General features: G+C 44.8%; 3 protein-coding genes and 1 pseudogene across 8 annotated transcripts in view; 2 read left to right on the top strand and 2 right to left on the bottom strand.

Annotated features, from left to right (window-relative positions):
- The first annotated feature begins 166894 nt into the window (after positions 1–166894).
- LOC141171722 (uncharacterized) lies at positions 166895–167535 on the top strand (annotated as a pseudogene).
- Positions 167536–168330: 795 nt separating this feature from the next.
- Positions 168331–169734, top strand: LOC141171721 (ATP-dependent DNA helicase PIF1-like). Its single transcript, XM_073655371.1, has 2 exons — positions 168331–168516; positions 169015–169734. The coding sequence occupies exons 1-2, from the start codon at positions 168331–168333 to the stop codon at positions 169732–169734; spliced, it is 906 nt and encodes a 301-aa protein (XP_073511472.1).
- Positions 169735–200327: 30593 nt separating this feature from the next.
- RASIP1 (Ras interacting protein 1) lies at positions 200328–743835 on the bottom strand. Of its 3 annotated transcripts, none has more exons than XM_073656239.1 (12): positions 743291–743835; positions 742124–742275; positions 739750–740348; positions 487023–487402; positions 484283–484921; positions 314444–314481; positions 266448–266599; positions 263146–263261; positions 261756–261996; positions 215735–215907; positions 212201–212348; positions 200328–201005 (listed from the first exon to the last, which is right to left on the bottom strand). In XM_073656239.1, the coding sequence occupies exons 2-12, from the start codon at positions 742255–742257 to the stop codon at positions 200806–200808; spliced, it is 2820 nt and encodes a 939-aa protein (XP_073512340.1). In that variant the 5' UTR covers positions 742258–742275; positions 743291–743835; the 3' UTR covers positions 200328–200805. The 3 variants fall into 3 exon arrangements, with proteins under 3 accessions (XP_073512340.1, XP_073512341.1, XP_073512342.1); XM_073656240.1 differs by having other exon boundaries at positions 200328–201002; XM_073656241.1 differs by having other exon boundaries at positions 739759–740348; positions 743291–743834.
- A 231410-nt stretch (positions 743836–975245) lies between these two features.
- LOC141172247 (C-Jun-amino-terminal kinase-interacting protein 3-like) overlaps positions 975246–1153433 on the bottom strand; it is a 394188-nt gene continuing 216000 nt past the window's right edge. For 2 of the 4 annotated variants that reach the window (XM_073656235.1, XM_073656236.1), the window contains exons 9-27: positions 1139159–1139213; positions 1132474–1132626; positions 1129180–1129231; positions 1116264–1116394; positions 1104619–1104672; positions 1099821–1099994; positions 1095260–1095389; positions 1092985–1093071; positions 1087749–1087805; positions 1080055–1080202; positions 1077506–1077593; positions 1067140–1067220; positions 1064752–1064819; positions 1064525–1064673; positions 1063089–1063260; positions 1061740–1061850; positions 1039163–1039300; positions 984894–984995; positions 975250–984820 (exon numbers count right to left, since the gene is read on the bottom strand). In XM_073656235.1, the coding sequence (XP_073512336.1) occupies positions 984699–984820; positions 984894–984995; positions 1039163–1039300; positions 1061740–1061850; positions 1063089–1063260; positions 1064525–1064673; positions 1064752–1064819; positions 1067140–1067220; positions 1077506–1077593; positions 1080055–1080202; positions 1087749–1087805; positions 1092985–1093071; positions 1095260–1095389; positions 1099821–1099994; positions 1104619–1104672; positions 1116264–1116394; positions 1129180–1129231; positions 1132474–1132626; positions 1139159–1139213 (2072 nt within the window). In that variant the 3' untranslated portion in view covers positions 975250–984698. Of the gene's footprint in view, positions 984821–984893; positions 984996–1039162; positions 1039301–1061739; positions 1061851–1063088; positions 1063261–1064524; positions 1064674–1064751; positions 1064820–1067139; positions 1067221–1077505; positions 1077594–1080054; positions 1080203–1087748; positions 1087806–1092984; positions 1093072–1095259; positions 1095390–1099820; positions 1099995–1104618; positions 1104673–1116263; positions 1116395–1129179; positions 1129232–1132473; positions 1132627–1139158; positions 1139214–1153433 lie in introns of all 4 variants that reach the window. The other 2 variants (XM_073656237.1, XM_073656238.1) reach the window with 2 other exon arrangements.

Raw genomic sequence — 1153433 nt, 5'->3', positions numbered from 1 at the left:
CCATTGTATAAAACTCTCAACCAATCAACAAACCTCCCTGACAGACCGTACCTCAGAAGGACGGACCAGAGGTACTCGTGGTTAACCCGGTCAAAGGCTTTTGCCTGGTCTAAGGACAGCAAGTACCCCTTCCAGTGACCTGCCCTGCTCTGCTCCACTGCCTCTCGGACACCGAGCACAGCACTAAATGTGCTGCGGCCTGGAACAGAGCAGTGCTGGGCCCCCGAAAGGAGCCGGGGTGCGAATTTCACCAACCGATTAAAAAGCACCTTTGCCAGAACCTTTCGGTCCATATTGAGAAGCGCAATGGGACGCCAATTCTCAATACGGGACGAGTCTTTACCCTTTGACAGAATAATCAGGGCTGACTTCCTCATTGAACTGGGCAGAGCGTCCGGGGAGAGACACTCATTAAACACCGCAGTCAAGAGGGGGACCAAAGAGTCCCTAAAAGTCTTGTAAAACTCGGATGTTAAGCCATCCGGACCAGGCGACTTTTTGGGCAAGAGCCCATCAATTGCCTGTCTCACTTCCTCTTCCCTGATTGCTTCCGCCAAAATATGAAGAGAGGGGTCATCCCCTGGCTCAGGGATGGTTTCAGCCAGGAAAGCCGACATCTCATCCCGATCAGGTTCCCTCCCCCCCAAGAGGTGCGAGTAGAAGGATCTGACCACCTCCAGGATCCCTGATTTGGATCTGTTCAGGGATCCCGTACTGTCGATCAGTCCTGTTACCACCTTACGACTCACTGACATCCTGCAGTTCCTGTAAGGGTCGGGCGAGCGGTACCTCCCGAAATCCCTCTCAAAAACCAAGGATGTGTGCCTATCATACTGGCACCCCTTGAGCTAGGCCTTCACCCTGGAGATTTCCTCATGGTCCCCTCCAGTCGAGACGAGCTGCTCGAGTTTCCACCCCAGATCCCGATACAGGCGGTGCCTGTTCAGGCCCCTGAGGCTCGAGAGCTGACGGAAGAACCTTGCAACCCTTCTTTTGAAGATCTCCCACCACTCAGACTTAGTATTACAGAGACCCAAGAGAGGTACCTGGCTCTGAAGAAATTCCTCAAAGGATTGTCTTACATCAGCTTCTTCCAACAGGGACGAATTCAGCTTCCACAGGCCTCTCCCCATCCGGGGGGTCTCTGTAACATTCAAGGAAAAGAAAATGAAACAGTGATTGAAGAATTCCACCTCAACAGCGGACACTGCAGAAGAGACGGCCTCCTCCTTTAAATAAAACCTATCTATCCTAGACCTACTGCTACCCCTATGAAAGGTGAAACCCCCACGACTTGGGGTGTGCCGGATGTGGACATCCACCAGGCGAGCTTTACTTGCTATGCTATTCAGGGCTATGCTATCATAAGCCAGCTGGTCTCCGGGGCCTCCCCTATCACGGGATCTAGTTACAGTGTTAAAATCCCCACCGAAGACCACCTGCCGGCTGGTAAAAAGATAGGGCTTAAGCTTCAGGAAGAGACATTTACGGTCCCACTTAGATTGCAGGCCGTAGATATTAATGAGCCGGAGCTCCTGTCCCCTCATGAAGACATCAAGAACCAAACACCTCCCCATTTCTACCTCAATCACCCGTCTGCATTCCACCGAAGCGGCCTTAAAAAGTACCGCTACCCCGCTATACGGCTCGGCCGCAAGAGACCAGTATGAGGGCCCACACCTCCACTCCCTCTTTGCTTTATAAATGGCCCCCCTGTCCGTTAGTCTGGTCTCCTGCAAAAATAAAATGTCAGCCTCAACTCGGGTGAAAAAATCAAAGGCCGTAAATCTGGCCGCATCTGACTTTATACTGGCGACATTAATCGACGCCAGAGTCAACGGAGTAGGTTCCGCCATCATGGGTGATTGAGTTAGATGGCCTTCTTTTTCCCCGTACCCCCCTTTTTCCTCTCGCCTTCTGAGGAGGAGCCCGAGTCACCCCTGCTCTTTAGGGATACCGAGGTGTCCATGCCCGCCCCTCCAGCTTCGGACACCTCCTTCCTAGCACAGGTTTCCTCGCCTCTGGACCCCGGGGCAGTCCCCCCCCCAGGGGCAACCGAGTCCCCCGGGGGACAGACCCCGCCGCCCCCTGAAGGCACCCCAGATGTTGTCTCCGGCTCCTTACCCCTGACCTCCGACACAGCAGAGTCATCGAGGGCTTGGAACCGATTGGAGAAGGGGATCAGAGGGGAGCCGGTGAGCCCTTCCGTAGGCACCGTAGCGGTCAGGGGGGGGGCTTTAGGTTTTTTTACCCTTTTCCTGTTCTTTTTCCTCCGACTACTGGTACTTTTGTCACCTGATTTTTTTGGCTGCTCCACCACCTCCTCATCCAGACTTTCATACTGGGTGTAGTGCCGGCGTCCCTGCCCTCTGCTAGGCAGGGACGCTGCTCCTCTCACCGCTCTGCTCCGTGCCCGGCTTCCTCTCCCCGCTCTGCTGTCAGCGCGCGCTCCGTCCCGGCGTCCTCCTCCTGCTCTGCTCTCAGCGCGCGCTCCTTCCCGGCCCCTGTGCTTAGGGCGCGCGCGCGCGCGCTCCCCTCCTCTTAAAGGGGCCGCGCGCGCCGCCCTAAAGAGTCCCCGGCCAATGGCCGGAGGACTTCATCATATATAAGGCACCTCCTCCAAAATGGAGGTGCCCGAGCAATGTTGTTTGCACCTGTGTCTCACCTGTGCTTCAGCCCTCAGGTCCCGTTGCCAGCTACCTGCTAGTTTCCTGCTAGTTACCTGCCAGTACCTGCCAGTTACCTGCCTGATTCCTGCCTGAATACTTGTTACCTGTCTGCCAGTCTGAGGTCCGACGGTCTGCCTTACTACTCCTGTCAGTCTGTCTAAGGACCAGCCTGCCCGCTCACCTGGGAGCGCATATCAGCTACCTGCCTGCTTACCTGAGGTCCGACGGTCTGCCTTACTACTCCGGTCAGTCTGTCTATGGACCAGCTTGCCCGCTCACCTGGGAGCGCTTCTCCGTTATCTGCCTGCTTGCCAGCCCGGAGGCTCCGTTGTCACGTGCTGTGACCACCAGTTATCTCAGAGACTCTTGCCCGCTCACCTGGGAGCGCATCTCCGTTACCTGCCTGCTTGCCAGCCCGGAGGTCCCGTTGTCACGTGCGGTGACCATCAGCTATTCCAGAGACTCTTGCCCGCTCACCTGGGAGCGCTTCTCCGTTACTTACCTGCCTGCCAGCCCGGAGGGTCCGCCGTCACGTGCCGTGACCACCTGCTATTCCAGAGACTCTCGCTTGCTCACCTGGGAGCACACATCTACCACCTGCCTGCTAGCCTACCCGGAGGCTCTGCCATCACAGGTCGTACCTCCCCCTTACCCAGAGACTGCCCTGATCACTTGCCGTAACTCCCTGTCCGTTCACCCAGAGACTGCCACCCGCTCCCTTACAAGGGCCGCCCCCTTGTATAGTAGCTCAGAGGTTCCGCCTCCCGGACCCGTTACAGTCCGCCTCCCGGACCCGTTACAGTTTGCTCGGGCCAAGGAACCCGGTGGCACCCAAGCTCCCTCGCTCTCGGACCTCGCTCTTGAACTGTCCCGTCAGAGGTCCCAACAGGAGGCCATCCTGGGTCACCTGCGGAATGTTAATACTCGCCTGAACACTCTGTCTGATCCACCAACAACCTCCGCCAGTGCCATATCTTGCAATCCGGCGGCTCCGCTGCTCACTAATACTATGGTATCCTACCCCGGACCCCGGCTTTCTGCACCTCCTCGCTTCGGAGGCGATCCCGTCCAGGCTCGGGGCTTCTTGAATCAGTGCACCCTGCATTTTGAACTTTTGTCCTACCAGTTTAACTCCGACCGGGCCAAAATTGCCTTCATCATGTCCCATCTCACCGGGGAGGCCCTGGCCTGGCTGAATCCTCTATGGGAGAGAGGAGACCCCCTGGTGTCCAACTTGCCTGCTTTTCTCACGGCTTTCCGGAAAGTCTTCGACGAACCCGGACGGAAGACCTCATCTGCATCATCGTTGCTACGCCTCCGTCAGGGGAGTCTCACCGTGGGCCAATATGCCATACGGTTCCGTACCCTTGCCTCGGAGCTGGCCTGGGATAACGACGCTCTGGTTTCCGTCTTCTGGGAGGGTCTGTCCGGCCGTATTAAAGATGAACTTGCCGGTCGGGACATTCCTACCACTCTCGATGACTTAATAACTCTTGCCACCCGAATTGACCTACGGTTTCAGGAGCGTGCCAAAGAGGTCACCCGTGAGAGAAGGATTCCACGTTTAGCTCCTACTTTCCAGAGACCCGTCATTCCCTCCATCTCTCCCCAGGTACACTCTCCTGAGCCTATGCAGGTCGACCAGACCAAGATGGTCAAAACCCGTCAGGACTCACGCCGTGCCGAGGGGAGCTGCTTCTACTGTGGCAGTAAGGAGCACCGGATCCGTGCCTGCCCGGAGAGGTCGGGAAACGCCTGTGTCTAGGTTCGCTCAGAGAGGTCCACCTAGACAAGAATAAATCCTCTCCATCCCTGCTGTTGTCAGTTTCGATCATCTACGGGGAGAACCGTTATTTCGAACTAGCCCAACTTGACTCTGGAGCAGCCGGGAACCTTATTTCACAGTCCCTGGTTGAGAAATACCGCATCCCCACCAAACCTCTGGCTGTACCCTTGTCTGTCGCTGCCGTGGATGGGGGCCTCTTACCTCGCCCCATTCAACTCATCACCGAATCCATTACCCTGCAGGTGGGAATGCTGCATTCTGAAAGTATCTCCTTTCATGTTCTGCCTGGACTCTCTCACGCCCTCTTGCTAGGTCTGCCCTGGCTCCAGAGACATGCACCCGTGCTAGACTGGCAAACCGGAGAGGTCCTTCGCTGGGGACAAGACTGTCATAAAACCTGCCTGGTTCCCGTCCATCCCGTTCGTCCCTCTCCTACCCCAGCTAATCTACCTGGACTTCCGATTCCTTATTGGTCTTATGCAGATGTCTTTAATAAAAAGGAGGCAGAGACATTACCACCACATAGACCATACGACTGTCCCATCGATCTGCTACCCGGTACTACTCCTCCCCGTGGGCGTATCTATCCTTTATCCGCTGCTGAGACCCGGTCAATGTCCGAATATATTGAGGAGAATCTGGCCAGAGGATTCATCCGGAAATCTACCTCCCCGGCGGGAGCAGGCTTCTTTTTCGTCAAAAAGAAGGACGGCTCTCTCCGTCCCTGTATAGACTATAGAGGCCTAAACCTGATCACGGTGAAGAATAAGTACCCCCTTCCGCTCATTCCAGAATTATTTGATCGTCTGAGGGGGGCGAGGATCTTCACCAAACTGGACCTTCGTGGGGCGTACAACCTGGTTCGTATTCGTCAGGGGGATGAATGGAAGACGGCATTCAACACCCGGGACGGCCACTATGAATACCTGGTAATGCCCTTTGGTCTCTGTAACGCTCCTGCCGTCTTTCAAGAGTTGGTCAATGACATCTTCCGGGACCTTCTCTACTCCTGCGTAGTGGTGTACCTGGACGACATCTTGGTCTTCTCTCCGGATCTCCAGACTCACCGGAGGGACGTTCGTCAGGTCCTGCTCAGGCTAAGGCAGAACCATCTCTACGCTAAATTTGAGAAGTGCCTCTTTGAGCAGACCTCGCTTCCGTTTCTAGGCTACATTATCTCTCAGACCGGCCTTCAAATGGATCCTGAGAAACTGTCTGCCATCGAGAAATGGCCCCGACCGGAGGGGTTGAAGGCCATTCAGCGTTTCCTGGGCTTCGCCAACTACTACCGCCTCTTCATACCACACTTCTCTTCCCGGACGGCCCCAATTTCTGCGCTCACCCGTAAAGGTACTAATCCCAAAGAGTGGCCACCCGAAGCAGAGGAGGCCTTTCTTTCCCTTAAACAGGCCTTCTCTTCCGCCCCGGTGCTGCATCGCCCAGATGGCAACAAGCAGTTCTTCCTGGAAGTTGACGCCTCCTCCTCTGGGGCCGGAGCGGTACTTACTCAAAAATCATCTTCCGGGAGGATGGTAACTTGTGGCTTCTTCTCTAAACTCTTCTCCTCCTCTGAGCGCAACTATTCCCTAGGAGACCGAGAGTTATTGGCCATCAAACTGGCATTGGAGGAGTGGCGTTACCTGCTCGAGGGGGCTCTTCACCCGGTAATAATTTACACTGACCACAAGAACTTGGCTTACCTCCAGCATGCCCAGAGACTTAACCCGCGCCAAGCCCGGTGGTCCTTGTTTTTTGCCCGTTTTGATTTTGTCCTTCATTTTCGCCCGGCTGACAAAAACGTCAAGGCGGATGCCTTGTCTCGATCCTTTCTGGTGTCTGATCTCGAGGAGGATCCGAAACATATCATCGATCCCGCCAGAGTAATGCAGGTGGCTCCCGTGAGTCTAAATCGTCTTCCTCCTGGTAAGACGTTCGTACCAGTACCTGATCGGGAGAAGATTCTACACTGGGGTCATTCGTCTAAACTAGCAGGCCACGCCGGTCAGAAAAAGACCCTCCAGCTTATTACCCGGCACTACTGGTGGCCTAACCTGCACAAGGATGTAATAGACTTTGTTTCTGCCTGTGTGTCCTGCGCCCGCAACAAAGTTCCGAGACACCTGCCGGCCGGCCGCCTCCTACCTCTGCCAGTACCTGCTGCCCCCTGGCAGCATATAGCGATGGACTTCATTACTGATCTGCCCGTCTCTGCCGGTTGTACGGTCATTTGGGTGGTCGCTGACCGCTTCTCCAAGATGGCTCACTTCATTCCACTGCCAGGTCTTCCGTCTGCACCCGAGCTGGCTAAAGACTTTATCCGCCACATCTTCCGTCTTCATGGCCTGCCCCGTCACATCGTGTCGGATCGTGGGGTACAGTTCACTTCCCGTTTCTGGAGAGCCACTTGTAAATTGCTGGACGTCACCCTGGACTTCTCCTCCGCTTACCACCCACAGTCTAATGGTCAAGTGGAGCGGATCAATCAGAACCTGACCAGTTACCTTCGGCACTTCGTTAATGCCCACCATTCTGACTGGGTGGATCTCCTGCCATGGGCCGAATTCTCGTACAACAATCACGAGAGCGAGTCTTCCTCCAAATCCCCGTTTTTTGTAGTCTACGGTCAGCATCCTCGGATCCCGTTTCCCGTCTCCACCTCGGCGGACAATCCGGCTGCGGAATCTCTTGTTAACAAATTTTCCTCCATATGGGAGAGTACCCGGTCCGCACTCCTTCTGTCATCCGAGCGTATGAAAAGACACGCTGACAAAAAACGTCTGGACCCTCCTCAATTCCGCCCTGGGGATAAAGTCTGGCTCTCGTCCAAATATGTCCGGCTCAAGATCCCTTCCTATAAGTTAGGGCCTCGGTTCATCGGCCCACTGGAGGTCATCAGTCAGATCAACCCGGTGGCCTATAAATTGAAACTCCCGGCCAACTTACGGATCCCTAACTCCTTCCATGTGTCTCTCCTCAAACCTGTGGTACTTAACTCTTTTTCCAAGTCTACAGGTACGCCTCCTGCTCCGGTTTCTGCTGAGGACGAGTTTGAGGTAGAGAACATTCTTGCCACCAAAAGGGTAAGAGGAAAGACCTTTTTCCTGGTAGATTGGAAGGGGTTTGGTCCTGAGGAGAGAACGTGGGAGCCCCGGGAGAACATCCATGCCCCTCTCATCCTAGCTAAATTTCTGTCTGGCCTAAAAAAGGGGGGGCCTAAAGGGGGGGGTACTGTAGTGCCGGCGTCCCTGCCCTCTGCTAGGCAGGGACGCTGCTCCTCTCACCGCTCTGCTCCGTGCCCGGCTTCCTCTCCCCGCTCTGCTGTCAGCGCGCGCTCCGTCCCGGCGTCCTCCTCCTGCTCTGCTCTCAGCGCGCGCTCCTTCCCGGCCCCTGTGCTTAGGGCGCGCGCGCGCGCGCTCCCCTCCTCTTAAAGGGGCCGCGCGCGCCGCCCTAAGGAGTCCCCGGCCAATGGCCGGAGGACTTCATCATATATAAGGCACCTCCTCCAAAATGGAGGTGCCCGAGCAATGTTGTTTGCACCTGTGTCTCACCTGTGCTTCAGCCCTCAGGTCCCGTTGCCAGCTACCTGCTAGTTTCCTGCTAGTTACCTGCCAGTACCTGCCAGTTACCTGCCTGATTCCTGCCTGAATACTTGTTACCTGTCTGCCAGTCTGAGGTCCGACGGTCTGCCTTACTACTCCTGTCAGTCTGTCTAAGGACCAGCCTGCCCGCTCACCTGGGAGCGCATATCAGCTACCTGCCTGCTTACCTGAGGTCCGACGGTCTGCCTTACTACTCCGGTCAGTCTGTCTATGGACCAGCTTGCCCGCTCACCTGGGAGCGCTTCTCCGTTATCTGCCTGCTTGCCAGCCCGGAGGCTCCGTTGTCACGTGCTGTGACCACCAGTTATCTCAGAGACTCTTGCCCGCTCACCTGGGAGCGCATCTCCGTTACCTGCCTGCTTGCCAGCCCGGAGGTCCCGTTGTCACGTGCGGTGACCATCAGCTATTCCAGAGACTCTTGCCCGCTCACCTGGGAGCGCTTCTCCGTTACTTACCTGCCTGCCAGCCCGGAGGGTTTGCCGTCACGTGCCGTGACCACCTGCTATTCCAGAGACTCTCGCTTGCTCACCTGGGAGCACACATCTACCACCTGCCTGCTAGCCTACCCGGAGGCTCTGCCATCACAGGTCGTACCTCCCCCTTACCCAGAGACTGCCCTGATCACTTGCCGTAACTCCCTGTCCGTTCACCCAGAGACTGCCACCCGCTCCCTTACAAGGGCCGCCCCCTTGTATAGTAGCTCAGAGGTTCCGCCTCCCGGACCTGTTACAGTCCGCCTCCCGGACCCGTTACACTGGGAGGAGTTATTGGAAGCAGCCGCCTCCTCCCTCTCCATCCTCCTGATCTCCTCACTCACCGCCTTCTCCCCCAGGGCCTCAGATGCTCTGGCTGCAACCTCCGGGGAGGGGACAGTCATCACCCCAGTCACCTGGGGCTTATCCAGCCCCCTGTCCCTTCGGCGCCTCACCTGTTGCCACTGGCGGGCAGGTGTATTCGCCTCGCCTTTCCTCCCTGACCCCTCAACTCCCCTCCCGCCCCCACCTCCAGTTCCAGCAGAAGATGAATCACTGGGGACCCCCACGCGGCCCTCCTCCGCCTGACCAGAGATGGTGTTGGAAAAGGAATGGGGGCAGCGGCTATACGGGTGACCTAGATCACCACACAGGTGACACCTAATGTCACCACAGGCCGCGGCCAGATGACCTACCCCGCCACACAAGGCACATTTCTGCACCTTGCAGCCCGCGTGAAGTGGCGGGGGTTACCGCACCTGTGGCAGACCTTCGGCTGCCCCTGGAAGAAGATCAGGATCCTGTCCCTCCCCAGGAATGCCGAGGAGGGTGATGTGAGTGACAGTACCACCTGAAACCTTCAATTTCATCATGAAGGTCCAGCCCCCTGACCAAATGCCGAACTCGTCCCTGTTCTTCTTTGGGACCTCTTTGACTTCCCCATAACGAGAAAGCCACGTCATAATATCGATCCCTGAGAGTGAATCGTTATTTGTTAGAACGGTCACCCTCTTTACGCCATTTTGGCGAGAGACCACCTGTACGGCAAAGTCTCGCCAGCCGGGCTCCCCCTTCAGTTCAAAATTCGACCAGAAAAGCTCTAAGCCCTCTGGCCGAACAAAACTGATGTCAAAGATGGAGGTACCAAAAGGATGGATCAGGGCAAAGATGTCAATTGCCCTGAAGTCCATCTTCAGGAGGAGCTCCACGACCCTCGCTCTAAGCGGGCACGCTTCACTGCCCCTCCAACGAAGACGGACCACATTCCTCCTGGCCACCCCCTGCCTGGCTGTCGGGAGGGACCACACTGTTTCCCCCTCCCTTTTATCTTGGATGGCAGCCTGGCCATGCCTGTCCAGCCAAAAGGCCAGATCCACCTCTCTTCCCTCTACCTTGATCGTCCGTTCTCCCTTCTTGAGGGCCTCCAGAAAATGGCGTCGCAAGTCACCATCCCTGAGGTCCAGAGGCGAGGAAACCCCTCGAGAGGACCCCGAGGCCCCGGCCACTACCCTCGCAAAACTCCGGGGGCTCGCGGCCGAGGGAGCAGATGGACCAGTCCCCCCCCGTGCTCCCCGCTACCAACAGACACTCCATTCAGGCACCCTACCGCAGACACCCCACCATTTGCATCCCCAGCCACAGACACATTCGTACCCACACCATCCCCATTTGTGTCCACAATCACCCCACTCGCCCCGCTCCCACTCCCATGCGCACCGGGGTCAATGTTTTTCTTTTTTTGTGTACACTTTCTGGGCACAGTTTCACTACCACCGTCCATATTACTTGTGTTGCCGGTACTGCAGCCTGCTGGTGGCGTCTTCCCTGCCGGGGGGTTCAGTACATTTAATGCTGCTGGCCTATCAAGCACCACGCTGCAGGACTTAAGTAGTGTAGCACCACTGCTCCCAGCATACCTGGAGCTTCCTGCTTTACTGGCAGGAAGAGAGCCAGGCATAGCTCCTCCCACTGCACCATCCAGCCCTGCTGCAGCTTTCCTGGATACCTGCACTTCCGGAGCCCCTGCCCCAGGTAAGCCCCGAGACACAGCGGACCCCGGCACACAGGTACCCGCATCAGCCACAGCAGCAGCCCCCACACTGGCACTGGCCGCAGCTGCGGTCTCTGTTGCTCCAGGAGCAGCCACCGGCGCCGTCGCTAAGCCCCGCCCCTGGGCGTGGCCACATCCATATGGGCAGACCCGGCTCTGGAAGCCACGCCCCCAGCTCCCCGGCAGCACAGTACTGCTCACTGTGGCCACTCCTACATGGGCGGTCCCCGCCCGGGAAGCCACACCCCCTGCACACGGCAGCACAGTGCGGCCCTCCGTGGCCACTCCCACATGGGTGGGGGATGCCAGGGAGGCCACGACCCCCGAAAATGGCCACGACGGGACCTCCAAAACTGACCCGGAGCCGGGTCTACTCTCAGGGTCCCCGGTCCAGCGGCTCCAATTCCCGGAGGCACAGCATCCCCCACCGTCACTCCCTTAGCCACAAGGAGCTTGGCCACAGCAACTCCGGCGGCCGGCCCCAGGCTAGGCCACTCCCCATCAGCATCCACCGGCGGCAGAGCCCTCAGCGCCGACCGCTTACTGGGCCCCTGCGCCGGGGGCCCCGACTTCGCCACGGACCCCGCCGGGGGAGCAGGCCCCACCACCTTCCTTTTACGAACCGGCTCTGCCGGAGCTGCAGGCCCTGCACTTTTTGCCCTGCCAGATGCCTTACCGGGTGCCTGGGTCCCCCAAAGTGATCCAGATTTAACGGATCCGTGAGTGAGGGACCCAGACACTTTCCCAGCACACGCCGCCGGAGATGCGGCCCCGGCTGCCGGTGTGCCACCAGCAGTGTAGGTGGCAGCGGCAGTTACGCTCACCGCCCCCCACACGCCAGCCGGCACACCAGGTGCCAGGCCAGCCCCCTCTCTCACAGGGGACCCAGCCTGAGCACCACCATGGTTTTAGCTCGCCGCCGGGCCGCCCTCCGTGCCATGCTCCATGTCAGACACATCCGACACACCACATTCATTACTGCAAACAGAGGCGGCGCTCTGCATGCCATGGCCTATAGTCTCCCCGCCCCCTCGCTGCGGACCAACATCAGGGCCCGAGCCGGGGTGGGTAGCGGGTGCCGCACAATGGGACCGGGGGGCCCCAGAGAAGGGGACATACACAAATTTATGTGTTACCGATGTTTTCTTTTTCATAGCTCTCTTCACTTTCCTCTTCATCTCCCTCCCGGTTGCCTCGTCCTCGCAGATCTCGTCACCGAACGTCAGCTGGTTAAAACGTACCGGGAACTCAATCTGCCTGATCTGCTTCATGACGAGGCAGCCCCCCTCACTACTACTACCACCATCCTCATCCTCCCCTTCACTCCCGCTGCCCTCTGAAGGGCTAGAGTCAGACGGGAGAGCCATCTGCTCAGGAGCTATCCCGCTATGCGAAGCCAGGAGATCACTTACCAGGCCACCAGATGGCGGGTAGGGCGCAACCTCCTCCTCACAGTCCTCTTCCTCCTCATCCTCCACCGCCACCACCTGGCTGGAGCTCCGTGACCCCTCCAGAGATCCACCGGCCATGGCTCTGAACCGGTCGTCGTTCTCCAGTTTTTCTCTGAATGGCCCGCTGCCGGCCAGGATGGTACACCGCCGATTCTCCACCTCCTGGATGACCTTCTTAATCCTCCTGACCGCGGCAGATAGCTCAGGCTTCTTGCTGCTAGAGGCCCTGTCGGGCCTCTCCTGAGCTACCCTCAACTTCCCCCAGAGGGATTTTAGCTTCCTAGAGGCGTCCTCATACTCGCAGAGGTGCGCATGGATGCGGGAGCCATAGATGACAGTGGACTCCTTCGCCACCTTGGTGCCCCAATCAGGGGGCACCGCTGCAGCACCCCTGCACGTACTCGGCCTACCTCCGGGGGGAGGAGCTGCCACGGCCGTGGCCTCGGGGGTCCCTCTGGTCTTCATGCCGGACCCCTTGCCTTTTCCGGACCTGGTCATCCCAGCCATGATGGTATTCCTCCCGCCCCCTGCCGGCTTGGACCGGGGGGCCAATCCCACAGCAAGTCTCCTTTCCTGGGAAGGGGGCAGACAAAAGGTCCCAGATGGAAAAGGCAAAACCTCCCTTCCCAGGAGCTCTCTCCACACACCAAACACAGCAGCACACGGCAGGCTCCGCCTCTTCCTCCTCCTGCTACCGTGGCTGCTGGCATGAGACTTGCCCTCCAATAGATCCTTGTAAAAGGATTTAAAGTGTACTCATTCAAATTACAGAGCCAATTTAAATTACAGAGCTTAGACCTGCCTCCACCGCGGGGGAGCTCGACCCACCAGCGGACAGGCACCAGTATTGGGAGATGGGGGCTGGCCGTCAGGGTCCACCGCGGCTCTGGCACAAACCCGGCGACACGGAGGTCGCACGGGCAGGAACGGACTAGCCGTGTCGGCTTCTCACTCCAGCATAGTCCCTCTGCCCGCTTCCACCCGTAACCTCAAAGGGATGCGCAACGAGTTTTTCTTCGCAGGGCTGTTCCCCGCCCGGCAGAAACGTGGGGGAGCTCAGGTCGGCCTTCCACTGTATTCCCTTACCTCCCTCGCCCTCTTTCCTTCTTCCGTTCTCCATCTAACCCCTCGACTCTGTGGTGTCTGCTCTCCCTCCAGCTCTCTACTTCTCACAGGTGGACTACTGCGTGTATTCACACTGTGGCGAATCTTTTGGGCCCAGGCATAAGAAGTTGTCGAGGTAATGGATAATATGTGCCCCCTTAGAAACATCCATTACAACCCATTCGAGGAAGCAACTAAACGCCTCAAATAGTGAGCAGGATCTGGACCACCCCATGGGCAAACAGCGATCTATATAGTATGCTCCTTCCCAGAAGCAGCCCAATAGGTGGACACTATTTGGAGGCACAGGTAGTAAGTAACCGGAACACCACATCAATGTCTGTTTTGGGCATTAGGGTGACCCTTCCCAACTTCTTGATCTGCCTGATTGCCTTGTCAAAGGATGTACAGTATATACTACTGTACTTGGTTCCGTGTCGATGTTGTCGTTTACTGACCTGCCCCTTGGATATGACAAATGGTGGATTAGTCTGAATGTATTGGGTTCCGTTTTTGGCACAACTCACAACGGGGATACCACTACATCTTGTAAGGAAAGTGTTCTGAATGGAACCGCCATTCTACCTAAAGATATTTCATTTTTTAATTTTCTTGTCACGATGTCTGGGTGCTGGTAGGCTGATTTTAGATTTTTACTCCAGCCTTTCTTGATTATAGAAGGGCATGACATGCCTATATCTGTGTCTCCCCCTCCTTTTACTCCTCCACCTCTTTTCTTTTCGCATGACTATATGTACTTGTCACTTTTCCATGTGTTAGTTGTGTCTACTGAGCAGTTTGTCAGCTTTTGGACACATTTGAAGGTGTTTTCTATGTGTTTCTATGTGTTTTTGTTTGCCTGCCATTAGTTTTAACGGTGTTCGAAGGTGTTCGTCGAACAGTTCGGCGAACACACCAGTGTTCGACGAACCGAAACGAACCCGAACACTATGGGGGTGGCTCAACTCTACTCCTTAAGTAGCCCAAGGCGACAGAACATGGCAAACCTCCCCCGTGCTATCAGTTTTGCCGAGGTGTGGCATAGCGGTATAGCCTCCGGGTACCGGGTGGCATAGTGGACGACCACAAGTATATGTTGGTGGCCACGAGCGGATTTTACAATAGGCCTGCCAAGTCCATTGCATTCCGCTCAAAAGGTACCTTTATCACTGGCAGAGGTACCAATGGGCTCCGGAAACTTGTGGTGGGTGTGGTTAGCTGACATTCGGGGCAGGATTCGCAGTACTTTTGTACCTCCGCGTAAATCCCAGGCCAAAATAACCGCTGCAAGATACGCTCTTGCGTCTTTTTAACCTCTAAGTGTCCACCCAGCAGGTGTGTGTGCCATCTCCAGAACCAGCCGACAGTAGGACTGAGGTACCACTAACTGTTCCACGACCTCATCCCTGATTTTGGCTGACCTATAGAGCAACTCACCGTTGACCACCAAGGTTGGAAACACAGTATCTGTACCGGGCTGTTGAGCTACACCATTTACCTCTAACACCCTTTCCCGTGCCCGAGTCAGGGTGAGATCATGTAGCTGAGCTGTCCCAAACGTGCCCCGGGACACTTCCAACTCAGGAATCGATGGGGTCTCCTCGACCTCTCCTGACAGCACCTCTAGGGGAAACCTATCGGGGTCACACTCTGTCCCTAGGTTGGACACCCCTACAGCAGGTACCCCTCTCTCGGTTTCTTCGGGTACAGCGCCTGTAATAAATTTTACTGGGGGAGAGTGGATTTTGTTTTGACACAGAGTCCAGAACAGGGGCAAGTCTCTTCCCAACACAGTCCCATAGGGAAGAGTTTTTACCACCCCCACCACATGTTTCATGCCGCCACATAGTGTGGACAAAACTATCTCCGTGGTTGGGTACTCTGGGAGGTCCCCATGGATACACACAACCCAGACTGTCCATCCACTGGGGTTGTCTCCTGCCTCCAGCGACCCATGTACCATAGTCACTAGGCTCCCCGAGTCTAGGAGGGCCTCCGAGGGGTACCCATTAACCAGAACCTGGCACAGCTGGAGTTCACTGTCCGGGGGGTTGGCACTCACAGTGCAAATGGTCTGCGAGAACATTGAGACCGGGTGGTTATACCCGTAGTCCATGGGCTCCTTAGTCAGGGGGCAGTTAGCAACCACATGTCCCGGATCCTGACACTGCAAGCACCTAACGGTGGAGGTACTATTAGTTCTTAAGACCGTTTGGGAGGGAACCGGTCTCCTGCAACTCTCACTCAGGGGGTACCCCTTCAGCACGGGTACTGTGCTGATGTCCTCAGGAGAGGGACATGACCCCTTTCCCAGCCCCCGGGTTGGCAGGGTCTGGCGTGACAGCTGCGAGGGGGCAGAGTCCCGTATAAAGTCCTGAGTGGCCACATACCACTCGATCAGTCTGACCACCTGGTCGAGGGTGCCGGGGTCACATTGCCCCACCCAATATTGGATAGCGGCCGGCAGAGTCCTCACCAGCCGGTCGACCACCACCCTCTCCACCATCTGGGCTGAAGTCAAAGTCTCAGGCTGGAGCAACCTCTTTACCATCTGCAGAAGGTCATAAGCCTGAGACTGGGCGGGTCGGGTCTCCACAAAGGCCCATGAAAATACACGCTGAGCCCTCACGTATGTATTGACCCCCAGTCGGGCAAGGATCTCACCTTTGAGCCTCTGGTAGTCCTGGGCGTCCTCCTGACTGAGGTCAAAGTAGGCCTTCTGGGCATCGCCAACCAAAAATGGAGCCACCACTTCCACCCACTGGCCGGCTGGTAGGTTTTCCCGCTCTGCTGTGCGTTCATAGATGGTCAGGAAGGATTCCACGTCGTCCTCTGATCCCATCTTCCTAAATGCTGAGCGAACCTTGTCCCAGGCCTCTCGACGTTCCGGGGCTGGTGCAGTCAGCGTCTCCCGCAAAGCTGTGAACTGCTGCATGATCAGCTCATTGGTGTGCTGCTGCTTGAGCTGCTCCTGCTGCTGCCGCTGCTTGAGGACCAATTGCCTTAACAGCTCCTCCATTTTGTCCACGGGGTTGGGCTGAAAGGTGGCAGGCTGGATTGTGGTCATGCAGCTGCCGGCGGGGTATGCCTCAGTCACAATGCCCGCATTATCCGCAAAGCTGTAAGGCAGCGGTGTTCACACCATGCAGTAACTGAGGCAGTGACCCAAGCAAGTCCAACATAAGCAGCTTTTATTCAGCACTCACAGGTAAAATATAAAGTCCACCGGTTTGCAGCCAGGTTAACACATGTCCAATAACAACGGTTGCCGGGGGCAAAGGCTGCGCCGGGCCGCTCAGAGCCTGACGGGTGCAGAGTCTTCCCAGGCATGGGTTCAGCTACTCACAGGCCCGCCAAGCTTTCCTGCTATGCTCCTAGCAGGTCCCACACTGAACAACACTAATCCTCAATGCAGGATTTTTAAAGGACCTGTGGCAAGAGCCACTAGAAAACCTGGGTTGGAGGGAGGAGGCCACCCCACTGCCTTCCTGTAGCCTCCTCCAAGAAATGAAGGCCCTGCCGGGTTTTACTTAATCTGCCTTAGCCAGATAGCCTGACCAGGTCAATGCTCACCTTCATTCCTGCATTGCAGCCGCAGCTGTGTTTGTGACTGCAATGCACTCCAATGGGTTTAATAGGTCTCTGTACAGATTCTGGGTGATATATAATGTCCCTCATATACGATCCCAGTCACTGCCTCACACCTCCTTTATATACCACGGTACTGAGAAAATCAATTTCGATTATATCTTGCGTACCCCTGTGACAAAAATATCTGCACCAAAGAATTAATTTCACTAAAGTAGAACTAGTATAATGGTGACCGACAACTCTTCCACTACAGCCAAACCCAATAGATGGAGACCCAATCAGGATTCTCCACATTTCCAAAAATTATTGGCAGACACCAGAAAAGTGGCATCAATTTCACCAGAGTAGAAGTCGTTTAATGGAAACCGAAACCTCTTACACTATGGCCAACCCAATAGAGGGAGACCCAATCAGGAGTGTTCACATTTTAATAAATTAGGGCCTAAAACCACCAAAGTGACATCAATTTCACTAGAGTTTAAGTAGTATAATGTGGACCGACACCAACTCCACTACAGCCAACTCAGCAGATGGAGACACAATCAGAACTGTTCACATTTAAAAAAATGAGGGCCTAAGACCACCATTTCCGTGGTCAACAGATTGGAGATGGTGGAGTTCAACCTCTTAGCTTTGTCATGTGTAGGAGGAAACAATCTTTAACGTGACCACAACTGTGGGACTGAGGGCTGGCTGCAGTGCTGAGAGAGGGTGGAGTACGGTGAATAGGACAAACTGCTGATCCGTGAATGAGGTACAGGCGGAGATGTTACAGTGGATTGAGAAACGCATGGTGTGCTTGGTGAAACAAACACACCAGTCATGTCCGCTTCTATTTGAGCTGACGTGCTCTCACTCAGCCTTACTGGACCAGGTATACAACCGGAGGTTCTGCGGTGGGAGAACTGCGTGACATTACTGGGCAAAGTAACAGAGGAGGAGGAAGAAGCAGCAGATGCATTTGATGGGGCAGCTAATGGTTATTTATTGAAAACCAATTTTGAGTTTATCATGTTTGTGTACCCCTGTGTTGAGAACAATATCTGCACCAATAAAATAATTTCACTAGAGTATAACTATTATAATGAAGACCAAAACCTCTTCCACTACAGCCAACCCAGCAAATGGAGACCCAACCAGAAGTGTTCACATTAAAAAATTAGGACCTGACACCACCGAAGAGCATCAATTTCATTAGATTAGAAGTAGTATAAAGGGGATAGACACCTCTTTCACTACAGCCAACCCAGTAAATGGAGACCCAATAAGGATTCCCCATATTTCCAAAAATTTGTGGCAGACACCAGCAAAGTGGCATCAATTTCACGAGAGTAGAAGTAGCTTAATGGAGATAGAAACCTCTTCCACTACAGCTAACCCAATAGATGGAGACTCAATCATGAGTGTTCACATTTAAAAAAGGAGGGCCTAAAAGCACCAAAGTAGCATCAATTTCACTGGAGTTTAAGTAGTATAATGGGGACCAACACCGCTTCCACTAGAGCCAACCCAATAGATGGAGACCCAATCAGGATTCCCCACATTTCCAAACATTAGTGGCAGAAACCAGCAAAGTGGCATGCATTTCACTACAATAGAAATTGTAGAATTAGGAATGACACCTCTTCCCCTAAAGCCAACCCAGTAGATGGAGACCCAATCAGGAGTGTTCAGATTTTAATAAATTAGGGCCTAAATCCACCAAAGTGGCATCAATTTCACTAGAGTAGAAGTAGTATAATGGAGACCAAACCCTCTTCCACTTCAGCCTACCCAGCAGATGGAGATTCAATCAGGAGTGCACCATCCTCTCCAGTCGTTCACCACGTGTCAGACTTGTACTCTGTTGTGCAGGTGCATGAGCTGGTCTAAAAAATGTGTGAAAGGACTGACAGAAATTGCTTCTGCCACTTACTGCTGCAGCTAATATTTTGGCGTTGACGAATTGACATGTCGGAGGTTGGAAGTGTAGAGCTGCGATGAACTCTGTGTGCCTCACTGCTGGCTTGGGGAAAACCTATGTTAAGGTTGTGTAAAAGCGTTTTTCGATACTCCAGCATTCGCGGGTTCCCTTCCAGGGCGGGAAGCATCTGGCAAAATTTACTTTTATAACGTGGATCCAACAGTGTCAACCCAGTAGTCAGCACTATTTCGAATCATAACTATACTGGGATCACGCTTCAGATAGTGCAGCAAGAACACATTTATATGCCGAACTCTTTCATGAGGTTCAAGCCCATGCTGTGTTGGTGGCTGGGTAATTCTGATGCTTGTTTCCTCCGTCTTCTCCCACCAAACACGAACATAGAGGGGATGATTACCCTCTTCATGTTCTGACTTTTGCTCGCCCATCACCACTTCCTCTTCCATTTGTTCCCCGCCTTTACTAACACCTTCACTAATAGTTTTTCTGGTATCGCCAACCCACCCTCGATCGCAGTGAACCACCCTCCCTTCGCACCCTGAGATGTCCCCTAGTGTATGACGTTAGTAACAGAAGACAGTACTTTTTTAATGTTCCTGTATAACATTAGAGGCATTCTCCAAACTCTTTCAAACTGAGATGTCCCTGCTATATATTGTTTGGAACCGAATAAAGTATTTTTTTTTACTGTGAATGAGGCCTGTATAACATAGGAGATATTCTCCAAACTATTTCAAACTGAGATGTCCCTGCTGTATAACATTAGGAATAGATCAAAGTATTTTTTTTACTGTGGATGACGCCTGTATAACATTTTAATTATTCTCCAAACTATTTCAAACTCAGCTATAGTCTGCTGTATCACATTAGTAACAGCAAAAATAGGTTTTTGACTCTGCACAAGCTCTGAATACAGCTGAATTTCACCGCCACTAAAAGAACTAGGTGGCTTATAGCAGAGTGTAACACGTTTGCGACAGAAAAAAATATTTTTTGAACTGTAGCTAGCAAGACAAAAAATCTATTTTTTTAATTTGAAAACAGCTGAGGTTCACTGCCACTAAGATAGTAGATGGCTTTTAGCAGACTATATCACGTTTGCCACACAAAAATATCTTTGGTGGACTGTGACTAGCAACAGAAAAAAAATATTTGTTTTACTGTGCATAAAGCTGAAGTTCTTCCACCAAAAAAATGACAAACTGGGCTAACACAGCTTGCACTATCACATTAGCAAATGAAAAAAAAAATTTTTTGTGTTGTGCACTCACAAGCTCTACACTGACAAGCTCTGCAGATAGCTGAATTTCAACATCACAAAATAAAAAAGTTGTCTACAAGGGCATGCTTGCTTTATCACAATAGCAAGTGCAAAAATATATTGAAGGTATACCTGTTATGATCTGCAACAAGTACTAAGGAAAGATAGGGGAAAGCTGTCCCTACAGTAAGACTAAGCTGAATCCCTACGATATAGCGGCTGCCTGTTCCTTGTGAACAGACCCGCCTTAGTCCTCGGCTAGTCTGAACGAAGACCTATAGAATTAAGGGAGGGGTCCCTAAAGAACTAAGGACTGGGACAAAAATGGGACACCTCCTAAGCAGAAGTTGTTGCAGAACACAAAAAGACAAACTGACAAAAATGTACTAAAGGTCCAAGAGGACCAAGCGAACTTGCCAGAGAAAGGCACCGAAGCACCAGGCTAGAGAAACAGTCAAACACTGAAGTCCAGCACAGAAAGAAGGGCGGAGCTGGAATATAAAGGCAGATGGTTACGTGACCGCAAAACACAAGATAGAAAAAACAAACAGGAGGGTTCTAACATTACCCCCTCTTTTATGAGGATCCTCCAGATCCTCCAGGCCCAGGCCTATCCGGAAACCTCTTGTAGAAAGCTTTAACAAGCCTAGGAGCTGAGACATCATCCGTCCTTACCCAGGAGTTGTCTTCAGGACCGAAACCCTTCCAGGAGACAAGATACTGTAATCTCCCTCTATGCCATCTAGAATTCAAGATACGAGAAATTTCATATTCGCCGTCTTCCACCAGAGGAGGAACTATGCAAGTGGCATCCCTATCAGATACGTCAGCCTTTTTCAACAAGGAAACATGAAGCACAGGATTAATCTTCCAGGAAGTAGGGACATCCAACCTAACAGCAGACGGGCTAGCAACATGAAGCACTTTAAATGAACACACAAACTTAGGACCCAGATTTTTAGAGGGAATCCTCAACCGCAGGTTCTTCGAGGACAACCATACCATGTCATCCACAGTAAACAAAACCTCTTTAGGTTTCCTGTCAAAATACTTCTTGGACTTCTTGTTAGCCTCTTGAAGGTTGCAATGTACATTAGTCCAAACTCTCTCCAAATCACCGGAAAAATTTTCCTCCTCCGGCACCGCCGACCCCAATTTGGAGAACAAACCAAAAGACGGATGTCCCCCAGTACAATAAAAAAGAGGAGAACACCCAGCAGAGGAGGATGCATGATTGTTAAGAGCAAATTCTTCTAGAGGCTGAAACTCAGACCACACCTCTTGATTGGCCGCCACAAAACAACGCAAAAACTGTTCAACATCCTGGTTCTTTCTTTCAGTCTGTCCATTAGACTCAGGATGATTACCAGACGAAAATGACAAATGGACTCCCAAACTGTCAAAAAAAGCACGCCAAAAGCGGGCCACAAACTGAGGTCCTCAATCAGAAACAATATCCGTGGGAACGCCATGGAGCTTGACAATCTCCTTAACAAATGCCTTAGCGAGTGTTTTGGCGCAGGGCAACTTAATGAATGGAACCAAATGACACATCTTACTAAAATGGTCCACGAGTCACGACCACCCAGATGACGGTAAAACCCTCGGACACAGGAAGATCAGTAATAAAATCCATTGTGAGATGCGTCCAAGGCACACTAGGAACCTCCAGAGGGCAAAGCAACCCCGCAGCAGAAGTATGTGAAGCCTTTGACCTAGCACACACAGTACACTGACGCACCCACTTGATGACTTCCTTCTGCCATCCAGGCCACCAAAAACTGCGACTGATAAGTCTCTTAGTTTCTGAAATTCCTGGATGACCTGCCAACCTAGACTCATGACACTCCACAAACAAATCTCTCCTAAAGACTCTAGGCACGAACAACCTTCCATGGTCAGTGTTAGATGGAGCATCATCTTGAGCTTTCAGAATCCCATTCTCCAAAATGGAGTCCAAAGCCGCCACCACAACTCCTTTCTGTAAAATGTTCTCCTCCTCCTCGGCACCGACCGTAGGAGAGAAGCTGCAAGATAAAGCATTGGCTTTAACATTCTTAGTACAAGGAATATAGGTAACAGAAAAATGAAACCGAGAAAAAAAAAAGTGCCCACCTAGCTTGAAGGGCATTCAAGCGCTTGGCAGCATCCAGATAGATCAAATTCTTATAATCTGCGAAAACCTGAATAGGAAATCTAGCGTCTTCCAAAAAATGACGCCAATGTTCAAACGCAAGTTTAATAGCCAGCAACTCCTGATTTCCAACATCATAATTCAGTTCGGTTTCCGAATTTTTTTTTTCGAAAAGAAGGCACAAGGATGTACTCCACCCTGGTTCTCCGGAGACAAAACTGCTCCGACCCTCACGGATGAAGCATCGACCTCGACCCAAAAAGGCTTGGTCTCATCAGGCTGCATAAGGATAGGGGCAGTGCTGAACCTCTCTTTGAGATACTCAAATGCTTCAATGGCCTCAGTAGTCCACTGGGCTGTATTCGCACCTTTCCTGGTGAGATGGGTTAGAGATTTAACAATTACAGAAAAATTCTTAATGAATTTCCTGTAATAATTGGCAAAACCCAAAAATCTCTGTATAGATTTCAAACCAATAGGCCTAGACCATTCCTGCACAGCCTGAACCTTCACAGGGTCCATCTCAAATCCCTCGCTGGAGACAATGACCCCAAAAAACAAATTTTCTGCACAGTGAACTCACATTTCTCCAGCTTAGCAAAAAGTGAATTATCACTCAATAACTGCAAAACTTCACGCACACTCTGCCAATGGGACTCTAGATCTGGTGAATAAATCAAAATGTCATCCAAATACACAACCACATTCTTACCAATCAAAGGTCTCAGGATGTCATTAATAAGGTTCTGAAAAAATGCAGGTGCATTGGTAAGACCAAAAGGCATCACCAGATTCTCAAAATGACCTACCAGAGTGTTAAAAGCAGTTTTCCATTCATCACCCTCCTTCACTCGTAACAAATTGTATGCCCCCCGGAGATCAATTTTGGAGAACCACTTGGCTCCCACTAACTGGTTAAATAAGTCAGGAATTAATGGCAATGGGTAGGAATTGCATACGGTAATCTTATTAATTTCACGAAAATCCAGACATGGACGTAAACCGCCGTCCTTTTTTTTAACAAAGAAGAATCCAACTGCCACAGGCGACATAGAAGGTCTAAAGTGACCAGCAGCCAGGCTAGTCTCTATGTACTCCTCCAAGGCCTTTCTTTCAGGGATAGTCAGATTAAACAAGCGACTTTTGGGAAGAGTAGCACCCGGAACAAACTCAATGGTGCAATCATAATCCCTATGAGGAGGTAAAACTTGCGACTCCTCCTCCGAAAAAACCCTCCAAAAATCTTGAATAGGTACAGGTAATTCCCCTTTTTCCACACCCGTGTGTTCGCCGAACTGTTCGTCGAACTGTTCGTCGAACACCTTCGAACACCATTAAAACCAATGGCAGGCAAACAAAAACACATAGAAACACATAGAAAACACCTTCAAAGGTGTCCAAAAGCTGACAAACTGCTCAGAAGACACAACTAACACATGGAAAAGTGACAAGTACATATAGTCATGCGAAAAGAAAAGAGGTGGAGGAGTAAAAGGAGGGGGAGACACAGATATAGGCATGTCATGCCCTTCTAAAATCCAAAAAGTGAGAAGCCGACACGTTCAGTCCGCTCCTGCCCGTGCCACCTCCGCGTCGCCGGGTTTGTGCCAGAGCTGCGGTGAACCCTGACGGCCAGCCCCCCTCTCCCAATACTGGTGCCTGTCCGCTGGTGGGTCGAGCGAGCCCCCCTGTGGTGGAGGCAGTTCTAAGCTTTTTAATTTAAATTGTCTCTCTAATTTGAATGAATACACTTTAAATCCATTTACAAGGATCTATTGGAGGGCAAGTCTCATGCCAGCAGCCGCGTAATTCCAGCTCCAGTAGCGTCCACTAAAGCTGCTGCAGTTAAAAAGCTTTTATAAGGATCGAGCTCGGCTGTCCACCGCAAGGCATCCTACTGCCAGTCCCAGCCCCTATGCCTTGGGGTGCCTCCTGTTGCTCTTCACTGAGTATCCCGTGTTCCCGAAGCATTTCCTTTGAAAAAATTAAGTGTCAAAACTACAGGTGGTGTAGCTTGCTTAACAGCCGGGATAATCCGCTGACTAGCAGACACTGCTACTAGGCACAAAGTATTTCCTGGGCTAGATGCAGTTAAAAATTTGTAATTAGATACTCTCGTTGTATGCTGAGAAAGCATTCCATAGAGTCTCCTGGCACGCCATATATGATTCTCTTAAAAAGCTTGGGGTAGGGGTCTAGGGGACCCTTTTATAGCCAAAATCACGGCGCTGTATCGCAATACGTCACCTAGGCTGAAGATAAATGGAACTGTAGCACCCTGAGGGCTCGGTTGCTACAGAGGTATTGCACCTCACCCAGAGGTGTGATATCTCACTCTCAGGTAAGGATTTAGTGTGGATCAGGACCCGACACCTGCATGCATTACACCACATTGCCGTGGGGCAGGGCGACCAATATGCCCCTGAGATGGGCACGACAGTCCCTGTCCCTAGCTGGAGTGGGGGGAGGGAACACTGAGGAAGGGGAACCCTGTAGTGCAGGAGCAGGGAGGAAGCAGTTCCTGGGTGCATTGAGAAGGGAGTATAAAAGGTGGGCACCAACTTAGTTCAGTGCAGAGAAGTCTGAGCAGAAGTGGCAGGGAGCAGGGGCTCTGCATGAACTCTGCTCCGGAGGCGGGCCTAGTAACAGAGGCCCAGGCCTGGAAGAGGGAGAAGGAAGGAAGAGGAGCGGAGAAGGCTCCAGGAACGAGGAATGAAGGGATCCCAGGGGTGCGGACGGGCGAGTCGCCACCGCACGCCCGAATCCACCTGCGTGGAGGGGTCAGGCCAAAGGGGGAGACCGGTCCCCGAAACTAGTGGAGGAAGGAAACGACCCTCAGCTAGAAACAGGAGGCTGTGACATTTTATGTGGCGCAGCCCCTCGCTACACCCGCTACGAAGGCACCACATAGGGTCAGGGAAACTGGCGCCAAGTTTACCAAGAGGAGGCCCGAGGCAGCCGGACAGAAGGGTTGGTAAGAAAGGCAGACAAAGGACACACAAAGGGGGTCCTGTGAAGCGCTCCAAAGTTATCTGGGAGTTGTCTGAGCCCCTCACCTGGTGAGCACAGTACGACGTGGGCAGCCGTTACCTGCAGACGTGGTCTGGATAATAAGAACTGTGAGTAAAAGCCCTGGACTGCATCACTGACTCCGTGTCGTTACTGCTGCTGCCCTGCACCATCACCCCCATCCTCCGCATACACTGCCCTGAGGCTATACTCCTCCCGTGGGGAGTTATGCTACGCTCTGCTGCACCCACAACAGCAGCCTCAGCGGTCTGCCCTGGAGCGGCGGTTCACTCTGACCGCAATCCACGGGTGGCGTAGTCGGACATTTAAACATCAAAACCACATAAATAGTTCAGCCACTGGTTTGACCGCCCTGAGCCACGGAACCGGGTCGCCACCACGGAGACTACAACCACCAGCATCCACCAAAAAGGGTCCGGCTCCGGGTGTCCCAAGGCCCAGGGGGCGCGTCAGAACATTTTCATCACCTTTCACAATCACCAATGGGACAAGGCAGGGATGATCTCTGTCCCCTCTCTTATACATCCTAGTGACGGAGCACCTGCTCTCATCAATTCGCCATAACCCCAATATTAGGTGGATTGAGGTGGGAGGCACCGAGTACAAGTGCTCTCTATTGGCTGATGATGTCCTAGTATATATCACTCAATCACATATATCCATCCATGCTGTTATGGCTGAAATAGATCACTTTGTTACATGGTCAAATTTTAAAATCAATGCAGCGAAGTCTGAGGCCCTCGATGTCTCCCTCCCCAAATCCATATAGGATTCCATCCAGTCCAACTTTCCCTTTGCCTGGCCCTCACAGGGTATCAAATACTTAGGAATTCCTATTCATAGAGACCTCTCCCATCTATGTTATCTTAATTTTAGGCCCTTTATTGAACAACTCCATACAGACCACGGTTGGCAAGTTAGAACTGTAAGATTCACTACGTGAACCACTGGTGTTTTGTGGAAAAGCACATGTACACTGTGTTCCAAATTATTATGCAAAAAGTGTTTAGGAGTGATAAGGGAAGAATTTGTTTGTTAGTCAGTTAAACTCATTGATGGTGATGTGTGTCAGGGCTCTTTATATCACTGTAAGCAATTGCAGACACCTGTGCTAATTAGTTTGGCAGGTGTGTCCAATGAAAGGCAAGACTACTTAAGAAGGCTGTCTCACATTATTAAGCAGCCTACATTTTCTGCCAAAATGGGAAAGAAAAAGGATGTGTCGGCTGCTGAGAAGCAACAAATTGTGGAGTGTTTAGGTCAAGGCATGACTACAATCAACATTGTGCGATGATCAGGATGAAGTGTCTTGGCAATCAAGAAGTATGTAGCTGATTCACAGTACACACGTGTGCGTGCTGATAAGGGCAAATTGAGGACTCTTTCCTACAGGCAATTACGTCAGGTTGAAAGAGCAGCGGCAAAAAAGCCTTGACATAGCAGCAGACAAGTTTTTGAAGCTGCTTGTGCCTTCAACGTCCCCCGAACAACAAGATGCAGGGTCCTTCAGAGGTTTGCAGCTGTGCATACGCCATCCTGTCGACCTCCTCTATCCACTTCACACAAGCAGAAACGGCTCCAGTGGGCCAAACATTACATGAAGACTGATTTCAAAACTGTTTTGTTCACGGATGAGTGCCGTGCAGCGCTCGATGGTCCAGATGGATGGAGTGGAGGATGGCTGGTTGATGGACACCCCACGCAAACACGGCTACAGCGCCAACAAGGAGGAGGTGGAGTAATGTTTTGGGCTGGAATCATGGGGAGAGAGATTGTCGGCCCCTTTAGGATCCCTGAAGGCGCTAAAGATGAACTCCATAATGTATGTGGATTTTCTCAAACAGCACTTCCTGCCATGGTTCAAGAAGAAGAACCGTGTATTTCACAGCAAGATCATTTTTCTGCATGATAATGCACCATCTCATGCTGCACATAAAACATCTGCATCTCTGGCTGATATGGGCATAAAAGGGGACAAACTTATGGTGTGACCCCCATGCTCCCCTGACCTCTACCCCATTCAGGACCTTTGGAGCATAATTAAAAGGAGTGTCTATGATGGCGGGAGGCAGTTCACATCTAAGCAACAGCTCTGGGAGGGTATTCTGTCCTCATGCAAAACAATTGAAGCAGAAACCATCCAAAACCTGACAAATTCAATGGACGAGAGAGTTCAGAAGCTCCTTTCGAACAAGGGGTCCTATGTGAAAATGTAACATCACCTAGAATAAAGTTTTGAGTTGAAAACTGTTTGATTTCAGTTTCTAACAACCTGCTAATGCTTACAATTTCAAAAATGACCATTTTTTTGGTCTTTATTAAAATGAAAAGGTTGATCGAAAAGTTTGGGGGATCTAAGAGTGTGGCAACCCAGTAGTCATGATTACTTCGAATTCTGACAATATGAGGGTCATGCTGCAGGTAGTGCAGCAAGAAGGCACTTATGTGTCTTGTGCATCTCGGAGCCCCAAAATTATTTTCCGGGCTAGATGCAGCTAAAAATTATTATTAATTTTAAATCTGGTGAAGCTTTAGTATAGATGGCCTAATAGGATCAGTGCTGCACACTGCTACAAAGCCCAAATTATTTTCCAGTCAAGATACAGATAAACATGATTAGTAATTTTAAATCTGGTGGAGCTTATTATAGATGGCCTAATAGAATCAGTGTTGCACACTGCTACAAAGTCCAAATTATTTTCCAGCCAAGATACAGATAAACATGATTAGTAATTTGAAAGCTTAAAACGGTTGGTAGGGTGATTTTAACCAATCATCAAGCTTTTACTCTCCCCAGGATGACACAGGGGTAGAAAAGTCGTTTCGGATCCATGATTTGTTCATCTTTATGAACGTGAGTCTGTCTACATTATCAGTGGAGAGCCGCGTGTGCTTATCTGTCAGCACACCACCAGCAGCGCTGAACACACGTTCAGACAGAACGCTGGCTGCGGGGCATGACAAGATCTCCAAGGCGTAAGTGGCTAGCTCCGGCCATTTATCCAGATTGGAAGCTCAAAAAGAGCAAGGGTCCAGTGACACAGTCATGGCTTCAATGTTTACTTGGAGATACTCCTGTACCATCGTCTCTAGGCGTTGACTATGTGTGAGACTTCTTGTCTCCTGTGGCCTTGCAAAGGATGGGCTAAAAAAGTGGTGAAATGATTCCGCAAAATTGATGTTACCAGCAGATACTGTGGTTCTGTTACGGTTTGAGTGCTGAACACTTGACGGTCCCACGGTTGGCAAGTTGGAACTGTGAGATTCACTACGTGCACCACTGGTATTTTGTGGAAAAGCACATGTAAGATTCTGCAACAGTCTCTGCTGATACTCCTGCATGCGTGCATCCCTTTCTATGGCAGGAATAATTTCTGCAAATTTACTTTTGTACCGGGGATCTAACAGTGTGGCAACCCAGTAGTCAGGATTATTTCTAATTCTCACAATTCGAGGGTCATGTTGCAGGTAGTGCAGCAAGAAGGCACTCATGTGTGTTGCGCATCCAGGAGCACCAAGTCCCTGTTGTGTTGGTGGCGAGGTAACATTCATGCTTCCTTCCTCTGTCCTCTCCCCCCAACCTCGCACAACAGAAATGTGATCAAGGTCTCCCTCATCTGATGAGTCTTCCATCAGTTCGTCCTCCACTTCTTCCTGGGCTCCTGCACCTTCCTCACTAGTTTGGCTGCTACCATGCGCCCTGGTAAAACCATCTCCCCCACCCTCACATGCCTGCCACCTTGGTGCTGCCGACCGTCTGGACCTTGCAGATGTTAGCCCTTCCGCATACAACTCCTCCTCCTCTACTTCCTCCACCTCCTCTTGTGCCACCACCTGACTCCGAATTCTGTTTAACATGTGCTCCAGCATGTAAATCACCGGAATAGTCATGCTGATAATGGCATCGTCAGCACTAAACATCTTCGTCGCCATTTCAAAACTGTGCAGAAGGGTGCATAGGTCCCTGATCTGAGACCACTCCTCCAGCGTGATTTGCCCCACCTCTGGATCTCGTTGGCCCAGGCTATACGTCAGAACGTATTGCACCAGGGCTTGTCGGTGCTGCCACAGTCGCTGCAACATGTGCAGAGTTGAATTCCACCGGCTAGGCACATCGCATTTTAGCCGGTGAAGTGGCAGGCCCAACGACTTCTGTAGAGATGTAAGTCGCTGAGCTGCGGGATGCGAACGGCGAAAGTGAGCACACAGCGACCGTGCCCTCTGCAGAAGGCCATCTAGTCTGGGATAGTGGGCTAAAAATTGCTGGACAACCAGGTTCAACACGTGAGCCATACAAGGCACGTGTTTGACATTGCCCCGGCGAAGGGCCGCACCCAGGTTTGCAGCATTGTCGCACACGGCCTTCCCTGGTTTCAGGTCCAGTGGAGACAACCATTCATGAAATTGGTTCTCCAGAGCTGACCACAACTCCTCAGCTGTGTGACTCACATTTCCCAGACATTTCAATGTAAAAACCGCCTGATGACATTGAGCCCTACTGCCAGCATAGTAAGGAGGTGTGCAGGATCCCTTCTGCGCAGTTAGAAAGCTTGTGGCATGACCAGACAGGCTTTGGGTGCAGGTGGAAGACCGAGAGGAGGTTGAGGAGGCAGAATCAGTGGAGGAACTTTGACATAAAGAGGATTGACGCACAACTCGTGGGGACGGCAAGACTTGGACAGCAGCCCCTTGTCCTGCTGTCACCATAGTTACCCAGTGCCCAGTCAGCGACATGTAACGCCCCTGTCCATGCCTACTCGTCCAAGTGTCTGTGGTGAAATGCACCCTGTCACACACAGAGTTTCTCAAAGAAGCGGTGATGTTGTGTGCGACATGCTGATGGAGCGCAGGCACACCTTTCTTTGAGAAGTAGTGCCGACTGGGCATCTGGTACTGGGGCACTGCGACGGACATAAGGTCTCGAAAATCCTCTGTGTCCACCAGGCGGAAAGGCAGCATTTCTGTAGCCAAGAACTTGCAGATGGTAAAATTCAACCTCTTAGCTTTCTCATGGCTAGGAGGAAATGGTCTTTTACTTGTCCACATCTGAAGGACCGAGGACTGGCTATTGTGCTTAGATGGGGTTGATAAGGGTGTCCCCGGCAAACTGCTGGTCTGTGAGGAAGATGCAGGCGGACATGTTAGGTTGCCTTGATCCAAAGGTGGTGCTATCGATGTCGGACAGCGCTCAACACCAGCTGGTGTTACCACCTCCAAAGAAAATGATGACCTGCCAATCACGCTGGCTGTTGCGGGTAAAGAGGTGGCAGGTCTGCGCCCCAAAACAGGTGTGACTGCTGTCCCCCCAGTCACAGAGGATGAAGAGGCCGCGGATGCACAAGATATGGCAGACGGTGGTTGGCCCGGCCGGCTAGGCCGCATTGTAGCACACTGAGCTTCCCACTGCAACTTATGCTTCATGTCCATGTGCCGGTTCATGCATGAAGTACTCAAACTATGTATTTTTTGGCCTCTACTTAGCTTTTGCTGACAAATGTTACAGATAACACGAGTTGGGTCATCTTTATCGATCTGAAAAAATGCCCAGGCTATGCAAGGCTTAGCACCCATGCGACCTGAAGAGCCACCACGACTTGTGGTGAGAGGCAGAGTTGTGTTTGAGGATGCAGTTGTTGACGTGCTTCCAGTACTACGTCTCTGTCCAGGAAGGCGCAACCTAACCTCGTCGTCACTAGCATCTTCCTCCACCTCCTCTGCTGACCTCATCTCTTGGCTGACTGTGGGTTGACAGTAAGTGGGATCTCCAACCTCATCATCATCACCCTGTGCGTTATCACACCTGTCGTCCTCAGAGCCAACCTGTTCCTGCCCTGACAAAAAACTAAAGTTGTCGCTCCAATCAGGTATTTGAGTCTTATCATCCTCTTCCTCATTGTCTCCACCAACAGGAGTTACAGTTTGGGAATGAGGGTCTACATTATGGTCAGAACCTTCTGCGTCTGGTCCTGGATCCGACTTATAAAGATTCTGGGCATCAGTGCAGATCATTTCCTCGTCTGGATTCACAGAAGCGCTGGAGTCGACCTCTGATTCCCAGGCTATAGTATGAGTAAACAGCTCTGCAGACTCAACCATCTGTTCTACCTCATACTCAGACGGGCAGCTGGAGATTTGGGAGCTGTGAGGAAGCAAGTGCGATTGGGGTGACACTTTTGAGGACTGGAGTATTTGTGAAGTTGAAGTTGATGTGGAGGAGAGCCCACTTAAAGGAGCACTTGATATCCGTTGAAGCACGTGCTGTTTTTGTGCCTCATCTGGAATTTGTAGTGATTGGCGTGGCCGTAAGAAAGGGATCTTATCACATTGTCCGCTAAAAGAAGTAGACATTTTAGTTTGGCTGGAAGATGGTCTTTCTTCTGCAGATGTTACTGTTGCTTTAACACCTACCCCACGGACACAACCTTTTTTCCCCTTCCCAACACGCCTATTCCCCTTTCCACCAGCAACAGGCCTTTTTCCACTCATTTTGGTGGTTAACTAATTCACAACTCTGGAGTTGTTTGCACAAAAAAACAATGGATGGGAACCGAGCAGAGCTGAGTGGCCAAACTGTGGTATTAGGCCAAAACTATTGGCTGGGTTAGATGCAGAAAAAAATTATATTCAATTTGCAACCTGATGGAGGTCAGTATAGATGGACTAATAGAACAAGTCCCACACACAGCTAGAAGCCCAAATATTTTTTCAGAGGTATTGTAGATGCAGATAAAAATTATTTTAATTTCAACCTGATGGAGGTCAGTATAGATGGACTAATAGAGAAAGTCCCACACACTGCTAGAAGGCCAAATATTTTTTCAGAGCTAGATGCAGAAAAAAATTATATTCAGTTTGCAACCTGATGGAGGTCAGTATAGATGGACTAATAGAGAAAGTCCCACACACTGCTAGAAGGCCAAATATTTTTTCAGAGCTAGATGAAGATAAAAATTATTTTTAATTTGCAACCTGATGGAGGTCAGTATAGATGGACTAATAGAGAAAGTCCCACACACTGCTAGAAGGCCAAATATTTTTTCAGAGCTAGATGCAGATAAAAATTATTTTAATTTGCAACCTGATGGAGGTCAGTATAGATGGACTAATAGAGAAAGTCCCACACACTGCTAGAAGGCCAAATATTTTTTCAGAGCTAGATGCAGATAAAAATTATATTCAATTTGCAACCTGGTGGAGGTCAGTATAGATGTACTAATAGAACAAGTCCCACACACAGCTAGAAGCCCAAATATTTTTTCAGAGGTACTGTAGATGCAGATAAAAATTATTTTTAATTTGCAACATGATGGAGGTCAGTATAGATGGACTAATAGAGAAAGTCCCACACACTGCTAGAAGGCCAAACATTTTTTCAGAGCTAGATGCAGAAAAAAATTATATTCAGTTTGCAACCTGATGGAGGTCAGTATAGATGGACTAATAGAGAAAGTCCCACACACTGCTAGAAGGCCAAATATTTTTTCAGAGCTAGATGCAGATAAAAATTATTTTTAATTTGCAACCTGATGGAGGTCAGTATAGATGGACTAATAGAGAAAGTCCCACACACTGCTAGAAGGCCAAATATTTTTTCAGAGCTAGATGCAGATAAAAATTATATTCAATTTGCAACCTGATGGAGGTCAGTATAGATGGACTAATAGAACAAGTCCCACACACAGCTAGAAGCCCAAATATTTTTTCAGAGGTACTGTAGATGCAGATAAAAATTATTTTTAATTTGCAACCTGATGGAGGTCAGTATAGATGGACTAATAGAGAAAGTCCCACACACTGCTAGAAGGCCAAATATTTTTTCAGAGCTAGATGCAGATAAAAATTATATTCAATTTGCAACCTGATGGAGGTCAGTATAGATGGACTAAAAGAACAAGTCCCACACACAGCTAGAAGCCCAAATATTTTTTCAGAGGTACTGTAGATGCAGATAAAAATTATTTTTAATTTGCAACCTGATGGAGGTCAGTATAGATGGACTAATAGAGAAAGTCCCACACACTGCTAGAAGGCCAAATATTTTTTCAGAGCTAGATGCAGAAAAAAATTATATTCAGTTTGCAACCTGATGGAGGTCAGTATAGATGGACTAATAGAGAAAGTCCCACACACTGCTAGAAGGCCAAATATTTTTTCAGAGCTAGATGCAGATAAAAATTATTTTTAATTTGCAACCTGATGGAGGTCAGTATAGATGGACTAATAGAGAAAGTCCCACACACTGCTAGAAGGCCAAATATTTTTTCAGAGCTAGATGCAGATAAAAATTATTTTAATTTGCAACCTGATGGAGGTCAGTATAGATGGACTAATAGAGAAAGTCCCACACACTGCTAGAAGGCCAAATATTTTTTCAGAGCTAGATGCAGATAAAAATTATATTCAATTTGCAACCTGGTGGAGGTCAGTATAGATGTACTAATAGAACAAGTCCCACACACAGCTAGAAGCCCAAATATTTTTTCAGAGGTACTGTAGATGCAGATAAAAATTATTTTTAATTTGCAACCTGATGGAGGTCAGTATAGATGGACTAATAGAGAAAATCCCACACACTGCTAGAAGGCCAAATATTTTTTCAGAGCTAGATGCAGAAAAAAATTATATTCAGTTTGCAACCTGATGGAGGTCAGTATAGATGGACTAATAGAGAAAGTCCCACACACTGCTAGAAGGCCAAATATTTTTTCAGAGCTAGATGCAGATAAAAATTATTTTTAATTTGCAACCTGATGGAGGTCAGTATAGATGGACTAATAGAGAAAGCCCCACACACTGCTAGAAGCCCAAATATTTTTTCAGAGGTACTGTAGATGCAGATAAAAATTATTTTTAATTTGCAACCTGATGGATTTCAGTATAGATGGACTAATAGAGAAAGTCCCACACACTGCTAGAAGGCCAAATATTTTTTCAGAGCTAGATGCAGATAAAAATTATATTCAATTTGCAACCTGATGGAGGTCAGTATAGATGGACTAAAAGAACAAGTCCCACACACAGCTAGAAGCCCAAATATTTTTTCAGAGGTACTGTAGATGCAGATAAAAATTATTTTTAATTTGCAACCTGATGGAGGTCAGTATAGATGGACTAATAGAGAAAGTCCCACACACTGCTAGAAGGCCAAATATTTTTTCAGAGCTAGATGCAGAAAAAAATTATATTCAGTTTGCAACCTGATGGAGGTCAGTATAGATGGACTAATAGAGAAAGTCCCACACACTGCTAGAAGGCCACATATTTTTTCAGAGGTAGATGCAGAAAAAAATATATTCAGTTTGCAACCTGATGGAGGTCTGTTTAGATGGATTAATAGAACAAGTCCCACACACAGCTAGAAGCCCAATATTTTTTCAGAGGTAGATGCAGAAAAAAATATATTCAGTTTGCAACCTGATGGAGGTCTGTATAGATGGATTAATAGAACAAGTCCCACACACATCTATAAGCCCAATATTTTTTCAGAGGTAGTTGCAGAAAAAAATATATTCAGTTTGCAACCTGATGGAGGTCAGTATAGATGGACTAATACAACAAGTCCCACACACAGCTAGAAGCCCAATATTTTTTCAGAGGTAGATGCAGAAAAAAATATATTCAGTTTGCAACCTGATGGAGGTCTGTATAGATGGATTAATAGAACAAGTCCCACACACAGCTAGAAGCCCAATATTTTTTCAGAGGTAGATGCAGAAAAAAATATATTCAGTTTGCAACCTGATGGAGGTCAGTATAGATGGACTAATACAACAAGTCCCACACACAGCTAGAAGCCCATTATTTTTTCAGAGGTAGATGCAGAAAAAAATATATTCAGTTTGCAACCTGATGGAGGTCTGTATAGATGGATTAATAGAACAAGTACCACACACAACTAGAAGCCCACTATTTTTTCAGAGGTAGATGCAGAAAAAAATATATTCAGTTTGCAACCTGATGGAGGTCTGTATAGATGGATTAATAGAACAAGTCCCACACACAGCTAGAAGCCCAATATTTTTTCAGATGTAGATGCAGAAAAAAATATATTCAGTTTGCAACCTGATGGAGGTCAGTATAGATGGACTAATACAACAAGTCCCACACACAGCTAGAAGCCCAATATTTTTTCAGAGGTAGATGCAGAAAAAAATATATTCAATTTGCAACCTGATGGAGGTCTGTATAGATGGATTAATAGAACAAGTCCCACACACAGCTAGAAGCCCAATATTTTTTCAGAGGTAGATGCAGAAAAAAATATATTCAGTTTGCAACCTGATGGAGGTCAGTATAGATGGACTAATACAACAAGTCCCACACACAGCTAGAAGCCCAATATTTTTTCAGAGCTAGATGCAGAAAAAAATTATATTCAGTTTGCAACCTGATGGAGGTCAGTATAGATGGACTAATAGAACAAGTCCCACACACAGCTAGAAGCCCAAATATTTTTTCAGAGGTATTGTAGATGCAGATAAAAATTATTTTAATTTCAACCTGATGGAGGTCAGTATAGATGGACTAATAGAGAAAGTCCCACACACTGCTAGAAGGCCAAATATTTTTTCAGAGCTAGATGCAGAAAAAAATTATATTCAGTTTGCAACCTGATGGAGGTCAGTATAGATGGACTAATAGAGAAAGTCCCACACACTGCTAGAAGGCCAAATATTTTTTCAGAGCTAGATGAAGATAAAAATTATTTTTAATTTGCAACCTGATGGAGGTCAGTATAGATGGACTAATAGAGAAAGTCCCACACACTGCTAGAAGGCCAAATATTTTTTCAGAGCTAGATGCAGATAAAAATTATTTTAATTTGCAACCTGATGGAGGTCAGTATAGATGGACTAATAGAGAAAGTCCCACACACTGCTAGAAGGCCAAATATTTTTTCAGAGCTAGATGCAGATAAAAATTATATTCAATTTGCAACCTGGTGGAGGTCAGTATAGATGTACTAATAGAACAAGTCCCACACACAGCTAGAAGCCCAAATATTTTTTCAGAGGTACTGTAGATGCAGATAAAAATTATTTTTAATTTGCAACATGATGGAGGTCAGTATAGATGGACTAATAGAGAAAGTCCCACACACTGCTAGAAGGCCAAACATTTTTTCAGAGCTAGATGCAGAAAAAAATTATATTCAGTTTGCAACCTGATGGAGGTCAGTATAGATGGACTAATAGAGAAAGTCCCACACACTGCTAGAAGGCCAAATATTTTTTCAGAGCTAGATGCAGATAAAAATTATTTTTAATTTGCAACCTGATGGAGGTCAGTATAGATGGACTAATAGAGAAAGTCCCACACACTGCTAGAAGGCCAAATATTTTTTCAGAGCTAGATGCAGATAAAAATTATATTCAATTTGCAACCTGATGGAGGTCAGTATAGATGGACTAATAGAACAAGTCCCACACACAGCTAGAAGCCCAAATATTTTTTCAGAGGTACTGTAGATGCAGATAAAAATTATTTTTAATTTGCAACCTGATGGAGGTCAGTATAGATGGACTAATAGAGAAAGTCCCACACACTGCTAGAAGGCCAAATATTTTTTCAGAGCTAGATGCAGATAAAAATTATATTCAATTTGCAACCTGATGGAGGTCAGTATAGATGGACTAAAAGAACAAGTCCCACACACAGCTAGAAGCCCAAATATTTTTTCAGAGGTACTGTAGATGCAGATAAAAATTATTTTTAATTTGCAACCTGATGGAGGTCAGTATAGATGGACTAATAGAGAAAGTCCCACACACTGCTAGAAGGCCAAATATTTTTTCAGAGCTAGATGCAGAAAAAAATTATATTCAGTTTGCAACCTGATGGAGGTCAGTATAGATGGACTAATAGAGAAAGTCCCACACACTGCTAGAAGGCCAAATATTTTTTCAGAGCTAGATGCAGATAAAAATTATTTTTAATTTGCAACCTGATGGAGGTCAGTATAGATGGACTAATAGAGAAAGTCCCACACACTGCTAGAAGGCCAAATATTTTTTCAGAGCTAGATGCAGATAAAAATTATTTTAATTTGCAACCTGATGGAGGTCAGTATAGATGGACTAATAGAGAAAGTCCCACACACTGCTAGAAGGCCAAATATTTTTTCAGAGCTAGATGCAGATAAAAATTATATTCAATTTGCAACCTGGTGGAGGTCAGTATAGATGTACTAATAGAACAAGTCCCACACACAGCTAGAAGCCCAAATATTTTTTCAGAGGTACTGTAGATGCAGATAAAAATTATTTTTAATTTGCAACCTGATGGAGGTCAGTATAGATGGACTAATAGAGAAAATCCCACACACTGCTAGAAGGCCAAATATTTTTTCAGAGCTAGATGCAGAAAAAAATTATATTCAGTTTGCAACCTGATGGAGGTCAGTATAGATGGACTAATAGAGAAAGTCCCACACACTGCTAGAAGGCCAAATATTTTTTCAGAGCTAGATGCAGATAAAAATTATTTTTAATTTGCAACCTGATGGAGGTCAGTATAGATGGACTAATAGAGAAAGCCCCACACACTGCTAGAAGCCCAAATATTTTTTCAGAGGTACTGTAGATGCAGATAAAAATTATTTTTAATTTGCAACCTGATGGATTTCAGTATAGATGGACTAATAGAGAAAGTCCCACACACTGCTAGAAGGCCAAATATTTTTTCAGAGCTAGATGCAGATAAAAATTATATTCAATTTGCAACCTGATGGAGGTCAGTATAGATGGACTAAAAGAACAAGTCCCACACACAGCTAGAAGCCCAAATATTTTTTCAGAGGTACTGTAGATGCAGATAAAAATTATTTTTAATTTGCAACCTGATGGAGGTCAGTATAGATGGACTAATAGAGAAAGTCCCACACACTGCTAGAAGGCCAAATATTTTTTCAGAGCTAGATGCAGAAAAAAATTATATTCAGTTTGCAACCTGATGGAGGTCAGTATAGATGGACTAATAGAGAAAGTCCCACACACTGCTAGAAGGCCACATATTTTTTCAGAGGTAGATGCAGAAAAAAATATATTCAGTTTGCAACCTGATGGAGGTCTGTTTAGATGGATTAATAGAACAAGTCCCACACACAGCTAGAAGCCCAATATTTTTTCAGAGGTAGATGCAGAAAAAAATATATTCAGTTTGCAACCTGATGGAGGTCTGTATAGATGGATTAATAGAACAAGTCCCACACACATCTATAAGCCCAATATTTTTTCAGAGGTAGTTGCAGAAAAAAATATATTCAGTTTGCAACCTGATGGAGGTCAGTATAGATGGACTAATACAACAAGTCCCACACACAGCTAGAAGCCCAATATTTTTTCAGAGGTAGATGCAGAAAAAAATATATTCAGTTTGCAACCTGATGGAGGTCTGTATAGATGGATTAATAGAACAAGTCCCACACACAGCTAGAAGCCCAATATTTTTTCAGAGGTAGATGCAGAAAAAAATATATTCAGTTTGCAACCTGATGGAGGTCAGTATAGATGGACTAATACAACAAGTCCCACACACAGCTAGAAGCCCATTATTTTTTCAGAGGTAGATGCAGAAAAAAATATATTCAGTTTGCAACCTGATGGAGGTCTGTATAGATGGATTAATAGAACAAGTACCACACACAACTAGAAGCCCACTATTTTTTCAGAGGTAGATGCAGAAAAAAATATATTCAGTTTGCAACCTGATGGAGGTCTGTATAGATGGATTAATAGAACAAGTCCCACACACAGCTAGAAGCCCAATATTTTTTCAGATGTAGATGCAGAAAAAAATATATTCAGTTTGCAACCTGATGGAGGTCAGTATAGATGGACTAATACAACAAGTCCCACACACAGCTAGAAGCCCAATATTTTTTCAGAGGTAGATGCAGAAAAAAATATATTCAATTTGCAACCTGATGGAGGTCTGTATAGATGGATTAATAGAACAAGTCCCACACACAGCTAGAAGCCCAATATTTTTTCAGAGGTAGATGCAGAAAAAAATATATTCAGTTTGCAACCTGATGGAGGTCAGTATAGATGGACTAATACAACAAGTCCCACACACAGCTAGAAGCCCAATATTTTTTCAGAGCTAGATGGAGAAAAAAATTATATTCAATTTGCAACCTGATGGAGGTCAGTATAGATGGACTAATAGAATGATGCTATGCCCAAAAGATTTTACTTCACTAGGTGCAGTAAAAAAATTGTTATTCTATACACAGGTGGTATATCTTGCAACACAGATAGGCTACTCCACTGACTAACACACTCTGCAATAGGCCAAAAAGGATTAGCTTTGCTAGATTCAGCCAAATGCTGTGAAAAAAACTTGCACAGCACTGGCACAGACCTGCCTGGTAAAAACTGATAGGAACTGATGTAACCTAGTCCTGAAAAGGACTCCAATTACAATTAGTCTTTACTCCCACAATCTATCTATTTAAGAGCACAGACCTGCCTGATAAAAGTGGTAGGAAATGCTGTAACCTAGTCCTTAAAAGGACTGCAATCACAACTATTCCCTACTCCCAAGCTATCTGTAGATTTGTTTGAAAATTGGCTTGAAATTAACAAGGTATAGCGCACACAGCAACAGCGGTGCCGTCTAACACGCAGCTGCAGCAGTGAGAAAATGGTGGCGACGGGGAAAATGTCTTGGTCTTATAGGGCAAGGACATGTGACATACACTGCCAATGACACATGCCCTTGCTTGTGTGAAAAAAAGCACTTCGCTCCGTGTGTGCGCTGCTGATAGGCTGACAGATTGCACCTCCCCACTGTAAATGCGGGAAAGAGAAAAAAAAAATGGAGATCTTCATTGTTCCTGCAGAGATCCATCCCCTGCCCCTCCCCCCACCCCGCTGTACACTCAAACTGCGTATTAACATTAATTTTCATCATTACTGAGAAAAAATCCAGTTATGATTTTGGTGCACGAACAGTTATCGAACATAACCTCGAACAGCCGAATTTTTCTCAAATTGTTCGTGTTCGCCGAACGGCTCGAACACCGCCCAAAACAGCTCGAATTTGAGATTGGCGAACAGTTCGAGTAGAAAAACGCTCATCTCTACTTATGCCTCCTGTGGGATGCTCAATCAGCCTCTACATGCTCGGCAGCCTTGCTGGTTGGTTTATGACTTGTAGTCCTTGCAGTCAGCCCAGCACAGGTGATCCTGTCAGGAGATTCTAAAACAAATAGGTCTGCAAACACACAGCCGATCAAATGGATCAGTCAAACTACCCCCCCCCCCTTTTTTTTTTCCCTTTCTCTGCTTTATTCAGCAGCAACCGACCACCAAAAAAAACATATAATCTAGTGCAAATAAATAGAAAATGAAAAACCGGCACTTTTTCCAATCGCATACCTTTTTGCAGTCCAATGAGTGTCAGTCACACATAGCCTGGGATCGCTAATCAGCAGGTGGTCTGCCCGAAGAAAAGATTTTTCCTTTGTTATCCTGTTAGTAGATAGAAGGCGGCACTCCAGCAAGCGATTAAATATGAAAATCCTTTATTCTTTACACACAATTTTAAAACATGGAGCCGGGGAAGCGGGGGTCCTTCAGGACAATCCTTCAGGACCCCCGCTTCCCCGGCTCCATTCATATTTAATCTCTTGCTGGAGTGCCACCTTCTATCTACTAACAGGATATCAAACAGATAATCTATCAACAGTTATACCAGCTAACACAATTATGATATTGTGTTTAACTATGCACTTATCTGCCCCCTGTGTACTTATGCCTACTCTTGGATGCTCAATCAGCCTCTACATGCTCAGCAGCCTCGCTGGTTATTTTATGACTTGTAGTCCTTGCAGTCAGCCCAGCACAGGTGATCCTGTCAGGAGATTGTAAAACAAAACAAAAAAAACGCAGGTAACAAGTTGATTAGGAGCATCTAACTGGTCTGTAGGAGCCAGAACTCGTAATGGTTTGTAGGGGATCAAATACTTATTTCTCAATGCAAAATGCAAATAAATGTATCTGATTTATTCAATGTGATTTTCCTGATTTTTTTGGGTGATATTCTATCTCTCAATGATAAAATTAACCTATCCTTAAAATTATAGCCTGCTCATTTCTTTCTCAGTGGGCAAACTTACAAAAACAGCAAGGGATCAAATAACACATCGAACACCAACAATCATTTTTGTTGTGGAAGTTCCATTGGAGAATCTGCACCAAGGTTCTACAACAAAGCACACTACAATGTAAGGGAATGGAATTTTAGAAAATTCCACTGACTACATCTGCTCCAAAATAATACAGTGGTGTAAAAAAGTGTTTTCCTCCTTTCTGATTTCTTATTCATTTGCGCATTTGTAAATGTTTCAGATCTCAAATGAAATTTAAATATTAGACAAAGATAACACAAGTAAATAAAAAATGCAGTTTTTAAGTGAATGTCTTTATTTTAAGAGAAAAAGAAATTCAAACCTACAGGGCTCTGTGTGTAAAAGTGATTGCCCCCACTAAAATCACATTTTAGGGAAGCAGAGTACAATTTCCCTAGCCACACAGGGGCCTGATTACTGCCACACCTGTTCTCCATGAAGAAATCACTCAATTTGGACCTGCCTGACAAAGTGAAGTAGACCAAAAGATCCTCAAAAGCTAGACATCATGCTGCAATCCAAAGAAATTCAGGAACAAATGAGAAACAAAGTAACAGATCTATCAGTCTGGAAAAAGTTATAAAGCCATTTGTAAAGCTTTGGGATTCCAGCGAACCACAGCGAGAGCAATTATGCACAAATGGCGAAAACTTGAAACAGTGGTGAACCTTTAAAGGAGTGGCTGGCAGACCAAAATTACCCCAAGAGCGCCGCAGTGACTCATCCAAGAGGTCAGAAAAGATAATACAACAACATCCAAAGAACTGCAGGCCTCACTTGCCTCAGTTAAGGTCAGTGTTTATGACTCCACCATAAGAAAGAGACTGGGCAAAAATGGCATGCATGGCAGAGTTCCAAGATGAAAGCCACTGCTGAGCAAAAAGAACATAAAGGCTCGTCTCAGTTTTGCCATAAAACATCTTGATGATCGCTAAGCCTTTTGGGAGAATACTCAGTGGACTGCTGAGACAAAAGTTGAACTTTTTGGAAGGTGTATGTCCTATTACATCTGGCGTAGAAGAGACTTATCATTTCATAAAAGGAACATCATCTAAACAATAAAATAAGGTGGTGGTAGTGTAATGGTCTGGGGCTGTTTTGCTGCTTCAGGACTTGGATGACTTTCTGTGGTAAATAGGACCATGAATTCTGCTGTCTACCAAAAAATCCTGAAGGAAAATGTCATGCCATCTGTTCGTGACCTGAAGCTGAAGCGCACTTGAGTAATGCAGCAGGACAATGATCCAAAACACACCAGCAAGTCCACCTCTGAATGGCTTAAGAAAAACAAAATTAAGACTTTCCAGTGGCCTAGTCAAAGTCCTGACCTTAAACAGACTGAAATGCTGTGGCATGACCTTAAAAGGTGGTATGCTTGGAAACCCTCCAATGTGGCTGAATCATAACAATTTTGCAAAGATGAGTGGCCAAAATTCCTCCAGTGTTGTAAAAGACTACCAGTTATCGCAAATGCTTGATTGCAGTTGTTGCTGCTAAGGGTGGCCCAACCAGTTATTAGGTTTAGGGGCCAATCACTTTTTAACACTGGGCCCTGTATGTTTGGATTTCTTTTTCCCTTAATAATAAAGACTTTCATTTAAAAACTGCATTTTGTGTTTACTTTTGTTATCTTTGTCTAATATTTACATTTGTTTTGTGATTTGAAATATTTAGGTGTGACAAACATGAAAAAGAATAAGAAATCAGGAAGGGGCAAACACTTTTTCATACCTCTGTATCAGTATTTTGTGTATTCTGATTTTCACACTTGTTTAACATGGTAATAGTAATGGCATACATGATAGACATGGTAATATTAAGGCTGTGTGCCCACAATGCGTTTTTTAAGCATTTCTGAAGCGGCAAAAACGCTGCAGAAACGCTTAAAAAATGCATGATAGAAGACCTGCCATGTTCCCCAATGATAGTCCGCATGTGCACATGCTGCAGAAATTTCCGCTGTGGATTATCATTGCGGAAAAAAACGCAGCACTACCAATTATTTTACGGAAGCACTGCGTTTTCGCCGCCATTGACTTACATTGGAATGCATGGATTCAGCATCACTGCAATGTGTGGATGGTACCCAGGTCTATAGGAGAGGAGACTCTCCTCCAGACCCGGGTACCATAGAACCTGTGAAAAAAAGAATAAAATGAAAAATAAATGTTATATTTACCTTCTGACGGCCCCTGTTGCGCTTGTCCTCCCATGCCGGCAGATCGCGGTGGACTGAAGGACCTGCGCTGACGTCATAGTCATGTGATGGCAGGTCCTTCAGTGCAGTGTACCGCGATCTGCCGGCAGCCAGGACGCAGCGAAGCAAGACTGTGCGGGCCATCGGAAGGTAAGTATAGATTTATTTTTTTATTTTTAAACATTCTTTTACGGTCACACTATATAAATTCATGCCGGTTGCATGGATTTATATAGTGTGACAAAGTTGACAAGCACTTTCCAAGTGATGCTAAAATCTCTTGGAAAGCGCTTGTCAACCCGCATGCGGAAATGCATGTGAAGAACGCTTCACATCCGCTTGTCCCTGGCAGGAAAAACGCATGTACAATCCACATGCATTTTTTTCTGCCAGGGAGATGCAGAAACGCTCAGGAAAAATCCGCAGCATTTCTGCATCGTTGGCACATAGCCTTATGAATACATAACAGACATTTCTGCACAATAAAAGTTCAGGGAAAATTACAGCTCTACGACATTGTATTTGTCAAAAATGATGTACAATACAAAGTTATATTGTGGTACCATGTTAGCCATAAAAATCGATGTAAATACTTGTATGCCAAAAATGACAAAAGTATTCTTGGGGTGATACCTTTATTGGCTAACCAGAAAATATATATATGCAAGCTTTCAGAGCACAGAGGCTCCTTCTTCAGGCAAGATTACAAATGAATTCATAAGACAAAAGCTCAGCATTTGAGAGATGTTACAACAAGACATTTGTTCATGAGGTGTAAGTTGTGATGCCTCCTACAGATAAGTTAGGGAGAGCAAATTAGGTTTTTTTGTTGCAAAATGAGAGGCCTTGGGAATGTTTAATTATCTGGAGGTGTGAATTGTGTCCATGTAGTGAGTCATAAAGCCAGGTGTTATATTTAGTCCTGTTGTCAGTGAATTGAACATCCTTATCAATTTGAATTCCCAAATGTTTCTTTCTCTGTTGCCCTTGAAGTGACCTTTTAGTATTAAAACTTTTAGATCTTTCATACAGTGTCCTCGGCCAGAGAAATGTTTTCCCACAGGTGTATCCAGTTCATTCTTAATTGTGTATCTGTGTAAATTCATTCTCGTTTGCAGCCTTTGCATAGTTTCTCCAATATAAACTCCTTCTGGGCACCTTGTACATTGTATCATGTACACCACATTGGAGGATGTACATGAAAAGACATCCATGATTTTGTAGTCCTCATTTGTGTTAGGTATGCAGACTGTATTTGATGGTAATATGTGGGTACAAGTTTTGCATTTTTTGTTTTTACATGGGAATGTGCCCGTCACTGATTGTGATGAGAGGACACTTCTGACAAGGAGATTCCTTAAGTTAGGGGGCTGTTTGTGGGAGAGAAATGGTAGTTCTGGGAATATTTCTTTCAGTTTGTGGTCTCTGTGAATATGGGTTGGAGATCAGCACCAATTTTTCTTAGGATGTTCATGTGGGGGTTGTATGTGTCAAAAAGTAATGAGCAGACCCTATGTTAAACAGAATGACAGTCAGAGACATGTGCATCTTGTAACAAATAATAATAATGAATGTCTGTCCTTTGAGTACCTAAGAACACACCTGCTGTTTCTGTGATTGCTCAATGTCCAATGAGGAAAAAAAGGCTAAACTACTGTGACCACACCAGCAGTGTTAGGCAGGCTGTTAAATCCCAGCATGGCTTGTGGTATGGAGTGTTTCCAGCTGTTGTTGCACAGAGAGTGGCTTTTGTTTTAGGGAGAAGCATATAAGCAAGTGGAAAATTTGCTGATGACATTGAACAAGAAGAACAGATATTTACAACAGTGTCTAATAGATGCTGAGGGACCAGCTGTAGTTTACCTCTTAATCATAAGGTTTGAGTCATCAGTTTTTTTAAGTCACTTTTCTTTTTCATCTTGTGGCATTCGTTGACATTTGTTGTGCCAAATTCATCAAAATGGCTTACATGGATCACAAATTTTGTGCAAGGTAAAACATGGTCTTTCTTTCTGTTTTCAAAAGGGTTGTCCAATACTTTTATATTGATGGCCTATCAGGGGCCTATCAGCGTGTGGAAGGGGGGCCCGCTGATGCTAGCACCTACTTCAGATGGATGTGCACATTTAGCTGAAATGTATTGCGGCAAAAAGATCTCTGGGCAATACATGTATTGAGGGAGGGCAAAAACCCTTCACGGTTGACCAAGTGAGTGTCAAATTATTATGTTGATTGCGCAATCCACAGAAAACCAAACGGAGGCAATGCGTGCTCTGTATTGGGAGGATTCAAACAATCTCTGATCCTGTTTATTTTGCTTAGCATTTTATATTGTTTTGAGTTTATTAATGTCCAATCATCTACTGCCGTACTACAGACTTGAACCAATGTTAGTACAATTATTACGGAAACACATATATGGTCATATTATTGTTAGTTTGAAGCACACTGGAAATTTACAAGGTCAATCCTGGCCTAGACTAGTTAGATAACAGGAGCAGAGTGTCTCGCAGAATGTTCTCTTGAGAGAAAGTTAGTGTGAGAAAGTTGCATGGGAAGAGAAAGAAAGAATGTATGCTATGCAAGGAGTGATAATAACATGATTTTAAAGCAGCGAGTAGACAAAATGGAGTTGCTCTAGCATGAGTATCAATATGTCCTTTACACTTGGATAGCATGAATATTAACATGTCCTTAACATTCCCCCCTAAAAATTATGTTATTATCAACAATAGAGGTGCTTTCCCAGGGTCATGCTTTGAGCCTGAGGGACATTGGTCTTCACTCAATTAGTGCCTTGTTACCAATCGAGGCTATCGCGGCATGTCCATCCCCCCTTGTTAGTTGATGTAATCATAAAGCTCTGATCTTCAGACGTGTGGTTGGTTGGGGCATGCGGGTAAAGGTCATCATTCCCTTGTCATCCAGGTCCTCAATGCTGGTTACATCTGGGAGGTCCGTGTATAGTAGCACTGGATGTTGGTTGACAGCGTCCTCCTTGCTCTCTGATGACTGGCAGGTTTTCCTCATGCAAAATGGGATACAATAAAACACTAGTTTTAGTAAAACATATATTAACAAGATGCAAGCAGCAATATGCAACACTCCTCGTAATATTCCAGCAATCCATCCATCAATCCCTTTAAACCAATTAGCAGGATTTAAAAAGAAAAACGTATCAGACCACCAACTGTCTTTGGTCAATTCATTATGTTTGTTATACTCTTCCCTGAGTTTCCTAATGTCTTCCATTTTATTCTTTAACCGTATGGTAGAGTCAGGGTCAATATAGTGACAACAGGCTGGGCCTATAACCTGACACATCCCTCCTTGATATGCTGTCAAATAGTCCAGCACTAAAGTATGTTGATTAGCCACTATAATAAGTTGATTCTGCACTGCAACCGTAGTATTAATTACTTCCAAAATATTCCAAATCTGATCATCTAAGTAATCAGTGATTTCCACTAATTTGTCCCACATTTGTGTTACCATAGGGTAGAGGAAGACGGTAATGGCTATCTTATTGGGTATACTCATTTGTACTAAATGAGGTCTTCCTGATGGGCGTGTGGTGTTGTCCTTAGCATGTTTATAGATGGTATGGAGAGGGATGGCTCTCAAATCTGCTTTACTATGGGGAATAAGATAAGTGGCTGGAGTTAGCCGGGCCAACATACAAGTCCCCCCTACTCTGACTGGGAGCCATTTATACGCATTGTTCCCACAGACCCAATATGTGGCTGATGGCAGGTCCCATAAAACAGAGTGTTGTAATACTAATTTATGTACCAAATCGATAAAAAACGTGTTATTTGATAACATACACCATGTAGGCATTTGTCTCAGGGGGCTACAATATCCAACATCTGGATTGCCACATGTTGGATCACTAGACTTATATTCAGAAAATTCATGTTTTACTGCTTTTGGGGTCGTCAGGAGCACTTGATATGGTCCGTCATACAGTGGTTCTAGTCCGTGTTTCCGAACATGCTTCTTCACATACACATAATCTCCAGGCTTGAGGGTATGACAACTTTCTGCATCAGCTGGATATGGAATAGAAGATGATACTAATGCATGAGTGTTAGTTATGGCTTTGGCAAGCTGAATCACATATTGCACAACATAATCTGTTTCTTCTGATTAGTGTTGATCGAGCACTAAAATGCTCGGGTGCTCGAAGCTCGGGCCGAGCTCGCCGTGATACTCGGGTGCTCGACCCGAGCAACGAGCCCAATGTTAGTCTATGGGAGACCCGAGCATTTTTGCGGTGGCACCCCCAGCAGTCTTTTAAAAGCCTAAAAAGTGCCCAAAACGATAGTGACAGTGCTCAAATGATATGGGGACAGCATGGGGATCGCCCCAGGAAGCATTTCTGACCCCCAGGTCACTGCTGTCAAGAACGTGGTCAGAGGTATTAAGCCACTTTTACGGGCTCACAATAAAACGTTCAAAAACTAAACTGAAACTTTTTTCCTGCGAAATATGTTAAAGAATTTCTTTTCCAGGGTAAAGACTTGTGTATAAGGTAAAATAAATAACCAAACACAAAAATACTCCTCCACACCTTGGGCTATGTTCACAAGTAGCATTTTTTATGCGTTTTTGCACTTTTGTATTGCTTTCAACTGTGACAAATGCATTCACCGGGAAATGTCATTTTAACATTTTACAACCTTATCTGGCCATGTGCTGTGTGACACATGCATAAAGTGCTGAAAAGACATGGGAACAGCATGGGGAAGACCCCTGGAAGCATCTCTGACACCCAGGTCACTGTCTAAAAGTGTGCCCATCATAAGTGATCCTTGCCGCATCAGAAGATGCAGACTTGCAACTATCCCCGTGCAAGTTCTAGTCCCAGGGCAGTGTTCAATTGTACCTCCCCCATTCCTTGCAATACAAGCGCAAGTATGCAGCCTGCCACCCACCCACCTCCAGGCTGCAATACTATAATGCTTGCTTGCTTGCACTTGAAATTGGGCCTTTTAGGCATGTGGAGGCGGAATCTGGCTACCACTTCATGGCTGTGTTGGCGGCCTGGAATCCATACTCAGTCCCCAGCCGCCCGGCGCCGGGTGTCCATGCTCGGTCCCCAGCCGCCCCGCGGCCGGGTGTCCACACACGGTTCCCAGCTGCTTGGGGGCAGCTGGGTGTCCATAAACGGTCCCCAGCCGCCCCTATTTCTCCTTGGAACATCCCCCCACACACTTTTCTTAGCCCGGCCTGCTTTAGGGCAGCATTGGACGAACCCACCAGAGAACCAGACTCCTCCGGTGGGCCCAGGCTTCTCCATCAGGGGAGTTGAGAGTGCCAAGGTGAGGAGCATGATGATGATGACAGAAGTTAGCATCTGCTTTGTTTTCTTTTAATGCAAGTGTAAGTTTGCAGCCTGCCACCCACCCAACCCCAGACTGCAATGCCATACTGCTAGCTTGCACTTGAAATGGGGCCTTTTAGTTTGGAGGAGGCCGAAGCTGGCCACTACCTTATGGCTGCTTCGGCAGCGAGGTATCCATACTCAGTCCCCAGCCACGCCTATTTGTCCTGGTGTGCCTTATGCATAAGATTATGCGCGTATACCAAAACATTACCTGTGCTCTCCCCAGTGCATTTAGTGGGAAGGAGAGCCTATTCCGATGTAGTGTGTGCATGCCAAACCCCTGTTCATGGTACATTCAAAGATGCCTCCCACCCTGCACCTGTCGTTGCAGACTTGCAACTATCCCCATTCAAGTCCTTGTCCCAGGGCAGTGTTCAATTGTACCTCTCCCATTCCTTGCAATGCAAGCGCAAGTATGCAGCCTGTCACCCACCCACCCCCAGGCTGCAATACCATACTGCTTGCTTGCTTTCACTTTAAATTGGGCCTTTTAGGCATGTGGAGGCGGAATCTGGCCACCACGCCATGGCTGCGTCGGCGGCCTGGTATCCATACTCAGTCCCCAGCCGCCCGGTGGCCGGATGTCCCCGCTTGCTCCCCAGCCTCCAGGGGGCGGCCGGGTGTCCATACTCGGTCCCCAGCCACCCCTATTTGTCCCGGTAACCTTTCCCACACTATTCTTAGCCTGGCCTGCTTTAAAGCAGCATTGGCCGAGCCCACCAGACAAACAGACTCCTCCGGTGGGCCCTGGCTTCTCCATCAGGGGAGTTGAGAGTGCCAAGGTGAGGAGCATGATGAGGATGATAGAAGTTAGCATCTGCTTTGTTTTGTTGTAATGCAAGCGCATGTATGTAGTAGCGGCTAGGCCTGAGGTGGTCAGCGTTTTGGCGCATATCCTACCTCCTCCGAGGATTGCTGGATGATTTCCTGCTACTATCCAAGTTCTATGACTCCCGTTAAAACAAAGCTTCAGGTGATAAATGATGGATGAGGTAGTGGCAAAGGAGAAAGAGCAGGAGGAACAGGGACCATTCACATCAATATCAGGCCAGTCAACCAGATATGTCTTGTAGGATATGTTTCTGTAGCAAAAGGAGCGGTTCGGCTACACAGTTATAGGGCATACAGTGAGTGCAATGCCTACCAAAAATTTCGAGGCACTCCAATGCCCCTTGGAAATGACATGGAGTTCAGAGGGCCTTAACTAAACCTTTTTTTCCATTTATAGCAACTGGGTCTCCTGTGCACTGTTGGCCTAAGCAGTGAATGGAAGGCTTTCCAAAAATTATGAGGAACTGCAATGCCCCTTTCAAGAGCCATGCAGTACAGCATATTACAAACATAAGTCCCATTATTGGGGAGTGGGTCTCCCATAGGATTTGCTTATGCCTTCCAAGCAAAAGCTTCCAAAAATTAGGACGGAGCAACTTGCAATGCCCCTTACAAGAGCCATGCAGTACAGCATATTAGAAACATAAGTCCCATTATTGGGGAGTGGGTCTCCCATAGGATTTGCTTAAGCCTTCCAAGCAAAAGCTTCCAAAAATTAGGACGGAGCAACTTGCAATGCCCCTTACAAGAGCCATTGTGTACAGCATATTACAAACATAAGTCCCATTATTGGGGAGTGGGTCTGCCATAGGATTTGCTTAAGCTTTCCAAGCAAAAGCTTCCAAAAATTAGGACGGAGCAACTTGCAATGCCCCTTACAAGAACCATGCAGTACAGCATATTACAAACATAAGTCCCATTATTGGGGAGTGGGTCTCCCATAGGATTTGCTTATGCCTTCCAAGCAAAAGCTTCCAAAAATTAGGACGGAGAAACTTGCAATGCCCCTTACAAGAGCCATGCAGTACAGCATATTACAAACATAAGTCCCATTATTGGGGAGTGGGTCTCCCATAGGATTTGCTTATGCCTTCCAAGCAAAAGCTTCCAAAAATTAGGACGGAGCAACTTGCAATGCCCCTTACAAGAGCCATGCAGTACAGCATATTACAAACATAAGTCCCATTATTGGGGAGTGGGTCTCCCATAGTATTTGCTTATGCCTTCCAAGCAAAAGCTTCCAAAAATTAGGACGGAGCAACTTGCAATGCCCCTTACAAGAACCATGCAGTACAGCATATTACAAACATAAGTCCCATTATTGGGGAGTGGGTCTCCCATAGGATTTGCTTATGCCTTCCAAGCAAAAGCTTCCGAAAATTAGGACGGAGCAAGTTGCAATGCCCCTTACAAGAGCCATGCAGTACAGCATATTACAAACATAAGTCCCATTATTGGTGAGTAGGTCTCCCATAGGATTTGCTTATGCCTTCCAAGCAAAAGCTTCCAAAAATTAGGACGGAGCAACTTGCAATGCCCCTTACAAGAACCATGCAGTACAGCATATTACAAACATAAGTCCCATTATTGGGGAGTGGGTCTCCCATAGGATTTGCTTATGCCTTCCAAGCAAAAACTTCCGAAAATTAGGACGGAGCAAGTTGCAATGCCCCTTACAAGAGCCATGCAGTACAGCATATTACAAAAATAAGTCCCATTATTGGGGAGTTGGTCTCCCATTTGATTTGCTTATGCTTCCAAGCAAAAGCTTCCAAAAATTAGGACGGAGAAACTTGCAATGCCCCTTACAAGAGCCATGCAGTACAGCATATTGCAAACATAAGTCCCATTATTGGGGAGTGGGTCTCCCACAGTCTTTGCTTATGCCTTCCAAGCAAACACTGACAAAAATAAGGATGGAGGAACTTGCAATGCTGGCACCCTGGTGGTATAGTGGTTGTGGAGGCTGAGGATAAGGAGAAGAACATAAAACAGCCGAAATGAGGAAGCATATACCCATGTGTGGGTGTGATGCAGTGCATGTGAATACACCTCCCGAAATAACACAGTGGATTTGACTTTATGTTACTCTGCTGTCATTTGGTGGTGATGAGAAGTCTGGCCCAATCCAGCCCTTGTTCATTTTGATAAGGGTCAGCTTGTCAGCATTGTCAGTTGACAGGCGAGTGCGCTTATCTGTTATAATTCCCCCAGGGGCACTAAAAACACGCTCCGATAACACGCTAGCGGCAGGGCAGGCCAGGACCTCCAAAGCGTACAGAGCGAGTTCATTCCAAGTGTCCAGCTTGGATACCCAATAATTAAAAGGCACAGAGGAATCATGGAGGACGCTGGTACGGTCGGCAAGGTACTCCCTCACCATCTTTTGAAACTTTCCACTCCTTGTGAGAGTACCCCGCGCCTCAGGGCCAGTAAGCTGGGTGGGTGTCAGAAATCTGTCCCAGAACATTGACAGTGTTCACCTGCCTCTGCTGGATTGGAGTTGCATCTCTCTCGCCTGTACGCCTTGGTTGGGCAACGAACTGTGACCTCTGCTGCTAGCGTGTTCAGATGGGAATTTTTTTAAGAGTTCTGCAGCAAGGGCCTTCTGGTACTGCCCCATTTTTGTAGACCTCTCCACCTCAGGAATAAGAGAGTGAAAGTTCTCCTTGTAGCAGGGGTCTAAAAGTGTCACCAACCAGTAATGACTGTCACCCAACATTTTGACAACACGAGGGTCACGGTTAAGGCAGCGTAACATAAAGTCAGCCATGCGTGCCAGACTGGTAACGGGCAAGATTTCCGTGTTCTCACCAAGATGACGACTGACCATGCTCTCCTCCTCCTCCTCCTCCTCCCCCCTGTCCTCAGGCCACCCACGCTGAACCGACGGTATGACACTTGTACAGGTACTACCGTCTACAGCGCATGATAGGAGCTCCTGTTCTTCCTCCTCCTCCTCCTGGCCCTCATTCTCCCCCAATGCACGTTGGGATGAGATGAGGCTGGGCTGTGTGTAATCGCCCACTATGGCTTCTTGATCCATCTCATCATACTCTGGCTGCAATGCCTCCTCTTTAATTCTCTGCAGAGAGCGTTGCAGAAGACAGACAAGTGGGATGCTGACACTAATGATGGCGTCATCGCCACTCACCATCTTGGTGGCCTCCTCAAAGTTTGTCAGGATGGTACATATGTCAGACATCCAGGTCCACTCCTGAGGTCTAATGTGTGGAGTCTGACCTGAATATCGATGGCCTTGTTGCATCTGTTACTCCACAACTGCTCTCTTCTGCTCACAAATCCTTTGCAACATGTGGAGGGTAGAGTTCCAACGTGTGGGGACATCACACACCAGTCGGTGTGCCGGAAGCTGCTAACGCTGCTGCAACACAGCAAGGGCGGCGGAAGCTGTAGCCGACTTGCGAAAATGAGCTGACAGGCGGCGTACTTTCACGAGCAGATCTGGCAACTCGGGGTACGATTTAAGAAACCGCTGAACCATGAGGTTAAGCACATGAGCCAGGCATGGTACGTGTGTGATCTCACCTCGCCTCAGAGCCGCCACCAGGTTACGGCCATTGTCACACACGACCATGCCGGGATGTAGGTTCAGCGGTCTGAGCCACAGATCTGCCTGCTCTTTCACAGTTGTCCACAACTCACAAGCAGTGTGAGGTTTATCACCTAAGCTTATGAGTTTCAGCACAGCCTGTTGCCGCTTGGCGGAGGCAGTACTGCAGTGCTTCCAGCTTGTAACTGATGTGGTGATATCTGAGATGGAGGCTGAACATGAGGAGGAGGAGGAGGATGCACAGGAGCTATACACTGTGGGGGCAACTATGACTGACATAGGGCCCGCAATCCTCGGTGTGGGGAGGACGTGTTCCGTCCCAAGGTCCGACTGGGTCCCGGCTTCCACTATGTTTACCCAGTGTGCCGTCAGAGAGATGTACCTTCCCTGGCCACAAGCACTTGTCCACGTGTCCGTTGTCAGGTGGACTCTCCCAGTAACTGCGTTGTTGAGGGCACGACAGATGCTTTGGGACACGTGCTTGTGTAGTGCGGGGACGGCACACCGGGCAAAATAGTGTCAGCTGGGGACCGAGTACCAAGGGACGGCCACCGCCATAAGGTTGTGGAAGGATTCTGTCTCCACCAGCCTAAAAGGCAGCATTTCCAACGCACAAGCAGTCATGAAATGTGCGAATTTAGGACTGTGGCCTGTGGGGCGTTAGCTGCGAATTTCCACTTTCATTCAAATGTCTGGGATATGGACAATTGAATGCTGCGGTGGGACGTGGACGTTGATGCTGTTTCTTGAGAAACTGCCATAACAAGTGAAGACTGAGAGGAGGGGGCATCTTTGCATGCAGTATGGACAGGGGATTGCCTTGCACACACAACAGGGGGTTCTTTTGCACGCACAACATCGGAAGAAGCAGTGGTGATACCCGCTGACACTGGTCGTGGACCCTGGGGTTCGCCCCACAAAGTCAGGTGCTTTGCTGCCATGTGCCTGATCATGCTGGTGGTGGTCAAGCTGGTAGTTTTGTCACCTCTGCTGATGCTGGCATGGCCGGTGGTACAAATAGCCTTTTTGGGGTTATCAGCAGAGTCTTTAAAAAAATTCCAGACTCTGGAAGGGAAGACCTACCGCTTGTACTGGTAACGTCCCTCGTGTTGGTGTTACGGGGAACATTTGCCCACCTTCTGTCTGCGGCCACCACACTGCTTCTTCCTGCCTGTTGGGGTACTCTGCCTCCCTCCCTCTGTGTGCTGCTGGCCTCACTCTGCATGTATTCCTGCTACTTTGGGTCAGTTACTAGATCATCCACCACCTCCTCCTCTTCCACTTGCGCACCACGATCCTCCTCCTCACTTCCTGGCAATTGTGTCTCATCATCGTCCACCTCTTGTGACAAATTGCCAGCGTCGACTTCCTGTGGCCGTGGCTGTTCAAATATTTGTGCATCGCTACATGGGATCTCCTCTTCCACCACTTCAAGCGGAGCAGGCGAGGGGCACAAATCTGGAAATGGACCAGTGAACAGCTCTTCAGAGTGTCCAAGAGTGGGATCAGTTGCTGTCTGACGACACTCGGCATGGTGGGAGGCAGGAGCATCAGGGTGAGGAGGAGTATGCGGTCGAGACTCACTGCTACTAAGAGTCGACCGTGTGGAACACAGGCCGGAGGTGGTGGTGCCCAGGTAACTGGAAGTATTATCTGCTATCCAATTAATAACCTGTTCACACTGATCAGTTTGCAATACTGGTGTTGTTCTGTGCTTCCCTAGTTATTCGGTCAAGAAGTGGGAGCGAGAAGATGTGGCTGTTGGTTGTGGCACATTTTCACCTTGGCCACGGCCCCGTACTCTGTACGCACCATCACCAGAACGTCCACTTCCACGTCCCTTGCCACGCGCCTTGCCCATTGTAAAGGAAGTAAAATAGCTTACACTCACACTATCAATGGAAAAAGGGTAATAAAAAATAGATTAGAACCGTAGAAGAGGAAAACCACAGTTCTATTTCTCTGGCCTATACCCCACTCTTTTAAACAATCTGAACAATCAGGGAGAAAATATTACTGTTTTTCTTTGCGGAAAAATTACCAAATGCTGAATAATAGAGATTTTTTACCGTGGAACAGCAAAAACACAGTTATAATTTACAGGTGTATGTATACCAGACTTTTTAAAATATATATATATATATGCGGCTGAACAGTGAGCGACACACTCAAACTGTTTTTTTTAGATACAAATGGCCCAAAAGTGGATAATACAGAGGTTTGAACCGTGGAACTGTAAAACCACACTTGTATTTCTCGGGCCTACACCAGACTATTTTCAACAGATATATTTGTGTCTGAGCAATCAGGAGACCCTATTATTTATTTTTTACGGCAAAAAATGCCAAAAGCAGGATAATAGAGATTTTTTACCGTGGAACAGCAAAACCACAGTTATAATTTACTGGTGTATAGCAGACTTTTTTCAACAGATATATTTGTGTCTGAACAATCAGGAGATATTATTATTTATTTTTTACTGCCAAAAATTGCGAAAAGCAGGATAATACAGAGATTTGACCCGTGGAACTGCAAAACCACACTTGTATTTCACGGGCCTACACCAGGCTATTTTCAACAGATATATTTGTGTCTGAACAATCAGGAGACACTATTATTTATTTTTTATGGCAAAAAATGCCAAAAGCAGGATAATAGAGATTTTTTACTGTGGAACAGCAAAACCACAGTTAAAATTTACTGGTGTATACCAAACTATTTTCAACAGATATATTTGTGTCTGAACAATCAGGAGACACTATTATTTATTTTTTACGGCCAAAAATTGCGAAAAGCAGGATAATACAGAGATTTGACCCTTGGAATTGCAAAACCACAATTGTATTTCTCGGGCCTACACCAGACTATTTTCAACAGATATATTTGTGTCTGAACAATCAGGAGACACTATTATTTATTTTTTACGGCAAAAAAAGCCAAAAGCAGGATAATAGAGATTTTTTACCGTGGAACTGCAAAACCACAGTTATAATTTACTGGTGTATACCAGACTATTTTCAACAGATATATTTGTGTTTGAACAATCACGAGATATTATTATTTATTTTTTGCGGCCAAAAATTGCGAAAAGCAGGATAATACAGAGATTTGACACGTGGAACTGCAAAACCACACTTGTATTTCTCGGGCCTACACCAGACTATTTTCAACAGATATATTTGTGTCTGAACAATCAGGAGACACTATTATTTATTTTTTACGGCAAAAAATGCCAAAAGCAGGATAATAGAGATTTTTTACCGTGGAACATCAAAACCACAGTTATAATTTACTGGTGTATACCAGACTATTTTCAACAGATATATTTGTGTATGAACAATCAGGAGACACTATTATTTATTTTTTATGGAAAAAAATGCCAAAAGCAGGATAATAGAGATTTTTTACCGTGGAACAGCAAAACCACAGTTAAAATAATAGTGTCTCCTGATTGTTCAGACAAAAATATATCTGTTGAAAATAGTCTGGTGTAGGCCCGAGAAATACAAGTGTGGTTTTGCAGTTCCACGGGTCAAATCTCTGTATTATCCTGCTTTTCACAATTTTTGGCCGTAAAAAATAAATAATAATATCTCCTGATTGTTCAGACACAAATATATCTGTTGAAAATAGTCTGGTATACACAAGTAAATTATAACTGTGGTTTTGCAGTTCCACGGTAAAAAATCTCTATTATCCTGCTTTTGGCATTTTTTGCCGTAAAAAATAAATAATAGGGTCTCCTGATTGTTCAGACACAAATATATCTGTTGAAAATAGTCTGGTATACACAAGTAAATTATAACTGTGGTTTTGCTGTTCCAAGGTAAAAAATCTCTATTATCCTGCTTTTGGCATTTTTTGCCGTAAAAAATAAATTTACTGGTGTATACCATACTATTTTCAACAGATATATTTGTGTCTGAACAATCAGGAGACACTATTATTTATTTTTTACCGCAAAAAATGCCAAAAGCAGGATAATAGAGATTTTTTACCGTGGAACAGCAAAACCACAGTTAAAATTTACTGGTGTATACCAGACTTTTTTAAATATATATATATTTGCGGCTGAACAGTGAGCGACACACTCAAACTATTTTTTTTTAGATACAAAAGGCACAAAACTGGATAAAACAGAGATTTCACCCGTGGAACTGCAAAACCACACTTCTGTTTCTGTGGCCTATACCAGACTCTTTTCAACAGATATATTTGTGTCTGAAAAATCAGAGACACACTTCTTTTTTGTTTCATTTGTCACACAAGACCATGACTGGCTGTAGGTTCAGTGGTGTGAGCCACAGATCTGTCTGCTCTTTCAGAGCTGTCCACAACTCTTCTGCATTGTGCGATTTGTCACCTAAACATATTAGCTTCAGCACAGCCTGTTGCCACTTGGCCGAGGCAGTGCTGAAGTGCTTCCAGCTTCTGACTGATGTGGTCATTTCGGAGATGGAGGCTGAAGAGGAGGAGGAGGCTAAGGAGGATGAGGTGCAGGAGCTGTAGACCATGGGGGCAACCCTGATTGACCTAGGGCCTGCAATACTCGCCGTCGGGAGGACATGTTAAGTCCCAAGGTCCGACTGGGTCCCGGCTTCCACTATGTTAACCAAGTGTGCCATCAGCGAGATGTACCATCCCTGCCCACAAGCACTTGTCCATGTGTCCGTGGTTAAGTGGACTTTCCCGGTAACTGCGTTGATGAGGGCACAGCTAATGTTTTGGGACACATGCTTGTGTAATGCGGGGACGGCACACCGGGAGAAATAGTGGTGGCTGGGGGGGGACCGAGTACCGAGGGACGGCCGACGCCATCAGGTTGCGGAATGCTTCCGTCTCCATGAGCCTAAAAGGTAACATTTCGAGTGCAAGCAGTCGTGAAATGTGAGAATTTAGTAGTGTGGCCTGTGGGGCATTGCTGCATATTTGCACTTGCGTTCCAAGGACTGGGGTATGGACACAGTCACTCTGATTCCGGAGTGACTGTGATGAGCATGGCGATGCCAGGTCTGATATAGACCTGATGACGCTGTGCGGCCATCCAATCACTGTAATGCCACAACCACCATGGCTGCAGCATTACAATGAGTGGCAGGCAATCCCTGCATGTTGTTTGGCACTCTAAAGAGTGCCAAACATGCAGGGAGGGGACCCGAGCATCCGCCCGAGCATCTAGCAAGTACTCGGCGACCTCCCAGCATCTCGAGTACTGAGATGCTCGGGCGAGTACCGAGTACTTGCGAGTATGCTCGCTCATCACTAGTCTTCACCATTATAAGTAATCTGGGGAGCAGGGATAGCTAGGGCGCCCCATGCTTTAGTTATAGGAAAGGAGTTCCTAGCTCCAGTATATCCGACAACAGAGCCATGACAGAGCCCTTATATTTCCAATGACAGATGATGGGCCTGGGGACCTGGCTTGGACACTGGCGATGTGAGACACAGGTATCTGGAGCCCCATGGTGGCAATCTACAAATCAACAGTGACAGTGATGATTTGAGGCTCATTGTCCTTCTAACTCTAATAAATACCTTCAGGACTAACCCAGGAACATTTGGTGACAAAATCAAGCTTCTAGGTAATATATAACCGGAGTTATACACCACTAAAGCTGGCGGGGTAACGGCCACGGTCCCGCGACCTCACCTGCATTGCCATCTAAACAGGATTTTACCTCAGCGCATCTTTATAACCCAGAGGAGTGCGGTCCTCAAGATACTACTTATCGGAATTACCATAAATATTAGCGGTACTCAGAAGCAAGAATAATATACTTTATTTGTGCCCAAATAGAACTAATCTTCACCACTTTCCCTAATACAGTTGAAACCGGTACAGTGATGACAGACGCGCTCGCGCTCCAACTGTTAGACATACTGGCATCCTGCAGATGAGCGGTGAGTGGTGTCTAGCGGTGTGTGGACGATCAGCTGACAGAAATGCCGGCATTCCGGAAGATATCAGCTTTTTTGCCGGTGACAGCGTCGACGATTTGCTCAGCGGATACACCCTGAGGCACAAATACCGAAAGCGAGATATACCTACACAATTGCTGAACGTGTCTCTGGTCTACATAATCACCTAAAACCTGGTGGTTTGTCCTCCATTGGGTAACGGTCGCGGCATGGGGAGGCTCCTGAACATGTATCTGTGGTAACCAGCGAGTAACACGGGTACCACCCTTTATAGAAAGCAATCTCATTTAATAATCTTATAGACTTGGTTATTCATCATATTTTATTAAGAGAAAACAAAAATTGTACAATTTTACTGTGTATTGTGGCATAAACGGGTAACCCCTGGCAACACTCACAAGAGTCTTTACCTGTGCTCGCTCTCCTGTTGTCAGGGCTACCTGCATGTCATAGCCTTCATTCCCCTGAGATAGCCCATAACAGTTAAAATAAAGGCTGTTCAGCGTGCCTGCACTCCTGATGCTAGTGGTATCATCATCCTACAGGCTGAAGACAGAATACCCTGAAAACATACTACACAAAAGGAGATCTGTGACAATCATGGCGACGCAATTAGCAGAGAGTGTAACTGGCATTTCTGAAGAGGTGATTGCTGTCGGAGAGATCCGATGCCACAAAGCGATCCAATATCTCCAGACTCACACAAGAACTCAGTATATGACAGCTCACTCTCTAACAGATGGAAACAGCGCCTGGAGAGAGATCGTTGTCTAGAACTGCAACGGGTATATGTGAACATTTACCCACTCCACCCTTGTTAAAACCAAGCTGATAAAACTTCTAACAATATAGTGGTCTTAGAAATACAGAGTTTTATTACATTGTAACATATATTTCTTTGGGCAGCTGGCTTCAAGGGTTGCTATAGTAACCTCCATCAACCTTGCAAAATACTTTCCCCTGGATATTGCGACTGAACTGTTTAAACACCAAAGGATTTCTCTACCCTACTCTTAAAATTAAAAGCAACAGGAGAATTTAAAGAAGTTTTAACCCTTTAAAGTTAACCCTTATTAATCCAACCACTATATACAATCTAAACCTTCATATCCTACTGGTAAACAGTAAAGGTCACATATGTAACTTCTGCTTTTTATCATTTTCAAACTTTCACCTAAAAATGTAATATATATTAAATCTTTAGTGAGCAAAATTATTATTAGATAATCCTAAATACAAGAAACTACTGCCTCTGAGGAGACTTCTCTTAAGGAAATCAATATTAGCTCACAAACTAAGCTTCTTATATACACTCAGAAAAATTACATTATTTCTTCTCTACAATATATTGTTTACCTAATATAAAGCAAAACCCCTATTTAATTGACTTACACTGCTTGTTTGGACTTTCAAACATAAATAATTTTTCCTAAACAACTCGTAATACCAATCCAACTTCTTTTTCTTATACCAATTTTGACAATTAGTCCTTTAATTTTCCAAAATAAACAAAAATTCTACTAAACCAAAAACAAATATCTCAGCTTTGACTCTACCATCCAAAACACAAAGAGTAAAAATCAGTCAACATCACTCTTCTTGTAACCCACCTGATGACCTACCAAATATTAACAGCCCCTTAATATCAAGGTCCCCCCATAGAAAAGATGACTTAAAGAAAGATTTAACCAAACCAAATTCTCCCTCTATTTCCAAAAATTTGACTAAAATAGAAGAATACCAAAAACTTCATCACATTATTCCCCTTCCCCTCTCATCAATTGCCCCTATTTTGAATATTAATACAGAAAAAACAATTAATACAATCTTACATCTGAATTCTTGAACTCCCACCTCCTCAATAGAAACAATGGATACCACAATGTCATCAAAAAGAAAGGAACCTGGTGACTGGGGCCAAAAATACAAATCTTTTCAAGAAGAATCTGATAATAATTATAGTGACTCCTCCCAAAACCCACGTACAGTAAAAAAATGTTCAAAAAAAGACTCCGATATTCATTCCCAATGACAATAACAAGTACATCCAAACTAATTTTACAGACCTCCCAAAACCTGTGGTAAACAACCCAGAAACTTACTTAATGGAACTAGCCACTAAAATAAACGAGTATGAAACTAAACTTCGAAAAACAAGTTGATCTTTTCCAGACAACCTTCAACTTCTTTAATAAAAAATTGGAGGACCATGTAAAAAGACTAACAGCAGTGGAAATTAACACAGATAAATTCTTAAAAGATAAACAGGATACAAACCTGGAAATTAGAAAACTCAAAAACAAATTAGCGGACCTTGAAGACCGCCACAGAAGAAATAACCTAAAAATTCGGGGAATATCAAAAAGTATTTCCCCAAGCAATCTCCAAGAATATATAATAACACTTTTTAGGAAAATACTACCCTCCCTTTCCAACACAGAATTGATAATCGACAGAATTCACCTCTTACCCCGTCCTGCATCCATTCCCACTGAATCCCCCAGAGACACCATCTTCCGCTTTCACTTTTTCAATACTAAAGAGAGAATTCAAAATTACATCAGAGTAGAAATTTTTTTCCCAGAACCATATAGCCTTTTAAAGATCTTTGCAGATTTGACCAAGGAAACCATCGATACCCGCAAATCATTTAAAGAAGTTACAACTATCCTCAGAAACTTAGAAATACCCTATAGATGGGGTTTCCCAACAAAAGTCCTAGTACATTATAAAGGGGAAACTATTCCTCTCGATTCTCCCAAAGAGAGATCAAACTTCATCCAATCCATTAAAGATCCCTCTTACCAAAAAGCTCATCCCCCTTCACTCCCCAAGATTAACCGCTGATAGCTAGTATGTTCAAATTAATAAATTCCGCCTGACCTCCCCCTCGGTTTAATTAAAACTTCTAATAAAATAATTACTTTTATTGCAGCTATACTACGGAAATGTTTTTTCAACTATTCTATATTAACTAAAATACTTACTATTAGTGTTGAGCATTCCGATACTGAAATATCGGGTATCGACCGATATTCGCGGTATCGGAGTTCCGATACTGAGTTCCGATACTTTTAGAATATCAGATACCGGAATCGGAAGTTCCCATAATGCCTGCGCTCTGCAGTGTCTCTGAAGGATGACAAGCTGGATGGCAGCGCTCAGCTGCGATCCAGCCTGTCGTCAGAATGCCATCCCAGCGTGAGAGAATTCTCCTGATTGTTTAAAAGCGGCGGGCGGTAGAAAGCCGGCAGGCGGTAAAAAGCCGCCGGCTTTTAAACAATCACACAACCCGATACTGCTTCCCCGCAGCCTCCCATCCCAATCCTCCGCTCCCCCCGCCACCTCCCATCCCGATTGTTAGTTAGGACCGGGCGGGGAGCGCAGCACCAGGGAGCGGGGAGCGAAGGACCCGGGCAGGGAAGCCAGCAGTGAAAAGACTTCACCGCAGGCTTTCCCATTCTGTGCTGCGCTCCCCGCTCCCTGATGTACGTTCCCTGCTCCCTAATGTAGTCTCCCCACTCCCTGATATACGCTCCCCGCACCCTGGTGCTTTGCTCCCCGCCTGGTCCTAACTTACGATCGGGATGGGAGGCGGCGGGGGAGCGGGGAGCGCAACACAGAACTGGAAAGCCGGCCGGTTATTTCAAATGAACAGCTGAGGTATCAGCTGATGCTGATCAGCTGTTCATTTGAAGTAGCCGCGGTGCCCTCAGAGGGTTCATGTGAGTGACCGCTCTAAACCGCTGCCGCTGCCAGAATGACAGGGCCGTAAAGCAGCCCCATCATTGCATAAGCGGGTTCGCCGGAGTTCAGGCAGTGCTGCTCTGGTGAGCTCCTTTACGGCCCCGCTGACCGTGAGAAATTCCCACGGTACAGCAGGGCCGCAAAGGAGGTCTCCGGAGCTGCGCTGACTGAATGCACTCCGGTGACCTCAGTCAGGGGCTCACGCTGCCGGGAGCGGACGTGTTCCCGACAGTGTGAGATTACAGCAGCAATGACAGCTGTCACATCTCCAGATGTGACAGCTGTGTATGGGAGATCAGCGCAGGAACGTGGACAGGTAACTATTTTTTTTTTTAGTAAACTAAGAATTAAATAAAATGGTGTGTTTTATTTCAAATAAATTATTTTTTTCTGGGTGTAGTGTGTGTTTTTTCTTTCTAACACTTTGTAGGTTAGTAATGGGGGTGTCTTATAGACGCCCATCATTACTAACCTGGGCTTCATGGCAGCTGGCGCTGACATGAAACCCACCACTATTACCCCCTGCCACCGCACCAGGGCAGTGTGGAAGAGCGAGGCTAAGTGCCAGATTTGGCGCACAAATATGATGTGCCAAATCTGGGGCAGCTGAGGGCTGATATTATAGCCTGGGAGGGGGCCTATAATCATGGCCCCTTTCTAGGCTATTAATATCAGGTCGCAGCTGTCCGCCTAGCCTTTGTTGGCTCCAATTTATAGGGGGACCCTATTTTTTTTTGGGGGGGTTCCCACCTGTAGAATGGGCTGTAAAGGCTAAGCTAACTGCTGCGGACTGATATTAATAGCAAAGGAAGGGGCCATGATCCTTTGCTACTTCCCAGACTATTAAATCAGCCCTCAGCTTTCCCTCTTTTCCTTAAAAATACGCGTGAGCCCACCCTTTCTTTTTTTTTTTTTTTATACATTGAATAGGGGTTGGACAAGGAAATTACATCAAATTGGCCTTTTTTTTTTTTTTTCCTTCACTAACTTTATTTGTCTTCAAAAACGCTTCAAAAACGCGTCAAAAACACACATAGAATCCGCATGCGTTTTTCTGGCAAGGAGATGCGGAAATGGTCAGGAAAATTTCTGCTTCATTTCTGCATCATGGGCACATAGCCTAATATTGGCATGACCCAATGAATTTCAGTCTTAGGGCCAGCGGATAATACAAAGCTGGCCCTAACCCCTTTATTACCCAGTGAGCCACCGTACCAGGGCCTTGGATGAGCTGGATACAGTGCCAGAAGATGGCGCTTCTATGAACGCGACATTTTCTGGGGTGGCTGCGGACTGCTTGGGCCACTCTGCGCTGTGGATTCCAGCCCCCAGCTGCTTAGTTGTACCTGGCTGGACACAAAAATAGGGCGAAGCCCCACGTACTTTTTTTTGTTAAATTATTTAATGAAATTCATGAAATAATAAAAAAATAAATGGCTTCCCTATATTGTTGTGTCCGGCAAGGTACAAATAGGCAGCTGGGGGTTGGGGGCAGCCCGTTCCTGGATGCTGTGCCTGGCTGGCATACAAAAATATTGCGAAGCCCACGTCAAAATTTTTGGGAAAAATGAATTAAAAAATAAATAATAATTTAGGGACTGCATCTTTATTAACCCCTCAAGTGTCATTTAGTGTTAAAATAAAGGATTTATTAAAAAAAAAATTGGCGTGGGGTTCTCCGTGATTTTAGTGTCTAGCGGAGGTTAAGCAGACGGCTGGGGCAGATGTTTGAAGCCTGGGAAGGGGGTAATACCCAAGGAGCTTCCCAGGCTACTAATATCAGCCCCCAGCTGAATACCTAGCCTTTACTAGCTATTAAAATGGGGGACCCCAAAAAAAAATGACGTGACGTCCCCTTATTTTAATAGCTAGCAAAGGCTAGGCAGACAGCTGGGGGCTGATATTAATAGCCCAGGAAGGGTGCCATGAACATTGGCCCCCTCCCAGGCTAGAAACAGCAGCCCTCAGCCACCCCAGATTTGGCACATCCTATTTGTGCACCAAATCTGGCGCTTAGCCTCGCTCTTCCACGCTGCCCTTGTGCGGTGGCAGGGGGTAATAGTGGTGGGGTTCATGTCAGCGCCAGCTGCCATGAAGCCAAGGTTAGTAATGATGGGCGTCTATAAGACACCCCATTACTAACCTACAAAGTGTTAGAAATAAAAAACACACACTACACCCAGAAAAAAATAATTTATTTGAAATAAAACACACCATTTTATTTAATTCTTAGTTTACTAAAAAAAAAATAGCTACCTGTCCACATTCCTGCTCTGATCTCCCATGCACAGCTGTCACATCTGGAGATGTGATAGCTGTCATTGCTGCTGTAAGCTCACACTGCCGGGAACACGTCCGCTCCCGGCAGCGTGAGCCCCTGACTGAGGTCACCGGAGTGCATTCAGTCAGCGCAGCTCCGGAGACCTCCTTTACGTCCCTGCTGTACTGTGGGAATTTCTCACGGTCAGCGGGGCCGTAAAGGAGCTCACTGGAGCAGCACTGCCTGAACTCCGGCGTACCTGCTTATGCAATGACGGGGCTACTTTACGGCCCCGTCATTCTGGCGGCGGCAGCGGTTTAGAGCGGTCACATTTTATGTGGCTGCTCTAAAGTGCAGATCTTCATGGGACACTCTATTTGGACTACTACGGAGGGGTAAGGATAAGGTTGTGGTTTATTATTTCATATTTTATTACAGGAGATCGATGGCTTCGGGGAATTAGGTGTCTAGGTGAGTATAGGTGTATTTTTTTATTTTTTACTTTATTTTAGGTGGCGATCGGCAGGGACAGGTAATGTATAAACTAATTTATTTTAGGTAACCACTGGCCACCAATGAAATGTATTTAAAATTTATTAGGGACCAAAAACAAAAAAAAAATATGGGGGCCTAAAAAAATAAAACATGTATATGGGGCAAAAATATAAACCTATGGGGGCCAAAATAACATATGGGGCAGTTTAAATAGCAGGATCAGGCTGATGGGAACTACTGCTCCCATCGAGCTGATCCTGCTGGCACGAGTGGACGGCGGACAGACATAGGCCGATGGGAGTAGTAGTGTCACATCGGCCTATGTCTGCCTGCACGCAGACACCCGCAGACACACGCAAACACCCACAGACACCCGCAAACATGCGCAAACACCGGCAGACACCCGCAGATATCGCGCAGACACCCACAGACACACGCAAACACCCACAGACACCGCGCACACACTAATCATGACATTCAGGTCCATTCTCTTGTACCACCCCAGGTGCTCAGCCATGATCCAGGAAGACGGGAATGGTATGGGATTCTCGTCTTCCTGGATTGATGGGATGGTCTGGGAGGTGTGGCTGACCTGTGCGGCCGTGGGAAAGTTCATGTGAGTTCATGCAGTCAAGCATGAACTCACATGAACCCTCTGAGGGCACCGCGGCTACTTCAAATGAACAGCTGATCAGCATCAGCTGATACCTCAGCTGTTAATTTGAAATAACCGGCCGGCTTTCCAGTTCTGTGCTGCGCTCCCCGCTCCCCCGCCGCCTCCCATCCCGATCAAAAGTTAGGACCAGGCGGGGAGCGAAGCACCAGGGTGCGGGGAGCGTACATCAGAGAGCGTGGAGACTACATCAGGGAGCGGGGAGCGCAGCACAGAACGGGAAAGCCCGCGGTGAAGTCTTTTCACTGCCGGCTTCCCCACCCGGGTACTTTGCTCCCCGCTCCCTGGTGCTGCGCTCCCCGCCCGGTCCTAACTTACGATCGGGATGGGAAGTGGCGGGGGGAGCGAAGGATCGAGATGGGAGGCTGCAGGGAAGCAGTATGGGGCTGTGTGATTGTTTAAAAGCCGGCGGCTTTTTACCACCCGCCGGCTTTTTGCCACCCGCCGGCTTTTAAACAATCAGGAGAATTCTCTCACGCTGGGATTTCATTCCGATATTTGTGTCCCATTGACTTGCATTGGTTTCCGGTATCGGAATCGGCGATATCCGATATTTTTTGGGTATCGGTCCGATCCAATCCGATCCGATATTTCCAGATATCGGAAGGTATCGCTCAACACTACTTACTATACATCCTCTTCATATCTATGGTTGTTCATCCATGGTCTCTTTCACGGACTTTTCCCCTCAAGAATAAAACAACACAGGATTTTCCTGCAGGACTCGGTTATAAAGTGTTATTTAACTTTATATATATTTTTCCAACTATTCCATGTTTTGTTATTGTTATTTATATATTATTGTAGTCTACGTTAAACTTTCTTTTATTCTATTTGAATAACTTGGTCAACACTAACTTCACATCTGGTTTTTTCATAAGACTTAAGATTAAAATAAACTTCTTACCTTAACCAACTCACTTAATCAAAAGTCTGCAATAATGAGTATTAAGTTAATGTCATACAACGTTAGAGGCCTTAACAACCCACGCAAAAGATTTTCTTTATGGAGAGAGAGTAATAGCTCACATGCTGATCTAATTTGCTTACAGGAAACCAAATTCATAAAAGAAAATTATCCCAAATTTCACCACAAAAATTTTCCCCATATCTATGAATCATTAAACTCCAAAAAGAAAACTGGTATAGCCACAATTATCAAAAACTCTATTCCTTTCAAATTCATTGAAGAATACCAAGATTCCAAAGGCAGATTCCACATCCTAATCTGTCAACTAAATAATCAACTGTGCACAATAGTTAATGTATATGCTCCTAATAACCATCAACTCAAATTTTTAGGCAAACTACTAAAGAAAGCCATTACAATTAAAAGGGGTGAACTGATATTGCTAGGCGATTTTAATATTGTCCCTGTTCCCCCACTCTAAATAATTGGCTCAACAGAAATGAACTTTTTGATACCTTTAAATGTATTCCACCTCTGAAGAATATACACATTTTTCAGATGCACACAAATCAGCCTCACGCATAGATCTAATTATCACAGATGTTTTCACCCTCCCTAGATTTAAAAAAATCAATATTAACGCAAAATCCATCTCTGACCACGCCCCATTAGTTGGTGAAGTCATCTTGGGCCTCCCCGATTAAGAACAATTTTCTATGGAAATGCAACTTCACCCTTATAAACAACCCTAAAAATAAAAAAGATATAGAATCCACAATAAAATACTACTTTGAGGAAAATAACTCAACTTCAATTGACCCATTCATCAAATGGAATGCACATAGGGCCGTAATTAGAGGCACATTAATACAAATTTCCTCAAAACAAGAAAAAGCCACTAGGGACAAGATCAAAAATATCCAAGCCCAAATAAATGAAAAAGAATCTCTTCAATGCAACCTCTCTCCTCCCTTTACTTTAATCCAAAAATAAATTCTTAAACTTCGACAGGATTTAAAAAATGAAATATTTTCTTCCTATGATTCTGTGATCAAAGCATTCAAATATAAAATGTACACGTCTTTAAACAAACCGACTAAATATATGATGAATAGAATAAAAGAAAACAGACTTCGCAACAGGATCAATAGGATAATTTCTCAAAATGAATTTTCACAATCACACCCTAAAGACATTTCAGAAACATTTGTCAAATTCTACCATAAACTTTATAACATTAACCTACAATCCACATCTCCCAAACCAGAGATAAAAGCCATAGAATCATTCTTATCATCTTTAAATTTGCCCCAACTTAGCCAGACAGATTTAGAATCATTAAATGACCCATTTACTATTAAAGAAATAGAAGAAGTCATTCATAAACTAAAATCCCTTAAATGCCCAGGCCCAGATGGCTTCATCGATGAATATTATAAAACCTTCAAAGAACTCTTATCCCCATATTTATCCCAAATTTTTAATTTAGCTTCCTCTATAGGCACCTTTCCAACCCAAATGTTAGAAGCGACGATAATTCTTATTCCCAAACCAAAAGGAGACTTAAATTTAGTGAATAACTAGAGAACAATTTCCCTAATTAATACTGATATTAAAATTTACTCTAAATTAGCCAATAGATTAAGTTATGTTCTACCCAAATTAATTAATAATGATCAAATTGGCTTCATAAAAGGCAGGCAACCCACCAACGGCACTAGAAGAACCATAAACATCATTAAAACAATAAACTCCTTAAAACTCCAATCAACTATAATAACCCTAGATGCAGAAAAAGCTTTTGATAGATTAAATTGAGACTTTTTAAAATCTACCTTATTAAAATTTGGCTTTAACGAAAATATTCTATCATCTATCATGGCATTATACTCTAACCCTAGCACTAAAATATATACTAATATCTACTTATCCAGTCCCTTCCCAATATCAAACGGTACCAGGCAGGGTTGCCCTCTCCCCACCTTTTGTTCATGTTAGCAATGGAACCCCTGCCCCAAAAAATTAGAGATAATCAAAATATTTTAGGAATACAAACACTATCCCACTATTTCAAAATTAGTCTTTTTGCTGATGACTTATTGTTGACCCTTTCTGACCCTCTTAATTCTATCAAGGAACTTACTAAATTACTAAAACTTTTTTCGATTGTGTCCTATTTCAAAATCAATGAAGAAAAATCAAAAATTCTCCATTTTAACCTAAGCAATGAATTAATTAATAAAATTAAAGACATCTCATCCATAGGATGGGCAAAAAAAAGAGTTTAATTATTTAGGTATTACCATTAGTGTTGAGCGAGCATGCTCGACACTGCTCGGTACTCACTACTCGGGATGTTCGGCAAGCGCCGAGCATTTCCGGGTTACTCGGGCGGGAGCTCGGGTCTCCACCCTGCATGTTTGGCGCTCTTTACAGAGCCAATGAACATGCAGGGATTGCCAGCCAGTCACTGTAATGCCGCACCCATGTTGGTTGTGGGCATTACAGTGATTGGCTGGCCGCACAGCATAACCTCGAGTATTTAAAACCGGGCGCCGCCATCTGGGACACAGTCGCTCCGGATCAGACAGTGTAGGGAGAGTGCTGCAGAGCTAGGAAGAGACTTATACTGCGAAATAGGGATTGTAGGGTCTTTAAAGCCTGCAAAATCAAATAAACAGTCCTTCTCAGGACTAATATCCATCCCAGATATCAGGCAGGCAGGAAGGCAGGCTGTATAGGAAACGCAGTGGTTATAGCAACAAACACTGCATTACAGCCCTGTGTGCTGCTTTTCAAATTGCTAGACTTAGCCCCAGGTCTCAGGGGCCAGGAAAAATCCTTTTTTTTATCTAAATCCTCTTTTTTTTTTTCCTCAGTCAGACTGTACATATACCCATATTATTAACCTTTTGGTATCCCCCCCCCCCAAAAAAAAAAAATTGAGTGTGTCTGTGAGTGTTCAGACACAAATATATCTGTTTAAAAGAGTCTGGTGTAGGCCAGATAACTAGAACTGTGGTTTTGCAGTTCCACAGTTCAAATCTCTGTATTATCCACTTTTTTGCCTTTTTTTCATAAAAAAAACAGTTTGAGTGTATCGCTGACTGTTCAGACACAAATATATCTGTTTAAAAGTTTCTGGTGTAGGCCAGAGAACAAGAACTGTGGTTTTCCTATTCCACGGTTCAAATCTGGGTGTAATCCACCTTTTTGCATTAAAAAAACAGTTTCAGTGTCTCGCTGACTGTTCAGACACAAATATATCTGTTTAAAAGATTCTGGTGTAGGCCAAAGAACTAGAACTGTGGTTTTCCTCCTCCACGGTTCAAATCTGGGTGTAATCCAACTTTTTGCATAAAAAAAAAACAGTTTCAGTGTCTCGCTGACTGTTCAGACACAAATATATCTGTTTAACAGCTTCTGGTGTAGGCCAGAGAATTAGAACTGTGGTTTTCCTCTTCCAGGGTTCAAATCTGGGTGTAATCCACCCTTTTGCATAAAAAAAACTGTTTCAGTGTCTCGCTGACTGTTCAGACACAAATATATCTGTTTAAAAGATTCTGGTGTAGGCCAGAAAAATAGAACTGTGGTTTTCCTCTTCCACTGTTAAAATCTGTGTGTTATGTGCCTTTTTACTTAAAAAAAAACAGTTTCAGTGTCTCACTGACTGTACAGACACAAATATATCTGTTTAAAAGAGTCTGGTGTAGGCCAGAGAAATAGAACTGTGGTTTTCCTCTTCTACGGTTCAAATCTGGGTACCTTTTTGCATAAAAAAACAGTTTCAGTGTCTCTCTGACTATTCAGACACAAATATATCTGTTTAAAAGATTCTGGTGTAGGCCAGAGAAGTAGAACTATGGTTTTCCTCTTCCACAGTTTTAATCTCCTTTTTATTACCCTTTTGCTATTGATAGTGCAAGTGTAAGCTATTTTACTACATTTACAATGGGCTAGGCGCGTGGCAAGGGACGTGGAACTGGATGTTCTGGTGATGGTGCATGCAGAGGACGGGGCCAGGGCAAATGTGAAAATGTGCCACAACCAACAGCCACATCTTCTCGCTTCCAGTTCTTGACCGAATTAGCAGGGAAGCACACAACAACACCACTATTGCAAACTGATCAGTGTGAACAGGTTATTAATTGGATAGCAGATAATACTTCCAGTCACCTGGGCACCTCCACCTCCGGTCTGTCTTCCACACGGTCAAGTTTTAGTAGCCGTGAGTCTTGACCGCATACTCCTCCTCACCCTGATGCTCCTTCCTCCCACCATGCCGAGTGTCGTCAGACAGGAACTGATCCCACAGTTGGACACCCTGAAGAGCTGTCCACTGGTCCACTTCCATATTTGGGCCCCTCGCCTGCTCCGCTTGAAGTGGTGGAAAAGGAGATGGCCAAATATTTGAACAGCCACGGCCACAGGAAGGCGACGCTGGCAATTTGTCACAAGAGGTGGACAATGACGAGACACAATTGCCACGAAGTGAGGAGGAGGACCGTGGTGCGGATGTGGAAGAGGAGGAGGTGGTGGATGATCTAGTAACTGACACAACGTGGCAGGAGGACACGCAGAGGGAGGCCAGCAGCACACAGGGGGAGGGAGGCAGAGTACCCCAACAGGCAGGAAGAAGCAGTGTGGTGGCCACAGACAGAAGGCGGGCAACCGTTCCTCGTAACACCAACACGAGGGACGTTGCCAGAACAACCAGTAGGTCTTCTAGAATCTGGAATTTTTTTAAAGACTGCTGATAACCCCAAAAAGACTATTTGTACCACTGGCCAGGCCAGCATCAGCAGGGGTGACAAAACTACCAGCCTGACCACCACCAGCATGATTAGGCAAATGTCAGCAAAGCACTCGACTTTGTGGGGCGAACCCCAGGGTCCACGACCTGTATCAGCGGGTGTCACCACTGCTTCTTCCGCTGTTGTGCATTTAAGAGAACCCCTTGTTGTGCGTGCAAGGCAATCCCCTGTCCATACTGCATGCAAAGATGCCCCCTCCTCTCAGTCTTCACTTTTTATGGCAGTTTCTCAAGAAACAGCATCAACGTCCACGTCCACGTCCCAACGCAGCGTTCAATTGTCCATATCCCAGACTTTTGAATGAAAGCGTAAATTTGCAGCCAACACCCCACAGGCCATAGTCCTAAATTCGCACATTTCACGACTGCTTGCGTTGGAAATGCTGCCTTTTAGGCTGGTGGAGACGGAATCCTTCCGCAACCTTATGGCGGTGGCCGTCCCTTGGTACTCGGTCCCCAGCTGACACTATTTTGCCCAGTGTGCCATCCCCGCACTACACAAGCCCGTGTCCCAAAACATCTTCCGTGCCCTCAACAACGCAGTTACAGGGAGAGTCCACCTGACAATAGACATGTGGACAAGTGCTTGTGGCCAGGGACGGTACATCTCCCTGACGGCACACTGGGAAAACATAGTGGAAGACGGGACCCAGTCGGACATTCAGACGGAACACATCCTCCCCACACCGAGGATTGCGGGCCCTATGTCAGTCAGAGCTGCCCCCACAGTGTACAGCTCCAGCGCATCATCCTCCTCCTCATGTTTAGCCTCTATCTCAGATATCACCACATCAGTTACACTTGCACTGCAGTACTGCCTCTGCCAAGTGGCAACAGGCTGTGCTGAAACTCATAAGCTTAGGTGATAAACCTCACACTGCTTGTGAGTTGTGGTCAGCTGTGAAAGAGCAGGCAGATCTGGGCTGAGACCGCTGAACCTACATCCTGGCATGGTCGTGTGTGAGAATGGCCGTAGCCTGGTGGCGGCTCTCAGGCGAGGCGAGATCACACACGTACCATGCCTGGCTCATGTGCTTAACCTCCTGGTTCAGCAGTTTCTTAAATCCTACCCCGAGTTGCCAGATCTGCTCGTCAAAGTACGCCGCCTGTCAGCTAATTTTCAGAAGTCGGCTACAGCTTCCGCCGCCCTTGCTGTGTTGCAGCAGCATTTGCAGCTTCCGGCACACCAACTGGTGTGTGATGTCCCCACACGTTTGAACTCTACCCTCCACATGTTGCAAAGGATTTGTGAGCAGAAGAGAGCAGTTGTGGAGTAACAGCTGCAACAAGGCCATTGATATTCAGGTCAGACTCCACACATAAGACCTCAGGAGTGGACCTGGATGTCTGACATATGTACCATCCTGACAAACTTTGAGGAGTACACCAAGATGGTGAGTGGCGATGACGCCATCATTAGCGTCAGCATCCCACTTGTCTGTCTTTTGCAACGCTCTCTGCAGAGAATTAAAGAGGAGGCATTGCAGCCAGAGTATGATGAGATGGATCAAGAAGCCGTAGTGGGCGATTACACACAGCTCAGCCTCATCTCACCCCAATGTGCATTGGGGGACAATGAGGGAGAGGAGGAGGAGGAGGAGGAGGAGGAGGAAGAACTGGAGCTGGTATCATGCTCTGTAGATGGTAGTACCTGTACAATTGTCATACCGTCGGTTCAGCGTGGGTGGCCTGAGGACAGTGGGGAGGAGGAGGATTAGGAGGAGAGCATGGTCAGTCGTCATCTTGGTGAGGATACGGAAGTCTTGCCCGTTACCAGTCTGGCACGCATGGCTGATTTTATGTTATTCTGCCTTAACCATGACCCTCACGTTGTCAAGATGTTGGGTGACAGTCATTACTGGTTGGTGACACTTGTAGACCCACGCTACAAGGAGAACTTTCACTCTCTTATTCCTGAGGTGGAGAGGTCTACAAAAATGGGGCAGTACAAGAAGTCCCTTGCTGCAGAACTGTTAAAAATATTCCCATCTGAACACGCTAGCAGCAGAGGTCACAGTTCTTTGCCCAACCAAGGCGTACAGGCGAGAGAGACGCAACTCCAAACCAGCAGAGGCAGTGGAGCACTGTCAACGTTCTGGGACAGTTTTCTGAGACCCGCTCAGCTTACAGACCCTGAGGTGCAGAGTACTCTCACAAGGAGTGAAAAGTTTAAAAGATGGTGAGGGAGTACCTTGCCGATCGTACCAGCGTCCTCCGTGATTCCTCTGTGCCTTTTAATTTTTGTGTATCCAAGCTGGACACTTGGAGTGAACATGCTCTGTATGCCTTGGAGGTCCTGGCCTGCCCTGCCGCTAGTGTGTTATCGGAGCGTGTTTTTAGTGCCGCTGGTGGAATTATAACTGATAAGTGCACTCGCCTATCAACTGACAATGCTGACAAGCTGACCCTTATCAAAATGAACAAGGGCCAGATTTCTCATCACCACCAAATGACAGCAGAGTAACATAAAGTCAAAACCACTGTGTTATTTCGGGAGGTGTATTCCCATGCACCGCTTCACACCCACACATGGGTATACGCTTCCTCATTTCAGCTGTTTTTTGCTCTTCTCCTTATCCTCAGCCTCCACCACCACTATACCACCAGGGTGACCGTGGTCCGTGTTGCCAGCATTGCAACTTCCTCCGTCCTAATTTTTGGCAGCTTTTGCTTGGAAGGCATAGGCAAAGACTATGGGAGACCCACTCCCCAATAATGGGAATAATGTTTTTAATATGCTGTACTGCATGGCTCTTGTAAGGGGCATTGCAAGTTCCTCCGTCCTAATTTTTGGCAGCCTTTGCTTGGAAGGCATAGGCAAAGACTATGGGAGACCCACTCCCCAATAATGGGAATAATGTTTTTAATATGCTGTACTGCATGGCTCTTGTAAGGGGCATTGCAAGTTCCTCCGTCCTAATTTTTGGCAGCCTTTGATTGGAAGGCATAGGAAAAGACTATGGGAGACCCACTCCCCAATAATGGGAATAATGTTTTTAATATGGTATACTGCACGGCTCTTGTAAGGGACATTGCAAGTTCCTCCGTCCTAATTTTTGGCAGCTTTTGCTTGGAAGGCATAGGCAAAGACTATGGGAGACCCACTCCCCAATAATGGGAATAATGTTTTTAATATGCTGTACTCCATGGCTCTTGTAAGGGGCATTACAAGTTCCTCCATCCTAATTTTTGGCAGCTTTTGCTTGGAAAGCATAGGCAAAGACTATGGGAGATCCACTCCCTAATAATGGGAATAATGTTTTTAATATCCTGTATAGAGATGAGCGGTGTTCGACTAGAACTGTTCGCCAATCTCAAATTCGAGCTGTTTTGGGCGGTGTTCGAGTTGTTCGACGAACCCGAACGATTTGCAAAAAATTCGGCTGTTCGAGGTTATGTTCGATAACTGTTCGTGCACCAAAAGCGTGTCCTGCATGTCTGGCGCTATTTAGAGCACCAATCATGCAGGGATTGTCTGCCACTCACTGTAATGCCACAGCCATGGTGGTTGTGGCATTACAGTGATTGCCCAAATCGATGGGAACAGTGCCAACAGTGAAACATGAAAAGCCGGCAATTCAGCAGCGGCATACACCTGTACCCGACAATTTAGAACCGAAAGAATAGAGCTTCACACATAGATTAGATAGATATAAACATGTCAGCCACATATATACGAAGTACAGTGACAGTGTTGGTTACTGTACTTGTCATTTAGCGTAAAGGATTTATCAAAAAAAATAATAGTGTTTTCATGCACCGTCTCTTTAAAAAAGCCGGCCGGCAATTCAGCAGCGGTACCCGACAATTTATAACAGACAGAATAGAGCTTCACACATAGATTAGATAGATAGAAACATGTCAGTCACATATATATGAAGTACAGTGATAGTGTTGGTTACTGTACTTGTCATTTAGTATTAAAATAAAGGATTTATTATTAAAAAAATTGGCGTGGGGTTCCCCTTAATTTTAGGCTCTAGCGGAGGTTAAGCAGACGGCTGGGGCAGATGTTTGAAGCCTGGGAAGGGGGTAATACCCACGGAGCTTCCCAGGCTACTAATATCAGCCCCCAGCTGAATACATAGCCTTTACTAGCTATTAAAATGGGGGACCCCCCAAAAAAAATGACGTGGGGTCCCCCCTAATTTAATAGCTAGCAAAGGCTAGGCAGACAGCTGGGGGCTGATATTAATAGCCCAGGAAGGGAGCCATGAATATTGGCCCCCTCCCAGGCTAGAAACACCAGCCGTCAGCCGCCCCAGAAATGGCGCATTCATAGGATGCGCCAATTCTGGCACTTAGCCTCGCTCTTCCACGCTGCCCTGGTGCGGTGGCAGGGGGTAATAGGGTTGGGGTTGATGTCAGCTTATAATGCCAGCTGACATCAAGCCCAGGTTAGTAATGGAGAGGCGTCTATAAGACACCCCCATTACTAACCCCATAGTCAAAGTTAAAAAAAACACAAACACCCAGAATAAAGTCCTTTAATTGAAATAAAGACACAATCCTTTATTGTTCTAAATTAAACCATACTTACCGTCACGCCCATTCCAGCTGAAGCCAACGATCTCCTGCAATAAAAGAAAAATAATAAAGCAACCTCATCCTTACCTTTCCATGGTTCCCACGACAGCTTCAGCTCTGCTACATCGAGATGACAGGCTGGACCGCAGCAGAACGCTGCCATCCAGCCTCTCATCCCGCAGACACTGAGAAGCGCAGGCTTGCTTGCGCTGCTCAGCGTCTCTCTGTGACGACATCCAGATGAGCCGAGTTCATGTCCAATGAACTCGGCTCACCTCATGCACGTCACTGACAGCGTGGGAAAATTCTCACGATGAAGCGGTGAGTGCAGGAGAATTCTCCCACGCTGTCAGTGACGTGCATAAGGTGAGCTCATGTCCAATGAACTCAGCTCACCTCCTGCACGTCACTGACAGCGTGGGAGAATTCTCCTGCACTCAGCGCTTCAGCGTGAGAATTCTCCCACGCTGAAGCGCTGAGTGCAGGAGAATTTTCCCACGCTGTCAGTGACGTGCATAAGGTGAGCTCATGTCCAATGAACTCAGCTCACCTCCTGCACGTCACTGACAGCGTGGGAGAATTCTCCTGCACTCAGCGCTTCAGTGTGAGAATTCTCCCACGCTGAAGCGCTGAGTGCAGGAGAATTTTCCCACGCTGTCAGTGACGTGCATGAGGTGAGCCGAGTTCATTGGACATTAACTCGGCTCATCTGGATGCCCTCACAGAGAGACACTGTGGAGCGCAAGCAAGCCTGCGCTTCTCAGTGTCTGCGGGATGACAGGCTGGATGGCAGCGTTCTGCTGCGGTCCAGCCTGTCATCTCGATGTAGCAGAGCTGAAGCTGTCATGGGAACCATGGAAAGGTAAGGATGATGTTGCTTTATTATTTTTCTTTTATTTGAGGAGATCGTTGGCTTCAGCTGGAATGGGCGTGATGGTAAGTATGGTTTAATTTAGAACAATAAAGAATTGTCTGTTTATTTCAATTAAAGGACTTTTTTCTGGGTGTTGTGTTTTTTTTAAATACTTTACTAGAAATTCATGGTGGTCATGTCTAATATTGACGTGACCCCATGAATTTCGGGCTTAGGGCCAGCTGATAATGCCAAGCTGGCCCTAACCCCTTTATTACCCAGTGAGCCACCGCATCAGGGCCCTGGATGAGTTGGGTACAGCGCCAGAAGATGGCGCTTCTATGAACGCGCCATTTTCCGGGGTGGCTGCGGACTGCAATTTGCAGCGGGGGTGGCCCAGAAAGCTTGGGCCTCCCTGCGCTGCGGATTCCAGCCCCCAGCTGCCTAGTTGTACCTGGCTGGACACAAAAACAGGGCGAAGCCCCACGTCAATTTTCTTTAAATTATTTCATGAAATAATTAAGAAAAAAAGGGCTTCCCTATTTTGTTGTGTCCGGCCAGGTACAAATAGGCAGCTGGTGGTTGGGGGCAGCCCGTTCCTGCCTGCTGTACCTGGCTGGACACAAATATAGTGCGAAGCCCCACGTCAATTTTTTTTAAATTATTTCATGAATTTCCTGAAATAATTTAAAAAAATTGAAGTGGGGCTTCGCACTATATTTGTGTCCAGCCAGGTACAGCAGGCAGGAACGGGCTGCCCCCATCCACCAGCTGCCTATTTGTACCTGGCCGGACACAACAATATAGGGAAGCCCTTTTTTTCTTAATTATTTCATGAAATTCATGAAATAATTAAAAAAAATTGAAGTGGGGCTTCGCACTATATTTGTGTCCAGCCAGGTACAGCAGGCAGGAACGGGCTGCCCCCAACCACGCCTATTTGTACCTGGCCGGACACAACAATATAGGGAAGGCCTTTTTTTCTTAATTATTTCATGAATTTCATGAAATAATTAAAAAAAAAGTACGTGGGGCTTCGCCCTATTTTTGTGTCCAGCCAGGTACAACTAGGCAGCTGGGGGCTGGAATCTGCAGCGCAGGGAGGCCCAAGCTTTCTGGGCCACCCCCGCTGCAAATTGCAGTCCGCAGCCGCCCCAGAAAATGTCGCGTTCATAGAAGCGCCATCTTCTGGCGCTGCACCCAACTCATCCAGGGCCCTGGTGCGGTGGCTCACTGGGTAATAAAGGGGTTAGGGCCAGCTTGGTATTATCAGCTGGCCCCAAGCCCAAAATTCATGGGGTCACGCCAGTATTAGACATGACCGCCATGAATTTCTAGTAAAGTATTTAAAAAAAACACAACACCCAGAATAAAGTCCTTTAATTGAAATAAAGACACAATTCTTTATTGTTCTAAATTAAACCATACTTACCATCACACCCATTCCAGCTGAAGCCAACGATCTCCTGCAATAAAAGAAAAATAATAAACCAACCTCATCCTTACCTTTCCATGGTTCCCACGACAGCTTCAGCTCTGCTACATCGAGATGACTGGCTGGACCGCAGCAGAACGCTGCCATCCAGTCTGTCATCCCGCAGACACTGAGAAGCGCAGGCATGCTTGCGCTCCTCACTGTCTCGCTGTGACGGCATCCAGATGAGCCAAGGTCATGTCCAATGAACTCGGCTCACCTCATGCACGTCACTGACAGCGTGGGAAAATTCTCACGCTGAAGTGCTGAGTGCAGGAGAATTCTCCCACGCTGTCAGTGATGTGCATGAGGTGAGCTCATGTCCAATGAACTCAGCTCACCTCCTGCACGTCACTGACAGCGTGGGAAAATTCTCCTGCAATCAGCGCTTCAGCGTGAGAATTTTCCCACGCTGTCAGTGACGTGCATGAGGTGAGCCGAGTTCATTGGACATGAACTCGGCTCATCTGGATGTCGTCACAGAGAGACGCTGAGCAGCGCAAGCAAGCCTGCGCTTCTCAGTGTCTGCGGGATGACAGGCTGGATGGCAGCGTTCTGCTGCGGTCCAGCCTGTCATCTCGATGTAGCAGAGCTGAAGCTGTCGTGGGAACCATGGAAAGGTAAGGATGAGGTTGCTTTATTATTTTTCTTTTATTGCAGGAGATCGTTGGCTTCAGCTGGAATGGGCGTGATGGTAAGTATGGTTTAATTTAGAACAATAAAGGATTGTGTCTTTATTTCAATTAAAGGACTTTATTCTGGGTGTTTGTGTTTTTTTTAACTTTGACTATGGGGTTAGTAATGGGGGTGTCTTATAGACGCCTCTCCATTACTAACCTGGGCTTGATGTCAGCTGGCATTATAAGCTGACATCAACCCCAACCCTATTACCCCCTGCCACCGCACCAGGGCAGCGTGGAAGAGCGAGGCTAAGTGCCAGAATTGGCGCATCCTATGAATGCGCCATTTCTGGGGCGGCTGACGGCTGGTGTTTCTAGCCTGGGAGGGGGCCAATATTCATGGCTCCCTTCCTGGGCTATTAATATCAGCCCCCAGCTGTCTGCCTAGCCTTTGCTAGCTATTAAATTAGGGGGGACCCCATGTCATTTTTTTGGGGGGGTCCCCCATTTTAATAGCTAGTAAAGGCTATGTATTCATCTGGGGGCTGATATTAGTAGCCTGGGAAGCTCCGTGGGTATTACCCCCTTCCCAGGCTTCAAACATCTGCCCCAGCCGTCTGCTTAACCTCCGCTAGAGCCTAAAATTAAGGGGAACCCCACGCCAATTTTTTTAATAATAAATCCTTTATTTTAATACTAAATGACAAGTACAGTAACCAACACTATCACTGTACTTCATATATATGTGACTGACATGTTTCTATCTATCTAATCTATGTGTGATGCTCTATCTTTCTGTTCTAAATTGTCGGGTACCGCTGCTGAATTGCCGGCCGGCTTTTTTAAAGAGACAGTGCATGAAAACACTATTATTTTTTTAAATAAATCCTTTACACTAAATGACAAGTATAGTAAGCAACACTATCACTGTACTTATTATATATGTGACTGACATGTTTCTATCTATCTAATCTATGTGTGAAGCTCTATTCTTTCTGTTCTAAATTGTCGGGTACAGATGCTGAATTGCCGGCCGGCTTTTTTAAAGAGACGGTGCATGAAAACACTAATATTTTTTTTAATAAATCCTTTACACTAAATGACAAGTGCAGTAACCAACACTGTCACTGTGCTTCTTATATGTGTGACTGACATGTTTCTATCTATCTAATCTATGTGTGATGCTCTATTCCTTCTTGTCTAAATTGTCGGGTACCGGTGTATGCCGCTGCTGAATTTGCCGGCCGGCTTTTTTAAAGAGAGTGTCTTCTGAGCAGTTTGTCAGCTTTTGGACACCTTTGCAGGTGTTTTCTATGTGTTTCTATGTGTTTTTGTTTGCCTGCCATTGGTTTTAACGGTGTTCGACGGTGTTCTAAGGTGTTCGACGAACAGTTCGACGAACAGTTCCTCGAACATCCCGGTGTTCGACGAACCGAACCGAACCCGAACACTACGGGGGTGGCTCAACACTAATCCTGTACTGCATGGCTCTTGAAAGGGGCATTAAAACCATCTTGTTAAGCTACTGTGAACTCCACGTCTCTTCCAAGGGGCATTAAAACCATCTTGTTAAACCACTCTGAACTCCACGTCTCTTCCAAGGGGTATTAAGACCGTCTTGCTAAACCACTCTAAACTCCACGTTTCATCCAAGGGGCATTAAAATCATCTTGTTAAGCTGCTGTGACCTCCATGTCACTTCCAAGGGGCATTAAAACCATCTTGTTAAACCACTCTGAACTCCACATATCTTCCAAGGGGTAATAAAATCGTCTTGTTAAGCTACTGTGACCTCCACGCCTCTTCTAAGGAGCATTGATATTGTCTTTTTATTCCACTGCAACCTCCACCACTCTTCCAAGGGGCATTGATATTGTTTTTTTATTCCACTGGGACCTCCACGTCTCTTCCAAGGGGCATTAACACCGTCTTGTTAAACCAGTCTGAACTCCACGTCTTTTCCAAGGGGCATTAAAACTGTCTTGTTAAGCTACTGTGACCTCCACGTCTCCTCCAAGGGGCATTTAAACCGTCTTGTTAAACCACTCTGAACTCCATGTCTCTTCCAAGGGGCATTAAAACCGTCTTGTTAAACCACTCTGAACTCCACGTCTCTTCCAAGGGGCATTAAAATCGTCTTGTTAAGCTACTGTGACCTCCACGTCTCTTCCAAGGGGCACTAAAACAGTCTTGTTTAACCACTCTGGACTTCACGTCTCTTCCAAGGGGCATTAAAATCATCTTGTTAAACCACTCTGAACTCCACTTCTCTTCCAAGGGGCATTAAAATCGTCTTGTTAACCCTCCGTCACATACAATATCGGTTCTAACGAGTTCACATACAATGTGACTGTCAGGCGCAGGCTAGAAAAATACCTATAATATCTAATGTTTGCAATTTCAGTGCTCTAAAAGTGATCAGTGACCTTCATAGGGATGTAATAAAAGAGACTACACATAATCAGGTGCAAAAAAATCCCATTTACTTAACATAAAACTAATAACTCTGAAATACAAACATTTCAAAATTCCCGCCAAATAGTCCCCAGTTCGACTCTGTCAAAAAACTCTACAAAGAAAATTTATGGAAACAAACTTAATTTTAAGGTTCCTTAAGTACTATTAAACACATATTCAATCAGAATTAGATCCTAAAGTTTCCCCAGAAAAATTACACTTGCAGAGCAAAGAGCAAGAATTACACATCATTTTTGCATGTGTCAGGCAGATTGCATTATGACATTTGCGACATTCATAATTAGAAAGCCTTCTGATTCCGCTTTCCGTGGTGCAGGTGGTGCATCTCCTTCTTTTGGGAGGTGGTGCAGGTGGTGAATTTTCACTATCATCTTCTGGGCGGAATCTTTTGAGCTGAACTTGAAGGCGAGAGGGGATACCGATTGTTTTCATACTTCTCCTGCGTAGCTCTCCAAGCACTAGTTCTTGGGCCAACTTTTTCAGATAGAATCGTCTACGGAGTGGTTCAAGCTTGTTTTCAAGGTAAATGACTTGTGAATTTATACCACCCAAATTCAACATAGCAAAAAATATGACCATTGGCCAGCGTTTGGTGTTTCTGCTGACGTTGAAAGTTGAGCACATCTGATCAGCTGTATCAACACCCCCTTTGGTTGCATTATAAAATGTAATTATCTCCGGGTTTTTTTGTGCCTCAGTCCCAGGATCGATGGCATCATCATCATGAAGTGTTGATAGAAGTACAATTTTTTTTGCTTGTGGTACATAGGAAACCAAAACCTTTCCATTATGGAATGCAAACATACTGCTGTACTGTTGTCTCCCTTTCACACTTACAAACTGTGTAGGCAATTCTTTTTTATTTTTTCTTACAGTTCCGACATATGAAAGCTTCTGCATTTTCAGATAATCAATCAGATCACAATTTGAAAACCAATTGTCAGCTGTTATATTGCAACCCGATCCAAATAAGGGCTCAGCCAGTCTTTTTACAACATCACTGGGTTTGTTGCTGACACAGTAAGGACCTTCTGGTTGTTTTCCTGCATAAACTTCCAGGTTGTAAGTGTAGGTCTTACTGGCATCAACAAGGGCATACATTTTTATTCCATATTTGTTAGGCTTTGATGGAATATATTGACGAAAGGCACATTTACCACGAAAACCAGGGAGCATTTCGTCAATAGTGAAATTCTCCCCAGGGCAATAGCTTTTTTACAGTTTTCAACAAATTTTTGGAATATATCACGAATTGGAGCAAGTCGGTCATGTGTTTTACGTTCGGTTTGGGTAGTTCTGTCGTCAAACCGAAGGCAACGAATTAGAAGCTTGAATCTGTTTATGGACATAACAAGGCCAAATTTTTCAACTCCATCCCCATCTTTACTCCAAAGTTCCTCCAAACTTTGTCTATTTGTCCTATAAGCTCCTGCAAGGTATAATAATCCAAAAAAAGCACGCAGTTCTATTTCATCTGTGGCCTTGATGGTTCTGTTGCAGATGAACTTGTCTTTTATAATGTCTATATATTGGTTGGTATATGTGACAATAGAGTCCAGAATGTCATCTGTGAATAAACTATTCCAGCATTCAACTGCAGTTTTTGCATTACTTGCAGTTCCTATAACTGCAGGAAGGTGAGTAATAATGTTTTGAGGTTCCCTACGTTTTTTCTGGAGTGGTTTCTTGTTCCATTGTTTTTTTTTATCTTTTCCCATAAAATAAGATTTAACATCTTCATCCTCATCACTGTCACCATCTTGCTCTGTTTCAGAATCCACTTCACATACTTCCACCTCATCATGAGAATCAATCTCAATTTCCTCTCCTAAATCCTCATTCAGTGTGGGGTCTGCATCTTCTAACAGCATGTTTGTTACTTCCTCAACATCGAGGTTTTTTGATAAATTGTACATTTTCCTCTCCATTTCAGCAGATAATCTGAAGCAAGAGAAGGAATATGTGTTAGGGAACTACTGTATATGCCTGAGCAGCACACTTTCTTTTTTAATCTGCCTTATTTCTATGAAATATCCTCACACTTTGTGCTATACATTCATAAAACAAGCTAAATAAACAATTGTGATGAATAAAAACATAAAATACCAACCTTATTGAGTGTGACGTGTTCACATACAATGAGCCTGAGAGATTAGCGCAGTTATATCTGTCCTCCTGAAGCTCTGCAATCCAACTGTGGTATGAGGTTTCACAGAGCTGCTAGAGACAGGAGACTACCTGGAGGGAGGGGATTTCCTCACAATCTGGCGAGGAAGGAGAAATGAAAGTAAAAGGTATGTGCCTGTCAGGCCTATTGTATGTGACGGAGGGTTAAGCTACTGTGACCTCCACGTCTCTTCCAAGGGGCATTAAAACCATCTTGTTAAGCCACTCTGAACGCCACGTCTCTTCCAAGGGGCATTAAATCCGTCTTGTTAAGCTACTGTGACCTCCACGTCTCTTCAAAGGGGCATTAAAATCATCTTGTTAAACCACTCTGAACTCCACTTCTCTTCCAGGGGGCATTAAAATCGTCTTGTTAAGCTACTGTGACCTCCACGTCTCTTCCAAGGGGAATTAAAATTGTCTTGCTAAACCACTCTGAACTCCACGTCTCTTCCAAGGGGCAAAAAATCGTTTTGTTAAGCTACTGTGACCTCCATGTCTCTTCAAAGGGACATTAAAACCGTCTTGTTAAACCACTCTGAACTCCACGTCTCTTCCAAGGGGCATTAAACGGTCTTGTTAAACCACTCTGAACTACTCGTCTCTACCAAGAGGCATTAAAATCGTCTTGATAACCTACTGTGACCTCCACGTCTCTTCCAAGGGGCATTAAAACGGTCTTGTTAAACCACTCTGAACTCCACGTCTCTTCCAAGGGGCATTAAAATCGTCTTGTTAAGCTACTGTGACCTCCATGTCTCTTCTAAGGGGCATTGATGTTATCTTTTTATTCCTCTGAGAACTGTACCACTCTTCCAAGGGGCATTGATATTATCTTTTTATTCCACTGGGACCTCCACCACTCTTCCAAGGGGCATTGATATTGTCTTTTTATTCCACTGGGACCTCCACATCTCTTCCAAGGGGCATTAAAACCGCCTTGTTAAGCTACTGTGACCTCCATGTCTCTTCCAAGGGGCATTGATATTGTCTTTTTATTCCACTGAGAACTGTACCACTCTTCCAAGGGGCATTGATATTGTCTTTTCATTATACTGGGACCTCCACCACTCTTCCAAGGGGCATTGATATTGTCTTTTTATTCCACTGGGACCTCCACGTCTCTTCCAAGGGGCATTAAAACCGTCTTGTTAAGCTACTGTGACCTCCATGTCTCTTCCAAGGGGCAATAAAACCGTCTTGTTAAACCACTCTGAACTCCATGTCTCTTCCAAGGGGCATTAAAATCGTCTTGTTAAGCTGCTGTGACCTCCAAGTCTTTTCCAAGGGGCATTAAAACTGTCTTGTTAAACCACTCTGAACACCACGTCTCTTCCAAGGGGCATTAAAACCGTCTGGTTAAACCACTCTGAACTCCACTTCTCTTCCAAGGGGCAATACAATCATCTTGTTAAGCTGCTGTGACCTCCACGTCTCTTCCAAGGGGCATTAAAACCATCTTGTTAAACCACTCTGAACTCCACGTCTCTTCCAAGAGGCATTAAAACCGTCTTGTTTAACCACTCTGAATTCCATGTCTCTTCCAAGGGGCATTAAAACCATCTTGCTAAGCTACTGTGACCTTCACGTCTCTTCCAAGGGGCATTGATATTGTCATTTTATTCCACTGGGACCTATGCGTCTCTTGCAAGGGGCATTAAAATCGTCTTGTTATTCCACTCTGAACTTCATGTCTCTTCCAAGGGGCATTAAAACCGTCTTGTTTAACTACTGTGACCGCCACGTCTCTTCCAAGGGGCATTAAAACCATCTTGCTGAACCACTCTGAACACCATAGCTCTTCCAAGGGGCATTGAAATGTTGTTTTGAATTACCTCTAACCTCCACGACTCTTCCAACGGGCATTGCATTTCCTCCTAATTTTAGTCAGCTTTTGCTTTTCAATGCATAGGCGAACACTAAGGGAGACCCACTCTCCAGTAATGGGTAGAAGGTTTTTAGTACGCTGTAATCCACGTCTGTTTCAATGGGCATTGCAGTTCCTCATAATTTTTGGAAAGCCTTCCATTCAGTGCTTAGGTAAACAGTGTACAGGAGACCCTATTGCTATAAATGGAAAAAACGGTTTAGTTAAGGCCCTCTGACTCCCATGTCACTTCCAAGGGGCATTGGAGTGCATTGCACTCACTGTACGCCCTATAACTGTGTAGCTGAACCACTCCTTTTGGTACAGAAACATATCCTACAAGACATGTGTGGTTGACTGGCCTGATATTGATGCGAATGGTCCCTGTTCCTCCTGCTCTTTCTCCTTTGCCACCACCTCATCCATCAATCATCACCTGAAGCTTTGTTTTAATGGGAGTCATAGAACTGGGATAGTAGCAGGAAAGCATCCAGCAATCCTCGGAGGAGGTAGGATATGCACCAAAACGCTGACCACCTCAGGTCTAGCCGCTACTACATACATGTGTGGCACCCCAGGTCTGGTCGCCACAGTGGCAGCAATATCATGTCTGAGAGCAGGTGGAAGGTTCCCTGGTGGGGAACAATTAGCAAGCAGCACCTCCTGCCTCAGTCCAGGGAGGGGAGAAATCTGCCCTTTATAAACTGGATCTGGGGCGGGGTTAGAGAGAAAAGCCAGAGACAAGTTCCAGACAAGGTTCCAGTGAAGTGGCAGATAGGGACAGGCCAGCAGCAGGCTGAGGAGTCCCTGTAGGCAGATGAGGGCCACGAGGCCAGGAGGGGAGCTAGCAGAGCTCATCCTGGCTGGAGACTTACAAAGCCGGACACTGGAGTCCGAGGCTGTGAGGGTTATAAGCCCAGCAGCAGAAAACCACCACACTGGGGACTTCAAGTCCTCTGGCCCATGAAAGCCCGGAGGCTCAGGCACATGAGAGGGACCACTACTGCCCCGGAGGGGTGAGAAGCACGAAAGGCCCGAGTCGCCAGTCATACAGGTGAGAACTACACGGTACACTCAGGAACGTGGGCTACCACCACACTTCAGCGGGATAGCCAAGAAGGAGTGAAGTCAGCACGGTAGGCCTACAAACTCCCCATGACCAGTGGGATTTCCCAGTTGCTCTCAGACTGACCAAGCCTCCATTGTTAACCTGTATTACGGAAGGGTCCCTTAATACCGCCAACAGTAAAGACCCTGGATTGCATGACAGACTCCGTGTGGTTACTGCTGCTCCCGTGCACCATCACCACCAACATCCCTGTTTACTGCCCTGAGGCTATACTCTTCCCATGGGGAGTTATACTATCCTATGCTGCACCCACAACACCAGCCTCAGCGGTCTGCCCTGCAGCGGCGGTTCACTCTGACCGCAATCCACGGGTGGCGTAGTAGGACATTTAACCACAAAACCCTATAAATAGACCGCCATTTGAGTTGACGCATCCCCTGGGCCGTGTGGGTGGGGATACCCGGAACCGGACCCATTGTGGATGCTGGGGGTTGTAGTCCTTGCGTGGCGGGGATCCGGTCCCGTGGCTCAGGGTGTCAACCCAAATGGCGGTCTATTTATAGGGTTTTGTGGATAAATGTCCGACTACGCCACGCGTGGATTGCGGTCAGAGTGAACCGCCGCTGCAGGGCAGACCGCTGAGGCTGGTGTTGTGGGTGCAGCACATGCGCTTGCATTCCAAGGAACAGAAAGCTAAGGAGATGGATGGCCTCATGATCATGAATAATTTACTCGTTGTGTAGGAGGCCGACCACTGCTGCTGTTTACCTTCTGAACTTTGTGTTGAAGCCTGATCGACCCAGGACCCGCAAACCTCTATGTCTGGAGGACGTGTTGCATCCCAGTATCCAACTGTGTCCCGGATTCCACAATATTAACCCAGTGTGAAGGCGTCAGTGAGATGGACCATCCCTAGCCACATTCACTTTTCCACGTGTTGGTTGTTAGGCTGTCCTTCCCACTAAATGCACTGGAGAGGGAACAGGTAATGTTTTGGTATGTGTAAGGTGCACCGGGACAAATAGGGACGGCTGGGGACCGTTTATGGACACCCGGCCGCCCTCAGGCGGCTGGGGACCGTGTGTGGGCACCCGGCCACGGGGCGGCTGGGGACCAAGTATGGACACCCGGCCGCCTCCTGGTGGCTGGGGACCAAGCGTGAACACCCGGCCACCGGGCGGCTGGGGACTGAGTATGGATACCAGGCCGCCGACGCAGCCATGACGTGGTGGCCAGATTCCGCCTGCACATGCCTAAAAGGCCCAATTTCAAGTGCAAGCAAGCAGTATGGTATTGCAGCCTGGGGGTGGGTGGGTGGCAGGCTGCGTACTTGCACTTGCATTGCAAGGAATGGGGAAGGTACAATTGAACACTGCCCTGGGATAAGGACTTGAACGGGGATAGTTGCAAGTCTGCATCTTCTGATGCAGCAAGGATCACTTCTGATGGGCACACTTTTAGGCAGTGACCTGGGTGTCAGAGATGCTTCCAACGGTCATCCCCATGTAGTTCCCATGTCTTTTCAGCACTGTATGCATGTGTCACACAGCACATGGCCAGATAAGGTTGTAAAATGTTAAAATGACATTTCCCAGTGAATGCATTTGACACAGTTGGAAGCAATACAAAAGTGCAAAAACACATAAAAAATGCTACTTGTGAACATAGCCCAAGGTGTGGAGGAGTATTTTTGTTTTTGGTTATTTATTTTACCTTATACACAAGTCTTTACCCTGGAAAGGAAGTTGCTTAACATATTTCACAGGAAAACAGTTTCAGTTTTGTTTTTGTATGTTTTATTGTGAGCCCGTAAAAGTGGCTTAATACCTCTGACCACGTTGTTGACAGCAGTGACCTAGGGGTCAGAAATGCTTCCTGGGGCGATCCCCATGCTGTCCCCATGTCATTTGAGCACTGTCACTATCGTATAGTTTTGGGCACTTTTTAGGCTTTCTACAGACTGCCAAGGGTGCCGCCGCAAAAATGCTCGGGTCTCCCACAGACTAATATTGGGCTCGTTGCTCGGGTCGAGCACCCGAGTATCACGGTGAGCTCGGCCCGAGCTTCAAGCACCCGAGCATTTTAGTGCTCGCTCAACACTAATTACCATAACTAGGAGTATCGATTCCCTACTTTCCTTAAATTTAAATTTACCAACAAAAACAATAACCAATGCTTGTTATTCCTATAGAGATAAAGACCTCTCTTGGTTAGGAATATCCCTTACAGTTAAAACCTTTATCCTCCCCAAGATATTATATATCTTTAGAACCCTTCCCCTAAAAATATCCACCTCCTATTTAACAAACCTATAATCTATAGTTAATTGCTTTATATGGAATTACAAAAAAGCCAGGGTATCTAATAATATTCTTTACAAAACCAAAACTCATGGTGGTTTAGGGCTCCCAAACATAACAGTTTATTATCTAACGAATCTCATAAAACAAAGCATCTATTGGTTAAATAAAGAAAACCCACCAGCTTGGCTCGATCTTGAATCTAATTTAAATAATAATAATCATCCCCATACCTCTTAATTAACCTCTTGTTCAAAAGATATATTAAAACTCCTAATCATCCAATTTTTTGTCCTACTATCTATGCATGGGAAAAGCTAGCAAAACAAAAAAAAGGCACAATTAAATTTAACACCCTTAAAAACCTTCCATTGCCCACTATTAGTGTTGAGCGATACCTTCCGATATCGGGAAATATCGGTTAGGATTGGATCGGACCGATACCAAAAAAGTAACGGATATCGCCGATTCCGATACCGGAAACCAATGCAAGTCAATGGGACAGAAATATCGGAATGAAAATAAACCCTTTCTTTCCTTGTAGGTTAATTCTACATGAAGGAAAACAACTAAGAATAATGTAGAATGTATTGGGGGAGGTGGGGGAGACAATAAAGGCATAGAGGTTTAGCCCAATCAAATGGAATAGCAGGAATTAATATTTTTTTTAAGACGTTCTGAGTTACGGAAATATTGACTATGTTAAGTATTTTTATATTTTGTAAGATATTTATGTTTCACTACTTCCATGCTCTTCACCTCCTTTTTTACTTCTCCCACACTTTCTCCTTCATCATCCTCAGCATCTTTTTCATCCACTTCTTCTTCACCTTCTTCATCTTCTTCTTCTTCACCTTCTTCGTATTATTCTTTTTTTTTACATTCTTCATATTCTACTTCTTCATCTTCTTAATATTCTTCTTCTTCATCATATTCTTATTTGTGACAGGCATTCCTGTAGTTGTTATCTATAAAAGGTTGGACATTACACCTTTCGTTCTGCCCGTCACAAAAGATTTACAACAGGATTTGTCCGCGTTCAGTTTGGCCTGCAGCAGCAGGTCTTTTCCAGGGGCACCACGAGGAGGAACGGACTCACCCCCATACACTGCTTAGTCATCTTCTGCTTATAATTTAGATATTATCTTTTGCTCTGATTTTTAGTCTTATGCTTAATGTTCTTCCGCTTTTTGTTCTGCAGCTTCTTGTATTTCTGCTTCTTGGTTTTCTGTCTCTTGTTCTTCTGTATCTTGGTGCTTGTCTTCTCTTCTTTGTCCTCTTGGTCAACTTCTTCAGCGTCATCTTCTTGGTCTTCTTCGGGGTGGTCTTTAGGGTCGTCGTCTTCAGGGGTCCTCGTCTTCGGGGTCCTCGTCTTCTTCGGGTTGGTCTTCTGGGTCCTCGTCTTCGGGGTCCTCGTCTTCTTCGGGGTGGTCTTCAGGGTCCTCGTCTTCTTCGGGGTGGTCTTCAGGGTCCTCGTCTTCTTCGGGGTGGTCTTCAGGGTCCTCGTCTTCAGGGTCCTCGTCAGGGAGATCCAGAGTGATTACCAAGAATCATTTCAAAAAGCTTGAACTTGGAAATGTAGCAGAAGGAACAAGAAAGCTGAGGAACTACCGAGGACCAGCTGACGGTACTGGAACCCGGATGGGTAGCAGAAGGTACAAGAGCCAATGGAACTGCCGAAGACCAGCTGACGGTACTGGAACTCGGTTACTAAGCAGGAGGTACCTGTGCCAGAAAGCACTACCAAGGACCAGCAGACGTTGGTGGAACTTGGATACCAAGAAGGAGGCACCTAATCCAAAGGCACTGCCGAGAACCAGCTGACAGTACTGGAACCCGGATGGGTAGCAGAAGGTACCCATGTAAAAAAAAGTTCAAGGCCGCGAGCCAGCCGCAGTTACCAAAACCCACAGTCCTACAGGGGGTGCTTGTCCTATTGGCACTATGGAACCAGCCTTCATTGCCAGATCCCGCAGCCCACATAGGAGTCACCTAAACTGCAGGCACCATAGAGTCGGCTAACCCGACCGCAATACGACAGGACAACGCATTGGAGGCAAAGTGACGTTGACACTACCCGGAAACAGCTGGCATGCTGGAACCAGGCTGGGCAGGAGGGAGTACCCGTGCCAAAGTCACTGCCGAGAACCAGCTGACGGTACTGGAACCCGGATGGGTAGTAGAAGGTACAAGAGCAAATGGAACTATCTAGGACCAGCTGACGGTACTGGAACCCGGATGGGTAGCAGAAGGTACAACAGCCAATGGAACTGCCGAAGACCAGCTGACGGTACAGGAACTCGTTTACTAAGCAGGAGGTACCTGTGCCAGAAAGCACTACCAAGGACCAGCAGACGTTGGTGGAACTTGGATACCGAGAAGGAGGCACCTAATCCAAAGGCACTGCCGAGAACCAGCTGACGGTACTGGAACCCGGATGGGTAGCAGAAGGTACCCATGTAAAAAAAAGTTCAAGGCCGCGAGCTGGCCGCAGTTACCAAAACCCACAGTCCTACAGGGGGTGCTTGTCCTATTGGCACTATGGAACCAGCCTTCATTGCCAGATCCCGCAGCCAACATAGAAGTCACCTAAACTGCAGGCACCATAGAGTCGGCTAACCCGACCGCAACACGACAGGACAACGCATTGGAGGCAAAGTGACGTTGACACTACCCGGAAACAGCTGGCGTGCTGGAACCAGGCTGGGCAGGAGGGAGTACCCGTGCCAAAGTCACTGCCGAGAACCAGCTGACGGTACTGGAACCCGGATGGGTAGTAGAAGGTACAAGAGCAAATGGAACTACCGAGGACCAGCTGACGGTACTGGAACCCGGATGGGTAGCAGAAGGTACAAGAGCCAATGGAACTGCTGAAGACCAGCTGGCGGTATTGGAACTCGGTTACTAAGCAGGAGGTACCTGTGCCAGAAAGCACTACCAAGGACCAGCAGACATTGGTGGAACTTGGATACCGAGAAGGAGGCACCTAATCCAAAGGCTCTGCCGAGAACCAGCTGACGGTACTGGAACCCGGATGGGTAGCAGAAGGTACCCATGTAAAAAAAAGTTCAAGGCCGTGAGCCGGCCGCAGTTACCAAAACCCACAGTCCTACAGGGGGTGCTTGTCCTATTGGCACTATGGAACCAGCCTTCATTGCCAGATCCCGCAGCCAACATAGGAGTCACCTAAACTGCAGGCACCATAGAGTCGGCTAACCCGACCGCAACACGACAGGACAACGCATTGGAGGCAAAGTGACGTTGACACTACCCGGAAACAGCTGGCGTGCTGGAACCAGGCTGGGCAGGAGGGAGTACCCATGCCAAAGTCACTGCCGAGAACCAGCTGACGGTACTGGAACCCGGATGGGTAGTAGAAGGTACAAGAGCAAATGGAACTACCGAGGACCAGCTGACGGTACTGGAACCCGGATGGGTAGCAGAAGGTACAAGAGCCAATGGAACTGCCGAAGACCAGCTGACGGTACTGGAACTCGGTTACTAAGCAGGAGGTACCTGTGCCAGAAAGCACTACCAAGGACCAGCAGACGTTGGTGGAACTTGGATTCCGAGAAGGAAGCACCTAATCCAAAGGCACTGCCGAGAACCAGCTGACGGTACTGGAACCCGGATGGGTAGTAGAAGGTACAAGAGCAAATGGAACTACCGAGAACCAGCTGGCGGTGCTGGAACCCAGGGTAAATACTAAAAACAGAGTGGAGCCAGAGGTGTAATTGGAGCAAGTTTTAAATCAGTAATACAGTGGATGTGGACAAAGCAGGAGAATTTGCCGGACACACAGCGGGGGAACAGCTGACGTTACTGATCCCCAATGACACTGGAGCAAGCGTTGACTGTGCAGACGGCACTTCTGAGCAGCAACTAGCGGTATTGGAGCCCAGGGTAAATACTAAAAACAGAGGAGCCAGAGGTGTATTTGGAGGAGGTTTTAAATCAGTAGTACAGTGGATGTGGACAAAGCAGGAGAAATTGCCGTCCGCACAGCAGGGGAACAGCTGACGTTACCGAACATCAATAACATGGCAGCAAGTGTTGACTGTGCAGACGGCACTTCCGAGCGCCAACTGGCGGTGTTGGAGCTCAGGGATAATACTGAAAACAGAGGAGCCAGAGGTGTATTTGGAGGAGGTTTTAAATCAGTAGTACAGTGGATGTGGACAGAGCAGGAGAAATTGCCGTCCGCACAGCAGGGGAACAGCTGACGTTACTGAACCCCAATAACACGGCAGCAAGTGTTGACTGTGCAGACGGCACTTCCAAGCGCCAACTGGCGGTGTTGGAGCTCAGGGATAATACTGAAAACAGAGGAGCCAGAGGTGTAATTGGAGCAACTTTAAAATCTGTAGTAGTGAGAATGTGGACAGAGCAGGAGAAATTGCCGTCCGCACAGCAGGGGAACAGCTAACGTTACTGAACCCCAATGACACGGCAGCAAGTGTTGACTGTGCAGACGGCACTTCCGAGCGCCAACTGGCGGTGTTGGAGCTCAGGGATAATACTGAAAACAGAGGAGCCAGAGGTGTTATTGGAGCAACTTTAAAATCTGTAGTAGTGAGAATGTGGACAGAGTAGGAGAAATTGCTGTCCGCACAGCAGGGGAACAGCTGACGTTACTGAACCCCAATAACATGGCAGCAAGTGTTGACTGTGCAGACGGCACTTCCGAGCGCCAACTGGCGGTGTTGGAGCTCAGCGATAATACTGAAAACAGAGGAGCCAGAGGTGTATTTGGAGGAGGTTTTAAATCAGTAGTACAGTGGATGTGGACAGAGCAGGAGAAATTGACGTCCGCACAGCAGGGGAACAGCTGACATTACTGAACCCCAATTACACGGCAGCAAGTGTTGACTGTGCAGACGGCACTTCCGAGCGCCAACTGGCGGTGTTGGAGCTCAGGGATAATACTGAAAACAGAGGAGCCAGAGGTGTAATTGGAGCAACTTTAAAATCTGTAGTAGTGAGAATGTGGACAGAGCAGGAGAAATTGCCGTCCGCACAGCAGGGGAAAAGCTGACGTTACTGAACCCCAATGACACGGCAGCAAGTGTTGATGGTGCAGACGGCACTTCCGAGCGCCAACTGGCGGTGTTGGAGCTCAGGGATAATACTGAAAACAGAGGAGCCAGAGGTGTAATTGGAGCAACTTTAAAATCTGTAGTAGTGAGAATGTGGGCAGAGTAGGAGAAATTGCTGTCCGCACAGCGGGGGAACAGCTGACGTTACTGAACCCCAATAACATGGCAGCAAGTGTTGACTGTGCAGACGGCACTTCCGAGCGCCAACTGGCGGTGTTGGAGCTCAGCGATAATACTGAAAACAGAGGGGCCAGAGGTGTATTTGGAGGAGGTTTTAAATCAGTAGTACAGTGGATTTGGACAGAGCAGGAGAAATTGCCGTCCGCACAGCAGGGGAACAGCTGACGTTACTGAACCCCAATAACACGGCAGCAAGTGTTGACTGTGCAGACGGCACTTCCGAGCGCCAACTGGCGGTGTTGGAGCTCAGCGATAATACTGAAAACAGAGGAGCCAGAGGTGTAATTGGAGCAACTTTAAAATCTGTAGTAGTGAGAATGTGGACAGAGCAGGAGAAATTGCCGTCCGCACAGCAGGGGAACAGCTGACGTTACTGAACCCCAATGACACGGCAGCAAGTGTTGACTGTGCAGACGGCACTTCCGAGCGCCAACTGGCGGTGTTGGAGCTCAGGGATAATACTGAAAACAGAGGAGCCAGAGGTGTAATTGGAGCAACTTTAAAATCTGTAGTAGTGAGAATGTGGACAGAGTAGGAGAAATTGCCGTCCGCACAGCAGGGGAACAGCTGACGTTACTGAACCCCAATAGCATGGCAGCAAGTGTTGACTGTGCAGACGGCACTTCCGAGCGCCAACTGGCGGTGTTGGAGCTCAGCGATAATACTGAAAACAGAGGAGCCAGAGGTGTATTTGGAGGAGGTTTTAAATCAGTAGTACAGTGGATGTGGACAGAGCAGGAGAAATTGCCGTCCGCACAGCAGGGGAACAGCTGACATTACTGAACCCCAATAACACGGCAGCAAGTGTTGACTGTGCAGACGGCACTTCCAAGCACCAACTGGCGGTGTTGGAACTCAGCGATAATACTGAAAACAGAGGAGCCAGAGGTGTAATTGGAGCAACTTTAAAATCTGTAGTAGTGAGAATGTGGACAGAGCAGGAGAAATTGCCGTCCACACAGCAGGGGAACAGCTGACGTTACTGAACCCCAATGACACGGCAGCAAGTGTTGACTGTGCAGACGGCACTTCCGAGCACCAACTGGCGGTGTTGGAGCTCAGGGATAATACTGAAAACAGAGGAGACAGAGGTGTAATTGGAGCAACTTTAAAATCTGTAGTAGTGAGAATGTGGACAGAGCAGGAGAAATTGCCGTCCGCACAGCAGGGGAACAGCTGACGTTACTGAACCCCAATGACACGGCAGCAAGAGTTGACTGTGCAGACGCAACTTCCGAGCGCCAACTGGCGGTGTTGGAGCTCAGGGATAATACTGAAAACAGAGGAGCCAGAGGTGTATTTGGAGGAGGTTTTAAATCAGTAGTACAGTGGATGTGGACAGAGCAAGAGAAATTGCCGTCCGCACAGCAGGGAAACAGCTGACGTTACTGAACCCCAATAACACGGCAGCAAGTGTTGACTGTGCAGACGGCACTTCCGAGCGCCAACTGGCGGTGTTGGAGCTCAGGGATAATACTGAAAACAGAGGAGCCAGAGGTGTAATTGGAGCAACTTTAAAATCTGTAGTAGTGAGAATGGGGACAGAGCAGGAGAAATTGCCGTCCGCACAGCAGGGGAACAGCTGACGTTACTGAACCCCAATAACATGGCAGCCAGTGTTGACTGTGCAGACGGCACATCCGAGCACCAACTGGCAGTGTTGGAGCTCAGGGATAACACTGAAAACAGAGGAGCCAGAGGTGTATTTGGAGGAGGTTTTAAATCGGTAGTACAGTGGATGTGGACAGAGCAGGAGAAATTGCCGTTCGCCCAGCAGGGGAACAGCTGACTTTACTGAACCCCAATAACACGGCAGCAAGTGTTGACTGTGCAGACGGCACTTCCGAGCGCCAACTGGCGGTGTTGGAGCTCAGGGATAATACTGAAAACAGAGGAGCCAGAGGTGTAATTGGAGAAACTTTAAAATCTGTAGTAGTGAGAATGTGGACAGAGCAGGAGAAATTGCCGTCCGCACAGCAGGGGAACAGTTGACGTTACTGAACCCCAATAACATGGCAGCAAGTGTTGACTGTGCAGACGGCACTTCCGAGCGCCAACTGGCGGTGTTGGAGCTCAGGGATAATACTGAAAACAGAGGAGCCAGAGGTGTATTTGGAGGAGGTTTTAAATCAATAGTACAGTGGATGTGGACAGAGCAGGAGAAATTGCCGTCCGCACAGCAGGGGAACAGCTGACGTTACTGAACCCCAATAACCCGGCAGTAAGTGTTGACTGTGCAGACGGCACTTCCGAGCGCCAACTGGCGGTGTTGGAGCTCAGGGATAATACTGAAAACAGAGGAGCCAGAGGTGTAATTGGAGCAACTTTAAAATCTGTAGTAGTGAGAATGGGGACAGAGCAGGAGAAATTGCCGTCCGCACAGCAGGGGAACAGCTGACGTTACTGAACCCCAATAACATGGCAGCAAGTGTTGACTGTGCAGACGGCACTTCCGAGCGCCAACTGGCGGTGTTGGAGCTCAGGGATAATACTGAAAACAGAGGAGCCAGAGGTGTATTTGGAGGAGGTTTTAAATCAGTAGTACAGTGGATGTGGACAGAGCAGGAGAAATTGCCGTCCGCACAGCAGGGGAACAGCTGAGGTTACTGAACCCCAATAACACGGCAGCAAGTGTTGACTATGCAGACGGCACTTCCGAGCGCCAACTGGCGGTGTTGGAGCTCAGGGATAATACTGAAAACAGAGGAGCCAGAGGTGTAATTGGAGCAACTTTAAAATCTGTAGTAGTGAGAATGTGGACAGAGCAGGAGAAATTGCCGTCCGCACAGCAGGGGAACAGCTGACGTTACTGAACCCCAATAACATGGCAGCAAGTGTTGACTGTGCAGACGGCACTTCCGAGCGCCAACTGGCGGTGTTGGAGCTCAGGGATAATACTGAAAACAGAGGAGCCAGAGGTGTATTTGGAGGAGGTTTTAAATCAGTAGTACAGTGGATGTGGACAGAGCAGGAGAAATTGCCGTCCGCACAGCAGGGGAACAGCTGACGTTACTGAACCCCAATAACACGGCAGCAAGTGTTGACTGTCCAGACGGCACTTCTGAGCGCCAACTGGCGGTGTTGGAGCTCAGGGATAATACTGAAAACAGAGGAGCCAGAAGTGTAATTGGAGCAAGTTTAAAATCTGTAGTAGTGAGAATGTGGACAGAGCAGGAGAAATTGCCGTCCGCACAGCAGGGGAACAGCTGACGTTACTGAACCCCAATAACATGGCAGCAAGTGTTGACTGTGCAGACGGCACTTCCGAGCGCCAACTGGCGGTTTTGGAGCTCAGGGATAATACTGAAAACAGAGGAGCCAGAGGTGTACTTGGAGGAGGTTTTAAATCAGTAGTACAGTGGATGTGGACAGAGCAGGAGAAATTGCCGTCCGCACAGCAGGGGAACAGCTGACGTTACTGAACCCCAATAACACGGCAGCAAGTGTTGACTGTGCAGACGGCACTTCCGAGCGCCAACTGGCGGTGTTGGAGCTCAGGGATAATACTGAAAACAGAGGAGCCAGAGGTGTAATTGGAGCAACTTTAAAATCTGTAGTAGTGAGAATGTGGACAGAGCAGGAGAAATTGCCGTCCGCACAGCAGGGGAACAGCTGACGTTACTGAACCCCAATAACACGGCAGCAAGTGTTGACTGTGCAGACGGCACTTCCGAGCGCCAACTGGCGGTGTTGGAGCTCAGGGATAATACTGAAAACAGAGGAGCCAGAGGTGTATTTGGAGGAGATTTTAAATCAGTAGTACAATGGATGTGGACAGAGCAGGAGAAATTGCCGTCCGCACAGCAGGGGAACAGCTGACGTTACTGAACCCCAATAACACGGCAGCAAGTGTTGACTGTGCAGACGGCACTTCGGAGCGCCAACTGGCGGTGTTGGAGCTCAGGGGTAATACTGAAAACAGAGGAGCCAGAGTTGTAATTGGAGCAACTTTAAAATCTGTAGTAGTGATAATGTGGACAGAGCAGGAGAAATTGCCGTCCGCACAGCAGGGGAACAGCTGACGTTACTGCACCCCTATAACACGGCAGCAAGTGTTGACTGTGCAGACGGCACCTCCGAGCGCCAACTGGCGGTGTTGGAGCTCAGGGATAATACTGAAAACAGAGGAGCCAGAGTTGTAATTGGAGCAACTTTAAAATCTGTAGTAATGAGAATGTGGACAGAGCAGGAGAAATTGACGTCCGCACAGCCGGGGAACAGCTGACTTTACTGAACCCCAATAACATGGCAGCAAGTGTTGACTGTGCAGACGGCACTTCCGAGCGCCAACTGGCGGTGTTGGAGCTCAGGGATTACAGTTCAGGTGGTAGAAACATGAACAGAACAGGAGAACTGGATACTGTTGCCAACCAATTATTTATTCTGGAAGAGGACTGGCAAATTCATGAGAGATCCAGGCCTTGTTCATATTGAGAAAAGTAAGCCGGTCAACGTTATCGGAGGATAGTCGCATGCGACGGTCTGTTAGTACACCACCTGCGGCACTAAAGACGCGTTCCGATAATACACTAGCAGCAGGGCAAGCTAGCACCTCCAATGCATACTGACTAAGCTCTGGCCATGTATCCAGCTCACAGACCCAAAACTTGAAGGGAGAAGAGCCGTCTGGGAGTACACTAAGAGGGCAAGACATGTAGTCTGTCACCATCTGACGGAAACGTTGCCTCCTGCTGACTGGAGCCATCTATGATGGTGTAGACATTTGTGGCGGCGGGGACACAAAACTTTGCCACATTTCGGCCATACTGGTGTTGCCTTGTGCTGAGGCGCTGCTTCTGCTCCCTCTTTGTGCAGAGCTTCCTCCACTGCCTCGACGCACTGAGCTGCTTTGTAAAGCACTAGCAGCACTGCTCTCGGTTGGAATGGAGAATATGATGGAATGCACCAGTGCGTCTTGGTACTCCCGCATTTTACGCTCCCGGTTCAACGGTGTTATGAGGCTTTGTAAGTTGTCCCGGTAACGAGGATCTAGGAGGGTGGACACCCAATAATCAGCCGTGTTGAGAATGTGGGCGATGCGGCGGTCGTTTCTCAGGCACTGCAGCATGAAATCAACCATGTGCTGCAGACTGCCAACTGGCCAAGAAACGCTGTCCCCTGCTTGAGGCGTGATCTCTGCCTGCTCTGCATCACCCCACCCTCGCTCTAGATACTGACTACTAGAGCATTGTGTACCTCCCTCCTCTGGACAGATGTCTTCCTCATCCATTGACTCCTCCTCATCCTCCTCACAAAGTGACCCCTGCCTAGGCCTTTGCGAGGAACCACGTTGCGCAGACTGTAGAGAAGCAGATGGCATTTGTGACTCCTCATCCTCCACCTCTTCCAAAACCTCGCCCCTTAGTGCTTGCAGTGTTTTTTCAAGCAGGCAGATAAGGGGGATAGTCATGCTGACTAGTGCATCATCTGCACTCGCCATCCGCGTGGAATAATCGAAGGCACGCAAAACGTGGCAAATGTCCTTCATAGAGGCCCACTCAGTGGTGGTGAAGTGTGAACGGCGCGCACTGCGACTTGTTTGCGCCTGCTGCAGCTGGTACTCCATTACTGCTGCCTGCTGCTCACACAACCTCTCCAACATATGTAACGTTGAATTCCACCTGGTGGGTAGGTCACATATGATGCGATGTTCCGGAAGACTTAATCGGCGCTGCAGAGCTGCAATGCGTGATCTTACATTGCTGGAATGCCGCAAGTGAGCGCACTCTATGCGGACTTTGTGAAGCAGTGCATCAAGATCCGTATAGTCCCTCAAAAAACTCTGCACGACCAAGTTGAGCACATGTGCCAGACATGGGATGTGAGTGAGGTTGCCTAGGCCCAGAGCTGCCACCAGATTTCGGCCATTGTCACACACTACCATGCCTGGCTGGAGATTCGCTGGCACATACCACACGTCGCTCTGCTGCTTGATGGCATTCCAGAGCTCATGCGCTGTGTGGCTTCGATTCCCCAAAGAAATTAATTTTAATACGGCCTGTTGACGTTTGGCCACGGCTGTGCTCATATTGGTCACCATAACAGGTAACCGTTCACGGGTCGATGTGGAGGTAGACCGTGACGGCTCCTGCAGCGCTGATTCAGAGGAACTGGAGTATGAGGAGGAGTCAATGTGTACAGACTGGATTCCTGCAATCCTTGGAGTTGGCATAACACGTACAGCGCCACTCTCAAGATCTGTACCCGGCTCCACAACATTTACCCAATGGGCAGTGAGGGAAAGGTATCGTCCCTGTCCATGCTTACTGGTCCACGCATCGGTGGTCAGGTGGACCTTGCTACTGACGGCGTTTTGTAGCGCATGTTTAATTTTTCCCTCCACATGATGTTGCAGGGCAGGGACGGCTTGCCTGCTGAAATAAAAGCGGCTGGGCACGTTGTATTGTGGGACTGCCAATGCCATAAAGTTACGGAATGTGTCAGTCTCCACCAGCCTGAATGATAGCATTTCAAGGGCCAGTAGTTTAGCAATGCCAGAATTCAGAGCCTGTGCTCGGGGGTGGTTTGCCGAGTATGGGCGCCATTTCTCCCATGCCTGTGCTAACGATGGCTGTAGACTGGCCTGGGAGTGTGAGGATGACTGGGAAAGTGGTGCTGTGGGTGGAATTACACTGTGTCTCTGTACAACAGTGCCAGAGATTCTTCCATGGCGATCCTGTGAGGAAGCCGAACCAGCTGTGTGTGAGCTGGAGGAAGAGGCTACAACACGAGCTGAAGAGGTGGTAGGTGGCGCTGTAGGTTGGCCTAGGTCTTCAGTGTGTTTTTGTAACTCCACCACGTGCTTGGTCCGCACATGTTTCCACATATTTGTGGTATTGAGGTTGCTGACACTTTTCCCTCTTTTCACCTTCTGATTACACAGCTTGCATTTGACAAAGCAAATGTCATCTGCAACTGTGTCAAAAAAGAACCAGGCACTGCAAGTCTTGGGAGCGCCCGCTTTGGATTTTGGAAGAACCATGCTCCTAATGGGTGCCGAAGTGGAGGCTACAGGCAACCAAGTCTGCCCCCTCCCTCTCCCTCCTTTTTGGGCTGTTCGGGGAATCTCTTCCTCAGAGCTGCTCCCACCACCTTCCTGTCCCTCACGCCATGATGGGTCAAGGACCTCATCATCTACACCACCCTCTTCAAACAACTGCTTCTCCTGGGTAGTCTCGACAGCACAGTGCGCACCAGAAAGTGGCACCTGAGTCTCATCATCAGATGCATACTGAGGTGTGCTGCTGACCATAGGCACTGGCCCACCCGCCTCTTCAGATTCAGAGAGACAAAACGGTTGCGCATCAGTGCATACTACCTCTTCTTCAAATTCTCGAATTCTGCTTGGCTGGCCCCCTCTTTCCAAGCCAAGAGATTCAGAGAACAGAAGTAGAGATGGCTCCTGTCCAGGGCTCTCTGACTGCCTGGGCAATTTGGCAGGTGGTGAAGAAACAGATGGGTGCTCTTCAGTGCTCAGGACCTGAGAGGATCTGGAACTAATTGAAGTCGATGTGTTAGCTGCCATCCATCCGACAACGGCTTCAATTTGGTCCTCCCGCAGCAGTGGGGTACGGCTAGCTCCTACAAAGCTGCGCATAAAGGACTGTTCCCTGGTAAAACTGGGGGATGCTGAGTCACTGGTGACCGCAGCAGGCACAGAATCCCCACATCCTCTCCCTGCAGGCACAGAATCCTCACGTCCTCTCCCTGCAGAAACTCCACGCCCACGACCACATGCCTTACTCCCTGCCTTCTTCATCTTGGTAGACTGATAAAGATAGGCAGAAAAGTACTAAGGGCTTAGTGTGCTTATTCCTGAACAGCTGCTAACAGGTATAAGAAACACTAATTTTATAAAGTGTGGACTAGACTTTAATATGAGCTAATGTGGCCTACACAACTGTAAAGTGGAGTGTTTGGTGAACTTTATTTAGTTTTTTTTGTCACAAAAAGACACTAGATGTGTCTAAAGATGTAATAACGATAGTATCACAAACTTTTTGTAGCTATTACAATGTAGGAAGGTAACCTACAATGCAATAGATGAGGCTACAAAAAATAGGCTAATACTAATCTGGCTGGGGCTGCAGGGCCCAATGCTGCAGAAAGGCTCCTCTAACTACTCCTATATAGTGTGTTTGGAACCAATTTAGCTGAATACGGATGGAACCACCACACTAATAGGAGAAATCAGGAAAAATTATGAATTGGCAAAAAAGGACAATGTATGAGGCAGTGACACACACTGAGTGCACTACAACCAGACGTGGTTGAAGCACACACTACAGGGTGAGCTGCACTCACACACCAGACCTTGCAGACAGTGGTGAACAGTACAGATGCAGAGCACTGTGCACCAGCGCTGCAAGACCAAAAAAATTTCTCTATCTACTCCTATATAGTGTGTTTGGAACCAATTTAGCTGTATACGGATGGAACCACCATACTAATAGGAGATATCAGGAAAAATTAGGAATTGGCAAAAAAGGACAATGTATGAGGCAGTGACACACACTGAGTGCACTACAACCAGACGTGGTTGAAGCACACACTACAGGGTGAGCTGCACTCACACACAGAGACCTTGCAGAAAGCGGTGAACAGCACAGAGAACTGTGCACTAGCACTGCAAGGCACAGCGATTTATAAAGTAGCTTGGGTAAAGCAAAATAGACCAAATAGGTAGCTAAAACTGTCCCTCAGAACAACAGCATCCTATCCCTAACTGAATTCACAGCAGAGTGAGCTCAAAATGGCGGCGGCGGCTTTTATAGTGCATCATGACATCATTTCAGCAGCCAATCACAGCCATGCCATTAGTTAAGATGCCTACATGCCTAACAGGATGTGCCCACACTTCTTAGGATCATCATTGGCTGAATAAAATGAAAATGGCTCATTGCATTATGGGAACTTCCGATTCCGGTATACAATATTGCAAAAGTATCGGAATTAAGTATCGGAATTCCGATACCGCGAATATCGGCCGATACCCGATATTTCAGTATCTGAATGCTCAACACTACCCACTATACAATATTTCTATCCCTCCCTCATGGTCAGCATGTGGCCTAAACAAATTAAACAATATTTTTGATGGGAAACTTTTCTACCCATTTACAGTATTAAAAAACAAATTCAATCTCTCCTCAATTGATTTTCTTCAATCTTACTCTCACAAGGAGTGCAAAGTTTGGGAAGATGCTGAGGGAGTACCTTGCCGACCGTACCAAAGTCCTCCATGATTCCGATGTGCCTTTTAATTATTGGGTATCCAAGCTGGATACGTGGAATGAACTGGCTCTCTAAGCCTTGAAGGTCCTGGCCTGCCCTGCTGCCAGCGTTTTATCAGAGCGGGTTTTTAGTACCGCTGGTGGAATTATAACTGATAAGCACATCCACCTGTCAACTGAAAATGCTGACAGGCTGACTCTTATAAAAATGAGGCTAGATTGGGCCAGACTTCTCAACACCACTGAATGATAGCAGCGTAACATAAACTCAAATCCAGTGTCTTTTCTTGGGAGGTGTATTCCCATGCTCCTTTTCACACCCACACATGGGTATACACTTCCTGATTTTGGCTATTTGCTCTTCTCCCACTCCTTCTCCTCATCAGCCACCACCATATCACCAGGGTGACCGTGGTCCGTGATGCAACACCCACATAATTTTTTTAAAGGGTGTTTATGATGCCCGTAAAAAAAATTTTTTATATAGTGTGTTCATGTATACCCCCCAGAGGTAAATGTTTGTCAGCCCATACACTTTGTGCATGGGCATTACAAGTATAGGAGGCCCGCTCCTTTCTAATGGGAACATTTTTTATGAGGCACTCCTCCACGTCTCTTCCAAGGGTCATTGAAGTGCCTCCAAATTTTAGGCAGCCCTTGCATTCACTGCATAGGCCAACACTATGGGAGACGCTCTCCTTTCTAATGGAATTTGTCGTTACTGTGACCCTGCTCTATGTGTCTTTAAATTCTTAGTGGGGTTTTTCCTAAAATTGGTCAGCCGTTGGACTCACTGCATACCCTATAACTGTATAGCAGACCCTCTCCTTTCTAATGGGAACATGTCGTACCTTGTTACTATGGCCCTGCTCTATGTGTGTCTTTAAATTCTTCGTGGGGTTTTTCCTAAAATTGGTCAGCCGTTGGACTCACTGCATACCCTATAACTATATAGCAGACTCTCTCCTTCCTAATCGGGATTTGTTGTTACTGTGGCCCTGCTCTATGTGTCTTTAAATTCTTAGTGGGGATTTTCTTAAAATTGGTCAGCCGTTGGTCTCACTGCATGCCCTCTAACTGTATAGCAGACCCTCTCCTTTCTAATGGGAACATGTCACACCTTGTTACTGTGGCCCTGCTCTGTGTCTTTAAATTCTTAGTGGGCTTTTTCTTAAAATTGGTCAGCCGTTGGACTCACTGCATAGCCTATAACTGTATAGCAGACACTCTCCTTCCTAATGTGAAATTGTCATTACTGTGGCCCTGCTCTGTGTGTCTTTAAATTCTTAGTGGGTTTTTTCCTAAAATTGGTCAGCTGTTGATCTCACTGCATATCCTATAACTGTATAGCAGACACTCTCCTTCCTAATGGGAATTTGTCGTTACTGTTGCCCTGCTCTATTTGTCTTTAAATTCTTAGTGGGGTTTTTCCTAAAATTGGTCAGCTGTTGGACTCACTGCATATGACTCGCCCCCTGGGCCGTGGGGCACACGGATCCGGGCAGTAGGGGAACGATGGGAGTAGTTGTGGCAACCCGGTTCCATGGCTCAGGGTGGTCAGGCCAGTGGTAGTCCGTTATGTGCTGTTGATTATGTCCGACTACGCCACCCGTGGATTTGCGGTCATTAGGAACCGCTGCTGCAGGGCAAACCACTGGGGCTGATGGTGTATGCAGCTGAGGTGGTGTGACTCCCCACGGGAAGAGTGCAGCCCCGGGGCAGTGTAGTGGATGGTGGCAGTGATGGTGGTGAGAGTCCCAGTGCGGATAGTGCTGGAGGAGCAAGGAGCACACTGATAACAGGTTGCAGTCCAGGGTCTTTACTAAAACAGATAAACTGACCCACAAACAGTCCCGGCTAGGAGGGGACCTGGATGTCTGAGAGCAATTGGGAAATTGGCCCTAGTCAGGGTGAGGGTGTAGGCCTACCGTGCTTTCTGTGCTCCTTCTGGCTATCTCCTCCTTATAGGGTAGCAGCCCACGATTCCGAGCTCTCCGTGTATTCTCGCATGTATGGCCTGCAACGTGAGTTCCTTTCTGCTCCCGGTCTGGTACGACTGTGCTGGTCCCTTCTGTTGTGGCACAGCCTCCAGGCTTCTTAGGCCAAGGATTATACAGTCCCCTGCAGACTGGTTATCTGCTGTAGGATGTGGAATCCTCCCAGCCTCAGACACCAAAGTCTGGTAAATTAAGTCCTTTATCTGCCAAGACAGGCTCACTTCGCCTCTTGTCTCTGGCTTGTGGCTCTTCTACTGCCACACTTCCTCTTAGGGTGCAATACAACTGTCCCTCTCTGCTCTGGACACTTCTCAGTGCTGAGACAGGTCGTCCAGTTCTCCCTAACCCTGCCGCCAGTTCCAGCTTTTATAGGGGCAGCCTGCTCCCACTACTGGCCTGAGACAGGAGGTACTGCATGCTAATGTTCCCCTGACTAGAGAACCTCCCCCTTGCTCTCAGACACAGCTTTATTACATTTTGTGGCATCCAGGCCAGGGTGACACACATACCCTATAAATGTATAGCACACTCTCTCCTTTCTAATAGGAACATGTTGTACATTGTTACTGTGGCCCTGCTCTGTGCGTCTTTAAATTCTTTGTGGGGTTTTTCCTAAAATTGGTCAGCCGTTAGACTCACTGCATACCCTACAACTGTATAGCAGACCCTCTCCTTTCTTATGGGAATTTGTCGTTACTGTGGCCCTGGTCTATGTGTCTTTAAATACTTAGTGGGCTTTTTCCTAAAATTGGTCAGCCGTTGGACTCACTGCATTCCCTATAACTGTTTAGCAGACCCTCTCCTTTCTAATGGGAACATGTCGCACCTTGTTACTGTGGCCCTGCTCTGTGTGTCTTTAAATTCTTAGTGGGGTTTTTCTTAAAATTGGTCAGCCGTTGGACTCACTGCATACCCTACAACTGTATAGCAGACTCTCTCCTTTCTAATGTGAATTAGTCGTTACCGTGGCCCTGTTCTATGTGTCTTTAAATTTTTAGAGGGGTTTTTCCTAAAATTGGTCAGCCGATGGACTCACTGCATACCCTATAACTCTATAGCAGACCGTCTCCTTTCTAATGGGAACATGTCGTACCTTGTTACTGTGGCCCTGCTCTGTGTGTCTTTAATCTCTTAGTGGTGTTTTTCCTAAAATTTGTCAGCTGTTGGTCTCACTGCATACCCTATAACTGTATAGCAGACCATCTCCTTTCTAAGGGGAACATGTCGTACCTTGTTACTGTAGCCCTGCTCTGTGTGTCTTTAAATTCTTAGTGGTGTTTTTCCTAAAATAGGTCAGCCGTTGGACTCACTGCATACCCTATAATTATATAGCAGACTCTCTCATTTCTAATGTGAATTTGTCATTACTGTGGTCCAGCTCTATGTGTCTTTAAATTTTTAGTGGGTTTTTCCTAAAATTGGTCAGCCGTTGGACTCACTGCATACCCTATAACTGTATAGCAGACCCACTTCTTTCTAATGGGAACATGTCTTACTTTGTTACTGTGGCCCTGCTCTGTGTGTCTTTAAATTCTTCGTGGGGTTTTTCCTAAAATTGGTCAGCCGTTAGACTCACTGCATACACTATAACTGTATAGCAAGCCCTCTCCTTTCTTATGAGAATTTGTCGTTACTGTGGCCCTGCTCTATGTGTCTTTAAATTCTTAGTGGGCTTTTTCCTAAAATTGGTCAGCCGTTGGACTCACTGTATACCCTATAACTGTATAGCAGACCCTCTCCTTTCTAATGGGAACATGTCGCACCTTGTTACTATGGCCCTGCTCTGTGTGTCTTTAAATTCTTAGTGGGGTTTTCTTAAAATTGGTCAGCCGTTGGACTCACTGCATACCCTATAACTGTAAAGCAGACTCTCTGCTTTCTAATGTGAATTTGTCATTGCTGTGGCCCTGCTCTATGTGTCTTTAAATTCTTAGTGTGCTTTTTCCTAAAATTGGTCAGCCATTGGACTCACTGCATATCCTATAACTGTATAGCAGACCCTCTCCTTTCTAATGGGAACATGTAGTACCTTGTTACTGTGGCCCTGCTCTGTATGTCTTTAAATTCTTAGTGGGGATTTTCCTAAAATTGTTCAGCCGTTGGACTCACTGCATACCCTATAACGGTATAGCAGACTCTCTACTTCATAATGGGATATTGTCGTTACTGTGGCCCTGCTCTATGTGTCTTTAAATTCTTAGTGGGGTTTTTCCTAAAATTGTTCAGCCGTTGGACTAACTGCATACCGTAAAACTGTATAGCAGACCCTCTCCTTTCTAATGGGAACATGTCGCACCTTGTTACTGTGGCCCTGCTCTGTGTGTCTTTAAATTCTTAGTGGGGTTTTTCATAAAATTAGTCAGCCGCTGGACTCACTGCATACCCTATAACTGTATAGCAGACTCCCTCCTTTCTTATGGGAATTTGTCATTACTGTGGTTCTGCTCTATGTGTCTTTAAATTCTTAGTGGGGTTTTTCCTAAAATTGGTCAGCCGTTGGACACACTGCATACCCTATAACTGTATAGCAGACTCTCTCCTTCATAATGGGAATTTGTCGTTACTGTGGCCCTGCTCTATGTGTCTTTAAATTCTTAGTGGGCTTTTTCCTAAAATTGGTCAGCCGTTGGACTCACTGCATACACGATAACTGTATAGCAAGCCCTCTCCTTTCTTATGAGAATTTGTCGTTACTGTGGCCCTGCTCTATGTGTCTTTAAATTCTTAGTGGGCTTTTTCCTAAAATTGGTCAGCCGTTGGACTCACTGTATACCCTATAACTGTATAGCAGACCCTCTCCTTTCTAATGGGAACATGTCGCACCTTGTTACTATGGCCCTGCTCTGTGTGTCTTTAAATTCTTAGTGGGGTTTTCTTAAAATTGGTCAGCCATTGGACTCACTGCATACCCTATAACTGTATAGCAGACTCTCTCCTTTCTAATGTGAATTTGTCGTTACTGTGGCCCTGCTCTATGTGTCTTTAAATTCTTACTGGGGTTTTTCCTAAAATTGGTCAGCCGTTGGACTCACTGCATACACTATAACTGTATAGCAGACCCTCTCCTTTCTAATGGGAATATGTCGTACTTTCTTACTGTGGCCCTGCTCTGTGTGTCTTTAAATTCTTTGTGGGGTTTTTCCTAAAATTGGTCAGTCGTTAGACTCACTGCATACCCTATAACTTTAGAGCAGACCCTCTCCTTTCCAATGTGAATTTGTCATTGCTGTGGCCCTGCTCTATGTGTCTTTAAATTCTTAGTGTGCTTTTTCCTTAAATTGGTCAGCCATTGGACTCACTGCATATCCTATAACTGTATAGCAGACCCTCTCCTTTCTAATGGGAACATGTAGTACCTTGTTACTGTGACCCTGCTCTGTGTGTCTTTAAATTCTCAGTAGGGATTTTCCTAAAATTGTTCAGCCGTTGGACTCACTGCATACCCTATAACTGTATAGCAGACTCTCTCCTTCATAATGGGATATTGTCGTTACTGTGGCCCTGCTCTATGTGTCTTTAAATTCTTAGTGGGGTTTTTCCTAAAATTGTTCAGCCGTTGGACTAACTGCATACCGTAAAACTGTATAGCAGACCCTATCCTTTCTAATGGGAACATGTCGCACCTTGCTACTGTGGCCCTGCTCTGTGTGTCTTTAAATTCTTAGTGGGGTTTTTCTTAAAATTAGTCAGCCGCTGGACTCACTGCATACCCTATAACTGTATAGCAGACCCTCTCCTTTCTTATGGGAATTTCTCATTACTGTCGTTCTGCTCTATGTGTCTTTAAAATCTTAGTTGGGTTTTTCCTAAAATTGGTCAGCCGTTGAACTCACTGCATATCCAATAACTGTATAGCAGACTCTCTCCTTTCTTATGGGAATTTGTCGTTACTGTGGTCCTGCTCTATGTGTCTTTAAATTCTTAGTGGGCTTTTTCCTAAAATTGGTCAGCTGTTGGACTCACTGCATACCCTATAACTGTTTAGCAGACCCTCTTCTTTCTAATAGGAACATGTCATACCTTGTTACTGTGGTCCTGCTCTATGTGTCTTTAAATTCTTAGAGGGGTATTTCCTAAAATTGTTCAGCCGTTGGACTCACTGCATACCCTACAACTGTATAGCAGACTCTCTCCTTTCTAATGTGAATTAGTCGTTACTGTGGCCCTCTTCTATGTGTCTTTAAATTTTTAGAGGGGTTTTTCCTAAAATTTGTCAGCTGTTGGTCTCACTGCATACCCTATAACTGTATAGCAGACCATCTCCTTTCTAAGGGGAACATGTCGTACCTTGTTACTGTAGCCCTGCTCTGTGTGTCTTTAAATTCTTAGTGGTGTTTTTCCTAAAATAGGTCAGCCGTTGGACTCACTGCATACCCTATAATTAGACTCTCTCATTTCTAATGTGAATTTGTCATTACTGTGGTCCAGCTCTATGTGTCTTTAAATTTTTAGTGGGTTTTTCCTAAAATTGGTCAGCCGTTGGACTCACTGCATACCCTATAACTGTATAGCAGACCCACTTCTTTCTAATGGGAACATGTCGTACTTTGTTACTGTGGCCCTGCTCTGTGTGTCTTTAAATTCTTAGTGGGCTTTTTCCTAAAATTGGTCAGCCGTTGGACTCACTGTATACCATATAACTGTATAGCAGACCCTCTCCTTTCTAATGGGAACATGTCGCACCTTGTTACTATGGCCCTGCTCTGTGTGTCTTTAAATTCTTAGTGGGGTTTTCTTAAAATTGGTCAGCCGTTGGACTCACTGCATACCCTATAACTGTATAGCAGACTCTCTGCTTTCTAATGTGAATTTGTCATTGCTGTGGCCCTGCTCTATGTGTCTTTAAATTCTTAGTGTGCTTTTTCCTAAAATTGGTCAGCCATTGGACTCACTGCATATCCTATAACTGTATAGCAGACCCTCTCCTTTCTAATGGGAACATGTAGTACCTTGTTACTGTGGCCCTGCTCTGTATGTCTTTAAATTCTTAGTGGGGATTTTCCTAAAATTGTTCAGCTGTTGGACTCACTGCATACCCTATAACGGTATAGCAGACTCTCTACTTCATAATGGGATATTGTCGTTACTGTGGCCCAGCTCTATGTGTCTTTAAATTCTTAGTGGGGTTTTTCCTAAAATTGTTCAGCCGTTGGACTAACTGCATACCGTAAAACTGTATAGCAGACCCTCTCCTTTCTAATGGGAACATGTCGCACCTTGTTACTGTGGCCCTGCTCTGTGTGTCTTTAAATTCTTAGTGGGGTTTTTCATAAAATTAGTCAGCCGCTGGACTCACTGCATACCCTATAACTGTATAGCAGACTCCCTCCTTTCTTATGGGAATTTGTCATTACTGTGGTTCTGCTCTATGTGTCTTTAAATTCTTAGTGGGGTTTTTCCTAAAATTGGTCAGCCGTTGGACACACTGCATACCCTATAACTGTATAGCAGACTCTCTCCTTCATAATGGGAATTTGTCGTTACTGTGGCCCTGCTCTATGTGTCTTTAAATTCTTAGTGGGCTTTTTCCTAAAATTGGTCAGCCGTTGGACTCACTGCATACACGATAACTGTCTAGCAAGCCCTCTCCTTTCTTATGAGAATTTGTCGTTACTGTGGCCCTGCTCTATGTGTCTTTAAATTCTTAGTGGGCTTTTTCCTAAAATTGGTCAGCCGTTGGACTCACTTTATACCCTATAACTGTATAGCAGACCCTCTCCTTTCTAATGGGAACATGTCGCACCTTGTTACTATGGCCCTGCTCTGTGTGTCTTTAAATTCTTAGTGGGGTTTTCTTAAAATTGGTCAGCCGTTGGACTCACTGCATACCCTATAACTGTATAGCAGACTCTCTGCTTTCTAATGTGAATTTGTCATTGCTGTGGCCCTGCTCTATGTGTCTTTAAATTCTTAGTGTGCTTTTTCCTAAAATTGGTCAGCCATTGGACTCACTGCATATCCTATAACTGTATAGCAGACCCTCTCCTTTCTAATGGGAACATGTAGTACCTTGTTACTGTGGCCCTGCTCTGTATGTCTTTAAATTCTTAGTGGGGATTTTCCTAAAATTGTTCAGCTGTTGGACTCACTGCATACCCTATAACGGTATAGCAGACTCTCTACTTCATAATGGGATATTGTCGTTACTGTGGCCCTGCTCTATGTGTCTTTAAATTCTTAGTGGGGTTTTTCCTAAAATTGTTCAGCCGTTGGACTAACTGCATACCGTAAAACTGTATAGCAGACCCTCTCCTTTCTAATGGGAACATGTCGCACCTTGTTACTGTGGCCCTGCTCTGTGTGTCTTTAAATTCTAAGTGGGGTTTTTCATAAAATTAGTCAGCCGCTGGACTCACTGCATACCCTATAACTGTATAGCAGACTCCCTCCTTTCTTATGGGAATTTGTCATTACTGTGGTTCTGCTCTATGTGTCTTTAAATTCTTAGTGGGGTTTTTCCTAAAATTGGTCAGCCGTTGGACACACTGCATACCCTATAACTGTATAGCAGACTCTCTCCTTCATAATGGGAATTTGTCGTTACTGTGGCCCTGCTCTATGTGTCTTTAAATTCTTAGTGGGCTTTTTCCTAAAATTGGTCAGCCGTTGGACTCACTGCATACACGATAACTGTATAGCAAGCCCTCTCCTTTCTTATGAGAATTTGTCGTTACTGTGGCCCTGCTCTATGTGTCTTTAAATTCTTAGTGGGCTTTTTCCTAAAATTGGTCAGCCGTTGGACTCACTGTATACCCTATAACTGTATAGCAGACCCTCTCCTTTCTAATGGGAACATGTCGCACCTTGTTACTATGGCCCTGCTCTGTGTGTCTTTAAATTCTTAGTGGGGTTTTCTTAAAATTGGTCAGCCGTTGGACTCACTGCATACCCTATAACTGTATAGCAGACTCTCTCCTTTCTAATGTGAATTTGTCGTTACTGTGGCCCTGCTCTATGTGTCTTTAAATTCTTACTGGGGTTTTTCCTAAAATTGGTCAGCCGTTGGACTCACTGCATACACTATAACTGTATAGCAGACCCTCTCCTTTCTAATGGGAATATGTCGTACTTTCTTATTGTGGCCCTGCTCTGTGTGTCTTTAAATTCTTTGTGGGGTTTTTCCTAAAATTGGTCAGTCGTTAGACTCACTGCATACCCTATAACTTTAGAGCAGACCCTCTCCTTTCCAATGTGAATTTGTCATTGCTGTGGCCCTGCTCTATGTGTCTTTAAATTCTTAGTGTGCTTTTTCCTTAAATTGGTCAGCCATTGGACTCACTGCATATCCTATAACTGTATAGCAGACCCTCTCCTTTCTAATGGGAACATGTAGTACCTTGTTACTGTGACCCTGCTCTGTGTGTCTTTAAATTCTCAGTAGGGATTTTCCTAAAATTGTTCAGCCGTTGGACTCACTGCATACCCTATAACTGTATAGCAGACTCTCTCCTTCATAATGGGATATTGTCGTTATTGTGGCCCTGCTCTATGTGTCTTTAAATTCTTAGTGGGGTTTTTCCTAAAATTGTTCAGCCGTTGGACTAACTGCATACCGTAAAACTGTATAGCAGACCCTATCCTTTCTAATGGGAACATGTCGCACCTTGCTACTGTGGCCCTGCTCTGTGTGTCTTTAAATTCTTAGTGGGGTTTTTCTTAAAATTAGTCAGCCGCTGGACTCACTGCATACCCTATAACTGTATAGCAGACCCTCTGCTTTCTTATGGGAATTTCTCGTTACTGTCGTTCTGCTCTATGTGTCTTTAAATTCTTAGTGGGCTTTTTCCTAAAATTGGTCAGCCGTTGGACTCACTGCATACACGATAACTGTATAGCAAGCCCTCTCCTTTCTTATGAGAATTTGTCGTTACTGTGGCCCTGCTCTATGTGTCTTTAAATTCTTAGTGGGCTTTTTCCTAAAATTGGTCAGCCGTTGGACTCACTGTATACCCTATAACTGTATAGCAGACCCTCTCCTTTCTAATGGGAACATGTCGCACCTTGTTACTATGGCCCTGCTCTGTGTGTCTTTAAATTCTTAGTGGGGTTTTCTTAAAATTGGTCAGCCGTTGGACTCACTGCATACCCTATAACTGTATAGCAGACTCTCTCCTTTCTAATGTGAATTTGTCGTTACTGTGGCCCTGCTCTATGTGTCTTTAAATTCTTACTGGGGTTTTTCCTAAAATTGGTCAGCCGTTGGACTCACTGCATACACTATAACTGTATAGCAGACCCTCTCCTTTCTAATGGGAATATGTCGTACTTTCTTATTGTGGCCCTGCTCTGTGTGTCTTTAAATTCTTTGTGGGGTTTTTCCTAAAATTGGTCAGTCGTTAGACTCACTGCATACCCTATAACTTTAGAGCAGACCCTCTCCTTTCCAATGTGAATTTGTCATTGCTGTGGCCCTGCTCTATGTGTCTTTAAATTCTTAGTGTGCTTTTTCCTTAAATTGGTCAGCCATTGGACTCACTGCATATCCTATAACTGTATAGCAGACCCTCTCCTTTCTAATGGGAACATGTAGTACCTTGTTACTGTGACCCTGCTCTGTGTGTCTTTAAATTCTCAGTAGGGATTTTCCTAAAATTGTTCAGCCGTTGGACTCACTGCATACCCTATAACTGTATAGCAGACTCTCTCCTTCATAATGGGATATTGTCGTTACTGTGGCCCTGCTCTATGTGTCTTTAAATTCTTAGTGGGGTTTTTCCTAAAATTGTTCAGCCGTTGGACTAACTGCATACCGTAAAACTGTATAGCAGACCCTATCCTTTCTAATGGGAACATGTCGCACCTTGCTACTGTGGCCCTGCTCTGTGTGTCTTTAAATTCTTAGTGGGGTTTTTCTTAAAATTAGTCAGCCGCTGGACTCACTGCATACCCTATAACTGTATAGCAGACCGTCTCCTTTCTTATGGGAATTTCTCGTTACTGTCGTTCTGCTCTATGTGTCTTTAAATTCTTAGTTGGGTTTTTCCTAAAATTGGTCAGCCGTTGGACTCACTGCATATCCAATAACTGTATAGCAGACTCTCTCCTTTCTTATGGGAATTTGTCGTTACTGTGGTCCTGCTCTATGTGTCTTTAAATTCTTAGTGGGCTTTTTCCTAAAATTGGTCAGCTGTTGGACTCACTGCATACCCTATAACTGTTTAGCAGACCCTCTTCTTTCTAATAGGAACATGTCATACCTTGTTACTGTGGTCCTGCTCTATGTGTCTTTAAATTCTTAGAGGGGTATTTCCTAAAATTGTTCAGCCGTTGGACTCACTGCATACCCTACAACTGTATAGCAGACTCTCTCCTTTCTAATGTGAATTAGTCGTTACTGTGGCCCTCTTCTATGTGTCTTTAAATTTTTAGAGGGGTTTTTCCTAAAATTTGTCAGCTGTTGGTCTCACTGCATACCCTATAACTGTATAGCAGACCATCTCCTTTCTAAGGGGAACATGTCGTACCTTGTTACTGTAGCCCTGCTCTGTGTGTCTTTAAATTCTTAGTGGTGTTTTTCCTAAAATAGGTCAGCCGTTGGACTCACTGCATACCCTATAATTAGACTCTCTCATTTCTAATGTGAATTTGTCATTACTGTGGTCCAGCTCTATGTGTCTTTAAATTTTTAGTGGGTTTTTCCTAAAATTGGTCAGCCGTTGGACTCACTGCATACCCTATAACTTTATAGCAGACCCACTTCTTTCTAATGGGAACATGTCGTACTTTGTTACTGTGGCCCTGCTCTGTGTGTCTTTAAATTCTTAGTGGGCTTTTTCCTAAAATTGGTCAGCCGTTGGACTCACTGTATACCATATAACTGTATAGCAGACCCTCTCCTTTCTAATGGGAACATGTCGCACCTTGTTACTATGGCCCTGCTCTGTGTGTCTTTAAATTCTTAGTGGGGTTTTCTTAAAATTGTTCAGCTGTTGGACTCACTGCATACCCTATAACGGTATAGCAGACTCTCTACTTCATAATGGGATATTGTCGTTACTGTGGCCCTGCTCTATGTGTCTTTAAATTCTTAGTGGGGTTTTTCCTAAAATTGTTCAGCCGTTGGACTAACTGCATACCGTAAAACTGTATAGCAGACCCTCTCCTTTCTAATGGGAACATGTCGCACCTTGTTACTGTGGCCCTGTTCTGTGTGTCTTTAAATTCTTAGTGGGGTTTTTCATAAAATTAGTCAGCCGCTGGACTCACTGCATACCCTATAACTGTATAGCAGACTCCCTCCTTTCTTATGGGAATTTGTCATTACTGTGGTTCTGCTCTATGTGTCTTTAAATTCTTAGTGGGGTTTTTCCTAAAATTGGTCAGCCGTTGGACACACTGCATACCCTATAACTGTATAGCAGACTCTCTCCTTCATAATGGGAATTTGTCGTTACTGTGGCCCTGCTCTATGTGTCTTTAAATTCTTAGTGGGCTTTTTCCTAAAATTGGTCAGCCGTTGGACTCACTGCATACACGATAACTGTATAGCAAGCCCTCTCCTTTCTTATGAGAATTTGTCGTTACTGTGGCCCTGCTCTATGTGTCTTTAAATTCTTAGTGGGCTTTTTCCTAAAATTGGTCAGCCGTTGGACTCACTGTATACCCTATAACTGTATAGCAGACCCTCTCCTTTCTAATGGGAACATGTCGCACCTTGTTACTATGGCCCTGCTCTGTGTGTCTTTAAATTCTTAGTGGGGTTTTCTTAAAATTGGTCAGCCGTTGGACTCACTGCATACCCTATAACTGTATAGCAGATTCTCTCCTTTCTAATGTGAATTTGTCGTTACTGTGGCCCTGCTCTATGTGTCTTTAAATTCTTAGTGGGGTTTTTCCTAAAATTGGTCAGCCGTTGGACTCACTGCATACACTATAACTGTATAGCAGACCCTCTCCTTTCTAATGGGAATATGTCGTACTTTCTTACTGTGGCCCTGCTCTGTGTGTCTTTAAATTCTTTGTGGGGTTTTTCCTAAAATTGGTCAGTCGTTAGACACACTGCATACCCTATAACTGTAGAGCAGACCCTCTCCTTTCCAATGTGAATTTGTCATTGCTGTGGCCCTGCTCTATGTGTCTTTAAATTCTTAGTGTGCTTTTTCCTTAAATTGGTCAGCCATTGGACTCACTGCATATCCTATAACTGTATAGCAGACCCTCTCCTTTCTAATGGGAACATGTAGTACCTTGTTACTGTGACCCTGCTCTGTGTGTCTTTAAATTCTCAGTGGGGATTTTCCTAAAATTGTTCAGCCGTTGGACTCACTGCATACCCTATAACTGTATAGCAGACTCGCTCCTTCATAATGGGATATTGTCGTTACTGTGGCCCTGCTCTATGTGTCTTTAAATTCTTAGTGGGGTTTTTCCTAAAATTGTTCAGCCGTTGGACTAACTGAATACCGTAAAACTGTATAGCAGACCCTATCCTTTCTAATGGGAACATGTCGCACCTTGTTACTGTGGCCCTGCTCTGTGTGTCTTTAAATTCTTAGTGGGGTTTTTCTTAAAATTAGTCAGCCGCTGGACTCACTGCATACCCTATAACTGTATAGCTGACCCTCTCCTTTCTTATGGGAATTTCTCGTTACTGTCGTTCTGCTCTATGTGTCTTTAAATTCTTAGTGGGGTTTTTCCTAAAATTGGTCAGCCGTTGGACACACTGCTTACCCTATAACTGTATAGCAGACTCTCTCTTTCATAATGGGAATTTGTCGTTACTGTGGCCCTGCTCTATGTGTCTTTAAATTCTTAGTGGGCTTTTTCCTAAAATTGGTCAGCCGTTGGACTCACTGCATACCCTATAGCTGTATAGCAGACCCTCTCCTTTCTAATGGGAACATGTCGTACTTGTTACTGTGGCCCTGCTCTGTGTGTCTTTAAATTCTTAGTGGGGTTTTTCCCAAAATTGTTCAGCCGTTGGACTCACTGCATACCCTATAACGGTATAGCAGACCCTCTCGTTTCTTATGGGAATTTGTCTTTACTGTGGTCCCGCTCTATGTGTCTTTAAATTCTTAGTGGGCTTTTTCCTAAAATTGGTCAGCCGTTGGACTCACTGTATACCCTATAACTGTATAGCAGACCCTCTCCTTTCTAATGGGAACATGTCGCACCTTGTTACTATGGCCCTGCTCTGTGTGTCTTTAAATTCTTAGTGGGGTTTTTCTTAAAATTGGTCAGCCGTTGGACTCACTGCATACCCTATAACTGTATAGCAGACTCTCTTCTTTCTGATGTGAATTTGTCGTTACTGTGGCCCTGCTCTATGTGTCTTTAAATTCTTAGTGGGGTTTTTCCTAAAATTGGTCAGCCGTTGGACTCACTGCATACACTATAACTGTATAGCAGACCCTCTCCTTTCTAATGGGAATATGTCGTACTTTCTTACTGTGGCCCTGCTCTGTGTGTCTTTAAATTATTTGTGGGGTTTTTCCTAAAATTGGTCAGCCGTTAGACTCACTGCATACCCTATAACTGTATAGCAGACCCTCTCCTTTCCAATGAGAATTTGTCGCTACTGTGGCCCTGCTCTATGTGTCTTTAAATTCTTAGTGGGGTTTTTCCTAAAATTGGTCAGCCGTTGGACTCACTGCATATCCAATAACTGTATAGCAGACTCTCTCTTTTCTTATGGGAATTTGTCGTTACTGTGGTCCTGCTCTATGTGAATTTAAATTCTTAGTGGGCTTTTTCCTAAAATTGGTCAGCCGTTGGACTCACTACATACTCTATAACTGTATAGCAGACCCTCTCCTTTCTAATAGGAACATGTCGTACCTTGTTACTGTGGCCCTGCTCTGTGTGTCTTTAAATTCTTAGTGGGGTTTTTCCTAAAATTGGTCAGCCGTTGGACCTACTGCATTCCCTATAACTGTTTAGCAGACCCTCTCCTTTCTAATGGGAACATGTCGTATTTGTTACTGTGGCCCTGCTCTGTGTGTCTTTAAATTCTTTCTGGGGTTTTTCCTAAATTTGTTCAGCCGTTGGACTCACTGCATACCCTATAACTGTATAGCAGACCCTCCCCTTTCTAATGGGAACATGTTGCACCTTGTTACTGTGGCCCTGCTCTGTGGGTCTTTAAATTCTTAGTGGGGTTTTTCTTAAAATTTAGTCAGCCGTTGGACTCACTGCTTACCCTATAACTGTATAGCAGACTCTCTCCTTTCTAATGTGAATTTGTCGTTACTGTGGCCCTGCTCTATGTGTCTTTAAATTCTTAGAGGGGTTTTTCCTAAAATTGGTCAGCCGATGGACTCACTGCATACCCTATAAATCTATAGCAGACCGTCTCCTTTCTAATGGGAACATGTCGTACCTTGTTACTGTGGCCCTGCTCTGTGTGTCTTTAGTCTCTTAGTGGTGTTTTTCAAAAAATTGGTCAGCTGTTGGTCTCACTGCATACCCTATAACTTTATAGCAGACCATCTCCTTTCTAAGGGGAACATGTCGTACCTTGTTACTGTAGCCCTGCTCTGTGTGTTTTTAAATTCTTAGTGGTGTTTTTCCTAAAATAGGTCAGCCGTTGGACTCACTGCATACCCTATAATTATGTAGCAGACTCTCTCCTTTCTAATGTGAATTTGTCATTACTGTGGCCCTGCTCTATGTGTCTTTAAATTTTTAGTGGGTTTTTCCTAAAATTGGTCAGCCGTTGGACTCACTGCATACCCTATAACTGTATAGCAGACCCACTTCTTTCTAATGGGAACATGTCGTACTTTGTTACTGTGGCCCTGCTCTGTGTGTCTTTAAATTCTTCGTGGGGTTTTTCCTTAAATTGGTCAGCCGTTAGACTCACTGCATACACAATAACTGTATAGCAAGCTCTGTGCTTTCTTATGAGAATTTGCTGTTACTGTGGACCTGCTCTATGTGTCTTTAAATTCTTAGTGGGCTTTTTCCTAAAATTGGTCAGCAGTTGGACTCACTGTATACCCTATAACTGTATAGCAGACCCTCTCCTTTCTAATGGGAACATGTCGCACCTTGTTACTATGGCCCTGCTCTGTGTGTCTTTAAATTCTTAGTGGGGTTTTTCTTAAAATTGGTCAGCCGTTGGACTCACTGAATACCCTATAACTGTATAGCAGACTCTCTTCTTTCCAATGTTAATTTGTCGCTGCTGTGGCCCTGCTCTATGTGTCTTTAAATTCTTAGTGGGGATTTTCCTAAAATTGGTCAGCCGTTGTACTCACTGCATACCCTATAACTGTATAGCAGACCCTCTCCTTTCTAATGGGAATATGTCGTACTTTCTTACTGTGGCCCTGCTCTGTGTGTCTTTAAATTCTTTGTGGGGTTTTTCCTAAAATTGGTCAGCCGTTAGACTCACTGCATACCCTATAACTGTATAGCAGACCCTCTCCTTTCCAATGAGAATTTGTCATTACTGTGGCCCTGCTCTATGTGTCTTTAAATTCTTAGTTGGGTTTTTCCTAAAATTGGTCAGCCGTTGGACTCACTGCATATCCAATAACTGTATAGCAGACTCTCTCCTTTCTTATCGGAATTTGTCGTTACTGTGGTCCTGCTCTATGTGTCTTTAAATTCTTAGTGGGCTTTTTCCTAAAATTGGTCAGCTGTTGTACTCACTGCATACCCTATAACTGTTTAGCAGACCCTATTCTTTCTAATAGGAACATGTCGTACCTTGTTACTGTGGTCCTGCTCTATGTGTCTTTAAATTCTTAGAGGGGTATTTCCTAAAATTGTTCAGCCGTTGGACTCACTGCATACCCTATAACTGTATAGCAGACCCTCTCCTTTCTAATTGGGAACATGTTGCACCTTGTTACTGTGGCCCTGCTCTGTGTGTCTTTAAATTCTTAGTGGGGTTTTTCTTAAAATTGGTCAGTCGTTGGACTCACTGCATACCCTACCGCTGTATAGCAGAGTCTCTCCTTTCTAATGTGAATTTGTCGTTTCTGTGGCCCTGCTCTATGTGTCTTTAAATTCTTAGTGATGGTTTTCCTAAAATTGGTCTGCCGTTGGACTCACTGCATACCCTATTACTCTATAGCAGACCGTCTCCTTTCTAATGGGAACATGTCGCACCTTGTTACTGTGGCCCTGCTCTGTGTGTCTTTAAATTCTTTGTGGGATTTTTCCTAAAATTGGTCAGCCGTTATTCTCACTGCATACCCTATAACTGTATAGCAGACCCTCTCCTTTCTTATGGGAATTTGTCATTACTGTTTTCCTGCTTTATGTGTCTTTAAATTCTTAGTGGGCTTTTTCCTAAAATTGGTCAGCCGTTGGACTCACTGCATACCCTATAACTCTATAGCAGACCGTCTCCTTTCTAATGGGAACATGTCGCACCTTGTTACTGTGGCCCTGCTCTGTGTGTCTTTAAATTCTTTGTGGGATTTTTCCTAAAATTGGTCAGCCGTTAGTCTCACTGCATACCCTATAACTGTATAGCAGACCCTCTCCTTTCTTATGGGAATTTGTTGTTACTGTGGTCCTGCTCCATGTGTCTTTAAATTCTTAGTGGGCTTTTTCCTAAAATTGATCAGCCGTTGGACTCACTGCATACACTATAACTGCAAAGCAGACCCTGTCCTTTCTAATGGGAACATGTCGTACTTGTTACTGTGGCCCTGCTCTGTGTGTCTTTAAATTTTTAGTGGGATCTTTCCTAAAATTGGTCAGCCGTTGGACTTACTGCATACCCTATAACTGTATAGCAGATACTCTCCTTACTAATGAGAACATGTCGCACCTTGTTACTGTGGCCCTGCTCTGTGTGTCTTTAAATTCTTAGTTGGGTTTTTCCTAAAATTGATCAGCCGTTGGACTCACCGCATACCCTATAACTGTATAGCAGACTCTCTCCTTTCTAATGTGAATTTGTCATTACTGTGGCCCTGCTCTATGTGTCCTTAAATTCTTAGTGGGGTTTTTCAAAAAATTGGTCAGCCGTTGGACTCACTGCATAACCTATAACTGTATAGCAGACTCTCTCCTTTCTAATGGGAACATGTCGTACTTTGTTACTGTGTCCCTGCTCTGTGTGTCTTTAAATTCTTAGTGGGGTTTTTCCTAAAATTTTTCAGCCGTTGGACTCACTGCATACCCTATAACTGTATAGCAGACCCTCTCCTTTCTAATGGGAACAAGTCATACTTTGTTACTGTGGCCCTGCTCTGTGTGTCTTTAAATTCTTAGTGGGGTTCTTCCTAAAATTGGTCAGCCGTTGGTCTTTCTGCATACCCTATAACTGTATAGCAGACTCTCTCCTTCATAATGGGAATTTGTCGTTACTGTGGCCCTGCTCTATGTGTCTTTAAATTCTTAGTGGGCATTTTCCTAAAATTGGTCAGCCGTTGGACTCACTGCATACCCTATAACTGTATAGCAGACTCTCTCCTTTCTAATGGGAACATGTTGTACTTGTTACTGTGGACCTGCTCTGTGTGTCTTTAAATTCTTAGTGGGGTTTTTCCTAAAATTGTTCAGCCGTTGGACTCACTGCATACCCTATAACTGTATAGCAGACCCTCTCCTTTCTAATGGGAACATGTCGCCCCTTGTTACTGTGGCCCTGCTCTGTGTGTCTTTAAATTCTTAGTGGGGTTTTTCTTAAAATTGGTCAGCCATTGGACTCACTGCATACCCTATAACTGTATAGCAGACCCTCTCCTTTCTAATGTGAATTTGTCGTTACTGTGGCCCTGCTCTATGTGTCTTTAAATTCTTAGTGGGGGTTTTCCTAAAATTGGTCAGCCATTGGACTCATTGCATACCCTATAACTGTATAGCAGACCCTCTCCTTTCTAATGGGAACATGTCGCACTTTGTTACTGTGGCTCTGCTCTGTGTGTCTTTAAATTCTTTGTGGGTTTTTTCCTAAAATTGGTCAGCCGTTAGACTCACTGCATACCCTATAACTGTATAACGGACCCTCTCCTTTCTTATGGAAATTTGTCGTTACTGTTGTCTTGCTCTATGTGTCTTTAAATTCTTAGTGGGCTTTTTCCTAAAATTGGTCAGCCGTTGGACTCACTGCATACCCTATAACTGTATAGCAGACTCTCTCCTTTCTAATGGGAACATGTCGCACCTTGATACTGTGGCCCTGCTCTGTGTGTCTTTAAATTCTTGGTGGGGTTTTTCTTAAAATTGGTCAGCCGTTGGACTCACCGCATACCCTATAACTGTATAGCAGACTCTCTCCTTTCTAATGTGAATTTGTCGTAACTGTGGCCCTGCTCTATGTGTCTTTAAATTCTTAGTGGGGTTTTTCATAAAATTGGTCAGCCGTTGGACTCACTGCATACCCTATAACTGTATAGCAGACCCTCTCCTTTCTAATGGGAACCTGTCATACCTTGTTACTGTGGCCCTGCTCTGTGTGTCTTTAAATTCTTAGTGGGGTTTTTCTTTAATTTGGTCAGCCATTGGACTCACTGCATACCCTATATCTGTATAGCAGACTCTCTCCTTTCTAATGTGAATTTGTCGTTACTGTGGCCCTGCTCTATGTGTCTTTAAATTCTTAGTGGGCTTTTTCCTAAAATTGTTCAGCCGTTGGACTCACTGCATACCCTATAACTGTATAGCAGACCCTCTCCTTTCTAATGGGAACATGTTGCACCTTGTTACTGTGGCCCTGCTCTGTGTGTCTTTAAATTCTTAGTGGGGTTTTTCTTAAAATTGGTCAGCCGTTGGACTCACTGCATACCCTACAAGTACCTTATTACTGTGGCCCTGCTCTATGTGTCTTTAAATTCTTTGTGGGGTTTTTCCCAAATTTTGGCAGCCCTTGCAGTCACAGCATGAGCATTACCACTATGGGAGACCCGCTCCTTTATAATGGGAACATTTTTTTTATTGAGACCCTCCTCTATGTCTCTTAAAAGGTGTATTGGGTTGCGTCCAAATTTTTGGCAGCCCTTACAGTCACTGGATGCGCAATAACAGTATAGGAGACCCACTTGTTAATAATGGGAACAACAACGCATAGCCGGCTGATGGCTCTCTAACAATAGCTAGGGCCGACTGCTGGCCTTTTAAGACTAGTAAGGGCCTTCTGATGTCCCTATAAAAATAGGCTTTATGACTTTCAGAGTCCCTCCATCCTAAATAAAAAAGGATGTGTCTGATGATGTGTCACACACCACACGACAATGACATTTCCTGGTGAATGCATTTGTCTTAAAAAATAATGTAAAAAAAAACAAAACAGTATTATCTTTCTTTAGTATAAAAAACAGCGTCACCAATTTAACCTCAATGTAATCACATTGTTCAGCTCATGCATCTCCTCCTCCATCTCCGAAATGATCACATCAGTCACAAGCTGACAGCACTGCAGCACTGCCTTGGCCACGCGGCAGCAGGATGTGCTGAAGATAACATGCTTAATGCTTAATTGACAAACCGCCCAGCGCTGCAGAGTTGTTGAAAGCTGTAACACAGCAGACTAATCTGTGGCTCTCACCGCTGAACATACAGTCTGGCATAGTCGTGTGTGACAATGGGCGGAACCTGGTGACGGAGAAATGACAGCCGGGGTATATACGGTTTCCCTCTATGCCAGTCCTTTCACCGAGCTAAAGAATATGGCTGTGGTGAAAAACAACTCCCACTGAGAAGCTGTTTCAGATTGAAAAACATTGTGCACACCAGAGGATTTGATTCTGAGGGCTAACGTTTCTCACTCGCTCAACAGCCCCATAGCAGCTGCAAAGTTAGCACTATCATGAACTCTCCTGAGGTAGAAGCCAAGGCACACCAGAGGATTCTCTGGTGGGACTGTCCCACCCTGCCGAGAAGCAGTCCTGGCTAAGAAAAGTGTGTGGGAAGGTTCCCGGACCCTCTATGGCTACTTTTTTACTGAGGAGGAAACACACGCAAACACGGGGAGAACATACAAAGTCCTTGCTGTTGTTGTCCTTGCTCGGATTTGAACCCAGGATCCCAGGGCTGCAAGGCTTCAGTGCTAACCACTGATCCAAGTGCTGCCGTTCACCCTCTAATATCTAACAGGCTGGAGAAACTTGCACCTACTGCCACTCTGTCTTCAGCTCCTTTGTGAGAAAATGTATTTGGGCAGCCACTCAGTTTACCAAATAAAATTCCTGAGAAGGAAATTGGGGATGGCTTCGCTACTGGTACTGCGGGCAGTGCTAATACCATGGCGTCATACCATAGTTTGCTGGAAATATTCCAGGCTGGTAGGAGGCAGGCAAATTCCCACAGAAAAGTAGCAGCAGTAATGTTCAGGCCACATTTCAAGTGCAAGCAGCTTTAGAGGACTTCCTGGGAGAAATGACATGCTGGGTAGATACGGTTTCCCTCTATGCCAGTCCTTTCACCGAGCTAAATACAACTCTTAGCAAAAAAAGTTGTTGAAATATAATGGCGGCTGGGGACGGAGTATGGACACCCGGCTGCCGCCGGCATGAGGTTGTGAAAAGCTTCCGCCTCCACAAGCTTAAAAGGCCATATTTCAAGTGCAAAGAGCTGCCCAGAAATTTGGCAGTTTAGTGTTGCCGCCTGTGGGTGGGTGACTGGCTGCATACTTGCACTTGCATTCCAAGTAACAAAAAACTAAGCAGATGGTGGCCTCTATCATCATGGTGGCCTCTATCATCATCATGGCCACACCTCGGCACTATGAACTCTCCTGAAGGAGAAGCCAGGGCCCGCCGGAGGAGTCTCCGGTTCTCTGGTGGGCCTGTCCAACCCTGCCGAAAAGCAGCCCTAGCTAAGAAAAGTGTTCGGGAAGGTTCCCGGACACTCTATGGCTGCTTTTTTAATGTGGATCGGCCATGCTTATGCATGTTATTTTGCAACACGCATTACAGATCATGCCATTGTCCAACTCTGTATTCAAAAAATTAAATGCGCAAACAAAGAGTGTGTGTGTCAAAGCACCACCGAAAAGTGCGAGTTGATGTTGGACGGCCTGGCATTACTTCTGCAGCAAGCTCAATTACAGGACTTCCTGGGAGAAATGACACGCAGGGTAAATACGGTTTCCCTCTATGCCAGTCCTTTCACCGAGCTAAATACAACTCTCAGTAAAAAAAGTTGTGGACTGGCTCCGTACCGTCCCTGGCCACATTCACCTGTCCACGTGTATGTGGTTAGGCGGTCCTTCCCAGTAAGTGCATTGGGGAGGGCACGGGTAATGTTGTGGGACCAGTGCTTGTGGAAGGCGGAGGCGATACCGGGAAATATAGTGGCGGCTGGGGACCGAGTATGGACATCCGGCCGCCGCCAGCATGAGGTTATGAAAAGCTTCCGTCTCCACAAGCCTAAAAGGCCACATTTCAAGTGCAAGCAGCTGTCAAAAATTTGGCAGTATAGTATTGCAGCCTGTGGGTGGGTGGCTGCCTGCATACTTGCGCTTGCATTCCAAGGAATGTGGTAGGGACAACAGAACTCTGTACTGGGACATGGACGTGGACGGTGATTGTCTGCAATGACAGGTGCATGGCGGCAGGCATCTTCGCATGCGCCAAGGATCACTTATGTTGGGCACACTTTTAGGCAGTGACCTGGGAGTCAGAAATGCTTCCAGAGGTCTTCCCCATGCTGTTTACATGTCTTTTCAGCACTGTATGCATGTGTCTGATGATGTGTCACACACCACATGGCAAGATAAGGTTGTAAAATGTTAAAATGACATTTCCTGGTGAATGCATTTGTCTTGGTTGAAAGCAATTCAAACGTGTAAAAACGTATCAAAAACGCTAAGTGTGAACATAGCCCAAGTTGTGGAGGAGTATTTTTGCTTTTGGTTATTTATTTTGCCTTATATACAAGTAATTACCCTGGAAAGGATGATCCTTAACATATTTCCCAGGAAAATCCATTTTGGTTTCATTTTTGTATGTTTTATTTTGAGTCCGTAAAAGTGGCATAATACTCTGACCATGTTGCTGACAGCAGTGATCTGGGAGTCAAAGATGCTTCCAAGGGTCTTCCCCATGCTGTTCCCATGTCATTTGAGCACTGTTCCCATCGATTTGAGCAATTTTTTTGGCCCTCTGCAGACCGCTGGGGGGAGCCGCCTGAAAATTGCTCCAGTTTCCCATAGACTTACATTGGGCTTGTTGCTCGGGTCGAGCACCCGAGTATTCCAATTTGCTCGACCCGAGCCATAAGTACTCGATCATTTTAGTGCTCGCTCTTCACTAATTACTGGTTATAAATACTAGAATCCTTGATAGGGCGTTGATCCAGGGAACTAGTCTGATTGCCGTATGGAGTCAGGAAGGATTTTTTTTCCCCAATGTGGAGCTTAGTGTTTGCCACATGGGTTATTTTTGCCTTTCTCTGGCATGTTAGGCTATGGGTTGAACTAGATGGACTTAGTCTTCCTTCAACCTTAAAAACTATTTTACTATGTTACTATGAACATATTCAACATATTATCTCTCACAATCATCATAGCAGAAAGTTTGTAGTAAAATCATCTGTACTGTAAATTTGATAACAACTAAGTTAACAGGTTTAAAATATGCAAAAAGAGATTCTTGCAGAGTGTATTAATTACAACAAAGCTACATAGTGACATTATGATTAGCAGCTCTGTAGTTTTTATTTATAAATAGGAAAGGCACAAGCACTATACATTCACATGAAAAGGTAATGGTACTGCAAAAAAAAAGTGCATTTACATGTGTTTTTGCTCTGGTTTTGCCACAACAGCAGTAACATTTAGAAATTAACATGTTTTTTCCTATTTACATTTATAGCAGAATGTTCCTAGAATTACTTTTTTATATTTGGAAAGAAAATCAAACCAGAAATAGCATGTAAATATAATGAGATTTTCCATGGGTTTTGTACTTTGGTAATTATGTAGATACAACATTTATCAATATTTTACAACAACACTTTTGCAATCTAGGCTAAGTTCACACAATGAGTATTTGGTGCATTTTTGAGGCTATTTTCACTGCCCAAAAAATTAAGCATTTTACAATGCCAGCAAAGTGAATTGGATTTATAAAAATATCACGCCCACTGAGCTTTTTTTTTTTTTTAAAAAAAAACAACCTTATCAATAAAGTTTTATTAAAGACATGTAGCAGGAATTATCCAAACAAAGCAGTGTCATTTAAAACATGACATTCCAAAACGAGACAAAAACTGCAGCAGAAAAAATGTGATGAAAACCTGTAAAAAATGCAATGAAAAAGTCAGTGATAAAACACAATTTATCCTATTTAGCCAATTTAGTTAACACATGCAGCAGAAAATCTGCAACATCAAAAACATACAAAATACTGTTCATGGGAACTTAACCTTAAGGCTTTCAGTATGCATGCCTTGACATGCCTTGTATTAAACTCATCATTTAGTGACTCTGTGCATTTGAAAATATTTGACAAAATTTGTACCACGTCAGTCAACCAAAAATCTTTGACCATTATTTGTTCCAACTGCAAAAGTAATTGTTGCTGCATTGGCAAGGTCTAAAGACTAACAGTTTTCACTCTTTTTAAAAAATAAATAAATGATCGAATTGGATCTTTTTCAGGTATCACAAAAGAGATTTATAATGTCCAACAAGAACTAATTCAGTGGCAAAATATCTTTATACTGGTGGTCTCTGTAAACTTTATGGGAAGTAAGGAACTCCTCTTTGCCCTTTGATTTAATCCAGTCTTTGCTATAGGAACATTAGCCTGGTTAATGTTTTCTCTGTTTTTCCTGGAACAGGTGTCACCTGCTGCTGGCCATCCTGAAAGTACGAGCAGGATTTCACTGACGCTGCGGTGTCAAATTCAATCCTGAGTATTTAAAGATATGCACACTCATTTTTTCTTCCCTTTCCCATCCCCTTTCATTATACTCTTTATCTTTTTTTCTCACAGAGTCTACATAAGAGTGGTTTCGCACACACATTAAAAATTGCTTCAGTTTTTATCGTATACAGTTTTTTTATGACTAAACCAGATGTAGTTTAAAGAGGAATGATGCATATACAGGATGGTTTTATACTTCTCCTTTCCATTGGATCAACTTTTCTTTAGCTCTCAAACTGCTGTTTCTTTTTTTTTCTTTTTTTTTAATTCTTTGTGTAAAGACCACATTGTGCAATATACAGTACAGTACAACTTTCAATGTTCCAATATAGTATTAGTTTACAGTTATGACTCACCAGTGATATCCACACTCCTTCATCCAGTGCAGACCTCTATGACACTTTCTGCAGATACAAGTCCTTGTTAGAATATAACAAACATACATCTATGGCTGATCAATTCTAGATCAACCTCCCCACATTTTTCTCTATTTCCAAAGTGCACTGGGTGAAGATGAAAAGCGCCATAGTGCCCTACATAATAACAGTGCCAACCATTAGTTTCCCCTATGGTGAACTAGAGCGGTTGCAGAGAAGAGCGACCAAGGTTATTAGAGGACTGAGGGGTCTGCAACACCAAGATAGGTTATTACACTTGGGGTTATTTAGTTTGGAAAAACGAAGGCTTAGGAGTGATCTTATTACTATGTACAAGTATATGAGGGGACAGTACAAAGACCTTTCTACTGATCTTTTTACTCTGAGGCCTGAGACGGGGACAAAGGGGGCATCTTCTACTTCTGGAGGAAAGAAGGTTTAATTGTAATTACAGACGCGGATTCTTTACTGTAAGAGCAGTGAGACTATGGAACTCTCATGATGTTGTAATGAGTGATTCACTACTAAAATTTAAGAAGGCCATAGATGCCTTTCTTGAAAAGTATAATATTACAGGTTATATATACTAGATTCCTTGATAGGGCGTTGATCCAGGGAACTAGTCTGATTGTCGTATGGAGTCAGGAAGGAATTTTTTCCCCAAAGTGGAGCTTAGTGTTTGCCACATGTTTTTTTTTTGCCTTCCTCTGGATCAACATATTAGGTTATGGGTTGAACTAGATGGACTTTGTCTTCCTTCAACCATAAAAACTAAAACTATGGTAACAGAATCGCCATAAATCAAATTTGTGAACCCATCACAGTAGAAATTTCCCCCTCTGTAGCCCTGTAAATAGGAACGTGGATGCATCAGCGCAGAAGATGAAGACACAGTGGTAACCTGACCAAATATTATTTATTAATCTAACACAAGGGTTTAGGTGATTAGGATACAGAATTAAGAAGGATTGACAAATTATTGGAATGCAGTGAAGTATTTTACAATGGAAATTTATACCCCTTTTTGGGGGTAGGAGTTGCTATAACAATTCTAACAATGAAAACTCTATCTTACAAAGCAACAAACAGTAATGATGGGTAATGATGACGTCTCGGTCCTAATACCCTGGGCTATAGTGCATCACAGTCAGTCTCGTACTCTTCACTGTTGTCACTTAGTCAGTATGTCGGCAGTAACAATCTCAGCACAGGCCTTAACAGGAGTCAGTGGTTCTGCTCCGTTAGGCCGCAAGTCCCTTATCGACTAGTCACTTCAGCGATATGTTTACTCCGGAAGCCTCCATTTCCTAGAGCGTGGTTCCAAGTCCATTCTGTACGGTAATTTAGACCACAGTCGTCTGAGTTCCTTTGATTGGTTTCCTCTCTCTTTCGATTCCTCTGATCGGCTCCCTCTCGGGTCATCTCGATCCCTTTGGTAGGCTCTTTCTTGGATTCCTCTTCCTCAATTTCTCTGATCAGCTCTCCCACTCTCTCGAGATTCCACTGATCGACTCCATCTCTCGGGTCATCTCGATCCCTCTGATGGGCCTTCTCTCACGGAACCCTCTTCTTCACTCAAAGCTGAGGCTTCACTTCACTGGTCTGTCCTGTGCTGGTTGTTGTTGCTATAAGCCAGCTCAGATACTTCCAGGCATCTGTCTTGATAAAGGTTCAGCCGTCGACTCCTCCATTTCTCTGCTCCCCTGGGCCATTTATAATTCTTTGTTGCGACACAGTTATCACATGGCCTTATGTCCCTCTCTTTTGTTTCCTCCTTGGCAACCCATGCCTATTTTATGGTTCCTGCATGTTCTCTTTTAGTTCTTGCTCTTACAAGCTCTGGCCGCTAGATGGTGATGCTTGTTTCTTTAAGCTTAGCTGTACACTTAGCTAAAGAATTCCTTAATTCTCTTACATTCCTCCTCTCTTTAAAGAAGTGTCCACTACTTTTTCATTGATGCCCTATCCATAGGATAGGGCATCAATGTTTGATCGGCTGGGATCCCGCACCCGGCACCCCCGCCGATCAGCTGTTACTGGGGACGGCAGCACCCGGCCAGATGTACTTACTTGCGGTGCTTGGCCATCTAGCTGTAGTGGCCACTGCATGGTACTGCACATCTGCCTCCCATTGAATTGAATAGGAGGCGGATGTGCAGTACTCCGCGGCGGCCACTACAGTTAGATGGCCAAGCACCGCAATTAAGTACTTCCGGCCGACCGCCGCCGGCACCAATAACAGCTGATCAGCGGGGGTGCCAGATGCGGGACCCCTGCTGATCAAACATTGATGCCCTATCCTATGGATAGGGCATCAATGAAAAAGTAGTGGACAACTTCTTTAAACTTGCCAGTCCTCATGTGAGAAAGATCACATTGTCCCTAGATGCTCCTCAGGGGCGGTCCAAGCTTTGCTAGTATCTGAGCACATTCCTGTGTCTTCTATGTTATGTACTCCCAGTTGAAGTCATCCTCTGTCTACCTTGTGGCTGGGACACCAACGTTGGCACATTCAGTTCTCTGAGGCCCTTCTTGACTTGTTTCTCCTGGAGCACTCAGGCCTTCTGATACCCCCTCCTGAGAGTTCAGTCCTTGATCTATCTTCAGACCAGGTTTGAGTTGGTAGTGTTACTTCTACTGGCACTGCAGGTACTACCCACCGTTCATCTTCATTGGTCCACAAACCTTCTTGTTGATGAATTCCTCTGATCTTTCAGGGGTTCAATCACTATCACACACAGGGACAGAGCATGTAGTGGTGTCTCCTGCACGGGAGTTATATCAGGTGGCTCATTTCCTGGAATCTCCATCCCAACAAGACGCCTCAAGGTCTGCAACCGTTGTCGATGTTATCGCACCCAGGTGTATTCATTCCTATGCAGTCTTCCTGTGGATCAAGTTCCAGCTTAGTGATTTCATGGCCAATATGGCCAAACAGCAACATGTAGGGGGGATAACCTGTTGTGGCATGTTGTGGAATGAGCCCGATCATTGTACACCCACATCAGTTATGAAACAAATTTGGGCCATCTCATCTTTTGGTCATCTTCCTGCGTCCTAAGCATCTGTAGCAACATTCTGTTGAAATGTTCACAGGCCCCATTTCCTTGTGGTTGATTGGGCATCGACTCTCCCTTGAAAGCACACTCCCTGGTCGGAATGGATCCTCTTTGGACACCCGTATACCTGGATGAAGTCACGACAGATGGCTCTGGCTGCTGACTCTGCCATCTGATCCATGGTAGGAGTCACGATTGCGAACTTTGTGAAGTGATCCATCACCACTAGGCAGGACTCACAACCGTTGTATGTATCCAGCGGCTCAGGCATCCTTATCACTTGAGTAGGCGCTTGCTGTTCAGCAGGTTTAGTCAATTCGCATTGATGGGACTTCTGGCAATTCCTCTACTACCTGACATAGTTGTGGCAAGTACACGAGCCATTGTAGCTATTGAAATGTTCTTTCAATTCAAAAGTGGGTGCCCCTCTCATGAGCTTCCTTTGCTATGCTGGATGCCATCTCCTCTGAAATCACTACTTGCCACATAGTTTACAATTCTCATGGTAACTGTATCTGACGCGCCCCCTGGGCCGTGTGTGTGTGGGGATACCCGGATCCGGACCTTTTGTGGATGCTGGGGGTTGTAGTCCTTGCGTGGCGGGGACCCGGTCCCGTGGCTCAGGGTGGTCAACCCAAATGGCGGTCTATATACTGAATGTCCGACTACGCCACCCGTGGATTGCGGTCAGAGTGAACCGCCGCTGCAGGGCAGACCGCTGAGGCTGGTGTTGTGGGTGCTGCAGAGGATAGTATAGCTCCCCACGGGAGGAGTATAGCCTCAGGGCAGTAAATAGGGAAGTTGGTGGTGATGGTGCGCGGGAGCAGCAGTAACCACACGGAGTCTGTCATGCAAGTCAGGGTCTTTACTGTTGGTGGTATTAAGGGACCCATCCGGAATACAGGTTAACAATGGAGGCCTGGTCAGTCTGAGAGCAACTGGGAAATCCCGCTGGTCAGGGGGAGTTTGTAGGCCTACCGTCCTGACTTCACTCTTTCTTGGCTATCCCGCTGTAGTGTAGTGGTAGCCCACGTCTCTGAGTGTACCGTGTTGTTCTCACCCGTATGACTGGCGACTCAGGCCTTCCGTACTTCTCACCCCTTCGGGGCAGTAGTGGTCCCTCTCATGTGGCTGAGCCTCCTGGCTTCCTTGGGCCAGAGGACTTGAAGTCCCCTGCGTGGTGGTTTTCTGCTGCTGGGCTTATAACCCTCACAGCCTCGGACTCCAGTGTCCAGCTTTGCAAGTCTCTAGCCAGGATGAGCTTTGCTTGCTCCCCTCCTGGCCTCGTGTTCCTCCTCTGCCTACAGGGACTCGTCAGCCTGCTACTGACCTGTCCCTATCTGCGACTTGTCTAGAACTTCAGTGTCTAACCCCGCCCCAGATCCAGTTTATAAAGGGCAGGTTTCTCCCCTCCCTGGACTGAGGCAGGAGGTGCTGCATGCTAATTGTCCCCAACCAGGGAACCTCCCACCTGCTCTCAGACATGACATTGCTGCCACTGTGGCGACCAGACCTTAGGTGCCACATTCCCCCCTAATGAAATTTAGTACTCCCGGACTAAACACATTTTGCAAAGTCACAACAGGTAATAACAATACAGTAACATATATACAAGAAGTTTAGTCTTTTTTTAGGTCACGGCGCTCCCGTAACCAGGTGTCCTTGTCACCCAAGATGCACTTTGAGGGACCCGTCCCAAACCCTCCATGTAGGCCCTGGGGTGGCTACAGGGCTTTGATGATCCGGAGCTGGACCACGTCTTCAGCCACCTCCACTGGTTTTGTGTTCTGTGGTCATCTTCAAAAGAGGGCACCTTACCAGGTGCAACTATGTACAAGGTACAGTTCCGGTTATTCATTGTACATAACTTGTTAGTCCATGAACCCTGTCGGGTAACTAGAAAAACATAATTAGTAACCAGGCAACAAACATAAAACATTTGCAATAAACAGGTAGATATATACTTTGCATTTAGATTCTCCAGCGAGCGGGCATTTGACCTTTAGTGCTCCTGGTGGACCTACTTAACCCACTGTCTGGTAGTACTCTATTCATGTCCCCTATTTCCACCCCCTGTGTACTGGGTGTGCTCGTGTCTGCACTAGAGGTGTTTGCAGATGTTACGGGTAGGTTGGGCAGCTTTCTGCATACTCTTTGGCTTACCACGGGCATGGCAGGTTCACTACCAGGAGAGGGTTGATTCTCCTGAGCTGCTGGTATGTACTCTTCTGCCTCCGGGGCCACTTGCTCTTCCAACACTACTTGCTCTTCTGCAGGCCCTTGAGGGGCTGGCTGGAGAAAGGTAAGGACGGGTACCACTATAGCGTTGTTGATTTTTGTCCAGGACCGGGGAAATTCTCCGAGCACTGTACTGACCATTTCTTCCCTTTCCTCTGCGGGTTTAGGGCTATCTTAGTCTTCACTAGCACTTTGCAGCTGCTCGGGACACTTCTTCAGGTGGTCTCTGGAGACAGTGGCTGTGGTCTCTCCTCCATCCTTACTGATGACACATACCTTTGGATTTTCATGGCTTAAGGGCAGTACGGTGTACCCCCACTGGTCGTCCAACTTGTGGAGCCGCCTCTTCCTCTTCAATACCTGCTCTCCAGGTGCCAGGGGAGCAGCAGGAGCATGCTGGTTGTAGTTCCTCTCTTGCCTCTCCTTTGCTTGAGACAGACTTCGCTCCACACTCTCCTGTACTTTCCGGTACTGCTGCTGTCATTCTGTGTCCCAGTCTGCTTCTGGTGAGGTATCCTCGGGTGTCAGGACTCCCATCTCCAGGTCAATTGGCAGCTTACCAGGTCTTGCTCTCATTAGGTAAGCTGGGGTGCAGTGGTCGAATCCACTGGGATATGGTTATACAAGTCCACCAGATCCGGCAGTTTCTCAGGCCACAGGCTGAGTTCCTCCAGGGGCAACGTCTTGAGCAGGTCTATTACTACCTGGTTCATTTTCTCACACATCCCGTTGGTTTGGGGGTGGTAAGGCGTTGTCCTTATCTTCTTGCAGCCATACAGGTTGCAGAATTCCTGGAAGACTTCAGCCTCGAACGCTGGACCTTGATCAGTCAACACTTGCTCTGGATACCCGTGCGGACGGCAGAAATGCTGCTGAAAGGCTCTGGTGGCCGTCTGAGCTGTTAAGTCTTTGACAGGGACCACCACTAGGAACCGGGAGCAGTGATCTATGATTGTGAGGGCGTAGACGTATCCCATAGAATCATAGAATCAAAGAATGGTAGAGTTGGAAGGGACCTCCTGGGTCATCTGGTCCAACCCCCTGCTCAAAGCAGGATTCACTAAATCATCTCAGACAGATGTCTGTCCAGCCTCTGTTTGAAGACGTCCATTGAAGGGGAACTCACCACCTCTCGTGGCAGCCTGTTCCACTCATTAATAACCCTAACTGTCAAAAAGTTTTTTCTAATATCTAATCTGTGTCTCCTCCCATTTAGTTTCATCCCATTGCTTCTAGTCTTTCCTTGTGCAAATGAGAATAAAGATGATCCTTCTACAATGTGACAGCCCTTGACATATTTGTAGACAGCTATTAAGTCTCCTCTCAGTCTTCTTTTTTGCAAGCTAAACATTCCCAAATCCTGCAACCGTTCCTCATAGGACATGGTTTGCAGACCAGTCACCATTCTGGTCGCTCTTCTCTGTACTTGCTCCCGATCTGCTTGGAGCCAGCTTTACGTGGTCCAGGGCCACCAGCTCAAGGGGCTGCTTTGTGCTGATGTGCCGCAGGGGAGTCTTCTGGCTGGTGCGGTCCTTCCTCCTTAGGTTGCACGGGCCACAGTCTCTGCACCATCTCTCTATAGCCCCTCTCATGCCTACCCAGAAGAACCGCTCACGCAACAGGTACTCCAGCTTCTTCCATCCAAAGTGCTCTGCTCCGTCATGGTATGCTTCTAGGACAATAGCCGCATCCCGCCTTGGGACCACTACCTGCCAGGTCAGCTCATATGTTCGAGAGTTGACGGTTCTGCGGCACAGCCTCCCCTCGTAGAGAAACAGCTTGCTCCTCTCCTTCCACAGCTGTTTGGCCTCTTCTGGAGCATCCGGATCAAGGTGGGCATCAGCCTGGGTCAGCATCTCTTTTACCAGGCGGACTGCGGGGTCATTATCTTGTGTCTCTGCCCAGCCTTGGTGGGGTAAGGGATTGAACGTAGCGGTGGCAGAGCACCTCTCCTTTACGCAGTGGGAACACTGGGTGATCCCATGACGGTGGAATGCAGGGAGTTCAATTTCTTCCAGTTCTTCTGGATCCTCTTCCCCATCCTGCAAATGAGGCATTCTGGACAATGCTTCTGTGTTGGCATTTGCGCGCCCTGTCCGGTATTTGATAGTAAATTCATAATTGGACAGCCGGGCCATCCATCTCAGCTCTAGGGCACCAAGTCTTGCAGTGTCCAGGTGTGTCAACGGGTTGTTGTCCGTGTACACAGTGAACTTAGATGAAGCCAGGTAATGCTTGAAGCATTCGGTGACCGCCCACACCACTGCAAGAAACTCTAGCTTGAAGGAGCTATAATTCTCAGCGTTTCTCTCTGTGGGTCTCAGCTTTCTGCTAGCATAAGCAATTACCAGTTCTCTGCCCTGCTGGATTTGGGACAGTATGACTCCTAGCCCCACGTTACTTGCGTCGGTGTGGAGGATAAAAGGCTAGCCATAATCAGGGTAGGCCGGGGTCTCATCCCCCGTGAGTGCCATCTTCAGCTGACGGAAAGACTCCTCCTCCAGCTTGTCTCACTTAAAGGGCGGCTTCTGACTTTTAGTCTTTGTCTGACCTAACAGGAGGTCCTGCATAAGGGCTGCCATTTTGGTGAACCCGGAGATGAATCTTCGGTAGTAGCCTACCAACCCGAGGAACTGCCGCACTTCCTTTATGCTGGAGGGTCTTGGCCAGTCCTTAATCTCCGTGATCTTGTCAGGGTCTGGGGCTACTCCGTCAGCACTCACCACGTGTCCCAGGTACTGTACTTTTGGCTTCAGTAGATGACACTTGGAGGGTTTCACCTTTAGGCCAAAGCCTGCCAGGGCATCGAACACCTCTGCCAGGTGCTTTAGATGGTCCTCATAGGTCTTGGAATACACGATGACATCGTCCAGGTATAGTTGGACAGTCTCGAAATTTCTGTGCCCCAGACAGCACTCCATCAGCCTCTGGAAGGTCCCTGGTGCGTTGCAGAGTCCAAACGGCATACAGTTGAATTCACTGAGACCCATCGGGTGGTGAAGGCGGTCTTCTCCTTGTCTGACTCTGCTACAGGAACCTGCCAGTACCTGCTAGTGAGATCCAAAGTAGAGAAGAAGTTAGCAGATTTTAATGCAGCCAAAGACTCCTCTATCCTAGGTAACGGGTACGTATCTTTGTGTGTTATTCTGTTGACCTTTCTATAATCTACACACATCCTCATCGTGCCATCTTTCTTTTTTACAAGAACTAGAGGAGCTGCCCAGGGGCTACAGCTATCCCTGATCACCTCAGCCTCCTTCATTTCTTGCAACATACCCTTGGCATTCTGATAGTGTGCAGGAGTACAAGCCGGTATCTCTCTTTTATGGGTGGATGGTCTCCTGTGGGGATTTGGTGTTCTACCACCTTTACTTGCCCAAAGTCTAGCGGGTGTTTGCTAAAGACTCTTTCGTGCTCCTGAACCACCCGGTAGACTCCCTGTTATTGGTGTGAGGGAGTGGAGTCGGTTCCCACATGCAGTTTCTGACACCAGTCCTCCATTTGTTTCTTGGAGCCGTTACCCTCCTCTGGATGAGATGGAGGCAAGGGTTCCATGGCCTTTACAGAGTTCTGGTTAATGGTGAACAATTTGGCTAGAGTGGCATACCAGGGCAAGTGTACTTCTCTTTCCCCAATATTTAGGATGCGGACTGGTACCCTCCCATGGCGGACATCAACCACCCCCCCGTGCTGTCAAAATGGTGGGCCTACTGTCTGAGTAAACGGGTTCTACCATAGCTTGGTAGTCTCTACCTCTTAACCCGATTGCAGTCCGGCACCAGATCATCATTTCGCTTTTTGGGGATATGGTGATAGGGAACGGGTCACTCATCCTTACGCTACCAATCTCACCACCAGACAGTTCCACCTGTTGCGGCTTCATCAGGGCTCTGATCTCCTTTTGTAAGACACGCTGCTGGCTGGAGCTGGCATTCATTGCAACCTGCTGTAATATAACAATTATCTCTGAAAGACAATTTTCAATAACGTTAGTACCCAAAGTTATTTTAGGGTGACTTTCACGATGGTCAATATCCACAATGATCAGTCCTTGCGCCGGCAGTTCGACTTTACCAATTTTGATGGTCACCTCCTTGAACCCCACCTGCGGCACGGGCTGACCATTGCTGGCGATGATGCTCAAGTCATTATCTGGGTAGCGGGTAATATCCGTGTCATTCCAGTACCGCTTGTAAAGTACATAGGGGATGGTGTTTACCTGTGACCCGGTGTCCAACAGTGCACTCATGGGAATGCCATCCATTACCACAGGCAAGACCGGTCGTCCCCCCACATACTTGTCACGCCAGTTTGACGGGCTTGATGATCTTACGCCTGGGGGTTGGCCCTCTGCCGCAGGTTGAGCCCGTTTAAATTACAGTACCTCACAATATGTCCTGGCTGGCTGCTGCGGCGGCAGATGGGTTGTCCATCCTGGTCGTAGCGGTCTGTTGGCTTCCCTCTGGATGGTGGGATCCTCCTCTGTCGGTGCCACGGGACGTCCTCCGGACTGGTAGCCAGCTGGATCTTTCCTGGAGAGGATACCTGTAATGACTGCACAGTCCTGGTTAGTGCGGCAACGTTTTTGGTCAGTTCTTGGACCTGATGGTGCAGGTCTGTAGGCGGGGTACCATTCATGGCCTGTTCATTGACTCCTGCAGGTTCTATTGACTGGGGCACCGCCTCCTGGTGATAAGTGATAGCAGGGCGCCTGGAGGCCGCAACGCCACCGGGTGCGGGTTCCCGGAGTACCCGGATGGCTCTGTCCTTAAACTGTGCAAAGTCTAACTCAGGGTTCTGCAGGGCCATCAGGTGTAACTGGGTTCGGTGGGCGTTGGACAGCAGACCCTCAATGAATTGTTCAGTCATCAGTTTATCTGCATTCCTCACACTATCAGGGTCTGCCTGCTTGATGGCTCTCAGGGCCTCTTGCAAATTCAAAGCATAGTCTCTTATACTGTCTAGGGCTCGCTGCTTGCACCGATAAAATATCATTTTGAACTCTGCTGAGGTGCGGGTATCAAAAGTGTCCTTTAGATGGGCCAAAATCTCCTTCATGGTCCCCTTGTCCCTGACTGACCAGGACTTTACTTCTCGTTGAGCCGCGCCGGTTTACTGGCCTATCAGTATGGTCACTTTTTGTTCCTCCGTAAGGGGGTACACCTTGAATAGGCTATTTAGTCTCTCTTTAAAGTCGCTCAGGGTATGCGACTCCCCTGAGTACTGGGGCAACCAGGCCGCTCTGGGGATATAAGGCATCGTGAACGGCATTACTGCGGCAGCAGCCGCTCTGGCGGTGACAGTTCCCTCTGCTTCCGTCATCCTCTTCCCCCCTAGTCAACCGTGGCCTACCTTCCATTGCTTTTCTTCTGTAGGCCGCGGCTCCGCAGGCGATCGTCGGGGTTGAGGACCTTGCGTTGCGTCCTGGTGACGTCAGCGTCCTCTCGGCTCCTTTCAGGACCTTGCGCAGCATCCGTGCGTAAGGCGGGGCTCCAGTTCTCGCGCGCTTTCGTCGTCCACGCCCCTCTTCTTCCCGCGCGGCGTCCCAAAGATGGCGCCCGATGGCGGGAAAATGGCCGCGGATGGCGGGAAACGGCTGCGGATGGCGGGAAACTCCACCAAAGTAAGTTTTACAGTCTTTCCTCAGGCACACAGTACCCGTTGGTGGCGGGCACGAAATCCTGCAGACTATGCCAAAGTTGACGCGCCCCCTGGGCCATGTGTGTGTGGGGATACAAGGAACCGGACCTTTTGTGGATGCTGGGGGTTGTAGTCCTTGCGTGGCGGGGACCCGGACCCGTGGCTCAGGGTGGTCAACCCAAATGGCGGTCTATATACTGAATGTCCGACTACGCCACCCGTGGACTGCGGTCAGAGTGAACCGCCGCTGCAGGGCAGACCACTGAGGCTGGTGTTGTGGGTGCAGCAGAGGATAGTATAGCTCCCCACAGGAGGAGTATAGCCTCAGGTCAGTAAATAGGGATGTTGGTGGTGATGGTGCGCGGGAGCAGCAGTAACCACACGGAGTCTGTCATGCAAGTCAGGGTCTTTACTGTTGGTGGTATTAAGGGACCCGTCCGGAATACAAGTTAACAATGGAGGCCTGGTCAGTCTGAGAGCAACTGGTAAATCCCGCTGGTCAGGGGCAGTTTGTAGGCCTACCGTGCTGACTTCACTCTTTCTTGGCTATCCCGCTGTAGTGTAGTGGTAGCCCACGTCTCTAAGTGTACCGTGTTGTTCTCACCCGTATGACTGGCGACTCGGGCCTTCCGTACTCCTCACCCCTCCGGGGCAGTAGTGGTCCTTCTCGTGTGGCTGAGGCTTGAAGTCCCCTGCGTGGTGGTTTTCTGCTGCTGGGCTTATAACCCTCACAGCCTCGGACTCCAGTGTCCGGCTTTGCAAGTCTCTAGCCAGGATGAGCTCTGCTTGCTCCCCTCCTGGCCTCGTGTTCCTCCTCTGCCTACAGGGACTCCTCAGCCTGCTGCTGATCTGTCCCTATCTGCGACTTGACTAGAACTTCAGTGTCTAACCCCACCCCAGATCCAGTTTATAAAGGGCAGGTTTCTCCCCTCCCTGGAGGTGCTGCATGCTAATTGTCCCCAACCAGGGAACCTCCCACCTGCTCTCAGACATGACATTGCTGCCACTTTGGTGACCAGACCTGGGGTGCCACATATCCACTTGTATAAAAGGCCATTGTTATGATTGTGTAACAACTCACATAGGAAAAATAGGTAAAACGTTAGAAATTGCAACTGACACAGCCAGTTCCTGTACTGACTAGAGATTCTGACTCCGCAGTCCCTAGAGGTTCCTATGTGGGCTGAAATAGTCCTAACAGACAAAATGATGGCAGCTTGGACCTATGCTGCTTAAAGGCTGTCGAGCATTTCACGTTCCTTCTAAGGAACTGGAGTGGAGGGCAGAGTAGAGTGCAATTTACCTACAGAAGGGAAGGGTGTTCTGAGATAGAAAGACATTGCAGAGTGAGTTAAAACATACCACAAATTATAAAGTGAGAAGATAATGTATATACTCCTGAAGAGTATGCAGCCAATTTCCTAAACAAGAAACAGAAGTTAAGTGCAGGGTGAAAAGCATAATCAGCAGACAGATAAACCTAGTCAAGCAAAGACTAGCTGGTCTTTCCTTGACTGGCATAAACAACGGCAGTATGGCTGGACATCCGAATGAGAATATCACCAGCAGGAAGTACCAGCAGGGGGAAAGTATATATGGCAGTATCTGAAAGGTGATAAGGCAGACAAATGAAAACACCCGTTAACCTAAATATACCAAAGCAAGGATAACAGATAATAAACACCCAGAGAAAAGGTGTAGCTGCTGTGGCCCAGCGGATAGAGAAGATGACCACAAAGCACAGGATCAAGGGTTGGCACCCAGACGCATGACTGCCATTAATTATATAAAATTGTTCCCATTGTCCTAGTGTCTGTAAGGCACCAATAGACTAGGTCGCTCTCTCTTTACCATTGGGCTTCTGGCATAGGGTCACCCACTTCCAGAGCTTTGATAGTTTTGGGTCTGACAACTGAAGTTGTACCCATTCATCCCTTCGGCACCCTAGCACTCAATTTGGTCAGTATTCTCCCCCTGATTCTTGAGAAGCAACTAGATCTGTTGCAAAACGTCTGAAGTCTGGGTCTCATCTCCCTCCAATTCTTCATCTACAACATGGACTGGTAGCTCATGGGTCATTCTTGATTGTGCGTCTGCTTGGGTATTGTGAACTTTCACCTGATAGGCTATCTTAAACCAGTACTTAAACATCTTTGCGACCCAACATTGTTCCAATGATCCTAGTTTTGCATTTTCTAGAGCCAGCGGGTTGTTGTCAGTCTGCACAAGAACTTCAGATCCAGACAGATACTCCTCAAACTTCTCAGTCATGGCCCATACCAGGGCCAAAAGCTCAAATTTGAATGAGCTGTAGTTCTCAGGGTCTCTCTCGGTGTCCCACAGGGATCAATAGGCAATCACTCATTCCTGTCCTTCCTGGACCCTGAACCTGTGCCAACACAGCTCCCTGACCGTAGAGATTCCCGTCAGTGTATAACATGAATAGTTGTAAGAAGTCTACCTGGCCAAGATGGGATCATACGTTAATGTAAGTTTCAGTGCCTGTTTCAGTAAGTTTCAGTAAGTTTCTTGCCTCGACCCCAACTGGATCGGCCGACTCTTTGGGCCAGCTGCTTTCCCCCTCAACAACTCATGTAGGGTTGCCACCGTCTTTGCAAAGTCCTTTATAAACCTTTTATAGTGCCCAGACTAACCTAAGAATGCTCTCAGCTCTCTCAAGGTGGTTGAGGTAGGCCACCACTGCACTGCAGCCACTTTCTCCGTTGTCTGGAACATGCCTTCCCTGAAAACTGTATGTCCCAGGTACTCAATCTCCATCTAAAACAGGTGACACTTTCAGGACTTTTTCTTCAGTCCATGCTTCTGAAGCTGCTCTAGCACATGCTCCAGTCGAGCAGAAAGCTCTTCAAATATGGTGGAGTATATTACAATATCATCTAGATATATTAGCGTCGCCTCAAAGTTCAAGTCTTAGAAAAACCTCTCCATCAACTTCTGAAACATCCCCAGGGCAGTAGTCAGGCTGAATGGCATCTGATTAAACTCAAACAGTATCATAGGGAGGATGAATGAAGGCTGTTTTCTGTCAATCACACTTGGCCATGGTGACTAGTCCAGAGAGGAGAAGTATTTAGCTTTCCCTAGTGTCAACAGAGATTATTCTATCTTTGGCAAAGGGTACGGGTCTTGGACCATACAGGCATTCAATCATCGATAGTCCACACAGAATCTCAGTGGCCCGTCCTTCTTCCGGACCAACACAATGGGTGCAGCACAGGGGCTTTCACGCCACTCTGTGTGCCAACAGGTAATTCACTTCTTGATACATTTGGGGCAGAATCTGACGATGTGTTTCCCGTAGTGATTTCTTTTCGGATGACATCTGTGCACCAAAGTCATCATCATGTTGAGCGAACAATTCTTGATATTGATGCCCTTAATCATGCAACATTTGGGAACTTTTGACAGAAATATGTTTCAGGCATGGTAGTCACCTGGAACCCCGTATCCATCAGACAACGAATGTTCTGTCTGTTCAACTCAGCGCATGTAGTCAGATACTCAGAAATGACATCTTCAGAGCTTTCAGTCCCTGGAGGGTCTGGCCCCACAGTGTGCTCCCTAACCCCCTCAACCTGAAACTTGTTTTCACCTTCCTGACCAGGCCAATTTTTTTAATTCTGACCAGTGTCATTTTATGTTGTAATAACTCTGGCATGCTTCAATGCATTCCAGTAATTTTGAGACTGTTTTTTTTGTGACATATTGTACTTGATGATAGTGGTAAAAATTCTTTGATATCGCTTACGTTTATTTGTGAAAAAATCAGAAATTTGGCACAAATTGTAATAATTTTGCAATTTTAAAACCTTTAATGTTAATGCCCTTAAATCAGGGAGTCATGTTACACCAAATTTCCCACTTGTCTACTTTACATCAGCACAATTTTGGAAACAATCTTTTTTTGGCAGAAAGTTATAAAGGTTAAAAATTGACCAACGATTTCTCATTATTATAGCAAAACTTTCAAAACCATTTTTTTTAGGGATCACATCACATTTTAAGTGACTTTGTGGAGTCTATATGACATAAAATACCCAAAAGTGACACCATTCTAAAAACTGCACCCCTCAAGGTGCTCAATACCACATTTAAGAAGTTTATTAACCCTTCAGGTGCTTCACCGGAATTTTTGTAATGTGGAAGAAAAATATAAACATTCAACTTTTTTTCACCAAAAATTTACTTTATACCCATTTTTTTTTACTTTTACAAGGGTAACAGAAGAAAATGGACCTCAAAATTTGTTGTGCAATTTCTTCGGAGCACACTGATACCCAAAACCACTGTTTGGGCGCATGGCAGGGCTCGGAAGGGAATCAGCGCCAATTGACTTTTTGAATGTAAAATTTGTTGGCATAATTAGCGGACACCATGTCGCGTTTGGAGAGCCATTGATGTGCCTAAACCCCCACAAGTGACACCATTTTGGAAACTAGACCCCTCAGGGAACTAATATATATGTGTGGTGAGCACCTTGAACCCCCAGGTGATTCACAGAAGTTTATAACATTGAGCCGTGAAAATAAAGAAATCACATTTTTCCACAAAAAAATATTTTAGCCCCAAATTTTGCATTTTCACTAGGGTTACAGGAGACAACAATTTGTTGTGCAATTTCTCCTGAGTACACAGATACCCAATATGTGGAGGAAAACTACTGTTTGGGCCCATGGCACGGAGTGTCATTTGAGTTTTTGAATACAAAATTTGCTGGAATAATTGACAACGATAATAGATTTCCAAAAGGAGAAAAAACGTGGGGCTATCAAAGCGTAGTAATATTTTATCAATTAAAAGGGTGAGTATCTATAGGAAATTGCTCACCTGATGCGGTTGTGCAAACAGAGGCACAACTCCCGCTTGTAGTAGGATGAATTTGCAAAAGACTGCGGCCGACCTGGTGAGGTGGGATTGAATCCTGAGACAGGAGTATCCCACAACGAGGATGCCAAAAGGGAGAACCAGGTGATGGTGCTGTCTTTGCCACCAAGTGAGATCTCGGTGCAGGAACTTCAGGTTGCTCGTAAGTAAAAAAAAAAATTTTTACTATTCACACTAATATAAAACAATAAAACCTATATACACAACGGATTTCGGCTGTTTTTAGCCTTCTTTAGGTGTATGGAAAAAATGAATTTGACCCTTTTTTTATAGCCCTTTGCCAGAGTGAGAGAGGGAGGGGTTACCAAAAGATGAAGGGGAGGAGTGCTTCATCCTGCATTGTTCTCAGTTTTTTCATATATATCTAATATATAAAGCTGAATGTGTGTGTGTGTGTATGTATGTATGTATGTATGTGCGTATGTCCGGGATTGGCATCTGCACCGTCACAGCTACAGCCACAAAATTTTGCACAGTCACAAGTCTGGACCCCGAGAGCGTCATAAGCTTTGTTGTGAGGCGAAATTTTAACCCCGCGCGGTCCAATTCACCAAACAATTTTGTCCCTATCTACATAATGGGGAAAAAGTGAAAGGAAAAGTGTTGGAGGCAAATTGACAGCTGCCACATGTGAACAAGGGAGAATTAAAGAATGAGAGCGATAGTGCCAAAAAGTATATACCATACAGTTGCTAAGGTGGGGCCCTGTCAAGGGATACTCATACTCCCACACACGGGGATATGAACACACACACAAAATGTGCCACACACTACCACGTGCTTGAACACATATACCACCCTCAGCACACACAAAACTCATCTCACAAAGATTTATCAGGCTGCCAATAGCAACCAATCACAGCTCAGCTTCTATTTTGCTACAGTTAATTAATCTGAGCTGTGATTTGTTAATATAGGCAACAAAGGACATTCTCAGTATAACAAAGCTTGTGTAAGGTAATAAGATGTCAGTTAGGGTGTGTTGGTGGAAAGGCTGATGTCAGTCACATTACTTCTATCTGAGAGGATCTAGAAACTGCCAGTTACAGACTATTTTTACCACAATAATGCCTCATAAGAAAAGGAATTTCATGGCACGAATGACAGCTGATGCAAAAAGAAAACCTGCATTACGGGCCAATGAAAAATGTGAAGACTGAGAAACAAGGCTGACACACATGAGAACAGCAGCTGCTTCCTCAAGAGCCAATGAACTTTCTGAGCAGAGGGAAGTGAGGCTTGCAGACAAGAGAACAAGAGCTGCTTCCTCAAGGGCCAATGAACTTTCTGAGGAGAGGGAAGTGAGACTTGCAGACATGAAAACAAGAGCTGCTTCCTCAAGAGCCAATGAACTTTCTGAGGACAGGGAAGCGAGGCTTGCAGACATGAAAACAAGAGCTGCTTCCTCAAGAGCCAATGAACATTCTGAGGAGAGGGAAGCGAGGCTTGCAGATAAGAGAAGAAGAGCTGCTCCTTCAAGGGCCAATGAGTCATCTCAGCAGAGAGAAGGCCGACTTGCCACTAAGAGAATTGCTATTTCTTCCACCAGGGCACAGGAAATGGTTGGAGATTTGAAACATGCTGCCTTTTGTTACTGACTCGCCCCCTGGGCCACGGGGAACTCGGGACCGGGCTTCAGGGAAATGCTGGGAGTAGTAGTGGCGACCCGGTCCCGTGGCTCAGGGTGGTCAGACCAATGGCAGCCTTTTATATGTTTTAGGTAATGTCCGACTACGCCACCCGTGGATTGCGGTCAGAGTTAACCGCCGCTGCAGGGCAGACCGCTGAGGCTGGTGTTGTAGGTTCAGCAGAGAATCGTTTAACTCCCCACGGGAGGAGTGTAGCCTCAGGGCAGTGAGCGCAAATGGTGGGGATTGAAGTCCAGGGCGTCCCAGCACCGGTAGTGCTGGCGCGGCAAGAAATGCAAAGGCAACGTGTTGCAGTCCAGGGTCTTTTACTCACAGTTCGTATACTCCAAGTCACTTCCGCCGGTAATGACAGCCCGAGCTGTGCTGCGTCCACCAGGTGAGCGGCTTGGTCAACCCCCAGGCCATTCAGGAGTATGGCACAGGACTCCCTTCTATCCTTCCTCTGGCTCGTGCCCCACCAGTGACCAAGCTTTTGTCCAGCTGCCCCGGATCTATGTGGGTAAACGTGGGCCCCGTTTCCCGCTATCCTATATGATGTCTTCCTAGCAAGGTTTAGCAGGGGGTCGCAGCAAGTGATGATCACGACCTCCGGTTCTTGGCTGAGGGATAATTTACCTCCACCAATTTGGGATCCGGTACCCTTTTCTTGCCTGACCCGTCACCCGATTTCACGTTGGTCCTTAGGGTCCCTTCTGCCTCCTTGTTTCTGGTGCCTTTCTACTCCTCTTTCACTCCACCTTTCTTCCTTCTCCTTCTCCTTCTCCTTCTCCTCTTCTCCCTTCTGGCTCCGGCCTCTGTGCTAGGCCTGCCCAGGGAGCAGAGCCCATGCAGCAGCTTTGCTCCCTGCCTTCTCCTCTCACCGAACACTCAACTCAACTCCCTCCTAAGATGGCCCCCACCTTTTATCTGCTTCACTGTGTCTGCGCTCAGGTGACCTGCAACCAATGAGCTCCTTCCTATGCTCCAGAAACCGTTCCCCTTCTGCTCCTACATCACAGGGTTCTCTCCCCCCTCCCCACTCCAGCCAGGGACATAGTCTGTCGTGCCTGCATTACTGTATAAATGGGAGCACCGTTGAGCTGTCCCCCGGAAATGGGGTGTGTGTGATGCATGCAGCTAACTGAGCCCTGGTCCATACTCCATCCTTACCCGGGAGTGGAATACCACACCTCTGGCAGAGGTGCAATACCCCTGTAGCGGCCGAACCCTCGGGGCGCTACATTACCAGTCAGACATAAACTATCAGGATAATTCTAAAGTTCAGATAGGAAAAATGGATGTGGTCTGCATGTACTGCAGTGCCCTGAAATGGAAAGATGAACCGCCAGGTTTATGCAGTGCAAATGGCAAGATAAAACTTCCACCTCTCCTGTCACCACTAGATCCCCTAAAGTCTCAGATGACAGGTACCAATACAATATCAAAGCATTTCTTGGACAACATTAGGAATTACAACTCCTGCTTCCAAATGACACATAATTTGGTGCAACAAAAGAAATGTTTACAACAGGATTTATGCTGACATTTAAAGTTCAAGGACAAGATTACCACTCAATTGGCTCACTGCTTCCATTACAAGGAGAAGAACCTCAATTTCTTCAAATCTTCTTTATGGGAAATACAGAAGCAGAGGCTCAGCGGAGATCATAGGCGGATTATAATGAGGGCAATCCGGGCTATGTATGTATGTGTGTGTGTGTGTGTGTATGTGTGTGTGTGTATGTGTGTGTATGTGTGTGTATGCATGTGTGTGTTATGTATGTATGTGTGTGTATGTGTGTGTGTGTGTGTGTGTGTGTGTAGGCAGATATCATTGTGTGATGTCTGTTTATATGTATTTTTGTGTTTCAAATGTGTTTATGCATGTATGTATATGTCTGCATATGTTTGTGTGTGTGTGACTGCATGCGTGACTGCGTGCGGCCTCCTGCTAAGTATAGTAGGCGCAGTGCAGCCTCCTGTTGTCTCTGGGGGGGCGCCGTGCGGCCTCCCACTATGTATAGATGGCGCCGTGCGGCCCCCCGCTGTGTATAGATGGCGCCGTGCGGCCCCCCGCTGTATAAAAATGATGCCGTGCGGCCCCCTGCTGTGTATTGATGGCGCCATGCGGCCCCCTGCTGTGTATAGACGGCGCCGTGTGGCCCCCTGCTGTGTATAGATGGCGCCGTGTGGCCCCTGCTGTGTATAGATGGCACCGTGCGGCCCCCTGCTGTGTATAGATGGCGCCGTGCGGCCTCCTGCTGTGTATAGATGGCTACATACGGCCTCCTGCTGAGTATAGATGGTGCCGTGCGGCCTCCTGCTGTCTCTAGGGGAGGCTCCGTTCGGTCTTCCGCTGTGTATAGATGGCGCCGTGCGGCCTCCTGCTGTGTATAGATGGCTACGTGCGGCCTCCTGCTGAGTATAGATGGCGCCGTGCGGCCCCCTGCTATGTATAGATGGCGCCGTGCGACCCCCTGCTGTGTATAGATGGCGCCGTGCGGCCCCCTGCTGTGTATAGATGGCACCGTGCGGCCCCCTGCTGTGTATAGATGGTGCCGTGCGACCCCCTGCTGTGTATAGATGGTGCCGTGCGGCCCCCTGCTGTGTATAGATGGCGCCGTGCGGCCTCCTGCTGTGTATAGATGGCTACGTGCGGCCTCCTGCTGAGTATAGATGGCGCCATGCGGCCTCCTGCTGTCTCTAGGGGGGCTCCGTGCGGTCTCCCGCTGTGTATAGATGGCGCCATGCGGCCTCCTGCTGTGTATAGATGGCTACGTGCGGCCTCCTGCTGAGTATAGATGGCGCCGTGCGGTCTCCTGCTGCCTCTGGGGGGGCGCCGTGCGGCCTCCCGCTGTGTATAGATGACGCCGTGCGGCCTCCTGCTGTGTATAGATGGCACCGTGCGGCCTCCTGCTGTCTCTGGGGGGGCGCCATGCGGCCTCCCGCTGTGTATAGATGGTGCCGTGCAGCCTCCTGCTGTGTATAGATGGCACCGTGCGGCCTCCCGCTGTGTATAGATGGCTACATGCGGCCTCCCGCTGTGTATAGATGGCACCGTGCAGCCTCCCGCTGTGTATAGATGGCACCGTGCAGCCTCCCGCTGTGTATAGATGGCGCCGTGTGGTCTCCTGCTGTGTATAGATGGCTACGTGCGGCCTCCTGCTGAGTATAGATGGCGCCGTGCGGTCTCCTGCTGTCTCTGGAGGGGCGCCGTGCGGCCTCCCGCTGTGTATAGATGACGCCGTGTGGCCTACTGCTGTGTACAGATGGCGCCGTGCGGCCTCCTGCTGTCTCTGAGGGGGCGCCATGCGGCCTCCCGCTGTGTATAGATGGCGCCGTTCGGCCTCCTGCTGTGTATAGATGGCACCGTGCGGCCTCCCGCTGTGTATAGATGGCTACGTGCGCCCTCCCACTGTGTATAGATGGCACCGTGCAGCCTCCCGCTGTGTATAGATGGCTACGTGTGCTCAATATTGAGTCATACAATTCATGTAAGGCTATGTGCCCACGAAACAGAAATGTTCCGGATTTTTTTTGAGCGTTTCTGCATCTCCCTGGCAGAAAAAACGCATGCGGATTTTACATGCGGATTGTACACGTGGATTTTACATGCGGATTGTACATGCGTTTTCCTGCCAGGGACATGCGGATGCGAAGCGTTCTTCACTTGCATTTCCGCATGCGGGTTGACAAGTGCTTTCCAGGCGATTTTAGCATCACTTGGAAAGTGCTTGACAACTTGATTACACTATATAAATCCATGCAACCAGCATGGATTTATATAGTGTGACCGTAAAAGAATGGTAAAAAATAAAAAATATATACTTACCTTCTGATGGCCTGCCGACGTCAGCGGTCGCGTGACCCGTCACATGACTAAATCACGTCACGGCAGGTCCTTTTCAGACCATCGCGAGCTGCCGGCAAGCCAGGACGCATCGGATAAAGACACCGGGGGCCATCAGAAAGTAAGTATAATATTTATTTTTTATTTTATTCATTTTTTAGAGGTTCTATGGTACCCGGGTCCGGAGGAGAGTCTCCTGTCCTCCACACCCGGGTACCATCCGCACATTGAAACGCATGGATTCCGCATCTACAGATGCAGGGATGCAGGATTTCATGCGTTCTAATGCAAGTCAATGGCGGCGAAAACGCCGCGCTTCCGCAAAATAATTGGTAATGCTGCGGATTTTTCCGCAATGATAATCCGCAGCGGAAATTTCCACAACATGTACACAGCACATGCGGATTATCATTGGGGAACATGGCAGACCTTCTACCAAGCGTTTTTTAAGCATTTCTGCAGCGGAATTGCCGCTGTGGAAACGCTTAAAAAACGCATAGTGGGCACACAGCCTAAAAAAATATATTATAATTAATATTGTGTCAAATTAATTTCACGTGAACTATCACATGATCTATCACAGGGGATCATGTGACATGTCACGTGATAAATCAGGTGTGTGTGTGGGGGGGGGTGGGCCCGCGCCTTCTAAACTGCCCGGGGTCCTTGCTACTCTTAATCCACCCCTGGTGGAGATGCTCTTAATTCCTAACAATCACCTTGATATTGTTACTATTTTGCAGCAGTTCCTTCACTCCAACAATCTATATGTTCAACTTTTCAAGACTGCACTTGAATGCATGCCAAATGACGATTACAAGGTTGTCATTCGAGCTGACAAAACACCACAAGGTGAACATCAGCGACGTTTCAATGCTCCCACATTTGATGAGGTAGCCATCTTGATTGTAGGTAAAGATTTTCAAAGGCGTGACATTGTGCTTCAGAAAAGGAACAATAGTTTGAAACGAGTAGCAGAAACTCACAGGTCCTTTGATGCTCTGCAATATCCAATCATCTTTTGGCAGGGACAGGATGGCTATCACTTTGGAATACCTCAGACAGATCCTACAACAGGCAACCCTTCAGGAAAAAAAGTGTCTGCCATGGACTTCTATGCATATAGGATCATGACAAGATTTGCAGAGGAAAATCACATCTTGAAATGCAACACCTCTTCCATCAATTTATTGTTGACATGTACTGTATGCAAAGATTGAGAGTGAACGACACATGCATGAATACACACAGGATGCAATGACTTATGTGAGCAAGTATGGCCTTCCTGATCTTTTCATCACCTTTACTTGTGACACGCACCCTGGGCCGTGTGTGCACGTGTGTGGGTTACCTGGAGTCGGGTCTCTGGGGGTTGTAGTCTCCGTGACGGTGACCCGGTCCGTGGCTCAGGGTGGTCAGACCAGTGGCAGTCTTTTATAGGGTTTTTATGATTTAATGTCCGACTACGCCACCCGTGGATTGTGGTCAGGGTGTACCGCCGATGTGAGGCAGACCGCTGAGGCTGGTGTGGTGTGCGCAGCAGAGGATGGGACAGCTCCTCACGGGAGGAGTATAGCCACAGGGCAGTGAGTGTGGATGATGGGAGTGATGGTGCACGGGTGAAGCAGGAATCACTCAGAGTCTTTGCAGTGCAGTTCAGGGTCTTTACTGATGATGATAAGGCAGACCCTCCCGGGAGTACTGGCTAACATAAGGGGCCTGGTCAGTCTGTGAACAAACAGGAGTTCCCCTGGCCAGGTGGAGTTGTAGGCCTCCCGGTCTATCTGCACTCTTCCTGGCTACCTTGCTGTAAGCGAGTGGAAGTAGCCCACGTCTCTGAGTATACCGTGTGGTGCTCACCCGTATGTCTGGTGACTTGGACCCTCTGGCAGCTTCCACTTCTCGATGGCGGTACCGGTCCCTTGTGTGTGTGACTGAGCCTCCAGGCTTCCTATGGCCAGAGGACCTGAAATCCCCTGCCAGCTGGTTTCTGCTGCTGGATATATAAGTCCCCACAGCCTCGGACTCCTGTGTCCGGCTCTTAGCGTCTTCTGCCAGGATGAACTCTGCTTAGCTCAAGTCCCTGGTCTTCAGTAGTGTTGAGCCACCCCCGTAGTGTTCGGGTTCGGTTTGGTTCGTCGAACACCGGGATGTTCGAGGAACTGTTCGTCGAACTGTTCGTCGAACACCTTAGAACACCGTCGAACACCGTTAAAACCAATGGCAGGCAAACAAAAACACATAGAAACACATAGAAAACACCTGCAAAGGTGTCCAAAAGCTGACAAACTGCTCAGAAGGCACTCTCTTTAAAAAAGCCGGCCGGCAAATTCAGCAGCGGCATACACCGGTACCCGACAATTTAGACAAGAAGGAATAGAGCATCACACATAGATTAGATAGATAGAAACATGTCAGTCACACATATAAGAAGCACAGTGACAGTGTTGGTTACTGCACTTGTCATTTAGTGTAAAGGATTTATTAAAAAAAATATTAGTGTTTTCATGCACCGTCTCTTTAAAAAAGCCGGCCGGCAATTCAGCATCTGTACCCGACAATTTAGAACAGAAAGAATAGAGCTTCACACATAGATTAGATAGATAGAAACATGTCAGTCACATATATAATAAGTACAGTGATAGTGTTGCTTACTGTACTTGTCATTAAGTGTAAAGGATTTATTTAAAAAAATAATAGTGTTTTCATGCACTGTCTCTTTAAAAAAGCCTGCCGGCAATTCAGCAGCGGTACCCGACAATTTAGAACAGAAAGATAGAGCATCACACATAGATTAGATAGATAGAAACATGTCAGTCACATATATATGAAGTACAGTGATAGTGTTGGTTACTGTACTTGTCATTTAGTATTAAAATAAAGGATTTATTATTAAAAAAATTGGCGTGGGGTTCCCCTTAATTTTAGGCTCTAGCGGAGGTTAAGCAGACGGCTGGGGCAGATGTTTGAAGCCTGGGAAGGGGGTAATACCCACGGAGCTTCCCAGGCTACTAATATCAGCCCCCAGCTGAATACATAGCCTTTACTAGCTATTAAAATGGGGGACCCCCCCCAAAAAAATGACGTGGGGTCCCCCCTAATTTAATAGCTAGCAAAGGCTAGGCAGACAGCTGGGGGCTGATATTAATAGCCCAGGAAGGGAGCCATGAATATTGGCCCCCTCCCAGGCTAGAAACACCAGCCGTCAGCCGCCCCAGAAATGGCGCATTCATAGGATGCGCCAATTCTGGCACTTAGCCTCGCTCTTCCACGCTGCCCTGGTGCGGTGGCAGGGGGTAATAGGGTTGGGGTTGATGTCAGCTTATAATGCCAGCTGACATCAAGCCCAGGTTAGTAATGGAGAGGCGTCTATAAGACACCCCCATTACTAACCCCATAGTCAAAGTTAAAAAAAACACAAACACCCAGAATAAAGTCCTTTAATTGAAATAAAGACACAATCCTTTATTGTTCTAAATTAAACCATACTTACCATCACGCCCATTCCAGCTGAAGCCAACGATCTCCTGCAATAAAAGAAAAATAATAAAGCAACCTCATCCTTACCTTTCCATGGTTCCCACGACAGCTTCAGCTCTGCTACATCGAGATGACAGGCTGGACCGCAGCAGAACGCTGCCATCCAGCCTGTCATCCCGCAGACACTGAGAAGCGCAGGCTTGCTTGCGCTGCTCAGCGTCTCTCTGTGACGACATCCAGATGAGCCGAGTTCATGTCCAATGAACTCGGCTCACCTCATGCACGTCACTGACAGCGTGGGAAAATTCTCACGCTGAAGCGCTGATTGCAGGAGAATTTTCCCACGCTGTCAGTGACGTGCAGGAGGTGAGCTGAGTTCATTGGACATGAGCTCACCTCATGCACATCACTGACAGCGTGGGAGAATTCTCCTGCACTCAGCACTTCAGCGTGAGAATTTTCCCACGCTGTCAGTGACGTGCATGAGGTGAGCCGAGTTCATTGGACATGACCTCGGCTCATCTGGATGCCGTCACAGCGAGACAGTGAGGAGCGCAAGCATGCCTGCGCTTCTCAGTGTCTGCGGGATGACAGACTGGATGGCAGCGTTCTGCTGCGGTCCAGCCAGTCATCTCGATGTAGCAGAGCTGAAGCTGTCGTGGGAACCATGGAAAGGTAAGGATGAGGTTGGTTTATTATTTTTCTTTTATTGCAGGAGATCGTTGGCTTCAGCTGGAATGGGTGTGATGGTAAGTATGGTTTAATTTAGAACAATAAAGAATTGTGTCTTTATTTCAATTAAAGGACTTTATTCTGGGTGTTGTGTTTTTTTTAAATACTTTACTAGAAATTCATGGCGGTCATGTCTAATACTGGCATGACCCCATGAATTTTGGGCTTGGGGCCAGCTGATAATACCAAGCTGGCCCTAACCCCTTTATTACCCAGTGAGCCACCGCACCAGGGCCCTGGATGAGTTGGGTACAGCGCCAGAAGATGGCGCTTCTATGAACGCGCCATTTTCCGGGGTGGCTGCGGACTGCAATTTGTAGCGGGGGGGGCCCAGAAAGCTTGGGCCTCCCTGCGCTGCAGATTCCAGCCCCCAGCTGCCTAGTTGTACCTGGCTGGACACAAAAATAGGGCGAAGCCCCACGTACTTTTTTTTTAATTATTTCATGAAATTCATGGAATAATTAAGAAAAAAAGGGCTTCCATATATTGTTGTGTCCGGCCAGGTACAAATAGGCAGCTGGTGGTTGGGGGCAGCCCGTTCCTGCCTGCTGTACCTGGCTGGACACAAATATAGTGCGAAGCCCCACTTCAATTTTTTTTTAATTATTTCATGAAATTCATGAAATAATTAAGAAAAAAAGGGCTTCCCTATATTGTTGTGTCCGGCCAGGTACAAATAGGCAGCTGGTGGATGGGGGCAGCCCGTTCCTGCCTGCTGTACCTGGCTGGACACAAATATAGTGCGAAGCCCCACTTCAATTTTTTTTAATTATTTCATGAAATTCATGAAATAATTAAGAAAAAAAGGGCTTCCCTATATTGTTGTGTCTGGCCAGGTACAAATAGGCAGCTGGTGGATGGGGGCAGCCCGTTCCTGCCTGCTGTACCTGGCTGGACACAAATATAGTGCGAAGCCCCACTTCAATTTTTTTAAATTATTTCAGGAAATTCATGAAATAATTTAAAAAAAATTGATGTGGGGCTTCGCACTATATTTGTGTCCAGCCAGGTACAGCAGGCAGGAACGGGCTGCCCCCAACCACCAGCTGCCTATTTGTACCTGGCCGGACACAACAATATAGGGAAGCCCTTTTTTTCTTAATTATTTCATGAAATAATTTAAAGAAAATTGACGTGGGGCTTCGCCCTGTTTTTGTGTCCAGCCAGGTACAACTAGGCAGCTGGGGGCTGGAATCCGCAGCGCAGGGAGGCCCAAGCTTTCTGGGCCACCCCCGCTGCAAATTGCAGTCCGCAGCCACCCCGGAAAATGGCGCGTTCATAGAAGCGCCATCTTCTGGCGCTGTACCCAACTCATCCAGGGCCCTGATGCGGTGGCTCACTGGGTAATAAAGGGGTTAGGGCCAGCTTGCCATTATCAGCTGGCCCTAAGCCCGAAATTCATGGGGTCACGCCAATATTAGACATGACCACCATGAATTTCTAGTAAAGTATTTTAAAAAAACACAACACCCAGAAAAAAGTCCTTTAATTGAAATAAACACACAATTCTTTATTGTTCTAAATTAAACCATACTTACCATCACGCCCATTCCAGCTGAAGCCAACGATCTCCTGAAATAAAAGAAAAATAATAAAGCAACATCATCCTTACCTTTCCATGGTTCCCACGACAGCTTCAGCTCTGCTACATCGAGATGACAGGCTGGACCGCAGGAGAACGCTGCCATCCAGCCTGTCATCCCGCAGACACTGAGAAGCGCAGGCTTGCTTGCGCTCCACAGTGTCTCTCTGTGAGGGCATCCAGATGAGCCGAGTTAATGTCCAATGAACTCGGCTCACCTCATGCACGTCACTGACAGCGTGGGAAAATTCTCCTGCACTCAGCGCTTCAGCGGGAGAATTCTCACGCTGAAGCGCTGAGTGCAGGAGAATTCTCCCACGCTGTCAGTGACGTGCAGGAGGTGAGCTGAGTTCATTGGACATGAGCTCACCTTATGCACGTCACTGACAGCGTGGGAGAATTCTCCTGCACTCACCGCTTCAGCTTGAGAATTTTCCCACGCTGTCAGTGACGTGCATGAGGTGAGCCGAGTTCATTGGACATGAACTCGGCTCATCTGGATGTCGTCACAGAGAGACGCTGAGCAGCGCAAGCAAGCCTGCGCTTCTCAGTGTCTGCGGGATGAGAGGCTGGATGGCAGCGTTCTGCTGCGGTCCAGCCTGTCATCTCGATGTAGCAGAGCTGAAGCTGTCGTGGGAACCATGGAAAGGTAAGGATGAGGTTGCTTTATTATTTTTCTTTTATTGCAGGAGATCGTTGGCTTCAGCTGGAATGGGCGTGACGGTAAGTATGGTTTAATTTAGAACAATAAAGGATTGTGTCTTTATTTCAATTAAAGGACTTTATTCTGGGTGTTTGTGTTTTTTTTAACTTTGACTATGGGGTTAGTAATGGGGGTGTCTTATAGACGCCTCTCCATTACTAACCTGGGCTTGATGTCAGCTGGCATTATAAGCTGACATCAACCCCAACCCTATTACCCCCTGCCACCGCACCAGGGCAACGTGGAAGAGCGAGGCTAAGTGCCAGAATTTTCGCATCCTATGAATGCGCCATTTCTGGGGCGGCTGACGGCTGGTGTTTCTAGCCTCGGAGGGGGCCAATATTCATGGCTCCCTTCCTGGGCTATTAATATCAGCCCCCAGCTGTCTGCCTAGCCTTTGCTAGCTATTAAATTAGGGGGGACCCCACGTCATTTTTTTTGGGGGGTCCCCCATTTTAATAGCTAGTAAGGGCTATGTATTCAGCTGGGGGCTGATATTAGTAGCCTGGGAAGCTCCGTGGGTATTACCCCCTTCCCAGGCTTCAAACATCTGCCCCAGCCATCTGCTTATCCTCCGCTAGAGCCTAAAATTAAGGGGAACCCCACGCCAATTTTTTTAATAATAAATCCTTTATTTTAATACTAAATGACAAGTACAGTAACCAACACTATCACTGTACTTCATATATATGTGACTGACATGTTTCTATCTATCTAATCTATGTGTGATGCTCTATTCTGTCTGTTATAAATTGTCGGGTACCGCTGCTGAATTGCCGGCCGGCTTTTTTAAAGAGACGGTGCATGAAAACACTATTATTTTTTTTGATAAATCCTTTACGCTAAATGACAAGTACAGTAAGCAACACTGTCACTGTACTTCGTATATATGTGGCTGACATGTTTCTATCTATCTAATCTATGTATGATGCTCTATTCTGTCTGTTATAAATTGTCGGGTACCGCTGCTGAATTGCCGGCCGGCTTTTTTAAAGAGACAGTGCATGAAAACACTATTATTTTTTTAAATAAATCCTTTACACTAAATGACAAGTACAGTAATCAACACTGTCACTGCACTTCTTATATATGTGACTGACATGTTTCTATCTATCTAATCTATGTGTGATTCTCTATTCCTTCTATTCTAAATTGTCGGGTACCGCTGCTGAATTGCCGGCGGCTTTTTTAAAGAGACGGTGCATGAAAACACTATTATTTTTTTTGATAAATCCTTTACGCTAAATGACAAGTACAGTAAGCAGCACTTTCACTGTACTTCGTATATATGTGGCTGACATGTTTATATCTATCTAATCTATGTGTGAAGCTCTATTCTTTCGGTTCTAAATTGTCGGGTACAGGTGTATGCCGCTGCTGAATTGCCGGCTTTTCATGTTTCACTGTTGGCACTGTTCCCATCGATTTGGGCAATCACTGTAATGCCACAACCACCATGGCTGTGGCATTACAGTGAGTGGCAGACAATCCCTGCATGATTGGTGCTCTAAATAGCGCCAGACATGCAGGACACGCTTTTGGTGCACGAACAGTTATCGAACATAACCTCGAACAGCCGAATTTTTTGCAAATCGTTCGGGTTCGTCGAACAACTCGAACACCGCCCAAAACAGCTCGAATTTGAGATTGGCGAACAGTTCTAGTCGAACACCGCTCATCTCTAGTCTTCAGCTCCTGCTCCTACAGAGCTCCTAGCTGTTGCTGTCCCTGTGTCTGGAACTAACTCCAGGCTCTGACTGACTAACCCCGCCCCAGATCCAGTTTATATAGGGCAGGTTCCTCCCCCATCTGGTCTGGGACAGGAGGTGTAGCATGTTTAAGGGCTCCTGACCAGGAAACCTCCCACTTGCTCTCAGACGTAATATTTCTATTACTGTGGTAACCAGACCCCTGGGGTGCCACATTCCCCCATAGTGAAATTTAGTACTCCGGGACTAAACACATTTTTAAGAAAAACACAAATACAAGGGTATAAACAATAACAGGAAAAAGTACATTTTGTCTTGATGGTCACGGCATTTCCATAACCGGGTGTCCATATCACCCAAGGTGAAGTTTTAGAACGGAGTAGGGGACCTGTCCAAAGCAAACCCCAAACGTTGGCCCTGGGCATGGCTGCAAGGCGGAGCGAACTACTTTGGACCACATGAGGCCACGCCAGACAGGTTTTTCTTCCGTGGCCGTCTTCGCAAGAGGCACAAAGAGCAACTATTTACAACGTAGTTCCGGTTACTCAACGTCCATAACCTGTCAGTCCAAATAAACCTGCAGGGTAACTAGAGAAACATAATCAATAAACAGGCAACAAAAACATAAATCATTTTCAACATTGACAATTTACAGGCAAATTCACATTACATTTTAGATTCTTCAGCGAGCGGGCATCTGTCCTCTAGTGCTCCTGGTGGACCTACGTAACCCACTATCTGGTTCTGCACTACAGGGTGTAGGAGGTGTTGCGGGTAGGCCTGGCAGCTTTCTGCGTACTCTTTGGCTTACTAGGGGCACGGCAGGCTCACTACTAGCAGAGGGTTGATTCTCCTGGGCTGCTGGTATGGATTCTTCTGCCTCCTGGGCCGGCTGCTCTTCTGACACTACCTGTTCTTCTGTAGGCTCTTGAGGGGCTGGCTGGAGAAAGGTGAGGACAGGTACCACGACTGCGTTGTTGATTTGAGTCCAGGACCGGGGAAAGTCTCCGAGTACGGTACTGATCATTTCTTCCCTTTCTTCAGCGGGTTGAGGGTTCTCTTGATCTTCGGCAGTGCTTTGCAGCTGCTCGGGACACTTTTTCAGGTGGTCTCTGGAAACAATGGCTGTGGTTTCTCCTCCATCCTTACTGATTATGCAGACTTTTGGATTATCATGGCTTGAGGGCAGTACTGTGTACGGGTCATTCTCCCACTGGTCGTCCAACTTGTGGAGCCGCCTCTTTCTCTTCAAGACCTGCTCTCCTGGTACCAAGGGAACAGCGGGAGCATATTGGTTATAAGTCCTCTCTTGCCTTCCTCTTGCTTGAGACAGACTCCGCTCCACAGTCTCCTGTACTTTCCGGTACTGCTGCTGCCGTTCCGTGTCCCAGTCTGATTCTGGTGAGGTGTCCTCGGGTGTCAGGACTCCCATCTCCGGGTCAAGTGGCAGCTTACCAGGCCTTGCGCGCATCAGGTAAGCCGGGGTGCAATTTGTAGCATTCACCTGGATATGGTTGTACAAGTCAATCAGGTCTGGCAGCTTCTCCGGCCACAGGCTGCGTTCTTCCAGGGGCAATGTCTTGAGGAGATCAATGACGATATTGTTCATTTTCTCACACATCCCGTTGGTTTGGAGGTGGTACGGCGTTGTCCTTATCTTCCTGCAGCCATACAAGTTGCAGAACTCCTGGAAGACCTCCGCTTCGAAGGCTGGACCTTGGTCAGTCAACACTTGCTCCGGATACCCGTGTGGACGGCAGAAGTGCTGCTGGAAGGCTCTAGCTGCTGTTTGAGCCGTTAAGTCCTTGACAGGGACCACCACCAGGAACCGGGAGTAGTGGTCTACGATGGTGAGGGCATAGACGTACCCGGACCTACTCGGAGCCAGCTTCACATGGTACAGGGCTACCACTTCTAGTGGTTACTTCGTGATGATGGGCTGCAGGGGGGTCTTCTGGCTGGCACGGTCCTTCCTCCTCAGGTTGCACGGGCTGCAGTCTCTGCACCCTCTCTCAATGGCCCCTCTCATGTTTACCCAGAAGAACCGGTCACGCAACAGGAACTCCAGGTTCTTCTATTCGAAGTGCCCTGCTCCGTCATGGTATGCCTCCAGGACCATAGCCGCGTCTCGTCTCGGGACCACTACCTGCCAGGTCAGCTCATGTGTCCGGGAGTTGACAGTTCTCTGGCACAGCTTCCACTTGTAGAGAAACAGTTTACTCTTCTCCTTCCACAGCTGTTTGGTCTCCTCCAGGGCGTCTGGGTCAAGGCGGGCATCAGCCTGTGTCAGCATTTCCTTCACCAGACAGACAGCGGGGTCAACTGTCTTGAGTCTCTGCCCAGCTGTAGTGGGGTAAGGGATTGAACGTAGCAGAGTGTCTGTCCCTTACACGGTGGGAATACTGGGTAATCCCATGACGGTGGAACGCAGGGAGTTCGATCTCTTCCAGTTCCTCTGGATCTTCCCCACCGTCCGGTAAGTTCAGCATCCTGGACAGGGCGTCTGCGTTGCCATTTGAGCCTCCCGCCCGGTATTTGATGGTGAATTCATAGTTGGACAGGCGGGCCATCCATCTCTGCTCCAGGGCACCAAGTTTCGCAGTGTCCAGATGTGTCAACGGGTTGTTGTCCGTGTACACGGTGAACTTGGAGGAGGCAAGGTAATGTTTGTAACGTTCCGTCACTGCCCACACCACTGCCAGGAACTCTAGCTTGAATGAGCTATAATTCTCAGGGTTTCTCTCTGTGGGCCGTAGTTTTCGGCTGGCGTAAGCGATTACCCGTTCTCTCCCGTGCTGGATCTGGGACAGTACGGCTCCTAGCCCGATGTTGCTTGCGTCCGTGTGGAGGATAAAGGGCTGGCCGTAGTCAGGGTATGCCAGGATTTCATCCCCCGTGAGGGCCATCTTCAGCTGGCGGGAGGACTCCTCTTCCAGCTTTTCCCACCTGAAGGGTGGCTTCTGGTTTTTGTCCTTCCTGGACTGGCCTATCAGGAGGTCCTGCATAGGAGCTGCCATTCTGGTGAAACCGGGAATGAATCTTCGGTAGTAGCCTACCAACCCGAGGAACTGCCGCACTTCCATTATGCTGGAGGGTCTTGGCCAGTCCTTAATCACAGTGATCTTATCGGGGTCGGGAGCCACTCCGTCAGCACTCACCACGTGTCCCAGGTACTGTACTTTTGGTTTCAGTAGATGACACTTGGAGGGTTTCACCTTTAGGCCGTAGCTTGCCAGGGCGTCAAACACTTCTGCCAGGTGTTTCAGATGGTCCTCGTAGGTCTTGGAATAAACGATGACATCGTCCAGGTATAACAGGACCATCTCGAAATTCCGGTGTCCCAGACAGCATTCCATCAACCGCTGGAAGGTTCCTGGTGCGTTGCAGAGCCCGAATGGCATACAGTTGAATTCACTGAGACCCATCGGGGTGGTGAACCCAGTCATCTTCTTGTCCGCCTCTGCTACAGGAACCTGCCAGTACCCGCTAGTAAGATCCAAAGTGGAGAAGAAGTTAGCAGATTTTAATGCAGCTAAAGATTCTTCTACCCTAGGTAACGGGTACGCATCTTTGTGTGTGATTCGGTTGACCTTTCTGTAGTCTACACACATTATCATGGTGTTGTCTTTCTTTTTCACTAGAACTAGTGGAGCTGCCCAGGGGCTACAGCTGTCTCTGATTACCCCAGCCTCCTTCATGTCTCGCAACATCCCCTTTGCATGCTGATAGTGTGCAGGGGGTACAGGTCGGTATCTTTCCTTTATGGGTGGATGGTCTCCTGTGGGGATGTGATGTTCTACCCCTTTTACTCGCCCGAAGTCTAGCGGGTGTTTACTAAAGACTCTTTCATACTCCTGAACCACCCGGTAGACTCCCTGTTTTTGGTGCGAGGGAGTGGAGTCAGTACACAAATGCAGCTGCTGACACCAGTCCTCTATTTGTTTCTTTGAGCCGTTACCTTCCTCTGGTTGAGATGGAGGCAAGGGTTCTACGGCCTTTACAGGATTTTGTTTTATGGTGAACAATTTGGCTAGTGTGGCATACCGGGGCAGGTATACTTCTCTCTCCCCGATATTTATGATGCGGACGGGCACCCTCCCATGGCGTACATCGACCACCCCCCGTGCTGTCAAAATGGTGGGCCTACTGTCTGAGTAGATTGGTTCGACCATTGCTTGGTAGTCTCTACCTCTTAGACCAATAGCTGCCCGGCGCCATATCATCATCTCAATTTTCGGGGGCATGGCAATAAGGAACGGGTCACACATTCTCACGCTACCAATCTCACCACCCGATAGTTCCACCTGTTGCCGTTTCATCAGTGCCCGGATCTCCTTTTGTAGGACACGCTGCTGGCTGGAACTGGCGTTCATGGCAACCTGCTGTAAAATGAGAATTATCTCTGCAAGACAATTTTCAATCACGTTAGTACCCAAGGTTATTTTAGGGTGACTCTCACGACGGTCAATGTCCACAATAATCAGTCCCTGTACCGCCATTTCAACTTTACCGATTTTAATGGTCACCTCTTTGAATCCCACCTGCGGCATGGGCTGACCATTGCTGGCGATGATACTCAGGTCGTCATCTGGGTAGCGGGTTATGTCCGAGTCATTCCAGTACCGCTTAAAGAGCACATAAGGGATGGTAGTTACCTGTGACCCGGTGTCTAGTAGGGCACTCATAGGAATGCCATCCAGTACCACAGGCAAGACTGGACGTCCCCCTACGTATTTATCATGCCAGTTCGATGGGCCTGATGATCTTATGCCTGGGGATTGGCCCTCTGCCCCAGGTTGTGCCCGTTTAAATGACAGTACCTTGCCATATGTCCCGGTTGATTGTAGCGGCGGCAGATGGGTTGTCGGTCCTCGTTGTATCTGTCGCTGGGTCTTCCTCTGGACGATGGGATCCTCCTCGGTCGGTACCACGGGACGTCCTCCAGACTGGTGGCCAGCTTGATCCTTCCTGGAGAGAATACCTGTAACAACTGCACAGTCCTGGTTAATGCGGCAACGCTTTTGGTCAGTTCTTGGACCTGATGGTGCAGGTCTGCTGCCGGGTCTTTATCCAAAGCCTGCGCACCAGCTCCCACAGACAAGTGCACCGCCTCCTGGTGTTAGGTAATAGCAGGGCACCGGTGGGTTACAGCGCCACCCGGTGCCGATTCTCGTAGCACCCGGATGGCCCTGTCTTTGAACTTTGCAAAGTCTAACCCAGGGTTCTGCAAGGCCATTGCACGTAACTGGGTTCGGTGGGCGTTGGACAGCAGACCCTCAATGAATTGTTCAGTTAACAGTTCATCTGCATTCCGCACACTGTCAGGGTCTGCCTGTTTAATGGCTCCCAGGGCCTCCTGCAAATTCAAGGCATAGTCTCTTATACTGTCTTGGGCCCGCTGCTTGCACCCACAAAATCTCATTTTGATCTCTGCTGAGGTACGGGTATCAAAAGTGTCCTTCAGACGGGCTAAGATCTCCTTCACAGTCTCCTTGTCCCTGACTGACCAGGACTTTACTTCACGTTGGGCTGCGCCGGTTAGCTGGCCTACCAATATGCTCACTTTTTGTCCCTCCATGAGGGTGTACACTTTAAATAGGCTGTACAGTTTCTCTTTAAAGTCGCTTAGGGTATGCGACTCCCCTGAGTATTGGGGCAGCCAGGCCGCTCCAGGGATGTAAGGCATTGTAAATGGCATCACTGCTGCTGCAGCGGTGCTGGTGGTAGAAGGTCCATCCACGTCCGTCATCTTCCTCCCCCCTAGTTAAGCGTGGCCTACCTTCCGACGATCCGCTTCTGTAGGTGCTGCTCCGGACGAGGACCTTGCGCCACGTCCTGGTGACGTCAGCGTCGCTCTCTCTCCTTTAAGGACCTTGCGCAGCGTCGGTGCGTAGGGCGGGGCTTCAGGTCTCGCGCAGTTTGGACGCCCACGCCCCTCTTCTTTCCGTTCGGCGTCCTGAAGATGGCGTCCGATGGCGGGAAAACGGCTGAAGATGGTGGGAAACGGCTCCGGATGGCGGGTGTAACGGGTCTGGGAGGCGGAACCTCTGAGCTACTATACAAGGGGGCGGTCCTTGTAAGGGAGCGGGTGGCGACCAGGCAGGCAGTCACAGCAGGTGACCAGGACAGTCTCTAGAAGAACGGGCAGGAGGTCACGGCAAGTGACCGGGGCAGTCTCTGGATGAACGGGCAGATGGTCACGGCAAGTGACCGGGGCAGTCTCTGGGTGAACGGGCAGATGGTCACGGCAAGTGACCGGGGCAGTCTCTGGGTGAACGGGCAGATGGTCACGGCAAGTGACCGGGGCAGTCTCTGGGTAAAGGGTTGGTACGACCTGTGGCGGCTGATGGTAGACGTGAGCTCCCAGGTGAGCAGGCGAGAGTCTCTGGATAAACGGGTGGTCACAGCATGTGACGGCGGAGCCTCCAGGAAGACCAACAGACAGGCGGCAGATGAGCGCTCCCAGGTGAGCGGGCAGACGTCTCTGGACAGGTGGGTGGTCACAGCACGTGACGGTAGAGCCTCCAGGTAGGCTAGCAGACAGGCAGCAGATGAGCGCTCCCAGGTGAGCGGGCAGGAGTCACTGGACAGGCAGGTGGTCACAGCACGTGACGGCAGAGCCTCCAGGTAGGCTAGCAGGCAGGTAGCAGATATGCGCTCCCAGGTGAGCGGGCAAGCTGGTCCTTAGACAGACTGACAGGAGTAGTAAGGCAGACCGTCGGACCTCAGGCTAGCAGGCAGGTAGCAGGATATCAGGCAGGAATTAGACAGCAGACTGGCAGGAATCTGGCAGGTATCTGGCAGGTAACTGGCAACGGGACCTGAGGGCTGAAGCAGAGTAGTGAACAGTGCTACAACATTGCTCGGGCACCTCCATTTTGGAATAGGTGCCTTTTAAATGGGAGGTCCTCCGGCAATTGGCCGGGGACTCCTTAGGACGACGCGCGCGGTCCCTTTAAGAGAGGGGGAGCGCGCGCGCGCGCGCCCTAAGCACACTGCCGGGGAAGGAGCGCGTGCCGGAAGCAGCGGGGAGAGCAGCGCTGGAGGACGCCGCGCCAGGAGTGGGGAGGTGAGAGGGACGGCGTCTCTGCCTAGAACGGGGCAGAGACGCCGATGCTACAGCGGGAAACTTCACTCAGGTAAGTGCAAAGTCTTTTTCATGCACGCAATGCCCGTTTGTGGCGGGTTGGTCACAATCCTGCCGACTACGCCAAAAGTTGATGCGCCCCCTGGGCCGTGTGTGCACGTGTGTGGGTTACCCAGAGCCGGGTCTCTGGGGGCTGTAGTCTCCGTGGCGGTGACCCGGTCCATGGCTCAGGGTGGACAAACCAGTGGCAATCTTTTATAGGGTTTTTATGATTTAATGTCCGACTACGCCACCCGTGGATTGCTGTCAGGGTGTACCGCCGATGTGAGGCAGACCGCTGAGGCTGGTGTGGTGTGCGCAGCAGAGGATGGGACAACTCCCCACGGGAGGAGTATAACCTCAGGGCAGTGAGTGTGGATGATGGGAGTGATGGTGCACGGGTGAAGCAGGAACGACTTAGAGTCTTTGCAGTGCAGTTCAGGGTCTTTACAGATGATGATAAGGCAGACCCTCCCGGGAGTACTGGCTAACATAAGGGGCCTGGTCAGTCTGTGAACAAACAGGAGTTCCCCTGGTCAGGTGGAATTGTAGGCCTCCCGGTCTATCTGCACTCTTCCTGGCTACCTTGCTGTAAGCGAGTGGAAGTAGCCCACGTCCCTGAGTATACCGTGTGGTGCTCACCCATATGGCTGGTGACTTGGACCCTCTGGCAGCTTCCGCTCCTCGATGGCGGTACCGGTCCCTTGTGTGTGTGACTGAGCCTCCGGGCTTCCTATGGCCAGAGGACCTGAAATCCCCTGCCGGCTGGTTTCTGCTGCTGGATATATAAGTCCCCACAGCCTCGGACTCTTGTGTCTGGCTCTTAACGTCTTCTGCCAGGACGAACTCTGCTTAGCTCAAGTCCCTGGTCTTCAGCTCCTGCTCCTACAGAGCTCCTAGCTGTTGCTGTCCCTGTGTCTGGAACTAACTCCAGGCTCTGACTGACTAACCCCGCCCCAGATCCAGTTTATATAGGGCAGGTTCCTCCCCCATCTGGTCTGGGACAGGAGGTGTTGCATGTTTAAGGGCTCCTGACCAGGAAACCTCCCACTTGCTCTCAGATGTAATATTTCTATTACTGTGGTAACCTGACCCCTGGGGTGCCACACTTGAAATCCTGCCTGGGAGGAAATTAGAGGGCACCTGTTGCCGGGCCAAAAAACAGTGAATCGCCATGACCTTATTGCTCGGGTTTTCAAACAGAAACTTTCAAAAATGACTAACCTCATCACAAAATCACATATTTATGGTGAGACGCAGTGCTGGATGTATTCAGTTGAAAAGCAAAAAACAGGCCTTCCTCACGCCCACATCTTGATTTGGCTGAAGCAAAAAATACAGCCTACCAAAATTGACAATATCATCAGTGCCGAATTGCCAGACCCTCAGATTGGCCCATTGCTGTTTGACACCATCACAAAAAAACATGATGCATGGTCCGTGTGGGAGTCTGAACAAAAATTTTCCCTGTATGATTGATTGATGGCTGGTGTTCAAAGCATTACCCACGATCCCTGGTCCAAGAAACCCAAACAGGACAAGAAGGATATCCAGTCTACCGAAGAAGAAAGCCAGGGGATGGTGGTTTCATAGCAAAGCTCAAAATGCGTGTTGGATCATCACTCCAAGAGATAGAAATTGACAACAGGTAGGTAGTTCCTTATAACCCTTTGCTCTCAAAAATCTTCCAGGCCCACATAAATGTCAAATCTTGCCACTCTGTGAAATCAATCAAGTATATCTACAAATATGTCCACAAAGGAAGTCATCAAGCAGTTTTTGAACTCTAGAAAAATGGACCTATTATTGATGAAGTGGAGGCATTCCAGATGGGCAGGTACATAAGCAGCAATTAAGCTGTTTGGAGAAGACTAGGATTCTCCATTCATGAGCGCTACCCACCAGTTGTGCATCTGAGTGTGAACTTGGAAAATGAAAAGAGAATTTACTTTAACCCAGCAAACTTGCAGCAGCAGCTCCTAACACCACCTAAGACCACCCTCTTGGCATTTTTTAAGCTGTGTCAACAAGACCCTTTTGCAAAAACAATTCTCTACTGTGATTTACCAAAGTACTACACTTGGAATGCCTCCAGAAAAACACTGGAACGGAGGAAACGGGGGCTTGATATTGAAGGCTATCCAAGGGTGAAAGCAACTGATACTCTTGGTCGCGTCTACACTGTTCATCAATCAAATGCAGAGTGCTTCTACCTGCGCATGTTACTTCATGTTGTCAAAGGCCCTACATCATTTTCTGACCTGAAGACCGTTGGAGGCCATGTGTGTGAAACATTCAGGGAAGCTTGCAAAAGAAAAGGACTTTTGGAAAATGATGGACACTGGGACATGACCCTCAGTGAAGCAGCAGCCACACAGACCCCAAAGTGACTAAGACACCTCTTTGCTATTATTCTAACAACCAGTAGCATCTCAAATCCTCTTGAGATTTGGACAAAGTACAAAACTGATCTCAGTGAGGATATCCACATGCAGATTAGAAGGGAAAATCCTCAGCAACTCATCAACTTCACTGAGGAAATGTTCAATTAAACTTTAATGCTCCTTGAAGATCAGTGCATAGCAATATCAGGAAAAGCCTTACAGTTGCTTGGTTTGCCTGCTCCAATAAAAAATCCTGAAGGCATCCAAATGTGTAGGGAGATTTTCCTAGAAACAAATTACAATATTGATGAACTGACAGCATTTGTGTCTCAGAACGAGCCAATATTGGTACCAGATCAAAGGGACACCTATAACTACATTTTAAGTTTCAGTGAAACCAACAAAGGTGGGATTGTCTTCCTTGATGCTCCAGGTGGAACAGGAAAGACATTTGTAATCAACTTGCTTCTGGCAAAATTTTGACAACAATAAAAGATTGCACTTGCAGTGGCATCTTCTGGAATTGCAGCTACGCTTTTAAAAGGTGGCAGGACAGCATATTTGACATTCAAACTACCACTTAACCTGTCTCATAGTGACAGCCCCGTGTGTAATATTGCCAAGGGATCAGGGCTGGCCAAATTGCTTCAAAAATGTAGTGCCATCATTTGGGATGAATGCACCATGTCACACAAAAGAGCTCTGGAAGCAGTGGACAGACTGCTGCTAGACCTGCATAGCAACAAATATATCATGGGAGGAGTAGTTGTTGTTTTGGCAGGTGACTTCCGCCAAACACTACCTGTTATTCCAAGATCAACCCCTGCAGATGAACTGAATGCCTGTCTCAAAGCATCGTACCTTTGGAGAAAAGTAAAGAAAATGTCACTGAACACAAACATGAGGGTCTACATGACAGGCGATGTTTCTGCTGGACTGTTTTCGAGCCAGCTGTTGACTATTGGAGATGGCAAGGCACCAGTAAACTCAACCACTGGACAGATCACCTTCCCAAGCAACTTTTGTTGCATTGTGACTTCCATTGAGGAGTTGAAAGCAAAGGTTTTTCCAAACATTCAACTCCACTTCAAAAATTCTGGCTGGCTGTGTGAAAGGGCTATTCTAGCTCCCAAAAATGACAGTGTCAACAAGATCAATCTTCAAATTCTAAATCTCCTTCCAGGTGTGTGCACAACCTACAAGTCAGTGGATACAGTAATAGACCCTGCTCAAGCATTATTTTATCCAACTGAGTTCCTCAATTCCTTGGAGCCACAAGGACTTCCTCCTCACAACCTCTTTCTAAAACCTGGAGCACCTATTCTGCTATTGAGAAATTTGGATCCACTAAAGCTGTGTAATGGACCAAGACTCTTCATTAAGAACCTGTTTCCACATGTAATTGAGGCAACCATTTTGACAGGATGTGCCACAGGAGAAGATGTTTTCATTCCAACAATTCCTCTCATTCCATCTGATTTGCCTTTTGATTTTAAACGCCTCCAGTTTCCTATTCGACTGGCATTTGCTATGTCCATCAACAAGGCTCAGGGACAGTCCTTGAAAGTAGTTGGAATCGATTTACAATCTCCATGCTTTTCTCATGGTCAACTTTATGTGGCATTGTTCAAGAGTTGGAACAGCCAAAAATCTGTTCGTGTTTGCACCTGAAGGAACAACTAAGAATGTCGTTTATCAAAAGGCTCTCGAATAAGGAGTAGAAGATTACTTCACATTACTTGGCCAATTTAGTTAAATCTGTGTGGAATATCTCTGGTGTTGAAATATATGTTGTGAAATGCTTCTATTAGCTTAGTTTTTGCCTTTTAATAATTACATTTCTATCTATTTATTTTGTGATTTTTGTGTGGAGAGTAAATTTTTGTTAACACATTCTATTTTGCTAACAGCAGTTATTAACCTGGGCGAAGCCGGGTAGTACAGCTAGTATATATATATAAATATACATAAAAATAAAAAAAATAAAAAAAAACATAAAAACATATAAATGTTATATATAAAATTACAAATAACAAACCTTTTTTGTAAGAAACATGACAATCTGATTAAAATCCCATTATTAGAAAGCTAAAAAGTATCACTTCAACACAAAAATACACATCTGTACTCTTTGTGTTAAAAATATTAAAACATTAAAAAAAAAATGAAACTTTTTTTTTCCTTTTTTTTCTCCTTTTTTCCTTCTTTCTTCCCTTCTTCCTTTCCCCTTTTCTTCTTCTCTTTCTTTTGAATAAAAAATATAACATCCCATTATCTAGAAAGCTAAAAAGTACCACTTCAACATGAAAATACACAATTGTTCTTTTGGTGTTAAAAAATATTAAATAAATAAATAATGAAAAAAATAAATAAAACAAAAAAAAAGAAAAACAGAGATTCATAATAAAACAAAGATCCATAATAAAAATGTATTTGTGATGATGATCAAACTTGTTCTAGTTTATCGTTCAGACCATCCGGAAATAAACTTTGCAATTTATATATCCAAAATGATTCTTTAGCATTCAATCTCTTTTTTCTATTTAGTGATTCTATATTGATTTGTTCCAGTGGTGTAACATTGACCACATCAAAGTTTTTATTGTGCTTCACCACTATATGTCTAGATAGACTTTGTTTCAATAAACCATTTTTTACATTATGTCTGTGGCCATCCATGCGTGATCTCAGAGTCTGGGTGGTAGACCCACATATTGAAGACCACAGACACAGGTTACCACATAAATCATGTAATCGGAATTGCATGTTAGATTTTGTGAGATCTTATGTTTTTCTTCCATACTATTACTATTAATTTCTTTAGCTCCATGATTTATAATCCTGCAGAAGCAGCATTCTTTTAGGAAGCATTTAGAGACTCCCCCCTCCTTTTTATAAACCGATGAATCAACCCTGATTTTTTGTGGTCTTTTTTTCTTCAATTTACTTGGAGCTATCATGTTTTTTACTGTTGTGCCCCTTCTGAAAGTAATTTGTGGTTCTTTTGGTAAAATAATTTTTAATATAGGGTCCTTTTGCAATAAGTACCAATATTTCTTTAAAGTGTTGCGGATATACTGATTACCCATTATATGCCGTAATGAAATTGTGTCTCGAAAGGTTTGTATCCTCCTTACTTTCTTCTCCCTTCTTATTTTGTTTATTGAGACAATACAATTGCGTTAAATTAAAAATTTTTTGAAAAGCTGTTTCCTCAATTCCCATGAGATATCTTTTTTTCTTTTAACTTTTTTTAAGAATTTTTGTTGATTTATGTAATCAGATGTTAAGGTACGATTTCTCCTGATTCGGTGAAATTGACTTGTTGGGATATTCTTTTTCCATTTCGGGAAATGAGCACTATTGAAGTCTAAATAACCATTTCCATCGACTGTTTTGAAGTGTGTTTTGCTCATGATGGTCTTATCCATATGAAATAATTCCAGATCTAGATATATAATTTTGTCACTCGCTATATGAGCTGTGAATGTGAGGCCCCATTCATTGGCATTGAGTCCTCTCACAAATTTTGTAGCCTCCTGTTCCGTACCGCTCCATATAATAATCAGGTCATCAATATATCTACGGTAGTATTTGATATTTATATTTATATTTATGTGACATAATTGACGATAGGGACTCGAATTGCCCCATGAACAGATTTGCGAAACTTGGGGCCTCCCGAGTCCCCATTGTCGTCCCAAGCCGCTGCAGGTATAATTTATCCTCAAACATAAAGAGGTTGTGCTCTAATATAAAATGCAGACCTGCAACAAAAAAAGCTTTTGCTTAGTTTTTATGGTAGGATCTGTGTACAGGTAAAATTCTACACAATCTAGTCCCAATTTGTGTCCTATATTGGAATAGAGCGCTGTGACATCCAGTGTTATAAATAAATAATTCTCATCCCATACGATTTCTTTGGTCTAATTGATCAATTGTGCCAAATCTCTCAAATAAGAGGGAAGTTGGATAACAAACTCCAGTAGATAGAGATCTATATAGTGTGAGAGGGAGCTAGTGAGGGATCCTATCCCCGATATAATGGGGCATCTTGTGGGTTCTTTAAAACTCTTATGGATTTTTCGGAGATGGTAGAATATTGCTCTAGTTGGAGCAGAGTTGGTCAAAAAACGTTTTTCTTTTTTGTTTAATATTTTTTCTTTGTAGGCTTTGTTTATCAGTTGTAAATATTCTAATTCAAATTGGGGTGATGGCTCCGTATCAACTAATGTGTAGTATTTGTTATCCGATAAAATCTTATATGCCTCCCTAACACAATCATCTGTATCTTGTAGAACGACTCCCCCCCCCTTTATCTGCCTGTCTGATTGCAATATTTCCATTCGATTGTAGACATTGTAATGCTTCTTTTTCTTTTCTAGTGAGATTATTGTCTCTTTTTTGTGCAGTACCACTTTTTTTAAAATCCTTTTACATTTATATGTTCTTATGTTTTGTTTTTGTTTTTTTATTTTTATGTATATTTATATATACTGTATATATGAAAAAAAACTGAGAACAATGCAGGATGAAGCACTCCTCCTCTTCATCTTTTTGTAAGCCCTCCCTCTCTCACTCTGGCAAAGGGCTATAAAAGAAGGGTCAAATTCATTTTTTTCCATACACCTGAAGAAGGCTGCAAACAGCTGAAACGCATTGTGTATATAAGTTTTATTGTTTTATATTAGTGTGAATAATAAAAAAAAAATTTTTTACTTACGAGCAACCTGAAGTTCCTGCACCGTGATCTCACTTGGTGGCTAAGACAGCGCCATCACCTGGTTCTCCCTTTGGCATCCTGGAATAATTGGCAGATGCCATGAAGCATTTGGTGAGCCCCTGATGTGCCTAAACAGTGGAAACTCCCCACAAGCGACACCATTTTGGAAACTAGACCCCTCAGGGAATTTATCTAGATGTATGGTGAGCACCTTAAAACCTCGGGTACTTCACAGAAGTTTATAATATTGAGCTGTGAAAATAAAAAAAATAAAAAATTTCCTGCAAGAATATGTTTTAGCCCCAAATTTTGCATTTTCTCAAGGGTAACAGGAGAAAATGGACCCCAAAATTTGTTGTTCAATTTCTCTTGAATATGCAGATACCCCATATGTGGTTGAAAACTACTTTTGAGGCGAAGTGAAAACCTCAGAAGGGAAGAAGCGCCATATTGGGTTTCAGATTTTGCTTGACTGGTTTGAGGGTGCCAAGTCACATTGGTAGAGACCCTGAAGTGCCAGAACAGCATAACCCCCCCATAAGTGACTCCATTTTACAAACTACACCTCTCTTTGAATTCATCTATGGGATGAATTCCCATACCTGACCTTTGACACCAAAGGTGTGTCACAGCATTTTATACCATTGGGCAGTGAAGAAAAAATACTTACATTTTTACCAACAAAATTTTGTTTTAGCCCCAGAATTTACATTTTCACAGTGGGAAATAGGTAAAAATGGCACCAAAATTTGCCCCACAATTTCTGCTGAGTGCATAAATATCCCATATGTGGCTGTGCAGTACTGCTTAGCCATACGGCGAGACTTGAGAGGGACAGAGCACTTTTTGCCTCCAGGAGCGCAGATTTTCCTAGAAAAGTTCATATTACGGATCCATGTGGTGGAACCTCTGTGCTGCGGTGCAAGGAAGGACCAGAGGGGCGTGACTAAGTACCTACTCGGCCTGACCAAGGTCGCGCGGCGGCTCAATCGACACTGTGAACCAGGGAGGGACCGAGCAGCGGAACCAGGTGCCACTCTGGGACCGACTTTGTATGAGAGCAGGTAACTCCCACGGGTCAGATGGCAGGAACTGACCGGTACAGCGGATAAGCATGGCAGGCAGGCTGATGGGTGGTCCAGGTAGACCAGCAGGCTGATTCGGTTGATAGCCAGGCGGGTGCTCCAGGTAGGCAGGCTGGTGGGCACAACGGGTAACTGGCAGGTGCTTCCAGGTAAGCAGGCTGGCGGGCACGGCAGGTTACAGGCAGGTGCTTCCAGGTAAGCAGGCGGGCAGAGCCCATAGACAGACTGGCGGACTGGACTGTAGGGAGACTGTCGGGCTGGATAGTAGTCAGACTGGCGGACTGGACTTAAAAACAGACTGGCGGACAGGACTGACTTGCAGAGGGACCTGAGGGCTGAAGCAACAGAAAGAAACACAGAGCAACAACCTTGCATGGGCACCTCCATATTGGAGGAGGTGCTTTAAATAGGGAAAGTCCTCCGGCCATTGACCGGGGACTTTTTAGGATGGTGCGCAGCCCCTTTAAGAGGGAGGGAGCGTGTGCACCCTAAGCACAGTGCCTGGGAAGCTGCGTGCACCAGCAGCAGCAGCAGGGAGGCCGGAAGATGCTGGACCAGGAGCGCGGCGGTAAGGGGGACGGCGTCTCTGCCTGTCAGGGGGCAGAGACGCCGGTGCTACAGTTTATACAGAGCCCCTACATGCTAGAAGAGCAGAATCCCCCTCAAGTGACCCCATTTGAAAATTATACCTGTTTGAGATTTTATCTACAGCTGTAGTGACTATTTTTACTGTATGGGAGTTTTCCAGAAACAAGTAGAAGTGGTTGTTGCTAAGTGAAGATTGCAAACTGCCGTTGTAGTGACAAAAACATTGTAGTGACAAGTACATTATGCCCAGCTTGTGCTTTTGCATACATGCTGTAAGATATCTAATGGTCGCATAGTCGATGGGAGGTATGTGTCACAGATGGCTGGTCTCTGGGATGTAACCCGGAGTGTTTCTCTAGTGCACATAGGCACTAAAAGGATCATTTGTTGCACCTGGGTATGGGCAGTTTGAGAATTGGGCGGGTCTTGCTACCCACATACCTCACCTCTGGGTGTGGTTAACAGCCTATATAATGGAGCCTGTTTGGCACATGGTCTGTGTGTCTGGAGGGAGTAGGCCTCCTGTGTGTGGTTGTCTCCAGGCTGGGCCATTTACTGGATCCTTGCCAGCCTGTGTGACCACAGTGCTGGCTAACCAGAGACTTTACTAAATGGACTGTTTTCTTTGTTTGCATTTTGCTTTTTGAACGGTTTATGAAGCGAATAAACGGTTATGGACACTTAAAGGAACATGCCTCCTGTTTTCCTCCCATCGCACTCAAGTGACTACGATCCCTACAACACATAAGTAAATTAGGCGGGCTCTCATAGCTACAGAAATGCAAAACATGTGGATGCTAACTGCAGTTTAGGCACACTGTGGAGCTCAGAAGAGAGGGTGACATTTGGATTTGGGAGCACAGAATTTGCTGGATTTCTTTTGGAGGGTGAGGAGCCATTTCGTTTTTCCAGAGCCTTTGTGCTATCAACGTGAAACGCCCCTATATTTTCATTAAGAGATGATGGACCTGAGGGGGAACTTGCATTTTTTGTGAATGGAGTTGAAGCTTTTCTTGGGAACATTTTACATAACATTTTGGATCACATTTATCCAGCGTTCTACGCTGAGCACTTATATCGGAGTTTCCATCTAAATCTCTGAGTGACGTGATTCAGATGAAACCTCCGAGGGATCCATTCACTATAATGAGGCAGCAGAGTTACTCTGGACTCCGTCTGGCCTCTGTCAAGCGTCGTCCTTTTCAGAAGTGCACAAAACTGTGGCCGACGGCTCTTTTATGCACGCTTAATAAAAAGATGGACACCGCCGGATCATAGGTTAGACGACGTCCACAGTGCCTCCATCTGCTTCATTATAGGGAATCTTTTGCCGGGCGTTCCATCTGAATCATGTATTTCAGATAGTTACACAGAAGCCCCGGTGTAAGCGCTCAGCCTAGAGTGCAGGAGAAATGTGAGCTCAGCCTTACTGCCATCTTTGAGAGTCAGAATGCACAAATCAACAGCAGGTGAAGAATTAGTTTTATTTATTTTTTTACGCTGTTCCTCGTGCCGTATGGGTGAGTAGGCGACTTTATTTTTCGGGTCACTACGATTACAGCGATGCCATATTTATATCGTATTTTTATGATTGCCAGCTGTCACACACTAAAAGATGCTTTTCATTTTTTAAAAACAAGTTTTTGCATCGCCATATTTTGATAGCTATAATTTTTCCATATTTCTGACGACAGAGTCATGTAGGGGTTTCTTTTTTGCAGGACAAGTTGACATTTTTATTTATAGAATTTTTGGGCACATTTCATTTTTTGATCACTTTCTATTCTGTTTTTTGGAAGGCAGAATGAACAAAAACCAACAATTCAGGAATTGTTCTTTGGGGATTTTTTTTAGAGATACTATATTTATATAGTTTTGGCGCTTTTGCACAATAAAAACTATTTTATAGAATTTGGTCCTAGCACCGATCGTGGGTGTTGCTGCGGGGTGTCAGCTCTCATATAGAGCTGACACCCGCACACGATCACGGCGGCGCTCAGAGTGAAACCGCACGATCGTGAAGCAGTATATACATGGTGGTTTGGGGAAATGCAGCTCCAATGGTGCCTCTCTCATGGTGCTTTTACAGATATTTGTAGAAATAGCCCCATGTATCAGGGGCCAGGAATAATTTTTTTTTTATCTTAATCCTGATTATTTGCTTAAAAAGCAATCCAGAGAACAACATTTTTCTGCGCCATTTGCTTGTTGGCACTGCAGAATACAGCCAGGTCCTTTCCATATTACAGCTCTAAAAATCCAACTATATAAAACTATGGTTTGTCTGTCACACGGATCACATATAATTGTGCTGAAAATATTGCCATCTCTGGCCTCCATTGAAATTTTGTTGCAGTGTGTCAGCAAAGTTTTTGACACAAGGTTGCTGTTAAAAATAGTTACCTACAGGTCAGCTATTTAAAACTGTGGTTTGTCCGTCACACAGATCACATATAAGTTCGCTCCAAATTCAGCCATTTGTAGTGAACATGGAAGATATTGTCCTCCATTTAAAATGGGCAAGGCGCGTGGCAAGGGACGGGGAACTGGACGTGATGGTGATGGTGCATGCAGAGGCCGAGGCCGTGGGCAAGCTGAAATTGTGCCACAACAAACACCTACATCTTCTCACTCGAACTTCCTGTCCCAATTAATAGGGGACCGCAGAACACCTCTAGTGAACATAGAGCAGTGTGAAAAGGTTATTGGTTGGATAGCAGATATTTCTTCCTGTCACTTAGCCGCCACCACCACTACCTAGCCTTGAGTCAGGACCGCATATTCCTCACCCTGATCCTCCTTCCTCCGACCATGCCGTGTGCCCAGAAACAACTGATCCAACACTTGGACACTCCGAAGAGCTGCTCACTTTTCCATTTATAGATTCGGGCCTCTCGCCTGGTCCACTTGAAATGGTGGAGCTATGGTCATATGAAGGCAACGGTGGGAATGTGTCCTAAGAGGTGGATGATGATGAGACACAATTGCCAGAAAGTCAGGAGGAGGACCAAGGTGAGGAAGTGGAAGACAAAGTGGTGAATGATAAAGTAACTGACCCAACATGGCAGGAGGACATGCAGAGCGAGGACAGCAGCACACAGGGGGAGTGAGGCAGAGCACCACAACAGGCAAGAAGAAGCAGTGTGGTGGCCGCAGACAGAAGCAGGGCAACCATTCCCCGCACCACCAACATGACGGAAGTTGCCAGTACAACTGTTATGTCTTCCCGAGTCTGGTTGTTTTTTAAAGACTGTGCCAATAACCCCAAAAATGGAAGGTGAAAAAGACACGGTATAAGGAGCGCTAGGACAAGGGAGTATTGTAAATATATAAGGTAGCAAACCTTTAAAATAATTTGGTATAAAAATTCCACAACGCTTTTCAATAGCATCAAGCCATCTTCATCAGGTGGAATAAAAAACATGAAAGAAGTGACAAATTTATAAAGGAAAAGCACCAATGAAAGCGCAAGACAAAATTAACCCTGCTAACAATTAACCCTTAAGGTACCTGCAAAAGAAATCACACCCTATACTAATAACAAGAATATGTTAAAATAATATACATATAAAAATAATTATTAGTGTTGAGCGAGCATGTTCGACACTGCTTGGTACTCGCCCGAGCATCTCACTACTCGGGATGTTCGGCGAGCACCGAGCATTTTCGGGTTACGCCGGCGGGAGCTCGGGTCTCTGCCCTGCATGTTTGGCGCTCTTTACAGAGCCAATGAACATGCAGGGATTGCCAGCCAGTCATTGTAATGCCGCAGCCATGTTGGTTGTGGGCATTACAGTGATTGGCTGGCCACACAGCGTCACCTCGAGTATTTAAAACTGGGCGCCGTCATCTTGGACACAGTCGCTCCGGATTAGACAGTGTAGGGAGAGTGATTTTGAGCTAGGGAGAGATTTATACTGCGAAATAGGTAGTGTAGGGTCTCTAAAGCCTGCAAAATCAAATAAACAGTCTTTCTGAGGACTAATATCCATCCCAGATATCAGGCAGGCAGGCAGGCAGGCTGTATAGGAGATGCAGTGGTTATACCAGCAAACACTGCATTACAGTACTGTGTGCTGCTGCTGCTCAAATTGCTAGACTTAGCCCCAGGTCTCAGGTGCCAGGAAAAATACCCGTCTTATTAACCTATTGGGCAGTGACCTGGGTGTCAGAGATGCTTCCAGGGGTCTTCCCCATGGTATTCCAACCCCCAAAAAAAAAAACTCTGCTGATAACCCCAAAAAGGCCATTTGAACCACCTGCCAGGCCAGCATCAGCAGGGGTGACAAAACTACCAGCCTGACCACCACCAGCATGATCAGGCACATGTCAGCAAAGCACCCGACTTTGTGGGGCGTACTCCAGGGTCAGCAGGTGTCACCACTGCTTCTTCCGCTGTTTTGCGTGTAAGAGTACCCCTTGTTGTGCGTGCAAGGCAATCCCCTGGCCATACTGCATGAAAAGATGCCCCCTCCTCTCAGTCTTCACTTGTTATGGCAGTTTCTCAAGAAACAGCACCAACATCCACGTCCACGTCCCGTTCAATTGTCCATATCCCAGACCTTTGAACGAAAGCGCAAATTCGCAGTCAATGCCCCACAGGACACAGTCCTAAATTCGCACATTTCACGACTGCTTGCATTGGAAATGCTGCCTTTTAGGCTGGTGGAGACGGAATCCTTCTGCAACCTTATGGCGGTGGCCGTCCCTCGACACTCGGTCCCCAGCCGACACTATTTTGCCTGGTGTGCCATACCCGCACTGCACAAGCACGTGTCCCAAAACATCTGCCGTGTCCTCAACAATGCAGTAACTGGGAGAGTCCACCTGACAACGGACACGTGGACAAGTGTTTGTGGCCAGGGACGGTACATCTCCCTGACGGCACACTGGGTAAACATAGTGGAAGCCGGGACCCAGTCAGACCTTGGGACGGAACACATCCTCCCCACACCGAGGATTGCGGGCCCCATGTCAGTCAGAGTTGCCCCCACAGTGTACAGCTCCTGCGCATCATCCTCCTCCTCCTCATGTTCAGCCTCCATCTCAGATATCACCACATCAGTTACAAGCTGGAAGCACTGCAGTACTGCCTCGTCAAAGTATGCCGCCTGTCAGCTCATTTTCGGAAGTCGGCTACTGCTTCCGCCACCCTTGCTGTGTTGCGGCAGCGTTTGCAGCTTCCGGCACACCGACTGGTGTGTGATGTCTCCACACATTGGAACTCTTCCCTTCACATGTTGCAAACGATTTGTGAGCAGAAGAGAGCAGTTGTGAAGTACCAGCTGCAACAAGGCCGTCGATATTCAGGTCAGACTCCACACATAACACATCAGGAGTGGACCTGGATGTCTGACATATGTACCATCCTGATAAACTTTGAGGAGTCCACCAAGATGGTGAGTGGCGATGACGCCATCATTAGCGTCAGCATCCCACTTGTCTGTCTTTTGCAACGCTCTCTGCAGAGAATTAAAGAGGAGGCATTGCAGCCAGAGTATGATGAGATGGATCAAGAAGCCATAGCAGGCGATTACACACATCCCAGCCTCATCTCATCCCAATGTGCATTGGGGGACAATGAGGGAGAGGAGGAGGAGGAGGAGGAAGAACAGGAGCTGGTATCATGCGCTGTAGATGGTAGTACCTGTACAACTGTCATACCGTCGGTTCAGCGTGGGTGGCCTGAGAACAGGGGGGAGGAGGAGGAGTAGAGCATGGTCAGTTGTCATCTTGGTGAGGACATGGAAGTCTTGCCTGTTACCAGTCTGGCACGAATGGCTGACTTTATGTTACGCTGCCTTAACCGTGACCCTCGCGTTGTCAAAATGTTGGGTGACAGTCATTACTGGTTGGTGACACTTTTAGACCCCTGCTACAAGGAGAACATTCACTCTCTTATTCCTGAGGTGGAGAGGTCTACAAAAATGGGGTAGTACCAGAAGGCCCTTGCTGCAGAACTGTTAAAAAAATTCCCATCTGAACACTCTAGCAGCAGAGGTCACAGTTCGTTGCCCAAATAAGGCGTACAGGCGAGAGAGACGCAACTTCAATCCAGCAGAGCACTGTCAACATTCTGGGACAGTTTTCTGAGGCCCTGAGGCGCGGGGTATTCTCACAAGGAGTGGAAAGTTTCAAAAGATGGTGAGGGAGTACCTTGCTGACCGTACCAGCATACTCCGTGATTCCTCTGTGCCTTTTAATTATTGGGTCTCCAAGCTGGACACTTGGAATGCACTCGCCCTGTATGCCTTTTAGGTGCTGGCCTGCCCTGTCGCTAGCGTGTTATCGGAGCGTGTTTTTAGTGCCGCTGGGGGAATTATAACTGATAAGCGCACTCGCCTGTCAACTGACAATGCTGAAAAACTGACCCTTATAAAAATGAACAAGGGCTGGATTGGGCCAGACTTCTCATCACCACCAAATGAGAGCAGAGTAACATAAAGTCAAATCCACTGTGTTATTTCGGGAGGTGTATTCCCATGCACTGCTTCACACCCACACATGGGTATACGCCTCCTCATTTCGGCTGTTTTTTCTCTTCTCCTTATCCTCAGCCTCCACCACCACTATACCACCAGGGTGACCGTGGTCCGTGTTGCCAGCATTGCAACTTCCTCCGTCCTAATTTTTGGCAGCTTTTGCTTGGAAGGCATAGGCAAAGACTATGGGAGACCCACTCCCCAATAATGGGAATAATGTTTTTAATATGCTGTACTGCATGGCTCTTGTAAGGGGCATTGCAAGTTCCTCCATCCTAATTTTTGGCAGCTTTTGCTTGGAGGCATTGGGAAAGACTATGAGAGACCCACTCCCCAATAATGGGAATAATGTTTTTAATATGCTGCACTCCACAGCTCTTGTAAGGGGCACTGTAAGTTCCTCCGTCCTAATTTTTGGCAGATTTTGCTTGGAAGGCATAGGCAAAGACTATGGGAGACCCACTCCCCAATAAGGGGAATAATGGTTTTAATATGCGGTACTGCATGGCTCTTGCAAGGGGCATTGCAAGTTCCTCTGTCCTAATTTTGGCAGCTTTTACTTGGAAGACATAGGGAAAAACTTTGGGAGACCCACTCCCCAATAATGGAAATAACGTTTTTAATATGCTGTACTACATGGGTCTTGTAAGTGGCATTGTAAGTTCCTCCGTCCTAATTTTTGGCAGCTTTTGCTTGGAAGGCATAGGCAAAGACTATGGGAGACCCACTCCCCAATAATTGGAATAATGTTTTTAATATGCTGTACTGCACGGCTTTTGTAAGGGGCATTGAAAGTTCCTCCGTCCTAATTTTTGGCAGATTTTGCTTGGAAGGCATAAGCAAAGACTATGGGAGACCCACTCCCCAATAATGGGAATAATGTTTTTAATATGCTGTACTGCATGGCTCTTGTAAGGGGCATTGCAAGTTCCTCCATCTTAAATTTTTGGCAACTTTTGCTTGGAAGGCATAGGCAAAGACTATGGGAGACACACACCCCAATAATGGGAATAATGTTTTTAATATGCTGTACTGCATGGCTCTTGTAAGGGGCATTGCAAGTTCCTCCATCCTAATTTTTGGCAGCTTTTGCTTGGAAGGCATAGGCAAAGACTATGGGAGACCCACTCCCCAATAATGGGAATAATGTTTTTAATATGCTGTACTGCATGGCTCTTGTAAGGGGCATTGCAAGTTCCTCCATCCTAATTTTTGGCAACTTTTGCTTTGAAGGCATAGGCAAAGACTAATGGAGACCCACTCCCCAATAATGGGAATAATGTATTTAATATGCTGTACTGCATGGCTCTTGTAAGGGGCATTGCAAGTTCCTCCGTTCTAATTTTGGCAGCTTTTGCTTGGAAGGCATAGGCAAAGACTATGGGAGACCCACTCCCCAATAATGGGAATAATGTTTTTAATATGCTATACTGCATGGCTCTTGTAAGTAGAGTTGAGCCACCCCCGTAGTGTTCGGGTTCGGTTCGGTTCGTCGAACACCGGTGTGTTCACCGAACTGTTCATCGAACTGTTCGTCGATCACCGTCGAACACCATCGAACACTGTTAAAACCAATGGCAGGCAAACAAAAACACATAGAAGCACATAGAAAACATCTTCAAAGGTGTCCAAAAGCTGACAAACTGCTCAGAAGACACAACTAACACATGGAAAAGTGACAAGTCCATATAGTCATGCGAAAAGAAAAGAGGTGGAGGAGTAAATGGAGAGGGAGACACAGATATAGGCGTGTCATGCCCTTCTAAAATCAAGAAAGGCTGGAGTAAAAATCTAAAATCAGCCTACCAACACCCAGACGTCGTGACAAGAAAATTAAAAAAAGAAATATCTTTAGGTAGAATGCCGGTTCCATTCAGAACACTTTCCTTACAAGACGTAGTGGTATACCCGTGAGTTGTACCAAAAACGGAACCCAATACATTCGGACTAATCCACCATTTGTCATATCCAACGGGCTGGTCAGTAAACTACAATATCGACGCGGAACCAAGTACAGTAGTATATACTGTACATCCTTTGACAAGGCAATCTGGTGGATCAAGAAGTTGGGAAGGGTCACCCTAATGGCCAAAACAGACATTGATGCGGCGTTCCGGTTACTTACTACCTGTGCCTCCGAATTGTGTCCACCTATTGGGCTGCTTCTGGGAAGGAGCATACTATATAGATCGCTGTTTGCCCATGGGGTGGTCAAAATCCTGCTCACTATTTGAGGCATTTAGTTGCTTCCTCGCATGGGTTGTAATGGACGTTTCTAAGGGGACACATATTATCTATTACCTCGACAACTTCTTATGCCTGGGCCCAAAAGATTCGCCACAGTGTGAATACACGCGGTAGTCCACCTGTGAGAAGGAGAGAGCTGTAGGGAGAGCGGACACCACAGAGCCGAGGGGTTAAATGGAGAACGGAAGAAGGAAAGAGGGCGAGGGAGGTAAGGGGGTACAGTGGAAGGCCAACCTGAGCTCCCTCACATTCCTTCTGGGCGGGGAACAGCCCTGGGAAGAAAAGCCACTTGTGCATCCCTTTGAGGTTACGGGCGCGAGCGGGCAGAGGGACTACTCTGGAGTGCGAAGCTGACACGGCCAGTCCGTTCCTGCCCGTGCGACCTCCGTGTCGCCGGGTTTGTGCCAGAGCCGCGGTGGACCCTGACAGCCAGCCCCCCTCTCCCAATTCTGGTGCCTGTCCGCTGGTGGGTTGAGCCCCCCCGTAGTGGGGGGGAGTAACATCTGCAGAAGAAAGACCATCTTCCAGCCAAACTAAGATGTCTACTTCTTTTCGTGGACAATGTGATACGATCCCTTTCTTACGGACACGCCCATCGCGACAAATTCCAGATGAGGCACAAAAACAGCAGGTGCTTCAACGGATATCAAGTGCTCCTTCAAGTGGGCACTCCTCCACCTCAACTTCAACATCACAAATACTCCAGTCCTCAGCGGTGTCACCCCAATCGCACTTGCTTCCTCACAGCTCCCAAGTCTCCAGCTGCCCGTCTGAGTATGGGGTAACACAGATGGTTGAGTCTGCACAGCTGTTTACTCATACTATAGCCTGGGAAACGGAGGTCTGCTCCAGAGCTTCTGTTAATCCAGACGAGGAAATGATCTGCACTGATGCCCAGAATCTTTATGAGTCGGATCCAGAACCAGATGAAGAAGGTTCTGAGCATAATGTAGACTGTAACTCCTGTTGGTGGAAACAATGATGAAGACGATGATGAGACTCAAATACCTGATTGGAGCGACAACCTGACTTTTCTGGTCAGGGCAGGAAGAGGTTGGCTCTGAGGACGACGGGTGTGAGAACACACAGGGTGATGATGACGAGGTTGGAGATCCCACTTACTGTCAACCCACAGTCCGCCAGTCGATGAGGTCAGCAGAGGAGGTGGAGGAGGATGCTATTGACGACGAGGTTAGGTTGCGCCTTCCTGGACAGAGACAGAGTACTGGAAGCACGTCGACAACAGCATCCTCAACCACAACTGTGCCTCTGACCACAAGTCGTGGTGGCTCTTCAGGTCGCATGGGCTCTAAGCCTTGCATAGCCTGGGCATTTTTTCAGATGGATAAGGATGACCCAACTTGTGTTATCTGTAATATTTGTCACCAAAAGCTAAGTAGAGGCCAAAAAATCCATACTTTGAGTACTTCATGCATGAACCGTCACATGGATATGAAGCATAAGTTGCAGTGGGAAGCTCACTGTGCTACAATGCGGCCTAGCGGGCCGCGCCAACCACCGTCTGCCCCATCTTGTGCATCCACAGCCTCTTCATCCTCTGTGACTGGGGGGACAGCAGTCACACATGTTTTTGGATGCAGACCTGCCACCTCTTTACCCGCAACAGCCAGTGTGATTGGCAGGTCATCATTTCATTTGGAAGTGGAAACACCAGCTGGTGTTGAGCGCTCTCCGACATCGAGAGCACCACCTTTGGATCAAGGCAACCTAACTTTTCTGCCTGCATCTTCCTCACAGACCGGCAGTTTGCCGGGGACACCCTACTCAACCCCGTCTAAGCACAACAGCCAGCCGTCGGTCCCTCAGATGTGGACAAGTAAAAGACCATTTCCTCCTAGCCATGAGAAAGCTAAGAGGTTGAATTTCACCATCTGCAAGCTCTTGGCTACAGAAATGCTGCCTTTCCGCCTGGTGGACACAAAGGATTTTCGAGACCTTATGTCCGTCGCAGTGCCCCAGTACCAGATGCCCAGTCGGCACCACTTCTCAAAGAAATTTGTGCCTGCGCTACACCAGCATGTCGCACACAACATCACCGCTTCTTTGAGAAACTCTGTGTGTGACAGGGTGCATTTCACCACAGACACTTGGACGAGTAGGCATGGACAGCGGCGTTACATGTCGCTGACTGGGCACTGGGTAACTATGGTGACAGCAGGACAAGGGGCTGCTGTCCAAGTCTTGCCGTCCGCAGGAGTTGTGCGTCAATCCTCTTTATGTCAAAGTTCCTCCACTGCTTCTGCCTCCTCAACCTCCTCTCGGTCCTCCACCTGCACCCAAAGCCTGTCTGGTAATGCCACCCGCTTTCTAACTGCGCAGAACGAAGCCTGCACACCTCCTTACTATGCTGGCAGCAGGGCTCAATGGCATCAGGCGGTGTTTACTTTGAAATGTCTGGGAAATGTGAGTCACACAGCTGAGGAGTTGTGGTCAGCTCTGGAGACCCAGTTTCATGAATGGTTGTCTCCACTGGACCTGCAACCAGGGAAGGCCGTGTGTGACAATGCTGCAAACCTGGGTGCGGCCCTTCGCCAGGGCAATGTCACACACGTGCCTTGTATGGCTCACGTGTTGAACCTGGTTGTCCAGCAATTTTTAGCCTACTATCCTGAACTAGATGGCTTTGTGCAGAGGGCACGGTCGCTGTGTGCTCACTTCCGCTGTTCGCATCCCGCAGCTCAACGACTTACATATCTACAGAAGTCGTTGGGCCTGCCAGTTCACCGGCTGAAATGCGATGTGCCGACACGGTGGAATTCAACTCTGCACATGTTGCAGCGACTGTGGCAGCACCGACAAGCCCTGGTGCAATACGTTCTGACGTATAGCCTGGGCCAACGAGATCCAGAGGTGGGGAAAATCACGCTGCAGGAGTGGTCTCAGATCAGGGACCTATGCACCCTTCTGCACAGTTTTGAAATGGCGACGAAGATGTTTAGTGCTGACGATGCCATTATCAGCATGACTATTCCGGTGATTTACATGCTGGAGCACACGTTAAACAGAATTCGGAGTCAGATGGTGGGACAAAAAGAGGTGGAGGGAGTAGAGGAGGAGTCGTATGCGGAAGGGATAACATCTCCAAGGTCCAGACGGTCGGCAGCATCAAGGCGGCAGGCATGGGAGGGTGGGGGAGAGGGATTAACCAGGGAGCATGGTAGCAGCCAAACTGTTGAGGAAGGAGCAGGAGCCGAGGAAGAAGTGGAGGACGAACTGGCGATGGGCATGGAAGACTCATCAGATGAGGGAGACCTTGATCACATTTCTGTTGTGCGAGGTTGGGGTGAGAGGGCAGAGGAAGGAAGCATGATTCTTACCTCACTACCAACACAACAAGGACTTGGTCCTCCTGGATGCGCAAGACACATGAGTGCCTTCTTGCTGCACTACCTGCAACATGACCCTCGGATTGTCAGAATTCGAAGTAATCCTGACTACTGGGTTGCCACACTCTTAGATCCCCGGTACAAAAGTAAATTTGCCGAAATAATTCCTGCCATAGAAAGGGATTCACGCTTGCAGGAGTATCAGCAGAGGCTGTTGCAGAATTTTACATGTGCTTTTCCACAAAACACCAGTGGTGCACGTAGTGAATCTCACAGTTCTAACTTGCCAACCATGGGACTGTCGAGTCTTCATCACTCAAACACTAACAGTAACAAAGTATCTGCTGGTAACAGCAATTTTGTGGAATCGTTTCACCACTTTTTTAGACCATCCTTTGCAAGGCCACAGGAGACAAGAAGTCTGACACATAGTCAACGCCTAGAGAGTATGGTACAGGAGTATCTCCAAGTGAACTTTGAAGCCATGACTGTGTCACTGGACCCTTGCTCATTTTGGGCTTCTAATCTGGAAAAATGTCCGGAGCTCGCCACTCACGCCTTGGAGATCTTGTCATGCCCTGCTGCCAGCGTTCTCTCTGAACGTGTGTTCAGCGCTGCTGGTGGTGTGCTGACAGATAAGCGCACGCGGCTCTCCACTGAGAATGTAGACAGACTCACGTTCATAAAGAGGAACAAATCATGGATCCGCAAGGACTTTTCTACCCCTGTGTCATCCTGGGGAGACTAAAAGCTTAAGGATTTGGTAAAATCACCTCACCAACCATTTTAAGCAACTCTGGGGCAATTGATGCCACTTAAGTTGTGTCTGTGCCACAATTTTTGGAAAAAATGGAGACTCTTTTTGGAGTCCCCTTGCTGTGTTTTACGTGACGTTGGCATCGTCAATTCCAGGTGGGTTGGGTCGCTCCCCCCCCCTTTTAACCATAAGAAACTACATACACTATGGCTAGGGGTAACACAGATGGTTGAGTCTGAAGAGCTGTGTACTCAGATGTCTGCTCCAAAGCTTCAGTGTCTGGTAGTCAGCGTAGTAGCCCAGCTCTGAAGCAAGCTACACCGCCTGTGTATCTAATAAGAATTTTTAACTGCATCTATCCTAGGCAGACTGTGGGGACCCCCAACAAAACCCAGACGCTCAGCCCCCCTACCGCCCCCCTTTCCGTGACAATACAATAATGTAACTCTTACAACTGGATGGGTGAGGATCGGTCACAGCTTTATTATCTCTTTGTACTCATTCCATTAGAAAGGCATTTTATTTCTAAAATAATTCAGCTGTGTTCAGCATATCCTGTGTCTCCACACCGGCAAGTTGGCCAACAAGTGTAACTCTCCAACATATCCTTTCTATTTCCAGGCCACGGAGGATCCGGCGTACTCATATGCAGGACTCTGGCCCCCATCCATCACTCTTAACGCTTGTTCCACTCCATCCTGGAGTCCTGACAGGAATATGTCCAGTCCAATATCCATTAAGTGAACACCGTCGGGCCGTATGAGGCCTGCTTTATCTCCTTCCAGTTGTCGGTGTCGCATGACTACATCGCCTCTGTCTCTTCTAAATTTTGCCATCCGAATATTTATTACCCGCTTTGTCCGTTCGATGGCCGTGATGTCTCGCGCACCTTGCCATACCGCTATTGGCACAATCTCTGACCATACGATAGTTAGTTTTGTGAAAAATTCTCTGAAGCGCTCAGTGTCTAGTTTCATTATTGCCATTAGTTATGCACTCTTGTGATGACCTAGGTCATTTCCCCCTGCCTGTATAACTAAGATGACTGGATTCCTCTCTCCCTACCTTGATTACCTCCATTAGTACCTGTGGCCATTGCAGGCCTCTAATACCTCTCCAGTTGAAATATGTGTTATGAAACTCTAATTCCCTCCCGCCTGGGCGGACTTTCGCCCTTTTTTCTGCCCAATATATACGAGTGGCCTATCACCCACACTGTTGGCTTAGCATCACCTGTAAAAGAAACAAACCACGTTAGAGTAACAAGTCCGGTCTAGTGTTGAGCCACCCCCGTAGTGTTCGGGTTCTGTTCGGTTCGTCGAACACCGGGATGTTCGAGGAACTGTTCGTCGAACTGTTCGTCGAACACCTTAGAACACCGTCGAACACCGTTAAAACCAATGGCAGGCAAACAAAAACACATAGAAACACATAGAAAACACCTTCAAAGGTGTCCAAAAGCTGACAAACTGCTCAGTAGACGCTTTCTTTAAAAAAGCCGGCCGGCAATTCAGCAGCGGCATACACCGGTACCCGACAATTTAGACAAGAAGGAATAGAGCCTCACACATAGATTAGATAGATAGAAACATGTCAGTCACATATATATGAAGTACAGTGACAGTGTTGCTTACTGTACTTGTCATTTAGTGTAAAGGATTTATTAAAAAATATAATAGTGTTTTCATGCACTGTCTCTTTAAAAAAGCCGGCCGGCAATTCAGCATCTGTACCCGACAATTTATAACAGACAGAATAGAGCTTCACACATAGATTAGATAGATAGAAACATGTCAGTCACATATATATGAAGTACAGTGACAATGTTGCTTACTGTACTTGTCATTTAGTGTAAAGGATTTATTAAAAAAAATAATAGTGTTTTCATGCACCGTCTCTTTAAAAAAGCCGGCCGGCAATTCAGCATCTGTACCCGACAATTTATAACAGACAGAATAGAGCTTCACACATAGATTAGATAGATAGAAACATGTCAGTCACATATATATGAAGTACAGTGATAGTGTTGGTTACTGTACTTGTCATTTAGTATTAAAATAAAGGATTTATTATTAAAAAAATTGGCGTGGGGTTCCCCTTAATTTTAGGCTCTAGCGGAGGTTAAGCAGACGGCTGGGGCAGATGTTTGAAGCCTGGGAAGGGGGTAATACCCACGGAGCTTCCCAGGCTACTAATATGAGCCCCCAGCTGAATACATAGCCTTTACTAGCTATTAAAATGGGGGACCCCCCCAAAAAAATGACGTGGGGTCCCCCCTAATTTAATAGCTAGCAAAGGCTAGGCAGACAGCTGGGGGCTGATATTAATAGCCCAGGAAGGGAGCCATGAATATTGGCCCCCTCCCAGGCTAGAAACACCAGCCGTCAGCCGCCCCAGAAATGGCGCATTCATAGGATGCGCCAATTCTGGCACTTAGCCTCGCTCTTCCACGCTGCCCTGTAGCGGTGGCAGGGGGTAATAGGGCTGGGGTTGATGTCAGCTTATAATGCCAGCTGACATCAAGCCCAGGTTAGTAATGGAGAGGCGTCTATAAGACACCCCCATTACTAACCCCATAGTCAAAGTTAAAAGAAAACACAAACACCCAGAATAAAGTCCTTTAATTGAAATAAAGACACAATCCTTTATTGTTCTAAATTAAACCATACTTACCATCACGCCCATTCCAGCTGAAGCCAACGATCTCCTGCAATAAAAGAAAAATAATAAAGCAACATCATCCTTACCTTTCCATGGTTCCCACGACAGCTTCAGCTCTGCTACATCGAGATGACAGGCTGGACCGCAGCAGAACGCTGCCATCCAGCCTGTCATCCCGCAGACACTGAGAAGCGCAGGCATGCTTGCGCTCTGCAGTGTCTGGCTGTGACGGCATAAAGATGAGACGAGTTCATATCCAATGAACTCGGCGCACCTCATGCACGTCACTGACAGCGTGGGAAAATTCTCACGCTGAAGCGCTGAGTGCAGGAGAATTCTCCCACGCTGTCAGTGACGTGCATAAGGTGAGCTCATGTCCAATGAACTCAGCTCACCTCCTGCACGTCACTGACAGCGTGGGAGAATTCTCCTGCACTCAGCGCTTCAGCGTGAGAATTCTCCCACGCTGAAGCGCTGAGTGCAGGAGAATTTTCCCACGCTGTCAGTGACGTGCATAAGGTGAGCTCATGTCCAATGAACTCAGCTCACCTCCTGCACGTCACTGACAGCGTGGGAGAATTCTCCTGCACTCAGCGCTTCAGTGTGAGAATTCTCCCACGCTGAAGCGCTGAGTGCAGGAGAATTTTCCCACGCTGTCAGTGACGTGCATGAGGTGAGCCGAGTTCATTGGACATTAACTCGGCTCATCTGGATGCCCTCACAGAGAGACACTGTGGAGCGCAAGCAAGCCCTATTTTTGTGTCCAGCCAGGTACAACTAGGCAGCTGGGGGCTGGAATCTGCAGCGCAGGGAGGCCCAAGCATTCTGGGCCCCCCCCGCTGCAAATTGCAGTCCGCAGCCACCCCGGAAAATGGCGCGTTCATAGAAGCGCCATCTTCTGGCGCTGTACCCAACTCATCCAGGGCCCTGGTGCGGTGGCTCACTGGGTAATAAAGGGGTTAGGGCCAGCTTGGTATTATCAGCTGGCCCCAAGCCCAAAATTCATGGGGTCACGCCAGTATTAGACATGACCGCCATGAATTTCTAGTAAAGTATTTAAAAAAAACACAACACCCAGAATAAAGTCCTTTAATTGAAATAAAGACACAATTCTCCTGCACTCAGCGCTTTAGCGTGAGAATTTTCCCACGCTGTCAGTGACGTGCATGAGGTGAGCCGAGTTCATTGGACATGACCTCGGCTCATCTTTATGCCGTCACAGAGAGACAATGTGGAGCGCAAGCAAGCCTGCTCTTCTCAGTGTCTGCGGGATGACAGGCTGGATGGCGGTGTTCTGCTGTGGTCCAGCCTGTCATCTCGATGTAGCAGAGCTGAAGCTGTCGTGGGAACCATGGAAAGGTAAGGATGAGGTTGCTTTATTATTTTATTTTTATTACAGGAGATCGTTGGCTTCAGCTGGAATGGGCGTGACGGTAAGTATGGTTTAATTTAGAACAATAAAGAATTGTGTCTTTATTTCAATTAAAGGACTTTATTCTGGGTGTTTGTGTTTTTTTTAACTTTGACTATGGGGTTAGTAATGGGGGTGTCTTATAGACGCCTCTCCATTACTAACCTGGGCTTGATGTCAGCTGGCATTATAAGCTGACATCAACCCCTACCCTATTACCCCACTGCCACCGCTACAGGGCAGTGGGAAGAGCGAGGCTAAGTGCCAGAATTGGCACATTCTATGGATGCGCCATTTCTGGGGTGGCTGACGGCTGGTGTTACTAGCCTGGGAGGGGGCCAATATTCATGGCTCCCTTCCTGGGCTATTAATATCAGCCCCCAGCTGTCTGCCTAGCCTTTGCTAGCTATTAAATTAGGGGGGACCCCACGTCATTTTTTTGGGGGGGTCCCCCATTTTAATAGCTAGTAAAGGCTATGTATTCAGCTGGGGGCTGATATTAGTAGCCTGGGAAGCTCCGTGGGTATTACCCCCTTCCCAGGCTTCAAACATCTGCCCCAGCTGTCTGCTTAACCTCCGCTAGAGCCTAAAATTAAGGGGAACCCCACGCCAATTTTTTTAATAATAAATCCTTTATTTTAATACTAAATGACAAGTACAGTAACCAACACTATCACTGTACTTCATATATATGTGACTGACATGTTTCTATCTATCTAATCTATGTGTGAAGCTCTATTCTGTCTGTTATAAATTGTCGGGTACAGATGCTGAATTGCCGGCCGGCTTTCTTAAAGAGACGGTGCATGAAAACACTATTATTTTTTTTAATAAATCCTTTACACTAAATGACAAGTACAGTAAGCAACACTGTCACTGTACTTCATATATATGTGACTGACATGTTTCTATCTATCTAATCTATGAGTGATTCTCTATTCCTTCTATTCTAAATTGTCGGGTACAGATGCTGAATTGCCGGCCGGCTTTTTTAAAGAGACAGTGCATGAAAACACTATTATTTTTTTTGATAAATCCTTTACACTAAATGACAAGTACAGTAATCAACACTGTCACTGTACTTCATATATATGTGACTGACATGTTTCTATCTATCTAATCTATGTGTGATTCTCTATTCCTTCTATTCTAAATTGTCGGGTACCGCTGCTGAATTGCCGGCCGGCTTTCTTAAAGAGACGGTGCATGAAAACACTATTATTTTTTTTGATAAATCCTTTACGCTAAATGACAAGTACAGTAAGCAGCACTTTCACTGTACTTCGTATATATGTGGCTGACATGTTTATATCTATCTAATCTATGTGTGAAGCTCTATTCTTTCGGTTCTAAATTGCCGGGTACCGGTGTATGCCGCTGCTGAATTGCCGGCTTTTCATGTTTCACTGTTGGCACTGTTCCCATCGATTTGGGCAATCACTGTAAAGCCACAACCACCATGGCTGTGGCATTACAGTGAGTGGCAGACAATCCCTGCATGATTGGTGCTCTAAATAGCACCAGACATGCAGGACACGCTTTTGGTGCACGAACAGTTATCGAACATAACCGCGAACAGCCTAATTTTTTGCAAATCGTTCGGGTTCGTCGAACAACTCGAACACCGACCAAAACAGCTCGAATTTGAGATTGGCGAACAGTTCTAGTCGAACACCGCTCATCTCTAGTCCGGTCTTATGTATCTCGCCAAACATGTGGATCGCCATCTCCCTATCCTCTGAACTTCCGTTTCTGACAGTCCTGCTCTTGCTGCTTCCGTGGCCATGCCTATGCGGAATGAGTGTGTCCCGTAATCTTTGGGGTGTTTCCCTGCCGATGTTAGGCATTTATTAAATATAGCTTGGAACTGGTATCTTGATAATGGCGTTCCATCAATGTGTGATAGGAAGAAATTACTTTGTGATCTGATGGTTATATATGTTTTTACTATTGTTACCCAACAAAGTGTACCGTTTGTGGGTTGCAGAAGTACCCAAGTGCCCCTGCCCGCTGGAACCGTTTTCGATTTGCGTATGCGTAGACGTATTGCATTATTGGCTATGACTACGTCCTAGTGTAATAAGCCTCCACTGGTGTTAATTTTGGATGGAGGGACTAATTCGCTTATGCATAGCGCCCCGAAGAATGCGATCGCAAATGCAGTAGACAGTAGTGTTGCTACAAATTGTGAGTGTTATGTTAATGGTGTTAGGGATATGATGTGAGAAATCAGTTTTAGTGACACGGGACGGGACGTCTACACTCCTGACTTGGCTGACCCCTTTTCCACCCTTTCAAGGATTGTCTGATGATGAATCTCTTTGTCACATCTCCCCAATTCAGTAGTTGGAAGTGAAATGCCACTCCGGTCAGAAACCGCTGCGCTGATGCCCCTGATATGCCCCTCATCATTAGCTGGTGGAGAAATTCTATGGTGACTTGTAATCTGGCTTGTTCACATTGGTCAACCCGTCTGCCTGCTACTAGTCGTGTCCACTCTTCCCATGCCTTACCGTATGCTTGCCATGTCGACGGGGCAACTGACGCTCTGATTAATGGCATCAACTATTCGCCACTAGATCCCATAGGGAGGCTGGGCAACTGTTTCCCGATGGGTGGGCGTTGGGGAGGAGCTCTGTGAAAATCTGCCAATTGAATTGTGATAAAGCGTTAGCAGCAGCGTTAGACCCCTCAGCATCGTGGCTATCGCGGACCCATACATTGTGTTTCAGGCACAGGAATGCTAGCCGGCATAGTAGGCCTAGCACTGGGAGAGACGATGATGCCATCTTATTAATGCAGTGCGCTAGGCTAGTGTTTTTTGTTATGAAGCTTATATTTTAGTTAGCCAGGCGCGTGCCCCATATTTCTATTGCTACCACTATTGGGAAGAGTTCCAGGAGTGTCTGTTTTTTTGTCAGCACTTGTTCTGTCCAATACGGAGGCCATAAGCTTGGGCACCATTGGTTATTTAGTATCACTGCATATCCGTACAGATGGGTTACTCCAATGAGTAACAGACACTGCTACAGGCCCAAAAGGTTTTACTTGGCTAGATGCAGTAAAAAATTGTTATTAAATACAAAGATGGTGTAGCTTGGTACAGATGGGCTACTACAATGAGTAACAGACACTGCTACAGGCCAAAAAGGTTTTACTTGGCTAGATGCAATAAAAAATTGTTATTAAATACAAAGGTTGTGTAGCTTGGTACAGATGGGCTACTACAATGAGTAACAGACACTGCTACAGGCCCAAAAGTATTTACTGGGCTTGATGCAGTAAAAAATTGTTATTAAATACAAAGGTGGTGTAGCTTGGTACAGATGGGCTGCTCCACTGACTACCAGACACTGCTACTATGACGAAAAGGTTTTACTTGGCTACATGCAGTAAAAAATTGTTATTAAATGAAAAGGTGGTGTAGCTTGGTACAGATGGGCTACTACAATGCATAACAGACACTGCTACAGGCCAAAAACTATTTAGTGGGCTAGATGCAGTACAAAATCATTATTAAATACAAAGCTGGTGTAGCTTGGTACATATGGGCTACTACAATGAGTAACAGACACTGCTACAGGCCCAAAAGTATTTACTGGGCTAAATGCAGTAAAAAATTGATATTAAATACAAAGGTGGTGTAGCTTGGTACAGATGGGCTACTCCACTGACTACCAGACCCTACTACTATTATGCCCAAAAGGTTTTACTTGGCTAGATGCAGTAATTAATCGTTATTAAATACAAAGGTGGTGTAGCTTGGTACAGATGGGCTACTACAATGCGTAACAGACACTGCTACAGGCCCAAAAGTATTTACTGGGATAGATGCAGTAAAAAATTGTTATTAAAAACAAAGGTGGTGTAGCTTGGTACAGATGGGCTACTACAATGCGTAACAGACACTGCTACAGGCCCAAAAGGATTTACTGGGCTAGATGCAGTAAAAAATTGTTATTAAATACAAAGGTGGTGTAGCTTGGTACAGATGGGCTACTACAATGCGTAACAGACACTGCTACAGGCCCAAAAGTATTTACTGTGCTAGATGCACTAAAAAATAGTTTTTAAATACAAAGGTGGTGTAGCTTGGTACAGATGGGCTACTACAATGCGTAACAGACACTGCTACAGGCCCAAAAGTATTTATTGGGCTAGATGCAGTAAAAAATTGTTACTAAATACAAAGGTGGAGAAGCTTGGTACAGATGGGCTACTACAATGAGTAATAGACACTGCTACAGGCCCAAAAGTATTTACTGGGCTAGATGCAGTAAAAAATTGTTATTAAATACAAAGGTGGTGTAGCTTCGTACAGATGGGCTACTACAATGAGTAACAGACACTGCTACAGGCCCAAAAATATTTACTGGGCAAGATGCAGTAAAAAATTGTTATTAAATACAAAGGTGGTGTAGCTTGGTACAGATGGGCTACTACAATGAGTAACAGACACTGCTACAGGCCCAAAAATATTTACTGGGCTAGATGCAGTAAAAAATTGTTATTAAATACAAAGGTGGTGTAGCTTGGTACAGATGGGCTACTCGACTGACTACCAGACACTGCTACTATGCCCAAAAGGTTTTACTTGGCTTGATGCAGTAAAAAATTGTTATTAAATACAAAGGTGGTGTAGCTTGGTACAGATGGGCTACTACAATGTGTAACAGACACTGCTACAGGCCCAAAAGGATTTACTTGGCTAGATGCAGTAAAAAATTGTTATTAAATACAAAGGTGGTGTAGCTTGGTACAGATGGGCTACTGCAATGCGTAATAGACACTGCTACAGGCCCAAAAGTATTTTCTGGGCTAGATGCAGTAAAAAATTGTTATTAAATACAAAGGTGGTGTAGCTTGATACAGATGGGCTACTACAATGAGTAACAAACACTGCTACAGGCCCAAAATGATTTACTGGGCTAGATGCAGTAAAAAATGTTTATTAAATACAAAGGTGGTATAGCTTGGTACAGATGGGCTACTCCACTGACTACCAGACACTGCTACTATGCCCAAAAGGTTTTACTTGGCTAGATGCAGTAAAAAATTGTTATTAAATACAAAGGTGGTGTAGCTTGGTACAGATGGGCTACTACAATGCGTAACAGACACTGCTACAGGCCAAAAAGTATTTACTGGGCTAGGTGCAGTAAAAAATTGGTATTAGGTACACAGGTGGTGTAGCTTGCAACACAGATAGGCTACTCCACTGACTAACACACACTGCTAGAGGCCCAAAAGGATTGGCTTAGCTAGATTTAGCCAAATGCTGTGAAAAACACTTGCACAGCACTGGCACAGACCTGCCTGGCAAAAAGTGCTAGAAACTGCTGTAACCTAGCCCTCAAAAGGGCTGCAATTCCAACTAGTCCCTACTCCCTAAACCTATCTGTCTATTTAAGAGCAAATTTGGTTGCAATTCACACAGTTACAAAGTATAGCGCCCACAGCAGCAGCGGTGCCGTCTAACACTCAGCTGCAGCAGTGAGAAAATGGTGGCAACGGGGAAAATGGCTGGGTCTTATAGGGCAAGGACATGTGACATACACAGCCAATGACGCATGCCCTTGCTTGTGTGAAAAAAAAGCACTTCGCTGCGTGTGTGCGCTGCTGATAGGCTGACAGACTGCACCTCCCCATTGTAAATGCGGGAAAGAAAAAAAAATGGAGATCGGCATTATTTCTGAAGAGTTCCATCCCCTGCCCCTCCCCCCACCTACTCTACACTGAAACTGTCTATTAACATTGATTAACAGTATTACTGTGAAAAAATCCAGTTATGATTTTGGTGCATGAACAGTTATCGAACATAACCTCGAACAGCCGGATTTTTTGCAAATCGTTCGGGTTCGTCGAAATGCTGGAACACCGCACAAAACAGCTCGAATTTTTTTTTTTTTTTTTTCCTCAATGATGTCAATTGGCCTATACCGCATGTTTTTTTTTTTTTTTTTTTTTTTTTGCGTTCCCCTGGATCAACGCTGCAGAATAGCTGCAGTGCGCAAGAAATAGGCTGAACTGGATGGACGCTTGTCTTTTTTCGGCCTTATAAACTATGTAACTATGTAACTATGTAACTATGAATTTGAGATTGGCGAACATTTCGAGTCGAACACCGCTCATCTCTACTTGTAAGGGGCATTGCAAGCTCCTCCTTTCTAATTTTTGGCAGCTTTTGCTTGGAAGGCATAGGCAAAGACTATGGGAGACCCACTCCCCAATAATGGGAATAATGTTTTTAATATGCTATAATGCATGGCTCTTGCAAAAGGCATTAAAATCGTCTTGTTAAGCTACTGTGACCTCCACGTCTCTTTCAAGGGTCATTGATATTGTCTTTTTATTCCACTGGGACCTCCACATTTCTTCCAAGGGGCATTAAAATTGTCTTGTTAAGCTACTGTGACCTCCACGTCTCTTCCTAGGGGCATTAAAACCATCTTGTTAAACTACTCTGAACTCCACGTCTCTTCCAAGGGGCATTAAAATCGTCTTGTTAAGCTACTGTGACCTCCACGTCTCTTCCAAGGGGCATTGATATTGTCTTTTTATTCCACTGCGACATCCACCACTCTTCCAAGGGGCATTGATATTGTCTTTTTATTCCACTGGGACCTCCACGTCTCTTCCAAGGGGAATTAAAACAGTCTTGTTAAACCACTATGAACTCCACGTCTCTTCCATGGGGCATTGACATGTTGTTTTTAATTACCTCTAACCTCCACGACTCTTCCAACGGGCATTGCATTTCCTCCTAATTTTAGTTAGCTTTTGCTTTTCAATGCATAGGCGAACACTAAGGGAGACCCACTCCCCAATAATGGGTAGAAGGTTTTTAGTACGCTGTAATCCACGTCTGTTTCAAAGGGCATTGCAGTTCCTCATAATTTTTGGAAAGCCTTCCATTTAATGCTTAGGCCAACAGTGTACAGGAGACCCAGTTGCTATAAATGGAAAAAATGGTTTAGCTAAGGCCCTCTGACCTCCATGTCGCTTCCAAGGGGCATTGGAGTGCCTCAAAATTTTTGGTAGGCATTGCACTCACTGTATGCCCTATAACTTTGTAGCCGAACCGCTCCTTTGGGTACAGAAACATATCCTACAATACATGTGTGGTTGACTGGCCTGATATTGATGTGAATGGTCCCTGTTCCTCCTGCTCTTTCTCCTTTGCCAGCACCTCATCCATCATTCATCACCTGAAGGTTTGTTTTAACGGGAGTCATAGAACTGGGATAGTAGTAGGAAAACATCCAGCAATCCTCGGAGGAGGTAGGATATGCGCCAAAACGCTGACCACCTCAGGCCTAGCTGCTACTACATACATGCGCTTGCATTCCAAGGAACAGAAAGCTAGGGAGATGGATGGCCTCATGATCCTGAATAATTTACTTGTTGTGTAGGATGCCGACCACTGCTGCAGTCTACCTTCTGAACTTTGTGTTGAAGCCTGATTGACCCAGGACCCGCAATCCTCTATGTCTGGAGGACGTGTTGCATCCCAGTGTCCAACTGTGTCCCGGCTTCCACAATATTAACCCAGTGTAAAGGCGTCAGTGAGATGGACCATCCCTGGCCACATTCACTTGTACACATGTTTGTGGTTAGGCTGTCCATCCCACTAAATGCACTGGGGAGGGCACAGGTAATGTTTTGGTATGCGCGCTTGTGTATAAGGTGCACCGGGACAAACAGGGGCAGCTGGGGACCATTTATGGAAACCCGGCCGCCCCCAGGTGGCTGTGGACCGTGTGAGGGCACCCGGCCGCGGGGCAGCTGGGGACCGAGTATGGACACCCTGCCGCCCCCTGGCTGCTGGGGACCAAGCGTGGACACCCGGCCACTGGGCGGTAGGGGACTGAGTATGGATACCAGACCGCCGACGCTGCCATGACGTGGTGGCCAAATTCTGCCTACATATGCCTAAAAGACCCAATTTCAAGTGCAAGCAAGCAGTATGGTATTGCAGCCTGGGGGTGGGTGGGTGGCAGGCTGCATACTTGTGCTTGCATTGCAAGGAATGGGGGAGGAACAATTGAACACTTCCCTGGGACAAGGACTTGCACGGGGATAGTTGCAAGTCTGCATCTTCTGATGCGGCAAGGATCACTTCTGATGGACACACTTTTAGGCAGTGACCTGGGTGTCAGAGATGCTTCCAGGCGTCTTCCCCATGCTGTTCCCATGTCTTTTCAGCACTGTATGCATGTGTCACACAGCACATGGCCAGATAAGGTTGTAAAATGTTAAAATGACATTTCCCGGTGAATGCATTTATGACGGTTGAAAGCAATACAAAAGTGCAAAAACGCATAAAAAAATGCTACTTGTGAACATAGCCCAAGGTGTGGAGGAGTATTTTTGTTTTTGGTTATTTATTTTACCTTATACACAAGTCTTTACCCTGGAAAGGATGTTCCTTAACATATTTCACAGGAAAGCAGTTTCAGTTTCGTTTTTGAACGTTTTATTGTGAGCCCTTAAAAGTGGCGTAATACCTCTGACCACGTTGTTGACAGCAGTGACCTGGGGTTCATAAATGCTTCCTGGGGCGATCCCCATGCTGTCCCCATGTCATTTGAGCACTGTCACTATAGTTTTGGGCACTTTTTAGGCTTTCTACAGACTGCCAGGGGTGCTGCTGCAAAAATGCTCGGGTCTCCCATAGACTAACATTGGACTCGTTGCTCGGGTCGAGCACCCGAGTATCACGGCGAGCTCGGCCCGAGCTTCGAGCACCCGAGCATTTTAGTGCTCGATCAACACTAGTTAAGATTAATAGTGCACAAACGTTTTCTGAAAGGGGACAACACCTTTAATGTTAATATGACCATAATCCCTCCCAATGTGGATGTTATTAAATTTAAATAAGCAAATACTTGATTAAAGGAAACAACATAATTTTAAGATTTTATTAATAACAGTTTTCAATAAGTGTTTTTTATACATATCTAAAGAGCATATAAAAATGTAGACTTCTCTCTCTGCCATTTTATTGTATCAGGGATCTACATTTAACCATTTTTTTATCTGGAAACATCTAAAAGAATACATTTTAAGTAAGAACAATAGAAAATAACATGGTTTCGCTGTATTGTGGCAAATGAACATTCAGATATAAAGATATAAATTAAAGTAAGAACATTCAGTAATTGAGTATCTTGTCTGATCTTACCTCAAGGATATCTTGTTAAATAATAGCATGAAAAGACATCCAGAACTTCACAACTGTATTACATCATAAATGTTTATATATATATAAAGTTCCATTCCAAAACGTGAATAACAAAACACATACAGTTGACACTGTTCATGATTACCTGAATAGATTGATATATTTGAATAAAGACTGATAATTCATAAGTCAGTCCTATATTGAAAATTATATTGTTTTGTTTGTACTCTTGAAAGCAGTGTATTTGTTGAACTTTCTTACTGGCTGTTCTCCACTCGAAATAAAGACCTCTGGTTGGCAGGCAGTGTTTTTTGCTCAAGGTCCCAAACAAATCGTCTAAGTTGACACAACTGCTTGTGAAAGGCATCGCTAGCCATGGACTGGGAAAGTTGCATGCGGAAGTTGTCACAAGGCAGAATCAATGGAGGATGATCAGTAAAGCTCTCAAAAATATCTGCTGTGAACAAAGAAAGTAGGTTACTCGTAAAATTAACAGGTGATATTCATTTCTGTCTTACATTTTGGGCAGAAAATCTGCTGCCTTTAACAGTTCAAGCAAAGTAGACGTGATTTCTTGAAAATTTATGTGAACCATGCATTTTATGGTGCGTTTTTCCTTATATGGGGAGTTTGAAAAAAATGCATGGAAAAAAAACCAATTGCATTTTGTAAACAGAACTGTGCTTTAAACAAGCTTTGCATAAATCAATAGTAGAAGACATATCCAGCTTCATCACATTTGCAAAAATGTATTAGGAAATATAATTTAAAAACAGCATGGTATTTTCATCCAGAGCAAAGCTTTTTGAACAAATGCAGCGTTCTTACTCAGAGCAATAGACAGACTGAATGCAGGACCTTTTAAACCACAGTGCACCAAAGACAGTGCAAAGTGCAGTCACATGATAAAACAGAATAAAACTTACACGAAGAAGCATATAAAAACAAGAAATACAATCAAAACAAATATATGTGCATACGCCAAATCATTAAATCAATAATGGAACATAAGTTCCCTGCTCAAGGTTAAACCATTCGGATTACATGTATCTAGGTTAAACATCCAATATGCTTCCCGATCATGTAAAGTCTTTCAGGTGTCTCCACCTCTTAAAGTAGTAAACGCCTTTTCTAATCTAAACGCTTTTTTAAATGATCGAGTCTCCCAGTTATGATGCTGAATTAAATGCCTGGAGGCATGAGAAAGTGCACGGTTAGTTTCTGATACATTATAAATATCTGACAGGTGCTCAGAAAAACGTTTTTTTAATTTTCTGACTGTGGATCCCATATACATTTTTATACATAAGGAACATCTGATTATATATACTATGTTTTCACTGTTACAGTTGATATACTGTTTGATATCAAAATTTTGCCATTCATCCCAATTAGAAAAATGTTTTCTTGCTAATGCAAATCTACACAATCTACAATAACTATCATCACATTTTAAAAAAACTGTGCAGTTAAGCCAGGTATGGCGATTTGACGGCATCTTCGCAGATTTGGGGGACAAAATATTTCCTACCAGTTTAGCTTTTCTTGCAACTGTAGAAAAATCGGAACTAAGAATTTTATATATAACAGCATCATCATGCAATAAAGGTTAAGCATTTCAGAAAATTATTTTTAATTTCATAGAACTGTGGACTATACTGCTAAGAGAGAACTAGTTTATTTGTAAAATTTTTAACTTTTGGTGTTCCCTTAATTAAGCCGGCTCGATCTTTTTTTTCGCACTAGATTTTTTGCCCTAGAAAGAGTCCAAGTGGAATAACCCCTCTTTCTCAGCTTGTTATTACAATTCAGCCGTTCATCCTCAAACCTGTTAACATTATTGCAGTTACGCTTGATGCCGGTAACATCACCCACTGGAGTCGCTTTAACGGTATGTTTGGGGTGTCCACGAGCTGCATGTAAAATTATATTACCCGATAATGGCTTTGAGAAAGTGGATGTCACAATTTTAGATCCAATTCCTTTCAGCCTAAGATCCAAAAAAGAAATACAAGAGTCACGCGCGCCGTCCTAAAATGTCCCCGGACAATGGCTGGAGGACATTAACTATTTAAGGCACCTCCTCCAACATGTCTATCATCCTTGCCCACCAGCCTGTCTATCAGCTGTGCCTGGCAGTCTGCCTATCAGCTGTGCCCGCCAGTCTGCCTGTCAGCTGTATCTATCTATCTGTCATGCTAGCCTATGCCTGCCTTCAGTCCCCTAGGGGTAACCTGCCCTCCACCCGAGGTCTGTCCCGGAATAGCACATGGCACACCTCCTTGGTCCCTCCTTGGTTCACGGAGTCGATTAGCCACTGTATTGCTAAGGTCGGTCAGGGTGAGGCCCCTAGTTACAGCCCTCTAGTCCCTCCTTGATCCATGGCACAGTGGTTCCACCACCTGGCCCCGTAAGAGTTTGCACAGGCCATGGAATCCGGTGGCTCCTAGGCTCACTTTATCTCTGACCTTAACCATGAGCTCTCCCGCCAGAAATCTCAACAGGACACAATCCTGTCCTTTCTGCGGACTGTGAGCTCCCGTCTGGATGCATTGACTACTCCGCCCGTACCTGCCTCTACCCAACTGGTAACAACTCCGGTGCATCTCTATCTTGTGGCAGTGTTGTACCTGGCTTCGGGCCCCGACTGTCTTCCCCTCCACGTTTTGGCAGTGATCCTGCCTTATGTCGGGGCTTCGTAAATCAGTGCACGTTGCACTTTGAGCTCTTGGCTCATCAGTTTGCTTCTGACCAGACCAAAGTGGCCTTCATAATGTCACATCTCACAGGTGAGGCACTGGCGAGGCTCAATCCCCTATGGGAAAGGGGGGACCCTCTGGTGTCTAATCTCCAGGCTTTCCTTGAGGCCTTCCAGAGGGTTTTTGATGAGCCCGGCTGCGCATCCTCGGCGGCCTCTTCTCTTCTCCATCTGTGCCAGTGGAACCTCACAGTGGGCCAGTACGCTGTAGGTTTCCGCACACTCTCATCTGAACCCGCCGGAATAACGAGGCTCTTTTGGCTACTTTTTGGGAGGGCCTTTCTGGGCCGATCAAAGATGAACTGGCTGGTCATGACATACCCACCTCTCTGGATGACCTAGTATCTTGTGCCACGCGGATTGACATCAGGTTCCAGGAGCGTTCCAAGGAGGTGGTCCGTGAGAGAAGACCTTTATGCCTAGCACCTATCTTTCAAAGACCGGTCTCGCAACAAGTCTCTACCTCTGCATCCACCCCAGAATCAATCCAAGTTGACCAGGTGATGATGGTTAAAAACCGCCAGGAGGGCCATTGTGCCAAGGGAAGGTGCTTTTATTTTATTTATTTTTTTACAGTTCGGAGCATGTAATCCGCTCCTGTCGGGAGAGACTGGGAAACTCCAGAGACTAGGGTCGCTTGGAGAGAACATCCTAGGAGAGAAGCTCTCCTCTCCATCCTTGACTCTGTCAGTAGCCATATCCTGCAGCAACATTCATTTTGTCGAGACTGCTTATCTGGATTCCGGAGCTGCAGGTAATCTCATTCAACAGGCCATTGTGGAGCAGTATCAGATCCTGATCCAACATCTCCCGGATCCATTGGTGGTTTCTTCGGTCGATTGGAGGCCCCTTTCCAAGTTCTTCCTGTTTGTCACTGAGCCTGTAGTTCTCCAGGTAGGAATGCTACATTCGGAGAAAATGTCCTTCTATGTGCTCTCCGGTCTCATTACTTGCTACTGGTTGCCATGGTTAAAGAGACACAAGGCGATCTTGAACTGGAGTTCTGGAGAGGTGCTTTGCTGGGGTCAGGAGTGTCAGAAAACCTGTTTGGTTTCCATTCAACCTGCTCGACCTCTGGTTTTTCCATCGAAGCTACCTGGCTTGCTGGCACCTTATTGGTCGCACGCCGATCTCTTTGACAAAAAAGAGGCCGAGACACTACCTCCTCATGGGGCGTATGACTGTCCCATTGACCTCATTCCCAGTACTTCTCCCTCCTTTGGCCGAATCTACCCCCTGTCGCAGGCCGAGACCCGTGCCATGTTTGAATATATTGAGGATAATCTTGCTAGGGGATTTATCCAGAAATCCACCTGTCCGACTGGCGCAAGATTGTTCTTTGTCATGAAGGATGGCTCTTTTTGGCCTTGTATCGACTATAGAAGGCTAAATCAAATAACTATTAAGAATAATTACCTCTGCCTCTCATCTCCAAGGTTTTTGATTGCCTCAAAGGCTCTAAAATCTTCACTAAACTCGAGCTTCGAGGAGCATACAACTTGATCCGAATTTGCCAGGGACACGAATGGAAGACAGCATTCAATACTCGAGATGGCCACTATGAGTACTGTGTGATGCCCTTGGACTCTGCAACGCACCAGCAGTCTTTCAAGAACTGATGAATGACATCTTCCGGGACCTTCTCTACACATGCGTACTGGTGTACCAGGACGATATCCTGGTGTTCTCCCCTGATCTGCCCTCATATCAAAGAGATGTTTGGCAGGTGCTGCAGAGGCTCAGGAAGAATCGTCTATATGTCAAATTCGAAAAGTGCGTTTTTGAGCAGACTTCTCTCCCATTCTTGGGGTACATAATCTCGGAGACTTGCTTAAGAATGGATTCCGAAAAGGTGTCTGCCGTTCTAAAGTGGCTCCAACCTTAGGGGCTGAAGGAAATTCAATGGTTTTGCAAATTATTGCCACCTGTTCATTCCTCATTTTTCTTCTCGGACTGCTCCCATCTCTGCCCTGACTCGCAAAGAATAGACTCCTGAGGCCAAAAGTACTTTTGTGTCCTTGAAATAAGCCTTTTCTTCAGCCCTGGGGCTGCATCGTCCTAATTGTAACAAGCAGTTCTTCCTGGAGGTGGATACTTCTTCCTCAGGGGCCGGAGCAGTCCTCTCCCAGAAATCCTTGTCCGGTCGTATGGTGACCTGCAATTTTTTTACAAGCTATTCTCTTCCTCGGAGCAATACTATTCCATTGGATATCGGGAACTGCTGGCAATCAAACTGGTGCTGGAGGAATGGCGATTTTTACTAGAAGGGGCTATGGTTATCTACACTGACCATAAGAATCTTGCCTACTTGTAGTCCGCTAAACGTCTTAATCCTCGACAGGCCAGATGGTCTGTGTTCTTTGCCCGCTTCAACTTCACTCTCCACTTCCAGCCAGTGTACAAAAATATCAAGGCAGACCCACTCTCCAGATCATTTTTGTCATCCGATCAGGAGGAGGAACCTCAACTCATCATTGAGCCCTCCAAGATAATTACGGTCGCCCTGTTTGATCCATCTCATCTTCCTCCTGGTAAGACTTACGTTGCGGCACCAGATAGGAAGAGGGTCCTTCTCTGGGGTCACTCATCTAAACTGGCAGGTCATGCCGGACAAAAGAAAACAGTTCTACTCATTTCCCGACATTATTGGTCACCGACTCTGCTCAAGGATGTTGTGGATTTTGTCTCTGCCTGCTCCTCATGTGCCCGAAACAAAACTACTAGGCAACTTCTGACTGGTCGACTACTTCCTTTACCTGTGCCTTCCACCCCATGGCAGCTTATTGTGATGGATTTCATCACGGATCTTCCTGTATCAGCCGGTTGTACCATCATTTGGGTGGTAGCGGAACGCTTCTCCAAGATGGCTCACTTCATTCCCCTGTCTGGTCTTCCCTCTGCTCCAGTGCTGGCTGAAAAAATCATTCTTCACATCTTCCGTATCCCCGGCCTGCCCTTTCATATTGTCTCTGATAGAGGGGTCCAGTTTACTTCACACTTCTGGAGGGCTATGTGCAAGCTTCTGAATGTCGCATTGGATCTCTCTTATCATCTGCAGTCCAATGGCCAGATAGAGCGTATCAATCAGATCCTCATTAACTTCCTCAGGCACTTCGTCAGTGCTCACCATAGTAACTGGGTCAAACTCCTGCCTTGGGCCGAATTTTCCTACAATAACCATGTGAGCGAGTCCTCAGCCTAATCTCCATTTTTTGTGGTATACAATCAGCATCCCAATATCACATTCCCTGTCTCTACTTGGGCCAACAATCCTGCTGCTGAATCTCTCGTAAAAAGCTTTTCTGAAATCTGGCAGAACACCAAGTCTGCTTTGCTGCAGTCCTCTGAGCGGATGAAGAGACATGCAGACAAGAGACGTCTGGATCCACCTCTGTTTCAAAATACCTACATATAAGTTGGTCCTGAGTTTCATTGGTCCCTTCAAGGTTCTGAAACAAATTAATTTGGTGGCTTAAAAACTTAAACTCCCTGCCTCGTTACGGATCCCCAATTCCTTTCATGTGTCTCTCCTCAAGCCTGTCGTCCTCAATCCTTTTTCGGAAGATGCGGGTACCAATCCTGCTCCAGGCAGCGCTGAAGATGTTTTTGAGGTAGAGAATATTCTTTCTACCAAGAGGGTAAGAGGAAAGACCTTTTTTCAAGTAGATTAGAGAGGGTTTGGTCCTGAGGAGAGGTCCTGCGAGCCCAGGGAGAACATCCACCCTCCTCTTCTCCTGGAAAAATTTATTGTGTGCTTGAAAAAGAGGCGGCGTAAAGGGGGGGGGGGTACTGTAGCGCTGGCATTTCTGCCTCCTGCCCCTCTTTCCCGGTAGAGACGCCGACCCCCTTACCGCCGTGGCACCCGGCTGGTGTGTTCTGCTCCTCCGGCCTCTCTGCTTGTCGAGACTGCCCAGGGTGCACGCAATGAACACAGATCCCCGGGCACTGTGCTTAGAGCGCACATGCGAGTGCTCCCTGTCTCTTAAAGGGGCCGTGCATGCCGTCCTAAGATGTCCCCAGTCAATGGTTGGAGGACATTAACTATTTAAGGCACCTCCTCCAACATGGAGGTGCCTGTACAATGTTGTAAGTTTGTTGTTATAACACCCTTGTTAGTTTTCAGGTCCCAGTGCTTGCCTGCCAGCCTGTCTATCAGCTGTGCCCACCAGCCTGTCTATCAGCCGTGCCCACCAGCCTGTCTATCAGCCATGCCCACCAGCCTGTCTATCAGCCGTGCCTGCCAGCCTGTTTGCTGCCATGCCCACCTGCCTGTCTATCCGCTGTGCCTGCCTGTCTACCATCTGGGCATGTCTATCTCCCATGCCAGCCTGTGCCTGCCTTCAGTCCCCTCGGAGTTACCTGCCCTCCACCCGAGGTCGGTCCCAGAGTAGCACCTGGCCCACCTCCTCGGTCCCTCCTTGGTTCACGGAGTCAACTAGCCACTGTACTGCTAAGGTTGGTAAGGGTGAGGTCCCTAGTTACGCTCCTCCGGTCCCTCCTTGTTCCACGGCACAGTGGTTCCATCACCCGGCCCCATAACAAAGATGTTCAGCATTTCCTAGAAAGTGGACTCCAAACACTGTAAAATACATAAAATAACAAACAGAGCAGGTGCCTATCCTACCATAGTCTAGCGTTGGCTTCCTGCAGCTGTTCGGGTCTCAGTGTTTTGATTGCAGTAATAACGTCATGTCAGCTGTACAAATCACTACTATAGTCAATTAATGAGGTCAGTGACTGTGCCGAGATAGACGGCACAAGCTCCCGAGCTATGTGATTGGCTACAGTGGTGATGAATGCTTTCGACATGATATTACTACTGCAATCAAAACACTGAGACCCAAGTAGCTGAAGGAAGCCAAAGCTAAATCTAGGGAGGGTTTATTATTTTTGGTATTTTAGAGTGTTCAAGGCTCACTTTTCTGAAAATGGAAAACTCCTTTAATTTAATCATTGTGTGTCTATGTCGGTCAGTGTTCAATGCCTTTGCAAAGTTCAAAAACACCATATCCACATTTAGTCACCTTTACAGGTTTCCACTCACCTCTTCAGAAAAACATTTCAGGTTGGTTTTGGCAACTTTTGTCTTTAGTAAAACCTTCTGATTATCACTAGAGCCCTTTTTGGAATTGATCACCAGATTAGTTTTGAGCCAGTCACTTGGCATAATACTAGTGAATTGAATATTTTTAGAAATTATTTATAAGGGAACAGCAATAGCTGAGCAGCATTTCTTAAAAATTCTTAGATCGGGCCCATCTTGACCCGGGACCTCAATCACATAGCTTTTAGGTAACTTTCATTGAACCATATATACCGTTAAAGGGGCTTTCCACTACTCGGGCAACCTCGTCTCTATCAGCATGTTTGCACCAATAAAAAAAAACAACACATACTTATCTCTGCTGCCGGCGCTGATATGTCTTGTAAGCCCTGCGCCAAATCAGTGCTGGCTTCATTCTCCCCACCTTCAGACGAATCAGACATAAAGAGAAAGTCAGAGCTATGGCTGGCCGCTCATTTTTTCCTGATGTTTGATATGGGAAAGTGAAGCCCATGCTAACTGGGCACAGGGCTCACCTAACATAATAATCCACACGATCCTTGGGAGTGGGAGAACCAGTGCCAACAGCATTAAAACGATGCCGGTACCAGAGGCGAGTATAAGTGTTATTTTCCTGGTGCAAACATGCTGATTGAGATGGGCTTGTCCATGTTTTGGACAACCCCTTTAACCAACTGAGTAAATTAGATGATGTATTAAGAGCACTGGGATCGACAAAATGCAACGCTCTCTTCTTTGGTATGTACAGAGCTAAAAGAACCCATTTAATAATTCTGCGTTCTCTTGATCCTCAGTGACCAACTCCCCATTATCATTATTTAGGAAACCCGCCTGTGTGGACCTTGCTTTTTTGTATTTATTGATAGAATTTCTTGTGATTCTTTTGCTTTCCTTAGCAACTGGCCATTTACTTTCTAATTTAGATGATTTGATTACTTTTTTTACAGATTCTATTCATCCCTTTGTCGTTTTTTTAAATGTTATCTCTGATCCCTCAGATTTATACATTCTAACCATAGGGGTAAGCCATGTGAGGTTTAATTCTTGCTGTTTTTGCTTATTAACTATATGAATACATTTTGCAGTTTGACAAACATAGATATAAAGTGCTCCCCTTTATCATTTATATCAGTATCTGACAATAGTTCATCCCAAATAAAGTGCAGCTTTTAACCTGGGAACATTGGCCTTTTTAGAATGAAGTTTTTTTGCCTTTCCAACTGGAGCATCTGTTTTACAGTTCAAGTAAAATGAAATTATACTGTATATTGGTCAGTTGTACCAAGGTTTCATGAGCAGTAACATTTCTAACAAGCTCTGCATTATTAAAATTGTCCAGATATGCCTGATTATAGAATCACCTATAACTACCAACTATCTTACTCCACCTACATTACCCTCCCCTGTTAGGGAGAATATTATTGTAATGCACACGCCCGGGCTGACTGGCGTGTGCGGGTGTTGTGGTTCCACTGGACCATGGACCGAAGAGTGCCTGGAGGGGCGTGACTAAGTATCTGGCCGATCCGACCAAGGTGGCACGACGGCATACGACGCCAGTGCACCAGGGAGAAACCGGGCAGAGGGACCAGGTGCTACTCCAGGTCAAACTCCGGACACTGGGGTTGACCCACACAGGGGAATACAGGAACAGACTGGTAGGCTGGCACACAGACTAGTGGGTATAGGCAGGCACGACTGGTATGCAGGCAGGCGGGTATGCAGGCAGGGGGGTACAGGCAAGCACAGCTAGAGTGCAGACAGGGAGGCACTAGCAGGTAGGAACACAGGCGGGATAGGACCCAGTACACACTGGGACTCAGGAACAATACAGGCAGAGGGGTACAGGCAAGCACAGCTAGAGTGCAGACAGGGAGGCACTAGCAGGTAGGGACACTGGCGAGATAGGACCCAGTACACACTGGGACTCAGGAACAGAACCACAGATGTGGCGGACAAACACAGCAGAGTGAGGCCGCCCAGAGAGGTGAGCGAGAACAGGGCAGGACAAGGCCGCCTGGAGCGGTGAGCAAGAGTAGAGCAGGACAAGGCCGCCAGGAGCGGTGAACAAAGGATCAGAGCTGAGCGAGACTGCCGGAGCAGTGAGCAAGAGTAAAGCAGGACGAGGCCGCCTGGAGCGGTGAGAAAGAGTGGAGCAAGACTGCCGGAGCAGCGAGCAAAAGGGTCAGAGCGGAGCAAGGCTGCCGGAGCAGCGAGCAAAGGAGTCAGAGCAGGCTAGAACCGCCGGAGCGGTAAGCAAAGGAGTCAGAGCAGACTAGAACCGCCGGAGCGGTAAGCAAAGGAGTCAGAGCAGACTAGAACCGCCGGAGCGGTAAGTAAAGGAGTCAGAGCAGGCAAGGCTGAGTAGGGGGGACAGGGCTCTGTTCACACGGAACAGACAGGAAGGGAAAGGCAGAGCCAGACACCCACAGGGTACTTGCAGTGAAGTAGCGAGTGGACCACAAACTCACAAACGGGAGTACAGAGACAACAGGCAGGAGTTAGGTACGAGTTCAGACTCTGCAGAAAAAGGAAAGGAACGGACATAGAGAAAAGACAGATGAAAGATAGGAGAGAGTACAGACTGGAACTGAGTGTACGGACGAGACCGACACTGCAGCGGGACACAGGAGCGGGTCTGGGAATACGGCCCCCAGAGAGGCGGGACGAACAGGCAAGGAGCGTGTTCAGACAAGATACAGGAGCAGGTCTGGGTAATCGGCCCCCAGAGAGGCGGGACGAACAGGCAAGGAGCGTGTTCAGACAGGACAGACAAGATACAGGAACGGATCTAGGTAATCGGCCCCTAGAAGGCGGGAGGAACAGGCTAGGAGCGTGTTCAGACAGGCCTGGAAATACAGCCTCCAGGAAAGGCAGCAGGCAAGAGTACACAGACAGGACTCAGTTCAGACACGGGAACTGATACCGCAAGGCAGGAGACAAAGACAGGACTCAGCTCAGACACGGGAACTGATACCGCAAGGCAGGAGACATAGACAGGACACAGTTCAGACACGGGAACTGATACCGCAAGGCAGGAGACATAGACAGGACTCAGTTCAGACACGGGAACTGATACCGCAAGACAGGAGACAAAGAACGGGACCTGGCACCTTCAGAGTGAAAGCACACACTGAATGAAACACTATGCTCAGGCAGGGATAGATGGGAGCAGCTGAGCTATATACCAGGTGACAGACAGCAATAGGCTGAGGACGCACAAGGGGTGTGACCCACAGCAGGTACAAAAAGCAGGAAGTGATCGGGCGCCGCCCTTAAGCAGCAGAAACAGACACAAACAGACAGCATGGAGGGAAGCCAGAGAGACATTCTGGACTGGAGATCAAGTGCGCGCTCTTGCACAGTGGGAGATGGACCACCATGCAAGGACGCCGCCAGGTATGTTACAATTATCCACTAAGGTTGCCGTTTCTGAGACTGACAGCCTTGCATTGCTACCCAATTTGGTAACTTTTTTGAAGTACAGAAACAGGAGTGGCCTTCCTTTTCACTTCCCCCTGCTAAATAAAACCAACTATTTGCCTGCTTGTCATTACCCAATTCTCCATCCTCCATGTCTACCCCAATAATTGTGTGCAAATTATACTTCTCTTTTGTTAAAATATCCTACTGGTCAAAAAAACTACCACCAAGTGTAAGTATGAACAAATATTTCTTGAAAATTTACTTACAAATGACATGCCTCCAACATCTTAGCTATAAGTAGTTTATATGCAATATTTCTAATGACCTTAAAGATATATAGCAGTCAGAAGGAAATTGAATCAAAAGTTCAGGGCAAAGAGCAAAGTGAACTCAGTGAACTCACTGTTTGTGATCTCATTCTTTTCCTCCTCAGGGGAATCCCAAGAGGCTGGATGTGATCTTCCTACTCCCAGATGATAGTTCCTTAACAAGTGGTTGAGTTGAGCACTGCTAAGTGCAGGGTACTCACTTCGAAGACTGCTCCAGGAAAGCTGTGATACAAAATTTGTTATTATATAACACTTGTTATGACATTCATAATGCATGGCTATTGTAATAATTACCATTACCTTTAAAAACAGTCTCCCACGTCTCTCTACATGCAAATAATTTCACGCCAAACACTGATTGACAATGGAAAATAATGGCCTGTTTATTTAATAATAAATTAACAGCACCAAAAATAACTATCCTTAAATATATTGTATGTCTACACTTTTACTATACATATTTATAGCTATATGTATAGATATTATAAGATAGCTCACAGATACATAGTTGATGGGAGGTATGTATCACATAGATGGCTGTCATCTGCTATGTAATCCTGGAATGCCGCTCTAGTGCATATAGGCACTAAGAGGATTGTTTGAGGCATTTGGGCCAGGTTTTATGGGTAGGCAGAGAGATGGGAGGGTATGGCTACCCACATACCTCACCTCTGGGTGTGGATAACAAGTTAAGATGGAGGCCGTTGTTTGGCACATGGTCTCAGTGTAAGGAGGGAGAGGTCCCCCTGTGTGTTATCTGAAAACTGAGCCGGTGTACTGGATGCAATCCAGCTGGTGTGGCCAGGACAGGTTCTCAAGAGACTTTGCCTAAAGAACTGTTTACTTTGTGTTTCCTGAACTGACTTATTATTTACTGTTGTTAATTATTTACAGGGAATCTAAGGGGAAGAGTTCGAAAGGTTGTGTTCCAACAGTGCTAGGCTTAACCCCAGTCTCACCATGTTGAGTCCAAATTTGGCCAGGCTGCTTCACTTCTTTACATCTTTTGCATCTGCTTCTAGGACAATTACATCTTTACATCTACACCTTTACATCTACACCTTTGCATCTTTACACCTTTACATCTTTACACCTGTTTCTATGGCAATGCCCACAGGAGCAGCCAGCCAACATTGCACACTCACAGTGAAATTTCTATAGCTCCATTGGGCCCAAAAAATTCTCAGAACTGCCTACAGTCTAATTTTATAAAAGTCAGAAGGGAAGAAAAGCCTCACCATGCGATTGATTGTTGCCACTTTCATCTGATTATTGCATTAGTCTATGTCCGCTAACAAACGATAAGCATACAAAGGCAAAGTGGATCATCGTATCTTTATATAAAATTTTCAATTTTTATTCATGTGAAAATATAAAATATAGACCACCATGTGTGACTCTATGACTAAGGGCGGTAATGGCAGAAACACATCAGAGTGCTAGCTTGGATTTAATCTCTACCATGGTGGTCTACGTTTTATATTTTCACATGAGTAAAAATTGGATATTTTATATAAAGATCCAATGATTCACTTTGTCTTTGAATCTAATTTTATATTAAGCCTAAAGTCTTCCTACTCTAACCACCTTCAAATCCTGTTATGTACAGCTCTCTTCTATACTATACTCAGTCCATCCCTCTCTTTAACCCCTTAATACAAAATTACATATAGGTACAACATTGCTGGGGTGCCCATCTGTGAATTTGGTTCAAAAGCAGAGCTCCCTGCACATACAACAGATGCCGACTATGTTATATGTTAAAATCTGACATCTGTATCCAACAGCAGTGACTGGAGTTGAGCTCCAATGGTTGCTGTTAACCATTTAAATGCCTGTGTCAATACCTGAGAGTAGAGTTTAACCCTGATCTTCTGTTCGGGTCCATATGACCCGAAATGAAATTTGAGAACCTGCAGATTATTTATTATGCGGATCTGAAACTTTTGATTAATTGACTTTTCCTCATTTGAGGGCTTCTTACTATGAGTGTTGTTTTTTTGTTTACTTTTTGTTACACGCTGATTGCTACACTTGTACTGTTCGGGTCAATATGACCCGATAACATTTTATACTGTTCAACAGGTCACTAATTATTTCTGCCTGCAAAATGTATTTGTTTTCCTGGGTACTTCATCTCAATATTCAAAAGGGTGGAGGTTTCACTGTTCTTATCAGTGAGCAAGTACTCATCCAGTCATTTCTCTTTCAATTCTGTGAGAGAGGACACTGAGCTGTGAATACACATCTTTACAGGTACGTAGCATATAAGCTATGCTTTTCTTCTCAAATTATTCAATTCTATTCTTTAGATTGCATATTGTAATGCCATTTTTTGATTACTGTGTCATGATGTAAGCTAATGTGTGCTATAAAGTGAACATAATTGCAAACAGCCCGTGTAAGCTTTTTCTGAAAAAAATAAATAAAAATTAAGTTTTAATTTCATTTTTCATTTGTTTATGATCAACTATGTTCACATACAGTTTAATAATGAAATAGGTATTCAAATAAAACACTTACAGTAGCTAAAATCAACATTTTTATAGGTCGGGTCATATTGACCCGAAAGAGTACAAGTGTATAGTAAATGCGATCAGAAAAGCAGGGTTAAATGGATCCATTGCAGTGTTCCAATGTACCAGGCTCCTCCTCAATCTTGGGGCACCAATGGGGTACCATGGGAACCTGAGGCCTTCAGAAGGCCCCCAACACTGCCATCTTGGTACTCCTGTAAAGCTCAACCACACTGTATAAGTGATCAAAGGATTGTAGGTTCAAGTCCGCTAAGTGGACTAAAAAAATTGATTAAAAAAATAGCAAAAACAAATTTAAAAAATCACTTCTCTTTTACCTTATTAAGAATAAAAAAAGTTAAAACTAAATAAGTAAACATATTTGATTTCACTGCATTCATAAAATTCCTGCCTATCAAAACATAAAATTAATTAACCCATACCGCAGAAGTCGTTAAAAAAAATGAAAACCCCAGAATTGTGTTTTTTTTTTATAACTACCCCTTCCTAAAATGCAAAAATAAGCAATAAAAATGTTCTATTTACATCAAATTGGTATCAATTAAACTATCAGAATGCCACACAAAAAAAGCCCTTCACACAGCTAAATCGATGGAAAAATAAAAATGTTAAGGTACCAATTCATCAAGACTTTATTTGTTCATGCCACTTTTGATGAAAGGGCATTCTGGAGTCACAGGTACCTTATTCATTAAGATGCAAATTTAATAGAATCAGGCGTGCCCAAAAAGTGGCCTGCACCTTGCCACATTTCTTACTTCAGTCACAGATAAAGCGGGTGCTGAAGTCAGAGGTACCTGATTCATTAAGGGGCGGACGCCTTTTTATAGAATAAGGCACATCTGAAAAGTGGCATGAAACACCATGTGCCTCGCTACAAATTTTACTCCAGTCAGTGACAAAAGTAACATTTCTGGCATAAGATACGTCACAGTTCATCATGAGTTAGACAAGATGTGGTATTACACCCCTGTCCCACAAAACAAGAGTGAAAAAGTCTCAAAATTTATTATTTTTTCTCTAATGAAGTGTAATTTGCAAACAAAAACATGATACATGTGCATACTCTACCTTTAAAAGACTGGTTTTAGGAATGCACAACAAGTTCACTGTTGTAGACAACTTTCTAAAGAATTCAGAGGCTATATCACCAAGACCTATACCCTGAAGCCAATCAAGTACAAGATCAAGGTTTGTACGGATCTGAACAGCCTTTGACCATTGGTAAAATGGTTCTCCATTGCCTGCAAAACATGTGAAGAGACCTTTTAACATTGCCTTGTTTCACAGCAGAGCCTATTACTATTATTAGCCTAGTACAAACAATTAGTAAAATAGTGAAATCCAAAGCTAAAAATGAAATTTGTTTGCCAAACTTTTACTGTTGTCTTACCTATTACTACTTGTGTTAGTTTGAAGGGCTAAAGGCCTCCATGCACATTAGACCAAAGTCAGCTGAACCCATCAATAAAGGAGGGATCAAACAGCAGTCTAATATTTCTGGGAGCCTACCAACTTTCAAATTAGAGATGTTGTCATGAAAGAGAAGGATTCGGCACATCAGATCTCCAATGGCTGATCATTTTGTTCTCTGGAAATTAAGCCGCTACCAGAAAAGTCTGACAGGGGCTCTCTCGTAGAACATAGCAGCGCTCTGCCAGGCTGAGTGTTCCTGTGTATGGGGTACTCAGTTAGGATAGCTGTCAGCTGAATGATCACTTAACACCTATTTAATGAGTATGGGTGGCTTCAAGGGAATCTGTTAATAGGATCAACCCTCCTAAGCTGTTTATATAAACATGTGGGTCATAGGAAGCTGAATAAAATGATACTTTGATATCTGCAATCCAATGTCTTATTCCAGAGAAATCCGAGGTTTTCATATATGTAAACATACTATGTCCTATGGGCAGGACACTGATCTGCATGAGAATCTGCTTCCAGGGCTTATTTTTAATAAAAGTAAGTGTTACCAGAATACATAAAGAGAAAGTAGGAAAAGTCTCCAATAAAAAATAATTCTCACTTTATTTGTGCAAAATATTAAAATATATAAAAGTCCATGATAGCGGAGATGCAATCTCGACGCTTTTCTGGCTTACGCCCTTAGCGTATTTGAACATTCTGATTTTCTGCATACAGATTCTCCATTTGAACATCCTGATTTTCTGCTTACAGATTCTCCACTTGAACATCCTGATTTTCTGCTTACAGATTCTCCACTTGAACATCCTGATTTTCTGCATACCGATTTTCTATTTGAACATTTTGATTTTTTTGTATGCAGAATTTTTATTTAAACATCTTCATTTTTTATTTATGCATTTTGATTTTTTCCTCTGTAATTGGTCTTTTTTTGTGGTTGTCTTTCTCTGTTATTTCTGATATGCTTTATTGTTTAAAAAAAAGGACGGATGTTATATGCTCTGTATTTATGTGTATTACACTTATGTTAGATCTGATTCCCTGTCCATATGTTTCGAATCTATCAATTTGTTAAATCTGTACCATGATTGGCTGCTGCATGTTCTTAAGCTTGCACCATGATCCATTCTGTTATCACTGACTAAAGGCGTAAGCCAGAAATGGGTCGAGATTGCATCTCCGCTATCATGGACTTTTATGTATTTAAATATTTTGCACAAATAAAGTGAGAATTATTTTTTATTGGAGACTTTTCCCACTTTCTCTTTATGTATACTGGTTGAGAGTCACATCATTGTGGGTCTGAGCCCAGAAGATATGAGGAGCAGAATGGATTAAATGCATGGTGAGGCATATATTGTTTTTTAGGCGTTACCAGTGTGAGACATGTAATTAACACAGAACATTAGAACAGAATTTTGTCTTCCTACACACACATTTGCTGCAGCTCTCACAGCACTGCTGTATTACACCATTTTCAACTGCACATTAGAAATATACCAGAAATATACCAGAGGTAAGGAGAAGGTAAGAGATACCACTGTCTAATAACTGTGCTTACATTTTTATTTTCCCACACTTACTCTTTCACCATGCTTACATATGCCTTCACAGTTTTTGCTCCACTAATACTTACTCTTCTTCGCTATCCCCAAACCCCATAACTTTCCAAACAAATACATTTCTCACCTTCCCTCCTACCTCCCCACCTGACCTCATCTGCAGACCTGCTCCTCAACTTCAGATCCCTCCTACTAAAACACAAAACAAGGAGGAGACTCTCCTTCTCCCACCTCCTCTTCCTCTCTCTGCTTCTCCTCACTTCTTGTGATATATCTCCTAATCCTGGACCTCCACAGCTAATAACCCCCATTAATTCTCTCTCCTATTACTTCTCACCTGCTAGAAACATCTGTAATCTCTGCAACATAAAATGCATTCCTTTGACGTCTACTCCAATGCTCCCTTTTTCTGGAGCGTTTTGCAAAACCCATTCCATCTGCAATTAGCTCCATGTCATCCACAACCTCTTTACTTCTTGCAATCTATCATTCCTGAGTCTCACCAAAACATGGCTCATACCTTCTGACATGGCCTCACCTGCTGCTCTGTTACGATGGCCTTCAATTCACCCACATGCCTCACTCTGGCAATAAACACAGTGGTGGAGTGGGTCTTCTCCTTTCTAACAACTACACCTTCAACCCCATCCCATCTCAACCCTCTCTCATCCTCCCTTCTTTTGAAGTGAATTCTGTCCATATCTACTCTCCCTCTAACCTAAAAGTGGCCATCAAAAACTACCCCCAGGCCTGGCCACTGTCTTTATTGACCACGTCTCCACCTGGATTGTACGCTATCTCTCTGTTGACATTACCACCATCATTATGGGTGACTTCAACATGACTACTGACACCCTCCAGTCTGCAGCCTCCAAACTCCTCTCACTCTCTTCATCCCTTAATTTTACTCAGTGGTCCTCCGCAGCCACCCACACAGACGGATATACAGATCAGGGGCGGACACTGACAGCTTGTGGCCCCTGTGCAAGAAATGTGACTGGGCCCCCATCCTTTAATGGTGACAAAGCTACATATATATATATTGTAAGGCAGCGCTATTCATCATGCTGAGGGACACTCGCTTCACTGGGTGAATTAAAGCACACATGCAACGTCTTTCCGGTATTTCACAATCCAGCAGTTTATTACACTTCATAAATGCTTATAACAGAATCCATCTCAGTGGCTCGCCGACATATTACACATATAATGTCCAAGAGCCTTTCCAGTGACAGATATGTCCACTCGGCTCCAGTTGCAGCCTTCAGCAAGGTAACAATATGAATGTCCACATCAAGCAGCGTTTTTACCTTTGCCGGGTTTTAGCTGCTTCTCTCAGCTCGGTTCTGCCACTGCTGTGGCTTCACGGCTTCCCAGATGGGCCTCCGGGCCTCGTACCTTCAAAGGCTACTGGTATCTCAAAACACAGGGAAAATCCAGCCTTTGCCTTCCAGGCTAGTGGAGTCTCACACAGGGACCAGGCCTTTCACCCTCCAAGGCTACTGGCATCCTAAACACAGGGGGATCCAGCCTCTGCCTTTCAGGCTTCACCAGGCCTCACTAGGCCTCATCAGGCCTCACATCCTGTTTCAAAAGCACCAAGATTTATATATCCTCCAGTGCACAGGACCTGTGCCGATGACACAGTTATGTGATCAGTCCTTCTGTGTGCATAGGACCTGTGCTGATGTCACAGTCATGTGATAAGTCACCTGAGAGAGAGGTACATGGTCAGCCAGAACACACCTTGGACCATTACAGTAATGCCACAAGCCGCTGCATTACAATATATATATATATATATATATATATATATATACATATATATATGTATATATATATATATATATATATATATATATATATGTATATACAGACCAGAGAAACTTGACCAGCACCTCCTAGTGTGAGCTGGTGCCAGCTGCCGTAACTATAAAATATATCAAAAGGATGCAACAGCACTCCATATGGCCAAGATACGTCTTAACAATGAAAATAATGAAAATATTAGATCTAAACTGTTTTGCTTAGCAACAAGTACTTACAAACAATGAAGGTTTTTAGTGCATAAATTGGCCAATTCATGTGTGCCCATCAACCACAGCAAGGTAACCTCCCCCTGATGGGTAACTATTCTGCCTAACATGCCACTTTTGGGCTACAAGCCTACAACTAAACGGACAAACATGTCTTCTTCTGGGCTAAAAACACCTAAATTTAAAGGGCAATCAGAGCTGTTTATACAACACCTGCTGGTTAATGGGAGTTACAGTTACCCATCAGGGGGAGGTTACCTTGCCGTGGATGATGGGCACACATGAATTGGCCAATTTATGCACTAAAAACCTTCATTGTTTGTAAGTACTTGTTGCTAAGCAAAACAGTTTAGATCTAATATTTTCATTTTTTTCATTGTTAAGATGTATCTTGGCCATATGGAGTGCTGCTGCATTCTTTTGATATATTTTAGAGTTATGGCAGCTGGCACCAGTTCACACTAGGAGGTGCTGGTCAGGTTTCTCTGGTTTGTATTACTATAAGGGGGTGTAACTTCCTCTTGCCTGATTCTGCACTCCTCCCATTAACCTGTTATGTATGGTACCCCTCATCCCCCAATACTGGTATGCTTAGTACCCCTCATCCCGCAATCCTGGCATGCATCGCACCAATCATCCCCCAATCCCGGTATGTATGGCCCCCACTTCCCCCAATCCTGGTATGTGTGGCCCCCTCATCCCCCAATCCTGGTATGTGTGGCCCCCTCATCCCCCAATCCTGGTATGTGTGGACCCCTCAACCCCCAATCCTGGTATGTATGGCACCCCTCATCCCTTTCACACTGCACACATACAAAAAAGACACACTTATGCTCACCTTTCTTTCCTGTGCTCCAGCGCTGCTGTGTCCTGTTCTGCCGGAGGCCAAGGGAGGAGTGCGGCGCCTGAGTATGTGCGTGCCCATACCGTGCTGTCCTGAGCCACTTTACTGAAGACATACTGCAAATGTATCTTTAGTAAAATGGCGCCGGATAGCACTATGCGTATGCGCCGATTCCGATGCCTTCACTCCTGCCCCGGTCTCCGGCGAGAAGAGAGGCGCCGTGGCAACGCCCCTCCCGGTCAGGTAAGTATGTAAGTTTGGCGCCAGAGATCGCGGTATGCGTTCAGTGTCTACGCATACCGCAATCTCCGACGCCATGCACAATCCTTTTACCTGTAACGGCTCCATGCGTTCTTCTGTCTGGAGCCAGACTGCTCAGGCGTGTCGAGCTTGCGCAGTCTATAAAAGCTTCAGATAGAGGGATGCTGGTAGCGTTAGATTATAGATAAGCCATATATATATATATATATAGTCTCCTCTTATACATAGTCTCCTCTTATTATGTATATTACCGTCAATTATTACACAGTGCCCTCTCTTGTTATGCACAGCCCCATCCCTTACATATCGGATTATTTATAGGGCCCTGTCTTTATTACATACTATCCTCTCTTGTTAGATATATAATGCAATGACTGCTGATGGAGTATGGTAAAGCTTCTTTTTTGATGGATGAGCTGATGGACTGGTCTTCTGGTCAGATGTTGCTCCATCAGCAGTCATTTTATATCTAACAAGACAGGACTGTGTAAAAAAGAAAGGAAGCTGTGATTAACTATAATGAGCATACACTATGTAAGAAACAGTACTGTACATAACAGCAGAGGAATCTATAAAATAAGGGAAGGAACCATATATAACTAAAGAGGATGGTACATAATAAGGGACGGTGTTATACATAATAAAAGGGGAAACTATAACTATGTAACTAAGAATGGCGCTATACATAATAACTGAGTACACTATATACTAAGGGAATGTGCTATACATAATAAGTGAGTACACTATATGCTAAGGGACTGTGATATACATAATAAGGCTACAGCTGGATTGAAATAGATCTGTGTAATGCAACACTATAACACCGCACTCTGCAGCGTGTGGTCAGATGTTAAGGCATATCACTGTCTGGTGAACTATCAGGGTAACATCCCTGACGCGCCTTTCACCGGGGGTTCCGGGTTTTTCCAAGGCCTTGCAGAGTGCGGTGTTATAGTGTTGCATTACACAGATCTATTTCAATCCAGCTGTCTGTCAGTTTTTTCAAGATCTGACAGACTGCAGGCATAGTTGAATTCCTAAATTGCCTCTCCCCGCTGATCGTGCTCACACACGTGTTGACAGCGTGGTAGAAGCCGACAGCAGTATATGTAAGCCGCATCAACATCTAAGCCGGTCAAATGTGTGTCGGATCTCCTGTACAATCAGGGGACCGTGGTCTAGACGTATCATCTGCCTCTCCCAGTGACCTTTATAATATATGTATGGACGAAGGGGGCGTGGCTAGCAGGGGAAGGAACAGGACGCATGGTTAAGAGCTCCTCAAGTAATCCTCTAACATCTCCGCAAATAAGCAGGAATAAACTATTAATCAATGCCTGGAAGACTCTGGAGAGGGGCTGCGAAGCCTAGGCACTCTCTTATATGGACTATCTTTCTTAGGAAAGCAAAGGAGCCTTGCGGCCTGTATATAGGTCCAAAGTCATACTGAGGCCTACCTGCGGGCCCAAAGCCTTCCCTCATCCTAACAGCTCTTGGGACCGCTGAGGGAAGTCGCAGCCGCATCACTCGTTTTTGCGGACACAGCCCGGCGAGGACTGTTCTGAGGCCGAGGGGAGCGGGAGAAGGAGTGAGGTGAGCAGGGGCCGTCAGAACTGCGAGTCGCCGCTCGTGCCGTGACCAACGGCCGGCCCATGTGGCTCTCGCCGACTCCATCAGCCCTACTGGAAAGGACCGGAGAAACCAGATTCCTTAAACGGGGTCTCGCCGGGAGCGGTCCGCGCATACAGAGGTCACAGGCGTGCGACTGGGAGAGGAGGTGCGGTGTCGGTGGGTGCCGCCATTTTGCAGCACATGTGGTTCGGACCGGTGCCTGGGACAGTGGGGCTTTGGCGCCGTTCTACCGGTCCACGTGTGCTCCCCCGGTACTACGATCCGCAAAAGACACCAGAGGGACCAGTGCTGGCCAGACTTGCATACAGGAGAAGCCCCCAGTGAAAGCTTAAGGACAACAAAGGGAAGGAGACAAACAAAGGAGTCCCTGAGGTACTGTGCAGAGCCTCACCTGCGGCCGCAGGACCCTTCGACACCCCTTCACAGCCATTGCACCCCTCTCCCCCAACTCTCACTCTCACAAATACCCCAAAATCTCCCACAAACAACATTTTCACTGAGAGGGAGACACTGGTGTCTCAGAGAGTGTATTTGAGACAGAGCACTAAGTGCATTAGGAAGGAGAGAGTAAATAAAAGTATCAGAGACAAAGATAGCCCCTTCTGCTATCTCATTATACAGGATCGCACTTCTTATAAACACCATAGGCCATTACAACTACCTTCCAGTCTCAGTACGGAAAATAACAAGATCATTATATTTGCAACAACCAATATCTGAGCCAGAGCTCTGATGCCACCTAGTGGCCAAAGAAGAAGCAAACACCCACCACCAAAGAAGGAGCTAAGCAGTCTCATTACAACTAACAAACCCTGAACAGGCAATGACCCGATCCAATTAAAAGTCTCCGCATGTAGGCAAAAGGAGATTCAATTGTAGTTCTTTTTTTTTCCTAACAAATCCTATCACGTAAACGTTAAGCATGGGGAAATCGGAAAACACCTCGAATGTCTTCTAAACCAACCAAAGCTGTCACACAAGCATACGTGGACAAATGCTTGAAAAAACAAGCAGGCACACCAGACTTTGATAAATCCTCTAAATGCAATGACCCACATCAAGAGGAGGACTCAGACTCTCTCCCAGAAAGTGATTCAGATATGGGAGGGGACATGAGAGACAACACGGTAACCCGCCCATTTATAAAGAGAATCCTGTCCAAATCGTTAGAACCCATCTGCAAGGAACTAGCGGAGATCAAACATGACCTAGTACAACAGGGTCACAGATTGGAAACAGTAGAACATAATCAAGCAACCATGACACACCATACCAATAACCTATTGGACTGCCTTATTTTGCATGAAACTCAGCTTCAGAACATACAATCCACAATAGAAGATCATGAGAACCGAGAACGAAGAACCAACATCTGCATTAAGGGCTTACCGGAATTGATCGCCTACGGCAGCCTTAAACACAGCAGCAAAAGAAATTTTCAATAAACTTCTACTCGAGGAAGACCCTAAAGACTTGGAACTAATTAGAGTACATAGGTCTCTAAGGCCCAAACCAAAACAGAATGAACCTCCGCGAGACGTTCTTTGCCGATTCTTAGAATATAGAACAAAGGACCTTATTCTACGCAGAGCTCGAGAAGTAGAGGAGATAACATACGAAGAGACACAACTAAAACTCTTCCAAGATTTATCGGCCACAACTTTAAAGAAGAGATGGATGTTAAAACCTTTTACAGGGGCCCTACTACAAAAAGGCCACTGCTTCAGATGGCTTTTTCCCTTTGGCCTGCTCATCACGGCAGGAGATAAGAAACTCTCTGTCAGATCCTCCGCTGAAATTAAAGAGGCCTGTAAGTTACTGGATATTTCACTAACATCCTATCCAGACTTGGAGGAATTCCACTCAGCCTCACTACATCAACCCAGGCAAAACCCATTTGCATGGCAACAAGCTGAATCTTCCAAATCTCAGAAACAAAAAAGGAAATCAGCCAGAATAATGCCATCCAAAGAAGGAGCCGAAGCAACATGAGCAAGAAACCTTTAATCCCCCAAGCTAATATCTTCTACTGGTTGCAAATGTTTTTCTATGGTTATAAAATCTGCTTGATAATCACATTTTCATCTCCTCCCTACCCTGTCCCCCCCTCCCCCTTCCCCTTTTCTACTGTTACCCTCTCCTCATCGCCACAATCCTTCATCCACCAGCCCCTCCCTTTCTCTTTGTTCTGTTTCTTTTTGTTTGGACTACCCCCACCCCTTTTTCTCCTAACCCACCCCTTCCCCACCCCTCCCTCTACCCCACCCCTCATATTGCCTCCCTAACCCAACCTTTAAGAAGCTGTCATTGTTGTTTTAATGATAGGATAAGTAACTTGTATCTCCCTAAGAGCCTACAGAAATTGGGAGACATTGTTCAAATCTATAGGATTGTGTTATGTTAAACTGGTTATTAATAGTAATATTTTTACTTTCACATCTAATCCCCTCTTCCTTTCCTAACCTCTCCAACCCATACCCTACAACTCCTACCTGCCAGGATAAGAGTACACACCCAGGTGGTCAACAATCCAGTCACCAGTCTCAACGTTACACTCAGCACAACGATAGACTCACAAGATAAGGTATACACCATCGCCACTCTTAACGCTAAGGGGCTAAATTCTCCAGTAAATAGACGACACACACTAAATCTACTAAAAAAACAGAAAGCAGACATCCTGTTAATTCAGGAAACACAATTCAAACTTTCCAAACTCCCTAATTTTGAACAAATGCACTATGACACATGGTTTCATGCCACCTCTACACAAACAGGGTTGAGAGGCGTCTCAATAGCAATCGAGCTTCCAGAGCCGAGAAACCATCATAGATGCGAATGAACGTTTCATTTTCATAAAAGGACTATTAGCAGGAAATCTAGTAACAATATGCAGTCTATACGCCCCTAATAAAAAGCTTATGAAATGGCTAATAGAGACCTTGAGGAAAATTAGCGAATTCAGAGAGGGAGTCCTTATTATAGGAGGGGACCCAAACGTAGCTTTGGAACCCCTAATAGACACCACAAAAATGAAAAGTAAGTTCTCCCAGAGAGATTTAAATAGAATAAAATCACATATTCAGTCAAATGACCGTGATTACACCTTCTACTCTCTCCCGCACAAATCCTACCATAGAATTGACTACTTGCTTGCTCCTAAAAACACTTTCCCCATGATTGAAAAATCCTCAATACTACCTAATGTGTACTCTGATCACTCTATAGTAACCTTAGAGATGACGCTACACAAACCCTACCCCACTCATTGGTCGTGGCGGCTCAGTGAATCGGTGCTAAACTTACCTAATGCCCATGATCGCATCACCAAGGTACTGAATCAGTACTTTGAGCAAAATGACAATGGTGAGGTTTTTGGCGCTGTTTTGTGGGAAGCTCACAAATCCATGATGAGAGGAGAGCTGATATCTATTAACACATTCATTAACAAACAAAAGCAACATCGAATAAATACACTATATATGGAAATTTCTGACCTTGAACTTAAACATAAGAAGCAAATGGACCCTCAAACGCTAAGGCTGCTATCCCAAAAAAGACAACAGCTTAAAGATATTTTAAACGTTGGAGCTCCAAAATGGTATGCGTCTTGACGAAATAGAATGTATGTACATGGCGATAAAGCATCTAAATTTATGTTCTCAAGAATTAGGCAAAGACAGCCCCGAACTTACATACATTCAATTAAAAGCCCAAGAGGGACCTCCATGTCTAATTATGACCAGATAGAAATTGAATTTTTAAATTACTATAAGCAATTGTATAATTTACGACCAAATGAAAACTCTAGGGGAAAAGCAGAAAGGAGACATAAAATTCAATCCTTCTTATCCAAACTAGACATGCCAAAAATTACAACCCTACAAAAACAGCAGCTAACTAGACCCTTCCAAATAAGCGAGCTCAGGTCCGCCCTGTCAAGATGCCCTTCAGGCAAAGCACCCGGCCCAGACGGCTTTACAGCCACATATTACAAGTCGTTCCCTTCGATCCTCTTGCCTCGCCTTCTGTCTTCATTCAATTCAGTATTAGATGGCAACCAGTTCCCGGCTCAAGCTCTTGAAGCCAGAATATCCTTGATTTATAAGGAGAGTAAAGATCAGGAACTGTGTAGTAGCTATCGACCGATTTCTTTATTAAACGTGGACATAAAACTATTCGCCAGTTTGATCGCTGGTCGTATTTCAAAACTCCTTTCCAATATAATATCTTCGAGCCAGACAGGTTTTGAAGGAGGAAGAGAAGGAAGAGATAATGCTCATAAAATACTTCACCTAATGCATTTTGTTAACAAACAGAAACTTCCCCTAGTGTTGCTGGGGACTGATGCAGAGAAGGCCTTTGACAGGGTGGACTGGACCTATCTGGAAGAAACACTCCTTAGCTTTGACTTCCCAGCTCAACTAGTCAAGGCCATCCTAAGTATGTATAAAAACCCCTCAGTTCGCATCAGAATCAATGGCTCTTTAACGGAACAATTCACAATCCATAATGGCACGAGACATGGGTGCCCACTATCTCCGATATTATTTATTCTAACGTTGGAACCTCTTTTAGCAGCAATACAACTCAACAGGGAAATAACGGGTGTTACAGTAGGCAAAACACAGCACAAAACAGCTGCTTTTGCAGATGACTTACTAATCCTTATGTCCAACCCTATTAAAAGCTTCCCGACCTTAATACAGATATTAAAGGAATATAGTTCATTAACCAACTTTAAGGTGAATATGTCAAAGTCAGAAGCGCTAGACTTGAATGCCCCCCCCCCTCATACATTATCCAAACTGAAATCTTTAGACACCTTTTCCTGGCCCAAACATTACATATCTTATTTAGGTATCAAATTGAGCAGGTCCCAAAAGGACCTATTATCCCTTAACTACCATCCGTTATTAGTAGTGTTGAGCGAGCACTAAAATGCTTGGGTGCTTGAAGTTCGGGCCGAGCTCACCGTGATACTCAGGTGCTCGACCCGAGCAACGAGCCCAATGTTAGTCTATGGGAGACCCGAGCATTTTTGCGGCGGCACCCCCGGCAGTCTGTAGATAGCCTAAAAAGTGCCAAAATGATAGTGACAGTGCTCAAATGACATGGGGCCAGCATGGGGATCGCCCCAGGAAGCATTTCTGACCCCCATGTCACTGCTGTCAACAACGTGGTCAGAGGTGTTAAGTCACTTTTACGGGATCACAATAAAACGTTCAAAAACGAAAATGAAACTGTTTTCCTGTGAAATATGTTAAGGAACTTCCTTTCCAGGATAAATACTTGTGTATAAGGTAAAATAAATAACCAAAAACAAAAATACTCCTCCAAACCTTGGGCTATGTTTACAAGTAGCATTTTTTATGCGTTTTTGCACTTTTGTATTGCTTTCAACCGTGACAAATCCATTCACCGGGAAATGTCATTTTAACATTTTACAACCTTATCTGGCCATGTGCTGTGTGACACATGCATACAGTGCTGAAAAGACATGGGAACAGCATGGGGAAGACCCCTGGAAGCATCTCTGACACCCAGGTCATTGCCCAAAAGGTTAATAAGATGCGTATTTGTACAGTCTGACTGAGGAAAAAAAAAATATAGGATTTAGATGGAAAAAAGGATTTTCCTGGCCCCGGAGACCTGGGGCTATGTCTAGCAATTTGAGCAGCAGCAGCACACAGGACTATAATGCAGTGTTTCTTGGTATAACCACCGCGTCTCCTATACAGCCTGCCTGCCTGCCTGATATCTGGGATGGATATCAGTCCTCAGAAGGACTGTTTGTTTGATTTTGCAGGCTTTAGAGGCCCTACACTACCTATTTCTCAGTATAAATCTCTCGCTAGCTCAGCAGCACTCTCCCTACACTGTCTGATCCGGAGTGACTGTGTCTAAGATGGTGGCGCCCGGTTTTAAATACTCGAGGTGACGCTGTGCGGCCAGCCAATCACTGTAATGCCCACAACCAACATGGCTGCGGCATTACAGTGACTGGCTGGCAATCCCTGCATGTTCATTGGCTCTGTAAAGAACGCCAAACATGCAGGGCGGAGACCCGAGCTCCCGCCCGAGTAACCCAAAAATGCTCGGTGCTTGCCGAACATCCTGAGTAGTGAGATGCTCGGGTGAGTACCGAGCAGTGTCGAGCATGCTCGCTCAACACTAGTTATTAGATAAAGTGACTAAAACTATTAAAACATGGCGGGACTCCTTCCTCTCCTGGACAGGACGCAAGAGTATACTTAAAAGTTTAATTCTCCCAAAATTCATATATCTATTTTTTATGCTTCCTATCCAAATACCAGATTCTTACCTCAAAAAAGTAAACTCACTTTTTTTTCCTATATATGGAAAACGCAAAACCCCGCAAAAATGCACGCACACTGATGCTACACAGATCGAACGGAGGCATGGGAGCACAGGACATTAGGACTTATTACTTCGCGGCAGTACTCTCAAGTATTGTTCAGACTAGTGTTGAGCCACCCCCGTAGTGTTCGAGTTCGGTTCGGTTCGTCGAACACCCGTGTGTTCGCCGAACTGTTCGTCGAACTGTTCGTCGAACACCTTCGAACACCGTTAAAACCAATGGCAGGCAAACAAAAACACATAGAAACACATAGAAAACACCTTCAAAGGTGTCCAAAAGCTGACAAACTGCTCAGAAGACATAACTAACACATGGAAAAGTGACAAGTACATATAGTCATGCGAAAATAAAAGAGGTGGAGGAGTAAAAGGAGGGGGAGACACAGATATAGGCATGTCATGCCCTTCTAAAATCCAAAAAGTGAGAAGCCGACACGGCCAGTCCGCTCCTGCCCGTGCCACCTCCGTGTCGCCGGGTTTGTGCCAGAGCCGCGGTGAACCCTGACGGCCAGCCCCCCTCTCCCAATACTGGTGCCTGTCCGCTGGTGGGTCGAGCGAGCCCCCCTGTGGTGGAGGCAGCTCTAAGCTTTTTAATTTAAATTGTCTCTCTAATTTGAATGAATACACTTTAAATCCATTTACAAGGATCTATTGGAGGGCAAGTCTCATGCCAGCAGCCGCGGTAATTCCAGCTCCAGTAGCGTCCACTAAAGCTGCTGCAGTTAAAAAGCTTTTATAAGGATCGAGCTCGGCTGTCCACCGCAAGGCATCCTACTGCCAGTCCCAGCCCCTATGCCTTGGGGTGCCTCCTGATGCTCTTCACTAAGTGTCCCATGGTCCCGAAGCATTTCCTTTGAAAAAATTAAGTGTCTAAACTACAGGTGGTGCAGCTTGCTTAACAGCCGGGATAATCCGCTGACTAGCAGACACTGCTACTAGGCACAAAGTATTTCCTGGGCTAGATGCTGTTAAAAATTTGTAATTAGATACTCTCGTTGGATGCTGAGAAAGCATTCCATAGAGTCTCCTGGCACGCCATATATGATTCTCTTAAAAAGCTTGGGGTAGGGGTCTAGGGGACCCTTTTATAGCCAAAATCACGGCCCTGTATCGCAATACGTCACCTAGGCTGAAGATAAATGGAACTGTAGCACCTTGAGGGCTCGGTTGCTACAGACGTATTGCACCTCACCCAGAGGTGTGATATCTCACTCTCAGGTAAGGATGGAGTGTGGATCAGGACCCGACACCTGCATGCATTACACCACATTGCCGTGGGGCAGGGCGACCAATATGCCCCTGAGATGGGCACGACAGTCCCTGTCCCTGGCTGGAGTGGGGGGAGGGAACACTGAGGAAGGGGAACCCTGTAGTGCAGGAGCAGGGAGGAAGCAGTTCCTGGGTGCATTGAGAAGGGAGTATAAAAGGTGGGCACCATCTTAGTTCAGTGCAGAGAAGTCTGAGCAAAAGTGGCAGGGAGCAGGGGCTCTGCATGAGCTCTGCTCCGGAGGCGGGCCTAGTAACAGAGACCCAGGCCTGGAAGAGGGAGAAGGAAGGAAGAGGAGCGGAGAAGGCTCCAGGAACGAGGAATGAAGGGATCCCAGGGGTGCGGACGGGCGAGTCGCCACCGCACGCCCGAATCCACCTGCGTGGAGGGGTCAGGCCAAAGGGGGAGACCGGTCCCCGAACTAGTGGAGGCAGGAAACGACCCTCAGCTAGAAACCGGAGGCTCTGACATTTTATGTGGCGCAGCCCCTCGCTACACCCGCTAGGAAGGCACCACATAGGGTCAGGGAAACTGGCGCCAAGTTTACCAAGAGGAGGCCCGAGGCAGCCGGACAGAAGTGTTGGTAAGAAAGGCCAGACAAAGGACACACAAAGGGGGTCCTGTGAAGTGCTCCAAAGTTATCTGGGAGTTGTCTGAGCCCCTCACCTGGTGAGCACAGTACGACGTGGGCAGCCGTTACCTGCAGACGTGGTCTGGATAATAAGAACTGTGAGTAAAGGCCCTGAACTGAATCACTGACTCCGTGTCGTTACTGCTGCTGCCCTGCACCATCACCCCCATCCTCCGCATACACTGCCCTGAGGCTATACTCCTCCCGTGGGGAGTTATGCTACGCTCTGCTGCACCCACAACACCAGCCTCAGCGGTCTGCCCTGTAGCGGCGGTTCACTCTGACCGCAATCCACGGGTGGCGTAGTCGGACATTTAAACATCAAAACCACATAAATAGTTCCGCCACTGGTTTGACCGCCCTGAGCCACGGAACCGGGTCGCCGCCACGAAGACTACAACCACCAGCATCCACCAAAAAGGGTCCGGCTCCGGGTGTCCCAAGGCCCAGGGGGTGCGTCAGAACATTTTCATCACCTTTCACAATCACCAATGGGACAAGGCAGTGATGTCCTCTGTCCCCTCTCTTATACATCCTAGTGACGGAGCACCTGCTCTCATCAATTCGCCATAACCCCAATATTAGGTGGATTGAGGTGGGAGGCACCGAGTACAAGTGCTCTCTATTTGCTGATGATGTCCTAGTATATATCACTCAATCACATATATCCATCCATGCTGTTATGGCTGAAATAGATCACTTTGTTACATGGTAAAATTTTAAAATCAATGCAACGAAGTCTGAGGCCCTCGATGTCTCCCTCCCCAAATCCATATAGGATTCCATCCAGTCCAACTTTCCCTTTGCCTGGCCCTCACAGGGTATCAAATACTTAGGAATTCCTATTCATAGAGACCTCTCCCATCTATGTTATCTTAATTTTGGGCCCTTTATTGAACAACTCCATACAGACCACGGTTGGCAAGTTAGAACTGTAAGATTCACTATGTGAACCACTGGTGTTTTGTGGAAAAGCACATGTACACTGCGTTCCAAATTATTATGCAAAAAGTGTTTAGGAGTGATAAGGGAAGAATTTGTTTGTTTGTCAGTTAAACTCATTGATGGTGATGTGTGTCAGGGCTCTTTATATCACTGTAAGCAATTGCAGACACCTGTGCTAATTAGTTTGGCAGGTGTGTCCAATGAAAGGCAAGACTACTTAAGAAGGCTCTCTCACATTATTAAGCAGCCTACATTTTCTGCCAAAATGGGAAAGAAAAAGGATGTGTCGGCTGCTGAGAAGCAACAAATTGTGGAGTGTTTAGGTCAAGGCATGACTACAATCAACATTGTGCGATGATCAGGATGAAGTGTCTTGGCAATCAAGAAGTATGTAGCTGATTCACAGTACACATGTGTGCGTGCTGATAAGGGCAATTTGAGGACTCTTTCCTACAGGCAATTACGTCAGGTTGAAAGAGCAGCGGCAAAAAAGCCTTGTCATAGCAGCAGACAAGTTTTTGAAGCTGCTTGTGCCTCCAACGTCCCCCAAACAACAAGATGCAGGGTCCTTCAGAGGTTTGCAGCTGTGCATGCGCCATCCTGTCGACCTCCTCTATCCACTTCACACAAGCAGAAACGGCTCCAGTGGGCCAAACATTACATGAAGACTGATTTCAAAACTGTTTTGTTCACGTATGAGTGCCGTGCAGCGCTCGATGGTCCAGATGGATGGAGTGGAGGATGGCTGGTTGATGGACACCCCACGCAAACACGGCTACAGCGCCAACAAGGAGGAGGTGGAGTAATGTTTTGGGCTGGAATCATGGGGAGAGAGATTTCGGCCCCTTTAGGATCCCTGAAGGCGCTAAAGATGAACTCCATAATGTATGTGGATTTTCTCAAACAGCACTTCCTGCCATGGTTCAAGAAGAAGAACCGTGTATTTCACAGCAAGATCATTTTTCTGCATGATAATGCACCATCTCATGCTGCACATAAAACATCTGCATCTCTGGCTGATATGGGCATAAAAGGGGACAAACTTATGGTGTGACCCCCATGCTCCCCTGACCTCTACCCCATTCAGAACCTTTGGAGCATCATTAAAAGGAGTGTCTATGATGGCGGGAGGCAGTTCACATCTAAGCAACAGCTCTGGGAGGGTATTCTGTCCTCATGCAAAACAATTGAAGCAGAAACCATCCAAAACCTGACAAATTCAATGGACGAGAGAGTTCAGAAGCTCCTTTCGAACAAGGGGTCCTATGTGAAAATGTAACATCACCTAGAATAAAGTTTTGAGATGAAAACTGTTTGATTTCAGTTTCTAACAACCTGCTAATGCTTATAATTTCAAAAATGACCATTTTTTTGGTCTTTATTAAAATGAAAAGGTTGATCGAAAAGTTTGGGGGATCTAAGAGTGTGGCAACCCAGTAGTCATGATTACTTCGAATTCTGACAATATGAGGGTCATGCTGCAGGTAGTGCAGCAAGAAGGCACTTATGTGCCTTGCGCATCTCGGAGCCCCAAAATTATTTTCCGGGCTAGATGCAGCTAAAAATTATTTTTAATTTTAAATCTGGTGAAGCTTTAGTATAGATGGCCTAATAGGATCAGTGCTGCACACTGCTACAAAGCCCAAATTATTTTCCAGTCAAGATACAGATAAACATGATTAGTAATTTGAAAGCTTAAAACGGTTGGTAGGGTGATTTTAACCAATCATCAAGCTTTTACTCTCCCCAGGATGACACAGGGGTAGAAAAGTCGTTTCGGATCCATGATTTGTTCATCTTTATGAACGTGAGTCTGTCTACATTATCAGTGGAGAGCCGCGTGCGCTTATCTGTCAGCACACCACCAGCAGCGCTGAACACACGTTGAGACAGAACGCTGGCTGCGGGGCATGACAAGATCTCCAAGACGTAAGTGGCTAGCTCCGGCCATTTATCCAGATTGGAAGCCCAAAAAGAGCAAGGGTCCAGTGACACAGTCATGGCTTCAATGTTTACTTGGAGATACTCCTGTACCATCGTCTCTAGGCGTTGACTATGTGTCAGACTTCTTGTCTCCTGTGGCCTTGCAAAGGATGGGCTAAAAAAGTGGTGAAATGATTCCGCAAAATTGATGTTACCAGCAGATACTGTGGTTCTGTTACGGTTTGAGTGCTGAACACTTGACGGTCCCACGGTTGGCAAGTTGGAACTGTGAGATTCACTACGTGCACCACTGGTATTTTGTGGAAAAGCACATGTAAGATTCTGCGACAGTCTCTGCTGATACTCCTGCATGCGTGCATCCCTTTCTATGGCAGGAATAATTTCTGCAAATTTACTTTTGTACCGGGGATCTAACAGTGTGGCAACCCAGTAGTCAGGATTATTTCTAATTCTCACAATTCGAGGGTCATGTTGCAGGTAGTGCAGCAAGAAGGCACTCATGTGTGTTGCGCATCCAGGAGCACCAAGTCCCTGTTGTGTTGGTGGCGAGGTAACAATCATGCTTCCTTCCTCTGTCCTCTCCCCCCAACCTCGCACAACAGAAATGTGATCAAGGTCTCCCTCATCTGATGAGTCTTCCATCAGTTCGTCCTCCACTTCTTCCTGGGCTCCTGCACCTTCCTCACTAGTTTGGCTGCTACCATGCGCCCTGGTAAAACCATCTCCCCCACCCTCACATGCCTGCCGCCTTGGTGCTGCCGACCGTCTGGACCTTGCAGATGTTAGCCCTTCCGCATACAACTCCTCCTCCTCTACTTCCTCCACCTCCTCTTGTGCCACCACCTGACTCCGAATTCTGTTTAACATGTGCTCCAGCATGTAAATCACCGGAATAGTCATGCTGATAATGGCATCGTCAGCACTAAACATCTTCGTCGCCATTTCAAAACTGTGCAGAAGGGTGCATAGGTCCCTGATCTGAGACCACTCCTCCAGCGTGATTTGCCCCACCTCTGAATCTCGTTGGCCCAGGCTATACGTCAGAACGTATTGCACCAGGGCTTGTCGGTGCTGCCACAGTCGCTGCAACATGTGCAGAGTTGAATTCCACCGGGTAGGCACATCGCATTTTAGCCGGTGAAGTGGCAGGCCCAACGACTTCTGTAGAGATGTAAGTCGCTGAGCTGCGGGATGCGAACGGCGGAAGTGAGCACACAGCGACCGTGCCCTCTGCAGAAGGCCATCTAGTCTGGGATAGTGGGCTAAAAATTGCTGGACAACCAGGTTCAACACGTGAGCCATACAAGGCACGTGTGTGACATTGCCCCGGCGAAGGGCCGCACCCAGGTTTGCAGCATTGTCGCACACGGCCTTCCCTGGTTTCAGGTCCAGTGGAGACAACCATTCATGAAATTGGTTCTCCAGAGCTGACCACAACTCCTGAGCTGTGTGACTCACATTTCCCAGACATTTCAATGTAAAAACCGCCTGATGACGTTGAGCCCTACTGCCAGCATAGTAAGGAGGTGTGCAGGATCCCTTCTGCGCAGTTAGAAAGCTTGTGGCATGACCAGACAGGCTTTGGGTGCAGGTGGAAGACCGAGAGGAGGTTGAGGAGGCAGAAGCAGTGGAGGAACTTTGACATAAAGAGGATTGACGCACAACTCGTGGGGACGGCAAGACTTGGACAGCAGCCCCTTGTCCTGCTGTCACCATAGTTACCCAGTGCCCAGTCAGCGACATGTAACGCCCCTGTCCATGCCTACTCGTCCAAGTGTCTGTGGTGAAATGCACCCTGTCACACACAGAGTTTCTCAAAGAAGCGGTGATGTTATGTGCGACATGCTGGTGGAGCGCAGGCACACCTTTCTTTGAGAAGTAGTGCCGACTGGGCATCTGGTACTGGGGCACTGCGACGGACATAAGGTCTCGAAAATCCTCTGTGTCCACCAGGCAGAAAGGCAGCATTTCTGTAGCCAAGAGCTTGCAGATGGTGAAATTCAACCTCTTAGCTTTCTCATGGCTAGGAGGAAATGGTCTTTTACTTTTCCACATCTGAGGGACCGAGGGCTGGCTATTGTGCTTAGACGGGGTTGATAAGGGTGTCCCCGGCAAACTTCCGGTCTGTGAGGAAGATGCAGGAGGACATGTTAGGTTGCCTTGATCCAAAGGTGGTGCTATCGATGTCGGACAGCGCTCAACACTGGCTGGTGTTACCACCTCCAAAGAAAATGATGACCTGCCAATCACGCTGGCTGTTGCGGGTAAAGAGGTGGCAGGTCTGCGCCCCAAAACAGGTGTGACTGCTGTCCCCCCAGTCACAGAGGATGAAGAGGCCGCGGATGCACAAGATATGGCAGACGGTGGTTGGCCCGGCCGGCTAGGCCGCATTGTAGCACACTGAGCTTCCCACTGCAACTTATGCTTCATGTCCATGTGCCGGTTCATGCATGAAGTACTCAAACTATGTATTTTTTGGCCTCTACTTAGCTTTTGCTGACAAATGTTACAGATAACACGAGTTGGGTCATCTTTATCGATCTGAAAAAATGCCCAGGCTATGCAAGGCTTAGCACCCATGCGACCTGAAGAGCCACCACGACTTGTGGTGAGAGGCAGAGTTGTGTTTGAGGATGCAGTTGTTGACGTGCTTCCAGTACTACGTCTCTGTCCAGGAAGGCGCAACCTGACCTCGTCGTCACTAGCATCTTCCTCCACCTCCTCTGCTGACCTCATCTCTTGGCTGACTGTGGGTTGACAGTAAGTGGGATCTCCGACCTCATCATCATCACCCTGTGCGTTATCACACCCGTCGTCCTCAGAGCCAACCTGTTCCTGCCCTGACAAAAAACTAAAGTTGTCGCTCCAATCAGGTATTTGAGTCTTATCATCGTCTTCCTCATTGTCTCCACCAACAGGAGTTACAGTTTGGGAATGAGGGTCTACATTATGGTCAGAACCTTCTGCGTCTGGTCCTGGATCCGACTCATAAAGATTCTGGGCATCAGTGCAGATCATTTCCTCGTCTGGATTCACAGAAGCGCTGGAGTCGACCTCTGATTCCCAGGCTATAGTATGAGTAAACAGCTCTGCAGACTCAACCATCTGTTCTACCTCATACTCAGACGGGCAGCTGGAGATTTGGGAGCTGTGAGGAAGCAAGTGCGATTTGGGTGACACCTTTGAGGACTGGAGTATTTGTGATGTTGAAGTTGATGTGGAGGAGAGCCCACTTAAAGGAGCACTTGATATCCGTTGAAGCACCTGCTGTTTTTGTGCCTCATCTGGAATTTGTAGCGATTGGCGTGGCCGTAAGAAAGGGATCTTATCACATTGTCCGCTAAAAGAAGTAGACATTTTAGTTTGGCTGGAAGATGGTCTTTCTTCTGCAGATGTTACTGTTGCTTTAACACCTACCCCACGGACACAACCTTTTTTCCCCTTCCCAACACGCCTATTCCCCTTTCCACCAGCAGCAGGCATTTTTCCACTCATTTTGGTGGTTAACTAATTCACAACTCTGGAGTTGTTTGCACAAAAAAACAATGGATGGTAACCGAGCAGAGCTGAGTGGCCAAACTGTGGTATTAGGCCAAAACTATTGGCTGGGTTAGATGCAGAAAAAAATTATTTTGAATTTGCAACCTGATGGAGGTCAGTATAAATGGATTAATAGAACAAGACCCACACACAGCTAGAAGCCCAATATTTTTTCAGAGGTAGATGCAGGAAAAAAATATATTCAGTTTGCAACCCGATGGAGGTCAGTATAGATGGACTAATACAACAAGTCCCACACACAGCTAGAAGCCCAAATATTTTTTCAGAGGTACTGTAGATGCAGATAAAAATTAGTTTTAATTTGCAACCTGATGGAGGTCAGTATAGATGGACTAATAGAGAAAGTCCGACACACTACTAGAAGGCCAAATATTTTTTCAGAGGTAGATGCAGAAAAAAATATATTCAGTTTGCAACCTGATGGAGGTCAGTATAGATGGACTAATAGAGAAAGTCCGACACACTACTAGAAGGCGAAATATTTTTTCAGAGCTAGATGCAGAAAAAAATTATATTCAGTTTGCAACCTGATGGAGGTCAGTATAGATGGATTAATAGAACAAGACCCACACACAGCTAGAAGCCCAACATTTTTTCAGAGGTAGATGCAGAAAAAAATATATTCAGTTTGCAACCTGATGGAGGTCAGTATAGATGGACTAATACAACAAGTCCCACACACAGCTAGAAGCCCAATATTTTTTCAGAGGTAGATGCAGAAAAAAATATATTCAGTTTGCAACCTGATGGAGGTCAGTATAGATGGACTAATACAACAAGTCCCACACACAGCTAGAAGCCCAAATATTTTTCAGAGGTACTGTAGATGCAGATAAAAATTAGTTTTAATTTGCAACCTGATGGAGGTCAGTATAGATGGACTAATAGAGAAAGTCCGACACACTACTAGAAGGCCAAATATTTTTTCAGAGCTAGATGCAGAAAAAAATTATATTCAGTTTGCAACCTGATGGAGGTCAGTATAGATGGACTAATAGAGAAAGTCCGACACACTACTAGAAGGCCAAATATTTTTTCAGAGCTAGATGCAGAAAAAAATTATATTCAGTTTGCAACCTGATGGAGGTCAGTATAGATGGATTAATAGAACAAGACCCACACACAGCTAGAAGCCCAATATTTTTTCAGAGGTAGATGCAGAAAAAATTATATTCAGTTTGCAACCTGATGGAGGTCAGTATAGATGGATTAATAGAACAAGACCCACACACAGCTAGAAGCCCAATATTTTTTCAGAGGTAGATGCAGAAAAAAATATATTCAGTTTGCAACCTGATGGAGGTCAGTATAGATGGACTAGTACAACAAGTCCCACACACAGCTAGAAGCCCAATATTTTTTCAGAGGTAGATGCAGAAAAAAATATATTCAGTTTGCAACCTGATGGAGGTCAGTATAGATGGACTAATACAACAAGTCCCACACACAGCTAGAAGCCCAAATATTTTTTCAGAGGTACTGTAGATGCAGATAAAAATTAGTTTTAATTTGTAACCTGATGGAGGTCAGTATAGATGGACTAATAGAGAAAGTCCGACACACTACTAGAAGGCCAAATATTTTTTCAGAGCTAGATGCAGAAAAAAATTATATTCAGTTTGCAACCTGATGGAGGTCAGTATAGATGGATTAATAGAACAAGACCCACACACAGCTAGAAGCCCAATATTTTTTCAGAGGTAGATGCAGAAAAAAATATATTCAGTTTGCAACCTGATGGAGGTCAGTATAGATGGACTAATACAACAAGTCCCACACACAGCTAGAAGCCCAATATTTTTTCAGAGGTAGATGCAGAAAAAAATATATTCAGTTTGCAACCTGATGGAGGTCAGTATAGATGGACTAATACAACAAGTCCCACACACAGCTAGAAGCCCAAATATTTTTTCAGAGGTACTGTAGATGCAGATAAAAATTAGTTTTAATTTGCAACCTGATGGAGGTCAGTATAGATGGACTAATAGAGAAAGTCCGACACACTACTAGAAGGCCAAATATTTTTTCAGAGCTAGATGCAGAAAAAAATTATATTCAGTTTGCAACCTGATGGAGGTCAGTATAGATGGACTAATAGAGAAAGTCCGACACACTACTAGAAGGCCAAATATTTTTTCAGAGCTAGATGCAGAAAAAAATTATATTCAGTTTGCAACCTGATGGAGGTCAGTATAGATGGATTAATAGAACAAGACCCACACACAGCTAGAAGCCCAATATTTTTTCAGAGGTAGATGCAGGAAAAAATATATTCAGTTTGCAACCTGATGGAGGTCAGTATAGATGGACTAATACAACAAGTCCCACACACAGGTAGAAGCCCAAATATTTTTTCAGAGGTACTGTAGATGCAGATAAAAATTAGTTTTAATTTGCAGTATAGATGGACTAATAGAATGATGCTATGCCCAAAAGATTTTACTTCACTAGGTGCAGTAAAAAAATTGGTATTCTATACACAGGTGGTATATCTTGCAACACAGATAGGCTACTCCACTGACTAACACACTCTGCAATAGGCCAAAAAGGATTAGCTTTGCTAGATTCAGCCAAATGCTGTGAAAAAAACTTGCACAGCACTGGCACAGACCTGCCTGGCAAAAACTGATAGGAACTGATGTAACCTAGTCCTGAAAAGGACTCCAATTACAATTAGTCTTTACTCCCACAACCTATCTATTTAAGAGCACAGACCTCCCTGATAAAAGTCGTAGGAAATGCTGTAACCTAGTCCTTAAAAGGACTGCAATCACAACTATTCCCTACTCCCAAGCTATCTGTATATTTGTGCGAAAATTGGCTTGAAATTAACAAGGTATAGCGCACACAGCAACAGCGGTGCCGTCTAACACGCAGCTGCAGCAGTGAGAAAATGGTGGCGACGGGGAAAATGGCTTGGTCTTATAGGGCAAGGACATGTGACATACACTGCCAATGACACATGCCCCTGCTTGTGTGAAAAAAAGCACTTCGCTCCGTGTGTGCGCTGCTGATAGGCTGACAGATTGCACCTCCCCACTGCAAATGCGGGAAAGAGAAAAAAAAATGGAGATCTTCATTTTTCCTGCAGAGATCCATCCCCTGCCCCTCCCCCCACCCCGCTGTACACTCAAACTGCGTATTAACATTAATTTTCATCATTACTGAGAAAAAATCCAGTTATGATTTTGGTGCACGAACAGTTATCGAACATAACCTCGAACAGCCGAATTTTTCTCAAATTGTTCGTGTTCGCCGAACGGCTCGAACACCGCCCAAAACAGCTCGAATTTGAGATTGGCGAACAGTTCGAGTAGAACAACGCTCATCTCTAGTTGAGACGCCCCCGTAGTGTTCGAGTTCGGTTCGGTTCGTCGAACACCCGTGTGTTCGCCGAACTGATCGTCGAACTGTTCGTCGAACACCTTCGAACACCGTTAAAACCAATGGCAGGCAAACAAAAACACATAGAAACAGATAGAAAACACCTTCAAAGGTGTCCAAAAGCTGACAAACTGCTCAGAAGACATAAATAACATATGGAAAAGTGACAAGTACATATAGTCATGCGAAAAGAAAAGAGGTGGAGGAGTAAAAGGAGGGGGAGACACAGATATAGGCATGTCATGCCCTTCTAAAATCCAAAAAGTGAGAAGCCGACACGGCCAGTCCGTTCCTGCCCGTGCCACCTCCGTGTCGCCGGGTTTGTGCCAGAGCCGCGGTGGACCCTGACGGCCAGCCCCCCTCTCCCAATACTGGTGCCTGTCCGCTGGTGGGTCGAGCGAGCCCCCCTGTGGTGGAGGCAGCTCTAAGCTTTTTAATTTATATTGTCTCTCTAATTTGAATGAATACACTTTAAATCCTTTTACAAGGATCTATTGGAGGGCAAGTCTCATGCCAGCAGCCGCGTAATTCCAGCTCCAGTAGCGTCCACTAAAGCTGCTGCAGTTAAAAAGCTTTTATAAGGATTGAGCTCGGCTGTCCACCGCAAGGCATCCTACTGCCAGTCCCAGCCCCTATGCCTTGGGGTGCCTCCTGATGCTCTTCACTGAGTATCCCGTGGTCCCGAAGCATTTCCTTTGAAAAAATTAAGTGTCCAAACTACAGGTGGTGTAGCTTGCTTAACAACCGGGATAATCCGCTGACTAGCAGACACTGCTACTAGGCACAAAGTATTTCCTGGGCTAGATGCAGTTAAAAATTTGTAATTAGATACTCTCGTTGGATGCTGAGAAAGCATTCCCTAGAGTCTCCTGGCGCGCCATATATTATTCTCTTAAAAAGCTTGGGGTAGGGGTCTAGGGGAACCTTTTATAGCCAAAATCACGGCCCTGTATCGCAATACGTCACCTAGGCTGAAGATAAATGGAACTGTAGCACCCTGAGGGCTCGGTTGCTACAAAGGTATTGCATCTCACCCAGAGGTGTGATATCTCACTCTCAGGTAAGGATGGAGTGTGGATCAGGACCCGACACCTGCATGCATTACATCACATTGCCGTGGGGCAGGGCGACCAATATGCCCCTGAGATGGGCACGATAGTCCCTGTCCCTGGCTGGAGTGGGGGGAGGGAACACTGAGGAAGGGGAATCCTGTAGTGCAGGAGCAGGGAGGAAGCAGTTCCTGGGTGCATTGAGAAGGGAGTATCAAAGGTGGGCACCATCTTAGTTCAGTGCAGAGAAGTCTGAGTAGAAGTGACAGGGAGCAGGGGCTCTGCATAAGCTCTGCTCTGGAGGCGGGCCTAGTAACAGAGGCCCAGGCCTGGAAGAGGGAGAAGGAAGGAAGAGGAGCGGAGAAGGCTCCAGGAACGAGGAACGAAGGGATCCCAGGGGTGCAGACGGGCGAGTCGCCACCGCACGCCCGAATCCACCTGCGTGGAGGGGTCAGGCCAAAGGGGGAGACCGGTCCACGAAACTAGTGGAGGTGGGAAATGACCCTCAGCTAGAAACCGGAGGCTGTGACATTTTATGTGGCGCAGCCCCTCGCTACACCCGCTAGGAAGGCACCACATATGGTCAGGGAATCTGGCGCCAAGTTTACCAAGAGGAGGCCCGAGGCAGCCGGACAGAAGGGTTGGTAAGAAAGGCCAGACAAAGGACACACAAAGGGGGTCCTGTGAAGCACTCCAAAGTTATCTGGGAGTTGTCTGAGCCCCTCACCTGGTGAGCACAGTAATACGTGGGCAGCCGTTAACTGCAGAAGTGGTCTGGATAATAAGAACTGTGAGTAAAGGCCCTGGACTGCATCACTGACTCCGTGTCGTTACTGCTGCTGCCCTGCACCATCACCCCCATCCTCCGCATACACTGCCCTGAGGCTATACTCCTCCCGTGGAGAGTTATGCTATGCTGTGCTGCACCCACAACACCAGCCTCAGTGGTCTGCCCTGCAGCGGCGGTTCACTCTGACCGCAATCCACGGGTGGCGTAGTCGGACGTTTAAACATCAAAACCACATAAATAGTTCCACCACTGGTTGGACCACCCTGAGCCATGGAACCGGGTCGCCGCCACGGAGACTACAACCACCAGCATCCACCAAAAAGGGTCCGGCTCCGGGTGTCCCAAGGCCAAGGGGGCGCGTCACAACATTTTCATCACCTTTCATAATCACCAATGGGACAAGGCAGGGATGTCCTCTGTCCCCTCTCTTATACATCCTAGTGACAGAGCGCCTGCTCTCATCAATTCGCCATAACCCCAATATTAGGTGGATTGAGGTGGGAGGCACCGAGTACAAGTGCTCTCTATTTGCTGATGATGTGTAGTATATATCACTCAATCACATATATTCATCCCTGCTGTTATGGCTAAAATAGATCACTTTGTTACATGGTCAAATTTTAAAATCAATGCAGCGAAGTCTGAGGCCCTCGATGTCTCCCTCCACAAATCCATACAGGATTCCATCCAGTCCAACTTTCCCTTTGCCTGGCCCTCACAGGGTATCAAATACTTAGGAATTCCTATTCATAGAGACCTCTCCCATCTATGTTATCTTAATTTTGGGCCCTTTATTGAACAACTCCATACAGACCACGGTTGGCACGTTACAACTGTAAGATTCACTACGTGAACCACTGGTGTTTTGTGGAAGAGCACATGTACACTGCGTTCCAAATTATTATGCAAAAAGTGTTTAGGAGTGATAAGGGAAGAATTTGTTTGTTTGTCAGTTAAACTCATTGATGGTGATGTGTGTCAGGGCTCTTTATATCACTGTAAGCAATTGCAGACACCTGTGCTAATTAGTTTGGCAGGTGTGTCCAATGAAAGGCAAGACTACTTAAGAAGGCTGTCACACATTATTAAGCAGCCTACATTTTCTGCCAAAATGGGAAAGAAAAAGGATGTGTCGGCTGCTGAGAAGCAACAAATTGTGGAGTGTTTAGGTCAAGGCATGACTACAATCAAAATTGTGCGATGATCAGGATGAAGTGTCTTGGCAATCAAGAAGTATGTAGCTGATTCACAGTACACACGTGTGCGTGCTGATAAGGGCAAATTGAAGACTCTTTCCTACAGGCAATTACGTCAGGTTAAAAGAGCAGCGGCAAAAAAGCCTTGTCATAGCAGCAGACAAGTTTTTGAAGCTGCTGGTGCCTCCAACGTCCCCCGAACAACAAGATGCAGGGTCCTTCAGAGGTTTGCAGCTGTGCGCACGCCATCCTGTCGACCTCCTCTATCCACTGCACACAAGCAGAAACGGCTCCAGTTGGCCAAACAATACATGAAGACTGATTTCAAAACTGTTTTGTTCACGGATGAGTGCCGTGCAACGCTCGATGGTCCAGATGGATGGAGTGGAGGATGGCTGGTTGATGGACACCCCACGCAAACAAGGCTACAGCGCCAACAAGGAGGAGGTGGAGTAATGTTTTGGCCTGGAATCATGGGGAGAGAGATTGTCAGCCCCTTTAGGATCCCTGAAGGGGTAAAGATGAACTCCATAATGAATGTGGAGTTTCTCAAACAGCACTTCCTGCCATGGTTCAAGAAGAAGAGCCATGTATTCCACAGCAAGATCATTTTCATGCATGATAATGTACCGTCTCATGCTGCACGTATCACATCTGCATCTCTGGCTGATATGGGCATAAAAGGGGACAAACTTATGGTGTGACCCCCATGCTCCCCTGACCTCTACCCATTCAGAACCTATGGAGCATCATCAAAAGGACTGTCTATGATGGCGGGAGGCAGTTCACATCTAAGCAACAGCTCTGGGAGGGTATTCTGTCCTCAAGCAAAACAATTGAAGCAGAAACCATCCAAAACCTGACAAATTCAATGGACGAGAGAGTTCAGAAGCTCCTTTCGAACAAGGGGTCCTATGTGCAAATGTAACATCACCAAGAATAAAGTTTTGAGTTGAAAACTGTTTGATTTCAGATTCTAATAACCTGCTAATGCTTATAATTTCAAAAATGACCATTTTTTTGGTCTTTATTAAAATGAAAAGGTTGATCGAAGAGTGTGGGGGATCTAAGAGTGTGGCAACCCAGCAGTCAGGATCACTTTGAATTCTGACAATCTGATGGTCATGCTGCAGGTAGTGCAGCAAGAAGGCACTTATGTGTCTAGCGCATCTCGGAGCCCCAAAATTATTTTCCGGGCTAGATGCAGCTAAAAATTATTATTAATTTTAAATCTGGTGGAGCTTAGTATAGATGGCCTAATAGAATCAGTACTGCACACTGCTACAAAGCCCAAATTATTTTCCAGCCAAGATACAGATAATCATGATTAGTAATTTTAAATCTGGTGGAACTTAGCATAGATGGCCTAATAGAATCAGTGCTGCACACTGCTACAAAGCCCAAATTATTTTCCAGCCAAGATACAGGTAAACATGATTAGTAATTTTAAATCTGGTGGAGTTTAGTATAGATGGCCTAATAGAATCAGTACTGCACACTGCTACAAAGCCCAAATTATTTTCCAGCCAAGATACAGATAAATATGATTAGTAATTTGAAAGCTTAAAACGGTTGGTGAGGTGATTTTAACCAATCATCAAGCTTTTACTCTCCCCAGAATGACACAGGGGTAGAAAAGTCGTTTCGGATCCATGATTTGTTCATCTTTATGAACGTGAGTCTGTCTACATTATCAGTGGAGAGCCGCGTGCGCTTATCTGTCAGCACACCACCAGCAGCGCTGAACACACGTTCAGACAGAACGCAGGCTGCGGGGCATGACAAGATCTCCAAGGCGTAAGTGGCTAGGTCCGGCCATTTATCCAGATTGGAAGCCCAAAAAGAGCAAGGGTCCAGTGACACAGTCATGGCTTCAATGTTTACTTGGAGATACTCCTGTACCATCGTCTCTAGGTGTAGACTATGTTTCAGACTTCTTGTCTCCTCTGGCCTTGCAAAGGATGGGCTAAAAAAGTGGTGAAATGATTCCGCAAAATTGATGTTACCAGCAGATACTGTGTTTCTGTTACGGTTTGAGTGCTGAACACTCGACGGTCCCACGGTTGGCAAGTTGAAACTGTTAGATTCACTACGTGCACCACTGGTGTTTTGTGGAAAAGCACATGTAAGATTCTGCAACAGTCTCTGCTGATACTCCTGCATGCCTGCATCCCTTTCTATGGCAGGAATAATTTCTGCAAATTTACTTTTGTACTGGGGATCTTACAGTGTGGCAACCCAGTAGTCAGGATAATTTCTAATTCACACAATTCGAGGGTCATGTTGCAGGTAGTGCAGCAAGAAGGCACTCATGTGTCTTGCGCATCCAGGAGCACCAAGTCCCTGTTGTGTTGGTGGCGAGGTAACAATCATGCTTCCTTCCTCTGTCCTCTCCCCCCAACCTCGCACAACAGAAATGTGATCAAGGTCTCCCTCATCTGATGAGTCTTCCATCAGTTCGTCCTCCGCTTCTTCCTGGGCTCCTGCACCTTCCTCACTAGTTTGGCTGCTACCATGCGCCCTGGTAAAACCATCTCCCCCACCCTCACATGCCTGCCGCCTTGGTGCTGCCGACCGTCTGGACCTTGCAGATGTTAGCCCTTCCGCATACAACTCCTCCTCCTCTACTTCCTCCACCTCCTCTTGTGCCACCACCTGACTCCGAATTCTGTTTAACATGTGCTCCAGCATGTAAATCACCGGAATAGTCATGCTGATAATGGCATCGTCAGCACTAAACATCTTCGTCGCCATTTCAAAACTGTGCAGAAGGGTGCATAGGTCCATGATCTGAGAACACTCCTCCAGCGTGATTTGCCCCACCTCTGGATCTCTTTGGCCCAGGCTATACGTCAGAACGTATTGCACCAGGGCTTGTCGGTGCTGCCACAATTCCACCGGGTAGGCACATCGCATTTTAGCCGGTGAAGTGGCAGGCCCAACGACTTCTGTAGAGATGTAAGTCGCTGAGCTGCGGGATGCGAACGGCGGAAGTGAGCACACAGCGACCGTGCCCTCTGCAGAAGGCCATCTAGTCTGGGATAGTGGGCTAAAAATTGCTGGACAACCAGGTTCAACACGTGAGCCATACAAGGCACGTGTGTGACATTGCCCCGGAGAAGGGCCGCACCCAGGTTTGCAGCATTGTCGCATACGGCCTTCCCTGGTTTCAGGTCCAGTGGAGACAACCATTCATGAAATTGGTTCTCCAGAGCTGAGAGCTGACCACAACTCCTCAGCCGTGTGACTCACATTTCCCAGACATTTCAAAGTAAAAACCGCCTGATGACATTGAGCCCTACTGCCAGCATAGTAAGGAGGTGTGCAGGATCCCTTCTGCGCAATTAGAAAGCTTGTGGCATGACCAGACTGGCTTTGGGTGCAGGTGGAGGACTGAGAGGAGGTTGAGGAGGCAGAAGCAGTGGAGGAACTTTGAGATAAAGAGGATTGATGCACAACTCGTGGGGACGACAAGACTTGGACAGCAGCTCCTTGTCCTGCTGTCACCATAGTTACCCAGTGCCCAGTCAGCGACATGTAACGCCCCTGTCTATGCCTACTCGTCCAAGTGTCTGTGGTGAAATGCACCCTGTCACACACAGAGTTTCTCAAAGAAGCGGTGATGTTGTGTGTGACATGCTGGTGGAGCGCAGGCACACCTTTCTTTGAGAAGTAGTGCCAACTGGGCTTCTGGTACTGGGGACATAAGGTCTCGAAAATCCTCGGTATCCACCAGGCGGAAAGGCAGCATTTCTGTAGCCAGGAGCGTGCAGATGGTGAAATTCAACCTCTTAGCTTTCTCATGGCTAGGAGGAAATGGTCTTTTACTTGTCCACATCTGAGGGACCGAGGGCTGGCTGTTGTGCTTAGACGGGGTTGAAAGGGGTGTCCCCGCCAAACTGCCGGTCTGTGAGGAAGATGCAGACGGACATGTTAGGTTGCCTTGATCCAAAGGTGGTGCTATCGATGTCGGACAGCGCTCAACACCAGCTGGTGTTACCACCTCCAAAGACAATGATGACCTGCCAATCACGCTGGCTGTTGCGGGTAAAGAGGTGGCAGGTCTGCATCCCAAATGAGGTGTGACTGCTGTCCCCCCAGTCACAGAGGATGAAGAGGCCGCGAATGCACTAGATGTGGCAGACGGTGGTTGGCCCGGCCGGCTAGGCCGCATTGTAGCACAGTGAGCTTCCCATTGCAACTTATGCTTCATGTCCATGTGCCGGTTCATGCATGAAGTACTCAAACTATGTATTTTTTGGCCTCTACTTAGCTTTTGCTGACAAATGTTACAGATAACACGAGTTGGGTCATCTTTATCGATCTGAAAAAATGCCCAGGCTATGCAAGGCTTAGCACCCATGTGACCTGAAGATCCACCACGACTTGTGGTGAGAGGCAGAGTTGTGTTTGAGGATGCAGTTGTTGACATGCTTCCAGTACTACGTCTCTGTCGAGGAAGGCGCAACCTGACCTCGCCGTCACTAGCATTCTCCTCCACCTCCTCTGCTGACCTCATCTCTTGGCGGACTGTGGGTTGACAGTAAGTGGGATCTCCAACCTCATCATCATCACCCTGTGTGTTATCACACCCGTCGTCCACAGAGCCAACCTGTTCCTGTCCTGACAAAAAACTAAAGTTGTCGCTCCAATCAGGTATTTGAGTCTCATCATCGTCTTCCTCATTGTCTCCACCAACAGGAGTTACAGTTTGGGAATGAGGGTCTACATTATGGTCAGAACCTTCTGCGTCTGGTCCTGGATCCGACTCATAAAGATTCTGGGCATCAGTGCAGATCATTTCCTCGTCTGGATTCACAGAAGCGCTGGAGCCGACCTCTGATTCCCAGGCTATAGTATGAGTAAACAGCTCTGCAGACTCAACCATCTGTTCTACCTCATACTCAGACGGGCAGCTGGAGATTTGGGAGCTGTGAGAAAGCAAGTGCGATTGGGGTGACATCTCCGAGGACTGGAGTATTTGTGATGTTGAAGTTGATGTGGAGGAGAGCCCACTTAAAGGAGCACTTGATATCCGTTGAAGCACCTGCTGTTTTTGTGCCTCATCAGGAATTTGTAGCAATTGGCGTGGCCGTAACAAAGGGATCTTATCACATTGTCCGCTAAAAGAAGTAGACATTTTAGTTTGGCTGGAAGACGGTCTTTCTTCTGCAGATGCTACTGTTGCGTTAACACCTACCCCACGGACACAACCTTTTTTCCGCTTCCCAACACGCCTATTCCCCTTTCCACCAGCAGCAGGCCTTTTTCCACTCATTTTGGTGGTTAACTAATTCACAACTCTGGAGTTGTTTGCACAAAAAAACAATGGATGGGAACCGAGCCGAGCTGAGTGGCCAAACTGTGGCATTAGGCCAAAACTATTGGCTGGGTTAGATGCAGAAAAAAATTATATTCAATTTGCAACCTGATGGAGGTCAGTATAGATGGACTAATAGACCAAGTCCCACACACTGCTAGAAGCCCAAATATTTTTTCAGAGATAGATGCAGATAAAAATTATTTTTAATTTGCAACCTGATGGAGGTCAGTATAGATGGACTAATAGACCAAGTCCCACACACTTCTAGAAGCCCAAATATTTTTTCAGAGCTAGATGCAGAATAAAATTATATTCAATTTGCAACCTGATGGAGGTCAGTATAGATGGACTAATAGAACAAGTCCCACACACTGCTAGAAGCCCAAATATTTTTTCAGAGCTAGATTCAGATAAAAATTATTTTTAATTTGCAACCTGATGGAGGTCAGTATAGATGGACTAATAGACCAAGTCCAAAACACTGCTAGAAGCCCAAATATTTTTTCAGAGCTAGATGCAGATAAAAATTATTTTTAATTTGCAACCTGATGGAGGTCAGAATAGATGGACTAATAGACCAAGTCCCACACACTGCTAGAAGCCCAAAAATTTTTTCAGAGCTAGATGCAGAAAAAAATTATATTCAATTTGCAACCTGATGGAGGTCAGTATAGATGGACTAATAGACCAAGTCCCACACACTGCTAGAAGCCCAACTATTGTTTCAGAGCTAGATGCAGATAGAAATTATTTTTAATTTGCAACCTGATGGAGGTCAGTATAGATGGACTAATAGACCAAGTCCCACACACTGCTAGAAGCCCAAATATTTTTTCAGAGCTAGATGCAGATAAAAATTATTTTTAATTTGCAACCTGATGGAGGTCAGTATAGATGGACTAATAGAATGATGCTATGCCCAAAAGGTTTTACTTCACTAGGTGCAGTAAAAAAATTGGTATTCTATACACAGGTGGTATATCTTGCAACACAGATAGGCTACTCCACTGACTAACACACTCTGCAAAAGGCCAAAAAGGATTAGCTTTGCTAGATTTAGCCAAATGCTGTGAAAAAAACTTGCACAGCCCTGGCACAGACCTGCCTGGCAAAAACTGATAGGAACTGATATAACTTAGTCCTGAAAAGGACTGCAATTACAATTAGTCTTTACTCCCAACCAATCTATTTAAGAGCACAGACCTGCCTGATAAAAGTCGTAGGAAATGCTGTAACCTAGTCCTTAAAAGGACTGCAATCACAACTATTCCCTACTCCCAAGCTATCTGTAGATTTGTGCGAAAATTGGCTTGAAATTAACAAGGTATAGCGCACACAGCAACAGCGGTGCCGTCTAACACGCAGCTGCAGCAGTGAGAAAATGGTGGCGACGGGGAAAATGGCTGGGTCTTATAGGGCAAGGACATGTGACATACACTGCCAATGACACATGCCCTTGCTTGTGTGAAAAAAAGCACTTTGCTCCGTGTGTGCGCTGCTGATAGGCTGACAGATTGCACCTCCCCACTGTAAATGCGGGAAAGAGAAAAAAAATGGAGATCTTCATTATTCCTGCAGAGATCCATCCCCTGCCCCTCCCCCCACCCCGCTGTACACTCAAGCTGCGTATTAACATTCATTTTCATCATTACTGAGAAAAAATCCAGTTATGATTTTGGTGCACGAACAGTTATCGAACATAACCTCGAACAGCCGAATTTTTTTCAAATCGTTCGTGTTCGCCGAACGGCTCGAACACCGCCCAAAACAGCTCGAATTTGAGATTGGTGAACAGTTCGAGTCGAACAACGCTCATCTCTACTCTCAAGGTCAGTAGATATAATCCGGAATAACCAAAATAAGCCTTGGTTTGATATAGAAAATACACTGTCCTCGCACCCGCTTAGGTCAATACTATTAACCTACTCTAAGGAATACCCTTATCACACCCAAAACAATCCTCTAACCTGTGCGATGCTCAAAATCTGGTCAAAAGTCCATAAACTACTAGTTCCACCCTCAACTCCATTATTGAAACTGTCTGATGTCCTGATGAGAGCGGAACAATTGACATATACAAACGATAAACGCATCTCTCAGATAGATAATATTACAATTGACCAGATTCTAACCAATGGAGGCCTCCTCTCCTTCCCTGATCTGCAAAAGCTCCCAGGTCTGTCGAACCTCAACTTTCTCCAATATAACTCACTTAAGAACATACTTCAAAAAACTCATTATACCTTAGATACAACACGTAAATTAACCCCATTTGAGGTACTATGTGCTAGAAGCTCTAAACCTACTAAAACCCTCTCCACGATCTACCAGTCCCTCCAGACAAGTGACTTGTGTCTGAAAAGAGCATACATTATTAATTGGGAGAAAGATCTAGGATACCAGTTTACGCCAGAGCAAACCCTTTATATCTACAAACACTCTCATGGACCGACAAGCTGTGTAAAAATCCAAGAAAACTCCTATAAAGTAATAACCAGATGGTACATTTCACCTCTTCAAACGAAGATCTGGAAACCTAATGCATAGACCAATTGCTGGAGGTGTGGGGAGGTCGATGGGAGATTCTTCCATTTATGGTGGCAATGTTCTGTTCCGTGCTCCTTTTGGAATATGACAGAGAAGACTATTCAAGAAATTACAGGACGTTCGACTATTCTAACCCCTGAGGTGGCTCTCCTAAACTTCCTCATATGGCCAGACCACAAAAAATCTTCAACTGTAGCCCTAAATATTGTGGCCGCAGCGAAAATACTTATTCCCACCTACTGGAGGTCTTGTCTCATCCCATCGAAGCACCAACTAACAGAAAAAATAGACCAACTATATCGTGTAGCGGAGATAGCAGCGGAAGTCAATCATACCCAGAAGCCATTCGCAGAATACTGGTGCCCCTGGATAACACTCAGAGATAATTATAGATTGATACAGCCCTAAAACAAACCTAGGTTAACAAATACCAGCTTAGTAAAAGACCACCACCCCCTCTCACCATACCCCTATCCCCCCTGCTCTATCCTTGTTTAACTTGTGCTCTATACATTTTCTAGTTTGTACTATCATTCTAAATTTACTCGTTAATATATTGTTTCAGTTTATCTTTGTTATACATCTGAACTATGTAAGAATGCAATGTTTATTGATGCACAACATCAATATGACTTTCTATATTCATCCAATGTGACTATTTGTAATTTTAAGAAATTCAATATAAAGATTTCTTGAAATGAAATGAAATAACATATGTGCGGACAGTGTGTGAGAGGCTCATAATGGTATAGGTGAGCCGCATATATACCTAGTCGGCTAAGCCAGAGTCGGGTCCGCTGTACCATAGGGGACCTCAGACTAGATGATAATGCCTCTGCAATTTTAACCACCGGCTGCACTAATGGAGTTTGCGGGCAGTATAATTAAGGATCAACCATACTGGTTGTGACAACAGTGTGCCCTGACAGTATTATCTGATTGTACAGGGCGTATTATACTTATAACATTCATTAGATCTGTTATACCTTTATATTTTGGCTAGAAATTTGCCTATTAATTCTTTCTGGCTGAGGATACCAACATAACTAGCACACTTTTTATTTGACATCAATTATTTATGCCATTCAATTTGATTATATAAACCCAGCTATTTATTATAAGGGACATTAGCTTGGGATCATTTCATTTATATTTTGATTCACTGTCTGAATCTATTAGGAATCTAGTGGATCACGGTTTCACATGAACTGCAATTTACACTAACCGTGATACAGTTTACATCCTTAATGGGATGTACGTTTCATAAGTTCTTAAATACATTTTAATATTATTGAATAAAGATTCCCTAATTGTTACATGTTATAGTGATGCATCACACGGGCGGCACATGGTTGCCACACATATGTCACACTTATCATACACACGGACACATGTACATGAATATCTCCGGTACTGGTTTTTCCAGTACCGGAAATATCCGGACGTGTGAAAAAGCCCTTACTCAGCGTTCTTGCTTTCAACACATTAGGACATGCAGCAGAATTTTCTCCTGCAAATCCTGAATGTGCGCACAAAGCCTTAGTCCCTATCCTGTGCCCCCCCCCATTCATTATTAGTCCTTAATAGCATCATAATGAATTTGGGAATGGGAGAAGACATTATCAGGTACTTAAAGGGGTATTCCCATCTACAATATCATATTGTATTCTCCCCACATCTCTCATATTGTCCTCTGCCCCGTGTACTGGGAAAAAAAAATAAATAACACTCACCTCTCTGTCTGTTCCCCCGCAGCATTGCTTCTTTTCTCCTTGCTGGCAACTTTCTAAATGACACAGGCACATGCAGCATTCTGACGTCATCAGACCGCGTGCGCCTGTGTCAGAGAGAAATCGCCGGGTAGGAAGCAAAGGATGGGATCATGTAGGTCCGCTGCCATTTTGTCATGTAGGCAGAGGTGCTGCAGTATTGCTGCCTGCACGCTGTACATGATAAATGCAATCTGGCCATAGGCCCCACGGATCCTCGGGCTCTGAAAAACAGACCAGATTGCCCTCATTATTAGCCACCCTGAAAGGGCCCCCCTCCACCTCCAGGCCCCAGTGCAGCTGAACCAGCTGCAAAGGTGATATGTCTGCTTCTGCATTAGATCTCATCTTCACCTGCCTCTGCTCCCTATCCAACCTCATAATCTCACCTCTCCCCCTATTTGATCACCATCTACTCACTTTCTCATGCCTGTCCTCTTCACCTGCTGTGCATGTCCAGCAACTAGCGCACCTCCGGAGAAACTTTGTACACCTAGACATTCACACACTCTCTGACTCTTTTCTACCACTGTCCTCCATATCTTCACTCCATGACAAACCATATTCAACAACACCACACTCACATCAGCTATTGACTCAGTCGCACAACAACCTCACAAAAAAGCATTGGGACGTGTCCAGTGTTGCAGGGCAGCACTGGAAGAAAATACACTAGCAAGAAGACTTTCACATGCAAGACGGCTCTCACTTCTGCTAAACAGCTTTACTTCAAAACCCTCATATCTTCATTATCCCACAACCCCAAACAGTTATTCAACACTTTTAACTCCATCCTCCGACCACCACCGCCTCCCCTCTGACCTCCCTCATATCTGCAGATGACATTGCCACATATTTCAAAAAGAAGATTGACCAAACAGGATAAGCCTTTACTGCGCAACCACCAAAACCCCTATGTATAACAGACCAGTGCCCCTCTGGAATAACCTTCCTCCCCACCATCACTGAAGGAGAGCTTTCTCATCTCCTCTCCAAATCCCATTTCACCAACTGCGCACTTGACCCCATCCCATTTCACTTCCTCCCCAACCTCACCACCACGCTTATCCCAGCCCTAACCCATCTTTTTAACCTATGGTTAACTTTTTGTACCTTCCTTTCTGCCTTTAAACATGCCACAATCACACCTATCTTGAACAAATCATCACTCGACCCGACCTCTACATCCAACTATCATCCCATATCGCTGCTCTCCTTCAATCTCCCTGAACAGCATGTCCATGCTGAACTTTCCTGCCACCTCTCATCTAACTCACTCTTTGACAACCTACAATCTGGCTTCTGTCCACACCACTCCACGGAAACTGCCCTGACCAAAATTATTAACGACTTACTGCCAAAGCTAACAGATAAATCTCATACTCCTCCTTCTAGACTTGTCCTCTGCCTTCAACTCAGTCAACCCCTCCTTCCTACCACAAATAATCTCTTCCCTTGGCGTCAAAGACCTTGCCCTCTCCTGGATCTCCTTATACTTTTCTAAATGCACATTTAGTGTCTCCCACTCCAATACTACCTTCTCATCCCACCCTCACGCTGTTGGTGTCCATCAAGTCTCTGTTTTGGGACCCCTACTCTTCTCAATCTATACCTTTGACCTGGGACAACTCATTCAGTCCCATTACCAGCTTCCATTACCACCTACACGCTGATGACACTCAGATCTAATTCTCTGGCCCAGACATTACCTCTTTGCTGTCCAGAATTCCATAGTGTTTATCAACAATATCCTCCTTCTCCTCTCGCTTCCTAAAACTCAAAGGGGACAAAACTGAACTCATCATCTTTCCTCCATCTCAACTAACCCCTTACCCAATCTGACTATCAAGATTAATGTGTCACGGGTTTACCGGGACAGATGGGCCAGAAGAACACAGCGTCAGATTTCACGTACTCTTGCACTGATCAGAAGCACTTTTCTTTCATATTAAACAATGTAGATTCAGTTAGCAGTGCAGGGGTTTAATTGTTCATCTTCGAGTCTCTGAAGCTTCCATGCTTGGATGATCTCAGCTGTTCAGTATTGGCCACTCCCCTGTCCTATATATACTCGCCTCTGGCAATCTGGATTGCCAGCATTACTTTCATACTGCCTGATGTGGAGTGGAGGTGTCGGTTGTTAGTAGAGGCGTTTATAGTGTTGATCTGCGACTGTTGCTTCATGTTTTAGCTGTGTGTAAGTCCTCATCCTCTCCTACTTAGTTTTCCTTCCTTTTCTCTCTGGTGTTCCTCTCTGTTGTCTGTGAGTGTATATTTGTGTGATTGGTATTTTCATTTATCCCTATACATCCTCCATTGTTAGTCTGGTTTGTGTATATTCATACACTATTACTTCCCACTTCCCTGGGTGGGGGAGGAGGACAGATATAGGACTGACTGAGATGTTCAGCAAGATACGTGGCCCCGGCCTCTTCACCATCACAAGTAATCTCGGGAGCAGAGATAGCTAGGGCACCCGTAGCACTATGGACAGGGCAGGAGCTCCTGGCCCCAGGTACTCCAACAACAGATTTGTGAATTAATGACACCATGCTCTCTGCAGAGTCCACTGACTCGGGTTATCCCTTGACTCTCCCTTGTCCTTCAAACTGCATATCCAATATTTCATCACCTCCTGCTGCCTCCAATTCAAAAATATTTACAGAATCTGTCCTTTCCTCATCCCTCAATCTACTAAAATGTTAGTGCATGCCCTCATCATCTCCTGCCTTGACTACTGCAATATTCTCCTCTGTGTCTCCCCTGCTAACACTGTTGCACCTCTCCAGTACATCCTTAACTCTGCTGCCTGGCAAATCTACTACTCCCCATGTTACTCCTCTGCTTTCCCCTCTGCAGATCTCTTCACTGGCTCCCATTTCCCCAACGTATCCAATTCAAACACTGACCTACAAAGCAGTCTTTAATCTGTCTCCTCCGTATATCTTGGAGCTAATCTCCCAATATTTTCCAACCTCCGGTCCTCCCAAGACCTCCTTTTCTCCTCCACACTTATATATTCCTCACCCAATCGCCTCCAAAGCATCTTCTGAGCATCCCCCAACCCCTGGAATTCTGTTCTGCAACATTATTCATCACACTCAGAACCTTCTGACGGAACTTGAAAACCCATTTCTTCAAGAAAGCTTACAGCCCCCTTCCACCTCACCACTACCAAAGCTTCCGCAATCCCCTAACTTACTGTCTTTCCCGATTATCCTGTAGAAGGTAAGCCCCCAAGGGCAAGGCCCTCTCCTTTCTGTACTAGTCTGTCATTCTTAGTTTACTCATCGTACTTGTCATTTGTATTTTGTATGTAACTCCTTCTCATGTACAGCACCATGGAATCAATGGTGCACTCAAAATAAATAATAATATTAAACAGTATTGCTTGCCAACATTGATTGCCTGTGAAGTAGGAGATGAAGCACTGGAAGGAGACCTGCAGATGTGTCAGTTATAATTACACACAGCTTTGCAGTGAGATCAGGAGAGCAGAGAGCAGCCATTACATGTCACAGTGATAACACTGGTAGCCATTACATGTCACACTGGTAGCTCCCTCTTTCATTTATAATAAGCTCTGGAAGCAGAGTCTCAGGAAGATCACTGTCAGGTCCATAGCCCGGAACAGCTTATTTACATATAATAAAAATGTTGATTTCTCTGGAATAAGACATCAGATCACTGATATCAAGGTATCATTTTATTCAGTTTCCTTTAACTAACATTGTCACATAGATAGCTAAGGGTGCTTTCACATTGCGCTTATCTTCACATTCGTGGGTCCCGTTGGGGCTTGAGTCTGAACCCCCCAGCAAAACGGGATTTGGATGAATGTGCTGGCAGTGCCATAGACTATCACGGTGCTGGCAAAGCGAACATGCGCTCTGATGTGCATAATTTTCGGGCATATATGCCTACTGGAGGCGGACACTCAAACGTAGTAGACTGCATATTCTCTGGAGGCCATATTGGTGCATATGTCCAAATACCGTTTTGTGGAGTTGTTTGGACGCAAGCCCCGACGGTACCCATGAACATGCAGAAAAGAGCAATGTGAAAGCATCAAGGAAAGGAGATCCAACTTCAGATGAAAGTTGAGAAAAATAGAAAATTCTTTATTCAATAATTAAAATGTAAGGCAGCACTGTATTCAGTCTGGGCATAGGTGCAATTGGGGAATGGGATGAGGGGTTCATGAGGAGAGTAAAAATAATCCGAATGCTTTTCGAATGCTCAGAGTGTTCTTAGACTGGGTCTGAATGGGATGGCAATGTGAAAGCACCCTTATGAGGGTTGATCCTACTGACAGATTCCCTTTAAGGCTGACACAGGTCTTTTCTCAGTCAGTTCTATCGTCTAGACACAAGTATAAAATACACATAAATCTGTTAGTAGCTCTACAGAATATATACCCAGTGTAACAATTACTGTTTTACAATGCATCTGAGCAAGAAATGGGTTAAGTTCAGATGCTGTTGTGGAAAAACAAAAGCATGTCATTCTCTTTTTTCAGTGCAGGCAACCTTCTGCTTCCTGCTGTGAAGAAAAAAAATGCTCCCAGCAGTGCTGAGAGCAATGCAAAGAGGAAACACAAAACTTCCTGGAGATAATCTGTCAGGACAATTAGAGGAACTGCTAACTCATGGATGTAGTCATAGGACCAATCCCTCCTTTATCAGGCAAGATGAGTGGAAGAATGGTCAAGAACACTTTAGAGTAAAATGATGGAACTATTCAAGCAAAACACTGCAGAATTCTACCAAACATTTTGAATATAATCATAATGATCTATTAGTAGTAATAATAATAATAATAATAATAATAATATTTAGAATTGATATCAAAGTAAAAACATTTTCTAAAACAGCATAACAAAGTATATGTTCTAAACAAACAAGAATGCAAAATATCTTGGCAGAGAAGACAACAAGACACAGTTTTTGTAATGTGCATTAATTTATTTCTAGTAAAGGATTATATAATAATGTTGCTGATGTAGAGAAAAAAATGGTCTGCTCAACTGCAAAGTATTAGTGCCCCGTAGAATGACCTTGGGTCACAGAAATATAGGAGAGTCACTTTGGCACTGGAAGAATACAGTAAAGGTTAATAGCTCAAATAGTGGACCCAAGTAGGATGAGTACCTGCCCAGTTTGTTAATTTACAAGTATAAAAACTTTTGGAGACCACTTTTTTAAAAGTGTAAAACACCTTTAAAAAGCAGTGAACATATCTAGCTCTGGTGGCTGCTGTTAAAGGCAGGTGCTGGCAGTATGATATAGCAGCTGTACATTAGAGAACTTCTTTTATTTTTTTCTTCATTGCATCTGTGAGGCAATGAGGAAGATCATATACGAGGGACGGTATGTATCCCCCAGAATGCACATAGAAGGTTATTGAACCCACTGGAGTGCATTGCAATCACAGACACAGCTGTGGTTGCAGTGCAAAATAGAAGTAAGTTTGAACTTGGTCAAGCTATTTGACCAAACCGGATTAAGAAAACCCGGCATGGGCTTTTATTTTTGGAGCGATCTACAGCATTGAAGTGGGGCGGATCACTCCCTCCAGCCAGATCTTACAAGTGGCCACAGTTTTCATTTAAAAACCTGCAGCAAAGGTTTGAGTGTGTCAGTGGTTTGTTTGCAAGTTGCAGAGCAGGAGGCTCTGTGCACCCCAAGCCTGTGTGAAGGCATAACACAGTCCTGTGAAGGCAAAGTGACTGGCGCACCTCAGAGTGAAATGGCGCGGCCGTCTCCCATGGCAACAGATTTACACGGACTGTTTGGATCACCCGGCTGTGATCCGAAGGACATCTTTTGCATTTGAGTTGTGAGGTTTTGCAAATAAAGACATTTAAAGGGGTTTCCCCACGGACAAAAGTTCATTTTAATCAATAGCTCTTGGAATAATAATTAGTTCCATAATTGAATGTATTTAAATAAAATGTTCCTGTGCTGAGATAATCTTAGAAATGTGCCCCTGCTATGTACTGTGTAATGGCTGTGTCTGACAGTGCAGGAACATGGTCTGATCTTACCACATCTCCTGGGCAGGGGAGGAAGCAAAATAGTCTACAGACATTTCAGCAGGGGATTGCAGTGGGTTATTTCTTTGAAGTAAAACATTGTTTAAAAACAGGCAGTGAAATGTATTCCTTTACAAAAAGAATCAGCTGTGATCCCATGCTGTAAGGTCTGTATACTCTTTACTTCCTCCCCTGCCCAGGAGCTGTGGTATGATCAGACCATGTTCCTGCACAGTCAGACACAGCCATTACACAGTACACAGCAGGGGCACATTTATAAGATTATCTCAGCACAGGAATATTTTATTTAAACACATCCAATTGTGCAAGTTACTATTATTCCAAAATCTATTGATTAAAATGAACTTTCGTTTGTGGGAAAACTCCTTTAAGTTGAACTTTCCTTGGGTCACTGCCTCATTACCACACAGTGGGAACACCACTGCACTACACATCTTAAACACAATAGTTTTTCTAATTTTGGTTCAACAATGCTGTATGAAGGCTTATTTTATGGGAACAGTCATTTTATTTATGACAACTTTTGGGGTGCAGATAACTTACGATTTAACTTTTATTAACTGTTCCTGGAGGAATTGACAAAAAAATTGACAAAAACTTTTGCACTGCTTTTTTGAGTTATAAATTTTATACTGTCAACAGTGCAGGATATATTTGCTTTTTCGCCACTATATTCTGAGAACCAAAATGTTTTTTTTTATTTTAATTTCTTTCATCAACCAAACTGTGTGTGCTTTTTGCAATGTTTTTATTGGAATCATTTTGGGTAACCATTTTAGGCTACTTGATAAATTTTTTGGAACAACAAAATCAGCATTTCTGGAGCTGCTTTTTAGTTTTTTTGGTGGGATTTTTTAGATGTTCACTGCCACGTACAGTATATATGAAATGTTCATTTTTTTCTGTGTGTCAGTATAACAAAAGAGGAATCATCATATTGTATATTTGAATATTCATGTCAAATCCACAGGATATGCAGCTCATGATAATCCCAGCAAGGGCAACTTCTGCAAGAAGTTTGTATGTTCTCCCCGTGTTTGCATGGGTTTCCCCTTGGTTCTCCGGTTTCCTCCCACACTCCAAAGACAAACTGATAGGGGATCTAGATTGTGAGCCCCAATGGGGACACTGCAGATAATGTCTGTAAATTGTCTGAATTGTAAAGCGCTGTGGAATATGTTGGCGCTATATAAATAAAAAGATTATTATTATTAAAATAGATTAATGGGACCTGCATCTATTTCAATAACAATTCCACCTCTTGCTTGGCTAAAAGTGAAGAGATAGTTAGACTTAACAGTCCATAACAGTAAGGCTATGTGCCCACGATGCAGAAATGCTCCGTATTTTACCTGAGTGTTTCTGCATCTCCCCGGCAGAAAAAACGCATGCGGATTGTACATGCGGATTGTACATGCGTTTTTTCCTGCCAGGGACAAGCGGAAGTGAAGTGTTTTTCACATGCATTTCCACATGCGGGTTGTCAAGTGGTTTCTAAGCGATTTTAGCATCACTTGGAAAGTGCTTGACAACTTGGTCACACTATATAAATCCATGCAAACGGCATGGATTTATGTGGTGTGACCGTAAAAGAATGGTAAAAAATAAAAAATAAATATTATACTTACCTTCTGATGGCCCCCGGTGTCCTTATCCGATGCGTCCTGGCTTGCCGGCAGCTCGCGATGATGTCATTTAGTCATGTGACGTCAGCGGTCGCGTGACCCATCACATGACTAAATGACGTCATGGCAGGTCCTTTTAGACCATCGCGAGCTGCCAGCAAGCCAGGACGCATCAGATAAGGACACCAGGGGACATCAGAAGGTAAGTATAATGTATATTTTTTATTTTATTCGTTTTTTTACAGGTACTATGGTACCCCGGTCCGGAGGAGAGTCTCCTCTTCTCCAAACCCGGGTACCATCCGCACATTGAACCGCATGATATACGCATGATATCCTCATGTGTAGATGCAGTGATGCAGATGTCATGCGGTCCAATGCAAGTCAATGGCGGCAAAGACGCTGCGATTCCGCAAAATAATTGGTAGTGCTGCGGATTTTTCCGCAATGATAATCCACAGTGGAAATTTCCACAGCATGTGCACAGCACATGTGGATTATCATAGGGGAACATGGCAGGCCTTCTACCATGTGTTTTTTAAGCGTTTCTGCAGCGGAATTGCCCCTTCAGAAACGCTTAAAAAACACATAGTGGGCACACAGCCTAAAAGGAGAGAAGCATGTCAGGACCCTATTCTAGTGAGAATCATATCTAAAATTTATAGTCCATTTGTTGCATATCTTATAGATATACTTTAAATATATGAGATAATAACTCCTTAAAGCTAGTAGTTCTCATAATACTCTGCAGTACTTCTGTATTGCAGTGCATTAGGCCTGTCATGAAGTTTCATTACACTGTGTTGCTGTCGTACATCACACATATATGCTTTTTCTTTCAATTTCATTTGTGGCATAATTTTACCTTTTTCCATAAGAGTATTAAAGAGTGAAGCATTTGAGAAAAAAAACAGGTAGCCAAAAGTCTGAGACACAAGATCAGGATGTAGTTCACACTCTCGAGTTAAATCCAGTGTAGCTTGGTAAATGGCGAGGGTGCCACGTGTGCCTTCTGGCATGTTGTTTAACTCGCCTACATCTGACAGACTGCCTGGATCAGTGAACGGATTGCTTTCCAGTAGGGCAGGCAATGCAGCATATAATGTCTGTAAAAGCAAAAAAATGAAAAAATGAAAATGGTGACGCGAAACAGTATTTTTTTTTCAAAATTTCTGAAAATGTTTTCACTACTAAAAATTAAAAAAAGACAAAAAAATTACCATATATATATATATATATATATATATGGTAATTTTTTTTGTCTTTTTTTATATATATATATATATATATATATATATATATGTGTGTGTGTGTTTTTGGCATTGTTATAATCATACTAACAGAGAGAATAATATTACTTTATTTTTACAACACACAGAATGCTGTAAAAACAAGAAACAATTGCGGAATTGCTTTTTTTTTTCAACATTTCACAGCACTTTATTTCTTTCCTGTTTTTCAGTACATTATTTGGTAAGATACATCAAGCCATCCAAAAATACAGCTAGTTCTACAAAATACAAGTCCTCATACGGCTATGTCAAAGGTAAAATAAATAGTTATTACTCTTGGATGTAAAGGAAGTAAAAACAAAAGCACAAAACCCCAAAAATTGCCAGGTCCTTAAGAACTTAAAAGCAAAGCAGAGATGCAAATCTTTCCATTAGGTCGGGGTCACACGAGTGCAGATTCTCTCATGCGAGAGAATTGGATCGATTATGTAAATAACACTCGGATCAAACTCTGGTCAGAGTTTGATCAGAGTGTCAGCTTACTGTGATCTGATTCTCTCGGATGAATCATAGCACAGGTGAGGAAAAGATGGAGAACAAGATTTCTCCTCCATCCTCTCCATTATGTGAGTCTGTGGAAATTGGACTGCACTCAGGTGTCATCCAAGTGCAGTCCGATGTTTTCCACACAGTGATAGACTTGAATGGGTGAGTACGATCTAATTTGCACAACAACTCGCAGCATGCTGCAATTTTTTTCTCATGTGGAACTGGCATGATAAAAAAAACGCTGATCAACACTGCACCATAGTATAACATTGGTCCAAGTGCTATCCGATAAAACATCAGATAGCAGTCATCCGATGCATATGCTCATGTGAGCGAGACCTTATTCTAGTTCTCTGTGTTGGTTCTACTCCGGGTTTTGGTTAACAAATACTGTTGCAAAATATTGACCAAAATATGCACGTGTGAAAGTGGTCTAACTCCATCTATCTCCTTTTATTTATTTTTTTACTTTACCTTGGTTAAGTAGTAAACACATTGCTGGAATGTATACATAATGACTTCATCAAGAAGGGCCATAGACTCCTCACATGCTTCAAGGTCACTTGACAGCAAAGTATCTTGTGATGTACCTTAAAAAAACAAATACTTTCAAAGGATTAAAAGGGTATTGCCATTTAAAGGTGCCTAAATATGTTAGAGAAAAGTTTCACAATAATTTCGCAGTCTAAACACCGTTCTTTGGGTGAAATAATCTTTCGATTTGCACTAGTGATGATGGGTGAACCCGAACACTAAAGTTCGGGGTCCGTAACGAACACCTACTGTTTGGGCACGGACCCCGAACACTGACTTCCTCAGGAAGTCCGTGTTATAGTTTGGGTGTTTCCCGCACTGTCATCTGCGTGACAGCACAGGAAACTCAGGCTCTGATCGGCAGTACATGGTTACCGCGGTCAGAGCGCTGTGGGATCATGCTGACAGGTGTCAGCGTGAGCCCACAGCTGTGACCGTGACCCGTGGTAAGAAGCTTACCATGGGTCATAGGCGCCGGCTAATGGTATTACTACCACCATCAGCCGGCGCCTGCTGCCATAGGAAATAGCAAGCGCAGGTGATGCTGGATGGGAGCAGTAGTCTCTCACCAGAGGTGCCTGTACTAAAAGTAAAAAAAATGTTAAAATTAGTAAAAAAATATTCAAATAAAAAAAAACCACATTACACTCACCTACACCTTGTCCCCGATGTTCTCCTGCCCTGCAATTTTTTTTTTAATCACTCCTGTGTCAGTGTACAGGATGAGCTGCCGGCAGAGAGTTCACATGATGAACTCGTGTGACCGCACTTACAGCACTACTGCCAAGTGAGAAATTCCCGCGCAGCAGTACAGCCGTAAGTGAGGTCACATGAGTTAATGATGAACTCGTCTGACCTCACTCCCCGCAGCTAAGGCAGTACACTGACTGGAGCGACCGCACTCCTGTCAGTGTATCGACGGCTGCTGAATAGAGTAATCACATTTCACAATGTGGCCGTTCTATTCATGAGATCGACGTGGGACCCTCGGTATATGGACTATGGCGGACAGAGGAGGATGAGGTTGGTTTATTATTTTACCTTTATTGCAGGTGACCATGGCTTTGGAGATTAGGTGTAAGGTGAGCTTATGGTGTTTTTTTTTTTATTTTTTATTTTTTGCATTTTTTTGTATTAATTCTAACTTTTTTTTTTTACTTTCAGCACAGGCACTACTTGTGAGTGACTACTGCTTCCAATCCAGCGGCGCCTGGGCTCGCTATTTCCTATGGCAGCAGGCGTCGGCTGATGGTGGTATTAGTACCATCAGCTGGCACCTATGACCCGTGGTAAGCTTTTACCGCAGGTCACTGTCACAGCTGTGGGATCACGGTGACACCAGTCAGTATGATCCCACAGCGCTCTGACCGTGGTTACCATGTACCACTGATCAGAGCCTGTGTTTCCTCCACTCTCAAGCAAATGACAGCGTGGGCAAACAGGTATGTTCAGCTCCCCCATTCATATGAATGTGGTCCGTGTTCGGGTATTGCTCTGGTACCCTAACCCGAACTTTTAATAAACTGTTCGGCTCAATTAGTTGAACCCGAACAATCACAGGTTTGCCCATCACTAATTTGCACTAAGGCTGCGTTCCCACTATGTGTTTTTCAAGCGTTTTTGCCACGGAATTTCCACAGCAAAAATGCTTAAAAAACCCTTGGTAATACGTGCCCCATGGTCCCCAATGATAATCCGCACGTGCTGTGCACATGCTGCGGAAATTTCCGCTGTGGATTATCATTGCGGAAAAATACACAGCATGTCCATTAATTTTGTGGGCACGCAGCATAATTGCCGCCATTCACTTGCATTGAACCACATAATATCCGTATGACTACATGTGCCCATGCGGATATCATATGGTTCAATGTGCGGATGGTACCCGAGTTTGGAGAAGAGGAGACTCTCCTCCAGACTCATGTACCATAGAACCTGTTAAAAAAAGAATTTAAAATAAAAAATAAAGATTATACTTAGCTTCTGATGTCCCCCGGTCTCCTCAGCGATGCGTCCGGCCTGTTGTATGAGTCGCGGTGGTGTGAAAGGACCTGCCATGACGTCATTTAGTGATGTGACAGGTCACGCGACTGCCGACGTCAGGTCCTTTCACACCACCACGACCGATACAACAGACCGGAAACAGAGGAGAAAACACCGGGGGCCATCGGAAGGTAAGTATAATCTTTATTTTTTATTTTTTACCATTCTTATTCTTTTTTTAAAACTATTACTTGGTCACACTATATAAACCCATCCCAGTTGCATGGATTTATATAGTGTGACCAAGTTGTCAAGCACTTTTCCAAGTGATGCTAAAATTGCTTGGAAAAGCGCTTGATAACCCGCATGCAGAAATGCATGCAAAAGCGCTTGACAAACGCTTCTACCTGGCGGGAAAAACGCATGTAGAATCCGCATGCGTTTTTCCTGCCAGGGAGAAGCGGAAAAAATCTACAGCATTTCTGCATCGTGGGCACTAAGCCTAAAGATTATGATTCTCAAAAATGATATGGAACAACAACATTATAGACATTTTCCAACAGTCCCAGTTTTGCTGGAATAGTTTCAAAACAAGAATGAAAAAAAAGACAGGAATAATGAAAATCATGTCCAAGAATTAAATGGTCCTTAGTATTCTCTGGGGTTTCTCAAACCCAAGAGCATAATAAACATAGTGTGAAAAAGAAATAATTCTCACTTTGCCGCTCAACTTTACTACTATAGCATCCTCCATCTGGTCCACTGTTCAGCTCCCTTTAGCCTTTTCTTTATTTCTGCACCATGGGCGACATCTTGTTCATCCATCTTCACTTTGCACCAGATCATCTAGCACTGAGTTGACCTCTGACATCACTTGAGTCAGCTGAGACACTTACTAGGCCACAGCAATGTATGTCATGACATCTGAGGCCAAACAGATGAGCCAAACAGAGTGAGAATGGAGGAAGAGGGCTTGCAATTCAGAAGTAAAGAAGAGGCCAGAGGGAGCTGCACAGAGAAACAGATGGGGGACTGAGGTGGAAGGACAGTCAATCAACAAAACTGAATATTATTAATATTTTTCACCCTTTTTCTTGTCTCCTGCACATCAGTAAAATGGAGGATATCCAGGGACCATTATTCTACATTCACACGAAGCAAGTCACAAAAAAATCAGATTCAAAATGCTGACTCACTCATCTCTTCTTTTTAATTTTTTAATTAAAAAAAAAAAAATAATAAAACAACTTTTGTCTCACCTTCTGACTCCCACTCCTTTTCCATGTCTAGGATTTTTCTCTGGACAAAGTTGAGAAGCTCCATTGAGTTAGCCATCCACAACATTAGCGGTTGAAGGTCAGTGGCCACCTCGTCAATCCCTAAAGTACTTTCCAAATGTTTTTCTTGCTGACTAAAATATAAAATTAAAGGATTATATCACACACATACATATTTATACAACTCCTTGGTAAGTGCAGTGACAAGGAGATAAGGACTGCTTGTAATTTATGAGGTTGGCACTCCTTGCACTCTCTATATGCTTGCCCCTGCCCGGCTTCTGATTACATGGCTATAAATATAAATAGTATGTTTGCCTCTGCATTAAATATTTTTTAAAGATTTCAAAGTGAAAACATGGATTACAATCTGAGCAGCGGTGCGGTCAGCATGAGGATTTTAAGATTATTTTTATTTGATTTCCTTCCTTTGCACTAATTGGACAACCCTTTGTTAAATAAAACAATGCAAAATAAAAACAGCTTATACTCACCTCCTGGACTGACAGTGTTCCAGTGATGTATGCTTGCGTGACATTTCTATGTCATGCCAACACTTCAACCTATCAACAACCACTAATGGTCTGCAGCGCTCATATTTCCTCGTCTGAAGCTGGCTGTCAAGCTCACGTGACACAACAATGTCACACGAGTGCCCGCAGTCACTGCATCGTCTGAAGCTGGAAAGGAACTGATCCGGGAGGTGAATATATGCTGTTATTTTTTTACATTCAGCACTTTTTCATTTAAGAAGGGCCTGTCCATGTAGTTGACAATTCTTTTAAAGGTAATGTAGATGACAGTAGGATCAACACTCTTAAGCCGTCTATGTGGACATGTAGGTCATTGTCACGGGTGTATCAGAGGTGACAGACAGTCGCCCTGCAGTTGGTGCAGGAGATCTCTACGTTTGGCATTACAGACATCTTCTTAAATGAGAGGCTGTCTCTAGGACCTAGCGGCTACCTCACTCTGGTAATTAGCTCCCTGGCCTGGGTGTATATATACCTTGTGTATCTGAGAGGGAGGTGCCGGCTATATTCATTTCTACTTGTGAAGGCTTAGCAAGAGCAGTACTTCGTCCTCTCTGGAGCTCGAGGCCGAGATTGCATTTGTCTGGAGTCGTCTAAAGCTAAGCATTCTCCTCCTGTTTGTCTACCCTTGCTGTCTATAGAGTTTAGTGGAGATCGACTAGTGATCATCTCCTCCCATCCCTAGCCTTAGCCATACGCCAGGGAAAGACAGGGTGAGGCACGCATGCGGCGATTGCTGAGGAGGCAATATAGGGACAGTAGTTGAGACAGGGTGACACTAGACCAGACTAGGAGGTGTCCACTTTCCCCTTTCCCTAGTGTCTGGGCTCCCTTTCCCTCTTCCCCCTGTGTTGCACTAAGTCTTTCCCACACATGGTGTGACAGACATATGAAGCTGAATAAAATGATACCTTAACATCTGTGATCCAATGTCTCATTCCAGAGAAATCCACATTTTTTATATGTAAATTAGCTGTTCAGGACTATGGGCCGGACATAGATCTGCATGATAATCTGCCTCCAGAGCGATGTGTAGTGGCTGTTCTCTGTTCTACTGTACTGTGATAGTTACATGTCTCACACTGGTAAAACCCACTTTTAACAAAACAAGCTCTGGATGGAGATTCTCATGCAGGTCAGTGTCCAACCCGTAGTTTTTAACCCCCTTTACCCCCGAAGGCTGTTTGCACATTAATGACCAGGCCAATTTTTACAATTCTGACCACTGTCACTTAAAGGCTCTGGAACACTTTTTTTTTCATGACATATTGTACTTCATAATAGTGGTAAAATTTATTCCATATGACTTGCGCTTATTTGTGAGGCGTGGTTACTCCCTGCGTCCCACCCAGCATCCACCGCGCACTTTCCCAATGAATGGGGAGAGGGATAGCGCACGGTGGATGCCGGGTGTGACATGTGGGGTAACCTCACCCACAACCCAGCATCCACCGGTGGAACGCAGAAGAGAGACCCCCAGCTGCATCCGGAATCATTACGTGACATCAGCGGATGTCAGAGCCGGCTGCAGCCGGGGGTCACGTGATGCCTCTGAGTGGCCAGTGATAGCGCCGCTCACAGACAGTAACTGCACCACAAGGTAATTACAAAACCACTTAGGGGCCCCGGGAGAATTCATTGGGTGGGGGGGGGTAATAATATGTAGTGAACAACCCCTTTAATCAAATGTGAAAGGAAAAAATTAACATTTAACTTTTTACACTAAAATTTTACCTTAGACCTCAATTTTTTATTTTCACAAAAGTAACAGGAGAAATTGGACCCCAAAAGTTGTTGTGCAATTTCTCCAGAGTACGCTGGTACCCCATATGTGGGGGAAAACCATTGCTTAGGCGCATTGTAGGGCTCGGAAGGGAAGGAGCACAATTTGAATTTTTCAATGTGAAACTCCCTGGAATTGAGAGCGGATGCCATGTCGCGTTTGGAGAGCCCCTGATGTGCCTAAATAATGGAAACCCCCCACAAGTGACCCCATTTTGGAAACTAGACCCCTTAAGGAATTTACCTAGATGTGTGGTGAGCACTTTGAACCCCCAAGTGTTTCACAAAAGTTTATAACGTACCGTGAAAAAAAAAAAAACGTTCTTTTCCACAAAAATGATCTGTTAGCCGCAATTTTTTTTATTTTCACAAGGATAACAGGAGAAAGTGAACCTCAAAATCTGTTGTGCAATTTCCCCTGAGTAAGCTGATACCCCATATATGGGAGAAAACGACGGTTTGGGTGTATGTCAGGGCTTGGAAGGGAAGGACTCCAGTCGCGGTGCCGCATTAAACGTGAGATGTAATAATACGTACCTGGTCTTTATAGCCCAGGGCACAGAGATGAATTATTACACCTCACGTCAGAAAGGGGTTAACAGCTGATTTTCATAAGGAAAACATGGATTTCTCTGGAATAAGACATTGGATTATAAAGGTACCATTTTATTCAGCTTTATATGACCTTCATGCCCAAGTAGACAGCTCAGGAAGTTGATCCTACAGACAGATCCCCTTAAAGTAGGACAATAAAGATGCATTTATTTAAATAAGCTAAAAAAACATGATTACACTTGTTAGCTGAAAGAGATTCAGAACCAACTTTAAAGAGATAAAATGTTTGTACCAAAAATAACATATAAAAATTAAAGATATGAACAAGATAAGATTAGGAATGAGATTTTCTGTTGTAACATGTGTACTGAGTGGAGCAATCAATACTTCCTACAGGAAAGCTTTAAACTGGCCAGTTTTGGATTGACAACAAAGATAGTCAAGTCTTCACACTATCTCTGTACTTCCATATTACATAAGGCCTTAGGTTTAGATTAACCATATCTCCCAACTTTTGAAGAACAGAAAGCAAGTGTGCGTAGTGCGCTGCAGAAAATTTTGGATTTGGCGCCTACCACATCCAATCCACGCTCATTTACCATTTCTTTCTATCTATCTAATAGATGTACCATTTCTGGTGTGGCTGAGGGCTGGTGTTATTAGTCTGAGAGAGGGCCAATATCCATGGCCCCTTCCCAGCCTATAAATATGAGCCCATAGCTGTATGTTTAGCCTTTGCTGGTTAATAAAAATTGGCGGGGCCCCCACATCATTTTTTTTAGGTCCCCTCTTTTAATAACCAGTAAAGGCTAAGCAAACAGCTGTGAGCTGTTATAAATAGACTGGGAACCTTTATGTCTATTGCCCCCTTCCCAGAATATAAACACCAGACCCCAGCTGTCTGCTTTCCCTCAGCTGCTTAAAAAAAATAAGGGGGACAATAGGCTGTTTTTTTAAATTTATTTATTTAATGCGCTTTATTCACAGATGGCAGGTGCTGACTCCAACTCTTATCAGTGTCGCCTAATCACGCTGATCGCAGGGAGACCAGGCGACTATAATGAGAGTTGGATTCAACACTCTGCGCCTGGGTACAGTGCTAACTGTACTGCTTTTCCCAGACACTGGTACGTGTCATACGGATAACACACGGGTGTCACCCATGTTTCATCAGTGTGTACGTGTGCTGGACATATGACGGACTGTGCAGCCGGAAAAAAAAGGGCATGTCTACGTGTTTTTCACACGGACACGCAGTCCACATGAACAGACTGACATGGGCGCAGACCCATAGATTTGAATAGGTCTACGTGTGTAAGTGTCACATACTGGAGACACTGAATTGTGAAGGGGTCTTATGTAGTTTTATTATATGACATCTGGCTTTTTTGTGTCTATAGAGCCGTGTTCACACATCGCAGAAATATCGTGGTTTTTGTTTTCTGCAGGTGTCCGCACCAAACGACACAATAACAATCTTCTCTCATTATTGCATCGTTGCTGCATTTTTTCGGCATTTTCCCCCTTATTTGATGCATTTACGGTGCAGATGAGAAGTCATGTTTTTAATGTGTTTTGCATTTAAAAAATAACTGCAGTTTTTTGCATGCATTTTTTTTAGGTTCCACATAGAAGCCTCTAGAGAGAAAAAAGCACCAAAACTGCACAGTTAACCAGCATCTTTAGAAGCACAGTGTGCACGGTTTTCATGAAATAACATCCAGTTTGCTTGTACAATTAAACACAGCAGTATTTCTGTGCAAAACAAGCAGCAGAACATACGCATCATTTATGCTACATGTGAACACAGCCTAAATTCCCAAGCCAAGTGGATTTGATTTCATGAAATCTCCTCCGTCTGTGTGTCTAAAGACGCTGCAGAACTGTGAAGCTTTGGTGCTTTTTTTCTCTATAGGCTTCTATGTGAAGCTTGAAAAAACATAAGGAAAAAAAAAAGCTGTTGCATTTTTAAGCATAGAATAAAAGCTTTTCTGTATTATTAAAAAAGAGATAAAAATGCACAGTCACATCTGCAGGAAAAACACATCAAATAAGGGGGAAAACCCATAGAAGAAACGCAGCAGAGACATAATAATCAGGGAAGATTGTTATTGTCTTGTGTGGAACAACGGCAGAAAACGTGCAGAAAAAAAAGGAGTAGAAGAAAAACAGCATTTACGTGACTTGTGATCATGACCTCAGCATAATATCTTTATTATTTTTTCTCTATTAAACCCATAAAAAAATATCAACTACGCCATTTTTTTATGCTATTTACCAATCCCCATAAATAATCTGATCGCTGTGTTGCGTGGATTTTTGCAATTACAGGGACACTAAATATGTCCATGTTATTTGCTGATTTGTGATGTTTATTATTTTTTTAAAAAGCACATTAAAATGACATTATTGTTATTTTTAAATATTGTTTAGTAATTTTATAGAAAGAAAAAAATCTATTTTATTCTCCCTCTGGAATACAGTGATATAGAAATACATTGTACAAAGCAGTGTATCAGTATAATCTGTCTGTGGAGTCAGATTTTGCAATACAGACCAAGTAGAACATAGAAATACACTATTATAAACAATGCATCTATATGTGCATGCAAAATCTGCTTCTGAGTAGTGTTGAGCCACCCCCCGTAGTGTTCAAGTTCGGTTCGTCGAACACCCGTATGTTCGCCGAACTGATCGTCGAACTGTTCGTCGAACACCTTCGAACACCGTTAAAACCAATGGCAGGCAAATAAAATCACATAGAAATACATAGAAAACACCTTCAAAGGTGTCCAAAAGCTGACAAACTGCTCAGAAGACACAACTAACACATGGAAAAGTGACAAGTACATATAGTCATGCGAAAAGAAAAGAGGTGGAGGAGTAAAAGGAGGGGGAGACACAGATATAGGCATGTCATGCCCTTCTAAAACCAAAAAAGTGCAAAGCCGACACGGCCAGTCCGTTCCTGCCCGTGCGACCTCCGTGTCGCTGGGTTTGTGCCAGAGCTGCGGTGGACCCTGACGGCCAGCCCCCCTCTCCCAATACTGGTGCCTGTCCGCTGGTGGGTCGAGCGAGCCCCCCTGTGGTGGAGGCAGGTCTAAGCTTTTTAATTTAAATTGTCTCTCTAATTTGAATGAATACACTTTAAATCCTTTTACAAGGATCTATTGGAGGGCAAGTCTCATGCCAGCTCCAGTAGCGTCCACTAAAGCTGCTGCAGTTAAAAAGATTTTATAAGGATCGAGCTCGGCGGCCCACCGCAAGGCGTCCTACCGCCAGTCCCAGCCCCTATGCCTTGGGGTGTCTCCTCGATGCTCTTCACTGAGTGTCCCGGGGGCCCGAACCAATTCCTTTGAAAAAATTAAGTGTCCAAACTACAGGTGGTGTAGCTTGCTTAACAGCTGGGATAATCTGCTGACTAGCAGACACTGCTACTAGGCACAAAGTATGTCCTGGGCTAGATGCAGTTAAAAATTTGTAATTAGATACTCTCGTTGGATGCTGAGAATACACTCCATGGAGTCTCCTGGCACGCCATATATTATTCCCTTAAAAAGCTTGGGGTAGGGGTCTAGGGGACCCTTTTATAGGCAAAATCACGCCCTGTATCTCAATACGTCACCAAGGCTGAAGATAAATGGAACATTTTCATCACCTTTCATAATCAACAATGGGACAAGGCAGGGATGTCCTCTGTCCCCTCTCTTATACATCCTAGTGACGGAGCACCTGCTCTCATCAATTCGCCATAACCCCAATATTAGGTGGATTGAGGTGGGAGGCACGGAGTACAAGTGCTCTGCATTTGCTGATGATGTCCTAGTATATATCACTCAATCACATATATCCATCCCTGCTGTTATGGCTGAAATAGATCACTTTGTTACATGGGCAAATTTTAAAATCAATGCAGCGAAGTCTGAGGCCCTCGATGTCTCCCTCCCCAAATCCATACAGGATTCCATCCAGTCCAACTTTCCCTTTGCCTGACCCTCACAAGGTATTAAATACTTTGGAATTCCTATTCATAGAGACCTCTCCCGTCTATGTTATCTTAATTTTGGGCCCTTTATTGAACAACTCCATACAGACCACGGTTGGCAAGTTAGAACTGTAAGATTCACTACGTGAACCACTGGTGTTTTGTGGAAAAGCACATGTACACTGTGTTCCAAATTATTGTGCAAAAAGTGTTTAGGAGTGATAAGGGAAGAATTTGTTTGTTTGTCAGTTAAACTCATTGATGGTGATGTGTGTCAGGGCTCTTTATATCACTGTAAGCAATTGCAGACACCTGTGCTAATTAGTTTGGCAGGTGTGTCCAATGAAAGGCAAGACTACTTAAGAAGGCTATCCCACATTATTAAGCAGCCTACAATTTCTGCCAAAATGGGAAAGAAAAAGGATGTGTCGGCTGCTGAGAAGCAACAAATTGTGGAGTGTTTAGGTCAAGGCATGACTACAAGCAACATTGCCAAGACACTTCATCCTGATTATCGCACAATCAAGAAGTATGTAGCTGATTCACAGTACACACGTGTGCGTGCTGATAAGGGAAAATTGAGGACTCTTTCCTCCAGGCAATTACGTCAGGTTAAAAGAGCAGCGTCAAAAAAGCCTTGTCATAGCAGCAGACAAGTTTTTGAAGCTGCTGGTGCCTCCAACGTCCCCCGAACAACAAGAGGCAGAGTCCTTCAGAGGTTTGCAGCTGTGCGTAAGCCATCCTGTCGACCTCCTCTATCCACTGCACACAAGCAGAAACGGCTCCAGTGGGCCAAACAATACATGAAGACTGACTTCAAAACTGTTTTGTTCACCAATGAGTGCTGTGCAACGCTCGATGGTCCAGATGGATGGAGTGGAGGATGGCAGGTTGATGGACACCCCACGCAAACACGGCTACAGCGCCAACAAGGAGGAGGTGGAGTAATGTTTTGGGCTGGAAGCATGGGGAGAGAGATTGTCGGCCCCTTTAGGATCCCTGAAGGGGTGAAGATGAACTCCATAATGTATGTGGAGTTTCTCAAACAGCACTTCCTGCCATGGTTCAAGAAGAAGAACCGTGTATTCCGCAGCAAGATCATTTTCATGCACATAACACATCTGCATCTCTGGCTGATATGGTCATAAAAGGGGACAAACTTATGGTGTGACCCCCCTGCTCCCCTGACCTCAACCCAATTCACAACCTCTGGAGCATCATCAAAAGGAGTGTCTATGATGGCGGGAGGCAGTTCACATCTAAGCAATAGCTCTGGGAGGGTATTCTGTCCTCATGCAAAACAATTAAAGCAGAAACCATCCAAAATCTGACAAATTCAATGGACGAGAGAGTTCAGAAGCTCCTTTCGAACAAGGGGTCCTATGTGCAAATGTAACATCACCTAGAATAAAGCTTTGAGTTGAAAACTGTTTGATTTCAGTTTCTAATAAACTGCTAATGCTTATAATTTCAAAAGTTACCATTTTTTTGTTCTTTATTAAAATGAAAAGGTTGATTGAAGAGTGTGGGGGATCTAAGAGTGTGGCAACCCAGTAGTCAGGATTACTTCGAATTCTGACAATCTGAGGGTCATGTTGCAGGTAGTGCAGCAAGAAGGCATTCATGTGTCTTGCGCATCTAGGAGACCCAAAATTATTTTCCGGGCTAGATGCAGCTAAAAATTATTATTAATTTGAAAGCTGGTGGAGCTTAGTATAGATGGCCTAATAAAATCAGTACTGCAAACTGCTAAAAGGCCCAAATTATTTTGCAGCCAAGATACAGATAAACATGATTAGTAATTTTAAATCTAGTGGAGCTTAGTATAGATGGCCTAATAGAATCAGTACTGCACACTGCTACAAAGCTCAAATTATTTTCCAGCCAAGATACATCTAAACATGATTAGTAATTTTAAATCTGGTGGAGCTTAGTATAGATGGCCTAATAGAATCAGTACTGCACACTGCTACAAAGCCCAAATTATTTTCCAGCCAAGATACAGATAAACATGATTAGTAATTTTAAATCTGGTGGAGCTTAGTATAGATGGCCTAATAGAATCAGTACTGCACACTGCTACAAAGCCCAAATTATTTTCCAGCCAAGATACAGATAAACATGATTAGTAATTTTAAAGCTTAAAACGGTGGTGAGGTGATTTTAACAAATCATCAAGCTTTTACTCTCCCCAGGATGACGCAGGGGTAGAAAAGTCGTTTCGGATCCATGATTTGTTCATGTTTATGAACGTGAGTCTGTCTACATTATCAGTGGAGAGCCGCGTGCGCTTATCTGTCAGCACACCACCAGCAGCACTGAACACATGTTCAGACAGAACACTGGCTGCAGGGCATGAAAAGATCTCCAAGGCGTAAGTGGCGAGCTCCGGCCATTTATCCAGATTGGAAGCCCAAAAAGAGCAAGGGTTCAGTGACGCAGTCATGGCTTCAATGTTTACTTGGAGATACTCCTGTACCATAGTCTCTAGGTGTTGACTATGTGTCAGACTTCTTGTCTCCTGTGGCCTTGCAAAGGATGGGCTAAAAAAGTGGTGAAATGATTCCGAAAAATTGATGTTACCAGCAGATACTGTGTTTCTGTTATGGTTTGAGTGCTGAACACTCGACGGTGTCACGGTTGGCAAGTTGGAACTGTGAGATTCACTACGTGCACCACTGGTGTTTTGTGGAAAAGCACATGTAAGATTCTGCAACAGTCTCTGCTGATACTCCTGCATGCATGCATCCCTTTCTATGGCAGTAATAATTTCTGAAAATTTACTTTTGTACCGGGGATCTAACAGTGTGGCAACCCAGTAGTCAGGATTATTTCTAATTCTCACAATTCGAGGGTCATGTTGCAGGTAGTGCAGCAAGAAGGCACTCATGTGTCTTGCGCATCCAGGAGCACCAAGTCCCTGTTGTGTTGGTGGCGAGGTAACAATCATGCTTCCTTCCTCTCTCCTCTCCCCCCAACCTCGCACAACAGAAATGTGATCAAGGTCTCCCTCATCTGATGAGTCTTCCATCAGTTCGTCCTCCACTTCTTCCTGGGCTCCTCCACCTTCTCCACTAGTTTGGCTGCTACCATGTGCCCTGGTAAAACCTTTTCCCCCACCCTCACATGCCTGCCGCCTTGGTGCTGCCGACCGTCTGGACCTTGCAGATGTTAGCTCTTCCGCATACAACTCCTCCTCTTCTAGTTTCTCCACCTCCTCTTGTGCCACCACCTGACTCCGAATTCTGTTTAACATGTGCTCCAGCATGTAAATCACCGGAATAGTCATGCTGATAATGGCATCGTCAGCGCTAAACATCTTCGTCGCCATTTCAAAACTGTGCAGAAGGGTGCATAGGTCCCTGATCTGAGACCACTCCTCCAGCGTGATTTTCCCCACCTCTGGATCTCGTTGGCCCAGGCTATACGTCTGAACGTATTGCACCAGGGCTTGTCGGTGCTGCCACAGTCGCTGCAACATGTGCAGAGTTGAATTCCACCGGGTAGGCACATCGCATTTTAGCCGGTGACGTGGCAGGCCCAACGACTTCTGTAGAGATGTAAGTCGCTGAGCTGCGGGATGCGAACGGCGGAAGTGAGCACACAGTGACCGTGCCCTCTGCAGAAGGCCATCTAGTCCGGGATAGTGGGCTAAAATTTGCTGGACAACCAGGTTCAACACGTGAGCCATACAAGGCACGTGTGTGACATTGCCCCGGCGAAGGGCCGCACCCAGGTTTGCAGCATTGTAGCACACGACCTTCCCTGGTTTCAGGTCCAGTGGAGACAACCATTCATGAAACTGGTTCTCCAGAGCTGACCACAACTCCTCAGCTGTGTGACTCACATTTCCCAGACTTTTCAAAGTAAAAACCGCCTGATGACGTTGAGCCCTGCTGCCAGCAGAGTAAGGAGGTGTGCAGGATCCCTTCTGCACAGTTAAAAAGCTTGTGGCATGACCAAACAGGCTTTGGGTGCAGGTGGAGGACTGAGAGGAGGTTGAGGAGGCAGAAGCAGTGGAGGAACTTTGAGATAAAGAGGATTGACGCACAACTCGTGGGGACAGCAAGACTTGGACAGCAGCCCCTTGACCTGCTGTCACCATAGTTACCCAGTGCCCAGTCAGCGACACGTAACGCCCCTGTCCATGCCTACTCGTCCAAGTGTCTGTGGTGAAATGCACCCTGTCACACACAGAGTTTCTCAAAGAAGCGGTGATGTTGTGTGCAACATGCTGTTGGAGCGCAGGCACACCTTTCTTTGAGAAGTAGTGCCTACTGGGCATCTGGTACTGGGGCACTGCGACGGACATAAGGTCTCGAAAATCCTCTGTGTCCACCAGGCGGAAAGGAAGCATTTCTGTAGCCAAGAGCTTGCAGATGGTGAAATTCAACCTCTTAACTTTCTCATGGCTAGGAGGAAATGGTCTTTTACTTGTCCACATCTGAGGGACCGAGGGCTGGCTGTTGTGCTTAGACGGGGTTGAGAAGGGTGTCCCTGGCAAACTGCCAGTCTGTGAGGAAGATGCAGGCGGACATGGTAGGTTGCCTTGATCCAAAGGTGGTGCTATCGATGTCGGACAGCGCTGAACACCAGCTGGTGTTTCCACCTCCAAAGAAAATGATGACCTGCCAATCACGCTGGCTGTTGCGGGTAAAGAGGTGGCAGGTCTGCGTCCCAAAACAGGTGTGACTGCTGTCCCCCCAGTCACAGAGGATGAAGAGGCCGCGGATGCACAAGATGTGGCAGACGGTGGTTGGCCTGGCCGGCTAGGCCGCATTGTAGCACAGTCAGCTTCCCACTGCAACTTATGCTTCATGTCCATGTGCCGGTTCATGCATGAAGTACTCAAACTATGTATTTTTTGGCCTCTACTTAGCTTTTGCTGACAAATGTTACAGATAACACGAGTTGGGTCATCTTTATCGATCTGAAAAAATGCCCAGGCTATGCAAGGCTTAGCACCCATGCGACCTGAAGAGCCACCATGACTTGTGGTCAGAGGCAGAGTTGTGTTTGAGGATGCAATTGTTGACGTGCTTCCAGTACTACGTCTCTGTCCAGGAAGGCGCAACCTGACCTCATCGTCACTAGCATCCTCCTCCACCTCCTCTGCTGACCTCATCTCTTGGCTGACTGTGCGTTGACAGGAAATGGGATCTCCAACCTCATCATCATCACTCTGTGTGTTATCACACCCATCGTCCTCAGAGCCAACCTGTTCCTGCCCTGACAAAAAACTAAAGTTGTCTCTCCAATCAGGTATTTGAGTCTCATCATCGTCTTCCTCATTGTCTCCACCAACAGGAGTTACAGTTTGGGAACGAGGGTCTACATTATGGTCAGAACCTTCTGTGTCTGGTCCCTGATCTGACTCATAAAGATTCTGGGCATCAGTGCAGATCATTTCCTCGTCTGGATTCACAGAAGCTCTGGAGCCGACCTCTGATTTCCAGGCTATAGTATGAGTAAACAGCTCTGCAGACTCAACCATCTGTTCTACCCCATACTCAGACGGGCAGCTGGAGACTTGGGAGCTTTGAGGAAGCAAGTGCGATTGGGGTGACACATCTGAGGATTGAAGTATTTGTGATGTTGAAGTTGAGGTGGAGGAGAGCCCACTTAAAGGAGCACTTGATATCCGTTGAAGCACCTGCTGTTTTTGTGCCTCATCTGGAATTTGTAGCGATTGGCGTGGCTGTAAGAAAGGGATCTTATCACATTGTCCGCTAAAAGAAGTAGACATTTTAGTTTGGCTGGAAGATGGTCTTTCTTCTGCAGATGTTACTGTTGCTTTAACACCTACCCCACGGACACAACCTTTTTTTCCCTTCCCAACAAGCCTATTCCCCTTTCCACCAGCAGCAGGCCATTTTCCACTCATTTTGGTGGTTAACTAATTCACAACTCTGGAGTTGTTTGCACAAAAAACAATGGATGGGAACCGAGCAGAGCTGAGTGGCTAAACTGTGGTATTAGCCCAAAAGTATTGGCTGGGTTAGATGCAGATAAAAAATATATTGAATTTGCAACCTGGTGGAGGTTAGTATAGATGGACTAATAGAACAAGTCCCACACACTGCTACAAGCTGAAATATTTTTTCAGAGCTAGATGCAGAAAAAAATTATATTGAATTTGCAACCTGATGGAGGTTAGCATAGATGGACTAATAGAACAAGTCCCACACACTGCTAGACGCTGAAATATTTTTTCAGAGCTCGATGCAGAAAAAAATTATATTGAATTTGCAACCTGATGGAGGTTAGTATAGATGGACTAATAGAACAAGTCCCACACACTGCTAGAAGCCAAAATATTTTTTCAGAGCTCGATGCAGAAAAAAATTATATTGAATTTACAACCTGATGGAGGTTAGTATAGATGGACTAATAGAACAAGTCCCACACACTACTACAAGCTGAAATATTTTTTCAGAGCTAGATGCAGAAAAAAATTATATTGAATTTGCAACCTGATGGAGGTTAGTATAGATGGATTAATAGAACAAGTCCCACACACTGCTACAAGCTGAAAGATTTTTTCAGAGCTAGATGCAGAAAAAAGTTATATTGAATTTGCAACCTGATGGAGGTTAGTATAGATGGACTAATAGAACAAGTCCCACATACTGCTAGAAGCCGAAATATTTTTTCAGAGCTAGATGCTGAAAAAAATTATATTGAATTTGCAACCTGATGGAGGTCAGTATAGATGGACTAATAGAACAAGTCCCACACACTGCTAGAAGCTGAAATATTTTTTCAGAGCTAGATGCAGAAAAAAATTATATTGAATTTGCAACCTGGTGGAGGTTAGTATAGATGGACTAATAGAATGATGCTATGCCCAAAAGGTTTTACTTCACTAGGTGCAGTAAAAAAATTTGTATTCTATACACAGGTGGTGTAACTTGCAACACAGATAGGCTACTCCACTGACTAACACACTCTGCAATAGGCCAAAAAGGATTAGCTTTGCTAGATTAAGACAAATGCTGTGAAAAAAACTTGCACAGCACTGGCACAGACCTGCCTGGCAAAAAGTGATAGGAACTGATGTAACCTAGCCCTGAAAAGGACTGCAATCACAATTAGTCTTTACTCCCAACCTATCTATTTAAGAGCACTGACCTGCCTGATAAAAGTCGTAGGAAATGCTGTAACCTACTCCTTAAAAGGACTGCAATCACAACTCTTCCCTACTCCCAAGCTATCTGTAGATTTGTGCGAAAATTGGCTTGAAATTAACAAAGTATAGCTCACACAGCAACAGCGGTGCCGTCTAACACGCAGCTGCAGCAGTGAGAAAATGGTGGCAACTGGGAAAATGGCTGGGTCTTATAGGGCAAGGACATGTGACATACACTGCCAATGACACATGCCCTTGCTTGTGTGAAAAAAAGCAGTTCGCTCCGTGTGTGCGCTGCTGATAGGCTGACAGACTGCACCGCCCCACTGTAAATGCGGGGAAGAGAAAAAAAAATGGAGATCTTCATTATTTCTGCAGAGATCCATCCCCTGCCCCTCCCCCCGCCCCGTTGTACACTCAAACTGGGTATTAAGATTAATTTTCAGCATTACTGAGAAAAAATCCAGTTATGATTTTGGTGCACGAACAGTTATCGAACATAACCTCGGACAGCAGAATTTTTTTCAAATCGTTCATGTTCGCCGAACGGCTCGAACACCGCCCAAAACAGCTCGAATTTGAGATTGGCGAACAGTTCGAGTCGAACACCGCTCATCTCTACTTCTGAGGTCATTGCTTGCAATACAGGTCAAGGTTGCCAAATCAATCAATCTACATCATTATAGGCTTTGGCTCATAGCTAGAGCTCCTGCCTGTGACCATGGAAATGCGAGTTTAAGTCCTGGGGAGACCCAACCACAAGAGAAGTGAATATTATAATTTAATTTATGTCAGTGCAGAAAGATGGAGCCCCATACCCTGAGGAGGAGCAACAGGGCAATGACAGCATTGGAGAGAGGTGAGTATTAGAAGTCGGGATAAAACCCTGAAGTGGTGGGACAGTCCCTCTGAATCTGTGATGCTTGGGAGCTATGGATCAACACAAGGCTTTGTCAATCATACTTGGTTATTTGGTGCGCTTTTCAAGTATCATTTTTTACCTCTGAAGAAATATTCCCTGACGTATACCTGCAACAGAAGGCTTGGATGTTAGCCAAAATAAAAGCGTACAATGGCATACTGTACTTTGCCAATTAACAACCATTTTAAAAACTTGCTATCAAGGAAGTATAAAGCATACAGTTAAACACACATCGGGTGCAACTGGTTCACTGGGTTTACGTATGTATATGTACTGTATACATTATATGTATTTTATATTGTGACTACTTTCCTCCCTTGTGCAATATGTTCTAGTTTGACTGATGTGACCTGTGCAATTTATTATGCTGCTACAATCATTATGCATTACCTCCACTTGGCATGCAACATTATATATTTGCATGTGGGTTCAGTACAATGTATTATCTATTATGAATTACAGTATATACCGCACATAAACCCTACTGCTTTTTATGTAATGTGCGAGATGTAGTTTTCACTCAGCTCATTATAACTTCTAATAACATTCTTCATATTGCTAATATTTCATTAAACCTTAGATTAGGGGTATTAACCTTAGGCTAGAGGTGGGCAATTCATTTTTACAAGGGGCCACTTGAGATACTGTGACAGTTGTGGTGGGCCAAACAAACCAGCCAAAATTAATTCTGCTCATTATTATTATTATAGTTTTATATTAACTTATATCACTTAATATCGAGCCGAATAATGACTATTGACTCACTGCTACTGTTAATACATGTTAAGATAGTACTTATTGTAACTTGTATCCTTATCATTAGCAGCGAATCAAAACCCTAAAATGTACTGCTTTTTATAAAGTTTAGAAATCATACTGCTCCTGATATTCAGCCTTGTACTTTGATTAACAGCTTCCAACACAATATGATGTCCACAAAGTAAAATGTTTCCACAAACCGCCCTCGTAGTATGATGTCCCCACACAGCCTCACAACACAGTATTATTTCCCCACACAGCCTTCCACCTAGAATGATGTCCCCACACAAACCCCCTACATTTTATGATGTCCCCACACAGCTCCCTACTCAAAATGTTGTCCTTCACAAAGCAGAATGATATCTCCTCACAGCCCCGATGCAGAATGATGTACCTGTGAGATGTGTGTCGGTTCACCAGAGTGATATGATTGTGTAAATCTGTATCCACAGTAGTATAACACTGTACTTGTTGAAAGACTGTATATATATTTTGATGTATGATTTTAACTCTGTGAATGAATTAGAATGTATTGTATTACATGATTATATAAGGAGAGTAAGCAGTTAATGTATTGATGATAAGAAGTTCAGTGCACATTGCTAAGGGGAAGTGACAGCAGCAGAGTGAAGGATGAAGTTTGCCCAGCAACCAGTGGAGACAGTTGGTGATTGGTCTACCTCCAGTGTGGGAGGGGCTTAGTTACTGTGCTCAGGGGAATTCCCAGTGGACAGTTGAAAAGTATGTGACCGGAATAAGTGGAACGGCCATCTTGGGGGTGGTCTGGAATATGTCCTGAACAGAAGAGGACGAGCTGGAAGGGAATTCAGCAGCATCTGCTTGTGAGAACACCCCATTGACACCAGAGAAATGGCATATCAGAGCTGAACTTGCTCACTACCGGAACCGGTCCAAGTTTGAGAAAATTCCTGTCAAACACTGACCAGAGATGATAAAGGCTGGGATCTACAGTGAGGAGGTGTTGGACACCACTGAGAAATTAAGCTACAAGCATCAATGGTATTGATCAGCTGTTGAAGGGGCCCCGCAGTGAGTGATTGTTCAAGCATAACATAACAATTTGGCACCAAAATATTCAAGGCTAAGATATAGCCTGTACAGGGTAGGCAATTTATATGGATACACCTTAATTAATGGAGAATAGTTGGTGATATCAACTTCCTGTTTGTGGCACATTAGTATATGGGAGGGGGAAAACTTTTCCAGATGGGTGGTGACCATGGTGGCCATTTTGAAGTCGGCCATTTTAGATCCAACTTTATTTTTTTCAATGGGAAGAGGGTCATGTGACACATCAGACTTATTGAGAATTTCATAAGAAAAACAATGGTGTGCTTGGTTGTAACGTAACTTTATTCTTTCATGAGTTTTTTACAAGTTTATGACCATTTATAAAATATGTTCAAAGTGCTGCCCATTGTGTTGGATTGTCAATGCAACCCTCTTCTCCAACTCTTGACACACTGATAGCAACACCGCAGAAGAAATGCTAGCACAGGCTTCCAGTATCCATTGTTTCAGATGCTGTTTCAGATCTGCTGTTAAAACCAATGGCAGGCAAACAAAAACACCTAGAAACACATAGAAAACACATAGAAAACACCTTCAAAGGTGTCCAAAAGCTGACAAACTGCTCAGAAGACACAACGAACACATGGAAAAGTGACAAGTACATATAGGCATGCGAAAAGAAAAGAGGTGGAGGAGTAAAAGGAGGGGGAGACACAGATATAGGCATGTCATGCCCTTCTAAAATCAAGAAAGGCTGGAGTAAAAATCTAAAATCAGTCTACCAACACCCAGATGTCGTGACAAGAAAATTAAAAAAAGAAATATCTTTAGGTAGAATGGCGGTTCCATTCAGAACACTTTCCTTACAAGACATAGTGGTATCCCCGTTGGGAGTCGTGCCAAAAACGGAACCCAATACATTCGGACTAATCCACCATTTGTCATATCCAAGGGGCAGGTCAGTAAACAACAAGATCGACGCGGAACCAAGTACAGTAGTATATACTGTACATCCTTTGACAAGGCAATCAGGCGGGTCAAGAAGTTGGGAAGGGGCACCCTAATGGCCAAAACAGACATTGAGGGAGCGTTCCGGTTACTTACTACCTGTGCCTCCGAATAGTGTCCGCCTATTGGGCTGCTTCTGGGAAGGAGCATACTATATAGATCACTGTTTGCCCATGGGATGCTCCAGATCCTGCTCACTTCTTTAGGCGTTTAGTTGCTTCCTCGAATGGGTCGTCATGGACCTTTCTAAAGGGGCACATATTATCCATTACCTCGATGACTTCTTATGCCTGGGCCCAAAAGATTCGCCACAGTGTGAATACATGCGGTAGTCCACCTGTGAGGAGGAGAGAGCTGGAGGGGGAGCGGACACCACAGAGCTGAGGGGTTAGATGGAGAACGGAAGAAGGAAAGAGGGCGAGGGAGGCAAGGGAGTACGCTGGAAGGCCGACCTGAGCTCCCCCACGTTCCTGCTGGGCGGGGAACAGCCCTAGGAAGAAAAGCCGCTTGCGCATCCCTTTGAGGTTACGGGAGCGAGCGGGCAGAGGGACTACACTGGAGTGCGAAGCTGACATGGCCAGGCCGTTCCTGCCTGTGCGACCTCCGTGTCGCCAGGTTTGTGCCAGCTCCCCTCTCCCAATACTGGTGCCTGTCCGCTGGTGGGTCGAGACCCCCCACGGTGGAGGCAGGTCTAAGCTCTGTAATTTGAATGAGTACACTTTAAATTCTTTTACAAGGATCTATTGGAGGGCAAGTCTGGTGCCAGCAGCCGCGGTAATTCCAGCTCCAGTAGCGTCCACTAAAGCTGCTGCAGTTAAAAAGCTTTTATAAGGATATAGCTTGGCTGTCCGCAGCAAGGCGTGCTACCGCCAGTCCCAGCCCCCTTGCCTTGGGGCGCCTCCCCGATGCTCTTCACTGAGTGTCACGGGGGTCCGAAGCGTTTCCTTTGAAAAAATTAAGCGTCCAAACCACAGGTGGTGTAGCTTGCTTAACAGCTGGGCTACTCCACTGACTAGCAGATACTGCTACTAGGCCCAAAGTATTGCCTGGGCTGGATGCAGTTAAAAATTTGTAATTAGATCTGCAGGCGGTGTAGCTTGCAAAACAGTTGGGCAACTCCGCTGACTAGCAGACACTGCTACTAGGCCCAAAGTATTGCCTGGGCTAGATGCAGTTAAAAATTGTTATTAGATACAAAGGCGCTGTAGCTTGCTTCAGATGGGCTACTACGCTGACTACGAGACACTGCTACTAGCCAAAAATGATTGGCTGGGTTAGATGCAGTAAAAAATTGTTATTAGATGCAAAGGCGGTGTAGCTTGCTTCACATGGGCTACTCCGCTGACTACGAGACACTGCTACTAGCCCAAAATGATTGGCTGGGTTAGATGCAGTAAAAAATTATTAGATACATAGGCGGTGTAGCTTGCTTCACAGCTGGGCTACTACGCTGACTAGCAGACACTGAAGCTTTGGAGCAGACCTCTGATTCCCAGGCTATAGTACTGTATGAGTAAACAGCTCTTCAGACTCAACCATCTGTGTTACCCCAAGCCATAGTGTATGTAGTTTAAAATGGTTAAGGGGGGGGGGGCGACCTGACCCACCTGGAATTGACGATGCCAACGTCATGTAAAAAACAGCAAGGGGACTCCAAAAAGAGTCTCCATTTTTTCGAAAAGTTGTGGCACAGACACCACTTAAGTGGCATCAATTGCCCCAGAGTTGCGTAAAATGGTTGGTGAGGTGATTTTCCAAAATCCTCAAGCTTTCAGTCTCCCCAGGATGACACAGGGGTAGAAAAGTCCTTTCAGATACATGATTTGTTCATCTTTATGAACGTGAGTCTGTCTACATTGTCAGTGGACAGCCACGTGCGTTTATCTGTCAGCATACCACCAGCAGTGCTGAAGACACGTTCAGAGAGAACGCTGGCTGCAGGGCATGACAAGATCTCCAAGGCGTGAGTGGCGAGCTCAGGCCTTTTTTCCAGATTGGAAGCCCAAAATGAGCAAGGGTCCTGTGACACAGTCATGGCTTCGATGTTCACTTGGAGATACTCCTGTACCATCCTCTCTGACTGTGTCAGACTTCTTGTCTCCTGTGGCCTATGAAAGGATGGTCTAAAAAATTGGTGAAACGATTCCACAAAATTGCTGTTACCAGCAGATACGGTGTTACTGTTATGGTTTGAGTGATGAAGACTCGACAGTCCCACGGTTGGCAAGCTAGAATTGTGAGATTCGCTACATGCACCACTGGTGTTTTGTGGAAAAGTACATGTAAGATTTTGTAACAGCCTCTGCTGATACTCCTGCATGTGTGAATCCCTTTCTGTGGAAGGAATTATTTCGACAAATTTACTTTTGTACCGGGGATCTAAGAGTGTGGCAACCCAGTAGTCGGGATTACTTCGAATTCTGACAATCCGAGGGTCATGTTGCAGGTAGTGCAGCAAGAAGGCACTCATGTGTCTTGCGAATCCAGGAGGACCAAGTCCTTGTTGTGTTGGTGGCGAGGTAAGAATCATGCTTCATTCCTCTGCCCTCTCCCCCCAACCTCGAACAACAGAAATGAGCTTCACAGGTGGGCTACTCTGCTGAATACCAGACACTGCTACTAGGCCCAAAAAGATTTCCTGGGTTAGATGCAGTAAAAAATTAGAATTAGATACACAGGCGGTGTAGCTTCCTTCACAGGTGGGCTACTCCGCTGACTACGAGACACTGCTACTATGCCCAAAAGGATTTACTGGGTTAGATGCAGTAAAAAATTGTTATTAGATACACAGGTGGTGTAGTTTGGTTCAAATGGGCTACTCCACTGACTACCAGACACTACTACAGGCCCAAAAAGATTTACTGGGCTAGATGCAGTAAAAAATTGTTATTAGATATACAGGTGGTGTAGCTTGGTTAGGATGGGCTACTCCACTGACTACCAGACACTGCTACTATGCCCAAAAGGATTTACTGGGCTAGATGCAGTAAAAAATTGTTATTAGATACACAGGTGGTGTAGCTTGGTTCAGATGGGCTACTCCACTGACTACCAGACACTGCTACAGGCCAAAAAGGATTTACTAGCCTAGATGCAGTAAAAAAATGTTATTCGATACACAGGTGGTGTAGCTTGGTTCAGATAAGCTACTCCACTGACTACCAGACACTGCTACAGGCCAAAAAGGATTTACTGGGCTAGATGCAGTAAAAAATTGTTATTAGATACACAGGTGGTGTAGCTTGCAACACAGATGGGCTACTCCGCTGACTACCAGACACTGCTACTATGCCCAAAAGGATTTACTGGGTTAGATGTAGAAAAAACTTGTTATTAGATACACAGGTGGTGTAGCTTGGTTCAGATGGGCTACTCCACTGACTACCAGACACTGCTACAGGCCTAAAAGGATTTACTTGGTTAGATGCAGTAAAAAATTGTTATTAGATACACTGGTGGTGTAGCTTGGTTTGGATGGGCTGCTCCACTGACTACCAGACACTACTACAGGCCCAAAAGGATTTACTGGGCTAGATACAGTAAAAAATTGTTATTAGATACACAGGTGGTGTAGCTTGGTTCAGATGGGCTACTCCACTGACTACCAGACACTGCTACAGGCCAAAAAGGATTTACTGGGTTAGATGCAGTAAAAAAATGTTATTAGATACACAGGTGGTGTAGCTTGGTTCGGATGGGCTACTCCAATGACTAACAGACACTGCTACAGGCCTAAAAGGATTGGCTTAGCTACATTTAGCCAAATGCTGAGAAAAACACTTGCACAGCACTGGCACAGACCTGCCTGACAAAAAGTGCTAGGAACTGCTGTAACCTAGCCCTCAAAAGGGCTGCAATTACAACTAGTCCCTACTCCCTAAACCTATCTCTCTATTTAAATGCAAATTTGCTCGCAATTCACACAGTTATACTGTATAGCACCCACAGCAGCAGCGATGCCGTCTAACACTAAGCTGTAGCAGTGAGAAAATGGTGGCGATGGGGAAAAGGGCTGGGTCTTATAGGGCAAGGACATGTGACATACACAGCCAATGACACATGACCTTGCTTGTGTGAAAAAAAAGCATTTTGCTGTGTGTGTGCGCTGCTGATAGGCTGACAGACTGCACCTCCCCACTGTAAAAGCGGGAATGAAAAAAAAATGGAGATCAGCATTATTTCTGAAGAGATCCATCCCCTGCCCCTCCCCCCACCCACTCTACACTGAAACTGTCTATTAACATTGATTAACAGTATTACTGTGAAAAATCCAGTTACGCTTTTGGTGCACGAACAGTTATCGAACATAACCTCGAACAGCCGAATTTTTTGCAAATCGTTCAGGTTCGTTGAACGGCTCGAACACCGCCCAAAATAGCTCGAATTTGAGATTGGCGAACAGTTCGAGTCTAACACCGCTCATCTCTAATACTTAGCACTTGTTGGCCCTTTTGCCTTCACTCTGCGGTCCAGCTCACCCCAAACCATCTCGATTGGGTTCAGGTCTGGTGACTGTGGAGGCCAGGTCATCTGGTGTAGCACCCCATCACTCTCCTTCTTGGTCAAATAGCCCTTACACAGCCTGGAGGTGTGTTTGGGGTCATTGTCCTGTTGAAAAATAAATGATGGTCCAACTAAACGCAAACCGGATGGAATAGCATGCCGCTGCAAGATGCTGTGGTAGCCATGCTGGTTCAGTATGCCTTCAATTTTGAATAAATCCCCAACAGTGTCACCAGCAAAGCACCCCCTCACCATCACACCTCCTCCTCCATGCTTCATGGTGGGAACCAGGCATGTACAGTTCATCCGTTCACCTTTTCTGCGTCGCACAAAGACACAGTGGTTGGAACCAAAGATCTCAAATTTGGACTCATCAGACCAAAGCACAGATTTCCACTGGTCTAATGTCCATTCCTTGTGTTCTTTAGCCCAAACAAGTCTCTTCTGCTTGTTGCCTGTCCTTAGCAGTGGTTTCCTAGCAGCTATTTTACCATGAAGGCCTGCTGCACAAAGTCTCCTCTTAACAGTTGTTGAAGAGATGTGTCTGCTGCTAGAGCTCTGTGTGGCATTGACCTGGTCTCTAATCTGAGCTGCTGTTAACCTGCGATTTCTGAGGCTGGTGACTCGGATAAACTTATCCTCAGAAGCAGAGGTGACTCTTGGTCTTCCTTTCCTGGGGCGGTCCTCATGTGAGCCAGTTTCTTTGTATCGCTTGATGGTTTTTGCAACTGCACTTGGGGACACTTTCATAGTTTTCCCAATTTTTCAGACTGACTGACCTTCATTTCTTAAAGTAATGATGGCCACTCGTTTTTCTTTACTTAGCTGCTTTTTTCTTGCCATAATACAAATTCTAACAGTCTATTCAGTAGGACTATCAGCTGTGTATCCACCAGATTTCTGCACAGCACACCTGATGGTCCCAACCCCATTTATAAGGCAAGAAATCCCACTTATTAAACCTGACAGGGCACATCTGTGAAGTGAAAACCATTTCCGGTGACTACCTCTTGAAGCTCATCAAGAGAATGCCAAGAGTGTGCAAAGCAGTCATCAAAGTAAAAGGTTGCTACTTTGAAGAACCTAGAATATAAGACATATTTTCAGTTGTTTCACACTTTTTTGTTAAGTATATAATTCCACTTGTGTTAATTCATAGTTTGGATGACTTCAGTGTGAATGTACAATTTTCATAGTCATGAAAATACAGAAAAATCTTTAAATGAGAAGGTGTGTCCAAACTTTTGGTCAGTACTAATATATATATATATATATATATATATATATATATATATATGTGTGTGTAAAATACGTCAGCACAGCAATCCAGCCACGTTCTACTGAATATATATATATATATATATATTTATATAGATAAAATACGTCAGCACAGCAATCCATCCACTTTCTACTGAATATATATATAAAATACGTCAGAAGAGCAATCCAGCCACTTTCTCCTGAATATGTATATAAAATATGTCAGCACAGCAATCCAGCCCCTTTCTACTGAATATATATATAAAATATGTCAGCGGAGCAATCCAGCCACTTTCTACTAAATATACAGTATATATAAAATACGTCAGCAGAGCAATCCAGCCACTTTCTATTGAATATATATATATATAAAATACGTCAGCAGATCAATCCAGACACTTTCTACTAAATATACAGTATATATAAAATACGTCAGCAGAGCAATCCAGCCACTTTCTATTGAATATATATATATAAAATACGTCAGCAGATCAATCCAGACACTTTCTACTGAATATATATATATATATATATATATATATATATATAAAATAAATTAGCAGAGAAATCCAGACACTTTCTACTGAATATATATATATATATATATATATATATATATATATATATAGATAAAATACATCAGCGGAGCAATCCAGCCACTTTCTACTGAATATATATATAAAATACATCAGAAGGGCAATCCAGCCACTTTCTCCTGAATATATATATAAAATACGTCAGCAGATCAATCCAGACACTTTCTACTGAATATATGTATATAAAATAAGTTAGCAGAGCAATCCAGCCACTTTCTACTGAATATATATATAAAATACGTCAGCGGCGCAATCCAGCCACTTTCTCCTGAATATATATATATATAAAATACGTCAGCAGATCAATCCAGACACTTTCTACTGAATATATATATATATAAAATACGTCAGCAGATCAATCCAGACACTTTCTACTGAATATATGTATATAAAATAAGTTAGCAGAGCAATCCAGCCACTTTCTACTGAATATATATATAAAATACGTCAGCGGAGCAATCCAGCCTCTTTCTACTGAATATATATAATAATACGTCAGCGGAGCAATCCAGCCACTTTCTAATGAATATACAGTATATACTGTATATAGTAAAAATGGCTGGATTGCTCTGCTGACGTATTTTATCTATATATTCAGTAGAAAGTGTCTGGATTGCTCTGCTGACATATTATATATATATATATATATATTCAGTAGAAAGTGTCTGGATTGCTCTGCTGACGTATTTTATATATATATTCATTAGAAAGTGGTTGGATTGCTCTACTGATTTATTTTATATATGTATATTCAGTAGAAAGTGTCTGGATTACTGTGCTGACGTATTATATATATATATATATATATATATATTCAGTATAAGTGGCTGGATTGCTCCGCTGACGTATTTTGTGCAGGATTGCTCCGCTGACATATTTTATATATATATATATATATATATATATATATATATATATATATATATATATATTCAGTAGAAAGTGGCTGGATTGCTCCACTGACGTATTATATATACGTATATATTCAGTAGTAAGTGCCTGGATTGCTGTGCTGACGTATTTTGTTGCTGGATTGCTCCGCTGACTTATTTTGTTGCTGGATTGCTCTGCTGACGTATTATGCTGCTGGATTGCTCTGCTGACGTATTATGCTGCTGGATTGCTCCCCTGACGTATTTTGTTGCGGGATTGCTCCGCTGACGTATTTTGTTGCTGGATTGCTCCTCTGACGTATTTTGTTGCTGGATTGCTCTGCTGACGTATTTTGTTGCTGGATTGCTCCTCTGACGTATTTTGTTGCTGGATTGCTCTGCTGACGTATTTTGTTGCGGGATTGCTCCGCTGACGTATTTTGTTGCTGGATTGCTCCTCTGACGTATTTTGTTGCGGGATTGCTCCGCTGACGTATTTTGTTGCTGGATTGCTCCGCTGACGTATTTTGTTGCGGGATTGCTCCGCTGACGTATTTTGTTGCCGGATTGCTCCGCTGACGTATTTTGTTGCTGGATTGCTCCGCTGACGTATTTTGTGCGGGATTGCTCCGCTGACGTATTATGCTGCTGGATTGCTCCGCTGACGTATTTTGTTGCGGGATTGCTCCGCTGACGTATTTTGTTGCGGGATTGCTCCGCTGACGTATTTTGTTGCTGGATTGCTCCGCTGACGTATTTTGTTGCGGGATTGCTCCGCTGACGTATTTTGTTGCTGGATTGCTTCGCTGACGTATTTCGTTGCTGGATTGTTCCGCTAATGTATTTTGTTGCTGGATTGCTCCGCTGACGTATTTTGTTGCTGGATTGCTCCACTGACGTATTTTGTTGCTGGATTGCTTCGCTGACTTATTTTGTTGCTGGATTGTTCCGCTAATGTATTTTGTTGCTGGATTGCTCTGCTGAAGTATTTTGTTGCTAGATTGCTCCGCTGACGTATTTTGTTGCAGGATTGCTCCGCTGACGTATTTTGTTGCTGGATTGCTTGGCTGACTTATTTTGTTGCTGGATTGTTCCGCTAATGTATTTTGTTGCTGGATTGCTCTGCTGTCGTATTTTATTGCTTGATTGCTCCGCTGACATATTTTGTTGCAGGATTGCTCCGCTGATTTATTTTGTTGCTGGATTGCTCCGCTGACGTATTTTGTTGCTGGATTGCTCCACTGACGTATTTTGTTGCTGGATTGCTTCGCTGACTTATTTTGTTGCTGGATTGTTCCGCTAATGTATTTTGTTGCTGGATTGCTCTGCTGAAGTATTTTGTTGCTGTATTGCTCCGCTGACGTATTTTGTTGCAGGATTGCTCCGCTGACGTATTTTGTTGCAGGATTGCTCCGCTGACGTATTTTGTTGCTGGATTGCTTGGCTGACTTATTTTGTTGCTGGATTGTTCCGCTAATGTATTTTGTTGCTGGATTGCTCCGCTAATGTATTTTGTTGCTGGATTGCTCTGCTGAAGTATTTTGTTGCTGGATTGCTCCGCTGACGTATTTTGTTGCGGGATTGCTCCGCTGACGTATTTTGTTGCGGGATTGCTCCGCTGACGTATTTTGTTGCTGGATTGCTCCGCTAATGTATTTTGTTGCAGGATTGCTCCGCTGACGTATTTTGTTGCGGGATTGCTCCTCTGACGTATTTTGTTGTGGGATTGCTCCTCTGACGTATTTTGTTGTGGGATTGCTCCGCTGACGTATTTTGTTGTGGGATTGCTCCGCTGACGTATTTTGTTGTGGAATTGCTCCGCTGACATATTTTGTTGTGGAATTGCTCAGCTGACGTAGTTTGTTGTTTCTATTGCTCCGCTGACCTATTTTGTTGCGGGATTGCTCCGCTGAAGTATTTTGTTGCTGGAGTGCTCCGCTGACGTATTTTGTTGCTGGATTGCTCCACTGACGTATTTTGTTGCTGGATTGCTTCGCTGACTTATTTTGTTGCTGGATTGTTCCGCTAATGTATTTTGTTGCTGGATTGCTCTGCTGAAGTATTTTGTTGCTGGATTGCTCCGCTGACGTATTTTGTTGCAGGATTGCTCCGCTGACGTATTTTGTTGCTGGATTGCTTGGCTGACTTATTTTGTTGCTGGATTGTTCCGCTAATGTATTTTGTTGCTGGATTGCTCCGCTGAAGTATTTTGTTGCTGGATTGCTCCGCTGTCGTATTTTATTGCTTGATTGCTCCGCTGACATATTTTGTTGCAGGATTGCTCCGCTGATTTATTTTGTTGCTGGATTGCTCCGCTGACGTATTTTGTTGCTGGATTGCTCCACTGACGTATTTTGTTGCTGGATTGCTCCACTGACGTATTTTGTTGCTGGATTGCTTCGCTGACTTATTTTGTTGCTGGATTGTTCCGCTAATGTATTTTGTTGCTGGATTGCTCTGCTGAAGTATTTTGTTGCTGGATTGCTCCGCTGACGTATTTTGTTGCAGGATTGCTCCGCTGACGTATTTTGTTGCAGGATTGCTCCGCTGACGTATTTTGTTGCTGGATTGCTCCGCTAATGTATTTTGTTGCAGGATTGCTCCGCTGACGTATTTTGTTGCTGGATTGCTCCTCTGACGTATTTTGTTGTGGGATTGTTCCTCTGACGTATTTTGTTGTGGGATTGCTCCGCTGACGTATTTTGTTGTGGGATTGCTCCGCTGACGTATTTTGTTGTGGAATTGCTCCGCTAACATATTTTGTTGTGGAATTGCTCAGCTGACGTAGTTTGTTGTTTCTATTGCTCCGCTGACCTATTTTGTTGCGGGATTGCTCCGCTGAAGTATTTTGTTGCTGGAGTGCTCCGCTGACGTATTTTGTTGCTGGATTGCTCCACTGACGTATTTTGTTGCTGGATTGCTTCGCTGACTTATTTTGTTGCTGGATTGTTCCGCTAATGTATTTTGTTGCTGGATTGCTCTGCTGAAGTATTTTGTTGCTGGATTGCTCCGCTGACGTATTTTGTTGCAGGATTGCTCCGCTGACGTATTTTGTTGCTGGATTGCTTGGCTGACTTATTTTGTTGCTGGATTGTTCCGCTAATGTATTTTGTTGCTGGATTGCTCCGCTGAAGTATTTTGTTGCTGGATTGCTCCGCTGTCGTATTTTATTGCTTGATTGCTCCGCTGACATATTTTGTTGCAGGATTGCTCCGCTGATTTATTTTGTTGCTGGATTGCTCCGCTGACGTATTTTGTTGCTGGATTGCTCCACTGACGTATTTTGTTGCTGGATTGCTCCACTGACGTATTTTGTTGCTGGATTGCTCCACTGACGTATTTTGTTGCTGGATTGCTTCGCTGACTTATTTTGTTGCTGGATTGTTCCGCTAATGTATTTTGTTGCTGGATTGCTCTGCTGAAGTATTTTGTTGCTGGATTGCTCCGCTGACGTATTTTGTTGCAGGATTGCTCCGCTGACGTATTTTGTTGCTGGATTGCTTGGCTGACTTATTTTGTTGCTGGATTGTTCCGCTAATGTATTTTGTTGCTGGATTGCTCCGCTGAAGTATTTTGTTGCTGGATTGCTCCGCTGACGTATTTTGTTGCTGGATTGCTCCTCTGACGTATTTTGTTGTGGGATTGCTCCGCTGACGTATTTTGTTGCGGGATTGCTCCGCTGACGTATTTTGTTGTGGGATTGCTCCGCTGACGTATTTTGTTGTGGGATTGCTCCTCTGACATATTTTGTTGCTGGATTGCTCCTCTGACGTATTTTGTTGTGGGATTGCTCCGCTGACGTATTTTGTTGCGGGATTGCTCCTCTGACATATTTTGTTGCTGGATTGCTCCTCTGACGTATTTTGTTGTGGGATTGCTCCGCTGACGTATTTTGTTGTGGGATTGCTCCGCTGACGTATTTTGTTGTGGAATTGCTCCGCTGACATATTTTGTTGTGGAATTGCTCAGCTGACGTAGTTTGTTGTTTCTATTGCTCCGCTGACCTATTTTGTTGCGGGATTGCTCCGCTGAAGTATTTTGTTGCTGGAGTGCTCCACTGACGTATTTTGTTGCGGAATTGCTCCACTGACGTATTTTGCTGTTTCTATTGCTCCGCTGACCTATTTTGTTTCGGGATTGCTCCGCTGACTTATTTTGTTGCTGGATTGCTCCGCTGACGTATTTTGTTGAGGGATTGCTCCGCTAGACGTATTTTGTTGTGGAATTGCTCAGCTGACGTAGTTTGTTGTTTCTATTGCTCCGCTGACCTATTTTGTTGTGGGATTGCTCCGCTGAAGTATTTTGTTGCTGGAGTGCTCCACTGACGTATTTTGTTGCGGAATTGCTCCGCTGACTTATTTTGTTGTTTCTATTGCTCTGCTGACCTATTTTGTTGCTGGATTGCTCCGCTGACTTATTTTGTTGCTGGATTGCTCTGCTGACTTATTTTGTTGCTGGATTGCTCCACTGACATATTTTGTGTGGGATTGCTCTGCTGACTCTGTTGGAGTACTCTCATGACTATTCTATATAATAGATATATATGTATATATGTATATTAACTATTGAACCCATTCTACGCCCGGGTGGCGAGCATTTTTATTGGTATATAATCTCCCATGCTGAGTAAAAGTAAAAAATAGTTTTCCAGCAAACGATGTAGAAAAATTAAAAAAAGCCTTTATTTAATCCATCGTTAAAAAATACAGTTCCAACAGAGATAAACGCGTATATGGGCTTACGCGTTTCGGATCACGTTTGACCCTTAGTCATAGCATGAAATACTGAATAAATGTTGCACTTTTCAAGGAAAACAGTTAAGGAAAGCTGCCAAGGGTAACATCCACCAAAATCAGCTGTGATATTAGCATCATTAAATCAAGGCTAGCAGTGATCTATACACTAGTTTAACCCTATAGAACATTCATCCTCTACAAACATATTACAATGTGAACTGTCACTTATTAATGCACTAATTATTTGATCACTTTTTACTCAAGTTTTTTATATATATGTGAATTCATTGAATAAACAATTGATGCACTGTTTAAATATATATGTAACAATAAGAGCTTCTAAAGATATTATTACCTATTTTCTAAAAATTATTGTTCTAACATTTGATTTCAAGGGCATACTTTTCCAAAAGAAAAAAAAAAAAAACCTCTCCACTTTAAAACCATATGAAAATGGCTGGAAATTATTACAAAACGTAATAAGCATGTTTTGTTTTATATACCATTGATTATAGAGTCCCCTAGATTGATCACAAAAAAAAAAAAAAACTATAAAAAAATAAATAAATAAATAAAAAAATTTCCATCTACATTTATTAAATGCCTCAATTTGTCCCAACTTCTTTAATATAGATACATCAATTCATGTCTTAGATTTAGTCCTGCTGGGTATCTGGTATTTAGTTTTAGAATCCATCGAGCTTCAGTCATCTGGAGTAGTTTAACCCTATCACCACCTCGCCGGGGAGCAGGAACAAATTCCAAAGCACTTGCTCGCAGGCTACTTAAATCCCCCTTGTGTTCATACAAAAAATGTTTGGAAGCCCCCGAAAGACTGCCGGTAGTGACATTATTAATGTCATAAATGTGCTCCGACAGTCTTTTTCTTATACTACGGCTTGTAGATCCCACATATTGTTTTCTGCACATCGTGCAAAAAATTATATAGACACAGTGGTCAGTAGCACAGTTCATGAAAGTCTTCAGATTAAATACTTGACCCTCATTACTTATGACCGACTTATTATTATTTATCATGAATTTACATAAACCACATGACTTCTGCCTGCATCTGAATGAGCCCTTAGTGGACAACCATGTACGACCTATTTTACCTGGATTTTCTCGGAGTTCACTCGGGGGGATTACGTTTCCTATTGTCAGGGATTTCTTTGGAACAAATTTACAACCATTTTTTAGAATTTCTCTAGGGTACTGTCAGTGGTTAACAATGGTGGATGTTTTCGAACAACATTAATTACTTTATAATAATTGCTATGATATGTGGTGGAGAAGATCATTTCTTTAGAGAAATCTTTCCTGTCTGATTTTTTTGACTGGAGTAGATACTGATCTCTGCTTTTTTCATTAGCTTTTATTTCAGCTTTTTCAATGGTTTTTTGATTATAGCCCCTATGCTGTAGTCTCTTTTTAATGTTGTCACATTCCTCCTTATATTTTCTGTCATCAGTACAACACCTGCGAGCCCTAATAAATCCCCCGGTGGGGATATTCCTGATTACATGTTGTGGGTGTTGACTGGAAGCATGCAAAATAGAATTTCCTGAGATTTTTTTGCGGAAAAGCTGACAGTCTACTTTCCTATTCAAACTATCTCCACTCAGCTGTATATCCAGAAAGGAAATTGTGTCCCTATTGGTATCTACTGTAACAGACAGATTTAAATCATTATCATTAATGTAATCATTAAAACCAGGGACTAAATCATCTGATCCTTTCCACACTATCAAGATGTCATCTATAAAATGCAGGTATTGTTCTATGCAGTCTGAATAAGGGTTAGATTCAGAGATCTCCCATGCTGGTATGTGCTGCCCCCCTCTTGGTATTTGTGCTGCCCCCATCGTTTCCCCGCCATCCTATCCTGGTATGCATGGCACCCCTCACCCCCAATCCTGGTATGCATGGCAACTCTCACCCCCAATCCTGGTATGCGTGGCACCCCTCATCCCCAATCCTGGTATGTGTGGTACCCCATCCCTCATCCCTATCCTGGTATGTATGGTATCCCTCATTCTGGTATACATGGGCCCCTCACCCACATCCTGGTATGCATGGCACCCCTCATCCCCATCCTGGTATGCATGGCACTCCTCATCCCTATCCTGGTATGCATGGTACCCCTCATCCCTATCCTGGTATGTATGGTACCCCTCATCCTGATATGCATGGTACCCCGCATTCCTATCCTGGTATGTATGGTACCCCTCATCCCTATTCAGGTATGCATGGCTCCCCTTACCCCCCAATCCTGGTATTCATGGTCCCCTCATCCCCCAATCCTGGCATGCATGGTCCCCTCACCCTCCAATCCTGTTATGCAGTGCCCCCTCACCCCCCTCCTGGTATGCATGGTCCCCTCACCCCCCAATCCTGGTATGCATGGTTCCCTCACCCCCCAATAATGGTATGTGTGGTACCCCTCATCCTGGTATGCATTGTCCCCTCACTCCCAATCCTGGTATTTGTGGTACCCCTCACCCCCCAATCCTGGTATGCATGGTCCCCTCATCCCCCAATTCTGGTATGTGTGCCCCCCCAATCCTGGTATGTGTGGCCCCCTCATCCCTTTCACACTGTACACACATACAAAAAAATAAGCAGTTATACTCACCTTTCTTCTCTGTGCTCCAGCGCTGCTGCCTCCTGTTCTGCCGGAGGACGGGGGAAGAGTGCGGTGCCACAGCACCGCGCTATCCGGCGCCATTTTGCTGAAGACACACTGCAAATGTGTCTTCAGTAAAATGGCGCCAGATAGCGCTATGCGCATGCGCCGATCCGACGCCTCACTCCTGCCTCGGTCTCCGGCAAAGAGAGGCTCCGCGGCAACGCTCCTCCCAGTCAGGTAAGTATGTAAGTATGGCGCCGGAGATCACGGTATGTGTTCAGTGTCTACGCATACCACGATCTCCGGTGCCATACACTCCTCTTACCTGTAACGGCTAGATGTGTGATTCTGTCTGGAGCCAGACTGCGCGTCGCGCATGCGCAGTCTGTCGAGGCTTCAGACAGAGACACGCTTGCAGCGTTATATTATAGATAGTATCTTCTTTAGATATATATAGATATATGTGTAATATATATATCTATATATAGTACAAAATGTTTTTTAAGATAGAAGATTTCTGCGTCACACAGTGCCTCCGGTCTCTGTCTTTAAAATGGCGGCAAAGTGTGGGGGTACGTTACATATTTAAATTATTAGTGATGTCAAGAGAAGGCGGGGAGGGCGGGGGAGGACTGTAACGCCGGATCAGCGCCTCGCAGTCCGCACTTTCCGGCGCCATTTTGTTGAAGACACACTGCAAGTGGGTCTTCAATGTGTCAATTGAAGACACACTTGCAATGTGTCTTCAATAAAATGGCGCCGGAAACGCGCTATGCGCATGCGCCGATTCCGACGGTGGATCCCGGCCTTTTGCCCGAAGAGACGCCGGGGGCAACTGGTCTCCCGGATAGGTAAGTTGTTACGGTGCCGGAGATCGCTGTATGTGTTCAGTGCTTACACATACCGTGATCTCCGGCGTCACAATCCTCATCCTCATTTAGGATGGGGATGCCTTCCTCTGTATGGTCCAGACTGCGCAGGTGTGTCGTGCTTGCGCAGTCTATCGAGGCTTCAGACAGACACATGCATCTCTTGTTACAGTGCTGGCCAAAAGTATTGGCACCCCTGCAATTCTGTCAGATAATACTCAGTTTCTTCCTGAAAATGATTGCAATCTCAAATTCTTTGGTATTATTATCTTCATTTAATTTGTCTTCAATGAAAAAACACAAAAAGAATTGTCCTAAAGCCAAATTGGATAAAATTCCACACCAAACCTAAAAAAGGGGGTGGACAAAAGTATTGGCACTGTTTGAAAAATCATGTGATGCTTCTCTAATTCGTGTAATTAACAGCACCTGTAACTTACCTGTGGCACCTAACAGGTGTTGGCAATAACTAAATCACACTTGCAGCCAGTTAACATGGATTAAAGTTGACTCAACCTCTGTCCTGTGTCCTTGTGTGTACCACATTGAGCATAGAGAAAAGAAAGAAGACCAAAGAACTGTCTGAGGACTTGAGAAACCAAATTGTGAGGAAGCATGAGCAATCTCAAACCTACAAGTCCATCTCCAAAGACCTGAATGTTCCTGTGTCTTCCGTGCGCAGTGTCATCAAGAAGTTTAAAGCCCATGGCACTGTGGCTAACCTCCCTAGATGTGGACGGAAATGAAAAATTGACGAGAGATTTCAACGCAAGATTGTGCGGATGGTGGATAAAGAACCTCGACTATCATCCAAACAAGTTCAAGCTGCCCTGCAATCCGAGGGTACAACAGTGTAAACCCGTACTATCCGTCGGCGTTTGAATGAAAAGGGACTGTATGGTAGGATACTCAGGAAGACCCCACTTCTTACCCTGAGACATAAAAAAGCCAGGCTGGAGTTTGCCAAAACTTACCTGAGAAAGCCTAAAACGTTTTGGAAGAATGTTCTCTGGTCAGATGAGACAAAAGGAGAGCTTTTTGGGAAAAAGCATCAACATAGAGTGTGCAGGAAAAAAAAAGAGGCATTCAAAGAAAAGAAATGGTCCCTACAATCAAACATGGCGGAGGTTCCCTGATGTTTTGGGGTTGCTTTGCTGCCTCTGGCGCTGGACTGCTTGACCGTGTGCATGGCATTATGAAGTCTGAAGACTACCAACAAATTTTGCAGCATAATGTAGGGCCCAGTGTGAGAAAGCTGGGTCTCCCTCAGAGGTCATGGGTCTTCCAGCAGGACAATGACCCAAAACAAACTTCCAAAAGCACTATAAAATGGTTTGAGAGAAAGGACTGGAGACTTCTAAGGTGGCCAGCAATGAGTCCAGACCTGAATCCCATAGAACACCTGTGGAGAGATCTCAAAATGGCAGTTTGGAGAAGGCACCCTTCAAATATCAGGGACCGGGAGCAATTTGCCAAAGAAGAATGGTCTACAATTCCAGCAGAGCATTGTAAGAAACTCATTGATGGATACCGGAAGCGGTTGTTTGCAGTTATTTTGGCTAAAGGTTGTGCAACCAAGTATTAGGCTGAGGGTGCCAATACTTTTGTCTGGCCCATTTTTGGAGTTTTGTAAGAAATGATGAATGATTTGATTTTTGCTTCATTCTCTTTTGTGTTTTTTCCTTGCAAGCAAATTAAATGAAGATAATAAGACCAAAGAATTTGTGATTGCAATCATTTTCTGGAAGAAACTGAGTATTATCTGACAGAATTGCAGGGGTGCCAATACTTTTGGCTATATCAACTAATCCAATTCTACTGCAGCTCCAGTCTGCACTGTGCACTGAGGAACTGCTGGTGCAATGAGCTCTCAGCCGTACAGGGTCAATGATGAAAGAGGGAGCTGTCGGCTCCCTGTTCCACCAAAGTGCTCACAGATATCTCATCTGGAGGATGTACAGTACAGACCAAAAGTTTGGACACATCATCTCATTTAAAGATTTTTCTGTATTTTCATGACTATGAAAATTGTACATTCACACTGAAGGCATCAAAACTATGAATTAACACATGTGGAATTATATACATAACAAAAAAGTGTGAAACAACTGAAAATATGTCTTATATTCTAGGTTCCTCAAAGTAGCCACCTTTTGCTTTGATGACTGCTTTGCACACTCTTGGCATTCTCTTGATGAGCTTCAAGAGGTAGTCACCAGAAATGGTCTTCCAACAATCTTGAAGAAGTTCCCAGAGATGCTTAGCATTTGTTGGCCCTTTTGCCTTCACTCTGCGGTCCAGCTCACCCCAAACCATCTCGATTGGGTTCAGGTCTGGTGACTGTGGAGGCCAGGTCATCTGGCGTAGCACCCCATCACTCTCCTTCTTGGTCAAATAGCCCTTACACAGCCTGGAGGTGTGTTTGGGGTCATTGTCCTGATGAAAAATAAATGATGGTCCAACTAAACGCAAACCGGATGGAATAGCATGCTGCTGCACGATGCTGTGGTAGCCATGCTGTTTGTATATGCCTTCAATTTTGAATAAATCCCCAACAGTGTCACTAGCAATGCACCTCCACACCATCACACCTTCTCCTCCATGCTTGACGGTGGGAACCAGGCATGTACAGTTCATCCGTTCACCTTTTCTGCGTCGCACAAAGACACGGTGGTTGGAACCAAAGATCTCAAATTTGGACTCATCAGACCAAAGCACAGATTTCCACTGGTCTAATGTCCATTCCTTGTGTTCTTTAGCCCGAACAAGTCTCTTCTGCTTGTTGCCTGTCCTTAGCAGTGGTTTCCTAGCAGCTATTTTACCATGAAGGCCTGCTCCACAAAGTCTCCTCTTAACAGTTGTTGTAGAGATGTGTCTGCTGCTAGAGCTCTGTGTGGCATTGACCTGGTCTCTAATCTGAGCTGCTGTTAACCTGCGATTTCTGAGGCTGGTGACTCGGATAAACTTATCCTCAGAAGCAGAGGTGACTCTTGGTCTTCCTTTCCTGGGGCGGTTCTCATATGAGCCAGTTTCATTGTAGCACTTGATGGTTTTTGCAATTGCACTTGGGGACTCTTTCAAAGTTTTCCCAACTTTTCGGACTGATTGACCTTCATTTCTTAAAGTAAATGATGGCCACTCGTCTTTCTTTTTTCTTGCCATAATGCAAATTCTAACAGTCTATTCAGTAGGACTATCAGCTGTGTATCCACCAGACTTCTGCACAACACAACTGATGGTCCCAATCCCATTTATAATGCAAGAAATCCCACTTATTAAACCTGACAGGGCACACATGTGAAGTGAAAACCATTTCCGGTGACTACCTCTTGAAGCTCATCAAGAGAATGCCAAGAGTGTGCAAAGCAGTCATCAAAGCAAAAGGTGGCTACTTTGAAGAACCTAGAATATAAGACATATTTTCAGTTTTTTCACAATTTTTTGTTAAGTATATAATTCCACACGTGTTAATTCATAGTTTTAATGCCTTCAGTGTGAATGTACAATTTTCATAGTCATGAAAATACAGAAAAATCTTTAAATGAGAAGGTATGTCCAAACTTTTGGTCTGTACTGTATATACCAGTAAATATGACATGGGGCGGCTACTTGGTGAGGGACGCAACTGCATGAAGCCCTTTGACGGTCCGGGCCGCATGCCGCACCAGTACAGCCAAAGGGTCGCATGTGCCTGTGAGCCGTACTTTGCCTATGTGTGCCTTAGATCATTGCTTACCATTTCCATTTTTATGTACTTCAACTCCCATTTTAACAATTGTGATTATTTTGTCTCGTTAGAATAAAAAAATGTAAAAATTAAATTTTAATTACTATATTGGTTTGCACTAATTTTATGTATTCAGACCTCTTTAAAATTTTCACTCTTTGTTTCATTGCAGCTATTTGGTAAATTCTAAAAAGTTCATTTTTTTCTCATTAAAGCACCCTATCATGAAAAAAACAGAAATGTAGAAATTTTTGTAAATTAAAAAAAAAAGAAAAACTGAAATATCACATGGTCATTAGTGATGAGCGAGCATACTCGCAAATACTCGGTACTCGCCCGAACATCTCAGTACTCGAGATGCTCGGAGCTCGCCGAGTACTTGCGAGATGGTTGGGCTGATGCTTGGGTCCTCCATGCATGTTTGGCACTCTTTAGAGCGACAATCAACATGCAGGGATTGCCTGCTACTCACTGTAATTCCGCAGCCATGTTAGTTGTGGGCATCACAGTGATTGGCTGGCCGCACAGCGTCATCAGGTCTATATCAGACCTGGCGCCACTGTGCTCGTCACTGTACTCCGCAATCAGGCAGTGTAGGGAGAGATGCTGCTGAGCTAGGGAGAGATTTGGTTGTGTATTAGGTAGTGTAGGGAGAAAACAAGTACATTACACATATCCATCTCAACAAACAGTCCTTCTGAGGACTAATCCATCTGCAGAGACAAGGCAGGCAGTATATATAGGCAGGCAGGGTATATAGCAGACTGCAGTGCACATAGCACAAGAGGCTCCATTCCAGTTCTGCCTTCTGCTGCTGTTAGACATTTCTTTTCTTGAGAAAGCAGTCGCGAAACGCGCGTCGAGGCTCGTTTCTGACGGGAGCTACCAGCCCTCCTCTCTCCCCTGTACTAGAAACATTCTATATTTCTGTGGGTGAGTCATTTTGGTCACTTGATATACTATATGATGAATCCAATGATGCATTTTTTTACTTAATTGACCTGACCCCCACTTTACTGTGTGCTATCTTTTATGTTTGCTTGTACCACCTTTTCCCACCTCCCCCTTTATCCCATCTCCTCCCTTGTACCTACTCTGGATCTACATTTTGTTGGATGGCATCTCTAGGCGAAGTGTTACACTTCAATCACTTATCAGAGCCCATCCTGTGAGGTCTATGTATTTTCGTGGTTCCCCCCAGGATGCCCCTCTTGGGGGACCCACGCTTATTTATAGTTATCTCTCCTTCTGCCTATTTTTTCATCTCTAATTTGTGATGTATTGTCTAGGTACTGAGTCCTTTACTTATCTATGGGTCCTATGATATGGTGGGATTTTTGATCCACAAATCTATACATTGTCTTTATACTTTTGATACTGATTGATAAATAATTTTTAATAATAAAGCTTATTTATGCCAATATACTCATTTGTCCTCTTCGTTTTTCCATTTCTAGACAAAGGCCCAGGTCTCAGGGGCCAGGAATATTTTTTTGGGATCTTAATCCTCATTATTTGCTTAAAAAGCAATCCAGAGAACACCGTTTTTCTGCGCCATTTGCTTGTTGACACTGCAGAATACAGCCTTTCCATATTACAGCGCTAAAAAGCCAGCTATTTAAAACTGTGGTTTCTCCATCACACGGATCACATATAATTGCGCTGAAAATACTGCCATTTTTGGCCTCCATTCAATTTTTTTTTCAGCGTGTCAGCAAAGTTTTTGACACCGGTTTGCTGTTCAAAATAGTTACCTACATGCCAGGTATTTTAAACTGTGGTTTCTCCATCACACGGATTACATATAACTTCGCTCCAAATTCAGCCATTGATAGTGAGCGTGGAAGAAATTGTCCTCCATTTAAAATGGGCAAGGCACGTGGCAAGGGACGGGGAACTGGACGTGATGGTGATGGTGCATGCAGAGGGGGAGGTAGAGACCGTGGGCAAGCTGAAATTGTGCCACAACAAGCACCCACATTTTCTCACCCGACCTTCCTGTCCTAATTCCTAGGGGAACGCAGCACACCACTATTGAACCCAGAGAAGTCAAAAGGTTGTTGGTTGGATAGTGGATAATGCTTCCAGTCACTTAGCCACATCCACCCCCACCACCACCCTGTCTTCCACACTGTCAAGTCTCAGTAGCCCTGAGTCTGGACTGCATATTCCTCACCCTGATCATCCTTCCTCCCACCATGCCGAGTGCCCAGAGACAACTGATCCCACACTTGGACACTCTGATGAGCTGTTCACTTTTCCATTTATAGATTTGGGCCTGTCGCCCAGTCCATTTGAAGTGGGGCAAGAGGAGATTGCATGTAGCGATGCCCAAAGCGTCAAAAGAGGTGGACGATGATGAGACACAATTGTCAGAAAGTCACGAGGAGGACCAGGGTGCGGAAGTGGAAGACGGGGTGGTGGATGATATAGTAACTGACCCAACCTGGCAGGAGGACATGCAGGGCGAGGACAGCAGCACACAAGGGGAGGGTGGCAGAGCACCCCAACATGCAGGAAGAAGCTGTGTGATGGCCGCAGACAGAAGGCAGGCAACCGTTACCCGTAACACCAACACGAAGGAAGTTGCCAGTACAACTGTTAGATCTTCCCGAGTCTGGTTGTTTTTAAAATCCAATAACCCCAAAAAGACCATTTGCACCACCTGCCAGCCCAGCATCAGCAGGAGTGGCAAAATTAGCAGCTTGACCACCACCAGAATGATCAGGCACATGACAGCAAAGCACCCGACTTTGTGGGCCGAACCCCAGGGTCCAGGAGCAGTGTCTGCGGGTGGCACCATTGCTTCTTCCACTGTTGTGCATGCAAACCAATCCCCTTTCCATGGTGCATGCGAAGATGCCTCCTGCCCTGCACCTGTCTTTGCACACTCTCAAGTAGCAGCATCAGGAAGCACGTCCATGTCCTTGTCTCAGTGCAGCGTTCAGTTGTCCATACCCCAGTCCATGGAACGCAAGCGAAAATACACAGCCAACGCCCCACAGGCCACATTACTAAACTGCCACATTTCATGATTGCTTACGCTCGAAATGTTGCATTTTAGGCTTGTGGAGTACAGAAGCATTCCGCAACCTGATGACAATGGCTGTCCCTCGGTCCCCTAACGCCACTATTTCCCCCGGTGTCCCATCCCCACATTATACAAGCACGTGTCCCAAAACATTAGCTGTACCCTCAACAATGTTGTTGACACGTGGACAAGTGCTTATGGGCAGGGACGGTTAACATAGTGGAAGCCAGTCGGACCTTGGGACGGAACACGTCCTCCCGACGACAAGGATTGAGGGCCTTAGGTCAATCAGGGTTGCCACCACAGTCTACAGCTCCTGCACCTCATCCTCCTCAGCCCCCTCCTCCTCTTTAGCCTCCATCTTCGAAATTACCACATCAGTCACAAGCTGGAAGCACTGCAGCACTGCCTTGGCCAAGCGGCAACAGGCTGTGCTGAAGCTAATATGCTTAGGTGACAAACCGCACAATGCTGAAGAGCTGTGGATAGTTCTTAAAGAGCAGGCAGATCTGTGGCTCACACCGCTGAACCTACAGTCAGGCATGGTCGTGTGTGACAGTGGCCGGAACCAGGTGGCAGCTCTGAGGCAAGGCGAGCTCACACACGTACCATGCCTAGCCCATGTGCTTAACCTCGTGGTTCAGCGGTTTCTCAAATCCTACCCGGTGTTAGAACTCTCCTGTTAGGTTTTTTCTATTATGCTGGTCACATGACCGTTTTTGCCTATTTAATCCTGCTCCGCCCTTCTGGCCTTGCTGGACTTCATTGTAATTTCTACTCTTAAGCTAGCCAGGTGCTTTGTTACCTTTCTCAGTCAGTTAAGCTAGGTCTTTTGACCTCTATGTTCTATGTTGTTTGTTTGTCTTTTTACTGCTACAATTTCTGCTAGGAGGTGTCCATCTTTCTCCCAGTCCCTAGTTCTTGTAGGGATCCCACCCTCACATCTATAGGTCTTCGTTCAGACTAGCTGAGGACTTTAGCGGGTCTGATCGCAGGATCAGGTTCCCCGTTACATCGTAGGGATCTAGCTTAGTTCTTTTGTAGGGACTGATCTCCTGTCTTTCCTTAGTGCTTGTAGCAGATCATAACAGTAAGTCCAGCCCAAAAAAATTCTCTAAGGAAAGACCTCCAGTTTCCATCATGGTGTCGGTTCAGGATTTGGCTCAACGCCTGCAGGGACTCTCTCTGGAGGTGGCCGAGCTCCAACAACACGTGAGTAGCTGTTCTGGAGCGCATTTTGTGGAGCCAAAGGTACGATTGCCTGATTTATTTTTTGGTGAACAACAAGATTTTTTTTCCTTTAAAAATGCTTGTTTATTGTATTTTCGTTTGAGACCCAGATCCTCTGGTGATGAATCACAGCGCATAGGGTTCATAATGTCACTTTTGTGCAAAGAACCTCAGGGATGGGCCTTTTCTCTCCAACCTAGTGATCCGTGCTTTAGATCAGTGGATAGTTTTTTTTCTGCTTTGGGGTTGTTGTATGATGATCCTGATCGTGTCTCATCAGCTGAGACGGAATTGAGACATTTGAGGCAGGGATCAGGTAATGTGGAAAATTATTGTACTCACTTCCGTCGGTGGTCTGCTCAGGTGGGGTGGAACGATTCAGCTCTGAAAAGTTTGTTTCTTGCTGGGCTAGGTGAAAGGGTTAAGGATCTGCTGATTGCTTGTCCTACACCTGGAAACTTGCAGGAGGCAATGCAATTAGCTATACGGGTGGACAGGAGACTGCGTGCAAGGGTTAATGAGAGTAAATCCTCTGCCATGTCAGCTCTGAGTCTTGAGAGGGTCTATACTGACACTGGAGAGCAGATGGAGATTGGGGCGATGTCACCCCGCTCTCAGGAAAAAGACCGCAGGTTTTCTGAAGGTTTGTGCTTTTATTGCGGCAAGTCTGACCATTTCATTAAGAACTGTGTGCTTCGTATGAACAAAGAAAAAAAAAAGGTCAGTTACGCTCGTATAGCCTGTTTAAACACTAAGGGTGTATTTCTTTCTGCTACTACCGCAGCTCAGGAAGAATTAATTGAATTTCGGGTATTTGTGGATTGTGGTTCAACTCTGAATGTGATTGATGGGGGATTCTTGGAAAAACTTAATTTAAAACCCAAACCTTTGTCATCCCCTATTGCCGTGGTTTCTGTCGATGGCTCTCCCTTGAAATGTGTTACTCACAAGGTTTATGAATTTCCCCTCACTATTAATGGTATACACCAAGAAAATTTGGATTTGGTGGTATTAAATAATTTGCCTTCTCCAGTAGTTTTGGGGTTACCCTGGTTAAAATTGCACAATCCTGTAATGGATTGGTCTACCAATGAAATTAAGTCCTGGAGCCCTAAGTGTTATGACAAGTGTTGTAACGGGCGCATTGCTGCTGTGGATAAAGGGGAATTACCTGTACCTATTCAGGATTTTTGAAAAGTTTTTACTGAGGAGGAGTCGCAAATTTTGCCTCCCCATAGAGACTACGATTGTACCATTGAATTTGTCCCTGGAGCGACTCTTCCTAAAAGTCGTTTATTTAATCTTACTATTCCTGAGAGAAAGGCTTTGGAGGAATACATACAGACGAGCTTGGCCGCCGGTCATATCAGACCCTCTAAGTCACCTGTGGCTGTTGGATTTTTTTTTGTTAAAAAAAAGGACGGCGGTTTCCGTCCTTGTTTGGAATTTCGCGAGATTAATAAAATTTCTGTACACAATCCCTACCCACTGCCATTGATTCCTGATTTGTTTAACCAGTTAGTGGGGGCCAAGTGGTTCTCTAAAATTGATCTCCGGGGGGCATACAATTTGTTGCGCATGAAGGAGGGTGATGAATGTAAGACTGCTTTTAACACTCCTGTGGGTCATTTTGAGAATCTGGTGATGCCTTTTGGTCTTACCAATGCACCAGCATTTTTTCAGAATCGTATTAATGACATCCTTAGACCTTTGATCGGCAAAAATGTGGTTGTGTATTTGGATGACATTTTGATTTATTCGCCTGACCTGGAGTCTCATTGGCGGAGCGTACGTGAGGTATTGCAGTTATTGATTGACAATTCGCTTTTTGCTAAGCTGGAGAAATGTGAGTTCGCTGTACAGAGAATTCATTTTTTGGGCTACATTATCTCCAGCGAGGGCTTTGAGATGGACCCGGTGAAAGTTCAAGCTGTGCAGGAATGGCCTAGGCCTATTGGTTTGAAATCAATACAGAGGTTTTTGGGTTTCGCCAATTATTACAGAAAATTCATTAAAAAATTTTCTATTATTGTTAAACCACTGACCGATCTCACCAGGAAAGGTTCTAATACGGTTCAGTGGACTACTGAGGCCATTGAAGCTTTTGTGTTTCTAAAGGAGAGGTTCAGCTCTACCCCCATCCTTATGCAGCCTGATGTGACTAAGCCATTTTTGGTTGAGGTTGATGCTTCTTCTGTGGGGGTCGGTGCGGTGTTGTCTCAGGAAAACAAGGATGGAGTATATCCCTGTGCCTTTTTTTCAAAAAAAATTTTCTGAGACTGAACTTAATTACGATATTCGTAATCGGGAATTGATGGCTATTAAACTCGCATTTGAACACTGGCGTCATCTCTTGGAAGGTGCTGATTTTCCCATTCAGGTTTTCACTGATCATAAAAATCTGATCCATCTTGATGCTGCCAAGCGCTTGAATGCCCGTCAGGCTAGGTGGGCACTTTTTTTCTCGCTGTTTAATTTTTCTGTTACTTACATTCCGGGTACCAAGAATATTAAAGCTGATGCTTTGTCTCGCAGCTTTTCTCCCATGGTCGGTGCTGAGGAGGAGGAGAGCATTTTACAAGAAGGTGTTGTGATTGCTGCATTGGACTCCGTTTTGGAAGATGAGATTCTTAAAGCACAGGAGAATGCCCCATCTAACACACCCATGGGAGGTTGTTTGTGCCTAGGACCTTTAGGAGAGATTTGTTTGCTGAGTGTCATGAGTCTCGGTTGGCAGGTCATCCTGGAATTTCTGAGACCAAGAGACTTGTGGGTCGCAGTTTTTGGTGGCCTGGATGGCAGAAGGAGGTCATTAAGTGGGTGCATCAATGTACTGCGTGTGCTAGATCTAAGTCTTCACATACTCCTGCTGCGGGGTTGCTTTGCCTTCTGGAGGTTCCTAGTAGTGTTGAGCCACCCCCGTAGTGTTCGAGTTCGGTTCGGTTCGTCGAACACCCGTGTGTTCGCCGAACTGTTCGTCGAACTGTTCGTCGAACACCTTCGAACACCGTTAAAACCAATGGCAGGCAAACAAAAACACATAGAAACACATAGAAAACACCTTCAAAGGTGTCCAAAAGCTGACAAACTGCTCAGAAGACACAACTAACACATGGAAAAGTGACAAGTACATATAGTCATGCGAAAAGAAAAGAGGTGGAGGAGTAAAAGGAGGGGGAGACACAGATATAGGCATGTCATGCCCTTCTAAAATCCAAAAAGTGAGAAGCCGAGACGGCCAGTCCGCTCCTGCCCGTGCCACCTCCGTGTCGCCGGGTTTGTGCCAGAGCCGCGGTGAACCCTGACGGCCAGCCCCCCTCTCCCAATACTGGTGCCTGTCCGCTGGTGGGTCGAGAGAGCCCCCCTGTGGTGGAGGCAGCTCTAAGCTTTTTAATTTAAATTGTCCCTCTAATTTGAATGAATACACTTTAAATCCATTTACAAGGATCTATTGGAGGGCAAGTCTCATGCCAGCAGCCGCGTAATTCCAGCTCCAGTAGCGTCCACTAAAGCTGCTGCAGTTAAAAAGCTTTTATAAGGATCGAGCTCGGCTGTCCAGTCAGTTTAGCTAGGTATTTTGACCTCTATGTTCTATGTTGTTTGTTTGTCTTTTTACTGCTACAATTTCTGCTAGGAGGTGTCCATCTTTCTCCCAGTCCCTAGTTCTTGTAGGGATCCCTCCCTCACATCTATAGGTCTTCGTTCAGACTAGCTGAGGACTTTAGCGGGTCTGATCGCAGGATCAGGTTCCCCGTTACATCATAGGGATCTAGCTTAGTTCTATTGTAGGGACAGATCTCCTGTCTTTCCTTAGTGCTTGTAGCAGATCATAACACCCGGAGCTTGTTAAAGTACACCACCTGTGTGCCCATTTTAGAAAGTCACCTACAGATTCCACCGCCCTTGCTGTGTTTCAGCAGCATTTGCAGCTTCTGGCTCACAGACTGGTGTGTGATGTACCCACGCTTTGGTACTCTACACTGCAGATGTTGTGAAGGATTTGTGAGCAGAAGAAGGCAGTTGTTGAGTACCAGTATCAACAAGGCCGTCGGTATTCAGTTCAGACTCCACACATAAGACCTCAGGAGTGGACATGGATGTCAAACATATGTACCATCCTCCAAAACTTTGAGGACTCCACCAACATGGTGAGCAGCGATGACACCATCCTGCTTCTCTGTTTTCTAAAACGCTCTCTGCTCACAATCAAAGAGGATGCATTGGAGGCGGAGCATGATGAGAGGGAGCAGGGAACCATACAGGGTGATTACACACAGCCCAGCCTCATCTCATCCCAACGTGGATTGGGTGACAATGAGGAAGAGGAGAAGGAGGAGGAGGAAGAACAGGAGCTAGTTTCATGCGCTATAGACGGTACTACCTGCACAACTGTCATACCGTCTGTTCAGCGTGGATGGCCAGAGGACAGAGAGGAGGAGGAAGAGGAGAGCATGGTCATTCATCCTCTTAGTGAGGACATGGAAGTCTTGCTTGTTAGAAGTCTGGCACGCATGGCTGAGTTTACGTTACACTGCCTTTCCCATGACCCTCGCATTCTCAAAATTTTGGGTGACAGTCATTACTGGTTGGTGACACTTCTAGACCCACGCTACAAGGAGAACTTTACATTTCTTATTCCTGAGGCGGACAGGTCAACAAAAATGGGGCAGTACCAGAAGGCCCTTGTTACGGAACTATTAAAAAAATTTACATCTGAAAACGCTGGCGGCACAGGTCACAGTTGGTTGGACAACCAAGGAGTACAGGCAAGAGAGACACAACTTCAATCCAGCAGAGACAGCGGAACACTGTCAAAGTTCTGGGAGAATTTTCTCAGCCCCTCCCATTGCACAGGCCCTGAGGCACGGGGTACTCTCACAAGGAGTGCAAAGTTTGGGAAGAAGCTGATGGAGTACCTTGCCGACCGTACCAACGTCCTCCTTGATTCCTCTGTGCCTTATAATTATTAGTTATCCAAGCCGGATATGTGGAATGAACTGGCTCTCTACACCTTGGAGGTCCTGGCCTGCCCTGCCGCCAGCATTTTATCAGAGTGAGTTTTTAGTGCCGCTGGTGGAATTATAACTGATAAGCGCATCCGCCTGTCAACTGAAAATGCTGACAGGCTGAAACTTATAAAAATTAACAAGGGCTGGATTGGGCCAGACTTCTCAACACCACCGTATGATAGCAGCGTAACATAAACTGAAATCCAGTGTCTTTTTTTGGGAGGTGGATTCCCATGTACCTCTTCACACCCACACATGGGTATACGCTTCCTGATTTTGGCTATTTGCTCTTGTCCTCCTCCTTCTCCTCATCCTCATCCTCCACCACCATATCACCAGGGTGACCGTGGTCCATGATGCAACACCCACATACTTTTTTTAAAGGGTGTTTATGATGCCCGTAAAAAAAATTTTTTATACAGTTTGTTCATGTATACCCCCCAGGGGTAAATGTTTGTCAGCCCATACACTTAGTGCATGGGCATTACAAGTATAGGAGACCCTCTCCTTTCTAATGGGAACATTTTTTATGAGGCCCTCCTCCACATCTCTTCCAAGGGGCATTGGAGTGCCTCCCAATTTTTGGCAGCCCTTGCATTCACTGCATAGGTCAACACTATGAGAGACCCACTTCCTAATAATGCATGTCAGACCAAATGAGAATCATGAGCTCAAAGGAACTGCCCAAGGATCTCTGAGACAGAATTGTGGCAAGGCACAGAAATGGCCAAGGTTATAAAAGAATTTCTGCATTACTCAAGGTTCCCAAGAGCACAGTGGCCTCCATAATCGTTAAATTTAACAAATTTGGGACCACCAGAAGTCTTCCAAGACCTGGCTATCCAGCCAAACTGAGCAATAGTGGGAGAAGAGCCTTGGTGAGAGAGGTAAAGGAGAACCCCAAGATCACTGTGGCTGAGTTCCAGAGATGCAGTAGAGAGATGGGAGAAAGTTCCATTAAGTCAACTATCACTGCAGCCCTCCACCAGTCGGGCCTTTATGGCAGAGTGGCCGGACCGAAGCCTCTCTTCAGTGCAAGACATATGAAAGTCTGCATAGAATTTGCTCAAAAACACATGAAGGACTCCCAGACTATGAGAAATAAGATTCTCTGGTCTGATGAGATGAAGATATAACTTTTTGGTGATAATTCTAAGCGGTATGTGTGGAGAAAACCAGGCACTGCTCATCACCTGCCCAATACAATCTCAACAGTGAAACATGGCATCAGCATGCTATGGAGGTGTTTTTCAGCTGCAGGGACAGGACGACAGGTTGCAATTGAAGGAAACATGAATGCGGCCAAGTACAGTGATATCCTGGATGAAAACCTTCTAGAATGCTCTGGACCTCAGACTTAGCAGAAGATTCACCTTCCAACAAGACAATGACCCTAAGCACACAGCTAAAATAACAAAGGAGTGGCTTCAGAACAACTCTGTGACCATTCTTGACTGGCCCAGCCAGAGCCCTAACCTAAACCCAATTGCATCATTCCCAAGAAGGCTGTACTAGCTCAAAAGGGTGATTCTACTCAATACTGAGCAAAGGGTCTGAATACTTATGACCATGGGATATTTCAGTTTTTCTTTTTTAGTAAATTTGCAAAAATGTCTACATTTTTGGCATTTTTCAGTGAAGATGGGGTGCAGAGTGTACTTTAATGAGAAAAAAATATGAACTTTTTAGAATTTACCAAATGGCTGCAATGAAAGAAAGTGAAAAATTTAAAAGGGTCTGAATACTTTCCATACCCACTGTAGGTCATACTGATGACAGTAAATTGTCACAGTCATTGATCAAAAACTTACTTTTCTGGTTGTTTGTCTCCAATCTCTTTAATCTTCTCCTGTAAACACAAAAAAAACGCAATTAATATAGCACTGTGTTGTGTATTACTTACTTTGCTTATTTAGTGCCAACTCTACATTCCTCATCTTAGATGCACACATACACACACTAATTAATCAGTATGTTTTCAGGGTGGAAAAGAAAACCAGAATAACCAGGGGCAGCCCACCCATACATGGAGAGAATATACAAATTAATGCAGATGCTAACCACTGAGCTACAATAGTGTGAAACACTAATTAAATCAACCACAAAAAATCATATTCAACATGTATTATGTAATTCAGTGTCTAGAGAATATTACTCCTTGGGAATTTGAATATTTTTTTTTGTTAAATAATACAATAATAATGTAATAATAACTTAAGTGGTTTTCATTTGACTAACTGTAAGTGCTCTTTTTGTAAAAAATTAAATAAAAATTAATACTTTACTTTGCAATTATAAGACGCACCGGAATTATAAAATGCACCCCAAATTTTGGGGTGCAAAATAGGAAAAAATGTTTTTTTTTTAAATAAAATGGTGTGCCTTATAATCCTTTTTACCTGGGGGGCAGCAGTGGTGGAGAGGGAGTCACACATACCAGAGATTGGCGGCGGAGGCAGGAGTTGAGCGATGCTGCGGGTCCCGTCCTCAGAAAAAGTGCTGCTGATTCAATGCAGTGGTGGTGGCGGTGGTAGCCGGTCGATGCTGCAGCCCCGGTGGTGGCGGGGCGATGCTGCGGCCCCGGTGGTGGCGGGGCGATGCTGCGGCCTCGTCCTCAGAAGTTGGTGGTGAGCAGAGGCGAGGTTCCCTATCCCATATATAGCCCTGCGCTGTGCTTTGGTAAAGTGGCCACCAGAGCATGCGCAGATCGAGATCTCGAGAGACAAGATCTCGCCTACCGAGATTTCAATCTGCACATGCTCCGGATGCCAGTTTGCCAAAGCACAGCGCTATGTACGGGATAGGGAACCTTGCCTCCGCTCACCGTCGACTTCTGAGGACGAGGCCGCAGCATCGCCCCATCACCACCGGGGCCTGCAGCATCGCCCCACTACCGCCGCAGCCGCCACCAACCTCCTCTATCTGGGACCCTGATCCGACGCCGCACCCCCTGGTAAAATACCGTAAGTTCGCATTATAAGACGCACTCCCTTTTTTCTCCCAAATTTGGTAGAGATATAGAGCAAAAAGGGGTGCTACTAGGTACTAACCGTGAAGGGTGCTCATTTTCCTTTTTTAAGATGAAAAAATATATATATTTTTTTTGCCTAAAATACAAAGTAAATGTGTAATTTTTAATTTTAGCCTTTTTAGAGATCATTTCATCTTCAAAATGCATAACTGTTCACAATAACAGTAATTTCGACCCGGTGTGCCAAACTTTTACATGCTACTGTACTCGTATGTCACATGCACGGTGCAAAAGTATGGACTAAGCCCACCCCAAACATGACAAGTTCTGGCTACATTTTACAGCTGAAACCTGCCTTTATCTATGGTGGTTAGAGTGAGCCTTGAAGGTAGTTTAATCCACTAGATCAGGTGTGGGGAACCTTTTTCTGCCAAAAGCCATTTGGTTATTTATACCATCCTTCGGGGGCCACACAAATCGCAAGCTAACTCCACCCACAAAGTACGCCCTGACGCTGGCACTGGTGTCAGGACGTAAGCTTTCACTGCAAGTGCCTCAGCATTCAGTAGTGAACATTGCATGAGCGTACTCACAGAGCAAGAAGATATTAAAAGGCTAGTGGCCGTAAAGATACAGCTGCCGGCCCATGCACTGCAGTCCCCGGGATTCTGCCCGGGGGCTGAATGAAAGGTCACTGAGGGCCCTAAATGGCTCGCAGGGCTGAGGTTCCCCACCCCTGCCCTAGATTACACATTTATTAATGACTGCAAAATCTAAGTAGTTACACAGAGAGTGACAGAAATTTGATTTCCGAGTATTCATTAATTGCCATGGCATTTGAAGGTGTACTGAAAATCCTTGTGTCCACCACCAGCGAAAACGACAATACGTTGCAATGCAGAAGTATTGCACAATGCTGTACAAGTGATTGCAGGCTCAAGTCTCCCAGAAAAACTAAACCCTTTTTTAAATAAATATCACAAAAAAACTGAAAATATGAAGAGTCAAATGACCCTCTTTTGCATTTTGTCTTTAAAAGTTTAAAGATTTCAAATACTATGTTATTTATGCTGCAGTGTGAACACCATACAAAATAACTAAAAATACCAGAAGTCCTATTTTTTTATTACATCACCCCCTAACTAAATGTAATAAAAAGTGATTAAAGTCGTATCTCGTAAGTCATTGTGAAATTGAATTCTATTTTAAACATTTCACTCCACATGGATTATTTTTAATAAGCTAAGTTAAATAGTGATGTTGAAAACTATATTTGTTATGCAAAAATGAAGTCCTCATATGGCTATGGCAGAAAAGAAATAAAAAGACAGAGTCAAAAAGGCAAAAGCAAAAAAAAAAAACACAGTGACTGTGGCAGAAAGGGATTAAAGGGATTTTCCAGGCCATATGTTTGTACTTGGCTGAATTACTGATGTGAAATTACTAATGTGGAAATAGAATTAATATTGTTGGTTGAGAATTATGATATAATGGGTATAACGAAGACATAGCTGGATGACAGCAACGCCTGGGTTGTTAATTTACAGCGCTATAGTCTGTTTAGAACTGATCATTCAAATAAATAGGGGTGGAGATGTTACTTATATTAGGGAATCACAGGATCCCTAATAATCACAGAGACCATCTGCTGTGATATTTGGAGTGAACAGCTCTCAGCTACCCCCTATCGTCCGGACAATTGCACGAATGGCCGACGATCAACCAAGGGGGCCGCAGACTGTTCTCACTAATTAGTTATTGGAAAGCTAACAGTGAACACAAGGCATACACACCTCCGGGTTCCAACACAAGGAATATGTGTCTCTATCCCCCGTATGATCACTGCCCACTTCACGATAACCCAGGAAAGAATATTAGCTGCCACCACCTATCAGTTTCTTTTTAACTTTTAAAATACAATACAGGCTGACTGGACGCCTGCTTTCTAGTAACGTGTGGCTTTGGGGAGAGGCACGATTGCAGAGCAAAAGAAACAGAACTATTAAATTTTATATTTAATCCAAAGAGAGGCAGTGTTTATGAAAAAATATACAAAAGATTTTACAAAGGGGATTGTGACGATACATTTTATAATCTTAATAAGCCAGACCTTTAGATTTGTTAATTCAAGAGAAATACACTATTATCTTTGTGTTGACTTCTATTGGTCTGTGGAACAATGAATGTTTGCTAATTATATTGATTAACCTTTGTGGACCCTGTGGCTTAATGACTCACAAGACAGGAGGACAAACTAAGCAAATTCATTAAATGCTCAAACAATGAGACATAGGCTATCCTTTCCCCCTAATCTGTGGATGTGTACTTAAAAAGAACATGTGCTTCTGTAGCAGAGAGACTTGGAATAGAAATTGGAAAGAGACTTTACAGGGAGAGTCAAGGTTCAGACTGTCACACCATCAGCTTGGAAGCATGGCTTTACCTAAAGAGACACAGATTTGGATTGTACATGATTCCGGCTTAAAGGTACGAGGCCCTGACTGGAAAGATATGGATCTGCTCCATTGACCATCATAGAGACCATGGATACATTTTGGGGAGACCAGGTTGAGACGATGAAGTCACCTGACCCCATGGATATGTTTGGGATTGCCAGGTGGGACACTCCAGTCGCCTGGAACCCATGGAGACTTTCGAAGAAGCCAGATTGGGACCAGCCGGTCATCTGGCCTCATGGAAAGTCTCGGAGAGGTCAGGGTGGGACACTCGGGTCTCCTGGCCTTGTACCTTGATGGACTGCTAGCTTCCTAAGCTTGCGGCTACCTTTTCTCTGTGGGGGCCCGCCAGAAGCGGGGCGGCCACTGGTTGAGGTAGTTGGCTCTGGATATCCCAAAGCCGCAGCTGTTCTATCCCAGGCAGGCCAGCGGAAGGGTGAGGACTGAGTAATGTTGTACCATCTTGGGTATTTGCTGGGACTGTTCTATGTGTTTATTGTCTGCTTTGTGGTTCAATAAAGTATTGCCACGCTGTTTTACCCTCACCTTGTGTTGTCTGTGTAGCATTACGCCCACGGAAGACCCTGGGTCTTCACAGGGACAAAACAATACATTGCATACAGTTACAGAAAATAAAAGGGATTAACAGAAAAACTTACTACACCAATCGCAGAGACATAGTAACATAGTTTTTTAAGGTTGAAGGGAGACTAAGTCCATCTAGTTCAACCCATAGCCTAACATGTTGATCTAGAGGAAGGCAAAAAAAAACATGTGGCAAACACTAAGCTCCACATTGGGGAAAAAAATCCTTCCTGACTCCATACGACAATCAGACTAGTTCCCTGGTTCAACGCCTTATCAAGGAATCTAGTATATATAACCTGTAATATTAAACTTTTCAAGAAAGGCATCCATGCCCTTCTTAAATTTTAGTAGTGAATCACTCATTACGACATCATGCGGCAAAGAGTTCCACAGTCTAACTGCTCTTACAGTAAAGAATGCGCGTCTGTGTGCAGCATCATGCTATGGGGGTGTTTTTCAGCTGCATGGACAGGACAACTGGTGGCAATTGAAGGAAACATGAATGTGGCCAAGTACAGAGATATCCTGGAAGAAAACCTCTTCCAGAGTGCTCTGGACCTCAGACTTGGCAGAAGGTTCACCTTCCAACAAGACAATGACCCTAAGCACACAGCTAAAATAACAAAGGAGTGGCCTCAGAGCAACTCTGTGACCAATTCTGACTGGCCTAGCCAGAGCCCTGACTTAAACCCAATTGAGCATCTATGGAGAGGCCTGAAAATGGCTGTCCACCAACGTTCACCAGCCAGCTTGACGGAATTGAAGAGGATCTGCAAGGAAGAATGGCAGAGGATCCCCAAATCCAGGTGTGAAAAACTTGTTACATCATTCCCAAGAAGACTTATGGCTGTACTAGCTCAAAAGGATGCTTCTACTCAATACTGAGAAAAGGGTCTGAACACTTATGACCATGGAATATTTCAGTTTTTCTTTTTTAATAAATTTGCAAAACTTTCTACATTTCTGATTTTTTTCAGTCAAGATAGGGTGCAGAGTGTACTTTAATAAGAAAAAAAATGAACTTTTTAGAATTTACCAAATGGCTGCAATGAAACAAAGAGTGAAAAATTTAAAGGGGTCTGAATACTTTCTGCACCCACTGTAATTAAAGTAAAGAGTTAAATAAACACATACATAGTAAACACTTTATTTGAAATACAACAGACACATACTTTAACCATTTAAATTAACCAATATACTCACCTCAGTTCTGACTGTAATCCAAGGATTTAAGCAATGTCCTACCAAATAACTTTATTTAGCTCCAAAAAGCATTCATTGTTTTCCAAAACGCTTAAAAAAAACGCATAAAAAATGCGTCAAAACTGCGCATTTTTTCTGCAGCGTTTTTCCTGCCAAGGAGATGCAGAAACACTCAGGAAATTTCTGCTTCAAATCCTGATCGTGCGCACATAGCATTAACAAGATGTTTCCTATCTCTTTCAATCTGTGTCTGTACACAATACACATCCTCATTCAGTCCCTGGCCATATGTTAAACTGTCTATTTGTTACACATGTCTCTTTTTCTATGCACAATATACACCTTCATAGTCTTTTTGTGCTACCTTGAGCTCTCTTTTGCATGGTAATTAACCTGGATAATTAAGATTGTCACTTCCCTATCCTTACTGCAAATGGGATAGGGTTGGGGGGGAGGGGTTGGTGAGAGTAATTTCAGAGATTTTTAATATTTGTTATTACAACTTATATGAAAGATTCATCCTGTATGATATGTCAGACGGGATCTGTTCGTGGTCACCAGCCAGCTCCCAAATGGATACCATGATCAGGCTTTGTCCTAACTACTCCGTTTTCCAGAACTCAGGGTTTGCATGGCCCTTCACACTTTATGCCCTGTACAGGCTTCTTGGACTTACACAGGGGTCCCTGGGCTAGGGCCATAGATTCAGCTGCTGTTCTGTGGTGCAAGCTTGCAAGAAGGATAGTCAGGTAGGAGAGTCAGATCCAGGAGGTCCAGGAGGTACAAAATCGTCAGGCACGAGAAACATCAATAAACTAGCTGAGGTCAGGGAACAGGATAAATCAGGATAAAACACCAGATGCACATCACACAGGTAAAGCAAACATTGACTGGCAGTGGGAACTGGCTCTCAGGGGTTTATATTGTGAACAGTCCTAACCAGTGCAGGCAGCGGGAAGAAACACAAACCAACAAGATTAACCGCATAGCTTCTGGACTGACTAGAGCAGGGTTCCCCAACTCCAGTCCTCAAGGCCCACCAACAGGTCATGTTTTCAGGATTTCCTTAGTATTGCACAGGTGATGGAATTATTGCCTGTGCAGGTGATGCAATTATCACCTGTGTAATACTAAGGAAATCCTGAAAACATGACCTGTTGGTGGGCCTTGAGGACTGGAGTTGGGGAACCCTGGACTAGAGCCACAAGCCCCATGAATTAAATAGGACTGATGCTGTCAAGCATCACCAGAAACAAAGACACAGCGCTGCCTAGTGGCTGAAGCAGAAACCTGCACAGATGTTACATAATATACAGTGGGCAAAATAAGTATTTGATACAATGCCAATTTTGCAAGTTTTCCCATGTACAAAGAATGGAGAGGTCTGTAATTTTTATCTTAAATATGTAATGCTCCAAAGTTGAGGATTACATTAATGTTTTATAAGAAGTAATGTATGTTATAAATGTGCCTTTTAAGGTTATGAATTATGTTACTGTTAGCATTTATTACAGTAGCTAAGAAAGTAGTTAATTCTCCACACCACATCAAGTTGCTGACACTAGATGGTGGTTCGAACAATTTACATAAGAAGTTAAACTAAGTACAGTTCTAGTCAGATAGATCCAGACAGAGATTTAGTGAACAACACACAGAGAAGCACTGCAGCGTCACCCGTTGCACTGCCAAAACTGCTTACCAGAGCAGAGGCTGTCCAGGCCCAAATACTGACATCACTGCAGCAGTGCCAGTCTGGGCACCTGTCTCACGAGAGGGACGGGGCTTACAACAAACTAGGCCATTAAGCCTCGCTGTGAAGACTCGGCTGCTCCAAGCGCCCACGTCAGTAACCTGGAGGTCTCGGTCCCTCTAGCTCTTCTCCCAGTCACTAAACTCAAAAAGCTGACTCCCAAAATAGCGGGGGTGCGCATCACTACTGTCGCCAGCTGACCGAAGTATGCAGGGTCCCGTGGGTGACTTAGAACACTTCACAACAAGAGTGACCGCATGAGACTCTGGCACGAGCAGTAAGTTCACGGAGGGCCACCTCCTAAAGGGTCACCGTTACCGACCACCACCATTCCTGTTCTGCCTAAAGTGCTTGTCCCCCAGACCCATGTTTCAACTCAAACCAAGCCACCCTCTGAGGTTGAAGCTCCCTTTTTATGATCCATGGCTGTCCTAAACCAGACTGCACCTGCCAGCACAGTTACCAGTGTGCCTACACCTATTGCTGACACTCCAGATCAGTCTGGCCAGGCTGCTTCTCCTTCTTCACCACCTGAAGAGACTGCAGATGACATCGCCACACCACCAGAGGTGAGCCCTGTAACTTCACCCAGTGCTGTATTACTTGTACCCCACCAGCTGGAGGCTCATATGAACTCCTACGATGCCTTCTGAGCTAAAGCAGATGCAGAAAAAAGGTTCATAGAAAAGTTTTCTTTACAATGACTGAAAGGACCAAATGCAGAAGATGCAGAAAAGAAAATTGTCCATGGAACGGTCCTAAACTTCGATAAGATCTGGGGTTATAGATTTATGTCATAAAACAAGACATCTTCATGAATAGGAGATCGGTCAAACGGGACTACCTTTGTAACAGCTTACACAACCTAAAGGCTGGAGACGAGGTAAAGTTCTTAAAAGTCTGGGGACCTAGAGGCTGGTACACTGTTGCAGTATCCTATATAGAAGAAAACTTGACTCGGACCAAAACATCTGGGAGGATGCTGAAGATCCCAAAGCCACAGGCCAAACCAGAGGGCTGGTTCCTACTGAAGAAGGTCTCAGGTTTGTGGTCCTACTGTCACCAACACCTTCACTCAGAGTCTGTACAGGCTCCCACAAAGAATTGCCTACCACCCCTACCTCCAGCAGACTACCATCTCCTACTCCTGTTGCCCAAGCCCCAATGTTCATTCAGACCAACAACAGCCAGATATCCATGGCATACTACACGTCCAAACTAATCCTAGCCCAGTCGACAAATTCCGGGTAAAAACCCCTTCGCTAGATGTAAACCTACAGAAAGAATTTCCCAACCAGTGAGCCACCTGCTGGGAAGAAAACAGAGGAGTCACACGGTTATGCTGGTTGCACCAAAGCTCAAGAGACAGTATTTATTTATTCATTTTACGCACTTACTGTATATAGCGCCATTAATTCCACAGCGTTTTACAGACAGTATCGGAACTGTCCCCATTGGGGCTCACAATCTAGATTTCCTATCTGTATGTAGGATTTGAACACAGGATCTCAGCACTGCAAGGCTGCAGTGCTAACCACTGAGCCACCGTGCTGCCCAGTATCCTGTCCCCTGTCCTGTGACCATTTCCTGCTGGGCCAGTCGGGCCCTAGGCTCATGGTATGTGTTCCTTTAAGACTGAAAAGCCATGTTTCCTGTTTACTTATGAGGGACTGTTTTTGCTGCTAATAAAAACCCTCTTAGGCTGAAATGGGCCACAATACTTGAAAAGCTGGACAAGCTGCACTTTTATTTTTGTCTTTATTTTTATTTGCACCTGTTGTGCCCTTTCCTGATGGATATTCGGGCACCTAAGCAAAGTTGAGGAGTATGAGACTCTCAACACATGGACTGTGCCATATCCATCTCAGGAACTGTTCTTTTTGCACTTAATGGACCGTGCCTTTGTTATAAGAAATAAACTGTATTTCTACCCCCATTTACAAGGAACGAACTTTGTTTCTGCCCCTGTTATAAGGACAACCCCTTTGCTTGTTCCAATGTCCTTACCGAGAAGGACCAGAGGTGAAACCTACCAAAGAAAGATTTTAAACGAATTACATGAGGTTACATTTACGGTGTTTATATATTTATGCTCTTATCTTACAGGTTGCGAAAATTTATGCAAGGACTTTTAAATTGCACACGTGGTTCTAAAATGTTTGCATTAATTTTGTACTTTTTACACAATAAAAATGTATATGTATTTTATTTTTTTCACTGTAGTGTTGTGCAGCACTTTTGCATATTTCTAACTACACTTTTGCTATCTGTTTTCCCATGCCTGGAGACAGGGTAAAAACTAGGGAGGAATATGTAATGCCTCAAAGTTAGGGATTACATGACCGTGTACGGCGTGTACGGCTAGTACGGCTTTCTTACCGTATTTTCCTCGTTCCACCTTCTCCAACGCTACACCTTACCCCCCACGAATAAAAAACACTTCAACACTGGATTCTTTGGATAAATTTGGCCACAGCAGCCATTTTATTAGAAAACAAACATTAACATATTAACAATAATAATACCAGATAAATTAAGAGGGGAGGGTTCTTGGAGCTAATAAGTCTGACTTTTATAACTCGAAAGAAATCCAACCGCCATCTTACCCTCAGCCATGCACCACCAGCTCGAGGGCACCATACTTCCACAATACATGAAAGATTAATCACCTAAAAGCTCCCAGGGTAAAAACCCTGTCCAGAGCCCTGACCGAAAATTGCCAGACCACCCCCAATGTAACTTCAAATTACCCGGAATTCTCGCAAATTCCTTGTACCACCAAATCCGTACCAACTCCAAGAACCCCACCCCCCACCAATCCAGCCACTGTGACAGTCACTAAGCATCAGTGCCCATCTAAAACCTCCTTATACCAACTAGCCCCATTCCCTGCATTACAAAACATATAAATAATGCAGTATAGAAGAGGGTGGGTGAGTGGGTCTTCCCTGTTCCAAGTCCTACAGGAGAATAGCCCTTCCCACACTATTCTTTTTCCATTGCCTTATCATAATTAATACCTCACATATGTAAGATAGCGGTCAGAATTCCACCTGCCGATGCGCTTTATCACCTCAGCACCCAAACCGCACCTATCTGTCTCTAACGCTGCGCCAATCCTAAATGAATGTGAGCCATATAATTCGGGGCTAAGCCCTAACTTGAGAATCCCTTTTTTAAGCACTGCAGTGAACTGAAAATGGAAGAAAAACGTTCCGTCTTCATGGCATAGAAGCGGGCTAACTCTACCCGACCATACTTGCCAATATTCTTCCAAACATCTACTTGGGCACATCATTACCTCGTCCACCTTGCCCAACACCACATGCCTGCCTTTTCCAGCTTGATCCGTCTTAGAGTATCTTAACCAAAAATCAATGCCCCAACCCAATATCCCACATCCTCAGCCCACAGTCCCCCCGCCCTGCTTTTACTTAGAGCCACCAATTCCCCACCTCGCATTGTGCCAAAGAAAGCTAACGAAAAAGCCAGGCTAAACAATGCCAACTCAAAACTAGAACTACAAATTGTCCTTAGTACTGCACCCAAACCCTCTAACGTCGTAAACGACACTGGTCTCTCAGGTATTACTCGCTATAGATTCCCGAATTAGCCTTCCTGCTCCTCTGTAATCAGTTGCCACAAGTGCGAAGGGCATTCGTCTCCTACGTCCTCCGCTTCTGGCACCAGAGCCCGGAAACGGTCCCACTGAAAACGAGACAATGCATCCGCTATAGAATTCTGAACACCCGGAACATGTACAGCTGAAATCCAAGCATTCAATTCAAGATACCTGAGCACGAGTTCCCTGAGCAGCTTGACCGGAGGGGATAAGGCCGACAAACTGTTAATAACCGCCACCACTGCCATATTGTCGCAATGAAAACGTACCCTCCTATTCAAGAAAAATTCCCCCCAAATAGAAACCGCCACCACTATTGGGAACAACTCCAACAAGGCCAAGTTTTTTGTGTAACCCAACTGTTTCCACGATGTTAGCCATGCTACAACACTCCACCTCCCCTTACAGTACACTCCGAAACCTGCCCCGCCGGCTGCATCCGTATAGATTTCGCAATCAAAACTGTCCTCGAAATCCTGCTGAATTAACGACCTCCCATTGTAATTCTCCAAAAACATTTCCACACTTCCAAGTCACCTCTGTGGTCCCTATTCAAACGAATGAAATGGTGTGGTGCCCTAACACCTGCAGTCGCCACGGACAACCTGCGACAAAAAATTCTGCCCATAGGCATAATTCTGCAAGTGAAATTCAACCTCCCCAACAGGGATTGCAACTCCTTCAACGTTACCTTACGCAAGCTCCCCACCCTGTTCACCTCCTGCTTCACCATGAGCAATTTATCCTCCGGTAAACGACATTCCATCTTTTCTGAATCAATCAGAATACCTAAGAAACTCAACACAGTACAAGGCCCTTCTGTTTTTTGCTCTGCTAGTGGAACGCCAAATAGCTTAGCCACCCAAAACATGCCAACAAGTTCCCACAAACTAACGATTCTGTAGGACCTATAAGCAAAAAATCATCCAAATAATGAATGTCCGACTGTACACCTGCAATGTTCCGTACCGCCCATTCCAAGAAAGTGCTAAAAGTTTCAAACAACGAACAAGAATTTGCACAACCCATGGGCAAACATCTATCTAGGTAGTACTCCTCACACCAAAAACACCCTAACAACGGAATACTATCCGGGTGCACTGGAAGCAATCTGAATGCCGACTCAATGTCGGTCTTAGCCAACAACGACCCAGGCCCGTACCTGCGCAACCATTTTACTGCCGCATCAAATGATGTATACACGACTGAACATAGATCCTGATCAATACCATCATTCACCGAAAGCCCTTTTGGATATGACAAGTGCTGAATCAAACAAAATTTATTCGGTTCCTTCTTTGGCACAACTTCCAAAGGAGAAATAATCACACCCTCACCCGGCAAACGCTGTAAAGGACCAGCCATACGACGCAACTCCACCTCTTTAGACAACTTTGCACTGACCACGTCCGGATGCAACTGGGCCGACCTCAAATTTTTAAGTGAAAAAGGAACTTTATGTGGAGGAATCCTAAAACCTTCTAAAAAACCGTGACTAATAATATCCACTTTTTTCCGATCTGGATATATACTTAGAAAGGGGGCCATCCCGGGAAGTTTCACTGGAGTCTTCCACTTGACCGTGACCCACTGAAGGCTTCCATTTTCCTTTCTTGTAACATCTAGAGGCGCCGTGGGAACTACCATTACAATGGGAACACACGTGTTTGAACTTACAGCTGTTCCCGTACTTGCATTGGCCGTCATTAAACTGCCAACACGTTCCCGATTTTTCTCTTCCACCTTGCGCCGCCGCGTTACCCCCCCAAGTCCAGACGATTGACTACCGCTGCCTCTGCTCCCGTGAAAGGACTGCCCGTACCTGGCCGGAGCCATTACCTTAAGCCACAACCGTATATGTCCTTGTGATCCCACTTAATTTCTGGCCTCACCGCCTTCCCTTGCCTGAACTGCTCGTCGTAATGTAACCATGCCTGCCCCCCGTATGTACGGTGGGCCTCCCCTATGGAATCCAAAGAACAAAATAAACCGGAGCAATTTTCCGGAAACTTCTCCCCGATAACGCTAGCCAATATTGCAATTGCTTGCAACCAATTTACAAACGTCTGTGGAATCAAATGCCACCTCCGCTTTTCTTCCTCCTCCCTCTTGCTATCATCCTTCTTTCCCTTATCTAAATTGAACTTTTCCAAGAGGAGGAGGGAGAAAGTTTAGACATACTCATCCCGCCAAATTTTTTCCCTTACCTCTTTTTTTAAATGTGCCCCCAAAGGCCCCTTGAAACACACATACACTTCACCCCTTGCCCTGTCATCCAGCTTTACCGTATCTCCTTTTTCTTTCTCGGTTTGCACCGATACCGAAACCCCGGAGGACACCTCCCCGCTAGCAACCATTGACCTGACCCCTTTAGGCCCAGCCCGCTGCGCTGCCGCCTGCCCAGGCAACCAAGCTCTCACGGGCGAGACACCCATCTCACCTGCTACCCCACCATCTAACCTCAACAAGAATTGCGACATAGTGCGTAAAATATCACTAAGCCCCGGTACCTGTACCCCACTCAGCCCACCCACATTCCTCATGTCGTACCCCACCAATTGACTATTCGCTACCCCTTGTGATACAGCCCCTGCGGGCAACCAACCAGATAATCATACTCACGTAGCTGCGCAGTTGCTGTGTCCCCACCAGCCGACAATCCTGAGTCCTGCCGATCCCGTGAGTTGTCGGTTCCTTGTTCCAAATCCAATCCTTCCGATTGGCGGCCATGCTCGAGGCCCGCGCCCCTGGCCTCCTCGTCACTGGGGGGACCCGAGCGCCTGCCACAGCCGCTGATGCTCCCACGCCTGGAGTTCGCCTCCCACTTGTCCTCACTCTGCTCCGCTTAGTAGGCCTGTGACCCCGATCGCCCCCAGACCTGGACCGGCCATGCTGGATGGGATGTGACTGCCAGGCAGCTCCACTCTGCCGCCCGCCGCAGACTGAAGAGCTGGGCCTGCCAGTGCTGCTTCTTCCTGCTGTTGCCTGCCCTCCGATCGCCGCCGTATGGTGACTCTCCCACTCCGTCTGGCAGGTACCCCGACAAGAGCATCGCCAGGGATACCTGCCGTTCCAGATGTCCGTCCCGCCTGCTCCACCGCTGCGTGTCTCTGATCTCCAATTTTTTGCCGTGTGCAGGCAGATCTGCCTGATGCATGGATGCCCCTGCAAGACGCTGCCCTGACTTCCGGTCCGGGCTGCGCTGCAGACGCCGGCTGCACTTCCTGTGCAGCCCGCACTTCCAGTGCAGCCTGAACCTCGGCGCCGGTCCCCGATCTACGCCGTCCAGGACCCGCAGGCCGGCTGTGCTGATTCCTGCTGGTGCGAGCATGGCGGCGTGGCACTGCACTGTGCTGCTCACTACCCGCAGGGTCCCGTGAGGGGCTCCCAGCCGCTGCCTGCTGCCCGCAGATTCTCCATGCGACAGCCGCTCTGGAAGCCGCGATCTTCGAGGTGTCCCGCTGGGTCCCAGTGCGTGGTCCGTCGCACGTGCTGCCCCCAACAAGGCTGACAGCTGGGATGCCAGCCAGCCTCCATCCATATAACGGGCCGTGTCCCGCAGCTGGGCCACCAATGAATCCACTGACTTCATAGAGGTAGGGATTTGTGCTATGGGTCTTCCCTGTACCGAGTGCTACAGGAGAATGGCCCTTCCCACACTATTCCCCATATACCACCTCTCAACTCTTATAATGCCCGCCCCCATACTTCCTCTCCCAATCCTAAACCCATGCATCTTCCAAACTCAAAATCCTCCCGGCCAATCCCGGTCATGGGGGTTTCCCTCTAGCTACGCCCGACTCCAGCCCCCTTCTTTAATGTTTTATAAGAAATAATGTATGTGTCTTTTAAGGTTATGAACTATGTCACTGTGCGTCAGCATTTATTATACTAGCAAAGTAAGCAGTTAATTCTCCACACCAGGTCAAGTTGCTAGGACACTAGATGGTGGGTGGAACAATGTACATAAGAAGTTACACTAAGTACAGTTCTAGTCAGATAGATCCAGACAGAGATTGAGTGAAGGACACACAGAGAAGCACCACAGTGACCAGCAAGTATGTGAGGGAATCCATTCCCCTGTTCCTACCAGGTTCTTTTGGAGCTGCTAACTTGAGGAAAGCATGAGGGAGCACAAAATGTTCTGCTGCTGGTGTGAGTGATAGTCTGATTCTACAGAGCACACCCGTCTATTGCTGCTTGTAAGTGTGCCCAGAAGAAGAAATCACATTTAGACAGTAGTTACTATTGTGGAGCGAGCATGTTCTGTTCCGAGTATGCTCGGGCGAGCTCCGAGTATTTACAGCTGCTCGGTGATATGGTTGAATCGCTCCGGTGTGCATGATTTGCGACTGTTTGACAGTTTTAGTACATGTAAGGAATGACTATTTCTTACATAATCCTCACATTTAATAAAGCTGTCTAAAGTTGCATATCATGCACACGGGAGCGATTCAACCATATCACCGAGCAGCTGTAAATACTCGGAGCTCGGCCCGAGCATACTTGCCGAAAGGGTTAATAGAACATACTCGCTCATCACTAGTGGTTACTCATAAAAGACTATGGGGATGATGTTACTCTATTGCACCTCACAGGATATGAAAGTTAGTGAAGGTGGGACAAGGAGGCCACTTATGGATAGAGACCCTGAAAGGGTGGACCGAAAACTCTATAGCGTCAGTAGTGGACCACCAAAGTTAGACACTGGAGGGATTTACTGATATCACTCCTCATTTGTACCCATCATTCTGCCTCTGTTATCAAATGCTGTCTGTGATAATGGAATCTGTTACCATCTGCACGTGCTTTTCTACTGTACCATCTATGGCTGTCACCGTTTAAGGCTATGTGCGGTAAAGAGTTAATCTGTTCATCGTTAACCTGCCTCTGTTATTCTCTTATCTCCTGTTCTCCCTCTGCACCAACAGCACGGAAACTCCACCAACATCTTACAGCCCAGAGGGCTGGCACCAGACTCCCCCTAGCCACTGGCCCCATAGCACGCTGGTGTTCCCGATGGCAAATGGGCCCCTCCTGCCTGATCAGGGCCCCACTACTTGCCCGGTGCACTGAGTGGTGACGTCGGCTCTAGTTTTATGCATCCTTCGTCTTACTCCAAACACGGCGAGTGGAGTTGATATCAAAAAAGTTCTATTTTGGTCTCATCAGACCAATTTACCTTCTCCCTCTGGATTATCCAGATGGTCATTGGCAAACTTCAAACAGACCTGGACATGTACTGGCTTGAGCAGAGGGACCTTGCGTGGCCCGCAGGTTTTTAATCCATGATGGGGTAGTGTGTTACTAAGGGTAATGTTTGAGATTGTGGTCCCAGCTCTCTTCAGGTCAATCACCAGGTCCTACCGTGTAGTTCTGGGCTGATTCTTGACCTTTCTCAGAATCATTTTTACCCACCGAGACGAGATCTTATGTGACGCCCAGCTGCGCTTGGTATCACAGATCCTAGAAGGGTGTATTGATGGATTCCTCCACAAGAGGCCCCCATAACCATTCACACATCTCTACCTTCCACCTCAGACCACCAGAGGGAGCCCGTTAGGGCTAGATAAATAGGGAAGGTGGAGCCAGGCAGCAGTTAGTCAGAGTCAGGTTTAGCAGTGAGTCCAGTACAGTCTGAGAAGAGTTACCTCAGAGGACAAAAGCCTGTTCCAGCTCCTGCAATTGCTATCCTGCAGTGGAGCTTATCCAGATCAAGACTCCGTGTAGCTCAGAGAGGTGAGCTTTAGGTGTGCCGGCGCCATAAGATCGGTGAAGCGCGGCAAGCTGCCGTTAGTGTGTATAGCCTAGTGAGGGCCCGAGTAGGCCGAAGGCGAGTGGAGAGTTAGTACAGAGGGGGCAGAGGAGCTTAACTTGCTCACCCCAAAGAGGTTACCGGACACCGGGTCCCAAGTTTTCCGGGATCTTTATGACACAGTAAGATATAACCGGAATCCCTGGGGAACTACAAGTCCCAGGATCGCTAAAGTGCTGATTAGTGTTGAGCGATACCTTCCGATATCAGGAAATATCGTATCGGATTGGATCGGACCGATACTCAAAAAGTATCGGATATCGCCAATTCCGATACCGGAAACCAATGCAAGTCAATGGGACACTAATATCGGAATGAAAATAAACCCTTTCTTTCCTTGTAGGTTAATTCTACATGAAGTAAAACAACTAAGAATAATGTAGAATGTATTATGCGAAAAGCCGGCAATTCATCAGCGCATACACCGGTACCTGACAATTTACAACAGAAAGAATAGAGCTTCACACATAGATTAGATAGATAGAAACATGTCAGTCACATATATATGAAGTACAGGGACAGTGTTGCTTACTGTACTTGTCATTTAGTGTAAAGGATTTATTTAAAAAAATAATAGTGTTTTCATGCACCGTCTCTTTAAAAAAGCCGGCCGGCAATTCAGCATCTGTACCCGACAATTTATAACAGACAGAATAGAGCTTCACACATAGATTAGATAGATTGAAACATGTCAGTCACATATATATGAAGTACAGGGACAGTGTTGCTTACTGTACTTGTCATTTAGTGTAAAGGATTTATTTAAAAAAATAATAGTGTTTTCGTGCACCGTCTCTTTAAAAAAGCCGGCCGGCAATTCAGCATCTGTACCCGACAATTTATAACAGACAGAATAGAGCTTCACACATAGATTAGATAGATAGAAACATGTCAGTCACATATTTATGAAGTACAGTGACAGTGTTGATTACTGTACTTGTCATTTAGTGTAAAGGATTTATTTAAAAAAATAATAGTGTTTTCATGCACCGTCTCTTTAAAAAAGCCGGCCGGCAATTCAGCAGCGGTACCCCACAATTTAGAATAGAAAGAATAGAGAATCACACATAGATTAGATAGATAGAAACATGTCAGTCACATATATAAGAAGTACAGTGACAGTGTTGATTACTGTACTTGTCATTTAGTGTTAAAATAAAGGATTTATTTAAAAAAAATTTGGCGTGGGGTTCCCCTTAATTTTAGTCTCTAGCGGAGGTTAAGCAGATGGCTGGGGCAGATGTTTGAAGCCTGGGAAGGGGGTAATACCCACGCAGCTTCCCAGGCTACTAATATCAGCCCCCAGCTGAATACCTAGCCCTTACTAGCTATTAAAATGGGGGACCCCCCAAAAAAATGACGTGGGGTCCCCCCTATTTTAATAGCTAGCAAAGGCTAGGCAGACAGCTGGGGGCTGATATTAATAGCCCAGGAAGGGTGCCATGAATATTGGCCCCCTCCCAGGCTAGAAACACCAGCCGTCAGCCGCCCCAGAAATGGCGCATCCATAGGATGCGCCAATTCTGGCACTTAGCCTCGCTCTTCCAACTGCCCTGAAGCGGTGGCAGTGGGGTAATAGGGCTGGGGTTGATGTCAGCTTATAATGCCAGCTGACATCAAGCCCAGGTTAGTAATGGAGAGGCGTCTATAAGACACCCCCATTACTAACCCCATAGTCAAAGTTACAATAAAAACACAAACACCCAGAATAAAGTCCTTTAATTGAAATAAGCACACAATTCTTTATTGTTCTAAATTAAACCATACTTACCATCACGCCCATTCCAGCTGAAGCCAATGATCTCCTGCAATAAAAGAAAAATAATAAAGCAACCTCATCCTTACCTTTCCATGGTTCCCACGACGGCTCCAGCTCTGCTACATCGAGATGACAGGCTGGACCGCAGCAGAAAGCTTCCATCCAGCCTGTCATCCCGCAGACACTGAGAAGCACAGGCATGCTTGCGCTCCTCAGTGTCTGGCTGTGACGGCATAAAGATGAGCCGAGGTCATGTCCAATGAACTCAGCTCACCTCATGCACGGCACTGACAGCGTGGGAGAATTCTCACGCTGAAGCGCTGAGTGCAGGAGAATTTTCCCACGCTGTCAGTGACGTGCATGAGGTGAGCTGAGTTCATTGGACATGACCTCGGCTCATCTTTATGCCGTCACAGAGAGACACTGAGGAGCGCAAGCATGCCTGCGCTTCTCAGTGTCTGCGGGATGACAGGCTGGATGGCAGCTTTCTGCTGCGGTCCAGCCTGTCATCTCGATGTAGCAGAGCTGAAGCTGTCGTGGGAACCATGGAAAGGTAAGGATGATGTTGGTTTATTATTTTTCTTTTATTGCAGGAGATCGTTGGCTTCAGCTGGAATGGGCGTGATGGTAAGTATAGTTTAATTTAGAACAATAAATAATTGTGTCTTTATTTCAATTAAAGGACTTTATTCTGGGTGTTGTGTTTTTTTTAAATACTTTACTAGAAATTCATGGTGGTCATGTCTAATATTGGCGTGACCCCATGAATTTCGGGCTTAGGGCCAGCTGATAATGCCAAGCTGGCCCTAACCCCTTTATTACCCAGTGAGCCACCGCACCAGGGCCCTGGATGAGTTGGGTACAGCGCCAGAAGATGGCGCTTCTATGAAGGCGCCATTTTCCGGGGCGGCTGCGGACTGCAATTTGCAGCGGGTGGGGCCCAGAAAGCTTGGGCCTCCCTGCGCTGTTTATTCCAGCCCCCAGCTGCCTAGTTGTACCTGGCTGGACACAAAAATAGGGCGAAGCCCCACGTATTTTTTTTTTTAATTATTTCATGAAATTCATGAAATAATTAAGAAAAAAAGGGCTTCCCTATATTGTTGTGTCTGGCCAGGTACAAATAGGCAGCTGGTGGTTGGGGGCAGCCCGTTCCTGCCTGCTGTACCTGGCTGGACCCAAATATAGTGCGAAGCTCCACGTCAATTTTTTTTAAATTATTTCATGAAATAATTTTTTAAAAAAAGGGCTTCCCTATATTGTTGTGTCCGGCCAGGTACAAATAGGCAGCTGGTGGTTGGGGGCAGCCCGTTCCTGCCTGCTGTACATGGCTGGACCTAAATATAGTGCGAAGCTCCACGTCAATTTTTTTTTAATTATTTCATGAAATAATTTTTTAAAAAAAGGGCTTCCCTATATTGTTGTGTCCGGCCAGGTACAAATAGGCAGCTGGTGGTTGGGGGCAGCCCGTTCCTGCCTGCTGTATCTGCCTGGACACAAATATAGGACGAAGCCCCACATCAATTTTTTTTTAATTATTTCATGAATTTCCTGAAATAATTAAAAAAAAATTGACGTGGAGCTTCGCACTATATTTGTGTTCAGCCAGGTACAGCAGGCAGGAACGGGCTGCCCCCAACCACCAGCTGCCTATTTGTACCTGGCCGGACACAACAATATAGGGAAGCCCTTTTTTTCTTTATTATTTCATGAATTTCATGAAATAATTTAAAAAAAAAATACGTGGGGCTTCTCCCTATTTTTGTGTCCAGCCAGGTACAACTAGGCAGCTGGCGGCTGGAATCCGCAGCGCAGGGAGGCCCAAGCTTTCTGGGCCCCCCCCCCCGCTGCAAATTTCAGTCCGCAGCCGCCCCGGAAAATGGCGCGTTCATAGAAGCTGGATGCTGTACCTGGCTGGCATACAAAAATATGGCAAAGCCCACGTCAAAATTTTTGGGAAAAATTAATTAAAAAATAAATAATAATTTAGGGACTGCATCTTTATTAACTTCTCAAATGTCATTTAGTGTTAAAATAAAGGATTTATTTAAAAAAAAAATTGGCGTGGGATACCCCATAATTTTTGGCTCTAGTGGAGGTTAAGCAGACGGCTGGGGAAGATGTTTGAAGTCTGGGAAGTGGGTAATACCCACGGAGCTTCCCAGACTACTAATATCAGCCCCCAGCTGAATACCTAGCCTTTACTAGCTATTAAAATGGGGGACCCCCCCAAAAAAATGACGTGAGGTCCCCCCTAATTTAATAGCTAGCAAAGGCTAGGCAGACAGCTGGGGGCTGATATTAATAGCCCAGAAAGGGTGGCATGAATATTGGCCCCCTCCCAGGCTAGAAACACCAGCCGTCAGCCGCCCCAGAAATGGCGCATCCATAGGATGCGCCAATTCTGGCACTTAGCCTCGCTCTTCCACGCTGCCCTGGTGCGGTGGCAGGGGGTAATAGGGCTGGGGTTCATGTCAGCGCCAGCTGCCATGAAGCCCAGGTTAGTAATGATGGGCGTCTATAAGACACCCCCATTACTAACCTACAAAGTGTTAAAAAGAAAAAACACACTACACCCAGAAAAAAATAATTTATTTGAAATAAAACACACCATTTTATTTAATTCTTAGTTTACTAAAAAAAAATAGTTACCTGTCCACGTTCCTGCGCTGATCTCCCATGCACAGCTGTCACATCTGGAGATGGTGACAGCTGTGCATGGCTGCTGTAAGCTCACACTGCCGGGAACACGTCCGCTCCCGGCAGCGTGAGCCCTGACTGAGGTCTCCGGAGTGCATTCAGGCAGCGCAGCTCCGGAGACCTCCTTTACGGCACTGCTGTACCGTGGGAATTTCTCACGATACAGCAGGGCCGTAAAGGAGCTGACCGGAGCAGCGCTGCCTGAACTCCGGTGAACCCGCTTATGCAATGACGGGGCTGCTTTACGGCCCCGTCATTCTAGCGGCGGCAGCGGTTCAGAGCGGTCACATTCTATGTGGCTGCTCTGAACTGGAGATCTTCGTGGGACACTCGTGAACTACTACGGAGGGGTAAGGATAAGGTTGTGGTTTATTATTTTAAATTTTATTACAGGAGATCGATGGCTTCGGGGAATTAGGTGTCTAGGTGAGTATAGGTGTAGTTTTTTATTTTTTACTTTATTTTAGGTGGCGATCGGCGGGGACAGGTAATGTATGAACTAATTTATTGTAGGCAACCACTGGCCACCAATGACATGTATTTAAAATTTATTGGGGACACAGTAGGGCAATTTATATAGCAGGATCAGGCTGATGGGAACTACTGCTCCCATCGAGCTGATCCTGCTGGCAGGAGTGGACGGGGGACAGACATAGGCCGATGGGAGTAGTAGTGTCACATCGGCCTATGTCTGCCTGCACGCACACACCCGCAGACATCGCACAGACACCGCACACACTCGCAGACATCGCACAGACACCGCACACACCCGCAGACATCGCACAGACATCGCACAGACACCGCAGACATCGCACAGACACAGCGCACACTCGCAGACATCACACAGACACCGCACACACCCGCACACATCTCACAGACACCGCGCACACACACCCGCAGACATCGCACAGACACAGCGCACACCCGCACACACCCCCAGACATCGCACAGACACCACGCACACACACCCGCAGACATCGCACAGACACCGCACACATCGCACAGACACCGCACACCCGCACACACCCGAACACATCGCACAGACACCCACACACACCAATCATGACGGGTCTGGGAGGTGAGGCTGACCTGTGCGGCCGTGGGAAAGTTCATATGAGTTCATGCAATGCAGTCAAGCATGAACTCACGTGAACCCTCTGAGGGCACCGCGGCGACTTCAAATGAACAGCTGATCAGCATCACCTGATACCTCAGCTGTTCATTTGAAATAACCGGCGGGAAAGCGCAGCACAGAACGGGAAAGCCGGCGGTGAAGTCTTTTCACTGCCGGCTTCCCCGCCCGGGTCCTTCGCTCCCCGCTCCTTGGTGCTGTGCTCCCCGTCCGGTCCTAACTTACGATCGGGATGGGAGGTGGCGAGGGGAGCGGAGGATTGGGGTGGAAGGCTGCGGGGAAGCAGTATGGGGCTGTGTGATTGTTTAAAAGCCGGCGGCTTTTTACCGCCCGCCGGCTTTTAAACAATCAGGAGAATTCTCCCACGCCGGGATGGCATTCTGATGACAGGCTGGATCTCAGCTGAGCGCTGCCACCCAGCTTGTCATCCTTCAGAGACACTGCAGAGCGCAGGCATTATGGGAACTTCCGATTCCGGTATTCGATATTGTAAAAGTATCGGAATTAAGTATCGGAATTCCGATACCGCGAATATCGGCCGATACCCGATATTTCAGTATCGGAATGCTCAACACTAGTGCTGATACGTAACAGAGCCAGGAGACACATAGGCCCCGCAAGCTGAGGAGCGTGTACTCCAAGGAAAGGCCCTACCACAAGGTCAGCCAGCGCAGAACAGAGACAAAGTTAGGCCTAGCTCCAGGCAGGTCAGAAACTTACTACGCAGAAGCAAGAAACAGGAGGCCCAAAACCCGCTCATTGGGGAGGATCCTGACATGCACCCTTCACCCTACAGTGCTCCGGGACGTGCCTGAATTTCCATCAGTAAAAGGTACTGAAGTGACTATCATGTCTGTCCCTGTTCTTGCTCTGACCCGGTTCGGTCTCGCCTGTCCTGCATACCCCGTCATACACTGCCCTGAGGCCTAGCTCCACCTGTGGGGAGCTATACCATCGAGCTGCCTTATCATCGGCCTCAGTGGACTGCGCAGCGCTGGTGATCCTCACCAGAAGCCACGGGTGGCGTCACGAACTCTTTAATAAAATAAACAACCATAAACGCTTTTAAGGAGCAACCCCCAGGGTACGGGCCCGGGAGCCGACCACCGCAACATCCCAAAAAGGCCAGGCTAATGGCCCGGGTACCGAGTCATCCCCATTCCCCTGGGCGAGTCATCTCCGCTTGGCGTCACGAACAGGATCACGTGCCCGCTGCAACGCCGCAGTGTTTTTGCCCGTTGCCACCGGGTACTGTGCGCCTTTATTCTGAACTGTGTATGTAAAGTTGTGGAGAAGGTTGCCGCCATTGTCGGGCCGCCAAGCGAGAAGAAGGGCGTAACCGCGGGAAAATTAGGGGCGTACCTGCAAAAGAGCGCGAAGCTTCGGACTCGCCCCACGCCTCGATGTTAAACCAGGAAGCGCCATGTCCTGTAAGGAGCGTCGCTGGACGCTCTGACGTAGGACGCAAGCGACGCAAGGTCCTGAAGACGACCATCACCCACGGAGCTGTGGCCTACCGGAAGAAAAACTAGAAGGTAGGCCACGGTTAACTAGGGGGGCGCCATAATGTCCAACGAACAGCAGAACGCCGACCTGCCGGTCAACGTCCCTGAGGTTCAACCCGCGCCCGATGATGAGCAGGCCGAAGCCGCCGCTCCACCAGCAGCACCTGTAACACCCGTAATTCCTATGACTTTACCGTACATTTCTGGAGCAAAGTTGCTCCCCCAGTACAACGGCAAACCAGATACCCTGTCTGGATTCAAACAGAAGATATGTGGAATATTGGACATGTACTCTATGACTGGCAAACAAAGAGCCGCCGTTGTATTAGGACAACTGACCGGTGCTGCGGAACGGGAAGTGGAAACATGGTCGGCCGCAGACCAGGAGTCAGTGTCCGCAACCTTTCAAAAACTACAGACTGTCTTTGAGGACCTTACTGAGGCGGACCTCCGGATGAGGTTCTACAGCTGCTCCCAACAACCGGAGGACAATGTTCGGGACTACGCCTGGCGTCTTCAAGGGGCACTGCGGGCTCTGAACCAGGTTAGTCCAACCAGCGTTGAGAATGAGAACAAAATGCTGAAGGAACAGTTTGTCCGGGGGCTAAGGTCTCCAGAGGAAAGCAGGACTGTGCGTTGGTGGTCCCTGGATCATCCAGATGCCACCTTTGACAATCTTAAGGACATGGCTATAAAAGGACTGCAGCCCCTGGAATCAAATGTCATCCAACATTACCAGGATGGGGTTACCCCAGTGCCTGCTACACCTACCTTGTTCCCAGTGGCTGCTGAAGCTAAGGTTCCAGCAACGTCCCCTAAAGAACTGGACACTCCGAGGTGCGTCAGTTGAGCAAAACCCTGACCATTGTGCGGAGTGCTCTGCAGCTGCGGACGGAGCCCGAGGAAGGAGGGAAAATCCTGTTAGCCGATAACCCTGAGGATGTCCCCTGGATGCGAAGGAGGGGGAGGCCAACACCACCCTTTATGAGGACCAGTGACCAGCGCCGTCCACCGAGGGACCCAACCTGCTACCGCTGCCGTAAGACCGGACACAACGCCCAGAAGTGTCCTTTAAACGAGAAAACCCTGGGTCCGAGGGCCGACACCCAGGAGTAAACTCACCAGGCCCATCAGACTGGTACAACAGGTTCATCGGAGGAAGACCTTTCTTGTCCATTGTACTGGACGGGATCCCGACGCATGCCCTGCTGGACACAGGATCTCAGGTAACCATCATGCCTGACGTCCTCTACAAGAGGTTCTGGTCCATGGACGACCTACGTCCGCCAGCTCCAAATTTGACTGTATATGCCTCAAATGGACTCCCCCTTAACCTACTCGGGGTTAAGAATGTGACTGTAAAGGTGGGGAGAGTGGAGCTGAAGGACCAGGGACTAATTGTAGTAGAGACTAATCCTGATGACACCAATCCGTATATGGTATTAGGCACTAACATTGTTGGTAACTGTTTGGGAGAGGTGTGTTCTTACTCCAACAGATAGCTGACACTGCCAGACCAGGACAAAGGAGGGTTGTGCAGAAGGAAATCCGAGTCCTGATGTATCAACAGCAAGTGAGGTTAACAGACGGTGAAATCGGTAACGTGCGGGTAACAGACCCCATACCCATTGTCACCCCCCCAATGAGTGAAATGCTCATCTGGTGTAGAGCTGCTATAGGTTTTAGAGGACAGAGCTACCAGGTGGTAGTAGAACCCCTTTGCTCCGAGCATAGACCCACGCTCTTAACCGCCAGGGGAGTGGTAGATGTACGTAATGGGAGGGTGCCTGTCCGTCTTCTCAACTGTGGGGAAGATGAGGTGAAACTGCCACGTTATGCCACTGTTGCCAAATTACATGCTGTCAATAACAATTGCATTCTAAAGGAGGAGTCCTTAGCTTCACCAGACGAAGTGGAGGAGAATGACCCTGCAACCCAGGTGGAGGATTGGTGTCAACAGCTCCATGTTGGGACAGACACCACTCCTGCCCATCAAAAACAGGGTGTACACCGGGTGGTTCAAGAATACTCGCAGGTGTTCAGTAAACATCCACTAGACTTCGGGAGGATTAAGGGGGTTCAACATCATATCCCCACGGGCAACCATTCCCCAATCAAAGAACTTTATAAGCCTATACCCCCAGCTCACTATCAGAAGGCAAAATAAATGCTGCATGACATGAGGAAGGCGGGAGTAAAAAGGGATAGTTGTAGTCCCTGGGCAGCTCCCCTAGTGCTGGCTAGGAAAAAGGACGGGAGCATGAGAATGTGTGTAGATTACCGACAAGTAAATCGTATTACACATAAAGATGTATACCCTTTACCACGCATAGAGGAGTCCCTAGCTGCCTTAAAGCCTGCAAATTACTTTTCCACCCTTGATCTCACTAGTGGGTACTGGCAAGTAGCTGTGGCTGAGGAGGATCGGGAGAAGACGGCCTTTACCACCCCGATGGGACTCTGCGAGTTCAACAGTATGCCGTTTGGACTCTGCAATGCCCCCGGAACGTTCCAGAGATTGATGGAGTGCGGCCTGGGACACCGCAACTTTGAGACTGTGTTACTTTATCTGGATGATGTAATTGTGTACTCCAGAACGTACGAGGACCACTTGAAACACCTGGCAGAGGTATTTAAGTCACTGTCCCGGTACGGGATGAAGTTGAAGCCCTCAAAGTGCCACCTGCTTAAGAGAAAGGTACAGTACCTGGGGCACATTGTCAGTCCGGAAGGGGTAGCACCAGACCTGGAGAAAGTCACAGCCACCCAGAAGTGGCCGGAGCCGAAGAACCTTAAGGAGGCGCGTCAGTTCTTGGGACTAGTAGTATACTACCGGAGGTTCGTAAAGGACTACACCAAGAAAGCAGCTCCTCTGCAAGACCTCCTGGTAGGACAGTCCCCCAAAGGCAGAAATCCCCCATTCCACTGGGGTAAGGAGCAAGCCGAGTCGTTTCAGGAGATGAAGGAGATCCTGACGGGTGATGAGATCCTAGCCTACCCTGACTACAGCCAACCGTTCCTGTTGTACACAGATGCCAGCAATGAAGGACTGGGTGCTGTCCTAAGTCAGAAGCAGAATGGCCAAGAGAAAGTGATCGCATATGCAAGCAGGAAGCTCCGCCCGACTGAGAGGAACCCAGAGAACTATAGCAGCTTTAAGTTAGAGTTCCTGGCCTTGGTCTGGGCCATCACTGAAAGGTTTAAGCACTACCTGGCCTCCAGTAACTTCACTGCCTTTACTGATAACAACCCCTTGACCCATCTTGAAACAGCTAAGTTGGGGGCACTGGAACAACGATGGATGGCTCGGCTGTCAAATTACCAATTTACAATTAAATACTGGGCGGGCCGCAAGAACGCCAACGCCAATGCCCTGTCTAGGATGCCTCAGCAGTCAGACACAGAAGAAGAAGTGGATGACCTGGAAGAGATTGAGCTACCTGCCTTTCACTGGAATGGGATGATCCACGAGCAACGAGCCTCCAGAAAGCAGCGTGGAAAGACGTTAAACCCCCTTCCTCACCACAGCTGGAAAGAGACCCAGGACAGTGACCCGGTTGTCAGCCGCATCAAGGAGCTGATAACTCAAGAAGGTGCCTCCCTGGAGAAAGATGCGTCTCTCCAAGCAAAGCAGCTGTGGAACGAGAGAAGCCGGCTGTTTATCTACCGTGAGAAGCTGTGCCATAGGTACGTCAATCCAAGAACCCATGAGATGGTATGGCAGATAGTGGTCCCGAAAACAAACATCCAGATGGTATTAGAGGCTTACCATGATCAGGTGGGGCACTTTGGCTGGAAAAAGCTAGAGAACCTGCTGAATTGTCGATTCTACTGGGTAAGAATGCGCAGCTCAATTGAACGGTGGTGCCAGGACTGTGGACCCTGTGGCCTAAGAAGAAAAAGCTTCAGCAGCCAGAAGGCACCCCTGCAACCCATCAAGATGACTCGGCCCCTAGAGATCGTGGCCCTGGACCATGTCAAGTTGTCCCCCAGCAGGTCAGGGTACTCCTATGCTCTTACCATGGTGGATCACTACTCACATTTATTGGTGGTCGCCCCCGTCAAAGACCTGACGGCAGAGACAGCAGCAAAGACGTTACAAGCGTATTTCTGTAGACCCCATGGATACCCTGAGCAGGTACTGATGGACCAAGGCCCGGCCTTTGAGGCTGAGTTGTTCAAGGAGTCCTGCCATTTGTACAGTTGTAAGAAAATAAGAACTACACCGTACCACCCACAAACCAACGGTCTCTGCGTAAAGATTTACAACATCATCATCGACCTGCTAAAGACTATACCACTTGAGGAGAGAAACCAGTGGCCAGACCTACTACCAGACCTAGTGGTTCTGTACAATCATATACCAGTCAGTTCCACCAACTGCACTCCGTCATATCTCATGTGGACAATGCCAGAAAAGCTGCCCATGGACCTGGAGCTTGGTGTTGTTGAGCCTGAAGCTGATATGACCACTGAGGACTGGGACAAGACCAGACAAGAGCAGTACAGGAGAGTACAAGCTTGTGTCGAGGACAGTCTTACTCGGGTGAGAGAAAAGCAGGAAATGCACTACAACAAAAACGCACCCGCAGAACCCTTTACTAGAGATGAGCGTTGTTCGATTAGAACTGTTCGCCAATCTCAAATTCGAGCTGTTTTGGGCAGTGTTCGAGCCGTTCGGCGAACACGAACGATTTGAGAAAAATTCGGCTGTTCGAGGTTATGTTCGATAACTGTTCGTGCACCAAAATCATAACTGGATTTTTTCTCAGTAATGATGAAAATTAATGTTAATACGCAGTTTGAGTGTACAGCGGGGTGGGGGGAGGGGCAGGGGATGGATCTCTGCAGGAATAATGAAGATCTCCATTTTTTTTTCTCTTTCCCGCATTTACAGTGGGGAGGTGCAATCTGTCAGCCTATCAGCAGCGCACACACGGAGCGAAGTGCTTTTTTTCACACAAGCAAGGGCAGGTGTCATTGGCAGTGTATGTCACATGTCCTTGCCCTATAAGACCAAGCCATTTTCCCCGTCGCCACCATTTTCTCACTGCTGCAGCTGCGTGTTAGACGGCACCGCTGTTGCTGTGTGCGCTATACCTTGTTAATTTCAAGCCAATTTTCGCACAAATCTACAGATAGCTTGGGAGTAGGGAATTGTTGTGATTGCAGTCCTTTTAAGGACTAGGTTACAGCATTTCCTACGACTTTTATCAGGCAGGTCTGTGCTCTTAAATAGATAGATTGTGGGAGTAAAGACTAATTGTAATTGCAGTCCTTTTCAGGACTAGGTTACATCAGTTCCTATCAGTTTTTGCCATGCAGGTCTGTGCCAGTGCTGTGCAAGTTTTTTTCACAGCATTTGGCTGAATCTAGCAAAGCTAATCCTTTTTGGCCTATTGCAGAGTGTGTTAGTCAGTGGAGTAGCCTATCTGTGTTGCAAGATATACCACCTGTGTATAGAATACCATTTTTTTTACTGCACCTAGTGAAGTAAAATCTTTTGGGCATAGCATCATTCTATTAGTCCATCTATACTGACCTCCATCAGGTTGCAAATTGAATATAATTTTTTTCTGCATCTAGCTCTGAAAAAATATTTGGGCTTCTAGCAGTGTGTGGGACTTGTTGTATTAGTCCATCTATACTGACCTCCATCAGGTTGCAAACTGAATATAATTTTTTTCTGCATCTAGCTCTGAAAAAATATTTGGCCTTCTAGCAGTGTGTGGGACTTTCTCTATTAGTCCATCTATACTGACCTCCATCAGGTTGCAAATTAAAAATAATTTTTATCTGCATCTACCTCTGAAAAAATATTTGGGCTTCTAGCTGTGTGTGGGACTTGTTCTATTAGTCCATCTATACTGACCTCCATCAGGTTGCAAACTGAATATAATTTTTTTCTGCATCTACCTCTGAAAAAATATTTGGCCTTCTAGCAGAGTGTGGGACTTTCTCTATTAGTCCATCTATACTGACCTCCATAAGGTTGCAAATTAAAAATAATTTTTATCTGCATCTAGCTCTGAAAAAATATTTGGCCTTCTAGCAGTGTGTGGGACTTTCTCTATTAGTCCATCTATACTGACCTCCATCAGGTTGCAAATTAAAAATATTTTTTTGTCTGCATCTAGCTCTGAAAAAATATTTGGCCTTCTAGCAGTGTGTGGGACTTTCTCTATTAGTCCATCTATACTGACCTCCATCAGGTTGCAAATTAAAATTTTTTTTTATCTGCATCTACCTCTGAAAAAATATTTGGGCTTCTAGCTGTGTGTGTGACTTGTTCTATTAGTCCATCTATACTGACCTCCATCAGGTTGCAAACTGAATATAATTTTTTTCTGCATCTACCTCTGAAAAAATATTTGGCCTTCTAGCAGTGTGTGGGACTTTCTCTATTAGTCCATCTATACTGACCTCCATCAGGTTGCAAATTAAAAATAATTTTTATCTGCATCTAGCTCTGGAAAAATATTTGGCCTTCTAGCAGTGTGTGGGACTTTCTCTATTAGTCCATCTATACTGACCTCCATCAGGTTGCAAATTAAAAATATTTTTTTGTCTGCATCTAGCTCTGAAAAAATATTTGGCCTTCTAGCAGTGTGTGGGACTTTCTCTATTAGTCCATCTATACTGACCTCCATCAGGTTGCAAATTCAAAATAATTTTTCGTCTGCATCTAGCTCTGAAAAAATATTTGGCCTTCTAGCAGTGTGTGGGACTTTCTCTATTAGTCCATCTATACTGACCTCCATCAGGCTGCAAATTAAAAATAATTTTTATCTGCATCTACCTCTGAAAAAATATTTGGGCTTCTAGCTGTGTGTGGGACTTTCTCTATTAGTCCATCTATACTGACCTCCATCAGGTTGCAAATTCAAAATAATTTTTCGTCTGCATCTAGCTCTGAAAAAATATTTGGCCTTCTAGCAGTGTGTGGGACTTTCTCTATTAGTCCATTTATACTGACCTCCATCAGGCTGCAAATTAAAAATAATTTTTATCTGCATCTACCTCTGAAAAAATATTTGGGCTTCTAGCTGTGTGTGGGACTTGTTCTATTAGTCCATCTATACTGACCTCCATCAGGTTGCAAATTAAATAAAATTTTTTCTGCATCTAACCCAGCCAATAGTTTTGGCCTAATACCACAGTTTGGCCACTCAGCTCTGCTCGGTTCCCATACATTGTTTTTTTGTGCAAACAACTCCAGCGTTGTGAATTAGTTAACCACCAAAATGAGTGGAAAAAGGCCTGCTGCTGGTGGAAAGGGGAATAGGCGTGTTGGGAAGGGGAAAAAAGGTTGTGTCCGTGGGGTAGGTGTTAAAGCAACAGTAACATCTGCAGAAGAAAGACCATCTTCCAGCCAAACTAAAATGTCTACTTCTTTTAGCGGACAATGTGATAAGATCCCTTTCTTACGGCCACGCCAATCGCTACAAATTCCAGATGAGGCACAAAAACAGCAGGTGCTTCAACGGATATCAAGTGCTCCTTTAAGTGGGCTCTCCTCCACATCAACTTCAACATCACAAATACTCCAGTCCTCAAAGGTGTCACCCCAATCGCACTTGCTTCCTCACAGCTCCCAAATCTCCAGCTGCCCGTCTGAGTATGAGGTAGAACAGATGGTTGAGTCTGCAGAGCTGTTTACTCATACTATAGCCTGGGAATCAGAGGTCGACTCCAGCGCTTCTGTGAATCCAGACGAGGAAATGATCTGCACTGATGCCCAGAATCTTTATGAGTCGGATCCAGGACCAGACGCAGAAGGTTCTGACCATAATGTAGACCCTCATTCCCAAACTGTAACTCCTGTTGGTGGAGACAATGAGGAAGACGATGATGAGACTCAAATACCTGATTGGAGCGACAACTTTAGTTTTTTGTCAGGGCAGGAACAGGTTGGCTCTGAGGACGACGGGTGTGATAACGCACAGGGTGATGATGATGAAGTTGGAGATCCCACTTACTGTCAACCCACAGTCAGCCAAGAGATGAGGTCAGCAGAGGAGGTGGAGGAAGATGCTAGTGACGACGAGGTCAGGTTGCGCCTTCCTGGACAGAGACGTAGTACTGGAAGCACGTCAACAACTGCATCCTCAAACACAACTCTGCCTCTCACCACAAGTCGTGGTGGCTCTTCAGGTCGCATGGGTGCTAAGCCTTGCATAGCCTGGGCATTTTTTCAGATCGATAAATATGACCCAACTCGTGTTATCTGTAACATTTGTCAGCAAAAGCTAAGTAGAGGCCACAAAATACATAGTTTGAGTACTTCATGCATGAACCGGCACATGGACATGAAGCATAAGTTGCAGTGGGAAGCTCAGTGTGCTACAATGCGGCCTAGCCGGCCGGGCCAACCACCATCTGCCATATCTTGTGCATCCGCGGCCTCTTCATCCTCTGTGACTGGGGGGACAGCAGTCACACCTGTTTTGGGGCGCAGACCTGCCACCTCTTTACCCGCAACAGCCAGCGTGATTGGCAGGTCATCATTTTCTTTGGAGGTCGTAACACCAGCTGGTGTTGAGCGCTGTCCGACATCGATAGCACCACCTTTGGATCAAGGCAACCTAACATGTCCGCCTGCATCTTCCTCACAGACCGGCAGTTTGCCGGGGACACCCTTATCAACCCCGTCTAAGCACAATAGCCAGCCCTCGGTCCCTCAGATGTGGACAAGTAAAAGACCATTTCCTCCTAGCCATGAGAAAGCTAAGAGGTTGAATTTCACCATCTGCAAGCTCTTGGCTACAGAAATGCTGCCTTTCCGCCTGGTGGACACAGAGGATTTTCGAGACCTTATGTCCGTCGCAGTGCCCCAGTACCAGATGCCCAGTCGGCACTACTTCTCAAAGAAAGGTGTGCCTGTGCTCCACCAGCATGTCGCACACAACATCACCGCTTCTTTGAGAAACTCTGTGTGTGACAGGGTGCATTTCACCACAGACACTTGGACGAGTAGGCATGGACAGGGGCGTTACATGTCGCTGACTGGGCACTGGGTAACTATGGTGACAGCAGGACAAGGGGCTGCTGTCCAAGTCTTGCCGTCCCCATGAGTTGTGCGTCAATCCTCTTTATGTCAAAGTTCCTCCACTGCTTCTGCCTCCTCAACCTCCTCTCGGTCTTCCACCTGCACCCAAACCCTGTCTGGTCATGCCACAAGCTTTCTAACTGCGCAGAAGGGATCCTGCACACCTCCTTACTCTGCTGGCAGCAGGGCTCAACGTCATCAGGCCGTTTTTACTTTGAAATGTCTGGGAAATGTGAGTCACACAGCTGAGGAGTTGTGGTCAGCTCTGGAGAACCAATTTCATGAATGGTTGTCTCCACTGGACCTGAAACCAGGGAAGGCCGTGTGCGACAATGCTGCAAACCTGGGTGCGGCCCTTCGCCGGGGCAATGTCACACACGTGCCTTGTATGGCTCACGTGTTGAACCTGGTTGTCCAGCAATTTTTAGCCCACTATCCCAGACTAGATGGCCTTCTGCAGAGGGCACGGTCGCTGTGTGCTCACTTCCGCCGTTCGCATCCCGCAGCTCAGCGACTTACATCTCTACAGAAGTCGTTTGGCCTGCCACTTCACCGGCTAAAATGCGATGTGCCTACCGGGTAGAATTCAACTCTGCACATGTTGCAGCAACTGTGGCAGCACCGACAAGCCCTGGTGCAATACGTTCTGACGTATAGCCTGGGCCAACGAGATACAGAGGTGGGGCAAATCACGCTGGAGGAGTGGTCTCAGATCAGGGACCTATGCACCCTTCTGCACAGTTTTGAAATGGCGACGAAGATGTTTAGTGCTGACGATGCCATTATCAGCATGACTATTCCGGTGATTTACATGCTGGGGCACATGTTAAACAGAATTCGGAGTCAGGTGGTGGCACAAGAGGAGGTGGAGGAAGTAGAGGAGGAGGAGTTGTATGCGGAAGGGCTAACATCTGCAAGGTCCAGACGGTCGGCAGCACCAAGGCGGCATGCATGTGAGGGTGGGGGAGATGGTTTTACCAGGGCGCATGGTAGCAGCCAAACTAGTGAGGAAGGTGCAGGAGCCCAGGAAGAAGTGGAGGACGAACTGATGGAAGACTCATCAGATGAGAGAGACATTGATCACATTTCTGTTGTGCGAGGTTGGGGGAGAGGACAGAGGAAGGAAGCATGATTGTTACCTCGCCACCAACACAACAGGGACTTGGTGCTCCTGGATGCGCAACACACATGAGTGCCTTCTTGCTGCACTACCTGCAACATGACCCTCGAATTGTGAGAATTAGAAATAATCCTGACTACTGGGTTGCCACACTGTTAGATCCCCGGTACAAAAGTAAATTTGCCGAAATTATTCCTGCCATAGAAAGGGATGCACGCATGCAGGAGTATCAGCAGAGACTGTTGCAGAATCTTACATGTGCTTTTCCACAAAACACCAGTGGTGCACGTAGTGAATCTCACAGTTCCAACTTGCCAACCGTGGGACCGTCAAGTGTTCAGCACTCAAACCGTAACAGAACCACAGTATCTGCTGGTAACATCAATTTTGCGGAATCATTTCACCACTTTTTTAGCCCATCCTTTGCAAGGCCACAGGAGACAAGAAGTCTGACACATAGTCAACGCCTAGAGACGATGGTACTGGAGTATCTCCAAGTAAACATTGAAGCCATGACTGTGTCACTGGACCCTTGCTCTTTTTGGGCTTCCAATCTGGATAAATGGCCGGAGCTAGCCACTTACGCCTTGGAGATCTTGTCATGCCCCGCAGCCAGCGTTCTGTCTGAAAGTGTGTTCAGCGCTGCTGGGGGTGTGCTGACAGATAGGCGCACGCGGCTCTCCACTGATAATGTAGACAGACTCACGTTCATAAAGATGAACAAATCATGGATCCGAAACGACTTCTCTACCCCTGTGTCATCCTGGGGAGAGTAAAAGCTTGATGATTGGTTAAAATCACATTACCAACCGTTTTAAGCTTTCAAATTACTAATCATGTTTATCTGTATCTTGGCTGGAAAATAATTTGGGCTTTGTAGCAGTGTGCAGCACTGATTCTATTAGGCCATCTATAATAAGCTCCACCAGATTTAAAATTACTAATCATGTTTATCTGTATCTTGACTGGAAAATAATTTGGGCTTTGTAGCAGTGTGCAGCACTGATCCTATTAGGCCATCTATACTAAGCTCCACCAGATTTAAAATTAATAATAATTTTTAGCTGCATCTAGCCCAGAAAATAATTTTGGGGCTCCGAGATGCGCAAGACACATAAGTGCCTTCTTGCTGCACTACCTGCAACATGACCCTCATATTGTCAGAATTCGAAGTAATCATGACTACTGGGTTCCCACACTCTTAGATCCCCCAAACTTTTCGATCAACCTTTTCATTTTAATAAAGACCAAAAAAATGGTCATTTTTGAAATTATAAGCATTAGCAGGTTATTAGAAACTGAAATCAAACAGTTTTCAACTCAAAACTTTATTCTAGGTGATGTTACATTTTCACATAGGACCCCTTGTTCGAAAGGAGCTTCTGAACTCTCTTGTCCATTGAATTTGTCAGGTTTTGGATGGTTTCTGCTTCAATTGTTTTGCATGAGGACAGAATACCCTCCCAGAGCTGTTGCTTAGATGTGAACTGCCTCCCGCCATCATAGACTCTCCTTTTGATGATGCTCCAGAGGTTCTGAATGGGGTAGAGGTCAGGGGAGCATGGGGGTCACACCATAAGTTTGTCCCCTTTTATGCCCATATCAGCCAGAGATGCAGATGTTTTATGTGCAGCATGAGATGGTGCATTATCATGCAAAAGAATGATCTTGCTGTGAAATACACGGTTCTTCTTCTTGAACCATGGCAGGAAGTAATGTTTGAGAAAATCCACATACATTATGGAGTTCATCTTTAGCGCCTTCAGGGATCCTAAAGGGGCCGACAATCTCTCTCCCCATGATTCCAGCCCAAAACATTACTCCACCTCCTCCTTGTTGGCGCTGTAGCCGTGTTTGCGTGGGGTGTCCATCAACGAGCCATCCTCCACTCCATCCATCTGGACCATCGAGCGCTGCACGGCACTCATCCGTGAACAAAACAGTTTTGAAATCAGTCTTCATGTAATGTTTGGCCCACTGGAGCCGTTTCTGCTTGTGTGAAGTGGATAGAGGAGGTCGACAGGATTGCGTATGCACAGCTGCAAACCTCTGAAGGACCCTGCATCTTGTTGTTCGGGGGACGTTGGAGGCACCAGCAGCTTCAAAAACTTGTCTGCTGCTATGACAAGGCTTTTTTGCCGCTGCTCTTTTAACCTGACGTAATTGCCTGTAGGAAAGAGTCCTCAATTTGCCCTTATCAGCACGCACACGTGTGTACTGTGAATCAGCTACATACTTCTTGATTGCCAAGACACTTCATCCTGATCATCGCACAATGTTGATTGTAGTCATGCCTTGACCTAAACACTCCACAATTTGTTGCTTCTCAGCAGCCGACACATCCTTTTTCTTTCCCATTTTGGCAGAAAATGTAGGCTGCTTAATAATGTGAGACAGCCTTCTTAAGTAGTCTTGCCTTTCATTGGACACACCTGCCAAACTAATTAGCACAGGTGTCTGCAATTGCTTACAGTGATATAAAGAGCCCTGACACACATCACCATCAATGAGTTTAACTGACAAACAAACAAATTCTTCCCTTATCACTCCTAAACACTTTTTGCATAATAATTTGGAACACAGTGTACATGTGCTTTTCCACAAAACACCAGTGGTTCACGTAGTGAATCTTACAGTTCTAACTTGCCAACCGTGGTCTGTATGGAGTTGTTCAATAAAGGGCCCAAAATTAAGATAACATAGATGGGAGAGGTCTCTATGAATAGGAATTCCTAAGTATTTGATACCCTGTGAGGGCCAGGAAAAGGGAAAGTTGGACTGGATGGAATCCTATATGGATTTGGGGAGGGAGACATCGAGGGCCTCAGACTTCGCTGCATTGATTTTAAAATTTGACCATGTAACAAAGTGATCTATTTCAGCCATAACAGCATGGATGGATATATGTGATTGAGTGATATATACTAGGACATCATCAGCAAATAGAGAGCACTTGTACTCGGTGCCTCCCACCTCAATCCACCTAATATTGGGGTTATGGCGAATTGATGAGAGCAGGTGCTCCGTCAATAGGATGTATAAGAGAGGGGACAGAGGACATCCCTGCCTTGTCCCATTGGTGATTGTGAAAGGTGATGAAAATGTTCTGACGCACCCCCTGGGCCTTGGGACACCCGGAGCCGGACCCTTTTTGGTGGATGCTGGTGGTTGTAGTCTTCGTGGCGGCGACCCGGTTCCGTGGCTCAGGGTGGTCAAACCAGTGGCGGAACTATTTATGTGGTTTTGATGTTTAAATGTCCGACTACGCCACCCGTGGATTGCGGTCAGAGTGAACCGCCGCTGCAGGGCAGACCGCTGAGGCTGGTGTTGTGGGTGCAGCAGAGCGTAGCATAACTCCCCACGGAAGGAGTATAGCCTCAGGGCAGTGTATGCGGAGGATGGGGGTGATGGTGCAGGGCAGCAGCAGTAACGACACGGAGTCAGTGATGCAGTCCAGGGCCTTTACTCACAGTTCTTATTATCCAGACCACGTCTGCAGGTAACGGCTGCCCACGTCATACCGTGCTCACCAGGTGAGGGGCTCAGACAACTCCCAGATAACTTTGGAGCGCTTCACAGGACCCCCTTTGTGTGTCCTTTGTCTGGCCTTTCTTACCAACCCTTCTGTCCGGCTGCCTCGGGACTCCTCTTGGTAAACTTGGCGCCAGTTTCCCTGACCCTATGTGGTGCCTTCCTAGCGGGTGTAGCGAGGGGCTGCGCCACATAAAATGTCACAGCCTCCGGTTTCTAGCTGAGGGTCGTTTCCTGCCTCCACTAGTTTCGGGGACCGGTCTCCCCCTTTGGCCTGACCCCTCCACGCAGGTGGATTCAGGCGTGCGGTGGAGACTCGCCCGTCCGCACCCCTGGGATCCCTTCATTCCTCGTTCCTGGAGCCTTCTCTGCTCCTCTTCCTTCCTTCTCCCTCTTCCAGGCCTGGGCCTCTGTTACTAGGCCCGCCTCCGGAGCAGAGCTCATGCAGAGCCCCTGCTCCCTGCCACTTCTGCTCAGACTTCTCTGCACTGAACTAAGATGGTGCCCACCTTTTATACTCCCTTCTCAATGCACCCAGGAACTGCTTCCTACCTGCTCCTGCACTACAGGGTTCTCCTTCCTCAGTGTTCCCTCCCCCCACTCCAGCCAGGGACAGGGACTGTCGTGCCCATCTCAGAGGCATATTGGTCGCCCTGCTCCACGGCAATGTGGTGTAATGCATGCAGGTGTCGGGTCCTGATCCACACTCCATCCTTACCTGAGAGTGAGATATCACACCTCTGGGTGAGGTGCAATATCTCTGTAGCAACCGAGCCCTCAGGGTGCTACAGTTCCATTTATCTTCAGCCTAGGTGACATATTGTGATACAGGGCCGTGATTTTGACTATAAAAGGGTCCCCTAGACCCCTACCCCAAGCTTTTTAAGAGAATCATATATGGCGTGCCAGGAGACTCTATGGAATGCTTTCTCAGCATCCAACGAGAGTATCTAATTACAAATTTTTAACTGCATCTAGCCCAGGAAATACTTTGTGCCTAGTAGCAGTGTCTGCTAGTCAGCAGATTATCCCGGCTGTTAAGCAAGCTACACCACCTGTAGTTTGGACACTTAATTTTTTCAAAGGAAATGCTTCGGGACCATGGGATACTCAGTGAAGAGCATCAGGAGGCACCCCAAGGCATAGGGGCTGGGACTGGCAGTAGGATGCCTTGCGGTGGACAGCCGAGCTCGATCCTTATAAAAGCTTTTTAACTTCAGCAGCTTTAGTGGACGCTACTGGAGCTGGAATTACGCGGCTGATGGCATGAGACTTGCCCTCCAATAGATCCTTGTAAATGGATTTAAAGTGTATTCATTCAAATTAGAGAGACAATTTAAATTAAAAAGCTTAGACCTGCCTCCACCACAGGGGGGCTCGCTCGACCCACCAGCGGACAGGCACCAGTATTGGGAGAGGGGGGCTGGCCGTCAGGGTTCACCGCGGCTCTGGCACAAACCCGGCGACACGGAGGTGGCACGGGCAGGAGCGGACTGAACGTGTCGGCTTCTCACTTTTTGGATTTTAGAAGGGCATGACATGCCTATATCTGTGTCTCCCCCTCCTTTTACTCCTCCACCTCTTTTCTTTTTCGCATGACTATATGTACTTGTCACTTTTCCACGTGTTAGTTGTGTCTTCTGAGCAGTTTGTCAGCTTTTGGACACCTTTGAAGGTGTTTTCTATGTGTTTCTATGTGTTTTTGTTTGCCTGCCATTGGTTTTAACGGTGTTCGAAGGTGATCGACGAACAGTTCGACGAACAGTTCGGCGAACACACGGGTGTTCGACGAACCGAGCTCGAACACTACGGGGGTGGCTCAACACTACCCTTTACACCTGGTGAAACACTATTGAAAAGGAAAAGACGTAATCACAAACTTGATGACCAGTGGGAAAAAGACCCCTGCACTGTGTTTCCATCAAGGTTTGACAACAATAAGACATGCACAATCAGTCGAGATGGAGGAAAAACATCTACAACAGTGGCCAGGGACCACCTAAAATTGTGTCCAGATTTACTGAAACCCCAAGAAAATGAAGTGCCTCTCACAATCCCGGAAGAACCTGAAGAAGCAGTGATAGACACTGACCTAGGAGACTTCCCAGCTGATTGGCCTCAGATAGGAGGAGCAGTAATCATCCCAGTACTCCAATTCTACGAACAGCCAGAAAACCCTCCACAGCAAGTTGAACCTGTAAGTGCTGCAGAAGAGCCAGCTCAAGAAGTACCCCCGGATGAAGGATCCCCGGTAGGAGCAGAGCAAGAGGGCCCAGCCAATGGTAGACTTGCCAGCTCAAGAGAGAGGTTAAGGCAGTTTTATAACATGGTTACACGTAGAACTGGTAGAGTAACTGAGAATGCAGACACTGATACCCCACAGACCACCGCACTATGCAGATCAACACGTAGCATGAGAAGTAAACCCCCTGCTAGGTACACTCAGTAAATGGTCAAAATTTCTGAAAGTGTAGATAGTTACCCATGGGGTATTGTGTATTAAATTAAAATGTACTGTATTATTGCGTAGTTTCATGCATATGTATATCACTTTGTGTTTTGCCAAATGACTTCTTTATTTACCTAAGAACTTCGTGGCTGAGGACTGTGTGCAGCCCAAAAACTGCTTGTGTATATAATTGCACTCCTTGGAGTGCCCCTTATAGGTGACCTCAGAAGGAAAACCTGTCTGGAGTGGCTCTATTGGAGGTCCAACTCGGGATCTTCATGCCTTGCAGCCACCCCAGGGCCTACGTAGAGAGTTTAGGACAGGTCCCTCAAAACCACCAAGTACTCTGCCCTGTGAGACGGACATCCTTTTTGGGAACCTCACCATAGGAGACTTGAATTCTGAGGACACTCTGCTTTGTTATTGTTATGTAACGTTTAAGATTCGTGCCTCCCATAAAGGGAAGATTGTTCTTGTATTGTTCATGTTTCCTATTGTTATTGTTTTATAAAATGTACTTCAGCTCGGGAGTGCTGAGCTTAACTAGGGGGGAATGTGACGCCCAGCTGCGCTTGGTATCATAGATCCTAGAAGGGTGTATTGATGGATTCCTCCACAAGAGGCCCCCATAACCATTCACACATCTCCACCTTCCACCTCAGACCACCAGAGGGAGCTCGTTAGGGATAGATAAATAGGGAAGGTGGAGCCAGGCAGCAGTTAGTCAGAGTCTGGTTTAGCAGTGAGTCCAGTACAGTCTGAGAAGAGTTACCTCAGAGGACAAAAGCTTGTTCCAGCTCCTGCAATTGCTATCCTGCAGTGGAGCATATCCAGATCAAGACTCCGTGTAGCTCAGAGAGGTGAGCTTTAGGTGTGCCGGCGCCATAAGATCGGTGAAGCGCGGCAAACTGCCGTTAGTGTGTATAGCCTAGTGAGGGCCCGAGTAGGCCGAAGGCGAGTGGAGAGTTAGTACATAGGGGGCAGAGGAGCTTAACTAGCTCACCCCGAAGAAGTAACCGGACACTGGGTCCAAAGTTTACCGGGATCTTTATGACCCAGTAAGATATAACCTGAATCCCTGGGGAACTACAAGTCCCAGGATCTCTAAAGTGCTGATACGTAACAGAGCCAGGAGACACATAGGCCCCGCAAGCTGAGGAGCGTGTACTCCAAGGAAAGGCCCTACCACAAGGTCAGCCAGCGCAGAACAGAGACAAAGTTAGGCCTAGCTCCAGGCAGGTCAGAAACTTACTACGCAGAAGCAAGAAACAGGAGGCCCAAAACCCGCTCATTGGGGAGGATCCTGACATGCACCCTTCACCCTACAGTGCTCCGGGACGTGCCTGAATTTCCATCAGTAAAAGGTACTGAAGTGACTATCGTGTCTGTCCCTCTTCTTGCTCTTACCTGGTTCGGTCTCGCCTGTCCAGCATACCCCATCATACACTGCCCTGAGGCCTAGCTCCACCTGTGGGGAGCTATACCATCGAGCTGCCATATCATCGGCCTCAGTGGACTGCGCAGCGCTGGTGATCCTCACCAGAAGCCACGGGTGGCGTCATGAACTCTTTAATAAAATAAACAACCATAAACGCTTTTAAGGAGCAACCCCCTGGGTACGGGCCCGGGAGCCGACCACCGCGACATCCCAAAAAGGCCAGGCTAAAGGCCCGGGTACTGAGTCATCCCCATTCCCCTGGGCGAGTCACTTACATGGGGTCATAGACCGAGGAAGATTGACAGTCATCTTGTGTTTCTTCCATTTTCTAATATTTGTGCCAACAGTTGTTGCCTTCTCACCAAGCGGCTTGCCTGTTATTGTCATGCAAGTTGTAGGAAAGACATAGTGCAACACAAAGGGAAGAGGGAAGGTAAGCCCAGACTCTAGGGAAAGGGGGGAAGTGGAGACCTCCTAGGTTGATCTAGTGTTACCCTGTCTCCCCTAACGTCCCAGTATTGGCTCTTCACAAATTGCCGCATGCCTGCCTCGCCCTGTTTTTCCCTGGCATATGACAAAGGCTAGGGAAGGGAGGAGATGAGCACTAATCGATCTCCACTAAACACTATAGACAACAGGGGTGGACAAACAGGGGAAAATTGATTAGCTTTAGCCGAACTCCAGACAATTGCACACACATCCTCAAGCTCCAGAGAGGACGAAGTACTGCTCTTGCTAAAGTTTTCACAGATAGTAATGAATATCGCCAGAACCTCCCTCTGAAACACAGCAGGCATTTATACACCCAGGCAGGCTGTTAATTAGCCAGAGTGAGGTAGCTGCTGGGTAATAGATACAGCCTCTAAGAAGATGTCTGTAATGCCAAACGTAGAGATCTACTGCAACCAACTGCAGGGCGACTATCTGTCACCTCTGACACACCCATGACAGTGCCCTCTCCTCTACGAATGGCCTCCGGACACTCAGGACCTGGTTTCTCAGGATAAGAATGAGTGAACCAACCTGGGAGCATTCACCTTTGATGCTGAAACCCACATTATCTCCTCTGGACCATAGCCTTTCCAGTGTAACAAGTATTGTAGAGAACGAAGTTGGAGACTAGAATCAACAATCCTCAAAATCTGGAATTCCAGATTACCATCAACCATTACTGTGGGCGGTGGTAGAGGTGAGGGCTCAAGAGGTTCCACATACTTTGAGTAACAACATGTGGAACAAGTTGTGGACCTTAAGGGCCTGAGGAAGTTCAAGACGAAACGCTGCTGGGTTAATGACGGCGGTTATTTTATAGGGACCAATAAACCTAGGTCCCAGCTTCCAAGAAGGAACTTTCAATCTTATATTCCTGGTAGACAACCACACAAAATCATTCACATTCAGGTCCGGACCTGGCAAGCGTTTTCTGTCAGCCATATGTTTATACCTGTGTCCCATGATCTTTAAATTACTCAGAAAACCCTGCCATACTGAGGAGAGCGACAAAGCAAACCGTTCCTCCTCAGGAACTCCTGAAGCTCTCCCCCCACTAAAGGTACCAAACTGTGGGTGATAACCGTATGCACTGAAGAACGGTGACCTGCCAGTGGATTCTTGACGATGATTATTAATGGAAAATTCTGCCAGCGGTAAGTAGGATGTCCAATCCTCCTGATTTTTGGAGATGAAACACCTGAGGTAGGTCTCCAAATTCTGATTGACAGGCTCGGTCTGACCATTCGACTGAGGGTGGAAGGCTGAGGAAAAGGACAGCTGCACCCCCAGTCGAGAACAGAATGCCTTCCAGAACTTGGAAACAAACTGGGTCCCCCGATCTGACACCACATCAGAGGGAACCCCATGAAGCTTCACAATCTCATTTATGAACACCTGAGCAAGTGTTTAGGCATTTGGAAGTGCAGGGAATACGACAAAGTGAACCAATTTACTGAACCTATCTACTACCACCAAAACCACTGTTTTGCCTGCAGAAACTGGTAGGTCAGTAATTAAATCCATGGAGAAGGGTGTCCATGGTCCACTAGGGATAGGTAGCGGAAAAAGAGTACAAGACGGACGGGTATGTGAAACCTTAGAACACATTTAAATACTACAAGCAGCTACGTGTTCAATCACATCCTGATGCAACCCTGGCCACCAAAAACGACGAGAGAGGAAGTCTGAAGTTGCCTTAAGACCTGACTGCCCAGCAAGCACAGAGTTATGATGTTCCTTAATTACTTTGCAGGCCAGATTAGATGGTACAAATTACCTTCCTGAAGAGCAGGAGGCAGGGGCGCCCCCTGTGCCTCAAACACCTCACCCTCCAGTTCAGGATACAGTGCCGAAATGACTACACCTTTATGTAATATCAGGGAAGGGTTCTCATGGTCACCACCACCAGGAAAGCTCTGGGACAAAGCATCTTCCTTGATATTTTTGACCCCTGGACAAAAAGTGACAACAAAATTAAACCTAGTAAAAAACATGGACCATCTGGCTTGCCTATGGTTGACACGTTTAGCTGACTGGAGATATGACAGGTTGTTAAGGTCAGTAGTGATGAGCAAATGTGCTCGCCACTGCTCGGTACTCACCCGAGCATCACGGTGCTCGACAAGCTCAGCGAGTATTTCCTGGTTGCTCGGGTGGGAACTCGGGTCCCCTCGCTGCATGTTTGGCACTCTTTAGAGAGCCAATGAACATGCAGGGATTGCCTGCCACGCACTGTAATGCCATAGCCATGTTGGTTGTGGGCATAACAGTGATTGGCTGGCTGCACAGCATCATCAGGTCTATATAAGACCTGGCGCCGCTACACTTGTCACAGTCTACCCCGGAAGCAGGCATAGTAGGGAGTGGTGCTGCTGAGTCCGGGAGAGATTTGCTTGTTTATAGTTAGTATAGGTATTCCACAACACATAAGCATATATATATATATATATATATATATATATATATATATATATATACAGTATATCTATAATATAACCGGGGATGCGTATCTCTGTCTGGAGCCTTTATAGACTGTGCAGTCTGGCTCCAGACAGAAGCATGCATGGAGCCTTTACAGGTAAGAGGAGTGTGTATGGCGCTGGAGATCACGGTATGCCTAGGCACTGAACGCATACCGCGATCTCCGACGCCATACTTACATACTTACGTGACTGGGAGGAGAGTTGCCGCGGCGCCTCTCTTCTCGCCGGAGACCGGGGGCGGAGTAAAGGTGTCGGAATCGGCGCAAGCGCATAGCGCTATCCGGCGCCATTTTTCTGAAGACACATTTGCAGTGTGTCTTCAGCAAAATGGCACCAGACAGCGTGGTATGGGTACACGCATACTCCGGCGCCACAGTCCTCCCCCAGCCTCAGGCAGAACAGGACACCGCAGCGCTGGAGCACAGAGAAGAAAGGTGAGTATAAGTGTTTATTTTTTTTGTATGTGTGCAGCGTGAAAGGGATGAGGGGTACCATGCATGCCAGGATTGGGGGATGAGGGGGCCACACATACCAGGATTGGCGGATGAGGGGGCCACACATACCAGGATTGGGGGTGAGGAGGCAACACATACCAGGATTGGGGGATGAGGGTGCCACACATACCAGGATTGGGGGATGAGAGGGCACACATACCAGGATTGGGGGATGAGGGGGCCACACATAGCAGGATTGGGGGTGAGGGGACCATGCATACCAGGATTGGGGGAGGAGGGGGCCACACATACTAGGATTGGGGGATGAGGGGTACCATACATACCAGGATTGGGGGATGAGGGGTACCATGCATACCAGGATTGGGGGATGAGAGGACCATGCATAACAGGATTGGGGGTGAGGGGACCATGCATACCAGGTTTGGGGGTGAGGGGACCATGCATACCAGGATTGGGGGATGAGGGGTTCCACGCATACAAGGATTGGGGAATGAGGGGTACCATGCATATTAGGATTGGGGGATGAGCGGTACCATGCATACCAGAATTGGAGGATGAGGGGTACCATGCATACCAGGATTTGGGGATGAGGGGTACCACGCATTCCAGGATTGGGGAATGAGGGGTACCATGCATATCAGGATTGGGGGATGAGGGGTACCATGCATACCAGGATTGGGGGATGAGGGGTACCATGCATACCAGGATTGGGGGATGAGGAATGCTATGCATACCAGGATAGGGATGAGGAGTGCCATACATACCAGGATTGGGGATGAGAATGCCATGCATACCAGGATGAGGGATTGGGAACCATACATACCAGGATAGGGGGATGAGGGGTGCCATGCATACCAGGATTGGGGGATGAGGGGTGCCATACATACCAGGATTGGGATGAGGGGTGCCATATATATCAAATTTTGGATGAAGGGTGCCATGCATACCAGGATTGGGGGATGAGGGGTGCCATGCATACCAAAATTGGGGGATGAGGGGTACCGTGCATACCAGGATTGGGGGATGAGGGGTACCATGCATACCAGGATAGGGATCTGGGGGGGCATGCATACCAGGATAGGGATGAGGGGTACCATGTATACCAGAATAGGGATGAGGGGTGCCATGCATGCCAGGATGAGGGATGGGGTGCCATGCATACCAGGATAGGGATGAGGGGTACCATGTATACCAGGATGAGGGGTACCATACATACCAGGATAGGGATGAGGGATGGAAAACAGGATTGAGTATGAGGGAGCCATGCATACCAGGATTAGGGGAGCCATTCATGCCAGGATTGGGATGAGGGGTGCCATGCATACCAGGATTGGGGATGAGGGGAACCATGCATACCAGGGTTGGGGGTGAGGGGTGCCATGCATACCAGGATTTGGGGTGAGGGGTGCCATGCATACCAGGATAGGGATGAGGGGTGCCATGCATACCAGGATAGGGATGAGGGGTACCATGCATACCAGGATAGGGATCTGGGGGGACTATGCATTCTAGGATGAGGGGCCATGCATACCAGGATAGGGATGAGGGGTACCATGTATATCAGGATAGGGATGATGGGTACCATGTATACCAGGATAGGGATGAGGGGTACCATGCATACCAGGATAGGGATGAGTGGTACAATGCATACCAGGATAGGGATCTGGGGGGGACCATGCATACCAGGATTCGGATGAGGGACCATGTATACCAGGATAGGGATGAGGGGTACCATGTATACCAGGATAGGGATGAGGGGTACCATGTATAACAGGATAGGGATGAGGGGTACCATGCATACCAGGTTGAGGGCTACCATGCATACCAGGATGAGGGATGAGGTGCCATGCATACCAGGATAGGGATGAGGGAGCCATGCATACCAGGATAGGGATGAGGGAGCCATGCATAACGGGGTTGGGGGTGAGGGGTGCCATGCATACCAGGATAAGGATGAGGTGTGCCATGCATACCAGGATAGGGATGAGGGGTGCCATGCATGTCAGGATTAGTGGTGAGCGGTGCCATGTATACCAGGATTGGGCGTGACGGTTGCCATGCATACCAGGATTGGGGTTGAGGGGTGCCATGCATACCAGGATTGGGGGTGAGGGGTGCCATGCATGCCAGGATTGGGATGAGGGGTGCCATGCATACCAGGATAGTGATGAGGGGTGCCATGCATACCAGGATAGGGATGAGGGCAGCACATAACAGGATGGGGGAACAGGATGGGGGCATCACAAATACCAGGATGGGGGCTATACAAATACCAGGATGGGGGCAGCACAAATACCAGGATGGTGGCAGCACAAATACCAGGATGGGGGAAGCACAAATACCAGCATGGGAGACCATATACCAATAAAAATGCTCGCCTCCCGTGCGTAGAACGGGCTCAATATCTAGTATAAATACAGTGCTGGCCAAAAGTATTGGCACCCCTGCAATTCTGTCAGATAATACTCAGTTTCTTCCTGAAAATGATTGCAATCACAAATTCTTTGGTATTATTATCTTCATTTAATTTATCTTCAATGAAAAAAACACAAAAAGAATTGTCCTAAAGCCAAATTGGATATAATTCCACACCAAACCTAAAAAAGGGGGTGGACAAAAGTATTGGCACCCTTTGAAAAATCATGTGATGCTTCTCTAATTCGTGTAATTAACAGCACCTGTAACTTACCTGTGGCACCTAACAGGTGTTGGCAATTAGTGTTGAGCCACCCCCGTAGTGTTCGAGTTCGGTTCGGTTCGTCGAACACCCGTGTGTTCGCCGAACTGTTCGTCGAACTGTTCGTCGAACACCTTCGAACACCGTTAAAACCAATGGCAGGCAAACAAAAACACATAGAAACACATAGAAAACACCTTCAAAGGTGTCCAAAAGCTGACAAACTGCTCAGAAGACACAACTAACACATGGAAAAGTGACAAGTACATATAGTCATGCGAAAAGAAAAGAGGTGGAGGAGTAAAAGGAGGGGGAGACACAGATATAGGCATGTCATGCCCTTCTAAAATCCAAAAAGTGAGAAGCCGAGACGGCCAGTCCGCTCCTGCCCGTGCCACCTCCGTGTCGCCGGGTTTGTGCCAGAGCCGCGGTGAACCCTGACGGCCAGCCCCCCTCTCCCAATACTGGTGCCTGTCCGCTGGTGGGTCGAGAGAGCCCCCCTGTGGTGGAGGCAGCTCTAAGCTTTTTAATTTAAATTGTCCCTCTAATTTGAATGAATACACTTTAAATCCATTTACAAGGATCTATTGGAGGGCAAGTCTCATGCCAGCAGCCGCGTAATTCCAGCTCCAGTAGCGTCCACTAAAGCTGCTGCAGTTAAAAAGCTTTTATAAGGATCGAGCTCGGCTGTCCACCGCAAGGCATCCTAGTGCCAGTCCCAGCCCCTATGCCTTGGGGTGCCTCCTGATGCTCTTCACTAAGTATCCCGTGGTCCCGAAGCATTTCCTTTGAAAAAATTAAGTGTCCAAACTACAGGTGGTGTAGCTTGCTTAACAGCCGGGATAATCCGCTGACTAGCAGACACTGCTACTAGGCACAAAGTATTTCCTGGGCTAGATGCAGTTAAAAATTTGTAAGTAGATACTCTCGTTGGATGCTGAGAAAGCGTTCCATAGAGTCTCCTGGCACGCCATATATGATTCTCTTAAAAAGCTTGGGGTAGGGGTCTAGGGGACCCTTTTATAGCCAAAATCACGGCCCTGTATCACAATACGTCACCTAGGCTGAAGATAAATGGAACTGTAGCACCGAGGGCTCGGTTGCTACAGACGTATTGCACCTCACCCAGAGGTGTGATATCTCACTCTCAGATAAGGATGGAGTGTGGATCAGGACCCGACACCTGCATGCATTACACCACATTGCCGTGGGGCAGGGCGACCAATATGCCCCTGAGATGGGCACGACAGTCCCTGTCCCTGGCTGGAGTGGGGGGAGGGAACACTGAGGAAGGGGAACCCTGCAGTGCAGGAGCAGGGAGGAAGCAGTTCCTGGGTGCATTGAGAAGGGAGTATAAAAGGTGGGCACCATCTTAGTTCAGTGCAGAGAAGTCTGAGCAGAAGTGGCAGGGAGCAGGGGCTCTGCATGATCTCTGCTCCGGAGGCGGGCCTAGTAACAGAGGCCCAGGCCTGCAAGAGGGAGAAGGAAGGAAGAGGAGTGGAGAAGGCTCCAGGAACGAGGAATGAAGGGATCCCAGGGGTGCGGACGGGCGAGTCGCCACCGCACGCCCGAATCCACCTGCGTGGAGGGGTCAGGCCAAAGGGGGAGACCGGTCCCCGAACTAGTGGAGGCAGGAAACGACCCTCAGCTAGAAACCGGAGGCTCTGACATTTTATGTGGCGCAGCCCCTTGCTCCACCCGCTAGGAAGGCACCACATAGGGTCAGGGAAACTGGCGCCAAGTTTACCAAGAGGAGGCCCGAGGCAGCCGGACAGAAGTGTTGGTAAGAAAGGCCAGACAAAGGACACACAAAGGGGGTCCTGTGAAGCGCTCCAAAGTTATCTGGGAGTTGTCTGAGCCCCTCACCTGGTGAGCACAGTACGACGTGGGCAGCCGTTACCTGCAGACGTGGTCTGGATAATAAGAACTGTGAGTAAAGGCCCTGAACTGCATCACTGACTCCGTGTCGTTACTGCTGCTGCCCTGCACCATCACCCCCATCCTCCGCATACACTGCCCTGAGGCTATACTCCTCCCGTGGGGAGTTATGCTACGCTCTGCTGCACCCACAACACCAGCCTTAGCGGTCTGCCCTGTAGCGGCGGTTCACTCTGACCGCAATCCACGGGTGGCGTAGTCGGACATTTAAACATCAAAACCACATAAATAGTTCCCCCACTGGTTTGACCGCCCTGAGCCACGGAACCGGATCGCCGCCACGAAGACTACAACCACCAGCATCCACCAAAAAGGGTCCGGCTCCGGGTGTCCCAAGGCCCAGGGGGTGCGTCAGAACATTTTCATCACCTTTCACAATCACCAATGGGACAAGGCAGGGATGTCCTCTGTCCCCTCTCTTATACATCCTAGTGACGGAGCACCTGCTCTCATCAATTCGCCATAACCCCAATATTAGGTGGATTGAGGTGGGAGGCACCGAGTACAAGTGCTCTCTATTTGCTGATGATGTCCTAGTATATATCACTCAATCACATATATCCATCCCTGCTGTTATGGCTGAAATAGATCACTTTGTTACATGGTAAAATTTTAAAATCAATGCAGCGAAGTCTGAGGCCCTCGATGTCTCCCTCCCTAAATCCATATAGGATTCCATCCAGTCCAACTTTCCCTTTGCCTGGCCCTCACAGGGTATCAAATACTTAGGAATTCCTATTCATAGAGACCTCTCCCATCTATGTTATCTTAATTTTGGGCCCTTTATTGAACAATTCCATACAGACCACGGTTGGCAAGTTGGAACTGTGAGATTCACTACGTGCACCACTGGTATTTTGTGGAAAAGCACATGTAAGATTCTGCAACAGTCTCTGCTGATACTCCTGCATGCGTGCATCCCTTTCTATGGCAGGAATAATTTCTGCAAATTTACTTTTGTACCGGGGATCTAACAGTGTGGCAACCCAGTAGTCAGGATTATTTCTAATTCTCACAATTCGAGGGTCATGTTGCAGGTAGTGCAGCAAGAAGGCACTCATGTGTGTTGCGCATCCAGGAGCACCAAGTCCCTGTTGTGTTGGTGGCGAGGTAACAATCATGCTTCCTTCCTCTGTCCTCTCCCCCCAACCTCGCACAACAGAAATGTGATCAAGGTCTCCCTCATCTGATGAGTCTTCCATCAGTTCGTCCTCCAGTTCTTCCTGGGCTCCTGCACCTTCCTCACTAGTTTGGCTGCTACCATGCGCCCTGGTAAAATCATCTCCCCCACCCTCACATGCCTGCCGCCCTGGTGCTGCCGACCGTCTGGACCTTGCAGATGTTAGCCCTTCCGCATACAACTCCTCCTCCTCTACTTCCTCCACCTCCTCTTGTGCCACCACCTGACTCCGAATTCTGTTTAACATGTGCTCCAGCATGTAAATCACCGGAATAGTCATGCTGATAATGGCATCGTCAGCACTAAACATCTTCGTCGCCATTTCAAAACTGTGCAGAAGGGTGCATAGGTCCCTGATCTGAGACCACTCCTCCAGCGTGATTTGCCCCACCTCTGAATCTCGTTGGCCCAGGCTATACGTCAGAACGTATTGCACCAGGGCTTGTCGGTGCTGCCACAGTCGCTGCAACATGTGCAGAGTTGAATTCCACCGGGTAGGCACATCGCATTTTAGCCGGTGAAGTGGCAGGCCCAACGACTTCTGTAGAGATGTAAGTCGCTGAGCTGCGGGATGCGAACGGCGGAAGTGAGCACACAGCGACCGTGCCCTCTGCAGAAGGCCATCTAGTCTGGGATAGTGGGCTAAAAATTGCTGGACAACCAGGTTCAACACGTGAGCCATACAAGGCACGTGTGTGACATTGCCCCGGCGAAGGGCCGCACCCAGGTTTGCAGCATTGTCGCACACGGCCTTCCCTGGTTTCAGGTCCAGTGGAGACAACCATTCATGAAATTGGTTCTCCAGAGCTGACCACAACTCCTCAGCTGTGTGACTCACATTTCCCAGACATTTCAATGTAAAAACCGCCTGATGACGTTGAGCCCTACTGCCAGCATAGTAAGGAGGTGTGCAGGATCCCTTCTGCGCAGTTAGAAAGCTTGTGGCATGACCAGACAGGCTTTGGGTGCAGGTGGAAGACCGAGAGGAGGTTGAGGAGGCAGAAGCAGTGGAGGAAAAATGACATAAAGAGGATTGACGCACAACTCGTGGGGACGGCAAGACTTGGACAGCAGCCCCTTGTCCTGCTGTCACCATAGTTACCCAGTGCCCAGTCAGCGACATGTAACGCCCCTGTCCATGCCTACTCGTCCAAGTGTCTGTGGTGAAATGCACCCTGTCACACACAGAGTTTCTCAAAGAAGCGGTGATGTTGTGTGCGACATGCTGGTGGAGCGCAGGCACACCTTTCTTTGAGAAGTAGTGCCGACTGGGCATCTGGTACTGGGGCACTGCGACGGACATAAGGTCTCGAAAATCCTCTGTGTCCACCAGGCGGAAAGGCAGCATTTCTGTAGCCAAGAGCTTGCAGATGGTGAAATTCAACCTCTTAGCTTTCTCATGGCTAGGAGGAAATGGTCTTTTACTTGTCCACATCTGAGGGACCGAGGGCTGGCTATTGTGCTTAGACGGGGTTGATAAGGGTGTCCCCGGCAAACTGCCGGTCTGTGAGGAAGATGCAGGCGGACATGTTAGGTTGCCTTGATCCAAAGGTGGTGCTATCGATGTCGGACAGCGCTCAAGACCAGCTGGTGTTACCACCTCCAAAGAAAATGATGACCTGCCAATCACGCTGGCTGTTGCGGGTAAAGAGGTGGCAGGTCTGCGCCCCAAAACAGGTGTGACTGCTGTCCCCCCAGTCACAGAGGATGAAGAGGCCGCGGATGCACAAGATATGGCAGACGGTGGTTGGCCCGGCCGGCTAGACCGCATTGTAGCACACTGAGCTTCCCACTGCAACTTATGCTTCATGTCCATGTGCCGGTTCATGCATGAAGTACTCAAACTATGTATTTTTTGGCCTCTACTTAGCTTTTGCTGACAAATGTTACAGATAACACGAGTTGGGTCATCTTTATCGATCTGAAAAAATGCCCAGGCTATGCAAGGCTTAGCACCCATGCGACCTAAAGAGCCACCACGACTTGTGGTGAGAGGCAGAGTTGTGTTTGAGGATGCAGTTGTTGACGTGCTTCCAGTACTACGTCTCTGTCCAGGAAGGCGCAACCTGACCTCGTCGTCACTAGCATCTTCCTCCACCTCCTCTGCTGACCTCATCTCTTGGCTGACTGTGGGTTGACAGTAAGTGGGATCTCCGACCTCATCATCATCACCCTGTGCGTTATCACACCCGTCGTCCTCAGAGCCAACCTGTTCCTGCCCTGACAAAAAACTAAAGTTGTCGCTCCAATCAGGTATTTGAGTCTTATCATCGTCTTCCTCATTGTCTCCACCAACAGGAGTTACAGTTTGGGAATGAGGGTCTACATTATGGTCAGAACCTTCTGCGTCTGGTCCTGGATCCGACTCATAAAGATTCTGGGCATCAGTGCAGATCATTTCCTCGTCTGGATTCACAGAAGCGCTGGAGTCGACCTCTGATTCCCAGGCTATAGTATGAGTAAACAGCTCTGCAGACTCAACCATCTGTTCTACCTCATACTCAGACGGGCAGCTGGAGATTTGGGAGCTGTGAGGAAGCAAGTGCGATTTGGGTGACACCTTTGAGGACTGGAGTATTTGTGATGTTGAAGTTGATGTGGAGGAGAGCCCACTTAAAGGAGCACTTGATATCCGTTGAAGCACCTGCTGTTTTTGTGCCTCATCTGGAATTTGTAGCGATTGGCGTGGCCGTAAGAAAGGGATCTTATCACATTGTCCGCTAAAAGAAGTAGACATTTTAGTTTGGCTGGAAGATGGTCTTTCTTCTGCACCTACCCCACGGACACAACCTTTTTTCCCCTTCCCAACACGCCTATTCCCCTTTCCACCAGCAGCAGGCCTTTTTCCACTCATTTTGGTGGTTAACTAATTCACAACTCTGGAGTTGTTTGCACAAAAAAACAATGGATGGTAACCGAGCAGAGCTGAGTGGCCAAACTGTGGTATTAGGCCAAAACTATTGGCTGGGTTAGATGCAGAAAAAAATTATTTTTAATTTGCAACCTGATGGAGGTCAGTATAGATGGACTAATAGACCAAGTTCCACACACTGCTAGAAGCCCAAATATTTTTTCAGAGCTAGATGCAGAAAAAAATTATTTTTAATTTGCAACCTGATGGAGGTCAGTATAGATGGACTAATAGACCAAGTCCCACACACTGCTAGAAGCCCAAATATTTTTTCAGAGCTAGATGCAGAAAAAAATTATTTTTAATTTGCAACCTGATGGAGGTCAGTATAGATGGACTAATAGAACAAGTCCCACACGCTGCTAGAAGCCCAAATATTTTTTCAGAGATAAATGAAGAAAAAAATTATTTTTAATTTGCAACCTGATGGAGGTCAGTATAGATGGACTAATAGACCAAGTCCCACACACTGCTAGAAGCCCAAATATTTTTTCATAGCTAGATGCAGAAAAAAAATATTTTTAATTTGCAACCTGATGGAGGTCAGTATAGATGGACTAATAGACCAAGTCCCACACACCGCTAGAAGCCCAAATATTTTTTCAGAGCTAGATGCAGAAAAAAATTATATTCAATTGCAACCTGCTGGAGGTCAGTATAGAAGGACTAATAGAACAAGTCCCACACACTGCTAGAAGCCCAAATATTTTTTCAGAGCTAGATGCAGAAAAAAATTATATTCAGTTTGCAACCTGATGGAGGTCAGTATAGATGGACTAATAGAATGATGCTATGCCCAAAAGATTTTACTTCACTAGGTGCAGTAAAAAAATTGGTATTCTATACACAGGTGGTATATCTTGCAACACAGATAGGCTACTCCACTGACTAACACACTCTGCAATAGGCCAAAAAGGATTAGCTTTGCTAGATTCAGCCAAATGCTGTGAAAAAAACTTGCACAGCACTGGCACAGACCTGCCTGGCAAAAACTGATAGGAACTGATGTAACCTAGTCCTGAAAAGGACTCCAATTACAATTAGTCTTTACTCCCACAATCTATCTATTTAAGAGCACAGACCTGCCTGATAAAAGTCGTAGGAAATGCTGTAACCTAGTCCTTAAAAGGACTGCAATCACAACTATTCCCTACTCCCAAGCTATCTGTATATTTGTGCGAAAATTGGCTTGAAATTAACAAGGTATAGCGCACACAGCAACAGCGGTGCCGTCTAACACGCAGCTGCAGCAGTGAGAAAATGGTGGCGATGGGGAAAATGGCTTGGTCTTATAGGGCAAGGACATGTGACATACACTGCCAATCACACATGCCCTTGCTTGTGTGAAAAAAAGCACTTTGCTCCGTGTGTGCGCTGCTGATAGGCTGACAGATTGCACCTCCCCACTGCAAATGCGGGAAAGAGAAAAAAAAATGGAGATCTTCATTGTTCCTGCAGAGATCCATCCCCTGCCCCTCCCCCCGCCCCGCTGTACACTCAAACTGCGTATTAACATTAATTTTCATCATTACTGAGAAAAAATCCAGTTATGATTTTGGTGCACGAACAGTTATCGAACATAACCTCGAACAGCCGATTTTTTCTCAAATTGTTCGTGTTCGCCGACCGGCTCGAACACCGCCCAAAACAGCTCGAATTTGAGATTGGCGAACAGTTCGAGTAGAACAACGCTCATCTCTATTGGCAATAACTAAATCACACTTGCAGCCAGTTAACATGGATTAAAGTTGACTCAACCTCTGTCCTGTGTCCTTGTGTGTACCACATTGAGCATGGAGAAAAGAAGACCAAAGAACTGTCTGAGGACTTGAGAAACCAAATTGTGAGGAAGCATGAGCAATCTCAAGGCTACAAGTCCATCTCCAAAGAACTGAATGTTCCTGTGTCTTCCGTGCGCAGTGTCATCAAGAAGTTTAAAGCCCATGGCACTGTGGCTAACCTCCCTAGATGTGGACGGAAAAGAAAAATTGACGAGAGATTTCAACGCAAGATTGTGCGGATGGTGGATAAAGAACCTCGACTAACATCCAAACAAGTTCAAGCTCCCCTGCAGTCCGGGGGTACAACCGTGTCAACCCGTACTATCCGTCGACGTCTGAATGAAAAGGGACTGTATGGAAGGACACCCAGGAAGACCCTACTTCTTACCCCGAGACATAAAAAAGCCAAGCTGGAGTTTGCCAAAACTTACCTGAGAAAGCCTAAAACATTTTGGAAGAATGCTCTCTGGTCAGATGAGACAAAAGTAGAGCTTTTTGGGAAAAAGCATCAACATAGAGTGTACAGGAAAAAAAAAAAGGCATTCAAAGAAAAGAACACGGTCCCTACAGTCAAACATGGCGGAGGTTCCCTGATGTTTTGGGGTTGCTTTGCTGCCTCTGGCACTGGACTGCTTGACCATGTGCATGGCATTATGAAGTCTGAAGACTACCAACAAATTTTGCAGCATAATGTAGGGCCCAGTGTGAGAAAGCTGGGTCTCCCTCAGAGGTCATGGGTCTTCCAGCAGGACAATGACCCAAAACACACTTCCAAAAGCACTATAAAATGGTTTTAGAGAAAGCACTGGAGACTTCTAAGGTGGCCAGCAATGAGTCCAGACCTAAATCCCATAGAACACCTGTGGAGAGATCTCAAAATGGCAGTTTGGAGAAGGCACCCTTCAAATATCAGGGACCTGGAGCAGTTTGCCAAAGAAGAATGGTCTACAATTCCAGCAGAGCATTGTAAGAAACTCATTGATGGTTACCGGAAGCGGTTGTTTGCAGTTGTTTTGGCTAAAGGTTGTGCAACCAAGTATTAGGCTGAGGGTGCCAATACTTTTGTCTGGCCCTTTTTTGGAGTTTTGTGCGAAATGATCAATGATTTGATTTTTGCTTCATTCTCTTTTGTGTTTTTTCCTTGCAAGCAAATTAAATGAAGAGAATAATACCAAAGAATTTGTGATTGCAATCATTTTCAGGAAGAAACTGAGTATTATCTGACAGAATTGCAGGGGTGCCAATACTTTTGGCCAGCACTATATATATATATCCATCCATCTGAACTAACAGTCCTTCTGAGGACTAATCCAGCTGCATATAATCAGTGTTAGGCAGGAGTTAGGCAGGCAGGCAGTATATGTGGCAGACGGCAGTGCATATAGCGCAAGAGGGTCCATTGAACGTCCTGCTGCTGCTACTGTAATAATTACAGATATTTGTAGACATAGCCCCAGATATCAGGGGCCAGGGCAAATTTTTTTTATCCTAATCCTTGTTATTTGCAATCCAGTGTACACCATTTTTCTGCTCAATTTGCTTGTTCTCACTGCATAATTCAGCCAGATCTGTTCCATATTTCAGCGATAAAAATGCAGAAATTTGAACTGAACGTGGAAAATATTGGCCTCCTTTTCCATTCTTTTGCAGTGTGTTGGTCAAGCTATTCACTCTAGGTGTCTGTGAAGAATAGTATTAGCAAGCTACAGGCCTGCTATTTAAAACCGTGGTTCTCTGTCAGACATATCACCTATAAGAGTGTTCCAAAATCAGCCATTTCTTCCATTTTCATTTCATTGCAGTGTGTCGGTCAAGCTATTCACACTAGGTGTCTGTGAAGAATAGTATTAGTAAATTAAAGGCCTGCTATTTAAAATTGTGGTTCTCTGTCAGACATTTCACCTATAAGAGTGTTCCATAATCAGCCATTTCTTCCATTTCCATTTTGCTGCAGTGTGTCGGTCAAGCTGTTCACACTAGGTGTCTGTGAAGAATAGTATTAGTAAATTTGAGGCCTGCTATTTAAAACCATGGTTCTCTGTCAGACATATCACCTATAACAGTGTTCCATAATCAGCCATTTCTTCCATTTTCATTTTGTTGCACTGTGTCAGTCAAGCTATTCGCACTAGGTGTCTGTGAAAAATAGTATTAGTAAATTACAGGCCTGCTATTTAAAACCGTGGTTCTCTGTCAGACACCATCTGGATCAGATGGTATTCATCCACGGATACTGAGGGAATTGAGCTCAGTAATTGATAAACCACTGTATCTCGTGTTCTTAGGCTCTCTTGTAACAGGGGTAGTGCCACAGGATTGGAAAATAGCCAATGTGGTACCGATTTTTAAGAAAGGTAAGAAGGTGGATCCAGTCAACTACCGCCTGGTAAGTCTGACATCAGTACTGTACAAAGTTTTTGAGGGCATCATAAGGGATGACTTTCAGAGTTATATTGCAGAGAATAATATAATAAACTAGCTATTGAGCCTGTTCTATGCCCGGGTGGTGAGCATTTTAATTGGTATATGGTCTTCCATGCTTGTATGTGCTGCCCCCATCCTGGTATTTGTGCTGCCCCTATCCTAGAATTTGTGCTCCCCAATCCTAATCTCCCATCCTGTTATGTGCTGCCCTCATTCCTATCCTGGTATGCATGGCACGCCTCATTCCTATCCAGGTATGCATGGCACCCCTCACCCCAATCCTGGTATGCATGGCACCCCTCACCCTCAATCCTGGTACGCATGGCACCCCTCACCCTCAATCCTAGTATGCATGGCACCCCTCACCCTCAAACCTGGTACGCATGGCACCCCTCACCCTCAATCCTGGTATGCATGGCACCCCTCACTCCCAATCCAGGTACGCATGGCACCCCTCATCTCTATCCTGGTATACAGTGTACCCCTCATCCGAATCCTGGTATGCATGGCCCCCCCAGATACCTATCCTGGTATGCATGGTATCAACCTTTCTTCCCTGTGCTTCAGCGCTGCTGTGCCCACTTCTGCCGGAGGCCGGGGGAGGAGTGCGGCGCTGGAGCACTGCGCTGTCTGGCGCAATTTTGCTGAAGACACACTGCAAATGTGTCTTCAGTAAAATAGCGCCGGATAGTGCTATGCGCATGTGCCGACTTCGATGCCTTCACTCCGCACCCGGTCTCCGGCCAGAAGAAAGGCACCGTAGCAACTCTCCTCCCGGTCAGGTAAGTATGATAGTATGGCGCAGGATATCGCGGTATGCGTTCAGTGTCTACGCATACCGTGATCTCCGGTGCCATACACTCCTCTTACCTGTAACGGCTCCATGCGTTCTTCTGTCTGGAGCCAGACTGCGCGTCGCGCATGCGCAGTCTATAGAGGCTTCAGTCAGAGGGACGCTTGGCCGATTATATTATAGATGATAATCAGCACGGATTCATGAAGAATAGTTTGTGTTTAACCAACATGCTGGGGTTCTATGAGGAGGTAAGTGCAAATCTGCATGTTGGTAATGCGACTGATGTGATTTATCTGGACTTTGCGAAGGCATTTGATACTATACCACATAGCAGCTTTATACTGAAGCTACAGAAGCAAGGACTTGGGGTAACTATATGTAGATGGGTAAGGAATTGGCTAAATAATAGGAAACAAAGGGTCGTCATAAATGGTACATTCTCTAAATGGGACATAGTCAGCAGTGGGGTGCCGCAGGGATCTGTGCAAGTACCAATTCTCTTTTACCTCTTTATTAATGACCTGGTGGATGGGACTGTGAGTAAAGTGTCAGTTGTTGCTGACGATAACAAAGTATGTAGGATATTAAAATCTGATCTTGATATTACGATATTGCAGAACGATCTGGATAAGATGACTGAATGGGCAAACACTTGGCAGATGAGGTTTAATGTAGATAAATGTAGAGTAATGAACCAAGGACAGAGTAATCCTATTGCTACATATACATTAACTGGGAGTACACTCGGGGCTACAGAACAGAAAAAGGATTTGGGTATTTTGGTTACGAGTAAGCTGAGCAGCAGTACTCAATGTCAATAGTGATGAGCGAGCACTAAAATGCTCGGGTACTCGTTGCTCGGGTCGAGCAAATTGGAATACTCGAGTGCTCGACCCGAGCAACGAGCCCAATGTAAGTCTATGGGAAAATCGAGCATTTTTCAGGCGGCTCCCTCCGGCGGTCTGCAGAGGCCCTAAAAATTGCCCAAATCGATGGGAACAGTGCTCAAATGACATGGGAACAGCATGGGGAAGACCCCTGGAACCATTTCTGACTCCCAGGTCACTGCTGTCAACAATGTTGTCTGAGGTATTATGCCACTTTTACGGACTCACAATAAAACATACCAAAACTAAACCAAAATGGATTTTCCTGGGAAATATGTTAAGGAACATCCTTTCCATGACATGTACAATGTATATAAAGCAAAATAAATAACCAAAAACAAAAATACTCCTCCACACCTTGGGCTATGTTCACATGTAGCGTTTTTGATGCGTTTTTGCACTTTTGCATTGCTTTCAACAAAGACAAATGCATTCACTGAGAAATGTCATTTTAACATTTTACAACCTTATCTGGCCATGTGGTGTGTGACACATCATCAGACACATGCATACAATGCTGAAAAGACATGGGACCAGACCTCTGGAAGCATTTCTGACTCCCAGGTCACTGCCTAAAAGTGTGCCCATCATAAGTGATCCTTGGCCATGCGAAGATGCCTCCCGCCATGCACCTGTCATTGCAGACTTGCAACAATCACCATCCATGTGCTTGTCCCAGTGCAAAGTTCAGTTGTCCCTACCCCATTCCTTGGAATGCAAGCGCAAGTATGCAGGCAGCCACCCACCCACCCACAGGCTGCAATACTATACTGCCAAATTTTTGACAGCTGTTTGCACTTGAAATGTGGCTTTTTAGGCTCGTGGAGGCGGAAGCTTTTCATAACCTCATGCCAGCGGCTGCCAGGTGTTCATACTCGGTCCCCAGCCGCCACTGTTTCTCCCGGTGTTGCCTCCGCCTTCCACAAACACGGGTCCCACAACATTACCCGTGCCCTCCCCAGTGCAAATACTGGGAAGGACTGCCTAACCACAAACACGTGGACAGGTGAATGTGGCCAGGGACGGTATGGAGCCTGTCCACAACTTTTTTTTGCTGAGAGTTGTATTTAGCTCGGTGAAAGGACTGGCATAGAGGGAAACCGTATCTACCCTGCGTGTCATTCCTCCCAGGAAGTCCTCTAGTGCGGCTTGTTGCAGAAGCAATGGCAGCCCATCCAACATCAACTCGCACTTGTCGGTGGTGCTTTGACACACACACACATCTTTCTTTGAGCATTTAATTTCTTGAAAACAGAGTTGGACAATGGCCTGATCAGTAATGCGGTTTAAGAAATAACATGCATAAGCATGGCCCATCCACATTAAAAAAGCAGCCATAGAGTGTCCGGGAACCTTCCGCCACACTTTTCTTAGCCAGGGCTGGACGGGCCCACCAGAGAACCGGAGACTCCTCCGGTGGGCCCTGGCTTCTCCTTCAGGAGAGTTCATAGTGCCGAGGTGAGGCCATGGTGATGATAGAGGCCACCATCTGCTTAGTTTTCTGTTACTTGGAATGCAGCCATTCATGCACCCACCCACAGGCCGCAATGCTAAACTGCCAGATTTCTGGGCAGCTGCTTGCACTTGAAATGTGGCCTTTTAGCTCGTGGAGGTGGAAGCTGTCCACAACCTCATAGCGGCGTAGGCCGGTTGTCCATACTTGGTCCCCAGCCGCCACTATTTCTCCCGGTATTGTCTCCGCCTTCTACAAGCGCGGGTCCCTGATCATTACTGCTTGTACTTTTCTGTGGGAATCTGCTTGCCTCCTACAAGCCTGGAATATTTCCAGTAAACTATGGTACGACGCCATGGTATTAGCACTGCCCCCAGTACCAGTAGCGAAGCCATCCCAAATTTCCTTCTCTGGAATTTTATTTTGTAGACTGAGTGGATACCCAAATACATTAGTTGCTCTCAAAGGAGCTGAAGATAGAGTGGCAATAGATGCAAGTTTCTCCAGCCTGCTCAATATTAGAGGGTGAACGACAGCACATTGGATCAGTGGTTAGCACTGAAGTGTTGCAGCGCTGGGATCCTGGGTTCAAATCCCAGCAAGGACAACATCTGCAAGGATTTTGTATGTTCTCCCCGTGTTTGCGTGGGTGTCCACCTCAGTAAAAAAGCAGCCATATAGTGTCCGGGAACCTTCCCACACACTTTTCTTAGCCAGGACTGCTTCTCGGTAAGTTTGGACGGTCCTACCAGAGAATCCTCTGGTGTGCCCTGGCTTTTCCATCAGGAGAGTTCATGATAGCGCAAACTTTGCAGCTGCTATGGGGCTCTTGAGCGGGTGAGAAAGGTGAGCCCTCAGAATCAAATCCTGTGTTGGGCCCAAGGTTTTTCAATCTGAAACAGCTTCTCAGTGGGAGTTGTATTTCAAAACAGCCATATTCTTTAGCTTGGTGAAAGAACTGGCATAGAGGGAAACTGTATCTACTCCGGTTGTCATTTCTCCGTCACCAGGTTCCGCCCATTGTCACACACAACCATGCCTGACTGTATGTTCAGCGGTGAGAGCCACAGATCAGGCTGCTGTGTTAAAGTTTTCAACAACTCTGCAACGCTGGGCGGTTTGTCACCTAAGCATTAAGCAAGTTATCTTCAGCACAACCTGTTGCCGCTTGGCCAAGGCAGTGCTGCAGTGCTTTCAGCTTGTGACTGATGTGGTCATTTCGAAGATGGAGGAGGGGGTGCAGGAGCTGAACAATTTGATTACATTGAGGTTACATTGGTGACTCTGTTTTGTATACTAAAGAAAGATCCTACTGTTTCGTTTTTTTTTACGTCATTTTTTAAGACAAATGCATTCACCTGGAAATATCATTTCAACATTTTACAACCTTATCTCGCCATGTGTTGTGTGACACATCATCAGACACATTCTGTTTCATTTATAATGAAGGACTCTGAAAGTCACAAAGCCTATTTTTATAGGGCCATCAGGCGGCCCTTACTATTCTTAAAGGGCCAGCAGTCGGCCCTCGCTATTGTTAGAGAGCCATCAGTCGGCTATGCTTTTTGTTCCCATTATTAACGAGTGGGTCTCCTATACTGTTATTGCATATGCAGTGACTGCAAGGGCTGCCAAAAATTCAGATGCAACCCAATACCCCTTTGAAGAAACATAGAGGAGGGTGTCAGTAAAAAAAATGTTTCTATTATAATGGAGATGGTCTCCTATAGTGGTAATGCCCATGCTGGGACAGCAAGGGCTGCCAAAGTTTGGAAAAAACCCCACTAACAATTTAAAGACACATAGAGCAGGGCCACAGTAATGACATGTTTCCATTACAAAGGAGCGGTGTGCTGTACAGTTATAGGGTATGCAGTGAGTCCAACGGCTGACAAAATTTAGGAAAAACCCCACTAACAATTTAAAGACACATAGAGCAGGACCACAATAATAGGTCATGTTTCCATTACAAAGGAGCGGGTGTACTATATAGTTATAGGGTATGCAGTGAGTCCAATAGCTGACAAAATTTAGGAAAAACCCCACTAACAATTTAAGGAGACATAGAGCAGAGCCACAGTAATATGACATGTTTCTATTACAAAGGAGCGGGTTTGCTATAAAGTTATAGGGTATGCTGTGAGTCCAACGGCTGACAAAATTTAGGAAAAACCCCACTAACAATTTAAAGACACATAGAGCAGGGTCACAGTAATATGACATGTTTCCATTACAAAGGAGCGGGTTTGCTATAAAGTTATAGGGTATGCAGTGAGTTCAACGGCTGACAAAACTTAGGAAAAACCCTACTAACAATTTAAAGACACATAAAGCAGGGCCACAGTAATATGACATGTTTCCATTACAAAGGAGCGGGTGTGCTATAAAGTTATAGGGTGTGCAGTGAGTCCAACGGCTGACAAAATTTAGGAAAAAGCCCACTAACAATTTAAAGACACATAGAGCAGGGCCATAGTAATGACAAGTTTCCATTACAAAGGAACGTGTGTGCTATAACGTTATAGAGTATGCAGGGAGTCCAACGGCTGACAAAATTTAGGAAAAACCCCACTAACAATTTAAAGACACATAGAACAGGGCCACAGTAATGACATGTTTCCATTACAAAGGAGCTGGTATGCTATAAAGTTATTGGGTATGCATTGAGTCCAACGGCTGACAAAATTTAGGAAAAACCTCACTAACAATTTAAAGACACATAGAGCATGGCCACAGTAATATGACATGTTTCCATTACAAAGGAGCGGATGTGCTATACAAGGGGCCCTCAAACTACTGCCCGCGGGACACATGCGGCCCGCGGAGGATTTTTATCCGGCCCGCCGGGCTGTGAGCGGAGGAGAGCGGTGTCAGCCCTCGCTCCCTCCCGCTTGCTCAGGGCCCCGGCAGCCGGATTCTTACCTCTCCCCATGCCTCTGCAGATCTTTTGTCTTCCTGCTGTGCGCTCCTTGTGACGTCTCAGGTCAGAGGGTGCGGTGATGTCTTTCCACCGCGCCCTCCCCTGAGCAGTCACAGGCAGCGCAGAGCGGGAAGACGCCGGCAACGCTGGAGTCCGGACCCGAGCAGCGGCAGCAGGTGAGAAGTGAGGTGAGTATTTATTTTTTTTTTTTTTATGTATGGAGGCATGGGGCATAATATTTGGGGTGACATCCTGCATGGGGCATAATATGGGGGGGTGACATCCTGCATTGGGCATTATATGGGGGAGTGACATGCTGCATGGGGCATTATAAAGAAAGGGGGGTGATATCCTGCATGGTGCATTATAACGACAGGGGAGTGATATCCTGCATGGGGCATTATATTGGTGGGGTGACATCCTGAATGGGGCATTATAAAGACAGGGGAGTGATATCCTGCATGGGGCATTATATGGGGGGGTGACATCCAGCATGGGGCATTATATAGGGGGTGACATCCTGAATGGGGCATTATAAAGACAGGGGAGTGATATCCTACATGGGGCATTATATGGGGGGTGACATCCTGCATGGGGCATTATATGAGGGGTAACATCCTGCATGGGGCATTATATGGGGGTGTGACATCCTTCATGGGGCATTAGAAAGACAGGGGAGTGATATCTTGCATGGGGCATTATATGGTGGGAGAAAGGGACATCCTGCATGGGGCATAATATTTGGGGTGACATCCTGCATGGGGCATAATATGGGGGGGTGACATCCTGCATTGGCCATTATATGGGGGAGTGACATGCTGCATGGGGCATTATAAAGAAAGGGGGGTGATATCCTGCATGGTGCATTATAACGACAGGGGAGTGATATCCTGCATGGGGCATTATATTGGTGGGGTGACATCCTGAATGGGGCATTATAAAGACAGGGGAGTGATATCCTGCATGGGGCATTATATGGGGGGGTGACATCCAGCATGGGGCATTATATAGGGGGTGACATCCTGAATGGGGCATTATAAAGACAGGGGAGTGATATCCTACATGGGGCATTATATGGGGGGTGACATCCTGCATGGGGCATTATATGAGGGGTAACATCCTGCATGGGGCATTATATGGGGGTGTGACATCCTTCATGGGGCATTAGAAAGACAGGGGAGTGATATCTTGCATGGGGCATTATATGGTGGGAGAAAGGGACATCCTGCATGGGGCATTATATGGGGGGTGACATCCTGCATGGGGCATTATAAGGGGGGAACTGCCTGCATAGGGCATTATAAGGGGGAAACAGCCTGCTTATTGATGACCTATGCTGCCTATTGGGGACATTTACCTGCCCATTGAGGACCTATGCTGCCTATTGGGGACATTTACCTCCCCATTCAGGACCTATGCTGCCTATTGGGGACATTTACCTGCCTATTGGGGACATTTACTTGCCTATTAGGGACATTTACCTGCCTATTGGGGACCTATGCTGCCTATTGGGGTCATTTACCTGCCCATTGAGGACCTATACGGCCTACTGGGGACATTTACCTGCCTATTCGGGAGTCCCGAATAGGCAGGTAAATGTCCCCAATAGGCAGCATAGGTCCTCAATAGGCAGCATAGGTCCCCAATAGGCAGGTAAATGTCCCCAATAGGCAGCATAGGTCCTCAATAGGCAGGTAAATGTCCCCAATAGGCAGCATAGGTCCCCAATCGGGACCTATGCTGCCTATTGGGGACATTTACCTGCCTATTGAGGACCTATGCTGCCTATTTGGGACATTTACCTGCCTATTGGGGACCTATGCTGCCTATTGAGGACCTATGCTGCCTATTAGGGACATTTACCTGCCTATTGAGGACCTATGCTGCCTATTTGGGACATTTACCTGCCTATTGGGGACCTATGCTGCCTATTGAGGACCTATGCTGCCTATTGGGGACATTTACCTGACTATTGGGGACATTTACCTGCCTGTTGGGGATATTTACCTGCCTATTGGGGACCTATGCTGCCTATTGAAATACCGGTTGATTTAACTTTACTTGTTCTTCATTTTAAATGTTGTATTTGTTCCTGTATTGTTTCTTTTACTTCAAAACAAGATATGTGCAGTGTGCATAGGAATTTGTTCATAGTTTTTTTTTTTTTATTATATTCCGGCCCTCCAATGGTCTGAGGGACAGTGAACTGGCCCCCTTTTTAAAAAGTTTGAGGACCCCTGTGCTATACAGTTCAAAGGTATGCAGTGAGTCCAACGGCTGACAAAAATTAGGAAAAACCCCACTAACAATTTAAAGACACATAGAGCAGGGCCACAGTAATGACATGTTTCCATTACAAAGGAGCTGGTGGTCTATAACGTTATAGAGTATGCAGTGAGTCCAACGGCTGACAAAATTTAGGAAAAACCCCACTAACAATTTAAAGACACATAGAGCAGGGCCACAGAAATATGACATGTTTCCATTACAAAGGAGTGGGTGTGCTATACAAGGGGCCCTCAAACTACTGCCCGCGGGACACATGCGGCCCGCGGAGGATTTTTATCCGGCCCGCCGGGCTGTGGGCGGAGGAGAGCGGTGTCAGCCCTCACTCCCTCCCGCTTGCTCAGGGCCCCGGCAGCCGGATACTTACCTCTCCCCATGCCTCTGCAGATCTTTTGTCTTCCTGCTGTGCGCTCCTTGTGACGTCTCAGGTCAGAGGGTGCGGTGATGTCTTTCCACCGCGCCGTCCCCTGAGCAGTCACAGGCAGCGCAGAGCGGGAAGACGCCGGCGACGCTGGAGTCCGGACCCGAGCAGCGGCAGCAGGTGAGAAGTGAGGTGAGTATTTATTATTTTTTTTTTTATGTATGGAGGCATGGGGCATAATATTTGGGGTGACATCCTGCATGGGGCATAATATGGGGGGGTGACATCCTGCATGGGGCATTATATGGGGGAGTGACATGCTGCATGGGGCATTATAAAGAAAGGGGGGTGATATCTTGCATGGTGCATTATAACGACAGGGGAGTGATATCCTGCATGGGGCATTATATTGGTGGGGTGACATCCTGAATGGGGCATTATAAAGACAGGGGAGTGATATCCTGCATGGGGCATTATATGGGGGGGTGACATCCAGCATGGGGCATTATATAGGGGGTGACATCCTGAATGGGGCATTATAAAGACAGGGGAGTGATATCCTGCACGGGGCATTATATGGGGGGTGACATCCTGCATGGGGCATTATATGAGGTGTAACAAAACAAGATATGTGCAGTGTGCATAGGAATTTGTTCATAGTTTTTTTTTTTTAATTATATTCCGGCCCTCCAATGGTCTGAGGGACAGTGAACTGGCCCCCTGTTTAAAAAGTTTGAGGACCCCTGTGCTATACAGTTCAAAGGTATGCAGTGAGTCCAATGGCTGACAAAATTTAGGAAAAACCCCACTAACAATTTAAAGACACATAGAGCAGGGCCACAGTAATGACATGTTTCCATTACAAACGAGCTGGTGGTCTATAACGTTATAGAGTATGCAGTGAGTCCAACGGCTGACAAAATTTAGGAAAAACCCCACTAACAATTTAAAGACACATAGAGCAGGGCCACAGAAATATGACATGTTTCCATTACAAAGGAGTGGGTGTGCTATCCAGTTATAGGGTATGCAGTGAGTCCAACGGCTGACAAAATTTAGGAAAAACCTCAATAACAATTTAAGGACACATAGAGCAGGGCCACAGTAATGACATGTTTCCATTACAAAGGAGCGGGTGTGCTATACAGCTCAAGGGTATGCAGTGAGTCCAACGGCTGACAAAATTTAGGAAAAACCCCACTAAGATTTTAAAGACACATAAATCAGGTCCACAGTAAAGAGTACGACATGTTCCTATTAGAAAGGAGAGGGTCTGCTATACAGTTATAGGGTATGCAGTGGGTCCAATGGCTGACCAATTTTAGGGAACACCCCACTAAGAATTTAAAGACACATAGAGCAGGGCCACAATAACAACAAATTCCCAATAGAAAGGAGAGAGTCTGTTATACAGTTATAGGGTATGCAGTGAGTCCAACAGCTGACCAATTTTAGGAAAAACCCCACTAAGAATTTAAAGACACATAGAGCAGGGCCACACAAACTAGTACGACATGTTCCCATTAGAAAGGAGAGGGTCTGCCATATCGTTATTGGGTATTCAGTGAGTCCAACGCTGACCAATTTAAGAAAAAACCCTACTAAGAATTTAAAGACACATAAAGCAGGGCCACAGCAATGACAAATTCCCATTAGAAAGGAGAGAGTCTGCTATACAGTTATAGGGTATACATTTAGTCCAACGGCTGACCAAATTTAGGAAAAACCCAACTAAGATTTTAAAGACACATAGAGCAGGGCCACAGTAATGACAAATTCCCATTAGAAAAGAGAGAGTCTGCTATACAGTTATAGGGTATGCAGTGAGTCCAACGGTTAACCAATTTTAGGAAAAACCCCACTAAGAATTTAAAGACACATGGAGCAAGGCCACAGTTACGAGTACGACATGTTCCCATTAGAAAGTAGAGGTTCTGCTATACCGTTATAGGGTATTCAGTGAGTCCAACGGCTGACCAGTTTTAGGAAAAACCCCACTAAGAATTGAAAGACACAAAGAGCAGGGCCACAGTAACGACAAATTCCCATTAGAAAGGAGAGGGTCTCCCATAGTATTGGCCTATGCAGTGAATGCAAGGGCTGCCAAAATTTGGGAGGCACTCCAATGCACCTTGGAAGAGACTTAGAGGGACTCATAAAAAAATGTTCCCATTAGAAAGGAGTGGGTGTCCTATACTTGTAATGCTTATGAACTAAGTGTATGGGCTGACAAACATTTACCCCTGTGGGGTATACATGAACATACTGTATAAAAACATTTTTTTACGGGTATCATAAACACCCTTTAAAAAAATTATGTGGGTGTTGCATCACGGACCACTGTCACCCTGGTGATATGGTGGTGAAGGATGAGGATGAGGAGAAGGAGGAGGACAAGAGAAAATAGCCAAAATCAGGAAGCGTGTACCCATGTGTGGGTGTGAAGAGGTGCATGGGAGTACACCTCCCAAAAAAAGGCACTGGATTTGAGTTTATGTTACACTGCTATCATTCGGTGGTGTTAAGAAGTCAGACTCAATCCAGCCCTTGTTCATTTTTATAAATGTCAGCCTGTCAGCATTTTCAGTTGACAGGCGGATCTGCTAATCAGTTTTAATTCCACCAGCAGCACTGAAAACCCGCTCTGATAAAATGCTAGCGGCAGGGCAGGCCAGGACCTCCAAGGCGTAGAGAGCCAGTTCATTCCACGTATCCACCTTGGATACCCAATAATTATAAGGCACAGAGGAATCACGGAGGATGTTGGTATGGTCGGCAAGGTACTTCCTCAGCATCTTCCCAAACTTTGCACTCCTTGTGAGAGTACCTTGCACCTCAGGGCCTGTGCGATGAAAGGGGCTGAGAAAATTCTCCCAGAACTTTGACAGTGTTCCCCTGCCTCTGCTGGATTGGAGTTGTGTCTCTCTTGCCTGTAGTCCTTGGTTGTCCAACGAACTATGACCTCTGCCACCAGCGTTTTCAGATGGGAATTTTTTTAATTGTTCCGCAACAAGGGCCTTCTGGTACTGCCCATTTTTGTAGACCTGTCCGCCTCAGTAATAAGAGATATAAAGTTCTCCTTGTAGCGGAGGTCTAGAAGTGTCACCAACCAGTAATGACTGTCACCCAAAATTTTGAGAATGTGAGGGTCATGGGAAAGGTGGTGTGGCGCCCCTGCGGGTCCAGTCACCACAGAGGTACTGCATCTCAGCCAGAGGTGTGGTACCCCACTCTCGGGTAAGGAGGGAGCACTACCCGGGACCCACACACTCACAACCAACACCACATCACTCCATTAGGGAAGGGCGAGATTGCTCCTGAGGGAGAGCACATACCCGGTCCTTGTCTGGAGGATAGAACTAGGTAGAGGAGGTAGGTGGAGGAAGTAGTTTAGGGGAGCACTGAAGGAAGGACTGAAGGTAGAGGGGACCACGTAGAATGACAGTTGGTGACATGGGTCACATGAAATGTAGTATAAAAAGAAGGGTAGAAAGATCTAGAAGGGTCCTAGGAGCAAGAGCCCAGTGAGTGAGGACCATAGAGGAGTTCGAGAGTTAGTCAGTCAGAGCAGTTGGTGACAGGAGTCTGTCACAGGGAGTGAAGAGAGAAGACCGGAGCAGTGAGAGGCTCCAGAGACAGAGAAAGGATCTTAGGGGCACTGGAAGTGTGGAGTCCACCCGTGCGCCCGAGTTCACGCCGACCGTGAAGAGATCAGGTCGCAGTATGGGACCGGCCTCAGACTAGTGGAGGACTGCAAGACTCAGCTAGAAAACCGGAAGCTGCAGTATCTCTAAGTGCCGTAGCCAAAACCACACATATTCGCTGAAAAGGTGACCATATATGACCAAGGGGACAGACAGGACGTCACCCTGACAAGGCCCGGGGCCACTGGCTCGGGACACTGTGTGTGAGGCGCAGGGCAGGAGGGCGAGAGTCAGCGCAGAGAGACGACTCGGGAAAGGTACACAAGAACGGGGTCCCGAACAAATGCACCCAAGTTATCTGAGAGTTGGCTGGATCTCTTCCTCGGAGGACACAGGACTCGGTGGGCTATTATAACCTACTGGCAGTTGTAACTTGGAGCACCGTAAAAACTTTGAGTAAAAACTTGAAGACTGCACCCCGCTGTGTCGTTGACTTAATTGCTGCGTCACCTGGCTTGCACTACACCACCAAGATCAGAAATTACTTATTTAACTGCCCTGGGGTTTAGCTCTACCTGTGGAGAGCTGAACCAACTCTGCTGCGTCACCAATGGCCCCAGTGGATCTGAACAGCAGCGGTGGCCACCTATAGCCACATACCATGGGTGGCGTCACAAAACTTTATCCTCAAAAATAATTCCCCTCTTTTCTTCATTAATTGACCACCCTGGGCCATGGACCGGGTCACTGCCACCGTGACAACCCCAAAAAGAACCGACCGACCCGGCTGCCGAGTACCCCATGGCCCCAGGGGGGCACGTCAGCAGCATAACATAAACTCAGCCATGCGTGCCAGGCTGCTAACAGGCAAGACTTCCGTGTCTTCACCAAGAGGACGAGTGACAATGCTTTCCTCCTCCTCCTCCTCTCTGTCCTCAGGCCATCCACGCTGAACAGACGGTATGACAGTTGTGCAGGTAGTACCGTCTATAGCACAGTAAACTAGCTCCTGTTCTTCCTCCTCCTCCTCTTCCTCAATGTCACCCAATCCAGATTGGGATGAGATGAGGCTGGGCTGTGTGTAATCACCCAGTATGGTTCCTTGCTCCATATCATCGTTCTCCGCCTGCAATACATCCTCTTTGATTGTGAGCAGAGAGCGTTTTAGAAGACAGAAAAGAGGGATGGTGAGGCTAATTATGGCGTCATCGCTGCTCACCATCTTGTTGGAGTCCTCAAAGTTTTGGAGGATGGTACATATGTCTGACATCCATGTCCACTCCTGAGGTCTTATGTGTGGAGTATGAACTGAATACCAATGGCCTTGTTGATGCTGGTGCTCAACGACTGCCCTCTTCTGCTCACAAATCCTTCCCAACGCGTGGGGACATCACACACCAGTTTGTGAGCCGGAAGCTGCAAATACTGCTGAAAGACAGCAAGGGCAGCGGGAGCTGTAGGTGACTTTCTAAAATGGGCACAAAGGTGGCGTACTTTAACAAGCAGATCCGGCAGCTCCGGGTAGGATTTGAGAAACTGCTGAATCACGAGGTTAAGGACATGTGCCAGGCATGGCAGAGCCACCACCAGATTCCGGCTATTGTCACACACGACCATGCCTGGCTGTAGGTTCACCCAAATCACCCAAAATTTTGGGAATGTGAGGATCACGGGAAACGCAGCGTAACATAAACTCAGCCATGCGTGCCAGACTGCTAACAGGCAAGACTTCCGTGTCCTCAACAAGAGGACGACTAACCATGCTCTCCTCCTCCTTCTCCTCCCTGTCCTAAGGCCATCCACGCTGAACAGACGGTATGACAGTAATGCAAGTAGTACCATGTATAGCGCATGAAACTAGCTCCTGTTTTTCCTCCTCCTCCTCTTCCTCCTCCTCACTGTCACCCAATCAATGTTGGGATGAAATGAAACTGGGCTGTGTGCAATCACCCAGTATGGTTCCTTGCTCCATCTCATCGTGCTCTGCCTGCAATGCATCCTCTTTGATTGTGAGCAGAGAGCGTTTCAGAAGACAGAGAAGCAAGATGGTGACGCTAATTATGGCGCCATCACCGCTCACCATCTTGGTGGAGTCCTCAAAGTTTTGGAGGATGGTACAGATGTCTGACATCCATGTCCACGCCTGAGGTCTTATGTGTGGAGTTTGAACTGAAAACCAACGGCATTGTTGATGCTGGTAGTCAACAACTGCCCTCTTCTGCTCACAAATCCTTCTCAACATCTTCAGTAGCGTTGAGCCACCCCAGTAGTGTTCGAGTTCGGTTCGGTTGGTCGAACACAAGTATGTTCGCCAAACTGTTCGTCGAACTGTTCGTCGAACACCTTCGAACACCGTTAAAACCAATGGCAGGCAAACACAAACACATAGAAACACATAGAAAACACCTTCAAAGGTGTCCAAAAGCTGACAAACTGCTCAGAAGACACAACTAACACATGGAAAAATGACAAGTACATATAGTTATGCGAAAAGAAAAGAGGTGGAGGAGTAAAAGGAGGGGGAGACACAGATATAGGCATGTCATGCCCTTCTAAAACCAAAAAAGTGCAAAGCCGACACGGCCAGTCCGTTCCTGCCCGTGCGACCTCCGTGTTGCCGGGTTTGTGCTAGAGCTGCAGTGGACCCTGACGGCCAGCCACCCTCTCCCAATACTGGTGCCTGTCCGCTGGTGGGTCGAGCGAGCCACCCTGTGGTGGAGGCAGGTCTAAGCTTTTTAATTTAAATTGTCTCTATAATTTGAATGAATACACTTTAAATCCTTTTACAAGTATATTTTGGAGGGCAAGTCTCATGCCAGCAGCCACGTAATTCCAGCTCCAGTAGCGTCCACTAAAGCTGCTGCAGTTAAAAAGCTTTTATAAGGATCGAGCTCGGCGGTCCACCGCAAGGCGTCCTACCGCCAGTCCCAGCCCCTATGCCTTGGGGTGCCTCCCCGATGCTCTTCACTGAGTGTCTCGGGGGCCCGAACCATTTCCTTTGAAAAAATTAAGTGTCCAAACTTCAGGTGGTGTAGCTTGCTTAACAGCTGGGATAATCCGCTGACTAGCAGACACTGCTACTAGGCACAAAGTATTTCCTGGGCTAGATGCAGTTAAAAATTTGTAATTAGATACTCTCGTTGGATGCTGAGAAAGCACTCCATAGAGTCTCCTGGCACGCCATATATTATTCCCTTAAAAATCTTGGGGTAGGGGTCTAGGGGACCCTTTTATAGGCAAAATCAAGGCCCTGTATGGCAATACGTCACCTAGGCTGAAGATAAATGGAACATTTTCATCACCTTTCATAATCACCAATGGTACAAGGCAGGGATGTCCTCTGTCCCCTCTCTTACACATCCTAGTGACGGAGCACCTGCTCTCATCAATTCGCCATAACCCCAATATTAGGTGGATTGAGGTGGGAGGCACCGAGTATAAGTGCTCTGCATTTGCTGATGATGTCCTAGTATATATCACTCAATCACATATATCCATCCCTGCTGTTATGGCTGAAATAGATCACTTTGTTACATGATCAAATTTTAAAATCAATGCAGCGAAGTCTGAGGCCCTCGATGTCTCCCTCCCCAAATCCATTCAGGATTCCATCCAGTCCAACTTTCCCTTTGCCTGGGCCTCAGGGTATCAATTCTTAGGAATTCCTATTCATAGAGACCTCTCCCGTCTATGTTATCTTAATTTTGGGCCCTTTATTGAACAACTCCATACAGACCACGGTTGGCAAGTTAGAACTGTAAGATTCACTACGTGAACCACTGGTGTTTTGTGGAAAAGCACATGTACACTGTGTTCCAAATTATTATGCAAAAAGTGTTTAGGAGTGATAAGAGAAGAATTTTTTTGTTTGTCAGTTAAACTCATTGATGGTGATGTGTGTCAGGGCTCTTTATATCACTGTAAGCAATTGCAGACACCTGTGCTAATTAGTTTGGCAGGTGTGTCCAATGAAAGGCAAGACTACTTAAGAAGGCTGTCCCACATTATTAAGCAGCCTACATTTTCTGCCAAAATGGGAAAGAAAAAGGATGTGTCGACTGCTGAGAAGCAACAAATTGTGGAGTGTTTAGGTCAAGGCATGACTACAATCAACATTGCCAAGACACTTGGACGAGAGAGTTGAGAAGTTCCTTTCGAACAAGGGGTCCTATGTGCAAATGTAACATCACCTAGAATAAAGTTTTGAGTTGAAAACTGTTTGATTTCAGTTTCTAATAACCTGCTAATGCTTATAATTTCAAAAATGACCATTTTTTTGTTCTTTATTAAAATGAAAAGGTTGATCGAAGAGTGTGGGGGATCTAAGAGTGTGGCAACCCAGTAGTCAGGATTACTTCGAATTCTGACAATCTGAGGGTCATGTTGCAGGTAGTGCAGCAAAAAGGCACTCATGTGTCTTGAGCTTCTAGGAGCCCCAAAATTATTTTCCGGGCTAGATGCAGCTAAAAATTATTATTAATTTTAAATCTGGTGGAGCTTAGTAAAGATGGCCTAATAGAATCAGTACTGCAAACTGCTACAAAGCCCAAATTATTTTCCAGCCAAGATACATATAAACTTGATTAATAATTTAAAATCTGGTGGAGCTTTGTATAGATGGCCTAATAGAATCAGTACTGCACACTGCTACAAGGCCCAAATTATTTTCCAGCCAAGATACAGATAAACATGATTAGTAATTTGAAAGCTTAAAACGGTTGGTGAGGTGATTTTAACAAATCATCAAGCTTTTACTCTCCCCAGGATGACACAGGGGTAGAAAATTCGTTTCGGATCCATGATTTGTTGATCTTTATGAATGTGAGTGTGTCAACATTATCAGTGGAGAGCCGCGTGTGCTTATCTGTCAGCACACCACCAGCAGCGCTGAACACACGTTCAGACAGAACGCTGGCTGCGGGGCATGACAAGATCTCCAAGGCGTAAGTGGCGAGCTCCGGCCATTTATCCAGATTGGAAGCCCAAAAAGAGCAAGGGTCCAGTGACACAGTCATGGCTTCAATGTTTACTTGTAGATACTCCTGTACCATCGTCTCTAGGCGTTGACTAGGTGTCAGACTTCTTGTCTCCTGTGGCCTTGCAAAGGATGGGCTAAAAAAGTGGTGAAATGATTCCGCAAAATTGATGTTACCAGCAGATACTGTGTTTCTGTTACGTTTTGAGATCTGAACACTCGACGGTCCCACGGTTGGCAAGCTGGAACTGTGAGATTAACTACGTGCACCACTAGTGTTTTGGGGAAAAGCACATGTAAGATTCTGCAACAGTCTCTGCTGATACTCCTGCATGCGTGCATCTCTTTCTATGGCAGGAATAATTTCTGCAAATTTACTTTTGTACCGGGGATCTAACAGTGTGGCAACCCAGTAGTCAGGATTATTTCTAATTCACACAATTCGAGGGTCATGTTTCAGGTAGTGCAGCAAGAAGGCACTTATGTGTCTTGCGCATCCAGGAGCACCAAGTCCCTGTTGTGTTGGTGGCGAGGTAACAATCATGCTTCCTTCCTCTGCCCTGTCCCCCCAACCTCGCACAACAGAAATGTGATCAAGGTCTCCCTCATCTGATGAGTCTTCCATCAGTTCGTCCTCCACTTCTTCCTGGGCTCCTGCACCTTCCTCACTAGTTTGGCTGCTACCATGCACCCTGGTAAAACCATCTCCCCCACCCTGAAGAGCCACCACGACTTGTGGTCAGAGGCAGAGTTGTGTTTGAGGATGCAGTTGTTGACGTGCTTCCAGTACTACGTCTCTGTCCAAAAAGGCGCAACCTGACCTCGTCGTCACTAGCATCCTCCTCCACCTCCTCTGCTGACCTCATCTCTTGGCTGACTGTGGGTTGACAGTAAGTGGGATCTCCAACCTCGTCATCATCACCCTGTGTGTTATCACACCCGTCGTCCTCAGAGCCAACCTCTTCCTGCCCTGACAAAAAACTAAAGTTGTCACTCCAATCAGGTATTTGAGTCTCATCATCATCTTCCTCATTGTCTCCACCAACAGGAGTTACAGTTTGGGAACGAGGGTCTACATTATGGTCAGAACCTTCTGCGTCTGGTCCTGGATCCGACTCACAAACATTCTGGGCATCAGTGAAGATCATTTCCTCGTCTGGATTCACAGAAGCTCAGGAGCCCACCTCTGATTCCCAGGCTATAGTAAGAGTAAACAGCTCTGCAGACTCAACCATCTGTTCTACCCCATACTCAGACGGGCAGCTGGAGACTTGGGAGCTGTGAGGAAGCAAGTGCGATTGGGGTGACACCTCTGAGGACTGGAGTATTTGTGATGTTGAAGTTGAGGTGGAGGAGAGCCCACTTAAAGGAGCACTTGATATCCGTTGAAGCACCTGCTGTTTTTGTGCCTCATCTGGAATTTTTAGCGATTGGCGTGGCCGTAAGAAAGGGATCTTATCACATTGTCCGCTAAAAGAAGTAGACATCTTAGTTTGGCTGGAAGATGGTCTTTCTTCTGCAGATGTTTCTGTTGCTTTAACACCTACCCCACGGACACAACCTTTTTTTCCCTTCCCAACACGCCTATTCCCCTTTCCACCAGCAGCAGGCCTTTTTCCACTCATTTTGGTGGTTAACTAATTCACAACTCTGGAGTTGTTTGCACAAAAATCAATGGATGGGAACCGAGCAGAGCTGAGTGGCCAAACTGTGGTATTAGCCCAAAAGTATTGGCTGGGTTACATGCAGATAAAAATTATTTTGAATTTGCAACCTGGTGGAGGTTTGTATAGATGGACTAATAGAACAAGTCGCACACACTGCTAGAAGCCAAAATATTTTTTCAGAGCTAGATACAGAAAAAAATTATATTGAATTTGCAACCTGATGGAGGTTAGTATAGATGGAATAATAGAACAAATCCCACACACTGCTAGAAGCAGAAATTTTTTTTCAGAGCTAGATGCAGAAAAAAAATATATTGAATTTGCAACCTGCTGGAGGTTAGTATAGATGGAGGCTGAAGAGGAGGAGGAGGCTGAGGAGAATGAGGTGCAGCAGCTGTAGACTGTGGGGCAACCCTGATTGACCTAGTGCCCGCAATCCTCGGCGTCAGCAGGATGTGTTCTGTCCCAAGGTCCGACTGGGTCCCAGCTTCCACTGTGTTAACCCAGTTTGCTGTCAGCGAGATGTACCGTCACTGCCCACAAGCACTTGTCCACGTGTCCGTGGTTAGGTGGAATTTCTCTGTAACTGTATTGTTGAGGGCACGACTAATGTTGTGGGACACGTGTTTGTGTAATGTGGGGATGGCACACCGGGAGAAAAAGTGGCGGCTGGGGACCGAGTACCGAGGAACGACCGCCGCAATCAGGTTGCGGAAAGCTTCCATCTCCACAAGCCTAAAAGGCAGCATTTCGAGTGCAAGCTGTTGCGAAATGTGGGAATTTAGTAGTGGGTCCTGTGGGGCGTTGGCTGCGCATTTGCGCTTGTGTTCCAAGGACTTGGGTATGGACAACTGAAGGCTGCACAGGAACAAGGACATGCTTGCTGATGGTGCTAGTTGAGAGTGTGAAATGACAGGTGCAGGGCAGGAGGCATCTTTGCATGAACTATGGACAGGGGTTTGGCTTGCACGCACAACAGCGGAAGAAGCATTTGTGTCACCTGCAGACACTGTTCCTGGACACTGGGGTTCGACCCACAAAGTCGAGTGCTTTGCTGCCATGTGCCTGATCATGCTAGTGGTGGTCAGCCTGGTAGTTTTTCTACTCCTGCTGATGCTGGCCTTTCAGGTGGTGCAAATGGCCTTTTTGGGGTTATCGGCAGAGTCTTTAAAAAACAACCAAACTTGGAAAGACCTTACAGTTGTACTGGCAACGTCCGTCGTGTTGGTGTTTACGGGGAACTGCTATCCAACCAATAACCTTTTCACACTGCTCTGTGTTCAATAGTGGTGTTCTACGGTCCCCTATTAATTGGGACAGGAAGGTCGAGGGAGAAGATGTGAGTATTTGTTGTGGCACAATTTCAGCTTGCCCACGGTCTCGGCCTCTGCATGCACCATCACCATCACCAGCACGTCCAGTTCCCCGTCCCTTTCCACGTGCCTTGCCCATTTTAAATGGAGGACAATATCTTCCACGCTCACTACAAATGGCTGAATTTGGAGTGAACTTATATGTGATCCGTGTGACGGACAAACCACAGTTTTAAATAGCTGGCCTATAGGTAACTATTTTTAACAGCAAACTGGTGTCAATAACTTCACTGACATACTGAGCAAAATTTTAATGGAGGCCAGAAATGGCAATATTTTCAGCGCAATTATATGTGATCCGTGTGACGGACAAACCACAGTTTTAAATAGCAGGATTTTTAGCGCTGTTATATGGAGAGGACCTGGCTGTATTCTGCAGTGCCAACAAGCAAATGGCAGATAAACTGTGTTCTCTGGATTGCTTTTTAAGCAAATAAACAGGATTAAGATAAAAAAAAATTATTCCTGGCCCCTGATACCTGGGCCTATTTCTACAAATATCTATAAGAGCACCAGCAACATACAGAACTGGAATGGACCCTTTTGCTACAGTATGTGCTCTGCAGTCTGATATATACCCTTGCCTGCCTACCTAGCATTGATATCTCTGCAGCTGGATTAGTCCTCAGAAGGACTGTTAGTTGAGATGGATAGCGACCTTGCTCGCTCATCAATAGTGCAGATGCTTTCCTCCCCTTAACTCTGTGACTGGAATACACTTCTGATGCCCATGTTGTAGAATGGGTGAAGAGTTCTACAGACTTGCCCATCTGTGTCACTACAGTCGGTTGGGCAGTTGGCCAGTTGTGACGCGTGGGAAAGCATGGGTAATTGGGGTGCCACCTCTGTGGACTGTACTGTGTGTGATGTTGAGGTGATGGAAGAAGAGGAGAGGGCACTGGAAGCAGAGCTTGCCATCCACTGGAGCACCTGCTCTTTCTGGGCCTTATCAACAAGTCGCATCTCTGTGCAGCTGCCAAAAGAAGGGAGTGCAGTAGGCCGTCCACTAACATAAGTTGTCAGTTGTCTGTGGATAGGACTTGTTTGTGCTGGTTCACCAGTTCTTTCACTAACATTACCACGTACCCCACGTACACGTTGAACACTAATCCTATTCCCCCTTCCACCACGCCCTCTCTTTTTCCCACTCATGTTCTTCAGATACAGCGGTAGGAGCACGCAATTAACTAAAGAAAAATATGTTTTTTTCCTGTGCAATAGCTCAGCACACACCTGAATTTCTGCGACACTAAATGACAAGGTAAGATATGGCCTGCCGTATAACATTACTAACAGACAAAAGAAATTTGTTAGTGTGCATGAGGCTGATAAAACCTATGAAATATTCTCCAAACAATTTCAAACTGAGATGTCCCCAGTTATATTACTTTAGGAACAGAAGAAATTTTTTTTTGAATGTGGATGAGGCCAGTATGAGATAGAATATACAGTATGCTCCAAAATATTTCCAACTCAGATCTAGCCAGCTGTATCACTTTACTCTGAGCAAAAAATATTTGCATAAGCTCTGCGACCAGTTGACTTTGACCGCCACTGACGTAGTAGCTCGCTTATAGCACTGTATGACTTTTGGCACAGGAAAAAATATTTTTTGGACTGGGCATAGTAAGAGAAGTTTTTTTTTCTTTACTGTGAAACCAGGACAAGTTCAATGCCACTAAAATAGGATATGCCTTTTAGCAGACTGGATCAACTTTGCCACAGTAAAAAACCTTTGGTGGACTCTGCCTGCCAACCAGAAATATATATAGGTTTGACTGTGCATACAAGCTGAATTTGACCGCCACTGACGTAGTAGCTGGCTTATAGCACTGTATGACTTTTGGCACAGGAAAAAATATTTTTTGGACTGGGTGTAGCAAGAGAAAAAAATTATTTTTTAATTCTGAAACCACCTGAAGTTCAACTCTACTAAAATAGCATCTAACACAAAAAAAAACTTTACTGCACACAGCTTTCAATATCACAATACCAACAGAAAAAAACAAACAGATTTTGTGCTCTGCAATAAGAAGCTCAGCAGACTGTGCAGATCACAATTTCAACCCCACTAAATGAAAAGGTGCACTGCATTGCTTGATCACATTAGCAAGTGCAAAAAAAGATTCAAGGCATACTGAGACATGGAGCTCTATACCAGCGGTGCACAGCATTATTGTATGGCATGAGCCCTCTGTTTCTGTCAGAATCTCAGTACTTGCACAAGAACACCAAAAATGTGCTGCACCAACGGTTGCAAGGGTACACAGGCCAGGAATTATCTACACTATCTGACTTCAACCCAAGCGCCCATCTATCTAGCTAATATCTCTCATTACACAGGAGAACACTGAGCAGCGTCTGTCTCCAGCAGTGACATTGATATAATGGCGCTGAGGGAACATGGCCGCTTTTTATATTGAGAGGACATGTGATTTCTGCAGCCAATTGCAGAAACCCTTATGTCTGGACAGTGTAGTTGCTTCCTGCGCTATGATTGGCTGGCCGCGCTTTCCTCAGTTAAAGTTACCGCCCACAGGAAAAAAAAAACAAAACAGTGCTCCGCTGATCTGACCTATTCTAAGCTCTCCACAGCCCCCACACTCATCTGACACATGTCATCGCTCATCATACACTTGCACTATGCTAACAAAACTGTTCAAAACACCGTGGTTGCCCTGTATACATGGTCCCGTGCAAATTCGTCTAACTTTTTTTTTCTTTTTTTCTAAATTTCCTCACCTTTGCGATCACGAATATTCATGCCAAATTTGAAACTTTCGAACATTCGCAGAACAAATTCGCTCAACACTAGTTATAATTCAACCGGCAGCATGAAAAACCCGCTCTGACAATACGCTAGCGGCAGGGCAGGCCAGGACCTCCAAGGAGTAGAGAGCCAGTTTATGCCACGTGTCCTGCTTGGATACGCAATAATTATAAGGCACAGAGGAATCACGGAGGATGTTGGTATGGTCGGCAAGGTACTCCCTCTCCATCTTTCGACACTTTTCCCTCCTTGTGAGAGTACCCTACGTCTCAGGGCCTGTGTGATGGGAAGGTCTGAGAAAACAGTTCAATCACTTTGACAGTGTTCCCCTGCCTCTCCTGGATTGCATTTGTGTCTCCTTCATCTGTACTCCTTGGTTATCCAACGAACTGTGACCTCTGCGCCAGCGTTTTCAGATGGGAATTTTTTCAATAATTCCGCCTCAAGGGCCTTCTCGTACTGCCCCATTTTATTAGGCCTGTCCTGCGTGGGAATAAGAGACAGAAAGTTCTCGTTACAGCATGGGTCTAGAAGTGTCACCAACCAATAATGACTGTCAACCAAACTTTGGACAATGCGAGGGTCATGGGAAAGGCAGCGTGACATAAACTCAACCATGTGTACCAGACTAAAAAAAGAGGCAAAAATTCCGTGTCCTCACCAAGAGGGCAACTGACCATGTTCTCCTCTCCTCCTCCTCCTCCCTGTCCTCAGGCCATCCACGCTGAACAGACGGCATAAAAGTTCTGTTGGTAGTACCGTCTATAGCGCAGGAAACTAGCTCCTCCTCCTCCTCCTCTTCCTCATTGTCACCCAATCCACGTTGGGATGAGATGAGCCTGAGCTGTGAGGAATCACCCTGTATGGTTCCTTACTCCTTCTCATCATGCTCCGCCTGCAATGCATCCTCTTTGATTGTGAGCAGAGAGCGTTTCAGAAGACAGAGAAGCTGGATGGTGACACTATTTATGGCGTCATCGCCGTTCACCATCTTGGTGGAGTCCTCAAAGTTTTGGAGGATAGTACATATGTCTGACATCCATGTCCACTCCTGAGGTCTTATGTGTGGAGTCTGAACTGAATACCGACGGCCTTGTTGATGCTGGTAGTCAACAACTGCCCTGTTCTGCTCACAAATTCTTCCCAACGTCTGCAGTGTAGAGTTCCAATGAGTGGTGACATCGCAGATCAGTCAGTGAGCTGGAAGCTGGAAGCTGCAAATGCTGCTGAAGCAAGGTAAGGGCGGCAGAAGCTGTAGCTGACTTTCTAAAATGGGAACACAAGTGGCATACTTTGGCAAGCAGATCCATCAGACCAGGCAAGGTTTTGAGAAATCGCTGAACCACGAGGTTAAGCACATACACACATGACCATGCCTGGCTGTAGGGTCAGCGGTGTCAGCCACAGATCTGCCTGCTCTTTCAGAGCTGTCCACAACTCTTCAGCGTTGTGCGGTTTGTCACCTAAGCATATTAGCTTCAGCACAGCATGTTGCCGCTTGGCCGAGGCAGTGCTGCAATTCTCCCAGCTTGCGACTGATGTAGTCATTTTGGAGATGGAGGCTGAAGAGGAGGAGGAGCTGTAGAATGTGAGAAAACCCTGATTGACCCAGGGCCCGCAATCCTCGGCGTCGGGAGGATGTGTTTCGTCTCATGGTTTGACTGGGTCCCGGCTTCCAGTATTTTAACCCAGTGTGCCATCAGCGAGATGTAGCTGTCACGTCAGGTGTGAGTGCAACACAGAGAGTCATGCCAGGTGTGAGTGAAATACAGAGGGGAAAGGGAAAGGGAGCCCAGTTACTAGGGAAAGGGGGAAGAGGTGACCTCCTTATCTGGACTAGCATTACCCTGTCTCCCCCTAAAGTCCCTATACAGCCTCCGCAGCTGTCGCCGATCACGTGCCTTTCCCTACTATCCCTGGCGTAAGGCTATAGCTGGGGGTGGAAGGAGATGAGCCCTAGGCAACCTCCACTAGCACTCTAAACACAAAAGGGGAAGAAAACACAAGGGAATAACAACTTAGCTTTTAGAAGAACTCCAACAGGGCACACGGCCTCAAGACTCCAGAGAGGACATGATGCTGCCTTAGTCAAGTTCCAAGTAGAAATGAGTATAACCGGCAATGCCCACCTTGACACACCAGGCATATATACACCCAGACTAAAGGGAGGTAGTTGCTGGGTCCTAAATACAGCCTCCTATTTAGGCAGCTGTCTGCATTGTCAAACATGGAAATCTCCTGCAAACCACTGCTGGGCGACTGTCTGTCACCTCTGACACACCCGTGACAGTACCATCCCTGCCCAAAAGCACTTGTCCATGTGTCCGTGGTCAGGTGGACTTTCCCAGTAACTGCATAGTTGAGGGCACGGCTAATGTTGTGGGACACGTACTTGTGTAATGCGGGGATGGCACACTGGGAGAAATAGTGGCGGCTGAGGACCAAGTACCGAGGGACGCCGCCGCCATCAGATTGCAGAAACCTTCCGTCTCCACGAGCATAAAAGGTGACATTTCGAGCACAAGCATTCGTGAAATGTGTGAATTTAGTAGTGTGGCCTGTGGGGCGTTGGCTGCGTATTTGCACTTGTGTTCCAAGGAGTGGGGTATTGACAACTCACTGCTGCGCTGGGACAAGGACATGGACGTGCTTGCTGATGTGCTAATTGAGAGTGTGCAACGACACGTGCAGGGCGGGAGGCATCTTGGCATGCGCCATGGACAGGGGATTGGCGTGCAAGCACAACAGAGGACGAAGCAGTGGTGTCACCCGCAGACACTGCTTCTGGACCCTGGTGTTCGGCCCACTTAGTCAGGTGCTTTGCTGCCATGTGCCTGATCATGCTGGTGGTGGTCAGGCTGCTAGTTTTGATAACCCTGCTGATGCTGGCCTTGCAGGTGGTGCAAATGGCCTTTTTTGGGTTATCTGCAGAGTCTTTAAAAAACAACCAGACTCGGGAAGACCTTACAATTGTACGGACAACTTCCGTCATGATGGCGTTACGAAGAAACTCTTCCCCGCCTTGTGTCTGCGGTCGCAACACTGCTTCTTCCTGCCTGTTGTGGTGCTATGCCTCCCTCCCCCCGTGTGCTGCTGTCCTCGCTCTGTATGACCCCCTGCCAGGTTGGGTCAGTTACTATATCATCCACGACTTCGTCTTCCATTTCCGCACCCTGGTCCTCCTCCTGACTTTCTAGCAATTATGTCTTATCATTATCATCATCCACCTCTTGCGACAGTAATTGCACTTTCCCACTGTTGCCTTCGTGTGACCATGGCTGCTCCAATATTTTGGCATCGCTACATGCGTTATCCTCTTGACTCGCTTGCAGCTGGCCAGGTGAGAGGCCCGAATCTACAAATGGAAAAGTGAATAGCTCTTCTCAGTGTCCAAGTGTGGGATCAGTTGTCTCCGGGCACTCGGCATGGTGGGAGGAAGGAGGATCAGGGTAAGGAATATGCGGTCCAGACTCACGGCTATTTATACTTTACCATGTGGAAGAAAGGGTGATGGTGGTGGCAAAGTGACTGGAAGCATTATCTGCTATCCAACCAACAACCTTTTGACACTGCTCTGGGTTCAATAGTGGTGTACTGCGGTCCCCTAGTAATTGGGACAGGAAGGTCGAGCGACAAGATGTGGGTGTTTGTTGTGGCACAATTGCAGCTTGCCCATGGCCTCGGCCTTTGCGTGCACCATCACCATCACGTCCAATTCCCCGTCCCTTGCCACGTGCCTTGCCCATTTTAAATGGAGGACAATATCTTCCACGCTCACTACAAATGGCAGAATTTGGAGCGAACTTATATGTGATCCATGTGATGGACAAACCACAGTTTTAAATAGTTGGCCTGTAGGTAACTATTTTGAACAGCAAACTGGTGTCAATAGCTTCACTGACACACTTAAACAAATTTTGAATGGAGGCCAGAAATGGCATTATTTTCAGCGCAATTATATGTGATCCGTGTGATAGACAATCCACAGTTTTAAATTGCTGGATTTTTCAAGCAGGAAGAAGCAGTGTGGTGGCCGCAGACAGAAGGCAGGCAACCGCTCCCCATAACACCAACACAAAGGAAGTTGCCAGTACAACTGTTAGGACTTCCCGAGTCTCGTTGTATTTTAAAGACTCTGCCGATAACCCCAAAAAGGCCATTTGCACCACCTGCCAAGCCATCATCAGCAGGGGTGGCAAAACAACCAGTGTGACCACCACCAGCATGATCAGGCACATAGCAGCAAAGCACCTGACTTTGTGATCCAGGAACAGGGTCTGCGGGTGGCACTACTGCTTCTTCCGCTGTTGTGCAAGTAAGCCAATCCCCTGTCTATTGTGCATTTGAAGATGCCTCCTGCCCTGCAACTGTCATTGCACACTCTCAAGTAGCAGCATCAGGAAGCACGTCCACGTCCTTGTCCCAGTGCAGCGTTCAGTTGTCCATACCCCAGTCCTTGGAATGCAAACGCAAATATGCAGCCAACGCCCCACAGGCCACACTACTAAATTCCCACATTTCGCGACTGCTTGCGCTCAAAATGTTGCCTTTTTGTCTCGTGGAGACGGAAGCATTCCCGAGCCGCCACTATTTCTCCCGGTGTGCCGTCCCTGCATTACACAAGCACGTGTCCAAAAACATTAACCGTGCCCTCAACAATGCAGTTACCGGGAAAGTCCACCTAACCACGGACACGTGGACAAGTGCTTGTGGGCAGGGATGGTATATTTCCCTGACGGCACACTGGGTTAACATAGTGGAAGCTGGGACCCAGTAGTACCTTGGGACGGAACACGTCCTCCCGATGCCAAGAATTGCAGGCCCTAGGTCAATCAGGGTTGCCCCCACATTCTAAAGCTCCTGCACCTCATCCTCCTAAGCCCCCTCCTTCTCTTCAGCCTCCATCTCCGAAATTACCACATCAGTCACAAGCTGGAAGCACTGCAGCACTGCCTCGGCCAAGCAGCAACAGGCTGTGTTGAAGCTGATATGCCTAGGTGACAAACCGCACAATGCTGAAGAGTTGTGGACAGCTCTGAAAGAGCAGGCAGATCTGTGGCTCACACCAGTCATTACTGGTTGGTGGCACTTCTAGACCCTTGCTACAAGGAGAATTTTATATCTCTTATTCCTGAGGCGGACAGGTGTACAAAAATGAGGCAGTACCAGAAGGCCCTTGTTGCGGAACTATTAAAAAAATTCCAATCTGAAAACGCTAGCAGCAGAGGTCACAGTTTGTTGGACAACCACGAGTAGAGCCAAGAGAGACACAACTCCAATCCAGCAGAGGCAAGGGAACACTGTCAAAATTCTTGGAGAGTTTTATCAGCCCCTCCCATCGCACAGGCCCTGAGGCACGGGGTAATTTCACAAGAAGTGCAAAGTTAGGGAAGATGCTGAGGGAGTTCCTTGCCGACCGTACCAACGTCCTCCGTGATTGCTCTGTGCCTCAAAATTATTGGGTATCCAAGCTAGAAACATGGAATGAACTGGGTCTCTATGCCTTGGAGATCCTGGCCTGCCGCTAGCGTTTTATCAAAGTGGGTTTTTAAACTAAAATCCAGTGTCTTTTTTTGTGAGGTGTATTCCCATGCACCTTTTCACACCCACACATGGGTATACGCTACCTGATTTTGGCTATTTGCTCTTATGCCCCTCTTTCTCCTCATCCTCCACCACCATGTCACCAGGGTGACATGGTCCGTGATGCAACACCCACATAATGCACTTAATGCATGGGCATTACAAGTATAGGAGACCCGCTCCTTTCAAATGGGAACATTTTTTTATGAGGCCCTCCTCCACGTCTTTTCCAAGGTGCATTGGAGTGCCTCCCAATTTTTGGCAGCCCTTAAATTCACTGCATAGGCCAACACTATTGGATGCCCACTTCCAAATAATGGGAACATTTTTTCATGAGGCCCTCTACGTCTCTTCCAAGGGACATTGGAGTGCCTCCCAATTTTTGGCAGCCCTTGCATTCACTGCATAGGCTAACACTATGGGAGACCGACTTCCTAAAAATGGGAACTTTTTTTCATGAGGCCCTCCTCCACATCTCTTCCAAGGGGCATTGGAGTGCCTCCCAATTTTTCGCAGCACTTGCATTCACTGCATAGGCTAACACTATGGGAGACCGACTTCCTAAAAATGGGAACATTTTTTCATGAGGCCCTCTACATCTTTCCAAGGGGCATTGGAGTGCCTCCAAATTTTTGACAGCCCTTGCATTCACTGCATAGGTCAACATTATGGGAAACCCACTTCCTAATAATGGGAGCATTGTTTTCAGGAGGCCCTCTGACCTCCACGTCTATTCCAAGGGGCTTTGGAGTGCCTCCAAATTTTTGAAAACCCTTGCATTCACTGCATAGGCAAACACAATGGGAGACCCACTTCCTAATAATGGGAACATTGTTTTCAGGAGGCCCTCTGACCTCCATGTCTCTTCCAAGGGGCATTGGAGTGCCTCCAAATTTTTGCCAACCCTTGCATTCACTACATAGGCAAACACAATGGGAGAACCACTTCCTAATAATGGGAACATTTTTTTTCAGGAGGCCCTCCTCTACGTCTCTTCCAAGGGGCATTGGAGTGGGTCCAAATTTTTGGCAGCCCTTGCATTCACTGCATAGGCAAACAGTATGGGAGACCCACTTCCTATTAATGGAAACATTGTTTTCAGGAGGCCGTCCTCTAAGTCTCTTCAAAGGGGTATTTGGGTGCGTCCAAATTTTCAAAGGGGTATTGGGGTGCTTTCAAATTTTGGGCAGACCTGCCACTCACTGCATACACAATAACAGTATAGGAGACCCACTCTTTAGTAATGGGAACAACAAAGCATAGCCGACTGATGACTCTCTAAGAATAGCGAGGGCCAACTGCTGGCCCTTTAAGAATAGTAAAGGCCGTCTGATGGCCCTATAAAAATAGGCTTTGTGACTTTCAGAGTCACTCCTTAATAAATTAAACAGGATGTGTCTGATCATGCCTCACGCACCACATGGCCAGATAAGGTTGTAAAATGTTAAAACGACATTTCCCAGTGAATGCATTTTTCACGGTTAAAAGCAATGCAAAAGTGCAAAAACGCATCAAAAATGCTATGTGTGAACATAGCCAAAGGTGTGGAGGAGTATTTTTGTTTTTGGTTATTTATTTTGCCTTATATACAAGTCATTACCCTGGAAAGGATGTTCCTTAACATATTTCCCAGGAAAATCAATTTTGGTTTCGTTTTTAGCTTGGATTCGTGGCAGGAAGAAGTAGAGTCGGAGCAGATTCCTGACATTCGTCACCAGATGTTAACCGCAGGGGTGGTGGGTGATCCCGATGAGACTCTGATACCTCAGGCTCATGTGGACTGTACTGTGCTGTCACGGCAACAAGAGGGGAGGGGTCACTCTGAGGGCGAGAAATGGGATAACACACTGAATGATGACGAGGTTGAAGATCCTACTTGGTGTGAACCCAGAGTCATGCAGCCGAGTAGCTTATCTGAGGAGGTGGAGGAGGAAGACTAGGAGGTTACAGTTCGCCCTACGACGAAGACACGGAGTGATGCAAGCACGAGGAGCAATGCATCCTTAGCCACAACTGTGGCTGTGGCCAGCAGCGGACACTGGTCTGCATCTCGCAGGGGCAGCAAGGGTTGCCTAGTATGGACTTTTTTGTCACTGCAAAGGATGAGCCAACTGACGTTATCTGAAAACTTTGTGATAAAAAACTCAGTAGAGGGAAAAACTGCAATAATTTGACTGCTACATGCATGAACGTTCACATGCTCAAACAACAGTTTTTACGATGGGAATCCTGCGGACCAGCGCACCTCAACAACCATCAGCTGCCCCATCAAATGCATCCACTGCTTCTTCCTCCTCCTCCTCAGTTACCGTGCCAAGTGTTGTCACACAGGTCTCCCATTGCAGAAACTCCGGTTCTTTAACCGCTCCAGTCAGGCTGAGTAACAGCCCGTCAGCTGTAACGGAAGCGGACACGCCTGCTGTGTTTGTTTCACCGAGCACACCGCATGTTTCTCAATCCAGCGTAACATCTGCATCTCACTCATGCTCTACCAGTTTTTCCAGTTCACCATATTCCACCCTCTCTCAGCACCTTAGCCAGCCCTCGGTCCCGCAGTTGTGGTCACGTTAAAGATTGTTTCATCCTACGCATGACAAAGCTAAGAGGATAAACTTCACCATCTCCAATCTGTTGGCCACGGAAATGCTGCCTTTCCACTTCGTAGATACAGATGGTTTCTGAAAACTGATGGCCATTGCAGTTCCCCAGTACCAGTTGCCCCGTCACCATTACTTCTCTAAGAAAGCTGTGCCTGCGCCACACCAGCATGTCGCAGACAACATCACTCGTTTCTTGTCTAAATTTACGTGTGCCGGGTGCATTTCACCACAGACACCTGGACGAGTAAGCATGGCCAAGGGCGTTACATCTCGCTGACTGGGCACAAGGGTTACTCTGGTGGCTGTGGGGGCAGGTGGGGTAGGGGCTGCTCCACAAATCTTGGAATCCCCAAGGCTTGCAGAAGAAACCTCTGTATTTCCCACTTCCTCTGCTGCTTCAGCGTCCTCCACCTCCTCTAGGGCCTCCACCTGCGCACTCAACCTCTGCCTTAACAAGACACATGTTCCAAGGGAATACACACCACCTCCGTACTGCGCAGTCAGGGCTCACCGTAATCAGGCAGTCTTCAAATTAATATGCCTTGGAGATCGCAGTCATACAGGTGAAGAGTTTTGGGCAGCTCTCCAGTAGAGATGAGCGGTGTTCGACTTGAACTGTTCGCCAATCTCAAATTCGAGCTGTTTTGGGCGGTGTTCGAGCCGTTCGGCGAACACGAACGATTTGAAAAAAATTTGGCTGTTCGAGGTTATGTTCGATAACTGTTCGTGCACCAAAATCATAGCTGGATTTTTTTCTCAGTAATGCTGAAAATTAATGTTAATACGCAGTTTGAGTGTACAGCAGGGCGGGGAGAGGGGCAGGGGATGGATCTCTGCTGGAATAATGAAGATCTCCATTTTTTTTTCTCTTTCCCGCATTTACAGTGGGGAGGTGCAGTCTGTCAGCCTATCAGCAGCGCACACACGGAGCGAACTGCTTTTTTTCACACAAGCAAGGGCATGTGTCATTGGCAGTGTATGTCACATGTCCTTGCCCTATAAGACCCAGCCATTTTCCCCGTCGCCACCATTTTCTCACTGCTGCAGCTGCGTGTTAGACGGCACCGCTGTTGCTGTGTGCGCTATACTTTGTTAATTTCAAGCCAATTTTCGCACAAATCTACAGATAGCTTGGGAGTGGGGAAGAGTTGTGATTGCAGTCCTTTTAAGTACTAGGTTACATCATTTCATACGACTTTTATCAGGCAGGTCTGTGCTCTTAAATAGATAGGTTGGGAGTAAAGACTAATTGTAATTGCAGTCCTTTTCAGGACTAAGTTTAATCAGTTCCTATCACTTTTTGCCAGGCAGGTCTGTGCCAGTGCTGTGCAAGTTTTTTTCACAGCATTTGGGTAAATCTAGCAAAGCAAATCCTTTTTGGCTTATTGCAGAGTGTGTTAGTCAGTGGAGTAGCCTATCTGTGTTGCAAGCTACACCACCTGTGTATAGAATACATTTTTTTTACTGCACCTAGTGAAGTAAAACCTTTTGGGCATAGCATCATTCTATTAGTCCATCTATACTAACCTCCACCAGGGTGCAAATTAAAAATAATTTTTTTCTGCATCTAGCTCTGAAAAAATATTTCAGCTTCTAGCAGTGCGTGGGACTTGGTCTATTAGTCCATCTATACTGACCTCCATCAGGTTGCAAATTCAATATAATTTTTTTCTGCATCTAGCTCTGAAAAAATATTTAGGCTTCTAGCTGTGTGTGGGACTTGGTCTATTAGTCCATCTGTACTGACCTCCAGCAGGTTGCAAATTCAATATAATTTTTTTCTGTATCTAGCTCTGAAAAAATATTTAGGCTTCTAGCAGTGTGTGGGACTTGTTCTATTAGTCCATCTATACTAACCTCCAGCAGGTTGCAAATTAAAAATATTTTTTTTCTGCATCTAGCTCTGAAAAAATATTTAGGCTTCTAGCAGTGTGTGGGACTTGGTCTATTAGTCCATCTATACTGACCTCCATCAGGTTGCAAATTCAATATAATTTTTTTCTGCATCTAGCTCTGAAAAAATATTTAGGCTTCTAGCTGTGTGTGGGACTTGGTCTATTAGTCCATCTGTACTGACCTCCAGCAGGTTGCAAATTCAATATAATTTTTTTCTGTATCTAGCTCTGAAAAAATATTTAGGCTTCTAGCAGTGTGTGGGACTTGTTCTATTAGTCCATCTATACTAACCTCCAGCAGGTTGCAAATTAAAAATATTTTTTTTCTGCATCTAGCTCTGAAAAAATATTTAGGCTTCTAGCAGTGTGTGGGACTTGGTCTATTAGTCCATCTATACTGACCTCCATCAGGTTGCAAATTCAATATAATTTTTTTCTGCATCTAGCTCTGAAAAAATATTTAGGCTTCTAGCAGTGTGTGGGACTTGGTCTACTAGTCCATTTATATTGACCTCCATCAGGTTGCAAATTCAATATAATTTTTTTCTGCGTCTGTAGCGCCCCTAGTGTTCGGCCGCTACAGGGGTATTGCACCTCTGCCAGAGGTGTGATATTCCACTCCCGGGTAAGAATGGAGTGTGGACCAGGGCTCGGTAGGCTGCATGCATCACACACACCCCATTTCCGGGGGACAGCTCAACGGTGCTCCCATTAGACAGTAATGCAGGCACGACAGAACATGTCCCTGGCTTGAGTGGGGAGGGGTGAGGAAAACCAAGTGATGTAGGAGCAGGAGGGGATGGTTTCTGGGCATAGGTAGGAGCCCATTGGTTGCAAGTTACCTGGGCTCATACAATAGAGGGAGGTATATAAGGTGGGCACAATCTTAGCTCTGAAAAAATATTTAGGCTAATAGCAGTGTGTGGGACTTGGTCTATAAGTCCATCTATACTGACCTCCATCAGGTTGCAAATTCAATATAATTTTTTTTCTTCATCTAGCTCTGAAAAAATATTTAGGCTTCAAGCAGTATGTGGAACTTGTTCTATTAGTCCATCTATACTAACCTCCACCAGGTTGCAAATTAAAAATATTTTTTTCTGCATCTAGCTCTGAAAAAATATTTAGGCTTCTAGCAGTGTGTGGGACTTGGTCTATTAGTCCATCTATACTGACCTCCATCAGGTTGCAAATTCAATATAATTTTTTTCTGCATCTAGCTCTGAAAAAATATTTAAGCTTCTAGCAGTGTGTGGGACTTGTTCTATTAGTCCATCTATACTAACCGCCACCAGGTTGCAAATTAAAAATATTTTTTTTCTGCATCTAGCTCTGAAAAAATATTTAGGCTTCTAGCAGTGTGTGGGACTTGTTCTATTAGTCCATCTATACTAACCTCCACCAGGTTGCAAATTAAAAATATTTTTTTTCTGCATCTAGCTCTGAAAAAATATTTCGGCTTCTAGCAGTGTGTGGGACTTGTTCTATTAGTCCATCTATACTAACCTCCACCAGATTGCAAATTAAAAATATTTTTTTTCTGCATCTAGCTCTGAAAAAATATTTCGGCTTCTAGCAGCGTGTGGGACTTGGTCTAGTAGTCCATCTATACTGACCTCCATCAGGTTGCAAATTCAATATAATTTTTTTCTGCATCTAACCCAGCCAATACTCTTGGCCTAATAACACAGTTTGGCCACTCAGCTCAGCTCGGTTCCCATCCATTGTTTTTTTGAGGCACAAAAACAGCAGGTGCTTCAACGGATATCAAGTGCTCCTTTAAGTGGGCTCTCCTCCACCTCAACTTCAACATCACAAATACTCCAGTCCTCAGAGGTGTCACCCCAATCGCACTTGCTTCCTCACAGCTCCCAAGTCTCCAGCTGCCCGTCTGAGTATGGGGTAGAACAGATGGTTGAGTCTGCAGAGCTGTTTACTCATACTATAGCCTGGGAATCAGAGGTCGGCTCCAGAGCTTCTGTGAATCCAGACGAGGAAATTATCTGCACTGATGCCCAGAATCTTTATGAGTCGGATCCAGGACCAGACAGAGAAGGTTCTGACCATAATGTAGACCCTTGTTCCCAAACTGTAACTCCTGTTGGTGGAGACAATGAGGAAGACGATGATGAGATTCAAATACCTGATTGGAGCGACAACTTTAGTTTTTTGTCAGGGCAGGAAGAGGTTGGCTCTGAGGACGACGAGTGTGGTAGCACACAGGGTGATGATGATGAGGTTGGAGATCCCACTTACTGTCAACCCACAGTCAGCCAAGAGATAGATCAGCAGAGGAGGTGGAGGAGGATGCTAGTGACGATGAGGTCAGGTTGCGCCTTCCTGGACAGAGACGTGGTACTGGAAGCACGTCAACAACTGCATCCTCAAACACAACTCTGCCTCTGACCACAAGTCGTGGTGGCTCTTCAGGTTGCATGGGTTCTAAGCCTTGAATAGCCTGGGCATTTTTTCAAATCGATAAAGATGACCCAACTCGTGTTATCTGTAACATTTGTCAGCAAAAACTAAGTAGGGGCCAAAAAATAAATAGTTTGAGTACTTCATGCATGAACCGGCACATGGATATGAAGCATAAGTTGCAGTGGGAAGCTCACTGTGCTACAATGCAGCCTAGCTGGCTGGGCCAACCGCCGTCTGCCACATCTTGTGCATCCGCGGACTCTTCATCCTCTGTGACTGGGGGGACAGCGGTCACACCTGTTTTGGGACGCAGACCTGCCACCTCTTTACCCGAAACAGCCAGCGTGATTGGCAGGTCATCATTTTCTTTGGAGGTGGAAACACCAGCTGGTGTTCAGCGCTGTCCGACATCGATAGCACCACCTTTGGATCAAGGCAACCTAACATGTCTGCCTGCATCTTCCTCACAGACCGGCAGTTTGCCGGGGTCACCCTTCTCAACCCTGTCTAAGCACAACAGCCAGCCCTCGGTCCCTCAGATGTAGACAAGTAAAAGTCCATTTCCTCCTAGCCATGAGAAAGCTAAGAGGTTGAAGTTCACCATCTGCAAGCTCTTGGCTACAGAAATGCTGCCTTTCCGCCTGGTGGACACAGAGGATTTTTGAGACCTTATGTCAGTCGCAGTGCCCCAGTACCAGATGCCCAGTCGGCACTACTTCTCAAAGAAAGGTGTGCCTGCGCTCCACCAGCATGTCGCACACAACATCACCGCTTCTTTGAGAAACTCTGTGTGTGACAGGGTGCATTTCACCACAGACACTTGGACGAGTAGGCATGGATAGGGGCATTACATGTCGCTGACTGGGCACTGGGTAACTATGGTGACAGCAGGACAAGGGGCTGCTGTCCAAGTCTTGCCGTCCCCACGAGTTGTGCGTCAATCCTCTTTATCTCATAGTTCCTCCACTGCTTCTGCCTCCTCAACCTCCTCTCGGTCCTCCACCTGCACCCAAAGCCTGTCTGGTCATGCCACAAGCTTTCTAACTGCGCAGAAGGGATCCCGCACACCTCCTTACTATGCTGGCAGCAGGGCTCAACGTCATCAGGCGGTTTTTACTTTGAAATGTCTGGGAAATGTGAGTCACACAGCTGAAGTGTTGTGGTCAGCTCTGGAGAACCAGTTTCATGAATGGTTGTCTCCACTGGACCTGAAACCAGGGAAGGCCGTGTGTGACAATGCTGCAAACCTGGGTGCGGCCCTTCACCGGGTCAATGTCACACACGTGCCTTGTATGGCTCACGTGTTGAACCTGGTTGGCCAGCAATTTTTAGCCCACTATCCCAGACTAGATGGCCTTCTGCAGAGGGCACGGTCGCTGTGTGCTCACTTCCGCCGTTCGCATCCCGCAGCTCAGCGACTTACATCTCTACAGAAGTCGTTGGGCCTGCCACTTCACCGGCTAAAATGCGATGTGCCTACCCGGTGGAATTCAACTCTGCACATGTTGCAGCGACTGCGGCAGCACCGACAAGCCCTTGTGCAATATGTTGTGATGTATAGCCTGGGCCAACGAGATCCAGAGGTGGGGCAAATCACGCTGGAGGAGTGGTCTCAGATCAGGGACCTATGCACCCTTCTGCACAGTTTTGAAATGGGGACGAAGATGTTTAGTGTTGACGATGCGATTATCAGCATGACTATTCCGGTGATTTATATGCTGGAGCACATGTTAAACAGGTGGTGGCACAAGAGGAGGTGGAGGAAGTAGAGGAGGAGGAGTTGTATGCGGAAGGGCTAACATCTGCAAGGTCCAGACGGTCGGCAGCACCAAGACGCCAGGGTGGGGGAGATGGTTTTACCAGGGCGCAAGGTAGCAGCCAAACTAGTGAGGAAGGTGCAGGAGCCCTGGAAGAAGTGGAGGACAAACTGATGGAAGACTCATCAGATGAGGGAGACCTTGATCACATTTCTGTTGTGCGAGGTTAGGGGGAGAGGACAGAGGAAGGAAGCATGATTGTTACCTCGTCACCAACACAACAGGGACTTGGTGCTCCTGGATGCGCAAGACACATGAGTGCCTTCTTGCTGCACTACCTGCAACATGACCCTCGAATTGTGAGAATTAGAAATAATCCTGACTACTGGGTTGCCACACTGTTAGATACCTGGTACAAAAGTAAATTTGCAGAAATTATTCCTGCCATAGAAAGGGATGCACGCATGCAGGAGTATCAGCTGAGACTGTTGCAGAATCTTACATGTGCTTTTCCACAAAACACCAGTCGTGCACGTAGTGAATCTCACAGTTCCAACTTGCCAACCGTGGGACCATCGAGTGTTCAGCACTCAAACCGTAACAGAAACACAATGTCTGCTGGTAACATCAATTTTGCGGAATCTTTTCACCACTTTTTTAGCCCATCCTTTGCAAGGCTACAGGAGACAAGAAGTCTGACACATAGTCAACGCCTAGAGACGATGGTACAGGAGTATCTCCAAGTAAACATTGAAGCCATGACTGTGTCACTAGACCCTTGCTCTTTTTGGGCTTCCAATCTGGATAAATGGCCGGAGCTTGCCACTTACGCCTTGGAGATCTTGTCAGGCCCCGCAGCCAGCGTTCTGTGTGTTCAGCGCTGCTGGTGGTGTGCTGACAGAAAAGCGCACGCGGCTCTCCACTGATAATGTAGACAGACTCACGTTCATAAAGATGAACAAATCATGGATCCGAAACGACTTTTCTACCCCTGTGTCATCCTGGGGAGAGTAGAAGCTTGATGATTTGTTAAAATCACCTCACCAACCGTTTTAAGCTTTAAAACTACTAATCATGTTTATCTGTATCTTGGCTGGAAAATAATTTGGGCTTTGTAGCAGTGTGCAGTACTTATTCTATTAGGCCATCTATACTAAGCTCCACCAGATTTAAAATTAATAATAATTTTTAGCTGCATCTAGCCCGGAAAATAATTTTGGGGCTCCTAGATGCGAAAGACACATGAGTGCCTTCTTTCTGCACTACCTGCAACATGACCCTCAGATTGTCAGAATTCGAAGTAATCCTGACTACTGTGTTGCCACACTCTTTGATCCCCCACACTCTTCGATCAACCTTTTCATTTTAATAAAGAACAAAAAAATGGTCATTTTTGAAATTATAAGCATTAGCAGGTTATTAGAAACTGAAATCAAACAGTTTTCAACTCAAAACTTTATTCTAGGTGATGTTACATTTGCACATAGGACTCCTTGTTCGAAAGGAGCTTCTGAACTGTCTCGTCCATTGAATTTGTCAGGTTTTGGATGGTTTCTGCTTCAATTGTTTTGCGTGAGGACAGAATACCCTCCCAGAGCTGTTGCTTAGATGTGAACTGCCTCCCGCCATCATAGACACTCCTTTTGATGATGCTCCAGAGGTTCTCAGTGGGGTTGAGGTCAGGGGAGCATGGGGGTCACACCATAAGTTTGTCCCCTTTTATGCCCATATCAGCCAGAGATGCAGATGTGTTATGTGCAGCATGAGACGGTGCATTATCATGCATGAAAATGATCTTGCTGTGGAATACACTGTTCTAATTCTTGAACCATGGCAGGAAGGGCTGTTTGAGAAACTCCACATACATTATGGAGTTCATCTTTACCCCTTCAGGGATCCTAAAGGGGCCGACAATCTCTCTCCTCATGATTCCAGCCCAAAACATTACTCCACCTCCTCCTTGTTGGCACCGTAGCCGTGTTTGCATGGGGTGTCCATCAACCAGCCATCCTCCACTCCATCCATCTGGACCATCGAGCATTGCACGGCACTCATCGGTGAACAAAACAGTTTTGAAGTCAGTCTTCATGTATTGTTTGACTCACTGGAGCCGTTTCTGCTTGTGTGCAGTGGATAGAGGAGGTCGACAGGATGGCTTACGCACAGCTGCAAACCTCTGAAGGACTCTGCATCTTGTTGTTCGCGGGACGTTGGAGACACCAGCAGCTTCAAAAACTTGTCTGCTGCTTTGACAAGGCTTTTTTGCCACTGCTCTTTTAACCTGACGTAATTGCCTGTAGGAAAGAGTCCTCAATTTTCCCTTATCAGCACGCACATGTGTGTACTGTGAATCAGCTACATACTTCTTGATTGTGCGATGATCAGGATGAAGTGTCTTGGCAATGTTGATTGTAGTCATGCCTTGACCTAAACACTCCACAATTTGTTGCTTCTCAGCAGCCGACACATCCTTTTTCTTTCCCATTTTGGCAGAAAATGTAGGCTGCTTAATAATGTGGGACAGCCTTCTTAAGTAGTCTTGCCTTTCATTGGACACACTTACCAAACTAATTAGCACAGCTGTCTGCAATTGCTTACAGTGATATAAAGAGCCCTGACAAACATCACCATTAAGGAGTTTAACTGACAAACAAAAAAATTCTTCCCTTATCACTCCTACACACTTTTTGCATAATAATTTGGAACACAGTGTACATGTGCTTTTCCACAAAACACCAGTGGTTCACGTAGTGAATCTTACTGTTCTAACTTGCCAACCGTGGTCTGTATGGAGTTGTTCAATAAAGGGCCCAAAATTAAGATAACATAGACGGGGGAGGTCTCTATGAATAGGAATTCCTAAGTAGTTGATACCCTGTGAGGGCCAGGCAAAGAGAAAGTTGGACTGGATGGAATCCTGTTTGGATTTGGGGAGGGAGACATCGAGGGCCTCAGACTTCGCTGCATTGATTTCAAAATTCGACCATGTAACAAAGTGATCTATTTCAGTCATAACAGCAGGGATGGATATATGTGATTGAGTGATATATACTAGGACATCATCAGCAAATGCAGAGCACTTGTACTCGGTGCCTCCCACCTCAATCCACCTAATATTAGGGTTATGGTGAATTGATGAGAGCAGGTGCTCCGTCACTAGGATGTATAATTGAGGGGACAGAGGACATCCCTGCCTTGTCCCATTGGTGATTATGAAAGGTGATGAAAATGTTCTGACGTGCCCCCTGGGCCTTGGGACACCCGGAGCCGGACCCTTTTTGGTGGATGCTGGGGGTTGTAGTCTCCGTGGCAGCGACCCGGTTCCGTAGCTCAGGGCAGTCAAACCAGTGGCGGAACTATTTATGAGGTTTTGATGTTTAAATGTCCGACTACACCACCCGTGGATTGCGGTCAGAGTGAACCGCCGCTGCAGGGCAGACCGCTGAGGCTGGTGTTGTGGGTGCAGCAGAGCGTAGTATAAATCCCCACGGGAGGAGTATAGTCTCAGGGCAGTGTATGCGGAGGATGGGGGTGATGGTGCAGGGCAGCAGCAGTAACGACACGGAGTCAGTGATTCAGTCCAGGGCCTTTACTCGCAGTTCTTATTATCCAGACCACTTCTGCAGGTAACGGCTGCCCACGTCGTACTGTGCTCACCAGGTGAGGGGCACAAAGAACTACTAGATAACTTTGGAGCGCTTCACAGGACCCCCTTTGTGTGTCCTTTGTCTGGCCTTTCATACCAACGCTTCTGTCCGGCTGCCTTGGGCCTCCTCTTGGTAAACTTGGCGCCAGATTCCCTGACCCTATGTGGTGCCTTCCTAGCGGGTGTAGCGAGGGGCTGCGCCACATAAAATGTCACAGCCTCCGGTTTATAGCTGAGGGACGTTTCCCGCCTCCACTAGTTTCGGGGACCGGTCTCCCCCTTTGGCCTGACCCCTCCACGCAGGTGGATTCGGGCGTGCGGTGGCGACTCGCCCGTCCGCACCCCTGGGATCCCTTTGTTCCTCATTCCTGGAGCCTTCTCTGCTCCTCTTCCTTCCTTCTCCCTCTTCCAGGCCTGGGCCTCTGTTACTAGGCCCGCCTCCGGAGCAGAGCTCATGCAGAGCCCCTGCTCCCTGTCACTTCTGCTCAGACTTCTCTGCACTGAACTAAGATGGTGCCCACCTTTTATACTCCCTTCTCAATGCACCCTGGTACTGCTTCCTCCCTGCTCCTGCACTACAGGGTTCCCCTTCCTCTGTGTTCCCTCCCCCCACTCCAGCCAGGGACAGGGACTGTCGTGCCCATCTCAGGGGCATATTGGTCGCCCTGCCCACGGCAATGTGGTGTAATGCATGCAGGTGTCGGGGTCCTGATCCACACTCCATCCTTACCTGAGAGTGAGATATCACACCTCTGGGTGAGGTGCAATACCTCTGTAGCAACCGAGCCCTCGAGGTCCTACAGTTCCATTTATCTTCAGCCTAGGTGATGTATTGTGATACAGGGCCGTGATTTTGGCTATAAAAGGGTCCCCTAGACCCCTACCCTAAGCTTTTTAAGAGAATAATATATGGCGTGCCAGGAGACTCTATGGAATGCTTTTTCAGCATCCAACGAGAGTATCTAATTACAAATTTTTAACTGCATCTAGCCCAGGAAATACTTTGTGCCTAGTAGCTGTGTCTGCTAGTCAGCGGATTATCCCGGCTGTTAACCAAGCTACACCACCTGTAGTTTGGACACCTAATTTTTTCAAAGGAAATGCTTTAGGCCCCCGGGATACTCAGTGAAGAGCATCGGGAGGCACCCCAAGGCATAGGGGCTGGGACTGGCGGTAGGACGCCTTGCGGTGGACCGCCGAGCTCGATCCTTATAAAAGCTTTTTAACTTCAGCAGCTTTAGTGTACTCTACTGGAGCTGGAATTATGCGGCTGCTGGCATCGGACTTGCCCTCTAATAGATCCTTGTAAAAGGATTTAAAGTGTATTCATTCAAATTAGAGAGACAATTTAAATTAAAAAGCTTAGACCTGCCTCCACCACAGGGGGGCTCGCTCGACCCACCAGCGGACAGGCACCAGTATTGGGAGAGGGGGGCTGGCCGTCAGGGTCCACTGCAGCTCTGGCACAAACCCGGCGACTCGGAGGTCGCACAGGCAGGAACGAACTGGCCATATCGGCTTCGCACTTTTTTGGTTTTAGAAGGGCATGACATGCCTATATGTGTGTCTCCCCCTCCTTTTACTCCTCCACCTCTTTTCTTTTCGCATGACTATATGTACTTGTCACTTTTCCATGTGTTAGTTGTGTCTTCTGAGCAGTTTGTCAGCTTTTGGACACCTTTGAAGGTGTTTTCTATGTGTTTCTATGTGTTTTAGCTTGCCTGCCATTGGTTTTAACGGTGTTCGAAGGTGTTCGACGAACAGTTCGACGAACCGTTCGGCGAACATACGGGTGTTCGACGAACCGAACCGAACTTGATCACTACGGGGGTGGCTCAACACTACTCTCCAGGCTCTGTTTGAGCAATGGCTGTCTCCGCTGAACCTAGAGCCAGGGAAGGCCGTGTGCGATAACGGTGCAAACCTGTTAGCGGCCCTAGGCCGAGGCAAGCTCGCACACGTGCCTTGCATGGCTCACGTCCTCAACCTGGTGGTACAGCGATTTCTCCGCCACTATCCAGGCCTGGATGAGCTACTTCACAAAGTACAGAATCTGTGTGCTCACTTCCGCCATTCGCACCCCTTATGTCATCAACTTGCATCGATACAGAGGTCTTTGTCCGTGCCAGTTAACAGGTTGATTTGCGATGTCCCGACGCAGTGGAATTCCACTCTGCACATGTTGCAGCAGCTGTGCCAGCAGCAACGAGACCTGACCCAGTATGTCATGACGTATAGCTTGGGGAACGCAGTACGGACATGGGGCATATCACGTTTGCGGAGTGGGAACAGATTAAGGACCTCTGCACCCTTCTGCACGGTTTTGAAATGGTTACTAAACTGGTTAGCGCTGATGATGCCATCATCAGCATCACTATTCCGGTCATATACATGCTGGAGCAAACTTTGAATAACCTGCTGCAGGAGCTGGTGGTCCCAGAAGAACAGGAGTATGTGGAAGGGATACCAATGTCTCAATGTCTCAAATTTCCAGACTGTCGTCACACAGGCGGATGCCAAGTGATGGTGGATTACAGCAATCGAGGGGGTTTGGTGATACCAGGCAAACTGTTAGTGAATGTGCAAGAGCTGAGGAACTAATGGAGGAGGAAGAGGTGATGGGCGAGCAGCTGTCAGAGGATGAATGAAGAGGATAATCATCCCCTCTCATTTGAACGTGGTTGGCAGGAGGGGACGGAGGAAACAAGCATCAGTATTAATAAGCCCACAATACAGCCTGGCTTTGGACCTCCATGAAGAGACTGACATATGAGTGCCCTCTTGATGCATTATCTGCAACATGATCCCCGTATAGTTAGGATTCAAAATAATGCTGACTATTGGGTTGCCACTTTGTTAGATCCATGTTATAATCAATTTTGCCAGATGCTTCCTGCCTTGGAAAGGAACTAGCTTATGTTGGAGTATCGAAACAAGCTTTTAAGCAACCTTATTAGAGGTTTTCCCCAAGATAACAGTGAAGCACACAGTGTGCATCGCAGCTGTAGTCTTTCAACCTGCGGCACATCAGTTCGTCAACGCCTAAACATTAGCAGCAGCAGCAGAGTAAGTGGCAGAAGCAATTTCTGGAAGTCCTTTCACACATTTTTTGCACCAGCTCATGCACCAACACAACAGATCACAACTCTGATTCGTGGTGAATGATTGGAGAGGATGATGCAGGAGTATCTAGAGCTCAATATCAATACCATCGGGGAGGGTTTGGACCCTTTTACATTTTGGTCTTCAAAAATGGATGAATGGCCTGAGCTCGTCTCTCACGCCTTGGAGGTTTTATCATGCCCGGCAGCCAGCGTTCTCTCTAAACATGTCTTCAGCGCTGCTGGTAGTGTCTTGAGGGATAAGCGCACCCGTCTGTCCCCTGAAAGTGTAGACTGCTTAACTTTCATCAAGATGAAAAAGTCATGGATCTCCAGGGACTTTTGCACCCCAATTGCAGACTGTACAGAGTAGGCAATGGTGTCGTTTTGAGTGTGCTGCATTGATCTCTTGAAATTGCAGTCTATGATATGGCTTCTGTGCCTGTTCTTGCTGCTGCTGCAGGTTTTAGGCCCTAATTTTGGGAAATGTGGAGAATTCTGATTGTGTCTCCATCCATTGGGTTGGCTGTAGTGGGACAGGTTTGGGTCTGCGTTAAACTACTTTTAGTCTGATGACATTGATGCCACTTCGGTGCTGTTAGGCCCTCATTTAGGGCAATGTGAACACTCCTGGTTAAGTCTCCATCTCTTGGGTTGTCTGTACTGGAAGAGATGTGGGTCTCATTTACACTATTTCTACTGTAGTGAAATTGATGGCACTTTGCTGGCATCTGCCACTAATTTTTTGAAATGTGGGCAATCATGATTGGGTCTCCATCTATTGGGTTGGCTGTAGAGGAACTGGTTTTGGCCTCCTTTGCAATACTTATACTCTAGTGAAATTGATGCCACTTCGGTGGTGTTTGTTAGGCCCTCATTTAGGGCAATGTGAACACTCCTGGTTAAGTCTCCATCTCTTGGGTTTTCTGTACTGGAAGAGATGTGGGTCTCATTTACACTATTTCTACTGCAGTGAAATTGATTACACTTTGCTGGCATCTGGCGCTAATTTTTGGAAATGTGGGGAATCCTGAATGGGTCTCCATCCATTGGGTTGACTGTAGTGGAAGGGGTTTTGGTCTCCATGCATTTCTATAGTTATAATGTAATGAAATTGAGCATTTGGTGCAGATATTATTCTTCCCAATTGGTACACAAACATGATAAACTCTAAATTGATTTTCAATAAACAACCATCAGCCGCCCCATCAAACACCTCTGCTGCTTCTTCCTCCTCCTCTGTTACCGTGCCAAATTGTTTCAAGCTGGTGTCCAACAGAACCAGCTGTATACCCGCTGCAGTTAGGTTGAGTGACAGCCCGTCAGCTGTAAGTGAAGCGGACATGCCTTCTGTGTTTGTTTCTCTGAGCACACCACACGTTTCTCAATCCACTGTAACATCTTCACCTGCACCTCACTCACGGTCGGTTTGTCCGTTTCACCGTTCTCTGCCCTCTCTCAGCACTGCAGCCAGCCCTCAATTCCGCTGTTGTGGTCACGTAAGATTGTTTCATCCTACACATGAGAAAGCTAAGAGGTTGAACTCCATCATCTCCAATCTGTTGGCCACAGAAATGGTGGTCTTAGGCCCTATTTTTTTAAATGTAAACACTTCCGATTGAGTCTGCATTTCTTGGTTGGCTGTAGTGGGACAGATATGGGTCTGCGTTAAACTACTTTTAGTCTGATGACATTGATGCCACTTCGGTGGTGTTAGGCCCTTTTAGGGCAATGTGAACACTCCTGGTTAGGTCTCCATCTCCTGGGTTGGCTTATTTACACTATTTGTACAGTAGTGAAATTGATGCCACTTTGCTGGCATCTGCCGCAAATTTTTTTAAATGTGGGGAATCCTGATTGGGTCTCCGTCTATTGGGTTGGCTGCAGTGGAACCTTCCTGTTCTACAGTCTAAGTTGTGTAAGGTTGCGTACCAGTCCTGCTGCACTCCTGCTGCACTCCTGATACAGACTCTGCCTGCTGCACTCTGATGCAGAATCTGCCTGCTGCACTCCTGATACAGACTCTGCCTGCTGCATCATCTAGTCTGTCCTACTGGGTCCAGTTGCTGCACGTCAGTTGGTCTGTCCTGGAGTGGCACCTGGCGTTCATCAGGAGCCAAGTCTAACCTCGCCATCAGAGGCTCTAGTGAACAGTCCGGTGCTTGTTTAGTCACGCCCCTACAGGGTCTCCAGGTTCCGTGGCACAGTGGTTCCACAAACCACATCCGTGACAGTGCGCCCTCGCAGGCAGGGTTCTCTCTCCTGTTGTACCAGTCAATGACCCCTTTTGACATGTAAAGCGCAACTGAATAAATGTCTCTGTCACAGTAATAATAATTATAGAACTTGTACTCTGGGTCAATTGATTGCACTTCCCTGGTGTCTACACCTAATTTGATGTGTTTTGGCAGCTTTTGGTCCCATTTCTAGGTGTTGTATATGCATTTTTTTGGTCCCCCTATTGACTCCTATGGGATTCGGAAATGTTCGACAAACATTCGGCGAATAAATTCGGCGAAAATCAATTTGTTCGGTGAACTTTTCCGAACCGAACATTGAAATGTTCGCTCATGCCTAATCATAACCGATATGCGAATCCGCCTGTCAACTGAAAATGCTGACAGGCTGACTCTTATAAAAATGCACAAGGGCTGGATTGGGCCAGACTTCTCAACACCACCGAATGATAGCAGCGTAACATAAACTCAAATACAGTGTCTTTTTTTTGGGAGGTCTAACTCTATTCCCATGCACCTCTGTCTTCACACCCACACATGGGTATACACTTCCTGATTCTGTCTATTTGCCCTTGTCCTCCTCATTCTCCTCATTCTCCACATCCTCCTCTATATCACCACCATATCTATCATATCACTATATCTACGTCTCTTGCAAGGGGCATTGGAGCGCCTCCAATTTTTTGTCAGCCATTGCATTCACTGCATAGGCAAACAGTATGGGAGACCCACTTCCTAATAATGGAAACATTTTTTTCATGAGGCGTTCCGACCTCTACATCTCTTGCAAGGGGCATTGGAGTTCCTCCAAATGTTTGGCAGCCATTGCATTCACTGCATAGGCAAACAGTATGGGAGACCCTCTCCTTTTTAAAGGGAACATGTCTTACTCATTACTGAAGCTCAGCTCCATGTGTCTTTAAATTGTTAGTAGGGTTTTTCCTAAATTTTGGCAGCCGTTGGACTCACTGCATACCCTATAACTGGATAGCAGACCCTCTCCTTTCTAATGGGAACATGTCAATACTGTGTCCCAGCTCTATGTGTCTTTAAATTGTTAGTGGGGTTTTTCTTAAATTTTGGCAGCCATTGGACTCACTGCATACCCTATAACTGGATAGCAGACCCTCTCCTTTCTAATGGGAATATGTCATTACTGTGGCCCAGCTCTACATGTGTTTAAATTGTTAGTGGGGTTTTTCCTAAATTTTGGCAGCCGTTGGAATCACTGTATACCCTAAAACTGGATAGCAGACCCTCTCCTTTCTAAAGGGAACATGTCGTTACTGTGGCCCAGCTCTATGTGTCTTTAAATTGTTAGTGGGGTTTTTCCTAAATTTTGGCAGCCATTGGACTCACTGCATACCCTACAACTGGATAGCAGACTCTCTCCTTTCTAATGGAAACATGTTGTTACTGTGGCCCAGCTCTATGTGTGTTTAAATTGCTAGTGGGGTTTTTCCTAAATTTTGACAGCTGTTGGACTCACTGCATACCATATAACTGAAAAGCAGACCTTCTCCTTTCTAATGGGAGCATGTCATTACTGTGGCTCAGCTCTGTGTGTTTTTAAATTGTTAGTGGGGTTTTTCCTAAATGTTGGCAGTCGTTGGACTCACTGCATACCTTATTAATGGATAACAGACCCTCTCCTTTCTAATGAGAACATATTGTTACTCCGGCCCAGCTCTATGTGTCTTTAAATTGTTAGCGGGGTTTTTCCTAGATTTTGGCAGCTGTTGCTCTCACTGCATACACTATAACTGGATAGCAGACTCTACCCTTTCTAATGGGAACATGTCTTTACTGTGGCCCAGCTCTATGTGTGTTTAAATTGTTAGTGGGTTTTTTCCTAAATTTTGGCAGCCGTTGGACTCACTGCATACCCTATAACTGTATAGCAGACCCTCTCCTTTCTAATGGGAACATGTCCTTACTGTGTTCCATCTCTATGTGTCTTTAAATTGTTAGTGTGGTTTTTCCAAAATTATGGCAGCCTTTGCAGTCACTGCATGGGCATTACCACTATAGGAGACCCACTCCTTTATAATGGGAACATTTTTTTTTTACTGAGACCCTCCTCTATGTCTCTTCAAAGGGGTATTGGGGTGCATTAAAATTTTTAACAGCCCTTGCAGTCACTGCATATGCAATAACAGTATAGGAGACCCACTCTTTAATAATGGGAACAACAAATCATAGCCGACTGCTGGCCCTTTAAGAATAGTAAGGCATTAAAAATAGTGTTTGTGACTTTCACAATCCCTCCTTCATAAATGAAACAGACTGTGTATGATGATGTTTCACACACTACATGACCGAATAAGGTTGTAAAATGTTAAAATGACATTTTCCGGTGAATGCATTTGTCACGGTTGAAAGCAATGCAAAAGTGCAAAAAACGCATCAAAAACGATACGTGTGAACAAGGTGTGGAGGAGCATTTTTGTTTTTGGTTATTTATTTTGCCTTATATACAACTCATTATCCTGGAAAGGATGTTCCTTAACATACTGTATTTCCTAGGAAAATCCATTATGGTTTCGTTTTTGTATGTTTTATTGTGAGTCCGTAAAAGTGGCGTAATACCTCTGACAACGTTGTTGACAGAAGTGACGTGAGAGTCAGAAATGCTTCCAGGGGTCTTCCCCATGCTGTTCCATGTCATTTGAGCACTGTTCCCATCGATTTGGGCAATTTTTAGGCCCTCTTCTGACTGCCGGGAGAAACCGCCTGAAAAATGCTTGAGTTTCTCATAGACTTACTTTGGGCTCGTTACTCAGACTGAGCACTCGAGCATTCCAATTTGCTCGACCTGAGCAATGAGTACCCGAGCATTTTAGTTCTCGCTCATCACTAATGGTCAGTAATGAAAGTAATAGGATGGACAAACCCCTCCAACCAATGTCGCCATTCCTCGAACGCCAATTTGATCGCCAAAAGTTCCCTATTACCCATATGATAATTTCTCTCAGCCGAAGACCAATTTTTAGAAAAGAAGGCACATGGATGCCATTTACCAGGGGACGGACCCTGAGACAACACAGCCCCAACCACGACATCCAACGCATCAACCTCCACAATAAAGGGTTGGGAAACATCAGGTTGACTGAGTATAGGTGCAGTGGCAAAATGATTCTTTAAGGGAGAAAAAGCCTGGAGGGAAGCATCCGATCATTTGGAAAATTCAGACCCCTTCTTAGTAGAGATGAGCGTTGTTCTACTCGAACTGTTCGCCAATCTCAAATTCGAGCTGTTTTGGGCGGTGTTCGAGCCGGTCGGCGAACACGAACAATTTGAGAAAAATTCGGCTGTTCGAGGTTATGTTCGATAACTGTTCGTGCACCAAAATCATAACTGGATTTTTTCTCAGTAATGATGAAAATTAATGTTAATACGCAGTTTGAGTGTACAGCGGGGCGGGGGGAGGGGCAGGGGATGGATCTCTGCAGGAACAATGAAGATCTCCATTTTTTTTTCTCTTTCCCGCATTTGCAGTGGGGAGGTGCAATCTGTCAGCCTATCAGCAGCGCACACACGGAGCGAAGTGCTTTTTTTCACACAAGCAAGGGCATGTGTGATTGGCAGTGTATGTCACATGTCCTTGCCCTATAAGACCAAGCCATTTTCCCCGTCGCCACCATTTTCTCACTGCTGCAGCTGCGTGTTAGACGGCACCGCTGTTGCTGTGTGCGCTATACCTTGTTAATTTCAAGCCAATTTTCGCACAAATATACAGATAGCTTGGGAGTAGGGAATAGTTGTGATTGCAGTCCTTTTAAGGACTAGGTTACAGCATTTCCTACGACTTTTATCAGGCAGGTCTGTGCTCTTAAATAGATAGATTGTGGGAGTAAAGACTAATTGTAATTGGAGTCCTTTTCAGGACTAGGTTACATCAGTTCCTATCAGTTTTTGCCAGGCAGGTCTGTGCCAGTGCTGTGCAAGTTTTTTTCACAGCATTTGGCTGAATCTAGCAAAGCTAATCCTTTTTGGCCTATTGCAGAGTGTGTTAGTCAGTGGAGTAGCCTATCTGTGTTGCAAGATATACCACCTGTGTATAGAATACCAATTTTTTTACTGCACCTAGTGAAGTAAAATCTTTTGGGCATAGCATCATTCTATTAGTCCATCTATACTGACCTCCATCAGGTTGCAAACTGAATATAATTTTTTTCTGCATCTAGCTCTGAAAAAATATTTGGGCTTCTAGCAGTGTGTGGGACTTGGTCTATTAGTCCATCTTTACTGACCTCCATCAGGTTGCAAATTAAAAATAATTTTTTTCTTCATTTAGCTCTGAAAAAATATTTGGGCTTCTAGCAGTGTGTGGGACTTGTTCTATTAGTCCTTCTATACTGACCTCCAGCAGGTTGCAAATTGAATATAATTTTTTTCTGCATCTAGCTCTGAAAAAATATTTGGGCTTCTAGCAGTGTGTGGGACTTGGTCTATTAGTCCATCTATACTGACCTCCATCAGGTTGCAAATTAAAAATAATTTTTTTCTGCATCTAGCTCTGAAAAAATATTTGGGCTTCTAGCAGTGTGTGGGACTTGGTCTATTAGTCCATCTATACTGACCTCCATCAGGTTGCAAATTGAATAAAAAAAATTTCTGCATCTAGCTCTGAAAAAATATTTGGGCTTCTAGCGGTGTGTGGGACTTGGTCTATTAGTCCATCTATACTGACCTCCATCAGGTTGCAAATTAAAAATAATTTTTTTCTGCATCTAGCTCTGAAAAAATATTTGGGCTTCTAGCAGTGTGTGGGACTTGGTCTATTAGTCCATCTATACTGACCTCCATCAGGTTGCAAATTAAAAATAATTTTTTTCTTCATTTAGCTCTGAAAAAATATTTGGGCTTCTAGCAGTGTGTGGGACTTGTTCTATTAGTCCTTCTATACTGACGTCCAGCAGGTTGCAAATTGAATATAATTTTTTTCTGCATCTAGCTCTGAAAAAATATTTGGGCTTCTAGCGGTGTGTGGGACTTGGTCTATTAGTCCATCTATACTGACCTCCATCAGGTTGCAAATTAAAAATAATTTTTTTCTGCATCTAGCTCTGAAAAAATATTTGGGCTTCTAGCAGTGTGTGGGACTTGGTCTATTAGTCCATCTATACTGACCTCCATCAGGTTGCAAATTAAAAATAAATTTTTTCTGCATCTAGCTCTGAAAAAATATTTGGGCTTCTAGCAGTGTGTGGGACTTGGTCTATTAGTCCATCTATACTGACCTCCATCAGGTTGCAAATTGAATAAAAAAATTTTCTGCATCTAGCTCTGAAAAAATATTTGGGCTTCTAGCGGTGTGTGGGACTTGGTCTATTAGTCCATCTATACTGACCTCCATCAGGTTGCAAATTAAAAATAATTTTTTTCTGCATCTAACCCAGCCAATAGTTTTGGCCTAATACCACAGTTTGGCCACTCAGCTCTGCTCGGTTACCATCCATTGTTTTTTTGTGCAAACAACTCCAGAGTTGTGAATTAGTTAACCACCAAAATGAGTGGAAAAAGGCCTGCTGCTGGTGGAAAGGGGAATAGGCGTGTTGGGAAGGGGAAAAAAGGTTGTGTCCGTGGGGTAGGTGCAGAAGAAAGACCATCTTCCAGCCAAACTAAAATGTCTACTTCTTTTAGCGGACAATGTGATAAGATCCCTTTCTTACGGCCACGCCAATCGCTACAAATTCCAGATGAGGCACAAAAACAGCAGGTGCTTCAACGGATATCAAGTGCTCCTTTAAGTGGGCTCTCCTCCACATCAACTTCAACATCACAAATACTCCAGTCCTCAAAGGTGTCACCCAAATCGCACTTGCTTCCTCACAGCTCCCAAATCTCCAGCTGCCCGTCTGAGTATGAGGTAGAACAGATGGTTGAGTCTGCAGAGCTGTTTACTCATACTATAGCCTGGGAATCAGAGGTCGACTCCAGCGCTTCTGTGAATCCAGATGAGGAAATGATCTGCACTGATGCCCAGAATCTTTATGAGTCGGATCCAGGACCAGACGCAGAAGGTTCTGACCATAATGTAGACCCTCATTCCCAAACTGTAACTCCTGTTGGTGGAGACAATGAGGAAGACGATGATAAGACTCAAATACCTGATTGGAGCGACAACTTTAGTTTTTTGTCAGGGCAGGAACAGGTTGGCTCTGAGGACGACGGGTGTGATAACGCACAGGGTGATGATGATGAGGTCGGAGATCCCACTTACTGTCAACCCACAGTCAGCCAAGAGATGAGGTCAGCAGAGGAGGTGGAGGAAGATGCTAGTGACGACGAGGTCAGGTTGCGCCTTCCTGGACAGAGACGTAGTACTGGAAGTACGTCAACAACTGCATCCTCAAACACAACTCTGCCTCTCACCACAAGTCGTGGTGGCTCTTCAGGTCGCATGGGTGCTAAGCCTTGCATAGCCTGGGCATTTTTTCAGATCGATAAAGATGACCCAACTCGTGTTATCTGTAACATTTGTCAGCAAAAGCTAAGTAGAGGCCAAAAAATACATAGTTTGAGTACTTCATGCATGAACCGGCACATGGACATGAAGCATAAGTTGCAGTGGAAAGCTCAGTGTGCTACAATGCGGTCTAGCCGGCCGGGCCAACCACCGTCTGCCATATCTTGTGCATCCGCGGCCTCTTCATCCTCTGTGACTGGGGGGACAGCAGTCACACCTGTTTTGGGGCGCAGACCTGCCACCTCTTTACCCGCAACAGCCAGCGTGATTGGCAGGTCATCATTTTCTTTGGAGGTGGTAACACCAGCTGGTCTTGAGCGCTGTCCGACATCGATAGCACCACCTTTGGATCAAGGCAACCTAACATGTCCGCCTGCATCTTCCTCACAGACCGGCAGTTTGCCGGGGACACCCTTATCAACCCCGTCTAAGCACAATAGCCAGCCCTCGGTCCCTCAGATGTGGACAAGTAAAAGACCATTTCCTCCTAGCCATGAGAAAGCTAAGAGGTTGAATTTCACCATCTGCAAGCTCTTGGCTACAGAAATGCTGCCTTTCCGCCTGGTGGACACAGAGGATTTTCGAGACCTTATGTCCGTCGCAGTGCCCCAGTACCAGATGCCCAGTCGGCACTACTTCTCAAAGAAAGGTGTGCCTGCGCTCCACCAGCATGTCGCACACAACATCACCGCTTCTTTGAGAAACTCTGTGTGTGACAGGGTGCATTTCACCACAGACACTTGGACGAGTAGGCATGGACAGGGGCGTTACATGTCGCTGACTGGGCACTGGGTAACTATGGTGACAGCAGGACAAGGGGCTGCTGTCCAAGTCTTGCCGTCCCCACGAGTTGTGCGTCAATCCTCTTTATGTCATTTTTCCTCCACTGCTTCTGCCTCCTCAACCTCCTCTCGGTCTTCCACCTGCACCCAAAGCCTGTCTGGTCATGCCACAAGCTTTCTAACTGCGCAGAAGGGATCCTGCACACCTCCTTACTATGCTGGCAGTAGGGCTCAACGTCATCAGGCGGTTTTTACATTGAAATGTCTGGGAAATGTGAGTCACACAGCTGAGGAGTTGTGGTCAGCTCTGGAGAACCAATTTCATGAATGGTTGTCTCCACTGGACCTGAAACCAGGGAAGGCCGTGTGCGACAATGCTGCAAACCTGGGTGCGGCCCTTCGCCGGGGCAATGTCACACACGTGCCTTGTATGGCTCACGTGTTGAACCTGGTTGTCCAGCAATTTTTAGCCCACTATCCCAGACTAGATGGCCTTCTGCAGAGGGCACGGTCGCTGTGTGCTCACTTCCGCCGTTCGCATCCCGCAGCTCAGCGACTTACATCTCTACAGAAGTCGTTGGGCCTGCCACTTCACCGGCTAAAATGTGATGTGCCTACCCGGTGGAATTCAACTCTGCCCATGTTGCAGCGACTGTGGCAGCACCGACAAGCCCTGGTGCAATACGTTCTGACGTATAGCCTGGGCCAACGAGATTCAGAGGTGGGGCAAATCACGCTGGAGGAGTGGTCTCAGATCAGGGACCTATGCACCTTTCTGCACAGTTTTGAAATGGCGACGAAGATGTTTAGTGCTGACGATGCCATTATCAGCATGACTATTCCGGTGATTTACATGCTGGAGCACATGTTAAACAGAATTCGGAGTCAGGTGGTGGCACAAGAGGAGGTGGAGGAAGTAGAGGAGGAGGAGTTGTATGCGGAAGGGCTAACATCTGCAAGGTCCAGACGGTCGGCAGCACCAAGGCGGCAGGCATGTGAGGGTGGGGGAGATGATTTTACCAGGGCGCATGGTAGCAGCCAAACTAGTGAGGAAGGTGCAGGAGCCCAGGAAGAAGTGGAGGACGAACTGATGGAAGACTCATCAGATGAGGGAGACCTTGATCACATTTCTGTTGTGCGAGGTTGGGGGGAGAGGACAGAGGAAGGAAGCATGATTGCTACCTCGCCACCAACACAACAGGGACTTGGTGCTCCTGGATGCGCAACACACATGAGTGCCTTCTTGCTGCACTACCTGCAACATGACCCTCGAATTGTGAGAATTAGAAATAATCCTGACTACTGGGTTGCCACACTGTTAGATCCCCGGTACAAAAGTAAATTTGCAGAAATTATTCCTGCCATAGAAAGGGATGCACGCATGCAGGAGTATCAGCAGAGACTGTTGCAGAATCTTACATGTGCTTTTCCACAAAATACCAGTGGTGCACGTAGTGAATCTCACAGTTCCAACTTGCCAACCGTGGGACCGTCAAGTGTTCAGCACTCAAACCGTAACAGAACCACAGTATCTGCTGGTAACATCAATTTTGCGGAATCATTTCACCACTTTTTTAGCCCATCCTTTGCAAGGCCACAGGAGACAAGAAGTCTGACACATAGTCAACGCCTAGAGATGATGGTACAGGAGTATCTCCAAGTAAACATTGAAGCCACGACTGTGTCACTGGACCCTTGCTCTTTTTGGGCTTCCAATCTGGATAAATGGCCGGAGCTAGCCACTTACGCCTTGGAGATCTTGTCATGCCCCGCAGCCAGCGTTCTGTCTGAACGTGTGTTCAGCGCTGCTGGTGGTGTGCTGACAGATAAGCGCACGTGGCTCTCCACTGATAATGTAGACAGACTCACGTTCATAAAGATGAACAAATCATGGATCCGAAACGACTTTTCTACCCCTGTGTCATCCTGGGGAGAGTAAAAGCTTGATGATTGGTTAAAATCATCCTACCAACCGTTTTAAGCTTTCAAATTACTAATCATGTTTATCTGTATCTTGACTGGAAAATAATTTGGGCTTTGTAGCAGTGTGCAGCACTGATCCTATTAGGCCATCTATAATAAGCTTCACCAGATTTAAAATTAAAAATAATTTTTAGCTGCATCTAGCCCGGAAAATAATTTTGGGGCTCCGAGATGCGCAAGACACATAAGTGCCTTCTTGCTGCACTACCTGCAGCATGACCCTCATATTGTCAGAATTCGAAGTAATCATGACTACTGGGTTGCCACACTCTTAGATCCCCCAAACTTTTCGATCAACCTTTTCATTTTAATAAAGACTAAAAAAATGGTCATTTTTGAAATTATAAGCATTAGCAGGTTGTTAGAAACTGAAATCAAACAGTTTTCAACTCAAAACTTTATTCTAGGTGATGTTACATTTTCACATAGGATCCCTTGTTCGAAAGGAGCTTCTGAACTCTCTCGTCCATTGAATTTGTCAGGTTTTGGATGGTTTCTGCTTCAATTGTTTTGCATGAGGACAGAATACCCTCCCAGAGCTGTTGCTTAGATGTGAACTGCCTCCCGCCATCATAGACACTCCTTTTAATGATGCTCCAAAGGTTCTGAATGGGGTAGAGGTCAGGGGAGCATGGGGGTCACACCATAAGTTTGTCCCCTTTTATGCCCATATCAGCCAGAGATGCAGATGTTTTATGTGCAGCATGAGATGGTGCATTATCATGCAGAAAAATGATCTTGCTGTGAAATACACTGTTCTAATTCTTGAACCATGGCAGGAAGTGCTGTTTGAGAAAATCCACATACATTATGGAGTTCATCTTTAGCGCCTTCAGGGATCCTAAAGGGGCCGACAATCTCTCTCCCCATGATTCCAGCCCAAAACATTACTCCACCTCCTCCTTGTTGGCGCTGTAGCCGTGTTTGCGTGGGGTGTCCATCAACCAGCCATCCTCCACTCCATTCATCTGGACCATCGAGCGCTGCACGGCACTCATCCGTGAACAAAACAGTTTTGAAATCAGTCTTCATGTAATGTTTGGCCCACTGGAGCCGTTTCTGCTTGTGTGAAGTGGATAGAGGAGGTCGACAGGATGGCATATGCACAGCTGCAAACCTCTGAAGGACCCTGCATCTTGTTGTTCGGGGGACGTTGGAGGCACAAGCAGCTTCAAAAACTTGTCTGCTGCTATGACAAGGCTTTTTTGCCGCTGCTGTTTCAACCTGACGTAATTGCCTGTAGGAAAGAGTCCTCAATTTGCCCTTATCAGCACGCACACGTGTGTACTGTGAATCAGCTACATACTTCTTGATTGCCAAGACACTTCATCCTGATCATCGCACAATGTTGATTGTAGTCATGCCTTGACCTAAACACTCCACAATTTGTTGCTTCTCAGCAGCCACACATCCTTTTTCTTTCCCATTTTGGCAGAAAATGTAGGCTGCTTAATAATGTGAGAGAGCCTTCTTAAGTAGTCTTGCCTTTCATTGGACACACCTGCCAAACTAATTAGCACAGGTGTCTGCAATTGCTTACAGTGATATAAAGAGCCCTGACACACATCACCATCAATGAGTTTAACTGACAAACAAACAAATTCTTCCCTTATCACTCCTAAACACTTTTTGCATAATAATTTGGAACGCGGTGTACATGTGCTTTTCCACAAAACACCAGTGGTTCACGTAGTGAATCTTACAGTTCTAACTTGCCAACCGTGGTCTGTATGGAATTGTTCAATAAAGGGCCCAAAATTAAGATAACATAGATGGGAGAGGTCTCTATGAATAGGAATTCCTAAGTATTTGATACCCTGTGAGGGCCAGGCAAAGGGAAAGTTGGACTGGATGGAATCCTATATGGATTTAGGGAGGGAGACATCGAGGGCCTCAGACTTCGCTGCATTGATTTTAAAATTTTACCATGTAACAAAGTGATCTATTTCAGCCATAACAGCAGGGATGGATATATGTGATTGAGTGATATATACTAGGACATCATCAGCAAATAGAGAGCACTTGTACTCGGTGCCTCCCACCTCAATCCACCTAATATTGGGGTTATGGCGAATTGATGAGAGCAGGTGCTCCGTCACTAGGATGTATAAGAGAGGGGACAGAGGACATCCCTGCCTTGTCCCATTGGTGATTGTGAAAGGTGATGAAAATGTTCTGACGCACCCCCTGGGCCTTGGGACACCCGGAGCCGGACCCTTTTTGGTGGATGCTGGTGGTTGTAGTCTTCGTGGCGGCGATCCGGTTCCGTGGCTCAGGACGGTCAAACCAGTGGCGGAACTATTTATGTGGTTTTGATGTTTAAATGTCCGACTACGCCACCCGTGGATTGCGGTCAGAGTGAACCGCCGCTACAGGGCAGACCGCTAAGGCTGGTGTTGTGGGTGCAGCAGAGCGTAGCATAACTCCCCACGGGAGGAGTATAGCCTCAGGGCAGTGTATGCGGAGGATGGGGGTGATGGTGCAGGGCAGCAGCAGTAACGACACGGAGTCAGTGATGCAGTTCAGGGCCTTTACTCACAGTTCTTATTATCCAGACCACGTCTGCAGGTAACGGCTGCCCACGTCGTACTGTGCTCACCAGGTGAGGGGCTCAGACAACTCCCAGATAACTTTGGAGCGCTTCACAGGACCCCCTTTGTGTGTCCTTTGTCTGGCCTTTCTTACCAACACTTCTGTCCGGCTGCCTCGGGCCTCCTCTTGGTAAACTTGGCGCCAGTTTCCCTGACCCTATGTGGTGCCTTCCTAGCGGGTGGAGCAAGGGGCTGCGCCACATAAAATGTCAGAGCCTCCGGTTTCTAGCTGAGGGTCGTTTCCTGCCTCCACTAGTTCGGGGACCGGTCTCCCCCTTTGGCCTGACCCCTCCACGCAGGTGGATTCGGGCGTGCGGTGGCGACTCGCCCGTCCGCACCCCTGGGATCCCTTCATTCCTCGTTCCTGGAGCCTTCTCCGCTCCTCTTCCTTCCTTCTCCCTCTTGCAGGCCTGGGCCTCTGTTACTAGGCCCGCCTCCGGAGCAGAGCTCATGCAGAGCCCCTGCTCCCTGCCACTTCTGCTCAGACTTCTCTGCACTGAACTAAGATGGTGCCCACCTTTTATACTCCCTTCTCAATGCACCCAGGAACTGCTTCCTCCCTGCTCCTGCACTGCAGGGTTCCCCTTCCTCAGTGTTCCCTCCCCCCACTCCAGCCAGGGACAGGGACTGTCGTGCCCATCTCAGGGGCATATTGGTCGCCCTGCCCCACGGCAATGTGGTGTAATGCATGCAGGTGTCGGGTCCTGATCCACACTCCATCCTTATCTGAGAGTGAGATATCACACCTCTGGGTGAGGTGCAATACGTCTGTAGCAACCGAGCCCTCGGTGCTACAGTTCCATTTATCTTCAGCCTAGGTGACGTATTGTGATACAGGGCCGTGATTTTGGCTATAAAAGGGTCCCCTAGACCCCTACCCCAAGCTTTTTAAGAGAATCATATATGGCGTGCCAGGAGACTCTATGGAATGCTTTCTCAGCATCCAACGAGAGTATCTACTTACAAATTTTTAACTGCATCTAGCCCAGGAAATACTTTGTGCCTAGTAGCAGTGTCTGCTAGTCAGCGGATTATCCCGGCTGTTAAGCAAGCTACACCACCTGTAGTTTGGACACTTAATTTTTTCAAAGGAAATGCTTCGGGACCACGGGATACTTAGTGAAGAGCATCAGGAGGCACCCCAAGGCATAGGGGCTGGGACTGGCACTAGGATGCCTTGCGGTGGACAGCCGAGCTCGATCCTTATAAAAGCTTTTTAACTGCAGCAGCTTTAGTGGACGCTACTGGAGCTGGAATTACGCGGCTGCTGGCATGAGACTTGCCCTCCAATAGATCCTTGTAAATGGATTTAAAGTGTATTCATTCAAATTAGAGGGACAATTTAAATTAAAAAGCTTAGAGCTGCCTCCACCACAGGGGGGCTCTCTCGACCCACCAGCGGACAGGCACCAGTATTGGGAGAGGGGGGCTGGCCGTCAGGGTTCACCGCGGCTCTGGCACAAACCCGGCGACACGGAGGTGGCACGGGCAGGAGCGGACTTGCCGTCTCGGCTTCTCACTTTTTGGATTTTAGAAGGGCATGACATGCCTATATCTGTGTCTCCCCCTCCTTTTACTCCTCCACCTCTTTTCTTTTCGCATGACTATATGTACTTGTCACTTTTCCATGTGTTAGTTGTGTCTTCTGAGCAGTTTGTCAGCTTTTGGACACCTTTGAAGGTGTTTTCTATGTGTTTCTATGTGTTTTTGTTTGCCTGCCATTGGTTTTAACGGTGTTCGAAGGTGTTCGACGAACAGTTCGACGAACAGTTCGGCGAACACACGGGTGTTCGACGAACCGAACCGAACTCGAACACTACGGGGGTGGCTCAACACTACTTCTTAGTCATGCCAGTTAGGGGTTTCACAATAACAGAGTAATTTTGGATGAATTTCCGGTAAAAATTAGTAAAGCCCAGAAAACGTTGTAGAGCCTTCTGGTTCTCGGGACTTCCCCAATCAATGACTGCACGGATCTTCTCCGGATCCATCCGAAAATCTGAAGATGACAAGTACCCCAAAAACTGTACCTCCTGAACAGCGAAAACACATTTTTCCAGTTTGGCATAAAGTTTGCTATCCCTTAATATCTGGAGCACCTGCTTAACATGCCCCCGATGAGTCTCAAAATCAGATGAGTAGACCAAAATATCATCCAGGTAGACCACCACAAATCTCCCCCCAAATGATGGAAAATATAATTTATGAAATGCTGGAATACCGCAGGTGCATTGGTCAAACCAAAAGGCATAACCAGAATCTCGAAATGTCCTTCCGGGGTATTGAACGCTGTTTTCCATTCGTCCCCTTCTCTGTTTCTAATCAGATTGTAGGCTCCCCTTAAATCCAACTTGAAGAATACCTTAGCTCCTACAACCTGGCTGAACAAATCAGGAATCAGAGGAAGAGGGTATGGATCACGGATGGTAATTTCATTTAATTCCTGGAAATCTAAACAGGGATGTAAACCGGCATCTTTTTTCTTCACAAAGAAGAACCCTGCCACCACGGGCGAAGATGAGGGTCTGATATATCCCTTCTCCAGACTCTCCGCAATGAAATCCTTCATGGCTTGTCTCTCAGGGCCAGAAAGATTATACAGTCTGGATTTTGCTAGTTTAGCTCCAGAGGTCAGGTTAATAGGACAGTCATAAGCACGATGAGGAGGCAAATCCTGACACCCCCTCTCAGAAAAAAACATCCTTAAAACCAGACAGAAAAGCCAGTAATATTTACATAGAGACTGTAGCAATGGAAATATTTAAACAGTTTTCATGGCAGTAATCTCCCCATTCAATAATCTCCCCGGTTTGCCAATCCACAAACGGATTATGTTTAACAAGCCAAGGAATACCCAAAACAATCGGTGTGGGAAGTTTGTCCAGGACATAGCAAGGGATTATTTCACAATCAACTGACCCCATCCTCAGTTTTACATTATGTACAATCTGAGTAAATGCTTTCTGTTCAAGTGGCTCTGAGTCAATGGCAAAGATGGAAATAGGTTAAGCTAAAGCACAGCAAGATAGACCATGAGTTTTCACAAACTCAGCATCAACCATGCTGACTCCTGCTCCACTGTCAACAAACACAGAAATTTTCTCGGTTTTGCTCTCTAGCACCACCTCTTCTGACAGGACATAGCAGGAACAGCAGGTTGATAACAAATGCACCCCTTGTTTATCCAACTCCAGACCACCAAGAGTTAATCGAGACTCCTTTTGTTTAGTAAACTGCAGGACAAGTCCCAACAAAATGTCCCTTTTTCCCACAAAAAAAACATACGCCTTTTTTCCTGTGAATCTCCGGGGAGATGTATGATGTAGAGACACCCCCTAACTGCATGGGTTCCTCCACCTCCCCCAGTACTGGCTCAACCCAAGACCGCTCCCCCAGCAGAGGTACACAACCTCGACAAGAAGGCCCCGTAGAAGGTGGTCTCTCTCGTCTATCCTGAAGGCGTCTATCAAGACGTATGGCCAAAGACATGGCAGCCTCCAAGGACTGAGGGGTTTCATATACTGCCAAGGCATCTTTCAACCTTTCAGTAAGCTCCTCACAAAATTGACTTCTAAAGGCTATCATTCAATTTGGAATCCATTGCCCATCTACGGAATTCCAAATTGTATGTCTCCACTGGCCGGTACCCCGATACTCTTGCTGAAGGCGACGCAGCCTAGACTCAGCCAAGGTGACTCGGTCAGGGTCATCATAGATGAGGGCCAGAGCCCTGAAAAACCCCTCCACAGACCAGCGAGCAAGATGTGGGAAAGAATGTGAAACACAAAGGGAAGAGGGAAAGGGAGCCCAGACTCTAGGGAAAGGGGGGAAATGGAGACCTCCTAGGTTGATCTAGCATCACCCTTTCTCCCCTAACATCTCTGTATTGGCTCTTCACCAATCGCCTCGCCCTGTCTCTCCCTGGTGTATGACTGAGGCTAGGGAAGGGAGGAGATGAGCACTAGTCGATCTCCACTAAACACTATAGACAAAAGGGGTGGACAAACAGGGGGAAATTTCTTCGCTTTAGACAAACTTCAGACAAATGCGCACACGTCCTCAAGCTCCAGAGAGGACAATGTACTGCTAAAGCTTTCACAGGTAGTAATGAATATCGCCGACACCTCCCTCTGAAACACAGCAGGTATTTATACACCCAGGCAGGGTGTTAATTAGCCATAGATAGGTAGCTGCTGGGTCCTAGAGACAGCCTCTAACAAGATGTCTGTAATGCCAAATGTAGAAATATCCTGCAACCAACGGCAAGGGCTACTGTCTGTCACGTCTGACACACCTGTGACAGTTATCCTGTAGCCCATCCCAGCCTTGTGCAGGTTTACATTTTTGTTCCTGGTGTCCTTAGTCAGCTCTTTAGTCTTGGCCACGGTGGAGAGGTTGGAGTGTGATTGATTTAGTGTATATTTTATACAGGTAACGAGTTCAAACAGGTGCAATTAATACAGGTAATGAGGGCAGATTAGCAGGGCTTCTTAAAGAAAAACTAACAGGTCTGTGAGAGCCAGAATTCTTGTTGGCTGTGATCAAATACTTATTTTATACAATAAAATGCAATTTAATTATTTAAAAATTGTACAATGTGATTTTCTGATTTTTATTTTTAGATTCTGTTTCTCACAGTTGAAGTGTACCTTTGATAGAAATTATATTCTTTGTTGGTGGGAAAATTTGTAAAATCGGCAGTGTATTAAATATTTATTTTCCTCACTGTATATATTATTATTATTTATTATGATTATAGTGTAATTTATTCCATGGTGCTTTACATGTGAAAGGGGTATACATAGCAAAAACAATTACAATTATAATAAACTTGAACAATACAAGTCAGCGACTGGTACAGGAGGAGAGAGGACCTTGCCCTCAAGGGCTCACAATCTACAATGAATGGGTGGGGATGCAGTAGGTGAAGGTAGAGCTGGTCTTGCAGCGGTTTGGTGGAGCGAGGGTTACTGCAGGTTGTAGGCTTGCCGGAAGAGGTGGGTCTTCAGGTTCCTTTTGAAAGTTTCCATGGTAGAAAAGAGTCTGATGTGTTGGAGTAGAGAGTTCCAAAGTAGGGTGGATGCATGGGAGAAATCTTGAATGCGATTGTGGGAAGGGGGGAGTAGAGAAGGAGATCATTTGAGGATCGGAGGTTGTACCGGGAGATTAGGTCACAAATGCATGGGGGAGACAGCTTGTGGATGGCTTTGTATGCCATGATTAGGGTTTTTAACTGGAGTCTCTGGGTAATGGGGAGCCAGTGAAGGGATTAACAAAGAGGAGAGGCTGAGGGATAGGGGGGGGACAGGTTTATTATTTGGCAGCATAGTTCAAAATAGATTGTAGGGGCACGAGAGTGTTTGAAGGGAGGCCACAGAGCAGGAGGTTGCAGTAGTCAAGGCGGGAGATGATGAGGGCATTCACTAGTGTTTTTGCAGAGTCTTTGCTGAGGAATGCACGGATCCGGATATATTTTTGAGTTGGAGTCTGCAGGAAGTGGAAAGGGCTTGGATATGTGGTTTGAAGGAGAGATTAGAGTCCAGGGTTACCCCGAGGCAGCGATCATGCGGGACTGGGGAGAGTGAACAGCCATTGACGTTGATGGATAGGTCAGATGGGGGATATGAATGAGAGGGTGGAAAGATGATGAACTCTGTTTTATCCATGTTAAGTTTTAGAAATCTGGCAGAGAAGAAGGATGAGATGGCGGACAGACATTGTGGGATTTTGGTTAGTAGGGAGGAGATATCGGGTCCAGAGAGGTAGATCTGTGTATTATCACCATAGAGGTGATACTGAAAGCCGTGAGACTCAATAAGCTGTCCCAGGCCAAAGGTGTAGATGGAGAAGAGCAGAGGTCATAGAACTGAACCTTGGGGGACACAGACAGATAGGGGGCGAGATGAGGAGGTGGTGCGTGAGTGGGAGACCCTGAATGTCCTGTCTGTTAGGTATGAGGAGATCCAAGATAGGGCTAAGTCCGTGATGCCAAGAGATTAGTGTTGAGCCACCCCCGTAGTGTTCGAGTTCGGTTCGGTTCATCAAACACCCGTGTGTTCGCCGAACTGTTCGTCGAACTGTTCGTTGAACACCTTCGAACACCGTTAAAACCAATGGCAGGCAAACAAAAACACATAGAAACACATAGAAAACACCTTCAAAGGTGTCCAAAAGCTGACAAACTGCTCAGAAGACATAACTAACACATGGAAAAGTGACAAGTACATATAGTCATGCGAAAATAAAAGAGGTGGAGGAGTAAAAGGAGGGGGAGACACAGATATAGGCATGTCATGCCCTTCTAAAATCCAAAAAGTGAGAAGCCGACACGGCCAGTCCGCTCCTGCCCGTGCCACCTCCGTGTCGCCGGGTTTGTGCCAGAGCCGCGGTGAACCCTGACGGCCAGCCCCCCTCTCCCAATACTGGTGCCTGTCCGCTGGTGGGTCGAACGAGCCCCCCTGTGGTGGAGGCAGCTCTAAGCTTTTTAATTTAAATTGTCTCTCTAATTTGAATGAATACACTTTAAATCCATTTACAAGGATCTATTGGAGGGCAAGTCTCATGCCAGCAGCCGCGGTAATTCCAGCTCCAGTAGCGTCCACTAAAGCTGCTGCAGTTAAAAAGCTTTTATAAGGATCGAGCTCGGCTGTCCACCGCAAGGCATCCTACTGCCAGTCCCAGCCCCTATGCCTTGGGGTGCCTCCTGATGCTCTTCACTAAGTATCCCATGGTCCCGAAGCATTTCCTTTGAAAAAATTAAGTGTCTAAACTACAGGTGGTGCAGCTTGCTTAACAGCCGGGATAATCCGCTGACTAGCAGACACTGCTACTAGGCACAAAGTATTTCCTGGGCTAGATGCAGTTAAAAATTTGTAATTAGATACTCTCGTTGGATGCTGAGAAAGCATTCCATAGAGTCTCCTGGCACGCCATATATGATTCTCTTAAAAAGCTTGGGGTAGGGGTCTAGGGGACCCTTTTATAGCCAAAATCACGGCCCTGTATCGCAATACGTCACCTAGGCTGAAGATAAATGGAACTGTAGCACCCTGAGGGCTCGGTTGCTACACACGTATTGCACCTCACCCAGAGGTGTGATATCTCACTCTCAGGTAAGGATGGAGTGTGGATCAGGACCCGACACCTGCATGCATTACACCACATTGCCGTGGGGCAGGGCGACCAATATGCCCCTGAGATGGGCACGACAGTCCCTGTCCCTGGCTGGAGTGGGGGGAGGGAACACTGAGGAAGGGGAACCCTGTAGTGCAGGAGCAGTGAGGAAGCAGTTCCTGGGTGCATTGAGAAGGGAGTATAAAAGGTGGGCACCATCTTAGTTCAGTGCAGAGAAGTCTGAGCAAAAGTGGCAGGGAGCAGGGGCTCTGCATGAGCTCTGCTCCGGAGGCGGGCCTAGTAACAGAGACCCAGGCCTGGAAGAGGGAGAAGGAAGGAAGATGAGCGGAGAAGGCTCCAGGAACGAGGAATGAAGGGATCCCAGGGGTGCGGACGGGCGAGTCGCCACCGCACGCCCGAATCCACCTGCGTGGAGGGGTCAGGCCAAAGGGGGAGACCGGTCCCCGAACTAGTGGAGGCAGGAAACGACCCTCAGCTAGAAACCGGAGGCTCTGACATTTTATGTTGCGCAGCCCCTCGCTACACCCGCTAGGAAGGCACCACATAGGGTCAGGGAAACTGGCGCCAAGTTTACCAAGAGGAGGCCCGAGGCAGCCGGACAGAAGTGTTGGTAAGAAAGGCCAGACAAAGGACACACAAAGAGGGTCCTGTGAAGTGCTCCAAAGTTATCTGGGAGTTGTCTGAGCCCCTCACCTGGTGAGCACAGTACGACGTGGGCCGTTACCTGCAGACGTGGTCTGGATAATAAGAACTGTGAGTAAAGGCCCTGGACTGCATCACTGACTCCGTGTCGTTACTGCTGCTGCCCTGCACCATCACCCCCATCCTCCGCATACACTGCCCTGAGGCTATACTCCTCCCGTGGGGAGTTATGCTACGCTCTGCTGCACCCACAACACCAGCCTCAGCGGTCTGCCCTGTAGCGGCGGTTCACTCTGACCGCAATCCACGGGTGGCGTAGTCGGACATTTAAACATCAAAACCACATAAATAGTTCCGCCTCTGGTTTGACCGCCCTGAGCCACGGAACCGGGTCGCCGCCACGAAGACTACAACCACCAGCATCCACCAAAAAGGGTCCGGCTCCGGGTGTCCCAAGGCCCAGGGGGTGCGTCAGAACATTTTCATCACCTTTCACAATCACCAATGGGACAAGGCAGGGATGTCCTCTGTCCCCTCTCTTATACATCCTAGTGACGGAGCACCTGCTCTCATCAATTCGCCATAACCCCAATATTAGGTGGATTGAGGTGGGAGGCACCGAGTACAAGTGCTCTCTATTTGCTGATGATGTCCTAGTATATATCACTCAATCACATATATCCATCCCTGCTGTTATGGCTGAAATAGATCACTTTGTTACATGGTAAAATTTTAAAATCAATGCAGCGAAGTCTGAGGCCCTCGATGTCTCCCTCCCCAAATCCATATAGGATTCCATCCAGTCCAACTTTCCCTTTGCCTGGCCCTCACAGGGTATCAAATACTTAGGAATTCCTATTCATAGAGACCTCTCCCATCTATGTTATCTTAATTTTGGGCCCTTTATTGAACAATTCCATACAGACCACGATTGGCAAGTTAGAACTGTAAGATTCACTACGTGAACCATTGGTGTTTTGTGGAAAAGCACATGTACACTGCGTTCCAAATTATTATGCAAAAAGTGTTTAGGAGTGATAAGGGAAGAATTTGTTTGTTTGTCAGTTAAACTCATTGATGGTGATGTGTGTCAGGGCTCTTTATATCACTGTAAGCAATTGCAGACACCTGTGCTAATTAGTTTGGCAGGTGTGTCCAATGAAAGGCAAGACTACTTAAGAAGGCTCTCTCACATTATTAAGCAGCCTACATTTTCTGCCAAAATGGGAAAGAAAAAGGATGTGTCGGCTGCTGAGAAGCAACAAATTGTGGAGTGTTTAGGTCAAGGCATAACTACAATCAACATTGTGCGATGATCAGGATGAAGTGTCTTGGCAATCAAGAAGTATGTAGCTGATTCACAGTACACATGTGTGCGTGCTGATAAGGGCAAATTGAGGACTCTTTCCTACAGGCAATTACGTCAGGTTAAAAGAGCAGCGGCAAGAAAGCCTTGTCATAGCAGCAGACAAGTTTTTGAAGCTGCTGGTGCCTCCAACGTCCCCCGAACAACAAGATGCAGAGTCCTTCAGAGGTTTGCAGCTGTGCATACGCCATCCTGTCGACCTCCTCTATCCACTTCACACAAGCAGAAACGGCTCCAGTGGGCCAAACATTACATGAAGACTGATTTCAAAACTGTTTTGTTCACGGATGAGTGCCGTGCAGCGCTCGATGGTCCAGATGGATGGAGTGGAGGATGGCTGGTTGATGGACACCCCACGCAAACACGGCTACAGCGCCAACAAGGAGGAGGTGGAGTAATGTTTTGGGCTGGAATCATGGGGAGAGAGATTGTCGGCCCCTTTAGGATCCCTGAAGGCGCTAAAGATGAACTCCATAATGTATGTGGATTTTCTCAAACAGCACTTCCTGCCATGGTTCAAGAAGAAGAACCGTGTATTTCACAGCAAGATCATTTTTCTGCATGATAATGCACCATCTCATGCTGCACATAAAACATCTGCATCTCTGGCTGATATGGGCATAAAAGGGGACAAACTTATGGTGTGACCCCCATGCTCCCCTGACCTCTACCCCATTCAGAACCTTTGCAGCATCATTAAAAGGAGTGTCTATGATGGCGGGCGGCAGTTCACATCTAAGCAACAGCTCTGGGAGGGTATTCTGTCCTCATGCAAAACAATTGAAGCAGAAACCATCCAAAACCTGACAAATTCAATGGACGAGAGAGTTCAGAAGCTCCTTTCGAACAAGGGGTCCTATGTGAAAATGTAACATCACCTAGAATAAAGTTTTGAGTTGAAAACTGTTTGATTTCAGTTTCTAACAACCTGCTAATGCTTATAATTTCAAAAATGACCATTTTTTTGGTCTTTATTAAAATGAAAAGGTTGATCGAAAAGTTTGGGGGATCTAAGAGTGTGGCAACCCAGTAGTCATGATTACTTTGAATTCTGACAATATGAGGGTCATGCTGCAGGTAGTGCAGCAAGAAGGCACTTATGTGTCTTGCGCATCTCGGAGCCCCAAAATTATTTTCCGGGCTAGATGCAGCTAAAAATTATTTTTAATTTTAAATCTGGTGAAGCTTATTATAGATGGCCTAATAGGATCAGTGCTGCACACTGCTACAAAGCCCAAATTATTTTCCAGTCAAGATACAGATAAACATGATTAGTAATTTGAAAGCTTAAAACGGTTGGTAGGGTGATTTTAACCAATCATCAAGCTTTTACTCTCCCCAGGATGACACAGGGGTAGAAAAGTCATTTCGGATCCATGATTTGTTCATCTTTATGAACGTGAGTCTGTCTACATTATCAGTGGAGAGCCACGTGCGCTTATCTGTCAGCACACCACCAGCAGCGCTGAACACACGTTCAGACAGAACGCTGGCTGCGGGGCATGACAAGATCTCCAAGGCGTAAGTGGCTAGCTCCGGCCATTTATCCAAATTGGAAGCCCAAAAAGAGCAAGGGTCCAGTGACACAGTCGTGGCTTCAATGTTTACTTGGAGATACTCCTGTACCATCGTCTCTAGGCGTTGACTATGTGTCAGACTTCTTGTCTCCTGTGGCCTTGCAAAGGATGGGCTAAAAAAGTGGTGAAATGATTCCGCAAAATTGATGTTACCAGCAGATACTGTGGTTCTGTTACGGTTTGAGTGCTGAACACTTGACGGTCCCACGGTTGGCAAGTTGGAACTGTGAGATTCACTACGTGCACCACTGGTATTTTGTGGAAAAGCACATGTAAGATTCTGCAACAGTCTCTGCTGATACTCCTGCATGCGTGCATCCCTTTCTATGGCAGGAATAATTTCTGCAAATTTACTTTTGTACCGGGGATCTAACAGTGTGGCAACCCAGTAGTCAGGATTATTTCTAATTCTCACAATTCGAGGGTCATGTTGCAGGTAGTGCAGCAAGAAGGCACTCATGTGTGTTGCGCATCCAGGAGCACCAAGTCCCTGTTGTGTTGGTGGCGAGGTAACAATCATGCTTCCTTCCTCTGTCCTCTCCCCCCAACCTCGCACAACAGAAATGTGATCAAGGTCTCCCTCATCTGATGAGTCTTCCATCAGTTCGTCCTCCACTTCTTCCTGGGCTCCTGCACCTTCCTCACTAGTTTGGCTGCTACCATGCGCCCTGGTAAAACCATCTCCCCCACCCTCACATGCCTGCCGCCTTGGTGCTGCCGACCGTCTGGACCTTGTAGATGTTAGCCCTTCCGCATAAAACTCCTCCTCCTCTACTTCCTCCACCTCCTCTTGTGCCACCACCTGACTCCGAATTCTGTTTAACATGTGCTCCAGCATGTAAATCACCGGAATAGTCATGCTGATAATGGCATCGTCAGCACTAAACATCTTCGTCGCCATTTCAAAACTGTGCAGAAGGGTGCATAGGTCCCTGATCTGAGACCACTCCTCCAGCGTGATTTGCCCCACCTCTGAATCTCGTTGGCCCAGGCTATACGTCAGAACGTATTGCACCAGGGCTTGTCGGTGCTGCCACAGTCGCTACAACATGGGCAGAGTTGAATTCCACCGGGTAGGCACATCGCATTTTAGCCGGTGAAGTGGCAGGCCCAACGACTTCTGTAGAGATGTAAGTCGCTGAGCTGCGGGATGCGAACGGCGGAAGTGAGCACACAGCGACCGTGCCCTCTGCAGAAGGCCATCTAGTCTGGGATAGTGGGCTAAAAATTGCTGGACAACCAGGTTCAACACGTGAGCCATACAAGGCACGTGTGTGACATTGCCCCGGTGAAGGGCCGCACCCAGGTTTGCAGCATTGTCGCACACGGCCTTCCCTGGTTTCAGGTCCAGTGGAGACAACCATTCATGAAATTGGTTCTCCAGAGCTGACCACAACTCCTCAGCTGTGTGACTCACATTTCCCAGACATTTCAAAGTAAAAACCACCTGATGACGTTGAGCCCTACTGGCAGCATAGTAAGGAGGTGTGCAGGATCCCTTCTGCGCAGTTAGAAAGCTTGTGGCATGACCAGACAGGCTTTGGGTGCAGGTGGAAGACCGAGAGGAGGTTGAGGAGGCAGAAGCAGTGGAGGAACTTTGACATAAAGAGGATTGACGCACAACTCGTGGGGACGGCAAGACTTGGACAGCAGCCCCTTGTCCTGCTGTCACCATAGTTACCCAGTGCCCAGTCAGCGACATGTAACGCCCCTGTCCATGCCTACTCGTCCAAGTGTCTGTGGTGAAATGCACCCTGTCACACACAGAGTTTCTCAAAGAAGCGGTGATGTTGTGTGCGACATGCTGGTGGAGCGCAGGCACACCTTTCTTTGAGAAGTAGTGCCGACTGGGCATCTGGTACTGGGGCACTGCGACGGACATAAGGTCTCGAAAATCCTCTGTGTCCACCAGGCGGAAAGGCAGCATTTCTGTAGCCAAGAGCTTGCAGATGGTGAAATTCAACCTCTTAGCTTTCTCATGGCTAGGAGGAAATGGTCTTTTGCTTGTCCACATCTGAGGGACCGAGGGCTGGCTATTGTGCTTAGACGGGGTTGATAAGGGTGTCCCCGGCAAACTGCCGGTCTGTGAGGAAGATGCAGGCGGACATGTTAGGTTGCCTTGATCCAAAGGTGGTGCTATCGATGTCGGACAGCGCTCAAGACCAGCTGGTGTTACCACCTCCAAAGAAAATGATGACCTGCCAATCACGCTGGCTGTTGCGGGTAAAGAGGTGGCAGGTCTGCGCCCCAAAACAGGTGTGACTGCTGTCCCCCCAGTCACAGAGGATGAAGAGGCAGCGGATGCACAAGATATGGCAGACGGTGGTTGGCCCGGCCGGCTAGGCCGCATTGTAGCACACTGAGCTTCCCACTGCAACTTATGCTTCATGTCCATGTGCCGGTTCATGCATGAAGTACTCAAACTATGTATTTTTTGGCCTCTACTTAGCTTTTGCTGACAAATGTTACAGATAACACGAGTTGGGTCATCTTTATCGATCTGAAAAAATGCCCAGGCTATGCAAGGCTTAGCACCCATGCGACCTGAAGAGCCACCACGACTTGTAGTGAGAGGCAGAGTTGTGTTTGAGGATGCAGTTGTTGACGTGCTTCCAGTACTACGTCTCTGTCCAGGAAGGCGCAACCTGACCTCGTCGTCACTAGCATCTTCCTCCACCTCCTCTGCTGACCTCATCTCTTGGCTGACTGTGGGTTGACAGTAAGTGGGATCTCCAACCTCATCATCATCACCCTGTGTGTTATCACACCCGTCGTCCTCAGAGCCAACCTGTTCCTGCCCTGACAAAAAACTAAAGTTGTCGCTCCAATCAGGTATTTGAGTCTTATCATCGTCTTCCTCATTGTCTCCACCAACAGGAGTTACAGTTTGGGAATGAGGGTCTACATTATGGTCAGAACCTTCTGCGTCTGGTCCTGGATCCGACTCCTAAAGATTCTGGGCATCAGTGCAGATCATTTCCTCGTCTGGATTCACAGAAGAGCTGGAGTCGACCTCTGATTCCCAGGCTATAGTATGAGTAAACAGCTCTGCAGACTCAACCATCTGTTCTACCTCATACTCAGACGGGCAGCTGGAGATTTGGGAGCTGTGAGGAAGCAAGTGCGATTTGGGTGACACCTTTGAGGACTGGAGTATTTGTGATGTTGAAGTTGATGTGGAGGAGAGCCCACTTAAAGGAGCACTTGATATCCGTTGAAGCACCTGCTGTTTTTGTGCCTCATCTGGAATTTGTAGCGATTGGCGTGGCCGTAAGAAAGGGATCTTATCACATTGTCCGCTAAAAGAAGTAGACATTTTAGTTTGGCTGGAAGATGGTCTTTCTTCGGCAGATGTTACTGTTGCTTTAACATCTACCCCTCGGACACAACCTTTTTTCCCCTTCACAACATGCCTATTCCCCTTTCCACCAGCAGCAGGCCTTTTTCCACTCATTTTGGTGGTTAACTAATTCACAACTCTGGAGTTGTTTGCACAAAAAAACAATGGATGGTAACCGAGCAGAGCTGAGTGGCCAAACTGTGGTATTAGGCCAAAACTATTGGCTGGGTTAGATGCAGAAAAAAATTATATTCAATTTGCAACCTGATGGAGGTCAGTATAGATGGACTAATACAACAAGTCCCACACACAGCTAGAAGTCCAATATTTTTTTTAGAGGTAGATGCAGAAAAAAATATATTCAGTTTGCAACCTGATGGAGGTCAGTATAGATGGACTAATACAACAAGTCCCACACACAGCTAGAAGCCCAAATATTTTTTCAGAGGTACTGTAGATGCAGATAAAAATTATTTTTAATTTGCAACCTGATGGAGGTCAGTATAGATGGACTAATAGAGAAAGTCCGACACACTGCTAGAAGGCCAAATATTTTTTCAGAGCTAGATGCAGAAAAAAATTAGATTCAGTTTGCAACCTGATGGAGGTCTGTATAGATGGATTAATAGAACAAGACCCACACACAGCTAGAAGACCAATATTTTTTCAGAGGTAGATGCAGAAAAAAATATATTCAGTTTGCAACCTGATGGAGGTCAGTATAGATGGACTAATACAACAAGTCCCACACACAGCTAGAAGCCCAATATTTTTTCAGAGGTAGATGCAGAAAAAAATATATTCAGTTTGCAACCTGATGGAGGTCCGTATAGATGGACTAACAGAGAAAGTCCCACACACTACTAGAAGGCCAAATATTTTTTCAGAGCTAGATGCAGAAAAAAATTATATTCAGTTTGCAACCTGATGGAGGTCTGTATAGATGGATTAATAGAACAAGACCCACACACATCTAGAAGCCCAATATTTTTTCAGAGGTAGATGCAGAAAAAAATATATTCAGTTTGCAACCTGATGGAGGTCAGTATAGATGGACTAATACAACAAGTCCCACAAACAGCTAGAAGCCCAAATATTTTTTCAGAGGTACTGTAGATGCAGATAAAAATTATTTTGAATTTGCAACCTGATGGAGGTCAGTATAGATGGACTAATAGAGAAAGTCCAACACACTGCTAGAAGGCCAAATATTTTTTCAGAGGTACTGTAGATGCAGATAAAAATTATTTTTAATTTGCAACCTGATGGAGGTCAGTATAGATGGACTAATAGAGAAAGTCCGACACACTACTAGAAGGCCAAATATTTTTTCAGAGCTAGATGCAGAAAAAAATTATATTCAGTTTGCAACCTGATGGAGGTCAGTATAGATGGACTAATACAACAAGTCCCACACACAGCTAGAAGCCCAATATTTTTTCAGAGGTAGATGCAGAAAAAAATATATTCAGTTTGCAACCTGATGGAGGTCAGTATAGATGGACTAATACAACAAGTCCCACACACAGCTAGAAGCCCAATATTTTTTCAGAGGTAGATGCAGAAAATAATATATTCAGTTTGCAACCTGATGGAGGTCAGTATAGATGGACTAATACAACAAGTCCCACACACAGCTAGAAGCCCAAATATTTTTTCAGAGGTACTGTAGATGCAGATAAAAATTATTTTGAATTTGCAACCTGATGGAGGTCAGTATAGATGGACTAATAGAGAAAGTCCGACACACTGCTAGAAGGCCAAATATTTTTTCAGAGCTAGATGCAGAAAAAAATTATATTCAGTTTGCAACCTGATGGAGGTCTGTATAGATGGATTAATAGAACAAGACCCACACACAGCTAGAAGCCCAATATTTTTTCAGAGGTAGATGCAGAAAAAAATATATTCAGTTTGCAACCTGATGGAGGTCAGTATAGATGGACTAATACAACAAGTCCCACACACAGCTAGAAGCCCAATATTTTTTCAGAGGTAGATGCAGAAAAAAATATATTCAGTTTGCAACCTGATGGAGGTCAGTATAGATGGACTAATACAACAAGTCCCACACACAGCTAGAAGCCCAAATATTTTTTCAGAGGTACTGTAGATGCAGATAAAAATTATTTTTAATTTGCAACCTGATGGAGGTCAGTATAGATGGACTAATAGAGAAAGTCCGACACACTGCTAGAAGGCCAAATATTTTTTCAGAGCTAGATGCAGAAAAAAATTAGATTCAGTTTGCAACCTGATGGAGGTCTGTATAGATGGATTAATAGAACAAGACCCACACACAGCTAGAAGACCAATATTTTTTCAGAGGTAGATGCAGAAAAAAATATATTCAGTTTGCAACCTGATGGAGGTCAGTATAGATGGACTAATACAACAAGTCCCACACACAGCTAGAAGCCCAATATTTTTTCAGAGGTAGATGCAGAAAAAAATATATTCAGTTTGCAACCTGATGGAGGTCCGTATAGATGGACTAACAGAGAAAGTCCCACACACTACTAGAAGGCCAAATATTTTTTCAGAGCTAGATGCAGAAAAAAATTATATTCAGTTTGCAACCTGATGGAGGTCTGTATAGATGGATTAATAGAACAAGACCCACACACATCTAGAAGCCCAATATTTTTTCAGAGGTAGATGCAGAAAAAAATATATTCAGTTTGCAACCTGATGGAGGTCAGTATAGATGGACTAATACAACAAGTCCCACAAACAGCTAGAAGCCCAAATATTTTTTCAGAGGTACTGTAGATGCAGATAAAAATTATTTTGAATTTGCAACCTGATGGAGGTCAGTATAGATGGACTAATAGAGAAAGTCCAACACACTGCTAGAAGGCCAAATATTTTTTCAGAGGTACTGTAGATGCAGATAAAAATTATTTTTAATTTGCAACCTGATGGAGGTCAGTATAGATGGACTAATAGAGAAAGTCCGACACACTACTAGAAGGCCAAATATTTTTTCAGAGCTAGATGCAGAAAAAAATTATATTCAGTTTGCAACCTGATGGAGGTCAGTATAGATGGACTAATACAACAAGTCCCACACACAGCTAGAAGCCCAATATTTTTTCAGAGGTAGATGCAGAAAAAAATATATTCAGTTTGCAACCTGATGGAGGTCAGTATAGATGGACTAATACAACAAGTCCCACACACAGCTAGAAGCCCAATATTTTTTCAGAGGTAGATGCAGAAAATAATATATTCAGTTTGCAACCTGATGGAGGTCAGTATAGATGGACTAATACAACAAGTCCCACACACAGCTAGAAGCCCAAATATTTTTTCAGAGGTACCGTAGATGCAGATAAAAATTATTTTGAATTTGCAACCTGATGGAGGTCAGTATAGATGGACTAATAGAGAAAGTCCGACACACTGCTAGAAGGCCAAATATTTTTTCAGAGCTGGATGCAGAAAAAAATTATATTCAGTTTGCAACCTGATGGAGGTCTGTATAGATGGATTAATAGAACAAGACCCACACACAGCTAGAAGCCCAATATTTTTTCAGAGGTAGATGCAGAAAAAAATATATTCAGTTTGCAACCTGATGGAGGTCAGTATAGATGGACTAATACAACAAGTCCCACACACAGCTAGAAGCCCAAATATTTTTTCAGAGGTACTGTAGATGCAGATAAAAATTATTTTGAATTTGCAACCTGATGGAGGTCAGTATAGATGGACTAATAGAGAAAGTCCGACACACTGCTAGAAGGCCAAATATTTTTTCAGAGGTACTGTAGATGCAGATAAAAATTATTTTTAATTTGCAACCTGATGGAGGTCAGTATAGATGGACTAATAGAGAAAGTCCGACACACTACTAGAAGGCCAAATATTTTTTCAGAGCTAGATGCAGAAAAAAATTATATTCAGTTTGCAACCTGATGGAGGTCAGTATAGATGGACTGATACAACAAGTCCCACACACAGCTAGAAGCCCAATATTTTTTCAGAGGTAGATGCAGAAAAAAATATATTCAGTTTGCAACCTGATGGAGGTCAGTATAGATCGACTAATACAACAAGTCCCACACACAGCTAGAAGCCCAATATGTTTTCAGAGGTAGATGCAGAAAAAAATATATTCAGTTTGCAACCTGATGGAGGTCAGTATAGATGGACTAATACAACAAGTCCCACACACAGCTAGAAGCCCAATATTTTTTCAGAGGTAGATGCAGAAAAAAATATATTCAGTTTGCAACCTGATGGAGGTCAGTATAGATGGACTAATACAACAAGTCCCACACACAGCTAGAAGCCCAAATATTTTTTCAGAGGTACTGTAGATGCAGATAAAAATTATTTTGAATTTGCAACCTGATGGAGGTCAGTATAGATGGACTAATAGAGAAAGTCCGACACACTGCTAGAAGGCCAAATATTTTTTCAGAGCTAGATGCAGAAAAAAATTAGATTCAGTTTGCAACCTGATGGAGGTCAGTATAGATGGACTAATAGAATGATGCTATGCCCAAAAGATTTTACTTCACTAGGTGCAGTAAAAAAATTGGTATTCTATACACAGGTGGTATATCTTGCAACACAGATAGGCTACTCCACTGACTAACACACTCTGCAATAGGCCAAAAAGGATTAGCTTTGCTAGATTCAGCCAAATGCTGTGAAAAAAACTTGCACAGCACTGGCACAGACCTGCCTGGCAAAAACTGATAGGAACTGATGTAACCTAGTCCTGAAAAGGACTCCAATTACAATTAGTCTTTACTCCCACAACCTATCTATTTAAGAGCACAGACCTGCCTGATAAAAGTCGTAGGAAATGCTGTAACCTAGTCCTTAAAAGGACTGCAATCACAACTATTCCCTACTCCCAAGCAATCTGTATATTTGTGCGAAAATTGGCTTGAAATTAACAAGGTATAGCGCACACAGCAACAGCGGTGCCGTCTAACACGCAGCTGCAGCAGTGAGAAAATGGTGGCGACGGGGAAAATGGCTTGGTCTTATAGGGCAAGGACATGTGACATACACTGCCAATGACACATGCCCTTGCTTGTGTGAAAAAAAGCACTTCGCTCCGTGTGTGCGCTGCTGATAGGCTGACAGATTGCACCTCCCCACTGTAAATGCGGGAAAGAGAAAAAAAAATGGAGATCTTCATTGTTCCTGCAGAGATCCATCCCCTGCCCCTCCCCCCACCCCGCTGTACACTCAAACTGCGTATTAACATTAATTTTCATCATTACTGAGAAAAAATCCAGTTATGATTTTGGTGCACGAACAGTTATCGAACATAACCTCGAACAGCCGAATTTTTCTCAAATTGTTCGTGTTCGCCGAACGGCTCGAACACCGCCCAAAACAGCTCGAATTTGAGATTGGCGAACAGTTCGAGTAGAACAACGCTCATCTTTACAAGAGATGAGAGAATCTGTAGTAAAGGGGAATAGTTGACTGTGTTGAAGGCAGATGACAGGTCCAGAAGGAGGAGGATGGAGTAGTGTCGCTTGAATTTGGCGGTTAGTAGGTCGTTGGTGACTTTGGTCAGGGCAGTTTCAGTTGAGTGATGCGGTCGGAAGCCAGATTGTAGGCGGTCGAAGAGGGAGCAGGAGGAGAGGTGGGAGGACAGTTCAAGGTGGACATGTTGTTCTAGTAGTTTTGAGGCATAGGGGAGAAGTGATATGGGGGGATAGCTAGTCAGAGAGGATGGGTCAAGGGAGGGTTTTTTGAGGATGGGTGTGATTGAGGCATGTTTGAAACATGAGGGGAAGACACCAGTTGTTAGTGACAGGTTGAAGAGGTGGGTTAGGGTTGGGATGATGACTGTGGTAAGGTTAGGGATGAGGTGGGACGGATTGGGTCAAGTTCGCAGGTGGTGAGGTGTGATTTGGAGAGTAAAGAGGAAAGTTGGTTGTCCATAATGATGGAGAAGCTGGTTTTGGAGGTGGAGGGTTTAGTAGATATGAGGAAGGGCTGTGGGGACTTTATGAAAAAGCTTTGTCTGATGATGTCAATCTTCTGCTTAAAGAATGTGTCAAAGTCTTCCACTAATATGAGAGGAGAGGGAGGAGGCGCTGGTGGATGGAGGAGAGAATTGAAAGTATTGAATAGCTATTTAGGGTTGTGAGACAGGAAGGATATGAGAGATGAGAAGTAGGTTTGTTTTGCTGCAGTAAATGTGGACTTGAATGAAGTGAGGAACTGTTTGAATGCGATGAAATGCTCGTTGGGGTGGGACCTTTTCCATTTCTGCTCAGCTACCCTGGAGGCCCATCGCAGTTCTTTAGTCAGGTTGGTGTGCCAGAGTTGCCTGTTGAGTGTGCAAGCTGTAGTATGAGTGAGGGGGCCACCGACTTGAGAGCTGCAGCTGTTGTGGTGTTATATAAAGCGGCAGCAGCATCTGCATCGTGTAATGAACTTATGCCTGTAAGAGGGAGAAGGGATTCAGAGAGTGAGTGTAGGTCAAGGTGTTTGAAATTTCTGCGAGGGTGTGCAAGTTGTGGAGTGGGGATTGAAGAACTGGAGTGGAGAGGGGAGAGACCATAAGTAGGTTGTGGTCAGACAGAGGGAGAGGTGAGTTAGAGAGGTTAGACAGGGAACCAAAGCAGGCGAAGATGAGGTCCAGTTTGTTGCCATCTTTCTGAGTTGCTGCGGAAGACCATTGAGCAAGGCCAAAGGAGGAAGTGAGGGATAGAAGCATAGAGAAAGATGAGTGGGAAGTGTCAATGGGGATGTTGAAGTCACCCATGAAGATAATGGGGATATCAGCAGAAAGAAAGTGAAGTAGCCAAGTGGTGAAATGGTCGAAGAAAGTGGTGGTTGGCCCTGGGGTTGGTAGATGACAGTCAGTTGGATGTTGGAGGGGGAGTAGATGCGCACACAGAGTAGGGTGGCAGTGGGATTTGGGTGAAGGAGTAGTCAGACCATCTAACAGGAGAAACCTACTCCTCCACCATGTTTGTTGCTGGAGCGAGGGTGTGTGAGAAAGGTGGAATCCACCGTATGAAAGTGCAGCTTGAAGGGCCATGTAGAAGGGGTGAGCCAGGTTTCAATGATGCCAAAGAAGGAAAGTTTGTTAGTAATGAAAGTGTCATGGACGTAGGAAAGTTTGTTGCAGACAGAGCAATCGTTCCATAGAGCTCCTGTTAGTGTGACTGGGGAAGCAGGGGCTGGGAGGATGGGTATAAAGATTGAAAGGTTGCGAGAGTTTGTGATAGATTGTGGATAGGAGGCTGAACTGACTGTAGGGATGTGATGAGGAGGGTCAGGATTTGGAGACATATCGCTTGCAATCAGAAGGAGCAAGGAAAGTGTTAGCAGGTGGGAGCAGGAGAGGGCATGAGGTGCCTGTCTGTGTTTGGAGACACAGGATTGTTTGTTGAGGAATAGTTTTGAGGAGAAGGTGAGATGAATGGGGAGGATGGAGGGAGAGATGAAGAGTTCATTACTAGGTGTTGAGGAATAGTTTTGAGGAGAAGGTGAGATGAATGGGGAGGATGGAGGGAGAGATGAAGAGTTCATTACTAGGTGTTAGGGGATTAGGGGGGTTAGTAGAAAGTGAAGGATTATAGGAGAGAGTGAAAACAAACAGCAATATTTTTTAATTTGCCTGGGTATCCAGTTTCCTTCAGTTCCCTTCAGGTTCAATTCAGGTCTAATTCAATGTCACACTTGTATGGTCCACACTAGGTGATACACACTGGCAGACAATGTCAGCAGATTGAGTCCTCACAATATTTATGTTAGCAAATGCATTCAGGTGTTAAGCAGAGGGGAGAGGCCTCCAACTCTTCTTAATCAGATAATTACAAATTGGGTCAGATGCAGGATATAACACAAGCAAAGTAAAATCGGCTGGTTATAAAGAAAAGAAAAGTGTTGAACAGGGGTCGTGCAGTGGTCAGCCTACAAACATATCAGAGTTTGTGAGCACAGGAGAGAGGTAAGGTTTATCACACACATGCCCCATCCTGCAGTATGTCACACCTCTCATCTACCTATACATAGCTCCATCCTGCAGTGTGTCACTCCTCTCAGCTCCCCTATACATAGCCCCATACTACAGTACATCATTCCTCCATCCTGCAGCACAACACTCCTTTTAGCTGCTCTGTATATTGACTAGTGTTGAGCCACCCCCGTAGTGTTCGAGTTCGGTTCGGTTCGTCGAACACCCGTGTGTTCGCCGAACTGTTCGTCGAACACCTTCGAACACCGTTAAAACCAATGGCAGGCAAACAAAAACACATAGAAACACATAGAAAACACCTTCAAAGGTGTCCAAAAGCTGACAAACTGCTCAGAAGACATAACTAACACATGGAAAAGTGACAAGTACATATAGTCATGCGAAAATAAAAGAGGTGGAGGAGTAAAAGGAGGGGGAGACACAGATATAGGCATGTCATGCCCTTCTAAAATCCAAAAAGTGAGAAGCCGACACGGCCAGTCCGCTCCTGCCCGTGCCACCTCCGTGTCGCCGGGTTTGTGCCAGAGCCGCGGTGAACCCTGACGGCCAGCCCCCCTCTCCCAATACTGGTGCCTGTCCGCTGGTGGGTCGAGCGAGCCCCCTTGTGGTGGAGGCAGCTCTAAGCTTTTTAATTTAAATTGTCTCTCTAATTTGAATGAATACACTTTAAATCCATTTACAAGGATCTATTGGAGGGCAAGTCTCATGCCAGCAGCGGCGGTAATTCCAGCTCCAGTAGCGTCCACTAAAGCTGCTGCAGTTAAAAAGCTTTTATAAGGATCGAGCTCGGCTGTCCACCGCAAGGCATCCTACTGCCAGTCCCAGCCCCTATGCCTTGGGGTGCCTCCTGATGCTCTTCACTAAGTATCCCATGGTCCCGAAGCATTTCCTTTGAAAAAATTAAGTGTCTAAACTACAGGTGGTGCAGCTTGCTTAACAGCCGGGATAATCCGCTTACTAGCAGACACTGCTACTAGGCACAAAGTATTTCCTGGGCTAGATGCAGTTAAAAATTTGTAATTAGATACTCTCGTTGGATGCTGAGAAAGCATTCCATAGAGTCTCCTGGCACGCCATATATGATTCTCTTAAAAAGCTTGGGGTAGGGGTCTAGGGGACCCTTTTATAGCCAAAATCACGGCCCTGTATCGCAATACGTCACCTAGGCTGAAGATAAATGGAACTGTAGCACCCTGAGGGCTCGGTTGCTAAAGACGTATTGCACCTCACCCAGAGGTGTGATATCTCACTCTCAGGTAAGGATGGAGTGTGGATCAGGACCCGACACCTGCATGCATTACACCACATTGCCGTGGGGCAGGGCGACCAATATGCCCCTGAGATGGGCACGACAGTCCCTGTCCCTGGCTGGAGTGGGGGGAGGGAACACTGAGGAAGGGGAACCCTGTAGTGCAGGAGCAGGGAGGAAGCAGTTCCTGGTTGCATTGAGAAGGGAGTATAAAAGGTGGGCACCATCTTAGTTCAGTGCAGAGAAGTCTGAGCAGAAGTGGCAGGGAGCAGGGGCTCTGAATGAGCTCTGCTCCGGAGGCGGGCCTAGTAACAGAGGCCCAGGCCTGGAAGAGGGAGAAGGAAGGAAGAGGAGCGGAGAAGGCTCCAGGAACGAGGAATGAAGGGATCCCAGGGGTGCGGACGGGCGAGTCGCCACCGCACGCCCGAATCCACCTGCGTGGAGGGGTCAGGCCAAAGGGGGAGACCGGTCCCCGAACTAGTGGAGGCAGGAAACGACCCTCAGCTAGAAACCGGAGGCTCTGACATTTTATGTAGCGCAGCCCCTCGCTACACCCGCTAGGAAGGCACCACATAGGGTCAGGGAAACTGGCGCCAAGTTTACCAAGAGGAGGCCCGAGGCAGCCGGACAGAAGTGTTGGTAAGAAAGGCCAGACAAAGGACACACAAAGGGGGTCCTGTGAAGTGCTCCAAAGTTATCTGGGAGTTGTCTGAGCCCCTCACCTGGTGAGCACAGTACGACGTGGGCAGCCGTTACCTGCAGACGTGGTCTGGATAATAAGAACTGTGAGTAAAGGCCCTGAACTGCATCACTGACTCCGTGTCGTTACTGCTGCTGCCCTGCACCATCACCCCCATCCTCCGCATACACTGCCCTGAGGCTATACTCCTCCCGTGGGGAGTTATGCTACGCTCTGCTGCACCCACAACACCAGCCTCAGTGGTCTGCCCTGTAGCGGCGGTTCACTCTGACCGCAATCCACGGGTGGCGTAGTCGGACATTTAAACATCAAAACCACATAAATAGTTCCGCCACTGGTTCGACCGCCCTGAGCCACGGAACTGGGTCGCCGCCACGAAGACTACAACCACCAGCATCCACCAAAAAGGGTCCGGCTCCGGGTGTCCCAAGGCCCAGGGGGTGCGTCAGAACATTTTCATCACCTTTCACAATCACCAATGGGACAAGGCAGTGATGTCCTCTGTCCCCTCTCTTATACATCCTAGTGACGGAGCACCTGCTCTCATCAATTCGCCATAACCCCAATATTAGGTGGATTGAGGTGGGAGGCACCGAGTACAAGTGCTCTCTATTTGCTGATGATGTCCTAGTATATATCACTCAATCACATATATCCATCCATGCTGTTATGGCTGAAATAGATCACTTTGTTACATGGTAAAATTTTAAAATCAATGCAGCGAAGTCTGAGGCCCTCGATGTCTCCCTCCCCAAATCCATATAGGATTCCATCCAGTCCAACTTTCCCTTTGCCTGGCCCTCACAGGGTATCAAATACTTAGGAATTCCTATTCATAGAGACCTCTCCCATCTATGTTATCTTAATTTTGGGCCCTTTATTGAACAACTCCATACAGACCACGGTTGGCAAGTTAGAACTGTAAGATTCACTACGTGAACCACTGGTGTTTTGTGGAAAAGCACATGTACACTGCGTTCCAAATTATTATACAAAAAGTGTTTAGGAGTGATAAGGGAAGAATTTGTTTGTTTGTCAGTTAAACTCATTGATGGTGATGTGTGTCAGGGCTCTTTATATCACTGTAAGCAATTGCAGACACCTGTGCTAATTAGTTTGGCAGGTGTGTCCAATGAAAGGCAATACTACTTAAGAAGGCTCTCTCACATTATTAAGCAGCCTACATTTTCTGCCAAAATGGGAAAGAAAAAGGATGTGTCGGCTGCTGAGAAGCAACAAATTGTGGAGTGTTTAGGTCAAGGCATGACTACAATCAACATTGTGCGATGATCAGGATGAAGTGTCTTGGCAATCAAGAAGTATGTAGCTGATTCACAGTACACACGTGTGCGTGCTGATAAGGGCAAATTGAGGACTCTTTCCTACAGGCAATTACGTCAGGTTGAAAGAGCAGCGGCAAAAAAGCCTTGTCATAGCAGCAGACAAGTTTTTGAAGCTGCTTGTGCCTCCAACGTCCCCCGAACAACAAGATGCAGGGTCCTTCAGAGGTTTGCAGCTGTGCATGCGCCATCCTGTCGACCTCCTCTATCCACTTCACACAAGCAGAAACGGCTCCAGTGGGCCAAACATTACATGAAGACTGATTTCAAAACTGTTTTGTTCACGGATGAGTGCCGTGCAGCGCTCGATGGTCCAGATGGATGGAGTGGAGGATGGCTGGTTGATGGACACCCCACACAAACACGGCTACAGCGCCAACAAGGAGGAGGTGGAGTAATGTTTTGGGCTGGAATCATGGGGAGAGAGATTGTCGGCCCCTTTAGGATCCCTGAAGGCGCTAAAGATGAACTCCATAATGTATGTGGATTTTCTCAAACAGCACTTCCTGCCATGGTTCAAGAAGAAGAACCGTGTATTTCACAGCAAGATCATTTTTCTGCATGATAATGCACCATCTCATGCTGCACATAAAACATCTGCATCTCTGGCTGATATGGGCATAAAAGGGGACAAACTTATGGTGTGACCCCCATGCTCCCCTGACCTCTACCCCATTCAGAACCTTTGGAGCATCGTTAAAAGGAGTGTCTATGATGGCTGGAGGCAGTTCACATCTAAGCAACAGCTCTGGGAGGGTATTCTGTCCTCATGCAAAACAATTGAAGCAGAAACCATCCAAAACCTGACAAATTCAATGGACGAGAGAGTTCAGAAGCTCCTTTCGAACAAGGGGTCCTATGTGAAAATGTAACATCACCTAGAATAAAGTTTTGAGTTGAAAACTGTTTGATTTCAGTTTCTAACAACCTGCTAATGCTTATAATTTCAAAAATGACCATTTTTTTGGTCTTTATTAAAATGAAAAGGTTGATCGAAAAGTTTGGGGGATCTAAGAGTGTGGCAACCCAGTAGTCATGATTACTTCGAATTCTGACAATATGAGGGTCATGCTGCAGGTAGTGCAGCAAGAAGGCACTTATGTGTCTTGCGCATCTCGGAGCCCCAAAATTATTTTCCGGGCTAGATGCAGCTAAAAATTATTTTTAATTTTAAATCTGGTGGAGCTTATTATAGATGGCCTAATAGGATCAGTGCTGCACACTGCTACAAAGCCCAAATTATTTTCCAGTCAAGATACAGATAAACATGATTAGTAATTTGAAAGCTTAAAACGGTTGGTAGGGTGATTTTAACCAATCATCAAGCTTTTACTCTCCCCAGCATGACACAGGGGTAGAAAAGTCATTTCGGATCCATGATTTGTTCATCTTTATGAACGTGAGTCTGTCTACATTATCAGTGGAGAGCCACGTGCGCTTATCTGTCAGCACACCACCAGCAGCGCTGAACACACGTTCAGACAGAACGCTGGCTGCGGGGCATGACAAGATCTCCAAGGCGTAAGTGGCTAGCTCCGGCCATTTATCCAGATTGGAAGCCCAAAAAGAGCAAGGGTCCAGTGACACAGTCGTGGCTTCAATGTTTACTTGGAGATACTCCTGTACCATCGTCTCTAGGCGTTGACTATGTGTCAGACTTCTTGTCTCCTGTGGCCTTGCAAAGGATGGGCTAAAAAAGTGGTGAAATGATTCCGCAAAATTGATGTTACCAGCAGATACTGTGGTTCTGTTACGGTTTGAGTGCTGAACACTTGACGGTCCCACGGTTGGCAAGTTGGAACTGTGAGATTCACTACGTGCACCACTGGTATTTTGTGGAAAAGCACATGTAAGATTCTGCAACAGTCTCTGCTGATACTCCTGCATGCGTGCATCCCTTTCTATGGCAGGAATAATTTCTGCAAGTTTACTTTTGTACCGGGGATCTAACAGTGTGGCAACCCAGTAGTCAGGATTATTTCTAATTCTCACAATTCGAGGGTCATGTTGCAGGTAGTGCAGCAAGAAGGCACTCATGTGTGTTGCGCATCCAGGAGCACCAAGTCCCTGTTGTGTTGGTGGCGAGGTAACAATCATGCTTCCTTCCTCTGTCCTCTCCCCCCAACCTCGCACAACAGAAATGTGATCAAGGTCTCCCTCATCTGATGAGTCTTCCATCAGTTCGTCCTCCACTTCTTCCTGGGCTCCTGCACCTTCCTCACTAGTTTGGCTGCTACCATGCGCCCTGGTAAAACCATCTCCCCCACCCTCACATGCCTGCCGCCTTGGTGCTGCCGACCGTCTGGACCTTGTAGATGTTAGCCCTTCCGCATAAAACTCCTCCTCCTCTACTTCCTCCACCTCCTCTTGTGCCACCACCTGACTCCGAATTCTGTTTAACATGTGCTCCAGCATGTAAATCACCGGAATAGTCATGCTGATAATGGCATCGTCAGCACTAAACATCTTCGTCGCCATTTCAAAACTGTGCAGAAGGGTGCATAGGTCCCTGATCTGAGACCACTCCTCCAGCGTGATTTGCCCCACCTCTGAATCTCGTTGGCCCAGGCTATACGTCAGAACGTATTGCACCAGGGCTTGTCGGTGCTGCCACAGTCGCTACAACATGGGCAGAGTTGAATTCCACCGTGTAGGCACATCGCATTTTAGCCGGTGAAGTGGCAGGCCCAACGACTTCTGTAGAGATGTAAGTCGCTGAGCTGCGGGATGCGAACGGCGGAAGTGAGCACACAGCGACCGTGCCCTCTGCAGAAGGCCATCTAGTCTGGGATAGTGGGCTAAAAATTGCTGGACAACCAGGTTCAACACGTGAGCCATACAAGGCACGTGTGTGACATTGCCCCGGTGAAGGGCCGCACCCAGGTTTGCAGCATTGTCGCACACGGCCTTCCCTGGTTTCAGGTCCAGTGGAGACAATCATTCATGAAATTGGTTCTCCAGAGCTGACCACAACTCCTCAGCTGTGTGACTCACATTTCCCAGACATTTCAATGTAAAAACCGCCTGATGACGTTGAGCCCTACTGCCAGCATAGTAAGGAGGTGTGCAGGATCCCTTCTGCGCAGTTAGAAAGCTTGTGGCATGACCAGACAGGCTTTGGGTGCAGGTGGAAGACCGAGAGGAGGTTGAGGAGGCAGAAGCAGTGGAGGAAAAATGACATAAAGAGGATTGACGCACAACTCGTGGGGACGGCAAGACTTGGACAGCAGCCCCTTGTCCTGCTGTCACCATAGTTACCCAGTGCCCAGTCAGCGACATGTAACGCCCCTGTCCATGCCTACTCGTCCAAGTGTCTGTGGTGAAATGCACCCTGTCACACACAGAGTTTCTCAAAGAAGCGGTGATGTTGTGTGCGACATGCTGGTGGAGCGCAGGCACACCTTTCTTTGAGAAGTAGTGCCGACTGGGCATCTGGTACTGGGGCACTGCGACGGACATAAGGTCTCGAAAATCCTCTGTGTCCACCAGGCGGAAAGGCAGAATTTCTGTAGCCAAGAGCTTGCAGATGGTGAAATTCAACCTCTTAGCTTTCTCATGGCTAGGAGGAAATGGTCTTTTACTTGTCCACATCTGAGGGACCGAGGGCTGGCTATTGTGCTTAGACGGGGTTGATAAGGGTGTCCCCGGCAAACTGCCGGTCTGTGAGGAAGATGCAGGCGGACATGTTAGGTTGCCTTGATCCAAAGGTGGTGCTATCGATGTCGGACAGCGCTCAAGACCAGCTGGTGTTACCACCTCCAAAGAAAATGATGACCTGCCAATCACGCTGGCTGTTGCGGGTAAAGAGGTGGCAGGTCTGCGCCCCAAAACAGGTGTGACTGCTGTCCCCCCAGTCACAGAGGATGAAGAGGCCGCGAATGCACAAGATATGGCAGACGGTGGTTGGCCCGGCCGGCTAGACCGCATTGTAGCACACTGAGCTTCCCACTGCAACTTATGCTTCATGTCCATGTGCCGGTTCATGCATGAAGTACTCAAACTATGTATTTTTTGGCCTCTACTTAGCTTTTGCTGACAAATGTTACAGATAACACGAGTTGGGTCATCTTTATCGATCTGAAAAAATGCCCAGGCTATGCAAGGCTTAGCACCCATGCGACCTGAAGAGCCACCACGACTTGTGGTGAGAGGCAGAGTTGTGTTTGAGGATGCAGTTGTTGACGTGCTTCCAGTACTACGTCTCTGTCCAGGAAGGCGCAACCTGACCTCGTCGTCACTAGCATCTTCCTCCACCTCCTCTGCTGACCTCATCTCTTGGCTGACTGTGGGTTGACAGTAAGTGGGATCTCCGACCTCATCATCATCACCCTGTGCGTTATCACACCCGTCGTCCTCAGAGCCAACCTGTTCCTGCCCTGACAAAAAACTAAAGTTGTCGCTCCAATCAGGTATTTGAGTCTTATCATCGTCTTCCTCATTGTCTCCACCAACAGGAGTTACAGTTTGGGAATGAGGGTCTACATTATGGTCAGAACCTTCTGCGTCTGGTCCTGGATCCGACTCATAAAGATTCTGGGCATCAGTGCAGATCATTTCCTCGTCTGGATTCACAGAAGCGCTGGAGTCGACCTCTGATTCCCAGGCTATAGTATGAGTAAACAGCTCTGCAGACTCAACCATCTGTTCTACCTCATACTCAGACGGGCAGCTGGAGATTTGGGAGCTGTGAGGAAGCAAGTGCGATTTGGGTGACACCTTTGAGGACTGGAGTATTTGTGATGTTGAAGTTGATGTGGAGGAGAGCCCACTTAAAGGAGCACTTGATATCCGTTGAAGCACCTGCTGTTTTTGTGCCTCATCTGGAATTTGTAGCGATTGGCGTGGCCGTAAGAAAGGGATCTTATCACATTGTCCGCTAAAAGAAGTAGACATTTTAGTTTGGCTGGAAGATGGTCTTTCTTCTGCACCTACCCCACGGACACAACCTTTTTTCCCCTTCCCAACACGCCTATTCCCCTTTCCACCAGCAGCAGGCCTTTTTCCACTCATTTTGGTGGTTAACTAATTCACAACTCTGGAGTTGTTTGCACAAAAAAACAATGGATGGTAACCGAGCAGAGCTGAGTGGCCAAACTGTGGTATTAGGCCAAAACTATTGGCTGGGTTAGATGCAGAAAAAAATTATTTTTAATTTGCAACCTGATGGAGGTCAGTATAGATGGACTAATAGACCAAGTCCCACACACCGCTAGAAGCCCAAATATTTTTTCAGAGCTAGATGCAGAAAAAAATTATTTTTAATTTGCAACCTGATGGAGGTCAGTATAGATGGACTAATAGACCAAGTCCCACACACCGCTAGAAGCCCAAATATTTTTTCAGAGCTAGATGCAGAAAAAAATGATATTCAATTTGCAACCTGCTGGAGGTCAGTATAGAAGGACTAATAGAACAAGTCCCACACACTGCTAGAAGCCCAAATATTTTTTCAGAGCTAAATGAAGAAAAAAATTATTTTTAATTTGCAACCTGATGGAGGTCAGTATAGATGGACTAATAGACCAAGTCCCACACACCGCTAGAAGCCCAAATATTTTTTCAGAGCTAGATGCAGAAAATTTTTTTATTCAATTTGCAACCTGATGGAGGTCAGTATAGATGGACTAATAGACCAAGTCCCACACACTGCTAGAAGCCCAAATATTTTTTCAGAGCTAGATGCAGAAAAAAATTATTTTTAATTTGCAACCTGATGGAGGTCAGTATAGATGGACTAATAGACCAAGTCCCACACACTGCTAGAAGCCCAAATATTTTTTCAGAGCTAGATGCAGAAAAAAATTATTTTTAATTTGCAACCTGATGGAGGTCAGTATAGATGGACTAATAGAACAAGTCCCACACGCTGCTAGAAGCCCAAATATTTTTTCAGAGATAAATGAAGAAAAAAATTATTTTTAATTTGCAACCTGATGGAGGTCAGTATAGATGGACTAATAGACCAAGTCCCACACACCGCTAGAAGCCCAAATATTTTTTCAGAGCTAGATGCAGAAAAAAATTATTTTTAATTTGCAACCTGATGGAGGTCAGTATAGATGGACTAATAGACCAAGTCCCACACACTGCTAGAAGCCCAAATATTTTTTCAGAGCTAGATGTAGAAAAAAATTATTTTTAATTTGCAACCTGATGGAGGTCAGTATAGATGGACTAATAGACCAAGTCCCACACACCGCTAGAAGCCCAAATATTTTTTCAGAGCTAGATGCAGAAAAAAATTATTTTTAATTTGCAACCTGATGTAGGTCAGTATAGATGGACTAATAGACCAAGTCCCACACACCGCTAGAAGCCCAAATATTTTTTCAGAGCTAGATGCAGAAAAAAATTATTTTTAATTTGCAACCTGATTGAGGTCAGTATAGATGGACTAATAGACCAAGTCCCACACACCGCTAGAAGCCCAAATATTTTTTCAGAGCTAGATGCAGAAAAAAATTATTTTTAATTTGCAACCTGATGGAGGTCAGTATAGATGAACTAATAGACCAAGTCCCACACACCGCTAGAAGCCCAAATATTTTTTCAGAGCTAGATGCAGAAAAAAATTATATTCAGTTTGCAACCTGATGGAGGTCAGTATAGATGGACTAATAGAATGATGCTATGCCCAAAAGATTTTACTTCACTAGGTGCAGTAAAAAAATTGGTATTCTATACACAGGTGTTATATCTTGCAACACAGATAGGCTACTCCACTGACTAACACACTCTGCAATAGGCCAAAAAGGATTAGCTTTGCTAGATTCAGCCAAATGCTGTGAAAAAAACTTGCACAGCACTGGCACAGACCTGCCTGGCAAAAACTGATAGGAACTCATGTAACCTAGTCCTGAAAAGGACTCCAATTACAATTAGTCTTTACTCCCACAATCTATCTATTTAAGAGCACAGACCTCCCTGATAAAAGTCGTAGGAAATGCTGTAACCTAGTCCTTAAAAGGACTGCAATCACAACTATTCCCTACTCCCAAGCTATCTGTAGATTTCAGAGAAAATTGGCTTGAAATTAACAAGGTATAGCACACACAGCAACAGCGGTGCCGTCTAACACGCAGCTGCAGCAGTGAGAAAATGGTGGCGACGGGGAAAATGGCTTGGTCTTATAGGGCAAGGACATGTGACATACACTGCCAATCACACATGCCCTTGCTTGTGTGAAAAAAAGCACTTCGCTCCGTGTGTGCGCTGCTGATAGGCTGACAGATTGCACCTCCCCACTGCAAATGCGGGATAGAGAAAAAAAAATGGAGATCTTCATTGTTCCTGCAGAGATCCATCCCCTGCCCCTCCCCCCGCCCCGCTGTACACTCAAACTGCGTATTAACATTAATTTTCATCATTACTGAGAAAAAATCCAGTTATGATTTTGGTGCACGAATAGTTATCGAACATAACCTCGAACAGCCGAATTTTTCTCAAATTGTTCGTGTTCGCCGACCGGCTCGAACACCGCCCAAAACAGCTCGAATTTGAGATTGGCGAACAGTTCGAGTAGAACAACGCTCATCTCTAATATTGACCCATCTTGCTGTACATTGCTCCTCTCAGCACCGCCATACACAGCCCAATGCTGCAGTATATCACTTTCAACCCCTCATACAAAACATCTTCCTGCAGCAAATTATTCCTTTCAGACACTTTTAATAGCCCCAACCTGCTGCACATTGTGCTTCTCAGCCCTTCTATATACAACCCTGTCCTGCAGTACATCAATCCACCAAGTCCATTTAAATACTGCCCCATCTTATTACTTATTACTTCATCTTGAAACTGCTAAAACTCTTACTGTCGCTCTTATTCACTCTCGTCTGGACTTCTGCAACTCTCTTCTGATCGGTCTCCCTCTTGCCAAACTTTCTCCTCTCCAATCCATCCTGAATGTGGCAGCCAGGGTCGTATTTTTGTCCAGCCGCTTCACCCATGCTTCCATCTTGTGCCAGTCATTACACTGGTTACCCATTCGCTACAGGGTCCAATATAAACTCTTCGCTTTCACCCACAAAGCTCTCCACAGTTCTGCACCACCTTATATCTCCTCTCTCCTCTCTGTCTGTAGCCCTACACGTCCCCTCCGTTCCACAAATAACCTAAGACTAACATCCCCCATAATCCGAACCTCGCACCTCCGTCTCCAAGACTTCTCTCGTGCTGCGCCAGTTCTCTAGAATGCTCTACTCCAGACGATCCGACTGATGCCTAGCCCCCATGTCTTCAAGCGCGCTTTAAAAACCCATCTCTTTAAACAAGCCTACCACCTCAAATACCCAATAAACTAACTTTCCCCTGTTCCCTCCTAAATATTATTCAGAATTTGCTCCCTACTGTTCATCTGTCTCTACATCCTCCATGCACACGATAACTACACTCGATACTTGATTATTGCACTTAAACATACGGGCTGATGACAGGATCATGCAGCCTTATATGAAAATCCCTATTTATTATAATTGCCTGACCTGAAAGAACAAGCACTTTTCACCTACTGTGTCCCCCCATTTCCTTGTAGATGGTAAGCTTGCGAGCAGGGACCTCACTCCTGATGTAACTGTTTAAACTGTCTCACCTTGTATTGAATTTATTGTCTGTACATGTCCCCGCTTAATTGTAAAGTGCTGCGGAATATGTTGGCGCTATATAAATAAAAATTATTATCTTATAATATATCACTTCTTTCAGCCTCTCTATATACAGTACCATCTTGCAGTATTGAGAAAGCAAGCAAAGATGTCTCCAGCAGGACCAGGGTTGTATATATCTTGTTAAAACTTCACTTTTAATTTCAAAAGCCAAGGATGAGTTACAAAATGAGCTTGGCTTTTACAATTTGAAATTAAAAGTGAAGTTTTAACAAGATATATACAACCCTGGTCCTGCTGGAGACATCTTTGCTTGCTTTCTCATTACTTGTACCTTGGTAGCCCATGACCTGGGCATCTCCGCAGCAAGAGTTCATTGGGACTGGATGAGTCTGGCTATTACATGGTGAGCTGACATACGTTTTCCCTTTCCCTTTCCCCTTGTCTTTTCATCTTGCAGTATGGTACTCCTCGCAGTCTCCTGTAAAATTTTTAATCCTGTAGTATGTTACTCCTTAAGTCCCTCTATATACAGACCCTTCCTGTAGTACATTGCTCTACTCAGACCCTCTTTTTACAATCTCATAATACATCTATCCTTTCAGCCCATTAGAAATCAAATCAACTTGGCTTGGAAATCTAGGTACATGTAGCGTAAATGATGCGAATGTTCTGCTGCTTGTTTTGCACAGAAATACTGCTGTGTTTAATTGAACAAGTTAAGTGGATGGGATTTCATGAAAACTGTGCACACTGTGCTTCTTAAGATGCTGTTAAACTGTGCTGTTTTGGTACCTTTTTCTCTCCAGAGGTTTTTAGGTGGAACCTAAAAAAAAGCATGTAAAAGACTGCAGTTACTTTTTTAAGTGCAAAGCACATTAAAGGGAATCTGTCACCCCCTGAGAGATATCAGACCTCTACTATGGGCATAGTTGACAGTGACTCCCCGGTGCCTGCGCAATAGATTCCTGCGGCGCAGTGCACAGAGAGACGGGCCGGGAGGAAGCAAAGCACGCTGTATGTGAGCGGCGCTTTGCACATGCCCGGGAAGTCAGGGAGCACAGTGCACATCACAGGGCCCTGTGACATGCATGGGAGGGGGGTGGGGATATGGTAACTAAGTATATACGTGGGGATTTCGGGGAGAAATAAACAGATCGGCGGGGATTTCTTGGTGTCCGGGGGACGCCAAGCTTGTGCAAAACGGAGTTTATAAAAACACTTTTCTCTGCAATCAAACCCCTACTATGGGCCATACAGGCATGTATAGATTTACTTTTCTATAACCTGTATGTGTGGCACCCCAGGGGTCTGGTTTTCCACAGTAATGTAATGTTATGTCTGAGAGCAGGTGGGAGGTCCTTTGGTCAGGGATCCTGTGCATGCCACACCTCCTGCCCAGTCTTGGGAGGGGAAGAACTTCCCCTGTATAAACCCTGGGCTGAGGCAGGGTTAGTCAGTCAAGGAGAGTAGAGACAGAGAAGCAGCATAGGAAGAAACAGCAGAAGCTCATTGGGAGCAATATTACTACGAGTCAGGGGCTGGCAGCTGCAGAGCTCGCCCTGACTGAGAAGCTTTCTTACCGGACCCGGCGTCCGAGGCTGTGGGGACTAACTCTTACCCAGCAGCAGAAGCCGACCGGCAGGGGATTTCAGGTCCTCAGGCCCAGAAACCCGAAGGCACGGTCACACGCGTGGGACCAGCACCGCCATCGTGGAGCGGAAGCCATTAGAAGGCCCCGAGTCACCGGCCATACGGGTGAGCACCACACGGTACACTCAGGGACGTGGGCTACTTATATCCGCTTCTAGCAAGGTAGCCAGAAGAGTACAGTCAGTTTGGGAGGCCTACAACTCCGCCTGGCCAGGGGAGATCCCATCTGCTCAAGGACTGACCAGGCCCCGTTCACTAGCAAGTACTCCGGGAGGGTCTATCGTTGTTACCAGTAAAGACCCTGAATTACACCGCACCGTCTCTGAGTGGTTCCTGCTACCCCCATCATCCACATCTGCTGCCCTGAGGCCATACCCCTCCCGTTGGGGGTTATACCATCTACGCTGCACCATCCATCCACCGGCCTCAGCGGACTGTCCTGCAGCGGCAGCTCCATAGCTGCATTCAACGGGTGGCGTAGTCGTCCTGCATCTACCGCTGTTACATCGCCGCTCAGTTTGACTCCCTGGGCACGGACCGGGTCACCGCCACGAGACTACAACCCTCAAGAGATCCGGCTCCGGGTAAGCTCCCGCGTGCGCAACGCAGCGCGACACAGGCCCAGGGGCGCGTCAACTTTGGCGTAGTCGGCAGGATTTCGTGCCCGCAACCACCGGGTACTGCGTGCCTGAAAAAGAGACTTTTCAAACTTACCTGTGGTGAAGATTCCCGCCATCCGGCGCCATCTTCAGCCTTCTTCCCGCCATCGGTGAAGTTTCCCGCCATCCGGCGCCATCTTCTGCCTTCTTCCCGCCATCCGTGGAGTTTTCCCGCCATTGGACGCCATCTTGAGGACGCCGCGCGGGAAGAAGAGGGGCGTGGACTCCGAAAGCGCGCGAGAACTGAAGCCCCGCCCCACGTCCGGACGTTGCGTAAGGTCCTGGAAGGAGCCCAGCAGACGCCGACGTCACAGGAGCGAGACGGAAGGTCCTCAACCCTGACGATCCACTGCGGAGCCGCGGCCTACGGAACAGGATCATCGCAAGGTAGGCCACGGTCCACTAGGGGGGAGGAAGATGTCGGATACGGAGGAGAGCTTCACTGCCTCAACCCCCGCCAGTGCTACCGCTGCTGCAGTTATGCCCTTCACCATGCCCTATATCCCGGGAGCAGCTTGGCTACCCCAGTACTCAGGGGAGTCACATACCCTGCATGACTTTAGAGAAAAGCTGGATAGCCTCTTCCAGGTGTACCCCCTCACAGAAGAGCAAAAAGTGAGCATCCTGGTGGCCCAACTAACCGGGGCAGCCAAAAGGGAAGTAAAATCCTGGCCACCTGGGAGGAAGACTGTCGCAGGGATACTAACCCGGCTGAAGGACACCTTTGATACCCGCACCTCAGCCGAGATTAAGCTTAGATTCTACGGGTGCAAGCAGCGAGCGCATGAGAGTATAAGGGACTATGCACTAAACCTACAAGAGGCCCTGAGGGCCATTAAGCAGACCGACCCTGATGGAGTGGGAAACGAGGACAGGCTGTTGACCGAACAGTTTATAGAGGGACTGTATTGTAATACCCACCGAACCCAGTTGCGGGCAATGGCCTTACAGGATCCCCATCTGGGCTTTGCACAGTTCAAGGATAGAGCCATCCGGGTGCTCCGAGAACCGGCACCGGGTGGCGTTGTGACCCACAAGCGCCCTGCTATCACTTACCACCAGGAGGCGGCGCCCTTGTCGGCAGGGCCTGTGGGAGCTGATGCGCAGGCTTTGGACAATGACCCGGCTCCAGACCTACACCATCAGGTCCAAGAGCTAGCTAAGAGCGTTGCTGCGCTAACCCGAACTGTGCAGTCTTTACAGGCTTCCACCCCAGGGAAGATCCAGCTGGCATCCGGACCGGAGGACATCCCGTGGCGTCGACCAAGGAGGACCCCACCGGCCAGAGGAAGACCCAGTGACCGATACAGCGAGGACGGACGACCCATCTGCCGCCGCTGCAATCAACCTGGACATATGGCAAGGTACTGTTCTTTAAACGGGCACAACCTGGGGTAGAGGGCCAACCCCCAGGAAAAAGATCACCAGGCCCATCGAACTGGCGCGACAGATATGTGGGAGGACGTCCAGTCTTGCCTGTGGTACTGGATGGCATTCCCATGAGTGCCCTACTGGACACCGGGTCACAGGTCACCACCATCCCGTACGTGCTCTTTAAGCAGTACTGGAATGACTCGGATATTACCCGCTACCCTGACGACGACTTGAGTATCATCGCCAGCAATGGCCAGCCCGTGCCACAGATCGGATTTAAAGAGGTGACCATCAAAATCGGTAGAGTCGAACTGGCAGCACAGGGACTGATCATTGTAGATATTGACAAACATGAGAGTCACCCAAAAATAACTCTAGGAACTAATGTAATTGAAAATTGTCTTGCAGAGGTGATTTTCCTTTTACAGCAGGTTGCCAAGAACGCCAGCTCCGGCGAGCAGCGGGTGCTCCAGAAAGAGATCCGGGCACTGATGCGACGGCAACAGGTGGAACTCTCCGGCGGTGAGATTGGTAGCGTAAGAATGTGTGACCCTTTTCCTATTGCCATGCCCCCAAAAAGTGAAATGATGATTTGGTGCCGGGCAGCTATTGGTCTGAGAGGTAGAGATTACCAGGCAATGGTAGAACCAGTTTACTCGGACAGTAGGCCCACCATTTTGACAGCACGGGGGGTGGTTGATGTACGCCATGGGAGGGTGCCCGTTCGCATAATAAATATCGGGGAGAGGGAAGTGTACCTGCCCCGGTATGCCACGCTAGCCAAATTATATACCATTAACCAAAATTCTATACAATCTGTGGAACCCTTGCCTCCATCTCACCCGGAGGAAGGTAACGGCTCTAAGAAAAACATGGAGGACTGGTGTCAGCAACTACATCTGGGTACTGACTCCACTCCCGCACACCAGAAACAAGGAGTCTATCGGGTGGTTCAGGAGTACGAGAGAGTGTTCAGTAAACACCCGTTAGACTTCGGGCGAGTCAAGGGGGTAGAACACCACATCCCCACGGGAGACCATCCTCCTATAAAAGAGAGGTATCGACCCGTACCCCCTGCCCACTACCAACACGCCAAGGGGATGCTTAGAGACATGAAGGAGGCTGGGGTGATCAGGGATAGCTGTAGCCCCTGGGCAGCTCCACTAGTCTTAGTCCGAAAGAAAGACAACACCATGAGGATGTGTGTAGATTACCGGAAAATCAATCGTATCACACACAAGGATGCGTACCCCTTACCAAGGATAGAGGAGTCATTGGCTGCTTTAAGATCTGCTAACTTCTTCTCTACCTTGGATCTCACTAGCGGGTACTGGCAGGTTCCTGTAGCAGAGGCGGACCGGGAGAAGACCGCATTCACCACCCCGATGGGACTTAGCGAGTTCACCTGCATGCCGTTCGGACTCTGCAACGCACCGGGAACCTTCCAACGACTAATGGAGTGTTGTCTGGGCCACAGAAACTTTGAGACGGTCCTGTTGTACCTGGACGATGTCATCGTATATTCCAAGACGTATGAGGACCACCTGAAACACCTGGCGGAAGTGTTCGAAGCTCTGGCAAGTTACGGCCTAAAGGTGAAACCCTCCAAGTGTCACCTCCTGAAACCAAAGGTGCAGTACCTGGGACACGTGGTGAGCGCTGACGGAGTGGCTCCCGACCCTGATAAGATCACCGCAATTAAGGAATGGCCAAGCCCCTCCAGCGTAAAAGAAGTGCGGCAGTTCCTCGGGTTGGTAGGCTACTACCGAAGGTTTATTCCCAGTTTCACCAAAAAGGCAGCACCTATGCAGGACCTCCTGATAGGCCAGTCCCGGAAGGCCAAGAACCAGAAGCCGCCCTTCAAATGGGAGGAGCTGGAAGAAGAGTCCTTCCGCCAGCTGAAGATGGCCCTCACGGGGGACGAAATCCTGGCGTACCCGGATTATAGCCAGCCCTTTATCCTCTACACCGACGCCAGTAACATCGGGCTAGGAGCCGTACTGTCCCAGATCCAGCAGGGGAAGGAACGAGTAATCGCCTACGCCAGCCGAAAACTGCGACCCACCGAAAGGAACCCCGAGAATTACAGCTCATTTAAGTTAGAGTTCCTGGCCGTAGTATGGGCAGTCACCGAGCGCTTTAAGCATTACCTCGCTTCTTCTCGGTTCACCGTGTACACGGATAACAACCCGTTGACACACCTGGACACGGCAAGACTCGGTGCCCTGGAGCAGAGGTGGATGGCCCGTCTGTCCAACTACGAGTTCACAATCAAATACCGGGCAGGACGCTCCAATACCAACGCGGACGCCCTGTCCAGGATGCCCAACCTGCCGGACGGAGGAGAAGATCCGGAGGGACTGGAAGAAGTTGAACTCCCTGCATTCCACCGTCATGGGACTATCCAGTATTCCCACTGGGTAAGGAGTAAGCAGGCTGCTACGTTGAACCCCTTACCCCACTACAACTGGGCGGAAACGCAAGACAGCGACCCTGCCGTCTGACTGGTGAAGGAGATGCTGACTCGGCCGGAGGCTCGCCTTGAACCAGACGCTCCGGAGGAAGCCAAACAACTATGGGCAGAGAAGAGTCGACTGTTCCTTTACAAAGGGAAGTTGTGCCGCAGAATGGTTAACTCCCGGACGCATGAATTACTCTGGCAAGTAGTGGTGCCACGAAGAGACGCAGCCATGGTGATGGAGGCATACCACGACGGAGCTGGACACTTCGGGTGGAAGAAGCTGGAGTTCCTGCTGCGCGAGCGGTTCCACTAGGTAGGCATGAGGGGAACCATCGAGAAGTGGTGCAGAGACTGTGGCCCGTGCAACCTGAGAAGGAAGGACCGTGCCAGCCAGAAGACTCCCCTGCAGTCCATCGTCACCCGGCAACCGTTGGAACTGGTAGCCTTGGATCATGTAAAACTGACCCCAAGCAGAAGTGGCTACGTCTACGCGTTAACCATCGTGGATCATTACTCCCGGTTTCTGGTTGTCGTCCCCGTCAAGGACTTAACGGCTCAAACAGCAGCTAGAGCCTTCCAGCAGCACTTTTGCCGTCCACACGGGTACCCGGACCAAGTGCTGACGGACCAGGGACCTGCCTTTGAAGCGGAGGTCTTCCAGGAATTCTGCAATCTGTATGGCTGCCGGAAGATAAGGACGACACCCTACCATCCGCAAACTAATGGACTTTGTGAGAAAATGAACCAGGTGGTAATGGATCTTCTAAAAACGTTGCCCCTGGAAGAACGCAGTCTGTGGCCTGAGAAGTTGCCCGATCTGGTGGACCTATACAACCACATCCCGGTAGGTTCCACCAACTGTACCCCGGCTTACCTAATGAGGGCAAGACCTGGTAAGTTACCTGTTGACCTGGAAATGGAAGTCCTGACACCCGAGGACACTTCACCAGAAACAGACTGGGACACAGAGAGGCAGCAGCAGTACCGGAGAGTACAGGAGAGCGTGGAGCGAAGTCTCTGTCAGGCTAGGGAAAGACAAGAGAAAACTTACAACCAGTATGCTCCCGCTGTTCCCCTGGTACCCGGAGAGCAGGTCTTGAAGAGGAAGAGACGGCTCCACAAGTTGGATGACCAGTGGGAGAAGGACCCGTACACCGTACTGCCCTCAAGCCACGAGAACCCGAAGGTTTGTACCATCAGTAAAGACGGAGGGGAAACCACAGCCATTGTATCCCGGGACCACCTGAAGAAGTGTCCCGAACAACTGAGGAACCCTGAAGAGGAACAAGAAGACCATCGACCCGTAGAGGAAAGGGAAGATATGGTTAGTACTGTGCTCGGGGACTTCCCTCGGTCTTGGACTCAAGTCAATGGTGCAGTTGTGGTACCCGTACTCACCTTCCTCCAACCAGCATCCCAAGCACCTACGGAGCAACAGGTAGAGCTGGAAGAACAGCCGGTCCAGGAGGCAGAAGACTCCACACAAGCAGAACAGGAGGATCAACCCTCTGCTTATAGTGAGCCTGCCGTACCCCTAGTGAGACAAAGAGCCGGTAGACAGCTGCCCAGTTTACCCTTGACAGCTCCTACACCCTGTAGTTCAGGGCCAGACAGTCAGCTCCGTAGGTCCACTAGGGCCACTAGAGGCCAGTTACCCGCACGCTGGAGGATTTGAAGTGTATAAATTGTTTTATTTATGTTTATCTGTGTATTGGTGCTTGTGTATAATTTTGTGTTTCCAGTTATTTTTAGGAATCCTTGGTGGATTTACCGGGAACCCTTGTACATAGTTGGAGCGTAACCCAGGATGGACTAAAGACTGTTAAGGACTCGGGGCAGGACAAACCCCTACCTGGTTACGTCTCCCTGTTTTGGTGAAATGGACACCTTGCTTTTCTTCAAAGACTGCACCCGGTTACGGACATGCCGTGACCACCTTTATGTGTTTCTTCTTATTGTACTGTTATTGTTGTTATATCTTGTTATGTTTTTCTAAAATATGTTTAGTCCCGGAGTACTAAATTTCACTAGGGGGGAATGTGGCACCCCAGGGGTCTGGTTTTCCACAGTAATGTAATGTTATGTCTGAGAGCAGGTGGGAGGTCCTTTGGTCAGGGATCCTGTGCATGCCACACCTCCTGCCCAGTCTTGGGAGGGGAAGAACTTCCCCTGTATAAACCCTGGGCTGAGGCAGGGTTAGTCAGTCAAGGAGAGTAGAGACAGAGAAGCAGCATAGGAAGAAACAGCAGAAGCTCATTGGGAGCAATATTACTACGAGTCAGGGGCTGGCAGCTGCAGAGCTCGCCCTGACTGAGAAGCTTTCTTACCGGACCCGGCGTCCGAGGCTGTGGGGACTAACTCTTACCCAGCAGCAGAAGCCGACCGGCAGGGGATTTCAGGTCCTCAGGCCCAGAAACCCGAAGGCACGGTCACACGCGTGGGACCAGCACCGCCATCGTGGAGCGGAAGCCATTAGAAGGCCCCGAGTCACCGGCCATACGGGTGAGCACCACACGGTACGCTCAGGGACGTGGGCTACTTATATCCGCTTCTAGCAAGGTAGCCAGAAGAGTACAGTCAGTTTGGGAGGCCTACAACTCCGCCTGGCCAGGGGAGATCCCATCTGCTCAAGGACTGACCAGGCCCCGTTCACTAGCAAGTACTCCGGGAGGGTCTATCGTTGTTACCAGTAAAGACCCTGAATTACACCGCACCGTCTCTGAGTGGTTCCTGCTACCCCCATCATCCACATCTGCTGCCCTGAGGCCATACCCCTCCCGTTGGGGGTTATACCATCTACGCTGCACCATCCATCCACCGGCCTCAGCGGACTGTCCTGCAGCGGCAGCTCCATAGCTGCATTCAACGGGTGGCGTAGTCGTCCTGCATCTACCGCTGTTACATCGCCACTCAGTTTGACTCCCTGGGCACGGACCGGGTCACCGCCACGAGACTACAACCCTCAAGAGATCCGGCTCCGGGTAAGCTCCCGCGTGCGCAACGCAGCGCGACACAGGCCCAGGGGCGCGTCATATGCCCATAGTAGAGGTCTGATATCTCCCAGGGGGTAACAGATTCCCTTTAAAAAAGTGACTTCTTATCTGCACCATAAATGCATCAAAGATGCAATAATGAGAGAAGATTGTCATTGAGTCGTTTGATGCAGACACCTGCGGAAAATAAAAAACCACAGTATTTCTGCAACGTGTGAACACGGTTCTACAGACACAAAAAGCCTGATTCATATGGCAAAGCTACATAAGACCCCCTTCACAAGTCAGTGTCTCCAATACGTGTGGTGACAGTTTTCACAGGTACCGGAGACACTTACACACATAGACCTATTGAAATCTATGGGTCTGCGCACATGTCAGTGTGTTCACGCGGACTGTGTGTCCACGTGAAAAACACATAGACATGCCCATTTTTTTCCAGCTGCACGGTCCGCCATACGTCCAGCACACGTACACACTGATGAAACACAGATGATATCCGTGTGTCATCTCTATGATATGTACCAGTGTCTGGGAAAAGCAGTACCGTTAGCGCTGTTCCCAGGCACCAGGTGCTGAATCCAACTCTCATCATCGTCGCCTGGTCTCCCTGTGATCAGTATGACTAGGCGACACTGATGAGAGTTGGAATCAGCACCCGCCATCTGTGAATAACGCGCATTAAATAAATAAATTAGAAAAACAGCGTAGTGTCCCACTTATGTTTCCTAACCAGCTGAGGGAAAGCAGATAGCTGGGGGCTTGTGTTAATATTCTGGGAAGGGGCCAATAGCCATAAAGGTTCCCAGTCTATTAATAACAGCTCACAGCTGTTTGCTTAGCCTTTACTGGTTATTAAAAGGGGGGACCCAAAAAAATTGACGTGGGGTCCCCCCAATTTTTAATAACCAGAAAAGGCTAAACAGACAGCTATGGGCTTATATTAATACACTGAGAAAGGGCCATGGATATTGGCCCCCTCCCAGACTAATAACGCCAGCCCTCAGCCGCCAGCGAAATGGCTCATCTATTAGATAGGTAGAAAGAAATGGTAAATGGGTGTGGATTGGGTGTGGTAGGCGCAAATCCAAAATTTGCTGTAGTGCACTACGTACGCCACATACTTTCTCCCTCTTTCTGTTCTTCAAAAGTTGGCAGATATGGTTAATCTAAACCTAAGGCCTTATGTAATATGGAAGTACAGAGATAGTGTGAAGACTTGACTAACTTGGTTGTCAATCCAAAACTGGCCAGTTTAAAGCTTTCCTGTATGAAGTATTGGTTGCTCCACTCAGCACACATGTTACAATAGAAAATCTCATCCCTAATCTTATCCTGTTCATATCTTTATTTTTTTTATCTGTTATTTTGTAACAAACATTTTATCTCTTTAAAGTTGGTTCTGAATCTCTTTCAACTAATAAGTGTAATCATGTTTTTTTTAGCTCATTTAAATAAATGCATCTTTATTGTCCTACTTTAAGGGGATCTGTCTGTAGGATCAACTTCCTAAGCTGTCTACTTGGGCATGAAGGTCATAGAAAGCTGAATAAAATGGTACCTTGATAATAAAATGTCTTATTCCAGAGAAATCCATGTTTTTCTTATGTAAATCATCTGTTACCACTTTCTGACATGAGGCGTAATAATATATCTCTGTGCCCTGGGCCTTAATGACCAGGTTACGTATTATTACTTCTCACGTTTAATGCGGCACCGGACCAGAGTCACAGTGATTGCATTAAAATTCCGGCACCATCTTACTTCAGGGTAGATGGCATCATCAGCCTGGGGGAGTGTTGTCGCCCCCCCACAACTACGATCGCTGTGATTGGCTGTTCAATTCTTGCAGTATATCACTTTTTTCAGCTCCTTATACATAGACCCATTCATCAGTATATCTCTCCTTTTGCCTGACAATGCATAGCACTATCTTGCAGTACATCACACCACTAATCAGCATGCATACAGACAGTTGCTTCCTGGTATGCGCTCAGCAGTGTAATGAAAAATGCCATCACTCGGTGCAGGCGGTGTCACGCCAGGTGTGGGAAAGACTAAGTGCAACACAAAGGGAAGGGGAAAGGTGGGCCCAGACTCTAGGGAAAGGGGGAACTGGAGACCTCCTAGGCTGATTTGATATCACCCTGTCTTCCCTAAACGTCCCTATATTGGTTCCTCACCAATCGTGCACAAGAACCTAAACCCTGTATTACCTTAGCACTAAGCCCTGGCTTGAGAACTAGTCAATCCCCACTGACCAATAAAGACAACAAGGGAGACAAACAAGGGAAAGTAGCTTAGCTTTAGCCGACTTCAGAGAGATAACTCCAATGTCCTTCTAGCACCACAGAGGAAGTAGCAGTCTGAGAACTCCAAGCAATCATAAGGAAACATGTGAGTATAACCAGCAACTTCCTGCTGCAAAGTGAAACTATTCATACACCTAGTCCTGGGTGTCAATCAGAGCAGGAGGAAGGTAGATTCTGTGTCCTAGCAAGAGACAGATCAAGGAAGGAGTCTTCAATGCCAAACGAAGAGATCTTCTGCAACCAACTGCAGGGCGACTGTCTGTCACTTCGGACACACCCATGACAGGTGGCTCCATGAAGTGATGTGATTGTTCAACTGATATCTCCTGCACTGTGCTGGCCTCCAGCAGCGTCGAAGCTGGAACTGGCCTTTGTCCCACCAGAATAAGTCGTGGAGCAAGGAGTTGATGGCTCACTTCTCTGTCACAGTTAACAGAATTTGCACTGAGAGGATTCAGATACCGTGCTGGATGTTGCTTGACCGACCCATCTGGTATTTGCCAAAATTGCCAGATGCCCAAAGATTAAGACAGACAGGCTCATTGCCAAGGAAAGTAAAAATAATCCAAATATATTCTTCAACTACATAAAAGAGGAAGCGACTCAAAAATGATAGAACTGCCTCCCTAAAAAATCTCAATAAAATAGTGAAAGATGATGAAAGAAAGAGCAATCAATTAATGTATTGCATTCTATTTGGATTATTCAAAGTTGTTTGATACAATGCAACATAAAGGTTGACATAGAAGATAAGAACAAATAGAACTAAGGGAACATATATGCAATTGAGTTAACAACTGGCTCAGTGAGAAACAGAGAATGATCATTAAAGGAACACACTCTGATTAAGTCACAGTTAAGAGTTGGGTACCACAAGGGTAAGTATTTAGCCGTCTTCTTTTTAATATGTGTTGTAAGACCTAGCAGAGGACATACCAAGTTTAATTTCAATATTTGCATATGATGGTAAGCTCTGCAAGGGAATCAACTTAGAGGAGGGTAATTTAGTATTTCAAAGGGATTTAGGGAAGCTGGAGACTATGGCAGAAAAATACTATTTAAAGTTTAACGTTGATAAATATAAGGTGTGACGACACAGCAGTTATTATTAATTATGCCAGACTTATTTTTTCAGTAGGTCAAGAGACATAAGCCATTGTTTATATGAGCCTGAACGTTGATTCTTGTTGTAGGTTGAATTGATGTTTGTTAATATGTCAAATGCCTATTGTAGCAATTCCTGCAGCTTATTGTTCTGCTATCCTTGAGGGACAAAGGTGCAGGTTAATTGAACAATCTATGTTTGTTAATATGTTGATGAAAGCAGGTCAATGAGAGATGACCTCCTCCCACCTTCCACAAATCCTGTGGAGAAATGACCGAATCAGAGCTGTGAACTATAAGAGGGGGGTCTGCCTCTGTTTCCAGAGACTCTACAGAACAGCAGCCAGGTAATCATGGCTTCAACTGGAGGAATACAGATTTGATCCACTGCCCATTACTGAACCCATGGAGACATTTGGAGAACCCAGGTTTGGATAATCAGGTCTCCTCAATAGACTGTCAGCTTCCTAAGCTTGCCGCTACCTCCTCTCTGTGGGTGCCCACCAAAAGCGGAGTGCCACTGGTCAGGGTAGTTGGCCCTGGAAGACTCAAAGTCGCAGATGTTTTAAATCTCGGTGAGCCAGCAGAAGGGTGAGACACTGTCATTTGCACCATCTTATGTACTTGTTTGGATTTTACTATATATTATTAACTGTTGGTGGTCCAATAAATTATGACTGTAGTGTGTTACCATCACCCTGTGTTGTCTGAGTAGTATTCTGCACATGAGAAAGGAGTATTTGTGTTGAGTGGGATGAGCCCTGGTCAGGGTAGTTGGCCCTGGAAGTCTCAAAGTCGCAGATGTTTTAAATCTCGGTGAGCCAGCAGAAGGGTGAGACACTGTCATTTGCACCATCTTATGTACTTGTTTGGATTTTACTATATATTATTAACTGTTGGTGGTCCAATAAATTATGACTGTAGTGTGTTACCATCACCTTGTGTTGTCTGAGTAGTATTCTGCACATGGGAAAGGAGTATTTGTGTTGAGTGGGATGAGCCCTGGTCCATGCAGTCTTTCTAAGGACAGCCAGGCCAGCAGATGAGAGCACCCACTGATCCTTGTGTCTCCACATAAGGTTATGCATATGAGCCGATAAACCACATAATTATGTAATAAATAGTAAAATGATGGTTAAAGCGGTCATTGAAAAAGTCTTGCGTAAGATAGGGGAGGAGCAGACTTGCCCATAGCACTTGCCTGGTTTGAGTGATGGCCATCACTCCTCATTTGAAATGTAGCAAACAAAGTATTGTATATTAAAGATATCTATACAATGCATTTCAACATTCCTCAGATATACTGAACAGAACAGAAGAGGGGGTTTAAAATATCTAGTCTGGTTGTGCAAAAGCTCAACCCTTGGAAACACATTTGGTTTTACAACAGTGCAGTCAACAGGACAGATTTCTTTTAGCCATCTACTTGCTATGGTGGGAAAATTGAGAAAAATTGAGATCTTCATGTAGGGTATTGGACCAGGATGTAATAATTTCAGATGTGTTTTTGGGTATAAACCTCTTCCTCAGACAATTAGATCAATTCAGAAAATCGATTTACAAACTCAACGAAAGCCTAGATACCTTTCTTGAGAAATATAATATTACATGGGTACTAGCTTCTGGGGATGGTACATAGATCCAGGAAACTCTGCTGCCATATGTGGGGTCAGGAAGGAATGTTTCCCTTAAAGTGGGGCAATTAGCATCTGCCTCATTGAGTTTTACCCTTCTCTGGATCAACATGTAAGCTTATAGTTTGAAGTCGATGGACTCGAGTCTTCTTTAAAACTATGAAAAAATTCACACACTTCTAAATGACACATACTGGCAAATTGCGACACAGACAATTCAGATACATGTATTGGTCTCCTTTAAAATGCACAGACAGCATGAGAGGAAGGTAAGCCATGTTTGGAAAGGAATAATGCTGCAATGTTTATGTAGCACCCTGAGGACTCGGCTGCTACAGGGGTATTACACCTCAAGCCAGAGGTGTGGTATTCCACTCCCGGGTAAGGATGGAGTGTGGAACTGAGCTAGTAGGCTGCATGCACTACATACATCCCATTTCCGGGGGACAGAACGACGGTACTCCCACCAGTTTATGTGCAGGTACGACAGCGTCTGTCCCTGGCTGGAGTGGGAGGGGGGGTGGAACATCCCAGTAGTGTAGGGGCAGATAGGGGGAGTAGTCTGGGTAAAGATAGGAGCTCATTGGGTGCTGGTCACCTGAGCTCACACATAGAGGGAGTATATAAGGTGGGCACCATCTTAGAACAGGGTCAGTCAGACTGAGGAGGAGCAGAGCAGAGGAGCTCAGCCAGGAGGGCTGACAGGGAGCTGTGGCTCCAGCTGGGCCCAGCTCCAGGGCCAGGCCTGTAGTGGAGAGAAGGAGGAAGAAAGGCCCAGAGACACAAGACAAGAGGGAACCCTAAGAACCCAGAATCAGACCAAAAAGGGTGAAGGGTTGGCGGACACGGGTACCGGAACCCGAACTGGTGGAGGCCACTTATCCTCAGCCAGGAACCGGAGGTCGTGGTCAAGATTTGCCACGACCCTCACCAAATCCACCAGAAAGGCACACCAAGCATAGGGTCAGGGAACCCAGAGGAGGTTTGACCACTAAGAGACCCGAGGGAGCCGGCCAAAGGTGGATCCCTGGTGGGAATGGCCAGAGACAGAGAGGGAGAAGGGAGCTCAGGACCACGCTCCAGAACTGCCTGGGGGTTAGCCGAGTCCAGGACCTGGTGGACGCAGCACGGCTCGGGTGGTCACTCAAGGCCAGAGTGACCAAAAGAACACCAGTAAGTAAAAGCCCTGAACTGCATCTCCTGACTCTGAGTCTCCTTGCTGCACCTTCACAACCACCATCCTCCACGTCTGACCCCCTGAGGCTATACCCCTCCCGTTGGGGGTTATACTACCACAGCTGCACACACACCACCAGCCTCAGCGGACCATCCTGCAGCGGCGGCCTTTTGACCGCAAATCAACGGGTGGCGTAGTCGACATCCAAGTTAACATCTACTGCCATAGACTGCCACTTAGTTTGACACCCTGGGCACGGACCGGGTCACCGCCACAAGGACTACTACCCCTATCCAGATCCGGCTCCGGGTATCCCCTGAACATGGCCCAGGGGGTGCGTCAACTTTGGCGTAGTTGGCAGGATCACGTGCCCGCAACAACCGGGTACTGCGTGCCTGAAGAAAAATTCGCATTTACCTCAAAACGAAGTCTCCCGCCAATTCCAGAGGGTCCCCGCCATCGGACGCCATCTCGGATCAGTTCCCGCCATTTGCCCGTCATCTGCAGTCTTTTCCCGCCATCTGCAGTGTTTCCCGCCACTGGGAAGCAGTTCCCGCCATCTGAGAAGATTTCCCGCCTTGGCAGAGCGGACGCCATTATGGGCGTGCCAGAGGATGGCAAGAGGCCACCTCCCATCGTGGGCCAGGATCGGAAATGGCGCCAAAAGTGGAAACCGCCCCCACCAGCAGAGACTGTGATGATTAATATGTCCATCAGCGTGAGGGAACTGCCCCTGGAACTGGCAATCACAAAGTTGCCCCAGGACGACCCCCAATGTGGGCGGATACAGAACAAAAGGAAGAAGATGGGAGCAGCCTGGAGGAGTCCAGAGAGAACACACCCGGAGATGGAGGGAGAGTCAGGCAGCACCGACCCTGTGGTCAGGAGCCTGTTGCAGGCCGCCACTCCAGAAGGCCTGCTGGAGATCCTGGCGCAGCTCCCCGGAGATCGGGAGCGTGCACGGACCGCGCTGGAGGGCCTCGCACGGAGGATGGCCCGGGTGCAGCGGGAAACACTGGCGGAGTGGACCCGAGAGATGGCCCTGCAGGCTGGAGCCTGCCAGCGAAGCATGCCACCCGCAGCGAGGAGCAAGTCCACCTCTGAGGACGGCGAAGGAGGGACGACGGCCGGAGACGACGCCGCGGAGGGAGCCGAAGAGATGAAGGCAGGTAATGGGGACGACAATATCCCGTGCCCAGAAGCCGTAAACCTGCCCCAGCTCCCCGTCGCAGAGCCCGAAGCCCCACTCACCGTTCCCGTAGCCGCTGCGTCATCGCTCCAAGCTAGGCCTCAAGCGGCCGGAGCCGCGGCCACGCCCCCTGTGACGTCACACGTCTCGATCCAGAGCGCGGCCAAGCAGGAGACGCCACCGGCCTGGTCGCAAGGCCAAGTGCCCCCGGGCGCCGCAGTGCCAACAGCGCCCTCTACCTCCACTGAGCCACCGGCCTGGTCACTGGGCCAGGTAACCCCGGGTGCCGCCGTCTTCACGGTGCCCTTTATATTCAGGGTGCCCCAGGCCTGGTCGCAAGGCCTGGTGAACCCGGGCGCCGCCACCACAACAGCGCCCTCAACGTCCACAGCGCCACACCTGGGTGAAGACCTATTTGCCCAGCACACATGCCCGGATGGGCAGCCCTTTGTGTGGCCACCGGAGTATTACCATCCCCGACTCCGGAAGGAAAGACCCCTGGATGAGCCCCTGATCCCGGCTCCGGCGCCCGCCAAGATCACCCCACTCTCGTTGGAGGAAGCGCAGTTTGCGTGGGACCCCACCGGAGAAGACCTCATCGGGTTCACCGAGGAGACCCGGGCAGCCGCAGCCCAGCGTGCGGAGTGCTGCCAGCAAAATTGGAGGTTTTTGCTAGAGAGCGACGAGAGAGGCGGGTCCGCGAGGAGCGGCTCCAAGTTAAGAGCGCCGAGCAGAAGAGCCGAGCCCGCAGAAACCCCCGTGCTGCCCACGGTCCCCGTGCCAGCGGGACTGTAATAAAATTCCAGTTGGAGCACGGGTGGGGTTTCATCCGGGACCACAAGACCCCCGGCGACGTCTTTGTCACCCGCAGAGACGTTGAAAGTCATCTGCCGGAGGGACACAGAGGTCGTGACCTATACCTGGGTGATGAGGTCACCTTCACCCGGCATCAGTGCGCCAAGGGCCCGTATGCCCTGCACTTGCATAGACTTACTGAGAAGGAGCTACGGGGTGAGGAGGATCAAGAGGACCCGGACGGGTCTAAAGATTACCCTCAGCCAAGAGCACACCGCCACTGATGAACTGTAAATAGAATATGTAAATAGTTACCCGTGTGGGTACAAAAACTGTTGCTACCAAAGTGTAGTCCCCGTCGGGACCAACAAGTGAATACCCGTGTGTCCCTATCCCTTAACAGGCTGAGGACTGTGAGCAGCCATTCCTTTTCCCCACTGGCCGAGGACTGAGAGCGGCCATATTCCCCTTGTACATAGTTGCGCTTCTTAAAGCGCCCCCTACCGGTTTTATAGGAAACTGTGTTTTTTCTACAGGAGACTGTTGCACTTTACCCGGTCACAAGTTGCACCGTGGCCGGAGAAACAAGAATGTTTATATGAAAAAGTTTTATGCTGATAATATATATATTGTTTTATATGTTTATGATGTTTTTAAAAAAAAAAATTGTATGTTTGTGGATGTTTTTATTCTTTTACAGCCCGAGGACGTGTTGTGATTTACCAGGGGGGAATGTAGCACCCTGAGGACTCGGCTGCTACAGGGGTATTACACCTCAAGCCAGAGGTGTGGTATTCCACTCCCGGGTAAGGATGGAGTGTGGAACTGAGCTAGTAGGCTGCATGCACTACATACATCCCATTTCCGGGGGACAGAACGACGGTACTCCCACCAGTTTATGTGCAGGTACGACAGCGTCTGTCCCTGGCTGGAGTGGGAGGGGGGGTGGAACATCCCAGTAGTGTAGGGGCAGATAGGGGGAGTAGTCTGGGTAAAGATAGGAGCTCATTGGGTGCTGGTCACCTGAGCTCACACATAGAGGGAGTATATAAGGTGGGCACCATCTTAGAACAGGGTCAGTCAGACTGAGGAGGAGCAGAGCAGAGGAGCTCAGCCAGGAGGGCTGACAGGGAGCTATGGCTCCGGCTGGGCCCAGCTCCAGGGCCAGGGCTGTAGTGGAGAGAAGGAGGAAGAAAGGCCCAGAGACACAAGACAAGAGGGAACCCTAAGAACCCAGAATCAGACCAAAAAGGGTGAAGGGTTGGCGGACACGGGTACCGGAACCCGAACTGGTGGAGGCCACTTATCCTCAGCCAGGAACCGGAGGTCGTGGTCAAGATTTGCCACGACCCTCACCAAATCCACCAGAAAGGCACACTAAGCATAGGGTCAGGGAACCCAGAGGAGGTTTGACCACTAAGAGACCCGAGGGAGCCGGCCAAAGGTGGATCCCTGGTGGGAATGGCCAGAGACAGAGAGGGAGAAGGGAGCTCAGGACCACGCTCCAGAACTGCCTGGGGGTTAGCCGAGTCCAGGACCTGGTGGACGCAGCACGGCTCGGGTGGTCACTCAAGGCCAGAGTGACCAAAAGAACACCAGTAAGTAAAAGCCCTGAACTGCATCTCCTGACTCTGAGTCTCCTTGCTGCACCTTCACAACCACCATCCTCCACGTCTGACCCCCTGAGGCTATACCCCTCCCGTTGGGGGTTATACTACCACAGCTGCACACACACCACCAGCCTCAGCGGACCATCCTGCAGCGGCGGCCTTTTGACCGCAAATCAACGGGTGGCGTAGTCGACACTAAGAACATCTGCAAGGACTGCCGCACACTGAGTTTGACACCCTGGGCACGGACCAGGTCACAGCCACTCGGAGACTACAACCCCCATCTGATCCGGCTCCGGGTATCCCTAACAACATGGCCCAGGGGGCGCATCATTTACATGGCGCAGTGATCCTGTCCTTTCAGGAATAGTTTTCAGTGTGCTCTTTGTCATCAGAGACAGGATTGCAGTGACAGGTAACACCTATACACAGATTCACCATTCATAATAGGTAATATCATACCGGACCCTTCTTCCCCCTCCCTCCACAAAGACCTGTGCACACACTCATTGGATGCTTCAATAGAAAATATAGGGTCTGAGCAAGGGTATTGCAGCTAAAGTACATGTAGATTTCCTGAAAAGGAAGTTAAAGTATAAAATAGCCCTAGGTGTCCAGGGTGAAAACAATATTGCATCAAAAATGTAAGAAATACGTTTACCACAAAAACCTGATTTAAACTATAGATCGTCTTCTGATGATACACTCACTTTAAACAAAAACCTAATCATATAGAACATAAAGTACAATAATTCTATTGAGATTGTTCAAAAAAATATGAATCCTGATTCTATATTCTTGTGTATTTTCTGGGAAAGGTATATAGTATATTAATGTTAAGTCTGGGATTATCATTCATCTCTCTTTGTTAATTGAAATAGCTGTATGATTTTGCAAGCATTTTTTATATGAACAAAATGTGAGTGAACTGTTCAGCTTGATGATTAATGGACCATTAGACCTTTAACAATTCTATGAAGATTAAAATACTCTTTCATTTTCATAATAAGGAAATTCCTAGAGAACTTATGAAAATGAAAAGCCTTCTCATTAAAAGATATCAGATTACATACAAACTATCATTACCATCACCATTTCCACAGCATATTAAAAAAAGGCTGATATATGTTGTAAATGTCTTACCCAAACAACTTCCTTTATCATGGTGGCAATCTTCATTACAAGTTTTGGAAAGTGTCCAGGGTCCAAAGCTCGAGTCGAATGTTCAATACATAGACTAAAGAGATATGCTGGAGCCAGTTTAAATTCAATTTTCGTGTTATCAGATTTCTCAATAATCTCCTTTAACACAGCATCTTCTTCTTGAGAGCGATATTGTAGGATTAAATCTTTACTTTCTATGTAGGCCTGAACAGCCTCTTGACGCTCCTGAAGTGATCTACCACACATCTGACATGAAAATGCCCCACTTAACCCAGAGGTAGACCAGGACTGAGGAAGCCAGGCAGGACGTGTCTGAGCTACTCTAGGATCTTTGTACATGAACAGAAAATGCTCTCCAAGCCCTAACAAATCCCCAGTATGTAGTTCAGCTTCTCTTTGGAGGACTCCTCCATTGTGCGAAACAAGTGCCCCTCGGTATGGTCTTACACGGACTATATTCTTCTGAGTTGAAGAATCCAATCGCCATACACAACAATGGCGAGGAAGTATATCAGGAGCAGACAAAAAGGTATCAACATAAGGACCCTTGTCTCTTGAAGCTTTTTCAGCTCTTCCAAATAGATGCTTCTTCCGTGTCATCACATATATGACAAAGTCCTAAGATAAAATAAATACATTTAGAAAAATTGTAATCTACATTTACAGCTTCTATACAAATGCACAGAACTGAACTAAAATTTCAGACAAAGCTTACAGATAAGAAAAGCACTGTTTCTTAACAAAAAAAAAGGTTTACTTAAAGAAGACCTATCAGCAGGTCTAAAGTGGTCAGTTTTTACTCTTATTTTATTTTTCCTGCTCCACTGATTATCCCTATTTTTTCTTAGGGTTCCAGGGATATGAGCCTTGTTGTTTGGTGCTAATTTGCATGTTTTTTATTAAGGGGTTGTTGCTCACATGATTTTCTGTGGACATGTACCGTATTTTTTGGACTATAAGACACACTGGACCATAAGACGTACTAGGTTTTAGAGGAGGAAAATAGAAAATAGAAAATAAATTAAGCAAAAAATGTGGTTATGATGCCCTGTTAAGGGTGAGGCGGTCTGCTACTGACACTGTTATAGGAGCAATATCCCCCATCCTGGTATATATGGCCCCCTCCTTTCTGTTATATGTGGCCCTCATCCCTATCCTGATATGCATAGCAGCCCAATCCACCATCTTAGTATGCATGACACCCTAATCCCCCATCCTGGTATGCATGGCCCCCTCATCCCTCTTCCTGGTATGTATGGCACCCTTCATCCTGTTATGTATGGCCCCCCTCACACCTATCCTGGCATGTATGGCACCTTCATCCCTCTTCCTGGTATGTATGGTACCTTCATTCCTCTTCCTGGTATGTATGGTACTCTTCATCCCTGTATGTATGGCCCCCTAATCCTGGTATGCTTGGCACCCCCTGATTCCCGTCACGCTGCACAGAAAAAAAATTAACTTTCATACTCACCTCCCTTCTCCTCCATACCTGCATGAGGGGGCCATACATACAGGGATTAAAGGTGCGATACATACCGGGATGAGGGGGGCCATGCATGCAGGGATAAAGGGTGCCATACATACCGGGATAAGGGATAAGGGGGGCCATACATACAGGTATGAAGGGAGCCATACATACCAGGAGCCGCCCTGCGGGCACAGTGTGCCGTTTATGAAGGCAAATTAATATTCACTGCTCCCCATGCCCATGGGCATGGGGACCAGTGAATATTCATTTTCTTTAGTAGCGTGCACAGTGTAGGCTGCAGCAGGAGGCTGCTGTCTCCTGTGCACAGCTTCTCCGCCACTTTCTTCCCCCACATCCCCCACCACCCACAGCCACAGTATTTATGTATATCGGACTATAAGACACAACCGACAATGCAATTAAAAATACAACTCGTCCCACAAAAAAATAAAGGTCTAGTATTTTTTTATAGGTCTTGGAATGTAAAAATATAAAGAAACTTAAAAAAAATTGCTTGGTCATTAAAAGGATTTTTCAAGATCACAATATTGATTTTGGCCTATCTTAGAATAGGCCGTCAATATCACACTGTTGGGGTCCAACATTTAGCATGACAGCCAGTCAGCTGTTTGAAGGGGTCGCAATGCTCAGTCGACTTATGAGGCTTCTTCACTGTTCACATTGCTCCATCTACCTGCACACAGCACATGAAGTAGTGGCCGGATGTGATGGGTTCTTACAGTGTTTACCTTTCAAATCACCATCAAGTTAATTGGACAACACTGCAATGCTCAGAACAGCTTTACTAGGTGTACAGCATGCAGGCAGATTTAGCAATGCAAGTCTTAAAAGTAGGCCATTGATAGTTTGATCCCAGTAAACTCTTTTAAATCCACAAATAGGGTGGTTATTAAAGGATTAATGTGTTACAAATGTTCTGATTATAGGAGAAAATATTGTACCCAGTAGGCATCCTGCCCATTATTTAGATAAAAAGGTGAGTAGAATCATTTGTTTCTTTTTAAAGTGTACTGGAGAAGGACAAAATGGGACCCACGTAGGGGACATTTTACCAGAATTGAGGATATTATACCAGAATTTAGACATTTCATCAGGATGGGGGACAGGGGACATTATACCATAAGGGGACCAGGATGGGGAAAATGTTTTAGCACAAGAAACAAGAATAAACAAGAATAATCATATTGTTATTCACCATACTGTTATTAAGTAATAATAAGTAATTACCACATCTTTGCTGTAACCTTGCAAAAGGAGGAAGTATGGATGATCTGTAGGTGGCTGAATTAAATACTGAGAGAGGCGTTCAAAATCTAAACCAATCTGATCTGTAGCATCCTCTGAACCATCTACGCTGCTACTGCATTCTGTTGAGTTTAGCATGTTTCCATCTTTTGGGTTTAGCCCTCCATCTTGACCAGGGTCTGGATCATTAGCCACCATACTCTTAATGCTTTTTCGTTCTCTACGTTTCTTGGTGTTTAAATTGATATCACTTATACTGCGACGAAGAGAAGTGCTGTCTTCTCTCTCTCTTAACGGGGCATTTCCACCAGAAGCTGCACGAGACCGACTTTTTTGTAGTCTTCGAGCTTGTGCATTGATTCCTGTTAAAATATTAGATAAAATAATTTTAAAGATCATTCAAACATTTTCTAGATATTTATACTAATAAGAACACAATTATAGAAATAAACGTACATTTATTTAGGCAATGTATAGTACTGCTAATGATTCAGTACACTACTGCATGATAAGTAAAATAAAATATAAATTAAACATCAATAATTAAGTAACTGAAGAGACAATTACTAATTAAGTTTCAAATGTATTCATTTGTTACAAAACGTTGAAAAGAGCAAGCTAAGACTTTTTGATTTTCCTGTCTTATAGTGTATATTATGGAGTTATTTATTTGATAAGAAACATTTACTGCTCGGATTATTTTTGTTTAATAGAAAAAAGAGATTTGACGTTTCGGAGTAGACCGCGCTGCTGCATAAAGGAAGCAGTTTCAGAGTGGAATAGCAATTGTGCAATGTAGTTTGTTTTGGAAAAAGAGCACGGTATGAGCACAAAACACGTAAAAATAAAAACTACAAAATTGCTATTCCACTCTGAAACTGCTGCCTTCATACAGCAGCGTAGCCTACTCTGAAACGTCAAATTTCCTTTTTCTATTAATCGATATGCAAAAGAGGGTTTACCTTCATTTACCGACAGGACTGCAGCTTCTCTTAAGGGGCAATTATTAGAGTTGTGACAATCACAACCCTTTCAGATGAGCAACTCCATAACACCCTTCTCGTTTGTACCTTTCAATATCACCCTATGTGTGCTTGTACCCCCCCCCCCCCCACACACACACACACACACACACTTTTTTTTCTCAGATAATTTTTGTGAATGACTTGATCACTAATTTCTAATGTTTGGTTGGAAGAACTGATTTATCTCCTGCTTTGAATTAATGAAGCCTATCTAAGGAGGAAGGCTGCAAAGGAAGTGAAGAGAAAAGCACGAAAGTGTAGGAAAGGGAGTAGGAAAAGAAAGAATAGAAAGAGGAAGAGAGAATGGAAGAATAAAAAAAATATTACGCCTCACCATGTGTTAATCTGAAAAAAACTCTAAAAATATAGCTAATATAAATAAAGGTTCAAGTATTAGACCTTCTGATTCACAAGAAGTAGAAAGAGTAAGAGAGAAGATAGAGTGAAAGGTCATAGATAGTCCATGCATATGTCATAACTAGTGATGAGCGAGCATGCTCGCTACTGCTCAGTGCTCGCCTGAGCATCCCACTGCTCGAGGTGCTCAGCATTCGCCGAGTATTTCCGGGGTTGCTCAGCAGGAGCTCGGGTCCCCTCCCTTCATGTTTGGCACTCTTTAGAGCGCCAATCAACATGCAGGGATTGTCTGTCACACACTGTAATGCCGCAGCCATGTTGGTTGTTGCATTACAGTGATTGGCTGGCCGCACAGCGTCATCAGGTCTACATCAGACCTGGCACCGCCATGCTCGTCACAGTCACTCTGGAATCAGATAGTGTAGGGAGAGGTGCTGCTGAGCTAGGGAGAGATTTGCTTGTTTCTAGTTAGTATAGGTATACAAAACTATATTAGACACACATAACCTGTATATCAACATATAACTTACAGTCCTTCTGAGGACTAATCCAGCTGCAGAGATATCAGTGCTAGGCAGGCAGGGTATATAGCAGACTGCAGTGCACATGGCAAGAGGGTCCATTCCAGTTCTGTCTGCTGCTGGTGCTTTTACAGACATTTGTAGAAATAGGCTCAGGTATCAGGGGCCAGGAATATATATTTTTTAATCTTAATCCTGATTATTTGCTGAAAAAGCAAGTTCCAGAGAACACCGTTTATCTGCGCCATTTGCTTGTTGGCACTGCAGAATACAGCCAGGTACTTTCCATATTACTGCGCTAAAAATCCAGCTATTTAAAACGGTGGTTTGTCCGTCACACGAATCATATATAATTGCGCTGAAAATATTGCCACTTCTGGCCTTCATTTAAATTTTGTTACAGTATGTCAGTGAACTTATTGACACAAGGTCGGCGCTGTTAAAAAGATTTGCCTACAGGCCAGCTATTTAAAACTGTTGTTTGTCCATCACACGGATCACATATAATTGCGCTGAAAATTCTGCCATTTCTGGCCTCCAATAAAATTTTGTTGCAGTGTGTCAGTGAAGTAATTGACACCAGTTTACTGTTAAAAATAGTTACCTACAGGCCAACTATTTAAAACTGTGGTTTGTCCGTCACACGGATCACATATAATTGTGCTGAAAATTCTGCTTTTCTGGCTTCCATTAAAATTTTGTTTCAATGTGTCAGTGAAGTTATTGACACCAGTTTGCTGTTAAGAATAGTTACCTACAGGCCAGCTATTTAAAACTGAGATTTGTCCGTCACACGGATCATATATAATTGCGCTGAAAATATTGCCATTTCTGGCCTCCATTTAAATTTTGTTGCAGTGTGTCAGTGAAGTTATTGACACCAGTTTACTGTTAAAAATAGTTACCTACAGGCCAACTATTTAAAACTGTGGTTTGTCCGTCACACGGATCACATATAATTGCGCTGAAAATTCTGACATTTCTGGCTTCCATTAAAATTTTGTTTCAATGTGTCAGTGAAGTTATTGACACCAGTTTGCTGTTAAGAATAGTTACTTACAGGCCAGCTATTTAAAACTGAGGTTTGTCCGTCACACGGATCATATATAATTGCGCTGAAAATATTGCCATTTCTGGCCTTCATTTAAATTTTGTTACAGTATGTCAGTGAACTTATTGACACAAGGTCGGCGCTGTTAAAAAGATTTGCCTACAGGCCAGCTATTTAAAACTGTGGTTTGTCCATCACACGGATCACATATAATTGCGCTGAAAATTCTGCCATTTCTGGCCTCTAATAAAATTTTGTTGCAGTGTGTCAGTGAAGTAATTGACACCAGTTTACTGTTAAAAATAGTTACTTACAGGCCAACTATTTAAAACTGTGGTTTGTCCGTCACACGGATCACATATAATTGCACTGAAAATTCTGCCATTTCTGGCTTCCATTAAAATTTTGTTTCAATGTGTCAGTGAAGTTATTGACACCGGTTTGCTGTTAAGAATAGTTACCTACAGGCCAGCTATTTAAAACTGAGGTTTGTCCATCACACGGATCATGTATAATTGCACTGAAAATATTGCCATTTCTGGCCTCCAATAAAATTTTGTTGCAGTGTGTCAGTGAAGTTATTGACACCAGTTTACTGTTAAAAATAGTTACCTACAGGCCAACTATTTAAAACTGTGGTTTGTCCATCACACGGATCATATATAATTGCGCTGAAAATATTGCCATTTCTGGCCTCCATTTAAATTTTGTTGCAGTGTGTCAGTGAACTTATTGAAACGAGGTCGGCGCTGTTAAAAATAGTTACCTTCAGGCCAGCTATTTAAAACTGTGGTTTGTCCGTCACACGGATCACATGTAATTTCTCTCCAAATTCAGTAATTTGTAGTGAGAACGTAAGATATTGTCCTCCATTTAAAATGGGCAAGGCACGTGGCAAGGGATGGGGATATGGACATGATGGTGATGGTGCATGCAGAGGCCGAGGCCGTGGGCAAACTGAAATTGAGCCACAACAAACACCCACATCTTCTCTCTCGACCTTCCTGTCCAAATTAATAGGGGACCGCAGAACACCACTATTGAACACAGAGCAATTTGAAAAGGTTATTGGTTGGATAGCAGAAAATGCTTCCAGTCACTAAGCCACCACCACCACAACCCTGTCTTCCACACGGTCAAGTCTCAGTAGCTGTGAGTCTGGACTGCATATTCCTCACCCTGATCCTCCTTCCTCCCACCATGCCGAATGCCAGAGACAACTGATCCCACACTTGGACACTCCGAAGAGTTGTTCACTTTTCCATTTATAGATTCGGGTCTCTCGCCTGGTCCACTTGAAGCGGGGCAAGAGGAGATCGCATGTAGCAATGCCCAAACATTTGAGCAGCCACGGTCATATGAAGGTGACGGTGGGAAAGTGTCACAAGAGGTGGACGATGATGAGACACAATTGCCAGAAAGTCAGGAGGAGGACCAGGCTGTGGCAGTGGAAGACGAGGTGGTGGATGATATAGTAACTGATCCAACCTGGCAGGAGGACATGCAGAGCGAGGAAAGCAGCACGCAGGGTGCTTTTTCTACCTGTTTTGTTTTACTGGGCTTTTTAAAAACTATTTTCTCTCTACAGTTTTACAGTCTCTTATTTTACTACCTGTGTATTTAAGGCTTAACTACATTGCATTTAAATCCTGAGGTGTAGCTATACTCACAAGGGGTTAATTAAGGGTGAGGGGTCATAATTAAGGGATTATAAGGGGCAGCTGGTTGGGGCATCCAGTCCTTTGGAAGTGCATTGAGCTGTAGGGTGGATTGCTGCTAAAATGGAAAAAAAACAAAAAAAACCCACTTTAAATCTTCTTCCTTAGCGAGTGTGAACGAGCTGAGTGTGACAGAGCGTAAGTGCAAATGGAAGTAAGTGTGTGATTAGTTTTTCAGTGACTTGGATTCAGGGAGTTTGGAAGGGAGGAATTTGGACTGAATTGCTGTCTGTATTTTATTAATTCTTTGCATTTCTTTTTACTTAACATTTCTGTCTAGTGAAATCCCCATTAGGAAATGAGCTCCATTATTGACAATACTATCCAGTGTGCATCTTGCCACATGTATGCAATCCTTGAACAGCAGGTTGTGGATGCATACTGCTGTGTGAGATGTGTGCACGTTGTGCGTTTGGAAGCCCAGGTACTGGATCTAAATGATCACCTGGCAACACTGAGATCCATTGACAATATGGAAAGGAGTCTCCTGCTCACTGAGCAGCTGCTCACTGGGGTAGGGTGGTAGTAGGGAGCTGCAGGGCAGTGAGGCATCTAGCTGGGTGACAGTTAGAAGGGGGGGTAGAGGGAAGAGTGCCAGGGAGGCTAGTCGTTATCTGGCACACCCCAATAAGTTTGCAAAGTTGGCAGATGATGGGGGTGTCGGTACAGGGGTAGCACTGCTGCAGCAAGGCATGTTCTCTGAAAGCCGGAGGAGTGTCAGCTCCAGTAAGGGGGGAAATCGGAGAGTAGGGCAGGCCAGGCAGGTGCTGGTAGTGGGGGACTCAATTATTAGGGGAACAGAAAGGGCAATCTGTCACAAAGACAGAGATCATCGAACAGTGTGCTGCCTATCTGGCGCTCGAGTCTGGCACATCGCTGATCGGGTTGACAGATTACTGGGAGGGGCTGATGAGGACTCAGCGGTCATGGTGCACATTGCACAAATGACAAAGTTAAAGGTAGGTGGAAGGTCCTTAAAGATGATTTCAGGAAATTAGGTTGCAAGCTTAAAGCAAGGACCTCCACGGTGGTATTCTCTGAAATACTACCTGTACCACGTGCCATGCCAGAGAGGCAACAGGAGATTAGGGAGATAAATAAATGGTTCAGAAACTGGTGTAGGAAGGAGGGGTTTGGGTTCCTGGAGGACTGGGCCAACTACTCAGTTCACTACAGATTCTACGCTAGGGACGGGTTGCACCTCAATGGTGAGGGTGCAGCTGTGCTGGAGGAGAAAATAGCTAGAAGGTTGGAGGAGTGTTTAAACTAGGGATTGAGGGGGAGGGTATTTGTTTTATAGGTGGGGAAGATAGTGAAGATAGTGACCTGGGCACAAATAAAGAATTTGGGGGTGGGGTTAGAACAGTCAATATAGTAAGAAGGAATAGAGGTACACAGAGATACATAAAATGCATATACACTAATGCCAGAAGCCTCACCAACAAAATGGAGGAATTGGAATTAATTTTGTTGGAAAATAATTATAACATGGTGGGGACATCTCTGACATGGCTGGATGAGAGCCATAACTGAGCAGTTAATTTACAGGGCTATAGTCTGTTCAGAAATGACCGTACAAACAAGCGAGGGGGGGTGTGTGTCCCTGTGGATGGAGATAAGGGGAGGGGGAAAAAAAAATAAATTACTGATAGGGGTTTGTTATAAGTCTCCAAAAATAATGGAAGCAGCGGAGAATATCCTCATAAAGCAAATAGAGGAAGCAGCGACTCAAGAACAAGTCATTATTATGGGGGACTTCAACTACCCTGAAATACATTGGGGAACAGAAACCTGTGGTTCAAGCAAAGGTAATAGGTTTTTGACAACTATGAGAGACAATTACCTTTCACAACTGGTTCAGAACCCAACAAGAAGGCGGGCACTGCTAGACCTAATATTAACCAACAGGCCAGACCACATATCAAATATACGAATAGGGGGTCACTTGGATAATAGTGATCACAAAATAATAAGTTTTCATGTATCCTTTAATAAGATGTGTAGTAGAGGGGTTACAAGGACACTAAACTTCAGGAAGGCAAATTTCCAATGGTTGAGAGATGATCTTAGTGCAATAAACTGTGACAATATCCTGAGACATAAAACTACACAAAGCAAATGGGAGACATTTATTAGCATCCTGAATAGGACCTGTGCACAATATACAGTTAGGTCCATATATATTTGGACAGAGACATTTTTCTAATTTTGGTTCTAGACATTACCACAATACATTTTAAACAAAACAATTCAGATGCAGTTGAAGTTCAGACTTTCAGCTTTCATTTGAGGGTATACACATTAAAATTGGATGAAAGGTTTAGGAGTTTCAGCTCCTTAACATGTGCCACCCTCTTTTTAAAGGGACCAAAAGTAATTGGACAGAATAAATCATTGTAAATAAAATGTTCATTTCTAGTACTTGGTTGAAAACCCTTTGTCAGCAATAACTGCCTGAAGTCTTGAACTTATGGACATCACCAGATGCTGTGTTTCCTCCTTTTTGATGCTCTGCCAGGCCTTCACTGCGGTGGTTTTCAGTTGCTGTTTGTTTGTGGGCCTTTCTGTCTGAAGTTTAGTCTTTAACAAGTGAAATGCATGCTCAATTGGGTTGAGATCAGGTGACTGACTTGGCCATTCAAGAATATTCCACTTCTTTGCTTTAATAAACTCCTGGGTTGCTTTGGCTTTATGTTTTGGGTCATTGTCCATCTGTAGTATGAAACGACGACCAATCAGTTTGGCTGCATTTAGCTGGATCTGAGCACACAGTATGGCTCTGAATACATCAGAATTCATTCAGCTGCTTCTCTCCTGTGTCACATCATCAATAAACACTAGTGACCCAGTGCCACTGGCAGCCATGCATGCCCAAACCATCACACTGCCTCCGCCGTGTTTTACAGATGATGTGGTATGCTTTGGGTCATGAGCTGTACCACGCCTTCACCATACTTTTCACTTTCCATCATTCTGGTAGAGGTTGATCTTGATTTCATCTGTCCAAAGAATGTTCTTCCAGAACTGTGCTGGCTTTTTTAGATTTTTTTTAGCAAAGTCCAGTCTAGCCTTTTTATTCTTGATGCTTATGAGTGGCTTGCACCGTGCAGTGAACCTTCTGTATTTACTTTCATGCAGTTTTCTCTTTATGGTAGATTTGGATATTGATACGCCTACCTCCTGGAGAGTGTTGTTCACTTGGTTGGCTGTTGTGAAGGGGTTTCTCTTCACCATGGAGATTATTCTGCGATCATCCACCACTGTTGTCTTCCGTGGGCGCCTAGGTCTTTTTGCATTGATGAGTTCACCAGTGCTTTCTTTCTTAGGATTTACCAAACTGTAGATTTTGCCACTCCTAATATTGTAGCAATTTCTCGGATGGGTTTTTTCTGTTTTTGCAGCTTAAGGATGGCTTGTTTCACCTGCATGGAGAGCTCCTTTGACCGCATATTTACTTCACAGCAAAACCTTCCAAATGCAAGCACCACACCTCAAATCAACTCCAGGCCTTTTATCTGCTTAATTGAGAATGACATAACGAAGGGATTGCCCACACGTGTCCATGAAATAGCCTTGGAGTCAATTATCCAATTACTTTTGGTCCCTTTAAAAACAGGGTGGCACATGTTAAGGAGCTGAAACTCCTAAACCATTCATCCAATTTTAATGTGGATACCCTCAAATGAAAGCTGAAAGTCTGAACTTCAACTGCATCTGAATTGTTTTGTTTAAAATTCATTGTGGTAATGTCTAGAACCAAAATTAGAAAAATGTTGTCTCTGTCCAAATATATATGGACCTAACTGTATACCCTATGGGAATAAACATGCTAGAAATAGGAGGAAACCACTATGGCTAAATAGAGCTTTAAGGGGCGCAATAAGTGACAAAAAAAAGCATTTAGAGAATTAAAGCAAGTAGGTAGTGATGAGGCATTAAAAAATACAGAAAATTAATTAATAAATTAATAAAATAAATTCTGTAAAAAACAAATCAAGGCAGCAAAGATTGAGACAGAGAGACTCATTGCCAGAGAAAGTTAAAATAATCCCAAAATATTCTTTAACTACATAAATAGTAAAAAACTAAAAAATGATAGTGTTGGCCCCCTTAAAAATTGTCTGGGTGAAATGGTGGATGAGGATGAGGAAAAAGCCAATATGCTAAATGATTTTTTTTCAACAGTATTTACACAAGAAAATCGTATGACAGAAAACATGATTAGTGATGACAAAAATTCTCCATTAAATGTCACTTGCTTAACCGAGCAGGAAGTATGGCGGCTTCTAAAAATCACTATAGTTGACAAATCCGTGGGCCCTGATGAGATACACCCGGGAGTACTGCAGGAATTAATTAACGTCATAGATAGACCATTATTTTTAATCTTTAAAGATTCCATAATAACAGGGTCTGTACCACAGGACTGGCGTATAGCAAATGTGGTGCCAATATTCAAAAGGGGAAAAAAGCCGGACTTGGAAATTATAGGCCAGTAAGCTTAACCTCTACTGTAGGTAAAATACTGGAGGGTTTTCTAAGAGATGCTATACCAGAGTATCTGAAGAAGAATAACCTCATGACCCAATATCAACATGGGTTTACGAGGGACCTTTCCTGTCAAACTAATCTGATCAGCGTTCATGATGAGGTAAGTTCCGGACTGGACAAAGGAAATGCAGTGGATGTTGTGTATATGGACTTTTCAAAAGCTTTTGTTACTGTTCCACAAAAAAGGTTGATACATAAAATGAGAACAATGAAGATAGGGGAAAATGTATGTATGTGGGTTAAGAACTGGCTCAGTGATAGGAAACAAAGGGTGGTTATTAATGGAATACACTCAGACTGGGTCTCAGTTAACAGTGGGGTACCACAGGGGTCAGTATTGGGCCCGCTTCTTTTTAACATATTTATTACTGACCTTGTAGGGGGCATACAGAGTAGTATTTCAATATTTGCAGATGATACTGAACTCTGCAGGGTAATCAATACAGAGGAGGACAATTTTCCATTGCAGGAGGATCTATGTAAACTAGAAGATTGGGCTATTAAATGGCAAATGAGCTTTAATGGGGATAAATGTAAGGCAATGAACTTGGGCAGAGGAAATAAAATGTATAATTATATGCTTAATTGTAAAACACTGGACAAAACTGTCACTGAAAAAGACCTGGGTGTATTGGTGGACGACAAGCTCATGTTTGGTGGCCAGCGTCAGGCAGCTGCTGCACAGACAAATAAAATAATGGGATGAATTAAAAGAGGTATAGATGCTCATGAGGAGAACATAATTTTACCTCCATACAAGTCACTAGTGCGACCACACTTAGAATACTGTGTACAGTTCTGGTCTCCGTGTATAAGAAAGACATAGCTGAACTAGCGCGGGTGCAGAGAAGAGCGACCAAGGTTATTAGAGGACTCAGGGGTCTGCAATACCAAGACAGGTTATTACACTTGAGGTTATTTACTTTGGAAAAATGAAGGCTTAGGGGTGATCTTATTACTATGTACAAGTATATGAGGGGACAGTACCTTTCTACTGATCTTTTTACTCTGAGTCCTGAGACGGGGACAAGGGGGCATCTTCTACCTCTGGAGGAAAGAAGGTTTAATCATAATCACAGACGCGGATTCTTTACTGTAAGAGCAGTGAGACTATGGAACTCTCTGCCGCATGATGTTGTAATGAGTGATTCACTACTAAAATTTAAGAAGGGCATGGATGCCTTTCTTGAAAAGTACAATATTACAGGTTATATATACTAGATTCCTTGATAGGGCGTTGATCCAGGGAACTAGTCTAATTGTTGTATGGAGTCAGGAATGAATTTTTTTCCCCAATGTGGAGCTTAGTGTTTGCCACATGTTTTTTTTTTGCTTTCCTCTGGATCAACATGTTAGGCTATGGGTTGAACTAGATGGACTTAGTCTTCCTTCAACCTTAAAAACTATGTTACTATGTTACTATGTTACACAGGGGGAGGGAGGCAGAGCACCCCAAGAGGAAGAAAGAAGCAATGTGGTGTAGAGATGAGCGTTGTTCTACTCGAACTGTTCGCCAATCTCAAATTCGAGCTGTTTTGGGCGGTGTTCGAGCCGTTCGGCGAACACGAACAATTTGAGAAAAATTCGGCTGTTCGAGGTTATGTTCGATAACTGTTCGTGCACCAAAATCATAACTGGATTTTTTCTCAGTAATGATGAAAATTAATGTTAATACGCAGTTTGAGTGTACAGCGGGGTGGGGGGAGGGGCAGGGGATGGATCTCTGCAGGAACAATGAAGATCTCCATTTTTTTTTCTCTTTCCCGCATTTGCAGTGGGGAGGTGCAATCTGTCAGCCTATCAGCAGCGCACACACGGAGCGAAGTGCTTTTTTTCACACAAGCAAGGGCATGTGTCATTGGCAGTGTATGTCACATGTCCTTGCCCTATAAGACCAAGCCATTTTCCCCGTCGCCACCATTTTCTCACTGCTGCAGCTGTGTGTTAGACGGCACCGCTGTTGCTGTGTGCGCTATACCTTGTTAATTTCAAGCCAATTTTCGCACAAATATACAGATAGCTTGGGAGTAGGGAATAGTTGTGATTGCAGTACTTTTAAGGACTAGGTTACAGCATTTCCCACGACTTTTATCAGGGGGGTCTGTGCTCTTAAATAGATAGGTTGTGGGAGTAAAGACTAATTGTAATTGGAGTCCTTTTCAGGACTAGGTTACATCAGTTCCTATCAGTTTTTGCCAGGCAGGTCTGTGCCAGTGCTGTGCAAGTTTTTTTCACAGCATTTGGCTGAATCTAGCAAAGCTAATCCTTTTTGGCCTATTGCAGAGTGTGTTAGTCAGTGGACTAGCCTATCTGTGTTGCAAGATATACCACCTGTGTATAGAATACCAATTTTTTTACTGCACTTAGTGAAGTAAAATCTTTTGGGCATAGCATCATTCTATTAGTCCATCTATACTGACCTCCATCAGGTTGCAAATTAAAACTAATTTTTATCTGCATCTACAGTACCTCTGAAAAAATATTTGGGCTTCTACCTGTGTGTGGGACTTGTTGTATTAGTCCATCTATACTGACCTCCATCAGGTTGCAAACTGAATATATTTTTTTCCTGCATCTACCTCTGAAAAAATATTGGGCTTCTAGCTGTGTGTGGGTCTTGTTCTATTAATCCATCTATACTGACCTCCATCAGGTTGCAAACTGAATATAATTTTTTTCTGCATCTAGCTCTGAAAAAATATTTGGCCTTCTAGTAGTGTGTCGGACTTTCTCTATTAGTCCATCTATACTGACCTCCATCAGGTTGCAAACTGAATATAATTTTTTTCTGCATCTAGCTCTGAAAAACTATTTGGCCTTCTAGTAGTGTGTCGGACTTTCTCTATTAGTCCATCTATACTGACCTCCATCAGGTTGCAAATTAAAACTAATTTTTATCTGCATCTACAGTACCTCTGAAAAAATATTTGGGCTTCTAGCTGTGTGTGGGACTTGTTGTATTAGTCCATCTATACTGACCTCCATCAGGTTGCAAACTGAATATATTTTTTTCTGCATCTACCTCTGAAAAAATATTGGGCTTCTAGCTGTGTGTGGGACTTGTTGTATTAGTCCATCTATACTGACCTCCATCAGGTTGCAAACTGAATATATTTTTTTCTGCATCTACCTCTGAAAAAATATTGGGCTTCTAGCTATGTGTGGGTCTTGTTCTATTAATCCATCTATACTGACCTCCATCAGGTTGCAAACTGAATATAATTTTTTTCTGCATCTAGCTCTGAAAAAATATTTGGCCTTCTAGTAGTGTGTCGGACTTTCTCTATTAGTCCATCTATACTGACCTCCATCAGGTTGCAAATTAAAACTAATTTTTATCTGCATCTACAGTACCTCTGAAAAAATATTTGGGCTTCTAGCTGTGTGTGGGACTTGTTGTATTAGTCCATCTATACTGACCTCCATCAGGTTGCAAACTGAATATATTTTTTTCTGCATCTACCTCTGAAAAAATATTGGGCTTCTAGCTGTGTGTGGGACTTGTTGTATTAGTCCATCTATACTGACCTCCATCAGGTTGCAAACTGAATATATTTTTTTCTGCATCTACCTCTGAAAAAATATTGGGCTTCTAGCTGTGTGTGGGTCTTGTTCTATTAATCCATCTATACTGACCTCCATCAGGTTGCAAACTGAATATAATTTTTTTCTGCATCTAGCTCTGAAAAAATATTTGGCTTTCTAGTAGTGTGTCGGACTTTCTCTATTAGTCCATCTATACTGACCTCCATCAGGTTGCAAATTAAAACTAATTTTTATCTGCTTCTACAGTACCTCTGAAAAAATATTTGGGCTTCTAGCTGTGTGTGGGACTTGTTGTATTAGTCCATCTATACTGACCTCCATCAGGTTGCAAACTGAATATATTTTTATCCTGCATCTACCTCTGAAAAAATATTGGGCTTCTAGCTGTGTGTGGGTCTTGTTCTATTAATCCATCTATACTGACCTCCATCAGGTTGCAAATTCAAAATAATTTTTTTCTGCATCTAACCCAGCCAATAGTTTTGGCCTAATACCACAGTTTGGCCACTCAGCTCTGCTCGGTTACCATCCATTGTTTTTTTGTGCAAACAACTCCAGAGTTGTGAATTAGTTAACCACCAAAATGAGTGGAAAAAGGCCTGCTGCTGGTGGAAAGGGGAATAGGCGTGTTGGGAAGGGGAAAAAAGGTTGTGTCCGTGGGGTAGGTGTTAAAGCAACAGTAACATCTGCAGAAGAAAGACGATCTTCCAGCCAAACTAAAATGTCTACTTCTTTTAGCGGACAATGTGATAAGATCCCTTTCTTACGGCCACGCCAATCGCTACAAATTCCAGATGAGGCACAAAAACAGCAGGTGCTTCAACGGATATCAAGTGCTCCTTTAAGTGGGCTCTCCTCCACATCAACTTCAACATCACAAATACTCCAGTCCTCAAAGGTGTCACCCAAATCGCACTTGCTTCCTCACAGCTCCCAAATCTCCAGCTGCCCGTCTGAGTATGAGGTAGAACACTTGCTTCCTCACAGCTCCCAAATCTCCAGCTGCCCGTCTGAGTATGAGGTAGAACAGATGGTTGAGTCTGCAGAGCTGTTTACTCATACTATAGCCTGGGAATCAGAGGTCGACTCCAGCGCTTCTGTGAATCCAGACGAGGAAATGATCTGCACTGATGCCCAGAATCTTTATGAGTCGGATCCAGGACCAGACGCAGAAGGTTCTGACCATAATGTAGACCCTCATTCCCAAACTGTAACTCCTGTTGGTGGAGACAATGAGGAAGACGATGATAAGACTCAAATACCTGATTGGAGCGACAACTTTAGTTTTTTGTCAGGGCAGGAACAGGTTGGCTCTGAGGACGACGGGTGTGATAACGCACAGGGTGATGATGATGAGGTCGGAGATCCCACTTACTGTCAACCCACAGTCAGCCAAGAGATGAGGTCAGCAGAGGAGGTGGAGGAAGATGCTAGTGACGACGAGGTCAGGTTGCGCCTTCCTGGACAGAGACGTAGTACTGGAAGCACGTCAACAACTGCATCCTCAAACACAACTCTGCCTCTCACCACAAGTCGTGGTGGCTCTTCAGGTCGCATGGGTGCTAAGCCTTGCATAGCCTGGGCATTTTTTCAGATCGATAAAGATGACCCAACTCGTGTTATCTGTAACATTTGTCAGCAAAAGCTAAGTAGAGGCCAAAAAATACATAGTTTGAGTACTTCATGCATGAACCGGCACATGGACATGAAGCATAAGTTGCAGTGGGAAGCTCAGTGTGCTACAATGCGGCCTAGCCGGCCGGGCCAACCACCGTCTGCCATATCTTGTGCATCCGCGGCCTCTTCATCCTCTGTGACTTGGGAGACAGCAGTCACACCTGTTTTGGGGCGCAGACCTGCCACCTCTTTACCCGCAACAGCCAGCGTGATTGGCAGGTCATCATTTTCTTTGGAGCTGGTAACACCAGCTGGTGTTGAGCGCTGTCCGACATCGATAGCACCACCTTTGGATCAAGGCAACCTAACATGTCCGCCTGCATCTTCCTCACAGACCGGCAGTTTGCCGGGGACACCCTTATCAACCCCGTCTAAGCACAATAGCCAGCCCTCGGTCCCTCAGATGTGGACAAGTAAAAGACCATTTCCTCCTAGCCATGAGAAAGCTAAGAGGTTGAATTTCACCATCTGCAAGCTCTTGGCTACAGAAATGCTGCCTTTCCGCCTGGTGGACACAGAGGATTTTCGAGACCTTATGTCCGTCGCAGTGCCCCAGTACCAGATGCCCAGTCGGCACTACTTCTCAAAGAAAGGTGTGCCTGCGCTCCACCAGCATGTCGCACATAACATCACCGCTTCTTTGAGAAACTCTGTGTGTGACAGGGTGCATTTCACCACAGACACTTGGACGAGTAGGCATGGACAGGGGCGTTACATGTCGCTGACTGGGCACTGGGTAACTATGGTGACAGCAGGACAAGGGGCTGCTGTCCAAGTCTTGCCATCCCCACGAGTTGTGCGTCAATCCTCTTTATGTCAAAGTTCCTCCACTGCTTCTGCCTCCTCAACCTCCTCTCGGTCTTCCACCTGCACCCAAAGCCTGTCTGGTCATGCCACAAGCTTTCTAACTGCGCAGAAGGGATCCTGCACACCTCCTTACTATGCTGGCAGTAGGGCTCAACGTCATCAGGCGGTTTTTACATTGAAATGTCTGGGAAATGTGAGTCACACAGCTGAGGAGTTGTGGTCAGCTCTGGAGAACCAATTTCATGAATGGTTGTCTCCACTGGACCTGAAACCAGGGAAGGCCGTGTGCGACAATGCTGCAAACCTGGGTGCGGCCCTTCGCCGGGGCAATGTCTCACACGTGCCTTGTATGGCTCACGTGTTGAACCTGGTTGTCCAGCAATTTTTAGCCCACTATCCCAGACTAGATGGCCTTCTGCAGAGGGCACGGTCGCTGTGTGCTCACTTCCGCCGTTCGCATCCCGCAGCTCAGCGACTTACATCTCTACAGAAGTCGTTGGGCCTGCCACTTCACCGGCTAAAATGCGATGTGCCTACCAGGTGGAATTCAACTCTGCACATGTTGCAGCGACTGTGGCAGCACCGACAAGCCCTGGTGCAATACGTTCTGACGTATAGCCTGGGCCAACGAGATTCAGAGGTGGGGCAAATCACGCTGGAGGAGTGGTCTCAGATCAGGGACCTATGCACCCTTCTGCACAGTTTTGAAATGGCGACGAAGATGTTTAGTGCTGACGATGCCATTATCAGCATGACTATTCCGGTGATTTACATGCTGGAGCACATGTTAAACAGAATTCGGAGTCAGGTGGTGGCACAAGAGGAGGAGGAGGAAGTAGAGGAGGAGGAGTTGTATGCGGAAGGGCTAACATCTGCAAGGTCCAGACGGTCGGCAGCACCAAGGCGGCAGGCATGTGAGGGTGGGGGAGATGGTTTTACCAGGGCGCATGGTAGCAGCCAAACTAGTGAGGAAGGTGCAGGAGCCCAGGAAGAAGTGGAGGACGAACTGATGGAAGACTCATCAGATGAGGGAGACCTTGATCACATTTCTGTTGTGCGAGGTTGGGGGGAGAGGACAGAGGAAGGAAGCATGATTGTTACCTCGCCACCAACACAACAGGGACTTGGTGCTCCTGGATGTGCAACACACATGAGTGCCTTCTTGCTGCACTACCTGCAACATGACCCTCGAATTGTGAGAATTAGAAATAATCCTGACTACTGGGTTGCCACACTGTTAGATCCCCGGTACAAAAGTAAATTTGCAGAAATTATTCCTGCCATAGAAAGGGATGCACGCATGCAGGAGTATCAGCAGAGACTGTTGCAGAATCTTACATGTGCTTTTCCACAAAATACCAGTGGTGCACGTAGTGAATCTCACAGTTCCAACTTGCCAACCGTGGGACCGTCAAGTGTTCAGCACTCAAACCGTAACAGAACCACAGTATCTGCTGGTAACATCAATTTTGCGGAATCATTTCACCACTTTTTTAGCCCATCCTTTGCAAGGCCACAGGAGACAAGAAGTCTGACACATAGTCAACGCCTAGAGACGATGGTACAGGAGTATCTCCAAGTAAACATTGAAGCCACGACTGTGTCACTGGACCCTTGATCTTTTTGGGCTTCCAATCTGGATAAATGGCCGGAGCTAGCCACTTACGCCTTGGAGATCTTGTCATGCCCCGCAGCCAGCGTTCTGTCTGAACGTGTGTTCAGCGCTGCTGGTGGTGTGCTGACAGATAAGCGCACGCGGCTCTCCACTGATAATGTAGACAGACTCACGTTCATAAAGATGAACAAATCATGGATCCGAAACGACTTTTCTACCCCTGTGTCATCCTGGGGAGAGTAAAAGCTTGATGATTGGTTAAAATCACCCTACCAACCGTTTTAAGCTTTCAAATTACTAATCATGTTTATCTGTATCTTGACTGGAAAATAATTTGGGCTTTGTAGCAGTGTGCAGCACTGATCCTATTAGGCCATCTATACTAAAGCTTCACCAGATTTAAAATTAAAAATAATTTTTAGCTGCATCTAGCCCGGAAAATAATTTTGGGGCTCCGAGATGCGCAAGGCACATAAGTGCCTTCTTGCTGCACTACCTGCAGCATGACCCTCATATTGTCAGAATTCGAAGTAATCATGACTACTGGGTTGCCACACTCTTAGATCCCCCAAACTTTTCGATCAACCTTTTCATTTTAATAAAGACCAAAAAAATGGTCATTTTTGAAATTATAAGCATTAGCAGGTTGTTAGAAACTGAAATCAAACAGTTTTCAACTCAAAACTTTATTCTAGGTGATGTTACATTTTCACATAGGACCCCTTGTTCGAAAGGAGCTTCTGAACTCTCTCGTCCATTGAATTTGTCAGGTTTTGGATGGTTTCTGCTTCAATTGTTTTGCATGAGGACAGAATACCCTCCCAGAGCTGTTGCTTAGATGTGAACTGCCTCCCGCCATCATAGACACTCCTTTTAATGATGCTCCAAAGGTTCTGAATGGGGTAGAGGTCAGGGGAGAATGGGGGTCACACCATAAGTTTGTCCCCTTTTATGCCCATAACAGCCAGAGATGCAGATGTTTTATGTGCAGCATGAGATGGTGCATTATCATGCAGAAAAATGATCTTGCTGTGAAATACACGGTTCTTCTTCTTGAACCATGGCAGGAAGTGCTGTTTGAGAAAATCCACATACATTATGGAGTTCATCTTTAGCGCCTTCAGGGATCCTAAAGGGGCCGACAATCTCTCTCCCCATGATTCCACCCCAAAACATTACTCCACCTCCTCCTTGTTGGCGCTGTAGCCGTGTTTGCGTGGGGTGTCCATCAACCAGCCATCCTCCACTCCATCCATCTGGACCATCGAGCGCTGCACGGCACTCATCCGTGAACAAAACAGTTTTGAAATCAGTCTTCATGTAATGTTTGGCCCACTGGAGCCGTTTCTGCTTGTGTGAAGTGGATAGAGGAGGTCGACAGGATGGCGCATGCACAGCTGCAAACCTCTGAAGGACCCTGCATCTTGTTGTTCGGGGGACGTTGGAGGCACAAGCAGCTTCAAAAACTTGTCTGCTGCTATGACAAGGCTTTTTTGCCGCTGCTCTTTCAACCTGACGTAATTGCCTGTAGGAAAGAGTCCTCAATTTGCCCTTATCAGCACGCACACGTGTGTACTGTGAATCAGCTACATACTTCTTGATTGCCAAGACACTTCATCCTGATCATCGCACAATGTTGATTGTAGTCATGCCTTGACCTAAACACTCCACAATTTGTTGCTTCTCAGCAGCCGACACATCCTTTTTCTTTCCCATTTTGGCAGAAACTGTAGGCTGCTTAATAATGTGAGAGAGCCTTCTTAAGTAGTCTTGCCTTTCATTGGACACACCTGCCAAACTAATAAGCACAGGTGTCTGCAATTGCTTACAGTGATATAAAGAGCCCTGACACACATCACCATCAATGAGTTTAACTGACAAACAAACAAATTCTTCCCTTATCACTCCTAAACACTTTTTGCATAATAATTTGGAACGCAGTGTACATGTGCTTTTCCACAAAACACCAGTGGTTCACGTAGTGAATCTTACAGTTCTAACTCGCCAACCGTGGTCTGTATGGAGTTGTTCAATAAAGGGCCCAAAATAAAGATAACATAGATGGGAGAGGTCTCTATGAATAGGAATTCCTAAGTATTTGATACCCTGTGAGGGCCAGGCAAAGGGAAAGTTGGACTGGACGGAATCCTATATGGATTTGGGGGGGGAGACATCGAGGGCCTCAGACTTCGCTGCATTGATTTTAAAATTTGACCATGTAACAAAGTGATCTATTTCAGCCATAACAGCATGGATGGATATATGTGATTGAGTGATATATACTAGGACATCATCAGCAAATAGAGAGCATTTGTACTCGGTGCCTCCCACCTCAATCCACCTAATATTGGGGTTATAGCGAATTGATGAGAGCAGGTGCTCCATCACTAGGATGTATAAGAGAGGGGACAGAGGACATCACTGCCTTGTCCCATTGGTGATTGTGAAAGGTGATGAAAATGTTCTGACGCACCCCCTGGGCCTTGGGACACCCGGAGCCGGACCCTTTTTGGTGGATGCTGGTGGTTGTAGTCTTCGTGGCGGCGACCCGGTTCCGTGGCTCAGGGCGGTCAAACCAGTGGCGGAACTATTTATGTGGTTTTGATGTTTAAATGTCCGACTACGCAACCCGTGGATTGCGGTCAGAGTGAACCGCCGCTACAGGGCAGACCGCTGAGGCTGGTGTTGTGGGTGCAGCAGAGCGTAGCATAACTCCCCACGGGAGGAGTATAGCCTCAGGGCAGTGTATGCGGAGGATGGGGGTGATGGTGCAGGGCAGCAGCAGTAACGACACGGAGTCAGTGATGCAGTTCAGGGCCTTTACTCACAGTTCTTATTATCCAGACCACGTCTGCAGATAACGGCTGCCCACGTCATACTGTGCTCACCAGGTGAGGGGCTCAGACAACTCCCAGATAACTTTGGAGCACTTCACAGGACCCCCTTTGTGTGTCCTTTGTCTGGCCTTTCTTACCAACACTTCTGTCCGGCTGCCTCGGGCCTCCTCTTGGTAAACTTGGCGCCAGTTTCCCTGACCCTATGTGGTGCCTTCCTAGCGGGTGTAGCGAGGGGCTGCGCCACATAAAATGTCAGAGCCTCCGGTTTCTAGCTGAGGGTCATTTCCTGCCTCCACTAGTTCGGGGACCAGTCTCCCCCTTTGGCCTGACCCCTCCACGCAGGTGGATTCGGGCGTGCGGTGGCGACTCGCCCGTCCGCACCCCTGGGATCCCTTCATTCCTCGTTCCTGGAGCCTTCTCCGCTCCTCTTCCTTCCTTCTCCCTCTTCCAGGCCTGGGCCTCTGTTACTAGGCCCGCCTCCGGAGCAGAGCTCATGCAGAGCCCCTGCTCCCTGCCACTTCTGCTCGGACTTCTCTGCACTGAACTAAGATGGTGCCCACCTTTTATACTCCCTTCTCAATGCACCCAGGAACTGCTTCCTCCCTGCTCCTGCACTACAGGGTTCCCCTTCCTCAGTGTTCCCTCCCCCCACTCCAGCCAGGGACAGGGACTGTCGTGCCCATCTCAGGGGCATATTGGTCGCCCTGCCCCACGGCAATGTGGTGTAATGCATGCAGGTGTCGGGTCCTGATCCACACTCCATCCTTACCTGAGAGTGAGATATCACACCTCTGGGTGAGGTGCAATACGTCTGTAGCAACCGAGCCCTCAGGGTGCTACAGTTCCATTTATCTTCAGCCTAGGTGACGTATTGCGATACAGGGCCGTGATTTTGGCTATAAAAGGGTCCCCTAGACCCCTACCCCAAGCTTTTTAAGAGAATCATATATGGCGTGCCAGGAGACTCTATGGAATGCTTTCTCAGCATCCAACGTGAGTATCTAATTACAAATTTTTAACTGCATCTAGCCCAGGAAATACTTTGTGCCTAGTAGCAGTGTCTGCTAGTCAGCGGATTATCCCGGCTGTTAAGCAAGCTGCACCACCTGTAGTTTAGACACTTAATTTTTTCAAAGGAAATGCTTCGGGACCATGGGATACTTAGTGAAGAGCATCAGGAGGCACCCCAAGGCATAGGGGCTGGGACTGGCAGTAGGATGCCTTGCAGTGGACAGCCGAGCTCGATCCTTATAAAAGCTTTTTAACTGCAGCAGCTTTAGTGGACGCTACTGGAGCTGGAATTACCGCGGCTGCTGGCATGAGACTTGCCCTCCAATAGATCCTTGTAAATGGATTTAAAGTGTATTCATTCAAATTAGAGAGACAATTTAAATTAAAAAGCTTAGAGCTGCCTCCACCACAGGGGGGCTCGCTCGACCCACCAGCGGACAGGCACCAGTATTGGGAGAGGGGGGCTGGCCGTCAGGGTTCACCGCGGCTCTGGCACAAACCCGGCGACACGGAGGTGGCACGGGCAGGAGCGGACTGGCCGTGTCGGCTTCTCACTTTTTGGATTTTAGAAGGGCATGACATGCCTATATCTGTGTCTCCCCCTCCTTTTACTCCTCCACCTCTTTTATTTTCGCATGACTATATGTACTTGTCACTTTTCCATGTGTTAGTTATGTCTTCTGAGCAGTTTGTCAGCTTTTGGACACCTTTGAAGGTGTTTTCTATGTGTTTCTATGTGTTTTTGTTTGCCTGCCATTGGTTTTAACGGTGTTCGAAGGTGTTCGACGAACAGTTCGACGAACAGTTCGGCGAACACACGGGTGTTCGACGAACCGAACTCGAACACTACGGGGGTGGCTCAACACTAGTGTGGTGGCCACAGACAAACCCCAAGAAGGCCATTTACACCACCTGCCAGGCCAGCATCAGCAGGGGTAGCAAAACTACCAGCCTGACCGCCACTAGCATGATCAGGCACATGGCAGCAAAGCACCTGACTTTGTGGGCTGAACCCCAGGGTCCAGGAACAGTGTCTGCGGGTGACACCACTGCTTCTTCCGCTGTTGTGCATGCAAGCCAATCCCCTGTCCATAGTGCGTGCGAAGATGCCTCCTGCACTGCACCTGTCATTGCACACTCTCAACTATCAACATCAGCAAGCACGTCCCTGTCCCAGCGCAGCGTTCAGTTGTCCATACCCCTGTCCTTGGAACACAAGCGCGAATACACAGCCAACACGCCACAGGCCACACTACTAAATTCCCACATTTCGCGACTGATTGCGCTTGAAATGTTGCCTTTTAGGCTCGTGGTGATGGAAACATTCCGTAACCTGATGGCGGCAGCCATCCCTGGGTACTCGGTCCCCAGCCACCACTATTTCTCCTGGTGTGCCATCCCCACATTACACAAGCACGTGTCACATAACATTAGCCATGCCCTCAACAATGCAGTTACAGGGAAAGTCCACCTAACCACGGACATGTGGACAAGTGCTTGTGGGCAGGGACAGTAAATCTCGCTGACGGCACACTAGGTTAACATAGTGGAAGCCGGGACCCAGGCGGACCTTGGGACAGAAAACATCCTCCCGAAGCCGAGGATTGCAGGCCCTAGGTAAATCAGGGTTTCCCCCACAGTCAACATCTCCTGCACCTCATTCACCTCAGCCCCCTCCTCCTCTTCAGCCTCCATCTCCGAAATGACCACATCAGTCACAAGCTGGAAGCACTGCAGCACTGCCTCAGCCAAGCGGCAACAGGCTGTGCTGAAGCTAATATGCTTAAGTGACAAACCGCACTATGGTAAAGAGTTGTGGACAGCTCTGAAATACCAGGCAGATCTGTGGCTGACACCGTTAAACCTACAGCCAGGCATATTCGTGTGTGACAATGGCCGGAACCTGGAGGCGGCTTTGAGGCGAGGCGAGCTCACACACATACCATGCCTGGCCCATGTGTTTAACCTCGTGGTTCAGCGGTTTCTCAAATCCTACCCAGAGCTGCCAGATCAGCTTGTCAAAGTACGCCATCTGTGTGCCCATTTTAGAAAGTCAGCTACAGCTTCCGCCGACCTTGCCGTGCTACAGCAGTGTTTGCAGCTTCCGACACACCGACTGGTGTGTGATGTCCCCATGCGTTGGAACTCTACACTGCAGATGTTGGGAAGGATTTGTGAGCAGAAGAGGGCAGTTGTTGACTACCAGCATCAACAAGGTTGTCAGTATTCAGTTCAGACTCCACGCATAAGACCTCAGGAGTGACGTGGATGTCAGACATCTGTACCATCCTCCAAAACTTTGATGACTCCACCAAGATGGTGAGCGGCGATGATGCCATAATTAGTGTCACAATCCCGCTTCTCTGTCTTCTGAAACGCTCTCTGCTCACAATCTAAGAGGATGGATTACAGGCGGAGCACAATGAGATGGAGCAAGGAACCATACAGGGTGATTCCACACAGCCCAGCCTTATCTCATCCCAACGTGGATTGGATGATAATGAGGAAGAGGAGGATGAGGTGGAGGAAGAACAGGGGCTAGTTTCATGTGCTATAGATGGTACTACCTACACAACTGTCATACCGTCTATTTAGCGTGGCTGGCCTGAGGACAGGGAGGAGGAGGAGGATGAGGAGAGCATGGTCAGTCATCCTCTTGGTGAGGACACGGAAGTCTTGCCTGTTAGCAGTCTGGCACGCATGACTGAGTTTATGTTACGCAACCTTTCCCGTGACCCTCGCGTTCTCAAAATTTTGGGTGACAGTCAATACTGGTTGGTGACACTTCTAGACCCACGCTACAAGGAGAACTTAATATCTCTTATTCCTCAGGCGGACAGGTCTACAAAAATGGGGCAGTACCAGAAGGTCCTTGTTGCAGAACTATTAAAAAAATACCCATCTGAAAACACTGGAGGCGTAGGTCACAGTTCGTTGGACAACCAAGGAGTACAGCTGAGAGAGACACAACTCCAATCCAGCAGAGGCAGGGGAACACTGTCAAAGTTCTGGGAGAGTTTTCTCAGCCCCTCCCATCGCACAGGCCCTGAGGCGCGGGGTACTCTCACAAGGAGTGCAAAGTTTGGGAATATGCTGAGGGAGTTCCTTGCCAACGGTACCAACATCCTCCGTGATTCCTCTGTGCCTTATAATTATTGGGTATCCAAGCTGGACACGAGGCATGAACTGGATCTCTACGCCTTGGAGGTCCTGGCCTGCCCTGCCGCCAGCGTTTTATCAGAGCGGTTTTTAGTGCCGCTGGTGGAATTATAACTGATAAGCGCATCCACCTGTCAACTGAAAATGTTGACAGGCTGACTCCTATAAAAATGAACAAGGGCTGGATTGGGCAAGATTTCTCAACACCATCGAATGATAGCAGCATAACATAAACTCAAATCCAGTGTCTTTTTTTGGGAGGTGTATTCCTATGCACCTTTTCACACCCACACATGGGTATACGTTTCCTGATTTTGACTATTTGCCCTTGTCCTACTCCATCTCCTCATCCTCCACCACCATATCACCAGAGTGACCGTGGTCCATGATGCAACACCCACATAATTTTTTTAAAGGGTGTTCATGATGCCCGTGAAAAATTTTTTTATACAGTATGTCCATGTATACCCCCCAGGGGTAAATGTTTGTCAGCCCATACACTTAGTGTATGGGCATTACAAGTATAGGAGACCAGCTCCTCTCTAATGGGAACATTTTTTTTATGAGACTCTGCTCCACGTCTTTTCCAAGGTGCATTGGAGTGCCTCCCAATTTTTGGCAGCCCTTGCATTCACTGCATAGGCCAACACTATGGGAGACCCACTTCCTAATAATGGGAACATTTTTTCATGAGGCCCTCTACATCTCTTCCAAGGTGTATTGGAGTGCCTTCCAATTTTTGGCAGCCCTTGCATTCACTGCATAGGACAACACTATGGGAGACTCACTTCCTAATAATGGGAACATTGTTTTCAGGAGGCCCTCTGACCTCCACATCTCTTACAAGGGGCATTGGAGTGGGTCCAAATTTTTGGCAACCCTTGCATTCACTGCATAGGCAAACACAGTGGGAGACCCACTTCCTAATAATGGGAACATTGTTTTCAGGAGGCCCTCCTCTAAGTCTCTTCAAAGGGGTATTGGGGTGCGTCCAAATTTTGGGCAGCCCTGCCACTCACTGCATACGCAATAACAGTATAGGAGACCCACTCTTTAGTAATGGGAACAACAAAGCATAGCCGGCTGTTGGCTCTCTAAGAATAGTAAAGGCCGCCTGATGGCCCTAAAAAAATAGGCTTTGTGACTTTCAGAGTCCCTCCTTCATAAATGAAACCGGATGTGTCTGATCCTGTCTCACACACCACATGGCCAGATAAGGTTGTAAAATGTTTTAAATGACATTTCCCTGTGAATGCATTTGTCACGGTTGAAAACAATGCAAAAGTGCAAAAACGCATCAAGAACGCTACGTGTGAAAATAGCCCAAGTTGTGGAGGAGTATTTTTGCTTTTGGTTATTTAGTTTTCCTTCTATACAAGTCCTTATACCCTGGAAAGGATGTTCCTTAACATATTTCCCAGGAAAATCCATTTTGGTTTTGTTTTTATATGTTTTATTGTGGGTCCGTAAAAGTGGCATAATACCTCTGACAACGTTGTTGACAGCAGTGACCTGGGAGTCAGAAATGCTTCCAGGGTTCTTCCCCATGCTGCTCCCATGTCATTTGAGCACTGTTCCCATCGATTTGGGCAATTTTTAGGCCCTCTGCAGACCACCGGGGGGAGCCGCCTGAAAAATGCTTGAGTTTCCCATAGACTTACATTGGGCTTGTTGCTCGGGTCGAGCACCCGAGTATTCCAATTTGCTTGACACGAGCATTGAGCACCCGAGCATTTTAGTGCTCGCCCATATTAGTCATAACGCTATGGAGCCGTTATACATAGAAATTACACAACAACCTTTTAGTAACAATACAAAAGTCAAAATTTTCAAAATGCTGAAAATAAATGATGGAGAATGCTGACTTAATACACCTTCTTTGATACTGTCACTTGTTCAAAAAATGGAGTCAAATACCTTGTAAAAATCCCTGAGCTCCCCTGATTATGCTTTTTTGTTCTGTTTTGTTTTGCGTTACATTTGTTTCTTCTGGAGAGCAGTATGTAAAATCTCTACTTTTCAGTCTATGGTTTAAAGCGGTATCCAGGTGGGATTCCATATCTATGATGTTCACATGGTCTAATAGGACAGATGGACAGGGGCTGTCCTGACAGAACAACAACCACAAATTGTCCATAACATCTACTACTACTACTACTACTAGGGCAACCCCTTCTTGATCTAAATGTTTGGCCTGATAAAATAAAAAAGCTTATACACTCCTCTCGTGCCGGCGCTGTTCCAGTGGTGTCGGCACTCATGTTCTCCATCCTCGTACAAATTGATCATGAAGAGGAAGTCAAGGCTGCAGCTGATGTCTGACTTCCTCTTCATGTTCAATTCGTACGAAGATGGAGACAATGACGCCACCGCTTATTGGGCGCAGAGGTCACGTATCATCACAACCGCATGAGACTAAAATCTGCAGAAGGAAAACACTAAAAAAGGCTAGCTGTTTGGCCTAGATGATTAGGGACACCACTGGAATGGCTCCGGCACGGGAGGTGAATATAAGCTTTTTTATTTTATTGGGGCCAAACATTTAGATCAAGAAGGCATTACCATAAGTAGTGGACAACCCCTTTACTTATTTAATGTTTACCTACTGAATACTACGTTTCTTTTCTTTTACTCATACAAAATATTGTAATAGGATCAAAGGGAAAGTGTGTGATGGTGTGTACATTTCTCTAAGATTCCTGTTTTAGGCTATGTAAATAAACCAGTCAGGCAGATTGGTAGCAGGGACTTGTGTATTTTTCCTGCTCCATTTAGCCACTGCAGGTATTTGGGAACTCAGATAACTCTGGCTAATCATCTGCAATATTGGGGTATAGTATAAAAGGGCAGACTGTCCACAAGCTGCTGGCTCTCTCTGTGCTCCTGGGAAAACTGCTTGAGTAAAGCAATTGTTAGGTTCGGAGCTGTGCATTGGGCCGAGCTCTAGTGCGTCAGGATTTTGCCTGTTTAGTTAGATGCTAGCTGGCCTAGAATTTATTTTGTATGCTTTTGTGTTTTGTTTTGCTGTTGTACTGTACTGTTGTGCTGGTTGCGGATAGTTGTATCAAACCTGCTCAGAGTGAATTGTGCCTTGGAGTGACTGAAGCGGCAGTCTAACCATGTAGATGGCAATCCCACTATATCTATAATATAACGGGAGATGCATGTCTCTGTCTGAAGCCTTTATAGACTGCGCAAGCGCGACATGCCTGCACAGTCTGGCTCCAGACCGAAGACTGCATGGAGCCGTTATAGGTAAGAGGAGTGTATGGCCCCGGAGATCACAGTATGCATAGACACTGTAAGCATACCGCGATCTCTGGCGCCATACTTACATACTTACCTGACTGGGAGGAGTGTTGTCGCGGCTCCTCTCTTCGCCGGAGACTGGGGCAGGAGTGAGGCATTGGAATCGGCACATGCGCATAGTGCTCTCCTGCGCCATTTTACTGAAGACACATTTGCAGTGTGTCTTCAGCAAAATGGCGCCGGACAGCGTGGTATGTGCAAGCGCTTACTCCTCCCCCGGCCTCCGGCAGAACATGACACAGCAGCACTGGAGCACAGGGAAGAAAGGTGAGTGTAAGTTTTTATTTTTTTTTGTATATGTGTGCAGCATGAAAGGGATGAGGTGTGCCATACATACCAGGATTGGGGGAAGAGGGGGCCAAACATACCAGGATTGGGGGGATGAGGGGTACCATGCATACCAGGATTGTGGGGTGAGGGGACCATACATACCAGGATTGGGGGCTGAGGGGATCATGCATACCAGGATGAGGGGTACCACACATACCAGGATTGGGGGGTGAGGGGACCATGCATACCAGGATTGGGGAGTGAGGGGACCATGCATACCAGGATTGCGGGGTGAGGGGATCATGCATACCAGGATGAGGGGTACCACACATACCAGGATTGGGGTGTGTGGGGAGCATGCATACCAGGATTGGGGGGTGAGGGGACCATGCATACCAGGATTGGGGGGGAAGGGACCATGCATACCAGGATTGGGGGGTAAGGGGACCATGCATACCAGGATTGGGGGGGTGAGGGGTGCCATGCATACCAGAATAGGGATGAGGGGTACCACACATACCAGGATAGGAATGTGGGGTACCATGCATACCAGGATGAGGAATAGGTACCATGCATACCGGGATGAGGAGTACCATGCATACCAGAATAGGGATGAGGGGTACCATGCATACCAGAATAAGGGATGTGGTGCCATGCATACCAGGATAGGGATGAGGGGTGCCATGCATACTAGGATGAGGGATTGGGTGCCATGCATACAAGGATGAGGAGTACCATGCATACCAGAATAGGGATGAGGGGTACCATGCATACCAGAATAAGGGATGTGGTGCCATACATACCAGAATTGGGATGAGGGGTGTCATGCATACCATGATGAGGGGTACCATACATACCAGAATAGGGATGAGGGGTACCATGCATACCAGGATGAGGGATGGGGTGCCATACATATCAGGATTGGGGATGAGGAGTCCATACATACCAGGATTGGGGGATGAGGGGTGCCATACATACCAGAATAGGGATGAGGGGTACAATGCATACCAGGATGAGAGATGGGTGCCATGCATACCAGGATGAGGGGTACCATACATACCAGAATGAGGGATGGAGTGCCATGCATACCAGAATTGGGGGATTCGGTACCATACATAACAAGATTGGGGGATGAGGGGTGCCATACATACCAGGATTGGGATGAGGGGTGCCATGTATACCAAATTTGGGATGAGGGGGCCAAGCAAACCAGGATTGGGATGAGGGGTGCAATGTATACCAGATTTGGAATGAGGGGTGCCATACATACCAGAATTGAGGATGATGAGTGCCATGCATACCAGGATTGAGGATGAGGGGTGCCATGCATACCAGGATCGGGGATGAGGGGTGCCATGCATACCAGGATTGAGGATGAGGGGTGCCATGCATACCAGAATTGGGGATGAGGGGTGCCATGCATACAAGGATTGGGGATGAGGAGTGCCATGCATACCAGGATTGGGGATGAAGGAGCCATGCATACCAGGATTGGGGATGAGGGAGCCATGCATACCAAGATTGGGGATGAAGGAGCCACGCATACCAGGATTGGGGATGAGGGAGCCATGCATACCAGGATAGGGTGGTGGGGACAGGATGGGGACAGCACAAATACCAGAAGGGGGGCAGCACATACCAGCATGGGAGACCATATACCAATAAAAATGCTCGCCACCCGGGCATAGAACGGGTTCAATAGCTAGATATTGTAAGGGATCGGCTGTCAGGTAGATGCTGGTGCACATATAGATCCAGTTTGCTGCTTAAAAACAGACGTGCGGTTTATTAAATGTCCATAAACCATCCAGCTTAAAAAAATAAAACAGCCTCTTCTGGGTGCAACAGGTATAACAGAACCAAAACGGAAAACAAATAGTCCATATGTAAGGTGCCCCAGCGAGGTAGTCATGGGCGAGCTGTAGCTCCCTCTCGCTCTGGTACCCTACAGACAATACATGTCCTCCCTCTGAAGTGTGGCTGTGTATGTGGTGCTCTTCACTTACTTCAAGCCATCCGATCGCGGCTGTCTCCAGGCATTTCACTTCTGGGACCAGGGCAGCAATAAATTCAGAGGACACGAGGTTCTTAACCAGAACTTGAACTTTACTTGGGGAAGAGGAATATATACAATATTTACAGGCAGATATAATGGATAAGGCCCGACAGGTTATCATCTCTCTCACAGGCGCTGGCAACTCCTTCAGCCCTGGTTCCATCTTTAAGTGAAGCATCTCTGTGACTCTAATCTCTGGCCCAAGAGACTCTTCCGCAATACCAACAGTGATCTGGATCTGATATCTCTCCCCCACATCTTAGCCTGGAGTCCTATTTATCTTCCTCTGCTTCCTGCAGACTAGAAGTGCCCCAGGTCCTCACTACCTTTGATGAGTTTCTCCGGCTGGCTAACAGGACTCTTGCACTTGCGTAGGGAGACTTTCACACTGGTGATCCCACTGTCTGAGGGTATGGAGCTCCCGTCTACCCTAGCAGCCACATATATTAGCTGCCCGTACAATTCACTGTCCTATCTCTTAATGAAGAATCACTTCCTGATCCTGGAAACTAAACAGAGATTTTCCTAATGTGCCCACCCTCAGTGAGCTGTCATCACACAGCATTAACTCATCACTGTCAGTAACACTGTTAGCAGACTCAACCTGACATCTGCACCTAGGACAGTGGCATCTTTTGGCTGTTTTCAGGTACTGCAGCTCACAAGGAATTATGCCAGGAACAAGCTCTATGTCACTCAAGGCTTGACCAGGGCACTAAGTTCCCCTTCTACTCTACAGACTGGACCACTAAAGCCAACCCCTTAGCTTGGTCTACCAACAGTTAGAGAGGTCTGACTTCAGGAACACTTCCTTTAACTATCTCAGTGCCAAGGGAAGGCTACGCCCTTCCCCACTATTACACATACATAGTATGGGGTCACCCGTTTAAATGTTAGACCTTCACTCAGCCCCTAGCAGAGACTGAGGCCCACAAGCAAGGTCTTTTCACTTTGCAAACATCACCCTAATGACACATCTGGACTTCCTTATATCTGCCATATCAAGCCCTGGGGTGGGGATATGTGAGCAGCCAGTAACACCTTTGACTGCTCATAAACACAGCTCTGGACACGCCCTATTAACTCTCTCAGCATTCTATGTGCTGGAGCCTGCTTTTCAGGTTTACATCACTGAGGCTACCAACCTCGATGATACATATCTTACCTCGAGGACTTGTCCAACTGTCATTGTAAATACCTCCCACTCTGCCCAAAGCCAGGGGGCATGGCACCTTTTGCCATCAATCAGTGGACCCTTGACAGAACGTCAGCATTGCCATGTAGTTTCCCGGGCCTATGCTCTACATGGAAGTTTAAAATCCTGAAGTGCTAGGAACCACCTGATCACAAAGCATTGTTTCCCTTCTTCTTCCACATCTGACACTAACCTAAACTTTCTGCCTAATAGGAAGTATTTAAAAGTTGCCAGCCTCCACTTGATGGCCAAACCAGGGCCAGCGTCAGCACCCAGCGCACCCGGTCAAGTCTCGGGGCCCTGAGCAAGAAGGAAGGCCCACTCGCCGTCGGCCATCACCTACACGTGGGCCCCCCCCGCTTGCTCAGGGCCCTGGTACTTGCTATACTTAAATCTCTCTGTTCGTGCACAGCTCCTGGTGTCTTTTAACACTGACGTGTCAGGGTAGAGAGCGCGATGATATCACTACAGAGTGCCTTCTGCTCTGACAGTGCATAGAGCCGGAAGAGGTGATGGAGTCCTGACCTGCCACCAGTGAGGAGAGGTATTTGATTTTTTTTTAAATGTATGGAGCAATATATGGGGCCCATACTGTATGGGGCAATATATGGAGCCCATACTTTATGCAGCTATAAATGGGGCCTATTCGGTATGGAGCTATATATGGGTCTAATCTGTATATGGAGCAATATATAGAGGCCCATACTGTATGTAGCTATATATAAGGTCAATACTACAGTCATGGCCAAAAGTTTTGAGAATGACACCAAAATTATATTTTCATATGATCTGCTGGCCTCTGGTTTTTATTAGTGTTTGTCTGATGTTTATATCACATACAGAAATATAATTGCAATCATATTATGAGTACCAATAGGTTATATTGACAGTTAGAATGAGCTAATGCAGCAAGTCAATATTTGCAGTGTTGCCCCTTCTTTTTCAAGACCTCTGTAATTCTCCCTGGCATGCTCTCAATCAACTTTTGGACCAAATCCTGACTGATAGCAGTCCATTCTTGCATAATCAATGCTTGCATTTTGCCAGAATTTGTTGGTTTTTGTTTGTCCCCCCGTCTCTTGATGATTGACCACAAGTTCTCAATGGGATTAAGATCTGGGGAGTTTCCAGGCCATGGACCCAAAATCTCTATGTTTTGTTCCATGAGCCATTTAGTTATCACCTTTGCTTTATGGCAAGGTGCTCCATCATGCTGGAAAAGGCATTGTTGGGCGCCAAACTGCTCTTGGATGGTTGGGAGAAGTTGCTCTTGGAGGACATTCTGGTACCATTCTTTATTCATGGCTGTGTTTTTAGGCAAGACTGTGAGTGAGCCGATTCCCTTGGCTGAGAAGCAACCCCACACATGAATGGTTTCAGGATGCTTTACAGTTGGCATGAGACAAGACTGGTGGTAGCGCTCACCTCTTCTTCTCCGAATAAGCTGTTTTCCAGATGTCCAAAACAATCGAAAAGGGGATTCATCAGAGAAAATGACTTTGCCCCAGTCCTCAGCAGTCCACTCCCTGTACCTTTTGCAGAATATCAGTCAGTCCCTGATGTTTTTTCTGGAGAGAAGTGGCTTCTTTGCTGCCCTCCTTGAAACCAGCCCTTGCTCAAAGAGTCTTCGCCTCACAGTGCGTGCAGAAGCACTCACACCAGCCTGCTGCCATTCCTGAGCAAGCTCGGCACTGCTGGTAGTCCGATCCCGCAGCTGAAACAGTTTTAAGATGCGGTCCTGGCGCTTGCTGGTCTTTCTTGGGCACCCTGGAGCCTTTTGGACAAAAATGGAAGCTCTCTCCTTGAAGTTCTTGATGATGCGATAGATCACAGAGGTGCAATCTTTGTAGCTGCGATACTCTTCCCTGTTAGGCCATTTTTGTGCAGTGCAATGATGGCTGCACGTGTTTCTTTAGAGATAACCATGGTTAACTGAAGAGAAACAATGATACCAAGAACCAGCCTCCTTTTAAAGTGTCCAGTGATGTCATTCTTACTTAATCATGACTGATTGATCGCCAGCCCTGTCCTCATCAACACCCACACCTGTGTTAATGGATCAATCACTAAAACGATGTTAGCTGCTCCTTTTAAGGCAGGACTGCAATGATGTTGAAATGTGTTTTGGGGGTTAAAGTTCATTTTTTGGGCAAATATTGACTTTGCAAGTACAGTAATTGCTGTTAAGCTGATCACTCTTTGATATTCAGGAGTATATGCAAATTGCCATTACAAAAAATGAAGCAGTAAACTTTGGAAAAATTACTATTTGTCTTATTCTCAATACTTTTGGCCATGACTGTAGTTATGAGCGAGCACTAAAATGCTCGGGCACTCGTTGCTCGGGTTGTGAAAATTGAAATGCTCGAGTGCTTGGTCCGAGCCCAATGTAAGTCTATGGGAAACTCGAGCATTTTTCCGGCGGTCTGCCGAGGGCCTAAAAATTGCCCAAATCGATGGGAACAGTGCTCAAATGACATGGGAACAGCATGGGGAAGACCCCTGTAAGCATCTCTGACTCCCAGGTCATTGCGGTCAACAATATTGCCAGAGGTATTATTCCACTTTTATGGACACACAATAAAACATACAAAAACAAAACCAAAATGGATTTTCCTGGAAAATATGTTAAGGAACATCCTTTCCAGGGTACTGTTGTACATAAGACAAAATAAATATACAAAAACAAAAATTCTCCCCAACACCTTGGGCAATGTTGACGCGTAGCGTTTTTGATGCGTTTTTGCACTTTTGCATTGCTTTCAACAGTGAAAAATGCATTCACAGGGAAATGTCATTTTAACATTTTACTTCCTTATCTGGCCATGTGGTGTGTGAGATATCATCAGACACATCCTGTTTCATTTATGAAGGAGGGACGCACCCCAATACCGCTTTGAAGAGACATAGACAAGGGTCTCATTAAAAAATTTTTTCCCATTATAAAGGAGTGGGTCTCCAATAGTGGTAATGCCCATGCAGTGACTGCAAGGGCTCCCAAAATTTGGCAAAAACCCTGCTAACAATTTAAAGACACATAGAGCTGGGCCACAGTAATGACATGTTCCCATTAAAAAGGAGAGGGTCTGCTATACAGTTATAGGGTATGCTGTGAGTCCACTGGCTGACAAAATTTAGGAAAAACCCCACTAACAATTTAAAGACACATAGAGCAGGGCTACAGTAATGAGTACGACATGTTCCCATTAAAAAGGAGTGGGTCATCCATACTGTTTGCCTATGGAGTGAATGCGATGGCTGCCAAAAATTTGGAGGAACCCTACTAACAATTTAAAAACACATAGAGCTGGGCGACAGTAAGGCTGTGTGCCCACGTAGCATTTTTCAAGCGTATATGGGATTCCGCAAGTTCTATGCACATGCTGCGGATTTTTCCGCAGCGTTTATGCCGCGTTCAAAAATCCACAGCATGTCATTTAATTTTGCGTTTCCGCAAGCGGAATTGCCTTTGTCCAATGCATAAAAAACGCAAGGCAATTCCGCATGTGGAAAACGCGTGATAAACGCGCGAAAAATGCGCGATAAACGCGTGCGGAATTCCGCATGCGTTTTTCCGGGAGAGGACTTGCATTTATGCAGCAGAAATTTTCTGCTTCATAAATGCAACGTGGGCACATAGCCTAACGATGTTACCATTAGAAAGGAGAGGGTCTGCTACACAGTTATAGGGTATGCAGTGAGTCCAACGGCTGCCAAAATTTAGTGAAAACCCCACTAACAATTTAAAGACACATAGAGCTGGGCCTCAGTAACGAGTACATGTTCCCATTAGAAAGGAGAGGGTGTGTTACACAGTTATAGGGTATGCAGTGAGTCCAACGGCTGCCAAAATTTAGGAAAAACCCTATTAACAATTTAAAGACACGCAGAGCCGGTACACAGTAACTAGTACGACATCTTCCCATTAGAAAGGAGAGGTTCTGCTATACAGTTATATTGTATGCAGTGAGACCAACGGCTGCCAAAATTTAGGAAAATCCCTACTAACAATTTAAAGACACATAGAGCTGAGTCACAGTAACGGGTACATGTTCTCATTAGAAAGAAAAGGGTCTGCTATACAGTTATAGGGTATGCAGTGATTCCAACGACTGCAAAAATTTAGGAAGAACCCCGCTAACAATTTAAAGACACATAGAGCTGGGCCTCAGTAACAACATGTTCCTAGAAGGGAGCAGTTGTGCTATCCAGTTATAGGGTATGCATTGAGCCCAATGGCTGACAAAATTTAGGAAAAACCCTACTAACAATTTAAAGACACATAGAGCTGGGCCTAGGTAACGACATGTTCCTAGAAGGGAGTGATTGTGCTTTCCAGTTATAATGTATGCAGTGAGTCCAACAGCTGCCAAAATTTAGGAAAAACCCAACTTACAATTTAAAGACACATAGAGATGGGCCACAGTAACGAGTACGACATTTTCCCTTTAGAAAGAAGAGGGTCTGCTAAACAGTTAAAGGGTATGCAATAAGTCCAACGGGTGCCAAAATTTAGGAAAAACCCCAACAATTTAAAGACACATAGAGCTGGGCCACAGTAACAACATGTTCCCTTTAAAAAGGAGTGGGTCTCCCATTCTGTTCTTGCATATGCAGTGACTGAAACGGCTGCAAAAAATTTGGAGGCACTCCAATGTCCCTTGCAAGAGACGTAGAGGTCGGAGGGCCTCCTGAAAACAATGTTCCCATTATTAGGAAGTGGGTCTCCCATACTGTTTGCCTATGCAGTGAATGCAACGGCTGACAAAAATTTGGAGGAACTCCAACGTCCCTTGCAATAGACATAGAGATCGGAGGGTCTCAAGAAAACAATGTTCCCATTATTAGGAAGTGGGTCTCCCATACTGTTTGCCTATGCAGTGAATGCAATGGCTGCCAAAAATTTGGAGGCACTCCAATGTCCCTTGCAAGAGACGTAGAGGTTGGAGGGCCTCCTGAAAACAATGTTCCCATTATTAGGAAGTGGGTCTCCCATACTGTTTGCCTATGTAGTGAATGCAACGGCGGCCAAAAATTTGGAGGAACTCCAATGTCCCTTGCAAGAGACGTAGATACGGTGATATGGTACATATGGTGGTGATATGGTGGTGGAGGATGAGGATGAGGAGAAGGAGGAGGACAAGAGCAAATAGACAAAATCAGGAAGCATATACCCATGTCTGGGTGTGAAGACGGAGGTGCATGGGAATAGAGTTAGACCTCCCCAAAAAAAGAAACTTTATTTGAGTTTATGCTGCGCTGCTATCATTCGGTGGTGTTGAGAAGTCTGGTCCAATCCAGCCCTTGTTCATTTTTATAAGAGTCAGCCTATTGGTTATAATTCCACCAGCAGCACCAAAAACCCGCTCTGACAAAACTCTAGAGGCAGAGCAGGCCTGGACCTCCAAGGTGTAGAGAGCCAGTTGATGCCACGTGTCCAGCTTGGACACCCAATAATTATAAGGCACAGAGAAATCAAGGAGGTTGTTACTATGGTCGGCAAGTTACTCCTTCAGCATCTTCCGAAACTTGTCCCTCCTTGTGAGAGTACCTAGCACATCAGGGCCTGTGCAATGGGAGGGTCTGAGAAAGCTGTCCCAGAACTTTGACAGTGTTCCCTTGCTTCTGCTGGATTGGATTTGTGTTTCTCTTGCCTGTACTCCTTGGTTGTCCAATGAACTGTGACCTCTGCAGCCAGTGTTTTCAAATGGGAATTTTTTTAATAATTCCGCAACAAGGGCATTCTGGAATATCCCCATTTTATAAGGCTTGTCCTGCAAGGGAATAAGAGACAGAAAGTTCCCCTTGTAGCGTGGGTCTGGACGTGTCACCAACCAGAAATGACTGTCACCCAAAATTTGGACAATGCGAAGGTCACGATAAAGGCGGCATAACATAAACTCTGCAATGTGGGCAACACTGCTAACAGGCAAGGCTTTCGTGTCCTCACCAAGAGGATGACTGACCGTGCTCTCCTCCTCATCCTCTTCCTCCTTCCTGTCCTCAGGCCATCCACGCTGAAAAGACGGTATGACAGTTGTGAAGGTAGTACCGTCTATAGCGCAGGAAACTAGCTTCTGTTCTTCCTCCTCCTCCTCTTCCTCATTGTCACCCAATCCATGTTGGGATGAGATGAGACTGGGCTTGTCGGAATCACCCTGTATGGTTCCTTGCTCCATCTCATCGATCTCCACCTGCAATGCATCCTATTTAATTGTGAGCAGAAAGCGTTTCAGAAGACAGATAAGTGGGATGGGGATGCTAAATATGGTGTCATCGCCGCTCACCATCTTGGTGGAGTCCTCAAAGTTTTGGAGGATGGCACAGATGTCTGACATCTATGTCCACTCCTGAGGTCTTATGTGTGGAGTCTGACCTGAATACCGACGGCCTTGTTGATGCTGGTAGTCAACAACTGCCCTCTTCTGCTCACAAATCCTTCCCAACATCTGCAATGTAGAGTTCCAACGAGTGGGGACATCGCACACCAGTCGGTGAGCCGGAAGCTGCAAACGCTGCTGAAGCACAACAAGAGCGGCGGAAGCTGTAGCTGACTTTTTATAACGGGCACACAGGCGGCGTACTTTGACAAGCAGATCCGTCAGATCTGGGTAGGTTTTGAGAATCCGCTGAACCATGAGGTTAAGCACATGGGCCAGGCATGGTATGTTTGTGAGCTCACCTCGCTTAAGAGCCACCATCAGGTTCCGGCCATTGTCACAAACAACCATGCCTGGCTGTAGGGTTCAGCGGTGTCAGCCACAGATCTGTCTGCTCTTTCAGAGCTTTCCACACCTCTTCAGTGTTGTGCGGTTTGTCACCTAAGCATATTAGCTTCAGCACAGCCTGTTGCCGCTTGGCCAAGGCAGTGCTGCAGTGCTTTGAATTTGTGACTGATGTGGTCATTTCGGACATGGAGGCTGAAAAGGAGGAGGAGGAGGTGCAGGAGCTGTAGAATGTGGGGGCAACCCTGATTGACCCAGTGCCCACAATCCTTGGCATCGGGAGGACGTGTTCCGTCTTAAGGTCCGACGGGGTCCCGGCTTCCACAATGTTAACCCTGTGTGCCGTCAGCGAGATGTACCATCCCTGCCCACAAGCTCTTGTCCGTGGATAGGTGGATTTTCCCAGTAACTGCGTTGTTGAGGGCATGGCTAATGTTGTGGGACACGTGCTTGTGTAATGCGGGGATGGCACACCGAGAGAAATAGTGGCGGCTGAAGACCGAGTACCGAAGGATGGCCATCACCATCAGGTTGTGGGAAGCTTCAGTCTCCATGAGCCTAAAAGGCAACATTTCGAGAGCAAGCATTCGCAAAATGTGTGAATTTAGTAGTGTGGCCTGTGGGGCATTGGCTGCGTATTTGCGCTTGCGTTCCAAGGACTGGGGTAGGGACAACTGAATGCTGCGCTGGGACAAGGACATGGAAGTGCTTGCTGATGTTGTTAGTTGAGAGTGTGCAACGACATGTGCAGGATGGGAGGCAACTTTGAATGCGCCATGGCCAGGGGATTGGCGTGCACGCACAACAACGGAAGAAACAGTAGTGGACCCTGGGGTTTGGACCACTTAGTCGCGTGCTTTGCTGCCATGTGCCTGATAATGCTGGTGGTGGTCAGGCTGCTAGTTGGTGGTCATCTTCCACTTCTGCACCCTGGTCCTCCTCCTGACTTTCTGGCAATTGTATCTCATCATCATCCACCTGTTGCGACAGTAATTGCACTTTCCTACCATTGCTTTCATTTGACCATGGCTGCTCAAATATTTGGGCATTGCTACACGCGGTCTACTCTTGACTTGCTTGAAGCTGGCCGGGCAAGAGGCCTGAATCTACAAATGGAAAGGTCAACAGCTCTTCAGAGTGTCAAAGTGTGGGATTCGTTGTCTCTGGGCACTCAGCATTGTGGGAGGAAGGAGGATCAGGGTGAGGAATATGTGGTCCGGACTCACGGCTACTGAGTCTTGACCATATATCACACGTCACCCACTACATATATAGGTAGAGGGAAAATAGAGTATAGACAATTTATATTTTAAAAAAAGTTCTTTATTTAATCCATTAAAAAGACAAATATATTTAAAATTAAGCAGGAGGAAAAATATTCAGCACCAGGGTTTACGTATAGGTCTCAATCCTATAGGATCAATTAACACCAATAGATTTATGTTATTACTGAATTTAAAGAATATATTCAATCAATCATAGGATCTAGGTTCTTTACTCATAAAGTGCAACTATTAATAAAGTGTCCAGTGCCATCAGCTGAAATAGGCTTTACAAAATTCTGCCATGGCTAGAACCAGACATTCGGGTACTATACTTTGAGATATGTGAACCTTCTAGTTTGTGTTACAATAGATAGTGGGATATCATCAGCTTTTATATGGCTTTGTTTATTAATTGTTACCTGCGAGTTGTACTTTACAGATTTGTTATAGCTCACACAAGGAAATATCATTATAGTTGCTAGCACTAGACACTCTTTTTGCCTGTTGTACTCTATGAATATGACTTGAGATCTGAAGGTCTAACAATAATTCTGAATTTTGTAAAGCCTATTTCAGCTGATGGCACTGGACACTTTATTAATAGTTGCACTTTATGAGTAAAGAACCTAGATCCTCTGATTGATTGAATATATTCTTTAAATTCAGTAATAACATAAATCTATTGGTGTTAATTGATCCTATAGGATTGAGACCTATACGTAAACCCTGGTGCTGAATAATTTTCCTCCTGCTTAATTTTAAATATATTTGTCTTTTTAATGGATTAAATAAAGAACTTTTTTTAAAATATAAATTGTCTATACTCTATTTTCCCTCTACCTATATGTGTAGTGGGTGACGTGTGATATATGTAATGTCAAGAGTGACATATCCCCTGTGGTTAATTTGAGAAAATTGAGTCTTGACCATGTCGAAGACAGGGTGTTAGTGGTGGTGGCAAAGTGACTGGAAGCATTATCTGCTATCCAACCAACAACCTTTTGACACTGCTCTGGGTTTAATAGTGGTGTGTGGGTGGTTGTTGTGGCACAACTTCAGCTTGCCCACGGCCACGTACTCTGCCTCGGCCTCTGCATGCACCATCACCATCACGTCCACTTTCCCGTGCCTTGCCACGCACCTTATCCATTTTAAATAGAGGACAATATTTTCCACATTCACCAGAAATGGCTGATTTTGGAATGCTGTTATATGTGATACGTCTGACAGAGAATCACGGTTTTAAATAGCAGGCCTGTAATTTACTAATACTATTCTTCACAGAGACCTAGTGTCAATAGCTTGACCGACACACTGAAACAAAATGGAAATGAAGGCACAAATGGCTGATTTTGGAACGTTGTTATATGTGATACATCTGACTGAGAACCACGGTTTTAAATAGCAGGCCTGTAGTTTACTAGTACTATTCTTCACAGAGACCTAGTGTGAATAGCTTTACTGACACACTGTAACAAAATGGAAAAGGAGGCCAATATTTTCCACATTCAGTCCAAATTTCTGTATTTTTATCTCTGTAATATGGAAAAGATCAGGCTGTATTCTGCAATGCTAATAAGGAAATGGAGCAGGAACATGGTGTACTCTGGATTGCTTTTTAAGCAAATAACCAGGATTAAGATAAAAAAAAATTGCCTTGGTTCCTGATACCTGGGGCTATGTTACAAATATCTGTAAGAACAGCAGCAGCAGACAGAACATTCAATGGACCCTCTTATGCTGTATCATGCACTGCAGTCTGCCACATACACTGCCTGCCTGCCTAACTCCTGCTATCACCACTGAATATATGTAGCTGGATTAGTCCTCAGAAGGACTGTTAGTTCAGATGGATATATATACATATATATATATATATATTATATATATATATATATGTATATATATACACTGCTCAAAAAAATAAAGGGAACACTCAAATAACACATCCTAGATCTGAATGAATGAAATATTCTCATTGAATACTTTGTTCTGTACAAAGTTGAATGTGCTGACAACAAAATCACACAAAAATCATCAATGGAAATCAAATTTATTAACCAACGGAGGCCTGGATTTCCATTCCAAAATTTAAGTGGAAAAACACACTACAGGCTGATCCAACTTTGATGTAATGTCCTTAAAACAAGTCAAAATGAGGCTCAGTATTGCGTGTGGCCTCCACGTGCCTATATGACCTCCCTACAACGCCAGGGCATGCTCCTGATGAGGTTGCGGATGGTCTCCTGTAGGATCTCCTCCCAGACCTGGACTAAAGCATCCGCCAACTCCTGGACAGTCTGTGGTGCAATGTGACGTTGGTGGATGGAGCGAGATATGATGTCCCAGATGTGCTCAATCTGATTCAGGTCTGGGGAACAGGCGGGCCAGTCCATAGCTTCAATGCCTTCATCTTGCAGGAACTGCTGACATACTCCAGCCACATGAAGTCTGGCATTGTCCTGCATTAGGAGGAACCCAGAGCCAACCGCACCAACATATGGTCTCACAAGGGGTCTGAGGATCTCATCTCGGTACCTAATGGCAGTCAGGCTACCTCTGGCAAGCACATGGAGGGCTGTGCGGCCCTCCAAAGAAATGCCACCCCACACAATTACTGACCCACTGCCAAAACGGTCATGCTGAAGGATGTTGCAGGTGGCAGATCGCACTCCACGGCGTCTCCAGACTCTGTCACGTCTGTCACATGTGCTCAGTGTGAACCTGCTGTCATTTGTGAAGAGCACAGGGCGCCAGTGGCGACTTTGCCATTCCTGGTGTTCTGTGGCAAATGCCAAGCATCCTGTACGGTGTTGGGCTGTGAGCACAACCCCCATCTGTGGACTTCGGGCCCTCATACCACCCTCATGAAGTCGGTTTCTAACCGTTTGTGCAGACACATGCACATTTGTGGCCTGCTGCTCCTCCTGTTCCTCCTTGCACAAAGGTGGAGGTAGCCGTCCTGCTGCTGGGTTGTTGCCCTCCTACGGCCCCCTCCACATCTCCTGCTGTACTGGCCTGTCTCCTGGTAGAGCCTTCAGCCTCTGGACAGACACAGCAAACCTTCTTGCCACTGCTCGCATTGATGTGCCATCCTGGATGAGCTGCACTATCTGAGCAAATTCTGTGGGTTGTAGAGTCCGTCTCATGCTACCACGAGTGTGAAAGCACAACCAACATTCAAAAGTGACCAAAACATAAGCCAGAAAGCATTGGTACTGAGATGTGGTCTGTGGTCCCCACTTGCAGAACCACTCCTTTATTGAAGGTGTCTTGATAATTGCTAATAATTTCCATCTATTGTCTATTCCATTTGTACAACAGCATGTGAAATTGATTGTCAACAGGGTTGCTTCCTAAGTGGACAGTTTGATTTCACAGAAGTTTGATTTACTTGGAGTTATAATTCCTTTAAGTGTTCCCTTTATTTTTTTGAACAGTGTATATATGTTGTGGAAAACCTATACTAGCTATAAACAAGCAAATCTGTCCCTGACTCAGCAGCAGCTCTCCCTACTCTGCCTGGTAGACTGTGATGAGCATAGCGACGCCAGGTCTTATATAGACCTGATGACGCTGTGCGGCCAGCCAATCACTGTAATGCCCACAACCAACATGGCTACGGTATTACAGTGCCTGGCAAGCAATCCCTGCATGTTCGTTGGCGAGTTCCCGCCCGAGCAACACGGAAATACTTGCCGAGCGCTGAGCTTGTCGAGCACTGTGATGCTCGGGCGAGTACCGAGCAGTGGCGAGCACGTTCGCTCATCACTAGTCAAGACTTCATTCAGCTCCAAGACTTCATTCAGCTTCCAGGAGTCATTGTAGAACCGCCATTCTCCATGTGGATTAGGCACCAAGACTATGATCCGACAATTTCTAAATTTATATCTGCAACTCCGAGTGTGACAATTAGAAGATCTAAAAATCTACGAGACCACCTAGTATGTAGTTATTATCAAGGTGAACCAAGAATGACATTTCTTGACGGGGGTGGTCCTGTGCCTGAATGCACACCGTGTGGCCGGCGTGTTGTGTGCCCAAATGTGGAACATGCTACCCATTTCTTTGACTCATCAAGATCTAAAACATATGAGATCCGTAAACATATTAATTGTACATCTAGGTATGTCATATATTTCGCCACGTGTCCTTGTGGCTCTGTAAGATGGTGGCACAGAAGTCCGGCGCTTCAGCGATGGAGATATATGCTGACCCACCAAAGTGGTGCAAAGTATAGATACCAGTGTTCTCATGAATATAAACCTTGTTTCCTGCAGATATCAGCTCATCCATTTATATACAGTTAGGTCCAGAAATATTTGGACATTGACCATATCTTCATGATTTGGGCTCTGCATGCCACTACTTTTGATTTAAAATTAAACAACTGATATGAAATTCAATTGTAGACTTTCTAGTTTAATTAAAGAGGTTGCACAAAAATATTCTGTGAAACATTTAGGAATTGCAATTATTTTTCTGCAAAGCCTCCTTATTTTAGGAGCTCAAAAGTAATTGGACAAATTATCTTTACCATAAATAAAATGTTCATTTTTCATACTTTGTAGAGAATCCTTTGCAGGCAATGACTGCCTGAAATCTGGAAGCCATGGATGTCACCAAATGTGGGGTTTTGACCTTTGTGATGCTTTGCCAGGCCTTTTCTCCAGCTGACTTCTGTTGTTTGTTTATGGGTCTTTCTGCTTAAAGATTTGTCATAAGAATGTGACATGCATGCTCGATGTGGTTGAGATCTGGCGATTGACTCGACCATTGCAGAATATACCACTTCTTTGCCTTAAAAATCCCCTGGGCTGCTTTTGCAGTATGTTTTGGGTCACAGTCCATCTGTACTGTGAAGCACCATCCAATCAACCTTGCTGCATTTGGTTGAATCTGTGCAGAAAGTATAGTCCTGTATAGTGTTGAGCCACCCCCGTAGTGTTCGAGTTCGGTTCGGTTCGTCGAACACCCGTGTGTTCGCCGAACTGTTCGTCGAACTGTTCGTCGAACACCTCGAACACCGTTAAAACCAATGGCAGGCAAACAAAAACACATAGAAACACATAGAAAACACCTTCAAAGGTGTCCAAAAGCTGACAAACTGCTCAGAAGACACAACTAACACATGGAAAAGTGACAAGTACATATAGTCATGAGAAAAGAAAAGAGGTGGAGGAGTATAAGGAGGGGGAGACACAGATATAGGATGTCATGCCCTTCTAAAATCCAAAAAGTGAGAAGCCGACACGTTCAGTCCGCTCCTGCCCGTGCCACCTCCGTGTCGCCGGGTTTGTGCCAGAGCCACGGTGAACCCTGACGGCCAGCCCCCCTCTCCCAATACTGGTGCCTGTCCGCTGGTGGGTCGAGCGAGCCCCCCTGTGGTGGAGGCAGCTCTAAGCTTTTTAATTTAAATTGTCTCTCTAATTTGAATGAATACACTTTAAATCCATTTACAAGGATCTATTGGAGGGTAAGTCTCATGCCAGCAGCCGCGTAATTCCAGCTCCAGTAGCGTCCACTAAAGCTGCTGCAGTTAAAAAGCTTTTATAAGGATCGAGCTCGGCTGTCCACCACAAGGCATCCTACTGCCAGTCCCAGCCCCTATGCCTTGGGGTGCCTCCTGATGCTCTTCACTGAGTATCCCGTGGTCCCGAAGCATTTCCTTTGAAAAAATTAAGTGTCCAAACTACAGGTGGTGTAGCTTGATTAACAGCCGGGATAATCCGCTGACTAGCAGACACTGCTACTAGGCACAAAGTATTTCCTGGGCTAGATGCAGTTAAAAATTTGCAATTAGATACTCTCGTTGGATGCTGAGAAAGCATTCCATAGAGTCTCCTGGCACGCCATATATGATTCTCTTAAAAAGCTTGGGGTAGGGGTCTAGGGGACCCTTTTATAGCCAAAATCACGGCCCTGTATCGCAATACGTCACCTAGGCTGAAGATAAATGGAACTGTAGCACCCTGAGGGCTCGGTTGCTACAGAGGTATTGCACCTCACCCAGAGGTGTGATATCTCACTCTCAGGTAAGGATGGAGTGTGGATCAGGACCCGACACCTGCATGCATTACACCACATTGCCGTGGGGCAGGGCGACCAATATGCCCCTGAGATGGGCACGACAGTCCCTGTCCCTGGCTGGAGTGGGGGGAGGGAACACTGAGGAAGGGGAACCCCGTAGTGCAGGAGCAGGGAGGAAGCAGTTCCTGGGTGCATTGAGAAGGGAGTATAAAAGGTGGCCACCATCTTAGTTCAGTGCAGAGAAGTCTGAGCAGAAGTGGCAGGGAGCAGGGGCTCTGCATGAGCTCTGCTCCGGAGGCGGGCCTAGTAACAGAGGCCCAGGCCAGGAAGAGGGAGAAGGAAGGAAGAGGAGCGGAGAAGGCTCCAGGAACGAGGAACGAAGGGATCCCAGGGGTGCGGACAGGCGAGTCTCCACCGCACGCCCGAATCCACCTGCATGGAGGGGTCAGGCCAAAGGGGGAGACCGGTCCCCGAAACTAGTGGAGGCAGGAAACGACCCTCAGCTAGAAACCGGAGGCTCTGACATTTTATGTGGCGCAGCCCCTCGCTACACCCGCTAGGAGGGCAGCACATACGGTCAGGGAAACTGGCGCCAAGTTTACCAAGAGGAGGCCCGAGGCAGCCGGACAGAATGGTTGGTAAGAAAGGCCAGACAAAGGACACACAAAGGGGGTCCTGTGAAGCGCTCCAAAGTTATCTGGGAGTTGTCTGAGCCCCTCACCTGGTGAGCACAGTACGACGTGGGCAGCCGTTACCTGCAGACGTCGTCTGGATAATAAGAACTGTGAGTAAAGGCCCTGGACTGCATCACTGACTCCGTGTCGTTACTGCTGCTGCCCTGCACCATCACCCCCATCCTCCGCATACACTGCCCTGAGGCTATACTCCTCCCGTGGGGAGTAATGCTACGCTCTGCTGCACCCACAACACCAGCCTCAGCGGTCTGCCCTGCAGCGGCGGTTCACTCTGACCGCAATCCACGGGTGGCGCAGTCGGACATTTAAACATCAAAACCACATAAATAGTTCCGCCACTGGTTTGACCACCCTGATCCACGGAACCGGGTCGCCGCCACGAAGACTACAACCACCAGCATCCACCAAAAAGGGTCCGGCTCCGGGTGTCCCAAGGCCCAGGGGGTGCGTCAGAACATTTTCATCACCTTTCACAATCACCAATGGGACAAGGCAGGGATGTCCTCTGTCCCCTCTCTTATACATCCTAGTGACGGAGCACCTGCTCTCATCAATTCGCCATAACCCCAATATTAGGTGGATTGAGGTGGGAGGCACCGAGTACAAGTGCTCTCTATTTGCTGATGATGTACTAGTATATATCACTCAATCACATATATCCATCCATGCTGTTATGGCTGAAATAGATCACTTTGTTACATGGTCAAATTTTAAAATCAATGCAGCGAAGTCTGAGGCCCTCGATGTCTCCCTCCCCAAATCCATATAGGATTCCATCCAGTCCAACTTTCCCTTTGCCTGGCCCTCACAGGGTATCAAATACTTAGGAATTCCTATTCATAGAGACCTCTCCCATCTATGTTATCTTAATTTTGGGCCCTTTATTGAACAACTCCATACAGACCACGGTTGGCAAGTTAGAACTGTAAGATTCACTACGCGAACCACTGGTGTTTTGTGGAAAAGCACATGTACACTGTGTTCCAAATTATTATGCAAAAAGTGTTTAGGAGTGATAAGGGAAGAATTTGTTTGTTTGTCAGTTAAACTCATTGATGGTGATGTGTGTCAGGGCTCTTTATATCACTGTAAGCAATTGCAGACACCTGTGCTAATTAGTTTGGCAGGTGTGTCCAATGAAAGGCAAGACTACTTAAGAAGGCTGTCTCACATTATTAAGCAGCCTACATTTTCTGCCAAAATGGGAAAGAAAAAGGATGTGTCGGCTGCTGAGAAGCAACAAATTGTGGAGTGTTTAGGTCAAGGCATGACTACAATCAACATTGTGCGATGATCAAGATGAAGTGTCTTGGCAATCAAGAAGTATGTAGCTGATTCACAGTACACACGTGTGCGTGCTGATAAGGGCAAATTGAGGACTCTTTCCTACAGGCAATTACGTCAGGTTAAAAGAGCAGCGGCAAAAAAGCCTTGTCATAGCAGCAGACAAGTTTTTGAAGCTGCTGGTGCCTCCAACGTCCCCCGAACAACAAGATGCAGGGTCCTTCAGAGGTTTGCAGCTGTGCATATGCCATCCTGTCGACCTCCTCTATCCACTTCACACAAGCAGAAACGGCTCCAGTGGGCCAAACATTACATGAAGACTGATTTCAAAACTGTTTTGTTCACGGATGAGTGCCATGCAGCGCTCGATGGTCCAGATGGATGGAGTGGAGGATGGCTAGTTGATGGACACCCCACGCAAACACGGCTACAGCGCCAACAAGGAGGAGGTGGAGTAATGTTTTGGGCTGGAATCATGGGGAGAGAGATTGTCACCCCCTTTAGGATCCCTGAAGGCGCTAAAGATGAACTCCATAATGTATGTGGATTTTCTCAAACAGCACTTCCTGCCATGGTTCAAGAAGAAGAACCATGTATTTCACAGCAAGATCATTTTTTTGCATGATAATGCACCATCTCATGCTGCACATAAAACATCTGCATCTCTGGCTGATATGGGCATAAAAGGGGACAAATTTATGGTGTGACCCCCATGCTCCCCTGACCTCTACCCCATTCAGAACCTCTGGAGCATCATCAAAAGGAGTGTCTATGATGGCGGGAGGCAGTTCACATCTAAGCAACAGCTCTGGGAGGGTATTCTGTCCTCATGCAAAACAATTGAAGCAGAAACCATCCAAAACCTGACAAATTCAATGGACGAGAGAGTTCAGAAGCTCCTTTCGAACAAGGGGTCCTATGTGAAAATGTAACATCACCTAGAATAAAGTTTTAAGTTGAAAACTGTTTGATTTCAGTTTCTAATAACCTGCTAATGCTTATAATTTCAAAAATGACCATTTTTTTGGTCTTTATTAAAATGAAAAGGTTGATCGAAAAGTTTGGGGGATCTAAGAGTGTGGCAACCCAGTAGTCATGATTACTTCGAATTCTGACAATATGAGGGTCATGTTGCAGGTAGTGCAGCAAGAAGGCACTTATGTGTCTTGCGCATCTCGGAGCCCCAAAATTATTTTCCGGGCTAGATGCAGCTACAAATTATTATTAATTTTAAATCTGGTGGAGCTTAGTATAGATGGGCTAATAGGATCAGTGCTGCACACTGCTACAAAGCCCAAATTATTTTCCAGTCAAGAAACAGATAAACATGATTAGTAATTTGAAAGCTTAAAACGGATGGTAGGGTGATTTTAACCAATCATCAAGCTTTTACTCTCCCCAGGATGACACAGGGGCAGAAAAGTCGTTTCGGATCCATGATTTGTTCATCTTTATGAACATGAGTCTGTCTACATTATCAGTGGAGAGCCGCGTGCGCTTATCTGTCAACACACCACCAGCAGCGCTGAACACACGTTCAGACAGAACGCTGGCTGCGGGGCATGACAAGATCTCCAAGGCGTAAGTGGCTAGCTCCGGCCATTTATCCAGATTGGAAGCCCAAAAAGAGCAAGGGTCCAGTGACACAGTCATGGCTTCAATGTTTACTTGGAGATACTCCTGTACCATCGTCTCTAGGCGTTGACTATGTGTCAGACTTCTTGTCTCCTGTGGCCTTGCAAAGGATGGGCTAAAAAAGTGGTGAAATGATTCCGCAAAATTGATGTTACCAGCAGATACTGTGGTTCTGTTACGGTTTGAGTGCTGAACACTTGACCGTCCCACGGTTGGCAAGTTGGAACTGTGAGATTCACTACGTGCACCACTGGTGTTTTGTGGAAAAGCACATGTAAGATTCTGCAACAGTCACTGCTGATACTCCTGCATGCGTGCATCCCTTTCTATGGCAGGAATAATTTCTGCAAATTTACTTTTGTACCGGGGATCTAACAGTGTGGCAACCCAGTAGTCAGGATTATTTCTAATTCTCACAATTCGAGGGTCATGTTGCAGGTAGTGCAGCAAGAAGGCACTCATGTGTGTTGCGCATCCAGGAGCACCAAGTCCCTGTTGTGTTGGTGGCGAGGTAACAATCATGCTTCCTTCCTCGGTCCTCTCCCCCCAACCTCGCACAACAGAAATGTGATCAAGGTCTCCCTCATCTGATGAGTCTTCCATCAGTTCGTCCTCCACTTCTTCCTGGGCTCCTGCACCTTCCTCACTAGTTTGGCTGCTACCATGCGCCCTGGTAAAACCATCTCCCCCACCCTCACATGCCTGCCGCCTTGGTGCTGCCGACCGTCTGGACCTTGCAGATGTTAGCCCTTCCGCATACAACTCCTCCTCCTCTACTTCCTCCACCTCCTCTTGTGCCACCACCTGACTCCGAATTCTGTTTAACATGTGCTCCAGCATGTAAATCACCGGAATAGTCATGCTGATAATGGCATCGTCAGCACTAAACATCTTCGTCGCCATTTCAAAACTGTGCAGAAGGGTGCATAGGTCCCTGATCTGAGACCACTCCTCCAGCGTGATTTGCCCCACCTCTGGATCTCGTTGGCCCAGGCTATACGTCAGAACGTATTGCACCAGGGCTTGTCGGTGCTGCCACAGTCGCTGCAACATGTGCAGAGTTGAATTCCACCTGGTAGGCACATCGCATTTTAGCCGGTGAAGTGGCAGGCCCAACGACTTCTGTAGAGATGTAAGTCGCTGAGCTGCGGGATGCGAACGGCGGAAGTGAGCACACAGCGACCGTACTAGAGATGAGCGTTGTTCTACTCGAACTGTTCGCCAATCTCAAATTCGAGCTGTTTGGGCGGTGTTCGAGCCGTTCGGCGAACACGAACGATTTGAGAAACATTCGGCTGTTCGAGGTTATGTTCGATAACTGTTCGTGCACCAAAATCATAACTGGATTTTTTCTCAGTAATGATGAAAATTAATGTTAATACGCAGTTTGAGTGTACAGCGGGGTGGGGGGAGGGGCAGGGGATGGATCTCTGCAGGAATAATGAAGATCTCCATTTTTTTTTCTCTTTCCCGCATTTGCAGTGGGGAGGTGCAGTCTGTCAGCCTATCAGCAGCGCACACACGGAGCGAACTGCTGTTTTTCACACAGGCAAGGGCATGTGTCATTGGCAGTGTATGTCACATGTCCTTGCCCTATAAGACCAAGCCATTTTCCCCGTCGCCACCATTTTCTCACTGCTGCAGCTGCGTGTTAGACGGCACCGCTGTTGCTGTGTGCGCTATACCTTGTTAATTTCAAGCCAATTTTCGCACAAATCTACAGATAGCTTGGGAGTAGGGAATAGTTGTAATTGCAGTCCTTTTCGGGACTAGGTTACATCAGATCCTATCAGTTTTTGCCAGGCAGGTCTGTGCCAGTGCTGTGCAATTTTTTTTCACAGCATTTGGCTGAATCTAGCAAAGCTAATCCTTTTTGGCCTATTGCAGAGTGTGTTACTCAGTGGAGTAGCCTATCTGTGTTGCAAGATATACCACCTGTGTATAGAATACCAATTTTTTTACTGCACCTGGTGAAGTAAAATCTTTTGGGCACAGCATCATTCTATTAGTCCATCTATACTGACCTCCATCAGGTTGCAAACTGAATATAATTTTTTTCTGCATCTAGCTCTGAAAAAATATTTGGCCTTCTAGCAGTGTGTGGGACTTTCTCTATTAGTCCATCTATACTGACCTCCATCAGGTTGCAAATTAAAAATAATTTTTATCTGCATCTAGATCTGAAAAAATATTTGGCCTTCTAGCAGTGTGTGGGACTTTCTCTATTAGTCCATCTATACTGACCTCCATCAGGTTGCAAATTAAAAATAATTTTTATCTGCATCTACCTCTGAAAAAATATTTGGGCTTCTAGCTGTGTGTGGTACTTGTTCTATTAGTCCATCTATACTGACCTCCATCAGGTTGCAAACTGAATATAATTTTTTTCTTCATCTAGCTCTGAAAAAATATTTGGCCTTCTAGCAGTGTGTGGGACTTTCTCTATTAGTCCATCTATACTGACCTCCATCAGGTTGCAAACTGAATATATTTTTTTTCTGCATCTACCTCTGAAAAAATATTGGGCTTCTAGCTGTGTGTGGAACTTGTTCTATTAATCCATCTATACAGACCTCCATCAGGTTGCAAACTGAATATAATTTTTTTCTGCATCTAGCTCTGAAAAAATAGTTGGCCTTCTAGCAGTGTGTGGGACTTTCTCTATTAGTCCATCTATACTGACCTCCATCAGGTTGCAAATTAAAAATAATTTTTATCTGCATCTAGATCTGAAAAAATATTTGGCCTTCTAGCAGTGTGTGGGACTTTCTCTATTAGTCCATCTATACTGACCTCCATCAGGTTGCAAATTAAAAATAATTTTTATCTGCATCTACCTCTGAAAAAACATTTGGGCTTCTAGCTGTGTGTGGGACTTGTTCTATTAGTCCATCTATACTGACCTCCATCAGGTTGCAAACTGAATATAATTTTTTTCTGCATCTAGCTCTGAAAAAATATTTGGCCTTCTAGCAGTGTGTGGGACTTTCTCTATTAATCCATCTATACAGACCTCCATCAGGTTGCAAACTGAATATATTTTTTTTCTGCATCTACCTCTGAAAAAATATTGGGCTTCTACCTGTGTGTGGGACTTGTTCTATTAATCCATCTATACAGACCTCTATTAGGCTGCAAACTGAATATAATTTTTTTCTGCATCTAGCTCTGAAAAAATAGTTGGCCTTCTAGCAGTGTGTGGGACTTTCTCTATTAGTCCATCTATACTGACCTCCATCAGGTTGCAAATTAAAAATAATTTTTATCTCCATCTAGCTCTGAAAAAATATTTGGCCTTCTAGCAGTGTGTGGGACTTTCTCTATTAGTCCATCTATACTGACCTCCATCAGGTTGCAAATTAAAAATAATTTTTATCTGCATCTACCTCTGAAAAAATATTTGGGCTTCTAGCTGTGTGTGGGACTTGTTCTATTAGTCTATCTATACTGACCTCCATCAGGTTACAAACTGAATATAATTTTTTTCTGCATCTAGCTCTGAAAAAATATTTGGCCTTCTAGTAGTGTGTGGGACTTTCTCTATTAGTAAATCTATACTGACCTCCATCAGGTTGCAAATTAAAAATAATTTTTTTTCTGCATCTACCTCTGAAAAAATATTTGGGCTTCTAGCTGTGTGTGGGACTTGTTCTATTAGTCCATCTATACTGACCTCCATCAGGTTGCAAACTGAATATAATTTTTTTCTGCATCTAGCTCTGAAAAATTATTTGGCCTTCTAGCAGTGTGTGGGACTTGTTCTATTAGTCCACCTATACTGACCTCCATCAGGTTGCAAATTCAAAATAATTTTTTGTCTGCATCTAGCTCTGAAAAAAATATTTGGCCTTCTAGCAGTGTGTGGGACTTTCTCTATTACTCCATCTATACTGACCTCCATCAGGTTGCCAACTGAATATATTTTTTTTCTGCATCTACCTCTGAAAAAATATTTGGGCTTCTAGCTGTGTGTGGGACTTGTTCTATTAGTCCATCTATACTGACCTCCATCAGGTTGCAAATCGAATATAATTTTTTTCTCCATCTAACCCAGCCAATAGTTTTGGCCTAATACCCATCCATTGTTTTTTTTGTGCAAACAACTCCAGAGTTGTGAATTAGTTAACCACCAAAATGAGTGGAAAAAGGCCTGCTGCTGGTGGAAAGGGGAATAGGCGTGTTGGGAAGGGGAAAAAAGGTTGTGTCCGTGGGGTAGGTGTTAAAGAAACAGTAACATCTGCAGAAGAAAGACCATCTTCCAGCCAAACTAAAATGTCTACTTCTTTTAGCGGACAATGTGATAAGATCCCTTTCTTACGGCCACGCCAATCACTACAAATTCCAGATGAGGCACAAAAACAGCAGGTGCTTCAACGGATATTAAGTACTCCTTTAAGTGGGCTCTCCTCCACATCAACTTCAACATCACAAATACTCCAGTCCTCAAAGGTGTCACCCCAATCGCACTTGCTTCCTCACAGCTCCCAAATCTCCAGCTGCCCGTCTGAGTATGAGGTAGAACAGATGGTTGAGTCTGCAGAGCTGTTTACTCATACTATATCCTGGGAATCAGAGGTCGACTCCAGCGCTTCTGTGAATCCAGATGAGGAAATGATCTGCACTGATGCCCAGAATCTTTATGAGTCGGATCCAGGACCAGACGCAGAAGGTTCTGACCATAATGTAGACCCTCATTCCCAAACTGTAACTCCTGTTGGTGGAGACAATGAGGAAGACGATGATGAGACTCAAATACCTGATTGGAGCGACAACTTTAGTTTTTTGTCAGGGCAGGAACAGGTTGGCTCTGAGGACGACGGGTGTGATAACGCACAGGGTGATGATGATGAGGTTGGAGATCCCATGTACTGTCAACCCACAGTCAGCCAAGAGATGAGGTCAGCAGAGGAGGTGGAGGAAGATGCTAGTGACGACGAGGTCAGGTTGCGCCTTCCTGGACAGAGACGTAGTACTGGAAGCACGTCAACAACTGCATCCTCAAACACAACTCTGCCTCTCACCACAAGTCGTGGTGGCACTTCAGGTCGCATGGGTGCTAAGCCTTGCATAGCCTGGGCATTTTTTCAGATCGATAAAGATGACCCAACTCGTGTTATCTGTAACATTTGTCAGCAAAAGCTAAGTAGAGGCCAAAAAATACATAGTTTGAGTACTTCATGCATGAACCGGCACATGGACATGAAGCATAAGTTGCAGTGGGAAGCTCAGTGTGCTACAATGCGGCCTAGCCGGCCGGGCCAACCACCGTCTGCCATATCTTGTGCATCCGCGGCCTCTTCATCCTCTGTGACTTGGGGGACAGCAGTCACACCTGTTTTGGGGCGCAGACCTGCCACCTCTTTACCCGCAACAGCCAGCGTGATTGGCAGGTCATCATTTTCTTTGGAGGTGGTAACACCAGCTGGTGTTGAGCGCTGTCCGACATCGATAGCACCACCTTTGGATCAAGGCAACCTAACATGTCCGCCTGCATCTTCCTCACAGACCTTCAGTTTGCCGGGGACACCCTTATCAACCCCGTCTAAGCACAATAGCCAGCCCTCGGTCCCTCAGATGTGGACAAGTAAAAGACCATTTCCTCCTAGCCATGAGAAAGCTAAGAGGTTGAATTTCACCATCTGCAAGCTCTTGGCTACAGAAATGCTGCCTTTCCGCCTGGTGGACACAGAGGATTTTCGAGACCTTATGTCCGTCGCAGTGCCCCAGTACCAGATGACCAGTCGGCACTACTTCTCAAAGAAAGGTGTGCCTGTGCTCCACCAGCATGTCGCACACAACATCACCGCTTCTTTGAGAAACTCTATGTGTGACAGGGTGCATTTCACCACAGACACTTGGACGAGTAGGCATGGACAGGGGCGTTACATGTCGCTGACTGGGCACTGGGTAACTATGGTGACAGCAGGACAAGGGGCTGCTGTCCAAGTCTTGCCGTCCCCACGAGTTGTGCGTCAATCCTCTTTATGTCAAAGTTCCTCCACTGCTTCTGCCTCCTCAACCTCCTCTCGGTCTTCCACCTGCACCCAAAGCCTGTCTGGTCATGCCACAAGCTTTCTAACTGCGCAGAAGGGATCCTGCACACGTCCTTACTATGCTGGCAGTAGGGCTCAACGTCATCAGGCGGTTTTTACTTTGAAATGTCTGGGAAATGTGAGTCACACAGCTGAGGAGTTGTGGTCAGCTCTGGAGAACCAATTTCATGAATTGTTGTCTCCACTGGACCTGAAACCAGGGAAGGCCGTGTGCGACAATGCTGCAAACCTGGGTGCGGCCCTTCGCCGGGGCAATGTCACACACGTGCCTTGTATGGCTCACGTGTTGAACCTGGTTGTCCAGCAATTTTTAGCCCACTATCCCAGACTAGATGGCCTTCTGCAGAGGGCACGGTCGCTGTGTGCTCACTTCCGCCATTCGCATCACGCAGCTCAGCGACTTACATCTCTACAGAAGTCGTTGGGCCTGCCACTTCACCGGCTAAAATGCGATGTGCCTACCCGGTGGAATTCAACTCTGCACATGTTGCAGCGACTGTGGCAGCACCGACAAGCCCTGGTGCAATACGTTCTGACGTATAGCCTGGGCCAACGACATCCAGAGGTGGGGCAAATCACGCTGGAGGAGTGGTCTCGGATCAGGGACCTATGCACCCTTCTGCACAGTTTTGAAATGGCGACGAAGATGTTTAGTGCTGACGATGCCATTATCAGCATGACTATTCCAGTGATTTACATGCTGGAGCACATGTTAAACAGAATTCGGAGTCGGGTGGTGGCACAAGAGGAGGTGGAGGAAGTAGAGGAGGAGGAGTTGTATGCGGAAGGGCTAACATCTGCAAGGTCCAGACGGTCGGCAGCACCAAGGCGGCAGGCATGTTGTTATGTTCTGCTACCAGAGCTAAGGAAAGAGAGGAAATCTGTCCCTATGATAGAACTCAGCTGAATCCCTACGATGTAACAGGGAACCTGATCCTGCGATCAGACCTGCTAAAGTCCTAAGCTAGTCTGTACGGAGACCTATAGATGTGGGGAAGGAATCCCTACAAGTACTAAGGACTGGGAGGAAAATGGGACACCTCCTATCAGAAATAGTAGCAGACAGACAAACAAACAAAATAAATAGAACACTGAGGTCCGTAGACCAAGCAAACTAACAGAGTTAGATACAGAGCACAGGCTAGCTAGAAAGTAGTTATACAATGAAGTCCAGCAAAGCCAGAAGGGCGGAGCAGGATTAAATAGGCCAACGAGGTCATGTGACCAGCAGAGGAAAAAACCTAAGAGCAAGGTTCTAACAGTACCCCCCCTTCTAAGAGGATCCTCCGGATCCCCTAGGACCAGGCTTATCAGGAAATCTCCTGTGAAACGCTCTGATAAGTCTGGACGCGGAAACATCATCTGACCTCACCCAAGAGTTATCCTCGGGTCCGAAACCTTTCCAGGCCACCAGATACTGCAAACTACCTCTATACCGTCTAGAGTTAAGGATGCGAGAAATTTCATATTCCCCGTCCTCCACCACCGGAGGAACAGAGGCAGAGGCGTCACCATCCGACACAACAGCTTTTTTTAACAGAGAGACATGAAATACCGGATTAATTCTCCAGGAGGTAGGAACCTCCAACCTAACAGCAGATTGGTTGACAACCTGAAGCACCTTAAAGGGCCCTACAAACTTGGGACCCAATTTCTTAGAAGGAATCCTCAACCGCAGATTCCTAGAGGACAACCAAACCATGTCACCAACAGCGAACAAAACCTCCTGTCGTTTCCTATCAAAGTAGTCTTTAGATTTTCTGTTGGCCTCCTGAAGATTACCACGCACATCCATCCAAACTCTCTCCAAATCACCGGAAAAATTCTCCTCTTCAGGCACGGCAGATCCCAACTTGGAAAACGACCCAAACGACGGATGTCTCCCAGAACAACAAAAAAAAGGCGAACAACCAGCAGAAGAAGATGTATGATTGTTCAGAGCAAATTTAGCAAGTGGCAGAAACTCAGACCACCCCTCTTGATTGTCTGCCACAAAACAACACAAGAACTGCTCAACATCCTGGTTTTTCCTTTCTGTCTGGCCATTAGATTCAGGATGATATCCGGACGAGAACGACAGATGAACTCCCAACCTGTCACAAAAGGCACGCCAAAAACGAGCCACGAACTGAGGACCCCTATCAGAAACAATGTCAATAGGAACGCCATGAAGTCTGACAATTTCCTTGACAAAGGCCTTAGCGAGAGTTTTAGCGCAGGGCAGTTTGACGAAGGGAACCAAGTGACACATCTTGCTAAAACGGTCCACGACCACCCAGATGACAGTAAAACCCTCAGAGGGGGGAAGGTCAGTTATAAAGTCCATAGCCAAATGTGTCCAAGGAGCACTGGGAACCTCCAAAGGACAAAGCAACCCCGCAGCAGGAGTATGAGAGGACTTAGATCTAGCACATATAGTACATTGACGCACCCACTTAATGACTTCCTTCTGCCATCCAGGCCACCAAAAACTGCGACCCACCAGTCTCTTGGTCTCAGAGATTCCGGGATGACCTGCCAACCGAGATTCGTGACACTCAACAAACAAATCTCTCCTAAAGGTCCCAGGCACAAACAACCTCCCATGAGGAGTGTTAGATGGGGCATTCTCCTGTGCTTTAAGAATCTCATCTTCCAAAACGGAGTCCAAAGCAGCTATCACAACACCTTCTTGTAAAATGTTCTCCTCTTTCTCAGCACCGACTATGGGAGAGAAACTGCGAGACAAGGCATCCGCCTTAACATTCTTAGTACCAGGGATGTATGTAACGGAGAAATTAAACCGCGAGAAAAACAGTGCCCACCTAGCCTGACGGGCATTCAGGCGCTTGGCAGCATCAAGATATATCAGATTTTTATGATCCGTAAGAACCTGAACGGGAAATTCCGCACCTTCCAAGAAGTGGCGCCAGTGTTCAAATGCGAGTTTAATAGCCAATAATTCCCGATTACCAATATCGTAATTCAGTTCAGTCTCCGAAAAATTTTTTGAAAAAAAGGCACAGGGATGTAATCCATCCCCGTTATCCTGAGACAATACTGCACCAACCCCCACCGAAGAAGCATCAACCTCAACCAAAAACGGCTTAGTCACATCAGGCTGCATAAGGATGGGAGCAGAGGTGAACCTCTCCTTGAGATACACAAAAGCTTCAATGGCCTCAGAAGACCACTGAACCGCATCAGCACCTTTCCTGGTGAGATCGGTCAGAGGTTTGACAATACTAGAAAAATTTTTTATGAATTTTCTGTAATAATTGGCGAAACCTAAAAACCTCTGTATCGATTTCAAACCAATAGGCCTAGGCCATTCCTGTACAGCTTGAACTTTAACCGGGTCCATCTCAAAACCTTCGCTGGAGATAATGTAACCCAAAAAACTAATTCTCTGTACAGCGAACTCACATTTCTCCAGCTTAGCAAAAAGCGAATTGTCCATTAACAATTGTAATACCTCACGTACGCTCCGCCAATGAGACTCCAGATCCGGCAAATAAATCAAAATGTCATCCAAATACACAACCACATTTTTGCCGATCAAAGGTCTAAGGATGTCATTAATAAGATTCTGAAAAAATGCAGGAGCATTAGTAAGACCAAAAGGCATAACCAGATTCTCAAAATGACCCACAGGAGTGTTAAAAGCAGTCTTCCATTCGTCACCCTCCTTCATGCGCAACAGATTGTATGCCCCCTTGAGGTCAATTTTAGAGAACCACTTGGCCCCCATTAACTGGTTAAACAGATCAGGAATCAATGGCAGTGGGTAAGGATTGCGTACAGTAATTTTGTTAATCTCACGAAAATCCAGACAAGGACGTAGACCGCCGTCCTTTTTTTTTAACAAAAAAAAATCCAACCGCCACAGGAGACTTAGAGGGCCTAATGTGACCGGCGGCCAAACTTGTCTGTATGTATTCATCCAAAGCCTTCCTCTCAGGAATAGTAAGGTTAAATAAACGACTTTTAGGAAGAGTCGCTCCAGGGACAAATTCAATAGAACAATCATAGTCTCTATGGGGAGGCAAAACCTGCCATTCCTTCTCAGAAAAAACTCTCCAAAAATCCTGAATAGGAACAGGCAATTCTCCCCTATCCAAAGCTGCAATACGCCCGTTACAACACTTGTCATAACATTTATGGCTCCAGGATTTAATTTCATTGGTAGACCAATCCAGTACAGGATTGTGAAATTTTAACCAGGGCAATCCCAATATTACTGGAGAAGGCAAGTTATTCAAAACTACCAAATCCAATTTCTCATGGTGAACACCATTAATAGTGAGAGGAAATTCACAGACCTTGAGAGTAATATTCTTCAAAGGGGAACCATCCACAGAAACCACAGCAATGGGGGATGATAAAGGTTCGGGTTTTAAATTGAGTCTTTCCAAGAATCCCCCATCAATTACATTCAGAGTAGATCCACAATCAACAAACACCCGAAATTCCATTAATTTTTCCTGAGCAATCGTGGAAGCAGCTAAAAATACACCCTTGGAATTTAAACAGGCAATACGGGCATGACTGACCATTTTTTTTTCTTTCTTCATACGAAGCTCACAGCGTTTAATCAAATGACCAGATTTTCCGCAATAGAAACACAAGCCTTCAGAAAATCGACGGTCTTTTTCTTGAGAGCGAGGTGCCACCGATCCAATCTCCATCGATTCACCACTGTTAGTACACACATTCTCATAACCAGAAACTGACATAGCAGAGGATTTGCTCTCATTAACCCTTGCATGCAGTCTCCTATCCACCCGTATAGCTAATTGCATAGCCTGTTGCAAATCTTCAGGTGTAGGATAAGCAATTAGCAGGTCTTTAACCCTTTCATTGAGCCCAGCAAGAAATAGACTTTTCAGAGCAGAATCATTCCACCCTGTTTGAGTAGACCAACGACGGAAATGAGTACAATATTTTTCCACATTACCTGATCCCTGTCTCAAACGTCTTAACTCAGTCTCAGCTGATGCGACACGGTCAGGATCATCATATAATAGTCCCAAAGCAGAAAAAAAACTATCCACTGATCTGAAGCATGTATCACTAGGTTGCAAAGAAAAGGCCCACTCCTGAGGCTCTTTGCGCAAAAGTGACATTATGAACCCTATGCGCTGGGATTCATCCCCAGAGGACTTGGGTCTCAAACGAAAATACAATAAGCAAGCATTTTTAAATGAAAAAAATTCTCGGTGTTCACCAAAAAATAAATCCGGCAAACATACCTTAGGCTCCAAGAAATGTGCTCCAGGACAGTTACTCACGTGCTGACGGAGCTCGACCACCTCCAGAGAGAGTCCCTGCAGGCGATGAGCCAAATCCTGAACCGACACCATGATGGAACAGAAAAATCTTTCCTTAGAGCATTTGCAGGCTGGACTTACTGTTATGTTCTGCCACCAGAGCTAAGGAAAGAGAGGAAATCTGTCCCTACGATAGAACTCAGCTGAATCCCTACGATGTAACAGGGAACCTGATCCTGCGATCAGACCTGCTAAAGTCCTAAGCTAGTCTGTACGGAGACCTATAGATGTGGGGAAGGAATCCCTACAAGTACTAAGGACTGGGAGGAAAATGGGACACCTCCTAACAGAAATAGTAGCAGACAGACAAACAAACAAAATAAATAGAACACTGAGGTCCGTAGACCAAGCAAACTAACAGAGTTAGATACAGAGCACAGGCTAGCTAGAAAGTAGTTATACAATGAAGTCCAGCAAAGCCAGAAGGGCGGAGCAGGATTAAATAGGCCAACGAGATGATGTGACCAGCAGAGGAAAAAACCTAAGAGCAAGGTTCTAACACATGTGAGGGTGGGGGAGATGGTTATACCAGGGCGCATGGTAGCAGCCAAACTAGCGAGGAAGGTGCAGGAGCCCAGGAAGAAGTGGAGGACGAACTGATGGAAGACGCATCAGATGAGGGAGACCATGATCACATTTCTGTTGTGCGAGGTTGGGGGGAGAGGACAGAGGAAGGAAGCATGATTGTTACCTCGCCACCAACACAACAGGGACTTGGTGCTCCTGGATGCTCAACACACATGAGTGCCTTCTTGCTGCACTACCTGCAACATGACCCTCGAATTGTGAGAATTAGAAATAATCCTGACTACTGGGTTGCCACACTGTTAGATCTCCGGTACAAAAGTAAATTTGCCGAAATTATTCCTGCCATAGAAAGGGATGCACGCATGCAGGAGTATCAGCAGAGACTGTTGCAGAATCTTACATGTGCTTTTCCACAAAACACCAGTGGTGCACGTAGTGAATCTCACAGTTCCAACTTGCCAACCGTGGGACCGTCAAGTGTTCAGCACTCAAACCGTAACAGAACCACAGTATCTGCTGGTAACATCAATTTTGCGGAATCATTTCACCACTTTTTTAGCCCATCGTTTGCAAGGCCACAGGAGACAAGAATTCTGACACATAGTCAACGCCTAGAGACGATGGTACAGGAGTATCTCCAAGTAAACATTGAAGCCATGACTGTGTCACTGGACCCTTGCTCTTTTTGGGCTTCCAATCTGGATAAATGGCCGGAGCTAGCCACTTACGCCTTGGAGATCTTGTCATGCCCCGCAGCCAGCGTTCTGTCTGAACGTGTGTTCAGCGCTGCTGGTGGTGTGCTGACAGATAAGCGCACGCGGCTCTCCACTGATAATGTAGACAGACTCACGTTCATAAAGATGAACAAATCATGGATCCGAAATGACTTTTCTACCCCTGTGTTATCCTGGGGAGAGTAAAAGCTTGATGATTGGTTAAAATCACCCTGCCAACCGTTTTAAGCTTTCAAATTACTAATCATGTTTATCTGTATCTTGGCTGGAAAATAATTTGGGCTTTGTAGCAGTGTGCAGCACTGATTCTATTAGGCCATCTATAATATGCTCCACCAGATTTAAAATTATTAATCATGTTTATCTGTATCTTGGCTGGAAAATAATTTGGGCTTTGTAGCAGTGTGCAGCACTGATCCTATTAGGCCATCTATACTAAGCTCCACCAGATTTAAAATTAATAATAACTTTTAGCTGCATCTAGCCCGGAAAATAATTTTGGGGCTCCGAGATGCGCAAGACACATAAGTGCCTTCTTGCTGCACTACCTGCAACATGACCCTCATATTGTCAGAATTCGAAGTAATCATGACTACTGGGTTGCCACACTCTTAGATCCCCCAAACTTTTCGATCAACCTTTTCATTTTAATAAAGACCAAAAAAATGGTCATTTTTGAAATTATAAGCATTAGCAGGTTATTAGAAACTGAAATCAAACAGTTTTCAACTCAAAACTTTATTCTAGGTGATGTTACATTTTCACATAGGACCCCTTGTTCGAAAGGAGCTTCTGAACTCTCTCGTCCATTGAATTTGTCAGGTTTTGGATGGTTTCTGCTTCAATTGTTTTGCATGAGGACAGAATACCCTCCCAGAGGTGTTGCTTAGATGTGAACTGCCTCCCGCCATCATAGACACTCCTTTTGATGATGATCCAGAGGTTCTGAATGGGGTAGAGGTCAGGGGAGCATGGGGGTCACACCATAAGTTTGTCCCCTTTTATGCCCATATCAGCCAGAGATGCAGATGTTTTATGTGCAGCATGAGATGGTGCATTATCATGCAAAAAAATGATCTTGCTGTGAAATACACGGTTCTTCTTCTTGAACCATGGCAGGAAGTGCTGTTTGAGAAAATTCACATACATTATGGAGTTCATCTTTAGCGCCTTCAGGGATCCTAAAGGGGCCGACAATCTCTCTCCCCATGATTCCAGCCCAAAACATTACTCCACCTCCTCCTTGTTGGCGCTGTAGCCGTGTTTGCGTGGGGTGTCCATCAACCAGCCATCCTCCACTCCATCCATCTGGACCATCGAGCGCTGCACGGCACTCATCCGTGAACAAAACAGTTTTGAAATCAGTCTTCATGTAATGTTTAGCCCACTGGAGCCGTTTCTGCTTGTGTGAAGTGGATAGAGGAGGTCGACAGGATGGCGTATGCACAGCTGCAAACCTCTGAAGGACCCTGCATCTTGTTGTTCGGGGGACGTTGGAGGCACCAGCAGCTTCAAAAACTTGTCTGCTGCTATGACAAGGCTTTTTTGCCGCTGCTCTTTTAACCTGACGTAATTGCCTGTAGGAAAGAGTCCTCAATTTGCCCTTATCAGCACGCACACGTGTGTACTGTGAATCAGCTACATACTTCTTGATTGCCAAGACACTTCATCCTGATCATCGCACAATGTTGATTGTAGTCATGCCTTGACCTAAACACTCCACAATTTGTTGCTTCTCAGCAGCCGACACATCCTTTTTCTTTCCCATTTTGGCAGAAAATGTAGGCTGCTTAATAATGTGAGACAGCCTTCTTAAGTAGTCTTGCCTTTCATTGGACACACCTGCCAAACTAATTAGCACAGGTGTCTGCAATTGCTTACAGTGATATAAAGAGCCCTGACACACATCACCATCAATGAGTTTAACTGACAAACAAACAAATTATTCCCTTATCACTCCTAAACACTTTTTGCATAATAATTTGGAACACAGTGTACATGTGCTTTTCCACAAAACACCAGTTGTTCACGTAGTGAATCTTACAGTTCTAACTTGCCAACCGTGGTCTGTATGGAGTTGTTCAATAAAGGGCCCAAAATTAAGATAACATAGATGGGAGAGGTCTCTATGAATAGGAATTCCTAAGTAGTTTATACCCTGTGAGGGCCAGGCAAAGGGAAAGTTGGACTGGATGGAATCCTATATGGATTTGGGGAGGGAGACATCGAGGGCCTCAGACTTCGCTGCATTGATTTTAAAATTTGACCATGTAACAAAGTGATCTATTTCAGCCATAACAGCATGGATGGATATATGTGATTGAGTGATATATACTAGGACATCATCAGCAAATAGAGAGCACTTGTACTCGGTGCCTCCCACCTCAATCCACCTAATATTGGGGTTATGGCGAATTGATGAGAGCAGGTGCTCCGTCACTAGGATGTATAAGAGAGGGGACAGAGGACATCCCTGCTTTGTCCCATTGGTGATTGTGAAAGGTGATGAAAATGTTCTGATGCACCCCCTGGGCCTTGGGACACTCGGAGCCGGACCCTTTTTGGTGGATGCTGGTGGTTGTAGTCTTCATGGCGGCGACCCGGTTCCGTGGTTCAGGGTGGTCAAACCAGTGGCGGAACTATTTATGTGGTTTTGATGTTTAAATGTCCGACTACGCCACCCGTGGATTGCGGTCAGAGTGAACCGCCGCTGCAGGGCAGACCGCTGAGGCTGGTGTTGTGGGTGCAGCAGAGCGTAGCATAACTCCCCACGGAAGGAGTATAGCCTCAGGGCAGTGTATGCGGAGGATGGGGGTGATGGTGCAGGGCAGCAGCAGTAACGACACGGAGTCAGTGATGCAGTCCAGGGCCTTTACTCACAGTTCTTATTATCCAGACCACGTCTGCAGGTAACGGCTGCCCACGTCGTACTGTGCTCACCAGGTGAGGGGCTCAGACAACTCCCAGATAACTTTGGAGCGCTTCACAGGACCCCCTTTGTGTGTCCTTTGTCTGGCCTTTCTTACCAACCCTTCTGTCCGGCTGCCTCGGGCCTCCTCTTGGTAAACTTGGCGCCAGTTTCCCTGACCCTATGTGGTGCCTTCCTAGCAGGTGTAGCGAGGGGCTGCGCCACATAAAATGTCAGAGCCTCCTGTTTCTAGCTGAGGGTCGTTTCCTGCCTCCACTAGTTTCGGGGACCGGTCTCCCCCTTTGGCCTGACCCCTCCACGCAGGTGGATTCGGGCGTGCGGTGGCGACTCGCCCGTCCGCACCCCTGGGATCCCTTCATTCCTCGTTACTGGAGCCTTCTCCGCTCCTCTTCCTTCCTTCTCCCTCTTCCAGGCCTGGGCCTCTGTTACTAGGCCCGCCTCCGGAGCAGAGCTCATGCAGAGCCCCTGCTCCCTGCCACTTCTGCTCAGACTTCTCTGCACTGAACTAAGATGGTGCCCACCTTTTATACTCCCTTCTCAATGCACCCAGGAACTGCTTCCTCCCTGCTCCTGCACTACAGGGTTCCCCTTCCTCAGTGTTCCCTCCCCCCACTCCAGTCAGGGACAGGGACTGTCGTGCCCATCTCAGAGGCATATTGGTCGCCCTGCCCCATGGCAATGTGGTGTAATGCATGCAGGTGTCGGGTCCTGATGCACACTCCATCCTTACCTGAGAGTGAGATATCACACCTCTGGGTGAGGTGCAATACCTCTGTAGCAACCGAGCCCTCAGGGTGCTACAGTTCCATTTATCTTCAGCCTAGGTGACGTATTGTGATACAGGGCCGTGATTTTGGCTATAAAAGGGTCCCCTAGACCCCTACCCCAAGCTTTTTAAGAGAATCATATATGGCGTGCCAGGAGACTCTATGGAATGCTTTCTCAGCATCCAACGAGAGTATCTAATTACAAATTTTTAACTGCATCTAGCCCAGGAAATACTTTGTGCCTAGTAGCAGTGTCTGCTAATCAGCGGATTATCCCGTCTGTTAAGCAAGCTACACCACCTGTAGTTTGGACACTTAATTTTTTCAAAGGAAATGCTTCGGGACCAAGGGATACTCAGTGAAGAGCATCAGGAGGCACCACAAGGCATAGGGGCTGGGACTGGCAGTAGGATGTCTTGCGGTGGACAGCCGAGCTCGATCCTTATAAAAGCTTTTTAACTGCAGCAGCTTTAGTGGACGCTACTGGAGCTGGAATTACACGGCTGCTGGCATGAGACTTGCCCTCCAATAGATCCTTGTAAATGGATTTAAAGTGTATTCATTCAAATTAGAGAGACAATTTAAATTAAAAAGCTTAGAGCTGCCTCCACCACAGGGGGGCTCGCTCGACCCACCAGTGGACAGGCACCAGTATTGGGAGAGGGGGGCTGGCCGTCAGGGTTCACCGCGGCTCTGGCACAAACCCGGCGACACGGAGGTGGCACGGGCAGGAGCGGACTGAACGTGTCGGCTTCTCACTTTTTGGATTTTAGAAGGGCATGACATGCCTATATTTGTGTCTCCCCCTCCTTTTACTCCTCCACCTCTTTTCTTTTCGCATGACTATATGTACTTGTCACTTTTGCATGTGTTAGTTGTGTCTTCTGAGCAGTTTGTCAGCTTTTGGACACCTTTGAAGGTGTTTTCTATGTGTTTCTATGTGTTTTTGTTTGCCTGCCATTGGTTTTAACGGTGTTCGAAGGTGTTCGACGAACAGTTCGACGAACAGTTCGGCGAACACACGGGTGTTCGACGAACCGAACCGAACTCGAACACTACCGGGGTGGCTCAACACTAAACCGTACCCTCTGCAGAAGGCCATCTAGTCTGGGATAGTGAGCTAAAAATTGCTGGACAACCAGGTTCAACACGTGAGCCATACAAGGCACGTGTGTGACATTGCCCCGGCGAAGGGCCGCACCCAGGTTTGCAGCATTGTCGCACACGGCCTTCCCTGGTTTCAGGTCCAGTGGAGACAACCATTCATGAAATTGGTTCTCCAGAGCTGACCACAACTCCTCAGCTGTGTGACTCACATTTCCCAGACATTTCAAAGTAAAAACCGCCTGATGACGTTGAGCCCTACTGCCAGCATAGTAAGGAAGTGTGCAGGATCCCTTCTGCGCAGTTAGAAAGCTTGTGGCATGACCAGACAGGCTTTGGGTGCAGGTGGAAGACCGAGAGGAGGTTGAGGAGGCAGAAGCAGTGGAGGAACTTTGACATAAAGAGGATTGACGCACAACTCGTGGGGACGGCAAGACTTGGACAGCAGCCCCTTGTCCTGCTGTCACCATAGTTACCCAGTGCCCAGTCAGCGACATGTAACGCCCCTGTCCATGCCTACTCGTCCAAGTGTCTGTGGTGAAATGCACCCTGACACACACAGAGTTTCTCAAAGAAGCGGTGATGTTGTGTGCGGCATGCTGGTGGAGCGCAGGCACACCTTTCTTTGAGAAGTAGTGCCGACTGGGCATCTGGTACTGGGGCACTGCGACGGACATAAGGTCTCGAAAATCCTCTGTGTCCACCAGGCGGAAAGGCAGCATTTCTGTAGCCAAGAGCTTGCAGATGGTGAAATTCAACCTCTTAGCTTTCTCATGGCTAGGAGGAAATGGTCTTTTACTTGTCCACATCTGAGGGACCGAGGGCTGGCTATTGTGCTTAGACGGGGTTGATAAGGGTGTCCCCGGCAAACTGCCGGTCTGTGAGGAAGATGCAGGCGGACATGTTAGGTTGCCTTGATCCAAAGGTGGTGCTATCGATGTCGGACAGTGCTCAACACCAGCTGGTGTTACCACCTCCAAAGAAAATGATGACCTGCCAATCTCGCTGGCTGTTGCGGGTAAAGAGGTGGCAGGTCTGCGCCCCAAAACAGGTGTGACTGCTGTCCCCCCAGTCACAGAGGATGAAGAGGCCGCGGATGCACAAGATATGGCAGACGGTGGTTGGCCCGGCCGGCTAGGCCGCATTGTAGCACACTGAGCTTCCCACTGCAACTTATGCTTCATGTCCATGTGCCGGTTCATGCATGAAGTACTCAATCTATGTATTTTTTGGCCTCTACTTAGCTTTTGCTGACAAATGTTACAGATAACACGAGTTGGGTCATCTTTATCGATCTGAAAAAATGCCCAGGCTATGCAAGGCTTAGCACCCATGCGACCTGAAGAGCCACCACGACTTGTGGTGAGAGGCAGAGTTGTGTTTGAGGATGCAGTTGTTGACGTGCTTCCAGTACTACGTCTCTGTCCAGGAAGGCGCAACCTGACCTCGTCGTCACTAGCATCTTCCTCCACCTCCTCTGCTGACCTCATCTCTTGGCTGACTGTGGGTTGACAGTAAGTGGGATCTCCAACCTCATCATCATCACCCTGTGCGTTATCACACCCGTCGTCCTCAGAGCCAACCTGTTCCTGCCCTGACAAAAAACTAAAGTTGTCGCTCCAATCAGGTATTTGAGTCTCATCATCGTCTTCCTCATTGTCTCCACCAACAGGAGTCACAGTTTGGGAATGAGGGTCTACATTATGGCCAGAACCTTCTGCGTCTGGTCCTGGATCCGATTCATAAAGATTCTGGGCATCAGTGCAGATCATTTCCTCGTCTGGATTCACAGAAGCGCTGGAGTCGACCTCTGATTCCCAGGCTATAGTATGAGTAAACAGCTCTGCAGACTCAACCATCTGTTCTACCTCATACTCAGACGGGCAGCTGGAGATTTGGGAGCTGTGAGGAAGCAAGTGAGATTGGGGTGACACCTTTGAGGACTGGAGTATTTGTGATGTTGAAGTTGATGTGGAGGAGAGCCCACTTAAAGGAGCACTTGATATCCGTTGAAGCACCTGCTGTTTTTGTGCCTCATCTGGAATTTGTAGCAATTGGCGTGGCCGTAAGAAAGGGATCTTATCACATTGTCCGCTAAAAGAAGTAGACATTTTAGTTTGGCTGGAAGATGGTCTTTCTTCTGCAGATGTTACTGTTGCTTTAACACCTACCCCACGGACACAACCTTTTTTCCCCTTCCCAACATGCCTATTCCCCTTTCCACCAGCAGCAGGCCTTTTTCCACTCATTTTGGTGGTTAACTAATTCACAACTCTGGAGTTGTTTGCACAAAAAAACAATGGATGGGAACCGAGCAGAGCTGAGTGGCCAAACTGTGGTATTAGGCCAAAACTATTGGCTGGGTTAGATGCAGAAAAAAATTATATTCAATTTGCAAGCTGATGGAGGTCAGTATAGATGGACTAATAGAGAAAGTCCCACACACAGCTAGAAGCCCAAATATTTTTTCTGAGGTAGATGCAGAAAAAAAATATATTCAGTTTGCAACCTGATGGAGGTCAGTATAGATGGAATAATAGAGAAAGTCCCACACACTGCTAGAAGGCCAAATATTTTTTCAGAGGTAGATGCAGAAAAAAATTATATTCAGTTTGCAACCTGATGGAGGTCAGTATAGATGGACTAATAGAACAAGTCCCACACACAGCTAGAAGCCCAAATATTTTTTCAGAGGTAGATGCAGATAAAAATTACTTTTAATTTGCAACCTGATGGAGGTCAGTATAGATGGACTAATAGAGAAAGTCCCACACACTGCTAGAAGGCCAAATATTTTTTCAGAGCTAGATGCAGACAAAAAATTATTTTCAGTTTGCAACCTGATGGAGGTCAGTATAGATGGACTAATAGAACAAGTCCCACACACAGCTAGAAGCCCAAATATTTTTTCAGAGGTAGATGCAGAAAAAAATTATATTCAGTTTGCAACCTGATGGAGGTCTGTATAGATGGATTAATAGAACAAGTCCCACACACAGCTAGAAGCCCAATATTTTTTCAGAGGTAGATGCAGAAAAAAATATATTCAGTTTGCAATCTGATGGAGGTCAGTATAGATGGACTAATAGAGAAAGTCCCACACACTGCTAGAAGGCCAAATATTTTTTCAGAGATGGATGCAGATAAAAATTATTTTTAATTTGCAACCTGATGGAGGTCAGTATAGATGGACTAATAGAGAAAGTCCCACACACTGCTAGAAGGCCAAATATTTTTTCAGAGCTGGATGCAGATAAAAATTACTTTTAATTTGCAACCTGATGTAGGTCAGTATAGATGGACTAATAGAGAAAGTCCCACACACTGCTAGAAGGCCAAATATTTTTTCAGAGCTAGATGCAGAAAAATATTATATTCAGTTTGCAACCTGATGGAGGTCAGTATAGATGGACTAATAGAACAAGTCCCACACACAGCTAGAAGCCCAAATATTTTTTCAGAGGTAGATGCAGATAAAAATTATTTTTAATTTGCAACCTGATGGAGGTCAGTATAGATGGACTAATAGAGAAAGTCCCACACACTGCTAGAAGGCCAAATATTTTTTCAGAGCTAGATGCAGACAAAAAATTATTTTCAGTTTGCAACCTGATGGAGGTCAGTATAGATGGACTAATAGAACAAGTCCCACACACAGCTAGAAGCCCAAATATTTTTTCAGAGGTAGATGCAGAAAAAAATTATATTCAGTTTGCAACCTGATGGAGGTCTGTATAGATGGATTAATAGAACAAGTCCCACACACAGCTAGAAGCCCAATATTTTTTCAGAGGTAGATGCAGAAAAAAAATATATTCAGTTTGCAACCTGATGGAGGTCAGTATAGATGGACTAATAGAGAAAGTCCCACACACTGCTAGAAGGCCAAATATTTTTTCAGAGCTAGATGCAGACAAAAAATTATTTTTAATTTGCAACCTGATGGAGGTCAGTATAGATGGACTAATAGAGAAAGTCCCACACACTGCTAGAAGGCCAAATATTTTTTCAGAGCTGGATGTAGATAAAAATTATTTTTAATTTGCAACCTGATGGAGGTCAGTAAAGATGGACTAATAGAGAAAGTCCCACACACTGCTAGAAGGCCAAATATTTTTTCAGAGCTAGATGCAGAAAAAAATTATATTCAGTTTGCAACCTGATGGAGGTCAGTATAGATGGACTAATAGAACAAGTCCCACACACAGCTAGATGCCCAAATATTTTTTCAGAGTTAGATGCAGATAAAAATTATTTTTAATTTGCAACCTGATGGAGGTCAGTATAGATGGACTAATAGAACAAGTCCCACACACAGCTAGAAGCCCAAATATTTTTTCAGAGGTAGATGCAGAAAAAAAATATATTCAGTTTGCAACCTGATGGAGGTCAGTATAGATGTACTAATAGAGAAAGTCCCACACACTGCTAGAAGGCCAAATATTTTTTCAGAGCTAGATGCAGAAAAAAATTATATTCAGTTTGCAACCTGATGGAGGTCAGTATAGATGGACTAATAGAACAAGTCCCACACACTGCTAGAAGCCCAAATATTTTTTCAGAGCTAGATGGAGAAAAAAATTATATTCAATTTGCAACCTGATGGAGGTCAGTATAGATGGACTAATAGAGAAAGTCCCACACACTGCTAGAAGGCCTAATATTTTTTCAGAGCTAGATGCAGTAAAAAATTATATTCAATTTGCAACCTGATGGAGGTCAGTATAGATGGACTAATAGAACAAGTCCCACACACTGCTAGAAGCCCAAATATTTTTTCAGAGCTAGATGCAGAAAAAAATTATATTCATTTTGCAACCTGATGGAGGTCAGTATAGATGGACTAATAGAATGATGCTATGCCCAAAAGATTTTACTTCACTAGGTGCAGTAAAAAAATTGGTATTCTATACACAGGTGGTATATCTTGCAACACAGATAGGCTACTCCACTGACTAACACACTCTGCAATAGGCCAAAAACGATTAGCTTTGCTAGATTCAGCCAAATGCTGTGAAAAAAACTCGCACAGCACTGGCACAGACCTGCCTGGCAAAAACTGATAGGAACTGATGTAACCTAGTCCTGAAAAGGACTGCAATTACAATTAGTCTTTACTCCCACAATCTATCTATTTAAGAGCACAGACCTGCCTGATAAAAGTCGTAGGAAATGCTGTAACCTAGTCCTTAAAAGGACTGCAATCACAACTATTCCCTACTCCCAAGCTATCTGTAGATTTGTGCGAAAATTGGCTTGAAATTAACAAGGTATAGCGCACACAGCAACAGCGGTGCCGTCTAACACGCAGCTGCAGCAGTGAGAAAATGGTGGCGACGGGGAAAATGGCTTGGTCTTATAGGGCAAGGACATGTGACATACACTGCCAATGACACATGCCCTTGCTTGTGTGAAAAAAGCACTTCGCTCCGTGTGTGCGCTGCTGATAGGCTGACAGATTGCACCTCCCCACTGTAAATGCGGGAAAGAGAAAAAAAAATGGAGATCTTCATTATTCCTGCAGAGATCCATCCCCTGCCCCTCCCCCCACCCCGCTGTACACTCAAACTGCGTATTAACATTAATTTTCATCATTACTGAGAAAAAATCCAGTTATGATTTTGGTGCACGAACAGTTATCGAACATAACCTCGAACAGCCGAATTTTTCTCAAATCGTTCGTGTTCGCCGAACGGCTCGAACACCGCCCAAACAGCTCGAATTTGAGATTGGCGAACAGTTTGAGTAGAACAACGCTCATCTCTAGTCTTGTACACTTCAGAATTCATCTGGCTGCTTTTTTCTTCGGTCACATCATCAATAAACACTAGTAACCCAGCGCCACTGGAAGCCATGCATGCCCGCCCCATCACACCGCCTCCAGCATGTGTTACAGAGGATGTGGTGTGCTTTGGATCTTGAGCCGTTCCAAGTCTTCTCCACAATTTCTTCTTCCCATCATTCTGGTACAGGTTGATCTTAGTTTCATCTGTCAAAAAAATGCTTTACCAAACTGGGCTGGCTTCTTTAGATGTTTTTTTTTATAACGTCTAATATGGCCTTTCTATTTATAAGGCTGATTAATGGTTTGCACCTTGTGATGAACCCTTTATATTTGCTCTCATGAAGACATCTCTTCATGGTAGACTTAAATACTAAAACACCTACTACCAGGACAGTATTCTTCACTTGGTTGGATGTAGTGAAAGGGTTTTCTTCACTATGGAAAGGATTTTGCGATCATCCACCACTGTTGTCTTCTGTGGATGTCCAGGCCTTTTGGAGTTCCCAAGCTCACCAGTGCCCTCTTTTTTGCAGAGTGTACCAAACCATTGATTTGGTTACTCCTTAGATTCCTGCTATCTCCCTGATTGATTTCTTCATTTTTTCAGCCTTATGATGTTCTATTTTTCTTTTATTGAGAGTTCTTTTGACCGCATGTTGTGGATTCACAGCATCATCTGCCAAATGCAAATACAGCACCTAGAATCATCTCTAGACATTTTACCTGCTTAATTGATGATGGATTAATGAGGGAATAACCCATGCAGCCCATTAAGGAGCTTTTGGGATTATTGTCCATTTACTTTTGGTCCTTTTAAAAAGAGCCAACAACATATTAAAAAGCTGTAATTCCTAAACCCTTTTCCCTCACTCCAATTAGGATGTGAATACCCTCAAATTAAAGTCTGTACTTTAAGCCCATTCTGATTATATAACTGTAACTTGAATACATTTTGGTAAACAACTAAAATGACAAAACTTGTGTCACTGTCCAAATATTTTTGGACCTAACTGTATGCTAATGTATGATATGTATAAGCTGCAATGGCGTCATGTGACCACAGGAAGTCACTGTTTCCTTACTACTCTCTGCTAAGTTTGTTTTTCAATGGAAAATATTGTAAATTGGTATCTAGGGGAGATGGCAAAGGTGGGCGAGTACAGCCGGAGGCCCGCGTGAAGAATGACGGTTGTCGGAGAATGATACCAGCCACGAATTTCTGGATGAATATACCCCCGTTTGGGAAGGAAGTCCCCTCAGCTGCCTGCTAGCACCTGACGAGTCAGACCCGGGTCTGTAAGAGATTTAAGGCCCTCGGCATCATTGTAGAGGGTAACCGTGCACGTAACTACATTTTTTTGGCGCCTAAACCAAAGTCTGATAAGAGGCCTGTATATAGCTTGTCAGTTAGTTAGACGGTGTTTTTGCGCAGGCCAGAACTTTCCCTGCTAACGGAGCCCGGGATCTTGTTGTTATTTAGACTTTTATTTTTTTATTTTATGCTGTACTTCTGGGTATCTAGTACGGTTTGGCCGTACCGCATGTGCTATATAATTGAGAAGCTTTGAACCTTACGGACAGACTTGTTTTACATAGTAAGGTGCTTGAAAGGCACCTATGAACATTGCTATCGTAAAAGTCCCTGATCCAAAGTCCTGTTGGAGCAGCTGCTGTTAAAACGTAAATGTGTACAGTAAGCGCTTTGGGGAGCCGGGATATTTATAAGTAGTATTATAAGATTGTAAACTGCTGTTTTGCACCGCGGGCAGCCCAGGCCTCGTATTCACTGAAATTGTTCCTGGTTCGAGTATTAATAGTTTTTATATTCTGCAGTACATATCGTGGGCTGCCCTGCCGTACAGCATAATAGTCTCAACTCTAGGTTGAGTGTTTGGATTTGTATACGTTGTGGGTGTAGATTAATATAGCTCCCTCTTGATTCAGTAAAAACGTTTTTTCTGGAGATAAACTGTCTGGATCGCCTTCCTTGTCTGTGACTTCGTCGTATCCTGAGAACCCCCTCGGTACTCGGCTTACAATTCGGCGTAGTCGGCAGGATACGACGATCATCATGAAGGGGGACGCGGCGGGAGGTGGTGCCTCCGCACCAACTGCACCAGCACAGGCCCCAGCCCTGGATCTTTCATCGACATCGGGTCAGGAGGCCCCGATGGTGTTCGAGCGACTGCCCCCCCCCCCTCTCCGGCTCGTGTAGAGTATCTTCCCACGGGGGTGTTAATTCACCGCATGACTAAGTTTGATGGTAGTAATATAGACCTACAGGATTGGAAAGAGAGGGTCCGAAGCGTGGTTAAGTTGTGTAATCTGGCCCCAGAAGCGCAGGCAGAGGTGGCCCTGAGCGCACTGGAGGGGGATGCTAGGCGGATGCTGATGGTGCGCTCTGAGCCTGAGAGAGACACTGTGGAGAAGATATTCGTCATACTGGAGAGGGTTCATGGGTCCCGTATACAGGTGACCCAGGAGTAGTTTCTTCAACAGGCCGCAGGGCGAGGAGGAGACACTGATGCGGTATTAGTAGTGAGTCTTTGCGCGACAAGCTCAGAGAGATGACTCGGAGCAATCTGGTTATGACGTTTGATGATAGCTATGTGGCCGCTCTGGAAAGAGAAAAAGAAATCAACCCGGTGGTCAAAAAATCAGTGAGCAGTGCCCAAATCGCAGAACCTCGAGTGGAATCAGGAGAAACAGTAGACATGAGGGAGGCTCTCCGGGCCTTGACGACGACCCTGCAGGAACAATGCGAGAACTCCGCCTAGAGATAGCCGAAGTGAGGGCTCAATCACCCAAAGCACCACCCGTAGCATCGCAACCTCGAACTCCTACAACAGGTTCGGCAAGAGAAAGGAGTCACGCGGGATACGGCACTACAGAGGCCTGGCCCCGCCATGAACGTCAATGCTGGTACTGCAGACAGTATGGCCACATGGTTCAAAAGTGCCCTAGCCTGATGAGACCCAAATCAGGGTTAAACTTCAGCCCGCCGCAGTAGATTGGCAACCTGCGGCGGTCCAGCAAAAGCCGAGCCCAGTACATGAGGAACATGACCTGTATGCCAGTAGCCCCGTAAAGGAAGCGGAGTTAGAAGGTCGACGTGTGTGCTACCTAGTTGATACCGGGTCAGAATGTACCATCATGCCTCTGGAATTCTTCCAGAGAAACTTTGGACACATGATGAAGCCAGAAGACGGAAGTATCATTAGTAGTGTTGAGCGAGTATATTCTATTAACCCTTTCATCGAGTATGCTCGGGCCAAGCTCCGAGTATTTATAGCTGCTCGGTGATATGGTTGAATCGCTCCCGTGTGCATGATTTGCGACTGTTTGACAGTTTTATTACATGTGAGGAATGTCTATTTCTTACACATTCCTCACATGTAATAAAACTGTCAAACAGTTGCAAATCATGCACACGGGAGCGATTTAACCTTATCACCGAGCAGCTATAAATACTCGGAGCTCGGCCCAAGCATACTCGGACAGAACATACTCACTCAACACTAATCATTAGTGTTGAGCGAGTATGTTCTGTCCAAGTACGCTCAGGCTGAGCTCCGAGTATTTATAGCTGCTTGGTGATAAGGTTAAATCGCTCCCGTGTGCATGATTTGCAACGGTTTGGCAGCTTTATTACATGTGAGGAATGTGTAAGAAATAGACATTCTTCCCATGTAATAAAACTGTCAAACAGTTGCAAATCATGCACACGGGAGTGATTCAAGCATATCACCGAGCAGCTATAAATACTCGGTGCTCGGCCCGAGCGTACTCGGCGAAAGGGTTAACAGAACATACTCGTTCAACACTACTAATCATTAGACTGATGGCTGCTAACAATCGCGAGATGAATGTGTGAGGGATAGTTTGGATGCGGGTCCATCTGTTTGGACAGAACATCGGTAAGAAGGGGATCGTGCTGGTGAATCACATGCCCCAGACGGGATTAGATGTTACGCTGGGAATGAAAGTGTGGCGAGACTTGGATCACCGTCTATATGCCAGAGAAGGTCCTAACTATTGGCAGCAGGCCACTACGCACCGGCTGACTCAGAAAGTTCTGCAACAAATGGTGAGGAGCTGTAGGCTGCAGAAGAACATCAGGAGTGGTTGGCCTATTGGACAGGTGAGAGTGTCCCCTAGAGGACCGGTAAAGATTCCACCATGACAGGAGAAGTTATTGATGTTACCTGTGGGGACTGGACAACGGTTGAATGGGGTGGAAGTCCTGATTGAGCCTGCCAACCGAGTAGACACACCGACCCGACCACTGGTGGCTTCGAACCCTCACCACTGTGAAAGATGGCTGCGTGCCCATATGCTGCATTAATGTCCTAGACACTGAGATGATTATTCCTAGGAGGACACTATTGGCTGAATTACATGTACTCGACAGGAAGGTCATGCAACGGGAAGATTTCACGCTGCAGCCTGACGGGAAATGCGCTTGGAGCTTTGCCATAGAAGTTCGACAGAAGGAGCTCCCGACGGCGGATTGGAATAGTTCCGTGATTATGAGTCGAATGGGAGTGGACCGGCGTACCCTAACCCCGGGGCAACAGAAACTCCTGGAAGACACTCTTTGGGAATTCCAGGAGGCGTTCTCACGACATGACGAAGACTTTGGGTGTGCCTCCGTCATCGAGCATGAGATTCCCACCGGTGATGCCACGCCAGTCAGGGAACGATACCGGCAGATTCCACCTAAAATATATCAGGAGGTGAAGGACATGGTGGTGAGTATGCTGGAGAATCGGGTGATTTGAGAAAGTCAAAGTCCCTGGGCAGCCCCAGTGGTCTTGGTGCGGAAGAAGGACGGGTATCTCCAGTTTTGCGTGGATTATCGAAAATTGAATGCACAGACCGTCCGGGATGCGTACCCCCTTCCACGGATTGAAGAATCATTGTCCGCCCTGAGTCATGCTAAATTTTTCTCGACTCTTGATTTGGCCAGTGGATATTGGCAGGTGCCGGTCGCCGAGAAGGACAAAGCAAAGACAGCTTTCAACCTACCTATGGGACTCTTTGAGTTAATCGGATGCCTTTTGGCCTGTCTAATGCATCAGGCACCTTTCAGCAGTTGATGGAGCACTGTTTGGGCGACCTCATCTTCGATTAGGTATTGATATACTTAGACGACGTGGTGGTATTTGGAACCTCCTTCGAGGATCACTTTCAAAAGCTGCGACAGGTCCTTGAACAACTACGGAACCATGACCTTAAGATCAAGCCTAAAAAGTGCCAATTATTCTGATGTCAGATAGAGTACCTAGGACATGTAATCACTTCAGAAGGGGTACAGCCCACCATGAGCAAAGTAGAGGCAGTTCTGAACTGGCCTCGTCCAAACACGCTACAGGAGGTGCGAGCCTTCCTTGAACTAGCCGGGTATTATCGAAGATTTGTACCCAAGTTTACCCATCTGGTCGGCCCAATAAACGAGTTGCTGAGAGGCGTCAAAGGAGGACCTAAGACTCGGCCCATCGAATGGGTACACCGACAACAAGAAGCATTTGCAGCTGTGAAGAAGGCCTTGACCAGTGCTCCGGTCTTAGCCTATGCGCGATTTGATGCCCCATTTTTGTTGTACACTAATGGAAGTTTGCATGGTCTGGGAGCTGTGCTGTCTCAGGTACAAGACGGTCGCGAAAGGGTGATTGCTTATGGCAGCAGAGCTTTGAGGGATTCAGAACGTAATCCTGATAACTATAGTTCCTTCAAATTGGAACTATTGGCGTTGGTGTGGGCCATGACAGAACGGTTCGTTGAGTACTTGACAGATGCTGAGGTGACCGTAATGACAGACAATAACCCATTAGCACACTTGGAAAATACTAAACTAGGGGCCATCGAACAGAGATGGTTGGCCCGACTCTCCAAGTATCAGTATCGCATTCGATTCCGGTCAGGGAGAGAGAACGGCAATGCAGACGCGCTCTCTCGGGTTCCTGTAGGGGTAGCAACCCAGAGTGTCGATGAAGAGTTAGAAGACACTGAAACCCCGAATCTCAGTCAGTTGCCCCTGTTGCGGAACATGGCCCATTCAAGTGGGTGGCATTCGGGATGACGATGATGCTGAGGAAAACACTGATGGATTGGGAGAGAGTTCAGGGTGAGTGCCCAGACATTCAAAAAGCAAGACAGTGGGTGTAAATTAAGGTCTGGCCCCGACCAGAGGAGAAAGCACGTCTGGGTTCTGAGGGCGAGAAGTTGCTGAGACAGTGGGATAGGTTGAGTATTGTGCAAGGGATCCTATGCCAAAGAGTGTACTTGCCGGCGGAGCTGCAGCAGCGACAACAGATTGTCATAGGGTCAATGGGGCCAGCGGCTGCTAGAGAAGCCCATGAGAAAGGCACCCATTTTGGGAGCGATAAAACAAACAAATGGCTTAAGCGACTGGTGTATTACCCTGAATTTGGAAGCATGGTGGCGGAGGCCTGTTTTAAGTGCCGGGTGTGTGGACTCAGTAAGAGTTCAGAACAGCGGGCCCCTGTTCAAACCATCACGACTTCTGCTCCCCTAGACATTGTGATTATTGATTATGTGCAGATTGGGTACTCTACTTCAGGTCATTCATATTGTCTAGTAATGATGGACCATTTCACGAAATATGCGGTAGCTGTACCCACCCGAGATCAGACAGCCGAATCGGCCGCTGAGGCGGTGTGCAAACACTTTATACAGGTGTTCGTGTGCCCACGGAAAATACACTCGGATCAAGGGGCATGTTTTCAGTGTGCTTTGATGGCTGAACTGTACCAACTTTATGGCATCGAAAGTTCACGCACGACCCCGTACCATCCCCAAGGGAATGGGGCACGTGAGCGGTTCAATCGGACATTGCTCCAAATGTTGCGGACCCTGGAAGACAGTCAAAAGGCCTGGTGGCCAGAATATTTGCCTGAGTTGATGTGGGCCTACAACAATAAGGTACATAGCACCACCGGGTATTCACCGAATCTGCTTATGTTTGGGAGAGTGGGCCAAGAGATTGAGGATCTCCACCTGCCCGATCCTATGCAACCACCACCCCGAAGCTCCACTGCGTGGGCGCAAGAACACCGCCGCCGGCTGAGGGCGGTACATAGGGTTGTGGGGGAGCATTTCAGCTGAGTGGTGCATTCCAACCCACGACCCGTACGGCGGGATGAGTATACCCCAGGTAATTGAGTTATGGTAAAGGCCAAACGGCCATTGGGGAAACTGGATGGGCGATGGGAGGCAGTGCCATTCACAGTGAAGAGGAGGGTTGATCTGTCTATTCCAGTTTATGAAGTGGATCCAATGGGGAATGGGGGGCCCTCAAGAAACCTTCACCATAACATGCTGAGACGTTGCACTTTTGAGGAGCCCGTGGCTGTAAAGGAAGTGCATACTCCAGCCACAAATGCTGAGGAACTGTTCTTAGAGGATGAGTGGTGGGATACCCCCGTTTTGATCCCGACTGGGGTCCCGGACACGACATGTTTGCCATCCCCCAAGGAAGTCATACAGTCAACGGCCCCTCCCCGGGTGCCTGTTTTTGACGCTTACTGAGCCTACGGTATTGCATAGAATGACCAGGTTCAATGCCGGGGTGCCTCCACAGCGCTATGCACAAGATGAGTTTGTATGGAGGGGATTGCCGAGGACGTCATTCACTAGTGGGGTGGCATGTAGGATGGTGGGACAGCAGTCCAGCGCTTCAGGGATGGAGATATATGCTGACCCACCAAAGTGGTACAAAGTATAGATACCAGTGTTCACATGGTAAACTTTGTTTCCTGCAGATATCAGCTCATCCATTTATATATGCTTGCTAATGTATGATATGTATAAGCTGCAATGGCATCATGTGACGAAAGGAGGTCACTGTTTCCTTACTACTCTCTGCTAAGTTTGTTTTTCAACTGGAAACAACGGAAATTGGTATCTAGGGGAGATGGCAAAGGTGGGCGAGTACAGCTGGAGGCCCGTGTGAGGAGTGACGGTTGTCGGAGAAGGATACCAGCCACAAATGTCTGGATGGATATACCCCCATTGGGGAAGGAAGCCCCCTCAGCTGCCTGCTAGCACCTGACGAGTCAGACCCAGGTCTGTAAGAGATTTATGGCCCTCGGCATCATTGTAGAGGGTAACCGTGCACGTAACTACATTTTTTTGGCGCCTAAACCAAAGTCTGATAAGAGGCCTGTATATAGCTTGTCAGTTAGTTAGACGGTGTTTTTGCGCAGGCCAGAAATTTCCCCACTAATGGAGCCCGGGATCTTGTTGTTATTTAGACTTTTATTTTTATATTTTATGCTGGACTCCTGAGTATCTAGTATGGTGTGGCCGTACCTCGCGTGCTATATAATTGAGAAGCTTTGAACCTTACGGACAGACTTGTTTTACATAGTAAGGTGCTTGAAAGGTACCTATGAACATTGCTATCGTAAAAGTTCCTGATCCAAAGTCCTGTTGGAGCAGCTGCTGTTAAAACGTAAATGTGTACAGTAAGCGCTTTGGGGAGCTGGGATATTTATAAGTAGTATTATAAGATTGTAAACTGCTGTGTTGCACTGCGGGCAGCCCAGGCCTTGTATTCACTGAAATTGTTCCTGGTTCGAGTATTAATAGTTTTTATATTCTGCCATACAGCATAATAGTCTCAGCTCTAGGTTGAGTATTTGGATTTGTATACGTTGTGGGTGTAGTTTAATATAGCTCCCTCTTGATTCAGTAAAAACTTATTTTCTGGGGATAAACTGTCTGGGTCGTCTTCCTTGTCTATGACTTTGTCATATCCTGAGAACCCCCTCGGTACTCGGCTTACAGCTTAATATATGTAGGGTTAACTACCCGGCAATTCAAAGCGAGAGTTAGAGAGCACGTATTGGGCACCCAAGCTGCCGCCGGCCACCCCGATGTGTCCACACTCAGGACCATACCCCGCCACTTGAAACTATTTTATGATTGTGATAGTACACAATTTAGAGTTAGAGGTATAGATCAACTCAGTGTTACTTCCAGAGGTGGAAAGATTAGTCAACGTCTGGCTAAATTGGAGACCCGATGGATTTGGACCTTGGAGACTGTACATCCTAAAGGATTAAACGAACATCTGAGTTTTGTCCCCTTTATTTGATCATCCATCATGTTTACATGTCCAAGTGTTATTTTTAGGTGTTTTTAAAAAAAAAAATTATGTTTAGCTATCCACACATCCATGTAAAATAAATCAAGCCTTGGGACCTTCATGGCCTTCATTATGTTGTCATGGTCTCTGCACACTCTCCGTGGGACCTGCCATCATGGATGCCATACATCTTGTTTAGTAGCAATGTAATGAAGAGTAAATTTGGATTTATTATTAAGTCATAGCAGCAATATCTAGAATCATCTAATAATTGTTTATTGTAGATCACTGCATACTATACTGTATCTATTTAGGAATGTATAATCTATATTGGTATGGTGGTCTTATGTATCTATAGATTTGATGTATTGGGCCAACATATATGTAGGGTGGTGTATGGGACATAGTAAACTCCAGATATGTTCCAACTCATAATTAATGGTCCCTTTGTATAAATGTATACAAAGCTTTTAGCTCCTATAGACCTGCCTTGACGCCCGGGACGCATGCGCGTCATGTCTGCGGTGCGCTTCCCGACTCTCAGCATCTTATCGTGAGGACCGGCGGTGGTGTGGTCATGTGACCATGATGCGGGTATCACGTTATGCCGACGCCGCAGACCGCCCCGTTTGATATGACGCGACATGCATCATGAAGATCTTCAAGAGGTTTGATTGGTAGATGGACAATAGGTCCTCAAACACTATGATTGGTGGATGGGTATTTAAAAGGATCACTGGGATATTAGTGCACCGCCACTGACGAAGGTTAGCCGAAACGCACATTGGGGCGGATGTGCACTTGCCCAGCCGATGGCCCTGCTCCTGTTCCCCTTATTTAAGGTGGCTATATATATCACGTATAATGTGGGTACTTGTGTAACATCCATATATAATCTATGCATATGGATACCTATGTGATGGCATGGATTACTGTGAGCAATTAACTGGTCATCTTCTACGTTATGCCCAGGTGCTGGGTGTTGTGCATGTCCTGTCTATCCTTGCACATGGCTTTCTGTGTCATTTATCTCCTAAGTGGAATATTGTTCTATTTATTGTATGTCTAATAAAGCTTTTCTATTTTTTAATCGTGATGGTTGTGGGCTTTTTGTCACTATGTTCTTTCTCCTCCTTTCTGTTTGCTTTATATGCGACGCCCCTTACTATTAGTCCATAAGCATTCCTATTGAGGCATAACTTTTCAAGTTTGACATAATTATTGTATCCCTGTGGTATGTTCTAATCATTGATATTGCTGTGGTTTGCACAGACTTCTATTTTTCTACAGAGATGGACTATAGGGCCAAAGAACAAAGCTGGCTCGATCATATTGATAAAACATTTGGAGCTGATGGCACGAATGGTTCACAGGTGGGTACTCATAATTGGGACAAATAAGTAAATGAAATCCAACAAATGCTCACCAAGCGTACCAGGCTTTGGTGGAATGTGGCTTTCCTACAGAAATATCTAATAAGAAATTTAATACCAAGAGGACTACGTGTCCATGTTATTCCCACCTTTATTGTAGAAGATAATGACTTTATTTCTGGGTGGGAGGAGGCATGCAGCAAATGTTCGGTTACTTTAATGCAACTTCTCGTTGATTATAATACTAAGATGACCAGTGATCTTGACAAGACGATCGAAGAGGCACAACTTGTATTGAGAACATCATGTCCGGCTGATTGTCTAGCAATATTCAGTACTCAAACTGAAAAAAACCTTGATTTATGCGTTAAGAGGATGCAGGATGTTCAATCCAATAAACTATTGAGAGATCAGAGAGACTTTAATACCAACTCCGTTTATCTATGGAAGAAAAGCTCTGGCCATACACCACGTTGCCATTTGACTCCTCACTGTTCTCCTTTAGTGATTCCTCGATTGCATCATCATCATCTATTAGAACGAGGTCTGGTCTGAATTTGAATAGGACACGAGATCTGGGTTTTCACCCATGTTTAACATCCGCTTCACCTCCTTTGAGATTACCTCTCGGCGAGCTTCGGAAATCCTATATGGCTTCAAATTCACCCAGCCATGAGGCTCCATGTGGACTTTATGTTCACGACCTGAATACAACCCGGCAAATAAGGAAACATGTCTCTGTTCTGATGAAGAAATTCTCTGCACGGCTGCTTCTGTGTCCGTGAGAGCATCTCTGCCACCTTGAAATCATTCACGTCATACTCAGACTTAGCCAGAAAACATAGAGCTTCCACGGGGTCTCAATTGCGCCATTGCTTGATCAGATTGACGTGGTACACATGGTAGGGCTTCAGTCTCCCTGGTTGGTGAACTTAATAGTAGACCTTGCTAACCTTTTTGACCATTTCATAGAGGCCGAGCCATTTGGTCAAAAATGTACTCTTCCCCATTGGTACTAGTACTAAACAGTAGTGATGAACGAACGTGCTCGCCGCTGCTCGGTACTCGCCCGAGCATCACGGTGCTTGACAAGCTCGGCACTCGGTGAGTATTTCCGGGTTGCTCGGGCGGGAACTCGGGTTCCCGCCCGGCATGTTTGGCGCTCTTTAGAGAGCCAATGAACATGCAGAGATTGTCTGCCACACACTGTAATGCTGTAGCCATGTTGGTTGTGGCATTACAGTGATTGGCTGGTCGCACAGAGTCATCAGGTCTATATAAGACCTGGCGCCGCTATGCTTGTCACAGTTTACCCCGGAACAGGCAGAGTAGGGAGAGCTGCTGCTTGTTGATAGTTAATAAAAGTATTCCACAACATATACTGTATATACAGCTCTGGCAAAAAATTTAGAGACCACTGCAAAATTTTCAGTTTCTCTGATTTTTCTCTTTATAGGTATATTTTTGAGTAAAATGTACATTGTTGTTTTAGTCTATAAACTACTGACAAAATGTCTCCGTAATTCAAAATTAAAAATTTATGATTTATTTGCAGCAAATGATAAAGCGTCAAATTACTAAAAAAGAAACAGTGCTTTCAGACCTCAAATTACTCATGTTTTAACTCAGGAACAGTTCAGAAATCAATATTTGGTGGACTAACCATGATTTTTTAATCACAGCTTTCATGAGTCTTGGCATGCTTTCCACCAGTCTTCCCATGCTTTCCAATAGAAAACTGTTCAGTGGTTTCTTAATTTTTGCCAGAGCTGTATATATATATATATATATATATATATATATATATATATATATCCATCTGAACTAACAGTCCTTCTGAGGACTAATCCAGCTACATACAGTATATTAAGTGGTGATAGCAGGAGTTAGGCAGGCAGTCAGGCAGGGTATGTGGCAGACTGCACTGCATATAGTGCAAGAAGGTCCATTGAACGTCCTGTTAGTATAGGTATTCCACAACATATATATATCCATCTGAGCTTACAATCCTTCTGAGGACTAATCCAGCTGCATTTAATCAGTGTCAGGCAGGCAGGCAGTGTATGTGGCAGACTGCAGTGCATATAGCGCAAAAGGGTCCATTGAACATCCTGTCTGCTGCTGCTGTAATAATTACAGATATTTGTAGACATAGCCCCAGATATCAGGGACCAGGGCAAATTTTGATCTTAATCCTGGTTATTTGCTTAAAAAGCAATCCAGAGTACACCCTTTTTCTCCTCCATTTGCTTGTTAGCACTGCAGAATACAGCCAGATCTGTTCCCCATTTCAGCGATAAAAATCCAGAAATTTGAACTAAAAGTGGAAAATATTGGCCTCCTTTTCCATTCTGCTACAGTGTGTCTGTCAAGCTATTTACACTAGGTGTCTGTGAAGAAATAGTATTAGTAAATTACAGGCCTGCTATTTAAAACCGTGGTTCTCTCAGACATAACACATATAACAGCGTTCCAAAATCATCAATTTTTGCCTTCCATTTTGTTGAAGTGTGTCGGTCAAGCTATTCACACTAGGTCTGTGTGTAGAATAATATGAGTAAATTACAGGCCTTCTATTTAAAACCGTGGTTCTCTGTCAGATATATCACATATAACAGTGTTCCAATATCAGCCATTTCTGCCTTCCATTTCAATGCAGTGTGTCGGTCAAGCTATTCGCACTAGGTCTGTGTGTAGAATAATATTAGTAAATTACAGGCCTGCTATTTAAAACCGTGGTTCTCTGTCAGACGTATCACATATAACTGCGTTCCAAAATCAGCCATTTCTCGTGAACGTGGAAAATATTGTCTTTCATTTAAAATGGGCAAGGTGCGTGGCAAGGAACGGAGAAATGGACGTGATGGTGATGGTGCATGCAGAGGCTGAGGCTGAGGATGTGGCCGTGGGCAAGCTGAACTTGACGCATGACAAACACCCACATCTTGTCCCTCGACCTTCCTGTCAAAATTACTAGGGGACTACAGTACACAACTATTGAACCCAGAGAGTGTCAAAAGGTTGTTGGTTGGATAGCAGATAATGCTTCCAGTAATTTTGCCACCACCACCCTGTCTTCGACACGGTAAAGTCTTAGTAGCTGTGAGTCTGGACCACATATTCCTCACCCTGTTCCTCCTTCTTCAAACTATGCCGAGTGCCCGGAGACAACTGATTCCACACTTGGACACTCAGAAGAGCTGTTCACTTTTCCATTTGTAGATTCAGGCCTCTCGCCTGGCCAGCTTCAAGCGAGTCAAGAGGAGAACGCGTGTAGCGATGTCCAAATATTGGAGCAGCCACGGTCACACGTAGGCAACGATGGGAAAGTGCAATTACTGTCATAAGAGGTAGATGATGATGATGAGATACAATTGCCAGAAAGTCAGGAGGAGGACCAGGGTGCGGAAGTGGAAGACGAGGTGGTGGATGATATAGTAACTGACCCAACCTGTCAGGGGGACATACAGAGCGAGGACAGCAGCACACAGGGGGAGGGAGGCATAGCACCACAACAGGCAGGAAGAAGCAGTGTGGTGGCCTCAGACACAAGGCGGGAAAGTGTTCCTCCTAACGTCAACACGACGGAAGTTGCCATTACAACTGTTACATCTTCCCGAGTCTGGTTATCTTTTAAAGACTCTGCAGATAACCCCAAAAAGGCCATTTGCACCAGCGGCCAGGCCAGCATCAGCAGGGGTAGCAAAACTAGCAGCCTGGCCACCACGAGCATGATCAGGCACATGGCAGCAAGCATCCGACTAAATGGGCCGAACCCCAGGGTCTAGAAACAGTGTCTGTGGGTGACACCACTGCTTCTTCCGCCAATCCCCTGTCCATGGTCATGCCAAGATGCCTCCCGCCCTGCACATGTCATTGCGCACTCTCAACTAGCACCATCAACAAGCACGTCCACGTTCAGTTGTCCCTAACCCAGTCCTTTGAACGCAGGCGCAAGTACGCAGCCAAAGACCCCAGGCCACACTGCTAAATTTACACATTTTGCGAATGCTTGTGCTCAAAATGTTGCCTTTTAGGCTCGTGGAAACGGAAGCTTTCCGCAACTTGATAGCGGTGGCCGTCCCTCAGTACTCAGTCCCCAGCCTCCACTATTTCACCATGTGGACAAGTGCTTGTTGGCAGGGACGGTACATCTTGCTGATGGCACACTGGGTTAATATAGTGGAAGCCGGGACCCAGTCGGACCTTGGTACGAGAATTGCGGGCCCTGGGTCAATCAGGGTTGCCCCCATAGTCTACAGCTCCTGCACCTCCTCCTCTTCAGCCTCCATCTCTGAAATGACCACATCAGTAGCATGCTGGAAGCACTGCAGCACTTCAGATTGTGCTGAAGCTAATATGCTTAGGTGACAAACCGCACAACGCTGAAGAGTTGAGGACAGCTCTGAAAGAGCAGGCAGATCTGTGGCTGACACTGCTGACCCTACAGCCAGGCATGGTCGTTTGTGACAATGGCTGGAACCTGGTGGTGGCTCTGAGGCGAGGCGAGCTCACACATCTACCATGCCTGGCCCATGTACTTAACCTCATGGTTCAGTAGTTTCTCAAAACCTACCCAGATCTGCCAGATCTGCTTGTTAAAGTATGCCATGTGTGTGCCCATTTCAGAAAGTCAGCTGCAGCTTCCACCACCCTTTCCATGCTTCAGCAGCGTTTGCAACTTCCAGCTCACTGACTGATCTGTGATGTCCCCACGCATTGGAACTTGACATTGCAGATGTTGGGAAGGATTTGTGAGCAGAAGAGGGCAGTTGTTGACATGGATGTCAGACATATGTACCATCCTCCAAAACTTTGAGGACTCCACCAAGATGGTGAGCGGCGATCAGGGCCGGCGTCAGCTCCTGGCGTACCCGGGCAAGTGCCGGGACCCTGGACCATCAGGGGGGCCCACTCATTATCGGGGCCCGGGCCACTTCCCCAGCATCTGTGGAGGGCCACCGGTGCTGTTCAAGCCCTGCTCTGCAACATGCAGCAGTCAGTGTGCGGTCAGTGTGCTGCTGCTCCACCAATCAGGCCAGGTGCCGCTACTTTCCAGACATGGCCGCGCCCTGTGCACTGTGCGGCTGTGTCTGGTAGTAATGACACGCAGGGGCGACACTGCGCGTTTAATTTTGTCTTTTGCTCTGCCGCGTCATTACTACCAGACACAGCCGCACAGCGCACAGCGCACAGCGCACGGCCATGTCTGGAAAGTGACAGCACTAGGCCTGATTGGTGGAGCAGCAGCACACTGACCGCACACTGACTACTGCTGCATGTAGCAGAGCAGGGCTTGAACAGCACCGGCGGCCCTGCACAGATACCGGGGAAGCGGCCGGGCCCTGACAGGGAGTGGGCCCCCCTGATGGTCCAGGGCCATGTGACATGCCTGAGGCTCTGCACTGCCACATTTACTGAGGAGCTTGACGGGACACAGATCAGGGGGCAGGTGAGCGAGCTTCCCCAATCCCCATATAAAAAATATTTCTAATGTGTGTGTGCATGTATGATGTGAATGTCTGTGTATGTCAGTGTGTATGACTGTGTATATATATTTATGTCTATTTTATATGTGTTTTTAAGAATGTGTACAAATGTGTATGTATCTGTGCGTGTCTGCGTATTGTGTGTGTATATCTGTGTACCATGTTCATGTGTGTATGTGTGTGCATGCCTGCGTACCGTGTGCATGCACATGTCTGTGTACTGTGTCTGCGTGTCTGCGTATTGTGTGCGTATCTGCGTATTGTGTGCATGTCTGCGTATTGTGTGCGTGTCTGCGTATTGTGTGCGCATTGTGTGTGTGTGTCTGCGTATTGTGTGTGCGTGTCTGCGTATTGTGTGTGTGCATGTCTGCGTAGTGTGTGTGTGTGCGTGTCTGCGTATTGTGTGTGTGTGTGCGTGTCTGCGTATTGTGTGTGTGTGTCTGCGTATTGTGTGTGCCTGTGTATTGTGTGTGTGCGTGCGTGTCTGCGTATTAAGTGTGTGTGTGTGCGTGTCTGTGTATTGTGTGTGTGTGTCTGCGTATTGTGTGTGCGTGTGCGTGTCTGCATACTGTGTGTGTCTGCATACTGTGTGTGTGCTTGTCTGCGTACTGTGTGTGTGTGCGTGTCTGCGTACTGTGTGTGTGTGCATGCGTGTCTGCGTACTGTGTGTGTGCATGCATGTGTGCGTACTGTGTGTGTGCTTGCATGTCTGCGCACTGTGTGTGTGCATGCATGTTTGCATATGTGAAGGATGAGGGGGCAGCCTGGGACCTGTGTTGTATACCTATATTTCTCCGCCGTATCTGTGCATCATGAATCATGGTATGTGCTAAAGGGGCCCACTGAAACTCTTTCACCCAGGGCCCACAGAGACCTGGAGCCGGCCCTGGCGGCAATGACACCATAATTAGCGTCACCATCCCGTTTCTCTGTCTTCTGATGCTCTCTGCCCACAATTAAAGAGAATGCATTACAGGAGGAGCACGATGAGATGGACCAAGGAACCATACAGGGTGATTCCACACATCCACACAGCCTCATCTCATCCCAACATGGATTGGGTGACAATGAGGAAGAGGAGGAGGAGGAAGAACAGGAGCTAGTTTTCTGCGCTATTGACAGTACTACCTGCAAAACTGTCATACCGTCTGTTCAGCGTGAATGGTCTGAGGACAGGGAGGAGGAGGAGGATGAGGAGAGCATGGTCAGTCATCCTCTTGGTGAGGACATGGAAGTCTTGCCTGTTGGCAGTCTGGCACACATGGCTGAGTTTATGTTACGCTGCCTTTCCCGTGACCCTCGCGTTGTCCAAATTTTGGGTGACAGTCATGACTGGTTGGTGACACTTCTAGACCCACGCTACAAGGAGAACTTTCTGTCTTTCATTCTCTTGCAGGACAGGCCTAATAAAATGGTGCAGTATGAGAAGGCCCTTGTTGAGGAATTATTAAAAAAATTCCCATCTGAAAACGCTGGCTACAGAGGTCACAGTTCGCTGGAAAACCAAGGAGTACAGGTGAGAGAGGCACAAATGCAATCCAGCAAAGGCATGGGAACACTTTCAAAGTTCTGGAACAGTTTTCTCAAACCCACCCATCGCACAGGCCCTGAGGGGCGGGGTACTCTCCCTAGGAGGGAAAAGTTTCGGAAGATGGTAAGGGAGTACCTGTCGTGGGTGTGTCAGAAGTGACAGAGAGTCTCCCTTCAGTTGGTTGCAGGAGATCTCTAAGTTTGGCATTACAGACATCTTTTTAGAGGCTGGCTGTCTCTAGGACCCAGCAACTACCTTCCTCTGGCTAATTACTCCCTGGCATGGGTGTATAAATACCTGGTGTGTCTGAGACGGAGGTGCCTGCGATATTCGTTACTACTTGTTAGGCTTTAGCAAGAGCAGTACTTCATGCTCTCTGGAGCTTGAGGCCATGTGCGCATTTGTTTGGAGTCGTCTAAAGCTAAGCAATCCCCCCTGTTTGCCTACCCTTGTTTTCTATAGAGTTTAGTGGAGATCAACTAGTGCTCATCTCCTTCCTTGCCTTACCTTAGCCATACGCCAGGGAAAGTCAGGGCGAGACACTCGTGCGGCGATTTGTGAAGAGCCAGTATAGGGACGGTAGTTGAGCTAGGGTGACACTAGACCAGACTAGCAGGTCTCCACTCCCCCCCTTTCCCTAGTGTCTGGACTCCCTTTCTCTCTTCCCTCTGTGTTGCACTAAGTCTTTCCCACACCTTGCATGACATTATCGCCGGCCGAGCACGTTTTCAAAAGGAAAAAAAAGAAAAGAAAAAAAAACTGCCATTTTGTTTTGTTTTTTTCTCTGTATTTTTTGGTGTGGACTTTTTTTTTCCTTTCTCTTTTGTTATGGTTTCGGTTGCAGAGCTTGCAGATCGGCCGCACAGGCTGTCTCTGGAGGTGAATGACCTCCGCGGTGAGATACAGCAGCAGCATCAGCAGCTACAGGTCGCCAATATGGGGGTCTCTGCAGGTAGGCCTGCCCAGGCTGAACCGAAGGTTGCCTTCCCGGACAGGTTTTCTGGAGGTAGGGACAAGTTTTTTGTATTCAAGGAGGCTTGCAAATTGTATTTTAAACTTCGTCCCTATTCCTCCGGAAATGAGGAGTAACGGGTTGGAATTGTGATCTCTCCACTGCAAGGCAATCATCAATCCTGGGCGTTTTCATTACCGCAAGACTTGGTTTGTCTCCAGTCTGTGGAGGGGATTTTCGGGGCTCTGGCCCTCATCTATGATGACCCTGACCAAGTCGCCTTGGCTAAGTCTAGGCTACGTCGCCTTCAGCAGGGCAATCGGTCAGTGGAGACGTACAGTTCAGAATTCCGTAGATGGGCAACGGATTCCAAATGGATTGACTCAGCCCTTAGAAGTCAATTTTGTGAGGGGCTTACTGATAGGTTAAAAGATGCCTTGGCAGTATATGAAACCCCTCAGGCCTTGGAGGCCAGCATATCTTTGGCCATATGTCTAGATAGACGCCTTTGGGATAGACGGTGAGACCACCTTCTCCGGGGCCTTCTTGACGGGGTTGTGTACCTCTGCCGGGGGAGCGGTATGGGGGTGAACCAGTACTGGGGGAGGTGGAGGAACCTATGCAGTTAGGGGGTGTCTCTACATCATACATATTCCCGGAGATTCGCAAGAAAAAAGGCGTATTTTTTTTTGTGGGAAAAAGGGAAATTTTGTTGCGACCTGTCCTTCAATTCCTAAACAAAAGGAGACTCGATTAACTCTTGGTAGTCTGGAGTTGGATAAACAATGGGTGCGTTTGTGGCCAAACTGCAGTTCCCACTTTGTCCTGACAGCAGAGGTGGTACTAGAAAGCAAAACCGAGAACATTTCTGTGTTTGTTGACAGTAGAGCCAGAGTCAGCATGGTGGATGCTGAGTTTATGAAAACTCATCGTCTTCCTTGCTGTACTTTAGATAAACCTATTTCCATTTTCGCCATCGACTCAGTGCCACTTGCACAGAAAGCATTTACTCAGATTGTACATAATGTAAAACTGAGGGTGTGGTAAGCTCATTGTGAAATAATCCCTTGCTATGTTCTGGACAATCTTCCCACACTGATTGTCTTGGGTATCCCTTGGCTTGTTAAACATAATCGGTTGGTGGGTTAGCAAGCTGGAGAGATTATTGCATGGGGAGATTACTGCCATGAGAACTTTTTCGATATTTCCTTTGCTAATGTCTCTACGGAAATATACCTGCTTTTCTGTCTGGTTTTGAGGACGTTTTTTCTGAGAGGGGGTGTCAGAATTTGCCTCCTCATCGTGCTTATGACTGTCCTATTAACCTGACCCCCGGAGCTAAATTAACGAAGTCCAGACTGTATAATCTTTCTGCCTCTGAGAGACAAGCCATGAAGGATTTCATTGCGGAAAGTCTGGAGAAGGGACATGTCAGACCCTCATCTTCGCTCGTGGCGGCAGGGTTCTTCTTTGAGAAGAAAAAAGATGGCGGTCTACGTCCCTGTTTAGATTTCTGGGAATTAAATCAAATTACCATCTATGATCCAGGCCCTCTTCCTCTGATTCCTGATTTGTTCAGCCAGGTTGTGCGAGCTAAGGTATTCTCAAAGTTGGATTTAAGGGAAGCCTACAACCTGGTTAGAATCAGAGAAGGGGATGAATGGTAAACAGAGTTCAATACCCCGGAAGGACATTTCGAGAGTCTGGTTATACTTGCGGTAATCCAGCATTTCATAAATGATATTTTTCATCATTTTGTGTGGAGGTTTGTGGTGGTCTCTCTGGACGATATTTTGAGACTTATCTGGGGCATGTTAAGCAGGTGCACCAAATATTAAGGGATAGCAAACGTTATGCCAAACTAGAAAAATGTGTTTTTGCTGTTCAGGAGGTACAGTTTTTGGGGCACTTGTCATCCTTGGGTTTTCGGATGGATCCGGAGAAGATCCGTGCAGTCCTTGACTGGGAACGTCCAGAGAACCTCAAAGCTCTACAACGTTTTTTGGGCTTTACAAATTTTTACAGAAAATTCATTCAAAATTACTCTGTTATACTGAAACCCCTTACTGACATGACTAAGAAGGGGTCTGATTTTTCCAAATGGTTGGAATCTTCCCTCCAGGCTTTTTCTTCCTTAAAGAATCATTTTGCCCCTGCACCTATACTCAGTCAACCCGATGTTGCTCAACCCTTTATTGTGGAGGTTGATGCGTGGGATGTCAGGGTTGGGGCTGTGTTATCTCAGAGTTCGTTCCCTGGTAAATGGCGTCCATGTGCCTTCTTTTCTAAAAAATTGTCTTCGGCTGAGAGAAATTATGACATGGGTTATCTCGAACTTTTGGCGATCAAATTGGCATTCGAGGAATGGCAACATTGGTTGGAGGGGGCTGTCCAATCTATTATTGTTATTACTTATCATAAGAACCTGTCATATCTCCAGTCAGCTAAATGTCTCAACCCTAGGCCAGCCAGATTGTCCTTGTTTTTTACGAGGTTCAATTTTGTTGTCAATTTTCGTCCAGGGTTCAAAAATGTCAAGGCCGATGCTTTGTCCTGGAGCTTTCCTGGTGGTGGTGACCATGAGAACCCTTCCCCAATATTACAGAAAGGAGTAGTCATTTCGGTACTTTATCCTGAACTGGAGGGTGAGGTGTTGGATGCAAAGGGGACATCACTGCCTCCTGCCCTTCAGGAAAGTTATTTGTACCATCTAATCTGCGCCACAGAGTTATTAAGAAACATCATAACTCTGTGCCTGCTCGGCATCCAGGTGGTAAGGCAACCGCAGACCTCCTCTCTCGTTGTTTTTGGTGGCGTGGGTTGCATCGGGATGTAATTGAACCCGTAGCTGCTTGTAGTATTTGCGCACGTTCTAAGGTTTTGCATACTCGTCCGTCTGGTACTCTTCTTCCACTACCTATTCCTAGTAGGACATGGACACACTTGTCCATGGATTTTATTACTGACCTACCAGTTTCTCCAGGCAAAACGGTGGTTTTGGTGGTAGTAGATAGGTTCAGTAAAATGGTTCATTTTGTCACATTGCCTGCACTTCGAAATGCCAAGACACTTGCTCAGGTGTTCATAAATGAGATTGTGAAGCTTCACTGGGTCCCCTCTGATGTGGTGTCAGATTGGTGGACCCAGTTTGTTTCCAAGTTCTGGAAGGCATTCTGTTTTCGACTGGGGGTGCAGCTGTCCTTTTCCTCTGCCTTCCACCCTCAGTCGAATGGTCAGACCAAGTGCGTCAATCAGAATTTGGAGACCTACCTCAGGTGTTTTGCGTTTCTGAAAATCAGGAGGATTGGGCTGTCAGAATTTGCCATTAATAATCATCGTCAAGAATCCACTGACAGAACACCGTTCTTAGGTGCATGCGGTTATCACCCACAGTTTGGCACCTTTAGTGGGGGAGGAGCTTCAGGAGTTGCTTCGTCGCTCATCTCAGTATGGCAGGGTGTGCTGAGTAATTTAAAGATCATGGGAGAAAGGTATAAACGTATGGCTGACAGAAAACGCTTGCCATTTCCGGACCTGAATGTGAATGACTTTGTGTGGTTGTCTACCAGGAATATAAGATTGAAAGTTTCTTCTTGGAAGCTGAGACCTAGGTTTATTGGTCCCTATAAAATAACTGCCGTCATTAACCCAGCAGCGTTTGATCTTGAACTTCCTCAGGCCCGTAAAGTCAACAACGTGTTCCATAGGTCCTTACTTAAAAAATATGTAGAACCTCTTGAGCCCTCGAATCTACCACCGCCCCCAGTAATGGTTGATGGGAATCTGGAGTTCCAGATTTCGAGGTTTGTAGATTCTCATCTCCAACTTCGTTCTCTACAATACTTGGTGCACTGGAAAGGCTATGGTCCAGAGTAGAGGATGTGGGTTTCAGCATCAGAGGTGTACGCTCCCAGATAGGTTCGCTCATTTCACATCTCTTTTCCTGAAAAACTGGTACTGAGTGTCCGGTGGCCACTCATAGAGGGGGGAGTACTGTGGCGGGTGTGTCAGAGGTGACAGACAGTCATCCTTCAGTTGGTTGCAGGAGATCTCTACATTTGGCATCAGAGACATCTTCTTAGAGGCTGGCTGTCTCTAGGACCCAGCGGCTACCTCCCTCCAGCTAATTAGCTCCCTGGCCTGGGTGTATAAATACCTGGTTTGTTTGAGAGGGAGGTGCCTGCGATATTCATTACTACTTGTGAGGCTTTAGCAAGAGCAGTACTTCATCCTCTCTGGAGCCTGAGGCCTTGTGCGCATTTGTTTGGAGTCGTCTAAAGCTAAGAAATTCCCCCCTGTTTGTCTACCCTTGTTTTCTATAGAGTTTAGTGGAGATCAACTAGTGCTCATCTCCTTCCTTCCCTAGCCTTAGCCATACACCAGGGCAAGTCAGGGCGAGGCACACGTTCGGCGATTGGTGAAGAGCCAATATAGGGACGGTACTTGAGACAGGGTGACACTAGATCAGACTAGGAGGTCTCCACCCCTCCCTTTCCCTAGTGTCTGGGCTTCCTTTCCATCTTCCCTCTGTGTTGCACTAAGTCTTTCCCACACCTTGCGTGACAGTACCTTGCCGACCGTACCAACATCCTCCGTGATTCCTCTGTGTCTTATAATTATTGGGTATCCAAGGAGGACACATGACATGAACTGGCTCTCTATGCCTTGGAGGTCCTGGCCTGCCCTGCCGCTAATGTTTTGTCAGAGCGGGTTTTAGTGCCGCCGGTGGAATTATAACCGATAGGCGCATCCGCCTGTCAACTGAAAATGCTGACAGGCTGACTCTTATAAAAATGAACAAGGGCTGGATTGGGCCAGACTTCCCAACACCACCGAATGATAGCAGCGTAACATAAACTCAAAGACTGTGTCTTTTTTTTTGGGAGGTCTAGGGACATTGAAATTCCTCCAAATTTTGGCAGCCGTTGCATTCACTGCATAGACAAACAGTATGGGAGACCCACTTCCTAATAATGGGAACATTGTTTTCAGGACACCCTCCGACCTCTATGTCTCTTTCAAGAGGCATTGGAGTTCCTCCAAATTTTTGGCAGCCGTTGAATTCACTGCACAGGCAAAAAGTTTGGGAGACCCACTTCCCAATAATGGGAACATTGTTTTCAGGAGTCCCTCCGACCTCTATGTCTCTTCCAAGGAGCATTGGAGTTCCTCCAAATTTTTGGCAGCCGTTACATTCACTGCATAGGCAAACAGTATGGGAGACCCACTTCCTAATAATGGGAACATTGATTTCAGTAGTCCCTCCAACCTCTACATCTCTTGCAAGGGGCATTGGAGTTCCTCCACGTTGCTTCACTGCATAGGCAAACAGTATGAGAGACCCACTTCCTAATAATGGGAACATTGTTTTCAGGAGGCCCTCCAACCTCTACGTCTCTTGCAAGGGACATTGGAGTTCCTCCAAATTTTTGGCAGCCGTTGCATTCACTCCATAGGCAAACAGTATGGCATACCCACTCCTTTTTAATGGGAACATGTCGTACTCGTTACTGTAGCCCCGCTCTATGTGCCTTTAAATTGTTAGTAGGGTTTTTCCTAAATTTTGGCAGCCGTTGGACTCACTGCATACCCTATAACTGTATAGCAGACCCTCCCCTTTATAATGGGAACATGTCATTACTGTGGCCAAGCTCTATGTGTGTTTAAATTGTTAGTGTAGCTTTTCCTAAATTTTGGCAGCCATTGGACTCACTGCATACCCTATAACTGTATAGCAGACCCTCTCCTTTCTAATTGAAACATGTCATACTCGTTACTGTGGCCAAGCTCTATGTGTCTTTAAATTGTTAGTGGGTTTTTTTCAAATTTTGGCAGCCTTTGCAGTCACAGCATGGACATTACCACTATAGGAGACCCACTCCTTTATAATGGGAACATTTTTTTTTACTGAGACCCTCCTCTATGTCTCTTCAAAGGGGTATTGGGGTGCACCCAATTTTTTGTCAGCCCTTGCAGTCACTGCAAATGCAATAACAGTATAGGAGACCCACTCTTTAATAATGGGAACAAGAAAGCATAGCCGACTGCTGGCCCTTTAAAAATAGTAAGGCTGTGAAAATAGTGTTTGTGACTTTCACAATCCCTCCTTCCTAAATGAAACAGAATGTGTCTGATCATGTCTCACACACCACATGGCCAGATAAGGTTTTAAAATGTTAAAATGACATTTCCCAGTGAATGCATTTTTCACGGTTGAAAGCAATGCAAAAGTGCAAAAACGCATCAAAAATGCTACGTGTGAACATAGCCCAAGGTGTGGAGGAGCACACAGGAGTTTTTGGTTATTTATTTTGCCTTATATACAAGTCATTACCCTGGAAAGGTTGTTTCTTAACATATTTCCCAGGAAAATCCATTTTGGTTTCGTTTTTGTATGTTTTATTGTGAGTCCGTAAAAGTGGTTCAATACCTCTAAAAACATTGTTGACAGCAGTGACCTGAGAGTCAGAAATGCTTCCAGGGGTCTTCACGATGCTGTTCCCATGTCATTTGAGCATTGTTCACATCGATTTGGACAATTTTTAGGCCCTCTGCAGACCGCTGGGGGGAGCCGCCGGAAAAATGCTTGAGTTTCCCATAGACTTACATTGGGCTCGTTACTTGGACCGAGCACTCAAGCATTCCAATTTACTCGACCCGAGCAACGAGTACCCAAGCATTTTATTGCTCATTCATCACTACTAGACAGGGTTGAACTGCCTTACCCTTGCAGACCGGTTGTACTCCCTTGACTTCATCTCTTGTGCCTTGAGGACCTGTTCTTTCACAATGGGCATCACTGTAGCAATCCATTCTTGCATTTGGGCAACATGCTCGATCACGCTCCTTTACGGTGTAGCCTCTGCTTCCGAAGTCTCCTTTTCCTATATCCAGGAGGCCACTGGGGTGTCGGCCATACAAAATCTCAAAAGGGGAAAAAACTGTGGAGGCCTGGGGAAGTTCTCTGATGGAAAATAGCAAATTGAGCAGTACACAGTCCCAATCTCATACATTCTTCTCTATGACCTTCTTTAGCATTGCCTTCAAGGTTTTATTAACCTTTCCACGAGATCACCGTCTGTGGGTGGTACACCGAGTTCCTGAGTTGGGAGATATTCAGGGCTTTGCACAACTCTATCCTTACTTTCGACATGAATGAAGTATCTTGGTTCTTCACAATCTCTTTCAGCAGTCATATTCTGAAAAATATATGGACAAGCTCTCGGGCTATACTCTTAATGGAGGAGTTCCTTAACGGTTCCACCTCTGGGTGCCGTGTAGCATAATTGAGTACTACAAGAATATACTGATGACCTTTGATGGACTTGCTCAGGAAACCCAATAAATCCATCACTATGCAATCAAACGGGACCTCAATCATGAGTAGCGGCACTAAGGGAGTATGGAAGTGAGTGACAGGGAGGTTAGTTGGCAGGTGGGACAGGACCTACAATAATTCACAATCTCTCGGTGACCACCGGGCCAGCAGGCCACTAGGCAGTAACCTTAAATCGCCGGCGCCTGCTCAGAAGAACGATGAAGACACTGCCCATAGAAGGGCTGATAAGGTATGGATAATAGGGCAAGTGCAGGGTGCAGGCGTGGAATTCCGGAGCCACAACTGCACATCACATGGCACTGAGACGTACATGGGAGGGAGGGGTATGATATTTCCACCCCTCTTCAGACAGGAGGCAGAGATTTTTTCCAGGCTCCAAACACCCCGGAGCCTGGAAGGAATCATTAACATAAAAGATTAAAACTCTATTTCTCAACAACTTGACCGCAGCTATGAAGCATACAGGTAAGACTATTCTAACCATTTTATTACCTGTATGCCTATAGTAATAAATTAAAAGCTTTCCAGGGGGTGACAGATTCCCTTTAATCCTATAGAAATGCTGTGGAAGAAATTAAACAAACAATTCATAGGAGAAAACCCACCAGCATAACAGAGTTGAAGCAGTTTTGTAGGGAGGAATAAGTTAAAATGCCTCCAAGCTGATGTGCAGGACTAATCAACTATTACATATTTAGATGCAGTTATTGCTGTGTACAAGGGGTTCATGACAGATAAGGAAAGCAAAGGTTCACATACTTTTCCCACTCACAGACATGTGATGTTGGATAATTTTCCTCATTTTAAAAAATGCATTAATTTAATATGTTTGACTTATATTTACATTTAGGACTATCTGATAATAGTTTTAGGTCAAATTTATGCTGAAATATGGAAAATATTGTACGGTTCAATAACTTTAAAGCACCACTACAGCGTAGCTGACAGTTTGTATTGTTGCATTTAAATTACAACTTTTTCCTCATTCTTCATGGACCAGAAAGCAGCAAGCCAACACAAAATTTCTGAAAGAAAAAACTAGACTCAGTGTCAGAGAAAGCGTGCTTGTCACAAACTTCTTTATTCTTTATTGAGTTATTAAATTTTTGTGCAAACCTTTTTGTGTAGGGGTAATTTTTGGTAAAAAAATACAAAAGAGAATAATCAAGACACTTAGCAACTGTCTACCTCAAAAACTGTGTTAAAAATTTGTTTTTTCTTTTTTTGCACACCTGTTTTTGCAGGTACCAAACATGCATAGTTTTTTTTATTTTTTAAGAGGTGAAAAAAAATTCTGAAATTTGTAAGAAATTATTTTTTTTTGCTTTTGTCGCCATTTTCGGAGACTAGTAACGTTTTCATTTTTTGGGATATGGGGCTGTGCGAGAACTTATTTTTTGAATGTGCCCTAAGTTATTTATTTAAAACATTTTGGGGTAGATATGATGTGTTGATCACCTCTTATTGCATTTCATTGCAGTGTTGCAATACCCAAAAAGACGTAATTCTGCCGTTTTGATTTTTTTTTCCATTATTCTGTCTACCAATCCGATTAATTTATTTTATATTTTGATAGATCCGACATTTCTGAATGCAGTGATACCAAATATGTGTATTTTTTATTGTTTTATTGTCAATGATGCAAAAGGGGGGTCATTTGTGTTTTTTTGTTTTCATATTTTTAAGAACTTTTTTTTTACTTTTCGCTGTATTTAATAGTACTTGAAGCTGTGATCATCCGATTGCTTGTGCTATACATAGCAGAGCATCAGCACTGCTATGTATAGCAGAAATCACAATCTCTTATGAACACCAACCACGGCGTTCATAGAAGGATTGTGTTGACAGGCATGGGGGTCTTCAGATGTCATGGCAACCCATTGGCACCCCGCAATCACATCATGGGCATGCAGATAGGAGTGTGATATGACATGCAACACACATGCACCCTGAGGAACCCATTCCACAAGTGACTGTAGGGTCACAGTAATAGACTTTAGCCCGTGTACACCCTACACTTGTAATTCTTTAGCTGCACAATCTCAATGTCTAAAACAACTGCAAGGAAATTCACTGCACTCCACAAAAATTCATGCAAATGTGAGATTATTAGCACAGCGGGTACATCACATTGATGAGTAAATAGCTAACTGCTTTTAATGACAAAAAAGACATTTGGACTTTCTTGAGTCTTTAACCGAGTGTTGCTAGAAATAATAATACGCCGAATTATAGATCTGAAGTTGGATAGTTCGATATGACTGTAATTTATAAGTCTATCTACATGCAATTATGTGAAAGTTACTGACAAATATACTTACTGTAAATACTATAAATGGATACATTTAAATGGAAATGGAGAATTAGAGCCAGACTGGAATTTGCATGCAATAGCTCCAATAGGTGATGTAACAATCAATATTGTGTACAGATTTATAGCAGGAACATCAAATACTGAGTATTTGTAGCTTGTATGTTGGGTACCCTAGCTCAAATGGAAAGAGCAGACAAAAAAAAAGCAATCAAATCCAACTTAGGCTACTGTATGTGCCCAAGATGCAGAAATGCTCCAGATTTTTTCTGAGCGTTTCTGCATCTCCCTGGCAGAAAAAACACATGCGGATTGTACATGCGGATTGTACATGCGTTTTTCCTGCCAGGGACAAGCGGAAGTGAAGCATTCTTTACATGCATTTCTGCATGCGGGTTGTCAAGCGCTTTCCAAGCGATTTTAGCATCACTTGGAAAGTGCTTGACAACTTGGTCACACTATATAAATCCATGCAAACCACATGGATTTATATAGTGTGACCGAAAGAATGGTAAAAAATAAAAAATAAATATTATACTTACCTTCTGATGGCCCCGGTGTCCTTCTTTCGGCTTGCCGGCAGCTCGCGGTAGATTAAAGGACCTGCCGACGTCAGCAGTCGCGTGACTCGTCACATGACTAAATGACGTCACCGCAGGTCCTTTAGTCTACTGTGAGCTGCCGGCAAACCAAGACAAGGACACCGGGGGCCATCAGAAGGTAAGTATAATATTTATTTTTTACTTTATTCTTTTTTTTACAGGTACTATGGTAACCGGGTCCGGATGAGAGTCTCCTCTTCTCCAAACCCGGGTACAATCCGCACATTGAAACGCTTGGAATCCGCATGTACAGATCCAGTGATGCGGATGACATGCGTTCCAATGCAAGTCAATGGCGGCGAAAACGCCGCGCTTCCGCAAAATAATTGGTAGTGCTGCGGATTTTTCCGCAATGAGAATCCGCAGCGGAAATTCCCGCAGCATGTGCACAGCACATGCGGATTATCATTGGGGAACATGGCAGACCTTCTACCAAGCGTTTTTTTAAGCGTTTCTGCAGCGGAATTGCCGCTGCAGAAACGCTTAAAAAATGCATAGTGGGCACACAGCCTAACACTAAAGCTATACAATTCACAGAGAGCATAATGGCTTATCAGCTCCAGTACAAACAAATAAGAGCCTGGCTGTAATGAGTGCTGAGCAACATTGAGTAGAAGCAGAGGGCTCAATAATTCAAAGCCAGTCACCATGAAGTCATGAGAGGGAAAGATGTAAGCGCCTAATCTACATAATGTTATGATTAATATCCAGATTACTTGCTCCTTAAGAAGCCATTTGAACTCTACCCTCTTCAAAGAGAACCAGGAATACTGTGAACATTTTCAATAGATGTTAAGCAAATGTTCCTTCAACATTAATCTCCTTACTATTGAATGTCTTCAAAACTCGACTACAGATTGTCCGTAGAAAGTCACATTTCATGGTGCTTGTACAAAAGCTTGAACAGCACATCTTGAAACCCCAGTCTACTATGAAATCCTTGCCTGGAAGAGACCTTACTGATGCAGTGTAATGATCTTGTGTCTTACTGCTATGCTCAGTTTTGCCATGGTGTAAATCCCTCCCTGTGACATGAAAGAAGAATGAGGAGTCTTGGAAATGATTATATGGCCCCAACAGAGCCCTGATCAAAACATCCTCCAGTTTGGCTGGGGTTACAGAAGGATTTGCACAAATCTACACTTAGAAGAACCTAGAAGAACCTAGTGCCTAGAAAAATTGATGCTGTTTTGAAGGCAAAGGGTGCAAAGGTTGGTCACAACAAACATTGATTTCATTTTGATTTCTCTTTATTAATTCATTCTGAATTTTGTTAATTGATAAAAATAAACTATTAACACATTTTTACTTTGCAGCATTTTCTTTCACACCTGCTTAAATAATTGTACACTACTATTTACATATACAGTTGAAACCAGAAGTTTACATACACTATATAAAAAGAAACATATGCATGTTTTTCTCAATATCTGACATGAAATCAGAATAAACCTTTCCCGTTTTAGGTCAATTAGGATTACCATAATTTTTAACATTTGCCAAATGCCAGAATAATGAGAGTGAGAGAATGTTTTAAGGCATTTTTATTACTTACTGCAGAGTCAAAAGTTTACATACACTAAGATTACTATACCTTTAAACAATTCTGGACTGCCCATATGATGATGTCATGTGTTTGGAAGCTTCTGATCGCTTTTTTGGCAACATCTGAGTTAATTAGAGACACACCTGTGGATGTATTTTAATGCATACCTGAAACACACTGCTTATTTGTGTAACATCATATGAAAGTCTAAAGAAATCAGCTAAGATATCAGGAAGAGAATTGTGGACTTGCACAAGTCTGGCTTATCCTTGGGTACAATTTCAAGATACCTGAAGGTGCCTCGTTCATCTGTACAAACAATTATACGCAAGTACAAATAAGATTGGTATGTCCAGCTTGTTAGAACCCTCCTGTTTGTTTTTCTATCTTGTAGTTTGCAGTCATGTGACCATCTGCCTTTATATTCCAGCTCCGTCCTCCTGGCTGTGCTGGACTTCAGTGTTCTACTGTCTCTCTAGCTTGGTGCTTCTGTGCCTTTCTCTGTCAAGTTTGCTTGGTCCTCTGGGACCTCTAGTACTTTTTGTCAGTTTGTCTTTTTGTGCTCTGCAACAACTTCTGAGGTGGCCCATTTTTGTCCCAGTCCTTAGTCCATTTAAGGACCCCTCCCTTAATTCTATAGGTCTTCGTTCAGACTAGCCAAGGACTAAGGCGGGTCTGTTCACAAGGAACAGGCAGCCCACTACATTGTAGGGATTCAGCTTAGTCTTACTATAGGGACAGCTTTCCACTATCTTTCCTTAGTACATGTTGCAGATCATAACAGTAAGTCCAGCCCAAAAAAAAAAAAAACTAAAAGGAAAGAAATTCGGGGACCAGTATGGTTTCCATCCAGGATTTGGCTCAACGCCTGCAGGGATTGTCTCTGGAGGTGGCCGAGCTCCAGCAACACGTGAGTAGCTGTCCTGGAGCGCATTTTGTTGAACCCAAGGTAGGACTGCCTGATGTTTTTTATGGTAAACAGCAAGATTTTTTTTCCTTTAAAAATGCTTGTTTGTTATATTTTCGTTTGAGACCAAGATCCTCTGGGAATGAATCACAGCGCATTGGTTTTATTATGTCACTTTTGCGCAAAAAAACACAGGGGTGGGCCTTTTCTCTCCAGCCTAATGATCCGTGTTTAAGGTCTGTTGAAGATTTTTTTTCTGCTATGAGGCTATTATATGACGATCCTGATCAAATCTCATCTGCTGAATCAGAACTTAGACGTTTGAATCAAGGGTCAGATGATGTTGCAAATTATTGCACACACTTCAGGAGATGGGCTTCAGAAGTTAAGTGGAATGATTCGACGCTGAGATGTTTATTTCTTGCTGGTCTGAGTAAAAGGGTTAAGGATTTGTTAATTGCATTCCCTGTACCTGAGACTCTGCAAGAAGCTATGCAGTTAGCTGTTCGTATAGACAGGAGACTGAGGTGCAGGCTCAATGAGGTAAAGACTCCTGTAATGTCAGGTCCTAGTCCCCAGAAAATCTGCTCTGATGGTGGGGAACCGATGGAGGTTGGAGGGATGTCACTCCGCTCTCAGGAAAAAGACCGGAGATTCGCCGAGGGATTGTGTCTTTGTTGTGGTAAAGCTGACCATTTGATTAAGTATTGTGAGCGTCATTTAAGTAAAGAAAAAAAAAAGGTCAGTTACGCCCGTATAGCCTGTTTACGCTCTGCAGAAGTGTTTCTTTCTGGGAGTACTACTCTGCAGGGAGATTTGATTGAATTTCAGGTATTTGTTGATTGTGGTTCAACACTTACTTAATGTGATTGATTTTTGGAAAACCTTAAATTGAAATCCAAACCTTTGTCATCACCTATTTCTGTGGTTGCAGTTGATAACACTCCTTTGAAATGTATTACTCACAAGACTGCTACATTTCCTCTCACTATCAATGGAGTTCACCAAGAAATTTTGGACTTTGTTGTTTTGGAAAATTTGCCCTCTCCAGTTATTCTAGGATTGCCTTGGTTAAGACTGCACAATCCTTTATTGGACTGGTCTACTAATGTGATTAAGTCTTGGAGTCCGAAGTGCTATGATAAATGTTGTAATGGTCGCATTGTGGCTGTGGAAAAAGTGGAATTATCTGTACCTATTCAAGATTTTTGGAGGGTTTTTTAGGAGGAGGAGTCACAAGTTTTACCTCCTCATAGGGATTATGATTGCGCCATTGAGTTTGTTCAGGATGCTACTCTTCCCAAAAGTCGCTTGTTTAATCTAACTATCCCTGAAACAAAGGCCTTGGAGGAGTACATACAGACTAGCCTGGCTGCTGGTCACATTAGACCTTCTAAGTCGTCTGTGGCAGTTGGATTTTTTTTTGTTAAAAAAAGGATGGTGGTTTACGTCCGTGTCTGGATTTTCGTGAATTTTTTTTTGTTAAAAAAAGGATGGTGGTTTACGTCCGTGTCTGGATTTTCGTGAAATTAATAAGATTACCGTACGCAATTCCTACCCATTACCGTTAATTCCTGACTTGTTTAATCAGTTAGTGGGAGCCAAGTGGTTCTCCAAAATTTATCTCCGGGGGGCATACAATATGTTAGGAGTGAAGGAGGGTGATGAATGGAAAACTGCTTTTAACATTCCGGTAGGTCATTTTGAGAATCTGGTGATGCCTTTTGGTCTTACCAATGCACCTGCATTTTTTCAGAACCTTATTAATGACATCCTGAGACCTCTGATTGGTAAGAATGTGGTTGTGTATTTGGATGACATTTTGATTTATTCACCAGATCTAGAGTCCCATTGGCAGAGTGTACGTGAAGTTTTGCAGTTATTGAGTGATAATTCACTCTTTGCTAAGCTTGAGAAATGTGAGTTTGCTGTGCATAAAATTAGTTTTTTGGGCTACATTGTCTCCAGCGAGGGCTTTGAGATGGACCCTGTGAAGGTTCAGGCTGAGCAGGAATGGCCTAGGCCTATTGGTTTGAAATCTATACAGAGATTTTTGGGTTTTGCCAATTATTACAGGAAATTCATTAAGAATTTTTCTGTAATTGTTAAACCTCTAACCGATCTCACCAGGAAAGGTGCGAATACGGCCCAGTGGACTACTGAGGCCATTGAAGCGTTTGAGTATCTCAAAGAGAGGTTCAGTTCTGCCCCTATCCTTATGCAGCCTGATGAGACCAAGCCTTTTTTGGTCGAGGTTGATGCTTCATCGATGGGGGTCGGAGCAGTTTTGTCTCAGGAGAACAAGGGTGGAGTACATCCTTGTGCCTTCTTTTCGAAAAAAAATTCGGAAACCGAACTGAATTATGATGTTGGAAATCGGGAGTTGCTGGCTATTAAACTCGCGTTTGAACATTGGCGTCATTTTTTGGAAGGCGCTAGATTTCCTATTCAGGTTTTCACAGATCATAAGAATTTGATCATCTGTCTTGATGCTGCCAAGCGCTTGAATGCCCGTCAAGCTAGGTGGGCACTTTTTTTTTCTCGGTTTCATTTTTCTGTTACCTATATCCCTGGTACTAAGAATGTTAAAGCCGATGCTTTATCTCGCAGCTTCTCTCCTATGGTTGGTGCTGAGGAGGAGGAGAGCATTTTACAGAAAGGAGTTGTGGTGGCGGCTTTGGACTCCGTTTTGGAGAATGGGATTCTGAAAGCTCAAGATGATGCTCCATCTAACACTCCCCATGGGAGGTTGTTCGTGCCTAGAGCCTTTAGGAGAGATTTGTTTGTGGAGTGTCATGAGTTTCGGTTGGCAGGTCATCCAGGAATTTCGGAGACTAAGAAACTGATCAGTCGCAGTTTTTGGTGGCCTGGATGGCAGAAGGAAGTCATCAAGTGGGTGAGTCAGTGTACTGTGTGCGCTAGGTCAAAGGCTTCACATACTCCTCCTGCGGGGTTGCTTTGCCCTCTGGAGGTTCCTAGTGCACCTTGAACGCATCTCACTATGGATTTTATTACTGATCTTCCTGTGTCCGAGGGTTTTACTGTCATCTGGGTGGTCGTGGACCATTTTAGTAAGATGTGTCATTTGGTTCCATTCATTAAGTTGCCCTGCGCCAAGACACTCGCTAAGGCGTTTGTTAAGGAGATTGTCAAGCTCCATGGCGTTCCCACGGATATAGTTTCTGATAGAAGACCTCAGTTTGTGGCTCACTTTTGGCGTGCTTTTTGTGACAGGTTGGGAGTCCATTTGTCATTTTCGTCTGGTTATCATCCTGAGTCTAATGGACAGACTGAAAGAAAGAACCAGGATGTTGAACAGTTTTTGCGTTGTTTTGTGGCAATCAAGAGGTGCAGTCTGAGTTTCTGCCTCTCGCAGAATTTACTCTTAACAATCATACATCCTCCTCTGCTGGGTGTTCTCCTTTTTTTTGTTGTAGTGGGAGACATCCGTCTTTTTGTTCATTCTCCAAATTGGGGTCGGCGGTGCCGGAGCAGGAGAGTTTTTCCGGTGATTTGGAGAGAGTTTGGACTAATGTACATTGCAACCTTCAAGAGGCTAACAAGAAGTCCAAGAAGTATTTTGACAGGAAACCTAAAGAGGTTTTGTTTACTGTGGGTGACATGGTTTGGTTGTCCTCGAAGAACCTGCAGTTGAGGATTCCCTCTAAAAAACTGGGTCCTAAGTTTGTGGGTCCATTTAAAGTGCTTCAGGTTGTTAACAAGTCTGCTGTTAGGTTGGATGTCCCTACTTCCTGGAAGATTAATCCTGTGTTTCATGTTTCCTTGTTGAAAAAGGCTGACGTATCTGATAGGGACGCCACTGTCACAGTTCCTCCTGTGGTGGAAGACGGCGAATATGAAATTTCTTGTATCTTGAATTATAGATGGCATAGAGGGAGATTACAGTATCTTGTCTCCTGGAATGGTTTCGGTCCCGAAGACAACTCCTGGGTAAGGACGGATGATGTCTCTCCTCCTAGGCTTGTTAAAGCTTTCCAAAGGAGGTTTCCGGATAGGCCTGGGCCTGGATGATCTGGAGGATCCTCATAAAAGAGGGGGTACTGTTAGAACCCTCCTGTTTGTTTTTCTATCTTGTGGCTTGCGGTCATGTGACCATCTGCATTTATATTCCAGCTCCGTCCTCCTGGCTGTGCTGGACTTCAGTGTTCTACTGTCTCTCTAGCCTGGTGCTTCTGTGCCTTTCTCTGTCAAGTTCGCTTTGTCCTCTGGAACCTCTAGTACTTTTTGTCAGTTTGTCTTTTTGTGCTCTGCAACAACTTCTGTTTAAGAGGTGGCCCATTTTTGTCCCTGTCCTTAGTTCATTTAGGGACCCCTCCCTTAATTCTATAGGTCTTCGTTCAGACTAGACGAGGACTAAGGCGGGTCTGTTCACAAGGAACAGGCAGCCTGCTACATCGTAGAGATTCAGCTTAGTCTTACTGTAGGGACAGCTTTCCCCTATCTTTCCTTAGTACATGTTACAGATCATAACACAGCTACCATACGGCTCAGGAAGGAGAAGGGTCCTGTGTCCATGTTTCAGCTTTACTGATAAATCTTTTTTATATTTGCATGAATTTCAGAGTATGTAGTGAATTTTATTGCAGGGGGGTCCCACTCTGATCTACTGGCACCTCCTATTATCCAAGGATTACAGGGAATCTGTCACCAGGTTTTTACTACCTCATCAGAGAGTAGCATATTGTAGTAAAATAGACTCTGATTAAAACAATGTATCATTTAGTTTACTGTGTGCAACAGTTGTGACACAATCAGAGTTCTTAGATGTAGAATGCAGCAGAGCTGAGAAAGCCGCCTCGCCCACACCAGGCTCTCTATGTACATTGTCAATTGACAGTAAGCTGCTTATCACAGGAAGGTGCATGGTCTGAAAACTTGGCAGAGGCAGCTAGTCCCAGCAGTGATAATATCCTAGTGATAAAACCTTCATTGTAAGTAATCAACAGAGAATAGCCTGATAAATGACACATCTTTGAATTCAGTGTTTTAACCGCTACCTCATGCTGTCCTCGGATTACATAGGAAAAATCTGCTGACAGATTTCCTTTAAATACACTCCAAAAAAAACAAACCACAATACTGCATAACGTGCTGTGGGAATGCAACTCAATTGGGTGCGTGGTGAGGTAAGACAGGAACCGTTTCCATTTAAATGTCCATGCTGTTTTATTGATGCTTCATAAACCATGCCACAAGTAAAGGAAAATAAATGGCCTTTCAGTGCAGGCAAAACAAAGTAAACAGTTTTTAACAAAGACTTTAGAGACAGTCCAGGACACACAGGCTGGATAGCATCCAGTATACCGGCTCAGTATGCAGATAACACACAGGAGTACTTCTTACCTTCATACACACAGACCATGTGTCAAACAGACAGGATCCATTTTACCTTGTGATTGTGAACAACACCTAGGGATGGTATGTGGGCAGCCAGACCCGCCCATCTCTCAGGCTTCCCTTAAAACCTTGCCCAGATGCATAAAACAAGCCTGTTAGTGCTATTTGCACTAGAGCATTACCTCAGGTTTACAACACAGAGAACAGCCACCTCTGTAATGCATACCTCCCATCAACTGTGGTAAGCTACCACCTTACATACCTCCCCCTCTGCCTAAAATCATGGGGCTTGGCACCTTCTACCACTAGACACAGTATTCTCAAGAGGTCATCTGCATTAGCATGTAGCTTCCTGGCTCTATGTTCTACATGGAAGCTGAAATCCTCCAAGGCTAGAAACCAGTGGGTAGCTCAAGCATTTTTCCCCTTTTTCTCCCTCATCCACCTAATTGGGACATGGTCTGATACTAATTTAAATTTTCACCCTAACAGATAGTATCGTAATGTGTCCACTGCCCACTTTATGGCCAAGCATTCCTTTTCTATGATGGAATAATTCTTCTCACATGCTGACTGCTTCCTACTTAGGTAGAGAACAGGGTGCTCCTCCCCATGTATCTCCTGAGAAAGGACTACTACTAATCCAACTTCTGAGGTGTCCGGTGGGGCGTGACTTCGGCTTCCCAGGTTTCCTTTGCTATATCAAGGAGCCCCTGAAGATGTTGGCCATACAAAGGTTAAAACGGGGAGAATCCGGTAGAGGCTTATGGAACCTCTTGGATAGAAAACACCAGATATGGAAGGAGATTATCCTAGTCTCGACCGTGCTTTTCTACGACCTGCTTAACATACACCCCAATGTTTTATTGAACTTTTCCACAAGACCATCCATCTGGAGATGGCAAACTGACATCTTCAGTTGTGTAATTTGCAGGGCCTTACACAGTTCCCTCATCACCTTATTCATAAAGGGTGTTCCTTGGTATGTCAGGATCTCCCTAGGTAACCCTGTCCAGGAGAAAACGTGGACCAACTCGCGGGCTATACTTTTTACAGAGAGGTTTCTCAGGTTAAACGGTTCAGTGTACCAAGTAGCATAGTCAAGGATGACTAATATACAGTATATTGATGCCCACGAGCAGATTTAACCAGAGGACCGACCAAGTCCAAGGCAATTCTCTTAAACGGCACTTATATGATGGGTAATGGCATTAGGGGACTTCGAAAGTGGGAAGTGTGGGTGCTTAGTTGGCAGATGTGACAGGACTTGCATTACTTTAAGATTTCCTGGTGACATCAGGCCCAATAAAACCTCCGCATGACCCATTCTTGAGTTTTATCCACCCCCAGATGGCCACCCAAGACATGCAACCTTCAGTTTATAGGATCCGGGTACCAACAATTGTTTCACTAACTCCTCTCTCACCTTAGTAACCCAGTACAATAAGTCCACACTCAACATAAAATAGGGAAACCTGGTGTCGGCCTCCGGCTCCTGCGCTATATTGTTTGTGATGGTTATATTATTGAATGCCTCCTTCAGAGTTAGGTCCCTATGCTGGGCAGACCCAAAATTTTCTCTGGTCACCTCTAGCTCATTGTCCCCTGAGGCCAAAATTCCTACCTCCTCATCCCCCACAAGGACACAGAAGGGAAACCCATCAGACTCTGGGTATGGTGACACTTCTTTAGGGGTGACCTGTCTCTTATCCAAGTAACCGAGCCCTGTCTCCATCCCCCACTAGTTCCAAAACAACCAAAAGTCCCAGCCTATAATAATGGGGTGCAATAAGTCCTGGATCTCGCCGACCTCATGGGACTGGGGCTGTTTCAATGTTCACTCTGGCCACTGGACAGTCTTTAGCATCCCCATGGATGCAGCAGATGCCAACCTTCTTCCCAGGGATCAGCTAGAGAAGAAGTGTGGTGAGGGTCACCAAACTCCCTGAGTCTAGCAGTCCAGTCACTTTTAGACCATGCACCCTCATGGGACAAGCTTGTGGCCCCTTGCTTGGTGAACAGTTCACACTGCAGGCTGGATACGCATAGTATGAACAGCAGCATCCCAGGCTACAGTCCATCTGCTCGGAGGTCAGAGGACAACAGCCGGCTATATGGCCTGGGCCATGACATTTCCAGCATATAGTATTGCCAGCTGGGACCTTCGGCATTACCTCCCCTGCCCCTTTGGACATTGGGCTCCTCACTCCGTTTTGGTTTCCTGCCCTCTGTTGGGACCCCCAGTATGGAATGGGTTGCCTTCTCAAGGAACCCTCAACCCCCTGATACCTTTTGACCAGTCCGACCAGGTCATCGATGTTCCGGGCATCACCCTGGGCATCCCAAGTTGGCATTGGCCTTAGAAGGGCATGCACAAACCGATCCATCACCACACGCCCTACCGTCTGCCCAGGGGTAGAGGACTCTGACTACAACCCCTTTTGGACTAGGTGCAGCAGATCAAATATTTGGGAGCGAGGGAGTTTGTCACTGTGATAAGTCCAGCAATGGATCCATTGTGCCCTGACAGTCATTGTCACCCACAAGCGCGCCAAAATTTCAGTTTTCACTTTCACATGTTCTTTGACGTCTTGTAAGGCTTTCTGTGACTCCCCTGTTAAGTATGGCACCAGCACTTCTGCCCATTGCTCTGGCGATAGTTTCTCCCTTTCGATGACCCTTTCAAAAATGGTTAAAAAGGCCTCTATGTCATCACCCAGGGTTATTTTCTGGAGGCTCTCCTTACTGCCTTCCGGACGGAAAAATCATCATCTGACCTTGGAGTCAGAGCTGCCTCCATACCACAAATCGCCTCTGTGAGCAATTCAATCTGCTGCTGCTGCTGCTGTTATCAGTGCTGGACTTTTTGCTGCTACTGCTGTTGATGGGGCTGCTGATGGATCTGTTGCACAAGCAGCTTACTTGTCTCTTGTTGTGCCAGCTGTTCCTGCTGTAACTGCTGCTAGTTCTGCTGCTGCTACTGGGCTTGCACCAGGTGTTTAATCAGGCCCTCCAAGCTGTTTGATGTTGCTTGCTGGCTTATGACCGCCTTCACTCAGCACATGTAGTACCTCTGTAGCAGTTACACGTGTTCCCTGCACTTCTAACACCAATTGTGGGAATGCACTTGGGTGCATGGTGAGGTAAGACAGGAACAGTTTCCATTTAAATGTCCATGCTGGTTTATTGATGCTTCGTAAACCATGCCACAAGCAAAGAAAAATAAATTACCTTTCAGTGCAGTCAAAACAAAGTAAACAGTTCTTAACAAAGACTTTAGAGACAGTCCAGGACACACAGGCTGGATACAATCCAGTATACAGGCTCAGTCTGGAGATAACACACAGGAGGCCTTCTTACCTCCACACATAAAGACTATGTGTCAAACAAACAGACTCCATTTTACCTTGTGAACCACACCCTGGGGTAGTATGTGGGCAGTCAAACCCACCCATCCCTCAGGCTGCCCGTAAAACCTGGCCAAGATGCACAAAGCAAGCCTGTTTGTACTATGTGTACTAGAGCATTACCCCATGATTACATCACAGAGGACAACCACCTCCTTGATACATACCTCCCATCAGCTATGTGTCTGGCAGCCACCATAGCCACCATACAGTGTGGACACAAAAACGTATTAGTAGATTAGTATTAGAAGATTAGTAGCACGAATAGCAAAGTAGTCTTGATTAAGAATACATGATAAGGTCATCACATTGGAATGCCAAAAAAATGATTCCCTGTAACAGGAAATGTGATCTGCTTACCTTGTATACTTAATCAAGACTGTTTTACTAATTGTGACACTTATCTTTTTAAAGGTATTTCCCTGTTGGTTCACCCACCAATATGTTTTTGTGTCTGACAAACAGGCAATCCCTGCATGTATCACAGCTGTCTAACAGCCGCAACACATGCAGCCGCGGTGGCTGAAACCTAGATGCCAAGCACACCGAAACTACTCGGCGAGTACCCAAGCGTGCTCATTTCAGGAGTTAAACAAACACACTCGCTCATCACTAATAATAAACTTTCAATTAGTGCATTAATTATGTTGCTAAACCGGAAACTGGTCTATCTAGAGAAATGTCAGTTCATTATCAAAAGTAGCTCACAAATTCATAAAAAAAAAGTTTTGAACATAATAGAAATGATGGGAATGGCCATTATTGAAAGTTGCCTAATATAATAGACTATTTACGCCATATCTTGAGGAAGAATTCCAGCAGCATGACTCCAGTGAGTAATTTCCTAAGCAAGCAGATATGCATTTCCCGTAACTTGGGTTTGCGAACTACAACTGCATTCATCAAATTCCAACAAAGATTTGCTATAGATTTTAATTTTATCAGGCAAATGAATTTTCTAGGACTTCTTCTCAAACAAATCCTTCATGCACTTTTGTGTTATGCTTCAAATTATTCTCCTTGATGCCCAAGCATCTGATTCTTCACTGAAGGCATAACATTTTCTACTAGGATTTCATAATACTTGATTGAATCCATCTTACCCTCACACACACACTGCATGTTTCTAGTGCCAGAGGTAGCAAAGCAGCCCTAGAGCATCATCAAGCCACTGCCATGCTTCACTATAGGAAGGGTGTTCTTTCCAGCACGTGCCTTATTCTGTATACTCCAAACATACAGCTGAGCCATACTCCTGAAATGTTTCAGCTTTCTTTCATTTCACCAATGAAAAAATCACCAAATCCCTGTGGCTTATAGTTATGGTTTTTAACATATTGGGGCTGTCTTTTTTGTGTTTTGTATTCAGTAGATGTGTACATCTTGGAGATTGAACTTGGAGACCTTTTGCAATTCATATGCGCCTTACTGTGCAGATGTAAACTTTCTGTACCACCAAATCTTATTGCAAGTCTTTTGCAGTCACTCAAGGGTTTTTGACCATCTGTCTCCTCAGGAATCTGGTGTCAGTTGTGATAGCTTCCTCTTTCCGCCACATCCAGGTAGTATAGCCAGTTTTCCTATAAATTTAAAGTTTAAATCTATACTCCAACTGTATCTCTAGGAATTTTCAATACCTTTGCTATCATTTTATATCTGTTTCTTTGTTTGCACAAGGAAATTATCTCTTCTCTTAATTCTTTCAAACACTCTCTTGACAACTCAAGATTATTAGTGAACTGGAGGCCATTTCCCATGAGGAATGGGCTAAGAATCCTAAGAAATGCTGTCAGTAGCTGGTGTCTGACTATATATCATACTTGCTAGAGGTCATGGTAGCCATAGGATGCTTTACTGAGTACAAAAGATGCTTGTCATGAAGGATTTGAATAATTGTGTGACTGCAATTGTCATTAAAAGTAGCATTTTGGGTTGAATTTTGAGAAATCTCTTATTATGTCAGGTGTATTGAGATACTTAAATTGTTCTTGTTTCATTAGTTTATTGCCAAAAGCAGAAAGTTTAATATGTAATGGGGGTTGAATAGTTTTCATTGCAACTGTAAACCTTGTCAAGACACCCTCAGTGTCCAGGAGTTAGAATAGGCCGAAGTTAGTTTGTGGGGTGCATGATAGATTCTCAATTCTCTTAGGTGGAAACCTACGCTTTTTTTTAGATTCTCCTGGGAATTACAGGAGCGTAAGCAACTATATACAGCACGTATGATATACTGCATTTTTATCCCATTGGGGAGGTTTCATTTTGTGCCATCTATACACCGCAGGAGGCCGCACGGCGCCATCTATACATAGCTGGGGGCCGCACGTAGCCATCTATACACAGCGGGAGGCCTCACGGCGCCATCTATACAGAGCGGGAGGCCGCATGGTGCCATCTATACACAGCAGGGGGCCGCACGTAGCCATCTATACACAGCGGGAGGCCGCACATCGCCATCTATACACAGCAGGAGGCCGCACGTAGCCATCTATACACAGCAGGAGGCCAAACGTAGCCATCTATACACAGCGGGTGGCCGCATGGCGCCATCTATTCACCGCAGGAGGCCGCCCGGTGCCATCTATACACCGCAGGAGGCCGCACGGCACAATCTATACACCGCAGGAGGCCGCCCGGTGCCATCTATACACCGCAGGAGGCAGCACGGCGTCATCTATACACAGCAGGGGGCCGCACGTAGACATCTATACACAGCGGGAGGCCGCACGTAGCCATCTATACACAGTGGGAGGCCCCACGGCGCCCCCCAGATATAGCAGGGGGCCTCACAGCGCCTCCCCAGAGATAGCGGGAGGCCGCACGTAGACACGCACACACACAAACATATACAGACATATACATACACGCATAAGCACATTTGAAACACAAAAATACATATAAACAGACATCACACAATGATATCTGCCTGCACACACACACACACACACACTCACTTACACACACTCACCATCCCCCGGCTCCCGTCGTCCAGCTCCTCTCTGGTGGTAAGTAGCAGTGCAGGGCGCACACTGCGTGACATCTCACTAGCAGATACGGCTGCGCACAGGGCCGTGTCTCCTAGCTGTGCCGGGCCATCACAGGGAAGTTAACAGGTGCAATGCAGGCCCCGCAAAAGAAGAAGTAGTGGCCGTGCACCACTGCTGGGGGAGCGGTCTGGGGGCCCCCCGCCTCTGACTGCCGGTATGTGTCACGGCGCCGCACATATTATAATGAGGACGGTAGCCCAGATTTCCCTCATTATAATCCGCCTATGTTCACACCATTCCGGAATATTATTCTTACTCTCTTTGCAGTAATAACCTCCCACAAATCATGCCTGTACTGGAATATTTCAACTTTAAATTTCCGTGGCTGGTAATTGACAACAGTTAGTTTGGAAACTATAAGTTTAAGCTATGAGTTGCCTGTAATGATAATAGCATTATCAGTGAAGCTTCCAATGTAGAGACTGGTTAATGACCTTTGGTGACATCACAATCATGTGATCTGTCATGTGACTATGCTGTCATCACAGGCCTTGCACTCTGGGGAAGTTCAGGACCTTTGGTGAGGGCCTGGCTTTGAAAAAGGAGTATGGAGTGAAGGACAAAAACACTGGCCACTGAACCTTCCCCCATAAGAATGACAGAAGCGCTCATTGTCCAGTGCTTCTGTCCTCCTGCACCGCACCTCTGAGGGGAGGGAGAGTCAGAGATGGCCGGCACCTACCAAGCTGAGCTGACAGATAGGTTGTCCTGCATTCACTAGTGTGCTGCTCCTGGTAATGGTAGAAGCGTCTTCTGTCCTGTCAGCTGTCCCAGCAGAGGAGAGGGCAGGGAGGTGTCTGCTGGGATAGTGCTGTTGTGAACAGGAGAAGCTGCAGCTCATATTGTGGAACATCTTCATTCCTTCCAGCATAAAGCAATGTGTGTATCTGAGGTACAGTATGTGTAGTGTGTGCTGTCTGTGAGATATTTGTATATGTTTATATGAACGTTTGTTGTCCTGCATATATGTGCTAGGTGTAATGTGTGTATCTACTGAGCATTTGTTGTGCATGTGTGTGACGTGTACAAGTGTGTATAATTGTGTGTCGTGTACATGTATGTATAGTTATGTGTTATGTACGCATCAGTGTGCCCTATGTACTGTATGTACAGGTGTGCTGTGCATGTATAAGTGTGTGCTGTGTATGAGTGTGTGCTGTGTACATGTGTGTATGAGTGTGCTATGTATGTATGTTTATATATTTTATTGCATTATTCAAACTTGTATATATGTTAATAGTATATGTAGATAGGAATAGAGACACAGTGGCTGCTGTACAGTCTTCAAGTAATTGTGCCCCCAGTATGTTCAATAAAATTAGAAAAAGCTTATGGCCTTCATGCCCGATGGCGCTCATCTGCTCCAATCTGTGTCCCCAGCATCCCATAACATTGCTGATGTCCCAAGAGAGCTACAGCCTTTCAGTGTCAGACATAGTGTCAGTGTCAGATGTTTTTCCTTGCGGAGAGTGACATGTTAAGCATGTCAAAGTGAGGAAACTTTTAAGCTGCAATGCTCCTCTGGGAAATATGCAAATTGTTTCTTAAGAGAGGAAGAGGACTAGAACTCTAGTGCTACCTATTGGAAGCAGCAATCCTAAAAGTCAATATCGACTCTCCAACGAGCCTTGTCACATGACATGCTAAAAGCCAGAACCAGAATCTCAATTTGCAGACACTGTGTTTCAGGGTACTGCCCCTCGTCAGTGTAAAGTGTGAGATCTGGTTTGGCTGGATGAGAGCCATCTGACCGGTGTCAGACAGAGAAATGAATGCAGACCTTTAGTAACATAAGTAATAAAAACCCCTTTATCCCTTAAGGACCGGGCAATTTTTTGTTTTTTCGCTTTCATTTGTTCCTCGCCTTGTTCCAAGAGCCATAATTTTTTTTATTTTTCCATCGTCATAGCCATTGGAGAGCTTGTTTTTTGCTGGATGAGTTGTACTTTTGAATGACACTGTCCATTTTATTCTGTGATGTACTGGAAAATGGACAAAAAATTAAAAGTGCAGCGAAATAGCAAAAAAAGCACAATTCCACAATTGTTTTTTGGGTTTTTCATATGATTCTCCAGGTCAGTACGATTACGCAGATACCAAACATGTATAGGTTTTGTTTTAAGTGTTTAATTCATAAATCTGTAAAGATTTGCTTGTGACTAGTGATGAGCGAATCTGTTCAAAATCCGATTAAGTTCGAGACGAATGTGGCACATTCTGATTCGTGATCGGAAAGGCGAGCATTTTTACTTAAAATTGGCAAAAATCTGCACCGTTCGGCTAATAAGTGCAGGAATGTGATTGAGAGGCAACTACAGTGTTTTTAACAGTTTTGCTAGCATAGTGCTTGTGTATGATGAGCGGGGGGACATTGTAGATGAGTGGGGGGCTGGTGATAGCTCTGAACAGGTCAGATCAGCGGCGCGCTTGTAATTTTTATTTTTTTCCCCTGTAACTTCAAGCAAGGAAAGCGTGGCTAGCCGATCAAAGCGCAGGAAGCATCCACGTCCAGACACAAAGGCTTCTGCCATTGGCTGCTGAAATCACATGTCCTCTCTGTATAAAAAGTGGCCATGTTCCCTCTGCGCCATTTTATCCATGTCACTGCTGGAGACAGACGATGCTCAGTGTTCTCCTATGTAATAAGGGATATTAACTAGATAGATGGGCGCTTGTTTGGAAGTGAGATAGTGTAGATAAGTCTTCTGCTGTGTACCTGTCAAATTGATCTTGCAGCACATTTTTTTTTCTTGTGCAATTACTGACATTCAGACATAAACAGCAGGGCCCCTGGCATAGAATAGTGTTGTGCACCGGTTGTATTGTGCTATATGCACGAGTATACCTTCAATCTATTTTTGCACTTGCTAATGTGATAAAGCAAGCAAGCCCTTGTAGCACACTTTTTGATTTTCTGGGGTAGAAATTCTGCTATCTGCAGAGCTTGTCAGTGCAGAGCTTCTCAGTACAGAGCACAAAAACCTTTTTTTTTCATTTGCTAATGTAATAGTGCAAGCTGTGTTAGCCCACTTTGTAATTTTTTTTGGTGGGTGAAATTCAGCTGTATGCACAGTAAAACAAATATATTTTTTCTGTTGCTAGGCTGAGTCCACAAAAGATTTTTTTGTGTCGCAAACGTGATACTCTGCTAAAAGTCACCTACTATTTTAGTGGCGGTGAACTTCAGCTGTTTTCAGAGTTAAAAAAAAATAGATATTTTGTCTTGTTAGGCAGAGTCCAAAAAATATTTTTTTGTGTGACAAACGTGATACACTCTGCTATAAGCCAGCTACTACTTTAGTGGTGATGAACTTTAGCTGTTTTCAGAGTAAAAAAATAGATTTTTTGTCTTGCTAGCTAGAGTCCACAAAAGATATTTCCTGTCAAAAATGTGTTACACTCTGCTATAAGCCACCTTTTCCTGTAGTGGTGGTGAAATTCAGCTGTATGCAGAGCTCTTGCAGAGTAAAAAAAAAATTTTTTTTGCTGTGACTAACGTGATACAGCAGGCTAGATTTAAGTTTGAAATATCTTGGAGCATATATTCTATGTTATAAATGCCTCATCCACAGTCAAAAAATACTTTCTTCAATTCCTAACGTTACACAGCAGGGGATATCTCAGTTTGAATTAGTTTGGAGAATATCTCATCTGTTATACAGGCCTCATTCACAGTAAAAAAAAATACTTTCTTCTGTTACTAACGACATACACTAGGGGACATCTCAGGGTGCCAAGGGAGGGTTGTTCACTGTGATCGAGGGGGGTTGGTGATACCAGTAAAACTGTTAGTGAAGGTGTTAGTGAAGGCGAGGAACAAATGGAAGAAGAAGAGTTTATGGGCAAGCAACAGTCAGAACATGAAGAGGATAATCATCCCCTCTCTGTTCGTGTTTGGAGGGAGGGAACGGAGGAACAAGCATCAGAATTACCCAGCCACCAACACAGCATGGGCTTGAGCCTCATGAAAGAGCCCCACATATGTGTGCATTCTTGCTGCACTTTCTGCAACATGATCCCCATATAGTTATTATTCGAAACAGTGCTGACTACTGGGTTGACACTCTGTTAGATCCACGTTATAAGAGTAAATTTTGCCAGATGCTTCCCGGCCTGGAAAGAGACCCGCGAATGCTGGAGTAGCGAAACACGCTTTTACACAACCTTAAAGGGGTTGTCCACTACTTTCACACTGCAGATAGGGCATCAATGTATGATCGGCCGGGGTCCCTCACGTGGCACCCACACCGATCAGCTGTTATGGGTGCCGACGGTGGTGGCCGCTGGCCAGAAGTCGTTACCTGTGGTGCTCGGCCGTCAAGTTGTAGTGGCCAGCGCTTGCTATTGCACATCCACCTCCCATTCAATTGAATGGGAGGCGGATGTGCAGTACCCCGTGGCAGCCACTATAGATGGACGGCCAAGTACCGCAGGTAAGGAGTTCCGGTCGGCACCGATAACAGCTAATCGGCGGGGGTGCTGCGTGCAGGACCCCGGCCGATCATACATTGATGTCCTATCCTATGGATAAGGCATCAATGTGAAAGTAGTGGACAACTTCTTTAAGATAGGTTTTCCCCAAGCCAGCAGTGAGGCACACAGAGTGCATCTCAGATCTACACTTCCAACCTCCGGCACATCAACTCGTCAATATATTAGCAGCAGCAGTAGTGTAAGTGGCAGAAGCAATTTCTGTGAGTCCTTTCACACATTGTTGTGCAGGTGCATGAGCTGGTCTAAACAGAGTACAAGTCTGACACGTGGTGAACGACTGGAGAGGATGGTGCACTCCTGATTGAGTCTCCATCTGCTGGGTTGGCTGTAGTGTAAGATGTTTTTGTTCCTAATTCTACAATTTCTACTGTAGTGAAATACATGCCACTTTGCTGGCGTCTGCCACTAATTTTTGGAAATGTGGAGAATCCTAATTGGGTCTCCATTTGTTGGGTTGGCTGTAGTGGGAGAGTTGTCATTCTCCATTATACTACATCTACTCAAGTGAAATTGATGCCACTTTGTTAGTGTTAGGCCCTAATTTAGGGAAATGTGAAAACTCCTGGTTAGGTCTCCATCTCCTGGGTTGGCTGTAGTGGAAGAGGTTTTGGTCTCCATCCATTAGCATAGTTATACTCTAGTGAAATTAATTATTTGGTGCAGATATTGTTCTCCACAAAGGGGTACACAAACATGATAAACTCAAAATTGGTTTTCATTAAACAACCATCAGCCGCCCCATCAAACGCATCTGCTGCTTCCTCCTCCTCCTCTGTTACCATGCCAAATACTGTCACACAGGTGTCCGACTGCAGAACCTACGTTGTATGCCCGCTCCAGTCAGGCTGAGTGAGAGCCCGTCAGCTGTAACAGAAGTGAACATGCATGCTGTGTTTGTTTAACTGAGCACACCACATGTTTCTAAATCCACCGTAACATCTCCGCCTGGACCTCACTCATGGTCTAGCAGTTTGTCCATTTCACTGTACTCTGCCCTCTCTCAGCACTGCAGCCAGCCCTCAGTCCCACAGTTGTGGTCAAGCAAAAGATTGTTTACTCCTACACATGACAAAGCTAAGAGGTTGAACTCCAATATCTCCAATCTATAGGCCACAGAAATGGTGGTCTTAGACCCTACATTTTTTAAATGTGAACAGTCCTGATTGTGTCTCTATCTACTGGATTGGCTGTACTGGAAGAGGTGTCGGTCCTAATTACACTATTTCTACTGTAGTGAAATTGATGCCACTTTGCTGGTGTCTGTCACTCATTTTTGGAAATGTTGAGAATCCTGATTGGGTCTCCATCTATTGGGTTTGGCTGTAGTGGAAGAGGTTTCGGTCCCCATTAAACTACTTCTACTCTGGTGAAATTGATGCCACTTTTGTGGTGTTAGGCCCTAATTTAGGGAAATGTGAACACTCCTGATTGAGTCTCTAACTACTTGGGTCCCTCTTCAGCATGGGTAGCAAAACTACCAGCCTGACCACTACCAGCATGCTCAGCCACATGACAGCAAAGCACCCGACTAGTTGGGCTGAACGCCAGGGTCCAAAAACAGTGTCTGCAGGTGACACAACTCCCTCTTCCCCTGTTGTATGTGCACGCCAATCCCCTGTCCATGGTACAGGTGAAGATGCCTCCCACCCTGTACCCATCATTGAACACTTGCAACCACTGTCAGCAACCACATCCTTGTCCCAACGCAGCGTTCAGTTGTTCCTACTCCAGTCCTTGGAACGCAAGGGAAAATACGCAGTCACCAACTCACAGGCCACAATACTAAACAGCCACATTTCCAGACTGCTTGCCCTGGAAATGTTGCCATTTAGGCTTGTGGAGACAGAAGCTTTCCGCAACCTCATGGCGGCGACTGTCCTTCGGTACTCAGTCCCCACACTATTTCTCCCAGTGTGCCGTCCACGCCTTATACAAATACGTGTCCCATAGCATTACCCATGCCCTCACTAACACAGTTACTGGGAAGATCCACTTGACCCCGGACATTTGGACAAGTGCTTGTGTCCTGGGACTCAACATTTCACTGACGGCACATGGGTGAATATTGTGGAAGCCGGGACCCAGTCAGACCCTGGGAACTAACACTTGCTACCAAAGCCAAGGATTGCAGGCCCTGGTTCAGTCAGGGTTGCCCCCACCTTCTACAGCAGTTCCTGCACCTCCTTCTTAGCCTCCATCACCAAAACAACAAAATCACCATTCACATGTTGGAAGCACTGCAGCTCTGCCTTGGCCAAGCGGCAGCAGGCTCTGCTGAAGCTAATCTGCTTAGGGTCAAAACCGCACACCAATCTGTGGCTCTTGCCCCTGAAACTACAGCCAAGCATGGTCATGTGTGAAAATGACCATAACCTGGTGGCAGCTCTGAAGCTTGACAACCTCACACACGTACCATGCCTTGCCCATGTATTCAACTTAGTGGTACACCGGTTTCTCAAAACCTAACCTGATCTGCCTGAGCTGCTTGTGAAAGTACACCGCGTGTGTGCCCATATCCGCAAGTCAGCTCCAGCTTCTGCCTCCCTGGCAGTGCTTCAGCAGCATTTGGAACTTCCAGCTCACCGACTGGTGTGTGAGGTCATTGCACGTTGGAACTCAATGTTACATATGTTTGCAAGGCTTTTTGAGCAGCAGAGGGCAGTTGTTGAGTACCAGCTCCAACATGTCCGTCGGTATTCTGGTCAGCCTCAGCACTTAAGAGCTGATGAGTGGGTATGGATGTCTGACATCTGTACGGTTCTCCAAAACTTTGAAGACTCCACCAAGATGGTAAGTGGCGATGATGTCATAATCAGCATCAACATCCCACTTCTCTGTCTACTGAAACACTTGCTGCTCACAATTAAAAAGGAGGCTTGGCAGGCAGAGCAAGTTGAGATGGAGCAAGAAACTGTGCAGGTTGATGCTACATAGTCCAGCCTCATCTCATCTTCTCAACGCGGATTGAGTGATAATGAGGAGGAACTACCCACACCACCTTCATCCCGTCTGTTCAGCGTGGATGGCCTGAAGAGGAGGAGGAGAGGGAGGATGATGAGGAGGACCAGGAGGAGGAGAACATAGACAGTTGTCCTCTTGGTGGGAGCAGGGAAGTCTTGACTGTTGGCAGTCTAGCACACATGGCCGCGTTTATGTTCCACTGCCTATCCTGTGACCTTTGCGTTGTATGTAATTTGGCCAACACTAATTACTGGATGGTCACCCTTCTAGACCCATGCTACAAGTAGAACTTCTATTTATCCTTCCACTGACGGAGAGGTCTACGAAAATGTTGCAGTACCAGAAGGCCCTTGCTGAAGTATTATTAAAAAAATTCCCATCTGACAATGCTGGCGGCAGTGGTCACAGTTGCTTGGACAACAAGGAGTACAGGTCATGATGCACGGGGTACTCTGACAAGGAGGGAAAAGTTTTGGAAGATGCTGAAGGAGTACCTTGTGACCATACCAGCCTCCTCTTTGATTCCTCTCTGCCTTACAACTATTGGGTATCTAAGCTGGACTTGTGGCATGAACTGTCTCTTTACACCTTGGAGGTTCTGGCCAGGCCTGCTGCTAGCGTTTTGTAACAGCAGGTTTTTAGCACCATCAGGGGTATTATAACAGATAGGCGCATCCAGCTGTCAACTGAAAATGCTGACAGGCTGACTCTTATCAAAGTGAACAAGGTCTGAATTGGCCCAGACTTCTCAACACTATCGGATAGCAGCAGTGGAACATAAACTCATCCATTTTTTTCTGGTCTATTCCCATGCACCCCTTCCCACCCAGACATGGGTATATGCTTCAGGATTTCGTCTCTTTATATCGTCCTTCTCCTTCTCCTCATACTCCACCTCATGAACAGGGTAAACATCTTACAATCCCATTACCAGTTTAGGATACCCACTCCTTAATAATGGGGGAAAAAAATTCTAAGGCCCTCTTCTACGTCTCTTTGAAGGGGTATTGGAGTGCCTCTTTCTAATTTTTGGCATCCCTTGCACTTAGTGCAGAAGCTTTACCAGTCTAGGAGACCCACTTCATAGTAATGTGAAAAAATGCTTTTTGGAGGCTCCACTTTCTAGTATTGGGAACATTTTTGGAAACCAAAAGAGCCATTGCCAGTGGGTTCTATTAGTATTTGATCCAGTGCCCTGTTGTGGGCTGTCAGATGGTGGTCACATAGGGAGTTGTCACACTGCATAAAAGATTTCACAGCCAGGACAAGAGATTTATACAGTAAGTACAGAAGATCCTAGTGTCCTCCATATCAGGCTGCGTAGATGCGAAATGTTCCACTATATCCCCCCCAGGGTTCATGAAATAACAGTCATTGGTGCTGCAATAAAAAAAAATAGTCTATGCTAATCCCTATTAATACCGCTGCTAGCTGCATTTAGTAGCAGGCTAGGTGCTAGGTATCATCTGCTGGAAATGAGTGTCCATTCTTGTGATATACATCTCTTACACTGTCTATAACTTAATTGTTTTTTTCAAAAAAACTTATTGACAGATTTGTGATTTTTATGGTGATCTGTACTCAGAAATTCATAAAAGTAGGTAGGGTTGCTTGTGTTCTTCCACAGTTTGGTGCTGCCACATACCCCAAAAAAATATTTTCAGGGCCGATTCAAATCTATTCTGTTTTCTACAATATTACTATATTACCGCTCTTATCTGCAATTTCTGTACGGTGAGCTGTTGCACTAGGGATAGCGTATTACAGGCATCCAGTCAAGGATTATTGCCTTATAGTCCTTGCTGCTGCAACCGAATAAAAAAAATCTATTCTATTCCCTATTACTACTGGTGTTAGCTACATTTAGTATGGGGATAGGTGCTAGGTATCATTTGCTGGAAATGAGTGTTGATTGTGGTCACATACATCTCTTACACTGTCTATAACCTGATTGCTTTTTTCAAAAAACTCATTGACAGATTTGTGATTTTTATGGTGATCGGTACTCAGAAATTTATCTAAGCAGGCAGGATTGCTTGCATTCCTTCACAGTTTGGCACTGGCAAGTAAAAAAAAGATTATTTTCAGAGCTGATTCAAATAGATTCTATATTCTACAATATTTCCTCTCTTATTTGCAATACGTGTACAGTGAGCTATCACACAAGGGATAGCATATTACAGGCATCTAGTCAGGGATTATTGCTTTATAGTCCTTGCTGCTGCAACCCAAAAAAATATCTATTCCCTATTAATAGCGCTGTTATTCTGGTATTCTGGTCACATCTCTTCCACAATCCATAACTTGTTTGATTTTGTCCAAACACTCATTGAAAGATTCTTGCTTTTTTATGGTGATCTGTACTAAGAAATTCATCAAAGTTGACAGAAATGAATCAAGTTAACAAAATGTACTTATTTAATGTGTCATTCGCAGCTTCTCTGTAGAATTGTTATGCAAGAGGTAGTGGTGGAAGACTTGACGCTACTGGAGCTGCAATTACCACTTCAGAACTCTCCAGTGCTTTATTAACATCCATTTCAGGGTGCTCCTTGAAGTATGTTTGGAGTCATTTGTCTTACTGTAAGACCCATGACCTAGGATGCAAACCCATCTTTCTAACACTGGGCACTACATTGCGAACAAAATCCTTTTGGATTCTTCTCATTTCATGATGTTTTGCACACTGTCAAGGCACCCAGTGCCAGAGTCAGCAAAACAACCCCTAAATATCTTTAAACCTCCACCATATTTGACAGTAAGTACTGTGTTCTTTTATTTGTAGTCCTTATTCAATTTACAGTAAAGAGTTCAATGATGTCCTTTAACAAAAAGGTCTATATTGGTCTCATCTGTCCACAAGATGCCTACTGGCTGTCTAAAAATTGTGTGGGCCGCATGCTGGCACTACAAGTTTTAAACTTTACCGAACATATACGTAAAAGAAAATGTGACCACCTCAGATGGATACATGCAAAACATTGCCAGCTGCTGTCCCTCCAAAAATGCTTAGTGAGGGCTGGCTGCTGGCCCTCTAAAAATTTTGAGTGAGGGCTGGCTGTTGGACCTCTAAAATTTGAGTGAGGGCCCTCTGATAATAGTGAGGGCCACTTACTAGTCCTCTAACAATAGTGAGGTCAGACTGCTGGCCTTCTAACAATACTAAGGGCAGCCAGATGGCCCTCTGCAAATAGCAAGGCTCTGAAAAAAAATGGGACTTTCAGAGTCCCTGCTTCATAAATGAAACAGGATGTGTCTGATCATGTCTCACACAACACATGGCCAGATAAGGTATTAAAATGTTAAAATTACATTTACTGGTGAATGTTTTTTTCACCATTGAAAGCAATGTGAATGTGCAAAAATGCAGCAAAAACACTACATGTGAACATAGCCCAAGGTGTGGAGGACCTTTTTCTTTCTCTTATTTATTTTGCCTTATATACAAGTCATTATTACACAGGGTAAAAGTGTTGAACACGAGAAGAAAGAGAGGTGCAAAAAGCTTGGAAAGTCATGGCACCAGCTTAAATCTATCAGTAATTAGTGAAAAATAATATCAGCTGGTTCAACTGATGGCCTATCAAAAGGTGTCTCACTTCCAAGGTGCCACACAAGAAACATCTCACGATGGGTAACACCAGTGAGGTGTCTCAAGAACTTTGCAAACATATTGTTGCAAAACATACAGATAGCATTGGTTACAGAAGAATTTGTAAACTACTGAAGGTTCCAGTAAGCACTGTTGGGCCATAATCCAGAATTGGAAATCACATTATTTCACCATAAACTAGCCACGACCAGGTGCTCCCCGCAAGATTTTAGACAGAGGAGTAAAAAAAAATATCAGAAGAGTTGTCCAAGAGCCAAGGACCACCTGTAGAGAGCTACAGAAAGACCTGGAATCTCTGGGTACAATTGTTTCAAAGAAAACTATAAGTAATGCACTCAACCACCATGGTCTGTATGCACTCTCACCACACAAAACGCCATTGCTAAACAAAAGCATGTTCAATCACGTTTAAAGTTTGCTCAACATTTAGACAAGCCTGTGACATACTGGGAGAATATAGTCTGTTCAGATGAAACCAAAATTTAACTCTTTGGATGCCATAATACACACCATGTTTGGAGGCCAAAAGGCACTGCATATCATGCCAAAAACTCCATGCCAGCAGTGAAGCTTGGAGATGGGAGCATCATGGTGTGGGGCTGTTTTTCAGCATATGGTACTGGGAAACTTCATGTAATTGAAGGAAGGATGATTGGACAAATGTAACGAGACATTTTTTATAAAAATCTGCTTCCATCTACCAGACTGATGAGGATAAAACGAGAGTAGCCATTTCAGCAAGACAATGATCCCAAACACACAGCCAAGGAAACTCAACTGGTTTCAGAAAAAGAAAATAAAGCTGCTAGAAAAGCACAGTCAATCACCTAAACTGAATCTAATAGAAAATATATAGAAGAAACTAAAGCTCAGAGGTCATAGAAGGAGCCCACAGAACCTTCAGTATTTGAACAGTATTTGTGTGGAAGAGCAATACATGCGACTAGTTTCTCCATACAGGAGGCATGTTGAATCTGTCATCACCAACAAAGGCTTTTCTACAAAATATTAATTAAATTTCAGTACGCGTGTTCAACGCTTTTTCACTGTGTCATTTCTCATTATTACACATAACTTAATTTATGGACATCTATGGTTTGATTTCTTTGCCGACATCTGGTGAGAATTTCATGTCAATAGCACCTTTAGAAATATATTCATTAGAAAATTGATGACATGTGCAATACTTATTTTACCCACTGTGTGTCATGAATAACAATTCCCATATTTTTTTATCCATATTAACATCATTACAAACATGAGGTATTTATATTTAGTCATTCCCTTAAAAAAATAACACAGAGTAGCTACAGTATATCTAACTTGTATATTACAAATTATAAACCAGTAGGACCCTCACTGATCAATAGACATGAGACCCCACCCCACCAGTGGAGAAAAATTTCTATTATCTAACTCTTTTAACCTATTCTTGACATAGTACATACCAGTACGTGCTGAGAGGAAGGTTCTCGCAAATGGACATACTGGCATTTCCTGGTAAGCTGTTAAGGAGCGCTGAATGATTCCAATAAAGGCTTCAACTCTTGCAAAAAGTAAGCCTTTACTCAAATGCGTAAACCTATAAACAATTTTCACATTATTGGTAGTGGAAAGGCTCTGTAAAAAAACATAGTTTTCATAAACCAATCCAACAAAATCTGCTCTATCAAAGCTACTGTATCAACTAATGGAGTCGACTGCCTTTGAGAAATTATGGCGAGCGCTCTATCTTTCTGGAAGATACCCTGCCGCCATTATTTCTCACAGAAAAGTTTGCCCTCTCTTATCTCATGTGCAGAAGAATGTGAGATGCTCTCTTAACGTGTCTTTGAACTCCAAGGTGCACTGTCCTTTACATACCAGGAGCAGCAACTATAGGCAGGGACAATGTCAGGGCTCACTGGTTGGATGTTTTGAGTGGCAGTGATGCATCACCACAACTGGGAAAGGTGATGAAGCCTATGTAACTGGGAGATACATCTATTTCCACCACTAAGCCATTGTTATCTGTCTAAGTCCACACTCCTTACACATTCTACATAACAGACATGATCCCATCTTGAATCTCAACAAGGCATAGTGTTTATTCTACACAACACCCTCATTCTTTTTGTCCATTCAAAGTAAAGCTCTGCCAAGTCGTTTTACAACTTGAAAGTTTAAAAGCCAAGAGTAGTTTCTGTGCTTCATGCAACAAATCTAATGCTGAATGGCTTCCCTTAAATTGCAGCTGGAAACGTGTCATGAGCGACAAAGTCTGGAACATTCGGACAGTCCCACTGTTGGAAAATGTATACACTCTAAGAAGGTGGTTACCATGGCCAGGAAAATGTCTGCTCATTTCAACCTTTCTTACATAGCAAAGCATGACTTCCTGGCTTTTCAGAAACACAGCTTTTATGAAGAGGTAAGTTCCGGACTGGACCAAGGAAATGCAGTGGATATTGTGTATATGGACTTTTCAAAAGCTTTTGATACGGTTCCAAACAAAAGTTTGATACATAAAATGAGAACAATGGGGATAGGGGAAAATATATGTATGTGGGTTAAGAACTGGCTCAGTGATAGGAAACAAAGTGTGGTTATTAATGGAAAACACTCAGACTGGGTCACAGTTAACAGTGCGGTACCACAGGGGTCAGTATTGGGCCCGCTTCTTTTTAACATATTTATTAATGACCTTGTAGGGGGCATACAGAGTAGTATTTAAATATTTGCAGATGACACTAAACTCTGCAGGGTAATCAATACAGAGGAGGACAATTTTATATTACAGGAGCATCTATGTAAACTAGAAGCTTGGGCTGATAAATAGCAAATGAGCTTTAATGGGGATAAATGTAAGGTAATGCACTTGGGCAGAGGAAATAAAATGTATAATTATATGCTTAATTGTAAATCACTGGGCAAAACTGTGACTGAAAAAGATCTGGGTGTATTGGTGGACGACAAACTCACGTTTGGTGGCCAGTGTCAGGCAGCTGCTGCAAAGGCAAATAAAATAATGGAATGCATTGAAAGAGGCATAGAAGCTCATGAGGAGAACATAATTTTACCTCTATACAAGTCACTAGTGCGACCACACTTAGAATACTGTGTATAGTTCTGGTCTCCGGTGTATAACAAAGACATAGCTGAACTAGAGAGGGTGCAGAGAAGAGCGACCAAGGTTATTAGAGGACTGGGGGGTCTGCAATACCAAGACAGGTTATTACACTTGGGGTTATTTAGTTTGGAAAAACAAAGGCTTAGGGGTGATCTTAATACAATGTACAAGTATATGAGGGGACAGTACAAAGACCTTTCTACTGAACTTTTTACTCTGAGGCCTGAGATGGGGACAAGGGGCATCTTCTACGTCTGGAGGATAGAAGGTTTAATCATAATCACAGACGCGCATTCTTTACTGTAAGAGCAGTGAGACTATGGAACTCTTTGCCGCATGATGTTGTAATGAGTGATTCACTACTAAAATGTAAGAAGGGCATGGATGCCTTTCTTGAAAAGTACAATATTACAGGTTATATATACTAGATTCCTTGATAGGGCGTTGATCCAGAGATCTAGTCTGATTGCCGTATGGAGTCAGGAAGGATTTTTTTTTTTCCCAATATGAAGCTTAGTGTTTGCCACATGGGTTTTTTTTGCCTTCCTCTGGATCAGCATATTAGGCTATGGGTTGAACTAGATGGACTTAGTCTTCCTTCAACCTTGAAAACTATGTTGCTATGTTACAATGGTCTGACAGAGCTCTGTCTGCTTTGCAACATCTAAACCCACTGTCATTTAATGTTGCATATTTGGATCTTCTGTAGCAGCAGTCAAAAGCAGTGATGGACTATATAATGCAGCAGCCAAACTGGAGTGTGGGTTACTGGGCTATTTTGAGATTCTCCACTGGCTGCTGATCAGAAACGCATGTCAATTACTGAAGCCATTTGAAGAAGCTACAAAACATGTCAGTAAGGACAAGTGAGGCACCAATTGTGTCATTTCCCCCATATTTTTCCTGGAAAAAGCACTCACTAGAATGCAAATTGGGATGGAAAAGAACTGTAACTTGTACATGTTTATCATCGCCCTGTGGCTATTGGTGACTCTCAAGGTTCATGTTACATGCACAAGGTTGTGGAGAAGGTTGAGGAGGAAGGGAAGCAAGACTAGGAGGTGCAGCAGCAGAGGAACGAGGAGGGGGACATTGAGTTGACACAAGTAGTTACGAAGGTGTCGCAGCAGGGATGGGAAAGTAAACAAACACGGCCATTGATTGTCCTGGTGAACATGGCAATCTGTACTGTATGTTAGCATGCTTTTAGGATGACATGCATATCATTACCATCAAACAAAGGGATGACTGTGGATAGCCATGCTTTTACACCCTTGCTATAAAAAAAAGCAGATTAATTTTTTTTATCTTCAGAAATGGAGTCCATATTGACGTATTACCAGATTAAGCTGTGTTTCCTTTTCAGCAAAGCTTACACCGAGATGACGTCTGCATTCCACATGGCAGACCATGAGAACCCCTTCTGCTCCTTATATAGCCAGCCAATGCTTCCCCTGCTTGTTAGACCTACAATAAATAGCTGAGGCAGCAACAACTACAGTATATTTGACATGACGGCCTAGATGTATTCTTTGAAGCTGTGCTAACCTGATGCACTTTAGTCGGTGCATCTTTGTTTGCTGAATATCCAGGTTCAGTTGTACCTGACTGTGTCTGGTCTCCGATAGATACCATGATTTCCAAACCCATGAACACAGTACAAAAGACACAGCAGGGGCTCACAGGTGCTGCTTTCTGAGGTAACACATTTCCCTATCCCTCACTGAGAAAGTGTTGACGGAACGCACATTGGAGGGTAAGGTGGAGGACTAGCAGAGCTCATGGACACTTTTGTTTTATATCCCTCCATTACCTTGCTGCATTGTCACATTGATTTAGCCTGCCTTTGTACTATGAATTGACGATATTTATATTATTTTATTTATCATTGTGTTATGGATTAATCACTGCATTATTTATCATGCACTAGCAAGTCATTGAATCTTATAGACAGGTGTTTATCCATTTATGTAATGATTTGTATTGCAATTTTGCACTTTATAGACAAACATTAACTGATTTTCAGACATGTTTTAATTTCCAGGCCATCTCTATTATTTATTTATTTATTTACAGTGTTGTTTTTTGTGCGCTGCACTCTTTTAGCTCCAGTTTTTAACATTGTCTTTTATGTTTTTTAGTCTTCCGTCCAGATCACTTTAGACCTAATAAAGAATATTTTATTAGTATGAATTTCTGGTCGTATGCTGGACTTACAGTGCCTTGAAAAAGTATTCATAACCTGTGAATATTTCCACAATTTTTCACGTTACACCCACACATTTAAATGTATTGTATTGGGATTTTTGTGATATACCAAAGTACAAAGTAGCAAGTATTTGTGCTCTTTAAAGTGATATAATACATGGTTTTCTAATTATTTTAAAAATATAAATCTGAAAATTGTGATGTGCATTTGTATTCAGCCTACTGCCGACTTATACAGCTAAATAAAATCCTGAGTGATCAATTGCCTCCAGAAGTTACACAATTAGTTAATTGAGTCCACCTTTGTGTAATTTATTCTCAGTATAACTACAGCTGTTCTCTGAAAGCCTCACGGGTTTGTTTGAGAACATTAGGGATCAAACAGCATCATGAAAACCATGAAACACCCCAGAAAGGTCAGGGATAAAGTTGTGGAGAACAGTAAAGCGGGGTTAGGTTATAGAAAAATAGCCCAAGCTCTGAACATCTCACAGAGCACTGTTCAATCCATCATCCAAAAAAAGAAGGAGTATGGAAGAACTTCAAGCCTACCAAAACATGGCTGTCCACCTAAATTGACATCCAAAGCAAGGAGATCACTAATTAGAGAGGCAGCCAAGAGGCCCAGAGTCACTCTAGAGGAGCTGCAGAGATCCACAGCTCAGGTGGGAGAATTTGTTCACAGGACAGCTATTAGTCATATACTCCACAAATCTGGCCTTTATGAAACACTGGTAAGAAGAAAACTATTTTTGAAAGCAAGTTATAAGAAGTCTCATTTGCAGTTGGCAAAAAGACGTGTGGGGACACACTAGCATGTGGAAAAAGGTGCTCTGGTCAGATGAAACCAAAGTAGAAACTTTTGGGCTAAATGCAAAACACTATGTTCATAACCCTGAAAACACAGTCCTCACTGTCAAACATGGTGGTGGCAGCATAATACAATGGGGATACTTTTCTTTAGCAGGGACAAGGAATCTGGTCAGAGTTGATAGGAAGACAGATGGAGCTAAATACAAGGTAATTCTGGAGGAAAGCCTGTTAAAGGCTACAAAAGACTTGAGACTGGGGTGTCGGTTTACTTTCCAGTAGGACCATGACTTTAAACAAACTGCCAGAGCTGCAACAGAATGGTTTAGACCAAAGCAAATTCATGTGTTTGCATTGCCTAGACAAAGTCCCATTGAGAATCTGTGGCAAGACTTGAAAATTGCTTTTCACGAACGCTCTCCATCCAATTTCACTGAGCTAGACCTAGTTTGCGAAGACGAATGGGTAAAAGTTTCAGCCTCTAGATATGCAAAGCTGGGAGAGATATACCCCAAAAAAACTTGCAGCAATAATTACAATGAAAGGTGGTCCTACAAGTTTTGTTTCCTGGGGCTGATTACAAATGCTTCTCACAATTTTTAGATTTATTTTTTTAAAATATTTAAAAAACTATGCGTCATTTCCTTTATACTTCACAAATACTTGCTACTTTGTGTTGGTATATCACACAAAATCCCAATAAAATTCATTTAAATTTGTGGGTGTAACATGAAAAATTGGAAAAGTTCGCAGGGTATGAAAACTTTTTCAATGCACTGTAAATAGGTGTTTCTACAATTGAGTTTTGTTTGGCTAACAACATTTAAAAGTTTAAGTGCATTGGTTACTACTACTGTTGAGCGAGCACTAAAATACTCGGGTGCTCGAAACTCGGGCCGAGGTCACCGTGATACTCGGGTGCTCGACCCGAGCAATGAGCCCAATGTTAGTCTATGGGAGACCCGAGCATTTTTGCGGCGGCACCCCCGGCGGTCTGTAGAAAGCCTAAAAAGTGCCCAAAACGATAGTGACAGTGCTCAAAAGACATGGGGACAGCATGGGTATCGCCCCAGGAAGCATTTATGACCCCCAGGTCACTGCTGTCAACAACGTGGTCAGAGATATTAAGCCACTTTAACGGGCTCACAATAAAACGTTCAAAAACGAAACTGAAACGGTTTTCCTGTGAAATATGTTAAGGAACTTCCTTTCCAGGGTAAAGACTTGTGTATAAGGTAAAATAAATAACCAAAAACAAAAATACTCCTCCACACCTTGGGCTATGTTCACAAGTAGCATTTTTTATGCGTTTTTGCACTTTTGTATTGCTTTCAACCGTGACAAATGCATTCACCGGGAAATGTCATTTTAACATTTTACAATCTTATCTGGCCATGTGCTGTGTGACACATGTATACAGTGCTGAAAAAGACATGGGAACAGCATGGGGAAGACCCCTGGAAGCATCTCTGACACCCAGGTCACTGCCTAAAAGTGAGCCCATCAGAAGTGATCCTTTCCGCATGAGAAGATGCAGACTTGCAACTATCCCCGTACAAGTCCTTGTCCCAGGGCAATGTTCAATTGTTCCTCCCCCATTCCTTTCAATGCTAGCGCAAGTATGCAGCCTGCCACCCACCCACCTCCAGGCTGCAATACCATACTGCTAGCTTGCTTCCACTTGAAATGGGGCCTTTTAGTTTGGAGGAGGCCGAAGCTGGCCACTACCTCATGGCTGCTTCGGCAGCGAGGTATCCATACTCAGGCCCCAGCCGCCCGGTGGCCGGCTGTCCAAGCTCGGTCCCCAGCCGCCAGGGGGCGGCCAGGTGTCCATACTCGGTCCCCAGCCGCCCCGCGGCCGGGTGTCCACACACGGTCCCCAGCCACCTAGGGGCGGCCGGGTGTCCATAAATGGTCCCCAGCCGCCCCTATTTCTCCTTGAAACTTCCCCCACACTTTTCTTAGCCTGGCCTGCTTTAGGGCTGCATTGGACGAGCCCACCAGAGAACCAGACTCCTCCGGTGGGCCCTGGCTTCTCCATCAGGGGAGTTGAGAGTGCCAAGGTGAGAAGCATGATGATGACGATAGAAGTTAGCATCTGCTTTGTTTTCTTGGAATCCAAGCGTAAGTGTGCAACCAAACACCCACCCACCCCCAGGCTGCAATACCATACTGCTAGCTTGCACTTGAAATGGGGCCTTTTAGTTTGGAGGAGGCCGAAGCTGGCCACTACCTCATAGCTGCTTCGGCAGCGTGGTATCCATACTCAGTCCCCAGCCGCCCGGTGGCCGGGTGTCCACGCTCGGTCCCCAGCCACCAGGGGGTGGCCGGATATCCATACTCGATCCCCAGCCGCCCCACGGCCGGGTGTCCACACACGGTCCCCTGCCACCTGGGGGCGGCCGGGTGTCCATAAACGGTCCACAGCCACCCCTATTTCTTCTTGAAACTTCCCCCACACTTTTCTTAGCCTGACATGCTTTAGGGCAGCATTGGACGAGCCCACCAGAGAACCAGACTCCTCCGGTGGGCCCTGGCTTCTCCATCAGGGGAGATGACAGTCCAAAGGTGAGGAGCATGATGATGATGATAGAAGTTAGCATCTGCTTTGTTTTCTAGGAATGCAAGCATAAGTGTGGAACAAAACACCCACCCTCCCCCAGGCTGCAATACCATACTGCTAGCTTGCACTTGAAATGGGGCCTTTTAGTTTGGAGGAGGCCGAAGCTGGCCACTAACTCATGGCTGCTTCGGCAGCGAGGTATCCATACTCAGTCCCCAGCCGCCCGGCGGCCGGCTGTCCATGTTCTGTCCCCAGCCGCCAGGGCACGGCCTGGAGTCCATACTCGATCCTCAGCCGCCCCACGGCCGGGTATCCACACATGGTCCCCAGCCACCTAGGGGCGGCCGGGTGTCCATAAAAGGTCCCCAGCCGCCCCTATTTCTCCTTGAAACTTCCCCCACACTTTTCTTAGCCTGGCCTGTCTTAGCGCAGCATTGGACGAGCCCACCAGAGAACCAAACTCCTCCGGTGGGCCCTGGCTTCTCTATCAGGGGAGTTGAGAGTGCCAAGGTGAGGAGCATGATGATGATGATAGAAGTTAGCGTCTGCTTTGTTTTCTTGGAATGCAAGCGCATGTATGTAGTGGCGGCTAGGCCTGAGGTGGTCAGCGTTTTGGCGCATATCATAACTCCTCCGAGGAGTGCTGGATGTTTTCCTGCCACTATCCCAGTTCTATGACTCCCGTAAAAACAAAGCTTCAGGTGATGAATGATGGATGAGGTGATGGCAAAGGAGAAAGAGCAGGAGGAACAGGGACCATTCACATCAATATCAGGCCAGTCAACCACACATGTCTTGTAGGATATATTTCTGTACCAAAAGGAGCGGTATGGCTGCACAGTTATAGGGCATGCAGTGAGTGCAATGCCTAACAAAAATTTCGAGGCACTCCAATGCCCCGTGAAAGTGACATTTTTTCCAATTATAACAACTGGGTCTCCTGTGCACTGTTGGCCTAAGCAGTGAATGGAAGGCTTTCCAAAAATTATGAGGAACTGCAATGCCCCTTAAAACAGACGTGGATTACAGCATACTAAAAATCTTCTACCCATTATTGGGGAGTGGGTCTTCCTTAGTGTTCGGCTCTGCATTGAAAAGCAAAAGCTGACTAAAATTAGGAGGAAATGCAATGCCCCTTGGAAGAGATGTGGAGGTCGCAGTGGAATATAAAGACAATATCAATGTCCCTGGCAAAAGTGGTGGAAGTCGCAGTAGCTTAACAAGACAGTTTTAATGCCCCTTGGAAGAGCGGTGGACATCGCAGTAACTTAACAAGACGGTTTTAATGCCCCTTGGAAGTGTGGTGGAGGTCGCATTAGCTTAACAAGACTGTTTTAATGCCCCTTGGAAAAATGGTGGAGATCGCAGTAGCTTAAAAAGACGGCTTTATTGCCCCTGGGGAAAGTGGTGGAGGTCGCAGTAGCTTAACAAGACCGTTTTAATGCCCCTTGGAAGAGACGTGGAGGATGCCGTAGCTTAACAAGACGGTTTTAATGCCCCTTGGAAGAGACGTGGAAGTCGCAGAGGAATAAAAAGACAATATCAATGCCACTGGGAAAAGTGGTGGAGGTTGCAGTAGCTTAACAAGACGGTTTTAATGCCCCTTGGAAGGGCGGTGGAGGTCGCAGAAGCTTAACAAGATGGTTTTAATGCCCCTTGGAAGAGTGGTGTGTAGCGTCGGCGTCCCTGCCTCCTGCTAGGCAGGGACGCTGTTACCCTCACCTCTCCACTCCGTGCCCGGCGTCCTCCTCCCGCTCTGCTGGCAGCGCGCGCTGCTTCCCGGCCACTGTGCTTAGGGCGCGCGCGCTCCCCCTCTCTTAAAGGGGCCGCGCGCGCCGTCCTAAGGAGTCCCCGGCCAATGGCCGGAGGACCTCACCATATATAAGGCACCTCCTCCAAAATGGAGGTGCCCGAGCAATGTTGTTGCAAAGCCTTCACTCTGCTTCAGCCCTCAGGTCCCATTACCAGTTACCTGCCAGTCACCTGCCAGATTCCTGCCTGTTACCTGCCAGTCATCTGCCAGATTCCTGCTTGATACCTGCCTGATATCCGTTTACCTGCTTGCAAGCCTGCGGTCCGACGGTCTGCCTTCCGACACCTGTCAGTCTGTCTATGGACCAGCCTGCCCGCTCACCTGGGAGCGCTCGCCTGCTACCTGTCTGCTAGCCTACCTGGAGGCTCCGCCGTCACTTGCCGTGACCACCTGCCTGACCAGAGACTCTTGCCTGCTCACCTGGGAGCGCTCACCTGCTACCTGTCTGCTAGCCTACCTGGAGACTCCGCCGTCACTTGCCGTGACCACCTGCCTGTCCAGAGACCCTTGCCTGCTCACCTGGGAGCGCTCACCTGCTACCTGTCTGCTAGCCTACCTGGAGGCTCTGCCATCACTTGCCGTGACCACCTGCCTGTCCAGAGACTCTTGCCTGCTCACCTGGGAGTGCTCACCTGCTACCTGTCTGCTAGCCTACCTGGAGGCTCTGCCGTCACTTGCCGTGACCACCTGCCTGTCCAAAGACTCTCGCTCACCTGGGAGCGCTCACCAGCCACCTGCCTGCTGTCCTTCTACCCAGAGACTGTCCCTGTCACTTTCCGTGAGAACCCGTCCTTCTACCCAGAGACTGTCCCTGTCACTTGCCGTGAGTACCCGTCCTTCTACTCAGAGACTGCCCCTGTCACTTGCCATGACTCCCTGCCCTTCTACCCAGAGACTGTCCCTGTCACTTGCCGTGACTACCTGCCCGTCTTCCCTGGGAGCCACCCGCTTCCTTACAAGGACCGCCCCCTTGTATAGTTGCTCAGAGGTTCCGCCTCCCAGACCCGTTACAGTTTGCTCGGGCCATGGAACCCGGTGGCACCCAAGCTCCCTCGCTCTCGGACCTATGTCATGAACTGTCCCATCAGAGGTCCCAACAGGAGTCCATCCTGAGTCATCTGCGGAATGTCACCTCTCGCCTGGACACTCTGACTGCTCCACCAGCAACCACCGCTAGTGTCATGACTCGCAGCCCGGCAGCGCCGCTGCCCACCAATACCATGGCTTCCTGCCCCGGACCCCGGCTTTCTGCACCTCCACGCTTCGGAGGCGACCCCGCTCAAGTTCGGGGCTTCATAAACCAGTGCACCCTGCACTTTGAACTCCTGTCCCACCAGTTTATCTCCGACCAGGCCAAAGTAGCCTTCATCATGTCCCATCTCACGGGGGAGGCACTGGCTTGGCTAAATCCTCTATGGGAGAGAGGAGACCCCCTGGTGTCCAACCTGCCAGCCTTTCTCACGGCTTTCCGGAAAGTCTTCGTCGAACCCGGACGGAAGACCTCAACCGCATCATCTCTGCTACGCCTCCATCAAGGAAATCCCACCGTGGGCCAATATGCCATACGGTTCCGTACCCTTGCTTCGGAGCTGGCCTAGGATAACGACGCCCTGGTGTCTGTCTTTTGGGAGGGTCTGTCCGGCCGTATTAAAGATGAACTCGCCGGTCGGGACATACCTACCACTCTCGACGACTTAATAACTCTTGCCACCCAGATTGACATCCGGTTCCAGGAACGCGCCAAAGAGGTCACCCATGAGAGGAGGATTCCACGTCTAGCCTCTACCTTTCAGAAACCTGTCACTTCTCCCGCTACTCCCCAGGCGCACTCACCCGAGCCTATGCAGGTCGACCAGACCAAGATGGTCAAAACCCGTCAAGAGCTACGCCGTGCGGAGGGGAGCTGCTTCTACTGTGGCAGTAAGGAGCACCGGATCCGTTCCTGCCCGGAGAGGTCGGGAAACGCCTGTGTCTAGGATCGCTCAGAGAGGTCGTCCTAGACAAGAGTAAACCCTCACCATCTCTGTTGCTGTCGGTCTCTATCATCTGTGGGGAGAGCCGTTATTTTGAACTAGCCCAACTTGACTCTGGAGCTGCCGGAAATCTCATTTCTCAGTCTCTGGTAGAGAAATACCGCATTCCCACCAAACCTCTAGCTGTACCCTTATCTGTCGCTGCCGTGGATGGGGGCCTCTTACCACATCCCATCCAACTCATCACCGAATCCATAACCCTGCAGGTGGGAACGCTGCACTCTGAGAGCATCTTCTTTCATGTTCTGCCTGGACTCTCTCACGCTCTCTTACTAGGCCTACCTTGGCTTCAGAGACATGCACCCGTGCTTGATTGGCAGACCGGAGAAGTCCTTCGCTGGGACAGGACTGCCATAAGACTTGTTTAGTTCCCGTCCATCCTGTCCGTCCTTCTCCTACTCCAGCCAATCTACCTGGTCTTCCGGCTCCTTATTGGTCGTATGCAGACGTCTTTAATAAAAAGGAGGCAGAGACATTACCCCCTCATAGACCATACGACTGCCCAATCGACCTGATGCCCGGCGCTACTCCTCCCCGTGGGCGCATTTACCCTTTGTCCGCTGCTGAGACCCGATCCATGTCAGAATATATTGAGGAGAATCTGGCCCGGGGATTCATCCGGAAATCTACTTCCCCAGCGGGAGCAGGCTTCTTCTTCGTCAAAAAGAAGGATGGCTCACTCCGTCCCTGTATAGACTATAGAGGCCTTAACCAGATCACGGTGAAGAATAAATACCCCCTTCCGCTCATTCCGGAATTATTTGACCGTCTGAGGGGGGCTAGAATCTTCACCAAGCTGGACCTCCGTTGGGCGTATAACCTGGTCCGTATCCGTCAGGGGGATGAATGGAAGACGGCATTCAACACCCGGGACGGCCACTATGAATACCTGGTAATGCCCTTCGGTCTCTGTTACGCTCCCGCCGTCTTTCAAGAGTTGGTCCATGACATCTTCCGGGACCTTCTCTACTCCTGCGTAGTGGTGTACCTGGACGACATCTTGGTCTTCTCTCCGGATCTCCCCACACACCGGAGGGATGTTCGTCAGGTTCTGCTCAGGCTCATGCAGAACCACCTCTACGCTAAATATGAGAAGTGCCTCTTTGAGCAGACCTCGCTTCCGTTTTTGGGCTACATAATTTCTTAGACCGGCCTACGAATGGATCCTGAGAAACTGTCTGCCATCGAGAAGTGGCCTCGACCAGAGGGATTGAAGGCTATTCAGCGGTTCCTGGGCTTCGCCAACTACTACCGCCTCTTCATACCGCACTTCTCTTCCCGGACTGCCCCAATCTCTGCGCTCACCCGTAAGGGCACTAATCCCAGAGAATGGCCGCCCGCAGCTGAGGAAGCCTTTCTTTCCTTAAAACAGGCTTTCTCTTCCGCCCCGGTGCTGCGTCGCCCAGACGGCAACAAGCAATTCTTCCTGGAAGTTGACGCCTCCTCCTCTGGAGCCGGAGCGGTACTTACCCAAAAATCGTCTTCTGGGAGAATGGTAACTTGCGGCTTCTTCTCCAAACTCTTCTCCTCTTCCGAGCGCAACTATTCTATAGGAGACCGAGAGTTATTGGCCATTAAGCTGGCATTGGAGGAGTGGCGTTACCTGCTCGAGGGGGCTCTTCACCCGGTAATAATTTACACGGACCACAAGAACTTGGCTTACCTCCAGAGTGCCCAGAGACTTAACCCGCGCCAAGCCCGGTGGTCCTTGTTTTTTGCTAGCTTTGATTTTGTTCTTCATTTTCGCCCGGCTGACAAAAACATCAAAGCTGACGCCTTGTCCCGATCCTTCCTGGTGTCTGATCTTGAGGAGGAACCTAAACACATCATCGATCCCGCCAGAGTAATGCAGGAGGCCCCCGTGAGTCTAAATCGTCTCCCTCCCGGTAAGATGTTCGTAACGGTACCTGATCGGGAGAAGATCCTACACTGGGGTCACTCGTCTAAGCTTGCTGGCCACGCCGGTCAGAAAAAGACCCTCCAGCTTATCACCCGGCACTACTGGTGGCCTACCCTGCACAAGGACGTAATAGACTTTGTTTCTGCCTGTGTGTCCTGCGCCCGCAACAAGGTTCCGAGACACCTGCCGCCGGTCGCTTCCTTCCTCTTCCAGTACCTGCTGCCCCCTGGCAGCATATAGCTATGGACTTCATAACAGATCTCCCTGTCTCTGCCGGTTGTACGGTCATTTGGGGGGTCGCTGACCGCTTTTCCAAAATGGCTCATTTCATTCCCCTGCCAGGCCTCCCGTCTGCACCCGAGCTGGCTAAAGACTTTATCCACCACATCTTCCATCTCCATGGCCTGCCCCTCCACATCGTGTCGGATCGTGGGGTTCAGTTCACCTCACGCTTCTGGAGAGCCACATGTAAGCTGCTAGACGTCACCCTGGACTTCTCCTCCGCATACCATCCACAGTCCAATGGTCAAGTGGAGCGGATCAATCAGATCCTGACCAGTTACCTCCGGCACTTCGTTAATGCCCACCATTCAGACTGGGTGGATCTCCTGCCATGGGCCGAATTCTCTTACAATAATCACGAGAGCGAATCTTCCTCCAAATCCCCGTTTTTTGTAGTCTTTGGTCAGCATCCTCGGATCCCATTTCCCGTCTCTACCTCGGTGGACAATCCGGCTGCGGAATCTCTCGTTAGCAAATTTTCCTCCATTTGGGAGAGTACCCGATCCGCACTCCTTCAGTCATCCGAGCGGATGAAAAAACACACTGACAAAAAACGCCTGGATCCTCCACAATTCCGACATGGAGTCTGGCTCTCGTCCAAGTATGTCCGGCTCAAGATTCCTTCCTACAAGTTAGGGCCTCGGTTCATCGGCCCACTAGAAGTTATCAAACAAATCAACACAGTGGCCTATAAATTGAAACTCCCGGACAACTTGCGGATCCCTAACTCCTTCCATGTATCTCTCCTCAAACCCGTGGTACTTAACTCTTTTTCCAAGTCTACAGGTACGCCTCCTGCTCCGGTTTCCGCTGAAAACGAGTTTGAGGTAGAGAACATTCTGGCCACCAAAAGGGTAAGAGGAAAAACCTTTTTTTCTGGTAGATTGGAAGGGGTTTGGTCCTGAGGAGAGAACGTGGGAGCCCCGGGAGAACATCCATGCCCCTCTCATCCTTGATAAATTTCTGTCTGGCCTAAAAAAGGGGGGGCCTAAAGGGGGGGTACTGTAGCATCGGCGTCCCTGCCTCCTTCTAGGCAGGGACGCTGTTCCCCTCACCTCTCCACTCCGTGCCCGGCGTCCTCCTCCCGCTCTGCTGGCAGCGCGCGCTGCTTCCCAGCCACTGTGCTTAGGGCGTGCGCGCGCTCCCCCTCTCTTAAAGGGGCCTCGCGCGCCGTCCTAAGGAGTCCCCGGCCAATGGCTGGAGGACCTCACCATATATAAGGCAACTCCTTCAAAATGGAGGTGCCCGAGCAATGTTGTTGCAAAGCCTTCACTCTGCTTCAGCCCTCAGGTCCCGTTACCAGTTACCTGCCAGTCACCTGCCAGACTCCTGCCTGTTACCTGCCAGTCACCTGCCAGATTCCTGCTTGATACCTGCCTGATATCCGTTTACCTGCTTGCAAGCCTGCAGTCCGACGGTCTGCCTTCCGACACCTGTCAGTCTGTCTATGGACCAGCCTGCCCGCTCACCTGGGAGCGCTCGCCTGCTACCTGTCTGCTAGCCTACCTGGAGGCTCCGTCGTCACTTGCCGTGACCACCTGCCTGACCAGAGTCTCCTGCCTGCTCACCTGGGAGCGCTCACCTGCTACCTGTCTGCTAGCCTACCTGGAGGCTCTGCCGTCACTTGCCATGACCACCTGCCTGTCCAGAGACTCTTGCCTGCTCACCTGGGAGCGCTCACCTGCTACCTGTCTGCTAGCCTACCTGGAGGCTCCGCCGTCACTTGCCGTGACCACCTGCCTGTCCAGAGACCCTTGCCTGCTCACCTGGGAGCGCTCACCTGCTACCTGTCTGCTAGCCTACCTGGAGGCTCTGCCATCACTTGCCGTGACCACCTGCCTGTCCAAAGACTCTCGCTCACCTGGGAGCGCTCACCAGCCACCTGCCTGCTGTCCTTCTACCCAGAGACTGTCCCTGTCACTTGCCGTGAGAACCCGTCCTTCTACCCAGAGACTGTACCTGTCACTTGCCGTGAGTACCCGTCCTTCTACTCAGAGACTGCCCCTGTCACTTGCTGTGACTACCTTCCCTTCTACCCAGAGACTGTCCCTGTCACTTGCCATGACTACCTGCCCGTCTTCCCTGGGAGCCACCCGCTTCCTTACAAGGACCGCCCCCTTGTATAGTTGCTCAGAGGTTCCGCCTCCCAGACCCGTTACATGGTGGAGGTCGCCTTAGCTTAACAAGACAGTTTTAATGCCCCTTGGAAGAATGGTGGATATTGGAGTAGCTTAAAAAGACGGGTTTAATGCCCCTGGGGAAAGTTGTGAAGGTTGCAGTAGCTTTACAAGATGGTTTTAATGCCCGTTGGAAGAGACGTTGAGGTTGCAATAGCTTAACAAGATGGTTTTAATGCCCCTTGGTAGAATTGTGGAGGTCGCAGTAGCTTAGCTAGACGGTTTTAAAGCCCCTTGGAAGAGACGTGGAGGTCACAGCAGCTTAACAAGACGGTATTAATGCCCCTTGGAAAAGACGTGGAGGTCGCAGTAGCTAAACAAGACGGTTTTAATGCCCTTTGGAAGAATGGTGGAGGTCGCAGTGGAATAAAAAAACAATATCAATGCCCCTTGGAAGAATGGTGGAGGTCACAGTAGCTTAACAAGAAAGTTTTAATGCCCCTTGGAAGAGACGTGAAGGTCGCAAAAGCCTAACAAGACGGATTTAATGCCCCTTGGAAGAGATGTGGAGGTTGCAGTAGCTTAACAAGACGGTTTTAATGCTCCTTGGAAGAATGGTGGAAGTTGCAGTAGCTTAGCAAGACGGTTTTAATGCCCCTTGGAAAAGACATGGAGGTCGCAGTAGCTTAACAAGACGGTGTTAATGTCCTCTGGAAGAGACGTGGAGGTCGCAGTGGAATAAAAAGACAATATCAATGCCCCGGGGAAAAGTGGTGGAGGTCGCAGTAGCTTAACAAGACGGTTTTAATGCCCCTTGGAAGAGACATGGAGGTTGCAGTAGCTTAACAAGAAGGTTTTAATGCCCCTTGGAAGAGATGTGGAGGTTGCAGTAGCTTAACAAGATGGTTTTAATGCCCCTTGGAAGAATGGTGGAGGTTGCAGTAGCTTAACAAGACGGTTTAAATGCCCCTTGGAAGAGACGTGGAGGTCACAGTGGAATAAATACACAATATCAATGCCCCTTGGAATAGTGGTGGAGTTCTCAGTGGAATAAAAAGACAATATCAATGCCCCTTGGAAAAGACGTGGAGGTCGCAGTAGCTTAACAAGACGGTTTTAATGCCCCTTGGAAAAGTGGAGGAGGTCGCAGTAGCTTAACAAGTCAGTTTTGATGCCCCTAGGGAAAGTGGTGGAGGTCGCAGTAGCTTAACAAGACGGTTTTAATGCCCCTTGGAAGAGACGTGGAGGTCGCAGTAGCTTAACAAGACGGTTTTAGTGCCCCTTGGAAGAGACGTGGAGGTTGCAGTAGCTTAACAAGACGATTTTAATGCCCTTTGGAAGAAAGTTGGAGGTCGCAATGGAATAAAAAAACAACATCAATGCCCCTTGGAAGAGTGGTGGAGGTCACAGTAGCTTAACAAGATGGTTTTAATGCCCCGTGGTAGAGCGGTGGAGGTCGTAGTAGTTTAACAAGACGGTTTTAATGCCCCTTGGAAGAGACGTGGAGGTCACAGTGGAATAAAAATACAATATCAATGCCCCTTGGAAGAGTGGTGGTGGTCGCGGTGGAATAAAAAGACAATATCAATGCCCCTGGGAAAAGTGGTAGAGGTTGCAGTAGCTTGACAAGACGGTTTTAATGCCCCTTGGAAGAGAGGTAGAGGCTGCAGAAGCTTAACAAGATGGTTTTAATGCCCCTTGGAAGAATGGTGGAGGTTGCAGTAGCTTAACAAGACAGTTTTAATGCCCCTTGGAAGAGACGTGTAGGTCGCAGTAGCTTAACAAGACGGTTTTTTATGCCCTCTGGGAGAGACGTGGAGGTTGCGGTAGCTTAACAAGATGGTTTTAATGCTACTCGGAAGAATGGTGGAGGTCGCAGTGGAATAAAAAGACAATATCAATGCCCCTTGGAAGAGACGTGGAGGTCGCAGTAGCTTAACAAGACAGTTTTAATGCCCTTTGGAAGAGACGTGGAGGTTGCAGTAGCTTAACAAGACAGTTTTAATGCCCCTTGGAAGAATGGTGGATGTCGCAGTAGCTTAACAAGATGGTTCTAATGCCCCTTGGAAGAGACGTGGAGGTAGCAGTAGCTTAACAAGACGGTTTAAATGCCCCTCGGAAGAGACGTGGAGGTTGCAGTAGCTTAACAAGACGGTTTTAATGCCCCTTGGAAGGAACTTGGAGGTCATAGTGGAATAAAAAGACAAAATTAATGCCCCTGGGAAAAGTGGTGGAGGTCGCAGTAGCTTAACAAGACGGTTTTAATGCTCCTTGGGAGAGCGGTGGAGGTCGCAGTAGCTTAACAAGATGATTTTAATACCCCTTGGAAGAGTGGTGGTGGTCACAGTAGCTTAACAAGACGGTTTAAATGCCCCTTGGAAGAGAGGTGGAGGTCACAGTGGAATAAAAAGACAATATCAATGCCCCTTGGAAGAGTGGTGGAGGTCGCAGTGGAATAAAAAGACAATATCAGTGCCCATTGGAAGAGTGGTGGAGGTCGCAGTGGAATAAAAAGACAATATCAGTGCCCATTGGAAGAGTGGTGGAGGTCGCAGTAGCTTAACAAGATGGTTTTAATGCCCCTTGGAGAAGTGGTGGAGGTCGCAGTAGCTTAACAAGTCGGTTTTAATGCCCCTAGGGAAAGTGGTGGAGGTTGCAGTAGCTTAACAAGATGGTTTTAATGCCCGTTGGAAGAGACGTTGAGGTTGCAGTAGCTTAACAAGACGGTTTTAATGCCCCTTGGAAAAGACGTGGAGGTCGCAGTAGCTTAACAAGACGGTTTTAATGCCCCTTGGAAAAGACGTGTAGGTTGCAGTAGCTTAACAAGACTGTTTTAATGCCCTTTGGAAGAATGGTGGAGGTCACAGTGGAAAAAAAAACACTATCAATGCCCCTTGGAAGAGTAGTGGAGGTCACAGTAGCTTAACAAGACAGTTTTAATGCCCCTTGGAAGAGATGTGGAGGTCGCACTAGCCTAACAAGACGGATTTAATTCCCCTTGTAAGAGATGTGGAGGTTGCAGTAGCTTAACAAGACTGTTTTAATGCCCCTTGGAAGAATGGTGGAGGTTGCAGTAGCTTAACAAAACGGTTTTAATGCCCCTTGGATAAGAAGTGGAGGTCGCAGTAGCTTAACAAGACGGTTTTAATGTCCTCTGGAAGAGAAATGGAGGTCGCAGTGGAATAAAAAGACAATATCAATGCCCCTGGGAAAAGTAGTGGAGGTCGCAGTAGCTTAACAAGACGGTTTTAATGCCCCTTGGAAAAGACGTGGAGGTTGCAGTAGCTTAACAAGACGGTTTTAATGCCCTTTGGAAGAGATGTGGAGGTTGCAGTAGCTTAACAAGATGGTTTTAATGCCCCTTGGAAGAATGGTGGAGGTTGCAGTAGCTTAATAAGATGGTTTTAATGCCCCTTGGAAGAGACGTGGAGGTCGCAGTAGCTTAACAAGACAGTTTTAATGTCCTCTGGAAGAATGGTGGAGGTCGCAGTAGCTTAACAAGATGGTTTTAATGCTCCTTGGAAAAGTGGTGGAGGTCACAGTAGCTTAACAAGTTGGTTTTAGTGCCCATAGGGAAAGTGGTGGAGGTCGCAGTAGCTTAACAAGACGGTTTTAATGTCCCTTGGAAGAGACGTTGAGGTTGCAGTAGCTTAGCAAGACGATTTTAATGCACATTGGTAGAATTGTGGAGTTCGCAGTAGCTTAAGAAGATGGTTTTAATGCACCTTGGAAGAAACGTGGAGGTCGCAGTAGCTTAACAAGACGGTTTTAGTGCCCCTTGGAAGAGACATGGAGGTTGCAGTAGCTTAACAAGATGGTTTTAATGCCCTTTGGAAGAATCGTGGAGGTCACAGTGGAATAAAAAAACAATACCAATACCCCTAGGAAAAGTGGTGGAGGTCGCAGTAGCTTAACAAGACAGTTTAAATGCCCCTTGGAAGAGACGTGGAGTTTGCAGTAGCTTAACAAGACGGTTTAAATTCCCCTTGGAAGAGACGTGGAGGTAGCAGTAGCTTAACAAGACGGTTTAAATGCCCCTCGGAAGAGACGTGGAGGTTGCAGTAGCTTAACAAGACGGTTTTAATGCCCCTTGGAAGGAACTTGGAGGTCATAGTGGAATAAAAAGACAAAATTAATGCCCCTGGGAAAAGTGGTGGAGGTCGCAGTAGCTTAACAAGACGGTTTTAATGCTCCTTGGGAGAGCGGTGGAGGTCGCAGTAGCTTAACAAGATGATTTTAATACCCCTTGGAAGAGTGGTGGTGGTCACAGTAGCTTAACAAGACGGTTTAAATGCCCCTTGGAAGAGAGGTGGAGGTCACAGTGGAATAAAAAGACAATATCAATGCCCCTTGGAAGAGTGGTGGAGGTCGCAGTGGAATAAAAAGACAATATCAGTGCCCATTGGAAGAGTGGTGGAGGTCGCAGTGGAATAAAAAGACAATATCAGTGCCCATTGGAAGAGTGGTGGAGGTCGCAGTAGCTTAACAAGATGGTTTCAATGCCCCTTGGAGAAGTGGTGGAGGTCGCAGTAGCTTAACAAGTCGGTTTTAATGCCCCTAGGGAAAGTGGTGGAGGTTGCAGTAGCTTAACAAGATGGTTTTAATGCCCGTTGGAAGAGACGTTGAGGTTGCAGTAGCTTAACAAGACGGTTTTAATGCCCCTTGGAAAAGACGTGGAGGTCGCAGTAGCTTAACAAGATGGTTTTAATGCCCCTTGGAAAAGACGTGGAGGTTGCAGTAGCTTAACAAGACTGTTTTAATGCCCTTTGGAAGAATGGTGGAGGTCACACTGGAAAAAAAAAACAATATCAATGCCCCTTGGAAGAGTAGTGGAGGTCACAGTAGCTTAACAAGACAGTTTTAATGCCCCTTGGAAGAGATGTGGAGGTCGCACTAGCCTAACAAGACGGATTTAATTCCCCTTGTAAGAGATGTGGAGGTTGCAGTAGCTTAACAAGACTGTTTTAATGCCCCTTGGAAGAATGGTGGAGGTTGCAGTAGCTTAACAAAACGGTTTTAATGCCCCTTGGATAAGAAGTGGAGGTCGCAGTAGCTTAACAAGACGGTTTTAATGTCCTCTGGAAGAGAAATGGAGGTCGCAGTGGAATAAAAAGACAATATCAATGCCCCTGGGAAAAGTAGTGGAGGTCGCAGTAGCTTAACAAGACGGTTTTAATGCCCCTTGGAAAAGACGTGGAGGTTGCAGTAGCTTAACAAGACGGTTTTAATGCCCTTTGGAAGAGATGTGGAGGTTGCAGTAGCTTAACAAGATGGATTTAATGCCCCTTGGAAGAATGGTGGAGGTTGCAGTAGCTTAATAAGATGGTTTTAATGCCCCTTGGAAGAGACGTGGAGGTCGCAGTAGCTTAACAAGACAGTTTTAATGTCCTCTGGAAGAATGGTGGAGGTCGCAGTAGCTTAACAAGACGGTTTTAATGCTCCTTGGAAAAGTGGTGGAGGTCACAGTAGCTTAACAAGTTGGTTTTAGTGCCCATAGGGAAAGTGGTGGAGGTCGCAGTAGCTTAACAAGACGGTTTTAATGCCCCTTGGAAGAGACGTTGAGGTTGCAGTAGCTTAGCAAGACGATTTTAATGCCCATTGGTAGAATTGTGGAGTTCGCAGTAGCTTAAGAAGATGGTTTTAATGCACCTTGGAAGAAACGTGGAGGTCGCAGTAGCTTAACAAGACGGTTTTAGTGCCCCTTGGAAGAGACATGGAGGTTGCAGTAGCTTAACAAGATGGTTTTAATGCCCTTTGGAAGAATCGTGGAGGTCACAGTGGAATAAAAAAACAATATCAATACCCCTAGGAAAAGTGGTGGAGGTCGCAGTAGCTTAACAAGACAGTTTAAATGCCCCTTGGAAGAGACGTGGAGTTTGCAGTAGCTTAACAAGACGGTTTAAATTCCCCTTGGAAGAGACGAGGAGGTTGCAGTAGATTAACAAGACGGTTTTAATTCCCCTTGGAGAAGACGTGGAGGTTGCAGTGGAATAAAAAGACAATATCAATGCCCCTGGGAAAAGTGGCGGAGGTTGCAGTAGCTTAACAAGACGGTTTTAATGCCCCTTGGAAGAGACGTACAGGTTGCAGTAGCATAACAAGATGGTTTTTATGCCCCTTGGAAGAATGGTGGAGGTCGCAGTAGCTTAACAAGATGGTTTTAATGCTCCTTGGAAGAGACGATGAGGTCGCAGTAGCTTAACAATATGGTTTAAATGCCCGTTGGAAGAGACATGGAGTTTGCAGTAGCTTAACAAGACGGTTTTAATGCCCCTTGGAAGAATGGTGGAAGTCGCAGTGGAATAAAAAGACAATATCATTGCCCTTTGGAAGAGTGGTGGAGGTCGCAGTAGCTTAACCATATGGTTTTATTGCCCCTTGGAAGAGCGGTGGAGGTCGCAGTAGCTTAACGAGACGGTTTTAATGCCCCTTGGAAGAGTGGTGGAGGTCACAGTAGCTTAACAAGATGGTTTAAATGCCACTTAGAAGAGATGTGGAGGTTGCAGTAGCTTAACAAGATGGTTTTAATGCCCCTTGGAAGAGACGTGGAGGTCGCAGTGGAATAAAAAGGCAATATCAATGCCCCCAGGGAAAAGTGGTGGAGGTCGCAGTAGCTTAACAAGATGGTTTAAATGCCCCTTGGAAGAGTGGTGGAGGTCACAGTAGCTAAACAAGACGGTTTAAATGCCCCTTGGAAGAGACGTGGAGGTCACAGTGGAATAAAAAGACAATATCAATGCCCCTTGGAAGAGTGGTGGAGGTCACAGTAGCTTAACAAGACGGTTTTAATTCCCCTTGGAAAAGTGGGGGAGGTCGCAGTAGCTTAACAAGATGGTTTTAATGCCCCTGGGGAAAGTGGTGGAGGTCGCAGTAGCTTAACAAGACGGTTTTAATGCCTCTTGGAAAAGACCTGGAGGTTGCAGTAGCTTAACATGATGGTTTTAATGCCCCTTGGAAGAGACGTCGAGGTCGCAGTAGCTTAACAAGACGGTTTTAATGCCTCTGGGGAAAGTGGTGGATGTCGCAGTAGCTTAACAAGACGGTTTTAATGCCCCTTGGAAGTGAAGTGGAGGTTGCAGTAGCTTAAAAAGATGGTTTTAATGCCTCTTGGAAGAGATGTGGAGGTCGCAGTGGTATAAAAAGACAATATCAATGCCCCTGGTAAATGTGGTGGAGGTCGCAGTAGCTTAACAAGACGGTTTTAATGCCCCTTGGAGAAGTGGTGGAGGTCTTAGTAGCTTAACAAGACGGTTTTAATGCCCCTAGGAAAAGTGGTGGAGGTCGCAGTAGCTTAACAAGATTGTTTTAATGCCCCTTACAAGAGCCATGCAGTACAGCATATTAAAAACATTATTCCCATTTTTGGGGAGTGGGTCTCCCATAGTCTTTGCCTATGCCTTCCAAGCAAAAGCTGCCAAAAATTAGGACGGAGGAACTTGCAATGCTGGCAACACGGACCACGGTCACCCTGGTGGTATAGTGGTGGTGGAGCCTGTGGATAAGAAGAAGAGCAAAATACAGCCGAAATGAGGAACCGTATACTCATGTGTGGGTGTGAAGTGGTGCATGGGAATACACCTCCCTAAATAACACAGTGGATTTGACTTTTTGTTACTCTGCTGTCATTTGGTGGTGATGAGAAGTCTGGCCCAATCCAGCCCTTGTTAATTTTGATAAGGGTCAGCTTGTCAGCATTGTCAGTTGACAGGCGAGTGCGCTTATCAGTTATAATTCCCCCAGCTGCACTAAAAACACGATCCGATAACACGCTAGCGGTAGGGCAGGCAAGGACCTCCAAGGCGTACAGAGCGAGTTCATTCCAAGTCTCCAGCTTGGATACCCAATAATTAAATCACGGGGGACGCTGGTACGGTCGTCAAGGTACTCCCTCACCATCTTTTGAAACTTTTCACTCCTTGTGAGAGTACCCCGCGCCTCAGGGCCTGTAAGCTGGGCGGGTCTCAGAAAACTGTCCCAGAATGTTGACAGTGTTCCCCTGCCTCTGCTGGATTGGAGTTGTGTCTCTCTCGCCTGTACGCCTTGGTTGGTCAACGAACTGTGACCTCTGTTGCTAGCGTGTTCAGATGGGAAATTTTTTAACGGTCCCAAGCCGACACTATATTGCTGCAGAACTGAGTACCGAGGGACGGCCACCGCCATAAGGTTGCGGAAGGATTCCGTCTCCACCAGCCTAAAAGGCAGCATTTCCAACGCAAGCAGTCGTGAAATGTGCGAATTTAGGACTGTGGCCTGTGGGGCGTTGGCTGCGAATTTGTGCTTTTGTTCAAAGCTCTGGGATATGGACAATTGAACGGTGCGGTGGGACGTGGACGTTGATGCTGTTTCTTGAGAAATTGCCATAACAAGTGAACACTGAGAGGAGGGGGCATCTTTGCATGCAGTATGGACAGGGGATTGCCTTGCACAAACAACAGGGGGTTCTATTACACGCACAACAGCGGTAGAAGCAGTGGTGACACCCGCTGAGACTGGTCGTGGACCATGGGGTTCGCCCCACAAAGTTGGGTGCTTTGCTGACATGCGCCTGATCATGCTGGTGGTGGTCAGGCTGGTAGTTTTGTCACCCCTGCTGATGCTGGCATGGCAGGTTGTACAAATGGACTTTTTGGGGTTATCATCAGAATCTTTAAAAAAATTCCAGACTCTGGAAGACCTGCTGGTTGTACTGGCAATGTCCCTCGTGTTGGTGTTACCAGGAACTGTTGCCCGCCTTCTATGTGCGGCCACCACACTGCTTCTTCCTGCCTGTTGGGGTACTCTTCCTCCCTCCCCCTGTGTGCTGCTGGCCTCGCTCTGCATGTCCTCCTGCCACGTTGGGTCAGTTACTAGATCATCCACCACCTCCTCCTATGCACCACGATCCTCCTCCTCACTTCCTGGTAATTGTGTCTCGGCATCGTCCACCTCTTGTGAAAAATTGACAGCGTCGACTTCCTCTGGCCGTGGCTGTTCAAGTATTTGGGCATCGCTACATGGGATCTCCTCTTCCAGCACTTCAAGCGTATCAGGCGAGGGGCACAAATATGGAAATGGACCAGTGAACAGCTCTTCAGAGTGTCCAAGTGTGGGATCAGTTGCTGTCTGAGGACACTCGGCATGGTGGGAGGAAGGAGCATCAGGGTGAGGAGGAGTATGCGGTCAAGTCTCACGGCTGCTAAAACTTGACCGTGAGGAAGACAGACCAGAGGTGGTGGTGCCCAGGCAACTGGAAGTATTTTCTGCTATCCAATTAATAACCTGTTCACACTGATCAGTTCGCAATACTGGTGTTGAAGAGTGCTTCCCTAGTAATTCGGTCAAGAAGTGGGAGTGAGAAGATGTGGCTGTTGGTTGTGGCACAATTTCACCTTGGCCACGGCCCCGTCCTCTACACGCTCGATCACCAGAACGTCCAGTTCCACGTCCCTTGCCACGCGCCTTGCCCATTGTAAATGAAGCAAAATAGCTTACACTCACACTATCAATGGAAAAAGGGTAATAAAAAGGATATTAAAACCGTGGAAGAGGAAAACCACAGTTCTATTTGTCTGGCCTGCACCAGAATCTTTTGAACAGATATATTTGTGACTGAACAGACAGGGAGACACTATTACTGTTTTTTTTTACGTAAAACAGTCCAAAAGCTGGATAATACAGAGATTTGAACCATGGAACTTCAAAACCACAGTTCTAACTTACATGTGTATACCCGACTTATTTAAATAGATATATTTGGGGCAGAACAGTCAGCGACACACTCAAACTGTTTTTTTTATGTAAAAAAGACACAAAAGTGGATAATACAGAGATTTGACCCGTGGAACTGCAAAACCACAGTTATAGTTATATGGAGTACACCAGACTCTTTAAAACAGATATATTGGTGTCTGACCAGTCAGAGAGACACCATTACAGTTTTTTTTATGGCAAAAAATGCCAAAAGCAGGATAATACAGAGATTTGACCCGTGGAACTGCAAAACCACAGTTATAGTTATGTGGGGTACACCAGAATCTTTTAAACAAATATATTGGTGTCTGACCAGTCAGGGAGACACTATTACAGTTTTTTTTACGGCAAAAAATGCCAAAAACAGGACAATACAGAGATTTGACCCGTGGAACTGCAAAACCACAGTTATAGTTATGTGGCATACACGAGAATTATTTAAACAGATATATTGGTGTCTGACCAGTCAGGTAGACACTATTACCGTTTTTTTTTACGAAAAAAATGCCAAAAGCAGGATAATACAGAGATTTGACCGTTGGAACTGCAAAACCACAGTTCTATTTTTCTGGCCTACACAAGACTCTTTTAAACAGATATAATGATGTCTGACCAGTCAGAGAGACACTATTACAGATTTTTTTTACGTCAAAAAATGCCAAAAACAGGATCATTCAGAGATTTGGCCCGTGGAACTGCAAAACCACAGTTCTATTTTTCTGGCCTACACGAGACTCTTTTAAACAGATATATTGGTGTCTGACAAGTCAGGGAGACACTATTACTGTTTTTTACGGCAAAAAATGCCAAAAGCAGGATAATACAGAGATTTGACCGTTGGAGCTTTAAAACCACAGTTCTATTTTTCTGGCCTACACAAGACTCTTTTAAACAGATATATTGGTGTCTGACCAGTCAGGGAGACACTATTACAGATTTTTTTTACGTCAAAAAATGCCAAAAACAGGATAATTCAGAGATTTGACCCGTGGAACTGCAAAACCACAGTTCTATTTTTCTGGCCTACATCAGACTCTTTTAAACAGATATATTGGTGTCTGAACAGTCAGGGAGACACTATTACTGTTTTTTTGCACTGCAAAAAATGCCAAAAGCAGGATAATACAGAGATTTGGCCCGTGGAACTGCAAAACCACAGTTCTATTTTTCTGGCCTACACGAGACTCTTTTAAACAGATATATTGGTGTCCGACAAGTCAGGGAGACACTATTACTGTTTTCTTACGTCAAAAAATGCCAAAAACAGGATAATTCAGCGATTTGACCTGTGGAACTGCAAAACAACAGTTATAATTATGTGGCATACACCAGACTCTTTTAAACAGATATATTGGTGTCTGACCAGTCAGGGAGACACTATTACTGTTTTTTTTTACGGCAAAAAATTCCAAAAACAGGATAATTCAGAGATTTGACCCGTGGAACTGCAAAACCACAGTTCTATTTTTCTGGCCTACGTCAGACACTTTTAAACAGATATATTGGTGTCTGAACACTCAGGGAGAAACTATTACTGTTTTTTTCTACGTCAAAAAATGCCAAAAGCAGGATAAAACAGAGATTTGGCCCGTGGAATTGCAAAACCACAGTTCTATTTTTCTGGCCTACATGAGACTCTTTTAAACAGATATATTGGTGTCTGACAAGTCAGGGAGACACTATTACTGTTTTTTTTACGGCAAAAAATGCCAAAAACAGAATAATTCAGAAATTTGGCCCGTGGAACCGCAAAACCACCGTTCTATTTTTCTGGCCTACACGAGACTCTTTTAAACAGATATATTGGTGTCTGACAAGTCAGGGAGACACTATTACTGTTTTTTTAAGGCAAAAAATGCCAAAAACAGGATAATACAGAGATTTGACCCGTGGAACTGCAAAACCACAGTTATAGTTATGTGGCGTACACCAGAATCGTTTAAACAGATATATTGGTGTCTGACCAGTCAGGGAGACACTACGACCGTTTTTTTTTATGGCAAAAACTGCAAAATCAGGATAATACAGAAATTTGGCCCGTGGAACTGCAAAACCACAGTTCTATTTTTCTGACCTACACCAGACTCTTTTAAACAGATATATTGGTGTCTGACAAGTGAGGGAGACACTATTACAGGTTTTTTTAACGGCAAAAATGCCAAAAACAGGATAATACAGAGATTTGGCCCGTGGTACTGTAAAACCACAGTTATAGTTATGTGGCATACACCAGAATTATTTAAACAGATATATTGGTGTCTGAGCAGTCAGGGAGACACTATTTCTGATTTTTTATACGGCAAAAATGCCAAAAGCAGGATAATACAGAGATTTGACCGGTGGAACTGAAAAACCACAGTTCTATTTTTCTGGCCTGCACAAGACTCTTTTAAACAGATATATTGGTGTCTGACCAATCAGCGAGACACTATTACAGATTTTTTTTACGGCAAAAAATGCCAAAAACAGGATAATTCAGAGATTTGACCCGTGGAACTGCAAAACTACAATTATAGTTATGTGGGGTACACCAGAATCATTTAAACAGATATATTGCTGTCTGACCAGTCAGGGAGACACTACTACTGGTTTTTTTTAATGGCAAAAACTGCCAAAACCAGGATAATACAGAGATTTGACCCGTGGAACTGCAAAACCACAGTTCTTTTTTTGTGACCTACACCAGATTCTTTTAAACAGATATATTGGTGTCTGACAAGTCAGGGAGACACTATTACAGTTTTTTTTACGGCAAAAAATTCCAAAAACAGGATAATACAGAGATTTGACCCATGGAACTGCAAAACCACAGTTATAGTTATGTGTCATACACCAGAATTATTTAAACAGATATATTGGTGTCTGACCAGTCAGGTAGACACTATTACCGTTTTTTTAATGGAAAAAATGCCAAAAGCAGGATAATACAGAGATTTGACCGTTGGAACTGCAAAACCACAGTTCTACTTTTCTGGTCTACACAAGACTCTTTTAAACAGATATATTGGTGTCTGACCAGTCAGGGAGACACTATTACAGATTTTTTTTACGTCAAAAAATGCCAAAAACAGGATAATTCAGAGATTTGACCCGTGGAACTGCAAAACCACAGTTCTATTTTTCTGGCCTACATCAGACTCTTTTAAACAGATATATGGTGTCTGAAAAGTCAGGGAGACACTATTACTGTTTTTTTTTATGGCAAAAAATGCTAAAAGCAGGATAATACAGAGATTTGGCCCGTGGAACTGCAAAACCACAGTTCTATTTTTCTGGCCTACACGAAACTCTTTTAAACAGATATATTGGAGTCTGATAAGTCAGGGAGACACTATTACTGTTTTTTAACGGCAAGAAATGCCAAAAGCAGGATAATACAGAGATTTGACCGTTGGAACTGCAAAACCACAGTTCTATTTTTCTGGCCTACACAAGATGCTTTTAAACAGATATATTGGTGTCTGACCAGTCAGGGAGACACTATTACAGATTTTTTTTACGTCAAAAAATGCCAAAAACAGGATAATTTAGAGATTTGACCCGTGGAACTGCAAAACCACAGTTCTATTTTTCTGACCTACATCAGACTCTTTTAAACAGATATATTGGTGTCTGACAAGTCAGGGAGACACTATTACTGTTTTTTTACGGCAAAAAATGCCAAAAACAGGATAATACAGAGATTTGACCCGTGGAACTGCAAAACCACAGTTATAGTTATGTAGCATACACCAGACTCTTTTAAACAGATATATTTGTGTCTGACCATTCAGGGAGACACTATTACTGTTTTTTTTACGTCAAAAAATGCCAAAAGCAGAATAATACAGAGATTTGGCCCGTGGAACTGCAAAACAACAGTTATAGTTATGTAGCATACACCTGACTCTTTTATACAGATATATTGGTGTCTGACCAGTCAGGGAGAAACTATTACTGTTTTTTTTACGGCAAAAAATGCCAAAAATAGGATAATTCAGAGATTTGACTCGTGGAACTGCAAAACCACAGTTCTATTTTTCTGACCTACATCAGACTCTTTTAAACAGATATATTGGTGTCTGACAAGTCAGGGAGACACTATTACTGTTTTTTTACGGCAAAAAATGCCAAAAACAGGATAATACAGAGATTTGACCCGTGGAACTGCAAAACCACAGTTAGAGTTATGTGGCGTACACCAGAATCATTTAAACAGATATATTGGTGTCTGTCCAGTCAGGGAGACACTACTACCGTTTTTTTTTACGGGAAAAAACTGCCAAAAGCAGGATAATACAGAGATTTGAACCGTGGAACTGCAAAACCACTGTTCTTTTTTTCTGACCTACACCAGACTATTTTAAACAGATATATTGGTGTCTGACCAGTCAGGGAGACACTATTACAGGTTTTTTTTACGGCAAAAAATGCCAAAAACAGGATAATCCAGAGATTTGACCAGTGGAACTGCAAAACCACAGTTATAGTTATGTGGCAAACACCAGAATTATTTAAACAGATATATTGGTGTCTGACCAGTCAGGGAGACACTATTACTGATTTTTTTTATGGCAAAAAATGCCAAAAGCAGGATAATACAGAGCTTTGACCGGTGGAACTGCAAAACCACAGTTCTATTTTTATGGCCTGCACAAGACTCTTTTAAACAGATATATTGGTGTCTGACCAGTCAGGGAGACACTATTACAGATTTTTTTTACCTCAAAAAATGCCAAAAACAGGATGATTCAGAAATTTGACACGTGGAACTGCAAAACCACAGTTCTATTTTTCTGGCCTACATCAGACTCTTTTAAACAGATATATTGGTGTCTGACCAGTCAGGGAAACACTATTACTGTTTTTTTTATGGCAAAAAATGTCAAAAGCAGGATAATACAGAGATTTGACCGGTGGAACTGCAAAACCACAGTTATAGTTATGTGGCCTACACCAGAATCTTTTAAACAGATATATTGGGGTCTGACCAGTCAGGGAGACACTATTACAGATTTTTTTTACGGCAAAAAATTCCAAAAGAAGGATTTTTCAGAGATTTGACCCGTGGAACTGCAAAACCACAGTTCTATTTTTCTTGCCTACATCAGATTCTTTTAAACAGATATATTGGTGTCTGAACAGTCAGGGAGACACTATTACTGTTTTTTTATGGCAAAAAATGCCAAAAGCAGGATAATACAGAGATTTGACCCGTGGAACTGCAAAACCACAGTTCTATTTTACTGGTCTACACCAGGCTCTATTAAACAGATATATTGCTGTCTGATTAGTCAGGGAGACACTATTACTGTTTTTTTTACGGCAAAAAATGCCAAAAACAGGATAATACAGAGATTTGACCCGTGGAACTGCAAAACCACAGTTCTATTTTTCTGGCCTACACAAGACTCTTTTAAACAGATATATTGGTGTCTGACCAGTCAGGGAGACACTATTACAGTTTTTTTTATGGCAAAAAATGCCAAAAGCAGGATAATACAGAGATTTGAATGGTGGAACTGCAAAACCACAGTTCTATTTTCTGGCCTACACCAGACTCTTTTAAACATATATATTTGTGTCTGACCAGTCAGGGAGACACTATTACAGTTTTTTTTTATGGCAAAAAAATGCCAAAAACAGGATAAAACAGAGATTTGACCCGTGGAACTTCAAAACCACAGTTATAGTAATGTGGCGTATACCAGACTCTTTCAAACAGATATCTTGGTGTCTGACCAGTAAGGGAGACACTATTACTGTTTTTTTTTATGGAAAAAATGCCAAAAGCAGGATAATACAGAGATTTGACCTGTGGAACTGCAAAACCACAGTTATAGTTATGTGGCATACACCAGAATATTTTAAACAGATATATTGGTGTCTGACCACTCAGGGAGACACTGCTACTGTTTTTTTTTATGGCAAAAACTGCCAAAAGCAGGATAATACAGAGATTTGAACCGTGGAACTGCAAAACCACTGTTCTTTTTTTCTAACCTACACCAGACTCTTTTAAACAGATATATTGGTGTCTGACCAGTCAGGGAGACACTATTACAGGTTTTTTTTACGGCAAAAAATGCCAAAAACAGGATAATACAGAGATTTGACCAGTGGAACTGCAAAACCACAGTTATAGTTATGTGGCAACACCAGAATTATTTAAACAGATATATTGGTGTCTGACCAGTCAGGGAGACACTATTACTGATTTTTTTTATGGCAAAAAATGCCAAAAGCAGGATAATACAGAGATTTGACTGGTGGAACTGCAAAACCACAGTTCTATTTTTATGGCCTGCACAAGACTCTTTTAAACAGATATATTGGTGTCTGACCAGTCAGGGAGACACTATTACAGATTTTTTTTACGGCAAAAAATGCCAAAAACAGGAAGATTCAGAGATTTGACCCGTGGAACTGCAAAACCACAGTTCTATTTTTCTGGCCTACATCAGACTCTTTTAAACAGATATATTGGTGTCTGAACAGTCAGGGAGACACTATTACTGTTTTTTTATGGCAAAAAAATGCCAAAAGCAGGATAATACAGAGATTTGACCTGTGGAACTGCAAAACTACAGTTATAGTTATATGGCGTACACCAGACTCTTTTAAACAGATACATTGGTGTCTGACCAGTCAGGGAAACACTGTTGCAGGTTTTTTTTACGGCAAAAAAATGCCAAAAGCAGGATAATACAGAGATTTGACCGGTGGAACTGCAAAACCACAGTTATAGTTATGTGGCCTACACCAGAATCTTTTAAACAGATATATTGGGGTCTGACCAGTCAGGAAGACACTATTACAGATTTTTTTTACGACAAAAAATGCCAAAAACAGGATAATTCAGAGATTTGACCCGTGGAACTGCAAAACTACAGTTCTATTTTTCTTGCCTACACCAGATTCTTTTAAACAGATATATTGGTGTCTGACCAGTCAGGGAGACACTATTACTGTTTTTTTACGGCAAAAAATGCCAAAAGCAGGATAATACAGAGATTTGACCCGTGGAACTGCAAAACCACAGTTCTATTTTTCTGACCTACACCAGACTCTTTTAATCAGATATATTGGTGTCTGACCAGTCAGAGAGACACTATTACAGTTTTTTTTAATGCAAAAAAATGACAAAAATAGGATAATACAGAGATTTGACCCATGGAACTGCAAAACCACAGTTCTATTTTTCTGGCCTACACCAGACTCTTTTAAACAGATATATTGGTGTCTGACCAGACAGGGAGACACTATTACTGTTTTTCTTTACGGCAAAAAATGCCAAAAATAGGATAATACAGAGATTTGACCCGTGGAACTGCAAAACCACAGTTCTATTTTTCTGACCTACACCAGACTCTTTTAATCAGATATATTGGTGTCTGACCAATCAGAGAGACACTATTACAGTTTTTTTTAATGCAAAAAAATGACAAAAATAGGATAATACAGAGATTTGACCCGTGGAACTGCAAAACCACAGTTCTAGTTTTCTGGCCTAAACAAGACTCTTTTAAACAGATATATTGGTGTCTGATCAGTCAGGGAGACACTATTACAGTTTTTGTTATGGCAAAAAATGCCAAAAGCAGGATAATACAGAGATTTGAATGGTGGAACTGCAAAACCACAGTTCTATTTTCTGGCCTACACCAGACTCTTTTAAACATATATATTTGTGTCTGACCAGTCAGGGAGACACTATTACAGTTTTTTTTTATGGCAAAAAAATGCCAAAAACAGGATAAAACAGAGATTTGACCCGTGGAACTGCAAAACCACAGTTATAGTAATGTGGCGTATACCAGACTCTTTTAAACAGATATCTTGGTGTCTGACCAGTCAGGGAGACACTATTACTGTTTTTTTTTATGGAAAAAATGCCAAAAGCAGGATAGTACAGAGATTTGACCTGTGGAACTGCAAAACCACAGTTATACTTATGTGGCGTACACCAGAATATTTTAAACAGATATATTGGTGTCTGACCAGTCAGGGAGACACTACTACTGTTTTTTTTTATGGCAAAAACTGCCAAAAGCAGGATAATACAGAGATTTGACCCGTGGAACTACAAAACCACAGTTCTTTTTTCCTGACATACACCAGACTCTTTTAAACAGATATATTGGTGTCTGACCAGTCAGGGAGACACTATTACAGTTTTTTTATGGCAAAAAATGCCAAAATAAGGATAATACAGAGATTTGACCGGTGGAACTGCAAAACCACAGTTCTATTTTTCTGGCCTACACAAGACTCTTTTAAACAGCTATATTGGTGTCTGACCAGTCAGGGAGACACTATTACAGATTTTTTTTACGGCAAAAAATGACAAAAACAGGATAATTCAGAGATTTGACCCATGAAATTGCAAAGCCACAGTTCTATTTTTCGGGCCTACATCAGACTCTATTAAACAGATATATTGGTGTCTGAACAGTCAGGGAGACACTATTACTGTTTTTCTTCACGGCAAAAAATGCCAAAAATAGGATAATACAGAGATTTGACCCGTGGAACTGCAAAACCACAGTTCTATTTTTCTGACCTACACCAGACTCTTTTAATCAGATATATTGGTGTCTGACCAGTCAGAGAGACACTATTACAGTTTTTTTAATGCAAAAAAATGCCAAAAATAGGATAATAAAGAGATTTGACCCGTGGAACTGCGAAACCACAGTTCTATTTTTCTGGCCTACACCAGACTCTTTTAAACAGATATATTGGTGTCTGACCAGACAGGGAGACACTATTACTGTTTTTCTTTACGGCAAAAAATGCCAAAAATAGGATAATACAGAGATTTGACCCGTGGAACTGCAAAACCACAGTTCTATTTTTCTGACCTACACCAGACTCTTTTAATCAGATATATTGGTGTCTGACCAGTCAGAGAGACACTATTACAGTTTTTTTTAATGCAAAAAAATGACAAAAATAGGATAATACAGAGATTTGACCCGTGGAACTGCAAAACCACAGTTCTATTTTTCTGGCCTACACAAGACTCTTTTAAACAGATATATTGGTGTCTGACCAGTCAGGGAGACACTATTACTGTTTTTGTTATGGCAAAAAATGCCAAAAGCAGGATAATACAGAGATTTGAATGGTGGAACTGCAAAACCACAGTTCTATTTTCTGGCCTACACCAGACTCTTTTAAACATATATATTTGTGTCTGACCAGTCAGGGAGACACTATCACAGTTTTTTTTTATGGCAAAAAAATGCCAAAAACAGGATAAAACAGAGATTTGACCCGTGGAACTGCAAAACCACAGTTATAGTAATGTGGCGTATACCAGACTCTTTCAAACAGATATCTTGGTGTCTGACCAGTCAGGGAGACACTATTATTGTTTTTTTTTATGGAAAAAATGCCAAAAGCAGGATAATACAGAGATTTGACCTGTGGAACTGCAAAACCACAGTTATAGTTATGTGGCGTACACCAGAATATTTTAAACAGATATATTGGTGTCTGACCAGTCAGGGAGACACTACTACTGTTTTTTTTTATGGCAAAAACTGCCAAAAGCAGGATAATACAGAGATTTGACCCGTGGAACTACAAAACCACAGTTCTTTTTTTCTGACATACACCAGACTCTTTTAAACAGATATATTGGTGTCTGACCAGTCAGGGAGACACTATTACAGTTTTTTTATGGCAAAAAATGCCAAAATAAGGATAATACAGAGATTTGACCTGTGGAACTGCAAAACCACAGTTATAGTTATGTGGCGCACACCAGAATATTTTAAACAGATATATTGGTGTCTGACCAGTCAGGGAGTCACTACTACTGTTTTTTTTTATGGCAAAAACTGCCAAAAGCAGGATAATACAGAGATTTGACCCGTGGAACTACAAAACCACAGTTCTTTTTTTCTGACATACACCAGACTCTTTTAAACAGATATATTGGTGTCTGACAAGTCAGGGAGATACTATTACTGTTTTTTTACGGCAAAAAATGCCAAAAACAGGATAATACAGAGATTTGACCCGTGGAACTGCAAAACCACAGTTAGAGTTATGTGGCGTACACCAGAATCATTTAAACAGATATATTGGTGTCTGACCAGTCAGGGAGACACTACTACCATTTTTTTTTACGGGAAAAAACTGCCAAAAGCAGGATAATACAGAGATTTGAACCGTGGAACTGCAAAACCACTGTTCTTTTTTTCTAACCTACACCAGACTCTTTTAAACAGATATATTGGTGTCTGACCAGTCAGGGAGACACTATTACAGGTTTTTTTTTACGGCAAAAAATGCCAAAAACAGGATAATACAGAGATTTGACCAGTGGAACTGCAAAACCACAGTTCTATTTTTCTTGCCTACACCAGATTCTTTTAAACAGATATATTGGTGTCTGACCAGTCAGGGAGACACTATTACTGTTTTTTTTACGGCAAAAAATGCCAAAAGCAGGATAATACAGAGATTTGACCCGTGGAACTGCAAAACCACAGTTCTATTTTTCTGACCTACACCAGACTCTTTTAAACAGATATATTGGTGTCTGACCAGTCAGGGAGACATTATTACTGTTTTTCTTTACGGTAAAAAATGCCAAAAATAGGATAATACAGAGATTTGACCCGTGGAACTGCGAAACCACAGTTCTATTTTTCTGACCTACACCAGACTCTTTTAATCAGATATATTGGTGTCTGACCAGTCAGAGAGACACTATTACAGTTTTTTTTAATGCAAAAAAATGCCAAAAATTGGATAATACAGAGATTTGACCCGTGGAACTGAAAAACCACAGTTCTATTTTTCTGGCCTACACAAGACTCTTTTAAACAGATAGATTGGTGTCTGACCAATCAGGGAGACACTATTACAGTTTTTTTTTGTGGCAAAAAATGCCAAAAGCAGGATAATACAGAGATTTGAATTGTGGAACTGCAAAACCACAGTTCTATTTTCTGGCCTACACCAGACTCTTTTAAACATATATATTTGTGTCTGACCAGTCAGGGAGACACTATTACAGTTTTTTTTTATGGCAAAAAAATGCCAAAAACAGGATAAAACAGAGATTTGACCCGTGGAACTGCAAAACCACAGTTATAGTAATGTGGCGTATACCAGACTCTTTCAAACAGATATCTTGGTGTCTGACCAGTCAGGGAGACACTATTACTGTTTTTTTTTATGGAAAAAATGCCAAAAGCAGGATAATACAGAGATTTGACCTGTGGAACTGCAAAACCACAGTTATAGTTATGTGGCGTACACCAGAATATTTTAAACAGATATATTGGTGTCTGACCAGTCAGGGAGACACTACTACTGTTTTTTTTATGGCAAAAACTGCCAAAAGCAGGATAATACAGAGATTTGACCCATGGAACTACAAAACCACAGTTCTTTTTTTCTGACATACACCAGACTCTTTTAAACAGATATATTGGTGTCTGACCAGTCAGGGAGACACTATTACAGTTTTTTTATGGCAAAAAATGCCAAAATAAGGATAATACAGAGATTTGACCGGTGGAACTGCAAAACCACAGTTCTATTTTTCTGGCCTACACAAGACTCTTTTAAACAGATATATTGGTGTCTGACCAGTCAGGGAGACACTATTACAGATTTTTTTTACGGCAAAAAATGACAAAAACAGGATAATTCAGAGATTTGACCCATGAAATTGCAAAGCCACAGTTCTATTTTTCCGGCCTACATCAGACTCTATTAAACAGATATATTGGTGTCTGAACAGTCAGGGAGACACTATTACTGTTTTTCTTCACGGCAAAAAATGACAAAAATAGGATAATACAGAGATTTGTCCCGTGGAGCTGCAAAACCACAGTTCTATTTTTCTGACCCACACCAGACTCTTTTAGTCAGATATATTGGTGTCTGACCAGTCAGAGAGACACTATTACAGTTTTTTTAATGCAAAAAAATGCCAAAAATAGGATAATAAAGAGATTTGACCCGTGGAACTGCAAAACCACAGTTCTATTTTTCTGGCCTACACAAGACTCTTTTAATCAGATATATTGGTGTCTGACCAGTCAGAGAGACACTATTACAGGTTTTTTTAATGCAAAAAAATGACAAAAATAGGATAATACAGAGATTTGACCCGTGGAACTGCAAAACCACAGTTCTATTTTTCTGGCCTACACAAGACTCTTTTAAACAGATATATTGGTGTCTGACCAGTCAGGGAGACACTATTACAGTTTTTGTTATGGCAAAAAATGCCAAAAGCAGGATAATACAGAGATTTGAATGGTGGAACTGCAAAACCACAGTTCTATTTTCTGGCCTACACCAGACTTTTTTAAACATATATATTTGTGTCTGACCAGTCAGGGAGACACTATCACAGTTTTTTTTTATGGCAAAAAAATGCCAAAAACAGGATAAAACAGAGATTTGACCCGTGGAACTGCAAAACCACAGTTATAGTAATGTGGCGTATACCAGACTCTTTCAAACAGATATCTTGGTGTCTGACCAGTCAGGGAGACACTACTACTGTTTTTTTTTATGGCAAAAACTGCCAAAAGCAGGATAATACAGAGATTTGACCCGTGGAACTACAAAACCACAGTTCTTTTTTTCTGACATACAACAGACTCTTTTAAACAGATATATTGGTGTCTGACCAGTCAGGGAGACACTATTACAGTTTTTTTATGGCAAAAAATGCCAAAATAAGGATAATACAGAGATTTGACCTGTGGAACTGCAAAACCACAGTTATAGTTATGTGGCGTACACCAGAATATTTTAAACAGATATATTGGTGTCTGACCAGTCAGGGAGACACTACTACTGTTTTTTTTTATGGCAAAAACTGCCAAAAGCAGGATAATACAGAGATTTGACCCGTGGAACTACAAAACCACAGTTCTTTTTTTCTGACATACACCAGACTCTTTTAAACAGATATATTGGTGTCTGACAAGTCAGGGAGACACTATTACTGTTTTTTTACGGCAAAAAATGCCAAAAACAGGATAATACAGAGATTTGACCCGTGGAACTGCAAAACCACAGTTAGAGTTATGTGGCGTACACCAGAATCATTTAAACAGATATATTGGTGTCTGACCAGTCAGGGAGACACTACTACCGTTTTTTTTTACGGGAAAAAACTGCCCAAAGCAGGATAATACAGAGATTTGAACCGTGGAACTGCAAAACCACTGTTCTTTTTTTCTAACCTACACCAGACTCTTTTAAACAGATATATTGGTGTCTGACCAGTCAGGGAGACACTATTACTGATTTTTTTTATGGCAAAAAATGCCAAAAGCAGGATAATACAGAGATTTGACCGGTGAAACTGCAAAACCACAGTTCTATTTTTATGGCCTGCACAAGACTCTTTTAAACAGATATATTGGTGTCTGACCAGTCAGGGAGACACTATTACAGATTTTTTTTACGGCAAAAAATGCCAAAAACAGGATGATTCAGAGATTTGACCCGTGGAACTGCAAAACCACAGTTTTATTTTTCTGGCCTACATCAGACTCTTTTAAACAGATATATTGGTGTCTGAACAGTCAGGGAGACACTATTACTGTTTTTTTAATGGCAAAAAAATGCCAAAAGCAGGATAATACAGAGATTTGACCTGTGGAACTGCAAAACTACAGTTATAGTTATATGGCGTACACCAGACTCTTTTAAACAGATACATTGGTGTCTGACCAGTCAGGGAAACACTATTACTGTTTTTTTTATGGCAAAAAATGTCAAAAGCAGGATAATACAGAGATTTGACCGGTGGAACTGCAAAACCACAGTTATAGTTATGTGGCCTACACCAGAATCTTTTAAACAGATATATTGGGGTCTGACCAGTCAGGAAGACACTATTACAGATTTTTTTTACGACAAAAAATGCCAAAAACAGGATAATTCAGAGATTTGACCCGTGGAACTGCAAAACCACAGTTCTATTTTTCTGGCCTACACCAGACTCTTTTAAACAGATATATTGGTGTCTGACCAGTCAGGGAGACATTATTACTCTTTTTCTTTACGGCAAAAAATGCCAAAAATAGGATAATACAGAGATTTGACCCGTGGAACTGCAAAACCACAGTTCTATTTTTCTGACCTACACCAGACTCTTTTAATCAGATATATTGGTGTCTGACCAGTCAGAGAGACACTATTACAGTTTTTTTTAATGCAAAAAAATGCCAAAAATTGGATAATACAGAGATTTGACCCGTGGAACTGAAAAACCACAGTTCTATTTTTCTGGCCTACACAAGACTCTTTTAAACAGATAGATTGGTGTCTGACCAATCAGGGAGACACTATTACAGTTTTTTTTGTGGCAAAAAATGCCAAAAGCAGGATAATACAGAGATTTGAATGGTGGAACTGCAAAACCACAGTTCTATTTTCTGGCCTACACCAGACTCTTTTAAACATATATATTTGTGTCTGACCAGTCAGGGAGACACTATTACAGTTTTTTTTTATGGCAAAAAAATGCCAAAAACAGGATAAAACAGAGATTTGACCCGTGGAACTGCAAAACCACAGTTATAGTAATGTGGCGTATACCAGACTCTTTCAAACAGATATCTTGGTGTCTGACCAGTCAGGGAGACACTATTACTGTTTTTTTTTATGGAAAAAATGCCAAAAGCAGGATAATACAGAGATTTGACCTGTGGAACTGCAAAACCACAGTTATAGTTATGTGGCGTACACCAGAATATTTTAAACAGATATATTGGTGTCTGACCAGTCAGGGAGACACTACTACTGTTTTTTTTATGGCAAAAACTGCCAAAAGCAGGATTATACAGAGATTTGACCCGTGGAACTACAAAACCACAGTTCTTTTTTTCTGACATACACCAGACTCTTTTAAACAGATATATTGGTGTCTGACCAGTCAGGGAGACACTATTACAGTTTTTTTATGGCAAAAAATGCCAAAATAAGGATAATACAGAGATTTGACCGGTGGAACTGCAAAACCACAGTTCTATTTTTCTGGCCTACACAAGACTCTTTTAAACAGATATATTGGTGTCTGACCAGTCAGGGAGACACTATTACAGATTTTTTTTACGGCAAAAAATGACAAAAACAGGATAATTCAGAGATTTGACCCATGAAATTGCAAAGCCACAGTTCTATTTTTCGGGCCTACATCAGACTCTATTAAACAGATATATTGGTGTCTGAACAGTCAGGGAGACACTATTACTGTTTTTCTTCACGGCAAAAAATGACAAAAATAGGATAATACAGAGATTTGACCCGTGGAACTGCAAAACCACAGTTCTATTTTTCTGACCTACACCAGACTCTTTTAGTCAGATATATTGGTGTCTGACCAGTCAGAGAGACACTATTACAGTTTTTTTAATGCAAAAAATGCCAAAAATAGGATAATAAAGAGATTTGACCCGTGGAACTGCGAAACCACAGTTCTATTTTTCTGGCCTACACCAGACTCTTTTAAACAGATATATTGGTGTCTGACCAGACAGGGAGACACTATTACTGTTTTTCTTTACGGCAAAAAATGCCAAAAATAGGATAATACAGAGATTTGACCCGTGGAACTGCAAAACCACAGTTCTATTTTTCTGGCCTACACAAGACTCTTTTAATCAGATATATTGGTGTCTGACCAGTCAGAGAGACACTATTACAGGTTTTTTTAATGCAAAAAAATGACAAAAATAGGATAATACAGAGATTTGACCCGTGGAACTGCAAAACCACAGTTCTATTTTTCTGGCCTACACAAGACTCTTTTAAACAGATATATTGGTGTCTGACCAGTCAGGGAGACACTATTACAGTTTTTTTTATGGCAAAAAATGCCAAAAGCAGGATAATACAGAGATTTGAATGGTGGAACTGCAAAACCACAGTTCTATTTTCTGGCCTACACCAGACTTTTTTAAACATATATATTTGTGTCTGACCAGTCAGGGAGACACTATCACAGTTTTTTTTTATGGCAAAAAAATGCCAAAAACAGGATAAAACAGAGATTTGACCCGTGGAACTGCAAAACCACAGTTATAGTAATGTGGCGTATACCAGACTCTTTCAAACAGATATCTTGGTGTCTGACCAGTCAGGGAGACACTACTACTGTTTTTTTTTATGGCAAAAACTGCCAAAAGCAGGATAATACAGAGATTTGACTCGTGGAACTACAAAACCACAGTTCTTTTTTTCTGACATACAACAGACTCTTTTAAACAGATATATTGGTGTCTGACCAGTCAGGGAGACACTATTACAGTTTTTTTATGGCAAAAAATGCCAAAATAAGGATAATGCAGAGATTTGACCTGTGGAACTGCAAAACCACAGTTATAGTTATGTGGCGTACACCAGAATATTTTAAACAGATATATTGGTGTCTGACCAGTCAGGGAGACACTACTACTGTTTTTTTTTATGGCAAAAACTGCCAAAAGCAGGATAATACAGAGATTTGACCCGTGGAACTACAAAACCACAGTTCTTTTTTTCTGACATACACCAGACTCTTTTAAACAGATATATTGGTGTCTGACAAGTCAGGGAGACACTATTACTGTTTTTTTACGGCAAAAAATGCCAAAAACAGGATAATACAGAGATTTGACCCGTGGAACTGCAAAACCACAGTTAGAGTTATGTGGCGTACACCAGAATCATTTAAACAGATATATTGGTGTCTGACCAGTCAGGGAGACACTACTACCGTTTTTTTTTACGGGAAAAAACTGCCAAAAGCAGGATAATACAGAGATTTGAACCGTGGAACTGCAAAACCACTGTTCTTTTTTTCTAACCTACACCAGACTCTTTTAAACAGATATATTGGTGTCTGACCAGTCAGGGAGACACTATTACTGATTTTTTTTATGGCAAAAAATGCCAAAAGCAGGATAATACAGAGATTTGACCGGTGAAACTGCAAAACCACAGTTCTATTTTTATGGCCTGCACAAGACTCTTTTAAACAGATATATTGGTGTCTGACCAGTCAGGGAGACACTATTACAGATTTTTTTTACGGCAAAAAATGCCAAAAACAGGATGATTCAGAGATTTGACCCGTGGAACTGCAAAACCACAGTTCTATTTTTCTGGCCTACATCAGACTCTTTTAAACAGATATATTGGTGTCTGAACAGTCAGGGAGACACTATTACTGTTTTTTTAATGGCAAAAAAATGCCAAAAGCAGGATAATACAGAGATTTGACCTGTGGAACTGCAAAACTACAGTTATAGTTATATGGCGTACACCAGCCTCTTTTAAACAGATACATTGGTGTCTGACCAGTCAGGGAAACACTATTACTGTTTTTTTTATGGCAAAAAATGTCAAAAGCAGGATAATACAGAGATTTGACCGGTGGAACTGCAAAACCACAGTTATAGTTATGTGGCCTACACCAGAATCTTTTAAACAGATATATTGGGGTCTGACCAGTCAGGAAGACACTATTACAGATTTTTTTTACGACAAAAAATGCCAAAAACAGGATAATTCAGAGATTTGACCCGTGGAACTGCAAAACCACAGTTCTATTTTTCTGGCCTACACCAGACTCTTTTAAACAGATATATTGGTGTCTGACCAGTCAGGGAGACATTATTACTCTTTTTCTTTACGGCAAAAAATACCAAAAATAGGATAATACAGAGATTTGACCCGTGGAACTGCAAAACCACAGTTCTATTTTTCTGACCTACACCAGACTCTTTTAATCAGATATATTGGTGTCTGACCAGTCAGAGAGACACTATTACAGTTTTTTTTAATGCAAAAAAATGCCAAAAATAGGATAATACAGAGATTTGACCTGTGGAACTGCAAAACCACAGTTCTATTTTTCTGGCCTACACAAGACTCTTTTAAACAGATAGATTGGTGTCTGACCAGTCAGGGAGACACTATTACAGTTTTTTTATGGCAAAAAATGCCAAAAGCAGGATAATACAGAGATTTGAATGGTGGAACTGCAAAACCACAGTTCTATTTTCTGGCCTACACCAGACTCTTTTAAACATATATATTTGTGTCTGACCAGTCAGGGAGACACTATTACAGTTTTTTTTTATGGCAAAAAAATGCCAAAAACAGGATAAAACAGAGATTTGACCCGTGGAACTGCAAAACCACAGTTATAGTAATGTGGCGTATACCAGACTCTTTCAAACAGATATCTTGGTGTCTGACCAGTCAGGGAGACACTATTACTGTTTTTTTTATGGAAAAAATGCCAAAAGCAGGATAATACAGAGATTTGACCAGTGGAACTGCAAAACCACAGTTATAGTTATGTGGCGTACACCAGAATATTTTAAACAGATATATTGGTGTCTGACCAGTCAGGGAGACATTACTACTGTTTTTTTTTATTCCAAAAACTGCCAAAAGCAGGATAATACAGAGATTTGACCCGTGGAACTACAAAACCACAGTTCTTTTTTTCTGACATACACCAGACTCTTTTAAACAGATATATTGGTGTCTGACCAGTCAGGGAGACACTATTACAGTTTTTTTATGGCAAAAAATGCCAAAATAAGGATAATACAGAGATTTGACCTGTGGAACTGCAAAACCACAGTTATAGTTATGTGGCGTACACCAGAATATTTTAAACAGATATATTGGTGTCTGACCAGTCAGGGAGACACTACTACTGTTTTTTTTATGGCAAAAACTGCCAAAAGCAGGATAATACAGAGATTTGACCCGTGGAACTACAAAACCACAGTTCTTTTTTTCTGACATACACCAGACTCTTTTAAACAGATATATTGGTGTCTGGCAAGTCAGGGAGACACTATTACTGTTTTTTTACTGCAAAAAATGCATAAAACAGGATAATACAGAGATTTGACCCGTGGAACTGCAAAACCACAGTTAGAGTTATGTGGCGTACACCAGAATCATTTAAACAGATAAATTGGTGTCTGACCAGTCAGGGAGACACTACTACCGTTTTTTTTTACGGGAAAAAACTGCCAAAAGCAGGATAATACAGAGATTTGAACCGTGGAACTGCAAAACCACTGTTCTTTTTTTCTAACCTACACCAGACTCTTTTAAACAGATATATTGGTGTCTGACCAGTCAGGGAGACACTTTTACAGGTTTTTTTTACGGCAAAAAATGCCAAAAACAGGATAATACAGAGATTTGACCAGTGGAACTGCAAAACCACAGTTATAGTCATGTGGCAAACACCAGAATTATTTAAACAGATATATTGGTGTCTGACCAGTCAGGGAGACACTATTACTGATTTTTTTTATGGCAAAAAATGCCAAAAGCAGGATAATACAGAGATTTGACCGGTGGAACTGCAAAACCACAGTTCTATTTTTATGGCCTGCACAAGACTCTTTTATACAGATATATTGGTGTCTGACCAGTCAGGGAGACACTATTACAGATTTTTTTTACGGCAAAAAATGCCAAAAACAGGATGATTCAGAGATTTGACCCGTGGAACTGCAAAACCACAGTTCTATTTTTCTGGCCTACATCAGACTCTTTTAAACAGATATATTGGTGTCTGAACAGTCAGGGAGACACTATTACTGTTTTTTTATGGCAAAAAAATGCCAAAAGCAGGATAATACAGAGATTTGACCTGTGGAACTGCAAAACTACAGTTATAGTTATATGGCGTACACCAGACTCTTTTAAACAGATACATTGGTGTCTGACCAGTCAGGGAAACACTGTTGCAGGTTTTTTTTACGGCAAAAAATGTCAAAAGCAGGAAAATACAGAGATTTGACCGGTGGTACTGCAAAACCACAGTTATAGTTATGTGGCCTACACCAGAATCTTTTAAACAGATATATTGGGGTCTGACCAGTCAGGAAGACACTATTACAGTTTTTTTTTCAACAAAAAATGCCAAAAACAGGATAATTCAGAGATTTGACCCGTGGAACTGCAAAACAACAGTTCTATTTTTCTGGCCTACACCAGACTCTTTTAAACAGATATATTGGTGTCTGACCAGTCAGGGAGACATTATTATTGTTTTTCTTTACTGCAAAAAATGCCAAAAATAGGATAATACAGAGATTTGACCCGTGGAACTGCAAAACCACAGTTCTATTTTTCTGACCTACACCAGACTCTTTTAATCAGATATATTGGTGTATGACCAGTCAGAGAGACACTATTACAGTTTTTTTTAATGCAAAAAAATGCCAAAAATAGGATAATACAGAGATTTGAACCGTGGAACTGCAAAACCACAGTTCTATTTTTCTGGCCTACACAAGACTCTTTTAAACAGATAGATTGGTGTCTGACCAGTCAGGGAGACACTATTACAGTTTTTTTTATGGCAAAAAATGCCAAAAGCAGGATAATACAGTGATTTGAATGGTGGAACTGCAAAACCACAGTTCTATTTTCTGGCCTACACCAGACTCTTTTAAACATATATATTTGTGTCTGACCAGTCAGGGAGACACTATTACAGTTTTTTTTTATGGCAAAAAAATGCCAAAAACATGATAAAACAGAGATTTGACCCGTGGAACTGCAAAACCACAGTTATAGTAATGTGGCGTATACCAGACTCTTTCAAACAGATATCTTGGTGTCTGACCAGTCAGGGAGACACTATTACTGTTTTTTTTTATGGAAAAAATGCCAAAAGCAGGATAATACAGAGATTTGACCTGTGGAACTGCAAAACCACAGTTATAGTTATGTGGCGTACACCAGAATATTTTAAACAGATATATTGGTGTCTGACCTATCAGGGAGACACTACTACTGTTTTTTTTTATGGCAAAAACTGCCAAAAGCAGGATAATACAGAGATTTGACCCGTGGAACTACAAAACCACAGTTCTTTTTTTCTGACATACACCAGACTCTTTTAAACAGATATATTGGTGTCTGACCAGTCAGGGAGACACTATTACAGTTTTTTTATGGCAAAAAATGCCAAAATAAGGATAATACAGAGATTTGACCTGTGGAACTGCAAAATCACAGTTATAGTTATGTGGCGTACACCAGAATATTTTAAACAGATATATTGGTGTCTGACCAGTCAGGGAGACACTACTACTGTTTTTTTTTATGGCAAAAACTGCCAAAAGCAGGATAATACAGAGATTTGACCCGTGGAACTACAAAACCACAGTTCTTTTTTTCTGACATACACCAGACTCTTTTAAACAGATATATTGGTGTCTGACAAGTCAGGGAGACACTATTACTGTTTTTTTACGGCAAAAAATGCCAAAAACAGGATAATACAGAGATTTGACCCGTGGAACTGCAAAACCACAGTTAGAGTTATGTGGCGTACACCAGAATCATTTAAACAGATATATTGGTGTCTGACCAGTCAGGGAGACACTACTACCGTTTTTTTTTACGGGAAAAAACTGCCAAAAGCAGGATAATACAGAGATTTGAACCGTGGAACTGCAAAACCACTGTTCTTTTTTTCTAACCTACACCAGACTCTTTTAAACAGATATATTGGTGTCTGACCAGTCAGGGAGACACTATTACTGATTTTTTTTATGGCAAAAAATGCCAAAAGCAGGATAATACAGAGATTTGACCGGTGAAACTGCAAAACCACAGTTCTATTTTTATGGCCTGCACAAGACTCTTTTAAACAGATATATTGGTGTCTGACTAGTCAGGGAGACACTATTACAGATTTTTTTTACGGCAAAAAATGCCAAAAACAGGATGATTCAGAGATTTGACCCGTGGAACTGCAAAACCACAGTTCTATTTTTCTGGCCTACATCAGACTCTTTTAAACAGATATATTGGTGTCTGAACAGTCAGGGAGACACTATTACTGTTTTTTTAATGGCAAAAAAATGCCAAAAGCAGGATAATACAGAGATTTGACCTGTGGAACTGCAAAACTACAGTTATAGTTATATGGCGTACACCAGACTCTTTTAAACAGATACATTGGTGTCTGACCAGTCAGGGAAACACTATTACTGTTTTTTTTATGGCAAAAAATGTCAAAAGCAGGATAATACAGAGATTTGACCGGTGGAACTGCAAAACCACAGTTATAGTTATGTGGCCTACACCAGAATCTTTTAAACAGATATATTTGGGTCTGACCAGTCAGGAAGACACTATTACAGATTTTTTTTACGACAAAAAATGCCAAAAACAGGATAATTCAGAGATTTGACCCGTGGAACTGCAAAACCACAGTTCTATTTTTCTGGCCTACACCAGACTCTTTTAAACAGATATATTGGTGTCTGACCAGTCAGGGAGACATTATTACTCTTTTTCTTTACGGAAAAAAATGCCAAAAATAGGATAATACAGAGATTTGACCCGTGGAACTGCAAAACCACAGTTCTATTTTTCTGACCTACACCAGACTCTTTTAATCAGATATATTGGTGTCTGACCAGTCAGAGAGACACTATTACAGTTTTTTTTAATGCAAAAAAATGCCAAAAATAGGATAATACAGAGATTTGAATGGTGGAACTGCAAAACCACAGTTCTATTTTCTGGCCTACACCAGACTCTTTTAAACATATATATTTGTGTCTGACCAGTCAGGGAGACACTATTACAGTTTTTTTTTATGGCAAAAAAATGCCAAAAACAGGATAAAACAGAGATTTGACCCGTGGAACTGCAAAACCACAGTTATAGTAATGTGGCGTATACCAGACTCTTTCAAACAGATATCTTGGTGTCTGACCAGTCAGGGAGACACTATTACTGTTTTTTTTTATGGAAAAAATGCCAAAAGCAGGATAATACAGAGATTTGACCTGTGGAACTGCAAAACCACAGTTATAGTTATGTGGCGTACACCAGAATATTTTAAACAGATATATTGGTGTCTGACCAGTCAGGGAGACATTACTACTGTTTTTTTTTATGGCAAAAACTGCCAAAAGCAGGATAATACAGAGATTTGACCCGTGGAACTACAAAACCACAGTTCTTTTTTTCTGACATACACCAGACTCTTTTAAACAGATATATTGGTGTCTGACCAGTCAGGGAGACACTATTACAGTTTTTTTATGGCAAAAAATGCCAAAATAAGGATAATACAGAGATTTGACCTGTGGAACTGCAAAACCACAGTTATAGTTATGTGGCGTACACCAGAATATTTTAAACAGATATATTGGTGTCTGACCAGTCAGGGAGACACTACTACTGTTTTTTTTTATGGCAAAAACTGCCAAAAGCAGGATAATACAGAGATTTGACCCGTGGAACTACAAAACCACAGTTCTTTTTTTCTGACATACACCAGACTCTTTTAAACAGATATATTGGTGTCTGACAAGTCAGGGAGACACTATTACTGTTTTTTTACGGCAAAAAATGCATAAAACAGGATAATACAGAGATTTGACCCGTGGAACTGCAAAACCACAGTTAGAGTTATGTGGCGTACACCAGAATCATTTAAAAAGATATATTGGTGTCTGACCAGTCAGGGAGACACTACTACCGTTTTTTTTTACGGGAAAAAACTGCCAAAAGCAGGATAATACAGAGATTTGAACCGTGGAACTGCAAAACCACTGTTCTTTTTTTCTAACCTACACCAGACTCTTTTAAACAGATATATTGGTGTCTGACCAGTCAGGGAGACACTATTACAGGTTTTTTTTACGGCAAAAAATGCCAAAAACAGGATAATACAGAGATTTGACCAGTGGAACTGCAAAACCACAGTTATAGTTATGTGGCAAACACCAGAATTATTTAAACAGATATATTGGTGTCTGACCAGTCAGGGAGACACTATTACTGATTTTTTTTATGGCAAAAAATGCCAAAAGCAGGATAATACAGAGATTTGACCGGTGGAACTGCAAAACCACAGTTCTATTTTTATGGCCTGCACAAGACTCTTTTATACAGATATATTGGTGTCTGACCAGTCAGGGAGACACTATTACAGATTTTTTTTACGGCAAAAAATACCAAAAACAGGATGATTCAGAGATTTGACCCGTGGAACTGCAAAACCACAGTTCTATTTTTCTGGCCTACATCAGACTCTTTTAAACAGATATATTGGTGTCTGAACAGTCAGGGAGACACTATTACTGTTTTTTTTATGGAAAAAAAATGCCAAAAGCAGGATAATACAGAGATTTGACCTGTGGAACTGCAAAACTACAGTTATAGTTATATGGCGTACACCAGACTCTTTTAAACAGATACATTGGTGTCTGACGAGTCAGGGAAACACTGTTGCAGGTTTTTTTTACGGCAAAAAATGTCAAAAGCAGGATAATACAGAGATTTGACCGGTGGTACTGCAAAACCACAGTTATAGTTATGTGGCCTACACCAGAATCTTTTAAACAGATATATTGGGGTCTGACCAGTCAGGAAGACACTATTACAGTTTTTTTTTCAACAAAAAATGCCAAAAACAGGATAATTCAGAGATTTGACCCGTGGAACTGCAAAACAACAGTTCTATTTTTCTGGCCTACACCAGACTCTTTTAAACAGATATATTGGTGTCTGACCAGTCAGGGAGACATTATTATTGTTTTTCTTTACGGCAAAAAATGCCAAAAATAGGATAATACAGAGATTTGACCCGTGGAACTGCAAAACCACAGTTCTATTTTTCTGACCTACACCAGACTCTTTTAATCAGATATATTGGTGTCTGACCAGTCAGAGAGACACTATTACAGTTTTTTTTAATGCAAAAAAAATGCCAAAAATAGGATAATACAGAGATTTGAACCGTGGAACTGCAAAACCACAGTTCTATTTTTCTGGCCTACACAAGACTCTTTTAAACAGATAGATTGGTGTCTGACCAGTCAGGGAGACACTATTACAGTTTTTTTTATGGCAAAAAATGCCAAAAGCAGGATAATACAGTGATTTGAATGGTGGAACTGCAAAACCACAGTTCTATTTTCTGGCCTACACCAGACTCTTTTAAACATATATATTTGTGTCTGACCAGTCAGGGAGACACTATTACAGTTTTTTTTAATGGCAAAAAAATGCCAAAAACAGGATAAAACAGAGATTTGACCCGTGGAACTGCAAAACCACAGTTATAGTAATGTGGCGTATACCAGACTCTTTCAAACAGATATCTTGGTGTCTGACCAGTCAGGGAGACACTATTACTGTTTTTTTTTATGGAAAAAATGCCAAAAGCAGGATAATACAGAGATTTGACCTGTGGAACTGTAAAACCACAGTTATAGTTATGTGGCGTACACCAGAATATTTTAAACAGATATATTGGTGTCTGACCTATCAGGGAGACACTACTACTGTTTTTTTTTATGGCAAAAACTGCCAAAAGCAGGATAATACAGAGATTTGACCCGTGGAACTACAAAACCACAGTTCTTTTTTTCTGACATACACCAGACTCTTTTAAACAGATATATTGGTGTCTGACCAGTCAGGGAGACACTATTACAGTTTTTTTATGGCAAAAAATGCCAAAATAAGGATAATACAGAGATTTGACCTGTGGAACTGCAAAACCACAGTTATAGTTATGTGGCGTACACCAGAATATTTTAAACAGATATATTGGTGTCTGACCAGTCAGGGAGACACTACTACTGTTTTTTTTTATGGCAAAAACTGCCAAAAGCAGGATAATACAGAGATTTGACCCGTGGAACTACAAAACCACAGTTCTTTTTTTCTGACATACACCAGACTCTTTTAAACAGATATATTGGTGTCTGACAAGTCAGGGAGACACTATTACTGTTTTTTTACGGCAAAAAATGCCAAAAACAGGATAATACAGAGATTTGACCCGTGGAACTGCAAAACCACAGTTAGAGTTATGTGGCGTACACCAGAATCATTTAAACAGATACATTGGTGTCTGACCAGTCAGGGAAACACTGTTGCAGGTTTTTTTTACGGCAAAAAATGTCAAAAGCAGGATAATACAGAGATTTGACCGTTGGAACTGCAAAACCACAGTTATAGTTGTGTGGCCTACACCAGAATCTTTTAAACAGATATATTGGGGTCTGACCAGTCAGGAAGACACTATTACAGATTTTTTTTACGACAAAAAATGCCAAAAACAGGATAATTCAGAGATTTGACCCGTGGAACTGCAAAACCACAGTTCTATTTTTCTGGCCTACACCAGACTCTTTTAAACAGATATATTGGTGTCTGACCAGTCAGGGAGACATTATTACTGTTTTTCTTTACGGCAAAAAATGCCAAAAATAGGATAATACAGAGATTTGACCCGTGGAACTGCAAAACCACAGTTCTATTTTTCTGACCTACACCAGACTCTTTTAATCAGATATATTGGTGTCTGACCAGTCAGAGAGACACTATTACAGTTTTTTTTAATGCAAAAAAATGCCAAAAATAGGATAATACAGAGATTTGACCCGTGGAACTGCAAAACCACAGTTCTATTTTTCTGGCCTACACAAGATTCTTTTAAACAGATAGATTGGTGTCTGACCAGTCAGGGAGACACTATTACAGTTTTTTTTATGGCAAAAAATGCCAAAAGCAGGATAATACAGAGATTTGAATGGTGGAACTGCAAAACCACAGTTCTATTTTCTGGCCTACACCAGACTCTTTTAAACATATAAATTTGTGTCTGACCAGTCAGGGAGACACTATTACTGTTTTTTTTTTATGGAAAAAATGCCAAAAGCAGGATAATACAGAGATTTGACCTGTGGAACTGCAAAACCACAGTTATAGTTATGTGGCGTACACCAGAATATTTTAAACAGATATATTGGTGTCTGACCAGTCAGGGAGACACTACTACTGTTTTTTTTAATGGCAAAAACTGCCAAAAGCAGGATAATACAGAGATTTGACCCGTGGAACTACAAAACCACAGTTCTTTTTTTCTGACATACACCAGACTCTTTTAAACAGATATAATGGTGTCTGACCAGTCAGGGAGACACTATTACACTTTTTTTATGGCAAAAAATGCCAAAATAAGGATAATACAGAGATTTGACCGGTGGAACTGCAAAACCACAGTTCTATTTTTCTCGCCTACACAAGACTCTTTTAAACAGATATATTGGTGTCTGACCAGTCAGGGAGACACTATTACAGATTTTTTTTACGGCAAAAAATGACAAAAACAGGATAATTCAGAGATTTGACCCATGAAATTGCAAAGCCACAGTTAGAGTTATGTGGCGTACACCAGAATCATTTAAACAGATATATTGGTGTCTGACCAGTCAGGGAGACACTACTACTGTTTTTTTTTACGGGAAAAAACTGCCAAAAGCAGGATAATACAGAGATTTGACCCGTGGAACTGCAAAACCACAGTTCTTTTTTTCTGACATACACCAGACTCTTTTAAACAGATATAATGGTGTCTGACCAGTCAGGGAGACACTATTACAGTTTTTTTATGGCAAAAAATGCCAAAATAAGGATAATACAGAGATTTGACCGGTGGAACTGCAAAACCACAGTTCTATTTTTCTCGCCTACACAAGACTCTTTTAAACAGATATATTGGTGTCTGACCAGTCAGGGAGACACTATTACAGATTTTTTTTACGGCAAAAAATGCCAAAAACAGGATAATACAGAGATTTGACCCGTGGAACTGCAAAACCACAGTTAGAGTTATGTGGCGTACACCAGAATCATTTAAACAGATATATTGGTGTCTGACCAGTCAGGGAGACACTACTACCGTTTTTTTTTACGGGAAAAAACTGCCAAAAGCAGGATAATACAGAGATTTGAACCGTGGAACTGCAAAACCACTGTTCTTTTTTTCTAACCTACACCAGACTCTTTTAAACAGATATATTGGTGTCTGACCAGTCAGGGAGACACTATTACTGATTTTTTTTATGGCAAAAAATGCCAAAAGCAGGATAATACAGAGATTTGACCGGTGAAACTGCAAAACCACAGTTCTATTTTTATGGCCTGCACAAGACTCTTTTAAACAGATATATTGGTGTCTGACTAGTCAGGGAGACACTATTACAGATTTTTTTTACGGCAAAAAATGCCAAAAACAGGATGATTCAGAGATTTGACCCGTGGAACTGCAAAACCACAGTTCTATTTTTCTGGCCTACATCAGACTCTTTTAAACAGATATATTGGTGTCTGAACAGTCAGGGAGACACTATTACTGTTTTTTTAATGGCAAAAAAATGCCAAAAGCAGGATAATACAGAGATTTGACCTGTGGAACTGCAAAACTACAGTTATAGTTATATGGCGTACACCAGACTCTTTTAAACAGATACATTGGTGTCTGACCAGTCAGGGAAACACTATTACTGTTTTTTTTACGGCAAAAAATGTCAAAAGCAGGATAATACAGAGATTTGACCGGTGGAACTGCAAAACCACAGTTATAGTTATGTGGCCTACACCAGAATCTTTTAAACAGATATATTTGGGTCTGACCAGTCAGGAAGACACTATTACAGATTTTTTTTACGACAAAAAATGCCAAAAACAGGATAATTCAGAGATTTGACCCGTGGAACTGCAAAACCACAGTTCTATTTTTCTGGCCTACACCAGACTCTTTTAAACAGATATATTGGTGTCTGACCAGTCAGGGAGACATTATTACTCTTTTTCTTTACGGCAAAAAATGCCAAAAATAGGATAATACAGAGATTTGACCCGTGGAACTGCAAAACCACAGTTCTATTTTTCTGACCTACACCAGACTCTTTTAATCAGATATATTGGTGTCTGACCAGTCAGAGAGACACTATTACAGTTTTTTTTAATGCAAAAAAATGCCAAAAATAGGATAATACAGAGATTTGACCCGTGGAACTGCAAAACCACAGTTCTATTTTTCTGGCCTACACAAGATTCTTTTAAACAGATAGATTGGTGTCTGACCAGTCAGGGAGACACTATTACAGTTTTTTTTATGGCAAAAAATGCCAAAAGCAGGATAATACAGAGATTTGAATGGTGGAACTGCAAAACCACAGTTCTATTTTCTGGCCTACACCAGACTCTTTTAAACATATAAATTTGTGTCTGACCAGTCAGGGAGACACTATTACTGTTTTTTTTTTATGGAAAAAATGCCAAAAGCAGGATAATACAGAGATTTGACCTGTGGAACTGCAAAACCACAGTTATAGTTATGTGGCGTACACCAGAATATTTTAAACAGATATATTGGTGTCTGACCAGTCAGGGAGACACTACTACTGTTTTTTTTAATGGCAAAAACTGCCAAAAGCAGGATAATACAGAGATTTGACCCGTGGAACTACAAAACCACAGTTCTTTTTTTCTGACATACACCAGACTCTTTTAAACAGATATAATGGTGTCTGACCAGTCAGGGAGACACTATTACACTTTTTTTATGGCAAAAAATGCCAAAATAAGGATAATACAGAGATTTGACCGGTGGAACTGCAAAACCACAGTTCTATTTTTCTCGCCTACACAAGACTCTTTTAAACAGATATATTGGTGTCTGACCAGTCAGGGAGACACTATTACAGATTTTTTTTACGGCAAAAAATGACAAAAACAGGATAATTCAGAGATTTGACCCATGAAATTGCAAAGCCACAGTTAGAGTTATGTGGCGTACACCAGAATCATTTAAACAGATATATTGGTGTCTGACCAGTCAGGGAGACACTACTACTGTTTTTTTTTACGGGAAAAAACTGCCAAAAGCAGGATAATACAGAGATTTGACCCGTGGAACTGCAAAACCACAGTTCTTTTTTTCTGACATACACCAGACTCTTTTAAACAGATATAATGGTGTCTGACCAGTCAGGGAGACACTATTACAGTTTTTTTATGGCAAAAAATGCCAAAATAAGGATAATACAGAGATTTGACCGGTGGAACTGCAAAACCACAGTTCTATTTTTCTCGCCTACACAAGACTCTTTTAAACAGATATATTGGTGTCTGACCAGTCAGGGAGACACTATTACAGATTTTTTTTACGGCAAAAAATGCCAAAAACAGGATAATACAGAGATTTGACCCGTGGAACTGCAAAACCACAGTTAGAGTTATGTGGCGTACACCAGAATCATTTAAACAGATATATTGGTGTCTGACCAGTCAGGGAGACACTACTACCGTTTTTTTTTACGGGAAAAAACTGCCAAAAGCAGGATAATACAGAGATTTGAACCGTGGAACTGCAAAACCACTGTTCTTTTTTTCTAACCTACACCAGACTCTTTTAAACAGATATATTGGTGTCTGACCAGTCAGGGAGACACTATTACTGATTTTTTTTATGGCAAAAAATGCCAAAAGCAGGATAATACAGAGATTTGACCGGTGAAACTGCAAAACCACAGTTCTATTTTTATGGCCTGCACAAGACTCTTTTAAACAGATATATTGGTGTCTGACTAGTCAGGGAGACACTATTACAGATTTTTTTTACGGCAAAAAATGCCAAAAACAGGATGATTCAGAGATTTGACCCGTGGAACTGCAAAACCACAGTTCTATTTTTCTGGCCTACATCAGACTCTTTTAAACAGATATATTGGTGTCTGAACAGTCAGGGAGACACTATTACTGTTTTTTTAATGGCAAAAAAATGCCAAAAGCAGGATAATACAGAGATTTGACCTGTGGAACTGCAAAACTACAGTTATAGTTATATGGCGTACACCAGACTCTTTTAAACAGATACATTGGTGTCTGACCAGTCAGGGAAACACTATTACTGTTTTTTTTACGGCAAAAAATGTCAAAAGCAGGATAATACAGAGATTTGACCGGTGGAACTGCAAAACCACAGTTATAGTTATGTGGCCTACACCAGAATCTTTTAAACAGATATATTTGGGTCTGACCAGTCAGGAAGACACTATTACAGATTTTTTTTACGACAAAAAATGCCAAAAACAGGATAATTCAGAGATTTGACCCGTGGAACTGCAAAACCACAGTTCTATTTTTCTGGCCTACACCAGACTCTTTTAAACAGATATATTGGTGTCTGACCAGTCAGGGAGACATTATTACTCTTTTTCTTTACGGCAAAAAATGCCAAAAATAGGATAATACAGAGATTTGACCCGTGGAACTGCAAAACCACAGTTCTATTTTTCTGACCTACACCAGACTCTTTTAATCAGATATATTGGTGTCTGACCAGTCAGAGAGACACTATTACAGTTTTTTTTAATGCAAAAAAATGCCAAAAATAGGATAATACAGAGATTTGAATGGTGGAACTGCAAAACCACAGTTCTATTTTCTGGCCTACACCAGACTCTTTTAAACATATATATTTGTGTCTGACCAGTAAGGGAGACACTATTACAGTTTTTTTTTATGGCAAAAAAATGCCAAAAACAGGATAAAACAGAGATTTGACCCGTGGAACTGCAAAACCACAGTTATAGTAATGTGGCGTATACCAGACTCTTTCAAACAGATATCTTGGTGTCTGACCAGTCAGGGAGACACTATTACTGTTTTTTTTTATGGAAAAAATGCCAAAAGCAGGATAATACAGAGATTTGACCTGTGGAACTGCAAAACCACAGTTATAGTTATGTGGCGTACACCAGAATATTTTAAACAGATATATTGGTGTCTGACCAGTCAGGGAGACATTACTACTGTTTTTTTTTATGGCAAAAACTGCCAAAAGCAGGATAATACAGAGATTTGACCCGTGGAACTACAAAACCACAGTTCTTTTTTTCTGACATACACCAGACTCTTTTAAACAGATATATTGGTGTCTGACCAGTCAGGGAGACACTATTACAGTTTTTTTATGGCAAAAAATGCCAAAATAAGGATAATACAGAGATTTGACCTGTGGAACTGCAAAACCACAGTTATAGTTATGTGGCGTACACCAGAATATTTTAAACAGATATATTGGTGTCTGACCAGTCAGGGAGACACTACTACTGTTTTTTTTTATGGCAAAAACTGCCAAAAGCAGGATAATACAGAGATTTGACCCGTGGAACTACAAAACCACAGTTCTTTTTTTCTGACATACACCAGACTCTTTTAAACAGATATATTGGTGTCTGACAAGTCAGGGAGACACTATTACTGTTTTTTTACGGCAAAAAATGCATAAAACAGGATAATACAGAGATTTGACCCGTGGAACTGCAAAACCACAGTTAGAGTTATGTGGCGTACACCAGAATCATTTAAACAGATATATTGGTGTCTGACCAGTCAGGGAGACACTACTACCGTTTTTTTTTACGGGAAAAAACTGCCAAAAGCAGGATAATACAGAGATTTGAACCGTGGAACTGCAAAACCACTGTTCTTTTTTTCTAACCTACACCAGACTCTTTTAAACAGATATATTGGTGTCTGACCAGTCAGGGAGACACTATTACAGGTTTTTTTTACGGCAAAAAATGCCAAAAACAGGATAATACAGAGATTTGACCAGTGGAACTGCAAAACCACAGTTATAGTTATGTGGCAAACACCAGAATTATTTAAACAGATATATTGGTGTCTGACCAGTCAGGGAGACACTATTACTGATTTTTTTTATGGCAAAAAATGCCAAAAGCAGGATAATACAGAGATTTGACCGGTGGAACTGCAAAACCACAGTTCTATTTTTATGGCCTGCACAAGACTCTTTTATACAGATATATTGGTGTCTGACCAGTCAGGGAGACACTATTACAGATTTTTTTTACGGCAAAAAATGCCAAAAACAGGATGATTCAGAGATTTGACCCGTGGAACTGCAAAACCACAGTTCTATTTTTCTGGCCTACATCAGACTCTTTTAAACAGATATATTGGTGTCTGAACAGTCAGGGAGACACTATTACTGTTTTTTTTATGGAAAAAAAATGCCAAAAGCAGGATAATACAGAGATTTGACCTGTGGAACTGCAAAACTACCGTTATAGTTATATGGCGTACACCAGACTCTTTTAAACAGATACATTGGTGTCTGACGAGTCAGGGAAACACTGTTGCAGGTTTTTTTTACGGCAAAAAATGTCAAAAGCAGGATAATACAGAGATTTGACGGGTGGTACTGCAAAACCACAGTTATAGTTATGTGGCCTACACCAGAATCTTTTAAACAGATATATTGGGGTCTGACCAGTCAGGAAGACACTATTACAGTTTTTTTTTCAACAAAAAATGCCAAAAACAGGATAATTCAGAGATTTGACCCGTGGAACTGCAAAACAACAGTTCTATTTTTCTGGCCTACACCAGACTCTTTTAAACAGATATATTGGTGTCTGACCAGTCAGGGAGACATTATTATTGTTTTTCTTTACGGCAAAAAATGCCAAAAATAGGATAATACAGAGATTTGACCCGTGGAACTGCAAAACCACAGTTCTATTTTTCTGACCTACACCAGACTCTTTTAATCAGATATATTGGTGTCTGACCAGTCAGAGAGACACTATTACAGTTTTTTTTAATGCAAAAAAAATGCCAAAAATAGGATAATACAGAGATTTGAACCGTGGAACTGCAAAACCACAGTTCTATTTTTCTGGCCTACACAAGACTCTTTTAAACAGATAGATTGGTGTCTGACCAGTCAGGGAGACACTATTACAGTTTTTTTTATGGCAAAAAATGCCAAAAGCAGGATAATACAGTGATTTGAATGGTGGAACTGCAAAACCACAGTTCTATTTTCTGGCCTACACCAGACTCTTTTAAACATATATATTTGTGTCTGACCAGTCAGGGAGACACTATTACAGTTTTTTTTAATGGCAAAAAAATGCCAAAAACAGGATAAAACAGAGATTTGACCCGTGGAACTGCAAAACCACAGTTATAGTAATGTGGCGTATACCAGACTCTTTCAAACAGATATCTTGGTGTCTGACCAGTCAGGGAGACACTATTACTGTTTTTTTTTATGGAAAAAATGCCAAAAGCAGGATAATACAGAGATTTGACCTGTGGAACTGTAAAACCACAGTTATAGTTATGTGGCGTACACCAGAATATTTTAAACAGATATATTGGTGTCTGACCTATCAGGGAGACACTACTACTGTTTTTTTTTATGGCAAAAACTGCCAAAAGCAGGATAATACAGAGATTTGACCCGTGGAACTACAAAACCACAGTTCTTTTTTTCTGACATACACCAGACTCTTTTAAACAGATATATTGGTGTCTGACCAGTCAGGGAGACACTATTACAGTTTTTTTATGGCAAAAAATGCCAAAATAAGGATAATACAGAGATTTGACCTGTGGAACTGCAAAACCACAGTTATAGTTATGTGGCGTACACCAGAATATTTTAAACAGATATATTGGTGTCTGACCAGTCAGGGAGACACTACTACTGTTTTTTTTTATGGCAAAAACTGCCAAAAGCAGGATAATACAGAGATTTGACCCGTGGAACTACAAAACCACAGTTCTTTTTTTCTGACATACACCAGACTCTTTTAAACAGATATATTGGTGTCTGACAAGTCAGGGAGACACTATTACTGTTTTTTTACGGCAAAAAATGCCAAAAACAGGATAATACAGAGATTTGACCCGTGGAACTGCAAAACCACAGTTAGAGTTATGTGGCGTACACCAGAATCATTTAAACAGATACATTGGTGTCTGACCAGTCAGGGAAACACTGTTGCAGGTTTTTTTTACGGCAAAAAATGTCAAAAGCAGGATAATACAGAGATTTGACCGTTGGAACTGCAAAACCACAGTTATAGTTGTGTGGCCTACACCAGAATCTTTTAAACAGATATATTGGGGTCTGACCAGTCAGGAAGACACTATTACAGATTTTTTTTACGACAAAAAATGCCAAAAACAGGATAATTCAGAGATTTGACCCGTGGAACTGCAAAACCACAGTTCTATTTTTCTGGCCTACATCAGACTCTTTTAAACAGATATATTGGTGTCTGACCAGTCAGGGAGACATTATTACTGTTTTTCTTTACGGCAAAAAATGCCAAAAATAGGATAATACAGAGATTTGACCCGTGGAACTGCAAAACCACAGTTCTATTTTTCTGACCTACACCAGACTCTTTTAATCAGATATATTGGTGTCTGACCAGTCAGAGAGACACTATTACAGTTTTTTTTAATGCAAAAAAATGCCAAAAATAGGATAATACAGAGATTTGACCCGTGGAACTGCAAAACCACAGTTCTATTTTTCTGGCCTACACAAGATTCTTTTAAACAGATAGATTGGTGTCTGACCAGTCAGGGAGACACTATTACAGTTTTTTTTATGGCAAAAAATGCCAAAAGCAGGATAATACAGAGATTTGAATGGTGGAACTGCAAAACCACAGTTCTATTTTCTGGCCTACACCAGACTCTTTTAAACATATAAATTTGTGTCTGACCAGTCAGGGAGACACTATTACTGTTTTTTTTTTATGGAAAAAATGCCAAAAGCAGGATAATACAGAGATTTGACCTGTGGAACTGCAAAACCACAGTTATAGTTATGTGGCGTACACCAGAATATTTTAAACAGATATATTGGTGTCTGACCAGTCAGGGAGACACTACTACTGTTTTTTTTTATGGCAAAAACTGCCAAAAGCAGGATAATACAGAGATTTGACCCGTGGAACTACAAAACCACAGTTCTTTTTTTCTGACATACACCAGACTCTTTTAAACAGATATAATGGTGTCTGACCAGTCAGGGAGACACTATTACAGTTTTTTTATGGCAAAAAATGCCAAAATAAGGATAATACAGAGATTTGACCGGTGGAACTGCAAAACCACAGTTCTATTTTTCTCGCCTACACAAGACTCTTTTAAACAGATATATTGGTGTCTGACCAGTCAGGGAGACACTATTACAGATTTTTTTTACGGCAAAAAATGACAAAAACAGGATAATTCAGAGATTTGACCCATGAAATTGCAAAGCCACAGTTCTTTTTTTCGGGCCTACATCAGACTCTATTAAACAGATATATTGGTGTCTGAACAGTCAGTGAGACACTATTTCTGTTTTTCTTCACGGCAAAAAATGCCAAAAATAGGATAATACAGAGATTTGACCCGTGGAACTGCAAAACCACAGTTCTATTTTTCTGACCTACACCAGACTCTTTTAATCAGATATATTGGTGTCTGACCAGTCAGAGACACTATTACAGTTTTTTTAATGCAAAAAAATGCCAAAAATAGGATAATAAAGACATTTGACCCATGGAACTGCGAAACCACAGTTCTATTTTTCTGGCCTACACCAGACTCTTTTAAACAGATATATTGGTGTCTGACCAGACAGGGAGACACTATTACTGTTTTTCTTTACGGCAAAAAATGCCAAAAATAGGATAATACAGAGATTTGACCCGTGGAACTGCAAAACCACAGTTCTATTTTTCTGACCTACACCAGACTCTTTTAATCAGATATATTGGTGTCTGACCAGTCAGAGAGACACTATTACAGTTTTTTTTAATGCAAAAAAATGCCAAAAATAGGATAATACAGAGATTTGACCCGTGGAACTGCAAAACCACAGTTCTATTTTTCTGGCCTACACAAGACTCTTTTAAACAGATAGATTGGTGTCTGACCAGTCAGGGAGACACTATTACAGTTTTTTTATGGCAAAAAATGCCAAAAGCAGGATAATACAGAGATTTGAATGGTGGAACTGCAAAACCACAGTTCTATTTTCTGGCCTACACCAGACTCTTTTAAACATATATATTTGTGTCTGACCAGTCAGGGAGACACTATTACAGTTTTTTTTATGGCAAAAAAATGCCAAAAACAGGATAAAACAGAGATTTGACCCGTGGAACTGCAAAACCACAGTTATAGTAATGTGGCGTATACCAGACTCTTTCAAACAGATATCTTGGTGTCTGACCAGTCAGGGAGACTGTTATGTTCTGCTACCAAAGCTAAGGAAAGAGAGGAGATCTGTCCCTACTATAGGACTCAGCTGAATCCCTACGATGTAACAGGGAACCTGATCCTGCGATCAGACCTGCTAAAGTCCTAATCTAGTCTGTACGGAGACCTATAGATGTGGGGAGGGAATCCCTACAAGTACTAAGGACTGGGAGGAATATGGGACACCTCCTAACAGAAATAGTAGCAGACAGACGAACAAACAAAATAGATAGAACATAGAGGTCCGTAGACCAAGCAAACTAACAGAGTTAGATACAGAGCACAGGCTAGCTAGAAAGTAGATATACAATGAAGTCCAGCAAAGCCAGAAGGGCGGAGCAGGATTAAATAGGCCAACAAGGTCATGTGACCAGCAAAGGAAAAAAAACCTAACAGCAAGGTTCTAACAGTACCCCCCCTTCTAAGAGGATCCTCCGGATCCCCTAGGACCAGGCTTATCAGGAAATCTCCTGTGAAACGCTCTGATAAGTCTGGACGCGGAAACATCATCTGACCTCACCCAAGAGTTATCCTCGGGTCCGAAACCTTTCCAGGCCACAAGATACTGCAAACTACCTCTATACCGTCTAGAGTCAAGGATGCGAGAAATTTCATATTCCCCGTCCTCCACCACCGGAGGAACAGAGGCAGAGGCGTCACCATCCGACACAACAGCTTTTTTTAACAGAGAGACATGAAAGACCGGATTAATTCTCCAGGAGGTAGGAACCTCCAACCTAACAGCAGATTGGTTGACAACTTGAAGCACCTTAAAGGGCCCTACAAACTTGGGACCCAATTTCTTAGAAGGAATCCTCAACCGCAGATTCCTAGAGGACAACCAAACCATGTCACCAACAGCGAACAAAACCTCCTGTCGTTTCCTATCAAAGTAGTCTTTAGATTTTCTGTTGGCCTCCTGAAGATTACAACGCACATCCGTCCAAACTCTTTCCAAATCACCGGAAAAATTCTCCTCCTCAGGCACGGCAGATCCCAACTTGGAGAACGACCCAAACGACGGATGTCTCCCAGAACAACAAAAAAAAGGCGAACAACCAGCAGAAGAAGATGTATGATTGTTCAGAGCAAATTCGGCAAGTGGCAGAAACTCAGACCACCCCTCTTGATTGTCTGCCACAAAACAACGCAAGAACTGCTCAACATCCTGGTTTTTCCTTTCTGTCTGGCCATTAGATTCAGGATGATATCCGGACGAAAACGACAAATGAATTCCCAACCTGTCACAAAAGGCACGCCAAAAACGAGCCACGAACTGAGGACCCCTATCAGAAACAATGTCAGTAGGAACGCCATGAAGTCTGACAATTTCCTTGACAAAGGCCTTAGCGAGAGTTTTAGCGCAGGGCAGTTTGACGAAGGGAACCAAGTGACACATCTTGCTAAAACGGTCCACGACCACCCAGATGACAGTAAAACCCTCAGAGGGGGGAAGGTCAGTTATAAAGTCCATAGCCAAATGTGTCCAAGGAGCACTGGGGACCTCCAAAGGACAAAGCAACCCCGCAGCAGGAGTATGTGAGGACTTAGATCTAGCACATATAGTACATTGGCGCACCCACTTAATGACTTCCTTCTGCCATCCAGGCCACCAAAAACTGCGACCCACCAGTCTCTTGGTCTCAGAGATTCCGGGATGACCTGCCAACCGAGATTCGTGACACTCAACAAACAAATCTCTCCTAAAGGTCCCAGGCACAAACAACCTCCCATGAGGAGTGTTAGATGGGGCATTCTCCTGAGCTTTAAGAATCTCATCTTCCAAAACGGAGTCTAAAGCAGCTATCACAACACCTTCTTGTAAAATGTTTTCCTCTTTCTCAGCACCGACTATGGGAGAAAAACTGCGAGACAAGGCATCCGCCTTAACATTCTTAGTACCAGGGATGTAAGTAACGGAGAAATTAAACCGCGAGAAAAACAGTGCCCACCTAGCCTGACGGGCATTCAGGCGCTTGGCAGCATCAAGATATATCAGATTTTTATGATCCGTAAGAACCTGAACGGGAAATTCCGCACCTTCCAAGAAGTGGCGCCAGTGTTCAAATGCGAGTTTAATAGCCAATAATTCCCGATTACCAATATCGTAATTCAGTTCAGTCTCCGAAAATTTTTTTGAAAAAAAGGCACAGGGATGTAATCCATCCCCGTTATCCTGAGACAATACTGCGCCAACCCCCACAGAGGAAGCATCAACCTCAACCAAAAACGGCCTAGTAACATCAGGCTGCATAAGGATGGGAGCAGAGGTGAACCTCTCCTTGAGATACACAAAAGCTTCAATGGCCTCAGAAGACCACTGAACCGCATCAGCACCTTTCCTGGTGAGATCAGTCAGAGGTTTGACAATACTAGAAAAATTTTTTATGAATTTTCTGTAGTAATTGGCGAAACCCAAAAACCTCTGTATCGATTTCAAACCAATAGGCCTAGGCCATTCCTGCACAGCCTGAACCTTAACCGGATCCATCTCAAAACCTTTGCTGGAGATAATGTAGCCCAAAAAACTAATTCTCTGTACAGCGAACTCACATTTCTCCAGCTTAGCAAAAAGCGAATTGTCCATCAATAACTGTAATACCTCACGCACGCTCTGCCAATGAGACTCCAGATCTGGCGAATAAATCAAAATGTCATCCAAATACACAACCACATTTTTACCGATCAAAGGTCTAAGGATGTCATTAATCAGATTCTGAAAAAATGCAGGAGCATTAGTAAGACCAAAAGGCATAACCAGATTCTCAAAATGACCCACAGGAGTGTTAAAAGCAGTCTTCCATTCATCACCCTCCTTCATGCGCAACAGATTGTATGCCCCCTTAAGGTCAATTTTAGAGAACCACTTGGCCCCCAATAACTGGTTAAACAGATCAGGAATCAATGGCAGTGGGTAAGGATTGCGTACCGTAATTTTGTTAATCTCACGAAAATCCAGACAAGGACGTAAACCGCCGTCCTTTTTTTTTACAAAAAAAAATCCAACCGCCACAGGAGACTTAGAGGGCCTAATGTGACCGGCGGCCAAACTTGTCTGTATGTATTCCTCCAAAGCCTTCCTCTCAGGAATAGTAAGGTTAAATAAACGACTTTTAGGAAGAGTCGCTCCAGGGACAAATTCAATAGAACAATCATAGTCTCTATGGGGAGGCAAAACCTGCGATTCCTTCTCAGAAAAAACTCTCCAAAAATCCTGAATAGGAACAGGCAATTCTCCCCTATCCAAAGCTGCAATACGCCCGTTACAACACTTGTCATAACATTTATGGCTCCAGGATTTAATTTCACTGGTAGACCAATCCAGTACAGGATTGTGAAATTTTAACCAGGGCAAACCCAATATTACTGGAGAAGGCAAGTTATTCAACACTACCAAATCCAATTTCTCATGGTGAACACCATTAATAGTGAGAGGAAATTCACTGACCTTGAGAGTAATATTCTTCAAAGGGGAGCCATCCACAGAAACCACAGCAATGGGGGATGATAAAGGTTCAGGTTTTAAATTGAGTTTTTCCACGAATCCCCCATCAATTACATTCAGTGTAGACCCGCAATCAACAAACACCCGAAATTCCATTAATTTTTCCTGAGCAATCGTGGAAGCAGCTAAAAATATACCCTTGGAATTTAAACAGGCAATACGGGCGTGACTGACCATTTTTTTTTCTTTCTTCATACGAAGCTCACAGCCTTTAATCAAATGACCAGATTTTCCGCAATAGAAACACAAGCCTTCTGAAAAACGACGGTCTTTTTCTTGAGAGCGAGGTGCCACCGATCCAATCTCCATCGGTTCACCACTGTTAGTACACACATTATCATAACCAGAAACTGACATAGCAGAGGATTTGCTCTCATTAACCCTAGCACGCAGTCTTCTATCCACCCGTATAGCTAATTGCATAGCCTGTTGCAAATCCTCAGGTGTAGGATAAGCAATTAGCAGGTCTTTAACCCTTTCACTGAGCCCAGCAAGAAATAGACTTTTCAGAGCAGAATCGTTCCACCCTGTTTGAGTGGACCAACGACGAAAATGAGTACAATATTTTTCGACATTACCTGATCCTTGTTTTAAACGTCTCAACTCAGTCTCAGCTGATGCCACACGGTCAGGATCATCATATAATAATCCTAAAGCAGAAAAAAAACTATCCACTGATCTGAAGCATGTATCACTAGGTTGCAAAGAAAAGGCCCACTCCTGAGGCTCTTTGCGCAAAAGTGACATTATGAACCCTACGCGCTGGGATTCATCCCCAGAGGACTTGGGTCTCAAACGAAAATACAATAAGCAAGCATTTTTAAATGAAAAAAATTCTCGATGTTCACCAAAAAATAAATCCGGCAAACATACCTTAGGCTCCAAGAAATATGCTCCAGGACAGTTACTCACGTGCTGACGGAGCTCGGCCACTTCCAGAGAGAGTCCCTGCAGGTGTTTAGCCAAATCCTGAACCGACACCATGATGGAACAAAAAAAAAAAAAAAATCTTTCCTTAGAGAATTTGCAGGCTGGACTTACTGTTATGTTCTGCTACCAAAGCTAAGGAAAGAGAGGAGATCTGTCCCTACTATAGGACTCAGCTGAATCCCTACGATGTAACAGGGAACCTGATCCTGCGATCAGACCTGCTAAAGTCCTAATCTAGTCTGTACGGAGACCTATAGATGTGGGGAGGGAATCCCTACAAGTACTAAGGACTGGGAGGAATATGGGACACCTCCTAACAGAAATAGTAGCAGACAGACGAACAAACAAAATAGATAGAACATAGAGGTCCGTAGACCAAGCAAACTAACAGAGTTAGATACAGAGCACAGGCTAGCTAGAAAGTAGATATACAATGAAGTCCAGCAAAGCCAGAAGGGCGGAGCAGGATTAAATAGGCCAACAAGGTCATGTGACCAGCAAAGGAAAAAAAACCTAACAGCAAGGTTCTAACAGAGACACTATTACTGTTTTTTTTATGGAAAAAATGCCAAAAGCAGGATAATACAGAGATTTGACCTGTGGAACTGCAAAACCACAGTTATAGTTATGTGGCGTACACCAGAATATTTTAAACAGATATATTGGTGTCTGACCAGTCAGGGAGACATTACTACTGTTTTTTTTTATGGCAAAAACTGCCAAAAGCAGGATAATACAGAGATTTGACCCGTGGAACTACAAAACCACAGTTCTTTTTTTCTGACATACACCAGACTCTTTTAAACAGATATATTGGTGTCTGACCAGTCAGGGAGACACTATTTCAGTTTTTTTATGGCAAAAAATGCCAAAATAAGGATAATACAGAGATTTGACCTGTGGAACTGCAAAACCACAGTTATAGTTATGTGGCGTACACCAGAATATTTTAAACAGATATATTGGTGTCTGACCAGTCAGGGAGACACTACTACTGTTTTTTTTTATGGCAAAAACTGCCAAAAGCAGGATAATACAGAGATTTGACCCGTGGAACTACAAAACCACAGTTCTTTTTTTCTGACATACACCAGACTCTTTTAAACAGATATATTGGTGTCTGACAAGTCAGGGAGACACTATTACTGTTTTTTTACGGCAAAAAATGCATAAAACAGGATAATACAGAGATTTGACCCGTGGAACTGCAAAACCACAGTTAGAGTTATGTGGCGTACACCAGAATCATTTAAACAGATATATTGGTGTCTGACCAGTCAGGGAGACACTACTACCGTTTTTTTTTACGGGAAAAAACTGCCAAAAGCATGATAATACAGAGATTTGAACCGTGGAACTGCAAAACCACTGTTCTTTTTTTCTAACCTACACCAGACTCTTTTAAACAGATATATTGGTGTCTGACCAGTCAGGGAGACACTATTACAGGTTTTTTTTACGGCAAAAAATGCCAAAAACAGGATAATACAGAGATTTGACCAGTGGAACTGCAAAACCACAGTTATAGTTATGTGGCAAACACCAGAATTATTTAAACAGATATATTGGTGTCTGACCAGTCAGGGAGACACTATTACTGATTTTTTTTATGGCAAAAAATGCCAAAAGCAGGATAATACAGAGATTTGACCGGTGGAACTGCAAAACCACAGTTCTATTTTTATGGCCTGCACAAGACTCTTTTATACAGATATATTGGTGTCTGACCAGTCAGGGAGACACTATTACAGATTTTTTTTACGGCAAAAAATGCCAAAAACAGGATGATTCAGAGATTTGACCCGTGGAACTGCAAAACCACAGTTCTATTTTTCTGGCCTACATCAGACTCTTTTAAACAGATATATTGGTGTCTGAACAGTCAGGGAGACACTATTACTGTTTTTTTTATGGCAAAAAAATGCCAAAAGCAGGATAATACAGAGATTTGACCTGTGGAACTGCAAAACCACAGTTAGAGTTATGTGGCGTACACCAGAATCATTTAAACAGATACATTGGTGTCTGACCAGTCAGGGAAACACTGTTGCAGGTTTTTTTTACGGCAAAAAATGTCAAAAGCAGGATAATACCGAGATTTGACCGGTGGTACTGCAAAACCACAGTTATAGTTATGTGGCCTACACCAGAATCTTTTAAACAGATATATTGGGGTCTGACCAGTCAGGAAGACACTATTACAGTTTTTTTTTCAACAAAAAATGCCAAAAACAGGATAATTCAGAGATTTGACCCGTGGAACTGCAAAACAACAGTTCTATTTTTCTGGCCTACACCAGACTCTTTTAAACAGATATATTGGTGTCTGACCAGTCAGGGAGACATTATTATTGTTTTTCTTTACGGCAAAAAATGCCAAAAATAGGATAATACAGAGATTTGACCCGTGGAACTGCAAAACCACAGTTCTATTTTTCTGACCTACACCAGACTCTTTTAATCAGATATATTGGTGTCTGACCAGTCAGAGAGACACTATTACAGTTTTTTTTAATGCAAAAAAATGCCAAAAATAGGATAATACAGAGATTTGAACCGTGGAACTGCAAAACCACAGTTCTATTTTTCTGGCCTACACAAGACTCTTTTAAACAGATAGATTGGTGTCTGACCAGTCAGGGAGACACTATTACAGTTTTTTTTAGGGCAAAAAATGCCAAAAGCAGGATAATACAGTGATTTGAATGGTGGAACTGCAAAACCACAGTTCTATTTTCTGGCCTACACCAGACTCTTTTAAACATATATATTTGTGTCTGACCAGTCAGGGAGACACTATTACAGTTTTTTTTTATGGCAAAAAAATGCCAAAAACAGGATAAAACAGAGATTTGACCCGTGGAACTGCAAAACCAAAGTTATAGTAATGTGGCGTATGCCAGACTCTTTCAAACAGATATCTTGGGGTCTGACCAGTCAGGGAGACACTATTACTGTTTTTTTTTATGGAAAAAATGCCAAAAGCAGGATAATACAGAGATTTGACCTGTGGAACTGCAAAACCACAGTTATAGTTATGTGGCGTACACCAGAATATTTTAAACAGATATATTGGTGTCTGACCTATCAGGGAGACACTACTACTGTTTTTTTTTATGGCAAAAACTGCCAAAAGCAGGATAATACAGAGATTTGACCCATGGAACTACAAAACCACAGTTCTTTTTTTCTGATATACACCAGACTCTTTTAAACAGATATATTGGTGTCTGACCAGTCAGGGAGACACTATTACAGTTTTTTTATGGCAAAAAATGCCAAAATAAGGATAATACAGAGATTTGACCTGTGGAACTGCAAAACCACAGTTATAGTTATGTGGCGTACACCAGAATATTTTAAACAGATATATTGGTGTCTGACCAGTCAGGGAGACACTACTACTGTTTTTTTTATGGCAAAAACTGCCAAAAGCAGGATAATACAGAGATTTGACCCGTGGAACTACAAAACCACAGTTCTTTTTTTCTGACATACACCAGACTCTTCTAAACAGATATATTGGTGTCTGACAAGTCAGGGAGACACTATTACTGTTTTTTTACGGCAAAAAATGCCAAAAACAGGATAATACAGAGATTTGACCCGTGGAACTGCAAAACCACAGTTAGAGTTATGTGGCGTACACCAGAATCATTTAAACAGATACATTGGTGTATGACCAGTCAGGGAAACACTGTTGCAGGTTTTTTTTACGGCAAAAAATGTCAAAAGCAGGATAATACAGAGATTTGACCGTTGGAACTGAAAAACCACAGTTATAGTTGTGTGGCCTACACCAGAATCTTTTAAACAGATATATTGGGGTCTGACCAGTCAGGAAGACACTATTACAGATTTTTTTTACGACAAAAAATGCCAAAAACAGGATAATTCAGAGATTTGACCCGTGGAACTGCAAAACCACAGTTCTATTTTTCTGGCCTACACCAGACTCTTTTAAACAGATATATTGGTGTCTGACCAGTCAGGGAGACATTATTACTGTTTTTCTTTACGGCAAAAAATGCCAAAAATAGGATAATACAGAGATTTGACCCGTGGAACTGCAAAACCACAGTTCTATTTTTCTGACCTACACCAGACTCTTTTAATCAGATATATTGGTGTCTGACCAGTCAGAGAGACACTATTACAGTTTTTTTTAATGCAAAAAAATGCCAAAAATAGGATAATACAGAGATTTGACCCGTGGAACTGCAAAACCACAGTTCTATTTTTCTGGCCTACACAAGACTCTTTTAAACAGATAGATTGGTGTCTGACCAGTCAGGGAGACACTATTACAGTTTTTTTTATGGCAAAAAATGCCAAAAGCAGGATAATACAGAGATTTGAATGGTGGAACTGCAAAACCACAGTTCTATTTTCTGGCCTACACCAGACTCTTTTAAACATATATATTTGTGTCTGACCAGTCAGGGAGACACTATTACAGTTTTTTTTTATGGCAAAAAAATGGCAAAAACAGGATAAAACAGAGATTTGACCCGTGGAACTGCAAAACCACAGTTATAGTAATGTGGCGTATACCAGACTCTTTCAAACAGATATCTTGGTGTCTGACCAGTCAGGGAGACACTATTACTGTTTTTTTTTATGGAAAAAATGCCAAAAGCAGGATAATACAGAGATTTGACCTGTGGAACTGCAAAACCACAGTTATAGTTATGTGGCGTACACCAGAATATTTTAAACAGATATATTGGTGTCTGACCAGTCAGGGAGACACTACTACTGTTTTTTTTTATGGCAAAAACTGCCAAAAGCAGGATAATACAGAGATTTGACCCGTGGAACTACAAAACCACAGTTCTTTTTTATTGACATACACCAGACTCTTTTAAACAGATATAATGGTGTCTGACCAGTCAGGGAGACACTATTACAGTTTTTTTATGGCAAAAAATGCCAAAATAAGGATAATACAGAGATTTGACCGGTGGAACTGCAAAACCACAGTTCTATTTTTCTCGCCTACACAAGACTCTTTTAAACAGATATATTGGTGTCTGACCAGTCAGGGAGACACTATTACAGATTTTTTTTACGGCAAAAAATGACAAAAACAGGATAATTCAGAGATTTGACCCATGAAATTCCAAAGCCACAGTTCTTTTTTTCGGGCCTACATCAGACTCTATTAAACAGATATATTGGTGTCTGAACAGTCAGGGAGACACTATTTCTGTTTTTCTTCACGGCAAAAAATGCCAAAAATAGGATAATACAGAGATTTGACCCGTGGAACTGCAAAACCACAGTTCTATTTTTATGACCTACACCAGACTCTTTTAATCAGATATATTGGTGTCTGACCAGTCAGAGACACTATTACAGTTTTTTTAATGCAAAAAAATGCCAAAAATAGGATAATAAAGAGATTTGACCCATGGAACTGCGAAACCACAGTTCTATTTTTCTGGCCTACACCAGACTCTTTTAAACAGATATATTGGTGTCTGACCAGACAGGGAGACACTATTACTGTTTTTCTTTACGGCAAAAAATGCCAAAAATAGGATAATACAGAGATTTGACCCGTGGAACTGCAAAACCACAGTTCTATTTTTAAGACCTACACCAGACTCTTTTAATCAGATATATTGGTGTCTGACCAGTCAGAGAGACACTATTACAGTTTTTTTTAATGCAAAATAATGACAAAAATAGGATAATACAGAGATTTGACCCGTGGAACTGCAAAACCACAGTTCTATTTTTCTGGCCTACACAAGACTCTTTTAAACAGATAGATTGGTGTCTGACCAGTCAGGGAGACACTATTACAGTTTTTTTATGGCAAAAAATGCCAAAAGCAGGATAATACAGAGATTTGAATGGTGGAACTGCAAAACCACAGTTCTATTTTCTGGCCTACACCAGACTCTTTTAAACATATATATTTGTGTCTGACCAGTCAGGGAGACACTATTACAGTTTTTTTTATGGCAAAAAAATGCCAAAAACAGGATAAAACAGAGATTTGACCCGTGGAACTGCAAAACCACAGTTATAGTAATGTGGCGTATACCAGACTCTTTCAAACAGATATCTTGGTGTCTGACCAGTCAGGGAGACACTATTACTGTTTTTTTTATGGAAAAAATGCCAAAAGCAGGATAATACAGAGATTTGACCTGTGGAACTGCAAAACCACAGTTATAGTTATGTGGCGTACACCAGAATATTTTAAACAGATATATTGGTGTCTGACCAGTCAGGGAGACATTACTACTGTTTTTTTTTATGGCAAAAACTGCCAAAAGCAGGATAATACAGAGATTTGACCCGTGGAACTACAAAACCACAGTTCTTTTTTTCTGACATACACCAGACTCTTTTAAACAGATATATTGGTGTCTGACCAGTCAGGGAGACACTATTTCAGTTTTTTTATGGCAAAAAATGCCAAAATAAGGATAATACAGAGATTTGACCTGTGGAACTGCAAAACCACAGTTATAGTTATGTGGCGTACACCAGAATATTTTAAACAGATATATTGGTGTCTGACCAGTCAGGGAGACACTACTACTGTTTTTTTTTATGGCAAAAACTGCCAAAAGCAGGATAATACAGAGATTTGACCCGTGGAACTACAAAACCACAGTTCTTTTTTTCTGACATACACCAGACTCTTTTAAACAGATATATTGGTGTCTGACAAGTCAGGGAGACACTATTACTGTTTTTTTACGGCAAAAAATGCATAAAACAGGATAATACAGAGATTTGACCCGTGGAACTGCAAAACCACAGTTAGAGTTATGTGGCGTACACCAGAATCATTTAAACAGATATATTGGTGTCTGACCAGTCAGGGAGACACTACTACCGTTTTTTTTTACGGGAAAAAACTGCCAAAAGCAGGATAATACAGAGATTTGAACCGTGGAACTGCAAAACCACTGTTCTTTTTTTCTAACCTACACCAGACTCTTTTAAACAGATATATTGGTGTCTGACCAGTCAGGGAGACACTATTACAGGTTTTTTTTACGGCAAAAAATGCCAAAAACAGGATAATACAGAGATTTGACCATTGGAACTGCAAAACCACAGTTATAGTTATGTGGCAAACACCAGAATTATTTAAACAGATATATTGGTGTCTGACCAGTCAGGGAGACACTATTACTGATTTTTTTTATGGCAAAAAATGCCAAAAGCAGGATAATACAGAGATTTGACCGGTGGAACTGCAAAACCACAGTTCTATTTTTATGGCCTGCACAAGACTCTTTTATACAGATATATTGGTGTCTGACCAGTCAGGGAGACACTATTACAGATTTTTTTTACGGCAAAAAATGCCAAAAACAGGATGATTCAGAGATTTGACCCGTGGAACTGCAAAACCACAGTTCTATTTTTCTGGCCTACATCAGACTCTTTTAAACAGATATATTGGTGTCTGAACAGTCAGGGAGACACTATTACTGTTTTTTTTATGGCAAAAAAATGCCAAAAGCAGGATAATACAGAGATTTGACCTGTGGAACTGCAAAACCACAGTTAGAGTTATGTGGCGTACACCAGAATCATTTAAACAGATACATTGGTGTCTGACCAGTCAGGGAAACACTGTTGCAGGTTTTTTTTACGGCAAAAAATGTCAAAAGCAGGATAATACCGAGATTTGACCGGTGGTACTGCAAAACCACAGTTATAGTTATGTGGCCTACACCAGAATCTTTTAAATAGATATATTGGGGTCTGACCAGTCAGGAAGACACTATTACAGTTTTTTTTTCAACAAAAAATGCCAAAAACAGGATAATTCAGAGATTTGACCCGTGGAACTGCAAAACAACAGTTCTATTTTTCTGGCCTACACCAGACTCTTTTAAACAGATATATTGGTGTCTGACCAGTCAGGGAGACATTATTATTGTTTTTCTTTACGGCAAAAAATGCCAAAAATAGGATAATACAGAGATTTGACCCGTGGAACTGCAAAACCACAGTTCTATTTTTCTGACCTACACCAGACTCTTTTAATCAGATATATTGGTGTCTGACCAGTCAGAGAGACACTATTACAGTTTTTTTTAATGCAAAAAAATGCCAAAAATAGGATAATACAGAGATTTGAACCGTGGAACTGCAAAACCACAGTTCTATTTTTCTGGCCTACACAAGACTCTTTTAAACAGATAGATTGGTGTCTGACCAGTCAGGGAGACACTATTACAGTTTTTTTTATGGCAAAAAATGCCAAAAGCAGGATAATACAGTGATTTGAATGGTGGAACTGCAAAACCACAGTTCTATTTTCTGGCCTACACCAGACTCTTTTAAACATATATATTTGTGTCTGACCAGTCAGGGAGACACTATTACAGTTTTTTTTTATGGCAAAAAAATGCCAAAAACAGGATAAAACAGAGATTTGACCCGTGGAACTGCAAAACCAAAGTTATAGTAATGTGGCGTATGCCAGACTCTTTCAAACAGATATCTTGGTGTCTGACCAGTCAGGGAGACACTATTACTGTTTTTTTTTATGGAAAAAATGCCAAAAGCAGGATAATACAGAGATTTGACCTGTGGAACTGCAAAACCACAGTTATAGTTATGTGGCGTACACCAGAATATTTTAAACAGATATATTGGTGTCTGACCTATCAGGGAGACACTACTACTGTTTTTTTTATGGCAAAAACTGCCAAAAGCAGGATAATACAGAGATTTGACCCATGGAACTACAAAACCACAGTTCTTTTTTTCTGACATACACCAGACTCTTTTAAACAGATATATTGGTGTCTGACCAGTCAGGGAGACACTATTACAGTTTTTTTATGGCAAAAAATGCCAAAATAAGGATAATACAGAGATTTGACCTGTGGAACTGCAAAACCACAGTTATAGTTATGTGGCGTACACCAGAATATTTTAAACAGATATATTGGTGTCTGACCAGTCAGGGAGACACTACTACTGTTTTTTTTATGGCAAAAACTGCCAAAAGCAGGATAATACAGAGATTTGACCCGTGGAACTACAAAACCACAGTTCTTTTTTTCTGACATACACCAGACTCTTCTAAACAGATATATTGGTGTCTGACAAGTCAGGGAGACACTATTACTGTTTTTTTACGGCAAAAAATGCCAAAAACAGGATAATACAGAGATTTGACCCGTGGAACTGCAAAACCACAGTTAGAGTTATGTGGCGTACACCAGAATCATTTAAACAGATACATTGGTATCTGACCAGTAAGGGAAACACTGTTGCAGGTTTTTTTTACGGCAAAAAATGTCAAAAGCAGGATAATACAGAGATTTGACCGTTGGAACTGAAAAACCACAGTTATAGTTGTGTGGCCTACACCAGAATCTTTTAAACAGATATATTGGGGTCTGACCAGTCAGGAAGACACTATTACAGATTTTTTTTACGACAAAAAATGCCAAAAACAGGATAATTCAGAGATTTGACCCGTGGAACTGCAAAACCACAGTTCTATTTTTCTGGCCTACACCAGACTCTTTTAAACAGATATATTGGTGTCTGACCAGTCAGGGAGACATTATTACTGTTTTTCTTTACGGCAAAAAATGCCAAAAATAGGATAATACAGAGATTTGACCCGTGGAACTGCAAAACCACAGTTCTATTTTTCTGACCTACACCAGACTCTTTTAATCAGATATATTGGTGTCTGACCAGTCAGAGAGACACTATTACAGTTTTTTTTAATGCAAAAAAATGCCAAAAATAGGATAATACAGAGATTTGACCCGTGGAACTGCAAAACCACAGTTCTATTTTTCTGGCCTACACAAGACTCTTTTAAACAGATAGATTGGTGTCTGACCAGTCAGGGAGACACTATTACAGTTTTTTTTATGGCAAAAAATGCCAAAAGCAGGATAATACAGAGATTTGAATGGTGGAACTGCAAAACCACAGTTCTATTTTCTGGCCTACACCAGACTCTTTTAAACATATATATTTGTGTCTGACCAGTCAGGGAGACACTATTACAGTTTTTTTTTATGGCAAAAAAATGGCAAAAACAGGATAAAACAGAGATTTGACCCGTGGAACTGCAAAACCACAGTTATAGTAATGTGGCGTATACCAGACTCTTTCAAACAGATATCTTGGTGTCTGACCAGTCAGGGAGACACTATTACTGTTTTTTTTTATGGAAAAAATGCCAAAAGCAGGATAATACAGAGATTTGACCTGTGGAACTGCAAAACCACAGTTATAGTTATGTGGCGTACACCAGAATATTTTAAACAGATATATTGGTGTCTGACCAGTCAGGGAGACACTACTACTGTTTTTTTTTATGGCAAAAACTGCCAAAAGCAGGATAATACAGAGATTTGACCCGTGGAACTACAAAACCACAGTTCTTTTTTATTGACATACACCAGACTCTTTTAAACAGATATAATGGTGTCTGACCAGTCAGGGAGACACTATTACAGTTTTTTTATGGCAAAAAATGCCAAAATAAGGATAATACAGAGATTTGACCGGTGGAACTGCAAAACCACAGTTCTATTTTTCTCGCCTACACAAGACTCTTTTAAACAGATATATTGGTGTCTGACCAGTCAGGGAGACACTATTACAGATTATTTTTACGGCAAAAAATGACAAAAACAGGATAATTCAGAGATTTGACCCATGAAATTCCAAAGCCACAGTTCTTTTTTTCGGGCCTACATCAGACTCTATTAAACAGATATATTGGTGTCTGAACAGTCAGGGAGACACTATTTCTGTTTTTCTTCACGGCAAAAAATGCCAAAAATAGGATAATACAGAGATTTGACCCGTGGAACTGCAAAACCACAGTTCTATTTTTCTGACCTACACCAGACTCTTTTAATCAGATATATTGGTGTCTGACCAGTCAGAGACACTATTACAGTTTTTTTAATGCAAAAAAATGCCAAAAATAGGATAATAAAGAGATTTGACCCATGGAACTGCGAAACCACAGTTCTATTTTTCTGGCCTACACCAGACTCTTTTAAACAGATATATTGGTGTCTGACCAGACAGGGAGACACTATTACTGTTTTTCTTTACGGCAAAAAATGCCAAAAATAGGATAATACAGAGATTTGACCCGTGGAACTGCAAAACCACAGTTCTATTTTTCTGACCTACACCAGACTCTTTTAATCAGATATATTGGTGTCTGACCAGTCAGAGAGACACTATTACAGTTTTTTTTAATGCAAAATAATGACAAAAATAGGATAATACAGAGATTTGACCCGTGGAACTGCAAAACCACAGTTCTATTTTTCTGGCCTACACAAGACTCATTTAAACAGATATATTGGTGTCTGACCAGTTAGGGAGACACTATTACAGTTTTTTTTATTGCAAAAAATGCCAAAAGCAGGATAATACAGAGATTTGAATGGTGGAACTGCAAAACCACAGTTCTATTTTCTGGCCTACACCAGACTCTTTTAAACATATATATTTTTGTCTGACCAGTCAGGGAGACACTATCACAGTTTTTTTTTATGGCAAAAAAATGCCAAAAACAGGATAAAACAGAGATTTGACCCGTGGAACTGCAAAACCACAGTTATAGTAATGTGGCATATACCAGACTCTTTCAAACAGATATCTTTTTGTCTGACCAGTCAGGGAGACACTATTACTGTTTTTTTTTATGGAAAAAATGCCAAAAGCAGGATAATACAGAGATTTGACCTGTGGAACTGCAAAACCACAGTTATAGTTATGTGGCGTACACCAGAATATTTTAAACAGATATATTGGTGTCTGACCAGTCAGGGAGACACTACTACTGTTTTTTTTTAATGGCAAAAACTGCCAAAAGCAGGATAATACAGAGATTTGACCCGTGGAACTACAAAACCACAGTTCTTTTTTTCTGACATACACCAGACTCTTTTAAACAGATATATTGGTGTCTGACCAGTCAGGGAGACACTATTACAGTTTTTTTATGGCAAAAAATGCCAAAAGCAGGATAATACAGAGATTTGAATGGTGGAACTGCAAAACCACAGTTCTATTTTCTGGCCTACACCAGACTCTTTTAAACATATATATTTGTGTCTGACCAGTCAGGGAGACACTATTACAGTTTTTTTTTATGGCAAAAAAATGCCAAAAACAGGATAATACAGAGATTTGACCCGTGGAACTGCAAAATCACAGTTATAGTTATGTGGCATACACCAGAATTATTTAAACATATATATTTGTGTCTGACCAGTCAGGGAGACACTATCACAGTTTTTTTTTATGGCAAAAAAATGCCAAAAACAGGATAAAACAGAGATTTGACCCGTGGAACTGCAAAACCACAGTTATAGTAATGTGGCGTATACCAGACTCTTTCAAACAGATATCTTGGTGTCTGACCAGTCAGGGAGACACTATTACTGTTTTTTTTTATGGAAAAAATGCCAAAAGCAGGATAATACAGAGATTTGACCTGTGGAACTGCAAAACCACAGTTATAGTTATGTGGCGTACACCAGAATATTTTAAACAGATATATTGGTGTCTGACCAGTCAGGGAGACACTACTACTGTTTTTTTTTATGGCAAAAACTGCCAAAAGCAGGATAATACAGAGATTTGACCCGTGGAACTATAAAACCACAGTTCTTTTTTTCTGACATACACCAGACTCTTTTAAACAGATATATTGGTGTCTGACCAGTCAGGGAGACACTATTACAGTTTTTTTATATCAAAAAATGCCAAAATAAGAATAATACAGAGATTTGACCGGTGGAACTGCAAAACCACAGTTCTATTTTTCTGTCCTACACAAGACTCTTTTAAACAGATATATTGGTGTCTGACCAGTCAGGCAGACACTACTACAGATTTTTTTTACGGCAAAAAATGACAAAAACAGGATAATTCAGAGATTTGACCCATTAAATTGCAAAGCCACAGTTCTATTTTTCGGGCCTACATCAGACTCTATTAAACAGATATATTGGTGTCTGAACAGTCAGGGAGACACTATTACTGTTTTCCTTCACGGCAAAAAATGCCAAAAATAGGATAATACAGAGATTTGACCCGTGGAGCTGCAAAACCACAGTTCTATTTTTCTGACCTACACCAGACTCTTTTAATCAGATATATTGGTGTCTGACCAGTCAGAGAGACACTATTACAGTTTTTTTTACGGCAAAAAATGACAAAAACAGGATAATTCAGAGATTTTACCCATGGAATTGCAAAGCCACAGTTCTATTTTTCGGGCCTACACAAGACTCTTTTACACAGATATATTGGTGTCTGACCAGTCAGGGAGACACTATTACAGTTTTTTTTATGGCAAAAAATGCCAAAAGCAGGATAATACAGAGATTTGACCGTTGGAACTCCAAAACCACAGTTCTATTTTTCTGGCCTACACAAGACTCTTTTAAACAGATATATTGGTGTCTGAACAGTCAGGGAGACACTATTACCGTTTTTTTTTACGTCAAAAAATGCCAAAAGCAGGATCATTCAGAGATTTGACCCATGGAACTGCAAAACCACAGTTCTATTTTTCTGGCCTACACCAGACTCTTTTAAACATATATATTTTTGTCTGACCAGTCAGGGAGACACTATTACAGATTTTTTTTATGGCAAAAAAATGCCAAAAACAGGATAAAACAGAGATTTGACCCGTGGAACTGCAAAACCACAGTTATAGTAATGTGGCGTATACCAGACTCTTTCAAACAGATATCTTGGTGTCTGACCAGTCAGGGAGACACTATTACTGTTTTTTTATGGAAAAAAAGCCAAAAGCAGGATAATACAGAGATTTGACCTCTGGAACTGCAAAACCACAGTTATAGTTATGTGGCGTACACCAGAATATTTTAAACAGATATATTGGTGTCTGACCAGTCAGGGAGACACTACTACTGTTTTTTTTTAATGGCAAAAACTGCCAAAAGCAGGATAATACAAAGATTTGACCCGTGGAACTACAAAACCACAGTTCTTTTTTTCTGACATACACCAGACTCTTTTAAACAGATATATTGGTGTCTGACCAGTCAGGGAGACACTATTACAGTTTTTTTATGGCAAAAAATGCCAAAAAAAGGATAATACAGAGATTTGACCGGTGGAACTGCAAAACCACAGTTCTATTTTTCTGGCCTACACAAGACTCTTTTAAACAGATATATTGGTGTCTAACCAGTCAGGGAGACACTATTACAGATTTTTTTACGGCAAAAAATGACAAAAACAGGATAATTCAGAGATTTGACCCATGGAATTGCAAAGCCACAGTTCTATTTTTTGGGCGTACATCAGACTCTATTAAACAGATATATTGGTGTCTGAACAGTCAGGGAGACACTATTACTGTTTTCTTTTACGGCAAAAAATGCCAAAAGCAGCATAATACAGAGATTTGACCCGTGGAACTGCAAAACCACAGTTCTATTTTTCTGGCCTACACGAGACTCTTTTAAACAGATATATTGGTGTCTGACCAGTCACGGAGACACTATTACTGTTTTTTTGATGGCAAAAAAAGCCAAAAGCAGGATAATACAGAGATTTGACCCGTGGAACTGCAAAACCACAGTTATAGTTATGTGGGGTACATCAGAATCTTTTAAACAGATATATTGGTGTCTGACCAGTCAGGGAGACACTAGTACTGGATTTTTTTATTGCAAAAACTGCCAAAATCAGGATAATACAGAGATTTGACCCGTGGAACTGCAAAACCACAGTTCTTTTTTTCTGACCTACACCAGATTCTTTTAAACAGATATATTGGTGTCTGACCAGTCACGGAGACACTATTACAGTTTTTTTACGGCAAAAAATGCCAAAAACAGGATAATACAGAGATTTGACCCGTGGAACTGCAAAACCACAGTTATAGTTATGTGGCATACACCAGAATTATTTAAACAGATATATTGGTGTCTGACCAGTCAGGTAGACACTATTACCGTTTTTTTTTACGGAAAAAATGCCAAAAGCAGGATAATACAGAGATTTGACCGTTGGAACTGCAAAACCACAGTTCTATTTTTCTGGCCTACACAAGACTCTTTTAAACAGATATATTGGTGTCTGAACAGTCAGGGAGACACTATTACCGTTTTTTTTTACGTCAAAAAATGCCAAAAGCAGGATCATTCAGAGATTTGACCCGTGGAACTGCAAAACCACAGTTCTATTTTTCTGGCCTGCATCAGACTCTTTTAAACAGATATATTGGTGTCTGAACAGTCAGGGAGACACTATTACTGTTTTTTTTATGGCAAAAAATGCCAAAAGCAGGATAATACAGAGATTTGGCCCATGGAACTGCAAAACCACAGTTCTATTTTTCTGGCCTACACGAGACTCTTTTAAACAGATATATTGGTGTCTGACCAGTCAGGGAGACACTATTACTGTTTTTTTACGGCAAAAAATGGCAAAAGCAGGATAATACAGAGATTTGACCGTTGGAACTGGAAAACCACAGTTTTATTTTTATGGCCTACACAAGACTCTTTTAAACAGATATATTGATGTTTGACCAGTCAGGGAGACACTATTACAGATTTTTTTTACATCAAAAAAGGCCAAAAACAGGATAATACAGAGATTTGACCCATGGAACTGCAAAACCACAGTTATAGTTTTGTGGCGTACACCAGAATCGTTTAAACAGATATATTGGTGTCTGACCAGTCAGGGAGACACTACTACAGATTTTTTTTACGGCAAAAACTGCCAAAAGCAGGATAAAACAGAGATCTGAACCGTGGAAAGGCAAAACCACAGTTCTTTTTTCTGACCTACACCAGACTCTTTTAAACAGATATATTGGTGTCTGACAAGTCAGGGAGACACTATTACAGGTTTTTTTTAACTACAAAAAATGCCAAAAACAGGATAATACAGAGATTTGACCCGTGGAACTGCAAAACCACAGTTATAGTTATGTGGCATACACCAGAATTATTTAACCAGATATATTGGTGTCTGACCATACAGGGAGACACTATTTCTGATTTTTTTTACGGCAAAAATTGCCAAAAGCAGGATAATACAGAGATTTGACCGGTGGAACTGAAAAACCACAGTTATAGTTATGTGGCATACACCAGATTTATTTAAACAGATATATTTGTGTCTGACCATACAGGGAGACACTATTTCTGATTTTTTTTACGGCAAAAAATGCCAAAAGCAGGATATTACAGAGATTTGACCGGTGGAACTGAAAAACCACAGTTCTATTTTTCTGGCCTGCACAAGACTCTTTTAAACAGATATATTGGTGTCTGACCAGTCAGGGAGACACTATTACAGATTTATTTTACGGTAAAAAATGCCAAAAACAGGATAATTCAGAGATTTGACCCGTGGAACTGCAAAACCACAGTTCTATTTTTCTGGCCGACATCAGACTCTTTTAAACAGATATATTGGTGTCTGAACAGTCAGGGAGACACTATTACTGTTTTTTTCACGGCAAAAAATGCCAAAAGCAGGATAATACAGAGATTTGACCCATGGAACTGCAAAACCACAGTTATAGCTATATGGCGTACACCAGACTCTTTTAAACAGATATATTGGTGTCTGATTAGTCAGGGAGACACTATTACTGTTTTTTTTACGGCAAAAAATGCCAAAAACAGGATAATTCAGAGATTTGACCCGAGGAACTGCAAAACTACAGTTCTATTTTTCTTGCCTACACCAGATTCTTTTAAACAGATATATTGGTGTCTGACCAGTCAGGGAGACACTATTCCAGATTTTTTTTACGTCAAAAAATGCCAAAAACAGGATAATTCAGAGATTTGACCAGTGGAACTGCAAAACCACAGTTCTATTTTTTTGACCTACATCAGACTCTTTTAAACAGATATATTGGTGTCTGACAAGTCAGGGAGACACTATTACTGTTTTTTTACGGCAAAAAATGCCAAAAAAAGGATAATACAGAGATTTGACCCGTGGAAGGGCAAAACCACAGTTATAGTTATGTAGCATACACCAGACTCTTTTAAACAGATATATTGGTGTCTGACCAGTCAGGGAGACACTACTACCGTTTTTTTTTACGGGAAAAACTGCCAAAAGCAGGATAATACAGAGATTTGACCCGTGGAACTGCAAAACCACAGTTCTATTTTTCTGACCTACATCAGACTCTTTTAAACAGATATATTGGTGTCTGACAAGTCATGGAGACACTATTACTGTTTTTTTACGGCAAAAAATGCCAAAAACAGGATATTACAGAGATTTGACCCGTGGAACTGCAAAACCACAGTTATAGTTATGTGGCGTACACCAGAATCATTTAAACAGATATATTGGTGTCTGACCAGTCAGGGAGACACTACTACCGTTTTTTTTTACGGGAAAAACTGCCAAAAGCAGGATAATACAGTGATTTGACCGGTGGAACTGCAAAACCTGAGTTCTATTTTTCTGGCCTGCACAAGACTCTTTTAAACTGATATATTGGTGTCTGACCAGTCAGGGAGACACTATTACAGATTTTTTTACGGCAAAAAATGCCAAAAACAGGATGATTCAGAGATTTGACCCGTGGAACTGCAAAACCACAGTTCTATTTTTGTTGCCTACATCAGACTCTTTTAAACAGATATATTGGTGACTGAACAGTCAGGGAGACACTATTACTGTTTTTTTTATGGCAAAAAAATGCCAAAAGGAGGATAATACAGAGCTTTGACCCGTGGAACTGCAAAACTACAGTTATAGTTATATGGCGTACACCAGACTCTTTTAAACAGATATATTGGTGTCTGACCAGTCAGGGAGACACTATTACTGTTTTTCTTTACGGCAAAAAATGTCAAAAGCAGGATAATACACATATTTGACCCGTGGAACTGCAAAACCACAGTTCTATTTTTCTGGCCTACACCAGACTCTTTTAAACAGATATATTGGTGTCTGACCAGTCAGGGAGACACTATTACTGTTTTTCTTTACGGCAAAAAATGTCAAAAGCAGGATAATACAGAGCTTTGACCCGTGGAACTGCAAAACCACAGTTCTATTTTTCTGGCCTACACCAGACTCTTTTGAACAGATATATTGGTGTCTGACCAGTCAGGGAGACACTATTACTGTTTTTCTTTACGGCACAAAATGCCAAAAATAGGATAATACAGAGATTTGACCCGTGGAACTGCAAAACCACAGTTCTATTTTTCTGACCTACACCAGACTCTTTAAATCAGATATATTGGGTCTGACCAGTCAGAGAGACACTATTGCAGTTTTTTTTTAATGCAAAAAAATGCCAAAAATAGGATAATACAGAGATTTGACCCGTGGAACTGCAAAACCACAGTTCTATTTTTCTGGCCTCCACAAGACTCTTTTAAACAGATATATTGGTGTCTGACCAGTCAGGGAGACACTATTACAGGTTTTTTTATGGCAAAAAATGCCGAAAGCAGGATAAAACAGAGATTTGACCCGTGGAACTGCAAAACCACAGTTCTATTTTCTGGCCTACCCCAGACTCTTTTAAACATATATATTTGTGTCTGACCAGTCAGGGAGACACTATTACAGTTTTTTTTTATGGCAAAAAAATGCCAAAAACAGGATAAAACAGAGATTTGACCCGTGGAACTGCAAAACCACAGTTATAGTAATGTGGCGTATACCAGACTCTTTCAAACAGATATCTTGGTGTCTGAACAGTCAGGGAGACACTATTTCTGTTTTTTTTTTACGGAAAAAATGCCAAAAGCAGGATAATACAGAGATTTGACCTGTGGAACTGCAAAACCACAGTTATAGTTATGAGGCGTACACCAGAATATTTTAAACAGATATATTGGTGTCTCACCAGTCAGGGAGACACTACTACTGTTTTTTTTTTATGGCAAAAACTGGCAAAAGCAGGATAATACAGAGATTTGACACGTGGAACTACAAAACCACTGTTCTTTTTTTCTGACATACACCAGACTCTTTTAAACAGATATATTGGTGTCTGATCAGTCAGGGAGACACTATTACAGTTTTTTTATGGCAAAAAATGCCAAAAAAAGGATAATACAGAGATCTGACCGGTGGAACTGCAAAACCACAGTTCTATTTTTCTGGCCTACACAAGACTCTTTTAAACAGATATATTGGTGTCTGACCAGTCAGGGAGACACTATTACAGATTTTTTTTTACGGCAAAAAATGACAAAAACAGGATAATTCAGAGATTTGACCCATGGAATTGCAAAGCCACAGTTCTATTTTTCTGGCCTACATCAGACTCTTTTAAACAGATATATTGGTGTCTGAACAGTCAGGGAGACACTATTACTGTTTTCTTTTACGGCAAAAAATGCCAAAAGCAGGATAAAACAGAGATTTGACCCGTGGAACTGCAAAACCACAGTTCTATTTTTCTGGACTACACGAGACTCTTTTAAACAGATATATTGGTGTCTGACCAGTCAGGGAGACACTATTACTGTTTTTTTTATGGCAAAAAATGCCAAAAGCAGGATAATACAGAGATTTGACCCATGGAGCTGCAAAACCACAGTTATAGTTATGTGGGGTACATCAGAATCTTTTAAACAGATATATTGGTGTCTGACCAGTCAGGGAGACACTACTACTGGGTTTTTTTATGGCAAAAACTGCCAAAAGCAGGATAATACAGAGATTTGACCCGTGGAACTGCAAAACCACAGTTCTTTTTTTCTGACCTACACCAGATTCTTTTAAACAGATATATTGGTGTCTGACCAGTCAGGGAGACACTATTACAGTTTTTTTTACGGCAAAAAATGCCAAAAACAGGATAATACAGAGATTTGACCCGTGGAACTGCAAAACCACAGTTATAGTTATGTGGCATGCACCAGAATTATTTAAACAGATATATTGGTGTCTGACCAGTCAGGTAGACACTATTACCGTTTTTTTACGGAAAAAATGCCAAAAGCAGGATAATATAGAGATTTGACTGTTGGAACTGCAAAACCACAGTTCTATTTTTCTGGCCTACACAAGACTCTTTTAAACAGATATATTGATGTCTGACCAGTCAGTGAGACACTATTACAGATTTTTTTTTATGGCAAAAAATGCCAAAAACAGGATCATTCAGAGATTTGACCCGTGGAACTGCAAAACCACAGTTCTATTTTTCTGGCCTACACGAGACTCTTTTAAACAGATATATTGGTGTCTGACCAGTCAGGGAGACACTATTACTGTTTTTTTATGGCAAAAAATGCCAAAAGCAGGATAATACAGAGATTTGACCCATGGAGCTGCAAAACCACATTTATAGTTATGTGGGGTACATCAGAATCTTTTAAACAGATATATTGGTGTCTGACCAGTCAGGGAGACACTACTACTGGGTTTTTTATGGCAAAAACTGCCAAAAGCAGGATAATACAGAGATTTGACCCGTGGAACTGCAAAACCACAGTTCTTTTTTTCTGACCTACACCAGATTCTTTTAAACAGATATATTGGTGTCTGACCAGTCAGGGAGACACTATTACAGTTTTTTTTATGGCAAAAAATGCCAAAAACAGGATAATACAGAGATTTGACCTGTGGATCTGCAAAACCACAGTTATAGTTATGTGGCATACACCAGAATTATTTAAACAGATATATTGGTGTCTGACCAGTCAGGGAGACACTATTACTGTTTTTTTTACGGAAAAAATGCCAAAAGCAGGATAATACAGAGATTTGACCGTTGGAACTGCAAAACCACAGTTCTATTTTTCTGGCCTACACAAGACTCTTTTAAACAGATATATTGATGTTTGACCAGTCAGGGAGACACTATTACAGATTTTTTTTACGTCAAAAAATGCCAAAAACAGGATCATTCAGAGATTTGACCCGTGGAACTGCAAAACCACAGTTCTATTTTTCTGGCCTACACAAGACTCTTTTAAACAGATATATTGATGTCTTACCAGTCAGTGAGACACTATTACAGATTTTTTTTACGTCAAAAAATGCCAAAAACAGGATCATTCAGAGATTTGACCCGTGGAACTGCAAAACCACAGTTCTATTTTTCTGGCCTACATCAGACTCTTTTAAACAGATATATTGGAGTCTGAACAGTCAGGGAGACACTATTACTGTTTTTTTTATGGCAAAAAATGCCAAAAGCAGGATAATACAGAGATTTGGCCCGTGGAACTGCAAAACCACAGTTCTATTTTTCTGGCCTACACGAGACTCTTTTAAACAGATATATTGGTGTCTGACAAGTCAGGGAGACACTATTACAGGTTTTTTTTACGGCAAAAAATGCCAAAAACAGGATAATACAGAGATTTGACCAGTGGAACTGCAAAACCACAGTTATAGTTATGTGGCATACACCAGAATTATTTAAACAGATATATTGGTGTCTGACCAGTCAGGGAAACACTATTACAGGTTTTTTTTACGGCAAAAAATGTCAAAAGCAGGATAATACAGATATTTGACCTGTAAAACTGCAAAACCACAGTTCTATTTTTCTGGCCTACATCAGACTCTATTAAACAGATATATTGGTGTCTGAACAGTCAGGGAGACACTATTACTGTTTTTTTTACGGCAAAAAATGCCAAAAACAGGATAATTCAGAGATTTGACCCGTGGAACTGCAAAACTACAGTTCTATTTTTGTTGTCTACACCAGATTCTTTTAAACAGATATATTGGTGTCTGACCAGTCAGGGAGACACTATTACTGTTTTTTTTACGGCAAAAAATGCCAAAAGCAGGATAATACAGAGATTTGACCCGTGGAACTGCAAAACCACAGTTCTATTTTTCTGGCCTACACCAGACTCTTTTAAACAGATATATTGGTGTCTGACCAGTCAGGGAGACACTATTACTGTTTTTCTTTACGGCAAAAAATGCCAAAAATAGGATAATACAGAGATTTGACCCGTGGAACTGCAAAACCACAGTTCTATTTTTCTGACCTACACCAGACTCTTTTAATCAGATATATTGGGTCTGACCAGTCAGAGAGACACTATTGCAGTGTTTTTTAATGCAAAAAAATGCCAAAAATAGGATAATACAGAGATTTGACCCGTTTAACTGCAAAACCACAGTTCTATTTTCTGGCCTACCCCAGACTCTTTTAAACATATATGTTTGTGTCTGACCAGTCAGGGAGACACTATTACAGTTTTTTTTTATGGCAAAAAAATGCCAAAAACAGGATAAAACAGAGATTTGACCCGTGGAACTGCAAAACCACAGTTATAGTAATGTGGCGTATACCAGACTCTTTCAAACAGATATCTTGGTGTCTGACCAGTCAGGGAGACACTATTTCTGTTTTTTTTTTACGGAAAAAATGCCAAAAGCAGGATAATACAGAGATTTGACCTGTGGAACTGCAAAACCACAGTTATAGTTATGAGGCGTACACCAGAATATTTTAAACAGATATATTTTTGTCTGACCAGTCAGGGAGACACTACTACTGTTTTTTTTTTATGGCAAAAACTGGCAAAAGCAGGATAATACAGAGATTTGACACGTGGAACTACAAAACCACAGTTCTTTTTTTCTGACATACACCAGACTCTTTTAAACAGATATATTGGTGTCTGACCAGTCAGGGAGACACTATTACAGTTTTTTTATGGCAAAAAATGCCAAAAAAAGGATAATACAGAGATTTGACCGGTGGAACTGCAAAACCACAGTTCTATTTTTCTGGCCTACACAAGACTCTTTTAAACAGATATATTGGTGTCTGACCAGTCAGGGAGACACTATTACAGATTTTTTTTATGGCAAAAAATGACAAAAACAGGATAATTCAGAGATTTGACCCATGGAATTGCAAAGCCACAGTTCTATTTTTCTGGCCTACACCAGACTCTTTTAAACAGATACATTGGTGTCTGAACAGTCAGGGAGACACTATTACTGTTTTCTTTCACGGCAAAAAATGCCAAAAGCAGGATAATACAGAGATTTGACCCGTGGAACTGCAAAACCACAGTTCTATTTTTCTGGCCTACACGAGACTCTTTTAAACAGATATATTGGTGTCTGACCAGTCAGGGAGACACTATTACTGTTTTTTTTATGGCAAAAAATGCCAAAAGCAGGATAATACAGAGATTTGACCCATGGAGCTGCAAAACCACATTTATAGTTATGTGGGGTACATCAGAATCTTTTAAACAGATATATTGGTGTCTGACCAGTCAGGGAGACACTACTACTGGGTTTTTTATGGCAAAAACTGCCAAAAGCAGGATAATACAGAGATTTGACCCGTGGAACTGCAAAACCACAGTTCTTTTTTTCTGACCTACACCAGATTCTTTTAAACAGATATATTGGTGTCTGACCAGTCAGGGAGACACTATTACAGTTTTTTTTATGGCAAAAAATGCCAAAAACAGGATAATACAGAGATTTGACCCGTGGAACTGCAAAGCCACAGTTATAGTTATGTGGCATACACCAGAATTATTTAAACAGATATATTGGTGTCTGACCAGTCAGGGAGACACTATTACCGTTTTTTTTACGGAAAAAATGCCAAAAGCAGGATAATACAGAGATTTGACCGTTGGAACTGCAAAACCACAGTTCTATTTTTCTGGCCTACACAAGACTCTTTTAAACAGATATATTGATGTTTGACCAGTCAGGGAGACACTATTACAGGTTTTTTTTTACGTCAAAAAATGCAAAAAACAGGATCATTCAGAGATTTGACCCGTGGAACTGCAAAACCACAGTTCTATTTTTCTGACCTACACCAGACTCTTTTAAACAGATATATTGGTGTCTGACCAGTCAGGGAGACACTATTACAGTTTTTTTATGGCAAAAAATGCCAAAATAAGGATAATACAGAGATTTGACCGGTGGAACTGCAAAACCACAGTTCCATTTTTCTGGCCTACACAAGACTCTTTTAAACAGATATATTGGTGTCTGACCATTCAGGGAGACACTATTACAGATTTTTTTTACGGCAAAAAATGACAAAAACAGGATAATTCAGAGATTTGACCCATGAAATTGCAAAGCCACAGTTCTATTTTTCGGGCCTACATCAGACTCTATTAAACAGATATATTGGTGTCTGAACAGTCAGGGAGACACTATTACTGTTTTTCTTCACGGCAAAAAATGCCAAAAATAGGATAATACAGAGATTTGACCCGTGGAACTGCAAAACCACAGTTCTATTTTTCTGACCTACACCAGACTCTTTTAATCAGATATATTGGTGTCTGACCAGTCAGAGAGACACTATTACAGATTTTTAATGCAAAAAAATGCCAAAAATAGGATAATAAAGAGATTTGACCCGTGGAACTGCGAAACCACAGTTCTATTTTTCTGGCCTACACCAGACTCTTTTAAACAGATATATTGGTGTCTGACCAGACAGGGAGACACTATTACTGTTTTTCTTTACGGCAAAAAATGCCAAAAATAGGATAATACAGAGATTTGACCCGTGGAACTGCAAAACCACAGTTCTATTTTTCTGACCTACACCAGACTCTTTTAATCAGATATATTGGTGTCTGACCAGTCAGAGAGACACTATTACAGTTTTTTTTAATGCAAAAAAATGACAAAAATAGGATAATACAGAGATTTGACCCGTGGAACTGCAAAACCACAGTTCTATTTTTCTGGCCTACACAAGACTCTTTTAAACAGATATATTGGTGTCTGACCAGTCAGGGAGACACTATTACTGTTTTTGTTATGGCAAAAAATGCCAAAAGCAGGATAATACAGAGATTTGAATGGTGGAACTGCAAAACCACAGTTCTATTTTCTGGCCTACACCAGACTCTTTTAAACATATATATTTGTGTCTGACCAGTCAGGGAGACACTCTCACAGTTTTTTTTTATGGTAAAAAAATGCCAAACACAGGATAAAACAGAGATTTGACCCGTGGAACTGCAAAACCACAGTTATAGTAATGTGGCGTATACCAGACTCTTTCAAACAGATATCTTGGTGTCTGACCAGTCAGGGAGACACTATTATTGTTTTTTTTTATGGAAAAAATGCCAAAAGCAGGATAATACAGAGATTTGACCTGTGGAACTGCAAAACCACAGTTATAGTTATGTGGCGTACACCAGAATATTTTAAACAGATATATTGGTGTCTGACCAGTCAGGGAGACACTACTACTGTTTTTTTTTTATGGCAAAAACTGCCAAAAGCAGGATAATACAGAGATTTGACCCGTGGAACTACAAAACCACAGTTCTTTTTTTCTGACATACACCAGACTCTTTTAAACAGATATATTGGTGTCTGACCAGTCAGGGAGACACTATTACAGTTTTTTTATGGCAAAAAATGCCAAAATAAGGATAACACAGAGATTTGACCTGTCGAACTGCAAAGCCACAGTTATAGTTATGTGGCGTACACCAGAATATTTTAAACAGATATATTGGTGTCTGACCAGTCAGGGAGTCACTACTACTGTTTTTTTTTTATGGCAAAAACTGCCAAAAGCAGGATAATACAGAGATTTGACCCGTGGAACTACAAAACCCCAGTTCTTTTTTTCTGACATACACCAGACTCTTTTAATCAGATATATTGGTGTCTGACCAGTCAGAGACACTATTACAGTTTTTTTAATGCAAAAAAATGCCAAAAATAGGATAATAAAGAGATTTGACCCGTGGAACTGCGAAACCACAGTTCTATTTTTCTGGCCTACACCAGACTCTTTTAAACAGATATATTGGTGTCTGACCAGACAGGGAGACACTATTACTGTTTTTGTTATGGCAAAAAATGCCAAAAGCAGGATAATACAGAGATTTGAATGGTGGAACTGCAAAACCACAGTTCTATTTTCTGGCCTACACCAGAATATCTTAAACAGATATATTGGTGTCTGACCAGTCAGGGAGACACTACTACTGTTTTTTTTTATGGCAAAAACTGCCAAAAGCAGGATAATACAGAGATTTGACCCATGGAACTAAAAAACCACAGTTCTTTTTTTCTGACATACACCAGACTCTTTTAAACAGATATATTGGTGTCTGACCAGTCAGGGAGACACTATTACAGTTTTTTTATGGCAAAAAATGCCAAAATAAGGATAATACAGAGATTTGACCGGTGGAACTGCAAAACCACAGTTCTTTTTTTCTGTTCTACACAAGACTCTTTTAAACAGATATATTGGTGTCTGACCAGTCAGGGAGACACTATTACAGATTTTTTTTACGGCAAAAAATGACAAAAACAGGATAATTCAGAGATTTGACCCATGAAATTGCAAAGCCACAGTTTTATTTTTCGGGCCTACATCAGTCTCTATTAAACAGATATATTGGTGTCTGAACAGTCAGGGAGACACTATTACTGTTTTCCTTCACGGCAAAAAATGCCAAAAATAGGATAATACAGAGATTTGACCCGTGGAGCTGCAAAACCACAGTTCTATTTTTCTGACCTACACCAGACTCTTTTAATCAGATATATTGGTGTCTGACCAGTCAGAGAGACACTGTTACAGTTTTTTTAATGCAAAAAAATGGCAAAAATAGGATAATAAAGAAATTTGACCCGTGGAACTGCGAAACCACAGTTCTATTTTTCTGGCCTACACCAGACTCTTTTAAACAGATATATTGGTGTCTGACCAGTCAGGGAGACACTATTACTGTTTTTCTTTACGGCAAAAAATACCAAAAATAGGATAATACAGAGATTTGACCCGTGGAACTGCAAAACCACAGTTCTATATTTCTGGCCTACACAAGACTCTTTTAAACAGATATATTGGTGTCTGACCAGTCAGGGAGACACTATTACAGATTTTTTTTTACGGCAAAAAATGACAAAAACAGGATAATTCAGAGATTTGACCCATGGAATTGCAAAGCCACAGTTCTATTTTTCGGGCCTACATCAGACTCTATTAAACAGATATATTGGTGTCTGAACAGTCAGGGAGACACTATTACTGTTTTTCTTTATGGAAAAAAGTGCCAAAAATAGGATAATACATAGATTTGACCCGTGGAACTGCAAAACCACAGTTCTATTTTTCTGACCTACACCAGACTCTTTTAATCAGATATATTGGTGTCTGACCAGTCAGAGAGACACTATTACAGCTTTTTTGAATGCAAAAAAATACCAAAAATAGGATAATACAGAGATTTGACCCGTGGAACTGCAAAACCACTGTTCTATTTTTCTGGCCTACACAAGACTCTTTTAAACAGATATATTGGTGTCTGAACAGTCAGGGAGACACTATTACCGTTTTTTTTTACGTCAAAAAATGCCAAAAGCAGGATCATTCAGAGATTTGACCCGTGGAACTGCAAAACCACAGTTCTATTTTTCTGGCCTACACCAGACTCTTTTAAACATATATATTTTTGTCTGACCAGTCAGGGAGACACTATTACAGATTTTTTTTATGGCAAAAAAATGCCAAAAACAGGAGAAAACAGAGATTTGACCCGTGGAACTGCAAAACCACAGTTATAGTAATGTGGCGTATACCAGACTCTTTCAAACAGATATCTTGGTGTCTGACCAGTCAGAGAGACACTATTACTGTTTCTTTTTATGGAAAAAATGCCAAAAGCAGGATAATACAGAGATTTGACCTCTGGAACAGCAAAACCACAGTTATAGTTATGTGGCGTACACCAGAATATTTTAAACAGATATATTGGTGTCTGACCAGTCAGGGAGACACTACTACTGTTTTTTTTTATGGCAAAAACTGCCAAAAGCAGGATAATACAAAGATTTGACCCGTGGAACTACAAAACCACAGTTCTTTTTTTCTGACATACACCAGACTCTTTTAAACAGATATATTGGTGTCTGACCAGTCAGGGAGACACTATTACAGTTTTTTTATGGCAAAAAATGCCAAAAAAAGGATAATACAGAGATTTGACCGGTGGAACTGCAAAACCACAGTTCTATTTTTCTGGCCTACACAAGACTCTTTTAAACAGATATATTGGTGTCTAACCAGTCAGGGAGTCACTATTACAGATTTTTTTACGGCAAAAAATGACAAAAACAGGATAATTCAGAGATTTGACCCATGGAATTGCAAAGCCACAGTTCTATTTTTCGGGCCTACATCAGACTCTATTAAACAGATATATTGGTGTCTGAACAGTCAGGGAGACACTATTACTGTTTTCTTTTACGGCAAAAAATGCCAAAAGCAGGATAATACAGAGATTTGACCCGTGGAACTGCAAAACCACAGTTCTATTTTTCTGGCCTACACGAGACTCTTTTAAACAGATATATTGGTGTCTGACCAGTCAGGGAGACACTATTACTGTTTTTTTTATGGCAAAAAAAGCCAAAAGCAGGATAATACAGAGATTTGACCCGTGGAACTGCAAAACCACAGTTATAGTTATGTGGCATACACCAGAATTATTTAAACAGATATATTGGTGTCTGACCAGTCAGGTAGACACTATTACCATTTTTTTTACGGAAAAAATGCCAAAAGCAGGATAATACAGAGATTTGACCGTTGGAACTGCAAAACCACAGTTCTATTTTTCTGGCCTACACAAGACTCTTTTAAACAGATATATTGGTGTCTGAACAGTCAGGGAGACACTATTACCGTTTTTTTTTACGTCAAAAAATGCCAAAAGCAGGATCATTCAGAGATTTGACCCGTGGAACTGCAAAACCACAGTTCTATTTTTCTGGCCTACATCAGACTCTTTTAAACAGATATATTGGTGTCTGAACAGTCAGGGAGACACTATTACTGTTTTTTTTATGGCAAAAAATGCCAAAAGCAGGATAATACAGAGATTTGGCCCATGGAACTGCAAAACCACAGTTCTATTTTTCTGGCCTACACGAGACTCTTTTAAACAGATATATTGGTGTCTGACCAGTCAGGGAGACACTATTACTGTTTTTTTACGGCAAAAAATGGCAAAAGCAGGATAATACAGAGATTTGACCGTTGGAACTGGAAAACCAAAGTTCTATTTTTATGGCCTACACAAGACTCTTTTAAACAGATATATTGATGTTTGACCAGTCAGGGAGACACTATTACAGATTTTTTTTACATCAAAAAAGGCCAAAAACAGGATAATACAGAGATTAGACCCATGGAACTGCAAAACCACAGTTATAGTTTTGTGGCGTACACCAGAATCGTTTAAACAGATATATTGGTGTCTGACCAGTCAGGGAGACACTACTACAGATTTTTTTTACGGCAAAAACTGCCAAAAGCAGGATAAAACAGAGATCTGAACCGTGGAACGGCAAAACCACAGTTCTTTTTTCTGACCTACACCAGACTCTTTTAAACAGATATATTGGTGTCTGACAAGTCAGGGAGACACTATTACAGGTTTTTTTTAACGGCAAAAAATGCCAAAAACAGGATAATACAGAGATTTGACCCGTGGAACTGCAAAACCACAGTTATAGTTATGTGGCATACACCAGAATTATTTAAACAGATATATTGGTGTCTGACCATACAGGGAGACACTATTTCTGATTTTTTTTACGGCAAAAATTGCCAAAAGCAGGATAATACAGAGATTTGACCGGTGGAACTGAAAAACCACAGTTATAGTTATGTGGCATACACCAGATTTATTTAAACAGATATATTTGTGTCTGACCATACAGGGAGACACTATTTCTGATTTTTTTTACGGCAAAAAATGCCAAAAGCAGGATAATACAGAGATTTGACCGGTGGAACTGAAAAACCACAGTTCTATTTTTCTAGCCTGCACAAGACTCTTTTAAACAGATATATTGGTGTCTGAACAGTCAGGGAGACACTATTACTGTTTTTTTCACGGCAAAAAATGCCAAAAGCAGGATAATACAGAGATTTGACCCATGGAACGGCAAAACCACAGTTATAGCTATATGGCGTACACCAGACTCTTTTAAACAGATATATTGGTGTCTGATTAGTCAGGGAGACACTATTACTGTTTTTTTTACGGCAAAAAATGCCAAAAACAGGATAATTCAGAGATTTGACCCGAGGAACTGCAAAACTACAGTTCTATTTTTCTTGCCTACACCAAATTCTTTTAAACAGATATATTGGTGTCTGACCAGTCAGGGAGACACTATTCCAGATTTTTTTTACGTCAAAAAATGCCAAAAACAGGATAATTCAGAGATTTGACCAGTGGAACTGCAAAACCACAGTTCTATTTTTTTGACCTACATCAGACTCTTTTAAACAGATATATTGGTGTCTGACAAGTCAGGGAGACACTATTACTGTTTTTTTACGGCAAAAAATGCCAAAAACAGGATAATACAGAGATTTGACCCGTGGAACAGCAAAACCACAGTTATAGTTATGTAGCATACACCAGACTCTTTTAAACAGATATATTGGTGTCTGACCAGTCAGGGAGACACTACTACCGTTTTTTTTTACGGGAAAAACTGCCAAAAGCAGGATAATACAGAGATTTGACCCGTGGAACTGCAAAACCACAGTTCTATTTTTCTGACCTACATCAGACTCTTTTAAACAGATATATTGGTGTCTGACAAGTCAGGGAGACACTATTACTGTTTTTTTACGGCAAAAAATGCCAAAAACAGGATATTACAGAGATTTGACCCGTGGAACTGCAAAACCACAGTTATAGTTATGTGGCGTACACCAGAATCATTTAAACAGATATATTGGTGTCTGACCAGTCAGGGAAACACTGTTACAGGTTTTTTTTACGGCAAAAAATGTCAAAAGCAGGATAATACAGAGATTTGACCCGTGGAACTGCAAAACCACAGTTCTATTTTTCTGGCCTACACCAGACTCTTTTAAACAGATATATTGGTGTCTGACCAGTCAGGGAGACACTATTAATGTTTTTTTACGGCAAAAAATGCCAAAAACAGGATGATTCAGAGATTTGACCCGTGGAACTGCAAAATCACAGTTCTATTTTCGTTGCCTACATCAGACTCTTTTAAACAGATATATTGGTGTCTGAACAGTCAGGGAGACACTATTACTGTTTTTTTTATGGCAAAAAAATGCCAAAAGCAGGATAATGCAGAGATTTGACCCGTGGAACTGCAAAACTACAGTTATAGTTATATGGCGTACACCAGACTCTTTTAAACAGATATATTGGTGTCTGACCAGTCAGGGAAACACTGTTACAGGTTTTTTTTACGGCAAAAAATGTCAAAAGCAGGATAATACAGAGATTTGACCCGTGGAACTGCAAAACCACAGTTCTATTTTTCTGGCCTACACCAGACTCTTTTAAACAGATATATTGGTGTCTGACCAGTCAGGGAGACACTATTAATGTTTTTCTTTACGGCAAAAAATGTCAAAAGCAGGATAATACAGAGATTTGACCCGTGGAACTGCAAAACCACAGTTCTATTTTTCTGGCCTACACCAGACTCTTTTGAACAGATATATTGGTGTCTGACCAGTCAGGGAGACACTATTACTGTTTTTCTTTACGGCAAAAAATGCCAAAAATAGGATAATACAGAGATTTGACCCGTGGAACTGCAAAACCACAGTTCTATTTTTCTGACCTACACCAGACTCTTTTAATCAGATATATTGGGTCTGACCAGTCAGAGAGACACTATTGCAGTTTTTTTTTAATGCAAAAAGATGCCAAAAATAGGATAATACAGAGGTTTGACCCGTGGAACTGCAAAACCACAGTTCTATTTTTCTGGCCTCCACAAGACTCTTTTAAACAGATATATTGGTGTCTGACCAGTCAGGGAGACACTATTACAGGTTTTTTTATGGCAAAAAATGCCGAAAGCAGGATAATACAGAGATTTGACCCATGGAACTGCAAAACCACAGTTCTATTTTCTGGCCTACCCCAGACTCTTTTAAACATATATATTTGTGTCTGACCAGTCAGGGAGACACTATTACAGTTTTTTTTTATGGCAAAAAAATGCCAAAAACAGGATAAAACAGAGATTTGACCCGTGGAACTGCAAAACCACAGTTATAGTAATGTGGCGTATACCAGACTCTTTCAAACAGATATCTTGGTGTCTGAACAGTCAGGGATACACTATTTCTGTTTTTTTTTTACGGAAAAAATGCCAAAAGCAGGATAATACAGAGATTGGACCTGTGGAACTGCAAAACCACAGTTATAGTTATGAGGCGTACACCAGAATATTTTAAACAGATATATTGGTGTCTCACCAGTCAGGGAGACACTACTACTGTTTTTTTTTTATGGCAAAAACTGGCAAAAGCAGGATAATACAGAGATTTGACACGTGGAACTACAAAACCTCAGTTCTTTTTTTCTGACATACACCAGACTCTTTTAAACAGATATATTGGTGTCTGATCAGTCAGGGAGACACTATTACAGTTTTTTTATGGCAAAAAATGCCAAAAAAAGGATAATACAGAGATTTGACCGGTGGAACTGCAAAACCACAGTTCTATTTTTCTGGCCTACACAAGACTCTTTTAAACAGATATATTGGTGTCTGACCAGTCAGGGAGACACTATTACAGATTTTTTTTTACGGCAAAAAATGACAAAAACAGGATAATTCAGAGATTTGACCCATGGAATTGCAAAGCCACAGTTCTATTTTTCTGGCCTACATCAGACTCTTTTAAACAGATATATTGGTGTCTGAACAGTCAGGGAGACACTATTACTGTTTTCTTTTATGGCAAAAAATGCCAAAAGCAGGATAAAACAGAGATTTGACCCGTGGAACTGCAAAACCACAGTTCTATTTTTCTGGCCTACACGAGACTCTTTTAAACAGATATATTGGTGTCTGACCAGTCAGGGAGACACTATTACTGTTTTTTTTATGGCAAAAAATGCCAAAAGCAGGATAATACAGAGATTTGACCCATGGAGCTGCAAAACCACATTTATAGTTATGTGGGGTACATCAGAATCTTTTAAACAGATATATTGGTGTCTGACCAGTCAGGGAGGCACTACTACTGGGTTTTTTATGGCAAAAACAGCCAAAAGCAGGATAATACAGAGATTTGACCCGTGGAACTGCAAAACCACAGTTCTTTTCTTCTGACCTACACCAGATTCTTTTAAACAGATATATTGGTGTCTGACCAGTCAGGGAGACACTATTACAGTTTTTTTTATGGCAAAAAATGCCAAAAACAGGATAATACAGAGATTTGACCCGTGGAACTGCAAAACCACAGTTATAGTTATGTGGCATACACCAGAATTATTTAAACAGATATATTGGTGTCTGACCATTCAGGGAGACACTATTACTGTTTTTTTTACGGAAAAAATGCCAAAAGCAGGATAATACAGAGATTTGACCGTTGGAACTGCAAAACCACAGTTCTATTTTTCTGGCCTACACAAGACTCTTTTAAACAGATATATTGATGTTTGACCAGTCAGGGAGACACTATTACAGATTTTTTTTACGTCAAAAAATGCCAAAAACAGGATCATTCAGAGATTTGACCGGTGGAACTGCAAAACCACAGTTCTATTTTTCTGGCCTACACAAGACTCTTTTAAACAGATATATTGATGTCTGACCAGTCAGTGAGACACTATTACAGATTTTTTTTACGTCAAAAAATGCCAAAAACAGGATCATTCAGAGATTTGACCCGTGGAACTGCAAAACCACAGTTCTATTTTTCTGGCCTACATCAGACTCTTTTAAACAGATATATTGGTGTCTGAACAGTCAGGGAGACACTATTACTGTTTTTTTTATGGCAAAAAATGCCAAAAGCAGGATAATACAGAGATTTGGCCCGTGGAACTGCAAAACCACAGTTCTATTTTTCTGGCCTACACGAGACTCTTTTAAACAGATATATTGGTGTCTGACAAGTCAGGGAGACACTATTACAGGTTTTTTTTACGGCAAAAAATGCCAAAAACAGGATAATACAGAGATTTCACCAGTGGAACTGCAAAACCACAGTTATAGTTATGTGGCATACACCAGAATTATTTAAACAGATATATTGGTGTCTGACCAGTCAGGGAAACACTATTACAGGTTTTTTTTACGGCAAAAAATGTCAAAAGCAGGATAATACAGATATTTGACCTGTAAAACTGCAAAACCACAGTTCTATTTTTCTGGCCTACATCAGACTCTATTAAACAGATATATTGGTGTCTGAACAGTCAGGGAGACACTATTACTGTTTTTTTTTATGGCAAAAAATGCCAAAAGCAGGATAATACAGAGATTTGACCCGTGGAACTGCAAAACCACAGTTCTATTTTACTAACCTACACCAGACTCTATTAAACAGATATATTGGTGTCTGATTAGTCAGGGAGACACTATTACTGTTTTTTTTACGGCAAAAAATGCCAAAAACAGGATAATTCAGAGATTTGACCCGTGGAACTGCAAAACTACAGTTCTATTTTTCTTGCCTACACCAGATTCTTTTAAACAGATATATTGGTGTCTGACCAGTCAGGGAGACACTATTACTGTTTTTTTTATGGCAAAAAATGCCAAAAGCAGGATAATACAGAGATTTGACCCGTGGAACTGCAAAACCACAGTTCTATTTTTCTGGCCTACACCAGACTCTTTTAAACAGATATATTGGTGTCTGACCAGTCAGGGAGACACTATTACTGTTTTTCTTTACGGCAAAAAATGCCAAAAATAGGATAATACAGAGATTTGACCCGTGGAACTGCAAAACCACAGTTCTATTTTTCTGACCTACACCAGACTCTTTTAATCAGATATATTGGGTCTGACCAGTCAGAGAGACACTATTGCAGTTTTTTTTTAATGCAAAAAAATGCCAAAAATAGGATAATACAGAGGTTTGACCCGTGGAACTGCAAAACCACAGTTCTATTTTTCTGGCCTCCACAAGACTCTTTTAAACAGATATATTGGTGTCTGACCAGTCAGGGAGACACTATTACAGGTTTTTTTATGGCAAAAAATGCCGAAAGCAGGATAATACAGAGATTTGACCCATGGAACTGCAAAACCACAGTTCTATTTTCTGGCCTACCCCAGACTCTTTTAAACATATATATTTGTGTCTGACCAGTCAGGGAGACACTATTACAGTTTTTTTTTATGGCAAAAAAATGCCAAAAACAGGATAAAACAGAGATTTGACCCGTGGAACTGCAAAACCACAGTTATAGTAATGTGGCGTATACCAGACTCTTTCAAACAGATATATTGGTGTCTGAACAGTCAGGGATACACTATTTCTGTTTTTTTTTTTACGGAAAAAATGCCAAAAGCAGGATAATACAGAGATTGGACCTGTGGAACTGCAAAACCACAGTTATAGTTATGAGGCGTACACCAGAATATTTTAAACAGCTATATTGGTGTCTCACCAGTCAGGGAGACACTACTACTGTTTTTTTTTTATGGCAAAAACTGGCAAAAGCAGGATAATACAGAGATTTGACACGTGGAACTACAAAACCTCAGTTCTTTTTTTCTGACATACACCAGACTCTTTTAAACAGATATATTGGTGTCTGATCAGTCAGGGAGACACTATTACAGTTTTTTTATGGCAAAAAATGCCAAAAAAAGGATAATACAGAGATTTGACCGGTGGAACTGCAAAACCACAGTTCTATTTTTCTGGCCTACACAAGACTCTTTTAAACAGATATATTGGTGTCTGACCAGTCAGGGAGACACTATTACAGATTTTTTTTACGGCAAAAAATGACAAAAACAGGATAATTCAGAGATTTGACCCATGGAATTGCAAAGCCACAGTTCTATTTTTCTGGCCTACATCAGACTCTTTTAAACAGATATATTGGTGTCTGAACAGTCAGGGAGACACTATTACTGTTTTCTTTTATGGCAAAAAATGCCAAAAGCAGGATAAAACAGAGATTTGACCCGTGGAACTGCAAAACCACAGTTCTATTTTTCTGGCCTACACGAGACTCTTTTAAACAGATATATTGGTGTCTGACCAGTCAGGGAGACACTATTACTGTTTTTTTTATGGCAAAAAATGCCAAAAGCAGGATAATACAGAGATTTGACCCATGGAGCTGCAAAACCACAGTTATAGTTATGTGGGGTACATCAGAATCTTTTAAACAGATATATTGGTGTCTGACCAGTCAGGGAGACACTACTACTGGGTTTTTTTTATGGCAAAAACTGCCAAAAGCAGGATAATACAGAGATTTGACCCGTGGAACTGCAAAACCACAGTTCTTTTTTTCTGACCTACACCAGATTCTTTTAAACAGATATATTGGTGTCTGACCAGTCAGGGAGACACTATTAGTTTTTTTTACGGCAAAAAATGCCAAAAACAGGATAATACAGAGATTTGACCCGTGGAACTGCAAAACCACAGTTATAGTTATGTGGCATACACCAGAATTATTTAAACAGATATATTGGTGTCTGACCAGTCAGGTAGACACTATTACCGTTTTTTTACGGAAAAAATGCCAAAAGCAGGATAATACAGAGATTTGACCGTTGGAACTGCAAAACCACAGTTCTATTTTTCTGGCCTACACAAGACTCTTTTAAACAGATATATTGATGTCTGACCAGTCAGTGAGACACTATTACAGATTTTTTTTACGTCAAAAAATGCCAAAAACAGGATCATTCAGAGATTTGACCCGTGGAACTGCAAAACCACAGTTCTATTTTTCTGGCCTACACGAGACTCTTTTAAACAGATATATTGGTGTCTGACCAGTCAGGGAGACACTATTACTGTTTTTTTTATGGCAAAAAATGCCAAAAGCAGGATAATACAGAGATTTGACCCATGGAGCTGCAAAACCACATTTATAGTTATGTGGGGTACATCAGAATCTTTTAAACAGATATATTGGTGTCTGACCAGTCAGGGAGGCACTACTACTGGGTTTTTTATGGCAAAAACTGCCAAAAGCAGGATAATACAGAGATTTGACCCGTGGAACTGCAAAACCACAGTTCTTTTCTTCTGACCTACACCAGATTCTTTTAAACAGATATATTGGTGTCTGACCAGTCAGGGAGACACTATTACAGTTTTTTTTATGGCAAAAAATGCCAAAAACAGGATAATACAGAGATTTGACCCGTGGAACTGCAAAACCACAGTTATAGTTATGTGGCATACACCAGAATTATTTAAACAGATATATTGGTGTCTGACCAGTCAGGGAGACACTATTACTGTTTTTTTTACGGAAAAAATGCCAAAAGCAGGATAATACAGAGATTTGACCGTTGGAACTGCAAAACCACAGTTCTATTTTTCTGGCCTACACAAGACTCTTTTAAACAGATATATTGATGTTTGACCAGTCAGGGAGACACTATTACAGATTTTTTTTACGTCAAAAAATGCCAAAAACAGGATCATTCAGAGATTTGACCCGTGGAACTGCAAAACCACAGTTCTATTTTTCTGGCCTACACAAGACTCTTTTAAACAGATATATTGATGTCTGACCAGTCAGTGAGACACTACTACAGATTTTTTTTACGTCAAAAAATGCCAAAAACAGGATCATTCAGAGATTTGACCCGTGGAACTGCAAAACCACAGTTCTATTTTTCTGGCCTACATCAGACTCTTTTAAACAGATATATTGGTGTCTGACAAGTCAGGGAGACACTATTACTGTTTTTTTTATGGCAAAAAATGCCAAAAGCAGGATAATACAGAGATTTGGCCCGTGGAACTGCAAAACCACAGTTCTATTTTTCTGGCCTACACGAGACTCTTTTAAACAGATATATTGGTGTCTGACAAGTCAGGGAGACACTATTACAGGTTTTTTTTACGGCAAAAAATGCCAAAAACAGGATAATACAGAGATTTGACCAGTGGAACTGCAAAACCACAGTTATAGTTATGTGGCATACACCAGAATTATTTAAACAGATATATTGGTGTCTGACCAGTCAGGGAAACACTATTACAGGGTTTTTTTACGGCAAAAAATGTCAAAAGCAGGATAATACAGATATTTGACCTGTAAAACTGCAAAACCACAGTTCTATTTTTCTGGCCTACATCAGACTCTATTAAACAGATATATAGGTGTCTGAACAGTCAGGGAGACACTATTACTGTTTTTTTTTATGGCAAAAAATGCCAAAAGCAGGATAATACAGAGATTTGACCCGTGGAACTGCAAAACCACAGTTCTATTTTACTAACCTACACCAGACTCTATTAAACAGATATATTGGTGTCTGATTAGTCAGGGAGACACTATTACTGTTTTTTTTACGGCAAAAAATGCCAAAAACAGGATAATTCAGAGATTTGACCCGTGGAACTGCAAAACTACAGTTCTATTTTTCTTGCCTACACCAGATTCTTTTAAACAGATATATTGGTGTCTGACCAGTCAGGGAGACACTATTACTGTTTTTCTTTACGGCAAAAAATGCCAAAAATAGGATAATACAGAGATTTGACCCGTGGAACTGCAAAACCACAGTTCTATTTTTCTGACCTACACCAGACTCTTTTAATCAGATATATTGGGTCTGACCAGTCAGAGAGACACTATTGCAGTGTTTTTTAATGCAAAAAAATGCCAAAAATAGGATAATACAGAGGTTTGACCCGTGGAACTGCAAAACCACAGTTCTATTTTCTGGCCTACCCCAGACTCTTTTAAACATATATGTTTGTGTCTGACCAGTCAGGGAGACACTATTACAGTTTTTTTTTGTGGCAAAAAAATGCCAAAAACTGGATATAACAGAGATTTGACCCGTGGAACTGCAAAACCACAGTTATAGTAATGTGGCGTATACCAGACTCTTTCAAACAGATATCTTGGTGTCTGACCAGTCAGGGAGACACTATTTCTGTTTTTTTTTTACGGAAAAAATGCCAAAAGCAGGATAATACAGAGATTTGACCTGTGGAACTGCAAAACCACAGTTATAGTTATGAGGCGTACACCAGAATATTTTAAACAGATATATTTTTGTCTGACCAGTCAGGGAGACACTACTACTGTTTTTTTTTTATGGCAAAAACTGGCAAAAGCAGGATAATACAGAGATTTGACACGTGGAACTACAAAACCACAGTTCTTTTTTTCTGACATACACCAGACTCTTTTAAACAGATATATTGGTGTCTGACCAGTCAGGGAGACACTATTACAGTTTTTTTATGGCAAAAAATGCCAAAAAAAGGATAATACAGAGATTTGACCGGTGGAACTGCAAAACCACAGTTCTATTTTTCTGGCCTACACAAGACTCTTTTAAACAGATATATTGGTGTCTGACCAGTCAGGGAGACACTATTACAGATTTTTTTTACGGCAAAAAATGACAAAAACAGGATAATTCAGAGATTTGACCCATGGAATTGCAAAAGCCACAGTTCTATTTTTCTGGCCTACATCAGACTCTTTTAAACAGATATATTGGTATCTGAACAGTCAGGGAGACACTATTACTGTTTTCTTTTACGGCAAAAAATGCCAAAAGCAGGATAATACAGAGATTTGACCCGTGGAACTGCAAAACCACAGTTCTATTTTTCTGGCCTACACGAGACTCTTTTAAACAGATATATTGGTGTCTGACCAGTCAGGGAGACACTATTACTGTTTTTTTTATGGCAAAAAATGCCAAAATCAGGATAATACAGAGATTTGACCCATGGAGCTGCAAAACCACATTTATAGTTATGTGGGGTACATCAGAATCTTTTAAACAGATATATTGGTGTCTGACCAGTCAGGGAGACACTACTACTGGGTTTTTTATGGCAAAAACTGCCAAAAGCAGGATAATACAGAGATTTGACCCGTAGAACTGCAAAACCACAGTTCTTTTTTTCTGACCTACACCAGATTCTTTTAAACAGATATATTGGTGTCTGACCAGTCAGGGAGACACTATTAGTTTTTTTTACGGCAAAAAATGCCAAAAACAGGATAATACAGAGATTTGACCCGTGGAACTGCAAAACCACAGTTATAGTTATGTGGCATACACCAGAATTATTTAAACAGATATATTGGTGTCTGACCAGTCAGGTAGACACTATTACCGTTTTTTTACGGAAAAAATGCCAAAAGCAGGATAATACAGAGATTTGACCGTTGGAACTGCAAAACCACAGTTCTATTTTTCTGGCCTACACAAGACTCTTTTAAACAGATATATTGATGTCTGACCAGTCAGTGAGACACTATTACAGATTTTTTTTACGTCAAAAAATGCCAAAAACAGGATCATTCAGAGATTTGACCCGTGGAACTGCAAAACCACAGTTCTATTTTTCTGGCCTACACGAGACTCTTTTAAACAGATATATTGGTGTCTGACCAGTCAGGGAGACACTATTACTGTTTTTTTTATGGCAAAAAATGCCAAAAGCAGGATAATACAGAGATTTGACCCATGGAGCTGCAAAACCACATTTATAGTTATGTGGGGTACATCAGAATCTTTTAAACAGATATATTGGTGTCTGACCAGTCAGGGAGGCACTACTACTGGGTTTTTTATGGCAAAAACTGCCAAAAGCAGGATAATACAGAGATTTGACCCGTGGAACTGCAAAACCACAGTTCTTTTCTTCTGACCTACACCAGATTCTTTTAAACAGATATATTGGTGTCTGACCAGTCAGGGAGACACTATTACAGTTTTTTTTATGGCAAAAAATGCCAAAAACAGGATAATACAGAGATTTGACCCGTGGAACTGCAAAACCACAGTTATAGTTATGTGGCATACACCAGAATTATTTAAACAGATATATTGGTGTCTGACCAGTCAGGGAGACACTATTACTGTTTTTTTTACGGAAAAAATGCCAAAAGCAGGATAATACAGAGATTTGACCGTTGGAACTGCAAAACCACAGTTCTATTTTTCTGGCCTACACAAGACTCTTTTAAACAGATATATTGATGTTTGACCAGTCAGGGAGACACTATTACAGATTTTTTTTACGTCAAAAAATGCCAAAAACAGGATCATTCAGAGATTTGACCCGTGGAACTGCAAAACCACAGTTCTATTTTTCTGGCCTACACAAGACTCTTTTAAACAGATATATTGATGTCTGACCAGTCAGTGAGACACTACTACAGATTTTTTTTACGTCAAAAAATGCCAAAAACAGGATCATTCAGAGATTTGACCCGTGGAACTGCAAAACCACAGTTCTATTTTTCTGGCCTACATCAGACTCTTTTAAACAGATATATTGGTGTCTGAACAGTCAGGGAGACACTATTACTGTTTTTTTTATGGCAAAAAATGCCAAAAACAGGATAATACAGAGATTTGGCCCGTGGAACTGCAAAACCACAGTTCTATTTTTCTGGCCTACACGAGACTCTTTTAAACAGATATATTGGTGTCTGACAAGTCAGGGAGACACTATTACAGGTTTTTTTTACGGCAAAAAATGCCAAAAACAGGATAATACAGAGATTTGACCAGTGGAACTGCAAAACCACAGTTATAGTTATGTGGCATACACCAGAATTATTTAAACAGATATATTGGTGTCTGACCAGTCAGGGAAACACTATTACAGGGTTTTTTTACGGCAAAAAATGTCAAAAGCAGGATAATACAGATATTTGACCTGTAAAACTGCAAAACCACAGTTCTATTTTTCTGGCCTACATCAGACTCTATTAAACAGATATATTGGTGTCTGAACAGTCAGGGAGACACTATTACTGTTTTTTTTTATGGCAAAAAATGCCAAAAGCAGGATAATACAGAGATTTGACCCGTGGAACTGCAAAACCACAGTTCTATTTTACTAACCTACACCAGACTCTATTAAACAGATATATTGGTGTCTGATTAGTCAGGGAGACACTATTACAGTTTTTTTTACGGCAAAAAATGCCAAAAACAGGATAATTCAGAGATTTGACCCGTGGAACTGCAAAACTACAGTTCTATTTTTCTTGCCTACACCAGATTCTTTTAAACAGATATATTGGTGTCTGACCAGTCAGGGAGACACTATTACTGTTTTTCTTTACGGCAAAAAATGCCAAAAATAGGATAATACAGAGATTTGACCCGTGGAACTGCAAAACCACAGTTCTATTTTTCTGACCTACACCAGACTCTTTTAATCAGATATATTGGGTCTGACCAGTCAGAGAGACACTATTGCAGTGTTTTTTAATGCAAAAAAATGCCAAAAATAGGATAATACAGAGGTTTGACCCGTGGAACTGCAAAACCACAGTTCTATTTTCTGGCCTACCCCAGACTCTTTTAAACATATATGTTTGTGTCTGACCAGTCAGGGAGACACTATTACAGTTTTTTTTTGTGGCAAAAAAATGCCAAAAACTGGATATAACAGAGATTTGACCCGTGGAACTGCAAAACCACAGTTATAGTAATGTGGCGTATACCAGACTCTTTCAAACAGATATCTTGGTGTCTGACCAGTCAGGGAGACACTATTTCTGTTTTTTTTTTACGGAAAAAATGCCAAAAGCAGGATAATACAGAGATTTGACCTGTGGAACTGCAAAACCACAGTTATAGTTATGAGGCGTACACCAGAATATTTTAAACAGATATATTTTTGTCTGACCAGTCAGGGAGACACTACTACTGTTTTTTTTTTATGGCAAAAACTGGCAAAAGCAGGATAATACAGAGATTTGACACGTGGAACTACAAAACCACAGTTCTTTTTTTCTGACATACACCAGACTCTTTTAAACAGATATATTGGTGTCTGACCAGTCAGGGAGACACTATTACAGTTTTTTTATGGCAAAAAATGCCAAAAAAAGGATAATACAGAGATTTGACCGGTGGAACTGCAAAACCACAGTTCTATTTTTCTGGCCTACACAAGACTATTTTAAACAGATATATTGGTGTCTGACCAGTCAGGGAGACACTATTACAGATTTTTTTTACGGCAAAAAATGACAAAAACAGGATAATTCAGAGATTTGACCCATGGAATTGCAAAAGCCACAGTTCTATTTTTCTGGCCTACATCAGACTCTTTTAAACAGATATATTGGTATCTGAACAGTCAGGGAGACACTATTACTGTTTTCTTTTACGGCAAAAAATGCCAAAAGCAGGATAATACAGAGATTTGACCCGTGGAACTGCAAAACCACAGTTCTATTTTTCTGGCCTACACGAGACTCTTTTAAACAGATATATTGGTGTCTGACCAGTCAGGGAGACACTATTACTGTTTTTTTTATGGCAAAAAATGCCAAAATCAGGATAATACAGAGATTTGACCCATGGAGCTGCAAAACCACATTTATAGTTATGTGGGGTACATCAGAATCTTTTAAACAGATATATTGGTGTCTGACCAGTCAGGGAGACACTACTACTGGGTTTTTTATGGCAAAAACTGCCAAAAGCAGGATAATACAGAGATTTGACCCGTAGAACTGCAAAACCACAGTTCTTTTTTTCTGACCTACACCAGATTCTTTTAAACAGATATATTGGTGTCTGACCAGTCAGGGAGACACTATTAGTTTTTTTTACGGCAAAAAATGCCAAAAACAGGATAATACAGAGATTTGACCCGTGGAACTGCAAAACCACAGTTATAGTTATGTGGCATACACCAGAATTATTTAAACAGATATATTGGTGTCTGACCAGTCAGGTAGACACTATTACCGTTTTTTTACGGAAAAAATGCCAAAAGCAGGATAATACAGAGATTTGACCGTTGGAACTGCAAAACCACAGTTCTATTTTTCTGGCCTACATAAGACTCTTTTAAACAGATATATTGATGTCTGACCAGTCAGTGAGACACTATTACAGATTTTTTTTACGTCAAAAAATGCCAAAAACAGGATCATTCAGAGATTTGACCCGTGGAACTGCAAAACCACAGTTCTATTTTTCTGGCCTACACGAGACTCTTTTAAACAGATATATTGGTGTCTGACCAGTCAGGGAGACACTATTACTGTTTTTTTTATGGCAAAAAATGCCAAAAGCAGGATAATACAGAGATTTGACCCATGGAGCTGCAAAACCACATTTATAGTTATGTGGGGTACATCAGAATCTTTTAAACAGATATATTGGTGTCTGACCAGTCAGGGAGGCACTACTACTGGGTTTTTTATGGCAAAAACTGCCAAAAGCAGGATAATACAGAGATTTGACCCGTGGAACTGCAAAACCACAGTTCTTTTCTTCTGACCTACACCAGATTCTTTTAAACAGATATATTGGTGTCTGACCAGTCAGGGAGACACTATTACAGTTTTTTTTATGGCAAAAAATGCCAAAAACAGGATAATACAGAGATTTGACCCGTGGAACTGCAAAACCACAGTTATAGTTATGTGGCATACACCAGAATTATTTAAACAGATATATTGGTGTCTGACCAGTCAGGGAGACACTATTACTGTTTTTTTTACGGAAAAAATGCCAAAAGCAGGATAATACAGAGATTTGACCGTTGGAACTGCAAAACCACAGTTCTATTTTTCTGGCCTACACAAGACTCTTTTAAACAGATATATTGATGTTTGACCAGTCAGGGAGACACTATTACAGATTTTTTTTACGTCAAAAAATGCCAAAAACAGGATCATTCAGAGATTTGACCCGTGGAACTGCAAAACCACAGTTCTATTTTTCTGGCCTACACAAGACTCTTTTAAACAGATATATTGATGTCTGACCAGTCAGTGAGACACTACTACAGATTTTTTTTACGTCAAAAAATGCCAAAAACAGGATCATTCAGAGATTTGACCCGTGGAACTGCAAAACCACAGTTCTATTTTTCTGGCCTACATCAGACTCTTTTAAACAGATATATTGGTGTCTGAACAGTCAGGGAGACACTATTACTGTTTTTTTTATGGCAAAAAATGCCAAAAGCAGGATAATACAGAGATTTGGCCCGTGTAACTGCAAAACCACAGTTCTATTTTTCTGGCCTACACGAGACTCTTTTAAACAGATATATTGGTGTCTGACAAGTCAGGGAGACACTATTACAGGTTTTTTTTACGGCAAAAAATGCCAAAAACAGGATAATACAGAGATTTGACCAGTGGAACTGCAAAACCACAGTTATAGTTATGTGGCATACACCAGAATTATTTAAACAGATATATTGGTGTCTGACCAGTCAGGGAAACACTATTACAGGGTTTTTTTACGGCAAAAAATGTCAAAAGCAGGATAATACAGATATTTGACCTGTAAAACTGCAAAACCACAGTTCTATTTTTCTGGCCTACATCAGACTCTATTAAACAGATATATTGGTGTCTGAACAGTCAGGGAGACACTATTACTGTTTTTTTTTATGGCAAAAAATGCCAAAAGCAGGATAATACAGAGATTTGACCCGTGGAACTGCAAAACCACAGTTCTATTTTACTAACCTACACCAGACTCTATTAAACAGATATATTGGTGTCTGATTAGTCAGGGAGACACTATTACTGTTTTTTTTACGGCAAAAAATGCCAAAAACAGGATAATTCAGAGATTTGACCCGTGGAACTGCAAAACTACAGTTCTATTTTTCTTGCCTACACCAGATTCTTTTAAACAGATATATTGGTGTCTGACCAGTCAGGGAGACACTATTACTGTTTTTCTTTACGGCAAAAAATGCCAAAAATAGGATAATACAGAGATTTGACCCGTGGAACTGCAAAACCACAGTTCTATTTTTCTGACCTACACCAGACTCTTTTAATCAGATATATTGGGTCTGACCAGTCAGAGAGACACTATTGCAGTGTTTTTTAATGCAAAAAAATGCCAAAAATAGGATAATACAGAGGTTTGACCCGTGGAACTGCAAAACCACAGTTCTATTTTCTGGCCTACCCCAGACTCTTTTAAACATATATGTTTGTGTCTGACCAGTCAGGGAGACACTATTACAGTTTTTTTTTGTGGCAAAAAAATGCCAAAAACTGGATATAACAGAGATTTGACCCGTGGAACTGCAAAACCACAGTTATAGTAATGTGGCGTATACCAGACTCTTTCAAACAGATATCTTGGTGTCTGACCAGTCAGGGAGACACTATTTCTGTTTTTTTTTTACGGAAAAAATGCCAAAAGCAGGATAATACAGAGATTTGACCTGTGGAACTGCAAAACCACAGTTATAGTTATGAGGCGTACACCAGAATATTTTAAACAGATATATTTTTGTCTGACCAGTCAGGGAGACACTACTACTGTTTTTTTTTTATGGCAAAAACTGGCAAAAGCAGGATAATACAGAGATTTGACACGTGGAACTACAAAACCACAGTTCTTTTTTTCTGACATACACCAGACTCTTTTAAACAGATATATTGGTGTCTGACCAGTCAGGGAGACACTATTACAGTTTTTTTATGGCAAAAAATGCCAAAAAAAGGATAATACAGAGATTTGACCGGTGGAACTGCAAAACCACAGTTCTATTTTTCTGGCCTACACAAGACTCTTTTAAACAGATATATTGGTGTCTGACCAGTCAGGGAGACACTATTACAGATTTTTTTTACGGCAAAAAATGACAAAAACAGGATAATTCAGAGATTTGACCCATGGAATTGCAAAAGCCACAGTTCTATTTTTCTGGCCTACATCAGACTCTTTTAAACAGATATATTGGTATCTGAACAGTCAGGGAGACACTATTACTGTTTTCTTTTACGGCAAAAAATGCCAAAAGCAGGATAATACAGAGATTTGACCCGTGGAACTGCAAAACCACAGTTCTATTTTTCTGGCCTACACGAGACTCTTTTAAACAGATATATTGGTGTCTGACCAGTCAGGGAGACACTATTACTGTTTTTTTTATGGCAAAAAATGCCAAAATCAGGATAATACAGAGATTTGACCCATGGAGCTGCAAAACCACATTTATAGTTATGTGGGGTACATCAGAATCTTTTAAACAGATATATTGGTGTCTGACCAGTCAGGGAGACACTACTACTGGGTTTTTTATGGCAAAAACTGCCAAAAGCAGGATAATACAGAGATTTGACCCGTAGAACTGCAAAACCACAGTTCTTTTTTTCTGACCTACACCAGATTCTTTTAAACAGATATATTGGTCTCTGACCAGTCAGGGAGACACTATTACAGTTTTTTTTAAGGCAAAAAATGCCAAAAACAGGATAATACAGAGATTTGACCCGTGGAACTGCAAAACCACAGTTATAGTTATGTGGCATACACCAGAATTATTTAAACAGATATATTGGTGTCTGACCAGTCAGGGAAACACTATTACAGGTTTTTTTTACGGCAAAAAATGTCAAAAGCAGGATAATACAGATATTTGACCTGTAAAACTGCAAAACCACAGTTCTATTTTTCTGGCCTACATCAGACTCTATTAAACAGATATATTGGTGTCTGAACAGTCAGGGAGACACTATTACTGTTTTTTTTTATGGCAAAAAATGCCAAAAGCAGGATAATACAGAGATTTGACCCGTGGAACTGCAAAACCACAGTTCTATTTTACTAACCTACACCAGACTCTATTAAACAGATATATTGGTGTCTGATTAGTCAGGGAGACACTATTACTGTTTTTTTTACGGCAAAAAATGCCAAAAACAGGATAATTCAGAGATTTGACCCGTGGAACTGCAAAACTACAGTTCTATTTTTCTTGCCTACACCAGATTCTTTTAAACAGATATATTGGTGTCTGACCAGTCAGGGAGACACTATTACTGTTTTTTTTATGGCAAAAAATGCCAAAAGCAGGATAATACAGAGATTTGACCCGTGGAACTGCAAAACCACAGTTCTATTTTTCTGGCCTACACCAGACTCTTTTAAACAGATATATTGGTGTCTGACCAGTCAGGGAGACACTATTACTGTTTTTCTTTACGGCAAAAAATGCCAAAAATAGGATAATACAGAGATTTGACCCGTGGAACTGCAAAACCACAGTTCTATTTTTCTGACCTACACCAGACTCTTTTAATCAGATATATTGGGTCTGACCAGTCAGAGAGACACTATTGCAGTTTTTTTTTAATGCAAAAAAATGCCAAAAATAGGATAATACAGAGGTTTGACCCGTGGAACTGCAAAACCACAGTTCTATTTTTCTGGCCTCCACAAGACTCTTTTAAACAGATATATTGGTGTCTGACCAGTCAGGGAGACACTATTACAGGTTTTTTTATGGCAAAAAATGCCGAAAGCAGGATAATACAGAGATTTGACCCATGGAACTGCAAAACCACAGTTCTATTTTCTGGCCTACCCCAGACTCTTTTAAACATATATATTTGTGTCTGACCAGTCAGGGAGACACTATTACAGTTTTTTTTTATGGCAAAAAAATGCCAAAAACAGGATAAAACAGAGATTTGACCCGTGGAACTGCAAAACCACAGTTATAGTAATGTGGCGTATACCAGACTCTTTCAAACAGATATCTTGGTGTCTGAACAGTCAGGGATACACTATTTCTGTTTTTTTTTTTACGGAAAAAATGCCAAAAGCAGGATAATACAGAGATTGGACCTGTGGAACTGCAAAACCACAGTTATAGTTATGAGGCGTACACCAGAATATTTTAAACAGCTATATTGGTGTCTCACCAGTCAGGGAGACACTACTACTGTTTTTTTTTTATGGCAAAAACTGGCAAAAGCAGGATAATACAGAGATTTGACACGTGGAACTACAAAACCTCAGTTCTTTTTTTCTGACATACACCAGACTCTTTTAAACAGATATATTGGTGTCTGATCAGTCAGGGAGACACTATTACAGTTTTTTTATGGCAAAAAATGCCAAAAAAAGGATAATACAGAGATTTGACCGGTGGAACTGCAAAACCACAGTTCTATTTTTCTGGCCTACACAAGACTCTTTTAAACAGATATATTGGTGTCTGACCAGTCAGGGAGACACTATTACAGATTTTTTTTACGGCAAAAAATGACAAAAACAGGATAATTCAGAGATTTGACCCATGGAATTGCAAAGCCACAGTTCTATTTTTCTGGCCTACATCAGACTCTTTTAAACAGATATATTGGTGTCTGAACAGTCAGGGAGACACTATTACTGTTTTCTTTTATGGCAAAAAATGCCAAAAGCAGGATAAAACAGAGATTTGACCCGTGGAACTGCAAAACCACAGTTCTATTTTTCTGGCCTACACGAGACTCTTTTAAACAGATATATTGGTGTCTGACCAGTCAAGGAGACACTATTACTGTTTTTTTTATGGCAAAAAATGCCAAAAGCAGGATAATACAGAGATTTGACCCATGGAGCTGCAAAACCACAGTTATAGTTATGTGGGGTACATCAGAATCTTTTAAACAGATATATTGGTGTCTGACCAGTCAGGGAGACACTACTACTGGGTTTTTTTTATGGCAAAAACTGCCAAAAGCAGGATAATACAGAGATTTGACCCGTGGAACTGCAAAACCACAGTTCTTTTTTTCTGACCTACACCAGATTCTTTTAAACAGATATATTGGTGTCTGACCAGTCAGGGAGACACTATTAGTTTTTTTTACGGCAAAAAATGCCAAAAACAGGATAATACAGAGATTTGACCCGTGGAACTGCAAAACCACAGTTATAGTTATGTGGCATACACCAGAATTATTTAAACAGATATATTGGTGTCTGACCAGTCAGGTAGACACTATTACCGTTTTTTTACGGAAAAAATGCCAAAAGCAGGATAATACAGAGATTTGACCGTTGGAACTGCAAAACCACAGTTCTATTTTTCTGGCCTACACAAGACTCTTTTAAACAGATATATTGATGTCTGACCAGTCAGTGAGACACTATTACAGATTTTTTTTACGTCAAAAAATGCCAAAAACAGGATCATTCAGAGATTTGACCCGTGGAACTGCAAAACCACAGTTCTATTTTTCTGGCCTACACGAGACTCTTTTAAACAGATATATTGGTGTCTGACCAGTCAGGGAGACACTATTACTGTTTTTTTTATGGCAAAAAATGCCAAAAGCAGGATAATACAGAGATTTGACCCATGGAGCTGCAAAACCACATTTATAGTTATGTGGGGTACATCAGAATCTTTTAAACAGATATATTGGTGTCTGACCAGTCAGGGAGGCACTACTACTGGGTTTTTTATGGCAAAAACTGCCAAAAGCAGGATAATACAGAGATTTGACCCGTGGAACTGCAAAACCACAGTTCTTTTCTTCTGACCTACACCAGATTCTTTTAAACAGATATATTGGTGTCTGACCAGTCAGGGAGACACTATTACAGTTTTTTTTATGGCAAAAAATGCCAAAAACAGGATAATACAGAGATTTGACCCGTGGAACTGCAAAACCACAGTTATAGTTATGTGGCATACACCAGAATTATTTAAACAGATATATTGGTGTCTGACCAGTCAGGGAGACACTATTACTGTTTTTTTTACGGAAAAAATGCCAAAAGCAGGATAATACAGAGATTTGACCGTTGGAACTGCAAAACCACAGTTCTATTTTTCTGGCCTACACAAGACTCTTTTAAACAGATATATTGATGTTTCACCAGTCAGGGAGACACTATTACAGATTTTTTTTACGTCAAAAAATGCCAAAAACAGGATCATTCAGAGATTTGACCCGTGGAACTGCAAAACCACAGTTCTATTTTTCTGGCCTACACAAGACTCTTTTAAACAGATATATTGATGTCTGACCAGTCAGTGAGACACTACTACAGATTTTTTTTACGTCGAAAAATGCCAAAAACAGGATCATTCAGAGATTTGACCCGTGGAACTGCAAAACCACAGTTCTATTTTTCTGGCCTACATCAGACTCTTTTAAACAGATATATTGGTGTCTGAACAGTCAGGGAGACACTATTACTGTTTTTTTTATGGCAAAAAATGCCAAAAGCAGGATAATACAGAGATTTGACCCGTGGAACTGCAAAACCACAGTTCTATTTTTCTGGCCTACACGAGACTCTTTTAAACAGATATATTGGTGTCTGACAAGTCAGGGAGACACTATTACAGGTTTTTTTTACGGCAAAAAATGCCAAAAACAGGATAATACAGAGATTTGACCAGTGGAACTGCAAAACCACAGTTATAGTTATGTGGCATACACCAGAATTATTTAAACAGATATATTGGTGTCTGACCAGTCAGGGAAACACTATTACAGGGTTTTTTTACGGCAAAAAATGTCAAAAGCAGGATAATACAGATATTTGACCTGTAAAACTGCAAAACCACAGTTCTATTTTTCTGGCCTACATCAGACTCTATTAAACAGATATATTGGTGTCTGAACAGTCAGGGAGACACTATTACTGTTTTTTTTTATGGCAAAAAATGCCAAAAGCAGGATAATACAGAGATTTGACCCGTGGAACTGCAAAACCACAGTTCTATTTTACTAACCTACACCAGACTCTATTAAACAGATATATTGGTGTCTGATTATTCAGGGAGACACTATTACTGTTTTTTTTACGGCAAAAAATGCCAAAAACAGGATAATTCAGAGATTTGACCTGTGGAACTGCAAAACTACAGTTCTATTTTTCTTGCCTACACCAGATTCTTTTAAACAGATATATTGGTGTCTGACCAGTCAGGGAGACACTATTACTGTTTTTCTTTACGGCAAAAAATGCCAAAAATAGGATAATACAGAGATTTGACCCGTGGAACTGCAAAACCACAGTTCTATTTTTCTGACCTACACCAGACTCTTTTAATCAGATATATTGGGTCTGACCAGTCAGAGAGACACTATTGCAGTGTTTTTTAATGCAAAAAAATGCCAAAAATAGGATAATACAGAGGTTTGACCCGTGGAACTGCAAAACCACAGTTCTATTTTCTGGCCTACCCCAGACTCTTTTAAACATATATGTTTGTGTCTGACCAGTCAGGGAGACACTATTACAGTTTTTTTTTGTGGCAAAAAAATGCCAAAAACTGGATATAACAGAGATTTGACCCGTGGAACTGCAAAACCACAGTTATAGTAATGTGGCGTATACCAGACTCTTTCAAACAGATATCTTGGTGTCTGACCAGTCAGGGAGACACTATTTCTGTTTTTTTTTTACGGAAAAAATGCCAAAAGCAGGATAATACAGAGATTTGACCTGTGGAACTGCAAAACCACAGTTATAGTTATGAGGCGTACACCAGAATATTTTAAACAGATATATTTTTGTCTGACCAGTCAGGGAGACACTACTACTGTTTTTTTTTTTATGGCAAAAACTGGCAAAAGCAGGATAATACAGAGATTTGACACGTGGAACTACAAAACCACAGTTCTTTTTTTCTGACATACACCAGACTCTTTTAAACAGATATATTGGTGTCTGACCAGTCAGGGAGACACTATTACAGTTTTTTTATGGCAAAAAATGCCAAAAAAAGGATAATACAGAGATTTGACCGGTGGAACTGCAAAACCACAGTTCTATTTTTCTGGCCTACACAAGACTCTTTTAAACAGATATATTGGTGTCTGACCAGTCAGGGAGACACTATTACAGATTTTTTTTACGGCAAAAAATGACAAAAACAGGATAATTCAGAGATTTGACCCATGGAATTGCAAAAGCCACAGTTCTATTTTTCTGGCCTACATCAGACTCTTTTAAACAGATATATTGGTATCTGAACAGTCAGGGAGACACTATTACTGTTTTCTTTTACGGCAAAAAATGCCAAAAGCAGGATAATACAGAGATTTGACCCGTGGAACTGCAAAACCACAGTTCTATTTTTCTGGCCTACACGAGACTCTTTTAAACAGATATATTGGTGTCTGACCAGTCAGGGAGACACTATTACTGTTTTTTTTATGGCAAAAAATGCCAAAATCAGGATAATACAGAGATTTGACCCATGGAGCTGCAAAACCACATTTATAGTTATGTGGGGTACATCAGAATCTTTTAAACAGATATATTGGTGTCTGACCAGTCAGGGAGACACTACTACTGGGTTTTTTATGGCAAAAACTGCCAAAAGCAGGATAATACAAAGATTTGACCCGTAGAACTGCAAAACCACAGTTCTTTTTTTCTGACCTACACCAGATTCTTTTAAACAGATATATTGGTCTCTGACCAGTCAGGGAGACACTATTACAGTTTTTTTTAAGGCAAAAAATGCCAAAAACAGGATAATACAGAGATTTGACCCGTGGAACTGCAAAACCACAGTTATAGTTATGTGGCATACACCAGAATTATTTAAACAGATATATTGGTGTCTGACCAGTCAGGGAGACACTATTACCGTTTTTTTTACGGAAAAAATGCCAAAAGCAGGATAATACAGAGATTTGACCGTTGGAACTGCAAAACCACAGTTCTATTTTTCTGGCCTACACAAGACTCTTTTAAACAGATATATTGATGTTTGACCAGTCAGGGAGACACTATTATAGATTTTTTTTTACGTCAAAAAATGCCAAAAACAGGATCATTCAGAGATTTGACCCGTGGAACTGCAAAACCACAGTTCTATTTTTCTGGCCTACATCAGACTCTTTTAAACAGATATATTGGTGTCTGAACAGTCAGGGAGACACTATTACTGTTTTTTTTATGGCAAAAAATGCCAAAAGCAGGATAATACAGAGATTTGGCCCTTGGAACTGCAAAACCACAGTTCTATTTTTCTGGCCTACACGAGACTCTTTTAAACAGATATATTGGTGTCTGACCAGTCAGGGAGACACTATTACTGTTTTTTTATGGCAAAAAATGGCAAAAGCAGGATAATACAGAGATTTGACCGTTGGAACTGCAAAACCACAGTTCTATTTTTCTGGCCTACACAAGACTCTTATAAACAGATATATTGGTGTCTGAGCAGTCAGGGAGACACTACTACAGATTTTTTTTTACGTCAAAAAATGCCAAAAACAGGATAATTCAGAGATTTGACCCGTGGAACTGCAAAACCACAGTTCTATTTTTCTGGCCTACATCAGACTCTTTTAAACAGATATATTGGTGTCTGAACAGTCAGGGAGACACTATTACTGTTTTTTGTACGGCAAAAAATGCCAAAAGCAGGATAATACAGAGATTTGGCCCGTGGAACAGCAAAACCACAGTTCTATTTTTCTGGCCTACACGAGACTCTTTTAAACAGATATATTGGTGTCTGACAAGTCAGGAAGACACTATTACTGTTTTTTTACGTCAACAAATGCCAAAAACAGGATAATTCAGAGATTTGACCCGTGGAACTGCAAAACAACAGTTATAGTTATGTGGCATGCACCAGACTCTTTAAAACAGATATATTGGTGTCTGACCACTTAGGGAAACACTATTACTGTTTTTTTTATGGCAAAAAATGCCAAAAACAGGATAATTCACAGATTTGACCCGTAGAACTGCAAAACAACAGTTATAGTTATGTGGCATACACCAGACTCTTTTAAACAGATATATTGTTGTCTGAAAAGTCAGGGAGACACTATTACTGTTTTTTTCTACGGCAAAAAATGCCAAAAGCAGGATAATACAGAGATTTGGCCCGTGGAACTGCAAAACCACAGTTCTATTTTTCTGGCCTACACGAGACTCTTTTAAACAGATATATTGGTGTCTGACAAGTCAGGGAGACACTATTACTGTTTTTTTAAGGCAAAAAATGCCAAAAACAGGATAATACAGAGATTTGACCTGTGGAACTGCAAAACCACAGTTATAGTTATGTGGCGTACACCAGAATCGTTTAAACAGATATATTGGTGTCTGACCAGTCAGGGAGACACTATTACAGATTTTTTTTACGGCAAAAACTGCCAAAAGCAGAATAATACAGAGATTTGAACCGTGGAACTGCAAAACCACAGTTCTTTTTTTCTGACCTACACCAGACTCTTTTAAACAGATATATTGGTGTCTGACAAGTAAGGGAGACACTATTACAGGTTTTTTTTAATGGCAAAAAATGCCAAAAACAGGATAATACAGAGATTTGACCCGTGGAACGGCAAAACCACAGTTATAGTTATGTGGCATACACCAGAATTATTTAAACAGATATATTGGTGTCTGAAGTGTCAGGGAGACACTATTTCTGATTTTTTTTACGGCAAAAAATGCCAAAAGCAGGATAATACAGAGATTTGACCGGTGGAACTGAAAAACCACAGTTCTATTTTTCTGGCCTGCACAAGACTCTTTTAAACAAATATATTTGTGTCTGACCAGTCAGGGAGACACTATTTCAGATTTATTTTACAGCAAAAAATGCCAAAAACAGGATAATTCAGAGATTTGACCCGTGGAACTGCAAAACCACAGTTCTATTTTTCTGGCCTACATCAGACTCTTTTAAACAGATATATTGGTGTCTGAACAGTCAGGGACACACTATTACTGTTTTTTTTACAGCAAAAAATGCCAAAAGCAGGATAATACAGAGATTTGACCCATGGAACTGCAAAACCACAGTTATAGTTATATGGCGTACACCAGACTCTTTTAAACAGATATATTGGTGTCTGACCAGTCAGGGAGACACTATTACAGATTTTTTTTAAGTCAAAAAATGCCAAAAACAGGATAATTCAGAGATTTGACCCATGGAACTGCAAAACCTCAGTTCTATTTTTCTGACCTACATCAGACTCTTTTAAACAGATATATTGGTGTCTGACAAGTCAGGGAGACACTATTACTGTTTTTTTACTGCAAAAAATGCCAAAAACAGGATAATACAGAGATTTGACCCGTGAAACTGCTAAACCACAGTCATAGTTATGTGGCGTACACCAGAATCATTTAAACAGATATATTGGTGTCTGACCAGTCAGGGAGACACTACTACCGTTTTTTTTTTACGGGAAAAAGCTGCCAAAAGCAGGATAATACAGAGATTTGAACCGTGGAACTGCAAAACCACAGTTCTTTTTTTCTGACCTACACCAGACTCTTATAAACAGATATATTGGTGTCTGACCAGTCAGGGAGACACTATTACTGTTTTTTTTACGGCAAAAAATGCCAAAAACAGGATAATACAGAGATTTGACCAGTGGAACTGCAAAACCACAGTTATAGTTATGTGGCATACACCAGAATTATTTAAACAGATATATTGGTGTCTGACCAGTCAGGGAGACACTATTACTGATTTTTTTTATGGCAAAAAATGCCAAAAGCAGGATAATACAGAGATTTGACCGGTGGAACTGCAAAACCACAGTTCTATTTTTCTGGCCTGCATAAGACTCTTTTAAACAGATATATTGGTGTCTGACCAATCAGGGAGACACTATTACAGATTTTTTTTACGGCAAAAAATGCCAAAAACAGGATGATTCAGAGATTTGACCCGTGGAACTGCAAAACCACAGTTCTATTTTTCTGGCCTACATCAGACTTTTTTAAACAGATATATTGGTGTCTGAACAGTCAGGGAGACACTATTACTGTTTTTTTTATGGCAAAAAAATGCCAAAAGCAGGATAATACAGAGATTTGACCTGTGGAACTGCAAAACTACAGTTATAGTTATATGGCGTACACCAGACTCTTTTAAACAGATATATTGGTGTCTGACCAGTCAGGGAAACACTATTACAGTTTTTTTTTACGGCAAAAAAATGCCAAAAGCAGGATAATACAGAGATTTGACCTGTGGAACTGCAAAACTACAGTTATAGTTATATGGCGTACACCAGACTCTTTTAAACAGATATATTGGTGTCTGAACAGTCAGGGAGACACTATTACTGTTTTTTTTTATGGCAAAAGATGCCAAAAGCAGGATATTACAGAGATTTGACCAGTGGAACTGCAAAACCACAGTTCTATGTTACTGGCCTACACCAGACTCTATTAAACAGATATATTGGTGTCTGATTAGTCAGGGAGACACTATTACTGTTTTTTTTAAGGCAAAAAATGCCAAAAACAGGATAGTTCAGAGATTTGACCCGTGGAACTGCAAAACTACAGTTCTATTTTTCTTGCCTACACCAGATTCTTTTAAACAGATATATTGGTGTCTGATCAGTCAGGGAGACACTATTACTGTTTTTTTTACGTCAAAAAATGCCAAAAGCAGGATAGTACAGAGATTTGACCCGTGGAACTGCAAAACCACAGTTCTACTTTTCTGGCCTACACCAGACTCTTTTAAACAGATATATTGGTGTCTGATCAGTCAGGGAGACACTATTACTGTTTTTCTTTACGGCAAAAAATGCCAAAAATAGGATAATACAGAGATTTGACCCGTGGAACTGCAAAACCACAGTTCTATTTTTCTGACCTACACCAGACTCTTTTAATCAGATATATTGGTGTCTGACCAGTCAGAGAGACACTATTACAGTTTTTTTTAATGCAAAAAAATGCCAAAAATAGGATAATACAGAGATTTGACCCGTGGAACTGCAAAACCAAATTTCTATTTTTCTGGCCTACACTACACTCTTCTAATCAGATATATTGGTTTCTGAACAGTCAGGGAGACACTATTACTGTTTTTTTTTAAGGGAAAAAATGGCAAAAGCAGGATAATACAGAGATTTGACCCGTGGAACTGCAAAACCACAGTTATAGTTATGTGGCGTACACCAGACTTTTTTAAACAGATATATTGGTGTCTGAACAATCAGGGAGACATTATTACAGGTTTTTTTACAGCAAAAAATGCCAAAAACAGGATAATTCAGAGATTTGACCCGTGGAACTGCAAAACCACAGTTCTATTTTTCTAGGCTACACCAGACTCTTTTAAACAGATATATTGGTATCTAAACAGTCATAGACACGCTCAATTTTTTTTGGGGGGGAGGGGGGGGATTCCAAAAAGTTAATAAGCCACGTATTTGTACAGTCTGACTGAGGAAAAAAAAAATACAGGATTTAGATGAAAAAAAAAATTAATTTTTCCTGGCCCCTGAGACCAGGGTGATAAGTCTAGCAATTTGACCAACAGGAGCACACAGGACTGTAATGCAGCGTTTGCTGGTATAACCACTGCGTCTCCTATACAGCCTGCCTGCCTGCCTGATATCTGGGATGGATATTTGTCCTGAGAAGGACTGTTTGTTTGTTTTGGCAGGCTTTAGAGACCCTACGCTCCCGCCCGAGTAACCCGGAAATGCTCGGTGCTCGCCGAACATCCCAAGTAGCGTGATGCTCGGGCGAGTAACGAGCAGTGTCAGCATGCTCGCTCAACACTAGTTACTACCCTTTCCTATAGGTGTTAACACATTTCCCTGCCTAAGGTAACACATTCCTATATTTTATAATAGGAGTGAGTGTATCTGCAGAGTCTTCATTTCTGTGATCTCATCATCAATCAACTTGGTTTCAGATGAGTTCCAGCAACCGCTGAATCCTCACATCAATGATTTAATTTATGATGAGCTCAGAGGACTAGAGACAAAACACTCTTTCTTGTCATAAAAAAAGGTTTACCTCAGACAGGGAAATGTGTTACCTCAGAAAGCAGCAGCTGCAACTGCCTTCTGTGTTGTCTGTATTCTCTTTAATCAAAAATGGCTTATGCTTCTGGCCAGGAGCTTTGGTATGCACTGAGCAAGAATTGGAGCTTCACTGCAACAAACACACAAATAAGACAGTACATACCAGGGAAACATTTAAAGATTATCTCAGCACAGGAATGTTTTTTCTTAATACGTCCAAATGTGCAACTTTTTATTCCTAGATCTATTGATTAAAATGTACTTTGTTCATGAAACAACCCCTTTAAGCTATTTGTAACATGGGGAATCTTGAATATTGAAGTATTCAAATTCACTGTTTTTGTCAAATTTTTTCAAAATTCATTGCAAAATTGCTTCATTTTCAATCAATTTGCTCATCTCTAATTATCAGCATAAAATATACTGCTGGATAACCAAACATTACCTTATGATCAGCTGCCATCAATACATGATGCTTATGAAGGGCAACTGATTAGGAAGGAAATGGGACTGAATTAAATTATTAGGGTTGCAAAGCTTGTAATGTTTTTGAACTGTGGGCTGTTATAATATTTCATAATAATATTAATTTAGAATTGGCAATTGATGATTTTAATTTACTGCAAGAGATAAATAGATAAAATTCAATAATCTTTACATCTCAAATATATATGAAACTTTTACACACCATGCCCACCTGAGGTCTCATTATCTTCTGCTGTTGTCATCTTCTCAACCTCCTGTTTTCTCTTGATTTCAAACCGCCGAGAGAATCCAGCTTTAGGTTTCCACATTTCTTGTAAGACAAGAGGTCGTTCATGATCCCCTACAATGCGCAGGTATTCCATCTTCCATTCACCGTCATGCCCTACAAAACGCCCTACCACATCACAAAGAACAAAGGCTTCTGTGTCTGAATCTGACACAGCATATCTTTCCAGAGCCTCTTTGACAAGTTCCCGTGCCATGGATCGAGGGGTAGCTAGGACACTTTTGTAATTGGTGCCAGAGGAAATGTCATCACCAAATATTTTGAGAATGCCTGGCAAATTCTTCTGGCTGGAAAGCTCAACCAAATCTTCTGGCACTGAATCAATAATTTCTGATAGTTTCTTTTCACTGGCCCAACGACCTGCTGCACTACCAGCACTGATACTACCAGTCATAAGTATTGTACCACGGTGAAAGATGTTAGACAGACGTTTGTGACGATTGTTTTTATTCTTTGTTGGTTGACGTAACTCTACTGTCTCATTACCCCGACTTGTTGTATCTGATGAAGTAGATCTGAAAGCATAAGACATTTAATGCATACATGTCGGGATAGTGGCCTTATCACTGTAAAATTATGTATGTTATCCAAAAACAAGGGAAATTTGGATTAGTCCCATAGGATCAATATTAATTGTCATCAAGCTTTCCCTTAATATGAAACACAAGTAACTTCCCTAATGTGCATGGGGAAGAGTTCAAGGGTTTAAAGACTTGAAATACTTCTCCACTTAGCTATTTGTTTAGAAAATTCTTTGGAGGTTCTCTCTGATCGTTGTCATTTTATTATCTCTGCACCTGGAGTTGCAATGTACTATCCTATCAAACCATATTTAAACATATTTGTGTTTATAGAGGACCAGATGGAAAAAAAGACATATCAACTGAAACAGCCAAATAGTCAAGGACATATTGACATCAATTTAGCAAAACTACAATACTAATTAAAGTATATTTTGCTGATTTTTTTTACTCTTACTTATTTTACTTTAAGAATTGCAAATTATCATTTCTCTTTAAGGCTTGATTGATATAAATCTTAAAAAAAAATGTTTATTTATTATATTCAAATGAATCTGTTGAAAATAAATCTACTTTAACTAAATTCTCTACTCAATACTAGGTGTGCTTGTCAATTGTTACTTGCCAGAAACTCTCTTAATCCTTCTCTGATGTTCCCAGTTTCAAGGTCTTGCGGAAATGATACAGCACAAGGTCCCCACCCCTCCAACTTCCTGTCATTCCATTCTTTCATTTGAGTATCTACCATATGACTATGTCACAGGATGGAGGGAAGGTGGTGGGATCTAACAGTCACAATGTTATGTTACGAAGTATTAACATGTAAAAAATAACCACTAATTGTAGTGTGGCTATACAAAAAATTTAATTATTATGTACTTGCTTTTGATAAATTCTATGAGGGAGATTTATTAAAACCATTAACAAAAAAAAGTGTAGCAGTTCTCTTTTAAGATATTTATTTATCACATTATACTTGATTTATGATACTGGCAATGTGAAAAATATTAAATGTGATAACCTGAGTGTAGGCAGCTGGAAATGTATGGCAATATTGTCTGAAAGAGGATCCAGTGACAGTTTACAAGTATTATGCCCTTGGTGTCAGAATTAATAACTCAATACCTGATGATGACTTATTAGTAAATTTACAGTGGTGATTATTTTTTACTATCTTTGTTAAGAGCAAATATAGTATGAATTTTTTGTAGAAGAGACTGAGGTTAATGGGATTTTCCACTACTGAACAAACCCTGCTTAATCAATACATGATCTCAATTATAATAAGAACAATTGATACTGATCTCCACAGCGGCACCATTCCTGCAATGTCGGTATCGCCTTCCCCAGCGGGTTACGTGATATTGCTGTGTCACATGCCTGCTACAGCCAATCAGCAGCATTTGTTTGGCTGCAACCTTTACTTTTCCATAAAAGCAAACATCCACTCTTATGGCATATTGATAAGCTTCAGGCAAACAGCATCTGATTGCCTGCAGCAGACACGTGATACAACAATTTCATATCACCCACCACGAATAGTGGTGCCAACATCACAGGAAGGGTGCCGTTGTGGGAGCTGAGTATCGATTATTTTTATTTAAATTGGGGTCTTGAATTGACTAATCAGGGATTGTCCAGTAGGGAATTACCCTGTTTACAAATAATTTTGTAACCTTATCACTTTTAGGAAATCTCTACTATGTACAGATATCTTATAATAAGAAAAGTCTACAACATATTCAGGTGGAAATGATGTGGGTGCTTACTTGATGGAGCCAACACTAGGCCAACGTCGGCCTAGCTTTGCAAAGTGTTTCTTTGGAGAATTAATCCAGAGGCCCACAGGAAAATGAAGTTTCCCGAATCTAGGACTTCCTTCCTTCTTCTCTTCGTGATACATTGTACAACCTTTTCAGAACTGTAGAAAAAAAAATCAAGTTTCCTATTGATCTGATAGTAGTCCTACAGTAAAATTGCTGCTCAAGCAACTTCATGAATGTGCCAATTAAATTCAGATGAATGTATGGTACATGTTGCTTTGCCAGAGACTAACAATAAATTGAATTGCTTTATTCTTATTGCATAATTATACCACAGGCTGGTATGTATTACACTGTTCATGGTCAACAAATCAAGAAGCACCAAAATATTTAAGGAATCTTATATATTAAGCCCACTTTATCGGACCCATATGTTTAAAGGGAACATGTCACTTGATTCATGCTGCCCAAACCACAGGCAGGGAGAATTTGGGGCTCAATGCTGATACTAGATCGATAGATAGATAGATAGATAGATAGATAGATAGATAGTCTATACATAGTCAACAGTGTAATAGTGGCTATAGTGCACATCTCAGTATATAGTACACAGTTAAAAACCTAATTTACTTCAGGAAAACACAAATATCTACAGTCAAAAGTAAATTAAATGTATTATCTAAATATATAGAAGTTGTACTGAGGATGTAGCTTCAGAAACAAAGTGGCAGAAAAAAACAAAGAGGAAACTAATATGCATATCCTGTAGAAAGAACTTCATAAACTGCAACTCCCTCCATTGCCTGACAGATACTGTTGAAAGATATCACGTAATATATTAACAAGGCACCTGAATAACAAGCATAGTAGAAAACAACATAAAGTTCACTATTCTGGAGCTATGCATTATTAAATCATGTTCTTTCTCTCTGCAAACAACCTTATACTGACATGAAACTCTAAAAAACACAATGCAGTCAAACAGCTGAACAAATGATGCACTTAATATAAGTTGGTGGGTACATTGTAGCTGTGCCTACTTCAGATAAAAAAATGATGAAGTCACTAAGAATTTTAGAGAAACCCCACCTATGATGATCGTACAAGGCTACAAATATGAAATACAGAACAATGATGAAAACACAAAATTATGGCAATGCAAAATATATTTACCAGGGATGTGATGTAGGAAGTATGGTGTTCAAACTGCTTTTCTGCAGTTTTTCTCTCTTCAATGCAGAATATCACCTCAGTAAATCTTGTTCATCTTAATCTTGCTTCCTGAATGCATGGCTTAGATTCATAAAAATTCTTGTTTTCTCAACTAAACGTGTCATACAGATCTATTTAAGTATTCATTTTAAGTACAAATATAAAAAAAAGACTCCAAAAAAGTACACAAAGACTAAAATCAATAGGAAATAGTAAAACTAAACTGAAGAATAAAATGAAAAATCTAAGCAAGGTCTTTGTAAAGTCCTGTCCCAAAGTTAAATTCTAATCCCTTTGGTTCCTGTGACTGTTTTAACAGAAGTTACTCTTTCCTTTGGTCCCAACCCTGGAAATGCTGTCTGTCTGAAGTCCAGTTTCCTTTGTTTTAACAATCCAAGCCCTCCCTCTCTTCCTGGACTCAGATAAGATGAATAGAATTCACATTTCACAAAACCTAATTAGGCAGGAGGACAAGGAAAGAACAAGGTAAAAGGCACACTGCTGAGTATATATCAAGAATCAAACAGAATATTGTCCCAGATAACAGTGCAATCCTCTCTCATCATTATCCCGTTCACAACATACGCTGTACTTGTACGGTGCTGCGGGAGGTGCGTTCCCGCTAGCCTCTGTACATGTACGGTGTGACGATTACGGCGGCTCACTATGAGCTCCGTTGAGTTCAAAAGCTATATGAGAGCTATAGGAGAGCTGACACACTGGGTCAATGCCAAGATCGGTACTAGCACTGATAGCGGGCATTTAACTCCTCTGATGCAACTGTCAATAGTAGAGGGAGGGAGCACAGCAGAGGGAGAGAGCTCCCTCTCTGCTCTAATTGGCACAACGCAATTGCGATCTCATTGTACCGATCGTCTCCATGGTAACACCGAGCCGAAAGATGGCAGCGGGGTCACCCATGTATGGTGGACTGTAAGTTCCTGCCTCAGATCAGAAGCTGGCACACCTCTTTCCAGTCTGCGATGCACTGAGCTAATGCCCAGCAATGCAAAACCATTGTAGATTATTAGATAAGTAATCAGGGCAGGGAAAGTTGATGTACCATCCTGGGAAAAGTTTAAAAAAAAGTAAACAAATAAATGAAAAAATTGTAAAAAAGAAAAATCACAAAATAAAGAACAAAAAAAAAAGAAAAATATGAATTCAATAGATACATATATTTATGTAAAAACAAAAATAAACAAATAAAATACATATATTTGGTATCAACGCATCCGGAACGACCTGACCTATAAAACTATCCCACTAGTTAACCCCTTCAGTGAGCAACATAAAAAAGTGGCAAAAAACGATTTTTTCATCATACTTCTGAACAAAAAGCAGAATAAAACACGGTCAAAAAGACAAATGTAATTGAAAATCGTATTGCTGAAAACTGCATCTTGTACAGCAAAAAAAAAGCCACCACAACAGCCTCATCAACACAAAAAAAAAAAAAGCTATAGCTCTCAGAATAGAGTGATACAAAAACAATTATTTTTTCTACGAAATAGTTTTTATTGTGTGAAACCTCCAAAACATAAAAAATTATATAAATGTGGTATCGTAGTAATTGCTCTGACTCGAAGAATAAAGTTATCTTATCACTTTTACCACATACAGTGCTGGCCAAAAATATTGGCACCCCTGCAATTCTGTCAGATAATACTCAGTTTCTTCCTGAAAATGATTGCAATCACAAATTCTTTGGTATTCTTCTCTTCATTTAATTTGTCTTCAATGAAAAAAACGCAAAAAGAATTGTCCTAAAGCCAAATTGGATATAATTCCACCCCAAACCTAAAAAAGGGGGTGGACAAAAGTATTGGCACCCTTTGAAAAATCATGTGATGCTTCTCTAATTCATGTAATTAACAGCACCTGTAACTTACCTGTGGCACCTAACAGGTGTTGGCAATAACTAAATCACACTTGCAGCCAGTTAACATGGATTAAAGTTGACTCAACCTCTGTCCTGTGTCCTTGTGTGTACCACATTGAGCATGGAGAAAAGAAAGAAGACCAAAGAACTGTCTGAGGACTTGAGAAACCAAATTGTGAGGAAGCATGAGCAATCTCAAGGCTACAAGTCCATCTCCAAAGACCTGAATGTTCCTGTGTCTTCCGTGCGCAGTGTCATCAAGCAGTTTAAAGCCGATGGCACTGTGGCTAACCTCCCTAGATGTGGACGGAAAATAAAAATTGACGAGAGATTTCAACGCAAGATTGTGCGGATGGTGGATAAAGAACCTCGACTAACATCCAAACAAGTTCAAGCTGCCCTGCAGTCCGAGGGTACAACAGTGTCAACCCGTACTATCCGTCGGCGTCTGAATGAAAAGGGACTGTATGGTAGGATACCCAGGAAGACCCCACTTCTTACCCCGAGACATAAAAAAGCCAGGCTGGAGTTTGCCAAAACTTACCTGAGAAAAGCCTAAAACGTTTTGGAAAAATGTTCTCTGGTCAGATGAGACTTTTGGGGAAAAGCATCAACATAGAGTGTACAGGAAAAAAAAAGAGGCATTCAAAGAAAAGAACACAGTCCCTACAGTCAAACATGGCGGAGGTTCCCTGATGTTTTGGGGTTGCTTTGCTGCCTCTGGCACTGGACTGCTTGGCCGTGTGCATGGCATTATGAAGTCTGAAGACTACAAACAAATTTTGCAGCATAATGTAGGGCCCAGTGTGGGAAAGCTGGGTCTCCCTCAGAGGTCATGGGTCTTCCAGCAGGACAATGACCCAAAACACACTTCCAAAAGCACTATAAAATGGTTTGAGAGAAAGCACTGGAGACTTCTAAGGTGGCCAGCAATGAGTCCAGACCTGAATCCCATAGAACACCTGTGGAGAGATCTCAAAATGGCAGTTTGGAGAAGGCACCTTTCAAATATCAGGGACCTGGAGCAGTTTGCCAAAGAAGAATGGTCTACAATTCCAGCAGAGCATTGTAAGAAACTCATTGATGGTTACGGGAAGCGGTTGTTCGCAGTTATTTTGGCTAAAGGTTGTGCAACCAAGTATTAGGCTGAGGGTGCCAATACTTTTGTCCGGCCCTTTTTTGGAGTTTTGTGTGAAATGATCAATGATTTGATTTTTGCTTCATTCTCTTTTGTGTTTTTTCCTTGCAAGCAAATTAAATGAAGAGAATGATACCAAAGAATTTGTGATTGCAATCATTTTCAGGAAGAAACTGAGTATTATCTGAGAGTATTGCAGGGGTGCCAATACTTTTGGCCAGCACTGTAGTGAATGGCGCTAGTGATACGCGAACACTAAATGCTCTGGTGCTCGATGCTCGGGTTGAGCACATTGGAATACTCGGGTGCTCGACCCGAGCAACGAGCCCAATGTAAGTCTATGGGAAACTCGAGCATTTTTCAAGCGGCTCCCCCCGGCGGTCTGCAGAGGGCCTAAAAATTGCCCAAATCGATGGGAACATTGCTTAAATGACATGGGAACGGCATGGGTAAGACCCCTGGAAGCATTTCTGACTCCCAGGTCACTGCTGTCAACAACGTTGTCAGAGGTATTACGCCACTTATACGGACTCACAATAAAACATACAAAAACAAAACCAAAATAGATTTTCCTGGGAAATATGTGAAGGAACATCCTTTCCAGGGTAATGACTTGTATATAAGGCAAAATAAATAACCAAAAACAAAAATACTCCTCCACACCTTGGGCTATGTTCACATGTAGCGTTTTTGATGCGTTTTTGCACTTTTGCATTGCTTTCAACCAAGACAAATGCATTCACTGGGATATGTCATTTTAACATTTTACAACCTTATCTGGCCATGTGGTGTGTGACACATCATCAGATACATGCATACAGTGCTGAAAAGACATTGAAACAGCATGGAGAAGACCTCTGGAAGCATCTCTGACTCCCAGGTCACTGCCTAAAAGTGTGCCCATCATAAGTGATCCTTGGCGCATGCGAAGATGCCTCCCGCCATGCACCTGTCTTTGCAGACCTACAACAATCACAGTCCATGTCCTTGTCCCAGTGCAGCATTCAGTTGTCCCTACCCCATTCCTTGGAATGCAAGTGCAAGTATGCAGCCAGCCACCCACCCACCCTCAGGCTGCAATACTATACTGCCAAATTTTTGACAGCTGCTTGCATTAGGAATGTGTGCAGGTGGCATGTTGGTGCAGTGGTTAGCACTGCAGCCTTGCAGCGCTGGGGTCTTCGGTTCAAATCCCACCAAGGACAACATCTGCAAGGAGTTTGTATGTTCTCCCTGTGTTTGTGTGGGTTTTCTCCCTGTGTTTGTGTGGGTTTCCTCCCACACTCCAAAGACATACTGATAGGGAATCTAGATTGTGAGCCCCGATGGGGACAGCGACAATCATGTATGTAAAGTGCTGCAGAATATGTTAGCGCTATATAAAGATTATTATTTTAGGCTTGTGGATGCGGAAGCTTTTCACAACCTCATGCCGGCGGCGGCCGGGTGTCCATACTCGGTCCCCAGCCGCCACTATTTATCCCGGTATCGTCTCTGCCTTCCACAAGCACGGGTTCCACGACATTACCCGTGCCCTCGCCAGTGCACTTACTGGGAAGGACCACCTAACCACAAACACGAGGTCAAGTCAATGTGGCCAAAGATGGTACGGAGCCAGTCCACAGCGTTTTTTGCTGAGAGTTGTATTTCACCACAGCCATATTCTTTAACTTGGTGAAAGGACTTGGGAAACCATATCTACTCCAGTCATTTCTTCCAGGAAGTCCTCTAAATCTGCTTGCACTTAAAATGTGGCCTTTTAGGCTCGTGGAGGCGGAAGCTTTTCACAACCTCATGTCGGCGGCAGCCGGGTGTCCATATTCGGTACCCAGCCGCTACTATTTCTCCTGGTATTGTTTCCGCCTTCTACAAGCGCTGGTCTCTGAACATTACTGCTGGTACTTTTCTGTGGGAATCTGCTTGCCTCCTACCAGCCTGGAATATTTCCAGTAAACTATGGTACGACGCTATGGTATTAGCATGCCCCCAGTACCAGTAGCGACGCCATCCCCAATTTCCTTCTCAGGAATTTTATTTGGTAGACTGAGTAGCTGCCCAAATGCATCAGTTTCTCACTAAGGAGCTGAAGAAAGAGTGGCAGTAGGTGCAATTTTCTCCAGCCTGTTAGATATCAGAGGGTGAACAACAGCACATTGGATCAGTGGTTAGCACTGAAGCCTCACAGCACTGGGCTCCTGGATTCACATCCCAGCAAGAACAACATCTGCAAGGATTTTGTATGTTCTCTCCGTGTTTGTGTGGGTTTCCACCTCAGTAAAAAAGCTGCCATAGAGTGTCCGGGAACCTTCCCACACACTTTTCTTAGCCAGGACTGCTTCTCGGCAGGGTTGGACGGTCCCACCAGAGAATCCTCTGGTTTGCCCTGGCTTCTACATCAGGAGAGTTCATGATAGCGTTAACTTTACAGCTGCTATAGGGCTCTTGAGTGGGGGAGAAAGGTGAGCCCTCAGAATCAAATCCTGTGCTGGGGCCAATGTTTTTCAATCTGAAACAGCTTCTCAGTGGGAGTTGTATTTCACCACAGCCATATTCTTTAGCTCGGTGAAAGGACTGGCATAGAGGGAAACTGCATCTACTCCGGCTGTCATTATTCCATCACTAGGTTGTTACACACAACCATGCCTAGCTGTATGTTCAGCGGTGAGAGCCACAGATCAGGCTGCTGTGTTACAGCTGTCAACAACTCTGCAGCACTGGGCGGTTTGTCACCTAAGATTTAAGCATGATATCTTCAGCACAGCCTGTTGCCGCTTGGCCAAGGCAGTGCTGCAGTGCTTTCAGCTGATGACTGATGTGGTCATTTCAGAGATGGAGGAGGAGGTGCAGGAGCTGAACAATGTGATTACATTGAGGTTACATTGGTGACTCTGTTTTTTATACTAAAGAAAGATCCAACTGTCTTTTGGGGGTTTTTTTTGGTATTTTTTAAGACACATTGCATTCACCGGGAAATGTAATTTTCACATTTTACAACCTTATCTGGCAATGTGGTGTGTGACCCATCATCAGACATATCCTGTTTCATTTATGATGGAGGGACTCTGAAAGTCCCAAAGCCTATTTATATAGGGCCATCAGGCGCCCCTTACTATTCTTAAAAGGCCAGCAGTCGGCCCTCGCTATTGTTAGAGAGACATCAGCCGGCTCTTGTTCCCATTATTAACGAGTGGGTCTCCTATACTATTATTGCATATGCAGTGACTGCAAGGGCTGCCAAAAATTCGGACGCAACCCAATACCCCTTTGAAGAGACATAGAGGAGGGTCCCAGTAAAAAAAATGTTCCTATTATAAAAGAGCGGGTCTACTATAGTGGTAATGCCCATGCTGTGACTGCAAGGGCTGCCAAAATTTGGGAAAAAACCCGCTAACAATTTAAACACACAAAGAGCAGGACTAGTGTTGAGCGAGCACTAAAATGCTCGGGTGCTCGAAGCTCGGGCCGAGCTCACCGTGATACTCGGGTGCTCGACCCGAGCACCGAGCCCAATGTTAGTCTATGGGAGACCTGAGCATTTTTGCGGCGGCACCCCGGGCAGTCTGTAGAAAGCCTAAAAAGTGGCTAAAACGATAGTGACAGTGCTCAAATGACTTGGGGACAGCATGGGGATCGCCCAAGGAAGCATTTCTGACCCCCAGGTCACTGCTGTCAACAATGTGGTCAGAGGTATTAAGCCACTTTTACGGGCTCACAATAAAATGTTCAAAAATTAAACTGAAACTGTTTTCCTGTGAAATATGTTAAGGAACTTCCTTTCCAGGGTAAAGACTTGTGTACAAGGTAAAATAAATAACCAAAAACAAAAATACTCCTCCACACCTTGGGCTATGTTCACAAGTAGCATTTTTTATGCGTTTTTGCACTTTTGTATTGCTTTCAACCGTGACAAATGCATTCACCAGGAAACGTCATTTTAACATTTTCATAAGTTGTGGATGCAAGAAAGTGCCAATGATTCACAAGTAGTCTGCACCATTCCAAAGACACTTTCAGTGCTCATCATACCACCTAGTGAACATTAATGCGCACGACTATTTTCTAGTACTACACCGATAATACGGACACACTCCTAAAGAAATTATTCATGTTGCAGATACGATCACATATTCTATTATAAGAAGAATTTAAAAAATATATAGATTTTGTTTAGTATGTACATATAAGTTAGATATATCTTCTAATATCAGCTGGTCTATCCAATCCCCATATTCACATCCAGCTAATTCTCTCGACATCATTACAGGTACACCACTTCTTTACATACACCTATCTATCACCACAAGTGACCGTACATTGTATAACCCATCCCATCTTATTCCCACCAGCCTCCTACCACTATACATGAGTACTACCCGCCACCTATGAGCCCATTCCAAACCATATCATAATCAAGTAACCCTTAGTATTCCAGACCCCTATTACCACTTCCACCACAGTATTCACTCACCCCTCCCTCTATTCCCAACAGAACTACTACCTTTTTGCAAAACCCATCCAAACAGCGGATCCCACTGTCACACCAGGGACGTCTCCGCCACCTGTGAATCTACTCCAGATCATTCTACCAACAGGTAACTATTACCAGCCCTAGTTCACACTAATAGTATCCCACATAGATACTCATCCATCTCCTTCTCTACTTTTACAGAAGAACCTCTACCCGGTGTACCCCGAAAAATCCAAACAGCGGATCCCACCAGGATTCCATTTTTATCTCAGTCCTCCCATTGTGAAATTTTAACTGTGCCAAAGACCCCATTTAATTTTATTCCTTCACCCTTATTTTTTAAACGATACCAAATAAAATTACTTTTATTGTGACTTGACATCTGTCCATTTACTCTCTCTGGGGTTTTTACACTAATTTAATGACAGCTGTTTTATTTTATATATTTTACATATTTATTCATCTATTTATATATTTATTTATCTATTAATCTATACCGACATACCATTATATCTACCTAATTAGCATTGAGCTAGCATATTATCTAATCATATTTTGGTCTAAAGGGAAGCGCGAATTTGCTTAATTTTAATCACTTTCCGGTACCAGTTACTGATACCTTTGGACAAGTAGTGGCTCTTGTTCCAAATTTGCTGCAAGCCCAACTGACCACCTACCAGCGCCACTGCTTTTTTGTTAATATTCTAATATCCGTTTATTACTTCCTATCAGAACAAGATCAATCACAATATGCATGAGCACCCGTGGCTTAGAGGGTTGTACCATGATTAGGATCTAAACATGATCCAGTTGATCGCAATACAACAGGTTCAATTCACGCTTCAGGAACTATACATATATATATTTTTTAAGTTATTTATTATATTTTTTTGCATTGAACTATATTGGTTTTTAATTAATTTTTAATCATGCTAGCAATATTTTATTCCCGATGCATATATACGTTGATGGATACTCAAATTTATGCCTTTTTATTGATTGTATTTTTCTGCCTTAATGGCCACATTGTTTTGGCGCCAGTTTTTTTCACATTTTTTGTATATACAGTACAGACCAAAAGTTTGGACACACCTTCTCATTTAATGATTTTTCTGTATTTTCATGACTATGAAAATTGTACATTCACACTGAAGGCATCAAAACTATGAATTAACACATGTGGAATTATATACTTAACAAAAAAGTGTGAAACAACTGAAAATATGTCTTATATTCTAGGTTCTTCAAAGTAGCCACCTTTTGCTTTGATGATTGCTTTGCATACTCTTGGCATTCTCTTGATGAGCTTCAAGAGGTAGTCACCGGAAATGGTTTTCACTTCACAGGTGTGCCCTGTTAGGATTTATAAGTGGGATTTCTTGCCTTATAAATGGGGTTGAGACCATCAGTTGTGTTGTGCAGAAGTCTGGAGGATACACAGCTGATAGTCCTACTGAATAGACTGTTAGAATTTGTATTATTGCAAGAAAAAAGCAGCTAAGTAAAGAAAAATGACTGGCCATCATTACTTTAAGAAATGAAGGTCAGTCAGTGCGAAAAATTGGGAAAACTTTGAAAGTGTTCCCAAGTGCTGTTGCAAAAACCATCAAGCGCTATAAAGAAACTGGCTCACATGAGGACCGCCCCAGGAAAGGAAGACCAAGAGTCACCTCTGCTTCTGAGGATAAGTTTATCCGAGTCACCAGCCTCAGAAATCGCAGGTTAACAGCAGCTCAGATTAGAGACCAAGTCAATGCCACACAGAGTTCTAGCAGCAGACACATCTCTACAACAACTGTTAAGAGGAGACTCTGTGCAGCAGGCCTTCATGGTAAAATAGCTGCTAGGAAACCACTGCTAAGGACAGGCAACAAGCAGAAGAGACTTGTTTGGGCTAAAGAACACAAGGAATGGACATTAGACCAATGGAAATCTGTGCTTTGGTCTGATGAGTCCAAATTTGAGACCTTTGGTTCCAACCACCGTGTCTTTGTGCGAAGCAGAAAAGGTGAACGGATGGACTCTACATGCCTGGCTCCCACCGTGAAGCATGGAGGAGGAGGTGTGATGGTGTGGGGGTGCTTTGCTGGTGACACTGTTGGGGATTTATTCAAAATTGAAGGCATACTGAACCAGCATGGCTACCACAGCATCTTGTAGCGGCATGCTATTCCATCCGGTTTGCGTTTAGTTGGACCATCATTTATTTTTCAACAGGACAATGACCCCAAACACACCTCCAGGCTGTGTAAGGGCTATTTGATTAAGAAGGAGAGTGATGGGGTGCTACGCCAGATGACCTGACCTCCACAGTCACCAGACCTGAACCCAATCGAGATGGTTTGGGGTGAGCTGGACCGCAGAGTGAAGGCAAAAGGGCCAACAAGTGCTAAGCATCTCTGGGAACTCCTTCAAGATTGTTGGAAGACCATTTCCGATGACTACCTCTTGAAGCTCATCAAGAGAATGCCAAGAGTGCGCAAAGCAGTCATCAAAGCAAAAGGTGGCTACTTTGAAGAACCTAGAATATAAGACATATTTTCGGTTGTTTCACACTTTTTTGTTAAGTATATAATTCCACATGTGTTAATTCATAGTTTTGATGCCTTCAATGTGAATGTACAATTTTCATAGTTATGAAAATACAGAAAAATCTTTAAATTAGAAGGTGTGTCCAAACTTTTGGTCTGTACTGTATATATGTCCACTCCTTGCTATACCTGACACAAGCTATGTACTGATGAAGTGGACAGGATGTCCACGAAACGCGTCTTATTTTAGCTTCTAAATAAATGGATTCTTAACCAAGCACTGGGTATTGCATCACTTCGTTTGACCCGAAGGAGCGTGAATCATTGGCACTTTCTTGCATCCACAAATTATGGTGCTTGGACCCTTGAGGTTTAGTGTCTCCTGCAGCACTCCACTATACCATCATATGAGTTGTGCAATTCACAACTCACCAAGGTGAGCATCCTTTTTCCTTTATACCACTACTTGTCTGGGTAACAGCGCTATTGGCACCCCCTCTCCATCTTATAGCAGATTTTAACATTTTACAACCTTATCTGTCCATGTGTGGTGTGACACATGCATACAGTGCTGAAAAGACATGGGAACAGCATGGGGAAGACCCCTGGAAGCATCTCTGACACCCAGGTCACTGCCTAAAAGTGTGCCCATCAGAAGTGATCCTTGCCGCATCAGAAGATGCAGACTTGCAACTATCCCCGTGCAAGTCCTTGTCCCAGGGCAGTGTTCAATTGTACCTTCCCCATTTCTTGCAATGCAAGCGCAAATATGCAGCCAACCACCCACCCACCCGCAGGCTGCAATACTATACTGCTAGCTTGCACTTGAAATTGGGCCTCTTAGTTTGGAGGAGGCCGAAGCTGGCCACTACCTCATGGCTGCTTTTGGCAGCGAGGTCTCCATACTCAGTCCCCAGCCGCCCCTATTTGTCCCGGTAACCTTCCTCACACTTTTCTTAGCCTGGCCTGCTTTAGGGCTGCATTGGACGAGCCCTTCAGACAACCACACTCCTCCGGTGGGCCCTGACTTCTCCATCAGGGGAGTTGAGAGTGCCAAGGTGAGGAGCATGATGATGATGATAGAAGTTAGCATCTGCTTTGTTTTCTTGAAATGCAAGTGTAAGTGTGCAGCCTGCCACCCACCCATCCCCAGACTGCAATACCATACTGCTAGCTTGCTTGCACTTGAAATGAGGCCTTTTAGGCTTGTGGAGGCAGACGCCGGCCACCATGTCATTGCTGCGTCGGCGGCCTGGTATCCATACTCAGTCCCCAGCCGCCCGGCAGGCGGGTTTCCACACTCGGTCCCCAGTCACCAGGGGGTGTCCATACTCAGTCCCCCGCTACCCCTATTTGTCCCGGTGCGCCTTATACCCAAGCGCGCATGCCAAAACATTTCCTGTGCCCTCCCCAATGCATTTAGTGGGAAGGACAGCCTATTTCGCTGTAACGTGTGCACGCCAACCCACTGTTCATGGCACATGCGAAGATGCCTCCCGCCCTACACCTGGCGTTGCAGACTTGCAACTATCCCCGTTCAAGTCCTTGTCCCAGGGCAGTGTTCAATTGTACCTCCCCTATTCCTTGCAATGCAAGCGCAAGTATGCAGCCTGCCACCCAACCACCCCCAGGCTGCAATACCATACTGCTTGCTTGCTTGCACTTGAAATTGGGCCTTTAAGGCATGTGGAGGCAAAATCTGGCTACCATGTCATGGCTGCGTCGGTGGCCTGGTATCCATACTCGGTCCCCAGTCGCCCCTATTTGTCCTGGTGCTTCTTATACACAAGCGCGCATACCAAAACATTACCTGTGCCCTCCCCAGTGCATTTAGTGGGAAGGACAGCCTAACCACAAATACGTGAACAAGTGAATGTGGCCAGGGATGGTCCATCTCACTGACGCCTTCACACTGGGTTAATATTGTGGAAGCCGGGACACAGTTGGACACTGGGATGCAACACATCCTCCAGTCATAGAGGATTGCGGGTCCTGGGTCAATCAGGCTTCAACACAACGTTCAGAAGGTAGACAGCTGCAGTGGTCGGCCTCCTACACAACGAGTAAATTATTCATGATCATGAGGCCATCCATCTCCTTAGCTTTCTGTTCCTTGGAATGCAAGCGCATGTATGTAGTAGCGGCTAGGCCTGAGGTGGTCAGCGTTTTGGCACATATCCTACCTCCTCCGAGGATTGCTGGATGTTTTCCTGCTACTATCCCAGTTCTAGGACTCCCGTTAAAACAAAGCTTCAGGTGATGAATGATGGAAGAGGTGGTGGCAAAGGAGAAAGAGCAGGAGGAACAGGGACCATTCATATCAATATCAGGCCAGTAAACCACACATGTCTTGTAGGATATGTTTCTGTAACAAAAGGAGCAGCTCGGCTACACAGTTATAGGGCATACAGTGAGTGCAATGCCTACCAAAAATTTCAAGGCACTCCAATGCCCCTTGGAAGTGACACGGAGGTCAGAGGGCCTTAACTAAACCATTTTTTCCATTTATAGCAACTGGTTTTCCTGTATACAGTTGGCCTAAGCAGTGAATGGAAGGCTTTCCAAAAATTATGAGGAACTGCAATGCCCCTTGAAACAGACGTGGATTACAGCGTACTAAAAGCCTTCTACCCATTATTGGGGAGTGGGTCTCCCGTAGTGTTCGCCTATGCATTGAAAAGCAAAAGCTGACTAAAATTAGGAGGAAATGCAATGCCCGATGGAAGAGTCGTGGAGGTTAGAGGTAATTAAAAATAACATTTCAATGCCCCTTGGAAGAGCTGTGGAGTTCAGAGTGGTTTAACAAGACTGTTTTAATGCCCCTTGGAAGAGACGTGGAGGTCACAGTAGCTTAAGAAGACGGTTTTAATGCCCCTTGGAAGAGTGGTGGAGGTTACAGTGGAATTAAAAGACAATATCAATGCCCCTTGGAAGAGACGTGGAGGTCACAGTTAGAGATGAGCGGTGTTCAACTCGAACTGTTCGCCAATCTCAAATTCGAGCTGTTTTGGGCGGTGTTCGAGCCATTCGGCGAACACGAACAATTTGAAAAAAATTCGGCTGTTCGAGGTTATGTTCGATAACTGTTCGTGCACCAAAATCATAACTGGATTTTTTCTCAGTAATGCTGAAAATTAATGTTAATACGCAGTTTGAGTGTACAGCGGGGTGGGGGGAGGGGCAGGGGATGGATCTCTGCAGAAATAATGAAGATCTCCATTTTTTTTTCTCTTTCCCGCATTTACAGTGGGGAGGTGCAATCTGTCAGCCTATCAGCAGCGCACACACGGAGAGAACTGCTTTTTTTCACACAAGCAAGGGCATGTGTCATTGGCAGTGTATGTCACGTGTCCTTGCCCTATAAGACCCAGCCATTTTCCCCGTCGCCACCATTTTCTCACTGCTGCAGCCGCGTGTTAGACGGCACCGCTGTTGCTGTGTGCGCTATACTTTGTTAATTTCAAGGCAATTTTCGCACAAATCTACAGATAGCTTGGGAGTAGGGAATAGTTGTGATTGCAGTCCTTTTAAGGACTAGGTTACATCATTTCCTACGACTTTTATCAGGCAGGTCTGTGCTCTTAAATAGATAGGTTGGGAGTAAAGAATAATTGTAATTGCAGTCTTTTTCAGGGCTAGGTTACATCAGTTCCTATCACTTTTATCAGGCAGGTCTGTGCTCTTAAATAGATAGGTTGGGAGTAAAGACTAATTGTAATTGCAGTCCCTTTGAGGGCTAGGTTACATCAGTTCCTATCACTTTTTGCCAGGCAGGTCTGTTTTAGTGCTGTGCAAGTTTTTTTCACAGCATTTGGCTAAATCTAGCAAAGCAAATCCTTTTTGGCCTCTTGCAGTGTGTGTTAGTCAGTGGAGTAGCCTATCTGTGTTGCAAGCTACACCACCTGTGTATGGAATACCAATTTTTTTACTGCACCTAGTGAAGTAAAACTTCTTGGGCATAGCATCATTCTATTAGTCCATCTATACTAACCTCCACCAGGTTGCAAATTCAAAATAATTTTTTTCTGCATTTAGCTCTGAAAAAATATTTTGGCTTGTAGCAGTGTGTGGGACTTGTTCTATTAGTCCATCTATACTAACCTCCACCAGGTTGCAAATTCAATATAATTTTTTTCTGCATTTAGCTCTGAAAAAATATTTCAACTTGTAGCAGTGTGTGGGACTTGTTCTATTATTCCATCTATACTAACCTCCACCAGGTTGCAAATTCAAAATAATTTTTATCTGCATCTAGCTCTGAAAAAATATTTAGGCTTGTAGCAGTGTGTGGGACTTGTTATATTAGTCCATCTATACTAACCTCCACCAGGTTGCAAATTCAATATAACTTTTATCTGCATCTAGCTCTGAAAAATATTTGGGCTTGGGCTTGTAGCAGTGTGTGGGACTTGTTCTATTAGTCCATCTATACTAACCTCCACCAGGTTGCAAATTCAAAATAATTTTTATCAGCATCTAGCTCTGAAAAAATATTTAGGCTTGTAGCAGTGTGTGGGACTTGTTCTATTAGTCCATCTACACTAACCTCCACCAGGTTGCAAATTCAAAATAATTTTTATCTGCATCTAGCTCTGAAAAATATTTGGCTTAGGCTTGTAGCAGTGTGTGGAACTTGTACTATTAGTCCATCTATACTAACCTCCACCAGGTTGCAAATTCAAAAAAATTTTTATCTGCATCTAGCTCTGAAAAAATATTTAGGCTTGTAGCAGTGTGTGGGACTTGTTCTATTAGTCCATCTATACTAACCTCCACCAGGTTGCAAATTCAAAATAATTTTTATCTGCATCTAGCTCTGAAAAAAAATTTGGGCTTGGACTTGTAGCAGTGTGTGGGACTTGTACTATTAGTCCATCTATACTAACCTCCACCAGGTCGCAAATTCAAAATAATTTTTATCTGCATCTAGCTCTGAAAAAATATTTAGGCTTGTAGCAGTGTGTGGGACTTGTTCTATTAGTCCATCTATACTAAGCTCCCCCAGGTTGCAAATTCAAAATAATTTTTATCTGCATCTAGCTCTGAAAAAATATTTGGGCTTGGGCCTGTAGCAGTGTGTGAGACTTGTTCTACTAGTCCATCTATACTAACCTCCACCAGGTTGCAAATTCAATATAATTTTTTTCTGCATTTAGCTCTGAAAAAATATTTCAACTTGTAGCAGTGTGTGGGACTTGTTCTATTATTCCATCTATACTAACCTCCACCAGATTGCAAATTCAAAATAATTTTTATCTGCATCTAGCTCTGAAAAAATATTTAGGCTTGTAGCAGTGTGTGGGACTTGTTATATTAGTCCATCTATACTAACCTCCACCAGGTTGCAAATTCAATATAATTTTTATCTGCATCTAGCTCTGAAAAATATTTGGGCTTGGGCTTGTAGCAGTGTGTGGGACTTGTTCTATTAGTCCATCTATACTAACCTCCACCAGGTTGCAAATTCAAAATAATTTTTATCAGCATCTAGCTCTGAAAAAATATTTAGGCTTGTAGCAGTGTGTGGGACTTGTTCTATTAGTCCATTTATACCAACCTCCACCAGGTTGCAAATTCAAAATAATTTTTATATGCATCTAGCTCTGAAAAAATATTTGGGCTTGGGCCTGTAGCAGTGTGTGAGACTTGTTCTACTAGTCCATCTATACTAACCTCCACCAGGTTGCAAATTCAATATAATTTTTTTCTGCATTTAGCTCTGAAAAAATATTTCAACTTGTAGCAGTGTGTGGGACTTGTTCTATTATTCCATCTATACTAACCTCCACCAGATTGCAAATTCAAAATAATTTTTATCTGCATCTAGCTCTGAAAAAATATTTAGGCTTGTAGCAGTGTGTGGGACTTGTTATATTAGTCCATCTATACTAACCTCCACCAGGTTGCAAATTCAATATAATTTTTATCTGCATCTAGCTCTGAAAAATATTTGGGCTTGGGCTTGTAGCAGTGTGTGGGACTTGTTCTATAAGTCCATCTATACTAACCTCCACCAGGTTGCAAATTCAAAATAAATTTTATCAGCATCTAGCTCTGAAAAAATATTTAGGCTTGTAGCAGTGTGTGGGACTTGTTCTATTAGTCCATTTATACCAACCTCCACCAGGTTGCAAATTCAAAATAATTTTTATCTGCATCTAGCTCTGAAAAAATATTTAGGCTTGGGCTTGTAGCAGTGTGTGGGACTTGTTCTATTAGTCCATCTATACTAACCTCCACCAGGTTGCAAATTCAAAATAATTTTTATCTGCATCTAGCTCTGAAAAAATACTTGGGCTTGGGCTTGTAGCAGTGTGTGGGACTTGTTCTATTAGTCCATCTATACTAACCTCCACCAGGTTGCAAATTCAAAATATTTTTTATCTGCATCTAGCTCTGAAAAATATTTGGCTTAGGCTTGTAGCAGTGTGTGGGACTTGAACTATTAGTCCATCTATACTAACCTCCACCAGGTTGCAAATTCAAAATAATTTTTTTCTGCATCTAGCTCTAAAAAAATATTTAGGCTTGTAGCAGTGTGTGGGACTTGTTCTATTAGTCCATCTATACTAACCTCCACCAGGTTGCAAATTCAAAATAATTTTTATCAGCATCTAGCTCTGAAAAAATATTTAGGCTTGTAGCAGTGTGTGGGACTTGTTCTATTAGTCCATTTATACCAACCTCCACCAGGTTGCAAATTCGAAATAATTTTTATCTGCATCTAGCTCTGAAAAAATATTTGGGCTTGGGCCTGTAGCAGTGTGTGAGACTTGTTCTACTAGTCCATCTATACTAACCTCCACCAGGTTGCAAATTCAATATAATTTTTTTCTGCATTTAGCTCTGAAAAAATATTTCAACTTGTAGCAGTGTGTGGGACTTGTTCTATTATTCCATCTATACTAACCTCCACCAGATTGCAAATTCAAAATAATTTTTATCTGCATCTAGCTCTGAAAAAATATTTAGGCTTGTAGCAGTGTGTGGGACTTGTTATATTAGTCCATCTATACTAACCTCCACCAGGTTGCAAATTCAATATAATTTTTATCTGCATCTAGCTCTGAAAAATATTTGGGCTTGGGCTTGTAGCAGTGTGTGGGACTTGTTCTATTAGTCCATCTATACTAACCTCCACCAGGTTGCAAATTCAAAATAATTTTTATCAGCATCTAGCTCTGAAAAAATATTTAGGCTTGTAGCAGTGTGTGGGACTTGTTCTATTAGTCCATTTATACCAACCTCCACCAGGTTGCAAATTCAAAATAATTTTTATCTGCATCTAGCTCTGAAAAAATATTTAGGCTTGGGCTTGTAGCAGTGTGTGGGACTTGTTCTATTAGTCCATCTATACTAACCTCCACCAGGTTGCAAATTCAAAATAATTTTTATCTGCATCTAGCTCTGAAAAAATACTTGGGCTTGGGCTTGTAGCAGTGTGTGGGACTTGTTCTATTAGTCCATCTATACTAACCTCCACCAGGTTGCAAATTCAAAATATTTTTTATCTGCATCTAGCTCTGAAAAATATTTGGCTTAGGCTTGTAGCAGTGTGTGGGACTTGAACTATTAGTCCATCTATACTAACCTCCACCAGGTTGCAAATTCAAAATAATTTTTTTCTGCATCTAGCTCTAAAAAAATATTTAGGCTTGTAGCAGTGTGTGGGACTTGTTCTATTAGTCCATCTATACTAACCTCCACCAGGTTGCAAATTCAAAATAATTTTTATCTGCATCTAGCTCTGAAAAAATATTTGGGCTTGGGCCTGTAGCAGTGTGTGGGACTTGTTCTATTAGTCCATCTATACTAACCTCCACCAGGTTGCAAATTCAAAATAATTTTTGTCTGCATCTAGCTCTGAAAAAATATTTAGGCTTGTAGCAGTGTGTGGGACTTGTACTATTAGTCCATCTATACTAACCTCCCCCAGGTTGCAAATTCAAAATAATTTTTATCTGCATCTAGCTCTGAAAAAATATTTGGGCTTGGGCCTGTAGCAGTGTGTGGGACTTGTTCTATTAGTCCATCTATACTAACCTCCACCAGGTTGCAAATTCAATATAATTTTTTTCTGCATTTAGCTCTGAAAAAATATTTCAACTTGTAGCAGTGTGTGGGACTTGTTCTATTATTCCATCTATACTAACCTCCACCAGGTTGCAAATTCAAAATAATTTTTATCTGCATCTAGCTCTGAAAAAATATTTAAGCTTGTAGCAGTGTGTGGGACTTGTTATATTAGTCCATCTATACTAACCTCCACCAGGTTGCAAATTCAATATAATTTTTATCTGCATCTAGCTCTGAAAAATATTTGGGCTTGGGCTTGTAGCAGTGTGTGGGACTTGTTCTATTAGTCCATCTATACTAACCTCCACCAGGTTGCAAATTCAAAATAATTTTTATCAGCATCTAGCTCTGAAAAAATATTTAGGCTTGTAGCAGTGTGTGGGACTTGTTCTATTAGTCCTTTTATACTAACCTCCACCAGGTTGCAAATTCAAAATAATTTTTATCTGCATCAAGCTCTGAAAAAATATTTAGGCTTGGGCTTGTAGCAGTGTGTGGGACTTGTTCTATTAGTCCCTCTATACTAACCTCCACCAGGTTGCAAATTCAAAATAATTTTTATCTGCATCTAGCTCTGAAAAAATATTTGGGCTTGGGCTTGTAGCAGTGTGTGGGACTTGTTCTATTAGTCCATCTATACTAACCTCTACCAGGTTGCAAATTCAAAATAATTTTTATCTGCATCTAGCTCTGAAAAATATTTTGCTTAGGCTTGTAGCAGTGTGTGGGACTTGTACTATTAGTCCATCTATACTACCCTCCACCAGGTTGCAAATTCAAAATAATTTTTATCTGCATCTAGCTCTAAAAAAATATTTAGGCTTGTAGCAGTGTGTGGGACTTGTTCTATTAGCCCATCTATACTAACCTCCACCAGGTTGCAAATTCAAATTAATTTTTATCTGCATCTAGCTCTGAAAAATATTTGGCTTAGGCTTGTAGCAGTGTGTGGGACTTGTACTATTAGTCCATCTATACTACCCTCCACCACGTTGCAAATTCAAAATAATTTTTATCTGCATCTAGCTCTAAAAAAATATTTAGGCTTGTAGCAGTGTGTGGGACTTGTTCTATTAGTCCATCTATACTAACCTCCACCAGGTTGCAAATTCAAAATAATTTTTATCTGCATCTAGCTCTGAAAAAATATTTGGGATTGGGCTTGTAGCAGTGTGTGGGACTTGTTCTATTAGTCCATCTATACTAACCTCCACCAGGTTGCAAATTCAAAATAATTTTTATCTGCATCTAGCTCTGAAAAAATATTTGGGCTTGGGCCTGTAGCAGTGTGTGGGACTTGTTCTATTAGTCCATCTATACTAACCTCCACCAGGTTGCAAATTCAAAATAATTTTTATCTGCATCTAGCTCTGAAAAAATATTTAGGCTTGTAGCAGTGTGTGGGACTTGTACTATTAGTCCATCTATACTAACCTCCCCCAGGTTGCAAATTCAAAATAATTTTTATCTGCATCTAGCTCTGAAAAAATATTTGGGCTTGGGCCTGTAGCAGTGTGTGGGACTTGTTCTATTAGTCCATCTATACTAACCTCCACCAGGTTGCAAATTCAATATAATTTTTTTCTGCATTTAGCTCTGAAAAAATATTTCAACTTGTAGCAGTGTGTGGGACTTGTTCTATTATTCCATCTATACTAACCTCCACCAGGTTGCAAATTCAAAATAATTTTTATCTGCATCTAGCTCTGAAAAAATATTTAGGCTTGTAGCAGTGTGTGGGACTTGTTATATTAGTCCATCTATACTAACCTCCACCAGGTTGCAAATTCAATATAATTTTTATCTGCATCTAGCTCTGAAAAATATTTGGGCTTGGGCTTGTAGCAGTGTGTGGGACTTGTTCTATTAGTCCATCTATACTAACCTCCACCAGGTTGCAAATTCAAAATAATTTTTATCAGCATCTAGCTCTGAAAAAATATTTAGGCTTGTAGCAGTGTGTGGGACTTGTTCTATTAGTCCATTTATACTAACCTCCACCAGGTTGCAAATTCAAAATAATTTTTATCTGCATAAAGCTCTGAAAAAATATTTAGGCTTGGGCTTGTAGCAGTGTGTCGGACTTGTTCTATTAGTCCATCTATACTAACCTCCACCAGGTTGCAAATTCAAAATAATTTTTATCTGCATCTAGCTCTGAAAAAATATTTGGGCTTGGGCTTGTAGCAGTGTGTGGGACTTGTTCTATTAGTCCATCTATACTAACCTCCACCAGGTTGCAAATTCAAAATAATTTTTATCTGCATCTAGCTCTGAAAAATATTTGGCTTAGGCTTGTAGCAGTGTGTGGGACTTGTACTATTAGTCCATCTATACTACCCTCCACCAGGTTGCAAATTCAAAATAATTTTTATCTGCATCTAGCTCTAAAAAAATATTTAGGCTTGCAGCAGTGTGTGGGACTTGTTCTATTAGTCCATCTATACTAACCTCCACCAGGTTGCAAATTCAAAATAACTTTTATCTGCATCTAGCTCTGAAAAATATTTGGCTTAGGCTTGTAGCAGTGTGTGGGACTTGTACTATTAGTCCATCTATACTACCCTCCACCACGTTGCAAATTCAAAATAATTTTTATCTGCATCTAGCTCTAAAAAAATATTTAGGCCTGTAGCAGTGTGTGGGACTTGTTCTATTAGTCCATCTATACTAACCTCCACCAGGTTGCAAATTCAAAATAATTTTTTTCTGCATTTAGCTCTGAAAAAATATTTCAACTTGTAGCAGTGTGTGGGACTTGTTCTATTATTCCATCTATACTAACCTCCACCAGATTGCAAATTCAAAATAATTTTTATCTGCATCTAGCTCTGAAAAAATATTTAGGCTTGTAGCAGTGTGTGGGACTTGTTCTATTATTCCATCTATACTAACCTCCACCAGGTTGCAAATTCAATATAATTTTTATCTGCATCTAGCTCTGAAAAATATTTGGGCTTGGGCTTGTAGCAGTGTGTGGGACTTGTTCTATTAGTCCATCTATACTAACCTCCACCAGGTTGCAAATTCAAAATAATTTTTATCAGCATCTAGCTCTGAAAAAATATTTAGGCTTGTAGCAGTGTGTGGGACTTGTTCTATTAGTCCATTTATACCAACCTCCACCAGGTTGCAAATTCAAAATAATTTTTATCTGCATCTAGCTCTGAAAAAATATTTAGGCTTGGGCTTGTAGCAGTGTGTGGGACTTGTTCTATTAGTCCATCTATACTAACCTCCACCAGGTTGCAAATTCAAAATAATTTTTATCTGCATCTAGCTCTGAAAAAATACTTGGGCTTGGGCTTGTAGCAGTGTGTGGGACTTGTTCTATTAGTCCATTTATACTAACCTCCACCAGGTTGCAAATTCAAAATATTTTTTATCTGCATCTAGCTCTGAAAAATATTTGGCTTAGGCTTGTAGCAGTGTGTGGGACTTGAACTATTAGTCCATCTATACTAACCTCCACCAGGTTGCAAATTCAAAATAATTTTTTTCTGCATCTAGCTCTAAAAAAATATTTAGGCTTGTAGCAGTGTGTGGGACTTGTTCTATTAGTCCATCTATACTAACCTCCACCAGGTTGCAAATTCAAAATAATTTTTATCTGCATCTAGCTCTGAAAAAATATTTGGGCTTGGGCCTGTAGCAGTGTGTGGGACTTGTTCTATTAGTCCATCTATACTAACCTCCACCAGGTTGCAAATTCAAAATAATTTTTATCTGCATCTAGCTCTGAAAAAATATTTAGGCTTGTAGCAGTGTGTGGGACTTGTACTATAAGTCCATCTATACTAACCTCCCCCAGGTTGCAAATTCAAAATAATTTTTAACTGCATCTAGCTCTGAAAAAATATTTGGGCTTGGGCCTGTAGCAGTGTGTGGGACTTGTTCTATTAGTCCATCTATACTAACCTCCACCAGGTTGCAAATTCAATATAATTTTTTTCTGCATTTAGCTCTGAAAAAATATTTCAACTTGTAGCAGTGTGTGGGACTTGTTCTATTATTCCATCTATACTAACCTCCACCAGGTTGCAAATTCAAAATAATTTTTATCTGCATCTAGCTCTGAAAAAATATTTAGGCTTGTAGCAGTGTGTGGGACTTGTTATATTAGTCCATCTATACTAACCTCCACCAGGTTGCAAATTCAATATAATTTTTATCTGCATCTAGCTCTGAAAAATATTTGGCTTAGGCTTGTAGCAGTGTGTGGGACTTGTACTATTAGTCCATCTATACTACCCTCCACCATGTTGCAAATTCAAAATAATTTTTATCTGCATCTAGCTCTAAAAAAATATTTAGGCTTGTAGCAGTGTGTGGGACTTGTTCTATTAGTCCATCTATACTAACCTCCACCAGGTTGCAAATTCAAAATAATTTTTTTCTGCATTTAGCTCTGAAAAAATATTTCAACTTGTAGCAGTGTGTGGGACTTGTTCTATTATTCCATCTATACTAACCTCCACCAGTTTGCAAATTCAAAATAATTTTTATCTGCATCTAGCTCTGAAAAAATATTTAGGCTTGTAGCAGTGTGTGGGACTTGTTATATTAGTCCATCTATACTAACCTCCACCAGGTTGCAAATTCAATATAATTTTTATCTGCATCTAGCTCTGAAAAATATTTGGGCTTGGGCTTGTAGCAGTGTGTGGGACTTGTTCTATTAGTCCATCTATACTAACCTCCACCAGGTTGCAAATTCAAAATAATTTTTATCAGCATCTAGCTCTGAAAAAATATTTAGGCTTGTAGCAGTGTGTGGGACTTGTTCTATTAGTCCATTTATACCAACCTCCACCAGGTTGCAAATTCAAAATAATTTTTATCTGCATCTAGCTCTGAAAAAATATTTAGGCTTGGGCTTGTAGCAGTGTGTGGGACTTGTTCTATTAGTCCATCTATACTAACCTCCACCAGGTTGCAAATTCAAAATAATTTTTATCTGCATCTAGCTCTGAAAAAATACTTGGGCTTGGGCTTGTAGCAGTGTGTGGGACTTGTTCTATTAGTCCATCTATACTAACCTCCACCAGGTTGCAAATTCAAAATATTTTTTATCTGCATCTAGCTCTGAAAAATATTTGGCTTAGGCTTGTAGCAGTGTGTGGGACTTGAACTATTAGTCCATCTATACTAACCTCCACCAGGTTGCAAATTCAAAATAATTTTTTTCTGCATCTAGCTCTAAAAAAATATTTAGGCTTGTAGCAGTGTGTGGGACTTGTTCTATTAGTCCATCTATACTAACCTCCACCAGGTTGCAAATTCAAAATAATTTTTATCTGCATCTAGCTCTGAAAAAATATTTGGGCTTGGGCCTGTAGCAGTGTGTGGGACTTGTTCTATTAGTCCATCTATACTAACCTCCACCAGGTTGCAAATTCAAAATAATTTTTATCTGCATCTAGCTCTGAAAAAATATTTAGGCTTGTAGCAGTGTGTGGGACTTGTACTATTAGTCCATCTATACTAACCTCCCCCAGGTTGCAAATTCAAAATAATTTTTATCTGCATCTAGCTCTGAAAAAATATTTGGGCTTGGGCCTGTAGCAGTGTGTGGGACTTGTTCTATTAGTCCATCTATACTAACCTATACCAGGTTGCAAATTCAATATAATTTTTTTCTGCATTTAGCTCTGAAAAAATATTTCAACTTGTAGCAGTGTGTGGGACTTGTTCTATTATTCCATCTATACTAACCTCCACCAGGTTGCAAATTCAAAATAATTTTTATCTGCATCTAGCTCTGAAAAAATATTTAGGCTTGTAGCAGTGTGTGGGACTTGTTATATTAGTCCATCTATACTAACCTCCACCAGGTTGCAAATTCAATATAATTTTTATCTGCATCTAGCTCTGAAAAATATTTGGGCTTGGGCTTGTAGCAGTGTGTGGGACTTGTTCTATTAGTCCATCTATACTAACCTCCACCAGGTTGCAAATTCAAAATAATTTTTATCAGCATCTAGCTCTGAAAAAATATTTAGGCTTGTAGCAGTGTGTGGGACTTGTTCTATTAGTCCATTTATACTAACCTCCACCAGGTTGCAAATTCAAAATAATTTTTATCGGCATAAAGCTCTGAAAAAATATTTAGGCTTGGGCTTGTAGCAGTGTGTCGGACTTGTTCTATTAGTCCATCTATACTAACCTCCACCAGGTTGCAAATTCAAAATAATTTTTATCTGCATCTAGCTCTGAAAAAATATTTGGGCTTGGGCTTGTAGCAGTGTGTGGGACTTGTTCTATTAGTCCATCTATACTAACCTCCACCAGGTTGCAAATTCAAAATAATTTTTATCTGCATCTAGCTCTGAAAAATATTTGGCTTAGGCTTGTAGCAGTGTGTGGGACTTGTACTATTAGTCCATCTATACTACCCTCCACCAGGTTGCAAATTCAAAATAATTTTTATCTGCATCTAGCTCTAAAAAAATATTTAGGCTTGTAGCAGTGTGTGGGACTTGTTCTATTAGTCCATCTATACTAACCTCCACCAGGTTGCAAATTCAAAATAATTTTTATCTGCATCTAGCTCTGAAAAATATTTGGCTTAGGCTTGTAGCAGTGTGTGGGACTTGTACTATTAGTCCATCTATACTACCCTCCACCACGTTGCAAATTCAAAATAATTTTTATCTGCATCTAGCTCTAAAAAAATATTTAGGCTTGTAGCAGTGTGTGGGACTTGTTCTATTAGTCCATCTATACTAACCTCCACCAGGTTGCAAATTCAAAATAATTTTTATCTGCATCTAGCTCTGTAAAAATATTTGGGATTGGGCTTGTAGCAGTGTGTGGGACTTGTTCTATTAGTCCATCTATACTAACCTCCACCAGGTTGCAAATTCAATATAATTTTTATCTGCATCTAGCTCTGAAAAAAAATTTGGGCATTGGGCTTGTAGCAGTGTGTGAGACTTGTACTATTAGTCCATCTATACTAACCTCCACCAGGTTGCAAATTCAATATAATTTTTATCTGCATCTAGCTCTGAAAAATATTTGGGCTTGGGCTTGTAGCAGTGTGTGGGACTTGTTCTATTAGTCCATCTATACTAACCTCCACCAGGTTGCAAATTCAAAATAATTTTTATCAGCATCTAGCTCTGAAAAAATATTTAGGCTTGTAGCAGTGTGTGGGACTTGTTCTATTAGTCCATTTATACCAACCTCCACCAGGTTGCAAATTCAAAATAATTTTTATCTGCATCTAGCTCTGAAAAAATATTTAGGCTTGGGCTTGTAGCAGTGTGTGGGACTTGTTCTATTAGTCCATCTATACTAACCTCCACCAGGTTGCAAATTCAAAATAATTTTTATCTGCATCTAGCTCTGAAAAAATACTTGGGCTTGGGCTTGTAGCAGTGTGTGGGACTTGTTCTATTAGTCCATCTATACTAACCTCCACCAGGTTGCAAATTCAAAATATTTTTTATCTGCATCTAGCTCTGAAAAATATTTGGCTTAGGCTTGTAGCAGTGTGTGGGACTTGAACTATTAGTCCATCTATACTAACCTCCACCAGGTTGCAAATTCAAAATAATTTTTTTCTGCATCTAGCTCTAAAAAAATATTTAGGCTTGTAGCAGTGTGTGGGACTTGTTCTATTAGTCCATCTATACTAACCTCCACCAGGTTGCAAATTCAAAATAATTTTTATCTGCATCTAGCTCTGAAAAAATATTTGGGCTTGGGCCTGTAGCAGTGTGTGGGACTTGTTCTATTAGTCCATCTATACTAACCTCCACCAGGTTGCAAATTCAAAATAATTTTTATCTGCATCTAGCTCTGAAAAAATATTTAGGCTTGTAGCAGTGTGTGGGACTTGTACTATTAGTCCATCTATACTAACCTCCCCCAGGTTGCAAATTCAAAATAATTTTTATCTGCATCTAGCTCTGAAAAAATATTTAGGCTTGTAGCAGTGTGTGGGACTTGTTCTATTAGTCCATCTATACTAACCTCCACCAGGTTGCAAATTCAAAATAATTTTTATCTGCATCTAGCTCTGAAAAATATTTGGCTTAGGCTTGTAGCAGTGTGTGGGACTTGTACTATTAGTCCATCTATACTACCCTCCACCACGTTGCAAATTCAAAATAATTTTTATCTGCATCTAGCTCTAAAAAAATATTTAGGCTTGTAGCAGTGTGTGGGACTTGTTCTATTAGTCCATCTATACTAACCTCCACCAGGTTGCAAATTCAAAATAATTTTTATCTGCATCTAGCTCTGTAAAAATATTTGGGATTGGGCTTGTAGCAGTGTGTGGGACTTGTTCTATTAGTCCATCTATACTAACCTCCACCAGGTTGCAAATTCAATATAATTTTTATCTGCATCTAGCTCTGAAAAAAAATTTGGGCATTGGGCTTGTAGCAGTGTGTGAGACTTGTACTATTAGTCCATCTATACTAACCTCCACCAGGTTGCAAATTCAAAATAATTTTTATCTGCATCTGGCTCTGAAAAAATATTTAGGCTTGTAGCAGTGTGTGGGACTTGTAATATTAGTCCATCTATACTAACCTCCCCCAGGTTGCAAATTCAAAATAATTTTTATCTGCACCTAGCTCTGAAAAAATATTTGGGCTTGGGCCTGTAGCAGTGTGTGGGACTTGTTCTATTAGTCCATCTATACTAACCTCCACCAGGTTGCAAATTCAAAATAATTTTTATCTGCATCTAGCTCTGAAAAAATATTTGGCTTGGGCTTGCAGCATTGTGTGGGACTTGTTCTATTAGTCCACCTATACTAACCTCCACCAGGTTGCAAATTCAAAATAATTTTTATCTGCATCTAACTCTGAAAAAATATTTGGGCTTGGGCTTGTAGCAGTGTGTGGGACTTGTTCTATTAGTCCATCTATACTAACCTCCACCAGGTTGCAAATTCAAAATAATTTTTATCTGCATCTAGCTCTGCAAAAAATATTTAGGCTTGTAGCATTGTGTGGGACTTGTTCTATTAGTCCATCTATACTAACCTCCACCAGGTTGCAAATTCAAAATTATTTTTATCTGCATCTAGCTCTGAAAAAATATTTCGGCTTGGGCTTGTAGCAGTGTGTGGGACTTGTACTATTCGTTCATCTATACTAACCTCCACCAGGTTGCAAATTCAAAATAATTTTTTTCCTGCATCTAGCTCTGAAAAAATATTTAGGCTTGTAGCAGTGTGTGGGACTTGTTCTATTAGTCCATCTATACTAACCTCCACCAGGTTGCAAATTCAAAATAATTTTTATCTGCATCTAGCTCTGAAAAAATATTTGGGCTTGTAGCAGTGTGGGGTACTCATTGTATTAGGCCATCTATACCAAGCTCCACCAGCTTTGAAATTAATAATATTTTTTAGCTGCATCTTGCCTGTAAAATATTTTTGGGCATATTAGCAGTGTGTGGTACTCATTCTATTAGGCCATCTATACTAAGCTCCACCAGCTTTCAAATTACTAATAATTTTTAGCTGCATCTTGCCTGGAAACTAATTTTGGGAATTGTAGCAGTGTGTGGTACTCATTGTATTAGGCCATCTATACCAAGCTCCACCAGCTTTGAAATTAATAATAATTTGTAGCTACATCTAGCCCGGAAAATAATTTTTCTTCCCAATAGTGGTAGCAATAGAAATATGGGGCGCACTCCTGGCTAACAAAAATATACGCTTCATAACAAAAAACACCAGCCTAGCGCACTGCATTAATAAGATGGCATCATCGTCTCTCCCAGTGCTAGGCCTACTACGCCGGCTAGCATTCCTGTGCCTAAAAATCAATGTATGGGTCCGCGCTAGCCACGATGCTGAGGGATCTAAAGCTGCTGCTAATGCTTTATCACAATTCAATTGGCAGATTTTCACAGAGCTCCTCCCCAATGCCCACCCATCGGGCAACAGTTGCCCACTCTCCCTATGGGATCTAGTGGCGAATAGTTGATGCCATTAATCAGAGCGTCAGTTGCCCCGTCGACGTGTCAAGCATACGGTAAGGCATGGGAAGAGTGGACATGACTAGTAGCAGGCAGACAGGTTGACCAATGTGAACAAGCCAGATTACAAGTCACCATAGAATTTCTCCACCAGCTAATGATGAGGGGCATATCAGAGGCGTCAGCGCAGCGGTGTCTGACCGGAGTATCATTTCACTTCCAACTACTGAATTGGGGAGATGTGACAAAGAGATTCATCATCAGACAATCCATAAAAGGGTGGAAAAGGGGTCAGCCAAGTCAGGAGTGTAGACGTCCCATCCCGTGTCACTAAAACTGATTTCTCACATCATATCCCTAACACCATTAACATGACACTCACAATTTTAAGCAATACTACTGTCTACTGCATTTGCGATCGCCTTCTTCGGGGCGCTATGCATTAGCGAATTAGTCCCTCAATCCAAAATTAACACCAGTGGTGGCTTATTACACCAGGATGTAGTCATAGCCAATAATGCAATAAGTCTACGCATACGCCAATCGAAAATAGTTCCAGCGGGCAGGGGCACTTGGTTACTTCTACAACCCACAAACGGTACACTGAGTCGGGTAACAATAGTAAAAACATATATAACTATCAGATCACAAAGTAATTTCTTCCTATCACACATTGATGGAACGCCATTATCAAGATACCAGTTCCAAGCTATATTTAATAAATGCATAACATCGGCAGGGAACCACCCCAAAGATTACGGGACACACTCATTCCGCATAGGCGTGGCCACGGAAGCAGCAAGAGCAGAAATGTCAGAAACGGAAGTTCAGAGGATAGGGAGATGGCGATCCACGTGTTTGGCGAGATACATAAGACCTGACTTGTTATCCTAACGTGGTTTGTTTCTTTTACAGGTGACGCTAAGCCAACAGTGTGGGTGATAGGCCACTTGTATATATGTTGGGCAGAAAAAAGGGCAAAAGTCCGCCCAGGCGGGAGGAAATTAGAGTTTCATAACACATATTTCAACTGGAGAGGTATTAGAGCCCTGCTATGGCCACAGGTCCTAATGGAGGTAATCAAGGTAGGGAGACAGGCAAGAGGTCCGGTCACCTTAGTCATACAGGCCGGGGTAAATGACCTAGGTCATCACAAGAGCGCATAACTAATGGCAGTAATCAAACTGGACACTGAACGCTTCAGAGAATTTTTCACAAAACTAACTATAGTATGGTCAGAGATTGTGCCGAGAGCGGTATGGCAAGGTGCGCAAGACATCACGGCCATCGAACAGACAAGGCGGGTAATAAATATTCGGATGGCAAAATTTAGAAGAGACAGAGGCGGTGTAGTGATACAACACCGGCAACTGGTAGGAGATAAAGCAAGCTTCATACGGCCCGACGGTGTTCACTTAATGGATATTGGACTGGACATATTCCTGTCAGGACTCCAGGATGGAGTGGAACAAGCGTTAAGTGTGATGGATGGGGGTCAGAGTCCTGCATACGAGTACGCAGGATCCTCCGTGGCCTGGAAATAGAAAGGACATGTTGGAGAGTTACACTTGTTGGCCAACTTGCCGGTGTGGAGACCCAGGGCATGCTGCAACAAGCTGAATTATTTTAGAAATAAAATGCCTTTCTAATAGAATGAGTATAAAGAGTTAATAAAGCTGTGACCGATCCTCACCCATCCAGTTGTAAGAGTTACATTATTGTATTGTCAAGGAAAGGGGGGCGGTAGGGGGGCTGAGCGTCTGGGTTTGGTTGGGGGTCCCTACAGTCTGCCTAGGCTAGATGCATTTAAAAATTCTTATTAGATACACAGGCGGTGCAGCTTGCTTCGCAACAGAGCTACTATGCCCAAAGTATTGCCTAGGCTAGATGCAGTTAAAAATTCTAAGCTGACTAGCAGACACTGAAGCTTTGGAGCAGTCCTCTGAGTAAACAGCTCTTCAGACTCAACCATCTGTGTTACCCCAAGCCATAGTGTATGTAGTTTCTTACAGTTAAAAGGGGGGGAGCGACCCAACCCACCTGGAATTGACGATGCCAACGTCATGTAAAACACAGCAAGGGGACTCCAAAAAGAGTCTCCATTTTTTCCAAAAATTGTGGCACAGACACAACTTAAGTGGCATCAATTGCCCCAGAGTTGCTTAAAACGTTTGGTGAGGTGATTTTACCAAATCCTCAAGCTTTTAGTCTCCCCAGGATGACACAGGGGTAGAAAAGTCCTTGCGGATCCATGATTTGTTCACCTTTATGAACGTGAGTCTGTCTACATTCTCAGTGGACAGCCTCGTGCGCTTATCTGTCAGCACACCACCAGCATCGCTGAACACACGTTCAGAGAGAACCTTGGCTGCAGGGCATGACAAGATCTCCAAGGCGTGAGTGGCGAGCTCCGGCCATTTTTCCAGATTGGAAGCCCAAAATGAGCAAGGGTCCAGTGACACAGTCATAGCTTCGATGTTCACTTGGAGATAATCCTGTACCATCCTCTCTAGGCGTTGACTATGTTTCAGACTTCTTGTCTCCTGTGGCCTTGCAAAGGATGGTCTAAAAAAGTGGTGAAATAATTCCACAAAATTGCTGTTACCAGCAGATACTGTGTTACTGTTACGGTTTGAGTGATGAAGACTCGACAGGCCCACGGTTTGTAAGTTAGAACTGTGAGATTCACTACGTGCACCACTGGTGTTTTCTGGAAAAGCACATGTAAGATTCTGCAACAGCCTCTGCTGATACTCCTGCATGCGTGAATCCCTTTCTATGGCAGGAATTATTTCTGCAAATTTACTTTTGTACCGGGGATCTAAGAGTGTGGCAACCCAGTAGTCGGGATTACTTCGAATTCTGACAATCCGAGGGTCATGTTGCAGGTAGTGCAGCAAGAAGGCACTCATGTGTCTTGCGCATCCAGGAGGACCAAGTCCTTGTTGTGTTGGTAGCGAGGTAAGAATCATGCTACCTTCCTCTGCCCTCTCCCCCCAACCTCGCACAACAGAAATGTGATCAAGGTCTCCCTCATCTGATGAGTCTTACATGCCCATCGCCAGTTCATCCTCCACTTCTTCCTTTGCTCCTGCACCTTCCTCAACAGTTTGGCTGCTACCATGCGCCCTGGTTAATCCCTCTCCCCCACCCTCCCATGCCTGCCGCCTTGGTGCTGCCGACCGTCTGGACCTTGGAGATGTTATCCCTTCCACATACGACTCCTCCTCTACTTCCTCCACCTCCTCTTGTCCCACCACCTGACTCTGAATTCTGTTTAACATGTGCTCCAGCATGTAAATCACCAGAATAGTCATGCTGATAATGGCATCGTCGTCAGCACTAAACATCTTCGTCGCCATTTCAAAACTGTGCAGAAAGGTGTGTGGCGCCCCTGAGGGTTTAGTCGCCACAGAGGTACTGCATCTCACCCAGAGGTGTGGTATCTCACCCTCAGGAAAGGAAGGAGTATTGCTCGGGACCCTAACACCTGCATCCAACACATACCCGTAGTGGGGGTAGGGTGAGATTGCTCCTAAGGGAGAGCACAGTCCCATGTCCCTAGCTGGTGGGAGGGTCCTATGTAGTGGGTGTGGGTGGAGAAAGCAGCTTAGGGGAGCACATGACAGGGAGAGTATAAATAGGAAGCCATCTTAGAAAGAGCAAGCCAGTCAGAGGAGAAGTGACAGGAGCAGAGGCTCTGCATGAGCTCTGCTCCGGAGGCGGGCCTAGCCTGGGAGGCCCAGGACTGAAGGAGAGAAGAGAGGAGTTGGAGCAGGAAGGCTCCAGGAACCGAAGGGACCCTAGGGGTATGGGCCGTGCAGATGGCCACGCGTACGCCCGCTGCTACCAGGAGGTAGAGGGGTCAGGCCAGATAAGGGGAACCGGTCCCTCAACTAGCGGAGAAACAACCAGGCTCAACTAGAAACCGGAGGCTGCAGAATTTCATCTACTGCAGGCCAAAGTCCACACCAGTCTCACTAAGAAAGTAGCCACATAGGACCCAGGGGACGGAGCACACGTCGCCCGCCAAGGCCCGAGGATACCGGATAGAAGTGTCACTGGGTGTGAGGTGCAGGGAGAAGGCCAGAGAAAGGACACACATAAGGGGGTCCTGCTAAGTACTCCGGAGCTATCTGGGGGTGGACTGAGCCCCTCACTGAGTACGCACAGCACGACAGGGGAGATTGCTCTGGTACCTGTAATCTGGACTGCAACAACTGTGAGTAAAGATCTTGGGACTGCATCACACGGACTCTGTGTTCATTACTGACTCCCTGCACTACAACCACCATCATCCACCCACACTGCCCTGAAACTACACTCTTCCTGTGGGGAGTAATAATACCATTGCTGCAAAACCACCAGCTTCAGAGGACTGTTCAGCAGCGGCGGCCCCTTTGGCCACACTCCACAGGTAGCGTAGTCGGACATTATGAAACCAATATATACAAATTACCCTTGGATTGACCGCCCTGGGTCACGGACCGGGTCGCCGCCACAGTGCATACAACCCCCAGCGTCTAACGGCCCTGCTCCAGGTACCCCACGGCCCAGGGGCGCGTCAACTTCATAGGTCCCTGATCTGAGACCACTCATGCAGCGTGATTTGCCCCACCTCTGGATCTCGTTGGCCCAGGCTATACGTCAGAACGTATTGCACCAGGGCTTGTCGGTGCTGCCACTGTCGCTGCAACATGTGCAGAGTTGAATTCCACCATGTCGGCACATCGCATTTCAGCCGGTGAACTGGCAGGCCCAACGACTTCTGTAGAGATGCAAGTCGTTGAGCTGCGGGATGCGAATGGCGGAAGTGAGCACACAGCGACCGTGCCCTCTGCAGAAGGCCATCTAGTCCGGGATAGTGGGCTAAAAATTGCTGGACAACCAGGTTCAACACGTGAGCCATACAAGGCACGTGTGTGACATTGCCCCGGCGAAGGGCCGCACCCAGGTTTGCAGCATTGTCGCACACGGCCTTCCCTGGTTGCAGGTCCAGTGGAGACAACCATTCATGAAACTGGGTCTCCAGAGCTGACCACAACTTCTCAGCTGTGTGACTCACATTTCCCAGACATTTCAAAGTAAACACTGCCTGATGCCATTGAGCCCTGCTGCCAGCATAGTAAGGAAGTGTGCAGGATTCCTTCTGCGCAGTTAGAAAGCGGGTGGCATTACCAGACAGTCTTTGGGTGCAGGTGGAAGACCGAGAGGAGGTTGAGGAGGCAGAAGCAGTGGAGGAACTCGTGGGGATGGCAAGACTTGGACAGCAGTCCCTTGTCCTGCTGTCACCATAGTTACCCAGTGCCCAGTCAGCGACATGTAACGCCCCTGTCCATGCCTACTCGCCAAAGTGTCTGTGGTGAAATGCACCCTGTCACACACAGAGTTTCTCAAAGAAGCGGTGATGTTGTGTGCAACAAGCTGGTGGAGCGCAGGCACACCTTTCTTTGAGAAGTAGTGCCGACTGGGCATCTGGTACTGGGGCACTGCGACGGACATAAGGTCTCGGAAATCCTCTGTGTCCACCAGGCGGAAAGGCAGCATTTCTGTAGCCAACAGCTTGCAGATGGTGAAATTCAACCTCTTAGCTTTGTCATGGCTAGGAGGAAATGGTCTTTTACTTGTCCACATCTGAGGGACCGAGGGCTGGCTGTTGTGCTTAGACGGGGTTGAGTAGGGTGTCCCCGGCAAACTTGCCAGTCTGTGAGGAAGATGCAGGCGGAAAAGTTAGGTTGCCTTGATCCAAAGGTGGTGCTCTCGATGTTGGAGAGCGCTCAACATCAGCTGGTGTTTCCACTTCCAAATGAAATGATGACCTGCCAATCACACTGGCTGTTGCGGGTAAAGATGTGGCAGGTCTGCGTCCAAAAACATGTGTGACTGCTGTCCCCCCAGTCACAGAGGATGAAGAGGCCGCGGATGCACAAGATGGGGCAGACGGTGGTTGGCCCGGCCCGCTAGGCCGCATTGTAGCACAGTGAGCTTCCCTCTGCAACTTATGCTTTATATCCATGTGACGGTTCATGCATGAAGTACTCAAACTATGGATTTTTTGGCCTCTACTTAGCTTTTGGTGACAAATATTACAGATAACACGAGTTGGGTCATCCTTATCGATCTGAAAAAATGCCCAGGCTATGCAAGGCTTAGAGCCCATGCCACCTGAAGAGCCACTACGACTTGTGGTCAGAGGCAGAGTTGTGGTTGAGGATGCAGTTGTTGACGTGCTTCCAGTACTCCGTCTCTGTCCAGGAAGGCGCAACCTAACCTCGTCGTCAATAGCATCTGTGATGCCCAGCTGCACTTGGTATCACAGATCCTAGAAGAGTGCATTGATGGAATCCTCCACAAGAGGCCCCCATAAACATTCACACATCTCCACCTTCCACCTCAGACCAGCAGAGGGAGCCCATTAGGGATATAAATAGGGAAGGTGGAGCTAGGCAGTTCAGTTCCTCTGAAGAGTTCCTGCAGTAGAGAAGCCTAAGAGAGGTCAGTCTGCAGTGGAGCTCAGTATAGTCTAGAGAACTCAGTTAATAGTTCAGCAGTGGAGCACGAGGCTCCTGTTAGCTAGATTCAGGGAGCCCAGTTAGAGCTTAAGGTGTGCCGGCGCCATAAGATCGGTGAAGCGCGGCTATCTACAGTTAGTGTGTATAGCCTAGTGAGGGCCAGAGTAGGCCGAAGGTGAGTGGAGAGTTAGTACATACAGGGCAGAGGAGCTTAACCAGCTCACCCCGAAGCATTTACTGGACACCGGATCCGAGCTTACCGGGATCTCTATGACCCAGTAAGGCATAACCGGAATCCCTGGAGAAATACAAGTCCCAGGACTAAGAGCCAGCAGATGCTTAGGCCCCGCATACTGGGAGCGTGAACTCCAAGAGAAGGCCCTACCACAAGGTCAGCCAGCGTAGGACAGAGACAAAGTTAGGCCTAGCTCCAGGCAGGTCAGAAACTTACTACGCAGAGGCAAGAAACAGGAGGCCCTACACCCGCTCATTGGGGAGGATCCTGATATGCTCCCTTCACCCTACAGTGCTCCAGGATGTGCCTGAATTTCCACCAGTAAAAGGTACTGAAGTGACAACCGTGTCCGTTCACGTTCTTGCTCTGACCCAGCTGGGTCTCGCCTGTCCTGCATTCCCCCTGCATACGCTTTTCTGAGGCCTAGCTCCACCTGTACTGCAGTGCTGGTGCTTCTCACCAGATACCACAGGTGGCGTCACGAACTCTTATAAAATTAACAATTATCCACCCTTTTAAAAAGTGACCCCAGGGTACGGGCCCAGGAGCCGACCACCGCGACATCCCAAAGGCCAGGGAAAGGCCCGGGTACTGAGTCATCCCCATCCCCTGGGCTAGTCACATCCTCCTCCACCTCCTCTGCTGACCTCATGACTAGCTGACTGTGGGTTGACAGTAAATGGGATCTCCAACCTCGTCATCATCACCCTGCGTGTTCTCACACCCGTCGTCCTCAGAGCCAACCTCTTCCTGCCCTGACCGAAAAGTCAAGTTGTCGCTCCAATCATGTATTTGAGTCTCATCATAGTCTTCATCATTGTCTCCACCAACAGGAGTTACAGTTTGGGAAAGAGGGTCTACATGATGCTCAGAACCTTCTTCATCTGGTCCTGGATCCGACTCATAAAGATTCTGGGCATCAGTGCAGATCATTTCCTCATCTGGATTAACAGAAGCTCTGGAGCAGACCTCCATTTCCCATGCTATAGTATGAGTAAACAGCTGTGCAGACTCAACCATCAGTGTTACCCCATACTCAGACGGGCAGCTGGAGACTTGGGAGCTGTGAGGAAGCTAGTGTGATTGGGGTGACACCTCTGAGGACTGGATTATTTGTGATGTTGAAGTTGAGGTGGAGGAGAGCCCACTTGAAGGAGCACTTGATATCCGTTGAAGCACCTGCTGTTTTTGTGCCTCATCTGGAATTTGTAGCGATGGGCGTGTCCGTAAGAAAGGGATCGTATCACATTGTCCACGAAAAGAAGTAGACATCTTAGTTTGGCTGGAAGATGGTCTTTCTTCTGCAGATGTTACTCCCCCCCACCGAGGGTGGGCTCGACCGACCAGCGGACAGGCACCAGTATTGGGAGAGGGGGTCTGGCCGTCAGGGTCCACCGTGGCTGTGGCACAAACCCGGCGACACGGAGGTCGCACGGGCAGGAACGGACTGGCCGTGTCGGCTTCGCACTCCAGCGTAGTCCCTCTGCCCGCTCGCGCCCGAAACCTCAAAGGGATGCGCAAGCGGCTTTTCTTCCTAGGGCTGTTCCCCGCCCAGCAGGAACGTGGGGGAGCTCAGGTCGGCCTTCCACTGTACTCCCTTACCTCCCTCGCCCTCTTTCCTTCTTCCGCTCTCCATCTAACCCCTCGGCTCTGTGGTGTCCGCTCTCCCTCCAGCTCTGTCCTTCTCACAGGTGGACTACCGCGTGTATTCACACCGTGGTGAATCTTTTGGGCCCAGGCATAAAAAGTTGTCGAGGTAATGGATAATATGTGCCCCCTTAGAAATGTCCATGACAACCCATTCGAGGAAGCAACTAAACGCCTCAAATAGTGAGCAGGATCTGGACCACCCCATGGGCAAACAGCTATCTATATAGTATGCTCCTTCCCAGAAGCAGCCCAATAGGTGGACACTATTCGGAGGCACAGGTAGTAAGTAACCGGAACACCGCATCAATGTCTGTTTTGGCCATTAGGTGACCCTTCCCAACTTCTTCATGCGCCAGATTGCCTTGTCAAAGGATGTACAGTATACACTACTATACTTGGTTCCGCGTCGATGTTGTCGTTTACTGACCTGCCCCTTGGATATGACAAATGGTGGATTAGTCTGAATGTATTGGGTTCCGTTTTTGGCACAACTCACAATGGGGATACCACTACGTCTTGTAAGGAAAGTGTTCTGAATGGAACCGCCATTCTACCTAAAGAAATTTCTTTTTTTAATTTTCTTGTCACAACGTTTGGGTGTTGGTAGGCTGATTTTAGATTTTTACTCCAGCCTTTCTTGATTTTAGAAGGGCATGACATGCCTATATCTGTGTCTCCCCCTCCTTTCACTCCTCCACCTCTTTTCTTTTCGCATGACTATATGTACTTGTCACTTTTCCATGTGTTAGTTGTGTCTTCTGAGCAGTTTGTCAGCTTTTGGACACCTTTGAAGTGTTTTCTATGTGTTTTCTATGTGTTTCTATGTGTTTTTGTTTGCCTGCCATTGGTTTTAATGGTGTTCGAAGGTGTTCGACGAACAGTTCGACGAACTTATGGGTGTTCGACGAACCGAACCGAACTCGAACACTACGGGGGTGGCTCAACACTAGTCACAGTAGCTTAACAAGACAATTTTAATGCCCCTTACAAGAGCCATGCAGTACAGCATATTAAAAACATTATTCCCATTATTGGGGAGTGGGTCTCCCATAGTCTTTGCCTATGCCTTCCAAGCAAAAGCTGCCAAAAATTAGGACGGAGGAACTTGCAATGCCCCTTACAAGAGCCATGCAGTACAGCATATTAAAAAAATTATTCCCATTATTGGGGAGTGGGTCTCCCATAGTCTTTGCCTATGCCTTCCAAGCAAAAGCTGCCAAAAATTAGGACGGAGGAAGTTGCAATGCCCCTTACAAGAGCCATGCAGTACAGCATATTAAAAACATTATTCCCATTATTGGGGAGTGGGTCTCCCATAGTCTTTGCCTATGCCTTCCAAGCAAAAGCTGCCAAAAATTAGGACGGAGGAACTTGTAATGCTGGCAACACAGACCACGGTCATCCTGGTGGTATAGTAGTGGTGGAGGCTGAGGATAAGGAGAAGAGAAAAAACAGCCAAAATGAGGAAGCGTATACCCATGTGTGGGTGTGAAGTGGTGCATGGGAATACACCTCCCGAAATAACACAGTGGATTTGACTTTATGTTACTCTGCTGTCATTTGGTGGTGATGAGAAGTCTGGCCCAATCCAGCCCTTGTTCATTTTGATAAGGGTCAGCTTGTCAGCATTGTCAGTTGACAGGCGAGTGCGCTTATCAGTTATAATTCCCCCAGCGGCACTAAAAACACGCTCCGATAACACGCCAGTGGCAGCGCAGGCCAGGACCTCCAAGGCGTACAGAGCGAGTTCTTTCCAAGTGTCTAGCTTGGATACCCAATAATTAAAAGGCACAGAGGAATCACGGAGGATGCTGGTACGGTCGACAAGGTACTCCCTCACCATCTTTAGAAACTTTCCACTCCTTGTGAGAGTACCCCGTGCCTCTGGGCCTGTAAGTTGGGCGGATCTCATAAAACTGTCCCAGAATGTTGACAGTGTTCCTCTGCCTCTACTGGATTGGAGTTGCGTTTCTCTTGCCTGTACGCCTTGGTTGGGCAACTAACTGTAACCTCTGCCGCTAGTGTGTTCAGATGGGAATTATTTAACAGTTATGCAGCAAGGGCCTTCTGGTACTGCCCCATTTTTGTAGACCTCTCCACCTCAGGAATAAGAGAGTGAAAGTTCTCCTTGTAGCGGGGGTCTAAAAGTGTCACCAACCAGTAATGACTGTCACCCAACATTTTGACAACGCGAGGGTCACGGTTAAGGCAGCGTAACAAAAAGTCAGCCATGTGTGCCAAACTGGTAACGGGCAAGACTTCCGTGTCCTCACCAAGATGATGACTGTCCATGCTCTTCTCCTCCTCCGCCTCCCCCCTGTCCTCAGGCCACCCACGCTGAACCGACGGTATGATAGTTGTACAGGTACTACCATCTAAAGCGCATGATACCAGCTCCTGTTCTTCCTCCTCCTCTCCCTCATTGTCCCCCAATGCACATTGGGATGAGATGAGGCTGGGCTGTGTGTAATCGCCCTCTACGGCTTCTTGATCTATCTCATCATACTCTGGCTGCAATGCCTCCTCTTTAATTCTCTGCAGAGAGCGTTGCAAATGACAGACAAGTGGGATGCTGACTAGTGTTGAGCCACCCCCGTAGTGTTCGAGTTCGGTTCGGTTCGTCGAACACCCGTGTGTTCGCCGAACTGTTCGTCGAACTGTTCGTCGAACACCTTCGAACACCGTTAAAACCAATGGCAGGCAAACAAAAACACATAGAAACACATAGAAAACACCTTCAAAGGTGTCCAAAAGCTGACAAACTGCTCAGAAGACACAACTAACACATGGAAAAGTGACAAGTACATATAGTCATGCGAAAAGAAAAGAGGTGGAGGAGTAAAAGGAGGGGGAGACACAGATATAGGCATGTCATGCCCTTCTAAAATCCAAAAAGTGAGAAGCCGAGACGGCCAGTCCGCTCCTGCCCGTGCCACCTCCGTGTCGCCGGGTTTGTGCCAGAGCCGCGGTGAACCCTGACGGCCAGCCCCCCTCTCCCAATACTGGTGCCTGTCCGCTGGTGGGTCGAGAGAGGCCCCCTGTGGTGGAGGCAGCTCTAAGCTTTTTAATTTAAATTGTCCCTCTAATTTGAATGAATACACTTTAAATCCATTTACAAGGATCTATTGGAGGGCAAGTCTCATGCCAGCAGCCGCGTAATTCCAGCTCCAGTAGCGTCCACTAAAGCTGCTGCAGTTAAAAAGCTTTTATAAGGATCGAGCTCGGCTGTCCACCGCAAGGCATCCTAGTGCCAGTCCCAGCCCCTATGCCTTGGGGTGCCTACTGATGCTCTTCACTAAGTATCCCGTGGTCCCGAAGCATTTCCTTTGAAAAAATTAAGTGTCCAAACTACAGGTGGTGTAGCTTGCTTAACAGCCGGGATAATCCGCTGACTAGCAGACACTGCTACTAGGCACAAAGTATTTCCTGGGCTAGATGCAGTTAAAAATTTGTAAGTAGATACTCTCGTTGGATGCTGAGAAAGCATTCCATAGAGTCTCCTGGCACGCCATATATGATTCTCTTAAAAAGCTTGGGGTAGGGGTCTAGGGGACCCTTTTATAGCCAAAATCACGGCCCTGTATCACAATACGTCACCTAGGCTGAAGATAAATGGAACTGTAGCACCGAGGGCTCGGTTGCTACAGACGTATTGCACCTCACCCAGAGGTGTGATATCTCACTCTCAGATAAGGATGGAGTGTGGATCAGGACCCGACACCTGCATGCATTACACCACATTGCCGTGGGGCAGGGCGACCAATATGCCCCTGAGATGGGCACGACAGTCCCTGTCCCTGGCTGGAGTGGGGGGAGGGAACACTGAGGAAGGGGAACCCTGCAGTGCAGGAGCAGGGAGGAAGCAGTTCCTGGGTGCATTGAGAAGGGAGTATAAAAGGTGGGCACCATCTTAGTTCAGTGCAGAGAAGTCTGAGCAGAAGTGGCAGGGAGCAGGGGCTCTGCATGAGCTCTGCTCCGGAGGCGGGCCTAGTAACAGAGGCCCAGGCCTGCAAGAGGGAGAAGGAAGGAAGAGGAGCGGAGAAGGCTCCAGGAACGAGGAATGAAGGGATCCCAGGGGTGCGGACGGGCGAGTCGCCACCGCACGCCCGAATCCACCTGCGTGGAGGGGTCAGGCCAAAGGGGGAGACCGGTCCCCGAACTAGTGGAGGCAGGAAACGACCCTCAGCTAGAAACCGGAGGCTCTGACATTTTATGTGGCGCAGCCCCTTGCTCCACCCGCTAGGAAGGCACCACATAGGGTCAGGGAAACTGGCGCCAAGTTTACCAAGAGGAGGCCCGAGGCAGCCGGACAGAAGTGTTGGTAAGAAAGGCCAGACAAAGGACACACAAAGGGGGTCCTGTGAAGCGCTCCAAAGTTATCTGGGAGTTGTCTGAGCCCCTCACCTGGTGAGCACAGTACGACGTGGGCAGCCGTTACCTGCAGACGTGGTCTGGATAATAAGAACTGTGAGTAAAGGCCCTGAACTGCATCACTGACTCCGTGTCGTTACTGCTGCTGCCCTGCACCATCACCCCCATCCTCCGCATACACTGCCCTGAGGCTATACTCCTCCCGTGGGGAGTTATGCTACGCTCTGCTGCACCCACAACACCAGCCTTAGCGGTCTGCCCTGTAGCGGCGGTTCACTCTGACCGCAATCCACGGGTGGCGTAGTCGGACATTTAAACATCAAAACCACATAAATAGTTCCGCCACTGGTTTGACCGCCCTGAGCCACGGAACCGGATCGCCGCCACGAAGACTACAACCACCAGCATCCACCAAAAAGGGTCCGGCTCCGGGTGTCCCAAGGCCCAGGGGGTACGTCAGAACATTTTCATCACCTTTCACAATCACCAATGGGACAAGGCAGTGATGTCCTCTGTCCCCTCTCTTATACATCCTAGTGACGGAGCACCTGCTCTCATCAATTCGCCATAACCCCAATATTAGGTGGATTGAGGTGGGAGGCACCGAGTACAAGTGCTCTCTATTTGCTGATGATGTCCTAGTATATATCACTCAATCACATATATCCATCCCTGCTGTTATGGCTGAAATAGATCACTTTGTTACATGGTAAAATTTTAAAATCAATGCAGCGAAGTCTGAGGCCCTCGATGTCTCCCTCCCTAAATCCATATAGGATTCCATCCAGTCCAACTTTCCCTTTGCCTGGCCCTCACAGGGTATCAAATACTTAGGAATTCCTATTCATAGAGACCTCTCCCATCTATGTTATCTTAATTTTGGGCCCTTTATTGAACAATTCCATACAGACCACGGTTGGCAAGTTAGAACTGTAAGATTCACTACGTGAACCACTGGTGTTTTGTGGAAAAGCACATGTACACCGCGTTCCAAATTATTATGCAAAAAGTGTTTAGGAGTGATAAGGGAAGAATTTGTTTGTTTGTCAGTTAAACTCATTGATGGTGATGTGTGTCAGGGCTCTTTATATCACTGTAAGCAATTGCAGACACCTGTGCTAATTAGTTTGGCAGGTGTGTCCAATGAAAGGCAAGACTACTTAAGAAGGCTCTCTCACATTATTAAGCAGCCTACATTTTCTGGAGTGTTTAGGTCAAGGCATGACTACAATCAACATTGTGCGATGATCAGGATGAAGTGTCTTGGCAATCAAGAAGTATGTAGCTGATACACAGTACACACGTGTGCGTGCTGATAAGGGCAAATTGAGGACTCTTTCCTACAGGCAATTACGTCAGGTTGAAAGAGCAGCGGCAAAAAAGCCTTGTCATAGCAGCAGACAAGTTTTTGAAGCTGCTTGTGCCTCCAACGTCCCCCGAACAACAAGATGCAGGGTCCTTCAGAGGTTTGCAGCTGTGCATACGCCATCCTGTCGACCTCCTCTATCCACTTCACACAAGCAGAAACGGCTCCAGTGGGCCAAACATTACATGAAGACTGATTTCAAAACTGTTTTGTTCATGGATGAGTGCCGTGCAGCGCTCGATGGTCCAGATGAATGGAGTGGAGGATGGCTGGTTGATGGACACCCCACGCAAACACGGCTACAGCGCCAACAAGGAGGAGGTGGAGTAATGTTTTGGGCTGGAATCATGGGGAGAGAGATTGTCGGTCCCTTTAGGATCCCTGAAGGCGCTAAAGATGAACTCCATAATGTATGTGGATTTTCTCAAACAGCACTTCCTGCCATGGTTCAAGAAGAAGAACCGTGTATTTCACAGCAAGATCATTTTTCTGCATGATAATGCACCATCTCATGCTGCACATAAAACATCTGCATCTCTGGCTGATATGGGCATAAAAGGGGACAAACTTATGGTGTGACCCCCATGCTCCCCTGACCTCTACCCCATTCAGAACCTTTGGAGCATCATTAAAAGGAGTGTCTATGATGGCGGGAGGCAGTTCACATCTAAGCAACAGCTCTGGGAGGGTATTCTGTCCTCATGCAAAACAATTGAAGCAGAAACCATCCAAAACCTGACAAATTCAATGGACGAGAGAGTTCAGAAGCTCCTTTCGAACAAGGGGTCCTATGTGAAAATGTAACATCACCTAGAATAAAGTTTTGAGTTGAAAACTGTTTGATTTCAGTTTCTAACAACCTGCTAATGCTTATAATTTCAAAAATGACCATTTTTTTGGTCTTTATTAAAATGAAAAGGTTGATCGAAAAGTTTGGGGGATCTAAGAGTGTGGCAACCCAGTAGTCATGATTACTTCGAATTCTGACAATATGAGGGTCATGCTGCAGGTAGTGCAGCAAGAAGGCACTTATGTGTCTTGCGCATCTCGGAGCCCCAAAATTATTTTCCGGGCTAGATGCAGCTAAAAATTATTTTTAATTTTAAATCTGGTGAAGCTTATTATAGATGGCCTAATAGGATCAGTGCTGCACACTGCTACAAAGCCCAAATTATTTTCCAGTCAAGATACAGATAAACATGATTAGTAATTTGAAAGCTTAAAACGGTTGGTAGGGTGATTTTAACCAATCATCAAGCTTTTACTCTCCCCAGGATGACACAGGGGTAGAAAAGTCGTTTCGGATCCATGATTTGTTCATCTTTATGAACGTGAGTCTGTCTACATTATCAGTGGAGAGCCGCGTGCGCTTATCTGTCAGCACACCACCAGCAGCGCTGAACACACGTTCAGACAGAACGCTGGCTGCGGGGCATGACAAGATCTCCAAGGCGTAAGTGGCTAGCTCCGGCCATTTATCCAGATTGGAAGCCCAAAAAGAGCAAGGGTCCAGTGACACAGTCGTGGCTTCAATGTTTACTTGGAGATACTCCTGTACCATCGTCTCTAGGCGTTGACTATGTGTCAGACTTCTTGTCTCCTGTGGCCTTGCAAAGGATGGGCTAAAAAAGTGGTGAAATGATTCCGCAAAATTGATGTTACCAGCAGATACTGTGGTTCTGTTACGGTTTGAGTGCTGAACACTTGACGGTCCCACGGTTGGCAAGTTGGAACTGTGAGATTCACTACGTGCACCACTGGTATTTTGTGGAAAAGCACATGTAAGATTCTGCAACAGTCTCTGCTGATACTCCTGCATGCGTGCATCCCTTTCTATGGCAGGAATAATTTCTGCAAATTTACTTTTGTACCGGGGATCTAACAGTGTGGCAACCCAGTAGTCAGGATTATTTCTAATTCTCACAATTCGAGGGTCATGTTGCAGGTAGTGCAGCAAGAAGGCACTCATGTGTGTTGCGCATCCAGGAGCACCAAGTCCCTGTTGTGTTGGTGGCGAGGTAACAATCATGCTTCCTTCCTCTGTCCTCTCCCCCCAACCTCGCACAACAGAAATGTGATCAAGGTCTCCCTCATCTGATGAGTCTTCCATCAGTTCGTCCTCCACTTCTTCCTGGGCTCCTGCACCTTCCTCACTAGTTTGGCTGCTACCATGCGCCCCGGTAAAACCATCTCCCCCACCCTCACATGCCTGCCGCCTTGGTGCTGCCGACCTTCTGGACCTTGCAGATGTTAGCCCTTCCGCATACAACTCCTCCTCCTCTACTTCCTCCACCTCCTCTTGTGCCACCACCTGACTCCGAATTCTGTTTAACATGTGCTCCAGCATGTAAATCACCGGAATAGTCATGCTGATAATGGTATCGTCAGCACTAAACATCTTCGTCGCCATTTCAAAACTGTGCAGAAGGGTGCATAGGTCCCTGATCTGAGACCACTCCTCCAGCGTGATTTGCCCCACCTCTGAATCTCGTTGGCCCAGGCTATACGTCAGAACGTATTGCACCAGGGCTTGTCGGTGCTGCCACAGTCGCTGCAACATGTGCAGAGTTGAATTCCACCGGGTAGGCACATCGCATTTTAGCCGGTGAAGTGGCAGGCCCAACGACTTCTGTAGAGATGTAAGTCGCTGAGCTGCGGGATGCGAACGGCAGAAGTGAGCACACAGCGACCGTGCCCTCTGCAGAAGGCCATCTAGTCTGGGATAGTGGGCTAAAAATTGCTGGACAACCAGGTTCAACACGTGAGCCATACAAGGCACGTGTGTGACATTGCCCCGGCGAAGGGCCGCACCCAGGTTTGCAGCATTGTCGCACACGGCCTTCCCTGGTTTCAGGTCCAGTGGAGACAACCATTCATGAAATTGGTTCTCCAGAGCTGACCACAACTCCTCAGCTGTGTGACTCACATTTCCCAGACATTTCAATGTAAAAACCGCCTGATGACGTTGAGCCCTACTGCCAGCATAGTAAGGAGGTGTGCAGGATCCCTTCTGCGCAGTTAGAAAGCTTGTGGCATGACCAGACAGGCTTTGGGTGCAGGTGGAAGACCGAGAGGAGGTTGAGGAGGCAGAAGCAGTGGAGGAAAAATGACATAAAGAGGATTGACGCACAACTCGTGGGGACGGCAAGACTTGGACAGCAGCCCCTTGTCCTGCTGTCACCATAGTTACCCAGTGCCCAGTCAGCGACATGTAACGCCCCTGTCCATGCCTACTCGTCCAAGTGTCTGTGGTGAAATGCACCCTGTCACACACAGAGTTTCTCAAAGAAGCGGTGATGTTGTGTGCGACATGCTGGTGGAGCGCAGGCACACCTTTCTTTGAGAAGTAGTGCCGACTGGGCATCTGGTACTGGGGCACTGCGACGGACATAAGGTCTCGAAAATCCTCTGTGTCCACCAGGCGGAAAGGCAGCATTTCTGTAGCCAAGAGCTTGCAGATGGTGAAATTCAACCTCTTAGCTTTCTCATGGCTAGGAGGAAATGGTCTTTTACTTGTCCACATCTGAGGGACCGAGGGCTGGCTATTGTGCTTAGACGGGGTTGATAAGGGTGTCCCCGGCAAACTGCCGGTCTGTGAGGAAGATGCAGGCGGACATGTTAGGTTGCCTTGATCCAAAGGTGGTGCTATCGATGTCGGACAGCGCTCAAGACCAGCTGGTGTTACCACCTCCAAAGAAAATGATGACCTGCCAATCACGCTGGCTGTTGCGGGTAAAGAGGTGGCAGGTCTGCGCCCCAAAACAGGTGTGACTGCTGTCCCCCCAGTCACAGAGGATGAAGAGGCCGCGGATGCACAAGATATGGCAGACGGTGGTTGGCCCGGCCGGCTAGACCGCATTGTAGCACACTGAGCTTCCCACTGCAACTTATGCTTCATGTCCATGTGCCGGTTCATGCATGAAGTACTCAAACTATGTATTTTTTGGCCTCTACTTAGCTTTTGCTGACAAATGTTACAGATAACACGAGTTGGGTCATCTTTATCGATCTGAAAAAATGCCCAGGCTATGCAAGGCTTAGCACCCATGCGACCTGAAGAGCCACCACGACTTGTGGTGAGAGGCAGAGTTGTGTTTGAGGATGCAGTTGTTGACGTGCTTCCAGTACTACGTCTCTGTCCAGGAAGGCGCAACCTGACCTCGTCGTCACTAGCATCTTCCTCCACCTCCTCTGCTGACCTCATCTCTTGGCTGACTGTGGGTTGACAGTAAGTGGGATCTCCGACCTCATCATCATCACCCTGTGCGTTATCACACCCTTCGTCCTCAGAGCCAACCTGTTCCTGCCCTGACAAAAAACTAAAGTTGTCGCTCCAATCAGGTATTTGAGTCTTATCATCGTCTTCCTCATTGTCTCCACCAACAGGAGTTACAGTTTGGGAATGAGGGTCTACATTATGGTCAGAACCTTCTGCGTCTGGTCCTGGATCCGACTCATAAAGATTCTGGGCATCAGTGCAGATCATTTCCTCGTCTGGATTCACAGAAGCGCTGGAGTCGACCTCTGATTCCCAGGCTATAGTATGAGTAAACAGCTCTGCAGACTCAACCATCTGTTCTACCTCATACTCAGACGGGCAGCTGGAGATTTGGGAGCTGTGAGGAAGCAAGTGCGATTTGGGTGACACCTTTGAGGACTGGAGTATTTGTGATGTTGAAGTTGATGTGGAGGAGAGCCCACTTAAAGGAGCACTTGATATCCGTTGAAGCACCTGCTGTTTTTGTGCCTCATCTGGAATTTGTAGCGATTGGCGTGGCCGTAAGAAAGGGATCTTATCACATTGTCCGCTAAAAGAAGTAGACATTTTAGTTTGGCTGGAAGATGGTCTTTCTTCTGCAGATGTTACTGTTGCTTTAACACCTACCCCACGGGCACAACCATTTTTCCCCTTCCCAACACGCCTATTCCCCTTTCCACCAGCAGCAGGCCTTTTTCCACTCATTTTGGTGGTTAACTAATTCACAACTCTGGAGTTGTTTGCACAAAAAAACAATGGATGGTAACCGAGCAGAGCTGAGTGGCCAAACTGTGGTATTAGGCCAAAACTATTGGCTGGGTTAGATGCAGAAAAAAATTATATTCAATTTGCAACCTGATGGAGGTCAGTATAGATGGACTAATACAACAAGTCCCACACACAGCTAGAAGCCCAATATTTTTTCAGAGGTAGATGCAGAAAAAAATATATTCAGTTTGCAACCTGATGGAGGTCTGTATAGATGGATTAATAGAACAAGACCCACACACAGCTAGAAGCCCAATATTTTTTCAGAGGTAGATGCAGAAAAAAATATATTCAGTTTGCAACCTGATGGAGGTCAGTATAGATGGACTAATACAACAAGTCCCACACACAGCTAGAAGCCCAAATATTTTTTCAGAGGTACTGTAGATGCAGATAAAAATTATTTTTAATTTGCAACCTGATGGAGGTCAGTATAGATGGACTAACAGAGAAAGTCCCACACACTGCTAGAAGGCCAAATATTTTTTCAGAGCTAGATGCATACAAAAAATTATTTTGAATTTGCAACCTGATGGAGGTCAGTATAGGTGGACTAATAAAACAAGTCCCACACACTGCTAGAAGGCCAAATATTTTTTCAGAGCTAGATGCAGAAAAAAATTATATTCAGTTTGCAACCTGATGGAGGTCTGTATAGATGGATTAATAGAACAAGTCCCACACACAGCTAGAAGCCCAATATTTTTTCAGAGGTAGATGCAGAAAAAAATATATTCAGTTTGCAACCTGATGGAGGTCTGTATAGATGGATTAATAGAACAAGACCCACACACAGCTAGAAGCCCAATATTTTTTCAGAGGTAGATGCAGAAAAAAATATATTCAGTTTGCAACCTGATGGAGGTCAGTATAGATGGACTAATACAACAAGTCCCACACACAGCTAGAAGCCCAAATATTTTTTCAGAGGTACTGTAGATGCAGATAAAAATTATTTTTAATTTGCAACCTGATGGAGGTCAGTATAGATGGACTAACAGAGAAAGTCCCACACACTGCTAGAAGGCCAAATATTTTTTCAGAGCTAGATGCATACAAAAAATTATTTTGAATTTGCAACCTGATGGAGGTCAGTATAGGTGGACTAATAGAACAAGTCCCACACACTGCTAGAAGGCCAAATATTTTTTCAGAGCTAGATGCAGAAAAAAATTATCTTCAGTTTGCAACCTGATGGAGGTCTGTATAGATGGATTAATAGAACAAGACCCACACACAGCTAGAAGCCCAATATTTTTTCAGAGGTAGATGCAGAAAAAAATATATTCAGTTTGCAACCTGATGGAGGTCAGTATAGATGGACTAATACAACAAGTCCCACACACAGCTAGAAGCCCAATATTTTTTCAGAGGTAGATGCAGAAAAAAATATATTCAGTTTGCAACCTGATGGAGGTCAGTATAGATGGACTAATACAACAAGTCCCACACACAGCTAGAAGCCCAAATATTTTTTCAGAGGTACTGTAGATGCAGATAAAAATTATTTTTAATTTGCAACCTGATGGAGGTCAGTATAGATGGACTAATAGAGAAAGTCCGACACACTACTAGAAGGCCAAATATTTTTTCAGAGCTAGATGCAGAAAAAAATTATATTCAGTTTGCAACCTGATGGAGGTCAGTATAGAAGGATTAATAGAACAAGACCCACAAACAGCTAGAAGCCCAATATTTTTTCAGAGGTAGATGCAGAAAAAAATATATTCAGTTTGCAACCTGATGGAGGTCAGTATAGATGGACTAACAGAGAAAGTCCCACACACTACTAGAAGGCCAAATATTTTTTCAGAGCTAGATGCAGAAAAAAATTATATTCAGTTTGCAACCTGATGGAGGTCTGTATAGATGGATTAATAGAACAAGACCCACACACAGCTAGAAGCCCAATATTTTTTCAGAGGTAGATGCAGAAAAAAATATATTCAGTTTGCAACCTGATGGAGGTCAGTATAGATGGACTAATACAACAAGTCCCACACACAGCTAGAAGCCCAATATTTTTTCAGAGGTAGATGCAGAAAAAAATATATTCAGTTTGCAACCTGATGGAGGTCAGTATAGATGGACTAATACAACAAGTCCCACACACAGCTAGAAGCCCAAATATTTTTTCAGAGGTACTGTAGATGCAGATAAAAATTATTTTTAATTTGCAACCTGATGGAGGTCAGTATAGATGGACTAATAGAGAAAGTCCGACACACTATTAGAAGGCCAAATATTTTTTCAGAGCTAGATGCAGAAAAAAATTATATTCAGTTTGCAACCTGATGGAGGTCAGTATAGATGGATTAATAGAACAAGACCCACACACAGCTAGAAGCCCAATATTTTTTCAGAGGTAGATGCAGAAAAAAATATATTCAGTTTGCAACCTGATGGAGGTCAGTATAGATGGACTAACAGAGTAAGTCCCACACACTACTAGAAGGCCAAATATTTTTTCAGAGCTAGATGCAGAAAAAAATTATATTCAGTTTGCAACCTGATGGAGGTCTGTATAGATGGATTAATAGAACAAGACCCACACACAGCTAGAAGCCCAATATTTTTTCAGAGGTAGATGCAGAAAAAAATATATTCAGTTTGCAACCTGATGGAGGTCAGTATAGATGGACTAATACAACAAGTCCCACACACAGCTAGAAGCCCAATATTTTTTCAGAGGTAGATGCAGAAAAAAATATATTCAGTTTGCAACCTGATGGAGGTCAGTATAGGTGGACTAATAGAACAAGTCCCACACACTGCTAGAAGGCCAAATATTTTTTCAGAGCTAGATGCAGAAAAAAATTTGATTCAGTTTGCAACCTGATGGAGGTCAGTATAGATGGACTAATAGAATGATGCTATGCCCAAAAGATTTTACTTCACTAGGTGCAGTAAAAAAATTGGTATTCTATACACAGGTGGTATATCTTGCAACACAGATAGGCTACTCCACTGACTAACACACTCTGCAATAGGCCAAAAAGGATTAGCTTTGCTAGATTCAGCCAAATGCTGTGAAAAAAACTTGCACAGCACTGGCACAGACCTGCCTGGCAAAAACTGATAGGAACTGATGTAACCTAGTCCTGAAAAGGACTCCAATTACAATTAGTCTTTACTCCCACAACCTATCTATTTAACAGCACAGAACTGCCTGATAAAAGTCGTAGGAAATGCTGTAACCTAGTCCTTAAAAGGACTGCAATCACAACTATTCCCTACTCCCAAGCTATCTGTATATTTGTGTGAAAATTGGCTTGAAATTAAGAAGGTATAGCGCACACAGCAACAGCGGTGCCGTCTAACACGCAGCTGCAGCAGTGAGAAAATGGTGGCGACGGGGAAAATGGCTTGGTCTTATAGGGCAAGGACATGTGACATACACTGCCAATGACACATGCCCTTGCTTGTGTGAAAAAAAGCACTTCGCTCCGTGTGTGCGCTGCTGATAGGCTGACAGATTGCACCTCCCCACTGTAAATGCGGGAAAGAGAAAAAAAAAATGGAGATCTTCATTGTTCCTGCAGAGATCCATCCCCTGCCCCTCCCCCCACCCCGCTGTACACTCAAACTGCGTATTAACATTAATTTTCATCATTACTGAGAAAAAATCCAGTTATGATTTTGGTGCACGAACAGTTATCGAACATAACCTCGAACAGCCGAATTTTTCTCAAATTGTTCGTGTTCGCCGAACGGCTCGAACACCGCCCAAAACAGCTCGAATTTGAGATTGGCGAACAGTTCGAGTAGAACAACGCTCATCTCTAGTGAACAGCTCTTCAGAGTGTCCAACTGTGGGATCGTTACTGTCTGACGACACTCGGCATGGTGGGAGGAAGGAGCATCAGGGTGAGGAGGAGTATGCGGTCGAGACTCACGGCTACTAAGACTTGACCGTGTGGAAGACAGACCGGAGGTGGTGGTGCCCAGGTGACTGGAAGTATTATCTGCTATCCAATTAATAACCTGTTCACACTGATCAGTTCGCAATAGTGGTGTTGTTGTGTGCTTCCATAGTAATTCGGTCAAGAACTGGGAGCGAGAAGATGTGGCTATTGGTTGTGGCACATTTTCACATTGGCCATGGACCCGTCCTCTGCACGCACCATCACAAGAATGTCCAGTTCCACGTCCCTTGCCACGCACCTTGCTCATTGTGAATGAAGTAAAATAGCTTACACTAGCACTATCAATGGGAAAAGGGTAATAAAAGGGAGATTTCAACCGTGGAAGAGGAAAACCACAGTTCTAGTTCTCTGGTCTACACCATAATCTTTTAAACAAACATATTTGTGTCTGATCAGTCAGCGAGACACTCAAACTGCTTTTTTTTATGGAAAAAAGGCAAAAAGGTGGATAACACCCACATTTGAACCGTGGAAGAGAAAAACCACAGTTCTAGTTCTCTGGCCTACACCAGAATCTTTTAAACAGATATATTTGCGTCTCAACTGTCATCGAGACACTCAAACTGCTTTTTTTTATGGAAAAAAGGCAAAAAGGTGGATAACACCCACATTTGAACCGTGGTAGAGGAAAACCACAGTTCTAGTTCTCTGGCCTATACCAGAATCTTTTAAACAGATATATTTGTGTCTGAACAGTCACCGAGATAATTAAACTGTTTTTTTTATGTAAAAAAAGGCAAAAAGGTGGATTATACCCAGATTTGAACTGTGGAAGAGCATAACCACAGTTCTAGTTCTCTGGCCTACACCAGTATCTTTTAAAAAGATATATTTGTGTCTGGCGTATATCAGAATCTTTTAAACAGATATATTTGTGTCTGAACAGTCAGCGAGACACTCAAACTGTTTTTTTTTATGGAAAAAAGGCAAAAAGGTGGATAACACCCAGATTTGTACCGTGGAAGAGGAAAACCACAGTTCTAATTTCCTGGCGTATACCAGACTTTTTAAAATAGATATATTTGTGTCTGAACAGTTACCGAGACACTCAAACTGTTTTTTTTATGGAAAAAAGGCAAAAAGGTGGATTACACCCAGATTTGAACCGTGGAAGAGGAAAACCACAGTACTAGTTCTCTGGCCTACACCAGAATCTTTTAAACAAATATATTTGTGTCTGAACAGTCAGCGAGACACTCAAACTGGTTTTTTTTTATGTAACAAAGGCAAAAAGGTGGATTACACCCAGATTTGAAGCGTGGAAGAGGAAAACCACAGTTCTAGTTCTCTGGCCTACACCAGAATCTTTTAAACAGATATATTTGTGTCTGAACAGTCAGCGAGACACTCAAACTGTTTTTTTTATGGAAAAAAGGCAAAAAGGTTTGAACTGTGGAAGAGGAAAACCACAGTTTTAATTTCCTGGCGTATACCAGAATCTTTTAAAAAGATATATTTGTGTCTGAACAGTCAGCAAGACACTCAAACAGTTTTTTTTTTTTAATGGAAAAAGGCAAAAAGGTGGATTACACCCAGATTTGAACCGTAGAAAAGGAAAACCACAGTTCTAGTTCTCTGGCCTACACCAGAATCTTTTAAACAGATATTTTTGTTTCTGAACAGTCAGCGAGATACTCATACTTTTTTCTTTTATGGAAAAAAGGCAAAAAGGTGGATTACACCCAGATTTGAACCGTGGAAGAGGAAAACCACAGTTTTAATTTCCTGGCGTTTACCAGACTTTTTTAAATAGATATATTTGTGTCTGAACAGTCAGCGAGACACTCAAACTGTTTTTTTTTATGGAAAAAAGGCAAAAAAGTGGATAATACAGAGATTTGAACCGTGGAACTGCAAAACCACAGTTCTAGTTATCTGGCCGAAACCATACTCTTTTAAACAGATATATTGGTGTCTGAACACTCACAGACACACTCAATTTTTTTTTGTGGGGGGTGGGAAATACCAAAAGGTTAATAAGACGGGTATTTGTACAGTCTGACTGAGGAAAAAAAAAAAAAGAGGATTTAGATGAAAAAAAATGGATTTTTCATTGCCCCTGAGACCTGGGGCTAAGTCTAGCAATTTGAGCAGCAGCACACATGACTGTAATGCTGCGTTTGCTGGTATAGCCACTGCGTCTCCTTTACAGCCTGCCTGCCTGATATCTGGGATGGATATTAGTCCTCAGAAGGACTTTTTGTTTGATTTTGCAGGCTTTAGAGACCCTACACTACCTATTTCTCAGTATAAATCTCTCCCTAGCTCATCAGCACTCTCCATACACTGTCTGATCCGGAGCGACTGTGTCCAAGATGGCAGCGCCCGGTTTTAAATACTTGAGGTGACGCTGTGCGGCCAGCCAATCACTGTAATGCCCACAAAAAACATGGCTGCGGCATTACAGTGACTGGATGGAAATCCCTGCATGTTCATTGGCTCTGTAAAGAGCGCCAAACATGCAGGGCGGAGACGCGAGCTCCCGCCCGAGTAACCCGAAAATGCTCGGTGCTCGACGAACATCCCGAGTAGTGAGATGCTCAGGTAAGTACCGAGCAGTGTCGAGCATGCTCGCTCAACACTAAGCAGGACCACAGTAATGACATGTTTCCATTACAAAGGAGCGGGTCTGCTATACAGTTATAGGGTATGCAGTGAGTCCAACGGCTGACAAAATTTAAGAAAAACCCCACTAAAAATTTAAATACACATAGAGCAGGGCCACAGTAATGAGTACGACATGTTCCCATTAGAAAGGAGATGGTCTGCAATACAGTTATAGGGTATGCAGTGAGTGCAATGGCTGACAAAATTTAGGAAAAACCCCACTAACAATTTAAATACACATAGAGCAGGACCACAGTAATGAGTACGACATGTTCCCATTAGAAAGGAGAGGGTCTGCTATACAGTTATAGGGTATGCAGTGAGTCCAACGGCTGACAAAATTTAGGAAAAACCCCACTAACAATTTAAAGACGTATAGAGCAAGGCCACAGTAACGAGTAAGACATGTTCCCATTAGAAAGGAGAGGGTCTGCTATACAGTTATAGGATATGCAATGAGCCCAACGGCTGACAAAATTGAGGAAAAACCCCACTAACAATTTAAAGACACATAGAGCAGGGCCACAGTATCTACAAATTCCCATTAGAAAGGAGAGGGTCTCCCATACCGTTTGCCTATGCAGTGAATGCAAGGGCTGCTAAAAATTTGGAGGAACTCCAATGCCCCTTGGAATAGACATAGAGGGCCTCATAAAAAAATGTTCCCATTAGAATGTAGCGGGTTTCCTATAGTTGTAATGCCCATGCACTAAGTGTATGGGCTGACAAACATTTACCCCTGGGGGGTATACATGAAAAACTGTATAAAAATTTTTTTTTACAGGCATCATAAACACCCTATAAAAATATTATGTGGGTGTTGCATCACGGACCACAGTCACCCTTGTGATATGGTGGTGGAGGATGAGGATGAGGAGAAGGAGGAGGACAAAAGCAAATAGCCAAAATCAGGAAGCGTATACCGATGTGTGGGTGTGAAAAGGTGCATGGGAATACACCTCCTAAAAAAAGACACTGGATTTGAATTTATGTTATGCTGCTATCATTCTTTGGTGTTGAGAAGTTTTGCCAAATCCAGCCCTTATTCATTTTTATAAGAGTCAGCCTGTCAGCATTTTCAGTTGACAGGCGGATGCGCTTATCAGTTATAATTCCACCAGTGGCACTAAAAGCCCGCTCTGATAAAACAATAGCGGCAGGGCAAGCCAGGACCTCAGTGGCATAAAGAGCCCGTTCATTCCACGTATCCAGCATGGATACTCAATAATTATAAGGCACAGAGGAATCGCGGGGGACGTTGGTACGGTTGGCAAGGTACTCCCTCAGCATCTACCCAAACTTTGCACTTCTTGTGAGAGTACCCAGCACCTCAGGGCTTGTGCGATGGGAGGGGCTTTGATAGTGTTACCCTGCCTCTGCTGGATTGGAGTTGTGTCTCTCTTGCCTGTAGTCCTTGGTTGTCCAACAAACTGTGACCTCTGTCGCCAGCGTTTTCAGATGGGAATTTTTTTAATAGTTCCGCAACCAGGACCTTCTGGTACTACCCCATTTTTGTGGACCTGTCCGCCTCTGGAATAAGAGATATAAAGTTCTCCTTGTAGCGTGAGTCTAGAAGTATCACCAACCAGTAATGACTGTCACCCAAAATTTTGAGAACGCGAGAGTCATGGGTAAGAGGACGACTGACCATCCTCTCCTCCTCCTACTCCTCCCTGTCCTCAGGCCATCCACACCTAACAGACGGTATGACAGTTGTGCAGGTAGTACCGTCTATAGAGCATGAAACTAACTCCTGTTCTTCCTCCTCCTCCTCCTCTTCCTCATTGTCACCCAATCCACGTTGGGATGAGATGAGGCTGGGCTTTGTGTAATCACCCTCTATGGTTCCTTGCTCCTTCTCATCGTGCTCCACCTGCAATGCATCCTCTTTGATTGTGAGCAGAGAGTATTTCAGAAGACAGAGAAAAGGGATGGTGATGCTAATTAAGGAGTCATCGCCGCTCACCATCTTGGTGGAGTCCTCAAAGTTTTGGAGTATGGTACATATGTCTGACATCCATTTCCACTCCTGAGGTCTCATGTGTGGAGTCAGAACTGAATACCAACAGCCTTGTTGATGCTTGTACTCAACAACTGCCCTCTTCTGCTCACAAATCCTTCCCAACATCTGCAGTGTAGAGTTCCAACGCGTAGAGACATCACACACCAGTCTGTGAGCCGGAAGCTGCAAATGCTGCTGAAACACGACAAGGGCAGCGGAAGCTGTTGGTGACTTTCTAAAATGGGCACACAAGCGGCATACTTTAACAAGCAGATCCGGCAGCTCCGGGTAGGATTTGAGAAACCGCTGAACCACGAGGTTAAGCACATGGGCCAGGCATGGTATGTGTGTGAGCTCGCCTTGCCTCAGAGCCGCCACCAGGTTCCGGCCATTGTCACACACGACCATGCCTGGCTGTAGGTTCAGTGGTGTGAGCCACAGATCTGCCTGCTCTTTCAGAGCTGTCCACAACTCTTCAGCATTGTGCGGTTTGTCACCTAGGCATATTGGCTTCAGCACAGCCTGTTGCTGCTTGGCCGAGGCAGTGCTCCAGTGCTTCCAGCTTGTGACTGATGTGGTCATTTCGGCGATGGAGGCTGAAGAGGAGGAGGGAGCTGAGGAGGATGAGGTGCAGGAGCTGTAGACTTTGGGGGCAACCCTGATTGACCAAGGGCCTGTATTCCTTGGCGTCGGGAGGACATGTTCCATCCCAAGGTCCGACTGGGTCCCGGCTTCCACTATGTTAACCTATGGTGCCGTCAGTGAAATGTACTGCCCCTGCCCACAAGCAACGGTCCACATGTCCGTGGTTAGGTGGACTTTCCCTTTAACTGCATTGTTGAGGGCATGACTAATGCTTTGGGATACGTGCTTGTGTAATGCGGGGACGGCACACTGGGAGAAATAGTAGCGGCTGGGGACCAAGTACCGATGAACTTCCGGCGCCATCAGGTTGCGGAATGCTTCCGTCTACACGAGCCTAAAAGGCTCATGTAAGCAGTTGAGAAATGTGGGAATTTAGTAGTGTGGCCTGTGTTCCAAGGACAGGGGTATGGACAACTGAATGCTGCGATGGGATAAGGACGTGGAAGTGCTTCCTGATGCTGCTACTTGAGAGTGTGCAATGACAGGGGCAGTGCAGGAGGCATCTACGCATGCACCATGGACAGGGGATTGGCTTGCATGCACAACAGCAGAAGAAGCGGTTGGGCCCCCCGCAGACACTGTTTCTAGACCCTGGGGTTCGGCCCACAAAGTCAGGTGCTTTGCCTGATCATGCTGGTGGTGGTCAAGACCTAACAGTTGTACTGGCAACTTCCTTCGTGTTGGTGTTACGGGGAACGGTTGCCTGCCTTCTGTCTGCGGCCAACACACTGCTTCTTCCTGCTTATTGGGGTGCTCTGCCCCCCCCCCCCGTGTGCTGCTCTCCTCGCTCTGCATGTCCTCCTGCCAGGTTGGGTCAGTTACTATATCATCCACCACCTCGTCTTCTACTTCCGCACCCTGTCCTCCTCCTGACTTTCTGGCAATTGTGTCTCATCATCGTCCACATCTTGTGACACTTTCCCACCGTCTCCTTTGTGTGACGGTGGCTGCTCAAATATTTGGGCATTGCTACATGCGATCTCCTCTTGCCCCGCTTCAAGTGGACTGGGCGAGAGGCCTGAATCTATAAATGGAAAAGTGAACAGCTCTTCGGAGTGTCCAAGTGTGGGATCAGTTGTCTCTGGGCAGTTGGCATGGTTGGAGGAAGGAGATTCAGGGTGAGGAATATGCGGTCCAGACTCACAGCTACTGAGACTTGACCGTGTGGAAGACAAGGTGGTGTTGATGGTGGCTAAGTGACTGGAAGCATTATCTGCTATCCAACCAGTAACCTTTTCACATTGCTCTGTGTTCAGTAGTGGTGTTCTGCGGTCCCCTATTAATTGGGACAGGAAGGTCAAGCGAGAAGATGTGGGTATTTGTTGTGCCACAATTTCAGCTTGCCCATGGCCTCGGCCTCTACCTGCACCACCACCATCACGTCCAGTTCTCCGTCCCTTGCCATGTGCCTTGCCCATTTTAAATGGAGGACAATATCTTCCACGCTCACTACAAATGGCTGAATTTGGAGCAAACTTATATGTGATCCGTGTGACGGTCAAACCACAGTTTTAAATACCTGGCCTGTAGGTAACTATTTTGAACAGCAAACTGGTGTCAATAGCTTCACTGACACACTGAAACAAATTTTTAATGGAGCCCAGAAATGGCAGTATTTTCTGAAAACGTATATGTGATCCGTGTGACAGAGAAAACACAGTTTTAAATACTTGGCCTGTAGGTAACTATTTTGAACAGCAAACTGGTGTCAATTGCTTCACTGACACACTGAAAAAAAAATTAAATGGAGGCCAGAAATGGCAGTATTTTCTGAAATGTGATCAGTTTGATAGAAAAACCACAGTTTTAAATATCTGGCCTGTAGGTAACTATTTTGAACAGCAAACTGGTATCAATAGCTTCACTGACACACTGAAATTTTTTTTTAATGGAGGCCAGAAATGTAACTATTTACAGCGCAATTATATGTGATCCATATGACGGACAAACCCCAGTTTTAAATAGCTGGATTTTTAGTGCTGTAATATGGAAAAGACCTGGCAGTGCCAACGAGCAAATGGTGCAGAAAAACGGTGTTCTCAGGATTGCTTTTTAAGCAAATAATGAAGATTAAGATCCAAAAATAAATTATTCCTGGCCCCTGAGACCTGGGCCTATTTCTAGAAATATCTAACAGTAGCAGCACAAAAAACTGGAATGGAGCCTCTTGTGCTATATGCATTGCAGTCTGCTATATACCCTGCCTGCCTGCCTATATACACTGCCTGCCTGATATCTCTTCAGATGGATTAGTCCTCAGAAGGACTCTTTGTTGAGATGGATATGTGTCTCTAATATAGTTTGGTACACCTACACTAACTAGAAACAAGCAACTCTCTCCCTAGCTCAGCAGCACCTCTCCCTACACTCTCTGATTCCGGAGTGACTGTGACTGTGAGGACCTGGCCACTTTCTAAATACTTTTCCAGCACTGCGCACCCCTTTTCGTCAATCTTAATGTTGTGTTTTGATAGAAATTTGCTTGCTGTGTTTTGTTAGTGATTTGTTTGCTCATCAGTTCAACCTCAGGTATCTATTCCATTCAGTGACCATATCTCCGAAACCTTGGGCCATTGTTCTCTCCGTCACCACAGGTAGTCTCACATGCAAACCCAGGGGATGGGTTCCACCTGAGAAAATTTCTCCACTAAGGCACAATTAGCTGGGGGAGGGAGGGGTGAGCTCTTCTGCCGATTCAGGGGGCTGAACCCTGTGCAGGAGAAGGGGAAGATTCATTGCTAGTCGGACTGAGAGCTGGGTGGTATCACGGGCTGCGGTCGTGATATCCATCATCCGAAGGAGCATATGCTGTGACTGCCAATATACCGGCGGGAGATACAAAAAGCTGTGGGCCAACAAAAAGTTGGGGGACAGCGGGTATCACCTGGTACGGGGCAGTGGAACTACTGATCCCAGGTTCGATACTCAAGGACTAAGAGAATTGCCTGTTGGACATTTACCTGGAATTGCTGTTCACCGTGGTCAAAAGGAATAAACCTAATTGCATCGATAACCTGCCTAGGTGATTATTAAAATCCACAACCGCACATCTTTACAAGTGGTGGCAGCGGTGGGATCACCAATCTCTGGACAGCATGCCAGGGAAAGTTACTGAGCACGGACTTGGCAAAAGATATGGCAGACTCCATCTACAAGAGGTTCAAAAAGGAGGAGCTGAGAACTCTTTGCTCTGGGAGAGAGCTAGAGTGGTTGCCGGAGGATAACCGTGCGACCCTAATACAACGCTTGGAAGATTGGGACCGTGAATAGCCACAGGAGGAGGTCAGTTCAGACGTGGAGGCGGGCATCTCCCTGGAGGGACCACAGCCCAGGACTGTCATCCAGATGGCAGAGGATCAACCAACTGAGTTGTGGCGGCTGCTGGACGCGCTAGGAGAGCGGTCCACGGAGATGGAGTGGGCAGCAGTGCTAAGCAATTATCTGGGTGTGCATGTAGCGATACCCCCACCCGCCCCAGTGCAGAGGACAATGGATAACAGGAGAGAGGGGCCTACATCTTTAAGGTACCGAGATATACCACAGTTTAATGAGAACACCTCAGATATTGATGAACATCTCCGTTTATTTGAGAACCTCTGCCTGCTGCATGAGGTGTCAGTCCGTGATTGGCCCAGATTTTTGAGCGTTGGCCTGACTGGAAAAGCAAGAGAAGCTTTTAATAACTTGTCTTCGGTGGATCAGAGATGTTACTCTACCATTCGCAATGCATTGCTAGAGAGGTATGCCGTCACGCCGGAAACCTACCGGAGGAAGTTTCGGGAGACTGACAAGCCCACTGCACACACACATCGGGAGTTTGCCAACATGCTACCGACGGCATGCACTCGGTGGATAGAAGGACTGGGGGCTCGGGAAGCAGAACATGTAATGGACATAATCATGCTGGAATAATTTATGTCAAAGCTCCCAGGTAATTTAAAAGAATGGGTGGGCGAAAGAAAACCACTCAGACTGGATGAGGCTGCCAGATTGGCTGATGATTGGTCTGTCAATCGACCCGGGCAATGTGGAAGTACAGCCCCAGTGAGTTGGGAACCAGGGCTTACATGGAGGCCAGTGAGACTCATGGACCACCGAGAGGAGGCACTGCAGGGATTTTGTACTTCACAAAGAGGGGGAGGTTTCCCAAGCCCCCGAGTACGGCCCACGTCAGGGCGACGAGGGTTAAGTTGCCATAACTGTGGACGCATGGGACACTTTGCCAGGGAATGCCGGGAACGTTCTAGCTCACATCCTCCACGTCCCCAACAAGTGAACACTGTACAGCAATGGGGCTGGAATACTGAGGGTCTACTACCCCAACCAGAAGAGGAAGAGGCATACAGTACAGACCAAAAGTTTGGACACACCTTCTCATTTAAAGATTTTTCTGTATTTTCATGACTATGAAAATTGTACATTCACACTGAAGGCATCAAAACTATGAATTAACACATGTGGAATTATATACTTAACAAAAAAGTGTGAAACAACTGAAAATATGTCTCATATTCTAGGTTCTTCAAAGTAGCCACCTTTTGCTTTTCTGACTGCTTTGCACACTCTTGCCATTCTCTTGATGAGCTTCAAGAGGTAGTCACCAGAAATGGTCTTCCAACAATCTTGAAGGAGTTCTCAGAGATGCTTAGCACTTGTTGGCCCTTTTGCCTTCACTCTGCGGTCCAGCTCACCCCAAACCATCTCAAAATGGTTCAGGTCTAGTGACTGTGGAGGCCATAGGAGTAGTTCGGCACCTACCAGTAGAAAAATTGCTGGGAAACAACCTAGGAGCAGGTTTGGTTTGCCACTGGGCCAATGTTGTAACCCGAAGTCAAGGACCAGTTCACACTGCATCAGCCGAGAGGGAACAGAGTGATCCCTACATGCTGACAACCCCCCCACCAGTGATGAGTAATGCACAAACTACAACGCCTGTTAGCATGACAGAATGTGACCTGGGGGAGGTAAATGACATCAGGGAGGAGTTACAGGGAGATCCATTCCTAGCGGGATTGAGGAGTGCAGCGGCTGCCGAAGGGTCTGAAGAAGAGGGGGTCCGCATTATATGGGAAAGAGGGTTGATCTATCGGATGACACGAGACACAGCGGGGCGAGATAACAAGCAGTTGGTGGTGCCGGAGAAATACGGAAGGGAGATTCTGCCCTTAGCCCATGAAGGTCCATTAGGGGGACACTTGGGAGTGAGGAAGACCCAACGCAGGGTTTTGAGCAGGTTCTTCTGGCCCGGGGTGACCCTTGAAGTAAAAAAAATTGTAAGCTCCTGTGAGACTTGTCAAAGAGTGGGAGGCCCCCCGCGCAGAGCTCCTTTACAACCCATGCCGTTAATAGCAGAACCTTTTAAACGGGTAGGGGTGGATTTGATAGGTCCCCTGCCTTGACCCAGTCACTCAGGGAAGAGATATATATTAAGGGTTGTAGATTATGCCTACCCTGAGGCGGTAGCTCTCCGAGGAATAGATGCAAAAAGGGTGGCCAACTCATTAGTTGAAATATTTAGCAGGGTGGGTTTCCCGAAGGAGGTTGTTTCGGATCAGGGAACCCAATTCACGGGTGAGGTATTGCGTACCCTGTGGAGTCGGTCCGGGGTCCGACCAGTGTTCACCTCTGCATACCACCCACAAACAAATGGACTCTGTGAGTGGTTCAATGGGACCCTGAAACGGTTGATCTGCGCATACTTAGAGGCAGAGGGGGGGGACTGGGAAGAATCTCTGCCCCAGCTCCTGTTTGCCTACAGAGAGGTACCACAGGCTTCTACCGGTTTTTCACCATTCGAACTCTTATATGGCAGGCAGCCTCGGGGGCCCGCTAGACTTGGTGCGAGTACACTGGGAAGACCGATCCGATTCTGGGGGGGGTGCCAGTGCTCCGCTATGTGAGGCCGTTGCGAGAGAGGATACAACACCTTGGGCATCTTGCACGGGTACATCTAGGGGAGGTACAAGGGAAACAGAAAACCTACTATGATAGGGGCACCCAGCCCCGAGAATTCACAGTACGCTAGCAAGTGCTGGTACTATCTCCTGTCCGCCATGACAAGTTACAGGCCAACTGGGAGGGTCCTTATACCATAGTCAACAAAAAAGGTGCAGTCACCTATCGGGTAGCATTCGACACACACCACACCCAAACCAAGGTTATTCATGTTAACCAATTAAAAGCGTACCCGGCCAGAGATACATGTGCAGTAGCTATATGCTGTCCCCCTCCAGAAGCCTCAAAACCTGATCCCCTGCTGGACTTATTACAGCACACCAAAGAAAAGGGAGGGGTGGAGCAAGTCACCTTAGGGGATCATCTCTCCCCTGCCCAATCCAGCCAACTACAGGAGTTATTAGACCAGTATTGTGGGCTCTTCTCTAACCAGCCTGGCCGGACCACTCTGACTGAGCATCGAGTTGCCACTGGGACAGCAAGGCCGATTCGACAGCCGCTGTACCGAGAGGCACCCAAGGTACAGACAATGATTCGGAGGGAAGTGGAAGAAATGTTAGAGTTTGGAGTGGTGGTTCCCTCATGCAGTTCCTGGACGGCCAGCGCAGTCCTTGTTCTGAAAAAGGACCAGAGCACAAGGTTCTGCGTAGACTACAGGAGGCTGAACGATATAACCATCACTGATGCCTACCCCATGCCCCAAATAGATGATCTGTTAGACCAAATGGGAGGGAGCAACATTTGTGTCCACCTTAGATCTCAGTAAAGGATACTGGCAGATCCCTTTGTCACCAGACGCCCAGGAGTGTTCAGCTTTCCTAACTCACTTTGGTCTGTTCCAATTACGGTCATGCCATTTGGGATGAAGAATGCACCAGCTACCTTTCAACGAATGGTGGATGTCATGCTTGCAGGCTGTCAGGAGTTATCCCAGGCTTATCTGGATGATATTGCCATATTCAGTAAGACCTGGGAGGAGCACCTGCAGCATGTGAGGGAGCTACTCCAGCGCATTCAGCAGGCTGGGTTAACCATCCGGGCAGACAATTGCCAAATGGGGATGGATGAGGTCCAGTACCTAGGACATCAAGTAGGGGGTGGTATGATAAAGCCTGACCCAGCCAAAGTGGAAGCAATAACTCAGTGGCCCCGACCACGCAACCAAAAGCAAGTGCAAGCCTTCTTGGGTACCACCGGGTATTACCGAAAATTCATTGTGGGGTACAGTACTATAGCAAAGCATCTGACTGACCTGATGACAAAGAAATTCCAAAGACAGATAGAATGGACTGAGCCATGTGAACAGGCTTTTGTGCAGCTTAAACAAGCCCTGGTGGGGGCCCCCGTGCTGGCTGCAGCTGATTACACCAAGAGATTCCTGGTGCAGACTAATGCCTCAGACAGTGGGTTGGGCGCTGTCCTTAGTCAGGTGGATGGCACAGGGCAGGAACACCCAGTGGTATACCTTTCAAGGAAACTGTTAGACCGAGAGAAAGCATATGCCACCATAGAAAAGGAATGCTTGGCTATTGTCTGGGCACTGAAAAAAACTATTACCCTATGTGTATGGGAGGGAATTCACCATAGTAATGGATCACAATCCACTGACCTGGCTGCACCGGGTGGCGGGGGAGAATGGGCGATTATTACGATGGAGCCTGGCATTGCAACCGTTTAACTTTACCATTTCTCACAAAAAGGGGAGAGACCATGGCAACGCTGATGGTCTATCGAGACAAACTGAGGAAGCCCTGAACCCCGGTAATTGCCGCCAGAGGAAGGTTGATAGTCAATCCCAGGAAATGGAGACCAGCGCTGGCCGTGCTGGAAAAGTGGGGGAGGAGTGTGAGGACCTGACCACTTTCTAAATACTTTTCCAGCACTGAGCACCCCTTTTCGTCAATCTTAATGTTGTGTTTTGTTAGTGATTTGTTTGCTCATCAGTTCAACCTCAGGTATCTATTCCATTCAGTGACCATATCTCCGAGACCTTGGGCCATTGTTCTCTCCGTCACCACAGGTAGTCTCACATGCAAACTCAGGGGATGGGTTCCACCTGAGAAAATATCTCCACTAAGGCACAATTAGCTGGGGGAGGGAGGGGTGAGCTCTTCTGCCGATTCAGGGGGCTGAACCCTGTGCAGGAGAAAGGGAAGATTCATTGCTAGTCGGACTGAGAGCTGGGTGGTATCATGGGCTGCGGTCGTGATATCCATCATCCGAAGGAGCATATGCTGTGACTGCCAATATACCGGCGGGAGATACAAAAAGCTGTGGGCCAACAAAAAGTTGGGGGACAGTGGGTATCACCTGGTACGAGGCAGTGAAACTACTGATCCCAGGTTGGAAACTCAAGGACTAAGAGAATTGCCTGTTGGACATTTACCTGGAATTGCTGTTCACTGTGGTCAGAAGGAATAAAACTAATTGCATCGATAACCTGCCTAGGTGATTATTAAAATCCACAACCGCACATCTTTACAGTGACGAGCATGGTGGCGCCAGGTCTGATATAGACCTGATGACGCTGTGCAGTCAGCCAATCACTGTAATGCCACAACCAACATGGCTGCGGCATTACAGTGAGTGGCAGACAATCCCTGCATGTTCATTGGCTCTGTAAAGAGCACCAAACATGTAGGGAGAGGACCCGAGCTCCTGCCGAGCAACCTCGGAAATACTCGGCGAGCGCCAAGCATCTAGAGAAGTGAGATGCTCGGACGAGCACCGAGCAGTAGTGGCCATGCTCGCTCATCACTAAATGGCATTTAAAAAAAAATCCTAAATTGCTGTTTTTTTGCCTCCCAAAAATTGGAATAGAAAGCGATCAAAAATATATATATAGAAAAATTATAGCTTTCAAAATATGGCAATGCAAAAACATTTTTGCAAAAAAAGCGTTTTTTAGTGTGTGAGAGCAGCCAAAGATAAAAAAACTATATAAATCTGGTATCGCTGTAATCGCACCAACCCGAAGAATAGTCATTTAATCACTTATACTGCACGATGAATGGCGTAAAAAATTTAATTAAAGCAATTCTTCACCTGCTGTTGATTTGCTCATTCTACTTCACAAAGATTGCAGTAAGGCTCGGCTCACATTTATCCTGCGCTCTACGCTATAGGAATACCAGAGTTTCAGCATAAATTTCTGAAATACGTGATTCAGACGCAACCCCAGTGGAAGATTCCCTATAATGAGGCAGATGGAGACACTGTGGACACATTCTGGCCTATGATTTGGCGGTGTCTATCTTTTTAAGCGAGCATAGATGCGCGGTTGACCACAGCTTTCTGCACCTCTGAAAAGAAGCACAACACTGAACATAAGCCAGATGGAGTCCAAAGTAACTCTTCTGCCTCATTATAGTGAATGGATCTCTCGGGGCAGTGGCATTACTAGAGTTTAGTGAAAGATTTGCAGGCCCCATCCTGAATAAATATTTTATATAAATATATACATATACATATGTGCCCTCCATCCTGGTATACACAAGTGCTTCTCACTAAATTAGAATATCATCAAAAAGTTAATTTATTTCAGTTCTTCAATACAAAAAGTGAAACTCATATATTATATAGAGTCATTACAAACAGAGTGATCTATTTCAAGTGTTTATTTCTGTTAATGTTGATGATTATGGCTTACAGCCAATGAAAACACAAAAGTCATTATCTCAGTAAATTAGAATATTTTATACCAACAGCTTGAAAAATGTTTTTAAAATCTGAAATGTTGGCCTACTGAAATGTATGTTCAATGAATGCACTCAATACTTGGTCGGGGCGCCTTTTGCATCAATTACTGAATCAATGCGGCGTGGGATGGAGGCGATCAGCCTGTGGCACTGCTGAGGTGTTATGGAAGCCCAGGTTGCTTTGATAGCAGCCTTCAGCTCATCTGCATTGTTGGATCTGGTGTCTCTCATCTTCCTCTTGACAATACCCCATAAATTCTCTATGGGGTTAAGGTCAGTCGAGTTCCAAATGAAATGTAAAATTTACTTTCACCTGAAAACAACACCTTGGACCACTGAGCAAAATGCAAAGTCTTATTCTCCTTGGCCCAGGTAAGACACTTCTAGTGTTGTCTATTGGTCATGAGTGGCTTGACAGAAGGAATGCGACACTTGTAGCCCATGTCCTGGATACATCTGTGTTCGGTGGCTCTTGAAGCAATGAATCCAGCAGCAGTCCTCTCCTTGTGAATCTCCCCCAAATATTTGAATGGCCATTTCTTAACAATCCTTTCAAGGCTGTGGTTATCCCGGTTGCTTGTGCACCTTTTCCTACCACACTTTTTCCTTCCACTTAATTTTCCATTAATATTCTTGGATACAGCACTCTGTGAACAGCCAGCTTCTTTAGCAATGATTTCCACGTGGCATATATGCCTTTTATACACTGCGCTGTCTTTTTCGGCATCTTATTTCTATAGCAATCTGAGTCTGATGAAGGTCGTGGCTGAACGACCGAAACGTCACATGTTGTGGATTGCATTTCATGAATTTCTAAATGGAACTTTGATTGCTTGATTAAAAATCATATTTCATACTATTTAATGAGTGCTGGATTCTATATTCATAATATTAAGGAGTGGTTTCCTTTCCGTGCACCATAATCTATCCGGAGTGACGTATATCTGAACTTTAAGCTTCTTTAGCAATGACCTTTTATGGCTTACCCTCATTGTGGAGTGTGTCAATGACTGCCTTCTGGACATTTGACAAATCCCCGGGCCCGGATGGGATACACCCGTGAGTACTGCAGGAATTAAGTAATGTCATAGATAGACCATTATTTTTAATCTTTAAAGATTCCATAATAACTGGGTCTGTACTGGCGTATAGCAAATGTGGTGCCAATATTCAATAAGGGGACAAAAACTGAACTTGGAAATTATAGGCCAGTAAGCTTAACCTCTACTGTGGGAAAAATCCTGGCGTGTTTGCTAAGAGATGCTATACTAGAGTATCTGAAGAAGAGTAACCTCATAACCCAATATCAACATGAGTTTACGAGGGACCGTTCCTGTCAAACTAATCTGATCAACTTTTATGAGGAGGCAAGTTCCAGACTGGACCAAGGAAATGCAGTGGATGTTGTGTATATGGACTTTTCAAAAGCTTTTGATATGGTTCCACTCAAAAAGTTGATACATAAAATGAGAACAATGGGGATAGGGAAAAATATATGTATGTGGGTTAAGAACTGGCTCAGTGATAGGAAACAAAGGGTGGTTATTAATGGAACGCACCCAGACTGGGTCACAGTTAACAGTGGGGTACCACAGGGGTCAGTATTGGGCCCGCTTCTTTTAAACATATTTATTAATGACCTTGTAGGGGCATACAGAGTAGTATTTCAATATTTGCAGATGGCACTAAACTCTGCAGGGTAATCAATACAGAGGAGGACAATTTTATATTACATGAGGATCTATGTAAACTAGAAGCTTGGGCTAATAAATGGCAAATGAGCTTTAATGGGGATAAATGTAAGGTAATGCACTTGGGCAGAGGAAATAAAATGTATAATTATATGCTTAATTGTAAAACACTGGGCAAAACTGTCACTGATAAAGACCAGGGTGTATTGGAGGACGACAAGCTCACGTTTGGTGGCCAGTGTCAGGCAGCTGCTGCAAAGGCAAATAAAATAATGGGATGCATTGAAAGAGGCATAGATGCTCGTGAGGAGAACATAATTTTACCTCTATACAAGTCACTACTGCGACCACACTTAGAATACTGTGTACAGTTCTGGTCTCCGGTTTATAAGAAAGACATAGCTGAACTGGAGCGGGTGCAGAGAAGAGTGACCAAGGTTATCAGAGGACTGGGGGGTCTGCAATACCAAGACAGGTTATAACACTTGGGGTTATTTACTTTGGAAAAACGAAGGCTTAGGGGTGATGTTATTACCATGTACAACTATTATTGTCATGTCACTGCATTGTTACTGTTTTGCTCCTAAAAATCTAAATTTTTATTTTTTATTGTTATTTTTTTGTAAATTCACCATTGGCTTTGAACACTGCCTGAATCCTTCTGGACATGCTCTGGATCAGATTCAAGCATTTCTCGACTGAAATCTGATCACTTTTACCACATGGTGGTGTCTATTCTACAAGTTCCCAAAATTGGTGCATACTGCTCAACTCACTTGGGTATGTATAAGGCTTTTTCTTCAACTCTACCCACAAGTGTTCGATTAGGTTGAGGTCTAGGGACTGTGGAGGCCAAACCAGCACCTCTACTTCATTGTCATTGAACAATTTCTTTGCCAATGTCGCCATATGCTTCTGCTGGAACAATTTGTCATCCTTTTCAAACCCATAGTACTCGAGTGTATGAAGTAACTCGTCTTGTAGGATCCTGGTCAAGTATTCAATGCCTTTGGCTGTGAAACAACCCCATATCATCAGGCTTACTCCACTGAACTTGACAGTTCTTTCAATTTCTCGATCCATTAACCCCTTTTTCCCTTTTTTCTTCCAGACCCATTTGCACCCATCAGTGCCCAGTCTATTCATGTTTGTCTTATCGCTTCAAATCACCTGTTTCCAATCTTCTATTGTTCACATTTCGTACTTTTTTGCAAACTCGAGTCAACGCTTCTTATGGCAATATTGCAGTGAGGCTTGGTCTCCTTTTCTGGGCCACTATTCCAGACTTGTGTAACGTGCATCGCACAGTGCTTGCATAGACGTCTGTAATCTCACTATTACGAAGCATTCCGCCATGTTTTTTGCACCAGAACTAATAGAGATTGTGGTGAGCTGACTTGTTAAATCCAGTATTTTGCCAGGACATCTACCTCTTGGCTTTTGACTGGAAGGATGGACTTCATTTTGTATTCTTCCAACTCTCATGGCACTCACATGAATCAACCTAATAACACACTGAGCTATTAGGGAATGTGAAAACAGGTTGTAATTTGTAGTATACAGGGAGGAAAAAAGTTTTCCACCACCAGGAGCAAAACAGTAACAATGCAGTGACATAATAATAATCTGCATAACTAATCATATGCAAAATAATTGCAAGGCAAATTTATGTATGAGATAGCCAAGATGATTGTCTATAAAATGATGGTAGTCTCACGTTGGAAGCAGAAGTGCATGGTAAGATATGGACCCTTTTGCTCGTTAGTTTATATCCCCAATCCTGGTATTTGTCCCCCATTCTGCCACTGTTCTTTAATATACATACAGTTAGGTCCATATATATTTGGACAGAGACAACATTTTTCTAATTTTGGTTCTAGACATTACCACAGTGAACTTTAAACAAAACAATTCAGATGCAGTTGAAGTTCAGAATTCAAGACTTCAGGCTGTCATTGCCAATAAAGGTTTTTCAACCAAGTACTAGAAATAAACAAATAGCTCCTTGCTCCCCAAAAGAAATCCAGAGAATTCTGCACTCAAAAATTCAAATGCACCCCTCCCTTCTGAGCCCCACAGAGTGCCTAAAGCGCAGTTAGCATCCACATTTGGCTGTAGCATTTGGACCCCGCTTAATTTACAGTCTCTCTGTCTCCAGAAGCATTAGCTAGGCACAATGTATGGGTACTACAATGTTCGGACACTACAATGGCAGGTTGGCATTTTTCACTCAGCAACATTCACTGCTGCTTGTTTATGGCAAACATCCATGGAGTTAAAATCGTCACAACTGTAGATAAATTCCCAGAGGGGTGTAATTTACAAAATGGGGTCACTTGAGGGGGGATTCTGCTCTTCTGGCACTTTGAGGCTCTGTATATGGAGCCCGCAAACTATTCTATGATAATTTGTCAATCTGCCAAAGAGACATGCTGAAATAGTGATGTTGCTTTAAAAGCATTCAGTCACTATTAGAAGTAAAGCAAGCACAGGAGACAGGAAGTGTTGTACTCCAGAAGCATCCAACAACTAGAGGGGTTAACACAGTCACAGGAGAAGGGGAGTGTTTTAGCAGAGCCCCAGGGGGATTGTGGGGAAGTTGTTTACTGTCTTGCTGGAGCCCAAGAGAAAGGGTGTGTGTGTGTTCTGTATCTCACAGAAGCGCCCCTGCAAGTGAAAAGGATTCAAGTCAGGAGTGAAGCTAAGCACAGGTCAGGTAGAGTTCCTGAACTAGCAGTGCAGAGTATTGTCAGGCAGAAAGATAAGGACTGGAAGAAATGGTATCACAGGGATCATCTCCCTCAACAAACCCTCCCCCCCTCCTCCATCTCACTGTGCTATAAAGAATGCTGTGTTCAATAATGTGCCTTTGCATTAGAGCTGTGCTGTCCTGTACTACTGGGAAGACAGTGAACTGCTGTGCTGCTAAGGAAACTGTACTGTTGTCACTGGAGCATGTTGCTCATAAGACTTAACTTGCACTGGCTGTGCGGCTTCTTTTTAAATGCTACTGTTCTACCGTTTATGAGGACTCTTGTCAAGTGTCTTGTCAGCAAGTGAAACAATATACGTGTCTATGCCTAAGGGTCTATACTCCTGTGTGCCTGAGAGAAGCTGCAGCACATGGTCTGTGGTCGCCCTGAGTAATAGTTACCCCAGGATTCCAAAGAATTCATGTAACCTGTCTCAGCCCTATCTGAACCTAGTGGCGTGCGTGTAACAACAAGGTACCCTCAAATTATTCTAGCAAAATGTGCACTAAAACAAGGCGGTCCTCCTTTCCTTCTCAACTTTGCACTGTGCCTCAAAAGTAGTTTTGCAGGAAAAGAAAAGACAAGGAGCACTGCTGAGCAGAACCTTATGTACCAGTTAAGAAATGGGGGGCCAAGAGGTTGCTTACCTGGTGAGGTTGTGCATCCCTGCACAACCCTAGTGAAGAGAGTCATTGTTGGAGACCGGCGTGGTATCGCGTTGCTTTTCCTGGTCCGTGTCACATGACCACTGGGAGGCGTTACCGATGATGACACGTCGAAAGTCCCAACACCATGGAGGTTAAAGCTAATTCAAAGCTGCTCCTGCCGCGTACCCTTAGGAGGGAATGAAACAAGGCAATGGGAAAAACACCGCAGCAAAAGGAGTACTAGGGTAAAGATATAAAAATTAACGGACCTTTATTCTGTTCTTTAAGTTCCACAATGAGTTTCGATAGCAACACGCTATCTTCATCAGGTGGTATAACTAACAAAGGGAAGTGACTAGTGTTGAGCAAGCACTAAAATGCTCGGGTGCTCGAAGCTCGGGCCGAGCTCACCGTGATACTCGAGTGCTCAACCCGAGCAACGAGCCCAATGTTAGTCTATGGGAGACCCGAGCATTTTTGCAGCGGCACCCCCGGCAGTCTGTAGAAAGCCTAAAATGAACCCAAAACGATAGTGACAGTGCTCAAATGACATGGGGACAGCATGGGGATCGCCCCAGGAAGCATTTATGACCCCCAGGTCACTGCTGTCAACAACGTGGTCAGAGGTATTAAGTCACTTTTACGGGCTCACAATAAAACGTTCAAAAACGAAACTGAAACTGTTTTCCTGTGAAATATGTTAAGGAAAATCCTTTCCAGGGTAAAGACTTGTGCATAAGGTAAAATAAATAGCCAAAAACAAAAATACTCCTCCACACCTTGGGCTATGTTCACAAGTAGCATTTTTTATGCGTTTTTGCACTTTTGTATTGCTTTCAACAGTGACAAATGCATTCACCGGGAAATGTAATTTTAACATTTTGCAACCTTATCTGGCCATGTGCTGTGTGACACATGCATACAGTGCTGAAAAGACATGGGAACAGCATGGGGAAGACCCCTGGAAGCATCTCTGACACCCAGGTCACTGCCTAAAAGTGTACCCATCAGAAGTGATCCTTGCCGCATCAGAAGATGCAGACTTGCAACTATCCCCGTGCAAGTCCTTGTCCCAGGGCAGTGTTTAATTGTACCTCCCCCATTCCTTGCAATGCAAGCGCAAATATGCAGCCAACCACCCACCCACCCGCAAGCTGCAATACTATACTGCTAGCTTGCACTTGAAATGGGGCCTTTTAGTTTGGAGGAGGCCGAAGCTGGCCACTACTTCATGGCTGCTTCGGCAGCGAGGTCTCCATACTCAGTCCCCAGCTGCCACTATTTGTCCTGGTAACCTTCCCCACACTTTTCTTAGCCTGGCCTGCTTTAGGGCAACATTGGATGAGCCCACCTGATAACCAGACTCCTCCGGTGGGCCCTGGCTTCTCCATCAGGGGAGTTGAGAGAGCCAAGGAGAGGAGCATGATGATGATGATAGAAGTTAGCATCTGCTTTGTTATCTTGGAATGCAAGCGTAAGTGTGCAGCCTGCCACCCACCCACCCCCAGGCTGCAGTACCATACTGCTAGCTTGCTTGCACTTGAAATGAGGCCTTTTAGGCTTGTGGAGGCAGACGCCGGCCACCATGTCATGGCTGCGTTGGCGGCCTGGTATCCATACTCAGTCCCCAGCCGCCCGGCGGCTGGGTGCCCACACTCAGTCCTCAGCCACCAGAGGGTGGCCGGATGTCCATACTCGGTACCCAGCCGCCCCTATTTGTCCCGGTGCGCCTTATACACAAGCGCGCATATCAAAACATTACCTGTGCCCTCCCCAGTGCATTTAGTTGGAAGGACAGCCTATTCTGCTGTAGTGTGTGCACACCAACCCCCTGTCCATGGCACATGCGAAGATGCCTTCCGCCCTGCACCTGTCATTGCACACTTGCAACTATCCCCGTTCAAGTCCTTGTCCCAGGGCAGTGTTCACTTGTACCTCCCCCATTCCTTGCAATGCAAGCGCAAGTATGCAGCCTGCCAACCACCCACCCACAGGCTGCAATACCATTCTGCTTGCTTGCTTGCACTTGAAATTGGGCCCTTTAGGCATGTGTAGGCGGAATCTGGCCACGACGTCATTGCTGCGTCGGCGGCCTGGTATCCATACTCAGTCCCCAGCCGCCCGGCGGCCGGGTGTCCACTCTTGGTCCCCAGCCGCCAGGGGGCGGCCGGGTGTCCTTAATCGGTCCCCAGCCGCCCCTATTTGACCTGGTGCGCTTATACACAAGCGCACATACCAAAACATTACCTGTGCCCTCCCCAGTGCATTTAGTGGGAAGGACAGCCTAACCACAAACACGTGGACAAGTGAATGTGGCCAGGTATGGTCCATCTCACTGACGCCTTCACACTGGGTTAATATTGTGGAAGCCGGGACACAGTTGGACACTGGGATGCAACACGTCCTCCAGACATCGAGTATTGCGGGTCCTGGTTCAATCAGGCTTCAACACTAAGTTCAGAATGTAGACAGCAGCAGTGGTCGGCCTCCTACACAACGAGTAAATTATTCATGATCATGAGGCAATCCATCTGCTTAGCTCTCTGTTCCTTGGAATGCAAGCGCATGTATGTAGTAGCGGCTAGGCCTGAGGTGGTCAGCGTTTTGGCGCATATCCAACCTCCTCCGAGGCTTGCTGGATGTTTTCCTTCTACTATCACAGTTCTAGGACTCCTGTTAAAACAAAGTTTCAGGTGATGATTGATGGATGAGGTGGTGGCAAAGGAGAAAGAGCAGGAGGAACAGGGACCATTCACATCAATATCAGGCAGCCAACCACACATGTCTTGCAGGATATGTTTCTGTACCAAAAGGAGCAGTTCGGCTACACAGTTATAGGGCATACAGTGAGTGCAATGCCTACCAAAAATTTTGAGGCACTCCAATGCCCCTTGAAAGTGATATGGAGGTCAGAGGGCCTTAACTAAACCATTTTTTCCATTTATAACAACTGGGTCTCCTGTACACTGTTGGCCTAAGCAGTAAATGGAAGGCTTTCCAAAAATTATGAGGAACTGCAGTGCCCCTTGAAACAGACGTGGATTACAGTGTACTAAAAGCCTTCTACCCATTATTGGGGAGTGGGTCTCCCTTAGTGCTTGCCTATGCATTGAAAAGCAAAAGCTGACTAAAATTAGGAGGAAATAAAATGCCCGTTGCAAGAGTCGTGGAGGTTAGAGGTAATTAAAAACAACATTTCAATGCCCCTTGGAAGAGCTGTGGAGTTCAGAGTGGTTTAAGAAGACGGTTTTAATGCCACTTGGAAGAGACGTGGAGGTCACAGTAGCTTAACAAGACGGTTTTAATGCCCCTTGGAAGAGTGGTGGAGGTTACAGTGGAATAAAAAGACAATATCAAAGCCCCATGGAAGAGACGTGGAGGTCACAGTAGCTTAACAAGACGGTTTTAATGCCCCTTGGAAGAGTGGTGGAGGTCGCAGTGGAATAAAAAGACAATATCAATGCCCCTTGGAAGAGTGGTGGAGGTTACAGTGTCATAAAAAGACAATATCAGTGACCCGTGGAAGAGACGTGGAGGTCACAGTAGCTTAACAAGATGGTTTTAATGCCCCTTGGAAGAGTGGTGGAGGTCGCAGTGGAATATAATGACAATATCAATGCCCCTTGGAAGAGACGTGGCGGTCCCAGTGGAATAAAAAGACAATATCAATGACCCTTAGAAGAGACGTGGAGGTCACAGTAGCTTAACAAGACGATTTTAATGCCCCTTACAAGAGCCATGCAGTACAGCATATTAAAAACATTATTCCCATTATTGGGGAGTGGGTCTCCCATAGTCTTTGCCTATACCTTCCAAGCAAAAGCTGCCAAAAATTAGAGCGGAGGAACTTGCAATGCCCCTTACAAGAGCCATGCAGTACAGCATATTAAAAACATTATTCCCATTATTGGGGAGTGGGTCTCCCATAGTCTTTGCCTATGCCTTCCAAGCAAAAACTGCCAAAAATTAGGATGGAGGAACTTGCAATGCTGGCTACACGGACCACGGTCACCCTGGTGGTATAGTGGTGGTGGAGGCTGAGGATAAGGAGAAGAGCAAAAAACAGCCGAAATGAGGAAGCGTATACCCCTGTGTGGGTGTGAAGGGGTGCATGGGAATTCGCCTCCCGAAATAACACAGTGGATTTGACTTTATGTTACTCTGCTGTCATTTGGTGGTGATGAGAAGTCTGGCCCAATCCAGCCCTTGTTCATTTTGATAAGGGTCAGCTTGTCAGCATTGTCAGTTGACAGGCGAGTGCGCTTATCAGTTATAATTCCCCCAGCAGCACAAAAAACACGCTCCGATAACACGCTAGCGGCAGGGCAGGCCAGGACCTCCAAGGCGTACAGAGCGAGTTCATTCCAAGTGTCCAGCTTGGATTCCCAATAATTAAAAGGCACAGAGGAATCACGGAGGACGCTGGTACGGTCGGCAAGGTACTCCATCACCATGTTGTGAAACTTTCCACTCCTTGTGAGAGTACCCCGCGCCTCAGGGCCTGTAAAATGGGCGGGTCTCAGAAAACTGTCCCAGAACTTTGACAGTGTTCCCCTGCCTCTGTTGGATTGGAGTTGTGTCTCTCTCGCCTGTGCACCTTGGTTGGGCAACTAACTGTGACCTCTGCTGCTAGCGTGTTCAGGTGGGAATTTTTATACCAGTTCTGCAGCAAGGGCCTTCTGGTACTGCCCCATTTTTGTAGACCTCTCCACCTCAGGAATAAGAGAGTGAAAGTTCTCCTTGTAGCGGGGGTCTAAAAGTGTCACCAACCAGTAATGACTGTCACCCAACATTTTGACAACGCGAGGGTCACGGTTAAGGCAGCGTAACATAAAGTCAGCCATGTGTGCCAGACTGGTAACGGGCAAGACTTCCATGTCCTCACGAAGATGACGACGGACCATGCTCTCCTCCTCCTCCCCCCTGTCCTCAGGCCACCCACGCTGAACTGACGGTATGACAGTTGTACAGGTACTACCTTCTACAGCACATTATACCAGCTCCTGTTCTTCCTCCTCCTCTCCCTCATTGTCCCCCAATGCACGTTGGGATGAGATGAGGCTGGGCTGTGTGTAATCGCCCTCTATGGCTTCTTGATCCATCTCATCATACTCTGGCTGCAATGCCTCCTCTTTAATTCTCTGCAGAGAGCGTTGCAAAATACAGACAAGTGGGATGCTGATGCTAATGATGGCATCATCGTCACTCACCATCTTTGTGGACTCTCCCTGTAACTGCGTTGATGAGGGCACGGCAGATGTTTTGGGACACGTGCTTGTGTAGTGTGGGGATGGCACACCGGGCAAAATAGTGCCGGCTGGGGACCGAGTACCGAGGGACCGCCATAAGGTTGCGGAAGGATTCCCTCTCCACCAGCCTAAAAGGCAGCATTTCCAATGCAAGCAGTCGTGAAATGTGCTAATTTGGGATTTTTCCTGTGGGGCGTTGGATGCGAATTTGCGCTTTCATTCAAAGGTCTGGGATATGGACAATTGAACGCTGCGGTGGGACGTGGACGTGGATGTTGCTGCTTTTTCTTGAGAAACTGCCATAACAAGTGAAGACTGAGAGGAGGGGGCATCTTTGCATGCAGTATGGACAGGGGATTGCCTTGCACGCACAACAGGGGGTTCTCTTACACGCACAAGAGCGGAAGCAGAAGTAGTGACGCCCGCTGACGCTGGTCGTGGACCCTGGGGTTTGCCTCACAAAGTCGGGTGCTTTGCTGACATGTGCCTGATCATGCTGGTGGTGGTCAGGCTGGTAGTTTTGTCACCCCTGCTGATGCTGGCCTGGCAGGTGGTACAAATGGCCTTTTTGGGGTTATCAGCAGTCTTTAAAAAAATTCCAGACTCTGGAAGACCTACCGGTTGTACTGGCAACGTCCCTCGTGTTGGTGTTACGGGGAACGGTTGCCCGCCTTCTGTCTGCGGCCACCACACTGCTTCTTCCTGCCTGTTGGGGTACTCTGCCTCGCTCCCCCTGTGTGCTGCAGGCCTCGCTCTGCATGTCCTCCTGCCACATTGGGTCCACCACCTCCTCCTCTTCCACTTCCGCACCACGGTTCTCCTCCTCACTTCTTGGCAATTGTGTCTCGTCATCATCCACGTCTTGTGACAAATTGCCAGCGTCGCCTTCCTGTGGCCGTGGCTGTTGAAATATTTGGCCATCACTAAAGGGGATCTCCTCTTCCACCACTTCAAGCGGAGCAGGCGAGGGGCCCAAATATGGAAATGGACCAGTGAACAGCTCTTCAGAGTGTCCAACTGTGGGATCAGTTGCCGTATGACGACACTCGGCATGGTGGGAGGAAGAAGCATCAGGGTGAGGAGGAGTATGCGGTCGAGACTCACGGCTACTAAGACTTGACCGTGTGGAAGACAGACCGGAGGTGGTTGTGCCCAGGTGACTGGAAGTATTATCTGCTATCCAATTAATAACCTGTTCACACTGATCAGTTCGCAATAGTGGTGCTGTTGTGTGCTTCCCTAGTAATTCGGTCAAGAACTAGGAGCAAGAAGATATGGTTGTGGCACATTTTCACCTTGGCCACAGCCCCGTCCTCTGCACGCACCATCACCAGAACGTCCAGTTCCACGTCCCTTGGCACGCGCCTTGCCCATTGTAGATTAAGTAAAATAGCTTACACTCGCACTATCAATGGCAAAAGGGTAATAAAGAGGAGATTAGAACCATGGAAGAGGAAAACCACAGTTCTAGTTCTCTGGCCTACACCAGAATCTTTTAAACAGATATATTTGTGCCTGAACAGTCAGCGAGACACTCAAACTGTTAATTTTTTATGTAAAAAAGGCAAAAAGGTGGATTACACCCAGATTTGAACTGTGGAAGAGGAAAACCACAGTTCTAGTTCTCTGGCCTACACCAGAATCTTTTAAACAGATATATTTGTGTCTGAACAGTCAACAAGACACTCAAACTGTTTTTTTTTATGTAAAAAATGCAAAAAAGTGGATTACACCCAGATTTGAACCGTGGAAGAGGAAAACCACAGTTCTAATTTCCTGGTGTATACCAGACTTTTATAAATAGATATATTTTTGTCTGAGCAGTCACTGAGACACTCAAACTGTTTTTTTTATGGAAAAAAGGCAAAAAAGTGGATAATACAGAGATTTGAACCGTGGAACTGCAAAACCACAGTTGTAGTTATCTGGCCGAAACCAGACTTTTTTAAACAGATATATTTGTGTCTGAACACTCACAGACACACTCAATTTTTTTTTTTTTGGGGGGGGGGGAATACCAAAAGGTTAATAAGACGGGTATTTGTACAGTCTGACTGAGGAAAAAAAAAAGAAGATTTAGATAAAAAAAAAAAGTTTTTTTCCTGGCCCCTAAGACCGGGGGCTAAGTCTAGCAATTTGAGCAGCAGCAGCACACATGACTGCAATGCAGTGTTTGTTGGCATAACCACTGCGTCTCCTATACAGCCTGCCTGCCTGATATCTGGGATGGATATTAGTCCTCAGAAGGACTGTTTGTTTGATTTTGCAGGCTTTAGAGACCCTACACTACCTATTTCTCAGTATAAATCTCTCCCTAGCTCAGCAGCACTCTCCCTACACTGTCTGATCCGGAGCGACTGTGTCCAAGATGGCGCCGCACGGTTTTAAATACTCGAGGTGAAGCTGTGCGGCCAGCCAATCACTGTAATGCCCACAACCAACATGGCTGCGGCATTACAGTGACTGGCTGGCAATCCCTGCATGTTCATTGGCTCTGTAAAGAGCGCCAAACATGCAGGGCGGAGACCCGAGCTCCCGCCCGAGTAACCCGAAAATGCTCGGTGCTCGCCGAACATCCCGAGTAGTGAGATGCTCGCGCGAGTACCGAGCAGTGTCGAGCATGCTCGCTCAACACTAGAAGTGACATACTTATAGGAAAGTTGCACCAATGAAAAGAAGTGGTTAAAAACAACACCAATAAAATGAATAACAATATAAAAATATAAATGACAAAATGAAAATAACATAAAAAGATCAGATATAATGCAAAACATACTATAACCTTACTATAAACTGACCACATTTTCGATAATTAAATTTAACCCTTCAGGGGCCAGCGTGCCAAGTTTAAACATCCAATAACTCTCTTTTTTAATGAAGTTACCCAATCGATCAGGCACCGGATCTGCTACCTGGTCAATTATGGTAAGTGTCAAAAATATGGGGTTCTTCTGATGAACTTCACTGACGTGCTTGGAAACACTATGCAATTGGTATCCAATGCGGATGTTATGTCTATGATTGTTAAGTCGGGCATGCATGGTTTGTATCGTGCGGCCCACATACTGCAGACCGCATGTACAAGGCAACAAATACACCACATAAAGAATAGAATGGAACTATTTAAATAAGTAGACCATAGTAACCAAAAGGGTCCTCCTAAACTAGATGTAATCAACAATACGAAACACCAGGGAGTTGTAACCCAAAAAGGAGTCAGTACAAGAGTAATGCATATAAAACATAATGACATTTATTTAATCAGTTAAAAAACAGAACTAATTGTTATCATAATGGTGAAAAGTGAATGATAAAAGACACAAATGTGTGACAAATTTGGCACTTATATGTAACAAAGTACAGTATTGCACATAGGGTGTCTAGACACCTAGGAAGATCAAAGAAGACATCTTCCATACATGGGGGATGGTCAGGGTGTGTATATAGAGATAGTTATAAGGTCCCTGTAACAATGAGTGTTAATAAACCCCAATACTAGCCAAAGTGGCCATGTGTCCAGAAGAGCACAGTGGCATATAAAGTCAGTAGACTCACTCATAAAGTGCTGCAGTGCCAAGTTGGTCAGAAAGAGGAGCCCCTACGCGCGTTTCGTGTAGGCTTCGTTGGGGGGCCTGTGTGTTCTGTGTACCAGATGGGTTTTTATATATGCCGCCAAAGACATGTGTGCGACGACCATCACTAAAGCGGCGCATGGGAGCGGAGTCTCCAACATCACTTCCGTCCCGTTCGGCAGATCACGTGAGTGGTGCGTGTCAGGAAGAATACTTCCCATGACGTCAATGACACGCATCGCGCCGTACTGATGCCATTGCGGGCGGGACGTACAGGGAACACCGCGCACATGCCCACCCTGGTGGTACCGCACATAAAGCTGCAATGTGTCTGACAGAGTTTATAATTATGTATTGCAAGTATATTATGCAGGCACCCTTGTACTCAATTACTCCGGGACAATATGTAAGTAAAATACAGTACAATATATAATACAGAAATGTGCATACCAAAAAGATATAGATTTAATACATGTAATCAGCACAAATTAATGTACAGCATAAACATAATATCCAATCATAAAAAGTGGAGTACTGCCGCAGATGGTATTCGAAAAGCTAAAATGCTTTCCATGATGGACAAAGAAGAATCAGACACAAGGAAGCTGGGTTGATGGCAGACATCATAGAAAAAAGAGGTTTCTAAATAAAATAAACACTAGTGTTGAGCCACCCCCGTAGTGTTCGAGTTCGGTTCGTCGAACACCCGTGAGTTCGCCGAACTGTTCGTCGAACTGTTCGTCGAACACCGTTAAAACCAATGGCAGGCAAACAAAAACACATAGAAACACATAGAAAACACCTTCAAAGGTGTCCAAAAGCTGACAAACTGCTCAGAAGACACAACTAACACATGGAAAAGTGACAAGTACATATAGTCATGCGAAAAGAAAAGAGGTGGAAGAGTAAAAGGAGGGGGAGACACAGATATAGGCATGTCATGCCCTTCTAAAATCCAAAAAGTGAGAAGCCGACACGTTCAGTCCGCTCCTGCCCGTGCCACCTCCGTGTCGCCGGGTTTGTGCCAGAGCCGCGGTGAACCCTGACGGCCAGCCCCCCTCTCCCAATACTGGTGCCTGTCCGCTGGTGGGTCGAGCGAGCCCCCCTGTGGTGGAGGCAGCTCTAAGCTTTTTAATTTAAATTGTCTCTCTAATTTGAATGAATACACTTTAAATCCATTTACAAGGATCTATTGGAGGGCAAGTCTCATGCCAGCAGCCGCGTAATTCCAGCTCCAGTAGCGTCCACTAAAGCTGCTGCAGTTAAAAAGCTTTTATAAGGATCGAGCTCGGCTGTCCACCGCAAGGCATCCTACTGCCAGTCCCAGCCCCTATGCCTTGGGGTGCCTCCTGATGCTCTTCACTGAGTATCCTGTGGTCCCGAAGCATTTCCTTTGAAAAAATTAAGTGTCCAAACTACAGGTGGTGTAGCTTGCTTAACAGCCGGGATAATCCGCTGACTAGCAGACACTGCTACTAGGCACAAAGTATTTCCTGGGCTAGATGCAGTTAAAAATTTGTAATTAGATACTCTCGTTGGATGCTGAGAAAGCATTCCATAGAGTCTCCTGGCACGCCATATATGATTCTCTTAAAAAGCTTGGGGTAGGGGTCTAGGGGACCCTTTTATAGCCAAAATCACGGCCCTGTATCACAATACATCACCTAGGCTGAAGATAAATGGAACTGTAGCACCCTGAGGGCTCGGTTGCTACAGAGGTATTGCACCTCACCCAGAGGTGTGATATCTCACTCTCAGGTAAGGATGGAGTGTGGATCAGGACCCGACACCTGCATGCATTACACCACATTGCCGTGGGGCAGGGCGACCAATATGCCTCTGAGATGGGCACGACAGTCCCTGTCCCTGGCTGGAGTGGGGGGAGGGAACACTGAGGAAGGGGAACCCTGTAGTGCAGGAGCAGGGAGGAAGCAGTTCCTGGGTGCATTGAGAAGGGAGTATAAAAGGTGGGCACCATCTTAGTTCAGTGCAGAGAAGTCTGAGCAGAAGTGGCAGGGAGCAGGGGCTCTGCATGAGCTCTGCTCCGGAGGCGGGCCTAGTAACAGAGGCCCAGGCCTGGAAGAGGGAGAAGGAAGGAAGAGGAGCAGAGAAGGCTCCAGGAACCAGGAATGAAGGGATTCCAGGGGTGCGGACGGGCGAGTCGCCACCGCACGCCCGAATCCACCTGCGTGGAGGGGTCAGGCCAAAGGGGGAGACCGGTCCCCGAAACTAGTGGAGGCAGGAAACGACCCTCAGCTAGAAACCGGAGGCTGTGACATTTTATGTGGCGCAGCCCCTCGCTACACCCGCTAGGAAGGCACCACATAGGGTCAGGGAAACTGGCGCCAAGTTTACCAAGAGGAGGCCCGAGGCAGCCGGACAGAAGGGTTGGTAAGAAAGGCCAGACAAAGGACACACAGAGGGGGTCCTGTGAAGTGCTCCAAAGTTATCTGGGAGTTGTCTGAGCCCCTCACCTGGTGAGCACAGTAAGACGTGGGCAGCCGTTACCTGCAGACGTGGCCTGGATAATAAGAACTGTGAGTAAAGGCCCTGGACTGCATCACTGACTCCGTGTCGTTACTGCTGCTGCCCTGCACCATCACCCCCATCCTCCGCATACACTGCCCTGAGGCTATACTCCTCCCGTGGGGAGTTATGCTACGCTCTGCTGCACCCACAACACCAGCCTCAGTGGTCTGCCCTGCAGCGGCGGTTCACTCTGACCGCAATCCACGGGTGGCGTAGTCGGACATTTAAACATCAAAACCACATAAATAGTTCCGCCACTGGTTTGACCACCCTGAGCCACGGAACCGGGTCGCCTCCACGAAGACTACAACCACCAGCATCCACCAAAAAGGGTCCGGTTCCGGGTGTCCCAAGGCCCAGGGGGTGCATCAGAACATTTTCATCACCTTTCACAATCACCAATGGGACAAGGCAGGGATGTCCTCTGTCCCCTCTCTTATACATCCTAGTGACGGAGCACCTGCTCTCATCAATTCGCCATAACCCCAATATTAGGTGGATTGAGGTGGGAGGCACCGAGTACAAGTGCTCTCTATTTGCTGATGATGTCCTAGTATATATCACTCAATCACATATATCCATCCATGCTGTTATGGCTGAAATAGATCACTTTGTTACATGGTCAAATTTTAAAATCAATGCAGCGAAGTCTGAGGCCCTCGATGTCTCCCTCCCCAAATCCATATAGGATTCCATCCAGTCCAACTTTCCCTTTGCCTGGCCCTCACAGGGTATCAAATACTTAGGAATTCCTATTCATAGAGACCTCTCCCATCTATGTTATCTTAATTTTGGGCCCTTTATTGAACAACTCCATACAGACCACGGTTGGCAAGTTAGAACTGTAAGATTCACTACGTGAACCACTGGTGTTTTGTGGAAAAGCACATGTACACTGTGTTCCAAATTATTATGCAAAAAGTGTTTAGGAGTGATAAGGGAAGAATTTGTTTGTTTGTCAGTTAAACTCATTGATGGTGATGTGTGTCAGGGCTCTTTATATCACTGTAAGCAATTGCAGACACCTGTGCTAATTAGTTTGGCAGGTGTGTCCAATGAAAGGCAAGACTACTTAAGAAGGCTGTCCCACATGATTAAGCAGCCTACATTTTCTGCCAAAATGGGAAAGAAAAAGGATGTGTCGGCTGCTGAGAAGCAACAAATTGTGGAGTGTTTAGGTCAAGGCATGACTACAATCAACATTGTGCGATGATCAGGATGAAGTGTCTTGGCAATCAAGAAGTATGTAGCTGATTCACAGTACACAAGTGTGCGTGCTGATAAGGGCAAATTGAGGACTCTTTCCTACAGGCAATTACGTCAGGTTGAAAGAGCAGCGGCAAAAAAGCCTTGTCATAGCAGCAGACAAGTTTTTGAAGCTGCTTGTGCCTCCAACGTCCCCCAAACAACAAGATGCAGGGTCCTTCAGAGGTTTGCAGCTGTGCATACGCCATCCTGTCGACCTCCTCTATCCAATTCACACAAGCAGAAACGGCTCCAGTGGGCCAAACATTACATGAAGACTGATTTCAAAACTGTTTTGTTCACGGATGAGTGCCGTGCAGCGCTCGATGGTCCAGATGGATGGAGTGGAGGATGGCTGGTTGATGGACACCCCACGCAAACACGGCTACAGCGCCAACAAGGAGGAGGTGGAGTAATGTTTTGGGCTGGAATCATGGGGAGAGATATTGTCGGCCCCTTTAGGATCCCTGAAGGCGCTAAAGATGAACTCCATAATGTATGTGGATTTTCTCAAACAGCACTTCCTGCCATGGTTCTAGAAGAAGAACCGTGTATTTCACAGCAAGATCATTTTTCTGCATGATAATGCACCATCTCATGCTGCACATAAAACATCTGCATCTCTGGCTGATATGGGCATAAAAGGGGACAAACTTATGGTGTGACCCCCATGCTCCCCTGACCTCTACCCCATTCAGAACCTTTGGAGCATCATTAAAAGGAGTGTCTATGATGGCGGGAGGCAGTTCACATCTAAGCAACAGCTCTGGGAGGGTATTCTGTCCTCATGCAAAACAATTGAAGCAGAAACCATCCAAAATCTGACAAATTCAATGGACGAGAGAGTTCAGAAGCTCCTTTCGAACAAGGGGTCCTATGTGAAAATGTAACATCACCTAGAATAAAGTTTTGAGTTGAAAACTGTTTGATTTCAGTTTCTAACAACCTGCTAATGCTTATAATTTCAAAAATGACCATTTTTTTGGTCTTTATTAAAATGAAAAGGTTGATCGAAAAGTTTGGGGGATCTAAGAGTGTGGCAACCCAGTATTCATGATTACTTCGAATTCTGACAATATGAGGGTCATGCTGCAGGTAGTGCAGCAAGAAGGCACTTATGTGTCTTGCGCATCTCGGAGCCCCAAAATTATTTTCCGGGCTAGATGCAGCTAAAAATTATTTTTAATTTTAAATCTGGTGGAGCTTATTATAGATGGCCTAATAGGATCAGTGCTGCACACTGCTACAAAGCCCAAATTATTTTCCAGTCAAGATACAGATAAACATGATTAGTAATTTGAAAGCTTAAAACGGTTGGTAGGGTGATTTTAACCAATCATCAAGCTTTTACTCTCCCCAGGATGACACAGGGGTAGAAAAGTCGTTTCGGATCCATGATTTGTTCATCTTTATGAACGTGAGTCTGTCTACATTATCAGTGGAGAGCCGCGTGCGCTTATCTGTCAGCACACCACCAGCAGCGCTGAACACACGTTCAGACAGAACGCTGGCTGCGGGACATGACAAGATCTCCAAGGCGTAAGTGGCTAGCTCCGGCCATTTATCCAGATTGGAAGCCCAAAAAGAGCAAGGGTCCAGTGACACAGTCGTGGCTTCAATGTTTACTTGGAGATACTCCTGTACCATCGTCTCTAGGCGTTGACTATGTGTCAGACTTCTTGTCTCCTGTGGCCTTGCAAAGGATGGGCTAAAAAAGTGGTGAAATGATTCCGCAAAATTGATGTTACCAGCAGATACTGTGGTTCTGTTACGGTTTGAGTGCTGAACACTTGACGGTCCCACGGTTGGCAAGTTGGAACTGTGAGATTCACTACGTGCACCACTGGTGTTTTGTGGAAAAGCACATGTAAGATTCTGCAACAGTCTCTGCTGATACTCCTGCATGCGTGCATCCCTTTCTATGGCAGGAATAATTTCGGCAAATTTACTTTTGTACCGGGGATCTAACAGTGTGGCAACCCAGTAGTCAGGATTATTTCTAATTCTCACAATTCGAGGGTCATGTTGCAGGTAGTGCAGCAAGAAGGCACTCATGTGTGTTGCGCATCCAGGAGCACCAAGTCCCTGTTGTGTTGGTGGCGAGGTAACAATCATGCTTCCTTCCTCTGTCCTCTCCCCCCAACCTCGCACAACAGAAATGTGATCAAGGTCTCCCTCATCTGATGAGTCTTCCATCAGTTCGTCCTCCACTTCTTCCTGGGCTCCTGCACCTTCCTCACTAGTTTGGCTGCTACCATGCGCCCTGGTAAAACCATCTCCCCCACCCTCACATGCCTGCCGCCTTGGTGCTGCCGACCGTCTGGACCTTGCAGATGTTAGCCCTTCCGCATACAACTCCTCCTCCTCTACTTCCTCCACCTCCTCTTGTGCCACCACCTGACTCCGAATTCTGTTTAACATGTGCTCCAGCATGTAAATCACCGGAATAGTCATGCTGATAATGGCATCATCAGCACTAAACATCTTCGTCGCCATTTCAAAACTGTGCAGAAGGGTGCATAGGTCGCTGATCTGAGACCACTCCTCCAGCGTGATTTGCCCCACCTCTGGATCTCGTTGGCCCAGGCTATACGTCAGAACGTATTGCACCAGGGCTTGTCGGTGCTGCCACAGTCGCTGCAACATGTGCAGAGTTGAATTCCACCGGGTAGGCACATCGCATTTTAGCCGGTGAAGTGGCAGGCCCAACGACTTCTGTAGAGATGTAAGTCGCTGAGCTGCGGGATGCGAACGGCGGAAGTGAGCACACAGCGACCGTGCCCTCTGCAGAAGGCCATCTAGTCTGGGATAGTGGGCTAAAAATTGCTGGACAACCAGGTTCAACACGTGAGCCATACAAGGCACGTGTGTGACATTGCCCCGGCGAAGGGCCGCACCCAGGTTTGCAGCATTGTCGCACACGGCCTTCCCTGGTTTCAGGTCCAGTGGAGACAGCCATTCATGAAATTGGTTCTCCAGAGCTGACCACAACTCCTCAGCTGTGTGACTCACATTTCCCAGACATTTCAAAGTAAAAACCGCCTGATGACGTTGAGCCCTACTGCCAGCATAGTAAGGAGGTGTGCAGGATCCCTTCTGCGCAGTTAGAAAGCTTGTGGCATGACCAGACAGGCTTTGGGTGCAGGTGGAAGACCGAGAGGAGGTTGAGGAGGCAGAAGCAGTGGAGGAACTTTGACATAAAGAGGATTGACGCACAACTCGTGGGGACGGCAAGACTTGGACAGCAGCCCCTTGTCCTGCTGTCACCATAGTTACCCAGTGCCCAGTCAGCGACATGTAACGCCCCTGTCCATGCCTACTCGTCCAAGTGTCTGTGGTGAAATGCACCCTGTCACACACAGAGTTTCTCAAAGAAGCGGTGATGTTGTGTGCGACATGCTGGTGGAGCGCAGGCACACCTTTCTTTGAGAAGTAGTGCCGACTGGGCATCTGGTACTGGGGCACTGCGACGGACATAAGGTCTCGAAAATCCTCTGTGTCCACCAGGCGGAAAGGCAGCATTTCTGTAGCCAAGAGCTTGCAGATGGTGAAATTCAACCTCTTAGCTTTCTCATGGCTAGGAGGAAATGGTCTTTTACTTGTCCACATCTGAGGGACCGAGGGCTGGCTATTGTGCTTAGACGGGGTTGATAAGGGTGTCCCCGGCAAACTGCCGGTCTGTGAGGAAGATGCAGGCGGACATGTTAGGTTGCCTTCATCCAAAGGTGGTGCTATCGATGTCGGACAGTGCTCAACACCAGCTGGTGTTACCACCTCCAAAGAAAATGATGACCTGCCAATCACTCTGGCTGTTGCGGGTAAAGAGGTGGCAGGTCTGCGCCCCAAAACAGGTGTGACTGCTGTCCCCCCAGTCACAGAGAATGAAGAGGCCGCGGATGCACAAGATATGGCAGACGGTGGTTGGCCCGGCCGGCTAGGCCGCATTGTAGCACACTGAGCTTCCCACTGCAACTTATGCTTCATGTCCATGTGCCGGTTCATGCATGAAGTACTCAAACTATGTATTTTTTGGCCTCTACTTAGCTTTTGCTGACAAATGTTACAGATAACACGAGTTGGGTCATCTTTATCGATCTGAAAAAATGCCCAGGCTATGCAAGGCTTAGCACCCATGCGACCTGAAGAGCCACCACGACTTGTGGTGAGAGGCAGAGTTGTGTTTGAGGATGCAGTTGTTGACGTGCTTCCAGTACTACGTCTCTGTCCAGGAAGGCGCAACCTGACCTCGTCGTCACTAGCATCTTCCTCCACCTCCTCTGCTGACCTCATCTCTTGGCTGACTGTGGGTTGACAGTAAGTGGGATCTCCAACCTCATCATCATCACCCTGTGTGTTATCACACCCGTCGTCCTCAGAGCCAACCTGTTCCTGCCCTGACAAAAAACTAAAGTTGTCGCTCCAATCAGGTATTTGAGTCTTATCATCGTCTTCCTCATTGTCTCCACCAACAGGAGTTACAGTTTGGGAATGAGGGTCTACATTATGGTCAGAACCTTCTGCGTCTGGTCCTGGATCCGACTCATAAAGATTCTGGGCATCAGTGCAGATCATTTCCTCATCTGGATTCACAGAAGCGCTGGAGTCGACCTCTGATTCCCAGGCTATAGTATGAGTAAACAGCTCTGCAGACTCAACCATCTGTTCTACCTCATACTCAGACGGGCAGCTGGAGATTTGGGAGCTGTGAGGAAGCAAGTGCGATTTGGGTGACACCTTTGAGGACTGGAGTATTTGTGATGTTGAAGTTGATGTGGAGGAGAGCCCACTTAAAGGAGCACTTGATATCCGTTGAAGCACCTGCTGTTTTTGTGCCTCATCTGGAATTTGTAGCGATTGGCGTGGCCGTAAGAAAGGGATCTTATCACATTGTCCGCTAAAAGAAGTAGACATTTTAGTTTGGCTGGAAGATGGTCTTTCTTCTGCAGATGTTACTGTTGCTTTAACACCTACCCCACGGACACAACCTTTTTTCCCCTTCCCAACACGCCTATTCCCCTTTCCACCAGCAGCAGGCCTTTTTCCACTCATTTTGGTGGTTAACTAATTCACAACTCTGGAGTTGTTTGCACAAAAAAACAATGGATGGTAACCGAGCAGAGCTGAGTGGCCAATCTGTGGTATTAGGCCAAAACTATTGGCTGGGTTAGATGCAGAAAAAAATTATATTCAATTTGCAACCTGATGGAGGTCAGTATAGATGGACTAATACAACAAGTCCCACACACAGCTAGAAGCCCAATATTTTTTCAGAGGTAGATGCAGAAAAAAATATATTCAGTTTGCAACCTGATGGAGGTCAGTGTAGATGGACTAATACAACAAGTCCCACACACAGCTAGAAGCCCAATATTTTTTCAGAGGTAGATGCAGAAAAAAATATATTCAGTTTGCAACCTGATGGAGGTCTGTATAGATGGATTAATAGAACAAGTCCCACACACAGCTAGAAGCCCAATATTTTTTCAGAGGTAGATGCAGAAAAAAATATATTCAGTTTGCAACCTGATGGAGGTCAGTATAGATGGACTAATACAACAAGTCCCACACACAGCTAGAAGCCCAATATTTTTTCAGAGGTAGATGCAGAAAAAAATTATATTCAGTTTGCAACCTGATGGAGGTCTGTATAGATGGATTAATAGAACAAGACCCACACACAGCTAGAAGCCCAATATTTTTTCAGAGGTAGATGCAGAAAAAAATATATTCAGTTTGCAACCTGATGGAGGTCTGTATAGATGGACTAATACAACAAGTCCCACACACAGCTAGAAGCCCAAATATTTTTTCAGAGGTAGATGTGCGACACCCCAGGGGTCTGGTTGCCGCAGTAATAGAGATATTATGTCTGAGAGCAAGTGGGAGGTTTCTCTGGTCAGGATCCCTAAGCATGCAACACGGTCCGCCCAGACCTGGGAGGGGAGGAATCTGCCCTTTTAAACTGGGTCTGGGGCGGGATTAGAGCAGTTAGAGCCTGGAGAGGGAAAGGAAGAACTAGGAGCTCTGTATGAGCAGTAGCAGAAGTCCAGGGGCTGGAGCTGAGCAGAGTTCGCCCTGGACGAAGATACTAAAGCCGGACACAGGAGTCCGAGGCTGTGGGGACTGATATACACCCAGCAGCAGAAACCAGCCGGCAGGGGATTCCAGGTCCTCTGGCCATAGAAGCCCGGAGGCTCAGTCACAGAGAAGGGACCAGCGCCGCCATCCAGGAGCGGAGGCTAACAGAAGGCCCCAGGTCACCAGCCATACGGGTGAGCACCACACGGTATACTCAGGGACGTGGGCTACTTGTAACCGCTGACAGCAAGGTAGCCAGGAAGAGTGCAGATTAACGGGGAGGCCTACAACTCCACCTGGCCAGGGGAACTCCTGCTTGCTCGCAGACTGACCAGGCCCCTTATACTAGCCAGTACTCCCGGGAGGGTCTGCCTTGTACCATCAGTAAAGACCCTGAACTGCACCACACGTCTCTGTGATTCCTTGCCGCTCCTGCACCATTAGCACTGGGACCCTCACACCATCACTCCCATCATCTTCCACATTAGCTGCCCTGAGGCAATACTTCTCCCGTGGGGAGTCATCCCATACTCGGCTGCGCGAACAACATCAGCCTCAGCGGTCTGCAGCGCAGCGGCGGTCCCCACTGACCGCAATCCACGGGTGGCGTAGTCGGACACTTATTCCAATACAAATAGACTGCCACTGGTTTGACCGCACTGGGCACGGACCGGGTCACCGCCACGGAGAACTACAACCCCCAGCGATCCGGCTCTGGGTATTCCCCCTGCACAGCAGCAGCAGCACAGGCCCAGGGGGCGCGTCAACTTTGGCGTAGTCGGCAGGATTTCGTGCCCGCAACCACCGGGTACTGCGTGCCTGAAAAAGAGACTTTTATACTTACCTGTGGTGAAGTTTCCCGCCGTCCAGAGTCGTTTCCCGCCATCCGGAGCCGATTCCCGCCATCAGACGCCATCTTGGACCATTTCCCGCCGTCTTCTGTCTTCTTCCCGCCATCCGCAGCTGCTTCCCGCCTTCGGACGCCATCTTCGGGACGCCGCACGGGAAGAAGAGGGGCGTGGACGCCGAAAGCGCGCGAGATCCGAAGCTCCGCCCCACGCTCCGCCCCACGCTCTGACGCTGCGCAAGGTCCTGGAAGGGAGGAAGAGCGACGCTGACGTCATCGGAGCGCGACGCCAGGTCCTCAACCCCGACGATCGACTGCGGAGCCGCGGCCTACGGAAGAAGAGCATCGCAAGGTAGGCCACGGTCCACTAGGGGGGAGGAGGATGCCGGATACCGAGAGGAGCTCCACTGCCACAGCCACCGCCAGCGCAACCGCTGCAGCAGTCATGCCATTCATCATGCCCTATATCCCGGGGGCAACCTGGCTACCCCAGTACTCAGGGGAGTCACATACTCTAAATGACTTTAGAGAAAGACTGGATAGCCTCTTCCAGGTGTACCCCCTCACAGAAGAGCAAAAAGTGAGCATCCTGGTGGCCCAATTAATCGGGGCAGCCCAAAGGGAGGTAAAGTCCTGGCCACCTGGGAGGAAGAGGACTGTCAGAGAAATACTAGCCCGGCTGAAAGACACATTTGATACCCGCACCTCAGCCGAAATAAAGCTCAGATTTTACGGGTGTAAACAGCGGGCACATGAGAGTATAAGAGACTATGCTCTAAACCTACAAGAGGCCCTGAGAGCCATTAAGCAGGCAGACCCTGACAGCGTGGGAAATGAAGATAAGCTGTTGACTGAACAATTTATTGAGGGTCTACTGTGCAATGCCCACCGAACCCAGTTGCGGGCAATGGCCTTACAGGACCCTGACCTGGACTTTGCACAGTTCAAGGACAGAGCCATCCGGGTGCTCCGAGAACCGGCACCAGGTGGCGCTGTGACCCACAGGCGCCCTGCTATCACTTACCACCAGGAGACGGCGCCCTTGTCTGCAGGGCCTGTGGGAGCTGATGCGCAGGCTTTAAACAGTGACCCGGCTACAGACCTGCACCATCAGGTCCAAGAGCTGACTAAGAGCATTGCCGCGCTAACCAGAACTGTGCAGTCTTTACAGGTCTCTTCTCCAGAAAAGATCCAGCTGGCATCCGGACCGGAGGACGTCCCGTGGCGCCGACTGAGGAGGACCCCACCGGCCAGAGGAAGACCCAGCGACAGATACAACGAGGACGGACGACCCATCTGCCGCCACTGCAATCAACCCGGACATGTGGCAAGGTACTGTCATTTAAACGGGCACAACCTGGGGTAGAGGGCCAACCCCCAGGCATAAGACCATCAGGCCCCTCAAACTGGCGTGATAAATACGTAGGGGGACGTCCAATCTTGCCTGTGGTACTGGATGGCATTCCTATGAGTGCCTTACTAGACACCGGGTCACAGGTCACCACCATCCCGTACGTGCTCTTCAAGCAGTACTGGAATGACTCGGACATAACCCGCTACCCAGATGACGACCTGAGTATCATCGCCAGCAATGGTCAGCCCGTGCCGCAGGTGGGATTCAAAGAGGTGACCATTAAGATCGGTAAAGTCAAACTGGCGGCACAAGGACTGATAATAGTGGACATAGACCGTCATGAGAGTCACCCTAGAATAACCTTGGGAACTAATGTGATTGAAAATTGTCTTGCAGAGGTGATTCTCATTTTACAGCAGGTTGCCAAGAACGCCAGTTCCGGCCAGCAGCGTGTGCTCCAAAATGAGATCCGGGCACTGATGAAGCGGCAACAGGTGGAACTATCTGGTGGTGAGATAGGTAGCGTGAGAATGTGTGACCCGTTCCCTATTGCCATGCCCCCAAAAAGTGAGATGATGATTTGGTGCCGGGCAGCTATTGGTCTAAGAGGTAGAGACTACCAAGCAATGGTAGAACCCGTCTACTCAGACAGTAGGCCCACCATTTTGACAGCACGGGGGGTGGTCGATGTACGCCATGGGAGGGTGCCCGTTCGCATCATAAATATCGGGGAGAGAGAAGTACACCTGCCCCGGTATGCCACGCTAGCCAAATTGTTCACCATAAACCAGAATTCTGTACAGGCCGTGGAACCCTTGCCTCCATCTCAACCAGAGGAAGGTAACGGCTCTAAGAAACCAATGGAGGACTGGTGTCAGCAACTGCATTTGGGTACTGACTCCACTCCCTCACACCAGAAACAGGGAGTCTATCGGGTGGTTCGAGAGTACGAGAGAGTGTTTAGTAAACACCCGCTAGACTTCGGGCGAGTAAAGGGGGTAGAACACCACATCCCCACGGGAGACCATCCTCCCATAAAGGAGAGATACCGACCCGTACCCCCGGCACACTACCAACACGCCAAGGGGATGCTTAGAGACATGAAGGAGGCTGGGGTAATCAGGGACAGCTGTAGCCCCTGGGCAGCTCCACTAGTCTTAGTGAAAAAGAAAGACAACACCATGAGAATGTGTGTAGACTACAGGAAGGTCAACCGTATCACACACAAAGATGCGTACCCGTTACCAAGGATAGAAGAGTCCTTAGTAGTGTTGAGCCACCCCCGTAGTGTTCGAGTTCGGTTCGGTTCGTCGAACACCCGTGTGTTCGCCGAACTGTTCGTCGAACTGTTCGTCGAACACCTTCGAACACCGTTAAAACCAATGGCAGGCAAACAAAAACACATAGAAACACATAGAAAACACCTTCAAAGGTGTCCAAAAGCTGACAAACTGCTCAGAAGACACAACTAACACATGGAAAAGTGACAAGTACATATAGTCATGCGAAAAGAAAAGAGGTGGAGGAGTAAAAGGAGGGGGAGACACAGATATAGGCATGTCATGCCCTTCTAAAATCCAAAAAGTGAGAAGCCGAGACGGCCAGTCCGCTCCTGCCCGTGCCACCTCCGTGTCGCCGGGTTTGTGCCAGAGCCGCGGTGAACCCTGACGGCCAGCCCCCCTCTCCCAATACTGGTGCCTGTCCGCTGGTGGGTCGAGAGAGCCCCCCTGTGGTGGAGGCAGCTCTAAGCTTTTTAATTTAAATTGTCCCTCTAATTTGAATGAATACACTTTAAATCCATTTACAAGGATCTATTGGAGGGCAAGTCTCATGCCAGCAGCCGCGTAATTCCAGCTCCAGTAGCGTCCACTAAAGCTGCTGCAGTTAAAAAGCTTTTATAAGGATCGAGCTCGGCTGTCCACCGCAAGGCATCCTAGTGCCAGTCCCAGCCCCTATGCCTTGGGGTGCCTCCTGATGCTCTTCACTAAGTATCCCGTGGTCCCGAAGCATTTCCTTTGAAAAAATTAAGTGTCCAAACTACAGGTGGTGTAGCTTGCTTAACAGCCGGGATAATCCGCTGACTAGCAGACACTGCTACTAGGCACAAAGTATTTCCTGGGCTAGATGCAGTTAAAAATTTGTAAGTAGATACTCTCGTTGGATGCTGAGAAAGCATTCCATAGAGTCTCCTGGCACGCCATATATGATTCTCTTAAAAAGCTTGGGGTAGGGGTCTAGGGGACCCTTTTATAGCCAAAATCACGGCCCTGTATCACAATACGTCACCTAGGCTGAAGATAAATGGAACTGTAGCACCGAGGGCTCGGTTGCTACAGACGTATTGCACCTCACCCAGAGGTGTGATATCTCACTCTCAGATAAGGATGGAGTGTGGATCAGGACCCGACACCTGCATGCATTACACCACATTGCCGTGGGGCAGGGCGACCAATATGCCCCTGAGATGGGCACGACAGTCCCTGTCCCTGGCTGGAGTGGGGGGAGGGAACACTGAGGAAGGGGAACCCTGCAGTGCAGGAGCAGGGAGGAAGCAGTTCCTGGGTGCATTGAGAAGGGAGTATAAAAGGTGGGCACCATCTTAGTTCAGTGCAGAGAAGTCTGAGCAGAAGTGGCAGGGAGCAGGGGCTCTGCATGAGCTCTGCTCCGGAGGCGGGCCTAGTAACAGAGGCCCAGGCCTGCAAGAGGGAGAAGGAAGGAAGAAGAGCAGAGAAGGCTCCAGGAACGAGGAATGAAGGGATCCCAGGGGTGCGGACGGGCGAGTCGCCACCGCACGCCCGAATCCACCTGCGTGGAGGGGTCAGGCCAAAGGGGGAGACCGGTCCCTGAACTAGTGGAGGCAGGAAACGACCCTCAGCTAGAAACCGGAGGCTCTGACATTTTATGTGGCGCAGCCCCTTGCTCCACCCGCTAGGAAGGCACCACATAGGGTCAGGGAAACTGGCGCCAAGTTTACCAAGAGGAGGCCCGAGGCAGCCGGACAGAAGTGTTGGTAAGAAAGGCCAGACAAAGGACACACAAAGGGGGTCCTGTGAAGCGCTCCAAAGTTATCTGGGAGTTGTCTGAGCCCCTCACCTGGTGAGCACAGTACGACGTGGGCAGCCGTTACCTGCAGACGTGGTCTGGATAATAAGAACTGTGAGTAAAGGCCCTGAACTGCATCACTGACTCCGTGTCGTTACTGCTGCTGCCCTGCACCATCACCCCCATCCTCCGCATACGCTGCCCTGAGGCTATACTCCTCCCGTGGGGAGTTATGCTACGCTCTGCTGCACCCACAACACCAACCTTAGCGGTCTGCCCTGTAGCGGCGGTTCACTCTGACCGCAATCCACGGGGGGCGTAGTCGGACATTTAAACATCAAAACCACATAAATAGTTCCGCCACTGGTTTGACCGCCCTGAGCCACGGAACCGGATCGCCACCACGAAGACTACAACCACCAGCATCCACCAAAAAGTGTCCGGCTCTGGGTGTCCCAAGGCCCAGGGGGTGCGTCAGAACATTTTCATCACCTTTCACAATCACCAATGGGACAAGGCAGGGATGTCCTCTGTCCCCTCTCTTATACATCCTAGTGACGGAGCACCTGCTCTCATCAATTCGCCATAACCCCAATATTAGGTGGATTGAGGTGGGAGGCACCGAGTACAAGTGCTCTCTATTTGCTGATGATGTCCTAGTATATATCACTCAATCACATATATCCATCCCTGCTGTTATGGCTGAAATAGATCACTTTGTTACATGGTAAAATTTTAAAATCAATGCAGCGAAGTCTGAGGCCCTCGATGTCTCCCTCCCTAAATCCATATAGGATTCCATCCAGTCCAACTTTCCCTTTGCCTGGCCCTCACAGGGTATCAAATACTTAGGAATTCCTATTCATAGAGACCTCTCCCATCTATGTTATCTTAATTTTGGGCCCTTTATTGAACAATTCCATACAGACCACGGTTGGCAAGTTAGAACTGTAAGATTCACTACGTGAACCACTGGTGTTTTGTGGAAAAGCACATGTACACCGCGTTCCAAATTATTATGCAAAAAGTGTTTAGGAGTGATAAGGGAAGAATTTGTTTGTTTGTCAGTTAAACTCATTGATGGTGATGTGTGTCAGGGCTCTTTATATCACTGTAAGCAATTGCAGACACCTGTGCTAATTAGTTTGGCAGGTGTGTCCAATGAAAGGCAAGACTACTTAAGAAGGCTCTCTCACATTATTAAGCAGCCTACATTTTCTGCCAAAATGGGAAAGAAAAAGGATGTGTCGGCTGCTAAGAAGCAACAAATTGTGGAGTGTTTAGGTCAAGGCATGACTACAATCAACATTGTGCGATGATCAGGATGAAGTGTCTTGGCAATCAAGAAGTATGTAGCTGATTCACAGTACACACGTGTGCGTGCTGATAAGGGCAAATTGAGGACTCTTTCCTACAGGCAATTACGTCAGGTTGAAACAGCAGCGGCAAAAAAGCCTTGTCATAGCAGCAGACAAGTTTTTGAAGCTGCTTGTGCCTCCAACGTCCCCCGAACAACAAGATGCAGGGTCCTTCAGAGGTTTGCAGCTGTGCATATGCCATCCTGTCGACCTCCTCTATCCACTTCACACAAGCAGAAACGGCTCCAGTGGGCCAAACATTACATGAAGACTGATTTCAAAACTGTTTTGTTCACGGATGAGTGCCGTGCAGCGCTCGATGGTCCAGATGAATGGAGTGGAGGATGGCTGGTTGATGGACACCCCACGCAAACACGGCTACAGCGCCAACAAGGAGGAGGTGGAGTAATGTTTTGGGCTGGAATCATGGGGAGAGAGATTGTCGGCCCCTTTAGGATCCCTGAAGGCGCTAAAGATGAACTCCATAATGTATGTGGATTTTCTCAAACAGCACTTCCTGCCATGATTCAAGAAGAAGAACCGTGTATTTCACAGCAAGATCATTTTTCTGCATGATAATGCACCATCTGATGCTGCACATAAAACATCTGCATCTCTGGCTGATATGGGCATAAAAGGGGACAAACTTATGGTGTGACCCCCATGCTCCCCTGACCTCTACCCCATTCAGAACCTTTGGAGCATCATTAAAAGGAGTGTCTATGATGGCGGGAGGCAGTTCACATCTAAGCAACAGCTCTGGGAGGGTATTCTGTCCTCATGCAAAACAATTGAAGCAGAAACCATCCAAAACCTGACAAATTCAATGGACGAGAGAGTTCAGAAGCTCCTTTCGAACAAGGGGTCCTATGTGAAAATGTAACATCACCTAGAATAAAGTTTTGAGTTGAAAACTGTTTGATTTCAGTTTCTAACAACCTGCTAATGCTTATAATTTCAAAAATGACCATTTTTTTGGTCTTTATTAAAATGAAAAGGTTGAACGAAAAGTTTGGGGGATCTAAGAGTGTGGCAACCCAGTAGTCATGATTACTTCGAATTCTGACAATATGAGGGTCATGCTGCAGGTAGTGCAGCAAGAAGGCACTTATGTGTCTTGCGCATCTCGGAGCCCCAAAATTATTTTCCGGTCTAGATGCAGCTAAAAATTATTTTTAATTTTAAATCTGGTGAAGCTTATTATAGATGGCCTAATAGGATCAGTGCTGCACACTGCTACAAAGCCCAAATTATTTTCCAGTCAAGATACAGATAAACATGATTAGTAATTTGAAAGCTTAAAACGGTTGGTAGGGTGATTTTAACCAATCATCAAGCTTTTACTCTCCCCAGGATGACACAGGGGTAGAAAAGTCGTTTCGGATCCATGATTTGTTCATCTTTATGAACGTGAGTCTGTCTACATTATCAGTGGAGAGCCGCGTGCGCTTATCTGTCAGCACACCACCAGCAGCGCTGAACACACGTTCAGACAGAACGCTGGCTGCGGGGCATGACAAGATCTCCAAGGCGTAAGTGGCTAGCTCCGGCTATTTATCCAGATTGGAAGCCCAAAAAGAGCAAGGGTCCAGTGACACAGTCGTGGCTTCAATGTTTACTTGGAGATACTCCTGTACCATCGTCTCTAGGCGTTGACTATGTGTCAGACTTCTTGTCTCCTGTGGCCTTGCAAAGGATGGGCTAAAAAAGTGGTGAAATGATTCCGCAAAATTGATGTTACCAGCAGATACTGTGGTTCTGTTACGGTTTGAGTGCTGAACACTTGACGGTCCCACGGTTGGCAAGTTGGAACTGTGAGATTCACTACGTGCACCACTGGTATTTTGTGGAAAAGCACATGTAAGATTCTGCAACAGTCTCTGCTGATACTCCTGCATGCGTGCATCCCTTTCTATGGCAGGAATAATTTCTGCAAATTTACTTTTGTACCGGGGATCTAACAGTGTGGCAACCCAGTAGTCAGGATTATTTCTAATTCTCACAATTCGAGGGTCATGTTGCAGGTAGTGCAGCAAGAAGGCACTCATGTGTGTTGCGCATCCAGGAGCACCAAGTCCCTGTTGTGTTGGTGGCGAGGTAACAATCATGCTTCCTTCCTCTGTCCTCTCCCCCCAACCTCGCACAACAGAAATGTGATCAAGGTCTCCCTCATCTGATGAGTCTTCCATCAGTTCGTCCTCCACTTCTTCCTGGGCTCCTGCACCTTCCTCACTAGTTTGGCTGCTACCATGCGCCCTGGTAAAACCATCTCCCCCACCCTCACATGCCTGCCGCCTTGGTGCTGCCGACCGTCTGGACCTTGCAGATGTTAGCCCTTCCGCATACAACTCCTCCTCCTCTACTTCCTCCACCTCCTCTTGTGCCACCACCTGACTCCGAATTCTGTTTAACATGTGCTCCAGCATGTAAATCACCGGAATAGTCATGCTGATAATGGCATCGTCAGCACTAAACATCTTCGTCGCCATTTCAAAACTGTGCAGAAGGGTGCATAGGTCCCTGATCTGAGACCACTCCTCCAGCGTGATTTGCCCCACCTCTGAATCTCGTTGGCCCAGGCTATACGTCAGAACGTATTGCACCAGGGCTTGTCGGTGCTGCCACAGTCGCTGCAACATGTGCAGAGTTGAATTCCACCAGGTAGGCACATCGCATTTTAGCCGGTGAAGTGGCAGGCCCAACGACTTCTGTAGAGATGTAAGTCGCTGAGCTGCGGGATGCGAACGGCGGAAGTGAGCACACAGCGACCGTGCCCTCTGCAGAAGGCCATCTAGTCTGGGATAGTGGGCTAAAAATTGCTGGACAACCAGGTTCAACACGTGAGCCATACAAGGCACGTGTGTGACATTGATCCGGCGAAGGGCCGCACCCAGGTTTGCAGCATTGTCGCACACGGCCTTCCCTGGTTTCAGGTCCAGTGGAGACAACCATTCATGAAATTGGTTCTCCAGAGCTGACCACAACTCCTCAGCTGTGTGACTCACATTTCCCAGACATTTCAATGTAAAAACCGCCTGATGACGTTGAGCCCTACTGCCAGCATAGTAAGGAGGTGTGCAGGATCCCTTCTGCGCAGTTAGAAAGCTTGTGGCATGACCAGACAGGCTTTGGGTGCAGGTGGAAGACGGAGAGGAGGTTGAGGAGGCAGAAGCAGTGGAGGAACTTTGACATAAAGAGGATTGACGCACAACTCGTGGGGACGGCAAGACTTGGACAGCAGCCCCTTGTCCTGCTGTCACCATAGTTACCCAGTGCCCAGTCAGCGACATGTAACGCCCCTGTCCATGCCTACTCGTCCAAGTGTCTGTGGTGAAATGCACCCTGTCACACACAGAGTTTCTCAAAGAAGCGGTGATGTTGTGTGCGACATGCTGGTGGAGCGCAGGCACACCTTTCTTTGAGAAGTAGTGCCGACTGGGCATCTGGTACTGGGGCACTGCGACGGACATAAGGTCTCGAAAATCCTCTGTGTCCACCAGGCGGAAAGGCAGCATTTCTGTAGCCAAGAGCTTGCAGATGGTGAAATTCAACCTCTTAGCTTTCTCATGGCTAGGAGGAAATGGTCTTTTACTTGTCCACATCTGAGGGACCGAGGGCTGGCTATTGTGCTTAGACGGGGTTGATAAGGGTGTCCCTGGCAAACTGCCGGTCTGTGAGGAAGATGCAGGCGGACATGTTAGGTTGCCTTGATCCAAAGGTGGTGCTATCGATGTCGGACAGCGCTCAACACCAGCTGGTGTTACCACCTCCAAAGAAAATGATGACCTGCCAATCACGCTGGCTGTTGCGGGTAAAGAGGTGGCAGGTCTGCGCCCCAAAACAGGTGTGACTGCTGTTCCCCCAGTCACAGAGGATGAAGAGGCCGCGGATGCACAAGATATGGCAGACGGTGATTGGCCCGGCCGGCTAGGCCGCATTGTAGCACACTGAGCTTCCCACTGCAACTTATGCTTCATGTCCATGTGCCGGTTCATGCATGAAGTACTCAAACTATGTATTTTTTGGCCTCTACTTAGCTTTTGCTGACAAATGTTACAGATAACACGAGTTGGGTCATCTTTATCGATCTGAAAAAATGCCCAGGCTATGCAAGGCTTAGCACCCATGCGACCTGAAGAGCCACCACGACTTGTGGTGAGAGGCAGAGTTGTGTTTGAGGATGCAGTTGTTGACGTGCTTCCAGTACTACGTCTCTGTCCAGGAAGGCGCAACCTGACCTCGTCGTCACTAGCATCTTCCTCCACCTCCTCTGCTGACCTCATCTCTTGGCTGACTGTGGGTTGACAGTAAGTGGGATCTCCGACCTCATCATCATCACCCTGTGCGTTATCACACCCGTCGTCCTCAGAGCCAACCTGTTCCTGCCCTGACAAAAAACTAAAGTTGTCGCTCCAATCAGGTATTTGAGTCTTATCATCGTCTTCCTCATTGTCTCCACCAACAGGAGTTACAGTTTGGGAATGAGGGTCTACATTATGGTCAGAACCTTCTGCGTCTGGTCCTGGATCCGACTCATAAAGATTCTGGGCATCAGTGCAGATCATTTCCTCGTCTGGATTCACAGAAGCGCTGGAGTCGACCTCTGATTCCCAGGCTATAGTATGAGTAAACAGCTCTGCAGACTCAACCATCTGTTCTACCTCATACTCAGACGGGCAGCTGGAGATTTGGGAGCTGTGAGGAAGCAAGTGCGATTTGGGTGACACCTTTGAGGACTGGAGTATTTGTGATGTTTAAGTTGATGTGGAGGAGAGCCCACTTAAAGGAGCACTTGATATCCGTTGAAGCACCTGCTGTTTTTGTGCCTCATCTGGAATTTGTAGCGATTGGCGTGGCCGTAAGAAATTGATCTTATCACATTGTCCGCTAAAAGAAGTAGACATTTTAGTTTGGCTGGAAGATGGTCTTTCTTCTGCACCTACCCCACGGACACAACCTTTTTTCCCCTTCCCAACACGCCTATTCCCCTTTCCACCAGCAGCAGGCCTTTTTCCACTCATTTTGGTGGTTAACTAATTCACAACTCTGGAGTTGTTTGCACAAAAAAACAATGGATGGTAACCGAGCAGAGCTGAGTGGCCAAACTGTGGTATTAGGCCAAAACTATTGGCTGGGCTAGATGCAGAAAAAAATTATTTTTAATTTGCAACCTGATGGAGGTCAGTATAGATGGACTAATAGAACAAGTCCCACACGCTGCTAGAAGCCCAAATATTTTTTCAGAGATAAATGAAGAAAAAAATTATTTTTAATTTGCAACCTGATGGAGGTCAGTATAGATGGACTAATAGACCAAGTCCCACACACTGCTAGAAGCCCAAATATTTTTCCAGAGCTAGATGCAGAAAAAAATTATTTTTAATTTGCAACCTGATGGAGGTCAGTATAGATGGACTAATAGACCAAGTCCCACACACTGCTAGAAGCCCAAATATTTTTTCAGAGCTAGATGCAGAAAAAAATTATTTTTAATTTGCAACCTGATGGAGGTCAGTATAGATGGACTAATAGACCAAGTCCCACACACTGCTAGAAGCCCAAATATTTTTTCAGAGCTAGATGCAGAAAAAAATTATTTTTAATTTGCAACCTGATGGAGGTCAGTATAGATGGACTAATAGACCAAGTCCCACACACTGCTAGAAGCCCAAATATTTTTTCAGAGCTAGATGCAGAAAAAAATTATTTTTAATTTGCAACCTGATGGAGGTCAGTATAGATGGACTAATAGACCAAGTCCCACACACCGCTAGAAGCCCAAATATTTTTTCAGAGCTAGATGCAGAAAAAAATTATTTTTAATTTGCAACCTGATGGAGGTCAGTATAGATGGACTAATAGACCAAGTCCCACACACTGCTAGAAGCCCAAATATTTTTTCAGAGCTAGATGCAGAAAAAAAATATTTTTAATTTGCAACCTGATGGAGGTCAGTATAGATGGACTAATAGAACAAGTCCCACACGCTGCTAGAAGCCCAAATATTTTTTCAGAGATAAATGAAGAAAAAAATTATTTTTAATTTGCAACCTGATGGAGGTCAGTATAGATGGACTAATAGACCAAGTCCCACACACTGCTAGAAGCCCAAATATTTTTTCAGAGCTAGATGCAGAAAAAAATTATTTTTAATTTGCAACCTGATGGAGGTCAGTATAGATGGACTAATAGACCAAGTCCCACACACTGCTAGAAGCCCAAATATTTTTTCAGAGCTAGATGCAGAAAAAAATTATTTTTAATTTGCAACCTGATGGAGGTCAGTATAGATGGACTAATAGACCAAGTACCACACACCGCTAGAAGCCCAAATATTTTTTCAGAGCTAGATGCAGAAAAAAATTATATTCAGTTTGCAACCTGATGGAGGTCAGTATAGATGGACTAATAGAATGATGCTATGCCCAAAAGATTTTACTTCACTAGGTGCAGTAAAAAAATTGGTATTCTATACACAGGTGGTATATCTTGCAACACAGATAGGCTAGTCCACTGACTAACACACTCTGCAATAGGCCAAAAAGGATTAGCTTTGCTAGATTCAGCCAAATGCTGTGAAAAAAACTTGCACAGCACTGGCACAGACCTGCCTGGCAAAAACTGATAGGAACTGATGTAACCTAGTCCTGAAAAGGACTCCAATTACAATTAGTCTTTACTCCCACAATCTATCTATTTAAGAGCACAGACCTGCCTGATAAAAGTCGTAGGAAATGCTGTAACCTAGTCCTTAAAAGGACTGCAATCACAACTATTCCCTACTCCCAAGCTATCTGTATATTTGTGCGAAAATTGGCTTGAAATTAACAAGGTATAGCGCACACAGCAACAGCGGTGCCGTCTAACACGCAGCTGCAGCAGTGAGAAAATGGTGGCGACGGGGAAAATGGCTTGGTCTTATAGGGCAAGGACATGTGACATACACTGCCAATCACACATGCCCTTGCTTATGTGAAAAAAAGCACTTCTCTCCGTGTGTGCGCTGCTGATAGGCTGACAGATTGCACCTCCCCACTGCAAATGCGGGAAAGAGAAAAAAAAATGGAGATCTTCATTGTTCCTGCAGAGATCCATCCCCTGCCCCTCCCCCCGCCCCGCTGTACACTCAAACTGCGTATTAACATTAATTTTCATCATTACTGAGAAAAAATCCAGTTATGATTTTGGTGCACGAACAGTTATCGAACATAACCTCGAACAGCCGAATTTTTCTCAAATTGTTCGTGTTCGCCGACCGGCTCGAACACCGCCCAAAACAGCTCGAATTTGAGATTGGCGAACAGTTCGAGTAGAACAACGCTCATCTCTAGTCCTTAGCTGCATTAAAATCTGCTAACTTCTTCTCTACTTTGGATCTCACTAGCGGGTACTGGCAGGTTCCTGTAGCAGAGGCGGACCGGGAGAAGACCGCATTCACCACCCCGATGGGTCTCAGCGAATTTAACTGTATGCCGTTCGGGCTCTGCAACGCACCAGGAACCTTCCAACGGTTGATGGAATGCTGTCTGGGACACCGGAACTTCGAGACGGTCCTGTTATACCTGGACGATGTCATCGTCTATTCCAAGACCTACGAGGACCACCTGAAACACCTGGCAGAAGTGTTCAAAGCTCTGGCGAATTACGGCCTAAAGGTGAAACCCTCCAAGTGTCACCTTCTGAAACCAAAGGTGCAGTACCTGGGACACGTGGTGAGTGCTGACGGAGTGGCTCCCGACCCTGATAAGATCACCGTGATTAAGGACTGGCCAAGACCCTCCAGCATAAAGGAAGTGCGGCAGTTCCTCGGGTTGGTAGGCTACTACCGAAGATTCATTCCCGGTTTCACCAAAATGGCAGCCCCTATGCAGGACCTCCTGATAGGTCAATCTCGGAAAGCCAAAAACCAGAAGCCGCCCTTCAGGTGGGAAAAGCTGGAAGAGGAGTCCTTCTGCCAGCTGAAGATGGCCCTCACGGGGGATGAAATCCTGGCATATCCAGACTACAGCCAGCCCTTTATCCTCCACACGGACGCAAGCAACATCGGGCTAGGAGCCGTACTGTCCCAGATCCAGCAAGGGAAAGAACGGGTAATCGCTTATGCCAGCCGAAAGCTACGGCCCACGGAGAGGAACCCTGAGAATTATAGCTCATTCAAGCTGGAGTTCCTGGCAGTAGTGTGGGCAGTGACCGAACGTTTCAAGCATTACCTTGCCTCCTCCAAATTCACCGTGTTCACGGATAACAACCCGTTGACACACCTGGACACTGCAAGGCTCGGTGCCCTGGAACAGAGATGGATGGCCCGCCTGTCCAAATTTGAATTCACCATCAAATACCGGGCAGGACGATCAAATGCCAACGCGGATGCCCTGTCTAGAATGCCGAATTTACCGGACGTAGGGGAAGATCCAGAAGATCTGGAAGAAGTTGAGCTCTCTGCGTTCCACCGTCATGGGATTACCCTGTATTCCCACCGTGTGAAGGACAGGCGCTCCGTGACGTTCAATCTCTTGCCCCACTACAACTGGGCGGAGACGCAAGACAGTGATCCCGCAGTCCATTTGGTGAAGGAAATGCTGACCCTAGCCGATGCCAGTCTTGACCCAGACGCTCCGGAGGAGACCAAGCAACTGTGGAAGGAGAAAAGTAAGCTGTTCTTCTACAGGGAGAAGCTGTGCCGGAGAATGGTTAACTCTCGAACACATGAGTTGACCTGGCAGGTAGTGGTCCCAAGACGAGACGCGGCTATGATTCTGGAGGCATACCACAACGGAGCAGGGCATTTCGGATGGAAGAAGCTGGAGTTCTTGTTGCGTGAACGGTTCTACTGGGTAGGCATGAGAGGAGCCATCGAGAGGTGGTGCAGAAACTGTGGCCCGTGCCACCTGAGAAGAAAAGACCGTGCCAGCCAGAAGACTCCCCTGCAGCCCATCATCACCAGACAGCCACTGGAACTGGTAGCCCTGGACCATGTGAAACTGGCTCCAAGCAGATCTGGGTATGTCTACGCCCTCACAATCGTAGATCATTACTCCCGGTTCCTAGTGGTGGTCCCGGTCAAGGACTTAACGTCTCTAACAGCAGCTAGAGCCTTCCAGCAGCACTTCTGCCGTCCACACGGGTACCCGGACCAAGTGTTGACAGACCAAGGACCAGCCTTTGAAGCGGAGGTCTTCCAGGAGTTCTGCAACCTGGATGGCTGCAAGAAGATAAGAACAACGCCCTATCACCCTCAAACCAATGGACTCTGCGAGAAGATGAACCAGGTGGTGATAGATCTGCTAAAAACATTGCCCCTGGAAGAACGCAGTCTGTGGCCTGAGAAACTGCCCGATCTGGTGGACCTGTATAACCACATCCCTGTAGGTTCCACCAACTGTACCCCGGCTTACCTAATGAGAGCAAGACCTGGTAAGCTGCCTATTGACCTGGATATGGGAGTCCTGACGCCTGAGGACACCTCTCCAGAGGCAGACTGGGATACAGAACGGCAGCAGCAGTATCGGAAAGTACAAGAGAGCGTCGAGCGAAGTCTGTCTCAAGCTAGAGAAAGGCAAGAGAAGGCTTATAACCAGTATGCTCCCGCTGTTCCCCTGGTACCTGGAGAGCAGGTCTTGAAGAGGAAGAGGCGGCTCCACAAGTTGGACGACCAGTGGGAGAAGGACCCGTACACCGTACTGCCATCAAGCCATGAGAACCCAAAAATCTGCGTAATCAGTAAGGATGGAGGAGAAACCACAGCCATTGTCTCCAGAGACCACCTGAAGAAGTGTCCCGAGCAGCTGCAAAGCCCTGAAGAAGATCAAGAAAACCCTCAACCCGCAGAGGAAAGGGAAGAAATGATTAGTACCGTACTCGGAGACTTCCCCCGGTCTTGGACACAAGTAAACGGCGCTGTCGTAGTACCCGTCCTCACCTTTCTCCAGCCAGCCCCGCAAGTGCCTACAGAGGAACCGGTAGAGCTGGAAGAGCAGCCGGCCCAAGAGGCAGAAGAGTCCACACCAGCAGTAAAGGAGGATCAACCCTCTGCTATTAGTGAGCCTGCCGTGCCCCTAGTGAGCCAAAGAGTGGGCAGAAAGCTGCCCAGCTTGCCCATAACACCTCCTACACCCTGTAGTGCAAAACCAGTTAGTGAGCTCTGTAGGTCCACTAGAGTCACTAGAGGTCAGATGCCCGCTCGCTGGAGAATCTAAACCCATGCACTGTAGAGTTGACTGTTTATTGAAAAATGTTTATGGTTTATGTTTGTTGCCTGTTACTAATTATGTTTCTCAGTTACCCTGCAGATTTATTTGGACTAACAGGTTATGGACACTGGATAACCGGAACAGTTTTGTAGATAGTTGCACCTTGGTGCCTCTTGTGAAGACGGCCGCGGAAGAGAAAACCTGTCTGGCGTGGCCTCCTTGCGGCCCAAAGTAGTTAGTCTACCCTTGCAGCCACGCCCAAGGACAACGCAAGGGGTTTGCTTTGGACAGGTCCCCTATTCTGTGCCAAGACTTCGCCTTGTTGGGTGACATGGACACCCCCTTTGTTTCATAAACTTCACCTTGGGTGATATGGACACCCGGTCACGGAAACGCCGTGACCTCTACAGACTAAAGTTTCTTGTGAATATGTTATTGTATTATTGTTATACCTTGTATTTATGTTTCTTTAAAAAATGTGTTTAGTCCCGCAGTACTAAAATTTACTAGGGGGGAATGCGACACCCCAGGGGTCTGGTTGCCGCAGTAATAGAGATATTATGTCTGAGAGTAAGTGGGAGGTTTCTCTGGTCAGGATCCCTAAGCATGCAACACGGTCCGCCCAGACCTGGGAGGGGAGGAATCTGCCCTTTTAAACTGGGTCTGGGGCGGGATTAGAGCAGTCAGAGCCTGGAGAGGGAAAGGAAGAACTAGGAGCTCTGTAGGAGCAGTAGCAGAAGTCCAGGGGCTGGAGCTGAGCAGAGTTCGCCCTGGACGAAGATACTAAAGCCGGACACAAGAGTCCGAGGCTGTGGGGACTGATATACACCCAGCAGCAGAAACCAGCCGGCAGGGGATTCCAGGTCCTCTGGCCATAGAAGCCCGGAGGCTCAGTCACAGAGAAGGGACCAGCGCCGCCATCCAGGAGCGGAGGCTAACAGAAGGCCCCAGGTCACCAGCCATACGGGTGAGCACCACACGGTATACTCAGGGAAGTGGGCTACTTGTAACCGCTGACAGCAAGGTAGCCAGGAAGAGTGCAGATTAACGGGGAGGCCTACAACTCCACCTGGCCAGGGGAACTCCTGCTTGCTCGCAGACTGACCAGGCCCCTTATACTAGCCAGTACTCCCGGGAGGGTCTGCCTTGTACCATCAGTAAAGACCCTGAACTGCACCACACATCTCTGTGATTCCTTGCCGCTCCTGCACCATTAGCACTGGGACCCTCACACCATCACTCCCATCATCTTCCACATTAGCTGCCCTGAGGCAATACTTCTCCCGTGAGGAGTCATCCCATACTCGGCTGCGCGAACAACATCAGCCTCAGCGGTCTGCAGCGCAGCGGCGGTCCCCACTGACCGCAATCCACGGGTGGCGTAGTCGGAAACTTATTCCAATACAAATAGACTGCCACTGGTTTGACCGCCCTGGGCACGGACCGGGTCACCGCCATGGAGAACTACAACCCCCAGCGATCCGGCTCCGGGTATTCCCCCTGCACAGCAGCAGCAGCACAGGCCAAGGGGGCGCGTCAGATGCAGAAAAAAAATATATTCAGGTTGCACCCTGATGGAGGTTAGTATAGATGGACTAATAGAGAAAGTCCCACACACTGCTAGTAGGCCAAATATTTTTTCAGAGCTAGATGCAGACAAAAAATTATTTTTAATTTGCAACCTGATGGAGGTCAGTATAGATGGACTAATAGAGAAAGTCCCACACACTGCTAGAAGGCCAAATATTTTTTCAGAGCTAGATGCAGATATAAATTATTTTTAATTTGCAACCTGATGGAGGTCAGTATAGATGGACTAATAGAGAAAGTCCCACACACTGCTAGAAGGCCAAATATTTTTTCAGAGCTAGATGCAGAAAAAAATTATATTCAGTTTGCAACCTGATGGAGCTCAGTATAGATGGACTAATAGAACAAGTCCCACACACAGCTAGAAGCCCAAATATTTTTTCAGAGGTAGATGCAGATAAAAATTATTTTTAATTTGCAACCTGATGGAGGTCAGTATAGATGGACTAATAGAGAAAGTCCCACACACTGCTAGAAGGCCAAATATTTTTTCAGAGCTAGATTCAGATATAAATTATTTTTAATTTGCAACCTGATGGAGGTCAGTATAGATGGACTAATAGAGAAAGTCCAACACACTGCTAGAAGGCCAAATATTTTTTCAGAGCTAGATGCAGAAAAAAATTATATTCAGTTTGCAACCTGATGGAGGTCAGTATAGATGGACTAATAGAACAAGTCCCACACACAGCTAGAAGGCCAAATATTTTTTCAGAGGTAGATGGGCAGATAAAAATTATTTTTAATTTGCAGCCTGATGGAGGTCAGTATAGATGGACTAATAGAGAAAGTCCCACACACTGCTAGAAGGCCAAATATTTTTTCAGAGCTAGATGCAGACAAAAAATTATTTTGAATTTGCAACCTGATGGAGGTCAGTATAGATGGACTAATAGAGAAAGTCCCACACACTGCTAGAAGGCCAAATATTTTTTCCGAGCTAGATGCAGAAAAAAATTATATTCAGTTTGCAACCTGATGGAGGTCAGTATAGATGGACTAATAGAACAAGTCCCACACACAGCTAGAAGCCCAAATATTTTTTCAGAGGTAGATGCAGAAAAAAATTATATTCAGTTTGCAACCTGATGGAGGTCTGTATAGATGGATTAATAGAACAAGTCCCACACACAGCTAGAAGCCCAATATTTTTTCAGAGGTAGATGCAGAAAAAAAATATATTCAGTTTGCAACCTGATGGAGGTCAGTATAGATGGACTAATAGAGAAAGTCCCACACACTGCTAGAAGGCCAAATATTTTTTCAGAGCTAGATGCAGACAAAAAATTATTTTGAATTTGCAACCTGATGGAGGTCAGTATAGATGGACTAATAGAGAAGTCTCACACACTGCTAGAAGGCCAAATATTTTTTCAGAGCTAGATGCAGATATAAATTATTTTTAATTTGCAACCTGATGGAGGTCAGTATAGATGGACTAATAGAGAAAGTCCCACACACTGCTAGAAGGCCAAATATTTTTTCAGAGCTAGATGCAGATAAAAAATATTTTTAATTTGCAACCTGATGGAGGTCAGTATAGATGGACTAATAGAGAAAGTCCCACACACTGCTAGAAGGCCAAATATTTTTTCAGAGCTAGATACAGATATAAATTATTTTTAATTTGCAACCTGATGGAGGTCAGTATAGATGGACTAATAGAGAAAGTCCCACACACTGCTAGAAGGCCAAATATTTTTTCAGAGCTAGATGCAGATAAAAATTATTTTTAATTTGCAACCTGATGGAGGTCAGTATAGATGGACTAATAGAGAAAGTCCCACACACTGCTAGAAGGCCAAATATTTTTTCAGAGCTAGATGCAGAAAAAAATTATATTCAGTTTGCAACCTGATGGAGGTCAGTATACATGGACTAATAGAACAAGTCCCACACACAGCTAGAAGGCCAAATATTTTTTCAGAGGTAGATGGACAGATAAAAATTATTTTTAATTTGCAGCCTGATGGAGGTCAGTATAGATGGACTAACAGAGAAAGTCCCACACACTGCTAGAAGGCCAAATATTTTTTCAGAGCTAGATGCAGACAAAAAATTATTTTGAATTTGCAACCTGATGGAGGTCAGTATAGATGGACTAATAGAGAAAGTCCCACACACTGCTAGAAGGCCAAATATTTTTTCCGAGCTAGATGCAGAAAAAAATTATATTCAGTTTGCAACCTGATGGAGGTCAGTATAGATGGACTAATAGAACAAGTCCCACACACAGCTAGAAGCCCAAATATTTTTTCAGAGGTAGATGCAGAAAAAAATTATATTCAGTTTGCAACCTGATGGAGGTCTGTATAGATGGATTAATAGAACAAGTCCCACACACAGCTAGAAGCCCAATATTTTTTCAGAGGTAGATGCAGAAAAAAAATATATTCAGTTTGCAACCTGATGGAGGTCAGTATAGATGGACTAATAGAGAAAGTCCCACACACTGCTAGAAGGCCAAATATTTTTTCAGAGCTAGATGCAGATATAAATTATTTTTAATTTGCAACCTGATGGAGGTCAGTATAGATGGACTAATAGAGAAAGTCCCACACACTGCTAGAAGGCCAAATATTTTTTCAGAGCTAGATGCAAATAAAAATTATTTTTAATTTGCAACCTGATGGAGGTCAGTATAGATGGACTAATAGAGAAAGTCCCACACACTGCTAGAAGGCCAAATATTTTTTCAGAGCTAGATACAGATATAAATTATTTTTAATTTGCAACCTGATGGAGGTCAGTATAGATGGACTAATAGAGAAAGTCCCACACACTGCTAGAAGGCCAAATATTTTTTCAGAGCTAGATGCAGATAAAAATTATTTTTAATTTGCAACCTGATGGAGGTCAGTATAGATGGACTAATAGAGAAAGTCCCACACACTGCTAGAAGGCCAAATATTTTTTCAGAGCTAGATGCAGAAAAAAATTATATTCAGTTTGCAACCTGATGGAGCTCAGTATAGATGGACTAATAGAACAAGTCCCACACACAGCTAGAAGCCCAAATATTTTTCCAGAGGTAGATGCAGATAAAAATTATTTTTAATTTGCAACCTGATGGAGGTCAGTATAGATGGACTAATAGAGAAAGTCCCACACACTGCTAGAAGGCCAAATATTTTTTCAGAGCTAGATGCAGATATAAATTGTTTTTAATTTGCAATCTGATGGAGGTCAGTATAGATGGACTAATAGAGAAAGTCCCACACACTGCTACAAGGCCAAATATTTTTTCAGAGCTAGATGCAGAAAAAAATTATATTCAGTTTGCAACCTGATAGAGGTCAGTATAGATGGACTAATAGAACAAGTCCCGCACACAGCTAGAAGGCCAAATATTTTTTCAGAGGTAGATGCAGATAAAAATTATTTTTAATTTGCAGCCTGATGGAGGTCAGTATAGATGGACTAATAGAGAAAGTCCCACACACTGCTAGAAGGCCAAATATTTTTTCAGAGCTAGATGCAGATATAAATTGTTTTTAATTTGCAATCTGATGGAGGTCAGTATAGATGGACTAATAGAGAAAGTCCCACACACTGCTAGAAGGCCAAATATTTTTTCAGAGCTAGATGCAGACAAAAAATTATTTTGAATTTGCAACCTGATGGAGGTCAGTATAGATGGACTAATAGAGAAAGTCCCACACACTGCTAGAAGGCCAAATATTTTTTCAGAGCTAGATGCAGAAAAAAATTATATTCAGTTTGCAACCTGATGGAGGTCAGTATAGATGGACTAATAGAACAAGTCCCACACACAGCTAGAGGCCCAAATATTTTTTCAGAGGTAGATGCAGATAAAAATTATTTTTAATTTGCAACCTGATGGAGGTCAGTATAGATGGGCTAATAGAGAAAGTCCCACACACTGCTAGAAGGCCAAATATTTTTTCAGAGCTAGATGCAGATATAAATTATTTTTAATTTGCAACCTGATGGAGGTCAGTATAGATGGACTAATAGAGAAAGTCCCACACACTGCTAGAAGGCCAAATATTTTTTCAGAGCTAGATGCAGAAAAAAATTATATTCAGTTTGCAACCTGATGGAGGTCAGTATAGATGGACTAATAGAACAAGTCCCACACACAGCTAGAAGGCCAAATATTTTTTCAGAGCTAGATGCAGACAAAAAATTATTTTGAATTTGCAACCTGATGGAGGTCAGTATAGATGGACTAATAGAGAAAGTCCCACACACTGCTAGAAGGCCAAATATTTTTTCAGAGCTAGATGCAGAAAAAAAATTATATTCAGTTTGCAGCCTGATGGAGGTCAGTATAGATGGACTAATAGAACAAGTCCCACACACAGGTGGAATCCCAAATATTTTTTCAGAGGTAGATGCAGAAAAAAATTATATTCAGTTTGCAACCTGATGGAGGTCTGTATAGATGGATTAATAGAACAAGTCCCACACACAGCTAGAAGCTCAATATTTTTTCAGAGGTAGATGCAGAACAAAAATATATTCAGTTTGCAACCTGATTGAGGTCAGTATAGATGGACTAATAGAGAAAGTCCCACACACTGCTAGAAGGCCAAATATTTTTTCAGAGCTAGATGCAGACAAAAAATTATTTTTAATTTGCAACCTGATGGAGGTCAGTATTGATGGACTAATAGAGAAAGTCCCACACACTGCTAGAAGGCCAAATATTTTTTCAGAGCTAGATGCCGATATAAATTATTTTTAATTTGCAACCTGATGGAGGTCAGTATAGATGGACTAATAGAGAAAGTCCCACACACTGCTAGAAGGCCAAATATTTTTTCAGAGCTAGATGCAGATAAAAATTATTTTTAATTTGCAACCTGATGGAGGTCAGTATAGATGGACTAATAGAGAAAGTCCCACACACTGCTAGAAGGCCAAATATTTTTTCAGAGCTAGATGCAGAAAAAAATTATATTCAGTTTGCAACCTGATGGAGGTCAGTATAGATGGACTAATAGAACAAGTCCCACACACAGCTAGAAGCCCAAATATTTTTTCAGAGGTAGATGCAGATAAAAATTATTTTTAATTTGCAACCTGATGGAGGTCAGTATAGATGGACTAATAGAGAAAGTCCCACACACTGCTAGAAGCCCAAATATTTTTTCAGAGCTAGATGCAGAAAAAAATTATATTCAATTTGCAACCTGATGGAGGTCAGTATAGATGGACTAATATAATGATGCTATGCCCAAAAGATTTTACTTCACTAGGTGCAGTAGAAAAATTGGTATTCTATTCACAGGTGGTATATCTTGCAACACAGATAGGCTTCTCTACTGACTAACACACTCTGCAATAGGCCAAAAACGATTAGCTTTGCTAGATTCAGCCAAATGCTGTGAAAAAAACTTGCACAGCACTGGCACAGACCTGCCTGGCAAAAACTGATAGGAACTGATGTAACCTAGTCCTGAAAAGGACTGCAATTACAATTAGTCTTTACTCCCACAATCTATCTATTTAAGAGCACAGACCTGCCTGATAAAAGTCGTAGGAAATGCTGTAACCTAGTCCTTAAAAGGACTGCAATCACAACTATTCCCTACTCCCAAGCTATCTGTAGATTTGTGCGAAAATTGGCTTGAAATTAACAAGGTATAGCGCACACAGCAACAGCGGTGCCGTCTAACACGCAGCAGCAGTGAGAAAATGGTGGCGACGGGGAAAATGGCTTGGTCTTATAGGGCAAGGACATGTGACATACACTGCCAATGACACATGCCCTTGCTTGTGTGGAAAAAAGCACTTCGCTCCGTGTGTGCGCTGCTGATAGGCTGACAGATTGCACCTCCCCACTGTAAATGCGGGAAAGAGAAAAAAAAATGGAGATCTTCATTATTCCTGCAGAGATCCATCCCCTGCCCCTCCCCCCACCCCGCTGTACACTCAAACTGCGTATTAACATTAATTTTCATCATTAATGAGAAAAAATCCAGTTATGATTTTGGTGCATGAACAGTTATCGAACATAACCTCGAACAGCCGAATTTTTCTCAAATCGTTCGTGTTCGCCGAACGGCTCGAACACCGCCCAAAACAGCTCGAATTTGAGATTGGCGAACAGTTCGAGTCGAACAACGCTCATCTCTAATAAACACAGAACATACAAAATGAATTAATTAAAAAGCAATACCAGGGTGGCAAATCTAAAACGTCAGTAAAAAGGGGATGGGATGAGGGAAAAGAGGGGAAAGAGGTAAGGAAAAAAGGGAAGGAGGGTAAAAGGATAGGAAGGGAGAGGAAAAGAAAGAATTATTTAGGATTTTCCATGAAAGTCAAATTCATAAAGATGGTGAAATACACCACATAAGTTGATTGACAATCAACATGACAGTTTATCGTAAACGTTTTGCCTGTTGTCTGCGATGAAAAAGATCTGACACCATTAGAGACACTACAAACCCCAACCCAAGAAAGCCTAATTGCAGTGTTAGTTGGTGCCACCAAATTGCGTAGATTGCGATTCCTTCTATTAATTATTATTTTCATTATTATTATTACTACTATTATTATTATTACTACTATAACTATTATTATTATCCTTTCAAACCAAAACAATGTGACACAGATGCCTTACCATTAAACTGTAGGTTCATTATTTGATTATTTAGGTCGTGATATATAATAATAATTACATAGCAAAAGTAAATTGGGAGTTTGCAGCTAGTTCTTGGGTGAATGGAAAGAAAAAATTGACAATAAAGAAATTTTATCATTAGACCCCTTTAAGAAATTATGCAAATGTACAGTCACTTGGAAATAGATATGTAGTAAATTAGTGCCTCCCTATTTACTTGGGCTATGTAATTTACCATGCAAATAGACAGCGTGTCTGAAACTCGTAACACATGAGGATGGCAATCAGAATGTCAGATATTAAAAGTAAAACACCCCTGTAGTTTGTGTGCTAAACAGGCATAATTAAAAAAATAATAATAATAATATTCCTAATAGGATTTGAACCATGACACTGTAGTCATTGTGATTCTGATTCTGATGTTGGAAGAAAGTCACACATCAGACTCACACATCAAAATCAAACATCATTTGAATTTGGCTTGCTTGCAGTCTGTGCATACGTCCCAATGAGTTTCAATCAGGTTTGCACTCAAAATCATATAACCAAATAGAACTCATAGGTTTCTTCAACTAAGTTTATACCTCAGTGGCTAGTGCACTGGTTTCTGGACACAGAATTTTGGGTTCAAGTCCCATCAGCGAACAGTGAATATTTTTATTATTATTATTATAGTTGTAAAAGTCACTTATCAAAGTCACTTGTCAGAATCACTTGTCAGAATCCCTTTCAGAATCACTTGTCAGACAGGGTATTTAGCCTCAAACAGACATTCTGATGTTTGATTTTGATATCTGATCATGTCCTAAAATGGACACTGTATTGGTGTTGTTTTTAACCACTTCTTTTCATTGGTGTCACTTCCCTTTGTTAGTTATACTACCTGATGAAGATAGGGTGTTGATATCGAAACGCATTGTGGAACTTAAAGAATAGAATAAAGGTCCGTTCATTTTTATCCCTTTACCCTAGTGCTCCTTTCGCTGCGCTGTTTATCCCATTGCCTTAAAAGTAGTTTTGGGATTTTGGCCTACTCAGGAGAAATTGTGTAACATATTTTGTGGACCATTTCTCCTATTATTCCTTTTGAAAAATGAAAACTTGGGCCAAAGTAACATTTTTGTGGAAAAAATTGTAATTTTCCATTAATTCAGACCAATGTTATACAATTCTATGAATCTCATGAGAATTAAAAATGCTCACCATACCCCTAGAAGAATTTATCAAGAGGTATAGTTCCTGAAATGGGTTTCACTTGTGGGGGCTTCTCCTGTTTTGGTATGTCAGGGGTTCTTCAACTATAACATGGCGTCCACAATCTGTTTCAGCTAAAATTGCGCTCCAGAATTTAATTGGCTCCTTCTTAGTGATGAGCGAGCGTGTTCGTCACTGCTCGGTACTTGCCCGTGCATCTCACTTTTCGACATGCTCGGCGCTCCTCGAGTATTTCCATTATGCTCGCGAGGGAGCACGAGTCCCCTCTCCACATGTTTGGCACTATTTAGAGAGCCAATTAACATGCTGGGATTGCCTGCCACTCACAGTAATGCCGTAGCCATCTTGGTTGTGGCATTACAGTGCTTGGCTGGCCGCATAGCGTCATCAGGTCTATATAAGACCTGGTGACCCTATACTCATCACAGTGTACCCCCAAAACAGGCAGAGTAGGGAGAGCTGCTGCTGAGTGAGGGAGAGATTTGCTTGTTTATTAGCTAGTATAGGTATTCCACAACATATATATACATATATATATATATATCCATCTGAACTAACAGTCCTTCTGAGGACTAATCCAGCTGCATATATTACTGGTGATAGCAGGAGTTAGGCAGGCAGGGTTTGTGGCAGTGTATACAGCACAATAGGGTCCATTGCACATTCTGTCTGCTGCTGTTACATATCTGCATAACCCTACATATCAGGGCTATTTTTTTGCTCTTAATCCTGATTATTTGCTTAAAAAGCAATACAGTACACCATTTTACTGCTCCATTTGCTTCTTAGCAGAATACTGGCAGATTTTTGGGATTTTATTCACATTGCTGTACTGTGTAAGCAGAGATACTTTTATATCACATCACACGTGATCGCATATTACTGCGGTAATAATTGTGACATTTTGTGGGGCGTGCTTAATATTCCATTTTGTTTAAAGTTAGTCATCTGTGTTTTATTGAACCTATTCTCACTTGGTTGCTGACCAATACTATACTACAAGGCCACAGCCTAAAACAGTGGTTGTCACACGTGATCGCATATTACTGTGGTAATAATTCAGACATTTTGTGGCGCGTGCCAAATATTCCACTCCATTTAAAATGGTAAAGGCGCGTGGCAAGGGATGGGGAAGCGGACGTGATGGTGATGGTGCGCGCAGAGGCCGAGGCTGTGGGTAAGATGAAACTCTGCCTGCTGAGGGAGCACAACAAACATCCACATTATGTCGACCTACCTTCCTGTCCCAATTACTAGGGGGCCGCGGAACACCACTCTTGAAGCCAGAGCAGTGTGAAAAGGTTGTTAGTTGGATAGCAGATAATGCTTCCAGTTACTTTGCCACCACACAGTCAACTCTCAGTAGCTGTGAGTCTGAACCACATATTCCTCACCCTGATCCTCCTTCTTCCCACTTTGCCGAGTGCCCGGAGACAACTGATCCCACACTTGGACACTCCGAAAAGCTGTTCACTTTTCCATTTATAGATTTGGTCCTCTTGCCCGGCGAGCTTCTAGCGAGGCAAGATGAGATCGCATGTAGCGATGCCCAATATTTGACCAGCCACGGTCATACGAAGGCAAAGTTGGGAAAGTGAAATTACTGTTGCAAGAGGTGAATGATGATGAGACACAATTGCGAGAAAATCAGGAGGAGGACAAGGGTGCGGAAGTGGAAGATGAGGTGGTGGACGATGAAGTCACTGACCCAACCTGGCAAAGTGACATGCAGAGTGAGGACAGCAGCACACAGGGGGAGGAAGGTGTAGCACCATAACAGGCAGGAATAAGCAGTGTGGTGGCCACAGACACAAGGCGGGCAAATGTTCCCCGGAAAACCAACACAACAGAAGTTACCAATACAACTGTTATGTCTTCCTGAGTCTGGTTGTTTTTAAAGACTGTCCAGAAAACCCCAAAAAGGCCATTTGCAACATCTGCCAGGCCAGCATCAGCAGGGCAGCATATCTACCAGCCTGACCACCACCAGCATGCTCAGGCACATGACAGCAAAGCACCCGACTAGGTGGGCTGAACGCCAGGGTCCAGAAACAGTGTCTGTGGGTGACACCACTGCTTGTTCCGCTGTTGTGTGTGCATGCCAATCCCCAGTCCATGGCGCATGTGAAGATGCCTCCTGCCCTGCACCTTTCATTGCACACTCACAACTGCCACCATCAGTAACCACATCCACGTCCTTGTCCTAGTGTTCAGTTGTCCCTACCCCAGTCCTTGGAATGAAAGCGCAAATATGCAGCTAATGCTCCACAGGTCACACTACTAAACTCACACATTTCACGAATGCTTGCGCTCGAAATGTTGCATTTTAGGCTTGTGGAGATGGAAGCTTTCCATAACCTGATGGCAACGGCCGTCCAGCGGTACTTGGTCCCCAGCTGCCGCTATTTCTCCCAGTGTGCCGTCCCCGCATTACACAAGCACGTGTCCCAGAACATTAGCCGTGCCCTCAACAACGAAGTAACTGGGAAGGACAACCTAACCACAGACATGTGGACAAGTGCTTGTGGCCAGGGATAGTACATCTCGCTGATGCACATTGGGTTAATATAGTGGAAGCCAGAACCCAGTTGGACCCTGGGACGAATCCTCCTGATGCCGAGGATTGCGAGCCCTAGGTAAATAAGGGTTCCCCCACATTCTACAGCTCCTGCACCTCCTCCTCCAAAGCCTTATCCTCCATCTCTGAAATTATCACATCAGTCCGAAGCTGGAAGCACTGCAGCACTGCCTCAGCCAAGCGGCAACAGGCACTGCTGAAGTTAATATGCATAGGGGACAAACCGCACACCTCTGAAGAGTTGTTGACTGTTGTAAAAGAGCAGGCAGATCTGTGGCTGTCACTGCTGAACCTACAGCCAGGCATGGTTATTTGTTACAATGGCCGGAACCTGGTGGCGGCTCTGAAGCTAGGCAACATCACACACGTACCATGCCTGGCCCTTGTGCTCAACCTAGTGGTTCAGTGGTTTCTCAAATCCTACCTGGATCTGCCTGAGCTGCTTGTCAAAGTATGCCATGTGTGTGCCAATTTTCGAAAGTCACCAACAGCTTTCGTTGGCCTCACCGTACTTAAGCAGCATTTGCAGCTTCCAGATTACCGGCTGGTGTGTGATGTCACCACTTTTGGAACTCAACCTTGCAGATGTTGGGAAGGATTTGTGAGCAGCAGAGGGCAGTTGTTGAGTACCAGCTTCAACCTGCCCGTTGGCATTCAGGTAAGCCTCCGCATATAAGACTGAGGAGTGGGCATTGATGTCAGACATCTGTGTCATCCTCCAAAACTTTGAGGACTCTACCCAGACGGTGAGTGGCGATAACGCCATAACTAGCATCACCATCCCGCTTCTCTGTCTTCTGAAATGCTCTCTGCTCACAAGAGAAGGCATTGCAGGCGGGGCACTATGAGATGGAGCAAGGAACCATATAGTGTGACTAGCTATTGAACCCATTCTACGCCCGGGTGGCGAGCATTTTTATTGGTATATGGTCTCCCATGCTGGTATGTGCTGCCCCTCTCCTTGTATTTGTGCTGACCCCATCCTGTCTCCATCATCCTATCCTGGTATGCATGGCACCCCTCACCCCCTATCCTGGTAGGCATGGCACCCCTCACCCCCAATCCTGGTATGCGTGGCACCCCTCACCCACAATCCTAGTATGTGTGGCATCCCTCATTCCTATCCTGGTATGCATGGTACCCCATCCCTCGTCCCTATCCTGGAATGTATGGTATCCCTCATCCTGGTATGCATGGCACCCCATCCCTCATCCCCAATCCCGGTATGCATGGTACCCCTCACCCCCAATCCCGGTATGCATGGCACCCCATATCCCCAATCCCTGTATGCATGGCACCCCTCATCCCCAATCCTGATATGCGTGGTACCCCTCATTCCCCATCCTGATATGCGTGGCACCCATCATCCCCAATCCTGGTATGCGTGGTACCCCATCCCTCATCCCTGTCCTGGAGTGCATGGTATCCCTCATCCTGGTATGCATGGCACCCCATCCCTCATCCCCAATCCCGGTATGCGTGGCACCTCTCATCCCCAATCCCGGTATTAGTGGCACCCCTCATCCCCAATCCCGGTATGCGTGGCACCCCTCATCCCCAATCCCGGTATGCGTGGCACCCCTCATTCCCAATCCTGGTATGCGTGGCACCCCTCAACCCCAATTCCGGTATGCGTGGCACCCCTCATTCCCAACCCCGGTATGCGTGGCACCCCTCATCCCCAATCTCGGTATGCGTGGCACCCCTCACCCCCAATCCCGGTATGCATGGCATCCCTCATCCCCAATCCCGGTATGCGTGGCACCCCTCGTCCCCAATCCTGGTATGCGTGGCACATCTCATCGCAATCCTGGTATGCGTGGCACCCCTCGTGCAGTCACTGCATACGCTATAACTGTATAGCAGAACCGCTCCTTTATAATGGGAACATTTTTTTACTGAGACCTTCCTCTATATGTCTTCAAATTGGTATTGCGGTTTTTCCAAAATTTAAGCAGCCTTTGCATTCACTGTATACGCAATAATTGTATAGCAGAACCGCTCCTTTATAATGGTCACATTTTTTTACCTGAGGCCCTCCTCTATGTGTCTTCAAATTGGTATTGGGATTTTTCCAAAATTTGGGCAGCCCTTTCAGTCACTGCATATAACAGTATAGGAGACCCGCTCCTTAATAATGGGAACAACAAAGCATAGCCAGCTGATGTTCCTCTAACAATAGTGAGGGCCAACTGCTGGCCCTTTAACAATAGTAAAGGCTGCCTAATGGCCCAATAAAAATAGGCTTTGTGACTTCCAGAGTCCCTCCTTCATAAATGAAACAGGATATGTCTGATCATGTCTCAAACCACATGGCCATATAAGGTAGTAAAATGTTAAAATTACATTTACTGGTGAACGTATTTTTCACAGTTGAAAGCAATGCAAAAGTGTAAAAACGCATCAAAAACACTACCTATGAACATAGCCCAAGGTGTGGAGGAGCATTTTTGTTTTTGGTTATTTTGCCTTATATACAAGTCATTACTCTGGAAAGGATGTTCCTTAACATTTTTTCCAGGAAAATCCATTTTGGTTTTGTCTTATGTTTCAGTTTATGGGTTATTTTAACAATAATTTTTATTAAACTTTTTCAATATTGTAGCGACTGATACATTCACTTTTTACATTCCTAATCACAAAAAAGTAACCACAAAAAAAAGTAACCCCACCCCCTCCCCTCTATGCAGAAGATCCAGGACCAAACAGGTAGTTCTCCATATTTAAGATAGCATGTATACACTTGGTTTTTCTAGAATTGCTCATTTTAAGAACATTTTCAATTTTGACTTACAATGCATTCCATCTAACATAGAACCCTATCCTTGACTTTGTCAATTTACTTTCAACTTCCCTAATGTTCCTTCTATATCCTCCAGCAGATACCAACTTGTCATACTAAATGGTCTGATAACTTCTAAAAGTTCCTCATTGGTATAATGTTTAAGCAAAAAGCATCTCCATTTCGACATTAGCAGGGCTATACTCCTTTCTTTATTCTGCTCTGCTCCGACCCACTCTATATGAAATTATTTTTTCAGAAGATTCAAGATCTCTCTCCTACTGTGGGTATGTTCGCTGAGCCAGAGCTTAAGAATACATCTCTTTACAGTCATACAAACTGTGTGGAAAAGAGGAGTAATTTTTCTCCTATCTCTTTTCCCTTTGTTTTTTTGCTGGCTACCCCTGTCTCTGTCTGAGATGGTATGGAACAGGAAGGCCATTGGGTTTAGTACGATATGTCTGATGTCCACTAGTTCCAGTAGCTCCTTAGTGTCCCTCCATACCTTTTGTATTTTTGGACAACTCCACAGACCATGTAGCAGGTCGGAGTTTATAAGTTCACACTTTGGGCATTGGGTTAGCCGGTCCCTCATTTTATTTGAAGGTGATATGTTAAAAGCCAGTATAGCTCTGTGTATTATTCTGAATTGTGTGTCTCTCCAGATTTCGCTCAGAACGTTTTTCCTTATTTCTAACCACCCTGTCAAAATTTCTTCCCCTGTATTTTCATCCCCCAGTTGCCTAGCCCAAGATTCGAATGGTCGTGCGTTTTTGTTACAACCACTAATATATTTTAATCCTCTGTATAGGCTAGATATGTTTTGGGGGCCTGTCCCCGAGAAGAATAATCTATCCATTGGGTTTTGCTTTGTTTCCTTTTCTACCCGAATCAAATGAGACATAACTTGACCCTTAATTTGACCATACTGCAGTATATGGCTATCTCCCAAATTATAATTAGTCGATAGCTCAGCCCATGTCATCCATCTTTTCTCCTCCACCTTCAATAAATCAGCTACTTTAAGGACACCCTTGAGTTTCCACTCATGAAATAGTTGGTTCTCATTAAGTACCTTATAGGCTGGATTGTCCCATAGGGGCATAATCTTTGAAACTCTCCACGATAGTCCTAATTTCTTCCTTAATTCTTTGCAAGTGGCTATTGTATCTCAATATATTAGACAGTTCTTTATTTTTTTTAGCATTAAGCCTAGTGACATGTGTAGGAGGGCCGTTAGAAAAATCTTATACTCACCCGTGGAATCTAAGTTTAAGGCTGTGTGCCCATGATGCATTTTTTAAGCGTTTCCGCAACGGCAAAAACGCTACAGAAACGCTTAAAAACCGCATGGTAGAAGGCCTGCCATGTTCCCCAATGATAATCCGCACGTGCTGTGCACATGCTGCGGAAATTTCCGCTGCGGATTATCATTGTGGAAAAAAACGCAGCACTACCAATTATTCTGCAGAAGTGCTGCGTTTTCGCCGCCATTGACTTGCATTAGACCGCATGGATTACGCATCACTGCATAAGTAGATGCGCATTCCATGCGTTCTAATGTGCGGATAGTACCCAGGTCTAGAGGAGAGGAGACTCTCCTCCGGACCGGGGTACCATAGAAAACTGTAAAAAAAAGAATAAAATAAAAAATAAATATATATTTACCTTCTGGCGGCCCGCGGTGCGCTCCTCCTTGCTTGGCAGCAGTTCGCGATGGAATGAAGGACCTGCGCTGACGTCAGAGTCATGTGTTTTTTTCTGCCAGGGAGATACAGAAACGCTCAGGAAAAAATCCTGAGCATTTCTGCATCGTGGGCACGTAGCCTAAGTCTGAATAACAATTGTTGTTTTTGATCCAGTCCATTATGTGTTTCGAGATTCAGGCCAGATTATACCCTCTTATGTCTGGTAGATTGACTCCTCCTACCTTTTTTGGTGTCATCAGAGTAGTCAATTTAATCCTTGGTCTCCTATTTTTCCAAATAAATCTTCTAATCATTGAGTTACTCCTTGCTACATCAGAATGTTTTAAGAGTACAGGTATGGTCTGTAAAGGATACATTAATTTTGCAATGCTCATCATTTTAAGTAGATGAATCCTCCCCAAAAGACTCAGGGGTAGATTCTGCCACCTATCTAGTTATTTTTGGATTTTATCTATTAGCGGTGGAAAATTAATATTATATATTGACTCCTGTTTTTTGCCAATTTTGATGTCTAGTTAGGTTACGTGTTTTTTTGGCTAATGGGATACTCCTAATTTCACTGTCTTTAATCAGTAGATTATCTTTGGTTGTTAATTGGAGTATTTCGCACTAGGCTTTGTTTAAGGTGAACCCGAAAAGCTGCCAAAAGTCTCCATTAGTTTCAATATATTTGGCAGGTCCCTTCTCATGTCTGCCAAGTACAGTATTATGTCATCTGCGAAGTATGAAGCTAGCATTTTCTTGTTGTTGATTGGTATCCCCACAAATGTTAGGCCTTGTTCCAGCCATCATGCTAAGGGCTCCAATGCTAGGTCAAATATTAGAGGGGAAAGGGGGCACCCCTGACGCGTTCCCTTTTCTAATTTAAAACTCTTTGATAAAAACCTTGTGGTCTGGATTCTGGCGGAAGGGTTGTTACATAAGGCACAAGTAAGATTTCTAAACTTGCCCATTAGTCCCAATTTATCTAAGACCCTATCCACCCATTTCCATTTTACCTTATCAAATGCCTTTTCAGCATCTAATGTGACTAGTGAGAACATTGTTCTTCCTCTGTATAAAGCGCTGGTAAGGCCGCACTTAGAATATTGTGCACAGTTCTGGGCTCCGGTGCTCAGGAAAGACATATTGGAGCTAGAGATGGTACAAAGGAGGGCGACTAAGGTAATAAAGGGAATGGAGGGACTAGAATACCCAGAGAGGTTGTCAAAATTAGGCCTATTTACGTTGGAAAAGAGAAGGCTTAGGGGAGACCTCATAAACATGTATAAATACATCAGGGGGCAGTACAGAGATCTCTCCCATGACCTGTTTATACCAAGGATGGTGACAAACACGAGGGGGCACACTATGCGTCTGGAGGAAAGGAGGTTCCTGCACCAGCATAGAAGGGGATTCTTTACGGTCAGAGCCGTGAGACTCTGGAACTCTCTGGGAGAGGAAGTGGTGATGTCCAACTCACTTAATGAGTTCAAGAGAGGCCTGGACGCCTTTCTTGAGAACAATAAAATTACATCTTATGCTTAGTTAATTAATCCAGGGATTTAATCTGACTGCCAGATTGGTGTCGGGAAATTGGCCTATACCGCATGTTTTTTTTTTTTTTTGCCTTCCCCTGGATCAACGCTGCGGAATAGCTGCAGTGCACAAGAAATAGGCTGAACTGGATGGACGCTTGTCTTTTTTCGGCCTTATAAACTATGTAGTGCTGACCTCCCCTTATTATCGTGGGTGTTGTATTCTCCTGATATTGGTGACTGCACTCCTCCCTTTCACAAAATCATCCTGTGAGGGTGTAACCAAGGTGGGCATCACCTCTGCCAGTCTATTCGCCATTAGTTTAGATATTATTTTGATATCTTGATTTATTAAGGAAATTGGTCTATAGGAAGCCAGTTCTTCCGGATCTTTTCCTTCTTTTGGGATTAAGCTTATGTGAGCTATGTTGGTTCCCTCCAGTAGCTTCCCCTCCCCCCCGTAGCAGTTCATTATACCATTTTGTTAGTGTCGGGGTAATTTTGAAAAAAATCTCCTGTGTTCACAGCAGTGACCTGGGAGTCAGAGTTGCTTCCAGGGGTCTTCCCCATGCTGTTCCCATGCCATTTGAGAACTGTTCCCATCGATTGGGGCAATTTCTAGGCCCCCTGCAGACCTCTGGGAGGGGCCGCCGGAAAAAATGCTCAAATTTCCCATAGACTTACATTGGGCTTGTTGCTCGAGTCGAGCACTCGAGCAATCAAATTTGCTTGACCAAAGCAATGAGCACCCGAGCATTTTAGTGCTCACTCATCACTACTCCTTCTCTTCCGAGGCCTGCCGTGTGCCCAAACAGTAGTTTTCCACCACATATGGGGTATTTGTGTACTCAGGACAAATTGCACAACAAATTGTATGGTCCATTTTCTCATGCTACCCTTCTGAAAATGAAACATTTGAGGCTGAAGCAACATTTTTGCGGGAAAATTCTTTTTTTTTTCATTTTCATTGCTCAGCGTTATAAAATTATGTGAAGCACCTGTCTATACAAAAGTGCTCACTACACCTCTAGATAAGTTCCTTGAAGGGTTTAGTTTCCAAAATGGGATCACTTGTGGGGTTTTTTAACTGTTTAGGCATATAAGGGGCTTTGGAAACGCGACATGGCGTCCGCTATCTATTTCAGCTAATTTTGCGCTCCAAAAGTCAATTGACGCTCCTTCTCTTTCGGGCCCTGCCATGCGCCACACAATAGTTTTCCACCTCAGATGAGGTATCAGTGTACTCAGGAGAAATTCCACAGCAAATAATATGGTCCATTTTCTCCTGTTACCCTTGTAAAAATGAAATATTTGGGGAGAAAGCAACATTTTTGTGGGAAAAATTAATTTTTTCATTTCCACATCTCAATGTTATAAAATTCTGTGAAGCACCAGTGGGTTCATAGTGCTCCCACATGTTTAAATAAATTCCTTGAAGGGTTTAATTTTCAAAATTGGGTCACTTGTGGGTGTTTTCCTCTGTTTATTCATACCAGGGACTCTGCAAACGCGATATCGTGTCGCTATCTATTCCAGCCAGTTTGGCGATCCAAAAGTCAAATGGCACTCTTTCCCTTACGAGCCCTGCCATGCACCTAAACAGTGGTTTTCCTCCACTTATGGGGTATCGGCATACTCAGGAGAAATTGCACAACAAATTGTATGGTTCATTTTCTCATATTACCCTTGTAAAAATGCAAAATTTGGGGCTAAATTAACATTTTTGTGGGAACAATTAAAATGTTCATTTTTTCTTTCCACATTGCTTTAATTCCTGTCAAGCACATAAAGGGTTAATAAACTTCATGAACGTGGTTTTGAGCAGTTTGAGGAATTTAATTTATAAAATGGTGTCACATTTGGGTATTTTTCATCATATAGGCCCCTGAAAGTCACTTCAAACGTGATGTGGTCCCTAGAAAAAAGAATTTTAGAAAAATTAGAAATTACTGTTAACTTTTAACCCTTTTAACTTCCTAACAAAAAAAATGTTGAAAAAAATGATGCTGATGTAAAAGTATACATAAGGGAAATGTTATTTATACATTTTTTGTACAGCATGACTATTTGGTTTAAGGGCATAAAATTGAAAGTTTGAAAATTGCAAAATTTTCAAAATTTTTGCCAAAATTCCTATGTTTAAGTAAATGCAAAAAACTTTGACTCAAGTTTACCACTACCATAAAGTACAATGTGTGATGAAAATATAATCTCAGAATCACTGGGATTTGATGAAGCGTTCTAGAGTTATCTAATATATATTTACCTTGTAATGTCTTCACATCCTGTTCCATCCAGATGTGTCCGGATCCCAAAATTCGAAGCGGCGGAAGTTCGACGACCTCCATATTGGGACAACCAAGTGATAGGTGTCTCAATATGGAAACCGCTGGTGGTACCAGCCTCTTGCGCGGTACCACCAGCGGAACACCGTCGCACCACACACACAAACACATACTGTATACGCCGTACGCATCACAGAACACACACACACATAAATTTTCCATACACACCACACACAAACACACACACTGTATACGCCATAGGCACCACACACACACACACACTATACGCCGAACACACCACACACACCCACACTGTATACACCATAAGCACCACACACACAAACACACACTGTATACGCCGTACACACACACACTGTATACGCCGAACATGCACAAACACAATGTATACGTCGTACGCACCACACACATAATGTATAGGCCATACGCACCACACACACACTGTATAAACCCTCCGCACCACACACACACACACACACTATATATGCCATACACACCATACACACACACACACTGTATACGCCGTACGCACCACACACACAGTGCATACTCCAAATGCACCACACACACTACGCCGTATGCACCACACACACTGTACATGCCGTACGCACCACACACACTGTATATGCCGTACACACACACACTGTATACCCGGTACACGCACACACACAATGTATACATCATACGCACCACACACACAATGTATAGGCCATATGCACCACACACACACACTGTATACGCCTTACGCACCACATACACATACACTGTATATGCCGTACGCACCACATACACACACTGTATACGCCGTACGCACCACACAAACACACTGTATACGCTGTACGCACCACACACACTGTATATGCCGTACGCACCACATACACACACATTGTATACGCCATACGCACCACACACACACACTGTATATGCCATACGTACCACACACACACACTGTATAAGCCGTACGCACCACACACACATACACACTGTATATGCTGTATGCACAACACACACACACTGTATACGCATTACGCTCCACACACACACACATACACACTGTATACGCCGTACACACCACACTCACAAACACATTGTATATGCCGTACGCACCACACGCACACACACACTGTTTACGCCATATGCACCACACACACACATACACACACTGTATCCGCTGCACGCATTAAACACACACACACTATATATGCCGTACACACCACACACACACACTGTATACGCCGTACACGCACACACACTGTATACGCCGTACGCAACACACACACACTGTAAAGGCCATACGCACCACACACACACACATATACACACACTGTATAAACCCTCAGCACCACACACACTGTATACGCCGTACGCACCATACACACACACTGTTTACGCCGTATGCACCATACACACACACTGTATACGCCATACGCACAACATGCACACACCCTGTATATGTCGTACGCACCACATAGAAACACACTGTATATGCCGAATGCACCACATACACACACATTGTATACGCCGTACGCACCACACACACACACTGTATACGCTGTACGCACCATACACACACACTGTATACGCCGTACACACAAACACACTGTATACGCCGTACACACCACACACTGTCATGGTACATCGTTTTCCCTGTCCTGCATTTCTGTATAAAATGTCATTATGTGATGTAAATACCCATGCTCTTTCCCAGATCTTTGTTCCTCAACCATAATTTAACTTGGGCTTGTGTCAACACCGCTAGAGGACTCCCCATTGTTCTCTTAAGCAGGGGGAGAACTCACAGTACACATCTTTATAGACACATCGGAGCCATGCCATGGACTAAACCATCGACTAGGAGGGGGGAAACCTCTCCTCCCCTACCCTTGAGCTGTTCCCGGTAGTTCAAGACAATGGACTTATGGGTGACCAGTGTTGTGTTGGGAGATCTCTGGAGGAAGAAGTGTGGGGGCTCTTAGCTGCGGCAAGACCTCACGCCCGTTGGTGATTGTGGATTTATTAAGAACCTTAGGAAGAACATGGATTTTTGATTTGGTATGCTGCCTGCCTTAATAAATCCCGTTGGAGCGTTCTTAGTCCGGTGGTCTCTTCTTGCTCTGCCGCATACCCCGTCACAAACTGGTTGTGATCAGAGCAGAAGGAATGGAGGTCAACGGCCCATCAACTGCTGGAAACAGAGCCTCAGAGTACAAGAACTGGACTTTGGTGAGCTTACAAACAAAGGCCCGTGAACTGGGGATCAGCTACAAGGGACTCTCAAAGGAGCAGCTAACTGAGGCTTTGGAAGGAGTTCGCCTGCAAGAGGATGCTGAGGAAGCACCTCCACGGCCAATGGAGGAAAGGCGACAGGCAGAGGTAAATACCCAAAAAAGTCAGTGGGCTGTGTGGTACGAGGAAGAGATAGCAATGATGGGAGAGGAGGTCTCCATAGACTATAAGATGGAGGTCATGCGAGGAGCTAAGGAAATGTCATTGCTGGACAGGCAGATAGCTTTGGAAGCAGCTAGAAGCGCCAGACAGACTGTAACCCCAGCACCCACCATGAGGGAACTCCCCAGAGTGTCCCGCAAAGATTTCAAGCCATTCCAGGAGGCTGCAGGTGACTTTGAGGGCTTCTTTCAGGACTTTGAGCTTCAGTGTCGATCAATGGAAGTCCCAGAAAGGGAGCGAGTCCGACATCTGGTGGGGCTCTTAGAGGGTGGAGCTGCCGCAGCCTATAGAGCTAAGGACCCTCGGGGAGACTGTGAGTATGCAGACATTAAACGGACTATTCTGGAACACTACACTGTGACCCCAGACACTTATAGGACCCAGTTTCGTACTTTGGCCTGTGATGAGGAGGTGTCCTTCAAGATGTATGCCCACAGACTCAAACAAATATGTCATTGCTGGTTGGAGGGAGAGGAGGCCTTAACTTGGGGGGCCTTCCTCCAGGTCATCTTGAAAGAGCAGTTTTACTTCAAATGTCCCGCTGAGATCCGAGAATGGGTGCGTGAAAGGAGACCAGCCACGGTGGAGGAAGCTGCAGCTCTAGCAGATGAGGCTCTCACCATCAAGCCTCAATGGAAAAAGTTACTACTCAGTGAGAAAAGAACTACCAGCCCCCTAACGATGGCGGCCCCTGGTCCTTCGGCCTCCCATACTCACCATCCCAATAGACCATCCATTCATGGTGACTTTCGTGTGACTGTGCTTCGCATTATTCCTGCTCTGCCTTTGGGACTACGACGTGGAGGAAGAGTCCCAGAGCGCAGATGTTATAGATGTGGGCAGCCTGGGCATCTGCAATTCCAATGTCCAGGTGTTCGGAGACAGGACAGCTAAAGACCGCCTTTGCCGGTTCTTTATCTACAGACACCCTCACCAGGAGAAGAGCTGGATTCAGTCCCTGACGACTTGCCAAGTGACTCCGATACCCTTGCTCACATACCAGGAGTCTATGGGGTGCGAGCCCCAGCCACCTGTTCTTCTGACCGTCAGCACATACATCTACAGAAGGTCGTGCGGGATGGCCAGAAGGTTGTCGGCTTCCGTGACACTGGGGCTTTTCTCACCATAGCCGATCCCCGCGTACTTCAGCCTGAAGCAATTCAAAAGGGACCAGGAATTGCCATTGAATTGGCTGGAGGCACCCAGAGATATATTCCAAGAGCGAGGGTGACCCTGGATTATGGCTTTGGGGCCAAACAATGCGTGGTCGGTGTGATGAGCGGCCTCCCCGCAGACGTTCTTTTATGAAATGATGTGGGACATCTGCATTGCCACTTCGTAGGTGCGGTAACCAGAAGTCAAGCCAAGAGAGCAGCAGATGGGGACGCATACAACTCATCCATGGAAATGAGGCCACCAGAACCGCCGACACCGCCGGTGAGTGATTCTTCTTGTGGGGACAATGTGAGTGATACCTGGGATAGAGTTCAGTTTCGACAAGAGGTCGATACTGACACCACCCTAGCCAGTTTTAGAGCACGAGCTGAGACAGGGCAGTTAGGGGAGAACAGGGAAAGGATTATCCAAGAAAATGGACTTTTGTATAGGGTTACCAATGCTGCCTCCCCAGATAAGCCCTGGACTTGTAACAAACAGATGATTGTTCCTCAGAAATACAGGATTCCCCTACTACACCTCGCTCATGATATCCCTACTGCTGGCCATCAAGGCAAAACCCGCACCGAGAGACGATTGACTCAAACCTTCTATTGGCCTGGGATTTCTCAGGCAGTGGCGCATTTCTGCCGAACTTGCGATATATGTCAGCATAGAGGGCGACCCGGAGATCACCCAAAGGCCCCTCTGCAACCACTCCCTATCATAGAAGAGCCATTTCAAAGAGTAGCTGTTGATATCATTGGGCCTCTAGCTAAGCCAAGTAGATCAGGAAAGCAGTACATTCTCACTGTTGTGGACTACGCCACCCGATATCCGGAAGCTGTGGCCTTGTCCAGTATTTCTGCAGCCAAGGTGGCCGAGGCCCTGGTTACCATTTTCACCAGAGTAGGATTTCCCAGTGAGATCTTGTCGGACCAAGGCTCCCAGTTCATGTCAGAACTAGTCCAGTGTCTGTGGCGCACCTGTGGAGTGCGAGCGATTCGAACGACACCATATCATCCACAAACAAATGGACTTTGTGAACGATTTAATGGCACTCTGAAGAATATGCTGAGGGCCTTCACGGACAGAGATTCAGACTGGGAGAAATACCTACCCCATGTCTTGTTTGCCTATCGGGAAGTTCCTCAGGAGTCCACCGGGTTTTCCCCCTTTGAACTCCTCTATGGAAGAAAGGTCCGAGGACCCTTAACTCTGCTCAATGAATACTGGGCAAGTTGAAGATACAGGAGCCCCTGTTGTCCCTTATGTCCTAAAGCTGCGAGAAACCCTGGCTAAACTTGCTAGTTTCACCCAGAGTCATGTGCATATGGCTCAAACCCAACAGAAGACCTGGTATGACCGTAAAGCACGCTATCGGGACTTTGAAGAAGGACAACCGGTCTTAATGATTATTCCCCATCCACAAAATAAACTGCAGACCACGTGGGAGGGTCCCTTCCGGGTTCTCAAGAAACTAAATGACACCAATTACCTTCTTGCTCTAGATGATCAGGGACTAAGACAAAAGACTGTCCATGTGAATATGATTAAGGAATACCATGACCGGAACCTTCCAATGATAGCAAGCTGTTGGCTAGCTTCAGAAGACGGTCCCGAGGAAGAGGACTCCCTACCGGATCTCGTGGAAGCCACGAGAGCCCCGTCCACTGTGGAACAGGTTCCTCTGGGAGATCACCTGGACCCCTTACAGAAAGACCAGATGCTGGGAGTGCTTCAACAGAGACAGGCTTCTTTCTCATTTCAACCAGGTCGAACCACCGTCACCCAAGATCATGTAGACACTCAGGGTATCCGTCCCATACAACAGGCTCCTTACCGGGTACCTGAATCAGTTTGAAACACCATGCAGCACGAACTAGAGGAGATGTAACAGCTGGGGGTAATCCAGGCCTCTCATAGCCCTTGGGCCTCTCCTGTGGTGTTAGTACCAAAGAAGGATGGGAGTACTCGATTTTGTGTGGACTACAGACGACTTAATGAACATACTGTCAGTGATCCTTACCCAATGCCCCGTATTGACGAACTTCTAGACCGAATGGCTGGATCCCGATATGTCACTACCTTAGATCTCAGTAAGGGATACTGGCAAATTCCTCTGACGGTGGAAGGGAGAGGACGGTCCGCTTTTATAACCCCCTTTGGTCTGTATGAATTTCTAAGCATGCCTTTTGGAATGAAAAATGCCCCGGCAACCTTCCAGAGAATGGTAGATCAGATCCTCCGGGGATGTGGGGACTTTGCTTGTGCCTACTTAGATGATAACGCCGTCTTCAGCCAGACGTGGGAGGAACATCTGAATCAAGTAGCCGTTATTGTTGACCTGATTCTTGCAGCCGGCCTAACCATTCGACCCAATAAATGTCAATTGGGGATGGGTGAAGTCCAGTACCTAGGGCATAGAGTAGGGGGAGGGAAGCTCCGTCCAGAACCTGCAAAAATCCAGCCTATTAGAGACTGGCCTGTACCCCAAACTAAGAAACAAGTTATGGCTTTTTTGGGCACTGCTAGCTACTAACGAAAATTTGTTTCTCATTTTAGCACTGTGGCCAAGCCTCTTACCGACCTGACCAAGAAAACGATGCCCAGGATGATAATCTGGACTCCAGCCTGTGAGGAGGCTTTTAACCGGCTGAAGGACGCCCTGGTCTGTGACCCTGTTCTGGCTGCTCCGGACTACAAGAGGCGATTCATTGTGCAGACGGACGCCTCTGCTTATGGATTGGGAGCTGTACTCAGCCAGGTGAATGCAGTGGGGGACGAGCACCCCGTCGCCTACCTCAGGAAACTGCTGGACCGAGAAGTGGCCTATGCAACTGTAAAAAAAGAATGTCTGGCTATAGTGTGGGCCCTCCGGAAACTAAAGCCGTATCTGTATGGACGAGAATTCACTCTGGTTACTGATCACAATCCCCTCACTTGGCTGAACAGAGCCTCTGGGGACAATGGACGCTTACTACGATGGAGCCTGGCTCTGCAACCCTATAACTTTACAGTACAGTATAGAAGAGGCAGCCAACACCAAAATGCAGATTGACTGTCCAGGCAGGAGGAGCCCTGAGTCCGGTCAGCCCTGCCTGTGTGTACTTAACAAGCGACCTGTAGAGGTCCCTCGTACGTACACAAAATTGGAGGGGAAGAAATTGTCATGGTACATCGTTTTCCCTGTCCTGCATTTCTGTATAAAATATCATGATGTGATGTAAATACCCATGCTCTTTCCCAGATCTTTGTTCCTCAACCATAATTTAACTTGGGCTTGTGTCAACACTGCTAGAGGACTCCCCATTGTTTTCTTAAGCAGGGGGAGAACTCACAGTACACATCTTTATAGACACATCGGAGCCATGCCATGGACTAAACCATCGACTAGGAGGGGGGAAACCTCTCCTCCCCTACCCTTGAGCTGTTCCCGGTAGTCCAAGACAATGGACTTATGCGTGACCAGTGTTGTGTTGGGAGATCTCTGGAGGAAGAAGTGTGGGGGCTCTTAGCTGCGGCAAGACCTCACGCCCGTCGGTGATTGTGAACTTATTATGAACCTTAGGAATAACATGGATTTTTGATTTGGTATGCTGCCTACCTTAATAAATCCCGTTGGAGCGTTCTTAGTCCGATGGTCTCTTCTTACTCTGCCGCATACCCCGTCACACACACATACACACTGTATACGCCGTATGCCCACATACACACACATTGTATACGCCGTACGCACCACACACACTGTTTACGCTGTACGCACCACACACACATACACACACACTGTACACGCTGCACGCATTACACACACACACTATATATGCCTTACGCACCACACACACACAGAAACACATACTGTATATGCCGTACGCATCACAGAACACACACACGCGTAAACTTTCCATACACACCACACACAAACACACACACTGTATACGCCATAGGCACCATACACACACTATACGCCGAACACACCACACACACACACACACTGTATACGCCATAAGCACCACACACACACACAAACACACACTGTATACGCCGTACGCATCACACACACAAACACTGTATACGCCGTACGCACCACATATACAGTGCATACTCCAAACGCACCACACACACTACGCCGTACGCACCACACACACTATACACGCCGTACACACCACATGCACACACTGTATATGCCATACGCACCACACACACTGTATACGCCGTACATGCACACACACACAATGTATACGTCGTACGCACCACACACACAATGTATAGGCCATACGCACCACACACACACTGTATAAACCCTCCGCACCACACACACACACACACTATATACGCCATACGCACCATAAACACACACACACTGTATACGCCGTACGCACCACACACACAGTGCATACTCCAAACGAACCACACACACTACGACGTATGCACCACACACACTGTACATGCCGTACACACCACACACACACACTGTATATGCCGTACGCACCACACACACACTGTATATGCCGTACACACACACACTGTATACCCGGTACACGCACACACACAATGTATACGTCATACGCACCACACACACAATGTATAGGCCATACGCACCACACACACACACACTGTATAAACCGTCCGCACCACACACACACACACACACTATATGCGCCATACACACCATACACACACACACTGTATATGCCGTACGCACCACATACACACACTGTATATGCTGTACGCACCACATACACACATTGTATACGCCGTACACACCACACAAACACACTGTATACGCTGTAGGCACCACACACACTGTATACGCCTTACGCACCACATACACATACACTGTATATGCCGTACGCACCACACACACACACACACTGTATATGCCGTACGCACCACACAAACACACTGTATACGCTGTACGCACAACACACACACACTGTATACGCCGTATACACCACACACACACACTGTACACGCCGTATGCACAACACACACACACACTGTATAAGCCGTACGCACCACACACACACATACACACTGTATATGCCGTATGCACAACACACACACTGTATACACTGTACGCACCACACACACACTTTATACGCCGTACACACCACACTCACATTGTATATGCCGTACGCACCACACACACACACTGTACACGCCATACGCAGCACACGCTCATACACACTGTACACGCTGTATGCACCACACACACACTGTATATGCTGTACGCACCACACACACACACTGGATACGCCGTAAACACACACACTGTATACGCCGTAAGCACACACACACACTGTATAGGCCACATGCACCACACACACACACTGTATAGGCCCCATGCACCACACACACACACACTGTATAAACCCTACGCACCATACACACACACTGTATACACCGTACGCACCGTACACACACACACTGCATAAGCCGTACGCACCACATACACACACACATTGTATACGCCGTAGGCACCAGACACACACACACACAGTATACGCTGTACGCACCACACACACACTGTATACGCCGTACACACAAACACACTGTATATGCCGTACGCACCACACACACACACACTGTATACGCCGTACACACAAACACACTGTATATGCCGTACGCACCACACACACACACACTGTATACGCCGTGCGCACAACACACACACACACTGTATATGCTGTATGCACCACACACACACACACTGTATATGCTGTATGCACCACACACACACTGTATACGCTGTACGCACCACACACACACACACACACACTGTATACGCCGTACGCACCACATACACACACACATTGTATATGCCGTGCGCACCACACACACTGTATACGCTGTATGCCCCACACACACACACTGTATACACCGTACACACAAACACACGGTATAAGCCGTACGCACCACACACACATACACACACTTTATACGCCGTAAGCAGATGCACACACATATTGTTTACGCCGTACGCACCAGACACACACACTGTATACGCCGTACGCACCACCCACACACACTGTATACGCCGTATGCACCATCACACACACACTCTGTATATGCCGAATGCACCACACATACACTGTATACACCGTACACACCACCACACACACACACTCTGTATATGCCATACACATCACACACACACTCTGTATACGCCATCCGCATCACACACACATTGTATACGCTGTATGCACCACACACACACATTGTATACGCCGTATGCACAACACACACACACTGTACGCACCACACACATACACACTGTATACGCCCCACACACACACTGTATACGCCGTACGCACCACACACACACACTGTACACGCCGTATGCACAACACACACACTGTATACGCCGTACATACCACACATTCAGACACACTGTATACGCCATACACACCACACACACTGTATACGCCGTACGCACCACACACACACTCTGTATACGCCAAACGCACCACACGCACACACACTGTATACTCCGTACGCACCACATACACACACACATTGTATACGCCGTACGCATAACACACACACACTGTATACGCCGTATGCACCACCACACACACACTCTGTATATGCCGAATGCACCACACATACACTGTATACACCGTACACACCACCACACACACTCTGTATACACCATACGCACCACACACACTTTATACGCCATACACTCCACACACACACTCTGTATACGCCGTACGCACCACACACACACTGTATACACCGCACGCACCACCACACACACACTGTATATGCCGTATGCACCACACACATACTATATACACTGTACGCACCACACACACACACACTCTGCATGTGCCGTACGCACCACCACACATACTCTGCATACGCCGTATGCACCACACACACACACTCTGTATACGCCGTATGCACCACACACACACACACTGTATAAGCCGTACGTACCACATACACACACTGTATACGCCGTGCGCACCACACACACACACTGTAAACGCCGTACACACCACACACACACTGTATACGCCGTACGCACCACCACACACACACACACACACACACACTGTATACGCTGTATGCCGCCTCTTGCGCAGTACCACCAATGGAACACCGTCTCGAACACACCGTACACGCCGCCGCCGAGATCAGCCGAATGATTCACTGACCGCCGCAATCGGTCAGTGTAAAACATACAAAAACGAAACCAAAATGGATTTTCCTGGGAAATATGATAAGGAACATCCTTTCCAGGGTAATCACTTGTATATAAAGCAAAATAAATAACCAAAAACAAAAATACTCCTAATACTCCTCCACACTTTGGGCTATGTTCATACTTAGCGGTTTTGATGCGTTTTTGCACTTTTGCATTGCTTTCAACCGTGACAAATGTATTCACGAGGAAATGTCATTTTAACATTTTACAACCTTATCTGGCCATGTGGTGTGTGAGATATCATCAGACACATCGTGTTTCATTTATGAAGGAGGGACTCTGAAAGTCACAAAGCCTATTTTAATAGGGCCATCAGGCGGCCTTTACTATTCTTAAAGAGCCATCAGCCGGCTATGTTTTATTGTTCCCATTACTAAAGAGTGGGTCTTCTATACTGTTATTGCGTATGCAGTGAGTGGCAGGGCTGCCCAAAATTTGGACGCACCGCAGTACCACTTTGAAAATGTGGACGCACCCCAATATCCCTTTGAAGAGACTTAGAGGAGGGCCTCCTGAAAACAATGTTCCCATTATCAGGGAGTAGGTCTCCCATTGTGTTTGCCTATGCAGTGAACGCAAGGGTTGCCAAAATTTGGAGGCACTCCAATGCCCCTTGTAAGAGACGTGGAGGTCAGAAAGCCTCCTGAAAAAAAAATGTTCCCATTATCAGGAAGTGGGTCTCCCATAGTTGTGGCCTATGCAGTGAATGCAAGGGCTGCCAAAAACTGGGAGGCACTCCAATGCCCCTTGGAAGAGACGTGGAGGAGGGCCTCATAAAAAATGTTCCCATTAGAAAGGAGCGGGTCTCCTATACACTGTGTTCCAAATTATTATGCAAATAATATTTTCTCAGATTTTCCCAAATTACCTATATGAATTGCAGTCATTGTAATTTTCCAGTCAAATAACTATTAGAGTACAATTGAAAGGTTTTTGTACAAACTGCTTATTATAGCAGTATATTTTTAAAAAAATAAAAAACTCAAACTGCACTCAAAATGCATGTTCCAAATTATTATGCACAGCTGAGTTTTCAACCTTTTCATTTTAATAAAGAACAAAAATGGTCATTTTTGAAATTATAAGCATTAGCAGGTTACTACAAACTGAAATCAAACAGTTTTCAACTCAAAACTTTATTCTAGGTGATGTTACATTTGCACATAGGACCCCTTGTTCGAAAGGAGCTTCTGAACTCTCTCGTCCATTGAATTTGTCAGGTTTTGGATGGTTTCTGCTCCAATTGTTTTGCATGAGGACAGAATACCCTCCCAGAGCTGTTGCTTAGATGTGAACTGCCTCCCGCCATCATAGACACTCCTTTTGATGATGCTCCAGAGGTTCTCAATGGGGTTGAGGTCAGGGGAGCATGGGTGCCACACCATAAGTTTGTCCCCTTTTATGCCCATAGCAGCCAGAGATGCAGATGTGTTATGTGCAGCATGAGACGAGGCATTATCAAGCATGAAAATGATCTTGCTGCGGAATGCACGGTTCTTCTTCTTGAACCATGGAAGGAAGTGCTGTTTGAGAAACTCAACATACATTATGGAGTTCATCTTTACCCCTTCAGAGATCCTAAAAGGGTCGACAATCTCTCTCCCCATGATTCCAGCCCAAAACATTACTCCACCTCCTCCTTGTTAGCGCTGTAGCCGTGTTTGCATGGGGTGTCCATCAACCAGCCATCCTCCACTCCATCCATCTGGACTGGTAGTCAGGCTGGCGGACTGGACTGATAGTCAGGCTGGTGGACTGGACTGGTAGTCAGGCTGGCGGACTGGACTGGTAGTCAGGCTAGCAGCGGGACCTGAGGGCTGAAGCAGAGTTTAGAACACAGAGCTACAACCTTGCATGGGCACCTCCATTTTGGAGGAGGTGCCTTTTATATGAGAGGTCCTCCGGACATTGGCTGGGGACTCCTTAGGACGGCGCGCGCGGCCCCTTTAAGAGGGAGGGAGCGCGCGCCCTAACCACAGTGCTCTGGGAGCTGCGAGCGCCGGCAGCAGGAGGGCCGGAAGACGCCGGGCCAGGAATGTGGTGGTAAGGGGGACGGCGTCTCTGCCTGTCAGGGGGCAGAGATGCCGATGCTACAGTACCCCCCCATCCTTTACGCCCCCTCTTTTTTAGGCCCGAAAAAAAATTTTTAAGAATAAGGGGAGCGTGGATGTTCTCCCTGGGTTTCCAAGTTCTCTCCTCTGTGCCAAACCCCTTCCAATCCACCAGAAAAAAGGTTTTTCCTCTTACCCTCTTGGTGGCCAGAATGTTCTCTACCTCATAGACGTCCTCAGCGGAGACCGAAGCTGGGGAGGTACTTGGATCGTCGGAAAAAGAATTAAGAACAACCGGTTTGAGGAGAGATACATGGAAGGAGTTGGGAATCCGTAAGGTGCCAGGAATTTTAACTTGTAGGCCACTGGATTGATTTGCTTGAGGACTTCAAATGGACCGATGAACTGTGTACCCAACCTATAGGAGGGTATTTTGAGACGAACATGTTTGGAGGAGAGCCAAACCTTGTCTCCCGGACGGAATTGAGGCGGATCCAGACGTCTTTTATCAGCATGTCTCTTCATCCGCTCGGAGGATTGAAGAAGTGCGGATCTAGTGTTTCCCCAAATGGTGGAAAATTCACTGACCAGAGACTCCGCGGCAGGATTGTCCACTGAAGCGGAGACGGGAAACGGAATCCAGGGGTGTTGACCGTAGACCACAAAGAACGGGGACTTGGAAGAATATTCGCTCTCATGGTTATTATAGGAGAACTCGGCCCATGGTAGCAGCTCTACCCAATCGGTATGATGAGCATTGACGAAGTGCCGGAGGAAGCTGGTAAGGATCTGGTTAATACGTTCCACTTGGCCATTGGAATGAGGATGATAAGCAGAGGAGAAATCCAGAGAGACATCCAGCAGCTTACACATAGCACTCCAGAAGCGCGAAGTGAACTGGACCCCTCGATCAGACACAATGTGGAGGGGTAGGCCGTGGAGACGAAAGATGTGATGGATGAAGTCCTTAGCCAGCACAGGTGCAGACGGGAGACGAGGCAGAGGGATAAAGTAGGCCATTTTAGAAAAGCGGTCAGCGACCACCCAAATGACAGTACAACCGGCAGAAACAGGGAGATCAGTAATTAAGTCCATAGCAATGTGTTGCCACGGGGCAGCAGGTACGGGAAGAGGCAGGAGACGGCCGGCTGGAAGATGTCTGGGAACCTTGTTGCGGGCACAGGATGAACAGGCCGTGACGAAGTCTACAACATCCTTGCGCAGGGAAGGCCACCAGTAATGCCCGGTAATGAGCAGGAAGGTCCTCCGCTGGCCAGCATGGCCAGCTAGTTTAGATGAATGACCCCAGTGAAGAACCTTCTTATGATCCGGAACTGCTACAAATGTTTTACCGGGTGGGAAACGAGACAGGTCCAAGGGAGCCACATCACTTTGGAGGGATCGATGACATGCATAGGCTCCTCCTCTTGATCGGAAGACAGGAAGGATCGTGACAAAGCATCGGCTTTAACGTTCTTGTCCACAGGGCGGTAATGTAGGGTAAAGTTGAAACGGGCGAAGAACAATGACCACCGGGCCTGAAGCGGATTGAGTCTTTGGGCATTTTGTAGATATGCCAGGTTTTTGTGGTCAGTATAGATGACCACCGGGTGCAGAGCCCCCTCTAGCAGGTAACTCCACTCCTCCAGCGCCAATTTGATGGCTAGCAGTTCTCGGTCTCCTATGGAATAGTTGCGCTCGGACGAGAAGAGCTTGGAGAAGAAGCCACAGGTTACCATTCTCCCGGATGGAGATTTCTGGGTGAGCACCGCTCCGGCTCCAGAAGAGGAAGCATCAACCTCCAGAAAGAATGGTTTGTTGCAATCCAGACGTGCAGCACCGGGGCAGAAGAGAAGGCTTGTTTTAAGGAGAGGAAGGCCTCCTGCGCTTCGGACGTCCATTCCTTAGGATTAGAACCCTTACGGGTGAGCGCAGAGATGGGTGCAGTCCGGGAAGAGAAATGCGGGATGAAGAGGCGGTAATAGTTAGCGAAGCCCAGGATTCGCTGAATCGCCTTCAGCCCCTTCAGTCGGGGCCACTTTAAGACGGCAGAGACCTTCTCGGGGTCCATCCATAGACCAATCTGAGAGATAATATAGCCCAGGAACAGAAGAGAGGTCTGCTCGAAGAGGCATTTCTCAAATTTTGCATATAGGTGATTCTGCCAGAGCCTAAGCAGGACCTGACGAACATCCCTCCGGTGTGTGGGTAGATCCGGAGAGAAGACCAAGATGTCGTCTAAGTACACCACCACGCATGAATATAAGAGGTCACGGAAGATGTCGTTAACTAGTTCTTGTAAAGAGAGGAGAGAACAAGGCGCAATGGGTGACTCAGTATTGCAATTGTAGGAGGGGTGTGGGATGGCTACTAACCTTATGAAATTGTGCACCTCTGCACAACCCCAGTGTAAAGCTCCATAAGCTCCGCTCTGTTGGTGGCTGTCATCTATTTCCAGCGGCGTTCACAGATCCTGATCTCTCGGTGGTGGATCACGTGGTCAGGTTAGTTGCATGTAACGCCGAGATGGACGCCCAGCTTCACCAACACCCCCGGCAGCGCTCCGGAGGGGTTAGGGCAGCGCAGCTTGGAAAACCAGGGTAGTAATTCTAATTAAATTCCTCCCACAGGTGAAAGAACAATAAGTTAAAGGCAGCTCTACAGCACCCCAACAGGGGGAAAGGGACAATCAGTGAATATGAATAGTGGTACCAGAGCGCCAATAACAGGGCAAAAATATTAAAAGGACTGATTTATTAATACACACAACGCGTTTCGGTGGACACAGCCACCTTCATCAGCCTGATGAAGGTGGCTGTGTCCACCGAAACGCGTTGTGTGTATTAATAAATCAGTCCTTTTAATATTTTTGCCCTGTTATTGGTGCTCTGGTACCGCTATTCATATTCACTGATTGTTAACTAGTTCTTGGAAGACGGCTGGAGCATAACAGAGGCCGAAGGGCATCACGGTATTCATAGTGGCCGTCCCGGGTATTGAATGGAGTCTTCCACTCGTCCCCTTGGCGGATCCGGACCAAGTTATATGCCCCACGAAGATCGAGTTTGGAGTTTGGAGAAGATCTTTGCGTCTTTAAGGCGGTCGAACAGCTCTGAGATGAGTGGCAGGGGGTATTTATTTTTGATAGTAATCTGGTTAAGTCCCCTATAATCGATACAGGGGAATAGTGAACCATCTTTCTTTTTTACGAAGAAGAATCCAGCTCCAGCCGGGGAGGTAGATTTCTGGATGAATCCCCTAGCCAGATTTTCTTCGATGTACTCCGATATGGCCCGGGTTTCGGCCAGCGACAAGGGGTAGATACACCCAGGGGGTAGAGTTGCACCGGGTACCAGGTCGATAGGGCAATCATATGGTCTATGAGGTGGCAGTGTCTCTGCCTCCTTCTTGTCGAAGACATCTGCATAGGACCAGTAAAGTGCCGGTAGACCAGGTAAATTATCCGGGGTAGACGGGCGAGCCGGGAAACAGGCAGGCCTCATAGCAATCCTACCCCCAACGGAGCACCTCACCGGATCAGGAATTACCTGATGAAGGCAGCAGATCACTGCAGAAACGCGTAGTGGGCATAACATTGTCGAATAAAGAGGTTCGTTTTCTTTTAAATATCCTTCCAGTCGTTTTTTCCAGTTCCTGGCGCCCGAATTTGACCACAATCTATCTGTACATTTTCTGCATTCCCCGAGGGGATTTGTGTCTCGGAGCTTCAGGGAACTGTATGCGCTCGCTGGAACCAGGACCTTGATGACGTCACCGTCCACGTGATCCGTAACCGGTACCACGTGATCGGCAGCGGACAGCGGTCATCAGAGGCCACGCACCATAAGCGGCAGCAACTACCTTGAACATCAGAGGCTTCCACACCTGGGATGTGCGGTTTGCACAACCCCCTAAGGGTGAGCAGCCTACCATTATTCGCACAGTCAGTTTATAAGCTATCGGGTTCACACAGGCACAGTGCTTCTCCACCCCACCCTCTCTTTGTTTCCTGTAGCCAGGGTAGACCTAGCAAAAGGGAGTAAGAGAGTCCGGATAGCACATGGAAAGAGATTCTCTCCTAGTGCAACATTCCCACCTGAAGGGTTACAGGCTCTGTGACGAGCAAGATGGTCACCAGAAGGAGTCTTTCATCCACGGAAGTGACTGCCAATGGTTCAGCCATAGTTTAGGCGGGAATCTGATACTTCTCTACAAGGGACTGAGAAATGAGATTCCCAGCGGCTCCGGAATCCAGGTGGGCGGTTTCAAAGAAGCGGGTCTCTCCACAGTAAATAGAAATGGATAGAGACAAGAACGGAGAGGATTTACTCTTGCCTAGGATGACCTCTCTGAGTGGTCCTAGACACTGGAGTTTCCCGGCTTCTCCGGGCAGGAACGGATCAGATGCTCCTTACTACCGGAGTAGAAACAGCTCCCCTCGGCACGGCGTGTTTCTTGGCGAGACTTGATCATCTTGGTCTGGTAGATCTGCATGGGTTCGGGCGAGCATGCCCGGGGAGTTGCAGGTTGGAAGTCTTCTCTCCCGGGTAGTCTCCTTAGCTCATTCCAGGAAACGGATGTCAATCCGGGTAGCTAGTGACACCAGGTGATCCAGGGTGGTAGGAATGTCCCGGCCGGCTAGCTCGTCCTTGATCCATCTGGAAAGACCCTTCCAGAAGGTGGACACCAGGGCCTTGTTGTTCCAGGCAAGCTCAGAAGCGAGGGTACGGAACTGTATAGCATACTGGTCCACGGTGAGACTCCCTTGGCGGAGTCGGAGCAATGAGGAGGCAGTAGAAGCCCTTCATCCGGGTTCATCGAAGACCTTCCGGAAGGCAGTGAGGAAAGCCGGAAGATCGGACACCAGCGGATCCCCTCTCTCCCATAGAGGGTTTAGCCATGCCAATGCTTCCCCGGTGAGGTGAGACATGATGAACGCCACCTTGGCCCGGTTGGAGGGAAACTGATGTGCCAGTAGTTCAAAGTGCAGTGTGCACTGGTTAAGTAAACCCCAACACAAGACGCAGTCACCTCCAAAACGAGGAGGCACAGAGAGCCGGGGTCCTGAGCTGGATGCCGTGGCACTGGTAGGCAGAGGCGCCACCGGAGTGGGTGTCGCTCGGCTCGAGGCGGATACTTGTGGGACAGACAGCGTGTCCAGGCAAGAGTTGACAGACCGCAGGTAGGTCAGGATGGTTTCCTGTTGGGATCTCTGACGAGAAACCTCCTGGTACAGGTCAGCAAGCAAAGGAGCCTGGGGGCCACCGGGTTCCATGGCCCGTGCAAACTGTTACGTATCCGGGTGGTGGAACCTCTGTGCTGCGGTGCAAGGAGGGACCAGAGGGGCGTATCTAGGTATCAACTCGGACTGACCAAGGTCACACGGCGGCTCAATCGACTCCATGAACCAGGGAAAGACCGAGCAGAGGGACCAGGTGCTACTCTGGACCAGTCCTTGTATGAGAGCAGGTGACTCCCACGGTGTTTGTATGTAGTGAGGGCCTCTTGTAGAGAAGTCCATCCATACACCCTGGGTCCTGTGGTACCTGTGCACAGCAGGGTGCCACACAGAACAACTGAAAAGATGATGGAAGAGTGCCTGACACCATCTGTCAAGCATGGTGGAGGTAATGTGATGGTCTGGGGTTGCTTTGGTGCTGGTAAAGTGGGAGATTTGTACAAGGTAAATGGGATTTTGAATAAGGAAGGCTATCACTCCATTTTGCAATGCCATGCCATACCCTGTGGACAGCGCTTGATTGGAGCCAATTTCATCCTACAACAGGACAATGACCCAAAGCACACCTCCAAATTATGCATGAACTATTTAGGGAAGAAGCAGGCAGCTGATATTCTATCTGTAATGTAGTGGCCAACGCAGTCACCAGATCTCAACCCCATTGAGCTGTTGTGGGAGCAGCTTGACCGTATGGTGCGCAAAAAGTGCCCATCAAGCCAATCCAACTTGTGGGAGGGGCTTCAGGAAGCATGGGGGGAAATTTCTCAAGATTACCTCAGCAAATTAACAGCTAGAATGCCAAAGGTCAACAATGCAGTAATTGCTGCAAAGGGAGCATTCTTTGACGAAAGCAAAGTTGGAAGGAGAAAATTATTCTTTCTAATAAAAATCATTATTTCTAAACTTGTCAATATCTGGACTATATTTTCTATTCATTTTGCAACTCATTTGATAAATAAAAGAATGAGTTTTCATGTAAAACACAAAATTGTCTGGGTGACCCCAAACTTTTGAACGGTAGTGTATATATATCCCTAACAGGGCTCCCTCTGGTGGTATGAGGTGGAAGGGTGGAGGTGCTTGTTTGTAGTGAGGGCCTCTTGTTGAGGAGTCTGTCCATGCACCCTTTTGGGTCCTGTGGTACCTGTGGTAGCAGGGTGCCACAACAGCGCTCGGCAGCCACTTAGAGAATGAATGAATCAGTGGTCGATTCAACATGAACTCCATACAAATAGGGATAAAAGTTCCACATTCTGCTGATCGGCCAAGTCTCAGCTGTCGGACCCCCACCAATCAATAACTTATCACCTATCCTGTGGGTAGATGAATACTTGTTTTCACTGGAGAACCCCAGTAAGTGCATCTTTGCCACAGTGTCACAGGACAGGGAGGGGTTAAACCTCCAATTATTTAATCTCTAATGGAAATAAAGAGTCTTCTCCCTATTGATATCAGAGAGAACAAGGGATCTACACTACATACACAACACAATCCACTATGCTAAGACCAATATACAAATAATACCACATACTAGGTAGAAATATTCCCACACTAGACCATACAGTTTATTACCACTCAAGGTTCAATTCATTTCAGATCGGCAAACTTCCCGAGTTCTCCGAACAATTCATCGAACAGTTCGATGGACATATCTGAATTCCATTGCATTCAATGGGAGGCAAAACCAAACGCATACACAACCGCTTCAAAGGGACCCAAAAGATGCCAAAACAGCTCTGATTAGGGGCAGATACCAGGAAAAGTGGCATCAATTGACCCACAGTACAAATTTTATAATGGGACAGCAGCAGTCGGCCATGGGCCATGGATTAGGTATCAGGGTCTGAGCAAGCATTTACAGCTTTGAATTTAAATTCAAATTAAGACAAGGTGGGTGAGGTATCGGTGCAGTCCTGATACCACATGCAATAGCTCAAGCTGCTTTTCTGCTCAGTCACACTCAGGTGGCACAAATGTCAGCTTTGAAGACTACTATTGCTAGAAAAATTTAAAGATAGTAACACAGGTAGTTGACTGAAAGTAAGTGCAGGCCTGCCGGTCTTGGAGTTCTACTGCTAAAGGCAACACACATGAAGGCGACCCAACCAGAAGTCTCCACATCTCCAAAAATTAGGGGCAGACACCATTAAAGTGGCATCAATTTCACTAGAGTAGAACTAGTATAATGTGGCACTGGCACCTCTACTATTACAGCCATCTCAGCAGATGGAGACCCAAACAGGAGTCTCCACATTTCAAAAAATTAGTGGCAGACACCACAAAAGGGGCATCAATTCCACTAGATTAGAAATAGTATGATGAGGACAGACACCTCTTCCACTATAGCTAACCCAGCAGATGGAGACCCCATAAGGAGTCTCCACATTTCTAAAAATTTGGGCCAGACACAACCAAAATGGCATCAATTTCACTAGAGTAGAAATAGTACAAATGGGGACCGACACCTCTTCCACCACAGCCAACCCAGCAGATGGAGACCCAATCAAGAGTCTCGACATTTCCAAAAATCATTGTGAACATCAGAAGCAGCAGCAACAGCAGGCATAGAAGCCACAACAAAGATATCACAGACTGAAATAACGCAAGCTCACTGCAGCACACTAAAAACAACACCATCGTCTAGTCTGCACAGTCTGCGATTGGGGTGCAAAACTCATTGGAGATCCATGACTTGTTCATCTTTATGAAAGTTAGGTGGTCTACACTTTGAGGGGACTGCTGGATGCGCTTATCCATTAGGACACCACCAGCAGCGCTGAAGACACGTTCTGAGAGAACACTGGCTGCCGGGCATGATAACACCTCCAAAGCGTGATAGGTGAGCTCAGGCCACTCTACCATTTTTGAAGACCAAAATGTAAAAGGGTTCAAACACTCCCTGATGGCATTGATATTGAGCTCAAAAACTAGATACTCCTGCACCATCCTCTCCAGTCGTTCACTACGTATCAGACTAGTGCTCTTTTGTGCTGGTGGAGCTGGTCTAAAAAATGTGTGAAAGGACTCACAGAAATTGCTACTGCCACTTACACTGCTGCTGATAATGTTTTTGCATTGACAAATTCACGTTCCTGAAGTTGGAAGTCTAGAACTGCGATGCACACTGTGTGCCTCACTGCGGTCTTGGAGAAATCCTCTCTTAGGCTGTGTGCCCACGATGCCTTTTTTAAGCGTTTCCGCAGCGGCAAAAACGCTGCAGAAGCGCTTAAAAAACGCATGGTAGAAGGCCTGCCATGTCCCCCAATGATAATCCGCATGTGCTGTGCACATGCTGCGGAAATTTCCCCTGCGGATTATCATTGCGGAAAAAAACGCAGCACTACCCATTATTTTGCGTAAGTGCTGCGTTTTCCCCACCATTGACTTGCATTAGAATGCGCCAATTCCACAAGACTGCATCTGTACTTGCGTAATTGGCGCGTTCTAATGTGCGGATGGTACCCGGGTGTAGAGGAGAGGAGAGTCTCATCCACACCCAGGTACCATTAAAAAAGCTGTAAGAAAAGAATAAAATAAAAAATAAATGTATACTTACCTTCTGGCGGCCCGCGCTGCGCTCCTTCTTGCTTCCCGGCACTTCGTGATGGAATGAAGGACCTGCGCTGACGTCAGAGTCATGTGACGGGTCACGCGACGCTGACGTCGGCAGGTCCTTCACTCTACCGCTGCCGGCAGCAGGGACCGAGCAAAGCAAAACTGCGGGGGCCATCGGAGGGTAAGAATATATTTATTTTTTTATTTTTTGACATTCTCTCGGGTCACACTATATAAATCCATGCTGTTTGCATTGATTTACATACTGTGACCAAGTTGTCAAGCACTTTCCAAGTGATGCTAAAATCGCTTGGAAAGCGCTTGTCAACCCGCATGCGGAAATGCAAGTGAAGAAAGCTTCACTTCCGCATGTCCCTGGCAGGAAAACGCATGTACAATCCGCATGCATTTTTTTCTGCCAGGGAGATGCAGAAACGCTCAGGAAAAAATCCTGAGCATTTCTGCATCGTGGGCACATAGCCTTAAGGTTGTATAAAAGCATGTTTCGATACTCCAGCATGCGTGGGTCCCTTTCCAGGGCAGGAAGCATCTGGCAAAATTTATTCTTGTAACATGAATCTAACAGAGTGGCAACAGAGTAGTCAGCACTTTATCGAAGCATAATTATACGGGGATCATGTTGCAGATGCAAGTGCAACAAGAAGGCACTCATGTTTAGGGCTCTTTCATGCATTCCAAGCCCATGGTGTGTTGATGGCTGGGTAACACTGATGCTTGTTTCCTCCGTCTACTCCCGCCAACCACGGACAACAGAGAGGGGATCATTATCCTCTTCATCTCCTGACTGTTGCTCACCCATCACCTCTTCCTCCTTGTCCTTCTCCACAGCTGACGGGCTCTCACTCAGTCTGACTGGAGCGGGTAACCGTATGGAGGTTCTGCGGCCAGAAACGTATGTGACAACACTTGGCATGGTGATGGAGGAGGAAGAAGAAGCAGATGCGGATCATGGAGCAGCCAATGGTTGGTGAGGCCCGCTGGTCCGCATTTTATCGCAGTGAGACTGCCAGACTAACGCATGTTGATCACGCATGTGATGGTTCATGCATGTAGTAGTCAATTTATTGCAATTTTTACCCTCTACTGAGTCTTTTTTTTTTGCAAAGTTGGCAGATAACGTGAGGTGGCTCATCATTTGCGGTCTTAAAAAAGGCCCAGGCAAGGCAACCCTTGCCGCACCTGCAAGCTGCAGACCCGCGACCGCTGCTGGCCACAGATGCAGTGCTCAGTGTGCTTGCATCATTCTGTGTCTGTGCGGTAGGCCGCAATGTAACCTCCTCATCTTCCTCCTCCTCCAACTCCTCAGATGAGATACTCAGCTGCGTGCCTCTGGGTTCACAACCTCATCATCATCCTCTGTGTTCTCCCATTCCTTGCTCTGAAATTCACCCTCCTCTTCTTTGTGCCCTGACAGCACAGTACAGTCTGCATGCGCCTCAGGTATCTGAGTCTCATCAGGATCAACTCCCCCCCACTGGGGTTATCGTCTGGTGACGAGGGTCAGGACCCTACTTCATCTTGTCCCGGATCCAACATAAAAAAATTTGGGCATCGGTGCAGATGCTTTCCTCCTCTTGAGTCTATGAATCTTTGGAGCAGACGTCTGATTGTCATGGCATAGAATATGTGAAAAGCTCTGCAGACTCGCCCATCTGTGGTTCACTAGTTAGTTGAGGGGTTGGAGAGTTGTGACGCGGGAGAAACAAAGGTAATTGGGGTGCCACCTTTTCAGACTGTACTGTGTGTGATGTTGAGGTGGAGGAATATTAGGAGAGGCAACTTGATGCAGTGCTTGCCATCCTCTGGAGCACATGCTCTTTCTGGCCATCATCTACAAGGTGTACCGCTGTGCGCCTGCCAAAAAAGGGAGTGGAGTAGCCCATCCAGTAACAGAAGTTGTCAGTTGTGTTTGGCTAGGATGTGACGGTGTTGGTTCACTAGAGCTTTCACTAACATTAACACCTATCCCACGTACACCTTGAACACTATGCCTATTCCCCCTTACACCACGACCTCGCTTTTTCCCACTCATGTTGCTCAGATAGTGTGGTTGGAGCACGCTATTAGTAGCAAAAAAATTAATATTTTACTGTGGAGCCCTGGATAGAGCAGAATTTCAGCGTCAAAAAGTTACAAGCTGAGATGTGACCTGCTGTATCTATCATGGTAGTAACAGAAGAAATTAGATTTTGTACTGTGGATGAGGCCTGGATACAGTAGAATATATGTGCCAAAAAATTACGAGCTGAGATGTGGCCTGCTGTATCAAGTTAGTAACAGAAAAAAATTGGATTTTTTTTTTACTGTGGATGAGCTCTGGATACAGCTGAATTTCACTGCTAGAAAATTACAAGCTGAGATGTGGCCTGCTGTATCACATTAGTAACAGAAAAAAAAAGATTTTTTTTTTACTGTTGACGAGCGCTGGATATAGCTGAATCGCTGCGCAAAAAAAATTACTCCCTGAGATGTGGCCTGCTGTATGTATCACATAAGTAACAAAGTTTCAAAGGTGTACTCCTGCATGGAGCACAATATCAGCACTGCACAACAGAGTTCTATGCTGAAATGTGGCATGCTGTCTCCGTCTGGATCACACTAATAGCAAAAACGATTGATTTGCTGGAATGTCGATTTCCCAGCCACACAGTATCCTATCTATCTAAACTATGTGACTTATAAGCAACCATCTAGTTAACTCTCTCAAATCTCTCAGTATCCAGGAGCAGCGTCTGGAGTAGTCTCTCTGCGCTGTTACACTGACAAAATGGCGCTAAAACAACATGTCTGCTCTTTGTATAAAGAGGGATATGTGACTTCAGCAGCCAATGACAGAAGCCCTTGTGTCTGGACATTGTGGATGATTCCTGATCTCTGTTTGGCTAGCCGAAATCTGCACACATTAAGTTAAGAAAAAAATAAGATTAACAGTTCGCCGCTAGTGATGAGCGAGCATGCTCACTGCTCGATATGCTCGGTGCTCGCCGAGTATTTCCGGGGTTGCTCGGCGAGAGTTCGGGTCTCCTCCCTGTATGTTTGGTGCTCTTTACAGAGCCAATGAACATGCAGGGATTGCCTGCCACTCAATGTAATGCCGTAGCCATGTTGGTTGTGGCATTACAGTGATTGGCTGGCCGCACAGTGTCATCAGGTATAGACCTGGCGTCATCAGACCTAGTGCCGCATTGCTCGTCACAGTCACTCCGGAATCAGACAGTGTAGGGAGAGGTGCTGCTGAGCTAGGGAGAGATTTGCATGATTCTAGCTAGTGTAGGTGTACCAAACTATAATAGAGACACATATCCATCTCAACAAACAGTCCTTCTGAGCACTAATCCATCTGCAGAGATATCAGGCAGGCACTGTATATAGGCAGGCAGGTAGGCAGGGTATATAGCAGAGTGCAGCACACATAGCACAAAAGGCTCCATTCCAGTTTTGTCTGCTGCTGCTGTTAGATATTTCTAGAAATAGGCCCAGGTCTCAGGGGCCAGGAATAATTTTTTGGGGATCTTAATCCTCATTATTTGCTTAAAAAGCAATCCAGAGAACACCGTTGTTCTGCGCCATTTGCTTGTTGGCACTGCAAAATACAGCTAGGTCTTTTCCATATTACAGCACTAAAAATACAGCTATTTAAAACTGTGGTATATCCGTCACATGGACCACATACAGTACAGACCAAAAGTTTGGACACACCTTCTCATTTAAAGATTTTTCGGTATTTTCATGACTATGAAAATTGTACATTCACACTGAAGGCATAAAAACTATGAATTAGCATATGTGGAATTATATAATTAACAAAAAAGTGTGAAACAACTGAAAATATGTCTTATCTTCTAGGTTCTTCAAAGTAGCCACCTTTTGCTTTGATGACTGCTTTGCACACTCTTTGCATTCTCTTGATGAGCTTCAAGAGGTAGTCACCGGAAATGGTCTTCTAACAATCTTGAAGGAGTTCCCAGAGATGCTTAGCACTTGTTGGCCCTTTTGCTTTCACTCTGCGGTCCAGCTCACCCCAAACCATCTCGATTGGGTTCAGGTCTGGTGACTGTGGAGGCCAGGTCATCTGGCGTAGCACCCCATCACTCTCTTTCTTGGTCAAATAGCCCTTACACAGCCTGGAAGTGTGTTTGGGGTCAATGTCCTGTTGAAAAATAAATGATAGTCCAACTAAACGCAAACCGAATGGAATAGCATGCCGCTGCAAGATGCTGTGGTAGTCATGCTGGTTCAGTATGCCTTCAATTTTGAATAAATCCCCAACAGTGTCACCAGCAAAGCACCCCCACACCATCACACCTCCTCCTCCATGCTTCACGGTGGGAACCAGGCATGTAGAGTCCATCCGTTCACCTTTTCTGCGTCGCACAAAGACATGGTGGTTGGAACCAAAGATCTCAAATTTGGACTCATCAGACCAAAGCACAGATTTCCACTGGTCTAAAGTCCATTCCTTGTGTTCTTTAGCCCAAACAATTCTCTTCAGCTTGTTGCCTGTCCTTAGCAGTGGTTTCCTAGCAGCTATTTTACCATGAAGGCCGCTGCACAAAGTCTCCTCTTAACAGTTGTTGAAGAGATGTGTCTGCTGCTAGAACTCTGTGTGGCATTGACCTGGTCTCTAATCTGAGCTGCTGTTAACCTGCGATTTCTGAGGCTGGTGACTCGGATAAGCTTATCCTCAGAAGCAGAAGTGACTCTTGGTCTTCCTTTCCTGGGGCGGTCCTCATGTGAGCCAGTTTCTTTGTAGCGCTTGATGGCTTTTGCAGCTGCACTTGGGGACACTTTAAAAGTTTTCCCAATTTTTCGGACTGACTGACCTTCATTTCTTAAAGTAATGATGGCCACTCGTTTTTCTTTACTTAGCTGCTTTTTTCTTGCCATAATACAAATTCTAACAGTTTATTCAGTAGGACTATCAGCTGTGTATCCACCAGACTTCTGCACAACACAACTGATGGTCCCAACCCCATTAATAAGGCAAGAAATCCCACTTATTAAACCTGACAGGGCACACCTGTGAAGTGAAAACCATTTCCGGTGACTACCTCTTGAAGCTCATGAAGAGAATGCCAAGAGTGTGCAAAGCAGTCATCAAAGCAAAAGGTGGCTACTTTGAAGAGCCTAGAATATAAGACATATTTTCAGTTGTTTCACACTTTTTGTTAAGTATATAATTCCACATGTGTTAATTCATAGTTTTGATGCCTTCAGTGTGAATGTACAATTTTCATAGTCATGAAAATACAGAAAAATCTTTAAATGAGAAGGTGTGTCCAAACTTTTGGTCTGTACTGTATAATTGCATTAAAAATACTGCCATTTCTGGCCTCCATTAAAAATTTGTTTCAGTGTGTCAGTGAAGCAATTGACACCAGTTTGCTGTTCAAAATAGTTACCTACAGGCCAGGTATTTAAAACTGTGGTTTCTCCGTCACACGGATTACATATAACTTCGCTCAAAATTCAGCTATTTGTAGTGAGCATGGAAGATATTGTCCTCCATTTAAAATGGGCAAGGCGTGTGGCAAGGGACGGGGAACTGGACGTGATGGTGATGGTGCATGCAGAGCCGAGGCCGTGGGCAAGCTGAAATTGTGCCACAACAAACACCCACATCTTCTCGCCCGACCTTCCTGTCCCAATTCCTAGAAGACCGCAGCACACCACTATTGAACCCTGAGCAGTGTCAAAAGGTTGTTGGTTGGATAGCGGATAAGGCTTCCAGTCACTTTGCCACCACCACCAACCTGTCTTCTGCATGGTCAAGTCTCAGTACCCGTGAGTCTGGACTGCATATTCCTCACCTTGATCTTCCTTCCTCCCACCATGCCAAGTGCCCAGAGACAACTGATCCCACACTTGGACACTCTGAAGAGCTGTTCACTTTTCCATTTACAGATTCAAGCCTCTCGCCCGGTCCACTTGAAGTGGGGCAAGAGGAGTTCGCATGTAGCGATACCCAAATATTTGAGCAGCCACGGTCACACGAAGGTGACAGTGGGAAAGTGTCACAAGAGGTGGACGATGATAAGACACAATTGCCAGAAAGTCAGGAAAAGGACCAGGGTGCGGAAGTAGAAGACGAGGTGGTGGATGATATAATAACTGACCCAACCTGGCAGGAGAACATGCAGAGCGAGGACAGCAGCACACAGGGGGAGGGAGGCAGAGCACCCCAACAGGCAGGAAGAAGCAGTGAGGTCGCCGCAGACAGAAGGCAGGCAACCGCTCCCCGTAACACCAACACGAAGGAAGTTGCCAGTACAACCGTTAGGTCTTCACGAGTCTGGTTGTTTTTTTAAGACTCTGCTGATAACCCCAAAAAGACCATTTGCACGACCTGCCAGGCCAGCATCAGCAGGGGTGGCAAAACGACCAGCCTGACCACCACCAGCATGATCAGGCACATGGCAGCAAAGCACCCGACTTTGTGGGCCGAACACCAGGGTCCAGGAACAGTGTCTGCGGGTGACACCATTGCTTCTTTTACTGTTGTGCATGCAAGCCAATCCCCTGTCCACGGCGCATGCGAAGATGCCTACTGCCCTGCACCTGTCGTTGCACACTCTCAAGTAGCAGCATCAGGAAGCACATCCACGTCCTTGTCCCAGCGCAGAGTTCAGTTGTCCATACCCCAGTCCTTGGAACGCAAGAGCAAATATGCAGCCAACACCCCACAGGCCACACTACTAAATTCCCACATTTCACGACTGCTTGTGCTTTAAATGTTGCCTTTTAGACTCGTGGAGACGGAAGCATTCCGCAACCTGATGGCAGCGGCCGTCCCTGGGTACTCGGTCCCCAGATGCCACTATTTCTCCTGGTTTGCCGTCCCCGCATTACACAAGCACGTGTCCCAAAACATATGCCGTGCCCTCAACAACGCAGTTACCGTGAAAATCCACCTAACCACGGACACGTGGACAAGTGATTGTGGGCAGGGATGGTACATCTTGCTGACAGCACACTGGGTTAACATAGTGGAAGCCAGGACCCAGTCGGACCTTGGGAAGGAACATGTCCTCCTGACGCCAAGGATTGCGGGCCCTAGGTCAATCAGGGTTGCCCCCACAGTCTACAGATCCTGCACCTCATCCTCCTCAGCCTCCTCCTCCTCTTCAGCCTCCATCTCCAAAATGACCACATCAGTCGCAAGCTGGAAGCAATGCAGCACTGCCTCGGCCAAGCAACAACAGGCTGTGTAGAAGCTAATATGCTTAGGTGACAAACCGCACAATGCTGAAGAGTTGTGGACAGCTCTAAAAGAGCAGGTAGATCTGTGGGTCACACCGCTGAACCTACAGCCAGGCATGGTCGTGTGTGACAATGGCCGGAACCTGGTGGCGGCTCTGAGGCGAGGCGAGCTCACACACGTACCATGCCTGGCCCATGTGCTTAACCTCGTGGTTCAGCGGTTTCTCAAATCCTACCCGGATCTGCTTGTTAAAGTATGCCGCCTGTGTGCCCATTTTAGAAAGTCGCCTCCAGCTTCCGCCGCCCTTGCCGTGTTTCAGCAGCGTTTGCAGCTTCCGGCACACAGACTGGTGTGTGATATTCTTATGCATTGGAACTCTACACTGCAGATGTTGGGAAGGATTTGTGAGAAGAAGAAGACAGTTGTTGAGTACCAACATCAACAAGGCCGTCGGTATTCAGGTCAGACTCCACACATAAGACCTCAGGAATGGACATGGATGTCAGACATATGTACCATCCTCCAAAATTTTGAGGACTCCACCAAGATGGTGAGCGGCAATGACGCCATAATTAGTGTCACCATCCCGCTTCTCTGTCTTCTGAAATGCTCTCTGCTCATGATCAAAGAGGATGAATTGCAGGCAGAGCAAGATGAGATGGAGCAAGGAACCATACAGGGTGATTACACACAGCTCTGCCTCATCTCATCCCAACGTGGATTGGGTGACAACGAGGAAGAGGAGGAGGAGGTTGAAGAACAGGAGCTACTTTCATGCGCTATAAACGGTACTACCTGCACAACTGTCATACCGTCTGTTCAGTGTGGATGGCCAGAGGACAGAGAGGAGGAGGAGAGCATGGTCGCTCGTCCTGTTGGCGAGGACACAGAAGTCTTGCCTGTTAGCAGTCTTGCACGCATGGCTGAGTTTATGTTACGCTGCCTTTCCCATGACGCTCGCGTTCTCAAAATTTTGGGTGACAGTCATTACTGATTAGTGACACTTCTAGACCCACGCTACAAGGAGAACTTTATATCCCTTTTTCCTGAGACGGACAGGTCTACAAAAATGAGGCAGCACCAGAAGACCCTTGTTGGGGAACTATTTAAAAAAATTCCCATCTGAAAAGGCTGGCGGCAGAGGTCATAGTTCGTTGGACAACCAAGGACTACAGGCAATAGAGACACAACTCCAATCCAGCAGAGGCAGAGGAACACTGTCAAAGTTCTGGGAGAGTTTTCTCAGCCCCTCCCATCGCACAGGCCCTTAGGCGCGAGGTACTCTTAGAAGGAGTGCAAAGTTTGGGAAGATGCTGAGGGAGTACCTTGCTGACTGTACCAACATCCTCCGTGATTCCTCTGTGCCTTATAATTATTGGGTATCCAAGCTGGATACGTGGAATGAACTGGCTCTCTACGCCTTGGAGGTCCTGGCCTGCCCTGCCGCTAGCGTTTTATCAGAGCGGGTTTTTAGTGCCGCTGGTGGAATTATAACTGACAAGCGCATCCACCTGTCAACTGAAAATGCTGACAGGCTGACTCTTATAAAAATGAACAAGGGCTGGATTGGGCCAGATTTCTCAACACCACCAAATGATAGCAGCATAACATAAACTCAAATCCAGTGTCTTTTTTTGGGACCTGTGCACTTCTTCACACCCATACATGGGTATACGCTTCCTGATTTGGGCTATTTGCTCTTGTCCTCCTCCTTCTCCTCATCCTCCACCACCATATCACCAGGGTGACCGTGGTCTGTGATGCAACACCCACATAATTTTTTTAAAGAGTGTTTATGATGCGCGTGAAAACATTTTTTTATACAGTATGTTCATGTATACTCCCCAGGGGTAAATGTTCGTTTATGATGCGCGTGAAAACATTTTTTTATACAGTATGTTCATGTATACTCCCCAGGGGTAAATGTTTGACAGCCCATACACTTAGTGCATGGGCATTACAAGTATAGGAGACCCACTCCTTTCTAATGGGAACATTTTTTATGAGGCCCTCCTCCATGTCTCCTCCAAGGGGCATTGGAGTGCATCCAAATTTTTGGCAGCCCTTGCATTCACTGCATAGGCTAACACAATGGGAGACCTACTTCCTAATAATAGGAACATTGTTTTCAGGAGGCCCTCCTCTAAGTCTCTTCAAGGGGGTATTGGGGTGCGTCCCAATTTTCAAAGTAGTATTGGGGTGCGTCCAAATTTTGGGCAGCCCTACCACTCACTGCATACGCAATAACAGTATAGGAGACCCACTCTTTAGTAATCGGAACAATAAAACATAGTTGGCTGATGGCTCTTTAAGAATAGTAAGGGCCGACTGCAGGCCCTTTAAGAATAGTAAAGGCCGCCTGATGGCACTATAAAAATAGGCTTTGTGACTTTCAGAGTCCCTCCTTCATAAATGAAACACGATGTGTCTGATGATATATCACATACCACATGGCCAGATAAGGTTGTAAAATGTTAAAATGACATTTCCTGGTGAATGCATTGTCACGGTTGAAATGCAATCGGGTCGAGCACCAGTATTCCAACGTGATCGACCCAAGCATCTAGGACCCGAGCATTTTAGTGCTAGCCCATCACTATTCGCTGCTACTCTGAACTCTCCCAGCCCCTCCCCTCATCAAACACGTCCCCATCCATACTATCACACCATGACTAAAAGCACATATTACCACCACATAGTGACCGAATAATACGACATACAAGAAACAAATACCGCTACACCATGTCCAGACCACATATCACCACATAGTGACCGAATAATGCTGCAATACTGATCTGATCATGAATAAAAAACACAATATTAATAACACTAATTATTAAACTCCAGTTAAAGTCTGCCAGCTGTGTGTTGTTGAATCTATTCACACTTGGTTGCTGACCAATACCACACTACAAGGCCACTGCCTAAAACCGTGGTCATCACACATGATCCCATATTACTGCGGTAATAATACAGACATTTTGTGGAGCGTGTCAAATATTACACTTCATTTCAAGTCTACCAGCTGTGTGTTGTTGAACATATTCAAACTTGGTCGCTGATTAATACCAAACTACAAGGCCACTGCCTAAAACCATGGTCATCACACTTGATCCCATATTACTGTGGTAGTAATACAGATATTTAGTGCAGTGTGCCAAATATTCCACTCTATTTCAAGTCTGTCAGCTGTGTGTTGTTGAACCTATTCACACTTGGTCGCTGACCAATACCACATACAAGCCCACTGCCTGAAACCGTGGTCATCACAAGTGATCCCATATTACTGCGGTAATAATACAGACATTTAGTGAAGCGTGCCAAATATACTCCATTTCAAGTCTGCCAGCTGTGTGTTGTTGAACCTATTCACACTTGGTCGATGACCAATACCATACTACAAGGTCACTGCCTAAAACCGTGGTCATCACACGTGATCCCATATTACTGTGGTAATAATATAGACATTTTGTGGAGCATGTCAAATATTACACTTCATTTCAATTCTGCCAGCTGTGTGTTGATGAACATATTCACACTTGGTCGCTGACCAGTACCACACTTCAAGGCCACTGCCTAAAACCATGGTCATCACACGTGATCTCATATTACTGCGGTAGTAATACAGAAATTTAGTGCAGTGTGCAAAATATTACACTCCATTTCAAGTCCGTCAGCTGTGTTGTTGAACCTATTCACACTTGGCCACTGACCAATACCACACTACAAGGCCACTGCCTAAAACTGTGGTCATCACACGTGATACCATATTACTGCGGTAATAATACAGACATTTAGTGGAGCGTGCCAAATATTATACTCCATTTAAAATGGGCAAGACATGTGGCAAGGGACGAGGAAGTGGACGTGATGGTGCACGCAGAGGCCAAATCCATGGGTAAGATGAAACTGTGCCTGCTGAGTGAGCACAACATACATCCACATCAAGTCCAACTACCTTTCTGTCCCAATTACTGGGGGGCCGCGGAACACCACTCTTGAAGCCAGAGCAGTGTGAAAATGTTGTTGGTTGGATAGCAGATAATGCTTCCAGTCAGTTTGCCACCATCAACAACCTGTTTTCCACATTGTCAAGTCTCAGTAGCCATGAGTCTGGACCACATACCTGTATTTCTCACCCTGATCCTCCTTCCTGCCACCATGCCGAGTGCCCAGAGACAAATGATCCCACACTTGGACACTCCGAAGAGCTGTTCACTTTTCCATTTATAGATTCTTATGGCCTCTCGCCCGGCCAGCTTCAAGCGGGGAAAGAGGTCATCGCATGTAGTGATGCCCAAATATTTGAGCAGCCACGGTCAGATGAAGGTGACAGTGGGAAACTGTTGCAAGAGGTGGATGATGATGATGAGACCCAATTGCCACCAAGTCAGGAGGAGGCCCAGGGTGCATACGTGGAAGATGAGGTGGTGGACGATGAAGTCACTGACCCAACCTGGCAAGATGACGTGCATAGCAAGGATAGCAGCACAGAAGGGGAGGGAGGCATATCACCACAACAAGCAGGAACAAGCAGTGGCGTGGCCACAGACATAAGGACGGCAACTGTTCCTCGGAACACCAACAAAAGGGAAGTTTACAGTCCAACTGTTAGGTCTTCCAGAGTCTGGCTCTTTTTTAAAGACTATACAGATAACCCAAAATAGGCTATTTGCAACCTCTGCCATGCCAGCATCAGGAAGGGCAGCAAAACTACCAGCCTGACCACCACCAGCATGCACAGGCACGTGACAGCAAAAGCACCTGCCTAATTGGGCTGAATACCAGGGTCCAGAAACAGTGTCTGTGGGTGACACCACTGCCTGTTCTGCTGTTGTGCGTGCTCTCCAATCCTCTGTCCATGGCGCAGGCAAAGATGCCTCCCGCCCTGCACCTGTCATTGCACACTTGCAACCATCACCGTCAGCAACCACATCCTTGTCCCAGAGCAGCGTGCAGTTGTCCCTACCACAGTCCTTTGAATGAAATATAAATACGCAGCCAATGACCCCCATAGGCAACAATACTAAACTCTCACATTTTTCAAATGCTTGCACTTGCAATGTTGCCTTTTAGGCTCAAGGAGACAGAATCTTTCCGCAACCTGATGGCAGTCCCCAGCCGCCACAATTTCTCCCAATGTGCCGTCCCCGCATTACACAAGCACATGTCCCAGAACATTACCCGTGCACTCAACAACGCAGTTACTGGGAAGTTCCACCTAACCACGGACACTTGGAGAAGTGCTTGTGTCCAGGGATGGTACATCTCGCTGATGGCACACTGGGTTAATATAGTGGAACCCGGGACCCAGTTGGACCCTGGGATGGAACATGTCCTCCCGACGCTGAGGATTGTGGGCCCTGGCTCAATCAGGGTTGCCTCCACATTCTACAGCTCCTACACTTCCTCCTCCTCAGCCTCCATCTCCAAAATGACCACATCAGTCAGAAGCTGGAAGCACTGCAGCACTGCCTTGGCCAAGCAGTAACAGGCTGTGCTGAGGCTAATATGCTTAGGTGACAAACCGCACACCGCTGCAGAGTTTTGACAGCTGTAAAATAACAGGCAGATCTGTGGCTGTCACCGCTGAACCTACAGCCAGGCATGGTCGTGTGTGACAATGGCCGGAACCTGGTGGCGGCTCTGAAGCTAGGGAAGCTAGCACACGTACCATGCAAGGCCCATGTGCTTAAACTAGTAATTCAGTGGTTTCTCAAAACTACCCAAATCTGCCTTAGCAGCTTGTCAAAGTATACCGCATGTGTGCCCATTTTCAAAAGTCAGCTACAGCTTCTGCTGCCCTTACCGTGCAACAGCAGCATTTGCAGCTTCCAGCTCACCGAATTTGTGAGCAGCAGTGGGCATTTGTTGAGTACCAGCATTCAGGTCAGCCTCTGTATATACAACCCCTGGCAAAAATTATGGAATCACAGGGCTCGGAGGATGTTCATTCAGTTGTTTAATGTTGTTGAAAAAAAGCAGATCACAGACATGGCACAAAACTAAAGTCATTTCAGATGGCAACTTTATGGCTTTAAGAAACACTAAAAGAAATCAAGATAAAAAATGTGGTACTCAGTAAGGGTAATTTTTTTCAGACCAAGCAGAGGGGAAAAAATTATGGAATCACTCAATTCTGAGGAAAAAATTATGGAATCACGCTGTAAATTTTCATTTCCAAAACTAACACCTGCATCAAATTAGATCTGATCATTAGTCTGCATCTAAAAAGGAGTGATCATACCTTGGAGAGCTGTTACACTAAGTGGACTGACATGAAGCATGGCTCCAACACGAGAGATGTCAATTGAAACAAAGGAGAGGATTATCAAACTCTTAAAAGAAGGTAAATCATCACGCAATGTTGCAAAAGATGTTGGTTGTTCACAGTCAGCAGTGTCTAAAATCTGGACCAAATACAAACAACATGGGAAGGCTGTTAAAGGCAAACATACTGGTAGACCAAGGAAGACATCAAAGCGTCAAGACCAGAAACTTAAAGCAATATGTCTCCAAAACAGGAAATGCACAACAAAACAAATGACGAACGAATGTGAGGAAACTGGAGTCAATGTCTGTGACCGAACTATAAGAAACCGCCTAAAGGAAATGCAATTTACATACAGAAAAAGCTAAACAAAAGCCATCATTAACACCTAAACAGAAAAAAACAAGGTTGCAATGGGCTAAGGAAAAGCAATTGCGGACTGTGGATGACTAGATGAAAGTCATATTCAGTGATGAATCGCGAATCTGCATTAGGCAAGGTGACGATGCTGGAACTTTTGTTTGGTGCCATTCCAATGAGATTTATAAAGATGACTGCATGAAGAGAACATGCAAATTTCCACATTCATTGATGATATGGGGCTGCATGTCAGGTAAAGGCACTGGGGAGATGGCTGTCATTACATCTTCAATAAAGGCCCAAATTTACATTGATATTTTCGACAGTTTTCTCATCCCATCAATTGAAAGGATGTTTGGGGATGATGAAATCATTTTTCAAGATGATAATGCATCGTGCCATAGAGCAAAAACTGTGAAAACATTCCTTGAAAGAAGACACATAAGGTCAATGTCATGGCCTGCAAATAGTCCAGATCTCAATCCAATTGAAAATCTTTGGTGGAAGTTGAAGAAAATGGTCCATGACAAAGCTCCAACCTGCAAAGCTGATCTGGCAACAGCAACCAGAGAAAGTTGGAGCCAGATTGATGAAGAGTACTGTTTGTCACTCATTAAGTCCATGCCTCAGAGGCTGCAAGCTGTTATTAAAGCCAGAGGTGGTGCAACAAAATACTAGTGATGTATTGGAGTGTTCTTTTGTGTTTGTTTTTCATGATTCCATAATTTTTTTCTCAGAATTGAGTGATTCCATAATTTTTTCCCTCTGCTTGGTCTGAAAAAAGTTACCCTTACTGAGTACCACATTTTTTATCTTGATTTCTTTTAGTGTTTCTGAAAGCCATAAAGTTGCCATTTGAAATGACTTTAGTTTTGTGCCATGTCTGTGATCTGCTTTTTTTCAACAACATTAAACAACTGAATGAACATCCTCCGAGCCCGGTGATTCCATAATTTTTACCAGCGGTTGTAAAAGATGATGAGTGGACATGGATGTCAGACATAAATGTGCATCTCACTAAATTAGAATATGATCAAAAAGGTAATTTATTTCAGTTCTTCAATACAAAAAGTGAAACTCATATATTATATAGAGTCATTACAGAGTGATCTATTTCAAGTGTTTATTTCTGTTAATGTTGATGATTATGGCTTACAGCCAATGAAAACACAAAAGTCATTAGCTCAGTAAATTAGAATAATTAATAAAAAAAACACCAGCAAAGGCTTCCTAAGCATTTAAAAAGGTCCCTTAGTCTGTTTCAGTAGACTCCACACTCATGGGGAAGACTGCTGACTTGACAGATGTTCAGAAGGCAGTCATTGACACACTACACAAGGTCCCAGAGTTCCAATTTTCATTTGGAAATCAAGGTCCCAGAGTCAGGAGGAAGAGTGGAGAGGCACACAATCCAAGCTGCTTGAGGTCTAGTGTGAAGTTTCCACAATCAGTGATGGTTTGGGGAGCCATGACATCTGCTGGTGTAGGTCCACTCTGTTTTATCAAGACCAAAGTCAGCACAGCCGTCTACCAGGAAATTTTAGAGCACTTCATGCTTCCCTCTGCCAACAAGCTTTTTGGAGATGGAAATTTCATTCACCAGCAGGACTTGGCACCTGTCCACACTGCCAAAAGTACCAATGCCTGGTTTAAAAACAACAGTATCACTGTTCTTGATTGCCCAGCAAACTCGCCTCACCTTAACCCCATGGAGAATCTATGGGGTATTCTCAAGAGGAAGATGAGAGACACGAGACCCAACAATGCAGACAATCTGAAGGCTGATATCAAAGCAACCTGGGCTTCCATGACACCTCAGCAGTGCCACAGGCTGATCGCCTCCATGCCATGCCGCATTAATGCAGTAATTAATGCAAAAGGAGCCCCGACCAAGTATTGAGTGCATTTACTGAACATACATTTCAGTAGGCCAACATTTTGGATTTTAAAAATATTTTTCAAGCTGTTGTTATAAAGTATTCTAATTTACTGAGATAATGACTTTTGGGTTTTCATTGACTGTAAGCCATAATCATCAACATTAACAGAAATAAACACTTGAAATAGATCACTATGTTTGTAATGACTCTATCTAATAAATTAGTTTCCCTTTTTGTATTGAAGAATTGAAATAAATTAACTTTTTGATGATATCCTAATTTAGTGAGATGCACCAGTATGTACCATCCTCCAAAACTTTGAGGACTCCACCAAAATGGTGAGCGGCGATGTCGCCATAATTAGCATCACCATCTTGCTTCTCTGTCTACTGAAACACCTGCTGCTCACAATTAAAGAGGAGACATTGTAGGCGGAGCACGATGAGATGGAGCAAGGAACCATACAGGGTGATGCCACACAGCCGAGCCTTATCTCATCCCAACGTGGATTGGGTGATAGTGAGGAGGAGGAAGAGGAGGAGGAACAGGAGCTGGTTTCCTGCACTACAGATGGTACTACCCACACAACTGTCATACCGTCTGTTCAGCGTGGATGGCCTGAGGAGAAGGAGAAAGAGGAGGAGGATGAGGAGGAGAGCATGAACAGTGGTCCTCTTGATCAGGACAGGGAACACTTGGCTGTTGGCAGTCTGGCACATATGGCTGACTTTACGTTCCTCTGCCTTTCCCGTGACCCTCGCGTTGTACACATTTTGGCCGACTTTAATTGATAGTTGGTCACACTTCTAGACCCACACTACAAGGAGAACTTTCTCTCTCTCCTTCTCGTGGCGGAGAGGTCTAGTAAAATGTTGCAGTACCAGAAGGCCCTTTTTGAGGAATTATTAAAAAAATTCCCATCTGAAAACGCTGGCGGCAGAGGTCACAATTCCTTGGACAACCAAGGAGTACAGGTGAGGGAGACACAATACGATGCAGCAGAGGCTTGGGAACACTGTCAAAGATGTGGGACAGTTTTCTCAGACCCTTCCAGTGACCAGGCCCTGATGCACAGCGTATTCTGACAAGGAGGGAAAAGTTTTGGAAGATGCTGAAGGAGTACCTTGCTGACCATACCAATTTCCTCAGTGATTCCTCTGTGCCTTTTAACTATGGGTATATAAGCAGGACACGTGGCATGAACTGGCTCTCTATGCCTTGGAGGTCCTGGCCTGCCCTGATGCTAGTGTTTTGTCAGAGCGGGTTTATGGTGCCGCCATTGGCAATATAACTGATAGGTGCATCCACCTGTCAACTGAAAATGCTGACAGGCTGACATTTATCAAAATGAGCAAGGGTTGGATTGGGCCAGACTTCTCAACACCACCGGATGATAGCAGCGGAACATAAAGTCAAATCCAGTGGCTTTTTTGGGGGGTCTATTATCATGCACCTCTTGACCACACAGAAACGGGTATTCACCTGATTTTGTTTATTTTCTGTTGTCCTTCTCCTTCTCCTCATCCTCCACCACCATATCACCAGGGTGACCGTGATGCAACACCCACATAATATTTTTTTAAGGGTGTTTATGATGCCCGTAGGAATTTTTTTTTAGAGGCCTACCTCTAACATTCTACAGTATATGTTATACAGTATGTTCATGTATACCCCCCAGGGGTAAATGTTTTTTGGCCCATGCACTTAGTGCATGGGCATTAACAGTATAGGAGACCCACTCATTAACAATGGTAACATTTTTTTTTAATGAGGACATCCTCTACATCTCTTCAAAGGGGTATTGGAGTGCATCCAATTTTGGGGCAGCCCTTGCAGTCACTGCATGGGCATTACCGCTATAGGAGACCCACTCCTTAATAATGGGAACAAGTTTTTTTAATGTGGCCTTCTTCTACGTCTCTTCAAAGGGGTATTGGGATGCATCCAAATTTTTGGCTGCCCTTGCAGTCACTGCATACGCAATAACAGTATAGGAGACCTGCTCCTTTATAATGGGAACATTTTTTTTTACTGAGGCCATCCTCTATGTCTCTTCAAAGGGGTATTGGGGTGTGTCCAAATTTTTGGCAGCTGTTACAGTCACTGCATACGCAATAACAGTATAGGATACCTGCTCCTTAATAATGGGAACAACAAAGCATAGCCGGCTAATGGTCCTCTAACATTAGTGATGGCCGACTGCTGGCCCTTTAACAATGGTAAGGGCCACCTGATGTCCCTGTAAAAATAGGCTTTGTGATTTTCAGAGTCTCTCCTTCATAAATGAAACAGGATGTGTCTGATCATGTCTCACACACCACATGGGCAGATAAGGTAGTAAAATGTTAAAATTACATTTACTAGTGAATGTATTTTTCACCGTTGAAAGCAATACAAAAATGCAAAAACGCATCAAAAACGCTACTTGTGAACATAGCCCAAGGTGTGGAGGAGCAATTTTTGGTGTTTTTTGTACCTTATATACAGTTAAGTCCATATATATTTGAACAGAGACAACATTTTTCTAATTTTGGTTCTAGACATTACCACAATGAATTTTAAACAAAACAATTCAGATGCAGTTGAAGTTCAGACTTTTAGCTTTCATTTTAGGGTATCCACATTAAAATTGGATGAAGGGTTTAGGAGTTTCAGCTCCTTAACACGTGCCACCCTGTTTTTAAAGGAACCAAAAGTAATTGGACAATTGACTCCAAGGCTATTTCATGGACAGGTGTGGGCAATCCCTTCGTTATGTCATTCTCAATTAAGCAGATAAAAGACCTGGAGTTGATTTGAGGTGTGGTGCTTGCATTTGGAAGGTTTTGCTGTGAAGTAAACATGCGGTCAAAGGAGCTCTCCATGCAGGTGAAACAAGCCATCCTTAAGCTGCAAAAACAGAAAAAAAAACATCCGAGAAATTGCTATAATATTAGGAGTGGCAAAATCTACAGTTTGGTACATCCTGAGAAAAAAAGAAAGCACTGGTGAACTCATCAATGCGAAAAGACCTGGGCGCCCACGGAAGACAACAGTGGTGGATGATCACAGAATAATCTCCATGGTGAAGAGAAACCCCTTCACAACAGCCAACCAAGTGAACAACACTCTCCAGGAGGTAGGCGTATCAATATCCAAATCTACCATAAAGAGAAGACTGCATGAAAGTAAATACAGAGGGTTCACTGCACGGTGCAAGCCACTCATAAGCATCAAGAGTAAAAAGGCTAGACTGGACTTTGCTAAAAAACATCTAAAAAAGCCAGCACAGTTCTGAAAGAACATTCTTTGGACAGATGAAACCAAGATCAACCTCTACCAGAATGATGGAAAGAGAAAAGTATGGCGAAGGCGTGGTACAGCTCATGATCCAAAGCAGTGTGATGGCTTGGGCATGCATGGCTGCCAGTGGCACTGGGTCACTAGTGTTTATTGATGATGTGACACAGGACAGAAGCAGCCGAATGAATTCTGATATATTCAAAACCATACTGTGTGCTCAGATCCAGCCAAATGCAGCCAAACTGATTGGTCGTCGTTTCATACTACAGATGGACAATGACCCAAAACATAAAGCCAAAGCAACACAGGAGTTTATTAAAGCAAAGAAGTGGAATATTCTTGAATGGCCAAGTCAGTCACCTGATCTCAACCCAATTGAGCAGGCATTTCACTTGTTAAAGACTAAACTTCAGACAGAAAAGCCCACAAACAAACAGCAACTGAAAACCACCGCAGTGAAGGCCTGGCAGAGCATCAAAAAGGAGGAAACACAGCGTCTGGTGATGTCCATGATTTCAAGACTTCAGGCGGTCATTGCAAACAAAGGGTTTTCAACCAAGTACTAGAAATGAACATTTTATTTACAATTATTTAATCTGTCCAATTACTTTTGGTCCCTTTAAAAACAGGGTGGCACATGTTAAGTAGCTGAAACTCCTAAACTCTTCATCCAATTTTAATGTGGATACCCTCAAATGAAAGCTGAAAGTCTGAACTTCAACTGCATCTGAATTGTTTTGTTTAAAATTCATTGTGGTAATGTCTAGAACCAAAATTAGAAAAATGTTGTCTCTGACCAAATATATATGGACCTAACTGTATGAGTCATTAGTGTGAGAGTGTGAACTGTGATAGCAGCAGGAGAGCATTAGGACCCTGTGACTTTTGCCTGGCTGAGCTCAGAGCAGGGGCAGACCAGGAAACCCTGTGGGTGTCTGCTGTGTGAGAGGCTAGACAGGAAGTCTGTGAGAACTGGGCTGCAACAAGACGCTGTCTCTAAAATCTTCCCTGTGGAGATTGTGAACCCCTGTCCCTGGTGAAGCTGTGTCCCTGCTTAAGAACAAGTGCTGAGCTGGGGAAAGCTGTGTGGCTCTTTGGAGTTTTGTGGAAGTCCATGCTGAGTGGACTAGAGACTTTGTGCTGAAGGAGCAAAGAGACTGTGGAATCCATCTCTGTGAAGGAGCACGTGTTCGGTGGTCTGGAAAAGAGTGAGTGACTGCGAGAGGAGAGAAAGGGTCCGGTGCCATTCACATTGAGAGGATACTGACAAGCCTTGTGAAGAGATCTTCCCAGACCTTAACCTGAGGCTACAGGACTAAAGTCCCCAGCGTGTGGGCTCGGCATTGGCCGGCAAGACAAGGAAGCTTTGCCGTTTTTGTGAATGTTGCTTTTGTTTTGGAGCCAAAGTTTTCTGGGACTAGCTGCAGTTACCGCGATTCACAGGCCTGTGAAAGACTACATCTGAGGTTAATGGTACCGTAACTTTAAGACACCCGGGTATCCTTATAATAGGGGTATAAGAGCAATTGGTATAGTTTCATGCATTGTTATTGTTAATAGTGGTAGGATTGTACTCATTGTGCCATCTCAGGGGGTCTCTATAGACCGCCCTCACTAGACTGACACTGTGTTTAGGTAAAATTGTTCCAGATCTTTAGAATAATTCACATAAGCTGGAAACCTTGAGATTGGCACATTGATTTCAGCTTTTGCTGACTGTGTGTATTTAGTGGGGACAGTGTCCCAGGTAGAACCTGAGACTGATTCATGCAATACTGAATTTTAGTCTAATCCCTGTTTTATTAATGAAAGTGCTGTTTATTTCTGTCTCTGCCTCAGTTTGTGACTCACTGGATCTCTCTCGGACCTCCGGTCATTACATTTTTGGCATAGTCGGCAGGATCCAGTGCTTGTCATGGACGTAGGCGAGGGAATAAATTACTCTGCCGCACCAGCAGCCCCCCCGCTGGTAGCGGAACCCATGGCAGCCGCGACGACTGTGGGAGGATATGTGCCGGTAGGAGCTTTACTCCAGCACATGCCGAAATACGACTGGCGTAACATGCCATTGCAGGATTGGGCTGAGAGGGTCCGGAGTGTTCTGCGGATGTGTAATCTGGCCCCCGCATTACAAGCAGAGTTGGCATTAAATGCACTAGAGGACGACGCTAGGCGGATGGTGATGGTACGTCCAGAGTCAGAGAGGAGCACGTTACAGAAAATCTTGGAGCTATTAGAGGGGAGTTCAGGAGGCCGGCTCGTGTGGCCCAGCTTCGTTCCTTGTTTTTCAATCGGCCCCAAAGGGAATGTGAGACTTTGATACAGTACTCGAATACTTTACAGGAAACGTTGAATGAGGTGCAGCGACTAGACCCAGGGGCCATGGGGGCATTCCGAGAGGTAGACCGCTTGCTCTGGGATCAATTCATAACGGGGTTAGCCAATAGACTCCTTCGAGACAAACTGAAGAAGATGTCCCGAGCTACCCCGGAATTATCCTTCTGGCAGATTTATCGGGCCACAGTGGAAAGGGAGGAGGAGTCTACTCTGGTGGCCGAGGGGGCAGTTGACAGTGCACAGCTGGAGGGGGGTCCGGCGCCGGTTTCAGGAGGGGGAGGACTGGTAAACGTTGTACAGGCTCTGCGTGCCGAACTGAAGGAGATAAAGCTGGAGGTGTCTAAACTCAGAGCTGGGCCGGTCCCTACTCCTACGGAAGGGCCACCCGCCCCATCTTCTGGAATGGTGGTTCCACAGTCTGCCAGGTTGCCCTCCTCGAATGATCCAAGTTCTCGTCCACGAGGAGCGGTCACCTGCTGGAGGTGTGGGCATCGGGAACACATCTCCCGGTACTGCCGGACGTCTGCAGCCCCGGAGCCTCCTTCGCCGGCGTTAAACTCCCAGCCGCTGCCATGAGAGGGTGAGCAGCAGCGGCCCACCCCCCACAAAGCCCTCGACGGGAAGAACAAGATTTGTTCGCATGCAGTCCAGTGCTGGAAGTAGAGTTTGAAGGGCGGAAGATGAGATGTTTGGTTGACACAGGATCCGAATGTACCATAATGCCCTTAGAGGTGTACGAAAGGCACTTCAGTCAACTCGTGGTTCCCGAGGACGGCCGAGTGATAAGGCTTACAGTTGCTAACAATGGCCAATTGACGGTGAAGGGGATCGTGTGGATGCAACTGAAAATGTTTAGTCAAGAGCTGGGTCAGAAAGGGATAGTGCTGGTGGACCACCCTCCTAGAAGAGGGATGGAGGTGACTCTCAGAATGAACGTTCTGCGAGATTTAAATCATCAGATGTATGCCAGTGAGGGACCCCGATACTGGGCGCGTGCTACCCACCATCGACCCACCCAGAGAATGTTACACCATCTAGTGCTGAGTTGTGATCTCCTGAAGAGTGCGGTCCCTGGGGGTCGGGTGGGCCTGGTCCGAGTGCCATTGCGGACCACGATCTCGCTAGCGCCCCGGCATGAAGAACTCTTAATGCTGCCGGTGGGGGCTGCGCAGAGACTGAATGGGCTTCAAGTACTCATCGAGCCAGCCCCAGAGAAGTCCTCGTTCGCCAAGGCACGTGTGACCAGGTCTCTGGCGATTGTGAAGAATGGACGGGTGCCAGTCAGATGTATCAACGTTTTAGATGAGGCTGTTACAATTCCTGCTGGGACCATTCTGGCGGAACTGTTCGTACCAGCAGGGAAGGTGCCTGACAAGACAGTGTTCGAACTTCGCCCAGATGAACAGTCTTCCTGGACGTTGGCAGTCGAAGTAGGCCGGACCGAATCTCCTACCGAAGAACGGAATGGTCGTGTGATCATGGACCAGATGGGATTGGATCGGGAGGAACTGACCCCTGTGCAATTGTAGCAGCTGGAGAAGGTCTTGTAGGAACATCAAGAGATCTTTTTGCGACATGCGGAGGATTTCAGTTGTCCCCGGACGATTGAGCATGAGATTCCCACGGGGGATACTCCTCCTATGAGGAAACGTTATCGTCAAATACCCCCCAACACTCTATCAAGAGGTGAAGCGCATGATGGCCAGTATGCTTGACAACCAAGTGATCCGAGAGATCCAGAGCCCCTGGGCAGCCCCTGTGGTCTTGGTGCCGAAGATGGATGGGACTAGAGATCAGCGGTGTTCGACTAGAACTGTTTGCCAATCTCAAATTCGAGCTGTTTTGAGCAGTGTTCGAGTCGTTCGACGAACGCGAACAATTTGTAAAACATTCGGCTGTTCGAGGTTATGTTCGATAACTGTTCGTGCACCCAAAGCGTAACTGGATTTTTTCACATTATGCAGGGATTGTCTGCCACTCACTGTAATGTCACAGCCATGGTGGTTGTGGCATTACAGTGATTGCCCAAATCGATGGGAACAGTGCTCACAGTGAAGCATGAAAAGCCGGCAATTCAGCAGCGGCATACACCGGTACCCAACAATTTAGAAGAGTATGAATAGAGCATCACACATAGATTAGATAGATAGAAATATGTCAGTCACATATATAAGAAGTACAGTGACAGTGTTGGTTACTGTACTTGTCATTTAGTGTTAAAGGATTTATTTAAAAAAATAATAGTGTTTTCATGCACCGTCTCTTTAAAAAAGCCGGCCGGCAATTCAGCATCGGTACCCGACAATTTAGAACAGAAAGAATAGAGCATCACACATAGATTAGATAGATAGAAACATGTCAGTCACATATATAATAAGTGCAGTGATAGTGTTGATTACTGTACTTGTCATCTAGTGTTAAAATAAAGGATTTATTTAAAAAAATTGGCGTGGGGTTCCCCGTAATTTTAGTCTCTAGCGGAGGTTAAGCGGACTGCTGGGGCAGATGTTTGAAGCCTGGGAAGGGGGTAATACCCACGGAGCTTCCCAGGCTACTAATATCAGCCCCCAGCTGAATACCTAGCCTTTACTAGCTATTAAAATGGGGGACCCCCCAAAAAAATAACGTGGGGTCCCCCCTATTTTAATAGCTAGCAAAGGCTAGGCAGACAGCTGGGGGCTGATATTAATAGCCCAGGAAGGGTGCCATGAATATTGGCCCCCTCCCAGGCTAGAAACACCAGCCGTCAGCCGTCCCAGAAATTGCGCATCCATAGGATGCGCCAATTCTGGCACTTAGCCTCGCTCTTCCCACTGCCCTGTAGTGGTGGCAGTGGGGTAATAGGGTTGGGGTTGATGTCAGCTTATAATGCCAGCTGACATCAAGCCCAGGTTAGTAATGGAGAGGCGTCTATAAGACACCCCCATTACCAACCCCATAGTCAAAGTTAAAGAAAAACACAAACACCCAGAATAAAGTCCTTTAATTGAAATAAACACACAATTCTTTATTGTTCTAAATTAAACCATACTTACCATCACGCCCATTCCAGCTGAAGCCAATGTCTTCTGCAATAAAAGTAAAATAATAAACCAACATCATCCTTACCTTTCCATGGTTCCCAGGACGGCTCCAGCTCTGCTACATCGAGATGACAGGCTGGATCGTAGCAGAACGCTGCCATCCAGCTTGCCATGCCGCAGACACTGAGAAACGCATCCAGATGAGCCGAGTCCATGTCCAATTAACTCACTTCACCTCATGCATGTGAACTGGTATTTTTTATGTATTTTTATTTGCCTGCCATTGATTTTAACTGTGTTCGACGGTGTTCGACAGTGTTCTAAGGTGTTCGACGAACAGTTCCACGAACATCCCGGTGTTCGACGAACCGAACCGGAACACTACGGGGGTGGCTCAACACTAGATGGGACCCTTCGGTTTTGTGTGGACTATCGCAAATTGAATGCTCACACGGTGAGGGAGGCATATCCATTACCTCGCATAGAAGAGTCTCTGTCAGCATTGGGTCGGGCCAAGTATTTCTCGACGTTGGATTTAGCAAGTGGCTATTGGCAGGTGCCAATGGCCGAAAAAGATCGGGCCAAGACGGCGTTTGTCCTACCAATGGGGCTCTATGAATTCAACAGGATGCCCTTCGCGCTCACTAACGCCCCGGGAACTTTTCAACGCCTGATGGAACATTGCTTAGGCGATCTGAATTTTGAATCAGTCCTGATATACCTAGATGACATTGTGGTGTTCAGGACCTCATTTGAAGACCATCTTGAGAAGTTACGTCAAGTTCTCCGGTGGCTCAGTTGTTATGGCCTAAAAATAAAACCAAAGAAGTGCCAACTGTTACAGAGTCAGATTGAGTATTTAGGTCACGTGGTGACTCCGGATGGGATTCAGCCCGCGACCAGTAAGGTCATGGTTGTGCAGGAGTGGCCACCCCCCCGTACCATGCGAGAGGTTCGGGCCTTCTTAGGTTTAGTGGGGTACTATCGGCGATTTGTACCTAAGTTTTCACAAGTAGTGAGTCCCCTGAATGAGCTCTTAAGAGGGACAGCACAAGGCCCCCAAAATCGCCCCATCCCGTGGGGACCCCAGCAGCAAAAGGCATTTGAGGAGGTGAAGGCCGCCCTAATGAGTGCTCTGTTGTTAGCGTATGCGCGGTTTGATTCCCCTTTCCTGTTATACACCAATGGCAGTCTGCATGGGCTGGGGGGGTGCTAGCACAAGTGCAAGATGATCAGGAGCGAGTAATCGCCTATGGCAGCAGGTCTTTAAGAAACACTGAATGCAACCCAGCTAACTACAGCTGGTTTCGCCTAGAGCTACTGGCCCTGGTATGGGCGATGACAGAACGCTTTGCCGACTATTTAAGGTGTACCTGCCATCTGAGCTGCAGCACCGGTACCAGCTAGTAATCCCTATGGGGATGGGTCCCGTGGTCGCTCGCGAGGCGCATGAGAAGGGGGCCCACTTTGGGAGTGAAGAGACACTCCAGTGGCTACAGCGAGTCCTCTATTGTCCTGAATTGGGGGGGATGGTGACAGAGACGTGTCGGCAGTGTCGGGTCTGTGGGCTCAGTAAGAGCCCTGAACAGCGGGCGCCCATGCAATCTATTAAGACTTCCGCTCATTTAGAGCTGCTCATGATTGACTATGTCTTGATAGGATGCTCAACATCTGGGTATTCCTATTGCTTGGTAATGACAGACCACTTCACCAAGTATGCTGTCGCAGTGCTGACAAGAGATCAGACGGCGGAGTCGGCGGCTGAAGCCGTGTGTTGAAATTTCATCCAGGTGTTTGGGTGCCCGCAAAGAATACACTCGGATCAGGGGGCATGTTTTCAGGGGGCATTGATGAAGGAGTTGTACCAGCTGTATGGTGTTGCACAGTTGAGAACGACACCTTACCATCCCCAAGGTAACGGAGCTTGTGAGCGCTTTAATCGGACTCTGTTGCAGATGTTGAGGACGTTAGAGGGTAAACAACAGGTACGCTGGCCTGAGTATCTCCCCGAATTGATGTGGGCCTACAATAATAGAGTGCACAGCGCTACTGGCTACTCACCACACATGTTGATGTTTGGGAGGCCAGGGCAGGACATTGAGGATTTGAGCATGCCAGATCCCTCCTCCAATCCTCCTCAGACCACATCAGAATGGGTTCGGGAACACCGGCGGCGATTGAGGGTGGTGTATCAGGTGGTGGGTTATTGACTCAGTCAGGTGACCCATAGGGACACGCATCCCGTGCAAACCGAGCCTTTCTCCCCGGGGGATAGAGTGTTGGTGAGAAGCAAACGACGGTTCGGAAAGCTGAGTGAACAGTGGGAGGCGACTCCGTACCTGGTAAAAAAACGGGTGAGCCCTGAGATTCTAGTCTATGAGGTCGAGCCGGTGGGGACAGGGGGACCATCCCGTAATCTTCATTGTAACATGCTATAACAGTGCTGGTTTAAAGATGCTGTCCCCGTTTCCACGGAACCACAGGCCGTGTCCCGAGGGGTGGGCATCCCTAATGCTCTTGAATTTGATGGTGGGTCTGCCTCCGCGCCTGCTTACTTGCCCGCTGCGATCAATCTGTCCCCATGTGGAGAGAGTATTGAGAATGTGGTATGTCCTTCAGAGAATGGGGAATCAGGTCAGTTACCTGATTCGTATGATGTGGCACAGGGCGCCACACCTCAGGAGGGAGCAGCCTCATTGGCTCCTGTTGAAGAGACTTGTGCCCCCTCGGGAGCCGAGCCTGTTGGGGTGGGTCCCAGGAGAACTACTCAAGCTACGGCGAGTATACCTCCACAGCGCTATGCACAAGACATCTTTGAGTGGGGAGGTGTGTCGAGGACGCCAACCTCTAGTGGGGGGGGCATGTGAGAGTGTGAACTGTGATAGCAGCAGGAGAGCATTAGGACCCTGTGACTTTTGCCTGGCTGAGCTCAGAGCAGGGGCAGACTAGGAAACCCTGTGTGCTCTGAGGATGTCTGCTGTGTGAGAGACTAGACAGGAAGTCTGTGAGAACTGGGCTGCAACAAGACGCTGTCTCTACAAGCTTCCCTGTGGAGATTGTGAACCCCTGTCCCTGGTGAAGCTGTGTCCCTGCTTAAGAACAAGTGCTGAGCTGGGGAAAGCTGTGTGGCTCTTTGGAGTTTTGTGGAAGTCCATGCTGAGTGGACTAGAGACTTTGTGCTGAAGGAGCCAAGTGTAGACTGAGAAGGCAAAGAGACTGAGGAATCCATCTCTGTGATGGAGCACGTGTTCAGTGGTCTGGAAAAGCGTGAGTGACTGCGAGAGGAGAGAAAGGGTCCGGTGCCATTCACATTGAGAGGATACTGACAAGCCTTGTGAAGAGATCTTCCCAGACCTTAACCTGAGGCTATAGGACTAAAGTCCCCGGCGTGTGGGCTTGGCATCGGCCGACAAGACAAGGAACCTTTGCTGTTTTTGTGAATGTTGCTTTTGTTTTGGCGCCAAAGTTTTCTGGGACTAGCTGCAGCCATCGCGATTCACAGGCCTGTGATAGACTACATCTGAGGTTAACGGTACCGTAACTTTAAGACACCCGGGTATCCTTATAATAGGGGTATAAGAGCAATTGGTATAGTTTCATGCATTGTTATGCATACTATTAACATTGTTATTGTTAATAGTGGTAGGATTGTACTCAGTGTGCCGTCTCAGGGGGTCCCTATAGACCGCCCTCTCTAGACTGACACTGTGTTTAGGTAAAATTGTTCCAGATCTTTAGAATAATTCACATAAGCTGGAAACCTTGAGATTGGCACATTGATTTCAGCTTTTGCTGACTGTGTGTATTTAGTAGGGACAATGTCCCAGGTAGAACCTGAGACTGATTCATGCAATACTGAATTTTAGTCTAATCCCTGTTTTAGTAAAGAAAGTGTTGTTTATTTCTGTCTCTGCCTCAGTTTGTGACTCACTGGATCTCTCTCGGACCTCCGATCATTACAATTAGCATGGAAAGAATGTCCCTTAACGTTTTTTACAGGAAAATCCATTTTGGCTCAGTTTTTGTATTACAACAAAATAACAATCACAGATAGGACCTTGGATGTAATAGGGGACATACCACTAAACATTATATAAACCAGAGAGACCATAGGTATTTTCAAAATCCCAAAATAACATAATTAAAACACCATATGTTGACTAAAAGAGATAAAAGCTTTATTTATGCATTTTTTAAGAAATAACACATAGGTATAAGTAACATGTGTGAAAAGACATAACATGGGCATGTGAGGCAGCAGGGGGTAGATAGAGACACAGCTGGTATCAAATTCACATTGGACCTATAATAGGTCACATAGTCCAACCCATACAATCCATTAGTCACAGACAATGAGTGCAGAAAAAGTTAAATAACATAGATCAAGTGACCTATAACAGGTCACAGTATAAACAACCATCAGAGGTTTTTTCAGCAACACATAAAAAGTACAAGCATCACATGGAAAGGGTTAAGTAAGACATACTTAGTGAGAGTAAACAGGAGACCAGCAGTGCCAGGGGAGGCCCCGACACGTGTTTCCGTACTTCCTCAGGCGGCGTGGTGGGGTGTGTGGATACAGGGCCTCTTATATACATGTGGGTCCCATGTGAAGCAATTAGTTACTGACCAATAGCGGCGCATGTCGCCGCATAACAGCAGACATTGGTGACAGCGGTGCGGTCTCAGGCGGCGTCAAGAAAGAGGGGAACTCCCCCACAACGTCACATGTTCCGGGACGCCGCCCACCCAAGACCGCATCGCGGCCATATGACCGCAGCATCCGGCACATACGCACAAGGTCGGACCACAGGAATCGATAATGAGCATATAAGGAATAAATATGGAGCAGGACAGACTACTCAACAACGGAGAAGGAGATACATCATATCGGTGGAGTGACAAGTGTCACCCCATTCGCCCTGCACCAAAAGGTCATGCATATAATACATAACAGATGATGTTGCAATAAATGTCCATACTAAATAGGTGTCCATGTCCACTCCTTATCCTTAAAGGATACAAGTTTTTGAATGTTTTATTGTGAGTTCGTAAAAGTGGCGTAATACTCTGACAACATTGTTCACAGCAGTGACCTGGGAGTCAGAGATGCTTCCAGGGGTCTTACCCGTGCTGTTTCCATGTCATTTGAGCACTGTTCCCATTAATTTGGGGAATTTTTTCGGCCCCCTGCAGACCTCCAGGGAGGGGGGGCTGGAAAAATGCTCGAGTTTCCCTTAGACTTAGATTGGGCTCTTTGGTCGGTTCGAGCACCAGAGCATTACGATTTGCGGCCCTCATTCATAATTTTTAGAGGGTAAACAGGCGGATCTTGTTCATAATTATTACAGGGCCATCAGGCGGCCCTCGCTCATAGTTTTTAGATGGTCATCATATGACACTTGCTCTTAATTTTTACAGGGTGTGTATGATGCCCTCCTTCAAAATTTTACAGGATGTGTATGAGGCATACCTCTACAATTCTCTTACATATATATGCATACCCCCCAGGGGTAAATGTTTTTCAGCCCTTGCACTTAGTACATAGGCTTTACCAGTCTAGGAGTCCCACTCCTTAAAAATGGGAAAAAATGTTTTTTGAGGCCCTCCTCTATGTGCATTCCAGGGTGTATTGCAATCCTTCCTTCTAATTTTTGGCTTTATGAATCTAGGAGTCTACCTAACAATTTTAACAGAATGTGTATGAGGCTCTCCTTTATGTCTAATACAGAGTGTATTGGAGTCCCTCCTCTTTCTAATTTTTCGCAGTTCTTGCATTGTCCCCATGGACTTTGAAAGTTTCAGAGTCCCTCCTTCATAGATTAAAAAGGATGGGTCTGACCATGTCACACACACCACATCCCCAGATAAGGTGGTAAAATGTTAAAATTTCATTTACCGGTGACTTCCTGTGGGTGTAGTTTTATTTCATCCTCTACTATGTCATCTACTGTAGTCATAGGCGATGGGGAAATACGGTGAGAGATGGCCCAGCTTTTAAAAAATCCATTTTATCTTCGGTTTTGTATGTTTTATTGTCAGTCCGTAAAAGTTGAGTAATACTTTGACATTGTTCCCAGCAATGACCTATGAGTCAGATATGGGTCCAGGCATCTTCCACATGCTGCTCCCATTCCTTTTGACTGCTGTTTCCATCATTTTCAGTGTTTTTCTTGACCCCCAACCCTCCGGGTAGGGTTTTCCCAAAAAAGTCTCCCATTGACTTCTCTTATACTCGGTACTAAAATCAAACCCGTCCGAGCGTCCAACCAGCTCGATTCAGGTATCAAGCACTCGAATATTTTAGAGCTCAATTTTCACTATTTGCAAGACTTTTTGCTTTTGTCAACAGACATTTACTACTATTAGCACATTTTTTACTCCTTCTCACCTCCCTACTTTCCTTGCATGTCCCAGCTCCCCCTAAATCCTCATTGCCTCTATTGTCTCCATCTCTTTGTCTGTACTATATATCCCCTTTTTTGCACACACCCCTTTCTCCCACCAGGTGAAATCCATTTCAGTAGGATGACAAAAAGGGGACAAAAACCGAACTTGGAAATTATAGGCCAGTAAGCTTAACCTCTACTGTGGGTAAAATCCTGGAGGGTTTTCTAAGAGATGCTCTACTAGATTTTCTGAAGAGGAATAACCTCATGACCCAATATCAACATGGGTTTACGAGGGACCGTTCCTTTCAAACTAATCTGATCAACTTTTATGAGGAGGCAAGTTCCGGACTGGACCAAGGAAATGCAGTGGATGTTGTGCATATGGACTTTTCAAAAGCTTTTGATGAGGTTCCACACAAAAGGTTGACACATAAAATGAGAACAATGGGGATAGGGGAATATATATATAAGTGGGTTAAGAACTGGCTCAGTGATAGGAAACAAAGGGTGGTTATTAATGGAACGCACCCAGACTGGGTCACAGTTAACAGTGGGGTACCACAGGGGTCAGTATTGGGCCCGCTTCTTTTAAACATATTTATTAATGACCTTGTAGGGGGCAAACAGAGTAGTATTTCAATATTTGCAGATGACTAGTGTTGAGCGAGCATGCTCGACACTGCTCGGTACTCGCCCGAGCATCTCACTACTCGGGATGTTCGGCGAGCACAGAGCATTTCCGGGTTACTCGGGCGGGAGCTCGGGTTTCCGCCCTGCACGTTTGGCGCTCTTTACAGAGCCAATGAACATGCAGGGATGGCCAGCCAGTCACTGTAATGCCGCAGCCATGTTGGTTGTGGGCATTACAGTGATTGGCTGGCCGCACAGCGTCACCTCAAGTATTTAAAACCGGGCGCCGCCATCTTGGACACAGTCGCCCGGGATCAGACAGTGTAGGGTCAGTGCTGCTGAGTTAGGGAGAGATATATAGAGTGAAATAGGTAGTGTAGGGTCTCTAAAGCCTGCCAAATCAAACAAACAGTCCTTCTCAGGACTAATATCCATCCCAGATATCAGGCAGGCAGGCTGTATAGGAGACAGAGTGGTTATACCAACAAACACTGCATTACAGTCCTGTGTGCTACCGCTGCTCAAATTGCAAGACTTAGACCCAGGTCTCAGGGGCCAGGAAAAATCCTTTTTTTTTTCATCTAAGTCCTCTTTTTTTTTTTTTTTGTTCCTGTCAGACTGTACAAATACCCATCTTAATAACCTTTTGGTATTTCCGGCCCCCCACCCAAAAAAAAATGGAGTGTGTCTGTGAGTGTTCAGACACAAATATATCTGTTTAAAAGAGTCTGGTGTAGGCCAGATAACTAGAACTGTGTTTTTGCAGTTCCACAGTTCAAATCTCTGTATTATCCACTTTTTTGCATAAAAAAAAACATTTTGAGTGTCTCGCTGACTGTTCAGACACAAATATATCTGTTTAAAAGAGTCTGGTGTAGGCCAGATAACTAGAACTGTGGATCTGCAGTTCCACGGTTCAAATCTCTGTATTATCCACTTTTGTGCCTTTTTTCAATAAAAAAAAAGCATTTTGAGTGTCTCGCTGACTGTTCAGACACAAATATATCTTTTTAAAAGAGTCTGGCTTAAGGCCAGATAACTAGAACTGTGGTTTTCCTCTCCCACGGTTCAAATCTGGGTGTAATCCACCTTTTTGCATAAAAAAAACATTTTGAGTGTCTCGCTGACTGTTCAGACACAAATATATCTGTTTTAAAGAGTCTGGTGTAGGCCAGATAACTAGAACTGTGGTTTTGCAGTTTCACGGCTCAAATCTCTGTATTATCCACTTTTTTGCCTTTTTTACATAAAAAAAAACATTTTGAGTGTCTCGCTGACTGTAAAGACACATATATATCTGTTTTAAAGAGTCTGGTGTAGGCCAGATAACTAGAACTGTGGTTTTCCTCTTCCACGGTTCAAATCTCCTTTTTATTACCCTTTTGCCATTGATAGTGCGAGTGTAAGCTATTTTACTTCATTTACAAAGGGCAAGGTGCGTGGCAAGGGACGTGGAACTGGACGTTCTGGTGATGGTGCCTGCAGAGGACGGGGCTGTGGCCAAGGTGAAAATGTGCCACAACCATATCTTCTTGCTCCTATTTCTTGACCGAATTACTAGGGAAGCACACAACAGCACCACTATTGCGAAAAGATCAGTGTGTACAAGTTATTAATTGGATAGCAGATAATATTTCCAGTCACCTGGGCAACACCACCTCCGGTCTGTCTTCCACACAGTCAAGTGTTAGTAGCCGTGAGTCTCGACTGCATACTCCTCCTCACCCTGATGCTCCTTCCTCCCACCATGCCGAGTGTCGTCAGACAGCAACTGATCCCACAGTTAGATACTCTGAAGAGCTGTTCACTGGTCCATTTCCATATTTGTGCCCCTCGCCTGCTCCGCTTGAAGTGGTGGAAGAGGAGATCCCATGTAGCGATGGCCAAATATTTGAACAGCCACGGCCACAGGAAGGCGACTCTGGCAATTTGTCACAAGAGGTGGACGATGATCAGACACAATTGCCACGAAGTGAGGAGGAGGAACGTGGTGCAGAATTGGAAGAGGAGGAGGTGGTGGATGATCTAGTAACTGACCCAACGTGGCAGGAGGACACGCAGAGCGAGGCCAGCAGCACACAGGGGGGACAAAACTACCAGCCTGACCACCACCAGCGTGATCAGGCACATGTCAGCAAAGCACCCAACTTTGTGGGGCGAACCCCAGGGTCCACGACCAGTGTCAGCGGGTGTCACCACTGCTTCTTCCGCTGTTGTGCGTGTAAGAGAACCCCCTGTTGTGCGTGCAAGGCAATCCCCTGTCCATACTGCATGCAAAGATGCCCCCTCCTCTCAGTCTTCACTTGTTATAGCAGTTTCTCAAGAAAAAGTCCACGTCCACGTCCCACCGCAGCAATCAATTGTCCATACCCCAGACCTTTGAACGAAAGTGCAAATTCGCAGCCAACGCCGAACAGGTCACAGTCCTAAATTCGCACATTTCACTACTTCTTGCGTTGGAAATGCTGCCTTTTAGGCTGGTGGAGACGGAATCCTTCCGCAACCTTATGGAGGTGGCCGTCCCTCGGTATTCGGTCCCCAGCCAACACTATTTTGCTTGGTGTGCCATCCCCGCACTACACATGCACGTGTCCAAAAACATCTGCCGTGCCCTCAACAACGCAGTTACTGGGAGAGGCCACTTGACAACGGACACGTGGACAAGTGCTTGTGGCCAGGGACGGTACATCTCCCTGACGGCACACTGGGTAAATATAGTGGAAGCCGGGACCCAGTTGGACCTTGGGATGGAACACATCCTCCCCACACCGAGGATTGGGGCCCTTTGTCAGTCATAGTTGCCCCTACAGTGTACAGCTCCTGCGCATCATCCTCCTCCTCATGTTCAGCCTCCATCTCAGATATCACTACATCAGTTACAAGCTGGAAGCACTGCAGTACTGTCTCAGCCAAGCGGCAACAGGCTGTGCTGAAACTCATAAGCTTAGGTGATAAACCTCACACTGCTTGTGAGTTGTGGGCAGCTGTGAAAGAGCAGGCAGTTCTGTGGCTGAGAACGCTGAACCTACATCCAGGCATGGTCATGTGCGACAATGGCCGTAACCTGGTGGCGGCTCTGAGGCGAGACGAGATCACACAAGTACCATGCCTGGCTCATGTGCTTAACCTCGTGGTTCAGCGGTTTCTTAAATCATACCCCGAGTTGCCAGATCTGCTCGTCAAAGTACGCCGCCTGTCAGCTCATTTTCGGAAGTCGGCTACAGCTTCCGCCGCCCTTGGTGTGTTGCAGCAGCGTTTGCAGCTTCCGGCACACTGACTGGTGTGTGATGTCCCCACACGTTGGAACTCTACCCTCCACATGTTGCAAAGGATTTGTGACAAGAAGAGAGTAGTTGTGGAGTACCAGCTGCAACAAGGCCGTCGATATTCAGGTCAGACTCCACACATAAGACCTCAGGAGTGGACCTGGATGTCTGACATATGTACCATCCTGACAAACTTTGAGGAGTCCACCAAGATGGTGAGTGGCGATGACGCCATCATTAGCGTCAGCATCCCACTTGTCTGTCTTTTGCAACGGTCTATGCAGAGAATTAAAGAGGAGGCATTGCAGCAAGAGTATGATGAGATGGATCAAGAAGCCGTAGCAGGCGACTACACACAGCCCAGCCTCATCTCATCCCAATGTGCATTGGGGGACAATGAGGGAGAGGAGGAGGAGAAGGAGGAGGAAGAACAGGAGCTGGTATCATGCACTGTAGACGGTAGTACCTGTACAACTGTCATACCGTCGGTTCAGCGTGGGTGGCCTGAGGACAGGGGAAAGGAGGAGGAGAGCATGGTCAGTCGTCATCTTGATGAGGACACGCAAGTCTTTCCCGTTACCAGTCTGGAACGCATGGCTGACTTTATGTTACTGTGCTTTAACCGTGACCCTCGCATTGTCAAAATGTTGGGTGACAGTCATTACTGGTTGGTGACACTTTCAGACCCCCGCTACAAGGAGAACTTTCACTCTCTTATTCCAGAGGTGGAGAGGTCTACAAAAATGGGGCAGTATCAGAAGGCCCTTGCTGCAGAACTGTTAAAAAAATTCCCATCTGAACACGCTAGCGGCAGAGGTCACAGTTCGTTGCTCAACGAAGGCGTACAGGCGAGAGAGATGCAACTCCAATCCAGTAGAGGCAGAGGAACACTGTCAACGTTCTGGGACAGTTTTCTGAGACCCGCCCATCTTACAGGCCCTGAGGCGCGGGGTACTCGCACAAGGAGTGGAAAGTTTCAAAAGATGGTGAGGGAGTACCTTGCCGACCGTACCAGCGTCCTCCGTGATTCCTCTGTGCCTTTTAATTATTGGGTATCCAAGCTGGACACTTGGAATGAACTCGCTCTGTATGCCTTGGAGGTCCAGGCCTGCCCTACTGCTAGCGTGTTATCGGAGCGTGTTTTTAGTGCCGCTGGGGGAATAATAAGTGATAAACGCACTCGCCGGTCAACTGACAATGCTGACAAGCTGACCCTTATCAAAATGAACAAGGGCTGGATTGGGCCAGACTTCTCATGACCACCAAATGACAGCAGAGTAACATAAAGTCAAATCCACTGTGTTATTTCGGGAGGTGTATTCCCATGCACCGCTTCACAACCACACATAGGTATACGCTTCCTCATTTCGGCTGTTTTTTTGCTCTTCTCCTTATCCTCCACCACTATACCACCAGGGTGACTGTGGTCCGTGTTACCAGCATTGCAAGTTCCTCCGTCCTAATTTTTGGCAGCTTTTGCTTGGAAGGCATAGGCAAAGACTATGGGAGACCCACTCCCCGATAATGGAATAATGTTTTAAATATGCTGTACTGCATGGCTCTTGTAAGGGGCATTGCAAGTTCCTCCGTCCTAATTTTTGGCAGCTTTAACTTGGAAGGCATAGGCAAAGACTATGGGAGACCCACTCCTCAATAATTGGAATAATGATTTTAATATGCTGTACTGCATGGCTCTTGTAAGGGACATTAAAATTGTCTTGTTAAACCACTCTGACCTCCACGTCTCTTCCAATGGGCATTAAAACCGTCTTGTTAAACCACACTGACCTTCATGTTTCTTCCAAGGGGCATTAAAACTGCCTTGTTAAACAACTCTGACCTCCACGTCTCTTCCAAGGGGCATTAAATCCGTCTTGTTAAACCACTCTGACCTCCACGTCTCTTCCAAGGGGCATTAAAACCGTCTTCTTAAACCACTCTGACCTCAACATCTCTTACAAGGGGCATTAAAACCATCTTGTTAAACCACTCTGACCTCCACGTCTCTTCCAAGGGGCATTAAAACCATCTTGTTAAGCTACTGTGACCTCCACGTCTCTTCCAAGGGGCATTAAAACCGTCTTGTTAAACCACTCTGACCTCCATATCTCTTCCAAGAGGCATTAAAACCATCTTGTTAAACCACTCTGACCTCCACGTCTCTTCCAAGGGGCATTAAAACCATCTTGCTAAGCTACTATGACCTCCACGTCTCTACCAAGGGGCAATAAAACCGTCTTGTTAAACCACTCTGACCTCCACGTTTTTTCCAAGGGGCATTAAAACCGTCTTGTTAAACCACTCTGACCTCCATGTCTCTTCCAAGGGGCTTTAAAACCGTCTTGTTAAACCACTCTGACCTCCACGTCTCTTCCAAGGGGCATTAAACCGTCTTGTTAAACCACTCTGACCTCCATGTCTCTTCCAAGGGGCAATAAAAGCATCTTGTTAAACCACTCTGACCTCCACGTCTCTTCCAAGGGGCATTAAAACCATCTTGTTAAACCACTCTGACCTCCACGTCTCTTCCAAGGGGCATTAGAACCATCTTGTTAAACCACTCTGACCTCCATGTCTCTTCCAAGGGGTATTAGAACCGTCTTGTTAAGCTACTGAGACCTCCACGTCTCTTCCAAGGGGCATTAAAACTGTCTTGTTAAACCACTCTGCCCTCCACGTCTCTTCCAAGGGCATTAAAAACATCCTGTTAAACCACTCTGACCTCCACGTCTCTTCCAAGGGGCATTAAAACCATCTTGTTAAACCACTCTGACCTCCACGTCTCTTCCAAGGGGCATTAAAACCATCTTGTTAAACCACTCTGACCTCCATGTCTCTTCCAAGGGGCATTAAAACTGTCTTGATAAGCTACTGTGACCTCCACGTCTCTTCCAAGGGGCATTAAAACCGTCTTGGTAAACCACTCTGACCTCCACATCTCTTCCAAGCGGCATTAAAACTGTCTTGCTAAACAACTCTGACCTCCAGGTCTCTTCCAAGGGGCATTAAAACTGTCTTGTTAAACTACTGTGACCTCCACGTCTCTTCCAAGGGGCATTAAAACTATCTTGTTAAGCTACTGTGACCTCTACATCTCTTCCAAGGGGCATTAAAACTGTCTTGTTAAACCACTCTGACCTCCACGTCTCTTCCAAGGGGCATTAAAACCGTCATGTTTTAGCACTCTGTCATCCACGTCTCTTCCAAGGTACATTAAAACCATCTTGTAAAACCACTCTGACCACCACGTCTCTTCCAAAGGGTATTAAAACCGTCTTGTTAAGCTACTGTGACCTCCACGTCTCTTCCAAGGGGTATTAAAACCGTCTTGTTAAACCACTCTGACCTCCACGTCTCTTCCAAGGGGCATTAAAACCGTCTTGTTAAGCTACTATGACCTCCATGTCTCTTCCAAGGGGCATTAAAACCGTCTTGTTAAGCTACTGTGACCTCCACGTCTCTTCCAAGGGGCATTAAAATCGTCTTGTTAAACCACTCTGACCTCCACATTTTTTCCAACGGGCATTAAAACCGTCTTGTTAAACCACTCTGACCTCCCCGTCTCTTCCAAGGGGCAATAAAACCGTCTTGTTAAACCACTCTGACCTCCATGTTTCTTCCAAGGGGCATTAAAACCGTCATCTTAAGCTACTGTGACCTCCACGTCTCTTCCAAGGGGCATTAAAACTGTCTTGTTAAACCACTCTGACCTCCACGTCTCTTCCAAGGGGCATTAAAACCGTCTTGTTAAGCTACTGTGACCTCCACGGCTCTTCCAAGGGGCATTAGAACTGTCTTGTTAAGCTACTGTGACCTCCACGTCTCTTCCAAGGGGCATTAAAACCATCTTGTTAAACCTCTCTGACCTCCACGTTTCTTCCAAGGGGTATTAATACCGTCTTGTTAAGCTACTGTGACCTCCACGTCTCTTCCAAGGGGCATTAAAACCGTCTTGTTAAACCACTCTGACATCCACGTCTCTTCCAAGGGGCATTAAAACCGTCATCTTAAGCTACTGTGACCTCCACGTCTCTTCCAAGGGGCATTAAAACTGTCTTGTTAAACCACTCTGACCTCCTCGTCTCTTCCAAGGGGCATTAAAACCGTCTTGTTAAGCTACTGTGACCTCCACGTCTCTTCCAACGGGCATTAAAACCATCTTGTTAAACCACTCTGACCTCCACGTCTCTTCCAAGGGGCATTAAAACTGTCTTGTTAAACCACTCTGACCTCCACATTTTTTCCAAGGAGCATTAAAACCGTCTTGTTAAACCACTCTGACTTCCATGTCTCTTCCAAGGGGCTTTAAAATCGTCTTGTTAAACCACTCTGACCTCCACGTGTCTTCCAAGGGGCATTAAAACCATCTTGTTAAACCACTCATACCTCCCCGTCTCTTCCAAGGGGCAATAAAACCGTCTTGTTAAACCACTCTGACCTCCATGTCTCTTCCAAAGGGCATTAAAACCGTCTTGTTAAACCACTCTGACCTCCATATCTCTTCCAAGGGGCATTAAAACCGTCATCTTAAGCTACTGTGACCTCCACGTCTCTTCCAAGGGGCATTAAAACCGTCTTGTTAAGCTACTGTGACCTCCACGTCTCTTCCAAGGGGCATTAGAACCGTCTTGTTAAGCTACTGTGACCTCCACGTCTCTTCCAAGGGGCATTAAAACCATCTTGTTAAACCACTCTGACCTCCACGTCTCTTCCAAGGGGCATTAAAACCGTCTTGTTAAACCACTCTGACCTCCATGTCTCTTCCAAGGGGCATTAAAACCGTCATCTTAAGCTACTGTGACCTCCACACCTCTTCCAATGGGCATTAAAACCATCTTGTTAAACCACTCTGACCTCCATGTCTCTTCCAAGGGGCTTTAAAACCTTCTTGTTAAACCACTCTGACCTCCATGTCTCTTCCAAGGGGCATTAAAACCGTCTTGCTAAGCTACTGTGACCTCCACGACTCTTCCAGCGGGCATTGCATTTCCTCCTGATTTTAGTCAGCTTTTGCTTTTCAATGCATAGGCGACCACTAAGGGAGACCCACTCCCCAATAATGGGTAGAAGGTTTTTAGTATGCTGTAATCCACGTCTGTTTCAAGGGGCATTGCAGTTCCTCATAATTTTTGGAAAGCCTTCCATTCACTCCTTAGGCCAACAGTGTACAGGAGACCCAGTTGCTATAAATGGAAAAAATGGTTTAGTTAAGGCCCTCTGACCTCCATGTCACTTCCAAGGGGTATTGGAGTGCCTCAAAATTTTTGATAGACTCCTTTTGGTACAGAAACATATCCTACAAGACGTGTGGTTGACTGGCCTGATATTGATGTGAATGGTTCCTGTTCCTCCTGCTCTTTCTCCTCTGCCACCACCTCATCTATCATTCATCACCTGAAGCTTTGTTTTAACGGGAGTCATAGAACTGGGATAGTAGCAGGAAAACATCCAGCAATCCTCGGAGGAGGTAGGATATGCACCAAAACGCTGACCACCTCAGGCCTAGCAGCTACTACATACATGCGCTTGCAATTAGTGTTGAGCCACCCCCGTAGTGTTCGAGTTCGGTTCGGTTCGTCAAACACCCGTGTGTTCGCCGAACTGTTCGTCGAACTGTTCGTCGAACACCTTCGAACACCGTTAAAACCAATGGCAGGCAAACAAAAACACATAGAAACACATAGAAAACACCTTCAAAGGTGTCCAAAAGCTGACAAACTGCTCAGAAGACACAACTAACACATGGAAAAGTGACAAGTACATATAGTCATGCGAAAATAAAAGAGGTGGAGGAGTAAAAGGAGGGGGAGACACAGATATAGGCATGTCATGCCCTTCTAAAATCCAAAAAGTGAGAAGCCGACACGGCCAGTCCGCTCCTGCCCGTGCCACCTCCGTGTCGCCGGGTTTGTGCCAGAGCCGCGGTGAACCCTGATGGCCAGCCCCCCTCTCCCAATACTGGTGCCTGTCCGCTGGTGGGTCGAGCGAGCCCCCCTGTGGTGGAGGCATCTCTAAGCTTTTTAATTTAAATTGTCTCTCTAATTTGAATGAATACACTTTAAATCCATTTACAAGGATATATTGGAGGGCAAGTCTCATGCCAGCAGCCGCGTAATTCCAGCTCCAGTAGCGTCCACTAAAGCTGCTGCAGTTAAAAAGCTTTTATAAGGATCGAGCTCGGCTGTCCACCGCAAGGCATCCTACTGCCAGTCCCAGCCCCTATGCCTTGGGGTGCCTCCTGATGCTCTTCACTGAGTATCCCATGGTCCCGAAGCATTTCCTTTGAAAAAATTAAGTGTCTAAACTACAGGTGGTGTAGCTTGCTTAACAGCCGGGATAATCCGCTGACTAGCAGACACTGCTACTAGGCACAAAGTATTTCCTGGGCTAGATGCAGTTAAAAATTTGTAATTAGATACTCTCGTTGGATGCTGAGAAAGCATTCCATAGAGTCTCCTGGCACGCCATATATGATTCTCTTAAAAAGCTTGGGGTAGGGGTCTAGGGGACCCTTTTATAGCCAAAATCACGGCCCTGTATCGCAATACGTCACCTAGGCTGAAGATAAATGGAACTGTAGTACCCTGAGGGCTCGGTTGCTACAGACGTATTGTACCTCACCCAGAGGTGTGATATCTCACTCTCAGGTAAGGATGGAGTGTGGATCAGGACCCGACACCTGCATGCATTACACCACATTGCCGTGGGGCAGGGCGACCAATATGCCCCTGAGATGGGCATGACAGTCCCTGTCCCTGGCTGGAGTGGGGGGAGGGAACACTGAGGAAGGGGAACCCTGTAGTGCAGGAGCAGGGAGGAAGCAGTTCCTGGGTGCATTGAGAAGGGAGTATAAAAGGTGGGCACCATCTTAGTTCAGTGCAGAGAAGTCTGAGCAGAAGTGGCAGGGAGCAGGGGCTCTGCATGAGCTCTGCTCCGCAGGCGGGCCTAGTAACAGAGGCCCAGGCCTGGAAGAGGGAGAAGGAAGGAAGAGGAGCGGAGAAGGCTCCAGGAACGAGGAATGAAGGGATCCCAGGGGTGCGGACGGGCGAGTCGCCACCGCACGCCCGAATCCACCTGCGTGGAGGGGTCAGGCCAAAGGGGGAGACCGGTCCCCGAACTAGTGGAGGCAGGAAACGACCCTCAGCTAGAAACCGGAGGCTGTGACATTTTATGTGGCGCAGCCCCTCGCTACACCCGCTAGGAAGGCACCACATAGGGTCAGGGAAACTGGCGCCAAGTTTACGAAGAGGAGGCCCGAGGCAGCCGGACAGAAGTGTTGGTAAGAAAGGCCAGACAAAGGACACACAAAGGGGGTCCTGTGAAGTGCTCCAAAGTTATCTGGGAGTTGTCTGAGCCCCTCACCTGGTGAGCACAGTACGACGTGGGCAGCCGTTACCTGCAGACGTGGTCTGGATAATAAGAACTGTGAGTAAAGGCCCTGGACTGCATCACTGACTCCGTGTCGTTACTGCTGCTGCCCTGCACCATCACCCCCATCCTCCGCATACACTGCCCTGAGGCTATACTCCTCCCGTGGGGAGTTCTGCTACGCTCTGCTGCACCCACAACACCAGCCTCAGCGGTCTGCCCTGTAGCGGCGGTTCACTCTGACCGCAATCCACGGGTGGTGTAGTCGGACATTTAAACATCAAAACCACATAAATAGTTCCGCCACTTGTTTGACCGCCCTGAGCCACGGAACCGGGTCGCCGCCACGAAGACTACAACCACCAGCATCCACCAAAAAGGGTCCGGCTCCGGGTGTCCCAAGGCCCAGGGGGTGCGTCAGAACATTTTCATCACCTTTCACAATCACCAATGGGACAAGGCAGGGATGTCCTCTGTCCCCTCTCTTATACATCCTAGTGACGGAGCACCTGCTCTCATCAATTCGCCATAACCCCAATATTAGGTGGATTGAGGTGGGAGGCACCGAGTACAAGTGCTCTCTATTTGCTGATGATGTCCTAGTATATATCACTCAATCACATATATCCATCCATGCTGTTATGGCTGAAATAGATCACTTTGTTACATGGTAAAATTTTAAAATCAATGCAGCGAAGTCTGAGGCCCTCGATGTCTCCCTCCCCAAATCCATATAGGATTCCATCCAGTCCAACTTTCCCTTTGCCTGGCCCTCACAGGGTATCAAATACTTAGGAATTCCTATTCATAGAGACCTCTCCCATCTATGTTATCTTAATTTTGGGCCCTTTATTGAACAATTCCATACAGACCACGGTTGGCAAGTTAGAACTGTAAGATTCACTACGTGAACCGCTGGTGTTTTGTGGAAAAGCACATGTACACCGCGTTCCAAATTATTATGCAAAAAGTGTTTAGGAGTGATAAGGGAAGAATTTGTTTGTTTGTCAGTTAAACTCATTGATGGTGATGTGTGTCAGGGCTCTTTATATCACTGTAAGCAATTGCAGACACCTGTGCTAATTAGTTTGGCAGGTGTGTCCAATGAAAGGCAAGACTACTTAAGAAGGCTCTCTCACATTATTAAGCAGCCTACATTTTCTGCCAAAATGGGAAAGAAAAAGGATGTGTCGGCTGCTGAGAAGCAACAAATTGTGGAGTGTTTAGGTCAAGGCATGACTACAATCAACATTGTGCGATGATCAGGATGAAGTGTCTTGGCAATCAAGAAGTATGTAGCTGATTCACAGTACACAGGTGTGCGTGCTGATAAGGGCAAATTGAGGACTCTTTCCTACAGGCAATTACGTCAGGTTGAAAGAGCAGCGGCAAAAAAGCCTTGTCATAGCAGCAGACAAGTTTTTGAAGCTGCTTGTGCCTCCAACGTCCCCCGAACAACAAGATGCAGGGTCCTTCAGAGGTTTGCAGCTGTGCATATGCCATCCTGTCGACCTCCTCTATCCACTTCACACAAGCAGAAACGGCTCCAGTGGGCCAAACATTACATGAAGACTAATTTCAAAACTGTTTTGTTCACGGATGAGTGCCGTGCAGCGCTCGATGGTCCAGATGGATGGAGTGGAGGATGGCTGGTTGATGGACACCCCACGCAAACACGGCTACAGCGCCAACAAGGAGGAGGTGGAGTAATGTTTTGGGCTGGAATCATGGGGAGAGAGATTGTCGGCCCCTTTAGGATCCCTGAAGGCGCTAAAGATGAACTCCATAATGTATGTGGATTTTCTCAAACAGCACTTCCTGCCATGGTTCAAGAAGAAGAACCGTGTATTTCACAGCAAGATCATTTTTCTGCATGATAATGCACCATCTCATGCTGCACATAAAACATCTGCATCTCTGGCTGATATGGGCATAAAAGGGGACAAACTTATGGTGTGACCCCCATGCTCCCCTGACCTCTACCCCATTCAGAACCTTTGGAGCATCATTAAAAGGAGTGTCTATGATGGCGGGAGGCAGTTCACATCTAAGCAACAGCTCTGGGAGGGTATTCTGTCCTCATGCAAAACAATTGAAGCAGAAACCATCCAAAACCTGACAAATTCAATGGACGAGAGAGTTCAGAAGCTCCTTTCGAACAAGGGGTCCTATGTGAAAATGTAACATCACCTAGAATAAAGTTTTGAGTTGAAAACTGTTTGATTTCAGTTTCTAACAACCTGCTAATGCTTATAATTTCAAAAATGACCATTTTTTTGGTATTTATTAAAATGAAAAGGTTGATCAAAAAGTTTGGGGGATCTAAGAGTGTGGCAACCCAGTAGTCATGATTACTTCGCATTCTGACAATATGAGGGTCATGCTGCAGGTAGTGCAGCAAGAAGGCACTTATGTGTCTTGCGCATCTCGGAGCCCCAAAATTATTTTCCGGGCTAGATGCAGCTAAAAATTATTTTTAATTTTAAATCTGGTGGAGCTTATTATAGATGGCCTAATAGGATCAGTGCTGCACACTGCTACAAAGCCCAAATTATTTTCCAGTCAAGATACAGATAAACATGATTAGTAATTTGAAAGCTTAAAACGTTTGGTAGGGTGATTTTAACCAATCATCAAGCTTGGATGACACAGGGGTAGAAAAGTCGTTTTGGATCCATGATTTGTTCATCTTTATGAACGTGAGTCTGTCTACATTATCAGTGGAGAGCCGCGTGCGCTTATCTGTCAGCACACCACCAGCAGCGCTGAACACACGATCAGACAGAACGCTGGCTGCGGGGCATGACAAGATCTCCAAGGCGTAAGTGGCTAGCTCCGGCCATTTATCCAGATTGGAAGCCCAAAAAGAGCAAGGGTCCAGTGACACAGTCGTGGCTTCAATGTTTACTTGGAGATACTCCTGTACCATCGTCTCTAGGCGTTGACTATGTGTCAGACTTCTTGTCTCCTGTGGCCTTGCAAAGGATGGGCTAAAAAAGTGGTGAAATGATTCCGCAAAATTGATGTTACCAGCAGATACTGTGGTTCTGTTACGGTTTGAGTGCTGAACACTTGACGGTCCCACGGTTGGCAAGTTGGAACTGTGAGATTCACTACGTGCACCACTGGTATTTTGTGGAAAAGCACATGTAAGATTCTGCAACAGTCTCTGCTGATACTCCTGCATGCGTGCATCCCTTTCTATGGCAGGAATAATTTCTGCAAATTTACTTTTGTACCGGGGATCTAACAGTGTGGCAACCCAGTAGTCAGGATTATTTCTAATTCTCACAATTCGAGGGTCATGTTGCAGGTAGTGCAGCAAGAAGGCACTCATGTGTGTTGCGCATCCAGGAGCACCAAGTCCCTGTTGTGTTGGTGGCGAGGTAACAATCATGCTTCCTTCCTCTGTCCTCTCCCCCCAACCTCGCACAACAGAAATGTGATCAAGGTCTCCCTCATCTGATGAGTCTTCCATCAGTTCGTCCTCCACTTCTTCCTGGGCTCCTGCACCTTCCTCACTAGTTTGGCTGCTACCATGCGCCCTGGTAAAACCATCTCCCCCACCCTCACATGCCTGCCGCCTTGGTGCTGCCGACCTTCTGGACCTTGCAGATGTTAGCCCTTCCGCATACAACTCCTCCTCCTCTACTTCCTCCACCTCCTCTTGTGCCACCACCTGACTCCGAATTCTGTTTAACATGTGCTCCAGCATGTAAATCACCGGAATAGTCATGCTGATAATGGCATCGTCAGCACTAAACATCTTCGTCGCCATTTCAAAACTGTGCAGAAGGGTGCATAGGTCCCTGATCTGAGACCACTCCTTCAGCGTGATTTGCCCCACCTCTGAATCTCGTTGGCCCAGGCTATACGTCAGAACGTATTGCACCAGGGCTTGTCGGTGCTGCCACAGTCGCTGCAACATGTGCAGAGTTGAATTCCACCGGGTAGGCACATCGCATTTTAGCCGGTGAAGTGGCAGGCCCAACGACTTCTGTAGAGATGTAAGTCGCTGAGCTGCGGGATGCGAACGGCGGAAGTGAGCACACAGCGACCGTGCCCTCTGCAGAAGGCCATCTAGTCTGGGATAGTGGGCTAAAAATTGCTGGACAACCAGGTTCAACACGTGAGCCATACAAGGCACGTGTGTGACATTGCCCCGGCGAAGGGCCGCACCCAGGTTTGCAGCATTGTCGCACACGGCCTTCCCTGGTTTCAGGTCCAGTGGAGACAACCATTCATGAAATTGGTTCTCCAGAGCTGACCACAACTCCTCAGCTGTGTGACTCACATTTCCCAGACATTTCAATGTAAAAACCGCCTGATGACGTTGAGCCCTACTGCCAGCATAGTAAGGAGGTGTGCAGGATCCCTTCTGCGCAGTTAGAAAGCTTGTGGCATGACCAGACAGGCTTTGGGTGCAGGTGGAAGACCGAGAGGAGGTTGAGGAGGCAGAAGCAGTGGAGGAACTTTGACATAAAGAGGATTGACGCACAACTCGTGGGGACGGCAAGACTTGGACAGCAGCCCCTTGTCCTGCTGTCACCATAGTTACCCAGTGCCCAGTCAGCGACATGTAACGCCCCTGTCCATGCCTACTCGTCCAAGTGTCTGTGGTGAAATGCACCCTGTCACACACAGAGTTTCTCAAAGAAGCGGTGATGTTGTGTGCGACATGCTGGTGGAGCGCAGGCACACCTTTCTTTGAGAAGTAGTGCCGACTGGGCATCTGGTACTGGGGCACTGCGACGGACATAAGGTCTCGAAAATCCTCTGTGTCCACCAGGCGGAAAGGCAGCATTTCTGTAGCCAAGAGCTTGCAGATGGTGAAATTCAACCTCTTAGCTTTCTCATGGCTAGGAGGAAATGGTCTTTTACTTGTCCACATCTGAGGGACCGAGGGCTGGCTATTGTGCTTAGATGGGGTTGATAAGGGTGTCCCCGGCAAACTGCCGGTCTGTGAGGAAGATGCAGGCGGACATGTTAGGTTGCCTTCATCCAAAGGTGGTGCTATCGATGTCGGACAGCGCTCAACACCAGCTGGTGTTACCACCTCCAAAGAAAATGATGACCTGCCAATCACGCTGGCTGTTGCGGGTAAAGAGGTGGCAGGTCTGCGCCCCAAAACAGGTGTGACTGCTGTCCCCCCAGTCACAGAGGATGAAGAGGCCGCGGATGCACAAGATATGGCAGACGGTGGTTGGCCCGGCCGGCTAGGCCGCATTGTAGCACACTGAGCTTCCCACTGCAACTTATGCTTCATGTCCATGTGCCAGTTCATGCATGAAGTACTCAAACTATGTATTTTTTGGCCTCTACTTAGCTTTTGCTGACAAATGTTACAGATAACACGAGTTGGGTCATCTTTATCGATCTGAAAAAATGCCCAGGCTATGCAAGGCTTAGCACCCATGCGACCTGAAGAGCCACCACGACTTGTGGTGAGAGGCAGAGTTGTGTTTGAGGATGCAGTTGTTGACGTGCTTCCAGTACTACGTCTCTGTCCAGGAAGGCGCAACCTGACCTCGTCGTCACTAGCATCTTCCTCCACCTCCTCTGCTGACCTCATCTCTTGGCTGACTGTGGGTTGACAGTAAGTGGGATCTCCGACCTCATCATCATTACCCTGTGCGTTATCACACCCGTCGTCCTCAGAGCCAACCTGTTCCTGCCCTGACAAAAAACTAAAGTTGTCGCTCCAATCAGGTATTTGAGTCTTATCATCGTCTTCCTCATTGTCTCCACCAACAGGAGTTACAGTTTGGGAATGAGGGTCTACATTATGGTCAGAACCTTCTGCGTCTGGTCCTGGATCCGACTCATAAAGATTCTGGGCATCAGTGCAGATCATTTCCTCGTCTGGATTCACAGAAGCGCTGGAGTCGACCTCTGATTCCCAGGCTATAGTATGAGTAAACAGCTCTGCAGACTCAACCATCTGTTCTACCTCATACTCAGACGGGCAGCTGGAGATTTGGGAGCTGTGAGGAAGCCATTGCGATTTGGGTGACACCTTTGAGGACTGGAGTATTTGTGATGTTGAAGTTGATGTGGAGGAGAGCCCACTTAAAGGAGCACTTGATATCCGTTGAAGCACCTGCTGTTTTTGTGCCTCATCTGGAATTTGTAGCGATTGGCGTGGCCGTAAGGAAGGGATCTTATCACATTGTCCGCTAAAAGAAGTAGACATTTTAGTTTGGCTGGAAGATGGTCTTTCTTCTGCAGATGTTACTGTTGCTTTAACACCTACCCCACGGACACAACTTTTTTCCCCTTCCCAACACGCCTATTCCCCTTTCCACCAGCAGCAGGCCTTTTTCCACTCATTTTGGTGGTTAACTAATTCACAACTCTGGAGTTGTTTGCACAAAAAAACAATGGATGGTAACCGAGCAGAGCTGAGTGGCCAAACTGTGGTATTAAGCCAAAACTATTGGCTGGGTTAGATGCAGAAAAAAATTATTTTGAATTTGCAACCTGATGGAGGTCAGTATAGATGGACTAATAGAGAAAGTCCGACACACTACTAGAAGGCCAAATATTTTTTCAGAGGTAGATGCAGAAAAAAATATATTCAGTTTGCAACCTGATGGAGGTCAGTATAGATGGACTAATACAACAAGTCCCGCACACAGCTAGAAGCCCAAATATTTTTTCAGAGGTACTGTAGATGCAGATAAAAATTATTTTTAATTTGCAACCTGATGGAGGTCAGTATAGATGGACTAATAGAGAAAGTCCGACACACTACTAGAAGGCCAAATATTTTTTCAGAGGTAGATGCAGAAAAAAATATATTCAGTTTGCAACCTGATGGAGGTCAGTATAGATGGATTAATAGAACAAGACCCACACACAGCTAGAAGCCCAATATTTTTTCAGAGGTAGATGCAGAAAAAAATATATTCAGTTTGCAACCTGATGGAGGTCAGTATAGATGGACTAATAGAACAAGTCCCACACACTGCTAGAAGCCCAAATATTTTTTCAGAGGTACTGTAGATGCAGATAAAAATTAGTTTTAATTTGCAACCTGATGGAGGTCAGTATAGATAGACTAATAGAGAAAGTCCGACACACTACTAGAAGGCCAAATATTTTTTCAGAGGTAGATGCAGAAAAAAATATATTCAGTTTGCAACCTGATGGAGGTCAATATAGATGGATTAATAGAACAAGACCCACACACAGCTAGAAGCCCAATATTTTTTCAGAGGTAGATGCAGAAAAAAATATATTCAGTTTGCAACCTGATGGAGGTCAGTATAGATGGACTAATAGAACAAGTCCCACACACTGCTAGAAGCCCAAATATTTTTTCAGAGGTACTGTAGATGCAGATAAAAATTAGTTTTAATTTGCAACCTGATGGAGGTCAGTATAGATGGACTAATAGAGAAAGTCCGACACACTACTAGAAGGCCAAATATTTTTTCAGAGGTAGATGCAGAAAAAAATATATTCAGTTTGCAACCTGATGGAGGTCAGTATAGATGGATTAATAGAACAAGACCCACACACAGCTAGAAGCCCAATATTTTTTCAGAGGTAGATGCAGAAAAAAATATATTCAGTTTGCAACCTGATGGAGGTCAGTATAGATGGACTAATAGAACAAGTCCCACACACTGCTAAAAGCCCAAATATTTTTTCAGAGGTACTGTAGATGCAGATAAAAATTAGTTTTAATTTGCAACCTGATGGAGGTCAGTATAGATGGACTAATAGAGAAAGTCCGACACACTACTAGAAGGCCAAATATTTTTTCAGAGGTAGATGCAGAAAAAAATATATTCAGTTTGCAACCTGATGGAGGTCAGTATAGATGGATTAATAGAACAAGACCCACACACAGCTAGAAGCCCAATATTTTTTCAGAGGTAGATGCAGAAAAAAATATATTCAGTTTGCAACCTGATGGAGGTCAGTATAGATGGACTAATAGAACAAGTCCCACACACTGCTAGAAGCCCAAATATTTTTTCAGAGATACTGTAGATGCAGATAAAAATTAGTTTTAATTTGCAACCTGATGGAGGTCAGTATAGATGGACTAATAGAATGATGCTATGCCCAAAAGATTTTACTTCACTAGGTGCAGTAAAAAAATTGGTATTCTATACACAGGTGGTATATCTTGCAACACAGATAGGCTACTCCACTGACTAACACACTCTGCAATAGGCCAAAAAGGATTAGCTTTGCTAGATTGAGCCAAATGCTGTGAAAAAAACTTGCACAGCACTGGCACAGACCTGCCTGGCAAAAACTGATAGGAACTGATGTAACTTAGTCCTGAAAAGGACTGCAATTACAATTAGTCTTTACTCCCACAACCGATCTATTTAAGAGCACAGACCTCCCTGATAAAAGTCGTAGGAAATGCTGTAACCTAGTCCTTAAAAGGACTGCAATCACAACTGTTCCCTACTCCCAAGCTATCTGTATATTTGTGCGAAAATTGGCTTGAAATTAACAAGGTATAGCGCACACAGCAACAGCGGTGCCGTCTAACACGCAGCTGCAGCAGTGAGAAAATGGTGGCGACGGGGAAAATGGCTTGGTCTTATAGGGCAAGGACATGTGACATACACTGCCAATGACACATGCCCTTGCTTGTGTGAAAAAAAGCACTTCGCTCCGTGTGTGCGCTGCTGATAGGCTGACAGATTGCACCTCCCCACTGTAAATGCGGGAAAGAGAAAAAAAAATGGAGATCTTCATTGTTCCTGCAGAGATCCATCCCCTGCCCCTCCCCCCACCCCGCTGTACACTCAAACTGCGTATTAACATTAATTTTCATCATTACTGAGAAAAAATCCAGTTATGATTTTGGTGCACGAACAGTTATCGAACATAACCTCGAACAGTCGAATTTTTCTCAAATTGTTCGTGTTCGCCGAACGGCTCGAACACCGCCCAAAACAGCTCGAATTTGAGATTGGCGAACAGTTCGAGTAGAACAACGCTCATCTCTACTTGCATTCCGAGGAACAGAAAGCTAAGGAGATGGATGGCCTCATGATCAAGAATAATTTACTCGTTGTGTAGGAGGCCGACCACTGCTGCTGTCTACCTTCTGAACTTTGTGTTGAAGCCTGATTGACCCAGAACCCGCAATCCTCTATGTCTGGAGGACGTGTTGCATCCCAGTGTCCAACTGTGTCCCGGCTTCCACAATATTAACCCAGTGGGAAGGCGTCAGTGAGATGGACCATCCCTGGCCACATTCACTTGTCCACGTGTTTGTGGTTAGGCTGTCCTTCCCACTAAATGCACTGGGGAGGGCAAAGGTAATGTTTTGGTATGCGCGCTTGTATATAAGGTGCACCGGGACAAATAGGGGTGGCTGGGGACCGTTTACAGACACCCGGCCACCCCCAGGCGGCTGGGGGCTGTGTGTGGGCACCCGGCCGCGGGGCGGCTCGGGAGAGAGTATGGATACCAGGCTGCCGACGCAGCCATGACGTGGTGGCCAGATTCCGCCTCCACATGCCTAAAAGGCCCAATTTCAAGTGCAAGCAAGCAGTATGGTATTGCAGCCTGGGGGTGGGTGGTAGGCTGCATACTTGCGCTTGCATTGCAAGGAATGGGGGAGGTACAATTGAATACCGCCTTGGGACAAGGACTTGTACGGGGATAGTTGCAAGTCTGCATCTTCTGATGCGGCAAGGATCACTTCTGATGGGCACACTTTTAGGCAGTGACATGGGTGTCAGAGATGCTTCCAGGGGTCTACCCCATGCTGTTCCCATGTCTTTTCAGCACTGTATGCATGTGTCACACAGCACATGGCCAGATAAGGTTGTAAAATGCTAAAATGACATTTCCCGGTGAATGCATTTGTCACGGTTGAAAGCAATACAAAAGTGCAAAAATGCATAAAAAATGCTACTTGTGAACATAGCCCAAGGTGTGGAGGAGTATTTTTGTTTCTGGTTATTTATTTTACCTTATACACAAGTCTTTACCCTGGAAAGGATGTTCCTTAACATATTTCACAGGAAAGCAGTTTCAGTTTGGTTTTTGAACATTTTATTGTGAGCCTGTAAAAGTGGCTTAATTCCTCTGACCACGTTGTTGACAGCAGTGACCTGGGGGTCAGAAATGCTTCCTGGTGTGATCCCCATGCTGTCCCGATGTCATTTGAGCATTGTCACTATCGTTTTGGGCACTTTTTAGGCTTTCTACAGACTGCCGGGGATGCCGCCGCAAAAATCACGGTGAGATCGGCCCGAGCTTCGAGCACCCGAGCATTTTAGTGCTTGCTCAACACTACAGATGACACTAAACTCTGCAAGGTAAACAATACAGAGGAGGACAATTTTATATTACAAGAGGATCTATATAAACTAGAACTTTGGGCTGATAAATGGAAAATGAGCTTTAATGGGGATACATGTAAGGTAATGCACTTGGGCAGAGGAAATAAAATGTATAATTTTATGCTTAATTGTAAAACACTGGGCAAAACTGTCACTGAAAAAGACCTGGGTGTATTGGTGGATGACAAGTTCACTGTAACGGGTCTGGGAGCGGAACCTCTGAGCTACTATACAAGGGGGCGGTCCTTCTAAGGGAGCGGGTGGCGACCAGGCAGGCAGTCACAGCAGGTGACCGTGACAGTCTCTAGAAGAACGGGCAGGAGGTCACGGCAAGTGACCGGGGCAGTCTCTGGATGAACGGGCAGATGGTCACGGCAAGTGACCGGGGCAGTCTCTGGGTGAACGGGCAGATGGTCACGGCAAGTGACCGGGGCAGTCTCTGGGTGAACGGGCAGATGGTCACGGCAAGTGACCGGGGCAGTCTCTGGGTAAAGGGTTGGTACGACCTGTGGCGGCTGATGGTAGACGTGAGCTCCCAGGTGAGCAGGCGAGAGTCTCTGGATAAACGGGTGGTCACAGCATGTGACGGCGGAGCCTCCAGGAAGACCAACAGACAGGCGGCAGATGAGCGCTCCCAGGTGAGCGGGCAGAAGTCTCTGGACAGGCGGGTGGTCACAGCACGTGACGGCAGAGCCTCCAGGTAGGCTAGCAGACAGGCAGCAGATGAGCGCTCCCAGGTGAGCGGGCAGGAGTCACTGGACAGGCAGGTGGTCACAGCACGTGACGGCAGAGCCTCCAGGTAGGCTAGCAGACAGGCAGCAGATGAGCGCTCCCAGGTGAGCGGGCAGGAGTCACTGGACAGGCAGGTGGTCACAGCACGTGACGGCAGAGCCTCCAGGTAGGCTAGCAGGCAGGTAGCAGATGTGCGCTCCCAGGTGAGCGGGCAAGCTGGTCCATAGACAGACTGACAAGAGTTGGAAGGCAGACCGTCGGACCTTAGGCAAGCAGGCAGGTAGTTGATGTGCGCTCCCAGGTGAGCGGGCAAGCTGGTCCTTAGACAGACTGACAGGAGTAGTAAGGCAGACCGTCGGACCTCAGGCTAGCAGGCAGGTAGCAGAATATTAGGCAGGAATAAGACAGCAAGCTGGCAGGAATCTGGCAGGTATCTGGCAGGTAACTGGCAACGGGACCTGAGGGCTGAAGCAGAGTAGTGAACAGTGCAACAACATTGCTCGGGCACCTCCATTTTGGAGGAGGTGCCTTATATATGGTGAAGTCCTCCGGCCATTGGCCGGGGACTCCTTAGGACGGCGCGCGCGGCCCCTTTAAGAGGGAGGGAGAGCGCGCGCGCCCTAAGCACAGTGGCCGGGAAGGAGCGCGCGCTGCCAGCAGAGCGGGAGGAGGACGCCGGGCACGGAGCAGAGAGGTGAGGGGAACAGCGTCCCTGCCTAACAGAGGGCAGGGACGCTGGCGCTACATTCACGTTTAGTGGCCAGTGTCAGGCAGCTGCTGCAAAGGCAAATAAAATAATGGGATGCATTAAAAGAGGCATAGATGCTCATGAGAAGAACATAGTTTTACCTCTATACAAGTCACTAATGCGACCACACTTAGAATACTGTGTACAGTTCTGGTCTCCGGTGTATAAGAAAGACATAGCTGAACTAGAGTGGGTGCAGAGAAGAGCGACCAAGGTTATTAGAGGACTGGGGGGTCTGCAATACCAAGACAGGTTATTACACTTGGGGTTATTTAGTTTGGAAAAACTAAGGCTTAGGGGTGATCTTATTACTATGTACAAGTATATGAGGGGACAGTACCTTTCTACTGATCTTTTTACTCTAAGGCCTGAGACGGGGGCAAGGGGGCATCTTCTACGTCTGGAGGAAAGAAGGTTTAATCATAATCATAGACGCGGATTCTTTACTGTAAGAGCAGTGAGACTATGGAACTCTCTGCCGCATGATGTTGTAATGAGTGATTCACTACTAAAATTTAAGAAGGCCATGGATGCCTTTCTTGAAAAGTATAATATTACAGGTTATATATACTAGATTCGTTGATAGGGCGTTGATCCAGGGAACTAGTCTGATTGCTGTATGGAGTCAGGAAGGAATCTTTTCCCAGCTTAGTGTTTGCCACATGGGTTATTTTTGCCTTCCTCTGGATCAACATGTTAGGTTATGGTTTGAACTAGATGGACTTAGTCTTCCTTCAACCTTAAAAACTATGTTACTATGACATAAAGGAAAGGCATCTGTTAGATCAAGCTTATGTATGAAGTCGGGAATGGGGGAGGGCCCAACTCTGGGGGAAAGAGAAGGATCAGATCTAGCCATAAAAAGTCCATGAAGAGTATTTAGGTCTCCTCCAATAATTAGGTCAATGAGATGCCATTCTGTAAAGGGCTTTTTCCAGGAGCAAAGTTTTAATCAATAGATCTTGCAATAAAAATAAATTTCACAATTGGATTTGATTTAAAAAAAATGTTCATGTCCTGAGTTAATCTTATAAATGTGCCCCTGCTATGTACTGTGTAATGGCTGTGCCCGAACACGCTGGAACATGGCCTGAATGTACCACATGTCCTTGCCAGGCGAGGAAACAAAAAAGTGTATAGACATTACAGCATGGGAGCACAAATAGCAACATCTACTGTCCAAATAATTGTTCCTATCTTATAAAGCCTTGAGATTTCCATTTGTAAGCGAATATTACCATCTAGTGTCCAAATCATTTATTACATCTCCTATTTTATCAGTCTTGAGATTTTCATTTGAAAGGCAACATTACCATCTAGTGTCCAAATAGTATATTATTACTAGTGATGAGCGAACACTAAAATGCTTGTGTGCTTGTTGCTCGGGTCGAGCAAATCGTAATGCTTGGGTGCTCGACCCAGCCAACAAACCCAATGTAAGTCAAGGGGAAACTCAAGCATTTTTCAGGCGGTCCTCTCCGGAGGTCTACAGGGGGCCTAAAAATTGCCCAAATCGATGGGAACAGTGCTGAAATTATATGGAACAGCATGGGGAAGACCCCTGGAAGCATCTCTGACTCCCAGGTCACTGCTGTGAACAACGTTGTCAGAGTATTACGCCACTTTTACGGACTCACAATAATACATACAAAACCAAAACCAAAATGGATTTTCCTGGAAAAAAATGTTAAGGAACATTCTTTCCAGGGTAATGACTTGCATAAAAGGCAAAATAAGACATGGCCTTTCTTGAACAGGCACGTGATCTTTCTGCCAGATTGCGTGAGAGGGGGTATTGCAGGAGAACCATCAGAAAGCACTGATTAAAGCAAAGGAAACACCCAGGATGGAGCTTTTTAAACCTAGACAACGTGTAACAAGTCAGGAGGTAAGGTTTATTACCCAATTTAATGGAAACTGGCCCCAATGAGGGAGGCTCTCATGAAATATTGGCCTATTCTATCGACAGACCCTGTCTTCAGGAATTACATCTCTATGAAGCCCACAATTACATCCAGAAGATCGGATAATCTAAGGGACAATCTGGTAAGAAGTTTATACCAAGGAAACAGAATTCAAAATGCATTTGGCTCAAAGGGACCAAGATGGGGATTTTTTCCTTGTGGCAAATGTGTGGGATGTCCTAATATGCTGAGGGCATTTTCTTTCAAATCCAGTAACGGCCAAGATGAATTTAAAATAACTAACCATATCACCTGTGAGACAGAGGGAGTGGTGTATTATGCAACTTTCCCATGATTTATGTCGGTCTAACAACAAGGAAACTGAAGGTGCGTAGTTGCGAACATGTTCTGGACATCATAAATGCACAAAAAGAGGAAGATTTGACCCAACTTAAGGCAATATCAAAACACTTTAAAGGAGGCGGAAAATTGCGATCACAGTCTCTTGAAGGCCTTCGGGATCAATAGGGTGGTGGTGAATCCAAGAGGTGGTGATATCAAGAAACTACTTTCTAAAATAGAGACACGATGGATTTGGAAATTGAACATGGTACATCCAGCAGGTCTAAACGAGGTTTTGAGATTCGCCTCTTTTTTGTGAAATTGGTAGTAATGTGGTTATAATTTGTTATTCCTTAACTCCAATACTTTTAACAATTTTTTTTTTTTTTTTTTCTACCTTTCCCCATCCATATACTTGATTTTGGTTTTTATTATTACCCATATGGAGGAAGTATTGTGTACATACATTAATGATGTGTGATAATTATGATACATGTAATAAGGCATATACATTATTATTATATTTTACATAATATGTCATGCAGGGTTTTGTCACGTATTTTCTATTTAAATAACTATAACATGACTTCATCGGAAATGTGTATGTCTGGGTACACTATTTTTGCTACCTGTGTTTAACTGTGCTTAATACACTCAGCTCCTTTTTACATTCGGGAATGCTATTTGTCAGGCAAGTATGGATCTTTTATCCTACTTTCACTTACCTATGGGCTATATAATTGTCACATGACCCTTCTTTGGTAATTTATTGTAATCGGACAAAAGGTTCGGATCACATGTGTAATTTTCATGTTTGACACGGTGGTTATATTTGTAAAAATTATTTATTAAGTAATAACGTATTTATCACTATTAGGTGTATTGTTTATTATTTATTATTCAGCTTTTCATTAATTCTTTATCTTTATTTTTTTTTCTTTCACTTATGCACTATATTTTTTATCACTATATTCCCTACAGTGTATATAGTGTCATAAGCTTTTTTACATATTTTTCACTATCAGTTTGCTTTCTTGTTTGTTTTTTGTTCACTTTTTATTTTTTTATTATATTTTCACAATCTTTCCATTTGTGTATTATTTTATCATTTATGTGGCTTAGAATCGTGTCTGAGTGTGTAGGGACAGCTGAATGCAGGCTTGCATGGATATAATGGTTCTCCTTATCTCCTCCTGAATGGCTATATTAGCCTCTTTCATGAAAAAAAAACCCTTCCAGCCAGATCATTTGGAGCGCTTATTGAGGAGGCGTAACCTGTGATATTTTTGGGTGACGCGTCCGTACTGCTAGCCGTTAGGTCCCGCCAACCTATGGCAGGCATACCAGCATGTTTGTACCGTACTGTGAGGGTGTGATGGCAGTCCTCCTCTCACACAGTCCTACCCTTACCCGATCTTGAGCACTCACTGAGGAGGCATGATCTGCGGTTGTATGGGTGATGCGTCCTTACTGTTGGCCGCCAGGCTCCATCCACCTATGATACGCACACCAGTGTGTATGCCCCATCCGGTGTGGGCATGCCGGCGGTCATCAGGGACGCTGCACCGAACAGACACGCGGCATGGCTCTCCTGGGGTAGCGCCATTGATCTGATGATCAGGTAAATTTTCCACAGCTCAAGTGCATGGTCGATCAGCTGATGCTGTCTACCACAGCTGATACGTTGAATGATCAGATAAAAAGAACCCCCATTGCTGATTTACTTTTAAACCCTTTCTGAGGAAGTGTCATCAGTGAAACGGGCGTAAAAGGGTACATCTGGGTAATGTGCTCATCTTTTTAGACCTGTCCCTGGATTTTTGGTATGTGTATTTATCATGTGGGCATTGTTAGGTGTATCATGGTCATGCCACTTATGGATTTAAGCAGTTGCAATTGAGACTCTGTTCAAGGCAGTGACCATAATATGCACATAATGCTACACAAACCTTATAGATTTGGAGTTTAATTGGTTGTAATATAACCATTGTGTAAGTTTACATAACACTGTCACGTTATATGTTATTTATACATGTGTATAGAAATTTTATATAATTTATATTGCATGCACATGGATTGAATTGTTTTTTGATTCTGACCACTAGGTGGAAGTGTTATACCAGGAATACTTAATAACATTAAATTGCATGATATGTTCTATTTACTCCATATGGGTTCCATATTATTTTTTATCTATTTATAACTAAAAGATTATTGAAACCAGATCTTGGGGCTTGCTATCTGTAACACAGGTGATCACATGATCACAGCTTCTAGTCTCCTATGGAAATTATTGAAGCAGGTTAAAAGTGTAAAAAAATGTTTAAAAATATTAAAAAAAATAAAGAAAATATAAAGATTTCAAATCACCCCCCTTTCGCCCCATTCAAAATAAAACAATAAAAATAAATAAAAAATACACATATTTGTTATCCCTGCATACAGAAACACCCGATCTATCAAATTATAATAAAAAATTAATCCAATCGATAAATGGCATAAGGAGTAAAAAAATCAAAATGCCAGAATTACGGTTATTTGGTCGAAGCAACATTGCAATAAAACACAATAATGGGCAATCAAAACATTGTGCCTACACCAAAATGGTATCAATAAAAACAACAACTCGGCATGCAAAAAATAAGCCCTCATTCAGCCCCAGATCCCGAAAAATGGAGAGGCTACGGGCTTTGGAAAGTGGCGCCATTTTTTTTTCTACAAACTTTGGATTTCTTTTCACCACTTAAATAAAAAAGAACCTATGCATGTTTGATATCTGCGAACTCGTAATTATCTGGAGAATCATAACGGCAGGTCAGTTTTGTCATTTAGTGAACATGGTAAAAAAAAATTGCACTTTTTTTTGCAATTTCACCAATTTTTTTTTACCATTTTCCAGTACATTATATTGTAAAATCAATGGTATTGTTCAAAAGTACTACTCGTCCCACAAAAACACACCCTCACACGGCCAGATTGACAGAAAGATAAAAAATGTTATGGCTCTGGGAAGAAGGGGAGCAAAAAACGAAAGCGCAAAAACAGAAAATGGCCCAGGAGTGAAGGGGTTAATAATGTTTTTTGATCATAAAATTATTACTGTTACATGATCATTGCATGATGTTTCTATTCATTAAGTTTATTAAATCTGTATGAAATCAGCCATGTGTCAGCACCTGGCACACCGAGGCCCTGAGCAAGTGGGGGGTCCACTCATCGTCAGCGACACCGACACACTATAGGGCCCATGAGTCGGGGGAGCCCAGTGCCAGCGCCGCTAGTGGGCCCCCCCGCTTGCTCAGGGCCCTGGCACTTGCAATACCTACCTCTCCCCGTTCCTCACTGCTCTGGTATCTTTCACATCTTCTGACCCTGTAATGTCTCAGGTCAGAGAGCGCGATGATGTCACTACAGTGCACCCTCTGCTCTGAGCAGTCAGAGAGCTGGAAGATACTGAGGAGTCCGGAGCAGCAGCAGCCAGCGAGGAGAGGTGAGTATTTGAATTTTTTATGTATGGAGCAATATATGGAGTTCATTATTCTGTATGGAGCATTACATGGGACCCATTATTCTGTATGGAGAAATATATGGGGTCCATTATCCTGTATGGAGCACTATATGGGGCCCATACAGTATGCATCATTATATGCGGCCATTATACTGTATGGAGCATTATATGAGGCTCATTATACTGCATGGAGCATTATATGGGGCCCATTATTCTGTATGGGGCATTATATGGGATCCATTATTCTGTAAGGAGCAATATATGGGGTCCATTATTCTGTATGGAGCAATATATAGGGTCCATTATTCTGTATGGAGCAATATATAGGGTCCATTATTCTGTATGGAGCAATATATGGGGCCAATTATTCTGTATGGAGCAATATATGGGGTCCATTATTCTGCATGGAGCAATATATAGGGTCCATTATTCTGTATGGAGCAATATATATTGGGCTCAGTCTGTATGAAGCAATATATGGGGCTCATTATACTGTATGAAGCACTAAGTGGTGCCCATAACACTGTATGGAGGACTATGTGGTGCCCATAATATTGTATGGAGGACCATACTGTTTGCTCTAAAATTAAAACTTTTGATTTGGAGATATGGTGAATAGCATCCTGCCCACACTTTGCACCAATAAAACATGCATTTTTAAATGTGGCTGCTTAGCCCTCTCTGCACCTACTATGCAGGAGAAGACTTCCATGTTTCACATCACTGAAGCCAACAGCCTCAGTGAAACACATCTCCCCTCCAGTATTCTGCCATTGATTTTGTCACATATCCCCCCCCCCTCTGCCCAAAGCCGGGGTTTTTGGCATCTTCACTTACTAAACAGGGAAGTCTGGACAGGGCATCTGCATTACCATGTTGTTTCCTGGGCTTGTGCTCTACATGAAAATTAAAGTCCTGGAGCACTAGAAACCACCTAGTAAATCGGGCATTCTTCCCCATCCTTTCCCTCATCCATCTAAGGGGCACATGGTCTGACACTAACCTGAACTTCTGGCCTAAAAGATAATACCTCAGGGTGTCAACTGCCCATTTAACAGCCAGGTACTCTTTTTCTAAAATGGCATGTTTTTTTTCATAAGCAGAGAGTTTTCAGCTCAAATACAGGATGGGAAGTTTCTCCCCGTTCACTTCCTGGGACAACACAGCTCTTAACCCAACCTCTGAGGCGTCCGTCTGGAGCATAAACTCCTTAATAAAGTCAGGAGCACTCAAGACCAGCTGTTTACACAGGGAGAGTTTCAATTCCTGGAACGCTCCCTCCGCTTCCTCAGACCATATAGCCATTGCTGTCTTCGTCCCTTTAAGCAGGTTGGTCAGGGGTGCGGCTATCATGGCGAAATTCAGGATAAATCGACGATAGTATCCCACAATTCCTAGAAACGTCCGAACCTGTTTCTTGGAGGCCAGTTGAAGCCACTTTTGAATTGCTTCAATCATTCATTACAGGGGGAGTGACTTTGGGTGCTGGACCTTATCAGGTGACCAACAGGAAGGACTTCCTTGATGTAAAAGCCCTGTGCGCCAAACCACAGGCAGATTTGGCTCCAAGCAAGAGATCAGAGCAGACATGCTCCAGAGACGCCGCTGAGTCCAGTGTCCCAGGCCTCAGTGGGAAGTCAGCGCCACCCAGGTGCCGGTCACTGCCTGGCAAGGTCCGGATCCTCCATACGAGATCTCCAAGTTCTGCCTACGCTGGTCAGGACCAGGATCCGTGCCCTGCACTGGTCCAAGTCTCCAAGACACGGCGCCGCCTGTCAAGATCCGAGGCATAGTCCTCTCCATCCCCAGGTCTAAGAGACTAAAGCCGGCGGTCAAGCCAAGAAGAGCCATAAGAAGACTGCGACAGGAGAGGCACGCCTGTGATTGCAGAGGAACCACGCGAGTGAGCAGGGCCATCACTTACAGCTTTCACCTATGGTACCGGGGTCAGCTGGGACTAGGATTTCAGGTTGATGTGGAGGAAAATACTTTTGATTTTTTTTTTAAGTGTTGTTCTTAGTGTCTCTGCCTCCTGGTGGAAGCAGACTTCACCCATGGTTTTCTGTCCCAGTCAAAGAAGTGCCCAAGAATAAACATGCCTCAGAAAAAAACAATAAAAAGGTTTACTGAATGTTCCTAGATATACAAATGGAAGCATAGCTTAGAAATTCAAAGTTAAAGGAACACTGTCTACACTACCGGCATGAAGCAGAAAGAGGAAGCGATAATTGGCTGCTACCAAATTTCTAAGGAGACAGGTGGTCAAAAATAATGATGAGCGTATATGTTCGAAATCCGATCATAAATGTTAAATTCGACATGAATATGGCACATTTGGATTTGTGATCGGAAACGCGAGCATTTTTTCTTAAAATCTGCAAAAATTGGTAACCTTAGGTGAAAAAGTGAGGGAAAATTATTGAGGTGCAACTAAAGTATTTTTAACAGTTTGACTAGCAAAATGCTTGGGTATGATGAGCGGGGGGATGTGTTTGATGAGGGGAGGAGCTGGGGGGAGAGCAGAAGGAAGCTGAGACCAGCGCCGTGCTTCTAATTTTTTTTTCTAACCATATGTGTGCAAATCGTGGCTAACCAATCAGAGCGCAGGAAGCATCCACACTGTCCAGACACAAGGACTTGTGCCATTGGCTGCTGAAATCACATGTCCGCTCTGTATAAAGAGGGGACATGTTGTGTGTGCGCCATTTTAGACTTATAAGTGATCACAGACAGACGCTGTTCCGGCCTACTGAAAGATTTTAGCTAGATAGATAGGCGGTTGCATCTAAGTCAGATAGTTTAGATGACTAGTGTCCTGTGTGGCTGTGATTTTTTTTTCTTTTGTCGGTCCAAAGACAGCAGGGCCCATGTCATAGAACTCTGTCGTGCACTGCTTCTATTGTGCTCCATGCACGAGTATCCCTTAAAAAATCTATTTTTTCACTTGCTAATGTGATACAGCAACAAGCCCTACTAGCCCACATTTTAATTTTGTGGGGTTGAAATTCAGCTGTATGCAGAGCTCCTGAGTGTAGAGTACAAAAATCTATTTTTTTCATTTGCTAATGTGACACCGCAAGCTATAGTACCCCACCTTGTCATTTTTTGGGGGTGAAATTCATCTGTATGCAGAACTTATGCAGAGTAAAAAATCTATTTTTTTCTGTGACTAACATGATACAGCAGGCTAGATCAGAGTTTGAAATAACTTGGAGCATATATTCTATGTTATACAGACCTCATCCACAGTAAAAAATATTTTCCTCTGTTACTAACGTGATACTGCAGGGGACATCTCAGTTTGAAATAGTTTGGAGCATATCTCCAATGTTATACAGGCCTCATCCACAGTAAAAAAAATACTTTCTTCTGTTACTAACGTGATACAGCAGAAATTTGTATGGATGTAGATGACGCCGATGTTATACAGGCGTCATCCACAGTAAAAAAAACTTTCTTCTGTTATTAACATTATACAGCAGGGGATATCTTAGTTTGAAATAGTTTGGAGCATATCTCCTATGTTATACAGGTGCCATCCACACTAAAAAAAATACCTTCTTCTGTTACTAACGTCATACAGTAAGCCATATCTCATCCTGTCATTTAGTGACACTGAAATTCAGCTGTGTGCAGAGCTGTTGAAGAGCAAAAAAAACTATATTTTTCAGTTGCTAACATGATAGAGCAAGCAATATCTCACCTTGTCATTTAGTGCAGCTGAAATTCAGCTGTGTGCAGAACTGGTGCAGAGTAAAAAATCAAAATTGTTTTGCTAATAGCGTGCTCCTAGCACACTATCTGAGCAACATGAGTGGAATAAAGAGAGATCGTGGTGGAAGGGGGAATAGGCTTGGTGTTAATGTTAATGAAAGGACTAGTGAACCAACACCGTCATGTCCTATCCAAAGACAACTGTGCATTTCACCACAGACACCTGGACGAGTAAGCATGGCCAAGGGCGTTACATCTCACTGACTGGGCACTGGGTGACGCTGGTGGCTGTGAGGGCAGGCGGGGGTTGCTCCACAAAACTTGGAATCCCCAAGGCTTGCAGAACAAACCAATTTCACACTTCCTCCACTGTTTCTGTCTCCTTCACCTCCTCTAGGGCCTCCACCTGCACACTCAACCTCTGCCTTAATGAGACACGCATTCCAACAGTGCAGAGCGAATCCACACCACCTCCGTACTGCGTAGCCAGGGCTCACCGCAATCAGGATGTGTTAAAATTAATATACTTTGGAGATTGCAGTCATACAGCTGAAGAGTTGTGGACAGCTCTCCAGGCTGAGTTTGAGCAATGGCTGTTTCCGCTGAACCTGGAGCCAAGGAAGGACATGTGCGATAACGGCGCGAACCTGGTGGCGGCCCTACGCTGAGGCGAGCACACATATACGTGCCTTGCATGGCTCACGTCCTCAACCTGGTGGTACAGCGATTTCTCAGCCACTATCCCAGCCTGGATGCTGCTTAAGAAAGTACAGAAGCTGTGTTCTCACATCTGCCGTTCGCACCCCTCAGGTCATTCACTTGCATCGATACAGAGGTCTTTGTTCATGCCAGTTAACAGGTTGATATGCAGTATGTCGACACAGTGGAACTCCACTCTGCACATGTTGCAGTGACTATGGCAGCAGCAAGGAGCCCTGACCAGTATGTCATGTTGTGTAACCTGGGCCAATGCAGTACGGACGTGGGCATATCACATTTAGATTCCAGACTTTCATCACACAGGCGGATGCCAAGTGAGGGTGGATTACTGCCATTGAGGGGGGTTGATGATACCAGACAAGCCGTTAGTGAAGGTGCAAGAGCTGAGGAACAAATGGAGGAGGAAGAGGTGATGGGCGAACAACAGTCAGAAGATGAAGAGGATAATCCATCTCCTTTCTGTTGTTCGTGGTTGGCCAGAGGGGACAAAGGAAACAAGCATCAGTTTTACCCAGCCATCAATACAGCATGGCCTTGGACCTCCTGGAAGAGCCCAACATATGAGTGCCTTCTTGATGCATTATCTGCAACATGATCCCCGTATAGTGAGGATTCAAAATAACGCTCACAACTGGGTTGCCACTCTGTTAGGTCCACGATATAAGAGTACATTTTTCCAGATGCTTCCTGCCCTGGAAAGGGACCTGCTAATGCTGGCGTATTGAAACAAGCTTTTAAGCAACCTTAAGAGAGGTTTTCCCCAAGATAGCAGTGACGCACACAGTGTGCATCGCAGTTGAAGACTTTCAACCTCTGGCCCATCAATTCATCAACGCCAAAACATTAGCAGCAGCAGCGTAAGTGGCAGAAGCAATTTCTGGGAGTCCTTTCACACATTTTTTACAACAGCTTGTGCACCAGCACAACAGAGTAAAAGTTTTATCATGCCTGGCAGCCAGCGAACCTGTCTTTAGTGCTTCTGGTGGTGTCCTGATGGATATGAACAGTTGGCATGCAGTTGGCGACCGCGACCAATCAGCAGAGCGAGGTTTAAATTTGGCGCCAATACTGCTGATTGGTCGCGGGCAGCGGCCGCAAACAATCAGCACAGCGGTGTTTAAATTTGGCGCCATGATCGCTGATTGGTCGCGGGCAGAGGCCACGACCAATCAGCGTCATATTAGTGAGGACCGGGGAGCGGCGCTGCCTGTGCGGGTACTTCCACTCCGAGCAGCTGGGAGATGGGCGGCTGCTAGCAGCAGAAACATCCCGACCGGCGGTGCCACTCCCCGGTCCTCCGTTCACACTTGCCGTCGGGAGATCAGCGGCCCTGGCCGCTGACCTCCCGACGGCAGCCGCATGGAGGTCAGCAGCGGCGCCGCCGGTCAGGGTCCTTCTGCTGCTAGCGGCCGGGAGATGAGTGGCTAGCACCGGTCATCTCCCGGCTGCATCGCCGCTGACCTCCGTGCGGCAGATCAGTCGCTAACGGCCGCCATATTTTTCTGAAATCCCGCGTCGCTGATTGGCCGCGGCCGGACCAATCAGCGACGTGGGATTTCCTGGACAGAAGGATAGACAGACAGACGGGATAAGACGATTATATATATTAGATGTATGTTGTTTGCAGTGATTCCACATTATAGAGATTTTGACCATGAGAAAGCTTCACCCAAAAGGGTTAAATGGCGGACAGATGGTGAATGAGTAATTAGAGCTGCTTTCCTTCAGGACATTACCTGTATATAGTTTGTCTAGCTTTAGTTTAGAGTATGTATGCAGTGACTAAGGATGTAACCGTGCGATTACTCTGTCTGGAGTTTTTTATGGATTTGGAATAAAGAAGAATTTTTTATGAGGACCCAGTATGTATCTTCCTTTTCTTTTCATTGTTCCTTGCTATACTGCAAGATGTCCGTGCAGAGGAGATCCTCGGTCCATGGGTGAGCTGAATACCAGGTTACCACAAGGTTTCCTATGACTTTCACAGTTGGCTGTCCCCTGAAAGTGTAGACCGCCTAACTTTCATCAAGATGAACAAGTCATAGATCTCCAAGGACTTTTGCACCCCAATCACAGATTGTACAGACTAGGCGATATTGTAGTTTTAAGTGTGCTGCATTGATCTCGTGGAATTGCAGTCTGTGATGTGGCTTCTGTGCCTGCTCTTGCTGCTGATGGAGGTGTTAACACAAATTTTTGGAAATCTGAACACTCCTGGATTGTGCCTCCATCTGCTGGGTTGGCTGTAGTGGAAGAGGTTTTGGTCTCCATTATACTACTTCTACTCTAATGAAATTGATGCCACTTCGTTGGTGTTAGGCCCTAATTTAGGAAAATGTGAACACTCCTGATTAGGTCCTTATCTTCTGGGTTGGCTGTAGTGGAAGAGGTGTCAGTCCTAATTATACTATTTCTACGGTAGTGAAATTGATGCCACTTCGCTGGTGTCTGCCACTAATTTTTGGAAAAATGCAGAATCATGATTGGGTCTCCATCTGCTGGGTTGGCTGTAAAGGAAGAGGTTTTGGTCTCCATTATACTACTTCTATTCTAGGGAAATTATTTTTTTGGTGCAGATATTGTTCTCCATACAGGGGTACACAGACATGATAAATTCAAAATTGATTTTCTTGCTACCGTGGTATATAAAGCAGGCTACATCTCAGCTTAAAATTCTTTGGTGCAAATATTGTTCTCCATACAAGGGGAAAAAAAAAAAGTAGGGTCCGCACAGCTTTTTGTTCCTTGTCACTAGATGTTAACTCCTGGGGGGGGGGTGGTCCTGATTCCTGATGTGACTCAGATACCTGAGACTCATGCGGACTGTACTGTGTGGACAGGGCAACAAGAGGAGAATGGTGACTCTCAGGTCGAGGAATGGGATAACACATTGTATGATAATGAGGTTGTAGATCCCACTTGGTGTGAACCCAGAGGCATGCAGCTGAGTAGCTCATCTGAGGAGGTGGAGGAGGAAGACTAGGAGGTTACGTTTCACCCTATGGCACAGACACGGAGTGATGCAAGCACGAGGAGCACTGCATCCTTAGCCACAACTGTGGCCAGCAGCGGTCACGGGTCTGCAGCTCGCAGGGGCGGCAAGGGTTGTCTAGACTGGCCCTTTTTTGACACTGCAAAGGATGAGCCAACTCACATTATCTGCAAACTTTGCAAGAAAAAACTCAGTAGAGGGAAAAAGTGCAATAATTTGACTACTACATGCATGAACCTTCACATGCGCAAACAACATGCGTTACACTGCCAATCTCACTACGATAAAATGCGGACCTCAACAACCATCGGCCACCCTGCTGCTTCCTCCTCCTCCTCTGTTACCGTGCCAAATATTGTCAAGCAAGTCTCGGACCGTAAAACCTACGGTTGTATACCCACTCCTGTCAGGCTAAGTGAGAGCCTGTCAGCTGTAATGGAAGCGGACATGGCTGCTGTGTTTGTTTCACCGAGCACACCACATCTTTCTCAATCCACCATAACATCTCTGCCTGCACCTCACTCCAACCTCTTTAAGCACTGCAGCCAGCCCTCAGTTGTGGTCACGTAAAAGATTGTTTTCTCTACACATGACAAAGCTAAGAGGTTGAACTCAACAATCTCCAATCTGTTGGCCATGGAAATGGTGTTAGGCACTAATTTTTTTAAATGGGAACACTCCTGACTGTTTCCATCTGCTGGGTTGGCTTTAGCGGAAGAGGTGTCGGTCCCCATTATAATACTTATACTCTATTGAAATTAATTGTTTGGTGCAGATATTGTTCTCACAGGGGAAAACATGATAAAATAGAAATTGGTTTTCTTTCTACCGTGGTATATAAAGCAGGCTATATTTCATCTTTTAATTCTTTGGTGCAGATATTGTTCTCCACACAGGGGTACACAGGCAAGATAAACTCAAAATTGGTATATAAAGCAGACCACATCTCAGCTTAAAATTTTTTGGGGTATATATTGTTCTCCATATAGGGAAAAAGGCGGCAAGGGTTGTCTAGCCTGGGCCTTTTTTGACACCGCAAAGGATGAGCCAACTCACGTTATCTGGCAACTTTGCAAGAAAAAACTCAGTAGAGGGAAAAAGTGCAATAATTTGACTACTACATGCATGAACCTTCACATGCGCAATCAACATGCGTTACTCTGGCAATCTCACTGCGATAAAATGCAGACCTCAACAACCATCAGCCAGCCCTTCAACCGCAACTGCTGCTTCTTCCTCCTCCTCTGTTACCATGCCAAGTATTGTCACACAGGTCTCTGACCGCAGAACCTCCGGTTCTTACTGGCTCCAGTCAGGCTGAGTGAGAGCCCGTCAGCTGTAACGGAAGCGAACATGACTGCTGTTTTTGACCGGTCTGAGAGAACGAACACACCACAACTTTATCAATCCATCATAACATCTCCGCCTGCATCTCATTCACGGTCCAGAAGTTTGTCCTGTTCAATGTACTCTCTCAGCACTGCAACCAGCCCTTGGTCCCATAGTTGTGGTCACGAAAAAGATTGTTTCCCCCTACACATGGAAATGGTGGTGTCAGGCCCTAATTTTTTGAAATGTGAACCAGGTGTGGTTGCGTCTCCATCTGCTGGGTTGGCTGCAGTGGAAGAGATGTCGATCCCCATTATACTAGTTCTACTCTAGTGAAATTAATTCTTTGGAGGAGATATTGTTGTCACAGGGGTACACATGAGATAATCAAAATTGTTTTTCTTAGTACCATGGTATATAAAGCAGGCTACATTTAATCTTTTAATTCTTTGGTGCTGATATTGTTCTTCATACAGGGGTACACATTAGTGATGAGCGAGCACGAAATGTGCTCAACTTAATGGTTCAACAGTTTCTCAAATCCTACCCAGATCTGCCAGATCTGGTTGTGAAAGTATGCCGAGTGTGTGCCCATTTCAGAAAGTCAGCTACATCTTCCGCCACCCTGGCAGTGCTTCAGCAGCATTGGAGCTTCCAGCTCACCGACTGATGTGCGATGTGACCACACATTGGAAATCAACATTGCAGACATTGTGAAGAATTTGTGAGCAGCAGAGGGCAGTTGTTGAGTACCAGCTTCAACACGCCCATTGGAATTCAGGTCAGCCTCCACACATAGCAGCTGATGAGTGGGCATGGATGTATGACATCTGTGCCCTCCTCAAAAACTTTGAGGACTCCACTAAGATGGTGAGCGCGATGACACCATAATTAGTGTCACCATCCCACTTCTCTGTCTGCTGAAACGCTCGTTGCTCACAATTAAAGAGGAGGCATTGCAGGCAGAGCAAGGAACTATACAGGGTGATGCTACACAGCCCAGCCTCATCTAATCTCAACGTGGATTGGGTGATAATTAGGAGGAGGAGAACATGGACAGTCATCCTCTTGGTGAGGACACGGAAGTCTTGGCTGTCTTGATACCCCTCTTTTAGTCTGTGGGAAAGCTGTATGAGTTTTGCTTAATGATGACCATCAGTAGCCTAAACTGTGGCTTTGCTTATGCACGTTATTTCTCAAAATGCATTGCAGATCAGGCCATTTCCCAACTCTGTAGTCATGCAATTCAAGGCGTAAAGAAAGATCTTTGTGTGTGACTAAGCACCACCGACAAGTGTGAGATGATGTTGGACGGGCTGCCATTGCTTATGGAACAAGCTGCATTAGAGGACTTCCTGGGAGAAATGACAGCCGGAGTAGATACGGTTTCCGTCTATGCAAGTCCTTTCACCGACCTAAAGAATATGGCTGAGGTGAAATACCGAGAAGCAGTGTAAGACTGAAGAACATTGGGTCCACCAGAGAATTTGATTCTGAGGGCTCACCTTTCTCCCCCACTCAAGAGCCACATAGAAGCTGCAAGGTTTGTGCTCTGAACTCTCAAGAATGAGAAGCCAGGGTCCACCGGAAGATTCTCCGGTTCTCTGGTGGGCCCGTCCAACCCTGCCGAGAAGCAGCCCTGGCTAAGAAACGTCTGTGTAAAGGTTTCCAGACACTGTATGGCTGCTTTTTTACTGAGGAAACTGGAGAACCTGGAGGAAACCCCCGCAAACACGGGGAGAACATGCAAACTACTTGCAGATGTTGTCCTTGGTGGGATTTGAACCCAGGACCGCAGCGCTGCAAGGCTGCAGTGCTAACCACTGTGCTGCTCTCTCTGTTCTCCCTCTGATATCTAACATGCTAGAGAAACTTGCATCTACTGCCACTCCGTGTCTTCAGCTCCTTTGTGAGAAACTAATGTTTGGGCAGCCACTCAGTGTACCAAATAAAATTCCTAAGCTAATTGTGAATGGCTTCACTTCCGGTACTGGTTGCACTGCTAATACCATGGCGTGCCATAATTCCCTGGAAATATTACAGGCTGGTTGGAGATAAGCTCATTCCCACAGAAAAGTATCAGCAGCAAGCTAAGGAGATGGTGGCCTCTATCATCATAAAGGAGTTAGCTTGTTGTCTAGACTGACCACCTCTGCTGTCTACCTTTGGAACATTGTGCTGAAGCTTGCAAAGTGTCAGAGGTTTACCGTGACAGAGAGGAGCCAGAAGACCGCAGCGTCTGATTCCTCCCACTCCTGCACTAATTAGAAGCCTTTCGCCTTCATATTAGTCAGTGCAGGTTTCTTTTAGCAGTGCAATCTGCTCAGTTGTGAGCTTCTGGAAGCTTATCTTCATTTAGGCTCTCAGAAGATTTGTCCCGTGCATCTCCGCTACTGTGTAACTTTGTACCCTAACACATTAGACTGTCGCCTACCGTAGTAACCTTGTACGCTTGTCAGAAGAAGTGGGTCTTCAGGTTCCTTTACAATCTGGGGTAACCCTCGCTCCAGCATACCGCTGCACGACCAGCTCTACCCTGACCTACTGTATCCTCACCCATCCCTTGTAGATTGTTTATGCGCTTTGGCAGGCAGCGTCCTCTCCTCTTGTACCAGTTGGTGACCCCTTGTCACATGTAAAGCACCACGGAATAAATGTTGCTTTAATAATAAATAATAATTATAGTACTTGCACTCTGGGTCAATTGATGTCACTTTCCTGGTGTCTGCCCCTAGTTTGATGCGTTTTAGCAGCTTTTGGGCCCATTTGAAGGTGTTGTGTATGAGTTTGTTTTTGCCCCCCATTGAGTCCAATGGTGTTCGGTAATGTTCAGCGAATATTCAATGAATAAATTGGCGAATATTGCAAATTCGATGATCGTAATCCAAACCGAACATTGAAACATTCGCTCATCTCTAGTCAAAAACTATTGAGTGACTGCAAAACATCTGCACCTAGATTTGAGAGCAGCAGGCACTGAATTTTCAGTTTACATAATAAGATGCATACTAAACGCTGAAAGTCTCCATGCCCAAACTTCAATCTGTACACCTCCAGTGACCCAAAAGCACAAGAAAATTTAGCATTAACGTGCTCAAAACCATACAAATAGGCCACAGAAATTTAGTATTCTGTTCTGTGGAGCTGTTGGCTTTTGATCAGTGTATGGCTGGAGGAAGAATGATCTTGTAGCTAGGATACCTTTTAATTAGTGTTGAGCATTCCAATACTGAAATATCGGGTATCGGCCGATATTCGCGGTATCGGAATTCCGATACTTAATTCCGATACTTTTACAATATCGAATACCGGAATCGGAAGTTCCCATAATGCCTGTGCTCTGCAGTGTCTCTGAAGACTGACAAGCTGGATGGCAGCGCTCAGCTGCGATCCAGTCTGTCATCAGAATGCCATCCCAGCGTGAGAGAATTCTCCTGATTGTTTAAAAGCCGGCGGGCGGTAAAAAGCCGCCGGCTTTTAAACAATCACACAGCCCCATACTGCTTCCCCGCAGCCTTTTTTTCATTAAATCCTTTACACTAAATGACAAGTACAGTAAGCAACACTGTCACTGTACTTCTTATATATGTGACTGACATGTTTCTATCTATCTAATCTATTTGTGAAGCTCTATTCTTTCTGTTATAAATTGTCGGGTACCGGTGTATGCCGCTGCTGAATTGCCGGCTTTTCATGTTTCACTGTGAGCACTGTTCCCATCGATTTGGGCAACCACCTCCCCCAATACATTCTACATTATTGTTAGTTGTTTTCCTTCATGTAGAATTAACCTACAAGGAAAGAAAGGGTTTATTTTCATTCCGATATTTGTGTCCCATTGACTTGCATTGGTTTCCGGTATCGGAATCGGCGATATCCGATACTTTTTGGGTATCGGCCCAATCCAATCCGATCCGATATTTCCTGATATCGGAAGGTATCGCTCAACACTACTTTTAATGCCTAACCAAAATAAAATAAATGATGTTACAAAGCAAGCTTTTGAGACTTCTTAGGTCTCTTCTTCAGGAATGGTAAAACAAAGTATTTGAGGAAACACAAATATATGCACAATATGCCATGCAGAGGCATGGCATAATAAATGGACATTTAAGTAAGGATTCATTCTTTGAGCTCAGTTTGTTTATTTAAATGTCCATTTATTATGCCATGCCTCTGCTTTTTTTGTGTGTATATGTAGCACCCCGAGGGTTCGGTTGCTACAGGGGTATTGCACCTCAACCAGAGGTGTGATATTCCACTCCCAGGTAAGGATGGAGTATGGACCAGGGCTCAGATAGCTGCATACACACACTCACCCCATTTCCGGGGGACAGCTCGACGGTGCTCCCATTTATATATATGCAGGCACAACTGACCATGTCCCTGGCTGGAGTGGGGAGGGGGGGAGAGAACCCTGTGATGTAGGAGCAGAAGGGGACGGTTTCTGGAGCATAGGAAAGAGCTCATTGGTTGCAGGTCACCTGAGCTCAGACACAGTGAAGCAGATAAAAGGTGGGGGCCATCTTAGGAGAGGAGTGAGTTGAGGGAGAGAAGGAGTTCAGCCAGAGAGGGCTGACAGGGAGCTGTGGCTCAGCCTGAGCTCAGCTCCACGAGGCAGGCCTAGGGTGAAGGCCGGAGCCAGAAGGGAGAAGAGGAGGAGAAGGAAGAAAGGGGGAGAGAAAGAGGAGTAGAAAGGCTCCAGAAACAAGAAGGCAGAAGGGACCCTAAGAACCCACGAGATAACGGGTGAAGGGTCAGGCAGAATAAGGGTACCGGATTCCCAAGTTGGTGGAGGTAAATTATCCCTCAGCCAAAGACCGGAGGTCGTGATCATCTATTGGTGCGACCCCCTGCTACACCCACTAGGAAGGCACCACATAGGGTCAGGGAAACCGGCGACAGGTTTCACCAAGAGAAGGCCTGAGGCAGCTGGACAGAAGTGTGGTCACTGGTGGGGCACGAGAGGCCAGAGAAAGGATAGAAGGGGGTCCTGTGCCATACTCCTGAATTGCCTGGGGGTTGACCGAGCTCCTCACCTGGTGGACGCAGCACGGCTTGGGCAGTCATCCCCTGCAGAAGTGACTCGGATAACAACTGTGAGTAAAAGACCCTGGACTGCATCACTGACTCTGTGTGATTTATGCTGCACCTGCACCATCACCCCCAGCATCCTATTACACTGCCCTGAGGCTACACTCTTCCCGTGGGGAGTTATCCTATCCCTGTGCTGCACACCAACACCAGCCTCAGCGGTCTGCTTTGCAGCGGCGGTCATCCCTGACCGCAATCCACGGGTGGCGTAGTCGGACATTCAAAACACTGATAAATAGACTGCCACAATTTGGTCTGACCACCCTGAGTCACGGGATCGGGTTGCCACTACTACCCCCAGCATCGTACAGAAGCCCGGTTCCGGGTACCCCACGGCCCAGGGGGCGAGTCACATATATTTGTGTTTCTTCAGATACTTTGTTATACCATGTCTGAGGAAGAGACCCAAGAAGTCTTGAAAGCTTGCTTTGTAACATCATTGATTTTGTTTTTGCTAGCCATTAAAAGGTATCATAACTACAGATTATCTTGTTTTCCCACTGATAGCAATATTTCAACTGGCTAACACAGTACCAAACCATTTTTTTTCCTTTAGGAGGAAGAATGAATCATATAGTGAAGAGAACACTGTGTCTTCTTTGAAGCATGGTTGTGGCTCTGATAGGTTGAGACTATTATTTTTCTAGCACTGGAAACCTGCAAGGTAAATCCTAGAAAAAAAGGCATATTTTCTGTAGATCCATTAAAGTGAAGATGAAGCAGCACAAACAGTTTTGTAGCTACTTCATTTTCAAAAGTGGTGGGGGATACCAGATGTAAGACCCCACTAGAGATTTGACCTCTGAGACCCTCACAATTATTAAGTGATGCCATATCAGTAAACTACAATGCTATAAAAACATCTTTAACATATCAAAGATTCCATGCCGTATGTGTATTTGGGGTGTTGTTTGCTGTATCTAACAAGTTTTCCTCTGTAGCGACCCTCCTTGGCTCAGAATGTATTACACAAACTTGCAATTTACGATACAGCAGCTAATCCAGAAACATTAATCAATGGTTATTTAATTCAAAATGCTTGATGATGGCACTACATGATTTTCAAACCACTTATTCTCTCACAGTTATTCTTCTCATTGATAATACTTTAGTCCTTAAGGTAACTGTGCTGAAATTTTGCATCTCTGAAAATGTTCGATTTATTCTTTTTGGTTTACTAAAAGCCTATGGTCTTTAAAGGGAATCTGTCACCAGTTTTTCTCCACCAAAACTGAGAGCAGCATGATATAGAAACAGAGACCCTGACTCCAGCAATGTGTCACTTACAGGACTGCTTGGTATAGTTTCAATAAAATCACTGTTTTATCAGATTATCACTACAGGACTAGTAAGCTTCCTGCCATGTAGTCCATCATATTCATGAGCTCTGTATAACCACCCCCCCACACTGATGGGCAGCTTTCTGCCTATGCACAGTGTACACTGTAAGGCAGCGCTCAACATCATGCTGGGGGACACTCGCTGCACCGGGTCAATTAAAGCACACCAGCCACATTGTCCAGTATTTCACAATCCAGCAGTTTATTATATTTCACTACTGCTTATAACCGAGTCCAACTCAATGGCTCACCAACATATTACACATATAATGTCCAGGAGCCTTTCAAGTGGCAGAAAGGCCCACTTGGCTCCAGTTACAGCCTTCAGCAAAGTCACTTATATCAACGTCCATATAACGCAGTGTTTTACCTTTGCCGGGTTTTAGCTGCTTCAGACTTGCTCTGCGACAGCTGTGGCTTCACGGCTTCCCAGATGGGGATCTCCAGCCCTCATACCTTCAAAGGCTACTGGTATGCTTTCACACCTAACATCCAGCCTCTGCCTTCCAGGACTCTGGCCTTCCAAGGCTACTGACATCGCTTACACATAAGGATCCAGCCTCTGCCTTTCAGGCTTCTCCAGGCTTCACTAGGCCTAACACTCTAGTGGTGTCCCACACGGGAACAGGCCTCACGCCTTTCACACCATCTCAAAAGCACCAGGGTTTATATATCCTCCAGTGCACACACAGGACCTGTGCTGATGTCACAGTCATGTGATCAGTCCTTCTGTGTGCACAGGACCTGTGCTGGTGTCACAGTCATGTCATCAGTCACCTGAGGGGGAGGAACATGGTCAGCCAAAACACACCCTGGACCATTACAGTAATGCCGCAAGCCGCTGCATTACAACACAGAAAGCTGCCAGTAGTGTGTGCAGGGTTATATAGAGTTTATCATTCAGAGAAATGGTAGATCTTCAACAGATAAAATCAGTTTCATTAAAAGCAAGCAGCCCATAAGAGATACATTTCTGGTACTAGGTTTTCTTTCCCTACATTATGTTTATTTTTTTATAAATCAATAGTGAACACGAAAATAGGGAAACATTGTGATACATCTTATATGAGCAAAAAAGAAGCAAGACAAAAATATATCTCATACCCTACCATAATTATATATAAATGTAAAGCAAAGTTGCATAATAAATATAGGGTACTTAGTGAACTATTTTTGATCAAAAAAAGTATACAAGCCGTCCCACCAGCGGCAAGGTGACCCTAAATTGGGACGGTACCTATACTGCCTATATTAAAAACCTTACTGTATATCAAAGTTGAAGTAATGCATATAAAAGGGTAGACAAATAGGACCGGGTCCCAACTCCAGACCACCTAGGCCCGTGGTAAGCTACATATATACCAATCAGCTCAACAAAGGGCATGCCACACCCTTAAATTGCACAGAATGCAAACAAGTCAAAAAACCAGACAATGTGAACTGAGGTCTAAGATGGCAGACATACAAGAAACAGAGGCATGTTCACACTAGCAAAAAAGAAGCAAGACAAAAATATATCTCATACCCTACCATAATTATATATAAATGTAAAGCAAAGTTGCATAATAAATATAGGGTACTTAGTGAACTATTTTTGATCAAAAAAAGTATACAAGCCGTCCCACCAGCGGCAAGGTGACCTTGCCGCTGGTTGGCATGCCCTTTGTTGAGCTAATTGGTATATATGTAGCTTACCACGGGCCTAGGTGGTCTGGAGTTGGGACCCGGTCCTATTTGTCTACCCTTTTATATGCATTACTTCAACTTTGATATACAGTAAGGTTTTTAATATAGGCAGTATAGGTACCGTCCCAATTTAGGGTCACCTTGCCGCTGGTGGGACGGCTTGTATACTTTTTTTGATCAAAAATAGTTCACTAAGTACCCTATATTTATTATGCAACTTTGCTTTACATTTATATATAATTATGGTAGGGTATGAGATATATTTTTGTCTTGCTTCTTTTTTGCTAGTGTGAACATGCCTCTGTTTCTTGTATGTCTGCCATCTTAGACCTCAGTTCACATTGTCTGTTTTTTTGACTTGTTTGCATTCTGTGCAATTTAAGGGTGTGGCATGCCCTTTGTTGAGCTGATTGGTATATATGTAGCTTACCACGGGCCTAGGTGGTCTGGAGTTGGGACCCGGTCCTATTTGTCTACCCTTTTATATGCATTACTTCAACTTTGATATACAGTAAGGTTTTTAATATAGGCAGTATAGGTACCGTCCCAATTTAGGGTCACCTTGCCGCTGGTGGGACGGCTTGTATACTTTTTTTGATCAAAAATAGTTCACTAAGTACCCTATATTTATTATGCAACTTTGCTTTACATTTATATATAATTATGGTAGGGTATGAGATATATTTTTGTCTTGCTTCTTTTTTGCTAGTGTGAACATGCCCCTGTTTCTTGTATGTCTGCCATCTTAGACCTCAGTTCACATTGTCTGGTTTTTTGACTTGTTTGCATTCTGTGCAATTTAAGGGTGTGGCATGCCCTTTGTTGAGCTGATTGGTATATATGTAGCTTACCATGGGCCTAGGTGGTCTGGAGTTGGGACCCGGTCCTATTTGTCTACCCTTTTATATGCATTACTTCAACTTTGATATACAGTAAGGTTTTTAATATAGGCAGTATAGGTACCGTCCCAATTTAGGGTCACCTTGCCGCTGGTGGGACGGCTTGTATACTTTTTTTGATCAAAAATAGTTCACTAAGTACCCTATATTTATTATGCAACTTTGCTTTACATTTATATATAATTATGGTAGGGTATGAGATATATTTTTGTCTTGCTTCTTTTTTGCTAGTGTGAACATGCCTCTGTTTCTTGTATGTCTGCCATCTTAGACCTCAGTTCACATTGTCTGGTTTTTTGACTTGTTTGCATTCTGTGCAATTTAAGGGTGTGGCATGCCCTTTGTTGAGCTGATTGGTATATATGTAGCTTACCACGGGCCTAGGTGGTCTGGAGTTGGGACCCGGTCCTATTTGTCTACCCTTTTATATGCATTACTTCAACTTTGATATACAGTAAGGTTTTTAATATAGGCAGTATAGGTACCGTCCCAATTTAGGGTCACCTTGTCGCTGGTGGGACGGCTTGTATACTTTTTTTGATCAAAAATAGTTCACTAAGTACCCTATATTTATTATGCAACTTTGCTTTACATTTATATATAATTATGGTAGGGTATGAGATATATTTTTGTCTTGCTTCTTTTTTGCTAGTGTGAACATGCCTCTGTTTCTTGTATGTCTGCCATCTTAGACCTCAGTTCACATTGTCTGTTTTTTTTACTTGTTTGCATTCTGTGCAATTTAAGGGTGTGGCATGCCCTTTGTTGAGCTGATTGGTATATATGTAGCTTACCACGGGCCTAGGTGGTCTGGAGTTGGGACCCGGTCCTATTTGTCTACCCTTTTATATGCATTACTTCAACTTTGATATACAGTAAGGTTTTTAATATAGGCAGTATAGGTACCGTCCCAATTTAGGGTTACCTTGCCGCTGGTGGGACGGCTTGTATACTTTTTTTGATCAAAAATAGTTCACTAAGTACCCTATATTTATTATGCAACTTTGCTTTACATTTATATATAATTATGGTAGGGTATGAGATATATTTTTGTCTTGCTTCTTTTTTGCTAGTGTGAACATGCCTCTGTTTCTTGTATGTCTGCCATCTTAGACCTCAGTTCACATTGTCTGGTTTTTTGACTTGTTTGCATTCTGTGCAATTTAAGGGTGTGGCATGCCCTTTGTTGAGCTGATTAGTATATATGTAGCTTACCACGGGCCTAGGTGGTCTGGAGTTGGGACCCGGTCCTATTTGTCTACCCTTTTATATGCATTACTTCAACTTTGATATACAGTAAGGTTTTTAATATAGGCAGTATAGGTACCGTCCCAATTTAGGGTCACCTTGCCGCTGGTGGGACGGCTTGTATACTTTTTTTGATCAAAAATAGTTCACTAAGTACCCTATATTTATTATGCAACTTTGCTTTACATTTATATATAATTATGGTAGGGTATGAGATATATTTTTGTCTTGCTTCTTTTTTGCTAGTGTGAACATGCCTCTGTTTCTTGTATGTCTGCCATCTTAGACCTCAGTTCACATTGTCTGATCTTATATGAGAAATAGGCTTCTTTTTCCTCCTGGACTGGTCTTTCACTCTGCATTCAGTGGTAAAATCCAAATTCAGTGAATAAAGATTTTTAGTTACACGGTTTAACTGTTCCTTCAGGAGAACTTGCAGCAGAATGTCTGTATCCGCCTCTGTATCTACGAGCAGTTATCTCCTGTCTTAGTTATGTGAAAATCTGAGTCCTCTGAAGACAGATTTTACCTGTGAATTGAGAATGAATGATCAGTTCAAGAGGAGAAAAAGCAGATTTCTCATATAAGATATATCCTAAAGCTACTTATTTTCACTTGTATTACGGATTTATGAAATAAAAATTAAACCGGTTACTCTGTAAACAAAAGCTCCTCGTGGACATCAAGCTTAAGCTTAGTTGAATTATGGCTTGGAAATATGCAACTTCTGGTTGAGTTCTCTTTTAGACTTCTCGCATAACAATGACCAATCTAGGAGCTGCAAACTGTACCTGAAGCTCTGTAGTATATTTGATTAAACATTCTTTTTTGTTGGATCCATATGAATTTTGGCACAAACGCCCTTGTGTAAAATGGTTGGCATACTCACACACGTATCATAGAGCCCGCAGAAGTCACTTGGTGTATTATTATGACTCCCCAACGATACTTGTACTTTCACGGCACAAAAAATATGCACTATATGACTTGTAAAAGAAAATATTTAATTAGAGCACCTGCTTTGATTTTTCAAATATCTCAAAACTTTTAATTATAACACTAGTAAAAAGTTACAATATAAGAGAACACGTGTATATAATTTCTGTTTCGGTCTAGGTTAGTAGATCTCAATTTGCACATCTTATTAATTCATTACCTTGCATGTCTACAAAACCAATTATACATTCTGAATATCATTTTTTGTATACTCCTGAAAATTTACCCTGCCCTGAATATTTTCCTACATCACCATAAGCCATATCATAATGAATAAAAATTGGGAGGAAAATCAGTTTTTTTTTTTTACAGTCTAACTTGTCACTTGAGAAGAAAATACTATTGAGTAAAAACCTCCATCAAGCAGTGCCAAACTGATTTTAAATACCAAAAAGTCACTTCCATTTTTGGGAAATGGCAAGAGTCTGAGAACACGAACGTTTGATTTTGTACATACAGTGAAGAAAATAACTATTTGATCCCTTGCTGTTTTTGTAAGTTTTCCCACTGACAAAAGATATGAACAGTCTATAATTTTAAGGGTAGGTTAATTTTAACATTAAGAGATAGAATATCCCAAAATATCAAGAAAATCACATTGTATAAATTAGATAAATGTATTTGCATTTTGCAGTGAGAAATACAGTTAGCTCCATATATATTTGGACAGAGACAACATTTTTCTAATTTTGGTTCTAGACATTACCACAATGAATTTTAAACAAAACAATTGATGTAAATACTTGTATGCCAAAAATGACCAAAGTATTCTTGGGGTGATACCTTTATTGGCTAACGAGAAAATATATATATATATGCAAGCTTTCAGAGCACAGAGGCTCCTTCTTCAGGCAAGATTACAAATAACCTGGCTAACACGGTACCACAATATAACTTTGTATTGTACATCAAACAAAACAATTCAGATGCAGTTGAAGTTCAGACTTTCAGCTTCCATTTGAGGGTATCCACATTAAAATTGGATGAAGGGTTTAGGAGTTTCAACTCCTTAACATGTGCCACCCTGTTTTTAAAGGGACCAAAAGAAATTGGACAATTGACTCCAAGGCTATTTCATGGACAGGTGTGGGCAATCTCTTCGTTATGTCATTCTCAATTAAGCAGATATAAGGCCTGGAGTTGATTTGAGGTGTGGTGCTTGCATTTGGAAGGTTTTGCTGTGAAGTAAACATGCGGTCAAAGGAGCTCTCCATGCAGGTGAAACAAGCCATCCTTAAGCTGCAAAAACAGAAAAAACCCATCCGAGTAATTGCTACAATATTAGGAGTGGCAAAATCTACAGTTTGGTACATCCTGAGAAAGAAAGAAAGCACTGGTGAACTCATCAACGCAAAAAGACCTGGGCGCCCACGGAAGACAACAGTGGTGGATGATCGCAGAATAATCTTCATGGTGAAGAGAAACCCCTTCACAACAGCCAACACTCTCCAGGAGGTAGGCGTATCAATATCCAAATCTACCATAAAGAGAAGACTGCATGAAAGTAAATACAGAGGGTTCACTGCATGGTGCAAGCCACTCATAAGCATCAAGAATAAAAAGGCTAGACTGGACTTTGCTAAAAAACATCTAAAAAAGCCAGCACAGTTCTGGAAGAACATTCTTTGGACAGATGAAACCAAGATCAACCCCTACCAGAATGATGGAAAGAGCAAAGTATGGCGAAGGCGTGGTACAGCTCATGATCCAAAGCATACCACATCATCTGTAAAACATGCCGGAGGCAGTGTGATGGCTTGGGCTTGCACGGCTGCCAGTGGCACTGGGTCACTAGTGTTTATTGATGATGTGACACAGGACAGAAGCAGCCAAATGAATTCTGATGTATTCAGAGCCATACTGTGTGCTCAGATCCAGCCAAATGCAGCCAAACTGATTGGTCGTCGTTTCATACTACAGATGGACAATGACCCAAAACATAAAGCCAGAGCCTGATCTCAACCCAATTGAGCATGCATTTCACTTGTTAAAGACTAAACTTCAGACAGAAAGGCCCACAAACAAACAGCAACTGCAAACCACCGTAGTGAAGGCCTGGCAGAGTATCAAAAAGGAGGAAACACAGTGTCTGGTGATGTCCATGAGTTCAAGACTTCAGGCAGTCATTGCCAACAAAGGGTTTTCAACCAAGTACTAGAAATAAACATTTTATTTACAATTATTTAATCTGTCCAATTACTTTTGGTCCCTTTAAAAACAGGGTGGCACATGTTAAGGAGCTGAAACTCCTAAACCCTTCATCCAATTTTAATGTGGAAACCCTCAAATGAAAGCAGAAAGTCTGAACTTCAACTGCATCTGAATTGTTTTGTTTAAAATTCATTGTGGTAATGTCTAGAACCAAAATTAGAAAAATGTTGTCTCTGTCCAAATATATATGGACCTAACTGTAAGTATTTGATTCCTCTGGCAAACAACACAATACTTGGTGGCAAAACTCTTCTTGGCAAGCACAGCAGTCAGACGTTTTTGTAGTTGATGAAGAGGTTTGCGCACATGTCAGGAGGAATTTTGGTGCACTCCTCTTTGCATATCTCTAAATCATTCAGATTTTGAGGCTGTCGCTTGGCAGCTTGGATCTTCAACTCCCTCCATAAGTTTTCTCTGGGATTAAGGTCTGGAGACTAGCTAGGCCACTCCATGACCTTATTGTGCTTCTTTTTGAGCCACTCTTTTGTTGCCTTGGCTGTATGTTTTAGGTCATTGTCTTTCTGGAAGACCCATTTTTAATATCCTGGCAGAAGGAAGGAGGTTGTCACTCAGGATTTTACGGTACATGGCTCCATCCATTCTCCCCATTGATGCGGTGAAGTAGTCCTGTGCCCTTAGCAGAGAGACATACCCAAAACATTTTCCACCTCCATACTTGATAGTGGGGACGGTGTTCTTTGGGTCATAGGCAGCATTTCTCTTCCTCCAAAGACGGCGAGTTAAGTTAATGCCAAAGAGCTCAATTTTTTTCTCATCTGACCACTGCACCTTCTACCAATAACTCACAGAATCATCCAGGTGTTCATTGGCACATTTCAGATGGGCCTGCACATGTGCCTTCTTGAGCAGGAGGACCTTGTGGGCACTGCAGGACTTTGAACCTTTAAGGCGTAATGTGTTACCAATGGTTTTCTTGGTGACTGTGGTCCCAGCACCCTTGAGATATTTAACAAGTTCCCCCTGTGTAGTTTTAGGCTGATCTCTCACCTTCCTCATGATCAAGGATACCCCACGAGGTGAGATTTTGCATGTCGATTGACAGTCATTTTGTATTTCTTCCATTTTCTAACTATTGCACCAACAATTGTCTCCTTCTCACCCAGCGTCTTACTTATGATTTTGTAGCCCATTCCATCTTTGTATGGGTCTATGATCTTGTCCCTGACATCCTTAGAAAGCTCTTTGGTCTTGCCCATGTTCTAGAGGTTAGAGTCTGACTGATTATTTGAGTCTGTGGACAAGAATCTTTTATACAGGTGACTATGTAAGACAGCTGTCTCTAATGCAGGAAACAAGTTGATTAGGAGCGTCTAACTGGTCTGTAGGAGCCAGAACTCGTAATGGTTTGAAGGGGATCAAATACATTTTTTTTTGCATTCTGCAGTGAGAAATAAGTATCCAATTTATACAATGTGATTTTCTTGATTTTTTTTGGATATTCTATCTCTCAATCTTAAAATTAATCTACCCTTAAAATTATAGACTGTTCATGTCTTTGTCAGTGGGCAAACTTACAAAAACATCAAGGGATCAAATAATTATTTCCTTCAATGTATATAGTAAAAAAAAATCCACTAAATTGGTGCTGTCATGCCAAAAAAATGTAACATCAGACCATAAGTCGGGTAAAATGTTATTCTCTTGCCGGTCTTGATGAGGGGGAACTTTGAAGCCAACGCTCCTGAGTCATTAGGAGGCGGATGCTTCTTAATGAATCAGTTGAGGCACAAAGTGGCATGCGTAGCTATGTGCACCTTGAAACAAATCTTACTCCTGCCTTTGCTGGACTAAGACTTGTGGCGTAGAAAACACCGCTGCTCAATTTGTCGGAGCTGGGGTGAGTATGGAGTGAAAAAAACAGAAATTGCTTTTTTTAAGCAACTGGTGAAAAAGCTTTGATGAACCAACCCCATAGTGTCCTAAAAGGTTATGCAAATTGGCAATCTGCTTCCCTTTATCAGACCAAAAATAATGCATCTATAGAAGTATCTACATTGCACATTCACCTTATAAAAGCACAAAGTCGGGAAAATAAGAGTGAGGTTTGGGGTAGTACTACATAAGGTGGGATCACGGTTTATTTTACATATCAATAAATATATAAAATAGCAACCCATTTATATAAACCCATGTATTATCATGAATTGAGACCTATTAAAAAGCAGGTGATTTATGTCAACAAGATTTCCTGGCGTATGGTACTGCCCTCTTTTCCCCACCAACAAATGTTTTTCTCCCAGTTTTAATACCAAGTTCTCTAGTAAACAAACAAATTACAGATATTCGGACAAAACACTGGGATACTCAAACGTTATCCATCCCGAAAGGTCATCATCCCTGAGAATCCTACTCTGTTATTCAGAAGAGCAAACACTCTAAGGCCAAGGCCCCACTATCAGTATTTGGTCAGTATTCAGTCAGTATTTTTTCTCAGGAGCCAAAACCAGGAGTGGGTGATAAATGCAAAATTAGAGCACTTATTTCTATTATACCTTTTCTGATTCTTCCTCACCTGGTTTTGTCTCCCACTCCTGAGAAAAAATACTGACAGAATACTGACTAAATACTGATAGTGGGGCCGTGGCCTAAGGAATAAATTGTTCCCCAGCAAAGGCTGCTAGCCAAAGAGAGAAAATGTAGTTCGCAGATTTGTATGTAGCCATAAATTAAATTAAATTTATGGGATCAAATAACTAAAAACTGTCATTTTTCAATGAAGCCCCTAGAAATTTCTGGTGAAAGCAATTGCCCTCATAAGATACATGCTTAGAAAAAGGAAGTCCGCCTGTGTGCAATCTACGTGTCACATGGTCTGTCAGTATACACACTTTACCTTTTCTGAAAGGCCACAGAAGCTGCAACACCATTTAGCAAGAGGCACCACTAAGCAAATAACAACATGAAGACCAAGGAGATCTCCAAACAAGTCAGGAACAAAGTTGTTGAGAAGTATAAGTCAGGGTTGGGTTATAAAAAAAATCCCAAATCTCTGATTCCCCGGACCACCATGAAATCAATTATCATCAAATAAAAAGAACACGGTACCACAACAAACCTGCAAAGATAAGGCCGCCCACCAAAACGCTCAGCCCGGGCAAGGAGGGCACTAAAGGGGTTGTCCACTACTTTATATGATCCCCCAATGTATTCCCGCAGGGCCCATAAGTGTTTCTCTAAATACCTTGTGGTGCCTTTTCTGCCTGTGAGCGGTGCTATCAATGGCTGCTCACAGGCATCACGTGACCCTCGGCTGCACTGACATCCGCTGACGTCAAGACAAGTTCAGGCTGCAGCCGAGGGTCCCTCTTCCGCGTTCCACCGGTGGCTGCTGGGTTGTGGGCGAGGTTACCCCGCGCGACACACCAGGCATCCATCGCGCGCTCTCCCTCTCATTTACTGGGAAAACGCGCGGTGGATGCTGAGTGTGACGCGCGGTGTAACCCCGCCCCCAGCCCAGCATCCACAGCGGGGAGGGCGTCAGTGATGTCACACCTCACTTGACGGGACATCAGTGACGGGTCACGTGATGCCTCTGAGCGGCCAGAGATAGCGCCGCTCAGAGGCAGAAAAGGTAGCACAAGATATTTACAAAAACACGTCTGGGCCCTGGGGGGGGGGTTTAAATATAGTAGTGGACAACTTCTTTAATCAGAAAGGGAGCACAGAGACCAAAGGCAATTCTGAAGGAACTGTAGAGTTCCCAAACAGAGACTTGAGTATCTTCCTGTACGACCACAATAAACCACAGAGGTGGGGCAGAAAAAAAAATTGTAACTCTCGTTTTCAGTTTGCCAAAAAACATGTGGGAGACTCCCCAAATGTATGGAGGAAGGTGCTGTAGTCAGATGAGACCAAAATTGAACTTTGTGTGGCCACCAAGATAAACGCTATGTCTCGTGCCAAACCAACACATCTCATCACCCCAAGAACACCATCCCAAAGTGAAACATGGAGGTGCAAGCCTCATGCTGTGGGGATGTTTTTCGGCAGCACGGACAGGTAAAATAGTTCGAGTCTAGGGGAAGATGGATGGTGCGAAATACAAGGATATTCTTTAGCAAAACCAGTTTCTGTCTGTCAGTGATTTGAGACTCGGATGGATATTCACCTTTAAACAAGACAATAACCCCAAGCATACTGCTAAAGCAACACTCGAGTGGTTTAAGGGGAAATGTGTCAATGTTTTGGAGTGGCCTAGACTTTAATCCAATTGAACAACAATGAGAAAAAATGGGGAGTTATAACCCAATAATGAGTCAATACAACTATAATGCATATAAAACATATTGACATTTATTTAATCACTTAAAAACCAAGCAAATTGTTATGGTAATAGTGAAAAGTGAGTGATGATAAACACAAATGTGTGATAAGTTTGGCACTTACATAAAAAAGTATTGCACATAATGGTATCCAGACACATAAGAAGATAAGTAATACCACAATATATATGTAAGGGGTAATCAGAATGTATATGTAATTATAAAGTCCCTACTGTAATCAATGTTACTGTATGAGGGACTAGTGCTCCATAGCACCATCAAATCTTAGGCGTAACCCCAAATCTAACAAAGTGATCAAGTGTCCGGAAAAACACAGTGTTTTGCCTTGAGGAATGGGCAAAAAGCCCAGTGGTAAGATGTGGAAAGCACAGAGACTTATCCAAAGCAACTTGCAGCTGTAATTGGCGTAGTTATGCACCCTGAAGTTTTCAGTTCTTTTGCCCTATTTATTTTCTTCACAGTAAAAAGAAAACCAAATGTTCACAGCTGTAGGCATATTCTTTACATGAACTTATGCAAACCCTCAAAAAAAAACTGAAATTCCAGGTTGTGAGGTAGCAAAATAGAAAAAATGACAAGGATGGGGGGTGGGGTGAATACTTTTGCAAGCCACTGTACATGTGGCCTCTAGCAGAAGAGATGTACCATCCAACCCTTGTGACGTAGTCTAAGTAAACACAGGAATAATGTTGTCAAACGGTTCCCACTACATAGTGTCTCAAAACACAGGGCTAGCCATCATTATTGCAATTTAGGGTATTTCTTCATCAACTCCATTGAAAAACTTAAAGGGGTTTTCCCAAGAACAAAGTACATTTTAATCAACAGATTTTGGAACAAAGTAAGTTTCACAATTGGATATGTTACAAAAGTGTTCCTGTGCTGAGATAATCTTATAAATATGCCCCCGTGAGAAAGGGGAAGGTCCCCCGAAACGTCTCTGCCCTGCTGTAGTCTAATCATAGCGCTCATATGCGCATGGATTGTCCACGCAGTTACTCCTACGGCAGCCTGGAAGCTTGTGTGAACCTGCATCGCAGTCTGTAGGTTTCATTCACAGTGGTGATTATTACAACTATTATGAAGTATTCAAGATATTAAAAGTATGGACATGAAACTTATATGGATAAAGAAAATAATTAACAATACGTTTGTGTGCAGTTTTTTAAGTTATGGATCAAGGCAGTTATAGAGAACAACTGTATTATGGCAATTAAAGGTGTGAGACATTTATTCCATTAGGTCAATTTATTTATTTCAGCCCTCCCGTCCCCTAACTCCCATGCTTTCTGGTGCTGTAGCCTATGTACATGATACCCCTACACTGAGACATTCAAAGCTATACAAAGCAATATCATGACATGCAAATCACTACAAGCCTTCCTTTCCAGTATGTGTGTATAGTGTAACGACAAATACAACACTGTGTATAGCCCATGGGTTTACTTTCTATACAAAGCTGGATTCATATTCCCTAAAAGCTTTATCTTTTGGTTAAACGCAGAATATGTTATGAACAGTTAAATATGCACTAGAATAAATTACTAGATTACCAAAATAGTATTAATTTATGATATATTAGGTTCTGCCCATTTTACTTTTACCCATGACAGTGTACAATAATGGAACAAGAGTATCTCATGCTTTGTTAAAATATTCAAGCTCTTATATCAAGACACGCAAATATTTTTACATGTATTTTTAGCAATATTTAGGCTAAGACTACATGGCGTCAACTATTGTGCTACACACTGAAATGCCGCACTGTGACATCGCATTATGGTGTCACATTGAGACTTTTAACTGTGACAGAGTCACAAGTGTTTCTCTAGGTGTTGGATTTTCTGGTCATTTTTTTTCCAACAAAATTACAGCTCTAACATGACACGACAGTGCACGACAGCAAGTCACAGACAAGTTGCACAGATGTTTTTGGTCTGAGACTTGTTGTTGCACCAGATATGTCGCGGTCCAGCCTTATACACACACCTTTTTTTTTTTTTTTAAATCTTTTAGATTGAAGGAACAGATCTACAAGCTGGCTTCTTTACTTCACCCATTCAATTTAATGGGAGTCGGATGTGCAGTGCTCTGAGGTGTCCACTACAACTAGACGGCCAAGCTCCGCAAGTAAGCACTTCCGGCCGCCGGCACCGATAACAGCCAATTAGCGGGGGTGCCATGTACGGGACCCCGGCCAATCAGACATTGATGCCCTATCCTACAGATGGGGCATCAATGTAAAAATAGTGGACAACTTCTTTAAGCCTTTTCCTTAACGAGCACTTGCCATCAGGTAAAATGGTCAGTTTTTGCTCATATTTTATTTCTGCTGTTCCTCTGCTTATTCCTTTTTAATTTTAAATCCACCATATGATTCCAGAAATCTGAGCCTTCATAGTCTGTGCTAATTTTTATTGTCTTTGACAAAGGGGTGTGGCTCACAGTTTACTCTGGGGTATGTTTTTTTAGGATACTTTGCATAGTTACCCGCAGCTCCACTGACAGAAAATTGTGAACCTTATGGTTGTCCGATATGGTGACACAAAAACAAGTGCCAAATAATGAAATAAATAAATAAAACCATATATATTTGGTATCGCCATATCCATACTGGCACATAGAATAAAGTTAACACTTTACTTTTTTAGCACAGCAAATAGCATACAATTTAAAACACAAAAAACAGTGGCAGAATTGCTATTCTTTTTCTCATTATTCCCATGAAGAGGTAAATAAAAGTTTGTTAATAAGTTAGTTAAATGTGCATCAAAATTATTCCATTGAGAAAAAACAAAGCCCTCATATGACTATGAAAAAAAAAAAAAAAAAAAGCTGTAGCTCCTGGAACGCCAGAATAAAGAAGCAAAAAAAAAATTGGATGTTCATAAAGGCCAAAACTGGCTGGGACATCAAGTGGTTATGGACTTGTGAACTTTAAAAATCTAAATGATCACCAATGATATAGTTCTATTGGCCAGATCAGGGTCAGGAAACTGGTCCAAGCTTTAGTTTTTTCCAGGCTAACAAGGGATTGGTGAGCTACACAACCTTCTATTGATCTCGTACCTCTATGCACTTAGATTTCATTCCATGGGGATACCGGCCGACATAGCAGACAGTCCATTCCTATGTTCTACTTATATGCTCTAGACCAGTGTTTCCCAAACTCCAGTCCTCATGGACCCCACAGGTCATGTTTTAGGATGTTTTAAGGATTTCCTTACTATTGCACAGGTGATGGCAGTATCATCAAGGCATCAGGAATTCTCTCACCTGTGCAATACTATGGAAATCCTGAAAACATGACCTGTGGGGTCCGTGAGGACTGGAGTTTGGGAAACACTGCTCTAGACAGTAGACATTAATTTTCAAGTTTAATCAGACATAAAACACTTATTTTGACTATCTTTTTATAAAAGTATTTTAAATTAATATATAGATTAAATCTACATGATTTGCTTTCATTCTTGACATGTATTATTATGAACTAAGTTTTTATGAATGGATTGGCATTTTATGTATTTGTTGAGAAATAATATTAGCACTATCCCATCCCCACTCATTTTTCTCGCCATTTTTGTGCATATATAAGGTAGATGTACACACTTCTGTAAATGCCTTGTGTGTTGGTCTGATGAAAGGGAGCAGATCCCTGAAACATTTTAAGACACTGTATGAAAAAAAATAGTGTGTTTTCCTTTACCTTTGGACTGATAATACACTTTTTTGGGCCAACAGCTCCAATCTAGGGTCTTTCTTCTAGTATATACAGTATGTACCTAATGGTTTAGTGAATAATCTGAAGCTCCTCTGGAGATGGGAAGACTTGTCAGGAGACGCCAGGCATCAGCAATCACTACTGTTGCGCCTACCCTGTTACAGGGTGAGATACACTTTTAAACAGTTAATATGTGAGCACCCCCTCATTGAATACCTTTACTTCGTATACTAATTTGTTGAATCGTATTACACAAGGTGTCGTCCTTTTTCTGTTTTATTTAACAATTTCTGGATTTGATAATGTTTGATTTCCCATTGAATATTCCATGCAATTGCTTGTGTCCAATTCACTTTCAGCCAATAAAACATCTGTGCTGAGCACAAACAGGTAAGTTGTCTTCCCCCCTGTACAGGTATGAACAAGTGTGAACCAATCAAACACACAGTAGATATATTTATCAATTTACTTTCTAATTTTTAGACAAAGCAACCTTTTGTGGCACACTTAGCTTGATAAATTTCTCCCATTTTAATCTGTCAATCATGTGTCTATTCCATACTGTTCAGCTAGCAAAGAATACCAGAAATTACAATTTACAAAAGGCATAGTAAACCTGAGAAACAGCAGACTGCTAAGGATTAAAGAGATTGTCCAGTTAAAACTAGCTAATTGGGGAGTGTCCTACTGCAAGAAACCCGTTAAGATAAGCAGAAGGGGGAATTTTTATGCCAGTTACAAAATAGAGTGGCAGGTTGCCTGAACGCCGCTCCATTCATTCTGTATGGGGCTGACAAAAAAAAGCTGAGAGCAGCGCTCGGCAGCCCAATAGGGAATAGATGGAGTGCAGGTAGAGCATGCTCACTGACACTCTTTTCCAAAGGGGATGAAAATTCCCCGTTCTCAAGATCGGTGACAGTACCAACAGTCAGACCCTCACGATCGACAAACTATAACCCATCATGTGGATAGATGTTAACTTGTTTTCTTTGGACAACCCCTTAAATGTCCAGTGTGTTTTCATGGATGGTCATTTACAGAACACATGCCCTACAAGTTGATTGCTAGACATGTGCTGGTAAAGAATAAAGGGCATTGATCATCGTTAAATATTACAATCCCAAAAATATTTGACATTTACATGCTGTTAAAAATGATCACGAGAACAGTTATTTTACGTCCAAATTAAAGGTTATTCCCAAGCTATAAGTTATCCCCTTTTAATAGGACAGAGATAAATACAGATCACTGAGACAGCCTACAATCCAGAGATTGGGACTACGAGAACAGTTTAGCATAGACATCGAAGGTCGAACATGTGCACCTCCACTCTACTCAAGACGGGGGTCTGCAGAGTTGGGTTTCAGAGCCTTGTTCTATGGATCACTGGGGTTCCCAGCAGTCGGACCTCAGGTGTCACCAAGTTATCCCTTATACATAGTATAAAGGTTAACCAACGATCTTGGGAATAACCCTCGTAAGCCATTTGACTAACTTGTTGCTCTGCCTGGGATTTCCACTGGCTGATCTGCAGTGAATATAAGGATCACTATGCAGAGAATAAGCTGTGAGGAGAGTGCACGCAAAACTGGCAGCACTTGGCTCTTTACATCAGGATGAACGTTGCTATGCAGATTGAACACCAGCTGGTCTTAAATCAGCACTGGACCCTTCTCATGGCAGATAAATGGAAAATATATATTTGATTTGGTGCAATGAACATGATATTTAACAATGGTCAACCCTTTTAAAGTATTACATCAATAAACCCTGAGAATGAATACAATCTTTAGTTACAATCATGTAAACAATTGATGCAATCAGGATCTGTAGCAGATAATGCAGCAAACTCAGACAAGCATACATTGCCTATTTTATACAGTGTTCTTAAGTTGTTTAAAGGGAATTTGTGACTGTTTTTGCCATATCATCTGAGAGCAGCACAAGTTAGAGACAGAAACCAAGATTCCAGTGATGTATCACTTAGTTTACTGGGTGCAGCAGTTGTGATAAAATCAGTTTCCTGTAGCAGTGCCCTGAATGCGGAGCTCTGTATAACCCCGCCCACTACCACTGATTGGCAGATTTCTGTGTACACTGTATATTGACAGAAAGCTGCTAGTCAGTGGTGGAGGCGTGGTTACACAGAACAGGAGGACTAGGAGGCACAATTCAGTTTGTGCTGTAGTGATAATGTATTGCTGATAAAACACTGATTGTATTGAAATAGCAAACAATCTAGTAAGTGATACATCGTTGGAATCAGGGCCTCAGCCCCTATATCATCATGCTGCTCTCAGATTACAGAGCAAAAACCTTTAGGCATATTCCCTTTAAAATTTAAAAGGCTTTCTCAGTACAAACACCAATAACACAACGCTAGGATATGCCACTAATATCTTGTCAGTGAGGGTGCAAACTCTGTGATCCTCGCTGACCTCTTGAGGCCGCATTACTGGTTCATTATATGCAATAGCCTGCTCCAGAAATAAAACTTTAGTTGAGAGTTGCAGCACTTTTTCCTAGCACTGCAGTCACTTGGGGGTCACAAGGTGAAGTACCCTACTAATACTAGCAATGTCCTATCATTGTGGCTGCTGACTGCACCTAAACAGTATATATTATAGTATGTCTTGACATTTGTAAAAGTAAAGCCATAGGTGGTTGTGCAAGAGACTCGCCACATTCATTTGTTCTAGCTCAAAAATATACAAATAATGAGAGAATATCAGGATGCACTCTCTTAGACACCAATGAATGACATGTCCAGTAGACAATAGAAAATAAATAATATCCACAACACAAGTATATTTTAACCCAAAGTTATAAATTGCACAAGACCCAAAATGTCAGGTTTTACATTAAGGCAGATGCATTGCAGCTACAGTAAAAAGTTACCAAACAAACCCCCAATACAAACTTTCAAATTTTACATCTCAAGTCAGTTTTGTCAATGTATTTTAATGTCATGAAATGATCTATTATGGACTTTGTATCTGCCAAACAATGAGATGGCTTCTTTCAGATCTTCTGTATCTTGGGTTTGTTTGCAGAAGTTCTCCATAACCTTCATAACCTTCCTCTGTGTCTCCACTTTCATCACCTATATTAAACAGTAAAAATAAGCATATAAAATTGTGGGAGGTCATCATTAGTCAATCACTATTTTTACATACCGATCTTGAAGTTTATGTATCCTTCACCTCCGCTCATCACTAAGATACTTGAGATTCTTGCGCTTTCACTGCTTCCTCCTGGCAATGAAGGGTTGATACAACCTGTCAAGTGAACAATATTTTCAGAACTTTTTTTTTACCTTTTTCTAAATAAAACACCATTTTTGCTTTGTGTCACACAGTTATACAAATATAACCTAAAAAAATAAAATCAAAAGCACAAGAATAGGAAGAGAGATTCATGAAATTTGAGTATAGTAATGTTATTTAAAAAACGTTAAAGGGGTATGGATTTTTTTTTCTATTAAAGGAGCACACTTTATAAAACAAAAGAGAATCCCATCTATTTGTCATTTAATCATCTCCTACTCTTTCATCTTATTTTGTATTTATTCTGCAAAATGAAAGAATTATATAGGAAACCTTAGACAGGGAGAAGAAAAAATGGCATCACCTCCGCTTATTCTCACTGATTGTGAAGAAATTCAGGGACTGCAGGATTTTATATTATAAAATCACACACACATAGAAAAGTTTTTTTCTTCATGCAAAAAAAGAAAGTACAGTAAATAAACAAAATATAATGAGGGTGAAGTCTTGGTTTGAGAAGACACTCGACATTTTAGGGAAGGGGTCCCCAGCCTGTAGCTTGAGAGCCACATGTGACTTGTGGACCTGTGATGTGTGGCTCGTGGCTGTCTGACAGCTTGATGCATTAGCACCAGGTATAGCTGAATGTGGCTCTCAAGGTCAGGAAGGTTTTAGGGCAGGAAAACAGCCTGATATAGAATTTAACTGTAACGTTTTTGGAAATTTATATTAGTAGCTATAGGTGTCTGGTCTAAATAAGTTTTAGCTCTTTCAACTATATTCCCCATTTTAAGGATTTTTACGATTAATACAAAAGGTAAAGGGCAGAATAACCTCCTTATTTTTAAGATCTCAGAAAAAAATTAGGGACAAAGATAGGCTTTATTATAATGCTATCCTCAAGGATACCTATACACAGGGCAATCACAGATGATGCCTGGGTTCACGGACTCTCTAGGCTGTAATGGTGAGAAAAATAACATATCTTGAGTGAAATCCTTTTCAGGGAAATGTAACTACATGGTTCAAAAAGGGTGCCAGCCAAAACAGACAGAATTCAATAGTTCATATCCAAAGGAAGAAAAGTGGTCTCCTCCTGGGGTTTAAGCCTGATGGATCTAGCAAAAAAAACTCTCACCCAAGGGTGTTCAGCTACTATGTTGTTAAAAAACAACAACAAAAAAAAAACCCAGAGTGCCGCAACCAAGACTTCAAGCTTAAAAGGACTCAGATTTGTGTCCGGACCTTCCTAGAGAAAGTCCAGTATTTATGGAATACTTTTTCCAGGATCCTGAAAATCATCAGTGAATCTGAAAAAAGCTTTTTAAATACTCTTATAGGCTTTGGAAGTGGTTTCCAACGGGCAAAGACACTCTTAGACAATCTGTCCTCCTTTGTGTATGTTCACAATTTTTTTTGAGCCGAAAAAAAAAATCAGATGTGGTTTTCAACAGAAATCCATACAGCACATGGTATTTGAGGCAATACAATTTCCAAAGCGTTTTTTTTCTTCACATGGTTTGACCATGTAAATTTTGGAGTGAATTCCACGAGCATTTCAAAACGTCAATGAAAAAAAAAAAACACTGTATAAACAGTAATGCAGATTTCTCATAAAAATCAATAGGAAGCTCATTCAAAGAGAATTTGACGTGGCTTTTAATTGAGATTTTGGAGCAGCTTCACTTTAAAACTAAATGTCAATACCCTTAGTCCTCTCTTGCTTATTTCAATTTGTAGAATGAGAAATTTTCCCTGTCTGGAAGAATCCAGGTTTTCTCTTCGGACCAGTTTATTAGGCCACTCTGGTCAAAATGTGGTGATTAGGATCACTGAGGCCTTGCGCTCTCAATTCTTTTGGCCACTTTGCAAAGTAAATATAAAAAACTGACCGACACTTACAAACACAAAAAGACGAGTGTGAACAGGTGCAAGCTAAGAGAGACACTTTATATAACTAACAAATTAAAGCTGCACTTTGAAACACTATAGCATCTAAACATTGAATACAGTAGTGTTCAAAAACATGAATTAAGCACAAAATCGTTATACTATTTTTTTTATTTCCATGCATTGCACACAGTTTTCTAATTCAAAACATGAAGAGAAATGTATATATTTAACCACTTTACAGAAAATAACAAAAAATGAACATTGTGCTGTTCTAAAAATAGAAGTTTCTGCAATGGTCTTTACAAAGATGCAATATATACTCTTTTTTTTGAGGATTTAGCATTACTGTGAATCACTAACCTAATATTTAGTTGTATAACCACAATTTTATTTTTAGAACTGCTTGACATCTATGTTGCATAGAGTCAACCAACTTCCTGCACCCGTCAACTGTTAATCCAGTCCAGGATGCTTTGACTACATCCCACAATTTTTTGGCATTTGTTGAATCTGCCTCAGAAACTGCATTTTTGATGTCACCTCACAAGTGTTCTATCGGATTGAGGTCTGGGGATTGGGCTGGCCACTTCATAACCACAATTTTGTTGGACTGGGACCAAGATTTTGCTCGTTTACTGGTATGTTTAGGGTCGTTGTCTTATTAATTCACCCATTTCAAGGGCATATCCTTTTCAGCGCAAGGCAACATGATCTCTTCAAGTATTTTAATATATGCAAACTGGTCTATGATCCCTGGTATGCGGTAAATAGGTCTTTCACCATATTAAGAGAAACATGCTGTCGATGTCATGATGCCTGCACCACCATGCTTCAGTCTTTAGAGTGTACTGTGGGTTGAATGCAGCGTTTGGGGGTCGTCTGACGTCTGTGGCCTTTAGACCCAAAAAGAACAATTTTACTTTCATCAGTCCACAAAATGTTCCTCCATTTATCTTTAGGTCAGATCATATGTTCTCCGCTTCAGTACGTTTTTTTTCTTTTTTTCCTTTTAACAGTGGGACTTTGCGGGGACTTCTTGCTAAGAGATTATCTTAACACAGGAATCTTCTAACGGTATGTGCACACGATCAGTATTTGCTTGCAGAAATTTCTGCAGCGTTTCTGAAAGGTTCTGCACCATTTGGCACCAAAAATGCTGCAGAAATTCCACGCATTTTTGATTTTTTTTTTAAATTTTCATGCATTATTTTGTGCGGTTTTGCCTGCGGATTTGCCATGCGTTTTTTCCAATGCATTATATAGGAAAAAAATGGACATGCTGCTTACTTAAACGCACATTAAATCCTGTCAGAAAAATTCCTGATCATGTGCACAGATCTTCCCAATTCTCATAGAAAATGCTGGGATAAGGTTTGCAATGCATTTTTGGGGCCAAGTTCACATGGATTTACCACATCAAAAATGCATAAAAAACACACAGTGTGCACATATCCTTTCTGTCACAGTACTCACAGGTAACTTGTGACTATCTTTGATCATCCTAGAGCTGATCATTGGCTGAGCCTTTGCCATTCTGGCTATTCTTCGATCCATTCGAATGGTAGTCTTCCGTTTCCTTCCACGTTTCTCTGGTTTTGCTTTCCATTTTAAAGCATTGGTGATCATTTTAGCTGAACAGCCTATCATTGTCTGCACTTCTTTATAAGTTTTACCCTCTCCAATCAACTTTTTAATCAAAGTACTCTGTTCTTCTAAACAATGTCTCAAATAACCGATATTTCTCAGGCTTTCAAGGAGAAATGCATGTACATGATGTGCTGGCTTCACCCTTAAATAAGGGTCACCTGATTCACACCTGTTTCTTCACAGAATGATTGACCTCATTAATTGAACTCCACACTAATATTTTGAACACACCCCCTGTGTTTTATTCAAATACACAGACGCAAAACCATGCAGATCATGGATGCGGAGTCTGTTGGTTTTCTTGGAAAGGGAGCGAAAAGTGACGCCGGAAACTATCGGCCGGTGAGTCTGACGTCCGTTGTGGGCAAAATTTTTGAAAGCTTCATTAAAGAGGCAATTACGGAGCATCTTGATGCTAATAATCTTTTAATCCCGAACCAACATGGATTCATGAGGAATCGCTCCTGCCAAACAAACCTGATTGACTTCTACGAGGAGGTTAGCTCTCGAGTAGATCAGGGGGAACCAGTGGATGTCGTGTATCTCGACTTCTCAAAAGCGTTCGATAGCGTGCCACATAATAGGTTGGTATACAAAATGAGAATGATGGGGCTGGGGGAAAATGTCTGCAAGTGGGTAGCTAACTGGCTAAAGGATAGAAGGCAGAGGGTGGTTATAAATGGAATATACTCAGATTGGGTAAGCGTCACTAGTGGGGTACCACAGGGGTCTGTACTAGGCCCAATGTTATTTAATATCTTTATTAACGACATAGTCAACGGGATAAATAGTAAAATATCAATATTTGCAGATGACACAAAGTTATGTAAAACAATTAATACAAAAGAGGACAGTGCAGACCTACAGAGGGATTTGGATAAGCTGGGTAGGTGGAGCATTAAATGGCAAATGAGGTTTAACGAGGAGAAATGTAAGGTCATACATATGGGAAGGAAAAATGGAAGTCACCAGTACTCACTGAATGGGAAATCATTGGGGAATTCAGAGATGGAGAAGGACTTGGGCATCTTGATTGATAGCAAACTAAATTGGAGTGCCCAAAGTCAGGCCGCTGCTGTAAGGGCAAACAGGGTAATGGGATGTATCAGAAGAGGTATAGCTGCAAAGGATGAGAACATTGTTCTTCCACTGTACAAAGCACTGGTCAGACCACACTTGGAATACTGTGCTCAGTTATGGGCCCCAATATATAGAAAGGATATAAATGAGCTTGAAAAGGTACAAAGGAGGGCAACAAAATTAATAAAGGGAATGGAGGGACTGCAATACCCAGAGAGGTTGGCAAAACTAGGACTATTCAGCCTGGAAAAGAGAAGGTTGAGGGGGGACATAATAAATGTGTACAAATATGTTAGGGGACAGTATAGAGATCTTGCCCGGGATTTGTTCAAAAGGAGGGATATTACGGTAACAAGAGGGCACTCACTAAGACTGGAAGAGAAAAGGTTTCAGCACCAGCATAGGAAGGGGTTCTTTACGGTAAGAGCAGTGAGAATATGGAATTCACTGAGTGAGGAGACGGTAATGTCGGATTCACTACACCAGTTCAAGCGGGGACTGGATGCATTTCTAGATACCAGGCAGATTTCAGCATATACTTAAAAATAAAATAAAAATAGTAGGTTGATACAGGGATTTATTCTGACTGCTGGTTTCAGAGTCGGGAGGGAATTTTTCCTCAGGTGAAGATTGGCCAAATCATTTGGGGTTTTTGCCCTCCTCTGGATCAACTTTAGCAATTACAGAACTAACAGGTCGAACTTGATGGACGCAAGTCTTTATTCGGCTTTACAAACTATGTTACTATGTTACTGCACCAACTGGTAAATTGTTTGACATATGGTAATATAATTTATACCAAAAACAGTGATTAATCTGGTTAGTCGTGTTGGACTGCTATTATTTTGAACACTATTGTATATGAATTTGGAACTGCATTACTGCTGTAGAAAACAGGTTAAAAAATGAAGGAAATAGAGCGCTTGTCTTTTTCTGTCTGGAAGTCCAGGTCAGTTTTTTTATATTTGCAGTACACGCCCTATGACTGAGCACTCTCCCCATCAGCCGAAGGTGTTTTAAATACAGCTTGATCCTACCTGCCCATTTATCTATAGGCTTTTAGCCTCCGGGAAAGGAATAATGTTAAGTTTAGGGGCCCAACAAAGGAGTAAGCCTTGTTGCTGACTGTTGGGCTCACGCAAATTTACCAATTTGTGTGCCAAGTACCTTAATTTGTTAACAAGTTTTAAACAGCAGTAATGCAATTCCAATTTCATATATTCAGTGGTAAGATACTATAGCGTTTCAGCGAGCAGTTTTAATTTGTTGGAAAAGTAAAGTGCAATATTTCTTCCTGCTCTTAAATTGATTTAAGCCATCTAAGGTGTTAGATTGTCCATTGCTTGAAGGAACAGAACTATTGGAAGTAAATAAGTCTATGGAATGCATAGCCCATTTTTTCGCAATGAAAGCAAAAATATCTAGGTTTCATGCTATCTTGTCTTTTTCCTTCAGATGACGATAGTTCAGACTGTTAGCGATAGTGGATGATCTTCTGCAAAACATAAAATCTAGCTTGAAAGATTCCTCAGAGATACTGACCTAGTTCCACCCAGTTTATGCAGCCAACCACAGTTTTGTTGTCCATATATACCTTGAAGCCTTGACACCCATCTTTGTGATCTTCAAAGAGAATCTTTCAGTAGGATCAACCCTCCTAAGCAGTCGATATTGTCCAGGTAAAGGACAAGAAAAATGGTTTGTCCTGATGAAGGATCGCATCTGTCTAGAATTTGGTAAACATTCTCTAAGCCCGAGAGATTACAGCTCTACGTTGTATATAAACCAAAAAGGTCTGAACAGTCACAGCTAATCCCAACAATTTCTATGGAGATGGCTGTATTGGCACATGGTAATAAGCATCTTTCAGATTCATGTATGAAATGGCACGATTTTGGAACAGCTCTTTATTTGCCATTGCCAATTTTTCCATTTGAACATTCTGTAGGCTAAAAAGTAGTTTGACTATTTTGGCTTACAACTTTGTAAGAAAGGGGTATGAATTTCACCTTTCTTTCTTGTCAGATGTAATGCGAACCAGAACATAAGCATAGTTGGAACACTGAGGAGACAAGCGATCTGGAGGACTGTTTTCACAGACTGAGAAAAGGAGTGGTGAAATAAAATTTTAAGTGTATTAACTACTTCCAGACCACCCATATACTTAAAATTTTAGGGGAGCTCTTAAAATCGCATATATGGAAAAACCTGAAAAATGTGCCTACTCAAGGATGGGGGAAAATACTGGTTCTGAACTGGTTAATGACTGTAAATATACTGGGTTAGACTAACTCAGGATGTTTAGCTATATATCCACTATGCCTGGCATGTGTATTTGGTAAATAGGAAAGTTGAGCCCACCTAGTTTCAAGCCAGATTTGTTTGTATTCTAACAATCATATATAAAACACAGATCCTTAGACGTAAAATGACATAGAAACACGACCAGTAGGGAGAAAGGTATGTAAAGATATTAGCACACACTATAATAAAAAATTACCTCCAACAGACAAAATACAGTAGTATGTTAAAGGAAAAAAAACACTTAAAAGGCGGAGGGAGTACCGTAGGATCCTCATACCATACATGTGGAGGGTACTGTGGTGGAATTCACTGTGGGGGTATCATACTGTGTTTGCGGCAAGGAAAGGGAAATCTAGGGGCTTCAATAGGAGGAAAATTACTCTGTAAGGGCTCCTAAGTTGTGAGATATGCTCTTCTTTGATCCAACCGAACACTACGTTTTTTTTTTTTTTGTTTGTTTTTTAACAAATTTCAAGGTTGGCCCGTGACTTTGTCCAAGTTGTTAATTTTGACCCTTGAGCTTAACATCCCTGGTCTAAGTGCAGTTACTGTGTATGGAGGATGTATGGAGTATATGCAGTACATGCAATATATGAGTATATGAAGTTACCATGTATGGAGGATGTGGATACAAATGAATAAGAGGTAACAAATTCTGAGGAAAATTTAGAAAGTGGGAACAGGAAAGAGACTAGTTAAGTAAGGCGATAGGCCGGTCCAGAGAGAGGTTGTCCGGTCTCAAGCTACAAGTCTACAGTCACTCTACAAAGAGTAAATGCAGAATTATATCTTAAGACCGGATAACCCCTTTAAAAATGTAGGGGCTAGGTATTAATCGGAGTGTTGAGGTAGTGCATTCCAGAAAACTGGTGCAGCGCAAGAGAAGTCTTGGAGATGGAACTCGTAGGTTCGGATTATGGAGAATGTTAGTCTAAAATGAGATGCAGAATGAACACAGATTGAGTGATAGACATAGAAGAGGGAGGAGATGAAGGGTGGTGGTTTGTGGGTGATGGAGCAGTTAATTTTGTACTCTGCAGCGAATGGATAACCAGCGCAATGACTCTCACAAAGAGGCATCGTCTGTGAGTACGACCCTGGCTACCGCACTTAGGACAGATTGAAGAGGAGAAAGTTTGGTAAGAGGGAGACCGATTGTAGAGTGTTGCAGTGGTCAAATGAGAATGAAAAAGAGCAACAATGAAAGTTTTACAGTTTCAAAAGGTGAGAAAAGATCAGATTCTGGAAACATTTTTAAGAAGCAAGTGGCGTGAGAAAGTGATTGGATATAGGGAATAAAGGAATTATGCTTCAAATATGACCCCAAGAAAGCGAGCATGTTGTTTGGGAGTTATGGTTGAACCACCCAAGGAAATTGCGATATCGGCTATAGATAGAATAGTAGAAGGAGGAAAAATGGGAAGTTCAGTTTCAAATAGTGGGAGGACAGATAATACCCGGTAATTTGTATCAAGGTAGGGGTGATGTCAGGAGAAGATGTGTATAATTGGGTGTTGTGAAGACCTGGGGTCTTCCGTGAGCGTAATACTACTCAAACAACACAGGGTGAGGGTAAAACAGTGTGGCAATACTTTATTGAACCTGCTGTTCTCCATTAGGGAATGTCCCCAGAGCTCTACGGGATTCTCGCCGTTTGAACTACAATACGGACGGCACCCTCGGGGACTTCTACACATAGCGAAGGAGAGATTACACCACACTGGAGTGTCATCGAGCATGTGGCCCAAATGCAGGACCAGATCGCGAGGGTGATGCCAATTGTGAAGTAGACCCTTCTACAGGCACAAGAAGCCCTGGTGAGGGTCTACAATTGGGCCACAAGGCTAAGACAATCCAGCTCTGTAGACCGGGTCTTCGTATTAGAACCCACGGACAAAAAGTAAATTTTCTGGCCAAGTGGCAAGGGCCGTACGAGGTAGTCGAGAAGTTCAGTGAAGTCAATTATAAAATCCACCAGCCAGGAAGAAGAAAGCTGTACCAGATCTACCACATTAACTTGCTACAGACGTGGCGGGACAGGGAACCGGTGGAAGCTGTGTGTCTTGGGGCCTATCCTGAAGCCAGGGTTGAGGATGTCACAGTGGCAGAGACACCATCACCGGCCCAAAAACAATAGTGCTGAGAACTGCTGCAGAGAAAGAGAGACCTGTTCTCAGAGTTGTCCGGATGTACGCAGATTGTGCAGCATGAGATCTTGACGGAATCGCATGTATGGGTGAACCAGAGGCCATATCAAATCCCCGAAGCAGGCCGAGAGGTGATCTCCAAGGAGGTGCGGAAAATGTTGAGCCTGGGTGTCATGGAGGAGTCTAAGCGTGGCTGGTACAGCCCCATTGTTCTTGTACCAAAGTCGGACTATCCGATGCCCTGGGTCGTTGAACTTATTGAACGGCTGGGGCCTGCCAGGTACATCACTAGCCTGGACCGAACAAAGGGGTACTGGCAAATTCACTTGTCCCCAGGTGCCAAGGAGAAGACTGCCTTCTCTACACCCGATGGGTGTTTTCAGTACACCAGGATGCCGTTTGGTCTACAGGGAGCCCCAGCTACATTCCAGAGGGCCATGGACCATGGACAGTGCTTTGGGCAGAAGGGATGGGGGGAGATGTGTCATGTTTATCATTAATAAATTATTAAATGTATTTTTAAATTATTGGAGGAAATTCTATATGGGATTATTTAGCTGCACCTCTTTAACTCAAAATGTCACCAAGATTTTTTTATGCACATCTGTTTTACTAATCAAATTTTACATTCATACAAGCCACATAAATAAAGTGCCCTGTTTTAAGTGCTGGTTTGGCCCTACCTAGCATTTGTTATTTTGTCATGAAAAAATAAATAAATGGAGACATTTAACCCCTTCACATATATTGAAGTAACTGCAGGTCTGCACCGGGTGACAGCATTTGGAGGGGGCTCATCAGGTGAGCTCTCTCCACATGCGGTTGATGCCAGCTAGCATCTGTGTCTAACAATCGAGGGCGAAACAGAGTCAGTCTCTGAGAATGGCATTTATATGACATGACAGTAAGTGCGCTTGTCAGATTGCATATACTATAACACTGCAATACTACTGCAGTGTATAGTATAAGCGATCTGACGATCGCAGGTTCAATGTGCACAGTAAAAACAATGTTGGAATTGCACATTTTTCACCATTTTACCGCACTTGGAATTTTTGCTCCGGTTATTCAGGACATTTTAAGCTAAAATGATTAGTGTTATTCAAAAGTACAATTCGTCCCACATGTTAACGGAAAATAAAGTTATTGCTTTTGGAAAAGGAGGGAAAAATTAAAGTGCAATAAATGAAAAATTGCCTGTACTTTTAATTTTTATTTCATAAATCAATAGAACAAATGAAAGATAAGCAACTTTGTAATATCGCTAATCAGAAACATCTGCTTCGTTCTCCTCCTGGATTGATCTTTCACTCTGAGTTGATGGGTAAAATCTGTCTTCAGTGAATACCCATTACTGAGATTCTATGGAGAGGGGAGGTGGGAAGAACTAGAGGCAAACACAGACATTCTGTTACAAGTTCACCTGAAAAAAAACTTGTACACTTTATCTGTGCGCGTCTGTTTTTGCACAACTGTTTTACTAGTCAATCGCACAAGAACACCTAAATTGGGGTGGACAAGATTATCAAAAGTTAATTATAGCGTTCTAAATGTATTGTAACAAAAATAGTGGCACTGGCTACGGATGGGTAAGGCTGTGTGCCCACAATGTGTTTTTAAGCGTTTCTGCAGCGGCAATTCCGCCGCGGAAACGCTTAAAAAAAACACATGGTAGAAGGTCTGCACTGTTCCCCAATGATAATACGCATGTGCTGTGCACATGCTGCGGAAATTACCGCTGTGGATTATCATTGTGGAAAAATCCACAGCACTACCATTAATTTTGTGTAATCACAGTTTTTCGCCACCATTGACTTGCATTGAATCGCTTAATATCCGCATCACTACATGTGCACATGCGGATATTAAGCGATTCAATGTGCGGATGGTACCCGGGTCTGGAGAAGAGGAGACTCTCTTCCAGACCCGGGTACCATAGTACCTGTAAAAAAAAAAAAGAATTTAAAATAAAAAATATACATTATACTCACCTTCTGATGGCCCCCGGTCTCCTCAGCGATGCATCCTGGCTCCCCGGCGGCTCGCGATGGTCTAAAAGGACCTTCCATGACGTCATTTAGTCATGTGACGGGTCACGCGACCGCTGACGTTGGCGTCACGCGACCGCTGACGTCGACGGTCGCGTGACCCGTCACATGACTAAATGACGTCATGGAAGGTCCTTTTAGACCACCGCGAGCCGCCCAACACACCGGACAAGGAGACTGGGGGCTATCAGAAGGTGAGTAAAATGTTTATTTTTTACTACTAACTTGGTCACACTATATAAATGCATGCCGGTTGCATGGATTTATATAGTGTGACCAAGTTGTCAAGCACTTTCCAAGTGATGCTAAAATCGCTTGGAAAAGCGCTTGACAACCCGCATGCGAAATCGCATGTGAAAAAAGTGGGACATACGCTTGTCCATGGCAGAAAAACGCACATAAAATCCGCATACGTTTTTTCTGCCAGGGAGATGCAGAAACGCTCAGGAAAAATCAGGAGCATTTCTGGGCACATAGCCTTAGTGTAAAAAAAAATAAATAAATAATTGTTACGCAGCTATGAATGTGTGAGCAAGCTAACAGAATCAGAAGCACCATCACCACTGGAACCAGCCGTAATGACAGAAATAATACAAAACATGCATCACAATTGGCTTTCTTTGTCTCTGGCAAGCACATTAATGGGGAGGCAGCAGAGGGCATTATGGAATAAATTGGATATCAGTCGTCTCAGTCACAGCAGGATGATGTTACCTTTGGCAGCGACACACTCAGTTTGAGTCAGTGTTCTCCACATAATAGCTTGCCTGATTATAAATTACAAAGATAATTTTTGGACAGTTTTTCATCCTTTTAAAAAAAACTAAAAAGTATGTCTGTGCATGGTGTTTTTAAATGGACTGACATTACTGAGGCTGTTTGAGTTAATGAGGAAGAAAGGGGTTGTACACAGTCCTAGGGGATCTCAGCGTGTTCATTTATTTATTTTTACTCACTTTTACAGCACCATTAATTTCACAGCGCTTTGCAGACATTATCATCACTGTCCCCATTGGGGCTCGCAATCTACAGTGGCTTTTTACCTATTACAACCTGAGTTTAAATATTTTTGGAATCCGATTTGTGTGTGATGCATCCGCACTAAATAGTCCATGTTGGTGAAGAGAGAAAAATATAGGCATAAGTTAAATTTATGAGATTAAATAACTAAAAATTGGCATATGCACTCACCCCTTTTGCAATGAAGCCCAATAAAAATTTATGGTGCAAGCAATTACCTTTAATAAGTCACATGCTTAGTAGAAGGAAGTCCACTTGTATGCAATCTTAAGTGTCACATGGTCTGGCAGTATATACACACTTTTTCTGAGAGGCCACAAAGGCTGTAACACCATTAAGCAAGAGGCACCACTAACCAAATAACACCATGAAGGCCAAGGAGATCTTCAAACAAGTCAGGGACAAAGTTGTTGAAAAGTACAAGTCAGGGTTGGATTATAAAAAAATATTCCAATCTCTGATGATCCCCCAGAGCAATCAAATAAATTAACATCAAATGAAAAGAACATGGTACCACAAACCCTGCCAAGAGGGTCACCCACCAAAACTCTCAGCTCGCACAAGGAGGGTTGTGATGGTTTGATATCGTACGTGGGTATCATTTTCTGTATATTTATATTTTACTGATTTTCATACTGTTTTCTTGTTACTCTGTATCATTTTGTGCATTCCCCATATCATCTAGAGTCTCAATTACCTTTCAAAAGGCTGATAATTGAATTAGCTCACTTACCATCTGCAGCCTGAATGTGTCCATGCCTCTTAATGAACCCCTGCTGACATTTCCTGACTGTCCATTCATGACTCCTCTGCTACCAAAATGCCACCAATCACCCCCTGTAGTGCCTTGATCTCTGAGGCACCTTTCTCAGGTCTGGGGGACCTTGAAACCATCCCACCAGTCTGCCTAACCCTGGACATAAGGAGGGGGCTGAGCAGGAGACAGAGTCTTGGAAGTCAGTTGCAGTGTGGGACAATGAAGTGAGGACAGCATGCTAGAGGGAATCCGAGAAACCTGGATGACTTTGGAAATACTGCTGGAGGCATATATACGGAGAAGCATATTGACTATTTTATCCTCTGTCTGATCCATTGTTGGACTCTCATCTCCGGATACATTTATCCCGTTACTGAACTACATTCGTGTTCTGGACTACATTATCCTCTGTGTAGTGGATTGTATATGGACCTTCCAGTTTTGCCTATAATAAAGGTCTTGGGATTGTTCACTCTTTTCTTGCTCTGTTGATTGTGTGGTACCGGAGAAGGATCCCGTGACAAAGGTATTAATCAGAGAGGCAGCACAGAGACCAAAGGTATCTCTGAAGGAGCTGCAGAGTTCCCAAGCAAAGACTGGAGAATCAGTCCATACAAGCACAATAAGCCGTACACTCCATAGAGGTGACCTTTGTGGAAGAGTGGGGAGAAAAAATGCCTTTACTTATACACAAATTGTTAGGCTCATTTTCAGTTTGCCAAAAGACAAGTGGGAGACTTCCCAAATGTATGGAGGAAGGTGCTGTGGTCAGATTAGACCAAAATTTAACTTTTGGCCACTAAGGTAAACGCAATGTCTATCGCCAAACCAACGAAGTTCATCACTCCAAGAACACCAACCCCAGTATAAAACATGGTGATGGTAGCATTATGCTAAGGGGATGTTTTTCGGCAACAGGGACAGGGAAAATGGTCAGAGTCGTAGGGAAGAAAGATGGTGTAAAATACAGGGATATTCTTGACCAAAGCCCATTTCAGTCTGTAGTGATTTGAGACTGGGACGGAGGTTCACCTTCCAACAAGGCAAAGCATAATGCTAAAGCAACACTCGAGCGGATTAAGGGTAAATGTGTAAATGTTTGGAGTGGCCTAGTCAAAGCCCAGAGTTTAATTCAATTGAAAATCAGTGGTCAGACTTGAAGATTGCTGTTCACCAGGGGAAACCATCTAACTTGAAGGAGCTAGAGAAGTTTTGCCTTGGTAAATATCCAAGTGGCAAGGTGTGGAAAGCTCATAGAGACTTATGCAAAAAGAGACTTGCAGCTGTAATTGCTCCAAAAGGAAGCTTTACAAAAGTAATGATTTTAGGGGGGGGGGGGGATAATTATGTTCCATTAGTTGTTTGCTTCACAATAAAAAGAAAAACAAATGTTCACAGTTGTAGGCATGTTCTTAATATGAACTGATGCAAACCCTCAAAAAAACAGTGAAATTCCATGGTTGTGAGGTAGCAAAACACAAAATATGCCAAAGGGGGTGAAGACTTTCACAATCCACTATATATTCCCTAATCTTCACAATCCACTGTATATTCCCTAATCAGTATGTCTATGCAGTGAGTGAAGAAACCGGGGTACCCTCAAACACAGGGAGCACACACAAACTCCTTGCAGATGTTGTCCTTGGTGGGATTTGAATCCAGGACACCCAGTGCTCCAAGGCTACAGTACTAACCACTGAGCGCTGTTCTGCCCAGAGAGCGTGTTATACACATCTTTTCGAGGCAATTGGAATAACTACGATTCACGAAAAGTTTGAGAAAAATTCAGATGAATCAGGTGAATTTGAGTTTCAAAAGATTTGATCATCTCTACTATTCAGGGACTAATAATACTACATATAAACAAACGCCACGTTCATGGCTATAAGAAAACGCTTCATGTCTAGATCAATGCTTTGCTAGCGACACAATCATTGGTAGTAATGTCAAGACATCATAATAGCAAAAGGTCACACTCAGAGAAGTTAGTACATGCACAATAATAATTTGCTTTGGTGGCAGCCATTATACTGTAGGGCAGAGTTCCTAAACTGCCACCAACAGGTCATGTTTTCAGGATTTCCTTAGAATGGCCCAGGTGATAATTGAATCACTTGCACAGGCAATAATTCCATCACCTGGGAAATACTAAGGAAATTCTGAAAACATGACCTGTTGGTGGCTCTTGAGGACTGGAGTTGGAGAACACTGCTGTAGGGCATGCCCAAAGAGCTATTCAACGCTCATCAATATATAAAGCGCAAAGAACACATGCATCCTAATAACATGGAATTAACTATATAAAAAAAGTATGTGCAGTTATATAGATGGACATAAAGTGACAGAGGGAAAACTAAGGTATAAAACGAAGTAAAATAAATTCAGACATGCCATACAATATTAGCTAAAGCATACAGCTTATGAACAATACTAGATGGTGGCCCGATTCAAACGCATCGGGTATTCTAGAATATGTATGCGGTACACTGGGCGCAATCAGCACAGCAGTTTTTAAATTTGACGCCAATATCGCTGATTGGTCCCGCCAGCCGGGGTGCGGCGCTGCGGGAGATGACCGGCTGCTCGCAGCAGAAGTATCCCGACCGGCACCGCCGCTCGCCGGTCCTCCCTTCACACTTGCCGCTGATCTCTCGACGGTAGCCGCATGGAGGTCAGCGGAGCCGCCGGTCGGGGTACTTCGGCTGCATCGCCGCTGACCTCTGTGCAGAGCGGTGTTTAAAGTTGGCGCCAATATCGCTGATTGGTCGCGGCCGGCGGCCACGACCAATCAGCACAACAGTGTTTAAATTTGGCGCCAATATAGCTGATTGGTGGTGGCCGCGACCAATCAGCAGAGCAGTGTTTAAACTTGGCGCCAATATAGCCGTCGGCAGCGACCAATCAGCGTCGTATTAGTATGGGCCTGGGAGCGGTGCTGCTTGTGCGGGTACTTACCGACGGTAAGTGTGAAGGGAGGACCGGGGAGTGGCGCCGCCGGTCGGGGTCCTTCTGCTGCTAGCGCCGCTCATCTCCCGGCTGCATCGCCGCTGACCTCCGTGTGGCAGATGAGCCGCTAACGGCCACCATCTTTTTTCTGAAATCCCGTGTCGCTGATTGGCTGCGGCCGGACCAATCAGCGACGCGGGATTTCCTGGACAGAAGGACAGACAGACGGGATAAGACAATTATATATATTAGATAAGGTAATGAACTATAAAAGAAAGTGTATGTAACTCAAAGAGACTTAAAATAAATCTAAATAAAAATAACTCCTGATATAAAATGGTTTACATATTAACCCCTTTAAAGCCCAAGATGTACTAATACGCGTTTGTGCCCTGGGCTTTAAGAGCCTGACCCGTATTAGTACGTCATCGCGATCGCGCGCGCGCACACAGGCTGTGCGGCCGCGATCGCCGCCGGGTGTCAGCTGATTGTCACAGCTGACACCCGGTACTATGTGCAGGGAGCGGTCCCGCACCACTCCCGGCACATTAACCCCCGCAATGCTGCGATAGAAGTCGATCGCAGCATTGCGGTGGCTAAGGGAAGGTGATCCAGCGCTGTCTGCCGCGGCTTCCCGGGTGTTGCCGTGATGACCCGATGTCGACATGACAACATCCGGGTCACCAGACAGCAGTAACATTTTTTGGTCAGGCGCAGTACATGACCAAACTATCTTCTCACTGAGCAGCGCTGACAGCCTGCATGGCACAGGGATGGTGCTCCATCCCTATGCTATGCAGGCGATCAGAATAAAAAAAGTGAAAGTCCCATAGTGGGACAAAGTATACAAATAAAAAAACTGTCAGAAAGTGGAAAAAAAAAATTGTAAAAATATAAAAAAAAAAATAATCCACCAAAAATAAAAATATAAATGTACCCATCAATAAATATTATTATGAAAAAAACAAACAGTAAAAGTACACATATTTGATATCGCTGCGTCCGGAACGACCTGACCTATAAAATTGTCCCACTAGTTAACCCCTTCAGTGAACACTGTAAAAAAAAAAAAAAAAAACGAAGCACAAAACAATGCTTTATCATCATAACGCCAAACAAAAAATGGAATAACACGCGATCAAAAAGACGAATATAAATAAAAATGGTACCGCTGAAAACGTCATCTCGTCCCACAAAAAACAAGCTGCCATATAGCTCCATCAGCCAAAAAATAAAAAAGTTATAGCTCTCAGAATAAAGCGATGCAAAAAATAATTTTTTCTATAAAATAGCTTTTATTGTGTAAAAGCGCCAAAACATAGAAAAACAATATAAATGTGGTGCCGCTGTAAACGTACTGACCCGAAAAATAAAGCTACCTTATCAATTTTACCACACGCGGAGCAGAATAAAAAAATTTAAAAAAAACAATTCCTGAATTGTTGTTTTTTTTTATTCTGCCTCCCAAAAACCGGAATAGAAAGCGATCAAAAAATGTCACATGCCTGAAAATGGCACCAATAAAACAGTCAACTCATCCAGCAAAAAACAAGCTGTCACATGACTCTGTCGGCCAAAATATGGAAAAATTATAGCTCTCAAAATATGGCGATGCAAAAACTAGATTTTACAAAATATGTGTCTTTTAGTGTGTGACAGCTGTCAATCATAAAAACCCGATATGATTCTGGTATCTCTGTAGTCGCACCGACCCGAAGAATAAAGTCGTCTAATCCCTTATACCGCACTAGGAACGGAGTAAAAAATAAATGCTAGGGCTGGGGTTGGTGTTAGGGTTGGGGTTGTTTTTTTTTTTTTAAAGTAAAAAAAAAAACAACTAATGTTGAGCGCAAATGCTCGCTACTTGAGTTTGCATCGGGTATGCATTGAGAATCGCAGGTGCTCGAGTAACATGCTCTAGTCTCCACCCTATATGCCTCGCGGCCAAAAAAACCTTGCGGGGATTGCCTGCCATGCACGAGCGATCCCCGCATGTTTTTTTTTGGGTGTCTAATAACCGTGAAACATGCGGGCGGGGACTCGAGCACCCGCGATACATGGTGCATACCTGAGTACCTGATGCAAACTCAAGTAGTGAGCACTTGCGCTCAAGACTAATGACAACTTATTCAATATGATGACCTAATGTTATTAAATTCTGTGTCGTACCTCTGGGTTCAAAATGTTCACTATACACCTTGATAAAATCCTTGAGCGGTGTAGTTTCCAAAATGGGGTCACTTGTGGGGGGTTTCCACCATTTAGGCACATCAGGGGCTCTCCAAACTTGACATGGCATCCGCTCTCGATTCCAGCCGATTTTGCGTTCAAAAAGTCACACAGTGCTCCTTCCCTTCAGAACTCTGCCGTGCGCCCAAACACTGTATTTTGGCTTACTCATCTCTTCGATCATCTCTTCTTATTGCATAAATTAAATCATATATTCACCTCCTCATACTCCTGTTATCGGTCTTATCTGGGATTTGAACTCACAATCACAGCTTCGTAATGGCAGCATTTTGGACACAGCTCACCTGCACTGCGTAAACTCGCCAGCAGCGCGGATTTACAAACCGCAGCATGTCAATTTCGGTTGCAGTGACGCTGGTCTCCACTATAAAATTTCTACAATATAATGTCATTAGATGCGGTAACTCCACATGGTTCAGTGAACACATGCGGATTTACCTGCGTGATTATAACGCAGCGGGAATACTCTGCATCCAAAGCCCTGCTGTTCCTGATCTTGGTAATGTAGCCTAAAAGTATTAAAAATAATAAGCAATTAATTTTTTTTTTTTTTTAGTAGTGTCTACTCAGGTCTTGAACTCACAAACCTTCACACATTACAGATAGATGGTAGCTTTAGTGTGCTGAGTCACAAGCTCTTGTAAGGTAATGAGCAGAATTCAATGTACTTGATCTGTACTGCAGAATCTGACTGTAGGCTGATATGAATACACTGCTGTGTACAATATATGTATTTTTATTCTAAAGGGAGAATCAGGGTATGTGCCCACGATGCGTACCAGCCTGCGGGCCCCGACTCTCCAGAGTATCCACCAGCGGCTTCTGGTCAATATGCAAATGAGCAGCGCCATTTTATTTTTCACCTGCGGACTTTCCTCATAGAGGTTAAGTCTATGTCAAAAGCCCGCATTGGGACCCTCAATAGAAATTGACATGCTGTGGGTATGAAAAGACGCGCCACATGTCAGTTTCCGTGGGTGATCCACAGGTGCATAGAGATGCATAGTGGACATGGGATTTCTACAACTCCCATCCACTATGCTGTAACAGCTGGCCTCTGTGGATTTGACACTAAGGCTGTGTGCCCACGTAGCGTTTTTCAAGCGTTTTTGATGCGGAATTTCCACAGCGGAAACGCTTGTAAAACGCTTGGTAACCCGCACCCCATGGTCCCCAATGGGATTCCGCAAGTTCTATGCACATGCTGCGGATTTTTCCGCAGCGTTTATGCTGCGTTCAAAAATCCGCAGCATGTCAATTAATTTTGCGTTTCCGCAAGCAGAATTGCCTTTGTCCAATGCCTAAAAAACGCAAGGCAATTCCGCATGTGGAAAACGCGTGATAAACGCGCGATAAACGCGTGCGGAATTCCGCATGCGTTTTTCCGGGAGAGGACTTGGAGAAATGAAGCAGAAATTTTCTGCTTCATTTATGCAACGTGGGCACATAGCCTAAGAGATTATTTCATCTTATAAAATTACTAAAAAAAATAATGAAAAACACTTGATAATGAAAAAAAATGTTATTTTTAATGCGTTTATTTTTAAATAATGAACATCACAAATCAGCAAATAACATGGACATATTTGGTGTCCCTGTAATCGTAACAACCTGCACAACACAGCGATCAGATTATTTACAGGGATCGGTAAATGACGTACAAAAAAAATGGCGTAATTTATATTTCTCTTTATTAAACCCATAAAAATTTAATAAAACTGTAAAGATGAGGCCGTGTTCACACGTAGTGCAAATGCTGCTTTCTTTTTGATGCTTTTTTTCTACAGGTGTCCGCACCAGACGACACAGTAACAATCTTCTCTGATTATGGCGTCTTTGCTGCGTTTCTTTTATGCGTTTTCCTCTTTGTTTGATGCAATTTTGGGAAGATAAGAAGCAGGGTTTTTAACGCTTTTTAACAGTACAGAAAAGCTTTGATTCTTATTGTGGAGTTTGGTGCGGATCCTGCAGAAAACAAAAAACACAGTATTTCTGCACTGTGAGAACACAGGCTTACAGATACAAAAAAGCAAGATGTCGTATAGTGACGCTACATAAAGATGAGAAAGTTCTGGCGGCTCCGACTGTGAATGAAGGAACAAAAAATAATCCACAACTAGAGATGAGCAGGACGCACAGATGACGTCGCGCTGCCCTGGGTGATCAAAAGCCGCCGGGGACGCTGGATGGTTAGAGATTCGCGGCCTCCTGTCCAGCCGCCAGGTACCACTGACCTGGACGCTGGACCAGAGACCCAGGAATCCCTCCGCTCATCTCTAGTCCCAACTCTCCCGGATAAAACAGACAGTCCTGGATTTGGGTCTACGCCCTGCAGGCTATGGAGTCTGCTGAATGCCCCTCATTACAAGAGCCCCTCTGACAACTCCTCCTGGTGGGGGAGAAAGAAATAGTAAATGGCCCTGGATTAGGGTGTGGTCAAAATTTGTCGGAGCGTGCTAAGCGCGCTGCATGATGTGTCCCTCTTTCTGTTCTTCAAAACTTGGAAGGTATGTATTGAGTAGTCCCTCCACACACACCTCACCACCCTGACGCACATGTACATAATTTTATATTAAGGCTTTATAAGGCACTTTCAGACAAATTTAAATCATAAATTCAGTTCAGCCATGATATTTAAAATGTGAGGATTTTATGCCGAATATTAGTTACCATAATTGTTCAGTATGAGTAAGACGTATTATATTTTATATAATACAATGTATGTATGTTTTATGTGAGGATCATGTTTATGGATGGAAGAGATTAATTTAAACTTTCCTCGGAAAAAGCAAACCTGGGTAAACTTAAGTTGAACAAGGGTGCCATGCACATATGGTGGGCAGCACAATGGCTCAGTGGTTAGCACTGCAGCCTTGAAGCGCTGGTGTCCTGAGTTCAGATCCCACCAAGAACAACATTAAGGAGTCAAGGAGTTTGTTCTTCCAGTGTTTGTGGGAGTTTCCTCCGGGTTCCTCCTACACTCCAAAGACATAATGATAGGAAATCTAGATTGTGAGCCCCTACGGGGACACTACCGATAATGTCTGTAAAGCGCTGTGGAATTAATGGCGCTATATAAAAATTGGTAAAATAAATAAAATAAAATACATGCCATATTTTAAGCTTACACTTGCCAAAAGATATAGGCTGGCAATAAATTAATACTAGCTTGATAATTGGCAAAACAGAATATGCACATTGGGCATACCATGAAAGTTACCCAACACTGATGAGTACAACTCAATAAACCATATGCACAGTGTGGATATGGGTCACAAAAGAAACATGGTAATATAGTAACATAGTCTTCCTTCAACATTAAAAACTAAGTCCATCCCATAGCCTAACATGTTGATCCAGAGGAAGGCAAAAAAACCCATGTGGCAAACACTAAGCTCCACATTGGGGAAAAAAATTCCTTCCTGATTCCGTACGACAATCAGACTAGTTCCCTGGATCAACGCCCTATCAACGAATCTAGTATATATAACCTGTAATATTATACTTTTCAAGAAAGGCATCCATGGCCTTCTTAAATTTTAGTAGTGAATCACTCATTACAACATCATGCGTCAGAGAGTTCCATAGTCTCACTGCTCTTACAGTAAAGAATCTCCGTCTGTGATTATGATTAAACCTTCTTTCCTCCAGGCGTAGAAGATGCCCCCTTGTCCCCGTCTCAGGCCTCAGAGTAAAAAGATCAGTAGAAAGGTCTATGTACTGTCCCCTCATATACTTGTACATAGTAATAAGATCACCTCTAAGCCTTTGTTTTTCCAAACTAAATAGCCCCAAATGTAACAACCTGTCTAGGTATTGCAGACCCCCCAGTCCTCTAATAACCTTGGTCGCTCTTCTCTGCACCCGCTCTAGTTCAGTTATGTCTTTCTTATACACCGGAGACCAGAACTGTACACAGTATTCTAAGTGTGGTCGCACTAGTGACTTGTATAGAGGTAAAACTATGTTCTTCTCATGAGCATCTATGCCTCTTTTAATGCATCCCATTATTTTATTTGCCTTTGCAGCAGCTGCCTGACACTGGCCACCAAACGTGAGCTTGTCGTCCACCAATACACCCAGGTCTTTTTCAGTGACCGTTTTGCCCAGTGATTTACAACTAAGAATATAATTATACATTTTATTTCCTCTGCCCAAGTGCATTACCTTACATTTATCCCCATTAAAGCTCATTTGCCATTTATCAGCCCAATCTTCTAGTTTACATATATCCTCCGGTAATATAAAATTGCCCTCCTCTGTATTGATTACCCTGCAGAGTTTAGTGTCATCTGCAAATATTGAAATACTACTCTGTATGCCCCCCACAAGGTCATTAATAAATATGTTAAAAAGAAGCGGGCCCAATACTGACCCCTGTGGTACCCCACTGTTAACTGAGACCCAGTCTGAGTGCATTCCATTAATAACCACCCTTTGTTTCCTATCACTGAGCCAATTCTTAACCCACATACATATATTTTCCCCTATCTCATTGTTCTCATTTTATGTATCAACCTTTTGTGTGGAACCGTATCAAAAGCTTTTGAAAAGTCCATATACACAACATCCACTGCATTTCCTTGGTCCAGTCCAGAACTTGCCTCCTCATAAAAGCTGATCAGATTAGTTTGACAGGAACGGTCCCTCGTAAACCCATGTAGATATTGGGTCATGAGGTTATTTTTCTTCAGATACTCTAGTATAGCATCTCTTAGGAAACCCTCCAGGATTTTACCCACAGTAGAGGTTAAAGAGTTATTCCCGTCTCCAAGATCCTATCCCAATATGTAGTAGGTGGAAGAATAATAATATTAGCAAAGACCTCCAATTAGAAATGTCTTACCTCATGTGCAGGCATCACAGGACCTTAGGTTTCCATGGTTACGTCCAGTGATAAAGTCACAGTTAGTTAGCTATTTGCTATTGGTCGTAACCATGGATACCTAAGGTCGCCGCCGTACTTCCTGCTGGGTTAAGCAAGTGACATTTAATGGAGAATTTTTGTCATCACTCATCATGTTTTCTGTCATGCGATTTTCTTGTGTAAATACTGTTGAAAAAAAATCATTTAGCATATTGGCTTTTTCCTCATCCTCATACACCATTTCTCCCAGACTATTTTTAAGGGGGCCAACATTACCATTTTTTAGTTTTTTACTATTTATGTAGCTAAAGAATATTTTGGGATCATTTTTACTTTCTCTGGCAATGATTCTCTGTCTTAGTCTTTGCTGCCTTGATTTGTTTTTTACATAATTTATTTAATTTTCTGTATTTATTTAATGCTTCATCACTACCTACTTGCTTTAGTTCTCTAAATGCTTTCTTTTTGTCACTTATTGCGCCCTTTACAGCTCTATTTAGCCATAGTGGTTTCCTCCTATTTCTAGCATGTTTATTCCCATAGGGTATATATTGTGCACAGGTCCTATTCAGGATGCTAATAAATGTCTCCCATTTGCTTTGTGTAGTTTTAGGTCTCAGGAAATCGTCCCAGTTTATTGCACTAAGATCATCTCTCAACCGTTGGAAATTTGCCTTCCTGAAGTTTAGTGTCCTTGTAACCCCTCTACTACACATCTTATTAAAGGATACATGAAAACGTATTATTTTGCGATCACTATTACCCAAGTGACCCCCAACTCACATATTTGATATGCGGTCTGGCCTGTCGGCTATTAGGTCTAGCAGTGCCCCTGGGTCCTGAACCAGTTGTGAAAGGTAATGGTCTCTCATAGTTGTCAAAAACCTATTACCTTTGCTGGAACTACAGGTTTCTGTTCCCCAATGTATTTCAGAGCAGTTAAAGTCCCCCATAATAATGACTTCTCCTTGAGTCGCTGCTTCATCTATTAGCTTTATGAGGATATTCTCCGCCGCTTCCATTATTTTTGGAGACTTATAACAAACCCCTATCAGTAATTTATTATTTTTTCCCCCTCCCCTTATCTCCACCCACAGGGAATCTACATTTTCATTAGATTCACATATATTCTCACGCAAGATGGGTTTTAAAGATGATTTTGCATATAAACACACACACCCCCTCACTTGTTTGTGCGGTCATTTCTGAACAGACTATAGCCCTGTAAATTAACTGCCCAGATAGTTTGTTGGTGAGGGTTCTGGCATTAGTGTACATGCATTTTATGTATCTCTCTGTACCTCTATTCCTTCTTACTATATTGACTGTTCTAACCCCACCCCCAATTTCTTTATTTGTGCCCAGGTCACTATCTTCCCCACCTATAAAATTAATACCCTCCCCCCCAATCCCTAGTTTAAACACTCCTCCAACCTTCTAAGCATTCTCTCCCCCAGCACAGCTGCACCCTCCCCATTGAGGTGCAGCCCGTCCCTAGCGTAGAACCTGTAGCCAACTGAGAAGTAGGCCCAGTTCTCCAGGAACCCAAGCCCCTCCTTTCTACACCAATTCCTGAGCCACTTATTTATCTCCCTAATCTCCTGTTGCCTCTCCGGCGTGGCACGTGGTACAGGCAGTATTTCAGAGAATATCACGTTGGAGGTCCTTGCTTTAAGCTTGCAGCCTAATTCTCTGAAATCATCTTTAAGTACCTTCCACCTACCTCTAACTTTGTCATTTGTGCCAATGTGCACCATGACCGCTGGGTCCTCACCAGCCCTTCCCAGTAATCTGTCAAGCCGATCAGCGATGTGCCGGACTCTAGCGCCAGGTAAGCAGCACACTGTTCGACGATCCCTGTCTTTGTGACAGATTGCCCTTTCTGTTACCTTAATAATTGAGTCCCCCACTATCAGCACCTGCCTGGCCAGCCCTCCTATTCCCCCCCTTACTGGAGCTGACACTCCTGCGGCTTTCAGAGGACATGCCTTGCTGCACCAGTGCTACCCCTGCACTGACACCGCCCTCATCTGCCAACTTTGCAAACTTATTGGGGTGTGCCAGATCAGGACTAGCCCCTCCCTGGCACTCTTTCCTCTACTCCTGCTTCTAACTGTCACCCAGCTAGTTGCCTCACTGTCCTGCAGCTCCCTACTACCACCATCCCCCACATCTACCCCAGTGAGCAGCTGCTCAGTGAGCAGGAGACTCCTTTCCATATTGTCAATGGATCTCAGTGTTGCCAGCTGCTCATTTAGATCCAGTACCTGGGCTTCCAAACACAACATGCTCACATCTCGCACAGCAGTATGCACCCACGACCGGCTGTTCAAGGATTGCATACATGTGGCAAGATGTACACTGAATAGCATTGTCAATAATGAAGCTCATTTCCCATTAGGGATTGCCCTAGACAGAAATGTTAAGTAAAAATAAATGTAAAGAATTAATAAAATACAGACAGCAATTCAGTCCAAATTCCTCCCTTCCAAACTCCCTGAATCCAAAGTCAGTCACTGAAAAACATGTCACACACTTACTTCCGTTTGCACTTACGCTCCGGTCACACTCGTTAAGGAAGAAGATTTAAAGAGTTTTTTTTTCCCCTTTAGCAGCAATCCAACCTACAGCTCAATGCACTTACAAAGGACTGTAGAGGGGAAAAACCCCACACGTATCGCCATACAAATGGCTTTGTCAGGGGAAAGAGAGGTGCTATATGCACTGGCCCAGTGTGTGTATATAATATACAAAAAGTGATAAGCCTACTAATGGTTGTAATGTGTGGACGGCAGGAGCAGCGTCCCTGGCACATGCACAGATACTCATACGACGATGAGGTAATGCAAAACAAGATCGCAATCAGGCCAATCATTAAACAAACAAGTGCGGCCGAAATCTGCCGCACTGCGCATGCGCAAGCGCATGCACAGAGAAGAAAGCAGGGCCCGTGCACCACGCCTGAGCAATGAGGTATGCAGATGGGCCAATCAGGGGACAATCAATTTTGGCTGGAGTCTGATGCACTGCGCAAGCGCAAGCCACCGAGCAGCGCGTGCACAGGGAAGGAAGCAGTGGTGTACACCGCAACTGCGCAATGAAGTATACAAAGATTGCAAATCTAAAAGTGCAGGTGCGGGCCCCTGAATCAAAAATCCTGTACACAAACAACCCACATACCGTGGTCCAATGCACAGGGGATCACCCCACCATCAAAAAATGGGTGGAGGGGGGAGGAAAAAGGATCACACATGCCAGAAGAATGAGCACAAAAGCGAATTAAACAAAAAAAGATTCAAAATACAAACATAATGAAAACCAAACCAAAATGTATATGCAGACGATGGAATATTTATTCCGCCACTCAATGCATAGGTATGTAATCACATATCAAAGACAAACATATTAAGATATACACAAACAAATAAATACCTAAACAGGGAGCATATATGTAAATGACCACGGTAAAAAATGGATCTGCATTCAGCCCCCTGTAGTCTGATACCACTAAATAAAATCTTGAGTGACCAATTGCCTCCAGAAGTCACATAATTAGTTGAGTCCACCTGGGTGTAATTTATTCTCCGTATAACTACAACTGTTCTGTGAAGGCCTCATAGATTTGATTGAGAACATTAGGGATCAAACAACATCATAACAACTAAGGTTTACTCACACTGGTGTAGAACTCGGATGAGTGCACGAAAATGAAAAAATGCACTCGGACCAAAGTTATTCAATGAGGCAGTGCAGATGAGAAAAAAAATAAATCGAAGCATGCGATAATTTCACTCTGAAATCTGATGGGTGTGAGAAAAAAAATTGCATACCACCAGTTTGGCATTCGATTTTTATGGATACATTACCATTCTGTAACATAGGAAACTGTAAATGGTCCGGTAAAAAAAACGGATTGCATATGGACAGCACGCAGATGACTAGTGAGAAAAAATCGTCTCGCTCTCCTGGATGAGAATAGGACTGATTTTTTATACGCCAGTGTGAGCAAATACATAGATGTATACTACACAAATCTGGCCTTTATGAAAGAGAAGCAAGAAGAAAGACATTTTTGAAAGCAAGCCATAAGAAGGCTAGTGCAGTTTGCAAAAAGGCATGTAGAAGCAGATGCTCTGGTCAGATGAGACCAAAGTAGAACTTTTTGGGTTAAATGCAAAATGCTGTGTGTGTTGGATAACTAAGACCTTATTCACATGTCCGATTTTTTTCACGCATGATAAAATCGCAACAATTTTTCTCATCAGAGTGTCGTACGATTGTCATGCAAATTTGTGGAGAAACGTAAAAATAAAAAATGTGTGTGTGTGTGTGTGTAATACCCTTAGTCGATGGTAGGTATATATCACAGATATGGCTGGTCTCTGTGATGTAACCCGGTGTATTTTCTCTAGTGCACGCACGAACTAAGAGGACTAATTGGTGCACCTGTGACCAGGTCACAGGTAGCTGTGAAGAGTTTGGCGGGTCTAGCTGCCCACATACCTCACCTCTGGGTGTGGTTAACAGCCTATATAATTGAGGCTGCTGTTGGTCACATGGTCTGTGTTTGGAGGGAGAAGTCCTCCTGTGTGTTGTCTCCAGACTGAGCTGTGTGCTGGATGCTTACCAGCCTGTGTGACCACAGGTCCGGTTTACCAGAGACTTTGCTAAAAGGACTGTCTTTCTTTTGCTTTTGCCTGGACTAAAGGCTGTTTGTTTGCATTTTAACTTTTGATGGTTTATAAAGCTAATAAACCGCTATGAACATTTAAAGGAACATGCCTCCTTTTAGCCTTTCATCGCACGTGAGTAGAATCTCTACAATTGGTGTTAGACGTGCGGGCAGCGTTCCCAGCAGATACGTGGACTGCTACAGGCAAGACTGCATGTCGTGGGTGAAGGCCGCCAGCCAGCAGGGGACGCCCGGCAGCATGGAGGAGCTAATAAAACAACTGGTGCAGGCTAATCTCCAGCAGCATCAACAGCAGCAGTGGCAACAGCAGATGCAGCAGATGGAGCTTCTAGCCAAGGTGATACATGGCAGGGCAGCCGCCCCACCCCCAAGTCCAGGTGATGATTCACATGACAACAGAGGCCTTCCTGACTGTGTTTGAAAGGGTCGCCAAGAGGGAGAAACTTTCGCCTGATCATTGGGCCGAGGTGCTGATGCCATACTTGACGGGGGAGCCCCAGAAGGCTTACTATCACTTGGCTCTGCAGGACGCCAAGGAGTATGGTAAACTCAAGACCAAGATTCTGGCGCACTTGGGGGTGATTATGACTGTCAATGCACAGCGGGTCCACCACTGGGCATATTTTATCGGGACAAACCCCCTCGCTCCCAAATGTTTGACCTTTTGCACCTGGTCCAAAAATAGCTGCAGCCGGAGTCCTCTACGCCTGCACAGATAGTAGAGTGAGTGGTAATGGAGCGGTTTGTGCATTCCCTGCCAAGGCCAATACATACCTCGGTTGCCCAGGGTGATCCCTGGGATGCCGATTAACTGATTGGACTGGTCGAGAGCTACCAGGGATTCGAGGGTTCCTTAGGAAGGCAGTCCACTCCATACTGGGAGTCCCAACAGGGGGCGGAGGCCCAAAAGGGGGTGGGGTGTCCAAGGTCCAAAGGGGCGGGGGAGGTGGTGCCCAAGATCCATTCGAGTGATGTAATTTGCTGGAAGTGCCACGGCCCAGGCCACATAGTCTCCCATTGTCCCCTGACCCCCGAGCAGATGGACTGCAGCATAGGACGCCACTGTTCTTATTACATGTATCCGGCCTGCAGTATGAACTGTCCACCCACCGAGGGGCCACAAGCGTGTCCCATGAAAGTGAGCGGGCAGCAGGTAATGGCGCTGCTAAACTCCGGGAGTCTGGTGACCCTTGTCAGGGCCACTCTTCCTCTCCAAGTTATCCCGGGAAAAAAAGTCGGAGTATGGTGCATACATGGCAATGCTAAGGACTATCCGATGGCCAGAGTGGACACTGAAAAGGCCCAAGATACTGAGTCACACGAAGTCTGCGTCTTTTGGGACTTGTTGCAACCTATCATTATAGGCGGGACTTTTGTTTATTTTGGGATCTGTGGAAGAAGGTTCAGGGTTCACTGATGTGGTTAAGAAACCAGGTAACCCTGAAGAGGTATCACCACACCCAGAGTCAGACGGGTTTCCCTTCTGTGTTTTTGTGGGGGATGAGGAGGTAGTGCCCCCTGAGTTTGACATCCCTGAGTTAGGGGTGACCAGCGAGAATTTTGGGTCTGTCCAACATAGTGACCTAACTCTGAAGGAAGCCTTTAATAATGTCACTGTCATAAATTGCACAGGAGCCGAGGGCTGACACAAGGTTTCCCCATTTTATGATGAGTGGGAAGTTGTTGTACTGGGTCACAAAAGTGAGGAGTGTGTGGAGCAGTTAATATTGCGGTGCGCCTATAGACGGAAGGTGTGGGACATGGCCCATTCACATGTCTTGGGGGGACATCTGGGAGTGGAAAAAAACATAGGAATGGATCATGCAAAGGTTCTATTGGCCTGGATGTTACCGGGAAATATTGAAGTATTTAAACACCTAAACAAAATATCACATGAGGGGCCTAATAAATAGAGACAACCAGCAGACACATAGCCCCCCTAAAAAATAACTTTTATTAATAATCTCTAAAAAGGACCTAAAAGTCCATAGACAAACAACAATAATACTCTAAATGATAGGACATATAGAATCAGGTAATACACCGACCGGGAGGGAATACAGATTCAAGCTGTCCCTGTTATGTCCCTAAATCCTGTCCCTACCTGACAGCGGAGGTTGGCACCCTAATTTGTACTTCGTGGCGCCCCCGCTCAACGTCGGTATCCCTAATGTCCCTACAAGGACCCTTGTCTTAAATTAAACAAAACCACAATAGTGAGAAAGGGTAGAAAAAGTGAACGTATAAATACAGAAGCCAATAGTAGGTCAATGATTATAGATGGCCAAATTCATTTGGTCGGGTAAACATAAATGCTCTAGGGTAGAGGAGCACAGTGCTTGTTTCTCCATAGCCAAAACAAATCAAATAGCAGCCAGAGCAATCAAATATGGACACATGCTACACTTTGATAGTCCAGCTATATACCTCAAAAGGGGGCTCAGAAAGCAAAATCCCACCCAGGTAGATGTCTCCCCATACATCAAATGGAATTTAAGTATTGGTATTTGAAAAAGCATAATATCTATATCAAAGTATCAGGTCCAGACTCTGTCTGTCATAGATGTACATAATAATAGACAGAAAGAAGGACACTTATCATTATTAGTCCCTATACCTTTTCAAAGAGAGACACTCATCATTATTAGTCCCTATTCCTTATCAAAAGACCAGAAAATGGCAATCAGAATATACATTTTCATTAGTAAAAAAACAATAACACTAAAACCTTAATGGTCCCCAATTCCAGCAGTCAGAAAGTAGATATCATTAGTAAGTAAAAAAATGACACTTATCCTTAGTAGTCCCAACGCGTTTCCCCCTAGTCACATATTACAATGTTGTTTATCATCCACAGAGTATTTAACGCTGTTAGAGTAGGAGAAAAATAAGTCCCAAACATATAAATACATATTTAGCCACAATGGGTATATACATATGGTGATCATTAGACCAATACCATATAGGCTGGTTCTATTCGGCCCCTAATATCACATTCTTGGAATCAGATAAAACTCGAGAAGCTCAACTGTTCATTAATGCCCCCAGGGGCCATTGACTCCATCCAAAAGATCCAACGGGCCTCCCGTTGGAGTATTTTTTTATTCCAGTCACCCTGCCTGATTGACCGTGCCACAACCTCCAAAACCCTAAATGAAATGCATCTCACATCACCCCCATGTTTAGATATTATATGTCTGGCGAGTGGTGTATCCCTGCCATGCCTAACGTCTCCAAGGTGCTCGCCTATCCGGACGCGTAATTCACGTTTCGTTTTCCCGATATAATCCATTGGACACGTACACGTGCAGAGGTACACCACTCCTGACGTTTTGCAGTTGGCGAAATCTTTCATCTCGTATGTGCGTTTAGTCACTGCACTCACAAAACTCTTTGAAGGTGTGACAAATTTACAGAAGGAGCAGTGACCACATCTGAACGTACCCTTAGACCTACTTCTCAACCATGTGATCTCCTTCATCTGAGGCGTAAAGTGACTATGTACGACTGTATCCTTCACGGATCTCCCCCTCCTATATGTAACCGAAGGTGTTTTTGGGACCAAGCCCACCACATCCGGATCTGCTCGTAGGATCCCCCAGTATTTTTCAAGAATGCCCATTACTTTTCTTGACTGATCATCATAGGTGCCTATCAGTCGTGTGATGGACTCAGAGTTACATCTATCTCTTGGAGTGAGGAGGGACGATCTATCTGTCGTCCTTGCCTGTTGATATGCCTTGTCTATTACTCCTTCAGGATAACCCCTAGTTCTAAGCCTATGAGATAGATTACACGACTCAGATTGAAAGTCATTCCACGAGGAACAGTTCCTCCGCACCCTAAGGAACTGTCCCTTAGGAATGCCTCTTTTTAGAGGCGGAGGATGGAAGCTCCCCCACTCTAGAAGGCTATTGGTCGCAGAAGGTTTACGATACAGTGAAGTTTTTAAAGTACCATCACCATTTCTTGAGATTTTTAAATCCAGGAAGGAGATCTCGTCCACTCCCACCTCACAAGTGAAGGATAGTCCAAAAGGGTTAACATTCAGATGTGCCACGAACATCCGAAAAGATGCCTCATCCCCTGCCCACAGGACGAGGATGTCGTCAATATATCTGCCCCAGAAAAGTATCCGTGGGGCCCAGACGACATCCTCGTCTCTGAACACAACAGTATCCTCCCACCAACCAAGGAGTAAATTAGCGTACGTAGGGGCACAAGGGCTCCCCATCGCTGTGCCCCTGAGTTGGTGGTAGTATCTCCCATTGTATAGAAAATAATTATGTCGTAATACAAAATCCAAAAGTTCCAGGAGAAATTTATTGTGTGGCCTCAGGTGTGTCCCTCTACTTTTCAAATAGTATTCGACGGCTGTTAAACCCACTTCGTGTCGAATACTACTATATAGAGCCTCAACATCAATTGAGGCCAAAATCGTATTGGAATCAATGGACACACCTTCTAATTTGTTCAAAAGGTCCATAGTATCCCTCAGATATGATGGGAGGGCTAGGACAAATGGTCTCAAGACCTTATCCAAATACACACTCGAATTTTGGCATAGGGCATCAATCCCTGCAACAATAGGTCTTCCCTTGAGGGGGCTGATGCCCTTGTGTATCTTGGGAAGTGCATAGAACGTCGCTGTTACAGGCCATTTCGGAATGAGGAAATCATATTCATTTTTCGAAAGCAGATTCATTGTCAGTGCACATGACAGAATCTTAGATAGTCCCACCATATATTCACTGCTGGGATCCTTCCGTAAGACTTCGTATGTGGACACATCTGATAGGAGACCCTGACACATTTCAATATACTGGGTGTCGTCCAAGACAACAATGTTGCCGCCCTTATCAGAGGGCTTCAGCACTACTGCATTATTAGCACCCAGGGATTCCAACGCCCTTTTTTCCCCCAAAGACAAATTAGAACGTGCTGGTTCATATCTTGGGTTAATATTACGGATCTCTTCAGAAACCAATTTAAGGAAGATATCTATGCCCCCTATGTCACCGACTGGGGGCATCCTAGTGCTCCTAGGTTTCAGATCAGAGAAGGGTCCGAGGCCAGGACTCCTCTGTCCCTCCTCTGATAATTCTAATAATGTTAACACATCCGGGAGATCCTCCAGGGATATGCCCAAATGTTGGCACTTCAATCTGTCATTATGCAGAAAAAACTTTCTCCATTTTAATTTTCTGGTAAAGAGATTAATATCTTTTATCCAAGAAAAAGGGTCAAATCTCGTTGTTGGGACAAATGTGAGGCCTTTCCGGAGGACAGACCTCTCACAATCAGACAAAGCATAAGAAGATATATTAATTATCTGGTTTTCATTATCCTCTGGAAGATCATTAGTCCTATAGCCCATTACCTGTGTGTTTGGGGCCCAGTGCGTTCCCGCAGTTTGTAAGGAAGAAGGCCCCTTGTTTCTAAAAAAGACGATGAGGAAGAGGAGGACTGTGCAGATGGGGATATAAGACTGCCCCCTCTTTGTTCCAAAATTTGTCCCTGCCATCTCCTTTGGTATCCCCTCCTCCCTCGTCCCCTACCTCTATGGTTAACCTTACCACCGAGGTGCCTTACTCCCCCTTCAGCATCTGAAGACTCAGGGTCGGAGGAGGAGATATCTACAGGGAAGTTAGCCCCCTCACTAAGGCCCGGATAGGCACGCTTTTCACGAAAGTCTGCACAGTCCCTCAAAAACCTCTTATGTTTTCTATCTTTAATATTTAGTTGAAAACGTTCAACCGCAGTTTTTAGATTATCCTCCTTGTTAGAGAAGTCAGGGTTAGTCCTATATTTCAATACTTCCTCAGTTAGCTCTCTCAGTCTACTAGAAGTTCTTTCCAATGTTATTTTTTCCTCATTCAATAGAATCTGCATAAACCTAACGGAGGAAGCTGTAGACTCCTCCTCCCACCTAGACAACAGACCCGGAGTTCTACACCTTTGTGCTGGTGTAATGTGTATTCTCAGGCCTCTTGGGACTATTTTTTGTTTAATATAACTCTCAAGGGATTGTACCTCCCACCAAGATTTAATGTGGTCTTTAAATGCACTCAGTAGCTCAGTAAACACTGTTTTTAGGGTAGGAGTTGCTGAGGAGCTATTCTCCAATTCAGCTTCAGAAAAAACCTCTCGAGCATCATCCATCCATTTATTAGTATCAAAAGGGCCTGATAAGAAGCCAGCCATACTAGAAAATCAATTTAAACACCTAAACAAAATATCACATGAGGGGCCTAATAAATAGAGACAACCAGCAGACACATAGCCCCCCTAAAAAATAACTTTTATTAATAATCTCTAAAAAGGACCTAAAAGTCCATAGACAGACAACAATAATACTCTAAATGATAGGACATATAGAATCAGGTAATACACCGACCGGGAGGGAATACAGATTCAAGCTGTCCCTGTTATGTCCCTAAATCCTGTCCCTACCTGACAGCGGAGGTTGGCACCCTAATTTGTACTTCGTGGCGCCCCCGCTCAACGTCGGTATCCCTAATGTCCCTACAAGGACCCTTGTCTTAAATTAAACAAAACCACAATAGTGAGAAAGGGTAGAAAAATACTCCAACGGGAGGCCCGTTGGATCTTTTGGATGGAGTCAATGGCCCCTGGGGGCATTAATGAACAGTTGAGCTTCTCGAGTTTTATCTGATTCCAAGAATGTGATATTAGGGGCCGAATAGAACCAGCCTATATGGTATTGGTCTAATGATCACCATATGTATATACCCATTGTGGCTAAATATGTATTTATATGTTTGGGACTTATTTTTCTCCTACTCTAACAGCGTTAAATACTCTGTGGATGATAAACAACATTGTAATATGTGACTAGGGGGAAACGCGTTGGGACTACTAAGGATAAGTGTCATTTTTTTACTTACTAATGATATCTACTTTCTGACTGCTGGAATTGGGGACCATTAAGGTTTTAGTGTTATTGTTTTTTTACTAATGAAAATGTATATTCTGATTGCCATTTTCTGGTCTTTTGATAAGGAATAGGGACTAATAATGATGAGTGTCTCTCTTTGAAAAGGTATAGGGACTAATAATGATAAGTGTCCTTCTTTCTGTCTATTATTATGTACATCTATAACAGACAGAGTCTGGACCTGATACTTTGATTTAGATATTATGCTTTTTCAAATACCAATACTTAAATTCCATTTGATGTATGGGGAGACATCTACCTGGGTGGGATTTTGCTTTCTGAGCCCCCTTTTGAGGTATATAGCTGGACTATCAAAGTGTAGCATGTGTCCATATTTGATTGCTCTGGCTGCTATTTGATTTGTTTTGGCTATGGAGAAACAAGCACTGTGCTCCTCTACCCTAGAGCATTTATGTTTACCCGACCAAATGAATTTGGCCATCTATAATCATTGACCTATTATTGGCTTCTGTATTTATACGTTCACTTTTTCTACCCTTTCTCACTATTGTGGTTTTGTTTAATTTAAGACAAGGGTCCTTGTAGGGACATTAGGGATACCGACGTTGAGCGGGGGCGCCACGAAGTACAAATTAGGGTGCCAACCTCCGCTGTCAGGTAGGGACAGGATTTAGGGACATAACAGGGACAGCTTGAATCTGTATTCCCTCCCGGTCGGTGTATTACCTGATTCTATATGTCCTATCATTTAGAGTATTATTGTTGTTTGTCTATGGACTTTTAGGTCCTTTTTAGAGATTATTAATAAAAGTTATTTTTTAGGGGGGCTATGTAAATATTGAAGTATTGCAGGTCTTTCCCTATGTGCCAGTTAATCGCCCCCACCTCTCACTTTCAAAGTCCCCTCATGCCATTGCCCATTATTGAAGTGCTCTTTGAGAGAATTACTATGGACTTGGTTGGTCCCCTGGTTAAATCTGCTCGCGAGCATCAATATATGTTGGTTATTCTCGACTATGCCACATGCTATCCTGAAGCGATTTCACTGAGAAACTCCTCTGCAAAGAGTACAGCCAGCGAGTTGGTCCACGTTTTTTTCCAAACAGGCTTACCAAAGGAGATCCTGACTGACCAGGGAACTCCCTTTATGAGTAAGGTGATGAGGGAGTTATGCAAAGTCCTGCAAATCTCCCAACTGAGGACTTCAGTCTAATATCCTTAGACAGATGACCTTGTGGAAAGATTTAATAAGACTCTGAAGAGTATGCTGAGGAAGGCCACAGAAAAGGACAGTAGAGACTGGGACTGTCACCTACCGTATCGGTTTTCCATCTGTGAGGTTTCACAGGCCTCTACGGGGTTCTTGCCATTCGAACTCGTGAATGGCCAACATCCACGGGGTCTCCTGTATATCGCAAAGGAAACCAGGGTAGCCGAGGTCACGCCCCACAGGAGTGTCATCGAGCACATTGCTCTGATGCAGGAAAGGATTGCGAAGGTGATGCCCATCGTAAAGAGACATCTCGTCCAACCACAAGAAGCTCAGGCCAGGGTCTAAAACCGGTCAGCCAGAGTGAGGCAATTCAATCTGGGAGACTGAGTCCTCATGCTAATTTCGACGGTTTAGAGTACGTTCTTGGCCAAATGACAAGGGTCTTATGGAGGTGGTGGAAAAAATTGGTTAAGTGAACTACAAGGTTCATCAACCGGGATGACGTACACCGTACCAGATATACCACATCAACCTCATCAAGCCCTGGAAAGACAGAGAGGCTGAGGAAGCTACATACTGGCTGGGCAAGCCAGAAGGTGACGTTGAAGGGGTCGCAATAGCAGAAAAGCTAACGCAGGCCCAGGAACAGCAGTGTCAGGAGTTGCTACAGAAAATCGGGATCTGTTCTCGGAATTACCGGGCTGCACAGGGGTCATAGAACATGAGGTTCTGACGCAGCTAAATGTGCGGGTGAACTTGAAGCCCTATCGGATACCTGAGGCCCGACGAGAGTTGATCTCCAAAGAGGTAGTTCATATGCTGAAGCTCCGGGTCATTGAGGAATCCAAGAGCGGGTGGTCGAGCCCGATTGTCCTGGTCCCAAAGCCCGATGGGGAATGGAGGTTTTGAAACGACTATCAGAAGTTGAATGAGGTCTCCAAGTTCGATGCATGTCCCATGCCACGCGTCGATGAGCTGATCGAGTGACTTGGACCAGCAAGGTACATAACCACCTTGGATTTGACTAAGAGTTATTGCAGATCCCCATGGCACAGGGAGCCAAAGAGAAGACTGCATTTTCTACACCGGCCGGATGCATTCAGTATGTCCAGATGCCGTTTGGACTGGAGGGGGCCCCTGCCACCTTCCAGAGAGCTATGGATTGAATCCTTTCTCCCCATAAGCAATACACCACAGCATACCTGGACGATATTGTTATCTTAAGCCCAGACAGGGAGAGTCATCTGGAAAAGGTCCAGGCAGTGTTTGATGCTCTAAGGAAATCCAGGGTTTTCAATAAACCGAACAAATGTGCCATGGGGAAAGAAGAAGCCAAATACCTGTGTTATGTAGTTGGTAGAGGCGAGATCAAACCCCAAATCAGTAAAGTGGAGGCAATCCAAACCTGACCAAGACCACTGCCAAAAAAGCAGGTCAGAGCCTTCCGGGGGATCGTGGGATACTACAGAAGGTTCATCCCAAACTTCGCCATGATGGTCTCATCCCTGACTGACCTGCTTAAGGGGACAAAATCAGCCATGGCCAAGTGGACAGCAGAGGACGGCCTTTCAAGACATGAAAGTGGCTCTGCGTAGGCAACCGGTCCTGGGTTGCCCCCGATTTCAAGAGTTTATACTCCAGACAGATGCCTTAGATGTTGGTTTAAAAGCAGTCCTTTCTCAGGACACACATGGGGAGGAGATCCCTGTCCTCTACCTGAGTAGAAAGCGGTTCTCCTGCGAGAAAAATGATTCGGTCATAGAGAAGAAGTGCTTGGCCATAAAGTGGGCGGTGGACACGTTACGGTACTATCTGTTAGGTCGAAAATTTAGATTAGTATCCGACCATGTCCCACTCAAATGGATGAGGGAAACAAGGGGGAAAAATGCCAGGGTCACCTGCTGGTTTTAAGCCCAATAGGACTTCAACTTCCAGAAAGAACATAGAGCAGGGAAGCTACATCGTAATGCCGATGCCCTCTCGAGAATCCCCTGTATGGCAGTAGAAGGTGCTGTGAAGAGTTGGGCTGGTCTAGCTACCCACATACCTCACCACTGGGTGTGGTTAACAGCCTTAATAATGGAGGCTTTTATTTGTCACATGGTCTGTTTGGAGGGAGATGGCCTCTTGTGTGTTGTCTGAGCTGTGTGCTGGATGCTTACCAGCCTGTGTGACCACAGGTCCGGTTTACCAGAGACTTTACTAAAAGTAGATATATATATCTCCACACACTCACGCTGTACTTGTATAAAATATATGCAGCAGCTGGCAGTAAAGCAGGCTCCATGTAGTCCCCCTGCCTAAAAATGGTAACAATAATAAAGTATACTACTGCGCTTGCATACAAGGGATGTGATAAGCCTCTAGGGAAAACCTCAGACGCCTATAGATGAAAGGGTAATCTGTAGATTAGGGAGTTGCTAGTGCGTGTCCCTGTGGAGAAACTGAAGTTTCTACTAAGAGGACACCTCCTGCAACAATATTGGTATGTGCATGAGGAGTAGACTGATACTACAGGACTTGGTCCCTTTACCGACACCAGAGTACTGATAGTAGCGTCCCAGGTACATACAAGTATAAACGGCAAATGGCAGAATTGGAGAGGTGGCCAAGATGCTGAAATACCTGTGTGCTTCAGTGTATCCCTCCTGCGGTGTGCTTGAGTCAACGTGCTGATCCTGCTTTGAAAATTCCGGTGTTGGTAAAGGGACCAAGTCCTGTAGTATCCGTCTACTCCTCCTCCTGCACATACCAATATTGTTGCAGGAGGCGTCCTTTTAGTAGAAGCTTCTCCACAGGGACACACACTAGCAACTCTCTAATCTACAGATTACCCTTTCATCTATAGGCGTCTGGGGTTTCCCCTAGAGACTTTGCTAAAAGGACTGTCTTTCTTTTGCTTTTGTCTGGACTAAAAGCTGTTTGTTTGCATTTTAACTTTTGATGGTTTATGAAGCAAATAAACCACTATGGACATTTAGAGGAACATGCCTCCTTTTTGCCTCTCCTCGCACTTGTATACAATCCCTACAACAAATACATACATACACACACAGACACACACATATACATACATGCATCTCACTAAATTAGAATAAAATCAAAAAGTTAATGTATTCCAGTTCTTCAATACAAAAAGTGAAACTCATATAGAGTCATTACAGAGTGATCTATTTCAAGTGTTTATTTCTGTTAATGTTGATGATTATGGCTTACAGCCAATGAAAACACAAAAGTCATTATCTCAGTAAATTAGAATACTTTATAACAACAGCTTGAAAAATGTTTTTAAAATCCAAAAATATAGCCTACTGAAATGTATGTAAAGTAAGTGCACGCAATACTTGGTCGGGGCTCCTTTTGCATCAATTACTGCATCAATGCGGCGTGGCATGGAGGCAATCAGCCTGTGGCACTGCTGAGGTGTTATGGAAGCCCAAGTTGCTTTGATAGCAGCCTTCAGCTCGTCAGCATTGTTGGGGCTGGTGTCTCATCTTCCTCTTGACAATACCCCATAGATTCTCTATGGGGTTAAGGTCAGGCGAGTTTGCTGGCCAATCATGCACAGTGATACCGTTGTTTGTAAACCAGGTATTGGTACTTTTGGCAGTGAAGACAGGTGCCAAGCCTGCTGGAGAATGAAATTTTCATCTCCAAAAAGCTTGTCGGCAAAAGGGAAGCATGAAGTGCTCTAAAATTTCATGGTAGACGGTTGCGCTGACTTTGGTCTTTATAAACACACAGTGGATCTACACCAGCAGATGACATGGCTCCCCAAACATCACTGATTGTGGAAACTTCACACTAGACCTCAAGCAGCTTGGATTGTGTCTCTCTCCACTCTTCCTCCAGACTCTGGGACCTTGATTTCCAAATGCAAAATTTACTTTCATCTGAAAACAACACCTTGGACCACTGAGCAACAGTCCAGGTCTTTTTGTTTGACCCAGGTAAGACGCTCCTGGCGTTGTCTATTGGTCATGAGTGGCTTGGCACAAGGAATGCGACACTTGCAGACCATGTCCTGGATAGGTCTGTGTGGTGGTGGTTCTTGAAGCAATGACTCAAGCAGCAGTCCACTCATTGTGAATCTCCACAAAATTTTTGAATGGCCTTATCTTAACAATCCTTTCAAGGCTGCGGTTATCCCGGTTGCTTGTGCACCTTTTTCTACCACAGTTTTTCCTTCCACTCAACTTTCCATTAATATCCTTGGATACAGCACTCTGTGAACAGCCAGCTTCTTTAGCAATGGCCTTTTGTGGCTTACCCTCCTTGTGGAGTGTGTCAATGACTGCCTTCTGGACAAATGTCAAGTCAGCAGTCTTCCCCATGATTGTGGAGCCTGCTGAAATAGACTAAGGGAACTTTTTCAATGCTTAGGAAGTCTTTGCAGGTGTTTTTTGTTAATTATTCTAATTTACGGAGATAATGACTTTTGTGTTTTCATTGGCAGTAAGCCATAATTATCAACATTAACAGAAATAAACACTTGAAATAGATCACTCTGTTTGTAATAACTCTATATAATATATGAGTTTCATTTTTTGTACTGAAGAAATGAAATAAATTAACTTTTTGATGATATTCGCGAGAAGCACTTGTATGTTAGAAAATAGAAGTAGAAAATAAGCATCTGATACACTGCCAATTTTGCAAGTTTTCCCACTTACAAAGAATGGAGAGGTCTGTAATTTTTATCGTAGGTACACTTTAACTGAATCTTAAAAAAAAAAAAAAATCCATTGTATGATTTTTTTTGTATTTTATTGCATGAAATAAGTATTTGATACAATAGGAAAACAGAACTTAATATTTGGTACAGAAATCTTTGTTTACAATTACAGAGGTCAGACGATTCCTGTAGTTCTTGACCAAGTTTGCACACACTGCAGCGGGACTTTTGGCCCACTCCTGCATACAGATCTTCTCCAGATCTGTCAGGTTTTGGGGCTGTTGCTGGGCAACAATGAGTTTCAGCTCCCTCTAAAGATTTTCTATTGGGTTCAGGTCTGGAGACTGGCTAGGCCAATCCAGGACCTTGAAATGTTTCTAACGAAGCCACCCTTATTTGCCCTAGCTGTGTGTTTTGGTCAATGTCATGCTGGAAGAGCAAGCCACGACCCATCTTCAATGCTCTTACTGAGTGAAGGAGGTTGTTGGCCAAAATCTGGCAATACATTACCCCATCCATCCTCCCATTAATACAGTGCAGTCGTCCTGTCCCCTTTGCAGAAAAGCATCCCCAAAGCATGATGTTTCCCCCAATATGCTTCAAGGTTGGTACAGTGTTCTTGGGGTTGTACTCATCCTTCTTCCTCCAAACACTGCGAGTGGGATTGATACCAAAAAGTTTTATTTTGGTCTCATCTGACCAAATGACCCTGTCCCAAGCCTGCTCTAGATCATCCAGATGGTCATTGGTGAACTTCAAATGGCCCTGGACATGTGTTGGCGTGAGCATGGGGACCTTGCGTGCCCTGCAGGATTTTAATTCATGACGGCGTAGTGTGTTACTAACGGTAATGTTTGAGACTGTAGTCCCAGCTCTCTTCAGGTCAATAACCAAGTCCTCCCGTGTATTTCTGGCCTGATTCATAACCTTTCTCAGAATCTTCTTTACCCCACGAGGCAAGATCTTGCATGGAGCACCAGACAGAAGAAGATTGACAGTCATCTTGTGTTTCTTTCATTTTCTAATAATTGTGACAACAGTAGTTTTCTCACCAAGCTGCTTGTCTATTGTCCTGTAGCCCATCCCAGCCTTGTGCAGGTCTACAATTTTGTCCCTTGAGTCCTTAGACAGTTCTTTTGTCTTGGCCATGGTGGAGAGGTTGGAGTGTGATTGAGTGTGTGGACAGGTGTCTTTTATACAGGTAACAAGTTCAAACAGATGCAATTAATACAGGTAATGAGTGCAGAGTAGGAGGACTTCTTAGAGAAAAACTAACAGGTCTGTGAGAGCCAGAATTCTGGCTGGTTGGTAGGTGATCACATACTACTTTCATGCAATAAAATGCAATTTAATTATTTAAAAATCATAAAATGTAATTTTCTGGATTTTATTCTTAGATTCTGTCTCTCACAGTTGAAGTGTACCTACGATATAAATTACAGACCTCTCCATACTTTGTAGGTAGGAAAACTTGCAAAATCAGCAGTGTATCAAATACCGTATTTTTCGGACTATAAGACGCACCGGACCATAAGATGCACATAGGTTTTATAGGAGGAAAATAGGAAAAAAAAATTAAAGCAAAAAATGTGGACATGATGCCCTGTTATGGGGGAGGAGGTCTGCTGCTGACACTGGTATTGGGGTAATGTCCCCCAATTCTGTTAATATCCTCCATCCTGGTATGTATGGCCCTCCCTTCATGGTATAAGTGGCTCCCATCCCATCCTGGTATGGATGGCACCCCTTTATACCCCATCTTGGTATGCATGGCACCCTCTGAGCCCCCATCCTGGTATGCATGGCACCCCTTGAGCCCCCATCCTGGTATGTATGGCACCCCTTGAGCCCCCATCCTGGTATGCATGGCACCCCTTGAGCCCCCATCCTGGTATGCATGGCACCCTCTGAGCCCCCATCCTGGTATGTATGGCACCTTCTGAGCCCCCATCCTGGTATGCATGGCACCCCTCTGAGCCCCCATCCTGGTATGTATGGCACCCTCTGAGCCCCTATCATGCTGCATCACAATGTGAGGCGCTGTGCTGGAATAGTCACTGCTCCCCACGCCGGGACTCTGTGCGTGGGGAGCAGTGACCATTCAGTCTGTTCAATAGCCGGCACACTGTACCGCAGCGCGGCTCCTGCTTCCGCTCTGTGGTCAGTGTACCTGCTATTAAAAACCATGGATATTCACTATAACCCATGGGAGTGGGTTGTAGTGAATATTCATGAGCTTTAATAACAGGCACACTGACCGAAGAGCGCAGCAGGAGCCGCGCTGCGGTACAGTGTGCCGGCTATTAAGAGAAATGAATATTCATTGCTCTCCACACCCATGGGCATGGGGAGCAGGGAATATTTATTTTCTTTAGTAGCGTGCACAGCGCAGGTGGCTGCTGCCTTCTGTGCCCTGCTGATCCCCTGCTTCCGCTCCCCCACACCCACCACCATGCGGCCATACTATTATATTATATATAGTATTCAGACTATAAGACACACACCCCACTTTCCTCCAAAATTTTGGAGGAAAAAAAGTGCGTCTTATAGTCCGAAAAATACGGTACTTATTTTCCCCACTGAATATATATTTATATTTTAAATGTCTCACCTTCTCCATTCCAAAAGGTCAGTGAAAATCGGGACTGCACTCCGATATCATCTGAGTGTAGCCAGATTTTTTTTCATGGATCCATTGACTTGGACTACGGATTTTGATCCAACTCTTGCATCAAAAAGCAGACATGTCTCCAATATTTTCCACGGACCACTCAGCCAGAGTAAAAGGAAAAAAAAATTGGATATATGAATGGCCTGTGTAGACTGTAACAGGTACGAGTGTAACCCGTGAAAATCACAGATAGCACTCGTTCACGAAAATCAAACGTCTGTATAACACTGCACATGACTCTGAAAACACCATCCCCGCCGTCAAACATTGAAGTGGCAGCATCATGCTGTAGGGAGACTTTTGTTCAGCAAGGACAGGGAAGCTGGATGGAGCTAAATACAAGGCAAACCTGGAGGAAAACCTGTTAAAGGCTGCATAAGACTTTTGTGTAGGTTCACCTTCCAGCAGAACAATAACCCTAAACAAACTGCCAGAGCTACAATGAAATAGTTTAGATCAAAGCATATTCATGAATGGCCCAATCACAGTCCAGACTTAAACCCCACTGAGAATCTCTGGCAAGACTTGAAAATTGCTGTTCACAGATGCTCTGCATCCAATATCACTGAGCTAGAACAAGTGTGCAAAGAAGAATAGGCAACAATTTCAGCCTCTATATGTGCAAAGCTGATAGAGACATACAGTAAAGGAAATAATTATTTGATCCCTTGCTTTTTATGTAAGTTTGCCCACTGACAAAGACATGAACAGTCTATAATTTTAAGGGAAGATTAATTTTTAACATTGAGAGATAGAATATCCCCAAAAAAATCAAGAAAATCACATTGTATAAATTAGATACATTTATTTGCATTTTGCAGTGAGAAATAAGAATTTGATCCCCTACAAACCATTATGAGTTCTGGCTCCTACAGGCCAGTTAGACGCTCCTAATCAACCCATTACCTGCATTAAAAACAGCTGTCTTACATAGTCACCTGTATAAGGCTATGTGCCCACGTTGCGGACCTGAAGCATATTTTTTACGCTTCTCCCTGGCGGGAAAATCGCATGCGGATATTACATGCGGTTTTCCCGCCAGGTAGAAGCGTTTGTGAGGCGTCTTTGCATGCATTTCCGCATGCGGGTTATCAAGCACTTCTCCAAGCATCACTTGGAAAAGTGCTTGACAACTTGTTCAGAATGGTAAAAAATAAAAAAATAAACTTTATACTCACCTTCTGATGCATTCTCTGCCCCGTCCGGAGGCTTGAGCGGCTCACACTGTTGTGTGCAGGACCTGCGGTGACGTCATTGAGTCATGTGGTGGGTCACATGACTCAATGACGTGGCAGGTCCTTCAGACAACAGCGCGACGGAGGGAAAACATCAGAAGAGAAGTATAAACTTTATTTTATTCTTTTTTTTACAGGTTCTTTGGTACCCAGGTCTGGATGAGAGTCTCCTCTCATCCAGACTTGGGTACCATCCGCACATTGATTCCGCTGCGCTTCCGCAAAATTAATGAACATGCTGCGGATTTTTGACCGCAGCATATACGCTGCGGAAAAATCCGCAGCATGGTCATTGACATTGCGGAATGCCATTGGGGACCATGGGGTGCGGATATACATGCGTTTTTCAAGCGTTTACGCTGCGGAAATTCCGCAGCATATACGCTTGAAAAACGCTACGTGGGCACACAGCCTAAAAGATTCCTGTCCACAGACTCAATTAATCAGTCAGACTCTAACCTCTAGAACATGGGCAAGACCAAAGAGCTTTCTAAGGATGTCAGGGACAAGATCATAGACCTGCACAAAGCGGAGATGGGCTACAAAACTATACGTAAGATGCTGGTTGAAAAGGAGACAACTGTTGGTGCAATAGTAAGAAAATGGAAGAAATACAAAATGACTGTCAATCGACATTAATGTGGGGCACCATGCAAAATCTCACCTCGTGGGGTATCCTTGATCATGAGGAAGGTGAGAGATCAGCCTAAAACTACACGGGGGAACTTGTTAATGATCTCAAGGCAGCTGGGACCACAGTCACCAAGAAAACCATTGGTAACACATTACGCCTTAAAGGTTTAAAATCCTGCAGTGCCCGCAAGGTCCCCCAGCTCAAGAAGGCACATGTGCAGGCCTGTCTGAAGTTTGCCAATGAACACCTGGATGATTCTGTGAGTTATTGGTAGAAGGTGCAGTGGTCAGATGAGACAAAAATTGAGCTCTTTGTCATTAACTCAACTCGCTGTGTTTGGAGGAAGAGTAATGCTGCCTATGACCCAAAGAACTCCTTCCTCACTGTCAAGCATGGAGGTGGAAACATTATGTTTTGGGGGTGTTTCTTTGCTAAGGGCACAGGACTACTTCACCGCATCAATGGAAGAATGGACGGAGCCATGTACCGTAAAATCCTGAGTGACAACCTCCTTCCCTCCGCCAGGACATTAAAAATGGGTCGTGGCTGGATCTTCCACCAAGACAATGACCCAAAACATACAGCCAAGGCTCAAAAAGAAGCACATTAAGGTCATGGAGTGCCCTAGCTAGTCTCCACACCTTAATCCAATAAAAAAAAACTTATGGAGGGAGTTGAAGCTCCGAGTTGACAAGAGACAGCCTCAAAATCTGAAGGATTTAGAGATGATCTGCAAAGAGCAGTGGACCAAAATTCCTCCTGACATGTGTGCAACCCTCATCATAAACTACAAACAACGTCTGACTACTGTGCTTGCCAACAAGGGTTTTGCCACCAAGTATTAAGTGTTGTTTGCCAGAGGGATCAAATACTTATTTCTCACTGAAAAATGCAAACAAATTTATCTAACTTACACAATGTGATTTTCTTGATTTTTTTTGGGATATTCTATCTCCCAATGTTAAAATTAACCTACCCTTAAAATTATAGACTGTTCATGTTTTTGTCAGGGGGCAAACTTACAAAAACAGCAAGGGATCAGATAATTATTTCCTTCACTATACCAAAAAAGACATGTAGCATTAATTGCAGCGAAAATGGTCTTACAAAGTGTTGACTCAAGGGGGCTGAATATAAATGCACGTTACAATTTTCAGATGGATATTTTAAAAATATTTAGAAAACTATATAATTTTCTTTCCACTTCACAAATACTTGTGACTTTGTGTTAATATAACACGTAAAATCCAAATAAAAAGCATTTAAGTTTGTGGGCTTAACGTGAAAAAAGGAGGAAAAGTTCATTGGGTATGACTACTTTTTCAAGGCACTGTTGTCACGGGTGTATCAAAGGTGACAGACAGTCGCCCTGCAGTTGGTTGCAGGAGATCTCTACGTTTGGAATTACAGACATCTTCTTAGATGAGAGGCTGTCTCTAGGACCTAGCGGCTACCTCACTTTGTTAATTAGCTCCCTGGCCTGGGTGTATATATACCTGGTGTGTCTGAGAGGGAGGTGCCGGCTATACTCAATCAACTCGATGTTTCTCAACCCTTTATTGTGTACATAGATGCTTTGGATGTCAGAGTTGGGGGGGTGTTGTCTCAGGGTTCGTCCCCTGGTAAATGGCGTCACTGTTCTTCGGAGCATACGGTTATCACCCATAGTTTGGTACCTTTAGTGGGGGAGGAGCTTCGGGAGTTCCTGAGGAGGAACGGTTTGCTTTGTCGCTCTCCTCAGTATGGCAGGGTGTGCCGAGTAATTTAAAGATCATGGGAGACAGGTATAAACGTATGGCTGACAGAAAACGCTTGCAGTCCGGACCTGAATGTGAATGACTTTGTGTGGTTGTCTACCAGGAATGTAAGATTGAAAGTTCCTTCTTGGAAGCTGGGACCTAGGTTTATTGGTCCCTATAAAATAACTGCTGTCATTAACCCAGCAGCGTTTCGTCTTGAACTTCCTCAGGCCCTTAAGGTCCACAATGTGTTCCACAGGTCCTTACTCAATAAGTATGTGGAACCTCTTGAGCCTTCACCTCTATCACCGCCCCCAGTAATGGTTGATGGTAATCTGGAGTTCCAGATTTCGAAAATTGTAGATTCTCGTCTCCAACGTCGTTCTCTACAATACTTGATGCACTGGAAAGGCTATGGTCCAGAGGAGAGAATGTGGGTTTCACAGTTAGAGGTGAACGCTCCCAGATTGGTTTGCTCTTTTCCTGAGAAACCCGGACCTGAGTGTCCGGAGGCCACTCGCAGAGGTGGGGGGTACTGTCACGGGTGTATAAGAGGTGACAGACAGTCACCCTGCAGTTGGTTGCAGGAGATCTCTACGTTTGGCATTACAGACATCTTCTTAGATGAGAGGCTATCTCTAGGACCTAGCGGCTACCTAGTCATGGCCCTATAGCTCCTGTGTTTTCACTATACTAGTACTACATTATGGTGACTGAAAAAGATTATGGTGCCTGAAAACCTATCCAGCAAAATCTGTCCTTAAAAAGCCAAGTTGTGATCCTTCCTTTCTAAGCCTAGCAGTGTGTCCAAACATCAGTTTACATCCATATATACAGCATTTTTGTTCCAGGGAAAACCCACCTAGTGAGCGAAGAAGCGTGAGTCTGCAGTGCCACAAGCAGAGTACAACATATTAGTGCAGATTGCCATTTTTCTGCCCATTTCCAGTGCATAAGCCTTAGAAACACAACACGCCTATAGGCCAAAATGATAAATGCCTTAAGGATGTAGTTTTGAAAATGGAAATCCTCCAGTGGGTTTTCTATTGATATTTCACCCCAGAGTCTCTGGAGTTGTAGGCCTATCGGGTTAAATTAGCTAATTTGTTGAAATATTGCAATTTTTCACTTTGCACCATCCACTGCACATTAATTTCTGATAAAGCACCTGTAAAGTCAAAATTGGAAATTACACACCTATATGAATTTTTGCAGGTATGGCGTTTCCAAAATATTGTCACTGCTCAGGGGGATCTTCTGGTAAGTTCTTATAGAGCGGTGATTTTAAATTGAGGTAACTTCTGAGGGATATCCACTATATTAGTGCATTAGGGGCTCTGAAAATGTTACATGACCCTTGCAAAAAGCTTCAGCAAAACTTGCACTCAAAAAGCCAGAAAGCGTTTTGAGCCCAAACAACAGTTTACTACCACACATAGGTGTACTGCCATATTTGGAAGAGATCACAAATTTTGTAGTGCTTTTTATCCTACAGCTCCTTGTAAACATGAAAAACTGAGGGTTAGTACAGCATATTTTTTTAACAAAGTATTTTTTTCTTTTCACAGATACTTTTTTTTCATTCTATGAAACAACCATGGGATAAAAATACTCACTACACCACTAAGAATAGTTCTTAACAGGGCTTTATCTTTGCACAGTTGCACTTTGCCTCTAAAAACTATGTGGAGAAATATTTTATATGGCTAATAAAACCTAAGTTTTATTTTTCTCTATATGCCTCTTCCGCTGGATCATTTGCATTTTTCTTGGTTTTCCTCTTGGCTGCTCTGGCTGGATCCATGCGAGGCACAGATTGCTCCACACCCCAAACAGGTGAGCTGACTACTTTCTTTGCATAGTTTTCAAAATGGTTTCTTTTGTTGGGTTAAAATTAACTAGCACATTTTTACTCTTTTGAATATGTGTTTAAGTACAGAAAATAAAGTTTTACAAACTGCTATTTTTCTAGAATTTCATTTTTATTTTTTCTAAAAAAAAAAAAAAAAAAAAAAAAAAAAAATGTAAAAAACACATCAATCTAAAGTTACTATTAATGAAAAATCGAATGTGTCACGTGAAAACGATCTAAGCTCACCAAGCAAAGAAGCAATGTATTCCCAGTTTACCATCACATAAGTGACTAGGCAAATTTGTAAAATTGGGTTTTGTCCACAATGCTCATACTGGTTGCATCCTTAACGCATAAAAATTGAGGACAATTGCCAATAAAAAAAGATGTGACAAGTGCTTAACAGCAGTTGACAAGGCAAGAGAAATCATAAAATGCATCAGAAGAGACATTAGAAATCAAGTCAAACCCAACCATGAACCACGGGGCAGCACGGTGGCTCAATGGTTAGCACTGTTGCAGTACACATTCCAACAAGAACAAACTCCTTACAGATGATGTACAGTTCAGACCAAAAGTTTGGACACACCTTCTCATTTAAAGATTTTTCTGTATTTTCATGACTATGAAAATTGTACATTCACACTGAAGGCATCAAAACTATGAATTAACACATGTGGAATTATATACTTAACAAAAAAGTGTGAAACAACTGAAAATATGTCTTATATTCTAGGTTCTTCAAAGTAGCCACCTTTTGCTTTGATGACTGCTTTGCACACTCTTGGCATTCCCTTGATGAGCTTCAAGAGGTAGTAACCGGAAATGGTTTTCACTTCACAGGTGTGCCCTGTCAGGTTTAATAAGTGGGATTTCTTGCCTTATAAATGGGGTTGGGACCATCAGTTGTGTTGTGCAGAAGTCTGGTGGATACACAGCTGATAGTCCTACTGAATAGACTGTTAGAATTTGTATTATGGCAAGAAAAAAGCAGCTAAGTAAAGAAAAACGAGTGGCCATCATTACTTTAAGAAATGAAGGTCAGTCAGTCCGAAAAATTGGGAAAACTTTGAAAGTGTCCCCAAGTGCAGTTGCAAAAACCATGAAGCGCTACAAAGAAACTGGCTCACATGAGGACCGCCCCAGGAAAGAAAGACCAAGAGTCACCTCTGCTTCTGAGGATACGTTTATCCGAGTCACCAGCCTCAGAAATAGCAGGTTAGCAGCAGCTCAGATTAGAGACCAGGTCAATGCCACACAGAGTTCTAGCAGCAGACACATCTCTTCAACAACTGTTAAGAGGAGACTTTGTGCAGCAGGCCTTCATGGTAAAATAGCTGCTAGGAAACCATTGCTAAGGACAGGCAACAAGCAGAAGAGACTTGTTTGGGCTAAAGAACACAAGGAATGGACATTAGACCAGTGGAAATCTGTGCTTTGGTCTGATGAGTCCAAATTTGAGATCTTTGGTTCCAACCACCGTGTCTTTGTGCGACGCAGTAAAGGTGAATGGATGGACTGTATATGCCTGGTTCCCACCGTGAAGCATGGAGGAGGAGGTGTGATGGTGTGAGGGTGCTTTGCTGGTGACACTGTTGGGGATTTATTCAAAATTGAAGGCATACTGAACCAGCATGGCTACCACAGCATCTTGCAGCGGCATGCTATTCCATCCGGTTTGCGTTTAGTTGGACCATCATTTATTTTTTGACAATGAACCCAAACACACCTCCAGGCTGTGTAAGGGCTATTTGACCAAGAAGGAGAGTGATGGGGTGCTACGCCAGATGACCTGGCCTCCACAGTCACCAGACCTGAACCCAATCGAGATGGATTGGAGTGAGCTGGACCGCAGAGTGAAGGCAAAAGGGCCAACAAGCGCTAAGCATCTCTGGGAACTCCTTCAAGATTGTTGGAAGACCATTTCCGGTGACTACCTCTTGAAGCTCATCAAGAGAATGCCAAGAGTGTGCAAAGCAGTCATCAAAGCAAAAGGTGGCTACTTTGAAGAACCTAGAATATAAAAGACATATTTTCAGTTGTTTCACACTTTTTTGTTAAGTATATAATTCCACGTGTTAATTCATAGTTTTGATGCCTTCAGTGTGAATGTACAATTTTCATAGTCATGAAAGTACAGAAAAATCTTTAAATGAGAATGTGTGTCAAAACTTTTGGTCTGTACTGTATGTTCTCCCTGAGTTTGCGTGGGTTTCCTCCAGGGTCTCCAGTTTCCTCCCACACCCATATGTGGAATATTGAGCGATAAAAAATTTAGATTGAGAGCCCCAATGAGGACAGTGATGATAATTTATGTAAAGGGCTGCGGAATATGATGGAGCTATATAATCAAAGCATTATAAATAATAAATGCAATTTTGGGCACAAATGTTTAAGCCCTTAAAGGGAACCTGTCAGGTCTCCTATGCCGTCCATCCCAGCAGCATTCATTTATGTATGAGTAAACTCTCTGCCTAACCAGCCCTGTATAACGTAATTCAGTTAAATAAATGCTTTAAAAAAGCATTTATAATGACCTGTTTCCTATGCTAATGCGGGCGTTGACTAGTCGATGGGGCGTTGGTTGCCCCAGACTAGTCAGCCCTCTTTCCATGTAATCACGCCTCTGTGGGCATGATAACAATTTTACGAGCCGGCCTCATCGCCAGCTTATACAATTCTAGCGTATGCACACCGCTCATTTCGGCAGCGTCACTACGTCTCTGAAGCCGGGTGTACGCTTCCCAGCTTCAGAGAAACGCTGCGCATAACCGGACGTTCAGAAGATGGCTTCCGGTCATGAGCAGTGCGTCTCTGAAGCTGGGAAGAGTACACCTGGCTTGAATGCTGCTGCTGAAATGAGTGGACCGCATGCACTAGATTTGCATGAGCTGGCGATGCGGCCGGCTCGTGCAACTTATGTCATCACGCCCATAGGGCCATGGTAACATGGAGAGAGGGCTGACTAATCTGGGGCAACTGAAGCCCCATTGACTAATTAAAGCCCTAATTAGCATAGCTAACGGGGACCTTATAAATGCTTTTTTAAAGCATATATTTTTAACTGAATTATGTTTTACAGGGCTGGTTAGGCAGGGAGTTTACTCCTATATATAGGTGAATGCTGCTGGATTGCAAGCATTTCCTTAAATGCCCGATGGACAGGTATTTCAATCATAGAGTGGTTCCCTGTGATGTGATCGCAGAGACATTGGTTAACCATTGCTGAACGTCTTTGTTGCTGTCATTACCTGCTAAAGGCCCCCCCGTTCCTCCAATCTTGGTCCATTGGCCATAGGTTGAGCATCATAAAAGGCAGTGATTCATACTATTTACAGAAATACTGTGGAGTACAGTACATAAGTGACAAAAAATAACAGTAAAAAACAAAAAAAAAATGTTTTAAAAATGTATATATATAAAAAAAAGAATTCCCTTTTTCTGCAGATTAAAAATAAAGAAATGCAAGAAATATAAGGTCTGTAAAGCGCTGTGGCATTAATAGCGCTATATAAGTGAGTAAAATGAATAAATAAAATAAATTTTAAAAAAATATCTGGTATCGCCATGTACATAAAAGTCTGATCTACTGAAATCTAAAAATTAATCCATACAGTAAACAATGTGAAGAGAAAAAAATTGAAACACCAGAATCGCTGTTTTTCAAGCAGCATACTTCACTAAAAAAATAGAAGTAATCTATCCCTAAGCAGTGTCACTAAAACTGACAGCTCATTACACAAAAAAAATAAGCTTTCAAATAGCTTCATTGACTCCAAAAAGAAAGAAAAAAAAAGTTACAGGTTTTGGAAAATGGAGACAATTTTTTTTTTTTTTTTTTTACACAAACTTTTTAATTTTTTTCTTTCATTGCTTAAAAAAAAAACCCCTATGCAAGTTTGATATCGCTGTAATTGTCCAGACCTGGAGAATCAGATTACTGAGTCATTTTTATCATTCAATGAAAACTGTAAAAACAAAACGAAAAAATCAATGGCTGAATTGATTTTTTTTATCATTTTGACTTACTTTTTCAGTACATTGTTTGGTAAAATGAATGCCGTCATTCAAGTTTAAAAACATAAAAAAGCGAAAAAAAACAAAAACAAAATTCTAGCATGTCGAAAGAAAAATAAAAAAAGTTATGTCTCTTGGTAAAAAGGGAGGAACTAAACGTGCAAAAATGTAAAATTGCCCAGTCACTAAGGGGTTAAGCAGGATATTGCTGAACTAGAGCAATAGAGGAGGATGAGGACCAAGATAACCAAAGAAATAGTACTAAGAAAGTTTATCAAACTCCAGCTTTTTTTTATATAAATAATACAGACAACATTCTTTGCAGCTAGAGGAAAGATGGTATCGTCAACATTTTACATCGTTCGGGTATATGCACACGATGCAGAAATGCTCAGGATTTTTTCCTGAGCGTTTCTGCATCTCTCTGGCAGGAAAAAACGCATGCGGATTGTACATGCGGTTTCCTGCCAGGGACATGCGGAAATGAAGCGGTCTTCACTTTCATTTCCGCATGCGGGTTGACAAGCGCTTTTTAGCATCACTTGGAAAGTGCTTGTCAACTTTACACTATATAAATCCATGCAACCGGCATGGATTTATATAGTGTGTGAATGTCAAAAAATAAAAAATAAATATATACTTTACCCTCTGATGGCCCCCGGTGTCCGGCTTCGCTCGGTCCCGGCTGCCGGCAGTGAAGACTTTAGGACCTTCCGACGTCAGCGTCACGTGACCCGTCACATGACTCTGACGTCAGCGAAGGTCCTTCTTCATTCAACTCCGAAGTGTCGGGAACCAAGCAGGAGCGCTGCGCGGGCCGTCAGAAGGTGAGAATATATGTATTTTTTCTTTTTTTCTTTTTTTTTTTTTTTTAATGGTACCTGGGTCTGGATGAGAGTCCTCTCATCCACACCCGGGTACCATCCGCACATTAGACCGCATGAAAAGTGCATCAACATATACAGTGATGCGGATTCCATGCGGTCTAATGCAAGTCAATGGCGGCAAAAGAGCAGCGTTTCCGCAAAAATTAATGGACATGCTGCGGATTTTTGACCGCAGCGTTTACGCTGCGGAAAAATCCGCATCGTGGGCACAGCACATGAGGATTTCAATTGGGGAACATTGCTGCCCTTCTACCATGCGTTTTTAATGCGTTTCCGCAACTGCAAAAACGCTGCGGAAACGCATTAAATACGCATCGTGTGAACTCAGCCTTAGTGTAAGAAAAGACAATGGAGCTCTGCCTTACATGTGGATTCCTTAAAAATCCTAAAAAAGGGCCTCAATTCTTCTCTTTGAAAATATAACAAGTTATGGGAGAAAGATTTTTGAAAATGGGACTTGGTTTACCAGTAGCCAAGAAGGATTTTTTCCCTTGATAAAGGCAATTGCTACCCACCTCATATGGTCATTTGCCAGCCTCTGAATTAACACGGCAGGATTATAAATTAGATTTTATAGACCTTTGTGAGTTTTTTTTACCTTTCCAATTATGTGCTATGTATTTCTAGGCTTTCCATATATTGTACATTTTAAGTAATTCACATTAAATAGGAAATGGACTCTTACCTGGTACACATGCAAAAAATTTGACAGAGTCTCTGTGTCCATGAAATGAGATTTGTGCGTACTCCATGGAACAGAAGGGACCCCCTTGATTGAAGATATCTTGGTTTTCTTTTACTTCTCCGGACAGTTCATTTGTTCCTGCAAGTATAACACATTCGTTATAAAAAGTCAATCTGGAGAAGAAGTTTAAAAATTCCATTATTGTAAAGATTTATTCTTAATCCATGCCTTCTGTAACACGGAAGAAACGAAGCTCAATATTTACCACATTGATCCTGTAAGTCTTAGAAGTGTCCTACACGTGTGCAACTTGACTCAAATATAGACCACTAAAATTACACAACCTCATGAATTTTTTATGGCCTTCTATAATTGGGATGTTTCTTATGCACCATTTTCAGTGTGAAGTGACCTTAGGGTGTCAAAACATAAGAATAGTGCCATCCAAAAGACTCAATTTAATCTACACCCCTTAAGCATTTTGTACAATACATGAAAAATCTGTTTTGGCCCCAAAAATATTTCATTCTCAAAAGAGGGGTAAAAGAAGAAAATGCACCCCACAATCTAAAGAGATGTACTTATGACATTAATTTGTATAGATATGTCATATCGTATTCACACGGCATTTCAGTGCCCAATATGTTATTCCCACTTGGGCACCAGAATCATTATGCAGTTTACCCGTTTTCCCACACCAATCGTTTGTGACAGGGTTCAAAAGTGAAAAAAAAAACACCATGAAGATTTACATTTGTTGCTTTGGCCCCTAGTTTATAATATTCATAAGGGGTAATAATAGCGTAACAAATTGTACCATTTGTTTTCTTCTGACTATGCCAATACCCCATATGAGGTTAAAAACTACTTTTAAGGCACAGTACAAAGCTCGGAAGGGAAGGAGCGCCATATTGTAGTTCACATTTTGCTGGAATGGTTTGCGGGTGCCATGCTGGGAGAGATGGAGCGCTATTTGACTCTTGGAGAATAAATTACCATAGAATAGTTTGTGGACTCCATATACAGATCCCCTAAGTGCCAGAAGGACAGAATCCCCCTTTGGAAATTGCAACCCTCTGGGAATATATCTACAGGTGTAGTGACGATTTTGTCTCCATGGGTCAGCAATGGATTTTGCTTCGAGAAAAAAGCAAATCTGCCATTTTAGTGCCCAGTATGTTGTAGTGCCTAATACATTGTGCCCAGCTCATGCTTCTGGAGACACGCAGTCCGTAAAATAAGTGGGCTCTCATCACTACACTGTGTTCCAAATTATTATGCAAATAATATTTTCTCAGATTTTCCCAAATTACCTCTATGAATTGCAGTCATTGTAATTTTCCAGTCAAATAACTATTAGAGTACAATTGAAAGGTTTTTGTACAAACTGCCTATGATAACAGTATATTTTTAAAAAAATAAAAAACTCAAACTGCACTCAAAATGCATGTTCCAAATTATTATGCACAGCAGAGTTTCCAACCTTTTCATTTTAATAAAGAACAAAAAAATGGTCATTTTTGAAATTATAAGCATTAGCAGGTTATTACAAACTGAAATCAAACAGTTTTCAACTCAAAACTTTATTCTAGGTGATGTAACATTTGCACATAGGACCCCTTGTTCGAAAGGAGCTTCTGAAATCTCTCATTCATTGAATTTGTCAGGTTTTGGATGGTTTCTGCTCCAATTGTTTTGCATGAGGACAGAATACCCTCCCAGAGCTGTTGCTTAGATGTGAACTGCCTCCCGCCATCATAGACACTCCTTTTGATGATGCTCCAGAGGTTCTCAATGGGGTTGTGGTCAGGGGAGCATGGGGGCCACACCATAAGTTTGTCCCCTTTTATGCCCACAGCAGCCAGAGATGCAGATTCCGCATCCTGGGCTTGTCTGGCGCCAGTGTGTCGTGGTGTCTCCTGTTGCTGAATTTTTCTGTGAGCTTCCGCATCCTGGGCTTGTCTGGCGGCAGTGTGTGGTGTTGTCTCCTGCTTCTGAAGTTTTCGGTGAGCTTCCGCATCCTGGGCTTGTCTGCCGGCAGTGTGTTGTGGTGTCTCCTGTTCCCGGCGTTTTTGGTGATATTCCGCATCCTTGGCTTGTCTGGCGGCAGTGTGTTGCGGTATCTCCTGTTCCCGGCATTTTTGTTCAGATTCCGCATCCAGGGCTTGTCTGGCGGCAGTGTGTTGCGGTGTCTCCTGTTCCCGGCGTTTTTGGTGAGATTCCGCATCCTGGGCTTGTCTGGCGGCAGTGTGTTGCGGTGTCTCCTGTTCCCGTCGTTTTTGGTGAGCTTCCGCATCCTAGGCTTGTCTGGCGGCAGTGTGTTGCGGTGTCTCCTGTTCCCGGCGTTTTTGTTGAGCTTCCGCATCCTGGGCTTGTCTGGCGGCAGTGTGTTGCGGTGTCTCCTGTTCCCGGCGTTTTTTGTGAGATTCCACATCCTGGGCTTGTCTGGCGGCAGTGTGTTGCAGTGTCTTCTGTTCCCGGAGTTTTTGTTGAGCTTCCGCATCCAGGGCTTGTCTGGCGGCAGTGTGTTGCGGTGTCTCCTGTTCCCGGCGTTTTTGGTGAGATTCCGCATCCTGGGCTTGTCTGGCGGCAGTGTGTTGCGGTGTCTCCTGTTCCCGGCGTTTTTGTTGAGCTTCCGCATCCTGGGCTTGTCTGGCGGCAGTGTGTTGCGGTGTCTCCTGTTCCCGGCGTTTTTTGTGAGATTCCACATCTTGGGCTTGTCTGGCGGCAGTGTGTTGCGGTGTCTCCTGTTCCCGGCGTTTTTTGTGAGATTCTGCATCCTGGGCTTGTCTGGCGGCAGTATGTTGTGGTGTCTGTTGCTCTCGAAGTTGTCGTTTTCTTGCTGCTTCTGCTGCTTTTCTGTCTTCGTCCGTGGCGTATTTTCGCTTACGACCCATTATAAAACAGGAAGCGTAAAGAAGTATCTCTTCAGCGTGCTGTCACTGGCAGAACGTGTTCAGTAAACCTGACTGAAGTCCCTCGCACAGTGTGACAGAAGTCCCTCGCACTGTGTGACAGAAGTCCCTCGCACAGTGTGACAGAAGTCCCTCGCACAGTGTGACAGAAGTCCCTCGCACAGTGTGACAGAAGTCCCTCGCACAGTGTGACTGAGAAAACCTGCTCAGTACGTTATGAGCAGCTTGTGAGTCACATGACCACATGGGCGGAGTTAGCCCTGCTATCTCCCGAAGGTGGCGTAGCTATTCGAAAAGTTGCGGTAATTGGCCGGAGAGCGTGTTTAAATTTGGCGCGAAAATCTGTGATTGGTCGCGGGCGGCGTCCGCGACCAATCATAGAAGCGGGTTTTAAATCTCGCGCGCCGTGTTACTAAGCAGCGGACAGTGTGTTTGAATTTAGTGTTAAAATCTCTGATTGGTCGCGGCAGGAGGTCGCGTCCAATCAGCATATCGTATTGGTGAGGACCGGGGAGCGGCTGCCTGTGCGGCTACTTTCGCTCCGAGAAGCCGGGAGATGAGCGACTGCTCGCAGCAGAAGTATTCCGCCCCCCTGCGCCTCTCCCCGGTCCTCCCTTAACACCCTAGCCGCATGGATGTCAGAGCCGCTCCCCGGTCCTCCCTTGACACGCTAGCCGCATGGAGGTCAGCGGCGCTGCCTGTGCGGATACTTCCGCTCCGAGAACCCGGGACATGAGCGGGCGCTCGCAGAAGTATCCTGACCGGCAGCGCCGCTCCCCGGTCCCTTGACACCCTAGCCGCATGGATGTCAGCGCCGCTGCCTGTACGGCTACTTCCGCTGCGAGAACCCGGGACATGAGCGGGCGCTCGCAGCAGAAGTATCCCGACCCGCAGCGCCGCTCCCCGGTCCTCCCTTGACACGCTAGCCGCTGATCTCCCAACAGTAGCCGTATGGTGTTACTAAGGTCCGGACATTTGTGTTCAAAATCGCTGATTGTTCGCGGGCGCTGCCCGCGACCAATCACCGATTTGGGCGCCACATTTAAATATCGGCCGCGACCAATCACCGATCTTGGCGCCACATTTAAACACTGCTGTGCTGATTGGTCGCGGACCCTGCCCGCGACCAATCACCGATTTTGGCGCCACATTTAAATAGCGTCCTCGCCCAATCAGCACAGCAGTGTTTAAATGTGTCTGTGTATCGGTGATTGGTCGCGGCCAATATTTAAATGTGGCGCCCAAATCGGTGATTGGTCGCGGGCAGCGTCCACGACCAATCAGCACAGCGGTGTTTAAATGTGGCGCCAAGATCGGTGATTGGTCGCGGGCGCTATTTAAATGTGGCGCCCAAATCGGTGATTGGTCGCGGGCAGCGTCCGCGACCAATCAGCACAGCGGTGTTTAACTTTTGCGGCAAGATCGGTGATTGGTCGCGGCCGAAGACCGCGACCAATCATCGAATCGTATTGGTGAGGACCGGGGAGCGCCGCTGCCTGTGCGGCTACTTCCGCTGCGAGAACCCGGGACATGAGCGGGCGCTCACAGCAGAAGTATCCCGACCCGCAGCGCCACTCCCCGGTCCTCCCTTGACACCCTAGCCGCATGGATGTCAGCGCCGCTGCCTGTGCGGGTACTTCCGCTGCGAGAACCCAGGACATGAGAGGGCGCTTGCAGCAGAAGTATCCCGACCCGCAGCGCCACTCCCCGGTCCTCCCTTGACACCCTAGCCGCATGGATGTCAGCGCCGCTGCCTGTGCGGGTACTTCCGCTGCGAGAACCCAGGACATGAGCGGGCGCTTGCAGCAGAAGTATCCCGACCCGCAGCGCCGCTCCACGGTCCTCCCTTCCGCATGGAGGTCAGCGGCGCCGGCGGTCGAGGATCTTCTGCTGCTACCGGCCGGGAGATGAGCGCCTCGCGCCGGTCATCTCCCGGCTGCATCTCCGTCCCACAGATGAGCCGCTAACGGCCGCCATCTTTTTTCAGAAATCCCGCGGCGCTGATTGGCCGCTGCCAGAGCAATGAGCGACGCGGGATTTCCAGGACAGACAGACAGACGGGATAAGCCGATTATATATATATAGATTGCAATACACAAGCATAGCAATGCATTACACCTGTCAGTATTACACTGGCAGAACGGCTTTTAGACCATAATTGTGACATCACCTTACAGGCCACCGTAGCAGACAGTCCAGGAAGTCCTTATTGTACCTCCTGCTGTCATGGCAACGAAAGGGTCCTTGTGATGAGGTCACAAAAGAGACGATTGGGTAGGAGAGGGAGTCCCCCTTCTCAACTTTTAAATGCTGCGATCACCATCGATCGTGGCATTTATAGGGTTAAACAGCTAATGCAAGAAGTCTGGCAAACAAAATGGCTGAACTGGAGACTCCTATGTCGGTCACGGAATATGATGTGGTGGGTATTACGGAAACCTGGCTGGATGAAAGCCATGACAGGGTGACAAACACAGAGGGATACACTACATTTAGAAAGGACAGAAAAGACAAAAAAAGGTGGAGGGGTGTGTATTTTGGAAGACCTAACTTAAAACCTGTGCTCAATGACAACATTGGGGGAAGCTGCGACAATGTAGAGTCATTCTGGGTAAATTTACATCGGGACAGCCATAATGGAAAGTTGCTAATTGGAGTTTGTTACAAGCCTCCTAATTTAGCTGAACAGGTACAGGAGGAAATGCTGGAACAAATTAAAAATGCAGCAAATAATAATAGGGTCCTTATTATGGGGCATTTTAACTATCCTGATATTCAATGGGAGATAGAATCTTTCAGTTGTGCTAAAAGCTGCAAGTTCTTATCTACAGTTCAGGACAATTACATCTCTCAGCTGATAGATGAACCAACAAGGGGAGGTAATCTGCTGGATCTGGTTCTATCAAATAGACCAGATACAATTTCAGATCTACAGGTCCAGGAGCATTTTGGAAACAGCGACCATAATACGGTAAGTTTCAATGTAATATTTAATAAAACATTTCAAAAAGGAAATACAGAAACCTGGAACTTTAGGAAAGCTGATTTCAGCAAATTAAGGGAAGAGCTTAACCCCTTTACAACCCAAGGTGGTTTGCACGTTAATGACCAGGCCAATTTTTACAATTCTGACCACTGTCACTTTATGAGGTAATTACTCTGGAACGGTTCAACGGATCCCCCTGATTCTGAGATTGTTTTTTCGTGACATATTGTACTTCATGATTGTGGTAAAATTTCTTTGATATCACTTGCGTTTATTTGTGAAAAAAAACGGAAATTTGGCAAAAATTTTGAAAAATGTGCAATTTTCAAAATTTGAATTTTTATGCCCTTAAATCAGAGAGATATGTCGCACAAAATAGTTAATAAATAACATTTCCCACATGTCTACTTTACATCAGCACAATTCTGGAACCAAAATTTTTTTTTTTGTTATGGAGCTATAAGGGTTAAAAGTTGACCAGCGATTTCTCATTTTTCCAACAAAATTTACAAAACCATTTTTCTAGGGACCACATCACATTTGAAGTCACTTTGAGAGGTGTTTATGACAGAAAATAGCCAAAAGTGACACCATTCTAAAAACTACACCCCTCAAGGTGCTCAAAACCACATTCAAGAACTTTATTAACCCTTCAGGTGCTTCACAGGAATTTTTGGAATGTGGAAGAAAAAAATGAACATTTAACTTTTTTCACAAAAATGTTTCTTTAGACCCAATTTTTTTTATTTTCGCAGGAATAACAGGAAAAAATGGACCCCAAAATTTGTTGTGCAATTTCTCATGGGCACGCAGATACCCCATATGTCTGGAAAAACCTCTGTTTGGGCGCACGGCAGGGCTCGGAAGGGAAGGAGCGCCATTTGGATTTTCGATTGTAAAATTTGTTTGAATAATTACAGGACGCCATGTTGCGTTTGGAGAGCCCCTGATCTGCCTAAACAGTGGAAACTCCCCACAAGTGACCCCATTTTGGAAACTAGACCCCCCTGGGAACTTATCTAGATGGGTGGTGAGCATTTTGAACCCCCAGGTGCTTCACAAATTAATCCGTAAAAATTAAAAAGTATTTTTTTTTCCACTTTTTCATTTTTACAAATCAATTTGTGAAGCACCTGGGGGTTCCAAGTGCTCACTATGCATCTAGATAGGTGCCATTGGAGGTCTAGTTTCCAAAATGTGGTCACTTGTGGGGGAGCTCCAATGTTTAGGCACACAGGGGCTCTCCAAACGCAACCCGGTGTCTGCTAACAATTTGAGCCGATTTTCCATTCAATTTGTTAGCGGACACCATGTCGCGTTTGGAGAGCCCCTGTGTGCCTAAACAGTGGAAACCCCCCACAAAGTGACCCCATTTTGGAAACTAGACCCCTCAAGGATTTTATCAAGGGGTATTGTGAACATTTTGAACCCAGAGGTACGACACAGAATTTGATAACATTAGGTCATCATATTGAATAAGTTGTCATTAGTCTTGAGCGCAAGTGCTCGCTACTTGAGTTTGCATTGGGTACTCAGGTATGCACCATGTACTGCGTGTGCTCGAGTCACATGCTCGAGTCCCTGCCCCGCATGTTTCATGGTTATTAGACACCCAAAAAAAAACATGCGGGGATCGCTCATGCATGGCAGGCAATCCCCGCAAAGTTTTTTTGGCCGCGAAGCATATGGGGCGGAGACTCGAGCATGTCACTCAAATACTCACGATACTCAATGCATACCAGAGCACCCGATGCAAACTCAAGTAGCAAGCACTTGCGCTCAACACTAGTCGCCATATCGTCATCTTTTTTTCTTACTTTTGAAAAAAATCCCAACCCCATCACAACCCTAACCCCAAACCCAGCCCTAACCCTAGCCCAACCCTAACCCTAGCCCAACCGTAACCCTAGCATAACCCTAACCCGAGAGTTTATTTTTTACGCCGTTCCTCGTGCGGTATAAGTGATTAGACGACTTTATTCTTCGGGTCGGTGCGATTACAGCGATACCAGAATCATATGGGGTTTTTATGATTGACAGCTGTCACACACTAAAAGACGCATTTTTTGTAAATCTAGTTTTCGCATCGCCATATTTTGAGAGCTATAATTTTTTCATATTTTGGCTGACAGTCATGTGACGGCTTGTTTTTTGCGGGATGAGTTGACGTTTTTATTGGTGCCATTTTCAGGCACGTGACATTTTTTGATCGCTTTCTATTCCGATTTTTGGGAGGCAGAATAAACAAAAAACACCAATTCAGGAATTGTTTTTCTTTTTTTTTTTTATTTCTGTTCCGCGTGTGGTAAAATTGATAAGGCAGCTTTATTCTTTGGGTCAGTACGTTTACAGCGGTACCACATTTATATCGTTTTTCTATGTTTTGGTGCTTTTACACAATAAAAGATATTTTATAGAAAAAAATTATTTTTTTGCATCGCTTTATTCTGAGAGCCATAACTTTTTGATTTTTCGGATGATGGAGCTGTATGGCGGCTTGTTTTTTGCGGGACAAGATGACGTTTTCAGCGGTACTATTTTTATTTATATTCGTCTTTTTGTTTGTGTGTTATTCCATTTTTTGTTTGGCAGTATGATGATAAAGCATTGTTTTTAGCTTCGTATTTTTTTTTTTTACCGTGTTCACTGAAGGGGTTAACTAGTGGGACAGTTTTATAGGTCAGGTCGTTCCGGACGCGGCGATACAAAATATGTGTACTTTTATTGTTTGTTTGCTTTTTTTTCATAATAATATTTATTGATGGGTACATTATATTTTTATTTTTGGTGGATTATTTTTTTTTTTCACTTTCTGAGAGTTTTTACACTCTTTTACTTTGTCCCACTGTGGGACTTTCACTTTTTTTATTCTGATCGCCTGCATAGCATAGGGATGGAGCACCATCCCTGTGCCATGCAGGCAGTCAGCGCTGCACAGTGAGAACATTGTTTGGTCGTGCACTGCGCATGACCAAACAAAGTTCCTGCTGCCTGGTGACCCGGATGTTGTCATGACGACATCGGGTTGTCATGGCAACACCTGGGAAGCCCCGGCAGACAGCGCTGGAGGCCGGAAGAGGAGGTGAGTATTGCGATCACCTCCCCTTGCCACCGCAATGATGCGATCGACTTCGATCGCAGCATTGCAGGGATTAATGTGCCAGGAGCGGTGCGCTGATACCCGGCGGCGATCGCGCCCGCACAGCCTGTGTGCGCGCGCGATCGCCATGATGTACTAATACAGGTCAGGCTCTTAAAGCCCAGGGCACAGACGCGTATTAGTACGTCATGGGCTGTAAAGGGGTTAATAGTGTAGACTGGGACCATGTCATGGTAACTGGGGATACCGAACATAAATGGGGCATGTTTAAGGAAATACTACTAGAATCTTGTAGAAAATGTATACCCTCTAGTAATAAAATATCCAGGAATTAAAAAGAAACCATTATGGATAAATAAGAAAGTACAAAGTTTAATAAGACAAAAACAAAGGGCATTCAAAATCTTGAAGGCCGAGAATACAGAAATAGCATTTCAGGAGTATAAAGACCTAAACACGAAATGTAAAAAAGAAATCAATCTAGCAAAATTATCTACAGAGCAACAAATCGCCAGGGACAATAAATTAAATCCCAAAAAATTTAATACATACAGCAATGCCAAAAAGAGAAAATCAGATGATATCGGACCCTTAAAAGACAATAATAATAAGATAATTATAGAGGACAAAGAAAATGCTGAGATATTAAACAGACACTTTTCATCCGTGTTCACCAATAAACAGTCAGTTCCAGGGATCTTTCAACAGGGAAAAAAATCAAAGTTCATGATCTGATATAACTAGTTTAACACAAAAAGAAGTATGTCTGTGACGTGCCCCCTAGGACCATGGGGTACTCGCCACCGGGTCGGTCGGTTCCTTGGGATTGTCACGGGGGCATGACCCGGTCCGGGGCCCTAGGCGGTCAATAAAAAGGACAGTTTATTTAGGGGAAAAGTTTTGTGACGCCACCAGTGGTATGCGGCTATAGGTGGCCACCACTGCTGAAAGAGACCGCTGGGGCCATTGGTGACGCAGCTGAGATGGATTTGCTCACCACTGGTAGAACGGGGCCCCAGGGCTACCGGCTACGGTTTACGTAGGGGATTGTGGTTGTTGGGGTGCAGGACTGAGGGTGCAGATAATAACTAGACGACACAAGAATGGCGGTTTCCTCTACTTTTACTTGATGTTTGATGGTGCAGACCAGGGCACTGGTAACAGAAGGTAATGGAGATTCAGGCAGCCTAGAAGCAATTTGGGATCCACCTCGCCAGGTGGGGATGTAGGCCTTCCTTCTGCGCTGTCCTCTTTGGCCCTGCTGCCTAAAGCTATGCTGTGGCCCTCTTTCCTGAGTGATCATTAAATCCTAGCCCGCAGGCAGCTCGAACCTTTTACAGGTGTCGCTCCTTCGAGGCGGCTCTGGGCTCTAGTATGCTGCTCTACTATGTTTGGTGGGGCCAGGAGACCTGCAGTCTCCTGCCCTCAGGATTTAGCTGCCTGGACTTCAGTACCCGAGCAATCACAGACTCCGTTGTCCGGTTTCTGGCGCTTTTCTTTGGGGCGAGCTTGGTCACAGCTCCCCTCCCCAGGTTCTCCCTTGTCTTTCTCTCGCTCTCCTCTGTCTCCAGTTGACTTTTCTCACTCCAACTGACTTTTTTAACCCCCGACTCTGGGCTCCAATTTAAAGGGGAAGTTCCCCTGAAACAGGGCTAGAGCTCCCCCTTCTGGTCTGGAGCCAGGAAATGTGTTGGAAGCTGGTGTTACCTGATAAGGGGACCCCTCCTTGCTTCTAGGCAAGGGCATCACCCCCTGTGAGGGAGGCAATGCCAAAGTGGCAACCGGACTCCTGGGGTGCCACATCTGCGTCTGAACAAATTAAACATTGACAAATCCCCTGGACCAGATGGTATTCATACACGGATACTGAAGGAATTAAGCTCAGTAATTGATAAACCGCTGTATCTCGTAGTCTTAGACTCTCCTGTAACAGGGGTAGTGCCACACGATTGGAGAATTGCCAATGTAGTACCGATTTTTAAGAAAGGTAAGAAGGTGGATCCAGGTAACTACCATCCAGTAAGTCTGACATCAGTAGTGTGCAAAGTTTTTGAGGGCATCATAAGGGATGACCTGCAGAGTTATATTGCAGAGAATAATATAATAAATGATAATCAGGATGGATTCATGAAGAATAGGTCGTGTTTAACCAACATGTTGGGGTTTTATGAGGAGGTAAGTGTAAATCTGGATGCTGGTTATGCGGCTGATGTGATTTATCTGGACTTTGCAAAGGCATTTGATACTGTGCCACATAGCAGCCCTATACTGAAGCTACAGAAGCAAGGACTTGGAGGAACTATATGTAGATGGGTAAGGAATTGGCTAAATGATAGGAAACAAAGGGTCGTCATAAATGGTACATTCTCTAAATGGGACATAGTCAGCAGTGGGGTGCCACAGGGATCTGTGCTAGCACCAATTCTCTTTAACCTCTTTATTAATGACCTGGTGGGTGGGATTGTGAGTAAAGTGTCAGTTTTTGCTGACAATACCAAACTATGTAGGATATTAACATCTGATCTTGACATACAATATTGCAGAACGATCTGGATAAGATGACTGAATGGGCAAACATTTGGCAGATGAGGTTTAATGTAGATAAATGTAGAGTAATGCACCTAGGATGGAGTAATCGTATTGCTGCTGTGAGGCAGTGACTGGGATCGTATACGAGGGACGTTATATATCCCCCAGAATATGTACAGAGACCTATTAAATCCATTGGAGTGCATTGAAGTCACAAACTCACCTGCGGCTGCAATGCAGGAATGAAGGTGAGCATTGACCTGGTCAGGCTATCTGGCTAAGGCAGATTAGTAAAACCCGGCAGGGCCTTCATTTCTTGGGGGAGGCTACAGGAAGGCAGTGGGGCGGCCTCCTCCCACCAACCTGGGTGTTACAGTGGCTCTTGCCACAGGTCCTTTAAAAACCCTGCACTAAGGATTAGTGTTGTTCAGTGTTGGGACCTGCTAGAGGCATAGCAGGAAAGTTTGGCAGGCCTGTGAGTAGCTGAACCCACGCCTGGGAAGGCTCTGCACCCGTCAGGCTCGGAGCAGCCCGGCGCGGCGGTTGCCCACGGCAACCGTTGTTTAAGGACTCATGATAACCCGGCTGCGAACCGGAAAACTTTTCTGTTTACCTGTGAGTTGCTGAATAAAGCCGTTTTTGTTGGTCTTGATTGGGTCACTGCCTCAGTTACTGCACGGTGTGAACACTGCCGCCTTACAACTTGGTGGAGAATGCGGGCATTGTGACTGAGGCATACCCCACCAGCAGCTGCATGACTACAATCCGGCCTGCCACCTTTCAGCCCCACCCCGTGGACAAAATGGAGGAGCTGTTAAAGCAGCTGGTACTTACCCAGCAGCAGCAGCTGCAATCTCAGCGGCAACAGCACGAGCGGGAGCAGCAGCACAATCAGCAGCAGCAGTTACTGTACCAGCAGCAGCAAAAAAGAAATGAACTGTTGCTGCAACAGATTGCTGCCCTGTGGGAAACGGCCACAACACCGATTCCGGAACGTCGAGAGGCCCGGGACAAGGTTCACTCAGTGTTGAGGAAGATGGGACCAGAGGACGACGTGGAAGCCTTCCTGACAGTCTACGAACGCACAGCAGAGAGGGAAAACCTACCAGCCGGCCAGTGGGCAGAAGTGGTGGCTCCGTTTTTGGTCGGCGATGCCCAGAAGGCCTATTTCTACCTCAGTCGGGAGGACGCCCAGGACTACCAGATGCTCAAAAGGTGAGATCGTTGCCTGGCTGGGGGTCAATACGTATGTGAGGGCTCAGCGCGTGTTTTCATGGGCCTTTGTGGAGACCCGTCCGGTCTCAGGCTTATGACCTTTTGCAGCTGCTAAAGAGGTGGCTCCAGCCTGAGTCTTTGACTCCAGCCCAGATGGTGGAGAGGGTGGTGATCGACCGGCTGGTGAGGACTCTGCCGGCCACTATCCAACGTTGGGTGGGACAAGGGGACCCCGGTACCCTCGACCAGGTGGTCAGCCTGATCGAACGCTACTCGGCCACTCAGGACTTTATCCGGGACTCTGCCCCCTCCCGGCTGTCACGCCGATCCCTGCCAACCCAGGAACAGGGAAGGGGGTCGCGTCCCTCTGCTGAGGACAGTCAGCACCGTACCCGTGCTGAAGGGGTACCACGGAGTGAGAGTAGCAGGAGACCGGTTCCCTTCCAAACGGTCATGAGACCTAACAGTACCTCCACCATTAGGTGCTGGCGGTGTCCGGGACATGTGGTTGCTAACTGGCCCCTGACTACGGAGCCTATGGACTGCGGGTATAACCGCCGGGTTACAATGTACGCCCAGACCGTCTGCACTGCGAGTACCGACCCCTCGGACAGTGAACCCCAACTGTGCCAGGTACTGGTTAATGGGTACCCCACGGAGGCCCTCCTAGACTCAGTGACTTTGGTGAATGGGTCGCTGGTGGCAGGAGACAACCCCAGTGGACGGACAGTCAGGATTGTGTGTATCCATGGGGACCTCCGAGAGTACCCAACCGCAGAAGTAGTTTTGTCCACGCCATGTGGTGACATAAAACATGTGGTGGGGGTGGTAAAAACTCTTCCCTATGGGACTGTGTTGGGAAGAGACTTGCCCCTGTTCTGGACTCTTTGGAAAAACAAAATTCACTCTCCCCTAGTAAAATTTATTACAGGCGCTGTACCTGACTAACCCGAGTCGGGGATACCTGCCGTAGGGGTGTCCAACCTAGGGACAGAGTGCGACCCCGATAGGTCTCCCCTAGAGGTGCTGGTAGGAGAGGTCGAGGAGACCCCATCAATCCCCTAGCTGGAAGTGTCCCAGGACACGTTTGGGACAGCTCAGCTACAGGATCCCACCCTGACTCGGGCGCAGGAAAGGGTGTTAAAGGTAAATGGCGTAGCTCAACAGCCCGATACTGATACAGATACTGTATTTCCACGCATGGTAGTCAACAGTGAGTTGCTCTATAGGATAGGCAAGATCAGGGACGAGGTCGTGGAACAGTTAGTGGTCCCTAATTCGTACCGTTGGGCGGTTCTAGATTTGGAACACACACACCTGCTGGGTGGACACTTAGGGGTTAAAAAGACACAAGAACATATCTTGCAACGTTTCTTTTGGCCGGGGATTTACGCGGAGGTCCAAAAGTACTGCGAGTCCTGCCCCGAATGTCAACTGACCACACCCACCGCCAGTTTTCGTAGCCCATTGGTACCTCTGCCAGTGATAGAGGTACCTTTTGAACGGAATGCAATGTACTTGGTAGGGCCCACTGTAAAATCCGCTAGTGGCCACCAACATATACTGGTGGTCGTTGACTATGCCACCCGGTACCCGGTGGCTATACCGCTACGCCACACCTCAGCGAAACTGATTGCACGGGAGCTGTTTGCCATGTTCTGTTGCCTTTGACTACCTAAGGAGATCCTGACGGATCAAGGGACCCCTTTTATGTCCAAAGTGTCAAGGGAGCTGTGCAAAATGCTAAAAATTAAACAACTGCGCACTTCGGTGTACCACCCTCAAACCGACTGGCTAGTAGAACGGTTCAATAAAACCCTCAAGTCCATGTTAAAAAAGGTAGTTTCTAAGGACGGAAGGGATTGGAACATGTTGCTACCCTATTTGATGTCTGCCGTTCATGATTTACCTCAGGCTTCCACAGGGTTCTCTCCCTTTGAGTTATTGTACGGCAGACACCCTAGGGGTCTGTTGGACGTAGCCAAAGAGACGTGGGAACAAGAGCCGACTCCACATAGGAGTATAATTGAACACGTGGCTAGTATGCAGGACCGGATTGCGGCGGTCATGCCCATCGTGAAAGAACATCTGTTAGATGCCCAGGGAGTCCAGAGGGGCACATATAATATAAGAGCCATGGTCAGGTCTTTTAACAAGGGTGATCGGGTATTAGTACTGGTACCCACAGCCAAGAGTAAGCTCATAGCCAAGTGGCAAGGGCCATATGAGGTTCGAGAGAAAGGTGAGGGAGGTAAATTACTGGGTGAATCAGCCCGGAAGGAAGAAACCTGAGCAGCTTTACCAAGATCGAGAGTATTTAGTTACAGACGTCACTTGGGGCATATTGCCAGAGAGTTCTCTACGTTCAGCCAGGGATGCATCCGGGGGAGAGGTCAGGATAAGTGATGCTCTCACTAAACAGCAGCGATGGGAGGCTCGCTCGCAGGTGCAGCATTATACCGACGTGTTCTCAGAGCTACCGGGTAGGACTACCGTTCTCCAACATGACATTGTCACCGAACCTGGGGTAAGGATGCGAATGAGATCGTACCGGGTACCCGAAGCCTGGAGGCAAGCCATCACGGCTGAGGTAAAACAAATGCTCCAGTTAGGCGTCATCGAGGAATCATGGAGTGAGTGGGCTAGCCCCATCGTACTGATTCCGAAACCAGATGGATCGTTACGCTTCTGTAACGATTTCCGGAAATTAAATGAAGTGTCAAAATTTTACCTATATTCAATGCCCAGGGTGGATGAGCTGATTGAGAGACTGGGGCAGGCTCAGTACTTTACCACACTCGATCTCACCAAGGGTTACTGGCAGGTACCTCTCACGGAATCTGCGAAGGAAAAGACCGCCTTCATAACTCCGGAGGGTCTATATCACTATGTGGTCTTACCTTTTGGGTTACATGGGGCCCAGGTACATTCCAGGTTGATGGACATAGTGCTCAAGCCTCATCAGGAGTATGCATCCGCGTATCTAGATGACATTATCATCTTTAGAACCGACTGGCATGCGCACCTATGCCAGGCACAAGCAGTGCTGGATTCTCTCAGAGCCGCAGGGTTAACGGCAAACCCCAAAAAATGTGCGATAGGGCTAGAGGAAGCCCGATATTTGGGGTATGTGATTGGCCGAGGAGTTATCAAGCCCCAAATCAATAAAGTTGAGGCCATAAAAAACTGGCCTAAACAGTCAAGTACAAAGCAGGTGAGGGCGTTCCTTGGCATCCTTGGGTATTACCGCCGGTTTGTACCTAATTTTGTTGGGAGAACGGCGGCCCTGACCGATCTCTTGAAAGGAAAAAAAAAAAACGGTAATGGTTCGGTGGAACCCTCAGGCAGAAGAAGCCTTTCAGTCTATGAAGTTGGCCCTGTGTGGACAAAAGGTCCTCATCAGCCCCAACTTCAAGGAAACCTTCATTGTACAGACAGACGCCTCAGAGGTAGGCCTCAGGGCGGTATTGTCACAAAAAGTGAATGGCGAAGAGCACCCGGTCCACCTACTTGAGTAGAAAACTTATCACGGCAGAGAAAAACTATAGCGTGGTAGAGAAGGAGTGTTTGGCTATTAAGTGGGCCTTGGAATCACTATGTTATTATTTACTCGGGCGTCAGTTCGGCTTGGTGACGGACCACTCACCCTTGGTATGGATGAGGAACGACAAGGAGAGGAATGCGCGAGTCACCAGGTGGTTCCTGTCACTGCAAAATTTCAGTTTCTCTGTAGAACATTGCCCTGGGAAGTCGCAGTCAAACACGGATGCCCTGTCAAGTTTGAACAGAGGGGGGGGGGGGGGGGGATATGTGAGGCAGTGACCGGGATCGTATACGAGGGACGTTCTATATCCCCCAGAATGTGAACAAAGACCTATTAAATCCATTGGAGTGCATTGCAGTCACAAACTCACCTGCGGCTGCAATGCAGGAATGAAGGTGAGCATTGACCTGGTCAGGCTATTTGGCTAAGGCAGATTAGTAAAACCCAGCAGGGCCTTCATTTCTTGGGGGAGGCTACAGGAAGGCAGTGGGATGGCCTCCTCCCTCCAACTCGGGTTTTCCAGTGGCTCTTGCCACAGGTACTTTAAAAACCCTGCACTAAGGATTAGTGTTGTTCAGTGTTGGGACCTGCTAGAAGGATAGCAGGAAAGTTTGGCGGGCCTGTGAGTAGCTGAACCCACGCCTGGGAAGGCTCTGCACCAGTCAGGCTCTGAGTGGCTCGGCGCGGCCGTTGCCCACGGACTCATGTTAACCGGAGGACTTTTCTGTTTACCTGTGTGTTGCTGAATAAAGCTATTTATGTTGGACTTGCTTGGGTCACTGCCTCAGTTACTGCACTGTGTGAACATCGCCGTCTTACACTGCATACACATTAAATGGGAGTATACTCAGGACTACAGAACAAGAGAAGGATTTGGGTATTCTGGTTACAAGTAAGCTGAGCAGCAGTACTCAATGTCAAGCAGCAGCCGCAAAAGCAAACAAGATTTTAGAGTGTATAAAAAGAGAAATAAAATCTCGTGATCCCAAAGTATTGTTACCCCTTTATAAATCACTGATGAGGCCACATCTAGAATATGGAATCCAGTTTTGGACTCCACATTTTAAAAAAGATATTCAGAAGTTACAGTCAGTTCAAAGGCAGGCAACTAGAATACTACAAGGGATGGAAGGCCTGTCATATGATGAGAGGTTGAAAAAGTTGAGCTTGTTTAGCTTAGAAAAACGACACCTCAAAGGGGATCTCATTTACATGTATAAATATGAGTGTGGTCAGTACAAAGGTCTAGCCCATGACTTATTCCTTCCAAAGACCATACTAAGGACCAGAGGGCACTCATTACAGGTGGATGAAAGGCAATTCCGGCACCTAAACAGGAAAGGGTTCTTTACAGTCAGAGCAGTCAGACTGTGGAATTCCCTACCACAAGAGGTAGTAATGGCAGATACTATAACAGGGTTCAAAAAAGGGCTGGATGACTTACTCGATACACATAACATTGTGGGCTACAGTTAAATTAGACAAAATGTTAAACCTATAGTAGTACTTTTGATCCAGGGTTCCTGTACTGATCACCTTTCTCGGGGTCAAGAAGGAATTTTTCCCCGTGATGCAAATTGGCTGAATGTTTCCTGTGGTTTTTGCCTTCTTCAGGATAAACAGATTTAGGTACAGGGATTTTAGTAATACCACAACAGTAATACAAAAATAAAACTAATTAAAAAATTATAAACTGGTTTATTTGTAATTGTAATAGTGCAGTAATGATAAAAATAAAAATGGTAATTACTTTGTGAGGTCTAGTTCCAGTAAGTTAGTGTAGTGTTGGTACAATTGGGAGAGAAATGTTGAACTTGATGGACCTAGGTCTTTATTCAACCTACGTTACTATGTAACAGTCAGGAGCTGTGCAGGCATCGCCCCTGGCTGTGACAGCCAAAGCTCGGCTATCACACAAGCTGAGCATTCCTGTGGCAAGGCGAACGTGAGGGCACAGCTTCTGTGCCCTCACGATCATCATAACTTAACGGTACGTCCATTTGCAGGAAGTATCCGCAAGATATGACGTACAGGTAACTTCATACCAGGAAAGGGTTAATCAGATGCAATCTGACATGGAGTCACTACAGTTTCTCCTTGTAATGGGGCAGGGGTGCTGCCATTGCATTTTATTGTGGTGAATATATGGACATTTATATTGTCCTTATACTGGACGAACAACATTTTGTCACTGCATAGTGCAACTCCCACCATTTCTGAGCAGATGCCAAATAAGCAACTTAAGGAGGCCTCTGTTTTTGCATATGGTGAAGACACAAACATTGGGCTACTGGTATAAAGAGAACAGTCATCCAGCACTACAAAGAAGGAAACGGGTTCATCAATCCAGGAGTCCAGCCCCATATAAACCTTAAATTTGCGGGTAGATCCTCTTGCTCAGCTTTTAACATCTTAATGCTATACGTTGGCCATGTACTGGTCAGGTCTTGTTAGTATGTCTCCCTCTGAAATGGATCAAAGATTCATCTACTGAAAACTACTTTGTAGAGATGCATGCCTTGACAGACTTGGTGCTAAGACATTTGGCCTGATTCTGAATAGATCGACCAGTGTGGGGCCACTTTAGGGATGACAAAGCGTTATCTTCATCATCTGTCATGTCATCTCTTCTGGATGACTGTGAAAAAATTCTCCCACACTGTCATAGAAAATATTAAAAATCTCTCAAGTCACTCACCCCCACCTCCTTCATTTTTCTTTTCACACAGATTTCCAGTAAGAGGAGCTGTCGAACCAGCCGACACTCTTAGAAACAGAACAGAAGTAAGAAATTAAAATGCAGGGCGTCCTTTTGAAGCCAAGTGCCAAGAAGATGTCTTTTGGTGCATAGACAAAGAAATTTAAAATAGAACTCTTTTCAAAGAGTTGGACAAGAAAAGGGTACGTGTGTTTATACATAATATCGAAATTTGTATAAATATGATATTGATCAAACATACATTTTCAGCGATAGGGCTAATAAGGGAAGAAGACGCATAATTTTTCATAACTAACTGCTGCCTATGAGCCACAAATCCACAGTGCCCAGATAACTGCCAACAGCCATGACATGCTTGGTCTTTAAGTAAAGATAAAATCTTGATAAAAAAATATGCGATCTCGAACTTCTGTTACCATCAGGAGTGAAGTTATTGCATAAGTTGGGGATTTCATAAAATCCTAAAGAGCTGAGGACATCCCACAACCCAGCCCGAGTGAGGTCATCACGGGGAGGGTGTGTGGATGGAACTCCGGGGCTGATGAAAGATGAAGGCAAATTAAGATCTGTGTTCAATGCTGAGGAAGATTCATGTCAGTGTAAGCTTGATCCTTCTAACCAGACATTTTCAACCAGATTGCTTTCATCAGCTAGCTGACCCATCTCTGCGAGCGGCGTAGTTTTTTTTGTTTTATCCCTTCCTGTAACTGTATATGCTGTATTATTTTGTCCCCTTTGTAAAATTGTTTGTATATTTTTCATAAAACACTGCCTCACTTTCGATCAAATATAAAATGTAATAGTTATGTTCCTTTTGTTCTGTGATGACGCCTCAAAGCCATACGCTACCAATCAGGTGTCCAGTCAGCATGTAAGAACTACTGGTGGTGGCAGCGAGTAGTCTGGGGTTATCATGGAGTTAGCGGTGATCGTACAGGAGTATATTCACATATTACATGTGTTGGAATCTGGAGGTGTATATACCATACGCTCACTGTTAGTTTTCCGACATCCAGCCTGCTAGTGCGAACAGCCTGTGGCCTTCTCCGTTGATCGACGGCCGATCATGCAATTGTCTGGACAGAAGGGGGCAGCAGAGAGCTGTTCACTCCAGAGATCAAAGCGGGTGCTTCTGCGTGACCTTCCCAGACTGTGATATTTGTGATAAATCTTTGACACACACACAAACTATAGTAGAAAATCATCACAAAAGAGGTGTTTTAGCTGCAAAGTGGGAATCAACTCTATATTAATTCCTGTGGATTTAGAATTGGATGTCATTAAACAGAATCTGTCATAAGGTTTTTGCAATATAATCTGAGGACCGCATGATGTAGTGGTTAAAACACTGAATTCAGATATGTGTCACTTATCAAGTTGTGTGCAGCTGTTTACTTACAATGAAGTTTTTATCACAAGGACATTATCACTGCTGGACTAGGTCTCACGCGCCTGTTAGAACAGACTCCAGCCCCTCCTGTGATAAGCAGCTCACTGTCAATAGACAATGTACATAGAGAGTTTGGTTAGATTTCTGACCTCTGCTTCATGCTACATCTAAGAACTCTGATTGTGGCAAAATTGCTGCACCCAGTAAACTAAGTGATACATCACTGAATTCAGGGTCTCTTTCCCTACATTATGCTGCTCTCAGATGAAGTAGAAAATACTTGCTGAAGGATTCCCTTTAAAGTTCCTGTAGATTCCAACACACACACACTCAAAAAACTCATACGGAGCCTTCGCTGAAGAGTTTATTTAGCTGCAAAGGAGGAAGCAACTAGGTCTTAAAAGATCCTATAGGTTTAATGTGTAGGTGTCTAATTACTTTTGTCCATTTAGTGTACATGAAAGTTACTGGATTACATGCTCCTAACAGTTCTCTGCCCCCTTTTTCTCCATTAAATCTGGCTTCATACTGATTCACCTCCATTCTTGATTTGACAGAATGAGGAGCATGGGCATGATGTGTTTAACAATCAGGTTGACAACATCAGACAAAGCTTTTGCCTAAAGTCCCCACAGCCCCTCCTCATATCTACTCAACCTTCCTCCTCCAAAACAAACTTTTCCACCATTACAGAAGATCAAGTTTCTGCTTTACTCTCAAAATTACATCTCACCACCTGTGAACTTGACCCAATCCCGTCCCACCTCCTCCCCCTAGCCTTACCACAGTCTTCATCCCAACCCTAACCCACCTCTTCAACCTGTCACTAGCAACTGGTGTCTTCCCCTCATGTTTCAAACATGCCTCAATCACATCCATCCTCAAAAAGCCCTCCCTTGACCCATCCTCTCTGACTAGCTATAGCCCCATATCACTTCTCCTTTATGCCTCAAAGCTACTGGAACAACACATCCACCTTGAACTGTTCTCCCACCTCTCCTCTTGCTTCCTCTTCGACCGCTTACAATCTGGCTTCCAACCGCATCACTCCACTGAAATTGCCCTGACTGAAGTCACCAACAACCTACTAACCGCCAAATCCAAGCGACACTACTCTGTCCTCCTCCTCCTGGACCTCACACTCACGCGCCCCTCCAATCTATCCTAAACTCTGCTGCCCGACTAATCCACCTGACCCTCAGCTACTCCCCAGCCTCTACCCTCTGTTAATCCCTTCACTGGCTCCCCATTACCCAGAGACTCAAGTTTAAGACCCTAACCATGGCATACAAAGCCATCCACAACCTGTCTCCTCCATACATCGGTGACCTCGTATCCCGGTACTTACCTGCACGCAATCTCCGATCCTCACAAGATCTCCTTTTCTATTCCCCTCTTATTTCCTCTTCCCACAATCACATACAAGATTTCTCCCCCTACTCTGGAACTCTCTACCCCAACATATCAGACTCTCGCCTACTGTGGAAACCTTCAAAATTAACCTGAAGACCTACCTCTTCCGACAAGCGTACAACCTGCAGTAACCACCGCTCCACCATACCACTGCACGACCAGCTCTCACCTACTGTATCCTCACCCATCCCTAGTAAACTGTGAGCCCTCGCGGGCAGGGTCCTCTCTCCTCCTGTACCAGTTGCTGACTTATTTTGTTTAAGATTACTGTGTTTTAGTGCTTTTGCTATGAAGACCCCCTTTTTCACATGTACTACGCCATGAAATAAATGGCGCTATAATAATAAATAATAATAATCAGGTTACCAAGTTGGTTTTTCTATCTAGTTTCAGTCTTTTGTCTAGAATCAGCAAAAGAGTAAAAAGGAGACCAATGAAAAAATAAAGATGTTACTCAATGTTTGGAAAGTACATAACAGATGTTTTTTTGAGAAAGGAGAGGTTAACCTTGAAATGTTGCATGCTGCACTTAGCAAAAAGAAAAAGTGAATTATGCATATTTATGGGTAAACAACATGGATGGGATCTCTCAAACACAAAGTTTGTATTAAAAATCTGACATTCAAGTTGTTTTCTTTTTCCAAACAGCTCACAATTATATACTAAATGGGCGCAGACAGACGGCCGTATTTCTCGTGCAAGGATCGCATCGCAGTGCACGGAATGGCCTAGCACCTCTCCTGACCTGAGCGGTCACGCATCTTACCTTTGGAGAAGGGAATAGAAACAATAACCCCGCAGGAAGTTCCAACCCACAGGCGCTCAGAGAATGCGGACAGTGCAGAGACTTGTGCCATTGACATGAAATAGCTAGAACCTGCAAAAAAAAGGATGTTCCATTTTTATTGTAATCCTGAATAGCACGTTCACTACATGGAGGGCAGTAAAAATTAATTACTAGTAAAGCACATGATGTGACTTCAAACACTGCAGGTAATTGCAGGGCTATTATAGGAGTTACATTATCTGGGCTTTAATTTCTCTTCATTTTCAAGATCTCGACTTGTTGTCAGTGAATGAAGCACAGGTTCCCGCAGGCCGCACACCTGTATAGATCGAAATTCTCACGGCTAACAGTTTATGAAACATCAAATATTTATTGCACATCTATGCAGGGGAGAGCTTCTATCTTCTGTAGCCCTCAACCTAAGGTAAAACATTAAGCCCCCATATAGGAGAAGAGAGAGGTAGAAAGCCAATGCATAATCCTTACACAGTGAAATACATAGTTTAGCACACGACAACCTCTTAGTCTGGTTTCCTTCTGTATGCTGCCTCCTTAGCTATGGAATATCTTATTGATTGTAAATGGTTTAAGGAAACTACTAACACTAATTTCTAAAGGTTCGTGCATGGGAAGAACCTCAGTCCACAAAAGTGATCTAGCTGAAACCTCCAGAACAGAGACCATACACTGGAAGTCACATTGGTGCAAATGTTATAAATCCGACGCGTGATAAACAGATAATGATCATCATTATTAAAATGACACTGCAGCATCAGCGTGATTCCAGTTTACAATTTCTGTGCCAAAGTTTATTATATCGTGTAGGTCATGTCATAACTGTGTGAAGTTGTAAAACTTCTTTTTTCCGAATTTAAAAACACTCCAAATTTGAACAAATTTAAATGTTTTTATAACATTAACCTATTCCCTAGAAATAAGAGGAATTTCATAGGTACACTTTATATGGCTTTATGGGAAATAGGTGAATTTCAGAAACCCTTTTAGAATTACAGGGAATAAAAAACATATTCCAGTAAAGCAGAAACAACCTGCATTGGTAGTCCAAGTAAGGAGATTACACCCACTGAGATTTCATATGACATGACTACAGCAGCCAATTGTAGAATTACCACGGGTGGTCAAAGTCATGTTAGGCGATTTCTCGATCCAGATGACTGATGGCTGCCATAGTAGTGGGCCATAACACTGACAATATATATATTTATTTTTTTCATTTATTTCTATACTAAATGGCTTTTTGAAATCCTCCTCCAAGAATTGCATAAGAACATGTGACATGGCAGCCATATGTTGATAGCGTCTCTCACCCAACATTCTTTGGATGAAAGGCTCTAATTCCAGTTCTTGTAAAGGTTGGCCAGTTTCGGGGTGGAACAGACGTAGAATAGAATCCAAGCGAACAGATACCCACACTCCATCTCTAACTGCAGCTATGTGCCTTACTTGACTTTCAGGACGAGGTGTTGCTTCAAACCAAATCTAGTTGTCAAAACACAAATTTATAAGTAATTCCAACCATTGCTACAAACTCCATATACTCTAAAATGCTGCCCTGTAGTCCATAGGCATGTAGGCATAAACAAAGAAAAGATCCACTATAATTTAGGTCAAACATTTTGATGCTGATTATTTTCTTAAAGGAAATTTATAGCTTTCATCTATTTGCATACCATCAATTGCATGTGTTAAAAATAATAAAAGCACGCGGGAGTCACCCTCCTCCGGTCCAATGCTGTGTCTCTATCACGTCTCTGTTGTGGTGATTGTTCACCAGCGTTGATGTCGCTGCTACAGCTGGTAAACAATCACCGGCACAGCAGAATGCGGCAGAGACGGACATACGGAGGTTGAGTTCTGCATTATTTTATATGCTGATCTTAAAATGTTTGATAGCATGCAGAGAGATGAAACGGTACAACCCCTTTATTATATCTTTCTATTAGTTAAAGCTTTGATTTTTTGAGCTGTTGGCATTCAGAGACATGCATTACAGTAGCCTCGTGGACCTTTGGAACTTTTAGTTTGCGGTTGTTTAAAACAACTTCTATAGAAGGCGATTGGTGTGCTCTGTGCAGACGTTACTCTGCTTAGAGTGGAAGGAGGTGAGCTGTGACATCACCTATCGTTAATGATGCATCTATTTACATGTGGTATTCTTAAAGAGGATCCGTCATAAGGTTAAAAGTGGCTAGTGTTCGCTCTTATCTGATCACTGCTGTACCCTTTTTTTAATTTTAGAGGAGCAGCGGGAATAAAACACGAGCAAAAACTGTCTACTTATGAGCTGGTGCCTGACTAAAACCTGAGACCTGGTGCCTCAATAAGTAATTTTCTGATGACACATGGAACATCAGAAGTCTTCTGCAGTAGCCCCCAAGACACAAATTACACTTATTTATATAGGACCACCATATAGCGCTGGCATCTCACAAAGTTAATTTTTAAATGACTGCTGAAGGAAGAAGCAGAGACCGGAGAGGAACTTGTGCAGCACTAGAAACACGGTGTACATGGCAGACCTGAATGCGGTGCCAAATTCTTTAAGGAGTGTTTGCCTCTTAATGAATTTACAGCTCCTTACTCCAACAGACTTCTGGATGAAACATCCATATTGATGAACAGGCAGATACATTTTTGGTCTAGCTACACATGAATTCATTTAATGTGTTCTTAGTCTATCCTATTCAAATTCGTAAAATGTTTCTGATACTTAAATGATTTCTACGTTAACAGAAATAAATACTTTGGTTTTGCCCATCCTTGGATCCACGACATATATTCTATTTCTGTAACCACACCACACGTCTCCGTGGACAGCTGCTGAACAGCGGATCGATTGCTGTGGCCTCCCCAAGTCAACAACTTTTGGGTTGTCCAAATCCCAGTTCCTAGCTGATAGAAATGAATTTATTCAAAGCACGACCTAAAAACTTCATATTATAATCCTGAAAATTTTTCAACTTTACTTACTAGCATTCCTTTTAAAAATTGCAAGTGTCCCATCACCCAGAGTAGTAACTACACGGTCATTGTTATGCCTGTGGTAGATAACAAATGCAAAACCAATAAATACCTCAGTAACATCAGTACTCTGTAAACAGTCTATACACAATGTTATTTCTGGCAAACAAAAAAAAATTGTTTTCGATTCTGCTTAAGCCTTAGCTCCTCTAATCTCCATATTTAGGATAAGGCCTTCAAGGTGTCTTTACACAATTTTTCAGGCAAGTCCACTTAGAAACACCTGAAAAGCCACTAAATAAACACTCAGAAGAAAGAACATAAACATTTCTATGTAAAATTGACTCGCTGTCAGTACATTCAATCTTTTGAGCGTCTTAACAGCTTTGGGTTTCCAAATATGCCAAACGGTTAAAAACAAGTGACCTGACCATTCTTCAGGCATTTTCCACTAGGAAGACTATTTATAATTATAACAGAAGTCAATGGGAAAGCTTAAAATATACTCGGAGGAGAGACGGGCGATTTTCTGGACGTTGAATAGAGTTGAAAATATTACCGAAAATCATCCCAAAATGATGTAAAACACTTATAAAACAGAAGTGGTGAAAAACAGCTCAGGAAATGATGACAACATTGAGAAAACAACACCTCATGAAAAAAAAACCCAGACAGTTTTTCCCAAAGCTCAGCGTCTTTGCCTACTTCAAAAAAATGTCATGGGCACATACCCCAATGTTGGTCAAAAAGAACAAACCAAAAGGGCTATTCCTTGGATGAAATTTAACAACGAACAGTCTTTAAAGCCACCTTCTAACACACTGGGAAGGACTGTAAAGAAGTCGGCCTTGGTTAGATGTTTTCTCCGATAGTCGCAAGTTCACAAATATCTTATTGTAAAGTATTTCCAGTAAAAAAACAGAAATATTTTTGGGCCTTTGCCTGGTTTCATTAAATATGTATGGCCAGTTTGAAAAACTTTACCAGCCAATATGAACTAAAACAAGCACATATCACAACCAAGGGACCCGCCGGCAGCCCTCTAGTCGCTTACCGAGGTAAAGAACATTTCATATTGGTGGTATGGTGGTCTCACAACTCATCTGAATGAAGCCTACAGTTACAATTATTCTTACAGCACTCCTCCAGTCAAAAAAAGAAAGCTTGCCTATAAATGGGGCCTGCTGTAATCCTCATCTCACTGTTCCTCTGTTCTGGAGCTTTTTTTAAAATGGCTGATTCTGTATCATGATTCACTAAGAAAAGTGCAGAGAAAGTCTAAGGCTATATGCACACGGTGCGTTTTTGAAGCGTTTTGTCAGCGCAGAAATGGACCAAAAATGCATTGTAATCCTTATCCCAGCATTTCCTATGAGAATTTGGAAGATCTGAGCACATGATCAGGAATTTTCCTGACAGGATTTCATGTGCGTTTAAATAAGCAGCAAGTCAATTCTTTGTGCGGATTTGCCAGCGTTTTTCCTATACAATGCATTGAAAAAATGCATGGTAAATATGCAGGCAAAAAAGCACAAAAAAGCATACGAACGCAAAAAAATGCATCAAAAATGCGTGGAATTTACGCAGTGTTTGCTGCCAAAAGGTGCAGACCCTTGCAGAAATTTACCCTTAGACACAGACCCTCCCCCTTCCACTTGTTCTTTCTGAAGACATTGCAAGGAGTGGGTCTTAAGCTACGTTGCCACGACGTGTACTTGCTGAATTTTTGATGCTACAGATTTTCTGCAGCATTTCTGCCCGTTTTAGCAAAGTTAGGTTACCTGCAATAAAAATACATGTAAAAAAAGGCAACGAAAAAGTAAACCTCTGATGTTGTGGTTTTTGTCTCTTTTTGGGGAGTCATGTTTTAAATAACACTGCTTTGTTTTTGATACTTCCTGGTATTTAGGTTTAACAAAACCATATTGATTCAGTCATATGTGGATGACGTGTTTTTTTACGCATCTAAATGCAATTTTATGGGGAAAATCTGAGCGTAAAACTCCGTGTACCCGCAAGAGAAATTGCAAAGTTGCAGATTTCAAGAACACAATGCAGGTCAGTTTACACAGCGGAAAAAAAGAATGCAGCGTTGGCCGGAGATTTCTATAAATCCCATCCACTTTGCTGGAACTGTAAGACATTGCGGTTTTTTTCGCAGCAAAAATACGCATGATCAAAAACTCATCGTGGGAGCTTAACCTTAGACATTAAACCTGCATCCTACACAATGAAGCTAAGCCAGCAGTAACCACAGCATGATGAGGAGACCATGGCTATACATCAACCAATAACAGTCAATTCTTCAGTTCACTGGAGTTCTTCATTTACCTGATCTGATTTTTTAAGATAATATAATTAAATTAAAAAAAGTGATTAGCACAAAAAGTCTCTTACGTAATACTGTGAATTGCGTCTTTAAGTTGAATTTTCTGAAGACACGTCCTCCATTCAGACACAGCCGAATGAATTAACAAACTAAATGTAGAAAGGAGAACATCATTATTTGAGAGACAAATAGTAAGGGGAAGGCTGGATGGTCCTGTTGTGAACTGATTATAGCCGCCAAAAAATGCCGTGCAGGTGACGGTGTGTGGCTTTCGTATAAGTTAATATAGAATGAAAGTTGTTGTTTTTTTTTCAAACAAAGTAAACCAATTTATTCAAGTTCGACCGAACAATAGTATCAAAACCAGGACACAACAGTGCCTCTGCCTTCACCCAAACAAGAAATAATGAATTAACATAAGTACATGTAAAAAAACCAAACAAGTGCACATGAGGGCCTGACCAAGTCCTGCAGCACAAACGGCTAAACCCTTAAAGACGCAGCCAGTTTGGTGGTTGAAAGCACACCGGTCTTTATATTATTACACTTAAAGCGGTGAACTAAAAGTAAAAACTATTTTAAATCCTAAATGTCTCTCTTTAATGTAATAATGAATCACTTTTCAAATACACTTTGGTCAAAAATTTCCTATTGTTCCCTCTCTAAAGTCTAACTGATTTATTTTTTTTATTTCTTACTACTTCCTCTGATGACGCTTAGTTTGAGAATCCCAGTGCATGCTGGGAAAGACAAATGAAGCATCATCAGGGGGCAAAGGCTGTAGTCACTGCCGCAGCCTCGGCTCACTCCATGAAACGAACCATCATCAGTAACACCCAATTCAGTGACTGGGTTCATCCCTGCTCTACTGAGCAAGCATCGGTTGTCAATTCCGTTGTATGCTCAGACTTTAGTTACACAGTTTTTAAGGTTGAAAGTAGACATAAGTCCATTGAGTTCAACCTATACCCTAACATGTTGATCCAGGGGAAGGTAAAAACAACATCAGGCAGAAGCTAATTACCCCATATTAGAGGAAAGCAAGATTTACAGTTTTTTTTCGGACTATAAGTCGCACTTTTTTCCTCAAAAATTTTGGAGGAAAGTGGGGGGTGCGTCTTATAGTATGTTTATGGGTGCCTGTGGGTGGCGTGGGGGAGAAGCAGTGGCGGAGGAGCGGGTCACAGGAGGAAGGAGCCGCCTGTTGCAGCCTACACTGTGCCCGCTACTAAAGAAAATGAATATTCACTGCTCCCCAAGCCCATGGGCGTGGAGAGCAGTGAATATTCATTTTCCTTAATAGAGCGAACACTGTACCCGCAGCACTCCCCATTGCCATGGGCTTGGGGAGTAGTGAATATTCATCCACTTTAATAGCAGGCACACTGACCACCGGCCGCTGCAGGACCCGCACTGCGGGTACAGTGTGCGCACTATTAGGGAGAATGAATAGTCACTGCTCCCCACGCACACAGCCCCAGCGTGGGGAGCAGTGACTCTTCCGGCACAGCATCTCACAGTGTGACGGTGCATGGCGGTGATGCCATGCGCGGCACACACAGGGAGATCAGTGTTGGCAGCAGAGCAGGAAGCGGCGCTGGAGCACAGGGAAGAAAGGTGAGTAGAACGGTTTATTTTTTTGTGTGCAGCATGGGATGGGGATGCCAAGCATACAAGGAAGAGGGATTAGGGGGGGCCATATACACCAGAAAGAGGGATGAGGGGTGCCATGCATACCAGGAAGAGGATGATGGGTACCTTGTATACCAGGATGAGGAGTACCATGCACACCACGATGAGGGGTGCCATGCACACCAAGATGAGGGGTGCCATGCATACCAGGATGAAGGGTGCCATGCATACCAGGATGAGGGGTGCCATGCATACCAGGATGAGGGGTGCCATGCATACCAGGATGAGGGGTGCCATGCATACCAGGATGAGGGGTGCCATGCATACCAGGATGAGGGGTGCCATGCATACCAGGATGAGGGGTGCCATGCATACCAGGATGAGGGGTGCCATGCATACCAGGTTGAGGGGAGCCATGCATACCAGGTTGAGGGGAGCCATGCATACCAGGTTGAGGGGAGCCATGCATACCAGGTTGAGGGGAGCCATGCATACCAGGTTGAGGGGAGCCATGCATACCAGGTTGAGGGATGAGGGGTGCCAAGCATACCAGGAAGAGGGATGAGGAGTGCCATGCATACCAGGATGAGGAATGAAGGATGCCATGCATACCAGGATAGGGATGAAGAGTATCACACATACCAGGATAGGGATGAAGAGTATCACACATACCAGGATTGGGGGTGAGGGGTGCCATGCATACCAGGAATGGGGATGAGGTTTGCCATGCATACCAGGATTGGGGGTGAGGTTTTCCATGCAATACAAGGATTGGGGGTGAGGGGTGCCATGCATACCAGGATTGGGGGTGAGGGGTGCCATGCCATGCATTCCAGGATAGGGATGAGGGGTGCCATGTATTCCAGGATAGGGATGAGGGGTGCCATGCATTACAGGATAGGGATGAGGGGTGCCATGCATTACAGGATAGGGATGAGGGGTGCCATGCATTACAGGATAGGGATGAGGGGTGCCATGCATACAAGGATTAGGGGTGAGGGGTGCCATGCATACAAGGATTAGGGGTGAGGGGTGCCATGCATACCAGGATTGGGGGTGAGGAGTGCCATGCATTCTAGGATTGGGGGTGAGGGGTGCCATGCATTACAGGATAGGGATGAGGGGTGCCATGCATTACAGGATAGGGATGAGGGGTGCCATGCATACCAGGATAGGGATGAGGGGTGCCATGCATACCAGGATAGGATGATGGGGACAGGATGGGGGCAGCACATACCAGCATGGGAGACCATATACCACACACACACATATACATTATATATATATATGTTTCTTTCATTTTCTAATAATTGTGCCAACAAGCTGCTGGCCTATTGTCCTGTATCCCATTCCAACCTTGTACAGGTCTACAATTTTGTTCCTGGTGTCTTTAGACAGCTCTTTGGTTTTGGTCTTGGCCATGGTGGAGAGGTTGGAGTGTGATTGAGTGTGTGGAAAGGTGTCTTTTATACAGGTAACGAGTTCAAACAGGTGCAATTAATACAGGTAATGAGCAGGGCTGTGGAATCGGTAAGCCAAACCTACGACTCGGACTCCTCAATTTCCATGACACAGACTCCAACTCCGACGCCACGACTCTGACTCCCTCATACATGGCTCATGTTTAAGTGATAAATTTACTGTAGCACAGATTCATCTCAGCTAAAAGTCTAGACCCTTAGATCAGGAATAGGACAGACATTTATAGGACATTTCATAACTTTCCCAAATTCTTATGAAAAAAATATTCCCCAAAAGACGGATTTTGGTAAGACCTTACCTGTAAAATCCTTTTCAGCGAGGGAAGGAAGGGAGACACAGTCATTACTAGTGGGTAGGCGGAGCCCACATAGGATAGAACACCTCAGATTAAAAAAGAGTGTTGTCCGGCCCCTCCAGCTTGGGCTCCTCCTACTCCAGCTCTCCAGTCCGTACACAAGCTAAGGAAGAGCAAATATCACCAGCGGAGCAACATAACCCCTTCTGAAGAACTTCAGAGAAAAAACAAGAGACAGGTTATGCATATAACAGAAAAACCACACAGTCCCAGGTACTACTCACTGGACCTGACCACTGCGATGAGCTGGCAATGCTGGAACAGAGCCTTAGCGCGCCGACCTCAGCCCAGATAATCGCTATCAGAGAAGGGTCACGCTGCATCTGAAAACACAACAACACACTTCTGCCATGGGAGGGTGCTGTGTCTCCCTTCCTTCCCTCGCTGAAAAGGATTTTACAGGTAAGGTCTTACCAAAATCCGTCTTTCAGCAGCAGATGGAAGGAAGGGAGACACAGTCATTACTAGTGGGACGTCCCAAAGCAGTCCAAAAATTAAGGGTGGGAAAAAACCAACAGAGGCAGAATCCCAACAACCTAGAAAGATGCGCAACTAGCGCTAAATACAAGTTAACGATAACTTAAACTACAGCCGCCTGCAGGACCCTACGTCCTAAGGCTGCATCAGCGGAAGCACTGACGTCCACCTTATAAAACTTTGTAAAAGTGTGGACGGAGCGCCAGGTAGCCGCCCGGCAGAGTTGAGCTGCCGAGGCCCCTTGATGAAAAGCCCACGATGAACCCACAGCTCTCGTGGAGTGAGCTCGAATCTTAATTGGACAAGATTCGCCCTTGAGTCGGTAAGCCTCTAAAATGGCCGACCGAATCCATCGAGCTATAGAGTCCTTGGAAGCTCATTGACCACGCCGACGACCTGCTGGAATCACAAACAGAGAGTCCGATTTCCGAAAACCTTGAGTAATAGACAAATAGAACTTCAAAGCCCGCACTAAATCCAATGAGTGCAAAGGCCCGTTCCTTCGCATTCCTCGGTTCCGGACAGAGCGAGGGCAACACAATATCCTGGTTAACATGAAATTGTGACACCACCTTAGGTAGAAAGTCGCCCCGTGTGCGAAGCACCACGCGATCCGGGAGAAACTCCAGAAAAGGAGGCGAGCAAGAAAGAGCCGCCAGTTCAGAAACCCTTCTCAAAGAGGTGACTGCCACTAAAAAGGCAACCTTCCAAGAAAGCAAAGAAAGGCTAACGGAGTCCATAGGCTCAAAAGGCCCATGTTGAAGAGCCTCCAAGACCAGATTGAGCCGCCAAGGGGACACAAGCGCCTTCCGCGGCGGAAACTGACGGGTTACCCCGCGAAAAAAGGAACGAACGTCCCTACGCGAGGCGATAGCCTTCTGAAATAGCAAGGACAAAGCAGAAACCTGACCCCTCAGAGTGCTAACTGCCAAACCCTTGTCCAGGCCATACTGCAAAAAGGCCAACAAATTGGGAATGGAAAAAATCCTCGGGTTCCTTGAAGAACCCGAACACCATGAAAAGAAGGCCTCCCAAGTCTTGTGATAGATCCTAGTAGTGGCAGGACCCCTGGCAGCTCGCAGAGTGGCAATGACTTCGGCTGAAAAACCTTGACGAGTCAAGATTTCGGTCTCAAGAGCCACGCCGTCAAACGCAGAGACTTCAGGTCCGGATGACGAACGGGCCCTTGGGTTAACAGGTCCGGGCGAAGAGGGAGAGGAAGTGGAGGCGCAGCCAGAAGCGACACCAGCGTCGAGAACCACGTCCTCCTTGGCCAGTCTGGGGCTACTAACATAGCCGGGACTCTTTCCAGTCTGATCCGACGCAACACCAGAGGAAGTAAGGATATCGGCGGGAACACATAGATTAGCTCGAATTGGTCCCACGGAGCCACCAGAGCATCCACCGCCACAGCCTTCGGGTCCTTGTACCTGGACATGAACGTCGGTAACTTGGTGTTGAACCTTGATGCCATCAAATCCACTTGAGGAGTTCCCCAACGGAAGCACAGCTGTGCAAAAATTTCTGGGTGAAGACTCCATTCTCCGGGATCCACCTTCTCGCGACTGAGGAAGTCCGCCGTGATATTCTGAACTCCCGGAATGTGAATCGCAGAGATGGCTGGCACCTTGGCCTCGGCCCATACCAGGATCCGAGACACTTCCATCATGAGCCTGGAGCTCCTCGTTCCACCTTGATGGTTGATATACGCGACCGCCGTCGCGTTGTCTGTCTGCACTCGGACTGGCAGACCGTTTAAAGGGACCGTCCAGTGTTGGAGGCAAAGGAAAATCGCCCTCAATTCCAGGATGTTGATCGGCAGGACAGACTCTTCCGACGACCATACTCCCTGAATCCAGAGATCGTTCCAGACACCCCCCCAGCCTGACAGGCTGGCATCGGTGGTTATGACCGACCACCTCGGAAGGAGGAAGGACTTCCCCAGGGATAACGCTTCCGGACGTAACCACCATTCTAGAGACTCTCGCACCCTGTGGGAGATGATGACATTGCGATCCAGCGAAGCCTGTGATCGATCTCAATGGTTCAGAATGAGCATTTGGAGAGTCCTGTAATGAAATTGGGCAAACGGAAGTGCCTCCATTGACGCCACCATCAAACCCAAAAGGCGCATACACCTTCGAAGGGACATTGCTGTCGAAGACTTCATAACCTGTACATGTCGAAGAAGACTTGCTTGCTTGTCTGGAGGCAGGGACACCACTGCTCGTACCGTGTCGAAATGCATCCCCAAAAACAGGATTGACTGCGACGGTTCCAGAGACGACTTCTTCCAATTGACCAGCCACCCGAAGTCCTCCAGGAGCTGAAGGGATAGATTGCGAGCCGTCACCGCCTCCTCCTTTGAGGACGCCACAATCAAAAGGTCGTCCAGGTAGGGAAGAACCGTAACCCCCTGTCTTCGAAGGATCGCCATGAGAGGTGCCAGAATTTTTGTAAAAACTCTGGGCGCTGAGGCCAACCCGAATGGTAGGGCCACAAACTGGAAATGGTCCTGACCTATGGCAAAACGAAGGAAGCGTTGGTGGGCCCTTCCGACGGGAACATGCAAATAAGCGTCGCGAATGTCGATTGACACCAAAAAGTCATTCTGCGACAGGGCCGCCACAACCGAGCGAAGCGACTCCATGCGGAATTTCCGGGTGCGGACATGCCGATTCAATCTTTTGAGATCCAGAATGGGGCGAAATTTGTCCTCCTTTTTGGGGACCACAAAGAGGTTTGAATAAAACCCTCTTCCCCGGTCCTCCGGCGGAACCGGTACCACCACACCCTTCTGCAGAAGGGAATCGACCTCCTGCCGTAGAGCGGCAACTAGCTCGGGCTCTGACGGAATGCGAGATCGGCAAAACCTGTCCGGGGGTCGAGAAAGAAACTCTATGAAGTAGCCTGCTGACACAACCCGCGTCACCCAGGCGTCCGAAACGTGGGACGCCCAAGTCGATTCGAATTGGAGCAGGCGACCCCCCACTCGAGAGCCCTCGAGAGAAAACCTGGCGTCAGTCCGCCTTAGCGGGCTTTTGTCAGCTTCCCGCTTGTCTTGACGGAAGCTCTGTTTCCAGGGAGTGCGGGATTTCTGAGAAGCCTTTTTTCCTGAAAAAGAGGGACGACCCGATCCCCAAGAGGGCTGACCGGACCGTCCCCTGGACCGAAAGGGCCGCCGACTACTACCGGCACTAGGCCTGCCCGACACAGAAGCCACAGTTCTTCGCTGTGGTAAGGCCGCTTCTTTTGCCTTTGCCTTGACAATCAGCTCCGTGAGGTCAGATCCAAATAACTGACCACCCTTGTAAGCTAAAGATAGCAAACCTTGCTTGGAAACCGTGTCCCCGGTCCACTGTCTGAGCCACAGTGCTCTTCTGACTGTGACCGCCGAGGTTTGCGCCCTGGACAGCAGTGACGCGGTATCCAAACCTGCATCACTGCCATATCGGGCCGCATCCTCCAACAACTTGAAAAGCCCATCTACCTCGGATAGCGGGGATCCATCCTGCCACGCCGTCCGTAGACGGTCCAACCAGCTTAGGGAAGCTTTACAAGCACACATGGATCCTAGCACCGCTCTGAATCCATGACCCGCGGCCTCGTAGATGGATTTCGCTGCCATCTCCGTTTTTCTGTCCAGCGGATCCTGCAGACTCGCCTTCCCTTTAACAGGCAGTAATGAGGATTTGCTCAGCTGGGATAAAGGGACATCCACTTCAGGAGAAGGAATCCAATTATCAATCAACTCCGTGGCGTTCCTTCTCCACTGCCCCATTAAGCTCATCCAGAGATGGTAATGCCAAGCGCGACCTATGCGACTCCTGAAACATCTGGGCCGACTTACCAGGACGTCTAGTTACCTCCTCCGGAAACTGTAACGCCTCCCTCATGGCTCCAATAAAAGCCTCTGCACGGCCCAAAAAAGAGGCAGAGTGCCCCTGCCGATCCTCCTTATCCGAATCGGACATCTCCCCATCTGAGCTTGAAGGGGAACCCTCCATAACAGAGATCTCCGAGTCGCTGCGCGGGGAGGGCAGTACCGGCCTGTGGCGCTTCCTGCCATGAGAGGATCTAGCTGACACCCAATAACCTAGAAGGTCAAACAGGCCATCAATAGAACGAGTGAGGGCCTCCATTTTGACCACTGCCCCATCACCGAAACCCCCGACCGCTGCGCTTGACGCCGTCGAGGACTCCTGCGTGTCAGACACGCGAGACTGATCCTGTAGCGGACCTGGGAGACGGTCCGCACCTCCTGGACCCTGATCTCACATGCCCTCACACAGTATATGGCAGGTTAAACCTGTCAGTAAGTAGGACAGTGTGGTTTCTTAAAAGAAAGCTGAAGGGTTAAAGCTCTTAAAGAGAGAGCTACCCCAGCTGACCCCCAATTAAGGGATAACCGCCTAATAAGGGGTTAATGTCGCAGACTCCCCACAACCTCTGTGAAATGAAAAGGATGTGCGAGCCCCAGACAAAAAAAAAAAAAAAAAAGGAACCTCTATATGAGGTAATAGCTGCAGGACAGCACAGTCTGCCACCTTATTGTGCCTCAGAAAGGTGCCCTGCCCTGAGGGGGTGAGGGGTTAAGCTTCTGCCCTGACAGGCAGAAGCGACTCACCCAGCTGGCCGCGGTGCAGTGTTCCTTCGGTCTGTCGGGAGGAGAGGAGAGTGAGGAGCCCGATGGAAGCCGTTCAGTAATGGCCGCCGCGCTGTGAGGAGAGAGAAGCCGGAAGAGGAGGGGCAGGAGAAAGCGCGCGCTCAGAGCGCTTCCTGCCCGCGAAAAACCGGGAAGGCGCGAAGCCACGCCCCCCGCCGGCTTCAAAAAAAGCGCGCGCGACTCCTCCGCTCTCCGCTCCTGCCCCGCTTCCATGTCCTGCAGGCATCCACCTGCGGACAAAAAAACACAAGTCACCACATGAATACATGTAGCAGCGGCTGCCGCAGCAGCCGCTGAAGCACTCAAAACACATTAACATGCTGAGTACTCACCCAGCTGAGCGCCACAGGGACCCCCAGGGATTTGTGGCGCTGTGCCCAAGCTTCCCCCCAGGGCGGAGAACGCAGTGACCCCAGGTGCGCGGTTTGCGTCCCCGCCAGGGAAGCATCCCTCATCCCCCGGGGCCGGCAGGGTTCTGCAGGGACCTCTCTCAAAGGGTAATGCAGATCCGCCAAGGGAGGGGTGGGGGTCCAGCAGCGCTGAGACCCCTGAGACCTCAAGACCACGGGGGTCCAAGTCTCTGTCCGATAAAAATAAAAAAATTTTCTGAGGAGCTGCTTCCAGCAGCGACCATCCTCTGTGACCTCAAATTTTAGACTGGAGAGCTGGAGTAGGAGGAGCCCAAGCTGGAGGGGCCGGACAACACTCTTTTTTAATCTGAGGTGTTCTATCCTATGTGGGCTCCGCCTACCCACTAGTAATGACTTCCTTCCATCTGCTGCTGAAAACTGCATTGAGCTACTGTACCAAATTTATTATATACTTTTTAGGAGATGGAGTCAGTCCATTTTATACCAACTCCGATTCCAACAAAATGGACACGGACTCCAACTCCAGAGCCCTGGTAATGAGTGCAGAGTAGGAGGACTTCTTAAAGAAAAACTAACAGGTCTGTGAGAGCCAGAATTCTTGCTGGTTGGCAAGAGATCAAATACTTATTTCATGCAATAAAAAGCTATTTAATTATTTAAAAATCATACAATGTGATTTTCTGGTTTTTATTTTTAGATTCTGTCTCTCACAGTTGAAGTGTACCTACGATAAAAAATACAGACCTCTACATTCTTTGTAGGTGGGAAAACTTGCAAAACAGACAGTGTATCAAATACTTATTTTCCCCCACTGTATATACCTTGGATTTTCCTACCCATTAAACAGTAAACTACTGACAGCATACAGATGACACTCGTGTGCTAAACTCTTTTTTTTTTTCTTCTTTTACACAGGGCCTTTGACCTGAACTGGCGAGTTTGACTTGCAACACAGATCAAGGTAGGACATGTCTTTTTTGGTTGCGAACAATTGGTCCATGAAATACAAAACAGGACATGTGAAAAGTGACATGCATTGTAATAGGTCTGTGATCTAGCTGCAAAAATAACGGATTGCACGCGTACCAAAAAAACTGATGTGAGAAAGCAGACTCACTGTGGAGGACCAAGTAAAAAAGCTTGGTTTTAAAGGTTCCCATTATAGTAATTAGTAGAAAATACTAAGTCACATTACAAGAATGGAAAAAGTCCATTAATTCGCGGACAATGGTGACACATCAATGTAGATTGATAATAAAAATATTAAAAAGCCATTTGGCTTAAACATACAGTTTTCAAAAAGAGGTAGGTACCTTTTTGGGAGCGTTTTATAAATATTTTGACTGGACCCCCCCTCCTACACTTAACCACATCCTTGATTTATCGCTAAATTATAAGATACAAAATGTAGACTTTTCAGAGTACAGTAGGGAAATTGGACTTCTTATAACCTTCCTTCCTGAGTCCCCAGCCAGATTGTGGCATCTCTGTTCACATCTTTGCATCCTTCTTCCTCTTCTACACAATTCAGTCTATGGGCTATAAAGAGATTTGATCAGTTAATAAAAATACAAAAAAACGTCACCCCCACCATTAAACACATAAAAAAACTGATTAATAACTTTCATGCAAAACATGTGCCTGCAGTGGAAGTTAATTAATTGCAAACTCCACTAAAACAAGTAAGGAAGAAATGCTGAGTGCAAAGAAAAGACATTATAGTTCCAATGCTTCAATATACAATACAGTAAAGGATGCATTTGTTTATTTTAATAACTAATTTTAAAGGGATTATTCTACCCAAAGCTATATCTGATTGCAGGGAGCTCCAACTCTGGAACCCACTCCTATCACTGCTCAGCAACAAATAAGGAGTCAGAATGGTATTCCAGGTATAAGTGGCTCATAAAGAGCATGGTTTAGGGTGTGGGTTGTGTAAGTGTAATTAGCGCAGTGTTAAGCTGAATGTTCCATCGGTCCAATGAGTGGATGATATCTAGTACTATACAAGGTTTTAGGCAGGGGTGAAAAAACTGCTGCTAAGTAAGAATTCTGACAACATTGCATTTTAAGTGCTAAAAATAGGCTATTAACAATTCTAAGTGAACGAACAAGAGCGAAATTTAAATCAAATCAACATGCCTTCAAAACAGCATCATTTCTGCTAGGTACACTTACACACAATTGTTGAAGGAACTTGGCAGACAGGTTGTTCCAAACAAGTTGGAGAACTAAGCACAGATCTTCTGTGGATAGAGACTTCCCACACAGACTCGATGATGAGGAGATTATGGCTCTGTAGGGACTAGATCATCACTTCCAGGAGTCTTTGTTCTTTACGCTGCAGATAGTTTCGGATGACCTTAGTTGCGTGTTTGGAGCATCTACTTGCATATTTCAGCATTGAAGATATCATTAATCCTGACCAAACCCCCAACTCAGTTTGAAGAATGCAGCCCAAAACTTGCAAGGACCCTCCACCATACTTCACTGTTGCCTGCACTCGTTATTGTACCTCTCTCCTTTGACGAACAAACTTTTTTGCGGTACAGTCAAATATTTAACACTGACTAGTCAGTCCTGAGCACCTGCTGCCATCATTCTGCACTCTCGTTTCTGTTTTGTGCTTCGTTGAGTCTCTTGACCTTATTTCATGTTGAAAGTATTGTTTTTGGCAGGAAATCTTCCGTGAAGACCAATTGTAGCCAGACATCTCCAAGCAGAAGAAGTGTGTAACCAGGACCCACTTGATGCTGCCGGCTTAGAGTTGATGGCATTGTGGTACATGTTCCGATTTTGAACAAAAGCAAGCACAATATATCCTTCATCTGTTGCACTGCAAGTCTCCATGGCCGATCACAGCATCTACGGTTCTCAACAATTCCCATTTCCTTGTGTCCACAACACTGAGAAAATACAGGCAGATGCTTATCCATCATGCAATACAATCAAGGAGGCATTGGACTGACTCAAAATTTATTCGGCAGCAGGACAACGACTACAAACTTACAGGCAATGTTATTAAGAACCATATATTGCGTAAAGAATAACGCGGATTCCTGGAAGTGATTATATGGGCCCACAGAGCCCTGATCTCAACATCATCGAGTATGTCTGTGATTACATGAAGAGACAAAAGGATTAAAACAAGTGACAAACAAAAGGTCTGTGGTTAGGTCTCAAAGATGTTTGCAATAACCTCCCTGTAGAGTTCCTTCAAAAATTGTGTGCAAGTCTACTTAGGAGAATTGACGCCTTAACGCGGTTTTGAAGGCACAGTGCGGTCACACCAAATATTTCTGTGATTTAGATTTCTTTTTCGTTCATTCACTATGCATTTTGTTAATTGGTAAAAATAAACTATTAACTCTTCTATTTTATAAAGTGTTCCTAATAGCAGCATTTTTTCGCATCTGCCTATAACTTCTACACATTACTGTAAGTGCACCATGAGCTCACTGTATTGATCATGCATGTATCCGTAAAGTGTGCAGCACGCTTCAGAAATCAAAGTACTTTTGTTATGTTCAGTAGCGGTCCAATTAGACAACTCAGGAGCAAAACTTTAAAAAGACATGGTGGTGAAGGATAGTATTCTTTCACCAGGAATCATTGGCATTGGCTGGGAGCACTGATGCTTATGCAGCTGGGGAAGTGCTTTATATACACACTAGAGACCCCCAGATACTGCATGTCTCTTCATGAATAAAGCCCACCACACACATGAGATGGCGCCGCTCTCCTGTGTTCTCCATGAGTGGTGGTGGCTTATCTCAGAGAGAACAAAAGGATCGGCAAAGCAAAATTGTATGTGCCGGATCCTTATCTCTCCCTACAATCAGTTGGCTGAAGACCCCATACACAGACAGTCAGACAAACCTGTCGATATCGGCATGTTCAATAAACACTAGTCTGTTATAGAAGGGTCTTCACGTTTTGTAGCAGCTTACTATTTGTGTGATAAATAGAACAAAAGACAAAAACAAAAAACAAGCCATACCTGGAACGTAGGACACACAGAGGACATGGGCGTTGTGAATTTCAAACTGATCCATAACATGGTTGGATGAACTTGCATCTATCACCATGATCTCGCTTACAGTATGGGTACCTGAACAGATCCATGCCATACTAATCAGGTGTGTACCCTGCCCACAAAGGAATTAAAAAATATCAGTGCATGGACTTTAAAAAAGGGAAAGGACATATTCTGATATCTGTTATCATGTTCTAATGTTGAGTGTGAACAGATATGACACATTAAATTCTGCACTGTGAGAAGGTTATTACCATGTGCGCTTGACTCTGAGATTCTACAGAATTTCACTTGTATATCTATATCACAATGGCAGCTCAGAAGTATTGATCAGTGGCTCTGCTCTATAAGATTAATTGATTCTGCAGTTTCTACTCCAGCACGACATCCACTTGTCCCGTCATGTGAGCATTTATTCACTTCTGTGCAATAGGCAACACAATTGGTCAAACCTTTACTGAAACGTCAGACTCCTTCAGACATATACATACCCAGACAGACCAGCGCAATTTTGGTCCAATGTAGACACAGACCAATGCAAGTCAATATGCTAGCTGACATGAAGGTTTTTCAACCAAAACCAAAGAAAACCACAGCAATTCTCATCCAGTTTACGGATAGATAATGATAGTTGAAATTGTGTGGAATGGCACAGTCTGTGCGCCCTACAGCAATGTGGATGAGTGCGCAGAGCTACACACACACACACACTTACGCCACTATGTATTCAATGCAGGCTGTAGAATCCATATTTGCTATATAAATGGTTCTATAGTTTTTAGTGATTTTACTGCACCCCATTCTTATAAATATTTCAAGCTGCAACCTGTCCAAGTAACATGTCAGCCTGAAGAAACAATGTTCGAGATACAGGTGCATCTCACTAAATAAGAATATCATCAGAAAGTTCATTTATTTCAGTTCTTCAATACAAAAAGTGAAACTCATACAGTACAGACCAAAAGTTTGGACACACCTTCTCATTTAAAGATTTCTCTGTATTTTCATGACTTTGTAAATTGTACATTCACACTGAAGGCATCAAAACTATGAATTAACACATGTGGAATTATATACTTAATAAAAAAGTGTGAAACAACTGAAAATATGTCTTATATTCTAGGTTCCTCAAAGTAGCCACCTTTTGCTTTGATGACTGCTTTGCACACTCTTGGCATTCTCTTAATGAGCTTCAAGAGGTAGTCACCGGAAATGGTTTTCACTTCACAGGTGTGCCCTGTCAGGTTTAATAAGTGGGATTTCTTGCCTTATAAATGGGGTTGGGACCATCAGTTGTGTTGTGCAGAAGTCTGGTGGATACACAGCTGATAGTCCTACTGAATAGACTGTTAGAATTTGTATTATGGCAAGAAAAAAAGCAGCTAAGTAAAGAAAAACGAGTGGCCATCATTACTTTAAGAAATGAAGGTCAGTCAGTCCGAAAAATTGGGCAAACTTTGAATGTCTCCCCAAGTGCAGTTGCAAAAACCATCAAGCGCTACAAAGAAACTGGCTCACATGAGGACCGCCCCAGGAAAGGAAGACCAAGAGTCACCTCTGCTTCTTAGGATAAGTTTAGAAACCTGGTCAATGCCACACAGAGTTCTAGCAGCAGACACATCTCTACAACAACTGTTAAGAGGAGACTTTGTGCAGCAGGCCTTCATGGTAAAATAGCTGCTAGGAAACCACTGCTAAGGACAGGCAACAAGCAGAAGAGACTTGTTTGGGCTAAAGAACACAAGGAATGGACATTAGACCAGTGGAAATCTGTGCTTTGGTCTGATGAGTCCAAATTTGAGATCTTTGGTTCCAACCACCGTGTCTTTGTGCGATGCAGAAAAGGTGAACGGATGGACTCTACATGCCTGGTTCCCACCGTGAAGCATGGAGGAGGAGGTGTGATGGTGTAGGGGTGCTTTGCTGGTGACACTGTTGGGGATTTATTCAAAATTGATGGCATACTGAACCAGCATGGCTACCACAGCATCTTGCAGCGGCATGCTATTCCATCCGGTTTGCGTTTAGTTGGACCATCATTTATTTTTCAACAGGACAATGACCCCAAACACACCTCCAGGCTGTGTAAGGGCTATTTGACCAAGAAGGAGAGTGATGGGGTGCTACGCTAGATGACCTGGCCTCCACAGTCACCAGACCTGAACACAATCGAGATGGTTTGGGGTGAGCTGGACCGCAGAGTGAAGGGAAAAGGGCCAACAAGTGCTAAGCATCTCTGGGAACTCCTTCAAGATTGTTGGAAGACCATTTCCGGTGACTACCTCTTGAAGCTCATCAAGAAAATGTCAAGAGTGTGCAAAGCAGTCATCAAAGCAAAAGGTGGCTACTTTGAAGAACCTAGAATATAAGACATATTTTCAGTTGTTTCACACTTTTTTGTTAAGTATATAATTCCACATGTGTTAATTCATAGTTTTGATGCCTTCAGTGTGAATGTACAATTTTCCTAGTCATGAAAATACAGAAAAATCTCTAAATGAGAAGGTGTGTCCAAACTTTTGGTCTGTACTGTATATTATGCAGAGTCATTACAAACAGTGATCTATTCAAGTGTTTATTTCTGTTAATGTTGAGGATTATGGCTTACAGCCAATGAAAACACAAAAGTCATTATCTCAGTAAATTAGAATAATTAACAAAAACACCTGCAAAGGCTTCCTAATTGTTTAAAAGGGTCCCTTAGTCTGTTTCAGTGGGCTCCACAATAATGGAGAAGACTGCTAACTTGACAGATGTCCAGAAGGCAGTTATTGACGCACTCCACAAGATCCCAGAGTTCCAATTTTCATTTGGAAATCAATGTCCCAGAGTCCGGAAGAGGAGTAGGAGGCACACAATCCAAGCTGCTTGAGGTCTAGTGTGAAGTTTCCACAATCAGTGATGGTTTGGGGAGCGATGTCATCTGCTGGTGTAGGTCCACTGTGTTTTATCAAGACCAAAGTCAGCGCAGCTGTCTACCAGGAAATTTAAGAGCATTTCATGCTTCCCTCTGCCGAAAAACTTTTTGGAGATGGAAATTTCATTCTCCAGCAGTACTTGGCACCTGTCCACACTGCCAAAGGTACCAATACCTGGTTTAAAACAACAGTATCACTGTGCTTGATTGGCCAGCAAACTCTCCTGTCCTTAACCTCAGAGAATCTATGGGGTATTGTCAAGAGGAAGATGAGAGCCACCAGACCCAACAATGCAGACGAGCTGAAGGCTGCTATCAAAGCAACCTGGGCTTCCATAACACCTCAGCAGTGCCACAGGCTGATCGCCTCCATGCCACACCGCATTAATGCAGTAATTGATACAAAAGGCGCCCCGACCAGGTATTGAGTGCATTTACTGAACAGACATTTCAGCAGGCCAACATTTCGGATTTTAAAAACATTTTTCAAGCAGGTATTATAAAGTATTCTAATTTACTGAGATAATGACTTTTGTGTTTTCATTGGCTGTAAGCCATAATCAACAACATTGACAGAAATAAACACTTGAAATAGATCACTCTGTTTGTAATGACTCTATATAATATATGAGTTTCACTTTTTGTATTGAAGAACTGAAATAAATTAACATTTTGATGATATTCTAATTTAGTGAGATGCACCTGTATGTGTCTCAGCTGTCAGAGTAGCAGAATGATTACCTGATTTGCTCACTCAGCTATGAAGAAAAAAAACAAACAAGTCCAGCCGAATGGGCTATTTCACTCCAGCCTCAGTCCTCGACCATGCTCATACGTTAAACCCATTATTCTCGGCGAGTTTGCAAGTTTACAGAATGGCACTGACTGAGCATGGAGAAGGAAAATCATAGCTCAAGCTTTTTTTTCCCTCTTGCTAATAGCCCTGCTTAACGGCTGAGTGAGCAGATCAAGTTCTGATGCTACTCTTCTGACAGTTGAAACATACGTCTTGAGCGGTGTTTCTTTACCGGCAACCAGTCCCGACACATGAATAAAATTGGTTTGCAGAGTGAAATATGTCACAGTGGGCATTTTTATTACATTCTTGGAGAGACCCTTTAAAGTAAAAGGAATGTGGCCTACCATGTGACATAGTGGGGCATATTCCTCAAATTAAATGTGGTAGAATTCTTTCAAATTTTGCACCAAAAAATCGTCTTTCATAACTTATTATGCGTTTTAGACACTTTTTCCGACTTGCCCAAATATTATTATTTAACAGCATGAACCACTATGGTAAACTTGGGGCACTTTAATACCATCTAGTCTAAGTTTGTACTGCCTATGAATGACTGAAAATGAACACTGAAAAGAACTTCAATTACCGGAACTATTCACAATGAAAACAACAGACACAAAAATGAGGCTTGCTGCTACAATTGTACAAGTAATAATAGATGGTAGAAGTATAGAAAACCACTGCCCTGATATTAAGGGTTTATACTGCAGATTTCACCCATGCTAGCGACTGGGAAAAAAAGGATCAACAACGCCTATATTTTATGCTGCGTTTTTTTTCCTGCCAACACATTAATATTTGCAGTAGTGTGATCCTGAGAGTGAATTATGATCACATGACTCAGAAGAGGAGCGGAACAGTGGTGGATACTGCAGAAGATGGCGATCACCGAGTGTATGATTACACTCACACAACACTACACAAACATTTATACAGGTTTTGAAAAAAAAAAAAATAATGGGAGTGCCTCTTTAAAAAGGTTGTCTGGTTAAAACAAGTTATCATAATCCTGTAGATCAGTGCTAACTTGTTGATCGGTGGTGGTCCAACCGCTGGGACCTGCACCAATCTGCAGAACAGGGAATTTTGATCCCAGTTTCAAAATAGAGCAACAGGTCAGATGGCTGGATGCCCAACTTCTGCTCTATTCATTCCCTATGGAGCTGCTGGATAAAGCCAACGTAGCACTCGGCAGCCCCACAGGGAATGAACGCAGTGGCAGTTGAGCAGGCGTACTGCTGCTTCAATCTAATGGAGATAAAAGTGTCCCGTTATGCCAATCAATGCTGGTACCAGAGGTTGGATCACCACTGATAAACAAGTTATACTTATCCAATAGACAGGTGATAACTTTTTTCACTGGAGAACCCCTTAAAGCACATTTGCACACATATATGCATCAAGCACTGTGATATATATACACTGCTCAAAAAAATAAAGGGAACACTCAAATAACACATCCTAGACCTGAATGAATGAAATATTCTCATTGAATACTTTCTTCTGTACAAAGTTGAATGTGCTGGCAACAAAATCACACAAAAATCATCAATGGAAATCAAATTTATTAACCAATGGAGGCCTGGATTTGAAGTCATCCCCAAAATTAAAGTGGAAAAACACACTACAGGCTGATCCAACTTTGATGTAATGTTCTTAAAACAAATCAAAATTAGGTTCAGTATTGTGTGTGGCCTCCACGTGCCTGTATGACCTCCCTACAACGCCTGGGCATGCTCCTGATGAGGTTGCGGATGGTCTACTGCGGGATCTCCTCCCAGACCTGGACTAAAGCATCCGCCAACTCCTGGACAGTCTGTGGTGCAACGTGACGTTGGTGGATGGAGCAAGACATGATGTCCCAGATGTGCTCAATCGGATTCAGGTCTGGGGAACAGGCGGGCCAGTCCATAGCTTCAATGCCTTCATCTTGCAGGAACTGCTGACACTCCAGCCACATGAAATCTGGCATTGTCCTGCATTAGGAAGAACCCAGGGCCAACCACACCAGCATATGGTCTCACAAGGAGTCTGAGGATCTCATCTCGGTACCTAATGGCAGTCAGGCTACCTCTGGCGAGCACATGGAGGGCTGTGCGGACCTTCAAAGAAATGCCACCCCACACCATTACTGACCCACTGCCAAACCGGTCATGCTGAAGGATGTTGCAGGCAGCAGATCGCTCTCCACGGCGTCTCCAGACTGTCACGTCTTTCACGTGTGCTCAGTGTGAACCTGCTTTCATCTGTGAAGAGCACAGAGCGCCAGTGGCGACTTTGCCAATCCTGGTGTTCTGTGGCAAATGCCAAGCATCCTGCACGGTGTTGGGCTGTGAGCACAACCCCCATCTGTGGACGTCGGGCCCTCATACCACCCTCATGGAGTTGGTTTCTAACCGTTTGTGCAGACACATGCACATTTGTCGGCCTGCTGGAGGTCATTTTGCAGGGCTCTGGCAGTGCTCCTCCTGTTCCTCCTTGCACAAAGGCGGAGGTTGTGGTCCTGCTGCTGGGTTGTTGCCCTCCTACGGCCCTCTCCACGTCTCCTGGTGTACTGGCCTGTCTCCTGGTAGTGCCTCCAGCCTCTGGACACTACGCTGACACAGCAAACCTTCTTGCCACAGCTCACATTGATGTGCCATCCTGGATGGGCTGCACTAGCTGGGCAACTTCTGTGGGTTGTAGAGTCCATCTCATGCTACCACGAGTGTGAAAGCACAAACAACATTCAAAAGTGACCAAAACATCAGCAGAAAGCATTGGTACTGAGATGTGGTCTGTGGTCCCCACCTGCAGAACCACTCCTTTATTGAGGGTGTCTTGATAATTGCCAATAATTTCCATCTATTGTCTATTCCATTTGCACAACAGCATGTGAAATTGATTGTCAATCAGTGTTGCTTCCTAAGTGGACAGTTTGATTTCACAGAAGTTTGATTTACTTGGAGTTATATTCTGTTGTTCAAGTGTTCCCTTTATTTTTTTGAGCAGTGTATAATACTGTGGTACAGGGACTTGTAATCCTAAAGATACAGCGTGCATTTCAATTGTTGTCCTAATTTTTGTTTATCCATAGAACTAATTCATAACTTTGGATTTGATTCATCACAGCTTTTGTGCCCAAAAAGTGTTGAAAAGCTTTGAAAAGTCAAAGTTTTTGTGCAAAATTTAGTGACTATTGGCCTTTTCAACCCTGTTCAAATCAGGTCTGCTGAAATGAGGAGACCTGGGGGTAATCTGAGGCATGCCCATACATCAAATATGCCAGCGTTCTGTATGGCAGAAATGTTACTCCAGTCACTCACGCCACTGAGAAGAGGCGCCAAATTCATTAACTTGCTTGAGCCGCCTAATGAATTCTGCACCTTCTACATCAGGAAGACTGACATAGCGTGAGCCTCCGTGCACTACAGCAGTCTTAATAAATCCGCCCCTTTGACTATAAAGGTATAAGAATATTGTCCAATAAAATACATATCTGTGTAATGAGCATTGTGATATACAACCCTATACCTTAGAGACGAGCAATTTTAAAGGCACATTGCGCATTTCAAAACTGCTGCTTGGATTCTAGGTGATTCCTATACTGAACTCATAATTTTGTCCTGCAAACATTTTCTACAGTTATGGGATTGGATCATTTATTGCATCATTTTTGTGTATTAGGACACAAGTCTCTAGGGGCTGACAGGATATCCTACTGTAATAAGACAATACAGTACAACATGTAACAGAGCGTTGGGTTTTAATTTACACCAGCGAGTCTTTATTAATAACCATTTTTGTAAGACTTGAATCTTCACATACTTCTCTCCCTTCCCCTTATATTCTTGTAGTTATTACTGGGGTGCCTGACTCTATAACTTCACTAGAAGCCATAGAGGGCAGCATAACAAACAAATAATACTTGGTAGACGTACATGTAACAAAAGGTGGACTTACATCTTCATTCTTCTTGTCCATGGAGTCTGATGTTGATGTCGCAGTTGCGCACCACAGCTAAAAAAGACAAACACAATAGTGTTTCACAAGTGGAAAAAGAACTGAAGCAAATAAAACTTCAGAATTAAGAATGATCAAGAAAAATGCAGTGAGATCATACTGGTAAAGTCGGTGATCTTAGACTGCAATCATTGCAAAGGGCTCATATAGGCACTTAAACCACAGGATTGTTCTCAGGGAGGTAAGCCACTTCCACAGCTGTCTGGCATTTCCCTGGCCTTATTAACACCTACACGCTCGGTTTAGGATGAGCTTGCCTACACTGTTCTCTCAATTTACTTTTATGGCAGTTAAAGAAACAGTTTTGTAAGTGTGAACATCCCTTAAAGTCCCAAACAATATTGCATTCTTAAGAGGCTAAATACACTGCTCAAAAAAATAAAGGGAACACTCAAATAACACATCCTAGATCTGAATGAATGAAATATTCTCATTGAATACTTTGTTATGTACAAAGTTGAATGTGCTGACAACAAAATCACACAAAAATCATCAATGGAAATCACATTTATTAACCAATAGAGGCCTGGATTTGGAGTTACCCTCAAAATTAAAGTGGAAAAACACACTACAGGCTGATCCAACTTTGATGTAATGTCCTTAAAGCAAGTCAAAATGAGTCTCAGTATTGTGTGTGGCCTCCACGTGCCTGTATGACCTCCATACAACGCCTGGGCATGCTCCTGATGAGGTTGCGGATGTTCTCCTGTGGGATCTCCTCCCAAACCTGGACTAAAGCATCCGCCAACTCCTGGACAGTCTGTGGTGCAACGTGACGTTGGTGGATGGAGCAAGACATGATGTCCCAGATGTGCTCAATCGGATTCAGGTCAGGGAAACGGGCGGGCCAGTCCATAGCCTCAATGCCTTCATCTTGCAGGAACTGCTGACACACTCCAGCCACAAGAGGTCTGGCATTGTCCTGCATTAGGAGGAACCCAGGGCCAACCGCACCGGCATATGGTCTCACAAGGGGTCTGAGGATCTCATCTCGGTACCCAATAGCATTCAGGTTACCTCTGGCGAGCACATGGAGGGCTGTGCGGCCCTCCAAAGAAATGCCACCCCACACCATTACTGACCCACTGTCAAACCGGTCATGCTGAAGGATGTTGCAGGCAGCAGATCGCTCTCCACGGCGTCTACAGACTCTGTCACGTGCTCAGTGTGAACCTGCTTTCATCTGTGAAGAGCACAGGGCGCCAGTGGCGACTTTGCCAATCCTGGTGTTCTGTGGCATTTCTTTGGAGGGCCGCACAGCCCTCCATGTGCTCGCCAGATGTAGCCTGACTGCCATTAGGTACCGAGATGAGATCCTTAGACCCCTTGTGAGACCATATGCTGGTGCGGTTGGCCCTGGGTTCCTCCTAATGCAGGACAATGCCAGACCTCATGTTGCTGGAGTGTGTCAGCAGTTCCTGCAAGATGAAGGCATTGAAGCTATGGACTGGCCCGCCCGCTCCCCAGACCTGAATCCGATTGAGCACATCTGGGACATCATGTTTCGCTCCATGCACCAACGTCACGTTGTACCACAGACTGTCCAGGAGTTGGCGGATGCTTTAGTCCAGGTCTGGGAGGAGATCCCACAGGAGACCATCTGCAACCTCATCAGGAGCATGCCCAGGCATTGTAGGGAGGTCATACAGGCACGTGGAGGCCACACACAATACTGAGACTCATTTTGACTTGTTTTAAGGACATTACATCAAAGTGGGATCAGCCTGTAGTGTGTTTTTCCACTTTAATTTTGAGGGTGACTCCAAATCCAGGCCTCCATTGGTTAATAAATTTGATTTCCATTGATGATTTTTGTGCGATTTTGTTGTCAGCACATTCAACTTTGTACAGAACAAAGTATTCAATGATAATATTTCAATTATTCAGATCTAGGATGTGTTATTTGAGTGTTCCCTTTATTTTTTCGAGCAGTGTATATGATTTTTAGTGCAAAATTACCAAATTAAATAATATATACATTTAGTTTGGTCATGATAGCACTAACCTACACAATAAAGCTTTCATGTCATACCTAACAGACAGGACATTCAGCGCCTCCCACTCACATACCATCTCCTCATCTCGCCCCCAATCTGTCGGTGTCCCCCAAGGTTCAGTTCTAGGACCTCTGCTCTTCTCGATCTACATCTACACCTTTGGCCTGGGACAGCTCATAGAGTCTCACGGCTTTCAGTATCACCTCTATGCTGATGACACACAGAACTACCCCTCTGGACCTGATATCAGCTCCTTACTAACCAAAATCCCACAATGTCTATCCGCTATCTCATCCTTCTTCTCTGCCAAATTTCTAAAACTTAACATTGATAAAACAGAATTCATCATCTTTCCGCCATCTCATTCATCCCCCACATCTGACCTATCCATCAACATCAATGGCTGTTCACTCTCCCCAGTCCAACAAGCTTGCTGAATTGGGGTAACCCTGGACTCTGATCTCTCCTTCAAACCACATATTCAAGCCCTTTCCACTTCCGGCCGACTCCAACTCAAAAATATCTCCTGCATCCGCTCATTCCTCAGCAAAGACTCTGCAAAAACACTAGTGCATGCCCTCATCATCTCCTGCCTCGACTACTGCAACCTCCTGCTCTGTGGCCTCCCTTCCAAAACTCTCGCGCCCCTCCAACCTATCCTAAACTCTGTTGCTCGACTAATCCACCTGTCCCCCCGCTATTCCCCGGCCTCTCCCCTCTGTTAATCCCTTCACTGGCTCATCGCCCAGAGACTCAAATTCAAAACCCTAACCATGGCATACAAAGCCATCCACAACCTGTCTCCTCCATACATCTGTGATCTAGTCTCCCGGTACCTACCTGCACGCAACCTCCGATCCTCACAAGATCTCCTGCTATACTCCACTCTTATTTCCTCTTCCCACAATCGCATACAAGATTTCACCCGTGCATCCCCCCTACTCTGGAACTCTCTACCCCAACATATCAGACTCTCGCCTACTGTGGAAACCTTCAAAATTAACCTGAAGACCTACCTCTTCCGACAAGCCTACAACCTGCAGTAACCACCGCTCCACCACATTGCAGCATGACTACCTCTACCCCCACCTACTGTATCCTCACCCATCCCTTGAAGATTGTGAGCCCTCGAGGGTAGGGTCCTCTTTCCTCCTGTACCAGTCACTGACTCGTTTTGTTAAGATTATGTAAATGTTTTTTGCTATGTATACCCCCTTTTTCATATGTAAAGTGCCATGGAATAAATGGCGCTATAATAATAATAATAATAATAATAATAATAATAATAATGTCAATTTAACCAGAATTGGGTTTTACCATCCTCCAATATTCATCATTCAATACACTATGGCCCAGTTCTCAGAAAAGGCGTTATTAACCCAAATCTTTAGTTATTCTCATCAACTTCACCACTCCGTATTTATGAAAAGTCACACCTTAAAGAGTAAATGTCTTTTTTTCCCCATAAATCAATACTACATATGAAAACAAGACATTCTATAACATATCTTATAAGAGAAATCTGCTTTTCTCCTGCTGGACTGATCTTTCGTTCTCAAAATTCTCAATTCACAAGTAAAATCTGTCTTCAGTCAAAACACATTTTCCCATTACTGAGATAGATGACAGTTGGTGCAAACAGAGCTCTATGGAAAATTATAACTGACATTTCAGGAGAACTTGCAGCAGAATGTCTGTCGGCCTTGAGCTGCACACTTTCCTCTCCATAGAAATTTATAGACCCCAACTGTCATCTACTATTTCAGTAATGGAAATCTGTCTTCACTGAATACAGATTGTACCAATGTTATCCATGAATTGAGAGTGAAAAATAAAAATCAGTCCAGGTGGAGAAATATCTTATCAGAGAAATCTGCTTCTATTACTAAGTTGATTATTTTCAACTGAACTGTTGATTTATGGAATAAAAATTAAAACGACGGCTACTCTTTAAAGGGAACCTGCCAGGAGGTTTTCATACCCCAATCTAAAATCGCTGTAATGTTGATAAAAGCCATACCTTTGTTTTAGAAATGCCAGCTTTCGTTTTTAAGATGTGAGTAACGTGACAATGTGAGAGCCAGACTATCATGTGCGCATGTGCCGCCCCAGGAAACAAGGGCGCCTGCACCAGATCTCGGGCACGGGTGACAAGAGTGACCATTCAGTCACTGACAGTAGGAAGGAAGCAGGCAGGGGAATAGGGAGAGAAGCCGGATAGCTGTAAGTGCAGTGCCAACTATGCTGCATTTATGGTTAATTATCATAAAAGTTAGCCAATTCATTTCTCAAAACCGGAAATAAGGATTTCTTAAATAAAAGAATGGACTTTACCAAACGAACATTAGTTTGGGGTGTAAAAACCTGCTGACAGGTTCTCATAAAAGAAACCGTGCCCCATGTAAAATAAAAGCAGCATCTACTCCCATCCCGGACTGGTGCCGTTCCAGCAGTGTCCGAGCTGTGTCTGCCAGCACTTGTGTGACATTGCAGCTGATTGGCTGCCACCTTTACGGGATATAATGTCACCCAATCGCCAGCAGACAGATCGCTGACAACACTGGATGTATGGCAATCCGAGAGGTGAGCAAATCCTGGTTTTATTTTCAAAGGGACATGGCTTAATTCCAGAAGGGGTTGCCGGAATAGTGGATAACCCTTTTATTATAAGTTTGTCACAAATTAGGTCATTGCAACTTTTGACTGCGTTTAGTTCACTTTCCGACATTAAAAAAATGGACTGGAGGACAGGTTGTTAAATGCTGCATGGTAATGGAGAATTTTGCAGAATTTGAGCCTTTTTATGGAAGATAAAAATTAAGTTTTTTTTAATGCACACACTTAATATTCCCCATCCAAGATGGTGGTCACGTGACCACAACTGTGCGATTTGTAAAGTTACAGTCACCTTTCGACTAGATTCTCCTGTACTTTTCTCAATAGAACATTGAGAGTAGAGAAGGAGAGTCTAGTCGGCTCATGATCGTAACTATGCAAATTGCATAACTGCAGTCATGTGACCACCCTCATGGACAAGGAATACAGGGTTATAGTGACACTGAGCATATTGCACACTAACATGATTCAGCTCCTTCCTTGTCAGCCGGGAATATCCCTTTAACTATGCCCCTTGTGTCATCAGTTTTAAGCTTTGACATGGGAATTAAAATGGCATTTACCTTTGTTCTGGGATCTTTCTGATCCAACAGACGAAGTTGGACCAATACAGGAGCATTCCTGTGCTCACTTTCCGCTAGAGAATCATCCTAGTGATACAATAAATTACATGGATTAATGTCACAAGTCATACATTTATAAGATTAGATTCCAGCGACGCTCTGGTCCTCTCAGGCATCATGTGACCGCAATTGTGACTACCCGGCTCACACAGTGTCTTCTCTGTGGTACAAAAGTCACTATCTCAATGGAATCCTGAGACTCAGAACAAGGCTCTCATAGGTTTACATTAAGAAAGGAACTAAAGCTGCTGCCACATGATGCAGCAGACGACCAGAGCAATGCTGGAAACAGAAGTATTTTACTGTACAAACATTACTGCTGGCTTATGGAACAAAAAAACAAGCGTTGGAGTGATCATTTAAGGGTAAAAAAAAATGCCTTCCCGAGCAATACATAACTAGTTCATGTAATGTTCCCAAGTTTCCCAGCAAGTATGCACGTAGACTCTGTTATAACAAAAGCAAACCTATGACTCCTGCATTGCTTTCATCAACAGACATGCAAATGAAAGAATGGACTCACTGTACAAAGACAACTAGCCAGTCACATTGGGCGATCGCAAAGCCTGGACTGTAAACCATTCACACCCTATTAAAAACCCTACTAAAATCTGCAGAACTGCTGAGCTCAGATTGGCTGCAGCGGTTATTTGTGCTGTAGTCATGACGTTACTGATGAAGTAAATAATCATTAAATCAGTGTCAGATAGGCAGTGTAAGACTAAGGGAGGGTGAGCAATAGCTCATTTTATTATTTTAACGTAGTGGTGGCCCAAGGAGAATAGAATTATAACCCGAAAACCCCTTTTAAATAGACTGTCAGTAGGACCAACCCCCTAAACTGTCTATATGGGCATGTAAGTCATATAAAGTGAAATAAAATGATATCTTGATATCTGCGACATGATGTCTTTACCAGTGTGAGACATGTAAATTAGGAGAGCAGACTGACAGACGTTCATTACATGTCTCACACTGGTATCGCCCACTTTGATTTGAAATAAGCTCTGGAGGCAGATTCTCAGGGAGATCTATGTTCGGCCCATAGATCTTACCAGCTCATTTACATATTAAGAGAAATCTGGATTTCTCTAGAAGAAGACATCGGATCGCAGATATCAAGGTATCATTTTCTTCAGCTTCCTATGATTTGCGTGCCCATATAGACGGTTTAGGAGGGTTGATCCTACTGACAGATTCACTTTAAAAGCAAGAAAAATGGAGATTTTCTCAAACAAATTACTTTGGAAGCCCAGATATTGATAGTTTTTTGCTCAGATTATGCAGGAGTCCTGGAGAAGAGTAATATTACCGGGAACCTGTCAGCTGATTCATGCTACCAGAAGCACTGATCACAGTCTGGCTGCACAATTGCAGACCTAAATGTTTTACTCAGGAACACTACAGTATTTTAGAGAAAACATACTTTGAAAAGTTGGATGGGACTTGCATGTCTCAGTCGACTTTTGCAGCTTCTCTCCGACCCATTCCCTTAGACTGACAGGCCTCTCACAATATGTGTGTACAGTCCGAGACCTGTCAGTTACAGTGATTGGAGTGGCGAGAAGCCGACACAGTTCTCTATTCATCAAGCCCAACATTTTTCACACTAGTCTTGATCAAGGGGTCAGGTGGAGTGGCAGGCCTCTTAATGAACCAGGCAAGGCGCAAAGTGGTGTTTGCCTCCATGTGCTCCTCGGCACAAATCTTACTCCAATCTAGGACTGAAGTAAGATTTGTGGTGTAAGGAATGCAATAACTCATCATAAATTAAATGAGCGGGGGTCACCGTGCCTCGTCACTCCAATGTCCTGCCTCCACTCTGCCCACTTTGTCAGATCTGAGCGAAAACATTGTGAAAACATTGAAAAAAGTTGCAAAATCTTGGCGCAACCTCGCATGGCGCAAAAATGTTGCAACTTTTCAAAACTTTTTACACCTGCATTCCGGAGTAAAAGCTTTGATGAACTTGGGCCATAGTCTCCAGTCGGCTTTTCAAAATATTTTTTTTCTGAAATGCTGCAGCTTTTCAGAGTAAAGCACTGACGCAATCGTGTGGCTCTGATTCATGCTGCCTTGTGGTCTGGGCAGCATGAATCACATGACGGGTTCCCTTTAATGAATATAAATATTTCAATATGGTGACTAATTGACCTGAGTACTGTGGTATCTTAAAAGAAAGGTACATTGCACAACACTAGGTATTTCTACTTACTGTGTTCTTTAATACAGGAGGAATACTCCAGCCATGAACCTGTGCTCTCCCATGCTCCTTCCAGATGTGAGAACGAATGTGACGATAATGTTCATGTTTCTTTCCTCGTAACGACACAGCATCAACATCACTGATAAAAAGTACATACATTTACAGGACCATTAATAATCTTTGTTTCAGTCTGAACCCATCAGAAGTTTGTTATCATGCTAATCACTTTAGTAGTAACTTTAGATTTTCTCATTACATAGTTGTGATTAAACTGTACTACTGTAATCTATAAAATAGCTGAAATCCAGCTGCTCGATTAGTGCAGTTACAATTACGCCATAAAAGACACAATGGCTAATACAGCAACTTGCAGAACATCATTACCTGAAAATATTTAGCTTTTTTTTTCTTTTTTACTAAAGAGTCCTGAAGAATTTAAAGAAGCACTCTCAGCAAAAATTGTATTCCTAACCAATATGTGTGTATTGTCCTTACCGACTGAGGTCTTCTCTGGTCACCATCAATGGTCTGTGTATCTCTTGAACCATGTGACCACAATTCAGACTCACTGGCTCACATAGTGTCTTTTGTATGGACTAGAAGTAGTTTTTTAAAATGAAAGTGTATAAAAGCCTCAATCTGAGAGTCTCATACTTACATTGGGTAAGCAACAACCGGACTACCCAGAAGATGCTATGTGATGTGTATAGTAGTCATGTGGTTCAGAAAAGCATCAAACGTTGCTGAGATACAGACATTTGACGTACATCACCACAAGTGGGCTGCTGGTGTATGGAGAGGCCACAGGAGCTGTGCCTGCTCTACATACCGCGGATGCCAGCTGATTTATACAACCAGCATTTGCCTCTGACAGCAGGATCCAGAGCTAGATCTGATCGCTGCTGATAAGGCCTTAAAAATTACTGATCGAGGCAAATAAGATGCGTGGTCCCATAGTGATGCCCTTTAGCGTGCTCATCTGTGCTCTGCAATGTATTAAAGAGGTACTGATAGATTATCATGGCAGACAATGGCCTACTGAAGACCCCTATGGCTGCCATGTTGGTACTCCAGTAAAACTCAGCAACAGATTGGGCTTGATAGGAGACCATCATTTTACTGACTTACTGGAATACCTTGATTTTTCAGTATATAGAACAAGTAATTGCAGGATCAAGACCCCTGTTAAAGAGACTGTCAGTAGGATCAACCCCCCCCAAAACTGTCTAGATGGGCCTGTAGGTCACAGAAAGTGAAATAAGATGATATCTTGATATCTGCTATCCGATGTCTTTACCAGTGTGAGACATGTATATTAGGAGAGCAGACTGACAGACGGTCATTACATTTCTTACAGGTTGGCACATGTGAGTTGTATTGTGTGCATCAGGTTGGCATATGAGAGTTGTGCAAAGTCCATCAGGTTGGCATATGCAAGTTGTGTAGAGTGCATCAGGTTGGCATATGAGAGTTGTGTAGAGTGCGTCAGGTTGGCATATGAGAGTTGTGTAGAGTGCGTCAGGTTGGCATATGAGAGTTGTGTAGAGTGCGTCAGGTTGGCATATGAGAGTTGTGTAGAGTGCGTCAGGTTGGCATATGAGAGTTGTGTAGAGTGCCTCAGGTTGGCATATGAGAGTTGTGTAGAGTGCCTCAGGTTGGCATATGAGAGTTGTGTAGAGTGCGTCAGGTTGGCATATGAGAGTTGTGTAGAGTGCGTCAGGTTGGCATATGAGAGTTGTGTAGAGTGCGTCAGGTTGGCATATGAGAGTTGTGTAGAGTGCGTCAGGTTGGCATATGAGAGTTGTGTAGAGTGCGTCAGGTTGGCATATGAGAGTTGTGTAGAGTGCGTCAGGTTGGCATATGAGAGTTGTGCAGAGTGCATCAGGTTGGCATATGAGAGTTGTGCAGAGTGCATCAGGTTGGCATATGAGAGTTGTGTAGAGTGCATACAGATTCTATGGTACCCAGGTCTGGATGCGACTCTCCTCTCCTCCAGACTTAAGTTCAGAGGAAGACAGAGTATTTTACTGAAAAATATAATCTTTATTGAATGAAGTTAAAATAATAACACATACAAGAAAAGTGCATACCATGAAGGCGAGACATCGATACAGCCATAAGTAAAAGATTACAGTCCCAAATGAATGATACCTATAAAAAATCATTCAAAGTGCAATGTAATAGAATCATTCAAAGTGCAGTGCAATAAATAAGGATTTATTGCACTGCACTTTGGATGATTCTATTACATTTGCACTTTTCAATAAAGATCATATTTTTCGGTAAAATACTCTGTCTTCCTCTGAACTTAATGGTTGGTGGAACTTGGTACCACGTTCAGTTTTCTGGTGTATGCTCAATAATGATGTTTTCCATTTGAGAATAGTGTTGTAATTTGTCAATTGCAAACTTGCTTATTTTCATGCTGTCTATGTAAAGCAATTTAATAACATGAGAATACCCATTTAATAAAGAGAAGTTTAACTTACTCTACTGTGACTGCAGAAGTGAAAAACCTAAAAAGAGCTGATGCTATGCATACATAATTGTGGAGGTTTACGATGTTGGAGATTAGTGAAATAAACTTGAAATTATAGGGACATTTTATTGGGCTTTTTGTCAATAGCCAAACTGAAGAGGGCAGTTTGGTTATTGATAGACTCCGCTTCTCCTCAGCCTGACATGGCTGTTCTACAGAAAAAAATAGCAAATGGAGATAACCTTAAGCCTTTCAACTCACTTTAAGTTCACATGTAGCGTTTTTGAAGCGTTTTTTTGCAGCATTTTTCCGGCCGCGAAAACACTTGTTAATCGGTCTGCCATGCATAGCAATGCAAATTCGGATGCGTTAATTAATGTGATGAATTCGCATTGCGTTCGAAATTGCGTTGCAAAACACAGCATGGCCATTTCTAGCGTGATCACACCGCAAATTTGCGGCCACTGAGTTACATTGGAACGCAGCAAACCCACAGGTAAATGTGGATTTGCTGCGTTTCAATAAATTAAATGGCCGCAAATTCGCGGCGCAAACGCAGTGCGTATGGTACTCAGGATGAAGAGGAGACTACAACTCCTCTCATCCCGACCGCAGCTCCCGCTGATAACAGCAAGAGAGGCGTGGATAGGAGGAGAAGTAGCCTTTCCAGCCAAGCCGGTTACCACAAGCGGTAAAAAAAAAAAAAAGAAATAAAAAAGTTAAAAATAAACCTCTATACTCACCTGTCTGGTGGCCCCCGGCTGCGATATTCTCCTCCCGGCCGCACTTACAGGACCTGTGCTGACGCCACAGATCAGCTGATGGTCACGTGACCGTCAGCTGATCAGCTGATCGTAAGATGATCAACCCCAGTGACCTCCTGCAGCATGTATATTGATATTGACCCCTGTCAGTATACATTGCTGTATTCTACAGCAGTGACATCAGTGAGGGCTGATGTCACTGCTGTAGAAGAGACACGAATCCTCGTGGGACACTCGGTGGTACGTGGACTGCGTCGTTTACGGCGGAAGGGTGAGGAATATGGTTGTTTTTTACTTTATGTTTTTTTTCAGGAGATCGAGGGCTTTGCGGACCCGTGTAATAAAAAAAAAAATTGTAGAACCGTGTGTTTATTTCATTAAAATACTTTATTCTGGCCGTGTCTTTTATTGAAAAGCGGCTACCATTTTACTACGCAGTTAGTAATGGGGGTGTCTTATAGACGCCCTCCATCACTAACCTGGGCTTCACGTCAGCCACCAATACAAGGCTGACATGAACCGAAACCACATTACCCCACTCGCCACCGCTACAGGGCAGTTGGAAGAGAGGAGGCTAAGCACCAGATTTGGTGCATCTTATGGATGCGCCATTTCTGGGACTGCTGAGGGGTGATATTAATAGCCGCGGAGGGGGCTAATATACATGGCCCCTTCCCTGGCTATTAATATCAGCCCGCAGCTGTCTAGCTTAGCCTTTGCTGGTTAGATTTTATAGGGGAACCCTACATCAATAACCCTTTATTTGAAATACAACAGACAAATCCTTTAATCATTTAAATGAACCAATATACTCACCCCAGTTCTTATGGTAAACCAAGGGTTTAACAAATGCCTCACCAAATAACTTTATTTAGCTCCAAAAAGAATTCATTGATGTACAAAAACGTTTAAAAAAAACACGTGTCAAAAACGTATGCAAAATCCGCATGCGGTTTTTCGGCCAGGGAGAGGCAAAAAGGCTCAGGAAATTTCTGCTCCAAATCCGCATCATGCGCACATAGCATAAAAGGGGTTTTCCATTACAATGATACTGATGACTTTTCCTCATGACAGTATCAATATCAGATTGACCACCACCAAACAACCTGCACCCCCATAGATCGGCTGTTACAAATTCAATAAAGCAAAACAAAAGAGTTTAGTCACAATGCTCCCAGATACTGCAGGAAGTAAAGCGCTCGTATACTCATAGCCACCAAACTCAACACTAAAACAAGCATAAGGACTTGAGCTCTATTTTTTTTTACAATCTTTCAGCAAAAGTGGTAACAGCAATGTTTTATAATTAATTAACTTTTTTACTTACTCTGAGGTATTAGGTATATAAAAACTCATAGACTGATTTCGAGAAACACTGTTTCCGCCAGCAGAAAACATAGCAGCAGAAGACTGGGATCTGTTAAGTCCTATGGTTGGTGTTGGAGGTGATGTTACAGCTTTCCCTTGTGGTCCAGTAGAAGAACTAAATAATCGGTCAAATCTGGAAAAAAAGCGTTATTTTAAGAGAAGATACAATAAGTATAATCATTTTCTTTGATTGGTAAGATATTTCTAAGGGTATGTGCACATGTTGAGTATTTGATTGCAGAAATTTCTGAAATGTTTCTGCATCTCTAGAAATTTGTTGGCAGCAAAAACAGAGTGGAATACGCTCATTTTTTTGCCTGCGTTTTTTCAGTGGGTAAAAAACGCAGGCAAAAAAGCACAGAGAATTGACATGCTGCAGATTAGTTTCTGCACCAAATCTGCAAGTCAAAAATACTCAACATGTGTGCATGACACCTCAGGGTTCTCATTCACACAAGACAAAAACGCACCAAATCAGCAATGTACCTTATTTACGAATAAGCGGTAACATTGATTCATCTGTTTTATTGCCATTTAGAATATTTATAATTGTATGCCTGGCATTTATTTTGGGCTCATACATTCATGTTAATATCCGTCTCCAATGCTCAGATTCAATACTATATTTTATATTTAATCCACTTTACTTTTTTTTACTTGATCTTCTGTTTACGTGTAATAGGAGGTCATCAATTCTCACTGATCTAAAGTACTTTTAATGTCTAAACTTTGTATGTCTTATATATTGTTTTTAATACTGTTCAATGTAATTTAAATAAGATCTATACATTTTCTCTTGATATGTTGTGCCTGCCAATTCTTCACATAGGTTTTCAAGTTTTCAAGCATTAACAAAGATTCATAGAGTAAGGCAGAAATGAAGATTCAGTTCTTGAATTTGATGTACTGGAAACAGGAAAAATGGGCTCGTGTATGGGTCTGACCGAGGTGAAATTATGAAGGCCAGATGACTGGGTAAAAGCTTCACTAATATGACAAGCGCTGCTATGTAGTAACACCAACCTGTATGCTACATAGGGGCTGAATAGCCACAAATCGGCTCATGCCTACGATGACCTTTATCATGTGATAGAGGCCGTGGCGCCATTGTCACTAGTGTCTGCCTCCATCACCGGGACTGATTCCAGATGTCATCAAGCAGCGGTGGTGAAAGAAGCAGAGGTAAGTGACAACAGCACCCCCTGATGAAGTGCTGATCAGGGGAGGGAATGGGGGGATAAAAGCTGCAGGCAATGACTGTTAGGAGTTAAAGAAGCACTTTCTAAGTTTTTGTTTCTCTTAATATACCGCAGTCATCAAATTATATAGACTTACAATTGCTCATTTTGTCCTTCTACCCAGATAATTCTTCTCTTTTCTATTAGGTCTATGACCTCAAGTGATTAAAAACAGACAAGCTGAATCCTAAACTCTATTTAGAAACCTATTTGCATGAGTCATCACTGTAAAATTCCCTGGCAGGGATAGGAGCAGAGCAGCTGGGTCAGAAGTTGAAGAGGGGGATGACTCATGCAGGGAAAAGAGACTTCCTGTTCTTACTTAGAGCTTAGGATTCAGCTAGTCTATTTTTAATCATGTGACGTTATAGACAAAATGGAAAAAAAAAAAGAATTAACTGGGTAAAGGTCCAAAATGAGCAATTGTAAGTACACAGTGTTATATAATAGGATGACTGCTATTTATTAAGAGAATACAAATCTTGCTGGGAGTGTTTCTATAAAGATAGATATTTATAAAGGGCATTATATGTATCGGATCACCCCTTTAATAGACATTCTGAAAAGCCCAGCAGCACCAGCCCGCTGCAGGTTTAGGCTCCATCACAGCCACCATGTAGAATTCCAAAGAGTAGAACAAAACAGAACACAATGCTCTGAACATAACATAGTAGCAATTTTTCATTAAACTGCCAAATACACTTCCATCCGTAGGAGAGCGACCCTATTAGTATGTCCCATGTTTAGTAAATTAAGGAATAAGTGAATAACAGATGGTTTTAAGCTGTAGATAAAAGTCTCGGAGAGCACAAATATTAACCTTATATGAACTAAAGGGCAACTTATGTAGGAGGTCGATGAGCAAATGTTAAAATGAAAATAGCATGCAAGCTGTAACCAGCCTCGCTGTGTACATAAATGTAGGCTTTATATACACTTTAGTCAAGAGGTTTGTTTAGTTGCCAAGCGATAGTTAATATAAGCTAAGTTATCATATACCTCATTCCTTTTGAACAGCAGACTGTGCCAAAATATTTTCAGCACTGAATAGAAAACTCCTTTACATAGGCCTTAGCCCCATGGAAAACGCTGCCTAATTTCCATTCGCTTTAACAAAATAACTATAGAAAGCTCTGGCTCCACACAAAAGGGCATTCAAAGTCCTACCAATATTTATTCGGAAAATAAAATGATTATTATTATTATTACTACAGTTTTTGCAATGTGCTAGTGTTTAAAATGATACGCCAAGCAGTAATATTTAAAGGAGTATGCTCATTTCAGACAGCTGTGGCATATCTAAAGATTATGCGATAAATGGCTCATAAGTGGTGGTACAAGGGGTCAACACCTACTTTGAGATTGGAGGTGCCCAACAGTTCCTCTCCCCCTAATTTATGCACATTACTTCTATTAGGCATTATGAAACAATCAAAAAGCAATAGAACGAACAGACAAGAGTCACACATGTATGCCTACATGTGGCAGCTGACAGCCTCCACATAACAGTGATAAGTGTTCGTAACACAGGTACAGATGGCAGAGGTGGGACCCACACTTATCAGGACATGCCATAAAGGTCAGGCTATGGGCACCATCTTTTAGGCTTGTTTTCCCATCTGTGGCATCAAGATAACTTTTCCTGTCTCTGAAATAATCAGTTATCATTTGGCTTTTTTTTACACCAGTTTCTATTGCAAATCTAGCGACCCTGAACAGAAAACGCAATACTTAGCATTATCTGATCCGGCTCCTGGAAAGGTCAGGAGAAAACTGATGCGCAGAATGAATAGGAACAATCCCATAGAAAACCACCGGATGAGTGCCCTCATCAATTTCCTTTGGTGTGTTTGTAACATGCTGAAATGCAAAAAAAAAGTTGGATATTGGATAACTAGTACTAAGTCAGAACAGTCACTTGACGTAACCATGTCGTGTGACCACAGAGAAGAGCTGAAATGACGCCACTTCAGGGGGAAGTATCAAGTGTTTTAATTTATGATTGGCACTGGAGAAATTAAGAAGGTGTTGTCCAGTAGTGAACAAGTACGTCCCATGCGCAGCTTCCGGGCTGATGAGTGCAAATTTGCCTCCAGTATTTGCTGATAACGTGCTGCATTCATCTTTCCTTCAATTTTTACCCAATTACCTTTGCCTTTGTAGCTCACACATCCCCAAAACATCAGCGATCCACCTCCGTGCTTTACTGTAGGAATGTTGTTCCTTTCATCATAGGCCTTGTTGACCTCTCTACAGATGTAACGTTTATGGTTGTGGCCAAAAAGTTCAATTTTGGTCTCATCACTCCAAATTAACTTATTGCAGAAGTTTTGAGGCTGGTCTCTGTGCTGTTTGGCGTATTGTAGGCAAGATAATTTGTGGCATTTGCGGAGTAATGGCTTTCTTCTGGAGACTCGTACATGCAGCCCATTTTTCTTCAAGGGCCTCCTTATTGTGCATCTTGAAACAGACACACCACTAGTTTTCAGAGAGCCCTGAATATCAGCTGAGGTTATTTGTAGGTTTTTCTTTGCATCCCAAACAATTTTCCTGGCAGTTATGGCCAAAATTTTTGTTGGTCTACCTGACCATGGCTTGGTTTTTACAGAGCCCCTGAGTTTCCATTTGTTAATCACAGTTTGAACGCTGCTGATTGACCGCTATCAATTCCTTGGATATTTTTTTATATCCCTTTCCTGTGTTATACATACAGTTCAACTACCTTTTCCCATAGATCCGTTGACAATTCTTTCGCTTTCCCCATGACTCACAATCCAGAAACGTCAGTGGCTGGATGAAAGATGCAAGAGTCTGTCTGCATCCCAGAAACTCACTCAGCTTTTATGCACACACACTGATTACAAGCAAACAGGTCACAGGTGAGGATGTTACCTTTGGTAGCCATTCAAACCCATTTGTGGATTTTTTTGGTTGTCATTAAGATTTAAAAAGAGAAAACACAGTAGTTTGACAATTAATGGCTTCGCCCAACCAATAACCATGAGTGGAGAAAAAGTTTTTTGTTATCATTCATATTCTCTGAAACAAGGCCAAGAAAGGAAAAATTCTGTCGGGGTATGTAAAGTTTTGAGCACAACTGTATAATTCAAGTGTTTGTCCTTGAGACTTATTGTCATTGCAAAAGCGAGTTTTACTGGAAATTGTCGTCTCTTCAATTTAAATTGTAGTCCTGTTTCTGATGGACATAAATCAATTCTTGGTATAAATACCTTATCACCTTCAGTGGATCCTGTTAAAATATCTGCCTCAAGAACATTTCTATCCAATGATGTTACAATTAATCGTGTACCATTGCAGCTGATATTTTTCTCGGACTCACCTCAACATTAAGCTCTTTATGTAGTAAGATATTATAGATAGCTACACGCTGACAAAGCCCACCCAGCCAGCAATAGGTATTATAGGAATATTATGGTCTTACCTATAAAATAGGATAAATCAAATCTAAACTACATAAAAACTAAGTACAAACATGGAGTTAAATTATTGTACACTTACACCTTCCAGAAGGAAGATTTTTTCATCTGTACATCTTGCACTTCTTTGGAGGCCCTGCAAGAAAATACAGTAAAATTGCTACCAAAATAAAGAAATCTTATATACTATATTATAGAACTATATAAGAAGTTTGTAAAAGTATTACAATAGCCGTAAAATCATACCCTGATTACATGCATGCATTTTCAGACTAATCGTCACTTAATATACAAAATATGAAAGCTGGTCTTTATGTAAATCAGATTACTCATATGCTAAACATATTCCTAATTACTAGCAAAGGTAACATTTTGAAGTCAGGAACATCCAGATACATGGCTCCTGGAAAATACTGATGTTATACTGTGGAGGTCCGGTCGGCAAAGAGACTTCAAGGTAATGCTCACTAGCAAGAATGTAACCATTGAGGGACTAATTGAAAGCTTTCATGCCAGTATTCTGGTGTAAAAAGAATTGAGAAGTCATAAACTTTGAAGCAACACAAGGCTGAGCTAAAATTTTGACTTTCGGCTTTATTATTTGCTACGCCACAAATCTTACTCTAGCAGGACCAGGAGTAGAAGTTGTAGTGTGGTACATGTGGAGGTACATGCCTGTTAAAAAAGCACTCGCATCAAAGTTTGTATCCTCTTAATATATTGCAGTCATCATATTATACAGCACTGTGTACTTACAATTGCTCACTTTGACTTTCTATTCAGCTAATTTCATACAACTCCAACCAGGAATATTAACGGAGATTCCGCTAATTTGACCAACATACAACTCTAATTAGCAGTATATAATGAGACTGTAGTGGATTAACCATTATTCAACTCCAATTAGAAGTATTAACTGAGGTTTTACTGGTTTGAAAATCAATAAGGAACCAAGAAGGGACTAATAACGCCAGTAAAATCAACGGAATCTGGTAATTTTAGGTATCTAACAAGAAAATAGACTTTCCTTTATCTATAGAAGAAAAACTGCACAAAAGGAGAAAATGAGGTAAAAATCTATCTAGGGGCAACTTTTCACCTTCCAATCTGTGTACATAAAAAGAGAAACCGTATAAAAGTTTCCCTACAAGATTCAGGTCATAAAAGAAAACTGGAACTATGGAAAGATAGAATACCAAAAACATCCAGAGTTCTACCAGGGTTAGACCCCTTGTTGCTCTCTAACAGAGAACAGTAGTGATATCCATATACACAGAGGTAAATAAGAGACTATATTTTAAGTATTAACAGATCTCATACAGGAGCTTTAACAGAATACAATCACGAGATTGACAGAAACCTCCTAACTCATGGCTCAAAAATCGAAAAGTTGGCAATAATCTTTCTGAAAACCCATTATGGAACTATATGCATAGCATACACTTGGTATTCACAGGAACATAACACGAGGAGAGAGTCCTCTTATACAAATGCTTATAAGATGATAAGACTCACATTTTCCTAAACCCAGGGTATCTTAGCTAGGGGAATAAAAACACATGATGTTCTTGTGTAACGATTTGAACAGTCATGTTTCAGTTTTTCCAAAAAGTATTCAACTCATCATGATAACCTTCACGAAAAGTACTTGAGTGAGAGGAAAGAAGTTTTAATCTATCCAATGATTCCTTGGCTCACCAGATTTAGAGCACAGATTCCCATTGTCTGAACAAGGGGCATAAATTGGGCTTTGACTGATCTATGCAGATTTTGTGCCAGTTTGCTCAAATAAATTAAGAAGCACTGAGAGGACATTATTGGATTTGTAGGATTTCAACGCAATCTTCTATCAAAGGATACAGACTGGATGAATGGCTCCTCAATGTGAGAATACGCTTGACTATTTCTATACAGGGACAAAACAGATTATTCCTAGCCATTTAACAAGGCACGAGGCAGCGGGCCAAGCCCAGCCGTGAGCCACGAGGCAGCGGGCCAAGCCCAGCCGTGATCCACGAGGCAGCGGGCCAGGCCAAGCCCAGCCGTGAGCCACGAGGCAGCGGGCCAAGCCCAGCCGTGAGCCACGAGGGAGTGGGCCAAGCCCAGCCGTGAGCCACGAGGGAGCGGGCCAAGCCCAGCCGTGAGCCACGAGGGAGCGGGCCAAGCCCAGCCGTGAGCCACGAGGGAGCGGGCCAAGCCCAGCCGTGAGCCACGAGGGAGCGGGACAAGCCCAGCCGTGAGCCACGAGGGAGCGGGACAAGCCCAGCCGTGAGTCACAAGGGAGAGGGACAAGCCCAGCCGTGAGCCACGAGGGAGCGGGACAAGCTTAGCCGTGAGCCACGAGGGAGCGGGCCAAGCCCAGACGTGAGCCACGAGGGAGCGGGCCAAGCCTACACGTGAGCCATGAGGGAGCGGGCCAAGCCCAAACGTGAGCCGCGAGGGAGCGGGCCAAACCCAGACGTGAGCCACGAGGGAGCGGGCCAAGCCCAGACGTGAGCTACAAGGGAGTGGGCCAAGCTGTGGAGTTTGATGCAGCAAGAGGTATACCTAGACTGTTGGACTGCTCCACACAGTGTAATATCCCAGAGTCCAACCACACTGATTCTTCCACTGCAGTCATTGCTGGAGGCCACTCAGCCTACCATGATATTCCATCTTTTTGCCATTTCTGCATACTCCAATCTCCTCTGTCCAAAAGGACAGGAAACCACTGAAGAAGGAGAGAGAGGGTGGTGTCTTTTTATTTGCTCTAGGCTTCCTATTCAGATATAGGGGCAGAACCGTTTGTCATTGGTACAGTTATGGGAAATATTATTTGGCCTGGGCTGAGGATAAGCACACGCTCTTAAGTAGTTTAAAAAGTTGTGGGCAAACCTAAGGGGGTTACAGCTTTACAGCTTGTGGTCAAATCTGCAGGTTGTCCAATTTAGCCTGACTAAAAGGAATTTCAGATAAGGTATGGCTTCAACTCTGCACTCAAAGGACAGCCATAATGAAGAAACAAAGGACCATCACAAGGGTGAAAAAGTGCCATGGATTGGTAAAACCAATACTAGTACATGGAAAAAAAAAAGGGAACCGAGAGCTGAACATGCCAGAACGTAGAGGTATGTACACAATATATACCTTTTTTTGCATCATGTAGCTTATCCATCCACAACTGACGGATTTTGACTTGAACGTTTTCGACGTTAAAGTCTAGGATGGAGGGGAAGAATTCTCCTTCTTGGAAGTGAGGAACAGGTTTTGAGTAAAAACCTTGCAATATGTTCCTAATTTCCTGGAAGAATAAAGAGAGAATTGCATAAAGGTGCCATTTGAGAATGAAATCCCTTAGGATAGTGGTGGGGAATCTTTTTTCTACCAAGGTCCATTTGAATAAGTATATGATCCTTCGGAGGCCGGAGAAATTGAGAGCCAACTCCGTCCACAAAATACATCCTGATGCTGGCACTGGTGTCAGGACGTAATCTTTCACTGCATGCGCTTCAGCGTTCAGTAGTGAACATTGCGTGCTCACAGAGCAAGAAAAAATTTAAGGGCAGGTGGCCGTCAAAATACAGCTGCTGACCCAAATACTGCGGCCCCCCGAGAATCTGCCCAGGGGGGAGGATAAATGGTCATAAAGGGCCATAAATGGACAGCGGGCCTGAGGTTCCCACCCCTGCTTTAGGATATATATTTGAGGGTAACTAATTTGTATAACCATGGGTTGGAAGATTAGGAGAACTAACTGTCCTGACGACCAGGAGGTCAACCTCTAACTTGACCGATCTCAAAAGCGAACACACTGTATGGCCCAGTGTATGTGCCCGCTGCTAAAGGGCACATGGGCGTCGAGAAGAATGAATATTCATTCTCTTTAGTAGCGGGCACGGAGGAGTGCTAAGCCGCAGCTCCTGCTGACAGTGCCCGCTACTAAAGAGAATGCATATTCGTTCCTCTCCACGCACATAGTCCCGGCGTGGAGAGTAGTGAACGTACCGGCAGCTCACATCAGTGTCTGACAGCGCAAGGCTGTGGCACCATGCGCAGCTCAGATGCTGACATGAGCTGCTGCAGAAGAACAGGATGCAGCGCTGGAGCAGAGGTGAGGAAGGAAGGTGAGTATAAGTGTTTTTTTTTTTTTGTGTGTGCAGTGATGGGGCTATACATACCAGGATTGGGGGATGAGGAGGCCGTACATACCAGTACTGGGGGATGAGGAGGCCATACATACCAGGATTGGGGGATGAGGGGTGCCATACATACCAAGATTGGGGGATGAGGGGTGCCATACATACCAAGATTGGGGGATGAGGGGTGCCATACATACCAGGATTTGGGGATGAGGGGTGCCATGCATACCAGGATTGGGGGATGAGGGGGCCATGCATAACAGGATTGGGGGATGAGGATGCCATGCATACCAGGATTGCGTCTGAGGGGACCATGCATACCAGGATTGGAGGATGAGGGGGGCATGCATACCAGGATTGGGTCTGAGGGGGGCATGCATACCAGGATTGGGTCTGAGGGGGCTATGCATACCAGGATTGGAGATGAGGGTGCCATGCATACCAGGATTGGGGATGAAGGTGCCATGCATACCAGAATTGGGGATGAGGGTGCCATGCATACCAGGATTGGGGATGAGGGTGCCATGCATACCAGGATTGGGGATGAGGGTGCCATGCATACCAGGATTGGGGATGAGGATGCCACGCATACAAGGATTGGGGATGAGGGAGCAATGCGTACCAGTATGGGGAAATTTACCAGTAGCTGCTGCATTTCCCACCCTAGGCTTATACTCCAGTCAATAAGTTTTCCCAGTTTTTTGTGGTAAAATTAGGTACCCCGACTTATACTCGGGTCGGCTTATACTCGAGTATATATGGTAAGTGTTACTTTGTTGGAATCAGGGGCTCTTTTCCTACTTTATGCTGCACTTAAATGAGGAAGAACAACCTGGTGATAGATTTATTTTAACCCTTTCGCGCCAGAGCCCGTTTTCGCTTTTATGACCAGGCAAATTTTTTCAATTCTGACCAGTGTCACTTTATGAGGTAATAACTATGGAACGCGTCAACGGATCCCGCTGTTTCTGAGAATGTTTTTTGGTGCATATTGTATTTCATGATAGTGTTAAAATTTCTTTGATATGACTTGCGTTTATTTGTGAAATTGGAATTGGAAATTTGGTGAAAATTTTGAAAATTTCAAACTTAGAATTTTCATGCCCTTAAATCAGAGAAATAGATATGTCACACAAAATAGTTAATACATACTATTTCCCACATGTCTACTTTACATCAGCACAATTTTGGAACCAAATTTTTTTTTGTTAGGAAGTTATAAGGGTTAAAAGTTGACCAGCTATTTCTCATATTTCTAACAAAATTTACAAAACCATTTTTTTAGGGAGCACATCACATTTGAAGTGACTTTGAGAGGCCTTTATGACAGAAAATACCCAAAAGTGACACCATTCTAAAAACTGCATTCCTCAAGGTGCTCAAAACCACATTCAAGAAGTTCATTAACCCTTCAGGTGCTTCACAAGAATTTTTGGAATGTGGAAGCAAAAAAATGAACATTTAACTTTTTTCACAAAAATGTTACTTTAGACCCCAATTTTTTTATTTTCACAAGGTTAACAGGAAAAAATGGACCCCACATTTGTTGTGCAATTCCTCTTGAGCACGACAATAGCCCATATGTGGGGAAAAACACTATTTGGGCACACGGCAGGGTTCGGAAGGGAAAGAGCGCCATTTGACTTTTTGAATGTAAAATTTGCTTAAATAATTAGCGGACGCCATATTGCGGCTGGAGAGCCCCTGATGTGCCTAAACAATGGAAACACCCCACAAATGACATTATTTTGGAAACTTGACCCCTCAGGGAACTTATCTAGATGTGTGGTGAGCACCTTGAACCCCCAGGTGCTTCACAGAAGTTTAGAACATTGAGCCATAAAAATAAAATTTTCACATTTTTCCCACAAAAATGATTTTTCAGCCTCCAATTTTTCATTTTCATAAGGGTAACAGGAAAAATTGCACCATGCAATTTGTTTTGCAATTTCTCCTGAGTAAGCCGATACCCCATACATGGGGGAAAACAACTGTTTGGACGCAAGGCAGGGTTCTGGAAGGGAAGGAGCGCCATTTGACTGTTTGATCGTAACATTTGCTTAAAATAATTAGCGGACGCCATGTCGAGTTTGGGGAGCCCCTGATGTGCCTAAACAGTGGACATCCCCCACAAGTGAAAAAATTTTGGAGCCTAGACCCCTCAGGGAACTTATCTAGATGTGTGGTGAGCACCCTGAACCCCACCAGGTGCTTCACAGGAGTTTATAACGTAGAGCCGTGAAAGTAAAAAAAATAAATAAATAAATTTAACATTTTCCATAAAAATGATGTTTTAGCCCCAAAGTTTTTATTTTCACAAGGGTAAGAGGAGAAAATGGACCCCAAAAACTGTTGTGCAATTTCTCCTGAGTACACCGATACCTAATATGTGGGGAAAATACACTGTTTGGGCAGACAGCAGGGTTCAGAAGGGAAGGAGCAGAGTGGATGCCATGTCGCGTTTGGAGAGCCCCTGATGCACTTAAACAGTGGAATCATTGAACGCAGATTTACGACACAGAATTTGATAACATTAGGTTATCATATTGAATAAGTGTTCATTAGTCTTGAACGCAAGTGCTTGCTTCTTGAGTTTGCATCGGGTACTTGGGTGTGCACCATGTATGGCGGATGCTCGAGTGACATGCTCGAGTCCCCGCCCCGCATGTTTCACGGTTGTTATACACCCAAAAAAAACATGCGGGGACCGCTCGTGCATGGCAGGGCATCCACACAAGGTTTTTTGCAGCGAAGCATATGGGGCGGAGACTCGAGTATGTCACTCGAGCACCCAAGATACTCGGTGCATACCCTGAGCACCCGATGCAAACTCAAGTAGTGAGCACTTGTCCTCAACACTAGTCACCATATCGTCATCATTTTTTTTTCTTTACTTTGGAAAAAAAAATTCCAACCCCTAGCGTTTATCTTTTACGCCGTTCCTTGTGCGGTATAAGTGATTAGACGACTTTATTCTTCGGGTCAGTGCGATTACAGCGATACCAGATTGATATCGGGTTTTTATGTTTAGCAGCTGTCACACACTAAAAGACGCTTTTTTTGTGCAAAGACTAGTTTTTGCAACCATTTTTCCATATTTCGGCCGACAGTCATGTAAGGGCTTGTTTTTTGCGGGACAAGTTGACGTTGTTATTGGTACCATTTTCGGGCACGTGACATTTTTTGATCACTTACTATTCCGATTTTTGGGAGACAGAATAAACAAGAACCAACAATTCAGGAATTCTTTTTTTTTTTTTTATGCCGTTTGGTGCGTGGTAAAATTGATAAAGTAGCTTTATTCTTCGGATCAGTACGTTTACAGTGGTACCACATTTATATCGTTTTTTTATGTTTTGGCGATTTTACACAAAAATTTTAGAGAAAAAAGTTTTTTTTTATCGCTTTATTCTGAGAGCTAGAACTTTTTTATTTTTTCGCTGATGGAGCTGTATGGCGGCTTTTTTTTTGCGGAAAAAGAGGACGTTTGGCGTTTTAATGATAAGCATCATTTTTTGCTCTGTTTTTTAATTTTTTATACAGTGTGCAAAGAAGGAGTTAATTAGCGTGACAGTTTCGTCGGACGTGGCGATACTATGTATGTGTACTTTTTTTTGTTTTTGCATAAATATACAGATTTATTGGCTTAATATTTTTTTTCTTTATTTATTTTGTGATTTTTTTTTTTTTTTTTTAATAGTTTGAAAATATTTTTAGACATTTCTAACTGGTCTCATGCAATGCAATAGAAATGTATTGCATAGCACGAGACCTGAAAGTTTTACACTGTCAGATGTCCTGTCAGACTAGCAGGACAGCATACATGGCAGACCCGGATGTCATCCTGTGACCTCCGGCTGCCATGACAAAGCCAGATCTCATCATAGGGGCGCCGGAGAGGTGAGTGGACGACCCCCTCTCCCTCACACTATCTTCTAAATGCAGCAATCGCTATGGATCGCGGCATCTAGAGGACAGCAAAGGGTTAACATCATTGGGACCTGATCCAATCATGTGCCGATGAGGTTACCTGTCAGAGCTGTCGCTCTGCACCGCAATCACAGCACTTGCAGGACCCTGGGGGTCCTGAGTCCTGTGAGACCGCCACTTGTTTATAAACATCTGCGCTGCACAGAGCCTAGCAAGTGCAGACGTTTATGTACTTTGGGCCGTCAAGAAGCGGTTTATAAAGCAAAAAGCTTTAAGACCATGTGAGGGATTTACTTCTAAAGAAGTCTTGCAGAGATGATTTGCTGTGTGAACAAGCTTGTGAGCCAATAAATGGAGCACTAAACAGTTAACCCTGCTGTTTCTCCTGGATCTCCCTGCCGCTTTTGACACTGTGGATCACCAGCTCCTCCTCACTATGCTCCGCTCTATAGGCCTCAAGGACATCGCTCTCTCCTACTTCTCCTCCTATCTCTCTGACAGCTCCTTCACGGTATCTTTTGCCGGCTCTTCTTCCTCTAATCTTCCCTTTACTATCGGGGTTCCACAAGGATCAGTCCTAGGTCCCCTCTTCTTCTCTTTGTATACCGCCCCTATTGGAGAAACCTTCAGCAGATTTGGTTTCCAGTATCATCTCTATGCTGATGACACCCAACTATACACCTATTCACCTGACATCACCCCTACTCTAATACAAAATACCAGTGCTTGTCTTTCTGCTGTCTCTAACATCATGTCCTTCCTCTATCTGAAACTGAAACTCTCCAAAACTGAACTCCTTGTTTTTCCTCTGTAATGCAGCGGCTCGCTGCATTGCCAAAATGTCTGAGGGGGTGTGTTCTGGCTGACCACGTACCTCCTCTTCAGGTGACTGATCACATGAATGTGACATCATCACAGGTCCTGTGCGCACAGATGATATATATATCTGGGTGGTTTTGAAACACAGAAAGGCAAGAGACCTGATCCCTGTGTCTGGGACACCATTAGCCCTGGAAGGCACGTGGCCTGGAGACCACGTCTGGTGAGCCTTAAACCACAGCTTTGGCAGAACAGAGCTGATAGAAGCAGCTAAGACCCGGCAAAGGTAAAAGGAAGGTACTTGATATGGACATTAGTGTTGTTACCTTGCTGAAGACTGTATCTGAAGCCAAGCGGGCACAGCTGCCACTGAAAGGCTCTAGGATATTACGTGTGTAACATTCCTGTGAGCCACTGAGATGGACTATGTTATAAGCAGTTTATGATGAGTAATAAACTGCTGGACTTTAATTTACTGGAAACTGTTGCTTGTGTGCTTTAATTGACCCGGTGAAGTGAGTGCCCCTCAACACGATCAATATCGCTACCTCACACCTCCCTCTACTAACCTACCTATACCTGACTTTTCAATTTCCTTGTGTGGTGCCACCATAACTCCCAACCAGCAAGCTCGCTGTCTTGGAGTCATATTTGACCTACAACTTTCCTTTATTCTCCATATACAATCATTGACTCGCTCATGTCACCTGCACCTTAAAAACATCTCCAAAATCTGACCTTTTCTCACCTTTGATACTGCAAAAACTATGTTGCTATTATTCACTCTCATCTGGACTACTGCAACTCTCTTCTAATCGGTCTCCCGCTATAAACAAACTGTCTCCTCTCCAGTCCATTCTGAATGCAGCAGCCAGGGTCGTATTTCTATCAGGCCGCTTCACAGACGCCTCTACCCTGTGCCAGTCATTGCACTGGTTACCCCATAGAATACAATACAAACTCATCTCTATCACCCACAAAGCTCTCCACAGTTCTGCACCGCCCTATATCTCTTCCCTCATCTCTGTCTATCACCCCTCCCGTGCCCTCCGTTCTGCAACTGATCTAAGTCTAATATCCTCCTTAATCCGAACCTCACACCTCGGTCTCCAAGACTTCTCTCGCGCTGTGCCAGTTCCCTCCTAAATGTTAATCATAATCTGCGCCTGCCTATTCATCTGTCTCCACATCCTCCATGCATCAAATAGCACACAGTAACGGCACTTAGATACTGATACTGGCTGATGACCATGTTCTACCTATTGTGTCCCCCTATTTCCATATAGATTGTAAGCTTGTGAGCAGGGCCCTCACTCCTCATATAACTGTTGAAATGTTATACATTGCATTGTTTATATTGTCTGTATATGTCCCTACTTAATTGTAAAGTGCTGCGGAATATGTTGGCACTATATAAATAAAAATTATTATTATTAGGTAACCTGACAAAACCCTTTTGAGGGTTTTTTTTTATTTAATTTTTTTTAACTGAGCAGTAGACAAGGGTTCCACAGTTGGGTAGGACCAGCGATTTCAGGAGATCATTACGTACCCTATAGACATTAGACTAAAGGTGGAAGAATCCATCAATATCGGCTGACACTCTGTTGTATATTAGAGTGGCATCCTGACTGTCTCCCGATAGATGAGAATATGCTAAATCAAGGAGTTCCTTATTATCTGGAATCATCTTCCATTTTCTTTTGTGTTTTTTATAATGACAAATCAATTACAATCTAGAGAACCTTAGTTACATGGAAAAACAGGTCCATTTCCTTATATTAGTCACAAGCAACAGCTGATCTGCATCTTATCTGCTCATATGGGCAGCATATGATAGTTGGGGTGACAGGGCAGCAGCATTACCACATCCTCTGTGGACAACGTTGTTTAGCACCATGTAAGCACCATAATAATAGAAAATAGAGGCGTTTGCTACATGACACGAGCATTAATACAGCAGCGTCAAAACACGTCGCTGCCGACTCGAGACCTGCACTGCCTCCAGTGAAAAGGTGAAGATTCAGTAACTTAAGGCTATGTTCACACATCTTGGGTTTTTCAGTGTTTTTTTATGCAAATTTGCAGCTGCGTTTTACAGTACCAGCAAAGTCTATGAGATTACAGAAATCTCATGCACACATCTTGTTTGTTTTTTTTTAAATTTCGTGATTTGAATGCTTTTTTGCAAAATAAAGCATGTCACTTCTTTCAGCGCTTTTCACCCATTAGAAGTAATGTAGTGAAAAAAAGCTTGGTGTGAACATAGTTACCAGGTTTTGATGCATTTTTAGTGAAAATAAGCAAGTAAAACAGTATGTGAAACATTTATTTTTGTGACTTTATCATCTTGTCTTGGTCACTGAGATTGTAGCTTTTATTAGGAGTGTTTAATTAAATTAGTGATATGTATACTGTAAACATTGGCTGAGCTAACTGTGAGACTGAACAATAACTGTGAGACTGAACAATAACTGTGGCCCAGGGAAGTGTGAAATTTAACAATGCCTGTGCAACTGAATGGCAGGCCATAGGGTGAAAGTAAATCCTGTCATACAAATTCAATGCACTGCCAGTGTCTTAGGTAAACTATTCCTGAACAATTCACCTCCACCTCTGTTACATTTTAAATTCTGGTTAATATGGTTTCACATATGTCTCCAATTGTTACCAGTGTTCTTATTTCTGTGGTGGAAGTAAAGATGAACTTTGGGATACTGAAAAACGCACGAAAAACGGCACCAAAACCTGCATTTTTAATACAGCTACTTTCCTGCCAAGAGATCAGGTTTTGCTGCAGAAAAAAACCACTGAAAAAAACGTAATGTGTGAACATAGCCTAACACACCATTTCACTTGCCTCAACATTTCTGTTCTGCGAATTGCATCTTGAAGCTCCATAAGTTTCTCCTTATATTGATTTCTTTCCATCAGTACTCGTGCCATCTCAGCTCTGGTGAATCGTTTTCTCTGGGCAGCAGGTATATCCACCTTGAAGGATGGAAAAATAATTGTCAAAAATCATGGTCTAGGCATACATATCCATAGAAAAAAAATATTATACAAACAGTACAGACAAAAAGTTTGGACACACCTTCTCATTTAAAGATTTTTCTGTATTTTCATGACTTTGAAAATTGTACATTCACATTGAAGGCATCAAAACTATGAATTAACACATGTGGAATTATATACTTAACAAAAAAGTGTGAAACAACTGAAAATATGTCATATTCTAGGTTCTTCAAAGTAGCCACCTTTTGCTTTGATGACTGCTTTGCACACTCTTGGCATTCTCTTGATGAGCTTCAAGAGGTCGTCACAGGAAATTGTCTTCCAACAATCTTGAAGGAGTTCCCAGAGATGCTTAGCACTTGTTGGCCCTTTTGCCCTTTTGCCTTCACTCTGCAGTCCAGCTCACCCCAAACCATCTCGATTGGATTCAGGTAAATTGACTGTGGAGGCCAGGTATATATGCAGGCAGTGCATATAGAACAAGAGGCTCCATTCCAGTTCTGTTTGCTGCTGCTCTTAGACATTTCTACACATAGGGCCAGGAATAATTTTTTTGGGGATCTTAATCCTCATTATTTGCTTAAAAAGCAATCCAGAGAACACAATTTTCCTGTGCTATTTGCTTGGTGGCAGTGCAGAATACAGCCAGGTCCTTTCCATATTACAGTGCTAAAACTCCAGCTATTTAAAACTGTGGTTTGTCAGTCACATGGATTACATATACGTTTTCAGAAAATACTGCCATTTCTGGCCTTCATTAAAAAAAATTGTCAGTGTGTCAGCGAAGTATTTGACACCGGTTTGCTGTTCAAAATAGTTACCTACAGGCCACGTATTTAAAACTCTGGTTTCTCCGTCACACGGATCACATATAACTTCGCTCCAAATTCAGCCATTTATAGTGAGCGTGGAAGATATTGTCCTCCATTTAAAATGGGCAAGGCGTGTGGCAAGGGACGGGGAACTAGACGTGATGGTGATGGTGCATGCAGAGGCAGAGGCCGTGGGCAAGCTGAAATTGTGCCACAACAAACACAAACATCTTCTTATCCAACTTTCCTGTCTCAATTCCTAGGGGACCGCAGCACACCACTACTGAACCCAGAGCAGTGTCAAAAGGTTGTTGGTTGGATAGCAGATAATGCTTCCAGTCACTTTGCCACCACCACCCTGTCTTCCACACGGTCAAGTCTCAGTAGCCGTGAGTCTGGACTGCATATTCCTCACCTTGATCCTCCTTCCTCCCACCATGCAGAGTGCCCGGAGACAACTGATCCCACACTTGGACACTCTGATGAGCTGTTCACTTTTCCATTTACAGATTTGGGCCTCTCGCCCGGTCCACTTGAAGCGGGGCAAGAGGAGATCGCATGTAGCGATGCCCAAATATTTGAGCAGCCACAGTCACAAGAAGGCGACGGTGGGAAAGTGTCACAAGAGGTGGACGATGAGGAGACACAATTGCCAGAAAATCAGGAGGAGGACCAGGGTGCGGAAGTAGAAGACGAGGTGGTGGATGATATAGTAACTGACCCAACCTGGCAGGAGGACAAGCAGAGCGAGGACAGCAGCACACAGGGAGAGGGAGGCAGAACACTCCAACAGGCAGGAAGAAGCAGTGAGGTGGCCCCAGAAAGAAGGCAGGCAACCGTTCCCCGTAACACCAACACGAAGGAAGTTGTCAATACAACTGTTAGGTCTTCCAGAGTCTCGTTGTTTTTTAAAAACTCTGCCGATAACCTCAAAAAGGCCATTTGCACCACCTGCCAGGCCAGCATCAGCAGGGGTGGCAAAACTACCAGCCTGTCCACCACAAGCATGATCAGGCACATGGCAGCAAAGCACCCGACTATGTGGGCCGAACCCCAGGGTCCAGGAACAGTGTCTGCGGGTGGCACCACTGCTTCTTCCGCTGTTGCGTATGCAAGCTAATCCCCTGTCCATGGTGCATGCGAAGATGCCTCCTGCCCTGCACCTGTCATTGCACACTCTCAAGTAGCAGCATCAGGAAGCACATCCACGTCCTTGTCCCAGCGCAGCGTTCAGTTGTCCATACCCCAGTCCTTGGAAAACAAGCGCAAAAACGCAGCCAACGCCCCACAGGCCACACTACTAAATTCCCACATTTCGCACCTGCTTGCGCTAGAAATGTTGCCTTTTAGGCTCGTGGAGGCGGTAGCATTCCGCAAGCTGATGACGGCGGCCGTCCCTCGGTACTCAGTCCCCAGCCGTCACTATTTCTCCCGGTGTGCCGTCCCCGCATTACACAAGCACGTGTCCCACAACATTAGCCGTGCCCTCAACGACGCAGCTACCGGGAAAGTCCACCTAACCACGGACACGTGGACAAGTGCTTGTGGGCAGGTACGGTACATCTCGCTGACCGCACACAGGGTTAACATAGTGGAAGCCGGGACCCAGTCGGACCTTGGGACGGAACAAATCCTCCCGACGCCAAGGTTTGCGGGCCCTAGGTCAATCAGGGTTGCCCCCAGTGTCTACAGCTCTTGCACCTCATCCTCCTGGAGTGCCTCCCAATTTTTGGCAGCCCTTGCATTCACTGCATAGGCCAACACTATGGGAGACCTACTTACTAGTAATGGGAACATTTTTTCATGAGGCCCTCTACATCTCTTCCAAGGGGCATTGGAGTGCCTCCCAATTTTTGGCAACCCTTGCATTCACTGCATAAGCAAACAGTATGGAAGACCCACTTCCTAATAATGAGAACATTGTTTTCAGGAGGCCTTCCTCTAAGTCTCTTCAAAGGGGTATTGGGGTGCGTCCAAATTTTGGGCAGCCCTGCCACTCACTGCATACGCAATAACCGTATAGGAGACCCACTCTTTAGTAATGGGAACAACAAAGCATAGCCGGCTGATGGCTCTCTAAGAATAGTGAGGGCCGCCTGATGGCCCTATAAAAATAGGCTTTGTGACTTTCAGAGTCCCTCCTTCATAAATGAAACAGGATGTGTCTGATCATGTCTCACACACCACATGGCCAGATAAGGTTGTAAAATGTTAAAATGACATTTCCTGGTGAATGCATTTGTCATGATTGAAAGCAATGCAAAAGTGCAAAAATGTATCAAAAACGCTACATGTTAACATGGCCTGTGGTGTGGAGGAGTATTTTTGTTTTTGGTTATTTATTTTGCCTTATATACAAGTCATTACCCTGGAAAGCATGTTCCTTCACATATTTCCCAGGAAAATCCATTTTGTTTTTGTATGTTTTATTGTGAGTCTGTAAAAGTTGCGTAATGCCTCTGACAACATTGTTGACAGCAGTGACCTGGGAGTCAGAAATGCTTCCAGGGGTCTTCCCCACGCAGTTCCCATGTCATTTGAGCACTGTTCCCATCTTTGTGGGCATTTTTTAGGCCCTATGCAGACCGCCGGGGGGAGCCGCTGGAAAAATGCTTGAGTTTCCCATAGACTTACATTGGGCTCGTTGCTCGGGTCGAGCACCCGAGTATTCCTACGTACTCGACCCGAGCATCGAGCACCCGAGCATTTTAAGGGTAGGTTAATTTTAACATTGAGAGATAGAATATCAAAAAAAAAGTCAAGAAAACCACATTGCGTAAATTCGATAAATTTATTTGCTTTTTTGAGTGAGAAATAAGAATTTAGCTCTTTGGCATTGACTCAACTCATTGTGTTTGGAGAAAGACAAATGCTGCCTATGACCCAAAGAAAACCATCCCCAATTTCAAGCATGGAGGTGGAAACATTATGTTTTGGGAGTGTTTCTCTGCTAAGAGCCCAGGACTACTTCACCGCATCAATGGGAGAATGGATGGAGCCATGTGCCGTAAAATCCTGAGTGACAACCTCCTTCCCTCTGCCAGGACATTAAAAATAGGTCATGGGTGGGTCTTCCACCAAGACAATGACCCAAAACATGCAGCCAAGGCAGCAAAGGAGTGGCTCAAAAGAAGCACATTAAGGTCATGGAGTGGCCTAGCTAGTCTCCACACCTTAATCCCATAGAAAACTTATGGAAGGAGTTGAAGCTTCGAGTTGCCAAGCGACAGCCTCAAAATCTGAAGGATTTAGAGATGATCTGCAAAGAGGAGTGGACCAAAATTCCTCCTGACGTGCGCAAACCTCATCATCAACTACAAACAACGTCTGATTGCTGTGCTTGCCAACAAGGGTTTTGCCACCAAGTATTAAGTGTTGTTTGCCAGAGGGATCAAATACTTATTTCTCACTGCAAAATGCAAATACATTTATCTAATTTAAACAATGTGATTTTCTTAATTTTTTTTTTTTGGATCTTCTATCTCTCAATGTTAAAATTGACCTACCCTTAAAATTATAGACTGTTCATTTCTTTCTCAGTGGGCAAACTTACAAAAAACAGCAAGGGATCAAATAATTATTTCCTTCACGGTGTGTATATATATATATATATATATATATATATATATATATATATATATATATATATATATATATATATATATATATATATATATATATATATATATATATATATATATATACACATACATATACAGTACAGACCAAAAGTTTGGACACATCTTCTCATTTAAAGATTTTTCTGTATTTTCATGACTATGAAAATTGTACATTCACACTGAAGGCATCAAAACTATGAATTAACATATGTGGAATTATATACTTAACAAAAAAGTGTGAAACAACTGAAAATATGTCTTATATTCTAGGTTCTTCAAAGTAGCCACCTTTTGCTTTGATGACTGCTTTGCACACTCTTGGCATTCTCTTGATGAGCTTCAAGAGGTAGTCACCGGAAATGGTTTTCACTTCACAGGTGTGCCCTGTCAGGTTTAGTAAGTGGGATTTCTTGCCTTATAAATGGGGTTGGGACCATCAGTTGTGTTGAGCAGAAGTCTGGTGGATACACAGCTGATAATCCTACTGAATAGACTGTTAGAATTTGTATTATGGCAAGAAAAAAGCAGCTAGGTAAAGAAAAACGAGTGGCCATCATTACTTTAAGAAATGAAGGTCAGTCAGTCCGAAAAATTGGGAAGACTTTGAAAGTGTAGTTGCAAAAAACATCAAGCGCTACAAAGAAACTGGCTCACATGAGGACCGCCCCAGGAAAGGAAGACCAAGAGTCACTTCTGCTTCTGAGGATAAGTTTATCCGAGTCACCAGCCTCAGAAATCGCAGGTTAACAGCAGCTCAGATTAGAGACCAGGTCAATGCCACACAGAGTTCTAGCAGCAGACACATCTCTTCAACAACTGTTAGGAGGAGACTTTGTGTAGCAGGCCTTCATGGTAAAATAGCTGGTAGGAAACCACTGCTAAGGACAGGCAACAAGCAGAAGAGACTTATTTGGGCTAAAGAACACAAGGAATGGACATTAGACCAGTGGAAATCTGTGCTTTGGTCTGATGAAGCCAAATTTGAGATTTTTGGTTCCAGCCACCGTGTCTTTGTGCGACACAGAAAAGGTGAACGGATGGACTCTACATGCCTGGTTCCCACCGTGAAGCATGGAGGAGGAGGTGTGATGGTGTGGGGGTGCTTTGCTGGTCACACTGTTGGGGATTTATTCAAAATTGAAGGCATACTGAACCAGCATCTTGCAGCGGCATGCTATTCCATCCGGTTTGCGTTTAGTTGGACCATCATTTATTTTTCAACAGGACAATGACCCCAAACACACCTCCAGGCTGTGTAAGGGCTATTTGACCAAGAAGGAGAGTGATGGGGTGCTACGCCAGATGACCTGGCCTCCACAGTCACAAGACCTGAACCCAATCGAGATGGTTTGGGGTGAGCTGGACCGCAGAGTGAAGGCAAAAGGGCCAACAAGTACTAAGCATCTCTGGGAACTCCTTCAAGATTGGTGGAAGACCATTTCCGGTGACTACCTCTTGAAGCTCATCAAGAGAATGCCAAGAGTGTGCAAAGCAGTCATCAAAGCAAAAGGTGGCTACTTTGAAGAACCTAGAATATAAGACATATTTTCAGTTGTTTCACACTTTTTTGTTAAGTATATAATTCCACATGTGTTAATTCATAGTTTTGATGCCTTCAGTGTGAATGTACAATTTTCATAGTCATGAAAATACAGAAAAATCATTAAATGAGAAGGTGTGTCCAAACGTTTGGTCTGTACTGTATATATATATATATATATATACATATATATTATATCAAAAGGCAGCACTCCAAATTTTTTTTTTTTAGAAACAATGGACTTTAATGAGCCCTGAGGAAGGAAGTAGGAAGTGTGGTTATGCATGATTGCTACAGGGTGAGTCACACCCTCAAATGTATTATTTATAATGTACACCTGACACTAATGAATATCAATCAAAGCACTTGTCACTTTATGAGAGTTATGGATCATGATATGGATGATAATAATGTACTTGTTTAAAATTTTATCACTATGTACAGTATGTAACTGAATAGTATTTTGAGATATGCACCTCTGCACTTTTTTTGTGAAATCATGTTTTTGTATAAATTAATTGTAATTATGGAATCACTGTTTGTAGCTATATATATTGCACCATATGCATTTGAACTCTGCTTGAAAAAGGTTCTGTGAACCGAAACGTTGCTTTTTGGGCTCATTAAAGTCCATTTTTTCTAACGAATTTTTGGAGTGCTGCCTTTTGATATACTTTCTATTGATATGCAACAGTTTGGACAGACTGTTTGGAGGCCTGGCTATATATATATATATATATATATATATATATATATATATATATATATATATATATATATATATATATATATATATATATATATATATATATATATATATATATATATATATATATATATATATATATATATATTCGTTTTTTTTCTTCCCCTTACTCCAAAAGACGTTACATTTTTATATTTCTGTTGACATAGCCGCATGAAGGCCAATTTGTTTGCGGGACAAGTCATAGTTGTGGATGACACCATTCATTTTTAGCATAAAATGTACTGAAATAAAAGCATGAAAAAAAAAATCCAAATGGAGTGAAGTGGAAACCTGCCGTTGTATTTTTTTATGTGGTTTATTGTGCGGTAAAATGTCCTTTGCAGACATTGCAGTGCTTTGCATGTTGTATTGAAGCTATGGAAAAAGCAGCTGCATCTTTTGATACAGCAAGTATGAAAGCACTTCTAAGTGTGATTTGTTCTAAGTGTGATTTGGCTAAGTGTGTGACTTGTGATTCAGTGACTTTGGCTGCAGGGAGTTTATAAGAAAGTAACTTGTTTTAATCCACTTGTTTGTATTTACCTATTTATTTGCTTATTTATTTCTGTCTTGTGAAATCCCCATTAGGAAAATGTGCTCCATCATTGATGATGCCATTCAGTGTGCATACTTCACTAGCAGTTTGAGGCTGTGTGCCCACGATCCGTTTTTTAAGGCTATGTGCCCACGATGCAGAAATGAAGCAGAAAATTTCTGCAGCATTTCTGCATCTCCCTGGCAGAAAAAACGCATGCAGATTGTGCATGCGTTTTTCCTGCGGAATACATGCGGATTCACATGCGTTTCCGCATGCAGATTGACGAGCGCTTTCCAGGCGATAGCATCACTTGGAAAGTGCTTGACAACTAGGTCACACTGTATAAATCCATGCAAACGGCATGGATTTATACAGTGTGAACCGTAAAAATTAAAACAAATCAAGCTATACTCACCCCCGAGGCCCCGGCGTGTGCTGCAGCGCTCGTTCCTGTCTGGTTCCCGGCTGCCGGCATATCGCGAGACAGAAAGGTGAAGGGCCTGCGGTCACATGACTGTGACGTCACCGCAGGTCCTCAAGCGATGCCGGCATTCAGAGAGAAGCCTTCGGACAGGTGAGTATAAACTTTATTTGTTATTTTATTCTTTTTTTACAGGTAGAATGGTACCCAGGTCTGGATGAGAGTCTCCTCTGCTCCAGACCTGGGTACCATCCGCACATAGAGACGCATAGAAGCCACTTGTACAAATGTACAGTCGCGGTTTCTATGCGTTTCAATGCAAGTCAATGGCGGGAGTTCCGCTGCGCTTCCGCAAAATTAAATGACATGCTGCAGATTTTTGTACGCAGCATAAACGCTTGAAAAACGCTACGTGGGCACCCAGCCTAAGCGTTTCCGCAGCGAAAAAACCCTGCAGAAACGCTTAAAAAAAAACTTGGTAGAAGGCCTGCCATGTTCCCCAATGATAATCCGCATGTGCTGTGCACATGCTGCGGAAATTTCCGCTGCGGATTATCATTGCGGAAAAATACGCAGCATGTCCATTAATTTTGCGGACACACAGCGTAATTGTCGCCATTGACTTGCATTGAAACGCATATTATCCGTGTCAGCACATTTGCACACACGGATAATATGCATTTCTATGTGCGGATGGTACCCGGGTGTGGAGGAGAGGAGACTCTCCTCCGGACCCGGGTACCATAGAATCTGTGAAAAAATAAATAAATAAATAAATATTATATCTACCTTCTGATGGCCCGCGGTCTCCTTGTCTTCACTTGCCGGCAGCGCACTGTGGACTGAAGGACCTGCGCTGTCGTCATTTAGTCATGTGACGGCAGGTCCTTCAGTGCAGTGTACCGCGAGCTGCTGACAAGCCAGGACGGAGCGAAGCAAGACTGCGCAGGCCACCAGAAGTTAAGTATAGATTTATTTTTTAACATTTTACAGTCACACTATATAAATGCATGCCGTTTGCATGGATTTATATAGTGTGACCAAGTTGTCAAGCACTTACCAAGTGATGCTAAAATCGCTTGGAAAGCACTTGTCAACCCGCATGCGGAAATGCATGTGAAGAACGCTTCACTTCCGTATGTCCCTGGCAGGAAAAACGCATGTACAATCCACATGTGTTTTTTCTGCAAGGGAGATGCAGAAATGCTCAGGAAAAAATCCTGAGCATTTCTGCATCATGGGCACATAGCCTGAGGGTGCATACTTGCTGTGCAAGATGTGTGCATGTTGTATATATGGATCACAGATACTGGATCTAAGTGAACAGATGGCAACATGGAGATCCATAGACAATATGGAAAGGAGTTTACTGCTCACCGAGTAGTTGCTCGCTGTTGTAGATGTGTGGGAGGATCGTAGCATGGAGCTTAAAAACATTGAGGCAGCTAGCTGGTTGACAATTGGAATGTGGGGTAGAGGGAAGAGTGTCAGGGAGGCTAGTCCTGATCTAGCACACCCCAAAAATTTTGCTAAATTGTGAAATGAGGGGGGGTGTCACTACAAGAGTAACACTGCTGCAGCAAGACACGTCATCTGAAAGCCAGGGGAGTGTCTGCTCCAGTAAGGAGGGGAATATGAGTGCAGGGCAGGCCAGACACGGGCTGGTATTGGTGGACTCCTTTGTTATGGGAACAGATGGGAAAATCTGTCGCAAAGACCAGTATCGCCTAACTGTTGTTGTTTGTGGTCTTCCTGGCGCTCGAGTTCGGCACATCGCTCATCGGGTTCACAAAATCTGTGGGCGGGGCTGGGGAAAACCCAGCCGCCATGGTGCACATTGACACCAGTGACAAAGTTAGAGGTAGGTGGAAGGTCATTAAAGCAGTGATCTTGAAGGTAGTATTTTTTTAAATACTGCCTGTACCACTTGCCATGCCATGGAGGCAGCAGATTAGAGAGGCGAATAAGTGGCTCAGGAATTTCTGTAAGAAGGAGAGTTTGGGGTTTCTGGAGAACTGGGCAGACTCCTTTGTGGGCTGAGGCTCTACACTGGGGATGGGCTGCACCTAAATGGGGAGGGTGCAGCTGTGATGGGGGAAAAATGGCTAGAAGGTTGGAGAAGTATTTAAACTGAGGACTGAGGAGGGGGGGGGGTTACTGTACTGAAGGGTAAGATTGTGTAAATAGCGATCAGGGAGTAAGTAATGAAATTGTGGGTGACATGGGGAGAGGAGTTACGACAATCAATACACTAAGCAGGAATAGAGGAACAGAGAAATACATAAACGGCATGCATATTAATGTCAGAGGCCTTGCCAACAAGATGGAGGAATTAGCATTAATATTGGAATAAAATTATGATATGGTGGGAATAACGGCGACATGGCTGGACGAGAGCTATGACAGGGCTGTTAAACTACATCACATTATTAATATATGTGAAGCTATTTGTGTATATGTGGAGGGTGGGGGAAAATGTAGTGTCCCTGTGGGTGGAGATAAAGGGATGGAGGAAGAGTAATAAAATACTGATAGTGGTTTGATATAAGTTTCCAAATATAATGGAAGTGGCAGAAAATATCCTTACAAAGCAAATAAATGAGGCAGCAAACTAGGAAGGAGTAATTATTATGGGGGACTTCAACTACCCTGATATAAATTGGGGAGCAGAAACCTGCAGGTCCTGTAAAAAAAGGTTTTAGACAATGAAAGACACTTCACTGGTTCAACAAGAGGGGAACTGCTAGACCGAATATTAAAAAAATATCAATTACACAAGGTGGGGTTCACTTGGGTAATTGCGATCACAAAACAAATATGTTTTCATGTATCATTTAATAAAATGTATACTAAAGGGGCTATAAGGACACTAAACTTCAGGAAGGTGAATTTCCAATTGCTGAGAGATGATCTTGGTGCCATAAACTGTACAATGTCCTGAGAATTAAAAGTACACAAAGCAACTGGGACACTTTTAGAAGCATCTTGAATAGGACCTGTGCACAACATACACCCTATGGGGACAATTAAGTTAGAAATAGGAGGACACCAATATGGCAAAATAGAGCAGTAAGAGGGACGTCCCCAGAGGGGCTTTTGATTAGCCAGGGACGGTGAAACGTCACCTGTACGTCCTGCGGACTTATTATTTGTTCATTCATTCACAGGACACTTTTATAAGCATGAAACAAGCTAGAAATAGGAGGAAACAACTATGGCTATAGAGCGGTAAGGAGCGCAATAAATGACAAAAAGAACGCGATTTCAGAATTACAGAAAAGGGTAGTGACAAGGCATTAAATAATTATAGAAAGAAAGAAATAGTGTAAAAAGCAAATCAAGGCAACAAAGGTTGAGATAGAAAGACTCATTGCCAAAGATAGTAAAAATAATCCAAAAATATTCTTCAACTACATTAACAGTAAGAAACTCAAAAATGATAGTGTTGGCCCCCTCAAAATTAGTCGGGGTGAAATGGTGGAAGAGGATGAGGGAAAGGCCAATCTGCTAAACGCAATTTTCGCATCAGTATTTATACAAGAAAATCCCATGAAAGACAACAGTGATAGACAGCAAACTATTTCTAATATACACAGATTCCATAACAATAGGGTCTGCACTACTGGACTGGCGTATAGCAAATGTGGTGCCAATATTCAAAAAGGGGACAAAATCTGAGCCTGGAAATTATAGGCTGCTAAGTTTAACCTCTAATGTGGGTAAAATCCTTGAGGATTTCCTAAAAGATTCTATCTTGGAGTATCTCAATAAAAATAACATTATAACCCAGTATCGTCATGCTTTTATGAGGGAACGGTCCTGTCAAACTAATCTGATCAGTTTCTATGAGGAAGTAAGCTCCAGACTGGACCAGGGCAACTTAAATGATGTTGTCTATATTTACTCTTCAAAGGCATTTGTTACGGTGTCACACAAAAGGTGTGGTACATAAAAAGAGAATAATGGAACTAGGGGAACATATCTGTAACTGGGTATACAACTGGCTCAGTGGAAGGAAACAAAGGGTGGTTATCAATGGAACACACTGCAATTGGGTCACAGTTAACAGTGGCATATCATAGGTGTCAGTATTGGGCCCTTTTTTAACATATTTATTAATAACATTGTAGGGGGCATACAGAGTAGAACTTCAATATTTGCAGAAGATGCTAAAGTCTGCAGGGTGATCAATACAGAGGAGGATAATTTAATGTTACAGAGGGATTTAAAGAATATAAGCTGGAGGCTTGAGCTGAGAAATGGCAACTGAAGTTTAATGGAGATAAATGTAAGGTAATGTATTAAGGTAGAGGAAATAAAATGTATAATTATGTACTAAACTGTAAATCAATAGGCAAAACAGTCAATGAAACACTAGGGTGTGTAAGTGGATGGCAAACTGAACAGCTGCAATCCTGTGCTGTAATGTCTGTATAATCTCTTTCTCTTCCTCCACTGCCCAGGAGATGTGGTATGATCAGAATGTGCTCATGCATGGTAAGACACAGCCACTACATAGTACATAGCAGGGGCTCATATATAAGATTATGTCAGCAAAGGAACATTTTTTTAGCACATCGAATTGTGGAATTTATTTTTAGTCCAAGATCTATTAATTAAAATGTACTTTGTTAGAGGGAAAACCCCTTTAATATTGCTGTATACAGTTTAATTTTCTTTTTGCCAAGAAGCCCAGTGTATAGCTATGCTTCACAAGAGGACTAAAATTGCAGCCACGGGGACCTTTCAGGCCATTGGCTACTCTAGTGACCCAAAAGTTCCCCACAATTGCCAATTATTAACAGCATCATGTAAATGGTTAATAGTAGCTTTGGCATCTGCCAGGTTATGAAGTGGCCTCGGCTCCTGAAAGCACTCCACATAACCTCAAGTGATCAGTGATGAAAATGTCAGTCATAGGTCATTGGGGGAGGGGTAGTTGCACAGAATGTTTAACAGTTTACAATAAATCATATTATATATGGGTAAAGTGTCTGAGAATTAGGATGTATAGGGGATAATATGCATTCAGAATATTTCAAACAATTCTTGAAATTACAATAACCAGTTACATTAACGTACCTCGGCATCCTCTCTGCATAACTTTCTTGCTTCGTCCAGTTCAATTCGAGTCCTTAATATTAAAAAAATAAACACCCACTTATCAATCACATTTTATTGGCAAGCAAATCTCCTTCAAGAGATATTTTGACTTAGAAATAAACCCAAAATATTTGTAATTCATTAAGAGGAGATAATTAAGTAATGGACCTTCAATTTATTGTCAATGAATATTCATCACCATTTTAGGAATTTGATATTTATTAATTTATGATCGATCCTTTGATTGGTGATTTTACTTGTTAGTGTCTCTATGGCACTGCATGAGGGCTGGCAATGCAAATAGGAGGCACACTGTGGCTGGTGGCCAACAGACAAAAAAGGCTACAAATGCAAATACACATACCTCTCCATTCATTCTTCACCAGGATTGTCTATGCTGGTGGTCTCACCTGAAGGGTCAGGAGACCCTTATTCTTAATACAGGTGTTTGTACCAGAAGAGGGACTAGAAAATGTCCAGGATGAGATACACCTTCAAAAGGAGGTTATCTGGTAAACATTGAGAAAAAGAGCAGGACAGCCAAGGAATAAAAATAGAGGAATCTTCTTTATTGCATATCAAAAATGGATATGCTGGAAACGCATCACTCTTTCATGGCCATCATGTAAACCTTTTACATTGGAAAGGTTTTTTTATCCATTTTCATTTTGCAATAAAGAAGATTTTATTCCTTAGATATGCCCATCCTTTTCTTTATATTTGTTAAGTGGATGGTCGGCAAGAGCTCTGGCACCCATACACACTAATTTAGGAAACACTATATGGACAATGGATGTGGGGAGTCTTCATATTAAATCCTCTGTTTGACCATCTGCTAAATAGAATATTGATGAGATCTACCCGCTGGGTACCCTGCTTACTGGCAGAATGTGGCAATTTTATTCCAGTTAGAATGGAGTAGTAATGCAAATGCTCAGATGACTGTCTATTAATTCTCAATGTGGCTGAAGAAAAAAGCCCAGCTATGCGCTTAGCAGTCCAAGAGTGAATGAACGAAGAGGCGGTGGGGTATGCACACTGCTGCACCATTTTAATGGGGATAAAAAGCCCTCATTCTGCTGATTGATGAGGGTTCCAGAACTTGGACCCTCTGATGATTTAGAAGTTATCGCCGATCCTCTGGGTAAGTGATAAATTCTATTCACTGGACAACTCCTTTAAGGAAACAGCTAGATTAATGTCCCAAAAAGGGATTAGGCAAATTAAAAAAAGATTTTTAACATGGATGCCATAAAAGTTGCAGATCCTCTGGTGTGCTAATTGGCAAGGTGTCGGGAGGTCAGATTCCACCAGTAAAAAAATGAGAGGCTTTAAGTGTTAACATTTCAAAATAACTTAAAACTTTTCAGTGGTGAGCCAAGATTGTTAAAGGTTGGTAATTATGTATACTATGTACAAATGTATTAAGGGTCAATATGGTGATCTATGGGGACCTGTAAATGATCCATTATGTCTAGACTCAAGCATAGGTGTCAAACTTACGGTGCGTCATGTCATTCAATGCGGCATGTGAGGTCAGGAAACAGTTCAACAATGCTCTTACTGTTAGAACTCTCCTGTTCGGTTTTTTCTATCTTGCTGGTCACATGACCTTGTTTGCCTATTTAATCCTGCTCCGCCCTCCTGGCCTTGCTGGACTTCATTGTAATTTCTACTCTTAACTAAGCACCAGGCTAACTTACCTTTCTCAGTCAGTTTAGCTTGGTCTTCGGACCTTTATGTTCTATGTTGTGTGTTTGTCTTTTACGGCTACAATTTCTGCTAGGAGGTGCCCAACTTTATCCCAGTCCCTAGTTCTTGTAGGGATCCCTCCCTTGCATCTATAGGTCTTCGTACAGACTAGCCGAGGACTTTAGCGGGTCTGATCGCAGGATCAGGTTCCCCGTTATATCGTAGGGATCTAGCTTAGTTCTATTGTAGGGACAGATCTCCTTTCTTTCCTTAGTGCTTGTAGCAGATCATAACACTTACCAGCTCTCTGTACAGGGAAAGTGGGAAAGTGGAGAGCCAGTCGGAGAAGTGTTGAAATGTACGCCAGAGCTCAAAATCTAAAATGGCAGCCGCCCCCTGTGCAGGCGCCAGCACCTTTACCAAGTACTGGCTGCATTTTACATTGACAAAACCAGTGCTTAACTAGGGGGCGGAAATGGCACAGGGAGTTGATGCAATCTTTCAATCTGAGCAGATGCAGAAAGTGGTAAAAAAAGGAAGTGGGAGGCAGAACAAGGAGAAAGTGCCATCTTTGTTAGAGTGAACAGTGCATGCCGTGATCGCAGTCAGCCAGCACAAACTGTGAGCCCCCGTGAACGCAGTCAGCCAGCATAAGAGTGTGAACGTAGTCAGTCAGCACTTTTGTGTGGTTCCACCTTTGAATCAGAGCAGACGCAGCCGGTACTTAGCATAGGGAGCAGTCCATCTTGGATTCTGAGGTCTGGCACAGCTCTCTTCGCCCCGCTACCCGGGGAGGGCTCTCTTTGCCTTGCCACCCGGGGACGGCTCTCTTCACCCCGCTACCCAGGGACGGCTAGTCCATGCATTGCAGTACAAGCTCGTACAGTGTTGCATGGACATCTGCATTTAAAATTTCAATTGACCTTTTGAAGGCAACCATAATGTTGATGTTGCCTTCTGTGAAAATGAATGTGACACCCCAGAGGAAAGAATTTTTCCTTACTGAAGAAGCAGTGAGGCTATGGAACGTTCTTCCCCAATAAATTAATATAAAAAGAGTCTGGGTTACTTTATCAGACTAAACAACTATATAGAGCAACTGTGTGTAGGAATGGTGGGATGATGAGTTTACCCAGGCTTTTGTGTTCCTATTTTTGGAGTGGGAATGAATTTCGCTCTCTCTCTCTCAACACTGCATAAAAATAGATTAAAACAACGAGAAAGTGGAATCTATGTACCTATGTAAGGCATCTGCAAAGAAAAAAAAAAGTGTATGCATTATGTCAGATTACCAGGGGCTATAAAGTGGAATTAAAATAGTACAGTCAGTTCATGAATATATGTCCAAAGACAAGAATTAAGAGAGGATTAAAGATTCAAAAACACTTGACATCATAGGTAAGCAAAATACTTGTTGTTAAGCTGCATGAATGCTTGAGTCATTCTTGGCAAAATAATATTTAATAATACTCTTTAGAATACTTTGACAGATCATGCGGTATCTTCTCACATTACAAAATCTTTACTTCCTGGAGATTTCCTAGCCCCCCAGTGTTGTTATTCATAAAAGTACAAACTTACATCTGCAGATCCTGATCAGTTTCTCTTAACTTGAACTCACAACGAGACAGGTTTTGCATTACAGTTTCAATCTCGCTTTTAAGAGACTCTCGCTCTGCCGTAAGCTCCTCCACTCTTGCAATGAGACTCTTTCTAGCCATATCAACTTCATTCCTGCCAAGAAATAACAGTTAATATTAGAAAACCTCAGAATACTCCTAAAGGAAATCCATCAGTAGGATCAAGCCGTTTAATGGGCATGTAGGTTATAGGAAGCTGAATAATATGATACCTTAAGATCTGTGATCCGATGTCTTATTCTAGAGAAATCCACATTTTTTTAAAATATGTAAATGAGATGTTAAGATCTCTGGGCCGGACATAGATCTTCCTGAGTGTCTGCCTCCAGGGCTTATTTTATTTTAAATAAGGGGCATTGCCAGTGTGAGACATGTAATGACTGACAGTTTGCTCTCCTGATCTTCATGTCTCACACTGATAACAGCTACATTAATTTAAAATAAGCTCTGGAGACAAATTCTCAGGGAGATCTAATTCAGACAATATATCATTTACATATTATTAAAAATGCGTATTTCTCTGGAATAATACATTGGATCACAGATTTCAATGTATCATAAAATTCAGCTTCCAATGACCTTTGTGCCCATAGAGAAGGCTTAGGAGGGTTGAGCCTAATGACAGATTCCCTTTAACTGTAACAAATAGAAAACACTTATGTGACTTGGGGCCTAAAACTATTGGTTTATCAACACTAAAAAACGAAGACGGCTTTCCAAATGCCACATATACCTATATAGATCGTGTATATATATATATATATATATATATATATATATATTATATATACACACACACACACACACACACACACACATGTAGATAAATATACACACATATAGATATGTATCTATCAATATCCATTTATAGAGAGAGAGAGAGAGAGAGAGAGAGAGAGAGAGAGAGAGAGAGAGAGTAGCTGCCATGATGTGTCCCATACATAGACAGAGGAAACACTGCTCTGCTGTCTTTATGTAGCGGCAGCATTACACATCAGCAAAGAACTACGCAGTTAGGGAAGCCAGGATTCAAACAGGAATATCAACTTGACAGAAGCTGCAGTACTATTTGCCTACAGCGTCACCAAATACGTTTCTGAAGGTGCTATTGACATAAAATTCTCACCAGATGTCGGTAACAACCCATCCAAACCATAGATGTCCATAAATTACGGTATGTGTAATAATGAGAAAAGACACAGGGTAAGAAAGTATTGCACACCTGAAGAAAAAGGTGCAAGAAGCCATGGAAAGTCATGACACCAGCTAAAATCTATCAATAATTAAGAAGCAATCCTGCCACTTAGTGAAAAATATCAGCTGGTTCAACTGATGGCCTATAAAAAGGTGTCTCATTACCAAAGTGCCACACAAGATACATCTCATGGTGGGGAAAACCAGTGAGCTGAATCAAGATCTTTGCAACCTTATTGTTGCAAAAAAAAACTGATGGCATTGGTTACAGAAAAAAATATAAACTACTGAAGGCTCCAGTGAGCACTGTTGGGACCAAAATCCTGAAGTGGAAATCACATTATTTCACCATAAACCAGCTGCGACCAGTTGTTCCCCACAAGACTTCAGAAAGTGAAAATAAGAAGAGCTGTCCAAGAGCCAAGGACCTGTGGAGAGCTACAGAAAAACCTAGAATCTCTGGGTACAATTGTTTCAGAGAAAACAATAAGCAATGCACTCAACCTCCATGGCCTGTATGCAAGCTCACCACGCAAGACTCCATTGCTAAACAAAAAGGGTGTTCAAGCACGTTTAAAGTTTGTGCAACAACATTTAGAATATAGTCCGGTCAGATGAGACCATAATTGAACTCTTTGGATTCTACAATACACATCATGTTTTCAAGTGAAAAGGTGCTGCATATCATCCCAAAAACACCATACCAACAGTGAAGTTTGGAGGTGGGAACATCATCTTTTGAAGCTGTTTTTCAGGATAAGGCATTGGCAAACTTCATTTGATTAAAGTAAGGCTGAATGGACAAATGTACCAAGACATTCTTGATAAAAAAAAATCAGCTTCCATCCAACAGGATGCTGAAAATGAAACTAGGGCAGAAATTTCAGCAAGACAATGATCCCAAACACGCAGCCAAGGAAACTTTTAATTGGTATCAGAGAAAGAAAATAAAGCTGCTAGAATTACCAAGCCAATCACGTGACCTGAATCCAATAGCAAATTTATGGAAGGAACTAAAGCTCAGAGTTCATAGAAGGAGCCCACGGGATCTCCAGTATTTGAAGAGTGTTTGTGTAGAAGAATGAGCCAAAATAACAACTGAGCAATGCAAGTGACTATATTCTTCATACAAGAGGAGCCTTGAAGCAGTCATCGCCAACAAAGGCTTGTGTACGAAGTACAGTAGTGACCAAAAGTTTTGCTTTTTTTAAAAGTGTGATTACTTCTGTCTGGTTGTTATGATGCCATTTTCCTGGTGATTTTAGTAATTGGAAGCAAATGGTTGTCAGCTATAAGGATGGAAATTGTTTTGACATGGTTTTATCCCTTTATGTTTGTTTTCAACATTTGCTGGGCCAAATGTTGTGCATATTTTGCCATGGGTAGTCGAATTTTGTCAAAAAAGTGTGTATTTTTAGGTTAAAACATGGCAAAGACAAAGCTAAATTTATCACCAGATGTCAGGAAGCTTATTATTCTGAGAGTGAAGTCAGGCAAAAGCCAAAAAGAAGTAGCTATGGAAGTTCAACTGTTCTCAGAGTCAAGTGTCACATATATTAAAGAAAAAGGTTATGGAACAGCTGACAAACCTAAAAGCGGAAGACCATGGAAAACCTCCTCCAAAGTTGATCACATTATTAAGAAACTGTCAGAATCTGATGTCTATAAAAGTTATGTCCAGATTTTACACAAAATGAACGAGGAATATGGAGTCAAAAGTAAGTCGCTAATCTGTGGTGCGACGGCTAAGATAAATAGGGTTGAATTCACAAGTTCCAGTCAAGAATCCTTTTATCTCTGAAAAGAATCAGAAGGTCCGACTTGAGTTTGCCAAAGAACACAGCTAATGGAAAGAGACAGATTGGTCTAAGGTGCTGTGGTTGGATGAATCCAAGTTCAATCTGTTTGGTAGTGATGGCAAGAACAAGATGTACTGCCCAATTGGAAAACGGAATGATGTAAGGTACCAAACACCTACAGTGAAACATGGTGGTGGCAATGTCATGGTTCGGGGCTGCTTTTCTGCATCAGCCATTGGCCCTCTGCATAGAATTGATGTAAATATGAATGTTACCATGTAAAAGGATATACTGGAGAATGTAATACAGCTACATGGTAAAACCAAAGTAGGCAGGGGATGGAAAATTCATCCAATTTAGTAAAAAATTGTTCGTCTGTTGCAATGGCCAAGCCAATCACCCGATTTAAACCCTGTAGAGCACCTTTGGGATGAGTTAGGGTGATTAGTTGGGGCCCGTACCCATAGCAATAAAGATGAATTGTTTGCAGATTTGCAAATGGAATGGAGCAAGATCCCTGAAGAGTACTTGAATACCCTAATGGCTTCAATGCCTCGTCGATGTGGTGAAGTAATTAAAGCAAGAGGTTATGCTACAAAATATGTTTGGCATTGTAAACAATGAATTACTCTCTATGTTGTGATCAATAAATAGAATATGCAAAACTTTTGGCAGCCAGTTTTCTCTAAAAAAATGACCATACCTATATTCAAGAGTATTTTGGTTAAAATTAAGGTCTTGCATGATGACAACTTCATGCACTTTCAATTCATCACCAGAGAAATGGCATCACAACAACCAGACAGAAGTAATCACACTTTTAAAAAAAAATGCAAAACCTTTGATCGCTACTGTATTAATTACATTTCAGTACGCGTGTTCAATACTTTTTCGCCTGTCTCATTTTTCATTATTATACAACTTAATTTATTGACATCTATGGTTTGATTTCTTTGCCTGTGTGGATTGGATGGGTTGCTAAGAGCACCTTTAGAAATATATTTACTTTTTTTTTTTATAGAGTGGATGAGGAGTTTAGTCAGCAGGAGGAAGGGGAGGTGGCTCATAAGTGGTGAAAGATGCAGATTTCTCTGATAAAGATATATTACACAGCTGCTTAAATTCACTTGCAATTTTGTTTTATGCAAAATTTGATGAAAGGAAAGCAAACATTTAAAAAGCATTTGGTCTACTGCTTGTCAACCCTTTCTTAAAAGGACTGTCAGCAGGATTGTACTCCCAAACTATTTATATGTGCATGTAGCTCTTCCAGTGACATGTATAACATTGTTCTATCTCGTGAGGTCAGCGGCTGCTAATCATTTTGCAGTCTTTTAGTTTTGCTTCAGAAAGAAAGGGACATGACAGACATTGCAGGAACGGCACCAGTCCAGGAGGTAAATCTATCAGCAGGATTTCCTACCACAAACTATTGTATTTATGTGCGCATGTAGCTCTTTCAAAAATCAGTTCAGTAATACCCTTTACATGACCAGTCTTTTTTCCAATCCTGAAAAATCAGCATTTGAATTAGGCTACGGTCACACTATCAGTATCTGGTAAATAATTCACATCAATATTTGTAACCAAAAATGCAGAAGTGGTGGACGTGTTTCTATTACACCTTTCCTCTGATTGTAAGCCAAAACCAGGAGATGAACAAATACTGATGTAAAATACTGATAGTGTGACCGTAGCCTTAGTATGGAAATGAAGCCTCTGTCACTCCAGCTCTATTCCCTCACCAGCTCTGCCTCATCCTGCTTGACTGGCAGCCTCTATACGTGACTCCGAGCAAAGAAGCCATCAGCCAAGCAGCATTAAAAACAAGCCCTCAAACAACATCACAAAAAGGACAATCAGCGCTGTCCTTAAAGAGGTGAACATTTTTCAGAATACACTGGGATTATGTAAGCATGAGGTAGAATTATAAAACAAAATAATGTGCAATGTGTTCTGCTTTTTACTGAAGAAAAAATACAGTATTTTTTTTCAGACTATAAGATGCAACGTACTATAAGGCGCAACCCTAAGCTTAGACCTCAGAAAAGGAAAAATATATTTACTTCACATTTTATTGCCCAAGGTTTGAAGAGGAAGGTAATGCATCTATTCTTAGCATTTCTTAATAGCAAGTGTTTTATACACATATAGTTCTACAGCATGCACATTATGTACACTGTGCCACAAACACACACATATCACATATACCATATATATTTATTATACACATATACATACATACACACACACACACACACATGTGACTAATCACATGACCTTAAACATTCAGTTAATCAGGACCTGCAGCATCTGTGACGCATTAGGACTGGGCTACAATGTAATTTTTTGTAGCACTACTGATTCATTTAAACTATTTAGCTACAGCTGCAGCCCACAGCAGTATATTGAGATGTATGCAATTAGGCAAACTGCAGCTACCACTTAATAGTTAAAATCAATCAGTAACACCAAAAAAAGTCACAGAGTAGCCCCAGCCTTAGAGATGTGCAGGTCCTGTCCTGACCTGCACCAACCGGATAAATCAGTATCAGACAGGAGGAGAGAAAGCAGTTTCTCAGTAATCGGGAAGGAAATACTATCAGCCTTCTCCTCAAATCAGAAGAAACTGCCTCCAGACTATAAGACGAACACACTTTTTAGAAGGATTTTTTGTTTGCTGAAAAAGTGCATCTTTTTGGTCCAAAAATAAAGATAAGGCTATGTGCCCACGATGCAGAAATGCTCAGGATTTTTCCTGAGCGTTTCTGCATCTCCCTGGCAGAAAAAAACGCATACGGATTGTACATGTGGATTGTACATGCGTTTTTCCTGCCAGGGACAAGCAGATGTGAAGCGTTTCTCACATTTCCGCATGCGGGTTGTCAAGCGCTTTCCAAGGGATTTTAGCATCACTTGGAAAGTGCTTGTGACAACTTGGTCACACTATATAAATCCATGCAACCGGCATGGGTTTATATAGTGTGACCCGAGAGAATGGTTAAAAATAAAAAAATAAACCTATACTTACCCTCCGATGGCCCACGCTGTCTTGCTGCGCTCCTGTGCTGGCTGCCAGCAGATCGCGGTACGCTGTACTGAAGGACCTGCCCGTCACATGACTGTGACGTCACCACAGGTCCTTCAGTCCTGCGCGATCTGTTGGCAGCCAGCACAGGGAAGGAGTCTGGGGGCCGTCGGAAGGTGAATATAATCTTTATTTTTATTTTATTCTTTTTTTTTTTTTTTTACAGCTTTTAATGGTACCTGGGTGTGGAGGAGAGTCTCCTGTCCTCAACACCCGGGTACGATCCGCACATTAGAACGCGCCAATTACGCAAGTACAGATGCAGCCTTGAGGAATTGTAGCGTTCTAATGCAAGTGAATGGCGGCGAAAACGCAGCACTTCCGCAAAATAATTGGTAGTGCTGCGTTTTTTTCCGCAATGATAATCCGCAGTGGAAATTACCGCAGCCGGATTATCATTGGGGAACATGGCAGGACTTCTACCATGCGTTTTTTAAGCATTTCTGCAGCTGCGGAAACGCTTAAAAAACGCATCATGGGCACACAGCCTCATACATGAAAAATGGAAATACTGGCACTACAAATTACAAATTTTTTAAGCTTACTGTGCATCTCTCAGCTGCGCATTCTCAACCATCAAAGCATCTACAGGATTACCACCTTGATAAAAAAAAAGAAAAATATAAAGATTATAATGTGTATAGCATAAAACTGCTAGACATATGCACATACATATATATAGGTGACTATATAGCTAATCACAAAAAACACAAAGAATGGGAAAAAAATGTTTATGGACCATTAGCACAGTGTAGAATGTAGAATGTATAGTTGAGTAGGCATTAAACATGAAGTTAAACTCCTTGAAAAACTGATTTTTAGTACATCAAGGGGTATTCCAGGGAGATAAAACATTTTTGTACTGTCCCTGCCCTCGTACATTATAAAGTTGAGATGCCCAGTGCACTTTAATTGCACAGGTCTGTGACTAAAAAGCCGTTTGATTATTTTCATATAATTTCCATGTATTTTGGTGTTTTGATAATGAAAAAAATATTTAAAAAAAAATCCTAAACGTCAGGACTTGCCACAAACCTATAGGTTCTTTTGCAAACTCTGGTGTGAATCATTGGCAGGCGGTTGATTTTCTTTCCCCATTAACATCAATGGGAACTGCGTGATTGGCTGGTGGCAGTCAGGTGGTTAGTGACATAATGAAAGGTCCTTATGCTTTCAAGAAACTTGCATTGGAATTTCATTCATCAACCGTGTTTCCCCAAATTAGCGTTATGGCTTTGCGGAAGAGTATTAATTCGCCTGACCGTTTCGGTTTCATTTGTGATGAATATACAGTGTGAAATCAACAGCTGAATATTACAGACTTAGTGAAAAAAGTATACTTCGCATACTTTGGACTAAAATTTGGAGATCAAGATAAAGTTTGGGCGCCTCAAAGTGTGTTAACGCTGTGTTGAGGACCTCCGAAATTGGTTCAAGGGTAAGAGAAAAGCTTTCCCTTATGGGATTCCTATGGTATGGCGAGAGCAAAAGAACCATAGTGACGACTGTTACTTTTGTTCATGCGATGTGAAAGGGTATAATTCCAAATGGAAGCATTCCATTTCATACCCCAATCTTCACTCATCAATTTATCCCATCCCCTATGGCATAGATATACCAGTACCCAAGGCCCCTGCTACATTGGAAGAGATACCTAGCTCCGATGAAGGTGGAATCATACCTTTATCAGATGAAGAATCAAGTTCTGACTTTGAAGATGATACAAGACCAATTTTTTTTACCAGGAGGAGATAAAGGATTTAGTAAGTGACTTGAATCTTCCCAAAGATGCCGCTGAGTTACTCGGATCAAGGCTCAAAAGCAGGAATTTATTGTTACCAGGAGTGTCTTTTACATGGTTCAGACATTGTGAAAAGGAGTTCGTTCCTTAGTTTGCCCAGGAAGACAAGTTGGTTTATTGCATTGATGTCGAAGGTTTGATGGGTCAATTCAAAATCTAATATGATTCAGCGCAATGGTGTCTTTTTATAGATTCTTAAAAAAGAAATCTCAAAGCAGAATAACTCCACAAAGGCGGTTTTTATGCTTCTATCCTTGTAGGTCATTCCGTACACTTGAAGGAAACCTACGAGAACTTGGAATTGGTTCTTCGCAAAACTTACTGTAAATATAAAGACCACGGTTGGCAAGTGCGTGGGGCTTTGAAGGTCTTGTGCATGCTGCTTGGGCAACAAGCTGGGTACACCAAATACCCTTGTTTTCTGTGTCTGTGGGACAGTCGAGACCGTCAAAATCACTCAACCAAGAAGAGTTGGCAGCCGAGTGAGCTCACAGTTGGTGAAAAAAAAACGTCCTCTGGGAAACTTTGGTGCCTCCCAATAAAGTTCTTCTACCATCTCTCCACATAAAATTGGGCTTGATGAAGCAATTCGTAAAATCACTTGCAAGAGATGGGGAATGCTTCAAATACTTGGTCACCAAGTTTCCAAGCCTCTTGGAGGCAAAATTGAAGGAAAGTGTGTTAGTCGGACCAGATATTAGAAGGCTTATAGCTGATAAAGAGTTTGTCAATACCATGACGGATCCTCAAAAAGAAGGGTGGATTGCATTTTAAGGGAACCTGCAACGTACTAGCTACCCTCTACACTGCCCCCATAGCATTGTAAGTGATGCAATGTGCATCACTAACAAGCTTTTTCCATTAAAATTGGTGCAGCTATAATGATTTTATAATCTTTAATATACTTAGATCCTACATGGCTCATTCAGTCATAGGGGTGTGCTTGTCATATTCAGTCATGGGCAGCGCAGCATTCACTCACTGCTGGCATCACCCATGTATTTAAATACTGCTCCTGGAAAGCGTTGATATTGTGGGGCGCATGCGCACTTGTACATGTCCGGCCCCCCGCTATGACGCGCCGTGTTCCCTGCGCAAGCGCAGTGAAGCTGGTAATCACACAGCCTCACTGCGCAAGTGCAGGGAATAGAGCGTCATAGCGCATGTGCAGTGAAGCTGTGTAGTTCGCAGCTTCACTGCGCATGCGCTATGACGCTCTATTACCGGCGCTTGTGAGGTGAGACTGTGTGATTAACAGCTTCACTGCGCACGCGAAGGGAACATAGCGTGTCATAGCGAATGCGCTGTGAAGCTGGTACTCACACAGCCTCACTGTGCAGGCAGCCGGACATCTACAAGTGCGCGTGCTCCTCAAAATATCAGCGCTTTCCGGGAGCAGTATTTAAATACATGGGGGATGTCAGCAGTGAGTGAATGCTGCCGCTGCCCATGACTGAATATGACAAGCACACCCCTATGACTGAATGAGCAGGTAGGATCTAAGTATATTAAAGATTATAAAATCATTATAGCTGCAACAATTTTAATGGAAAAAGCTGGTTAGTGATGCACATTCCATCACTAACAATGCTATGGGGGCAGTGTAGAGAGTAGCTAGGACGTGACAGGCTCCCTTTAAAGAGGTCGTAGAGAAATTTTTAGGCAATAAACAAGATCCTGACTACAAAAAGATTGTTGGACGAATGCTGAAAGCATTTCAAGCTTTAGGTTGCCTGATGAGTTTGAAAGTGCATTTCCTCCATTCCCACCTTGACTACTTTCCTGAAAATTTGGGAGCTGTGAGTAAAGAGCAAGGTGAAAGATTCCAACTGGACATTAAAGAGATGGAAAGAAGATACCAGGGAAAATGGAGCATTACAAGATGGCAGAGTACTGTTGAATGCTTCAGCGAGACATTCCAGATGCTACTCACAAGCGTAAATGTACCAAGAGGAGCCTCGCAGGGAAAAACAATTTGTTTTAGTGAGCTCATTCCAGTTCAAAAATGATTTTCATGAAACAATTGTAATAAAAAAATGTAATTTTATAAGTCTATTTTCATTTATTTTGCGGTATTGCCCTATTTTACATAGTCACCTAAATTGTCAGGAAACGTGATGTCCTATGACAAAGCAGAGGTAATTTTCGGATTCAGCACACCAAAAAACATAAAGGTAAGGTGGAATAACCAAAACGGCTCTAGAAATTTTATTTTTTGCAGACCTGTGTTATCTCTTTAAAACACTTGTAATTCTGTGTGACAGGAGCTGCTCCTTACTGCTCCCCCCTCCGGTTTGGGACATTACAGCAGTGTGCAGCTTCATGCAGTTATCAGCCAGCCTGCTGATAATAGCTGTTTCTCTGTAAAGAACAAGGGGTGTGGCCACATCACCCTCTTCTCAGGCTGGCTGTTACTCACAAGGGATAGATGCACACCAGTGTGTGATGCATTGTCCTGGACTGGAGAGCAGTGAGGAGCAGCTCCTGTCATACTGAATTACAAGTGTTATAAAGATAATTAAAGTGCACTGGGCATCTCATCTTTAGTGTATGAGGGCAGGGACAGCACAAAAAAACAATTTTCTCTCCAGAGTACCCCTTTCACTCCTCCAGTAAAATCTCCCATTCAGAACAAATGCATGCTTCTTTACAAAGTGATCATGCATACAGATGCAGGGATTATGAGGCATTGTTTTCCAAACTATATAGCCAGCTTTATTACTTGTCTGTTTTGCACTTCTGAACAATGCAAACATTTGTTTTGATGCTGGGTGTAGTAATATAACTTTGGGATGTTTTTCTTATACAATTCATTCTAAAGCTATATTCAAATGCAGCATTTTTGCTACATTTTTTTCTGCAGCCAAAACCTGCTCTCTTAGCAGTTTTCTTCACCAAAACACTGCAAAAACATTTGTTGTATTTTTTGAAGCATTTTCTCTTAACTTTTTATAGTAGGGGTTCCCAACCTGTGGCTCGCGAGCCCATGATGTGTGGCTCGCAGCTGCCTGCCAGCTTGGTGCATTAGTATCAGGACTACCAAACAATTATGAAGAGCAGGTCTCCAGATGGTGAATTTTATGAGTAGCCATACACAGAAGAGCAGATCTGAAAGGGAATATTCTGGCCTTAGGGGTTCAGAGATAATTTAAGTATGGTAAGTTGGATAACGGATGATGCAAACTGTCAGTGGAGATGCTTGAAGCTGGATGCAACAGTGTGGTGAGAGTGATTGATGCAAGAATACTGATTGGAGATATTGTTGGAATCTCTGGATCTTCGTATACTGCCTTGGTGTGATTTCTATGGAAAAGCTTTGGCTGTCATTATACCAGTAATGAGGGCTCTGCGATGCTACTGTAAGGGGACGGGAGCTGGATGTAGCTCGTGATTCGCACTTAGACCTAAATATGGCTCGCGACTCCTCTCTCAAAGCGGAATGTGGCTCTCAATGTCAGAAAGGTTGGGTACCTCTGTTCTGTGGGTAAAAAAACACTGCAAAAATACAACAGTTCTCAAATTCACTCAGGAAGAAAAAAAAAAAAGAGTGCATAAGATTTCTGAAATCTCAGAGCTTTTGCTAGTACTGTAAAAAGCACTTGAGTTTCACAGAACAATTTTTTTATTATACAACATTCATTACAAAATCTTAAGTTTTATTCAAATTACTTGATGCAAAAATGAATATACCTCACATACAAAGCTACTACATCTAGTATTTTGTATGACCTCCATGATTTGTAAAGACAGCACCAAGTCTTCTAAGCATGGAATGAACAAGTTCCCGACATACTGCAACATCGATCTTTTTCCATTCTTCCAGGTTTAGATCAGGAGACACTTGGCCACTGAATTCATTTTCACCCTATTCTTCTGCAGAAATGCTACTGTGGTCTTACATGTATATTTTGTGTCATTGTCACATTGCAAAAGTGCACATCTACCAAGGGCATGGAGTGATGGCAGCATCTTTTATTTCCATATAGAGCAGTACGTCTGTGAATTCATGATTCCCCCCAACACCAGGAGCACTAATGCAACCCCACATAAGGACACTGCCACCACCAGGTTTCACTTTAGGCACCATGCATTTTTCTTTTTCTCTTCACCTTTGAAATGCCATACAGTTTTAATTTCATCAGTTGCAAAAACATTTATCTTGGTCTTATCACTCCAGACTGGGGTGGACATATCATTGGTGCAATCTGTGCAGCTGCACAGGGATCCAGGATTTAAGGGGGCCACATTCAGCTCCAAAGCAGATGCAATTTTGCATTTATAGAAGCTCTTGGACTGCAAAGGGCCGATATATTGTTCTTGCACAGGGGCCCTTTCTGTCCATGTTCGACAGTTACTCCAGAGTATAGAGTCCCAGCAGTCTTCATCATTTTCAGCATAGGCCCTGGCAAATTGAAGGCTTTTTGGTGCATGAGCTTTAGGGGAGGCTTCCTGGGTGGACACCCATGTATGGAATTCCTTTGCAGTGTACGCCGTATTGTGTAAAGAAATGCAAACTAAGAGGGCATCACTATTACAAGGGGTTGTCCACTACTAGCACAATCCTTTCTTGATCTAAATGTTTGACCCCAATAAAATAAAGCTTATACTCCCCTACTGTGCCGACGACATTTCAACGGTGTCAGCACTCGCGTTCCTGTGGCTCTTGTACGGTTGAGACACATGAGCCAGGAACCCAATCAGCTCTGGCGTCACTGTCCCAGCCTTCGCACAGTTAAGTAATTAATAGTGATGAGCGAGCGTGTTCTGTTAAACCTTTCGACAAGCATACTCAGGTGCTCGACCAGTATTTGCAGCGTGCTTGAATGTTACGTTTGAGTCACTCTGTGTGCATGATATGCGACTCTTTGACAGCTTTAATAAATGTGAGGAATGCCTAACAAACAGACATTCCTCATGTGTATTAAAGCTGTCAAACAGTTGCAAATCATGCACACGAGTGACTCAAACATAACATTCGAGCACACCGAAGATGCTGTCATGGGTGTGTCGGAGGTTACTGACAGTAGTCCTGCAGTTGGTTGCAGGAGATCTCTACGTTTGGCATTACAGACATCTTATTAGAGGTTAGCTGTCTCAAAGACCCAGCGACTACCTCCCTCTGGCTAATTAGCTCCCTGGCCTAAGTGTATAAATCCCTGGTGTGTCTGAGAGGGAGGTGCCGGCGATATTCATTACTACTTGGGAGGCTTTAGCAAGAGCAGTACTCTCTGGAGCTTGAGGCTGTGGGCGCATTTGTCTGGAGTCGTTTAAAGCTAAGCTACTCCCCCTGTTTGTCTACCCTTGTTTTCTATAGAGTTTAGCAGAGATCAACTAATGCTCATCTCCTCCCTTCCCTAGCCTTAGCCATACGCCAGGGAAAGTAAGGGCGAGGCACGCGTGGTGCGATTGGTGAAGAGCCAATATAGGGACGGCAGTTGAGAAAGGGTGACACTAGACCAGACTAGGAGGTCTTCACTTCCCCCTTTCCCTAGTGTCTGTGCTCCCTTTCCCTCTGTGTTGCACTAAGTCTTTCCCATACCCTGCGTGAAAGATGCTCGGAAAACACCCGAACATGCTCGTAAATCTCAAGTAACAAGCATGCTCGCTCATCACTAGTAATTAACAGCAAGTGAGAGCTGCGGCTGCCACTCACTTCCTGTTAATAACTTAACCATACAAAGGCTGGGACAGTGACACCAGCGCTGATTGGGCGCCTGGCTCATTTGTCACAACAACCGCATGAGAGCCCCGGGAACACGAATGCAGACACCGTTGGAACGGCGCCGGCAAGGGAAGGGAGTATAATCTTTTTTATTTTAACTGAGCCAAACAGTTAGATCAAGAAGGGCTTGTCCTAGAAGTGGACAACCCCTTTAAGGAGAGCAACCTAATGTATACTTCGTGATTAACATAAGGTACTTCTGCACAACCAGAACAGGTAATGGCCGGCATCATTGTAAGAAGGTCATCCCTTTGTCTAAAAACTGGTGAAGTAAGGACTGAGGCCAAGGCAGGTAAGATATGCAAACAGAAGAGTGTAGATCATATTACAGGCCTACGGACATCCCATCCTCTTCATCATCATTTAAAAAAATGCTGAGCTTTTTCAACAAAAGTCTAATAATTTAGAGAATTGTCTACATCGAATTAAAACTACAAATGCAAGCCTGCAATGCAACCCCCTTTTGTGAGGAACAGAACTTTAACTCTAGTGCCACTTACTGGAAGTAGCAATTCTAAAAGTCAACAGCACCCCTTTAACAAGCCTTACCATATAACAAAGGATAAAAGCCAAACCAGAATCTCAATTTGCAGACAGTGTTTCGGGGTGTTGCCCCTTGTCAGTGCAAAGCATGAGATCTTATTTGGCTAGGTAGAATCCCCTTTTGTATAATCAAGGATGTAAAATTTGTTCCTGATGCTGTATTCTCCTCTGTTTTAACTGTTAAAAGGAAGCACAAAGTCCCAGCTGTAACATTCAAGGGGCAATGGTGCACCTTGTAAAGGCTTCCAATAGTGGGCAACCCATTACCTTCTGAACCAATTAAAAGCTCTCCCTCCTCTATATTGTCTAAAGTTAATAATGACATTAAACGTTTAATTTTTTCTTCGCACTATTTTTCACTGAATTCACAAACACAGCTCAGTAGTATAATGTATGTCTGAAGTGACACTGTGTATATTAATTCTGCTCAATCTTTATAGCATATGGTTTGGATGATGTACGTTGGGAGGCACTTCTTGTGGGGGATAATGTTTATATAATAGTAAGACTAAAACAACGTAGTGTCAACACTATATATTGAAATATCTAAATTGGAACACTTACATAAACTCAGGCTACATCCACACTGGATGAATTGATGGCTAAAATAAGTGAAGTTTATTTTAACAGACAGATTCATTAATTATTGAGAAACCATCTTATCTTAATCATCTCAATAAAAATCCAATACATATTTACAGTTGTGGCCAAGTTATTTGGGACTGACACATTTGGATTTTCACAAATTTTGCTGCTTAATTTTTCAAGGAGAAATTTTAATTAACTTTAGATGAAGTGGTGATGAGCGAGTATGCTCGCCACTGCTCGGTACTCGCCCGAGCATCTCAGTACTCGAGATGCTCGGAGCTCGCCGAGCACTTGCCCGATGCTCGGGCGAGAGCTCGAGTCCCCGTCCTGCATGTCTGGCGCTATTTAGAGCATCAATCATGGAGGGATTGTCTGCCACTCACTGTATTGCCACAGCCATGGTGGTTGTGGCATCACAGTGATTGCCCAAATCGATGCGAACAGTGCTCACAGTGAAACATGAAAAGCCGGCAATTCAGCAGCGGCATACACCGGTACCCGACAATTTAGAACCGAAAGAATAGAGTATCACACATAGATTATATAGATAGAAACATGTCAGTCAAATATATAAGAAGTACAGTGATAGTGTTGCTTACTGTACTTGTCATTTAGTGTTAAAATAAAGGATTTATTAAAAAAAAATAATAGTGTTTTCATGCACCCGTCTCTTTACAAAAGCCGGCCGGCAATTCAGCATCGGTACCCGACATTTTAGAACAGAAAGAATAGAGAATCACACATAGATTAGATAGATAGAAACTTGTCAGTCACATATATATGAAGTACAGTGATAGTGTTGATTACTGTACTTGTCATTTAGTGTTAAAATAAAGGATTTAATAAAAATAAAATTGGCGTGGGGTTCCCCGTAATTTTAGTCTCTAGCGGGGGTTAAGCAGACGGCTGGGGCAAATGTTTGAAGCCTGGGAAGGGGGTAATACCCACGGAGCTTCCCAGGCCACTAAATATCAGCCCTGAGCTGAATAATTTAAAAAAAAAATACGTTGAATGAAAAAAACAGAAATGTAGAAATTTTTGCAAATTTATTAAAAAAGAAAAGCTGAAATATCACATGGGCATAAGTATTCAGACCCTTTGCTCAGACACTCATATTTAAGTCACATGCTGCCTATTTCCTTGTGATCCTTCTTGAGATGGATCTACTCCTTCATTGGAGTCCAGCTGTGTTTAATTAAACTGATAGGACTAGATTTGGAAAGGCACACACCTGGCTATACAAGACCTCATAGCTCACAGTGCATGACAGACCAAATGAGAATCATGAGCTCAAAATGAACTCCCCAAGGAGCTCAGAGACAGAATTGTGGCAAGGCACAGATCTGACCAAGGTTACAAAAGAATTTCTACATTACTCAAGGTTCCTAAGAGCACAATGGCCTCCATAATCCATAAATGGAAGAAGTTTAGGACCACTAGAAATCTTCCTAGACCTGGCTGTCCAGCCAAACTAAGTAATCGTGGGAGAAGAGCCTTCGTGAGAGAGTTAAAGAAGAACCCCAAGATCACTGTGGCTGAGTGCCAGAGATGCAGTAGGGAGATGGGAGAAAGTTCCACAAAGTCAACTATCACTGCAGCCCTCCACCAGTCAGGCCTTAATGGCAGAGTGGCCCGACGGAAGCCTCTCCTCAGTGCAAGACATGAAAGCCAGCATAGAGTTTGCTCAAAAACTCATGAAGGACTCCCAGACTATGAGAAATAAGATTCTCTGGTCTGATGAGATGAAGATATAACTTTTTGGTGATAATTCTAAGCGGTATGTGTGGAGAAAACCATGCACTGCTCATTATATGCCCAAAACAATCCCAACAGTGAAATATGATGTTTTTCAGCTGCAGGGACAGGACGACTGGTTGCAATTAAAGCAAACATGAATGAGGCCAAGTACAGAGACATCCTGGATGAAAACCTCTTCCAGAGTGCTCTGGACCTCAGAATTGGCAGAAGGTTCACCTTCCAACAAGACAATGACCCTAAGCACACAGCTAAAATAACAAAGGAGTGGCTTCAGAACAACTCTGTGGCCATTCTTGACTGGCCCAGCCAGAGCCCTGACCTAAACACAATTGAGCATCTCTGGAGAGACCTGAAAATGGCTGTCCACCAATGTTCACCATCCAACCTGACGGAACTGGAGAGGATCTGCAAGGAAGAATGGCAGAGGATCCCCAAATCCAGGTGTGAAAAACTTGTTGCATCATTCCCAAGAAGGTCTCACGGCTGTACTAGCTCTAAAGGGTGCTTCTGCTCAATACTGAGCAAAGGATCTGAATACTTATGACCATGTGATATTTCATTTTTTCTTTAATAAATTTGCAAAAACTTCTACATTTCTTTTTTTTTCAGTCAAGATGGGATGCAGAGTGTACTTTAAGGAGAAAAAAAATGAACTTTTTAGAATTTACCAAATGGCTGCAATGAAACAAAGAGTGAAAAATGTAAAGGGGTCGGAATACTTTCCGTACCCACTGTAGAAACATCTGACTAAGGCTGAGCTGCACTCACAAGTCCGTGTGAAGTGTCGGTGTGCTGCCTGATTTTGTACGGGAGAGCACACACACGCAATGATTATGTCTACTTTGATCCTCAAAATGGATCAGAATAGGACATGCTGTGCGTTTCACAGCTCTCCTGCTCAGATCCGTCATTATAACGGCTGTCTGAATAGATAGAGCCATTTAACTCAATGGATATTGAGAGAGAAAATCAGGCAGTACTCGGACATTTCACACAATTGTGTGAATGCAGCCTAAAAGATCTAAAAACACTGAAGACACAAACTGAAAATCAAAATTTGTATGTACAGAGATAACCAAAAGTTTTGAGACTGACACACACTCAAACATTTTTATAGCTAGGGACAAAGGAAAATATTTCCTTAAAATTCCCAGAGTTGAGTACTCTCACAGGAGCCAGATACAATTAAAATTTACAAGTGCTTTATTTCTGACCCAAATGGAAAATGCCAAAACTCGCATCAGCCTAAGCCTCAATGGGTCGCCCATTCACAAATAAAGCACTCGGGTCCTGAATTATAAAACTTTCCAACAAGCATTGCAATGACACCTATTCTGAAGCACAGATTTAGGCTTTATTCACACTTTTTGATCAGTGTTTCATCAATATATGTATGCCAAAACCAGGAGTGTCTCCAAAACACAGAACAGGTGTCAATCTTCCAATTATAGTTTTTCTCTGCATATTCCGCTCCTAGTTTTGGCATACAAACACTGCTGAAAAATACTGACTAAATACTGATGTGTGAATAAGCAATTAAAGATCTTTGCCAGCCTGGTAGCAACTAAGCCTATGCTTAAGTAAAACTCGCTATATGCAGGAAAAGGGAAGAAAATTCCAAATGCATCCAAAGAAGAAAAAAGACTGGAAACTAAGTGGTGCTCTTAGAAACAGAAAAGGCTTTAAATTGTCATTCTGAATTTTATTTATAAATTAATAATATGCATTAAAATATCTGCCCATAAGTGGGGGCCATGTTCCCGATACCCCACTGATCACACAAAATACTGCAGCTTTTATATACAGAGCGATGGACAAGCTCAGACTTACCACTGAGCCCATAAACAGCGATATGTGGTCAGCATAGGAGAGCTGTGCACATCAGAGCAGTATTTTTTGTGATTGTTAGGATACTCCGGACGCGGATCATCACTGATCATCAGAGATTTGAAATATTCATTTAGAGATTATATATACATATTTATAATATAACCAGGGATGTGTCCAGGAATAAAAAGAAACCATTATGGATAAATAAGACAGTACAACGTTTAATAAGACAAAAGCAAAAGGCCATTCAAAATCTTGAAGGCCGAGAATACAGAAATAGCATTTCAGGAGTATAAAGACCTAAATATGAAATGTAAAAAAGAAATCAAGCTAGCAAAATTATCTACAGAGCAACAAATCGCCAGGGACATTAAAATAAATCCCAAAAAATGACAAAAAGAGAAAATCAGATGGTACCAGCCCCTCAAAACAGGATAATAACAAGATAATTATAGAGGACAAAGAGAAGGCTGAGATATTAGACACTTTTCATCTGTGTTCACCAACAGTCTGTTTCAGGGATCTTTCATCAGGGCAAAAATCAAAGTTCACCACCTAATATAACTAGTTTAACAAAAAAAGAAGTACGCCTGCATCTGAGCAATTGAAACATTGACAAATCCCCTGGCCCAGAAGGTATTCATCCACGGATACTGAGGGAATTGAGCTCAGTAATTAACAAACCGCTGTATCTCATATTCTTAGACTCTCTTGTAACAGGGGTAGTGCCACAGGGTTGGAGGATAGCCGATGTGGTACCGATATTTAAGAAAGATAAGAAGGTGGATCCAGGTAACTACCATCCAGTAAGTCTGACATCGGTAGTGTGCAAAGTTTTTGAGGGCATCATAAGAGATGACCTGCCTAGTTATATCGCAGAGAATAATATAATAAATGATAACCAGCATAGATTCATGAAAAATAGGTTGTGTGTAACCAACATGTAGGGCTTCTATGAGGAGGAAACTGCAAATCTGGATGTTGGTAATGTGGCTGATGTGATTTATCTGGACTTTGCAAAGGCATTTGATACTCTACCACATAACAGCCTTATACTGAAGCTACAGAAGCAAGGACTTGCTGGAACTATATGTGGAAGGGTAAGGAATTGGCTAAATGATAGGAAACAGAGAGTCATCTGTAAGATGGTCACCGGACATGTCCTTGAGGGGAGATATGTATTGCTGAGGTTGGCAACTTCAGTGATGTAAAATAAGAAAAGCATGCTCCAGCACAAGTAGTGCTGAGAGGGTTAATTAGGTGTATCAGGGCTGTTTTTTTCGAGCAGTCATAAGAGATGGGGGGATTGGCGTGTGTATCAAATGGAGACCAAGTGTCTCATTCAAGGTCTGTTGCTGGAGGTGTGGAGACCTCCAGAGTGTTTTTTCCAAAAGGACATTGACAGTGAACGTGAGCGGGTGAAGCCGCCATAATGCATGCACTGTTAATTTTCTGTTTTTGTTACACTGTGCTGGATAAGGCTTTCTTTTGTTTACTTCTGAAAATGCGGTTTATGCAGCATAATAAACCTGCCTTGGACATTTTAAAGAGACAGTGTCCTGTGCCTACCTCTAACGCGGCTGAAGTGAGTAGAAAACCCTACAATTGGTGCTAGAAGCACGAGCACGAATCCCAAGGGGCAGTGTGATTGCTACAAGAAACCGTTCATGTCCTGGGTGAAGGCCGCCAGCCAGGGACGTCCGGCAGCATGGAGGAGCTGATTAGGCAACTGGTGCAGGCTAACATGCAGCAGCACCAACAGCAACAGCAGGCGCAGCAGCAGCAGTGGCAACAGCAGCAGCAGATGCAACAACTGCAGCACAAGTAGCAGATGGAGCTCCTGGCAGAGGTGATAAGTGGCAGGGCAACCGCCCCACCCCCTACGCCAGGTGATGACTCTCACGTGAGGAAGACGGTAAGGAGATCATTGCAAAAGATGACTCCGGGTGATGACGTCGAGGCGTTCCTGACCATCTTTGAGAGGGTGGCAGAGCGGAAGAAATTGCCTCCGGAGCAGTGGGCGGAGGTTTTGGCGCCATATTTAACAGGGGAGCCACAAAAGGCCTATTATGACCTGGCCTTGCAGGACGCAAAAGACTATGCTAAATTAAAAACTGAGATCTTGGCGCGATTGGGAGTGACTGACTGTCAGGGTGCAACGGGTGCACGACTGGGCCTATTGCAGTGACAAATCTCCCCGGTCCCAACTGTTCGACCTCCTACACCTGGTCCAAAAGTGGTTGCAACCTGAAACTTCCTCCCCAGCACAGAAAGGGTTGTTATAGACAGGTTCATACACTCTCTTCCGAGGTCAGTGCAATCCTGGGTTGCCCAGGGAGATCCCCATAATGCCGATGATTTGGTGGGGTTGGTGGAAAGGTACCAGACGGTTGAGAGTTCCTTGGGGAAACAAGGGGTCGTAGCATCTCCATACTTGGATTCCCAAAAGGGGGTGGACACCCAAAAGAGGGGAACTAGAGCCACACCTGGGGGGCGTCCTAGAGCTCAGGAGGGGTCTGAGTTGTTGCCCAAGGTCCCGCCCCATAACGTAGTGTGTTGGAGATGTCATACCCCAGGT

The sequence above is a fragment of the Phyllobates terribilis genome, unplaced genomic scaffold, assembly GCF_046119375.1.
Source record: "Phyllobates terribilis strain yellow unplaced genomic scaffold, ASM4611937v1 Scaffold_12__6_contigs__length_324123572, whole genome shotgun sequence".
In the NCBI taxonomy this organism is placed as follows: domain Eukaryota; kingdom Metazoa; phylum Chordata; class Amphibia; order Anura; family Dendrobatidae; genus Phyllobates; species Phyllobates terribilis.
Note: the sequence above shows the minus strand (reverse complement) of the source record. Positions and strands in the feature narration are given on the sequence as shown.

Coding starts and splice junctions, on each gene's coding strand:
- LOC141171721 (XM_073655371.1), top strand. CDS start 168,331: ATGTGTAGGGAGATTTTCCTAGAAACAAATTACAATATTGATGAACTG. Junction 168,517..169,014: donor GTGGAACAGGAAAGACATTT/GTAATCAACTTG, acceptor TTTTCGAGCCAG/CTGTTGACTATTGGAGATGG.
- RASIP1 (XM_073656239.1), bottom strand. CDS start 742,257: ATGTATCACGAAGAGAAGAAGGAAGGAAGTCCTAGATTCGGGAAACTT. Junction 740,349..742,123: donor CCTAGTGTTGGCTCCATCAA/GTAAGCACCCAC, acceptor TTATGCTTTCAG/ATCTACTTCATCAGATACAA. Junction 484,922..487,022: donor AAGGTTACAGCAAAGATGTG/GTAATTACTTAT, acceptor ATTTTATCTTAG/GACTTTGTCATATATGTGAT.